This window comes from Botryllus schlosseri, chromosome 15 (assembly GCF_051294905.1).
Source record: "Botryllus schlosseri isolate E-star chromosome 15, Bs_hap1, whole genome shotgun sequence".
Classification (NCBI taxonomy): domain Eukaryota; kingdom Metazoa; phylum Chordata; class Ascidiacea; order Stolidobranchia; family Styelidae; genus Botryllus; species Botryllus schlosseri.
This window is the reverse complement of record NC_137250.1, coordinates 1,280,448-2,433,880: the sequence shown is the minus strand read 5'-3', so window position 1 is coordinate 2,433,880 and position 1,153,433 is coordinate 1,280,448. Positions and strand designations below refer to the sequence as shown.

Genomic DNA, 1,153,433 nt, shown 5'->3' with positions numbered 1-1,153,433 from the left:
AAGCCAGTGGTTCTCAAACTGGGTGCGTGCCCCCTTGGGTGGCATGAAAGCACCTGAACGGGGCGCGACGCTCCAGTGAACTGAAATCTTTTTCGCGCTTGGCCCGCTTCACCTCCGTTTTATGGTTATTGCTCGGTGTATAGTCTGAATTTCGTATTGGAGAATTCTCACATCAAGAGTCATAACCTTCCATACCATTAAACTATATGTAAGGATTGCTAACTTTCTGGTTTCATTGTGTGCTATGACGATAAGGGGGGCACGAATACACATAAAGGGGGGGGGGTGTCTAAAAAAGTTACAGAACCAGTGGGCTAAACTAAATCTTAATATTTCAAAAATGGATGAACAGGAAATTAAATCTTCTGAATCCTGTAGGCTACTGAACCATTTCCTACACCACGGTCAAAGTTTTTTTAATCTCTGACCAGTTCAATCAATCAATCAGGTTTAATAATATTTTCATCGTTTCAAAACATCACAAGACTTCGATACCTTGAAAAGATAGGAAGGTGTCGAAATAACTTGGAGTAGCCTTAAAGATCAGACACCCACCTTAGCCTAGGCGAAGTAAATGAGAGGCACTGAATGAAAAGTAATGCAGAGAATATAAGACGCAAGCGACAAAATGAGGTGGCATGTGGCGGAGGGTGAGGTCGATGTTAGGTCGTGGTCCGGTAATCCTGACGACTGACTAATATTGAGGCTTGTTGCAACAATAGCCAAAAAATTCAGGTTTCAAACCAAGGCTTCATCAAACTTGATCATGCATTTGTAGAGATGTTATCCCAATCTTACCTCCAAATTTACTGGGGCCAGAAACTTTTCGCACCCTAATGTTCATCAAATGCAATCCAACAGTTGCTGAGCAAGTGAAAATGTAAATACGAACCAAAATATTGTAATTATTAGTTATCACAGTGGCGGCTCGTGACAATATCGGGTGGTGGGGCAAGGGCTGCGAGCGACTTTTATCAACATGACGTCACAATGGCGTTTTCCAACGTAAAAAAGTAACTTTAATATGATGGTCACATGAATTTCCCGACAACAGTGATTTTAACGTAGGTGCCGCGAGAGGTTTGCCGGTGAGCCGTGACTTGAAGTGTGGTAACAAATGTTTTATTCATTTTTTTTTAATCAAAGGATTATTTTACATAATGTACGTGAACTAAGAATCGTCCCCTATGCCACGAATCAATTATCAGGTCATCCTTAGTAGCATGCGTTATGATTTCATGGTAGAGTTAGAGATTAGGCAAATCGATAGGCCGTCCGAAAGTGTTTCGTACACGATCCTGGTGTGTTACGACCACTGAGCTGGTGGTTACGAGTTACGACCAGGTGATAGGCAACCAAAGCGGAGGTACCCGGCGTACGATTGGATCAATGGACTGGACAGTTTCTATCATCATCATCATTGGTTTATTAGCAATTTTATCAGTTCAATACACCACAAAAATGCGATACAATGAAAAGACAGGAATATGTCGAAGCGACAAGGAGTAGTCTTCTAGACCTTTAATTTTCGCTCTAAAGGCAACTGCGTAAACTAGCCTACGTACGGAGCAAAGATTCAATACGATTCATGTTCGCACTTGACTTGACCAGACTGATTCCAATGACTAGAACTCGAGAGATTGCGTAAGCCTAACTGCAAAGGTCAACGACTTCGGACACATACGCAATTGTTATCTCATAGATTGGGCCTGTCATATTGAATCCAGAACATCAATTTGAATGGTCTTTGAAGAACTAAGGACAGCAGCCTCGGAACTTCGGTCTCGGAACAACATAGTACATTTTGGCCTTGAAACTGGAGATTGTGACGCAACACATACGGCTTACTGTCTGCTGCCAAATCGCCGTTGGAAAATATATTAATCAATAAATACATGAATGAAAGCCGTAAATTTAGCATACTGTTACATGAAATCATCGAGAAGTAGCATTCGCAATCTCATAACCCATTCCGGCATGGTACACTGTCAAAATCAATACAAACAGACGAACACCGAACTTTGAGTAAAATAGATCGAGGAATAGGCTGATCGAATGATCAGCTGTTAGCCGACATCGAAAATGAAATAGCTATCGCATTTGACAGGGGATTGTAAGCAAATGGTTTGAAGGCCACAATTTCACAGTGAAATGCACATTGGCGAACATAAAATTGTGTGAATATTTGAATGCAAACCGAGAATCTTAGTTAGCTGTTTCATGCGATCATCGAGATATATATCATTGGAAATATCATCACCGATCTCGTTATGGAACGCAGACTAGATTAGCACAGACAGACACCGGCTTTTCCGTGAGATCCGCAATGATGTAGGTAGGCTAAGTATCAGATCAGCGCGCATCTCTACCATACTCGACCTCGAAAACGAAATAACTGCCTCAATCATTGAGCGTCAACTTTAAGACTTGGCACCGCGTTCGATACTAAAATAAGACTTGGCACCGCGTTCGATACTAAAATCAAGACATACCGTGCAAAAGCTCATGACAGATCTAAGTATGGAACATCGTTAAAATCAATAGAGACCAATAACGGCTTTTGCGTAAATCTGTTAGCGATAAATGAAGAGTCAGCTCTTACTCGACTTTGGAAACGAAATTACCACCCACATAGTTCAGTGACAAACTTAAAACTTATTACAGCGGTCGATACTAACATTAAGACTTACTGTGCCAAATATCATGACCGATCTCGGTATGGAACATCGTCAAAATCAATGGAGACCAATACCGGCTTTTGAGTAAAATCTGTTTGCTGTACAATGTACATGATAGATCAGCACACACTGAACTTCGGAAACGAGATTACCACCCTTATCTTTGAGTAGCAAGCCTGAAACTTGGAGCAGTGCTAAATACTACCTTCACGACATATCGTACCAAGTTTCAAGAATTATCATGGTGCGAAACACCGTCAAAATCGACATATACCAGCAAAGGTCGAGTCAACGCATATCACGGTAACCGAGTTCAGATATAGATACGATTGTTAGTTACATCACACCTTAAGGGCGACAGGCATAGTTGCCCCACTTGCTCGGCCATTTTACGAATAGGAGAGAGTAAATTACCGTTTCTTTATTGTGCGCGGCTTTGAGAGAATAGATAGTGAAAGCTTGTTATGAGCGCTACCGGGGCAAGCCCCGGCTAGGCATTCACAAAGCGAAAACACAGAAGAGAATTCGATTTTCGCAGAGACTTCGCTATGTATGGGCATTTGTTAGCGAAAGCACAAGAATAATGCGGGTTTCGCCGTGATCTCGGTATATACTGATTGCTGTGCGTCTATAAATGGTTAAATTGTTATTGAACAGAATTTTAGGTGGGGCAATGCCCCAGTTGCCCTAGAGGACGAGCCGCCACTGAGTTATCAGGAGGTTCTTTCCTTTTGCATTTATTTTAATTTTACGCACCTTATCGGTATCATCCTTATCGCTGACGCCTTACCAATTACATTTCATGATCCTGACTCAGCTCTTGAGTAGCCTAATCGTTTGATTACATTTCATTGACTGTCCTGTAGCCTATTCGCTGTTAGTCACTCAAACCTTTGGTTCTTGACAGTCGCTTGAAACATTTTTCTGTACTTGTAGTTTTCAGTACTCATGATTAGGAATAGTTCGAATACGTTCTAGTTTTATTTTAATTAATGGGTATTCTACATATCAGGAATGAAACATGAATAGCTTCAGATTGTTGCTAATTACGTCGATATAGGCTACTGTTGTCAAAGAACACCTCTCTACACTGTAAAAAATAAAAACCTCGATTTACCGCGAAATGTTTGGAAGCACGGTAGTCAGACATTTCGTGGTAATTTAACATTACCGTTAGTCAATGTAAATTGAACTTACACTCGTCCGGTATTCTCACTTTACACGCCAGACTGTAATGTTACAGTCACCTCCAGCATATCCAATCTACATTTATCCTGTATATTTTCCACTCAGACTGTAATTTTACCACCTACCTACATACATGCTATCTGTGTAAATCAGGATTACATACCAGCTTGTAAATTCAAGTACATCCCATACCTATCGCAAAGCAACCCAATGCTAAAATATCGCAAAAGCATCTTCATAGCCCCAAAACGAGATTGGAACAAACTGTATATTCATTCATGATTCACGATGAGAAGATTATCGATGAAAAAGTATTGCTGCTGGAGGTCTAATTCTTCTTTAGGAGACATGCAGTAACACGAGTGGTCTCCCACCATCGGCCAAACTTCCAATTGTTTCTTTTTCTCGTCCTCATTCCTTTTGTGTAGCTAGTATCTTGCAGTTCCACTAAAAAGAATTCATGCGTGAGTCGCTATATTAAGCAAAGTTCCTAACCTAGACATGACATTATAAAGACTACTAAGACAAATAGGGTAACAAAAATATAACAATTTTTGAAGTACCGGTACTGATACATTGTGTGGTGACGGCTCCGCCTTTTATATGATTTAGCAGAGATTCCTGACTTACTTTATCAAATGCAGAGGGGAAGTTATAATTGATATTGCATCTTCGTGTGGGTCAATTATTATTAGTCATGCACTTTGTTGCATGCTGTTATTTTTTGACCCCCGATCAGGATTGTCAAGCGTACTGGTAGTGGAAATATATTGAAATCGCCCAAATGTACCATAAAAAAAATCTTTTGTGAGGAGCACACGATTCTGATTCCTGGTCATATTTAGAAGGGCGCTACTATATTAGAATCGAAAAATTGAGTTATGTTGTATTGCGTGGAGCGCGAAGAAAATTTCAAGAATAATCAAAATCTCTAAAAAAATTATGAGTGAATTAGTAATTTCAATTTGCATGTCGACGGATGCTAACACATGCTAATTGAATTAGGTGTTGGCGGCCGCACAAATTCCCATCTACGGCAGCAGGTTGCCCATCCCTGATCTAATAGTATACATATGGTATGTCTTATGGCAAGTTTGAATCCGTATTCCAGTCTTTAACATTTTTGACAAATTTTCCCAAAATTGTTTGAAAATAGCAAAAAAACATTGGACAGGACATCAATTTGTTTCAAGGAAGGTTGCACAGAGACTAACCCTAATGCTGGTAGTGACTACAGAGAACAAGGCGTCGTTCTGTACTACCATGCCCAATTTGATCAGTTTTGGAATTGAATTGAATTAAATTGTGTTGATATAGGGTAGCTTAATTGAGGGCAAAATCGAACAACCTATATCGCATCTAAGTCTGCCTTACGCAGTGCAGTTCGCCAGCTATTAACAACAGCTACCCAGCGCAACGAGCTTTAGGCTACTGCCAAAGCTATGAAGTAATGAATGACTTACACGTGGGAATTCCTCTAAATCTTCAAAGAATATCACAAATTTGCTTGAATGAAGTTGAGCGCGACTGCTGGAGTTTGAATTTGGCGAGCTTTCTTGAATACGAAATAAGTTTCATCTTCAACAATCGTCTTCTGAAAATGGTTGTCAAACACATGTTTAGTCAGAATTCATACAGACTTTGTCAGTTTCTCGCGTTGCCCAGGTTGAGAACCACTGATCTTATGTATTGAAGCAAAAGGTTCCTCATTTGAGGTGGCATGTGTGCCAAACAAATCCAGCAGTGGATGGAAACATCTCCATGCTATGGCCCAAAAATGACATAAACATGCCAACAGTTTCAACTACTCCGCGGCAGAGTATGTGGTGTCACAGGTCAGTATATAGGTCGACTAACATCCCAAAATAAAACATAGAATGCGGCGAATGAAATATTTCAATCATGAAATCAAAGTCATCCCGGTGGTGTGCACAGTCGTAGATATTCACGGTAACGAATACTATGTAGTACTGTACCTCTTACGATGCGTATCCCAATCAGCATTGCTAGGAATCTTCAACGATCGTGTCCACTTTCTTCAAGCACAACAAGCTTCGCTCCACCCTTTACTCAAATCTCAATAATGGCCAGGCGACCAGAGATGCCACTGAGATAGTTTGAAAAAACCCAGATTTGGACGTTAAAAAAACCCAGAAAAAGCCAGATGATATAGCTGTAAAACAGTGACTGAGAGTCATCAATGTCAGCTATATGGACATGGAAGAAGTTTTAGCCCTTGATATTGAAATACCAACGGTTCATTTTCATACTATAATATGCATGTTGCTCAGTTAAATGAGCAAATCGATCGAAATATGATGTTTTCCTCTCGACACATTGCTACCAGGCATTCGGTATGGGTGGGGGGGGGGGGGTCAATACGTAGTGTATTATATATTCGTAATGTTAGTAACAATGCTAATCCTCATCTATCGTGAGGATGATTGTAGGGTAGTCCTAGTGGCTGCGAGCTGACCAGATAGATTGAAAACACATTTGTCTCGGATGTTTAGTCGAAAAAGAAACTGCCAAATCATGAAATTAAGAGTACATTTGCATTTAACAAACCACTCTCACTCGGAATAGCTTGCCCGGTTGCCCAAACTGTCTCTCTTTGAGTGTCCCTGTTGAAAATGAATACCGTATACTCTCATGTCAACAAGGTCAATTAGTTAGATCAACAATTGGTCTTTATATGTGCATAAATTGCATACTTTACATCAGTTTCATACTGCTTACTGACACACAACGAATTTGTTGCAGCGCTACCCTGTGAGCATGACTTTCTGCGACCTAGTAGTCAGTATTCGATGAAGCTCTATCGCATAACGCTAAGACCACTCATTTTAATAGTAAATGGGTCTCATTGGACTCTGCCGTTTCAATCACAGTGGAATCCGTCGACATTAGAAGATCTTAGTAATCTAATAATCAATTTTGCGCCGTAAAATTGACCTGACAAACATGATGTTGAAAAAACCCAGATTTTACGCACAAAAACCCAGAAACCCTGGTGATGCTCGAAAAACCCAGATCTGGGTGGAAAACCCCAATAGTGGCATCTCTGCAGGCGACGATACGCCACTCTAACGATTTCAAAATAAGTGGTATTCATCCGCTGACATGCCACCAATAATATTTACTGGCCACTGCGTTATAATGTTTGATTTAGGTCGTTTTTTTACAGAAACATTTATCATTACATCGAGTCGCTTTCTTTCCCATCTAATTGCGCATAAATTGATATTTTTTCCATGTGTTGTCACTACTTGCCGTACTTACTTAACCAGACGCTGCTTGTGATGTCACAGTCGTGCGTAGGTTGTTTACTACGAATCTCAAAAAAAATCAGTAACGCGTAACGGTAACCAAATGTAAGCTATTACAGGTCGCCTTGTTCGCCATTAACAACTGGTCAACTTAACTTAGCATGCGCTGCTGATATTTCTAGTTTCCCGAACAATATTATACATCCTAAACTGATATTCTAACTCATCAGTCCTATCCGTGAAAACGAATGTAACCAGCGAGACCGGCCGTATAGCCACAGCCTTATAATACAATATAGTGGCTATCTACGATTGTCAGTTTTTTTTTACCCTACTATGTACTATACTGAAATTGGTACTAGGGCCAACAATTTCCGTATGACAGACCCCAGTCTCGCGAAAGAGGTTGAATCAGGTCAAATCACCACGAGAATGATATCAGTAACATTCAGTTCCACGTATACATTGGCTGCAGAGATTTTCAAGCCCATCAATTTTGCCAATAGCCTGGTAAACTTCAGTAACGAGTAACTGTCAGTAATTTTGCGAAGGAATTTTGGTAACTTGACTTTAGAGCTACATTGAGGTAATATTACATATCAAAATGTAAAATTACAAGCTACGCACAGTTATTGGCCGCTACCGGTAATTCGTTGCAAAATTTACAGACATTTCCCAGTAAATCTACCAGATTTTTTACAGTGTACCGAATCAATTACATGTTCAACAGTAATTGTAATTGTAATTGTAATTTGATATTTTTAGCATTGAGTAATTGTAATTGTAATGTCATTGAAACATGCAAGGAAGTAATTGTAATTGTCATTCTAATTGAATTAAAATATTGTAATTGATCCAACTCTGGTAGGCAGATACAAAATATTATAGTTACCATGACAAAAATGCAGCTTACAATGAAAAAAAATGATACATTTTAGAATACAGCACATGAAAAGTTGACTATATCGTCAATAGACCGAACCAAGAGCACCCAAATTTCAACATATAATCAAAAAGTACGGAAGTAGATACTGAGGTCAGCGGATTGCATGGATTTAGTGACAGAAAGGTTTATGTATCAGTTATGGCACAGTGCACATGGATTAGGTCGGAGGGATACTCAAGTCTAGAAAGTGGAATGATACTCTGCCAGGAAAGCTGAAGACCTAACAATATTGTGTACAGAGAACAAAACATTTGAGTGGCTGCACTGGTATAGACATAAACAAATTATTAAAATTGACAGCAAGATGACCAACAAGACATTAAGATGAGAATTAGTGCAGTTTGTTAGGCTGTAGTGATACTCAGCCAGGGAAGTAGTTGACCTAGCAGAGAGTAAAACGTGGTAAATAAAGCTAGCGAAACCTCCGACAACTGATACAATAATACAATAAAACAGTACTGCATACTGGCTGAACAAACCATGACGACAAACAAATGGTCTTTCAATCGTCAATACTGATACCAAATGACACCACCCCTATTTCACCGCAACATATGGCAAATACAGCGCTGGAGTCCACCAGTGCGACCTTATATAGGCGCTAACCAAACGCTCCATTAGTTTCCAGCTTTCCACATCTATTACTTAGCGCTTCGCGGATGAAAATGCGCATTAAGGCGAACTGACGCGACTTGTCACACTCTTTCTATTTCTGCTCCTTATTTCTCTTCGTTCCTCTTCTCAGTCGCGTCCGTTTACGGATCGTGAATTCCCGGCGGCTCAAGGCATGCCCTGGAAACGATTTCAAGCGCATTGCATTGACCAGATTTGACAGCCTCCATCGTATATCCAACGATTCCTAGAAGTGGGGAAAGTAACTGCCAAATTTGTGGGGTGGATGGTCGACACGAAGACATGCGAGTATTCTCTTCCAACTAGGTATGGCTAGCAGCATGCCTAACAGTATTTTCTTTCGATTGGGTCTGACTGAGACATCGCAAATCGCCGTGATTGGGAGCAGGAGCGGAAATGGTATGTTTGCTGAGGATCGAACTGATTTTGGTGCGACGAGGTCGTGGTTGTCGGAAAGATGTGGATGAGTCGCTAGCGAGGACTTCACTAAAAGTCCTTTGTATATGAGACGTAGGCAAAAAGGTAGCGATTGAGACCGAGTTCAACATGACCTTCGTTTCGGAATAACTAATTTTTGTACGTTATTTGATAAATTGCAGTTTAGCTTCGGTTTTATATACGCTAACTACAACCGCCATATGCGTCACTGTGAGGTATTTTTGCAGTTGATGCAAAATTTGTCCTTCGTGCACGAGGCACACTCGTGGTCAGAACTACCGCATTTACTGGAAGTTGCACTGTAAAAAATAAAAACCTCGATTTACCGCGAAATGTTTGGAAGCACGGTAGCCAGACATTTCGCGGTAATCTAACATTACCGTTAGTCAATGTAAATCTAACTTACACTCGTCCGGTAATCTCACTTTACACGCCTGACTGTAATGTTACAGTCACCTCCGGTATATCTAATCTACATGTTCTCCTGTAGATTTGCGATCTAGACTGTCATTTTACCGCCTACCTACCTACATGCTGTCCCTGTAAATCAGGATTACATACCAGCTTGTAAATTCACGTACATCCATACCTATCGCAAAGCAACCCGATGCAAAAATATCGCAACATTTTCTTCACATCCCCAAAACGACATTGGAACAAACTGTATATTCATTCATGATATCACGATGAAGTGGTTATCGATGGAAAAATATTGCTGCTGGAGGTCTAATTCTTCTTTATGAGACATGCAGTAACACGAGTGGTCTCAAGAAAACGTGAATTAATTTCACCACCGGCCAAACTTCCAATTGTTTCTTTTTCTCGTTCTCATTCCTTCTGTGTAAGTAGTATCTTGCAGTTCCACTAAAAAGAATTCATGCGTAAGTCGCTATATAAAGCAAAGTTCCTAACCTGGATACCGGACATGACATTATAAAGACTAAGACAAATAGGCTAACAAAAATATAACATGTTCTGAAGTAACGGTACTGGCACATTGTGTGATGACGGATCCGCCTTTTACATGACATAGCAGAGATTCATGACTTTATCTCTGTATTGAAGCAGAAGGTTCCTAATTTAAGGTGGCATGTGTGGCAAACAAATCCAGCAGTGGATGAAAACATATCTATGCTATGGCCCGAAAATCACATTACCAAGCCAACAGTTTCAACTCCTCCGCAGCGGAGTATGTGGTCACTATATAAGTCGACAAATATCCCAAAATAGAACAGAGAATGCGGCGAATGAAATATATCAATCATGAAATCTAAGTCATCGAGGGCTGGTGTGCAGAGTCAGATATTCACGGTAACAAATACTATGTAGTACTGTATTACTTTTTAAGATGCGTATTCCATTCAGCATTCCTAGGAATCTTCAACGATCGTGTCCACTTTCTTCAAGCACAAGCTTCGCTCCACCCTTTGCTCAAATCTCACTAATGGAATGGCCACTGGTCAGACGACACTCGAACGATTTCGAAATAAATGGTATTCATCCGCTGACACATGACACCAATAATATTTACTGGCCACGTTATAATGTTTGATCTGGGTCGTTTTTTCCATACAGAAACATTTATCATTGCATATAGTCCCTTTTTTCATCTAATTTCGTATAAATTGATATATATTCCATGTGTTGTTCACTACTTACTGTACTTTCCTAACCAGACGCTGCTTGTGATGTCACAGTTGTGCGTTGGTTGTTTACTACGAATCTCAGAAAAAGCAGTCACCTAATGTAACCTATTACAGGTCGCCTTGTCCGCCATTAACAAATGGTCAGCTGAGCATGCGGTGCAGATATTTCTAGTTTCCCCGAGCAATATTATACATCCTGAACTAATTTTCTAACTTATCAGCCTTATCCGTGACAACGAATGTAGCCAGCGAGACTGGCCGTACAGCCATTGCATTATAATATAATATGGCTACGGTGTACCACATTAGCTACGATTGTCAGTTATTTCTTGTACCCTACTAAGCTTAAATTAATACTAGGGCCAACAATTTCGGTATGACAGACCCCAGTCTCGCAAACGAGGTTCAATCAGGTCAAATCACCTCTAGAATGATATATCAGTAACCTCTAGAATGATATATCAGTAACATTCAGTTCTACTTATACATTGGCTGCAGCGATTTTGAAGCTAATCAATTTTGCCAATAGCCCGGTAAAGTGCAGTAACGAGTAACTGTCAGTAATTTTGCGAAGAAATTCTGGTAACTTACTTTACAGCTATATTAAGGTAATATTACATATCAAAATGTAAAATGACAAGCTACGCACAGTAATTGGCTGCGACCGGTAATTCGTGGTAAAATTTACAGAGATTTCCCAGTAAATCTACCAGATTTTTTACAGTGTGCTTTTCCTCTACACGATTCTTTGAAGGGCCGAACCTATTGCAGCGATAGCATCTCAAAGGACTCAAAAGGGCAGGATTATAAGGCCTAGGCCTGAACCGGAGGTAAGAGAAATTAACACTCCCGGGCAGACTTGGACAACTAGATAATTCTAGTTGTTTAATTTCATAAAAATTAGAGCGAAATGCCAGTAATCTAATTCTAATCTAGTTTGTGAAATGTTTCCATGCTCTAATTCTAATTCTAATCTAATTTGGAAAAATTTAGTAGCTCTACTTCTAGTTCTAATCTAATTTGTCAAATGTTTCTATGCTCTAATTTTAGTTCTAATCTAATTTATTCTTTTCCTGAAAATGCCTCTTTGACCGCGGCATTTTGCACCGAGTTAACAAGAATATCCCTCTCGCACAGGGAAATTCATTGCCAAGGAGCCATCGCATTACTTACATACACCGCACCATCATAGTATTTATCGTGACGAACAATAGCCATGCAGGCATAGTAGCTTGTATAGGCTCCGAACAACATTCTAGTTTCGATCACAAACAAGTACAGTAGCGAAGAAATAGAGATAGTTTACACAGGCTTATTCACTTTCATGCCCATAACTACATCAAGTAAAAATAGGATGGTGGCTTTAGATCTAACGAAAGAAAATATGTCAGAGAATGAAGTGGAAAGAGATTTCGAAGCAGCGCTGGACTGCGATGTTTTGAGTTACTGGAAAGGAGAAAATCGTTTTCCTCATCAAAGCTGCTGCTTGAGATCTCGAAGGCATGACTACAATATTAGCTTTTTTGCAGCCATGCAATAATGCAATATCGAGACAAATTGGCCCACACACAGTCGAGCAACCATGTTTTTGTGTGTGGCGAGATAGCGCAGTGGTATAGTCCGCGGCTGCAACACCAATGGGTGCGGGTTCGAGGTCGACTTCCGAATTCCGATACCTAAGTGTTGGAGTTTTACCTAGGCTCCTCCTCGCCACCTCATCCGCGTTAGCGGTGTCTTACAAAAGCCTAGAGGTGGGCCGTGCTATAAGTCGGCAGTTACGGAAAAATAAGAAGAATATAGGCCTGGTGTAAATGATCATAGTAGTCGACAAACACCATGATTACCTCAAAAACAGACCATGATGTAGTAGATAGTACAACGCCGTGCTCACTAACATGGGCGATGGCTTGGTTACGACAGAAGAAATAATATTCAATCACGTAGGCCTACATATAAAACATGAAATATCGTGATCATAAACTTAATTTATTTTGGACTACAAGCTGCGCACGATACCTGACCAGGCTTTTCATCGACTAACGAATCGAAATTGGGGATATGCGGACTTGTTACTAGCTGAAAGACTATCTCATCCTAAAGATTGATCTTGTGGGAAAGCCCTAGGCCGTTTTCTGAGCGTCTCGGTCTTGGCATTGTCTGTGCCATTTTAAGTCAAGGCAATATGCTCTTATCAGCTTACTCTCCAAGGATGTTTCCCATGGCCGAAACCATTTCAGCTTGTGAGTAATAGTCGTGTTTGGCACTGGCGAATGAATTATTTTGAAACAACTACAATAATTTTATATTTGAAATCAATTTCAGCATTCCAAAATCACAAATCAGATCGTTGGCCGCATGTGGCCCGCGTGTTGGTAACACCTGGTATAGTGCAAAATGAGACAAGATTGATGTAAAGACGTTAACCATTCTCATGTTTACGAGAATACACTGTGATTTGATGTGAACTGAGCTTGATTTTTGCTGTATTTATTTATAATTCACAATGTCGTTCAATTTTCAATTTTTTGCGAATTCGGAAATTCTAATTCTAATTCTAATCTAATTTGAAACAAAATGCGTAGCTCTAATTCTAATCTAATTTGAAAAAAGATGTGAAGCTCTAATTCTAATTCTAATCTAATTTAGAAAATACTATTTAGCTCTAATTCTAATCTAATTTAGAAAAGCTAAAAAATTTCTAGTTGTCCAAGTCTGCTTCCAGGTAGCTTGTCACAACGGAAGAAAAGGAGAACGGCGGAACAGGAGTCGTATCCTTTCACAACTTTCCTGTTGAGGCGTTTTACGGCTGAGACTCCAACACCGCCCAGGTTGTCGAGGAGCTCCGACTCTTTGATATCTCGGGGCACGCCCGAAGTGACAGCTCTGTTGGCAAAGGAGTTGTCAGCGTACAGAAAGGTTTATATGTTAATTTTAGAGCCGGAAACTTTGACTGTCAGGCAGTCAGACTGGAGGAGAGCTTGTACCTGTTTCTGACTAGAGCATGTGATTAGATCAGGGGCGGGCAACATACGGTCCGCGAGAGGATTTTGACCGGCCCGCGGACAGTTTTCCGTGTCAGTTGATAATGTGGCCCGCTGGCCGGTGTCCAGTCAATACCGAGAAAACCATTACCGAGAATGTACACCACCGAGAATGGACACTACCGAGAATGCAATAAATGCAATCCAGGCATGTTACGCATACATGCAGTAGGAATGGTGTGAACGTGAGGTTCACGTTCGCGGTCTGTGTGTGAACATCAGAAATTTTCACGTTCACAAACGAACCTTGGTGGGTTCTGCACTGTGAACCCTTATCATATATATTACACTTTTACCTTCATTATAACATCTTTGTTTGAAATATATTACATTTCAATTGCGGGTAACTATATGCATGGCGCTGGCAGCATAAAAAATCAACACTAAACGAGTACGCACCTTGACAATTTCAAAAATTTCACTTGCTTTGTTACAAAAGTTTTCTCGAATATTTAGTGACTCTCTGCTGTGAGCTTGACCCGCAATCACACAAAATCAAGAGCGAAATACAATACATGTAGGTAGTCAGCGAATGATGCTTATTCAATCAATCAATGAAGTTGATATCGTTGTCTGGTGTAAAAAAATCTAGCAGAGTACGGGGTCAATCTTGATTTCATATGTTTATTATATCATAAAAACCAAATATACGTGCGATTGGGCTGTTTGCTACTTCTGTGTAACTTGTTAATGGGGTACTATCGGTAACAAGTATAAAAACCCGTTGTGTACTCTGTACAATATCAACGTAACAATACTCAGACGAACACATTGTCGGGTCTGGCCTATACCGTTAAGGTGTTTCTAAGCTTATATTCCAGGGGCGGGCAACTTCTCCAGTCGGCGGGCCGGATATAGGAAAATTAAGTACTTGGCGGGCCGGATTGCTGAATCGATACATTATTCGCCCATTTATCGACATATACAATAACGAATAAATCGTATTTAATGAAAGTATTTTAACGACAGCAATGTCCCTTCAAAGCCATTTCTCACCGATAGTGACGAACACAATGTGTATTTGAGAACAGCATTGTCATACAGGCCCGCCATGTCTGCTTCTATCTGATCACAGTGATTAGTCAACACACGGTGCAATCCTTAACTAAGATTTCAAGGATTCCGATAACCCCGGTACCCCTAATTTACCAAGATATCAACTCATTAGGGTTGAGTAGGTGACAAGATAGCGTCGTTGTTCAACTGTGTGACCTGATTAATCTTGAGATTGAATTAATGCGGTCCGCGTCCTCTAAAAAATTTGAAAAGTTGCCCGCGACCCGTTTTGAGTTGCGGACCCCTGGTATAAGCGGTGTCTTACTAGGGTTACCCTACGTCCTCTTTTAAGAAGATATGTCAACTTTATACATTTTTGAGAGTGTCCTCGGAGGACGCCGAAATGTCCTCTTTTTTGAGATTTTGTCCTCTTTTTTGAGAATTTTGGTTAAATATATGGCAAAATCGACTGAGATACAGTATATTAGCACTGAAGTAACGCCCCAGCGGCTATTTCGGGAGACGAGCCGGAAAGTTGACTTATTTTGTTAGTCAACCAACTGATAATGTGAAAGGAAAAACTGTATTGTTTGCGCTGAGCGAGAAAGTTGGCCATTCTTTTTTTTAGTTAACCCGACCACGAAGTGGGAAAAATTTACCATTTTTTCAGGATTTTCCTCTGGTTTTGCAAGTCTGAACAATTTGAAAAAGTGTCCTCGATCTTTTCAGATTTCCAAAATATAGTAACCCTACGTCTTACAAAAGCCGGAAAGTGTGCCGTACTACAGGTCGGCGGTTACGGAATGAAAAATAAGAAATATCAGCCTCGTGTAAATGACGATTGTTGTCGACAAACACCATGATTAGCCTACCACAAACGACATTAGGGTTGAGTACATCGTAATGCAAGTCATCTCGCTTCGACGAACTTACGCGTAAGCTTCACTCTCGCACGCTGCGCAGTGCGCACTGCGCATACACGTATATTATAACATACAGTCACTAAAATTTGACGCAGTAAGAAAGTAGTGGTAAATCTCGGCAGACTGGGGCCCTGGGCCGCATTATCATGTAAGACGGAAAACTGTCCGCGGGCCGGACAAAATCCATTCGCGGGCCGGATTCGGCCCGTGGGCCGTATGTTGCCCGCCCCTGTTATATTCCCTTGCGAGTCGTCGTTGCAATTGTTGGCAAAGCGATGTATGATATTGATTTTATGTGATTATTGTATCATTTGATTGCCCCAGTTGACACATTTGATGACGTTTAAAACGTCAATATGTACTTCAGCATTGTGGCATTATGTGACCCGAGTCGTCGCTAGGTATCGTGCACATAAGTATAGGCTATCACTTCACAGAAATGTAGGGTTGGAATTACCAATATGACATCACGTGACGTGATGAGGTTCAGGTTCGTGTGAACGCGAACCTTTCAGAGGTTCACACCATCCCTAATATACAGGTTGTGTGCGTGTGCAGGACGGCTTTGCCACATTCGGTGTCGATTCTCAGATATAGATTTCTCGACAACGCCTTCTCAGTAAGTTAGATTCTTGGCATTGGCCGTTCTCGGTAATGTCCTTTCTCGGTATTGGTATGGAACCCTAAATTGAAGTACTAAGCAAGTAGTGGGGTATCTCGGCAGGCTATAGGGCCGCGGGGGTTCTATGCCAATACCGAGAATGGACATTACCGAGAATGCGTGCGAGAGTGGAGCTTACGCGTAAGTTCGTAGAAGCGAGAAGACATTATCAGCATTTACGATGTGCTCAACCCTAATGAATTGATATGTTGGTAAATTTGGGGTACCGGGCTTATCGAACGCCTGGAAATCCTAATTAAGAATTGCACCATGTATTGATTGATCAGAAAGAAGCAGACATGGCGGCGCCTGTATGACAATGGTGTTCTTAAATCCACATTGTCTTCGTCATTATCAGCGAGAAATTGCTCTGAAATGACATTGCTGCCGTTACAATACATACATTAGATGCGATTTATTCCTTGTATATGTGGATAAATGGGCGAATATTCTATCGATTCAGCTATCCGGCCCCCCAAGTTCCTAATTTTTCTACATCCGGCCCGCCAACTGAAGTAGTTGCCCGCCCCTGGATTAGATGGTCTTCCGACCGAAGAGGGCGGGGTCCCTCATATTCGCTGAAAAGAGTTCCATGTGCACTACTATGTAGGATAGAGACGCTTCAACGAAAGGCCGTTACCGGATACACTCCATCCTGAGTTCCTGGGTACTGGACGGTTGCTTCGTAGGCTGACTAGCGAAATCCTTAGCAGAGACTTTCGCTAAAGAAGCACGAGCATCGCAATCACTGTCCCAATCGACCACTTCCGCAGAACCACGCGACAGTTTGCATTTGCCAGAGGAAGAGACTTCCATCTGATACTGGCCTTGTAGATCACTAATTATTATAGAGTGATTGCCTATCTCAGACTACTCAATTAAGAAGCACAGCAGAGGTCCGTGCGTTACGAAGTCTCAAGTCGAATTGATCGAATCGGGTAATGTTGAAAGGACTATGAAACATGTTCAAAGACAATCAACAGGCCGATATATATCGGGATATTAAATACATTTTTTATAAATAACAAGAGATAGATTACACTGGTAAACACATTTTTGTTGACTTTGATCAGACAATTGATTTCGACTAACTTTTTACGCGCTGAATTAAAAAATAACTTCATTTTTCTCTATCACTTCACGTTTCTGGGGTATGCACCCACCAGTTGTCTCATAATCCACATAAAATTAACATTTTTATTATTTTGTGTTGATTGTATGAAACATTTCAAATGCCACAAGCAGTCGAAAGTAAAGCAATAGACTCCAAATTAACATTTGCACTGCTTTATTTTGTTGATTTAAACTGATATTGCTTCTGCAGGACAGATAAAGTGAGAGTTTCAGGGTTCAAATCTACGCAAATAAATCATAATTCTATGTGTTGTCTCGTTTGATACTCGAGCAGTAGTCAGCTAACATGTGCAATCTCAATTCTACTCTGGTATCTTACCCCCATCATATTCAGATATTTGGGGATGCTTTCTCCTTACCCACCGCTGACTATGCCAAGGTTTTCCCGGAAATTATTTAGATATTTCAGCTTTTTAATGTCTGCTGTCCGACGTAGACATACGGCAGTGGGACATGTGTATCAGGGTTACATGAGCAATGAACATGGTTATTGTCTGACCATTAAGAAAACACAAAATTTAAAAGCTGACACATATCATTTGAACCCAATCGTGATTGTTATATTGCAACAATTAAATGTTTTTGTATTATTATCAGTGTTCCGGTATTATTCTCGAATACTAACTGAGTGTGCGATTGATACTGCACCTAAGACGTTGCCATTTTAAAGAATGTCACACTTTAGGATCCTTTTTGAACTACCAATAGACATTTTCCATTCACGTCCTCATCATCATAATTGGTTTATTAGCAATTTTTATCAGTTCAATATGCCACAAAAATGCGATACAATGAGAAGATAGGAAGGTGTCGAAGCGACTTGGGAGTAGTCGTTGGAATCAGACACCCACCTTGTAAAGGGGAGGCTTGCGCACTGAATGAAAAGTAAAAGAAGATTGCATAAAAAAGCAAGCGATAAGATGGAGTGGCATGTCGTGGACGGCGGGATCGGTACGTCAGGTCGTGGTCAGGTAATCTTGAGGATGGATTAGTATTTATTTAGCAGTAATTTCGACTAGAATGTGAACATGCTCGTCGACTGTCTGATGGCCGGTCGTTCCACACGGTCGGTCCCGCATATTTGATAGAGCGATGATCTTTTCGGTCGATCATGTGATATTTCGACGACCTGGACCCGCGTGTGTTGTGTTTGTGCGCTATCGATTCCAAGGCAAAATAGTCAATGAAATATTCGTGGCAATGACCGCAGTGGAACTGATACATAAACATGACGATTTCTAGTTTCATATCTTCTATGTTTAGGACACCTAATCTCTTCAGCAGTGACTTGTTCGATGGACAACCAGGTTCGTTTGGGACCCTAGCTATGATACGGAGTACGTTATGTATGTTAAAAGTGTGGATTTCTATATGGTATGGAAAAGTAATTTGGCTAAATTCGTGAGAATTTGCATATTTTGCGCACATGTGGTAATGCAAAAACGTGACGTGACAGAAGAAAACGACAGGCATTTTCGGAATCAGCATACCACAATTAGCCTAAATCAAGTGCAAAATCGAAGTCAACAAATTTTCGTTGAAAATTGTTGCCCAGTGTTTCGATTATACTGCTGTTCATTTCCTACTTATTTTTGAATAGCGTTAGTAGGGAATAGCTAGATTTACTTGTAGCATTTGTATGTGAGTAAATATTTTCACATATTACTTCTAGTTGAGCAGCAGTGCTGACTGCTTGGACAAACCCCAACATATTTGTATTTTGTACTTTATTGAACATTTAGTTTTTGGCGCTTGTCGCCGATAAGGTCATTTGCGCCCGATCACGAATATTATCATTTGCTGGGTCTTTGCTTGAGGTACGATTATCGCGGCGACGACTTCCAGTCACACTCTCATCCACGTCTTCAACTCTCTCTCCCTTTCTCTCTCTCGTACGCATCCTCGTAAGAGTCAGTTGCAGCTGATTGTCGTAAGCTCGACTTCACTTGCTTCATCTGGGCTTTTCGTGCGACACTGCATGTGCGGTGAGGTCGGCAATGAGGGGCTCAGATACACCACCGGCACATAGAAATAGGTCCGAACCGAGATTCAAACCACTACCATTGTGGTCGTGACACTGGTACATAACCAACTGCGCCATTCGCTTCCCCACCCCCGATAAATAACAAGGAATCGAATACGATTGTAATTCCACATTCATTATCGCTTGTAGAATCAAGCGTGGTGAACGTAGTCAATATTTGAATGTAACATTGAAATTGGGAACTTATAAGATTGATTCTATTATCTTGTTCCGAAGCATTGTCCAGTACTGTATAATCGACGCCTCCTATTTTTCCAACGCTTCTTCGAACAAGTTAATTACATTTTGTGGTAATTCCACAATGACTTCGTTGTGACTCGCAATCTGCGATGAGTTGTCATTCCGTTCAACAATATGTTCCATTTCGACTGGGATTTGATCAACAGCTTGCTGTCGATGAACTAGTGCTGATTGGCTGTCGCTGGTTTGCGGATACGCTGCTTGGTTTCCTATAGGATATGACAGAACAAAGAGTTAGGTCGATACGATTGGCTAGGCAGATTTCATCGGTTGAGATGAACATGGTGTTAAAGACTACCGCCAGAGGTGGTCAAAGTTGTTAAAAAGCTACTCAACTAGAAGTAGAAGTAGCGACGGGAAAATGTACTCAAGTACGAGTAGAAGTAGTTCTTTCTTGAGCCCCCAAAACTACTTGAAGTAAGAGTAGAATTGACTGACTTTAAATCTACTCAAGTAAGTAAGTAGTTTTGAAAACAGTCTTAAATCGTTCGCATGAACTGTCTAAAGCTGCAAATTGAGCTATGCTAAAGGTGCAGAGAGTTTAATTCATATTGATGCATCCCAGGTGTCAACTTTCTACAGAATAAGCATTCGTCCGCATCACGGGATGCAAATTATAATATTGATATGAAAATGCGATACTAACCATTTGTTTACTAGAAATCCTCGTGTTAGAGAATATCATGTCACGGCGCCATACCCCATATGATAAGACCCCGAGTTTAGGCAAAGAGCAATACGGAGAAGTTGTATCGGATGCAGTTTCAACACTTTGCGCGATTAGTACACGTTAATAACAAATATTGTGGATCGTTAAAGTTATATTTAATGTAGTTTTATTTTCGGGAAATAGAGGCATTACTACATTGCTTTTATGCTTCAACATGTATGTTCTGCAGACAAAAGAACTGATAGTAATTAGAACTCAAAGTATGATACTCGGAATTGAGAGTGAAATAAAAATTTCACTTGTAAAAATCGGAAAATTAACTTCATGTCTTTTGTCCATATAGTTTCAAAGGTGATCTGCTCAAACAGGTGTAACATTAAAAAAAAAACGGATTTTCCAGATTAGCCTGACACGTCATGGGCTGCTAGATTATGAAATGATAGGCAATTGTTCGATCGCAAAACCACCAACGTTATGGTGGGCCATATTTACTGTGATGAATTATTTGGTATGGGCGACAATGCGACGTGAGCGGAACAAAGTAGTCCGGTACCTAAATTATATTCACTGATACTTTCATGAAACCATATTTGTCACTCCATAACTACACTGTTAAAAATATTCTATGCCAAATTACTGGTCTGGTCCTGGCAGCAGTTTTACGACTCTGAGACCAGTAAATTTGAAAAATATTTTCCCGTAAATATTATTGACCGTAATTTATTTTTACAAATACTGACTGTTAAAATTTTTACGGAATACTCCCGTTACTTGATGTAACGGAAAACGGCTGTAATACCAAGTTACTAATCTAGTCCAGTGCAGCAGTTTTACGCTGATGAGACCAGTAAATTCGAAGTAACTCTCCCCGTAATATGATTTTACATATGCTGACCGTAGGAAATTTTACGGAACATTTCCGTAACCTAAGGTAACAGAAATCTGCTGTAATATCAATATACTCGTCTGGTCCCTTGCAGCAGTTTTACGTTCCTGAGACCAGTAAATTTGAATCAGGTTTATTTGGTGCGGGAACACGTAAAAAAAAAGTAAGTGTGGATAATGACGGAAATCCAGTCTTTCTTGTGGAGATCATCGGTCAGCAACTGCCTGAATGAAGAGGGCTTCATCAAAACTTCAGCAGCAGTTGAAGGACTGTACTTTGGGCCATGCTCTTTTGTAGGTTCTTCTATAATCTGAACAAAGATTATGCTGTCATCAACACCGTTACAATTTGGAAACTTTGAGACGCTATAGTATGACATATTGCGAATTTTCATATTCTTGTCAATTTCTCAAATAATGATGGCCTAGGATAGTGATTTCGAACATAAGGCCAGCAGGCCGCATGCGGCCTGCGAAGCAATTCTGAGTAGTTTGAAAAACCCCTGTATTACCCAGCACATTTTCTAACAAATGTTGAGATATTATTGTAAGAAATGCTTCCCGCAAGGCCACAAATGTCAAGATCATAGACCGTAATATAATTATCCGACAGTGGTGTTATGGTTTTACTCTAGTCGTCATCAGGAACAAGTTGGTGATACTGACATCCAATTCCAAAAACTCCAAAAAGTGCACACTGAGTTCATATTTTTATGAAGAAATGAGCCCAAAAGTAGTTATTCGTGAAGTGAAAAAAAAAACTGTTATATGCAGGTCGCATGGAGAATATAATAGTTATAAAAAATACAATTCAAATATATTTGGTCGCACTGCTGTATCACTTCTACTCAAAGGCCCCAGACAGACAGAGAAACCCGAATGACGATTAATAATGAGCCAAATTCTAACGTCTGGTTTACAATTAAATCACTTGTGTTCCTCAAAGCGCATACGATGAGTTAACGGCAGTTTATGATTAAAACAAAGGGAGCATACAAATATGTCAGCTTATTCCGTGGTTAGAGTCAGTGTTTAAGCGGTTGAATTCAAACGATCAATCTTTGAATTTTTGCCAAACTTCCGTTGTTTGCGAGTAAAGGTACCTAGAATATATCCATATGATATGATCGTGAATGTTATGTAATATACCAAAATGTATAGAGGATTGATAATAAACTATTCAAGCGAAAAGTAAGGTCGGGCGTTTTGATGTACCGTAACATTTTGGAATGGTTTGACTGATCCGGCCCGCGAGCGGTTTGAAAGTTTGAATCTGGCCAGCGACGCAAGTTGAGTTTGGCCTAGGACTTCGTACCTGAATCATCTTTTCCAGCGTGATTGCAAACTTTTCTGGCAATACTCCTTTGCATCGCACGTCCAATGTATTTCGCACGGCATCGTGCTAGAAGCGAGAGGCGAAATGATCCCTTTCTATCACATAAGCATTCGACGTCATGATTCATAATGCCATAACGCTTCCATTTTCGTGTAGTTCAATGTCAGAAAATGTAATACATTCTTATAAGCCATAGCTTCTGTTCACCATTAAACTGTAACGAAAATACATACGTCTTCAGAAACAGGACTGAGAATAACTTGCCAGATTTGAGCTCGGATACTGCTATACCTACAATATCTGCTATCAACACCTGCAATATTCTAAAGCTAGAGTTAAGCTGTGGCTTCGAAACCCTCAATATCTTACAGCATGGAAAACTGAATTCATTCAGTTTTCCATGCTTACAGCAACGCATCTTGTTATTATCCAATACGAAAACATCGCGTCGATATAATATCTGTCTCGGAACATTCAGCCGCACGTGCTTAGGCTCAGATATGTCTGACGTCTGACGCCACTATGTCTGGAATATGTATGACGTCACAATGTACTGTTCGCTCGAGCAGCTACGAATTCATGATCAAACAATTCACAAGGCCATTAGCAGGAAAAAGGTAAAGGACCTCTACTATACTCTCGTCTCAATGGCAAAGGAGCATGGCGGCTAAACACCAGCTCCAGTGTTTCGATATATAGTTTGCATCATACATGCGTTAAGGAGTCTACAATGGTGGCAGAACTGGTCCAACAGATAATTACACAAAATATCATACCTGCAGTAAAACTACATAACATACCAAATTCGCTTGCCATGCTACTATTGCTAGACCTTGATGTCTCAAAGGATACTATTTATAAAGCGATATAAACGATGGTATCATGCAATGCCCAAATGTTCGGATACCATTCACCGATTAGCAATCAGCACGGCCATCGATGTCGTAATTTGGTTGATGATTGAAACATGATGTAATTACGAAAATCATATATATATATTATATATGTCCATAAGACCGTAAGCGTGTAAAATGATCGAATTGTGAGTTCAATAGCGATGTTGGAAATAATGATTATCCAGTAAATCGCTTTTACGAATGCAAAAGTAAATCCGGAATACTTATTATCCAGTAAATTGCTTTTACAAATCCAAAAGTAAATCTGAAATACTGGTTATCCCGTAAATTGCTTCTACGAATTCAATCTGTAATTTTTTCACCCTCTTAAAACAAGTAAATTTACTTTTGACGTGCCCGTATATTAATTTAACGGGCATTTACCGTTAATATAACTGACGGGACAAATTTACCGGTATAATTTGGGTAAATCTACGAATATTTCTAAGAGTGTACTGTGCGCGAAGCGCAACAAAATTTCTGGGCTTTACTTGACTTTTATGTATATTAAATGTTGGTACTCCGTGAAAACAGCCTCGAAATTCCTCAGGCTCAGGCTATATTGGGGGATTAAGCTACTTCTACTTGACAAACTGAAAATAGCGAAAGTAAGTAGGTAGATCACAAAATATTACGAAGTAGGAGAAGTAGAGAAAATCAGATCTACTTGAGTAAGTACCAGAAGTATAGGAACACTACCTGAGTACTTCCAAAAAGTAGAAGTACTTCGTTACTGACCTCCTCTACCGACATCCCCTTTGGTCTCTTTTAATGTATTGAGTGTCACTGTATTGGATTTAACTAGGTAATTAGATAAAGAATGATGATGTCTTTCGACATGACGATAAATATCGAGCCTTAATTTCTGGATCATAACTGGAAATTCAAAATGGGATCCCATATGATTTTAGTTTATCCTATATTTATGCTTGAAGAGGTTTCAACTTCATCTGGACGTCGATTCTGCTTGTATTTGAGTAGAAATTGATGACATTACTTCTACCTCTAATTGAGTTGCAATGTTGAGTAGTAGTAAGGGCAGATCGCGAAATTTGATAGTAGGACTCCGGTCAGTTTCCTTCAAAATGTAATCTGGCCCCGATTGAACTCAATTCGTATCAGGAAAAAATATTTGTCTGGCTCCAGTCAAAAATGAAATAATCCTGCCAATATCTGCTTCAGATCTGGCTTTATCCAGCACGCTACTTTGAATTACTCTGACTGTATCTGCGAAAAGAACGAATGCGGCACAGATCCGGTTCCTGCAAAAAATAAATATACCAGGCCGACATCCAGTCCACCAGCGAAACTTTTTCGTCGCGTTTCGCGCAATATCCGGTGCAATATATTATCACAGCCCATTCTACTGTATTGAGCAGTATAGCCTATAAGCGAAACATGCTTAAAATGTGTCATGGAAATATGGTTAAATCAATAACATGTGACAACATTTAAATTACAACAGTTGGGTTGATGTCATAGAAGGATTTGATCTCTGGACAGCTCGAATAGGCGGTAGTAAAATCAGGGTAGGGTATATGGAAGAGGGCAGGATCGCAACTGCCCCACCAGAGCCGTGCTTTGGAGGGAAAGTAGGGTCGAATGTGTAAAAATATGTTTCGAAAATCGACACCAACTAGAGCATTTAGCCGCACAACTTGGCATTTTCTTCACGCTTTGCGCGATTACGTGTTGTTAGAGTTAGTAAATTTATTATGGCCACCCGTTTCGATACGGGAGGCTTGGGTGATGAGATGTCAAGACGGCTTTGATTAGGGCTTCGCTCCGTAAAGTTTGAGTAACCCTAGTGCATAGTTTCTTATTTCTCTTTTTCAACAGAGTAGCATACGGAACCGCTTGTCGACATCAAGCGCCAAGGATGGGTGAAAATCCACACGCAGCAGACCATACCTGTACAGACGGAACGGGTGGGCGGCAAATGGCAAGATTATGTGGAATGTCGCTGACGATCCTGCACTAAAGAGGAACTTGCTCGCTTTCTCCAATAGCAATTTGTTGAATATGAGTAAAGCGATAAGCAAAAACGGTATGTCATTTTACAGCTCACGGATATTCACTTACTGTCACCCCGGAATTTTAGATACTGTCTCAAACCTTTGGATTCAATATGGTGTTTTTACTCGTTGCTCCCTTATTTAACCGAAAATGAGTATTCCGTTCAATAAAACTACTTCTAATAATCTCTAATTAATACATTTCAGGATTTTGATTTTCGGGATATATTCGAAAGAGGTGCTGATTTGCAAATTCTTTTTCCTGCACTTTTTTCGGTGACTTCTGTCAACTTCCGGCATGACCGAATCGATAACGAAAATTCACCCTTACTTATCCAAGCATCGTACGATTGTTGCGATTTCGTACACGATTTTCACCGAAAAGTATCCATATAGAACGTGAACCACATGATGTCATACTGCTAATTTCAGCCCTTCATTTCAGTGGAGATATATATATATATGTACAGGACAATTAGTGATGACTCGGGCCACATAATACCACGATGCTGAAGTCGGCATACATACTGACTTTTGAAACGTCGCCACATGTATAAGCTGGAGAAGTAAAATGCTATAATAATCCCATAAAATCAATATCTTCCGTCGCTTTGCCTACAATTTCGACTAGGACTTACAGGGGAATATAATCGGTCTAGCTAGGTCAAGCCGGACAGGACAATGTATACAGTAGGGTTGTCCAAAATTTGAAAAATTTCGAAAATGCTGCGTAGTAATGTCTTATTCTATAGATTATTGATTAAAAACATCAACAAGCCTGAAAGAAGCTCTCAGGAACGTCGTTAAGATTTCTTACAAAGCGTTTGAAAGTAGCTGCCAAAGAGTGGGCGGGCCACCGACGGCGAAATTGCAACTAGGCGGGCAATGACGAAACCACGATTCTTGATTGGGTAATCGGTTATGCTTCAATGATGACGGCGGCTGTCAGCTCTGATTTGGGTGCTTCACCGTGTTTGACAGAAGGAGTAGGTTTTGCTGCTGCTGAGTCTGTTGGTGACGGCTGTAATACTGTAAAAGCGTGTTGTGGTTTGATGAGTCAATAGTAGTAATGTAACAGTGGTTCTTCGAATGTATCAGTTGTAGCAGTAGTTTCTGTTTTGCGTAGGTCGAGTCTGTTAGTAGAGACGGGAATTTGTAAAGCGCATTGTGGGTTGATGCATCAATAGTTGTAATGCAACACTTGTTCCTTGCTCAATGTTTTAGTTGCAGCAGCATTTTCTGTTCTGATGAGGTCGATTTTGTTAGTAGTGGTTGTGGTTATGTACAAGGGCATTGTGGGTTGGTGAGTTAATAGTCGTAATGTAACACTTGTTACTTAAATGTTTTAGGCGTAGCTGTAATTTATGATAGAAGGCAAAAATATTACTGTCATGGCAGAGGCAAAACGGCGGAAGACTGTGCACTTGCCACAGAGAAGAACAAGATCTCGATCTGAGCATTACTTGGTCGGATATGCTTGCGATTACATCTGTGGCTCGAGATTACCAACCTTGCGAGAAGTAATGAGTTACTTTCTGCATCTGAAAGACCATTGCACTCAGTCAACCCCTACTCGTGAGCTATGTAATGTGGTGGTTCATGATGTCATGACAGTGTGGCAAATGGCGAGAATTGCCACAATACTTAAAGGAAATGCGGTGAAATTACTTGAAAAACTGAACAAAAAATATATTTTTCTGAAGGCGACCATGAAACGGGAAAGTGATCCCAAGGGTAAGAGGAAAAAATTCACGGAAGATTTGGACAAGTTGTGGGATATTGGAAGTACAGATGCGATAGCAATAATACAAAATGACATTTATCTATCACATGATAGAAAGCTCGAAGACATTGCATTCTATGAAGATCAACAGCAATCTCGCAAATGCATAATGTTGGGAAGAGACAAGATTCTCGCTAAAGACATCGAAAAGAAAACAGCAACCATGGCGGATAGAACTGTTAAAAACATTCAACATGACTCAAGTGATGACTATGTTGTTTTAGCATCTTCTTCATCTTCAAAAGAGGGTGATAGTTTGAGTTCAAGTTCTGATTATGATGCTGATGTTGGTCTTGGCACCTCGACAGCCATTAAGCTGATGGCACCTAAAATTATTATGAATAATACCCATGTGTCCCAAGCTCTGGATCGATTGCAACTAACAGACAACAAGGCAACAATGCTGATCGGAGCATTTATTACGGCTTGTGGCGGTGACATAGCAATGTTCTCTCTGTCAAGATCTTCGACAAAGAGAGCCAGGGAAACAAATCGTCTTGAAATTTCCAAGGATATTTCAGAAAAATTTGCAGAAAATAAACCTCAACATGTTGCTATTCATTGGGATGGAAAGCTCACAGAGGATAGATTAGGAAATCGGTATGAGGCTCTGTCAATTGTCCTATCTTGTCATCCTCAATACTCAGAAGGAAAACTACTTGGCATTCAAAAGATGCAAAATGCTGCAGGTCAGACGCAAGCAGAAACCACTTTCAACATAATTGAAAGTTGGAATATAAAAGATGCTGTAACAGCTTTGGTTTTTGACACTACAGCAAGCAACAGCGGCTGGAAGAAGGGTGCAGCAAAGATTCTTGAAGACCTTCTAGGAAGGAAGGTGTTCTACCATGCATGTCGGCACCATGTGTATGAGCTGGTAGTGAAAGACGTTTGGAAATCTTTATTTGGAAAGGCCACAACTGGACCAGAGAATGCATGGTTTGCCCACCTTAAAAGGAACTGGAGCAGTCTTGACAGGGAACAGCAATTCAAGACTCTGACTATTCCTCTATGTTTTGCTGAACGAGCTGCAATGATAGTTGATAAGTTCAAGCTACTGTTGAACAGCAAAGATTTTTTCACTCGGGATGACTACAAGCAATGTGTGACTAATGCTCTTGCTCTTCTCGGTGCAGATGAAGATATACGTCATCACAAACCTGGTGCAGCACACCATGCGAGATGGATGGGTACAATTCTGTATGCTCAAAAGATGTTCATGTGGGCCGACCAATAAGATTACAAATCTGAAGAAGTTGAACTGCTGCGCCGCTTCAATTTATTTTTGGTTCTCTTTTATATCCCTGCGTGGGTGGATTCAAGCATTGGTCGTGATGCAGCTGGTAATGACTTGAGATTCGTTCAGCACATGTTGAGTTATAAGCAGGCCGTGTTATTTTTGACATATGCCAAAACTGCCAAAAATAACTTATTTTTGGCATTTTTCGATTTTTATTTTTGGCAGTTTTGGCATCGTCCTCTAAATAGATAGTTTCAGCCTCGAATTAGTCACAAAAACGCTTTATTTGGGCTAGTTTGACAAAAGACACCACAAAATGTGCAGCATCCATGTATAATCAGTGCCAACGAAGAATGATAAGAAGAAAAAACCTAACGATTGTATCCATCGGAATCGGTGCCAATGAGCAAAAAAAAGAAAGAAAAGCCTAACAAACACGCTCAACAGCTGATTGTCACAGCTGTTGAATAGACTTAAATCGTTTGCACTGTAACAGTGCTTCCAAACTCATGTCAGCTAATTAAGTTTCTCCTAAATTCATTTCTCGCCCAGCGAATCTGGGAAATATCGGCTTCAACAGTAGCCGTTGAGGTAAATAATGTTGCCAGTCATCCACAAAAGGTTTTCAGAGCTTCCAAGTCTTTGGAGGGCCGAACGGCTTCCATGCATCATGAAAAGAGATCACTACGCCAGTGCCATCGATTTCATCGCGGAAAGAATTTTCTTCCCGATCCTTTTTCAGGAGTTTCCTGTGTTATCTCTCAACACATTGTATTTAGTAGCCCGACTATCATTTCTCCTTCAGTCTACCGATATATTTTCGGAGGACTTTTGTCACTTCAGGTGGCTTTAATATTACCAACTCGCATGGAAGAGTCCTGGGAAGGTTAGATTGTTTAAGAACATTGACGCAGCAAGACTGTCTGGCAAAACGAGACTATGCAGCTCAGAAATAGCCAGACAGTTTGTTGCGTCACCATGTTCATTCAACTCGATCGCGATGCAAAAATCGTGGTTGATTTTGGGGGTTCCAGTTCCATGAGCAGAGTATAATTTATATTTTAATAATCAGTACTGCGGCAGCTTCTCATTGATACCCGTTTTATCAAATTTAGCGCTCAACAAGCCGGTCAAAAATGCTCGTAAAATTGCTGTTCAATCTCGCTGTACCCACACCATTTAGGACACCATGCTTTCACCCCTAATGGATGGGCTGTACCCAGATTAAGAAACCTGCCTTTCACAAATGATCTTCTCGCTTGTAAAGCGGTCCTGTTAACACAACACCATGAACAAAATGCACTATTTGGCCGGCCGTGTTATTTTTGGCATATGCCAAAAATTGCTTATTTTTGGCATTTTCAAATTTTTATTTTTGGCAGTTTTGGCATCTGGCTCCTGAAATGCCAAAAATAACACGGCCTGGTTATAAGGAATATGATGAGCAAGTTTCCACAGCTGCTTCACGAAAGCTTTTGAAGCACGACTGGTATATTGTTGAGGAAACCGCTGTATACGCCTTGTTTTCACCGACGGAAAGCAAAGAAACCCGGGAAAATATGGCAAAGGCGCTCCTGCAAGTAGAGCGAACTTCCAGTTTCAGAAGGGGCCCACCCTCATTGAATGCAACTATACAGATCAACAAGGACAGTACGTTGTCTGACCTTATTGGGCCCCAGTCGTGGTACATATTTGAAGTTTTTGAATGCTCTGGGGATTGGCTGCGTCAACCGGTTGATGATTGGCACTTTTCAGATTCATTCAATAAAATGAATTGCTACGTTAGTTCTGTCAAAGTCGTTAATGATGCCGCAGAAAGAGATGTCAAGCTAAGCACAGACTATGCTGCAATCTTGACTGACAATGAACAGCAAAGAGACAGTTTGCTTCAAGCTGTGGAACAGCATAGGAAGATTTTTGGAGACAGCAGGAAGTCTACTCTTATCAAAGGCCAGTGATCTGCAACACTGACCCTGCGATATACTTTTTAATGATGCCTTTTGTAAATAGCATTTTTGCCTTTGTTAAATCTTGAATAAAAAGTGTAATATGCGTTCGTTTTAGAGAGAGACGTCGACTTACCATAACAAGCCATAAGGAGAAATTGACTACTGGTTTGCAATTTATGAGTTACAGTCGTTGTCAACTGGTATGTTTTAGAAGGCTCGAAGGTAGCACGATGCATGCATCTAGTTCATTCTTATCTTAATTGGCCAAGCTCCTGTGCAAGAAGTAACAAAACTGTTATACACAGTGTTCAGGTAGAAAATATATTACTGGATCGTTATGCTGTTGTCGATGGCAGCATTAACAACATCAATTTACCATATCGCCAATGCCACGAACAGAAATGGCTGCAAACCAACACAACAGAGTAGAACGAAATCGTGACCAGCAATGATCACAAAATCAGTATTTCAGCCAATCAGTAGCTTATTATTACAGGTTCCAACCAATCAAAATTCTAGGTTCGTGATTGCCCGCCCACTTCATCGATTCCCCGCCCACATGCAGACGGCTACTTTCAAACGCTTTGTAAGAAATCTTAACGACGTTCCTGAGAGCTTCTTTCAGGCTTGTTGATGTTTTTAATCAATAATCTATAGAATAAGACATTACAACGCAGCATTTTCGAAATTTTTCAAATTTTGGACAACCCTAGTATACAGCGTCTGAGTGTTGCTACGTTGATATTGATCAGAGTGTAAAACGGGCTTTACCCCCCTAACAAGTTATACAGCAGTAGCCAACACCCCAATGGCACGGATCTGGTTTATATGACTGAATCGAGATGAACCCCCTGTGCTTGCTAGATTTTTTACATCAGACAATGATATCAATTTCCTTGATTAGTTGAATAAGCATAATTCGTGTACTAGGCTACCTACATGTACCGTATTTCGCTCTTGATGTCGTGTGATTGCGGGTCAAGCTCAGAGCAGAGAGTCAGTAAATATTCGCAAACAGAAAGCTGGATATTTGGAGCAACTTTCGTAACAAAGCTGGTAACATTTTTGAGATTGTCAAGGGGCATCCTCGCTTAGTGTTGATTTTTATGCTGCCACTGCCACACATAGAGTAACTCGTAGTTAGAATGCAATAAATTTCAACTGAAGATGCTATAATAACGTGACAATTGTAACATATGAAAAAAGGTTTACAGTGCAGAACCTACCAAGGTTAGTTTGTGAACGTGAACCTCTAAATTTCTAAAGTCCAGACACAGAACTCGAACGTGAACCTCACGTTCACACCATACCTAATAGGTATGTTTTAAATGATAGACGTCTATTCGCTTTACTGAAACATTCCAGTTTTATAACGTGTTGTAATATGAGGTATATCTAACGAACCCCGACTCGGACAACAGAGTATAACTTCCTCCTGATATGTTCTGTGGCGATTTCAAGTCGTACGGTTTCGAGCGACGTCGCGTGGCTCAATTGATACATTCAAATGTAATTTTAACGCGAAACAATAACTTCACATTGTTAATTTATTCGCTAAAAGCTTTTCGACTGACTCTCATCAGTTGCGAACGTCAGTGATAGGGTGAATCAAATTCGAAATGCAAGAACTAATTTGTCTATATGACGTAATAATAACAAAAACAAACAACTAGTAGACGGGCAAGATACGGTAGTAACGGTACAAAACAAACGTAAACGAGTGGGTTTCACGACCAAACACTTGGCAGACAGAACACACAGCGGAATCAACGACGCCTCTGGCATCACGGCTTGCAACGCGTATGCCGAATCGCTCGACGTAGGCCTTCTGAAATTGATACCTGCGTTTAGGAGGCATGTTGTTATATGCGGTCCCGCAGACGTTGTGTCGTTCTTGCCACGTATAGCCGCAATCACAGTGGCACTTATACTCATATAGATTACATTACTTTGTTCTTTACTGTGTCGTAACACTTACTAACCGCAGAAACCAATCGTTTTTAAAGCGGGTGGAAATAGGACGTAGTATATAATTCGCTGATCGTAGGGTAATATTTCACGGCTTGCAACGCCTATGCCGAATCGCTCAACGTAGGCCTTCTGATCTAGACACTTTCGTTCAGGAGGCATGTTCAACAAGGCAAAATAAGGAATGACAAGTGCCAGCAGCTGCGCACGGCCTAAGAAGCGCCCAACGGCCTGCCGTACGGCAGATTAATAGATCGCCCTTTACGAGGCTTAATACATCTCATTGCGATATATTAAGGCAATTGCGATATATTAAATCGGCCTGCCTATGTCTTCGTTGCTGCATCCGATGTTACTGACGGCTGACTGACTCTAGATTACTACAACTAGTAATCAATATTGACCAGGGATGGCTAACCTTTACCACTAAAGGGGCACATGCAATTGACCAACGAGTGCGCGGTCCACTAGCAGTGCAAAGCACGTAAAATTTTCAAAGTTTATAAATGAACTAGGTCAATAATATTATTACTTGAGAATATTGCGGGACTACTGTATACCGCCAGCTGGGCTCAGTTTGCCAGGACACGACTACTGGGCATCTGGACATATCGATATCGAAGGTTTCCGATAACATACGACAATCATTTTGTGCCTACATTTTATCGTCGACGATCTTTCTGCGAGCGAGAACGCGTAAAGACGAATAAAGTTAGACTCAATCGGGTAGATTATGCGTCTTTTTCATTTTCAGAAGGGGGTTGGCTACCAAGCAAGAAATCGTGTGACAATCAAACACGCGAAGCGTGAAGAAAAATTTCACTGCTATTTTAGTTTATTGTGATGTACGACGATTTACTAAACATGGACTGGACCCTGGATCTGCCAATGCGTCGGAGCTGATATTTTAGTCATCAACATCCCAAGTGTCGCAGCCAGACTTGTAATTTTTGGTTGGCCTTGCAAGTTCACAATCTGAGCAATTCATTTTCGATAATAGAACGGGATTTCGATAATATAACAGGAAATTTCCTCGCGAGCCCCTCAAAACCCTCTCGCGGGCCACGGGTTGGCCACGCCTAATATAGGGCCTAGGGTTGCCATACGTCCGGAATTTCCCGGACATGTCCGGAATTTCACTGTTCAAACTTGTGTCCGAGAGGAATTTCTAAAATATGCCAGATGTCCGGAGTTTTGACTTAGGCTCATAATTTTCTCGTAAATCAGCATAAAAACAACATTTTTTGGGAATATTTATGCTGATGCATGATATTTTTCTTCGCGCTGCGCGCGATCTACTATCGCTTTTAATGATTTTAATATGGAGACTACCACCCTCGCAAAAACTGCCATAAAATATAAATAAAACAAACTTCATTTACTGGAATTAGCCTAATTGCAATCGCAATTATAGGAGAACGGTATATTCCTAGAGATCGTTAAAGGGGCACTGCGCTCTAAAAATGATGTGGTCTCAAATTGAAGGTAAAAACGAACAAGAATTTTTGGCCGCCGCCATTTCCTTCAGAACGCCACCGTAATGGAGCTGCAATTTATTGAAATTTCTACAAGACCAGCTGCCGCGGCTGCTTAACCCGTTACATGGCACGATGTCGTCATCGTCGCACTTGCTCGACGCGATAAGGCAGACACGCAGAGAACGAAACTTGGACACATTTCCTTCATAACATCGGCTAACAACTATCTAAAATTTGTTCTCTGCGTGACTGCCCAATCGCGTCGAGCAAGTGCGACGGTGAAGATATCGTGCCATGTAACGGGTTAAAAGCAGTCGCGGCATCTGGTCTTTCAATAAATTTCAAGAAATTGCAGTTCCATTACGATGGCGTTCTGAAGGAAATAGCCGCGGCCAAAAATTTTTGTTCGTTTTTACCTTCAATTTGAGACCACATCATTTTTAGAGCGCAGTGCCCCTTTAAGGCCGTTTAAATGCCTTATTCAAATATAGTGGTTCGAAACGGGGGGGGGGGGGGTCGTTTGCCTTTATTCTGGGGTTTGCAAATATGTTGAACGTAAGCAGCTTCCAAAATAGCCCGTGAATAAGTCTGGGCAAAGGTGCTGACTTCTTTTAGGAATCAGCTCGTCAAATTTTGGTCTGGGCCACGGAACATTTTCAAATTGGAGATGGAGTCACGACATAAAAGGTTGGAAACCATTGGATATGGGGCGTTTATAAAGGTCCATGGTGTGCACCGGCATAAGGCTGACAAACAATCTTATCGGTGGAACATAAACATGACTTAACGATGTGCAATTACGCTCCCTGTATTTTCGTACTCATCATCCTCCACCAGCTCTACCGCTAACTTGGATCATATGGGCGGAGAGTAGTATCCATATAGTAATATATGGAACGAACAATATTATTAAAAGGATTCATTCAAATAATTTAACGACCAGAGGTATATAGAAACCAGTTTCATATAGCAAGCATCCCCCCCCCAGAAGTTCCATCGATTACCCCATAATGTGGGCTTAATATCATTGTATATTTGGGCGGGAAAGGGCTGAAAACACGTGCTTTCGGTCCCGGTTACACAACACACAGCCGCATACTCCTGAACTGGATCGTGACCACCAGGGGTCTATAAGCAAAGCTTTGCTAGTATGACCTCCTAACTCATTTTGAAATCCACTGGTGGGCGCTAAAGAGTGTCTGGAATTGGGGTTGCTGAAATATGGTAACCCTGATATAGGCAGACCCATTCGATAGCTTTCACAGCCGGAGCTGAAGCCGAAGCAGTGGTAACAACGCGACTCCGGAGCTGGAGCCGGAGCTAATGTATGATAGAAGAACGCTCCGGAGCCGGAGCTGGAGCAGTTAAAATTTACGGCTGCTCCAAAGCACTGATCTCTTATCCCATCCAGAATGTTCTGATCAATACAATGACAGTCAATTTTCTATAGTTGCTCGTGGCCGTTCTCTTTTCATTTGAAGGTCCTGAAATCTACGATCATAAAGCTGCGAAAGCCGATTGTCTGTCGCCAGAAGGAACGCCTTTACACTCTTGGAATATTTCATTAATGTTTTGTGTTGTGTTCTAGGTTATTTATAACCGAAGATGTACTCGTTTACGTTTGTTTTGTACCGTTACTACCGTATCTTGCCCGTCTACTAGTTGTTTGTTTTTGTTATTATTGCGCCATACAGACAAAATAGTTCTTATATTTGGAATTTTATTCACCCTATCACTGACGTTCGCTACTGATGAGAGTCAGTCGAGAAGCTTTTAGCGAATAAATTAACAATATGAAGTTATTGTTTCACGTTATTCTGAAGTTCTGTAGCACAAATGGCTTCTTGAAATGTGACTTTATTGCGTCAAATGGCTATCGTTCGCGTTAGCAGGACATTTTATATTTGTATTTTTTAATACTGGATAGTAAATGTATCGCGCGAGATCGAAACACCTTATGCGTAACGCGACGTTTTTTCTGGGTATGTGTTATTGTCGCTACTATGCGGAGGATTTCATTCGTGTTCGTAGTGGGGTATTTTATTGCCGTGTCTCTATGCGTGAAATGGACAATTTTCCCGGATATCAAGATATATCCTTGTGTCTGATTGTCATCATTACGCCTAAGATGATTGCCGCGAATGCGTGCAGGCTAGGGCTGTTCAAAAATACCCTTTTAGCCGGATTCCAGCCATTCTTTTATTAGATTGTCAGGTTACCCTAAAAACGCTGCACACCAAATTTGGTTCAATTCTAAAAAGTATAGGACTCCGCAGATCAAATTAAAATTTTTATTTTATTGGGAAAAATTGAAAAAAACTTCAAATTTTTCTGCCAACCCCATGAATATGTTGAGCTGTCTTCCAAGACCATGCAAAAACGAATTTGACTCAATTCCGACCAGTAGAAGCGGAGTTATCTCAGTTTTTCGATGATAATCCTCAGATTATCTTTGATCGTTGGATAATACGATCACATCAGATTTTTTCGGCATGAATTTTTCTCATTGTAATGAATGAATAAATCTAATTTCGACTTTTGTTAGTGACATTACGGTTAGCGAACAGCAGCAACAGATCAAGTATTGTCATTAAAATTATCTATCATGAACTGTTTTTATTTTTATTTAATGCAATTTAATGACATCAAGGGCTTCTTTCGCATTGTCAATTATATACAATCAGATGAATGGAGACTGCTTACTGATATTTCAACACGAAACCTGAATTGCGTGTGCGTGCTGGTACTTCACAATACAAATGAATATACATCGGTTCTAGAACAGTCGATCCGTATCGCCATGTGATATACTATTGCCTACACCAAATAAGATGTTTTATATGCTGAGATGAGCATTGGGTAATTTCTAGTGATATTTTTGAATGCTTCCGGGGCTTTGTGTTTCTTTTTCGCATAAATATTCAGTTACCATGTTTCTGGGACTACGCCACGAAGCTCGAAAGATGTATGTATGTATATGGGGGTTATGGTGCTTAGCAACTATGGCCTTTTGCACCAAACCTAAATATTGTTAGTCAATATTCTCAATTAAACTATAGATTAAAGCTGTCTCTCGGTTAAAAACACATATTCAATGATTGGTACAATGGTGTAGGGGCTGCCGAGTAGAGCTACAATATCGATGGGTACGTGGTTCCGTTCTGCCATGTCCAATAAATAATTTCGCTGCACGTTATAGCGAGTGCATTGAAGCAAAAAGTGCTCCACCGTTTCAGATACGCCGCATGTCGCACAAAGACCATCGCCGTGATAACCTAAGCGATGTAAATGGGCGTTCAGTTTACAATGCCCAGTCTGAAGTCGTATCAGTATTGATGATTCTTTTCTTGAGAGTCCTAGCAGCGGAGAAATCCCGTGTGCTGCTTGTATTCTCTTGTAGAGATTTCCCGATCCATTTGTGGCAACTTCGTCAATCCATTTTAGGCGAGTTAATTCTTTGGCAATTGCTTTGGCTTCTTGTCGGGAGAGCGGAATATCCTTGATTATCCGTGGAGTTGAAGACGACGCAGCGTCCTTTGCTAATTCATCGGCTACTTCGTTGAATCCAACTCCACAGTGACCTGGAATCCAAAGAAACGTAATATTTATTCCAGCACTAATCAGCTTTGTGCAAGACTTAAAAATATCATTGACCAGAGAGCGAACATGGCTGGTGTTGCCGGTTTTCAAAATAGTTAGTGCGCTCAAACTATCTGATAGAATTGCGATTCCGGAGGTATATGTAGATCCTTGGCGCGCGGCATCAATTAACCAATTAAGACTTTCGCAGATAGCGACTAACTCTGCCGTTAATATGGATATTCTGCAATCAAGGGCGGTTTTATGCGACACATCGGAAGATTTAATATAAAAAGCGGTCCCACACCCATTTACGGTCTTGGAACCGTCCGTATATACGTGTAATTTACCCCTGTGAGTGGCATATATGTTGTTATGTTCGTGCATTTACGTTCGGTGTCGTACATCTCTTTCTTTCTATAGGATTAGTAATTACCGCCAAACATTATTTCCTCGTGTGTCGTGCTTGTATTTATATCCTGTGTTCTGTTGTCTCGTGGTCTTTCATTTAACTGCACTCTGGATCGTGTCGCCTGTCTTAAAGTTATACTGCTGATAATATACTGATTTCTTATTGCAACCTCGTCGCACTGAGTTATTGTTCAAACAAGATCAAGAACATAACAATTGGTTTCAGAAGTCGGATTCAAAGTTATTTCTGCGACGAATACTGTATATATGATGGAATCGGGTATTTTGAAGCTTCTCGAGAAGCAGCAGGAAATGATGGAGCAACAACGCGCACAGCATGACGAAGCAATGGCGAAAGTCATGGCTGAGTTGGAACAGCAAAAAAACCAACACAAAGAAGAAATGGCACAGTTAACGCAGAGGTTGAGTCCCGGTGCGTCAACATCTGAAGCTACCGCTCCCAAGTTTGATTCTCTCGTAAAATCAAAGGAGAAATGGGACCAATATCTTCAGCGATTCAACCATCACCTAGCAATTTACGGCATTTCCAACATGGAGAAGAAAAGAGCGTGTCTACTCTCATGGGTTGGACCTGAAACGTACTCGCTCCTACGTAATTTGTTTGGTGCTGCTGATGTCAGTGCACAATCCTTCGACGCGTTGACTGAGAAGTTGTCTACACACTTCAAGGACTCAATTCATGTGCAAGCGGCCGTTTGTCCATTCACAGGTTTGTCTGATAATTTCTGGGTGATCTGATTCCTTTATCACTATGGAAAGGTTTAGGTCTACAGTATACCCAGGATTTTCCCACGGGGCTATAGTCGATGGCCCAATGTTTTCGATGCGGGCATCTTCCAGGTTCCGGGTAAGCATATTAAATGTAATGAAATTTGCAGAATCTGGAAAAATCTCTTGTCAGGCTTCTTCAACCAGTGATTCACAGGGGTTGCTATTTTGTGACAGTATTGTTGCGCGGAAATTCAGGCACGCCTGGTAATGCCGTAAATGTATTGGAGCTTCGCCACAGGTGTTCTGCAGCGTGTATACGGGTGTTGTGGTCATCGCTCCGGTGCATATCCTGAGGGCTGTATTTTGTATTCTCTGGATGGTCAGTGTAACGGCCTTTGAGGACATCAAATATGCTTCAAAACCATATTCCATAACTGGACGTATTTAAGCTCGATACAGTGAGAGAAGGCATGTCGTTGTGGCGCTCCAAGTCGTACCGCACAGTAATCGCAAAACGTTAATTCGTTTTGTGCATCGTTCTGTTACCGTGCGCGAATGAGTCCGGTAACTGAGGCGAGAGTCGAAGGTAATACCTAAATATTTGTGTTCCTTTTTTTACTGGGAGACTCGCGTTCTCTATATATAGACTTACTTCCGGCACTTTACGGCGTCTGGTAAAGATGATAGCAGCCGATTTGTTAACATTTACTCTCAGTCCCCATTTCCGGCACCATGCTGATAATTCAGTTAATGAGGATTGTAATTTGTCAAAAACATTAGGAATCTGACGTCCGGACTCCCAAACGCAAGCGTCGTCCGCATATAGATTAATGTTTGACTCAATATTATCGGGGAGGTCATTTACCAATATTGAAAAAAGTAAAGGGCTTAGTACACTGCCTTGTGGTGTCCCGTTGTCCAGGACAAAGGTATCTGAAAGGTTGGATCCGATACGAACCTGGAAAGTGCGGTCTACGAGGAAAGAGCATATCCAATCGAAAACATTTCCAGACAATCCGATTTTACGTACTTTTATCATAAGTGATTCACGCCACACGCGGTCATAAGCCTTTTCGAGATCTAGAAACACTGTGGTTTGTGGTGCGGCAGTTACGATAGGGCCTAAGCTACTGCACAAAATGAATGTATGGAAAACGAATCATTGTGAAAACTGCGCATATTATCGAGTCAGCTCGTACTTGTCGCTCGTATTTCGTCTAATGACACGGCTTGAACTTCAAGTCACATGTTTCCAGACCTAATGTTACCTCACGAAGTTCTCAATTAGTTCAAATTATGATGTTTCATTTAATTCATCGATTGACAAACCTTATACATATTGCATCTTGAAATTAAGGTATAAAATTGTAAAATGCCTGGCGGACCGGCAGGACAGACGTCACGGACCGGCGGTTGAGAACCACTGTTGTAGAGCACACGCCTAGGGGAAGTGTAAAAAGCAGGCCTGAAAACTGACGAAGTAGTTTCAAAACGTAGATTTAGTCAAGGGATTGCATACTTATACCAGTGCGTAACTATATACAGGACAAAGCAAATCCATACGCTTATCAGTATAGCTATAGAGTCAATTGTTGTTGTTTGTAACCTACGTTACAGGGAACACTAAGGATAACCTAATCAAGTTAACGAGGTTCCCGTGAGGTCAAGACACATTACCATCTCATACATATGATTTGTGATGTCACGCCCGATTTGGCCATCATCGGTTGTAGGCAATAAGGCATTGCTTAGTAGTCGAATTGTGACCGTTTTGGTGGTACCTCATGTGCAGTGGTTCAGGCAGGGGGGATGTGGTACGAAATCGAAACTCCATCCTGGCATCCTAATTGTATATCCAATATATACATTATACACACTAATTTCAAGTAGAGCAGTTAGACACAACATTTTAATATATTACATATGCTGCTCAATATTATGAGTAAGAATGCACAATATGGTATCTAGCTCAACGTCTAGAATTCAGCTCTAAACATCACATTGTGCATTGAATACCTCAACATTCGCAAACACGGAAAATACGTAGAAATATGCTGTCTAGCTGCACGCCTTGAATTTGGAGTAAATCCCTGTTGCAATCACGGAATTTGGGATGTCGTATTCGGACACACGTTCCGGCTTCAACAGCATTATAGTAACTAATATTTTTCGAATTCTTTTAGATTATGATAATAAAAATGCAACGTGTAATGCGAATTTATCAAGTTTAATATATATCAAGAACTTGATATCCATGATGTGCACGGCGTCATTGTGCTCAGAGACAAAAGATGGAAGTTTGCCCAAATCATGAAATGCCTGATATAACAACAAGTGTAAAACATGAATGTTTTAGTAAATCGAATTGACGTAAATGATTGAAAACAAGCGGAAATAATCGGATGATGCTCGGATCAGGAAGGGTGAGTTTTCTTCAGGTTCGTTCAAGCCGTAAAGTGATCGAAATCACAGGAATAATACAGGAACAAGCTGTTGCAGGTCAGCATCGTTTTCAAAAATCTCCCGAACATCAGCTGGAATGTAATAATTAAAAAATATTAGAAGTAGTTTTAGTTAACAGGAGACACATTTTCTGCTAAATAAAGAAGGAATCAATGAATACATTTTTTTTAAACCAATGGTTCGATTTACTAGCTAAAATATCGGTGTCACATTAAGTAAATATCCATAAGCTGTAATAAATGACATACCATTTCTACTAATTGCTTGACTCATTTTCAGCAAATTTTTACTTGACAAACTGAGCAAGTTCCTTTTCAGTGCAGGCTCGTCAGCGATATTCCAAAGAATCTTGCCATCTGGCGACAACCCGGAGCGACTGTACATGCACGGTCTTCGGCGTGCAGATTCTTCCCCCTCCTTGGCACTTAATGTCGTCAAGCGGTTCCGTATGCTACTCTGTTGAAGAGATATACACTTGATGATAATTCGATACAAAATATGTTCTGCTACGCTTACAGTCACAACATTTCAAGTAAGCATTCGAGAGCGAATCATATTTGCAACAAATGAATAAAACAAATTAGAGTTCCTGCATATGCATTGGTTAGAATTACACTTGAATATAATAATTTCTTTCTACCATAAATGTTTCTTTGTTCGACCCTTGATAATACGGAAATATATCTTTGATAATTCCGTAAATATCCTTGTTCTGCAAGTCCTGGCATCCGACCTTTTTGAACGCCAGGTAGATCGCCACATCGTAGTTTTTGGGGGGCTTGGGTGCACTGTTGAGAGCATCCTGCCACGCCGTTGTTCCAAGTTCAATGTGCAAAATCCCGTTCTCGCCAATGCTGTATGCGATCTTTGGCGTGTAATTTCGTCTTCTCCGCCTGTTACAGTATTGAATAATTTTATTTTTATGAAGTCATATTGATGTTACTTTTCCTTCGAAATTAGTTCAACAGGAAAATGCAGAACTCAATAATATAAATAACCAACAAGCTTATTCGTTCGATGGGTGGAAATCTATTTCTACTGTACCTGTTGTTCGATTGAGGCTGCATTGCTCGTCGGATGCAATCTCCGTAGGTTCTTTCCGTTGCATCGATTCTTCGAAGTATTTCTTGTAAATAGGCTTCGGACTGGGAGTTCTCCGCATAGCAATGGATCTTCTGCGCCGTTCGCAATACTTCATCCACAATATACCGTATATTGCATGCGAGTGGCACGTGTGGGGGCATAGGACGGCCAGGAAGTAGCGCTTCTGGTTGAGGCTCATATCGCAGTTCTGGTTCTCCAGCTTTTTGATGAGCAGGGAAAAGGGTTCGCGTCACCGCCTCGAATAATCTGAATAATATCGCAGATTTCTTCAGGAGACAATATTGAATTGCAGTCTATAATTGGCGATAAGAGCATGTATGATAACGTAATTATATCTTCGACATCCGTATATTGTCCGTTTTAGATTACAAAATAATATTACTAATATTAATTTGAAGACGACGAACATACGACACACATATTCAGGTTTCATGAAGGTGAATTCGCATATTTTATATATTTGATACAATCTGCATCAGCGGGTGTCGAAGGTAGGCTTATTTATAATCAGCGGCGCTAATGATAAACTCTTCAAGCACCGAAAGGTATGGAGCACATAACTGTTTTTTATCCAAACGTAAAAGCGAAATAGATATGAGTGGATTCGGCTTCATGTACAGTACATGCACCCGCAGTACCAGGCGGGAAATTGGATACAACTCCCCACTCAATTCTTTCCTGGCCAGCGGATATAAAGGTACTGTTGGCTAGATCACAAATACTGACGCAGATATTTTACGAAGGAATATGCTATAAAACATATTTTCGTTCGTGAATGATGTCTAGACTCGTGAGTTGGACCGTGACAGCCTTTTCTATTTATTTATTGTCTTATGTTAGCCATGGAATTATCTTAAATCAGTTGACCTTGTTGTGAAGACCTTCCAGTCATCGGCTTCGCACATTTTGGAGGTACGCACAAACAACCCGGATACTTGAATGGCTCATCGAGCAGAAACGTCTAAGAACCGCTGCACTAGACTGACTAGAGGTATCGACATTGCGATGGCTCCGCATGCAGCATTGAAAGGGTAATGCATCTTATTTATTGCGTCCGTGTGAACCATACCTATATTGCTTGTTCCCAAGTTCAACCGGTCAAACATATATCATTTAGTGAATATCCCCAAGTTTATGGCTTTGCGTGTTATTGACCATTTTCGTTAAGTTCACATGAGTCCTTTCTATCTCTTGGTTTTACCGCAATCTAGTTTTTCAACTTCTCAAGTATTGAATAACGAAAGGCAGCGAACTTCGTTAATGTTTCTAGCCGAGTGTAGAGATCAGCGTGGCGCACTTGGCTCTCTTGGACTAGTCGCGCAGTCGACTGCATATTTTATTAAATGAAACACGTCAAACTTTACACCCAGCGAGGCTCGTCGGAACAATTGAATCTCGCGATTGACCAAGCTCGATTTGAGCAAAATCAAGGATTTGTATACCTAACCTGTAGATTATAAATAAAAAAAAGTGTTCTTACATATCGGTAGGTTCCTCATTGTGTTTTACTTCTGCTAGAACCTGATTAGCAGATTGTTGCCGATCAACAGGTGATGACTGCTCGCCGCTGCATTCCGGACCAGCCCCCTGGTTTCCTGTAATGAAGGAACTAATAGTTAGTCAAATCGAAACGGTCAGGAAGATTTGATCGAGTAATAATAACAGGTCCATGAAATGTGTTCAACAACAATCAACAGATCGATATATATCAAGATAGTGAATACATTTATATAAATACCAAAGGATAGATTATGATTATACTGCAATTCATTTCTTACTTAAATTTAAATAAGATCAGAATGGGAATACCTAAATTTCCTTATAAGTGAGTAGATATTCTCACGATTACTCCTACTTCCACTGGAACAGCAGTGCTGACTACTTTGACAACCTCTGTATATAAGGTGGGATCGAATACGATTGTAATTCCACATTCAATATCACTTGTATCATTAAGTATGGTGAACGTAGTCAATACTGGAATGTAAAATTGAAAATGGGAACTTCTCACATTGGATATCTTACCTTGTCCCGAAGCATTGTCCAGTATTGCATAATCGACGCCTCCTATTTTTTCCATCGGTTCTTCCAACAAGTTACTTCCATTTTGTGGTAATTCCACAATGACTTCGTTGCGACTCTGAATATGTAATAGGTTGTCATTCTGTGCAACAATATGTTCCATTTCGATTGGGATTTGACAATCATCTTGCTGTCGATGAACTGATTCTGATAGGTTGTCGCTGGTTTGCGGATCCGCTGCTTGGTTTCCTATATGATATGACAGAACAAATAGTTAAGCAGATATGAATGGCCAGGGAAATTTGATCGTTCAGTGTGAATAAGGTGTGAACGATTATAATCGATATTCCATTTGGCCTCCTATACTGAATTGAATTTCACTGTAGTGGATTTTACTAGGTAATTAGATGAAGAATGATGATGTCATAAGATATGACGATAAATGTCGAGACTTCATTTCTGGATCATAACTGAAAATTCAAAATCTGATCGTTCACGATTTTAGTTTATTTTATATTTATACTTGAAGAAGTTTTAACTTCTTAAGATCGATACTTCCACATGTATTAGAGTAGAAATTGGTGGCATAACTTCTACTTCTACTTAAGTTGCAATGTTGACTAGTAGTAAGGGGAAGATCGCAAAATTTGCTAGTACGACTTCGATCATGTTCCTTCAAAATGTAATCCGGCTCTGATTGAATTCAAGCCGTATAAGAAAATATAAATAAATGAAAAATTCATGTCAATATCAACCCCAGATCTAGCTTAATCCTGCATGCTACTTTGTATTACTCTGGCTGTATATGTGAAAAGTACGAATGCGGCACGGATCCGGTTTCGGCCAAAAATAAATATACCATAGCCAATAAGCAAAACATGCTTTAAATGCGTCACGGAAATATGGTTTGATCAATGAAACGTGAGAACCCTTGATTTACAAAGTGGGGTCGATTTGATAGTAGGATTTGATCTCTGAAGCGCTCGAATATGCGGTAGTAAAATCAGGGTAGGGTGTAAGAAAGAGGGCTGGGTCGCAACTGCTACACCAGAGCCGTGCTTTGGATGGGAAGTAGGGTCGAAGGGGTCCAAATATGATTTGGAAATCAACACCAACTTGAGCATTCCGTCACACATCTTAGCATTTTCTTCACGCTTCGCGCGATTACTTGTTACTAGAGTTAGTAAATATATTATGGCTACCCGATTCGATACGGGAGGCTTGGGTAATGAGAGGTCAAGACAGCTCTGATTAGGGCTTCGCTCTATAAAGTTAAAGTAGCACTGGTGTATAGTTTCGTTTTTATCTCTTTTTTCACAGAAAAAAATTACAGTCATGTATAGTGTAAAGTTGATCAATTCAACCGAGATATTTCGTTACGGATTGTGCGTTTCCAAATATAGTATCAACATGCTACGTATCACCAAAGATCCAATCCACTTCGATTTACACTGGATAGTCCAAGCAATACTAATGTTTTAAAAAGTGCTGCGCTGAAATGCTTAAAAATTGTCCCGATTTTAGAGGACGAAATTTTGGTAACACCGTACAAGTTATCAAATATGATTGTACTTCAATATTCTTCATCCCTTGTAGCTATTAAGCGATGTGAACGTAGATTGTACCAGGAATGTAAACTTTAAATCTCTTACCTTGTCCCAACGAACTTCTCGGTACAGGAGACTGGATGTCTACAGCATTATCGTACATTTCGTCTATCCCTTGGAGTACATCCTGTCGCCATTCCGCAGTATTCTCATTCATACATGGTACATGCGATGGATTTATTGGATGTGACGAGTTTTCATAGAACCTGTAGAAGTCCTGTTAACGACATGACATAACTTGACGTTTAATTTGGGAAACATTACACCGTAAAGTAAAATACTTTATTGCCCCGAATTTTTGAAATTTCCTGACGCTGACGTCATATGTTCAGATACACTTGTTTATGTACAATGTTCTTCCCAATACTGTACTAGTTGCTGACGATTACCCCTGTCACCCAAAAATATTAGGGTTCATTTCAATAACAACATACTAATCACTTGTATAAACGACTTACTGAAGTAATTTAAAAATCTTCATTTTCCACTCATATTGAAATAGTTTTTACAGTACTTCGAAGTCGCTACTGTACATTGTAATTGCGAAGAACTTCCTTTTTCTATTACTTCTACTTGCGTAAAATTTGAGTAAATTTATTGAGCAAGAGGGATCCTATGTCGAACATGAAGCAACATTTATCGCGGTTTGCTACAGAGTTTGAAACAATACTTTCAAACTGTGCAAGGCATTATGGCATTTTACTGTTCTAAATTCTCCCAACCTATTGTATAACCCACCTCCAGACTTCCTGTCGCAAACCCGTAGGGATGGTTTGAAGATCCTGTAAATTCCATTATGCAGTGTTTCAAGGCTCGAGCTGACTCCCAAATACAAATGCTACTAACGCTGGCCCCGCTGGTATTTATACCCCTCGTATGCGTGAGATTTGAGAATGGGAAAATTGTCTCGACATGATTTTGAGAGACCCAATTTTCTTTTCTCAATTAAATAATTGCATTCATGCGGTCTTCGATTCTACTGATCTTTGCGTTTGTCTATTCACGATCACGCGTCCTTGATAAAAATGTCTGAGTCTCATCAACTGATCTTTGCGTTTGTCTATTCAGCATCTTGCGACTTGCATCTTGACTCAGCAGACCCCCATACCTCCATTTATACATACAATTCACTGCAACATAAACACACACACACACACACACACACACACATCCTTCCCGCAGCGAACTCAGTACGGTATCACATGATTAGGAGATGTGGCCGTGTTAGTTAACAGCGAACACAAAACATATCCCTTTGTGTTTTTAGTTTACCATGCACCTATCACTAATATAAATCACTGATATAACTGCTGTGAAAAATCAGTATGCATAAATTTACTGGTCTCGCGATTTTTTCCCAAGTTTGCGTATGCCTTTGCCCAATAATATTGGTAATTTCATATATAGCAGGGTTAAACAGACTCAAGTCCGACTCGAACCAATCCATATGACTCGAGACTAAGAAGGACATTTCATTGTAATTTCGAAGAACAGTATAGTGACCATCCTATTGAAATTTCGTCTGCTGAAAGTGGAGAAAATTAGTATATTATCAATCCAAACCATTCAATATCAAGAAACAGAGTTATAAAAAGTGGGTTTAACAAGACTTCAACTGAAAACTGAGTAGTCAACACAATGACTTGGACTCGACCCTCTGCTCGGTGACTTGGACTCGGACTTAACTAAATGGTGAATTAAAAATGACTCGAGTCAAAACTATGAAAGTGAGATTGACATGTGACTCGGAGCCTCGTGACTTGGTTACTGCCCTGATATATAACACACACATGCACTGTTGCTCGAGTATAAAACTAGACAATCTACATAATTATGGGTTATTATAGTGAATTTGGACCCTGAAACTCGCACTTTATTTGTCCTGTAGAAGTAATATCAGTTTAAATCAACCAAATAAAGCAGTGCAAATGTTTATTTGACTGGTTGTAGTTTTTGAAACGTTTTATACAATAAATACAAAATATTAAAAGTGGCGCTATTATGTGGGTTTTGAGACAATGTGGGGGGTGCTTAACCCAAAAACTTGACGTGATAGAGAAAAACGGAAGTCATTTTTGAATTCAGCGCCCAAAAGTTAGTCAAAATAAATTGCCAGATCAAAGTCAACAAAAACTGTGTTGACCAGTGTTATCAAATCCCAGTCGAAATGGAACATATTGTTGAACGGAATGACAACCTATTACAGATTCAGAGTCGCAACGAAGTCATTGTGGAATTACAATCGTATTCGATCCTTTGTTATATAAGAGGTTTTCAAAGTAGTCAGCACTGCTGCTCCAGTGGAAGTAAAAGTAATCGTGAAAATATCTACTCACTTAAAAGTAAATTTAGGTATTCCCACGCTGATCTTATTGCAATATAAGTAAGAAATGAATCGCAGTATAATCATAATCTATCCTTTGGTATTTATATAAATGTATTCACCATCCTGATGTATATCGATCCGTTGATTGTCGTTGAACACTTTTCATGAACCTGTCAACATTACCCGATCAAATCTTCCTTGCTTTTTCGATTTGACTAACTATTAGTTCCGTCATTACAGGAAACCAAGGGGCGGGTCCGGAATGCAGCGGCGAGCAGTCACCACCTGTTGATCAGCAGCAATCTGCTAATCAGGATCTAGTCGAAGTTGTTGTTGTTGTTGTTTATTAAAAGGAAAATTTGGCGCTTATCACCTGTTGGTCTTTTGCGCCACGGTCAAGAATTGCGTAATAAATGAAAAGCAGTCAATGATGGCGTACGTATCGGACAGACAAAAAAAATTATCTCAGTGAAACGAAAGAATATCAAAGCGAGAAAAGGGAAATTTCGGAGCGGTGGAAAATATCATATTCATGGCTATTCACAATTTACGGTTGCAGGATAACACAAATTCAATTGTAAAAGGGATGATTTGATCCTCTATTAGGATAATTTCAAGGCGGAAATCAACATTCAATTCAGCACATTTAGCAATGAGGAAAGTACGATGGAAATCATATTTTGAGCAGTGGATCAAAAAATGTTCAGTGGTTTCCGGATAGCGACAAATAGAAAAAAGTGGAGATTCCACTGAACCAATTCTAAACAAATGGCTATTCAGACGACAGTGGCCGGACTGAAGACGAAACAGGATGCGTTCTTCTACGCGGTTTCTACGTGCCGGCGGTTTGTTCGCAATGGATGGATTAAAAATGTTATAATGTTGTCCGTTGTCGGATGCATGAAATTCTTCGTCCCATAGAACCAGGCAATGCCGCCGGATGATCTTCCGCACCTCAAGATTTGATAATATCGCCCAATTGCTGGCCGATATTGGACGAATAGTTAGAGGCCGTTTTCGCCAGCCGGTCGGCTTCCTCGTTCCGCTGATCCCGGCGTGCCCTGGAATCCACAAAAATGCCACATCGATACATCGCTGTCGTAAATCGAGAAGTGATAAGAGAATTTTCTCAACCAGTCTGCAGTGGAGCTGTAAATTAGAGTTGCGAATGCAGAGTACGGCACTGGAGCAGTCAGACATGATCAGGAACTTATCGGTCGTCAGAGAACTTCTGGAGATCCGGTTGACATCCTGTTGGATCGCGATCAGTTCCGTGGAAAAAACAGATTGCCCGCTAGGGCAAGGATTAACTTCTGATACTGCAAATGACGGAATATAAAAAGCAGCTCCTCCTCTAACGGTTGATTTAGACCCGTCGGTATTAATCGGAGTGTATCCGACATACTGGTCAGCCACATGACTCAAACAAATCTGGTTGGAAGATTCCGAGACATCGCGGAAAGAAGACTCGTGCAGAAGAGAGAGGTCAACGTGTGGCTGGGGCAGAAACCAAGGTGGAATAGATGAGAAGTGGTACTTGTCCAATATGATGCCGTCAAATAGCGTCGAGTTCGTGAGCGTATTGAACGTTCGAAAGTTCGGTCTCGTTAGACTGTAGATCTCATTCCAACTATCTTGAATGATGTTGGACGAATTCATTCCCAGGCTCTTGATTCAAAATAGGACATCGATAGTTCATCGAGATTAGAAGGTGTCGGAGATGAACGGGCATCTCGTGACATTCTAGCCGAAGTAAAACACAATGAAGAACCTACCGACATGTAAGAAAAGCCTTTTTCTATTTATAAGCTACACGTTAGGTAAAGAAATCCTAGATTTTGCTAAAATCGAGCTTGGTCAATCGCGAGATTCAATTGTTCGGACGAGTCTCGCTGGGTGTAAAGTTTGGCGTGTTTCATTTAATGAAATATGCAGTCGACTGCGCGACTAGACCATGAAAGTCAAGTGCGCCACGTTGATCTCTATACTCGGTTAGAAACATTATCGAAGTTCTCTGCCTTTCGTTATTCAATATTTGAGAAGTTATATAACTAAATTGCGTTAGAACCAGGAGATAGAAAGGACTTATGTGAACTTGACGAAGTTGGTCAATAACACGGAAAGCCATAAAATTGGGGATAAAAACTGAATAATAAATGTTTGACCGGTTGAACTGGGAAGTAAGTAATATAGGGATGGTTCAAACGGACGCAATTAATAAGATGCATTACCCTTTCAATGCTGCATGCGGAGCAATCGCAATGTCGACACCTCTAGTCAGTCTAGTGCAGCGGTTCTTAAACGTTTCTGCTCGATGAGCCCTTAAAGTTTTCGGGGCGGTTGTGCGTACCTCCAAAATTTCCGAAGCCGAGAACTGGAAGGTCTTCACAATAAGGTAAAATGATTTAAGGTAATTCCATGGCTAACAGAAGACAATAAATGACTAGAAAAGGCTGTTACAGTCCAACTCACGAGTCAAGACATCATTCACGAAGGAAAATATGTTTTTATAGCATGTTCCTTTGTAAAATATTTGCGGCAGTATTTGTGGTCTTGCCACCAGTACCGTTATATCCGCTGGACATAAAAAGTCCCCAAATATTTTCCATTCCTGTTTGCTATACTGAAGAGGTTAGTAATTTTTTTTTTCTTTTGGCTGTCCGCCAACATATTTATTGCTTTAATAATTTCAATACTTATAATTTCAATTTATATTTTATCGCGCGCACTCTCATTCACAAACATGAAATATGCAAACACAATACACACACTCTCACATACACATTCATATTTCGCCGCGTTCTTTTCCGTTTCGTCCATCATCCTTCGTCCGTTGGTATTCATCATCCTTACTTTCGTCTTTCCTTCTTTCGTCATCGTCATTATTGTCGTTTCCTTCCCCATCGATTCTTCTTTCTTCGGATAAGAATGTTTGAATTTTTTCGTCCAGTTTTTTATGCTTACATTTATGAGGCTTTCTTTTTGCAGTTTGATTCTCTCCAAAATTTTCATCAGGATGACTTCCGCCGTGTTCTTCCTCCATGGTTTTTCGTCTGACAGGTATGCGTTCGATATGTCTAGGTGCTGTTTATATCGCAGCACCGTACGCTTGAATATCGATATCAGTGTCAATTTTACACTGTCTTCATTCAGCTTATTGTGAAGTATCACTTCTCTGTTGGTATGCCCCAATTGGAGGGCCTTTTCTATATTCTTCAGTACTCCTCTTGTTACTCTGCAGTCAGCGAAAACGTGCTCCACTGTCTCGTCTTTTATTCTACAAAATTTGCATTTATACACCTCAGTTTTTCTTTTAATCATTCTTAGCATTGTTCTTTTAAATCTTTTTAGGCCGAAGATATATCCATCCTTTGATATCCTATAGTTTATGACCTTCTCTTTATTAGATGGTTGTATTACGAGATTTTTCTTAGACCTGTTCAGTTGGTACTAGTTGATATTCTTTGTCGTAGCGTCCTCCCTTTCATTCAGTTTTATTGTGGTTTTGTAAATTTCTTTGAAGTTGGTTTCTTGGAGTTGTTTTTGTTCCCAGTTTAATTTTTTGTAATCCCGTAAGGTGGTTGCCCAATCTTTGTTTGGAATGTCTCTGTGTGGAACGGTGTTTGTGAATAGTTGGGAATTAATTGGTTTGATCTTAGAGCCTAATTGGTATACCGCGTGTTGTTGCCAGAATTCTACAGGAGTTTCAATGTTTGCCAAGTCTTTCATTTTGATTATATTGCAGGTTGTTGGTTTGCGTTCTGGGGAGGGAATAGCCATTCCACCTCTGCCTTTGTCCTTGATCAGGATCGATCTCGAGATTGTTTCCATCTTTTCAGGATGGTATAAGAAGTCAAAAAACAGCTTATCAAGTTATTTAATATGCTTTCTTTCAGGAGAATAAACTCTCGCCACGTACAACAACTGCGAAGCTGCCAAGCTGTCCAAGACGATTTTCTTCCCTATCCAGGTAAGATCTCTCCCTTTACATAGGTTTAGGATATTTTTAATCTTCGCTATCTTTTGTTTCCACATAACTTGTATGTTGTTCTTCCCCAACAGATGTCCCAGAACCTTTATCTGCTCTTTGTAGAACTGATTTAGCTCTGGGTTTTCATCTGTTTCTTAGCTTCTTTGTTTGTAGCGAGGATTTGGGTCTTTTTCCTATTTAATTTTTGGCCAGTAGCCAATTCAAAGTCTTGCAAATGTTCCAAGATTATTTTGATTGATTTTTCGTCAGTGGCTGTTGCTGTTAAGTCATCGGCATATTGTTGTAATTTCATCTCACTGCTGCTTCCAAACGTTATGCCACTTATCTTTCCGTCTTTTGTTATTCTTCTTGCTATAGGATCTGCTGCAATCGCATACAGCGACATGCTCATTGGGCATCCCTGTCTTATGCCTCTTTTTATGTCTATAGTTTGTGTTATCTTTCCGTTTATTACTACGTTGCTTGTTGCTTTTTCGTATGTCATTTTAATATATTTATATATGTTTTTGCCGAGATTTAGTGTCTTGATTATTTCCAACAGGTATTCATGGTTCACCATGTCGAACGCCTTCTCTTGATCGAGACTGGCGATCAAGAGCGGCGTATTTTTGTGTTTGGCGTACTCAATTGCAGCTTTTATGTTAAGTGAGGCGTCGTAAATTTCCTCTCGTTAATGCTGCACTTTTGAGTATTCAATATTATATCGGGCATAACGTTCGACAACCTTTTGTTGATGATTTTAGACAAGATCTTATAGTCTGTGTTTAGCAACGTTAAGGGACGATAGTTCCTCAAATCTTTGATATCTCCCTTTTTGTAAATAATCTTTACCATGCCATACCATGATTTACACGATCGGTTGAATAGGAATGCGTTGTTGAGCACTTCCTTCAGTTCGCCTTTTATCGTCTTCCAAAATATTTTGTAAAACTCCGCGGAGAGTCCATCACTCCCTGGTGACTTTCCCCCTTGTAGATTTTTGATCACGTCTTCTATCTCGTATTCTTGTATTGGTTCATTTAGCGTCTTTCTTCGCTCTTCCGTTATATGACTTCCATTCATCTCATGTATGAAGTCTTTTTGTTTGCTGTCATCAATCGCTGCTTTTTTGTTCCAAAGATTTTCATAGAAGTTCGTGACTTCTGTAGTTATCTCGTCTTCATCTGTTAGCAAATGTCCGTTTTCGTCCACTAGCTGTTCTATGTTTTGTTTGTCTAATTGGGATCTCAACCTTTTGAAAAACTCTTTACTTGGCTTTTCGTTTTCTTCACGATCTGTTATTCTGGATAATATTTGGCTTTTCCTAAAGTCTCTTTTTTCAATTTCTTTAAGTTCCGATATTAGCATCTTGTACTCATTTGTGCTTCTTTCGGAATTGTTTAACTTATTTGATAGTTCGCGATGTCTATTCCTGTTCTCAGTGTTGAATTCCTTTCCTTTTCTAATTAGTAGATCTTTGATCTTTATTTTCATGGCATCCCACCATTCGGTAATGTGGCTACACATATCTTTTTGGTCCTTGTATAGACCGTATAGCTCTTTTATCTCAGATCTTACTGATTTGTTGTTATAGATTTCTACATTGTTCTTCCATATGCCGTTGCCCCATTTATTTCTTTTCTGCTTTTTGATCGTTAGTGTGCCCATATACACGTGATCAGATGTCATATTTATTCTGTACTGGAAATCTTGCACTTCCAGTTGCATATCTTTCGAACAATATATCCTATCTAATCTTCTTTCTTGCTGAGATCGTTTCAGCGTGTAGATTCTTTTAAAAGGGTGTCTAACCCTGAACACATCTACTAGTCTGTTTTGTATACATGTGTCTACCCACTTTTTGGCCGCTGCTGTTAATCTGAAATTTTCAACAATTTTCGCGTCTCGTTTGTCATATATCAAGTTGAAATCGCCGCAGATTATTTTACGGTCCATTTCTGGCCTAATTTGTTTATTTAGCACGTCGTAGAAGCTTGTTTGTGTTTTCCCTACGTGTGCAGGTGCATAAACATTCCAGATCTCTGTTGTGTTATCTTCATTTTTTAATCTAATTATTTGTGCCCTGTGTTCTACTATAATCTTATGTCTTACCTCGTAGACTCTTTCCAATTCTTTTTTAACTATGATCGCTGTGCCTTTAAAGTACTTTTTATCTTTGAGTGTAAACGCCTGTGTGTCTTTCTTATCTATACAGTTTAAGTAAGTACTGTAGTCATTTTTGTCACACCAATTGTTTATGTAATCTTTGTCAATTTTATGGGTTTCTTGGATACATAGTACGTCAAATTCTCTTTTCTCTAGCATTAGTTTCAAGTTATTACAATTGCTATGTATCCCATTAACGTTGATAGTGACGATCTTGAAAGTTATTGGTTGAAAAGGGGTTTGAATCTATTTTCCGTTATTGTTTGGGAGTTCAGATTTTTATTGTTTACAAAGCGATTCTTTTTGCTTTTATTTCTTCTTTTCTTTGGTGTGGCTTGTTGCCACCTAGTTAGGATTTTGTTCTTCTCTTCTTCTGTGAACATGTTTTCATCTGGGCTTTCCAGGTCGTCCATTTTGTTTTCTATGTTATTCGTTATTTCCTGCATTCCCTTTTCCGTGTCAGATCCGTCTGACGATAAATCGGGTAGGTATGCTTCTTCTTCGTTTGGGTTTTCATTTATTTCCTCTGTTTCAGTTTCTTCATTCGACAGAGTTTCATCGGCCGTCTTTTGGCTATTTTCTTCTACATCAGCCTTCTTCGGGCTATTTTTTTCTTCGTCAGTCGTCTTCTGGCTGTTTTGGTTATCTTTTTCTTCCTTCTTGTTGTTCTTGTTAGAATTCAGACTTGGAAAGTCATCGTTCTTTTTGCCACATTCACTTTGTCTATGGCCGGGTTGCTTGCAATACCAGCAAACCATTTCATTTTTGCATTCTTTTGCAGTGTGATCTTTCCCGAAACACAAGTTACAGTATTTCTCCACAGTGATGGGAAGGAACACTCTGCAATTGGTCCCCTCTACATCCATTATTGCTGGGATGTTTTCCTTTATCGGATCTTCCAGCGCGACTTTTCTGAAGCCGTTGTAGATATCAGTCCCTTTGTGGTAGACTCTTTCGACTCTCACTACACTTCCACAATTTAGGGCCATTACAGCTTCTTCTACCTCGCTGTTCTCAATTTCAGTGGGAACAGCACGTATGTTTATGTAAAACCATTGTTTTCTCGGCTTGTATAGCCTGACAGTGTAGTTTTCCGTGGTTATTTTCCCCTTAGTCTGTTTCATCATTTCTGGTCTTGTTGCCTCAGTTCTGTATGTTATGTTGTAAGCTCTTTTCCCGTTTTGGAAAAGGGCTTCAATTTCCGCGGCCGTGTGTTTTAGCTTATCATGTTTTGTTGCCAGTTTGATTACATCCTCTAGTTCTACCTCTTCATCAAAGATTAGGTCGATAGACCTTACTCTGTCTTTCATATTCTTGTTCTCGCCCGAATGGCGATTTACTGTATCTGTACCGGTGCGGCAGTTGCTTTGTTATTGACCTTTTTAGGCTACCAGAGCTCGGGATGCCTGTTTGGTATGCGGTAATTGTTAGGTTAGTGTTCCGATTGTTATGTCTCTGTCCCGAAACAATCTATAAATCTATTTTATAGTGTTCTGTGTAGTACAAGACAATGCTCTCAATTTTTTCGTCTGCGTGGCACTTTCGGGGCAGATATTCCTTTTAATATACCTAAATTCCCTTCCTTTTCTTGTTTTACCCACTGTTTCTACCTAGGCCGACGGGGAGAAGTGTTTCTACCTCGGCCGATGGGGAGAAGTCGTAAAGTAATTTAAGTTTCGGATTGGCTGTACCGTATCAGTTTGTCCTGCTGAAGGTAGAGTTGCTCTATGCGTACGACACCTACTATTTTCAGCTAATTACTGTGATTTTATCTGGGTACTAATCTTGGTTAGATACAGCTGGCACAGGTTAGCGTTAAGCACAATCTGCCACGACACAGCTCACGACCACTAGATGTTAGGCACGACTTTACGTTATGCTTACGGCAGGTACGAGTTTAGCCTAAGTCAAGACGGATCGTTTGTTAGACTAGGAACGTCGTACAGCCAAAAAATATTAAATCTATAAAAAGTACGTCCTGTCTAAAGTGGTAATTACAATGTTTGCCACCGCGGCAAAACCACAGCCACAGCAAATATTGTCAATCTGTAAAACAGTTATAGGAAGACACCTGTCTCGACTCAGTTCTCTGATTTCAAAATTCGTATCGTACTTATCAGCACACAATATTAGTAATGGGTTAGTAATGGGTTAGTAAAATGGGTAATGGAAGAAATCCACTGAGGGAGAGTGAAAAATCAAGCCGCACTATATACAACTGTTACTCGTCAAGAATTACGGGTGCAGCGTCTGCGACACGAACTTTTGGCAAACCCCTGCTTTATATTGATGTGCTAGTTTTGTTACTTATGAATATTAAAAATCCGCTGAGAATAACGCAAGTCCCACTCCTAGTTGTTGGAACCCTCTGAACAGCATTAGTTGTGCGTGCGCAGCTTTCTCGTAATTCCTTATTTTTATACACATTACCGGAATTGTATTGCCTGCTCTAATATACCTTCTCCGTGACACGGAGTTACATTCCAGAACTGTACATGTATGTGGTTATAATTAATATCATTATTTACTAAATAAGTAGTGTAGTTATCGAAAGGTTTTTAAATTCCAGGAGAGTGTTTTATAGCCATTACGAGGTGCATCGACAAAACATGATTAGAATGTCTTCGTTCGGCAAATTATAAACCTGGCCAATCAGAGTAATGAGCTGTTTCGCATTATAGTTGTTTCCCCGTTTTCCTACAATATTGTTATCACACTCGAAACATAGAATTCCTACCTCCTCATCTCATCTCACGATCTTTGTGGTCCTGTTGAAAGTAATGAATTTTGGGTTAATAAGGCTGTATATCTCCTACCACGAGTCTTCAAGACCTTCTATTGATGGATGTTCATGGACCTGGCATCGTCTGAGGTGGCAGCGGCAGTTAAGGCTAAGCTATTAGTGACGTAGGTGGAGAGGAAGTCCATCACATGATGCTTCCAGCCCACAAATGCGAGATGCTGCGCATTGCTCGGCAGCAGAGCCGGCGAGCTTGTTTTTCTGGTGCGTAACTTATCAAAATAATTTTAGGGGTGAACTAATATGCTGGTAATGCATAGTCTATGAGTGAGCGTATCAGAGCCACAAAGAGATGCAGCAATGATTTTGTACTCGCTCCCCATGCAGGACCTCTCATGATTCTGATGAGCTTCAATATGTTGGAGCATTTTTTAGAAATCGCATCGGTATGTTGCTTATAGTTGAACAGTTTGTCAAACGTGCTACCCAAGTAGGGAAGATGTAGTACCGATGTATCAAAAACCCCAAAGTGATCTCTGGCCCTCAAATCTTCAGCCGACAAATGCAGATCTTTTGCTGGCTGAACACGTTGATCCAAGGTCTACCTATCGCGGACATTTACATGAATATCGGCCTTCTCAAAAATATTCATGAACGTTCAAAATTTGTTGCTCGAACGTATCATATAGGTCCCCACCCGCTGGGTCCACAGGCAGACGACCATGGGACCTATGGGACATACGCTTAAAAACTATATCTTTTCATCTTGTTTTGTTGTGGATTATTAATCTAAGCTACAGCAAGCCAATGAAGAATGTTTCGTCGCCATCTTCAAGAATAACATAGATTATATCAACGGAAAAGTTGGCGTAATCACGATTCGATTCACGCCCAAACTTATAAAATTAATGGCACATACTCATACATATTACCCGTAAATCGAAAAGTTGACTTTCAAATACCTCGTTTAAAGAGAGAACTATAGCGATAAAACACCACGTCACGTTTTGGAAATTACTTTTTCGAGGTACTCAAGGAGATTAAACCTACTTGTTGATATGTTTTCAAACTACTTCCACACCTACCAGAACAGTATTTTGGATGAAATAATTACCTTTGCAGTCTTCATTTGGAAAAGTAAAAAACAGTTCAAGGAAAAATTACACCACTCTCATGAGTTTCATTATCTTTCGAGCTTCGTGGCATAGTCCCTCAAGCATGGTAACTGAATATTCATGCGAAACAGAAACACAAACCCCGGAAGCATTCAAAAACATCACTAGCAATTACCCAACGCTCATTGCTAATCTCTGGCTCTGTTCCAGCATATAAAACATCTTATTTGGTGTAGGCAATAGTATGACCCATGACGAGACGAATCGACTGTCCTAGAACCGATGTATATTTATTTGTATTGTGAAGTACCACGCACACGTAATTCAGGTTTCGTGTTGAGATGTTAGTAAGCAGTCTCCATTCATCTGGTTGTCCATAATAGACAATACGAAAGAAGCCCTTCATATCATGGCATTAAATAAAATGAAAACATTTCAGAAACAGCTTTCCTCGATTCCCACAAGATGTCACAGTATATGGAAACTGAAAAAAAATAGTATGATAGGTACAGGCCAAGATTAATGATGATAAATTCTTTCAAGTTATCATGATAAGCACTTTTTTCTCTGGGAAAGCAGACATCCTGTGTCTTAATGTTTCCGAACGAGCTCAAAGGGCCACATATTTGAGTCATGTGCTTGAGTATCTAATCCTCATCTACATGATATTCAAACAATATAATGTTTGTTTGCAGACTTGGACGTTTTACGAAAGGGCAGTGTACCGTCATAAAATGCATTGATCGATTAAGTCAGCAGGACAAATGTATAAAGATAACGTAGGGAACTAAATTAAGTATGGAGCTACTAATCACAATCTTTACGAAGAGTGCTATATAAAATTGATAACTGCTACCGACTGAAAATGATTGCAATCACATATAATTTTATGGGCCTAAAAGAGGTCCTGATTGATAGAAGAAGAAAAATACTTGACCCACGTTTACCAAAAACTCACTTATTCTGTTCTATAAAAACCAGGTTTCATCATTATAGATGATTTCAATAACAATATTTGATCTAATGCTGTTGTACGCTCACAGTAATGTCACTAACGAAAGCCGAAGTTTGAATAATTTATGAAAATGGGAAAAATACATACCAAGAACATTTGACTTGATAGAGAAATTCTGAGCACATAATCATATTCAGCAACCGAGAATTAGCCTCGATCAATCATCAGAAAAATTTGGCAAAGTTTTTCGAAATTTGTAGACCAGTGTAATATTATGGGCCGAAAACAGATACTGTATGAAAAAAGATCGAAAACCACTCGATTCGAGTTCACTGAAAACTCTTTCATTCTGTACTACAACCACCCAGGTTTCATTATAGATAATTTCAATGACAGTATTTGATCTGTTGCTGATGTACGCTAACCGTAATGTCACTAACAAAAGCCGTAATTTGATTCATTCAGTAAAATGAGAAAAATCTGAAGTGATAGAGAAATTCTGAGCACCGAATCGAATTCAGCGACGTAAAATTGGTCGAAATCAGTGGTTCCCAACGTGGGCGATATCACCCCCCCCCCCAGGGGGCGATTTGGCGGTCTAGGGGGCGAAAATGACGAAGGGAGCGATAGGGGGCGAAAATGGACAATGGGGGCAACAGGGGGCGAAAATAACGAAGGGGGCGATAGCGGGGCGATAGCGGGACGATGACGCGTCAAGACGGCTGACCTTTTTTTTTATTATTTTTAGTCAACCCGCCGGTGATTGCAGTTGGTATGCCCATTTTTCGGTACACAAAATTTGGGGGGCGATGGGTTGAAAAAAGTTGCGAACCACTGGTCCAAATCAATCAATAAAATTTTTGGCGCATTTTTTTTTAATTTGTAGACCAGTGTAATCGGTCGGGCTCTACTATTTGTAGGTGTCGAGAAATTCGAGTTCATGGTCACCAGTACTCCAGATGAGTGGAGGAATTCCCCGTTTTTAGTGAACAGACTTAGTGATGGTGAACACCACCACCAGTCGCTTCTTACATCGAGCAGCCTACTGATTGAATGATGCAGTTGGATGAATATCTTCCATTTGGAATACAGTAGAGCAGTGGTTCCCGACCGGCGGGAAATTCAAGGCTTTCTGGTACGAGACATGCAGACGCACTGAAATACAGTATATAAGAAATTTAGGGAGGGGCAACACTGCATTCACGCTGACCAATTCACTGCCCGGAGCTGCATGCGTCGCCCAATTTTATCGCGTGTTGTTCACAAAAATTTATTTTAATATTTGGGCCACACATTCCTTTAGCACGAGCAGCATGACGTAGGCTACCATACCGCTTTCGTAAGTTTTACGGGTTACCAGTACAGGCTGCAGTAAAAGGCGATTTCTACGTTATAGACGTCGTACGTTCCACCGGACCAAAAAAGGGAGAAGGTTGGAAACCACTACAGTAGAGCAGACACAAGAAGTCACCTGTTCTTCAACATATCTCACGAAATCTCACGAATAACTGATTGGTCGTACAGTACTTGAACACGGCTTTTAACAATAAATTCATATTTATTGACTCGAAGAACTTTTCGCGTGCTTCTTATCAAGAGCATCCTCGACGATAAAGGATACAAACAAAGATGGATTCAAAACCAAATGACGAATTGTGACGCAAGAATAAAAATTTATAAATAACATGAATGGAAATTCAACCATAGCAACAAGCAGCTTGAAAACATAGTGCAAGTGATGCACAAAATACAAATACAACGAGACAATGCAGCAACACAGAAAAAAATTGAACAAAAACACGGACGAACAACAGCTATACGCAAGCAATTGAATATTCGTGACGTCGTGGCTTGAAAAACAAACAAAAACAAAGCACACTTAAAAACATGTTATAAACGAGAACCCTGTTTCAAACATGTTTGTTTTAAATTGATTTTTGATTTAAATGCAACCCTACTGTAAGATATCTACTTGCTGGATTCTGAAAGTTTATTAGCTCGGACGCCGGTGGTCGGGTATGCCTAGGTCCGCCTTTTGAAATATAGATCGAGAAAACGTTTTGAACTGGAATGATTAGGCATAAATAACATATTAAAATTATTGTAACGGAATGTTTGTTTTAATAAATTTAGGAATAGGGAATACAAACTGCATTTATTCAAGGTGATTTTTCTCGTTTCGGTTGCCAGAACAGCAAAATATTTCCTCACAGTATTCACGAATGTGCCGTACATATATCCGTGCCCCGAAATACGGTAAATGTGCGGTGTGGCAGAATGTGCCTAAATACAGTCGTTTCAACAATATGTGCGTGTGTATTATTATTATTTCAATGACACAATGCTTTCGCGTGAACGTAAATAGACACAAAACTAAGTTACGACTCAATGAAACGGACATTCGAAAACATCATCACCAGGAAAAAGACATATTTTTCGATAGCGTATACGTGATTGGCAATAAAATGTACCGGGTCGCCAGGGTCATATACCAGGGGGAATTGCACCACCGTATACCGACAAAAATAGAATATAACAAAAAAAGTGTCCATATACCTGTTGGGATCGATCTCCCGGGCAGCAAGTCAATACAATGAGAAAATGCAAATATTTCGAAACATGCTTGGGCATTTAGGCAGTTACAATTTTCTTTCACATAACCACTAAAACTAATACCAGATAAAATGTACCATGTCAGAGGATTTTTTTCTCCTTACGCATACAGTTAGAACAGTAAAATATCTCGAGATAGAATAATCCGATACCATGACGATTACATCGCATATACTTGCAACAAACAAACATGGGAATAGGCCTGATATGCCTGCACGCATCTGCGGCAATCATCTCTGCTCAGACGTAATGATGACAATCAAATACAATCTTTATAACCCGGGAAATTGTCCATTTCAGGCATAGAGACACGGCGATAAAATACCCCAACAGGAAGACGAATGAAATCCTCCGCATTGTAGCGACAATAACACATACCCAGAAAAAAACGTTGCGATACACATAAGGTGTTTCGATCTCACGCAATATATCTACTATCCAGTATAAACAAATACAAGTATAAAATGTCCTGCTAACACGAGCGATAGCCGTTTGACGGAATAGAGTCACAGTTGAATGTATCAATTGTGTCACGCGACTTCCAACTCGAAACCGTACTTGAAATCGCCACAGAACAAATCAGGAGAAAATTTTCCTGTGTTATCCGAGTCGGGGTTCGTTAGATATACTTCATATTACAGCACGCTATAAAACTGGAATGTCTCAGTAAAGCGAATAGACGTCAATCATTTCAATCATAGCTATATTATTTTGAAAATCATTCCAACTATATGGATACTTTTTGGCGAAAATCGTGTACGGAATCGCAAACAATCGTACGACGCGTGGATCAGTATGGGTGAAATTTCGTTATAGATTCGGTCATGCCGGAAGTCGGTGGAAGTCACCGAAAAAAATGCAAGAATAAGAATTAGCAAATCAGCATCTCTATCGAAAATCTCCCGAACATCAACTGAAATGTAATAATTAGAGAATATTACAAGTAGTTTTTTTGAACGGGAGGCTCATTTTCTGCTAAATAAGGGAGGAACAAATTAAAACATTAAAAACCAAATGTTCGAGTCAGTATTAAAAATACCGGCGTGATAGTAAGTAAATTTCCATGAACTGTAAAATGACATACCGTTTTTGCTTATCGCTTTAATCATTTTCAGCGAATTGTTACTCGAGAAAAGGAGCAAGTACCTCTTTAGAGCAAGTTCGGCGACACTCCACAGAATCTTGCCACTTTTTGCCCACCCGTTCCGTCTGTACAGTTATGGTCTGTTGCGTGTGGATTTTCACCCACCCTTGGCGCTTGATGTCGACAAGCGGTTCCGTATGCTACTCTGTTGAAAAAAAGAGAAATAAGAAACTATACAATAGTGTTACTTAAACTGTATGGGGCGAAGCCCTAATCAAAGCTGTCTTGACCTCTCATCACCCAAGCCTCGTGTATCGAAACGGGTAGCCATATTAAATTTACCAACTCTAGCAACACGTAATCGCGCAAAACGTGAAGAAAATGCCAAGTTGTGTGGCTAAATGCTCTAGTTCAGGGGTGTCAAACTCAACTTGCGTCGCGGGCCGGATTCAAACCTTCAGATCGCTCGCGGGTCGGATTAGTCGAATGATTATAAAATGTTACCTCAAAATCCCTTCCCTTGTTTTCACCTGAATACCTTATTACCAAGCCTATTAACGTGATATTGTATTACATTATATTACTATGAGGGGGCTTCATTCTAGCAACACCTTTATTCGCAAACAATCGAATTGAGAATACTAGGAGGATTGGCCGGTTGAAAACAGTTACACTCCCCTGAACAGTGGCTCTAACCACGATATAAGTTTGCAAATTTCTATGCTTCCTTTGTTATAGTCTTAATTTGGCATTAGCTCTGGGTATGCGTTGTGAGGAATACAAGATATTCAATTGTAAACGCGGACGTTGGAATTTGATTCATCGGGATTAAATCACGATCCAGGTTTCTATGGAGACCAGGGACCTTTTTAGTCAAAACGGATGCAGCGGTGTGATATCAAATATTTGAATTGTGTTTTGTGACTATTTTATACTCCATGTAATCTGCGTATAACGTTTTCGCATTGGTGTTTTCGCTTCTGCGTAGAATTACTTTTTGGTCCTTTTTTTCACAAACCTCTGACCTCGATCAGTGTGCACATTTTGACTTTGTAGAATTGGATGTCAATGAATATACTCGACATTTGCTGTCTTGAGTGAATAATTGATGGAAGTATTTCTTCCTAATAATCTACGCATTTGTTAGATATGTGCTGAATAAATACTTGAATTTTTTTAAATCATTTTCTCAAAATTGCTTTGCGGGCCGGATGCGGCCCGCGGGCCGTATGTTTGACACCCCTGCTCTAGTTGGTGTTGATTTCCGAAACATATTTTGACCCCTTCGACCCTGCTTCCCCTCCAAAGCACGGCACTTGTGTGGCAGTTGCGACCCTGCCCTCTCCCTTATACCCTGTCATGATTTTACTACCGCATATTCGAGCTGTCCAGAGATCGAATCCTATTATGACATCAACCCTAGTTTATAATTCAACGGTTTTCACGTTTTATAGATCAAACCATATTTCCCTGACACATTGTAAGCATGCTTCGCTTATTGGCTATACTGCCCAATGCAGTGGAATGGGATGTGATGGTATATTGCGCGAAACGCGACGAAAAAGTTTCGCTGGTGGACTGGATATCGGCCTGGTATATTTATTTTTGGCCGGATTCGGGTCTGTTCCGCCTTCGTACTTTTTACAGATACAGCCAGAGTAATACGAAGTAGCGTGCAGGATTAAGCCAGATCTGGGCTGGATATTGGCCGGATTATTCATTTTTGACTGGAGTCAGACAAATATTTTTTTCTGACACGGCTGAGTTCAATCGGAGCCGGATTACATTTTGAAGGAAAAGGATCGTAGTCGTACTAGCAAATCTGCCTTACTACGACTAAACATTGCAGCTCAAATGGAAATAGAAGTAATGTCTTCAATTTCTACTCAAATACAAGTGGAAGTATTGATGTCCTTAGGAATTTTGCACTTCTTCAAGTATAAATATAAAATAAACTGAAATCATATAGCCTACGATAACATTTTGAATTTTCAGTTATGATCCAGAAATGAAGGCTCGATATTTATCGTCCATGTCGAAAGACATCATCATTCTTTATCTATTTACCTACTAAAATCCACTACATTGAAATTCAATACCGTAAAATAGGCCAAAAGGGGATATCGATAGTCTTTACCACCATGTTCATCTTAACAGATCAAATCTGCCGGGCCATTCATATCTGCCAAACTCTTTGTTCTGTTATATCCAATAGAAAACCAAGCAGCTGATCCGAAAACCAGTGACAACCAATCAGCACCAGTTCATGGACAGCAAGCTGTTAATCAAATCCCAGTCGAAATGGAACAAAAATTTGAACGAGATGACAACCCATTGCAAATTCCGAGTCGCAACGAAGTCATTGTGGAATTACCACAAAATGTAAGGAACTTGTTCGAAGAAGCGTTGGAAAAAATAGGAGGCGACGATTATACAGTTGGGACAATTTTTAGTAACGAGGTAAGAGAATCAATCTTAGAAGTTCCCAATTTCAATGTTGCATTCCAGTATTGACTACGTTCACCACGATTAATGGTAAAAGTGACATTGAATGTGCAATTACAATGGTATTCGATCCCTTGTTATTTATGGGTGGGCGGAGAGGCGAGTGGCGCAGTTGGTTGTGCACCGGTGTCACGACTCCAATGGTAGTGATTCGAATCCCGGTTCGGACCTACTTATATGGGTCGGAGGTGTATCTGGGCTCCTCACTGCCGACCTCATCACACATGCAGTGTCGCACGAAAAGCCCAGGTGAAGCAAGTAAAATCGAGCATACGAAAATCGGCTGCAACTGACTTTGAAGAAGACGCGTGCGAGCGAGAGTGGGAGACGAGGATGAGAGTGTGACTGGAAGTCGTCCGCAAAAATTGCATCACAAGCAAAGGACAATATTCATGATCGGGCGCAAATGACGTGAAGCGCAGAAAACAAATATTCCGTATAGCAGTGGTTCTCAACAGCCGGTCCGTGACGACTTTCCTGACGGTCCGCGAGATATGTTGCAATTTTATAACTAATTTTGCGCGGTTTAGCGCCACTAAACATCTTGAAACTCTTGATTATTAGGCGTCCTTCCACCCACGAAATACTCATGAATTGTTGAAATGGGCATTTCAGCGTCCGGCCATACCCCATCACGACGCGCCATCACATAATGAAGTTTCGGCTAACATAGAAATCCGGTAAGATTCTATGCGAACGCGAACGTGAACCTGTAACGTTACGTGACCTCATATTGCAAATTCCAACCTTACATATTTCAATGTACAGCGACAACTGAGGCCACATTATGCCACAATGCTGAAGTACATGCAGACTTTTTAGTCACCAAATGTATCACCTGGAGCAATCAAATGATATAATATTCCCATAAAATCAATCTTCAATCACTCTGCCAACAATTTCGACGAGGTCTTGCAAGGGAATACAAGCTTACGCCTTGACGATATGTGTCAAACTGGACAATGTATTCGGCGTCTGACAATTGATATATTGATATTGAGCTGACTGTAAAACGGGTTTGTATAGGCTACTTGTTAGATTTTTTACAGCGGACTGCGATGTATTCTTTATATCAATTTTATTGATTGGTGGAATGAAGCATGATTCGCTATCCACCTATAGCGTATTTCGCTCTTGATGTTGTGCAATTGTGGGTCAAGCTCAAAGTCGAGAGTCACTAATATCCACAAAAGCTGGATGATTCGAGCAAAATATTGTAACAAAGCAGGTAAAATATTTGAATTTGGCAAGATGCATGCTCGATTAGTGTTGATTTTTTTTTATATATTACCAGCGTCATGCATAGTGGCCCCAAGTTGAAAAGCAAATAATTTCAACCAATGACGTTAAAGATGTGACAAATTGTAATATATGAAAAAGGTTCACAGTGCAGAACCTACGAAGGTTCGTTTGTGAACGTGAACCTCTAAATTTTGGAGGTGGACACACAGACCGCGAACGTTAATCTTACGTTCACACCATCCCTAATTCATAGAATATCCAGAGTAACATACGACTGATGGTAGTGGGCCATTAGCAAGGTAGCACAAGGTGCTTGGTTTGACTCCGAAAAGCTTGTTCTCTCGATATTGTCGAAGAGAATATTAATATTCGAGTGAAGGGACGCAAAATGCCGCTCCACCTCCAACTAGAGATTTAGACCCGTTCGTATGTATGAGCACGTGTCCATCGTAATTATCGGTAACATGATTTAAACAAATCTGGTTATAGGCTCCGAAACGTACCGTGAAGACCTCCCTGTGATGAGAGAGAAATCCACACTTGGTTGAGGCAGGCAGGGCATGGTATGGTATGGTATGGTATGGAAGTATGGTATGGCATGGAACGAAATTTCGGTATGGAATAGGGAAGAGTTCAGGTATGGTATGGTATGGTATGGAAATTTCCAAAGTATGGTATGGAATGTGTTTTCCATACTTCCATACTTTTTCCATACTTTGACAGTTTTGCCAGAACAAAGACAATAATCCCACTCTCGATTTGTCAAATTGATTGCACACCGCATAAAATCGCTCACTGTCTATGTTAATATCTCAAATTGTAATTCATGACTAACCCATCCCGGTCGACATCTATTTGAAGACAAATAAGTTTTGCGACGCACATATGAATGAAAATATAATCATTGATAACACTGGTCAACAAAATGAAAAAAAAATCAGGCAGAACATCTGAGAGCCGTTTTAGGGGTTTTTGAGGTTGCTGATTACGAATATCACATTAGTTTTGTCAGATTGGCTCTCTGTCAGAAGATATTTATACCCCTAAAAAAGCCCAAAATTACTGTATTTACCCTTAAATATTTCACTTGGTAGGAAGAAAATTGTAGTTTTTATAATTTTATACTGCGCATAAATGGCTAATTGACTACGAAGAACCCTCATGTCATTCTCAGTCATTCTATCAATATCAACATGACATGATGCGAAATATTTGTTTGTCAAAAAAGCAGTTTGTCAAGCCTAAAAATTGTACTTTTGTTCAACGGAAATTCATATTTTCCTGTATCAATTGGTCATTCTACCAAGATTAAAGAGGAGTATAAAACTATAAAATTTGTCCTTGAAAGGCTTAACTACAATACTCATACGTGTCTCATTTCTTTTGACTGGTAAATGAATAATTTTCCACTGAGTCAACAAAGTGGGTATACCTACACTGTAAAAATTATTCTTGTAAATTTACAGGAAAAAATATGGTATATTCGATTACTAGTTTACAGTATTTTTCTTGTAATTCGTTACAAGCTCTACAAGCTAAATCTAGTAAACTCAGTACAAGCTATATCTTGTAACTCTCTTTTTCTCTCTCTTATTATACCCAAATCTTGCACCTGTACTGGCAAAAAGACCCAATGCATTCGGCGGCCGTGATTGTTCACAAAACTATAGCGAAAAGGCTCATTTATTTAAAGCCGATTAACAGCAGCAGATCAGCAGGAAATATACAGCAGGCTCAAGCACAGTATGAAAATCAACAGCAGCATGTATAAAAAGAAATTGTGCAAAAAATATTTGCATGACTTAGCCTGCAGCAGACCAAGCATGCTCCACAGGAGTGCAGCTTAAATGGCTTGACAAGCACTCATGTAGTTCCTAAAGTATCATTAGGTCCAGTACAAATCTATTTTCTACTTCACAACGTCAGAATTGTCAAGTAATGAAGTATGCTGAAAATATAATCACTCGAGGCCAAATCTACTTCAGCACTCCCAAAAAAGCAAAACTATTTACACTTACCATTGTATATCAATGATCAAATGAATTTAAAAACTGCAAATCAATTTGTTTCACGCATTGAAGCGACCGCAGACGGCATATGCAGCCCTTTGATTTTTGCAATGCAGATGGACAAGAAATGTAGAGTCTTATCCACACCACGTGCGAACTGGATATTGAATACCCAATGTATTGACAGAATGAGAGCTAAAGCATGTGTGAAATCTACTACGTCATTTATCACTAGCCCGTCGAAGTGCACCGTCCACTTGGTTTGTCGAGTGTCAAGATGTATGACTGGATGCGGTGATTCTGGATTATCCTGAAAAAAGAGGGCACACAACTGTATACTGAAAGTACTGAGAGTATGAACTTATATAGCCAATAAAACTATCAGAGTAATAATGGCTGATGTATTAGGTCAAAATTATGACTATGACAGCACTTATACCAGGGATACCTTTTCAGCCAAAGGGACACAAGAGATTTGGGAACCATTGAGTGGGCCACTTGAATATTAATGACCTTTCTTAAGTCGTCCGATAGGAGCCAACCGAATTAGGTAACATTAAAAATAAGACTTACATTTTACATTATGTCATGAGAACTCTGTGGGCATTCATGTCGTGATCGCGCTAGGTGGGAAATATTTTCAAAAACAATGAATGAATTCGATAAATAAATATGTTACTTGCAAATATTGAGGGTTGCCTTTGTATACCACTGGGTTCATTTTGCAAGGACATGATTATTCGTCGTTTAGATATAGCAATATCGAAGGTTTCGGTGAACATCCCTCCGTCCTATTGTGCAAAGTTTCATCGTCGACGATCTCGCTGCGAGCACACAAGCGAAGTCGCATGTTGGACGACACAACGTTATCTCCTAATTGCGAATATATAGTTGGACTCAATTCTGTAAGTGATGCGTATTTATAAATTCAGGAGGGCTCCAATACTAAATGCAAAAAATCGAGTGACAATAAATCATGCGAAGTGTCAAGAAAAATATCAAGTCGAATAAATCTGCTGCGAGATATTCTACTTAATGGTCATATACGAAAATCTGCGATAAATGTGGCTGGCCCCTAAATACGCCAATGCGTCGGAACTGATTTTTTAGTCATCAAATTTCGCGGTCAGACCAATCAAATTTTGGCAGGCCTTGCTATTTTACCCGATGTTTCGAGAATTACCTCGAGGGCCATACACAACCATATCGCAAGCCACGGGTTAGCCGCCACCGACTTATACTGACATATCTAGCTGTGAGCCTATTATCAGCGCAGTAAAGTATATTTTATAGCAATGCAATGTCGACATGTACTTGGTACAAACCTTGTTTATAACCAAGAATTTGTCATAGGATTCGTTGAACATTGAAGGTATACCGAGCATCCAATTGAGTTCTGCAGAATATGAAAACACAAATTCATATTTTGAGTTGTCCAATAATTTGTATATTCAAAGCATTCAAAGTTCCTATCACATCTACAATGTTGGCTGGCAAGCGATCCCACTTGATTCTTCTTGCATGCTTGGAGAATTTATTTTCATTGGTCTTGTCCAGGATTCGTTGAACATTGAAGGTATACCGAGCATCCAATTGAGTTCTGCAGAATATGAAAACACAAATTCATATTTTGAGTTGTCCAATAATTTGTATATTCAAAGCATTCAAAGTACCTATCACATCTACAATGTTGGCTGGCAAGCGATCCCACTTGATTCTTCTTGCATGCTTGGAGAATTTATTTTCATTGGTCTTGTCCAGAATATCTAGACCATTGTTAATCAGCTTCATTTCTTCCAATAGCTGAAACATTATCAGTTACCGTTAAACAGAAATCAAACCAATGATACTCTAATGATTACCCAATATGAATTTCTGAGAAGGGGATACTCCACAAGAATGTCAGCAGTTGGCATGTTCCCGTCTTCTATATCTAACCGACGCCTTTTGAAAGTGGCTTTCATTGCTTTCATAAGCTTTACCTTGGCTGGGTTAGATGAACTTGATTCCGATAATATGATTGACTTATGTTCGGCGAAGCTTTTCTCATTGTTCGAAGATTCTCCGACCTGATATTTTTAATTAATATATGAATCAGCGGTTCCCGACCGACAAGTCACGAAAATAGTAATTTCCTACTTCGTTAGCAGGAAGACCAGAACTTCGGGGTTTCTTGCATCGAGGGCTGCTCGTGTCGGATTCTTCAGTATGGAGCAGTCTCCGTGGACCAGGTCTTCCATACTTTATTCTATTTGCGATGAGAACCGGATCGTCTGGATTTTCTACCTTCCGACGTTCGTTAAAAATTTTGTTATCGAGTTTCTTTTTCCAAGCGTGCCAAAATGTTACGGATTTTAGAGAGTGTAGCACAGGGGTGGGCAAACTTTTGAGCTCGCGGGCCGCATTCAACATCTGAATTCATTCGCGGGCCGCACTATATAAAATTGGGATTATAAACCAAAACGCAATATTGATATTGGATTATATAGTGAGGACATGGAGATAACATATGTGCTTATTTAAAACAAGCCAAACATTGCTTTGACGCTCACGTGTCAGAAACATATTACGGCCAGATTTCATAGGCTGGCGGACCTCAATAACCAATTTGTCAAAACTATAGAGATGGAAGTCGGTCGGCTCGATTCTTAGAACAGGATTGAAATTTAAATCTGTGAGCAGTGATCTGTTCATAGATTTACTAATTCCACTTTTGGTTCCGTTCCAGGACACACAATGCTGACAGCATCATAACCATGTTAGCTTCAAACATGCTTCTACTATGTGTAGAACGTAGATTCTACGCATACACACAACGAATCTACCTAATACACGCCCGAATCGTTTTTTATAAGCACATCACTAAAATAATTAAAAATGGAGTGGCCAATCTGAAATCCCACTGGTGATCCAAATTATGTCAATCTCGTTGCAGCAATCCCGCTGTGATATTAAGTATTTACCTTAGATCAGTGGTTCTCAAACTTTTTAAGACACGCCCCCCTCCTTATGATGGTGAATGATTTCGCGCCCCCTTATCGTCATATCACAAAACGCACCCAGGATGCTAAAAAACCTAACGGGTAGTTTGATGGCATGGAAGGTTACGACTGTGGATGAGAGATTTTAAAATATGTAATTGAGACTAAATACAGAGCAATAACTATGAAAGGGATGGAAATCGCGCGAAGCGCGAAAATTTTTTTCAGTCGAGCTCAGCTTCGCGCCCCCATTCAGATGCTTGCACGCCCCCACGGGCGTGCCCACCAGTTTGAGAACCACTGTCTTAGAATTATTGTGGTGAAATATACTTAGAAAAATTTTATCAAGTCCCTGCATTAATTCGATTTTTTTGTACGCATTTTATCAATAATTTTAAAAAGTTTCTTTAGACTCTCGCGGGCCGCACAGAACGGAGTTGCGGACCGCATGCGGCCCGCGGGCCGTAGTTTGCCCATCCCTGGTGTAGCACTACCATACTTCAAGCTTCAAAACTCACCCATGCAGGAAGATAATGATCTTCATCTGCCAAGCTTGATCTCAGAACTTTATATTCTTGCACTAGAGCTGTACATACCAGTGTTCTTGTATATGGTGGCACGTCAAGTCTGAATGAAAAGTGGACGAAAGTTACATAGTCAAGAAGCTGAATGCACCAAAATTGGTATCGGGTCATCTACAGTATTTTCATTCAGTATATCGTGAGTACAGAGGACTATGGTTGTCACAAAGCGTTAGTCTGTGAATAAGGACGTGATAGAACCGACCTGATGGTGTGCATGGCTCAAAATTATACCCTTTGTGACCCATCCCACACGTTGAAAAACGCTGCACTAGAATATAGATCACTTTAACAGCTAATACATGCCCAAAGTGTTTCGTTAGATCGTGGAACAGATGGTCCACAATTGCTTTTCTTAATCTTGGCCTCAAGTCGCTTTCTGACTCCAGTTTTTCCACCTCGTTGTGCAGATAAGCAGGATGGCACACCTTATACTTGCCGTCAGACCATCTTTGAGGCTTTTTAGTACATTCTTCAGCATCCATCAATGGCGTATCAGTTACAGATGTAGAGGGCTCCAGATCATTCATGAATGATGAAGCATCAACGCCTTGTTCTGAATTTCGCAGACCACTGCACATATCTCCTGCAATCAAAATATCACTTATGAGACAAAATTCTGGTTCCCAAAGGAAGCGCTAGCTACAAACAAGGCGACTGGGGGGATGGGGATAAATGTTAAAATAATTGATATTAATCGAATGTTACTGTCACACTGATTCCGAAAAATCTAAATATTGATTGACTTCTCCATTCTCAAAGTATTCGGCTGTAAGATAACGTTGCGCAACACGACTACATTTAAACGCAGGAACTAGAAAGCTATACTTAGCTGTCAGTGTTCATATTCTTGATTATACTAAGTATAGCTTTCTAGTTCCGGCGTTAAAATGTAGTCGTGACGGTGTATAGCAGTGTTCCCAAATACATTCTTACACAATGTGTAAGTGACATTCACAATTACAAATTCAAATTACAAACAACTCCATAGCTGTCAGTGTTCATATTCTTGACTATATTATGGTGTGGTTTGTAATTTGAATTTGTAATTGTGAATGTCACTTACATTCTAGTCTTCACATCCCAGGTGTCGCAACCAGACTAATAAAATTTTAGGTAGGCCTTGCAAGTTTACAATCTGGGCAATCCATTTTTGATAATATTAATTTCGAAAATAACCTCGCGGGCCACTCAAAACCTTCTCGCGGGCTACATGTGGCCCGCAGGCCACGGGTTGGCCGGTCCTGCAGTAGGTGGCATAAAACTTACTATTCGTCTGCTCTTCAGTCAATGATACATCCACATTACTGGTGCAATTAGAATTACGAACACCAGCACCAAGCAAATCTGTCACTTTCGAAGGCTCTGCAAGACAAAAATATCTAGTAACGAAGCATGCATATTATGGTAATTGTATAACCATGAGACTAAATTACCTGATGTTTTTTTCACTCAATTTCACAATATCGCCACTGCGTAGTTCCACTTCAGAATCAAATTCAGCCCAGCCAAAATCTTTGTCATGGTACTCAATGTTGGCATTGTCAGCGGGAACTTCAGGAAATTTATGTAACACAGCAGTTTTCACTTCTAATACAGAGTTTACTATAAACACTTTTGAACGGTCACCAACGGTCACCTTCAACTTTAACTGTGCTTCAGCGTTAGCCATAGCAATCAAGACTATTTCAATAACCTGAAATACATCAAATCACAAATATTGATCAGTTATATACGCCGCGACGTAACCTCATCAGGTTAATGTCATTGATTACATATATCTGCTGCGGTTCATGATACATCAAGTCCATCATCATCACCTACATTCTCAGCAGCAGGCACTTCAAGTTGACTATTGCTGTCTGTCGTTTTTGTTGAATTTTCTAGTACTTCTTTGTGCATTCGATAAACATTTACCTCATAACTCTTGTACGTACCAAACGTCCGGTTGCAGCAGTCAATTTTGCACAGGAAGTTACTTTCGTCTCGGTGGAACCGCCTCAGGTGAGATAATAAGGACCTTCTATTGGGAAACGACTCTACACCATCGAAACATTCGGTAGGACACAGCCACGGACTCATCCTAAGTTGCAATAAATGAAAGAATCCAAAACGTAAGAAACCTGCACCACCGCAAAACTGGCTGGATCCGCCATTCGCGTTCGCGCCGAGATGGGCGGATGATATAATATTGTAAAATCCAAATCCTGTCACGAATTCGAGATTAAAATCCAAGTCCAAATCAATAAAAGGTAGGCATCTGATCCGAATAACACGTTGAAGTGGAAAGTTATGTGACATTTCAAGTTTATTTCTACATATATTGATCGTAAAATTAATCTAAATTCGATATCCATTGTTCTTGAATCAGATAAAAATTATTAATTGCGATTATTTGAAATCGAAATCCAAATCCTTCCTCGTATTGATCTCGCGCCTTTTTGATAAACCGCTCAACCAAAACCGGTGGATTTATTTTGTGCAAACAGGGTGAATTGGGAGTTTATATTGAAATATAATGACCAAAAGGATGATAATGAAAAATAATAACATTGGAATCGCACCGTATTTTGTGTCTTGTGCATTTTCCTATTGCTGGATATGATGTCTGGGTGTTTTTGAACAACGTTTCAACTCACATGTCTTGAGGGCTTGTCAGGGGTGTATTCGAACTGCGTTAACACTCGGACATCATGTCTGAGGCGTGACTGGAGTAAGTTCGAACTGCGTTGTCTATCGAACATCACGGTAGGGGTGTGTTCGGACTGCGTTATGATACTCGAGCATCATGTCTGGGACACATTTAGGGCATGTCTGGGGTGTGTTCGGCCTGTATTGACACTCGGACATCATGTCTGAGGCTTGTCTGGAGATAGGTTCGGAACCGCGGACCACGTTGTTAATCACCCATCATGTCAGGGGGTATTTGTAGCGCGGTGGACACTCGAACATCATGTCTGGGACATGTCGACGGGGGGGGGGGGCGGTGTTCGAGATTCGTTGACACTCGGACATCATGACTGATGCATGTCTGAAACAGGTTCGGACTGTGTTGTCTATCGAACATCATGTTTGGGATGTGTTTGGACTGCGTTTTTACATTTGAGCATCTTGTCTGGGTCATGTCTAGGGCATGTCTGGGGTATGTTGGGCCTGTATTGACACTCGGACATCATTCCTGAGGCATGTCTGGAGATAGGCTCGGACTGCGTTGTCAATCGAACATCATGTCAGGGTTGTGTTCGAACTGTTGTTGACACTCGAACATCATGTCTGGGACATGTCTGGGGTGTGTACGAAATGCGTTGACAGTAAGACATCGTGTCTGAGGCATGTCTGAAGTAAGTTCGAACTGCGTTTTCGATCGCACATCATGTCTGGGACATGTTTGGGGCATGTCGGGGGGCGTGTGCGAACTGTGTTGACACTCGGACATCGTGTCTGGGCATGTCTGTGGTGTGTTATGGTGTCTGGGGTGTGTTATCGTGTCTGTGACGAATCTTGAGTGAGTACAGACTGCTATTTTTGTTCATTCTTCTTGCAGAAAATATAAACAATTTACAAGCACAATTACAAGCACCGACCTATGACAGCTTGTTATTTGGCATTTACAAGCTCCATCGAGCTTGTATCAAGCATTTATTAGCTCGTTACAAGCTATTTTACAAGAATTATTTTTACAGTGTAGTAACCATATCAAACGTGAAACTTAAATCTGGTATCTGGTATATTCGAATGCCGATGAAAGATTCCAATTTCACATTAGGAGGAGCTCACAGCATGTAATATCTCCTAAGATGTAGTAAATAAAGCTTTTTAGCTGATCACAAAGCACCTAACTACAAACAGCTGGTCCGAAAATTCGTATCTGCATATCGAAAACTTGGAACCAACATGAGCATAAAAGTTCACTTCCTGTTCAGTCATCTTGATATATATCCTGATCATCTTGCCGATTAGCAAGGGGAGAGGTTCTACCAAGATATCAGAACAACAAAAGAAAGATACCAGGCCAGATGAGATGAACCATTGAACATATTATGTTAGACCATTGCCGGAAACTTTCGAGAACCTGCACTAAATAGTTTACAGGCGAAAATCGTACAAAAATCAATTTCGATTTAAAATATATCAATAATATTGTATTCCAACTGATTATTTCAAATGTACAATAGGTGGTTGGAGTAAAACTGATTGAATTAATGCCACGTTATTTGAGTATCTTGGCAAATACTTATGTACATGACTGGAGTAAATTTATGTACATGGTATCCGTGAAAGTCTGTAACTATGATAAATCTATTACCCCAAAATATAGTGCTGTTGCTGTATTTTGATATAAAGTAGTCTTCTGTGTGTAAAAATAAAAAGTAGATTGAATTTCTAAACTTTAAAGTACGACTAAGCCAATTTTATATCTAGTCATTACCCCGAAAATGGGATATTTGGTCAAAATAGCCCCATGGGTTATCTCCGCAACAAGAGCCAATTTGAAAGAAACTAAGGTCATATTCGGAATCAGTGCCCTTCAGAACCCCCAAAACCACTCTTACTTTGTCTGCCTAGAAATATGTGTTGACCTGTGTAATAATTCTGATTTAAATATCATAAAAATTAATGATATTCGACCGCTGTCGCGTCACAGTTGCGCTCATCGTCACTTCCACTATACGTAAATAACCAATGTAGTTTAAAAATCGTAGACTCTGAGAATGTAGAAGTTACATGAATATTTTTATCAATTTGTTGAACTTATAAATAATTTCCTGCGCTTTGGGAGGATGATCATCACGCAATATTTATTTGATAGAACCATCATTGTAATTCAAAAATATGTAGCTTGTCTTGAAGCGACGATACGATATGCAGTCCTACAACACGCATGGTAACTTAATTAAATCTGGGTATTTCTGACATAATGGACAGCGGACACCTTGCAGTTGACTAATGAAGCTAAGAAGTGTGACCCGCAGATTTGCGAAGAAAATTGACATTTGATTAGCTGTCGCAAAATGATTGTAGTGATGTAAAATTATATTCAAAGATACATCCCGATGCAGGTGTTTCCAACCGGTGGGGAATACCCCAATTGTGGGGAATTTATAGGGCATTCTGGTTGGGAATAGACTAACTTGGAAAGCAAATTCTTTACATTATTAACTTCGTTTATGAAACGTCTGTATGAAATGCCGATCGTATATATCTAATATTTCTTCACTTATTTGCAATTCAGCAATTCGTATTTTCAGTGCCTCCAATTAGCGACAATCGATTGGACAGCGGCTCGCGATCTCCCTCATAAAGGTTGTTATACAGTCGCATGTGAGATGGTGTGATTGAAATCACCTGATTCGTTAAAATAAAAGTTCATGTGCATATGAATATGTACTCACCGGAGATCGTGCAATCGCTAATTGATAGCATAGCCGGACTCGTTACTGATTAAATGACATATTCATACTACTCGAGTTATAGTATCGTGCGACAGCGTAGGTTATGGTGGCTTATATCTACCATACGCATAAGTTCGTCAACACCAGAAGGTTTATCTGACCCATGCAAAATTTTTCGGCATATACGCCTACACATGTAAATTGATGCTACCTTGGTACATTTGGAGAAATTTCAAACCCTTTCTATAATTCTATCGGCTTACCTCACATAATCCACATAATCCATTTATCTAATAATGAGGTGCGAAAGAAATCAACGGAATTATTCAAATCTTTGAGACAACAGTAGATTATGTCGTGTAGGCTATGTTGGCCTCACAAAATTACGTGAAGAGGCAAGTTTAATACGGTAAGCCTTTTACAGAAACGCATTTAAAGGTTTTGTGCTGGTTATTATGACGTTGTCAACATTGTCCATTCTGAAGTTGACCAGACGCAGAATCAGCATATATGAGCCGATCTCTGATCCCATATTTAAATTTCGATTCTTTCTTGTAATATCGGCACGACCTACTTTCGTCACTAATTTTGACGAATTGATCGAGGATGGCTAGCTCATAAAATCTTGTTAATATTTTTGACGCATGTGCGTTCACCGAATCCATGTTTAAATTGTCTGTGTATTGTCTCCCTGTCTTCGGTTACTATATAATGAAAAAAACTTGCATCGCGGCCTGCGAAAGGATTCCGATGTTTAATGTGTCCCGTAAGCTGAAGAGTTTGCCCACCCTTGCACTAGGGGGTGCCAAATTGTAATTTGTAATGCGTTATCATCAAACACACAGATGAATTTACAGTCCATATCAGCACGAAGCTATACAATGACCATTTGCTCAGTTGATTGCCACGTCCCGAACAATAGCAGCATGCACGTTCACCGAGGGCCATTGTCTCCTTATCGCAATAATCGCCGTCTAGACTGTTACAACAAACTATCGGGTATTTCATTATAGCATCATTTGTTAAATTTAATTATAGGATTGTCATACGTACGATTCACAATCGGTACTTGTGTGACACCGAAGTAACATAATCTCTCGATTATCAAAAATACGTCTGATTTCTACTGCGTAGGAAAAGACTCAGACATTCTTATCAAGGAAGCGTGAATCTGAATAGACAAACGCAAGGATCAGTTGAAGGGACTCAGACATTTTTATCAAGGACGCAAGATCAGACAAACGCAAAGATCAGTTGATGAGACTCGGACATTTTTATCAAGGACGCGTGATCGTGAATAGACAAACGCAAAGATCAGTAGAATCGAAGATCGCATGGATGCAATTATTTAATGGAGAGAAGAAAATTGGGTCTCTCAAAATCATGTCGATACAATTTTCCCATTCTCAAATCTCACGCATACGAGGGGTATAAATACCAGCGGGGCCAGCGTTAGTGGCATTTGTATTTGTGAGTCAGCTCGAGCCTTGAAACACTGCATAATGGAATTTACAGGATCTTCAAACCATCCCTACGGGTTTGCGACAGGAAGTCTGGAGGTGGGTTATACATTAGGTTGGCAGAATTTAGAACAGTAAAATGCTATAATGCCTTGCACAGTTTGGAAGTATTGTTTCAAACTCTGTAGCAAACCGCGATAAACATTGTATATAAACAATTGTATCTGAACATATGACGTCAGCGACATGAAATTCGAAAATTCGGGGCATTGAAGTGTTTTACTTTACGGTGTAATGTGTCCCCCATTTAACATCAAGTTATGTCATGTCGTTACCAGGACTTCTACAGGTTCTATGAAAGCTCCTCACATCCAATAAATCCATCGCATGTACCAAGTATGAATGAGAATACTGCGGAATGGCGACAGGATGTACTTCAAGGGATAGACGAAATGTACGATAATGCTGTAGACGTCCAGTCCCCTGTACCGAGCAGTTCGTCAGTACAAGGTAAGATATTTATAGTTTACATTCCTGGTACAAGCTACGTTCACATCGCCTAATAGCTACAAGGGATGAAGAATATTGAAGTACAATCAAATTTGATAACTTGTACAGTGTTACCAAAATTTCATCCTCTAATATCGGGACAATTCTTAGGCATTTCAGCGCTTTTTAAAACATTGTCTGTCAATATGACGTCGCATTAGTATTGCTTGGACTATCCAGTGTAAACCGAAGTGGATTGGATCTTTGGTGATACGTAGCATATTGATACTAGATTTGGAAACGCGCAATCCGTAACGAAATCTCTCGGTTGAATTCATCAACTTTAGAATATAAATGACTGAAATTCTTTCTGTGAAAAAAAGGAGATAAATACGAAACTATCCACCAGTGCTACTTTAACTTTATAGAGCGAAGCCCTAACTAGAGTTGTCTTGACCTTTCATCACCCAAGCCTCCCGTATCGAAACGGGTAGCCATAATAAATTTACCATCTCTAGCAACAAGTAATCGCGCGAAGCGTGAAGAAAATGCTAAGTTGTGTGACAAAATGCTCTAGTTGGTGTCGATTTCCGAAACATATTTGGATCCCTTCAACCCTACTTCCCCTCCAAAGTAATGCTCTGATGTGGCAGTGGCGACCCAGCCCTCTTTCTTACACCCTACACTGATTGTAATACCGCATATTCGAGCGCTCCAGAGATCAAATCCTACTATGACATCGACCCAACTTTGAACATCAAGGGTTGTCACGAACCACATTTCCGTGATGCATTTAAATAATATTTCGCTTATTGGCTATATTGCCCAATAAAGTGCAATGGGTTGTGGTAATATAATGCACTGGGTATTGGGCGAAACGCCACGAAAAAGTTTCGCTGGTGGACTAGTGTGTTTATTTTTGGCCGAAACAGGATCTGTGCCGCATTCGTACTTTTAACATATACAGCCAGAATAATACAAAGTAGCACGCATGAATAAGCTAGTTCTGGGGTGGATGTTGACATGAATTTTTCATTAATTTATATTTTCTTATACGGCTTGAATTCAATCAGAGCCGGATTACATTCTGAAGGAACAGGATCAAAGTCGGACTAGCAAATTTTGCGATCTTCCCCTTACTACTAGTCAACATTGCAACTCAAGTAGAAGTAGAAGTAATCTCATCTACTCTAACACATGTGGAAGTATTGATCTTAGGAAGTTATAACTTCTTCAAATATAAATATATAATAAACTATTATCATTTACGATCAGATTTTGAATTTTCAGTTATGATCCAGAAATGAAGTCTCGAAATTTATCGTCATGTCTTATGACATCATCATTCTTTATCTAATTACGTAGTAAAATCCACTACAGTGAAATTCAATAGAGTATAAGAGACCAAATGGGATATCGATAATATTCGTTGACACCATATTCATCCTGAACGATCAAATCTGCCTGACCATTCATATCTGCTTAACTATTTGTTCTGTTCTGTCATATCATATAGGAAACCAAGCAGCGGATCCTCAAATCAGCGACAACCTATCAGAACCAGTTCATCAACAGCAAGCTGATTATCAAATCCCAGTCGAAATGGAACATCTTGTCGAACAGAATGACAACCTATTACAGATTCACGATCGCAACAAAGTCATTGTGGAATTACCACGAAATGGAATTACCTTGTTTGAAGAACCGTTAGAAAAAATAGGAGGCGTCGATTATACAGTACTGGACAATGCTTCGGGACAAGGTAAGATATCTAATGTGAGAAGTTCCCATTTTCAATTTTATATTCCAGTATTGACTACGTTCATCATACCTAATGATACAAGTGATGTTGGATGTGGAATTACAATCATATTCGATCCCACCTTCCAAACAAAGGTTGTCGAAGTAGTCAGCACTGCTGCTCCAGTGGAAGTAGAAGTAATCGTGAAAATATCTACTCACTTAAAAGTAAATTTAGGTATTTAAATGCTGACCTTATTTAAATAATAGTAAGAAATGAATTGCAGTATACTCATAATCTATCCTTTGCTATTTATATAAATGTATTCACTATCCCGATATATATCGATCCGTTGATTGTCGTTGAACACTTTTCATGGACCTGTTAACATTACCCGATCAAATCTTCCTGATCGTTTCGATTTGACTAACTATTCGTTCTGTCATTACAGGAAACCACGGGGCGGGTCCGGAATGCAGCGGCGAGCAGTCATCACCTGCTGATCGTCCACAATCTGCTAATCAGGTTCTTCCCGAAGTAAAACACTATGAAGAACCTACCGACATGTAAGAAAACTTTTTTATTTATAATCTACACGTTAGGTATGGAAATCCTTGATTTTGCTCAAATCGAGCTTGGTCAATCGCGAGATTCAATTGTTCCGACGAGTCTCGCTGGGTGTAAAGTTTGGCGTGTTTCATTTAATGAAATATGCAGTCGACTGCGCGACTAGTCCAAGAAAGCTAAGTGTGTCACGCTGATCTCTATACTCGTTTAAAACATTAACGAAGTTCGCTGCCTTTCGTTATTCAATATTCGAGAAGTTACAAAACCAGATTGCGTCAGAACCTAGAGATAGAAAGGACTCATGTGAACTTAACGAAGTTGGTCAATAACACGCAAAGCCATAAAATTGGGGATATACACTAAATGATATATGTTTGATCGGTTGAACTTGGAAACAAGCAATATACATATGGTTCACACGGACGCAATAAATAAGATGCAGTACCCTTTCAATGCTACATGCGGAACAATCGCAATGTTGACACCTCTAGTGAGTCTAGTGCAGCGGTTCTTAAACATTTCAGCTCGCGGAGCCCTTCATGTTTTCGAAGCGGATGCGCGTACCTCCAAAATTTCCGGAGCCGATGACTGGATGGTCTTCACAACAAGGTCGATTGATTTAATATAATTCCATGGCTAATATAAGACAATAAATGACTAGAAAAGGCTGTCACGGTCCAACTCACGAGTCAAGACATCATTCACGAAGGTAAATATGTTTTTATAGCATATTCGTTTGTAAAATATCTGAGGCAGTATTTGTGGTCTAGCCACCAGTACCGTTATATCCGCTGGTCAGGAAAGAATTGAGTGGAGTTGTATCCAATTTTCCGCCTGGTACTGCGAGAGCATGTGCAATGTGCATGAATCCGAACCCACTAATATCTATTTCGCTTCTACGTTTGGACAAAAAAAAAACAGTTCTGTGCTCCATACTTTTCGGTGCTTGAAGAGTTTATCATTAGCGCCCCTGATTATAAATAAGCCTACCTTTGACACCAGATGATGCAGATTGTATCAGTTATAAAATATGCGAAATCATCTTCATAAAACCTGAATATGTGTGTCATTTGTACGTCGTCTCCAAATTAATAATAGGAATAATATTTTGTAATCTAAAACGGACAATATACGGATGTCGAAGATATAATTACCGCATCATATATGTTCTTATCTCCAATTATATACTGCAATTCATCATTGTATTCTGAAGGAATATGTGTATTGTTATTCAGATTATTCGAGGCGGTGACGCGAACACTTTTTCCTGCTCATCAAAAATCTAAAGAACCAGAAGTGCGACATGAGCATCAACCAGAAGCGCTATTTCCTGCCCGTCCTATGCCCACGCACGTGTCACTCGCAAGCAATATACGGTATAATGTGTATGAAATATTGCGAACGGGGCAGAAGATCCATTGCTATGCGGAGAACTCCCAGTCCGAAGCCTATTTACGAGAAATACTTCGGAGAATCGATGCCAGGGAACGAACGTACGAGGATTGCCTCCGACGAGCAATGCAACCTCAATCGAACAACAGGTACAGTTGAAATAGATTTCCACCCATTGAACGAATAAGCTCGGTAGTCATTTATATTATTGAGTTTTGCATTTTTCTATTTGAACTAATTTCGTAGGAAAAGTAACATCAATATGACTTCATCAAAATAAAATTATTCAATACCGTAACAGGAAGAGAAGACGAAACTACACGCCAAGGATCGCATATAGCCTTGGCGAGAACGGGATGTTGCACATTGAACTTGGAACGACGGCGTGGCAAGAAGCTCTCAACAGTGCACCCAAGCCCCCAAAAAACTACGATGTGGCGATCTACCTTGCGTTCAAAAAGGTCGAATGCCAGGACTTGCAGAACAAGGATATATACGGAATTATCAAAGATATATTTCCGTATTATCACGGGTCGAACAAAGGAACATTTATGGTATATAGAAATTATTATATTCATGTGTAATTGTAACAAATGCATATGCAGGAACTCTAATTTGTTTTATTCAATTATTTGTTGCAAATATTATTAGCTCTCAAATTGCTGACTTGAAAGGTTGTGACTGTAAGCGTAGCAGAACATGTTTTGTATCCAATTATTATCAAGTGTATATCTCTTCAACAGAGTAGCATACGGAACCGCTTGTCGACGCTAAGTGCCAAGGAGGGGGAAGAATCTGCACGCCGCAGACCGTTCCTGTACAGACGCTCCGGGGTGTCGGCAGATGGAAAGATTCTTTGGAATATCGCTGACGAGCCTGCACTGAAAAGGAACTTGCTCAGTTTGTCAAGTAAAAATTTGCTGAAAATGAGTCAAGCAATTAGTAAAAATGGTATGTCATTTTTTACAGCTTACCGATATTTACTTAATGTGAAACCGATATTTTAGCTAATGTCTCGAACCCTTGGTTTTTAAAATAATATAATCATTTATTCCTTCTTTATTTAGCAGAAAATGTGTCTCCTGTTAACTAAAACTAATTCTAATATTTTTTAATTATTACATTCCAGCTGATGTTCGGGAGATTTTTGAAAAGGATGATGACCTGCAACAGCTTGTTCCTGTATTATTCCTGTGATTTCGATCACTTTACGGCTTCAACGAACCTGAAGAAAATTCACCCTTCCTGATCCGAGCATCATCCGGTTATTTCCGCTTGTTTTCAATCATTGACGTCTATTCGATTTACTGAAATATTCATGTTTTACACGTGTTGTTATATCAGTCATTTTATTATTCGGGCAAACTTCCATTTTTTGTCTCTGAGCACAATGACGCCGTGCACATCATGGATATCAAGTTCTTGATATATAATAAACTTGATAAATTCGCATTACACGTTGCATTTTTATTATCATAATGTAAAAGAATTCGAAAAATATCAGTTACAATGATGCTGTTGAAGCCGGTACATGTTTCCAAATACGACATCCCAAATTCCGTGATTGCAACAGGGATTCACTCCAAATTCAAGGCGTGCAGTTAGACAGCATATTTCGACGTATTTTCCGTGTTTGCGAATGTTGAGTTATTCAATGCATAATGTGATGTTTACCGCTGAATTCTAGACGTTAAAGTAGATACCACATTGTGCATTCTTACTCATAATATTCACCAACACATGTACAATTAAATAGTATATTCATATTGAAATGAACCCGAATATTTTCGGCTGACACTCGTCAGGGGTAATCGTCAGCAACTAGTAGAGACTACTAGTGACTACTAGTTGCTGCCGATTACCCCTGACGAGTGTCAGCCGAAAATATTCGTGTTCATTTCAATATGAATATACTATTTAATTGTATATTGAAGTTCTGTACCTCCAAGAAGCTCTTCAACACATGTAATAGATTAAAACAGTGGTTCCCAACCTTTTTGTCTTCATTCCCTACTTCAGGTTAATTCCGAGTCTTCATTCCCCACTACCCAAAACTATCGTCGTATTTCCTTTTAACTTTTGTCGTTTCGGAGCAGCTATTTACTTGTTTGAGTACACAAGACACACAACACACACCAGTACTACGCAAGTCAATCGCCTATAATGGCAACATAAAACGTAATGTGAACCGATTACCGAATACCGCTAACCCCATAAATTTAGCGAAAGCGATATTTCGCGTGGTACTGGTCGTGATGGCAGCGATTGGTTATCTACAGTTAAAAATGAGTTTTTGTGAACAACACGCAATATAATTTTCGTCACATAAATTAGAGAGCAGTTAACTGGTAACGGTAATCGCGCATGACTCTCCGTAAATATGTAGACTATCCTGTATATAAGGTTTAACAAATTCGTCTATTCCCCACCAGAAACCATTGAATTCCCCAGCAGTGGGGAATTCCCCACCATTTGGGAACCACTGTATTAAAATGTTGTGTCTAACTGCTCCCCTAGAAATTAGTGTGTATAATGTATATATTGAGATAGAATTAAGATGCCAGGACGGAGTTTCGATTTCGTACCACATTCCCCCTGCCTGAACCACTGCACATAAGGTACCACCAGAACGGTCACAATACGACTACTAACCAATGCCTAATTGCCTACAACCGATGATGGCCAAATCGGGCGTGACATCACAAATCATATGTATGAGATGGTAATGTGTCTTGACCTCACGGGAACCTCGTTAACTTGATTAGGTTATCCTTAGTGTTCCCTGTAACGTAGGTTACAAACAACAGCAATTGACTCTATAGCTATACTGAGACGCGTATGGATTTGCTTTGTCCTGTGTATAGTTACGCACTGGTATAAGTATGCAATCCCTAGACTAAATCTACGTTTTGAAACTACTTCATCAGTTTTCAGGCCTGCTTTTTACACCTTCACTAGGCGTGTGCTCTACAACAGTGGTTCTCAACCGCCGGTCCGCGACGTCTGTCCTGCCGGTCCGCTTGGCATTTTACAATATTAAACCTTAATTTCAAGATGCAATATGTTGAAGGCTTGTCAATCGATGAATTAAATGAAACATCAAAATTTAAACTAATTGAGAACTTCGTGAGGTAACATTAGGTCTGGAAACATTTGACTTGAAGTTCAAGCCGTGTCATTAGCAGTGTTGGGATCAAGTCACTACCTTCGAGTCGCGAGTCATCTCGAGTCATCGCAGATTTTGACTCGAGTCAAGTCAAGTCAATCGATTTTCAAAGGTGACTCGAGTCAAGTCAAGTCACTCGTTTTTTGGAGGTGACTCGAGTCAAGTCGAGTCAAGTCAAGTCAAGTCACGAGTCAAGTCAAAATTCAAGTCAAATTGAATTTTCGAAGTATGAGTGAAGATTCAAAGTCGTTACATTTTTCTAACTGTGTGAAAGACAAATTAATTGATCATTTATCTTGAATCAAATAACGAATATTTAGGTAAATATAGATACAAAAAGACGTTGTATCCCTCACGCACACGTAGAACTGCTGATAACATACGTGCGTAACTGTGCACGTGTGCACCTACATGCTACAGTAAGTTATCATCAGCAAAAATATAGGTCTTAATACGAAGCTTCGAGAAGTTGAAAGTAATTGATATGGCAAAATGGCCTACACTAAACATCTACGCATTCGTGAGAATATAAACGCACAAACTATATTTGTTCGATTTAGATCATACAGGATGGTTGCTAAAGGTGAGCACTGCGTAGCGTAAGCATTGAGAGCCAGCCATATAAGAAACAGAGACGCATTGCTATTTAGATTATTCTTCTACTAGGCCTACTACTACGACAACGTAAGCTGTGATTGTCTTTTTTGGGGGGTAAATTTATTTGTGATCTAACAATCGAGAATCCGTGTATCGTACAATCAGTGAATGATTGGTTGCTCTCACAAGTGACACCGGCGTATCTCGAACAATCCGAACATACACAAGATACAGTGATTTACTCGTCGCCATTTACTATGACTTGAAATTGACTCGTAAATTTTGCTCCGGGTCACGAGTCAATGCACATTTTTGAAGCTCCGAGTCAAGTCAAGTCGAGTCATTTTCCCAAAGTGACTCGAGTCAAGTCAAGTCATGCGAAAAAGTTGACTCGAGTCTGACTCGAGTCAAGTCATGACTCGAGTCATCCCAACACTGGTCATTAGACGAAATACGAGGGACAAGTACGAGCTGACTCGATAATATGCGCAGTATTCACAATGATTCGTTTTCCATACATTCATTTTGTGCAGTAGCCTAGGCCCTATCGTAACTGCCGCACCACAAACCTCTAACAAACCCCTAACATAGGACTGCGAAAAGTGTGCGAAAATTTTGGCAGCGAGAAAACCTTGGCCGGAAACGTCTGTCCTTTGTAGACCGAAAACCTAAATATAGGATTCATGTGTGAAATTGTCCATGGGCACCTAAATGACTGGAGACGAATTTCGCTGCCCTGGCTATCCGTACCCCACAGGAAAAACACCATTCAACAGAGAAAAGGTATTTTCCAGGGAAGAAATAGCAATTTGGAATCATGTGCGTCCTTTAGCTTAGTACACTTGGGCTATTCCAATGTCTATTCACTATATAACAGACAAGGTCATGAATTATTGACATGCAACGATGTAATTATTGCAAGAGTCCTGCCAGAATATGTATATGTTTAATATGAATATGTTTAATTTTATTACATGCCCTAAATCTTCCAACGCAACACCTCACTCAGCTCTACCTGAGAATCTGTTAATTCGGAGAGGCAAAAAAATTACAGCAATATATACGCAAATACTAATATTATTGACTGATTCGGTCAAAAGCAGATCTTTTGCTGGCTGAACACTTTAATTCAAGGTCTACCTATCGCGGACATTTACATGAATAACCGCCTTCTCATAAAATATTCATGAACGTTCAAAATCGGTTTCACGAACGTATCATCGGTCCGTACCCGCTTGGTCCAAAGGCACACGACCATGGGACCTATTGGACATACGCGCAAATACTGAAAATTTTCATCTTGTTTTGTTGTGAACTAATAATCTAAGCTACAGCAAGCCAATGAAGATTGTGTCGTCACCACCTTCAAGAATAAAACCGATTATATCAACGGAAATGTTGGTGTAAAATCACGATTCGATTTGCGCCCAAACTTATAAAATTAATAGCACATACATATTATCCGTAAATCGAATATTTGACTTTCACATACCTCGTGTAAAGAGGAAACTATAGCGAATAAACACCACGTCAAGTTTTGGAGATACGATGTATGTCGATTTTTACTACTTTTTCGAGGTACACAGGTAGATTAAACCTACTTTCAGTACTTACCGAAGTTGATATGTTTTCAAACTACTTCCACACCTTCCTGAACAGTATTTTGGATAAACTATTTATCTTGGAATCTTGATTTGGAAAAGTAGAAAGTAGTTTGAGGAAAATTACACCACTCTCATGAGTTTCATTATCTTTCGAGCTTCGTGGCATAGTCCCTGAAGCATGGTAACTGAATATTTATGCGAAAAATAAACACAAAGCCCCGGAAGCATTCAAAAATATCACTTGAAATTACCCAATGCTTATCTCAGCATAAAAATCATCTTATTTGGTGTAGGAAATAGTATGTCACATGGCGATACGGATCGACTGTTCTAGAACCAATGTATATTTATTTGTATTGTGAAATACAACGCACACGCAATTCAGGTTTCGTGTTGAGATGTCAGTAAGTAGTCTCCATTCATCTGATTGTATATAATTGACAATGCGAAAGAAGCCCTTGATGTCACGGCATTAAATAAAAAGAAAAACAGTTCATGATAGATAATTTTAATGACAGTATTTGATCTGTTGCTGCTGTTCGCTAACCGTAATGTCACTAACAAAAGTCGAAATTTGATTTATTCATTCATTACAATGAGAAAAATTCATGCCGAGAAAATCTGATGTGATCGTATTATCCAACGATCAAGGATAATCTGAGGATTATCATCGAAAAACTCACATAACTGCGCTTCTACTGGTCGGAATTGAGTCAAATTTGTTTTGCATCGTCTTTGAAGACAACTCAACAAGTTCATGGGGTTGGCAGAAATATCTGATTTTTTTTTTAATTTTCCCTAATAAAATAAAAATTTTAATATGATCTTTGGAGTCCATTACTTTTTAGAATTGAACCAAATTTGGTGTGCAGCGTTTTTAGGGTAACCTGACAATTTAAGAAAAGAATGTCTGGAATCCGGCTATACGGTATTTTTGGACAGCCCTAGCCTGCACGCATTCGCGGCAATCATCTTAGGCGTAATGATTAGGGCTGGGCAAAATCGAGTACCTGAGTGATTCGATTCTGAATCACGTAATATGCTTCGAGTCGAGTCGAGTAATCGAGTATCACTCCTTATGACGTCATAATAGAATGTTATACGTCAAAGATCAGAGATGTACCGTTTATGCCACAACAAAGAATATAATGCAAATCAAGGTTTCAACGCTTCAACAGTGAAAATTCGTATCGAAACTATAATTCTCGTTGATAAATTAACTGTCAGTGGTGAGAAGCGTGTAATTTCAGTACTCGAAAAAATCGTCTTTTACTACTCGACTCGAATCATTAAAATTAATACTCGATTCAGATTCGAGTACTTGAATCATTGTGCCCAGCCCTAGTAATGATGACAATGAAACACAAGGATATAACTTGATATCCGGGAAAATTGTCCATTTCAGGCATAGAGACACGGCAATAAAATACCCCAACACGAACGACATCCTCTTCATAGTAGCGACAATAACACATACCCAGAAAAAACGTCGCGATACGCATAAGGTGTTTCGATCTCACGCAATATATTTACTATCCGGTATTAAAAAATACAAGTATAAAATGTCCTGCTAACCAGGGCTTTGGAGCAGTCGTAAATATAAACTGCTCCAGCTCCGGCTCCGGAGCTTTCTTCTATCATACATTAGCTCCGGCTCCAGCTCCGGAGCCGCATGATTATCACTGCTCCGGCTCTAGCTCCGGCTCCGGCTCTGAAATTATCGAATGGGCGCGTCTATATCAGGGGTGGCCCACCCGCAGGTCAAATGTGACCCGCGAGAGGGTTTTGCATGGTCCGCGAGGTAATTTCCTATTATATTATCGAAAGAGAATTGCTCAGATTATGAACTTGCAATGCCAACCAAAAATTGCAATTCTGGCTGCGACACTTGGGATGCTGATGAATAAAATTTCAATTCCGACGCATTGGCAGATACAGGGTCCAGTCACATTTTCAGTAAATCTTCGTACATTACAATGAACTAAAATAGTAGTGTAATTTTTCTTCACGCCTCGCGTGTTTAATTGTCGCATGATCTCTTTCTTGGTAGCCTACCCCCTACAGAAAATGATTTAAAAAAACTAATTTACCCGATTGAGTCTAACTGTATTCGCAATTACGGAAGAAAGTCTTTTCGCGTTTGCGCTCGCATAAAGATCGTCGACGCTGAGATGTAGGCATAACATGATTGTCGCATATTATTGGAGACTTTCGATATCGATGTGGTCAGATGCCGAATAGTTGTGTTCTTGCAAACTGAGCCTAGCGGGCAGTATACAATAGAACCGCAATATACTCAAGTAATAATATTATTGACATATAGTTTATTTCTAAACTTTGAAAATTTTACCCGCTTGGCGCGGCTAGTGGAGCGCGCACTCGTTCGTCAATTGCATGAGCCCCTTTAACCGAAAAAGTTGGCCATTCCTGGTCTATATAGATTACTAATCTACACAAAGGTTAGTTATCTATAGTAATCTGGAGTATGTCAGCCGTCAGTAACATCCGATGTAGCAACGAAGACATATGTGCCGCCGTGCCGGATTGTGACGTCATAATGAATACTTGTCAATTGTCGATAACATTGATTGCAACATTGATTGATTGTTGCATTCTAGTTGCACTAGAACAGTGGTTCTCAACCTTTTTGTCGTCGCGGACCCCTTTCGGACTGTCACGGACCCCCGCGGACCCCCATGAACTTTTAGTTCAAATTTATCTCAATTATCGTGCAATCGTCATTTGTCTTGTGCAAATGATAACTGTAGGCTTCGTGATAAAACAGTACCAAAATGACATTTCTTGAAAATAAGACCATATACTATGCACGTTGAAATTGGGTTGACTTCTATTATTTCAAAGCGATTTATGCAACCGCATTTCTTGAAATTGGCCTACTTGGTCGTGTCTTGAGAATCCGCGCCTTCGATTTGATATGAAATAGTGCCGAAAATCCATTTCCGCAAATATAGGTGGTGGCGAATGTAATTAACGCGTAACGCTTTTGACGACTCATTTGGGTATGATCGCAACGGCACCAAAATTGACAAACCATTTTTTTAATGAACATGTAACGTCAAGCCTGATCATTTCTATCTAGAAGCTTATCTTGAAGTTATCACGGAAAAAATGGTTATGTATATCACAGGAGAAAATGGATTTTTGTAAACATTTCGAAGTCACCGTGATTGAACTTACTCATCCAACTTTTCCCCCACAATCCCCAACAAAATAGCTCTCAACAGCAAAGTGTTTGTATCAGTAGGCTAATGGAAATTTAGCAATTAAATAAGTCTGCACAGTAGGGTATTCTATCTCAGATGGTCATTCTGTTGATGTGAGCTCTGGAGTTTAACTAGTAATGAAGCGAAACGGTCTTGTGATTTTCTTAATTAATTAAAAAAAATACAATTTAGGTTATGAACAATTTTGAGGCTTCGCGGACCCCCTGGAAATGCTTCGCGGACCCCCGGTTGAGAACCGCTGCACTAGAACGTACTTTACTCTATGCCATTGCTGTACACAGCATTAAAATTCAGGCCTGCTGTTCAATTATGATAAATCAGCAGATGTGTTTGTTGCATATATAATAGCATCTTATGAAATACGTCGGAGCCGGAGCTACTCCTCAAATAACGGGCTCCAGCTCCGGCTCCGGCTCCGGCTGAATTTTATGTAGAGCTCCGGCTCCGGCTCCAGCTCCGGTGGAAATGTACGGCTCCGGGGCTCCAGCTCCGGCTCCAAAGCCCTGCTGCTAACGCGAGCGATAGCCATTTGACGCAATAAAGTCACATTTCAAGAAGCCATTTGTGCTACAGAACTTCAGAATAACGCGAAACAATAACACCTTTTAAAATGAATTTCCGGAATCATGGCGTCAACAATAGCTTTCGATTAAAATCAGTATTGTTGAATTGGAGTTAGCTGCGGACAGTGATAGATATAAGAGGCTGGTGCGGAGCAGTGAGACCACGCTTTATCGTGATGCAATAGCGTTTGATATTTCACGGTGGATATAGTTAAATCACACCCCGATTCGACACCATTGGTGTCCGAAACTTTGCCTGAATATTGGTGTTTCAATTGCGAGCTGTGAGAGGAGCTTCTCAAAGCTCAAACTAACAAATTCGTATTTACGTTCTACTTTGAATGATGATTAGCTATCACCTGTACAGACTTGGGGTGATTGCTTCATGAATGTAATCGATTGCGATTATGATTACTTCCGAATGACGCGATTACGATTACGATTACAGCAAAATCAGAAAGTAGTCGATTACGATTACGATTACATTGGAAAAGTAACCACGATTACTCACGATAACATTTATTTTGCATTTTAGAAGTTATATTGGAAGACAATGTGGATTGCGCTGAAAAGGCCTAATGAGATAACAAACTTCCTTTAAAAAAGATGTGTCATTGCTTGTTACGTCATATTGTATCCATTGCCCATTTTTATACAGGACGATTTATCGCACCAACGATTTAGATTTTTACAAGGTCCATGACTGCCGCACCCCAAATCTCCCAATAGGGTGAGAAGCGAGCTCTAAGGCGACTCAACAGTATTTCCTAAACCAACATAAATTAGAGAGTATTCTCGAGAGATTTAATTAACTTGAAAATTTGAAATGCATACATCTCCCCCTCAACAAAAAAAGCATAAATATTAATTTATAGAAGGCATGTATTTAAAACAAATGATTGTTTAAAATATGTTTTAAACAAAGGCATTTAGTTTTTTTAAGTTGTAAAATTATGCCATAATTGTGTAAATGCGTTCCACAATTACCACCCGATTTGACCGACGCACATCGATATGTGATGGCTGGAACCCCTCAAAATAGTCGGTTTGACAGTTATAGTACAAATATTTCATCAAAGGAGCTATTTACCCTATATTTTCAATTGTCAATGTCAATCCAGATTCGTGACGTCATGGCTTAAAAAACAACAACAACAAAAAACAATAAAAAACATGTTTTAAACAAGGGCCTTGTTGTAAACATGCTCGCTTTAAATTTATTTTCGTTTTAAATGCAACCCTAATTTACAGCAATAAGCACTTAGGTTCCAGTCAATACCGCGCCATGACACACCAAAAGACATATGCAATTTCGACCAACACGTAACTTCACGAAGTGTGCTACTAAAGAAAGACCTTGGCCGAAACTTAGGGTATGTGTTTAGTCAATTGTCAATAGCCGTTCTGGGTGGGCGTGACTAATTGTCCGGTCCTTTCAATCCGAGCCCACATGGCAAATGCCACCCGGACACCCACAGAGCATTAAAGACATGACAATTTCTGTGTGCGTCTCGCGAAAGTTTTTCTTTTAGTATGTTACGTTAGGGATACAACAATATCTTTTGATTATATAACAGACCGGAAGTCACGAATTATTACCATACACTAAAGTAATTATAACAAGATAACAGACGTTAGATTTATGAATTACGTGCCCCCAGCTCTACAGGTAAACCTGACCATCGGGGGCAGAGCAAGAGAGGATTAAAAATTATCAATAATGTAATGCGATTACCAAGATTATTGACGAAATGCAGTCTTCAACTTGAAATTATCACCCTATGGGGCCAAAGACCAATGTTTTGACTGGGGGACGAATAGCCGTTTTGGTCTTGATTCTAGCTACAACCCACGCTAACATGATATATAAGCCCATGGCTATGGTGGCAGGTCCCAATGTTGAGTAAAGAATTATGAAATAACGATTGACGCATGTTTCAAGTAGAGTCATATGAGCAGAACATGAAATTCTGCCTTCAACTTCATACAGATAATGTACTGCAAGCCGCCGCTACGAGAAACGGCAAATATGGCTCAGTCCTGATATATATCAGCAGCTGTTGATTTTTATTGCTTCGTTGTGGAAACCGTGATGTTTTATTTGACGAGTACAAAATTTCAAATCTCTGTCCGGTGTACGTGCGTACTACATTAGCCTACTGCTCGCCAAGCAGCAACGGTCAAACTGCGTTTGCAAAACCAAACATCAATACACAATAAGTTACTATGTAGAATGGTGTTTAATTATCCTGCTGCGGGGTACTGGCGTGTGGAACGAGTTGATAACCTGATATACAGCACGGCGGGTGTTCTTACAATCACACAAATGTACGTGACGTAGGGCTACCTACATCGAATATCTATTTACTGTATGGATACTTCTTACGCAATGACTAGCAAAGCTAATAGGCCACTTCTGATGCAATAATGAGCAATGGCATTTAAAAATCAGACGTTTGAACCTGGTATAATACATCTTCCTTGTTCAGGAATGTTCAGTTTATGTCATAGTCCTTGTACAAATAAAAAGTAATCGTTCTTTCACAAAGAAATCGTTTAGATATTACGATTACGATTACTTCAGAATTTTTTTCGAATGTTATCGAATGCCATTACGATTACTTGAAAATGCTGTAATCGTTGTAATCGATTACGATTACTAATCGCGATTACCCCATGTCTGCACCTGTATCCATTCTTTCTATAGAAAAGAACTACTTTCAAAAACTTGATTTTGAAGATATTATCGCTCATTTCACATCGGCGAAAGCCCGAAAAGTTAAATTTTGATGCGGCCATTCATTTTTTTTAAATTGCCTAATACAGGGGGAAAACCTTTTCGCCCAAATAACCACATAAGATTTGCGAATCATTGCGCGGGCCACGTGGATGTTGAATGTTGATGACCTTTCTTTGGTCGTCCAATAGGAGCGAGCCGGATTATATACGTAACCATGAAAACAAGACATATCCCAGCAAACACAAAACCGTAAAAGGATCATCCGGGATCAACTCGATTAGGTTCTGATTTTCTAAGTGTCGAGGGAATGTCTAAAATACGTAGTAGGATGGTCTTGTGGTTATATTCAATCAGAATAAATTCATACTCGGTGTTGTTCCATCTCATGCATTAGGCTTCGTTATATCTGGTAGTTAACCTAATAATGCAAATTTTCTATCTCTCGCGGGTACGACTAACATACGTAGAAAGGATGACTTTGTCGGTACATTCAATCACGATGAATTCTATCCGGTTTTGTTCGATCTCATGCGGTAGCTTCGTTCTATCCATTAGAAAACAATGTTCTCCCTTCGTTTTATTGCGTGAGGATGTCACCGGTGTTGTATATTCGTGTTGTTGCTCTAAGGTCGAATAGTTTTGTTTTCCTCTGATATATATGATCTTCATTATATATATATTCGCTCTTTCGGTAATCTCGCATGTTCAACGAGTATGGTTAATAGTTTTATTCAGAGAATAACTAAATAAGTGATATGTTGTACGTTTAGGAATATGATTATCGATGCGTGACTTCTAGAATATTTCGGCGATTCAAATTTTACGTCATCGCGCCATACAAAGATTTGAAGCGCAACAGGTCGCAGCCAGGCATAGTTCGCTCTTTCTGTATGGTAAATGCCGTAAATATATAGGAATTGTGACTGACTGAGGTAGCGGGTTAAAGGTATATATGCAGTAGCATATAGCTTATGGGGTATTTCGAATTGCCTGTAGTATATGACGCCTAGAGCTGTTTGACTTTCTGCAAAACAGGTGTAGACAACTATAGAAAAGTTTCAGCTTTTCCAGGTTAGAATTAGAGCTAAACCGTTTCTCCGAATTAGATTACAATTATATTGCTGGCATTTCGCTCTAATTTAGTGAAATTAGACCACTATAATTCGCTTCAAACATCTGAATTACCGGTACCTATACCTACGGTATATCATAATATTTATGCTTGAATTTTCTAGGTATATAAGTCATATAGATACATTCCTGTAGAACACTGATTCATGATTTTATAAAAGTTGGTGCAAGAATGGACATTTTCAACTTGATGTTGATTAATGGAGCAAAATTTGATATTTGAGTGCAATTATACCTCGAATCCAGTGACAAGATTATTAATCGTTGAAACCAAACGCAGCTTGATTATGTTGGCCCAGAGAATTTGGCTAGCCAGACCATATTGATGGAATATGGTCACAGTAAGATAATATTTTGGGCTATTTTACATGAACTTTCCAACATTTGATTTGATATGTCCACTAAAACAGTTGTTATTCTGCTTTCGAATAAGACCTTAATTGCTGGTTTCAATGGTAACTGTGTTTGTCAAAGGCTGCAAAGGTAATTTCTTTTCCTTGTTAGATGTTTATTTGTTTGTTTGTGGTGTTCATGGTGGTGGTTCGACTACACTGGTCATTTTACACCAGGCCGGTTCTTATTATTATTATTCCGTATCTGCCCGATTACCAGTGAACTCGGCACTTAGTGAATTCGGCCGCACAAACTCGGCACTTGGTGAATTCGGCCGTGGTAGATCTCGTAGCGGTACCGGTCACCATGATTGGTTACTGGAATGTTTGCCGGTGAACTTGGCACTTTGAGTGGTTGTCAATGTTGTACGGCGGTCAGGGCATGCGTAGATCACACAGTCACGGCGTGATTAGATCACAGATTGCGTAATTGCGGGAAATAACGCGACGCTCTTCACTTGGTGAACTCGGCCCTTGGAGGAATTGGCACTAGAACACCTTCGCATTAGAAATGCATTTAGTATGAATGAACAGTATCAAAAAGGAAATTTAAACGTGTCGTGACTCGTGGTAGATCTCGTAATCTTGGGATCCTTCAACCGTGTTATCGAGACACCCTAATCCCAGAGTGGAATCGTCTCTCCAAAGGCAAAAAATAATTTATTTTGACGTGATCATGCGAAACATTTGTTGATGAGGAACACTGGCTTGTCGTGATCGATAAACGAAGAAGCGCCGCTTGATGTTCCACAGTTTTGATCTCACATACAACGCCAAGATCCATCTTCTCAAAACTTACACGACACAGGCCCGTGACTCACGCCATCGATTCCAAGCAGACCGCGCGTGGTCGGTATATGAGCGCTGTGTTATTTCCCGTGGCTACGCAATCCGTGATCTAATCACGCCGTGACTGCGCGATCTATGGATGCCCTGACCTCCTTACAAGATTGACGAATCACTTGATAATACTATTATTAGTTTGATAATTCATATAAATACACTTCATTTCAAAATTTCCCGAGGGCCGAATTCACCAAGTGCCGAGTTTGTGCGGCCGAATTCACCAAGTGCCGGGTGCATCGGCAACCATCTGCCCACTTACAGCACGGCCCACTCCTAGGCTTTTTAAGACATGGCTATGCGAATCAGATGGCGAGGAGGAGCCTAGTTAAACGGCCAACAATTCGGTAGGAATTATGGAGTCGACGTGTCACGCTCGAACCCGCAATTCATTGGTGTTTAGCTATAATGGAACGTACCACTACGTTTCCTCGCCATACCTTGTAAAATGAGACCGTAGCATTTGGCATTTCGTGTGGCAATTGACTTTTGTGTGGAAAATTGTGTTCGTTTTAGAACTTATCCGAAACTTTTATTCCGCCATAGATTGTATATGATAAAACAATATCGGAATTGATCCTAGAAGAATTCCAAAGCAACTCACCACAAAGGAGGATTTAAAGAAGTTTGATGGAAAATTGAATGAAAGCAAAAGCCTTTGCAAGAGATGTGGTATGTTGAATCTGTTTTGGTATTTTTAAATAGGCCTACTTTGTTGTGCCGATAGCAGACAGTATATATAAACGTAAGATGTGGAAGCTATCAAGGTGTTTTTAGAAATTCAGTCAGTCAAAGTGGACGATCGTATTGCTTGGATTATATTTAGGCTTATTTTAGCATCTTTGAGATGCAACTCTAAACGTGGACGGTCATGAACAGTAGGGCTCTTCAAAAATGACTTTTTTTCTCAAATCGTACTGGCTACTTGATAAATTTGTTGGTTACCTAATTTAAGCCTACAAACAAAATATGGTTCAAATCCAGCCAGTATCCGCTTTGCTACAAGAGAAGAAAGTTCCTATTTATTATATAAAAATGAATAATAGTAAATTTGAAGATTTTCTGTTCACCCCATGAAAGTGTTAGGCTGTCTATAGAAACGATGCTCACCAAATTTGGTTCAATTACAACCAGTGGAAGCGGAGTTATTGCTGTCGAAAAATTTGGATTTTAATAAAATAGTACTTACGGTGAGCACAACTTTAATAAGTAAACAAAGAATCGGTCACCGTAAATACTATTTTATTCAAATCCAAATTTTTCGACGGCAATATCTCCGCTTCCACTGGTTGGAATTGAACCAAATTTGGTGAGCATCGTTTCTATAGACAGCCTAACACTTTCATGGGGTGAACAGAAAATTTTCAAATTTTTAATACCTATTTATTTTTATATAATAAATTGAAACTTTCTTCTCCTGTAGCAAAGCGGTTACTGGCTGGAATTGAACCAAATTTTGTGTTTAGGCTTAAATTAGGTAACCTAACAATATTATCAAGTAGCCAGAACGATTTGAGAAAAAAAGTCATATTTTAAGAGCCCTAATGTCCATGTGAGAGAAACGTTTTAGTGTAGGCCTACTCATATGTCTCGCAGCGTTCTCTACATAATTGTCAATTGCGATACAAACTGTTTGCTTGTATTGGTAAAGCCATCCAACTTCGAATTGTAAAATGTTGGGAGTCTTGATATCAAATTTTTGAAAGGTGCACTTTGAGAAGATTTCGGAATCTGTCAAATTATACAAAAATTTAGCAAATTCTTTGACATATTTCATCTATTTGAGACTCGATCAACGTAAAAGAATTGGTAATCATTTTATACAATGTATTGTATTTGTAGTTGAAGTATAGTAATAATTCTTATGGTTACCGCACTTGTAACGATTCACGGCCATAACTGGAATAATTAGAATGATGTAACTTTCAAATTGTCATGCATTTTGCAACAACATTGTTCTCAATTTTCAAGGTGCTGACCATTCGAGGAAGAATCACCCACCGGGAATTCACGATCCGTAAACGCGGCCGACTGTTTCTCTCCTCAAGCGGAAGCGACAGAGAAGAGGAACGAAGAGAAAAAAGGAGCAGAAATAGCAAGAGTGTGACAAGTCGCGTCCGTTCGCTTTAATGCGTATTTCCATCCGCGAAGTAGTAGGTGGGAAAACTAATGGGCGTTTGGTTAGGGCTTATATAAGGGTGACTCCAGCGCTGTATTTGCTAAATGTTGCTATGAAATAGGGGTGGTGTCATTTGGTATCAATAGTGACTATTGAAAGACCATTTGTTAGTGGTCATGGATTTGTTCGGCCAGTATGCAGTAATTTCTGATGGTCACTTCCCGGGCTTCTGTTCTCTAACCCCTCATGATTGTTATTCTGCTTCTAGTAAGACTGTCGATTCTAATGTTTTATCGTATCATTTGTCGGAGGTTTCGCTCGCTTTATTTACAACGTTTTGCTCTCTGTTAGGTCAATTACTGGCTGAGTATCACTACAGCCTAAGAAACTGCACTAATTCTCATTTTAATGTCTTGCTGTCAATTCTAATAATTTATTAATGTCTATACCAGTGCCGCCACTCAAATGTTTTGTTCTCTGTACACAATATTGTTGGGTCTTCAGCTTTCCAGGCAGATTATCATTCCACTTTCTAGACTTGAGTATATATCTCTCCAACTAGCTGCCAAATAACTGATTCATTTGGATTGTTGAATTTATCATTTTGGACAGAATGTGAAGAAATTTTAGTCAAGAATTCTTTTTGTGTTAGTGGCTGTTTTCAAAGAGTGCTGAAGTAGTCATCGTTGATCTTGATAATCAAGTAGAAGTGACGATTGAAGTCAGTTCTCTAGTCATATAATATTAAAAAATATAATAATAAAACTTGAAAACTTGAGTGGAAATAGTTCAGAATCGAATCCATTTTAGTAAGTATGGGCGAAAAAAATGTAGGAGTCATTCGTTAGTCGCTACCTCTGCCATTTTCGCAGTACGAATGTCTTAGCTATTAATCATCATTTTCATTTTATTTCTGCAGGGTGTTGAAAAAAAGGGCCGCATGCTGGTTATTTAACTGGCTCATCAGAAGATGAAACCTGATGATAAGGACTGTTTTTACTTTCTTTCTAAAGACATTCGTTCGTTTGTTCGTTTTATTTTTTACAGCGGCATTATTGCCAATTCGTTTGAAATTAAATTATCACAAATGTGATTAATATGTAGTAAATAATGTGGTGTGTGTACGCAGCCGTGATCAGGTTAAGCCCATAGTGGTAGAAAACAGGTTATTATATCAGGATCTTCTTCTTCTAACGTAGGATCTACATTCTACTTACCATGTTTAAAGGCTGTAGCATCTGCATAATATTTACATTATTGAAGGACATGGAAAAGACGTTGAATTGAGTCGACACAAAATCCCCCTTTCTACGACCTGCCGAAATCGAATATCTACTATATCGGCTCGGCTTTTCTACATCTTTGGTCTGTACTGTGTTTGCTGGGATATTACTATACGCATCAAAATCGATAGCAATTATGTCATGAATAAGTCAGCGTGCATAGTGTACTCATGAACTAACCGCGCAAAGGGCTAATATTTCTAAAAGGTAATGAATGAGTTCGGTCAATACTAATGTAACTAGCATATATTGCGGGTCGCCTCTGTATGTCGCTATGGTTATTTGACAAAGACAGGATCATTCGGCGTATAGACATATGAATATCGAAGATTCCAGCGTAGATGCTCAGACTCAATTCGGTAAATTTTCAGGAGGGGCACTAAAAGCAAGAAATTAAGTGATAATAAATTGCGCTAAGTGCTAATAAAAATATCAAATAAATCTACCTCGAAATATTCTACTTTATGGTCATTTACGAAGATCTATGAAAAATGTGGCTGGCCTCTGGCTGCGTCAATGCGTAGGAACTGATGCTCAAGTCACCAACAGCCCAAGTTTCGCGGTCAAGCTAAATACATTTTTGTTTGTCCTTGCAAATTCACAATACATTTCATAGCTACTTTGTTGCGCAGATAGCAGACAATATATATAAACGTAATACATTACATGAAATATTAATTATTGGATATTACAGCTAATCTCGGGAATTATCTCTCGGGTCACTCAAAATCTTCTCGCGTGCAACGGGATGACTGCCTCGGGCCTAATACATCCGTTCACCATTTCTTGTCTGCATTGTTTTTGGCCTTATGAACGCTGAGACGGCGAGGCTTCTTTCTGAGACAATATAGAACTTTTGAGACGCGGCATATTATTTGTAATTATTTTTATAGAAAAGATTGCTTGAACAAAAAACCATGTCGAAATTTGCTGTGATGTGCTTAGGGGGCTAAACGAACTTTTTGAAGCCAAATATGACTGACGGTTTCTTTATGTAGGAAAAGACGGGTGGCCAGGGAGTCAGATTCCCGTTTGCAGCACTAATGGGCTTGGACGATGGAGATGCGAAGAAACATGCTAGGTCAGGGGTTCTCAACCCGCGGCCCGCAGACGTATGTTTTGCGGCCCGTGACATCTTTCATTATGAACGCAATTACTATTGGCCCGATATTGTTACATTTCAATTTAACTACTTAGCTCTCTTATCGCACCGTCTCTGTTTCGTTTGATTACTCATTCTTTCATATGTTGTGGTTTCTTGATATATGCTCGACTCTGGTTCAAGAAAACCCCGCTGCGTAGTACACATTTGAAGAGTTTTTCACTCATTGCGAATAGTTTGAACAGAAACAAGAACAAGGAACGGGAAATTAAACTGCGAAAACTGAGTTTGTTTGTAACTCTGCGCGGGACAATGAATTGGCTTTCTTAGATATATATGGAGAACCGACGTGTCATATATTTGTCGAAGATCAGTTGTCGTAACGAAGCGTAGAAGCTTAAAATAATACCACGATAGTTTCTTCTGGAGGTATACACATCGCCTAGCCTCCGGAAAAACCGTTGCTATCTAGGTGTCAATCCCAGCAATCCATATTTCGAGCCATTGTTAAATTACCGACGACGTGGGATTGATGTGATTTCACTAAGACTTTAAACATACTGATGGAATATTCGCTGTTTCCGGAAACTAGCATCAAGAACAACATCACCTGACAAATTTCGAAGCTACAGTTTTCTGATTCAACCGTGCCCAGAAGAGTAACGGCAACATCAGTAGATCTTGTATCGCATGTTCTGAAACACGTTGCCGCGTAGCTTCTTTTGCCTAGCATTGGACGAAACCACCGACTCCACAGACATTACATAGCTAATTATCTGGGTGCATTTGATCGGAGTGAACATGAACATATTTGCAGAGGGCATGCTGACAGGGAAAACGTGGGGAGAGGATCAGCGAAAAACATTAGCTTGACAAAGCTGACTTCTGTAACTATTGCTGCAGGGCACCAGCTATGGAAGGAATGGAGAAGAGTTGATTGGTATGCTTAGAAGTGACCCGAACGCCAGACTTCATCTCATATCACTGAGAGCTCAAAGTGATCATGGTATATGCAACAAAAACGTTACCGTCATTTTATACTTGCTCGCTCAGGCATTTATACAGAGAGTTTGGCTCTCTGGTGGAAGGGTTCTAATGGGCATATACTGACCTGCCAACGAAAGCAATGCACGATCCATGAAGGGAGTTACTTGCGCCGCTGGATGATAATTATTTCCACAAAAACAGCAACTGCAAACTTACGAACGCTGTCTATTAATGGTTTAGAATGCATAAAAATGTACTAAGTGCCCGTATACGACTCGCAAATAGGTTATTACAGTAGCCTAAATTTAATAGTATTCCACAAATATACAATAGTAATGTTCTGCGGCCCGCGGCGTCTTTTGCCGTTAAAATGCGGCCCGTTATACAAGGGAAGTTGAGAACCCCTGTGCTAGGTTATCGAAGATCTACTCGAGTATAGTTAGATTATATGCAAAGAGTGGATTTTCATACAACTAGATGCGCCAAAAGCACGAACTGGCTATGAACTCGTGGCCGGCCACGATGAATTCGTATGGCCGGCCATGAAATTCACTGTGACTGGCCACGAGACTACGCTTTTTCATGGCCGGCCACGAGATATACGTTGCCGACAACAGCAAAATCTGTGGCCAGTAAGTGGCCACGGGAAAGTTGAGACCCCCACTGTACAACCCTGGTCAAACTCACAGAATTGAGTCATTAAATATTTACAAAAGGAGAGCTGAGTATTTCGATAAAACTTTTGTAACAAAGCAAGTGAAAATTTTGAGATTCTCAGGGTGCATGCTCGTTTAGTGTTGATTTTTTTATGCCACCATTGCCATGCATAGGGCTGTCCAAAGTTGAAATGCAAAGAATCTCAAACAAAGATATTATAATGACGTGACAAATTGTAATATATAAAAAAGATTCACAGTGCAGAACCTACCAAGGTTCGTTTGTGAAAGTGAACCTCTAAATTTCTGAGGCTCACACACAGAACGCGAACGTGAACATCACCCCACCCTAATCCCTAATCCCTAATATGATGTGTACAGGAGGGATTTTATTCTGACTCTACGTCGCAGCCGACACACGGCATGTCGCTCTTATTCTCATTTTATGTACATCGGACATGAGGCATTAGGCATTTGGTAAAGTTAGATTTCTGGCGTTACTTGTTCGCTTCGACATCCGCCTATATGTAGGACTACATGACATCGCGTTTTGTCTTTATACTACACTGTGCATTGTGTGACTCGCTTGGTTTATTTCAATATGAATATTTTATCTACTTGCAATTGAAGTAGTTTCAAGTTAAATTGGATATTTGATTAGGGTTACCATATTTTGGAAATCTGAAAAGAGGACACTTTTTCAGAATTTTCAGACTTGCAAAACCGGAGAAGAATTCTCAAAAATCGGTAAATTTTTCCCACTTTGTGGTCGGTTGACGCGCCCAAAATACTGATTCTACTCCACATTGTCAGGTGGTTGAGAGGACAAATCCTCTTAAAAGAGGACGTATGGTAACCCTATATTTGATGGTTCTGTGGTCCACAGAGTTTGTCCTGAATAGTATATTCATATTGAAATGTCGCATACTCGGAAAGGGTCGCTCACACTTTCATTTGTGTGCCTTGGAGTCGACTTTTATCAAAATACACCAGCCAAGGCTGTGTCAACAAAAAGAGTTCGATTATCATCTAAAAATAGTACATTGAACGCTCTCGTATTCGACATATCGTGCTGGTGACGTCATATTTTGTGTTACGATTGTTGATGTACGCTGTTCTTTTGAATTCTCTACTAGTTGCTGACGATTACCCCTGACAAGTGTCAGCCGAAAATATTCGGGTTCATTTCAATATGAATATACTATTCAATTGTATATTGAAGTTCCGTACCTCTGCGATCCAAATACGGCTCTTTTGATGGTGGCGTATGGCTCTCGGAATCATTGTATAGGCAATTATGAAGTGACGTGACCGAATACTAGTATGATTTTATACCTAGTTGCTTTAAATATCGAACGTCACAAGTATTTCTCGGCTGAATTATGTAAAAATGATGATTTTTGAGTGACTTTCTTCTGTAATAGAGAAGTAAAGAGTGTGAGAAAGAGTCTTCATTTTTTTTAACCAAAATGCAAAACAAACGGACAGCAACAATAACGACGACATAGAAAACATGAAGCACAGTATTTTGTATAGGATAGGGATACAACTTTGGTGGTCAACTTGTCTGACCACGACCACACCCTCATCAAATAAGTACATTGTCTCTATATAATGTGGCTGTGACGAACAGTGGTTAAAAGAAAAGAAAAGTAAACAGAGAGTTAAAGTGATGATAGGAAATCAATGAAGCAATGTCTAGCGAATAGGTTCAGGAATAGGTTGCATAACATGATTCTTATATGACTTTCCACTTTTGAGGTAGAAATACAATAAAATACTACGATTTTGGAATGGATTTCGTCTGGAATATTTGTAATAGCTTGGCTTTCGTGTAGTTTTCCTCTGAGTTACTTTGATATCGTATTTTAGAAAGATTTTTCGTTGGTGATACTCACACGCGAGAGCGAAATAGTCGAATCGAATTTCCACGATGTAGAAGTTGTCGTCCAGCTTTTCAAATGTCCGCGCGTGATCGTTCACTCTACGACAGGGGCGAACAACCAAATATCAGATCCGACGCATTGGCGTAGCCTGAGGCAAGCACCATTTTTCGTAGATCATCGTATATGATCAATTTGATCATGAGGTAGATTATTTCGTGGCAGATTTATTTGACTTGATATTTGTCTTAGCGCTTCGTGCGATTTATTGTCCTTAGATTAACTGCTTTTAGTATTGGTACTCCCTTCTGAAAATTTAAAATAAGCCGAATTTACAGAATTGAGTCTAGCTATATTCGCAATCATGAGAGAACGTGTCGTCCAACATGCGACTTCGCGTGTACGCTCGCATAACGATCGTCGGCGATGAAACCTTGGCGCGAACTGATATACATCGAAATCTTCGATATTGACATGTCCAGGCCCCGAATAAGCCAATCCTTGCAAAATGAGCCCGGCGGAGAGCGGTATACAGAGGCGACCCGCAATATATTCAGGTTCCATTAATATTATTGACCGAATTCATTCATTACCTTTGAAAAATTTTCGCGCTTTGCGCGGCAATACGGCATTAATGTACACTGGGTTTTAATGACAGATATTGTTATCGATTTTGATGCGTTGTAATATAAGTCTTGTTTCAGCCGTTACCTAATCCGGTTCGTTCTTATTGGACGACTACTAAAAAAAGGGGCTGGGCACAATGATTCGAGTACTCGAATCTGAATCGAGTAATTATTCTAATGATTCGAGTCGAGTAGCAAAAGACGATTTTTCGAGTATTGAAATTATACGCTCCTCGGCACTGAAAGTTATTTTATCGACGAGAATTATGGTTTTGATACTATTTTCCACTGTGGAAGCCATGAAACCTTGGTTGGCCGTGTCGCAGCATACGAGACATCGTACAAAGCTGCGAACGTTACTGGAAATAACACATTTCCGAAGTCATGATCCTCCCACAACATTGTCACAAAGTGAAATGAAATCAGTAGGGTCAAAATAATACCAAAGTATCTTTAATGTGATGGATAACAGGCATTGTATTTTTGTGGAGGCATCAATGTACATATTTGAACCTTGGCATCTTATATAGTGATATTGCGTCATAATGAGTGATACTCGAATACTCGACTCGAAGCAAAATACGGGATTCAGAATCGAATCACTCGAGTACTCGATTTTGGCCAGCCCTACTGAAAGATCATCAATATTCAAGTGGCCCGCGCTATGTTTCGTGAATCTCGTGTGGCCCTTTGGCCGAGAAGGTTGGCCACCCCTGCTCTACGATGTCGAAATGCAGAACCAAACTCGACGAAGACCCGCCTCCGTCCGTCACGATCACTTCTAGTTACAAATCCGTTAGATGGCGATGGAGATCTGTCAGAGCGGGGCTTATCTTGATGTCCAAACTTTTGAAATACAATTTATTTCTGACTGCGTGGTGGACAATGGTTCTTATGGCATAGCGGTTCTGGACGTATGGGTGGACTACCCAGGTATATCTAGATCTAGGGATATCTATCTATCTAGATATCCCTGGGATGACCAGATGATAACGATACTTAGATTTGGTTTGCGGTCTCAAAAGTGTGATGTAAACAGCATTTCCGGTATGAAACTACAGGTGCGATACTGGCATTCAAGCAGTTAACCGCTGCTGTTGCACGTTTATTTATCTATCCCTGCTCAGCTACTTAGTACTAACACATAGTTGCAACAAAAATGTGAAAAAGTAGTACTATTCTACCATTATGTGCAACAAATATTGTCATAATTATACATAATATTTACATTTAATGTAGAAAAATGTAGGAAATTTTCATTTTTAGAGCAAAATCTTCAATTTTTCGGTCGGATTGTAATGGCCCGAGTCATCACATTCATGTGATATCAACTTTTTATGACCGCAGCTGCTCAGACTTGGACGTATTACCAATCGAGTTAATTGATTTTAATCTATAATGATCCCCAGTTATTGCCGCACACCTCCCATGCGTGACGCATGCGGAACTGGCAGTGATTTGTCCAAATCTGATACCACAACGCGGCACGATCCGTGAAGCACTTCGAGAGTACTCATACGAATTCTTCTTAGCTGGCTTCTGTCAACTACGAATTGACTCGCTCTCGACTGTGGTCGAGTCTTAACCAAACATAGGATAGGAATTCTCTTGTGATCCGAGCAAGCGACGACGTTGTCTGCGGTTCTTGATATCGAACGCAGGCTTCTGACTTCATCGCTGACGATGGCACGGTGGGTGAAACTGCAAGGTTTTTTTATCTATTCAATTCAGTTTGCTTTATTGATAATTTTATCAGTTTAAAACACCACTAGATTGCGATAGCATGATAGGATAGGCAAGTGGCGAGACGACTTGCATTAGAGTTTCAATCAGCACCAACCTTGGCCTAAAACATTCACGATGGCCGATAGTAAAGAGATAGATTAGGGCAGTGGTTCTTGACCTTTCTGTTAGCACGGAGCCCTAAATTGTTTTAACGGCGCAACCAAGGTTGACCTAAGAAGACCTGATGAGTGATGATGTTCCTCAATATGCTTGGGCATGATTCCGTAGCTGCAAAATTCGGATCTATTGAACTAAAGAATGACTTATTACTGTCGTATCGTTCCCTTGGCTACAGTGACCTGTGGTGAGCGCTGAAAATCAGGGAAATAAGGGCGCAAGCCATTGATAAGGTGGGGAGTTTTATACACGGACGGAGTACTCTAAACGAGCCTCAGGTTAGGTAACCCTAGACCTGCGATCACGTACTTGGAATCGACCAAATTTTCGCGGGCTGCGTTTTCGATCCGTTTTATTCACTTTCACTGATTAGGCGATTCAAATAGCACTTTTTCAAAGTCACTCGGATATCCGGTGTGACGTCACAGAGGCCACACAATCGGAATGATTTCATTTGCTAGCTCTCGTCACGCATAGCTGACCGCAACTTTGTTCAGGTATCGTATTATGAGTGTGACGACACAAGACGTTATCTGAAATTACCGGTCGTTTTCTAAGCTGAATTTGTTATCGATTTCTGGATTGTAGTGATGCGGAACGAGATATCTATTGTCCAGGCCTCTTACGCAAACAATCGTCATCCGCTTGTAAAAGCAATCCAAAATCTCTAGCTGACTGCAGTGTTGTCATTGCAATGGATTTAATGTGCTTTGGCTTGGTCTAGTATTCTAGTTCGTTTTGGCCTGTACTGGCGTTATGGTGTATTATTCTTTTTCAAAATGCTGCAAATCTTGTGTTTTCCTTGAAAGAAGCATTCAAATAAGAATCCTATTTTGCTGCGCTTTACATATCGGGTGATAATTATATTAGCGAGGCTCTGTTTATATTTTCAGCTGAAGTAAAACTTTCTCAAATTTGTTACGGGCTAATAAAAATACTTGAACATAAATATTGTGTGGTGTCAGAAGATTGCATTTTCCGACTCGTATCGTATCGTATCATACCTGTTATCGTTTTGGTCTTGACGACACCTTCCGCTAATCATTTTTGGTTTACTCCATAGTTTTGGTCTAAACCTTAAAACTAGTGTAGGTCCACTATTATTCAGTTGAATAACCTATGGATGTTGAAATCAACCCTAATATTTTCGGCTGACACTCGTCAGGTGTAATCGCCAGCAGCTAACAGAGAATTCGAAAGAACATTGTATATCAACAATTACTTAGTTGATAAACCTAGTGTTTTGTTAGGATCCTCGAGTGGCAACACTGTTGTCTGTGTAGCTTGCAAAGTTGTTGAAGCTCGCCTAGAATTCCGCAACACTTCGATACATTTCAATGGAATCCTTCCATCGTATTTTAACTGGGCTTCGCATCACTTCATATCAATGTAAATAACACCCTTGAGCACGTATTACTGTTTCTCGCACTCAAAGCTAATCAGCACTGTGTCTTTCCGAATCAAATTTTGAAAGCAGACGGATTGGAGATCAGTCAGCCCACTGAGAACAGTGCATATTTACAAGCGGTCTTATCGAGGTATGCCGGTATCAAATAAATGAAGCAAATATAAATATTGACTTGTTCTGTTCCAACTTGTTCTTACACGCCCACCGCATAGCCTCTGGATGCAAACTCGTCACAAGCTACCAATCTAGTTGGTTGAGGGATAACTAACTGCTTGCTTCCTGAGTATAGTTCTAGTTTTTTTTTTGCGTATTTAAAATAATTAGTTGCCGAACAATCCATGTCGTCGTTTTACGTGAATCGTTGCCCCGTTGTCCTGTTGTGTGATGTTCATACATATATTGCTATAGCTTAGAGTAATTACTACGAACGGTGGTGAAGCCAGGGAAGGGTTTAAGGCAGTGATGTACGATGATGTTCGTGGTTGCTAGGGCCATGACGCTTTAGAGACAGATTCACGAATATATAGACCTATTCCCAAAAGCAGACGTGGGCATTGTGTGACCCGTTAAGGTTACTTGGAATTTAGACCATGAATTATACGTATTAATCTGAATGTGTGGAAAAAACCTACCGTATAAACTGATTCGAAAATGCGTTTACTTTGAAGCCCAGTTTATTTATATAGCGTGATTACGTAACCTACGTACATCGTGTGAGTAATCCAGGTTTAGAATAAAGCCAATATGGAAAAATTAAGCCGTAGCAATTACGTAGTACGAATCCTGATGCGTAAAATAAATGCATTCAGTCCGCGTGCTTAGCGGCCTTTCTCACTCACAAACAATGTTATGTCAAGCAATGTACGATGTTTTTGAAGGCCGACATATCAACAAGATTTGAAGCACTAACTATTTGTTTACTGAAGTCATCTTTTAACCGGTATTTCTTGTTTATATTGAGTACCGTGCTGGTCTTCGTGTATAATTTGATTCGACATGATGAGAGATGTCAAGCGTTGAATACATACACTTGGCAAAGATGAAGAAGGCAAGGGGGGCTGTCTAATATCAACGCATCCACTTATCAACATGTGTTAAAAATGTAATTCGGAGCTCTTAATTTAGGAATAAAGCTGCACGGAGATCACGCCGCAGAATATAGTCTAAACTTTTATCTCGGCCGGCCCACGCATTATCTGTTTCACATTTGACGCGCGGGGAAAATAACTATCCACCTCTGCTGAAAGGGGTAGCTGATTCAGTGTATGACTTGTTTTGTATCACATTAGCACTCCTCACACGCAGGCTACGCAACAAGGTACAATACATATCCATAATTGAAGGTACAGGCATTGGTGGAAAATACGTAACAGATATATCATAAACGGAATGTATTTGTTCTGCAATACATGTTGGCCGTCGCAACGACACGATTGATACTACATCGTTGCTTTGCGAAGTCAATAGCGCATTGTGCAACTGCGCTGGGATTGGTGAATTGTTAGTTATCAGAATAGGTGAGGCAAATCCAGATGTGCCTCACCTTGTCATTGTTTCTCTGCGCTGTCATTGTTAGTTACAACGCCGAAAATTCACATTCCCTGGCGATTTTGATGGGGTTCTGCTGTAATGCTGTAATAATTAAAATTTCGGAACCATTGCGACAATAGCAATCGATTAATTCGAATACATTATAACAAATTCTGTGCTATTGATAATGAATTGCGCTATCACAGGTGAGGCTTGGCCAGTCCATGCGCCACCCCTCCTTTCCGGGTATATTTTTGAACACCTAATATGTACTTTCCGTGTTGTTGTGTGTTAAAATGTTTCATAATTAATTATGCATGAACATCGATGGAAAGTACACATAATTAATGGTGTTGAAGTTGTCACAATTTTCTTGAACTCACCGTGACGACAGGTGAGGCACTGCCTCACTTGACCGCACGTCACTTAATCGTGTTTTAGGCAGTTCCGGATTGGTAAAGATCATTAATTCTAGTTCTAGTTGCTAGTTTGGAAAATCCAGTACTTTGTTGAAGTCTGTCTCGGTGATAACCAATCAGTATTCTACAACTCAAAGAATGCAGGGCATTGACCATTGCTACGATCTAATCGTAGACTGATACAGAATCGTAAAATGCGTTATTATTTCGCAGCTGACTCTCATAGTTGCGCAAAACATGGCCACCTGACAATGAGTGTGAGCGATGGGCAAGAATCAGAGCAAAGCAGACCCGAAACAGCGTGGTGAAGAAAGAAAGCCAACCAACAAATCTTCCGATAATCCTCCCAAGAATGAAAAGGAGAAAAGTAGATTGACGGAGAGATCAAAGCCGAAAGAAGATGGCAATCTTAAAAAGCGTGGAAAGTCAGAACCTCCTCTTAAGACAGGCGATTCGAACCGAATCAACGAATTGACGAATCCAAAAGGCCTCCAAAACGAATCCAAGTCAAATTCTAAAAGGTAAACATAAATTATCGCCTGATCTTCAAAGTCATAGTCGAAATTTTGGGTTCTTTTCGAGAAAACGAATGGAAAAGATCGCGAAAATGGAAAATGCGCAGAGGGTCACTAAACGCCAACTCAGGAGGTTAGTGTCCTGGTTTATGTTATGACCTACAATTAAAACGTGTTTGGAAGCAACACTGTGTAGTAGCAGTCAACCCAAATCATGACACTTTACTATGAAATCAAAGGCTTTAAAATTTTTATCCTCTATCACCCAACGTTGATCACAGCTAGCGGTAGAGCTGGTGGAGGATGACTTCGAAAATGCCGGGAACGTATTGTACATCGCTATGTCATGTTCATTGTTCATATCACACTGATAAGAATATAATGTGCCGGAATGCCGATTCGCCCGAGCAGGTTGCACATCCGGTGGTTTCCAAAATTTTATCGTCCCGACTTCATTTCCAATTAGAAAATGTTCCGTGGTTTACTTTAAAATTTCGTGCGTTGATTACTAAAAACTTGTCAGCACCTCTGCCCGGACTTACTCACGGCCTATGTTACAAGCTGATTAAGCTCAACATCTTCGTGATCCCCAGAAAAGGGCAAACAACCCTAGGCTTGAGTTACACTATATTTGACTAAAGCATCCAAACGGCCTTACCGACATTAGGAATATGCAGTTCTCTTAAAATTATAATTACTACAGTAAATGATAGTTATTTTAATTCATTTTTATTGTAGTTTTTGCGACGCACTGCGCGAAGAAAAATTTTAAGTAGCATAAATATTCTCAAAAAGATCATATTGTTTATGTCGATTTACGAAAAAATTTCTGCACGCTTAGCCTTCAAAATCCCGGACATTTAGGCATATTTCAGCATTCCCTCCCGGACGCAGTTTAAACAGTGAAATTCCCGACGTATGGCAACCCTAGCGTAATGCTTTCAAGTTTCAATGACATTTACAAAATTCATTCATTGCCATTGAAAAATTCTCGCGCCTTGCGCGACTATATTTGCAGTATCCAAGAAGTTACTGATATACAGATATCATAATCTGTGTCATAGCAGTGTTTTCATTCAACTTTTTCATTGAGTTTTCCGAATCTTTTTGATTTACCACAGTGATATGCCGGGCTTTACTGACCAGCTATTCAGTCATGTCAGTGCATATTCTCGGGAGCGTCTAATAGTAGACAATCTCCTCTTACTGCAACGTAAAACTTGTTTTGTTCCAGTAACCCGCAATATTCCGCGAAAACTCTATTGCACGTAATGCTACTCGTGTTAGACGCATTTATGACGCCATTCTTGGTTATTCTGAGTTAAAAATAAATTTTTCTTATCAAGACGAGATAAAATTATCGACGTATACAGTCCACAGCTGTGATTTGGTAACCGCAATCGCGAGGTTGCGCTTTAATAAATAAGTATTAAAGTATATATATATTATTTTACACGTGCGTCTGATTATAGATTACTAATTTACGGATAGATACGCAAATCCCGTCGTAACGCTTGGTCAAGCAGTATCTCTTATCTCTGAGCAATTTAAAAGCAGCATAGATGGTAGTGCTATAGGTGGCGACCCCAGCGTTGAGATGGAATAAAATTGAAAGCTAATGTCGCACAGATTCCAAAAATACAAGTTAAAATCTTGTTAGGACAATGAAACCACCTCAAAACAGCTCTCAGAATCTCTAAATCTACATTGTTACGAGCAATCGATTGACGAAATTGGGCTAAGCGATGCTCATTGTGTTGCGGCGCTGCCATTGTTGGAACAATGCTGATTTTCAGACTTTGAGGGCGGTATAGGGGTTCTATTGCCTTGGAAAGATGTAGACCAGTAATGTTCAATTTCAGCACTCGGGTCGCCAGCAATAGCACTACCAATTATGCTGCATTTAGACTGCTCATCAGAAAGAGAGACTGCTTGCCTTTGCGTATCAACCGGTAGTCGCGTATCTATCCGTAGGTTATTACCGAGATGAGCATGGATTAGGCTTAGGATTTGAAAAAAACGGATTTGTGAAATTGGATGTACCGATTTTCTGGGAGATTGATATGTCGTGTGGCGAATGGCGACAAACTTTATTCAGATCAGTAATTAATGTACGTACTACGTATGCTACATTACCACCTTGGTACACTCGGTTCCAATGAACATGAGAGATGCAGCTCTATGCTAACTTATCTTAAATCAAGCGAATTGTTGGTTGTGAAAGAAAAATGTCCAATTCCTCCTTTGCATAAATTAGGATTTTTCTGAATTTTAAGTTAGAATCGGATTAGGATTGGACGCAGATTTGAATATACAAAAGTTATGGATTGAGATTTGGATTAGGATTACAAGCTTCGGATTTGGATTGGATTAGATTAGGACATAGAAATTCCAAATCCACTCATCTCTGGTAGGTTGGTAACTTATAGTCTGATCCCCACTAGAAGCCTACTAGTGGGAATTATCCACCGGTTGGGAACCACTGCTTTGGCCAATGACTCTTGTTATGGTCAAGATACGGAGATGTATTTGCCTTCAGTGAACAGCGATTCATAGCCATTACATAGTCAAAAGTGTTTGATATCCATATATTAAATAATTATTTGAATCCCCCGATCAACGGGCAAGTTATATCCGCAATACCATACATACAACGCAAGCCCTCCCACGCTTTATTAAACCTCATTGAATATCCTGATATCGCAACCGAAAATAGAGTGAAATTATTGTCGTGCGGGCCGGTACTGAATATTCGTATTCTAACAACTGCATTGAATACTCGATATGTATAATAAAACAGGAAGCATATTCAGTCGTAGTAGTCGATGCGCGAAGCTATGGAATGAATCGGTGCTGCTGGATATTGGTACTATTTACTATTGTAAAGACTGCTTCCACTTTCGCTCAACAGTTTTCAGTTTTTTGTCGGCAAAAGCAGTCCTACAGTAGTCGCTATCTAGATACTTTGAATCCGATAGTCGCAATTCTACATGATCATAAGTCAGGGTTGTAACCAAGTCGCATGGCTCCGAGTCACAAGTCAATCTCACTTTTATAGTTTTGACTCGAGTCAAGTCGAGTCATTTTCAATTCACCACCGAGTCAAGTCCGAGTCCAAGTCATGAGCAGAGGTTCGAGTCCGAGTCATGGTATTGTGACTCGAATCCTAGTCCAAGTCATTGTGTTGACTGCTCAGTTTCCAGTTAAAGTCTTGTTAACGCCACTTTTTATAACTCTGTTTGGTGATATCGAATGGTTCGAATTCATAATATGCTAATTTTCCTCACTTTTAGCAGTTTCTGGTCGCATTTTCAACAGGACCAATACTAGAAATCCCGATAGTGTGATTACTTTACTATTCTTCGAAATTACAATGAAATGTCAGTCTTGGCTGTCTGAGTCTCGAGTCATATGACTTGGTTCGAGTCATGCGCGATGACTCGAGTTCAAGTCGAGTCAATACACAGATTGACTCGCGTCTAGTCATTTCCGTATTTTGAGAAAATGACTCGAGTCATGTCGAGTCATCAGAAAATCATGACTCGAGTCTGACTCGAGTCGAGTCATTACAACCCTGTCGTAAGTATACTGCTATGAATGCACATGTAGCTATCACTTCCATTTATATGTAAGTATGTGATTGGCGGTATACTAAACAAGCTGGAATATATTGTTTCAGGACTGATTGATTGATTGATTCATTCATTGCATTATAAATTAATACCTCGAAGACATTTCGTGTACCCCTTCGAATTATTAGAATTATACATTCAGATATTCAAATAAATTATACCGCAATCAATGTAGTCCTGATAGCAACTTCTTAAGTATCAACTGTACGCGGTGGTCAGCAACGAAGTAGGCTACTTCTACTTTTCCAAGGTACTCTAGGTAGGTTTTACCTGATCGCACTGGTTACTCAAGTTATGGTTTTAATTCACTTCTACCTCACAATTTTCGGGATTTCAGACAAAACTTGGCCTAAAATAATCATTTGAAAACCATTTCTTCAACAACTTGTATTCTGGATAAACTCAAGAAAAATTAGGCCCATATTCATTTTTTATTTACTGGTACATCGGTACTTCTATTTATCAGTTTTCAGGCAACACTAGACCTAGAACAGTCACTTTTTAGTTGATTTAACAGCCTTATTTTTACTTGAAACTGATTTGAATTGAGCAGCAATGATGACCACTCTGCCCTTTGAGTATTACTGACAGTTTTGCTTTCTCAGACTGGCCAGCGCTCTACAGCGGACATCTTGGTATCTCGGCCGCAGACTCGGAATGGACGACTCTCAGGCTTCCAGGTTGTTTTACTTTTGATTTGTGTCATCGCTAGGAGGATTATTTTATGACGTAAAAAAGTTTCGACCTAAAAATTGAAAAGGTTGACATTTTTCGTAACTTTGAAACATTTTTCGTGACAAAAGCCATATAAAGCTAATTATTTCCCTTACCAAGTAGATGTGGCATTTTCAAGAGTGCAAGGTTGACCAAAGATGACTGTACAATGTGACATGATAAGTTCGCAGGCCTCTACGACACCAATACAGTGCAGATTCACAAAAGATTGGCTTTGTAAACAATTTAGACATTTTAGACCTATCCTAATGATATAAATTGACAGAATTGTGACAGATTTTTTTACCAGAATAAATATGTCAAAATTATATCATTGGGTGATAAAATGCCAAAATTGCTTACAAAGCTCATTATTTTGCACAAGTCACAAAGTAATCGTCCTATTTGATACCATGTGAATCTAATCTCTATTCTCAGATATCAAACAAGTTTCGCGACAGAGGAGGAACGTAAATTTCAAATCCTTCTATGGTGGCGACGCAACAATGGTTCGAAAGCAACGTCACAAAGACTCGTTATCATATTGCAACACGCGAATTACACGCGACAAGAATACCAAGCCATGATGGTGTCATCCAACGGTGACGTCCACGGGAAAGCCTCGGCACCGGATGAGAACCGCGATAAACAACCTTATCACAGTGACGTCACAAAGTCCTACGACAACGTGTCGTATGGCAATACCGTGGATGCGCGAATTCTGCAGAAGAAAAAAGAGGTGCGTGAGAGCTTTCAAATCCAAACCGAGATTTCAGAGCCACCTACTGCTTCAAAATTAAAATCCATATCTGATCCGCGTTTAACACAGGTTGTGATGGAAGTGAAATTTTGTTTGTTGACAGAAGAGCAAATCTCGAGAAAGCGTTATGCTGCCTCCGTGGTGGGATCAGTCGCTCGAAAACATTCACAAGACCGTCAGAAAGCACAAGACACAGACAAGAGGTGTGGTGAAATGTCAGATTTTACACGCAAGTCCAAATGTAGGATAAATTTGGTCTTGTAGTCAAATGCGGTGATGTCTGAAATTTGATCAAAAGTCGCATAAAAATTGGAAAAAGTCACAAGTTTCCTATTCAAGTCCAATTTCAGCTTTAAATTAATTTGAAATTCGCCCAACTTTTGTTAGATGTTCGTTTGATGTAAATTAGGGTTGCCATATGTCCGGAATTTCCCGGACATGTCCGGAATTTCACTGTTAAAACTGCGTCCGGGAGGAATTTCCAAAATAAAACCAAATGTCCGGAAATTTGAAGGCATGAAGAATGCTCAAAATTTTTCCGTAAATCATCAGAATTTTTCTTCGCGCTGCGCGCGATTTAGAACCACGTACATTGATTTTAATATGGGAACTACCACCCTAGCAAAATCTGCGATCAAAAATAAATAAAAATAACATTCATGTACAGAAATAAGTCTGACTGTAATCGCAATTACAAGATAACGGTATATTCATGGAGGCGGTTTAGGCGGTTTGGGTTTGGATGCTTTATTCAAAGATAGCGGTTCTTAACATGGGGATATACTATAGTTTGCCGTTATTCTGGGACTCGCGAAGATGTTGAGCGTGATCAGCTACCAAAATAAGCCGTGAGTAAGTCCGGGCAAATGTGCCTACATTTAATTAGTAAGTAGTTCATCAAATTTTGAGCTGGACCTCGGAACATTTTCAAATTGGAAATGTAGTCGCGACCATAAGAGGTTGGAAACCACCAGGTGTGCTGTGTTTATACAGCTCAGTGGTGCAGTGCGCACCGTCAGTAGGTTGACAAACAATCTTTTCTGTGTGACATGAACATGACTAACGATAAGCAATTACGTTCCTTGCATTTTCGAAGTAATCATCCTCGACCAGCTAAACTACTAACTCTGATCACGTGGGCGTAGAGAGGATCAATATTATATAGTAACAATATTTTTGACAGAATTTGTTTATATCATTCAACGACCAGATTCATATTGGTAGGGTTCAGAAGTTGCATTGATTACCCTACGGTGGGCCTAACATCCGGTGGGTCCAAGATCAGTGTTTATTTGGGTCGGAGGGGACTGAAAAAATGTGACTTCCGCCCTGGTTACACTTCCTGAACGGGATCGTGACCGCCTCTAGTCGATAGACAAAGCTTTGCTGGCGTGACGTCATAATGATCGACAATGTGCTTATACCTCATTTTGAAATCCGCTTGGTGGTGCTAAAGAGCGTCCGGAATTTGGTACACAAAAATATGGTAACCCTAATGTAAATTGCTGATCAAGTTCAGGTGTAAGTTGCGATTTGCAAGTGAGTGAAAAAGTGAGAATTGTAGGCCTACGTATTCGTAAAACTCCAAACCTACCAATCCGTTCGTTTTTAGGAAGTGCATTCACCCATCGTGATGCAAATTTTTACTCGATCCCACCGATGAAAACCATACCTTGAATTACATCCTCACGGTTTAAATCAGTGGTTCCCAACCTTTTTCGACTCATCGCCCCCTTTTGAAGCTCCACATCGATCATCGCCCCCGAAATATTGGGAACCGAAAAACAGCACTTCGTCACCCCCCAAAAAAATCTAGGTCTTTGGCCCCATAGGGTGATAAACCAAACACCGACAAATTATCGCGACAAATTTATATAATTCATGTTTGAATCGGTGAATATGGTTGGGAATTGCATATATATTGTTATCAATTTTTAATCCTCTTTCTGCTAACGTAATCAGATTTACCAGTAGAGCTAAGTGTGTTGTGTTGGAAAAGGTGTAGTACCCCTCAGTAATAATTAAAAATCTTCGGGCGGAATCGTTGTCATATTGACTTCGTTACCTGATGCTATTTCGTGACCTTCTATATTTGCTATGTCAGAAGATATGGAAATCGTCAAAACGTACTAAACTGAATGACGCACATGATTTCAAATTAGTGTTTCTTACTGGCAAATAATTTTTAACTTGCGGGATGGCATTTGTCCTGTAGGGTAAGGTCGCCAGGACAGGAACATTCGACGCCAGCCATTGCGGCGCCTGTGGACAATTAAACATTGTATAATCGAAGTTTCCGGTCAGTACAAGGGCATTCCTCTTCGGCCAAGGTCTTCTCGCTGCTGATCATTCTGGCACACTTCTCGGAGTCGCATGTTACATGGCCTCTAACTTCATATGTCTTGGTACGTCGTGGCACAGTAATGGCCGACGCCGAAGTCTCCCATTTCCATAAATCATGCGTATTTTTGTTGGGTGACGGGTAATCCGAAATCAAGATAAATGAAAATACTAAATCGCGACCAGCGCGAAATTTTTTTATAAAAGTTTCATGAATTTCTAAAAAATTACTCTATAATTTATGTTAATTCACGAAATAACTTTGGACCCGCTTCGATTTCGGGTCCCCCACCCCCAATTGGGGGTTTGGGGTGCGGTAGTTACTGTCCCCGACTCCAATGTAGCCGTTTTAACGCGCCATCGCCCCCTTCGTTCGTTTTCGCCCCCCTATCGCCCCCTTCGTTATTTTCGCCCCCCTAGACCGCCAAATCGCCCCCTGGGGGGAGATATCGCCCACGTTTGGAACCACTGGTTTAAATCATTTTTTCTCAAGAACTGTAATCAGTGTGCCGATTCTTGGCCGTAGTCTATATTATAGTGTATTATATGTCGATATAATACAAATACTATCATATCATCCACCTGTACTCATTGTGTCAATTCTCGGCTTTAGTCTATATCAGAGGTCTCGAACTCAAATGTGCTCGCGGGCCAATTTCCTAGTTTCTGATGACCGCCGCAGGCCGCAGCATCAATAATAGGGGTATTAAATGTATTATTGCACTATTCACGCTTGGCCCGAAAAAAATCACATTTTCAAATATTTGAATCAAATATTTTTGTGCTGGGCATAATTTGACAAAATAGTGAGTTATAGGCACCATATGCGAGAGGACAAATGCATCATGACATCGTAAAAGCAGTCGCGTTACAACCTTGCGGCTAACGGGCATTCGAGGAACCACAATTATAGGTAGAATGCGTCAGAACTTACCAAAAAATGATCTGATAACAGAGCATTCGAGCTAATCCGGGTTTCTGGTATAGTGGGCTATTATTCGTGTCATTGCCAAAGTCAAATTAAATCAGCGTTAGATTTTCCTTCGAATATTGGAACAGATCAATAACAACTTAAATGCAATATTTATTGTACCATTTTATTGTAACAGCACTGTTTCAAAACCTTTTTAGCGATCGTAGCCCTTGTGCTTCCAATAAGATTTCTCGTACCCCCTGTTCATTTTCAACACAATTTCTGATTGTACCTATATTGAAATCAGCAGGCCTATCCACGTAAAGTCGTGCGTAGCGCGAAAAATACTTTTCAGTTGAATAAATACGCACTGCAGTTTGATCGTTTGTTGCGTCCATGGTCGTACCAATTCATGGCATTCTGAGGTACAAGTCCTTCGCTGATTTTTACGTTTTACAACGCGACTCAACTCGAGTCATTTTTTTTCCTATCACAGTCAGTCCGAACCCGAGTAATTTTACGAACGGTCGCGCCCCCAAGTTCAAATCACACTTTCCAGTCACGAATAATCAACGGATCATCTTGTATCATCACGAACAATAAATGTGACATATTGGCTGATCTTCCACCGCATGTTAGCTTTTGAAAGTCATGCGATAGTGAAGTTTGATGAGTTTTCAGGTTTTTGGAGTAGTTTCAGAGCGAACTTTAAATTCTCAAATCTAAAAGACATATATGGCAGTTGAATATATTGTCGAATACTTGAAATTTCAAAATGCCTTCGCGGGCCGCCTGTTTGAGACCTCTGGACTCTATATAATAGTATGTATTATTATAGATACAATACATATATTATCATTTCATTCAACTGCCCTCAATGCGTCATTCTCGGTAATGTCACGTGATCTTGATTTGCTCCAGAGGGCGGGAAATATTCAAATCGACGGAAAACGAAGTCTCTACAAAATATCACCATTGCAGATGGCAACACCGCACAAACGGACGACTCAGGTCATGTGACATTACAATCAGAAGTACCGGCGCGGAATTTGAAAGCTCAAAATGTTACAACCGACCGATCTGATGTCGCCACGCGTCAAAACGCAGTGATGGGTAAAAATGACAATGCTTTGAAATCACCGATGCGTAAAGATTCGAAAGCACCGAACTCCAACTATGTCGAACTCCGGTACGGCTCACTGCCCAGCAGTTCCAGAAGAAACAAACACAAGAAAGAGAAGAAACCTTCACTCAGTCGGTCCGTGGACAACGTGTGTGACGTCACGGCTTTGCATGATACGGACGTGAGAAAGAGCAGCAGCGTGCAGGCTGCGATCGATAATTACGAAACACTGACTCGGTTGAACGCGGGAAAAAAGCGAGAGTCGATGGCGGAAAGCATCGCAAGATACAACCAATGGTCGATAGACAGAAGAGTGACGTCACGATCGTCTATGTTAACGTCAGAACGCGTCAGTCAACGTCACAGTCGGATCATGGCGAGGTCGCATCATTTTACTTTTGGCGGGAAAGGAACATTTCAGGGCATGTTCAAAGGTGACGTATTATTAATATATGATATAATAGACCTGTCCAAATTATATTGGTTATTCAAAAGCCGCAATCAACATCAGAAGTAAGACTATCCAAAACCAGTTGCAGTTAAATGTTAACTTGGTCACGTCAGCCTACCAGAAACCCGCTTTCGCTGGTCAATATATCTCATAGCTAATTCATCTTGTGTAACCAAAGAAAATTTGACGACAACTCTCGTTCACAGCCCTCACGATTTGCAATAAAACCTAACCTGAATCTGAGATAAACATCGTTCTGAACATTTTTCTGTCATACCGCTCTCTGGAATGCATTGTGAAGTCCAGCACTGACCAAAACTGAATGAGTAGGTTTCCAGTATACAGTTGTTTTTATATCAGTCCATGACATGTAACATTGCAATAGGTCATCACTAGGGCAAGTTTTTGCAACTTTTGCATCTTTTTTGTTACAGCTTCCGTAAGCTTCCTAGATACTCAGAAGTTATGTAGCATGGTGTTTTAAGCTGTTTGGAGGAATCATATAGTGCAACTTTTCTCCATTTTTCAGCATATTTTTTTCAACTTTATCGATATTTCATGCATCGTTTTTCGACTTTTCATGTAAATTATTGCAAGATATTTTCCGATTTTTTCATACATCTAACTTTTTACTGGAAATATTTGGAACTATATGTAAATATATCGCTTGATTATTATTATTGTCACTTTCGTTTAAATTTGAGGTCCTTTCTGATTTGACGTATATTCAGGCTAGACCGCAGAAGATTATATTTTCACTGGGTCAATTTTTTCAGGCAGTTGATTTGGTTGAAGTCGCTAACACTGAGTTTTGCTACAGTGCCTTGGATACGGATCGATTTAAGTATCTCATAACCTGATAATTTCAAGCAACTTGTCCATAAATGAAACTTTGTAGTGTACCTTTTGTGAAAAATAAATGCAACTTTTTACTGCAACTTTTGTGAAAAATAAGTGCAGTTTTCGTCGGATTTGACTGCAACAAAAACTTGCCCTAGTCATCACCTTTTCACGCTTCCATAGTGCCCGAAGTCATTAATCCAGGATTTCCGTAACGGACCTACTTTCTCACATCTTCCTGATTTTGAAAAACGTCTGGTAAAACTATGTCTAAAAAACTTATTTTGGTACTAATCTAGTTTGTCGGTTGTACTTTTGTTGGCTCCAAAATCAGTTACCAAATGAATCCAGGTCTTATTTCTGGCCTGGCTCTTTTGCGAGACGGGAGCCTTGTTGCCTCAGACGGAGACAACAAAAGGATCCAAATTTTCGACAAAAGCGGTGCATTTGTGACGTCATTCCACTCAAACACGGAGCTGAAACCGAAAGGTGTTTGCGTGACAATGGGCGAGAAGATCGCGGTTTGCTGCGGAGATTCGGTCAACGTGTTCGATAAAGGTTCGGTTCGTGAAATCCCAGTCGAATTTTCGCATTTTCCAAAGTTTAATTTTGTTTCAGAAGGGAACCTGCATCTATCTTTCGGACGCGGTGTGTTTCGTAACAATTCCTATTCCGTGTGTTGCGACCGTGAGAACAATTATTACGTCACAGATATAGTGACGCACTCGATATCAATCCACGATGCGCGCGGAAATATAAGAAAGAAATTTGGATTCGAAGGTGATTCGATTGTTTCGAACTGCTCGAATAAATTCGAATACTCGCACTATTCATTCAATTCAGTTTTAGAAAACTATCTGCACTTCTACTTCCTAGCTATTAAGCCAATACCATACTTCATTTTACTCTTTGGATTTTGCAGAGTAGAAAGTAGTTTTGGGACTAATAGCCACTGTTATGATTGTCACTCGGTGGGATTTTCGAAGATATGGGACAAGGTAAAGTCACTACTATGAGCTAAATTGTCTTAAGAATCTGACGAAATATCCTCTGAACTTAGTTGGTTTAGCAATTTGAAAATGGATCGCCCCTGGTAACTTTGCTACTTCCAATTGAGATAGTTTGGACATGTCTTGTAAATCACCACTTGCGTTTGTACTCGAGTATAAATACTTCGTTGAACCCATAACAAACGATATGATAAATTTAGGATCTTGAGCATAAGTAGCTTCTTGGGGGTACAGAACTTCAATATACATTTGAACATTCATATTGAAACGAACGTGAATATTTGCTGCTGACATTCGTCACGGGTAATCGTCAGCAACTGGAAACTAGATAATTGTAGAAATAAAAGGTATTACTTGTAATTCTACTTGAGAAACAACTTTGACAGCATAATCGTAATATTTTGTAATGTCACGTGTTTCAGGCAGCAGTATGATCCATTTCAACCAGCCTGTGTCATTAGCGATTAATAGCCAGAACAAGTTATTCGTGAGCGATTCTCAAAATCATTGCGTCAAGGTCAGTGCTTTGTGGCTTAGTTTAGTTCCGTATGATGCAGTACAGTTTCCTGACAGGTCTACAAACTGTCAGGACGCCCACTGTTCAGGATCGGGGCTCAAGGTTCAGCGGACGGATTGTTCTGGAATCCGCTCGGAATTTGCGTCGATTCAGAAGATAATTTGGTGGTAGCGGATTGCGGCAATAACAGGTTTATAGATTTAAAATTTATGACATCAAGATTAATTTGGATTTGGACTTGGACTCGAAATGCCTTGTAACTCTTCATGTTGTGTAAACTACTAATCTAGCTATAGTTACCGGTGAATTAACAACTGCAAATTTTGCATTTGAAATATCTATTCGCGAGTTTTGTAAAATGAGTATTCTAGTTATAGTTTCAAGTTTCGCATTTGAAAATTCAGAATCTTTAACAAGTCCGATTTTCGTGATATATTTTGATGAGATTTAAAAACGATTACTACTTGAAAATATTCGATACGCTTTCTCAGAATATCTCAGTTCAACAGCGAAGGCCAGTTTCTGCGGCACCTTCTCACAGAAGAAGACGGATTGTTCATGCCGAGTCTCGTTCAAGTCAACGATCGCGGGCAAGTGATCGTTTGCGAATGGGAGAAACAATTCGTTAAAGTTTTCACGGTCGAGACCGCGATATGACTCGACATCCATTATTTTTTCTTGCAACGATATGCAGTTTTGGATTAAAGAATAAATCTTTTTAGTTATGCGCTACAGTTCACTGTAACTGAATTTCAGCAGCAGGAATTGGTGTGGGCTTGTTTCGTCCTCCTTTCGATTATTCTTTGACCTAAAAGATGAAAAATTCTAACTTGGCAGAAAAAATTGACAATTTTGATACTTTTTGACAATTTGTGTACCTTGGAGTCGACTTTTATCAAAATACACCAACCCAAACTCTGTCAACAAAAGGAGTTCGTGTACCATCGGAAAATAGTACATTGAACGCTCTCTCGTTTGAAAATTTCATGCTGGTGACGTCATATTTTGTGATTCGATCGTTAATATACAATGCTCTCTCCAATTCTCTACTAGTTGCTGACGGTTATCCCTGACGAGTGTCAGCCGAAAATATTCGGGTTTATTTCATTATGAATATACTATTCAATTGAATAATACACCTTTTAATTTTGACAAAGTATTCACCTACGAAGAATTCTAGTAGTTAAATTACGCAATATTGCATGAAAAGTTAATATTGCAGTACTTCTCTACATTTTTCAGTTTTTTCTGTCCTTATGAATTAGCGCGTTAATAATGGAGAAAAAGTTTCACGGCAGCAGTTTAACTTAAAATTATGAATTTGAGTTATGTTTTTATTTCACCGAGATGCACTTTTGGGCTTACAGAATAAATATTTTGAATTCTATATTCGCTGTAATTGTCCCTGAATTAGAGCAAAATGGAGTGGCTCAGAGACCGGTTTACTTATTTCGATATACAGTATCATAAAGCCCGGTGCAGACTTGCTCAATTCATGCGCGCTCATATGATTCTAGAGGTAGTCAAAGTGGTCCCCGTATGTAGCCTACTCGAGTACAACTAGTAGTAGCAGTTGAGTGGGAATGGACCTAGTCCAAATTAATAACCACTTGCGAAATAATGCAAGTAGGTAAAAAATCATCGAGTGACAATCCGGAGACTTACCGCGATTTTTTTATCCATTGCCGTACACAACACAATCAAAAAAGGCTGTTAAACGGTAGTCCGAATGCCAGATCAGAGGGCACCCTTACATACTCGATTTGATGACTAAATTACTACCCTGATCATTGAGTCACAGCCTTACAACTTGGTACAGTGTTAGATGACTACATCAAAATATACCGCACTAATTCATGTCACCTATCTCGATGTGGAACACAATCACTTGAGTGTTCGAGTGTCCACAACAACTTTGAGTACATGTTGGTCGAACATTTTTTTCTTTGATGTAGCTCTTTGTGATATACGAGGCCATCTGGTGTATGGTATCGGCAAGCAGGAGGCACTTACCTATAATCTGGTTGATATGATATGAACACTGATGCTAGGTAGTTCATTCCACAAGGCGCTTCATAGTACAGTAACGCGGTGAAAACCACAATCTGGTAGGTACCAAATGAGCCCAAATCTCCTAGTAATATGTCGAAGTCGATCATATTATATTTGATGATCTAACTAAACTGTAAACATACATTTAGCGATTCGTAGACATTTTTTTTCAGAGATGTGGAAATTATATACACTGTATATCAGAGGTCTCAAACTCAAACGTGATCGCGGGCCAATTTTCAGTTTTTGATGACGCCGCGGGCCGCAGCATCAATAATAGGAAAATTCAATGTATCATTTCCAAGTAGACCTTATTTGAAGGAAGCTATCGGACAGGCCTTCCACAAACATCGTGAAAATGTACTTTACCATTGTATACTACACATGGTTGACACGAAAAAAATCACATTTTCAAATATTTAAATAAAATTGTTTTGTGCCGGGCATAATTTGTTAAAATAATGAATTATGGACATCATGTGAGAGGATGCATCATGACATTGTCAAACTGTCGGATTATAATATTGCAGCTAGTGGAACTTTGACGTGCCACAATTTTATGTAGAATATTTTAAAATCTACCGAAGATTGTTCTGATATCAGTGCATTTGAGCGATATAGTCTAATCCTGGTTTTGATGTAGTCGTGATAAGTATGCTATTGTTACTGTCATTGTCAAAGTCAAATTATATCAGAATTAGATTTTGCCTTCGATTATTATTGGAACATGTCAATAAAAACTTGAATATAATCATTATTGAGCCATAATAATAGCATTGTTTCTTAACTTTAGCGATCGCATCCCTCGTGCTTCCAATAAGATTTCTCGTAGACCCTGTTCATTTTCAACACCATTTTTAATGGTAGGGTCTACATACCTACCTATATTAAAATCAGAAAGCACATTCACATAAAGTCGCGCGTAGCGCGAAGACTATATTCCAGTTGAATAAATTGGCCAAGAATAAGATGAATTCATTCGTGTTACAGCTGTGGAGCGTACTACTAACTTACTCGTCACCAATAATAACATGGATAAAGATAACAAATAACATCCAGCAGCATGTTACAAATATACTTCACGAGGGTCTCACAATACCGATGGTTGCCTTACTGGCCTGATTAGACCATACGCAACGAAAGCTACGACCTTTTGATATATCACTATTCCCCATGACAGTTTCATGATAGTGGTGTCCGTAGGATTACCAAGTCAACGTTCCGAGTCGCAAGTCCTTATGTGATTTTAACGTTTTCCCGACTCAACCCGAGTCCGTTTTATTTCTTAATCACCCAGTCAATCCGAAATCGAGTAATTTTACGAAAGGTCGCGCTAAACCAAATCAAAAATTTCAGTCACAAATCATCAATGGGTTAAGTTTTATCATCATGAACTAGAAATGTAATAACTGATCTTCTAACGCTTGGTATATAGCTTTCAAAAGTGATGTGATAGAGTAGTTTGTTGAGATTTCAGTGTTTTTTTTAGTAGTTTCGAAGTGAACTTGAAGTTTTTATATCCAAAAGAAATATGTGGCACTATATATTATATATATATTATACTATATATTGTCGAATAGTTGAAATTTCGTAATGTCGTCGCGGGCCGCACAAAATGTTGTCGAGGGCCGCATGCGGCCCGTGGGCCGCGTGTTTGAGACCTCTGCTGTATATAGTAGTCATACGCACAAAACATTACCAGGGTTGAACATTACAGCGGTGAAAGAGTAATAATTATACATTCCGTAACGTTACTCTCCACATATATACATTATTTCGAAACTGAATTTTCTGTTTCTCTACTGTCATGCTTACAAGAGGTATGAGTCCAGAGGTGGTCAAAGTAGTCATCGTCGCTACTCAAGTAGAAGTAGAAGTAACGCCGATATTTCTACTCAAGTAGAAGTAGGAATTGTGGTTCACAAGTAAGTAAGTAAGTAAGTAGGTATTTTGCGCATATTTTTGCCTATAAAACTGAAAACTGTCAAGTAGAAGTATAAGTAGTCAAAAATCATAACTACTTAAAAAGTAGTGTGAGTAGGCAAGTACTTCAAGTACTTCAAAAAGTAGTAGTACTTTGTTACTGACCACCTCTGACTAGGACTACTACTTAGTAGAGATAGTGTGAACGTGAGGTTCCCGTTCGCGTTCTGTGTGTTATCCTCAGAAATTTGGACGTTCGCGTTCCTAAACGAACCTTATTAGGTTTTGCATTGTGAACCTTTTCTATCTATTACAATTTTCCCGTCATAATAGCATTTTAGTTGAAGTTGTTGCATTTTAACTGCGAACCACTCTCCGCAAGAAGCGAGCAACATGAAAAAATATTCAGCAACAAACGAACTTGCTAATTTCTAAAATCATTTGTTTTGTGAGGTAAGTTTGCTAAAAGTATTCAGCGTTCGACTTGTGCATATTTCTGGTGACTTTCTGCTGTGAGCTTTTCTCGCGATTACACAATAGTAGGAACGAAATATACTCTAGGAAGATTGTTGTTGTCAAAGCGACGAAAGATAATGATTTTACGGGATTTATAGCTCCTGATTGTTGTAGTCCAGGGGCTACCAAACTAGGGGTCTCGATCCCAGTGGGGTCGTTTGGCTATTCTCCGGGGTCGCGGTGAAGATAATTTAAATACTAACGACTCTAACAAGAATGCCAATTCAGCGGAGGCTATCAGCGGATCAATTAGGAATGTTGTGGTTTGGTTCTTAAAATAGAAGAGAACGTTAGGGATGGTTTGAACCTCAGAAAGAACACGAACGTGAACCCCATGACGTCACCTGACGTCATTTTGCTAATTTCAGTGAAGTGATAGCCTATTCCTATAATAATGTACACGATACCTAGCGACGACTCTGCCACAATGCCATAATGCTGAAGTAGGCTACATATTGACGTTTTAAACGTCGCAAAATGTATCAACTGGGGTAATCAAATGATATAATAATCCCACAAATTCAATATCCTCCGTCGTTTTGCCAACAATTTCGACGAGGACTTGCAAGGGAATATAAGCTTACGCCATAACGGTCCAGGTTAAACTGGACAATTCGGCGTAAGAGTATTGCTACGTTGATTTTGAGCAGAGTGTAAAACGGGTTTCTATACTTGCTACCGAGACTACCCCATTGATTTAGCTATACAGCGCAGTATAGTCAACATCCCAATCACACGGATTTGGTCTTCATGATACAATAAACTTATGGAATCAAGATTGACCTCGCACGCCTGCTAGATTTTTTACATCTGACAACGATATCAATTTCATTGATTGGTTGAATAACCAAGCAGAAAGTCACTGAATATTCATAAACGGAAAATTGGATTTTTCGATATTTTTTTTTTGGGGGGGGGGCATAAAGTGATGTGCTAATGTAAAGATTGTGTTACACTCGGGCGACAATACAATTTTCCATGGTTAATGGATGGCTTGGTTCATTATATTGTTACTTGCATATTGCAAATACGTTTTCCTTCCGGCAACCATTTTGATATTCATGCACAGCCGCATTTCGCTTACTTATGTAGCCTACGGTCGCATTCCAGATCATAATAGTCGCTATGAACTAACTGGACACCACATATCCATGTTAAATTGCCCATGTCCATTTCTGGTGAACTCCGGACTAATCTACTTATGCATATCGCCTTACTATAGTGGTCATGTAATGAATAGTTACTGCTAGTGGCTCTGGTCGCGCGAAGATCGAAAAATTCTTGAGGTTCAGGAATGAATTTCGTCATTAATAATAGTATAGTTTCACGTATATTACTATCCAATATTCATCCTTTTTTAGCCCATCTGATCGAATTGACCGGTAGAATTAATGGAGTGAGGGTTTTCAAAAATTTAGAGCAAGTTTTAAACGATGATGGATATTAGGGTGGGCCAATGTTTATTAGTCACTTTGTTGCATGCTGTCATTTCTTGTCCTCCCACCAGGATTGTCGGCCAAGTGATGGTAAGATATTGGAATCTCCGAAACGTATCAGACTAAAATTTCTATCGTGGGGAGCACAGGATCCCAAGTTGACATTTCTATTTAGGATGCATCTTTTTTCGCCGCTGTTCGCATCTGTACTCTGTGGCCCCGATTACAAAGGGTGCTACGATATTAATCGAAAAGTTAGGACGCATTGCATCGCGCGTAGCTCGAAAAAAATTGGAATTTCAATTTAATCTCTCGAAAATTTGGGAATCCATTGGTAAATTCGATTGCCATGTCGACGGCCGCCAGCACATACTTTGAATTACGTGCCCATGACCGTAAAAAGTCCCTGCTACGGTTGCAGGTTGCCTAGGCGGGTATTAGGCGATCGTTCCACGGGCGGGCCGAAATCGATCCCATTACGTGAGGAAGAATCAGTGTCAATTTCGGGCCTAGTCACGAGTAGCGTAAATTTTTTTTTGAGTAAATGAAAGAATTTGATCAATAATATTGTTGCGTGTATATGAGCAAGTGGTGTCCAACTGTCCATTCTTATTAATTACTTTGTTGAAGCACGGTTATTTAGTTACCTCTGGTAAAGATTGACGATACTTTAAAAATTGGAATCGCTTATACATGACAGACCAAATTAAAAAAAAATTCCTTCGATCAGACTTGTGCGATTTCAAATTATCACTTTTTAACGGAGGTGGCAATACTTTCCTGTGCCAGACGCATTTATGTCAGGGTGGTCTGATTGCCTGCCATATAAGCACTCGAAAATCCAAATCTAAGGCTTCGGAATACATGCGTCGCTTTCACGGTTTTTAATCATTTTTGGGGCACACTTTGCGGAGTCGCATGTAGCCTGCTTTATATGTCTTCGTGTGTCCCGGAACGGAAATTGCCGGAACTAACAGTTTCAACCCCCGTACTGAACTAACCCCCCTAGACTCAATCAACCAAACTATCTCGGGTTACGCTATAGTATCTACTGCTGGTACTTTTGTATTCACATAATTGAGAATAAGCTACATTCAATTATAGGTATTTGCGGTCGAATTTTTTGGGGGGATACCGATAATAAAATCAAGACATGTATGAGCATTGAATCGCGCCAAGCGAGAGGAAAAGTTGTAGGTTGCATTCACCTGCCCAGCAATACTGTAATATTTATTGATTTTACGAAAATGTTCCATGGTCATCACAATGAAGATTGAAGTGTCGGGTGCATAACAAAATGCAACGAGACGGTAATTTCTCCTTCCCGGAAACCTGCAAGTGACGACTAACCAGTAGTGCTATGTGCATGGCTGAGGAGTCGGAGTCGGCGTAGTCGGATATAGAATTTGGCTAATTTTCGCTTGATGGAGTCGGAGTCATGAAAACTGTAGTGGCTGGAGTCGGAGTCGGAGTCTGTGAAAATGACCCTTACATCGAATCCGACTCCAACTTCTTTATCATGAAAACAATTGCTTTCAGAGGTATCTTTAATTGACTAATGTTAACTATAATAGGATTTTTATGTGCCATTAATAACTGCTGTTACTAACGATACAGATCAGGGGCGGCCAAATCATGCCCCACATGACAAATGGGGCCCGCGAGAAGGTTTTGTGTGGCCTGCGAGGTAATTCTCGAAATTAGATATAACATCAGATAAAATTGCAAGGCCATCAAAAATTTGATTAGCTTGACCGCGAAACTTGATTATGACTAGAACACCAGTTCCGACGCATTGGCGATACCAGGGACCAGCTACATTAATCGCAGATCTTCGTATATGACCATAAAGTAGAATAGTCCGTAGGAGATTTATTTGATTTGAATTGTTACTTGGCTCTTCGCATGATTAATTGTCACATTACCTGCATTTAGTATTAGAACCCCTCCCGGAAATTATGAATACGCGTAATTTACAGAATTTAGTCCAACTATACTCGCAGTTAGAGGATAATAGGTCGTCCAAAATGCGACTTCCCTTGTGCGCCCGAAGCGAGATCGTCGGCGATGATACATTTGCACAACATGACAGAGGCATGTTCACCGAAACCGTCGATATTGCAATGTTTAAAACGCAAAATAATCCTGTCCTTGCCAAATGAGCCCATAACTATACAGAGGCGACCCCCTATATATGAAAGTAATATATTTATTGATCTAATGCATTCATAACCTTTGAAACCATTTTGTTCTTCGCGCGACCAGGGCATGACTCCACAGTGCACACTGTAGCCTACAGCTGCACACGGAGTTTTCATGACACTATTGTTATCGATTTTGAAGCGTAGTCATAGCAGTCTTGTTTTCAATGTTACCTAACTCAGTTCGTTCCTATCGGATGATTAAAACAAGGTTATCAACATTCAGGTTGCCCTCGCTATGGTTCGTGAATCTCACGTGGCCCTTTGACCGAAAAGGTTGGCCACCCCTGACATATATAGAATTGGGCATTATTTGCAAATTACAATTCAGTTGCATAAAGAAAGAAAGAAGGAATCTTCGCGATGCAAGCACAAATTGATGCGTATTTTGGAATTATATCATGATATTGTGACAAAGCAAATATATCGTCTGGTTATATAATTGATGTAAATATAACCAAACGCCCCTTCCCACTCGACAACATTAAAAATATTTGTAGCGTAGCTTAGCTGCTTGGGTCGAACAAATGATTAGGAAAGACTGCAAGTCCTAGTCCTTGAATACTTGACTAAGTGCATGCAGACCCTACATATGCTATTCGACAACTTCCTAAATTTCGTTGATGACAAATGACTACTAGAGTGAGAGTGTGAGGCCATTTTTGTCATTTTATTCGTGAAGTTTTACCAGTCTGTTATGAAGCGAATCTGTCTCGTGATTGGCCTAATTGAAAAAATACAAATTAGGCTATCAATCATTTTGCAAATTTGGGCCCCGTGGGTCCGTGGATCCCCGGCTGAGAACCACTGGAGTAGACAGTAGTACAAATGCGACACGCAGAGGAGTATGAAATCGCGGGCGTCAGACATGTCTTGTAGAGCTGTGTTCAATAGAATTGTGGTTTGCGCGTTTTGTATGCCGTATATGTCCGTAAAATCGTAGCATACCACTGTAATATTAAAAATGAATTCTTTTTCATGGGTGAGGCTAGGGTCGCGAGATCCACTAAACTCAGATTTTGGAGGTAGTCTGAAAAGCTGCTTCAAGGCTATTAAGCTGTTATGAACTTTCAAGTTATTTTGAGCTAGAGCCGAACATACGGTTTCGTGACTTTATTTGCTCTTCTCGTTTACTTGCACGGCAGATAATGGAAAATCGAAAAGGAAGAACACAAATTGAAGCAACGTATCACAACGTAGCGAATTCTTATGCGCCTACTCTGTTTGATCTATTTTCGCCCAATTTTCCAAGACATCAGTCAATTGAACTAGAGATACGTAGCTTATTCTGCGTAAAATTCTTCAGGATTTAAAAGTTATGGCGATCTGTAATCTTATGCGAGTTCTCTAAGCTACCTCTCTTGAAGGAACTCTATACTTTGTTACAAAACTCAAGTCGCAATTACTCCGAACAAATGATTCGTGGATACGGTTATGTGTGAACTGCAACACCAGCCATACAGCGTTCACACTTTCAACAACTGGTGAAGTGTATACCTGCAGTACATCTATGACCAAGGTCGGATTTCTCCCCTGAGATCGCAACACGATTTCAATTTCATTGTGATGTACGAGTTGGTGAGAATCGCATTTCCTGATCATGATCGATCGACTTCCGTGTGCGGTGGCATATGTGCTGTGCATGCAGCTTGATCAATATAGCGGCCCATGCATGAATTTTACAGTCTTCCTGATATCGTTGCAAAGAATTAGCACATATTGTGAAGTAAGGTGTGACATAAGGATAGTCGAGCTTAACTGGACAATGAGGTATAGAGTCCAGTGGTTCTCAACCATTTTCACCTCGCGGACCGGTAAAATTTCAAAAAATGTCTGGCGGACCGGTAAACTTTGATAATTGAAAAGAAGCTGAAATATTAAGTATTCAACCGCTTTTCTGCAATTATATGGTGCTAGAGAGTGACATTTAGAGGTTTTGATCGTATTTGATTATCTTCATGATGGCATCAATGTGATTTCATGATAGTCAGTCTGCAGAGTCGAGGTAAAATTGCCTTATTCAGATAAACGTGCTACCACCGAGAGTCGTTTACAGTCTTTCGCGCAGAGGGCCGTGGATTTAACCGACCACGCCAACTCGAACCAAGTCGACCCAAACACCTTGTCGTGCTACCTTGCTCATTGCCCACTGCCACCCGACGCATAGGCTACTCTGGCAACTACGAATACAATGCGTGCCGCAAGAAAACACCTTGCAGCAAACTACATCGGCCATCCGCAAATCCGGGCGGCAAAAGCACTTCGTTAGCCCACTCCAAAACCTTGATCTTGGGCCCCACAGGGGCGATAATCCAAACTTCCGAGGCTTCGCCCCCAGACCCTGCAGTTGGGTGGATGTTGTCACCTGTACTTGTGCACATTCATTCTATTCAACTTTAGCCATTACTTGAAGTTCACTAGAACATGGTGGTCAATCTTTTCGGTCAAAGAGCCACGTGAAATTTATGAACCATTTTGCAGACCACTTGAATGTTGATGACCTTTTTAGTCGTCAGATATTATACGGATTATGTAACGGGAAATTCTTGTCTTATTACGCATCAAAATCGAAAACATTCATGTCGTACAAACTGAGGGTGCATCTTTATAAACCATTCGTTTTTTTTCTTGAGAGAGGGGGGCCCATATTAACATCAAGACATCCAACGGGAATTAATCGAAGCGTGAAGAAAATTATAAGAAGGGCCATGAATATCCATAAAATGAATACATATACTTTATATTGATCGATGGCACGAAGGGAAGGGATTTTAAGCGGCCCTCGGATAGTTTCCGGATTTACATGATAATGCGGTCCCAGCCGCCGGAGAAAGGTGGCCATAAAACTATTCGTTTTGTTTGAGTCCTTACTTACATCTGCGATCAAGCATTTTCGACCATGAAAATGAACAGGTAGAGCAGCCCTAGAGCTGCGTTCAATTCAATTCAATTTATTGCTGAATTTTTATCATTTCATAACACAAGACTGCGATAAAATGAATGATAGAAAGGTTTCGAAACGACTTGGAGTAATCTTCGAAATCAGACACCCACCTGGCCTAGACGATGTAAAAAAGGAGCCATGCGCGCTGAATGAAAAGTAAAAGAAGTTAATATAAAAGGACAGGTGTCAAAAAGGAGGCATGTGACGGAAGGTGAGTTCGATATGTCAGGTGGTGGTCCGGTAAACTAGAGAGCTAACTAGTAATTATCCAGTAGAAATTGTTTGTATTTCGACTTGAATGTGGACATGCTCGATGACTGTCGGATAGCCGGCGAGATACTGTTCCACAAATCAGGTCCGGCATATTTGATAGAGCGGTAACCTTTTTTGTCTACCATATCGTAGTGGGACGACGTGGATGCGCGTGTGTCGTTGCCTACTCACGCACGTTTGATACCGAGGGAAAGAAGTTTTTGAAGTTTTCGGAGCAGTGGCCGCAGTGGAACTGATACAGAAACTTGGCAACTTCTAGTTTCCGCATATCTTTTATGTTTAGGACACCGAATCAATTGAGCAGTGATTTGTTGGACACACATTCTGGTCACTTCGGGGTCCTGGCTATGATACGGAGGACCTGATGATGTAGTTTTTGCAGTGGATTTAGTGCGCTAACACTGGCAGCCTCCCAATCCAACTGATGATCCCGTGTATAGTCTGTACTGAGGGTTTCTACTTCCCACATGCCACTAGAGTTCAAAGAACTTGTCGACAACTTTGATGTGGTACCGACGAGACAGTGGGACCGAAGATACTCTGTGAAAATCCCCTGATTACAGTACGTGAATTCGTCTACAATTGCATGCTGGCAGAATCTTCCCTCGTATGCAAAAAACTTGGACCTGCGTGAGTTATGGTGTCTGTGAGAGATGATTTGTGTTTTGGGGTGTAAAATAAATTCCTTCTTTCCGCAATAACAAGCCAGCCATAATTTAAATGTGAAGTGTAAGGCTTGTATCGGGGTATATAATGTCACATATTTTTTAATGCAATACCATCCTCGAGTGGACTATTTTCATTTCAATTGCAATATTAATAGGGTGGGGGCCTATGGTATCATAGCCAAATCAAGCAAATATTTGGACCAACTAATCACTTAACAACAGAAACACGCTTACATATAAAGAGGCCACAAATCATAGTTACCCGTGGTGTTTGATCGCTATAACGAGAGTAAAAATGCCGAATTACGGGAAATATGTATGTGCCATTAATTTTGTAAGTTGAGCGCAAATTGAAACGTGATTTTACGCCAACATTTGAGTTGATGTAATCTATTTTATTCTTGATGGTGATACGAAGCATTTTTCATTGGCTTGATATAGCTTGGATTATAGTACACAACAAAACAAGACGAAAAATTCGAATTTCTGAGCGTATGTCCCATATGTCCCATGGTTGCGTGCCTTTGGACCCACCCGGAGGGAGGGACTGATGAAACGTTCGAGCAACAAATTTTGAACGTTCATATATGTTTTTTGAAAAGGCTTATATTCATGTAAATGTCCACGATAAGTAGAGCTTGGATGAAAGTGTTGAGCCAGCACAAGTTCTGCTATTCTCGGCTAAAGATTTGAGGGCCCGAGATCATTGTGCAATCTTTGATCCATCTGTACCACAGCTCCCCTATACTACCTTAATCAATTCATTAAATACTGTAATTGGCCTGTATGCTTTCAACCTAAAATTCACAGTATATACGATGTATTCCTTGTATAGGTGGATAAATACACGATTACCGTATTGATTTAGAAATCCCGCCCGCTAAGTAGGCTAGGCCTACTTCATTTTCCTATATCGGGCCCGCCGACTGAGAAGTTGCCCGCCCCTGTGCTATACAAATTGACGATGTTATATTTTTATTGCGCAGCAATGCAACTTTCGAACTTCTCTTGGAATAGTCGATGAAAAGTCGCAAGTCAGTGTTCACCGCCCCATATTAATAATTCTTCAATATTTAGACGTTAGCTAAAATGTCCAACTACTTTGAAGGCGGCTTTACCGTCCAAGTTTTAGATTTTGATTTGAATGGTTACTGCATCTTCCACAAGCACGATAGTTACTGTTAATCTTGATAAAAGCTGTTCTCACTTTACCTAGAAAATGGACAAATCTGTTATTAGTTGTTTAAACGTTACTGAGTAAACAGAACTGCTTTAAAACTTTCTTGTATAGTTTGTATCCGGACTCGGCAGAACCATTGCTGTATCTTGAACTCCCTTCAGCACCACTGCATTCAATATATGCAGATACAAAGTCATCATGGGACGGAACGGAACATGCATTAAACCGTCGGCATTTTGGATTTTGAAGTATTCGGCAAACTAACTGCGACATATCTATTTTTAGATTTGAGAACTTGAAATTCGCTCTACATTTACAACTAGGCCTACTCCAAAAACTGAAAGTACTCACCAAACTTCACTATCACATCACTTTCAAAAGTTAGCATGCGGTAGAAGATCAGCTATCACGTCACATTACCTGTTTATGATGGTAAAACATGACCCATTCATGATTCCTGGCTGAAAATTGTGATTTGGACTTTGGCTCAATCTTAGGTGGATTAAATCGAACTAGGACTGAATCACTGATAAAATAAAAATGACTCGAGTTGAGTCGGGTCAAACTTTACAATTGGAGAAGAACTTGGTACAACCACGGAAGCTACAAACTATCAAACTGCTATGAGGAATAATAATATATCAAAAGGTCGTAGTTTGCATTGCGTACCGTATATTTAGCTATCTAAGCAGGTCGGTATGGCAACCATCGGCCTGTTGTTGCAGCCTTAATGTATTTGGCTACATCCGGCGTCATCTTGGCTTCATTGTCCATGCTCTTATCGCCAATTAAAGGTGGCGAGTAAAGTAGTGGTAGACACTCCACAGCTGCAACACCAATGGATTCTTCAGCGATTGGACATTTCTATTACTATGGCAAAATAATCATCATATTCAGGTTGGTATTGGTCTGTTCCAATATCCCAGCAGTTCCCGAAGCCGCAGTTGACAGAAAAAAAAGATTCCCTTCTCCTGGTTGATTTAATTTGACTTTGGTAATGACATGATCAATAGCCTAGTTATCAGGACTATGCCTATGCCGGAAACCAGGATTACGCTGTACTGCTCCAATGCCGTGATATCACATCAATCTTTGTTAAATTCTAAAACTTTCTACATATAATTGTGGCACTTCAAATGTCCGCTATACCTGCAAAATTGTAACGTGACAGCTTTTACGATGTCATGAAGGATTTGTACTCTCGCTTGCTGTCTATAATGGGGTTGCCATATCTTCGTAGCTCGAATTACGGACACATTTCTGCGCTTCCTAGCGGGTTATAAAAAGAGTTGTGAACATATATGACGTCACACCTGCAATACTTTTCCTATCGATTGTATACAGGCGTGGATTTTTTTCAAACATAGGTCATGGATCAACTCATGTAGGCTATATTTGTCCATCTCGAATTTGAGCTCTTGTGATTGCTAGGGTCGGTGTTCTCATTTGGTCAGCAACAGACTACTATACATGCCGGATGAATGGTCTGGCCATCCGGCCGTGTGTTTGACACCCCTGCTATACTGTTTGTTCGGTGCAGATATGTGGTTGTGCGTTGTAGCCAGAACCGAGGATAACACATTTAAGCCAGCTCCCGCCCCAAAAAAGAGTGGTCTGAAATTACAATTCGTTCTATTACAGTAAAATGTTAGTTATTTTGATTTACTTTTTACTGTATTTTTTCCAAGGAATATACATAATTCTAAATCGCGCAGCGCGAAGAACAAAGTCAAGTAGCATAAAGCTTTCCAAAAATAAGATATTGTTTATGGTGATTTACGGAAAGATTTTCAGGTATCTTCAAGCCTTCACGCACACAGGGATATTAGATATCTCTATTTCAAATTTCGGACATTTAGGCATAATTCAGAATTTTCTCCCGGAAGCAGTTTAAACTGTGAAATTCTGGACGTATGGCAACCCTAGTCTATAACTTAATATTTTGACAAACTGTGCCAAGTACAACACCAGTTTTATTCGATTATTTAAAAATGTGATTTGTTTCGTGCCAAACGTGAATTCACAATGGTAAAACACATCCTTACGAAGTGTCTGGAATGCCAGTCTGCAAGGTCCCGTCAAATAAGGCTTACTTGGAAATACATTGAATACTCCCATTATTGGTGCTGCGTCCCGCGGCGCCATCAAAAACTAAGAAATTGGCCCGCGAGCACATTTGAGTTTGAGACCCCTGTATTAAGGCGTTGTTTTGGTACATCACTCCTCGCTCAGTCTAAGTTGGGATATACCATTTTCTATTTGAAGAAAACCCTTGCGCACTGATATGCAGGAATAGCAGTGGTGAATGTGGTCAATGGCTCCTCGTCATATCGTGGGAACAGCAAAAGACATCGACGACGTTCGTTGGTGTGGCCAATTGTGTAAACCAGTTGAGCAAGATGTATCATACATGATGTGAAGGGCAGTACCTACTTTATGCCTTGATCCCGTAATGGAATGCCAAATCACAACTTATTTATACAACATACATACACCTCATCTCAAGCATTATCTACTTCTGGAATTAAATGCCCAATACTGCTTTTTTGCGAAAATGTGTGTTAATCTTCCCTTTTATACCTTCGTTATCCACGACATCAGTCAGACACATATATAATAATTCACAAATTACGTCACAGTTGGATTACAAAACACTTCGCAATCTTACTACTATGAAAATAATAACATTAATGTGAAAATTTATAATGCGAATATCTCAAAAACCAGATGTGCCAGCAATAAAATAAGGGCATATCCGGAATCAGGTGGCAATCACTTAATCGCATATCCATTTAAAATTGGCGGTCGACCAGTGAATTATAGACAGGTTATACAGTTATGTTCGTAGTTTAGCAGTTCTGCGCATTTGTGAGCGATACAACTTATTTTTTCGTGCATAAATGGTCACTCAATCTGTATTTCAAACAGCCAGCAAAATCAAATAACGTAATCATGCCTCGTACTTCGTAAAGGCAACTTGGACTGGAATTGTGACTTCACTATGATTCGAGTCAGCTTGAAAAATCTAGTGACTTGACTCGAGTGACATTCAGAAATCGATTGACTTGACTTGACTTGACTCGAGTGAAAATGTGTAATGACTCGAGATGACTTGTCATTCGAAGGTATAGTGTGACTTGTTCCGATCCAACACTGCGGGCATAAACTCCAATCAAATCACGCATAAATATCCAATAGAAAAAAGTAAGCATTAACTAAATGGATTTTCCAACATTACAATTAACTTGCGTACAATGATCGTGATTAGATATAAGGTTAAATTTGATTTTTGAGGATTCGCCGGTCGGCGACATATTTTTGAAGTTTTTTCAAAACGTCAAAAAGATCGAGAACTACTGGTAAGACAAGCGTTTTAAAGAACTGCTAGTCTTGTATAAAGGCGCAGCCGAACAGAGAAATCCAGCGAGATGGGTATTCACAATGATATCATTGCTTCGCTACTAGACGTCTTCGCTTTGCAGTGTCCATTACTTCACAGTGTTCATTACTTTCAATACAATAAAACGCTGTTAGCATACAGTTGGCATCTGATCGGCATCGCACGGTTCGGGATATCGCTTTTGGGCTACAAGTCGTCGAATCAACTCAGCCGCTGCAGCTTGTGCGGACCCAGATTTGGACGTATGTCCATCTTTGCAATCCTGCTCCGTTCCTGTTTCGCTATCGACACATATTCCGGTCCACTGCAATTTGGGTAATAGAGAATGCATTTCGATGCGACAACTGAATGATTTTCCGCCGTAGTTCACCTGCATATATGCGTCGAGTGAATATTTCGAAAAAAAAACATGTATGCGCGGAAATTGACTTACGACTATTGATCCTGTTGCTTGCATATTATCGAGGGTTCCAGCAATTATCTGCCAGCTGATGGAGTCTTCGCAGTTGTCTCCGACTTTGCAGCGCGGACAGACGCACGACGGAGCTGGGTCGGACCAATTTCCATCTTTTAAACAGGTGATTGTGGGTTTTCCCTGTAGATATGAACGCATTTTGTGGTTTTTATTCATGTCTACCCATTGTAACAATATTAATATTAGCTGGGCGGTGTTTGTGAAATATATAAATAAATAGAAAAATAGTGAAAGAATGGTCTGCCTACGATGCTGTTTCTGCGCGGCTCTAAATCTTGTGATGCCGGTTTCCAGGGGCAGAAGCATATCTAATCTGAGATATTCTGACGTGCATTGTTGCAATTCTAACTGTCAAATACTCCAAGGTTAAATACTGACTATTAACTGTCCAAAACGGTGGGATATGGAGCAAGACTGGTTGGGCTGACCTTTTCATAGTGAGCCTTGTTTACTTTAGTCAGTTCATAACGAATATTACCTGCAATTCTGTATGATTTCTGCTATATGAGTTGGAACTGTGTATTGACTGGCTCATCAAACTTACGATGTGAACCCAGGTCGAGAACCACTGATCTGGCCCTAACGTTTGAAACTATATAGAGTGTAATGTAGTTTAACCGTGGACACATATTTTCGTGAAATTCACCTTAGTATATGACTGATTATTAACCAGCCATCCCCTCTCAAAGTAACAGCACAAGCCACATGAGTAAGAATTTCTGGGTATGCACGCCGCGACTGCGTTGATAAAAGAAATGACAGAAGTCCATATCAAATAAGTGATTTCACAATGATCCGCATGATCACAAACTTTCTCAAGCTTTGTATGATACTCACGAACCGCGACTGCTCGTAATAAGGATATCTTCAGTTTCATGTATACATTTAGTGTACATGCGTAAGGGTATACCTGCGAATATCGTGCTTAAAAGGTGACAATCAGATCACGTGGAGAAAGAATACTTACCTTTATAATGTGATTGTTTCTGCAGACAAAAGAGCAATTCGAGCCTTCAAAAGTCTTGTTTGTGCATGTTGCCATTCCGTCTTTGGGCATCGCAAGCTTATGGCACACTGAATACCACAATATTTAATTTTATAAAGTTGGAGCATGTATGAACTGCTGATTTGCCTTTTTCACAGAGAGGTGTCTTCTGTGTCCACCTTCCATCGATACAGGAAGTCGTGTCGTCGCCAAATACAGCATATCCCGTATCGCAGGAAAATTGACATTTTGCCGTTGTGTTCGCAGTTTGGTATTCGCATACGACTTTCCCGTGACTTGGATTTGTCACTGCGCTACAGGGTCCACCTGGCGATTGCGAAAGTAAGCGACGATTTATAGTATTTTGGAAAGCAATTTAAATTACGAATATACTTGGCATATTTCCGTTATGGATTGATGGTACGACGACAACGATTATGACGACAGCAGACAATATTACGAGAACGGATACGGCCAGTAGGATTTTTGTCGCGGAACATAAGGGCTTCGTCAAATCTGTAATGTCAAGATCACACAGAGTGTGAAAAGCAAGCTGTATTCTGCCATATTCCTGCGACAGTTGTCCCAATGATCATTCTGACCGACGCAAAGATGATTTCTCAGGTTGCGGAATTCATCCTTGCGACGAAGTAATATGTTGGAGCTTAATAAATAGTCTTGTTGGGCCCTTATATATACATATGCAGGCCGTGTTATTTTTGGCATTTCAGGAGCAAGATGCCAAAACTGCCAAAAATAAAAATTTGAAAATGCCAAAAATAAGCAATTTTTGGCATATGCCAAAAAAACACGGCCTGTCAAATAGTGTATTTCGTTCGGGGTATTGTGTTAACAGGACCGCGTTACAAGCGAGAAGAGCGTTTGTGAAAAGCAGGTTTCTTAATTTGGGTCCAGCCCACCCATTAGGGGTGAAAGCATGGTGTCCTAAATGGTGTGGGCACAGCGAGATTGAACGGCTGACTGTATTTGGTTTACGTCATACTTTCCATTTGTCCAAAGGCAATTTTACGATCATTTTTTACCGGCTTGTCGAGCGCTAAATTTGATAAAACGGGTATCAATGAGAAGCTACCGCAGTACTGATTATTAAAATATAAGTTATATTCTGCTCATGGAACTGGAGCCGCAAATTCAACCACGATTTTTGCATTGTGATCGAGTTGAACATTGTGACGCAACAAACTGTCTGACTATTTCTGAGCTGCATATAATAAATATCGAGAATATATCGGTAGACTGAAGGAGAAATGGTAGTCGGGCTACTAAATAGATTGTGTTGAGAGACAACACTGGAAACTCCTGGAAAAGGATCGGGAAGAAGATTCTTTCCGTGATGAGATCGATGGTACTGGCGAAGTGATCTCCTTTCATAATGCATGGAAGCCGGTTCGGCCCTCCAAAGATCTTTAAGCTCTGAATACCTTTTGCGGATGACTGGCAACATTCTTTCCGTCAACGCGGCTACTTTTGAAGCCGATATTTCCCTGATTCGCTGGACGAGAAATGAATTTAGGAGAAACTTAGCTGACCGGAGTTTGGAAGCACTGTTACAGTGCAAACGATTCAAGTCTATTCAACAGCTGTAACAATCAGCTATTGAGCGTGTTTGTTAGGCTTTTCTTTTTTTTTTGCTTATTGGCACCGATTCCGATGGATACTGAACATTTTGTGGTTTCGTTTGATATTATTAACCAATGAAATCGTTAGGTTTTTTCTTCTTCTTTTTGTTTGTTGCCACTGATTATACGTGGATGCTGCGCATTTTGTGGTGTCTTTTGACAAACTAGCCCAAATAAAGCGTTGTTGTGACTAATTCGAGGCTGAAACTATTTATTTAGAGGACGATGCCAGAACTGCCAAAAATAAAAATCGAAAAATGCCAAAAATAAGTTATTTTTGGAAGTTTTGGCATATGCCAAAAATAACACGACCTGTACATATGTTAGGCTTACCATACGTCCTCTTTTAAGAGGATTTGTCCTCTTTTTTTACGTTTTTGAAAGTGTCCTCGGAGGACGCCCTTCTGTCCTCTTTTTTGAGATTTTGTCCTCTTTTTTGAAAATTTAGGTCAGATTTAGAGGAAATTGCGAGTGATATGCCGCAAATTAGCGGAGAAATGACGCTCAGGCGGGTATTTCGGAGGGAAAAGCGGTGATTTTAGGTCTGAGCGAAAAGAAGACCTTTTTTTTTAGTCAACCACCTGGCAATGTGGAGAGAAAAACGTTATTTTGAGCTCTGAGCGCAAGTGATGACCTTTTTTTTTTAGTCAACCGATCATGAAGTGGGAAAAGTTTACCGGTTTTTGAGAATTCTTCTCCAATTTTGCATGTCTGAAATTTCTGAAAAAGCGTCCTCTTTTTACATTTCCGAAATATGGTAAGCCTAACATATGTCAACGATGCAACAGAATAATTGGAAATGAAGAACGAAGCTGCTTGCGTTGTAATCGCCATGCGAGCCATATGAACAACATTATATCTGGATTGTACCGACAACCAAGTTGTTGTGTATAGTCGACTTACCCATTCCACCAGACGAATTGCCAGTGTCTGGAACAAGCGGCGTATCGTCTGACTGTAAAATGAATAGCTCATCATCACTAACTCTTCGAAAACCCCGAGCTACCACTCCTACTGTTACGACTTCTTCAAGTGTATGTTGTCCAAAACCAGCATCAAAAGCTTGCGACAACAAACGCCGCTTAGGGGCGGTTTCTGCTTGCGTGAAGGGTGCGTCGGAGTCAGATGTCGGAATGGAAGTTCTTGAAGGACTCCAATGACCCGAATTATCGGGTACTGGTGACGGGCGTCGCGAATCACGTACGATATCAGGAAGTCGCTCTGCGTGGTGTACCTGTGAGTGTACTTTTTTTTACAGAACAAAGCTTCAGGTCGGTTTGGAATCGAATGGGAAATGCTGCGTTCCATGTCTATTAAACACGAACGGCCCACCAGTTTCACCGATACTGTGTCGTTAGGATTAACCACGCTGTATGCGTATACGCTATAGGGATGGTGTGAACGTGAACGTGAGGTTCACGTTCGCGTTCTGTGTGTGAACCTCAGAACTTTAGAGGTTCACGTTCACAAACGAACCTTGGTAGGTTCTGATTTGTGAACCTTTGTCATATATTACAGTTATCACGTCATTATAACATCTTTGGTTGAAATTTATTGCATTTCAACTGTGGTTCGCTCTATGTATGGTGCTGGCAGCATAAAGAATCAACACTGATCGAGCATGCACCTTGACAATCTCAAAAATTTTACTTTCTTTGTTACAAAAGTTTGCTCGAAATATCCATCTTTCCGTTTATGAATATTTTTTGACTCTCTGCGGTGAGATTTACCCGCGATCATACAACTACAAGTGGTTAGTCAGCGATTTACGCTTATTCAACCAATCAATGAAATTGATATCGTTATCTAATGAGAAAATCTAGCAGGCGTGCGGGGTCCATCTTCTTGATTTCATATGTTCATTGTATCATAAAAACCCAATCCGTACGATTGGGGTTTTGGCTACTGCCGTATAACTTGTTATTGGGGTAATCGGTAGCAAGTATAGAAACCCGCTGTACACTCTGCTCAATATCAACGTAGCAATGCCCAGACGTCGAATACATTGTCCGATCTGGTCTGGACCGTTGAGGCGTGAGCTTATATTCCCTTGCAAGTCCTCGTCGAAATTGTTGGCAAAGCGACGGAAGATATTGATTTTATGGGATTATTATATCATTTGATTGTCCCAGTTGATACATTGTGCGACGTTTAAAAAGTCAATTAGTACTTCAGCGTCGTGGCATTATGTGGCCCGAGTCGTCGCTACGTATCGTTTAATTGTACAATAATATATCACTTCACTGAAATGTAGGGTTGGAATATGACGTCACGTGATGTCAGGAGTTTCACGTTCGCGTTGACACATAACCTTTCAAAAATATTCGCGTTCACACGAACCTGAACCTTTCAGAGGTTCACGCCGTCCCTAGTATACGCTTCTAATTTAGAGACAATATAGACGAGAATAATGACTTTCTTACCTTCTATCATTTAAATTCCGAGTGTTTCAAAATAATTTTGCTGCATAACTTTGCTACATCTAGTTATTTTATAGAGTGTTTCTGCTCATATACCTTGGAAAGCACAGAGTTTGCTGATTTGGACGCTTCTTCATCAAATCCTTTGAAATTTCTCTCCAGGATATCATGCAGCTGGCTACGAAGTTCTAAATGTTCGGATAGAACCTGATCCTCAGATCGACCTCTTAGTTTATCGTGGTTGTAGGCCTACTGTTTACCTTTGAAGGTAGGCCGCTCTGCTGGTAATTGTGACTAGCATTTGACCATAAGCTTCGTAAGATCGGTATGATAACATGTCGGTATGTAGTCCACATTGGGTCGCACATTGTTTTCAGTAACGTGATGTACGAGCAATGCAAGTTTACGCGATATATCCTCTTAACAAATATTTTTAAGATGAGTTACTATGTAGCCTATCTACTCAACACTTTGACAGCGTATTGCGGATTTAAAAGATTTCAAAGGTATATTGGGCGCGTCGCCAATATATGATATTTGACAGTGTTTCTCAACATTTTACAGCTTTGGGACCGGTCAAATTTCAGAACAAATTTGTCTAACCTATGAACATTCACGAATTAAAATGTACTCAAAATGTAAATACGACAATTTAATGTGAAACGAGGTTCAAATAATATTTTTGCAATGGGAAGGTATGTTAAAAACCGCTAACTTATTTTCATGATTCGATTCCTATTGAAAGAACTTTCACTTTGTTGCTTGCCTATCTTGTTTCAAATCATTCTTAAGCAGTTTAGTACAACACTTGCAGTATTGTGACGTGTGCTAGGTTCATAGTAGACCGTGAACTGAACTCAATAACGATGCAAGAATTTACTTATATGTTATGTATAATTATATCAATTATGATATGAAATTGTCCTCAAATTTAATAGCACATTTTCAACCTGAATACGGAGGTAAGTCGGTAACAATAGTGTATTGAAGGATTCCGAATCTGTAACAGATTCAAATTATCAAGATCTACAAGTGATTTGGTACTAAATTCTCATACTAACGAGTAAATGTCACACTTTGTGTTCGGTTTGCTATTCGGATGAAGGAATCTTTCCGGTGCAATAAAGACTGCAGTTCCTGAGGGCGATCCTTCGGAAGAAAGCTCCCAATTTAAATACTGCATTGGATTATGAAAGACAATGATCAACTTACCACCGTGCAGAGTAGTGCTAGAGCGTAACTTTGTCAAGGTAGCCATCATGCTCAAACCAAAGTCGCAAATCTGTATAGCGTTAGAAAAGAAGAAAGGTGTTAGCCCGCGTGGTTTAATATGGAACGAAATTATTTCAGTGTGGATCATGGATATGTGCAGACCATGATATCGAACGGAAAATTTCAAGTAGCCCATGGCAGTGGTTGTCAGTGAGTTTCGGGAATCGAGACGGCATTTTACTCGAAAAGGAACTTTGCTTTAATTATGATGTCAGAGATATATATAAGTTCGTAATGATACAGTTCCGTCATAACATCGGCTGATAACTATCCAGAAATTCTCCACTGCCTTGATCTCGTCCACTAATTTAAAAAAAATACGATGAAGAATGCATGCCAGGAATTTCGTGAAGGGGGAAGAAGCGATGACGCGTGAACTCTATACTCCAAAGGTCAGTAGAGTGCAGTGCAAGGCTTACCATTAGTAGGGCGATTTTTTTGACATGTCAAAAAAAGTCAAAATTACGTCAACATTGTAGCGTTAAGTCAAAATTTGTCAAAATTGTTTACAAAGTCAAACATTTTTTGACCTCTGCATTTCGTTTGTATCGTAGATTTTGCGCTGTCGGTGAACTCATCATTTGATATTTTACAGCTTGTAGCCTAATTTATGGGCCTACCGTTGTAAACGGACAATCGTCTGCTCATTGTGAATCATAAACGGTCAAATGAAACAAATAGTGACATGGTTTTATGGTCAACGTACCGCAATATCCTAGCTGAAGCAAGACTGCTTGGACATTGCATGGTTCTTATATCAAGAAGCGCAAACTAAAAAATTGTGATATAGACAACATTGTCAGAATGAAGCAACACGGTTTGTCACCAGCAGTGTGCACACAACTTCAGTGTTGTCAGCCAACAAATGCTGCTGTTGAACGTTCTTTCTCCGTTCTTGGCAAGCTACGTAGTACGGACAGACACTTTCTACCCGAGAATGTAGGAAAGGATCTTTCGTTGTACTACAACAAATTTTAATTATTTCCATCAGAATACGTGATGTAACTACTGGAATTCTTCATAGGGCCAGATTTCGTTAAAATACTAGTTTTTCATGTAAAAATTTGTCAGTTTTTGAGTCAAAAACGTTTTTTCAGGCCAATCTACTTTGTAAGGACAGACAGTTCCAACCAGGAATGAAGATAAGTAGTACAATTTTAACATTATATGCGAAAACACCTAATTTACATACGTGAGGTCAAAATTTGGTCAAATTTCAATTTTTTTAGGTCAAAAAAAGTCAAAATTTAGATTTTTTAGGTCAAAATCTTCGGTTTTTTAGGTCAAAAAAAAATCGCCTTAACCATTAGTGAAAATCTCTTAGCTGCAATTCGTGTACTGTAGCTTTCTGGTGATATTGGCTATAGGGTAAAAATTTTTTGATACATTCACCTGTAATTTGAGACGACGTCGTAATTAAAGCGCAGTGCTCTTTAGGCACAACCGCATATGCCTACTTCGGTCTCCTGCTGATCTCACTGTATAGGTTTTTCAAAGCGCACATGGCACTAATTCAACCTCACAAAGTCAAGTTGTTGTAATTTGGATTGCTTTTCGAATCAGAAATTTTAAAACTGTTGGAGGCATATTGTAGGCTGCATGGAGTGGATAGGGGGTATTTCCCGAATCATTTCGCCGTTTCTGTTTAGAGGATGCAAAAGCAATATAGCTGATTGGCTGCTTCTTTCCTCATGTCTTTTCACTCAGGGCCGTAACTGCCTCACCCCGACCCACCCACCCCCTCAATTATGGGGGCTCAAGCTCGACGGGGACCCGAAATTATTTCGCAAATCAACATAGATAATAGAGTATTTTGTAGGTGATTTAATACAACTTCAAAATTTAGAGCAGTGGCGATTTTGAAGGGGGCGGAAACGCTCAGGGGGCGCTGCGCTCAGGGGGGCGGTATGGGGGCGCTGAAGAAAAATGGCTTTGTAGTAGATGATGTGGTGGTAGGACATACCCCTAATGAGTATTCAGAGTAAATTAACACCGAAAACTTCGTTATATATAGCCTACAAAAGACATATAGGTTTAATTGTCCATGGGCGTCTAAATGAGTGGCACCGAATGCTCCTGTCTTGGCAATCTGAACCCCAGAAGACGAATTCCATCTGGCAGGGAAAAATTATATGCAAGTGAAGAAATACCACTCTGAAATCTTTTTGGTTTTGCTTTTAAATCTGTTCAAATCCCTTTAGTGTGCCGATAACTCTTGAAAAGAGGCACCCGAAAAGTCTTCGAGTTCAATAAATATACTGCTACAATGGATGTTGTATTGAACACTCTGAAATCGTGTGCGTCTTTTAGTTTAGTACGATTGGGCGACAGGGATATCTAAAACTAGATATTCCTGTTGGGCGATTCTATATTTTTTGATATAGCAGACAGGAGGTCACGAAATAACATCATGCAACGAAGTCATACGAACGGGCTCACCCGCCCGAATAACATTAATTATCAGTAGGGCGATTTTTTTTTTGAAATGTCAAAAAAAGTCAAAATTAGGTCAAAATTGTAGCGTTAGGTCAAAATTTGTCAAAATTGTTTACAAAGTCAAACATTTTTTGACCTCTGCATTTCGTTTGTATCGTAGATTTTGCGCTGTCGGTGAACTTATCATTTGATATTTTACAGCTTGTAGCCTAATTTATAGGCCTACCGTTGTAAACGGACCATCGTCTGCTCATTGTGAATCATAAACGGTCAAATGAAACAAATAGTGACATGGTTTTATGGTCAACGTACCGCAATATCCTAGCTGAAGCAAGACTGCTTGGACATTGCATGGTTCTTATATCAAGAAGCGCAAACTAAAAAATTGTGATATAGACAACATTGTCAGAATGAAGCAACACGGTTTGTCACCAGCAGTGTGCACACAACTTCAGTGTTGTCAGCCAACAAATGCTGCTGTTGAACGTTCTTTCTCCGTTCTTGGCAAGCTACGTAGTAAGGACAGACACTTTCTACCCGAGAATGTAGGAAAGGATCTTTCGTTGTACTACAACAAATTTTAATTATTTCCATCAGAATACGTAATGTAACTACTGGAATTCTTCATAGGGCCAGATTTCGTTAAAATACTAGTTTTTCATGTAAAAATTTGTCAGTTTTTGAGTCAAAAACGTTTTTTCAGGCCAATCTACTTTGTAAGGACAGACAGTTCCAACCAGAAATGAAGATAAGTAGTACAATTTTAACATTATATGCGAAAACACCTAATTTACATACGTGAGGTCAAAATTTGGTCAAATTTAAATTTTTTTAGGTCAAAAAAAGTCAAAATTTAGATTTTTTAGGTAAAAATCTTCCGTTTTCTAGGTCAAAAAAAATTCGCCCTACTCATCACCTATCTCAGTATTGAACACACTCAGCGTTAACACAGATACACCGGCTTTTGCGTGAAATCCGCAATGCGTTAGGTAGATCAGTCAGATTATTCAGATCAGCGCACATCTCTACCATACTCGACCTTGATAACGAAATTGCTGCCCTAATCATTGAGTGCCAACCTTGAGATTTGGCACAGCGTTCGATAATAAAATCAAGACATACCATGCAAAAGCTCATGACAGATCTAGGTAAGGAGCATCGTTAAAATCAATGGAGACCAATACCGGCTTTGCGTAAAATATGTTTGCGATAAATGACGAGTCAGCTCTCACTCGACTTAGGAAACGAAATTACCACTAACACAGTACAATGACAAACTTGAAACTTGGTACAGCGTTCGATACTAACATTAAGACTTAGACAGTGAAAGCTTGTTATGAGCGCTACCGGGCTAGGCATTCGCAAAGCGAAAACACGGAAGAGAATTCGATTTTCGCAGAGACTTCGTTATATATGGGCATTTACAAGCGAAAGGACAAGAAGAATACGATTTTCGCTGTGATTTCGGTATATATAGATTGCGGTGCGTCTATAAATGGTAATGAACTGTTATTGAACAGAATTTTAGGTGGGGCGATGCCCCAGTTGCCCTATAGGACGAGCCGCCACTGTTCCACGCTGAGTTACAGACCCAGTTTTCGACGTTTAATTTCCCTTCCTTGTTCTTCTTTCTGTTAAAACCATTCGCGGTGAGTGAAGCAGTCTTTAAAACTGTACGCAGCGGGATTCCCTTGAACCACAGTCCAGTCGAATACCGATTCAAAACAATAACTACCTAACTCCAGCATATATCACAGTGGTTCTCAAACTTTTTTCGACACGCCCCCCTTTATGACAGTCAAAAATTTCGCGCCCCCCCTATCGTAATATCAAAATATTATAAAGAGAGCAATCAGTATGCTAGAAATCCGAATGGATAGTTTGTTGGCATTGAAGGTCATGGCGGTTGATGAGAGAATTCTGTAAGACGAAATTTGGACAATATACAAAGCAATAACCATGAAATGAGCGTAAATCACGCGAAGCGTGAAAATTGTTCAAGTTAACTGCGGCTTCGCGCCCCCTTAAGAGACTTTCACGCCCCCCAGTTTGAGAACCAATGATATATCAAGAAAGCAGAACACACCAAAAAATGATTAATCCAGTGGTTCTCAACCGGTGTACCGCGGCACACTAGTGTGCCAATTGGACTGCTCAGGTGTGCCGCGAGCAAATGTGGTAAACTATGTCGAAGTATAACAAAAATCCCAATTTTGAGTGTGTCATTGTTGGTTTTGTTTTATTGAATTTACCCGATCAAGACACGCGATGCACAATCCGATGCAGTGAACAGATATAAGGATGCCGAGGCGACCGTAGTTACGGTATCTCAATCTAGTATTTCAATCTGGCATCCCCATTAGGTCATGGATTGGGTCTTTCTCCGGGCTTTTTATTGTAAAGACGCTCTGAGCACAGCAACGCATAGGGGCGGATAATCTAATAAATCTGCAACGCTTTGTAACTTGCTACTGCACTGCCATGAATCAAACTGGGGCCTCCACCGTCAATGGGTGTGATATGCTAGTTTGCCCACATAGTAGCATCAGTAGCATTTAGGACGGTGATAACTAAACTCGGGTAATTGGACCGTGATATTGAGATGAGGCCGAAGTATTCACCATTTACTTGTCTCCCATCAGAACCGTAGACAGAACAGGGACATGACGCAGGTTGATGACCTTTTTATGTTTCTATTTGTAGTCGTATTCTTGCCATGTCTTCGTCATCGATGATCATTTTACACCATGCCGATATTACATATTTTGATTCCTGAGATGCCAACTTATAGCACTATAGCACGACCCACTTTTTGTAAGACACTGCTTTTGCAGATCGGAGGACGAGTAGGAGCCTACTTAAACCTTCAACACCTAGGAAGGCATTCTCTCCATCAAGAAATGAACTCTTATAGCACGACCCACTTTTTGTAAGACACTGCTTTTGCAGATTGGAGGACGAGTAGGAGCCTACTTAAACCTTCAACACCTAGGAAGGCATTCTCTCCATCAAGAAATGAACTCATTTGAAAGTGATGTTCACGTTTAAAAATTAGAATTGCCAACATAGCCATTCACGTTGCGATTGTTAGGTATTGCGTGCCAGCACTGCAGATAAAATGTAGGCTCAGTGCACAATGTTATGTTGCAGGCGACAAATTCGAGGATTGAGAAGTAAAGTTGATCAAATTATATCAGTTACAAATTTCCCCGCCGCTGAGGTTTATTATCCCGATTTGTTGGAACTACGATTGAACTGGGGGTGGCTGCCAGTAAGACTGTTGAGGTATACTATCCTCACAGGTGCTATTACACGATCTGCGTGGAAGTGCGTTTGGCATCCATGTATATTGTATAATACACCTCTGTATTTGTTAGTGGCGATCGTGATGGACTCTTCGATGCGACGGTTAATTACATCGACAATGCGGTAGTGGGCAGACTTTATTATCAAGTCAATCTTATGAAATTAGGCTAAACCTGAAGTTTAAACGAGATCTCAGCAGGCCAGTTATGTGGTAACAGAGGTAATAGCTGATAATTCAAAACCTCACACGGAAACGGAGAAAGCTCTTCTTCCGGCCTGCAATAAAGTTGTAAAAAAATGTTTGGGAATCATTGAAAACGATTCCCATGTCAAATGATACCATTCGTATACGTATTTGTGAGATGTCCGCAGAGATAAAAGAAAATTCAAGCAGAGAAACGGCTACTTGAGTGCTCCGAAAAGGTAGCAGTACTTCGTCAGTGACCGCCTCTGTTAAAATATGGTTGCTGCTATACGCATTCTGGTAGTTTGCCTGATGTGCCACAAGTCAAAAGCGTTCGGAACCACTGTGCTAGTGTGCCGCGAACTATTTTTAATTTTCAAAGTGTGCCGCGAGGTCAAAAAGGTTGAGTACCACTGGATTAATCAATCGAAATAGAGACGGAGCGATAAGAGAGCTGAGTCGCTATATTAATATTTTTACAATACTGTGCCAGTAGTAATTGCGTAAATAATGAAAGATGTAACGGGCCGCAAAATAAACGTCTACGGGCCGCGGGTTACAACAATCATATAGTTAGCTAAATTAGCCTCGATTTTGGTCGGAAACACGGTTGGGTTTCCTATGATCTTGAATAAATCGATACAAAGTCTTTTTATATTATCACATGCCAATAGAATAAAGAAGAGTATAACGTGATTTGGAGGAGTACAACTACATATCTTGTATTGGGTTTTAATGCTATAGTTTGAACGAACAGATCGTCAGCAAAAATCAGCTTTCGACATCCTAAGTGAGAACATTTTGAACTATTTTTCTACGTATTGGCTGATTTTATGAATGAGTAGAAACCTTATTCAAGGGATGTGATCCTGGAGCACCTGAATTTACAGGTATGGCTTCCATATTATCTAACTGCAGGCTATTATCCCATGTTCCAGCTAGGGTTGACTACATTGAGTAAATTTAAAATGCTTGGATTATCCTTCGCATTTCGAAGAAATGTGGATATTTTTATTAACACATACTTTCATAAACAATCACTCAAAACAGCAAATTTCGGACTTGTTCACAGACCACATTGTAACTATCCGATGGCAGAAATGCGGTTTCACTTGAGTCACCATTAAGGAATAAGTCAGCGACATCGACACCAAATTCCGAGAAATGCACATTGAGTTCAAAGTTTTCTTGGAAAATGCATTCAGGTCTAGTTATTCACAGCACTGAACACGTCAATGCGAAGCCATCATATACAGGTTACAAAATATGCCAACTTATATCGTCGCTAAAGCCACTGATTTGGCGATTTATAACTGCATTCAATATGCCAACCATCGTATTTTCTTGGAATTCTGTTGTTCGCAAATACCGGTGTTGCTAGAAAAGAGTCCCTATGACCCGTGATAAAATGTAATATACGAGTATTTATAATTTTATATAGACTTTATAATAAAGTATTAAAGTGAAAGAGTCTGTAATTATCAGCCAAAATACGGGATAGAATACGAAGTCGATCAAAATCGATAAAATATCGATATGATACAATGTACTACCGATTCATGATATACAATTTAAGCCTTCTCCAATTGTTGATAAGTAAGCAAACGTATGAACGATATTCGTTCAATTTAATTCATAAAAGATGGACGCTGCGGGAACCTATATCAAAAAGTAGTCATTTAATCACTCTAAATCAGTGGTTCTTAACCTTTTTTCCTCCAGCGCCCCCTTTCAAAAATGATCGTGCTCCAGCGCCCCACCACACTCATATTGTAAGGAATGTAATAAAGACAATAAGTAAGAGGGAGGTCCGAAACAGCACTTCGTCAACCCCCCTAAATACGATTGCCTTGCACACCCAAAGCGTGATAAACCAAACTTCTGAAGGCTTTGCCCCCGGAATCAGATTTACCAGTAGCGCTGAGTGAGCTGTTGTATGGGAAAATAAAGGGCATGTAATTAATAATTAAACATATATGGGCGTGCCCTTAGGTACAATCAATTCGTTACCAAGGCCGTAACAGCACTTCGTCAGCCCCCCCCCCAAAAAAAAACGTTGGTCTTGGGCCCCCATCGGGTGATAAACCAAACTTCCGGGGGGCTTCGCCCCCAGACCCCCCTTCGGCTATCCGCTATTTGCTGAAACTAGTCATCTACATTGGGTGTCCATTTACTGAGGCAGCTATTCTCGCCTAGACGCGGAAAAATTTTACTAATTAATGATTGAATTGGTCAATATGATCGGGAATTGCATGTATATTGAGATCAATTTTTTCCTCTCTCTGCTCGCGTAAACAGATTCACCGGTAAAGCTGAGTGATGTGTGATTGAAAAAGTAGGACCCCTCAATAATAATTATACATCTTCGGGCGTATACCCGTTGGCAGGAACGAAACAGCACTTCGTCAGGCCCCCGAATAAACTTGGGTCTTGGGATCCCATAGGGTGATAAACCGACCGCCCCCCATCACGTCCTTCGCTTTTGCCAGGAATCAGCTGTACTGTTTAGCGAGTCAGTGCGAAGCGCGAAAACTTTCGATAATTCATAATAAAATCGGTCAGTAAGATCGGGAATTGCATATATATTGCTGTCAATTTCTTGTCCTCTATGCTCACGTTACCAGATTTACCGGTAGAGCTGAGTGAGGTGCAATGTTCCCTCTAAGCTGCGCACGTGCGCAGTGCACGGTCTCTGCGCACAGAAAATCTACGTTGCGCACAACAAATCCGAAGTTATGACCTTTTTTTAGTCGTTACGCACTGCTGTCCATCACACAAAAAAATCTGGTAGATTTACAAAGAAATTTCTGTAAATTTTACAACGAATTACCGGTCGCAGCCAATAGCAGCGTGTAGCTTGTCATTTTACATTTTGATATGTAATATTACATTAATTTAGCTGCTAAGTCAAGTTACCAGAATTTCTTCGCAAGGTTACTGACAGTTACTCGCTACGTCATTTTACCAAGCTATTGGCAAAATTGATTAGCTTCCAAGCCCCAGCAACCAGTGGATACGTGGAAGTGCATGTCACTGTGATATCATTCTCGTTGCGATTTGACCTGATTGAACCTCGTTCGCGAGACAGGATTAGGTCACACGGAACTGGTTGACTCTAGTACCAATTTCGGTATAGTGCATAGTTGGGTGCGAGAAGCAGCTGACAATGTAGTTACACCATAGACATTATATTATAAGGTTATGGCTACACGGTCGGTCTCGGCGGTTAGATTTGTTGTAACAGATAGGGCTAATGAGTTACAAAAATCAGTTTAGGATATATAATCTTATTCCTGAAACTAGAAATATCAGCACAGCAGGCTCAGTTGACCATTTCGTAATGGCGGACACGGCGACCTATAATAGGTTACCTTAGGTTTTTCTGAGATTCGTAGTAAACAACCAACAATCAACTGTGACATCACAAATAGCGTCCGGTTAGGTAAGTAAGTAGGGAACCACACGTGGAGCAATAAATATGAATATATACGAAATTAGATGCAAAAGAAAGGGACTATAGGTGTTGATAGATGTTTCTGTATGAAAAACCAACCTAGATTGAACATTATAACGTGGACAGTAAATATTATTGGTGGCATATGTGAGCGGATGAATATCACTTATTTCAAAGTCGTCTGCGTGTCGAGCCGAGTAGCCGACTGCGACTGGTCGGCCATTAATATTGAGCTTTGGGCATGCAAAGGCTGACGGTGCGAAGCTTGTGACTTGTGATTGAAGAAAGTAGAGACTTTCGTTGAAGATTCTTAGGACTGATGAATGGGATGCGCATCGTAAAAGGTACAGTAGCCTACTGTATAGTATTAGTTACCGTGAATATCTACGACTGTGCACACCACCCGGATGACTTTGGTTTCATGATTTAAATATTTCAGTCGCCCCATTCTCAGTTCTATTTTGGGATAATAGTCGAATTGTATAATGACCTGCGACACCACATACTCTGCCGCGGAGTAATTGAAATTGTTAGCTTGTTATTGACATTTATCGGGTCATAGCTTAGATATGTTTTCATCCACTGCTCGATATGTTTGGCTCACATGCCGCATCAAATGAGGCACCTTTTCTTTCAATACATTGATCATTTAAGTCATGAATCTCTGCTATATCATGTCAAATGAGGAGTCAACTCACAATGTACCAGTACCGGTACTTCAAAACTTGTTATATTTTTGTTAACCTATTTGTCTTAGTCTTTATATGTCATGTCTAGGTTAGCAACTTGGCTTAGTATAGCGACTTACGCATGAATTATTTTTAGTGGAACTGCAAGATACTAGTCAGTAGTCACACAGAAGGAATGAAGACGAGAAAAAGAAACAATTGGAAGTTTATCCGGCGTTGGAATTAATTCACCTTTTCTTGGGACCACTCGTGCTATATTTGCATGCCTCCTAAACAAGAATTATACCTCCAGCAGCAATACTTTTTCATCGTGAATCATGAATACATACAGTTGTCCTAATGTCGTCTTGAGAGCGTGAAGAAACTTTTGCGGTATTTTGGCATCGCGTTGCTTTGGGATAGGTATGGATGTAGGCTGAGACGTGAATTTACAAGCTGGCATGTAATCTGATTTACAAGGACAGCATGTAGGGTTGTAGGTAGGTAGGTAAGGCGGTAAAATTACAGTCTCGGTGGTAAATGTACAGAAGAAAATGTAGATTGAATATAGGCCTACCAGAGGTGACTGTAACATTACAGTCTGGCATGTAAAGTTAGATTACCGGACGGCTGTAAGTTGAATTTACATCGAGTGACGGTAATGTTATATTACTGCCAAGTGGCTGGCCACCCTGCTTCCAGACATTTCGCGGTAAATCGAGGTAAATTTTTTTTTTCAGTGCAAGGGTCAGCGCAGACTACGCAGACTCATCAAAACTTACAGCGAACATTGTGAGGTGTCTTGGAAACTGTAGGGCCCGTAACTGATAATTGAGGCGATTTTTTTTTAATTAAAAAACGGAAGATGACCTAAAAAATCTAAATTTTGATTTTTGTGACCTAAAAAAACTGAAATTTGACCAAATTTTGACCTCACGTATGCAAATTCGGTGTTTTCGCATATAATGTTAAAATTGTACTACTTATCTTCATTCTGGTTGGAACTGTCTGTCCTTACAAAGTAGATTGGCCTGAAAAAACGTTTTTGGCTCAAAAACTGACAAATTTTTACATGAAAAACTAGTATTTTAACGAAATCTGGCCCTATGAAGAATTCCAGTAGTTACATTACGTATTCTGATGGAAATAATTAAAATTTGTTGTAGTACAACGAAAGATCCTTTCCTACATTCTCGGGTAGAAAGTGTCTGTCCTTACTACGTAGCTTGCCAAGAACGGAGAAAGAACGTTCAACAGCAGCATTTGTTGGCTGACAACACTGAAGTTGTGTGCACACTGCTGGTGACAAACCGTGTTGCTTCATTCTGATAATGTTGTCTATATCACAATTTTTTAGTTTGCGCTTCTTGATATAAGAACCATGCAATGTTCAAGCAGTCTTGCTTCAGCTAGGATATTGCGGTACGTTGACCATAAAACCATGTCACTATTTGTTTCATTTGACCGTTTATGATTCACAACGAGCAGACGATGGTCCGTTTACAACGGTAGGCCTATAAATTAGGCTACAAGCTGTAAAATATCAAATGATAGGTTCACCGACAGCGCAAAATCTACGATACAAACGAAATGCAGAGGTCAAAAAATGTTTGACTTTGTAAACAATTTTGACAAATTTTGACCTAACGCTACAATTTTGACCTAATTTTGACTTTTTTTGACATGTCAAAAAAAATCGCCCTATTGATGAGATGATGATATCATAAAACAGTTTACTAACATCCTCGGTTTGAATTCAAATATTTACTTTTATTTTATATTTTCCAATGTCAATTTCACCGTGAAGTTGTGGCCTTCAGGCCATTTGGTTACAATTACAACCCCTGTCAAGCGCGATAGCTGTTTCGTTTTCGATGGCGGCTAACAGCTGATCGCTAGATCAGCCTATTCCTCAGTAAATTTTACGCAAAATTCGGTGTTGGTCTGTTCGTATTAATTTTGACAGTGTACCATACCGAGAACGGTCATGAGGCTATTTCTCGATGATTTCATGTAACAGTGTACCAAGTTTTCGGCTTTCAGCCACGTATTTATTCGGTAATATATTTTCCAAAGGCGATTTTGCAGCAGATATATAGACACTATAGACCGTAAGCCATATGTGTCGTGTGACAGTCTCCAGCCCAGGGCCGTAACAGCACTTAGTCAGCCCCCCCCCCCAAAAAAAAAACTTTGGTCTTGGGCCCCCCATAGGGTTATAGACCGAACTTCTGGGGGGCTTCGCTCCCCAGACCCCCTCCGGCGATACACTCTTTACCGCTATTCATCATATTCACTGGGAGTTTGTAGAGTGGACCAGCTTTTTTCGCCTAAGCGCGCATGGCGCGGAAAATTTCCAGAATTCATGATTTCCTTGGTCAGTATGACCGGAAATTGCATATATTGTTATCAAATTTTATCTTCTCTCTGCTCACGTAATCAGATTTGCCGGTACAGCTGAGTGAGGTGTGTTTGAAAAGGTAGCACCACTCAATAATAATTAAACATCTTCGGGCGTATACCCGTTGGCAGGAACGAAACAGCACCTCGTCAGGCCCCCAAAAACGTGGGTCTTGGGCTCCCATAGGGTGATAAAACGACCCCCCATCACGTTGTTAGCGTTTGTGAGCCAGCGCGAAGCGCGAAAATTTTCGATAATTTATGATAAAATCGGTCAATCAGATCGGCAATTGCATATATATTATGCTATCAAAGGAAAGGAAAGGAAAGGACGTAGTTTATTTTTGTCCTCGATGTTTTTGCGGCATATACACCGACTCATGATACACATACACACGATCTGCGCATATGCATACCATGAGTACATGATATGCATATGCCGCTGGACAAGGAAGTGCAGATATAGCCTTTACGGCTTTCTGAGTCATGCACCACCCCTCCATGCTATCCCAGTAATGCATGAGCGCCAAGCAGGGAAGCCATGGATACCAGTTTTACTAATCAGGTCTTTGGTCTGACCCGGCCGGGAATCGAACCCACGACCTACCGATCAAGAAGCCGGACGCTTAACCATTACGCTATCTTGTCGGTATCTATCAATTTATTGTCCTCTCTGCTCACGTAATTAGATTTACCGGTAGAGCTGAGCGAAGTGTCTTGAAAACGGGGAGGGCCCGTAAATAATGATTAAACATCTTCGGGCGGGCGGACCCGTTGATAGGACTTCGTTACATGATGTTATTTCGTGACTTCCAGTCTGCTATATCAAAAAATATAGAATCGCCCAAACGTAGGCTTCTAAACTAAGAGACGCACACGCGGTTTCAAATTGGTATTTCTTCACTGGCATAAAATTTTTCCCAGCGGGATGGTATTTGTCTCGTGAGGTTCAGATTGCAAAGGCGGGAACATTCGGCGCCAGTCATTTAGGCGTCTATGGACAATTATACCTATGTGTATTTTGTATAGCCTATATAACGAAGTCTTCGGTCTGCATAAGGGCATAGACCTTTTCGGCCAAGCTTTTCTCGCTGCCGATCGTTATGGCACACTTCTTGGAGTCGCATGTTATATGGCCTAAAACTAGATTGTTTGTCTTGGTGGGTCGTGGCACGGTAATGGGCAATACCCAATAATATAGATAAACGGGTACTTGGCTTCGCGCGCAGCGCGAAAAAATTTTGAATAAATTGCATAAATTTTCAAAAAATACTTTATGATTTATGCTAATTCACGAAATAATTTTAGGCCCCCTTCGAGCTCGGCCCCCCCCCCAATTTGGGGGTTTGGGGTGCGGCAGTTACGGTGCTGCTCCAGCCTCAAGACCAAAATGTCCTATGCTGTACCGGGACCGAATTTCCGAGGCTGCTATCCGTAGTTCTTCAGAATGATGTTTTGGATTCAATATGACATGCCCAATCTATGAGATAACAATTGCGTATGTGTCCGAACTCGTTGACCTTTCCAGTTAGGCTTACGCAATCTCTCGAGTTATAGTCATTTCCATTTCTACAGATAATTAGTCAGGTAGAGTGCGAACATGAACCGTGTCGAATCTTTGTTCCGTACGCCGTTTACGCAGTTACCACACTTCAAGTCACAGCTCGCCGGCAGACCTCTCGCGGCACCTACGTTAAAATCACTGTTGTCGGGTTACCGTAGTCCGTACCACCTAGGCTTAGCATACGTCCTCTTTTTTGACTTTTTTGAAAGTGTCCTCGTAGGACGCCCTTTTGTCCTCTTTTTTGAGATTTTGTCCTCTTTTTAGAAAATTTAGGTAAGATTTAGTGCAAATTCCGAGTGATATGCCGCAAATTAGCACAGAAGTGACGCTCCGGCGGGTATTTCGGAGTGAAAAACGTTGATTTTAGCTCTAAACGAAAAAAAAACCTTTTTTTTTCAGTCATCCACCTGGCAATGTGGGGAGAAAAGGTGACCTTTTTTTTTTTAGTCAACCGATCACAAAGTGGGAAAAATTCACCGTTCCTTGAGAATTCTACTCCAGTTTTGCAAGTTGCAAATTTCTGAAAAAGTATCCTCTTTCTAGATTTCCAAAATATGGTAAGCCTAGTACCACCAAGTTACTTGTTTACGTTGGAAAACGCCATTGTGACGTCATCTTGATAAAAAGTCGTTTACAGCCCTTGTCCCACCGATACGTAACGAGCCGCCACTGACGTGGAACGATGAATTTGCTTTATCAAATATAAATGGAAAACCACTGTGTCATATTTGTCGAATAGGATTTATCGTAACGAAGCGTAGAAGCTTAGAATGTTACCACGACAGTTTCTTCTGGAGTTATACATATCGCCTGATTTTTAGAAAAAGCGTTGTTAGCTAGTTGTCAAGCCCAGCAATCCATTTTCGTGACATTGGTAATATTGTCGACGACGTTACATTGTCGCATCGTTCAAAATTGCTTGGAATAACGCTAAACCCAAGAAATATGCTAGACAAGGTGCATTTCAAAAAAACTCTGACATACTGTGAGAATATTCGCTGTTTCGGGAACTTGGCAGCAAGGAAAACATCGCCTGACAAATTTCAAAGCTACAGTTGTCTGATTCAACCAAGACCAGAATGTTCTGAAACACGTTGCCGCGTAGCCTACGCAAGCCTAGTATTGGACGAAGCCATCGAATTCGCATACATTACAAAGCTCAATTCTCTGGTTGAATTTTATCAGAGTGGACATATTTGTAGAGGAAATGCTGACAGAGCAAACGTCGGGAGGGTACAAGCGAAAAACAACAACTTGACAAAACTGACTTCTGTAACTATATTGGTGCAGGGCTCCAGCCATGGAAGGAAGGGAATAGGATTGCTTGGTTTTCTCGGAAATGACCCTGAACACCAGACTTCCCCTCATATCACTGAGAGCTCAACGTGATAATGGCCTCTGTAACGAAATAGTGACCGTAATTTTATACTTGCGCGTTTACGCTTTGAAACAGAGAGTTCGGTTCTCTGGTGGAAGAGTTTAGAGGTGGATATACTGATTTGGCAACGAACGCAATGCACCCTCCATGAAGGGATTGACTTGCACCTTTGGCGGATACATATTCTCAAAAAAATATCAACAGCAAACTCATTAACGCTGTACAATGTACATTAATGCTTTAGAATAGATTTAAAAAAATGCCAGTATACGACTGGTAAATAGGCTAACGTAGCGTAAATTTAATAGTAGCCCAAAAATACATGATAATGTTCTGCGGCCCGTCATGCAAGGGAAGTTGAGAACCCCTGTTGTAAGGAGTCGACGATGCTTTGTGAATGATGAATGTTGAGAACATAGTCACAGTTTGTCACTGTATTCAAGGAATTTGAATACGTTCCTCCTATATATGCAATTCGATTACTTTATTCGAAATAAGAAGCATTCCACATAAACGATATAGTATAAATCCAGTATACTTGTATATACCTTGACATGCAGATGTTGGTCCAGAAGTACGTTCTCGCCTTTTAAGTCGAGATGAAGAATGCTTTGTTTTGTGCTGAATTGTGCAGCTATTCTAGGTCGGTGCAAATATTCCATTGCGTTTATGATCTGTCGAAGAAACTGAATGTTCATGAAATTATGCTAATGGCATTTGGTAGGGTTGCCATATTTTGATATCCTAAAAAGAGAACACTTTTCATAAATTCTGAAAGCTCCAGCATCGGACAAGCAAACTGTTGACTTTAAAAAAAAATCGACGGATAGTGGTGCTGTGTTGACTAAAAAAAGGTCACCACTATACCTCGACTCCCGAATATACCCGCTTTTTTACGATAGAGTGTGGTGTTGACTAGAAACAGGTCGCCACTTTGACTCGACTCCTCATTTGCCTGATTTTTTACGAAACCCTGACGTTAGCTGCGTCATTTTAATCCTTTTCAGAGTAAAAGAGGAGAAATTCCCAAAGAAATATAACATTTAGGCGTCCTCCGAGAAGCTTTGATTCTAACACAATGCTGAGAATATGGTCTGCTCAAATAGGTCGACACCGTATATCATGCAGATTATGACAAGTCATAATGTTGACGAAGATTGAAGCAAAGTTGGATCACGTGCGAAGTTACGATGTGAGACGTAACAGATAAATTCCACGTTATTGATGCTAACAGTTCATAATCAAAGTTATAGCAAACGAAACAAAAAAAATGAATTAACAGCTATCCATGGTCGTCTACAATTATGATTGCGGATTTAACATTTCAATGTAGCAGTGGCTACAGAAGGCCGGAGGACTTCGGATATTAAAATATTCGAAGTCATCGAAGTCATTAGGCTAATTTAAACAAATAAAAACTGAAAGGTCTGTATAGGTGGCTGGTTTTAGTGTGACTTGGGTAGATTTCGAGTAATATTTTTCTCTGGGATCCTCACCACCCCCTGGTATTCATTAGCAGTTTCTTGCAGTAACCTAATAAGAGTAAATCGTGCCATAGACTAGAGGTGTACGGATCATGGTTATTCCAGATCCTGATCTAATCCTGATCCGTAAAATCGAGTCCTGATCCAATAAGGATTCAAGTTTCGTCGAACGCCCAGATCTGTTTTTTTAACCAGGGGTACACGGACTTCTTGAAAGTGCGAAACATTAAACCACATGCGAGATGGGTTGTTGAATTGAATTGCGAACGCAAGAATAGTCTTAACCGTGTGGCATCAACAATTGAACATGTCTTAGGACATTGTTTCTTAAACTTTAAGACCGCGACTCAAATCCGTGTTTTATTGTTATCTCGCGACCAAAGCTTAAGCTTCACAGATAAAAATAATGCATTTTTACTGGCATGTGTAACATAGATAACATTATTATTTTGTTTTACTAGTTCCTTATGTGCCACCTGTGTTCTCCAGGGCTCGGATTACAAGGGCGGGACTATTCAGTGCCGATCATTTCGACGGCCGGACATACCAATATCGAATGTTTTGAAAAGTCACCGACGATCATTTTGAGTCCGATTTTTATTACCACCGCTATTGTTGAACCACAGTTTTCCCAATCATATACGGGTCGATATTTCATGTATTCAAGTGCCCAGGCGCGGAAATGATGGACCCCTAAATACCTGCGTCTAATAGCCCCATCCGAACGATGAACATGCCGTGGCTGAAGCATCCCAACTGTTTATTCAGACAACGTTAAATGACTACTAGGAATATACAGTTCTTTCATAATTGTGGAGATAGTTAGATCATTTCGGTAAATTTCGCGTAATGGGGCACGGAAGTTACGATCATGGTCTTTCCCTCTCTCTGCCCCGTCCTGTGTGTCTCTGTTATTGGCGATACTGTTCACAACAGTGACCTTGACAAACTATCCAAAGATCGCCGTAATATTACATACATACCACCGCGCTAGAGCTTTGATATATTTATAACGCTCTAGCGCGGTGGCGACCTAAATTTACACCTTTCGCGAGCCATACTTTAAGAGCCCCTTTCTTATGATGTACAATGTCATGTTATAAATTTTCAAAGTCACTACATCCGTCATCTCTACCAGTGAATCTGACAATATGTGCTGAGAGACGATATATGCAAGTACCACTATAATTGGATAATTCATTCAATAGCCTTTATCATTTCACGCTTTACGTGGATAAGACGGCAAATGCGTGCTAGGCCAATGGGAATGAATGAATAATCTTGGGCTAGTGAATTGCGTAATCCCTGGCTGTATTTGATAGGAAAGAGCAGAGGCGGTCAGTAACGGAGTACTTTATTGAAGTACTGAAAGTAATTTTCCGCTACTTCTTCAAGTAGATTTAATTTCCTGATACTGCTACTTCTACTTCTACTTCGTAATATTTTGTGATCTTTTTACTTACTTTTCGCTACTTCAGTTTATAGAAGTAGTCTAATTGTACAATCAGAATGATAGCCTAGGAATTTATAGGCTGTTTTCACGGAGTATCAACATTTAATTTTCATAAAAAATGAGTGAAGCGCAGAAGTTTCGTTACGCTTCGCGCACAGTAGACTAATATGTAGGGCAAGTTTTTGCTGCACTAAAATCGCACTAAGCTGCACTTAATTTTAGCAAAAGTTACAGTAAAAAATTGCATTTACAATTTTTGTTCAATTATGAGCGTATGAGATACCTGAAAGGTTCCGTTGCATAACCCAGTTCCTGCAGAGCTGTCAAATTTGTTGCTTTCTTTTTTCACGGAAGTTATGGCGAAACCGCCAAAAATTACATTTTCCACGGTACACAGCAACAAGATGACGCAATGTGGAAATAATGTCCCCCAAAAAAGCCAAACAGCATAGTAATAATCCACCCCTCTCTTCCCCCTAAAACAAGTCAAATTCCACACTCCAAACGCCTTAAAAAAAGCCTAGAAATTGGCCGTGCTATAAGTCGGCAGTTACGGAAAAAAGTAAAGAATATCGACCTGGTGTAAATGACCATAGTAGACAGCAAACATCATGAATACCACAAAGCAAACAAACGCCCTAGGTCTGCAAACTTGACTCAAGGCATTGCAGAAAAACTCACTCTTGGCGACTTTAACAAAATCAATAGCCTGAAAAAGGTGACCCAGTGAAAATGTAATTTTCGGCGTTCTCGCCTAGGCGTTGGTGACATGGAAAACTATCTGAAACTTATACGACAGAATTAATAAAGCGATATATTTACATATTGTTCGGGAACGGTCCTGCTTGACAGGGGTAGTTGGACTACTTTCTTGCAAGCCATTTTTTCGCAGATGACACTGAGATGCAGCTAACCCTTCATATAGCTCTTTTTTATGCAAATCAAAGAGAATTGAACCAAACTAGAAATAGCTTTTAGCATTGTTTTTTAAATCATTCGTTTACATTTTTAGGCAATATCTGATAAACGTTGCTGTAAAAATCGACATGAAAAATAGAGAAATGTTGCAAAAAGTTGCACCATAAAATCCCTATAAACAGCTTAAAACATTATAGTAGGCTACATAGATTCTGAGTATCTATAGGAAGCTGCCGAAAGCTGTATAAAAGTTGCAAAAACTTGCCCTACTAATATGATTTTACGAACATATCTGTTATTATAATTCAGGTAGCGAGTTGCGTGGTTCCGTTTACACGGCATTGTCGCCCATATGAAAGATTTCATCACAGTAATATGACCCATCATAGCGATGAGACTACCATTTCGCAATCTAGAATTCACGTAACATATCCTACTCTAGCAGCCCATGGCCTGACGCAATCTGGAAAAGTTGACTGTGACTATTATTTTTGCTTTGCACAGACCACTATCGGAAAATTCTGGACAAAAGACATGAAATACAATTTCCTCTTTTTAGAAGTAGTATTTATATTTCTCTGTCAATTTCCACTATCATACTTTGAGTTCTAACTAGTTTCAGCCCTTTTGTCAGGAGAACATACATGTTGAAGTATAAAAGCAAGTGTGGTAATGCCTCTATTTTCCGAAAATAAAACTACACTATATGGCTTTTTTACGATCACTCATATTTTTATCAACGTTTACTAATCGAGCAAAGTGCTAATACCGTATCACACACCACTTCTCCGTGTTGCTTTTCGACCAAAATACGGGTCTTATATTATGAGGGAGGGTGCCATACCATGATATTTTCTAAATCGGGGTGTTCGAGTGAACAGAGGATTAGTATCGCATTCAAAATCATTGCTATCATTTTCATCAAATGATGCGGACGAATGCTTATGCTGTCGATGCATCAATAGGAATCAAGCTCTGCACCTTTCGCACAGCTCAGTTTGCAGCTTTCGACAGTCTATGCGAACGATTTACGATCATTTTCACAACTACTTACATACTTGAATAGATTTTAAGTGAGTGAATTCTACTTCTACTTCAAGTGGTGTTAGGCTGCTTTTACAAGGACTACTTCTACTCGTATTTGAGTAGATTTTGCGTCGCTACTTCTACTTCTACTTGAGTAGCTTTCTTGACTACTTTGACCACTTCTTGGAAGAGTTATCATTAATCAAACTGGATTGATGATAATCCTATTTTGTACGGGCAAAGAGTGATCCACAGTTTTCGTGGCGTGGCATAAATCATACAAAAGCCGTATCGCAGCAACCTATATAAATGAATCCACTTTCAAGTTCGTACTTTGAAGGCCACAATCAAATAACATACGATCTTACTTCTTCCAGAATTCGAATCTTAAGGAGAGAAAGCTCTTTGTGTGCTTCGGGCGTCCTGGCGAGTCTCTCCCAATAATTTGCGAAAAAATCCGAGTAGCATCCATTTGGTAGATATTCCATGACCAGTCCGAATCCTGGTTGGATATCTGTGGTACCGAACGTTCGTACGATGTTTTTGTGGTCAACAGTTGTCAGGATGTTTAGTTCATTCTTCAGATAACGCAATGTTCTATAATGAATTGAAATATATAGTTAGATGAATTACACTGCGCTGCGACAACTTTAAGGTTACTAAAGTATTGGCGGTTCTTAGTGTACTTTTTGATGCTGAATCCAAAACTGTCATCCGTTTTCTTCAATCAGATCTAGATTTTTGACAAATTGCATTTGAATTTTCGAAAACGGCAGTTTTCAGCGTTATGCGATTGAGTATCGGGACGTCATAAAAAGAATTTAGCAATCATGCTTCGATGAAAAGTTTAGAAAATGCTTCAATTATGACGAACTCCATTCCCTATAGCAGTGGTTCTTGAAGTGGCGGACGCGAAAGCATCGGAAGGGGGGGGGCGAAGCCACCGTTAACTGAAATTTTTTGGCGCTTCGCGCGATTTATGGTATATCCTTTGTCTATTGTCCGAATTTCATAATTCATAATTCTCTACTCAATATAGCCATAAACTTCAATGCCATCAAAGTATCCGTTGTGTTTGCTAGCAATTTGATTTCTTTTTTTGATATTTCGTAATATCACGAGTAGGGGGCGCGAAATTTTTCACTATCAAAAAGGGGGTGGTGTCTAAAAAAGTTTGAGAGCAACTGCCGTATAGTATACTGTAAATAGGTTTCGGGATTATTATCCCCTTTTGGCATAGGTCACAGATCTGTGAACTGATCAAAGACGAAGGTTTCACTGCACACATGGGTGCAGAGGAAAAATCACCATGGGCAACTTATCGAGTAGTCATTTTAAACTTCCCCGGAAAGCGTAGAAGCCCTGATTATGAAGCACAGGTCAAAGAGCCGCTTGAAAGCTTTCAATCCCTTGGAGCCCTGATGTCTGTGAAGATGCACTTTCTGACTTCTCATTAGGATTAATTTTCCAGTCAACTGTGGTGATTACATCGAATAACAAGGAGAGGGATTCCACCATGACCTTCGCCGGATGGAAGAAAGGTATCAAGGATACAGGGACTTAAACATGTTTGCAGATCACCGTTGCTGCTTAAAGGGAGATCCACATAACTCCACACAGAAGAGAAGCTTTGAAGCGACATTTCTTGTCAGCATAAATCATTTACATCATATACTGTTATTGTATTTATCGCCGGAATATCAGTATCAGTATCAGTTTAATTCATCATCATGTTCCGCACAACGCTTTCTTTGTTACGCTATTTTGAATACTTCATTTTCATTTCACACTTCCCACATTGATGTTGGCAAAGATTTCACATTTAGAACACATTCGTGATGTTAAAAGTGTTCACGTGTCTATAGTGTAACATATCAACTTATACCTTCTTCTGTTAGGTGGAGCGCCATTGAACAAATTATGCTTTCTTGGTTAGTTGTAAGTGCCTGTATTTCAAGTGTGATATTATATTTTAGTAGTATATTAACGGCTGTCATGGCAAAATCGTTGAATTCAAATAAAAATACCATCTTGATAAAATTTACAACATGCATAACCAATCAAGCTTCCTTAGAAATTAGTTTCTTTGCGTAGAATAATGACCAAAAGTGGGCATAATTGAATAAGTCGTGGAGAAAAAACTTGACCTGATTGAGAAAACTGGTTGCATTTTTGAGTTCAGCGCAAAAAATGATTCAAAAACAGTTAAAACATCTTTGACCTTTGAAAAACAATTTTCAAACGCATCACGGTGTTATTGAACAGGCTTGAGTAAACGAATTTTCGGTTCAAGGTATACACACAGCCTGTGGTTTTAGTCCACGCAGCAACATTAAAAAGTAGATTTTCTGTCTTGAACTCCAAGCAACTTGTTGCGGGCCGCATTTGGCATGCACGCCGCACTTTACCCAGGTCTGCCCTGGAAGCTAGTCTGCGGCCCCTCCAAGAATCCCGGAATGCCTGAATATACAGGAATGTCTGTCGGGAAGTAGACTTACGCAGCGGTAATTGGCAATCGGAATCCGATTATGTTTATAATGTGAAATTCAACGCCTATTGACTTACGATTCGTTCCTTGCAGGTAGTCTTGGAAGCAACGTCTTCACCGCAACTAGGTCTGGATACTTGGCTTTGTGATTTCGGTACAATGAAATTGATGACATTCCTCCTGTTCCTATATGATATAGGAGCTTGATTTCTGCAGGTCGGAATATTTCAGTCGTGCTTTGCATCAGCCCTAAGATGTCAAGAAGGAATATAATCAGAGGTGGTCAAAATAGTCAAGAAAGCTACTCAAGTAGAAGTAGAAGTAGCGACGAAAACATCTACTCAAGTACGAGTAGAATACTTCTTCCATAAGCAACCTAAAACTACTTGAAGTAGAAGTAGAATTGACTGACTTTAAATCTACTCAAGTTAGTAAGTAGTTTTGAAAACTATCGTAATTCGTTCGCATGGACTGCCAAAAGCTGCAAATTGAGCTATGAGGAAGGAGTAAAGAGCTTGATTCATATTGATGCATCCCAAGCGGGTCCAATTTTTGACAAAATCGTCGTCAATCGCAGTCGTCCATATCGTGGGATGTAAATGATAGTATTGATATGGAATGCGATACTAATTCTTTGTTTACTTGAACTCCCGTTTTAGAGAATATCATGGCATGGCACCCTCCCCCATATTATAAGGTGCCTAGTTCAGTCGAAGAGCAATACTGACAAGTTGTGTCGGATACGGCTTTAACACTTTGCGCGATTAGTAAACGTTAATCAAAAATATGGCAGATCGTAAAAATGCCGTATAGTGTATAGCTTTATTTTCAGAAAATATGAGGCATTGCTACACTTGCTTTTATACTTTAACATGTATGTTTTTAATATGTTTACACAATAACTGAAACAATGATCAGAACTCAACGTATAATACTCGTAATTTAAAGAAAAATACAAAAAAGCGGAAAATATATTTCATGTATTTTGTCCAGAAAGTTTCAACGGTGGTCTGGTCTGCTAAAACAGATCTAGTCTAACGTTAAAAAATGTCAAATTTCACTTTTCCATATTTGGACACGTCATGGGCTGCTAAGTATACTAAGTTACTGCTAGATTGAGAAACGATAGTATCAAACGTTATGGGGGCATACTTACTGTGATGAAATATTTGGTATAGGTCAGTGGTTCTCAACCTTTTTCACCTCGCGGACCGGTAAAATTTCGAAAAATACTTGACGGATCGGGGGTCTTTCAAAAATTGAAATCAACCGAAAAGTTAAAGTATGCTGCCGTTTTTTGCAAGTATCTGGTGCTAGAGAGTGACATTTTGAGGGGTTTGATCGAAATTAATGATGTTCATGATGGCATCCATGTGATTTTACGGTAGTGAGTCTGCTGAGTCGAAGTGAAATTGCCTTGCGCAGATACACGTGCTACCGCCGAGAGTCTTTTACAGTCTTTCGCACCGTAGCCCATGAATTTAACCGACGACGCCAACTGGAATAATATTCTTCTCTTCGACAATATCGAGAGAAGAAGTGTTTCCGTGTCGAACCAAGCACCTTGTCGTGCTACCTTGCTCAATGCTCATTGCCCACAACACCAGACGTAGGCTACTCTTGCTACTACAGATACAATGCGCCGCACGAAAACACCTGACCACAGCTATACCTGGCCATCCACAAAGCCGGGGCCGCAAAACCACTTCTTCAGCCAACCCCCCCCCACCCCCCCCCCAAAAAAAACGTTGGTCTTATTCCTCCTACAGTTAGATGGATTTTTTCACCAGTACTCGTGAACACATCCATTCTACTCCGTGTATGCAGAGAGTTTATGCAGCCTAATCGCGCGAAGCGCGGTACTTTTATATAATTCATGACCAAATCGGTCAATAATATTATTAATTGCGTATATATTGCTCTAACTTTTTTATCCTCTCAGACTTATCAGATTTTCCGGTAGTGATGAGTAAGGTGTTGTCTTGGAAAATTTTCGACACGTTATCAATATTAAACATATTCGGCGGGCGTGTTGGAATAATTACTTCGTTGTATGTCATTATTTCGTGAAGTAGCCTACTGTCTGTTATATATAGTGAATAGATATTAATAGCGCACAAGCGCACTATTCTCTGTGGGATTGTATTTGTCTTGTGGGGTACATATTGTCAGGACAGCGAAATTCTGCGCCTGCCATTTAGGTGCCTATGGACAATGTGCCACATATATATCGAAGTTTTCGGTCAACAAAGGGCAGTCCTTTTCGGCCAAAGTGTTCTCTCTGCCGAATCTTTGGCACTCTTTTCGAAGTCCCATGTTCGCCTAAACTTCATCATGTGTTGGTGCGTCGCAGCGCGGCAATGGCTGATGCCGGAATGCCTATTCCTATAAAGGCTATCATGCGTATTTTGGGGGGGAAGGGCACCCAATAATCAAGGCATTTAGTGACACTAAATCGGGAGAAGTGCCATTTAAAAAAAAAGTTGAATGGAGTTTCAAATAAATACTCTGTAATTTATGTTCATTCACGAAATCACGTTGGGCCTCCTTCAATAGAGGGTTTGGGTGCGGCAGTTATGGTTCTGCACGAAATGAATAAATCGAAAACGAATGATCGTGCAAACTGCGCGGTTTGGCGAGTCAGCTCGTACTTGTAGCATCTTGAAATCAAGGTATCAAATTGTAAAATACCTGGCGGACCGGCAGGAAGGTCGTCGCGGACCGGTGGTTGAGAACCACTGGTATAGGTGACAATGCAGTGTGAACGGAACCACGCAACCCGCTATCTTAAATTATATTCAGTGATACTTTTGTTAAAACATATTTGTCAGGCCATATCTACTGCGCATGACGCGCTTAACGAAAATTCTGGGTATTACTTGACTTTTATGAAAATTAAATGTTAGTATCACGTGAAAACAGTCCCGAAATTCTTTAGACCAGGGGTCACTAACCCGGTGCCCGCGTGCCCCAAGTAGCCCGCGAGGACCAGATGAGTAGCCCGCGAGCCTGTTCTAAAAATAGATCGATTAGCGACATTTACCAATCTTAGTCAGATTATTACCGGTGAGCTTTTAAATATATAGATTGATTGATTTAGCTATTCCTGTTTCAATCACACTAACATGTAACTTGCAAATGACAATACATACATATAAATACTTAAAATGATGATATCAAATATCCTCAATCACAATTAGTGATATACCAACACGTTATAGAATCACAAAATATTGAAGAAGGCCTCCCACAGGCCTCCCACTGACTGACATAAAAAAGATAACATGATGTCCAGTCTAACGTGTGACATGGTTTAGTTCAAAATTTGAGCTGACTGTTGTCGTATAATTTATTGAACATGGTGCGAAGTAATTCGTGATTTCCTAAAAAGTCTTAGTGGCTAGCTAGTTGAAATGAGATGTTTTGATTTGAAAGACTCTCTTAGAATTCTTACCACAATGGAATTTCTGCCCAGTGTTATGAATATCAAAGCGGAAATTCAGTCTGGTACGGGTTAACGGCGGGAGTGAATGGTAGCTCGCCGCTTCAATCAGTTCCAAAAAGTAGCCCATGGTTGCAAAAAGGTTGGTTACTCCTGCTTTAGATTATCTTTCTTTTTGGGGGACTAAACTACTTCTACTTGACAAAACTGAAAATAGCGAAAAGTAAGTAAGTAGTTCACAGAATATTACAGAGTAGAAGTAGAAGTAGCGAAAAACAAATCTACTTGAGTAAGTAGCAGAAGTAGAGGAAAACTACTTGAGTACTTCGAAAAAGTAGAAGTACTTCGCTACTGACCACCTCTGAATATAATTAGTCGGCACAACAAAGAATTTTTAATCACCGTAGGACTTCACAACTTAATCTCTTTTTACAGCGTTCCATTTTCCTTGGACGTGACGAATTCTACCCGAACTTCGACTAGACCAGTGCTTTTTCCGTAACTATAGGGTTACATTAAAAGAAAAATCAATTTAAAACATGGCCCTTGTTTAAAACATGATTTTATTGTTCTTTTTTGTTGTTGTTGTTGTTGTTGTTGTTGTTGTTGTTGTTTTAGTCATGACGTCACTAATCTTCAATTGTGACGTCACAGGGGATTGGCATTGGCATTTGAATCTTCAACATAAATGGCTTCAGTCAAGAACTATCAAGAACAGACCAAAATATATATTTTACCAGGACTATACATCGTTAAGCTCCATTTTTACGGTCGGCGGTCATCATAATCGCAACACCCATTCCGTAACAATGATTTATATCTACTTGCTATAACTGTCGAGCCCTCCTTCGTACGCCACACTCTAAGTTAAACCACAATTGTCGCAATTGAACTACTGAAGCATGCATGCATGTTCATGCCAAATATTTATGTTCTATTTTCGCCAAGTTTGGATAAATGACCTTTTAGTACAGTATATGCCGAAAATACTCAAAATGGCTTACTTTCGGCATTTTTCATATCATATTTTTGGCAGTTTTGGCTTCGTCAAGAATTCATATTTGTATACCTAAATTGAGACGGACTTTCAGCATTCCCGTGGCCACTTACTGGCCACGGATAATTTCGTGGCCGGCCACAGATATTCCATGGCCGGCCATGAAAAGTGCTATTCTGTGGCCGGCCATGGTGATTTTCATGGCCGGCCATGAAATTTCAGTATGGCCGGCCATGAAATTTCAGTATGGCCGGCCATGAAATTTCCATGGCCGGCCATGTCAAACTCATTCTCATGGCCGGCCATGACTAAATTTCATAGCCGGCCATAGCCAAATTTCATGGCCGGCTGCAATATATCAAGTTAGTATCACTGTATGTGACCCAATCGTGGTCGAATGCATGATCAATTATGTTCTATTATGGGCGTACAGTAAATAGAACTAGGTGAGAGCGACATTTTAGCTCAGTTTATATGCATTTTCACCCGAAATACCAGAAGAATAGCGATACAATGAAAAGATGGGAAGAAGATCAAACGATCTGAGATCGTCTCTATATATCAATTAGAAACACAAAAAATTATGTAAAGAATGCATTAAAAAGGAGGATATCCGCTAAATGAAACAGGAAAAAATGGTATAGAAAGATAGAGGCGATGAAGACATTATCAAAACTGGTAACTGATGGTAAGTGTTAATTTGTATCTTTTTTTTAATAGAAATAGACTAAATATTCGGCTGAAACTCGTCACAGCTAATCGTATGCAACTGCATAGAATTGGAAAAAACAATGTATACCAGATATCCGTCAGAAAATCTCTATAAGTTCCCCAAAAGCTGTGAGATTCACATGACATTCTGTGGCCGGCCACAGAACAGATAAGAGCTCGCTGTGGCCGGTGCTTCCCCCGTTCTGATATTGATTTTCAACCGTAAGATGTGCATTGTGCATTGTGCAGTTGCAGTTGCAATTGCAATCGATTGTATAGTTAGTTTTATTTTGTAAATATGCAAACCTACGATTAACAATATGATGATGATAAGGCCCTTCATTTTTCAACCATGTTTATCGTTTATGATGAGTCTGCGGTGCGAATAAGTAATACATATATATTTGATCATGCAGTTTAAGGATGTTTGTAGGGGCAGTTTAAAATCTTTCGTGGATTGCCCTGATGAATTTATGAATAATACAATACCGTACTGGTAATTTGTCTTAATTCACTGCCGATTTTCGATTTACGCTTAAGTAGACTCGACTATATACCTCCTTGAATGCCTAATCTGTTCCATCGAGATACTGGATCGGTCAATATGCCGTCATTTTACCTGTTTTCTTGTTTTCAATACTAAATACCGTAATGAAAGTACCCGAACGAAACAATTACGGAATCAAAGAACCAAGAATATGTGGAAAATCTGTTTCATGTTCCAGAAAAGCTGTGAAATCCACATTACATTCTGTGGCCGGCCACAGAGCAGCTCGCTGTGGCCGGTGCTTCCCCCGATCTGATATGTCTTAGTTGCAAACAATTCCATAGTTTGTTATCTTTCGTATAGCTCAATAGCTGTGAATTGGATAATGCCAGGCTGATACAATCCTTCCTTTCTGTATCAGGTCTATGATGAGTCCGCGATATACGGTTATATACATATTTGATTATCGTACTGCTATACAATACATACGACGTTCGAGATCCTCAGCATCAATAGAGCTTGCACTCATTTGCACGATGAGAGTTTTGTCGATGAATCTAAGAATATTTCTATGCTGTAGCAGCACGTGAACTTGACACACTGCAGATGTGCTGTAGATGTAGAATAAAGGCAACGATGTAGCCTAACCTTCCGGTCATACTGGTGAAATGTGGGGCTTTGTTCCCAGAAATTTGATTTTGGTCACGTTTCCGATCCTATATAATTTGTATGTATGATGTATATTGTATATCCAACTAGGTGCCGTTCTTCCAGGTCGAAGCAAATAATGTACGAATGAGATGCATGTCGCAGTCACTAAAGATGCCGTGTATGCCAGAGGATACTTGATTACTTGGGTGCAAGGATCGTTTTGTATCACATGTCGTTGTTAGATCAAGCTGCTAACCGATGTGGTGGGCATAAGACGTAAATGTGCCTGCTATATAATTAAATTACTGTTATAATAATAGATAACTTCTGATACTTTGCGTCATCTAAAGCAGCATCATCGATCGATGCGACATCAAATGCAGCGCCATCGATCTATGAAAAAATGCCCATGTCAAGCCTGCGAATTGAGCAATAGGCATGATATATTTGTGGTTGATGCAGGGAACAATGTGCAATTCAGCGAACAATCTTGATGACACAGACAAGTCCCAATCGTTCATTATAATTCGACATTTGAATGCAGTGCAAATACTTATCGCCGTGTAAAGTGTATCAGATCTCTCGTGCCCCTGCTGGTGTTTTCTGTGAAAAGCGTGTACTGGACACATTGCATTCACGCAACTACTTGTATATGAATTGTGAATGATTGTAATCATAGCTTCAATTGCTTCAGATCTTGTGAAATTGGTAACGGAATAAACAAACTTTTTGTAGCAAAATATGACGGTTTCTTTATGTAGAAAACGAAAGAGGGGCAGGGAGTCAGATTATCTACGTTTGCATCACTAATGGGCTTGGGCGATGGAGATGCGAAGAAACTGCTAGGCTATCGAGTCTGCACCACGGTTTTATCTTTCCACGCAATCCCATTGTGTTGATCGCCTGGCATGAAATCTGTGTGAACACCAGTTTTAATGTAAAGACGTTCGTCTGACCGAGCAATAAGATGTAGGCTACGCAGTACGGTCATACATTACTCTATCAAATATTTATCTAGATTCTAGAACGTTCAAGGAACATATGTTTCGGTGTTAGTTTACAACGCACCGTCCCAGAGTACTTTTTCAATAGTCAGTGGGAATTAAATTCATTTCTACAGCGAACAGAGAAGGTAACACGTGTAAAGCCGTGCAAATTTTGAACCCATCCCTAAACTACTCAATAAAGTGGTAATTTAACTTAGGTACGTGCGATAATATAGTGGAAGTCGTCTATACAAACCTTTCCACCAGCAAGTTCGTATTGCAAATGAAGAAGATCTACTTGACTATTCTCAAATTGGATGCAAAGGGCGGATTTTGATCCAACTAGATGTGACAAAATCACGAACTGGCCATGAACTCGTGGCCGGCCACGATGAATTCTTATGGCCGGCCATGAAATTCACTGTGGCCGGCCACGAGACAACGCATTTCCATGGCCGGCCACGAAATATTCGTGGCCGGCCACAAAAATATCTGTGGCCAGTAAGTGGCCACGGGAAAGCTGAGACCCCTACTGCCTAAATTAACGATTAAACCATGTATAACGCCTTAGTTTGGTCTTTCATATCGAACGAAAGCTACAAAAGTTCCCGCCATCCAACAAGTATGATTAGAGACTAATTAACAGGTGTGTTGGAGAGCGTTTTTACCCAATACAGAAGCTACTGCTTCTGCAATATCTAACTTCAATGATCGATTCGTGCAAAATTACCGGTATTAATTTTCATTTTCATGGTTAGGCAATGTTCCTTCTAATTTTTGACGACTCTGCGCACACTCACCAACTCACTGCGCAGACCCTTGGACAACAAGGTCATCAATTCGTATTTTTTGTGCGCAACTTAGATATTCTGTGCGCAGAGACCGTGCCAGCACTGCGCATTTGCGCACATGCACAGCTTGGAGGGAACATTGGTTAGAAGTCATGGGTGGCTTTCAGTATATTATGAAAATTTATCTACCGGCCAAGAAAACTTGAGGAAAGGACTGATGTATCTGCGTATGGTACGCATTGATCAGGGGTTGGTTGTTTTTAGCGACTGAGGCCTTTTGTACAGTGTATGTTCAATTGTTCATTGATGAAATTTCATTCCTATTGTCCAACGTACCACAGGCTATCTTAGGGCAAGTTTTTGCAGCTTTTGCAACTTTTTTTACAGCTTCCGGCAGCTTCCTAAATACTCGTAAGATATGTAAAATACTGTTTTAGGCTGGTTGAAGGAATCTTATAGTGCAACTTTTTGCAACTTTTGTCCATTTTTTATTTTGCAACTATCTCGATTTTTCATGAAAGTATTTACGATTTTGGTGAAATACACGACCAAATTCGACTGAAACACCGTAAATCAGTCAATCTGAGAAGTTGACCTTTTTTTTAGTCAATCTGGGAACTTTACTTTTTTTTTAGTCAACCGAGCAAAATGTGGACAAAATGCAACTTCTGCAACTTTTGTCAAAAATAAATGCAACTTTCCCCGGATTTAACTGCAACAAAAACTTGCCCTAGCAATCATTGATTGAACAAGGCAGTAGCAAGTTAAAAGTGAATGGAATTAAATATAGCCTACGCATTGACTTAAATCAGTGGTTCGCTGAGTAGGCTACGCCAGTTTCCGTTACGTCCTAAAAACAAAAACATTACCACAATACACATCTAACTATACACATCCAACACATATTTATGGATTGCTGAAATGAAAAATGATATTGGCATCAACAGAGCGTTGAAAAAAACAAAACCATGAAAATGCCTGGTCAGTGGTCATTAAGAAAAATCCAAGAATGTCGGTTCTCATTCACGGATTCTCAAATATGCTGATTATTACCGAAAACCCCGCTGTTGCTGTCTAGGATTATTTACGTCCCAATCTTTGAATATCATCTACTCCCCAATCTCGACGTTATGGCCTCGACACTATAGGATTTGCATTTGCCTTTCATGGACCCCTGGAAGGTAATTGGCTATTAACCTAATTGTTCAACGTGTCATTATGTTCAATGTTCAATGTCAAGTCATTATGTTCAATGTTCAGTTTTCAGTTCGGTTCGGTTCGGTTCAACGCACTTTTTATCAACTCTGCTCGAGTGTTATAGAATGGCTCGCACTCATAATACAATAATTTTCATCAGTATTAACAGTTTCTCGCCATATTTTCCAAGTGTCAGAACTGATAAACGAAACCCCAATAATATGGTAACTTTACTATTCTTCGAGGTTACAATAAAATGCCAGTCTTGGTCATCCCAGTCTCGAGTCATATTATTTGGTTCGAGTCATGAACAATGACTTGAGTAGGCTACAAGTCGAGCCAATTTTGTGTCGAGTCGAGTCATTTTGCGCATTTGGAAAAGTCACTCGGGTCACTCGAGTCAAATCACCAAAAAAATGCCGATCGAGTCATTACAACCCCTGTTGTCGTAGAAAGAGTATCGATCCCACTTCAATAATGCGTTTCAGTTTATAGAATTTTATTGTTCGCCCACCCCTAGATACATGTGACAATGATGCAAAAGATTACTTGGATATGGCGGGAAAATACTCGCATTGTAATCGCCAAACAATCTTAATCATCAACAACAACAACAACTTATATAACACCGGTGGCAGAACTATATTACACCAATATAGGCGACTTAGGACTTACCCGTTCCTTCACAATAATTGTCCGTGTTATAACTAAGCGGCGTATCGTCTGACTGTAAAATGAATTACTAGTTATTATTGCTCTTTGAGAAGACCAATCTAATACTCCTACTGCTGAACGATATTCTTCGAACGTGTGCTGTGACTGTCCAAAACCAGCAGGCTTCTTAGGGGCCGTTTGCGTTTCCAGGAAATGCACGTTGCAATCAGAAGATCGAGTGGAAGTGCTTGACAGATTCAAACTCTGATCATCGGGCACCGCTAAGATCGGATCGCTAAGCATTTTATAAGGTTTATCAAATGATGTCCCTCCACCCATTAAATTCGTATCGGGCATCGATGATAGTCCCATTACTCTACTTTCGACTGGTGTAGTTTCTTCGGGGCGAAGTGTTTCTATCGTGTTTTTCATAACCTCTGGAACATCCAAGTTACTGAGTTGTACAAAACTGGAGGATGTACTTTCAAGTAATAAATTCCCATCTGGTATTTCTTCGACCGCAGTCTCCGTTGAATCCTGCCTTCCTGGATCGCTGAGCATCTATAGCATATTACTAACCACCCTATAGATATATACAGCCTGCAAACGGCGGGCGGCAGGCCTAAGAGTTGCCTAGCTGTCTTACGTGTTCTGATCTTGTGAATGCAATGTCCTCGTTATATGACATGATACACCCAGAAAAATCCCCAACATCCTTTGTTTTGATACGTATACTGCTCATTGTGGTTCACTCATTCGCACAAAAGAGGTAATTGTTCCATGAGGCTTCGAAGCTAAAGCTGTATGCGCTACATAATAGGATACTGTTTACATGACAATCGACTCCAGTGCTGATCTTACATCTCTACTAGTTTTTTAGTTGAAGGTGGGCTTTATTCATGATCCTGACAGTATAGGCGCGCCTTCTATATATTGTATGACGCTCAGTAGCCAACACCAGGGTTGTAATGACTCAAGTCATGACTCGAATCGAGTCAGACTCGAGTTACGGTTTTTTGTGACTCGACTTGACTCGAGTCATTTTCTAGAAATGGGAAAATGACTCGACTCGACTCGAGTCAATATTTGGGTTGACTCGACTTGTACTCGAGTCATTACGCATGACTCGACCCAAGTCATTGACTCGGCTTATTTTATATGACTTGAAGATGAAGAAATTTGCGAATCGTAATGGTTAGATCAGGGGTCACCAACCTGGTGCCCGCGGGCACCAGGTAGCCCGCGAGGACCAGATGAGTGGCCCGCGAGCTTGTTCCAAAAATAGATCGAATAGCAGCATTTGCCAATATTCGTCAGATTATCACCAGTCAGCTTTTAAATATCTAAATTGAGTGATTTAGCTATTGTTGTTTAAATCACACTATAACATGTGACTTAGAAATGACAATACATATATATAAACACTTAAAATGATGATATCGAATATCCCCAATTACAATTAGTAATATACCAACATGTAGTAGAATAACAAGATATCGCAGACGTAGAATAGGCCTACGGCGTACTGCCCATACAGGCGGTATGACGGCATGCCATCCGCGGTCTGCTTGAAAGGGTGGGGGTTCCGTTATGGTAGCTCGACGTCCCGGACAATGCCAAAGTAGTAAACAACATTACTATCCGGTAGCAAATGGCGGTGACGTACTAGCAGATGCAGTATGCCCAATGAGTGTTGCATCTTTTGACACAGCTTGTCTCTCTTACACTCAACGCAATTTATAGTACCATGTTTCTAACTTTCTGAAATCGATGCTGCTGTCAGGTATAATGAAAACTGACATGTCTGGATGCTGAACAGTTGGAGATTGAAATTGTACCACTGCAAAATCACCACCACCCCAAAGCCCACAAGGCTGCAGCAAACTATTGGTGCCTTGTTGACACGGAAAAGTACAGTTGTGAATGCGCAGCAGCTATGAAGGTTGCAAGCGTTTTGGTTCAACTTATCGTTGTGAATCAGCCTTTGCGGACACAACATTCATCAAATAACAAACACAGAACACGCCTCGCTAATGCACATCTGGAACACTCACTCAGAGTTGCAGTGTAAGTTACATACCAGAGTACAGCGCACTAGTTGATAGCATGCAATATGCCAAGCCTCCCACGGACTGGTTTAGAAACAGATAACACGATGTCCAGTCTAACGTGTGACGAGATTTATTTAAAAATCTGAGCTTACAGTTGTTATATAATTTATATAAACATGGTGCGAAGTAATTCGTGATTTCTCAAAAAGTCTTAGTGGCTAGCTGGTTGAAATGAGATGTTTTGATTTAAAAGAATCTCATAGAAGTCTTACCGCTATGCGATACCTGCCCAATGCTACGAATATCAAAGCGGAAATTGTGTCTGACACGGGTAAACGGTGGGAGTAAATGGTAGCCCGTCGCTTCAATCAGTACCCAAAAGTAGCCCTTGGTTGCAAAAAGGTTGGTGACCCCTGGGTTAGATCATAGCATCTGACGAATTCTGCCGACATCGCTATTTGTCACTACTGCTTTCGTTGCACTCGTCTGATATCAAGTAGCCTATGCCGTCGTAAAAACAATAGACAATAGTACACAGTAGCAATGCATTGTAAAAAAATCATCCAGTGATGGAGAGGTAATAGATCCTCCGCAATCAAAGTACTCAAGACTTTTCAATTGTTTCAAGCAAACAATCGAAGCAAAGTTCAATCAGAGCCAATGAAATGACTCAGATGGTCAAGTACTTGGAAGAGACTGATCAGCTCATGTGTAGATTTAAAGGCGATGATTCTTTGCATTTTTGGGCGACTAGAAAGAATGAGTATCCAATGCTCTTCAGTGTGGTTCAAAAATGCTGGTCAATTCCTGCATCTAGTGCACCAGTGGAACGTGTATTCAGTAGATGTGAATGTATTCTAAGGCCATACCGCTTTAACATATCTGAGGATCTCCTTTCCACTTTAGTATTTTTGAAGTGTAACTCATTTATTCGATCTGCTGTCTGTGAAAACACACAATACCCTCCGTCCATTTGACGTTTTGTTAGGTATGTGGATTGTGCACGTGAGTAATCATGAATGGCCATAATGTTGTGTGATGTTTGTACATTAGGGGTGTTCAAAAATAACTGCTTTTTTATTCTACTGGGTGACTACTTGATAAAATTGTTATGTTGCTTAAAAAGAACACTGAATCTGACTTAATTTTAAAAAGTACAAACAATGATATGAGAGGAGAAAATTTTGGATTTGAAAATAAATGGAGTATTTTTAGTGAGAAATTCTTTCATATAATATAATTTCATACTAGTAGTAAGCCGACTATTTTTTCATATCCAAAATATTCCACTTTTATAACTTCGCTTCTTCTAGTTGGAATTGAGCCAAATTTGCTATGAATCATATTTTTACACAATCTAACAATATCATGAGGTAGCCGGTAAAATTCGAAAGTCTCCGTACGGTTCGAACTTGTCACCGGTGTTTCTACAACAACACCGATTTTGATCCCAGTAGGCCTTCATATAATTATTTGATCGTTAATTAGTCGATTGGTCATCGGGCGCGATTCAAGGACGTGATATTTATAACACTAGGCGACAATTCTGAACGAAAAATTGGTTGACTTTGATTTTGCACCTGACCTAGGCTAATTTCGTAGTGCTGATTCCAAAAATGCCTATGGTTTTTTTGCATCACGTCAAGTTATTGCTCTACGCCATATGCCCAATCCCAAAAATTCACACATTTACCACATAATAAGTTATATAGCCAAGGGCTCAATTGAATTATCAAGAAAAAAGGTACTGGTATCGACCTAGGTCAGGGTCAGGGATTCTCAACTTCGCATGTATGACGGGCCGCATTTTAACAGCAAATGACGCTGCGGGACGCAGAACATTATTACCATGTATTTGTTGGCTATTATTACATTAAGGATACTGTACACTCGTATACCGGCATTTAGTACATTTTTGTGAATTCTAAAGAAATATTGGACGGCGCTCGTAAGTTTGCCGCAGTTGCTGTTATTTTTTCGTGATTATATGTATCTTCCAGGGGCGCAAGTAAATCATCCCTTCATGGAGCGTGCATTGCATTCATAGCCAAGTTCGTATAACCCCACCTTCCAATCGTTCATCCAGACTACGGAACACTCTGTTCCAATGCGTGAGCGAGTAAGTATAAAATTACGATAACTTTTTCGCTACAGAGGCCATAATGGCCCTTTGAGCTCTCAGTGATATGAGAAGTCTAGCGTTTCGCGGTCGTTTCTGAGACAACCAACCAACCATTCTACTTTCCTTCAATGACTGGAGCCCTACACCAATAGTTACAGAATCCAGCTCTCAAGTTGATGTTTTTCGCTGGTCCCCTTCTCACGTTTGCCTTGCCAGCATTTCCTGTGTGGATATGTCCACACTGATAAAATTCACCCAGATAATTAGCTATGCACTGTATGTAGAGTCGGTGAATTCGTCCAACGCTAGGCTAAAGTATATTCTGCGCGGCAACGTGTTTCAGAACATGTGATCAAAGAGCGACTATTGCTGCTACTTTTCTGGTCACGGTTGAATCAGACAACCGTAGTTTAAAAATTTTTCCTTGTTGTCGTAATTGGTAGGTTCCGGAAACAGTGAATATTCGCACAGTATTATATAAGTTTTATTGAAATCACACCTCCTCTAGCAGATATCTTGGGCTTAGCGATAAACCAATGGCTATGTAACGCCATGGGTAGGGCTGGGCAAAATCGAGTACCTGATTGATTCGATTCTGAATCACGTATTACGCTTCGAGTCGAGTATCACTCATTATGACGTCACAACATAATGTAGTATGGCACGTCACAACATAATGTACTATGGCACGTCACAACATAATGTACTATATCAAAGTTCAAATGTGGGCCTTTTATGCCACCACAACGAACAGAATGCCTGTTATCCGTCACATTTAAGATACTTTGGTATTGTTCGACCCTACCGATTTCTTGCACTTTTTGACAACGTTGTGGGATGATCATGACTTCGGAAATTAGTTATTTCCAGTAGGGCCATTCCCAACCTGGACAACAAAAGTTGGAACCACCACATTCCCAAATCTTCTGAAATTCGGTACATGTATAGATGAGTTAATTTCGAACATAATAGAGTTTATTTGAGGAAAATTGATCCCCGTGGTCAAAAGTTATGTCATTTTGAAAAATTGACGATTTTCTGCTCATTTCAACTCTGCAGCCTTCAGGTTTATCAATGTAAAATTCAAAAAGGTGTAAACAGATGTTGGATTATAGTTGAGATTTGGCACTGGGTTTTCTGAGTAGCTAGTATATTGGTCTATATTCCCATGTGGTATTGAATGCCATGCGGTGTAGTGATAAAGGTTAAATTGAGGCGAAACTTGGTCGGTGGTCTGAAATCGGTCAAGCGTTACACAATTTAGAATGCGAATTGAGCAAAACGTTATAAGTATATTCAAGCGAGTACGGTATCATATGAAAGCTGGTTACAAAGACCATTTTACCTGGCTTTTTCCTTTTGGGTTTTTGACTGTAAGGTGGGGCAATCGCAATCTCAAGAGTACACTGCATTTGTACATGGATATGCTTAAGTTTGGAATATGGTAAACCGATGGTTCCCATACTTTTTTGACTCAACACACCTTGTTAAGCTCAACTTAGGACATAGAAATTCCAAATCCGCTCATCTCTGATAGCTACCCATTGCTCCCGCCGTTTACCCGTCCGTTGCTAAATTTCTCAACTTTGACATTCAGAGTTATATTTTTTTAACAAAGAGCAGAAACTCTACCGATAGTGCTCTGAATGTCAAAGTATGGAAATTCATTGGATTAGTCCGGAGTTCACTGCCAATGGACATTAAACAATTATCGATATGGACAGTTCAACGTAGGTATTTCGCCTTCAGCTACTTCGTTACGACATAACATAACATAACATAATATGGTTGGGTTATATTTTTATCTGAACAAGTCACACACAATGTACAATGCGATAAGACACAATGCGATGTCATGAACAGATAGGAGGATGTAGAACGACACGCATCAGTAGCGATCCTTTACTCTAACATCCACCTCGGCCTAGAGTGCCCGATGTCACAGTTCTTTTTCGATGTTGATCTCTTTGAAGCCGCGGCCCTTTCTACTAGTTCTTTTCCATTCATTGTGAGTGCTTTCTTTCGTCGACTATGCATGTGAATGCGACCATACTACATAAGTAATCGAAATGCAGCCGGGAATAGCAAAAAGTTTGGCCATTCGTGCTTTAGTTGATGAAAAGTTTTGTCAGGTATCGTGCGCAGCTCATAGTTCAAAATAGAATGAAAGTGATGATCATAATTTTTGATGTATTTTTATTTCTTCAATAACAAATTATTTCTCCTGTGGTAACTATGCTCGTCGCCCATGTTAGCACAGCGTTGTACTGACGTAGAGTTATCCAAACGCGATTAATAAACTGCGTTGCCGTTGCCTATTTTTATCTCGATATTGAAGCCCGCGGCCTCTCGGAAATTTGAAAAGTTCCCCGCGACCCGTTTTGAGTTGGCTACCCCCTGGGTCACCCATACTCCCGTCGTTAACCCGCACCTATATTGAATTTCATTACTTTTACATTCAGAGCACTATAGGTAGAGTTTCTGCTGAAATATATAACTCTGAATATCAAAGTTGAGAACTTAGCAACGGACGGATAAACGACGGGAGCAATGGGTAGCTATTCTCATCATCATCATTGGTTTATTAGCAATTTTATCAGTTCAATACACCACAGAAATGCGATACAATGAAAGATTGGAAGGTGTCGAAGCGACTTGGAGTATATAGTCTATGAAATCGGACACCCACCTTGGCAGAGGAGGCATGTACACCATCATCAGCATCGGTTTATTAGCAATTTTATCAGTTCAATGCACCACAGAAATGCTATACAATGAAAGATAGGAAGGTGTCGAAGCGACTTGGAGTAGTCTATGAAATCGGACACCCACCTTGGCCTAGGCCCTAGGCGATGCAAAGAGGAGGCATGCACACGGAATGAAAAGTAAAGAAGATAGTATAAAAAAGCAAGCGACAAAAATGGGGTGGTATGTCATGGAAGACGAGATCTGTAGGTCAGTCGTGGTCCGGTAATCTTGGGAATCTTGGAGCTATGATCTTTTCGGTCAATCATATGATATTTGGACGACGAGGACGCGCGTGTGTTGTACTTGTGCGCTTTTGATTCCAAGGTAATAAAGTCATTGAAATATTCGGGGCAACGACCGCGGTGGAACTGATACATAAACTTGGCGATTTCTAGTTTCCGCATATCTTCTATGTTTAGGACACCAAATCTCTTCAGCAGCGACTTGTTGGATGGACAACCAGGCCCTGTGGGGCTCTAGCTATGATATGGAGTACCTTATGTTGTAGCTTTTGCGGTGGATCGAGTGCAGTTTTATTGGCAGCCACCCCCCTTCCCCCAACAATAGAGGCCATATTGTAACTTCGATTGGATTAAGGATTTAAAGAGTATTAGAAGAACCCAGGCTGGCATGAAGCGTCCAAGGCTGTAGAACAGGCCGCACTTCGGTGATAATTTAGTGTCTAGGGACTGAATATGACTCTTCCAGGACATGTCCGAGTCCAATAAAACCCCGAGATATTTGGCATTATCTGTGTTGGAAACAGGCTGACCAGCGATGTTAACGGTTAGGTTATTGTTTGAATTTCTCATTAATATATACCCAAGGAACAGCTCTTGGTTTTAAATAGGTTGTTTGAAATTGACATATAGTCTTCAGGGGTAGTGATGAATATAAGTTGAGCTTAACAAGGTGTGTTGAGTCAAAAAAGTATGGGAACCATCGGTTTACCATATTCCAAACTTAAGCATATTCATGTACAAATGCAGTGTACTCTTGAAATTGCGATTGCCCCACCTTACAGTCAAAAAATCAAAATGAAAAAGCCAGGTAAAATGGTCTTTGTAACCAGCTTTCATATGATACCCTACTCGCTTGAATATACTTATAAGGTTTTGCTCAATTCGCATTCTAAATTGTGTAACGCTTGACCGATTTCAGACCACCGACCAAGTTCCGCCTCAATTTAACCTTTATCACTACACCGCATGGCATTCAATACCACATGGGAATATAGACCAATATACTAGCTACTCAGAAAACCCAGTGCCAAATCTCAACTGTAATCCAACATCTGTTTACACCTTTTTGAATTTTACATTGATAAACCTGAAGGCTGTAGAGCTGAAATGAGCAGAAAATCGTCAATTTTTCAAAATGACATAACTTTTGACCCCGGGGATCAATTTTCCTCAAATAAACTTTATTTTGTTCGAAATTAACTCCTCTATGCATGTACCAAATTTCAGAAGATTTGAGAATGTTGTGGTTCCAACTTTTGTTGTCCAGGTTGGGAATGGCCCAGTAACGTTCGTAGCTTGGTAGTATGTCTCGTATGCTGCGACACGGCCAATCAAGGTTTCCTCAGTGGAAAATAGTATCGAAACTATAATTCTCGTTAGTAAATTAACTTTCAGCGAGAAACGTATAATTTCAGTACTCGAAAAAATTGTCTTTATTTAGTACTTGACTCGAATCATTAAAATTAATACTCGATTCAGATTCCAGTACTCGAATGATTGTGCCCAGCCCTAGTCGTGGGCAATTCTAAAAATGCATCGAAATATAGATTGCGGGGCTTTGTCACCTAGCTAGCGAGTTTTTTTTTAAGATAAGGCGACATGTATAATTGTATATGTATAACTTCAGAAGAAACTTCATCATCATCATTGGTTAGCAATCTTATCAGTTCAATACACCACAAAAAATGCGATACAATGAAAAGACAGGAAGATGTCGAAGCGACAAGGAGTAGTCTATGGAATCTGACACCCACATATTGGCCTAGGCGATGTAAAGAGAAGGCATGCACACTGAATGAAATTAAAGAATGTAGTATAGAAAAAGAAAGCGACAAGATATACGGCGTGGTCGTGGTATCATTTGGGCTTTTAAGCTTCCAACAATTGTTCTTAGGCAAATATGACACATCGGTTTTCTATCTATATCTGAGAAAGCAAATTTATTGTTCCACGCATAGTTACAAACCAAGTTTTCGTCGTTTAATTTCCCGCTCCTTGTTCTTGTCTATGTTCAAGCCATTCGCAGTGAGTCAAAAACTCTTTAAAAGTGTACTAAGCAGCGGGATTCTCAACATCTGAAGATGATGGGAGTAAGGTACCAGAGTAGATTGGAGCTTACACATGTTAGCTGACTATTGCTCTAGTTTCAAACTACACACCGTTGCATTTTGCTCGGTTGACTAAAAACAAAGGTCAATTTTCCGGCTCAGCTCCCGAAATACCCGTAAAAGCGTTACTTCAGTGCTGGTTTACGGTGTTTCAGTCGAATTTGGCAGTGTATTTCACCAAAATCGAAAATACTTTCATGAAAAATCGAAAAATTTGCATGAAAAAATGGACAAAAGTTGCACTATAAGATTCCTTCAAACAGCTTAAAACAGCTTTCTACATATCTTACGAGTATTTAGGAAGCTGTAAAAAAAGTTGCAAAAACTTGCCCTAGTTATCAGCGTAAATTTAGACCCTGAAACTCGCACTTCTTTGTCCTGTAGAAGCAATATAAGTTTAAATCAACCATATAAAGCAGTGCCGATGTTTATTTGAAGTCTATTGATTTACTCTCGACTGCCTGTGGTTTATGAAACAGTTTCTACAATAAACACAAAATATTAAAAGTAGTGTTATTATGTGGGTTATGAGACAATGTGGTGGGTGCCTAACCCAAAAACTTGACGTGATGGAGAAAAACGGAAGTCATTTTTGAATTCAGCGCACAAAAGTTAGTCTGAATCAATTATCTGATCAAAGTCAACAAAAATTGTGTTCACCAGTGTAATAGATAGTCTGAACCCGAAAGGAACGACCAGACCTTATACATACGGACAACTATACGGCATCATCTTCAGTACAACTCTAAAAATAGGGGGGCGTCAGTCCATGAAAGCGCTGGAGTAAAAAAGTCTAAAACCACTGCTCCAAAGCATGCCAAGTGAACACGAATGCCAGTTTTGGGCTGATACCTACAAATGAATGTTCCCTTTAAAGACACTTATCCCCTCCCGAAACACGGAACAACCGACACAAATGGATTGCATTCTCAACTCTATTTTTTATACATAAGTTAAGTGCACTTAGAAAATAAATACGAAATCGCCGAGAAATAACGAAATTTGCTCAACAACTTGCCACAATTTCAAAATAAAAAATAAAAATGCAAAACGACAAAAGTCAGCACCAGCACCTCTAAATCGGATTATCAGACTAATCAGAAGAATAGCAAACAGCAGCGAATCGCTAATTGAATGGTAATACCAAAGGTTAATTGGTGAAAAGGTAAATAAAAACGGATTGTGCGAAATTAAGGCAAAAAAACGTGTCGATACCCAGCCGTTTACACTAGCGCGACGTAGAGTGTCAAATAAAGTTGGGGGATACGAAATAACTGCAGCGACTTTACAAATTTGGCCTCCGACTACAATGCAGCACAGTAGTAAACTTTATAGAGGCGTCACCATTTCTTTTATGGCGACTACACAATTTAAAATTGCATCTACGCCGGCCAATGTAAATCGACCCTAAAACCTACAGAACAGCACCACAAGAAAAGGCAAGTCAATATTGCAATAGCATCGTACGTACCGATATCGAATTGAAAAAAAATCACAACTTCAAGTCCACGAAAAGGTACCAGACAGTCATGCTTGACACATGTAAATCGTAAATGAGCAAAGTGCAGAAATTACGAAGTTGCGACCACAATGATTCACTCGAATTGATAACAATGAAAGAGTCGTGACAAGGACGGCTGGCGTTGGTTCGAGAGTGCGGACCTATCGCCCTATTTCGGGCGTGACATCGCGCAACCCACAAAGGTGAAGAGATAAATGTTGATATGTAATATCGCTTATAGTAGAGCAAGCGGGTGTAGACGATCATGCGTTGATATATTGTTTTGGTTTCTACACCATCACATCTACTGTGCAAACAGCTGCAACACATTACTATCGGCTAATCACTAATTACTGGTCCAATGCAGAGAGGCTTGCTTAGATGGCATTGTACGTGTTCTGTCGATATATGAGCATGCGAGATATTAGCATTGAATGCTTCAGAATGAGACGATTGAATATGAGGGGTTAATTTAGGGTTGGGTTAGATGTAGGGACATGGTTGGGGTTATAAGTTGATGCTCAACTGTCATTTTTCTTGTCGCATGCTCGAATGTTAGGCAACTAGTGTAGCCTATATGCCAGAGATGAGCGTCAATTTTGATTTGAAAAAACCGGATTCGATCATTTGACCGGGTTTTGATACTATTTCAATCGTCATTTGACTTTTGACGAATTTCAGAATTTGCCAGGTTTGAACAGGAGACGAAATTAATTCATAGTTAACAATATTAAGTATGCTCATCTCTGGTATGTAGCAGACTTAAAATCAATATCGTAGTCAAAACAATGTACCCTCCTTAAAATCATAGTGCAAAGTCTCGTATCGTCATCAAACGCGACTTATTTTTTATAACATGATTCCTTAGTAACTGGATCACATTTGCAGAGAGTTCGATAGCTGTACCAGCTGGATTTCACATCAGCTCCCATGAAAGTGTGTTAAAGTCAGTCGAGGTTTGTTACCCGCCGAGACTTGTTAGTATCGCGCGGAACAACTTTGTTGACCGAACCGCAGTGACGGCTAACCAACGCAAACGCACATTGTTCAAAGCATCTGTTCTGGAAACCGTCAGTAACTGGACCGCATCCACAAGTGCTTCACACTTGCGCAGAAACTGGTTAGCGAGCGTTCCGTGGAGGTGAATACTAAAAGAAACCGTGCAGCGCATGATTATTACGCAATTGATCAACCCCACACAACGATCAGCACACATTCAAGGCGCTGAATCCAGAGTCAATCGAGTGAGAAATATGCAGGAATTACTCGAGTACAGGCGAGTAGTTAGAGCTGGTGCTCAAGTCTGAGTGGCGAGTTCCAAGGCGTGTCAAAACTGGTTCAAATGGAGTAGAAGATCAAGGCTTTGAACAATGCTCAAGTATGTTTACAAAGCAGTTTTCCCTACAAAACTGTTCAGGCAGAAGTAATAACGTAAATTTCTACTCAATTTAGTAGAAGCCGCAATTTCAAAGACACGTCAGAACTAATTCATGGGTCTTAAGTAAGTAGTTTCCCAAAAATAGTATTTGGTGCAGTGGAGGCACCACTAGCTTTTAACACTGAATCGGTGGTGGCTACTTTCAAAATTTCAAGATCGATGTTCATGACCAACACAAACCCACGAACTACTCCACTAATAGCTGCAATATGATTGAATATTGAGTTACCAGCTAATCCGCACGGTTCCCATGACAATTCCAACGGTAAAAGTGATCCACACCACACTCATCCCAAAACCCCTTTCTACTTTTAAAACACAGTATAAAAAGGTAGTTGTGCCTCCATTAAACTGTTCAACTAGGCATGCAAGTACTCGTACTCACTACTTGTATTTGAAATTTACGGCATTGCTTCTACACAAGTAGTACGACTAGTCTGACCACTTCTGATGTAGGCTAACAATTGCGAACATAATTACTTGAATGAAGGACTCTGTTAGCTGACAAAAATTACTTAGAACATCGCCGACGGTGAGCCAGCATCAAGATTCATTTTTTCTTTCACTCTTGCGGCTATACCCAAAGCATTGTACTTCGAAAGTATTTATTGGACCAGTCATCTACTCTACTACAGTATTTTCCCCAGCAAGACCCCAACTACTCACCAAAGTTTGTCAAGCACTAGAACCAATACCGGGTAAAGCCACCAAACCAATACGCTGATACTAACGAGTGACATAATCATGCATCGCACTTAACTTATGAGGCAAGAAAAATGATATGGGATGCTCAAATTGTTCACGTTAACACACATGATGAGTGACTGTTGATGGTTCCAGAAAAAGTAGATGGGTGTGTGAGCGTGAAGAATTACAGGAGAACACATAATCATGAAAACAGTGACATAAAAGGTACTTAATGAATGCAAGCGCAATAAAACTCGTATCGGTCAATTACCCACATCCGAGAAATGCTTGAATCTTCAAGTCCAATCGAATATACTATAACTGCTACGATACAACACACAAACAGCCCGATAATCATGTAGATTCATATCAAATATCATCACATATTAATATAGAGGACATTATTTTTTCCGTACCAAACAAACATCAGATTGACGATACCGACGTTCTAATCTGAGCATTGTAAAATCGCGTGTGAAAAGAAATAGTTGACCAATTTGGAATGACACTCGGGGAGTAAACTCCAGGCACGTCAGATGACTGAGATCACATGGTAACCTCAAAGTCACAGCACTACGTGGTAAGCAGAATCTCAGATTGATCACACATACATCCAGCAGGCGATTGATATCAATTGCTTAGAATCCTCATGAGCAACGCATCGGAACTGCCTAGACTAGATATTGGGTTTGAAATAACATAAAAGTTTACAGTGACAAATGAGAGATATTTTTCACAAGAATACAAAGGATCCTAAAATCGGGGATAGTATAATATCAAGCTTTGGTATGTTCCGTCATGAAACTGAATCAAGACTCATCATTGGGATGACACGTAAAAGTTTTTCTTTGCTGAGAGCTGCGTATTCTTCAAGAGAGTTGAGGGAAGTTTTACGCAAAGTCAGATTAACAGTTGTAGGAGCTCGTGGCTAGAAGACGTAGAGAACTCGAATCTGAATCGAGCATTCATTCTAGTGATTCGAGTCGACGAGTGGGAGATGATTTTTTCAAGTACTGAAATTATTCACTTCATGCCACTAAGAGTTCATTTATCAATAAAAATTATCATTTCCACTATGGAAGCCTTGAAATCTTAATTTGTGGTATCACAGCATACGAAATCACAAATCCACGAAGGTTAGCGGAAATGACATGTCTGCAAAGTCGTGATCAAGGTGGGAACATATGACAGCATTTTCACACGTCCCTCGAAACAGGCATGACCGAGAAAACGCCAAACAATCTTTAATGTGCTCTAGAAATGACATTCTATCCTTCGAGGTCGCATAAAAGGTACATAGTTGGACTCTCGCATAACTCACTCCAAGATTAATGCTCGATTCAAAATCCAATTACTCAGTTAGGCCTACTTGATTTTGCCCAGCCGTAAACGAAGGTAGCTTTAAATTGTGGCAAATCACGACCAAGTCAATATCTGCGAGTGATGCTACCCTGCAAAATCTTACCGTGCTATGGTGCTAGGTTCAAATATTTTGACCGCTACCTATATTCCCGGATGATAAAGCCCCGATAACGCCAAGCCAATATATCTATATATCGATGGCTGACACGCAACCACAAAATATCAGTTAATTATAATTTACCGGCGGCGGCGAGTCTAAGAGGCTGTCGTCTTCATCCGACCCTGGTCGGAAAAAGCTGAGCGTGTTCGTCATCACCCCGAGATTGGTCGTGGACGAAGTCGAAGTGGCGTAGATCGGATTGTTCGTCCGCGTGATGTTACGGTTCGAGTTGCTGTTGTAGTTTGAATTGTGAGGCAAGAATGGGTCGCTGTAGTCGAACGAGCTTGAACGGCTCCTGAAAGAGAGCGAGATATTATGCAGTGTTGGCGCGGATACGAAACAGGCCACTGGAAATAAAATACTTCAACATAACAACAAATAGTGTGTTCTTATTTCGAGATACTTTTGAACGTACAGAACTTCAATACACAATTGAATATGATGTTCATATTGAAATATACTTATGAATGTTTTCGGCTGACACTCGCCAGCGACCAGTAGAGAGTTTAAAACTTTGTACATCAACATCTAGATGTGACATCAATCGGATCGAAAATTTGAATGTTTTATGCCAGTAGCATCACTTTTGATGATATCACTGTTGAGTGTTGATATACAAAGTTGTTTCGAATTCTCTACTACTTTCTGACGATTACCCCTGACGAGTGTCAGCCGAAAATAATCAGGTTATATAGGAATATAGACAACCGTACTATTCAATTCTATAATGTAGTTAAATTTCATGTTTATATTTGGGAAGTTATTCCCACCTAATGAGCTTTTCGATGGACTCTGATCAGTAGAAAACATTCATAGCTGTGTGTAATTCGTAAGAGAGATCGAATTTTGTCGTTGTGAGTAACATAGCAACAACAAATAAATATACCAACTCGAATCAACTCGAGTCCACTCAAGTCGTGTGATGAGAGTTCATTTTTTCGCTTACTAGAAAATAAACGATTTGACAGCTAGAGTAGTATTTTATAAACGAGAAATATAGTTTCAATACCCTATGCCACCATGGTAGCCTCGAAAGATTGGTCATTTACTAATAATATAATAATAACCAGGCGCCAACTCTTGTTACGTTGCAATGGACATGATTGATATGACAATGCAATTTCATATCCATTAGCTGCTATCCATATCCATTGTGGATCAATAATCACTGGGTTTGAGGTAATTTTAGTTATAGACACATCCTAATGTATAAAGTACTGATACAGAGTACCGTATTGATATTATGGATTTTAGGATGGTAATCTTGACACCAAAGCCACAACACAATAATAGAAGGACAGTTAACATTGCAACTAGGATACAGCAATGTGAACAGATATATGTTGCTTATAATTGTCTTTGAACATTGATGCTGAAGGCTTTGCGGAGAATTAGAGCAGTAATTTTGATAAGAAGATCACAGCAAGACCCATGAATCAGACACAATAATGGGAGACATCGGAGCAGTGACTCAACCAGCACCTTTGATCTGAAGTATGACTGCTTGGTATATTGGATGGAGTGCTGTTACTAGCACTTCCACAGGGATAGTCTTCTGTCATCTCTTCAAAGTCATTATGCTGCTTCAAACTACCTGCCCATTATATCATTCGACCTATATTATTTGCATTATTTTTAATTCAAGAGTCAGCAGGCGTGATCAGTAAGAGTTAAGAATTATTATGGGATTTACTAGGTTATAGAAAGCAAATGGTAAGGGTTAAGAATATTTGAGAGCCGTAAAGCTTCATGTGGAACATTCACTATGCGAGTCACACAAGGATCAGGTAACTGGCGGTATAGAATCCTCTCTCAAATCATTTTGAAGGTAATTGCAAAAATACGATCAGTTTAGTATGGCATGCCTGGTGAAATTCATCTAATGAGAAAATCCGTTAATTAAAAAGCACAGGTTTTTGTAAAGTGCCAGGAATACCCGGTTCACCAGCGTTCATTGGTACATGGAATTGTTCAACTATATATATAGGTATCTGTGTCGTGCAAATTCCCTCACGATTTTGACTGTTACAGGTCACTTAACCTGTTGATTCCCTATAAGCTTCCAACACCAAGAGTGTATGTTGGTCTATTTTGTTTACAGTTGTGGTTTCCGACCCTGAGGGTCATTTGTTATATTTCTGGGGTCTAGAATATAATATTATTGTCCTTTTTTTATGGTAGTCTGCTCACCAAATTCAAATGCGGGACAAGGAATCTTTGCAAATCGGAAACTGGGTCGAGACCAAAAAAAGTTTAGGAACCTCTGGCATACAGAGACCAAATTATCATATTTCCATATTAAAATATCAATCGTAGATCTGCATCTGTGGTAAGCAGATTTCGACGGGAAAATTTTAAACAAATTTCCCAATTAGATCAGAATTAGAAATCCTCAATCCTCAAAAACTTGGATTATAATCCGAAATAGAACGAGCTCAGTTCACATCGAATCAGAGCACTAGAATGGCAAATGTCTGTACAACAAACTCGGTTTGTCTTGCACTATACAGTTCTGCTGTAGCATTGTAGCGAAAACTAGAGATTAAATTAGAATTAAAACCAAAGCATAGAAATATTTCACATGTTGCGATAGCATCACATTACCAACATCTCACTTTGATTAGTCTACTTACACAACTAAAAGCATATAGTCAACATCCGAAGGTAAGGTAATTTTGGTTTACATTTTGTCGGAATATCTCCCTCCGGCCGACGCCGCGGCGCAAATCATCACGCTCATGCAGACGGTCATTGCGAAAATGGCCACGGCCAGAGCAAAGAAACCTTCCACCGTGGTCCTGCAGATGGCAGACGAAAATTTTCTCGCTGCGGCGCTGGTTGCCTCGCATCCAAAAGACATCACTGCATCGTTCAACCGCGTTTCAAAGGCCGCGATGCTTTCGTTCAACCGCGTAAGCGAGTCCTGCGAGTACATTATATCATTGGCATTGAATACAGCCAACGTTTGACACCCAGAGAATTTACACATTTTCAAAATTAGATTAAAATTACCTACTAAATTATGTTGGCCTTCGTCGTAATGCTAGGGCTGTAGAATGACATTATTGGAACAACATAATTGAAGAAATCTGCCCGTTATAAATTGTTTTATGAAAAAAGGTGTGTCTCATCATACACCCACCTCCCCTAAGTAGTCTGAAATGGATTTTAATTACCCTGTTCAATCAACCAATATCCGAACCCGTCACAACTATAGAAATGAATGAATTTTCAAAATCCGCAAATAGAACTAGAATACTCTCTCTTTTCAAAATGACTGATTTACGCGCTGAAAATAAACACTGGCAAAGTGCCACATCCCCTAGCATAGGAGATTTAGGCCACGATTGTAGTGTGCAATCTGTAATGCAGGAGTATCAACCAGAAAAGGAATTGAAATCCAAATCAAATCGCTATTTGTCAGTGTCTCATTAACTGGAGCACAATTCTTCTAGAAGCTACCTCGAAGTGTCTTGAATAGCCTAGCATGTGTGCAGACAAAACATAGTCTGGGGCACTCAATTAAAGAACTTCGGCTGACATGAAACAATCCACAAAGTTCTAGTTTGATTCGAAACAGTAGATTCGAATTGTGCTTCATTAAAATGATCTGAATCAGTTACTTGTATCGGATGACAAGGGGAGCAGTTTATTTAGCAGTTTAATTAATCAATTCAAACAAGCAAAAGAAAAAGATTACTTGTTCCGCTTGCGTGATATTGTCCTCGGACATGCGTGTGATGTAGCCCTGATATTCTTGTAATGTGTCGCCGGTCCCTGCCAATTCGTCTCCCAGTAAATTCTTGTCGGGATTGCGACAGAAGAGGAAGTAGTCGGTCTGGTTTACGGTCAAGTAATCCTCGTCCACCGTGTAGTTCTGGAGGCTGCGCAGTGGGTCGATACAAAAATCCGACAGGCCCTACAATGAAAATCGCTGATGATGTCATCTTAGCTATCGACGCCCACCGTGCATATTTCATGAGCAAACTACTGCTTACATCCCCACTCTGGACCAGGGCTTGGCATTGACACGAGTGATTCGTTTCTGAATCGGGCATTTGCCTTCGAGTTGAGTATTCAAGTATCACTCATTAGGATGTCACAACGGTATGAAAGATGTGGAGAGTTCAAATATGTACCTTTTATGCGACCACAAAGACTGTAATGCCAGTCCTGCATCACAATAAGGATGATTTGGATCTTTTCCAACAATACCAATTTCATTGCACTTTGCGACTGTGATGTGGGTTGATTACTTCACAGTCCTGATGTTATTTCCACTAACATGCGTTCCTTCTTACTACATGTTTCATATGAAGATAGTACCTTATCGGAACTATAATTCTCATTGATGTATTAGCTCTTAGTGGCAGGTACTGTCATTGTACGCGGACCTACGGTATTAGGGATGCAAAAACATGACTCTGGTATTGGTAAACATGAGACTGCGACTATTTTAGGCCTATACGTAGACAGGCCTATATAGTAAGATAGATTAATAGCCGGGCTTTCTCATTGTTTGGTGGCGACTTCATTGCCCAGGGTCACTTGGGCATCAAACTAAATTGCACGTGTTCTATTCAGCCCAAGTTATACCCGTCAAAAGATAATACAGAAAACATTTGTCGTCCATTGTAAAAAGACCATGAGAGTCGATATGGCACACGGGCCTCAAATTTGGACCTTGTTGACCAAATTTATGATAGTATGATTGTCATTATTGACACGTATGTCTCATTCATGGGGACTAATAAAACATCATGCAAAAGTCAACCTTGTCCGAAAGAGACGACTGCTATTTCGTATATCTCTGTTGTTATTAAAATGTCAATATACAACATGAGGAAAAAGATTAAGGCAGTATTTGAATAGAACTATGGTAAAAACAAGTTTGGGATCATCGAGAGGATTAGCATACGGTATCACATACATTGAAAAGTTTGGTGTAAATACGCAAAGATAGAAAGACTTGAAATGAAAGATTAGAATTAGAATTAATACTATCATCGTACCCAGTCTTAAGTGTGAGGTAATATATAAATGCAGATTCCAAAAGTTCATCATGCCTTTTATATGCTACTGAATAATGACTCGGTCTTGAAAAAAGCAATCAATAGTCCAAAAAGAGACCGAAATTTCCTCCAGCAGACAATGATTAAAACCCGAAACATAACACCTCCGTCTAATGACTAAGGTAACACAAGTATGGTTTGACTTGAAAGGGTAAGGTAAAGCTATTTACACCCTCATCGACCAATTCACGTTTAGGGAAACTGTTTCATGAGGTGAGCCTTGTAATTGAAAATAGCACCAACTTCCCAAGTGAAATCACACAGGCTGACAAAGAAGGTCAGAAACAAAACCTCCATCATCTCTTATTCACAGAAGCTGGGATATTATGACAAGCTAAAATCATGGTCTAACAAAGGCGTGAGGAGAAACATTTCATAAATTCTTTCTGGATTGCAATTTTTGTTGGTACCAATGCAAGACTTTATAAGGTTTGTAATTGTACACACAGAGAACACACGATCCTAGCATAATTACTAGGGCATGCATCGTTGACCGTATCGTATGGGTTACGATTCAAAACAGATATAATGTTAGCTATATAATTTCAAAATGAAATCTAACGTAGATATAGATTCTATTTGGATAATACCATCGATTAATATCGGAGTTCTAAGTTATAGAATTTGTCCATTTCTTAAGACAGATAAGCGTCCCAACAGCTTGTTATTAGTTTTCGCATACCAGATTACTAAATCATCATGTTGTAATGCACCACTCTCGAAATGACATTACGTTTTTAAAATAGGCAACACTATCATACAAGGTCACGCAACATAACACATAATTCGCGAGTCAACTTGTAAACACGTCGAAATTTTTATGGTTTCGTAAAACCTCCAGATGCGATAGCGCGAAAAAAACGAAAAATACTTACTACGCTGATAGACAAATCAGCCCCGAGGTAAAAGCAGGTTCCGATGACGCAAATTATCCCAAACACAATCATTCTGGAAAATGAACAAATTGCACATTCGCGGACGTCACACGGTTTATTCGCTTCTATTACGGTCACCAAAGTCAGCTTTGATCCGACATGGTTATAGTACCAGTACTTACATGACAACCATCCATTTCGACCTGCAACATATCCCAAGCAGACCGAAAAAACAGAGCAGACACTGAAACCCGAGTAGAGACAGAGTGGCCACTTTTCTAAAACAAACAAAGATTTTGCCGTCACGCTCGAATGATAAGTAATTATTTACCCTAAGCTAATGAAATTTGACGCTCAGCCTAATCGACAAGACTATCTGTTAATACGATATGGGTAAACACATCACAATGATTTACTGGAACGCAACATAAGTAATTCGACACAAAGGACTCGAGCGCGATTACCTTGTATGTCATATCATAATAGATCATGATTGAACACTTCATAATTAGAGAATTACTGGATGATTTAACAAATTACAGGTTTAGCTTCAGAAATTGATCATGTGATACTGTATTAAGCGTTTTAGAAAGACAATCCTGCATATTTCCTCAAATGAATTCATACACTTGGCATGTAAGATGTAACCTACAATTGAAAATGTAGGCCTACTTATAACTGGGTTTTGGACATTGGAAACTACACATACGAATTTGTTACTAGCAACAAGCACAATCGTATTATGCTTAAATACAGATAGAAGATGATAAATCATCAGAAATATCATTTCAATTGTTCCATACTATCCATAAAATAATCAGAATACAAACAATGAAGTCGTATTGAAGGTTCAAGTGATGCTAATGTTAAAACGTACAATATTTGTACAAGTTGTAACACATCTGTGGTCTTGATTTCGTAATTGAATTTATTCTATTCAAACATATTGAGGCATCATTATTAACACAGTCATCCACAGAATTGACCACAAACTCTCCCAGAACACTCCATCATGTAAATATCTATTGGCAACAAAAATTTTGTTGAACCATCTCCATAACCATTAACATAGTTTATGTTGACATATGATGTGAAATAGACCACTCAAGTGATCCCATTTATGGTGGGTTGAGAAGTTTCACTATCCCTCCATAAAATAATACCCTACTATACTAGCATAATGTGCAGTAGCTAAAATGACAGAACATACATGTCAATTTGAAGAACAGCTATGTCAATACCGACCTGTAATTTTCGCCAGTCACGACTACATATACCGAGAGATTCATAATTTCTTCCACATCAGATAACGGCTGCTCCACCTGGTCCAGTTTCTCAGCCAGCCCATTTAAATCAGACTCCACATTGTCCAAGAACTCTTGATCGGGTAACATTATCACGGTGTCATTAAAGGACTGGTGCATGTGATCATATGATGAATGGACTTGTGACATCTGGATTGAAAAACAGTTCTAGTTTGTGGGTAGCTCAGTAGCTATTACCTTCACTGAGGTGACTATACTAAGTGGAAAAATTTGGAAATTACGACTAGTATAACGCATCTGCAAACAACTCTTTACAACCTTGTTTACCTGCAATACAAGGTGATGAATATGACATTTATACCTAGTTATACCAAGTGTCTTACAACACAACAAACACAAACATTACTTTGGAGCACATAGGGATTGGACTTTTGAAAAATTAAGTTTTTAAACGTTTCTATAGGCCTACCTAGTAGAACATATAAATTGTCCCTTGACAACGTCTAACTATGCAGTCAATTATAAAAACAAAAAACATATCAGGATTTGATCAAGTTATACAACTGCAAGAGCAAGGAGTTGAATGAGATGTTGTTGAATAGTTGAAAAGTGGGCTCATACATTGCTTCATATAACCGATTGGTGCTCGTAAAAATTCACTAAAAAACATTGACATATCCAAAAGCTAATTACGGTATCAGATTAATAATGGTGTATAAAGTAATAAAGAAGGTTACAGCATCAAAAATAAAACAACATGTATCAGTTGTAGATATGTAATCAGTATATCCGAAAGCCACTTATCAGACTAATCATGGTGCATAAAGTAATAATGAAGGTAACAGTATCAAAAATATAACGACATAAGTATCAGTTGTAGATATGTAATCAGTTGGAGATAATAGATTGTAGGCAGATAACCGCTGAGGAAAAGGAGAGTTCGAGACATTCCGGAAAACGTTTCGTTTCTTTCAAGATTAAGTGCAATGGGATTAAACTTGAGAAAAGTATATGTAATCCATGTTGCAATGTAAAAATCCTGATAATTCAGACTAAAACAGATGAGGCTGTGGCATAAATTAGTGCAGTAGTCAATCAAGATTTTTCCTCTCGTTACAATCAACGTGAAGACGGCTGGAGTATTACCTGATCCAGCATAACGCCGAAAGTGTGATTCCCCTTTTTCACAGCAACTATCGCGACGTTGAGTCCTTCACTGGCTTGTATGTTGCCATAAACTGCGACTCCAATGAAACCCCTTTTGAAATATGATCCACACATTACTTATTGAGTTACAGAACTTCAGTATACCACATAATAAATGTATTCATATTGAAATATATTGGGATTTATTTCAATGTGAATATTAATCAATTATATAATTATAGGTCTATAATAACTTTTACTGATCAAATAAAAATATTACTTTGCTCTCATACTCCATGAAAAAACATGAAAAATGTGATACTAATTGAAAGTATTAAAATGCACAAAAGTAAACTATACATACTCTGCTGCTGCTGTGGATACATAGGCTAGGCTATGCCAGTGCGAATGCTTTCACTTCATTAAATAAACACTTATGTTATCTTGGACAAATTACATTCAAAATTGCACAGCAATATCGCTCGCACAGTAGCCCATACTGTTTGGTTCTTGAGATACTACTAGTCTGTTGAATTTGGTCGAGTGTTGCCAAGCTTGCAAGTCAACTACAACAAAATCAATTCCAACGATAAAAGGGTATGAACCATAACCATTTCATTTTAGAATGCCACAGATCGCGGTCTTAAAATACAAATACAAATGTTGCGGCATCTGATGAGGTATTCTCCAAAATCCGCGGTAGGAATTATCAGTATTCATTCAGAATCTAGTAACTATCAGATATTGTATGTGCTAAGTTCTGGGTACTAACAGCTGAGATACCTGTCTGATGGCATCATTCCTATCCACTGCCCAAGTCTCATTACATTGAGGTTATACGGTTTCCTGTAATCTCTACTAATTAACTCGAAACCTGGTTCATTTCGTAAAAAAAGTTAAAAGTGAGGTCCATTCGTGCTAGACCACACAAGCAGTAGGCCTATTTATCAGTGTAGAATTGGCCTAGAAATATCAATGACATAACAGATGTGCCAGTGTGGAATCAGGGTACATTTGTCTTTATAAATTGCACACGATATGATAGCCTACATCCTTTTTAGTAGGGCCTATATATCGAAAATTCAGTATACTCACAAGCTAAGCATTATAGCAACCACGAATGTACAAACACTGCAATAGCATCCTTTCGTATTGTACGAAGATTCTGAATTTCTTCTTGATTTCGCGCAGCAGATGTAAATCACGAAGACGATCATTGTCAAAATAAGCCACAGCAACGCCATGAGGGCGACCATAGCAAGTGTCTGAATAATTGAAAACAGTTGAAACTCTGTATCAATATCAGAATATAATATATGAATAGACCTACATAACCTCCGGGAAACTTACCTCAAAATATGTGGGATTCGTGAATGAATATTTCCCTTCTGGAAGTACCGTTAATGAAAATGTAATGTGCGGCCATGAGTGAAAGAAGCGGACTATCGACGACGAGGTATGATTCTCCATAGCTGTTCCGCTAATGTAAAGTCTATCTTGTCTACCGGTACGCTTTATATTGTACAAAACACAATATTCTACTTTTTCGAACAGACCTGTGGCAAAATTAGATAACAGAGTAACCTTTACAAAAAGTTAAACGCAACAACATAACAGAATGTAGTAGGCGTGTAGGCCTAACCCTTACAATTCCAAACCTCCTGACGTTATCCGATATGGTTGAGAATCTGACCTGGCGCTGTAGGATTGAGGATTATGGCAGTATGCTAAACCGGGGCTTCTTGAAAAAAATTTATCAACAACTTCAGGCGTACAAGTTATATGCATTTATGGCGCTCTGCTTATTGATTCCAAAAGTAATGTACGACTGACTCTGTCTCGTCTGTATGGTTTATTTTCAGAGTTGAAAGACAATAACTGTAGGTCCCTATCTGCTATCAAATACTTCAACCGAAAGAATTTCAGATACATAAGTGCTAATGGCCGGGTATTTTTATCTTTTTCTTCGAATTTTCCTGACATAACTGTGGTATCTTATAATTAATAAATAGCTGAATAGTCAGGCAAATAGTCTAGTCCGCTTCCTAGTAATCATCGGCTGAGGCTGGGGTTCTGGTTCTGATAGAAATAATCTACAAAACTAGCAACAAATATTTTTCTCGCCTGGCAGATAAACGTCAAAATCGCAGTCACTGCTCACTGTGGAATGAACAGTGCCAGCAAAAGTGTAGTTAATTTCTCTCGCGTACTGCGGTTTGCGATCCTAATGCTGAACTTATCAACAAGGTGAGCTCACAGTTGGTTTAATATGATCGCATTTACAGTAAAGAGATAGCAAGACGCTATTCTCGTGATCGGAAATAACACAAGCTGCCTGGCTGAGCTGGTGCCAAGAAAGCTTGGAAGAAATGGAAGAACAACCAAACAACACTCAATCAGCCAACCATATCCAAGGATTCCTTCCCGTGCGGATTATTCAGGGATTTTTTTTAGAAATCACTGGGATTAATAGATCCGACCAGCTGTGAAGGCTGTGATCCAGTTTCATAGTATACGTTTCATTATTAATTTCATCAGATCAATACACCATAAGACTGCGATGCAATGAAAAGATTATTAGGTAGGTGTGGGACCTTGGAGTATTCTTTGAAATCAAAAATTCAGCGCGGACTAGCCGATGTTACGGGAGGCATGCACTGCACAGTGCTGAATGAAAAGTGATCAAAGATTACATAAATAGGGTTACCAACTTATCATATGTCCTCCTTTAGAAGGATTCGTCCACCTTTATTGCTTTGAGAGCCAGGCTAACAGACAGGCACAATCAAAAACCGCCTTATGAATGACGTGAAATCTGCGATGCGGTTGTTCGGGTGGGTTTTTCAAGAGTTTAACTGGATTTTTTAGTCAACATAAGCAGATTTCTCTTAAAAGTTCTAGAATAGGCAGTTTTCTAGACCGGTAATCCAACTTTCGTAGTTTGAAAAAGTGTCCGCTCCTTTCCAGGCCGGATCCCAAAATATGGTAACCCTACATAAAAAGGACCAGCGATAGAAATGAAATGGCATGTGTCGGAAGGCGGTGTCGATATATTACATGTCGTGATACGATCGTCTTCAAGCATTTAATCAATAGAATATGCTTGTATTTTGACTATTTGAATGTAGTTGACACCAGAGGTGGTCAACGAAGTACTTCTACTTTTTTGAAGTACTCAAATAGCTTTTCGCTACTTATGGGCAGTGTTGGGATAACTCGAGTCATGACTGACTCGAGTCAGACTCGAGTCACCTTTTTCGTATGACTTGACTTGACTCGAGTCACTTTGCTAAAATGACTTGACTTGACTTGACTCGGCGTATCAGAAATGGGGATTGACTCGTGACTCGGAGCAAATTTGACGAGTCAATTTCAAGTCATCAAGTTATCGGTTTCGATAAAAATCACTGTATCTTGCATATGTTCGGATTGTTCGCAAAACGCTGGTGTAACCCGCGAAAGCGACCAATCATTCAATGATCGTGCGTTTAACTGAGCCTCCATTATTCTCTCACAATTAAATTGACCACAAACGAAGTGATCGAAGCTTGCAGCTTACGCTGTCGTAAACTAGTATAGTAAAGTAATTTAATAGCAACAGGTCTATTTCTGTTCTCTGTCTATACCTCAACCAAACCTCTTGTTCTATTGAAATTGAATTCGAATATAGTTTATATAGTCCTGAACCATTGGCGCAGGCTGGAATTGTATCATATCATTTCGTAAATGGGTAATGTATTGCATCTTATCAATTCGTTTCTCAATTCTCTATTTTGGCTGGTTACTATAAACTGAGGCTATGCAATTGCTTACGTAGTTTAGCAGTTATACGTATATGTGACCGATACTGCGCCTTCTTGCGTGTATATTTAACTCTATATTCGTTCATCGGTTCAAAATCAATGACCACTCAATCTGTATGTCAGAAAGCTAGCAAAATACAATGGCGTAACCATGCCTCACACTTCGAAAAGGCAACTTGACTTGGATTGTGACTTGACTCGACTTGACTCGAGTCACCTCCAAAAAACGGGTGACTTGACTTGACTCGAGTCACCTTCGAAAATCGATTGACTTGACTTGACTCGAGTCAAAATGTGCAATGACTCGAAATGACTCGTGACTCGAAGGTAGTGACTTGATCCCAACACTGCTTATGGGTACTTACTCGAGTAGAACTAATTTTCTTAAATATTGATTAAAGCCAAGAATTTTCGTCACGCTTCGCACACAGTGGATATGGAGTGACCAATAGGATTTCACGAAAGTATCGGTGAATATAATTTAGATAGTGGGTTGCGTGGTTCCGTTCACACCGCATTGTCGCCCATATTCTATGAAATATTTATTCACAGTATATATGGCCTTTCATAACGTTTGAAACCGATGTTTCGCAATCTAGCATTTCCTTGTCATATCGTAATCTAGCAGTCAATGACGTGTCCTAATCTGGAAAGGTGGATTTGGACTTTTTTTAAGCTTTTAGCCCTGTTTTAGCATGCCCCCTATGAAGTTTTCTGGACTAAAGACATGAAATACATTTTCAGCTTTTAGAAGTAGTATTTAGATTTCTCTTTCAATTCCCAGTATCATACTTTCAGTACAGAATGTAAAGATGGAACGGCAACGACCGATTTTGCAGTTTCGTTCCGCTTCGCTGAGGCTGGAGTGGAGAATTGTTTCGCGTAAAGCGACTGTAGGATTTCTGGTAATCCAAAAGTTATCTTCCCGGGCGCAGAAATTACTGAATCTGGTCTTGATCGAAAGCTATTGTCGCATTGATTCCAAAAATATGAATAAAAATATGGTCACGCTCCAGTCTTTGACGAAAAATCACCCTCAACATCTGAAACGTGCATTGTTCAGAACAATCGGATAACCTCGATACAATGGCCATAACAAATGACCCGTTGCGACTCTCGGATTGTTCGAACAATGCCGATATTTCAGACTTGGAGGACGGATTCTACGTGGATCAGTGCTTGATCATATTTTAATTTATAGTTTCGGAATTGGCGCGACAGTGGCTTTCGATTAAGACCATATTCACTAAATTCTGCGCTCGGGAAGATAGCTTTTGGATTGCCAGAAATCCCACAGTCGCTTACGCAAAACAATTCTCCACTCCAGCCTCAGCGAAGCGGAACGAAGCTGCAAAATCGGTCGTTGCTGTTCCATGTTTACATTCTATACTTTCAGTTTTAATTAGTCTCATTTCTTTTTTCTGGAGAACATAGGCCTACATGTTGAAGTATAGAAGCAAGTGTAGTAATGCCTTTAATTTCCGGAAATAAAGCTACACAATATGGCATTTTTACGATCCTCCATACTTTTATCAACATTTACTAATCGTGCAAAGTGTTTACACCGTATCGGACACAACTTCTCCGTATTACTCTTCGACTAAACTACTGACCATGGGGAGGGTGTAATACCATGATATTTTCTAAAACGGACTGTTCGAGTGAACAGAATATCCCATTTCCATATCAATACTATCATTTTCATTCAATGATGGGACGAATGCTTTTGCTATCGAAAATTGGATACCTCCTGGTATACATTAATATGAATCAAGCTGTGCATCTTTCGCATAGCACAATTTGCAGCTTTTGACAGTCCATGCGAACGAATGACGATCGTTTTCACAACTACTTACTTACTTGAGTAGATTTAAAGACAGTCAATTCTACTTCTACTTTTAGTAGTTTTAGGTTGCTTAGTACTTCTACTCGTACTTGAGTAGATTTTTTTCGCGCTACTTCTACTTGAGTAGCTTTCTTGACTACTTTGACCACATCTGGTTGACACCATGTCGGATATCCGTCAAAATATCGTTCCACCGTCGTTGTCCGGCATATTTGATGTGTTTTTCATTCTGTTCATAAGGTAGTTGGACTACGAGGACACCCCTGTGTTGTATTTATGCGCTTTCGATTCCGTGCTGAAGAAATCATTGAATTTTCCGGGGTAGTGACCGCAATGAAACTGCATGATACAATATATGATGCATAAGCTTGGTATAATTTCTCGTTTCATCATAGCTTTTTTGCTTAGGACACTGAATAGTGACTTGTTAGTCGCGAAACGCTGGTGTTTTCTACGAATATTGAGTGCATATGATAATTCGGTTCGGTTTGGTTGAGTAGCAATTTTTATTAGTTCAATAATACACATCACAAAAACTTGCGATAACGACGAAAAGAGGTGTCGAAAGGTGTCGAAACGACTTGGAGTAGTCTTTGGAATCAGACCCACTTTGGCCTAGGCCAGTGGTTCTTAACCTGGGAGTAATTACCCCAAATGGGTAATTTACCAATTTGTGGGGGTAATTCAGGCTTTTCTTTATATACTTTTTACGTTGCACTGAAATATCTTCAGTCGTGAATCAGTCGTGAATATGAATGTAGGCTACCGTAGATTTTTGTAAGTTTGTTTACATTTCGCTTTTAGACAATATACCTTCTGTGACATCAGAGCAGACTAACCATTATTGATTATGAATGACAGGGCCAACTGTAGTATTGTAAGCTGTAGTATTGTACTAATTGTAGTACTGTGCTGTTACTGTATTGCAAGTTGTAGTGGTCCAGTCTAGTCAGTATAATCAAGTCTGACATCATCAAAATGCCTCCGAAGAAGCGAAGTTACAACGAAGCTTTTTTTTTAGGTTTTACGAGTGTTAGTGAAGGTCCCTTTGAAAAACCACAATGCGTGATTAATCTCAAAGTGCTCTCTTAGGAAAGTATGAAACCGAGCAAACTCAAGCAGCACCTTGTATCTCGTCATGGTGAATTGGCAGGAAAAACAGTCCAGTTTTTTAAGCGAAAAGCGGAGCATTTAAAAAATGTTCGCCTTGATTCCGGTGGAGTGTGGGCACAGCAAAACAATGCAGTATTAGAGGCGTCGTATCGCATTGCCTTACGAATTTCAAAAGCAAAGAAACCCCACACAATTGGCGAGGAGCTGATAAAGCCCTGTCTCATAGAATCAACTACGTTGGTGTTAGGTAAGCAGCAGTCAAACAAGTTAAAGGAAATTTCACTTTCAAACGACACAATCAAAAGTCGTATTCTTGAAATGAGTGAAGATATTTTACTGCAAGTAGTGGAAGATTTGAGATCCAGCCCGATATTTTCTTTACAATTGGATGAATCCATAGATGTTTCTTCCTGTGCACAGTTACTGGCTTACGCTCGCTATATCTCCGGAAACAGCATAAAAGAGCAATATTTATTTTCGGAACCTCTTCAAACCACTTGCCAGGGAGAAGATATCTTCAAAATTGTTAAAGTGTTTTTTGAAAATCACAAACTTGATTGGAAACGACTTGTCGGTATCTGTACAGATGGTGCTCCGTCTATGATTGGTTACAAATCTGGTTTCAAGGGATTAATAAACAATATTGCGCCTCATGTATCATTCACACATTGTTTGATTCATCGCTTTGCTTTAGCTATGAAAACTCTGCCGCCAGGGCTTCGAGAAGTGTTGCAAGATGTGGTAAAAATTGTAAATCACATTTGTGCAAATGCAACAACATCGAGAATATTTGCTGCACTTTGTGAAGAATTTGGAGTTGATTATAAAGTTCTGTTGTTACACACTGAGGTAAGGTGGTTATCGTGCGGAAAAGTCCTGAATCGTTTTCTCCAGCTACGAGAAGAAGTGACTGCGTTACTCGGACAGGAACAAGGTACGAAAGGAGAATATTTATACAACCAAATGAAAAACAACAGTTTCTTGTTGAAGGTGGCTTACTTAGCTGATTTTTTTCGGAAGTAAACGCCCTAAATTTGACGCTACAAGGAGGTCGTCAGTGGTTGCACGCAACTCAAGACAACGTAGCTGCTTTCAAAAGCAAGATGCAATTTTATGAAAGAATGATACAAAAAGGCGACATGGGCAGGTTTACAAATTTGACCATGCTTTTGCAGTCTGATCCAAATATGAAATGCGACTTTACTCAGGCTATTGCTAGCCATCTGAACGCAATTGTTGACGCTCTTGAAAAGTACTTTCCTGGAAAGGAAGGACGACACCAGAACTTATGGATTAGTAAGCCATTTTCGATCGAAGAGGCATGCATCTGCGATGACGACTGCCAGCTAAAATAAAGTTTCTTGGACTGCGTGAAGATTCAAATCTCAAAATCAACTTTAAAAGCGAAGATATTGGAGACTTTTGGGTTGGGCTTCAAAATGAATACCCAATCCTTTCCAGAAGAGCATTAGGCTTTTTGATTCAATTTCCTTCCGCTTATAGCTGTGAAGTAGGATTTTCTGCAATGGTGTCTATCAAAACGAAATATCGAAACAAGCTTGTGATTGACAATGACATGAGATGCTGTCTATCCTCCACTTTGCCTAGATTTGACCACTTGATAGCACGGAAACAGTATCAGCCTTCCCATTGAATTGATTGCCTTTGAAAGGCTTCTGAGTGTATATCATGGCGTCATCTTTGTGTTGTTTTAAGAATAAATGATTGTCATCCGTAATTTGTTGTGTTTTAAAAATGGGGGTAATTGAACCCCGTGATTTACTTCTCGAGGGTAACGACACGAAAAAGGTTAAGAACCTTTGGCCTAGGCGATGTAAAGAGGAGGCATGCACAATGAATGAAAAGTAGAATAAGATCGTGTAGAAAAAGCAAGCGACAAAAATGGGGTGGCATGTCACGGAAGGAGAGATCGATAGGTCAGGTCGTGGTCCGGTAATCTTGAGGGCGGACTAGTGTTTATTTAGTATAAGCCTTTCTTTCCTTCATGGCAAGGTCATGGCTGCTGATGAATATGCATCCAATCACTGCGACCGCTAGATGTCACTACGACATCGCTTTTATTACTGGTAACATTATTAACCATATGTTGAATCATCAGATATGCCACTTGGAGTAGCCTTCATGATCAGACATCCACCTTAGCCTACGCGAAGTAAAGAAGAGGCATGCAGGTGGGTGTCTGATCTTAATGGCTATACTCCAAGTTGTTTCGACACCTTCCTATCTTTTCATTGTATCGCAGTCTTGTGATGTTTTGAAACGATGAAAATATTAATAAACCTGATTGATATGCACACTGATTTCTTGGTTTTTGTCCTTGAAATCTGTTTTTTTTTTCAACATCGATTTTTTAGTATATTCTAATTGAAATATTCGGGTTTATTTCAATATGAATATACTATTAAATTGTATATTGAAGTTCTGTACCTCCAAGAAGCTCTTCAAACATCAATTTTACACTACAAAATTAATTATTAGATTTGTAAGATCGTAATTTCGTCATATGCACGAACTTCAGTTCGCTATCGTTGTTTGATTTCACTGTTATTGTAACGGCAGATTCGTCAGTGTCTCTTTTATTACTAAAATGAGATACCTATAGGCGTGGTGTGATGGAGCTTCACTGAATACTGGAACTCAGGAAGTCATGTTCATAGGGCAACTCATTGGAACCGTTATCATACAATTTAAAACGATTTAAGACTTGAATGCTTTCGTCACTCCAACAAATTCGTCGTGCATCAGTAACTAATAACTAACTGTATAGTATACACAATACACATGGATAGACCAGTTGTTGATCCCGACCAATTGCTATCTGAGTGTATTCACTTCACACAGTTACACTCGGAGAGACAGTTTGGGCCCCCGGGCAAGTTGGTCAGCGGAGCGGTTTGTTATCAGGACATTCGGATATATCCTGAGTTTAATGGTGGCAGTTTGTTTTTGGATCAAACATACCTGACACATTACTCCAGATAGAAGTGATAGTCCCAGTATCAATGAATTGAAAGCTATGTTCAGTCTAGTCAGGTCACTGGAAATACCCAAATTCATCCTCAAAGATGAGGATTGGCATTGTTATGAACATTCCCAGCTCTATGATATAAAACACGATTTACGCCGCGCTCGGATTGTTTCATAGCAATGCACTGTGCGAAAAATAACATATTTTGTAGGATTGGCTGTGTTTTAACCGAGTAAAATGTACTTTTGAACTTTCAATATCAAAGGCTAAATCTAATTTCTTCGAAACTATCACTAATTGGGAACTGTCAGTTTCCATCAGTTTCACAGCAATCTCATAGGAATTTGAGTGAAATAAATGGTCTGGGTTTTACTGGTTTTTTTTTAACGCCCACGTCTTTTTCTCGAAATATCCCAGTGGCTTTCCTGTGCATCAGTCATAGTGCATATCATATCGCCGTGTTCGGATAGGCTTTGTGCTCCACGGAAACTAAAAACTTGAGCGAAAGCTATCACTGTGTAGTTGTGGAAGACCTCCTAATATAGTCGATGTAAAGAGATTCACAATAGGTTTTAGACCAGTGGTTCCCAACCTTTTTATCCTAATTCCCCACATCCGATTAATTCCGAGCCTTCATTCCCCACCTACAATTCCTATATGCATATCCACCCTTTAAAGCAGGGGTGGGCAATTATTTTCCTCCGCGGGCCGAATGAGAAAATTAAATACGTTGGCGGGCCGAGTGAAAATTTTTCACTATATTCTCCGGCGTGTTTTAATTTTATTTGCAAATGACATTGTTAATAAATGCGGTTCAGTCAATGTGTTGATACTAGGTATTGAGAAAGTGACGGTTAATTAAAAAAATAGCTATTTGCTGTCATGATTCGAAAAAATATTAAACATGATAAATTTTAGTTCTCTTTGAACACCTATCCATGTTCCTCCATAAAGAAGCTAAAACAGTGGTTCTCAAACTTTTTTAGGCACGCCTCCCTTAACGATAGTGAACAATTTCGCGCCCCCTTATCATGATATCACAAAATATTAAAAAGTGCAACCAACGGATAGTTTGATGGCATGGACGATTATGGCTGTTGATGAGAGAATTGTTAATTGTAAAAGTAGGACAATACACAGAGCAACATCTATAAGGTTGGGGTATATCGCGCCTAGCGCGAATTTTTTTTCAATAAACTTCGGCTTCGCGCCACCGTTCTAATGCTCTCACGTCTCCCAGTTTGAGAACCATTGCACTGAAATGTATATGCAATAGTACAAAGCTTATTATCTTGGCTGTGCTGCCTTCCGAGCAGTGTACAGCACAGCTTGAATACCCTTAATGTTTAGCGAAGATTGCAGTTTTTCTGAACTTCGCTCTCCCTTGACCGAGTGTTCCGTGTTTTTGTCATAAGATCGACTTTAATTAAAATCCTTAATCTCGGCGACATGCACGGCAAAAACTGAAAGGACGGGTTTACCCCTGACTCCAGTATACGAATATTTCGTGCTCTAAATTCTAAACCTAAACCTTCTTTGAATTTCAGTTTTCGGCATGGCATCCTTTATGCGTAATAGATATGATGAGACATAAAATAATCGCGAGCTCTGATTGACTTGTTTTACGAATTGGCATTTGGAAACGTATCACGTAACAAATTGAAACACATACCGTATAATGCGTAACGTGACAATGGCAACAAATAAGGTTTGCACTAAACTATATGGAAAGAGTGATTTTTTTGTGATTTCAATTGCTTCTCATACTTTGCCACATTGCCTTTATCTTAAATCTGGATTACGCATGTCAGGTACGTAGACAGCGCAATCGTGGCATATTAATGAACAGGCTTCAAAGTAAACGAATTTCCTGTTCATTTGATACAGCCTATGGTTTTAGTCATTCAAAAAGCAAGTTTTATGTTTTGAATTTCAAGCAATTATTCGCGGGCCGCACAGAATAGCTTTGCGGGCCACATTTGGCCCGCGGGCCGCACTTTGCCCAGGTCTGCTTTAAAGCTACCTCCAACAAAATTTACAAGAATTTGCTTAGTAAATAGTACGTGCTACTGGTGATTGTTAAGATCCCCGGAATTGATCGGCACACAATAAAATTAGCGCAGCGGTGAACTAGTCACCGTAAACGCACCTACGTAAATATATGTATCTACCCCGGTTCGCAGGCAACAGAAAAATAGGAGTGGTTTGAAAATTTTCCAAATGTTTCGGGGTAGCATCAATTTACATACATAAATGCCGAATAATACATTGGTCGGATAAACTTCCTGATGTTGAGGAACTCATGCGTGCGATATATATATGAGCCGCCGTAAATTACACTTTCGCACAATACTAAAAGAACTTGAAATAACATAAATATGTAATTTCATTTGTAACGAGTCCGGATGTGCTATCAATTACCGAGTCCACGATCTCCCTTGAATACATACATGTTCATTGTTCAGCAATATGAGCTCTTATTACAACGAATCAGAATTTTTCTATCACTAGCCTACGTTTGGTGACCGATGATGGTGTACAAATGAATAAAAACATTTCTGGAGATCGCGTGTTGCTGTCCAGGCGTTTCTCGCTAATTAGAGGCACTAATAATATGAATCGCTGAATTGCAAATGAGCTACCGTATGAAATATTCGGTCGGCATTTCAAAACAACATTTAATAAAGAAGAATATTACTGTAAAGATTTTTTCAAAAGTGAGTCTATTCCTCACCAGAAATCCCGAAATTCCCCACCAGTGGGAAATTCCACACCGTTTGGGAACCACTGTTTTAGACAGCTTTATTTCTGCGTCCTCACGGCAGCCAGTTCAGACAAGAAGGCTGGCATGCATTATCATGGGTCCACCAAGTGTCCATTTCACGTAGTCGGTGCTAGACACTTGGCGGCCCTATAAATAACAGTACCATCACAATAATAACAAACAATTATCACATACACCCCTAACGGGTGGACTGTCACATAGTGACCTTTCGTGGAATTTGAACGAATATGCTTGATAGCTGTCAAAGTTCGGCTACAAACCTACAATCACTTACACGGAAGTAAAAGCTTCACTTCCAAGCGCAGACATAAGTAGGCTAACTCAGGAACGAAGAGAATCGGCAGTCCGAAGTAAACTACTTACAGTAATCAGAGCCGATGCACCTTGTGTGTTTGAACCATCATCACATTCACCCCCATCAAAAATATAGAGACTTGATTTCACGATGTCCCATGCCCGTAACGTTCAGTAACCCTCCTCATTCGCGTGGATATCCGTAAAGTGAATATGCGTCGGATATTTACGTTTAAAGTCTGGGATGCTCAAAAGATACTTCGTAATCTTGATTTCTCTGCAGAGTCTTGAATTTTGAGACAATGCCAAAATTCTTAGTCCATCTTAACGTCTGCTTTAAATTTGCTGATAACTCCGTATGAATTCTTACCACAATAGCGTGAACAAAGAAGATTGAACAATCTCGTGTAAAGGAGATGTTCCTTGTAAATGGAGGTTGCCGGCATTGCTATGAAATGGAACTGGGACGCAGTGACTTTTTAGTTTTCAGACTTGTACAAACCACGATCTCGTTGGTTGCTGGTCACATAACTACTGGTTTTTGGAATATTTCTTGATCTGATTATAGTGGCGGATTTTGACAAGTGAGTAGTTCTAGTTCAAGTTCTACTTGCGCATTTACAAATCATTAGTTGCCAAACAACTAGAAAACAGGTGTCGTTTAGCGTGAATCGTGATGTCGGACCGGTGTTCTGTTTTGTGATATCAGCACTATTAACAGTGATGGCGTAGCCAGGGGTAGGTTTTACGCGTCGAAACCCCTCCCATTTCAAACTTGAAATCTAGTCCCTTTGAAATGCTGATTCCATCTACAAATTTCCTAGCTCATTCGCAATTCTGTATCCTCAGTATCATTTTATGAGGCCGACCAATTATAGTGCCAATCGACAGTGCACAGCTGCCGATCCGATTCCGGTAAATTAAATATTAATGAGTTTCTTCGGTACTGGATCAAGTCAGTTGTGTTTTAGTTCGTTGGTTGCGGATTTTGAAAGATCGTTATGCTTCTAGCTCTAATTGCGAGTTTGAGAAAAGTTCTGTTTCTAAATGCGCATTTTGAAAATCCAGTAGTTTGTATACAAGCATGGTTCTTTTTTACTTCGGTTGAGTCGTATTCTATTTGAAGATATAGCTCACTCACAGCAATAATATATTTTCAACATAAAGTAATGGGGGTCTGATTCCATAGACTACTCCAAGTCGCTTCGACATCTTCCTGTCTTTTCATTGTATCGCATTTTTGTGGTGTATTGAACTGATCAAATTGCTAATAAACCAATGATGATGATGATGATGGTTATATACAGGGTTGCCATCGACATGGACTTAAAAATAAGGACTGTCGAAAAATTAGATTACCATTAAAAGCGATTTTGTATCCACTTTGTATTTATACGAGCGGTGGCATATCACATTACATACTTTTCGCAAGAAACAACCTGGTCTGGCAACTCCTTGTTATTAGAAAGTGTTTCATGGATCTCACGACAGCTCAGGTCTATAGGTTCACCTTTACTCGGGGTCGAAACAGCACTTCGACCACCTCTCCAAAAAAAACACGTTTCTCTGGGTCCCTACCCCAAAACACACTCTAGTGTGGGGTCCCCATAGGGTGATGAACCAAACTCCTTCACATCGTTCTGATGAGAGGCGTCAACCAAGATGGAAAAAGCCTGCACATCAAGTTTAGACAAAATCATTTATGAGTGTATGGAGCAGGAACTCCTGTAACAATGCTTGTAGTCTTGGTCCTGGCCGAACCAAAGCAGACTTCCTTGCGATGTTGGAATCGGGGAATATTGCTTTGAACAATTGCGATGTGCAATCGTTGTACAGGAATGATTGCTGGTGTTTGACAGTATGGAATGCCCAGGTACCCTCAACAGCGGCTGCCTAATAGTCTGTGCTGGTCGTTGGTGTTGATCGACTTGTGAAAAAATTATTCATCGACTGGCTCGACACAATCATTAATACACACATCTTGTGTTTTGGGGTATCAATGTGAGTTGAAATAGCGGTCTTTCCTATGGCCTCCAGGTTAATGTCACAATTGCAGAGATTACAATGTGCGAAACACTCGTCCTTCAAGCTTCCTTTGATATCTTTGAATTCTGGCTCATATTCGTCACGAAAAATGTTTTTACGCCTGCTCATTTTAACTAAACAGATTTAGCCTTATTTGTAGCTGAAACTATATGTGCAATATAATTCAGATAAATCCATGAATGATTGATAGCTTTACTATTTTTTAACCCAAGTGTCGACTGCACTGCGCCCTTTTCCGGTACGCAATAAATGCTGCCTTCCCCACAGATTATTCTGCTGACTAGGCGGCAGAAACCTGGTGCTGCTGTTTACTACTAAAATGTCGTCCGCTGCGATAGCTTGGTTGAGACGAAACTACTATACCACTCACTGTCCTAGCTATCTCACCCCTTAGAAGTCAAATCCTGTGATGTATACGCCACGCGAGTTCCTTTAATTTATGATGTGATAAAATCTCGATGCAAAAGCATAATTTTGGAATATTATGCAACACAGATACCAGAGGAAAACGATCGAAGTTCTGTAGTTGTTGAAAATAAGACAAAATAAGGACGCAAGTAGAAAAGAAGGACATTTCTTAGAAATAAGGACAGTTGAGTTTTCTAAGACGTGGCCTTTAAAAATAAGGACAAATGTTAGACATAAGGACGGTATGGCAACCCCGGTTATATATGAGCCTGCAATGGCACAGTCGATAATCGGCTGTTGAGGTCGTGAAAGCTTTCGAAATCGTTTGTATCCCCCGCCTGGTGGGTGGGTTTCGCAATTCCAGTTTTGAATCCTTGAATGTATCTGACCTTCACATCATAATAGTCTATCTTTTATATTCGCAGGAACATTGTCGTGACGTTTCGCAATAATTGTAAATATGGTATAATATAATAAGCATTACCTATACAACATAAATAGGGCCTATATTTGACATATCTTGCAAATTGGTATGTCTTGAATCTAACTCTGTTCTATGTCCTTTATCGCGCCTGTTTGTCTTGATAAGAGGCACGCAAAAAGTTCTTCGAGTCATCAAACGCTAATATCAATGTACTGTTGAAAGCTGTGATGATGCTCTGTACCACCAATCGGCTATTCAAATTGGTATGTGACATGTCTAGTAAAGTAGAGAAGTGTCAAAACACTACTTAAGTAGCATCATAATTTGTCTTGGAGTTTGTATTCTCAAATACGGTAATCCAAGTGACTCGCAATGAGTGTCATGCGACGTGTCTATTTTTCAATCTCGCCAGATATCCAATCCTGCATACGACAATGCCGCATAGCCAATACCACTCACGTTATATTTACAGTTATAGGATTAAGAAAGCATAAAGTATAAGCCCTACTTTTGTGATTTGCATCAATTTTACGAATGAAATTGTCATGCAGAGCCGCGTGGAACAACCTCTATATCATTCATAGTAACTATATAAGTAACTATACGGTAGCTATAAGTCCGCCACACGATGCCAAACAAGCTCACAACATTATTCGTGGATAGAATATAGCCAAGAAGCATGGTCAGAATTTCATCTGTCTGAATATTATGCAGTCAATACAGCCGAGAAAGCTACTTAGATAAAATTAGAAGTAGCGGACCAAAATTCCACTCGAGTTTGAGTATAGAAGTAGTGCTTCCCGACGAAGTCTAAAACTAGTAGAAGTAGGAATTGACCTGCTTTGAATACTACTCTCTTATACCTAAGTGGGAGATTAGGTCAGTAGGGGATTAACGACATTGGCTACATTGCCAAGAATAGCTAATTGGCTATTCTTTGTGGTGCGGAGCGGATCGACAAATTCTCTGATTCGACTTCTGTCCGAATCCTGGGCCGGATTTTAGAAATGACCGTGGCATTCGCTCCGAAAAATTTTGATATAATATTTATCTACTCACAGGATGGTATTGAATATTGATTGAAACAATGCAAACTGGACATGAAAAATTCAAAGATCAACCCTAATCCCCAACCTTATATGAAGTAGGTCTAATTATGCCAACTTGGACTTAGCATGTGGTTTATTTCCATGAACGTTTAACTTTAACTATTGATTCGAGGGTGGAAGAGGGTAAGGCTGACCTATTCTTATTAGAAAGTACTGATCCTGCTCCGATCCGACTCCGGCTGCATCAGAAAAAGTATTGAACCGGTTCCGTCCAAAAATGAAAAAAATCCGGCCGGATATCCAATCCGGCTCCGGGCCATGCTCCGCTCTACTACATTGCCGACATTGCCAAAATAGATGGAGTCGTCTTGCGATTGATATTAAGCAAAAGGCTGTGTGCGACTGAAACAGCTTCAACATTTTCTGGCAATTTTTCGATTCGTTTAGCGCAGCCGTTCCCAAGTCTACTTTACTATAACAAAAGAAATTACATGCATTTACTACCAGTGTTGGGATCAAGTCACTACCTTCGAGTCACGAGTCATTTCGAGTCATTGCACATTTTGACTCGAGTCAAGTCAAGTCAATTGATTTTCAAAGGTGACTCGAGTCAAGTCAAGTCACTCGATTTTTGGAGGTGACTCGAGTCAAGTCGAGTCAAGTCAAGTCAAGTCACGAGTCAAGTCACAATTCAAGTCAAGTTGCCTTTTCGAAGTATGAGCCATGATTGCGTCATTGCATTTTGCTAGCTGTCTGAAATACAGATTGAGTGGTGATTGATTCAGAAGCAATGAACGAATATAGAGTTCAAGATACACTCAAGTAGGCGCTGTATCGCTCACATAGACGTAGAACTGCTAAACTAAAAGTTATCACATCGCCTCAGTTTATAGGTACCAGTCAAAGTAGAGAATAGAGAAACGAATCGATAAGATGCAATACATTACCAGTTTACAAATTGATATGATACAATTCGAGCCTGCGCCAATGGTTGAGGACTATATAATCTATGTTCGAATTCAATTTCAATAAAACAACAGGTTTGGTTAAGGTAATAACAAAGAACAGAAAGATACATTTTACTATTAAATTACTATACTATAATGGTTCACGATAACGTAAGGTGTAAGCTTCGATTACTTCGTTTGCGGTCAATTTATTTGTGAGAGAACAATGGAGGCTCAGTAAAACGCACGATCAATGAATGATTGGTAACTCTCACGGGTTACACCAGCGTTTCGCGTACAATCCGACTATATGCAAGATGCAGTGACTCTTATCGACACCGATTACTAGATGACTTGAAATTGACTCGTGAAATTTGCTCCGAGTCACGAGCCAATCCACATTTTTTATACGTCGAGTCAAGTCAAGTCAAGTCATTTTAGCAAAGTGACTCGAGTCAAGTCAAGTCATACGAAAAAGGTGACTCGAGTCTGACTCGAGTCAAGTCATGACTCGAGTCATCCCAACACTGTTTACTACCGTAGACTGTTTCTCTGTTTCTCCTCGACATACAGCGCGCTTATGATATGGTCTGGCGGGAAGCAGTTGTCTTCAAACTGAAATGCATGGGTGTCGCCGGTTACATGTTGTCATGGATAGCAAATTTCCTCCAAAACAGGACGTTTCAAGTGCGGGTAGGCGCGAGTCTATCCGAAAGGTATATATTAGAGAATGGCATACCGCAGGGGAGTGTAATTAGTCCAATTTTGTTTTCAATAATGATTAATGACTTACCCTCAACATTGCTTTGTCAATTTGGTTTATATGCAGACGACTGTGTTATCTGGGAGACGTAGCTAAATATACAGGATCTCAAGATCCGAATACAGGATGACCTCAACAAGATTCAAAGATGGTGCGAAAAATGGGGATTTATCATATCTGTCGAAAAAACAGAGGCCGTCTTATTCACAAAGAAAAGAAAATACACAATGCCCGAGATCTATGTGGGGGAAAATTCAGTACGGTTTGTGAACTCTTTCAAATACCTCGGTATCTATTTCGACAGTAAACTGACTTATCAACGTCATATCACCTATGTCGCTGACAAATGTATGAAGAGAATTAACTTTATGCGAATGCTTTGTGGCACATCATGGGGCGCACGTAAAGAAACCCTGTTAGTTATATATAAAACTCTTATTAGATCTGTCTTAGAATATGGTATGGAAGCGTACTTTTTCGCCCCCAAGACGCATTTAACAAAAATCGAGACATTACGTAACCAGGCACTCAGAATATGCACTGGGGCTATGAGAAGCACGCCGATATGCGTCCTAGAGGCCGAATGCAATGACATGCCTTTGAAAAATAGACATGCGTTGAAATGCTCAAAGTATCGCTACCATCTAAAAACGCAACAGGACAATCTGGCCAATGATATACTCGAAAGCTCGTGGGAAGAAACATACAGCCTGCTCAATAGACGGTTCGTCACATTTAATATCCTATCCAGGGTTGCTGATATTGACCAACTACGGATTTGTGGAAGCAAAATCTCGACGACTCCTCCATGGACAATTTTAACAGCAAATGTGGACCTTTCTTTGTGCCACTCAATACGCAAGATATATCCCCCCGATGTCAGAAAATCAGTATCATTAGATCATATATTCTCTGCATATCATGGCTACACTCAGATTTTCACTGATGGATCCAAGACTGAGACAGGGTGTGGATACGCTTATCATATTCCAAATATTACTACGTCTGCAAATTCATTGCCGCCCTATTTTTCAGTATTCTCAGCCGAACTAATCGCTATTTCAGATTCCCTATCTTGGGTGCTGAATAATATCCACAGTAGAGTGGCAATATTCAGTGATTGCTTGAGCGCATTAACGTGTATAGCAAATTTCAATTTCGCAGCTCCTCTCCTCATTACCGAGATAGTCGAGAAGATACACCAATTGAAACAACGCGAGGTCACAGTATCACTTGTGTGGATTCCAGCACACTGTGGTATTCAGCACAATGAAATCGCCGACCAATTCGCAAGAAGCGCTACAGCATCAGAAACACCGCCCCGTCAACAATTGGACTTCGTATCCGTAGGGGATGCATACTCGCTCCTTTGGAACTCGTGCAGAAACAACTGGGATCAACTGTACAGGACAAGCGACGCCGGAAGTCAGTACAAGCTCATCAAAGACACGATTTACAAGAGGTTACCAAGTTTAGCACCGAGAAAAGAGCAAATCATTCTGTTTCGGTTGAGATCAGGCCATTGTCGGCTCAACTACCACCTGCATAAGATTGGATGCAATGATTCTCCTCTATGTGAACAATGTTCGTTGCCCGAAACCGTCGATCATTATCTAATGAACTGTTTGAAGTATGTACGGCAACGTGCGAATCTGAAACGCTATATTAATAATGACAGTCTTTTTAATACAGTTGACCTATTAACTAGTGAATGCATGTTGGATCATGTCATTCAATATGTCACGGAAACAAGGCGTTTTATTTAAATGTTTATATCTCTGAATTCGTAGTGGTTATGTCTCCGAATTGGATGTGTGCCTACAGATCACTCAAATATGCCTGTGTATGCCTCTGTCGACGATTTATTTTTTCATCATTCTAATATTTCTTGGATCAAAAGTTCGTGCATTTCTCATATGCATGCTATGGTGTGACGCAAAAGGCTTTAATGTGAAAAGCGTCACTATCTTTTCATCGTTTTTATCAATAATAATAATAATAATAATAATAATAATAACTACCGAAGACAAATCAGCGCAGTGTCTTGGATATTCAATATGACGTACGACTGGCCCTTTCCATCTCCAAATCAACCAATCGTAGTGATTAATTTATCTGCGATTGGCTAGGTGTTGGTCTGCTGTGAAGAGCTTTGAGGGGCACAGCAGCTGCTTGATGGATGAAGTCATTACGATGGTAAAACGACGTAATAAAATATCCAGTAGTAACCAAGATCCCTTCATCTCAAGCAGGGGTTGGGTGTCAGTGATGGGTAGGCTATTTAATCAGATCCGTAATCTCCTCACCCATCGTTGCACGGCCCATGTCGTTATCGTTCTACATAGCTAGTGTTCTGATCTAAGCATTTGAATTCTTGTTGTTGGTAGAGACAATATATTTTCATATATTCGTCAAAATTTTCAAAGGGGGTCACGGTGTAAAAACGGCCGGGAACCCCTGGTTTAGCGCGAGCTGTGCGATGCCTGGGAAGAAAAATGTCGACATTTCATGACGAAAAATGCTTTATTAGCCCAATTCGTTCAGAGTGAAAAGTATTCACAAAAGAAGACGCTGAAAAGGCAGCAGTATAAACTCTCTGCTAACGCGCGGCTACGCTGGCCGCCATTTCGAACCGAAAGTTGGTAAAATAGTGGAATATAAAACATAATTAAATGTTGCAAACATGAAAATTAAATACTCAATTACTATAGGAACTTCCAGCCGAAGCTTATTTTGTAAAAATATTGCTTTGCAAAGACGTACGTCTACAAGGATACAGCTCCGGGCATCCCTGATTACATAGCAACTTACGCACTTCTAGAGCGGTTACGGCGACAGCCTATACCATATCAAACTGCTGTTGTTCAAAACACAAAGTTAATGCAGCATACAAATAAGACACAATGAAAATGATCGATGTAAAACCGATATTACGCTACCACACAGCATCGAACTCACACACACACACACACACACACTAAATCCGCAACACAACAGCATGCTGCAACGTGACAATTGACCCATAGCTCTATGACAATATAGAAAAATTCGGAAAGTGAAATAGTAAAATGAACAGTGTAAAAACAGCATGAAACGCACACTGTAAACAGAAAAAGTCACCGGATAGGAGAAAAAGGACCATCTTCGGATTATAAACACAACCCACACCATCGATCGACTATACGTTAACGGCGTAGTTCAATCCTAATGTTGAACACAATTCTTCCGCAGCGAAATTGCAAGCATTATCTTTCACACGACATATAACCACTTATTGTAGCGATGATGAGTAACACTCTATTAGTATAAGAAGCCGCTTCTATAAGATGAGATGGAGGCACATGCGGAAGAGAGTATTAATATCCTAGAAATTGCATATAAAAAATTTAAAGTATATATTATTAAAATGCCTCCAACGTGGATCGCATCCGGATAACGTAAAGTCTTCTCCGGGACACACCAGACCCGTATCCTCACTGGTACATTACAGCGATGGGCTGCATCATCGTCGGGTCTATAAAGGACACCGGCATGGATACCGGGCCCGACGGAGATGGAGTAGATACGGGAACATAAGCGGACGCGTGCGCGGCTGCAGTTCCATTCGGGATAGACGGTGGCGTTGACTGAGACGGCCTCAAGTTTGGTATACCGGCCTGTGGCGCGTAGATTCCCTGAAGATAGAAAATGTGTAAAAATTCGTGCTGGGAAAATCGAACTCCTGAGTAATTCGAATCAGAATCGAATATTCGACTTTGAGTATTTGAGTATCACGCATTATGACGTTACCAGACTATTCATGACGCGGAAAATTCAATTATATACCTTTCATGCGATCACAAACAAAACATTGCCAGTCCTATATCACATTAATATAATTTGCTACTTTTAAGCCCATACTCATTTCATTGCACCTCGTGACAATCATTTTCGCGCGCCCAGCTTTGTACTCCATGTTTTGCATGCTGTGATAAGACCAATTGAGATTTCAAGACCTCCACGTTGGGCAAAAAGAAAGATCATTCTCGTCGACAATATAACTCTTAAAGCAGAGGCGGGCAACCTTTTTGCTAATCAAGGCCGCATTTCGATTACTTATCTAGCCTACGGCCGCATTCCAGGGCATATAGCCGTAATGAACTAACTGGACGCAAAATACGTATGCTAAACTGTCCATGTCCAACTCCGGACTATTCTACTTTCCATATCGGCCTATCATATACGCACCGAAATCGCGAGTAAATTAGTAATTTCAATTTGCATGTCGACGACCGCCAACACATACTAATTGAATTACGTGTCGATGGCCGCACAAACTCCCTGCTATACGGCCGCAGGTTGCCCACCCCTGTCTTAGAATAAAGAGGCGTCTAAGTTCAGTGCTCGAAAACATCGTCTCTCACTATTCTCGGCTCCAATCATTGCAATTTATGGTTCACTTATATTCAGAGTACTTTATCATTGTGTCCATCCCTAAGCAACATAATTACAACACGAATCGCTGACATTCCACGATATACCGCATTACAATGTTTAAATGTATATAAAACACGTGAGTCAACATACATCAATAAAGTGCATAAGCAAACGCTTGCATTCAAACTGTTTGCTCAGTTATAGGTACAAAGTTTGCGGTGACAGGCGTAACTTCGCACTAGGTGTATAATCTCGTCGCTGCATAAATAGAGTGATAGCGTGACTGGCACTGTTCGAACAATCATGCAATTTGCGCGAATGGGAGAATGATGACCTCAAAAAGACGGTTTCAGGTTTGTATATATTCATTTTGACAACGGGTGAATCTCTTCCGTAACAGTTACCCCACAATGCCGAAGCAGTTGAGGCGATATTTATGCGGTATACAGGATACTATCTATTTGGTTACTATTCCTCCACAATATTTTATATCTATATAAACGGGGGGTTGCTTGTATACAGACGGGAGTCAATGGCGTGTTCTACCGAAAATCAATTCACGAAATTGGGATGTTAAGGATATCAACTTTCATGGAGGTTTTTCGGGTAGCGTGCGTTTGGAACCATTTATTGGATGAGGAATCGCATCGACCTCTGAACGCACGGATTGAAATTGAAACCGGATAAGTCGGCTTAATTCCCAGAAAAAGGATTTAGACTAGCACAAATCGCAGGGTCGCTATTTTAGAGTATACACTCTCTCTACTTTGAAAAATATGAAACTATAACAGAGTCACACACGCAGGGTTGTACCATAGGAGTAAATTATGATTATCGACAATATATTCATATAGATCTGCACATGTTCAATAATATAATTCTCATAACTCACAATGCCACTCGTTTGATAGCGGCATCACAAATGAATGATGAAATCTCATTCACAACGCCTAAGATATATCAGGATCGCGTTACGAACACTTGCAAATTAACATAACGTGCACCGAATGCGAAACTTGGTTCCGCAAGAATACCTGGTAACCCGCATTATGCGGTAGGACAGTGGCCATGGGAACTATCGACGTTGACGGCTCCGGTTGCACCAGTAGCTGAGACAGCACGAACTCGGCGGCAAAGTTTTTGGCTTCCTCGATAGTGGTACAGAGCTTGTTCGGCTGCAAGAGGAAAGAAATGCATCAGCACTCCAACTACAAAGGTGTACACGGTTTGCAAGGTAAATGTGTGTTGAATTAAAATTATAGGTTTTTCTTGAAAAAAGGGTGGCTCTAATACACGATTTGGTGGCGAAATTCAACTTCACCCCCTGATAGGGTGGAAACTGTTTCCACCTTATCAGGGTAAATCGATCAATAGCACCTCAAACACGAATACACTGGTTGCCCATAGGGGAAAATAGGTGTGTGTATGAGAATTCCACCAGCACTCTATAGCATGAATTGTATATCAGGTAAACGGCGTTTCCTGGTACCGATGGTGCTTTTACAGTCATTCCAATGGGTGAAAATGAGTTAAATACACCAATCCTTATGAAGATATACCACAAGGGTGTAGTGGACCGCCTGTTTGGCATTTCTTGTGGTGGAGCACAAACACAGCACTCAATTCAACTCTGCGCTATATATCTATATGAATTAGTGTATCCATTGGAAGGGTGGAAAAGCATAATTTAGTACCTGCAAGTGCTGTTTATCTCATTTAAACCGTACACTAGAGTAGAAATAGGCTAATACACGATTTTCGTTGACAGTGTAGTGCAGTGGTTCTTAACCTTTTTTCGTCCAGCGCCCCCTTTCAAAAATTATCGTGCTCCAGCGCCCCCCTCAACTTCATATTGTAAGGAATGTAATAAAGACAATGAGTAAGAGGGAGGGCCGTAACAGCACTTCGTCAACTCCCCTAAAAACGATTGCCTTGCGCACCCATAGCGTGATAAACCGAACTTCTGAGGGCTTCGCCCCCACGAACCCCATATCGTGATTTTGATGGTCAGCAAAGTTTGTGTGGCCTGGTCGCCCTAGGTACCAAAATTTGCTATAATGCATGGTAATTGCATATTTTCTATAATGCATGGTAATTACATTTATAAGTCGCTATAAACTTTTTATCCTCTCAGCCCACGTAATCAGATTTACCAGTAGCACTGAGTGAGCTGTTGTATAGGAAAATAAGGGGTACGTAATTAATAATTAAACATATTCGGGCGTTCCCGCAGGTACAATTATTCGTCACCAGGGCCATAACAGCACTTCGTCAGCCCCCCTCCCCAAACACGTTGGTCCTGGGCCCCCATCGGGTGATAAACCAAACTTCCGGGGGACTTCGCTCCCAGACCCCCATTAGGCTGTCCGCTATTTGCTGATAGCCTATTAGCTATCTACATTGGGAGTCCATTTACTGAGGGAGCTATGCTCGCCTAGTCGCGCGAAGTGCGAAAAATTTCACTAATTAATGATTGAATTGGTTAATATCATCGGGATTTGCATGTAAATTGAGATCAATTTTCATCCTCTCTCTGCTCACGTAAACACATTTACCGGTAGAGCTGGGGAAGCGAGTGGTGCAGTTGGTAAAACACTGTAGTCACGACACCAATGGTCGCTGGTTCAAATCACGGTTCTGACCAACGTCTACGTGTCGGAGGTTTCTCTGGGCTACTCATCGCCGACCTCTCTACTACGGTAGTGCATTAAAAAGCCCAGACTGAAGGTGAGCCGTGCTATAAGTCGGCAGCAGAGACCACGATAGGGACGCATGGGAGTGAGAGACAATGAAGATGACAGCGAGAGAGAATGATAAATACGTTCCCAACAAGACAAAGAAAAAAAAAAGCAAAGACCAATGAACTTTATGAAATTCATGTCGTGGGGCACAAGGCCTAGAAAGGCGATAAGCCCCACTGTGTTGTGCCTATCAATACAATACCGGTAGAGCTGAGTTAGGTGCAATGTTCCCTCTAAGCTGCGCACGTGCGCAGTGCTGACACGGTCTCTGCGCACAGAAAATCTACGTTGCGCACAACAAATCCGGAGTTATTACCTTTTTTTAGTCGTTACGCACTGTTGTCCAAGGGTCAGCGCAGTGAGTTGTTGAGTGTGTGCAGACTCATCAAAACTTAAAGCGAACATTGTGAGGTTTCTTGGAAACTGTAGGGCCCGTTACCAATAATTAAACATATTCGGGCGGGCGAACCCGTTGGTATGACCTCGTTGCATGATGTTATTTCGTGACCCCCTGTCTGCAACATCAAAAAATATAGAATCGCTCAACGGGGATATCGCCCAACAGGAATATCCCTGTCGCCCAATCGTACTAAACTAAAAGACGCACACGATTTCAGATTGGTATTTCTTCACTGACATATAATTTTTCCCTGCCAGATGGAATTCGTCTTCTGGGGTTCAGATTGCCAAGACAGGAACATTCGGTGTCAGTCATTTAGGCGCCCATGGACAATTAAACCTATATGTATTTTGAAGGCTATATGTAACGAAGTTTTCGGTGTTAATTTGCTCTGAATACTCATTAAGGATATGTCCTATCACCACATCATCTACTGCGAAGCCATTTTTCTCCAGCGCCCCCCATACCGCCCCCCTGAGCCCAGCGCCCCCCATATCGCCCCCTGAGCGTTTCCGCCCCCCTTCAACATCGCCAGCGCCCCCTGGGGGGCGCTGGGAGCAAGGTTAAGAACCACTGGTGTAGTGTGTGTTGAAACAATTTTATATCGTTTGTTGTATGACCTCAGCTTTGGTGTCTGTATATATAGCTGACAAGAACGCGACTTTACCTGAAAATAAGGCTGATGCGGATACAAATTAGCAAGAGCCGGGATCGACACTTTATAGACATATAGCTGGCGGCCGTCGGGGCCTTGCGTCGTGAGGAGTTGATAAGACGGCGCGCCCCAAAGCTGTTTCTGGCATAAATCTTCGAAAATCACCACGGCAGCACCCGGGGCCGCTACAAGGGTGTGTTGCGGGGGGATACCTCCCAGAGTTTGTTGCAATTGACCGGCGTACGCCGCTGAATAAGCCGCCGCAACTGCAGCTGAGTTCGGAGATTGAGTAGCAGGGATTCCTTGCATTGTTCCAGCTCCTGGTTTATAAAACGTAATCGCGGGCTGGGCGGCGGGCGCCGACGATACTGGCACTTGATTAGACGTGATAAGTTCAATAGTGTTGCCGTTAATATCGACTATCCGTTCGCCCGGGTTGTTCTTTGCATAGTAACGTCCGTATGTTGCTTTCCCAGCGCTGTACCCGAGATAGCTATTTCTCCCCGCGGTACCCCGACCGCGGCCGCCGCGAGTTGCACCGCCCCTCGTTGGGTATATGCCTCTGGTGTTGGTAGTGAAGTTGTACTGGCCTAGAGGGTAACACGAAACGTCTGGCGAGTACATCCCAGGGATTGCGGACGAGGGGTAAACGATCATACCCCCTTGACCGATTACGGGTTGAACCTATTATAAAGAGAAGGTTGCATTTCAGTTTACACCTGTGTTCACTCAACTATTTTTAGCAAAGGACCAGTTGCGAGCGCTTAAACATTGCTTAGGTCCGTCATAAGTTTCACGAAATAATTTACAATACAAGCGTTATTCGGTATAGAGAATTAGCGATACACAACATCTGGTAAAGCGGTATTAGCAAAAGCAATAAGAGAAATGTATTCATTGTTTTGTTTGTCACAGTTAGCGGTAGAATTGGTATTTTGACACTTTGTTTTTGAGAATCAACGATATTTAATTTAATGGAATTGCTTATGCTTAAAATCTAGTGAATAATGACACAAATACGGTCCGGGTTCAACGCTGAAAAGGTCCGCATTCGGACCTCGGTCCACCAGTTGAGTAGCCCAGATTTGCACGGCATGTCATACTGTGTAAATTACAAATACAATCGATATAACACACAAAATATCCTTGCATTGACTTGACTATTTCGCAAATTGAGGACATAGACAGACTAAAATCAAATACCTACCAAAGACGTAGTAGCAGTGGTCTGTCCGTCAGTACTCGTCGACCCATGAGCCAGCACCTTCGCCCCCACTTTCGCTAATCTGTTATAATCGTTCTTATCCACGGGTTTGGCCAGAGTCACCTCGATTTCGGTGCCGTCGATTTGGGTCCCGTTGAGGCTCTCCATAGAGTGTATGCAAGCCTCACGATTCGTGAAATGGACAAATGCGTAATCTCTGATTTTCTTCACTCTCTCCACAGTTCCGGGGTAGAATTGACTGAAGATTTTCTGGAAAATCGGTCGAAATTGCATAGTCAGTGGCCACGATCACATATAATGTAGAAAGTAATACTGAAGAAATTGCCTGATATAGCGACAGAAAAGCGCCGTGCGTCTCAACCTCTTGTCCGCCAAATATATTTCAACTTTATTTTAATTGCGAAATGTTAGAGGTTGAAGGCTTTGTCATTACTTAGAGAAATAAAACATCTAGTTATAAACAGATTCATACATTTAGAACGAAATTTAGAACTATATTGACTTATTCTACGTTAAAATTCAGCAGGTGTTGTACCAAACTGTTTAAAAGTAGACTACAACTCGTTGAAGACCGTGAATTGTAATATGATATTTTAAACAAAATTAGACGAAATTCAGCAGTACAATTCGACATACTTTTCTCGGCATTGGAATATGGGTTCACTTAGATTTTTGACAGTTCCCCGGTACGCAAAATTTGTTTTAAAATTTTGCCGTATGCATGTTAACTTTGAGAACCACCGGTATAGAACATGCATTACCTGTAGCGTGTCTTCAGTAGTGTCTAGCATGAGATTTCGCACATACAGAACTTTCACTTGGTCCATAATGTCTTGGTCAACCTCTTGTTCCGGCTCGGCCCAATCCACCGCTATGGGATGACCCCACAGCTGTATCCGCCCCGGAATTAGCTTTCTCCGGGCCATGGCCGCCGCTCTGTGGCTGTCATATTCCACGAACGCAAAGCCTCTGTTTTTGGACTTGTCCGAAGCGCTAGGATACACTATCACGTCTGTGACACCCTCAGTGACTTTGACCATTTCCGCGAATATTTCGTCCTTCTTTTTCGTTTTCGGAATGCCCCCGACGAAGAGTCGGCAGTTGTCGACGCTGTAGCACACTCCTAACAGGCGTCCCTTGCGAATTTCGTAGTTGTTGAGTCTCCTCACCGCTTCCTTTGCGTCCGACTTGCAGGTGAACATCACAAACGCGTATCCACGGTTTTTCCCGTCGAAGTCCATCATCAGCCGCATTTCGTACAGTTTCCCGACGGTTTCGAACACCGGAACCAGCTCGTCTTCGAATACGTCTCTGGGTATTTTCCCTACGAACACTTCGCTGCCTCTGGGCGGCGGGCGGTTGTTCCAACCGGGCGGCGGACCGCCATATTTCCGCTGCCCGTTCTCTTGCATGATAGCGTAACCTGTCCTTTGCATCAGCTCGCGCAGAGCGGTTTCGTTGGGAGCGCCGGTGACCCCGTCGGTGACACCTGTCTGTATTTCGGATCCGTTAACAATCAGGCCATCGATCATTTTCGGCCCGTTTGCCTCCATTGCTAAATCTTCGGCAGTCATCCTAAGAAAATAACATCAATACCTTTTACTAAGGTTCGTTGAAGGATTAAATAACTTGCAACAAATATAACGAAGCTCGCAGCAACCGGACATTATAAATTACACCGTAATTATAACGATAGCTTGTAAGCTTAATTAACCAAAACGCGAGCTACCTACATGCCGGCATTGCCAGCAGAATGACAATGCCCTGTCCTAGTACGAAATACTGCAATCGTCGACAAGTCTGCGATCAAATATTCCTGTTCAAACTATAACACCTCATAATTCTGGCAGATCCTTTTATGTCGATATTGTTCTCCGTGATAACCAAACAAAAAATTGTGAATACATCAATAGAGAGTGCAATCAGTGTCGGTCCGGACGGCCGCTACCTTGTACGACAGTTAATTGTTAACTATTTTGTAAATAGATTGGCGCATTTAGTTTTTGCAGCGTGTCAGCGTCATCAGTGTCGTGTTTTCGAAAAAGGCGTACAATAAGCTTGATCGCTATTAAAAAACGCTGGCGAACATTTCAAATATCCACTATTGATTCGTTTATCTACGATATATGCATTGTGCAATATGACTTGGGACCTATACAGGGCATGTAATAGGTATTGGTCTCTTCTGCTTTGCACAATTAGGCGGCGCAGCGAATGGTATATTTGTGTCATTACTGTACCATCGACTTAATAGCTCGTGTATCAGGGATTTAATTTCTGCTGATTCATATACGAAAACACTCTATCAACACTTCAAATGCAACATACGAGCGAGGAACATGACAGGATTGTAATTGGACGAGTCTAAAACCGCTGTGTTGACCTGAAAAGACGTTTCTTCGTTGTAAGGAAAATATTACCATAGTCCCAACCGGGGGTCAGGAAACCCCACAAACCTATACAATAATCTCTATTGCTATGGATTAAAGAATAGTTTAAGTCCGTGAAATTTCCTAACTTGACCAATAAGATGAAGTTGACTGTTCCCCGATGAGAGGATTTCACATTAAAATAAATGCATTGGTCGCAGTAAATTTGTTACAGTCGTCTCTTGTAATATTCTGGTTGTATGCGGCGTTATCTTCATAGGTGGAACTGTGATTTATTTGTGCGTATACATTAGGGCTGTTCAAAAATAACCTTTTTTCCTGAATCTTGCGGGTTACTTGATTAAATCGTTAGGTTGCCTTAAAAAATGACGCACACCAAATTTGAATTCATTCCAACCAATATTCGCGGATTTCGTAGAGTTTGAAAATTTTGAATTTGCCTAAAAATGTAAAAAAATTTTTTTTTCAAATTTTGCTGCCAACCCCATGAAATTGTTGCGCTGTCTTCAAAAACGATGCAAAACAAATTTGACTCAATTCGAAGCCGTAGAAGTGGAGTTATTTCAGTTTTTCTTTGATAATTCTGGGATTATCCTTGATTGGTGGATCATCCCAGAAATATCATCAAAAAACTTGAATAACTCGGCTTCTGCAGCTTGGAATTGAGTCAAATTTGTTTTGCACCGATTTTGAAGACAGTGCAACAATTTCATAAGGTTGGAAGGAAAATTGGAAAAAATTTTTTTTTGCATTTTTAGGCAAATTCAAAATTTTCAAACTCTACGAAATCCGCGAATATTGGTTGGAATGAATTCAAATTTGGTGTGCGTCATTTTTCAAGGCAACCTAACGATTTAATCAAGTAACCCGCAAGATTAAGGAAAAAAGGTTATTTTTGAACAGCCCTAGTATACATCCTAATTCTACTGCAGTGCAAGAGGTCAACAGGCGATAAGCGACACTGTTTTCTTTCTACCAACAACAACAGGTAGCCCCTACGCTGATCTAAGCATCACTTTTATATTATAATGTTATCTACATAATATCTTTTTTGTCTTCGTAAACTATGCTGAGCGGTTATAACAAATCCGTTATAAGCGCCACTTTTACTATAAAAATAATCATAAATTACGCTCGATTATCGATTTTGACAATTTTTTTTTATATTACACGAATGTTGAGTAGACAATATTTTATGGATGGTAAACCTTTCATGAGGTTAGCAATTCTACCGGCGTACACATATAGCCACGATGCGGTTATACAACCTCAATTCATGAACCGTAGCATTGGAAAATTTTCATTAACTGACATTGAATCAGTAAATCTAATCTCAGAGTTTTGAAAAATCGTATACTTTTCGCCAGTCTTGACTGCACAGTGCACATCGTACAGTAAATGCTTGTGCATTAGCGCATTATCATCCGACGAACTTTAGCTTCCTGTTACCATATATGACCAGTAAACACTATGCCATCAATTGGGACCCTCGGTCCTCACTGTTGACGCTTAACATCTACGACGACAAGTCTACAGTGACACAAATCTGCCCTGGCCTGCTACTGAGTAACAGCTAGGCTGCGTTGACCCAAGTATCCTTATTTAATCCAGTCAAATTTCATAGAAATCACAGGCACTCAGAAAACAGGCAATATCCTGTGCTCGTGCTTACAGTCACAAAATACCCCACACATCACCGACTAACGATCACGATATGAATAATACTTAATACCTATATGGCCGGGACTTTGCATTTGTCATCGCGTTCCGTGGAGTTATTATAATTTTGAATGTATCCGTGGTCCATGCTTGATTACACTAAACGGAATATTTCCTATCCTTTGACTGTATAAAAATGCTACTGAGCAAAAATATAAACTAATGCTAGAGATTCATAGAGGCAAGCAGTCGGCCAAATTATTATAACTGCCTAATCAAAACACTGATTTCACCTTGATGCCGGCTTATATCAGCACCACAAAATGGTTTGTCTTAGCATTATAGGGTGTCGCGGCCGTCATTCGTAATTTGAGGTAAAGATATTGAAAGTAAGAGTCATTTAGAGCTTCCGGCCATTCAGCACGCATGAATGCATGAGATCATCTCAGCCGACTCTAGGGAAGTAGAGCGATGTCAGCGCCATATAGCCGATCAGAAAATTATCCATCTTTGAATAGCCGTGAGTTGCGAGCCAAAGCGATACATTTAACTCTGTCATATTTACAAATATCTCTGCCTCTGCGATTGGAAATCAACGATCTAGTAATAATTGGCGTTCCGTGTTCACTGTTCATTGCTCATCAATGTTAGGAATCTGCGCTTCCGTTTCTGGTTAGATTTTTGGAACCATGCCGTGATCTCTTATTATTGAGAGATTGCATGTTGGACATATCGGGTCTCTATAATCCAGTGTTTTTCAACATGGGGGTCGCTCGGTTGTTCCTTTTGTTGGTAAGCAGCTAACGAAATTAAGAGGTGGGCCGCGAATCATTTTCAAATCGTAGATTTGGTCACGACCATTGAAAGGGTTTGAAATCACAGCTCATTTAGGGTTGTCCATAATTTGGAAAATCTCAAAATATATGCATATCCATGTCTCATTCTATAGATTATTGATAAAAAAAACGTCAATGAACCTGCAATAAGCTCACGGGAAAGTCGTTAACATTTGTCTAAATGCGTTTGAAAGTAGCTGCCGTAGAGTGGGCGTGTCAGCGGCCATAGAACGGCAAGCAGACTAGTATTCATGAAATCACGGCGTTTGATTAGCTAATCTGTTATGCTTCAATGATCACGACGTTGGCGGCTTGTTGATCAGCTGGTCAAGGAGTCAGCTAACGGCGGTGATTCTGTAAGCGCATTGTGGTTTGGTCCTCAAATAATGATTTAGGATTAATTCAGAACATGTTGAGTTACGAAATACATGATGAACAAAGAACAGCTGCTTCACAATATCTTTAAATACATGACTGGATGGCTTATTGTGGAGGTAACCGTTGTAGCTTGTATGCCTTGATTTCATTGATGGAAAGCACAAAAACAAGCATAAAAATATTGCAAAGGCGCTTATGCAAGTGGCAAACGAATTTCTAGTTTCAGAGGGGATGTACCATCATTGAATACAAATATAAAGCTTGAGATTGACACTACTTTGTCTGGTCTTATTAGGCTGTTGCCGTAGTATATAATTTAAGTCTTGAATGCTGTAAGGGTTGGATGAATCTGTCATTTATGCTTGGCACTTGTCAGATTATTGCAGCATAATGAATCATACCCGTAAGTGCTGTCAAAGTCCTCAATGATGTCGTGCAAAGAGGTCTAAGGATGAGCACAGACTATGCTGGTGGGACCAGCAAAAAGACAGTTTACTTGCATTGCTTAGCATGTCCTTAATTAATCTTAGATCATTACCGGCTGCATCACGACTAATGCTTGAATTAAACCAGACATGGACATAAAATGGATGTATTGAAGCGGTGTGGTAGTTACACTCTTCTTCAGAAATCCAATGTAGCTACTTGGTCGAGCCACATATCTTTTGAGCATACAGGATTGTGTCCAGAATCTATCTCGCATAATATGCTGCACCAGTTTGGCGATGTCTAATATGCTGTACCTGCACCCAGAAGAGCAGGATCACTTGACGTAATATCAAGCATATCAGATAGGTATTTCTGGGATCTATACTTAGTTCTAACAAGTGATTTGTGGTACAGAACTTCAGAATAACGCGAAACAATAACTTCATATTGTTAATTTATTCGCTAAAAGCTTTTCGACTAACTCTCATCAGTAGCGAACGTTAGTGATGGGGTGAATCAAATTCGAAATGTAAGAACTATTTTGTCTGTATGACGTAATAATAACAAAAACAAACAACTAGTAGACGGGCTAGATACGGTAGTAACGGTACAAAACAAACGTTACGAGTACATATTCGGTTATAAATAACCGAAAACACAACACATAACATTAATGAAATATTCCAAGAGTGTAGAGGCGTTCCTTCTGGCGACAGAGAATCGGCTTCCGTAGCTTTATGATCGTAGATTCCAGGACCTTTAAATGAAAAAGAGAACGGCCACGAGCAAGTATAGAAAATTGACTGTCGTTGTAATGATCAGCACATTCTGGATGGGATAAGAGATGCTGTCCAATAGCCGAATTACAAGCAGTAACTTGATCATAATCACGCAGTGTGTCAACAGACTGCGATGAAGGAGTTGGAGAAACATTATTTATTCTAATTTGCCGTGGGACATGCTGGCAAATTCTTTGCTGCAAGCGCTGAGACGTGCGACCTACATACCGACTGTCACATCGGCACGTGTATTCATAAATTATATTGCTTTGATTTGTCGCAGGTAGCACATCCTTTTGCGTTGCAGGCATCGGAGATTTCGTCGTGAAGATTATCTGAGGTTCTACTTGTGAAAAACAATGGCTCACTGACGATTTAATTTGTTTTTCAAACCTGTTGGACACTTTCCCAATCCAAGGAAGATGCAAATAAACAGGACATTTTCTAGGTCCGAACGGTTTAACTTTTCTGAAATCTTTGAGTTTACGATCTATGGTCATTTTAATGATATGATCAGGATAACCATTTGACTGAAAGATTGACCGAATGTTCTCCAATTCAGAATCAAGTTTGACTTTACTACAAATCATCAGAGCCCTGTGTACCAGAGTTCTTATCAAATTTACTTTACGTTTTACTGGACAGAAAGAATCCCACGAAATGTATTGCCCACTGAATGTAGGCTTACGGTAAACTGATGTAACAAAATTAGCACCCGTCTTTTTCACTACAACATCAAGGAATGCTAATGAATTATTAACCTCTTTTTCCATGGTGAATTTCAGTGATGGGTGAAGACCATTCAATTTGCTCAGAAACAAATCACACTGGGATTCATTTTCAAATATGGCGAAGGTGTCATCAACATATCTTTGATACATTAATGGTCGATCAATATCTTCGAATAACCGTTTTTTCGTAATACCCCACAAAAATGTTAGCCAGAATGGGACCAAGCGGCGATCCCATTGCAACACCGTCGATCTGTGTATATATGGTGTTATTGAAACTAAATTCGACATCACAAGTGATCACAAGTTTCTGAAGACGAGGATAGAGAAATCGCGTGCTCGCATCAACTCCAGGATTGAGAGTGCATTTTTACATGATGAGATCGAGAACAGCATAAAAGAGATGAGTACCGTAACGCAACGTTGTGCCAAGCTTAAGCAGCAGGCAGTGCAGTTTTTATCTTATTTTGACCTGATACGGTTTTGTCGTTATATGGCCAAAATTGATGCACGTAAAGAGGATGAGAAGGTACGGCAGAATGAGCGTAACATCAGCTTGCTTCTCAAGACACGATACGGTACCAAGGCAGTTGCTGGTAGTAAGGTTATTACCAACTTATCGGACTATGAGCTGAGTGGCACAGAAGAGTTGGTACTATCTCTTGGTCTTGATTTTTCTGTGCCACCGACAGAAATCAAGCGTGAGGAAGTCTTTGCTGAATTGGAGGTATTACTTGGACAATTGTCACATCATCACCAGAAATTTGATGATGAAAGCAGAGCAAAGGAACACAGTGAGAAAATTGTGGCCCTTAAAGCCAAACTAAGTAGCTTAGCGCATGGTATTTGTGGAACTCCAATCGACAGAAGTGATTTCACGATGACGTCCGATTGCTACAGGAGCATCAGATCCCTGAAATCCAATAAGTCAATTCACATAACCAAACCTGATAAAGGATCTGGTGTAGTCATTTTGAATAAGTGTGACTACATTTCTAAAATGGATTTAATTCTCGGCGACAAGTCTAAATTTGAAATCCTTGGCCCTGCGTGTGACAATGACAACACCTCCAAGATAGAAGCTCGTATTCAGCGTCTATTATTGACCCTCAAGAAGGCGGGAAAAATCTCTTCTGCTGAATACGACGATATCAGACCCACTGGCTCCATTCGACCACGTATGTATGGTCTTCCGAAGACCCATAAATCGAATGTACCCTTACGTCCGATACTATCGATGGTTTGATCAGCGTATCACAAAGTCGCGAAGTGGATTGCGAGATATCTTGAGCCGGTGAGTTTGTTCTATGGTGGTAACTGCATTCGTGACTCGTTCACATTTGCTGATACCATTCGTAATGTTGATCTCGATGAGTCCGAAATCTCTATGTGTTCGTTTGATATATCTAGTTTATTCACGAACGTGCCAGTTCAAGAGACTATAGAGATTTGTACCAATGAACTCTATGGTGGTGTCCTTCCATCTCCTCCATTCTCAAGGTCTTCTTTTGTTAAATTAATGCGATTGATCACTTGTGATGTCGAATTTAGTTTCAATAACACCATATATACACAGATCGACGGTGTTGCAATGGGATCGCCGCTTGGTCCCATTCTGGCTAACATTTTTGTGGGGTATTACGAAAAACGGTTATTCGAAGATATTGATCGACCATTAATGTATCAAAGATATGTTGATGACACCTTCGCCATATTTGAAAATGAATCCCAGTGTGATTTGTTTCTGAGCAAATTGAATGGTCTTCACCCATCACTGAAATTCACCATGGAAAAAGAGGTTAATAATTCATTAGCATTCCTTGATGTTGTAGTGAAAAAGACGGGTGCTAATTTTGTTACATCAGTTTACCGTAAGCCTACATTCAGTGGGCAATACATTTCGTGGGATTCTTTCTGTCCAGTAAAACGTAAAGTAAATTTGATAAGAACTCTGGTACACAGGGCTCTGATGATTTGTAGTAAAGTCAAACTTGATTCTGAATTGGAGAACATTCGGTCAATCTTTCAGTCAAATGGTTATCCTGATCATATCATTAAAATGACCATAGATCGTAAACTCAAAGATTTCAGAAAAGTTAAACCGTTCGGACCTAGAAAATGTCCTGTTTATTTGCATCTTCCTTGGATTGGGAAAGTGTCCAACAGGTTTGAAAAACAAATTAAATCGTCAGTGAGCCATTGTTTTTCACAAGTAGAACCTCAGATAATCTTCACGACGAAATCTCTGATGCCTGCAACGCAAAAGGATGTGCTACCTGCGACAAATCAAAGCAATATAATATATGAATACACGTGCCGATGTGACAGTCGGTATGTAGGTCGCACGTCTCAGCGCTTGCAGCAAAGAATTCGCCAGCATGTCCCACGGCAAATTAGAATAAATAATGTTTCTCCAACTCCTTCATCGCAGTCTGTTGACACACTGCGTGATTATGATCAAGTTACTGCTTGTAATTCGGCTATTGGACAGCATCTCTTATCCCATCCAGAATGTGCTGATCATTACAACGACAGTCAATTTTCTATACTTGCTCGTGGCCGTTCTCTTTTTCATTTAAAGGTCCTGGAATCTACGATCATAAAGCTACGGAAGCCGATTCTCTGTCGCCAGAAGGAACGCCTCTACACTCTTGGAATATTTCATTAATGTTATGTGTTGTGTTTTCGGTTATTTATAACCGAATATGTACTCGTAACGTTTGTTTTGTACCGTTACTACCGTATCTAGCCCGTCTACTAGTTGTTTGTTTTTGTTATTATTACGTCATACAGACAAAATAGTTCTTACATTTCGAATTTGATTCACCCCATCACTAACGTTCGCTACTGATGAGAGTTAGTCGAAAAGCTTTTAGCGAATAAATTAACAATATGAAGTTATTGTTTCGCGTTATACTTAGTTCTATAAGTTCACAATCATTCGCTGTTTCACCTCTGTCATGCCTGCAAGAGGCTATTGTTACTCTAAACCTATCGGTACCTAGTTTTAACACTAAAACATTCAATGACCAGATGTCTCATTTTATCATCAACTCACCAACGTACAATGCGCTTACCGAATCATTGCCGTTAGGGAACTTCTTGAACTAGTAGAAGCACATAATCAGCAATCCGCTGTGGTCGTGATTATCCAAGCATAGCTGATTAACCAATCAAGAGACGTGATTTCATGATTACTAGTCTTCTCGCCGTTCTATGGTCGCTAACACGCCCACTCTACGGTAGCTACTTTCAAACGCATTTAGACAAATGTTAACGACTTTTCTATGAGCTTATTGCAGGTTCATCGACGTTTTTTATCGATAATCTACAGAATGAGACATGGATAGGCATCTTTTTTGAGATTTTCCAAATTATGGACAACCCTTGCTATAATCTTGTCCACCTGTTCCTCTGAAATAGCGCGCTACCCATTTGCGTACCAGTGGGATTGCATGACCTAATATTATCTGGCCAGAAATTAATACCAACAAATGTCACAAGTGGCCAGGAAGGGCACTATATATGACTACACGTAAGGTACACAATATAGCGAGACATTATTTTCGGCCCCAGTTTATTAAGTTAGTGAGACATGCGCTGTAAACCTCTTGCAATATACTTTGCCGCATATGACTAATCTCGATTATCATTAGACATACCCTCGCACAACATAAGTTACGAACACCCTGATTCTTGAGTACGTAGCAAACTACAATCTGCTTCGCCCGGCGCAAGACATGGCGTTCGGCACGCTACATTTGATTCTGAATGTCGGACCAACGGGGGGAATGCGACAATGAAAATACGTTATTTTTTTATTAACGTAGAAGGTAATCCGTCTCTAACAATGCCAGCATACTATGCCGCTGTTGAAAGGCAAGTTGGTTATTCGTCGTGAGCGTACCGACGTCCGGACAGATGATTTGAATTCGCTCATACAATGGATCACGACTAACCGGGGCTTGTGTCAAAGATAGAAAATATTAGTTTAACACATCGAGTGAAGAAATGGTCCGGCAACAAAAGTTATTTCCTCGGATATTGTTTAGCATCACATTTAAGTCACAGGCAGAAGTATGTCAACACAAAATCCGTTAGTTAGGGCGTTGGCAACGTTCTGTATGGAAACATCACTAGTGCTCACTATTGATACAGTTGTTACAACAACAACCAGGAGATTTATGTTGAATTGTAGCGTTCACTGAAAGCGAACACCCACTGTTTAAGTGTAGCTTCATTTTCAAGTCTTGACAAACGACTCTGTAGTCCGCTACAACCTATATACTCTTGTTGACGTCAGGGCGAAGTCAAAGTATAGATACGTAGCGCTTTGAGCATAATGGAAACAATAAGTTTCGCTGGTAATTATTGAGTCATCTCCATCACACTGCATTATTTGTTGTATGATCGACGCCGGTTGCATGAACTGTACGCTTGGTTGTTAGTTTGTGTGCCACAGGTAGGCCTATGAGTTTCTGCCGCTCATAATTAAAGGCAGCTGTATTGATGACTGAGTGTACTGAATACAATGTGATTGGTACCTATCCACATGGACATACAGCTCCAATTATCCTTTCGTCGTGATCTTAATAGCTATAATTTTGGATCAATCGCGCAATCATTCTCGCGACATCTGCATGTGTCTACACGTCTTCTACCATCACAATAAAGAGCGCAGACTTACCAATCCTCTTCGAATTTGATATACTTGTGATGGTTTGCGATTGTGTGTGTGTGTGTGTGTGTGCGTGTGTGTCACCGCTATCTCTGCTATCCATGCAACTTGGTTCTTGGGCCGGTCCTTTCCGCTATATAAGTCAATGATATCTTTGAAACCACCTCATTCGAGTACCACACTGTTCACTGACGACCATCAGTTTCCCATTTACGCATCTAACACTGCAAGGCTGAGCAGTTGAGCACCCCCGAGCGTGATCAAATGCTCAACGTGCACCAGTAAATTGTGAACTCCGCGAGATCCCAATTTCAGCCGTTAGTTCCCGCAAAAAAAATAAACGTTATGATAGCTGGTCAACCTATTTCCAACTCCGAAAATGCTAAACACCGCGGGGTTTTACTCGATTCGGACATATCCTGGAAGAGAAACGTAGTTGCTAAAGCTATCGAGTTTATGTGGTTCGTCCCTCTGCCTTAGTCGTTCCCTGCTGGTGTGGGTTCTGTCGATACTCTACCATTCTTTATTCCAATTAATGTTACAATACGGCATACTTCGTTTGGGTGTTGACAGTTAGAATACATTTTACGTACTGCAAAATAGCTACTGAAAATATTTCTTTTTCTAGACATAGAAGACATGAGAAAGCTAAAAATTGCGAAGTTTATGTATCAGTTCCGTTACAGCTACTATGTTCAGCAAAATGCAACGAAATCTTCGCCTCGGAATTGAAAACGCGTGGGTCCTCGTCGTCCGACTACCATGTGATCAGCATGCATTACATGAAATCATATCGGTCCATCAAGTATACCGGACCGCAATTACGGAACAGTTTATCGACAGCTATCCGACAGTCGTCAAACATGTTCATGTCCACATTCAAGGCAAAATACAAGCAGACTCCATTGAATATATAGGCCTAATAGTTAGCTCTCGAGATTACCGGACCGCGATCTCTCATATCGACCTCACCTACCGAGTACCGCACATCCGTATGCATTTTCACCGCTTTTCCTTTAATATTATCTTCTGTTACTTTTCATTCGGTGTGCGTGTCTCTTATTTACATGATCCAAGCAAGGTTAGGTGTCTGATTGAAAGACTAGTCCTATTCGCCACGACATCCCTTATTTTTCTATTACATATCGCAATCCTGTAGTTTTCAATCGTTAAAAATTCCAATAATCGACTGAATAACTAATGCTGGTATGAATTTCCCGCAAAATCACTTCTGTCGCACATGCAATGCTGTAACATAAACATGCCCCAAAAGTCAAGTACGGCAAAGCGTCTACATATTTTCCAACGTGTGATATGCGCGGAGCGATAGAAACGTACCGAGTAAGCATAAAGATGCATTTTCGTGCTTATACAATACATACACCGTGCGTGTCGTCGTATTGAGTGATCTACGATATATCAAGGTTATCGCGATTGTTTCACGATTGCTCCTCAATGAACATAAACAAAAGTACACACTTCTAACTCCAACATGTGTACATGTACAACTACCAAATATACCGTGCCTGGTTTTCAAGGTGTGAATCAGTATTTTAAAGATTGAATTCCACAATAAATATAATGGGATAAATGTTTCATGTCTATGGCATGATTTATGACCATTCCAGTAAACAACTACTATTGGAACACGCATTAATAGGCATGTTCAAAAGAAAAAGTCCAGGTTTCATCGGGTTACGTCGCAAGAGATGTGGTCAAAACAAGAAATAGATGACTATGTACAGGACTATTGGCGAACTCCAGTGGATCTAATTAAAATACAGTCGAAAATCGCGTAATAAAATTATATCCTGATGAATTGACCTTAGTAATCGATAGAAGCTAAAGTAGCCTATACCCTGACATAGAAAATCTTGAAGAATCGATGACTGCATGCTTTTCAATTCATCGATGCGCTTACATCGAAGTAACTTGACGCCTGGAATGACGGGGTTTCCTACGCAAATTAGATATGAATAGACTAGAGCTTGCTTATTATGAGATATAAGTGTAATCTATACCTACCTTCCAGTCAAAAATGAGCTCGTCGTGCCGCATGCATTGAATTTGCGATTAAGGTAGGTTATCAAAATAAAATCATGGTGGACTTATCTTGTGGTTACAAAGGGAGGCATTCCAAAGTTGTTTCAATATGTCTTACGTGCAATTCCCATACGTCCAGTCTTAGCAGTATTCGGGCATGACCAAAAACCTACGTCTATGATAAGCGGTCAAACGGCGCTACCGCACTGTACTACCTTGAAAACAAACTATTTCCCTCACACCATTTCAAATCAGTAAACCCAACACGGCATTCTCGTTGTTAAGTGATCGTAACGCGAGTAACATATAAACTCAAATCCCGTCGAAGACACAATATAGCTCGGACGATGGTAATATTCGTAAATATGACTTACTGTAGCTCAGTAGGAAAACCATCGCCAAGTCTTGTTACTTTGGCTGGTAGCTGATCTTCGCACCACAAGAACTTGCGTTTAGTGACTGTAGAATTGGGTGAGATCGCCCCATCATCGGCTGTGGTGGCATTGATCATAATAGGCTCGCTAGAATCGATAATGCCGACGATGCTGGATAGAACACTACGTCGGCTAGTCTGTATCGCTACTTCGGCTGATCCGTTATCAGATTATATATTGATATGATATCATTATTCCTAAAAGGTGAAAAAGAAAAGTGCGCCTCGGGTTACAATTCGGTGCACATCACTTTGCAAAGAGTCTTATTTCTCTCACACTGATCATTCACCCTTTACCCTTGTCCGGTGATCACGCTCTTCGATATCTTTGCTATAGAGAATTGCGTGACACTGACATGTCTTCGCTGACATACCACCTGATTCTGTTGTTTTTCGAAAGGCAAGCAAGGACTCATATATGCATTGCATGCAACACGGTACGCCGTATATTTACATAGCGTACGCTTGTGTCCCATGACTTCGTTTCTGGGTGACTCATGTCATGGAGACTGCGTGTATTGCATATTGACATCTTATGCTTTCGAGGACGCTACTTATACAGACTCGCATTTCCCATAGACCGATAGAAAAGATAGATTTGTGCTAAGATTTCTTACGAAGGCATTCAATGAATTCGTGAGTGAAAATGTATGAGATTGCCATAGTCAATAACCATAAGATGCAAAATTAGGTGGCAAAAAGAGCTCCAGATGTCAATACTATATACTATAATATATTAATTTCCATGGTATTTCGTAATAAATGGTATTACAGACCGTAGCGCAGCAGCTAGGACATAAACGCCACGAAGCCTGCACAATGCTACTACTAATATTATTATAATGAATGTGTTCTGATTTAGTAAAATCTTTGGCTAGAATTACACCACTAAACACCTCTCAGCACCAACCAACTCTTTGTATCACTAATACACTCGCTACCTTCTCGATGCTTGATACGCAGGCGTTCTTTCGAGTTTGAAGTCCACCGTTTCGATTCTTATGACGCAACTTCTTGCGACGCTTTCTAATATCATTCCATTATACTCTTCGATCTATAGCCCGGCAGAAGAGCTTCCTGTCGCAGTCAGCTTTATATCGAATCTTTATCAGCTCTAAGCCGCCGACATACGCTAAACTCAGCTATTGTGATTCAAAAGTGCTGGATCGTCGTTTCGTATATGTTTGACGCAGCTAAGCACAGGGAAGTGAATGGGTAGAAAGTAGTTCACGCGCACCCATCGCACGCACTTCAAAGAATAACAACAAACTTGGGCGATCTCAGTTATTATTTCCTGGTCGGTATAGTCTGCAACTAATCTTACCACATGCCTTTCATATATCTTGTCGAAACTGATGCTGAATCGAATCTCTTTTCTATGCCTGCGTATCTTGGGTTATCCCGGCCATTTGGTATTCGAATGAAACACCACTTTTGTACAATACTTCACAGCTTTGCTTTCCCAGCAAAGGAGCGATGACCTTTGGCGTTTACAAGTAGCCTTAACATCATTAATTTGGAGCGCACTGATCGCCATGCATGATTAAATTTGGAAAAAAGCCCCCGCATATCAGGAATAATAAGTTTGTAGTATCACTATCTCTCCGAGTACCGTAACGTCCTGTATGGATAGCAATTTCCGAATGCAAGTGACATAAAACGTGCTGTCAATTACAAATTCCATCTTCACTGGCGCATGCCGCAGAATCTGTCCTTCATGAGCGGCTCGTCGCGTACAAAGCGCGCATCGTGACTCTCATGTTTTCGTTGTACCTCAAAACGATTTCAGCGCCAAGTCAATCGCGGATATGTCGCTTGGTATAACAATGTCTTGCTTTTATCCTTTAGGTCTGGCTACCACCCGTTTATCGTATATATTCTGCCGTTGAGCGAACGAAAACAGTGGAATCGATTGATGGTTATTGTGCCATCTCAGAGACAATGCAATCCTGAAGGCAGATCGTGGACGTTTTGGCTTTCATATTTACGTTTTGCGGGAGTGTCATTATATTTTTTGTTTTCTCAATTTCGCAGAGAACAAGACCCTATTGGCTTGGTTTACGGCGATGTCTAACTTCCCGGATTCGCCGATACGCGGGGTACTTCACCACGACGCTCTGCGCGTCAAGGCAACATATTTCAAGAATTCTACCATTGGCTGTGCGGTGTGCGAGCGTTTCACCTCACGCATTGTTATGAAATCGATCTCTCGAAATAACGATATTGACAGATTACGTTATCTGACATATATGTAATATCTACCCTATTATCATGTGGTCACCCACGGAATAAAAGAACGTAATATCAAAACTTATTTTTATTAACGAACGAACTAGGTGATAGTCAGAGTGTGCCATAGGTATTGACATATATTTCTCAATACTACTACGTTACCGCATTTTGGTATCTGCCTACAGCTCTACACCATACTTGTTATGACTAGAGCCCCTTGTCCATATACCTGTTTGTCTGAATCGTGTTCACGGCTTCGCTCGTAAACCGAGTATAAAAATATACATCGGTCGCAGCATACGTAAATCATAACCATCACCTCACTTTCGTCATGAGATTTACAATGCTAGAGTTTCAGACACGACACTTCCTTATCTAACGACGAAAATCGAATAGATGAACAGTGACCTCAACCCGGTAGTAAGTCACCGGAAAATCTGCACCTGGTGCTGACACAAAGTCAAATCTATAATAAGAGACATTGGGTATCTATGAAGATGTGCTAAAATTCCAGACGGCTACCCTTTCTACAGGACTGGATAAAGGTTAAACCAAGCTGGAATCGCGGCGAATATATTCAGTATCGATTGACGTGACAGGGTCAGTAAATGTAATAGAAAATGAGAATGTATCTCATTTTGAAACGCTTGAGATGGGTGAAAATTTTTCTCGCGAAGGACTTCCAGATCGATATCAATCTTTTAAGGCCTTCCGTGAAATCGTGATTGAAAACTTGATTTGCGCTTTTGTTCAAACATCTTCATCAAGCGCGTGGCAGCGCTTGACGGGTAAATATGAAAGATCGTTGAGTTTGTAGTGTGTGATCAGCAACGCGTTCTGATATTTAGCCCCGTCTCCATGCGAATTATGGTTAAGTTAGGTATATCACATTCCACCGTCAAACACCGGGTTGCGTCCTTATTTTGACCCTGCTTCCTGCTCCATCGAAGTCCCAGGAGCTGGAGATTAGGTCATTCATCAAAATCATGCAGAATGCGTTCGCCCACCAAGGCTGCGTTAAATTTAACCGGGGATAGCGAATTTATCAAGAAGGTAATACGTATATGGACAGATATTTACAAACTACTAGGTTTTTTAAATGAGTAACTAAGATTTCACTCCGAATGAATAGAGTTGACACGAGTGGAAATTCACAATCTTTTCGCCAAGAGCGTAGAACTGGAACAACAACGAGGACCTTAGAAATCCGCAACTAACTTACTAATACACAACTAACGAGATACAATTCTCCAGCAACTCAATAATTCGGCATTTCAAAAGGACGGGGTCTCGACCCTCAAAACCCACCTCTGGCAACGCCGCTAGTTGTGATGACTCCGAGCTAGCAATGGCTGCCAGAACATCACACAACAGAACACAGGCATCACGATTCACGCTGAAGGACGACACGTGTTTTGTAGTTGTTCGGCAACAAATATTTTTGGTGCACAATCAAAACGAGAACTAAAACGACACACTTTTCAAAATACGCAACTAGGACGAGAACTAGAGCGACACAAAAATTCAGTAGTTGGTTGACCATGAACTAACTAGTTGGTAGATTGTACAAGACATTACAAATTGCGCAGTAGTTGGGTTGGCGACGTAGCTTCTATCACGATATTCTATAGATACAGTTGCATTTAAAAGAAAAACCAATTTAAAACAAGCATGTTTAAAAAAAGGCCCTTGTTTGAAAGATGTTTTTTATCGTTTATTGTTTGTTTTAAGCCATGACGTCACCATTATTAAATAGTGACGTCATAGTGAATTGACATTGCCAATTGAAAATATAGGGTAAATGTAGCTCCTTTGACGAAATATATGTACTATAGCTGTTGAACAGACTATTTTGAGGGTTCCAACCATCCCATATCGTTATACGTCGGCTATATCGGGTGATAATTGTCCGTAGGCTCAAACAACATGTTTTTTTGGAGAGTATATACAAAATTATGGCATAATTTTACATCTTGAAAAAAACATTTTTTTTCTAAAAGACCTTTGTTTAAAACACTGTTTTCAACATGTTTTAAACAAAGTGTTTTAAACAACCATTTGTTTTAAATGCAACCCTAGATATAGAAGTGATGAGATCCATAAGGTAAGTTCCCGAGTTGCAGTTACGGTACGTACAAGCGTCGAAGTATAGACATTGCGAAGACGACGCAATAGTTTGTACACTTCTGTAAATGCGCGTGACTGCAATTTGCCGTTTTGTGAAACCCGTTTCACATCATACCTGAAAAACGCAGACTTTAAGTTTTAGCATATGTTGCCAAGAAAGGGTTACCGCACGTACGCAACCTAAAGGTCAAGAATATTTACACTCGTCGCCAGTTTATATTTTACGCCGACTTCACAGCGAATACCATGACACCGGCAAGGATGAAGGGGTCTCGCAAGATCGATTCCGATTGCTAAAGATACAGCAACATTTATGTTTCATTTAGTTACAGCGTTTCAGTTCCGTAATCTCCATTACTACAAAATTTTGGTGTGTAGAACCGCCGATGACAGATTGATGGGTGAGTGTTTTGTGTATACGAGGTCAATTCATGCGTGTAAAAGGCAATATAACTAATTCAAGTTACGGGCAATTACCGTTACCATATCTTACCTGCATCCAAATAGAAATAAAACTTATCGGGTGTTGTAAAAGTGCCGCGCACGACGCGATTGAGCCGTGCGACATCATTACGATTTATAGCATGTGCTAAATGGGGATCAATGAGGAACAACACTGGTGAGTTGGCCTCCCTCAAGTACAAAAATTTGCTTCATATACATAATGCGTTTAAGCACGACTACGATTTACCATAATTTTGTTCGACGATTATGATGGTAAGCCGCGAATGAAGTCTTATATGCTTTTTGTTGAATTTAGGATGCGAGTCGTCAGCATCGTGCGATTACACGCATTTCCTAGTCAACAAATCTCCGGATAAAATTACCACGCATCGGAGCAATGTTGAAAAATGTAAGAGTATTTAGGCATATTTTCCCTTCACGTCCACTTGAACACGGTCGCGGACATACCGCGTCTCCGGAATGCTGCAAAATCATAAAGTAAGGCTAATCCATAGAAGAAGAATCTTCGCTAATCTTGCTAGTTTTATATACACAGGGTGATATCAAACCGTGTGTGCAGCAGCGGACATATACGACAGGATTCACTGAGAATACGCGATAGTGGGCCAGCTTTATTGATTGGGATTCGCCTAAGAGATAGCAAACCTCAATATACCTCGTCAGGGGGACGGCTGTCATCTGACTACAATCGACGTATAAGTTATTCCATAAATGTTTATATTATCCAACGTGGAGACGAGAGACTTTATTAAGCATCAAGTCAGAAACGCACAAGACATTACAGCAATCGTTATGCTAGTTTGCATTCCTAATTCTATGGTAGACCTACTGAATAAGTGATACTCCATACACAACTCCTCCATGATCTAATGTCAGGACTATCCTATCTATAGTCATGTAGGTTGGCCAGGCTATGTAGGTACGCGGTCGTCATTGCCTTTGCATTTCCAAACGAAGCATCACGGGGGGCTATAAGCTATTTCAGTAATTTAGCGTTACTGGCAGCGTTAGCGAATCAAATAAAACTGATTTAGACTTTTATTCATCACAAATCCTTTTCTCTGATGCATGACGTCGAACGTCGGACGTCACGTGTTGGTATTTCAGCAAATGGATAAATCTACAGCTGTATATCTTAAATACATGGATCACTTTACACGTTTGCAGTACAGGAAATATTGCGTTTACAAACTTTCGCAAGATATTCGGAAATTCCGAAGAGAGCGACTATATACGTAGCAAACGGCCTGGTATGGAAAGCAGGCAAAAAGCAAATGCTCTAATGTCGGCTACTATACCAAATCGTATTGGAAGAAGCACGCATTGATCGCATTTAAACCTCACCCGATGTAGAATAAGCTCTGCCATACCGAATCCAATTACTTCGATAGAAGAAATTGAGTTAAGAGGCAATTATCCAATCTATCGATAAAGCCGCCAAGACGCGTAAAGCGCGTAGAATTCAATCCTCCTCGGCGTACAACCATCATCGAAAAACGGCGTATGAAAAAGAGCTGTTAGGGACGGTGTAAACTTCCGGATTGTCCATATACGCGCGTAGTTAATTCTGACATCCCACAGTCTAAAACCCTATCTATAACTTTGGCTAATTCTTCGTTTTCTTCCTGGACTCTCAACTGCACTGACATCAGCGAAGACATGTGTTTTGATGTTGGCACTCATCAACCAAATACTACTTCATAGGGACGAATACTGATGCACGTTGAATAAAGTTGTAATTGGTCACTATATGCGTACGCTCGGTTCGAAGACTGGCCGAATAAATGTATCAGTTGGTAAGTTTTCTAATACTTGATGCCTTTTTCGTGTAAAGCAGTATACGGCTGCCTCTAAGTCAGGGCCGGCCAATCCGTGGCCCGCGAGAATGTTTTGAGTGGCCCGCAAAGTAATTTCCGAAATTAGTAATATTATCAAAAATGGAATTCACAGATTGTGAACTTGCAAGGCCAACCACAAATTTGATTAGTCTGTCCGCAACACTTGAGATGTGATGATGAAAATATCATTTCCAACGCATTGGCAGATCCATGGGCCAGTCACATTTTGGTAGATCTTCGTACACTACTATAAAGCAGAATAATTTGCGATAGATTTATCAAAAGTAAAAATTTTCTACACGCTTCGCGCAACATGTTGGCACTCGATTTCTTGCTTTTAATATTGTTACCCCTTTGTGAAAATGAAAGAATGCCGAATGTATCAGATTGAGTCTAAATATATTCGCGATTAGGCCTACGCGACAAAGTGTCGTTCAACATACGCGACCTGGCGTTTGCGCTCGCAGAAAGACCGTCGACTATGAAACCTAGGCACAAAATGATTGACGCATGTTGGCCGAAGCTTTCGATATCGATATGTCCAGGCGCCGAATAGTCCATTCCTTGCAAACTGAGCCCAGCGATATACAGCAGGCCCGCAATATAGTCAAGTGACAATATAATTGACCCATGAACTTCGAAAAATTTTCGCGCTTCGCGCGGCTAGTGGCCCGCGCAATAGTTCGTTAATCAACTGTGGCCCTTTGGCTCAAAAGGTTGGCCACCCCTGTGTCTAAGTGAAAAGTACGTCCATAATCACTATCGGTTACAAGGCCACTCTTGCCGGACACTTTAACTATGTCTCACACAACCGACTAGTTACCATAACCAATCTGCCTTGGCGGCGAACTTGAGCTGTGTTCTCATTTCGTACGATGGTGGCGCCATATGAAAACACCATAGACACAATTGGGAGTTACCTGGCTCCAAGCAAACCCCGGGTTATCCGACCACCCACAAAATCATGATACCCACATCAAATTTAAGTCATCAGATATATCATAGGATTCGCCACGCAGGCTGCTAAACGATTTAACGCGAAGAAATGCATTATACAATCTTACCTTATGATATTCTTTGTCGCCGCAAATAAGCAAATGGTTCTATATGCTATATTGTAGTATATTAATGTAATAGATCTGTTAAAAAAGACATCAGTGGCATATTATGTTGAGTTATTCACACGTCAACAATTGAAACGAATATCATTCCGAATGAAACTGAAACTCTCAACAGAAAAGCCGGCACCGTGCCTTGCTGAATAAATATATTTGGAGGTGAAAGGTGAAGGAAGCATATTCACCGAGTCAGAGGATATCGCATCTACATATGAATAGGGTGTAATTTATGGGTTTACGCGTAAGTTGTTATAACCAGGAGGCGTGAGCTACAAATAGTAATCTCTACCTCAAGCCATCAATGTCAAGACTATCGGGTTAACACGGTTTGCTCATTCTCAAACTCCATAATTTTTGCAAACAATACTTCCGAAATTTTATTTTCAATTCATAGATCAATTTCTTCTCAACTCTGCGCCAGTCATGAAAGACAGTAGTCCCTTTCTCCTCACACCGGTACCATTATCTCTGTCGGTCTGATCACTTTGCCCCGCTTTCAGAGCGAAACCTTCAGTAAACTGTCCCATTGTATGATCTGTATGAATTCGCCACCTATAGCCACGGTAAATATGCTCAATGAATTAGTTAACAGTTTCATTGGATTGTGCAGCTGGAGCGATGGAATACGTGGCCGCTCGTATTATACCTGTGCTCAAAATGCAAACGATCGATGTCAATACCATTCGTAGTGTTCTATAACACTTGATTTACTGTCGAGACTACATAAGAATGAAGGTTAGGCATAAATGTACTATGTGTAATAATGTATTCGTTGGTGAGATTATTCTAGGTCCGTTGACGGTGCTGAATTGATAATGATGTTCTCTGCGTTCGAGTTGATCCCTAATGTTCTGCCATGGTTTAAAAAAGTTTGTTCGACCGAAATTTTCAACCATTTCCCGGGATATGCCTGTTGATAATGTATACGATAGTTTTTCCATAAATAAACTTGCAAACAACTGATATTATTACTATTCACGCCCATCTTCCTTGAACGAAAACTAACATTCTTGCTTATGTTTACGAATTGGGCTGATCGCAATCATTTCAGTACTCCAATCCAAATCAAGTAATAATCGTAATGATTCGATTCGTGTATTGGAGATGATTATTTGGAATACTAAAATCATACACCATTTTCCCCTTAGAGTTAATTTACTAACGATAATCATAGTTAGATAATTTTACCATCGTGGAAGCCTTGAAACCTTGACCAGTCGTATCAAAACATCGGAAATATGTAGTACAAAGTAATGCACTTTGGTCGAAATAACATTTCTGCGAATTCGTGATCACCCCACAACATTGTCACAAAATGCGATGAAATAAGATGGTCGAAAAAATAACAGATTCTGTTTAATGTAGGTCGTAGTATAATTTTTTTACTTCATGTTTTTGTGGCATATCATATACACCGACTCAGGATATGCACATACACACTATCTGCCCATAAATGCGTACCATCAGTGCATGACGTGCATATGCCGCTGGACAAAGAAGGAGCATATATAGCACCATCTCACCCTGCTAAGGTTGGTGTAGAGCTGCCATTATACAGAGTTGCAATGACTCGAGTCACGATGTTTTGGTGATTCGACTTGACTCGAGTCTTTTTTTCAAATGCGTAAAATGACTCAACTCGACTCGAGTCATTGTGCATGACTCGAACCAAGTCATACGACTCGAGACTAGGACAACCAAGACAGACATTTCATTGTAACTTCGAGGAATAGTAAAGTTACCGCATTAATGGTACTTCGTCTATCATTCCCGATACTTGGAAAATAGGGCCAGAAAAGGTTAAGACTGAGGAAAATTATTATATTATGAATGCGAGTCATTATATCACTCGAGCAGAGTTGAAAAAAGCGGGTTGAACCAGATTGAACTGAAAACTGAACAGTGAACATAATGACTCAGATTCGACCCTCTACTAGCTGACTTGGACTTGGACTTAACTCGGTGGTGAATTGAAAATGACTTTCCATGACTCAAGTCAAAATTATAAAAGTGAGATTGACTTGTGACTCGGAACCCTGTCATTATATTCTTTTTGGTCGCAAAACCGGTATATATTTGAACTTTCCGCATCACCACCCTCACACCATACTCGTATGATGTCATTATAATGAATTGTACTCGTATACTCGACTCGACTCGAAGCCTTATGCTCGATTCAGAATCGAATCACTCAGGCTACTCGATTTAACTCAAACGTACTTACGAACCCATTCCACGCCCTTGAATAGTCATCACCTTTTTTGCGACTGTATAGCCTTCCGTGAGCGTCGCTAGCTTACATGTAATTCCAGCAATTAACCTATATTTCACGCTAAAGCGGCAAATTCGCAAAACTATCTCTCCCAGCCTCGTCTTCCAATCACTCCGCTTTAATCCTAAGATCGAATGTCCTTCGTCTCACCCTGCGCTCTTGCATAACAACGTGATTTCCCTGCATTTTTTGAGAATTGACGTGGGTCGGAGATGGAGCAGTTGATCCTTTGATTTAGCAGCTAATCTGTCCGTAAGATGCAAGTGACGGATTGGTATCTACTGAGCAAATAGACTTTTTGAGCTTCGCTTGGTTTGCCATTGAGATTGATGAGATTCTATTAATTTGCGACGAAGCTTCTAAAATTAGACTGCGAATTTGAATTGAGACGGAGAATCGAACTAACAGATCGCACACAAACAGACATAAGGCAGCTCTCAACTCGCAATACTGACAAACGCTCTTTGATAAAAATAAAACACCCACTTGATATTATCCTCACAAAGTCAGGTCACGGTAACGCGTAGTATATTCGCAAGTTAATTCGCGACTGCGATAATTTGACGATTCAGTAAATTTTACGGAATATGACGAACACAGTAAATTATATATTGCTCAATTGAAGTAAATACCAAAAACCGATTAATGCAATTGACTACAGTTTTTTTTTTTCAAGAAGGCTTACTGGAATATGTACTTATTAACATTTTCGACACATATTATCTTATTTTGTTCGGTTTGCGGCGTTAGAATCACGACAGACCGTGTCTGCGGTCTTTTCGCGTTTCGAAGATACAAGTAAACAACATCGCAAAGTGGTTGTCAAGTATAATGCATCGACTGACCTGCGAATCTCTCAAGAGGTTATGCGCTGTCGAAAATGTCAAGATGCAAATGTTGAAATGATCGCGCTATGCAGCGCATGTTATATTCCGCTAACGCTTGCACCACAAACAAATAACAGATGGAAACATGAAAATGCCTTTCGAAATTTGATACATAGTATCCTAAGTTAGGTTGCGAATGGATGTACACATATTCGGCAAAATATAACACAATAAAGGGGAAAGGTTGCCTCAATTGTACACATTGTACAGTAACCAGGGCTTTCCGAAAGAAGGGAAGTAATTTCAAGGGTTGCAGAGATTACAGCAACCTCACGAAAAACGCTCAACTTGGAGACCTTATACGTACCGCAACCATCATATACCGACTGATACACCAATCAATCATTTTTTCAAGATATTCATACGACGCCCATGCGGCTTAATTCGGAAATCGAATATAAGTAAAGTTAAATCCTTGAAATTACCCGGCTTGTTTACGAATCATCCTCAAAATGTAGACTCGCACAGGCCTTATTTGTAACGTTTATTTTTTTCGGTCTCGAAGGTTAATTACTTTCAGGCCTATTGCACTATATAACATATCCAAATCGAATATACTTTTCGTGTGCACCTTATCGAAAGTTAACGCCATAACAAGCAGATAAGCAGAGATTCAAATGAGAACCAATCTGACAAAATATGTCGTACCAATGTAATTTAAAATATTGGTTTTCATTTGAATCTGTGTTATACTTGTTATTGTGCCAATAACTCTAGATAAACAGCTCACGTACTGTGAAAGTATGAAAGAGAAAAATGATTTATGCAGCCATGAATGTCTTCGGGTAAGCAACATAAAAATTTAGTACCAACAGTCACTTATTAGAGATAAATTATTGTACAAGATAAAACCAAACTTTCGGATTGATGGCGTGCATATACTTTGTATCCGAGAAGCGAAACTTAATATTTAATAAATGACTAATCCCCGGTAAAAACAACTGCTTTTTTGTAAACTACAGCTAAACAAAAAATACTTGTCCTTGATACAATTTGGCCTAGTGGGAAAATATTTAATATATTTGACTGTATTGTAATGACAGCGGCGCTCTGTAAGAAGACACTATTGCTTAGGGGGTGATTGCTGCAACAAATCATTTCTGCCCTCCATGGAATACCGTGAGTTGTCATGTTATTTGTGATACATTTCAGGGATGTTATGCCAACATTTGATCTTCACAAAGAGAAAAGTATCGGGTTACCAGTAAACTTATGACCCTGTCATTTCATTTTTATACATCAAAAAGGTCAAACATATCACACCAAGAGCGTTATCGATATCTGAAATTTGTGTGCCTGGAATATACGTTTTATCTAAATATTAATATCAACTCTCAACACTGTATCGTTGCGAGATTGATTGTAAACTCATGCCTCGCCATTGTAAATATATGCTCTTAATGTGAACACTGCACATCAAAATTGATGCAATATTTGCATTGCTAAAATTAGTGAATTACAGGGTATTGTAAGCATCCCCTGGACGGAAATGCTCTGAGATTAAGAATACATCTCGCATTGACGGTGCATATAACTTAAACGAAAATTGCATCGCTAATTCCACAATCTATGAACGTGAACATAAACAGCACCTATCTATTAAGCCTCTATACCAGAACTTTAAACTGACGCATGACCTAAACTTACATTTGCAGATCAATTCGGCAGAGTACGCCCGGCTTCTGAATTACTACAGATGTAGAATTCAAAAAAAAGCGTTCAATGCCCATACGTTCGCGCTTGAAGTATGTTAAAGACTACATTCTTAGAGCAAGCGTGTCATTATCGTAACTTTTCAATTCGTGACCGACAATTAGAACAGTCTGGAGGCGATCTGCGCCTTCACGATCCTCATACGCCTCGATAAAGATGTTTGAAGACCGCTTCATTTGACACGAAGTCACAGCGAAAGGTTTCCGAAATTAGCGCATTGCTACGAATAGATCGGCAAGTACCGGTACGTTCTCAAGACTTGTTTGACCCATGAAGATGACTTAATAACACGCTGCACTCGAGATTTATAAGGCTGCGAGCTGTTCATGCAACGTGTCACCAAAGAAGTACACGCGACCAGCGAAAGTGGCATTGCTTTCCCGAAACATAGGAATAACAAAAATAAAAAATACTCAAACCAGTAGTATTATATTACTATATCCGTCAATATAGCTGTTAAAAAGTCAAGTGTATGGCATTCGTAAAAAGTTGTACTAGCAACACTTCACGTCTCTACAATTTAAAAATTATAATGTCACGATATTTTACATAAAAATATACTCACTCATTAGTAGGACTTGGCAAAACCGAGTACTTAAGTGATTCGATTCTGAGTCAAGTATTAGGGTTCGAGACGAATGTGTTCGAGTATCACTCAATATGACGTCACAACAGTATGGATGGTGTGGAGATTTTCAAATATGTGCCTTTTATGCGACCACAAAGAATATATTGTCCATTAGGGTTGTTCAAAAAAAGCTTTTTTTTAGGATTCCAGGGATTCACTGATTAAATTGTTAGATTGCCTAAAAAAATGATGCAAATCAAATCTGGCTCAATTCTTACCAGTAGAAGCCGATGCTGAGCCAATGAAATTTATTAATTATAATAATTTATTGCTGTAAACATCATGAAATTGTTGGATTGTCTACGAAAATGACGCAAAACAAATTTGACGCAATTCCAGCCCGTAGAAGCGACGTTATTTGACATTTTCATTAATCATTTTGGACTTTCCCCACCGCCAATGCTATTTTTACTAATTTAAAGCTTTCAACTGCAATAACTTCTACCAGTTTAAAAATTGTTTTGCATCGTTCTTTTAGGCAATTTAACAATTTTATAGGGTTGATAGTAAAATTTGAAATTAAAAGAAAAATTGAATAAATTCAAAATACTCAATTGGCTCTGCGTCTGCTTTTACAGGTTGGAATCGAGCCAAATTTGGTGAGCAGCGTTTTTTAGGCAAGCGAACAATATAATCAGGGAATCGCCGGAATCCGGGAAGAAAGATATTTTTGAAAAACGTAATCTTCATTCTACATATATCATATTAAAGATGATTTGATATTTTTGACCATACCTATTCCATTTACCTTTGCGACAATGCCGTGGTTTGATTATGACTTCACAGATATGTCACTTGAGTAACATCGGTAGATTTGTTCTATATGCTCGTATACTACGATACGCCCGATCGAGATTTACTGCCTTCCGCGATGGAACATAGTATCGAAATTACATCGTTCTGATCGATAAATTATCTCTTAATGGCTAGGGGCATAAAATTTGAGTACTCGAAATACTCAACTTCTACCACTCGACGCAAATCACAGGAAATAATTCTGGATTCAGATCCAAGTACTCGAATCATCGTGCTCAGCCCTACTCATTATTCGGAAGAAGTAATGAAATACGAGGTAGGGATAACCAGAAGAGGTGGCCAGCAACGAAGAGCTTATACATTTTCAGTGCACGCAAGTAGATTGTGGATACTTTCGCTACTTTCACACGTGGTAATGATTCTAGAGCAGTGATTCCCAACGTTGGCAATATCGTCCCCCAGTGGACAATTTTAAGAATCACGACCGGAAAAGCCAGTGGGGCGACCGGGGGCGAATTTATCAGAACATCCAGTGAGATATATTACATTAATACGGACAAAAATGCACATAAAGACGGCTTATTCTGCATATGATGCAGGAATAAGGTCAACTCAAAGGAAAGTGTAGATGCGGAAGCCTACCTACTCGGAAAATGACCTTTTTCAGTCGATTCATCAGCGATCAGAGTTAGGTGAATCAATTTCCCGTTCATATGTCTTCTATTTCGGATCCGTAAATACGGGGGCGAAAATGTGTGCCAAGCTTGATAACGAGGCGATGAGTCGAAAAAGGTTGAGAACCACTGATATAGAGTATAAGCTGCTCATTGCTCATACATATACCAAGGCGTTTTCTGTTTTTAGGCAAAAATATAGGCCAGGAATACTTACCTTTTTACTTCCTTGAAAATCGCTAGTTCTACTTGCCATTGAGTATATATTTACGGCGTTAATTCTACTTGAGCACCGAGCATGACTATACTTTGATCATATCCGATAAATCAGCGTGTTATACGGAGGTTCTATGCGCGTTGATAGTATGATAAATAGAAAAGTATCTTTTCACGTTCATAGAGTGATTTTCTAATACGTTTTTGACACACAAATACGACTACGATAAAAAGAATAGGAAGCATAAAAATCACAGCTAGCCTCGGGAGGCCTACCGACAAATTTTGACCGAGACTAAGATTATCTCGTTATACGACGGTGACTTCTATACCATCGTCAAAATAACGGTCGCAGTTGTCGCAGTGTATTTCGTGAGAACGAACGGAGCTATCAAATTAATAATAAACTGGTCAGTGCCGCGCACTTAAATTAGTATCCAATTTTTTTTAGCCTTCACTGGTTAACTTCATATCACAAGCATAACCCTACTTAGCGTCACCAATTTGATTGATTTTACATACTTGATCACCATTATTCTATCCGTACAATAAGTGACTATATACTATACACGCATACATTTCATAAAAGTGCACATTCGCTTCGAAACAAGAGGTGCAGCTGCGTTTTTAACGGAGAGCGCGGATTTTTGCGGAGGAAATCCTTCGCTCGGTTAATCTAGTTACAGGCAATTAAAATGTATGTTCAACTGATTCAAACTATGATTATGTCACTATCAATCGACCGCACAGAACCGAATACGTTTCTCTAATACGTTTCGCTCGAAAAGTAAGCGATAACTTTCGTGTAGCCTCTGGTTAACTGCGTACCATCGACAGTTTCAGAGTGTGAAAAACAGTGATTCGAATAATATTTTTGAATTCGAGTCATCACAATAACTTGGATCGCGAGTGTACTATAATGCTCGCTAAATAGGCTATTTTATTGCGTAAATTATCATGCTGGTTGTTATCATGCAAGCAAATCGCAAAACTAAGCATCACGGCTATTCAGTGTTCACGCAGTCCTATAGCAACTCGAGCTGATCAACAGCAACAGCTATATAAATTATAGTAATTAGTATCAATGCCGATTAGCATAAATAACAGCACCGGTAATAAACACTTATAGCATTGCTTCAAACGTGAGTGTAATCATGCGGTTTACCTACGCAGAAACATACTATAGGAGTGATTATGCTTTTATAGCGAATTGATATCCCTCGATAAATACTCTTGCTTGAAACTGTGTTAGCGAAATTGTTACGTAAAATAACAGTATGATATATGTTCTACTCCACTTCCCCTGTCGCCGTTACAATCTGGCTATGCTTTACTCTATGTAATCTCCAGATGGATATAATGACTCAAATTATACGATGCTGGCGTACTGGGAAGAGACGCTGTTGAAATAATTAAAACTTTTTTCAAGCGAATACACATACATCTTGGTCAAAGTTACAATATATTTTAGCAGTCATGCCGCGCGGAACTACAACGAAATTAACCTTCTCCGCCTCGCAACGATAGCCGTAAGTGATTTATCAATATTAAAGCTTGTAGAACGTAAGCTCGAGACGTTGCGGCGGCCAATTTCAAGAGTCATTTAAGTGTTTCTGATTGCAACATGGAGCAAGCCGAACTGGGCTGTGGTGTAAATAACAAGAAACGGTGATTTCTAAAGCGGTATCTCGATTTTGGTGAGAGCCGCGTTCAAGTGCGCGAATTCATGCGACGTAAATTGTTTTTCGCGATATAACGATATATAATTCCCGATCATTTATTCCCGGCGGTGATCGATCGTCTCGCTTACATTCGTAGTCAATAAATGAGTCAGTAAAAAGTTCTATAAAACGTTGAATTCTGCTGTATTCGCACATACATGAGATAAAGAGGTCGTATACCTGAGAGTTGGATGTTTATCTAGGCTCCTCCTAGCCACCTCATCCGCGTAAGCGGTGCCTTACAAAAAGCCTAGATGTGGGTCGTGCTGTAATTCGGCAGTTACGCGGGAAAATAAAGAATATCGGCCTGGTGTAAATGACCATAGCATTCGACAAACACGATGAACACCACGAAACAAAACAAAAAGATAAAGAGGTAATAAAACAACGCATAACATGCAGTTGCGTTGGCCAGTATGGCCGTGGCCGTGTATTGTTACGATGGAACACCAAACGTAATTCCGTCGCGTTATCGGCAATTTTTATGCGCTATGGAACTAAAAATGGAACTATATACAGGCTGTATGAAACATGTATCAAAAGACTATACTATGCAACCATATTTGGACAAGTAGAAAATTTTCCACTTTTCGAAATTAGATTAGAGTTTGAATTATAGCTACAGTTGATTTCAAATTATAGTAAAATTAGAATTGCTGAATTCGCCAAAACTTAGAAATAGAATCAAGCACAGCTTATATCAAATCAGAGGTCGTTCCCATAAGCACGAGAATGGTGAATAACTGTGTACCGTACAGTATGCCCGTCTCGTTTTGCACTGGACTGTTCTACTGTGGCATTTTCAGGAAAACCAGAAATTAGATAAGACTTATAATTGAAGCATAGAAACACTTCACAAATTAAATTACAATTAGATTACGGACATTTCGCTCTAATTAGTCTAATTGTGCAACCATGATTACCTATAGTTGCTCAAGTCAGTATATAGTATACGCTCTCAGCGCAAATCAACCGATAAAAGATTCATCGTATCTCAGTTCCTCAGTACCAATCGAACTGACAAGCCTCCGCAAACGGCGAAACCTATATTCAAACAGAGTACCGTTAAATTAATTTGACGCTCTGTAAGTAACAGCTATACCTTACTACCACTTCACCGTAATTACAGGTTGCTAAATCGATACTTCCAGTACGACCATGGGCTTTGCTGTTTTATCATTTGAAAGATCGGATACGCCATTTGACACCAAGAAGCAATTTTCTACATACATTTATAATCCTTGCCTTATCGTTCAATATGGGTATAAATATCCGCCTGGACTCGCCAATAAGCCTGCAGATCCCACAATTCGTAAAACCTAAAATTTGCGTCACGCACTACGACAATGCATGACTATTGAGCCGGGCGAGCATATTTGTTCCCGCTATCATCCCGTGCACTGATCGTTCACCGTAATTGACATCGGGCAAGAAAGATATTGGTGATGGATAAGCGACGTACGGCCAAATTTCCACGAGCAGGCCTACCTACCGCGCGTTATCGCAATCGACGATCCATGAAGTACAGTGTACTTCCGTACGCGAGACGAAATCCATGTCAACGGCTACTCGACAATTGCTACTATCATGTTGCAGATTACGAAACTAGTTAATTGTAGTAGTTTAAATATACTTATCAGATCTATTTTATATGCAGATGCTTCAGGAGAACTGCATAATGCGAAGCGAGTGAAGCCTAGTGTACAGACATTTGCCATTCCCGTGCTTATGAGATTGAATTCTGATTTTATATCAACTGAACGCGATATTTATTGTATTTCTTCATAATTAGGAATTTAATTCAATTTCCAAGTTTTTGGAAAATTCCGGAATTCTAATTCTAATCTAATTCGGAAACGCTGAAAATTTTCTAGCAGTCCAACTCGTGTCCTCATCACAATGCGTTAACTGACTCCGACTGGGCTACAGACATATTCCACGTAATTGGTTTTATCTCTTCATTACAAAAATACTTTTGTGTCATGCGTGACCTTAGATTTTAGAAGAAGGTCTATATCCCAGGTAACGAGTGTAGAGTATAAATCTGCGATTCAAGCGAGATTTAACGTGACAGAAGCGTTATGTAAAGGTTTGTATTCCATAGCATTCGAAAGCGCGACATTCGCAGAATCGTGCAAGACGGAAGGTCAAGGTGATCTAAGAAGGCAGCACGTGCTATCGGTGTGGTACGGGAACTTGAGATGCGTTTTAATGCCTACAAAGACCGAAACGCACGCCGAAAATCGACCAATTTCAATTGATACAAAAACACCGAAACAAGGGTATTGGACCCGGTTCGAAACTGACTCGGTTTGGGTTTAACTCTTCATGAACCCTACGCTCTGTACGCAGCAGTGATATGCTTTTGCGTGACTACACCTGTCGATGCAGAATGGCGTAATTTCTCGTCTGAACACCAGAAAGCATATAATACAGTTAGAAAACTCCAGTGCCTGTCTTGTCTTGTCCGAAATGGTGAATGTCTGGTATTATTTCGAGGCAGTGGGGACAAGTAAGCGAACTCTTGAATGACACATCTCCGCCCACGGTTAACAGTAAAGTGACCTACTCGCCAGCTCAGGATTCATATGTTAGGGTGAATGTTTTTGGCTTGTCGAGAATGGCAAAAATAAGTCAAATTAGCGCGGTAAGTCAAAATTGGTTCAAATTGTTGATGAAGTCAATTTCTTCTCAAATTCTGGTTGCATTTAAAACAAAAATCAAACTAAAACAAACATGCGTAAAACATATACCTTTGCTCAAAACACGTTTCGTTACTGACGGACGAAAAAATAACATCTGAAATTACAATACAGCAGCTCGAGCAAGTGCCCAGCATGGAATTCTCTTCTTGTGTTCAAAAAGTATTGTTTCGTGATAAAATCACGGAGAGGACTAGACGACATACCACGCCAATGTTGTCCATAAATAGCTCATCCTTCGCCATGGAGGGATTGCTGGCAATATTCATAAGACTCAAAAGAGTCGCCATCTATTAGGGATGGTGCGAACCCCTGAAAGGTTCAGGTTCGTGTGAACGTGAACCTTTTGGAAAGGTTCTGTGTGAACGCGAACGTGAACGTGAACCTATGACGTCACGTGATGTCATATTGCTAATTCCAACCCTACATTTCAGTAAAGTGATATATTGATGTACACGATATTCAGCGACGACTCGCAGGTCAAATTATGCCACAACGCTTGCCAGTCCAAGCTGCTATAATAATACCATACAATCAATATCTTCCGTCGCATTGTCAACAATTTCGATAAGGAATGGGAAGGGAATATATGCTTGGGGCTTAACGTTTTGGGCCAGACCGGACAATGACTTTGGTGTCTGACTGTAAGGGATGGTGGGAACGTGTGAACCTTTTTGATATATTACCATTTTCACGTCATTATATCATCTTTGGTTGAAATTTACTGCATTTCAACTGCGGGCCACTCTATGCATGGTACTGACAGCATAAAAATTCAACACTAAACGAACATGAACCTTGATAATCTCAAAAATCTTACTTGCTTTGTTACAAAAGTTAATCCAAATATTAAGCTTTCTGTTTGTGCATATTTAGTGGCTCTCTGCTGTGAGCGTGACCCGCAATCATACAACATAAAGAACGAAAAACACTACATGTAGGTAGTCATCAGAGAAAGATGCTTGTTAAACCAATCAATGACATTATATAAAGTAGTGGTTCTCAACCATTTTCAGTTCGCGACCCCTTTTTTATGCAAATTTCATGCTCGGAGGAGTTAGGCAAACATAGTTCATGAATCAACGTGATTCATCATCGATTGTGGAGTATTTGTTTGGAAATTTATTCATTTTTTTCAAATTTTCTTCGCGCATTACGCGATGTAACATCTTTAGATGTCTTGATTTCAACATGGTTACCTCTCCCTACTTAAAAGTATGCATAATTTATAGAATAGGCATTTCGGTGTCGGCCATGCACCAACGACACGCCAACACACATGAAGTCTCGGCCAACATAACGGTTCGGCAGAAGTGTGCTGCCAAAAAGTTAGACAGCGAGAATACCTTGGCTGAAAAGGACCGAAATATTCGATATCTAGATGTCGAATTGTATATTGACTATAGGCGCCTAATTGGATGTTGCCAAATATTGCTGTCTTGGCAATCTGAACCCCACAGAACAAATGTCACCCACAAAGAAAAATCATTCGCCTCGTGAAGAAACACCAATTTTGAATCTGCGTCGCATGGAAGAAATCCTTCTTTTATTTTAGACTTGGTACTTTGATTGATTCCAATATATTTGGAATATACAGACGCGATGTCACAAAACATAACATGCCAAAAAGTGATAACAAAACAACGGATCAGCCGGAAGATATAATTATTATTAACTATTAATTAATCATGTGCCCGAAATTTTCAAAAATACCGCCTTCCTCAGCTCTCTCTATGTCTATATATGCTGATAAATCTGATCACATGGGGTACATGAGGACAAAACATTTTTTGTAATTAATGCAACTGCAATTGAATAGTACATTCATATTGAAATGAACCCGAATTTTTCGGCTGACACTCGTCAATTCAATTCAATTCAATTGTATATTGAAGTTCTGTAGCCTACCTCCAAGAAGCTCTTTATAAGCTATTGCCCATACTACTGACCGAATTCCGGGAAATGTTCATTGTTTACGCTATGCGCGACCAGATAACTATGATACGCCGACAACATGAAAACTGGCGCCTACAAGCAGTGGTTGAAACGTTAGTCGCGAAATGGAGTCTGGTGGGTCGCGCAATGAAATTTGCATAAAAAATGGGTCGCTAACTGAAAAAGGTTGAGAACCACTACTTTATATAATTATATTGATTGGTTGAATAAGCATTTTTTTCTGATGACTACCTACATGTAGTGTATTTTCGTTCTTTATGCTGTTTGATTGCGGGTCACGCTCACAGCAGAGAGTCACTAAATATTCACAAACGGAAAGCTGAATATTTGGATTAACTTTTGTAACAAAGCAAGTAAGATTTTCGAGATTATCAAGGTACACGTGTAGTATTGATTTTTATATGCCGCCAGCGCCATGCGTAGAGTGGTCCGAAGTTGAAAGAATTTCAACCAAAGATGTTTTAATGACGTAAAAAAATGTAACATAGGAAAAAGGTTTACACTGCAGAGCCTACCTAGGTTCGTTAGTGAACGTCAACCTCGAAATTTCGGAGGTTCGCACACAGAACGCGAACCTGAATCTCGCGCTCATACCATCCTCACCCGCTATCCACCATCGTCCATTTCCTTTGATACATTTGCGGATTCACCGAATAGATCAATTATTTCACTAGATTCTTCGTCCTCAGCAAAAATTCGTTTGAATTCATATCAGGAGACTTCAGAATGTTTGTTCTCCCAATAGCATATAGCGACCATTGTCAAGAGTCTAACTAACAAACACATAAAACATATGGCACACTCATGGCGCGATATTGACTGGAACCTAAATGCCTATTACTATAAATTAGGGTTGCATATAAACAAAAATCAGTTTAAAGCAAACGTGTATCAAACAAGACCCTTGTTTGAAACATGTTATTTTTTCAAGCCATGACTTCACGAATATTCAGTTGGGACGTCATAGTGGATTGACATTGACAATAATTAAAAATATAGGGTAAATATTGCTCCTTTCACGTAATATTTGTATTATAGATAACTGTTGAACCAACAATATTTTGAGGTTTCCAACCGTCCCATATCGATGCATATACGTCGGCTAAATCGGGTGGTAATTGTCCGTGGGCTCAGACAAAATGTTTTTTGGAAAGTATTTACACAATTATGGCATAATTTTACAACTTAAAAAAACATAATTTAATTTTTTTGAAAACTTTTGTTTAAAACATCGTTTAAAACATGTTTCAATAAAGTCTTTGTAAACAACCATTTGCTTTAAATGCTACCCTACTATAAATTATCTATGCTTTTTTTCTTGAGGGGGAGACGTATGCATTTCAAAATCAAGTTATCTAAAGAGAATTTTCAAGGTAATTAAATCTCTCGAAAATACTCTATAATTTATATTGGTTTACGAAATACCTTTGAGTACCGTTCGAGCTCCTTCTCCACCCTATTGGGGAATTCGGGGTGGGGCAGTCATGGACCTGGCGAGAATGCAAATCGTTGGGTGCGATAAATCTTCCTCTATAAAAAATGGGGAATGTGTACATTATGACGTAGCAAGAAAATAACGCATCTTTTTAAGGGAAGTTTGATGCCTCATCAGGCCTTTTCAGCGCATTCCATATATTATCTTCCAATATAACTTCTAATATGAAAAATGAATGTAATCGGGAGTAATCGTGATTACTTTTCCAATGTAATCGTAATCGTAATCGACTACTTCCCGATTTTGCTGTAATCGTAATCGCATCATTCAGAAGTAATCGTAATCGCAATCGATTATATTCATGAAGTAATCACCCCATCTCTGTGGCACGCACGACAGATGGGGCGAAGTAAACTGAATTTCGTGCCTCTATGACGACTTAAATGTTCAATTGTGATGTCACAGGTCAGTATAATTGTTATGCAACTGTTTGGGAATTACAATTGGAAATGTAGGGTCAATGAGGTTTCCGGCTCCTATAGCTTTCAAATTCTAACATTTCTTTCGATGAATTTGCTCTCGGTATCGCCATCAGATCTTACATGCCTGTCAATTCTCGCCACCACGAAAACAAGATATTTCTACATCTGTGTAGTATATAGGTGTGATGAAATGTTTTATATACTAATTATCAAATAATATTGGAATGCAATAGCCGGTCTGTTCGACAAGGTATTGTATTCGTAACCACTAAGAATCACAAAAGCGTTTATTCGAGCTCGAAATGGATATTATACTGAGGCATATAGATATAGCCCACTTCGCGTAGAGCCGATATTCTGTTCTCGCATTCGATACCGAATTGAAAGTGTTAGAAAAGTCAGAATGACGGACGAACGGCTAAGTGAGTAATTGTCGCCATGAATCGCAGTAGATTTGAGTTAGAGTGTGACAGGTTTGACGAACTGTCAAAAAGGAGGACATTTGGGCGCCCTAGGAGGACAAATTTTCAGAAACCCTTTGCTAATTCCAGCCCTACATTTCAGTGAAGTGATATAATAATATCTAGCGACGACTCAGGCCACATTATGCCCTAGTACAGGGGTCACCAACACGCGGCCCGCCAAGTCATATTCTGCGGCCCGCGACCTGATTTGAGATTTAGGAAGAAAGCTAAGAAAACCAATTTGAAATGCTAAAATTAATTACAGTTTCAACATGTTGTTATTGTTTCAAAATAAGCTATTCTCTCGTGCCCAACATCACTATTCGTCATTATAGCTAAAACGGCTGTGGTGATGGCAACAGCATTCCATCGAGGGAGAATTAGTTGATGTGAATGGGCATATCGTTTTGACTTGCAATGGCCCAAACACTTCCAAAACCGAGACGCATAGAAAACGGCTTAGGGCAGTGGTTCCCAAACTGGGGAGCGCGCGCCCCTTGTGGGGGCGCGAAAGCATCTGAAGAGGAGGCGGAGATGCGCTCAAATGCAATTTTTTTGCGCTCCGCGCGATTTACCTCTATTTCATAGTTATTGCTATGTTTATAGTCCCGAATTCATCTTATAGAATTATGTTATCAACAGCCATAACCTTCCATGTCATCAAACTAGCCGTTGGGATTGCTAACATTCTGGTTGCATTTTGTGATATGACGACTTTTCAGTATCATAAAGGGGTGTGTGTCTAAAAAAAGTTTGAGAACCATTGGCTTAGGGTTCCCACAAGATCAAGCTTTACGTGGAGATGGTCTTTCAGCTCGTAACGTACCTCGCTAGTCCCAATATCGATTCCTAGTCGCTGAAAAGCGTTTCCAGGTATCGTGCACAGCTCACAGTTCAAAAAAATATATAATTGGTGATAATGATTTTTTGTTGTATTTGTATTCCTTTAATGAAATATTACTTCTTTTAAACAGCTGGTTCGTGGTACAGAACTTGAATATAGCTTTCAATACAACATCCATTGTAGCAGTATATTTATTAAACTCGAAGACTTTTCGGGTGCCTCTTTTCAAGAGTTATCGGCACACTGAAGGGATTTAAACAGATTTAAAAGCAAAACCAAAAAGGCAAAGTATGACGCAACAATCAAAATCACAGACCATGAAATTCGCATTGTATCAATGGCAACAATCACAAACTACGAAGTATACGGACATACGGTACTATAGTAACAGCACAATTTGTAAATAAACAATTACACGCATGGAACAACACGCACTAATGAGAAATTTGTAGGTTATAGAGGAAGTCTTTCTGTCTGCATAAAATAGGTTTGCTCAACTGAATAATAGTAGACTCCAACACTTTTGAATGAAACACAGACCTACCACGCGCAATGACAGTGAACATATTGTCATCATAGTGCTGTGCACAGTAGGGCTCTTCAAAAATGACTTTTTTTCTCAAATCGTACTGGCTACTTGATAAAATTGTTAGGTTACCTAATTTAAGCCTACACACAAAATTTGGTTTAATTCCAGCCAGTAACCGCTTTGCTACAGGAGAAGAAAGTTTCTATTTATCATATAAAAATAAATAATAAATAATTTGAAAATTTTCTGTTCACCCCATGAAAGTGTTAGGCTGTCTATAAAAACGATCCTCACCAAATTTGGTTCAATTCCAACCAGTGGAAGTGGAGTTATTGCCGTCGAAAAATTTTGATTTGATTAAAATAGTATTTACGGTGAGCACAACTATTTTAAATAAACAAAGAATCGGTCACCGTAAATACTATTTTATTCAAATCAAAATTTTTCGACGGCAATATCTCCGCTTCCACTGGTTGGAATTGAACCAAATTTGGTGAGCATCGTTTCTATAGACAGCCTAACACTTTCATGAGGTGATCAAAAAATTTTCAAATTTTTCATTATTTATTTTTATATAATAAATAGAAACTTTCTTCTCCTGTAGCAAAGCGGTTTTTGGCTGGAATTGAACCAAATTTTGTGTGTAGGCTTAAATTAGGAAACCTAACAATTTTATCAAGTAGCCAGTACGATTTGAGAAAAAAAGTCATTTTTGAAGAGCCCTAGTGCACAGGCAAGGTTTTCGCTCAGATGCTGACCGATTCACGAAGCATATGCTTGGTAATCATCATAGCAGTCTGTTTTTGCAGCCAATTCGCACTGACGTGCGAGCTCCGTTCGATCATTTGCGCATGTTTTTGACCGAATCAATTTTGGGATATGCTGCTTAATACGCTCAAACAATCTTTGAGATGTACGTCCTACATACCTACTATCACAGTGGCACTTGTATTGGTAAACAACATTACTTGCATCAAAGGCAGGAAGTACATCTTTTCGAGAGTTGGGTAACAAGGGTTTCGTCGTGTACACTACATGCGTGTTAACGCTGTAATAGCAACGGTGAACAGCCGATTTAATAAGCTTTTCAAATCGGCTAGACACGTTACCTAGCCAAGGTAGGTGTAAAAATGCCGGGCATTTTTCTGGGCCATATTTTGGAGCTGTATCCGATTTTTTCAATACCCTAGAGATGGAGCATTTTAATATGTGGTCCGGATAGCCATTTTTGGAGAGAATCAAGTGGATATCATCCAATTCGCGTGACAGTTTTTCCAGTGAGCAGAGGCGCAAGGCACGATTAACGAGAGATGAAATGAGGTTTAGTTTACGCCGCTTCGGGCAGAATGAATCCCAACGAATATAATGACCAGTGAAAGTAGGTTTTCTGTACACCGACGTTAAAAACGTTTGTCCTGATCTCTCTACTAAGACGTCTAAAACATGCGCAAATGATCGCACGGAGCTCGCACGTCAGTGCAAATTGGCTGCTAAAACAGACTGCTATGATGATTACCAAGCATATGCTTCGTCAATCGGTCAGCATCTGAGCGAAAACCTTGCCTGTGCACAGCACTATGATGACAATATGTTCACTGTCATTGCGCGTGGTAGGTCTGTGTTTCATTTAAAAGTGTTGGAGTTTACTATTATTCAGTTGAGCAAACCTATTTTATGCAGACAGAAAGATTTCCTCTATAACCTACAAATTTCTCATTAGTGCGTGTTGTTCCGTGCGTGTAATTGTTTATTTACCAATTGTGCTGTTACTATAGTACCGTATGTCCGTATACTTCGTAGTTTGTGATTGTTGCCATTGATACAATGCGAATTTCATGGTCTGTGATTTTGATTGTTGCGTCATACTTTGCCTTTTTGGTTTTGCTTTTAAATCTGTTTAAATCCCTTCAGTGTGCCGATAACTCTTGAAAAGAGGCACCCGAAAAGTCTTCGAGTTTAATAAATATACTGCTACAATGGATGTCGTATTGAAAGCATTATTTCTTTTGTGGTCAAATATGCCCATCGCCTATGTCAGATAGCTCACTGTTGTGCTGACGTAGAGTTTTAGAACGTGGTTGCCTATTTTACATCGATATCGAATTCATGCGGCCCGCGGCCTCCACGAAGTTTGGAAAGTGGCCCGCGACCCGTTTTGAGTTGGCGACCCCTGCCCTAGTACATGCTGACTTTTTAAACGTCACCAAATGTATTAACTGGAGCAGTCAAATGCTATAATAATCCCACGAAATCAATATCTGCCGTCACTTTGTCAAACAATTTCGACTTGCAAGGGAATATTGCTTATACGCCTTAACGGTATAGGTCGGACGGAAAATGCCTACAGCGTCTGACTATCGTTACATTTATAATGAGCTGATTGTAAAGCGGGATCACCGAAATTTCCTACCAACAATTTATTACATCGATTACGGCTCCATAGCGCCAATTTGCGGTGTTCACTAGTAGAATGCCTTCGAACACTGTGATTTTCAAGCAGCCAATATTGAAAACACAGTTGTAGCCACAGAAGACAACGATTACTCGGACGTTGCAACATTAGGGCTAGTTTAGTAACCTCTGCAGAGACTCGGGCCTCTTTAAATTGTAGAGAGGTATAGTTTAGAGTTAACTGATTGAACCTCTGTGATAGAACTGCGTCGCTGTAGAACAGCGTAACCTGATTAGTCGATTATGGCAGGTACGTTTCGATACACGGTCCGTTTTAAATGCAACTGTAAGTAGCCTATCTATAGATCTATATAGATCAGGTCCTAATAATAACCAGTAGATTATTGATCCATGATCAGGGCAGCGCTCTTTAACCTTTTTGGTCGCGGTACGCCCTTTCAACATCAAGGACAAAAATAAACTACGTCCTTTCCTTCCTTCCTTCAACGTTTACTCGTACACCCTTGACACAGATTCCAAGAGTAATCTAGCGGTGTTCAACCTTATTTCGCAATTCCAAGCCATATTTCGATTAGATATATATAGCATCCCCGCATCTCAGCGGAGAGTCGCGATGACCCGTCTGGTAGACAAATACTCATGTTAAATTTGCTACTAAGAACTTCGCGCCTCTGAGATCCCTTGTGACGTTCTGGGCGATCTCTTTTGAGATGAGCTATACCTTGCCGCTGCACTAGACCTTGCGGATATACCTTGCTTATAGAAGTTTAAGCAAAACAACCCCGCATGTTCATGTGCCAAAATTGAGAGTATAAATGTTGGGTAAGGTAATTGGGATTCGTATTCCAGTCGCGCGGAACGCGATATTTTTTCAACCTCGTGATGAATTTTGACACCGAAATCGCACCTCCTTATCTCTGCATCGAATTCGTGACTGAAATAGACGTCACACTTCCGAGGTCTGCAAACGAGTCCACACAGAAAACGAGGCGGTCCCGCAGTGAATCAATGTACTCGCAATGAATTTAGAAGACAAAACGTGATAATCAGGTTTAGCATGAAATGATACTTCTGTCGCACAGAGGCGTTACGACTCCAGTTAAAACAACATCAAAAATACAAACTAAGGTGAAAGACTTCGGGTAAAATTAGACGAGCATTTGGGGAAAATTGTACGAGCATTTGGGATAAATTAGACGAGCATTAATTCAAGGCGACTTTTTGGCGACATCCCCATTTCATCCGACATGATTGGCTGGTCCCGAAGTGATGTCATGGATTTGGGGAGTCGCGGCTCAGGACACGCAAGTGTCTCACACCGTGGTATGTCTCGATCTTTTGCTAGAGACATCGGGCGATACTGCGACCTGCTCGATTCGCAGCTTCATCTTCTCATGAGTTGCACTGAGAATACACCCGTACACGCCCGGCCTTGACAGGTATCTGCTCTGTAAAGCCTCAGATGCGCTAATGCGAGACTCCGGAACTCTGCGGAGAATCGTGCGGAGAAACTCCTTCGCTTGGAAAGTAACACCGGATTCCTGCCATTCCGCAGTATACAAATCTACAGCACCAGCGTTGAGTATCGCTTGACGCAGCCTGCTCGGTTCTGCAGTGACAGGGACCGATCCGATCAAAATCTCGTACATGATCACCCCACAGGACCACACATCCGAGGCCGGGACGTAATTTTTCAACTCGAAAATTTCAGGCGCCGTGTACGGTCCGGGATCGCGTCCCAAGTTGTCGTTTGCGTCGTTTCTATTGCGTCTAATACGTCTCAGTCTGAATCTGGACTTATCGATGGCCGCGCCGAAGTCCACGATCTTGACAGTAGCCTCATTCTTCGTCGAACAACTCATCATGATGTTTTCCGGAACCAGATCGCGATGAAGGATTTTTTTACGGTGCATGTACGACACTCCTGACAGGATCTGACTGATGTAGCAACGGGCGTGGTTCTCTTTGTACATCTTCATCTCGGATATGTGTTTGATGATGTTGCCCCCCGTCAGCAGCTCTAAGATCAGGTAGAAGTGAGGAGGGGAGGAGTAGAACGCGTGGAAACCGACGATGTTCTCGTGTGATAGTTTTCTCAAAATTTTGGCTTCCACTTCCGGCCGACCGGTATCGTAGTCGCTATATCGCGAGCTCAAGCAGACTTTCGCTGCGAACTCCGCGTCCGGAGTCTTCAACGACTTGCACCTCCTCACAAAGCTGGTTTGGCCGCTTCCGATCGAGTCTAGGTTCTCGAACAGATCGTGGAACGTATCGTGACGACGAAACCGAAAGCTATCTCCCATGCGTCTCAACATTTTACTCGACACCTTCTCTGAACGGGAATCGTGATCGAATGAGGCGCTCCTCGAATCGTCGGTGGAAGTTCCCACCGCAAATCAATCATTGCTTTCGTTTTATTAACGAATTGATTAGAATTTTGGACCGCGATTTCGATTACCACCCTCTTCAATGGTGTGGAGTTGGCATTGTGGTTATCCACAGTACCGTCGATTCTCGCCAATAGAACGTCCCGCAGCGTCGGAAGTCTACCTGCACCCCTTCTCACCAGTTTCGCTTGTTGATTGTGGGGTCAAAAAGTCCAGAAAATGACTCGATGAAGGACATACACCAGGGTACAATTGGGTACGTCTGTAGTGTATATCCGATATCCGCCGAGCATGTTCGCATTCAAGTCAAAGTATGACCAGTTCCTACGGAATAAATAGTGGTCAGCGATCGAGATTACCGGACCACGATCTGTATCTGACAAAAATCTCGCCTGCGTACATACATGCCCATTGATTTTCGTCGCTTGTCCATTATGTTTATCTCAGACTGATCCTTTTCAGTCAGTTAGCTATGTCGATATGCCTGTTATAGTTAATTAGTCATACTCTTGGCCAGTAGGGTCGACTAACGGGTAGCGGGTCAGACCAGTCACATAATTCCAAGTTACCTCAAAACCCATGCCCTTATTTTGCACTTGAATATTTTATTATCAAGCCTACATACCTAACAGTATATTTCATTATATTACGGATTGTATAGATAGGGGTTCTATTCAACAACTTATTTAATCGAAAACAATGGTAGTGGCAAAAATACGATGAGTCACTAGCGATAAGCCGCTAAAACAGGGGTTGTAATGATGATTTTAGTTGGCATTTCTACGCTCCCATTGTTTCAGTCTGAAGCTGGTGTTTGCCCTGCGAATGCGTTGTGAGCAATACAGGAGATTTAACAGTAAACGCTGATGTTGGAATTTCGTTTAATATTATTTAATCTCGATTTGGGTTTTTCTGAAAGCTGGAGACTTTCTGAGTCAGAGCTGATACAGCTGTGCGACCACATACCCTAGGCCTATTTTCTTGTGACGATTATATTCTCTATGTAACCTGAATATGACGGTTTCTCGTCTGTGAATAGCTATTTTTGGTCCATTTCGCCATAACACTCGGAACTCAGTATGCACTTGTTTTGACTTCCAGGAATTGGGTGTCAATGTATAACCGACTTTTCCCTAGTAGTGACTACAGTGAAATCACAACACCGCCGTAGTATGTGTGTAACGATGCCTATGAACTGAACATACTCAACATTTGCTGTCTTGAGGGATTATTTAATGGAAGTATTTCTTATTAAAAATCTTGACATCTGTTGTAAATGTGCTCGGTACATTAATCAAACCTTCTTCAATGCGAATTGCTTTGCGGGCTGGATGCTGCCCGTATGTTTGAAGACCCTTCTCTAGACCAAGTCAGGTGTTACTACCTTCATTTTACCGCAATCCTGTGGGTGTGTTCAATTGACGCAATTATTAGGCCGAAAAGAATCACAGGTGATGCAGGGCTAGTCTATCGCGCATTTTTGAATAAGTACGCTCAAAATCAGTCGTCCATGAAGAGACCTATAACTCCAGGGATATCTAAACAGATAGATATCCCTGTATAACTCATCCAGTGTAATCATTCCTTTCTATTTGTTTTTTCAGCGCCTCGCCAAACCGCACGGGCATGGTCATAATCAAATGCCGACGAAAAGCTTCGAATGATGCAGTGCTTTACGAGCACAGGGCCGCAGCGATCATACAAATTCGAGACAAAGCACGCGTACGAAATATACAAATTTTATTTCAAGAACGGGCAGTTCGAAACGCAGAAATACGGCATAAATGCGTACAAAATCGCGACCGCGACTGTTACGCGCACAGGTCAAACCCCGGTGCCGTATAATGGGACTGGAATCGGCGCATCCGTGTTTGTATAATCTTGCACAACGCCCTTGAGTACTTGAAGCCGAGTCGTGAGCGCGGATTATCATGAGTAACGAAAATACAGTATACGATAAGCCTTCGCGCCAAGAGCAATATTCGGCGAACGAACAATATAGTTTCGATGCTCCAAAAATACGTTCTCAAGACCAGGGATATCTAGGCAGTATATTAACTCCAATTTCTATTGGTGCTACTCGGAAATCTGACATTATAGCTTCATAATTCGTCATTTGCTCTTGATGAAGGGGCACGCGAACAGTTCTCACAGTTAAAAATGTTATTGTGAACGTACTTTTGAAAGTTTCAATAATATCTTTCCACCATTGCAGCCTCGAAATTTTGATTTGCCTCATCTCGGCGTCGGAAACATGTCGCACAAGACTAGTAATATTCACTGAAAGATAATTTCTATAGTAGTGATCGACCCTCGCGATGGCCTAAAAGTGCTGAAAAATAGTCACACTCAAGAACTGTCAAATTTTCAGTTTAGAAGCCCTCGTTACTTAGAGTCATCATATTTTGGGATCCAGAAATGAGGACACTTCTTACAAATCACCGGACTAGGAAACTGCTGAATTTCTTACAGGAAATGATCTTGGGTTGACTAAAAAAAAAGGTAATTTTTCCATCCCGACTCCCTAAAATAGGTTTGGCTCGAATATCCACATCACAGTTTGCGTGTAATTTATGGCGATTTTCAGAGTCTGCGGACATATGAGCAAGGAACATGAGACGCTTCCCCATGGTGGTAAAATATGTGGGTAGGGCCAGGTATGGTTTGAATTGAGATTTGGGTCAGGGTTAGGATAGATATAATTGTTGATTTTGGGATTATGGTGCGTGTCAGGGTAAGTTTTGGGGTTGTGGAACCACATGTCAAAGTGTCGCATCCTGATCTGTCGTTTTTCAATATGTCACATGCTCATATCTCGGGCAACCGGATTTTAGCTGTGCCGGTCCAGTGGACTGGCGGTCAAATCTATAGAGCAGGACAAATTGCTAAAAAGAAGGACATTTGAGAGTCCTCGGAGGACATTTTGGATTTCCAGAAAAAGGACGACATATGGTAACCCTAATGTTGCTATCAAGACGTCATAACAGGCTATATTCGACTCGGAATCTAGTCTGCCGAGTCGTGATTTGGCCTGACCCGAACCACAGTACGCTGAAAAGATAGGGCAGTGTCATGAAGCGAAATACAAGAGACGGATGAAACGGCCTGTGCACACTCCAGCATGCGACACACTCGGGTGTAGGTCAAAGTTGGGATTAGAAACAGGGCTGAGCACAATGATTCATTTTGAGTAGCGGGAGAAGATTATTTTCGAGTGCCATAAGTACAAGCCGCTGTCCACTCAAGTTATATTGCAACGAGAATTAGTTTTGAAGCTTTTATCCCAACATAGAATCACGTTAGTGGAAATTCCGTGAAGTCATGATCAGGCCGCAGCATTGTCACAACGCGAAACGAAATAGGCATGGCCGAAAAAGTTAGTCCTAAACTTGGTGACAAACTGGCATCATTTTGTTGGTGATTGCAAAAATCTACTTTCTGTCTACAGCCCGACAGAGGTGATGTCATACTTTGACAAAAAGATCGACAATTCTCGTGACGTTGTAACATACGAGTCAGGAGTCAGAGTACTATAGTATGCGACTGCCGGACTAGGAATATCATCTATTACTGATAGCTTACAAGTGTCCAAATTGAGCCTTTCTAGTTCATATCACGTACAAGCATAATGATGGCTGTAAAAATGTTCAAATGATCAAGTTTTGGAAACGCCTCAAGCTAGACGCAGTATTTTTAAATATTCTCTGAACATATTAGCGTTATCAGTGTAGGTGCTAGCTGTGGTTTGTATCGGTATCCTGTCAATATGATGTCAGACGAGTATGAGTGAAGTTCAAAAACATACCTTTTATGCGACCACAAAGAATACAATGCCCGTTCTTCATCACATTAACGATAATTTGGTATTTTAGCGACCAAAGCTATTTCATTGCACTTTGTGACAACGTTACGGGTTGATCACGACTTCACAGATACGTTATTTCACTTAGGCTTCCGCAGCCGAAAATACTCTTCAAATCAGAAATCGTCGTCGATAAATCAACTCCTAGTGCAGTGGTTCTCAAACTGGGGGGGGCGAGAACGCATCCGAAGGGAGGCGCGATACTGCGGTCAACTAAGAAAATAATCTGCGCTCACAGCAATTCCTCTCCAATTTATCTCCGAATTTCATATTCGAAAATTCTCTTAATTAACAGTCAGAACCTTCGGCGCTTCTTCGATATACGCCCGAGATCGAAACAGTGTTTCACGTAACACCAGCAAGTGCTTCCCATGAGCACGATACAATTTTATAAACGTCAAAATAAATTGTTTGTTTTTTTGCCTTTGGAGAGACATATATTAGGGTTGGAGGTGGGTTGGGGTCAACGTTGGGGTTAGGGTATCCCAAGATTAGGGTTGGGGCAGAGGGTATTAGGAAAGAGGATGGAGGGATATTAGGGTTGGATGTGGGTTAGGGTAAAAGTTGGGGTTAGGGTATCCAAAGATTAGGGTTGGGGAAGGGGGATATTAGGGTTGGAAGAGGGGTATAAGAGTTTGATGTGGGTTAGGGTTAGGGTCAAAGTTGAGGTTGGGATATCCCAGGATTAGGGTTGGGGAATGGGTATATTCAGGTTGGGGGGTCTTGGAGTTGGATGTGGGAGGGTAAGGGTCAAAGTTAAGGTTAGGGTGTCCCAATATTACGGTTGGGGGAGGGGGTTGGATGTGGGTTAGGGATACACCAACCTAAACTTTGACCCCAACCTTAACCCTAACCCACCCAACCCTAATATCCCCCTCTCCCCCAGGCCCCAACCCTAAACTTGGGACACCCTAACCTCAACGTTGACCCTAACCCACATCCAACCCTAATATCCCTCCTTCCTCTTCCCTATTACCCCCTCCCCCAACCGTAATCTTGGGATACCCTAACCCCAACTTTGACCCTAACCCACATTCAACACCAATATCTCCATTCCCCAACCCTGATATCCGTCTATTCAAATGCAAAAAAAAATATTTCGACGTTTATAAAATTTTATCGTGTTCATGGGGAAACATTTACGGGTGTCATGGGGAGCACTGTTTTTATCTCGGGCGTATATCGAAGAAGCGCCGAACCTTCTACGGGATTGCTAGCATTCTGGTTGCATTTTGTGATATGAATATAAGGGGGGCGCGAAATTTGGCACTACCGTAATAGGGCGGGGTGTCTAATCAAGTTTGAGAACCTTTGTCCTAGTGGCAAGGATTGCATAATTTCAGTGCTCAACAAATCAAATCTCACTACTCGACTTGAAGCATTAGAATTGATACTCCATTCAGATGTACTCGAACCATTGTGCTCAGCCCTACACATAACCCGCTAAAATCATCTCGCAAAGGGGTAAGCGTTCCTGCCACCAAAACGACCGATCTCTTTATCGCCCACAGACAACTCCTTAACCAATTCCTTCTCCATCAGTTTTAAATCGTCAAAGTCCTCTTTTAGGAGCGATATGAGCGTGTTGAGTCCCTGCTGCTGCTTTTTCAGGTGCAGCTTAAGCTCGGCCAGGGCCTCTCCGTCGATGGTGCCTTCGCGTTCGCCATTGCCTTGACCAGAGTGCGCAGACGACACGAGCGTGTGGTGGTGGTGCTGCATGCGCATTTGGGAGAGCATCTCGTTGAGACGACCCTGAATGGAAAGGTGATTGCTAGTGGCATTGATAGGAGTTACTCAGGGGCATAGACAGGGGGGCGAGTCAGCGACAACTCTACCCCCTTTTGAAACCCCATTGTGTTCTGGGAGAGAATAATCTGCTTATCCCCTATTATGAATGCATTCGCATATTGTTTCTTCACCTGTGGTTGCCTTACCAACCTAAATATTTATGATTAACCATTCCTAATACTACATTGTGTCCACACATTCAGTCATCAGTGTCATCACCAAATTTGACTCAATTCCAGCCAGTAGAAGCGGAGTTTTTCATTGATATTTCTCGCATTATCCTTGATTGGTGGATACTCCGAGGATTATCAACGAAAAACTGAAATAACTCCGCTTCTACTGGTTGGAATTGAGTCAAATTTATTTTACATCGTCTTTGAAGAAAGCTCAACAATTTGATGGGGTTGGCAGAAAAATTTGAAATTTCGTTTTTGATTTTTTCCAATAAATTAAAAATTTTAATTGGATCTGCGGAGTCCTATACTTGTTAGAATCGAACCAAATTTGGTGTGCATCGTTTTTTCAAGGTAACCTGACAATTTAATCGGTAAATGGCTGGAATCCGGGAAAAAAAAGGTTATTTTGAACAGCCCTACTGTACATTTGTGCAAAATACTAATCTAGGTAGGTGACGGTAAGCTAACTACAGGTTTTTCGAGTAGTTCTAGTTCTAGTAAGACAACCGTTGATTCTAGTCTTAGTTGAGTAATCGTAAAAAATGGATGGGTTTTGGAGGTCATTCATTTCAATCGTTGCATCAAATTAATCCAGAACCATAACCCATTGAGTGGCGCTTTCGTAAATTCAACAGTCCAATTACCCTTGACGGAACAGCATCGCTTACCCGGCACTGCGTGGGCGCGTTCAGCTCGCTGAACAAAGCTTCCAGCTGCACCCGCAATTGCTCTTCGTCTGGTTGAATCGCAAAACCGGCCTTGCGGCAAACCTCCTGCGCTATCACCACCTGCGACACAGGATTGAAAACGATCACAAAACAGCTCGCGTCTCTTGCGACAACAAGCGTGACGACATATTTAAAAATATGTCAAGCGAGCAGGTCTACGCATAATGATTTGAGCACTCAAATTTGAATCGAGTAGCGAGACTGGAGTCTTGAGCACGGGAATTATGCGCTCGTTGCCACCAAGAGTCAATTCATCAAAGAAAATTATACTTTCCAAGCTATCTCCCTCTGTTGAAGCCTGGAACTCCCGCTTGGTCGTGCAGTGCAAAGCTATGCTATTGGAAGTGACATCTGTAAAGTGAGACCGCAACGTGCAACGGGCATGGTTGATTAATACCAAATTATATTTAATGTGATGGCGTTGTATTCTTGGCGGTAGCGTAAAAAGCGCAGATTTAAACTTTCCACAGTTTTCATACAGTTATAACGCCGTGACAAGTGATATTCGATTACCAGACTCGAAGCCTAATACTCGTTCCCGAGGCGGACCTCCCATGTACTTGCTTTTACCGGCCCTACATTTAGAATTAGATTAGAAATTGAAGTGTAGCTACCAGGGCTTTGGAGCCGAAGCCGGAGCCCCGGAGCCGTGCATTTTCACCGGAGCTGGAGCCGGAGCTCTACATAAAATTCAGCCGGAGCCGGAGCCCGTTATTTGAGGAGTAGCTCCGGCTCCGACCTATTTCAAAAGATGCTATTATATATGCAACGACCACATCTGCTGATTTATCATAATTGAACAGCAGGCCTGAATTTTAATGCTGTGCACAGCAATGGCACAGAGTAAAGTGCGTTCTAGTGCAACTATGATGTTGTCGACAATTGGCAAGTGTTCATTATGACGTCACAAGCCGGCACCTATATGTCTTCGTTGCTACATCGGATGTTACTGACGACTGACAGACTCTAGATTACTATAGATAACTAACCTATGGGTAGATTAGTAATCTATATAGACCAGGAATGGCCAACCTATTCGGCTAAAGGGGCACATGCAATTGACAAACGAGTGCGCGGTCCACTGGCAGCCCCAAGTGGGTAAAATTTTCAAAGTTTATGAATAAACTAGGTCAATAATATTATCACTTGAGTATTGCGGGTCTATTGTATACCGCCCGCTAGGCTCAGTTTGCAAGGACACGACTAGTCGGCGTCTCGCCACATCGATATCGAAAGTCTCCGATAATATGCGACAATCACTTTGTGCCTACATTTCACCGTCGACGATCTTTATGCGAGCGCAAACGCGAAAAGACTTTCTCCCGTAATTTAGAATACAGTTTGACTCAATCTGGTAAATTAGGCATTTTTTCATTTTCAGTAGGGGGTAGGCTACCAAGCAAGAAATCGTGTGACAATTAAACAAGCGAAGTGTGAAGAAAAATTTCGCTACTATTTTAGTTTATTGTAATGTACCACGATTCACTGAAAATTTGACTGGACCCAGGATCTGCCAATGCGTCGGAACTGATATCTTAGTCATGAATATCCCAAGTGTCGCAGCCAGAATTGTAATTTTTTGTTGGCATTGCAAGTTCACAATCTGAGCAATTCATTTTCGATAACATAATAGGAAATTACCTCGAGGGCGACGCAAAACCCTCTCGCGGGCCATATTTGGCCCGCGGGTTGGCCACCCCTGATATAGACAGGCCCATTCGATAATTTCAGAGCCGGAGCTGGAGCCGGAGCAGTGGTAATAATGCGTCTCCGGAGCTGGAGCCGGAGCTAGTGTATGATAGAAGAAAGCTCCGGAGCCGGAGCTGGAGCAGTTTAAATTTACGGCTGCTCCAAAGCCCTGGTAGCTACACACGTTTTTCCGAAATTGAATTAAAATTAAAATTATCGCTACACAATTTTTCATGAAAGTAGATTAGAATTAAAATTATAGCTACACAGGCTTCTCCGAATGAGACTAGAACTAGACTCAACTCGAGTCACGTTCAACTCAGTTCTTTGAAACTATTGGTTGGTACCGGAGGCCCCGGATTCATAATACACTCGTTTTTCTCACTTTAAACATGTTTCTTCAAACAGATAAAAGACAGTTTCTGGGATTATTTTTCAATTATAGGTCCTGATATACGAGACTCGAACAAGTCATACAGAATTTGTCGCTTCGTACGCCTTGTTCGAGTCACACGCAATGACTAGGGTTCCAGTCGAGTCAGTACAGAAATTGTCTCAAGTCGAGTCATTTCCATTTTTCAGAAAAGGACTCGAGTCCAGGAAAAATTGCGACTTGAGTCGGGTAATGATTCAATTCACTACAGATGACCCCCTGGTTGAAAATCCCCGTTTCTAGCAGCATCGGCGCAAGACAGTCCAAACCTCACCTTCAACACTCTGTGAGACATTTGCAGATATTGCCTTTTGTACTGTTCGATCTTCGACTGCGTGTTGACCTGCATCTCCTGGAGCTCGTGCAGCTTTTCACTTAATATCTGCACAAATAACGGAGGAAAAAACGGGGTTAATTCCAGGATGGCGGGGATTCGGGAATCCAACACGCAATGGGTAGTGGGCTGGGCAAATAGAGTCACTGCCTTCAAATTTTGTATTTCATGACGATGACTAGGGCAAGTTTTTGCAACTTTTTTTTACAGCTTCCGACTGCTTCCTAGATACGTACAATGTTTCAAGCTGTTTGGAGGGATTTTATAGTGCAACTTTTCACTTTTTTTAATACAAATTTTTACTGCAAGTTTCATCAAATATTGCGTCAAAATGTAAAGGAGTGATTTAAAAACATGCTATAAACTATTTCTAGTATGGTTCTATTCTCTTTGATTTGCATAGCAAAGAGCTACATGAGGGGTTAGCTGCATCTCACTGCGTTATCTATGACACAATGGCTTGCAAGCAATAAGTTCAACTACCCCTGCCAAGCATGACCGTGTCCGAACAATATGTAAATAGATCGCTTTGGTAATTCTGTCGTTTAAATTTGAGATAGTTTCCTATCTCGCGAACAACCAGGCGAGACCGCCGGAAATTACATTTCCACTGGGTCACCTTATTCAGGCTATTGATTTTGTTGAAGTCGCCAAGAATGAGTTTTTCCGCAACACCTTGGCTCAAGCTTGAAGACCTAGGGGGTTTGGGGTGAGTTATTGACTTGTTTTAGGGGGGAGGGGATTATCGCTGTGCTGTTTGTATTTTTTGGGGAAAATTATTCCTGCATTGCCCAATTTTCTTGCTGTATACCGGGAAGAATATAATTGTTAGTGGTCTCGCCAGAATGTCCGTGAAATGGCAAAGTAACACATTTGACATTGCCACAGGAACCACAACAGAACCTTTCGAGTATCTCATACCCTACTAATACAACAACAATTATAACCACAACCTCATATGAACTTTATATAATATGGGTTGCTGTGTTTGAAATGTTTTCATTTTAAAGTTGATAACTGGTTGCAGTGCTAAAGTCAATGTGAGCAAAGGTCTTTACCACATTCTCAGTTGATTTACTAGTCACATGTCGGAGCAATAAAATAAAACCTAACACAATCAACGTATTGCCAGTCGCAAAGGTGAATTCAGGATGTGTACATCGGAATCGAACCGGATGATTATTATAACAATCTTGATTTGATTCAGAATATAGCACATACCATTAATATATCGTTAATTAGCACAGAGGTCCTGGTGCGCGATATATTTTAAATAGTACAGTCCTAACTCGAAAAGAGCGACCGACGTTTGACCTCTTACCCATTGTTTTTTACTACAGACCCTAAAACGGGGGAGGGGGGCATACCTAGGCAATTTTTCGAGGAAAAAAGGTCAAGAACCACTGGTTGAAACGAACATGCGTGGCTTTCTGATGCCCAGTTACAAACAACAGAGCTTTCACCGTGATCGCAGTGGGAAGAAACTATGAAGACAACTTTTTGTTGATAGAAGAACTCTCGATGTGAACGGCATATATTTTCGTTACTCAAAATGTTTTGTGACTTTATTTCTGGTGATAAATTAACTCCCGATGCAAATTCAGTAATTCTAATTCTAGTCTAATTTGCAAAAAAAATGTGTAGCTATAATTCTAATTATGAAGTAGAGAATTTTCTAGCCGTGTCCCACTGCGGCCCTAGCAATGCATCGCCTACGACGTGAGGATCTCAAGTTTTGAAAATAGGGGCATCGCAGATAACTGGTGAAGCAGCAGGTTGTGGGAGCGAGCGATTTTGAGATTGTTGGCAAATCAAGCACGGATTCCCGTTAAAAATCTAACTCACGGCCAATCTGGACTGGTGCTGTTGCGCCATAGACTCCTGATGCAACAACCTGTTCTGGAGTTCGTTAAATCCGATCATCGGCACGGGAATGAGGGAGTCCGTATCCGGATTGTCGATTTTTGCCTGTTCCCAAACCACAGCGTCAATTCCTGGACAAAAGACAAGCATCGATTCAGTTCTAGACCTGCAGAGCAGAGATGAGCACAGGCTTGGATCTAATAGTATCATTGGACTGGATTCGGACTTGGAACTTGAAAACAGGACAGCGTCTCTAACCCTTAATCGAAAGAGCACCCCGAAATGTTTGAGTGGTTGCGCGGAGCCCTAACTACAAAATTTGGGCTGCTGATGACTGAAAAAAAGGTCACAACTCTGGACCGGTCCTAATCCTGGCGCCTCATATTGCCATCAGATCTATTTCTTGTCTGAAAAGCTATTTCATGACTGACCAGAATTATGACCTGTGGTAAATGTTCGAAGTGAATAGGGACAGTAGTGACATAGGTTTGTGATGCATTTATAGTTATAAGTTTTGACAATAGCCTTTCATGTACTCTTTAAAAGGAGTCCGCGTATCCCCACGGTCAAGAAGCAATGAAATAGGATGATTTTGTGTTATTATTTGTGAAATTCGACTACCGATCAAGTCAGGGTTGCAATTAGGGCTGGGCACAATGATTCGAGTACTCGAATCTGAATCGAGTATCAATTTTATTGATTCGAGTCGAGTAGTGAAAGACGGTTTTATCGGGTACTGAAATTATACGCTCCTCGCCAATGAAAGTTAATTTATTAACGAGAATTATAGTTTTGGTACTATTTTCCACTGAGGAAGCCGTGAAACCTCGATTGACCGCGTCGCAGCATACGAGACATAGTACAAAGCTACGAACGTTACTGAAAATGACACATTTCCGAAGTCATGATCATCCCACAACATTGTCAAGAAGTGGAATGAAATCGGTATGGTCGAAGAAATACCAAAGTATCTTTAATTTGATGGATAACAGGCATTATGTACTTTGCGGTGGCATAAAAGGTAGCCTACATATTTGAACTTTGACATAGTACATTCTGTTGTGAGGTCATAATCAGTGATACTCGAATACTCGACTCGAAGCTTAATACGTGATTCAGAATCGAATCACTCACGTACTCGATTTTGCCCAGCCCTAGTTGTAATGACTCTACTAGAGATTTTTTGGTGACTCGACTTGACACTACTCATTTTCTAAAATATGGAAAATGACTGAACTCGAGGCACTTTGTGCATTGACTCGACTTGTACTCGAGTCAATGCTCGAGACTCGGACAGCCAAGACAGTTACAATTTCGTTGTAACTACGAAGAATAGTAATCTACCACATTATTGGTATTTCATCTATCAGTACACTACTAGTACATTAAAAATAGGGTAAAGGTAGCAAAATTGCTATATCACAGGGGTGGGCAACATACAGCCCGCGGGCCGGATCCGGCCCGCGACGGGATTTTGTCCGGCCCGCGGACAGTTTTCCGTCTTAAATGATAATGTGGCCCGCGGGCCAGTCTGCCGAGATTCCCCACTACTTGATTAAACGTCAGATTTTAGTAACTGTATGTAATTATATACGTGTGTGCGCATTGTGCAAGAGCTTACGCGTAAGTTCGTCGAAGCGAGAAAACTTGCATTATCGGCATTTACCATCTACTCAATCCTAATGAATTCATATCTTGGTAAGTTTTGGGTACTGGGCTTATCCAATGCCTTGAAATCTTGAGTGAGGATTGTACCATAGTGTCATATATGGTGTGGACAGGAGAAAATCTCACGGCCCAGTGAAATAGTTCTATGTAACACTTTCCATTTAGCTAAAGTCAATTCGACGGCCACTTTTGATCGGCTTGCCGAGCATTAAATTTGATAAAATGGCTATCAATCGAAAGCTACCTCGGCACTGATTGCGAAAATATCAATTTTATTCTGCTCGTGACCCTGGAACCCCCCAAAATCAGCCGCGAATGTTGCATTGTAACGGAGTTTCATATTGTGACGCAACCATGCCGTCTGGGAGCAAGTGAGAGCAGCGAAAACCGGAGGCGTATTGCCCATTGTTGCGCAACCGTCTGAGCAGCTCAGGAGCAAGTGCTCAGTAAAATGAGAGTGTGTATTCTCAATCGTTTGCTCAACAATGGCCAATACGCTTGCGATTTGCGCTGCTCCCAGACGGCATGGTTGTGTCACAATAACAAAGTCCGTTACATTGCAACATCCGAATCAGATTTTGGGTGGTTTCACGAGCAGAATAAAATTTATACTTTCGCAATCAAGACCGCGGTAGCTTTCGATTGATACCCGTTTTATCAAATTTCGCGATCGGCAAGCTGGTCACAAACTACCGTCAAATTGCCTTTAGCCAAATGGAAAGTGTGACGTAGACGCATTTCACTGAACCGTGAGATTTGCTCGTGTCCACGCCATATTGGACATTATGATTCTCAAATCCACATTGACTTCGTCATTATCGGCGGGAACTGGCTTTGAAGTGACATTGCTGTAGTTAAAATGCATTCAGTAAATACGATTTATTCCGTGTATATGTGGATAAACGGGCTAATAAGGTATCGATTCAGCAATTCGGCCCGCCAAGTACTTAATTTTCCTATATCCGGCCCGCCTACTGGAGAAGTTGCCCGCCCCTGCTATATCATGAATGCGAGGCAACTCAAAGAGAGTTGTAAAAAAGTGAGTTTTACAGGATTGAACTCCAAATTTAACAGTGAACACAAGACTCGGACTAGGACTCGAGTCTTAACACTCTGACTTGAACGTTTGAACCATGACTTGGCCTGACTAGGCAGTGAATTGAAAATGACTCAACTTGACTCGAGTCAAAACTGCAAAAGTAAGATTGACTCGGAGCCTTGTGACTTGATCACAACCCGGTGCGCAGACAGAATTAAAAAGTCTGAAATGTTTCACTCCACGACCTGAAGGGGGACTTTCCAGAATCTGCTTGATCTGCTCGGGCTTGATGGCGGCGCGCGGCATGCAAGACTCTGCCGCCATCTGTTGCTGGAGCTTCTGCTGGATCCTTTGCTGGCAGACGAACGCGTAGAGCTCGGAAGCCGGGACCCGTTTCACGTTACCTGTGGCTGTGGATTGCTCCTCCACGTATATCGTGATCTCTGTTCTGAAACAGAGATGGCATAACAGTAAGGAGTAAAGAGAGAGAGAGAGAGAGAGAGAGAGGGAGCAGCATTAGGTATCTTCCACATGTGGGGTCATCATAGTGGATCAAAGCACAGCGATCCGTGACAGCTAGAAGATACACAGCTCCTCCAAATTATATTAGAATTATGGCTACTCACTAGGGCTGTTCAAAATAAAACTTTTTCCCTGAATCTTGCTGGCTAGGTGATCGAATCGTTAGGTTGCCTTAAAAATCGACGCACACCAAATTTGAATTCATTCCAAACGGTAATCGCGATTTCTTACCGTTTAAAAATTTAGAATTTACTAAAAAAAATGCAAAAATATTTTTTTTCAAATTTTTCTGTCAACGCCATGAAATTGTTGCGCCGTCTTAAAAAATGATGCAAAACAAATTTGACTCAACGATGATAATTTTTATCAAATAAAAACTAGAATAACTGCGCTTCTACGGGTTGGAATTGAGTCAAATTTGTTTTGCATCGTTTTTGAAGACAGCGCAACAATTTCATGGGGTTGACAGAAAACTTTGAAAAAAAATATGTTTGCATTTTTTAGTAAATTCAAAATTTTTAAACAGTAAGAAATCCGCGATTACCGGTTGGAATGAATTCAAATTTGGTGTGCGTCGTTTTCTAGGCAACCTAAAGATTCGATCGCCAAGCCAGCAAGATTAAGGAAAAAAGTTGTTTTTGAACAATGAACAGCCCTACTACACAGTTATTTCCAAATTACTTTAAAATTAGAATTATTGCCGATAGTCTATTCCAAATAACATTAGAATTATAACTACAGTTATTTCGAAATTAGATTAAAATTAGAATTATAGCAACAGTTTTTATTTCAAATTAGATTAGAATGATACCTACGGTTATTTCCAAATTACCTTGAAATTATAACTGTACAGTTATATCTAAATTAGATCACAATTAGAATTATAGCTAGGCCTACACAGTTGTTTCCATATTAGATTAGAATTACGGCTACAGTTATTTTAAAACTAGATTAGAGCTATAAAGTTTTTTTCAAATTAGATCAGAATCATAGCTACACAGATATTTTCATATTAAATTTGAATTAGAATTACCGTTATATGTACAGGTTTTTTTTCAAAATTAGATTAGAATTTAAATTACTGAAGATAGGCCGACGAAACTTTGGACATTGCATTAATTCAAATCATAATTCATTATTATGAGCATGAGAATAGCTAATGTATGTACACGAAGCCTGGAACGCTTATCACCACAGGAAAATCAGAAATTAGAATAGATTTAGAACAGGAGAATGGAAACATTTCACAAATTCGACTAGCATTACATAACCGTCATTTTGCACGAATTAGTTAAACCACTCAACTAGAATTCTCTAGCTGTCCAATTGTCCATGCATGCTACTTTGCCACCACTGCCCCATTTACGTGGGCTTTGGCCCCACATCGCTTCTGATCACTAATGACCGAGGCGTTGAGAGTTTTACAAAGTGAGTAGTTTTAGTTCTAGTTGCGCATTTTGCGCAAGTCTGTAGCTCCGGCTTGTGCCAAAGAATTATTTGAAGGTACCTTGTCAGCGACGAAAGCAGAGAAACTTGTTGAGGTTGGTAGAAATTACGGAATTATAGAGCATGCCCAACGCCGCAGTATCAGATAGCCATAAACGAGAAATTCTCTGGACTTACTTGTCTGACGGTAATGCTCGGATGGAATCGACCTTGACCGATAAATTCGGTTTTGAGTCCAAAATCCCGTGTACGACTTGCGATATCTTGTCGTTTCCGTACTGTTTGATTTCCGATTCCTTCTTGTTCAACACGATCGCCAGCAAGCCTTTTTCGTCCTTCATTTTCGGCAAACAGCTGTAGCCGACGGCCTGAAGAAGGGCGAATAACCATGCAATCCAGCAAAATCACACAAGTCGGGGTTAGGAAAAGGCTCACGGTCCCTTACTGGAGACCAGAGTTGGTCAGTTGAGAACTACTTGTACCATTTTAGAGTACGGTAGGCTACTTCACTTCTTACTCAGTTGCTATGTTTTAAGACTATTTCCACTTCTGCTCTGATTTTTGCAGGCGAACTACTTACTTTTTAAAATTGATCAATGATCAAAAAGAAGAAACTAGTTTTGGAATAAGTGTCTATAACTACCATGAATGAAATTGTCACAAAATTGGCTTGAAATTGCCTCTGCCCCGGTAACTGAATAATTTTCGAAGATTCCGTCTTATTTTTGGTGTCGTCAGTCATTTCGTGTCATTCCGTTCATGCATTTTATCATTTCATCGAACCGCAGCATTGTCACAAAGTGAAAGGAAAAAGAAATAACCACAAAAATATCAAATTATTCGCAAATGTGGTCCAACTCGGTGGTTCTCAACCTCGGACCGCCAACTATTTTGGAAATTAATCTGTCACTTCGATGAAAAAAAAAATTGGACACTTACATTAAATAAAGAAATATAACACCAAATTTGAATATTGATTCAGAAATTTGGAACGTATTTTTCTGTAGGCCTATGGTGTCGTAATTTATAGAGTTGATGGTTTACTTTGAACTTGACGTACGTCACAATGCTGCAAGTGTTGTACGATATTGCTTAATATTAAGTAGCCTGCAAGAAGCACCATTAAGACGACAGGTTAACGTAAAAGCTCGCACACAGGCTCCGCTCACGCGTCACTCACAACTTACTATTATCAATAATTAAAATAATATGTGAATGTTAGGAAGACTATTTGAGCAAAGTTCATTAATTTTTGAAAGTACAATTTTGTGACTTTTCACAGTATAGAAGCTGGTAGCAAACAACAGTCGGACATCTTTCAATGAATCTGATCAATCAAATGAAGTTAGTGGTTTTCAGCACGACTTCGCCTCACAGAAACTTCAATAGAGCCATATGGGATATTATGTGACCGATATCAGAAAGGCAGCATTAAATAGTCTTCAACATTTACTTTTGAGTTGCATGTGGAATAAATTTGTCGTAGTGACCCTTTCGATTGATTTTGAAGCATTTAAGGTTCCCCAATTTTTGCAACATTTGCCCTTCCTACTATACACAGTAGGCCTATGGTGCATAATATATAATATAATATTATATATATAATATATACCGTACTTTGAAACGGCAGAAGTGATTTTCCGGAGTGAACAGCACGTTGGAGCCGTCCTTACGATAGTATCCTTTCCCACTGCCCCAGAAAGCCTGGATCTGGTTCCATTTGGCGAGAATCGCGTCCCTGTCATCACCAAACACCAGAGGCGCGGACAGCGCAGAAGCCATATTCAGCAGTACGGCAGTCATCGAGTCTGGCATGAGAGAGTAAATAGATTTAAGGCATTCACGATAACATTGCCTCTCTCTTACCTTGGCCGGCAGACTGCTGCTGCTGTTGCTGCGTTTGATTTTGCGTGTTCCCGAACAATCCTCCACTGTTGGCTGTGGAGCCAAACCCTGAACATGAACAAAGATGATTAGCGCTCACTAAATCCCCCGCTGATGATTTTGTGTGAATGGCTTATTCACATTGAGCTTGGTCCATAAGTGTTTCGATATGTCATCACTTCGGCGATTTTATTTTTACCTAAAGAACTGAATATTTTGACCTAAAAAATCTAAACTTTGACTTTTTTGACCTAAAAAAACTTAATATTGACCAAATTAGGTGTTTTCGCAGATAATGTTAAAATTGTAGGCTACTACTTATCTTCATTTCTGGTTAGAACTGTCTAACCTTACGAAGTAGTTTGGCCTGAAAAAACGTTGTTGGCTCAAAAACTGACGATGAAAAAACTAGTATGTTAACGAAGTCCGGCCCTATGAAGAATTCCAGTAGTTACATCACGTATTATCGTGCAAATAATTAAAACTTGTTGTAGTACAACGAAAGATCCTTTCCTACATTCTCGGGTCGAAAGTGTCTGTCCTCACAAAGTAGCTTGCCAAGAATGGAGAAAGAACGTTCAACAGCAGCAGTTGTTGGCTGACAACACTGAAGTTGTGCGTGCACTGCTGTCGACACACCGTGTTACTCCATAATGACAATGTTGTCTACATCACAATTTTTCATCATGCGCTTCTTGATATAAGAACCAATGCCCACGCAGTCTTGCTTCAGTCAGGATATTGCGGTACGTTTACCATAAAACCATGTCAACCTATTTGTTTCATTTGACCGTTTATGATTTACAATGAGCAGACGATGGGCCGTCTACAACAGGTAGGCCTATAAAGTAGGGTACAAGCTGTAAAATACCAAATGATAAGTTCACCGACAGTGCAAAATGTACGGTAAAAACGAAATGCAGAGGAAAAAAAATTTGGACTTCGTAAACAATTTGACCTAACGCTACGATTTTGACAAAATTATGACAAATTTTGACATGTCAAAAAATAATCGCCCTAGTCATCACCTAACAAACACACACGGCAAAAATAGAGGAAGATTTGAAAAAAGATGACATTTGGGCATCCTACGAGTATATTTCGGTATTATTAAAAAAGAGGACACATAGTACTCCTAGTTACAACAAGGGTAATGTGAAGTCAAACTTTCTAGTTACGTTCGAGTAGTGTTCATGCATGAATTTCAAAACAGGATATTTTGACAGAATTATGAATACTTTGCCCAGCAGCCTACTTCGAGTTTAGTAACTGTGAGTTCAACCACCAAAATGGTCATCCCCGCAAATGAAGTAAAGTAATCGACGGCTGAATCTCGAGCTGCAATCAATTGGGGCGAAACATCCCTCACAAATTTGTAGATGTTCGAACGATTAGTAGACAAGGCTCAGGAAATTCCAGAAAACTTTCGACTCCTGTAGTTCAAGCAAGGTAGGATATTGATCCTATACGAACCAGCACGGCGATGATTTTTATGCCCTTTAACCATCAACAAGTCTCACACAAACGATAATTTAAGAGACAGAACCCAATAGCTACACCGTTTCCATTCACGTTAATCATGATATCACATAATACGAACGACAACCTGTGAATCCCGTGCTTGCTGTTGTGGTTGTTGGCTTTCCAAACGAAAAAGCTAAAAAAATTCAAAATTCGAAGTTACGTAAGTGCTGAATGCAGAAATCGAAACACCAACCTGAAGTACCACCACCACCAAAGAGACTTCCTCCAGTAGATTTGGCTCCAAATGCTGTAAATAATAACGATACCGGACTGACTAACATATTGGTATGAATATTTCGCGATAGAATATAATGAAATATCATAGATTGCCTTAAACCAGGGGCCATCAACTCAAAAGCGAGCCATTTTTCAAATTTTGACAAAATAGGCCTCACAGTTGAGCATTTGAGCAACCATGTTTTTCAAACTGTGCATCAGTACAACGCTGTGTGTTTTCAAATTTCACATGCTACTTGATAAAATCGTTAGGCTGCTCATAAATAGGCTACCTACACATCAAACTTTTGGCTTTATTCCAAACTGAGGAAATATTAAGAGAAAATTTTGTATTTATTCTACAAAATTAACATAATTTTTAGTTATTTAACTGGTTACCCATGAAATTGTTGACTAAAAATAAAATGTTCAACTAGTCGGACAGAATTTCAACCTGTAGCCTACAAGTTATTGTAAAATGAAAATTTTGGATTTGAACAAAATTGTATTTATGGTAATTAATGAGTTTTAACGATAAATTCAACATCCCAAATTATTCTAAGCAAACTAACAATTTTATCTTAAGTTATTTTTGAACAGCTCGATAGCTAAGTCACAAAAAAGTTAAAGGAATGATAGGGTTACCTGTTGTGGATGTATTCTGTCCAAACAAGTTGGTTGAAGCCGTAGTCTTGGCTCCAAATGTAAATGCCATTTCCGTTGATTTAAAGAGAAATCCCACACAATTATTTCGATCACCGTACCAAGTTATACTCTAAAGATGACAAAAGAGAAATGACGATAAGTTAGCATCCCTAAAAAGCAAGACCTCGACGAAAACATTTTGCATTCACACGCAAATTACAATAAAAATACAATATCACTTTGACGGAGAGGTATTTGTTAGAAAGATACCACCAGAAATACATAATTGTATTTGTACTGTCCCGTTGCACGACTCGATCCAGACAGACGCTGCACACCAAATTTGGCTTAATTCCTACCAGTAGACGCAGAGCCCTATATGGAATCTCGGTCCATTTTTTCAAATAAATCCTGCGTGATGAGAGCTTTTCTGTATAGAATAATTAAGCAATTAAACAGAAAATCCTGCGTGCCGTTGCCACCAATTCCACTCCGGCGCAGAGCCAATTCAAATTTACTACTTATTATAAAAAATAAAAAACAATTTTAAAAATTTTACGGTAAACCTCATGAAATTGTTGAGTTGTCTACGAAAACGATGTAAAGCAAATTTGACGCGATTCCAAACTGTAGAAGCGAAGTTATTTGAGTTTTTCTTTAATAATTCTGGACGTCAATGCTAATTTTGCGAATTTAATACTTTCAACTCCAACAACTCCGCTTCCACCGGTTTGAATTGAGCAAAAATTGTTATGCATCGTTCTTTTAGGCCACTCAACAAATTTATGGGGTTGACAATGACTTTTTTTTTCATAATAAATAATAAATTTTTCATAATCAATTCAAAAATTTCAATTGGTTCTGTATCATTTTTTACTAGTTGGAATGGAAAAATTTGGTGTGCAGCATTTTTTAGGCAAATTCACAATTTGAGCAGTGAATCCTCGGAATCCGGGAAAAAAAGCTAATTTTGAACAACCCTACTATGCACGTTCAAGAAAATAAACATTTGTGAGAAGTTGTGATCGTGGTCAAAAAATACCAAATTATCTGAATTTGGTGTAGAATTGGCATTACTTTCTTAGTGGTTGCATAAGGGGCACATATTCAAACTTTCCTTATCAACTAGACTCGTATGAAGTCACACTAAGTGATATTCGAATACTCGAATCTGAGACCTAATACTCAATTCAGATTAAAATCGCTCATTTCATTTTGCCCAGCCATGCTTATGACAAGCTCCGCAGAGAATATAAATTTTGAGAAACATTTGCTAATTTTAATAAAAACCATGAAAAATCATTTTGCTTTCCCAGTTCAAATTTCTCTCATGACCCAAATCTCACTACGCCTTTCCAAACAATATTTTCATTCGTCAGGCACCGTTAATCCATTGCCATATTTAGGATTTGGATTCCATTTGTTTTTATGGGGATAGGGCTTGACTCGGTTCATATCGAGCTGGTTCAAAAGATTCTCTTGTATGGTGATGCCCTCTTTACTGATATCGTTGGGGTATTTGTGAAGCAGCTTGTTGATTGCCGATGAATGTAAAGTCCCTTGCACTACATTCCCTTCTAGATAATCAGTCCTTCGCTTCTCTTTTAAGTCACGGATGGATTTGTCGCACTTGACCAGGGCGTGAAGCTGTTTCGCGCATTTTGCGTCCAGCAAGTCGTTTTCTTCTAAACATTGGAAAAACGCGTTGGCTTCGTTCGTGCAGGTTTTGCTGATGCTGGCTTCCGTCCGCGATCCTTTTACGGTATCTCGGAGATAGAACGGACGTTTCGCTTTCAATTCAGGCCTGGAAAGCTTGGACGCTTTTCGGGTCATGTAGGCTAATTTTGAGTTGATGTCAGTGAATCGTGACATTGTATTATCTGCGGAAAAGATGTTTCTTGTTATCGCTATACGACTGAGTGCTATACAATTCATTCTTTCTGACTGTAATTGCATTTCATAGCTCGAAAAGATTAGGATCGCAATGCCACAGAAAACAGTGGTACCAACAATATATATAAAGCCTAGTTCCTAAGTAGCATGAATCCCTAGTGAAATGGACATACGAAATGAACTTGAATTTTCAAGGTAACTTGAAAACAAAACTGGTTAATGTCCAAATTATATGGTCAAAGTCCAAATTTACAAAAATGTACATAACACTGTTTGGTTTTCTAGAGACGATATAGCAAATTTTCAAACCCTGAGCTGAGACTCAGGTCTGATCCAGCCTCAGTTCAAAACCCATGACGTCAAGACCAGAGGTGGTCAAAGTAGTCAAGTAGAAGTAGCAACACAAAAAACTACTAAAGTATGAGTAGAAGTAGTCCTTTTGAAAGCAGCCTGAAGTAGAAGTAGAATTGACTGACTTTAAATCTACTTAAGTAAAAAAGTAGTTGAGAAAACGATCATACCATAAACCGGGGTAACTTTGGAAAATTTTCAACAATTCCGCTTTGTATCTTGGAAATGCTAGGGTGTAAAAAATACACTTTCCCTTTCCTATGTCCTCTGATGGATATATTTGTCGTAATTTACGATATCCCATATTCAGCAGGCGCATTTTTAAGAGTATGTGATAAGTTTTTGAAGTAGCATACGCCCAATTACAATCTCTCGGCTTATTGCCTACCAATTTTTTCATATTTTGGTAAACTTTTAATTCATTAACCTTCTCATTCCATTTTCAAAAGCCATCAGGCCGGTCATAACGAATATAGTTGACGATACACTTTGACACAGATGAAGTAGTCAATTTCCAGAGCTCTAAATATCACATTTTCCACTGTCCAAAGTTACCCCCTTCTGATAAAATTTGACGGGGTAACTTTGGACATCAGATTTTCTTATATTGATGTACAGGTGAGCCCACTGAGATTTTTGCCATGGATTAAGACTACTTAGAGGTATATGCATCCAAGTTTTGAATCTATGAATCACATGCTATCTATGTTCGGTTGTAGGAATTGTAATGGCCATGCAGCAATTTTGATGAAATTGATCCCCGCCATTAATTTATCAATGTTGGGTCAAGTTTATCGGGTAGTGAAATAATCCACCTTTTATTGAGTCTACTTGTGGTACTGTTGCCTCATGAAAAAGAATTGGACATCCGCGGCAACCCTTTTCCACTAATACCCATTCAAATATTTTACTGCTCAGTGTCCAAAGTTACCCCGGTTTACGGTAATTCGTTTGTACGGAATGTCAAAAGCTGCAAATTGAGCTATGCAAAAGGTGCAGAGCATGATTCATATTAATGCATCCCAGGAGTTATAAATTTTTGACAGAATAAGCATTCGTCCGCATCATGGAATGAAAATGATAGCATTGAACTGGAACACCACGATTAGCTAATATCATGGTATGGCCCCCTCTCACATATTACAAGGACAGTAGTATGGTCGAAGAGCAACACGGAGAAGTGGTGTCGGATACGGTGTTTCCGCGATTAGATATGGGTGATCGTAAAAATACCATATAGTGTAGCTTTATTTTCGGAAAATGGAGGCATTACTAAAGTTGCTTTTATCCTTCAACATGTATGTTCTCCAGACAAAAGATCTGAAACCAATTAGAAATTAAAGTATGGGATTGAAAGAGCAATATGAATGCTACTTCTAAAAAGCGGAAAATATATTTCATGTCTTTTGTTCAGAAAGTTTCAACAGTGGTCTGCTAAAGCAGGCGTAAAGCTAAGAAAAAGAGGTCTCCCGTGCTTTCGCTACAGTCTCTGTAGCGAAAGCACGGGAGACCGACACGCACCATTAGCGTTGATAAACAATCTTATTAGCGGACATCGACCAGAAAAAGATGTCTGAGGCAGAAGACTACTCGTGAAAAATGTGTAAAATGTTTGCGGCCCCATTTTATGATCTTTTGACGACTTGGCGCAGTTCGCTGTAATAAAATGTCAAAATTTCACAGTTTCGTCATCAACGTCGAAGCCTCTATGAATAAAATTTCGCGATTTTGGTGTTTTTTCATCATCATCATCATCATTGGTTTATTAGCAATTTTATCAGTTCAATACACCACAAAAATGCGATACAATGAAAAGACAGGAAGATGTCGAAGCGACAAGGAGCAGTCTATGGAATCTGACACCCACCTTGGCCTAGGCGATGTAAAGAGGAGGCATGCACACTGAATGAAGGTAAAGAAGATAGTATAGAAGAAAAATGCGACAAGAAATAGGGCGGCATGTCGATTACCAGTGAACCCGTCCCTGGGTGAACCCGTCCCGTGAACCCGTCCCTCGGTGAACCCGTCCCTCGATGAACTCGGCACCTCCGGCAACCCTAATATCCCCCTCCCCCAACCCTTATATCCCACCCCCGGCAACCCTAATATCCCACCTCCGGCAGCCCTAATATCCCACCTCCCCCAACCCTAATATCCCACCTCCACCAACCCTAATATCCCACCTCCGACAACCCTAATATCCCACCTCCGGCAACCCTAATATCCTACCCCAACCCTAATGTCCCGCCTCCAGCAACCCTAATATCCTAACCCTAACCCTAATATCCCACCTCCGGCAACCCTAATATCCTAACCCTAACACTAATATCCCACCTCCGGCAACCCTAATATCCCACCTCCCCAACCCTAATATCCCCCCTCCCCCAACCCTAGTATCCTACCCGAACCTAATGTCCCACTCCCCGAACCCTAATGTCTCCCCCGCCCCTACCCTACTCAACCCTAACACCCCACCTCAACCTACAGTTGCAATAACGAGCAGACCACGCGTGGTTGATATGTGAGCAATAACAATCGTTGGGATATATTTTTCATTTGAACAAGTCACACACAATATACAATGCGATAAGACCCAATGCGATGTCATGAACAGATACGAGGATGTCGAAGGTCGCACGTTCGCCCCTCACCAAGTCAATTCAAGAAGGAGCCGACCACGCAATCGTGATCACGTGATCTGATCACTCCGTGACTGCGTGATCTACGCATGCCCTGACCTCCTTACAAGATCGAAAAATCAGTTGATAATAACATTATTAGTTTGATAATTCATATTAATACTTGTTAATACACTTAATTTCAAAATTTCCCGAGGGCGGAATTCACCGAGGGCCGAGTTCATCGAGGGCCGGGTTCACCGAGGGACGGGTTCACCGAGGGACGGGTTCACGGGACGGGTTCACCGAGGGACGGGTTCACTGGCAACCGGCATGTCATGGGAAGCGAGATCGATAGGTCAGTCGTGGTCCGTGTTTTGACTCATTATCTTCAAAATTGGATCGCAGAAACATACATTTGATGGATAACTGGCAGATTGATACGTTTGTATTTCTTTTTCGATATTATGAACTCGTGTAAGGGTCGCATAGGTCGAATTTCGACACATCCTGTCACTTCCTATCTTGTCTTGTTTACGTTCACCCTATTTCTGAGAAGGGATTTCGATTTGGATTTTAAAAGGGGATTTTATTATTTTGTCGGATTTGGATCAGATTTAATATTGTTTTAAAGCTGGATGCAGATATGAAATCTCTAGTAATGTTTCATTTTCGTTGTACTTTTGAATTTATTCATCCCTACAGCGGATTTTTGTTAATATTTACAATGCTACGAAAGGAATTATGGATGTGAATTTTTAATTTAATTTGGATCTGGATATAAACAAAATGAATCCGTTCATCTCTGATTCACGCTCATCAGTCATCATATAATAACGCGCCATTCGCGACGACCAACCTATATACTTACAGGTTTAATATCATAGTGAAGTGAGGTTTGTGACTTATAGTTATGGATTCTTCCGAAGACAACAGTACAGGAATATTCGTTAATGTATTCACCAATCCTTTGAATATCTTTCTGCTGTCGGTGTGTGCGTATTTACTGTACAAGATCTTCAAGTCTGATGAGTCGGAGGTATGTGTTTTGCCTTGCTTATTTCTATCTGTTGAGAGCTCCGACTTTCCAGGTAAAGTATTGTATTACTTAGAAATTCAACTAGGAAGAATTTCAACTCGACTTATGTGACACTACCGTATGAGAAAACTCTTGTTAACTGTGGATCAAAGTTTACACTATCGTATATAGCTTTATTGTCACAGTGTGCAATGTTGAATTGAATTGTACGTAACGTATACAATACACATAACATACTTATATAATAATTTCAGGGTCTGAGCACTGAATCCGAACCTGCTGGCCTTCCGCCGATGAAGAGAAGAGATTTCACTGTCGCGGAATTGAGAGAATACGATGGGGTAAAAAATGAAAGGATACTTCTTTCTGTGAATGGAAAAGTTTTTGACGTTACCAACCGAGGGAAATCGTTTTATGGTCCAAGTAAGTAGTTGTATTTTAAATCTATTTTTCCAAATCCCCATTTGTTTTTATCGGAATAACTCTGTATGCAATGGAGCACTTGTGCAACATGGTATAAGTAACCCTAGATTATCAGGTTGTTACCGGGTAATTGAAAACATTTCTATACCTACCACTCCCCATTTTCACACACCAAAAATATATGTAGGCTAGTTATATAAATAGATATGTGATTTATTTCACTGGACAACAACCGGAGTGGAATTGGTGGCAATGGCACGCAGGATTTTCTGTTTAATTGCTTAATTATTCTATACAGAAAAGCTCTCATCACGCAGAATTTATTTTAAAAAATGGACCGAGATTCCATATAGGGACAACAATAGAGCTACAGTATCAATTGTGAATGAAAATCGAAATTTCAATACACCGTGTAAATTTAGTCATATAGCTGTTAGCCTGATAGGGAAAGGAAAACTAATTTCATTTTTGGGTAAAGCTAGCAGTTATCCAGGAAATACTTCAAGTATTTAATATTGAAATAATATAGCGTCTAGACTTGAGGTTATGATGCATTGATGTATTGATCAGAAACATGATAGGCTATCACTCTGCATCAATACAAAATAATAGATGTCAAAAAAGTATTGCTGATTATTAGTACCATACTACCAACTTATCATATCTACATGATGATAGGTGGAATATTTTCATCTCGAATAGATTGGCATAGAAGTGAACGATTAATAGATAGGAAGAAAATGTGATGAAATCAAGTGAACAAGTTTTTGAATGAAATTATTATCACTACTTTGGTAACCAAACCAGTGATTGTTTAGCTCTTTAGCCATCTGTTTGGACTAGCATTATGATGGTTTGTGCTAAATTATCAAATTTGTGTGTTTATGTTAATCAACGCCTTTATAACAATTTTGCTATACATATTCTAGTCGAAATACAAACAATTTCTAGGCCTACTGAATGAATACTAGTTGGCCCTCTAGTTTACCGGACCACGACTGACATATCCTATCGATCTCGCCCTCTGACACGTGTCATTTTTTGCCACCTATCATTTTATATTATCTTCTTACTTTTCATTCAGTGTGCATACCTCCTATTTTTCATCGCTTAGGCCAGGTGGGTGTCTGATTTCGAAGACTACTCCAAGTCGTTTCGACACCTTCCTATCTTTCGTTGTATCGCAATCTTTTGGTGTATTGAAATGATAAAATTTTTAGCAATAAATTGAATTGAATCCACAAAATATTTTACAGTAGAAGAAATTTTGAGGTATTTGACAAAGTCGTTCAAAATTGTTTCGAGCTCTAGATAAAAAGCAATTCAACCAATGTTTTCATAAGTCCGGCGGCAATTCATTTCCTCGCACATTCAAAAGTCGATATCATGAATCCATTACAACTATATCCGGTGAAATTTAGTAGAATGAGCCTGTATGTTAGGAAGTAGCATTTCATGCTTTCTTCAAATTTGTATAGTGTTTCTGAATTGCCGAGGTTGTTAGTCACAAAAACGAAACAATGAGAGCCATCGGTGTCTGTGTCGTATTTCTAAATTTGTTCTAAGACTTTGTCATATTATTCATTTTAAAAATTACTGTCCATCATAAAACCTACTTGAATGCTGAATGAATGTGAATCACCCAGCGAATTACCATATTGAGTTATTCTAAATTGTTCCAGAACCATACAATAATGACTGTCCGTTACATCAGTTAGTGTTACACTGGTCAACAAAGTGAAAAAAAAAACTTTATCAGAACATGTAGGAGCAAAATCTGGGGTTTTTAAAGTTGCTGATTACGAATATAACATTACATTTACCAGATTGTGTCTGGTTTAGAAGATACTTACTTCTACCCCTTAATAAGCACAAATTACTGTGTACCCCAGGAATATTTCACTTAGTAGGAAGTAAATCGTAGCTTTTCATACTGTACAATGTACAGTGTACATGAATAGACAATTGATTATAATAATGAAGAACCATCATGTGATTCTTTTTTTGTAATTTTTTTGCACAAAGGAAATATACATTCTCCTATACCAATTGGTAATTCTACCAAGATAAAGAAGAGTAAGCTATGGAGCTATGTAAATTTGTTCTTGGAAAGCTTAGTTACAATGATCGTATGTGGCTCATCAATGTTGACTTTTAAATGGTCTATTCACCTTCTACATTATATCTGTCGAATTCATTGACGATAATAAATCTGATACCCCTGGAAGTTTAAGATGTTGCTGTATCATGTCTTCAGTGTGTACAAATTACAATTCGATAGAATTTATGAACTTAATATTGGCACTGAGCAGCTTAGCTTTTTTTTTTTATCTAGCCCATATATAGCGAGAATGTAAGATTTTAGTCCGTATGACCCCATATGTTATTTCCAAAACAAGAGCCAATCTGAAAAAAAAAAGGCCACTTTTGCAATCAGTGCCCTTCGGAACCCCCAAACAACTCTTACTTTCCCTGTCTAAAAATATGTGTTGACCAGTGTGATCAATTGTAATTTAACCATAAGATTTTCGGAATCGGTGCTAGAATTCTATTATACTTGTTTACAGGATTGCATATCATATTCTTGTGAGATTTATCGCCTCAAGCAATGATGTTGTGTTATTAGGAGATGTTCTGATTCCAAATGTCGAACTATGCTTCTATTGAGCAGACTGTGCTTATGGGATCTTCGCTGGGCGCGACGCCTCGAGGGGCCTTGCCCTGTTCCGCCTCGATAAAGAAGTTATCAAGGATGGGTACGACGATCTGTCTGATTTGGAGCCTTCGGATATGGAGAGTGTTAAGGAGTGGGAGATGCAATTTATGGGTGAGTGGCTATTTGAAATATGGGTTGCGCTATGGTGGTTGCCCACATCTCGGGATTTATACCGACATAAACTGAAACGGGGGCTTTGGTATCTTGATATATAATAGTGTGAAGTGTGATTGGTTACAATTACTGTCAAACATGTAATTGAATAATCGAAATTCTACTTCAGTAGAGAGGTGCTCTTTGACAACCATAGCGACCTAATTAGTAAGAATCGCAAACTATTCATGTTTCATTCATGTTATGTGGTAAAATACCCTTTAATTAAAAAAATAAATATTCCTAAGATTAGTCTATGTTGTAGCACAATTTACCAAGTTTTCTTTTTGCTACTGAAATATGGAAAACGGTTAAACATGGCTGAAGTATCTAGTTAACGAGGCACGCATAGCACCCCTATGTAAATAGGACTAATTATTGTATGTTGTGCTTATCAGGTTTCAATAACAATGTATGTACTGTAATTGAAATTGAAATTCGGCAAAAAGTTTGTCAAATTACAGTAAAATTACATGAAAAATGTATATAATAATTACATTCAGTTTTATTACAAATTATAATTATCCAACTCTGGAGACTGGAGTAGACAATGGACATGCACGACACTAGGCCTATAAAATGGGTTACAAGGTGTAAAACGTCAAATGATAAGTTTACCGACAGCGCAAGCTGTACGACACCAATGAAATGCATATTGCAAAAACATGAACGATTTGGATTATTTTTTGACCTAACGCTACAATTTTGACACTATTTTGACTGTTTTCGACATGTCAAAAATAATCGCCCATGTATTATGTTTTAACGCAGAAAAATACGACTATGTCGGGCGGCTCTTAAAGGATGGCGAGGAGCCCACCGATTATTCTGATGAGGAGGAGACAGGCGACGAACAGAAACAGAAATCAAAGGACGATTGAAGTCCTCTACGGGACCGATTGGTTCTGTGACACCGACGGCTTCTTTGACACCCACGATCAACATCAGCAACGCTGAAAATACAAAAGATCAGCGAAGGAATGATGTTTTAAGTGTACTGTGCTTTTAATTGGCAATTGCGATCTCTTGATTAATATGTATGAGGCTCCGCGCCGATTTCTTAACTATCTTGAGTTCTAAGCTTGCCGCAATGTTGTGTTGCAATCCGAGCTGTGTCGGTCGAATTTCTGCCAATTAGTGCGTATCATGGCACGTCAATTTCCTTCAGTAACCTTGTTACCCGATTCACGTTTTGTGATTTATTCAGATTTTTGTTTTGTTTAACTAGTTGATAATAATACCAATCGCAACCTATTTTTGAGGAAGTGCCTTGGTCTGTAGCTGTTTAACTCCCTGCCAAGTGTTTTCTGTCAGCAATATTTGCTTTAAAATTGTATTGTAGTCTATAGTTGCATTGCTCTTAATTCAATGTGATAATATAAAAGTGTTTTTCGGAGATATCATGTTTTATTTTATAGATAGAGAAAAACAGGAAACGGATTGCTTTGACCAGTGGTTTGGACCTTTTTTCCTGCAGTGCCCCTTTTCAAAAATTGTCCAAGTTTGGCGCCCCGCCACCTGTTTCACGGACGGTAGTAAAAACAGGGGAAAGAGTTTAGAGTCTGGTCGGTTTTTTCGAGTTGGGACTTTGCTATTAGAAATAGCGCGAATCTCGGCCGAGGACCACTCGACTAATTAACGCTATAATAATGGTAGCCTACGTGCTATATTCTGGATCAAATCAAGGTTGTCATAAGGCTTATACCTTCGAATTAGGGATCATATAAATCAGAAGATTGCTAGCTTTTCGTACAGACCAATATGAGGCCTCTAGGACGGACACAAATTAAGATATGATCGTATGAAGTTGTTCAACTTGAGATTTTAAAAGGGTTAACGGAGCAGTGAAACCACGTTTGATCGTAGTGCAATAACAGCGTTTGATGTTTTACAGTGGTTAGTAAATGCAAAGCTACTTGATTCGACACCATATTTATGCTCGTGTCTGAAACTATCTGACCATTGGAGTTTCAATTGCGAGCTGTGTGAGGCAAGCTTCTCAAAGCTCAAACTGATTAAGTCTTATTTACGTTCTACCATGAATGATGATCGGTTATCAGCTCTATCCATTCTGTCTATAAAAAGAGACTACGTTCAAAAACTTGAATTTGAGGATATTATCGCTGATTATGCTTTGAGGCGGCTATTGATTTTCTATTTGCACAATACATATATATATATATCGTCTTTCAATTAAATAAAAGGGCAAAAGAAAACAGGAAACAAACGAACATCAAGATAATGAGTTTTCGGCCCTTATTAAGCGCCTCCATCGTGGGCGGTCGTGGGCGTCTTCGAGCGATAGCCCGCGTTGCGCTAGCTCGGTCTCTATTGTTGAGCGCCATGTGGTTCTATTCCAGCCACCTCTGCGCCATGGCTCCGTCGGAATGTGGTTGATGATGGCGGCGGCTGGTTGATCGTCTTGATGCCGCACCAGATGACCGATTAAGCGTAAGCGTCGTTCAGCAGCCAGCAAATGGCATGGGACTGTTTTTGTTAGTTTGCGCAGAGCATTGGTGGATATGTGCTCCGGGTGGTGGATGCCGAGTGCGTAGCGGAGGAGTGCATCGTAGTTGGCGTTGAGTGTCTTAGCCAGCTTTTCTGTCAGCGTGAGTGCTTCTATTCCGTAGAGAAGAACCTGCTCGACAGTGGCACGGAAGATGCGGGTCTTGAGCTGGGTTGAGGCACTTGAGTGGAAGAGGCTATGTAGCCGTCTTGCCGCGCCCCAGGCCTTTGCTCGCCTCGCCTTGAGCGCTTTTCCAGAGTCAGCGACGTCAATACCGAGATATACAAAACTCGTTACATACTTGAGATCGATATCTCCCAGTTGAATTGGTGTCGCGTTCGCCGGTAGAGCTGGTATGGCCAGAACCTCAGTCTTCTTAGCGTTGATCTGGAGGCCAACAAGAGCGGCGGCGGCCTCTAGCTGGTTAACGAGACGCTGTGCCGATGCGGTGTTCGGGGCAAGCAGGGCTAGGTCGTCTGCGTAGGCAAGAATACCTACGTGGATTGCCTCGCGAATCGTACGCGTGCGCGTTCCTTGCCGTGGCCGCCATTCGAAGAAGTTCGTAGTATCCGGGAAGGCCGTTCGCAGCACGAAGTCAAGGATGACCACAAACAAGAATGGTGCCAGGGTGTCACCTTGAAGCACACCAGCCGAAGTGTTGAAATCTCCGCTTGGGCCGTCATCTGTTCGGACTCGCGCTCGTGTGTCAGTGTAGAGGGCCATAATGGCGTACGTTATCACCTCAGGAATTCCATAGAATCTGAGGATCTCCGCCATGGCTGGGCGCGAGACCGAGTCGAAGGCTTTCGCGAAATCAACGAAAACGGCCACAACATTCTTTTTGTGTGAGCGGCAGGTGTCAATGATTGTGCGCAGTGCCAGGATGTGCTCTGTTGTACCGCGGGATGGTCGAAATCCATTCTGAGCATTCAGGAGCTTGGTAGAGAGTTGCTCACGTATGCGAAGGAGCAGTACTCGGTCGAACAGCTTGGCAGCGGTCTGCATCAGGGAGATGCCTCTGTAGTTCGCTGGGTCACTCGCAGCGCCTTTCTTGTAGATAGGGACGATTTCGCTCTCGAGCCACTCGGGGGGCACCGGGCCGCCTTCGAGGACGCCATTCATGACGTCGAGGAGCACAGGTGCAACGCCCGAGGTGTAAGCAGCCGTTGGGATGCCGTCCGTGCCGGTGGCCTTGAATTGTGGTACTCCACTCATGGCTGTCTTGAGCTCACCTAGCGTGATCAGGGTTGTATTGATCGCTAGAGGATTTGCTGCTAGTGAAGGCGGTGCAACGAGCACATCGATGTCCGGTGCAGGTGTAGATAACAGGGTCTCGAAGTGTGCTGCGAGGTCTTCCGTACAGGCCTTCACGCGGGTCCTCTTGAAGCCAACTAATTCCCCGATAGCTTTCCAGGCTGCTCTTGATCGGCCTGCTTCCAACTCATTTTCCACGGAAAGGGCAATGGCTTCGACTCGTTCCTTGCGAGCTGCGTCGTAAACGTTTGTTAAGTATAGAGCTGCCTCGTTGGCATCACTATGTGCGTCCAGTGTTCCAGAGGTGTACGCAGCACGTCTGAGAGTCTTGAGGTTGCGGCGCGCACTGAGCACTGTCGGGTCGGATTCCCAGGCTAATCTTGGCCGTGGTTTGCTACGGGCCTCACCGAGCGTTTCACGGGCGGCATCCTTGACTGCTGCTACAAGTGGCGCAAAGTCGGTCGGCATAGCATTTTGGATCTCGAGGGCGCGGAGTGTGTGCGTGGTAAAGGCATTCATCCTATTTGCGTCCTTAAGATCGAACCAATTTGGTAGGGGCTCTTTCGGTGTGCGCTTCGAGACGAACACAATACAATCGTTCTCTATTTCCTGTCTTTATTATTTTTGGCCTTATTAACGTTGAGACGGTGAGGCTGAGACGCAGCATATTGTTTGTAATTATTTTTATTGACAAGGTTGCTTGAACATGAATCTGTGTCGAAATTTGCTGCGGTCTACTTAGGGGAGGGGGGCGGCATTTTAGGCGAGAGCCAGGGGCGGCAGCATATGCTGCTACGCCAGTGTCTCTTCCACTACTCTGTTTGTTATATCAAGTTTCCCGTCCATACATTGCTCACCTGTAGAACAAATTCCACCTTATTGCATTTTTATTGTGTTGGTAGGTTATAGATTTGCACGGTTGACAAATAAAGATTATATATCTCTCTCTCTTGCAACATCAGGAAGTGAAGCATCACTAAATCCGGGAAATCCCCGTCGCTATAGCGGCGCGTCACTATTGTAATCGCACCGTTAGTTGTAGGTCGCGGGGGTCGGCAAGTATATTGCGAGCCTCCCATACTGGGATGTAAACGCATGAATCAAGCATTTTACTGCCGCAAAATAAATCAAGAAGCTGAACGCAAGATTATCCATCTTCAAATGCTATGATAGCCGGAGACCATGTCTCTGAAAACTCAAATTAACGGTTACACTGCATGGATCAATTTGCGCCTCGTGCCGTACGGATCACTTTTGAGTAATGTTCTCACCGACCTGTTGAAAGGAAACCATCTGCAGCAACTTCTCCACAGCTTGACGGGGAAGACGTCGAAGAAAATCCAATCATTAGACGGCTTGACTCAGCAACAGAAAGTGACCAGAATAGAATGGTTCGTGGAAGAACTCAAGAAGTCCGAAGTTCTGCCGGATAATGTGAAAATAAACGCTCGATCGGTGGCGTCAAAAATCGCGCCGCACGTTTTTGACTTGCTATGGAGGCTAGTATCGCATGATATTTGGTTTACATGGGAGAGAATGGAGTTTCTGCAAATTGACGACATCAAAACACTTGTGGAAACAAAATTTGACTGGACACCTGAGCCACCTCCAAAGAAGAAAAAAAGAAGGGTGCGTAAAACTGATGATTCATTGTTTGCTGGTTTCGGTGCGTCTTCCATCGATGTAGTTGAAGATTCTCCGTCTCCTGATGATCTGGATGGTTACGATCCATATCCTGGAAGTGATGTAATGAAAAGTTTTAAAGCAAACAGACCTAAAGGCGGTTGGTACAGTTACCCATCTCCAGACGACTGTATTTTGGATATGATCAACTCCCAGCTGAAACGTGTTTCGGAAGGCCGAAAACTAGAGGTACACAGTCTCGATGATTTGGTGGAAATCAGAGTTCTGTGCGGACTTGTAAACTCTTTCGTACCAGACACCTTCACTACCGAGGTGCTACTCAATGACAGATGGACCATAAACTTGGCTTTGGACACGATAGGAAAAATGCTACGCGCCTCCAATCCTCTTGAATCAACAGACATATCAGAAGCTGATCCCAAGGCGTTGAGCTCGTTTTTGTGTTTCTTTTTCATGTGCAGCTACAGATTGAATCAATCAAAAGCCGTAGTCAACCGATTGAAAGAACTGAAACTTTTAATTCGAGAAGAGGAATCGGAGATTAGGAAATTCCCAGAAGAAATAGCTTCGATGCTGGACCTACGTCGGAAGAAACAACTCGAAGCCTCCCTCGAAGATAACCGCCGCGAACAAGAGATTATCGAAGACAGCTACGACATGGAATATATCCACGACTGGCTGGATTATGTAAAACAAATTCAGACCGACACGAGGAATGTTATTTCGGAAAAAATGAAATCACGGTTTGATGTAGTGCACATTCCAAGCCACATGACGATCAATGATTTATGTATGGCTTTCGCCATCAACTTACAACTGACTCAAGGTAACGGATTCTTTAGAGCTTTCGAACATGAAACCTGCACGCCAGACAGACGCATCGTACTGAGAGACAAAAAATCCGGGGAATTTCTGGATGATTTTACTGGCGCGCCCGGGTCTAAAAATGTAAGATCCATCCTAGGGTTGCCGGACAATGAAATGATCATACTCGAACCCGAGAAATACTATGACAAGTACGAAATTTACATCGAGAGTATGTCCAGAAACAAAACGTTGCACGCTGGCTCCACCTTTCTGTATCAAATCTTTCCCGGTAGCACCGCGAGATGGCAGAGAATGTTTTTCAAGGCGATTAAAGAGGGCGACAAGCAGATAGTCGAAAAAATGGTCATCTTCTTCGAAAAGTCTCATCCAGATTTTATCTCGGCGAAAGACTCTCACTACGGCAACACAGTCCTTCACGTCGCGGCTAAATACGGACATTTTGACATCTGCCGTTTTCTGCTTCAAAGAGGCAGCTCTGTGAATATCAGAAACTCTTCCGGATGTACGCCTTTGTTTTTCGCGGCGGAAGCGTTGCATAAATCAGTGTGTAAACTACTGATCGAGTGGGGTTGTAATGTGAACGCGAAAAACGCGCGATGCCAGCGTGCGTTAGAAGTCATGAGGAACGAGGAAATGCAAGCGTCTCTCGAACGAACCGGAAAGAATTGGATTGCCGCCGTGCCTGACATTGTGGACGGAAACTTGGATGTACTGTCTCGGATCGTTAAAGATCACATGTTAGGAATCGACGAAATGGCTGACCTCGAATCGCGATGTGTGTTAGGCAGTACCTTGCTTCACACGGCTGTACATTTTTCGCACGTTGAAACCGTAGAGCGACTACTGAAACTGCGCGCTGATGTTAACCTACGCGATTATCAAGGCGCTGTGCCTCTCCATCGAGCAAGGACTTTGGAAATTGTACGGCTTTTGCTCGAGAGTAACGCTGTCATCGAAGCAGTTGATAATGAAGGTAACACGCCGCTGCATGTGTTCTGTTACGGTGAAGAAGGCACTGCATCTTTTTTGAAAGGAATATCGTATTTAATCGAGGAAGGCGCCGATGTACTTTGCAGAAATACAAGGCAACTGATGCCGATACATTGCGCCGCGATGCAAGGCCGAAAAGACGTGATTCAGCTGCTTCTCGAGACAGACGAAGCACCAATAAGAGGAGAAATTCAGAAAGAAAAGAAAGGGCCGCCCAGTCTGCCATACTTAGCCATCGCGGGTGATCATTTAGAGTGCGCCGAATGGACGATAGACAACGGATTTGCGTTTAAAACCGAAGAAACAGACCGCGTACTGTACAAGATACTAACCCAAGAGCTACTAGTGGACGATCGCGCTGCCTGTACACAGTTCTTACTAGACAATAACGCTTCGATAAGGCTGAAGTACGAAGGAGGTAACAAATGTCTGCATCTCGCAGTGCAGATGACAGGACCTACCGACGTGCTCGAGATACTCTTGGAAGAAGGCGCTGACGTACATGCAGTCAACCAAAACCTAGAGACTGCGTTGTTTTACGCCGCCAGAAATCAAAACTTTTTCGCCGCTAGTCTTTTGTTGGAGAAAGGTGCTAGTTTCAAGACAAAAAATATATCCGGTCTCACTCCTCTCGATTACATATCCGATTTTGACGAATGGATCAGATGCGATTACTTTGGTGAAGAAGTAATCGCTCGGTTGAAGGCGTATCAACTCAAACACGAAAGGGAATTGGTCCGGTTGATAACGAAGAGGATTCACACGGACGCGAAGCCGGCGAAAAGACGCGCCAAGCAGAGAAATGAGGAATTAGGGATCGCGCTCATGAAAAACCCATCCATGATATCCAACCGGGTGTTGGAGCATTTCCGTGCCAGACTGAAACTCAACAGTCCAGACGTCCCCAGCCGACCGGTCACCGCGACCGAATTCATACCGCGTCCGCATTTTCTGGCGAAAAGCCTTATCGAACCGGTGGCGTCGAATGGCATGATATCAACGGCCTCTACATACCAGCAAAGTCCAACCCCGCGATCGCTCGTGCGCGTTAAAATCACAAGAAGTTTATCCCTACCGCCTATTGTGCAGAATAGTAGTAGCGAGCTTTTCAGAGCCCTGCCCGACTCCAGCCAAACCAGATAACAAATACCATGCAGTATTGTCGGCTGTTGTACAATGTTGAATGTGAATTACTAGGTTACATTATCCAGCTGCCAATTGATTGAGTTGTAACAGTGCCCTCACTTCCATATATATATATCTATTTTCTGTAATATCTAAATTTTACTTCCTCTTCGATTCCACCACATCAAACCATGTAAATACACCGTTTTATCATGTAAATTTTGAAAATGTCATCCACAGTGTGATCATAATTCGGTTTCTGACACAATACCTTACTTATTCACTGCAATACTATCATAATACCTTGACCAATGCCAGCCGTGTTTACATTATGCTCCGAAGCTGAAATCTTACTGTCCAACCGCCCCACTGTCCAATCTATTTTACCTATTTCATTTTAGACCAGTTAATTGCAACATCAAGATGTTACCTTTACGATTTATGATATTGCTACCGTGCCAAAGTACCGAGAACTGTACCTCTTTCTCATGTAAATGCAAATAAACAAAGGCGAACTACTGTACAGTATTCTATGTATGTGAAAACTAGAGGTCGACCGATATTGATTTTTACAGGCCGATACCGATATATCAGCCACTCACAAGGCTGATACCGATATCATAGGCCGATATTAATATGGACTAAGCAGAGAACAATTTCACCAAAAATATTATATATTAGGCAAGATGGCACTTGTTCATGCCACAGAAAGCTGAACAACAGACGAGAAAACTGAAATTGAAAAGAATTATTGCTTAATTGTGCACATTCGATGAAATTTGGGATAACCAAAAAAGCAAAATATGATACAGAATTGCAGATCAGTTCAGAAAAGATAGATTGTAATGCAGGAAGCATAGTTTCTCTGCATGCTCACCCAGCTAAACTCGTCCTGCAAGGGTAAATCTGTCATATAATGCCCTTTGCGTCGTCGATTTCTTGAGATTGAAAACACGGAGCATTGAATTTCCGAAATTTTTGAATGTTTTTTAAATATAATATATCGGCCGCGATATCGGCCTTCATTAGCCGATACCGATAATCGGGAAAGCTCTAAATATCGGCCTCGATAATCGGCCATGTCGATAATCGGTCGACCTCTAGTGAAAACACATCGAGTGTAGCAGAACACGAGTCGGAATTGGAATGACACAAAAATCAGAACATTCTCAAAAGCACAGGAAATCTAATGTACCGGCTAACTGTAAATCTTTGGTGCTGTTTTTAATGGATGTTTCTATCACCTCACTGATGATGCTCTATGACGGGAGTTTTTCAACCTGGGTGGGTGCCATCAGCCTTTTTCATTCTTTGGTGCTGTTTGCGATGTATGTTTCTATCACATCAGTGACGTGCTCTTAGTCTCTATGACGAGTTTTTCAACTTGGGTGGGTGACATGAGTTTTTTTCATCTTCAAGTCCAACCCACTATAACTCGAGTCATTTTTTTCAAGTGCGTAAAATGACTCAACTCGAGTCAAATTTTGTATTGATTCGACCTATACCCGAGTCATCGTGCATGACTCGAGACTAGGACGGCGTTAGACAGACATCTCATTGTAACTTTCTAAGAATAGTAAAATAACCACATTATTAGTATTCCATCTTTCAGTCCTGATACTTGGAAATTAGGGCCGGAAAATTAGTGTATTACAAATGCTAGTCATTCTGAAGAAAGTTGGGTTGAACTGAACATAATGACTTGGACTCGGGTCAAAACACTCGGACTCAACCCTCTCCTAGCTCACTTGGACTCGGTGGTGTATTGAAAATGACTTGAGAGTCAAAACTATAAAAGTGAGACTGACTTGGTTGCAACCCTGGTAAAAATGCGAAGTAACCTACATCAACAAGCTAAACTTGATCCTGAGTTCACTTTCTTGATTTTACTTTTAGATCTATTATTTGTACTATTTTGACGACTTCCTGCGTTATTTAATTAAAACATCGTTTCTTCATCTTTTCTACTTGAAAAAGATCGGGGGACCATCGATTTTAAAAATGTTTGATTGGGAACTCCTACTATGAAGACAGGACAAGTCCTACATAATGGTTGCTTGGAGGCTATCCGGCTGTTTTCACTCGAACAGGCCATTATATAATAGTTTCCATTTTATTTGCTCACAAAGCATGTTGGCAGAACGTAGTGAGTAGAAATAGTACAGAGACAAAATGAAACATACGACACAGTGATTGATCAAGCATTATCATTCAGACACTTCAAGATGACACATCAATACTGTTGCATAGAACAGCTATAAATAACTTACAAGTATAGCAGCTGTCGCAAATGAGCTGCCATGACACTGCAAAAAGTTTCAAAAGAAAATCAGTCAACACTAACAAGTGTACTCTGAAAAACATGTAATAAACAAACGCAAATTGCTAACTGCGTTAGTCGTCACAGATGGCTTGTGGGTCAGTGTATCATATTTCATCCGATATAATACGCTGTTCAGACTTATACGGAACAGAAGGTCTCTACCGCACAGATGAGCCAGTACAGTTTCCATAGCAAAATGAGTGCAACATATTTTTTCAATAACTGGCGAAGGCCAGATACCACTTCTGAGAAACTTTCAGAAAGCAACTTTTACACCCCTTTCACCAGGGCATATCCATTCCTCATCTTCTGATTCATTGTCAAGCGCATCACCGAGACCACTGGCCTCCGCGGTCGCAACAATGACCAATTCATGGAAGAATGTGTACACTTCCAGTGATCTTTTCCTAAAAACAACATGAAATGTTTGCGAACCAGTTGTGAGATACATCGACATATGGTAAGAGCAGTGATACTTGACCAGGTGTTCAACGGAATCCTAGGTGCACCAGGAGCAAAGTTTCACGGGTTCCGTGGAAGTCAAGACACTCTCAACTCATACATATGATTGGTTTTGATATGCTAGTCTTGGCCATCATTGGTTTCAGGCAATCAGGCCCGGTTCAGGCGAATTGCGCCTGTTTTGCTGGTATGTCGTGTGAAGTGGGGTTCCAAACCACGACCTGCTTTTATCGGAGATACGTACCAGCAAATAATTTCTCAAGCCGCTATGAGACAGCAAATATCGAATATGTTCATATGTCAAATGTGCAGGCTAACTCCTTCGCCATTATTAACAAGTTGTCATTCACATTGGCAGGTATTTCTGACAGGGGAAAAATGCGGAGCTGGGTTGTGGTATTGACTACGATAATGGACTGAGATATTTTATAAATATGGTAATCCATGTAAGCTTAGTATCGGATCAACGTGCCGCAGTGTTCAAAGAACAGGATGCAAATTTGTTCGGTTGCACTACCATATTTCAGCCTCGGATTGGCAGAGATTTACAAATTTATTTGGCTACTTCTTCCCATAAAACATGCATTTAGATTTTAGAAGTATGTCACCTATGGCAAAAATAATTGCTTCCTACTTTCTTTAGCGTGAGGAGTCTATCGACCGAATAAGTGGCGTGGCCCAATAAGATTACTTTTGTAAATTTCCTTGTCTGCCAATGTGTTGCATGAGTGGAGCCTTTATAGTCTGCAACTGTGCGTTATGTAGTCAAATAGCTTGGCGATAAAGCGTGACACAGAAAAACAAAGATAGCACTTGAATATCAATTTACCGGCAGGGCCGCATGTCATCAACATATCTTGATTCGGCCGCAACCCTAACTCAGTTCGAAGGTGATCGGACTAGTCAATTCTGGACATAGCAGTGTGCCAATTAGCGAACCGTAACTGCAATCCAGGACTGCCAGTTACACCATGCTGCTTTAACCCAATTAGGAAGTGAATTATCGAAATGTCTGAGTGACCATAAATCCAATTGTATTCTCCAGGTGCCTGTGTAGAAAAAGTTCAATGAAGAAGTATTACTACTGCTATTGAGAGTGGCAGCGCTAACGTAGGTGTGCAACACAAGTGGCATTTTCGAATTTTTCCCACTCCAAGTATATGAACCTTTGAATTACGCCCCTTTGAGTGAGAAGTAGTCTACGACATTGCATTGTGTTCTTTGAGCACTTCGTAACTAACATGCATAAGATGGTCTGGCGTTGTTGATTTCGCGTCTGTGAATACCTAACTTTTTTTACATTTTCCACACAATCTCTGAAGTGAGTTTGAACTTTTTCACCTTCTAAGAATTTTGTGTTGATGAAACAGACGTGGTTTTAATGATCGATAATTTGACGGATAAGCAGTGAACATGGAACGTGTTCGACATTTGCTGTGTTGAGAAATAACTTATGTGGAGGTATTTCTTATTAAATATTATTAACATCTTGATACCTTCCACACCTTATTCAACGTCCACTCGCAAGTAATAGTTTTATTCATTACACAAGCTTTCGGAGTGTCACTTCTCTTGATAGAAATGTGCAGTATTGCAAGTATCTTTTATTTCCACAGCATTGAATGACAAAGGATCATGATTTGCAATTTACCAAGCTAAAAACAACACTCGAGCTATCTGCTAACCACAGCTCAAGTCGGAAACCAGCAAACACATTTCTTTTTACCTCTGCACGAGATCCACCAGTTCCTCGTCGGGCAGCGAGTTACAATCGGACGCGTCGAGATACTGTAAATTTGGAAGTCGCTCGTCCAAACGAGTCAACCACTCCTTGCCTATGATTCCATAAAGTCCCACGATAGATATCTTGGTTAATTTCCTGCAAAGCAGTCAACAACGAATCACGCGTCAAGAAATTTACTAACAATTCTGTCCCCAGTCGCAACAAGGGGCTGGACACAATGATTTGTATATTGGAATCTGAATCAAGTATTAATTGTAATGATTCATGTCAGATGTCGCATAATGAGAGATGATTCTTTCAAGTACTAAAATGACACGCTCTATGCCACTAGGAGGTAATTTAACATCGAGAATTATAGTTTCGATAATATTTTCCTGTGTGGAAGGATGTAAACCTCGATTGGTCGTATGGCCACATATGAAGTATGTAGGCCAAAGCTACGTACGTTCCTCAAAATGACATATCTTTGAAGTCTTGATCCACCCACAGAACTGTCATTAAGTGAAATGAAATAGGCAAGGTCGAAAAAATACCAAACTATCTTTCATGTGATTTAGACTGTAGAGTGTAGAATTAGCATAATATTCATCGTGGCAGCATGAAGCTCATTGTGAATGACTGGAACAAGTCATGACTCGAAGCATTCTGTGTGAATTGATTCAGAGCTTATATACTACGAGAATAGGCCCAAAATCTGGCTGTTATCTGATTGAATAATCATGTTAAGAGTGAAAAAAATGAGTAGCCTATATTACGAATGTGAAACCTTCGATATCACCCAAGAGTGACTTGAACCTGACTTGAACTCAATAATGAACAGTGAACGCTATGACTCGGACTCGACCTTTTTTCTTACAGACTTGGACTCGGATTTGACTCGGTGGTGAATAGAAAATGAATCAACTCGATTCGAGTCAAAACTATTAAAGTAAGATTGACTTCTGACTCAGAAACTTGCGACTTGGTTACAATCCTGGTTTTAGAGCTCATCATCTCTTACTACTCGACTCGAATCAATACAATCAATATTTGACTCGGATAGAGTACTGGAATCATTTTGCTCAGCTCAACTGACTGTTGAGAGATTCATAAGGGATAAACAAGGTATAGATATGTACAAAGAATAGACGTCTTTGTGAATACGTACTTGCAACTGTCTATAACCGTATTCAGTCCCTTGTCGGTTACTGTCCAGCACCAGTCCAGCATCAACGATTCCAGGTTAGGACAGCTGAAATCGGAATGTCACTATAACAAGAAATTCACGCAACAATAATTTGCTATTATTACCATTTCGACAGACACGTCAAAACGTCATCGTTGATGCCTTCGCATCCCGTCACAGAGAAACTCCGTAAATTTCTAATCTTGCCCGCATTGAATAAATCGCACGCTGATCGCGACGATATCTTGCAACACTTGCGAAATTTCAATCTCTCAATTCTGAAATACACGATAGGAAATCAGGATTCAGGAAAAACTACTTACTGTAACCATAGTGTCCTATATGGTGTCGACACAAGCAAATCACACGGCTCAGTGAAATTGGTTCACGTCACAATTTCCATTTGGCTACAGGCAATTTGACGGTCATTTTTGACCGGCTTGCCGAGCATTAAATTTGGTGAAACGGGTATCAATCGAAAGCTGACTCTGCACTGATTACGAAAATATAAATTTTATTCTGCTCGCGGCCCTGGAACTCCCACAATAAGCCTCGAATTTTTCATTGTTATGGAGATTGGCATTGGGACGCAACAATGCTGTCTGGCGAAACGAGAGCCGCAACAATGATGTCTGGCTCTTTTTCTCTTGAGTTAGTCTCTCGTTTCGCCAGACAGCATTGTTGCGTCCCAATACCAATCTCCATAACAATGAAAAATTAGAGGCTGATTGTGGGAGTTCCAAGGCTGCGAGCAGAATAAAATTTATATTTTCGTAATCAGCGCAGAGTCAGCTTTCGATTGATACCCGTTTCACCGAATTTAATGCTCGGCAAGCCGGTCAAAAATGACCGTCAAATTGCCTGTAGCCAAATGGAAATTGATACGTGAATCAATTTCACTCAGCCGCGAGATTTGCTTGTGTCGACACCATATAGGACACTATGCTGTTACACTTTGAATTTTAATATTTGAAAGTACTTTTGGAACCAGTTGTACGTGAATTTGTCATGACAACCACGAGAAGTAACCTTTCGCCCTTGTATAACGGGTTCAGGAAACTGAGTATATTTTTAAAGATTATATCCAGGGTTGCAATGACTCAAGTATGTAAAATGACTCAACTAGAGTCAATTGACTTGTACTCGAGTCATTGTGCATGAGTCAACCAAGTCATATGACTTGAGCATAGGACAGCCAAGACAGACATTTCTTTGTAACTTCGAAAAATAGTGAAGTTACCCATTATTGGTACCACATCGTCTAACAGTCCAGATACTTGTAAATTGGGCCAGAAACTGTTGGGACTGAGAAAAATTACGATATAATGAATGCGAGCCATTCTGTATCACTCGAGCAGTTGGTTGAAAAATATGGGATGAACCAGATTGCACTGAAAATGAACAACGAACATGACTTGGACTCGACCCTCTACTAGCTGACTTGGACCCGGACTTGACTTGGTGGCGAATTGAAAATGACTCGACTTGACTCGATTCAAAACTAGAAAAATGAGATTGACTTGTGACTCGGAACCTTGAGACTTGGTGACAACCCTGTGGCCAACACAAGCGTTTCATTCTAAGCCTGAAGAATAGTAAAGTTTCCAGAATATTGGCCAGAAGCTGTTATGCGGTGATCACACGGTGTCGAAATACCTCGTGACTTCGTTTCTTTCTTTGCTCAGCGCTTACGGGTTGGAATGGAGCCGGAATTGGTGTGCAGTGGTTTTTAGGAAACCTGACAATTTTATAAAGTGGCCAGTAAAATGCAGAAAGAATAAGTTATTTTTGAACAGCTCTATTGTGCATATACGATTTTATTCCTGCTTTCAACTTTTACCGTATCATTCGGTCGGCTAAAATATCTTGTACGACAGAATGTTTAAAACAAATCAAATGCGCTAGCCCAACGTTGAAGTTTTGTAATTACCGTACTAGTGCAGTTTATCGCTTGAGAAAGACGTACTCAGCTAACCTATTCCCAACCCATCATGACGTAACATTACCGCGAGTGAATGTTATACGCAGGCGCGTAGCCAGAGGGGGGGTTTCGGGGGTCGGAACCCCCCACTTTTAAAACGCGAAACCCCTTCCATTTACGCGAAACCCCCCTCGATGCATTTCAGTATTTCGTCGGTCGGTAGCACTAGCTAATTTGTAGCACGCTCTTTCGCAATGATATGACCGATACATATGATGGCCTTTTTCTCGCGTCTTCTCTCGTGTGCACAGTAGACGAGAGAGGGCTTTTTTTTCACGTGCGTGCAAGGGAGACAAGGTCGTTATATCGTATAATGTAGTCACAGTCACAGTGTAGCTACAAGTCGTCGCGTCGCTTTTCCGAACGCGCGTAATCAGTGTTAATAATATCGGATGTATTTCAGTATTCACCTCACTGGCGACGCGTAATTCATAATTGACGCGTGGTCCGCGCAGTGTTGCCAATTTAGCGATTTTCGCGCTAGATCTAGCGGTTTTTCATCCGGTTTAGCGCCAAAAAATATGGATCTAGCGCCTAGCGATAAATCTAGCGATTTTTGAAAAAGTATTTAGCGATTATTTAGCGCTTTTTTACCGAAAATAACCATTAAAGATCAGATCTGGCTGACGACTGCATTAGCTATACCGGTCACCAGAGTGCGGAATCCGGTGACATATAATTATAGATTACTACCTACTGATAGATAGTAGTAGATACGCAACTCCTGGCGGTTACCCATGGGCAAACAGTGTCTCTTCTTGCTGAGTAATCTAAAAGTAGCATAGTTGGCAGTGCTACATCTGGCGACCTGAACGCTGAAATTTAATATAATTGGCCAATGGCAATGATCGAAAGATGGTGTCGCAGTGATTTCGAAAATACAAATAAAATCTCGTACGGACAATGGAACCATACACCCCGAAACAGCCCGCAAAGTCTGAAAACCGGCATTATTGCTCCAACAATGGCACCACCGCAACACACTAATGAACATAACAATGACCAATTTCGTCCAGCGATTGTTCTTATCAATGCCGATTTCCAGTCTTTGGGGGCTGTTTTGAGGTCGCTCCAATGTCTGTTCATTCGTTTAAGACCAGATTAATTACATTTCATACACCGGGTTGGTCCTCGGATTATTTTTTTGAGGTCTCTACAGACTCTACTTATAGTGGCAAACAAACCCGTTTCAATGTCGTGTTGTGTCGGGTCAAGTCGCATGTCGTGTACACGTGTGTCAAGTCGCATGTCGTTTTCAAGTAGGCCAACTCCAACACAGTTTAAAGAAGTCAAGCGCATAACCACGGTACATCGCATTACGCATTCACGGACGCATCGAGTATGGCACGCTGATATAGTGAGCGGTTATGTCTGCAAACCTGGTCAGTGTTCACGTATAGCGATCGTTGCGCAAAGCGATCTGCTTTATCGAAATGCACTGCCGTTTTGTCCCGCTTAGATATGACTATTACGTATTATGAACTATAAATATGATAAGTGACTTTGGCCCCAGACGAGTAAAATATAGCTGAGAAGAATATATCGATATAATGGTTCAATTTAACACCTTTAGCACCTTTTGCAGATTTAGCGCTATTTTTTAGCGCTTTTTTCTCAATATTTAGCGCTATCTAGCGATTTTTGACACCAGTTTTAGCGATTTTCTTCCATCCGGAGTTGGCAACACTGGGTCCGCGATCTCATCAAATCTAGAACTCTATTTGGTCCATGCGTCAACAATTGGATGCTTAATCTCACGCATTCACCGATACACCGCAACGCAACTTTGATCTACAATTTGACGGCTTAATATCAACAAAGAACAAAGAAATAGCAACAGGTTATCTGAAGAACACTATTCAAACGGCATTCTTCAATCTACGTTAAAATCCTTTAACACAGCCAGGCCTGGCTTGCGCGCGGCCAATTGGCCGGGCCTATTGCAGATGCGGTTCTTCAAGCCAGTAGAACTAGGCTTGTTAGAGACGTCATAAATCAGGCTAGGAACGATTGCACCCAGCACGGCAAAAACTAACGAGAATCGATCTCGCTGAGATGATTGCGAAATTAAGTCATCGATTGGCGCGCGCTCGGCAATCGTTGCTAGCCTGATTTATCACGTCTCTAACAAGCCTAGTTCTATTGGCTTGAAGAACCGCATCTGCAATAGGCCCGGTGCGAACTATACCATCGCCTGCACAATCGCATCTGCTTTGCCTGTCCCGCACCATATCATCGTTGGCTTACACAACAATCGCATCCGCAATATGCCTGATACGAAAGATATCATCGCTAGCCTAACGATCGCGTCTCAAGCCTAGCATGCTTTGGCTCCTATCTCTCGATGGATTGTATGCGGATTTGCGATTATGATTAAATAATGACATCGCTAAACTGAATGACATAGAATGTCCGCGATCGACCTCAAACATGTACGTGCGACGGTGCGTACATACTTGATTGATTTTCGCTAATACTTGAACATAACCATCAGAAGATGTGTGTCAATGCTTGAGTTATAAAAGATGAGAAAGGTTTGAAATTGAACCACCTGAAATCGGTGCCATTATAGAACAGATTCCATAACAACTCGGACATTTTGACTTGTGCAAATCGTCGCCGAGGTTACGTAATATGCGTTGATATGCGCGTAATACGCGTTGAGAAAGCTCGCGTATTCAATTGTTCGCGAGAGATTAGGTACTCGCTAATTAACAGCACTTCCGGACACGTTGGCAAGCTTATCATACGCGTAAGTTCGTCAACGCGAGGCGATTGTATAATCGTCATTTACGCATTACTTTACCCTAATGAATTGATGCTATAAAAATCGAAACCCCGCCCTCTTCATTTCAAACCCCTCCCATATTTTTCGGCTGGCTACGCGCCTGGTTATACGTGTGGCCTCTGCTTTAGGAATGAGAGAAATTAGTAGGCTATGCTATAAATGCGAGGTATTCAATATCACGAAGTCGAGATTTAAAATAATGGGTTCAACATAGACTTAAACTCGAAAATGAGCAGTGAACACAATGAATCGGAATCAAGTCTCAACACTATGACTCGATGATGAATTGAGAATAACCCGACTTGACTCGACTAAAAACTACAAACGTGAAGGTGACTCATGACTCGGAACCTTGCGACTTGGTTAAAACCAATATTTTAGGCTACCGTACCTATGTTTACCGTCATTAGTTATTCTGCGTTAGTTACAAAGATGGATCTCGCAATTCTGAAAGCAGCCGCCATGAAACCAGCCAATCAAATCTAAAGTTGAATTTTTTTACTCGGGTACATTTCAGACTTACACTTTCTACCAGGGTGGTAACCAAGTCACAAGTCAATCTCACTGTTATGTTTTGAGTTGAGTCATTTTCAATTCACCAACGGGTCAATCTCAACAGTTTCTGGCTCTATTTTTCAGGTATTAGGACTGATAGACGAAATACCAATCATGTGGGGATTTTGCTATTCTTCGGAGTTAAAATGAAATGTCAGTATTGGCCGTCCTAGTCTCAAGTCACTCGACTTGGTTTGAGTCATGCACAATGACACGATTACAAGTCGAGTCACAAAAAAAATCAAGACTCGAGTCATTACAACGTGTCTTGGTAATCACTATCTACTTGTAATTAATTATCAATTCATGCCACTACTCTTACTTCTACTGGCGTAGGAATGCTGATTACTTTGACCATCTCTGATCAAACGTTACTAGTTTCCATCCAATAACTTGATACTTACAAAATGTTTTCTTTGAACGAAGTCATACTATTTCCGGTCAGGCATTCGGAGAAGGACATCTCAAAAACTGTAAGATGTCGTAAATTTGAAGCGGCATAACAAACGACACTGTCGGTGATATCCTCCCCATCCAAAATCAACACCTCTAACTCTGGTTGCATCCTCATGAACTCAATCAACGCTCTGGAAAATTACAGTGATAAGCATTGAGTTGAAAATGTTAGCTGGGAAGTTTAAGGCAATGGTGGTTACGACAGTTGCCCAGCTATTGTACCATATTAAAAATCTGCTACTACTTAACATACCACTGACGGACGTTGAGAACTGAGAATTATAATTATTATATAGGCTAATGTAAAGAATTACTTGAATATTTATAAAATCCTTAATTTTCAACTGGAATTAGGGTGTATCTGCTTTAAATTGCATTTTTTCTACTTCTGAGAATTTCCAATACATAGTAGTTCTAAGGACACTCTTGAAGGTTTCAGTACACAACAGAAAAATAGATTCATATCGAAATAAACCCAGTATTTTCGGCTTACACTCATCTGGGGTAATCGTCAACAACTATTAAAGAATTCAAAATATAAACAAGTACAAAAAGCATACAAAATAGGCAAAGTTCTTTTCAATTCTCTAATAGTAGCTGATGAATACCCCATGGCTAGAGTCAGTCGAAAATATTCGGATTTCAATATGATATATTATTCTGTTTGTAGTTTGCAAACATCACATTTGCTCAAGTCAATCCAACAGGTGGTCCCGCAAAATCAAGTTTTCCGGTGTGGCCTTCATTGGAGCATCGTGTTTGAGTGTTTATTTCATAGCGAATATATAAATATTTTATTATATTATTGTACCAACTTGAATGACCCAAGTCACCAAATCAAAATACCATGAAAAAATCTCACAACTAGGTAAGGCTGAATAGTTGTGCTGAATATGAAATTGCTAGAGCTTTGAATTGCTAGTTATATTGTCCTGGCGTTATGTGTTGCCCAATCAAAGTTTAGGGTCTCAAGACAGGAGTATCAAACTCAGATTTTATGTCTTTCAAATTAGGAAAGTACGCCTTATATGACGGGATCTTCCAGAAGGACAACTCCACACACACCGTGAGAATGTGATTTACTATGTAGCGATTCACGCCTGGTATGAAAAAAATCATATTTTTAAATGTTTTTATAAAATTGTTGTTATACATACATGCTTCATGCTTTCTAATAGGGTCGTGTGCATGAGACCTCTGGCCCAAGACAACGGTTGGAGTAGGCTACTGCAGTAAAATCCGTTTACTTACATGTCTGTGAAATGCATCACACCATCTGACAGAAAGTCTCGTAAATTTGGCAACTCGTGGAGATACGACAGAAACTGATTCGTCAGCAAAGGGCAATGGGACACACATAGCCTTCGCAAATTTCGCAAGAGACAAATATCAGCAAAGTCGTCATCTGTCAGTTTACTGTGAATAAGAATAAATTCACTTCAGTAGTGCCATATTAGCCAGAGATGAGACTTCATAATGGAATTGGAATCCTAATATTCATGAGCCTTTAAACTCAAATACGGTCTCTCAATTCTGAAACCATAGCCAATACCGGACAATCGTTTTGAGTCGAATGCTCGGAAAAGGACCAAAAGTAACAAATGGTTGTGAGAAAGCCCTGTTAATTCGGACAAATCTCCTACCTACAGTTCCTATTATTAGGCTATGACACAATGAATAGTAGGCCTACTTGGTTTGTTTCAAGTTGAAAAACTAAAAAAATATATATAGGCTATTTTTGCAACAGGATCAAAATTTGTAACTGAAATATCTTCACTTTCCACAGCTAATAGCTTATGTAGGCCTACCAATTTTTGTTTTTGAAATTTTTCATTTGTAATGATAGAATTTACATTTTATAAACTGGCTGATATGTTGATCTCTAAGAATGTTCAACTCTTGAGCATTTAATGCGATAACTATAGCCTAGTCTAAACAATTACTGCAGCTGCAATCCATTCATTACTCAATAGTAGGCGAACAATATTTGTGTACTGCATTATCGACCCATAGGCCCACACTACAAAAAAAAATAGACAAATTTGGTCTCAAATTTAAGAAATGAGGATGATTTGGTCTCATTTTCAGCAATTTCAGTCTCACTGATGAATTGGGGTCTCAAAATTGAGACTGATTCAGCTGTTTAAGACCATATATAATTGTCACAATTATTTGGTCTTAAAAATGAGACCAATAAAATGCATCTCATAAGACATATTGTGCTTATTAAGACAGTTTTTGATGTGTCAGTATTTTTGGTCTTGTTTTTAGGGATGGTGTGAACCTCTGAAAGGTTCAGGTTCGTGTGAACACGAACCTTTTTGAAAGGTTCTGTGTGAACACGAACGTGAACCTCGTGACGTCATAGTGCTAATTCCAACCCTATCTTCCAATGAAGTGATAGCCTATATTAATGTACACGATACCTAGCGAAGACTCGGTCCACATAATGCCACAATGCTGAAGTACATATCGGCGTTTTAAACGTCGCTAAATGTATCAACAGCAGTAATCAAAGGATGTAATAATTGCGTAAAATCAATACATTCCGTCGCTTTGCCAACAATTTCGACGAGGACTTACCAAGGAATATAAGCTTACGCCTTAACGGTCTTAGCCAGACCGGACAATGTGTTCGGAATCTGAGTATTGCTACAACGTGTACAACGGGTTTCAATACTCGCTACCGACACCACAAACAACAACAAGTTATGCAGCAGTAGCAAACACCTTAATCGCTCGGATTTGGTTTTAATGATAAAGTAAAGATATGAAGTCAAGATTGACCCCGTACGCCCGCTCTATTTTTTACATCAGAAGACGATATCAATGTCATTGATTGGTTGAATAAGCATCATTCGCTGACTACGTATATCGCTCGTGATGTTGTGTGATTGCGGGTCAAGCTCACAGCAGATAGTCACTAAATATTCACAAACGGAAAGCTGGTTATTCCGAGAAAATTTTTGCAACAAAGCAACTAAAACTTTTAAGGTTGTCGAGGCGCATGGTGCATGCTCGTTAAGCGTTGATTTTTTATGCTGCCAGCACCATGCATGAGTGGCCCGCAGTTGAAATGCAATAAATTTGAGCCAAAGATCTTATAATGGAGTGAAAATTACAATTTACCAAAAGGTTCACAGTGCAGAACCTACCAAGGTTCTGTTGTGAGCACGAACCTCTAAATTTCCGAGGTTCACACACAGAACGCGAACGTGAACCTCACGTTCACACCATCCCTACTTGTTTTTAAGACAAATTTCGCTAATCAAGAAACGACATGATTTGTGGTCTTAAAAATGAGACCGGAAAGTTAACACGTGCCAGTATTTCTAAGACATATTGTGCTTATTAAGACAGTTTTTGATGTGTCAGTATTTTTGGTCTTGTTTTTAAGACAAATTTGGCTTATCAAGAGAAAACATGATTTGTGGTCTTAAAAATGAGACCGGAAAGTTGACATGGGTCAGGAGCTCTAAGACATAATAAGCTTATTGAGACAGTTTTTGATGTGTCAGTATTTTTGGTCTTGTTTCTAAGACAAATTTCACAAATCAAGAAATGACATGATATGTGGTCTTAAAAATGAGACCGGAAAGTCGACATGGGCCAAGAGCATAAGACATAACTGGCTTTTTGAGACAGTTTTTGATGTGTAAGTATTTTTGGTCTTGTTTTTAAGTTGGATTTCGCTAATCAAGAAACAACATGGTTTGTGGTCTTAAAAATGAGACCGGAGATTTGACATGGGCCAAGAGCATACAATTAGACAATTTTGGTCTCAAGTCGATTTTTCAGAAAAATAAGTTTCAAAACCAATTAGTCTTACCAAGTACATTCTGTCTCAAATCGTTTTTTTAGCAAAAAAAGTCTTGAAGACCAATTAGTGTTACCAAGTACTTTCCGTCTCAAAAGTAAGACCCAACTTGATCGATAATAGAAGCACTGCTTTGGAGCCATCCTTTTCAATGTTAGGTTCTGAGTGAAGGGGGAGAGTGAGAGAGGCCATGGGACAATACTTTTCTAAGGACTCTACAGACACAGCTAGCTTATTGAGATAATTTTTGATGCTTCAGCTTTTTTGGTCTCATTTTACCCAATCACCATAAATGCTATTTTCGACTCAGGCAACCATATATATATTGATCTGAATAGTACATATGAGTAGTAAGTGGCATGCACCTTGATAACTATGTGTAGTGAATATCTTGTAAATCCTTAGTACAGTATCGTCCCAACACTGCTAATTCTGGTCTCTCTCATGCTTCCCCTTCACTCAAACCCTAACATTGAAAAGGATGCCCACAAGGCACTGCTACTATTTTTGATCAATTTGTGTCTTACTTTTGAGACATAAAATACTTGGTAAGACTAATTCGTCTTTAAGACTATTTTTTTTGTAAAATATCGATTTGAGACAGAATGTACTTGGTAAGACTAATTGGTCTTTAAGACTTTTTTTTGTAAAAAATCGATTTGAGACCAAATTTTTCTAATTTTTTTTGTAGTGCACCACTGACCATGAAACGAACTATCGTTTTTCTGCTTAATTTGGCCACTTGTAAGCGGAACCAAAATGTCTGAATGAAGCAGAGACGACCATAATATGAATAGATATTAAAATGTTACAATTCATTAGTTGAATCACATATACCTGCATCCTTCCGTGCTCAGATCTTCTAACCTTGTGCATGAGCTAGCAATTTTTGTGATCATGTCTGCTTGATAGCAAAATCCTATATCTAATTCTGTGATGCAAGTGCAGGAGCACAGACTCGACAGTGTTGCATCATCCAATCCACAGTCATTCGCAAAGCGACTCATAATTACGCCAGTCAATGTTTCACTGTAGGCATCCAGCATTTTGCAGAAATTCAAACTTGTGACCACAGAGTTCGGTCGGCACAATGTTGGGTTTTCCTCGCATAGACCTTTCAAATCGAGGTGTAATTTATCGAAATCAATGGACTTCCAAAAGGAGAAGTATTTTGACCAGATATTGAATGCTGTGCATACATCTTGAACGATGAAGAGAAGTTCAGCTTGCGAGAGATAGCCAAATATTTTCAGCCACATTTCAATCGGTAGACTGAGCCAATCGACTGGAGTTTCCACAATTAGAGAGGAGTTCATATTCAATTGCTTCCCCTTCATCTCTTTTTCATGATTATCTTGGCGATACATAACTTCTAACATTGATTCCAATACCAGTTTTTCTGCGAAGAGTTTGCAAATTTGATTACATCGTGACTTTACGATCTAGTCACTATTATGTAGCCTAAATTCCCTATGCAGCTGAGATTAAGTTTGGAAAGTTAGGTTTCAACTTGCGACAAGCTTCCGAAAAAATTAATGGCCGTACCCCATATGGGGGACTGTAACACTTACACTGATGGGGTGATGGCTACTCCTACATCCCAAACCTCTACGCTAATATGCGAGCGTTCATTTGCTGTGGGGTTGGGGCGATTATTTTTTGACCTAAAAAACCCTAAATTCAGACTTATTAAGAATTCAAAAGTTGCATTATATGAAAATTTGAATTTTATTGCAGACCCCTATGGAATCTCGGCACATTTTTTAAAATAAATCCTGTGTGACGAGAGCTTTGAAATATATTTTGCCACCTGTTCTGATAGACATAGTCAGTCCAAGCAGCAAAATGAATGAATACCTAGGTTTTGAGGCGTGTTGATTATCACACCATATCAACCTATTTGACTCAAAAGTATATGATTCACACTTCACACTGTTCAGTGTTCACAGAAAGTTTAGTTTAACGATGCACTGCAGACCATGGACCAAAAATATGGAATGACATTCCTTCAGCCATGAAGGAAATGTCTTTTTCAGCCTTTTGTCGCGAATTTAAATCTCATTTACTCTTGACATATTGAAGTTAGTTAGATTTGCATTGTAATTGCCATATATTGGATTTGATAATCTTACGTTGCCAAATTGTTTTTTTTCTAGAATTTGAATTGACAACTCTGTACATTTGTCCATATTCTATTCATTTTTTACTTTCATTGCGTTTCATTCTTTCGTTTACTTCTTTATTATTGTTGCCTGTTACTCTGTTGTTGTTCCAACTCCTGATTGGAATCGCTGGCCTTTTTGCCTGATATATCAGGGGAGCAGCGACGATTTTCCAAGTTAAAGTAATTCAATAAAAAATAATTAAAAAATGAAATATAGTGTGAACACAGGACACCGATTCCAAACAGGTAACCAACTTACCACTGTTCTACCTGTTTTTAATTTATTCCTGACGCAAGACTATATTAAAATACGATTTTTTACTCCATCGATGCAGCTGACTAGATGGTCCCTAAGGACCGTATCGCTGCTACATGTATTTTATTTTGAACGCAATTTTTTTTTGCTCAATAAAAACTATCTCTCTCTCATCACACCACAGAATAAAGTAGGCTAACCGGTGGAAATGTAAAATGAGCAGTTCACAGACAATGCAACCGCCACGACAATGACACAAAAACAATTCGGCTTGAATTTTTTTTTTACTTTGTGAACAATTTTGACGAGTTCTTGACCTAACGCTATACTATACAATTTTGACTTATCTTTGTCAAATTACATGAATCATCGAGTACCAGATTTGAAATTTGGAATAGTTTTAGATACCTCCATCAATACATACTATATACGAAGACTCGTCTCGGTATAGAACATAGATAAAATCGGCATATACCAATTCACTAATTCAATGAACTAATGCCACTTTCCTTCTCGCAGTCGCAGCAGTGCAGAGATGAGCGGATTTGAAATTTCTATGTCCTAATCCAATCCAAATCCGAACCTTCAAATTCAAATCCAAATCCTAATCCATAACTTTTTCATATTCAAGTCCATGTCCAATCCTAATCCGATTCCAACTGGAAATTCAGAAAAAAAACTAATTTATGCAATGGAGGGATTCGAAAATTTTCTTTCACAACCAACGATTAACTTGATTCAAGATAACTTAGTAACCATCCCATAAGTACATTAATAACTGATCTGAATAAAGTTCGTCGCCATTCGCCACACGACATTTCAATCTCCCAGAAAATAGGTAAATCCAATCCAAATCCTAATCCGTTCTGAAAAAAATGTCTAATCCAAATCCAATCCAAATCCGACAAAATTTCACAAATCCTGTTTTTTCAAAACCTAATCCTAATCCATGCTCAGTATATATTTAGAAGATCTGGGACTGCATGCCATGACCATCTGATTTATGACGAGCTTGAGAAAAGGGCGAAGATGAGAGTGGTTGAAAACTTCACAAAATATATAACTTTCACCAATTGGATAAAAGATTGATCAAATAATCCAACGATGCTCGCAGGGCTTTGGAGCAGCCGTAAATTTGCATTGCTCCGGCTCCGGCACCGGAGCTTTCTTCTCTCATACATTAGCTCCGGCTCCAGCTCCGGAGACGCATTATTACCACTGCTCCGGCTCCAGCTCCGGCTCCGGCTCTGAAAACTATCGAAGGTGTCTGTCTATATCAGGGGTGGGCAACCCGCGGCCTGCGGGCCATATGATGGCCCGCAAGAAGGTTTTGAGTATAGCCCGCGAGCTAATGTCCCATTATATTACCGAAATCCTGTTTTATTATCGAAATTCAATTGCTCAGATTGTGAACTTGCAAGGCCAACCAAAAAGATAATTAGTATGGCCGCGACACTTGGGATGTTGATGACTAAAATGTCAGTTCCGACGCATTGGCAGATCCAGGGTCCAGCAGTCACATTTTTAGTAAATCGTCGTACATTACAATAAACTAAAAAAGTAGAAAAATTTCTCTTCACGCTTCGCAACTTCGCAAAATTGTTGCTGTACTTGGCATAGTTGCGGCATATTTAGTTTTAGACACTAAAACACAGTACAAATGGATCAGGACATCGTAAAAGCTGTCGCGTTAAAATATTGCAGCCAGTGGACCTTTGACGTGCCACAATTATAGGTAGAATATTTTAGCATTTTACTAAGTTTGATCTGATATCAGAGCATTGCAACAGAACAGTACAACCTAATCCGGGTTTCGGGCATGCATACTCCTGATAACTGGGCTTGATCAATTCATTACCAAGGTCTAATTAAATCAGCGTTAGATTTACCTTCTAATATTGGAAAAGATCTATAACAACTTGAATATAATGATAACTGTGCCACAGCAATAGCAGTGTTAAATCGCCGAAGAATCCATTGGTGGCACAGCTGTGAAGGCTATACGACTATTTTATACTCGCCACATTTAATCGGCGACGATAACAAGGATAAATATACCCAAGATGACACAGGATGTAACTAACAATACATCAAGAGGGCAACATAATGCCAATGTTTGCCATATCGAGCTGCTTAGATATCTATATAAGCTACGCAACACAAGCTGAGACCTTTTGATATATTACCATTCCCCATACCATGAGTTTGATAGTTTTTTGCGTCCGTGTTTGTACTAAGTCACGGAGTACCGAGTCACAGTAATTCCTACTCTGATTGCAACGTATGATGCGACTCAAGTCGAGTCATTTCATTTTATCACACATTGAGTCCGAGACCGAGTAATTCTACAAAAATTCGTTCCTAAGTCCAAATCACAATTTTCAGTCACGAATCATCAACGGGTTATGTTTTACCACCATAAACAAGTAGTGTGAAGTAATAGTTTCTCTTCAACTACGTGGTAACTTTTGAAAGTGATGTAATAGTTAAGTTTGATGAGTAGTTTCAGGCTTCTGGAGTAGTTTTAGAGCGAATTTCCAGTTCTCAAATTAAAAAAAAAGATATTTGGCAGTTAGAAATTGTCGAATACGTCGAAATCCAAAATGCTGTCACGGGCCGCGTGTTTGAGACCTCTGATCTCGAGTCTGTCAGCCGTCAGTAACATCGGATGCAACAACGAAGACATAGGTAGGTGCCACCGTGCCGGCTTGTGACGACATAATGAGTACTCAATTGTCGATAACATCATAAGGCCGTATCAGACGAGGCGATGCCGGCGATGTCGGCCGATAATTTCTCTACTATCATGTGAGAGATCGTTGCACTTGATTAGTTTCAGAAGGCGTTGACCCGTTGCATTTAAACCTGCTCGGGGATGATTGACATCTGCGAATCGGTTATTTGTTGTTGAACAGGTCAGGTACACTGTACTGTACAACGTGCATACTACCGTATTATGATCAGTGATGGGCGGATAGTGATTTCTGAGAATCCGAATCCATCCGAAAGCTCAAAGCTCTGATGAGCAATCCTTCCGAATACGAACAATCTCATACAAATACCCATGCAAATCCGAAAAACAGAATAAATATTCCGAAGAATCCCAATTGTGCAGCGGAGCTAGATTCATTTAGGGCCTAGAGTTGGCTGGTTTATATTTGCTTGGACCTTTGACAAAACAACTTTAGAGTGCTACCAGTCCTATAACATGGGGTAGACTGTCCGTTTTTGTTGTCGAGCTGACGATTTTTTTCTTTCGACTTGAAGTCAAAAGTCACGTCTGGTCAAAATTATCCAGAAACAAAGTTACTAGCCGAAAATATTCGAAACTAATTCTGCAATATGGTTATGATGATGTCTGTCCAATGTGCTCATGCTGCAATGTCTTGTCGAATGAACCCTTCTCTGAACCATGGTAGTATGGTATTTGTAAGGGTAGCTCAAAAAAGCTGAAAGTAGCACGAGTTTTGACTGCCATGATAGCTGTAGAAGAATGTGCGCGTGCTGGTGCTACTCGAAGGTGGTGGGTGCATCCGATTTTGCAACGCCGGCTTATACTGGATAAGTGGAGCGGCTCAATAATTTAGTACTACATCGCAGTAATTCGTTTCGCAATGCCTCGCCAGAAGGTCCGTCCGCCAAACGGCTTGAGCAAAAGTGACGCTATTCAAGTCTCGACACTGGCTTATATATGGATACGCATGAGCGCATCTCCCACTTCTCTCATCGCCGGCGATGTCGCCGAGTTAATTGACACTGTCAATTATAATCGGCGGCGATTCGGCCGATGGCAGCGATGATAAAACAAACACTAACGCTCCGCCGACATCGCCTCGTCTGATACAGCCTATAGTTGCACTACAACGCACTTTACTCCGTGCCATTACTGTGTACCAGAGTTGGATCAATTACAATATTTTAATTCAATTACAATTACAATTACAATTACTTCCTTGCATGTTTCAATTACATTGTAATTACAATTACCCAATGCTAAAAATATCGAATTACAATTACAATTACAATTACTGTTCAACATGTATAATTAATTACAATTACAATTACTTTTAAACAGGTAATTGATTCAGTAAAGAGGTGTTCTTTGACATCCGTAGCGACGTAATTAGCAGCAATCTCAAGCTATTCATGTTTCATTCCTGATATGTAGGATACCCTTTATTTAAAAAAACTCGAACGTATTCGAACTATTCCTAATCATGAGTACTGAAAACTACAAGCACAGAAAAATATTTCAAGCGACTGTTAAGAACCAAAGGCTTGAGCGACTAACAGCGAATAGGCTACAGGACAGTCAATGAAATGTAATCAAACGATTAGGCTACTCAGAGCTGACTCAGGATAATGAAATGGACGTGGTAAGGCGTCAGCGATAAGGATGACACCGATAAGGTGCGTAAAATTAAAACAAATGTAAAATAAAGGAACCCCCTGATGAATTACAATATTTTGGTTCGCATTGACATTTTCACTCGCTCGGAAACTGTTAGATTGCATTTGATGAACATTAGGGTGCGAAAATTTTCTGGCCCCAGTAAATTTGGCCAAGATTGGAGGTAAGATTGGGATAACATCTCTACAAATGCGTGATCAAGTTTGATGAAGCCTTAGTTGGAAACTTGAATTTTTTTGCTATTGTTGCAACAAGCCTCGGCACTGGTCAGAGATTTAAAAAACTTTGACCGTGGTGTAGGAAATGGTTCAGCACAGGTTTCAGAAGAGTTTATTTGCTGTTCATCCATTCACTGGTTCTCTAACTTTTTAGACACCCCCCCCCCTTTATGACAGTGAATATTTCGTGCACCCCTTATCGTCATAGCAGACAAAGAAACAAGAAAGTTAGCAATCCTTACATATAGTTTGATGGTATACTGTTGATGAGAGAATTCTCCAATACGAAATTCAGACTACATACACCGAGCAATAACCATAAAACGGAGGTGAATCGGGCCAAGCGCGGAAGAGATTTCAGTTCACTGGAGCTTCGCGCCCCGTTCAGACGCTTTCACGCCGCCCAAGGGGGCACGCCCCCAGTTTGAGAACCACTGGTTTAGCCTATATTGTAATTCACAAAGTTTTCTGTTGCTACTGAAGTATGGTAAATAGTTTAGCGTGACCGAATTATCTAGTTATAACGCAGCACGCACAGAACACCGATGTAAATAGGCTAGTTATTACATGTGGTGACTGGTGACTGGTGACCTTAAGGCCCCTCATCATCCTGGTTCGTACCGGATTTTCACTGGTGCGACGAATAAATGATTGATTAAATGATTATTTTATGTTGTGATTGTCAGGTTTCCATGAAAATGTAATTGAGATTGTAATTGAGCAACATTTTGATCAAATTACAATTACAATTACAATTACACAAAATAGAAATGCTAAAATTACAATTACAATCCAACTCTGCTGTGTACAGCATAAAAATTCTGATGTGGCGTTAACAGCCATACAGCTCAATTCAATCTTTAAATGTGCGATTATTATTCAACTGTAACTGTAGTAAGAGCAATATGGGCGGATAACGACGTGATCAATAGAAATTCGATTTGTACCAAATGGCCAATGGTCTGAAGGTCAATATTGGCGCACTCCGGTGTTGATCAAGATTATTGGAATATAATATTTTCCCGTTGAAACGAATCGAATAATCGAATTAAACACTGTGCCATGCACATTGCGCCATGCCCATGACGAATTAAACTATGCAGTATGCATATTGCACATTTACAAGTTTACGAAACAGATGATTACAAATTGGAAAACGCGTATCAAATCAGTAATTTGTCTCCAACATAAAATACCATGGGTTTTTGGCTACTCTCCTGCCATCCCCGTTTTACGCTCGGAAATCCTTTCTGGAGCGAATGACGATGATGCGCAGTAATGAATTCCAATTAGCATGCATAATTGCATACTCAATAACACTGTCCAATTTCGCAGCCCGATTAAAGAACTATCACGAAAGAACGAGTATTTGCTCATCCGATTCATAGCAACGATGAGATGGAATTTCCCGGCTCGTGCTTGTCATATCGACCTGTGCAACGAAATCACGTTTTTATCGTCTCTCCCATTTTGCGTAATACATAGTGTTCGTTATTTTTGAACCGTATACAATTGGCCAACAAGGTTGTGCTGATGATGAAATCGTGGGTATGCCGAACACCCATAATATTGACAGGCATATTTCGCATACCGAGGTTCGGCACTAATGTATGAAAATTGAACATTGAACGTACGACTGCTAGGCTGTTAAATCCCCAGGAACATGGTTAGTCGGAAAAGGTAGCGCCAAAGAGGAAAAGATTCTTAATTTCGCGAAGGCCTGCTGTTGAATTATGTGAACTCCCCAGATATGGTTGCTGCATATATAATAGCATCTTATGAAATACGTGGGAGCCGGAGCTACCCCTCAAATAACTGGCTCCAGCTCCGGCTCCGGCTCCAGCTCCGGCTCCAAAGCCCTGGATGCTCGACTTATGTCAATCCGTCATGTCTCCTGTTTGGCGAAAGCCAGAGAAGGTTAAGCAACTGCTTTTTATATGACCGTAGTAAGGAAAAGCAAGGCCACTCTATATGCATAAACAAAACAACGGAAGCAAGAAAACCGATTACACTAGCCAACAAAATGAAATTTTTTTTAGGCAGAACATCTGAGAGCCGTTTCTGGGGTTTTTGAGGTTGCTGATTACGAATATCACATTGGTTTTGTCAGATTGGCTCTCTGTCAGAAGATATTTATACCCCTAAAAAGCCCAAAATTACTGTATTTACCCTTAAATATTTCGCTTGGTAGGAAGGAAATCGTAGTTTTTTCTAATTTTATACTGCGCATAAATGGCTAATTGACTATGAAGAACCCTCATGTCATTCTCAGTCATTCTATCAATATTAACATGGCGTGATGCGAAAAATTTGTTTGTCAAAAAAGCAGTTTGTCAAGCCTAAAAAATTGTACTTTTGCAAAACGTAAATTCATCTTCTCATGTATCAATTGGTCATTCTACCAAGATTATAGAGGAGAATAAAACTATAAAAATTTTTCCTTGAAAGGATTAACTATACTATATTCATATGTGTCTCATTTCTTTTGACTGGTAAATGGATAATTTTCCACTGAATCAACAAAGTGGGTATACCTAGTAACCCTATCAAACGAGAAGCTTAAATCTGGTATCTGGTAAATTCGAATGCCGATGAAAGATTCCCATTTCACATTAGGAGGAGTTCACAGCAGAGTTGGATCAATTACAACATTTTAATTCAATTACAATTACAATTACTTCCTTGCATGTTTCAATTACATTACAATTACAATTACTCAATGCTAAAAATATCAAATTACAATTACAATTACAATTACTGTTAAACATGTAATTAATTACAATTTAATTACAATTACAATTACTTTTAAACAGGTAATTGATTCAGTAAGGAGGTGTTCTTTGACAACCGTAGCGACGTAGGCTAATTAGCAACAATCTCAAGTTATTCATGTTTCATTCCTGATGTGTAGAATACCCTTAAGGGGGTAAGGTACTGCTAGACTCACAAAATTTTCAAATTGCGATATTTCATGAACAGTCAGTCCTGGATTCTCAAAAATTGGTATGTGAACTATTTATACTCAACTTCATACACTGTAAAAATTTTAGCATTTTACAAAAATTCCTTGGGCCCGAATTGGGGGGGAGATTGGTGAATCGGACGGTTAGCACGGGGAAACGCCTGTCTCTTCGATGGATGCCTAGAGATCCTAAAAAATGCTTCATAAAGTGTCCTAAGGCCTCTAAGCACCTGCTGAAACGCTTGAAACTTCCGATTTTTCGAAAAATTTCACGAAATATGTGTTTGGTACTGGTACGGTGCCGAATTTTCGATTTTTTCCCATAAAATTCAGATCATAAGTAGCAAAGTAAGTAAACTGAAACTCTTATAGAAGAAACAATAGTTTCAGCAGGTAGAACAGTCCTACTGCTTGTACTGAGCCAAGTTTGATCAGGATTGAAGGTCTTCTGATATCAAAATTCCCTGTCCCCGTGACACCATATTAACGAAAACTAGAAATAGGAGAAAATCAACTTTGAAAATTGAAAAATATTTTATTGAAAAAGTAAAGCAGGTATTTGAAATCTGTTGCTTTTAAATGGTGCAGGCATGATTTAATCAGTACATAGCCAAATTTGAAGACAATTGAATGTTCCTAAATGCAAAATCAGTCATAAAAAGTATGAGTGATTTGATGATTTTTTGCTCAAAACTGCTATACCAGATTCGAAAAATTTACAAACCTTGAATTGGACATCCGTTAGATGTTGTAAAGATGAAACAACATATCAAGAATACTGCGACATTGTCAAAATACTGATTGCAGGTGGTGTGAGTGAAGATACTACACCCATATTTCACGCGTGATCTTTCAAACATAGAATTTTTAGCATCAATTTCATCATGACACTCCAATACTAATTAGAGTTGCATAACCCTTAGCATTCTGCATTTGCAAGGTCATGCACTTTGAAAAAAGCTCAATACTTGCAAGGTCCTTGAAGTCGGATTTGACCATTTGATACATTTTGGATGTCAGCGGATAATTGCGGATTGGATCGGTAGCATCTTCAAGTTTTGCCTTCAAATAAAAGCACCTCCTATCATCACAATTGCCGTGCATCGGTTCTTCTGGAGTTGAGCTGTTGGGCATCAGTATTGCCCACACTTCCTCGATGCTTCCTGTGCATCTGGTGCACCATTTACAATGGTATTATGATAATACTGGCTCCCTTTTGGTGTTGATCTGGTGATGACAATGCTTTTTGCCTTCCTGTTCAACATCATCTCTTTTGATGAGGTAACCGACGAAAAATTTCTTTCTTGCAGCACGACACTCCGATGCTAATCTCTGTGGCAAAGCCTTGCTGGATATCTTGCCAATATCCCCTGCCTGTTGAACCACAGTCAGGGCAAGTCACAATACATTGAATAACTGCACCATGCATGACTTGCTAGGATAAAGGTTTCCTCTGAATTCCATCCACCACCATCAGACTTCAAAGCAGATAAAAGTTCCAAACTTTTCTCAAATGACTTCATCATAATATTTCTCCTTCTCTGGTCAAATGCCTGTGTTGTTGTTATCTTTGTCCCGCATATTGTAAAATCACAACTAACTATCAGTTTTCCCACAATATTATCTTGATACGTAAAATAATTCAAAAATCAGCCACCGACAACAGCATAGCTAATCACAGTGTCTTGTGAGTGCTTTACAACTGCTTTGGCTGCCAGAGAATGTTATGATATTCATGCTTGAGTGATTACAGATATGGCTCATTTTAATAACTGTTTAAATTATAAGGATGTGGTCTTTAGTGACAATTTTGAGCTGGTTAAAAATATGGGGGGCTGTGGGTCTGGAATTTTTACGAAAATGAGAGAATTTAAATGGAATTTTAACCTACTTATAGCTTGAAATCATGCAAGATGATTACATTTTTGGAAAGAGCTAGTCTCATACTTTGTAATTCTGCAATAAAAAAATTATGAAAAATTTTGATGATCTGGGAGTACCTTACCCCCTTAATCAAAAAAACTCGAACGTATTCGAACTATTCCTAATCACAAGTACTGAAAACTACAAGCACAGAAAAATGTTTCAGGCGACTGTTAAGAACCAAAGGTTTGAGCGACTAACAGCGAATAGGCTATAGGACAGTCAATGAAATGTAATTGGTAAGGCGTCAGCGATAAGGATGATACCGATAAGGTGCGTAAAATTAAAATAAATGCAAAAGGAAAGAACCTCCTGATAACTAAGAATTACAATATTTTGGTTCGTACATTTTCACTTGCTCGGAAACTGTTAGATTGCATTTGATGAACATTAGGGTGCGAAAAGTTTCTGGCCCCAGTAAATTTGGCCAAGATTGGAGGTAAGATTGGAATAACATCTCTACAAATGCGTGATCAAGTTTGATGAACCCTTGGTGGGAAACTTGATTTTTTTTGCTATTGTTGCAACAAGCCTCGGTACTGGTGAGAGATTAAAAAAACTGTGACCGTGGTGTAGGAAATGGATCAGCACAAATTTCAGAAGAGTTTATTTGCTGTTCATCCATTTGTGAAACATTAAGATTTAGTTTAGCCCACTGATTCTCTAACTTTTTTAGACACGCCCCCCTTTACGACAGTGAATACTTCGTGCCCCCCTTATCGTCATAGCGCACAATGAAACCAAAAAGTTAGCAATCTTTACATATAGTTTGATGGTATGGAAGGTTATGACTGTTGATGAGAGAATTCTCCAATACGAAATTCAGACTATACACCGAGCAATAACCATAAAACGGAGGTGAATCGGGCCAAGCGCGGAAAAGATCTCAGTTCACCGGACCGTCGTGCCCCGTTCAGATGCTTTCACGCCGTCCAAGGGGGCACGCCTCCAGTTTGAGAACCATTGGTTTAGCCTATATTGTAATTCACAAAGTTTTCTGTTGGTACTGAAGTATGGGAAACAGTTTAGCGTGACTGAATTATCTAGTTATAACGCAGTACGCATAGAACACCGATGTAAATAGGCTAATTATTACATGTGGTGACTGTTTACTAAGGCCCCTCGTCGTCATCCTGGTTCGTACCGGATTTTCACTGGTGCGACGAATAAATGATTGATTAAATGATTATTTTATGTTGTGATTGTCAGGTTTCCATGAAAATGTAATTGAGATTGTAATTGAGCAAAATTTTGATCAAATTACAATAACAATTACAATTACACAAAATAGAAATGCTAAAATTACAATTACAATTACAATTACATGAAAAGATGTAATTAAATACATTCAGCTCAATTACAAATTACAATTGATCCAACTCTGGTTCACAGCATGTAATTTCTCCTAAGATGTAGTAATTAAAACTTTTTAGCTGATCACAAAGCACCGAACTACAAACAGTTGGTCCGAAAATTCGTACCTGCATATCGAAAACTTGGAACAAACATGAGTATAAAAGTTCACTTCCTGTTCAGTCATCTTGGTATATTTCCCGATCATCTTGTTGATTAGCAAGGCTAGAGGTTCTAACAAGACATCAGAACAACAAAAGAAAGATACCTGGGCTGAATTGAACATATTATGTCAGACCATTGCCGGAACCTTTCGAGAAACTGCACTAAACAGCTTACTGGCGAAAATCGTACAAAAACAATTTCGATTTAACATATATCAATAATATTGTATTCCAACTGATTATTTCAAATTTACAATAAGTGGTTGACGTAAAACTGATTTAACTAATGCCACGTTATTCGAGTATCTACGTAAATACTGATATACATGACTGGAGTTTATTTATGTTCATGATATCCCGTGAAAGTATTTAATTATGATAAATCTAATACCCCTAAATATAGTGCTGTTGCTGTATTTTGATATAAAATAGTGTTTTGCGTGTAAAAATAACAAGTAGATTGAATTTCTAAACTTTATAGTACGACTAAGCCGATTTTATATACAGTCATTACCGCGAAAATGGGAGATTTTGGTCAAAATAGCCCCGTGGGTTATCTCCACAACAAGAGCCAATTTGAAAATACTAAGGTCATATTCGGAATCAGTGCCCTTCAGAACCCCCAAAACCACTCTTATTTTGTCTGCATAAAAATATGTGTTGACCAGTGTTATAGGTAAATAGAGATTTTGCTTGGTTGGAATTCTCGGAACAGATTGTGAAATCAGGGGTTGTAATTTAAACGACATAGTCGAGTGGCAAAGTGACGACGTTTAGTCAGGAATATTCATTTGTTTAACACCGGCACCAACTGTTTTTCAGTCGGATTCGTTGTTACGCCGACCATTTTGAGGCGATACCGATATCCTACTAACCATAACGAAACCGTCATGGTCAGTAAGACACAGCTCCTTCAAATATTGGCTACAACTATTTAAAATCCTTTTTTGCATTGATCGCGTATAGAAAATGCAACATTAAAGAAATGTAGGCCAGATGTAACTAGAATATGCTGCCTAATGAAAAACATGGCTGCTGGCTAACTGTTTTATGAAAATATTGAAGATAAGATAAGAAGATATATTGAAATCGCAGATGTTCCGAAATAACTCCAGAATATTCCAAGCTACCCACAGTTTTATAGGTCGGAATCATCTTCAACCCACACTGACTGTGGGCGTTTAATCGTCACTGGTTAAAAATGTCACTGCTATGGTGTAGGTCAGTGGTTCCCAACCTGTGGTACGCGAAGGTCTTCCAGGTGGTACGCCAGTAGATTCTGTTTTTTTTTCGACCGAAGGGAGTTATTCGTTCAGATGGCGCTGATTTTGAATTTTTTGAAGGTTTTTGACTAGTGGTGTAAAACAATTCCATGCATCCCAACAGCCCTGACTGATGATGCCTAGTTTTATAGAATTTGGAATTACTATGGCGATTTTTTTGACATGTCAAATAAGTCAACATTTTGTCAAAATTGAAGCGTTAAGTCAAAAAATTGTCAAAATTGTTTGCAAAGTCAAAAAGTTTTTGATCTGTCCATTTCGTTTGTATCGTAGATTTTGCACTTTCGGTGAACTTATCATTTGGTATTTTACAGCCTGTAGCCTACTTTATGGGCCTACCGTTGTAGACGGCCCATTGCTTGCTCATCATGAATCACGAACGGTCAAACCAAACAAATAGGTTGACAATTGACATGTTATGGTCAACGTACCGCAATATCCTAACTGAAGCAAGACTGCTTGGGCATTACATGGTTCTTATATGAAGAAGCGCATGATTAAAAAAATAAAAAGGTTTTCATTTAAAAATTTGTCAGTTTCAAGTCAAAAACGCTTTGTTAGGTCAAACTACTTCGTAATGACAGACAGTCGCACCCAGAAATGAATATAAGTAGTACAATTTTACCATTATGTACGAAAACACCTAATTTTCACTCCTGAGGTCAGAATTAAGTTTTTTAAGGTCAAAATTTTGATTTCAGGTCAAAATCCTCCGGTGTTTAGGTAAAAAAAATCGCCCTGGTTATTATAGTTAATACACCCCACATAGATCAAACACGTGATTATGACGTCATACATGGTGGGAACATTTTTGACCGCCCACGGCGCGCGTAACTTATGTAGGTGGTACGCGAGCACTGCATAAAAGCTCGAAGTGGTACGCGGATGGAAAAAAGTTGGGAACCACTGGTGTAGGAAGACTGAGAAGTCCAGATGACTTTGCCGTATTGTTAATAAGTCAGTGGATGATGTAGCCTACCTCATTACAGAATACAGCAATGTTGTCTCGTCATCTAAATTCAGCGACGGGCATCGACTGCACGGAAGTAATAATTACACTGGTCAACACAATTTTGGTTAACTTTGATCAGACATTTGAATGTTCCTAAATTTTGGGGGCTGAATTCGAAAATGACTTCCGTTTTTCTCTATCACGTCAAGTAGTTGGGTTAGGCACCCTCCACATTTCTCATAACCCACATAATTGCACTATACTTTTAATATTTTGTGTCTATTGTATGAAACGTTTCGAAAACCACAATCAGTCGAAAGTAAATCAATAGACTTCAAATAAACATTTGCTTCTACAGGACAAATAAAGTGCGAGTTTCAGGGTCCAAATTTACGCTTATAACGCGTGATTCTGTAGGTTGTCTAGTTGGATACTCGGGCAATAGTCAGCTAACATATGTACTCTCCAATATACTCTGGTATCTCACCCCCATCATCTTCAGATGTTGGGGGACATTTTCTCCTTGTCCATCTCTGACAATGTCAAGGTTTTCAGGGATATTATTTATATAATTAAGCTTTTTTGAATGTCTGCTTTCCGACATAAACATATGGCAGTGACACATATGCATCAGGGTCAAATGCGCATCATTATTGTCTGACTACTATGAAAACACAATATATCAAAGCTGACACATATGATCGAATGATGCTCGTGATATTACAACAATTTAATGTTTTTGTATTATTCACGAAGACTAAATGAGTGTGCAATTGTTACTGCACCTGAGACGTTGCCATTTTGGAGAATGCCTTTTCGAGCTACCTATAGGCATTTGGCATTGACTTGAGTTGTAAATCGGGATACCTAACTCCTCCAGTAATCTATGGTAGCAGTATCATGTCAATGTCAGTATCACGGCAACACACAAAGCTACCGGAAAGTATAGGACTACGAAGAAAAGGCTGTTTCTCCTGATCGAAAGTTAGATACCTTCTCTACCTTGCCAAGTAATCACTTCTCACTTCGTAAGGATGTTAAAAGTTCCGAAGATGTCCATTCCAAGTCCCAAAGCTTATGTCAGGTCAATAACTTGTGTTGATGGACCACTCTACGTTCTGAATCATCTTCGATTTCAAGATATTCATCATGCGCCTGCTATCCAACGTTCCCTCTAATTTTTCAGGAGTTCGTGCGAACTCACCAACTCACTGCGCGGTCTCCTTAACAATAGTGCGTAACGACTAAAAAAGTTCATCACTTCCGATTTTTTATGCGCAGCGTAGATGTTATGTGCGCAAAGACCGTGTCAGCACTGCTCAATGGCGGACGAGCGCACGCATAGTTCCGAGTGGCACGAGCAGTAATTTCTGAAATGAGTTTGTATTTACTCACTGCAGTGATTCATGGTGATATTGCATTCGGAAAATAAAAATCGTAAACATTCGGAAATTAACATTAGATGTATAGATTAGTTTTATCTAGGTTTTCAAAAGTTGAATGTTTTACCGCGCAAATTAGTGTCACGACATTTCTTGATTCTAATTTGGGTATTATAATCGATTTGTTTTTATTTTATTTAAAATTTCATTCTGATAATTTCCAGTGAAGGCACGTAACAGACTACAGCCACCTCACAGACTCATGGGATGCATCAGCACATATCGTGTGTGTGTGTGTGTGTGTGTGTGTGTGTGTGTGTGTGTGTGTGTGTGTGTGTCTGTATCATGAGTCCGTATCTATCCTTGCATCATAAAAGCGCGTTATTAATTAGAGGTCAATAAGAGATGCATGTAACAATTCTCTTGGATTGCATTATGAGCCAATGTTGAGCCGCACGGAATTGTTGATAACCGCGGGGAACAGATGGAAATAAATAACATTGTAAGAATGGAATTTAGATATTTACAACTTAGTAACATTTCCGTTTTTGATTGTCGTCAATGTCAATGTTGAAGTGATGTTTGCACTATGACAAAAAGGTACAATACAAAGTACATTAGTCCAAAATCAATTCTTTCTTGACTTATAGGGCCTGACAAAATTCAGTAAGTAAGTGACGTTTTTGATGGTTCAGCATGACTGTGGCAGGCAAAATCGAGAACCTGACTGATTCGATTCTGAATCGAGTATTTGATTTCGAGTTGAGAGAGTATTCAAGTATAGGGCCTATAACTCTTGATGACGCCTTGACAGAATGGACGGTTTGGAAGGTTTCGATAGGCCACAGATACCCCTTACGCGAGCACAAGAAAAATATTGCCAGCTCCCCACCTCATCAAAATAATTTGGTATTTTTTCGACCCAACCCATTTCACTGCACTTATTGACACTGTTGACTTCGTAGTATAATGGTTTCCACACACGTGCGTAGATATCCCATATACAGCACCCAATTTCATATTACGTCCCGTACACTCTGATTTGCCCCTTCGCACCCCAAGGGGGGCATGTACTCCTGGTTAGGAGTCACTGACTATACACATATGGGGTTGACGCTGCCACTCATAGAGTATTATAGTCAACAATCGTCGTTCACATCATAATAGCCGAGACTAGCATAATTACAGCAACAGATTAAGTTAAAGTTAGCAGGTCTCCATGTAGTGAGAAATAGACAGCTCAGCATCGCCTAAGCATAAGTATAACAGAAAGACATGTTCATTTTGGGTTTATCGCTATTTGCATCTTCGTATGGCTTGCCATTGGCTATAGGCTATGTGAAAATGACTTGACTTTAGGCATGTGCAGATAATGGAGAGGTGAGGAATAACGACGGCGCCACAACGCCAAACGTTGGTTTAATTTTGTTGGTCTCTTCAAGTTCTTCCTCGTGGATCTCTTCTGATGAAGCTATGATTGGCAGTCTCACAATAGTTCTCCAGTCACATGCCCCACTGCATCTTTAGAATCTCTGAACGAGCGTCGTGGTCGTGGTGAAGATGCTATTGTAGCATGCACTTGAGAGCCACCGTTCGCAAAATAGAGCGATTATGTATTAAGATATTTTCGATAGTATATGCATGCAATAAAATACACGAACCATCTGGTCATTGATGCAATTAAGGGTATACAAAAGAACACTGAAAATTCATTATTGATTTTGTATTTAGCACGTTCACGTCTACCATATTTTTTTAATTGATTCAAGTTCCTAGATCTGAAATTGTTAAAAATGAACATGCTCTGATATAAAGCTAGTATATATTCGGCGATATATACAGAGGTGATCAGTAACGAAGTACTTCTACTTTTTCGAAGTACTCAAGTAGTTTTCCTCTACTCCCACTACTTATTCAATAAAGTCTAATTCTGCTTCTACTCCGTCCGATTTGGTGAGTTACTTTACGCTATTTACTGTTCCTAAAGTAGAAGTACTATAGGGGAGATGTGGTACCGATGAGGCATTGGGACCGAAAATACTTGAAAATGATCTGTGATAATCCCATGATTACAGTACGCGACTTTGTCTACAATGGCATGCTGGCATAATGTTTCCTCACATGCAAAGAATTTCGACCTGCGTGAGTTATGGGGTCTGTGACAGACGATTTACGTTTTATGGGGTGTAAAGTAAATTTGGATCGACATTTACATTTTACTCTATCACCTTCCAGACTAACAAAACCGTGATAATTTTTGATGTGAAGTATAGAGCTTGTATCAAGGTATATAATGGCCGATATTTTTTGAATCAATATCATCCTTGAGTGTACTATTTTTAATTCAATTACAATATTTATAGGTCGAGGGACCTATGGTACCATAGCCAAATCAAGCAAAATAGTTGGACCAACTAATCACTTAACAACAGAAACACGTCTACATATATAGATGGTGTAAATCAGAGTTACCTGTGATGTTTTATCGCTATTACGGGGTATTTGAAAATCAAAATGATGATTTTGGGGTACTATGTATGAGGCAATAATTTGGCAAGTTTCGGCGGAAATATTTTTTGAAAAGGAGGATATCCATGTAAATGTCCGCGATAGGTAGAGCTTTTATCAAAGTGTTTAGACAGCAAAAAATCTGCTATTTTCGGCTGAAGATTTGAGGGTCAGAGATCATTTTGCAATTTTTGATCCATCGGTACCACATCTCTTCTTCCTTAATGACGGATAGAGAGAGACTAAGACGGGGGAAATGATAGTATGTTTTTGTGGAGATTCCAAGATTTTCGACATATTTCGCGCGAAATATAACTATATTTCAGGGGTGGGCAATTATTTTTCCCCGCGGGCCAAATGAGAAGCAGAAATATGTTGGCGGGCCGAGTAAGAAATTTTAGAATATCCAGCGTTTTGATTTTATTTCTAAATTGGAAGCAGATAATTGCACGAATTGGTGCTCAGTGGATGTGCTGATGACAAAGTGACGGTTAATTACCCAAAAATATTTTGAAACATTGTTAAACATGATACATTTTGAACTCTCTTTGAACCCCTATCCGCGTTTTTCTATCAATAAATTAAAATGTGTTTGGAATGGCCGAAATAACCCGTCGTCATCCCCCCAAACGTTGGTCTTGGGCCCCCACCATAGAGTTCTAAACCAAGCTCCTGGTGGCTTCGCCCCCCAGACCAGCCCCCATCGAGATGCACGATGCACGAGATGTATTGTATACACTAATTGGCAACGTTTATGCCCTAATCGCGCAAAGCGCGGAATTTTTCCATGATTCATGATTCAATCGGTCAATGATATAGGTAATTGCAAATATATTGCTATATTTTTTAACCTCTCTCAGCCCACCTAGTGGCCTACTCAGTTTTACCGCTGGAGCTGAGTGACGTACTGTCTTGGAAATATTTGGGAGGGCCTGTTGGTATAATTACTTCGTTACATGTTGTTATTTCGTGACCTCCCGTCTGCTATTTGAAAAGATATTGAAATAGCCAAAGCGTACCAAACTAAAAAGACGCACCCGATTCCCGATTTGTATTTCTTCACTGGCAAATATTGCCTATGGACAATTGGACTTCGTGGTTTTCGGTCAACATATGGGCAGTCCTTTTCGGCCAAGGTTTTCTCGCTGTCGAGCTATTTTTCCCTTTATTAGTTAATTTGATCGGCAGTTGCAATTGCAGTGCCTTCTCGAAATCCCGTGTTGGCCTAAAGTTCATTTATCTTGGTGCGTCGTGCCGCGGTAATGGCTAACGCCGAAATGCCCAATTCTTAAAAACCATTGATATCTAAATCGCGCTGAAATTTTTTTTAATGAAGTTGCATAAATTTTCAAAAAAATAGCCTATAGTTTATGTTCATTCACGAAAGAATTTTTGGCGCCCGTCGAGCTTGCCACCCAATTGGGGGGTTTGGGGTGCGGGAGTTAAAGTCCTGAGGATAATATATAGCTTATTGTCTTGGTAGCTGGTTTCCGAGAAGTGTGCAGCTTGCCGAAATGGTCTCGTTGTTTAGCCAAGGTTGCAGTTATCAACCATCTTTGAATTTCAACTTTCGGCTTTCTTTTTTTGACATCCATTATGGATGGTAATATATTCATAAAAATCATGGACACTGATTCACTTGTTTCACGAATTATGGATTTTGAAACACATCACGTAACAATTGGAAACGCAGATCGTGTAATGCGTAATGTGACAATGGCAACAAAGAAGGTTTGGTGACTTCTTGTGACTTTAATTCTAACGGCATAATTTGCTACATTGACTTTACTTTGAATCTGGATTAGCACAGTCTTAGAAATATTCGTAGATTTACCCAAAATATACCGGTAAATTTGTCGTGTCAGTGATATTAACGATAAATGCCCGTTAAATTTGTATTCCATATTTACCGGTCTCAGAGTCGTAAAACTGCTGCCAGGACCACACCAGTAATTTGGCATATAATATTTTCAACAGTGCATATGAGGTACGTATAGACTGCGTAATCACGGTATGTTAATAAACAGGATTGATAGTAAACGAATTTCCGGTTCAGTTTATATATCCTATGGTTTTAGTTCACGCAGCAACATTAAAAAGTAGGTTTGATATTTTAAATTTCAAGCAACATTTCGCGGGCCGCACAGAATCGCTCGGCGGGCCGCATTTGGCCCGCGGGCCGCACTTTGCCCAGGCCTGCTATATATGGAGTGACCAATATGTATCCATGAAAGTCTCGATAAATATAATTGATGTAGCGGTTGCGTGGTTGATCTTTCTGATTTCAGCAGGGCATGGTATGGCATGGTATGGATCGATATTTTGGTATGGAATATGGAACAATGCAAGTATGGTATGGAATGAAAGATTTTATTCTATGGTATGGAACGGCATTTCCATATTTCCATACTTTGGTGTTTTATACATTTTATCGTGATCTGTGCAAGCTTCATGAAGCGTACGTTGTTCGTTGTTCACGGAATACGATCGCTTTTCTTATGTGTGAACGTGAACTATTGAACGCTGTGTAGGAACAAATACACGCTTGTGCAACGGTTTTAGGAGCACTTGGAATGACATGATTTTGTGATGTAATAATGACAACAGTAATGTTGATCCGATATTCTCTCGAGTCTAGCTAGACACGACGTTCACGAGCATAGTCTATCACAGGGGTGGGCAAACTACGGCCGCATGCGGCCCGCAACACCGTTCTGTGCGGCCCGCGAGAGTCTAAAGACACTTCTTAAAAATATTGATAAAATGCGTACTAAAAATCGAATTATTGCAGAGACTTGATTAAACTTTTCCTTAGTACATGTCACCATGATAATTCTAAGGCAGAGGCTCTTAAACTGGGGTCGCGCCCCCTTGGGGTCGTGAAAGCATCTGAAGGAGGGCGTGAAGCTGAGCTTAACTGAAAATCTTTTCGCGCTTCGCGCGATTTGCATCCGATCCATAGCTATTGGTCTGTATTTAGTCTGAATTTCATATTTAAAAATCTCTCATCAACACTCCACACTCGTAACCATCCATGCCAACAAACTATCCGTTAGGTTTGATAGAATCCTGGTTGCGTTTTGTGATATGACGATAAGGGGGTGCGAAATCTTTCACCATCATAAGGAAGCGGGCGTGACTTAAAACTTTTGAGAACCACTGTTCTGAGGTAAATACTTCCTATATTACTATCTTTATGTTTTACTTTCTGGCGCGACAGCCCGATCTCAAGGCCCACACAGTTTGAAAGGTTTCAAGTATTAAACATCTCAGAAATCCTAAACGAGCTAATTCGGATCACGAGTATGATTTCAGATTGGCCACTCCAATTTTAATTATTTCAGTGATGTGCTTATAAAAACGATTCGTGCGTGTCTTAGATAGATTCGTTCTCTATATGAGTAAAATTAGGGTATTTATATTTCATCTACACATAGTAGTAGCGTGTTTGAAGCTAACATAGTTATGATGCTGTCAGCATTGTGTGTTCTGGAACTGAACCAAAAGTGGAATTATAGTAAATCTATGAACAGAGCGTTGCTCACAGATTTAAATTTCAATCCTGTTCTAAGAATCGGGACAACCAACAGTCCGACATTCATCTCTATATATTCACAAATTGGTTATGGAGGTCGACCAGTCCATGAAATCTCGCCACAGTTTCTGACGCGTGTACGATATCACCACAGCAATGTCTGGCTTGTTTTAAATAATCATATATATTATCCCCACGTCCTCACTATATTACGAAATTCCGATATTGTGTTTTGGTTTATAATCTCAATTTTATATAGTGCGGCCCGCGAATGGATTCAGATGTTGAATGCCGCCCGCGAGCTCATAAGTTTGCTCACCCCTGGTCTATCATGTGACGCAATAATTGGTAATGTTGGCTACTCCAACTACATCATTTCTTGAGTGACGAGAGCTTAGAAGCAATCATCATGAAACGTACTTAATGCTCAATGTGATTGATAATTACATTTCTTCTGAAACATTATCCGCACATTTATACTATTTACATACCGAGATATTGGTCATATTTCAAACGCTCTCGCATTAGGATTATAGATCTGGGAGTGGGGTAGATTTAGTTTGAAATTCTCGCCACACTAACCCCAACAAAATACTGTACTAATAATCACGCAGATCGCTGCAGTATTGATTGCCTGCAGCTGGATTATTTTATGAATGCGCGTATATTATAAATTATTTGCGAGTATTTACTTCAAACTTGCATGCGCCTCATGCCAATGTACCGGAAATGCGATGATATTCTTATGGAGCAGGAGCGTGCAACTTCTCTCGTCGGCAGGCCGGATATAGGAAAATTAAGTACTTGGCGGGCCGGATTGCTGAATGGATAAATTATTCGGAATAATAAGGAAAAAATCGTATTTATTGAATGTATTTTTATCGACAGCAATGCCACTTCAAAGCCATTTCTCGCCGATAATGAAAATACAATGTGGATTTGAGAACAGCATTGTCATACAGGCGCTGCCATGTCTGCTTTTCTCTGATCAACTAACTCACAGTGCAATCCTTAATTAAGATTTCAAAGCGTTTGATAAGCCCCTTTACCCAGAATTTACCAAGATATCAATTCATTAGGGCTGAGTACATCGTAAATGCCGATAATGCAAGTCTTCCCGCTTCGAGAACTTACCCGTAAACTCCACTCTCGCACGCTGCGCGATGCGCAGACCTATGTAATAACATGCGGTCACTAAAATTTGACGTTTAGGCAAGTAGTGGGGAATCTCGGCAGACTGGGGCCGCGTGCCACATTATCATGTAAGACAGGAAACTCCGCGGGCCGGACAAAATCTCGTTGCGGGCCGAATGTTGCCAGTCTCTTTTATGGACGGTCCTGGATAACAATCTGCTGACTGTCTCAATTTGCTCGCGGAAGCTGTAGAGTAGAGGTACATGGTACCTCACCAATGTGAACTAAACCTCACCGAAACAGACTCTGTGAAACTATTATCAGGAGTTAGATTCGCATCATGGCTATAGTTTAGGCAATAATGACATCCGGAATATCAATAATATAGGTGCTAGAAAAGGTACTATACTTATGATATTGAAGTATTTGAAAGTATGGAATATGTATCAAGTATGGTATGGAGAGAGTAAGGCAAGTATCGAGTATGGAAAATTCTTGTTCCATACCATACCATACCATGCCCTGGATTTCAGGCTGTATATAATCACTCATATGACAGTTTTATCAAATTAAATGGAAAGGAATTGCATGATCCCACATATTTTCAGTTACCTTCCTAATCACTCAAAGCGACTATGTAGTACTCGACCCAACTGATCCTCATCACTCATCGTCTTACTAACTACGGGCCTTGTGTTCCTATTGAGGGCGCCATACCGGCACATTTTGTGAAAGGGATCAATGTGGTAATTACCAAGGTAAATATCAAAGTTATATAGCAAATCTATCTTCTATAGCACACGATGCAGTCGAATCCTAATGCTGTGGAATATATATAAATCTATATCCTGCATAGGATGTATAGCAGTTCTCTGCACAGCCTGCATGTCAATATTCAGCTTGCGACGAACAATGAGAGCGTATTTAATACTGCTTTTAACTTGCTTACGTGAGTAATGCTCATAGACAGCAAATTGTACTTCTACTTGAAGTAGTTTTGGGCTGTTTCAAGAAACATTACTTTTAATCTCACTTGAGTATAAATCTATGTCACTACTTCTACTTCTACTTAAGTAGTCACGTCGATTACTTTGACCACCTCTGGATATGTATTAAATATTGCCCCGTGCATAGGCTTTATTATAGACTATTATTGTTCGAGGAGCGTGTTTTCGCTGGCTTATGGGTTTTACAAACAACCTTAGCTGAGTACAAGCTTAAAGCACTTTCGCGTTTGTTTTTCACAATACGTATGCTTACTGAATGCGAACTGTCTTTCCGGAGTGAAATCGCCTTGCTTCTTCCATCGACGCCATCATCGGCTGCCCGGTCGTGTCGCGAAAGGTCAGGGCTAGGAGTCCACCAACCAGGGCAAAAGATCCAAATACAGCATTTGGAAACCAACGAATGTAATCTTGTATGTCAATGATGAAAGGAGATAGCACGCTACCCGCACGAGCGCACGTGGAACCAAAGCCAACCGCATTGCTCCTGCAGCACGAGTGAATAAGACAATTCGTAGTCTCGCGTGAAATTTGATGAATTACTTCGAAAGCTTTGTGATCAAAACTGAGAACTCACCTTACTACGGTGGGATATAATTCCGCTGTGAAGTTGTAAATAATTGCATATGATCCTGAAACCAGAGCCTTTCCAACGAAAGCAAAGACAACCCCAAGCGTGATTAGACCTTTGATAAAAACGACATTAGCTAGATATTTTATAATAAATCCGTAACAGTGGTCTCACAAAAGTGTTCATGGGTATGCTATGCTCAAGGGTGACTGCCCCGGCATACTTCATTTAATTTGCACCCTTCTGGGCGAATTGGAGTTATTTGAGATCCAGTGACAACTGATAACAATACATTTTTATCGTGATTGGAGAAGAACAGGCGACTGGGACATCTGCGCTCCCTAAGACCCACGGTGATCCGACTCAACTGATGCCAGATACATTTTTATGATTAGCGATCGACAAACGAAATCGAATCACTTTTTGTGACGTATATGACACGAATCATGCCAGATGTCGAATCGAATCATTAAAAATGACCACATTTTCCGCAAGTGGTTTGCATTAAAGCTTCGAATAGCGGCTATAACTAGCAACTCAACAGCAGAAAGCGACCCAGCGTCCAAATATCCTTTTAAACTGAAAGCAATATTACATTGCATATTAAAGTTCAATGGTGTTATCTCTCAATCTTCCTCATTTATGAATCATACTCATCTATGTCATTGCCGTAGCGGATAGGTCATCGACTCCAAATATAAATGCCCAAAGCGAAGGGGCGATGTCACTAATGCTCTGACAGTTTATATCGACTAGCTGATAGAAATTGTCCTCACAGAGATAGTGCGAGAATCTCAGACAATTAGAGACATTATCAAGTATACCTGTGTATTTTTAATACAGCATCGACGTTTATCAACCTCGTGGAATCGAAGGGTTTCGTGTCTTACTAGTCACGTGAATGTATATGGTTCAGCAAAGGCTAACTCAACGCCTTCAAATAGAGGATATTCATACTGCTAGAAGGATTATGACTATCATGTGACTATATATCGTTTAGAATCCATAACTAATTAATTTTATCGTTATGCAATAGGTTGTTGTTTTTCACTGTGCTAATTGGTTTGAATTCGTTTCGATTCAATATTCCCCCCTGTAAATTTCGACCAATAAAATAATATTGAATACTATTGACAGGATCGATATTTTGACCACCATCATACCAACTGTGGGAAACGCACTGAACACGCCAGTTCCCGTAGACGACTGAAGTGGAGGGTGTTATACATACCAGCCAATTGCTGGAGGTTTATCTAGGCTCCTAATCGCCATCTCATCCGCGGAAGCGGTGTCTTACAAAAAGCCTAGAAGTGGGCCGTGCTACAAGTCGGCAGATATGGAATCAAAAATTAAGGAATATCGGCCTGGTGTAAATGACCATAGTAGTCGACAAACACCACGAATACCACAAACAACAACATACTAGCTCTTTCGGAAGGGTATACGGCGAGACTTCTCTTCTGGACAACTTTGTTCTATATGCTCACCTCTATTCTTTTCCGCGAATTCATTGACAATTGTACTTGCGATCAACGCCAGACCAGCTCCAGATAAAGTGATCGCCAGCAGTAAACGCCGACCAACACGATCCATGACAAGGGTGCATACCACGTAAGAGAGTATTTCCACTATTCCAGCTGAATGGGTAAGATGCAGCATAAGACAGGTGGTCAAGATCAGGGTTGGAAAACCCCTACTGGTGCTGGGGCATGTGTCAATTGATGTACACGCAATTATTTCTCATAAAATGTCAATTCATTTGACGAGTAAGTTTCATGTGTTTACTTTCTAAAGAACAACCAATTTTGAAGTAATAAAACAATAATATTCAGAATGAAAAGTCTTACGAATCCAGAGACTGAATACCACACTGCCTATACCGCCCTTATCATACCATCGCTATGTCGATGACACGTTCGTGATATTCGATAATGAATATGACTGTGATAGTTTCCTGGAAAATTTAAACAAACTATACATCCAGCATTGCAATTCACGTCGGAAAAAGAAATTAACAATCGCCTGGCATTCCTTGACGTTCTTGTGGAGAAACGGGATGGCAAATTCCTTACCTCCGTTTATAGGAAGCCCACATTTTCGGGTCATTACCTTCGATGGAGCTCTTTCAGCCCAAAAAGTCGTAAAATCAATTTAATCGGCACCTTGGTTCACCGGGCGTTGATGATTTGTTCCGAGGTCAAATTGAATATTGAACTTGACTACATCCGTAAATTTTTCATTGACAACGGATACCCAGAGTATGTTATTAAGCGGACAATAAGTAAAAAGTTAAGTCATTGGAATGATACCAAACCAGAAGAAACCCCCGAAGTAATTTCTCGTGAAAATAGGGATGTGTACATTCATCTTCCTTGGATTGGCCCGGTTTCTTATCGATTTGAGAAACAGATAACTTCAGCAGTCTACCGCTGTTATCCAGCGGTGAAAACCAATGTTGTTTTTACCACGATACCAATGTTTCCTGCAACCCGAAAGGACGTTCTCCCCGCTATAAAAGAAAGCAACGTAATTTATGAATTTAAGTGCCACTGTGATTGTCGGTACGTAGGGAGAACTTCCAAACGGTTGCAGGACCGTATCAAAGAACATATTCCACCGTCTGTCAAATCTTATATCTCAAATTCGCAGCTTAACAATCAGCTTGTTCTTGAACATAACCAGGCCATGGGTCAAAAATCTTCTATAGGCAAACATTTACTAGAAAATCATACGTGTGCTGCTAACTATCACGAGGACATGTTCTCTCTATTGGCTGAGGGTCGCAATTTATTTCATTGTCTGTGAGTCCACCATCATCACTATGAGCAAACCTAGTCTACGCCAACAGAAAGAATTTGTGTATCATTTGAAAATCGCGCATTAACTTGTTTTGCTTCGCTATCTCCATGCCAACGCTGCAGTTCTCTCGTTTTCCCAACTTTGTATATTTTCCGTGTGACGTCATAATTAGCGATATATATTGTTGCTGAACATAGTTATTCGAATTCTCGCATTATTGCTGACGATATTCCCCTGACGAGGGTCAGCCGAAAAGCTTCGGGAATAAAATGAATATTTTATTCAAATGTGTCATGACTGTCTTGTTAGCAAGACGAATAGGCAAAAGCGCCCCAACCGCGAAATAAGGCTACTTATACATATATTCTCTACAATAGAAGGCACTTGATTGTAGATTAATTGCATCTATTACCACCAGATCGACGCCAGGAATACTTAACAGTACTTCGCAGGATATATTTACCCATATTTAAGGAACGAGTGTGATTTTTACAATGCAAGATACTTCGATACGATTCGGTGATTTTATCTTCTTTTTGTCATTTGGCCGTAGCCATAAATTGCTCAAGAAGTTTTCATAATTTAGAACAGTGGTTCTCCAACTTTTTTGTACACGCCCCCCTTTATGATAGTGAAAAATTCCGCGCTCCCTTATCGTCATATCACAAAATGAAACCAGAATGCTAACTATCTCAACGGATAGTTTGATGGCATGGAATGTTGTGACGATTTCTGAGAGAATATGAAATAGAAAGTTCAGACTATACACAAAACAATAACTATGAATCGGGGGTAAATCGCGCGTAGCACGATAAAAAATGTCAGTTGGTCCCAGCTTCGCGCTTCCCTCAGATGATTTCACGCCTCCTAATTTGAGAACCACTCATTTAGAAGTAAGCCAAAATCCAGCAAGTAGGCCTATGTTCTGGGCCATGGTTGGAATATATACAATTTTGCCTCGCTAATTGGTAATATTTTCCCATCAAACTACATACTAAAAGTTGGCGACGCCGGCTACAGATTATACTTTTGCAACTCACCGTAAACGTTGTTCAAAAATATGTTTCCTGCAAACGATCCGGCGTTGAGAGAAATTCCATAATAAACCATACTGTTTACAAACCTGTAATGCGAAATTTATTACTGAAAACGTGGATCTATTCGCCCTATGCCGCTTTTTTTTGAATATGGAATTGTCTAGAGATGTCCCAATGAAGAAGCCGTCATCCAACGTTAACGTAAATACAGTGAATGAAAACAGTATCTTGTAATGACGAAAAGTTTCATCAACTCTATTTAATGCCGTACTTCATTTTGCTAATGTGGTAGAAACTGACTAGAAGTAATACTAACTTGCCATCTGGGAGCGCATTAATTGGTCGAAGAATTGATGTAGGACTGCCATATTTTCAGCAGTCGGCAAGTGAAAGAAGGTTGAATTATTACTAGCGATTTTAACAATTTCTCGGTAGTTGCAGGCAAACCGAGAACAACCGAACAACCGAGAAAAGCAAAAGTGACAAAAACCGATCAAAGAAAAAATGACAAAAACACACAAAACAACAAACGTAATTTATTTTTCATATTCGGTTAATAAATACTTTGCTGTTTTTTTTTTTAATTTTTGCCAATGAGCAATAAATATTCATTTTAACGAGTTCGTGAAATTGTTTATATGGAATATGATTGAAATTGTATAGCTCTACAACCGCCAAGATGCTCGAAACTGATTCAATTGATAGGTCTGTTAAGTCTTAGTTTGCCTCAGAGAAATTGCGTCGGATCCTCATATTTAAAGGTCCAGATGGGACATGAGAACGTCGAACGAAGTTTGTAAAGAAGGTTGGACTTGTGGGCAGGGCTTTGGAGCAGCCGTAAATTTAAACTGCTCCAGCTCCGGCTCCGGAGCTTTCTTCTATATTACATTAGCTCCGGCTCCAGCTCCGGAGCCGCATTTTTACCACTGCTCCGGCTCCAGCTCCGGCTCCGGCTCTGAAATTATCGAATGGGCCTGTCTATATCAGGGGTTGCCAACCCGCGGGCCAAATGTGGCCCGGGAGAGGGTTTTGCGTGGCCCGCGAGGTAATTTCCTATTATATTATCGAAAATGAATTGTTCAGATTGTGAACTTGCAATGCCAACCAAAAATTACAAGTCTGGCTGCGACACTTGGGATGTTGATGACTAAAATATTAGTTCCGACGCATTGGCAGATCCAGGGTCCAGTCACATTTTCAGTAAATCGTCGTACATTACAATAAACTAAAATAGTAGTGAAATTTTTCTTCACGCTTCGAGTGTTTAATTGTCACACGATTCCTTACTTGGTAGCCTACCCCCTACTGGAAATGAAAAAACGCCTAATTTACCCGATTGAGTCTAACTGTATTCGCAATTACGGGATAAATTCTTTTCGCGTTTGCGCTCGCATAAAGATCGTCGAAGTTGAATTGTAGGCACAAAATGATCGTCGCATATTATCAGAGACCTTCGATATCGATGTGGCCAGATGCCGAATAGTCGTGTCCTTGCAAACTGAGCCATTTCGGGCGGTATACAGTAGACCCGCAATATATTCAATAATAATATCATTGACCTAGTTTATTTATAAACTTTGAAAATTTTACCCGCTTGGCGCGGCTGGTGGACCGCGCACTCGTTCGTCAATTGCATGTGCCCCTTTAGCCGAAAAGGTTGGCCATTCCTGGTCTATATAGATTACTATTCTACCCATAGGTTAGTTATCAGTAATCTAGAGTCTGTCAGCCGTCAGTAACATCCGATGTAGCAACGAAGACACAGGTGCGGGCGTGCCGGCTTGTGACGTAATAATGAATACTTGGCAATTGTCGATAACATCATAGTTGCACTAGAACGCACTTCACTCTATGCCATTGCTGTGTACAGCATTGAAATTCAGGCCTGCTGTTCAATTATGATAAATCGGTAGATGTGGTTGTTGCATATATAATAGCATCTTATGAAATACGTCGCAGCCGGAGCTACTCCTCAAATAACGGGCTCCAGCTCCGGCTCCGGCTGAATTTTATGTAGAGCTCCGGCTCCGGCTCCAGCTCCGGTGAATATACACGGCTCCGGGGCTCCGGGCTCCGGCTCCGGCTCCAAAGCCCTGCTTGTGGGACAATTTATTGAGAAGCCATTTTAAATCAGCAATTACGCATGGTTTTTTGCTGTGGCAATAGTTTGGAAATGAATACAACGTCTCAGCTGAAGGTTTTGTTGAAATTATATGAAACAAATTAGAAATGCAAAAAAGTGAAAAATTGGGAATTCTTGATCTTCCTCGTGAATATAGAACAAACCCTCCTAAAAGAGAAAATATGGTAGGCCTAATTAATAAAGCTCATCGAATTCGCGTAATATATATTACGGTAGCCACCCCAATAATATTTAAACGTGTCAAGTTTCACAATCAACACCTCGATGTTGTGATATCTAAATTGTCCTATTGTTTGTTTGTATAATTCATGGTGTTTGTCGACTACGATGGTCATTTACACCAGGCCGATTGTCTTTATTTTGATTCCATATCCGCGGACTTGCAGTACGACCCAATTCCAGGCTCGTTAAGACACCGTTTCTGCAGATCATAAGGCGAGGAGGAGCCTAAATCTCCAGCACTTGGGTAAGAATTCTGGAGTCGACCTCGATCGGACTGGAAGCCGCAGCCCATTGGTGTTGCAGCGGTGGATCATACCACTACGCTATCTCGTCAAACAGTCGTCCTATTGTGCAGTAGGTAACTCATACGTACCAACTAAATGCGACTTTCAGCGTTAATATTCGAATAACTCCGCCGCGAAACAAGTCGATGGTGGAGTAGCGATTTGATATATAAGAGGGTTTCTGGAAAGATAAGAGTATTATAAATATAATAGTAGGCCTAGTAATATGTCGGAATAAGACTTTTACCTCGATCGATACACACTGCGCTTCTTTCCAAAATTCTTCATCTAGCTTGACTTTATTAAATCTGGCCATTAACTCAGTTACCTGCAATTATTTCATTTTTAAAACATGTTTGGGATACTTACCGTTCATTTGCCGCACGACTAGGGCTGCGAACAAGATTTTGACTAGTCCAATTTGAATCGAGTATTAATTCTAATGATTCGACTTTAGTAGCGAGAGATGATTTTTTCGGGTACTGAAATTATACTCTTCTTAGTTTGTCAACGACTGTTATAGTTTCGATACTATTTTCAACTGTGGAAATCTGTAGTTTCGACTGGTCGTATCGCAGCATAGAAACACGTTGTACAAAGCTACTCACATTAACGGAATTGATATATCTGTTCAGTAGTTATCAACCCACATCATCGTCACAAAGTGCAAAGAGATAGGCATGATCGAAAAGATACCAAATTATCTTTAATGTGATGAAGAACTGGAGTTGTATTCTACAGTAGTAGCATAAAAGGTAACATATTAAACTTCCCACATCATTCATATTGTTACGACGTTATGAGTGATACTCGAATATTCGACTCGACCGGAAGCCTAATACTCGATTCAGAATCGAATCACTCATGCACTCGATTTTGACCAGCCCTACTCGCGACAATACTTTCCGAAAGGATGCAAGTTATGAATTGTTCGTATAGCTTTTCATGATAATGATTTGTATTAATTGGTGTTTTGTAATCACTTTTCCTGTTAAACATCATTACTTCCATATTCGTACCATGTTAAAATTGAACCGCTTACACCAGGGGTGTCAAACATACGGCCCACCAATCGATTTCATCCGGCCCCCGAAGCAATTCTAAGGAAATGAAATTACACTTGTATTATCCAGCGCATTTATATAAATAGCAGTGATTTTTAATAAGAAATACTTCCACATAACTAGTCCAGCATGACGGCAATGTCACAATATAACAACCCGGTGGCAATGGGGGGTTTTCATTCTATAGTCACCATTGGGAACAAGTCGGTGACAATGACACCAAATTTTCGAGAAGGCAAGAAAGTTCGCACGAACCAAGTTTATAGTTTTCTGGAAAAATGCTGGACCAAAATATGGTTATTCAAAAAATCTTAAACGTCAATGCGCAGCCGTTGTATGAACGAAGAAAATAGTTACGCAAAGAACGTAAGGCTAATATCTGTTATTGCACTGATGTACAGTATAGGTTATAACTGCTGGCTCATATATATCGTCACCGGCCTCTGGATAAATCCGAATGGTGATTTCGTAGTAATGAACCCAATTACGGTGTCCGTATCTGAAGTTAAATATATATTTTCTTCCTTACAACGTATGAGCAGGGCCAGCATCGCATCACGATTATAACAAAGGTGGCTATATATTCAGTCGACCAGGGGCCAATCATCGAATGAATGCGTCGCCCTATGATCCGTAATATAATGTATAGCCTATTGCATGTATAAGCTTCATAATAAGTGGTTACCGTGAAAATCAAAGTTATGGATTTTCACATCATTTCGACTGGACCGCCCCACAGACGATCAAAGAGTTCGAATCCGGCCCGCGCATCAAATTGACTTTGACACCCCTGGCTTACATATTTACGAGCGAAATGTGCAGCAAAATTCATTCAGCACGTGTAGGATGTTACCTTCAACGTGATTGCAAGGGTATTACCGCCAAGTAAAATTGTTAGGCCGTTCCTTATGTTTCAATTAAAAATATATTCAGCATTTTGCAGTATGGACAAATATAGGCGGATAGTTCGAGAACAGTGGTTCGTAACCTCTACTAACCTGGGGTAATGCTCATCTGTAAGCCTTCAGATTAAGCCCAGATTATCCCGAGTGACACAAACTAGTTGTACCACATTTCTTACTATGGATCAGGGTTGTCAAACTGAACTCGCGTCGAGGGCCGGATTCAAACTTTCAGATTGGTTTATAATATAGGAAATTATTACCTTTTGCCCTTCTTCGTCTTGGCCGGTTGCAAATAACCATCGCGCCGATTCCGGAACTATAAGTACAACAACCAATAGCGGAAGGGCTAACACCAGCATTCCCCACTTGAAAAAGACAATCTTGTGACAGATGGAAACTTCGAGAGAGTACACGTCTTCATTACTTGCATTTCGTGCCAGTCCCGGAAAATATATGCGATTAGTGACCACGTCATATAACCCATTGCGAAACTGACGTGGTACATCATACCGGAAAACGTCCTCCATTCATGACCGACAATCTCCATTCCTACACGAATACATGGTGTTTTCTTTGATAGCGTGAAACATACTTCCCTCTTTTACCGTGTGTAAATATCGGGATGTTCATTCCAATCACGAGGATTCCTTGAAAGAAACGCGTGGCGATGAAAAACTCCATCGATGGACTCATCGCAACAGCTACCATTACGAGGATCATGCCCACGGTACAGACGATAGATGTTCGTTTACGTCCATATCTGCATGAAGATTAACCACAGTTATGTGGTATTAACAATTGAACATGCGACACAGCATAACTTCGTCCAATAAGAAAGATGTAAAATACCCCAAAACTAGTTTGAAAAAACTTCAGCAGTCAAAATAAACCTACCTCGGCCTATAGAAATGTTCAAGTAAGAGATGACGTAGTCAATGGCCATGAACTATTACGCAGCTAATGCAAGTATAAGACAGGGTTTTAGTAACTCGAGCAGCGATATTTTGCTGACTCGACCTGGACTCAAGTAATTTTCTTATACGGAAAACGACTCGACTCGTATTCGTGTCATCGTGCATGACTCGACCAAATCATCTGACTCGAGACCAGGATGGCCAAGACATTGATATCATGGTAATTTTGAAAAATAGTAAAGTTACCACATTGTTGTTATGTCATCTATCAACTTGAAACAGGATAATAAACTGTTATGAGTGAGAAAAAATGGTACATTGTGAATGCAAGCCATTCGATATCACCCAGGCAGAGTGGTAAAAGAACGATTGAACATGATTTGAACCCTAAACTGAACAGTGAACACTATTACTTCGTTTCCATGCACGGCCGAAGGGCCATATGTCGCATGCGTTGTACATGTCGGCCGTGTTTCCATTACCAGGCGTAAGCCGACCGTGACTTGGCCGAACTAGGCGGGCAAAGCGATCGCGATGACGTTTTTGGCTTAATAATTTCAAAATATTCACAAGATTGCGATAAATGACTTGGTAGGAATGAGCCGAGATGACTTATAGCGGTCATTCAATCAAACAACCCGCTTTGACCTTGAACACGTAGGCCCATATCCAACATGTAAAATGGTCATGATGAACCACTTGCTTAAAACTAACAGAAGATAAAATAAGATGGAAAAAAGATGAAAATTAGGTGGCATATCTTAGTATGTGGGAGATATAGATATGGGATATCGTGGTCCGATAATTTCGTGCGCGGACTAGCAACTTGTTGTCCAGTAGTCTACCGGTACCACTGTTTCGTCGTCGTGATTTAGAGATTGACTTCGAGTGTCGTTGATGATTAGCGTACCAGGGGAATGCGAATAAAGTTCACCTAGTTTGTGGTCAAACGGTAGTTTGTATTGTATCCATGCACCAGAACACAAACCCTCGCAGCGTATGTGAACAGATAGCGAAGAATATTTCGGTAACATACGGGTAATTCGTAGCAGTACCGGTACTACTAACTTCCGTTGCAATCATAATTAAATTCCTGGTTTTTCATTGCTTCCAAGATCCGTCTGGAGTGCAGCCATGGTTAATTTGATACGAAAAGTGTATTGTAAGTAGCAAATTGCAATTAGCTAATCGAAGACACGGCGCAAGCATGGCCGAACGGTCATGCCGAAGTATTCACTCGATGGCCGACGAGTCGGCCGACTTGGGTGTGCTTGCGCAACAAAATTCCCTCGTTCGTCGGCCGAGTCTCTCGGAAATGGGCCCATCGGCCGTGCATGGAAACGCAGTAAATGACTTGGACTCGGACTTGAGTCACAACAATATGACTTTACGCTATAAATGTCATCATATTGACTTGGCTCCCGAAATACCCACTTCTTACAGTAGGCTACTTGATATACTTGATGTACCCCTAATCCTATAAAACATATCATGATTTTTTTAAATAAATATTTTTGTTGGCCTGTGTTTTATAGCCTACTAAGAATCGATGGCAATTTTATGACCAGCAATACTTTTGATATTACAACGCATATCAGTGTAATTGTGGATTGTCTGTCACGCACTCAGCAGAATCTCACCAATGGGAAAATAATACTGTATAACGTACCTGTCTGAAATATTACCGAATAAAATCGAACCGATCGAATATCCAAGAATGTACATTGAGCTGCCCACGCTTCGTAAGACATTTCGTTCGCAGACCAGGTCAAACTATATAGAAGTGTTTCTATGTCATGTCAGTAATGCGATCAATCGGAGCAACCGCGTAAGCTGAGCGATCAACATTACAAATAGAAAATTCTCTCTTATTAGGTGATTTGATTATTCCCAAGGTGGTGAAAAACTTATACAGTGATTGCTAAATCGACGCTCTTATAACCAGGGCTGTGGGGTCGGAAGATTTTACCACCGACTCCAACCCCGACTCCACACATTTTCAATGGATCGACTCCGACTCCCACTACAACCCTGACTCCAACAGTATTACGAATTTACTTCGAAAATTATATGCCACAGTGACGGTTAAATGACTATTATATAACCATTAAATATATGAAAACATATGATTAACGATGGCATGCAAAATTGATTCATTGTTGCACAGCTCGATTTATGCACTATGCAATTAACATCCCTTTCTAAATATATTTCCTTTTTTCATATTTTATAAGTTTTTATAACATTGACTATCTATTAACATAATATGTATGAATCACATATATGCATCAAACACGACATATATCCTATCCCGTATAATTAAAATGTAGATAAAACAATCAAAGTTTTGCTCTTGTGTATGAGTCAGCAACTAATACAGAGATGCAACTTACTAATTTTCTCATTACACAATAAACTGATTACAAGCACACAGAATATCACTACTAATAAACATTGGTCATAAACGAAATTTAGGAAGTAGTCAAATAGCATGCACTTAGTCAAGTATTCATGGACTTGCAGTCTTTCCTAATCACTTGTTCGACCGAAGCAGCTAAGCTGCACAACATATATTTCTAATTTTGTAAAAGTGGGGAGGAGCGTTAGGCTATATTTACATCAATTTTACAACCAGACGATAATCGATATATATTCTCCGACACAATATCATGGTATAATTCCCAAAATTACATCCATTTGTGACTGCATCGAGAAGATGCATATTGCTTATTCCTTCCTTTATGCAACTGAATTGTAATTTGCAAATCATGCCAAATTTTATTCATATCAGGGATGGCCAACCATTTCGATCAAAGGATCACGTGAGATTTACGAACTATTGCGCGGGCAACATTAATGTTGCTAACCTTTTCTTTAATCGTCCGATAGGAACGAACCGAATCAGGTACCAATAAAACAAGAGTTATATTACTACGCTTTAAATTGATAATAATAATAATAATAATAAGTAGTATTTGGTTGTATTTGGTTGTATTAAGGATTAATTAATAATTAATTAATTACTTTAACGTAACCAAACTTCTGCACTGACGCATCACTGCTGTGGATGCCTGCGAAACGATCTGGATATATCGCACCTGGACGTACCCGCCGTGGGACCAAGCGGATGACCCCAGAGGACTCGTCAACTCCGACCACACAGGAACACCAAAGAGAAGATATTTCTCAACATGGCGCCTGTGCAACACCGAACTGTGACTCACAAAACAGCTCTGCTGCAAAAGAAAAAAAGAAGAGACACAGATGGAGTAAAGAAGAGTATAAAGAAATAATGAGATGTTACTTCTTAGCCAAACTTGAAAACTCGGCAGGAGTAACCGAAGGAACTTTTCAAAAATGGAAAGAGAGAACGAACAACTCTCCAACCATGACTGCCAATACCCTGGCAACAATGAAACGTTGTGTAATGAAAAAATTATCAGAACAAGAACTCGCAGAAATTGAGAGCGAAATTTGTAACAAAAACACAGAAAACTCTGAGGCACTAGAACTTCAATTCGGCCAAGATGACCTGTATCCGCAACAACCACTTGACGACCTGAACACCCCAGAGGTAGAATCACAAAACACCATCGGGCACCCGAATGAACCAACATCACCTAACGTTGATGACATGGACACGGAATTAGAATTGGAGATCAAAAACCAAATTATCGACCGAATGAACTCCACATTGGATATAAATGACAGAGTGAATTTACCTGACCTACAGATTACAAAGAAACTGAAAACTGATATTGCAGTAGCGAACCAAATTTTGACAGAAGCCATACTACCTGCAATAAATGACAAAAAAGGAGAAAGACCACAATGTCCCTTAACGACAATCAACAACCTCATTTACAGCACTGCGGCAGTTATCTCAGAAAGGCACTGCAAAATACCAAGACCTGTCAACAAAAAAAGGGGAAGCCATACGCCAGCTTGGCAACGCAGAATTGAAAACAAAATCGCAAAACTAAGGTGTGATGTTGCGATACTCTCAGAACTAAAAAAAGGAAATGTTTCCCGCAAAGTAAAAAATAAAGTAAAAAAAAATAGAACTGGAGCAGCAAACAAAACTGCAGTCAACAGAAAAAGTGACAATGTTGCAAGAGGAATTAAAAATGAGAATATGCGCCAAAGCACAACGATTGAAACGATATAAAAAACGAGAAACACAATATCGCCAAAACTTGTTATTTGCTCGCAAACCTGGCCAATTTTTCCGAATGATGAAACAAAAGTCAAACCACAAAATTACCAGTAGCAAAATTCCAGCCACTGCAGAACTGGAATCATTTTGGAAGGAAATATGGGAAACCGAAAAATTGCACAACTCAAATGCAACTTGGATACAAGACCTCCACACTGACCACCTACAAACACCAGAACAACAATGGTCAGAAATCACAAAACAAGAAATCAAGGAGGCCCTAAAAAGTTCACTGAACTGGAAAGCAGCTGGTCCTGACCAGATCAAAAACTTTTGGCTAAAAAAACTAACTGCAACACATAATTACCTAGCGGCGACCTACAATGAGCTTTTATCCTCAACCAACTCGCACGAGATCCCAGCCTGGTTCACACAAGGAATCACCTATCTTATTCCAAAAAATGAAAACACCAGGGACCCCAAGAACTACAGGCCGATAACATGCCTGACAACCACGTACAAAACACTGACCAAAATCCTGGCAAAACGAAGCTACAAACACCTAGATAACCTTCTTCCGCCCGAGCAGAAAGGATGCAAGGAAGGTGCCCTTGGCTGTAAGGACCACCTGCTCCTTGACAAAACCATTCTTGAAAACTGCAAGAGGAGACACACTAACCTCAGCATGGCATGGATAGACTACAAAAAAGCTTTCGATTCAGTCCCTCACACATGGATACTGAAAACAATGCGTATGTACAAAATGAATCCGATCATCATCAGATTTATTGAAGATTCAATGAAAAATTGGCATACCAAACTGTTGATCAAACATGACCAAGGCGAAACAGAAACCTGTACAATCCAGATACGGAATGGTATCTTTCAAGGCGACTCATTCTCACCACTTCTATTCTGCCTCAGTGTAGCTCCACTCAGTGAATTGCTGAGAAAAAATGAAACAGGATACGTGGTGAAAAAAGCAGCAAACTCTGAAGGTCAAAAGATTCATCACCTTTTGTTCATGGATGATCTGAAACTGTACGCGAAATCTGATGCAGACCTGAATAACCAAATGTGAATTGTTCATGAGTTTTCGGAAGATATAAAAATGAAATTTGGCTTGGATAAATGCTCAAAACTTACCATACGACGTGGAAGAGTCACCAGCACTGGCGACATGAACTTCAAACTGGGTGAAACCATAACAGAATTGAATGCCGAAGATCACTATAAATATCTAGGGATCTGTGAAAGCGACAACATTAAACATGCTGCAATGAAATCAAGTCTAAAAAAGGAATACATTAGCAGGCTCAAGTCAATTCTCAAAACTGAACTCAATTTCAAAAACAAAATCAATGCCATAAACAGTCTTGCAGTGCCTGTCTTGAGATATAGCTTTGGTGTGGTGAACTGGCGCAAAGATGAAATTAAAAAATTGGATACAAAGCAGGGCTGTGGAGTCGGAGTCGGAGTCGGTGGAGTCGGAGTCGGAGTCTGGGTAATTTTCGCTTGATGGAGTCGGAGTCGGAGTCGGAGTCGTGAAAACTATAATAGCTGGAGTCGGAGTCGGAGTCGGAGTCGGAGTCGGTGGGAAAATACTTACTGGAGTCGGAGTCGGAGTTTGTGAGAATGACCGTGACTTCGACTCCGACTCCGACTCCAACTACTCTATCATGAAAACATTTGCTTTCAAAGAATTTTGAATATAATTTTTATGTACCACCAATCACTGTTATTAATGACCTTAACCATACAGATCAGGTGCGGCCAGCCCGGGGCACGCAGGCCAAATTTGGCACACGAGAAGGTTAGGTGTGGCCTGCGAGGTAATTCTCGAAATTATTTATGATTCAGGTACAATTGCAAGGCCAACCAAAATTTGATTAGCACGACCGCGAAATTTGATGATGACTTAAACAATAGTTCTGACGCATTGGCTATCCAGGGACCAGCCACATTTATCCCAGATCTTTGTATACGACCATAAAGTAGAATATTTCATAGCAGATTTATTTGACTTGAAATTTTTCTCGGTTCTTCGCATGATTCATTGTCACTAGATTTCTTGCATTCAGTATTTGAGCCCCCTTCTGAAAATTATAAATACCTATTATTCACAGAATTGCGTCTAACTATATTCGCAATTAGAAGATAACGTGTCGTCCAACATGCGGCTTCGCTTGTGCACTCGCAGCGAGATCGCCGACTAAACATTTGCACAAGATAGAGAGGCATGTTCACTGATACCGTCGATTTTGCTATGTCTAAACGTCGAATAATCCTGTCCTTGCCAAATGAGCCCAGTGGTATACAGATGCGACCCCCAATGTATGTTAGCAACATATTTATTGATATAATTCAGTCATTATCTTGCAAAAAAATTTCGCGCTTCGCGCGACCAGGGCCTGATTGCGCACTGCACAGTTGCATGACATATTGTTATCAATTTTAGAGCGTATTAATATAAGTCTTGTTTGCAATGTTACCTAATTCGGTTCGCTCCTATCGGACGACTGAAAAAGGTTACCAACATTCCAGTTGCCCGCGCAATGTTTCGTAAATTTCATGTGTCCCTTTGGCAAAAACTTGCCCACCCCTGATATAGATAAAATTATAGACATTACTTGCAAATTACAACTCAGTTGCAGAGGGGAGGAAAATGGCAATATGCGTTTTCGCGATGCAGTCAAAATTGATGCAATTTTTGGAATTATACCATGATACTGTGACAGAGCAAATGCATCGGCTGGTTTTGTAAAATTGTAAAAATGATGTAAACATGACCAAACGATGCTTCCCACTTGACAAAATTAAAAATATTTGTAGTGTAGCTTAGCTGTTTGGGTCGAACAAATGATTAAGAAAGACTGCAAAGTCCCAATCCTTGAATACTTGATTAAGTACATGTAGACTAGACATAGGCTATGGTCTTTGACTACTTAACTAAATTCCATTTATGACCAATGTCTATTAGTAGTAAGAGTGCGTGTGCTTGTAATCGGGACAGTGTGCAATGACAAAATTAGTAAGTTCAATCTCTTTATTAGTTGCTGAATCATACACAAGAGCTACACTTGGATTTTTTATCTACATTTCTATTATACAGGATTGGATATATCTGCCATATTTGAATGATTCATACATTTCAGTATATTAGAGAGTCCATGTTATAAAAACTCGAAAAAGGAAGGATATTTTGCAAATCTTTATTCTTTCATCTTAATTGCATAGTGGATAATTCGAGCTGTTCCACAATGAAACAATTTAGCATGCCGCCGTTAATCATATGTTTGCATATGTTTAATGGTTGTATGAAAGTCACTCAACCGACAATGTGGCATATAATTTTCGAAGTAAATTGGTAATAATGCAGGAGTCGGAGTCGGGAGTCGGAGTCGGAGTCGGTACGTTTAAAGACCCAGGAGTCGGAGTCGGAGTCGGAGTCTGTACGTTTAAAGATTCAGGAGTCGGAGTCGGAGTCGGAGTCGGTATATTGAAATGTGTGGAGTCGGAGTCGGAGCCGGAGTCGGTGGTAAAATTTACCGACTCCACAGCCCTGATACAAAGACGAGAAAATTGATGACAATGCACCACATGCATCACCCAAAATCTGATACACAAAGACTGTACATCCCCAGAAAAAAAGGTGGTCGAGGACTACAAGAAATTGAACAAACTTTCAAAACAGAAATCATCGGCTTGTCACAGTACATCAACAACAGCGAAAACATTTACTGCATACTCATTGCACAGGAAGACAAACAGCGCAAAACAAAATCTCTGAGCTATCGTCACGACAAGTACGTCAGAGAAGTCAACATGGAAACAGCTAACCTGTACACTAGGGCTGTTCAAAAATAACTTTTTTTTTCAGATTCCAGCCATTCACTGATTAAATTGCCAGGTTACCCTAAAAAACGTTGCACACCAAATTTGGTACGATTCTAACAAGTATAGGACTCCGTAGATCCAATTAAAAATTTTAATTTATTATGGAAAATTTAAAATAAAAAATTTCCTAATTTTTCTGCCAACCCCATGAAATTGTTGAGCTGTCTTCAAAGACGTTGCAAAACAAATTTGAGTCAATTCCGACCAGTAGAAGCGGAGTTATGTAAGTTTTTCGTTGATAAATCGCAGATTATCACCGATCAAGGATAATCCGAGGATTATCATCGAAAAACTCACATAACTCCGCTTCTACTGGTCGGAATTGACTCAAATTTGTTTTGCAACGTCTTTGAAAACAGCTCAGCAATTTCATATGGTTGGCAGAAAAATTTGGAATTTTTTTTTTTTTCATTTTCCATAATATATTAAAAATTTTAATTGGGTCTGCGGAGGCCTTTACTGGTTGGAATCGAGTGAAATTTGGTGAGCAGCGTTTTCTACTGCAACCTGACGATTTAAGAGGTGAGCGGCTTGAATCGGGAAAAAAAAGTTATTTTTGAACAGCCCTACTGTACACTGCTGAAAACACTGTTGCCAAACCCACAACAATAGCAAAAGCAGCACGAGTTCAGTACAAAAATGCAATGCTCAAAATGAGAGAAACGATATGGGAATCGATGCCTCTTCATGGACAGCACAAGAAGTTAACTTCACAGCCCCATGTAGACGAGCTTTCATGGACCTGGCTATCCAGCTCAGGCCTGAAACCGGCAAGCGAAGGATTCATTTTCGCAGCACAAGACCAATCGCTTCCTACAAAATACTATCGCAGAAGAATTCTGAAGCAAAACACGGACGGCAAATGCAGAATGTGCCACAACCAAAATGAAACTGTAGCACATCTCATGTCCGGCTGTGGTGCACTTGCAGCTACCGAATACACATGGAGACACAATAGGATTGGTCACTACATTCATCTTGAATTATGCAAACATTTTAACATCACCACTTCGACAAAAAATTGGTACGATTACAGCCCAGCACCAGTGACAGAAAACGAACAAGTAAAAATTCTGTGGGATGTACCAGTTATAACTGACCGCGAAATCAGGAGCAACCGCCCGGATATAATCGTCAAACTAAAAAAGAAAAGAGAATGCTTATTCATTGAACTGGCTGTCCCAGCTGATCACAACCTACTGCAAAAAGAATCAGAGAAACACTCCAAATACGCAGACCTCAAAATGGAATGTGAGAAAATGTGGCGATGCAAAATAAACATTGTACCGATAGTCATTGGTGCTACAGGGGTCGTGAGCAAAAAACTCATGAGGCATATCCATCAAATTCCGGGTAACGTTCGATTCGACATGATCCAGAAGATCACATTATTGGGCACTGTGCACATTCTTCGGAAGGCCTTGAATGCACCACTGGACTAAAATTACACTTGTGAATCACAGCATAATTTCTGTAATTTCGATTTTTCATCTTCAATCATCTCTTCCTCTGCTCTGTAACCCTTGCCAATTCTTCATCTGCTGCAATTCTGTAATCTGACTTCTCCGTGTATTGCATAGGAATAACAATTTGAATGTATTACTGAAATTTTAAAAATTTACTCCAATCTCGCCATTTTCCTTTGGGGGCAGGTTGCTCCCCGGATTATGTGTGTATCTACCAGTTTTACTGTGAATAAAGAATATAATAATAATAATGTCATGTAAAATCCGTGTGCAACTGTACAGTATGCAGTTATGCCCTGGTCGCGCGAAGCACGGTATTTTTTCAAAGGTAATGAATGAATTCGATCAATAAATATATTACTTGCATATATTGAGGGTCGCCTCTGTACAGCAATGGGCACATTTGGCTAGGACAGGAATATCTGTCGTTTAGACATAACAATATCGACGGTTTCGGTGAACATGCCTCTGTCATTTTGTGCAAAGGTTTGATCGCCGACGATCTCGCTTCGAGCGCACAATCGAAGTCGCATGTTGGACGACACGTTATCTTCAAATTGCGAGTATAGTTAGACTCAATTCTGTCAATTACGCGTATTCATAATTTCCAAGAGTGGGCTCCAATACTGATTGCAAGAAATATGACAATAAATCATGCGAGGTGCTAAGGAAAAGTTCATTCCGGTCAAATAAATCTGCTACGGAATATTCTAGTTTATGGTCATGGTCATATACGAAGATCTGCGATGCTATGGCTGATCCCCGGTTACGCCAATGCGTCGAAACTGATGTTTTAGTCATCATCAAATTTCGCGGTCAGGCTTATTGAATTTTGGTTGGCATTGCAATTTACCCAATGTTATAACTAATTTCGAGAATAACCTCGCAGGTTACACAAAAACTTCTCGCGGGCCGCGGTATGACCGCCCCTGATCTGTATCGTTACTAATAACAGTGATTGATGGTACATAATAGTCCTATTATAGTTATTATTAATAATTCAAAGATACCTTTGGAAGCAATTGTTTTCATGATAAAGAAGTTGGAGTCGGAGTCGAAGTCAGGGTCATTTTCACACACTCCGACTCCGACTCCAGCCACTACAGTTTTCGCGACTCCGACTCTGACTCCATCAAGCGAAAATCAGCCAAACTCCGACTCCACAGCCCTGCATATAACATTCGAAACGGCGTTTACGCGGTCGACCAGTAGAGCTGCCGCGATCGAAGTCTTTGCCACCCTGCCGTATTGTTGTCATAGCTTGTAACTCTTTGATAATAATCATTGAAGAAATTTACCCATGGCGATGGTTAATTGAATGTGTTGCCGATTAAGTCATGCCATGATCGCGTGTCGATATAATCATATCCAGATTCTTGGATCACATGCTCCAATGTCCTAATCTCAGGTTTCAGATGGTCATCTGTCACCTGCTCAGGTGTTGCCATGCTCATATTCCATTATGACCATAAATCCCCTCCCCTATGCTTACAAGTTATCATGAGAAATCATGACCGTACTCAAATAATGTGTGCCATTTAATCACATGCTAATATGCCCGAAGAATAGTGCCACCGAAACCCTGCTATATTTTGTCTTTAAATTATTCACCTAAGTGACGGTAATGATGGCGACACGCACAGACGTTTACGAATGAAATTATTCGATTAGGAATTTATCATTTAAGCAAAGGTATATCCGATCTTTGGCAACTTGCGGGATCGTGTTAAATAAATCAACGCACGTCATGCCGTTTGCGGCCTGCATGCTTGCAACGAGTACGCTAGAGCAGTGCTTCCCGACGTTTTGTCAGCTCACGGCCCATATTTATTGTAAGTGTTATTCTGCGACATACAATGAGAAAGCAACAAGTACAAACAAACTAATGACAAAGGAAAACATGTATACATATAAAATTTACTATTATTGCAAAAGTTGAACTTATATCATCAGATCATTATATTATCAGCCCGACTGGCATTATTTTCGATTGGAAAATATACAGAAATGTCGATAAGTTACCTAGGTCTACACCTATTTTCGACCAACCTTCACATGTATTCCAGAAGTTTGTTTATATGTAAACCTATACCATCAATATCATATCAATAAGAGCAGTGGTTCTCAACCTTTTTGACTTCGTGAACCCGTTTTGGACCATCACGGACCCCGCGGACCACCACAAGTTTTCGTTCAAAATTTACTCAATAATCGTGCAACCGCTATCTGGCTTGTGCAAATATTAACCGTATAGGCTACTGTGAAACTATCCAAAAATGACTTTTCGTGAAAATAGCATCATACTATATGTTGTGATTTGGGTATAGACTTATATTATTTCGAAGCGATTTTTGCAGCTGTATTTATTTTCTTGAAAATCCGCGTCTTCGATTTGATACGAACGATCATCAGTGCCGAAAATATTTCCACAACAAGAGGTGCTGAGGAATGTATTATTACCGCGTGACGCTTCCAAACACATCTTTTGCTGTGATCGCAACATATATGGCACCATAATTGAGAAACAGAGTTTTAAATGAACATATAACATCCAGCCTAGTCATTTCTATCATGCATCTCATCCCGAAGTTATTCTGGAATAGTGGTTATACAGTAGAAAATGGATTTCATGAGGAGGTTTAAATCCCTTCATTGGGACAGATTGGGAAAAAATTAGCGACTTTCCATTTCAAACGTGCCCGACGAGGCAACGAAACGTCTCTGAACAGCAATATGTTTGTATCAATAGGCTATTGGCAATTGGAGTTTGAACCGTGGGATATTGTATCTCCGACGACCATTATTGATATGAGTCCTGAAGTATTAGCAATTATGAAACGAAAAGTTATCATGCTTACTAAAAGGTTTCGCGGACCCCCTGAAAATGCTTCGTTTCGGACCCCCGGTTGAGAACCACTGAATAAGAGGATTGCTAGAATTCCATCACAATCGATGACGTATTTAATATAAAACTGTCACATTTACCATTGCTTCGCGAATCACTGTTTAGGAAGGACTGTGTTAGTGGTACCTACTTCTGTAACGACAGTTTCGGTGAAGACACTCTCGTCAAATACGCGAACGTCGCATCCAATAACCGGGCTTGACAAATTGACGCATGAAAGGTCGGAGTTCATTTGACATTGTGTTTCGTTGTAATTATACCTTGAAGTTTGAAGGGATTACAACAACATATAAAGCAAACGAATAGAACTTAATGTAGTCGTTGCAGTCATGGGAATGAAATGGGAGCAATTCTGAAGATTCGGATACGAATTATAAGCTTTTAACATACGACTTGCAATACAGAAATTGTAAGCCTTTTCTGACCACATTATGGTTAAGGTTGATAAATACCCCTATGCGTCTGAGATTCACGACATATAGTTGCGATTAAAATTACAGATATGGTTCTTAGACTGATGGTCTGAATACTCAATGATTTCTACAGACAAGTTTTAGAGGTCGACAGGGGTCCAAGATAGGCAACTATAATCTTAGTGTCCTTATTTCAATGTCCATAACACTTTGACAAAATATCGATCGTAGCATAATTCTACCTAAAAGGTATAGATATATAGGCCTACAAACTTCTCATTTTTAGATGTTATATTCCTGATATTATTGCAATATACGCAACTTTCCACCTTCAGAAAGAAAAACATGACAAAGCGTGACGTGATATAATTACTAATTAGCCTACCAACGATAAATCGATTTCCTGACACTCTGGAGCATCCAATATCTTTTTATGGCGTAGTCAAATTTGTGTTACAATTACGATTGTGTATAAGCCCCATACAAAGTATTTCGATGTGCTGGTATCCTCGCTGCTTTATATAACATCGACCTACCTCTCGCAAGGCTCGACTGGTCTGCCGTAGTTGTCGATCGGAGTCGTCATAATGGTAATGTTATCGTAACTGGCGTTTGGAAATGCAGTTGTGTTCTGAAGGTCTATACGACACCTGAAAATAGGTAGTATAATCGGGATAATAGGCGGTACCATTATTTTTATTTGCTCAATACACAAGATGTACAATTGAATAGTATATTCATATTGAAATGAAACCAAATATTTTCGGCTTACACTCACCAGGGGTCATCGTCAGCAACTAGTAGAGAATTCAACAGAACATCGTATATCAACAATCGTATCACAAAATATGACGTTACCAGGATGAAATGTCGAATACGCGAGCGTTAAATGTACTATTTTAGATGATACATGAACTCCTTTTGTTGACACAGCCTTGGTTGGTGTATTTTGATAAAAGTCGACTCCAAGGCACACAAATGAAAGTACTTAACAATTTTGCTTCGAGTCCCGAGTCAATTGAGATTTTTTAGACGCCAAGGAAAGGACGTAGGAAGGAGTGAAGGGAGTCATGCCATTTTTGCAAAGTGACTCGAGTTAAGTCAAGTCATCTGAAAACATCGACTCGAGTCTGACTCGACTAATGTCATGACTCGTTCCGTCCCGATGATGCCAAGTACGGCATCTAAATCCAAATTTGCCGAATGCCCAAAGAAAAAGTGTTGGAATCTGATCTCTTCTATTGTCTATTTAGACCCGTATTTCTTGACCGGTGTTTCCTGGTGGCAAAGACACACACTTAATTCATAGACATGTTATTTTTTGTTACACACCCGTCTTGGTATCATGGGCTGCGGGTAATTAGACTCGATCGGTAGTCGAACTATGACAGTTTTTGTGGTAAGTTGTATGCATTGACGTATACGTAGGGATGTTCGTGTTCCAAATCGAAACCCCGTCCTTTTGAAACGTCAACTCTATCTCCAATCTTTATTGGCTCATTTTGAATTAGGCAATTGGAGTCACGCTGTAGCGTTTCGGCTGGACAATACGACGACACTTTCCAAGGTAAAACCTAACATTTCTGAATGAATATTTGAAAGGGAACGGCAGCTGCGCGTCTCCGCTGCTGTAACCGTGGCGAAATTACTTGCACGATTTCTTCACTGGCACTTGCTGCTCCCATTTTCTGGACGCGACCTCCACATTACAGTTACATCAATAGGACAGTATAGTTTGAGATTACTTTTCCGAGTATTGAGATTTTAAGGTCCTTCGCTTTGAGTTTTTGCCTTGAAAACTCGGTTGGTCGTATTACATGATACGAAAGATATATACATTAAATCAAACGGATAACGAGATATATATGATTGCCTATTAGAATCATTCCTCAGTGGATATTATAATCAACCGTAAATAGTTTTCTGACAGCTTCTAAATCCTGTGATGCCGGTTTCTAGGCACAGGGCCTGTCCTATCGGATATATACTTACGAAAATCGTATTTCAAACATTCCAATGGTCCAATATTTATTAACGAACAAAATGTATAACCGATCCGATACAAATTCATTGATACTTGGTGTTAAGTAACAATTATTGGAACGTCACAGTAAAAATACCAAATAAGAATGGTCAAGGGAAGTTCCATTTAACAGCGAGCGAAACAAGACGATAGAATGGTGAATAGTAATAATTAAATTTCGAAATTAAATCACCCGACTGCATTCCGACAATTAATGATTTGCGTGAACGAAATTAAAATCGTGATCAACATATTGCTATACCTGCGACGTTAAAAAGAAGTACGTTAGTGCCAATTTTTTACTGAATAAAATATTATTTACATTCTCAACTCCAAATGGTTGAGATAAGCAAATCCCATCGATGATGACTATACCGAGCTCACATACGAATCTATTTACACGTGAGTGCATCATCAAAATAAAAACGGCTTCTGTCATGAAAATGTGTATACTGGAATCAAAACAACATCTATGATACGGTATCAGACCACGTAAGTTGACGTTGGCTAGATGAAATGCGAAACCTCAATAATTTTTCATGTATTATCATGAACAGTTATGAATTTATTTCTTCGGGCATTTGTGGGTAGCATAAACTTTTGTCACGCAACGTAGTCTCGATACCTCCAAATCAGATGTTCACAAGTTCATTTTGGCAGGTTTACTACGCTGATATGCTAGAATGAACATCAATAAAAGTATATAGACAGTGTAACACGCGTAACTATATACACTCCAGTTGTATGGAGAACTATATCTAAGAATTGTCAATGCAAACGACTTAACCATATTATGCATGGCAGTTTGTATACATACTAATATTTAACAGAATCGAATTACGTATAATACAAATTAGTATATTGCCATTGTAAGACAATATTACTATAAAATATCAGTAATTTTGTCTTTGAAATGTAGATTCAAGATCAGTATGCCAGATCAATCCATGTCTACGACGTCTCCTCTGTTTACTTCAATCACGTTCAGTTGCAAAGCTTGAACCCTGGCCGGAGGTAGTTCTGGAGAGGAACCTTAAGACCGACATTTCTCTTAAAACCGTATTGATGATGTTATTATTCGACATGCTGACCTCCATTTCTCCATTGACGGAACGATTCTGCCAGCCATGTAAGAATTCTTCTCTTCCCGCTCATCATGCGATCAGGAAGGTCGGAGTAAAGGAATGGATTCAGAGCGCTGTTTATCGGGAGAATAAGAAGGCCGGTAGGGAGATAGGCGTCCGACGGGATATCGATTCCTGGAATTATATGTCAGTAGGTTTCATTACTTTAATCGAGCCAGTTGCTATCAAAGTGTGGTACGCGTACCACTATAGGTGAACTCGAGAGCTACGTGGCGAGTTCGTCGTCTTTTTATTGCGTTTAGTCTATTTTTTCTATTTCTTGTAGTAGCTAAGAAGCACGAAGAAAATAACACGATGAATTAATTCAGATTTACAACAATTTCACGTTGGTAAGATTGGGTCTAATTTGCATCTGCTCCCAGTATAAAACTAAATCTCGAATGATTTCAACACGCAGTTTGACCTTCATATGAGACAAATGAATATCTTGGAGAGTGGCATTTCTACATTATTGCGTTCAACTCATGATAGTTCCATAATGAATATCTTCTGTTAATAACGAGCAGAAACGACACATGATCGATCAACTGCAGTGTTGACATATTTATATCTTAAACTGAAATATGACCGCTTTATATTGTGACAATTGAGTACTGAAATAACTTTGCGTGGACCGGACTCTGCCAATAGCATAAAAACTGCAACATATTTGAAATCACTGTTTGAACTATGCGTGTCATACATATTACATAAATTTCATAATTCAACATCGTCTAATAGAAAAATTGTCTGAGTCACTATATTTATGGATTGTGTTTATTACTAGTTGGACTGTCGGCAACTAATTTGTATTTCCTTGAACAGCTTTATCTTAGTATGAACGATGGAGGTGCTTCCACGATGGTTTTCGAAATAGCACCAACGCTTTCAGACTTCACGCTATCCCGAATTGCTGATCGCCGCGGATACATCCCATTCGTTTGCCCAGGCATTGAACCCATCCCAACCGATCACGACTTTGCTGATACAGCTAGGGATAATCGGCAATTTCGATTTTATCAGTTGAAAGTCTGGTCTTACATAAGTTTTAGTGATATTCGAAACACTGTCACCAGATGAATTAAGAATTCCAGGCTGAGATTGGTGCATAATTGGAGCATATTTAGTGTTCGGATTCCGACATGTGCTTCTAGATCAAAGAATTTAAAAGATTATGATTGAATAGAAAATCGGCTACGTTTTGATACCTGCTAATTGCAGAAAGCCCATGATACAGACTGGAACCCAGCAAAAGAAGTCAGACGCGAGAATCCTGGTAAGTTTGCGTTGCATTGCTGCATTTTTCTCCTCCCGTTTGTTGCGAGCCGTCGATGATTGCACAATCTTTCTGTTGGTGGCTTTTCTGTGGAATACATCAGAGGTGGTCAGTAACGAAGTACTTCTACTATTCAATTAGTTTTCCTGTAATTCTGGTACTTACTCGAGTAGATCTGATTTTCGCCACTTCTATTTCTACTTTGTAATATTTTGTGATCTACTTACTTACTTTTCGCTATTTTCAGTTTGTCAAGTAGAAGTAGCTTAATCATCCAAACAGGAAGATAGCCTGAGGAATTCCGGGACAGTTTTCGCGTAATATCTACATTTAATTTTCATAAAAGTTGATTAAAGCCCTGAATTTTCGTCGCGCTTCGCTCGCAGTGGTTACGAAGTGACCAGTATGATTTCACAAAAGTATCGGTAAATATAAATCAGTTAGCGGGTTGGCGTAGTTCTGTTCATACCGAATTGTCGAATTACGATCGTTTTCACAACTACTTGCTTGAGTAGATTTAAAGTCATTCCATTCTACTTCTACTTATAGTAGTTTTAGGTGGCTTATGCAATAAGTACTTCTACTCGTACTTGCGCAGATTTTTTCGTCGCTACTTCTACTTCTTCTTGGGTCGCTTTCTTGGCTACTTTGACCACCTCTGGAATACATGCAATGAGAGGAATAATATCTCAAAATATAGAATTACACTTGCCAACATAATGAATTTTTTTAGGCAGAATGTCTGAGAGCCATTTCTGGGGTTTTTGCGGTTGCTGATTACGAATATCACATTAGTTTTGTCCGATTGGTTCTCTTTCAGAAGATATTTATACCCCTAAAAATGCCCAAAATTACTGTATTTACCCTTAAATATTTTACTTGGCATAAAGAAAATCGTAGTTTTTTCTAATTTTATACTGCACATAAATGGCTAGTTGACTATGAAGAACCCTCATGTCATTTCGAATCATTCTATCAATATTAACATGACATGTTGCGGACATCAGAACAACAAAAGAAAGATACCAGGGCAGAGGATATATGAACCATTGAACATATTATGTCAGACCATTGCCGGAACCTTTCGAGAAACTGCACTAAATAGCTTACTGGCGAAAATCGTACAAATACAATTTCGATAAAACATATATCAATAATATTGTATTCCAACTGAATATTTCAAATTTACAATAAGTAGTTGACGTAAAACTGATTGAACTAATACCACGTTATTCGAGTATCTAGGTAAATACTCATATACCTGACTGGAGTTTATTCATGTTGATGATATCCGTGAAAGTATTTGATTATGATAAATCTAATACCCCTAAATTTATTGATGTTGCTGTATTTCAATTTAAAATAGTCTTTTATGTGTCAAAATAACAAGTAGATTGAATTTATAAACTTTATAGTACGACTAAGCCGATTTTATATCCAATTATCACCGCGAAAATGGGAGATTTTGGTCAATATAGCCCCATGGGTTATCCCCACAACAAGAGCCAATTTGAAAAAACCAAGGTCATATTCGGAATCAGTGCCCTTCATAACCCCCAAAACCACTCTTATTTGTCTTACTAAAATATGTGTCGACGAGTGTTATCAATGCAGTGCCGTTCTGTAGCGACACTTTAGCCGAGTTGGTCAGTAACGAAGTACTTCTACTGTTGATGAGTACTCGAGTAGTTTTCCCCTACTTCTGGTACGTACTCAAGTAGATATGATTTACTCTACTTCTACTTTGTGATATTTTGTGATCTACTTACTTACTTTTCGCTATTTTCAGTTTGTGAAGTAGAAGTAGTTGAATCCCCCAATATGAAAGATGACCTGGGGAATTTCGAGGCTGTTTTCACGGAGTACCGGCATTTAATATTCATAAAAGTCAAGTAAAGCCCAGAAATTTTGTTGCGCTTCGCACACAGTAGTTATGGAGTGACAAATTTGTTTTGACGAAAGTATCAGTGAATATAATTTAGGTGCCGGATTGCTAATGGTTCCGCTCACGCGGCATTGTGCCCATATCAAATATTTCATCACTGTAAATATGGCCCCACCATAACGTTTGAAACTACCGTTTCGCTGTCTAGCAATTATCTATCCTATCGTTATCTAGCAGCCCATGACGTGTCCTGCTAATCTGGAAAATCCGGCTTTTTGGAACGTTACACCTGTTTTAGCAGATCACCTTCGAAGCTTTATGGACAAAAGACATGAAATATATTTCCGCTTTTTAGAAGTGGTATTTGTATTTCACTTTCAATTCCGAGTATGATACTTTCACTTAACTGATAATTACTTTCAGTTCTTTGTCTGCATAAAAGCAAGTGTTGTAATGCCTCTATTTTCCGAAAAGAAAGATGCACTGAATATATATTTTACGATCCACAATATCTGTTAATAATGCACAAATTTTTGAAATCGTGTCGGATAAAACTTCTCTCTTCACCCGAACTTAGGGCCTTGTAATATGGGGTAGGGCGCCATGCCATGGTATTCTCTAAAACGGAATTGTATAGTAAACAAAGAGCTAGTATCGCATTTTAATATCAATACTATAATTTTCATCCCTTGATGCGCAGGAATGCTTATTCATATTCTGAGAAATTGATACCTCCTGAGATGCATCAATGCGAATCAAGGTCTCTGCACTTTCCGCATAGCTCAATTTGCTGCTTTTGACGGTCCATGCGAACGAGTTAAGACTGTTTTAAAAACTACTTACTTACTTGGGTAGACTTAAAGTCATTCTACTTCTACTTGTGTAGCTTTCTCGACTACTTTGACAACCTTTGCACTTAAGTAGATTCAGATAGGGAAGCCCCACAACAACCAACCTATTACCTGTAGCGCCGATATCGTCACCCCAATTCATAGCCCAATCTTATCCTCCCAATATCCTAACCGTAATTATCTGTAAGCATTTGTCACTCAATCGATCTGTAGATCATATATACCAGAAGTGCTAAACTGGCATCTTTCGTTAGCGTACTTTGCACACTCGACGATACCGTGCTCTGCAGTTTCTTCAACATGGCATGTGGTACAATCAGGGGTATCGGAGCATCCAATTCTGCTAAGATAGGGGTTGAGACGACAGTGTCCGGACCGTAATCTGAAAATGGTGGTTTCGGCACGGTGTGGCGTAGTTAAAGTAGGTAATTTTGTGTATATGTCAGGGCAGAACTGTTTGAAATGTGCTCCAGAGGCGGTTTCGATGAAACGTTGGTTCCATGCAGTCTTGCCTACAGCGACTTAAAATCAATGAGTTGGCCTCGCTAGAAGTAAGATCTACACTTTGGTCAGCTACGTCAAGGGCTGCAGCGTCTTTCGCAAGTCGGTCAGCGACTTCATCCCCTTCAATACCACAGTGTCCGGGACTCCATACAAAAGAAATATCTCTATGGCTTGCATGTAATAGATGGCGAGTTAGTTCTAATATTTGATTGGTAATATAGTTATTTTCACCAAGATGGTTTTTCAACTACAGCAATGCACTCAAAGAGTCACTCAAAATAGTAACTCGTATGGAATGTTCTGAAATCCATATCAGTGCATGGAATATTGCTCTAAGCTCAATTGAGAAGATTGTAGAGAAGATCGAGAAGATTGAGAAGGAGTACCCAGCACCGTTGATGTTGTTAGATCCATCGGTGTAAATTAGCATTCTGTTTGGGTATCGCTCAAAAATATAATCTCTGAATATAGCATCGACAATGTGACGTGGTGGATCGCGTCCGAGGGCTGTTTGCAATGATGTATCAATCATAGCGCATTTCAATAACCAAGGGCATATGGTACTACGTGCTGGGTTTGATTGTTGTGTTCTGATCTTGGAACGGTACTTGCGACAAAGATATTGGTACCTGAGGAAAAGGGGCATGTCGTTACAAGAGGCCTCTAATACTCATATAGGGGTGCTGGACATGGCACCGCAAGAGAGTCTCGGAGCTTGATTGCGGATTGCAATTATTGTCGTGAGGTGTGATTTCGGTGCGAAGAAGTACGCTTCCATGACATGCTCTATGATGGATCTTATCAGGCTCCTATACAGGGTTAATAGCGTTCGAGTGGATGCACCCCAAGATGTGCCGGATACCATTTTGAATAAATTCATGCGCTTTGCGCATTTGGATGCAACGTTAGATGTGTGTATATCTCATAGTTGAGTCTTTTGTCAAAGGTGTCACCTAAATATCTGAAGGATTCCACATTAGGGCTCTTCAAAAATGACTTTTTTTCTCAAATCGTACTGGCTACTTGATAAAATTGTTAGCTGACCTAATTTAAGCCTACACACAAAATTTGGTTCAATTCCAGCCAGTATCCGATTTGCTACAGAAGAAGAAAGTTTCTATTTATTATATAATAATGTAAGTGTTAGGCTGTCTATAGAAACGATGCTCACCAAATTTGGTTCAATTCCAACCAGTGAAAGCGGAGTTATTGCCGTATAAAAATTTGGATTTGAATAAAATAGTATTTACGGTGAGCGCAATTATAATAAATAAACAAGGAATCGGTCACCGTAAATACTATTTTATTCAAATTCTAAATTTTTCGACGGCAATAACGCTGCTTCCACTGGTTGGCATTGAACCAAATTTGGTGAGTATCGTTTGCACACTTTCATGGGGTGAACAGAAAATTTTCAAATTTTTTATTATTTATTTTTATATAATGAGTAGAAACTTTCTTCTCCTGTAGCAAAGCGGTTACTGGCTGGAATTGAACCAAATTTTGTGTGTAGGCTTAAATTATGTAACCTAACAATTTTATCAAGTAGCCAGTACGATTTGAGAAAAAAGGCATTTTTGAAGAGCCCTATTCCACATACCTCAGCTGATGACTTCCTAGTCTGAGTACAGGTTGTACATAATTTCGCTTTTTCGTGAAAGCCATTGCTACGGTTTTCTCGACCGATACCATAAAACCCCACTTTACACACCATCGATAGATCTGATCAAGGGATGATTGAATGTTTTGAGCAAGTTGGTCAACAGCAAGGCCCGTCTCCCAAATGGCACAATCGTCCGCATAGAGTCTCATGTCTGACTCGATGACCGTTGGGAGGTAATTTATCATAATGTTGAATAACAAAGGGCTAAGCACACTCCCCTGTGGTATACCATTTTCTGTGATGAAAATGTCGGATAACGTTGTCCCGATTCGAACTTGAAAAGTACGGTCGTGTATGAAATTGTTGATCCAAGAAAGACAAGGCCCCGAAATACCCATTTCCCGTAATTTATGGATGACAGCAGCCCTCCACACCATGTCATATGCTCTCTCGATGTCTAAAAAGACAGCTAAAACCGATCATCCATTATGGATAGCTTTGTAGGTGGCATCGTGTACATTATGGACGGGATGCCCGCCACGATTCTATTGTTACCATGTCATCGCTATTATAGCCTACTTGTGACATTGTAAGACAGGTGGCTCGAAAAATTGAAAAATTAAAAAAAAAATGTTAATGAACTGATCATCCAGAATATGGGTCATTCATCGCGTTATAGAAAGCCATTGTTCTGAGAAAATTGGATTGGGAGAATTTTGGGTAAGTATATGCTTCTGGAATCGATAACGATGCTGTATTTTGGAAGGAATGTATGCATATCTTTCCAGTATGGCACGCTTACCAAACGATTCATGCTGAGGATGTCGTTTTGATTACAATTTGACGACAAGTTGCTCAAATAATCGAAATAATGTTACCAAATCAAGTTCTTTTAGTGGATCGAATTTTATGATGACAAATATTTTAGTGGATAGAAATAGAAAGTTTTTAGCAATAACTTATGAACAGCAATACAAAACTCATTAACCCTATTTTGGAGTGGTCCATATTGCGATTTATTTGATGTTCTGTATTCTACCCATAACTCAAGTCTGCCCAAATAAGCTCGACGTAGCAAACATATTTCAATTTGCTTAATCGTGATGATTGAAGTGCTTGTAAAAATTTAGCACGCGGCGTAGAGAGGATGAACGGAATTAAGTATTAACCAATCAGTGGTATGCCAAATCACGCAGCTATCAACCAAGTGAGTAAACACCGCTTTCGGGGAAAACAATATAACTTGTAAGATACAGATCCACACCAATGAAGCGAGGCGGGGGAGTATCCATATCATGACGCAAAGGAATGCAACGTCGAGTTTGGTGTGATCCAATTCTACCTCGTGTCACACAAAAACATAAACGTAATATTTGATGAGTGATATCGTGGAAATAATAACGCGGCGAACACTTATTGGGGGTAACCGTCAATGTCAGTGTTTTCGGTGTGAGTATCCGATACTTTTGAATACGTGTGTTATGTTGAGTGGGCGAGACCCTTGTCATCAGCGTCTGCTAAATCAGATCTGTTGCAGCCTGAGCCTACCCTGTAGTAAAATGTTAGGAATTTAATACCAACTCGAAATCATATTACCCAAGAAACGCTGTTTAGTGTTCTAGATTTCATAATGACAATCCAACAAGTCGCTGCTGAAGAGCTTCGGCGTCCTAAACATAGAAGATATGCGGAAACTAGAAATCGCCAAGTTTATGTATCAGTTCCACTGCGGTCGTTGCCCCGAGTATTTCAATGACTTCTTTACCTCGGAATCAAAAGCGCACAAGTACAACACACGCGAGTCCAGGTCGTACAAATATCATATGATCGACCGAAAAGATCATCGCTCTATCAAATATGCCGGACCTGATGTGTGGAACAGTATCCCGCCGGCCATCCGACAGTCGACGAGCATGTCCACATTCAAGTCGAAATACAAGCAATTACTACTAAATAAATACAGTCCATCCTCAAGATTACCGGACCACGACTGACCTATCGATCTCGCTTCCCATGACATGCCGCCCTATTTATTGTCGCTTGCTTTTTCTATACTATCTTTTTACTTTCATTCAGTGTGCATGCCTCCTCTTTACATCGCCTAGGCCAAGGTGGGTGTCAGATTCCATAGACTACTCCATAGATTCCTTGTCGCTTCGACATCTTCCTGTCTTTTCATTGTATCGCATTTTTTGTGGTGTATTGAACTGATAAAATTGCTAATAAACCAATGATGATGAATGAATGAAATCATTTTGGAGAATAGAAACGAAAAATGCATCAATACTACTCACGAACATCAAGACAAAATACAGTGCAGTCTATATCTCCGATTACTTTACCGTTCTGCATTCTACATATAAGGTAAGTCCACCTGATTAAAATGCATGTAATAAACATTTTATCAATCGCTTTTGCGATGATGGAAGTGTTTTTGATAAATATGTAGACCTAGAATGTTTTACATTGGGCACGTTAGATAGTACGAAAGAATTCCAGCATTATTCAACCCGCGACATGCCAAATCGGCCGCACGCTATATGCTCGCGCAACTTTTATTTTATCATACATATGGCGGTTCAGCTAAATTGGCAAGGCATAACTGGATATAACGCATTGCGATCTGTCAGTAATTGGAATTGTTAGCTTGTGTAAGATGTCGATATTTCGGGATGCAATGGCGATAGCATTTTCCGTCACTCAATTTTGACACGGGAAAAACAGATCACTAATTGAGTTGAGTTTCAATTCATTTTGCGAATTTTTTGATCCTTGAGACTGCTGTTTTAACTTTAGCCTTGATTAGTGTAAACGATCTCAGGTTTGTAAAATATTAGCTGATGATCGCGACATGCCATTCTGTAATACAGCATCACGATATCTTGCAATCTAACACTTGGATTCGCTCGAGATAAAACCATCTTGATTTCGGCTTGTCGAATTCTAGAATTACAAGAATGATATATATGTGTGTCTACTGTTTCACAATACACAATGTTTGATGAATATTTTCGTGTCGCTGCTGAATACATGAAAGGGTTTGACAGACTACTGTAATAATCCGATACCATATTACGATAGATTCAGTATACTGTAGCGGCTGTTTCACGGGAAGCAATTCACGATCCAACCACTATAGTGATTGAGCGGACCCAGGAAGCCAGAGTCCTTTGTCGCGCGGAAAATGGGTCACTACACACTCGAACACCTGTTTTCAAAATCCACACACCATACGCAGAGTCATTAGTTCTATGAAATACACAATTCGCGTCCACGAAGCACCACAATGACGCTCTTCTGAAGTTCCGGAGGCCGCTTTTCGACCAACACAGTACCTCCAAATGCAGCTTTTGTGACTCCAAAAATGCGAAATTCGTGACTCCCGGTCGTTTGGTTTATTTATTTTATTTTACACGTCGCGAGCGGGCAATTCCACTACTCTCGAAACACTAACATGACCCTCTGTGGTATTGTCACCGAATTAAGCAGTCATTTGAATGAACTTGAGCCGAACTGTAGCCTACTCGATTCATTTGTCACTTAAATAGTCAATGTCGCCATTGATAGTCAAATGAAATAGTCTCTAGCTCTCTGCCTCAGGGATGGCAAACTCAACTTGGGTTTCGGGCCGGATTCAAGAGTTTAATTGCTCGCGGGCCAAACCAGTCAAATGATTCCAATATGATATAGCCTACATCCATACATTTGTATTTTATCGGAATACTTTATTATGATAATAGATAATTTATTATCGACGCTATGTATAATAGAATAATATATTATATCACGGATCATATGGACTCTATCTGGCAACACCTTCATTCGCATACAATGGAATTGGCAAAAATACGGTGGTGGGCCGATTGAATGCATTTATAAACCACTGAATCAGCGGGCCCTACTCTTGTTTTCGTCGTCGTGATGCGTTGTTGGCCCTGCGTATCAGTGGTGGGAATATAAGAGATTGTAATTAATGTCGCACGTTGTAACTTTATTCAATATTTTTATATCACAAATTTAACATTTTATGCCTGCAAAATAAATTACTTCCAAACTCCGTTGACCTATTTTGCTCACGGAGTATTGTTTTAGACTTGATACTGAAATAGTTTTGTATACATTTATCTCGAAATAGTTCACGAATGAAAGGATTCCTATATATAAAATATATCAACCACACAAAACATGGTAATAAATATAGTACCTAAACTATGATCACGTGACATAGTTCTTCGCCACTCAGCATCAGCAATTGGCAAAGATTTTTGTAATTTATAGCCATGTATATACTTTATGTTCCCATTATGACCAATTAATTGAATTATATTTAGTATTGAACTGGCGTTTCTGTCATTTAATTAAGGGCGGCGTCATCTGAGGCTATAATTTTAAACGAATATTATTTTGTCAAATGCCTTTCCATGGTCCATGACAAACACAGCATATAATCACACCCTAGATCAGAAAAAGCATTCGACCGTGTCAATCATTCCAAACTAGTTGCTAAACTTGAATTCTATGGTATACGTGGACTTGCAAAATGTATTTTGAATGGTACTAAAATAATAGGAAACAATCAGTTCATATTGGAACAACGCGTTCACAATTACTACCCATACAGACTGGTGTACCTCAGGGATCAGTTCTCGGGCCCCTGCTGTTCATAATTTACATCAATAATATTGTTCATTTTTTTGACGATGACATCACGCTGTATGCTGATGACACCACTCTAGTTATACCCGGTAAATATTTATCTGATGCATTTCACAACATTAACACTAAGCTATCGACCGTGGCAAATTGGATGGCATCTAACCAACTTCAGTTCAATGCCTCCAAAACCTAAAGTCTCGTGTTTCATACACAAGTGAACCGAACTGAAATTTTAGTAAATAACGCACATATTGATACACATAAAACTGTTAAATATCTTGGCATCATCATTGATGATAAACTCGGATGGTCTGATCATATCAACAATATAAAAACTAAAATCTCGCGTGGTGTCGGGGCTCTCTGTCGCCTTAAAAATTTAATTCATCATCAAACTCTCAGATCAGTCTATTATGCCTTAATTCACTGCTCTCTCATTAATGGGATCCTAGTTTGGGGACCTGCTGCAAAAAAAACATCTGCAGAAATTGCAAGTCTTGCAAAACCGAGCCATACGAATTCTCTGCCGGGAATCTAGATATGAAAATTGTAATAGCATGTATCGAAGCATTGGAATATTGAAAGTGGAAAACATTTTCAAATTGGAGGTAATGAAATTTATGCATAGCTATCATCAGGGCGAACTCATTCTATATTTTGATAATATGTTCAAGATACCTTCAGATACCCACCAACATCATACCAGATTTTCTTCTAACTTGTCTGTCTGTGCAACACCGCTCTACCAGTCTAGTGCACAATTCGATCAGTTTCATTGGTGTCAATGTTTGGAATAAGCTGCCACCCAGTCTCCGCAATTTAGACTCTTGTGCATTTAAAAAACAATGTATTCATTCTCTTATCCCTAACTACGGCTAAATTGTATTTGCATTATATTTCTAATTGGTCCATGATACTGTGTCTTATTTTTCTTTTCGTTCGTAAGTTAATTTTATTTCTTGTTTATTAGATATCAACAGTGAAAATTGCTCCTGTCCTGGGTGGCTCGGCTCTGAAGACTTTGTCATATCGAGCCTCCCGTCTGTCTTATTTAACTGTTACATTTTTGTAGTGTAATGTTGATATGTAATGTATACGAATAAAGATTCTCTCTCTCTCTCTACCGATGTTTAAAATATAGTTTAGAAAATATTATTTACGACAGTGAACACTTTGTACTTTGACGACAAATGAAAGATATCGTATTTTCATAGATGCATTTCAGTTTGTTATTTTAATCGAGGATTTCATGCCTCTAATAGAATTCCTTACCATCCCCACTTTGAGCGTCTATTAAAGTCGAACAGCCACCTCCCCAAACCACCGGTGACAATATATCATTCTACGATGGATGTCACTCTCCATTGTTGCAAAATACCGTTGTACCTTTATATTTTGCATATATGGGACTTGAGTTTTATATTACATAAGTATGTTAATATGCGTTTTTTTCTTAAAATTCTGGCAATCATGGCAAACTACATGTGGATAGAAACCAATTACCTATACAGTGCGATGTAGCAGACGAACATGAAGAAGAATGCCAGGAAATTGAGCATCAGAATGATGAATGAGTAGGCCCATGATCCGTCCTTGTTTCGGTCCGGGAAAAACGTTGGAAGGCATACCGTGTGACTTGAATAATATCCGAACTCGTTTGTAGGCTTTATGGGACTGTATTTGTTAATATGAGAAATTAGTCTTCTCAATTTTCCCCATTCGGTGCTGTCATAGAAATTGGCCTCGTTGTTAGTGACACATTGATTATAAGTCACAAATGGAGTGGACTACCTGTCGTCATGTTTTTGGATCATGTCTTTGTTTAGCAAGTTCAACCACTTTATTAGATGTTGCTTGTCGTTCTGATTGACTTTTGTTTTGAAGATCGCAGTGTCATTGAACCTAGAAATAGCGATCATTATTGATTCCTTTGATTGAAGTGGCCCATTTTTCGTTCACGTTTACCATCACATAGCAATCGATATATTCGGGTAAAAGAATGCGACCAAGAGAGACCGCATATATTCAACATCTTTCAATTACAAAGAATGTCTGTCGAAGCAGAAAAAATACATGCTATGTGTGCACAGGTCATCACACAATCGAAAATACAATAACTTACGACACATCCGTCAGAAAGTAATCTTCCAGGGAAGGCATCAACGGTAATAATCCTATCAAGAGGGATATGAACCAGGTAACCACAACTGCCATGATCGTACGTTTGAGTGTCGGTATCGAAAGTGGTCTGAAATCATTAAAGCCATATATGAATAACAGAAGCTGTGAAAACCGGACACAAATGAACTCGGCACTCCGATAATTTTCTGCCATTTTCAAACGCTGACGATTGTTGATCACATTAACAGTACTGATGTTAATCATAAGAAGCTATGTTTGCGTTCATATTGCTCCAATGTCGGCTTTCCTTGTGGTGGCCTATTTTTTTAATTCAGGGGTTCTTACTTGGGAACTCGAAGCACCTATGCAGAGGGAACAGTATGCAGAGTGAAATTACATGCTGTTTGAGCAACATGGGTCGTTTTATAGCGTGCTCTGTCGTGGGCGCGCGTTCTTCTTGGTCCGCGGCTCGATAAATCAAAGTAGACAAGATAGCATTGCTCTTTTAATAAAACAACTAAAACATGACGATGCTCGTCCGACGGAAACTAAAAGACGACTGGCTCGGACGGTGACTAAAAGCGACTGCATAAAAGAGTACAGCACAACAAGACGTAGCAGTAACATAATCAGTAATCAGCGAGGGTAATTATAGGTCAATCATGGAGCGGTACGCTACAAGGGCCCCCCTGGTTGGTAAAAGCTTTAGGGTATAATGGACACTACATCAGTCAACGATATAACTACGAATGAAGGACCCTACCAGCATGACATGGTAGTGATTACAGATTGGGTTTCGAATACGAGTTCAATTCGAAATGTTCTAACGACTAATGAAGTGGGATGGGCGTGGTGGCAAAGCTATAACGACAAAATGATTCGTTCGGCGATAAAGATGCACTTTACAATGTGAAAGGCTCAATGAGACATAGTTACCGATGAATAAGCATAGAGAACGGGAAAGTGAACGAGTAACACACTAAATATCCATTTTAAATACTGGCGACAACACAAACTCATTCAAGTGATGTGGAGTACGAATAAGACGGCCACTGGCCGACACAGAGTTTGTTCGCGAAGTGTCAACTTGCGGTGGCGTCAATTCGTCGAGACGCTCGATGGGAAGTCTGCCAGGTATAAGCCTGTCGGTTGAGGCGTCATACGGACCCTTATTCGTTAGAATTGTGAAACATTTATGAGTGCGTTTTAAAACTTGATGCGGACCAGAATAAACCGGATCGAGTGATCTACGATGACCATCTATCCGCAAGAAAACGTGCGTGCAATTATTCAAATCGTTAGGGACATAAGATTTTTGATTCGAATGAAACTTAGTCGGCATCTCACCCAAGGCTGAGAAAGCGTTTCAATTCACCAACGTAGTTGAAATCATTAGCGTTATTACCACTGGAAAAAGGATTGACTAATTGACCGGGTAGTCGAAGGGAAGTGCCATACACAAGCTCTGCTGGTGAATAACCGAGATCTTCCTTGACAGAACATCGCAGCCCTAAAACAATTAGGCCTAAGTGATGATACCAATTATGAGGACTTTCTGATGCGCGGAGGGAGGCTTTCAAAGTTCTGTTATAGCGTTCGACAAGAGAATTTTGCTCCGGCTTATACGCCAAGGTTTTGATGTGGAAAATACCCAAGAATTGCATATACTGAGTCCATTCAAGCGAGGTAAACTGACTTCCTCGGTCGGTTATGACTTTACGGGGCGAGCCGAAATTCGACACCCAGCCAAAACTAAACGCATCAATAACAGTTTGGGCACGAATGTCCAACATTGGAACACATACAGGCCAGCGAGTATAGCGATCAACACACATCAGAATATACGAGTAACCGCAAATATTCGGGAGTGACAAAATGTCCACGTTAACCGTATGAAAGCGTTCGGAAGGGACGGGAAGATTATTAATTGCAGTTCGAGTATGCCTATGAATCTTCGATCGTTGACACTGCTGACAATGACGCACGAAATCGTTCACATGACGTTTCATGCCGGGCCATACATAACGTTCAGCCATTAATTTAGTGGTCGCGCGTATACCGGGGTGCGAAATATCATGCACACTGTGCATTACAGTATCTCGAAACGCCGCAGGAACGTAGGGACGTTCTCTACCAGGTAACGTTTTGTCGAAGATGATAGGCTCGTTCAACTCTTCGAAATGTACTTCCGCGAGATGCAGCGAGTGGTCATCGGCGTTAGCGAGGAATTCTTTGAGCTCATCATCGTCTTTCTGGGCTTCTAGTAATGCCTCCGCTGTGATGGGAACAGTGTTCGGAAAAATCGCGTTCACTTCGAGTCTGGAGAGAGTATCCGCAGCCGTGTTCAGAGTCCCTTTGATGTGTCTAACGTCGTCGGTATATTCCGTGATGAATTCCAACTGTCTTGCTTGACGATCCAGAAGTCTGTCGGTTGGATTCCTTAACGATTTTACAAGGCCGTCATTATCGGTAATCAGTTGAAATTTCCTACCCTTTAGCTGGACATGAAAATGCTTGATTGCTGAATAAGCCGCTAAAAGCTCACGATCAAATGCGGAGTACTTGCGCTGTGTCGGGTTCAAGGTTTTCGAGAAGAATGCTAAGGGGGACCACGAATCATCACTTTTCTGTTGCAAAACAGCTCCAATTCCGATTTGACTAGCGTCAACCACGAGTGACAGTTCGGCATCATGAATCGGGTGGAACAATATGACATTATCGGACAGTTCGGTCTCGATGCGTTCGAAAGCTGTGTTAGCACTATCTGTCCATTTGATACGATCACGCTTATTCGATGCTGCATTGGCCACGTCATAGAGTGGCTTCAAAATCTCGGCACAGTTTTTGACAAAACGGTGGTAATAGCAAACTAGTCCAAGGAATGAACGTAGTTGTTTCACATTTTCGGGACGAGGATAGTTAGAGATTACTTCAACCTTTGATGGCAAGGGACTAATTCCCCTTACATCAACAAGGTGACCTAAAAATTCGATTTCTTCCTTACCAAAACTGCACTTATCGACATTTATGACCAGTCCGAACTTACGAAACATCGAAAACAAATTCGTCATTGTTGCCATGTGCTCTTCTTCAGTTCGAGTCGCAATTAAAATGTCGTCTAAAAACACAAAAATATTGTCCAGTCCTTCGGTTACTTCAGATATAAAACGGCTAAAAGTACTACAAGCGTTGGTCAAGCCGAACATCATCGTCGTTGGTTGGAATAGTCCTTCGGGACAAATAAAAGCAGCCTTCTCTTGATCGTCCAGATGTAGAGGAATTTGATGGTACGCCTTCGCTAAGTCAACTTTGCTAAAAACATTACAGTTCGACAGTTCATTGGTAAAATCACGCAAAAATGGGACAGGCCAGCAATCCTTGACCGTCTGATTGTTTAATTTCCTATAGTGGACACAGATTCTAATATCATCTATGCCCTTTGGTACGACAGTAATAGGAGAGGCGAAAGGCGATTTTGAGCGAATGATTACACCGGACTTCAACAATTCTTGCAATCGATTCTTCACCTTCTGTTTCAAATGGGGTGGCAATGGGCGACAGCGAGATCGAGTGGGACATCCGTTAGTAATAATTCGATGTACAGTACCGTGATTAGCTCGTACTGCTGCATTCCGTGGAATGGTAATGTCGTTGAATCTCGACAAAAGATCTACATATGGCGTATTGTGATCAGGCGCTATAAAGTTCAAACCGCGAACTACTGGATTACACTTCCAGCCAGGAATGAAACCTCCTGAAACAGTATCAATCAGACAATTGCTCCTCAAATCAACGACGAGAGAAAATCGCTTAATAAAATCAGCCCCCAATATGGCAATGTGTGTATCGGCAATATAGAATCGAAATCCATACTTGTGTCTATCGGAGAACTCGACCCGCAAATATCTCGTTCCAAACGTCGCAATTTTCGATCCATTTGTAGCGTACAGATTTGGTCCTGGTTTACTCTTGAAACCGGTACTTCAAGTCGGTAAAACAGAAACGGATGCTCCTGTATCGACGAGGAAAATCTGCCCTGAAATCGAATCTCGCACATGCAATAAAGGGTTTTGACATTCAGAGTTAGCATTCACTGTTGAGAATTGTTGCGATCCCTCACGAGGCCTCCGTCTAAAAAAGGGCATTTGAAGAGTAGGAACAGGGTGGACGGCAGTTTCGAGCTCGATCACCGAATTTATCATGATAAAAGCACAACTGATTCGTACCACGCAGATGAGCAAATTGAGTTACCTCACCACGTGTCTCTGAACGGTTTGACTGCGTCCGAAAAGCTGGTCGATCAACTCTAAAGGGTTCACGGCGAGAAACGGTACTATGATTGAAATTGTGCGAGCTTTGTCCGCCCGATGCAGGTAAATGTCGTGTCGAAGGTATCGCTTTCAATTCCCTGACCTCTCGAGCTATCGATTGAACAGTTCGTTGCAATTCATCTAATTGATTAGTCTGATGATAACTGTAATGATTTGAAACCACACGAGGAGAAGCGCGAGTGTATATACTATCAGCTCGTAGGGCAAGCTGTTCCACGGTATCGTCTACATGTGACGACAATATCCCAGCAATATGATCTGGCAAATGGTGAAGCAACGTTTCCTTTAAATAACAGTCGGAACCTGGTGTGTTTGATAGATCCCTCATTGCATTTCGCAATTTTTTTAGAAGTTCAGAGGGTTTTAAATCTCTACAGCGATCACTATAAAGCTCCTTAACACGGTCTTGCAAGGGAATAGCGTACTCACGCATCAGAAGATCACGCAATACTTCGTAGCAGTCGTCGTCTTCTGGGGAAGGTAACTTCAATCGAATCGATTCGAGCTGGTTGCCGTCTAAACATCTCAGGACATGGAAATACTTCGCCGCAGAGTCGGTAACACCATAACTGGAAAATCCGGCTTCCACCGAAACAAACCACGACTCTGGCGAATGGGACCAGAAATTGACCACCGGTGGCGGCATCCTCGGGGTACCAATGAAATTCGCTGAGCTCGCAATATCGTCTATCGATTGTTGTCGTCGTCGTCGTCGAGAAGACATTTCAAATACAGCGGAGCAAGGGATGCGAGTCGGCTAGTGCACGTTGGGTTTGAAGTCGACTGGCTATGATCACGTCGGGGTCACCAAAATATAGCGTGCTCTGTCGTGGGCGCGCGTTCTTCTTGGTCCGCGGCTCGATAAATCAAAGTAGACAAGATAGCATTGCTCTTTTAATAAAACAACTAAAACATGACGATGCTCGTCCGACGGAAACTAAAAGACGACTGGCTCGGACGATGACTAAAAGCGACTGCATAAAAGAGTACAGCACAACAAGACGTAGCAGTAACATAATCAGTAATCAGCGAGGGTAATTATAGGTCAATCATGGAGCGGTACGCTACAGTTTGTTGTCGTTTCTGAATTTTATGTACGGACTATGAAGACCATTCAACAAAACATTAGTTGAGCCGATTTTTTAATATTTCCTATACAATAATCCTTAGTAAAACATGTTTCTGCCACCAGTGGTGGTCAGTAACGAAGTACTTCTACTTTTTTCGAAGTACTCAAATTTTTCCTCTACTTCTACTACTTACTAAAGTAAATCTCATTTTCGCTTCTTCTACTTCTAGTTCGTAATATCTTGTGATCTACTTACGTACTTTTCGCTATTTTCAGTTTGTCAACTGGAAGTAGTTTAATCCACCAAAAGAATGAAAGCCTGACGAATTTCGGGGCTGTTTTCACGGAGTACCAACATTTAGTTTTCATAAAAGTCAAGTAAAACTCAGAATTTTTGGTTGCGCTTCGCGCACGGTAGTTCTGGACCGTCAAATATATCTTTTCAGGAAAGTATCGGTGAAGATAATTTAGGCACCAGATTGTAGGGATGGTGTTAACGTGAGGTTCACGTTCGCGTTCTGTGTGTGAACCTCGGAAATTTTGAGGTTCGCGTTCACAACAGAACCTTGGTAGGTTCTGCCCTGTGAACCTTTTTCATATATTACAATTTTTACTTCATTATAAAATCTTTGGTACACATTTATTGCAATTCAACTGCAAACCACTCTATGCATGGCGCTGGCAGCATAGACAGTCAACACTAAACGAGCATGCACCTTGACAATCTCAAAATTTTTTCTTGCCTTGTTACAAAAGTTTGCTCGAAATACCCAGCTTTCCGTTTGTGAATACAATACATGTAGTCAGGGAATGATACTTATTCAACCAATCAGTGAGAGTGATATCGTTTTCTGATGTAAAAATCTAGCAGGCGTACGGGTCAATCATGACTTCATATATGTTTACTGTATCATAATAAGTAAATCCGTGCAATTAGGGTGTTGGCTACTGCTGCATATCTTGTTAATGTGGTAATATCGGTAGCAAGTATAGAAAGAAACCCGTTCAACACTCTGCTCAATATCCATGTAAAGCAATACTCAGACGCCGAAGACAGTGTCCGGTCTGGCCTAGACCGTTAAGGCGTAAGCTCATATTCCCTGACAAGTCCCCATCGAAATTGTTGGCAAAGAGACGTAAGATATTGATTTCATGTGATTATTATATCATTTGATTGCCTCAGTTGATACATTTAGCGACGTTTAAAACGTCAATTTGTAGGCTACTTCAGCATTGTGGCAGTATGTGGCACGAGTCATCGCTAGGTAGGCATCGTGTACATTTATATAGGTTATCACTTCACTGAAATATAGGGTTGAAATTAGCAATATGACGTCACATGACGTCACGAGATTCACGTTCGTGTTTACACAGAACCTTTCAAAAAGGTTCGCGTACCTTTCAGAGGTTCACATCATCCCTACCAGATTGCGTGGTTCCGGTCACACCGCATCGTCGCCCATTTCAAATATTTCATCACAGTAAATATGGCCCACCACAACGCTTGAAACTATCGTTTCCCAATCTAGCAATTGCCTATCACAGCGTAATCTAGCACCCCATGACGTGTCCTAATATGAAAAGGTGTACTCCAGCTGCTTTGAACGTTACACCAGTTTTAGCAGACCACCTTTCTGGACAAAAGACGTGAAAGGTATTTTCCGCTTTTTAGTATTTCTCTTTCAATTCCGAGTATCATACTTTAAGTTTTAAATAATTTCTGTTCTGTTGTCTGCAGAACATACATGTTAAAAGTAAGTGAATTAATGCGTCTATTTTCCGCAAATAAGCTCTACTATATACAATTTTACGATCCACCATATTTTTTATCAACGGATACTAATCGCGTAAAGTGTTGAAACCTTATCCGATACAGCTTCTCCGTACTGCTCTTCGCCTAACTTTAGGGGGCCTATAATATGGGGTAGGGCGCCATGTCATGATATTTTGTAAATCGGGGTGTTCGAGTAAACAAAGCTCGCATTTTCATATCCATATTATAATTTGCATCCCATTATGCGGGCGAATGCTCATTCTGTCGAAAATTAATACATATGGGGATGCATCAATACGAATCAAGCTCTCTGCACCTCATGCATAGCTCAATTTGCAGCTTTTGACAGTCGACGTGAACGAATTACCACCGTTTTCAAAACTATTTACTTACTTGAGTAGATTTAAAGTCAGTCAATTCTACTTCTACTTCAAGTATTTTAGGTTGCTTATGAAAGAAGTACTACTACTCGTACTTGAGTAGATTTTTTCGTCGCTACCTCTACTTCTACTTGAGTAGCGTTATTGACTACTTTGACCACCTCTGCCAAAACGTGTCGTTCAGAAATGTAGTTTAAAGCTTTTTAAACCTTCCGCATCTTTTTTCTCAAGCTACTTTGTTACATTGCGTTTTAGCTATGACATCACTATGGTCCAGTATTCAATTCATAATAGTTGGTTGTTAGTAACGATGGTCTTCTCAGTCCAAGCTGGTCAGCATTGACTACGGTAAGCAATATCAAATTACTTTTCGCTTTGTTCTGTAAATGCACATATCCTGTTTGTGGATCTAGTGAGTTTAATCTCATCTTTAATGTCAACATCATAAATGTTATCTACCTGCTGATTGTTTTTGATATTTATATGGTTAACTTGGTAGTTTGAAATAATTGAAATACAAAATAAGGATAGAATTAGCGATTTGTTATAACTTTACTTTGGCATGAAAATTGAAAACTAAAATCAAATCTGGGCATTTCATGTGCTCTGCAAAACACGCCTATGAAATTGGATTGTTGGCTTAGGGAAAACCGGCATGTGATGTCATTTGCAATCAACGAATCTGGAGGGAAACCAGGCACCTTATAGATGTCTGATACATCTGTATGGGTGACATTTCAAGGTTCAGAAGAACAAGAAAGTTACGTGACATAACATATCCTTATATACCAGCGGTCGGGAACCTTTTTGAGCCGAAGAGTCATGTTGACCCAATATCCTCAAACGTAACTCCCAAAGAGCCATATATGTTGATCAGCTATTACGTCACAATCAAAATTTCGTGACGTAGGCTATTGGCAGTACTAATACATGGGAATCGTAGTGCGCGCCATATTTTTTTTTGCTCACAGGCGTAGGTGAAGCCAAACATGGTCACTGCAGTAGTGCATACGTTGAAACTGTAATGTTCATGCTTTTACGTTCATATCGTCTGCCTCTTATTTGTCTAGGATTAGTAATTACCGCCAATCATTATTTCTTCGTGTGTCGTGCTTCGTATTTATACCCTGTGTTCTGTTGTCTACTGGGTCTTTTCATTTAACTGCACTCTGGATCGTGTCGCCTGTCTTAAGTTATTCTGCTGTACAATATACTGATTTCTAATTGCAACCTCGTCGCATTGAGTTATTGTTCAAACAAGATCTAGAACATAACAATTGGTGTCAGAATTCGGATTCAAAGTTATTTCTGCGACGAACATATATCGTGGAAGCAAGTATATTGAAGCTTCTAGAGAAGCAGCAAGAAATGATGGCGAAGCAACAAAGGCAGCATGAAGAAAACACGGCAAATCAAAAGGCACAGCTGGAGCAACAACAGGCACAGCTGGAGCAGCAAAATGCTCAGCACAGAGAAGATTTGAAGCAACAAGCGAAGCATCAAGCAAAGCATGACGAAGCAATGGCAAAAGTCATGACAGAGATGGCGCAGTTAACACAGAGGTCGAGTCCCGGTGCTTCAACATCTGAACCTACCGCTACCAAATTTGATTCGTTTGTAAAATCAAAGGAGAAATGGGACCAATATCTGCAACGATTCAACCACCACCTTGCAATTTACGGCATTTCCAATATGAAGAAGAAACGAGCGTGTCTACTCTTATGAGTTGGACCTGAAACGTACTCGCTCCTTCATAATTTGTTTGGTGCGGCTGATGTTAGTGCGCAATCCTTCGACGCGTTGACTGAGAAGTTGTTTACACACTTCAAAGACTCCATTCATTTGCAAGCAGCCAGGTACGATTTTTGCAACTGGAAAATGCAACCGGGACAATCGTACGCCGATTGGATCGCTACTCTACGCGGAATCTCCAAAGATTGCAACTTCACATGCTCAAGAGATGGCTGTGATCAGAGCTACGTTGATGAGCTAATGCGCGATCTCATCATTTAAGAAACGCCGCACGCGGATGTGAGATGGCATTGTCTAACACAAACCGATCCATCCCTCGACGACGTTCTCAAAGTAGCCGCAACATACGTGAGAACGCTGGAAACCGATAGGGTTATCCAGGGCGAGAGTAGCGGAAAAGACGCTTCCGTCGTCAACAAAATGACGGGAAGTTATCAGAAGGGGAAAATATCTTTGAAATTCAACCAAGGCAACTTCCCAGAAAGACTGAAATCCTGCAGCCGCTGTTTCATCGATCACCAGAGAAAAGACTGTCAATATCGACATTCAGTATGTCAGAAATGTGATCGTAAAGGTCATATCAAACCTGTGTGCATGTCTACCAAACCTAGTATCACGCAACAGATCACATCCGTCAATTTCTGCTCAGTGCCGCTCCGCTCCTTCGACATCGATAAACTATATCGACGCGTAGGAAACCAGCTCTGGATCAACTCCAGCATCAACGGCATTCCGTTGCCGACTGAGTGGGACACTGGTGCACCCTCCGCCATGGTGGGATTGACTGGGTACAAAACTTTGGGCTCTCCGAAACTCTCAGCATACCATTGCTCTTTCGTATAGCGTATGGCGACAAGCCACTGAAAGTGAAAGGTATTTGCACTATAACTGTGCAGGTGGGTTCGGAAGTTCGAGTTGGCTTAAAATTGGTGGTTCTCGACGAACACCGTGGGCAAAACATTTTTGGTCTCGATTGGAGCGATGCTTTCTCCACGACCGCTAAGGGAACTTCTGCTTTGGATGCAATTTCCTCGCAGATGGTCAAATCGCAATCATGTAATACTATTGACATTTGTGATTCGAACGACAAATTGGTATCTTTTCAGTCCTAATTTCCCTGCGTTTTCTCTAATGCATTAGGACGATGCACCAAGACAAAGGTGACAATTCACTTGAAACCCAAGGCCCAGCCCGTATTTAACAAGCCACGTCATTTGCCTTTCGCAAGGCAAATCGCTGTTCAAACCGAATCGGATAGATTAGTCAATCAAGGTATCCTAGAACCTAGAACCTAGAACCTAGAACCTAGAACCTAGAACCTAGAACCTAGAACCAGGGATTGGGCAGCACCAATTGTTGCTGTCACCAAATGTAATGGGTCAGTACGCATTTGTGGTGACTTCAAAGCATTGAATCATCAAATTCAGATAGATCAACATACCCTGACCACCTTGGATGAAATCCTTCACAAGTTACAGGGTGGTTGTATTTTCACGAAAATTGATCTTGCCGATGCTTATTTTCAGCTAGAATTAGATGATGATGCGAAGAATTTGTGTGTCATGAACACGCAATTCGGTCTATTCCGTTATCGACGCATGTGTTTCGGAGTCGCATCTAGTCCTGGAAATTTTCAACGCTGTATTGATGCCATGATCGCCGGCTTACCCGGTGTTGCTAGCTTTATCGATGACATATTCGTTGCTGGCATTGATGAACGCGATCATTTTCGCAACTTATCGCTACTCTTTGAGCGCCTCACCGAATACGGTTTCACCGTTAACTTCGCTAAATGTGAATTTTTCAAAAGTAGTATCGAGTACCTTGGTCATATAATCGACGAGGACGGCAAACGCCCGTCTAACAAATACGTTGAAGCAATCAAACAGTTGCCTAAACCTCAGGATGTTCGCCAGCTACAGGCATTCCTGGGTAAAGTCAATTATTAGCGCGCGTTTATTCCTAATTTTACGAATAAAGCCGCTGCCTTGTACCGTCTTCTTCAAAAAGACGCGAAATTCATTTGGAATGCGGACTGTGATGCCGCTTTTCGCATTCTCAAAAACGACGTAATCGACGCTACGCAGTTAGCTCATTATGATGTAAACAAGCAGCTCATTTTGTCAACTGATGGTTCTCAATTCGGAATCGTCGCAGTCCTCTCAATCGAGCACAATGGCGAAGAGATACCGATCGCGCACGCATCGAAAACACTTTCCGATTCGCAAAAATCCTACTCTAAATCGAGAAGGAAGCTCTGTCAATCATTTACGGAGTCACTAAATTTCGTCAATTCTTGTATGGTAGAAAATTCACGCTCGTAACGGACCACAAACCGCTTTTAGCTATTTTCTCGCCAGACAAAATTCCCGTGATTACAGCGCAACGCTTACAGCGATGGGCGCTAACGCTCATGGCTTACCAATACGATATTCGCTATAAACCGACTAATCAGCACGGAAACGCCGACGGTTTATCTCGCCTACCAAAGGATCCAGACCCTAAGTTTGACGAACTGGAAATTCGTGAAAATGCGGAGATCGTTCACGCTATTAATATGGCATTCGATGGCTTACCGTTAACTCGCAATGAAATTCGCGACGCGACGCTGAAGGACAAAACAGTGAAACTAGTAAAACTATCTGTCACTCATGGTAATTGGAATCCCAAGACCCACATTGATGATTTTTCTTGGTTTTCGACTCGCAAACATTCACTTTCTCTGCACGAAGACATAGTCATGCTCAATATGGTTTTCAGCGCGTACTAATTCCGCAGTCACTTCGCTCGCGAGTCTTATCGTTGTTGCACGAAGGACATTGGGTAGCGCGAAAATGAAGCAGATGGCTCGACGTTACATCGCATGATGGCCTTCCATCAATTCCGACATTGAAAATCTCGTTAAGAGTTGCGACGCTTCCCGTAAGGTAATGAAAGCGCCTGATCGTCAGTATCGCGAATGGCCTAAAACGTCTGAAAGCTTTGAACGAATTCACTTGGATTCCGCAGGTCGAATAAACAATAAAATGTTTCTTGTCATCGTCCATGCGCATTCGAAATATCCTTTCGTTAACAGGGGTCGCCAACTCAAAATGGGTCGCGGGCCACTTTTCAAAATTCCTAGAGGCCGCGGGCCGCATGACATCAATATCGAGATTAAAGTAGACAACACAGTCAGCCACGTCTGATAAGTCTACGTTATTACAATGCTATGCTCTTTAACATGGGCGACGAGCATAGTCACCACAAAAGAGACAATATTTTATTGAACAAATACAACAAAAATATCATGATAATAAATTTCACTATATTTTTAACTATGAGCTGTGCACCATACCTGACAACACTCTGTAGCAGCTAAGACAGGGCTGGTCAACCTATTTGTTATTCACGGCCGCATTGCAATAACTCATGTAGCCTGCGGCCGCATTCCGGTGGATAGTCGGAATGACCTAACTGGTGCCAAATACCCACGTTAAACTGCCCATGCCCATTGCTGGTACACTTCGGACTAATATATTTACGCATATCGGCTACTATGCGCACCGAAATCGTTAGTAGTCGTATTATGAAGAGTTACAGGGATTCGTTCCGCGGTCGCGCCATGCGCGAAAAATTTTTCATGTTCATGAGTAAATTTTGTTATTAAATATTACTATATGAAGAGACTCTTTGGGGTACAGAACTTTAATATACATTTTAATAATATATTCATAGTGAAAATATATTAAAACCCGAAGCTTTTCGAGCTGACACTTTTCAAGGGCAATCGTCAGCAAATGGAGAATTTCAAAAACATGCATCTAGCTACATTGCATACAACCAATTATGACGTCATAGAAACAAACAACATGAAATATGAAATACAGGCAAACCGCGAGCGCAGCTAGTGGCCAATTTTCAGATTCACTAAAAATTCCTGCTGCTGACACAAGCGCGGTCGGTGGATTTTAATATAAGTCGATTCCAGTGCAGACAGATGGAAATTAGTGCGGCCTCTGCCTAATATAGAAAATCTTTCATCGCAATAGTTTTTAGCGCAAGTTGCATTCTCAGCCAAATGCTTGCCGATGGCAGAGCTCATAGCCATGGCCTGATTACGTTCTAGTAATCGCAGATCAGTTACGGCTGCGTCTTCGCGAGAGTCCAGTGTGCGTGATCTAATAACGCTCGGAACATGTTGTTTGACGCTCGCGGTTTGCCTGTATTTCATGTTGTTTGTTTCTATGACGTCATAATTGGTTGTATGCAATGTAGCTAGATGCATGTTTTTGAAATTCTCCATTTGCAGACGATTGCCCTTGAAAAGTGTCAGCTCGAAAAGCTTCGGGTTTTAATATATTTTCACTATGAATATATTATTAAAATGTATAATATTACTATAGTTTCACATATTACTGTAAAATATTTATCCTTTCTCGGCCAATGTGATCAGATTCACCGGCAGAGCTGATGCAGGGCGCGTGTCTTCGAAAAAGCGAAAGGTAAGTTGTTAATGCTATGCTGCATCTTTGGTTGAGCCAATTCTTTTTAGTCCCCTTTCTGTTACCTGCAGTTATTTCTTGACCTCCCATCAGATTTGTCGATCGGTATAATGGAAATATATATTGGATTCGCAAGAAACACGGGACTACCAGAATAAAATTCATTCGTGATGAGGAGAACACGATTAAAATTTTGTATTTCTTTATAGGGCGCGATGCCGGCGCATGCATCTGTACTGTCGGACTCAGATTACAAAGGACACTACTATATTAAAATCGAAAATCAACACGCATTGAACCGCGCGAAGCGCGAAAAAAAAATTCAAGAATAATTCAAACCTCTCATTAATTAAAGAGTCGATTCGTAAATTCAATTGCATATTGACGGCCGCCAACACATCCTAATTGAATTAAGTGTCGACGGCCGCATAATTTTCTTTCTGCTACCGCAGATTCGCCACCCCTGGATCAAAGAATCGATATTGGCGTTATAGCTAGACACGGTAGCCTACTTGCTGGAAAAATATCTCCTCGTAAAGCATTGTCCTTAGGATAAACCGAAGTCGTTTTTCAAGCGTCTCGGTTTTGGTAGTGGTAGGCCATTGCACATCAAGGCAATATGCCCATGCATACTAGCAAATTCTTCCGACACGAATGATATTACCATGCCGAAGCCGTATCAGTTAGTGAGGAATAGCGATATAGAGCACAGTAGAATGGCTTATTTTAAACAACAATATCAATTTCAGATTTTCAACATGCTTTACTAATCGTTCTTCCGAAAATTTTCCAAATCAGGTCGCGGGCCGCAAAATATGACCTCGCGGGCCGCGTGTTGGTGACCCCTGCGTTAAAGTAATGAATGTCGGTTCTACCACAACCTTGTGTGTGGTCAACGCTTTGAGGGAAGTCTTTTCTATCGAAGGCTTGCCCGTAACAATTGTCACGGATGGCGGGCCGCAATTCACATCGAATGAATTCGATACGTTTTGCTCCAATTTGGCAATCAGCCATATCGTATCACCGTCTTTTCACCCTGCCTCGAACGGGGAAGCGGAGCGATTCGTCCAGACTTTGAAAGCTGGATTGATAAAAAATTGCGACGGGGGAAACGATCTCAACTTCGCGCTCCAAACACTTCTCGCTACGTACCGGTGTGCACCGCACCCGGGCATAGACTGGCAAACGCCTGTCGAGATTTTACATGGTCGGCAGCCACGCGATTTGTTAAGTTTGTGCTCGCCCTTCGATAAATCGAAACCCGTTACGCCTATACAATCAGTCACTGATTTCGAGATTGGTTCCTCGGTTTACGCTCGCAGTTACCGAAGCGGACCAAAGTGGGTTGCTGGCGTGGTGACGGAAATACCGGGGCGTGTTGTGTACATTATAAAAACAGATCATGGGTATTGGAGGAGGCACAAAAACCAACTCCAACCACGCTTGATTTCCGCTTGTCATGATACAGCCACACGGGAAGTTGCTCACCCTCAACAGTCCCAAGCTGACCAACCATTGGTCAGGAATAGGGCACAGCGCTCTGCAGCTAGTCCTGCTCGAATGTCGGGCAGACGTTATATTAGAATTAGGACCCAAACTGATTTCTATCGGCCAACGTAAATTGCCTTGTACTCCTAACTTACAGGGGAGGACTGTTATGTTCATGCTTTTTACGTTGGTATCGTTTGCCTCTTATTTGTCTAGGATTAGTAATTACCGCCAATCATTATTTCTTCGTGTGTCGTGCTTCGTATTTATACTCTGTGTTCTGTTGTCTACTGGGTCTTTTTATTTAACTGCACTCTGGATCGTGTCGCCTGTCCGAAGTTATTCTGCTGTACAATATACTGATTTCTTATTGCAACCTCGTTATTGTTCAAACAAGACCTAGAACATAACAGAAACCTTCAATGATTAGTGGTGTTTTCTATTGATGTTCATGACTGACTAAATTTGGGACATTTTACTCCAAAAAACAAGCAATTTCCAAATTTATTGTTCGAAAATAAAGCGCAAAAGGAGAGGTAATGAGGTACAGACGGGCCAAGCCTCCCTAAGATAGCGCAATTCATCGTAAATGGCATAGAATTACTAATCACAAGGGCGTTTTTTTACCTATAAAAAATTGACTCAACGTTTGCAAATTAGCTGTTTTTTCCACATAATATTAAAATTTTATCACTTATCTTCAATTACGGTCGGAACTGACTGTCCTTACGCAGTAGTTTGGCCTGAAAAACGTTTTTGGCTTTGAAACAGGCAACTTTTACGCGAAAAACAATATTTTAACGAAATCTGGCCCTATGAAGAATTCCAGTGGTTACAATATATATTATGATAGAAATATTAAAAAAAAATAGTAGTACAACGGTTGTACGTTCCTACATTCTTGGGTGGAACGTGCATGTCCTTACTGAGAAGCTTGCCAAGGACGTTCAAAAGCAGTAGTGGTTGGCTGACAACACTTAAGTTGTGCCTACACTGCTGGTGACACACCGTGTTGCTTCATTCTGAAAATATTGCCTACATCACAATTTTTCATCATGCGCTTCTTAATATAAGAATGATACAATGCGCAAGAAATCTTTCTTCAGTTAGGATATTGCGGTACGTTGACCATAACACCATGTTTACCTACTTGTTATAGGCGTGAATAATCGCTAGTTATCGTCCGGGGGCAAAAAGCCAAATAGCTAGGCCCCATACCCCCCTAATACCTAACAACCTACTTGTTTTATTTGACCGTCTATGATTCACAATAAGCAGACAATTAGCCGCGTACAACGGCTACAAGCTGTAAAATATCAAATTATTAGCTCACCGACAGTGCAACATCTACGAAACGAACGAAATGCAGACGTCAAACAAATTTTGACTTAATGAAAAATTTTGACAAATTTTGACCTAACACTAAAATTTTGACAAAATTTTGCCAAATTTTGACATGTAAATAAAAGCGCTCTACTAATCACTGATACTAATCGAATGTAATTTCGTACTGATTACGAATATCGAAATATTGACCGACTTCTCCAGTATTCGACTAACAAAACGCAAGACAACAAGAAAACAACGTGTATTTGAAATCTGCATTGTCATACAAGCGTCGCTGTGTCTGCTATTCTATTTGATCAATCCAAAATCTGGAGGCGCGCGATATCTGGTGGATCGAATTCGCGAGTGATGTTAGTCTAGGCTTACCATACGTCCTCTTTTAATAGGATTTGTCCTCTTTTTTGAAAGTGTCCTCGGAGGACGCCCTTTTGTCCTCTTTTTTGAAAATTTAGGTCAAATTTAGAGGAAAATGCGAATATGCCGCAAATTAGCGCAGAAGTGAAGCTCCGGCGGGTATTTCGGAAGGAAAACCGGTGATTTTGGCTCTGAGCGAAAAGAAGACCTTTTTTGTTTTTTAGTCATCCACCTGGCAATGTGGAGAGAAAAACGTTATTTCGGGCTCTGAGCGGAAGTGATGACCTCTTTTTTTTTTTTTTTAGTCAACCGATCACGAAGTGGGAAAAAATTTACCGGATTTTGAGAATTCTTCTCCAGTTTTGCATGTCTGAAATTTCTGAAAAGTGTCCTCTTTTTACATTTCCAAAATATGGTAAGTCCATGTTAGTCGCCACTGTTTGACCTCTCGACGACATGTTTAGGCTGCTTCGAGAATAACTTTTCTGGAGGTAATGAACTCACAAGTTGCTGCAATATTGATAAATTTACTACAAAATCAAAAATTTCTGAAAGAGCCATATCGTATACCCAAAAGAGCTATACATGGCTCGCGAGTCATAGGTTCCCGACCACTGTTCTATGCTATCCTCTTAAGCACCTATTCCACATAACAGTAAGTTGTCATTGGCATTGCCCAAACGATCCCGCAAAAAAGTTTCAGAACACACGACAGCATTTCAAGATACCAAAAATGACCGATATAACGGCTTCAACATCTCTCATATAGATATCAATCCAGAACCACAATTCGCGAAACAACACGAACAAGAACGATATTGTTACAACACCTCACTTTTAAATGTAAGGCTGAAACTAGGGAACTTGCTAGATTCACGTGTCACGTGAAATAGGAATTGCTGATGGCCGAAACCAGTGACATCTATTACTAAAGGTAAAATTGATTCCACCCTCGTAATGGAAACCAGGATCCATCTATACCCGTTGACCATTCTGTCCATAGAGAAGAAAACCAAATGTGATATTTCCCCTTCAAATTATTAACTATACCAAAGATACTACTGGTAAATGTAACTTTGCCAAGATTTAAACATTATTGGCTTTTTGAAGAGATTCCAAACTTCCGAGCTGATACTAAACACTATTCTCTAAATACATATGAAAACGAATGGAAAAGTCACTGGTAAACTAGAGTTGGGGATATCATTGCCTCAACTGTCACATTGACGTTACGTGAAAGAGGAACGTGGTCTTTCAAGAGGATATCTATCATATGGAAGAAGATACTAAGGGAGGAGGAGTTGCATCATGATGGGGGCTTATGTGCGGTCCATACTAAGAGAATATTTCTCAGTTCTTAGAAGCGAATCACGCAAAATAAAACATTTCCGAAGTTTTTTAAAAATATTTTGTATACTATCTCAGTGCTCTTCAACCTTTTTCGACGTGATACACCCTTTTAACGTTTGCTCAAAACTCGTACACCCCCTGTTCATTTGGGGTCTTCAAAAATGACTTTTTTTTTCTCAAATCGTACTGGCTCCTTGATAAAATTGTTAGGTTACCTAACTAAGCCTACACACCAAATTTGGTTCAATTCCAACTAGTAGCCGAATTATAACGGGAGAAGAAATTTTCTATTCATTATATATAAAAAAAATAACGAAAAATTTCAAATTTTTCTGTTCACTCCATGAAAGTATTAAGTTGTCTATAAAAACGATGTTCTTCAAATTTGGTTCAATTCCAACCAGTAGATGCGGAGTTATTGCCGTCGAAAAATTTTGATTTGAATAAAATAGTATCTGGTCACAGAATCTATTCGCAGCTCGTTAGGCCGCCCGCCACGCAAATTGGAATTTATTTCGTGTCGGCCCAAAAACAGCACGACATTACGAACGATAATCAACCTAAATGTAACAGTATTGGGGAGAAAATAGGTAAAGCTACTGCTGCAGAAGCGGTAATTCAGATCAGCGATGATAGCAGGCGCACCAGCCTACTGCGTATCAGGCCTGCCCCACACCACACACAGTCGATAGTAGCACATGGGCTGCAAGAGATGTCAGTAACCTCAGATCGTATGCCGCTATACACAGTCTATTGTCGCTGATTTGCATCACTAATAACAAAATACTAAATTGCAAATGTATGGCGAAATTTTGGACATAAAATCGGCATTTTAAAACGAAAGGGTTTCGATTTTAACATGGAAGCTGTTTCGACCCTGGCTGACTACGTCACTTCATTTATGTGCATTGCGGTATTTATTAGTAGGGTAGGAAGTACCAATTCAAGAAATCTGAGCTATCGCGGCGGTTTCCTCAAAAATCATTAAACGACAAATGGAAGGCTCAACCAATCATGTTTGACATGTATAGCATAAAATAGAAACCACGATTCCGGCCCAATTAAAGCAACCATACTCATTGACTCGGGGACAGAGTCAGAGATTCAGAGATTAGACTCTGAGGTATACCTGTGCGAATTTGTTCATGTTCAAGGATTGATATGTGTAGCAATTTAGCAGCCATCGCTTCCTTCACATTGTCAGGAATCTTTGGTTTAGCCGAGAACATTGTAGATACCACCGTTTCCTCGGTGAAATGCCAATGATGTTTTCGCATTTTCTTATATGTCACATCAGCAACTGTGAAGTCGCATGAGGAAAAGTTTGTAATGTAATGAAGGAATTTGAGATCATTGCACTGTGCGCCACATGGAATACCAGTTTCCAACCAAGCTGGAACATAAAACAAGGTAAGGAATGTATATATTCGTACCAAATATCTGATGAACTCTTCAGAATAGCTCATTTGCTCACTCCACATGAACATTTTTTTACAGTACAGCTCTTGATTCATATATCTAGTAGGGATGGTGTGAACCTCTGAAAGGTTCAGGTTCGTGTGAACGCGAACCTTTTTGAAAGGTTCTGTGTGAACACGAACGTGAACCTCATGACGTCACGTGACGTCATATTGGTAATTCTAACCCTGCATTTCAGTGAAGTGATATATTAATATACAATACGATATGTAGTGATGACTCGGGCCTCATTATGCCACAATGCAGAAGTATCAAATATATCAACTGGAGCAATTAAATGATATAATTATCCCATAAAATCAATTTCTTCCGTCGCTTTGCCAACAATTTCGACGGAGACTTGCAAGGGAATATAAGCTTACGCCTTAAACGGTCTATAGGCCAGACCGGAATATGTATTCGGCGTCTTAGTATTGCTACATTGATATTGAATAGAATGTAAAAAGGGTTTCTATACTTGTTACCTATTTCATCCCCATAACAAATTAAGCAGGAGTGAATAAGCATCGTTCGCTGACTATAGGCCTACCTACATGTAGCCTGTAGCGTATTTCGCTCTTGATATTGTGTGATTGCGGGTCAACCTCACAGTAGAGAGTCACTAAATATTTAAAAACGGAAGACTGGATGTTTCGAGCAAACTTTTGTAAAAAATCAACTAAAATTTTTGAGATTGTAAATGTTGCATGCTCGTTTAGTGTTGATTTTTTATGCTGTCAGTGCCATGCATAGAGTGGCTCTCAGTTGAAATGTAATGAATTTTAACCAAAAATTTAAACCAATAACGTGGAAAATTACAATATATGAAAAAGGTTCACAGTGCAGAACCTACCAAGGTTCGTTTGTGAACGTGAACCTCTAAATTTCTGAGGTTCACACACAGAACGCGAGTAGCGTTGTTAAGCAATTTTGTTGCCAGCACTCAGGCTTTTTAGAATGTAAACTCTCTCATAATATAATTTGCGTCGGACTATGCCCGGTTTATGATGTCATCACAGAGGAATTAGGCGACTGCAGTAGGTTATAGGTTCGATTCCCACTTATTCTATTATGTGTATTTTCCTGGATATTCTCTTATGTATATTTGTATTAGTGATAAACAACATTCGATATACGTTAGTTGATACTTTTCTCAGATATTCTATTATGTGTATTTAGGACTAATGTCACCCGTCCATATTTTTAAACTTGATTTTATGTATAGGCCCACAAGTTACGGTCTCTGCAGGCTCCACATTTCACGACTTATTTTCCTACACATCATCACTATTTAATTAATATAAAACGCGATTTTGAGCGCTGCGACGTGATGATATTATTCCCTACGCTTCTGATGCATGATTTTTTGTGATAAGGACCTTGGTAACATTCAGAGTCTGCTACGATAGTTTGGATATACATTATACCCCACTAAACTATAGGCGGTTATTATTACTCTATTGGTTAAAGATAACTCATCCGTCCATATTTTTTAACTTGATTTTATGTATACAAGTTACGGTCTCTGCAGGCTCCACATTTTACGACTTATTTTCTCCCCACCCCTGAAAGTCGTTACGTAGAAGTTGGGTTAGTCTACGAACATAACCGCTTACTTACTTTGAAATCTCTATTTGTACCTGTATTCGAGCAGGATTGCGACCGATGCATTAATGACTTTAATACTATGTTTTTTAAATTATCAACACCTATGAGTTGAAATGTTGCGCTTCCGCGAGTTCCATTCTTGTATCCAGATATCAATAACCAGCTATTCAATGCGATTTTTAGCGCAGACAGATCGGGGTCTCGATTGTCGAGGTCTCCGCATTTCACGACCTAATATGAACGCGCACTACAACTGAAGAGCGCAAAGGATAATTTAATCAGCACTAAAACGCCAACGGACTAGCCGCAGGCGCACAATTCTCGGCGTTACAATTAAACAAACTTTTCGCTGCAGGTATACGCGATTCCTAACTCGCAGTTACGAAGCAAAAGTCGATATTGCTTTGTGATGATTTTGATGTTGTTCCATACCGATAGGGAAGATAGCACACCTAATTTCGTAACTAACTACATAATCCCTCGTAACGTAATAAGACGCATAACGGAATATACGCAAAATCGGTATTGCTCTGCGAAAATTTTGATCACTATGTTTTGATAATGACTTGCTTCCGAGAAATAAATAACATTCATTATACGTTAGATGATGCTTTTCCTTGATATTCTATCGGGTGTATTTAGGACCAATGCGACATCACTATGTTTACGTCAGGTCTGATTTGAACACACTAATTTTGCGTATCACACAAAAAACTGCGCAAGCCTTCAAAGTTGATAAGTAAACAAGTATTTGCACTCCATCAGAATACTAAAGTAGCTTTTCGCGTATATGTACCTAATACTAAAGTGTTTATAATTTCAGATTGCTTCAACTTCATGACATTTTCAGTATTAAACAGAAATAAAGACCTAGAATACTAACTTTTATTCGTAAATAGCTACTTCTACCTTAATTTAATGGATTTATCCGAGATCATTGCTTTACTTAATCTCTCCAAAATGTGCATTATACAAGTACGTCACCATCGAAACCCTCTGGCTATAACTATCTGGCAGTATAATTGCAGCAAATACTCGGGTACTAATTTTAAAGTAACTTAGGTATCTAAATGAGCTCTGAGTCGCTGTTATCTCGCATCTGCCCATGGATTTAACACCAGTATTACCTTCGCTCACTGATGAAAAAGATGAAAGTTATTAAAGAAAGCAGATTTGTATGAAAACTCGTTAAATAGAAGTAAAAGTAGCCTAGAAACATAACTACTTACTGAAAAATCGTTACGTAGAAGTGGGGTTAGTCTACGAACATAACCACTTACTTACTTTGAAATCTCAACTTGTACTTGTATTCGTACTTTACCTTTACACGGCGTTTTTGTATAATGGATAATCATTTTAATAAAAATTACATTTTATTCCGGAACGCAACAAGAACAATCGTATAAACTTTGTAAAGTAGATAGAAAACTACACTATTCCGATGCACTAAAGACTCTTACACTCTGGATTTTGTGCAGTATATACTAATTTTACATTGCCGAACATTCCATAAACGTTAATCCAGTGATCCTCCTTTTATTTTCAATCACGATCCGCTTATTATTTTGGGTTTCGAACCCCACACCCAGTGCGTTTTATGGGGACTAATATTTTTAGATTAAATATAGCGTATCGAGACTTCGTGAAACTTACTTGGAAATAATTATTTCTACCCTAATTTAATAGATTTCTCAGATATCGTAGTAACGGAACTGGGTTGGCCGAGCGCGTTGGACTCAAGTTTCAATGAACAAGTGTTCACGTGGGTTCGAACATCACACCCAGTACGTTTACGGGGATTCCTATTGTTAGATTCAAATATAGTTTATCGAGAACTACTTATTCATGAGCCAATAATATATCTACTAGTACCTTTTTTCATATTTTATAACACCTTTAGTAGTTCTTAACAGTTTAAGTTTTGAATAAAATTCGAATTAAACTAATCGAATAATTCACGAAGTCCTGATACGCTATATCTGAGTTTAAAAAATTATTCATCCTAATCTGCTGCATCATTATATGCTTGTAACTAGTTCCGGGCTTGCTTGCGTCATCGGCTACGCGGTGCTAGTCTTCTTGGCCGCATGAATTAGGATGTTTTAGCGTCAACCTCAACGCATTAGCACACCGAATTTAAATAAAGGCGATAAATAATATACAGTAGCTCCGATTTTAATAAAAAATAAAAATAAAAAAGCGCGAAAAATTGCATTTATCCTGGAACGCACCAAGAAAAACCGTATGAATTTGAAAAGTAGTTAAAATAACTACACTATTCTGGTACATTAAAGACTTTGACACTCCGTATTTTGTATAGCGTACACTAATTTTACATTGCGGAGTATTCAGTAAAGTTTAATCCAGTGATCCTCCATCTATTTTCAATCACGATCCTAATATTTGTCTAGGCTTCGAACCCCACACCCAGTACGTTTTACGGGGATTAATATTTTCAGAGTCAAGTATAGCTTATCGAGACTTCATGAAACTTACTTGGAAATAGTTACTTCTACCCTAATTTAAAAGGTTTCTCAGATAGCGTTACAATGGAACTGGGTTGAGCGAGCGGTCAATGCGTTGGACTTAAGTTTCAATGAACAGGTGTTCACGTGGGTTCGAACCTCACACCCAGTACGTTGTACGGGGATTCATATTTTTAGATTCAAATATAGCGTATCGAGTACTTTTTTCTCAACTGTAATAAAAACTTTTAGACTCCGGATTTTGTGTAGTATATACTAATTTACAATACCGCATTTGTAATTCGTGCAAGTACAGGAATATCATAGTTCTTGTAACAAAGTTGTCTGCGCACAATATATGTTAATCATAAGTCCTACACTTTCATGATTTCGTCCTAGTTTGAGTTTTAGAAAATATTATACCGACATCGCGACATCTTAAACAAAACCATGATCAATGCTTGAGAGATAATTTCTGCTATTTTACATTGTCATAAGTCATTCTGGAGCGCGAAAACGCATTGTACGATATAGATGAAACTTAAGCAAATCCTAGGATCCTCATTTTCAAAGTAGCTTAGATCTCGAAATAAGCTCTGACTCGCTATTCTCCTCAAACCATGGAATTATCACGAGTATCAGCACCTTCGGTCACTGAAGAAAAGGATGAAATTATATCCGAAGCATATTCCTTGACCACATTGTGCCGTCGAGTTCGTACATGATAAATAGGGCAATTTTTTTTGACATGTCAAAAAAAGACAAAATTAGGTCAAAATTGTAGCGTTAGGTCAAAATTTGTCAAAATTGTTTACAAAGTCAAACATTTTTTGACCTCTGCATTTCGTTTGTATCGTAGATTTTGCGCTGTCGGTGAGCTTATCATTTGATATTTTACAGCTTGTAGCCTACTTTATAGGCCTACCGTTGTAAACGGACCATCGTCTGCTCATTGTGAATCATAAATGGTCAAATGAAACAAATAGTGACATGGTTTTATCATAGCCTTTATAAGATAGTCGTTACACTCCATTGTCAACTATGGCGGGACGGCGACACTTAGCGGTGGATTTGTACCTGACAGCTGTTACATGAAAGATAACTATAGTTACATGCGACGCAGTGTTATTTTCCTATATGGCCGGATATTGATTTACTGTTAACGATGGATATGTCAGATGAAGACCTTGTGCAGTTGTTTGATGACGTGAGTACTGAGTATATCCGTTACCTGACAATAATGTTGATCACCAAAAACTGTAAAATTGTTGTCTTACAGGTACAGATATCGATACTGTATACCGGTATATTCGTATACCTGTAGTATAGCCTACATAACGGCTATGCCAGTACCAATAAAAACGAAATCACTTTACCACTTGCTATGAACTCTTTTGTTGTTGCTATTGCTGGTCATTCTTCTTAGCGCCGTCTAATGCAGACTTGGACAACTAGATAATTCTAGTCTAATTTGACTAAAGACTAAATTATTAGAGCAAAATGCCACTAGTCTAATTTTAACCTACTTGGTGAAATGTTTCTATGCTCTAATTCCAGTCCTATTTGTGAAATGTTACTATGCTCTTATTTTAATTCTAATCTAATTTGTGGTTTTCCTCGAAATGTCTCTTAGTCCGATGCATTTTGCAGCAAGTTAACAAGAAAATGCCTCTTGCGCAGGAAAATCAATTGGAATTTTCTATTTGTCCAATGTCCATACGCAAGTTTGAAGTTATCTGTTTCTATTTACTTCAACTCTCTCATTTCCCTTGTATACCGCGGAATGTATCTACATTCACTGAACATTTTCGATTTTAGGACCAAGAAGAAGATGTTTGCATAGGGGACCCAGGACCAGGAAATGATCAACTTTCGGTTTCTGCTGAAGATACAGCCAATCCATTTTGTGACGTTGTTGAGGTTTTGATGGGCTGTGATAAGACTTACTGTAAAAAAAAAAACGTGGATGAAGTTCTAAAAAATTTGAATATTCAATTAAAACCCGTTCTTCATGATGAAGTTCTAAAAGACGTGTGTCATGTTGCTGAGTGCCATACAAAGCAAAGGATGATGCTTGAGTACTCAAGTAAACTCCAAAAGCAATATTGTCCAAATGACTTGGCTGAAGAAACGGCCGTTAAACGTGTATTGAAGAAATGCTGCCCGATTATTATTCAACAACAACTTTCCTGGAAAAAAAGCCAAGTGCCTTCGAGACATTGGTGTGACCGCCGATGATGAAAAAGTTATGAAATATCTTGCGGGGGCAGCTCTTCGATGGGGTTTAAAGAAATTTCAGGGGGAAGACAACCAATGTGCCGAAATCAATTCTCTAAAAAAGGTCGTCTACCAGATGAGTACGAGTCAAGAAACAGGGGAAGTTTGATAGTCCCAAAGGATGAGTACTTCCACATGTTTAAACAAGTAGAACGCAATTTCCGAAAACAGTTACCTGCCAAATTCATTGATATGCGCACTATTTTGTGTGGAACGGACTGGTATCAATATTATAATGATAGAGACCGGATTGTGGTGGAAGCTATGATTCGAAAACATATCAGAGCCAGAGCGTATATTCACTGTCGTACACGTACGATAACACCGTTCTCATCATCGGCAAGTCTTCGCGAAAGGCTGAAGAAATGTTCTACCTAATAATAAGCAGTGTTGAGATTACTCGAGTCTGACTTGACTGCATTTTGGCTGCTTATTTTCATGTTATCCTATATTAATACCAGTGTGCATGCCTCTTATTTACACGCTTTAGTCCAAAGGTGGGTGTCTAATTAAAATACCACTCCCTGTCTTTCCGTTATATCACAATCTTGTTGTGATTTCATACATAAAATTCTGCTAACTCCTTGGACTACATTATGTTCAAAATAGTATTAGATCAGGTGAGAGAGAGTCTTTATTATCGTTACATAACAGGATATAGCAATAATGGTGGTAAATAAAATATGCATCCAGGAACAGATATCATATGAGTGATCGATACGACCTTGGATGTCAACTGGTCTGATCAAACAGGTACCCATATATCGAACGATTCAACTACATTTACACTTGGTTTACATCATGTAAATATCTGCTATTGTACTGAAAATTGAAGTTTTTACTTTTTTTGATGTTGAAAAATTCAATTTTGACAAAAATTTGCCCTCATGTAAATTAGGCGTTTCCGAACATTCTGTTAGAATGAATCAATTTCTGGTCTTCTGGAACTGTCTGTCCACAAGAAGTAGCTTGGCCTGAAAAAATGGTAAAAATAAATAAAATTTATTGTACTACAATGGAACATACTTACCTAGGCAACCTAGTTGAAGTGAAGCATATTTTCATCTACTCGGTAGCAACGCCAATTCCTGACCACATTTTGACTGTACGTTGAAAAGATATCATCGATGCTTTCATAACGGATAGCTTTTTTTGTCTTCTCCGGGATATGGTGCTTGATAATCACTCGGCGAGTTTCTGGAATGATTGTGGGATGACTTTTTTGTGGCAAACATATCTTTGGTAGAGCTCCCAGCTTCAGCCAGCTTCTTTGGCTTGAGACATGAATGTCTGATTCTTTAAAATGGTTTTCACAAATGAATGCTTTGCCAGAATAGACCTTACTTTTGAAATCAGTGTTGTACCGATATTTGAAAATAACCTGAAATGAGGAAATTAGTATTAAGTATTGTTTTTCAGTCTATTGAAAACAGTTGGAGTGAATTATATTATTATATTATATTATATAAGTAGGCTATGCAGCGATGATTCTTCAAGTTGAAGCAAGTAAGGTGCTCACAGTCGCAGGAAATTGTGTGATCACAAGACAACGACTCCATACATGACCGGCATGTTTCAAACACTTGAGACTACTGATTACAAATATGAAATGAAATGTGTAGGAATAACTTGCTGTGCAACAGATAATACACTGAAACTATAGTGAAACACTGTACTCAAAATAAAGTTATTACCAATCACCACCAGGAGTCGCTACCCCGCCGATAGTTGCCACAGAAGACAATGGAGTGTAACCACTATCTTATAAAGGCTATGGTTTTATGGTCAACGTACCGCAATATCCTAGCTGAAGCAAGACTGCTTGGACATTGCATGGTTCTTATATCAAGAAGCGCAAGCTGAAAAATTATGACATAGACAAGATTGTCAGAATGAAGCAACACGGTTTGTCACCAGCAGTGTGCACACAACTTGAGTGTTTTCAGCCAACAAATGCTGCTGTTGAACGTTCTTTCTCCGTTCTTGGCAAGCTACGTAGTAAGAACAGACACTTTCTACCCGATAATGTAGGAAAGGATCTTTCGTTGTTGTACTACAACAAATTTTAATCATTTCCACCAGAATACGTAATGTAACTACTGGAATTCTTCATAGGGCCAGATTTCGTTAAAATACTAGTTGTTCATGTAAAAAATCTGTCAGTTTTTGAGCCAAAAACGTTTTTTCAGGCCAATCTACTTTGTAAGAACAAACAGTTCCAACCAGAAATGAAGATAAGTAGTACAATTTTAACATTATATGCGAAAAAACCTAATTTGCATCAGACATGGGGTGATTACTTCATGAATGTAATCGATTGCGATTACGATTACTTCCGAATGACGCGATTACGATTACGATTACGATTACAGCAAAATCAGGAAGTAGTCGATTACGATTACGATTACATTGGAAAAGTAATCACGATTACTCACGATTACATTTATTTTGCATTTTAAAAATTTTATTGGAAGACAATATATGGATTGCGCTGAAAAGGCCTAATAAGATAACAAACCCCCTTTAAAAAAGATGCGTCATTTGCTTGTTACGTCATAATGTACCAATTGCCCATTTTTATAGAGGACGATTTATCGCACCCAACCAATTGCCTTCTTACCGGGTCCATGACTGCCGCACCCCAAATTTCCCAATAGGGTGGCGAGCGAGCTCGGGGGGGGGGACTCAATAGTATTTCGTAAACCAACAAAAATTATAGAGTTTTCTCAAAAGATTTAATTTACTTGAAAATTCTCTCTAGATAAGCTTGATTTTGGAATGCATACGTCTCCCCCTCAACAAAAAAGCATATATAATTTATAGTAGGCATGCATTTGAAACATATGGTTGTTTAAAACACATTGTCTAAAACTTGTTTTAAACAGTGTTTTAAACAAAGGCTTAAAAAAACTAAATTGTGTTTTTTTAAGTTGTAAAATTATGCCATAATTGTGTAAAAGCTTTCCACAATTACCTCCCGATTTGGCCGACGTACATCGCTATGAGATGGTTGGAACCCCTCAAAATATTCGGTTAAACAGATATGGTACAGATATTTCGTCGAAGGAGCTATATTTACCCTATATTTTCAATTGTCAATGTCAATCCACATTGGTGACGTCAAGGCTTGAAAAAAAAATTAAAAAACATGAAAAAAAAATAAAAATAATGTTTTAAACAAGAGTATGTTGTAAACACGCTCGCTTTAAATGTATTTTTGTTTTAAATGCAACCCTAATTTATAGCAATAGGCATTTAGGTTCCAGTCAATACCGTGCCACGACACACCAAAGACGTATGCAATTTCGACCAACACGCGACTTCACGAAGTGTGCTACTAAAGAAAGACCTTGGCCGAAACTGAGGGTACGTGTCCATTGTCAATAGCCGCGCTGGGTGGGCGTGACTAATAGTCCAGTCCTTCCAATCCGAGCCCACAATGCAAATGCCACTCGGACACCCACAGAGCATTAAAGACATGACAATTTGTGTGTGCGTCTCGCGAAAGTTTTTCTTTTAGTCTGCTACGTTAGGGATACAACAATATCTTTTGATTATATAACATACCGGAAATCACGAATTAACTACATTCACTAAAGTAATTATAACAAGATAACAGACGCTATAATTATGAATTACGTGCCCCAGCTCTACAGGTAAATCTGACCATCGGGGGCAGAGAGAGAGAGAGAGAGATAGGAATAAAAATTAATAATGATGTAATGCGACTACCAATGTTATTGACGAAATTCAGTCTTCAACTTGAAATTATCACCCTGTGGGGGCCAAAGACCAACGTTTGGACTGGGGGACGAATAGCTGTGTTGGTCCTGATTCTAGCTACAACCCACGCTAACATTATATATAAGCCCATGGCTATGGCGGCAGGTCCCAATGTTGAGTTAAGATTTATGAAATAACGATTAGTGCATGTTTCAAGTAGAGTAATATGAGAATAAGATGAAGAGAATATAAAATTCTGCCTTCAACTTAATACAGATAATGTACGGCAAGCTGCCGCTACGAGAAACGGCAAAAACGGCTCGGTTGTGATATATATCAGCAACCGTTGATTTTTATTGCTTCGTTGTGGAAACCGTAATGTTGTATTTGACGAGTACAAAATTTCAAATCTCTGTCTGGTGACGTACTACATAGGCCTACTGCTCGCCGAGCAGCAACAGTCAAACTGCGTTTGCGTAACCAAACATCAATTAATTATCCTGCTCCGAGATACTGGCGTGTGGAACGGGTTGATAACCTGATATACAGCACGGCGGGTGTTCTTACAATCACGCGAATGTACGTGACGTACATCGAATATCTATTTACTGTGGATACTTCTTACGCAATGACTAGCAAAGCTAATAGGCTACTTCTGACGTAATAATGAGCAATGGCATTTAAAAATCAGACGTTTGTGTTATCATGAACCTGGTATAATACATCTACCTTGTTCACGAATGTTCAGTTTATGTCATAGTCCTTGTACAAATAAAAAGTAATCGTTCTTTCACAAAGAAATCGATTAGATATGGGAAGTAGTCGATTACGATTACGATTACTTCGGAATTTTTTCGAATGTAATCGATTGCGATTACGATTACTTGAAAATGCTGTAATCGTCGTAATCGATTACGATTACTAATCGCGATTACCCCATGTCTGATTTGCATACGTGAGGTCAAAATTTGGTCAAATTTCAGTTTTTTTAGGTCAAAAAAGGTCAAAATTTAGATTTTTTAGGTCAAAATCTTCCGTTTTTAGGTCAAAAAAAATTGCCCTAATGATAAAATTCCTGGTCAAGGAATATGCTTCGGATATCATTTCATCCTTTTCTTCAAAAAACATTCCCGCGCGCTCCTAAACCTAACACTTCCTAACCCACCACCTTATTCTAAGACGCGCGCGGGAATATTTTTTATGCTTATACAACTCAACGAATACACATCGGCCTGCTTACTACATTTTAAAGATTCTCTTCACTATTGTGTATACAAGAATATGCTTCTCTTAATAAGCAATTTCTCGTGAATTCCGAAGCACATGGACGTGTGTTAGCTTATGTATTAGGTGATAATATCATTTTCATGTCTGATAATGTTACTTGTCAAGGTGATACAAACGTAAGCTCAAACTACTTTAAAATTTAAAGTCTTACCAAATTTTATCTAAAACTAAAACTGTCAAGTACCGATAAAGTAGTCTAAAACCTAGTCACTTTTTACGTGGAGGGAGTACATAGCGAAGTACTTGTACATTTTGGAGTACTGAAGTATAGCTCTGGCCTGCTTGCCCTTCAGTTAATGAAGTGATTAACTATTTACACTGCATTTACTTCTATTTCAGAGTTTTTCGGTTTTCGAGAAAACTATACCTTCAATACTTACATTTCAACTCACTCGGAAATCATCACTTCTTGTACTTTAGCAGGAATTTACTGCTACTAAAACGTTGAAATTTACTTTTTTCAGTGGGCCAGTGGTATTGGTGGGTGGTGTCAGTTTCATCTATATCCTACGAAAAGCTACATGAGTACTTTACGGGTTCGTATCATCGCAGATAATATATTCTAAACATGTTTAGATAGCGAGGAGTTGTAATTACAGGTGAAAGGGAATTTTTTTATTATTTAAAACCTAAACTGTCAAGTACCAATAAAGTAGTCTAGAGTATTTTTTATGTTTATTCAGCTCAACGAATATCTTCATACTGGCCTGCTTACTACATTTTAAAGATTTTCTCCGCTAGAAAAATCACTGTAACATGATAAGTATATTATAATTAATCTTATCAGCACGGCATAGTGCATTCGGGTAAATTCATTTAATTAGCTTATATTCATGAAATTACTTGGTTTCCGAATGTTATCTAAACTGTCGAGTATCGGTGAAAGTAGTCTTCAACCGTAGTCACTTTTTACGTGGAGGGAGTTCATAGCGAAGTACTCGTGCATTTTGTAATACTCAAGTATAGGTTTATCTGCTTGCACTGTACTTAATCAAGTGATTAATTATTAACACTGCATCTACTTCTATTTCTGAGTTTTCGGTTTTCAGGTAAACTATACCTTCAATACTTACTTTTTAACTCACTCGGACATCATACGTTCTTGTACTTTACTAGAAATTTACTGCTACTAAATGTTGAAATGTACTGTTTTCAGTGGTCTTGATGAGTGGTGCTAGTTTCATTTACATCCTACGACGCATTTTCGCGCTGAAGAATGACTTATCGCAATAAAAATGACAAAAATACTTCGAGAATCAAATTAGATTAAATTGAGTAAACTTGAGAGGTTGTTAGGGATTCTGCCGGAGTTTATATGAAGGGAAGTCCCGATAAAACCTTGAATATTTCAGAAAAAGAATAGAGGACTTCTTTCGATATTTTTATAGTCTCCGTCGTACTGTCGTATGTCATGAGATTGTATACATGCCATCTAGTACTACGCAAAATTTCAAGGCTGGTACTCAACGGTTCTGTTAGTAATTATATGGAATGTGTGGGAATAGAATTGGAGCGTAAAGTATGCCGCATTTCTATCTATATCGATTTGGAATCCACCAGAAATTGGTTACTGAGCGAAGTATTCTTGCAAAGCAACAGCATAGGCAAATTTACATTTGTTCGGTATAAACAATATTATCGAACATGATATTTCCACCTGGAGAGAAGACGAAATTTGATGTCGTAAGATAGGTTATTTTACACTATCGTAAATCTCTGTCACAATACTGCTCGTATTCGAATCAAATTGGACCTGAAGCGTATTCTGGGTAACCCTAACAATTCCCTTACATAGCTGTAGAAATTTGAAAAATTAAAAGTATAAGGAAGGTTTTTTTATGGGGCAATCTTTCGAGTATTCTCAGAAAAACTGTATACAACCTACCATAAAAAATGGACGCGATTAAACGATGAAGAATTATATTCTTAAAATATTACATGAGACAAAACATGCGAACATCCATTATCTTGATAATGCTATTGCAATAGATGTAAATCCGATTCAGACAAACACGAGTCCCTTCCAAACTTTATTGTAGTCGAAAGCGGTATTATCAAAGAATTCTACAAAACCGTCCTGCCATAAAAATAGAAACCCTATAATGATCATACGGAGGAAAGTTATCGTGTCGTTGAAAATAAATTGGGAACCGAATTAGAAGGTAAAGCTGAATTTCATCATCGAGAGGTGATATGGGCTCTGGAGAGCAGATACACTATATATCTCATGCTAAAGATAATTTGTAAATCCTAAGCAAGGCATGTTAATCACCTACCCATCCTCCATTTCGCACTATCCACTTTCGTCTTTTGCTGGCAATGTGATTCCCAACTGTCTGTATGATATCTTCTATATGCTCCCCGTGATGTTCATCCTCGTTCTTGCGAGCAAGAATGCTACCGAACACAAAAAGGGAGACAATCCTCCCCCAATTTTCTTTGGTATCTTTGAAAATTTCATCAGCTATCATCAGGAACATTCGCTCATCTGGTAAATATTCTTTATATTTTTCATTGACTTCAACATCACTATAGCGGAGACGTTTTGAGACTGCGTTTAGGATTGTTCGATGTCGCTCGAACATTTCATCCCCAACTCGACGTAAGGCTCTCTCTGCTTTCGTATTTACCTTAACGCATGTGCCGTCGAGTTCGTAAATGATAAAATTCCTGGTCAAGGAATATGCTTCGGATATAATTTCATCCTTTTCTTCAGTGACCGAAGGTGCTGATACTCGTGATAATTCCATGGTTTGAGGAGAATAGCGAGTCAGAGCTTATTTCGAGATCTAAGCTACTTTGAAAATGAGGATCCTAGGATTTGCTTAAGTTTCATCTATATCGTACAATGCGTTTTCGCGCTCCAGAATGACTTATGACAATGTAAAATAGCAAAAATTATCTCTCAAGCATTGATCATGGTTTTGTTTTTAAAAGATGTCGCGATGTCGGTATAATATTTTCTAAAACTCAAACTAGGACGAAATCATGAAAGTGTAGGACTTATGATTAACATATATTGTGCGCAGACAACTTTGTTACAAGAACTATGATATTCCTGTACTTGCACGAATTACAAATGCGGTATTGTAAATTAGTATATACTACACAAAATCCGGAGTCTAAAAGTTTTTATTACAGCTGAGAAAAAAGTACTCGATACGCTATGTTTGAATCTAAAAATATTAATCCCTGTACAACGTACTGGGTGTGAGGTTCGAACCCACGTGAACATCTGTTCATTGAAACTTAAGTCCAACGCCTTGACCGCTCGCTCAACCCAGTTCCATTGTAACGCTATCCGAGAAACCTTTTAAATTAGGGTAGAAGTAACTATTTCCAAGTAAGTTTCATGAAGTCTCGATACGCTATACTTGACTCTGAAAATATTAATCCCCATAAAGCAGGGGTGGGCAAACTTTTGAGCTCGCGGGCCACATTCAACATCTGAATCCATTCGCGGGCCGCACTATATAAAATTGGGATTATAAACCAAAACGCAATATTGATATTTGAGTATATAGTGAGGACATGGAGATAATATATGTGCATGTGCATATTTAAAACAAACCAAGCATTGCTTTGATGATATCGTACACGCAAGCATTGCTTTGATGATATCTCGTTGCAGCTATCCCGCTATGATATTAGGTATTTACCTTCTAAGACACGCCCCCTCCCCCTTATGAAGGTGAAAGATTTCGCGTCTCCTTATCGTCATATCACAAAATGCAACTAGGATGCTAGCAAACCTAACGGGTAGTTTGATGGCATGGAATGTTACGACTGTGAATGAGAGATTTTAAAATATGCAATTCGTACTAAATACAGAGCAATAAGTATGAACTGGATGTAAATCGCGCATAGCGCGAAAATTTTTTTCAGTTGAGTTCAGTGTCGCGCCCCCCTTCAGGTGCTTTCACGCCCCTAAGAGGCGCGCGCCCACCAGTTTCAAAACCACTGTTTTAGAATTATTATGGTAAAATATACTAACCAAGTCTCTGCATTAATTCGATTTTTAGTACGCAATTCATCAATATTTGTAAAAAGTTTCTTTAGACTCTCGCGGGCCGCACAAAACGGTGTGGAGGGCCGCATGCGGCCCGCGGGCCGTAGTTTGCCCACCCCTGCCATAAAGCGTACTGGGTGTGGGGTTCGAAGCCTAGACAAATAAGAGGATCGTGATTGAAAATAGATGGAGGATCACTGGATTAAACTTTACTGAATACTCCGCAATGTAAAATTAGTATACACTATACAAAATCCGGAGTGTCAAAGTCTTTAATGTACCAGAATAGTGTAGTTTTTTAACTACTTTACAAATTCATACGGTTTTTCTTGGTGCGTTCCAGGATAAATGCAATTTTTCGCGCTTTTTTATTTTTATTTTTCATTAAAATCAGAGCTACTGTGTATTATTTATCGCCTATATTTAAATTCGGTGTGCTAATGCGTTGAGGTTGAAGCTAAAACATCCTATTTCATGCGGTTAAGAAGACTAGCACCGCGTAGCCGATGACGCAAGCAAGCCCGGAACTAGTTACAAGCATATAATGATGCGGCAGATTGGGATGAATAATTTTTTAAACCGAGATATAGCGTATCAGGACTTCGTGAATTATTCGATTATTTTAATTCCGAATTTTATTCAAAACTTAAACTGTTAAGAACTACAAAAGGTGTTATAAAATACGAAAAAGTGTACAAGTAGAAATATTATTGGCTCATGAATAAGTAGTTCTCGATACGCTATATTTGAATCTAAAAATATGAATCCCCGTAAACGTACTGGGTGTGGGGTTCGAACCCACGTGAACACTTGTTCATTGAAAAAGTCTAACGCGCTCGGCCAACCCATCTGAGAAATCTATTAAATTAGGGTAGAAATAACCATATTTCCAAGTAAGTTTCACGAAGTCTCGATACGCTATATTTAATCTAAAAATATTAGTCCCCATAAAACGCACTGGGTGTGGGGTTCGAAACCCAAAATATTAAGCGGATCGTGATTGAAAATATAAGGAGGATCCCTGGATTAACGTTTAAGGAATGTTCCGCAATGTAAAATTAGTGTATACTGCACAAAATCCAGAGTGCAAGAGTCTTTAGTGCATCGGAATAGTGCAGTTTTCTATCTACTTTACAAACTTTATACGATTTTTCTTGCTGCGTTCCGGGATAAAATGTAATTTTTCGCGCTTTTTGTTAATTTTTAATACAAAAATACATTATACAAAAACGCCGTGTAAAGGTAAAGTACGAATACAAGTACAAGTTGAGATTTCAAAGTAAGTAAGTGGTTATGTTCGTAGACTAACCCCACTTCTACGTAACGATTTTTCAGTAAGTAGTTATGTTTCTAGGCTACTTTTACTTCTATTTAACGAGTTTTCATACAAATCTGCTTTCTTTAATAACTTCCATCTTTTTCATCAGTGAGCGAAGGTAATACCGGTGTTAACTCCATGATCAGATGCGAGATAACAGCGACTCAGAGCTCATTTAGATACCTAAGCTACTTTAAAATTAGTACCCGAGTATTTGCTGCAATTATACTGCCAGATAGTTATAGCCAGAGGGTTTCGATGGTGACGTACTTGTATAATGCACATTTTGGAGAGATTAAGTAAAGCAATGATCTCGGATAAATCCATTAAATTAAGGTAGAAGTAGCTATTTACGAATAAAAGTTAGTATTCTAGGTCTATATTTCTGTTTAATACTGAAAATGTCATGAAGTTGAAGCAATCTGAAATTATAAACACTTTAGTATTAGGTACATATACGCGAAAAGCTACTTTAGTATTCTGATGGAGTGCAAATACTTGTTTACTTATCAACTTTGAAGGCTTGCGCAGTTTTTTGTGTGAAACGCAAAATTAGTGTGTTCAAATCAGACCTGACGTAAACATAGTGATGTCGCATTGGTCCTAAATACACCCGATAGAATATCAAGGAAAAGCATCATCTAACTTATAATGAATGTTATTTATTTCTCGGAAGCAAGTCATTATCAAAACATAGTGATCAAAATTATCGCAGAGCAATACCGGTTTTGCGTATATTCTGTTATGCGTCTTATTACGTTACGAGGGATTATGTAGTTAGTTACGAAATTAGGTGTGCTATCTTCCCTATCGGTATGGAACAACATCAAAATCATCACAAAGCAATATCGACTTTTGCTTCGTAACTGCGAGTTAGGAATCGCGTACCTGCAGCGAAAAATTTGTTTAATTGTAACGCCGAGAATTGTGCGCCTGCGGCTAGTCCGTTGGCGTTTTAGTGCTGATTAAATTATCCTTTGCGCTCTTCAGTTGTAGTGCGCGTTCATATTAGGTCGTGAAATGCGGAGACCTTGACAATCGAGACCGCGATCTGTCTGCGCTCAAAATCGCATTGTATAGCTCAGTGGTTCCCAACCTTTTTCGACTCATCGCCCCCTTTTCAAACTCCACACCGATAATCGCCCCCCAAATATTGGGAACCGAAAAATGGGCATACAGACTGAAATCACCGGCGAGTTGACTAAGAAAAAAGGTCAACTTTTCAGCTCGACCTCGAAATTACAATTTTCCAGCTAGATTTTGGCAAGTTAACTAACAGAAAAGGTGATTTCTCCGACTTGATTCCCAAAGGACCGTAACAGCACTTCGTCAGCCCCCCCAATACGTTGGTCTTGACCCCCCTCCATAGGGCGATAAAGTAAACTTCTGCACCCCTCAGACCCAACTCCCCCGATACCTCTTTACCGCTACTTCTTAGCACAAATTGTTGGACTCTTTAGTAAGTTGGCTCGCGCGAAAAATTTCTATCTTTGATGATTGAATCGGTCAATATGATCGGGAATTGCATATATATTGCTGTCAATTTTTATCCTCTCTCTGCTCATGTATACAGATTTACCGGTAAAGCTGAGTGAGGTGTCTTGGAAGATGTAGGGCCCGTAAATAATAATTGAACATATTCGGGCGGACCCGTGGGCAATGTTTCCAAGACAAATTCTGCATATTATCCTATATCACCATGCGTGATCAGACTCGCCTGATGGAAGTGATGACTTCAAAAATTCGCGGCATGTAATTGTACAGTAAATCTTACACAATATTCATGCCACGCGGAGAAGACTATTCGTTAGTTTCTCGCAGTTAATTTCGAGCTAGCCCATTGTTATTTATAACTTTTTTAAACCATGTTATTTCGCCATTCCCACGAAGGATTGCGCTTGATATGATATCAGTATCGCTCACGCGTACGATACCATATAGTAAAAGAAAAATCTCTTTCGTGAGTCGCACACGATTGCAAATTCTCATTGCTTCGCGGAGCGCAATATTTGCCTTTTCGGGCCGCACTTGTAGGCCTACCTCGGTTTCAGACTTCAGCGATAGCACTATTTACCCCTGGCAATGTTCCCTCTCATTTTTCCCGAGTCTGAGCGCCTGCGCGGTGTCCTGGACTGGAGTGCGCAACGATTAAAAAAAAAGTCATCACTTCGGAATTTTTGTGCGTAGCCTAGATTTTCTGTGCGCAGAGACCGTTTCTGCACTGCGCATTTGCACACGTGCGCAGCTTAGAGGGAACATTGCTCGTGGGTGTAATGACTTCGTTACGTAATGACATTTCGTGGCCTGTCTGTTATGTCAAAAGATATTCGAATCGCCCATACGTACTAAACTAAAAGACGCACACGATTTCAAATTGGCATTTCTGCACTGACAATTAATTTTTCTCTGCGATACGGCATTTTTTGTGGGGTTCTGATTGCCAGGACAGGAACATTTGGCGCCAGCCATTTAGGCGCCTATGGACAATTAAATACATATGTTAGGGTTGTTCAGAATTGACCGACTTTCAAAAAGTCCAGTCCGATTCCCATGCCTTATACCTTAAAAACATATTCTGGCTACTTTTCTTTGTAACTCGTCCCCTGCATCCGTGTGCACATTGAGCTGGAAGAATAGCAGCTGAAAATAGGGGATTCCCCTAGAATATGAGTGTCACGATTTTACCTAGCCTAGTTAACCGTCTCCCGCCGGCGTGGGTATTTTTACCCATTGCCGTTAGAGGGAAGCGTACTGTATTAGAACCCGTTCTAATCGTGCTAGGTCGCTGCTGTTCATGTCTGCGGATAGATATTGTTTGTGCCAGTTCATTGATACCATATTATTTGATATATATTATATCTAAGACGTCGAAATCGGATATCAAATACCGAAGATAAATATGTTGCAAAATACACTGTCTCGGCAACACGCGCGTCATTGACCACTCTCAGATAACGTACTGTATGTTTTGTTCTAGCCGTCTTAGAGCATAGTTGTTTCTCTCTGTGAAAAGCTAGTATCCATACAAGTTCACACATATCTTCGTATCTGATATTAGTTACATATAAGGTGTTAGAAATCTATGTGATAGGCCGCGTGACAAAGATATCCGCCGACCGCATCATTTCGCGGAAACGCGCGTTCCCGATACCCATCATATACCCTGTCGTATATTTGGTTTTATTCGTCATAGCCAGTTGTTGTAGTTTGTTTCTATGAATAGTGCTTGTCAGCTTCTGATTTTCTTGCTAAAGCAACTATACTAGTTATGTCTGCGTCGCTCAAGGTTGCATTTGAAAACCGGGAAGAGAATTCTCGCAGCCTACCGTACTAGCTTCAAGCAGATGGATGAATACTGGTCACAAAACGGGATATGTATCGAGTTCTAATAGTGATATACCTTCATAGATGGTGTCTGTGAATATAGTTGCTGCCTGTACGATTCTAAATAATGGCTAATAGTCAAGTATAATTCGGAATAAATACAATATTACTCAGCGCATATACCTACGCAAAAGTGTTCATCTGGATATACAAAGAGCTGTCGTATAACGATATATATCTTTCGTTGTAGTAATGAAAGGCATTTACGGATTGTCTCTTTCAATAGAACTAGCCAATCTCCACCTTCAATGCCAAAATAAACAACATTAGTTATGCCTATGTCACCCCAAGGCCGCTTCTAAAAATCGTGAAGAGAATTCCTGCAGACTACCACACTAGTGTCAAACGCAGGGACGAATATCCGTAACATAGTGTGTTATATCCTGAATTTTACCAGTGTTTGAGGATGTTGTGTCAAACACAAGAGCTCTAACAGATTTTGTTAAATTCCAAAGTTCCAGCAGTTCAAATGATGCATCAGCCTATGTGCTTTTCCTGTAGCACTTTCCGACTATGCTCCGTTCATAATGGATGACAAAAAACAGCGAGCGAGCCTCCTACAAGCTGTGGAAGATCACCGGAACAGATATGCAGATTCCTCGAAAGCAACCATTTCATCCACCTGATTTATGTAATATTTTGCCAAGTTGATCTCTTTCTTTGCCTCATTTTTTCGTTTCCTGTGATGTTTATAATGTGGCTGTGAGTGGATGTTACATTTACAGTTGTATTCTTGCACAGGGGGATCCAGGAAATTGATGAGCAGTGCCGGTAGGTTTGATGGGTGTAGGATATGTGATCCAACAAAATGACTATCAGTTTTAGGTAGTTTTGAGCAGTTCTAAGGCAGTGGGGACAGGGAAATGATATCCTGAACTAGCAATGCCTTATATAGTGGGGTTTTTTTAGCACTCCAAACCGCAACAGCTGCATAAATCCATGTTATATGTCACTTTAACTAGGCTAGGTAAAATCGTGACACTCAGATTTAAGGGGAATCCCCTATTTTCAGCTGCTATTCTTCCAGCTCAATGTGCACACGGATGCAGGGGACGAGTTACAAAAAAAAGTCTTCACAATATGTTTTTAAGGTATAAGGCATGGGAATCGGACTGAAAACCTGGACTTTTTGAAAGTCGGTCAATTCTGAACAACCCTAATATATGTATATCGTGTATATATCGAAGTCGGTCAGCAGAAAGGCAGTCGTTTTCCGCCAAGGTTTTCTCGTTCTGGCGCACTTCTCGGAGTCGCATGTTAAATGGCCTGAAAATTCATATGTCTTGGTGCGTCATGGTGTGATAATGGCTGACGCCGAGATGCCCATTTCTATAACTCATGCGTATTATTTCTTGGAGAAAGGGTATCCAATAAGCAAGAAATATGTGCAAATATGTGAAATATAAGCACGAAATGACGCGCAGCGCGAAAATTTTTCGAAAAAGTTGCCTAAATTTCCAAAATAGTACTCTATAATTAATGTTATTTCACGAAAAAATTGTGGGCCCCCTTCGAGCTCGAGCCCCCCCATCCCAATTGGGGGTTTGGGTGTGGCAGTTACGGTCATGGACGCCATTTCAACGCTTCATCGCCCCCTATCGCCCCCTTCGTCCGTTTTCGCCCCCATATCGCCCCCTTGGCTATTTTCGCCCCCTGGACCGACAAATTGCCCCCTGGGGGGCGATATCGCCCACGTTGGGAACCACTGGTATAGCTGGTTATTGATATCTGGATACAAGAATGGAACTCGCGGAAGCGCAACATTTCAACTCAAAGGTGTGGATAATTTAAAAAGCATAGTATTAAAGTCATTTATGCATCGGTCGCAATCCTGCTCGAATACAGGTACAAATAGAGATTTCAAAGTAAGTAAGTAAGTGGTTATGTTCGTAGACTAACCCAACTTCTACGTAACGATTTTCAGGGGTGGGGAGAAAATAAGTCGTAAAATGTGGAGCCTGCAGAGACCGTAACTTGTACATAAAATCAAGTTTAAAAATATGGACGGATGAGTTATCTCTAACCAATAGAGTAATAATAACCGCCTATAGTTTAAAGGGGTATAATGTATATCCAAACAATCGTAGCAGACTCTGAATGTTACCAAGGTCCTTATCACAAAAAATCATGCATCAGAAGCGTAGGGATTAATATTATCACGTCGCAGCGCTCAAAATCGCGTTTTATAATAATTAAATAGTGATGATGTGTAGGAAAATAAGTCGTGAAATGTGGAGCCTGCGGAGACCGTAACTTGTGGGGCTATACATAAAATCAAGTTTAAAAATATGGACGGGTGACATTAGTCCTAAATACACATAATAGAATATCTGAGAAAAGTATCAACTAACGTATATCGAATGTTGTTTATCACTAATACAAATATACATAAGAAAATATCCAGGAAAATACACATAATAGAATAAGTGGGAATCGAACCTATAACCTACTGCAGTCGCCTAATTCCTCTGTGATGACATCATAAACCGGGCATAGTCCGACGCAAATTATATTATGACAGAGTTTACATTCTAAATAGCCTGAGGACTGGCAACAAAATTGCTTAACAACACTACTAACGCAAACGTGAACCTCGCGTTCACACCATCCCTAATATCTAGTGCTATTAGTACCGCCAGGCTTGCGAAAACTATGATAAACGTCGTATCGGTCATCTAAAATAGTCAAGGCGCCTGTTGCACATTCTTTATAGTCATCTTTTCATAACTTCTATCTGCTTTCCGTCATAGGGTTTCATCAGTGCTTTGCTATTTCAGCCTTCATCGCCAACCAGCTGCCTTCTTTAAACTTCAGCGTTTTATAGCTTCTTGATTTATCGATATGTTTCCTCTTCTTCTTGAAGGTATTAAAATCCGTGTCTTCGGGGCCTGTGGTTGCCGATCCGAACAAACGCATCCAAACCTCTCGAATGACTAGTTCATAAATATGATGGCGACAGGCATTGTAGAAAACTTTCGTATTTATCGGTTCTTCAAGTAATAGAACTGCACCTTTGTTTTCACCACTGTTGAGGATGTTATGTCAAACACAAGAGCTCTGACAGATTTTGTTAAATTCCAAAGTTTCAGCAGTTTAAATGATGCATCAGCCTGCGCTTTCATTGTAGCACTTTTCAGAGTTTGAATGCCAAGAAGTTTCCATTTCTTAAATGCGCTGGAATACGCAGACGATATAAGCAGTACCAAGGCCTCAAATTGACCTGTTAGACGACTCTTAGTGAGCTTTCCATCCCAGTGCAATGCAATGTGATTTGGTGGATTGTTTGCTATTTTGTCAAAGAAATTTTCAAACGATTTGCAATGCGTCGTCGATAGCTTCCAGATCTTGAAATATGAAAGTCATTAGGGTTGCCATCGCAAGCTTTAGTCAGTGATACAGTTATCATGGTAGCGGCATTATCACTGACTTTCAAGCGATCAAAAACCTGGCATAGGTCTTCGTCGTTGAATAGGTTTACAGGAGCTTTTAGAGTCACAAATTTAGAAGAATGACCAGATGTCGACTGTGCAAGTTCAAAGTCAGTGCTGTGGGAAGTGTCAGCTACCTGTGAAAATATAGATGAGCTCTCTGTAAATTCACCTTCACTACTTGATGCTGGTGCAGACTCTCTTGCGCTCATGGTCCGTCTCTTTTGCTGCATGATTTACGCTTTCAACACTTTATCGTTGCCACCGATCGTTGCTAATCTCAGACCCCTTTGAAGTCTACTTGCTTCAATTGTCGCTATCGCGTTGGGGCTCCTATATCCCACAGCTTACTCAGTTTGGCTTCATAGTCGTTTTTTATACATATATTGCTTGCCTGCAGTTTTCTTTAGTGACAGCCATTGTTTGCACACTATTTCTAATCTTTTATTTGCATTGACTTTATTGATAGTCTTTATGCCAGCAAGTAACCAAAAACCTATCACTTCATCTACTGCGATCTGGATGTGTGACTTTACCAGAGGTGGTCAGTAACGAAGTACCTCTACTTTTTCGAAGTACTCAAGTAGTTTCAACCTACTTCTGGTAGTTACTCAAGTAGATCGTATTTTCACTACTTCTACTTCGTAATGTTTTGTGATCTACTTACTTTTCGCTATTTTCAGTTTGTCAAGTAGAAGTAGTTTAGTCCTCCAATCAGGAAGATAGCCTGAGGAATTTCGGGACTGTTTTCACGGCGTATCAACATATTATTTTCATAGAAGTTGGGTAAAGCCCGAATTTTCGTCGCGCTTCGCGCTCAGTGGATACGGAGTAGCCAGTATGATTTCACGAAAGTATCGGTTAATATAATTTAGATAGCTGGTTGGCGTGTTTCCGTTCCCACCGCATTGTCGCCCTTCAGGCCTCGCCCATATTAGATATTTCATCACAGTATATGTGGCTCATCATAACGCTTGAAACTGATGTTCCCCAATCTGGCATTTAGTTATCATGTCGTAATCTAGCAATCCATGGCTTGTCCTAATCTTGAAAAGTGAACTCTCACTTTTTCATTAGTTTTCGAGCTGGTTTTGCATATATATCGGCTTTCAATTGAATAAAATGGCAAAAGAAAACAGGAAACAAAGGAACATCAAGATAATCAGTTTTGGGCCCTTATTAAGCGCCTCCAGCGTGGCGGTCGTGGGCTTCTTCGAGAGATAGCCCGCGTTGCGCTAGCTCGGTCTCTATTGTTGAGCGCCATGCGGTTCTATTCCAGCCACCCCTGCGCCATGGCTCTGTTGGAATGTGGTAGATGATGACGCCGGCTGGTTGATCGTCTTGATGCCAGACTAGATGACCGATTAGGCGTAAGCGTCGTTCAGCAGCCAGCAAACGGCATGGGACTGTTTTTGTGAGTTTGCGCAGAGCATTGTGGATATGTGCTTCGGGTGGTGGATGCCGAGTGCGTAGCGGAGGAGTGCATCGTAGTTGGCGTTGAGTTTCTTAGCCAGCTTTTCTGTCAGCGTGAGTGCTTCTATTCCGTAAAGAAGAACCAGCTCGACAGTGGCACGGAAAATGCGGGTCTTGAGTTGGGAAGAGGCAATGTAGCCGTCTTGCCGCGCCCAAGGCCTTTGCTCGCCTCGCCTTCAGTGCTTTTCCAGAGTCCGCGACGTCAATAGCGAGGTATATAAAACTCTTGACATTCTTGAGCCTGACTTCTCCCAGTTGTATTGGTGTCGCGTTCTCCGGCAGAGCTGGTATGGCCAGAACCTCAGTCTTCTTGGCATTCGTCTGGAGGCCAATAAGAGCGGCGGCGGCCTCTAGTTTTGCATACCGCCTTTGAAACTTTCTGGACCAATGACATGGAATACATTATCCGTTATTAGAAGTAGTAATTATATTTCACTTTCAATTCCCAGTACCATATACATTGAGTTCTAATTAATATCAGTTCTTTTGTCTGGATAACATATATGTTGAAGTATAAAAGCAAGTGTAGTAATGCCTTTAATTACTGGAGATAAAGCAACACAATATGGCATTTTACGACACACCATGATGTTTCATTAACGTTTACTAATCGAGCAAAGTGTTTACACCGTATCTTATACAACTTCTTCGTATTGCTATCCCACTAAGCTATATGGGGGAGTGCGCCATACCGAAAACGTAACTCAAGTAACCAGAGGATTAGTATAGAACTTCCATATCAAAATTTCATTTTCATCCCATGATGCGGGCGAATGCTTATGCTGTCGAAAGTGGGATACCTCCTTGTATGTATCAATATGAATCAAGCTCGACACCTTTCGCATAGCTCAATTTGCAGCTTTTGACAATCCATGCGAACGAATTACGATCGTTTACACAGCTACTTACTTACTTGAGTAGAATTAAAGTCAGTAAATTCTACTTCTACTGCAAGTAGTATTGCGTTGAGTGTGGAAGAAATACTTGAGTAGATTTTTTCGTCGCTACTTCCACTTCTAGTTGAGTAGTGTGGTGATTGTTAAAAACACTTGGTTGATTACTGATTACTGTAATTAGTTCGCTTTGTTCATTCTGTTTGTACCTCAGTTGCTTGTGTCTGTATGCTTGGAAGTGCATGTCTTTGTTCCATTTAGATTGTAGCCGAATTTCAGTTGATAAAAACCTAAAAAGCTCTATCAAGAAAATTCGTCCACGCTTTCCTCGAAAGGTCACAACAAGTAGCTTTCTTGACTACTTTGACCACCTCCGCGAAAAGGAAAATATTTGACTTTTGATATGTTATTTGGAAATTATTTCGCATTATTTAATGCATCTGATTTTTATTCTTTTACCCATACCTCATAACAGCATTCAAACGGAATTTGGTGATTAAAACCATCGTGAGAACAGATTGTTCAGAACCGATGATCAACAAAGCGCCCAAAATGGAACAAGTGGTGCTGGTCCGCCATGCAATATCAGCGTAGCAATACTTGCCCTCCACCTCAATGGCTTTGATGCATATGGACATGGTGTATATCTGTAATTCGGTGGCAAATGTCATAAAGCCGGTGACACACAAATCTCCAATACCATTTCATACCCCAACAAGTAAGTCAGAAATGGAGAGACTCATGATGAGTAATCTGTTGATGTTGGCATGTGGTGAGACGGAATGACTTCCTGCATATGTAACGGTATCCCGAAGTGCTGAAGCAACTACTGCAGTGCATCCAATAATTGCAATAATACCTATAAAATACCAAATTTACAGTCAAGTTTCTTCCGTTTTTTGACGTCTAAATAAAATCATAGAATGGCGGTAGGTTTTTGTATTTTTATGAATAATTGTACAAATTTGGATCGCCACGCGCTTGGAGTTTGACTCAAATCGACATCATGACTGGTTGATATTGGCGGAGCAATTGGTAACATAGACATTGGAATCCCAGCATCCGTAGATAAAATAGTTTAGCTGCTAACTAGTGTGTATCGAATTTCGAAAAACACTGAAAAAATGTTTTGTTTAAAAAAATAAAGATATTGGTTTAAAACTATTAAACCGTGTAAGCAAGGGGTGTGCAATTACTTTTTTAACTGGGCCAAATGAGAAAAATGAAAACGTTGGCGGGCCGCGTGAAAAATTTTAGCTTCATTCTCCACAGTATTTCAATTTATATTTTCAAATTACATTGTTGATAAATGCTGCACAGTGAATGTTTTGATATCTGGTAATGAGAAAGTGGTGCTTAATTACGGAATATATCTATTTACTGTCATGATTCGAAACAATGTTAAACATGATACATTTTAGTTCTCTTTAAACCCCTATCCAACACGTTATACTATTAAGACTCAAAAACAGTGGTTCTCAAACATTTTTATTCACGCCTCCCTTTATGATAGTGAACAATGTCGTGCCTCCTTATCATGATATCACAAAACATTAAAAACTGCAACCAGAATCCTAGCAATCCCAGCGGATTGTTTCATGGCATGGACGATTATGGCTGTTGATGAGAGAATTGTGAATTATGAAGTCGGAAAATACACTGAGCGAAAGCTAAAAGGTGTGGGTATATCACGCCGAGTACGATTTTTTTTAATAAACTTGGCTTCGCGCCACCCTTCTGATGCTTTCACGTCTTCCAGTTCGAGAACCACTGCACTGAAATGTTTACGCAGTACAAAGCTTATTCTCTTGGTCGCTGCCTTCCGAGCAGTGTGCAGCAGCTTAAATAGCCTTTATGTTTAGAGAAGCTTGCAGTGTTTTTGAACTTCGCCCTCCTTTGACCGAGTGTTTCGAGTTGTTGTCATAAGACCGATTTTAAATAAAATCCCTAATCTCGGCGACATGGTCGGCAAAAACTGAAAGGACGGGTTTAGCCCTGACTCCAGTATGCGAATATTTAGTGCTCATAGAGTCTGAATTCTAAACCTAAATCTTCTTTGAATTTCAGTTTTCGGCATTTTTTTTTGGCATGTACGTATGTCCGTTAATGCTTTAGGGGAGATGGACAGGATGAGTTTTATAGTAATCACGAGCACTGATTGACTTGCTTTACGAATTAGGATGTGGAAACATATCACGTAGCAAATTGAAACATACCTTATAATGCATAATGTAACAATGCCAACAAGGAAGGTTTGAACTAAATCTGGCCACGCATGTCAGGTACGTAGGCCACGTAATCTTCGCATATTAATGAACAGGCTTCAATGTATACGAATTTCCTGTTAATTTGATACAGACTATGGTTTTAGTCATTCAAGGAGCAAGTTTTCTATTTTGAATTCCAAGCAACCTCGCGGGCCGCACAGAATAGCTTCGCGGGCCGCACTTTGTCCAGGCCTGGTGTAAGCGATGACACTGACGCCATATCAGGGCGAAGATTAATATGTAATACTATTCACTAATACTAATATAATTGCTCGCTATGAATAGCTGAAGGAAATTATATGTTTGATGAAAGCAAAAAAAAAATTATTTACCCTGCCTATCTAGGACTGCCACAAAAATGGGTATATATAGATAAATAATCCCTTATGCATTACTAATCTATTCGACTAATGAAGGATTTAACTCCTCTTACGTACTAACAACTTCGTCTAACACTATAAACATAACAAAAACAACTACCGAGATCCATCGTTACGAAACCACGATATGTTAGAGTTGATCTGTTGATTATTTAGTGGAAAGTGGCCTGTAGGCTACTTATCGCACCACAACACGACGAAATCCTTGATCATAGTGAGTTTAGTGGGAGTGTTTTGATCAGAGGTGGTCAAAGTAGTCAAGAAAGCTACTCAAGTAGAAGTAGAAGTAGCGACGAAAAAATCTACTCAAGTACGAGTAGAAGTACTTCTTCCATGAGCAACCTAAAACTACTTGAAGTAGAAGTAGAATTGACTGACTTTAAAAGTACTCAAGTAAGTAAGTAGTTGTGAATATGATCCTAAGCATCATTGCTGACTATGCATTTCGCTAGTGATGTTGTGTGACCGCGGGTCAAGCTCACAGCAGAGAGTCACAAACGGTAATTAAGCTGGATATTTTTAGCAAACTTTTGTAACAAAGCAAGTAAAACTTTTGAGATTGTCAAGGTGCATGCTCGTTTACTGTAGATTTTTATACTGCCAGCGCCATGAATAGAGTAGCCCGGCGCCTACGATATCGTATCGTAGGCCCCGAGTAGCCCGCAGTAGAAATGCAATAAATTTGAACGCAAGATGTCATAATGAAGTGAAAATTGTAGTATATGAAAACGGTTCACTGTGCAGAACCTACCAAGGTTCTGTTGTGAACGTGAACCTCTAAATTTCCGAGGTTCACACACAGAACGCGAACGTGAACCTCACGTTCACACCATCCCTACTGATTACTGCCGTTCGCGACTCTGTGTACTTGTCATTATTATGTCACAACGACAAAATTCTTTCTATATTTCGAACTTGGTTAACCTCATTTACTGGCGTTCACTGCTGAAGACAGCAAGTCGAAAAGCTTCCAATGGAATAAATTTGGCAATATGAACCAGGGTTGCCAGATTGGCCCTTTTGGGGCCAAATTCCACAAATTTGGCTCTTTTTAGAGGCAGTTGGCCCCCAAAAAATCAATTTGGCCCCTTGGCCCTTTATTTTCAATGTTTGGCCCTTTTTGAAAGCAGTTGAGACATATAGGCTACCATCAAACTAGCTATTCAAATAAATGTATATCACAAATTGAGCTGATAATGTTTATGCCAATGTCAAAGATCCAGTAGAAACACTGTAGCAGATGAAGATTTGTATTGCTTTTTGTAGAATGTAGACTGTGTGGGAATTGTAAATACAGATTTGTGAACAGGTGGACGAAAAAGCATTGAACATGGCTGGAAGCTGAGCAGAAAAAGTCTGAAGAAGAGTACCCTTATAGTGCTTAATGACTGATAGAAATTTCAAAGAAAAAAACTTCCACATAACCGGAGAGTTTTTGGTGAAAAACCTAAAACTTAAATATATAAGTTGGATAAGTTTCAAATGTAAAGAGACTATTCTCTCAATTTTTAATTGAAATTCATAAAATTTAATCACTCACATATTATTGCACAAAAAGTTTTATTTTACGATTTTACATCCGTTTGGAAAAAGCTTGAAATAATAGCAGTTATTGTAGTTGGATCCAGTGTAGTTGTAGATAGTTGATTTGGTGTCCTACAACAGTATTAACAATATAAGGCTGGAATTCCAGGTGATTGACAAACGGTCTGTGGGTAAGGCTGCAACGTTATTAACGTTATTGAACAATTTGGCCCCTTTTCCGGCGCTGTTTGACCCTTTTTCTCAAAAGATGTCTGGCAACCCTGATATGAACGTATTGTTTGCTGCAAGCTTTATTTCTGGAAATTGAAGGCATTACTACACTTGCTTTTATACTTCAACATGTACGTTATCCAGACAAAAAAACTGATATTAATTAGAAATCAAAATATATGGTACTGGGAATTGCAAGTGAAATCTAAATCTAAAAACGGAACATGTATTTAATGTCTTTAGTCCAGAAAGTTTCGAAGGTTGGTATGCTGAAACAGCTCTAAAACTAAAGAAAAGTCAGAGTCCACTTTTCCAGATTAGGACACGCCATGAACAGCTAGATTACGATATGATAAGTAAATGCTAGATTGCGAAACATCAGTTTCAAACATTATGATAAGCCACATATACTGTGATGAAATATTTGATATGGCGAAGGGTGACAATGCGGTGTGAAGGGAACCACGCCCACCCGCTACCTAAATTATATTCAACGATATTTTCGTGAAATCATACTGGATACTCCGCATTCACTGCGCGCGAGGCGCGACCAAAATTCTAGGCTTAACTCAACTTTTATGAAAATTAAATGTCCATACTCTGTGAAAACAGCCCCGAAATTACTCAAGCTATCTTCCTGATTGGAGGATTAAACTACTTCTACTTGACAAACTGAAAATAGCGAAAAGTAAGTAAGTAGATCACAAAACATTAGTAGAAGTAGAAGTAGTGAAATTCAGATCTACTTGAGTAAGTACCAGAAGTAGAGGAAAACTACTTGAGTACTTCGAAAAAGTAGAAGTACTTCGTTACTGACCACCTCTGGTTTTGATACCACAACCGTTTTCACACTGGTAATATGTTGTGCATGAAGATGACCATACAACTAATCTAGATTTCCCGACATCATGAGGCCATGAATCATCGATAGTAACGTCACGGCTCCTTGAGTTTTATGGATATTTTGGGAATAGAATAAGTATATAGATAAAATATGACTCACAAAACAAGCAGGTCTCCCTATCCCTGACCAAGAGCATACATAAATGAAGTACAAAGCTGTGAACCCTTTATCCAGATAAATAGGCCTAGTACAGATTGGTATTTCTTTGCTGGATAAAGTTTTCGCCTTTTCACTCCAACATTTCAAAATATCGTTTTTTCCAAACAAAAAGATGAGTAGGATTCTACGTCACGTCACTTACTAAATATCCATACAAGTGCCATGATCTCTTTGCTTGTAATCAACGACTTTTCATCGGAAAATGCACTCACTATGCAGCCTGGCTGACATTCATCTATTCCAGACCTACAATCCTTGAATCCGTCGCACACCTAAAAATGAAAAGATGCTTTCAAACCCGATTTTTTTTTATTACAGTAGGCGTCAAGCAAGTAGGCCTTATGCCAGTGGTTCTCGCCTTCTTGTCTTCGCAGGCACCTTTTGCTCATATTTTTGTTTGAATATAGCACAATTATCCTGCAGCCGTCATTCTCAGTTTACTTCCTAATCGCTAAACACGCCAATGCAGAGTTTTATGTTTATTGTCTTATTGAGTACGTGCCTAATAATGCGGAAGATAGCGCTTTATGATATCATCCCTGGCACTGGAAAGGTGCATGAGGGTAAACAAGTTAACATGTTACATCTGTCCATCTTGTGCTGCTGAAAATTTAATCTCCTGGGATGCAGCACCACGGATCTAGCTGTTTCCTCCGTCCAAAAGTGCAATTGTTGAGGTTTTGATAGCCAATGAGAGAGCATTTATTATTACTTACGTTACCACTAGATATTACTTACTTGAGTAATATTCATAGAGAGCAAATTGTACTTCTACTTTAGGTAGTTTTGGAATGTGTCGGAAAGCACAACTCCTACTCGTACTTGATTGCAATTGTATGTCACTTCTACTTCAATAGCATGCTTGAGGACTTCAACCATCTCTGATCTTATGTTGTCCGGCCTTATCTAATATCACTTAATGTAAGCCAACAAATAACTCTATGGAGTATTAAAAATCGAGGACTACTGCGAGTGGCGATATGTGCTAAGCGACACCGTCACGACACCAATGGTTTTTGGTTCGGGTCTCGACTCTGCCACGTTTCTATGTGTCGAAGGTTTATCTGGGCTCGTCATCGCTAGTCCCGCTGACACAGCAGTATTTCAAAATGCCAGAGTGGCGAGCCGAGCAATAAACTGTCGACACCTAGGAAAAAGTTACGGGCGCACGCAAAACGAAAGAGACACATGTTGGCAACGTGCGAATGTGCAGCATATTTTATAAAAATATTGTGCTTCTCTATTCTGTCCTCATGTTTACTGAAATATTCTTATTCTGTTTTCAGAATCTTAGAACCGTCGTCTAGATTCCAACAATGCTGATGTAGTAACAAAAACAAAAACAAATTGAAATGAACAAGTGCTAAAAAGCTGTTGGTGACGAATTCATGGATTCGAGTACACCAAACGAAGTTTGGAGAACACGCTTCTCCTAATATGCAAAATTTCATGAAAAATCATAGGTGTTGATCAAAAGTTCAAGAAGTGATCACTAGGTAGGATTATGAAAATTTGATCGGAACGCCGCCAAAAGCTGACGTTGCCAAATTTTTACCTTAGTCTTCGGTCAAAAAACCATATTTCTTACCGCTTTTCCGAGAATATACTTTTCGTCACAACTGAAATAGCTGCAATTGCACGGGAGTTCAGAAAGTTGAGCAGTAGCATTGATGCCGATGTCCTGAATGTATTTATATCTCATTTGAAATAATCAAATAAAATAAAAACAACTTGTTCGAATATGTTTGTATTACAGTGACTGATTTCATTAAATGTTAGATCCATGATATTTAAAGTAGGGTCAAGTTGGAATTCAACGCTTGCAATTATCAAAACTGAAAATGTCAATATAACCGATATGATTCGTTGTTTGAAATTGAACCATACACAAGAAGCGTTAAATTTCGTTCTTGATGCTATTATGTATAATCACCGGATTTTTGCATTCTCTCGTTGATTTCTTTTGATGGAGTGCATTCGTGCATTTGTACCTGCGAAAAAGTCTCATTTTCATAAATAAAATGAATTTTACAAGATACCATGGAAAAAAGAAGTGATAAAAGGTTTTGTCTCGTATTTTATTCCACTTACCGATACCACTAAAGCAGGTTTCCAAAGCCTGCTTCCCGTATAAGTCATGAGTAGTTTTGGTCGAAGATGCTAACCATTGTTTTGAGTATTCAGAATTACAAATTGAGAGATGGGGTCGCAAAACATTTTCAAATCGAAGTATGAGGTCGCGACCATTTTGGTTTGGTATCACATGTGTGAGAGCTCGACGATTAGGGGAGTATTTGTTATGAATATTAGTTTACTATTGTGGCGGTACTGTTATTTCTAGGGCCGACAAGTGTCTAGCACCGACTACGACCTACGTGAATTGGACACTTGGTGAACCCGTCACAATGCATGCTGCTTCTGGTCGGAACTTGGAACTGGCTGCTGTGAAGACGCAGAAATAAAGCTGGCAAAAAGCTATTGTGCATCTCTTTACATCAACTATAGGAGGTCGTCCTCGCCGGTACCAAAGTATTGACTCATTCATGTGATATAAAACGACGGTGAATAACCGTGATTACTTGTTCCATGTAATCGTAATCGACTGTTGCAAAGTTTTTCCAGTGATCATACTAATAATAGCTTTTGCTTATACGTTAAAGTAGTAATTCACCAATTGCTACGCTCAAGGATCACGACAAGTAAAGAGTAGGGCTGTTAAAAAATAATTTTTTTCCGGATTCCAGCCATTCACTGATTAAATTGTCAGGTTACCCTAAACACGCTGCACATCAAAGTTGGTTCAATTTTAGCAAGTATAGGACTCCGCAAATCCAATTAAATTTTTTAGGGAGAATTGAAAACAAATTCAATTTTTCTGCCAAACCCGTGAAATTGTTGAGCTGTCTTCAAAGACGATGAAAACAAATTTGACTCAGTTCGAACTAGTAAAAGTGGAGTTATTGCAGTTTTTCGTTGATAATTTTCGGATTATCCTTGATTGGTAATTCACTGTTTTTAATCTAGAAATGAGTACGCCGCAGAATATACTGCAAACTTTACACTTAACCAGCTAATTTGCTTCTTGCTTCTCATTAGCAGAAAAAATAATTGCCCACCTCTGGCGTATTGATTCCGAAGTCATTAAATGTGGAGAACCGTAGTTAACTGAATTTGATTCTCCTGAGCCAAACATTAATTTTTATTCTATCGAAAATATCAGGCACAGAATCGACATTTCAAAGAGCGTGGTTTCGAAATTGAAATTAGAGAGATTTAGACCCCAAAAACCCCCCGCTGGCTACGCCACTGGTAATAGTTATCGCTCTGGCCTATAGCAATGGCTGCACATGATTCAACAGATGACCGGTATATAGATTCAGGCGAGACGACGGGTGATTATTATGGTATTACCGGTAATGACGTAACGTCTATAATGATACCACGGCGCTGGCGTTATATAGTTTGGCACATTCAGAGCAGGGCTGGGATGACTCGGGTCACCTCTTTCATATGAGTTGACTTGACTTGAGTCGAGTCACTTTGCAGAAATGACTAGTCTCGATTTGACCCGGCGTTTCAGAACTGTGGATTGACTCGTGAATCGAAGTCAAATTTAGAACCAATTCCAAGGGTTCAAGTAATCGGTGTCGGCTAAATCGCTGTATCTTGTGTACGTTCGGATTTTTTGCCATACGCTGGTGTGATTCGTGAAATGGACCATTCATATGATTGTACGTTTTACCGATCCTATATTGCTGCATCACAAATGACTTGGGCCACGAACAAAATTATCATAGCTTACAACAAAGCAAACTTAATGACTTTGAGGGACCCCCTCGGGAAATGCCAAGATACGCCAATTCTTAGATGGCCAATTTTATCACTAGGCCTACCCGATAGATTCATGGACGCACACATACCAACTTTCGGTGGCGAACTAAATCCGGTATTAGCGATCGACTTGCGAACGAGCGTAAACCGCTAATATTAATGTTATGAATGGTCAGCGCGAATTTTCAGGATACTTGAATGAATTCTATCAAAAATATTGGTACGGGCATGTACAATTGTACATGATCTAGTGATTTCTTCGGAAATTTAAGGCAAGGGAAATTGAAAAATATGTTTTTCTAAACCACTCGATTACGAACACCTTATTTGGGATGCATGCAACAAGTCCTGATAAGCGTAAGGCAGAACAGGAGCGCCATTAACGAATGAATAAATCTTCACGTCATTAGACACTATCACAGAAACTTTGAGCATTGGTAGCTGATTAATACCTTCTGACGTATAGTTATATGAATCTTCAATCGCTAGGAACTGATCGGTGACATTTACACCAAATTCTAAGAAGGCAAAAGAGTGCATACACTGGGTTCAAAGTTTATTGGAAAAATGAACCAATGAGGCAATTCCAAATGCCAAGGAGAAACCATTATATGCAGGTTACATGAAGAATGTGACAGTTCACTGCTGTATAACTTCTGACTCAAATGATCCCCTGCTTAGATCGAAATCGGAATGGTGATTCAATAAGAATGAAGGAAAGTCCAACCTCTTCATGTACAATTAAATCTTTTGTATTCCTCAAAGTGCATATAGCCGCATACGCAGGTCTAATGCCACGTTACAACTAAAACAAATGCAGCATAGAAATATGCCAATTTATATCAACGCTACAACCAATAGTTTACCAGTTCATTGCTGTGCTCAATCGACAATCATGCAGTTATTTAGTATTTTGCCAATTCAATTGCTTGCAAATAGATGTGTTGCTACAATAGAGATTATATGATCCGTAATATCATGTACTATACGATTATGTATATGGGCTCGATAATCAAGTATTCTAGTGAAAAGCAAGGAGGTGGAGGTGACTATTTGAATTCATTTGACTGTTGTGGCCCGCGAGCTATTGAATGGATTTAATCCGGCTGGCTACCCAAGTTGAGCTTGACACCCCTTGCTTACAGCTTACGTTGTCGTACTAGTGGTATAATCATATGTTCTGTATAGAGTGCTCTGTGATCACATTTCGCAGCACTCGGCTTTACCAACCCTCTTGTATCATTTGAATCTAACGACTACAGGTTATCCGTGTGTAGCCTATTTCTCTTCAGCAGGAGCAGATCTAAATTGTATCTCACGTATGTGTAGATGGGTGCTGTATTCGTTTTATTGCATCATATAGACCAGTGATTCCCAAGTGCGGCCCTGAGGGCCGCATGCGGCCCCCAGATAGCCTTCTTGCGGCCCCCAACATATATTAAGAAATCGATTTATGACAAAAATAAAATTTATATTTGTAAAATACTCTTGCTTGGCTTGACCTATGTGGTTTTTAATTATAGAATTGCAGGAAAGTTGTGAATTGTGAGTATCGACTGCTAACGTTATGTCACTGCTGTTTCAATGCAATGTGCCCTAACTTTCCAGTTGAACGAGCAGTAGCTATAGATATAAATAGGTATTGATAACTTTCAAAACCGGAGGAAAATTTCTCCCTCGTGGTCGCTTGACTAAAAGAGAAAGAGGCTCAACTCCCGGAAAATACAACGTTTCTTTCAAATTAACAGGTGGTTGACTGAAAAAAAAACTTCCAGCTCCAGCTCCGAAATAGCCGCCGTAGCGTTCCTACAGTGCTGACTTAATGTATATCAGTCGAATTTGGCCCTATGTAACAAAAATCCTCAAAGAATAAGACATTTGGGCGTCCTCCGAGGACACTTTAAAAAAATCTAAAAAGAGGAAAAATCATCTTAAAAGAGGCCGTATTGTAACCCTATGATAACTTGATGTGAAACACGTGACTCACGGTTGAATACGCCGAGATGCATACTGCTTAGTCGGCTAAAAGCAGCATAATTGGTAGTCCTATATTCAGGGCCGTAACTGCCGCACCCTAAACCCCCCAATTGAGGGGGCCGAGCTCGAAGGGACCCAAAATTATTTCGTGAATTGGCATAAATTATAGAGTATATATTGAAAATTTATGCAATTTCTTAAAAAAAAATTCGCGCTGGGCGCGATTTCAATTCCCGCATATCTTGATTATTGGGTACTATCTTCCCTAAGAAAAATACGCAAGATTTATAGAAATGGGCATATCAGCGTTGGCCATGACCGCACCACAACGCACCAAGACATTCAAATTTTTAGGCCATGTAACATCTGACTCCAATGAGTGTGAACGATCGGCAGCGAGAAAGCCATGGCCGTAAAGGACTGCTTTTATGCTGACCAAAAACTTCGAAATACTAAAAACTTCATTATATATACAAAATACATATAGGTTTATTTGTCCATATAGGCGCCTCAATGACTGGCACCAAATGTTCTTGTCTTGGCAATCTTAACCTATCAATATGAATACCATCCCGCAGGAAAGAAAATTATATGCCAGCGAAGAAATATCAATTGATCTGAAATCGTGTGCTCTTCCAGTTTAGTAGGTTTGGGCAATTCTACATTTTTTGATATAGCAGACAGGATGTCACGGAATAACATCATGTGAAGAAGGCATACCCAGGGGTCTGCCCGCCCGAAGATGTTTAATTTTATGGGGTCTGCAGTTTCAAAGACACTCAGCTCTACCGGTAAATTGGATTACGTGGGCAAAGACGACAACCACGCAATTCCCGATCTTATTCTCCGAATTTATCATGAATTATCGAAATATTCGGGCGTCGCGCTGTCTCAATAAACAGTACAACTATAATTTCGCGGCAAAAGCGAACAGCGTCATGCGGGGTCAGTTTATCACCCTACAAGAGCCCGGGGTCCTGACGAAGTGCCGTTACGTTCCTGCCAACGGGTACCCCCAGATATGTTTAATTCCTATAGAGGGGGCCCTATACCTTTACAAACACACCTCGCTCAACTCTACCGGTAAATCAGATTACGTGAACAGAGACAAGATGAAAATTGATAGCAATACATGCAATTCCCGATCATATTGACCGATTCAGTCATGAAACTAAATAAATTTTTCGCACTTCGCGCGTTTCCACGAGAAAAGCTGATTCCCTCAACAGACACCCAATGCAGCAGATAAGTAGCGGTAAACGGTGTACAGTTTTGGAACCTCGCCAGGGCAATAAAACTACTCCGAAATAGCCATTATGACTGTTTGGGTCCGTTTCATAGCCGTAGTATTCGTGCGGCCCCGACCGTACTCTGAAATTCTAAATTTGGCCCTCCCACCGAAAAAGTTTGGGAACCACAGACGTTTCAACCTCGAGAGGTTTAGTATTTGATCTTTTATTTTTTCGGATAATTACAGACTGTTATTATCGAATTACTCACGTATTAACGAGTAGTCACGTATGCAGGAGTGATGCAGCTTCTTTTTGTACGTATATTCAACTAGGCATATATGTTTATAACTTGATGTCGAATCAACCCGTCTTTCAAACAGCTAGAAAAATGTAATTCCATTACTCACCTGATGTAACAATCACGGACTGATCGAAACCGTACACTGCAAGTGATCCATGGACGTGAAGAAATGGAATTGATATGCAACAGCCTGTTTGTTGTGAAATTGAATTTGCCAGTTAACGAGGGGTAAGCGAGTGGCGCTGCGTGCTAAGCGACACCATCACGACACTAATAATTTAACTGGAAACTGAGTAGTCAACACAGTGCTTTGGACTCAGAATCGAGTCATAATACCGGAAGGGTACCATACGTCCTCCTTTGGGAGGGTTTGTCCTCCTTTTTCAGGTCCTCCTAGAATGCCTAAATGCCGTTCTTTTTGACAATTCGTCAACCCATACAGCCTTTATTGGACAGATTCGAGCGGAAATGGGCATAAACGACTCTAAATAGTTTAGCTATAGACAGACGTTCTTGTGTTGTTTAGGGGTTCGATCGAAATTGACGACCTCTTTTTAGTCAACTCAACAAATTCAACAGCAAAATAACGAAATCTTCTTTTCAGTCTGGATTTCAGGGTTGTAATGACTCGAGTCATGACTCGACTCCAGTCAGAATCGAGTCACGATTTTCGGATGACTCGACTCGACTCGAGTCATTTTCTCAAAATACGGAAATGACTCGACTCGACTCGAGTCAATCTGTGTATTGACTCGACTTGGACTCGAGTCATTGCGCATGACTCGAAGCAAGTCATTGACTCGAGATTCAGACGGCCAAGACCGACATTTCATTGTAATTTCGAAGCGAACACACTATTGGGATTTCGTTTGTTGGTACTGGTGCCTGAAATGCGACCAGAAAATGCTAAAAGTGAGGAAAATTGATATATTATAAATGCGAACCATTCAATATCACCAAACAGAGTTAAAAAGTGGGGTTAGGAAGACTTTAAATGGAAACTCAACAGTCAACACAATGACTTGGACTCGGACTCGAGTCATAATACCATGACTCGGACTCGATCCTCTGTTCGCTGACTTGGACTCGGACTTGACTCGGTGGGAATTGAAAATGACGCGACTTGACTCGAGTCAAAAATATAAAAATGAGATTGACTTGTGACTCGGAGCCTTGTGACTTAGTTAAAACCCTGGTGGATTTATTAATATTGGTAAAAGTTCCAACGTCCGCATTTGCCGTTAAGTATTCTGTATTTATCACCGCGCATACTTTGGACTAACTCCGCAATAAGACTGAAAGAAAGGAATTACAGAAATCTGATAACTTGTTTGGTCACTAAAACCACTGATTTAGCGGTTTGTAACTGTATTCAATCGGTCAACCTTCGTATTGGCTTCCAATTCTATTACTCGCTAATAAAGGTGTTGTAAGAAAAGAGCCCTTATGACCCGTAATATAATGGAATATACCATTATGTATATAGGCATGATAATAAAGTAATAAAGTCAAAAACAAGGTTGGGGATATGGGGGTACATTTTAGCATGATTTGACTGGTTCGGCCCGCGAGCAAACAAAAGGTTTGTATGCGACCCGCGATTCAAATTGAGTTTGATCTATATTTTGTAATAATACAGTTCACAGAACTATCATGATATCTTATAGCAGGGGTTCTCAACCCGCGGCCCGCAGACTCTTATTCTGCGGCCCACGAGCTCTTTCAATATAATCGCAATTACTACCGGCACAGTAGTGTTGCATATTCATTTAGATGCATAAGCTCTCTTGTCGCACCGTCTTTGTTTCGTTTAATTTATTCTCATTCTTCAATGTGTTCTGGTTTCTTGATATATGGTCGAGTTTAGATTTGTATTATTTTGAATAGGTCTTCTGACAGTTCCATCTGGAGTTGTACATATCACTTGATCTTAGAAAATGGCTTAACTAGCTAGGTCTCAGGCCCATCAATCCATATTTTGGGGCATCGTTGAGATTGACGAGGACGTTAAAGACGCATGGTTCAAAATTGCTTGGTATATCGCTTAACCCATGAAATCTGCTAGAAATAGGGTGTCTCAAACAAAACGTTACTATACTGTGCGAATTTCCGCTGTTTCCGGAATTTAGCCGCAAGGACAACTGCACCTAAAAAATTTCGAAGCTGCAGTTGTCTGATTCAACCGTAACAAGAAGAGTAACAGCAATGTCAGTTGATCTTTTGTCGCATGTTTTGAAACACGTTGCCGCGTAGACTACTCTAACCTGGCATTGGACAAAATCCACGGACAATGCAACGCTAATTGTATTGGAGTATTCTATCAGAGTGGATATATTTGTAGACGTAATGCCGGCCGGGCAAACGTGGGGAGAGGGGACTAGCAAACAACATATTGACAAAGCTGACATCTGTAAATATTGGTGTAGGGCATCAGCCATGGAAGGAAAGCAGAAGGATTGATTAGTTTGCTCAGAAGTTACCCCGAACATGATACTTCATCTCATATCACTGAGAGCTCAAAGTGACAATGGCCTCTGTAACGAAAAAGTTACCGTAATTTTATAACAGCTCGCTCACGCATTGAAACAGAGTTCTGTTCTCTGGTGCAAGGGTTTGGCGGTGCACAACTGCACATACCGACTTGGGAACGAATGCAATGCACGCTTCACGAAGGGATTTACTTGTTCGTTCCGACATAATCTCACTAGAAACAGCATCTGAAAGCTTACGATCACTGTCCATTAATGCTGTAGCATGCATACAAATGTACTAAATGCCCATATACGACTAATAGGCTAGTAATAATAGACTATAGACTATAGGCTATATTAGCCTAAGTATAATAGTAGTCCACAAATATACGGTAATAATGTTGACAGCGGTTTTTGCTGTCAAGATGCGGCCCATTACGTAAGCAAAGTTGAGAACCCCTGTCTTATAGGCTTGATCATATAACATTCCCGTGTAATACAAAACTATGGATTTGGATTTTAGAATCATTTGACTGGCACGGCACGCAGGTTATCAATAAGTTTGAATTCTTCCAACTACCCAAGTTGAGTTTGACACCCCTGTCTAAAGGATATTGTGCCCCCACTAAAAGTCAAAAATAATGTCTGTATGGGCGTAATTCCCTTAACCGAGGAATATAATATGATGACGCAACAGCAACCCACTTCCGTCTGATACCGTGAAATCTACATTGATACGACGGGATATACTTCCAGATATTGACTATCACTCTTAAAATATGTTTACTTGCATTTTAGCTGCTGCTTCTCATTTCTTGATCGCGAATTTCAATATTGTAGTTGCTAATTATATCACCGTTTTACTAACGAGGCTACTTCAATGAAGATGTCTAATTGCAAGCTCATCGGTTTCATAATCTTTTAAAGTAATTAGCAATGTCTTATTACAGTGGTCTCGACGTTTTTATTTTCGTGTACCCCCTTTGGACCGTCAATTACACCAAATTATCAGTTCAACTATAGCTCTATTATCGTGCAATCGTCATCTGCCTTGTGCCAATATTCACTGTATGCAAGTTATAGACCGGATCAAAATGACCTTTCTTGAACATAATATCATACTATTTATGTATAGAAATTATGAAGACTTTTATTATTTCGAAGCGAATGGTTTGGCTGCATTTCCTGAATTACACTGCCGTGTCTCGAATATCCTCTCTGTCGATTTAACATGAACTAGTACCGATAATCTATTAATTTACATAAAGACAAGTGATGGCAATGTCATAATAACGCGTAAAGCTTCCGGCGACAGCTTTGGGCGGCTATTCCCTAACTGTGTGCCACCACAGATTCTCAGGGTGCCACAAGTATTTTTTAAAAAACTTCAAGTTTTTTTTTAGATCGAGGCAGGCGGGCTAACATATTCGACTTGAAAGCGCTCTAACTGATTCATAGCTGATAAAACATTACCAATACAATGGAAGTAATTATATCATTGACAATGAGTTGCGTAATAGTTATGTCTAATTCGCCTTCAGAAGTATTTTGTTCGTTTCACTTTCCTAAGGAATCAACTAATGACAAGAATTTACTCCCCAAAACGTCAATGCTCTGTCTGCACTGCAACTTGCATGCAATAGTACTTATCAGGATTCGTTGGTTACAATTTCAGATGGTTAGTTTGTCCATTTCGAAGCGGTGAATGAAGTAATTTTTCAGCAGACGGACAGCCGGTTTACGAAATGCCAAGTTTTTGAAAACACCGTTTCCACAAATATATATGACCTATCGCAGTCTCCTTCCAATCCTATACCATACTAGATGCAAAAGTATTCTGAATTGTATTGCCATGTTCATCTCCGTGCGTGTAATTGACGATGACTGCGGGCATGTTTGTTAACAATGCAACCTCGCTTCAGTCGTATATATGTTTATATAAATTAACATAGTCATTAGAAATGCAACATCTATTAAGTGTGCCACGATTGTTTTATAATTTCTCTGGTGTGCCACCAGAAAGAAAAGTTTGGGAACCACAGCATTTGGGCTTGATCGCAACATATATGGCACTAAAATAACACCCAGCCTAGTCATTTTTATTTAGTAGTTCATCTTGAAGGTCTTCTGTAATAGCGATTTTGTATATCACAGGAGAAGAGGAGTTTTTGCAAACGAATTTATTTCAAAACCACAAAAATAAACATCTCTAAACAGCAATATAGTCGTATCAGTAGGCTATTGCCAATTTGGCTATTAAAATGAGTTAGCACGGTAAAATATTTCGTCTCAGCCCTGGTTTTGCCGTTATGAAGCGAAACTGCTTCGTATTTTCACTAATTTAAAAAGTACGAATTCGGTTATTCACATATTTTGCAAATTTGGAGGTCTTGCGGACAACCTGAAATTGCTTCGCAGACCCCAGGTTAAGAACTGCCGTAGTACAAACTCTATCACAGGCCGTTTTGAAGATAAGAAGAACCATCGATTTCACTTTAGGCATACCAGGAACACGAATTTCGGTCTCATAATTGAGAAAGTTTTCCACCGTAGGATATGGTATGACTCTGCTTCTTGTTGTTGCTGTTGTTGTTCTTGTTGATTATTATTATTTGCTTGGCGATTATAACGCAAGTGGTTTCGTTCGCCATATCATAAAGTCATTTACCATCTAGGGGTGGGTATCAGGGCTGTGGAGTCGGAGTCGAAGTCTGGGTGATTTTCGCTTGATGGAGTCGTGAAAACTATAATAGCTGGAGTCGGAGTCGGTGGAAAAATACTGACTGGAGTCGGAGTCGGAGTTTGTGAGAATGACCCTGACTTCGACTCCGACTTCAAATTCTCTATCATGAAAATATTTGATTTCAAAGAATTTTCAATAGAATTTGTATGTACCGCCCATCACTGTTAATAATAACCATACAAATCAGGTGCTTCCAGCCCGTGGCACCCAGGACAAATTTAGCCCACGAGAAGGTTAGGTGTGGCCTGCGAGGTAATTCTCGAAATTATTTATGACATCAGGTACAATTGCAAGGGCAACCAAAATTTGATTAGCATGACCCCGAAATTTGATGATGACTAAAACAACAGTTCTGACGCATTGACGTATACAGGGGCCAGCCACATTTATCCCAGATCTTCGTATATGACCATATAGTTATTATAGTAGAATATTTCATAGCATATTATTTGACTCGAAATTTTTCTCGTTGCTTCGCATGATCCAGTGTCACTAGATTTCTTGCATTCAGTGTTTGAGCCCCCTTCTGAAAATTATAAATACACATATTATTCGCAGAATTGAGTCTAACTATATTCGCAATTAGGAGATAATGTGTCGTCCGACATGCGGCTTCGCTTGTGCACTCGCAGCGAGATCGTCGACAAAACATTTGCACAAAATGATAGAGGCTTGTTCATTGTTCACTGATATCGTCGATTTTGCTATGTCTAAACGTCGAATAATCCTGTCCTTGCCAAAGGAGCCCTGTGGTATACAGATGCGACCCCTAATGTATGTTAGCAATATATTTCTTGATATAATTAGTCATTATCAACATTCAAGTTGCCCGCGCAATGGTTCGCAAATCTCATGTGTCCCTTTGGCTGAAAAAGTTGCCCAACCCTGATATAGATAAAATAAGACATTACGTTATTTGCAAATTACAACTGGGTTGCACAGGGGAATAAAATCGCAATATGCGTTTTTGCGATGCAGTCAAAATTGATGCATTTTTTTCGAAATATACCATGATACTGTGACAGAGCAAATGCATCGGCTGGTTTTGTAAAATTGCAAAAATGATGTGAATATAACCAAACGATGCTTCCCACTTGACAAAATTAAAAATATTTGTAGTTTAGCTTAGCTGTTTGGGTCGAACAAATGATTAAAAATGATTAAGAAAGACTGCAAGTCCCAACCCTTGAATAATGGATTATGTAGGCCTACATGTAGACTAGACATAGGATATGGTCTTTGACTACTTAACTAAATTCCATTTATGACCAATGTCTATAAGTAGTAAGAGTGTGTGTGCTTGCAATCAGGATAGTGTGCAATGACAAAATTAGTAAGTTCAATCTCTTTATTAGTTGCTGACTCATACACAACAGCTACACTTGGATTTTTTATCTACATTTTTATTATACAGGATTAGATATTGGCCATATTTAAATGATTCATTCATTTCGGGATATTACAGAGTCCATGTTATAAAAACTTGAAGAGGAAGGATATTTAGCAAATCTTTCATGTTAATTGCATAGTGGATGATTCGAGCTGTTCCACGATGAAACAATTTAGCATGCCACCGGTAATCATATGTATGCATATGTTTAATGGCTGTATGATAGTCATTCAACCGACAATGTGGCATATAATTTTCGAAGTAAATTGGTAATAATGCTGGAGTCGGAGTCGGTACGTTTAAAGACCCAGGAGTCGGAGTCGCAGTCGGTATATTCAAAATGTGTGGAGTCGGAGTCGGTGGTAAAATTTACCGACTCCACAGCCATGGTTGGTATTACATTACAAAATATAAACTCAAATATATGACTTTGTTGCGACAACAAATTCCACAACGTCTGGAAGAATATGCTTCTAATGGTTGAAAGTGAGCCAAATGTGGAGACAAGCATTTTTTAGACATATAGCAATTCAATCAATGAATCCAAGAACGCAATAAGTATTCGTTTCTGACGCGATTGCGATGAGTAAGTCGGTATGTTTCACTGCACTTCTGAAGATGGCATCTCGTAAACAACACTGCAAAATCATTATCATTTATACATCAACATCATAGGGCGATTTTTTTAAATGGCAAAAATAGTCAATATTAGGTCAAAATTGTTTACAAAGTTTAAAAAAATTTGCAACCTGCATTTCTTTGGTATCGTAGATTTTGCACTGTCGGTGAACATATCATTTGACATTTTATAGCTAGTAGCCTACTTTATAGGCCTACCGTTGTAGACGGCACATTGTCTACTGATTGTGAATCATAAACATTCAAATGAAACAAACAGGTTGACATGGTGTTATGCTCAACGTGCCGCAATATCCCAACTGAAGCAAGACTGTGCGGGCATTGCATGGTCCTTATATCAAAAAGTGCATGGCGATAATTTGTGATGTAAACACCATTGCCAGGATGACGCAACACGGTTTGTCACCGGCAGTGTACGCACAGTGGCACATTTTCAGTGTTGTCAGCCAACAACTGCTGCGGTTGAACGTTCTTTCGCCATTCCTGGCAAGCTACTTAGTAAGGACAGACACTTTCTACCCGAGAACGTTGGAGAGTATCTTTCGTGGTGCTACGAAAATTTTAATTATTTCTACCATAATGCATAATGTATAACTATACTGGAATTCTTCATGGGGCCAGATTTCGTTGAAGTTGAGTTTTTTATGTAACAATCTGTCAGTTTTTTGCAGAGATGAGCATGGATTAGGATTAGGTTTTGGAAAAACAGGATTTGTGAAATTTTGTCGGATTTGGATTGGATTTGGATTAGACATTTTTTTCGGAACGGATTAGGATTTGGATTGGATTGACCGATTTTCTGGGAGATTGAAATGTTGTGTGGCGAATGGCGACAAACTTTATTCAGATCAGTTATTAATGTACTTATGGTTACTAAGTTATCTTGAATCTAGTGAATCGTTGGTTGTGAAAGAAAATTTTCGAATCCCTCCATTGCATAAATTAGTATTTTTTCTGAATTTCCAGTTGGAATCGTATTAGGATTGGACATGGACTTGAATATGAAAAAGTAATGGATTAGGATGTGGATTTGGATTTGAAGGTTCGGATTTGGATTGGATTGGGACATAGAAATTTCAAATCCGCTCATCTCTGGTTTTTTGAGGCATAAAAGTTTTTTTTCAGGCAATCTACTTCGTAAGGACAGACAGTTCTAACCAGAAATGCCTTATGTACGAAAACACCCGATTTGCAAACATAGGTCAAATTTGGTCAAAATTAGGATTTTAAAGGTAAAACATGTAAAAAATGTTACTTTTTAGGTCAAAATCTTCCGTTTTAGGTAAAAAAATCGTCCCAATCATAACATTACTTGTATTCAGCCCTACCTAAAACCTGTGACATTAGTAGAAACGAATTGGTTTGATGCATAAGTCGATCCCTCAATTCGAATTTCAATGATAGTAACGAACTGTAAGAACAACATAAAAATGAACATGCGAATTCCGCACTACGAGGAAAGAGATATAGTAATATAAAAAGGCTCACGCTCACAATAGCAAGTGTCAAACAGATCATTTCATAGTTTTGAATCATTCAATTGTATACCTACATTTGTGAGTGCGTAGATTTGGGAACCTTTGAGAAATAGGTTCGGTCAAAAAAGAGAAATTATGTTTGATGGGTCGGTTTACGCGCATATTCGATATGCCAGCGTCGTTAATTCAGATGCTCGCGTTTGCAAACGAACCTTGGTTGGTTATATCTTGTGACAAACTTGGAAAACTAGACAATTTTCAGATTTCTATATCATACTATCATTTGAATCACAGTTAAAGGACTTTTTAAGTTAAGGTCGCATAGCGAAACAGCTATTTCCAGATTAGATTAAAATAAAAATTATAGCTACACGTATTTTGACTTAGATCAGGGGCGGGCAACATACGGTTCGTGGACAGTTTTCCGTCTTACATGATAATGTGGCCCCAGTCTGCCGAAATCCCCACTACTTGCTAACTACGTCAAATTTTAGTGAATGTCTGTTATTATATATACGTGAGTGCGCAGCGTACGAGACTGGAGATTACGCGTGGGATTACGTGTAAGTTCGTCGAAGCGAGAAGACATGCATTGCAGGCATTTACGATGCAAGCTACCCAACCCTAATGTTGTTTGTGGTAGGCTAATCAGGGTGTTTGACGACTGCAATGGTCATTTACACCAGGCCGATATTTCTTATTTTCGATTTCGTAACCGGCGACTTGTACCAAGGCAAACTTCTAGGCTTTTGTAAGACACCGCTTATTCGAATAAGATTGCGAGTAGGAGCCTAGAGAAACCTCCAACTCTTAGGTAGGAATTCAGGAGTCGACCTCGCTCAGACTCGAACCCATAACCCATTGGTGATGTAGCTGTGGAATATAAAACGACGCTATCTCGCCACCTACGCAACCGTAATGAATTGATATCTCGGTAAATTTGGGGTACCGGGCTCATCGAACGCCTCAAAATCTCAATTAAGGATTGCAACACGGTGTACAACTGTATACTGTAACACTGTGTACTGGATGAAGGGGCGAATAATGTATCGATTCGACAATCCGGCCCGCTAAGTACTTAATTTTCCTATATCCGGTCCGCCGACTGGAGAAGTTGCCCGCACCTGAGAGAATAACAAGAGATCGAAGACGTAGAATACGGCGTAGGCTACTGCCCATTAGGGTTGTCCAAAATTTGGAAAATCTCAAAAAGTCTCCGTGATTGTGTCTCATTCTATAGATTATTGATAAAAAACAACAATTAGCCTGAAAGAAGCTTATAGGAAAGCCGTTAAGATTTCGGTCAAAGCGCTTGAAAGTAGCTGCTCACGAATGGGCGTGCCACTGACCATAGAACGGCGAGAAGACTAGTAATCAAATAACCACGGCTCTTGATTGGCTGATCGGCTATGCTTCAATGACCACGGCAGCAGCAGCTTGCTGATCAGGTGTTCAAGAAGTCTGCTACCGGCGGGGATTCTGAGTGCGCATTGTTAGTAGTTCGGCAGGTGATGATTTAAGATTAAATCAGGACATGTTGAGGTACGAAATACATGATGAACAAACAACACCTGCTTCACAGAAGCTTTTACAGCATGATTGCTTCATTGTGAATGAAACGGCTGAAGCCTACATGTCGTGTTTTCATCGAGAGAAAGCAAAGGCGCTTACGCAAGTGTTAAGCGAATTCACCGTTTCAGTACGGATCCACCATCAGTGAATACAAATATATAAAGCTTAACAATGACACTATACTTTGTGTGATCTTTTTGGATCCAAGTTGTAGTATATAGTGAAGTATTGAGGGTTCTAGGGATCGACTGAATCGGCCGGTTTTGCTTGGCAGTTATACTTACAGCAAATTGAATTCACTTTTAAGAGTTGTCAAAGTCCTTAATGATGCTGCAGAAAAGAGGTTTAAGGTAAGCACAGGCTATGCTGAATATGATATCCAAACTATGCTGGATACTATATGCAGCATAGTCTGTGCTTTTCTTTACACCTCTTTTCTGCGGGATCAATAAGGACTTTGCCATACCATATCCAGCACAGCCTGTGCGAGTGTGCGTACATTACCACCTCTTTTCTGCGTTATCATTAAGGACTTTACCAACGCCTACTAGTGCATTCAATTTGTTGTAAGCATCTGATAAGGGCCAGCATAACCGGCTGATTCCGCCGATCCCTAGAGCATTCAAAACGTCACCTATATACTACAGCTTCAGCCCAATAAGATCACACAACGTATAGTGTCATTGTTACGCTTTATATATTTGTATTCACTGATGGCGGATCCGTACTGAAACGGCGAATTCGCTCAACACTTGCGTAAGCGCCTTTGCTTTCTCTCGATGAAAACACGACATGTAGGCTTCAGCCGTTTCATTCACAATAGGCCCATTTACATGGCGGTTTAAGTCAGCTTCGAAGCTGACTCGTCGATCCGACTCTCTCGTATTCGATGAAAAGAAAAAGGCAAACTGCTTCAAGTCGACTCGAGCCTCAAGCTGTCGTGTAAGGTGGTTTACGATCGGCTTGAGCTTTGGGCGATTTTCGTTCGCCGGCTCTGTGTTTTGCCGCGCGGGCTCTTGGCATCGTAATTCATGTTTTTCATCTGTTGTTGAGAAATTGGGCAAACAGGGCAAGAAAAAGTGGGTTTCCTTTGTAAGTGCTCGCATCTTTACGATGGTATATATGTAATACACCAGTACCGGTGTAGCAACCGTGCTAGTTTATGACAGTTTTACTAGCGATTCCCTATGTGTCCTTTGATATTTGACTGCAACGCTTCGATCTGTAGTATCCTAGTTTCTTTCATCAGTTACATAAAATAGCGAACAAGGTAAAAAACGTTATATCTGTATTTCTACTTCTCAGACTACAGTTCAGAAGATATGTGGATTGTACCGGTGTTACAATTCGACTACGACATGCATAGTGAACCGATTGAAGAAGCGCTGGTGCAGTGTGCAAGTGCATGTTCATTGTGCAATGTGCATTGTACAGTACATCGATGCGGGAAGACATAAACGATGGCTGCATTTCGTACATACTGTTTCACTTGCGGAATTGATGCGAGTGCGCGTATGATGGGATGGAGCTGTTGTCTCTCCCGGGAGGATGATATGGAGATTTGTGACTGGTGATGATGCAGGGCAGCAGTGTTGGGGATTATTGCTTTGTTTCTAGTCCTGCTGGGTTAGTGTTCTGCTGATATGATGTGGTCGTGCGGGTGTTCACGATTTTCAGCTTGCCGTTTCGATATTGTTGAACAGATGCAGTTGAACAGATTGTATATTTATGGTAGCCTATGTGTTTGTTGTGAGGGTGCTGAAATTATCACTTATCTCAAAGTTTAATTGGGGGGTAGCAATTTAGTAGTAGTGCTCTATATTGCTGGCAATTATTTAAGAGATTCTTGCTATTGTTTATTACTTCCTTTTTTGTATATCTTGCCGACAAGAAGCTTCAATAAAGTGTCTACAGTAGTCGGTGCATATGGAGTATACCATACAAGAGGAAGTCTGTTACAGAGGAGCGGCTAACCAACTAGAGGTCACATGCGGTTTGCAAGTGGATCACTTGAGTGCTAATGACCTTATTTTAATCGCATCGACAAGTGATGCCTAAAATATCAAAACAGTCGTCATACTCCCGGCCACTCCACGACGCCGAAAAAGCTAGCTGATAACTGCTACTTGTTGTTTTCCTCTACAATCATGATATGAACAAGATTCTTTTCCTCTACAAATATCGATATTATTAGTATGTCATCATCCTCGTTAATTTCGTCGATAAGAAACGTTTAAGAGTAGGCTACGGCCAAACACACATTTGCCGTTGTAGCATAACCCGCCAGACTTACTACGAATCCATATTTGTAAGAGGCAAAGCGAAACCCGATCATCCACGATACAGCTTTGTGAACGATCATGTAAACAGGGCCCTTTTACGAGTCAGCTCGGAGATGACGCGTGACGTCACCGGAGACGACTTGAACGCCAAGTCGAGTCGAGCATGTAACCAGGCCTATAGAAGCAGTCATGCTGTAAAAGCTTCTGTGAAGCAGGTGTTTTTTGTTCATCATGTATTTCGTACCTCAACATGTCCTGAATTAATCTTAAATCATCACCTGCCAAACTACTAACAATGCGCACTCAGAATCCACGCCGGTAGCAGACTTCTTGAACACCTGATCAGCAAGCTGCTGGTGCCGTGTTCATTGAAGCATAGCCGATTAGCCAATCAAGAGCCGTGGTTATTTGATTACTAGTCTTCTCGCCGTTCTATGGTCAGTGGCACGCCCATTCTTGAGCAGCTACTTTCAAACGCTTTGACCGAAATCTTAACGGCTTTCCTGTAAGCTTCTTTCAGGCTAATTGTTGTTTTTTATCAATAATCTATAGAATGAGACACAATCACGGAGACTTTTTGAGATTTTCCAAATTTTGGACAACCCTACTGCCCATACATGCGCTATGACGGCATGCCACCCATGGTCTTCTTGAAATGGTGCGGCGTTCAGTTATGGTAGCCCGACGTCCCGGTAGCAGATAGCGGTAACGTACCAGCAGATGCAGTATGCCCATTACGTATTGCATCTTTTGACACAGGTTGTCTCTCTCACACTCAACACACTATACCATGTTTCTAACTTTCTGTAATCGATGCTGCTGTTACGTATAATAAAATCTGTCATGTCTGGATGCTGAACAGTCCGAGATACAAATTGTACCACTGCAAAATCACCGCCACCGCAAAGCCCACAAGGCTGCTGCAAACTTTTGGTGCCTTGTTGACACGGAAAAGTACAGCGGTGAATGCTTACTTGCGCAGCAGCGATGAAGGTTGCAAGCGTGTTTGGTTCAACTTATCGTTGTGTATCAGCCTTTGCGGACATGACATTGATCAAAAACAAACACAGAACACGCCTCACTAATGCACATTGCACATCTGCAACACTCACTCAGAGTTGCCGTGTAGGTTACATACCAGAGTACAACGCACTAGTTGATAGCGTTCAATGCCAGGCCCCTCACTGACTGGTATAGAAACAGATAACACGATGTCCAGTCGAACGTATGACGTGATTTATTTTAAAATCTGAGCTTACAGTTGTTATATAATAATTTATATAAACGCGGTGCGAAGTAATTCGTGATTTCTTTATAAAAGTCTTTGTGTCTAGCTGGTTGAAATGAGATGTTTTGAATTAAAAGAATCTCTTAAAAGTCTGACCGCTATGATATACCTGCCAATGCTACGAATATCAAAGCGGAAATTCCGTCTGACACGGGTAAACGACGGGAGTAAATGGTAGCCCGTCGCTTCAATCAGTACCCAAAAGTAACCGTTGGTTGCAAAAAGGTTGGTGACCCTTGGTCTAAAGGGTGCCATCACCAACACGACATTCGAGGCACCTCACCAGCGGGCCCATGAGAACCCATTACGAATCGCGAGCGATCATATATATTACTCAGCATATCCTATGGACACATTAAGGGCCTCTTCTATAAAGACGCTGCTTCTCTTTGAGTCACATATTCACCTGACGCCTTACACCAAGGTTTGTTTACCTTCTGCTGACGTCGCATTTTTTTTTTTTATATATAATAGTTCTGAGGTCCCAAACTCAAATATGCTCGCGGGCCAATTTCGTACTTTTTGATGGCGCCGCGGGTCGCAGCACCAGTAATAGGGGAATTCAATGTATTTCCAAGTAGGTCTTACATGACGTGGCTATGGAGACTGACACTCCACATGCATCGTGAAAAAGGGATTTACTATTATGAATTCACGCCTGGCACGAAAAAAAAACAGATTTTAATATATTTGAATAAATCTATTGCTGTTTGGTATAGTTGCTGTTAATTTAGTTGTAGACACGAATAAACAGTACAAATGCATCATGATATCGTAAAATCTGTCCCTTTAAAATTTAGAATTAACGGACATTTGACGTGTCACAATTATAGGTATAAAATTTTAGACTTTTACAAAGATTGATCAATCTTATATCAGAGCAGTGGAGCAGTATAGCTTAATCCGAATTTTGGGGATGCATACTCCTGATAAATCGGTTGTCGGTCATATCATTACCAAAGTCAAATTAAATCAGCGTTAGATTAACCTGCGAATATTGTAACAAATCTATAACAACTTGAATATAATGATTACTGTGCAACAGCAATAGAAATGTCAACAAGAATCCGTTGGTGTTACAGATGTGAAGTGTAGGCTACGACTACTTTATAATACTCGCCACATTTAATTGGCGATGATAACAAGGATAAAGATCGCTACCTCAATCAATCATTTTTCATCAATCAATCAATCATTTATTTGTCCCACCAGTGAAAATCTGATACGGACCAGGATGACGACGAGGGGCCGCAAGGCCTTAGTACACAGTCGCCACCTGTAGGAGTATACACATTTCAATCAATGGCACATAACAAATGACAATAAATATACAAAACTACAAGAAAAGCAGAGAAGAAGGCAACATAATGCCAATTGTTGCCATACCGAGCTGCGCAACACAAGCCAAGACCATATGATATATTCAGAGGTGGTCAAAGTAGTCAAGAAAGCTACTCAGGTAGAAGTAGAAGTAGCGACGAAAAAATCTACTCAAGTACGAGTAGAAGTACTTCTTCCGTAAGCAACCTAAAACTACTTGAAGTAGAATTGGCTGATTTTAAATCTACTCAAGTAAGTAAGTATTTGTGAAAACGATCGTAATTCGTTCACATGGATTGTCAAAAGGTGCAAATTGAGCTATGCGGAAAGTGCCGAGCTTGATTCATAATGATGCATACCAGATGGCATCCAATCTAGACAGCAAAAGCATTCGTACACATCATATGGGATGAAAATGATAGTTTTGATATGGAAATGCGATACTAATTCTCTGTTTACTCGAACGGCACGTATAGTAAATATCATGGTATGGCGCCCGCCCCCATATTATAAGGCCTGTAGTTTAGTGGAAGAGCAATACGGAGAAGTTGTATAGGATGTACGGCAATACGGAGAAGTTGTATAGGATGTACGGTGTAAACACTTTGCGCGATTAGTAAAACCTAATAAAAAATATGGTGGAGCGTAAAAATGCCAAACTGTGAAGCTTTATTTCGGGAAATTTAAATGCATTACCACACTTGCTTTTTTACTTCAACATGTATGTTATCCAGAAAAAAAACTGATAATAATTAGAACTCAAAGTCTATGATACTGGGGATTGAAAGTGAAATATAAATACTCTTTCTAAAAGCGGAACATCTATTTCATGTCTTTAGTCGCATGATAAACAGGTAGGAGAAGTGATATTGGAACCAGCTTCTTCAGGCGATAGAGTGCACCAATGCCACGAGATATTTTGCTTGCTATGAAGTTGATGTGATGGTCCCATACTAGATTATCATCAATAAAAATACCTAGATACTTGACAGATTGACTGGCTTTGATGAAAGAGTCCTTTAGTTTGAATTCTGCGATCGCATTGTTGAGAGATCCTTTAGAGTAAAATACTAGAATTTTGGTTTTGAGAGGATTGATACCCAATTGCTAACGGAGGCTAGTTCAGAGTTAGTATTGTCAATGGCAGATGCATAGTCAAATCCAGATGTGACAATACTAGTATCATCTGCAAAGAGTGTGATATTTCCTGGGGAGGAGTAGACAATATCATTTATATATACGATGAATAATAGTAGCCCTAACAGAGCCTTGTGGAACACCTGCAGTTATTATTATTATTATATTTAAAAGCAATTTTAGTGACGCATATAACAACTATGGTCTTTTGCGTCACGACGTAACGGTTGCTAATCGAATCGATATTGCGATAAGTAAATACAGTCAACTAAACATTTAGTACTGTCTTTTTGTCTTCGCAAGGAATTCCCACAGCAAAGGTAATATATAATCACTAGTTATTATATTTTCCATGGTGAAGGGTACTCTCAGGTCCATTACGGCAGCTCTAAACTGGCATCTTTCGTTAGCGTACTTTGCACAGTCCATAATAACGTGCTCTGCAGTTTCTTCAACATGGCATGTGGTACAATCAGGGGTATCGGAGCATCCAATTTTGCACAGATGGGAGTTGAGACGACAGTGTCCGGTGCGTAATCTGAAAATGGTCGTTTCGGCACGGCGTGGTTAAAGTAGGTAGTTTTGTGTATATGTCGGGGCAGAACTGTTTGAAATGTGCTCCAGAGGCGGTTTCGATGAAACGTTGGTTCCAGTCTTGCCTACAGCGACCTAGAATCAATGAGTTGGCCTCGCTAGAAGTAAGATCTACACTTTGGTCAGCTAAGTCATGGGCCGCAGCCTCTTTCGCAAGTCGGTCAGCGACTTCATTCCCTTCAATACCACAGTGTCCTGGAATCCATACAAAAGAAATATCTCTATGGCTTTCATGTAAGAGATGGTGAGTTAGTTCTAATATTTGATTGGTAATATAGTTATTTTCACCAAGATGGTTTTTCAACGACAGCAATGCACTCAAAGAGTCACTCAGAATAGCAACTCGTTCGATGGAATTTTCTGAAATCCATATCAGTGCATCGAATATCGCTCTCAGCTCAATGGAGAAGATTGATAGGAGTTTCGAACATACTTTTGATGTTCTTATATTGCGATCGGGGATGTAGAAGGAGTACCCAGCACCGTTGATGTTTTTAGATCCATCGGTGTAAACTAGCATTCTGTTTGGGTATTGCTCAAAAATATAATCTCTGAATATAGCATCGACAATGTGACGGGGTGGATCGCGTCCGAGGGCTGTTTGTAATGATGTATCAATCATAGCGCATTTCAATAACCAAGGGCATATGGTTAGAGGGTGGTCACCTCTGACTTGCAAATCATCCAATATTTGAAGTCGGGATAAGAGATTGAAAGTCACAAATCGGTCCGAGAGTAGATTGTAAATTGAACCCTCCAATAAACTACGTGGAGGGTTTGATTGTTGTGTTCTGATCTTGGAACGGTACTTGAGACAAAGTAGTTACTGTAGTTACTGGTAGTTCCAATGACTTGATTGAATTGATTTCAACAAATTGGGATCGATTTCTCAGGTAGGAACTGAAAAGTTTTTTTTTGCAATTCCACGAACACCGTAATACTCAAGTTTTTTTCATTAAGATAGTATGATCAACGGTGTCAAAGGCCTTTTTCAGGTCGAGAAATACTCCACATCCAGTTTGCTTCGCGGACAGTATATCATATAGTTTCGAGGTCATATGAATAACAGCATGAGAGGTAGTATGATTCTGTCGAAATCCGAATTGGCATTGATTTAACAATTTTTGTGGCATAAGAAATCATTTAGTCTTCGAAATATTAGTTTTTCAAAGATAATTGCAAAGGGCGACATGATAGATATTGGCCGGTAGTTCGAGATAATGTCTCTGTCACCATTTTTGAAAATAGGAATGACTCTAGCTATTTTGAGATAGTTTGGGAAGATTCCTAGACTTAATGAGTGGTTATAGAGAGTAACATAACTATCACTAAGTTGAGTACCAATTAATTTAACAATATAATTTGGTAACATATCATAACCTTGAGATTTTTTGTTTTCTAGTGATGCAAGAACAGTTATGACCTCAGCACTAGTGATAGGTTTCATAAAGATGGAAGATTCTGGTGAAAGGCCATAAGTTTGCTGTGATGGAGCAGTTTGGTTGGCTAGTTTGCCACCTATTGATGAAAAGAAATGGTTAAACGCTTCACATATTTCACGTTGATCAGTTTTGGTTTGACCAGTTTCCGAATCTATGATTTTGATTGGTATGCGAGTAATTTTGCCACGATTTATTATTTCATCAATCATTTTCCAGGCGATTTTTGGGTTATTCTGATGTTGTGCAAATTGTTTTTTGTAATAAAGTTCCTTCGCTTTTATTTTGACTTTGCAGAGTAGATTTGCATAGGACTTGTAATGAGAGTGGTTGCAAGCTGATGCAGCTGATTCCTATTACGGATAAATGTCAAAATGCCCTTGGACAGCCATGGCTTTGCAGAGAGTCTGCGTTCACGTTTTGATTGAATTCGCAATGGGGCATGTTTGTCTACAACATCACATATATCGTGCATAAATTTATCAAAAACTAAATCATAGTTTTTTTCATCAATTTCTGTTCGGTACAGATTGGCAGATATTTCCTCGATATCATCCGTAAAACTGTCGTAGTCCATACTACCAAAATCCCTACGCTTGTGTCGGCTATTGATAAATCGAGTAGTGGTTTCCAAGAGACAAAATATAGGGTAATGATCAGTCAGCTCTGAATTAATTATAGAAGGCGTTAAACGAAGATCGACGATGTTAGTATACATATGATCCAATAAAGTAGACGATGTTCTGGTCACTCTAGTAGGTTTAGTTATCAAGGGAATACAGGCGTGGTTAGTAATCATATTTAAGTAATCATGTACAGTAGGGGATGATCGATGAAGGTCTATGTTTATGTCACCCATCAATAAGAATTGTTTCTCGTCTTTTGTTAATTGGTCAAGACTAGTTGAGAGATTATCTAGGAAGTTATTCAAGTTGCCTTTTTGGTGTCGATATATCACACCGCAGACTATGTTTTTTGAATCACTATTTGATCCTTCAAACTCAATCCAGAGTTGTTCAATATTGCATTCTTGAAGAGCATATTCACTCGACAGTTTGTATGAAACATTATTATTGATATAAAATCCCACTCCAGCAGCGTTGGATTCAGTGGGACTGTAAATAAATGTATAGCCATCTATAGTTATATTGTCTATTGGGTCACTTTTTAGTTTGGTCTCAGATATACCAAGAATTGAAATAGGATAGTCAAGGTAACAAAGGAAATTGTGTAATTCGTCAAAATTCTTCTGTATAGATCTAATATTTACATGGCCCAGGAGCATTGCATTTCGGCCAAAACTTCTGAATTTGAAATATGGTGGACCACGTTCTGTATCCTGATGTTTAGAGTCCTGTACACTCAAAAAATCAATCTTATTAGTTTTAAGGTTCTGTGATTTTGTGGTGTCCGAGGTTAGATAGGGTCTGTTATCGCAGGAAAATAAATTACGAAATTCTATATTATCGAGGTGAGAGAAAGGAAACACTTTTTCCAAATTATACTGCTGGTTAAGCATTGATAGAGACAGAAGTTCTGATAGCCATATAACAGGAATTTAACTCATCTTTACTAAATCTTGTTCATTCTCGATGACAAGTATGTTGGCGTCGGAATTTTTCTTGCAAGAATTTTGCCATCTTTTGCATTCTTGTCCAGAGAAAGAAATATCCGGATTTCTTGTTTTGATCTTTTGCCTTGAAAAGCAGATTCAGAGCTTTTGGTGTGAGAATTTCCACAACGAAAACTTTCGATACATCTGGTATGTTTATTAAGTTGTGAGCAGCTTTGAGATTCGAGCGAGAATGCATGATGAGATTCCTAGATTTGCGGGAGATAAATTTAGCAATGATGGGACCAGTTTCTTTATTTCTAGCTTTTCGTCTTCTAAATGAGTAATCAATTTCATTTTCCGAAATATCAATGTTCATGAGAGAAAGTAATTCTTTCATGAGGCTATCGGTGCTTTCATTCTCCTGTTCTGGAATGTTGTGAAATTCCAGAATTTCCATGCGAGATAGTCTGTCAAATTCCTCCAGTTTTTCTTCCAAATGTGTAGAATATTCTTTGTACGAATTGATTAATTCAGTGTTCTCTCGTATGTTTTCAGCATTTGCTTTCGCCATCTTCTGGACCTGAGTAATCTCGTTCATTATATCATCAAATTTTTTGCTTTGAAATTGCTGTCCATGTTTTACTGTCTGGATATCATTGTACAGTAGGGTTGTTCAAAAAAAAACTTTTTTTTCCAAATCTCACTCGCCTGATGACTAAATCGTCACGTTATCCAAGAAAACGATGCACACCAAATTTGACTAAATTCCAACCACTAACGGCCGTGCAATCTTGAATTGAAATTTTTAAATTAATATTAAAAATGAAAAAATAAAAATTTTCAAAATTTTCTGTCAACCCCATGAAATTGTTGAGCTGTCTTCGAAGACGATGCAAAACAAATTTGAGTCAATTCCGACATGTAGAAGCGGAGTTATTAGAGTTTTTCGTTGATAATTCTCGTATTATCCTTGATTCGGGGATTATCAACGTAAAACTCAAATAGTTCCGCTTCTACAAGTTGGAATTGACTCAAATTTGTTTTGCATCGTTTTTGAAGACAGCGCAACTATTTCATGGAGTTGACAGAAAAATTTCAGAATTTTTATTTTTTTGTTTATTTTTAATAATAATTTATTAATTTCAATTCAAGATTGCACGGCCGTTAGTGGTTGGAATTGAGTCAAATTTGGTGTGTGCATCGTTTTCTTGGACAACCTGACGATTTAGTCAATAGGCGAGTGAGATTTGGAAAAAAACTTTTTTTTGAACAACCCTATTGTACAGTTCTTTGATTGATACATTTATCGCATCAAGAGAATGTTGCAATTTGGAGGTATCATCTGATCTTGATTTCAGAAGTTCCTGTAGACATATATTGATGATTGATGGCAGGTCATCTTTTATCCTGGCAAGCAGTTCATCTTCGAATCTGGGAAGCAACTTGCGAATTGCATCCGCTTCACTTTGTTCAGATTTCTGGAGTGGCATGTTGCAGCTATAACTTAAGATGTGTATGCTACCTTTAGATATAAAGCTTGGCCTTAATACAACCATCATTCTTTTCTCAAGATTGGGTTTCCCTTCAAATCACCACGATTACTCTGGCTTCCTTTATTCGATTGTTTTCCTTTTCGAAGTTTACTAACTAGCTTCGTGAAGGAATGACCCAACAATCTGAGAAATGAGCCAATGATATAATCTATAACTACTTTGGAACGGACATCAGAACATATCGCTCTGTTGATGCTGCTTGTGAAGTTGAATACGTACGAACTTTTGATAACTCTGTCCGGCAAAATTGAAAAGTTCATTAACTTGGGGATTTGCTGCATTCCCTTGTAAACTCCCCGTAGACTCTCCTTAGAAAAGAAAGCTGCTCTGAGCTTGGATAAAAAAGTGTCTCGGCCTTCCGCTTCATTAGGGGGATCAACTTGTCATAGGGCATACCACTGGTATTTGTAATATATTCAAGCAAAGATCGGTCGAACTGGTCATTGAATTTTCGAATTGCCTTTCTCAAAGCAAAACCAGCCATGTATTCCAAAATATCACTCTACCTTTCAGAAATACTGGCACACACTAATGACTCAGGCTGCGGTGCCTTTATTCCATTATCAATAATTCTGTCCGTGAGCTCAAGTAAAAATTTGGCAGAGAGAAGCCTGTCCTTTGATTTTGTGAATGATATTGGATCACCACAAACCTTACTGTTACTCATCACAGGATGATCAGGATTTCCGTTGGAGTTCATACTGATAATCCAAACCGTAGCTAGTCCAATACCTTTTTCAGAGAGTAGTGGCGGGTCTTTGAAATCCAATGAGCGCAGTAGCGGTGCAAGATCAACTGGTTGCTGTATCATATTCGGAACATAATATGGTGTCCTTGCTTTCGTCGAAGTCGTTGAAGAGCAGTTCATGGACAATTTCCGGAGAAATATCGTACCATTCCTCAACAACATCACTGACTTTCGAGGCCATAATTGGATAGATATACTGTATAAATGAGTATGCATTGAAATATTATTATATTCTTTATTCACAGTAAAACTGGTAGATACACACATAATCCGGGGAGCAACCTGCCCCCAAAGGAAAATGGCGAGATTGGAGTAAATTTTTAAAATTTTAGTAATACATTCAAATTGTTATTCCTATGCAATACACGGAGAAGTCAGATTACAGAATTGCAGCAGATGAAGAATTGGCAAGGGTTACAGAGCAGAGGTAGAGATGATTGAAGATGAAGAATCGAAATTACAGTATTATGCTGTGACTCACAAGTGTAATTTTAGTCCAGTGGTGCATTCAAGGCCTTCCGAAGAATGTGCATAGTGCCCAATAATGTGATCTTTTGGATCATGTCGAATCGAACGTTACCCGGAATTTGTTGGATATGTCTCATGAGTTTTTTGCTCACGACCCCTGTAGCGCCAATGACTATCGGTACAATGTTTATTTTGCATCGCCACAATTTCTAACATTCCATTTTGAGATCTGCGTACTTGGAGTGTTTTTCTGATTCTTTTTGCAGTAGGTTGTGATCAGCTGGGACAGCTAGTTCAATGAATAAGCATTTTCTTTTCTTTTTTGGTTTGACGATTATATCCGGGCGGTTGCTTCTGATTTCGCGGTCAGTTATAACTGGTACATCCCACAGAATTTTTACTTGTTCGTTTTCTGTCACTGTTGCTGGGCTGTAATCGTACCAATTTTTTGTCGAAGTGGTGATGTTAAAATGTTTGCACCATTCAAGATGAATATTATTATTATTATTAATAAGACAGATCCCGTGATAGTACTGAATTACTATTTTTTCGACTAGTATTACAACCAGGGAGGGCACAACTGTTTGCAGGCATTTCTAATATTCGATAGTTGTAATTAATCACCAATCCATATCTGCATAACATCTACTATAATATCAAATGCCACAAAAGATCAGCAACAGACAACAGAAACTTTCTCAATGCTGAGGTTTTGTGACTGGCGCGAATTAGCTCAGCTCGTGAGCTCACTATCACCCGACCGGAAATGATTGGCAAGCCATGCAGTTATCATAGTGTCCTATATGGTGTCGACACAAGCAAATCTCACGGTTCAATGAAATTGTATCACGTCACAATTTCCATTTGGCTACAGGCAATTTGACGGTTATTTTTGACCGGCTTGCCGAGCAATAAATTTGACGAATCGGGTATCAATCGAAAGTTTACTCTGCACTGACTACGAAAATATAAATTTTATTCCACTCATGGCCCTGGAACCCCCACAATCAGCCCCAAATTATTCATTGTTGAGTAGATTGGCAGTGTGACGCAACAATGCTGTCTGGCGAAACGAGAGAGAAACTCAAGAGCAAGGATGCGGTCGAGCGGCGAGAGTGGGATCAGCTGACGTCGTGGCAATAGCCATGTGCAATCGCGCCGCAGAGAAACGCTGCGCTGTTGATACTTTTTCTATTTGCTTCGGTACAAACGAGCACGCATTATCAGCCTTTCCTTGACTTTTAAGGGTAGAACTGGGTCCACAGAATGTATTAGGGGCCTACCAATTTTCGCGCATTATCCTTCAACTGATAGAGATATTTAGGCTACGTCTAAATCAGAGGTCTCAAACACGCGGCCCGCGGGCAACATGCGGCCCGCGAGCCCATTTTGTGCGGCCCTCGACCGCATTTTGGATTGCGAATTATTCGACAGTATTTAACTACCAATTTCTCTTCTTATTTGAGAATTTAAAATTCGCTCTGAGACTACTCCAGAAGCCGGAAACTACTCATCAAACTTCACTATTACATCACTTTCAAAGGTTACGACGCAATGGAAGACCAACAATTACGTGGCATTACTTGATTCGAGACGGAAAATTGTGATTTGGACTTGGCCGTGAACTTCTGTAGAATTACTCGTACTCGTCGCGTCAAACGTTACAATCAGAGAAGGACTTTTGTGACTCAGAATGCCGTAACTTGGTACAACCACGGACGCAACAAACTATCAAACTGGTATGAGAAACAGTAAACTATCAAAAGTTCGTAGCTTGCGTTGCGTAGCTTATTTAAATATATAAGCAGGTCGGTATGGCAACCGCTATTGGCATTATGTTGCCCGTTTGATGTATAGTTGGTTACATTCTGTATCATCTTGGGATTCTTCGGCGATTGCACACTTCTACTGCTACGGCGTAGTATTCATTATTGTTGTTATTGATCTGTTCCATTTCGAAGTTAGCCTAAATATAAAGCTGATTATATTTGATTTTGGCAATGATGTGATCAATATAGCCTATCAGGAGTAGGCCTATGTTCGAAACCAGGATTAGGCGGCTGTACTGCTCCGATGCGCTGATATCAGGTCAATATTTGTAAAATTCTTAAGTTCTACCTATAATTGTGGCACGTCAAATGTCCAGTAGCTGCAAAATTATAACGCGATAGCTTTTAGGATGTCGTGATGCATTTGTACTCTCGCATGGGATCTACAACTAATTATGGTGACAAACTATGCCAAGTGCAGCAACAGTTTTGTTCAAATATTTGGAAATGTGATTTTTGTCGTGCAAGGCGTGAATTCACAATAGAAAATCACATTTTGACGACGCGTGCGGAATGTGCGTCTTCAAGATCCCTACAAATAAGGCCTACTTGGAAATACATTGAATTCCCGATTATTGGTGCTGCGGCCCGCGGCGCCGTCAAAAAGTAAGAAATTGGCCCGCGAGCACATTTGTGTTGGAGACCTCTGGTATAAATTGTCTACATTGGATATGTCAGATTATTATGATATCGTTTGCCTTAGCCCGCTAGTTGCGTAGGGCTCCAGAGACGCGTGGCGCTGTTGATACTATCTATAGGCGCTTGGCTAAAAGCGAGCACACATTACCAGCCTTTCCTTGATTTCTAAAGGTAGAACTGGGTACACAGAATGTATTTGGGACCTACGAATTTTCCTGCAATATCCTTCAACTTATACAGAGATCCTTCCGTCTAAGTATAGCTAGGTTAGTCATCTATAGTTGCACAATGCACATAGCTATTGCCACGGCGTCAGCTGATCCCACTCTCGCCGCATCCTTGCTCTTGAGTTTCTCTCTCGTTTCGCCAGACAGCATTGCTGCGTCACACTGCCAATCTACTCAACAATGAATAATTTGGGGCTGATTGTGGGGGTTCCAGAGCCATGAGTGGAATAAAATTTATATTTCGTAATCAGTGCAGAGTAAACTTTTGATTGATACCCGATTCGTCAAATTCATTGGTCGGCAAGCCGGTTAAAAATAACCGTCAAATTGCCTGTAGCCAAATGGAAATTGTGACGTGTACAATTTCATTGAACCGTGAGATTTGCTTGTGTCGACACCATATAGGACACTAAGCAGTTATCGTTCTATCCGATTCAGTTTTCCATGGTTGTTCACTACTTACTGTTCTTACTCAACCAGACGCTGTTGTGATGTCACAGTTGTGCGTTGGTTGTTTACATCGAATCTCAGAAAAAGCAGGAACCTAATGTAACCTATTATGGGTCGCTTTGTCCGCCACTAACAAATGGTCAGCTGAGCATGCGGTGCTGATATTTCTAGTTTCCAGAACAATATTATACATCCTAAACTAATTTTATAACTTATCAGTCTTATCCGTGACAACGAATATAACCAGCGAGACCGGCCGTATGCGTATAGCCATAGCCCTATAATATAATATAATGGCTATGATGTAGGCTACCACATAAGCCACGATTGTCAGTTGCTTCTTGTGCAATACTATGTACTATACCAGGGGTCGCCAACTCAAAATGGGTCGCGGGCCACTTTTCAAAATTCTTACAGGCTGCGGGCCGCATGACTTCAATATCGAGATTAACATAGCCAACGCAGCGTATAATAACTCTACGTAAGTATAATGCAGTGCTCTCTTACATGGGCGATGTGCATAGTAACCACAAAATGAAAAATATTTTATTGAACAAACACAAATACAACAAAAAATATCATGCTCATCAATTTCATTATATTTTGAACTATGAGCTGCGCACGATACTTGACAACACTCTGTAGCTAAAACAGGGCTGGCCTTACTATGGGCACCGAGATCGTAAATATAGTAATGTTGTGATGGGCGACAGGGATTCGTACTGCAGTCGCGCGAAGCGCGAAAAAATTTTCATGTTCATGAGTGGATTTCGTCATTTAATATTAGTATAGTTCACATATTACTATGAAATATTCATCCTTTCTCGGCCCATGTGCCCAGATTCACCGGTAGAGTTTATACAGGGCGTAGCGCGAAGAAAATTTCAAGATTAATTCAAATCAAACCTTTCATTAATTAGGGAGTCAATTCGTAAATTCAATTTGCATAATTTGCCGCCAACACATCCTAATTGAATTGAGTGTCGACGGCCGCATGATTTTTATTCCTCCATAGAATGATATTACCACGCCAAACCGAAGAAAAAGTGATATTGGGCATACAGTAGAATGGCTTACTTTGAACAGCAACAACAATATGATTAAACTGAAATCAATTTCGGCATTTCGAAATGGTTTACTGAGCGTTCTTCCAAAATTTCTCCAAATCAGGCTGCGAGCCGCACAATATGACCTCGCGGGCCGCGTGTTGGTGACCCCTGTACTATACCTAAATTGGTACTATAGGGCCAATAATTTCCGTAGCACAGACCCCAGTCTCGCGAACGAGGTTGAATCAGGTCACATCACCTCTAGAATGATATATCAGTAAACAGTAACATTCAGTACCACGTAAACATTGGCTGCAGCGACTCTGAAGCTAATCATTTTTACCAATAGCCTGGTAAACTGCAGTAACGAGTAACTCTGTAACTGTCAGTATTTTGCGAAGAAATTCTGGTAACTTACTTTGCAGCTAAATTAAGGTAATATTACATATCAAAATATAAAATTACAAACTACGCACAGTAATTGTCTGCGACCGGTAATTCATGGCAAAATGTACATAGATTTCCCAGAAAATCTACCAGATTTTTTACAGTGTACGTTCTCGCAAGTTTCACATGCTAAAATAAGACAACCAGCGTAATTAGAACGAGTTATTACGGAAAAAAGTTGGCGCACACGACCCCATGTTGTGAGTTGAAATTGGTGCTACCATGTCATCACGAATTTTCCATGGTGTCGCAACAGTTGATTGACATGTATGGCTCTTTGGGAGTTGAAATGGAAAAAATAAGGCCAATATGGATCTTCTGGCAAAAAATGTTCCCGACCCCTGGCATATAGGAAACCAACGATTTACCGGTCAGTATTAATAAATCCCGTGGAATAACGCACACGTTACAGCAGTTCAATAGTTATTATGTTAGAACTAATAACCCCAACAGCAACTGCGATAAAAACAGATACAAAATCTAGGTTAACGCGCGCCGACGACCGTGCTGCTGAGTCCATTTTCCTCATCGTGTGTCACGGCTGGTTGATCAGCACGCAAGCGCGGCGATTGCAGTGAACAAAATGAACGAACGAAATGAGTCATATCAAGTAAAATTGCTGGGACTCATTATGCCTCAAACAACGGAAATTAAATTTGATTTCGTCATTAGTTCACCGTGCGCAAATTATTTGTTCTGATGTTCGGCTCATGGCGGAAATTGATAAAAGAAAATCCATCTTGATCGATTATGGATATCCAGATTACGCAGTTGAATCTGCCATCACAGGGAAAATGTGGCAATTCAAACAGCCGCTGATTCATGGACCAGACAAATGCCCTGTATACATACATCTCCCTAGGCTTGGGTCAGTGTCAGACCGCTTTTCTAATCAGATCCGGTCATCAGTGCAATCGTACTATTTTATGCTGAATACCCGAGTGGTGTTCATGACTTGGACCGCTCATGCTTCAAACCCGCAAGGATGTGCTTCTTGTTTCTTATATTGTATTTAAATTCCAATGCGACTGTGATAGTCGGTATGTGGGTCGCATATCTTTGCGGTTGACTGAACAAGTGAACCAACATGTGCCTAAATCAATTAGGTCAGCAGACAAACCTATCGATCGTTCGGTACTTGTTCCTCGGTGTGGTGAAGCGGTTCACTCTACTTCCTATAACCAGGTCTCAGCGTTTAACTCTGCAATTGGTCAACATTTTATGAGTTACCCGGTGTGTGCCAGTCATTGTAATGACAGTATGTTCACTGTGATTGCCTTGCGGGCTCGACTCCGACTGAGGTCGACTTCTGATCTCATACACCTAAGTGTTGGAGGTTTATCTAAGCTCTTCCTCGCAATCCCAGCGGTGTCTTACGAAAAGCCTAGAAGTGAGCCGTGCTATAAGTCGGCAGTTACGGAATAAGAATGAAGAATATCGGCCTCGTGAAAATGACCATAGTCGACAAACACTATGGCTACCTCAAAACCAACCAACCAAACAACCAACTGTGACTGCTAAATGCAGATCTTCCTTTCATCTGCAGGGCATGGTATGTTATGGTATGGTATGGATCGATATTTGGGTATGGAATATGGTATGGAATGGAAGATTTTAATCTATGGTATGGAACGACATTTCCATACTTCCATACTGTGGCGTTTTATACATTTTATCGTGATCTGTGCAAGCTTCATAAAGCGTACGTTGTTCGCTGTTCACGGAATACGATCGCTTTTGTTATGTGTGATCGTGGACTATTGAACGCTGTGTAGGATCAAATACACGCTTGTGCAAAGGTTTTAGGAGTACTTGGAATGGCGTGATGTTGTGATTTAATAATGACAACAGTAATGTTGATCCGATATTCTATTGAGTCGCCGAGCATAGTCTATCATGTGACGCAATAATTGGTAATGTTGGCTACTCCAACTACCTCATTTCTTGAGTGACGAGAGCTTACAAGCAATCATGGTGCAACGTACTTAATACTCAGTGTGATTGATAATTACATTTCTACTGAAACATTATCCGCACAGTCATACTATTTACATACCGAGATATCTTATTGGTCATATTTCAAACGCTCTCGCGTTAGGATTATAGATCAGGGGGTGGGGTAGATTTAGTTCTCGCCACACTAACCCCAACCAAATACCGTACTTATAATCAAGCAGATCGCTGCAGTATTGATCGCCTGCAGCTGATATATTTTATGAGTGCGCCTATATTATAAATTATTTTGGGAGTATTTACTTCAAACTTGCATGTGCCTCTTGCCAATGTACCGGAAATGCGATGATATTCTTGTGGAGCAGGGGCGTGCAACTTCTCTAGTCGGCGGGCCGCATATAGGAAAATTAAGTACGTGGCGTGCCGGATTGCTGATTGGATAAATTATCCGCCCATAAGGAATAAATCGTATTCATTGAATGTATTTTATCAACAGCAATGTCACTTCAAAGCCATTTTTCGCCGATAATGAATATACAATGTGGATTTGAGAACAGCATTGTCATACAGTCGCTGCCATGTCTGCTTCTCTCTGATCAACTAACTCACAGTGCAATCCTTAATTAAGATTTCAAGGCGTTTGATAAGCTCCTTGACCCAAAATTTACCGAGATATCAATTCATTAGGGTTGAGTACATCGCTGCCCAGTGCGCAGACCTATGTAATAACATGCGGTCACTAAAATTTGACGTTTAGGCAAGTAGTGGGGAATCTCGGCAGACTGGGGCCGCGGGCCACATTATCATGTAAGAAGGGAAACTGTCAGCGGGCCGGACAAAATCTCGTTGCGGGGCGAATGTTGCCAGTCCTTTTATGGACGGTCCTAGATAACAATCTGCTGACTATCTCAATTTACTCGGGGAAGCTGTAGAGTAGAGGTAGACGGCACCTCACCAAAACAGACTCTGTGAAACTAATACCAGCAGTTAGATTCGCATTATTGCTAGTTTAAGCAATGATGACATCCGAAATATCAATAACATAGGCGCTAGAAAACGTACCATACTTATGATATTGAAGCATTTGAAAGTATGGAATATGTAATAAGTATGGTATGGAACAATGTTGGTATGGTATGGAAAATTGCAAGTATGGTATGGAGAGAGTAAGGCAAGTATGGAGTATGGAAAATTATCGTTCCATACCATACCAGAGATGCCACTCCTGGGTTTTTCCACCCAGATCTGGGTTTTTCGAGCATCACCTGGGTTTCTGGGTTTTTGTGCTTGAAATCTGGGTTTTTTCAACATCATGTTTGTCATGTGAATTTTACGGCGCAAAATTGATTATTAGATTAGTAAGATCTTCTAATGTCGACGGATTCCACTGTGATTGAAATGGCGGAGTCCAAAGAGACCCATTTACTATTAAAATTAGAGGTCTTGGCATGATGCGATAGAGCTTCATTGAATACTGACTACTAGGTCGCAGAAAGTCATGTTCACAGGGCAACTCTGATTTAGGACTTGAATGCTACCGGTAGCGCTGCAACAAATTCGTTGTGTGTCAGTAAATAGTACGTAGCTGCTGTAAAGTATGCAATTTATGCACATAGAAAGACCAATTGTTGATCAAACTAATTTACCATGTTGACATCAGAGTATATTCACTTTCAACAGGGACACTCACAGAGAGACATTTTGGGCAACCGGGCAAGTTATTCAGAGTGAGAGGGGTTTGATAAATGCAAATGTACTCTTAATTTCATGATATGGCAGTTTCTTTTTCGACTAAACATCCCAGATAAGATTGTTTGTCCCAGGTTTAATGAATCGAAAGCTATTTTCAATCGATCTGGTCAGCTCGCAGTCACTAGAACTACCCGACAATCATCCTCACGATAGATGGGGATTAGCATTGCTACTAACATTACGAATATATAATACACTACGTATTGACCCCCCCATACCGAATGCTTGGTAGCAATGTGTCGAGAGGAAAACGTCATATTTCGATGTATTTGCTCATTTAACTGTGCAACATGCATATTATAGTATGGAAATGAACCGTTGGGATTTCAATATCAAGGGCTAAAACTTCTTCTATGTCCGTATAACTGTCATCTATGACTCTCAGTCACTGTTTTACAGCTATATCAAAGAAATTTGAGTGAAATAGAGGATCTGGTTTTTTCTGGGTTTTTTTAACGTCCACATCTGGGTTTTTCCAAAATATATCAGTGGCATCTCTGTACCATACCATGCCCTGTCCATCTGTCGGTCTTGGAGTCAGCTATGATAAAATTGACCAATCCAAATTTATATCGGCAGAAGGAGTTTCTATATAATCTTAAAAGTTTCCATTAATATATACCGTTATTTGTCTGTGTATTGTCTTCCGTGTATTATTGTAAAATTTGATTTTCTCTCGTCTCTTATGACTACCGGTACAGCTGACTTTACCTAGCGTTCGTTTTTTATTATTGTATTATTACGTCTTACTTTGCCAATTTGGTTTTCGTTTGAATCTCTTTCTGTATGCTTGTTATTGTGCCGTTTGCTCTTGATAAGGGGCACACGAAATGTCTTCGAGGTAATAAATTATTTACTGCAATGAACATAGTCGTGAAAGCAATACCCAAGTTTAGTACCGCCAACCATATTTTCATATATTTCATGAGAAACGGCGTTTTCATCGTAGGGCTACTTTCGGTAATTTTGTGTATACCCAGGCCGTGTAATTTTTGGCATTTCAGGAGCCAGATACCAAAACTGTCATAAATAAGCTAAACAACATAGGCTTACCATACGTCCTCTTTTAAGAGGATTTGTCCTCTGTTTTGACTTTTTTGAAAGTGTCCTCGGAGGACGCCGTTTTTTCCTCTTTTTTGAGATTGTGTCCTCTTTTTTGAAAATTTGCCGTAAATTAGTACAGAAGTGACGTTCCGGGGGCATTTCGGAGCGAAAAACGCTATATCGAGCTACGAGCGGAATGATAACTTTTTTATATTAGTCATTCACCTAGCAATGCGGAGAAAAAAAAAACGGTATTTTGAGCTCTGAGCGCGAGGCGATCACCTTTTTTTTTAGTCCACCGGTCACAAAATGGGAAAAATTCTCCGGTTTTTGAGAATTCTACTCCAGTTTTGCAAGTCTAAAATTTCTGAAAAAGTGTCCTCTTTTTAGATTTCCAAAATATGGTGAGCCTAAAATAACACGGCCAGCCAATAGTGTGTTTCGTTCATGGTGTCTTGATAGGACCGTGTTACAAGCGAGAAAAGCGTGTGTGCAGGGCAGGTTTCTTAATCTGGGGTTCAGCCCACCCATTAGGGGTGACAGCTTAGTGTCCTGAATGGTCACAGCGAGATTGAACGGCTCACTGCGTTTGGTTTACGTCATGCTTTACATTTTTCCAAAGGCAAATTTACGACCAATTTTGACCGTCTTGCTGAGCACTAAATTTTATCAAACGGGTGTCAATGGAAAGCTGCTACTGTACTGCTTATTCTGCTCATGGATCTGGACCCCCAAAAATCAGCCACGAATTTTGAAGTAGGATGGACTTTAACATTGTGACGCAACAGCCTGTCTTGCAGCAAGTGACTACAAAGAACGCATGCCAGCTCTAATCTGAACGCCTTGAAGTTCATAGTCTAACGAGCTACCGGTACTCAGATACAAAAATAATGCTATGTATCGTTACTTTATTGGGGAATGAGCGTGAATAATGGCAACAACCAGTTATGTTTTTTTTTATAAAGCGGCAGATTACATTCACACGTGATTTCTATTCAAGCAAGCGGGTGAATAATGTAAGGGGGAAAAGTGTGTGAGAAATATTGTTTGTGCAAAACTGACTAGGGAGATTTATTTGGATTGATAGTTAGTTTTTGAAGAGCTTCTTGGAGGTACAGAACTTCATTATACAATTGAATAGCACATTCATATTGAAATGAGCCCGGATATTTTCGGCTGACACTCGCCAGGGGTAATCGTCAGCAACTAGTAGAGAATACGAAAGAACATTGTATATCAACAATCGTATCACAAAATATGACGTCACCAGCATGAAACTTCGAATGAGAGAGCGTTCAGTGCACGAAGAGACGACAAATTTCGGGTTATTGGGAGGGGCCGTTCACACTTCCACTTGTGTGCCTTGGAGTCGAATTTTATCAAAATAGACCAACCGAAACTATGTCAACAGAAGGAGTTCGTGTACCACCTAGGAATAGTGCACTGAACGCTCTCTCATTCGAGGTTTCATGCTGGTGACGTCATATTTTGTGATACGGTTGTTGATATACAACGTTCTTTTTTATTCTCTACTTGTTGCTGACGATTACCCCTGACAAGTCTCAGCCGTAAACATAGGTGTATGGGAGAAAAAACTTTTGGGGATGCAAATTGTTTTGCCCAAATAGATGGTGAGCGACAAAAGTAGTTATAAAGCACCTAATAGTGTAAATGACGCGCTGGGAAGAACTTTACCCATATTTAGGACAAACTGCAATACAGTCAAAGCAAAGATAACCCATCACTGAAGCGAAATCCAAAATTATTTCAAGGCTCGGATATTTATGAGCAGTCAGTATCGCCAATTCAAAAAAGTATTTGTCTCTGCCACTGCCATGATGCATCCCAAATAGGCCTACATCCATGATGTGCTCAATATTGACGATAGGTAAAATACCGCCATATTGGTAAGCAAGGCTGTGGAGTCGGAGTCGGAGTCGGGGTGATTTTCGCTTGATGGAGTCGGAGTCGGAGTCGAAGTCGTGTAAACTGAAATAGCTGGAGTCGGAGTCGGTGGGAAAATACTGACTGGATCGGAGTCGGAGTTTGTGAGAATGGCTATGATTTCGACTCCGACTCCAACTTCTCTATCATGAAAACATTTTCAAAGAATTTTCAATATAATTTTTATGTACCACCAATCACTGTTATTATTAACCATACAGATCAGCTGCGGCCAGCCCGTGGCACGCAGGCCAAATTTAGCACACGAGAAGGTTAGGTGTGGCCTGCGAGGTATCCTCGAAATTATTTATGACATCAGGTACAATTGCAAGGCCAACCAAAATTTGGTTAGCATGACCGAGAAATTTGATGATGACTAAAACAACAGTTCTGACGTATTGACGTATCCAGGGGTCAGCCACATTTATCCCAGATCTTCGTATATGACCATGAAGTAGAATGTTTCATAGCAGTTTTATTTGACTTGAAATTTTTCTCGATACTTCGCATGATCCATTGTCACTAGATTTCTTGCATTCAGTATTTGAGCCCCCTTTTGAAAATTATAAATACATATTCTTCACAGAATTGAGTCTAACTATATTCGCAATTAGGAGATACGGCTTCGCTTGTGCACTCGCAGCGAGATCGTCGACAAAACATTTGCACAAAATGATAGAGGCATGTTCACTGATACCATCGATTTTGCTATGTCTAAACGTCGAATAATCCTGTCCTTGCCAAATGAGCCCAGTGGTATACAGATGCGACCCCCAATGTATGTTAGCGACATATATATTGATATAGCTATAGCCTAATTCAGTCGTTGTCTTGCAAAAAAATTTCGCGCTTCGCGCGACCAGTGCCTGATTGCGCGCTGCACAGTTGGGTGACATAATGTTATCAATTTTAAAGCGTAGTAATATAAGTCTTGTTTGCAATGTTTCATAATTCGGTTCGCTCCTACCGACGACTAAATAAAGGTTATCAACATTCCCGTAGCCCGCGCAATGGTTCGTAAATCTCAGGTGTCCCTTTCGCCGAAAAAGTTGCCCACCCCTGATATAGATAAAAGACATTACTTGCAAATTACAACTCAGTTGCAAAGGGGACGAAAATCGCAAGATGCGTTTTCGCGATGCAGTCAAAATTGATGCAATTTTTGGAATTATACCATGATACTGTGACAGAGAAAATGCATCGGCTGGTTTTGTAAAATTGTAAAAACATGTAAATATGACCAAACGATGCTTCCCATTTGACAAAATTAAAAATATTTGTAGTGTAGCTTGGCTGTTTGGGTCGAACAAATGATTAAGAAAGACTGCAAGTCCCAATCCTTGAATACTTGATTAAGTACATGTAGACTAGACATATAGGCTATGGTCTTTGACTACTTAACTAAATTCCATTTATGACCAATGTCTATTACTAGTAGTAAGAGTGTTTGTGCTTGTAATCAGGATAGTGTGGAATGACAAAATTAGTGAGTTCAATTTCTTTATTAGTTGCTGAGTCATACACAAGAGCTACACTTGGATTTTTTATCTACATTTTTATTATACAGGATTGGATATCTGCCATATTTGAATGATTCATACATTTCAGGATATTAGAGAGTCCATGTTATAAAAACTTGAATGAGGAAGGATATTTAGCAAATCTTTATTTCATGTTAATTGCATAGTGGATAATTCGAGCTGTGCCACAATGAAACAATTCAGCATGCCGCAGTTAATCATATATTTGCATATGTTTAATGGTTGTATGATAGTCATTCAACCGACAATGTGGCATATGATTTTCGAGGTAAATTGATAATAATGCTGGAGTCGGAGTCGGGAGTCGGAGTCGGTACGTTTAAAGACCCAGGAGTCGGAGTCGGAGTCGGTACGTTTAAAGACTCAGGAGTCGGAGTCGGTATATTGAAAATGTGTGGAGTCGGAATCGAAGCCGGAGTCGGTGGTAAAATTTACCGACTCCACAGCCCTGTTGGTAAGTCGTGCTTGACCCATAGTCTATCTGAGATGTTTTTTAGTCTTTTCAACTTCAAAAGTGCACTTTCAGAACCGCAGTTAGAATTTTTCCATCGCTGTAAGATGAGTCTTGCACTTTGCATGATTAACCAATTTATGAGGCATTCTCCATTGCGAATACTTGCATCCATCATTTGATTTGTTGAATTTCAGGCATGGACAGCGTTTCATAGTCTTGTCATTTTTGTTACAAGTTAACCAGGGATGAGTTTTGAATAAGACTTGAGATTTCGTTTTGAAGAGTTGGATTGAAATCTCCTGTTTCTCATCGCCATAGGCTATTTCTTTGGATTGTAGCATTGTAAAATTTGTCGATGAGGCTTAATGTTGTCGCCAGCAGATGTTTTGAAATCATTGCTCATTGCCGGATCAATATTTGACATTGCAATTGTTTCAAGATTTGCTATCACACTAGTTTCTGGCACTGACTGAAAACAGAGACACTTGCAAAACCATCGCTGCAACAGTAGTTATATCGTGAGCAGGAGTTTCCATGGGCTTGTGCACTGTCAATGGGTATCAGTACTGACGGCTATGAGTGTTCCATTCCAATTGGCCGAGAAATGGGTGTAAATGTTAACTTTCTTTGTTCAAGTTTATCTTCAGCACTAAATTCAATTGAACAATTGGCAGACTTTATATGCTCTTCTTTGTAGGATGCAGCATGCAGATAGGGAATGGCGGCAGTTTTTGCATGTCGGTTGATGTCCGAAAACTTTCTCTTTTGATGCTTATCCATTGGATTACCTGGGTAAAATTCAAAACCTTTACCAACTTTTTAGTAGCTACACTATTATTTACTATTTCTCAAGTTAACGAGCAACTGATCTCCACTTACATGGTGGAGAATACCGTATACCTGACAGGCGAAAAGTACAAGAACTAGTTTGGATACTGCTTATCATCAAAGCTAACATAATTTGATGCAGAATCCCAATTGAAAGAAATATACAGCTCACCTGCTTTCTGTATAAATTTTGGGTCCAACAAATTTCCGACAGCGCGACACTTCTTATTCTCCCTCAACCAACACACCCTCAGCTAACACAAAAGACAATGACATTTCCCATTGCAATTCGGCATAAATAAAGTGGCAGAGCTAGGTATCAGAGATGAGCGGATTTGAAATTTCTATGTCCTAATCCAATCCAAATCCGAACCTTCAAATCCAAATCCAAATCCTAATCCATAACTTTTTTTTATTCAAGTCCATGTCCAATCCTAATCCGATTCCAACTGGGGAAATTCAGAAAAATTTATGCAATGGAGGGATTCGAAAATTTTCTTTCACAACCAACGATTCACTTGATTCAAGATAACTTAGTAACCATAAGTACATTAACAACTGATTTGAATAAAGTTTGTCGCAATTCGCCACACGACATTTCAATCTCCCAGAAAATAGGTAAATCCAATCCAAATCCTAATCCGTTCTGAAAAAAATGTCTAATCCAAATCCAATCCAAATCCGACAAAATTTCACAAATCCTGTTTTTTCAAAACCTAATCCTAATCCATGCTCATCTCTGCTAGGTATGCCATGAGCCAACACACCAAACACTCATTCTGTTGGATTAGTGTGCGATGAAGCATAGCTGCAATAATGCCTGTGATATTAGATTGCCTTTTCCAAGATATGATATCATTTTTACTATATGTAGAAATTGTCGCTTGGTTTATGCGACTATTATCTCTGTCGGTCGTGTTCATCTCATATCCGGAATGGTAGACTGAATATGTTTGTTCACCTATGACCTCAATGTTTTGTTCCAACCCAGTGACCACTACTGACGAGTCTACTACGTTCAGCTTGTCGTGTTATTTTTGGCGATGACCAAAAATCATTGATGAGCAATATGAAATTTAGCATCCTGAAAGCTGCATACTTAGGAAATCCATGAATTTAACTTCCTTTACATTTTTAGACTTATTGCTTTGCAAGAAAATGTAGGTACGGTTATTGTTTTAAAGAAAAATGCAGGTTACGTAACGTACCGTACCGGTAGCATTTTCTATGAGTACGTTGGACTGACTAAATCTAGAAGTTATTCTATTAAAGAATTAGATTGCAGGTCTGGTGTCAATCATTATTATCTCATAACAGTTTGTAGATATTATGCCATGAAAGAAGAAAGCGTAAAATATCGACTTTGCGGCCATAAGAAGATGGGGAATTTGGTCCAGATGGTCCATTGACGGCCATAATATGCTGAAACTAATATCTAAGTAAGTGGAAAAGATGTCTGAAGAGGGGAACGCCATCCATTCGAGTTCCGGGCTAATCCGATGGAGGATTGCCGAATGTCCATCGGTGACATAGTGGACAGTGCTACGCTTATAATATGCTGAAACCAGGATCATAAATATGTAAAAACATTTCTAAGGAGAGGAAAGGCCAACCATGCTTGTTCCAGGCTGATTTGACAGAAGATTGCCCAATGTCCATGGATCACATAGCGGACAGTGATGCGGTCATAATATCCGGTATGCAGAAACCAGGATCATGAATATGTGGAAAACATTTCTAAAGAAACGACAGGCCAACCATGCGCGTTCCAGGCTAATTTGACAGAAGATTGGCCAATCTCCATCGATGACATAGCGGACAGTGATACGGTCATAATATGCAGAAACCAAGATCATAGATATGTGGAAACCATTTCTGAAGATCTAGGAAAGCCAACTATGCGAGTTCCAAGCTAATCTGGGGGAAGATTGCCCAATGTCCATCAATTACATAGCGGATATGCGGATACGGTCATAATATACTGAAACCTCAATCAAAATATGTGGATAATGGAAATTTTGATGTTCGGCTGATACGCTTGTCATGGTGCCGTTGGCGTATTACTCGATAAAGGGCATACGAAGAGTCCTCGAATTAATAACATATACTGCAATGAATGTATTGCCTTGAAAAAATATACCTGTTACTATGAATATATACCCACTCCACTTATATTGTACAATTTTCTGTCAATGCTCATGTAATATGGTAAGGAAACAGATTAGAGTATTCGTTTGAAGTTATAGTGAAACTAAGATGATCAATTTGCAAAAAATTCCAAAAATTTTGGGATGCGGCCGCATCCGTCCCATACCCCTCCCATACTCTTGTGGCCGAAAATATCCGGGTTCATTTCAATACGAATATACTATTCAATTAGATATTTTTTAAATATGGAATTGTGATTTGCCCCCATGCAGTTACTCACCTAAGATTTCAGGTTTTGTGTTCTCAATGCCACGAAATGCGACGGGGGACTCCTTTTCAACCCAAACATGAAATTGAGTTTGGTCTGCTGAGAGTCTGTGAGCGTCGATCAGATTCTAGAGCACTGCAGTCTGTCAAATGTCAGTTCTGTGTATTCAAGGGAAGGAAGTGAAGATCGGAGGCAAGCGGTCCAGGACTCAGCTGCCGAAATACTTCAGACCACCTTTTTCGTCAAGAAATTTTTAGATCTCACTTGACTAGACAACATCCAAAACAATTGGTTAAATATTCCCGGCTTAGTGGGGAGAAGTAAGATTTCTCGACGGTAGTGTTGATATCAACAACACAATGAGTGGGTATTTCGACGCTAAAGCAAAATTAAGAAGTCGATCGTTCAAACGTTAATCGTAGATCTTTTTTTGCGGAGGAAAGACGACGATGAAGCGAAGGGGAGATCTCTTGATAAGTTCAAAGAAATATAAGCAGATAATGAAAATCATTTTGTGTGCGTGAACTAAACAAAGTTGCTTTGGGTTGTAACTGAATTCCTTGCGCACGTCGCTTTGTTTCGCATGACAGCAAATCTGGTGGCATCAACGAGTAATGAAACTGGGTTAGGCTGTAATTCTGGGTGTACCGCTAATAAATGTATTAATATGTCACGTGTAATTTGTGCTGCGAATTTTCAGCGTTTTTTCGAAGTTCTTACCAAGGTTTGTGTTGAATTCTAACAGCAGACACGCCACAACTACCAAGTGTGAGCTGGTTTATTGTCAAGGCAGGAACGCGAGTTCCTCACACAGCAGCAGAATACAAGGAATATGCCAGACTATATAATAGCACGTGCGCAGTAACTAAAGGGGCAACACTGAAGGTTGCTGTCTAGCACAATCAATTAATCATCAATCATTCACAATACAACACTCCCACTTGATTGATATTCCAATGCTAAAGCATTAAGAGAGCCATTATCCCTTTCTAGTTCCAGAAAGTGTCACAGATAGTGGAAACACATTTTGGTATCAAACTAACCATATTTATCAATCAAATTGCAAATGTATCGTTTTTGATGCGAATAGATACACTTCTCAGTGTGGTCTTGCTTAAAGCAAACATCACGGCAGTAATGCAATTCACCGATACCCGCCATGCAAAATTCAGGGCCTAAGTTATACTTCACTTCAGTTAGTTGATCATAAGACAGCGAAGCCAAAATGACATCATCAACAATGAACAGATTCTTATCAGTACATGTAACATGAGTAAGAATAACAGCGTTTGAACCCGATCGACTCAAAGTACTGATCAAGCACAATGTTCCAACAGCTTGGCGGCTGTTTCAATACATACAAGGACCTATGCTGATTACACACAAAATGTTCAGAACCAGATGCAATATGAGCAGGTTTTTCATTCACAAATTCCAATAGCTGCAAATGCAGTGTGTTCAGTATCAAACTCCACATCAGATGACCCATCCGCCACATCAGCGTATTCATCATATCCATATTTAGTAGGAGGTCTCACGGTGCGCCGAGGATGTGATGCATCTTGTATTGCAACAGCTTCAGAATCGACAGTACCCTCAAATGAAGCGTTTTCCTTGCACCATTGAAAACACGATTCATCAAATACGACATCTCGTCGAACTACAACTCTTTTTGTTTCCTCATCGTACAAGCGGTATCCCTTGGAAGATAAGCTGTATCCAATGAAACGATATTTGTGAGACTTCTTGTCCAGCTTCTTTCTATTATCAAACGATAGCGCATAGCAAATGCACCCGAACACACGAAGGTCCTTCAAGTCAGGTTTTGATCCGTACCATCTTTCATGTCGCGTTGCACCACCAGTCACTGCCGATGTTGGTACTCTGTTTCGCACATAAACAGAAGTCAACAACGCTTCAGCCCAGAAGGTCTCTGGCAAGCTGGCGTGATGAAGCAACGTTCTGGCAGCTTCGACAAGCGTCCTGTTTGCTCTCTCCGAAACACCATTTTGTTGTGGTGAGTTTGGAACAGTTACTTGGTGCACAATGCCTTTATCTTTAAAGTACGTTGAAAAGTCTTTAGACATGTATTCCCCACCTCGGTCACTTCTCAAGACTTTAAGAGAGCATCCAGTGATGTTGGTTACCATCTTTTCGTAAATTTTGAATTTATCAAAAGCCACAGATTTACTTTTCATAAAGTAAACACAGCAATATCGAGAGAAATCATCAATGAATGTTATGAAGTATTTTTTACCATTCATACTTTCAGTTTGCATAGATCCACAAACATCGCTGTGCACCAACTGTAGAGGTTTAGCTGATTTTATTTCTCCCACTGGCTTGAAAGGTTTTCTTGAAAGCTTCCCCATAGCACAGCCATCACAGAACAACAGAGTAGACCTTTTCGGCAGCTTAACACCCGTCACAAGATCGTTTTCAACTGCTTGTTTCATTTGTTGACAGTTGAGATGCCCCATTCTCTGATGCCACAGGTCAAGATCCGAAGGCTCATTGACAATGTTTGCTTCCTCACAAACAACAGGGCGACAGTGCAATCTGTACAATCTCCCTGCTACAGAGCCAGTTCCACAGAGTCTTCCATGCTTATTGTAGATCTTGCATTTATCTCCAATAAATTCAACTCTACCACCAAATTTATTTGCTGCTCGCACGGAAAACAGGTTGGTTGTCAGCTTTGGAACGTACAAAACCTTTTTCAGTGTTACATTTAGAACTTCTTCATCGTTAAGCAACATTTCAAGTTTCACTTCTCCAATTCCTAAGGCTGAAACAGAGCGACCATTAGCCAAGAGAATTGGTTTAGGGATATCAAATTCTCTGTAGTTCAATAAATTTTCTTCAACTCTTGACATGTGCTTTGATGCTCCACTGTCAGCATTCCAGCTGAGATCATTATCAACTTCTTGACTACCTGCAGCAAACGTGAATTCTCCATCACTGTCATCCGACTCTATATCATGTTCCACAGCTTCATGTTTTGGCTTCAAAGACTTGCGCGAGGAGTTTGTACCTGGAAATTCCTGATACAGATGACCGAATTTGTTGCAATTGTAGCAGCGTAATTTCTTTTTCGATACCATTGCAGATTCTTCAAGTTCACTGGTATTTTGTTTACCTCTTATATGCTTGCCATACAGTTTTTCTTCTTCATTCAAAATAGCTCTTTGCACAAATTTCAACTTCAGACCTGGTTCGCTACGAGTTTCCAGGGCGGTGACCAAGGTTGCGTAAGTCTTAGGTAAACTTCCGAGCAATGTTACAACTTGCAGTGTTTCTTCAACTGGTGAGCCAAGATCAGCCATTTGATCAGTCAATTTCTTCATATATTTCAAATGACTCTCGACCGAGTCAGAATGCTTCATTTCACATCGAAAATAAGCCTTCATTAGCAATAGTTTATTACCGGCGGAGTCACCCTCAAAGTGTTCCTTCAAGGCATTCCAAGCATCCGCAGGCGTATTGCAGGATGTTACTAAGTACAGTTGCGATGTAGAGATAGCCAAAGTAATGATGGCTAACGCCTTATCTAACTTCTTCTGATGTTCCCTTATCTGCTGCTGATCTGCGCCTCCTGGCAACACTTCCGATCCATCAACATATTGAAATAATTCCTTCGCCTTCAGCACACAAGTTATCTGGTATTTCCACGTTAGCCAGTTATCACTATTCAGTTTGTCCGCCGTGAATTTCTCTACATCACCGGACGCCATAGTAGTCATTAGGCTCCAACGCAAATTTTAGAAACTGTAAGCTCTCCGTACGATCCAATATTCTCAATATCTCTTCTTCGGAATCCCAAACTCATTACTTGCCGCAGCGGGAGCGTGCTGGGCCCATAACCTGTTGAATTCTAACAGCAGACACGAGTAGTAAGGGAAAGCAATTTTGTTGCCGGCCAATCAGAGAGCGCCACGTCATCCTAATTGCCACGCCCATTTTCATGCCCTAAGGCAGTGGTTCTTAACCTTTTTTCCTCCAGCGCCCCCTTTCAAAATTGATCGTGCTCCAGCGCCCCCCCCCAACTTCATAATGTAAGGAATGTAATAGAGACAATGAGTAAGAGGGAGGGCCGTAACAGCACTTCGTCAACCCCCTAAAAACGATTGCCTTGTGCACCCATAGCGTGATAAACCGAACTTCTGAGGGCTTCGCTCCCACGAACCCCCTATCGTGATTTCGATGGTCAGCAAAGTTTGTGTGGCCTGGTCGCCCTAGGTACCAAAATTTTCTATAATGCATGAATGAATAGGTGGTAATTACATATATAAGTCGCGATAAACTGAGTGAGCTGTTGTATAGGAAGATAAAGGGCACGTAATTAATAATTAAACATATTCGGACGTGCCCGCAGGTACAATTATTCGTTACCAGGGTCGTAACAGCACTTCGTCAGCCCCCCTCCCCCAAACAAAAAACGTTGGTCCTGGGCCCCCATGGGGTGATAAACCAAGCTTCCGGGGGACTTCACTCCCAGACCCCCATTAGGCTGTCCTCTATTTGCTGAAAGCCTGTTAGGTATCTACATTGGGTGTCCATTTACTGAGGCAGCTATTCTCGCCTAGTCGCGCGAAGCGCGAAAAATTTCACTAATTAATGATTGAATTGGTCAATATCATCGGGAATTGCATGTAAATTGAGATTAATTTTTATCCTCTCTCTGCTCACGTAAACACATTTACCGGTAGAGCTGAGTGAGGTGCAATGTTCCCTCTAAGCTGCGCACGTGCGCAGTGCTGACACGGTCTCTCCGCACAGAAAATCTACGTTGCGCACAACAAATCCGAAGTTATTACCTTTTTTTAGTCGATACGCACTGTTGTCCAGGGGTCAGCGCAGTGAGTTGTTGAGTGTGCGCAGACTCATCAAAACTTAAAGCGAACATTGTGAGGTTTCTTGGAAACTGTAGGGCCCGTTACTAATAATTAAACATATTCGGGCGGGCGAACCCGTTGGTATGACTTCGTTGCATAATGTTATTTCGTGACCCCCTGTCTGCAATATCAAAAAATATAGAATCGCTCAACGGGGATATCGCCCAACAGGAATATCCCTGTCGCCCAATCGTACTAAACTAAAAGACGCACACGATTTCAGATTGGTATTTCTTCACTGACATATAATTTTTCCCTGCCAGATGGAATTCGTCTTCTGGGGTTCAGATTGCCAAGACAGGAACATTCGGTGTCAGTCATTTAGGCGCCCATGGACAATTAAACCTATATGTATTTTGAAGGCTATATGTAACGAAGTTTTCGGTGTTAATTTGCTCTGAATACTCATTAAGGATATGTCCTATCACCGCATCATCTACTGCGAATTTATTTTTCTCCAGCGCCCCCCCCATACCGCCCCCCTGAGCCCAGCGTCTCCCATATCGCCCCCTGAGCGTTTCCGCCCCCCTTCAAAATCGCCAGCGCCCCCTGGGGGGCGCTGGGGGCAAGGTTAAGAACCACTGCCCTAAGGGAACATTCATCTGCTACGTCATCTGTGCCACATCATCAAGCGTCACGCCTATAGTGGCACATCATCCATCCATTGCTATATCATCGCTGCATTGATTGCCGCATCTTGATACTTTTCTCAGATATTGTATTATGTGTATTTAGGACTAATATCATCCGTCCATATTTTTTAAACTTGATTTTATGTGTACAAGTTACGGTTTCTGCAGTTTCCACATTTTACGACTTATGATTGCTGCGTCAAAACTTACCTTGGCTAGAATCGACAGATTTTCTATTATGTATATTTAGGACTAAATTCCTATTCAGATTATACATAAATGCGAAAACTATGATGTCTATGTAAGGTTATATTCTCCGGATAATATTATGAATATCAAAATTCTACACATCATCACTAATTACTTAATATAAAAGGCGATTTTGAGCGCTGCGACTTGATAATATGAACCCCTACGCTTCTGATGCATGATTTTTTGTGATAAGGACCTAGGTAACATTCAGAGTCTGCAACGATTGTTTGGATATACATTATAGCAATACCCCACTAAACTATAGGCGGTTATATTACTCTATTGGTCAGAGATAACTCATCCGTCTATATTTTTAAACTTGATTTTATGTATACAAGTTACTGTCTCTGCAGCCTCCACATTTTACGACTTATTTTCATGAGACGCAGGCAAGCGATTCTCCAGTTCGGAGCTACGGAAACAAATCACTCGCATGTGCGCGTTCCGAATAGTCTTGTAGAATAACAGCTTAGTAGCATATACGCGAATCCTAAGGTGAAAATAATCGAACGAATTATAGCCGTAGGCGTGCGATTCGCAGGGCTTTATTTATACAAACTCTATCGATGCCTGTACGCGAACCCCACCGTTAAAACGATTAGGTCTAATTAACACGTTCTGAAGCCGAAAATTTAGTCAACATCATTGAGATAGCCATGATTTGAAGATGGTGATCGAGCGTGACAATAGCACTCGCCAAGGTTAGACAAACATAACCTTAAACTACTCTCTACTTCACAAAATATAAAGTTATAAAAGTAAGCAGATTTCTATGAAAACCCGTGAAATAGAAGTAAAAGTAGCCTAGAAACATAACTACTTGTCGTGAATCGTGATTCTTGAAGTGACCACATTTCATACGATTCAGTCCTTTTCATGTCACTAGAATAAGGTGATTAAACTGACAGTGAAACGCCGCCGGCGTCTTATAACGTAATAATGTAAGCTGCGTCGGGTGCTGCTATAATGTTAGGAGCGAATATAGTAGAAAGTCCGCGTCTGGACACCTGTATGCAGATGCGCATACTACCGTAGTAAAACGCATAACAGAATGCACGCAAAATTCGATATTACTTTGTGACGATTTTGATGTTGTTCCATACCGATTGGGAAGATAGGACTCCTAATTTCCTAACTAACTACATAATCCCTAGTAACATAGTCGGACGCATAACGGAATTTACGCAAAATCGGTATTGCTCTGCGATAATTTTGACCACTACGATTCGAAATATTGTTAACTAACTTATGTTTTCGACATAAGATAAGCGTGTAGTGTACAAATTTCGATGTTGCGCAAATACCACAGACATAAGATAAGCGTGTAGTGTACAAATTTCGATGTTGCGCAAATACCGCGATTTTACATCGAATTATTCGAATCGACTACGTACATTGTATAGGTATGAGGTGAAATAAAACGGATTTACGCAAAAGTTCGACACTAAAACGCATACGGTGTCTTATAAAGTAATAATGTAAGCTGCGATGGATGCTGCTATATAATGCTAGTAGCGAATATAGTAGAAAGTCCGCGTCCGGATGAATGTAAGCAGGTGCGCTTAGTAACGTAGTAAATCGCATAACAGAATTTACATAAATTGCTACTTCTACCTTAATTTAATGGATTTATCTGAGATCATTGCTTTACTTAATCTCTCCAAAATGTGCATTATACAAGTACGTCACCATCGAAACCATCTACCTATAACTAGCTGGCAGTATAATTGTAGCAAATACTCGAGTACTAATTTTAAAGTAACTTAGATATCTAAATGAGCTCTGAGTCGTTGTTATCTCGCATCTTGTACTTGTATTCGCACTTTACCTTTACACGTCGTTTTTGTATAATGGATACTAATTTTATTAAAAATACACAAAAAGCGCGAAAAATACATTTTATCCCGGAACGGAGCAAGAAAATGCGTATGAATTTTGTAAAGTAGATATTATATTCTATTATGTGTATTTAGGGCTAATGCGACATCACTATGTTAGCGACAGGCCTGATTTGAACACACTAACTTTGCAAATTAAACTTATCACCCACCACGAACACTCAATGAAGAGCACCCTGGAGCACCCTCATAAATGCTCCACAATTCGTGACGTATAATATACTGAGCATATAATAAGCTGACAAAACTGATACTTGAGTACTCCGAAATGTACAAGTACTTTACCTTTACACGACGTTTTTTTTGTAAAACGAATACTAATGGTACGCGAATGATCATAGACTAAGCTTGCTTTCAGAGTTGGAAACTAAATGCATACGAAAATTTAACTATGTTTTCCCCTCACGCATCAAATGTAGGCATACTCAAGTGTTTATGAGGCGGCGAATAGTTCGAAGGTTGTTGGTATGCAAGGACGTCACATAGAATTGTGGAGTTTTCTGTAAACTATAATCCAGTAATCTATTTTCAATCACTATACTTTTATTAATCGAAACTAAGTACTGTTAGTAGGCAAACCCTAGAAAAGTATCCTCTGATAAAAGCAGGAATAATTCGTTATCTGTGAAATATATAGATGGCGCGCAATATGAGCGGTGTTACGAATATAACAGAATTACCATGCTAATATGTGACTCCTCACCTTGAAACTAGGTACGTAGTTGTAGGACATTGTGATTATGTAGAATACCAAATTTCCTCGTACATTTCATGATGGAACTTTAAAACTAACGCGGCTCTACAACGACTCTTTGCGTACATCTGTTTTGCAGGAGTGTATATAGCACGTACCCATACATACCCAACTTTAATAACGGAATTACCATGCTTAACATTGAATCCAAACTCTAAACTTGATACGAACACACTAATTTCGCAAATTAAACTTATCACCCACCACGAACACTCAATGAAGAGCACCCTGGAGCACCCTCGTAAATGCTCCACAATTCGTGACGTATAATATACTGAGCATATAATAAGCTGACAAAACTGATACTTGAGTACTCCGAAATGTACAAGTACTTTACCTTTACACGACGTTTTTTGTAAAATGAATACTAATGGTACGCGAATGATCATAGACTAAGCTTGCTTTCAGAGTTGGAAACTAAATGCATACGAAAATTTAACTATATGTTTTCCCCTCACGCATCAAATTAGTTGTATCGAGTTATCGAATGATTTTTTTCTTAACATCAAAATAACTAGAGTGTGTAACTACATTAAAAACGTATCTAAATGAGCTCCAGGTCATTGTGATTATGCAGCATACCAAATTTCATCACACATTTCATGATGGAACAACTTTAAAACTAACGCAGTTCTATAGCAACTTTTGCCTAAATCTGTTTTCGGTAGCATGTACATATCCATAGTCAGCTTTAATAACTGAATTACCATGCTAATATGTGACTCCTCACCTTGAAACCTGGTACGTAGTTGTAGGACATTGTGATTATGCAGCATACCAAATTTCTTCACGCATTTCATAATGGAACAACTTTAAAACTAACGCGGCTCTACATCGACTTTTTGCGTACATCTGCTTTGCGGGAGCGTATAGCACGTACCTATACATAGTCAACTTTAATAACGGAATTACCATGCTTAACATTGAATCCCAACTCTAAACTTGATTCGTAGTTGTAGGACATTGTGGCAATGCACCATGCTAAATTTCATCGCACATTTAATGATGGATCACCTTTAAAACTAACGCAGTCGAATACCGACTTTTAAGCATATCTGTTTTGCATGCACATAGCATATACCTATGCATAGTCAATTTTAATAGCAGAATTAGCGTGTTAAACATTGAATTCCCACCTTGAAAGTTGGTACGCGATTATAGGACACTATAACAATGCACCATACCAAATCCCATCACACATTTCATGATGGAACAACTTTAAAACTAACGCGGCTCTACATCGACTTTTTGCGTATATCTGTTTTGCGGGGGGGCGTATAGCACGTACTCATACATAGCTAACTTTAATAACGGAATTACCATTCTTAACATTGAATCCCAACTCTAAACTTGATACGTAGTTGTAGGACATTATGGCAATGAACCATGCTAAACTTGATCACACATCTAATGATGGAACACCTTTGAAACTATCGCAGTCGAATACCGACTTTTACACATATCTGTTTTTCGTGAACATAGCATATACCCATACATAGTCAATTTTAATAACAGAATTAGCATGCTAAACCTTAAATTCTCACCTTGAACGTTGGTACCCAGTTGTAGGACATAATAACAATGCACCATACCAAATTTCGTCAGGCATTTCATGATGTAACACTTTCAAAACCAACGCAGTTCTATACAGGCTTTTGGCTAAATCTGTTTTTCCGTAGCGTAGCACGTACCTATACATAGTCAACTTTAATATCAATACATGTTTATCGTAAGTCCTACACAGTCATGATATCCGACCGAGTTTGACTTTTAGAAAACATTATACCGACATCGCGACATCTTACAAAATTGAAACCGCGGTGACTGCTTGAGAGACCTACCAGTGATATCGCGGTAATCTAGTTACTACCACAAAATAGTATGTATTCAACTTACTTTCCACAAATCTAACGCGCAAAACAATTTACTTTGCTAACGAAAAGTGCTGAGTCATCATATCATTATCCACGCAACAATACACCTAAAACATACTATCGTACAAAATGGTCGCTAACCTCTTTGTGCACCAGCTGTAAATCTCACAAGCAACAAGTTTCAAGATTCCAGTTATTGAAAAAATGTTAAAGTGTTTCTCCTGCGCCAAGTCGTTATGTTGACGAAAGCGTATATTGTAATATCATGATCGATTTGCATTCGTTGGTTACAAACTGTCACTACTCTAAATAATTATTTTTCACTCAAACACAACAGCATACTTGTCGCCATTCGTTTTCATCAAGCACGAGTTCAATAAACTTACTTACTACGACATGAATTGGTATTTTATGTTGTGTAAATAGGTAATAATTAATTTTAGTAACACTATACCAACATCATCGAGTTGTGCGAATAGATTTACATGTGGTGTTATGGTTTTAATCGAAGTACACTGCACGATCTAATGTAGAGTCATCTCTATTGTATAGCAACTCGGTAATCGAAATGCATGCATTTACATTTAAACAGCGATCGTGTTTCGTCACGCGAAAAATATGTTCACTACTGCGATACTCTGCACAGGGCATGCAAATCCTTTTCACACTCGTAATAGTATACCAACGGCTACCGTCGACAACGTTTAACAATACCAACGACACTAAACATACGATACCTACCCAATCTGCAAATTGTTTCGATTTATTCTGTCCGTTTCAATTTAAGATAAGGAAGCCCATTTCACTGAATGTATCGATGCCTACGGTACTCTACAAAATTTTCTGATTAATTATCCCTATGCTTATTTATCACAAGAAAGATGATTTGACACCTAAAGTACGAAATACTTTTTCGCTTGAGCTAAGCCGCAGCGCCTGGAGTGGAATTTTACGGGGTATGTGGACTCATTTCGTAGGGCTCTATACCATAGGAGCATACTTTACGCTCCAATTCGATTCCCACACATTCCATATAATTACTAACAGAACCATTGAGTACCAGCCTTGACATTTTCCGTAGTACTAGATGGCATGTATACAATTTCACGACATCCGACATTACGACGAAGGCTATCAAAATATCGAAAGAAGCCCTCTATTCTTTTCTGAAATAATCAAGGTTTTATCAGGACTTCCCTTCATATAAACTCCAGCAGAATCACTAATAACCTCTCAAGTGTACTCAATTTACTCTAATTTGATACTCGTGTACCAAATCCCTATTTTCCGCAAGTATGATAGAGGCTATCGCTCGATACTCAACGATTCGTAATTTTGCTGGAATACAAGTACAATTAGTTTAAAGTAGTTTGAGGTTACGTTTGTATCACCTTGACAAGTGCTATTATCAAAAAAAATGCTTTTGCTAAACTCTTACACTTTCACTAAACTTCTACACTGAATCTTGTAAAGTAGATAGAAAAGGAAAACTATTAACATAAGGTAACTGAGAAGCACGCAAATTTCGATTGCATACAAATGCCACAAACTGCGCTAACTTCCAGAGTTGTTAAGTATAGAAGTACTCGTACGTCTTGAGAATACCCAAGTAGGTTTTTTGCCTACATGTACCAAATACTCTCAAGTCCTTATGATATTGGAGTACATCAACTTCATGATAGCTACAGTATTAAACAGAAATAGACCTAGAGTACTAACGTTTTTGTGCAGTGAGAGTTCGCAAATTATCGAAGTATTTTTGTTATTTTTATTGCGATAAGTCATTCTGCTGCGCAAAAATGCGTCGTAGGATATAGATGAAACTAGCACCACTCATCAAGACCGCTGATAACAGTACATTTCAACATTTAGTTGCAGTAAATTTCGAGTAAAGTACAAGAAGTGATGATTTCCGAGTGAGTTAAAAAGTAAGTATTGCAGGTATAGTTTACCTGAAAACCGAATACTCTGAAATAGAAGTAGATGCAGTGTAAATAGTTAATCACTTGATTAAGTATAGCGCAAGCAGATAAAACCTATACTTGAGTACTACAAAATACACGAGTACTTCGCTATCGACTCCCTCCACGTAATAAGTGACTACGGTTTAAGACTGCTTTTACCGATACTCGTCAGTTTCCGTTTTAGATAGAATTCGGAAACCAAATAATTTCATAAACATAAGCTAATTAAATGAATTTACTCGAATGTACTATGCCGCGCTGATAAGATTAATTATAATATATTTATCATGTTAGAGCGATTTTTCTAGCGTAGAAAATCTTTAAAATGTAGTAAGCAGGCCAATATGAAGATATTCGTTGAGCTGAATAAACATAAAAAATACTCTAGACTACTTTATCGGTACTTTACAGTTTCAGTTTTAGATAAAATTTGTCCCTTTCACTCCTCGCTATCTAAACATGTTTAGAATATATTATTTGCGATGATACGAACCCGTAAAGTACTCAAGTAGCTTTTCGTTGGATATAGATGAAACTGACACCACTCACCAAGACCACTGCCCCACTGACAAAAAGTACATTTCAACATTTTAGTAACAGTAAAGTCCTAGTAAAGTACAAGAAGTCATGATTTCCGAGTGAGTTAAAAAGTAAGTATTGAAGGTATAGTTTGCTCGAAAACCGAAAAACTCTGAAATAGAAGTAGATGCAGTGTAAATAGTCAATCACTTCATTTAGTATAGCGCAAGCAAGCCAAACCTATACTTGAGTACTCCAAAATATACAAGTACTCCCTCCACGTAAAAAGCGACTAGGGTTTAGACTACTTTATCGGTACTTGACAGTTTCGATAAAATTTGGTGAGACTTTAAATTTTAAAGTAGTTTGAGCTTACGTTTGTATCACCTTGACAAGTATCAATATCAGACATGAAAATGATACTATCACCTAATACAGAAGTTAACACACGTCAATGTGCTTCGGAATTCACGAGAAATTGCTTACTAAGAGAAGTATATTCTTGTATACACAATAGTGGAGAGAATCTTTAAAATGTGGTAAGCAGGCCGATGGGTATTCATTGAGTTGTATAAGCATAAAAAACATTCCCGCGCGCGTCTTAGTATTAGGTAGTAGGGTAGGAAGTGTTAGGTTTAGGAGCGCGCGGGAATGTTTTTTATGCTTATACAACTCAATGAATACCCATCGGCCTGCTTACTACATTTTAAAGATTCTCTCCACTATTGTGTATACAAGAATATACTTCTCTTAGTAAGCAATTTCTCGTGAATTCCGAAGCACATTGACGTGTGTTAACTTCTGTATTAGGTGATAGTATCATTTTCATGTCTGATATTGATACTTGTCAAGGTGATACAAACGTAAGCTCAAACTACTTTAAAATTTAAAGTCTCACCAAATTTTATCGAAACTGTCAAGTACCGATAAAGTAGTCTAAACCCTAGTCGCTTTTTACGTGGAGGGAGTACTTGTATATTTTGGAGTACTCAAGTATAGGTTTGGCTTGCTTGCGCTATACTAAATGAAGTGATTGACTATTTACACTGCATCTACTTCTATTTCAGAGTTTTTCGGTTTTCGAGCAAACTATACCTTCAATACTTACTTTTTAACTCACTCGGAAATCATGACTTCTTGTACTTTACTAGGACTTTACTGTTACTAAAATGTTGAAATGTACTTTTTGTCAGTGGGGCAGTGGTCTTGGTGAGTGGTGTCAGTTTCATCTATATCCAACGAAAAGCTACTTGAGTACTTTACGGGTTCGTATCATCGCAAATAATATATTCTAAACATGTTTAGATAGCGAGGAGTGAAAGGGACAAATTTTATCTAAAACTGAAACTGTAAAGTACCGATAAAGTAGTCTAGAGTATTTTTTATGTTTATTCAGCTCAACGAATATCTTCATATTGGCCTGCTTACTACATTTTAAAGATTTTCTACGCTAGAAAAATCGCTCTAACATGATAAATATATTATAATTAATCTTATCAGCGCGGCATAGTACATTCGAGTAAATTCATTTAATTAGCTTATGTTTATGAAATTATTTGGTTTCCGAATTCTATCTAAAACGGAAACTGACGAGTATCGGTAAAAGCAGTCTTAAACCGTAGTCACTTATTACGTGGAGGGAGTCGATAGCGAAGTACTCGTGTATTTTGTAGTACTCAAGTATAGGTTTTATCTGCTTGCGCTATAGTTAATCAAGTGATTAACTATTTACACTGCATCTACTTCTATTTCAGAGTATTCGGTTTTCAGGTAAACTATACCTGCAATACTTACTTTTTAACTCACTCGGAAATCATCACTTCTTGTACTTTACTCGAAATTTACTGCAACTAAATGTTGAAATGTACTGTTATCAGCGGTCTTGATGAGTGGTGCTAGTTTCATCTATATCCTACGACGCATTTTTGCGCAGCAGAATGACTTATCGCAATAAAAATAACAAAAATACTTCGATAATTTGCGAACTCTCACTGCACAAAAACGTTAGTACTCTAGGTCTATTTCTGTTTAATACTGTAGCTATCATGAAGTTGATGTACTCCAATATCATAAGGACTTGAGAGTATTTGGTACATGTAGGCAAAAAACCTACTTGGGTATTCTCAAGACGTACGAGTACTTCTATACTTAACAACTCTGGAAGTTAGCGCAGTTTGTGGCATTTGTATGCAATCGAAATTTGCGTGCTTCTCAGTTACCTTATGTTAATAGTTTTCCTTTTCTATCTACTTTACAAGATTCAGTGTAGAAGTTTAGTGAAAGTGTAAGAGTTTAGCAAAAGCATTTTTTTGATAATAGCACTTGTCAAGGTGATACAAACGTAACCTCAAACTACTTTAAACTAATTGTACTTGTATTCCAGCAAAATTACGAATCGTTGAGTATCGAGCGATAGCCTCTATCATACTTGCGGAAAATAGGGATTTGGTACACGAGTATCAAATTAGAGTAAATTGAGTACACTTGAGAGGTTATTAGTGATTCTGCTGGAGTTTATATGAAGGGAAGTCCTGATAAAACCTTGATTATTTCAGAAAAGAATAGAGGGCTTCTTTCGATATTTTGATAGCCTTCGTCGTAATGTCGGATGTCGTGAAATTGTATACATGCCATCTAGTACTACGGAAAATGTCAAGGCTGGTACTCAATGGTTCTGTTAGTAATTATATGGAATGTGTGGGAATCGAATTGGAGCGTAAAGTATGCTCCTATGGTATAGAGCCCTACGAAATGAGTCCACATACCCCGTAAAATTCCACTCCAGGCGCTGCGGCTTAGCTCAAGCGAAAAAGTATTTCGTACTTTAGGTGTCAAATCATCTTTCTTGTGATAAATAAGCATAGGGATAATTAATCAGAAAATTTTGTAGAGTACCGTAGGCATCGATACATTGAGTGAAATGGGCTTCCTTATCTTAAATTGAAACGGACAGAATAAATCGAAACAATTTGCAGATTGGGTAGGTATCGTATGTTTAGTGTCGTTGGTATTGTTAAACGTTGTCGACGGTAGCCGTTGGTATACTATTACGAGTGTGAAAAGGATTTGCATGCCCTGTGCAGAGTATCGCAGTAGTGAACATATTTTTCGCGTGACGAAACACGATCGCTGTTTAAATGTAAATGCATGCATTTCGATTACCGAGTTGCTATACAATAGAGATGACTCTACATTAGATCGTGCAGTGTACTTCGATTAAAACCATAACACCACATGTAAATCTATTCGCACAACTCGATGATGTTGGTATAGTGTTACTAAAATTAATTATTACCTATTTACACAACATAAAAATACCAATTCATGTCGTAGTAAGTAAGTTTATTGAACTCGTGCTTGATGAAAACGAATGGCGACAAGTATGCTGTTGTGTTTGAGTGAAAAATAATTATTTAGAGTAGTGACAGTTTGTAACCAACGAATGCAAATCGATCATGATATTACAATATACGCTTTCGTCAACATAACGACTTGGCGCAGGAGAAACACTTTAACATTTTTTCAATAACTGGAATCTTGAAACTTGTTGCTTGTGAGATTTACAGCTGGTGCACAAAGAGGTTAGCGACCATTTTGTACGATAGTATGTTTTAGGTGTATTGTTGCGTGGATAATGATATGATGACTCAGCACTTTTCGTTAGCAAAGTAAATTGTTTTGCGCGTTAGATTTGTGGAAAGTAAGTTGAATACATACTATTTTGTGGTAGTAACTAGATTACCGCGATATCACTGGTAGGTCTCTCAAGCAGTCACCGCGGTTTCAATTTTGTAAGATGTCGCGATGTCGGTATAATGTTTTCTAAAAGTCAAACTCGGTCGGATATCATGACTGTGTAGGACTTACGATAAACATGTATTGATATTAAAGTTGACTATGTATAGGTACGTGCTACGCTACGGAAAAACAGATTTAGCCAAAAGCCTGTATAGAACTGCGTTGGTTTTGAAAGTGTTACATCATGAAATGCCTGACGAAATTTGGTATGGTGCATTGTTATTATGTCCTACAACTGGGTACCAACGTTCAAGGTGAGAATTTAAGGTTTAGCATGCTAATTCTGTTATTAAAATTGACTATGTATGGGTATATGCTATGTTCACGAAAAACAGATATGTGTAAAAGTCGGTATTCGACTGCGATAGTTTCAAAGGTGTTCCATCATTAGATGTGTGATCAAGTTTAGCATGGTTCATTGCCATAATGTCCTACAACTACGTATCAAGTTTAGAGTTGGGATTCAATGTTAAGAATGGTAATTCCGTTATTAAAGTTAGCTATGTATGAGTACGTGCTATACGCCCCCCCGCAAAACAGATATACGCAAAAAGTCGATGTAGAGCCGCGTTAGTTTTAAAGTTGTTCCATCATGAAATGTGTGATGGGATTTGGTATGGTGCATTGTTATAGTGTCCTATAATCGCGTACCAACTTTCAAGGTGGGAATTCAATGTTTAACACGCTAATTCTGCTATTAAAATTGACTATGCATAGGTATATGCTATGTGCATGCAAAACAGATATGCTTAAAAGTCGGTATTCGACTGCGTTAGTTTTAAAGGTGATCCATCATTAAATGTGCGATGAAATTTAGCATGGTGCATTGCCACAATGTCCTACAACTACGAATCAAGTTTAGAGTTGGGATTCAATGTTAAGCATGGTAATTCCGTTATTAAAGTTGACTATGTATAGGTACGTGCTATACGCTCCCGCAAAGCAGATGTACGCAAAAAGTCGATGTAGAGCCGCGTTAGTTTTAAAGTTGTTCCATTATGAAATGCGTGAAGAAATTTGGTATGCTGCATAATCACAATGTCCTACAACTACGTACCAGGTTTCAAGGTGAGGAGTCACATATTAGCATGGTAATTCAGTTATTAAAGCTGACTATGGATATGTACATGCTACCGAAAACAGATTTAGGCAAAAGTTGCTATAGAACTGCGTTAGTTTTAAAGTTGTTCCATCATGAAATGTGTGATGAAATTTGGTATGCTGCATAATCACAATGACCTGGAGCTCATTTAGATACGTTTTTAATGTAGTTACACACTCTAGTTATTTTGATGTTAAGAAAAAAATCATTCGATAACTCGATACAACTAATTTGATGCGTGAGGGGAAAACATATAGTTAAATTTTCGTATGCATTTAGTTTCCAACTCTGAAAGCAAGCTTAGTCTATGATCATTCGCGTACCATTAGTATTCATTTTACAAAAAACGTCGTGTAAAGGTAAAGTACTTGTACATTTCGGAGTACTCAAGTATCAGTTTTGTCAGCTTATTATATGCTCAGTATATTATACGTCACGAATTGTGGAGCATTTACGAGGGTGCTCCAGGGTGCTCTTCATTGAGTGTTCGTGGTGGGTGATAAGTTTAATTTGCGAAATTAGTGTGTTCGTATCAAGTTTAGAGTTTGGATTCAATGTTAAGCATGGTAATTCCGTTATTAAAGTTGGGTATGTATGGGTACGTGCTATATACACTCCTGCAAAACAGATGTACGCAAAGAGTCGTTGTAGAGCCGCGTTAGTTTTAAAGTTCCATCATGAAATGTACGAGGAAATTTGGTATTCTACATAATCACAATGTCCTACAACTACGTACCTAGTTTCAAGGTGAGGAGTCACATTTTAGCATGGTAATTCTGTTATATTCGTAACACCGCTCATATTGCGCGCCATCTATATATTTCACAGATAACGAATTATTCCTGCTTTTATCAGAGGATACTTTTCTAGGGTTTGCCTACTAACAGTACTTAGTTTCGATTAATAAAAGTATAGTGATTGAAAATAGATTACTGGATTATAGTTTACAGAAAACTCCACAATTCTATGTGACGTCCTTGCATACCAACAACCTTCGAACTATTCGCCGCCTCATAAACACTTGAGTATGCCTACATTTGATGCGTGAGGGGAAAACATAGTTAAATTTTCGTATGCATTTAGTTTCCAACTCTGAAAGCAAGCTTAGTCTATGATCATTCGCGTACCATTAGTATTCGTTTTACAAAAAAAACGTCGTGTAAAGGTAAAGTACTTGTACATTTCGGAGTACTCAAGTATCAGTTTTGTCAGCTTATTATATGCTCAGTATATTATACGTCACGAATTGTGGAGCATTTATGAGGGTGCTCCAGGGTGCTCTTCATTGAGTGTTCGTGGTGGGTGATAAGTTTAATTTGCAAAGTTAGTGTGTTCAAATCAGGCCTGTCGCTAACATAGTGATGTCGCATTAGCCCTAAATACACATAATAGAATATAATATCTACTTTACAAAATTCATACGCATTTTCTTGCTCCGTTCCGGGATAAAATGTATTTTTCGCGCTTTTTGTGTATTTTTAATAAAATTAGTATCCATTATACAAAAACGACGTGTAAAGGTAAAGTGCGAATACAAGTACAAGATGCGAGATAACAACGACTCAGAGCTCATTTAGATATCTAAGTTACTTTAAAATTAGTACTCGAGTATTTGCTACAATTATACTGCCAGCTAGTTATAGGTAGATGGTTTCGATGGTGACGTACTTGTATAATGCACATTTTGGAGAGATTAAGTAAAGCAATGATCTCAGATAAATCCATTAAATTAAGGTAGAAGTAGCAATTTATGTAAATTCTGTTATGCGATTTACTACGTTACTAAGCGCACCTGCTTACATTCATCCGGACGCGGACTTTCTACTATATTCGCTACTAGCATTATATAGCAGCATCCATCGCAGCTTACATTATTACTTTATAAGACACCGTATGCGTTTTAGTGTCGAACTTTTGCGTAAATCCGTTTTATTTCACCTCATACCTATACAATGTACGTAGTCGATTCGAATAATTCGATGTAAAATCGCGGTATTTGCGCAACATCGAAATTTGTACACTACACGCTTATCTTATGTCTGTGGTATTTGCGCAACATCGAAATTTGTACACTACACGCTTATCTTATGTCGAAAACATAAGTTAGTTAACAATATTTCGAATCGTAGTGGTCAAAATTATCGCAGAGCAATACCGATTTTGCGTAAATTCCGTTATGCGTCCGACTATGTTACTAGGGATTATGTAGTTAGTTAGGAAATTAGGAGTCCTATCTTCCCAATCGGTATGGAACAACATCAAAATCGTCACAAAGTAATATCGAATTTTGCGTGCATTCTGTTATGCGTTTTACTACGGTAGTATGCGCATCTGCATACAGGTGTCCAGACGCGGACTTTCTACTATATTCGCTCCTAACATTATAGCAGCACCCGACGCAGCTTACATTATTACGTTATAAGACGCTGGCGGCGTTTCACTGTCAGTTTAATCACCTTATTCTAGTGACATGAAAAGGACTGAATCGTATGAAATGTGGTCACTTCAAGAATCACGATTCACGACAAGTAGTTATGTTTCTAGGCTACTTTTACTTCTATTTCACGGGTTTTCATAGAAATCTGCTTACTTTTATAACTTTATATTTTGTGAAGTAGAGAGTAGTTTAAGGTTATGTTTGTCTAACCTTGGCGAGTGCTATTGTCACGCTCGATCACCATCTTCAAATCATGGCTATCTCAATGATGTTGACTAAATTTTCGGCTTCAGAACGTGTTAATTAGACCTAATCGTTTTAACGGTGGGGTTCGCGTACAGGCATCGATAGAGTTTGTATAAATAAAGCCCTGCGAATCGCACGCCTACGGCTATAATTCGTTCGATTATTTTCACCTTAGGATTCGCGTATATGCTACTAAGCTGTTATTCTACAAGACTATTCGGAACGCGCACATGCGAGTGATTTGTTTCCGTAGCTCCGAACTGGAGAATCGCTTGCCTGCGTCTAATGAAAATAAGTCGTAAAATGTGGAGGCTGCAGAGACAGTAACTTGTATACATAAAATCAAGTTTAAAAATATAGACGGATGAGTTATCTCTGACCAATAGAGTAATATAACCGCCTATAGTTTAGTGGGGTATTGCTATAATGTATATCCAAACAATCGTTGCAGACTCTGAATGTTACCTAGGTCCTTATCACAAAAAATCATGCATCAGAAGCGTAGGGGTTCATATTATCAAGTCGCAGCGCTCAAAATCGCCTTTTATATTAAGTAATTAGTGATGATGTGTAGAATTTTGATATTCATAATATTATCCGGAGAATATAACCTTACATAGACATCATAGTTTTCGCATTTATGTATAATCTGAATAGGAATTTAGTCCTAAATATACATAATAGAAAATCTGTCGATTCTAGCCAAGGTAAGTTTTGACGCAGCAATCATAAGTCGTAAAATGTGGAAACTGCAGAAACCGTAACTTGTACACATAAAATCAAGTTTAAAAAATATGGACGGATGATATTAGTCCTAAATACACATAATACAATATCTGAGAAAAGTATCAAGATGCGGCAATCAATGCAGCGATGATATAGCAATGGATGGATGATGTGCCACTATAGGCGTGACGCTTGATGATGTGGCACAGATGACGTAGCAGATGAATGTTCCCTTAGGGCATGAAAATGGGCGTGGCAATTAGGATGACGTGGCGCTCTCTGATTGGCCGGCAACAAAATTGCTTTACCTTACTACTGACACGCCACAACTACCAAGTGTGAGCTGGTTTATTGTCAAGGCAGGAACGCGAGTTCCTCACACAGCAGCATAATACAAAGAATAAGCCAGACTATATAATAGCACGTGCGCAGTAACTAAAGGGGCAACACTAAAGGTTGCTGTCTAGCACAATCAATTAATCATCAATCATTCACATTACAACAGTTTGGGCTTTTCAAGTTTCAATTGAATGCGGAACAAGAGCGGAACAATGTATTTGGATCTTCGTGTGCGATTCTATTGGAAGGGAAGTTTGCGAAATTTCCATGTTGCGGCTGTGCCCGTCTAGGGCAGAAAGAAGCACAGCAACTATTTAACTTATCTGTTCAAGTTCTCGATGTCATTGGTCCAAACTGGAGAAACTCATTGATTGCTTTCTCTAGTGGTGGTGAGCCAACAATGACTGGAAATGTTTCAGGCAGACATGGGGTGATTACTTCATGAATGTAATCGATTGCGATTACGATTACTCCTGAACCACGCGATTACGATTACTATTACATTGGAAAAGTAATCACGATTACTCACGATTACATTTATTTTGCTTAGAACTAATCGTACAAGATATATTGAAGTTAATACAAGGTTTGCGTCGTTAAGGCCTAATGAGATAACGACTTTCTCGATAAATGATGCGCTATTTGCTTGTTACGTCATAGTTTACCATTGCCCAACTTAATAAGGGACGATTTCTCGCATCCAAAGATTTGCATTCTTGCCAGGTCCGTAACTGCCGCACCCCAAACTCCTCAATAGGGTGGTGAGAGCGCTCGAAGGGGACTCAAAAGTATTTGGTAAAACCAACATAAATTATGGAGTATTTTCGTGAGATTTGATTAACTTGAACATTTTTTTCGGGCTTCGCGATTTAAATGTCTCTTGATAGCTTGATTTTGAAATGCATACCTCTCACCCTTATGGAAAAAGTGCGCATAATTTACAGGAATAACCATTTCGGTGCCGGTCATTACCGAGCCACGACATACCAAAAGACAAATGCAGTTTAGGCCAACATGCGACTCCAAGAAGTGTATCACTAAAGAAAGACCTTGGCCAAAACTTTGAGCATGTGTCTATTGTCAATAGCCGCGCTGGGTGTGCGTGACTAATAATCCTATCCTTAGAATCTGAGCCAGCAATACAAATGCCACCCGGACCACCCACAGAGGAATAAAGACAGGGCAATTATTTGTGCGTGCGTCTCACGAAAGTTTTTCTTTTCGTCATCTACGTTTCCGTGACTTCGAATTAACAACATACAATAAAGTAATTACAACATACCAGATGTTATAATTATGAATTGCGTGCCTTCAGCTCCATAGGTAAATCTGACTATCGGGGGCTGAGAGAAGCTTAAAAATGAATAGTAATATAATGTAATTACTAATATTATTGACGATAATTCAGTCTTCAACTTGAAAATTGATCACCTTATTGGGGCCCAATACCACGTTCAGAGTGGTGGACGAATTGCTGTTTTGGTCCTTATTCTAGCTACAACCCACACTATCATGGCACATAAGCGGATGGCTATGGAAGCAGGTAAAGAATTGCAAAATAACGATTGGCGCCCGTTTAAAGTATAGAGTCATATGATAAGATAAAGTGACCATAAAATTCTGCCTTCTGCTTCATACAGACACTGAACGCTGCCGTTACGAGAAATGGCAAATAGCGGCTCGGTTATGATACCCATCAGCAGCTGTTGATTGTTAATGCTTCGTTGTGGAAATTGTAATGTTTTATTTGGCGAGTACAAAATTTCAAATCTTTGCTCGGTGTAGGTACGTAGGCCTACTAGGGATGGTGTGAACCTCTGAAAGGTTCAGGTTCGTGTGAACGTGAACCTTTTTGAAAGGTTATGTGTGAACACGAACGTCAACCTCATGACGTCACGTGACGTCGTATTTCTAATTCCAACCCTTCATTTTAGTGAAGTTATAGTCTATATTAATGTACATGATACCTGTAGCGATGACTCCGGCAACATAATGCCACTATGCTAAGGTGTAAATTGACGTTTTAAACGTCGGCAAATGTTTCAATTGGGGCAATCAAATGGTATAATAACCCCATAATTCCGTCGCATTGTAAATAATTTTGACGAGGACTTGCAAGGGAATGTAAGCTAACGCCTTAACGGCCTAGGCCAGCCCGACAATGTATTCGGCGTCAGAGTATTGTGACGTTAATATTGAGCAGATCGTAAAACGCGATGGAATACTTGATACCGATATTACCCCATTAACAAATTGTACAGCAATTAAATAGTATATTCATATTGAAATGAACCCGGATATTTTCGGCTGACACTCGTCAGGGGTAATCGTCAGCAACTAGTAGAGAATTGGAAAGAACATTGTACATCAACAATCGTATCACAAAATATGACGTCACCAGCATGAAAGAGAAAGCGTTCAATGTACTATTTTTAGGTGGTACACGAACTCCTTTTGTTGACAGAGTTTTGGTTGGTGAATTTTTATAAAAGTTGATTCCAAGGCACACAAATGGAATTGTGAGCGGCCTCGCCCTACGATTCGAAATCGGTCGTGTCGATAATTATTCGCACAAATCGGATTATCCAACAGATGTTTGCCGATGGCAGAATTTAATGGCCTTTGATCGATCAGCATCAATCTTAAGTGGATGAGTTAAGGGTGAGCTTTTCACTGAGCGTGTTCTGATAAATCTGGGGACATGTTGGTTTATGCGGTCCTGCAGACGTCTTGACGTTCTTCCCACGTAGCCACAATCACAGTGACACCTATATTCGTACACTACATTACTTTGTTGAAGTGCAGGAAGCATGTCTTTGCGTGTTGAAGGGAGCAGTTGTGTTGTTGTATAAATCACATTGGTTTTGACCGTGTCGTAGCACTTACTGACAGCAGAAATCAATTGTTTCTCAAAGCGGGTGGAAATGGGGCCAATCCAAGGTAGATGGATATAAACATCTTTTATTGTTCGTGCGGTGGGCTCTGTTCGTTTTTCTGCGTTGAATTGCGTTAATTTCCTCTCCATGCCGCGGCTGATGACGTGTCAGCCGAAAATATTCGGGTTCATTTCAATATGAATATTCTATTTAATTGTATATTGAAGTTCTGTACCTCCAAGAAGCTCTTCAATTATACAGCAGTAGCCAACACCTCAATCCCACGGATTTTGTTTTCATGATACAATAAACATATGAAGTCAAGATTGACCACGTACACCTGCTAGATTTTTTACATTAGACAACGATATCAATTCCTTTGATTGGTCGAATAAGCATAATTCTCTGGCTACATTTAGTGCATCTCGCTCTTGATGTTGTGTCAATGCTGGTCAAGTCCACCAGCGTATGGGAGGGGTATGCGACGGATGCGGCCGCATCCCCAAATGTTTGGAATTTTTTGCAAATTGATTATTTTAGTTTCACTATAACTGCAAAAGAATACTCTAATCTGCTTCCTTACTATTTTACATTAGCATTCACAGAAAATTGTACAATATAAGTGGAGTAGGTATATATTTATAGTAACAGGTATATTTTTTCAAGGCAATACATTCATTGCAGTATATGTTATCAATTCGAGGACACTTCGTATGCCCTATATCGAGTTATACGCCAACGGTACCATGACAAGCGTATGAGCCGAGCATCAAAATTTCCATTATGACCATATCCGCTATGTAATTGATGGACATTGGACAATCTTCCCCCAGATTAGCTTGGAACTCGCATAGTTGGCTTTCCCAGATCTTCAGAAATGGTTTCCACATATTTATGATCTTGGTTTCTGCATATTATGACCGTATCACTGTCCGCTATGTCATCGATCGAGATTGGCCTTTCCTCTCTGTGAAAATGTTTTTCACATATTCATGATCCTGGTTTCTGCATAGCGGATATTATGACCGTATCACTGTCCGCTATGTCATCGATGGACATTGGGCAATCTTCTGTCAAATTAGCCTGGAACATGCATGGTTGACCTTTCCTCTCCTTAGAATTGTTTTCTACATCTTTATGATCCTGGTTTCAGCATATTATAACCGTATCACTGTCCGCTATGTCACCGAACCGATGGACATTCGGCAATCCTCTATCAGATTAGCCCGGAACTAGAATGGATGGCGTTCCCCTCTTCAGACATCTTTTCCACTTAAGATGGCGTTTCCCTCTTCAGACATCTTTTCCACTTAGATCCTACTTTCAGCATATTATGGCCGTATCAAAGTCCGCTATGTCATCGATGGACCATCTGCACCAAATTCTCCATCTTCTTATGGCCGTAGAGTCAATATTTTCCGCTTCTTCTTCTATGGCATAAGATATTCATATTTTCTAATTCATTCAAACTCTTATGAGATAATAATGATTGACACCAGACTTGCAATCTTGAATAGAATCAATTCTAGATTTGGTCAGCCCCACGTAGTAATAGAAAACGTTACCGGTACGGTACGTGTACCTGCATTTTTCTTTGAAACAATTACTGTACCTACATTTTCTTGCAAGCAATAAGTTTAAAAACGTAAACGAAGTTTACTTCATGGATTTCCTAAGTATGCAGATTTTATGTTGCTAAATTTATTATTGCTCATCAAAGATTTTTGGTCATCGCCAAAAATAACACAACCTGAACGTAGTAGACTCGTCAGTTGTGGTCACTGGGTTGGAACAAAACATTTGAGGTCATAGGTGAACCAACATATTCAGTCTATCAATCCGGATATGAGATGAACACGACTGACAGAGATAATGGTCGCATAAACAATGGATCATTTCTGCATATAGTAAAAAGGATATCATATCGGTAAATCACATATTGGAAAAGCAATCTAATATCACAGGCATTATTATTGCAGCTATGGTTCATCGCACACTAATCCAGCAGAATATATGTTTGGTTTGTTATGTTGGCTCCTGCCACTTTAGTCATGCCGAATTGCAATGAAAAATGTCATTGTGTTTTGTGTAAGCTGAGCCTGAGGATGTGTTGAGGGAGAATAAGATGTGTCGCGCTGTCGGGAATTTGTTGGATTCGAAATTTATACAGAAATCAGGTGAGCTGTATATTTCTCCTAATTGGATTTTGTATGAAATTATGTTGGCTTTGATAATAAGCAGTATCCAAACTAGTTCTTGTAGTTTTCGTCTATAAGGTATACAGTTATTGTCTACCATGTAAGTGGAGATCAGTTGCTCGCTAACTTGAGAAATAGCAAAAAATAGTGAACCACTAAAAAGTCTGTAAAGTTTTTGAATTTTACCAAGGTAATCCAATGGATAAGCATCAAAAGAGAAAGTTTTCGGACATCAACCGACATGCAAAAACTGCCGCCAATCCCTCTCAGCATGCTGCATCCTACAAAGAAGAGAATATAAAGTCTGCTAACTGTTCAATTGAATTTAGTGCTGAAGATCAGCTTGAACGAAGAAAGTTAACATTTACACCCATTTCTCGGCCAATTAGAATGGAACATTCATAGCCGTCAGTACTGATGATACCAATTGACAGTGCACAAGCCCATGGAAATTCCTACTCACGATATAACTACTGTTGCAGCGATTGTTGTGCAAGTGTCTCTTTCTTCAGTCAGTGCCAAAAACATGTGTGATAGCAAATCGTAAAACTATTACTATCAAATATTGATCCGGCAATGAGCAATGATTTCAAAACATCTGCTGGCGACAACATCGAGCCTCATCGACAAATTTTACAATGCTACAATCCAAAGAAATAGCCCATGGCAATGAGAAACAAGAGATTTTAATCCAACTCCTCAAAACGAAGTCTCAAGTCTTCAAAACTCATCTCTGGTTAACTTGTAACAAAAATGACAAGACTATGAAGTGCTGTCTATGCCTGAAATTCAACAAATCAAATGATGGATGCAAGTATTCACAATGGAGAATGCCTCATAAACTTGTTAATCATGCAAAGTGCAAGACTCATCTTACAGCGATGGAAAAATTCTGACCGCAGTTCTGAAAGTGCACTTTCGAAGTTGAAAAGACTAAAATACATATCTCATATAGACTATGGGTCAGACACGACTTACCAATATGGCGTTATTTGACCTATCGTCAATATTGAGCACATCATTGATGTAGGCCTATTTGGTATACATCATGGCAGAGACAAAAACTTTTTTTGAATTGGTGATACTGACTGCTCATAAATATCCGAGCCTTGAAATAGTTTCGGATTTCGCTTCAGTGATGGGTTATCTTTGCTTTGACTGTATTGCAGTTTGTCCTAAATATGGGTAAAGTTCTTCCCAGTGCGTCATTTACACTATTAGGTGCTTTATAACTACTTTAGTCGCTCACCGTCTATTTGGGCCAAAAAAATTTCGCATCCCCAAAAGTTTTTCCTCCCATACACCTCTGGTCAAGCTCACAGCTGAAAGTCACTAAATATTCACAAACGCAATGGTGGTTAATTCGAGCAAAATTTTTGAGATTGTCAAGGGGCATGCTCGTTCAGAGTTGATTTTTTTATGCTGCCAGCGCCATGCATTGAGTGGCCAGCAGTTGAAATGCAATAAATTTCAACCAAAGCTGTCATAATGAAGTGAAAACTGTAATATGTGAAAAAAGTTTACAGTTCACAACCTACCAAGGTTCGTTTGTGAAGGTGAACCTCTAAATATCTGAGGTTCAACACACACAGAACGCGAACGTGAACCTGATTTTCACACCATCCCTGGTACGTACTGCATAGGCCTGCTGCTCGCCAAACACCAACAGACAAATTGTGTTTAACTATAAGCATCACCTTTAACCAAACATCAATACATGAGTTACCATTTGCAACTATAGGCAGAATGGTTATTATTATCCTGGCGCGAGTTAGTGGCGTCTGGAGTGTTGCGATAACCTGATATATTACGCGGCAGGTGTTCTTACAATCACACGACAATGTACGTCGAATATCTATTCCAGTGGTTCCCAACCGGTATGTCCCGGCACACTAGTGTGTCATTTACGTCTCTCGAGTGTGCCGCGAGCGATTTCTTCGAAACTTTCAAATTATGAGCAAAATAATTATAGTAGATAGCAAACGATCAATAAATAATCTAAATCGAGCTTGATGTGAAGTTTGTACAATTCTTAAAGCCTCGTGCGGAAGCAGAGGAAGTTATTTTTCCGTCTTGCAATGGAATTGTCAATACAATGTTCGTGACCAAAGTTGAAGCTGAATTGAAAACGATTCCCATGTCAAATGATACCATTCGTAGACGTATTTGTGACATGTTCAGAGATATTAGCATGTTTGGTAGATATCTTGGACCACATAAATAAAACAAATTCCAGTATGCAAGCAAGAATGAAAACTGTTGCAAAATTATTGAGTTGAAATAAATTAAAAAATGTGGTCAGTACAAGCAGAAGCAGGAATTTGTACCATGTTCTCCCATTTCTCCGAAACGAATAACACGGAAATACCTAGGCTCCTCCTCGCCACCTCGACCGCGTCAGCGGTGTCTTACAAAAGCCTAGACGTGGGCCGTGCTATATAAGTCGGCAGTTACGGAAAATAAGAAAAATATCGGCCTGGTCTAAATGACCATAGTAGTCGTCAAACACCATGAATACCCAAAAACAAACCAACAAACAAACAGGGAAATAGTGCAATTATTTGTTCGGCATCTCAATTGTTTGCATGCAAAAATATATGCTTATTTTCCAACAGTCACCGAAAACTATGAATGGGTAAGAAACCCATTTTTTTCCACAAGAAACCAATTTTACTTCAAATCTCAAAGAGGAGGTATAGAGCTGATTGACATCCGTACTGACGGAAGCTTGAAGTTAGGGTACGAAGAGATGACTGTCGACGAATTTTGGATGAAAATCCGGAAGGAATATCATTGCATTGGAGAAAAGGCAATTATGATTGTACTTCAATTTCCCACGCCGTAACTTTGCGAGACTGGATTTCCATTCTGGTTAACATAACAGCCCAAATAAATAGGGAGATTACTTGCTATTGAAGAAGAGATGAGGGTGATAAGCATTCATATGTGCATGTGCATCCTGTGATCGAGACATTGACTGGATATGCGCTAGAAGTCGAGCGCAAATTTCGCATTAACTTTTGTTAGTAATGAAATTAAATAAATTGTTTTGTTTCCGGTAGAACTGCTCAATATTGCTTTCAGAACTACAGTAATTGCAGTAGAGTATATTAACTCGAAGGCTTTTCGTGTACCCCTTATCAAGAGTTAACCGCACAATGAGAAATAAAATATTCATTTTATTCCCGAAGCTTTTCGGCTGACCCTCGTCAGGGGAATATCGTCAGCAATAATGCGAGAATTCGAATAACTATGTTCAGCAACAATATATATCGCTAATTATGACGTCACACAGAAAATATACAAAGTTAGGAAAACGAGAGAACTGAAGCGTTGGCATGGAGATAGCGAAGCAAAACAAGTTAATGCGCGATTTTCAAATGATACACAAATTCTTTCTGTTGGCATAGACTAGGTTTGCTCATAGTGATGATGGTGGACTCAAGAACAGACAAATGAAATAAATTGCGACCCTTAGCCAATATAGAGAACATGTCCTCGTGATAGTTAGCAGCACACGTATGATTTCTAGTAAATGTTTGCCTATAGAAGATTTTTGACCCATGGCCTGGTTATGTTCAAGAACAAGCGGATTGTTAAGCTGCGAATTTGAGATATAAGATTTGACAGATGGTGGAATGTGTTCTTTGATACGGTCCTGCAACCGTTTGGAAGTTCTCCCTACGTACCGACAATCGCAGTGGCACTTGAATTCATAAATTACGTTGCTTTGTTTTATAGCCGGGAGAACGTCCTTTCGGGTTGCAGGAAACATTGGTATCGTGGTAAAAACAACATTGGTTTTCACCGCTGGATAACAGCGGTAGACTGCTGAAGTTATCTGTGTCTCAAATCGATAAGAAACCGGGCCAATCCAAGGAAGATGAATGTACACATCCCTATTTTCACGAGAAATTACTTCGGGGGTTTCTTCTGGTTTGGTATCATTCCAATGACTTAACTTTTTACTTATTGTCCGCTTAATAACATACTCTGGGTATCCGTTGTCAATGAAAATTTTACGGATGTAGTCAAGTTCATTATTCAATTTGACCTCGGAACAAATCATCAACGCCCGGTGAACCAAGGTGCCGATTAAATTGATTTTACGACTTTTTGGGCTGAAAGAGCTCCACCGAAGGTAATGACCCGAAAATGTGGGCTTCCTATAAACGGAGGTAAGGAATTTTCCATCCCGTTTCTCCACAAGAACGTCAAGGAATGCCAGGCGATTGTTAATTTCTTTTTCCGACGTGAATTGCAATGCTGGATGATGAGAAATCTACAGAAAACCAAATTGGCTAAATATGACGTAACAATGCAATAATAAAGGAACTCTAGACAAAGGGTGGAGATCAAAAAGTTTGCTTTAGTTAAACTTCGTTTGTGTGACAAACGAAGTTTGAACAAACGGAGATTTTAGGCACCCATTAAACGCTGATCATTGTCTCGAGATAACGCAACATAAGATTAGCTTTGTAAAATCTAGTTTGGCAGATGTCATAACGTATTTCCACGCGGAAAAATGACGAAACAATGACTTTTCAGCGTCGCGCTAAATACTGAAAACTCGGGAAGGCCGGATCCATTTTATTGCCGATCAGCCACAGTTCGTGATGAGTGCTGGTAATAGCGTATCGTCAGTAGAGGAACAACATACGACCACTAGTGCCTTCATACCAAAAAGGTATTTGGTGGACGTGATGGATCCCTTCTCATTTTACAATGAGCAGAAATTCAAAGATAGGCACTGTTTTAGTAAACAAGGCGTCAAAAACCTTTTCGATATGATTCGTTCGGACGAATCCCTCAACGTCCGGTCTCACTCACTGCACCCGTTACTGCAACTAACCTGCACTCTGCGCTTCTTCGCTGCAGGGCATTTTCAGATAACAGATGGCGATCTGGCTGGTATATCACGTCATACAGCTCGTCGCAGCATCCACAGGATCAGCAGAAGCATCGCAAGAAATCGAAAATTGTTCATCTCAGGCCACCCAGGCAATATCAACACGTTGAAGGAACAATTTTATGCAATCGCTGGGTTTCCTGGAGTCATAGGTTGCATTGACGGGACTCACATCTCCAGGAGGCCCAGATGCTGAGGTATTTCGAAACCGCAAAGGCTACTTCTCGCTGAACGTCCAGATGGTGTGTAACGCACATCACGCGATTACAAATATTGTTATTCGATACCCCGGATCCGCACATGATTCAAGAATATTCGAACATAGCGTACTGAGAGACAACTTCGAGGATGGCAAATATGACGGAATATTGCTGGAAGATAATGGATACCCTTGCAGATGTTATCTCATGACACCACTCCTAAACCCCACAACAGAGCCAGAGAAAAAATATACCTCTGCTCACATCAAAACACGTGCTCGCATTGAGCAGAGTTTTGGGATGCTCAAGCGAAGATTTCATATGCTGCATATACCTATGCGAATGAACTTGGAGAACACCATCCCAGCAATAGTTGCCGCTGTATGTCTTCACAACTATGGAATACAGACTGGAGAGCCTTGCCCTGATCCAGGGGAAAATGATGATGATACTCAAGATGATAGAGATCACAGCGCCATACCACCGAGCTTATCAGGCCAGGCTTGCAGAAATGAAATTATTGCAAACTATTTCACGTAACTTGACAGTAAAATGACCAATTTATTTTTGGCAATGTCAAAATTCACTGATCTCACTTATCTCGAGTTGATAATAAACCTACGACAGTTTGGAAATTTGTAACTGATAATGCTTCATCGCCATGCCGCTCCTCTTTTCTTTTCTCCTCCCTATCTCTCAAAACTTTCTCTTCCTCCGGCATAGCAATCTTTTTTTTCAGCAGTGCAATCTTAAGATCTCCAGTGGACTTGGCTGAAATATTTATACATGCATATTGCATAATTTTAGACAGTTGCAACACAGACCCATTGTACAAGGAACTCTGGCAAATAACTTATTTTTCACTGACTTCAACTGTGTATAGTGGTACTATTAGTTGAGCATGCCAAGCAGCCAGCACATTGATGATACTCAATTTGCGAGTATCACAAACTCACTAAATTCTTGGAACATGCACCAGAGATAGCAAGAGTTCTAGATAACACCCTTGAGACTAATAATAATGCTATACAGCTCATAGATAAGGTCACACATTGCAACATATGCCAGACTAATGTAGGCTCGAGAATAGGCACTGGCTCTCATTACCTGCATTATCAACTTTCTCAGTCTGGATGACTTCTACACACACTGCGGAAGCGCAAAGTATTAGAGAAATGTTGATCAAGCACAATTACTGAACTTCTTACCAATTTCACGTTCTGAATTAGGTGGTTGCTCCGCTACATTCTTCAAAAGCAAGTTGGATGACTGGTTCTCCTCAAAACAACCTATGAAGGAGAGCTCTGAAATTATCAAACTGCCCCTCACTGATCACACACATATTCATCAAAAATTCGCTATGAAATCAGATGTAGTTGAAGCATGACAGTTTTGCAGACTGCTAAACGGGTCACTCCAATAAGTTCCTATGACCTTTGCTAGACTTTACTATACTATACGATGCCTTATGGCTAGTGGTACCTTCCATGGTCTTTACACCTGCACTTTCATCTTCTGTGAGAGCAGAATCTGTGTGTTGAGATAAATAATGAATCATGAAAGCAAGATCAAAATTATTAGATATGTTACCAAGAGCAGTACTAGACAAAAAGTTGCTTCCATCAAAGACGTCTGTGGTGGGTTCTTCAACTACATCATTATCCCAGTCATGAGTTATTTCATGAATCTCTTTTGGGACGAGGCCTGAAGTAAAGGTGTCATTACGATATGCAAGTAAGAGGTATGCAAATTGGAGCAGGATCAATATATGCCAATGAGCTATTAGCGTCAATAAGCTAATGGAGGAGACAGCTTGATAGTGCATTTATAACACAGTCTGGGATTGTTCAGCACAATGACAGTCCTCAACTTACAAGGATGATCTCTCTAATTGTCAATAGCCTATTGGTAGACTGTTCAGAGATGTTTTGGAAAAAATAGGTGCAAAAATCCATTTTCCCAGGCTGTGATATACATCACTGCTATTGCAGAATAGCGTCACCCTCATAATCTCAATTGCTGGCGCCTGCTTCGATTACTATACTTACAAAACACACCACCAAAGATAGGCTACTACTCAAAGCATACGGGTGTGATGCTAAGAACTGTCTTGACACACCAAATATATTACGCTAAACGTACCCGGATTCCAGCTGTGGGATATGCACTAAAATATAGGCTACTCACTCATGACTTTTTTGCTGATATGACTTATATCAGTAATTTCAGGCACACCACCACCAGTCTTTCTTTGCTCTCTTTTTAAAATGGCATACTCGCTGCGAGCTTTTGTTTTCATGTTTTTGAAACAATTTTTAACTTGAAGGCCTGTTCTTTTCACTCCGACTCCTGCACCATTTAACTTCTCTGTTATTATATTCCATTCTTTATCTTTTTCTGCGACTGAGACTTTGTCGGTTTTTTCGATATTGCAGAAGGGTGCAAAATAAGAAGGTCAGCAACCATATCCTTCTCTGCCCCCGTGAAATTCAAACTTCTTGTCTTCTTCTTGGTGTCTTTCTGATTTATTGTCGAATTGCTAGCCATCTGAAACCAGTACCGTATGGTAATTGAAAATATCAAGACGAAAACGATGTTGGAAGACAGATAAAACGGGACGCCAGAAGCTACCATCAGCAACATGTTACTTTAAAAACAACACTTTGCCATAAAATTGCATACGCACGCCGAGCCCGGACAACGTAATGAGTGCATATGCTCCACAGAATTCGGACAAACTTCACAACGACCCCTTAAACCGCCGATGCGCCGCGCTAAACTACCTCGCGAGTCGCGAGGCAGTTTAGATTTATTGCTTAGTGAAGCATATTAAAACTAGATTTATGGCTCTCCGTAAGTTTTGATCTGCGTTTATCGATCGCTAAACCTTACTTTTCATTTTAAACGGCGTATAGTTGGTAAGCGTACTTTTTGATCTTGACCCAAAGTTAGCTGTACCGGTACTCCAGTAGTCGTGACCAGGGCTGTGGAGTCGGTAAATTTTACCACCGACTCCGGCTCCAACTCCGACTCCACACATTTTCAATATACCAACTCCGACTCCTGAGTCTCTAAACGTACCGACTCCGACTCCGACTCCTGGGTCTTTAAACGTACCGACTCCGACTCCCGACTCCGACTCCAGCATTATTACCAATTTACTGCGAAAATTATATGTCACATTGTCGGTTGAATGACTATCATACAACCATTAAACATATGCAAACATATGATTAACGGTGGCATGCTAAATTGTTTCATTGTGGCACAGCTCGAATTATCCACTATGCAATTAACATGAAAGAAAGATTTGCTAAATATCCTTCCTTTTTCAAGTTTTTATAACATGGACTCTCTAATATCCTGAAATGTATGAATCATTCAAATATGGCACATATCCAATCCTGTATATTAAAAATGTAGATAAAAAATCCATGTGTAGCTCTTGTGTATGAGTCAGCAACTAATAAAGAGATTGAACTTACTAATTTTGTCATTGCACACTATCCTGATTACAAGCATACACACTCTTACTACTAATAGATATTGTTCATAAATGGAGTTTAGTTAAGTAGTCAAGGACCATAGCCTATGTCTAGTCTACATGTACTCAATCAAGTATTCAAGGATTGGGAATTGCAGTCTTTCTTAATCATTTGTTAGACCCAAACAGCTAAGCTACACTACAAATATTTTTAATTTTGTCAAGTGGGAAGCATCGGTTGGGAATATTTACATCATTTTTACAAATTTACAAAACCAGCCGATGCATTTGCTCTGTCACAGTATCATGGTATAATTCCCAAAATTGCATCAATTTTGACTGCATCGCGAAAACGCATATTGCGATTTTCTTCCCCTGTGCAACTGAGTTGTAGTTTGCAAGTATTGTCCAATTTTATCTATATCAGGGGTGGGCAATTTTTTCGGCCAAAAGGACACATGAGATTTACGAACCATCGCACGGGCTACTGGAATGTTGCTAACCTTTGTTTAGTCGTCCGATAGGAGCGAACTGAATTAGGTAACATTGCAAACAAGACTTATATTCATATGCTCTAAAATTGATAACAATATGTCATGCAACTGTGCAGTGCGGCGCATTCAGACTCTGGTCGCGCGAAGCGCGAACTTTTTTTGCAAGATAATTACTGAATTATATCAATAAATCGTTTAGACATAGCAAAATCGACGGTATCAGTGAACATGCCTCTATCATTTTGTGCACATGTTATGTCGACGATCTCGCTGCGAGTGCACAAGCGAATCCGCATGTTGGACGACACGTTATCTTCTAACTGTAAATATAGTTAGACTTAATTCTGTGAATAATGTGTATTTATAATTTTCAGAAGGGGGCTCAAATACTGAACGCAAGAAATCTAGTGACAATAAATCATGCGAAGTACCGAGAAAAATTTCAAGTCAAATAAATCTGCTATGAAATATTCTACTTTATGGTCAAATACGAAGATCTGGGATAAATGTGGCTGGCTCCTGGATACGTCAATGCGTCAGAACTGTTGTTTTATTCATCATCAAATTTCGCGGTCATGCTAATCAAATTTTGGTTGGCCTTGCAATTGTACCTGATGTCATAAAAAAAAATCGAGAATTAACTCGCAGTCCACACCTAACCTTCTCGTGTGCCAAATCTGGCCTGCGTGCCACGGGCTGGCCGCACCTGATCTGTATGATTATTACTAACAGTGATTGGTGGTACATAAAAATTCTATTGAAAATTCTTTGAAAGCAAATGTTTTCATGATAGAGAAGTTGGAGTCGGAGTTGGAGTCGAAGTCAGGGTCATTCTCACAAACTCCGACTCCGACTCCAGTCAGTATTTTCCCCACGACTCCGACTCCGACTCCAGCTATCATAGTTTTCACGACTCCGACTCCATCGAGCGAAAATTACCCAGACTCCGACTCCACCGACTCCGAATCCACAGCCCTGGTCGTGACTAGAGATAATCAAATCATAATCACCTTACACAGACAATTAACGGTATTTTAAGATTACATAGAAATTCGTTCTGCTTCTATTTGTGCCGCGAACTCTTGATAACGGGCACACGAAGAGTCTTTGAAATAATAAATTCGGGGCTCGTTCACTTTCGGACCAAAAAATATTTTTCTCCGTAAGGCTGTACTGAGTTTGGTCCGAAAGTGAACGAGCCCCGTGGGTGCGTCAATTAGATGTTCCGGAATCATCATCCGTAAGTGGAAGACTTTTTTCGTAGATTTTTGACTTGCTCAAGCAAAAACAGTCCTCCAAATTAGTATCAATCATCGTTTCTTAAGGTTTTATCAATATAAAATCCCTTAAAATAACAAATTCACTTCGAGACTAGCGTCTTTGCATTGAGAAACAATTGAAAATGCCAGGTTGACAATTTGTCAACGTCTGTGCCGATTAAGTTACCTAAAATCCCTGTGCTGATAAGGGTTAATACATTAAAATTTACGATTGACTGCAGAGGTGCTCACATTAGTCAGCAGCACCCACTTCCTGCTAAGTATTCAGGTGGTTTCAGGTGCCGTAGGCCAAAAAATCTCACAACTACTGTGCTGGTGTGCCGCGAACTATTTTTCATTTCCACAGGGTGCCGCGAGGTCAAAAAGGTTGAGAACCACTGATCTATTCACATACAATGTCTGGATATTTCTTACGCAATCATGAGCGAAGCTAATATTTCTGACGTAATAATGAGCAGTGATGTTTGTAAATCAGACGTTTGTGCTATCATTAACCTGGTATAGTATCTTTTCTTTGTTCGCGAATGTTGAGTTTATGTCTTAGTCCTTGCACAAATAATAAGTAATCGCTTTCCCACAAAGAAATCGATTAGATATGGGAAGTAGTCGATTACGATTACTTAGGAATTTTTTCAAATGTAATCGATTGCGATTACGATTACTTGAAAATGCTGTAATCGTCGTAATCGATTACGATTACTAATCGCAATTACCCCATATCTGGTTTCAGGCGTCGACAAGAGGTTTCAACGAGCAGCGAATCACGAAATTATCACGGTCTGGTGTGGCTTGCATCAAGTAGATCTGGTGATGCAATCGTAATATAAAAAAAATTCTCAACGAAGCATTCATCAACGATATGTGTGCCTTGATTGGATACCACGGACGTCAATAAATTCTTTTCAAGGAAATGAAAACCAAATGCTCCCGCTTTGTTGATAAAAGGTCGGCCTCGATGAAGCGAGTCAGTGTGAGTTGGTTTGAAGAGAACTGTGCGCGGGTGTTTCAATTTTTGGCGAAAAAAAAATCCACTTGTGCATCGAAGGACTGGTGTGTCGTTCTTTTTCCAGCTCAGTGGTTCCCAGCCTGGGGGGGGGCGTAGACGCGGTTAACCGATGCACCTCCAATTCACGCGTGTTTCTCTTTATATACACCGAATGTCGTATTTTTCAATTCTCTCATCAACAGTTACAACCTTCCATGGCATCAAACAGTCTGGTGGGAGAGATGCTAGCATCCCGGTTGAATTTTGTGATATAAGAATAAATGGGCGCGATATTTTTCACCATCATAATGGGGGGCCTGTCTAAAAAAGGTTTGGAACAGCTGTCCAGCTCTTGATCGTGTTGCAGGAATTGTTCAAAACACTGTGACAAAGCTACGTGGAAAATTGATCCTGGATGAACAACAGCACTTTTACATCAAGTATCTCATTGGAACGCTGCAGCAGCAGTGTCCAGTTCTTCCAATCACAGATGACACTCTTCCCACTGAAGAAGAGAGAGTGAATGAGGGGTTTAAGGTCTGTTTTGAAAACATCAGAAGCTTCCTGGAAGATTTAGGCCTTGCTGTCCAGGAATTGGCTGAACAACTTTTGGAAGAGGAGAAATTCGATGCTGAATTAGCCCTGGCGGACTTGCTTATTGATTTGGTTGGCGAATTGGAAAAACACTTCACACTGTTGAGCTGGAAGAAAAATCCAATCTTCTTAAACAAGCAAACCTTCCCAGGACTCTTACACATGAGTTGGTAAAATTAAAGCCATCTGAATTGACAAAAGTCCTAAAATATATCGGTAGACTGAAGGAGATGGAGCGGTCGGGCTACAAAATAGAATGTGTTGGAAGGCAACATAGGTACTTCCTGGAAAAGTATAGGGAAGGAATTTTTTTCCGCGATGAGGTCGACCGGCGACGTGATCTCTTTTCATGATGCTTGGAAGCCGGTTCAGCCCTCCGAAGATTTTGAAGATCTGAAAACCTTATGTGGGGACTGAAGCCAGTAGCATCAACGGCTACCGTTGAAGCTGATTTTTACGAGATTCGTAGGAAGAAAAATGAAATCAGGAGAAACTCAGCTGACCTGAGTTTGGAAGCACTTTAACTTGTGCAAACTATTTTAAGAGGCACTGCACCCTAAAAGTGATGTGCTCATCTATCACTTTATTTGTCGTGCATAAACAATATCAGTTTAAATCAACGCGAAATAAAGCAGTGAAAATGTTCATTAGCAGTCTATTGACTTACGTTCCGACGGCTTGTGGCTTTTGAAACATCAATCACAAAATAATAATTCTTATTTTAATTTTTTTGTATTTCCTTTTAAACTAATATTTGTTACAGTGACGCTGCGTACAGATAAGTTTACCTGTTTGATGCGGGTGTGATCCAACTAGTTGACCTCCATGGTCGTATCAGCCATTTTACCTGATACTGAATACGGTGTAGGCTATGCGTATTTTCTGAACCACCATTATTGCTGTCTTTTTGTTCTATATTTATGTCGGATGAAAAATACTTGTCTTCTCTCTTTATCTTTGCGATAGTAATGATATCACCAAAATACCTGTCATATTTGCTCTTGCCTTTAATAAATGCTAATCGTACTCGTCACAGGACATTGAAAAATATGACTGCACAGAAAGTACGGAACACACTGTCATGACTTTAAGTTATATTCGAGATCAGGAAATCAGAATCATATGCCAGGGTTGTAACCAAGTCACAAGGCTTCGAGTCGCAAGTCAATCTCAAGTTTATAGTTTTGACTCTGGTCAAGTCGATTCATTTTCAATTCACCACCGAGTCAAGTCCGAGTCCAAGTCAGCAAGTTGAGGGTCGATTCCGAATCATGGTATTATGACTCGAGTCCGAGTCATTGTGTTGACAGCTCAGTTTTCAGTTAAAGTCTTTGTAAACCCACTTTTTATAACTGTGTTCGGTGATATCGAATGGTTCGCATTTATAATATACTAATTTCCCCACTTTTAGGCGTAGTGCACATTTGCGTAAATCGTATGCGCGTACAGGGCGCGTAGAGCATTTCTTTAGTTTCTTCCCTTTCTCTGCTGTTCTCTCGCTTGCTCGTCGCATAAAGAGTTTCTTCTCTCTCGTTTTTTTACGCAGCCTTCACGCGGAGAGAGCCATTCGTACGCGCGTATTGTTGACATGCCGAGTTCATTTATGAGAATTCATACACACAAGGTATTGATAATTTGGAGCTCATTTATGAGAAGTTATATTCGCAACGGGTCGCAGGTTTAAAATATTGAATAGCGATCCTGCGCGGGAAAATAGCTATGAAATCCTGCCGAGTTTAATTGTGATAGTTTGTAAGTCAAGTGGTCTTCTGTCGGCTGGCCGTGCGGTTTTACCAAATGCTACATGGTGTTGTAGAATGACTTCTTCCCAGCTAGTTGACCGCGCGTGGAAAAGCTGTTTTTACGGTTGATAAGTACTTGAGTATTATTCTGTGAAATGATCATGTTTTTGCAGACGAGAGTAATATTATGTAGATGTATCAGTATTAGTAGATATCAATGAGAGGCTTATTGAAGAGGTGAGGAGCAGACCATTTCTATACGCGGTGTCGATGAATGATCATCACAGTAAAACAAAGTTGGCTACAGCCGGGAGGGCGATAGCGTTAACATTGGAGGCATCAGGGATGAGACGAGATGAGTTTTCATGTGCAGTTCATTGCTTGTAACGTGAATGCCTGGATTGCAGAGGATAAGTTGAAAAAAGATGGTAGTCGCTTCGAGATCGGTACGTTAAGTGATCGAAAAATCTCCCATCGTGATCAGGAGCATGATGCGTTACCGAGAAAGTGCAGGGCCTCAAGTTCGCTAATGACTTTTTTGATCCGTATATTGAAGTTCGAAGGTTCGTTTCGGTTTATTAGCAATTTTATCAGTTTAATGCACCACAAAAATGAAAATGATATGAGTGTAGAAAAGGTATTGCTGTAGTCGAGATTTATGGAAGATTTGTATATGTGGCCGATTCTAAATTTTCATTTGTAGCAGGGAGTTTATTGTTTCTATAATGGGAATTCTAATATGCTATATTATTTATTATGTTATTTTGAAATGATAAATTAATTGATTATAAACCTGAATCTACAGTACATCCGGCAACATGGCGGACTATTTAGGTCGTATCGTTATTCAAGTAGAAGCAGCATAGCAATTTTAATAGCATGTCAAAACCGCTTCAAGTAAAAAAGAAGTATCGTCTCTGAAAAGTACTCGACTGCTTCTTAGCAGTTTCGGGACGCATTTTCGAGTACCAGTACGTATATACGAAATCCCAATAATGTCGTTACTTTACTATTCTTCGAAGTAACAATCAAATGTTGGTCTTACCGGTCAGAGTCTCGAGTCATAGGACTTGACGCGCAATGACAGTGAAAACCTCGCCTGTGCACATCACTATGATGACAATATGTTCTCTGTCATTGCGCGTGGTAGGTCTTTGTTTCATCTAAAATTGCTGAAGTCTACTATTATTCAATTGAACAAACCTATTTTATGTAGACAAAAAGATTTCCTCTATTACCTACAAATTTCTCATTAGTGGGTGTTTTTTCGTCCGTGTAACTGTTTATTTACGAATTGCGCTGCTACTATAGTACGATTTCCAGTAAATTCGGCCCTCGGTAAATTCGGCCAGCGAATTAGACCCTCGGTCACTTCGGCCCTCGGTAAATTCGGCCCCCGGTTAATTCGGCCAGCGCCAGGGTAACAATAACATTACCTTACCTTAACCCTATCTAACCCTAACATAATCCCAACCCTAACCTAACCCTATAACCCCTAACCTCCTAATCATTTGATTATAATATAATTATGTAATATAATTCACATTAGTAGTTGGTAATACAATTTTACACAAAATTCTGCGAGGGCCGAATTTACCGATTGAATTCGGTTTCGGTAAATTTGGCCGCGTAAATATCCGGGTGATATCCAGTGACCGTGTGATATACGCATACCCTGACCTCCAAATCACTCGATAATAATATAATTATGGAGTTAATTCACATTCATAGTTGGTGATACATTTTTACACAAAATTCTCTGAGGGCAGAATTTACCCCGTGATTACGCGATCTACGCATACCCTAACATCGAAATCACTTAATAATAGTATAATTATGTAATTAATTCATGTTAACGGTTGGTAATACATTTTAATACAATATTGTCGGAGGGTCGAATTTACCGAAGTCATGGCCGAATTTACTGGCAACCCTATGGTACCGTATGTCCGTATACTTCATAGTTTGTTATTGTTGTCATTGGTACAATGTGAATTTCATAGTATGTGATTTTAATTGTTGCGTCATACTTTGCTTTTTTTGTTTTGCTTTTAAATCTGTTTTAATCACTTTAGTGTGCCGTTCAATCGAATGACTATCAACCTCACCACACCAGTGACAATGATAAACAATGCACAGGAAACGCAGGCCTAACTAACGCATACCAAATACTTACTCACGCTTGTCCAAGTAAACCTTGCAATGTAAGTTATCGCCGAGGCATGTAGCAAATGACAATGAATCCGATGTTTGATAGAAACATAACCTCCTACCTGAGAAGTATATGAGCAGAAACAATCATCCCATCAAACATAATCGCATAAAATCGTTTCAGATCATCAGTATTAAGAACTCATTATTTATGTTTTAGTGGAGTGTGTAACACAGGGGTCACCAATACGCGGGCCGCATGTGGCCCGCGAGATCATATTTTTCGGCCCGCGACGTGATTTGAGATTTCGGAAGAAAGCTGAGAAAACCATTTTGCAATGCAGTTTCAAGTATTTGTTGTTGTTTCAAAATAAGCTATTCTCCTGTGCCCAACATCACTATTCGTCAGTAGCTAAAACGGCTTTGGAGATGGCAACAGCGACATCGACGAAGAATAATCTGCTGAAATGAATGGGCTGGGCTAATTGCCTTGACGTGCAATGTCCAAAACACTGCCAAGATCGAGAAGCCTATAAAACGGCATTCCGCAGTGGTTCATTGGGGGGCGCGCCCCCCTTGTGGGGGCGTGAAAGCATCTGAAAAGGGCGCGGAGCTGCGGTCAACTGAAAACTTTTTCGCGCCCCGCGCGATTTACATCAAATTTAAATTGTGTGTATGGTCCGTGTATTTTGTGTATATCAACAGTCATAACCTTCAATGTCATCAAACTATCCGTTGGGATTGCTGGCATTCTGGTTGCATTTTGTGATATGACGATAAGGGGGAGTGAAAGTTTCCAGTATCATCAAGGGGAACGTGTCCAAAAATGTTTGAGAACAACTAGCTTAGGGATTCCCCACAAGGTCAAGCTTTAAGTGGAGATGGTCTTTCAGCTAGTAACTTACCTCGCTAGCCCCAATACGAGTTCTTATTCGATAAAAATCGTTTCCAGTATCGTGCACAGCTCAGACTTCAAAATAAAATGAAATTAATGATCATGATTTTTTGTTTTATTTGTATTTCTTTGATAAAATATTACTTCTTTTGCTGTCACTACGCCCATTGCCTAAATTAGGTAGCACAGCGTTGTACTGACGTAGAGTTTTAAAATAATGGTGGCTTAGTTCATACCGATATAGAATTCATGCGGCACGCGGCCGCTGCGAAATTTGAAAAGTGGCCCGCGACCCTGTTTGAGTTGGCGACCCCTAGTGTAACATGAGTAACGGGGATGCTATACAGCAGTGGATCTCATTTTTTCGCCCACTATAAAGTTTGACATGTGTTTCTCTCCCATAAAATATAGAGGTCATTAATTAGTTTTGATTCGACACATTCTTATGCTGAAATACTACCTTTTGGACAAGTATAGAATTTGGATGTATTTGAGCGACGTGTTTTTACCTAGTTTAGATAAAGGATAATTAAGTGCAATTGGTGTAATGCAATGCCCGTCGAACGCCAACGCAAGTCAAATCAGAAATCTATTAACATATCGCGACTCATGCCTCATGCATCGATATAAATGCAAGTTTCTACACCACGTATGTCATATGAAAGGCGGGGCCGCAACTGCCGCACCCCAAACCCCCCAATCATGGGGGGAACCTATGGGGTCTAAAATTATTTCATGAATTAACATTAATTATAGAGTATTTTTTTGGAAATTTATGCAACTTTTTGACACATCTTTCGCGCCGGGCGCGATTTAATGCTACCTAATATATTGATTATTGGGTACCATTTCCCAAGAAGAAATACGCATGATTTATCGAAATGGACATTTTGGCGTCGGCCATTACCGCGCAAAGACGTACCAAGACAAGTTTTAGGCCATGTAATATGCGAGAAGGTAGGTATGTTGGGGGTAGTGGGGCTTAGCTACTCGGCTTTTTGCCCCAGGACGATATCTGCCGACGAATACTCCCGTACTATCTGTAGGAATTACAATTCTTTATATATCTCTGCCACTTGACATCGTGAATTCGATGACCGGCCATATAGCAGTATTGGGATCAAGTCACTACCTTCGAGTCACGAGTCATTTCGAGTCATTGCACATTTTGACTCGAGTCAAGTCAAGTCAATCGATTTTCGAAGGTGACTCGAGTCAAGTCAAGTCACTCGATTTTTGGAGGTGACTCGAGTCAAGTCGAGTCAAGTCAAGTCAAGTCACGAGTCAAGTCACAATTCAAGTCAAGTTGCCTTTTCCAAGTATGAAGCATGATTACGTCATCGCATTTTGCTAGCAGTCTGAAATACCGTTTGAGTGGTCATTGATTTCGAACCGATGAACGAATATAGAGGTAAATATACACGCAAGAAGGCGCTGTATCGCTCACACATAGGCTACGTAGAACTGCTGAACTACGTAAGTATTGCATACCCTCAGTTTATAGTCACCATTAAAAATAGAGAATAGAGAAACGAATTGATAGGATGCAATACATTACCTATTTACAAATTGATATGATACAATTCGAGCCTGCGCCAATTGGTGGGGACTATATGTAAACTATATTCGAATTCAATTTCAATAAAACAAGAGGTTTGGTTAAGGTAAGAACAGAGAAGTGAAATATACATTTTGCTATCAAATTACTTTACTATACTAGTTTACGACAAAGAAAGCTGTAAGCTTCGACTTCGTTTGCAGTCAATATATTTGTGAGAGTGAGAGAACAATAGAGGCTCAGTAAAACGCACGATCATTGAATGATTGGTCGCTCTCGCGGGTTACAGCAGCGTTTCGTGAACAATTTGAACATACGTGAGATACAGTGATTTTTATCGACACCGATTACTTTATGACTTGAAATTGACTCGTGAATTTTGCTTCGAGTCACGAGTCAATCCACATTTTTGATACGCCGAGTCAAGTCAAGTCAAGTCAAGTCATTTTAGCAAACTGACTCGAGTCAAGTCAAGTCATACGAAAAAGATGACTCGAGTCTGACTCGAGTCAAGTCATGACTCGAGTCATCCCAATACTGCCATATAGTATGTGCGTCTGCGAGTAGGGACTCGCGGGCGTTTGGTGTACTGTTTTGGTCAGCAGTCTGAATTAGGTTGATCCTGGCACGGTCATATTTAGGGCAATGGAAGATGAAATGCTCGACGGTTTCTTTGATCCCGCATGCATCACAAAGGCCATTTTGATGACATAATGTGCGAGAAGTGCGCCAGAACAATCGGCAGCGAGAAAACCTTGGCCGATAAGGACTGCCCATGCTGACCGAAAACTTCGATAGATATAAGCTTCATTCATGTTTATTTGTCCAAATAGGCGCTAAATAGCTGGCGTTTAAGCGAGGATAAGGACGCCTTGATATACACTTTACACTGCTGGTGCCAGGGGCAGTGTTCCTGGTTCGGCCGAAATTAGGTATCGTTTATCAGTAGCATGTGGTCTACTGCAAACGGTGTCTCGATATTACCCGATGGTCGACATTGCTTGACTCGAGTTGATTTGTTTATATTCCAATGCATCTTATTCTAAAGTAGTGACCAGCACTAGTGAACTTCTAAATTTCCTATAGTTGAAAATTTGCTTTCTATCAACTTTGCTGCAGTAGTTATGTATGCTCGATGCGTTAGATGTGATCATGATTCTCAACGCACTTATTATGGGTATTACAGATTTCATTGAACACGTCATTGAACATTTTGCGACTATGAAATCACTTCGCGCGCAATAGATCGACTGATACAAACGTTGAAATATTTAGGTATGAACTACTGTATGCATACTACATATTTTCTTTCGAATAATTTGAAATACGTAAGCATGATTAAACATCCCTAATGTCTATACCCCAAGCAAAATGGGTGTGACCACCACGAAGTCACATTTTCACGTCGGAATACACTATTATGACATCATTTAGCCAAGTGGTTCCCAACCTTTTTCATCTCATGCCTCCCTTAGCCGAAATCTGAGCCATAATTCCCCCCTTAGTAGAAATCTGCCCGATGATTAAAAAAGGTCATTTTGCCGCACAAACACCTGTTGACTGAAGAATAAGACTGACTCTACAGAGTGTTTGTTTCTAGCATGACTGTAACAACACTTTGTAGACCTCCAAAAACAAATGGTCTTGGTCCCAATCAAACAAAGTCTGGAAGGCTTGACTCAACAGACTCCCAAACTTCCCTTCTTGTTTTCGACTTACCATGCACCAATAGCTAATATAACTGCTGTGAAAAATCAGTATGCATAAATTTAGTGGTCTCGCGATTTTTTTTCTCAAGTTTGCGTACGCATTTGGCCAATAATATTGGTACTTTCATTTATAGCAGGATTGACCAGACTCGAGGAGTCGGACTATAGAGTCACCATTTTCCGATCACTCGACTTGACTCGAGTCATTTTCTCAAGATAAGGAAACCACTCGACTCGACTCGAGAATATCTGGGTATTGACTCGACTTGTACTCGAGTCATTGTGCATGACTCGAACCAAGCCATATGACTCAAGACTATAAGACGGCCAAGACCGACATTTCATTGTAATTTCGAAGAACAGTAAAGTGACCATCCTATAGGAATTTCGTCTATTAGTCCTGGTACTTGAAAATGCGACAGGAAACTGTTAAAAGTGAGGAAAATTAGTATATTATAAATCCAAATCATTCAATATCACCAAACAGAGTTATATTAAGTGGGTTTAACAAGACTTCAACTGGAAACTGAACAGTCAAAACAATGACTTGGACTGGAGTCATAATACCATGACTCGTACTCGACCCTCTGCTCGGTGACTTGGACTCGGACTTAACTCGATGGTGAATTTAAAATGACTCGAGTCAAAACTAGGAAAGTGAGATTGACTTGCGACTCGGAGCCTCGTGACTTGAGTACAGCCCTGATATATAACATACACGAGATAAAATTTCCTGTTAGACCTCATTGAAATTCACGACACCCATTCCGTTTTGGCAACATTGCACCAAGGTAAACATGTCTTTTTCCATCAAATTTGATAGGCGTCGTCAGAGCTTCTTTATATAGGCTATACAAAATACATATAGGTTTAATTGTCCATAGGCGCCTATATGACTGTCGCCGAATGTTCCTGTCTTTGCAATCTGAACCTCACATGACAAATACCATCATGCTGGGAAACATTTTATGCCAGTGAAGAAATACCAATTTGAAATCGTGTGCGTCTCTTAGTATAAAAGCCTACGTTTGGGCGATTCTATATTTTTTGATATAGCAGACCGGAAGTCACGAAATAACATCATGTAACGAAGTCATATCAACGGGTCCGCCCGCCCGAAGATATTTAATCATTATTTACGGGCCCTCCCGTTTTCAAGACACTTCACTCAGCTCTACCGGTAAATCTAATTACGTGAGTAGAGAGGACAATAAATTGATAGCATAATATATATGCAATCGTCGATATGATTGACCGATTTTATCAAAAATTTTCGCGCTTTGCGCTGGCTCACAGTACAGTACAGTTGATTTCGTGACAAACGCGAACAATGTGATGGAGGGGTCGTTTCATCACCCTATGGGAGCCCAAGACTCACGTTTTTTGGGGGCCTGACGAGGTGCTGTTTCGTTCCTGCCAACGGTTATACACCCGAAGATGTTTAATTATTATTGAGTTGTCCTACCTTTTCAAACATACCTTACTCAGCTCTACCGGCAAATGTGATTACGTGAGCAGAGAGAAGATAAAAATTGATAACAATATATATGCAATTCTCGATCATACTGCCCGGTTCAGTCATGAATTCTAGAATTTTTCCTCGCTTCGCGCACTTAGGCGACAAAAGCTGATTCACTAAAGAAAAGCCCAACGAGTATGATAATTAGCGGTAAACAGGGTATCGGCGGAGGGGGTCTGGAGGGCGAAGCCTCCCCATAAGTTCGGTCTATTACCCTATCGGATGCATTTTCAATGAGACACTTGATGGCCTAAACCGGTCGCCAACTTGTCAGATTTACATAAACTACTAATTTAGTTAGTTGACTGTCAACTAACTAGTGGTTTCAATTTTTGTAGTTCTAGTTCCAGTTCTAGTTGCGGATTTTGATAATTGAATAGTTCTAGTTGCCGATTTTGGAAATTCAATATTATTTGCCGAGCAACTAGAAAGCATGTGTCGTCATCTAAGCAATGAATTGCGTTGTTAACACACAATTACGAGTGGATGTGTTTAGGCGATCAGGAAGCGAGAGTTAATTTACAAATATATTACTTATCCCATGCACGTAATTATTCAAGTTATGGTGAACAAGAAACATGGTTAACTCTTTTTAATCACATCAACCCTCAGACACGTCATTATTGAGACACAGTTTTTGGGATATTACATCTTGGTCGCTACATCCTGAGCAGTGTGTAGCTTCGTGAAATATCTATGTTGTGTTGGTAGTTTCGCGGGCAGGTGTTACGAAAATCGCCTCGGGGCCAGGGCATGGTATGGTATGCAATGGGAATATTTCATACGCCATACCCGCCCCAATCCTTCCTTACCAGGGGTGGGCAACTTCTCCAGTCGGCGGGCTGGACATATGAAAATTAGGTACATGCCGGGCCGGATTGCTGAATCGATACATTATTCGCACATTTATCCGCATATACAAGGAAAAATTCGTATTTAATATATTTTAACGACAGCGATGTCAATTCTAAGCCATTTCTCGCTGATAATGACGAAGTCAATGTGGATTTGAGAACAGCATTGTCATACACGTGCCGCCATGTCTGCTTCTCTCTGGTCAATTAACACACGGTGCCATCCTTAATTAAGATTTCTAAGATATACCAAGATATCAATTCATTAGGGCCGAGTACATCGTAAATGCCGATAATGCAAGTCTTCTCGCTTCGACGAACTTACACGTAAGCTTAGGGTCACCATATTTTGGAAATCTGAAGAGGACACTTTTTCAAAATTTTCAGACGCGACCCATTTTGAGTTGGCGACATCTGGTATAAGGTGTAATGTTTCTGTTAACGTTTAACTGCTAAACAATATGGACCGAATGAGCAATCATATAGGCTTACTTACCTCTTCCTGGTGCTTTTCGGCAAACTACCCCTGAATACCCTGTACAAAAATTAAATATATAAGGCATAATGCGGAAATCGTCGAAGTTTTAACATTATAAGTGTCTACATGGAGCGGGTATGGTACAACGCAAATGAGCCGTCTTCTGTGTTTGTAACAAGTAGCCTAAAATTTCGAGCATAGTGTCCCTGTGGAATATTTCGGAACATGATGACTAAATAAAAATGGTCATCAACGTACGTGATATCAATCAAAGCAGTTCAGATCCACATTCTGATTGAGGTGGATTTAATAAAGGTCTACTGACAAACCTCCATATAATGGTTTCATCGCCGATGAAGTAATTTTTTATCATCATCTTGTCAAAAGATACTCAGAAGTTGGATATTCTTATTTCTTCTTATTGTCTCATGTATGCCTCTCATTTTCCCTCGTAACCCCGAACAATCCATCCAACCAATGTCCCACACCCGTTAACCGCTGAAGTACTGAGGGCTGTTAAAAAAACTTTTTTCCTTAATCCTGGTGCCTACGTGATTAAATCGTTAGGTTGTCTTAAAAACGACGCATACAAAATTTGAATTCATTCCGAACAATATCGCGGATTTCGTATCTCAAATTTACCTTTTAACCCCATGAATTTGTTGCTCTGTCTTCAAAAACGATGCAAAACAAATCTGACTGAATTCCTATCCAACCCGTACAATCAGAGTTATTTGAGTTTTTCCGCGATGATTCGAAGATTATACTTGATCGGTGGATAATCCCAGAATTATCATCAAATTTGTTTTGTATCGTTTTTGAAGACAGAGCAACAATTTTATGAGGTTGGCAGAAAATTTGAAAAAAATATTTTTTGCATGTTTGGGTAAATTCAAAATAATTTTCAAACTGTACGAAATCCGCGATGATTGGTTGGAATGAATTCATATTTGGTAGGCGTGGTGTTTTAAGGCAACCTAACGATTTAATTCCGTAGTCAGCAAGATTCAGGAAAAAAAGTTTTTTGAAAAGCCTTGCTAACATTTAGGTATTTTTCAATCATTTCGACTTTGACATTTAGGCCAAGACCAGCTGATGAGTATATGACAACCAGTGACTGCGACTGCATGAGTAAAAGTCCAGACTCCAGACATATGCGTATTTTAATTTCTAGAGTTAGCTGACTATAAATTCGTTTCTCACCGACACAATGCTTCTCCTTTTGAATGAAGTTGCAGTCAGAGCTGGTAAAGAATATATATGATATCAGTCCATGAAGCATGCTTTGAATACACATAGGTTAGCGTTAGGACATATAAATCAAACAATTTTTCGGCGGCATTATAGTCAGGATTGTCATAGCGTCCTTATTTTGACTTGTGTCCTTATTTTTGTTCTGATTGTTGGCAAGTTTGTCCATATTTTTGGCAACAAGGACTGGATTATTATGCTTTTGTCCCGAGATCTATTACATATGAAAATGAATTTTTCTCTAAATTACAAACTTGTCATTGGTACGTTTTATTCGTGGTCTGCATAGAGACCATAGTACAGTATAGTTCAAGGTTTGTTCCTGCCATTGTTGCAATGGAAATTCCATAATCGGTGATAAGAACTGTTCGGTTTATCACCATATGGGGGCCTGGTTGGGCACTGTTGTCCATGGGCCTGCGCAGTGAGTTAATAGCGTGTTTGCGCAGACTTGTGAAAAATTAGAGGGAACATTGGTCATGATCCTGATGACTAGAAGATCTTTCATTCCGACTAGTAAATTGACGACATCAGTCAATATCCGCACTTTTCTATAGCGAAGTAGATTGTTTTGCAGGTTTGTAACCAAGATCGTAAGATTAAGTAGAGACCCACAGATAGAGATTAGGGAGTGCAGTTGCAAAATTGTTATTTCATTTAATTTTTCGGGCACACAATATGGCAATATGTTGACTTACAAAACTTACCTCATGTCGCACATGTTCGCCTCAATGAAATTGACTCGTTTTGAATCGGTTGATTCGTTGCATCGAAGATACGGCTCCTGTCCGTCTGATATAAATAAATATATTTAGATTATGATGAGAGATCATTTAAATACGAGATAAACACATTACCCCATTCCATTCTTTCACAAATATCTGGACGTTTAGTCGGTTGGCAAAGGCATTCGTCAGTCATATCAGTACAATCAAACTTTCCATCGCAGACCTTGGTAATAGCGACGCTCAACGCGGAATTTCCGAAGCAGCGAAATGAAACGTTGCCAAGATGATCTTGGGTAATTTCATTTAATTAGCCCGTAGTTATTACTAAGCGACGGTTTACTTCAAGGGTCACCAACACGCGACCTGATTTGAAATTTCGGAAGAAAGCTTAGCAAAGCATTTTGAAACGCTGACATTGAGTTTAAACATATTGTTGTTGTTGTTCAAAGTAAGCTATTCTCCTGTGCCCATTACCACTATTTCTCACTAGCTGATGCGGCTTCGGCGATGGCAATATCATTCCATGGAGGAGGAATTTGCTGATATGAATGACCACTGCCAATACCGATACCATTGGAAAACGAATTCGGGCTCTCCAGGGCTTCGCGCGACCAGGACCACTGCACACTGCACAGTTGCATGACATAATCCTTATCAATTTTAGAGCGCAGTAATATAAGTCTTGGTTACAACCTATCGGACAACTAATAAAAGGTTATCAACATTCCATTCGCCCGCGCAATGGATCATATATCTCATATGTCGCTATTGGCACCCCTTGATATCGATCAAATTAGATGTTATTGGCAAATCGCAATTCACTTGCATAGAGGACGAAAATCGCAATATGCATTCTCGCGATGAAGTCTAAATTAGTTAAACTTTTGGAATTATTCCATGATACTGCAACAGAGAAAATGCATCGGCTGGTTTTGTAAAATTGATGCAAATATATAACCAAACGATGCTTCCCACTTGACAAAATTAAAAATATTTGTAGTGTAGCTTTGGGTCGAACAAATGATTATGAAAGACTGCAATTCCTAGTCCTTGAATACTTGACTAAGTAGGCCTACATGTATACTAGACATTAGGGTCTTCAAATTGACCTTTTTTCTCATATCGTACTGGCTACTTGATAAAATTGTTAGGTTACCTAATTTAAGCCTACACACAAAGTTGGTTCAATTCCAGCAAGTAGCCGCATTGCTACAGGAGAAGAGAGTATATTTACGTTGGTACCGTTTCACTCTATTTTGTATAGGACTAGTAATTAGCGCCAATCATTATTTCTTCGTGTGCCATGCGTTGTATATAAAGCCTGTGTTCTGTCATTTACTGGTATTTCGTTTAAATGCACTCTGGATCGTGTCGCCTGTCTTAAGTTGTTCTGCTGACAATATACCGATTTCATATTGCAACTTCGTCGTGTGAGTTATTGCTCAAGCAATATCAAGAACATAACGATTGGTGTCGGAAGACGGATTCCTAGTTATTCCTGCGAGGCTGCTACGAAGATACAGCATGGATTCAGGTATATTGAAGCTTCTCGAGGAGCAGCAGGCAATGATGGCGATTGTACATGAAACCATGGCGAACCAAAAGGTACATATGGGGCAGCAAAATGCTCGACACATAGAAGATTTGGATCAACAACGCGCACTACACAAAAACGATATGGCACAGCGAAAGCTGCAGCATGACCAAGCCACATCGCAATTAACCCAACATCTGAAGCTAACGGTCCCAAGTTTGATTCGTTTGTAAAATCAAAGAAGAAATGAGACCAGTATCTGCAACGATTCAACCATCATCTAGCAATTCACGGCATTTCCAACATGGAGAAAAAGAGCGTGTCTACTCTCATGGGTTTGACCCAAAACTCTCTCCTAAGTATTTTTTTAGTGCTGCTGATGTCAGTGCGCAAACCTTCGACGCGTTGACTGAGAATTTGTCAACACACTTCAAGGACTCAATTCATGTGCAAGCAGCCAGGTAGGAATTTAACAATTACAAAATGCAACCGGGACAGTCGTGGGCCGACTGGATCGCTACTCTACGCGGAATCTCCAAGGATTGCAACTTCACATGCTCAAGAGAAGGCTGTGATCAGAGCTAAGTTGATGAGCTAATGCGCGAGATCTCATCATTAAAGAAACGCCGCGAGCGGATGTGAGACGGGATTGTCTAGCTAGCACAAACCAATCCACCCACCTCTTGACGACGTTACCAAAGTAGCCGCAATATACGCGAGAGCACTGGAAACTGATAGGGTTATCCAAGGCGAGGGTAGCGGTAAAGACACTGCCATCGTCAACAGATTTACGGGAAGTTATCAGATGGGGGAAAAACATTTGAAATCCATTCACGGCAATTTCCCGGAAAGACTGAAATCCTGCAGCCGCTGTTTCATCGATCACCAGAGAAAAGACTGTCAATATCGACATGCAGTATGTCAGAAATCTTGTCGCAAAGGTCATATCCAACCTGTGTGCATTTCTACCATGCCTAGTATCACACCAACTGGTCACATCCGTCAATTATTGATCAGTGCCGCTCATCTCCTTCAATATCGATCAACTATATCGACGAGTGGAAACCAGCTCTGGATCAACTCCAGCATCAACGGCAATCCCTTGCTAACACAGTGGGACACTGGTGCACCCTCCGTTATGGTGGGATTGACTGGGCACAATACTTCGGGCTTTCCGAAACATTCGGCATACCATTGCTCTTTCGTAGCGTACGGCGACAATTAAGCCACTGAAAGTGAAAAGTATTTGAACTGTAACTGTGCAGATGGGTTCCGAAGTTCTAGTTTGCTTAAAATTGGTAGTCCTCGACGAACACCGTGGGCATATAACATTTTTGGTCTCGATTGGAGCGATGCTTTCTCCATGACCGGTAATGGAACGTATGCTTTGGATGCAATATCCTCGCAGATGGTCAAATCGCAATCATGTAATACTATTGACATCTGCGATTCGAGCGACAAATTGGTATCTTTTCAGTCCAAATTTCCCTACTTTTCTCTAATGCAGTGGTTCCCCCCCAACCTTTTTGTCTCCATTCCCCATTCCAGATTTATTCCGAGCCTTCATTCCCCACCAAGACCGTAAAAGCAACATTGGGTCTGCTGATTGGTGCGTCGCCTTATTTCGACTGCACGCGCCGACCGCGAAAAAATTATATAATTCATGTTTGAATCGGTCGATATAATCGGGAAGTGCATATATTTTGCCATCAATTTTTTATCCCCTCTCTGCTCACGTAGTCAGATTGACCGGTAGAGCTGAGTGAGGTGTGTTGAAAAAGGTAAGACCCCTAAATAAGTATTAAACATCTTCTGGCGGACCCGTTAGTATATTGATTTCGTTACATTATGCTATTTCGTGACCTATATCTGGTATGTCAAAATATATGGAAATCGCCAAAATTAAAGGCACACCCGATTTTAAATTGGTATTGCTTTACAGTCAAATATTTTTTTCCTGCGGGATGGCATTTGTCCTCTGGGGTTCAGATCGCCAGGACAGGAACATTCGGCGCCAGCCATTTAGCCGCCTATGGAGAATTAAACATAGATGTATATTGTATATATATCGAAGTTTTCGGTCAGCACAAGGGCTTTCCTTCTCGGTCAAGCTCTTTCCGCTGCTGATCGTTTCGGCACATTTCTCGGAGTTGCATGTTAAATGGCCTATAACTTAATATGAATCCCAACCGATATAATAGCCAGTGAAGGTAGGTTTTCTGTACACCGACGTTAAAAACGGTTATCCTGATCTCTCTAGGACGTCTAAAAAGGGAAGGGTTCGCATCAGCATACATTCCAGGCATTATATTCTTTGTGGTGGCACAGAAGGTACATATTTGAACTATGACATTTTATATCTTGTTGTGACGTCATAATGAGAGTTACTCGAATACCCGACTCAAGTCGAAGCATACTACGTGATTAAGAATCGAATTTTTGCCCAGCCCTACCCGCGCCCCGTTTTGAGTTGGCGACCCCTGGAAAAGTCGTGTCTTACAAAAGATTACAAGTGTGCCGTGTTACATGTCGGTTGTTACGGAATCAAAAGATAGAAATATCGATCTGGTGTGAATGACCATTGTAGTCTACAAACACCATGATTACCACAAACGATATTAGGGTTGAGTACATCGTAAATGCCGATAATGCAAGTATTCTCGCTTGGACGAACTTACGTGCAAGCTCCACTCGCACGCTGCGCATACATGTACAAAATAACATACAGGATATAAAAAATGACGCCATATAAGCAGGTAGGGGGGAATCTCGGCAGACTGTAGCCACAGACCACATTCCCAGCTAGCACGCCCACTTGGTATCCAGGTGGAATTTAAGTGGTTAGGTGGGATGGATGATCGGAATGGGTTAGTAACATGTAACCCACATCGGAACCAAGCGGGATTTCCATCCATAAAGATGCGTGGTTATACCATACCAATCCCAGGTAGATTGCAATAAGTCTCTTCTAATTGTACCTATCAATTTGAACTCGGGGGAGTTTTACTTGTTGAGTTTTTGATATCAAATCATCTTGAAACATGAGAAATCCACTTATGGAGGAGCTCAGATTTCCCATATATCACCCACACAGGAACCAACCTTATTTTCCATCAATGTTATTTGGTTCATTTCATCGAATAATAAAGGTGGTTCGATATGTAGTAAAGTTTTCTAGCTATTATGCTATCCCTGTTGGTTGCTCGAACCTCGAACATTAAAACCCCTACCATGCTTTACTTCGTCAATGTGATTTGAACTATTTAAAATTTACCGTTTGTCACACAGAAGTGAACTTAAATTTCCGTTGCTAGAGTACTCAATTCCTCACAGCGTGCGGTATAATTTTCTTGCGTAGATCCCATTACCTTTATCCCTTATCTGTATCCATTATTTTTAACTCAGGATTAATTTTACTCGTAAAATTTCTGTGATCAAATAATTGGAACTTGTTATTTTCGTCAATGAAGAATGGTCGACTTTTCATACGGCTCCCACAGCTCCCAGAGTAGTTTTCCGAAATAGATGCTTCTATTATATTTTTCTACAGCAAGGTTTGTTCATCTCTATAGTAAAGTCATATTATAATCGGTTTCCGATTTATTCATTTGCGATGCTGGTCGCTGGGACATTTCCAAATTGAATTCCACCACCATATGAATTGAATTCGGGTACTGGTGACGATAAGCGCCTAAGAATCGGGCGGCCTCGGTTCGACTCCCGTTGGAGGTTTGTCCGGGCTCCTCTTCTTGCGACATGAGACCCGAGAATGACACGACGAAAGAATGCACTCACAAGTTATGGAAATCGCTAGCAAGGGCCGTGGCCTCGAAAATGATCAACATCGAGAGTACCTGTGACGGCGGGCACTCTAAGCCGATTGTCAGTCTAAAAGACGGCAACTGCGCGTCGGTCGGCATCCTCCTATCTGTTCATGACATCGCTTTGTATCTTATCGCATTGTACATTGTGCGTGTCTTGTTCAGTTGAAAATATAACTCAACAATTGCACTTAAACAGTGATGATGGCCTCACTCACCCACCGTAAAGGTTATTATATACTCAGATTACCGTATATATTGTTTGGTTTGAGTGAGTGTTGGTAGCAGGTATGTACTGTACAGTATACAATGAAGTTAACTAACGTGGAGGGTTTACCTAACATCGCCTAAGCACATGTCTACATCGAATTCTCGGCCCACTTACACTGTCACTGCTACTGCCACAAGGACCAGGGTCGTAATATTGTCTTCGCTATCAGCTTGGTGGGTTACCCACATGGTTCCCCAGATAATACCTCTGTAATATGGGGCCTAAAAATGTACGGTTCCCGAATGGTTTCACCAGCTGGTTACCACAATTCATCCCACCTTGATACCTTGTGGTACCCAAGTAGGCGTGCACCTGGGTTATCATATAAGATGGAAAACTGTCAGCTGGCCGGAACGACCCACCCGTCCCAGTCAACAAAATTGTATATATTTAATGCCAAACTGGGCGAAGATAGTGAAGGAGAGAAGAGATCAATGTTCCCTCTAATTTTCCACGACTCTGCGCAAACACGGCAACTTACTGCGCAGGCGTAACCAGGCCCCCAACCGGTAGGCGCCTATGGACAATTAAACATATATGTATAATTGTATATAAATCGAAGTTTTCGGTTAGCACAAGGGCAGTCCTTTTCGGCCAAGGTACTCTCGCTGCTGATCGTTCCGGCGCATATCTCAGAGTCGTATGTTACATAGTCTATAACTTCACATGTCTTGGTGCGACGTGGCGCGGTAATGGGCGACGCCCAAGTTCCCATTCCTATAAATCAGTGGTTCCCAACCTTTTTCCACCCACGTGCCATTTTGAGGTTTTATGCAGTGCTCGCGTACCACCTATATAAGTTACGCGCGTTTCCACCATTTATGACGTCATACTCACGTATTTGACCTATGCGAGGTGTATTGATATAACAAATTCTATTAAACTAGGCCAGGGATGTCAAACATACGGCCCGTGGGCCAGATCCGGCCCGCCAGACGATTTTATCCGGCCCGCATAGCAATTCTGAGTCCATTGAAAAAAGATTATATTATCCATCAGATCCACAGTAATAAACCAAATTACAAAGTCCGCGTTGACATTTAAATATCTTGTATTCATCACAACGCATACGCAGGGATAACGCCAGATTATGACTAAAGCAGGGATGCCAACCTTTTTGCCATTCACATTTCGACTACTCGTGTAGCCTACGGCCGCATTCCTGGGCACAGTCGTAGTGAACGAGCTGGGCGCCAAATACCCAGGTTAAAGTGTCTATGTCTATTTCTGGTAAACTCCGGACTAATCTATTTAATGGTAGGCTTACTATGCGCACCAAAATCGCGAGTGGTCACTGGTAATGCTGAGGAAGGAAGTGCTCATGGTCGCGCGAAGCGCGAAAAAAAATTCAGATTCACCAATTAATTTCATCATTGATATTAGTAGTTTTACATATTACCGTCAAACATTTATCCTTTCTCATCCCGTGTGATCAGATTCACTGGTATGGAGTTGATGTAGGGGTGTTTTCGAAAATTTAACGCAAGTTATAAATTATGATGCATCTTCGGGTGGGCCAATTGGTATTAGCCACTTTATCGCACAAATTCTCTCTTACGGCCGCAGGTTGGTCATCCCTGGACTAAATCAAAAGGAACACTGAAATATGTCTACTTGTATCGCCGGTAATGCCATTGTATTCAACCGGACAAACATCGTATTTCGCCAATTTCATTGCGCGCAAATAATGGTGTCCCGAGTTGCGACTCGCTAGAATGAAACCCCTACGATCCGTGTATTATCTATATATGCTTCATAATAAAGTATTTCAGCGAGAAGCAATGGCACGAGGCAACATTTTGGATTCCGTTGACTGGTCCGACCCGCGAGCGATTTCATGACTTCGATCCGGCCCGCGATGCAATTTTAGTTTTACACCCCTGAACTAGGCATTATCACCCAGGGTTGATGGGATGTATGGAATTGTTTCTTTACCACCAGTCAAAAGAAGAACAACATAATGAAATAAGAACACACATTCAAAAGTCAATTTATTTAATGCGATGGCTGCATTTGTTTATTTTCCACTAGCTTGTCGATGCGTGGTATACGTTTGCTTACAGCGCATCGAAAGTCATGTATGGGCGCAACAAGTCGGTTTCGTTTCTTCGACTTGAAAGTCATCAGGGATGAAAATCCTTGCTCGCATTCTCACGTATAAGGGAAAATTAGCAGCTAATGGGGAATAGCGTGAGATGACGGCTTTAAAAAACTCAAAATCAACCTCACCTAGACTAGTAACTCCCTTCGGTCGAAAAAAAAAACAGAATCTACTCGCGTACCACCTGGAAGACCTTCGCGTACCACTAGTGGTACGCGTACCACAGGTTGGGAACCACTGTTATAAATGATGCGCATTTTTTATTGGGGAAAGGGTACGCAATAATCAAGATATTTGCCAAAAATAAATGGCGCATGGCGCGAAATTTTTTTTGAAAAGTTAAAAAGAAATACACCATGATTTATGTTAATTCACGAAATAATTTTAAGTCCCCTTCGAGCGCGTTCCCTCCAATTGTGGGGTTCCGGTCCCGAGTAAATCTTACGCAAGGTTTATGCCACGCGGAGAAGACTATTCGGTAATTTCTCGCAGAGTTTCAAGCTAGCCCAACTTCGGTAAACAATGTTATTTTGCCATTCCCAGAAAATAATGCGCTATTGAAATGATATCAGTATCGCTCACGCGTACGAGACCATACTAAAAGAAAAAATCTATTTCGTGAGGTGCCCGGGATCAAAAATTCACATTTATTCACGGAGTGCAATATTTACCCTTGCGGGCCGCACTTGTACCTTCGTTTCAGACTTCAGCGATAACACTATTTGCCCCTGGCAATGTTCCCTCTATTTTTTCACGAGTCTGCGCGCCTGCGCGGCCCCTTGGACAACAGTGCGCAACGACTAAAAAAAAACATCACTTCGGATTTTTTTGTGCGCAGTTTAGATTTTCTGTGCGCAGAAACCGTTTCAGCACTGCGCATTTGCGCACGTGCGCAGCTTAGAGGGAACATTGGAAGAGATCCCAGCCGTTTTCTCACTATAGCGAGGCGGCACATTTGATGTACAAAAACTGATCGCTCTCGACTTCAAATGATCGATTGTTCTTTTTTCCACCCTCGACCTAAGAGATTGGTGGTAGCGTTATTTACCAATCAAACCGCGCAAGATTATCACGTGACTTCACAGGCTTTGACAGGTTCATGAGCACTTGAGCGTGGAGTAATTGTGATGTAATCAAGTCTTCGGGTTCGGCGCTGTTTGCCGCTGTACCGTTGTACTGGCGAATTGTATTCCCGAGGTCATAACGATGGAATGGAAAAGGAATTAAGTTGTCGCTGTCGATTTATGCTTGAGAATACCAAGAGATGGGATTGGCTATTGATGAAATTATTCTCACTCTTGGTTAGACGTGTTCTGGTTATGACTGTGACATCATTTGGTACCGGTAGTGTAATCGTTAATGCATGAATTTGTGAAGAGACGTGGGATATGCTCAAATTATCTATTGCTTGTGTCTGTAATGTCTGTGAATTTCCTATCATTGCTGATTGTTACAACGGTTTGCATTTCAGCAGGTCGGCCTAGCACTATATATAGTAATATATTGCGATCTAAATTAATATGTGCCCAAGTATCCCTATAAAGCGGGCGGCGAGTTAAAAAAGAATGAAGCGTTGGAGAAGGCAGCAACTCACAACCCCAACCTCCAGTAGCAATGACGATGACCAGCCAACTGTCACAATTAATGATGATCTGGCTGACAGTATATCTCACCAACATCAGGCCAGTGGAATTAACCAGAATTCGGAAACCACACCAAGCCTAAACTTGGCAGAAATAATACAAAATTGGGCTCTGACAGAAGTTAACGTACTAAAGGATTCAGTGAGTAGGCTGCTGGTTGCAGTGGCGGCTCGTCCTATAGGGCAGCTAGGGCATTGCCCCACCTAAAATGCTGTTCAATACAGTGGCGGCTCGTCCTATAGGGCAACTGGGGCATTGCCCCACCTAAAATTCTGTTCAATAACAATTCTTTACCATTTATAGACGCACCGAAATCACAGCGAAAATCGTATTCTTCTTGTCCTTTCGCTTGTAAATGCCCATATATAGCGAAGTCTCTGCGAAAATCGAATTATCTTCCTTGTTTTTGCTTTGCGAATGCCTAGCCGGGGCATGCCCTGGTAGCGCTCATAACAAGCTTTCACTGTCTATTCTCTCAAAGCCGCGCACAATGAAGAAACGGAGATTTACTCTCTCCTATTCATAAAATTACCGAGCAACCGTACTGCCTACCGAGCAACCATAGCCTAGTTGCCCTTAAGGTGTGATGTAACAATCGTATCTATATCTGAACTCGGTTACCGCCATATGCGTTGAGTCGATCTTTGCTGGTATAGGTCGGTTTTGATGGTGTTTCACTCCATGATAATTCTTGAAACTGGGTATGTCATGTCGTGATGGTGGTATTTAACACTGTCCTAAGTTTCAGGGTTCTACTCAAAGTTTAGGGCAGTAATTCCGTTTCCGAAGTTGAATATGTGCTGATCCGTCATGTATCGCAAACAGATTTTACTCAAAAGCCGGTATTGGTGTCCATTGATTTTGACTATGTTCCATACCGAGATCGGTCATGACATTTGGTACGGTGAGTCTTAATGTTAGTATCGAACGCTGTACCAAGTTTCAAGTTTGTCACTGAACTATGTTAGTGGTAATTTCGTTTCCTAAGTCGAGTGAGAGCTGACTCGTCATTTATCGCAAACATATTTTACGCAAAGCCGGTATTGGTCTCCATTGATTTTAACGATGCTCCTTAGCTAGATCCGTCATGAGCTTTTGCATGGTATGTCTTGATTTTAGTACCGAACGCTGTGCCAAGTCTCAAGGTTGGTACTCCATGATTCGGGCAGCAATTTCGTTATCAAGGTCGAGTATGGTAGAGATGTGCGCTGATCTGACACTTAGCCTACCTAACGCATTGCGGATTTCACGCAAAAGCCGGTGTATCTGTGTTAACGCTAACTGTGTTCCATACTGAGATAGTTGATAAGATGATGATATCATGAAACGGTTTACTAACATCCTCGGTTTGCATTCAAATATTTGGTTTTATTTTATATTCTTCAATGTCAATTTCAACGTGCAATTGTGGCCTTCAGGCCATTTGCTTACAATTACAACCCCTGTCAAGCGCGATAGCTGTATTAATTTTGACAGTGTACCATACCGAAAACGGTCATGAGGCTACTTCTGATGATTTAATGTAACAGTGTACCAAGTTTTCGGCTTTCAATCACGTATTTATTCGGTAATATATTTTCCAACGGCGATTTACAGCAGACATATAGACACCGTAGTGTCGTGTGACAGTCTCCAGCCTCAAGGCCAAAATCTCCTATGCTGTACCGGGACCGAACTTCCGAGGCTGCTATCCGTAGTTCTTCAGAATGATGTTTTGGACTCAATATGACATGTCCAATCTATGAGATAACAATTGCGTATGTGTCCGAACTCGTTGACCTTTCCAGTTAGGCTTACGCAATCTCTCGAGTTATAGTCATTTCCATTTCTGCAGATAATTAGTCAGGTGTAGTGCGAACATGAACCGTGTCGAATCTTTGTTCCGCACGCCGTTCACGCAGTTACCACACTTCAAGTCACAGCTGACCAGAAGACCTCTCGCGGCACATACGTTAAAATCACTGTTGTCGTTCGTGTTACCGTACCACCAAGTTACTTGTTTACGTTGGAAAACGCCATTGTCACGTCATCTTGGTGTCGCTTGCAGCCCTAGCCCCACCACCCGATATTGTCACGAGCCGCCACTGGTTCAATAACAATAATTCACAATTTATAGACGCACAGCGATCAATATATATTAAGAAATAACTGCGAAAATCGCATTCTTCTTGTGCTTTCGCTTGTAAATGCCCATATATAGCGAAGTCTCTGCGAAAATCGAATTCTCTTCTGTGTTTTCGCTTTGCGAATGTCTAGCCGGGGCATGCCCCCGTAGCGCTCATGACAAGCTTTCACCATAGTGTCTTATATGGTGTCGACACAGTCAAATCTCACGTCTCAATGAAATTGTATCACGTCACAATTTCCAATTGGCTACAGGCAATTTGACTGTCATTTTTGACCCACTTGCCGAGCATTAATTTTGGTAAAACGGGTATCAATCGAAAGCTGACTCTGCACTGATTACGAAAATATAAATTGCATTCCGCTCGTGGCCCTGAAACTCCCACAATCAGTCTTTATTTTTGATTGTTATGGAGATTGGCATTGGGACGCAACAATGCTGTCTGGTGAAACGAGAGAGTAGCTCAACACACTATGCTTTCACTGCCCATTCTCTCAAAGTCACGCACAATAAAGAAACGGTGATTGACTTTCTCCTATTCATAAAATTACCGAGCAAGTGGGGCAACATTGCCTTGTTGCCCTTAAGGTGTAATGTAACTATCATATCTATATCTGAACCCCGTTACCGTCATATGCGTTGAGTCGACCTCTGCTGCTATAGGTCGATTTTGACTGTGTTTCACACCATGATAATTCTTGAAAACTGGTATGTTATGTCGTGATGGTAGTATTTAACACTGTCCAAGTTTCAGGGAAGCTACTTAAAGATTAGCGTAGTAATTCCGTTTCGATGTTGAGTGTGTGCTGATCCGTCATGTATCGCAAACCGATTTTGCTTAAAAGCCGGTATTGGTGTCCATTGATTTTGACGATGTTCCGTACCGAGATCGGTCATGACATTTTTCACGGTAAGTCGTAATGTTAGTATCGAACGCTGTACCACGTTTTAAGTTTGTCACTGAACAATGTTAGTGGTAATTTCGTTTCCTAAGTCGAGTGAGAGCTGACTCGTCATTTATCGCTAACAGATTTTACACAAAGCCGGTATTGGTCTATATCAGTGGTTCTTAACATTGCCTCCAGCGCCCCCCAAGGGGCGCTGACGATTTTGAAGGGGGCGGAAACGCTCAGGGGGTGATATGGGAGGCGCTGGGACGAGGGGCGATATGGGGGGCGCTGTAGAAATATGGCTTCGCAGTAGATGATGCAGTAGTATAGGACATATCCTTAATGAGTGTTCAGAGCAAATTAACATTCCACAAAACAGCTCAAATCCCAAAATTTTTGGTCGCGCTGCGCGACGATGTTTGCTACATATGTTTTCATAAATGCAGTTGGTTATTATGATTAATGTAAAATGAATAGCGCGCACTTTTAGATCGCCAAATTCCCGTTAAAACACTGCCGTTACGTTTGCTAGTGTTATTTTCAACAAAAGGTTTCGAACTAGATATTATCGACTTAAATATGAAAAAGGTATGGATTTGGATTTGAAGGTTCGGATTTGGATTGGATTATGACATAGAAATTCCAAATCCGCTCATCTCTGGTAGATAAGTGTCATTGTCTCCGTATTTTCATGTCGTCGCAATCTGCACCTCACGGGAAAAATAACATCCATCAGAGAAAAATTATTTGTCAGTGAAGAAATATCAATTTTGAATCGTGTGCTTACTTTAAATATATAGCGGACAAGAGGTAACAAAGTAACAACATGTAATGAAGTAAATTGTACCAACAGGGCACGCCCGAATATGTTCAAGTATTAATTACCTGGCCTTCATTTACCAAGAAAACAGCTCACTCGCCGCTACTGGTAAATCTGATTACGTGGGCCGCGAGGATAAAAAGTTTATAGCGACATATATATGCAATTACCACCTATTCATTCACGCATTATAGAAATATTTGGCGCCTAGGGCGACCAGGCCACACTAACTTTGCTGACTATCCAAATCACGCGATGGGGTTCTTGAGGGCGAAGCCTCAAGAGGTTTGGTGTATCATGCTATTGGTGCCCAAGACAATCGTTTTTAAGCGGGGCTAGCGAAGTTCTGTAACGACGCTTCCTCTTGCCAATTGTCTTTATTACAGCACTTACAATATGGGGTGGGGGAGCCAAAACACGATAATTTTTGAAAGGGGGCGCTGGACGTAAAAAGGTTAAGAACTACTGCTATAAACGAAGGTATTGGAGTAGAATATTCTTGATTTAAAAAGTTGGTATTTTACGGCGGGAAATTTCCATGTCTTCGGTCACGATAATATTCAAATAAAAGATTGCAATTTGAGTCATAGTCTCAATTCTATTAAAATGATGCCCGCTAATGGTTTCAGATGCTGAATGCGACCCTCCTGCTAATAGGTTCCCCATACACATCTGCAGTAGGCAATAACAGATAGGTACTTATCAAATAAAACTTATATACATACCTTCTTTTCTCTCGCCACAGAAGTATTCATCCATACCTGTAAAACACGGATTTGGTCATATTTATCAGCCAATGTCATATAGGCCTACAGGGATGGCTACACGCCCCCAGTGGGCGTATTACTTCCTTCTCCCTATCTCAATAAATATAAGTAAGAGTAAGAATAATAAAAATAAAGCTCTCTACAGTGCTGGAAGACTCAGCGAATATGAAATCTTTTTTCCGTATCCACCTTGGTGTTAAGTAATCCCGTGCATAAATATAAAATCATCTTGCAAACATTAAAACTAAAATAAATCATCAGTAATTGATTTACCGGATGAAGACATTCACACATTTGCGTTTCAGTCTGATGAAAATCCTTTAACATCACCAGTTGGAATATTAGAGCGACATTTTTCAAATTAATTACCACGGAAAGGACTCATCTCATTACCCATTGTGTCTGAAGTCTCCATGTTGTCCACAGATCCCCCGGTCTGGCTATATCGTATAAGTTTCAAAAACTATAGGTATCGTGTTATTGTCACTTTGTGGAAAAGGCAGAGTTAACTTCAACCATAAGCCGTATTTTCGACGTTATCAAGTGAATCATTTGAAGACATGTGTAATATTACCTCAATGACTGGAGACGGCTGTAGGCCTAATTCATTTGCACACGCGAGACGTCTTAGTTGCTTTAAGTGCGAATGGTCCGATATGTTTAAAATAATACGCATTCAATACATTTCATTACAAACATTTGTTCGAATTTTTAAAAAGAGCGAAGACAATTTCATTTTGTTTGCCGATCTACGTATTACCAAATATTTTTTCCAAATCTATAATCTGGTTATCATGGTTAGGGAGTGGTTTTGGCAACATATCATCTCGTGTTTAAATCCATTATTCATATGTTACTGTAGACGCCGCTCATTAGGGCGTGAATTACTCAGGAGAATCTCCATAGATATGGAAATGGTGGTATCGTTGTTCTGTCTACAGTGCTATCAAACAGCAATTGCTATTGTTTCCAATCTATATAGCAGTGATCTCATACACGCGCCCCGCGAAATCATTTTTGCTCCCTCGTCGGCAGTTAGGATTTTTATACAAGATTTTTACTGTCACACATCTTTTTGGAGATTTGAGAACTTAAAAGTCTCCCTAAAACTACCCAAAAACCTGACACTACCAATGAAACTTCACTGTCACATCACTGATCACTTCCGAAAGTTACCATGCGGTGAAAGATCAGCTGTTACGTCAAATTTCTTGTTGATGATAATAAAACATGACCCATAGGCGATTCGTGACTGAAAATTATAATTCGGACTTGGAACTTCTGTAAAATTACTCGAGCTCCGTCTGAAGATAATTGAAAAAATAAAAAGACTCCAGTTGAGTCAGGTGAAACGTTACAATCAGAGACGGACCTATGACTTGGAACGCCTTGAATTGATGCGACCACGTACGCAAATAAACTACCAAACTCATGTGGGAAATAATCTAAACGTCATAGGTTGCTTTGCGTAGCCTAGTTAGCTATCTAAACTGGCCGGTACGGCGGGTACTGGCTGGAATTGAACCAAATTTTGTGTGTAGGCTTATATTAGGTAACCGAACAATTTTACCAAGTAGCCAGTACGATTTGAGAAAAAGTCATTTTTGAAGAGCCCTACGGAACACATGTTAACTGCATCCTTTCCAACACCAAACGGAACCATTGGTCCATTGTCGACGGCTAACTGACTAGGAGAAATACTTGCTTATGACATCACAATCTAGCGGTGTACAGTATTGCACTTGAGATAAACATCATACCATATTGCTCATTACCTTGTGCTTCAGCATGTACTGACACATAAACCTGCCAGTGTGATAGCTAGTTATCGGCTCATTGTAATTCGGATCTGGTACACCCCTTTACACCTCATCCGAGTGGTACACCCTTTGAAAGTTTTGGTACACCCTAGGGCAGAGGTCTCAAACTCAAATGTGCTCGCGAGCCATTTTTCCAGTTTTGACGACGCCGCGGGCCGCAGAATTTATAGGGGTATTCTATTTCTTTCCAAGTAGGCCTTATTTGATGGGATGAATTGTCCTATTGAAAGTGAGCCGATCCAGCAGACTGGCAGTAAACACTCATCGCCAAAATGTGATTTATTCTTGTATCAATTTAGGCCTGGCACGAAGAATCATAAAATTTATAGGCTACCTATTTGAATAGAATTGTTGTACTTGATATATATTAATTATAAGATATAGACACCATGTGGGTGGACAAATGTATGATGCCATCATAAAAGCTATCGGGTTATAATTTTGCAGCTACTATGAATATTTTGAATTAAACAGATTGATAATAGAGACTGATCTGATATCAAAACATTTTTAGGTTGAGTATTGTAATTCCATTCCAGGATTCGGGTATACTTCTGATATGTAGGCCTAGGCTATTTATTAATCTCATGGCCAAATATCTTCAAATAATATAAATATTGAAATGTCGGAACGCCGAACTGCCCATTGTTGTTACATTTTGTTTGTTTGTTTTGGGGTGTTCGTCGACTACTATGGTCATTTACACCAGGCCGATATTCTTCGTATTTCCGTAACTGCCGACTTATAGCACGGCCCAGTCAAGTCACTCGAATTTAGGAGGTGACTCGAGTCAAGTCGGGTCAAGTCAAGTCACGTCAAGTCACGAATCAAGTCACAGTTCATGTCAAGTTGCCTTTTCGAAGTATGAATAATGATAACGTCATTACATTTTGCTAGCTGTCTGAAATACAGATGGAGTGGTCATTGATACTGAAACGATGAACGATTACAGAGTTGAATATACACGCAAGAAAGCCCTGTATCACTCACATATAAGTAGAACTGCTAAAACCCAGTTTGTAGTTATCAGCCAAGATAGTGAATAGATACGAATTGATAAGATGCAATACATTACGCATTTACAAATCGATATGATATAATTCGAGCCTGCGCCAATGGTTGAGGACTATATAAACTATATTCGAATTCAGTTTCAATAAATCAATAGGTTTGGTCATGATAAAAAAAGAGAACAGAATTTATTTTACTATACTAGTTTATGAAAACCTAAGCTGTCAGCTTCGATAACTTCGTTTGCGGTTAATTTATTTGTGAGAGAACAATGGAGGCTCAGTATAACGCACGATCATTAAATGATTGGTCGCTTTCACGGGTTACACCAGCGTTTGGCGAACAGTCCGAAAATATGAAAGATACAGTGATTTTGATCGACACCGATTACTTGCTGATTTCAAATTGACTCGTGAGTTTTGCTCCGAGTCACGATCAAATCCACATTTCTGAGAGGCCGAGTCAAGTCAAGTCATTTGAGCAAAGTGACTCGAGTCAAGTCACACGAAAAAGGTGACTCGAGTCGTCCCAAAACTGGTGTCTAACTGTCTATAACTTAATATTTTGCCAAATTATGCCAAGCTCAAAAATACTTTGTATTAAAATAATAAAAAATATTACTTTTTCGTGGCAAACGTGAATATTACAATTATGGATCACATTTTCACAATGGGTATGGAACGCCAGTCTTCAAGGTTCGTCGAATAATGCCTATACTATGAAATGCATATTGTGCATCTATTTGATGTTGCGGCCCGCCGCGTCATCAGGAACTACGAAATTGGCCCGCGAGCAAGTTAGAGTTTAAGACCCGTCGTCGAGACGATGATACTCTTGCTGCTCTCATGTTTTGGGTCAATATTGCAAGGTTTAAATGTTATTTGTGTAACTTGTATGTGTATTTTAGTACTTTTCTAATCCCGGGAAATCTCGGGATTGAGAAGCGAGAATCCCGGGAAATCCCGATTCCGGAATTTCAAATTTGACCATGAAGTCCAAACCATACTTGCGGGCCCTCGTCGTCATCCTGGTCCGTACCGGATTATCACTTGTGTGAGGAATAAATGATTGATTGATCATTTTATGTTGTGATTGTCAGGTTTCCATAACAATGTAATTGAAATTGTATTTGAGAAAATTTTTAATCAAATTACAATGACACAAAATAAAAATGCTTAAATTACATTTACATGAAAAAAATGTAATTATTACATTCAGCTCAATTACAAATTACAATAGCTCAAACTCTGGTGCAGCCAGCGAGGTAAAAGGTTTGCTCACCCGTACTGTATATGGTTCAACTTGCGACGTAACAACGACATAAGCTTCACATACAAATATACTTGGCTGAACGTCGTCCGATGACGGTGAACAACGTACGCGTAGTTGCCGTAACTATAACTACCAGGCATCTTAAGAAACAGTTTCCACATAACACCGGCCGACAAATTTAAAATAAAGTCATACTCTACATCAGGGGTTCCCCAAGTCCGCATTTATAACGTCAAAAGCAGCAAACAAAAAACAGCAAAAGACACCGCGGGCCGCATAGCATTATTACCATGTATTTGTGGGCTACTATTAAATTAGCTGTATTTACCACTGGTATGCGAACGTTCACATTAATTTTATGCATTCTAAGGGTGGATTGCACAGATGCCGATTGAAAAGTAATCACCGATTGCCTTAATCGGCGATAATTTAATCAGCGAGCAAGGTCACCTTGTGACTCTGTGGTACAGATACGGATTCGCCTGTGAGTTATCTTATCGCGGATTACTGACGCAAATCGACGCAAATGACGTACGTTAGCAATCAGCTGTTTTCGGTCGGTGGCGATATGAACTGTGTCGTCATAAGGGAGAGATGCGCTCTTCATAGATATGTATGTTTAGTTGATGTCATGTGCGTATAGCAGCTAACTAAACTGTTGCTACTGCACAGTTATGAACGCCAGAACGCGTCAGAACAAACGCTTTGAGGTTATGAAAAGAGGTATTGTAGGAATAGCGCACCAAAATCATCGTCTTATACCGGTATTGCTATGCCAGAAACTCTACTACAAATTTCATATATTGCAGGACATTTACCTCATTACTCGGGGATATCTAGAACTAGATAGATACTTTTCGGATATAATTTTATTTTCCGTTTATTGGTGCATTAGTCATGATAGCCGCTTCACCAATATGAAGATATACAAATTGAGTTCATACACACACATTTGCATACGATTTCGATTTCTCCATACCAATGACAATTGGCTCTGCAAGAGTGTAGAAGTAAATTTCAGCCATTGCAAGGATCTAACTGTTGTGCAATGTGACGATGTTATCATATAATAAGTCATATGCATACATGTGCTCAAGTGCTGTACAAACAGTAATGCATTTACGTTACAATTTTCCAATGCAAAGTTATCTGCTGTTATCCAGTTGAGTAATCTTGTTTGTTGACAGCCAAACCTCACTTCAGTTGATCAAGAATTTGGTCAACCATAAAATTCAATACATCCTGTTTTATAGAGAGCTACATTAATATAGTGCAATATCGACTGAGAATAACAATGGATCCGTACCTCAATGTTCTTGCTACCCTCCAGATGTTACAGAGCCTAGCAGAAGAGAGACAGTGCCAAGAAGATTGGTCAAAGACAGAGCAAATCCATTGGAATATACCCTGGAGGTTAGCGACACCGATAACATGACGGGACAACCGAGCACGACTTCAGCGCAGACAGATTGTTCAAAATCACTTCTCTGGAATGTCTTGAGTATTTCATCTCGTGTTTGAACACCAATAACCACACATTCAATTCCTCGTCAATTATTTTTATTACGAGATCCAGTAGCCTATGCTGTAGTCAGAATTGGACAACTAGAAAATCAGCTTTTCAAAATTAGACTATAATGATAATTATGGTTGCATATTTTTCCAAATTAGAATAGAATTATAGACACAGTAGTTATTTTTCAATTAAATTAGAATAGGGATTACTGAATATGTGAAAATTTGGTAATTGAATCTGCACAGCTCGCTTAGTATTGTAGAGTTCTACTGTAGAATTTTCAGCAAAACCAGAAATTAAGTTGGAATTATATTACTGGCATTTTGCACTTACTATTCTAATTATACAGCCAATTAACTAGTTGTCCCAGTCTGGTTTTTGTGCTATTTCGATTCGTTGCTTTATTTTCTCAATTTTGCAGTTCTTTTTCCATTTCCAGTTTCTGGTACTTGACATGCATCTGTAATTCAAAATATTTCATTCTGATATCATGCTGCTCCATTGCCATTTCCAGGACACTCATTTCTGAACACCACATTTTGATCACCAACATTATAGTTAAAATATGAATTTTTTTCATAAACACACCTGGCTCTCTTTTTCGAGACAATTGGCGTTGAGCTTTTTGTGTTGTCTGTTTCATCTTGCATATCTGAATGTAGTAATGAATAAACTGTGGGTTGCATCACCATCATTGTATGCTAACACTTACCATTCTGGTGTTCCATCCTGAAGTCTGTCGAGGAAATTGAAGGAAGCGTCACATCGCCATCAACAACGAAAAGGGCAGCAATTTCATTTGCTGCAAGAAAACTATGGTAACCAACAGTTGTATTGATTCAATAGAGTTCAAATTCAATAGAGCAATGTTAATATCAATCAAAACAACCCGCAATGTTCCATTTGAAGTATTCGTGTGGCTATGTTAGTACCAACACGATTCATATGGATTTCAAATTAGTACCTCAACTTACCATCGCTGTTGTGACATGAAGAACCAGCCTCTGTGTTCTCATCCTCATCGATGATGAAGGTGCAAACTGAATCTTCGGAATATGCATCTGAATAAACATTTTATTTAAAAATTTTAGTTAGAAATACATTAGAAAAGTTACTTTCAAATTATTTTTTCACGGTTTATCTTAACCTCGCGAAACATAGGAAGGATGGATGACTAAAATCATGACTTGACTCGAGTTGGAATAGGATGAATGGATTTGACTCGAGTCACTGCTTCAATATGACATACAGTATGAGAAATCCTGACTCGAAGTCAAATCTTCAAGTCAAGTTGCAAGCCTAACAATAATATGGCCAACGATACTGCTCAGGCACCTGCATAGTAGCAAAGCCAGACTGTTGCAAGTTAAAATTGGATGCAAGTTCCTCTGTCGTTGGTTGTAACATATTAAAAATGTTTATGTCCTAAATGAACTCACCATTGTTCGTGTGACTATCGAATACGCAATCGTAGTCATACCGATGTTTCAAACATTCAATTTGAGATGGAATAAGGTTTGAAAAGTGATAATAAATATACCAGTGCTATAAAAATCAATTGCAGATTGATCAAGGAGCGGTTCAGATTAGGAATTTGCCGAGCAGTGTTCCCCATGGGTCGTTTTCGTATAGCTGATGACGTGCAGCAGTCTCTGGATATGGTTAGTTTGTTGGGAATTATAAAAAGACAATAACTCCATGTTTCTCATGATCATCAAAATTTGTCTATTCAGTTCAAAACGAGCATTAAAACGCGAGTATGAAACACGCAGAGAGTCACGATAAACACAGATGGAAACAATACATCTCCTACTGCGAATTTTAAAGAATTGTCAGTAAAATTACCTATCGAAAACCTTTTCCAAGGAGCTCGTCAACTGGAGGTGGGCCAGTTTTGGCCCGTTCGACGTGTCGTGATGCATATAACTTTTTTGTTTTTCTTTTCAAATTTTTCAATATATTCGGGATTTGGCCAGTTGTACGGCTGTAGCTGCACGCGCAGGACCAGTATTCATAGCTGCATATTTCTTACTGATTACATCTCAGGCCGCATCTTTTTGTTTTGCCGTCAGTCTTTTTGTCTTCTTCGGTTTCAATATAGTCTCCTATCAATTCAATTATTCTAAACTTTTCCTGTCTGTTGTAATTTTCCGTCCTCGTATTTTATTTCCAAAGTATACTATCGAATTCTGTACAGTGAACAGTACAGTCTGTAAAAAATGACATACCGATAATCATAGCATAAGGTACTATCGGCTGTGGTAGGCCCACGCCCATAATAAGCGCCAACAGTTGTAGTAGTGTCTGAGTACAATGTTTTCAGCTAATACCGCAACTGCACGTCAGAGCATCCAGTTAACACCATCTCAATACCAAATACTAGTGTACCTGTAGCCAGGCCAGACCGCAGTCAACGCGAAGCACACAGCCGATTAACTTTCTAGATACCTCGCTCATCGGATAACATTTGGCTGATTAAAATTCACCGATTAGTGGCAGATCGGCATCTGTGCCACGGAAGCCAGCCGATTACTGACGTTTAATCGGCGATTAGGAATTAATTAACATCCGTGCAATCCACCCTAAAGCATTAATGGACAGCGTTTGGAAGTTCGTAGTTGCTGTTTTTTTTGTGTGATACTATGTCATTCTTCCGGTAGTGGCGCAAACTAAACATGGAACGTGTATTGCATTCGTTAGCAAGTATATGCACCTTCAAACCCTTCCACCAGAGAACAAAACTCTCTGTTTTAGATGTCACCTCTCAGACTCTCATGCGCCCAGATTTATCAAAATCACTTCTTCCTTACCACATTTGTCGGCTACAGCTATATTCCAAGAAATTTAGAACGTGGATTCTGTGACCTCCAAGCCCATTTTAACGATACTCCGAAATATGAATTGCTGGGCTGGCCACCTATCTAGGAACGTTTTTTCTGAGATCAGATGAATATGTATTTTTACCTCCAGATGACAATGTCGTGGTATAATTTTAATCTTCTGCGATTCCTTACGACAATTGTTATTCAGCAAACAAAAAACATCGGTTTTCCATTTATATCTGAGAAAACAAATTCATTGTTCCACGCGGAGTTACAAATATAGTTTTTGTCGTTCAATTTCATTTCCCTCGTTATTGTTTGTTCAAACCAGTGACACACTCTTTAAAAGTGCACTATTCAGCGGGATCTCTTGAGCATGAGTTCAGACGAATACCGATTATTATCAAAACAATAACAATCTAATCTCTAGCATATCAAGAAACCGGAACACATCAAATAATGAGCAATCAATAGGGCAAGTTTTTGTTGCAATCAAATCCGACGAACGTTGCATTTATTTTTCACAAAAGTTGAAGTAAAAAGTTGCATTTATTTTTCGACATTTACACTACAAGTTCCATGAAATGATGAGGGTATGAGATAGTCAAATCGATCCGTATCCAAAATATAATTTTCGGCGGTCTAGCCTGAATTCACGTCAAAACAAAAAGGACCTCAAATTGAAACGACAGTGAAATAATCAAGCGATCTATTTACATATAATGCTAAATATATCCAGTAAAAAGTTAGATGCATGAAAAATATCTTGCAAAAATCTACATGAAAAATCTAAAAAGTTGAGAAAAGTTGTCTGAAAAAATGTAGAAATATTGCACTATAGGATTCCTAGAAGAGCTTCTTGGAGGTACAGAACGTCAATATACAATTGAATAGTATGTTCATATTGAAATGAACCCGAATATTTTCGGCTGACACTCGTCCTCCAAACAGCCTAAAACACCATTCTACATAACTTCTGAGTATTTAGAAAGCTACCGGAAGCTGTAAAAGAAGTTGCAAAAGTTGCAAAATTTTGCCCTAGTATAGTCAATAAACTAAACAGGTAGGCTACAGTGCGATAAGAGAACGAAGTAGCTAAATCAGTGGTTCTCAAACTGAGCGTGAAAGCAGATGGAGAAGGGTGCAAAACTGCATTCAACTGCATATTATTTTTCGTGGTCTCATCATTCATCTCCAATTCTTAGTGATTGCTCTGTTTATAGTTCGAATTTCATAATTGAGAATTCACTCATCAACACTCAACAGTCATAACCTTCCATGTCATGAAACTCTCCGTTGGGATTTCTATCAATTTGGTTGCATTTTGCAGTGGCGGCTCGTGACAATATCGGGTGGTGGGGCAAGGGCTGCAAGCGACTTTTTATCAGCATGACGTCACAATGGCGTTTTCCAACGTAAACAAGTAACTTGATGATGGTACGGTAACATGAATTTACCGACAACAGTGATTTTAACGTATGTGCCACGAGGGGTCTGCCGATGAGCTGTGACTTGAAGTGTGGTGACTGCGTAAACGGCGTACGGAACAAAGATTTGAAGAGACTCTTTGGGGTACAGAACTTTAATATACATTTTAATAATATATTCATAATGAAAATATATTAAAACCCGAAGCTTTTCGAGCTGACACTTTTCAAGGGCAATCGTCAGCAAATGAAGAATTTCAAAAACATGCATCTAGCTACATTGCATACAACCAATTATGACGTCATAGAAACAAACAACATGAAATACAGGCAAACCGCGAGCGCAGCTAGTGGCCAATTTTCAGATTCACTAAAAATTCCTTCTGCTGACACAAGCGCGGTCGGTGGATTTTAATATAAGTCGATTCCAGTGCAGACAGATGGAAATTAGTGCGGCCTCTGCCTAATATAGAAAATCTTTCATCGCAATAGTTTTTAGCGCAAGTTGCATTCTCAGCCAAATGCTTGCCGATGGCAGAGTTCATAGCCATGGCCTGATTACGTTCTAGTAATCGCAGATCAGTTACGGCTGCGTCTTCGCGAGAGTCCAGTGTGCGTGATCTAATAACGCTCGGAACATGTTGTTTGATGCGTTCCTGCAAGCGCTGAGTTGTTCTTCCCACGTACCGACAATCACAGTGGCACTTGAAATCATAGACTATATTGCTTTGTTGAGAAGCAGGAAGAACATCTTTGCGCGTTGCGGGAAGCAATTGTTTGGTGGTAAACACAACATTAGTTTTTACGTTATCGTAACAACGATTTACAGCAGAAATCAATTGCTTTTCAAACCGGGAAGAGATGGGGCCCACCCACGGTAAATGTATATATACATTTTCCTCAGACCGTGTGTTCGTGTTTTGTGATTTGTTGGGATTGAAATTCCTGAGTTTTCTGTCAACAGAACTCTTGATGATGTGTTCGGGGTACCCGTTATCCATTAGAATTTTGCGGATATATTCTAGCTCCGCGTTTAATTTTTCCTCCGAACAAATCATCAAGGCTCTGTGCACCAACGTACCAATCAAATTTAGTTTACGGCGATTCGGGCTAAAAGAATTCCAGCGTATATAATGCCCTGTAAACGTTGGCTTCCGGTAAATCGAAGTGACAAAGCTAATACCCCGTTTTTCCACTAGAACGTCTAAGAATGGTAACGAGTTAGCACGCTCTTTTTCAAATGTGAATTTTAAAGACGAGTGTAGAGAATTCAAGTTATCAAAAAAGTCATCGAACTCCGTCTGATTTTGACAGATAACGAAAGTGTCGTCGACATAGCGACGGTACATGAATGGAGGCTTGGTTTCATCTGCCGCGAAAAGTCTGTTTTCATGGAATCCCACAAATATATTGGCTAAAATCGGGCCAGGAGGGCTACCCATAGCTACACCGTTGGTTTGCATGTAGATGGTATCGTTAAAACTAAACTCAACAGAGCAAGTAGCCGTATTAAGAAGTTCAACGAACACTTTACGCGAGAAGGAAGGTGGTGCTAAATCACCACCACCATATAGCGCGTCCGCACAGATATCAATGGTCTCCTTCAGCGGCACGTTCGTGAAGAGGCTAACGATATCATATGAACCGAGAAACATATTCGAGTTTGGAAGGTCGGTTGTTTTCATCTCGTGCGCGAATGTAAACGAATCAGCGACGCAATGCGAATCATACATGGAACGCACTGGCTCCAAAATACCGATAAGCCACTTCGCGAGCTTGTGCTGCGCCGATCCAATCATAGAAAGAATTGGTCGAACGGGCACGTTGGTTTTACGAGTTTTCGGCAGTCCGTACATACGTGGCCTCTGTGCCCCAACCGGTCTGATTGAGGCGTAGACTTCAGGTGTTATGGAGCCGTTTTTCTTGAGGCTGAATAGTCGGCGTTGTATCCGTCTTTCGATCTTCGCGATGTTATCGAATTCAGCAGCGGGACCAAGTGTCTTGAATTTTGATTCGTCACCCAAGATTGCTTCCATTTTGAGTATGTAATCCCGTTTGTTCAGGATAAACCGTGATGAACCGTGTTGAACAAAGATTCAACACGGTTCATGTTTGCACTAGACCTGACTAATTATCTGCAGAAATGGAATTCAAATGACTATAACTCGAGAGATTGCGTAAGCCTAATTGGAAAGGTCAACGAGTTCGGACACATACGCAATTGTTATCTCATACATTGGGCCTGTCATATTGAATCCAAAACATCATTCTGAAGAACTATAAGAATAGCAGCCTCGGAAATTCGGTCTCGGTACAGCATAGGAGATTTTGGCCTTGAAACTGGAGACTGTAACACGACACATACGGCTTTATTACTGTCTATAGGTCTGCTGCGAAATCGCCTTGGGAAAATATACTACGGAATAAATACGTGGATAAAATCCACAAACTTAGTACACTGTTACATGACATCATCGAGAAGTAGCCTCATGGCCCTTTTCGGTATGGTACACTGTCAAAATTAATGCGAACAGACCGAATTTTGCGTAAAATTTACTGAGGAATAGGCTGATCAAGTGATCAGCTGTTAGCCGTCATCGAAAACGAAATGGCTGTCGCGCTTGACAGGGGGCTGTAAGCAAATGGCTTGAAGGCCACAATTTCACGATGAAATTGACATTGGAGAATATAATATCAAAGTAAATATTTGAATGCAAACTGAGAATGATATCATCATCTCATCACCTATCTCAGTATGGAACACAGTTAACGTTACCACAGATACACCGGCTTTTGCGAGAAATCCGCAATGCGTTGTAGGCTAAAGTGTCAGATCAGAGCACATCTCTACCATACTCGACCTTAGTAACGAAATTACTTATGCCCTAATCATTGAGTGTCAACCTTGAGACTTGGCACAGCGTTCGATACTAAAATCAAGACATACCGTGCAAAAGCTTATGACAGATCTAGGTAAGGAGCATCGTTAAAATCAATAGAGACCAATACCGGCTTTGCGTAAAATCTGTTAGCGATAAATGACGAGTCAGCTCTCACTCGACTTAGGAAACGAAATTACCACTAACATAGTTCAGTGACAAACTTAAAACTTGGTACAGCGTTCGATACTAACATTAAGACTTACCCAGGGATATCTAGAACTAGTTCTAGATATCCCTGGACTTACCGTGCCAAATGTCATAACCGATCTCAGTATTGAACATCGTCAAAATCAATGGATACCAATACCGGCTTTTCAGTAAAATCTGTTTGCGATACTTGACGGATCAGCACACACTCAACTTCGGACACGAAATTACTCCCCCAAACTTTAAGTAGAAACCCCGAAACTTGGGGCAGTGTTAAATACCACCATCACGACATGACATACCAAGTTTCAAGAGATTTCATGGTGTGAAACACCATCAAAATCGACCTATACCAGCAAGGTCGACCAAACGCATATGACGGTAACCGAGTTCAGATATAGATACGATTGTTACATCACACCTTAGGGGCACAGACCTATTGTGCCCCGGTTGCTCGGTAATTTTATGAATAGGAGAGAGTAAATCACCGTTTCTTTATTGTGCGCGGCTTTGAGAGAATAGACAATGAAAGCTTGTTATGAGCGCTACCGGGGCATGCCCCGGCTAGGCATTCGCAAAGCGAAAACACAGGAGAGAATTCGATTTTTCGCAGAGACTTCGCTATATATGGGCATTTACAAGCGAAAAGACAAGAAGAATACGATTTTTCGCTGTGATTTCGGTATATATAGATTGCTGTGCGTGTTATTGAACAGAATTTTAGGTGGGGCAATGCCCCAGTTGCCCTATAGGACGAGCCGCCACTGGCATTTTGTGATATGAAGAAAAGGCGAGCGCAACATTTTTCACTGTCAAAAAGGTATAGGCGTGTCTAAAGAAGTTTGAGAGCCACTGAGCTAATTTAATATGTAACAATACCGAATCATTAGTAATTGCTTTCATAATTAAGATTATGCGGGCCGCAAAATAAGCCTTTGTGGGCCGCGTGTCGAGAACTCCTGCTCTACATCGACCGAACCGAGAGATTGGAATGACAAAGAAAGATGAGGAGACGAATTCCTCTACGGGTGAAAAAGCGATGACGCAGACATCACTGATATCTATGAGCTGACATGGTAATTTTTGTAGTAATATTTTAGTCGCTGTTTGAATGAGGTGAATTTCGAAGAAAAATTAATGATGTCAAAATGTTTTTACAATGCCATCTTTAATTTTAGATAACATCATATATTGTTGTCAGATATCAGTTGGCGTTTCACGGACCCCTTAAAACTATTCCGCTGACTCCAGCGTTAAACCCAGGTGTAGAAACTGCAAGACCCGGACCAAATGTTTTGTCCCTGTCATATTAACATAACCAGATTATCCATCCTCTTCTGATCCCGGTGGCCCAAAATAAAGGATACTGTGTTTTATCTCACGAAATCCAATAATCCATATTTACTCCCAAAGCTTTTCGGCTGACACTCTTCAGGGGATACCCTCAACAATCATGCGAGCATTCAAATAACTATGTTTAACAACAATCAGTATCGCTAAATAGGAAGTCATATCCAAACGTGTCATGAAGTTCAGTACTCCAAAGCGTATCTTTGTTCACTTCCTGAAAATCACAAGTAACATTCATCAACAATAATACCTGCAGCACACATTGGTTGTCCGTCACAAAAGTATTTTTCGCTCAGATGACATGATTCCCCTCCACGCATCCTAATATCGGTTCGAAAACAACTTCGATACCCTGAATTTGCAGCTGGTAAAGATGTGTTTTCGTCGCTTCCATCACTAAAAAGATTTAGTCAGATAAAATCATTATTTCGGGAATAGCGTTTATTTTAACATGAATCCAATGTGCGGCTGTAACGTGAAACATTGATTACTGAAAATTCGAAAAAAGATTGAAAACCAATCGTCTTTAACATCAGAGGACGTAGAGCAACATTACCACACCGGCATTGTCATCGTATATTTTGAACATGCCGTAACTTCGGTACACCTATCTATAGCTGCGGACAACAAGAACATGTCTTACGACGTCCTTATAAATGAGACGAATTGCATAGAAATGTAAAGGCTGCGTGCAAATGCGCCGTTTATAGTTAATACTTCGGAACAAAAAATTAAACTTAGAACCAGCAAAATTTGGTATATTTCAATTGAGAACCAAGCGCAGTCCGAATTGTGGGTATGTAATTGAAATATAGCGATATCTTCAGTGTCTGGCTATACGAGGCAAAACATTTCACCGACAAATTGGTGAAGCCATTCGTCTAACGCCGGCATATGCTCGCAGGGTTGTAACCAAGTCACAGGGCCCCGAGGTAAAAGTCAATCTCACTTTTATAGTTTTGACTCGAGTCATTTTCAATTGACCGCCGAGTTAAGTCCGAATCAAAGTCATTGAGCAGAGGGTCGAGTCCGAGTCATGGTATTATGACTCGAGTCCGAGTCCAAGACATTGTGTTGAATGCCCAGTTTCCTGTTAAAGTCTTGTTAAAAAACCTCTATATAACTCTGTTTAGTGATATCGAATGGTTCGCATTTATAATATACTAATTAATCTTCCTCTCTTTTAGCAGTTTCTGGTAGCATTTTCAAGTACCGGTAGGAATAGATGAATTACCAATAGTGCGGTTACCTTACTATTCTCCGAAGTTACAATCAAATGTCGGTCTTGGCTGTCTGAGACTCGAGTCATATGACATGTTTCGAGTCATGAGCAATGACTCCAGTCCAGTTCGAGTCAATTTACAGATTGACTCGAGTCGAGTCATTTCCTTATTTTGAGAAAATGACTCGAGTCAAGTCGGGTCATCAGAAAATCGTGACTCGAATCGAGTCATGACTCGAGTCATTCCAACCATGGATTCGTTTCTGTATTTTTCAAGATATCACTGAATTTGGACTTTTTTATTTATTATTTTATTCAAACCAGGTTACATTTAATACTAACAGCCTGTATTGAATGTTTTAATACTGTACTGGAACCACGAGAATGTGAGAAATATAAAAGAAAGTTAGATCGGCGGAACGAAACTATGCTGCATAATTTATTCTTTTCCGCATATCGAACACAAAAATTTCCCATTTAATCGTATTTTCATCGGATTCTTCTATTGCATTGTAATTTGTGACAATAAGCTTACCATACCGATAAATATGTTTGAAGTGAATTTGATCTTTAGCTGAGCGTTCAAATGCAATAAATTCTGCCATTGGCAAACATCTGTTGGATAATCCGGCCTCTACGAAAAATTATCGAGACGACTGTTTTCGCGTCATCGGGACGGGTCGCTCACACTTTCATCTGTGTGCCTTGGAGTCGAACCTTATCAAAATACATCAGCCCAAGCTTGGTCCACAAAAAAAGTTCGTGTACCATCTTAAAATAGTCCATTCAACGCTCTCTTATTTGAGATGCTTGTGATGTCATATTTCGAGATACAATTGTTGATATACAATGTTCTTTCCAATTCTTTACTAGTTGCTGACGATTACCCCAACGAGTGTCTGCCGAAAATATTCGGGTTCATTTCAATATGAATATACTATTCAATTGTATGTTGAAGTTCTGTACTTAGAAGAAGCTCTTTAAATAGCGGTAAGCAACCCAACTACCTTGATATCTCTCTTACATTCATTTGATTTATAGGACAAAAATTTCACCTTGTTCCTAACTGATATTCCCCAGGTTTACGGGCCGCGATGATACTGAACTTTTATGCAGATGCTTATCCTTAACCCATGAATGTTCGCGAACATCACTTCCACGTTATCTCTATTGTTATGTTCTTGATCATCCGTATTGTTATGTTTTTTATCTTATTTGAACAATAACTCATACGACGAGGTTGCAATATGAAATCAGTATATTATATAGCAGAATAACTCAGCTGAACGAAAGACCAGTAGACAACAGAACACAGGGTATAAATACAAAGCACGACACACGAGGAAATGATTGGCGGTAATTACTAATCCTAGACAAATAAGAGACAAACGATACCAACGCGAAATGCACGAACATAACAGTTCTCCCCTGTAAGTTAAAGGGTACAAGGTACTTCACGTTGGCCGATAGAGATCAGTTTGCTTCCCTGTTCTAACCGGATCGGATAACGTCTGCCCGACGTTCGAGCAGGACTACTTGCAGGACGTTGTGCCCTATTCTTGACCTATGGTTGCTCAGATTGTGACTGTTGAGGCCGAGCAACTTCCTGTGTGGCTGTATTATTACCAGTGATAAATCAAGCGTGGTTGGAGTTAGTTTTGTGACCGTTGAGGCTGAGCAACTTCCTGTGTGGCTGTATTATTATCAGTGGAAATCAAGCGTGGTTGTAGCTGGTTTTTGTGACCGTAGAGGCTGAGCAACTTCCTGTGTGGCTGTATTATTATCAGTAAAAATCAAACGCGGTTGGAGTTGGTTTTTGTGCCTCCTCCAATACCCATGATCTGTTTTGACAATGTACATCACGCGTCCCATTATTTCCGTCACCACGCCAGCGAGCGTAAACCGAGGAGCCAATCTCGAAATGAGTGACTGATTGTCTAGGCGTAGCAGGTTTCGTTTCATCGAAGGGCGAGCACAAACTTAACAAATTGCGCATGTAAAATCTCAGCAGGTGTATTCCAGTCTATGCCCGGGTGCGGTGCACATCGGTACGTGGCGAGAAGTATTTGGAGCGCGTTGTTGAGATCTATTTCCCCGTCGCAATTTTTTATCAATCCAGCTTTTAAAGTCTGGACGAAACGCTCCGCTTCCCCGTTTGAGGCAGGGTGTAAAGACAGTGATATACGGTATGACTGGTGCCAAATTTGAACAAAACGTATTGAATTCATTCTATATGAATAGCGGCCCGACATCTGTGAAAATTGTTATGGGCAAGCCTTCGATAGAAAAGACTTCCCTCAAAGCGTACACACAAGGTTTTGGTAAAACGGAAATTCATTACTTTAACGAAAGGATATTTCGAATGCGCATCGACGATGACAAGAAACATTTTATTGTTTATTGGACAAGAAACATTTTATTGATTATTGGACCCGTGAAATCCAAGTGAATTCGTTCAAAGCTTCCAGAGGTTTTGGGCCATTCGCGATACTGACGATCAGGCGCTTTCATTACCTGACGGCAAGCGTCGCAACTCTTAAAACGAGATTTTCAATGTCGCGATTAATGGAAGGCCATGCGATATAAAGTCGAGCCATCTGCTTCATTTTCGAGATACCCCAATGTCCTTCGTGCAACCATGAAAAGAATCGCGAGCGAAGTGACTGCGGAATTACTACGGGCTGAAAACCATTAATATTGAGCATGAGTATGTCTTCGTGCAGAGAAAGCGAATGTTTGCGAGTCGAAAACCAAGAAAAATCATCAGTGTGCGTCTTTGGATTGCAGTTACAATAAGTGACAGATAGTTTTACTAGTTTCATATCCTTCAGAGTTGCGTCGCGAATTTCATTGCGAATTAACGGTAAGCCATCGGATGGCTTGAACGATCTCCGCGTTTTCACGAATCTCCAGTTCGTCAAACTCAGGGTCTGGGCCCTTTGCTAGGCGAGTACATCCGTCGGCGTTAGTAGTTATATAGATCGCTCGTGATGTGGCAGGGGCTCTTATGGGCGGGGTCGCATGCTAACGAGAAACCGGGGGTGGCATGCTAACGTTTTCGTCTTATGGCGGGGGTGGCATGCTAACGTTTTCGTCTTATGGCGGGGGTGGTGAGCGGCTCTTATTTCTTATGGCGGGGGTCGTGAGCGGCTATGGGGCTCTTATGGGCGGGGTCGCATGCTAACGCGAAACCGGGGGTGGCATGCTAACCTTTTCGACCCCCCCTCTCGGTCGCATGATAGCGTTACAGAGATAGGGATCGGTCGCATGCTAACGTTTTCGGGTATAGGCTCCGGCGGCATGCTAACGTGAAAACTTGTGGTGGTATGCTAATGTTTTTAGGTATACGTGCGGCGACATGCTAACGTGAAACTCGTGGTGACATGCTAATGTTTTTGGTATACGTGCGGCGACATGCTAACGACGATAAATGTGTCCGTCATGTATTCTTACGGGATCTGTGGTGACTCGCCATGTGTTCTTATGGGTGCGGTCGCATGCGGCTATTGTGTCTTATGGGTGCGGTCGTGAATCGCCCTTTCGGTATAGACATCTCTCGCACGTCGTACTTTCGCATGTCGTGCTTTCGCGTATAGGTTGTGTTGGTGATTCGCCATGTCTTCTTATGGGTGCGGTCGTGATTCGCACTTTCAGCCATCTCTCGCGTGGTGTTGAATATGTACGAGTCACCAACAATAACCGCACAAACGGAAACGTGGCTTGCAAAAGGATTAAGCAGTGCGTGCGACCTATATTTCGAATGACCTGCGCGCTGAATTGTTTCCGTGCAGTCGTGTGCTACTATCGATTATTACACTAGACCAGTCAGTGTGAAATAGTTTGCTAAATCTAGGAATCAGTCGCATGGTGTTACTTTAGTAATTAGTTTACCATAGAGCCGGCGTAGCCGGTGATTCGAAAATCGACAAATTTTCACTTATTTCTGACCCAACCCTAATCCTCTGTGAAGTTGACGCTTATTCAAAAAGGTGTGAAATAATTGTAAAATCCTAATCCGAAACCGATTATTTCGACTTTGGCGTAGTGCGCATTGAAATAGGATTGACAAACATGACTAGCAACTTCCCCACAGTCCCGTTTCGATATTATACACACATTGATTTGAAACAAGTAATGTAACATTACAACTTTAATATACATTTTAATAATATATTCATAATGAAAATATATTAAAACCCGAAGCTTTTCGAGCTGACACTTTTCAAGGGCAATCGTCAGCAAATGAAGAATTTCAAAAACATGCATCTAGCTACATTGCATACAACCAATTATGACGTCATAGAAACAAACAACATGAAATACAGGCAAACCGCGAGCGCAGCTAGTGGCCATTTTCAGATTCACTAAAAATTCCTTCTGCTGACACAAGCGCGGTCGGTGGATTTTAATATAAGTCGATTCCAGTGCAGACAGATGGAAATTAGTGCGGCCTCTGCCTAATATAGAAAATCTTTCATCGCAATAGTTTTTAGCGCAAGTTGCATTCTCAGCCAAATGCTTGCCGATGGCAGAGTTCATAGCCATGGCCTGATAACGTTCTAGTAATCGCAGATCAGTTACGGCTGCGTCTTCGCGAGAGTCCAGTGTGCGTGATCTAATAACGCTTTACAACTCTATTCCCGATCCAGCTTTCCGTTTGTCAAAGAGACATTTTAACATCTTACCATACTCAAAAGAATTATTCACAACATTAACAAGTGTGTTATATCACTACAACTCGCAAACTTGAATTAATTCATCCATGTGATATTCGCATGCCCGATAATTTTTATTCAACTGTAAAAGTCGTTACTAATCTATAACACAAAGTAATCACTACTCGGGAAATCTAGTTTTCACTTACTTGATTATATCACTACAACTCATAAATTTGAATTAATTCATCCTGGTTGTACTCGTATGATCGATCTTTTTTTATTCGATTGTAAAGGTCGTTACTATTCTGAAGACAAAGTATTTACTAAACGGTGCATATACGATTTGACTTGAACATATTATATTTTGAGTATACGAGATTTGAATGTCTGAACAACAACTGAGAAATAATTTATCACAATTAAATCCGTATATTACAGCGTAAAAGATATTTGAATGTCAGCAACTCGGTAAGGTCATAGTTACTACCGCATTACCTAATTTACCCGACCAACTCGTCATGATCATTCCCGAAATCAACACAAACATGACTACTGACTTGAGTTAACCACAAAACAGCATCAAGTTTTAAATCCGCTTGTAGCTTACGGCTTATTTGAATGCGGGTTATGTTTTGTTGTAATTGAGTGTACGGAAATAGTATGACGTCTCGACATCTTACCATCTTACGATATTCAAAGAGTCAACCACGAAAACATTGTCAGGTAAATCCGTTTGTAACCTACCCAACCAACTCAACAGTATCCTTATGAAAAGTAGACAAGACTACGCGAGTAATCACTAAAATCCAAAATCCATAGCAAGTTCGGTTGTATTCATAGTCCGCCAACTCGTATTTTTATTCAACTGTAAAAGTCATTACAATTCTGTAACCTAAAGTAATTACTACTTGGCGCACGACTTGAGATTAACATGTGTTTTGAATATACGACATTTGAATGTCCGACCAACGTAGTTAAGAATTAATTTTCTTACGATCGAACACCGGTGTTACATTGAAAGTTATCCCATTATTCATACATTGAACATCCGATACAAAATGCTTTATTATCCCGATTCGCAACGGGTAATTGAAACGACTAAGTGTAGAGTCGGTATATCACAAAGACACGTCGTTACTATTGAATCCAGGCATTGATACGATTTATTGTCGGGATTTGTGACAGCGCATTGAAACATACACATTACACAACTTATACAGAGTGTGAAAATATCACTTTGGTATCGAGTACCGTTTCAAGCGTGCGATCAATACATAATTCCGTTCGCACTCTCCAAGACATGGCGAAGTCTACAGATTTACACTTCAAGACTTTGATCAACACAGACACAATTTGGAATATCTTTACTGGACCATCTTATTATACTAGACTTGAGTATACGCAAAACTCATAGCATTGACAAAATCGCAATAGACACTACACTGAAATCTACAAAATGTATTTGTATTGCTGCTCAAAGTAGTGATCATAAATTATCATTTGAATAAGTAATTGTACTCATAAAACCAAACTTGCGAAAGTCATTATCATAACAAAAGAATATTGTAGGTTGCTTGCTAAACTTAGGCCGGAAATATTTGTAGAACGCTCACGACCAAAGAAATCGGGAATTTTTTCCGTTGTCATTCGCTAAAGTAAATGCCATCACAATACTTAGTCGCTAAAATACCTTACTTGTATTTGATTGAATCCCTAGCAATTACCTCACTAAACCAGATTCCAAAGAAATTTTACTCACTCAACGGATATGAATAAGCGTCGCGTAATCGGTGTGGGTCGTTTTTCTAAAGGTAAATCATAATATTCATTCAATAGAATACAATTTTCACTAGCTTGGTAATGAAACCGAGGAGTGGGTCTTCATTCAATATTTTGTTTGTGTCAAATACTTTACAATAACCACACTGGATTGGTTGAGCTTTACATCATCAGGCGGTCATCTGTAAATCAATGTTACATCATTCTTGTAACTGTATCGTTTACCTAACCGAGTTGTATGCAGAGTTTGATATTTTTGTCATTTAGTGATTGCTGAACACACCACTTCGAAACACGCCGTTTATCTTAATTCTCTTTGTTGTGATAATCAAAGTACATTTGTTTCGAATTCGTAACAACCGACTATGACATGACGAATTTTTTGAAAAGTTTTACTTAGAAGGTTGGTTGCATATCGCGAAAAATAATATACCACTCATATTGATACCGATTCTCACCGAACTCGATTGTGATCAATGTATGGTATATGTGTTCTGGATTCATTTCGGTATGGTTAAACATTCAACCTCGATAGATACGAATTGAAACTCACTCAACTAATGTCATACCAAGTAGTTATTTACAACAACCAAGACACAGAAATTTGTTTTGTCCGTTTCGATTTTTTTTTACTAGAGTACTCATCACTTCGCTTAATACGATCTAGATTTAAACTTCGTCTATAGTTTTGCTGGATCAGAATTATGTTAGTGTAAACAATTTTCACTCTCTCGGATTATGGACTCAATGTGTTAGCGGGCATTCAAGATTTTGTTGTATCAACTAGTTACTTTGTAGGATACGAATGATCATCCCTACAACTCTTACAAAAGTACGAAGTATATTTAGATCACACAAAGTAATCAACTTTACTCGATATCCTCACACTACGAAACCAAATGTTTGGTTACACTCTACAAACTGCTTTTGATGTCACAAGAACTTTTTTACATGAATGGTCACGCATCTAAATATTCAAATAATCCAACATACAACTATAATACTTACAGAAATATCATAGTTCTTGTAACAAAGTTGTATGTGTACGATGTTTATCGTAGGTCCTACACATTCATGATATCCGGCCGAGTTTGACTTTTAGAAAACATTATACCGACATCTTTCGAAATCAAAACCATGGTCACTGCTTGAGAGACCTACCAACGTCATCGCAGTAATCTTGTTACTTCCACAAAAGAGTATGTATTCGACTCATATTCCACAAATCTAACGCGCAAAACAATTTACTTTGCTAACGAAAAGTGCTGAGTCATCATATGTTTGTCCTCGCACAATACAACTAAAACATACTATCATACAAAATGATCGTTATAGTTTGCACACCAACGATACATCGTACAAGTAACAAGTCTCGAGAATTCAGTTATTGAAAAAACGTGAAAGTGTTTCTACACCAAGTCGTTATGTTGACGAAAGCGTATATTGTGATATCATGATCAATTTGCATTCGTTGATCACAAACTGTCACTACTCTTAAATAATTATTTTTCACTCAAACGCAAAAGCATATTTGTCACCATTCGTTTTCATCAAGCGCGAGTTCAAGAAACCTGCTACGACATGAATTGTTATTTTTATGTTGAGTAAATAGGTAATAATTAATTTTAGTAACACTCTATCAATGTCATCGAGTTGTGCGAATAGATTTACATGTGGTCTTGTGGTTTTAATCGAAGCATACAGCATGGTCTAATGTAGAACCATCTCTATTGTACAGCAACTCTCTAATCGAAATGCATTAAAATTTGAACAACGATCTTGGTTCGTCACGCAAAAAATATATTTACTGTCGCGACACTCTGATACTCTGCACAAGATGTGTAAATCCTTTTCGCACTCGTAATAATACACTAACGGGATACCGACGTCAAGTAACAACGTTTAACAACATCACTAAACATACGATACCTACCCAAGTAAAAATATCATTTTCACCAAGAGGTCAGCCGTTACCTGTGTACAATTACCATTTGACCTTGGGGGTCTAGCGTTACCCGAGTAACAAAACCGTTTTCACTTGGAAATATATGTTTTCCCTCAACAACAAACAATTTTCACCTGGAAATATATTTTTTCCCTGGGTAACAATCCTTTTTCACTTGGAAATATATTTTTTCTCTGGGTAACAAACCTTTTTCACTTGGAAATATACTTTTTCTCTTGGTAATAAACCTTTTTCACTTGGAAATATATTTTTTCTCTGAGTAACAAACCTTTTTCACTTGAGAATATATTTTTTCTCTGGATAACAAACCATTTTCACTTGGCGGGTCGTCGTTTACCTTAGTAAAAATATCATTTTCCTTTGGAGATCCGGCGTTTACCCAGGGTAACAATACATATTCTCTTGGCCATCTAGCTTTTCCCAGAGTAACAAAACCATTTTCATTTTGAAATCTGACAAACACACCTGACAATTTGGTATTTGTTGTATTGACGATAGTTTGAAATAGATTACAACGAACAGTGACGGAAATATACACGGACTACCGGTTTCAGAGTATACCCCCTTCAGTCGTATCACATCAATATCATCGGTTAACCACATACAATATGCTCTTGTACACAGAAATGCATGTTCTGGAAAATTGGACAATAGGCCTCGATAGTTCTGTGATGTCCGGGTTCGTGCTTTGGATTTTCCAGAGTCAAAATGTCTGAATAAAACACCTCCTCGACGATGGTTGGTATGTGGATAACGGTGCTCGGAAAACGGTTGGATTTATGTCACCCATCGCGATAACAATTCCGAGTCGAGTTTTCCCCCGCATGTTTACTATATTGTGTCTTTATTGGTCAATGTATGTCTCGACATTCAGTTTGAAATCGGAAACCCTGATAAAGTATGTAACCGGATCCGGATATCAACTCTGAATCGATAAACCAATGAACAATATTCAAAGTAAACATGTTACATTCCACGAAAAAATACCATCCAGACATACGTCGCGCTTGTTTGCCCACACCAGTATACGCGTAAATGGAGGGGTGTGACATTGCATGCAATGTGTTGGTATACAAACATCGGGGAGTAAGCCTTCGATCCACAGACATTATCATAGCCGGTAATTTTGATGTAGATCGAATGTCATCACACCCGATAACAATGTCATACCAATAAGCCACATTGCAATGACTCTGAGTCAATCTGAAGCATGACATACAGACACACAAACATGGAACCTTGACATGGTTATTCGCACGACTACCATTGGTTGTGAAAGTGAATTGTACAACATATACCAATTGGGCGTTCACAGTCGAATATGCGAACCGTGCACAATCATATACCCAGATTTTTGTTGGATATGTACAAATCCGATAAATCGATACATTTCTTTCCCTTCGACGTCAATAATACAAAGGTCATTCCAATTCGTCGCTCGAATGTGAGGTTCGTCTGGTGTAAAATCCATGTCAAATAACACCAAAGTGTGCCTTCCGTGTTTTATTATTTCCACCGTCGCATCTTGTCTGTGTCGTAACACTATGGTGCAGGGACTTGAAAAACGGTACTTTGTAAAACGGATTGACATGACCAACTGAATCGACGTCAATAGCCTTGTGACGACACCGTTTCAAAATGCTCCGATATGACGAGACCAACCCCGATCTCTTGTGGTGACGACCGTTTCGAAATGTCACCGGACGAGCTAGACCCTTACGAAAGTGTGTTTTATTATTGCGTGTGAAATCACGAGGTAGTGTTCTATTGTGGTGTACAATCGCAGTCTTCATTCCACAGAAACATACCTTATTGGATCACAATATCAGTCCGACATTTGCACGATATTTATCAGGAGTCGTTATGTGGGAGTAGCGACATCCATTGACCGTGAGAGACTGATCGCAATCATTTCGAGCACCGTACTTCGATATTTCACCTAGATCAAACGCTGTAGTCTCAGCAGAAAACTTCGGTGTCGACAACACGATGGATATTGACCGATGTATCCAATTAATCTGGGTGGTCCGTCTACAGATAGGGTCATGACTATCTTGTAATGTTACAGCACGATAACACCATCGAATAAATCAGTGAACGGTGTCGAAATATCGATGTAATAGCGCGGACTCAGAGTCATTGCAATGTGGCTTATTGGTATTGTTATCGGGTGTGATGACATTCGATCTACATCAAAATTACCGGCTATGATAATGTCTGTGGATCGAAGGCTTACTCCCCGATGTTTGTATACCAACACATTGCATGCAATGTCACACCCCTCCATTTACGCGTATACTGGTGTGGGCAAACAAGCGCGACGTATGTCTGGATGGTATTTTTTCGTGGAATGTAACATGTTTACTTTGAATATTGTTCATTGGTTTATCGATTCAGAGTTGATATCCGGATCCGGTTACATACTTTATCAGGGTTTCCGATTTCAAACTGAATGTCGAGACATACATTGACCAATAAAGACACAATATAGTAAACATGCGGGGGAAAACTCGACTCGGAATTGTTATCGCGATGGGTGACATAAATCCAACCGTTTTCCGAGCACCGTTATCCACATACCAACCATCGTCGAGGAGGTGTTTTATTCAGACATTTTGACTCTGGAAAATCCAAAGCACGAACCCGGACATCACAGAACTATCGAGGCCTATTGTCCAATTTTCCAGAACATGCATTTCTGTGTACAAGAGCATATTGTATGTGGTTAACCGATGATATTGATGTGATACGACTGAAGGGGGTATACTCTGAAACCGGTAGTCCGTGTATATTTCCGTCACTGTTCGTTGTAATCTATTTCAAACTATCGTCAATACAACAAATACCAAATTGTCAGGTTTGTTTGTCAGATTTCAAAATGAAAATGGTTTTGTTACTCTGGGAAAAGCTAGATGGCCAAGAGAAAATGTATTGTTACCCTGGGTAAACGCCGGATCTCCAAAGGAAAATGATATTTTTACTAAGGTAAACGACGACCCGCCAAGTGAAAATGGTTTGTTATCTAGAGAAAAAATATATTCCCAAGTGAAAAAGGTTTGTTACTCAGAGAAAAATATATTTCCAAGTGAAAAAGGTTTATTACCAAGAGAAAAAATATATTTCCAAGTGAAAAAGGTTTGTTACCCAGAGAAAAAATATATTTCCAAGTGAAAAAGGATTGTTACCCAGGGAAAAAATATATTTCCAAGTGAAAAACGTTTGTTGTTGAGGGAAAACATATATTTCCGAATGAAAACGGTTTTGTTACTCGGGTAACGCTAGACCCCCAAGGTCAAATGGTAATTGTACACAGGTAACGGCTGACCTCTTGGTGAAAATGATATTTTTACTTGGGTAGGTATCGTATGTTTAGTGATGTTGTTAAACGTTGTTACTTGACGTCGGTATCCCGTTAGTGTATTATTACGAGTGCGAAAAGGATTTACACATCTTGTGCAGAGTATCAGAGTGTCGCGACAGTAAATATATTTTTTGCGTGACGAACCAAGATCGTTGTTCAAATTTTAATGCATTTCGATTAGAGAGTTGCTGTACAATAGAGATGGTTCTACATTAGACCATGCTGTATGCTTCGATTAAAACCACAAGACCACATGTAAATCTATTCGCACAACTCGATGACATTGATAGAGTGTTACTAAAATTAATTATTACCTATTTACTCAACATAAAAATAACAATTCATGTCGTAGCAGGTTTCTTGAACTCGCGCTTGATGAAAACGAATGGTGACAAATAAGTTTTGCGTTTGAGTGAAAAATAATTATTTAGAGTAGTGACAGTTTGTGATCAACGAATGCAAATTGATCATGATATCACAATATACGCTTTCGTCAACATAACGACTTGGTGTAGAAACACTTTCACGTTTTTTCAATAACTGAATTCTCGAGACTTGTTACTTGTACGATGTATCGTTGGTGTGCAAACTATAACGATCATTTTGTATGATAGTATGTTTTAGTTGTATTGTGCGAGGACAAACATATGATGACTCAGCACTTTTCGTTAGCAAAGTAAATTGTTTTGCGCGTTAGATTTGTGGAATATGAGTCGAATACATACTCTTTTGTGGAAGTAACAAGATTACTGCGATGACGTTGGTAGGTCTCTCAAGCAGTGACCATGGTTTTGATTTCGAAAGATGTCGGTATAATGTTTTCTAAAAGTCAAACTCGGCCGGATATCATGAATGTGTAGGACTTACGATAAACATCGTACACATACAACTTTGTTACAAGAACTATGATATTTCTGTAAGTATTATAGTTGTATGTTGGATTATTTGAATATTTAGATGCGTGACCATTCATGTAAAAAAGTTCTTGTGACATCAAAAACAGTTTGTAGAGTGTAACCAAACATTTGGTTTCGTAGTGTGAGGATATCGAGTAAAGTTGATTACTTTGTGTGATCTAAATATACTTCGTACTTTTGTAAGAGTTGTAGGGATGATCATTCGTATCCTACAAAGTAACTAGTTGATACAACAAAATCTTGAATGCCCGCTAACACATTGAGTCCATAATCCGAGAGAGTGAAAATTGTTTACACTAACATTATTCTGATCCAGCAAAACTATAGACGAAGTTTAAATCTAGATCGTATCAAGCGAAGTGATGAGTACCTCTAGTAAAAAAAAATCGAAACGGACAAAACAAATTTCTGTGTCTTGGTTGTTGTAAATAACTACTTGGTATGACATTAGTTGAGTGGGTTTCAATTCGTATCTATCGAGGTTGAATGTTTAACCATACCGAAATGAATCCCAAACACATATACCATACATTGATCACAATCGAGTTCGGTGAGAATCGGTATCAATATGAGTGGTATATTATTTTTCGCGATATGCAACCAACCTTCTAAGTAAAACTTTTCAAAAAATTCGTCATGTCATAGTCGGTTGTTACGAATTCGAAACAAATGTACTTTGATTATCACAACAAAGAGAATTAAGATCAACGGCGTGTTTCGAAGTGGTGTGTTCAGCAATCACTAAATGACAAAAATATCAAACTCTGCATACAACTCGGTTAGGTAAACGATACAGTTACAAGAATGATGTAACCTTGATTTACAGATGACCGCCTGATGATGTAAAGCTCAACCAATCCAGTGTGGTTATTGTAAAGTATTTGACACAAACAAAATATTGAATGAAGACCCACTCCTCGGTTTCATTACCAAGCTAGTGAAAATTGTTTTCTATTGGATGAATATTATGATTTACCTTTAGAAAAACGACCCACACCGATTACGCGACGCTTATTCATATCCGTTGAGTGAGTAAAATTTCTTTGGAATCTGGTTTAGTGAGGTAATTGCTAGGGATTCAATCAAATACAAGTAAGGTATTTTAGCGACTAAGTATTGTGATGGCATTTACTTTAGCGAATGACAACGGAAAAAATTCCTGATTTCTTTGGTCGTGAGCGTTCTACAAATATTTCCGGCATAAATTTAGCAAGCAACCTACAATATTCTTTTGTTATGATAATGACTTTCGCAAGTTTGGTTTTATGAGTACAATTACTTATTCAAATGATAATTTATGATCACTACTTTGGGCAGCAATACAATTACATTTTGTAGATTTCAGTGTAGTGTCTATTGCGATTTTGTCAATGCTATGAGTTTTGCGTATACTCAAGTCTAGTATAATAAGATGGTCCAGTAAAGATATTCCAAATTGTGTCTGTGTTGATCAAAATCTTGAAGTGTAAATCTGTAGACTTCGCCATGTCTTGGAGAGTGCGAACGGAATTATGTATTGATCGCACGCTTGAAACGGTACTCGATACCAAAGTGATATTTTCACACTCTGTATAAGTTGTGTAATGTGTATGTTTCAATGCGCTGTCACAAATCCCGACAATAAATCGTATCAATGCCTGGATTCAATAGTAACGACGTGTCTTTGTGATATACCGACTCTACACTTAGTCGTTTCAATTACCCGTTGCGAATCGGGATAATAAAGCATTTTGTATCGGATGTTCAATGTATGAATAATGGGATAACTTTCAATGTAACACCGGTGTTCGATCGTAAGAAAATGAATTCTTAACTACGTTGGTCGGACATTCAAATGTCGTATATTCAAAACACATGTTAATCTCAAGTCGTGCGCCAAGTAGTAATTACTTTAGGTTACAGAATAGTAATGACTTTTACAGTTGAATAAAAATACGAGTTGGCGGACTATGAATACAACCGAACTTGCTATGGATTTTGGATTTTAGTGATTACTCGCGTAGTCTTGTCTACTTTTCATAAGGATACTGTTGAGTTGGTTGGGTAGGTTACAAACGGATTTACCTGACAATGTTTTCGTGGTTGACTCTTTGAATATCGTAAGATGGTAAGATGTCGAGACGTAATACTATTTCCGTACACTCAATTACAACAAAACATAACCCGCATTCAAATAAGCCGTAAGCTACAAGCGGATTTAAAACTTGATGCTGTTTTGTGGTTAACTCAAGTCAGTAGTCATGTTTGTGTTGATTTCGGGAATGATCATGACGAGTTGGTCGGGTAAATTAGGTAATGCGGTAGTAACTATGACCTTACCGAGTTGCTGACATTCAAATATCTTTTACGCTGTAATATACGGATTTAATTGTGATAAATTATTTCTCAGTTGTTGTTCAGACATTCAAATCTCGTATACTCAAAATATAATATGTTCAAGTCAAATCGTATATGCACCGATTAGTAAATACTTTGTCTTCAGAATAGTAACGACCTTTACAATCGAATAAAAAAAGATCGATCATACGAGTACAACCAGGATGAATTAATTCAAATTTATGAGTTGTAGTGATATAATCAAGTAAGTGAAAACTAGATTTCCCGAGTAGTGATTACTTTGTGTTATAGATTAGTAACGACTTTTACAGTTGAATAAAAATTATCGGGCATACGAATACCACATGGATGAATTAGTTCAAGTTTGCGAGTTGTAGTGATATAACCAAGTAAGTGAAAACTAGATTTTAAACACTTGTTAATGTTGTGAATAATTCTTTTGAGTATGGTAAGATGTTAAAATGTCTCTTTGACAAACGGAAAGCTGGATCGGGAATAGAGTTGTAATGTTACATTACTTGTTTCAAATCAATGTGTGTATAATATCGAAACGGGACTGTGGGGAAGTTGCTAGTCATGTTTGTCAATCCTATTTCAATGCGCACTACGCCAAAGTCGAAATAATCGGTTTCGGATTAGGATTTTACAATTATTTCACACCTTTTTGAATAAGCGTCAACTTCACAGAGGATCAGGGTTGGGTCAGAAATAAGTGAAAATTTGTCGATTTTCGAATCACCGGCTACGCCGGCTCTATGGTAAACTAATTACTAAAGTAACACCATGCGACTGATTCCTAGATTTAGCAAACTATTTCACACTGACTGGTCTAGTGTAATAATCGATAGTAGCACACGACTGCACGGAAACAATTCAGCGCGCAGGTCATTCGAAATATAGGTCGCACCCACTGCTCAATCCTTTTGCAAGCCACGTTTCCGTTTGTGCGGTTATTGTTGGTGACTCGTACATATTCAACACCACGCGAGAGATGGCTGAAAGTGCGAATCACGACCGCACCCAAAAGAACACATGGCGAATCACCAACACAACCTATACGCGAAAGCACGACATGCGAAAGTACGACGTGCGAGAGATGTCTATACCGAAAGGGCGATTCACGACCGCACCCATAAGACACAATAGCCGCATGCGACCGCACCCATAAGAACACATGGCGAGTCACCACAGATCCCGTAAGAATACATGACAGACACATTTATCGTCGTTAGCATGTCGCCGCACGTATACCAAAAACATTAGCATGTCACCACGAGTTTCACGTTAGCATGTCGCCGCACGTATACCTAAAAACATTAGCATACCACCACGAGTTTCACGTTAGCATGTCGCCGCACGTATACCTAAAAACATTAGCATACCACCACGAGTTTTCACGTTAGCATGCCGCCGGAGCCTATACCCGAAAACGTTAGCATGCGACCGATCCCTATCTCTGTAACGCTATCATGCGACCGAGAGGGGGGGGTCAAAAAGGTTAGCATGCCACCCCCGGTTTCGCGTTAGCATGCGACCCCGCCCATAAAGCCCCATAGCCGCTCACGACCCCCGCCATAAGAAATAAGAGCCGCTCACCACCCCCGCCATAAGACGAAAACGTTAGCATGCCACCCCCGCCATAAGACGAAAACGTTAGCATGCCACCCCCGCCATAAGACGAAAACGTTAGCATGCCACCCCCGGTTTCTCGTTAGCATGCGACCCCGCCCATAAGAGCCGCTGCCACATCACGAGCGATCTATATAACTACTGGCGTTTCCGTGCTGATTAGTCGGTTTAGAACGAATATCGTATTGGTAAGCCATGAGCGTTAGTGCCCATCGCTGTAAGCGTTGGCGCTGTAATCACGGGAATTTTCTTGTCTGGCGAGATAATAGCTAAAAGCGGTTTGTGGAAAATTTTCTATCATACGAGAATTGACGAAATTTAGTGGCTCCGTAAATGATTGACATGGCTTTCTTCTCTATTTGAGAGTAGAATTTTTGCGCATCAGAAAGCGTTTTCGATGCGTGCGTGATCGGCTCTCTTCGCCATTGTGCTCGATGGAGAGGACAGCGCCAATTCCGAATTGAGAAGCATCCGTTGACAGAATGAGCTGCTTGTTTACATCATAATGAGCTAACTGCGTGGTGTCGATTACGTCATTTTTGAAATGCAAAAAGCTGCGTCACAGTTCGTATTCCAAATGAATTTCACGTATGTTTGAGGAAGACGGTACAAGGCAGCGACTCTATTCGTGAACTTAGGAATAAACGCGCGATAATAATTGACTTTGCCCAGGAATGCCTGTAGCTGGCGGATATCCCGAGGTTTAGGCAACTGTTTGATTGCTTCAACGGATTTGATACACAGGCGTTTGCCGTCCTTGTCAATTATGTTACCAAGATAATCGATATTACTTTTGAAAAAGTCACACTTCGCGAAGTTGACGGTGAAACCGTATTCGGTGAGGAGCTCAAACAGTAGCGCTAAGTTGCGAAAATGGCCGCGTTCATCAGTGCCAGTAACGATTATGTAATCGATAAAACTAGCAACACCAGGTAAGCCGGCGATCATGTCATCAATACATATTTGCGGGACTAAATGCGACTTGGAAACACATACGTTGATAACGGAATAGACCGAATCGCGTGTTGATGACACATAAAATCTTCGCGTCATCATCAAATTCTAGCTGAGAATGAGCATCGGTAAGATCAATTTTCGTGAATATACAACCCCCCTGTAACTCGTGCAGAATTTCATCCAAGGAGCCGGGATGTTGATCTATGTGAAATTGTTGATTCAATGCTCTGAAATTACCACAAATGCGCACTGATCCATTAGATTTAGTGACGGCAACAATTGGTGCTACCAAATCTGTAATTGATTGGTTCGAGGATGATACCTTGATGGACTAATCCAGGGATGGACATTTGGACAAACTACGGCATGCGGCCCGCGAGAGTCTGAAGAAACTTTTTAAAAAATATTGATAAAATGAGTACCAAAAATCGCGAATTGATGCAGGGACTTAATCAACTATTTCTTAGTATATTTCACCATGATAATTCTAAGAAAGTGGTTCCTAAACTGGTGGGCACGCCCCCCTTGGGGCGTGAAAGCATCTGAAGGGGGTGCGAAGCTGAGGGCAACTGAAAACAATTAGTTGGTTATGCACCATTGTCACGACACCAATGTTAGTGGTTCGAATCCCGGTTCGGACCTATTTCAATGTGTCGGAGATTATCTAGGCCTCATCGCTGACCTCACTGCATATGCAGTGTCGTACGAAAGGCCCAGATGTTGGTGAGCCCTGCCAAAAAGTTGACAGTACAGACGAAGATATACGGGTGCATGAAAAACGAGTGAGAACGATGGTGAAAGAGTGCGAGCGTGGAAAGTCGCCGGAAGATGACGACAAATCAAAGACAATGAAATGTTACAAATGTTACTGCGTACATGCCCTTACTAGGCGAAAAGCGCCACTGTTGTTGTGTCAATAAAACAAACAAACCATGATAATTCTATGACAGTGGTTCTCATACTGGTGGTCACGCCCCCCTTGGGGGCGTGAATGCATCCGAAGGCAGGGTTGTAATGACTCAAGTCACGTTTTTTTGTGACTCGACTTGACTCGAGTCATTTTCTTGAAATGGGAAAATGACTCGACTCGACTCGAGTCAATATTTGGATTGGCTCGACTTGTACTCGAGTCATTACGCATGACTCGACCCAAGTCAATGACTCGGCTTATTTTATATGACTTGAAGATGAATAAATTTGCGAATCGTAATGGCTAGTTCAACACATCTGACGAATTGTGACGACATCGCTATTTGACACCACTGCTTTCGTTGCACTCGTCTGATATCAGATATGCCGCTGCAAAAACAACAGACAATGGTACCATAGTGTCTTATATGGCGTCGACAACCAAATCTCACGCCTCAGAAATTGATTCACGTCACAATTTCGATTTGGCTACAGGCAATTTGAAGGTCATTTTCGACCGGCTTGGCGAGCATTAAATTTGGTAAAACGGGTATCAATCGAAAGCTGACTCTGCACTGATTACGAAAACAAATGTTATTCCGCCCGTGGCCCTGGAGCCCCCACAATCAGCCTCGGATTTTTCATTGTTATGGAGATCGGCATTGGGACGCAATAATGCTGTCTTGCTCTTTTGCTCTTGAGCTACTCTCTCGTTTCGCTAGATAGCATTGTTGCGTCCCAATGCCAATCAGGGTAGTACCAACTACCAACCCTGCTCGCTCTCTCACTCTACAACCATTCAATTAGGCACGCTACCACTGTCAATTACTTGCGCGCATTAGAGGAAGCATTGAAAAATTCTATTTTAAAGCGTTTTGCAGCAGTGTTTGTAAATGTGAACATGATCACAACTGATTGGTCTTTGGATTGGCCTATCGGTAATCCCAAACCGTTTGGTGGAACCATCTTCTTCACATCATGCGTGTTCGATCCGAAATTTGCTTTCCATTAGCTTATGGATCTAAATTACTCGGAACAATCCCGAATTGCACTGCGGCAGAAAATAATCGAGTTGATGACGACTGGGCCTGACACTCATTCATAGAGGATCACCAGCCAAGGTACAAAATCATTTGACGAAGAGGTACTAGATCCTCCGCAATCAAAGTATTTAGGACTTTTCAATTATACAAGCAAACAATCGAAGCAAAGTTCAATTGGAGCCAACGCAATGACTCAGATAGTCAAGTAATTGGAAGAGACCGATAAGCTTGTGTGTAGATTTGAAACGATGATTCTTTGCAATTTTGGGCGACTCGAAAGAATGAGTATCCTATGCTCTTCAGTATGGTTCAAAAATGCTTATTAATTCCTGCATCTAGTGCACCAGTGCAACGTGTATTCAGTAGAGCTGGATTTATTCTAAGGTCATGCCGCTCTAATATATCTGAGGATCTCCTTTCCACTTTGGTATTTTTAAAGTGTAACTCATCATTGATGTGATATGCTGTCTGTGAAAACACACAATACCACCTGTCTATTTGAGGTTTTGTTAGGTATATGCATTGTGCACGTGAGTAATAATGAATGGCTAATGCTGCATGATGTTTGTGGACTAGGACTGTTCAAAAGTAACTTCTTTTTTATTTTACTCGGTGGCTACTTGATTACGTTGCATAATAAGAACATTGAATCTAGCTCAATTTTAAAAAGAAGAATCAATGATATGATAGGAGAAAATTTTGTATTTGAAAATAAATGAAGTATTTTTAGTGAGAAATTCTTTCTTTCATATAATATAATTACATAGTAGTAGTAAGCCGACTAATTTTTCATATCTAAAATATTCTACTCTAATAACTTCATTTCTTCTAGTTGGAATTTGCTATGAATCATATTTTTACACAATGTAACAATATCATGAGATAGCCGGTAAAATTCGAAAATCTCTATTTGTAATTGATCTAAAATTTTCTTTCATAGCATTGCTTTCTACTGGTTGGAATTGAGCCAAATTTGATTTTTTTCGGGCAATCTAACAATTTCAAGGAGTAGCCGGAAAATGCTGTAACTGTGATGTAGTCTGTAATGCAATTGGGAAAACCTTAAGTAATATCAAAAGGTATCTGTTTTTTGTCACTGCACAATGCACATCGCTGCATGCACGCTTTTACAGCATGCTGGCTTGGTGTAAATACCTCTGCTGATTCTCTATCAACTGGTATCTCCGTGAACTCGTTGGTTCTCTATCAGCAATTGTTGAGCTATCGTCGATGTGCTTATCATAAAAACTGAATGCTTGAATTGGTGATGTATCAGACTGACAAGACAGATATTTGATTTTACGTTCTAACTTAGTGAAGTTATCTGTAGCATCGGTAAATGAGGCCAGGACCTGCCCGTTAACTGCCTAAATAAACACGTGCCAAAACTCTGATAGGGAGAAAATGAGCATGTTTGCCAAGCTAGGAATTCGATATCACCCAAGCAGGATTGAAAACATGAGCTAAACATGACTTCAATACTGTGACTTGGACTCGACTCGAGTCATAACACTATGACTCGGACTTGGCCCTTTAAACGGTGACTTGGACTCGGACTCGAGTCATTGATGAATTGAAAATGACTCGACTCGACTCAAAACCACAAAAGTAAGATTGACTCGTGACTCGGAACCATGTGACTTTGTTACAACCCTGTCTGAAGGGGGCGCGAAGCTGAGGGCAACTGAAAAATTTTTTCGAGTTTGGCGCCGCGCCAAAGTTAATGCTCTGTATTTAGTCTGAATTACATATTTAAAAATCTCTCATCCACAGTCGCCTTTCATGCCATCAAATTAACCGTCAGGTGCTAGCATCCTGGTTGCGCTTTGTGATATGACGATAAGGGGGCGCGAAATCTTTCACTATCATAAAGGGGGGGGGGCGTGTCTTAAAAAGTTTGAAAATCACAAATCACTAATCTTAAGTAAATACTTAGTATCACAGCGGGTTAGCTGCAACGAGATTGACATAATTTGGATAACGAGTGGGATTTCAGATTGGCCACTCCATTTTAATTATTTCAGTGTTGTGCTTATAAAAAGCGATTTGGGCGTGTCTTAGGTAGATTCGTTTGTATGCGTAGAATTGGGGTATTTATATTACATCTACACACAGTACAAGCGTGTTTGAAGCTAACACGGTTATGATGCTGTCAGCATTGTGTGTCCTGGAACTGAACCAAGAGTGGAATTAGTAAATTTATGAACGGATCGCTGCTCACAGATTCAAATTTCAATTCTGTTCTAATAAACGGGCCAACCGACTTTCATCTCTATAGTTCTGACAAATTGGTTATCGATGTCCGCCAGCCTATGAAATCTCGCCACTATATGTTTCTGACGCGTGTACGATATCATTAAAGCAATGTTTGGCTTGTTTTATATGAGCACTTACATATATTATCACCATGTCCTCACTATATAATCAAATATCAATATTGCGTTTTGGTTAATAATCCAAATTTTCTATTGTGCGGCCCGCGAATCGATTCAGATGTTGAATGCGGCCCACGAGCTCAAAAGTTTGCCCACACCCCTGGACTAATCTATTCAATCCGGTTTGAACAGCGATTTGCCTTGCGAAAGGCAAAGGACGTGGGTTGGTAAAAACGGGCTTGGCATTAGGTTTCAAGTGAATTGTCACCTTTTGTCTTGGTGCATCGTCCTAATACATTGGAGAAAACGGAGGGCAATTGGGACTGAAAAGATACCAATTTGTCGTTTGAGTGAGAAATGTCAATAGTAACATATGATTGCGATTTGACCATCTGGGAGGAAATTGCATCCAAAGCAAACGTTCCCTTAGCGGCCATGGAGAAAGCATCGCACCAATCGACACCTAAAATGTTTTGCGCACGGTGTTCGTCGAGAACTACGAACCTTAAGCCAATTCGAACTTCGGAACCCACGTGCACGGTTACAGTTCAAATGCCTTTCACTTTCAGTGGATTGTCGCCATATGCTGGAGTTGATCCAGAGCTGGTTTCCTACGCGTCGATATAGTAAATAGTTAATGGATGTCGAAGGAGAGGAGCGGCACAAACCAGAAACTGACGGATGCGACCTGTTGCGTGACACTAGGTTTGGTAGACATGCACACAGGTTTGATATGACCTTTACGACCACATTTCTGTCACACTGCATGTCGATATTGAGTGACGAGGAATTGATTGGCTAGTGTTAGACCATAGTGTCCTATATGGTGTCGACACAAGCAAATCGCACGGTTCAATGAAATTGTATCACGTCACAGTTTCCATTTGGCTACAGGCAATTTGACGGTGGTTTTTGACCGGCTTGCCGAGCATTAAATTTGATGAATCGGGTATCAATCGAAAGCTGACTCTGCACTGATTACGAAAATATAAATTTTATTCCGCTCGCGGCCCTGAAACCCCCACAATCAGCCCCCAATTATTCATTGTCGAGTAGATTGGCAGTGTGACGCAACAATGATGTCTGGCGAAACAAGAGACTCGCTCAAGAGCAAGGATCCGGCCGAGCGGCGAGAGTGGGATCAGCTGACGTCGCGGCAATAGCGATGTGCAAACGCGCGACAGAGAAACTATAGATAACTAAGGTAAACCGGTTTACCTTAGTTATCTATAGAGAAACGCTGCGCTGTTGATACTTTTTCTATGCGTTTCCGTACCGGCGAGCACACACCAGCCTTTCCTTGACTTGTAAGGGTAGAACTGGGTCCACAGAATGTATTAGGGCCCTACCAATTTTCGCGCAATATCCTTCAGCTGATAAAGATATGTAGGCTACGTCCAAGTAGTCTCCATTGGATATGTCAGATTATTATGACATCGATTGCCCTAGCCCGCTTGTTGCGTAGGGCTCCAGAGACACGTCGCGGTGTTGATGGCGGGTGTCGATACTTTCTATAGTCGCTTTTATGGTTAAGTGTGAGCAGGGAGCATTGAGCATGAGCATACATTACAAGCTGTTATTTGATCCGTATGGGTAGGACTTGGTCCGCGAATGCAGCAGGTAAAATGTTGATTGTTGAATAAAGTTTAATAGCAGGAGTGCCGAATTAAACTGGTATCGCTGTCCGGATTCAATCCGTTACTAGAAAGCTTGCGGGCCATACCTGCCAAATGATTCCAAAATGTTACCAACAAATTCATACCTTTGTTTTTCACTGGAATATATCTGATATCACTATAAACGTTGACGTTGGAAGTTGGTTTAGCATTTTTCAATCACCAAATAGTTTTTTTGAATGCCGGGGACCTTTTGCGTCAAAAGTAATACAGTGGTATCACAGATATTTGAATTATATTCATTCTGTAGCCTGTATATATATTCCTAATGTAACTTACGTAATACGGATTTGCAGTATTTTTTTCGCATCTGTGAATAACTGAATGTCCATTGTCCATTCGGCCCAACAGAGTTTGCACTTTTTTGCCTTCTCGGAATTTGACAAGGTCAGCGACGTGGTGCTTATGGGGACTAGGGTGAAAACTCAACACTAGTTGTATTACTACAATATGATATATTTACATTATCTAAATTTGCTGTCTTGAGTGAATCTTATTACTTGAAAGTATATTTTTCTTACTAGAAATATCTCTAACAGCTGAAGGATTGCGCAAAAATTGGTAGGGACCAAATACATTCTGTGGACCCAGTGCTACCATTACAAGTCAAGGAAAGGGTGGTGTGTGCTCGCTTTTAGCGAAGCGCATAGAAAAAGTATCAACAGCGCCACGCATCTCTGGAGCCCTACGCAACAAGCGGGCTAAGGCAATCGATATCATAATAATCTGACATATCCAATGTAGACTACTTAGACGTAGCCTACATATCTCTATCAGCTGAAGGATATTGCGCGAAAATTGGTAGGGCCCTAATACATTCCGTGGACCCAGTTCTACCCTTACAAGTCGAGGAAAGGCTGGTGTGTGCTCGCTTGTACCGAAACGCATAGAAAAAGTATCAACAGCGCACCGTTTGTCTGTGGCGCGTTTGCACATCGCTATTGCCGCGACGTCAGCTGATCCCACTCTCGCCGCTCGGCCGCATCCTTGCTCTTGAGCGAGTCTCTCGTTTCGCCAGACATCATTGTTGCGTCACACTGCCAATCTACTCGACAATGAATAATTGGGGGCTGATTGTGGGGGTTCCAGGGCCGTGAGCGGAATAAAATTTATATTTTCGTAATCAGTGCAGAGTCAGCTTTCGATTGATACCCGATTCATCAAATTTAATGCTCGGCAAGCCGGTCAAAAATCACCGTCAAATTGCCTGTAGCCAAATGGAAACTGTGACGTGATACAATTTCATTGAACCGTGCGATTTGCTTGTGTCGACACCATATAGGACACTGTGGTTAGACAATGCCGTCTCACATCCGCGTGCGGCGTTTCTTTAATGATGAGATCGTGCATTCGCTCATCAACGTAGCTTTGATCACAGCCTTCTCTTGAGCATGTGGAGTTGCAATCCTTGGAGATTCCGGGTAGAGTAGCGATCCGATCGGCGTACGACTGTCCCGGTTGCATTTTGCTACTGCAAAATTCATACCTGGCTGCTTGCACATAACTGAGTCCTCGAAGTGTGTAGAGAACTTCTCGGTCAACGCGTCGAAGGATTCTGCACTGACATCAGCAGCACCAAACAAACGAGTAGGTAAGGCGCGCTATGGTATGCGAGCTGGGTATGGACTACGTCGCGTTCCCTCTAGGGTCCGCAACAGAGAGTCGGCGAAAGTAGTTATGTAGATCGGTCGTGACCTGCCATTGTTTCTTATGGGCCCGCTGGTGACCTGCCGCGAAACTCGTGTTGGTGACCCCACCCTTTTGACCCCCCCTTCCGCTGGTGACCTGCCATGTGTTCTTATGGGATCTCTGGTGACCCCACCCTTTCAGGTATAGGGCTCGCTCATGACCTGCCGTGAAAACTCGTGTTGGTGACTCAACCCTTTTCGAGTCCCTATCGCTGATGACCTGCCGTATCGTCGGTGATACCACTCTTTCAGGTATACGTTGTGTCGATGACCTGTCTGATAACGTTACGGGTATAGGGATCTCTGGTGACAGCACCCTTTCGGGTATACGTCGCGGCGATGACCTGCCATGGATTGTTTGGTAGTGAACTAACGTTGGGGATATAGGCTGTGGCGGTGATTCGCCTGTCATGCATTCTTACGTGTTCTCTGGTGATTCGCTATGTGTTCTTATGGGTGCGGTCATGAATCGCCCTTTCGGGTATATGCATCTCTCGACCGGTGTTGAATATGTATCAAGTAAATAGTAGCGTGATTGACTCTTAGTTAATGTATACGTCACAAATTATTATATATGACCGATTCGAGTTGATCCCAACGTTTACGGTGAGCGCGACTCCGATATATCGTTATTCTTATGGATGCGGCGATGATTCGCACTTTCGTGTATAGACTGCGGGCGGCATGTCGTACTTTTAGCAAAAAAGGGTGTGAAATAGTTTGCTAAATCTAGGAATCACTTACTTGGTAATATTTTGGTAATTAGTTTGCCACAGAGCCGGCGTAGACGGTGATTCAAATATCAACAATAGCCGCGTTCACATACTAACACTTCAAAAGGTGTGAAATATTTGTAAAATCCTACGATCGCCCACAAGATAACACCTCAGACATAGTCATCTTTCACGACTTGGTGTCATAGCCATACCGATCGCTCACGCGGTGAAATTTTAGTAATCAGTTTGTCACAGAACTTGATTTCGCTGGTAAGATTTAATAAGTAACGACTAACAGAACCGCTAGTGTCGGTAACTTGAATAGCAACAAATTGCCACTTATTTCCGTCCTAACCCTAATCCTTTGTGAGGTTACCGCATACTCAAATAGGTGTGAAATAATTGTAAAATCTCACGATCGCTCACAAGGGTAAGGAATAACAGAACCACAACGGCAACGAGTTGAATACCCACAAATTGTCAATTGTTGGTATAACTCGAATCTTTTTAAGAGTATAATCCTTTTGAAACTGAATATTACTTGACTTGACCAACTTTCAACTCCGTTTCCGGATCATTCACACATTCCACACCGCTGTTTTAACACTTATAGAATCAATACCAACTATCTCTAACCCGATAATATTCAATCATTTTGGTAATTGCCCAACTTTAAACCCGTTCGCCAGATGTACCACAGGTAAACTGAGATAATCAAAAATGAAATATTTTGACTTTGGTATAGTCTGAATTGAAATAGATTGACAAACATGACTAACAGCTTTCAACCCAGTCATATTTAGAGATTATACGCACATTGATTCGAAACACGTAATGAAACATTACAACTCTATTCGCGACCTGTCTTTACGTTTGTCAAACAGAGTTTCAGAAATATTATCACTATGACATCTCAACATTTTAACATCTTGCCATCAACAAAAGAGTAAAATACAAAAACCTTGTCAAGTCAATCCGTTTGTAACTCACCGAACCAAAGCAAAAAGTGTCCATACGAAAAGTAGACAAGACTACGCAAGTAATCACTACAACCCACAAACCTATTAAGTTCGGTTTTAGGCATATACCACCAACTCGTCTTTTTTGTTCAACTGTAAAAGTCGTTACTATGCCGCAAGATCAAGAAATTACTATGCGGTATATTTTGTAAGACAAAAATAATGACTTCTCGGTGTCGGCGACTTGAGATTAACATAATAAATTTGAGTATACGACATTTGAAAGTATGACCATCGTAGTTTCTTACAATCGAACGCAGGTGTTATATCGAAAATTATCGTGATGTAAACATAAGGATTGTCACATCGATTTAACATATGAGATTTTGTAATGGTCTATCATGACTTGATTATTAAATTATTCGCGTTAATTAGACCCGGTGTTGTGGTAAAGGTTATTATGACAGCAACAAACTTTTCAGTACCGTTGTTATTAACATATTGAGTTGTAAAACTATGCGTGTCTGAAATGTTCTTGAATGGAAAATTATTCCACCTTGGTACATATCACCCTGGGTATCGCGGATATCAGAAAATATTTTACAAATGTAATTGTCTCCACTAACCAAGACTAAAGATGAAACAACAATTTCCTTTGTTAAACAATAACCGGTACAATACTTTATCATCGTAATCAGCAGTGAGAATTAAAACACTTTCGCACATTATCCGGTGTCAAGATATCACACTAGGTGAATTGACATACCGCCGCTTGATTAATACCTAATCCATTCGCACCATTTCACATACTTTGATCATTACAAAAGTAAATTGGAATATGTTTGCTAGATGCATTCAATTCAGTTAGAAATGTCTGGTACACAACAATCGTAATATCAAGGAAGTATATTTGCTACGCTGTAATTCACTTAACGTGTTTTGTATTGTTGTTCATTTGTAGTATTGATTGTTTTTGAACCCCCAAATAATAATTCCCGACATGAAACCAAACCGCCGAAAGTCGTTACCATCACAACGAAACAATTTGTACGATGTTTGTCAAATGTATCCTATAGTTAGGTGTACTAGAATTATTTGTCTAACACGTACACCGACAATGCAACCGAAAATTTTTCCGTTATCATTCGCTAAAGTAAATGTCATCACAATACTCATCAAGCTGTCATCTGTAAATCAAGATTACATCCAACTTGTAACTGTATCGTTTAACTACCGGGTTGCATCAGTTTGCTATTTTTGTCATTTAGTGACTGCTGAACATATCAAACGATACACATTACGAAATACTGTGTTGGTCGTAATTTCCATCATCGTGATAATCGAAGTACATTTGTTTCGAGTTCATAACAACCGACTACTTCTCTATGACATGACGAATTTTTGAAAAGTTATGCTTAGAAGATTGGTGCATCTCGCGAAAAATAATATACCACTCATATTGATACTGTTACTCCATTGACCGGTATTTTCAAACGAGTCGATTTTCAACCGAGCAAAATTTATTACTTTAGTTGTCCCGCTTACTATATTTAAATGTAAACTCACCCGTCTTTCAACAACAAACAATTATAAAAAGTACACAAGCAAACACAACAAGTTTTACTTTTGTTGGACACTAATTATTATTCCACACATCTCATTTCATACTAAGTGTATATGAAAGATATTCACGGCACACGAAAATATTCGATATTCCATGCTACGAACATACGCAATAATTGGTGACGCTTTCACACTATTTCGATTAAGTGTAACAAAAACAACAACAACAATTTCCACTCTCTTGACTTATGAAAACAACAGACGAACCTTCATTCAATATTTTGTTTTTGTCAACTAGTTACTTTTTCATGAGACCCCCACAACTCTTACAAAAGTACGAAATATATTTACACAAAGTAATCAACTTTACTCGATATTCTCACATTACGAAACTAAAGAATGGTTGGTTTGTCTCTACAAACTGTTTCGTTACCTCAAGACCTTTGTCTGAATGGTTGTTCATGTGTCTTAAGAACCAAATAGTTCAACACAGCACTAGTACCAACAGTAACATCAGAGTTGTTTACACAAAAGTTTGTATGTGCGCAGTATGCGAATACCACGTGTAAGTCCAGCACAATTGCAGTATCCAGCCGAGATTAGTTAACACCAATTTATTACAACGGAGCCACGTAAACTTTCGTGAATGTAAGGCATACTCACTTCTCGAGATTCTGTCAATGTCATAGCAATAAACCAGCTACTCCAACAACAGAGTACATACGTTTTCTAGTAACGACTCTCGAATCTTACACACAGATCAATCTACTTTGCTAACGAAAAGTGCTGAGTCATCACATGATTATCCTCACAGCAACCAGTAGATGGAGCTGTATTAAAATGTTCCTAACCCTCTGCACACCAGTGACAAATTGTTTTGTGAATCGAGTTGTTGTTCCGCGTCAAGTCTCCATGTTGAAGCGTACATTAAACAGCGCAATCCAATTAAAACCATGAATCTATTTTCATTTCCTCACAAACTGTCACATACAGAAAAATAAATTTTATTCCGCCAAAACATACTTGTAACCAATCGCTTTCATTAAACACACAACACCATAAAAGTATTTACTTTCTACAACATAGACATTTCGACGTAGTCAAGAAATATTTTTATTAATCAAAATCATCGACTTCTGTTTACGTCGTTAGTGTGTGCATGTCATACATGTGGGGTCCGTATTAAAATGGACACGACACGACTGAATGTAAGGAGATAGAAGTCTATCGCATAGATTTACATGTGGTCTTCGCTACGGTTTCAAAAAACTAATCATCTCTTTTACATTGATCGAGACCGAGCAAGTTAGTTAATGGCCATGATTGTGTTTGTCATATGCGAATGATAGGGTTACTGTCAAATCTACATACAACAACCTTCTGGCACTCATAATAGCAATTTCATTCTCTCCCTTCGTAATTGTAGACTCACGACAAGTATATTGTACAACTCGACAGCTACGTTTAACAAGACCAACGACACTGAACCCACGACGTTTACCTACGTAAAATTACCACTTTCACTTGGCAGTCCATCGTTTACCTGACTAAACATATCATTTTCCTTTGGAGATCTGACGTCTACCCAGAGTAAGAAACCATTTTCATTGGGAAATCTATTTTTTTTTCCTGGATAACAAACCTTTTTCACTTGGAAATATATTTTTTCCCTGGGTAACAAACCTTTTTCACTTGGAAATATAATTTTTCTCTGGGTAACAAACCTTTTTCACTTGGAAATATATTTTTTCTCTGAGCAACAAACCTTTTTCACTTGGAAATATATTTTTATCCTACAGCAACAAACCATTTTCACTTGGTAGTCCACCGTTTACCTGAGTAAAAATGTCATTTTCCTTTGGAGATCTGGCGTTTACCCATACTAACAAACCATTTTCATTGGAAAAATACTTTTACCTAGAGTAATTAATCATTTTCTTTTGGAAATATATTTTCTCCCTGGGTAACAAGTCCTTTTCGCTTGGAAAACTGTCATTTACCTGAGTACCAATACCGTTTTCACTTGGAAATCTATCTTTTCCCTAGGTAATAATACTATTTTCGTTTTGAAAACTGACACACACACTGGACAATTTGATATTTTTTCTATATATTGTTACAACAGACGGTGACAAAATATACACCAACAACGACTCCATACATTTGTGTAATCAAATATTCAGTTGCTCTGATGCATCCCATCAAAATCATTGGTTACTCACATACAATAACAATGTGCTGTTGTACATCGACATGTATGTTTTCGGAATTGGTGAATAAAGGGGTTTCCGATATGTCCGTGATGTCCGGGTTCGTGCTTTGGATTTTCCAGAGTCAAAATATCTGAATAAAACACCTCCTCGACTTTGGTAACTGGTTGATACACGGATAATGGTGTTCGGAAAACGGATGAATTTATGTTCCCCATCGCGCTGACAACATCGGGTTACTTGTGAGTTTCCTCGGGTCTGTTTACTATATTGTGTCTTTACTGGTCAATACATGTCGCTCCAGTCAGCTGAACCCGGATCACTAATATGAGAAAGTGTGGGGGCCGGATCCGGATATTCACTCATGACCCAACGACCGATATTCAAGTAAACATGTTACAGACCGTGTTTTGTCTCCATGAAAAATACCAATGCATACACCATCACATCAAGTACGTCACGATTGTTCACAAGTATTCGCGTAAACGAGGTGTACATACAATGTGTCGGTGTACAAACATCATGGGACAAAAATTCACGTTCTCAAGTCTCATCATGCGCCGACTCTGTACATTCAATGTGGGCATAGATGACTTGGGGACAGACAAGCAGCCATAATTGGACGTAACACGATCTTAGTATGAACCGCCTCCACCCAACTTGTGAAAAATGAATCTCACACGAGTACAATCCTTTCACGGGTTCACACCTTGATTTTGCAAGATTGTTCGGATTCTCATGTAGACTTGCATCGTGATCCAGAGCTCGACATAATCGGTTTGCGTAACTCGCTCAATCCCCACGTATTGTTGGTCATAACCTGTGAACTTCTTTTTGCTGAGACCGCAGAGTTTCACCTGGTTTAATGTATTTGGCGATCACCATCGTTATCAATCTTTCACGCGATGAGTATGTCGGATGTCGCTATTCCCACATAACGACTCCAGCTAAACATCGTGAGTAGTGACTCCGGATTGAAATCGTAAACGGGGACTCTGTGTGTGTGAATCTCGAGTTCGATTACGATTTGATAATGTAATCCAAGGTGTGTCTCTGCGGGTTGAAGACTGATTTCGTGTTAACCACTCCGCAAGAGGGTGCTGTCTCGTAATTCTACATGTCGTTATAAAACGCGGTTGGAAACTTTTGGTCTAGTTGATCCAGCTACGTATTGAAACGGTGCACCCACGCAGACCACTGAGAAAACGTTGTCGTTACCTGGCCATATCCACGAGTAATTATGGGACTACGCGTAACGTTCCATAGATTCCTCTGGCCCCACACCGTGGTTTTACGACACAGACAAGATGCAGCGGTGGAAATATTGAAAATGAGAAACGATACCTTGGTGACATTTGATTTGGATTTTACACCTGATGAACCATACACTCGATTGGTACATTGGGATGACAACTCTATCGTCGAGGTCAAGGGAAAAGAAATGTACAGATTTGTTGGTGTTGTAGATATTCAGCGAAAATCAGGGTATATGGTTGTGTATGGTTCGCATATTTGACTGAGAATATATCGGTATGCATAATGCACTGTCCATTGTATCATGTCGTGTGTCATCTATGTCCACATTGAATGTACAGAGTCGGCGCATGATGAGACTTGAGAACGTGAATTTTTGTCCCATGATGTTTGTACACCGACACATTGTATGTACACCTCGTTTACGCGAATACTTGTGAACAATCGTGACGTACTTGATGTGATGGTGTATGCATTGGTATTTTTCATGGAGACAAAACACGGTCTGTAACATGTTTACTTGAATATCGGTCGTTGGGTCATGAGTGAATATCCGGATCCGGCCCCCACACTTTCTCATATTAGTGATCCGGGTTCAGCTGACTGGAGCGACATGTATTGACCAGTAAAGACACAATATAGTAAACAGACCCGAGGAAACTCACAAGTAACCCGATGTTGTCAGCGCGATGGGGAACATAAATTCATCCGTTTTCCGAACACCATTATCCGTGTATCAACCAGTTACCAAAGTCGAGGAGGTGTTTTATTCAGATATTTTGACTCTGGAAAATCCAAAGCACGAACCCGGACATCACGGACATATCGGAAACCCCTTTATTCACCAATTCCGAAAACATACATGTCGATGTACAACAGCACATTGTTATTGTATGTGAGTAACCAATGATTTTGATGGGATGCATCAGAGCAACTGAATATTTGATTACACAAATGTATGGAGTCGTTGTTGGTGTATATTTTGTCACCGTCTGTTGTAACAATATATAGAAAAAATATCAAATTGTCCAGTGTGTGTGTCAGTTTTCAAAACGAAAATAGTATTATTACCTAGGGAAAAGATAGATTTCCAAGTGAAAACGGTATTGGTACTCAGGTAAATGACAGTTTTCCAAGCGAAAAAGACTTGTTACCCAGGGAGAAAATATATTTCCAAAAGAAAATGATTAATTACTCTAGGTAAAAGTATTTTTCCAATGAAAATGGTTTGTTAGTATGGGTAAACGCCAGATCTCCAAAGGAAAATGACATTTTTACTCAGGTAAACGGTGGACTACCAAGTGAAAATGGTTTGTTGCTGTAGGATAAAAATATATTTCCAAGTGAAAAAGGTTTGTTGCTCAGAGAAAAAATATATTTCCAAGTGAAAAAGGTTTGTTACCCAGAGAAAAATTATATTTCCAAGTGAAAAAGGTTTGTTACCCAGGGAAAAAATATATTTCCAAGTGAAAAAGGTTTGTTATCCAGGAAAAAAAAATAGATTTCCCAATGAAAATGGTTTCTTACTCTGGGTAGACGTCAGATCTCCAAAGGAAAATGATATGTTTAGTCAGGTAAACGATGGACTGCCAAGTGAAAGTGGTAATTTTACGTAGGTAAACGTCGTGGGTTCAGTGTCGTTGGTCTTGTTAAACGTAGCTGTCGAGTTGTACAATATACTTGTCGTGAGTCTACAATTACGAAGGGAGAGAATGAAATTGCTATTATGAGTGCCAGAAGGTTGTTGTATGTAGATTTGACAGTAACCCTATCATTCGCATATGACAAACACAATCATGGCCATTAACTAACTTGCTCGGTCTCGATCAATGTAAAAGAGATGATTAGTTTTTTGAAACCGTAGCGAAGACCACATGTAAATCTATGCGATAGACTTCTATCTCCTTACATTCAGTCGTGTCGTGTCCATTTTAATACGGACCCCACATGTATGACATGCACACACTAACGACGTAAACAGAAGTCGATGATTTTGATTAATAAAAATATTTCTTGACTACGTCGAAATGTCTATGTTGTAGAAAGTAAATACTTTTATGGTGTTGTGTGTTTAATGAAAGCGATTGGTTACAAGTATGTTTTGGCGGAATAAAATTTATTTTTCTGTATGTGACAGTTTGTGAGGAAATGAAAATAGATTCATGGTTTTAATTGGATTGCGCTGTTTAATGTACGCTTCAACATGGAGACTTGACGCGGAACAACAACTCGATTCACAAAACAATTTGTCACTGGTGTGCAGAGGGTTAGGAACATTTTAATACAGCTCCATCTACTGGTTGCTGTGAGGATAATCATGTGATGACTCAGCACTTTTCGTTAGCAAAGTAGATTGATCTGTGTGTAAGATTCGAGAGTCGTTACTAGAAAACGTATGTACTCTGTTGTTGGAGTAGCTGGTTTATTGCTATGACATTGACAGAATCTCGAGAAGTGAGTATGCCTTACATTCACGAAAGTTTACGTGGCTCCGTTGTAATAAATTGGTGTTAACTAATCTCGGCTGGATACTGCAATTGTGCTGGACTTACACGTGGTATTCGCATACTGCGCACATACAAACTTTTGTGTAAACAACTCTGATGTTACTGTTGGTACTAGTGCTGTGTTGAACTATTTGGTTCTTAAGACACATGAACAACCATTCAGACAGAGGTCTTGAGGTAACGAAACAGTTTGTAGAGACAAACCAACCATTCTTTAGTTTCGTAATGTGAGAATATCGAGTAAAGTTGATTACTTTGTGTAAATATATTTCGTACTTTTGTAAGAGTTGTGGGGGTCTCATGAAAAAGTAACTAGTTGACAAAAACAAAATATTGAATGAAGGTTCGTCTGTTGTTTTCATAAGTCAAGAGAGTGGAAATTGTTGTTGTTGTTTTTGTTACACTTAATCGAAATAGTGTGAAAGCGTCACCAATTATTGCGTATGTTCGTAGCATGGAATATCGAATATTTTCGTGTGCCGTGAATATCTTTCATATACACTTAGTATGAAATGAGATGTGTGGAATAATAATTAGTGTCCAACAAAAGTAAAACTTGTTGTGTTTGCTTGTGTACTTTTTATAATTGTTTGTTGTTGAAAGACGGGTGAGTTTACATTTAAATATAGTAAGCGGGACAACTCAAGTAATAAATTTTGCTCGGTTGAAAATCGACTCGTTTGAAAATACCGGTCAATGGAGTAACAGTATCAATATGAGTGGTATATTATTTTTCGCGAGATGCACCAATCTTCTAAGCATAACTTTTCAAAAATTCGTCATGTCATAGAGAAGTAGTCGGTTGTTATGAACTCGAAACAAATGTACTTCGATTATCACGATGATGGAAATTACGACCAACACAGTATTTCGTAATGTGTATCGTTTGATATGTTCAGCAGTCACTAAATGACAAAAATAGCAAACTGATGCAACCCGGTAGTTAAACGATACAGTTACAAGTTGGATGTAATCTTGATTTACAGATGACAGCTTGATGAGTATTGTGATGACATTTACTTTAGCGAATGATAACGGAAAAATTTTCGGTTGCATTGTCGGTGTACGTGTTAGACAAATAATTCTAGTACACCTAACTATAGGATACATTTGACAAACATCGTACAAATTGTTTCGTTGTGATGGTAACGACTTTCGGCGGTTTGGTTTCATGTCGGGAATTATTATTTGGGGGTTCAAAAACAATCAATACTACAAATGAACAACAATACAAAACACGTTAAGTGAATTACAGCGTAGCAAGTATACTTCCTTGATATTACGATTGTTGTGTACCAGACATTTCTAACTGAATTGAATGCATCTAGCAAACATATTCCAATTTAATTTTGTAATGATCAAAGTATGTGAAATGGTGCGAATGGATTAGGTATTAATCAAGCGGCGGTATGTCAATTCACCTAGTGTGATATCTTGACACCGGATAATGTGCGAAAGTGTTTTAATTCTCACTGCTGATTACGATGATAAAGTATTGTACCGGTAATTGTTTAACAAAGGAAATTGTTGTTTCATCTTTAGTCTTGGTTAGTGGAGACAATTACATTTGTAAAATATTTTCTGATATCCGCGATACCCAGGGTGATATGTACCAAGGTGGAATAATTTTCCATTCAAGAACATTTCAGACACGCATAGTTTTACAACTCAATATGTTAATAACAACGGTACTGAAAAGTTTGTTGCTGTCATAATAACCTTTACCACAACACCGGGTCTAATTAACGCGAATAATTTAATAATCAAGTCATGATAGACCATTACAAAATCTCATATGTTAAATCGATGTGACAATCCTTATGTTTACATCACGATAATTTTCGATATAACACCTGCGTTCGATTGTAAGAAACTACGATGGTCATACTTTCAAATGTCGTATACTCAAATTTATTATGTTAATCTCAAGTCGCCGACACCGAGAAGTCATTATTTTTGTCTTACAAAATATACCGCATAGTAATTTCTTGATCTTGCGGCATAGTAACGACTTTTACAGTTGAACAAAAAAGACGAGTTGGTGGTATATGCCTAAAACCGAACTTGATAGGTTTGTGGGTTGTAGTGATTACTTGCGTAGTCTTGTCTACTTTTCGTATGGACACTTTTTGCTTTGGTTCGGTGAGTTACAAACGGATTGACTTGACAAGGTTTTTGTATTTTACTCTTTTGTTGATGGCAAGATGTTAAAATGTTGAGATGTCATAGTGATAATATTTCTGAAACTCTGTTTGACAAACGTAAAGACAGGTCGCGAATAGAGTTGTAATGTTTCATTACTTGTTCCGAATCAATGTGCGTATAATCTCTAAATATGACTGGGTTGAAAGCTGTTAGTCATGTTTGTCAATCTATTTCAATTCAGACTATACCAAAGTCAAAATATTTCATTTTTGATTATCTCAGTTTAGCTGTGGTACATCTGGCGAACGGATTTAAAGTTGGGCAATTACCAAAATGATTGAATATTATCGGGTTAGAGATAGTTGGTATTGATTCTATAAGTGTTAAAACAGCGGTGTGGAATGTGTGAATGATCCGGAAACGGAGTTGAAAGTTGGTCAAGTCAAGTAATATTCAGTTTCAAAAGGATTATACTCTTAAAAAGATTCGAGTTATACCAACAATTGACAATTTGTGGGTATTCAACTCGTTGCCGTTGTGGTTCTGTTATTCCATACCCTTGTGAGCGATCGTGAGATTTTACAATTATTTCACACCTATTTGAGTATGCGGTAACCTCACAAAGGATTAGGGTTAGGACGGAAATAAGTGGCAATTTGTTGCTATTCAAGTTACCGACACTAGCGGTTCTGTTAGTCGTTACTTATTAAATCTTACCAGCGAAATCAAGTTCTGTGACAAACTGATTACTAAAATTTCACCGCGTGAGCGATCGGTATGGCTATGACACCAAGTCGTGAAAGATGACTATGTCTGAGGTGTTATCTTGTGGGCGATCGTAGGATTTTACAAATATTTCACACCTTTCGAAGTGTTAGTATGTGAACGCGGCTATTGTTGGTATTTGAATCACCGTCTACGCCGGCTCTGTGGCAAACTAATTACCAAAATATTACCAAGTAAGTGATTCCTAGATTTAGCAAACTATTTCACACCCTTTTTTGCTAAAAGTACGACATGCCGCCCGCAGTCTATACACGAAAGTGCGAATCATCGCCGCATCCATAAGAATAACGATGTATCGGAGTCGCGCTCACCGTAAACGTTGGGATCAACTCGAATCGGTCATATATAATAATTTGTGACGTATACATTAACTAAGAGTCAATCACGCTACTATTTACTTGATACATATTCAACACCGGTCGAGAGATGCATATACCCGAAAGGGCGATTCATGACCGCACCCATAAGAACACATAGCGAATCACCAGAGAACACGTAAGAATGCATGACAGGCGAATCACCGCCACAGCCTATATCCACAACGTTAGTTCACTACCAAACAATCCATGGCAGGTCATCGCCGCGGCGTATACCCGAAAGGGTGGTGTCACCAGAGATCCCTATACCCGTAACGTTATCAGACAGGTCATCGACACAACGTATACCTGAAAGAGTGGTATCACCGACGATACGGCAGGTCATCAGCGATAGGGACTCGAAAAGGGTGGAGTCACCAACACGAGTTTTCACGGCAGGTCATGAGCGAGCCCTATACCTGAAAGGGTGGGGTCACCAGAGATCCCATAAGAACACATGGCAGGTCACCAGCGGAAGGGGGGGTCAAAAGGGGGGGTCAAAAGGGTGGGGTCACCAACACGAGTTTCGCGGCAGGTCACCAGCGGGCCCATAAGAAACAATGGCAGGTCACGACCGATCTACATAACTACTGGCGAATACGTTGGCCAGCACTTTATTGTATAACAGAAAAGATCAACGGACTAAAGATAAGATGAACAGCGTTGGTCGTAAAGCGTCGGTCGATCGGCAGATAAAAGGGCGGCAGCACCCGTCAGGTAAAAAGGCCGTAGCAGTCGTCAGGTATAAAAGCGGCGTGCATCTCACGAAGGTCTTCTTTTAAAAGTACAAATCCAGATATGGTCACGCACAATGATCAGCAATGATTGGTAATTGGATGATCCGGCGTCGAGAGGGTATGTGCGGTACGCCAATCCACCATAAGCGTCCCCCACTTGAAAAAGCTTCAGGTGTAGGATGAGAGCGATTCATATCGAGAAAAAAAATCGTTAGAACGGAGTGAAAACAGCATAGCAACCAGGCATATAATAGGCCTACGTACATCGAATAAACAATACCTGTTCAGTACATACCGAAGGGTTAAAAACAGTGAGACACAACAAAGCGAGAAAAAATATCAAATCTGCATTTCAAACACCGGTGCGAGTACAAAATTTTTCAAGTGACTGGGAGTTCTGACAACACGGCCACTATTCGTAACAGTCGTAGGTTGGGATTCAGGAACAGTTGCGTTCTGAGCGGTAGGTTGGGATTCGGGAAGGGTTGCGTTCTGAGCGGTATCATTAGATTATGAGTTTTCAAAACACTGCAAGGGTAACCGACTCGGAATGAAGCGATCAGTAGAGGCCTCATAATGACCTTTACTGGTCTCGATAGTAAAACACTTCGTAGTGCGCTCAACACTTTGTGCGGACCAGTATAGACGGGGTCAAGTGATTGGCGTGAACCGTCGATCCTTAAAATACGTGGGTGCAAGGGGTTAATCCTTAAAAATACGTGGGTGCAAGGGGTTAAATTATGGGGAACTTGTGATTTTGGGTTACAGTGAAAAAATTAGTGGAAGTTTGGCTAATGGCCGAAAAAATCGTCTCATATTGGTTACGAAGGTTGGATTGTCGGTGCTATTCCTACACGGAACGGAATCAACTAATAGGCCAGGCAAGCGTAATGAAGTACCGTAAGTCAATTCGGAAGACGAGAACCATAAATCCTCTTTTATTGCGCAACACAACGCCAAGAGTGCTAAGCCTAGATTATGATACCAATCGGAGGGGCTCTCCGTTGTACGCAGCGCGTCTTTCAACGTGCGGTTAAATCTTCGACCATTGAATTTTGCTCGGGTTTACGGGCTAGGGTTGTAATATGATCGATTCCGAGCAATTGCATAAGTTGTGACCATTCGCTAGACGTAAGTTGACTACCTCGATCTGTTGAGCTTCCTGGGTGCGCCGAATCTAGATACATGGCCGAGGTTAATAGCGTCAATGACTGCCTGGGTGCGCATATCACACATAGGGATACAATCCGGCAACGAGAAAATCTATCAATGCATATCAATAAAAATGAAAAACCGCAACTATTAGGCAAGGAAAGGATATCAAAAGTTACGGTTTGAAAGTGTTCAGAGGGCACTGGAAGGTTAGTTATTGACGTTCGAGTATTCCGGGTTATCTTCGAGCGCTGACACGGGAGACACTGTCGAACAAACTCGGTTATGTGCCGCTTCAGACGAAGCCATACGTAGCGGTCCGTTATCAGCTTCGTAGTCGCTCGAATGGTAGGGCGAGAAATGTCGTGAAGTCCGTTGAGCACTGCGTCGCGCAAAGAATGCGGTATGAATGGGCGATGATTGACAGGCAGGGGCCAAGCAACCCATCAACTGTTACCTCCACAAGATCCAAAGAATGGTCGTTGGAGCTCAACAGTAGATCTCGCAGTTCGTCGTCGTCCTTCTGGGCGTCGAACAGCATGTGTGGAGAAATCGGTACGGTATCTGGGAAAACCACATTGACTAATATAGAAAGAGTGTCGGTGGCAGTGTTCAATGACTCCTTGACGGCGGCGGACGGCGCTCGTAAATTCCGTGACGAATCTTGATTGACGCGCGATGAGTCTTTTAGTAGGGTTCTGCTTCGCTTTATCAAGACCATCATTATCAGTGACTAGTTGAAACTTCCTGCCCTTCAATTGAACGTGAAAATGTTTAATAGCAGAATACACTCCCAAGAGCTCGCGATCGAATGCTGAATACGTTCGTTGGGTACGATTAAGGGTCTTCGAATAAAACCCAAGAGGTTACAATATATCTTTGTGTTGCTGTCGCAAACCTGCATCCACGACTAGAGAGAGGTCCGAGTCATGAATAGGATGGACATTGGACAAGCAAGCCATTACCTAAGAGATCCGATTTGATGCGGTCGTGTGAGCAGAGTTAGACCATACAATACGTCTTCGTTTGTTGGATGATTGATTTGCAATATCGTAGAGCGGCTTTAATATAGTTGCGCACTCTTTCACAGATCGATGATAGTATAACTTACAAAGCCAAGAAAGGATCGTAGTTGCTTTACGTTATCTGGGCGAGGGTAATTTGTAATAACATCGACCTTTGCAGGCAGGGGACGGGTTCCCTCGAAGCCAACTAAATGTCCAAGGAATTCAATCTCCTCTTTACCAAATTCGCACTTGTCAACTTCAATAACCAGACTCGCGAGCTTCGAAAACAGTGTTCTGAGCGTCGCAAATGTTTCTGTTCAGTGCTGGTGGCGATTAAAATGTCATCTAAAAACACTAAAATATGTTCGATTCCGGATGTAACCTCTGAGATAAAACGGCCTTAAGTGCTGCATGCATTCGTCAATCTGACCGGCATGGCAGTTGGTTGAAACAGTCCTTCAGGTTCAATCAACGCGGCCTTCTCTTGGCCCTGGGGATGGAGAGGAATCTGATGGTACGCTTTCTGTAAATCAATCTTGCTGAATATGCTGCAACCGGGCAATTCGTTAATGAAGTCTCGTAAAAAGGGGACTGGCCACCGATCCTTGATTGTTTGATTGTTCAACTTACGGTAATCGACGCAAATCCTAATGTCGTCTCCACCTTCAGGAACAACGGTAATAGGCGACGCATACGGCGATTTTGAAGGGACAATGTCTTCGAACGCTAAAAGCCCGTCCAATCGACCCCTTACCTTCCGTCTCAAATGCGACTGTAAGGGGCGACAACGTGAACGCAAAGGAACGCTAGTAGTCAATATCCGATGTACAATGGCATGCTTGCCACGTAGGGACGCAATCTTCGGTGTGATGAAATCATTGAATTCCTTCAACATATCTGCATATGGTTGCTTATGGTGGGGCGAGACTAAGTTAAGGCCGAAAACAGACGCATGTTTCTTCCGACCTCTCAGGAGAGTGTTCGAATTTGGGTCCAACATTTCGTTATTTCTAATATTGACTTCAAAAGAGAATCCTCCAGTAAATCTGCTCCTAATACCGCAATTTTTGTATCAGCTACGTAAAATACAAAATCATACGTCTGCCCGTTTGAGAGTTGGATCTTGCGAGATTTCTTACCACGAGTCGGAATGGCAGTGCCGTTCGTTGTATACAGGCTGAGACCACGTTCTTTGTTACGACGATCGTGCCATGTCCTGGGCACGAGCGAAACGGATGAACCTGTATCTATTAAGAAATGAGTTCCAGAAATATCATCCTTAAGAAATGAGTTCCAGAAATATCATCCTGTACATGTAATAGAGTGAGAGTTGTGCGAAACAACCAATGGATCCGTACGACGTGGACGAAATCCTACGCCGTACTTCTGTCTTAGAAAGGACGAGCAGATTCGTAGTGTACACAACCACGGCGACAATTCCGCGCACGATCACCAAACCGTTAATGATAATAGAAGAGACCCCATTCCTGGCTTTGCGGAGGGCCGTCAGTACGGCGGTCAGTACAAGAAACAGGATTCCGATGCCTAGAGTCAGTATGTCCGTCTTCAAATCGAGGGTGGTGACGAGTCGTCGCACTAGCGACAGAGGTCGGTCGTGGAGGATGTAGCATTATCACTGAGCTCCTAGCTGTCTGCTTAGACAGATACCTTTACAAGCCGAACAAGAAGTGTATTACCAGCAGACCACATGCCTGTCTGTCATCCAAACAATCCGGAACCATCGCTATGCTCACTCAAGCATATCATAACACCACATCTCCCTTTTTTAGTGGAAGAGACATCGACACTACTTACATTATATACAAGTGACAACACAGCAGCGATAACAATATATACAAGGTGACACTACCCCTGCAAGGTTAGCAAGAGCAAGGCATTCAAACTTAACAGACAGAGTCACCAGGGAGGTAGACTACTCCCAAACTGTACAACAGGTTAGGGGATTATTCTGCCCCTGATCTAGAAACCACCTGTGTATGATCAATATTGCTCTATGAATCGTTGAGGCGGATTTCTAATTCTCGAGGATCGTCTCACGGGATTCTCTCCGGTAGGGTCAGTTGAACCCTTGGCTTCTTGATGGTGTCCTGGATTCTTTGACGCTACACGACAATATTCAACCGGTTTATTCTGACGCGGAACAGATGGTTTTGATTCCTCCGGAGGGTTGTACCTCCCTAAGTGTTTTCGGCTTCGCCTCATTAGTCCATTGTTCGTTTCAACGATTATCGCTCTAGGATTTTCATGCATCTCCTTGATGATACCCATCCTTTCGCCATCAGGAATGTATCCATGGTCTCCAATTCCGAATCTATCATTCTCAAACACACGATGTCTTTTGTTGTAACTCGCAGCCATTTTGTGTCTATACTCCGTCTTCCTTTTTCGAAGATTTTCGGCAACCGTGCTCGTAGCTGGCCAGGATGACAAATCACCTTTGTCTTCAATCTGCCCCCCATGCTCTTCTTCAATCCGCCCCCCATGCTCAATTGGGCGGGCGAGAACCCGCTGTGTAATGGCGTGTTCCTATAGTTCAGTAGCGTCAGATAGAGATCATCTGTTTTCTTGAGCAGGCCCTTGATAGTTTGCACTCCTCTCTCGATGAAGCCATTGCCCTGGCTATATTTCGGAGAAGAGGTGAGGTGCTGAAAATTCAAGGCTCTGGAGAACTGGGAAAATTCAGACGATACGAAGACTAAAGCATTGTCAGTAAGTAAAACATCACAGATACCATGATGAGTGTGGTGATTATTGTTTCTTCGTGATCACACCAATTGTGTTGATTACCCGCATCTTACCCTACCTATATATATTGAGTGTTTTATGTACCGCGTTTAGTTGCTGGAGTCTTCATTTAGTTATCAAAAACCAAACTTGCGTCGAGGTCGTATTTAAACTTGCGTCGAGGTCGTAGTACGTTATCAGTACAATTTTATTAACTAAATGAAACGTTGTCGTCTTTTCCGTAAAAGTCATGGCTGCTTACAACGAGAAGCTAATCCGCGTACCAGTGTTGGAAGTGTTACCACGTGCGGTGGATTCGCAGAAGGTTTTCAACCATTGGAAGCGTATGTTGGAGAGCTATATTGAAGCCGTTGAGCAATCAAGAAATGCCGGCTCCGCATCGTCTGGGAGTGGGTCGGATTCACCCGCACTTTCCGCCATCAATAAGATCGCTATTATGAGTGGATACATGTCTGCTGAGATATTTTCGTATATCGAAGATAAGGAGAACTACCTTGAAGCAATGGAGAAATTGAAGAAGATTTATGTCAAGAAGAACAATACTATTTACGCTCGTCATAACCTCTCGACCAGAAAACAAATGACGAGTGAGAGCGTATCTGAATAGCGTATCTGAATTTGCACAAGAATTGTTAACATTGGGCAAGAAATGCGAGTTCAAGCCGGTTACCGCAGAAGCGCATTTGGAAGAATCTGAAGAATCTGTACGCGATGCGTTCATTTCTGGATTGCGATCAGCAAATATACGTCTTCGTTTTCTGGAACACGAGGAACGATCTTTGGATAAAGCGCTTCAAGTTGCAGACACTATGGAGAAAGCAGAGTGCTTCTCTCGTTCCTATGAGACCACCGCTACTGTGAATAGCATGGCTCACATAGATTGCGCATCCGCAATAATTGCTGCGAATAATGATGCGAGCGAAATCGTTTATGTGAATAGCGTGGCTCGCACGGATTGTACATCTTCGAATATTGACGGAAGTGAAGTCGCAGTAGTCCGTCGTCAATCGTCGAAGTGTATATTTTGTGGTAACAGTCACGTTTTAGACCGTGCCCTATGCCCTGCTCGGTACGTGAGGTGTTTCAAGTGCCAAAAGCAAGGACATTCCAGTAAAATGTGTCGATCCCAAGTAGTGAAAACAGCTGCGTCCGTCACTGAACCTCGAATCTCGTCCATTCTTGCATCTAATAGCTGTTCCTCGCTGTCCAACACTACTGTGCCCACTACTGTAACCGACAAGATAGCGTAATGGTTAAGCGTCCGGCTTCTTGATCGGTAGGTCGTGGATTCGATTCCCGGCCGGGTCAGACCAAAGACCTGATTAGTAACACTGGTATCCATGACTTCCCTGCTTGGCGCTCATGCATTACTGGGATAGCATGGAGGGGTGGTGCATGACTTAGAAAGCCGTAAAGGCAATATCTGCGCTTCCTTGTCCAGCGGCATATGCACATCATGCAGTGGCGGCTCGTCCTATAGGGCAACTGGGGCATTGCCCCACCTAAAATTCTGTTCAATAACAATTTAACCATTTATAGACGCACAGCGCTCAATATATATCGAGATCACAGCGAAACCCGCGTTCTTCTTGTGCTTTCGCTTGCAAATGCCCATACATAGCGAAGTCTCCGCGAAAATCGAATTCTCTTCTGTGTTTTCGCTTTGTGAATGCCTAGCCGGGGCTTGCCCCGGTAGCGCTCATAACAAGCTTTCACTATCTATTCTCTCAAAGCTGCGCACAATTAAGAAACGTTGCTTTACTCTCTCCTATTCGTAAAATGGCCGAGCAACCGGGGCAAATATGCTTGCTCGCCCCTAAGGTGTGATGTAACAATCGTATCTATATCTGAACTCGGATACCGTGATATGCGTTGAGTCGACCGTTGCTGGTACAGGTCGATTTTGATGGTGTTTCACACCATGATAATTCTTGAAACTTGGTATGTCATGTCGTGATGGTGGTATTTAACACTGTCCTAAGTTTCAGGGTTTCTACTCAAAGTTTAGGGTAGTAATTCCGTTTCCAAAGTCGAGTGTGTGCTGATCGGTCATGTATCGCAAACATATTTCACGCAAAGCCGGTATTGGTCTCCATTGATTTTAACGATGCTCCTTAGCTAGATCCGTCATGAACTTTTACATGGTATGTCTTGATTTTATTATCGAACGCTGTGCCAAGTCTCAAGGTTGACACTCAATGATTAGGGCAGCAATTTCGTTATTAAGTTCGAGTATGGTAGAGATGTGCGCTGATCTGACACTTAGCCTACCTAACGCATTGCGGATTTCACGCAAAAGCCGGTGTATCTGTGTTCCATACTGAGATAGGTGATGAGATGATGATATCATGAAACAGTTTACTAACATCCTCGGTTTGCATTCAAATATTTAGTTTTATTTTATATTCTCCAATGTCAATTTCACCGTGGAATGGTGGCCTTCGGGCCATTTGCTCACAATTACAACCCCTGTCAAGCGCGATAGCTGTTTCGTTTTCGATGGCGGCTAACAGCTGATCGCTTGATCAGCCGATTCCTCAGTAAATATTACGCAAAATTCTGCGTTGATCTGTTCGTATTAATTTTGACAGTGTACCATACCGAAAACGGTCATGAGGCTATACTTCTCGATGATTTCATGTAACAGTGTACCAAGTTTTCGGCTTTCATCCACGTATTTATTCGGTGATATATTTTCCGAAGGCGATTTTGCAGCAGACATAAAGACACTATAGACCGTAAGCCGTATGTGTCGTGTGACAGTCTCCAGCCTCAAGGCCAGAATCTCCCAAGCTGTACCGGGACCGAATTTCCGAGGCTGCTATCCGTAGTTCTTCAGAATGATGTTTTGGATTCAATATGACATTTCCTTGTCCAATCTATTAGATAACAATTGCGTATGAGTCCGAACTCGTTGACCTCTCCAGTTAGGCATACGCAATCTCTCGATTTATAGTCATTTCCATTTCTGCAGATAAGTAGTCAGGTCAAGTGCGAACATGAATCGTGTTGAATCTTTGCTCCGTACGCCGTTTAGCCAGCTGCTGCCTTTAGAGCAAAAATTAGAGGTAAAGCGACTAGGTCCGTATCAGCCTAGAAATTGCCCATTGATCCAATCGTACGCCGGAGGAAAGCGCACTCGTGCCTTTTCTTCAGCGCATTTCGATAAAAATGAATGGCTTACTTATGGCGAGGATAAAAACGCCTTGTTTTGCTTTTACTGTCTTTTATTCGACAGTGCCGGTACCGGAAGCAGTGGCTCTTGTTGGAACGCATGCTACTAACGATAACCTGATGATTGATTCGTGGCATGAGAACGATTCTTAGTTCGCGTACATTTTGTAAAATAATCATTTGAATAAAAAACAATGAATAAAACATTTGTTACCGCACTTCAAGTCACGCCACCGGCAAACCTCTCGCGGCACCTACGTTAAAAATCATTGTTTACGGGAAATTCATGTGGCCATCATGAACGTTGAAAAACGCTACTGTGACGTCATATGGATAACAAGTCGCTTGCGGCCCTTGCCCCACCACCCGATATTGTCACGAGCCGCCACTGACATCATGCACTCATGGTATGCATATGCGCAGATCGTGTGTATGTGTATCATGAGTCGGTGTATATGCCGCAAAAACATCAACGACAAAAATAAACTACGTCCTACATTCGTAAAGCAAAGTTGCGTGCCTTACTGGATTCCGGAGCGTGGAAAAATTACATGGATTCTAAAGTAGCCGCTTCGCTTGGGTTGAAAGGCAGAGGACTGCAAACCATGATAAAACTCGCTTCAGGACAATTCGCCGCCGAAGTCAACGGTTTCGTTTGTGTTCGTCAACGGTTTCGTTTGTGTTCCTGTGGATTTGAGTAATCGAATATATAAGTCGGTTCGGTTCGGCGTTCTCGACGATCTTTGTTGCGATTTGAATCTAGGCCATAATTTCTTCGAAAAGCATAACAGAGTTGTTTTTGAATTCAGTGGCGATGGAGATCTAACCATCAACCGCGGCAGAGCAAGTGGCGGTGGCGATGGGTGGTCACAAATGAAAGCGTTGACGGGAGCGCTGATACAGCAGCAGCAACTGATGTCTGTAATGTGATAGCTGCTAAAGTGGATGAGACGCCGTGTATTTTTCGGTTTGTAGATGGAAACGTGCAGCCCTTGGCTACCAAGTCCAGAAACTACAGTAATGATGACAAGGTGTTCAACTGTTTATACGTGACGAAGTCTCAAACCTTTTGGAATCTGGAGTGATTGAACCGTCATCGTCTCCGTGGAGAGCTCAGATTGGTGGTAAAGGACTCCAGACACAAGAAGAGATTGGTCGTTGATTACTCTCAAACAATCAACCGCTATACTCCGCTAGATGCTTATCCGTTTCCGAAGATTGAAAACGTCGTAAATGAAATAGCTCGAGGTAAATGGTACAGTGCGATAGATTTAAAGTCCGCTTACCATCAGGTACGTCTTGGAATTAATGATGAGCCTTTTACTGCATTCGAAACTTGTGGTCGTCTATATCAATTTTGCAGGCTTCCCGCTGGAGTCACTAATGGAGTTGCTGCGTTTCAACGCTTTATTGACAGATTTATAGAAGGCAACGGACTGGAAGGCGCTGTCGCTTATCTAGACGACATTTCCATTTATGGCGATACAAAGCAACAGCATGATGAACGTTTGGAAGCTTTTATAACCGCCGCAAAGGTTTGTGATTTAACTCTGAATGTTAACAAGTGCAAGTTCTGTGTTAAGGAATTGTCTATTTTGGGACACCTCGTCGCTCACGACTCCATAAAGCCTGATCCTGCTCATTTGAAGCCTCTAGTTGACTTACCTGCGCCTTCTGACGGAAAAAGTTTGAAACGTTGTCTGGGAATGTTTTCTTACTTCTCGAAGTGGATATCGAATTTTTCCGGTAAAATTGGTCCGCTATGTAACAACGATTTGACATTTCCTTTAAGCAGTGAAGCCTTGATGGCATTTCGGCAATTGAAGAAGGATCTCCTGCGGTCAAGTCTCGGTTGTATTCTGGAGGATGAAGAATTTACCATCGAGTGTGATGCTTCTGAATTCGCCATTGATGCAATACTCAGCCAAAGAGGGAGGCCACCGGAGGCCGGTAGCGTTTGCGACAGAACGATGAACAAGCATTAGAAGAGGTACGCTGCCGTAGAAAAAGAAGCAGCTGCCATTATTGAGGCAGTACGTAAGTGGGGATATTTACTACATATAAAACCGTTTACCTTGATCACGGATCAAGAGGCACTGTCCTTCATATTCGCGAAATCTCATCGCAGTAAGATAAAGAATACAAAATTGTCCTTGTGGAAACTCGAATTAAGTGCATTCAAATACCGCATCAAACATCGACCAGGTAAAGACAACGTAGCCGCCGATTCGATGTCGAGAGTTTGTGTTTTTACAGGATCGAGCTTACGGAATATTCACGTAATACTGTCGCACCCAGGAGTGCGACGGATGATGCACTTCGTTCGAGCTAAATGTAAACCTTTTTCCATGGAAGAAATAAAGAAATAGTGCCGAGATTGCCAAGAATGTGCTGAAATCAAACCTCGATTTTTCAGACCAGAAGCTTTTACTCTCGTCAAAGCTATTATTAGTGCACGGGATCGCGTGAGTATAGATTTCAAGGGAACAGTCGCTGGAAAGCGACCTTACTTGCTTGTTGTAATCTACGAATTAGTCGTTTTCCTTTCGTCTTCCCATGCGCCGATATGACGTCGCAGACTTTTATTAGCTGTTTATCGTCATTGTTCGCTTTGTTTGGATTACGTGGCTATGTACATAGTGACAGGGGAAAGTCTTTTCTCTCTTAAGATGTCCACGAGTTTTTGATCCGAAAGGATGTTACGACCAGTCGTACCACTCCTTATCACCCTACGGGCAACAGTCAATGTGAGCGGGCTAAGCAGACGATATGCAATTCAATTAAACTTTTACTCGCATCTCACAAATTGCCAGAGAGCGCTTGGGAAGTGGTATTAGCAGACGCCTTGCCCTCTATAAGGTCATTATTATGTACTGCCACCGGAGTCACTCCGCATGAACGTTTCTTTTCATTTTGTCGTCGATCGATGCACGGTCAATCTATTCCAGATTGGATGATATCCAGCAAAGAGGGGCTCCTGAGGAAATTCGTCCGAAATAAAAGCGATCCTCTCTGCGAATATGTCGAACTCGTTGAAGTAAATCCAAAGTATGCTCTTGTAAAGCGCCGAGGCGGTCGTGAAAGTACGGTATCTGTGAAAGACCTTGGTCCGTGTCCCCCTCGTGAACGAACAGAATCCTTGCGTTCAAAGTCCGAAACTGAGGAAGATGTGGAGATTCCGGAGCGTGAGCCTGAACAAGAGGTTGAAGATTCGATTCGGTCAGTTGAGAAAGAACGCACGAACACCGATTCTCACGTAGATCGCTCAGACGACGTCGATGGCAGTCCGATGCCTGCAATATCTCTTCGTCGATCTACTCGCATCCGTCGGACTCCCGATAGATACGGAGATTGGGCCTAAATTGTTTTGTTTGTAGCCTAAAAATTTGTCATTTTGTAACGATTTATTTATAGTGTATAGTCTTATTTTTAAGGACGGGTGATTGTGGTGATTATTGTGTCTTCGTGATCACACCAATTGTGTTGATTACCCGCATCTTACACTACCTATATATATTGAGTGTTTTATGTACCGCGTTTAGTTGCTTGAGTCTTCATTTAGTCAATAAAAACCATAAATAAAAACCAATAAAAACCATAAATAAAAACCAAACTTGCGTTGAGGTCGTAGTACGTTTTCAGTATAATGAGAGAAAACATTCTTGAAGTTTGAAATTGTGTCCCGCGACGAGATCGTTTTCTTCACTGAGAACAGTTTTATGTCTCTGGAGTAGAATTCCATGATCAGAAAGGTAGTACTTGTCCTCAAGTTGAAAAAAATCAGCAGCAATTCTACTCCATGTGCGTCTCAGAAATTCGCTCCCCATCATTGGTTTAGTTCGATCTCGCCGATGCTATTCACAACGGTTGCAGTTGGGTACTGTATGTTCAATTTCTTCTGAATAACCCGGCCACCAGCAAGCTTGAGCGGCAAGTTGTCTGGTCTGGCTTTTTAGCAACAGATTGTCACGTACTGTTAACACATCCTTGAGATTCCAGAAGATAAGTTACGGTCCATTTAAAGTTTCTTTGTTCTTTGGGCATCCTCCGACAACATATGTCATAACAGTCGATAGTGTCTTGTTTTCTTTCAGAGCGTTCTTTATTTCTTCCAGGCGTCGGTCAGCAGCATACAGCCCGCTAACAGAGCACCCACACATGTTTCCGTTCCTTGTGAAGATCAGTGTCTTCGATGCCATCCGTTGTTGGTAACGGGCATCGTGATAGCGCGTCTGCTGTGTACATCGACTTTCCAGGCGTGTGAAAAATTTCAAAGCTATAGGACATCAACCTGATTTTGAATCTTTGAATTCTGACAGGTAGTTTGTCAAGCGATTTCGTTGGCAGCAGAGGCAATAGTGGTTTATGGTCGGTTTCAACTTTCAGGTCTGCAATACCCAGTAGCAGTTGTCTCCCGTGCTCCATTGCCCAAGTGATTGCCAAAGCCTCCTTTTCTGTCTGGGCATACCGTTGTTCAGTATCGCTCATTGATCTACTGGCATATGCGACTGGGCAAAGGTTATTGTCATCTTGTCTTCGCATCAGAACGGCACCAAGGCCGTAACTGCTGGAGTCAGCCGAGAGCCGAGAACACAGTTTCCCTGTCTGGGCAATACATGGCTAATGTAACATCGGTAGACAGATCGCGTTTCACTCTTGCAAACTATTCCTCTTGTGACGGGCCCCAGTACCACTCAACCTTCTTTGCCAACAAGTCTCTTAACGGCTTAGTCAGTTCCGCCCTAAGGCTAAACTTCATCAGCTGGTTTGTCATTCTCAATAACCTGCGAACTTCAGTCTTATCACTAGGAGCAGCGTAATTCACAATAGCCTGCACCTTCTTGGGATCTTTGCTGATACCATATTGGCCAATGACCGGACCGAGATATTCAAGTTCAGTTGCAGCAAAGATGCATTTCTTTTCATTTAGAGTCATGCCAGAGCATTTAACACGTTCCAATACAGCCTCCAGCGTCTTATCGTGCGTAGTTTGAGTACCAACTACTAGGATGTCATCCATATGGCAAATAACGTTTGTAATTCCCTGAAGGATATCACTGATACGTTTTTGAAACGCTTCCGGTGCGCTCCAGATGCCAAATGGTAAGTGACGAAATTGGTATCTCCCAAACGGTGTGATAAACGTTGTCAACTTCCGACTTTCAGGGGCGAGCTGAATTTGATAAAAGCCAGAATTTGCGTCTAGCCTAGTGATGACCGTATCCTTTGACAGTTGCTTCAAAGTACTTTCGACTGTAGGCATAGGGTACAGCTTCCTTTTTACCCCATTATTGATCTTTTTGGTCCACACACAGTCGTACCTTCCCGTCTGGTTTTGCTACGACAACGATTGGAGCACACCAATCCCTAGGTCCCGTAACTTTTTCTATGATATCGAGTTCCTCAAGCTTTTCTATCTCCTCTTTGAGTTTCTGGCGCAATGGGATTGGCACACGACGTGGCGAATTCAAATAGAAGGGCTCAACGCAGTCTTTCATGTGAATAGTAAACGGTTCTCCCAGTTTGCCAATGCCCTTGAATAGCTCTTGGTATGTTTTCTCGACGTCATCTGTGCTCCGCAACCGACTCTCAGGGGTAAGCCTAGACTTGGACGTCTGGGCACTCTTGAAGAATTCCAAGTTCCAGTATAGCAGGAGCGCCAAGGAGTAGCTTATCTGCATCCGACACAAAGTAGACTTTCTGTGTTAACGTCTGAAAGTCGGGGCGGAGTTTCATCCGTCCATTATCACCAGTATTGAGAGGTTGTCGATTAACGCCAATGAGCCGTCTATCAGATTTCTGTATGGGCCCATATTGTCTCTTGTACAATCGCCGCGGCATGACGGACACTTCCGCTCCAGAGTCAATAATCCATTTTAGAGTGTTGTTAACGACTCCCAACATGATAGTCCACTGGATAGTCATAGTAGCCTTTGCTGAGCCTACCGATGCTTCTGCTTCTTGGATTTCGCCCACACTTCCACACATTGCGTCTGGAAGTTCTTCCTACTCATAACACCCAGCGGTTGGTTCTTCCTCAACCGTTTCTCTATCCAGCACGCGTACATTTCTACTTCTGCACCTTTCGATATAATGGCCCGTTTTACCACAGCTGTAGCATTTTACTGAGGCTGCTGCTGGACTGCCTCTTTTGTGCCGTCGACCGCAAAATGTGCAGTTTATTATAGGCACAGTTTCAACTGCAGGATTGTTAGAGGTTTGAGGTCTCGCTTTGTTCGCCACCACCGCTTTTATTGCTGTAGGTACAGACCTCCGATCAGCATAGCCCCGTCTCGCCTCGTCGATAATCTTCTGAGACGTTAGCTTGTCAAAGTCGATTTCAGATAGCTTGTACAACATCTCAGAATCATCTACGCACCCGACTATAAGTTTACTCCGAACGGTTGCGTCATATACTGCTGGAGGAAATTGGCATTTCCGTGCAGCCTTTCTGACTGCATGTACCCACCCGACTATAAGTTTACTCCGAACGGTTGTGTCATATACTGCTGGAGGAAATTGGCATTTCCGTGCAGCCTTTCTGACTGCATGTACCCAATATGCAAATGATTCACCCTCCTTGCGTTGTAAGAAATGGAAGAATTGAAGGTGTGCTTCAAACCTGCCATCCCGAACGTTGAAACGTTCATCAAACTTCTTCAAGACGGTATCAAGGTCAGTTTTGTCTTCTGCTGCAACTGCTTCAGCAAACACGAATTCCTCGAATACATCCGATCCTTCCGTGTCTATATGATTCAGTAATAATCAAACTTTCTGGCGCCCGGATGATTCAGCATGACCTGCTGCATCGATAAAGATCAGGAATTTCCTTTTTCATTCCAGCCAGGCTCCTGCCTCATTCACTGCGCCTATTAATATGAGATCCCCCGGACCTAATACAATGGCCGCCGCCATATTCTGGTTATTACACTAGTTCGAAGTTATCCGCTGTCACCATGTAGTATTATCACTGCTGAGCTTCTAGCTGTCTACTTAGACAGATACCTTTACAAGCCGAACACAGATACCTTTACAAGCCGAACGCGAAGTGTATTACTAGCAGACCACATGCTTGTCTATCATCCAAACAATCCGGAACCCATCGCTCTGCTCAAACAAGCATTATCATAAGACCACAGAGGAACAAGGATAGAAGGTGTATCCCGTACAGGCGGTCGAGATTTGAGCTGTCTAACTTCACGATTCAGGCTTGAAATTTCTCTTCGCATGCAAGTCAGCGTTACCGGGCGCTTGGTGATTAGTATGATGAGACCCACGGGCGAAGATATTGTCAGCTCGTACAGTCAATTCATCCGCGGTATCAATTACGTGTGACGATAAAATAGTGGTCAAGTAATCAGGCAAGTCATGGTACAGGACTGTGGCGAGATATCGCAGTGGTATAATCCGCGGCTGCAACACCAATGGATGCGGGTTCGAGTCCGACCGAGGTCGACTTCTGAATTCCGATATCGAAGAGTTGGAGGTAGCAATCGACACCAGGCCCTCCATGGAACATTCCCGTCGCACTCCTCAGCTTCTTGAGTATCTCTGGCGGTTTCAACCAACAACAGCGTCCACTATATAGCTCTTGAACACGATCTCGTAGCGGAGCAGTATATTCATCAAGCAGGATTTGGCGTAAAATTTAAAGCAATTGGGGTTCTCGATGCCAGGAAGCCTTATTCGTTTAGATCAGTGGTTCTCAACCGCCGGTCCGCGACGACATTCCTGCCGGTCCGCGAGGTATATTACAATTTTATACTTTAATTTCAAGATGCAATGTTGAAGGCTTGTCCTTTGATAAAATAAATAAAACATCTAATTTTAAACTGATTCAAAACTTCGTGAGGTAACATTAGGGCTGGAATCATGTTCGATTTGACTTAAAGTTCAAGACGTTTCATTTGACGACATGCGAGTGACAAATACAGAACAGATACGAGCTCACTCATCGCTAAACAGCGCAGTTTGATCATTGTTTTTCGATTCATTTATTTTATGCAGGACCGAAGCTGGGGCACCCCAAACCGCCCAATTGGAGAGGGGCCGAGCTTGAAAAGGGCCCGAAATTATTTCGCAAATGAACATAAATCATAGCGTTTTATTTGAAACTTTTTCCAACATTTTAAAATTTATTTTCGGGCTTTGCACGATTTAGTGTCCCTAAATGTCTTGCTTATTAGGTGCCATTCTCCGATAAATACGCATAATTTGTAGGCATTTCGGCGTCAGCCATTACCGCACCACGACGTATCCACACATAATGAAGTTTAGGTTAACGAATGGGACTCCGGGGCCAAAAATTCGACCGCGGGAAAACCGCTTCAGTCGTGAATGATCGAAAATTATCGCTATTGTCGCGATAAGCCAGGGGCGGGCAACATACGGCACGTGACGGGATTTTGTCCGGCCCGCTGACAGTTTCCCGTCTTAGTTGATAATGTGGCCCCCCGGCGGGTGTTTGGTCAATACCGAGAAATTCATAACCGAGAAAGCCATTACCGAGAATGGACCCCACTAAGAAGGGACCTTACCGAGAATGCAATGCAGGCATGTTATGCATATATACAGGTCGTGTAATTGTGCATGACGGCTCTGCCGCATTCGGTGTCGATTCTCAGCTATTAGTTTCTCGACAACGCCTTCTCAGTAAGTTAGATTCGTGGCATTGGCCGTTCTCTGTAATGTCTCGGTATTACGATATAGAACCGTAAATGCCGATAATGCAAGTCTTCTCGCTTCTACTTACTTACGCGTAAGATCCACTCTCGTACACACGCAAATAATAACATACTGCCACTAAAATTGGACATAGTAAGCAATTATAGTGGGGTAGAGTTACTATATTTCGGAAATCTGGAAAGAGGACAATTTTTCAGAATTTTCAGACTTGCAAAACCGGAGGAGAATCCTGAAAAATCGGTAAGTTTTTCCCGACTCGTGGTCGGTTGACTAAAAAAAAGGTCAACTTTCTCGCTCGGCCCCCAAAATACACTTTTTCTTCACATTATCAGGTGGTCGACTAAAAAAAAATTACGGCATCTCAGTCGAATTTGGCCGTAAATTCGACCAAAATTCTCAAAAAAGAGGACAAAAGGGCGTCCTCCGAGGACACTTTTAAAAAAGTCAAAAAAGAGGACAAATCCTCTTAAAAGAGGACGTATGGTAACCCTGATCTCGGCAGATTAGGGCCGCGGGGGTTCTATACCAATACCGAGAAAACCATGACCGAGAATGCATGCGAGAAGTGGAGCTTACGCGTAAGTTCGTAGAAGCGAGAAGACTTGCATTATCGGCATTTACGATGTACTCGACACTAATGAATTGATATCTTGGTAAATTTGGGGTACCGGGCATATCGAACGTCTTGAAGTCTTAATTAAGGATTGTGCAATTCGTTGATTGATCAGAGAGAAGACATTGCGGCGCCTGTATGACAATGATGGTGTTTTCAATCCACATTGTCTTCGTCATTATCGACGAGAAATGACTCTGAAATGACATTGATGTCGTTACAATACATTCATCACATACGATTGATTCCTTGTATATGTGGATAAATGGGCGAATAATGTATCGATTCAGCTATCCGGCCCGCCATGTACTAAATTTTCCTACATCCGGCCCGCCGACTGGAGAAGTGGCCCGCCCCTGCGATAAGCTATAGGTAAATTCTCTGCTTACGCTGAGTAGAATGGATGTGATCACAAGTACACGTGAAAACATCCACCCAACTGTAGGGTTTTGGGGCGAAGCCCTGTGGGGCCCCCAAGACCAACGTTTTTTGGGGTGGGCTGACGAAGTGCTTTTTTGGCCCGGATTTGCGGATGGCCGGTATAGCTGCTGTAATGTGTTTTCTTGCGGCACGCATTGTATTCGTAGTTGCCAGAGTAGCCGGCGTCTGGTGGCAGTGGGCAATGACCAAGATAGCACGAAAAGGTGCTTGGTTCGACTCTGATACGCTTCTGCTCTTGATATTGTCAAAGAAAAGAATATTATTGGAGTTGGCGTGAGTAGTGTTATGATCCGTTTTTGGTACCGTCCAATCAGAGAAGGCCACGTCGCCCTAATTGCCACGCCTACATTGCCACATCATCCGCCCATTGCCGCACCTATGGGACGCCTCTTGCCACATCATCCATCCATTGCTATATCATCGCTGCATTGATTGCCGCATCTTGATACTTTTCTCAGATATTGTATTATGTGTATTTAGGACTAATATCATCCGTCCATATTTTTTTTAAACTTGATTTTATGTGTACAAGTTACGGCTTCTGCAGTTTCCACATTTTACGACTTATGATTGCTGCGTCAAAACTTACCTTGGCTAGAATCGACAGATTTTCTATTATGTGTATTTAGGACTATGTATTTAAATTCCTATTCAGATTATACATAAATGCGAAAACTATGATGTCTATGTAAGGTTATATTCTCCGGATAATATTATTAATATCAAAATTCTACACATCATCACTAATTACTTATTATAAAATGCGATTTTGAGCGCTGCGACTTGATAATATGAGCCCCTACGCTTCTGATGCATGATTTTTTGTGATAAGGACCTAGGTAACATTCAGAGTCTGCAACGATTGTTTGGATATACATTATAGCAATACCCCACTAAACTATAGGCGGTTATATTACTCTATTGCTCAGAGATAACTCATCCGTCCATATTTTTAAACTTGATTTTATGTATACAAGTTACTGTCTCTGCAGCCTCCACATTTTACGACTTATTTTCATTAGACGCAGGCAAGCGATTCTCCAGTTCGGAGCTACGGAAACAAATCACTCGCATGTGCGCGTTCCGAATAGTCTTGTAGAATTTTCTAAAGTCGTAACAGCTTAGTAGCATATACGCGAATCCCAAGGTGAAAATAATCGAACGAACTATAGCCGTAGGCGTGCGATTCGCAGGGCTTTATTTATACAAACTCTATCGATGCCTGTACGCGAACCCCAGCGTTAAAACGATCAGGTCTAATTAACACGTTCTGAAGCCGAAAATTCAGTCAACATCATTGAGATAGCCATGATTTGAAGATGGTGATCGAGTGTGACAATAGCACTCGCCAAGGTTAGACAAACATAACCTTAAACTACTCTCTACTTCACAAAATATAAAGTTATAAAAGTAAGCAGATTTTGTCGATATTGCTTTGTGATGATTTTGATGTTGTTCCATACCAATTGGGAAGATAGGACTCCTAATTCCTTAACTAACTACATAATCCCTAGTAACGTAGTCAGACGCATAACGGAATTTACGCAAATCGATATTGCTCTGCGATAATTTTGACCACTATGTTTTGATAATAACTTGCTTCCGTAGTAAGCAGGCCGATGGGTAATCGTTTAGTTGTATAGGCATAAAAAACATTCCCGCGCGCCTTAGTATTAGGTGGTAGGGTTAGGAAGTGTTTTGTTTAAGAGCGCGCGGGAATGTTTTTTATGCCTATACAACTAAACGAATACCCATCGGCCTGCTTACTACATTTTAAAGATTCTCTTCACTATGGTGTATACAAGAATATACTTCTCTTAGTAAGCAATTTCTCGTGAATTCCGAAGCACATTGACGCGTGTTAACTTCTATATTAGGTGATAGTATCATTTTCATGTCTGATAATGCTACTTGTCAAGGTGATACAAACGTAAGCTCAAACTACTTTAAAATTTAAAGTCTTACCAAATTTTATCTAAAACTGAAACTGTCGAGTACCGATAAAGTAGTCTAAAACCTAGTCACTTTTTACGTGGAGGGAGAACATAGCGAAGTACTTGTACATTTTGCAGTACTCAAGTATAGGTTTGGCCTGCTTGCGCTATACTTAATGAAGTGATTACCTATTTACACTGCATCTACTTCGATTTCAGAGTTTTTCGCTTTTTCCAGCAAACTATACCTTCAATACTTACTTTTCAACTAACTGGGAAATCATTACTTCTTGTACTTTAGTAGGACTTTACTGCTACAATGTACTTTTTTCAGTGGACCAGCGGTCTTGGTGAGTGTTGTCAGTTTCATCTATATATCCTACGAAAAGCTACTTGAGTACTTCACGGGTTCGTATCATGGCAAATAATATATTCTAAACATGTTTAGATAGCGAGGAGTTGTAATTATAGGTGAAAGGGACAAATTTTATCTAAAACTGAAACTGTAAAGTACCGATAAAGTGGTCTAGAGTATTTTTTATGTTTATTCAACTCAACGAATATCTTCATTTGGCCTGCTTACTACATTTTAAAGATTTTCTACGCTAGAAAAATCGCTGTAAGATGATACGTATATTATAATTAATCTTATCAGCGCGGCATAGTACATTCGAGTAAATTCATTAAATTAGCTTATGTTTATGAAATTATTTGGTTTCTGAATTCTATCTAAAATTGAAACCGACGAGTATCGGTAAAAGCACTTATTACGTGCAGGGAGGCGATAGCGAAGTAGTCGTGCATTTTGTACTACTCAAGTATAGGTTTTATCTGCTTGCGCTAAACTTAATCAAGTGATTAACTATTTACACTGCATCTACTTCTATTTCAGAGTATTCGGTTTTTCAGGTAAACTATACCTGCAATACTTTTTCACTCACTCGGAAATCATCACGTCTTGTACTTTACTAGAAATTTACTGCTACTAAATGTTGAAACGTACTGTTTTCAGCGGTCTTGATGAGTGGTGCTAGTTTCATCTATATCCTACGACGCATTTTCGCGCTGCAGAATGACTTATCGCAATAAAAATAACAAAAATACTTCGAGAATTTGCGAACTCTCACTGCGCAATATTTGAGTTTTACGAAGTAACCTTCAAAGTGAGCCTACATCTTGGATGTTATCCAAAACCACATACAATTTCGCTTCGAACGAGGTATCCTTTAAAATAAGGTAGAAGTAGTCATTTCCGAGTGAGTAAAACGTTAGTACTCTAGGTATATTACTGTTTAATACTCTAGCTATCATGAAGTTGATGTACTCCAATATCATAAGGACTTGAGACCATAGGCGCCGAACGCTAATTTTCCTTAGGCATGCGAGTTCGATGACGTCACAAAGGAATGACGTCATGATCCGACGGAATTGATAATTAGTGATAATATAGCATCAATTCATGAGAGTTAAGTGTCTGCATAAATGCCGATTATGCAATATCTTCGTGTTAACAAACTTGCGCGTATGATAAGCTTGTCAACGAGTCCGGAAGTGCTGTCAATTAGCGAGTTCTTGATCGCTAGCGAACAATTAAATACGCCGCTTATCAACGCGTATCACGTAACCGCGGCGACGATTTGCGCAAGGCAAAATGTCAGAGTTGTTATGGAATCTGTTCTATAATGGCATGGACTTCAGGTTGTTCAAACCTTTCTCGTCTTTTACAACTCAAGCCTTGACAGTTGACACACATCTTCTGATGGTTATGTTTAGGTATTAGCGGAATTCACTTACGCATGCACGGCGCACTCACAATCGCACCTGTCTGCGGACATTCGATGTTATTCAGGTCAGCGATGTCGCTCTTTAATTACAATCGCTAACCAACAAACACCTAACGGCATTGTCACCAAGCCATCGAGAGATTAGAACTAACGCATGGTAGGCTCGAGAGATGGGAGCCAACGCATGCTCGGCTCTAGACGTGATAGTTGGCCAGCGATGATATCTTTCGTACCAGGCCTGTTGCAGATGCGATTGTGTAGGCAAGCGATAATATCGTGCGCGCCAATGCAGATGCGATAGTGCAGGCAGCGATGGCACCGGGCCTACTGCTGATGTGATTTCATGCTCAAGCAAGTGAAACTAGGCTTGTCGGAGACACGATAAAGCAGGCAAGCGTCCCAAAAGATGATTGCCGAGCGCACGGCAATCAATGACACAATTTCGCGATCATCTCAGCGGGAGATCGCGTCGCGTTACATTGTGCACAGACAAATCTCGTTAATTGGCAACGCGCTTCTAGCTAATTGGCCGCGCGCAACGGGTTACCTCACTCACATAAGCGGTAGCAGGTAATGTCGTAAACGGAAATACATTACGATTCGTTCTAAATAACACAATCGGGGTTTATGCCGATTCATGCCAAACCGAATTCTAGGCATGCCGCATGCCTAAAAAAATGTCTAGGCATGCCTGGCATGCCTTGCATGCCCAGGTTCGGCGCCTATGCTTGAGACTATGTGGTGCATCTAGGCAAAAAACCTACTTGGGTATTCTCAAGAAGTACGAGTGCTCAAGTATAAGTTTTCAAACCATTACCTTGACAAAATTTTCAGAATAGCAACTTTTGCGTAAAGTCTGTCTTGCATTTAGTTGCCGGCTCTGAAAGCAAGCAAAGTTTGTGGTATTTGCGCAACATCGAAATTTGTACACTTCACGCGGGGCCTACGATACTTATGGCCTAATATGGCACATTACACTTGCTGGATATAAGAGGCCGACACTCCCAATCAGACATCACGACTGACTCAATGATTGCTTGCGATCTCACTTCTCGATACCAGACGCCATACAAGTCTAATAAAGTATTATAACAGACAAAATTAGTTCTTTCAGATGAAACAACCCAATTAAGAGCCAAGTGACAGCGTCGCAATGTATTTAATCACCAACACACAAAAAGACAATGTAACGAGAATCCCCAACTTGGGCATGTAAAAGTATTTTACAGTATGGTAAAACGAATTCAAGCACGTGAAAATGAAATTCATTCATTTGGAACTACTCTGAAACACACACGTGGAGCTTGGCCATAGAAGTTCTGCAAGTGAAATGAATTACTGCAGTAAGCAAACTACGTCTTGCTCAACGGCCGCTTTTTAAAGTCCTTCACAGCATCTTTTCTCATATAAACGGACAACCGGTTTCAGAGTATACCCGCGTCGATCGCATCGCATCTATATCAACGGTTAACCACATGAAATAACAATATGCTCTTGTATATCGAAATGTATGCTTTGGAAATCGACGGATATTGTGTGTCCTGGTGTGTGTGTGTGTCTGTGTGTGTCCCGCTTCGTGCTTTAGCCTCCCGCAGAGTCAATATGTTGAAATTAGCAACCTCCATGACTTTGGTAACTGCTTGGTACACGGATAATGGTTGAATTTATGTCCCCGTCGCGCTAACAAATCCGGGTTACTTGTGAGTTTTCTCACACATGTTTACTATATTGTGTCACTCTTTATTGGTCAATACACATCCCACCGTTCAGTTTGAAATCGGAAACCCGAGAAAGTATTAACCGGATCCGGATATCAACTCTGAATCGACAAACCAATGAACAATATTCAAACATGTTACACCCCCGTGTTTCCATGAAAATAACAAGACATTACACATCCAGTATACTTCACGATTGTTCATAGATACCAAGTATTCGCGTAAAGGAGGTGTGTGACATTACATACATCATGGATAACATCATGGCCGGCACTACAAGCATCATGGATTACAAATTCATGTTCTGAAGTCTCATACATGCACCGACTCTGTACATTCAATGTGGGGGTAGCGGACTTGGAGACAGAAAAACACACATATTTGACCGTAACATGGTCTTAGTATGAACCGACATGCATTCGACTTGTGGAAAAATGTGTCGCACACTATTTCACCGAGATTACAACCCTTTCACGGTTCACAACTTGATATATCAACTTCACAGGGTAGTTCGGATTCTCAGGTAGACTTGAATCGTGATCCGGATCTCGGAATATAGTAAAATCGGGGTATGTAGTTTAATTACTCACTCACTACTCTATATGTTGGTGGTGGTCATACCCTGCAAACTTTTTTTGGTGTGAACGTAGTGTTTCACCTTACATCAGTTGGTTCAATGTATGTACCGGGTTGTGAAAACTGTCGCTGTTTTGACTATGTGTCACAATCAATACTAAATACGAGAATTCGTTACTCGTCGAAACGCCGCAGTCAGACATCGTTAACAGCGATTCCGTGTATGGCAATCTTGAGTTCAATTGCGGTTTTGTGATGTTAACCAAGCGGCTGTGTTTCTGCGGTGTGAAGACTGAATTCGTGTTGTTTCCTCGCAAGAGTGCGATGTCTATTTCACACCTAGAGCAATTATAAAACGCATCTTCGAAACTTTTGGTCTAGTTCATCCGCTTGCATTTCGAAACGGACCATCACGACAAGACTCTAACCCACCACATCCGTGGTTTCAGTTGATCATATCGAAGAATATCATGTCAATCCGTGTTACCACCCACAGATTTCGCCATCCTCACACGGTAGTGCTAAGACACAGACAAGATGCGGTGGTGGAAATATTGAAAATGGGAAAGCAGACCTTGGTGTCATTTGATTCGGATTTTACACCCGATGAACCCACCATTCGTACTGCGCATTGGGATGAGGATTCTATCATTGATGTCGAGGGAAAGGAGATGTACAGATTTGTTGGTGTCGTGAATATTCAACGAAAGTCGGGGTATATGGTTGTGCATGGTTCGCGTATTTGACTGTGGAGATATCGCTATACATAACGTGCTGTTCACCGTATCGATAGCACCAACGAATATCCGTGAAAGGGTTGTAATCTCGGTGAAATAGTGTGCGACACATTTTTCCACAAGTCGAATGCATGTCGGTTCATACTAAGACCATGTTACGGTCAAATATGTGTGTTTTTCTGTCTCCAAGTCAGCTACCCCCACATTGAATGTACAGAGTCGGTGCATGTATGATTGGTAATTCCGTTATTAAAGTTGACTATGTATAGGTACGTGCTATACGCTCCCGCAAAACAGATGCACGCAAAAAGTCGATGTGGAGCCGCGTTAGTTTTAAAGTTGTTCCATTATGAAATGCGCGAGGAAATTTGGTATGCTGCATGATCACAATGTCCTACAACTACGTACCAAGTTTCAAGGTGAGGAGTCACATATTAGCATGGTAATTCTGTTATTAAAGCTGACTATGTATATGTACACGCTACCGAAAACAGATTTAGGTAAAAGTTGCTATAGAACTGCGTTAGTTTTAAAGTTGTTCCATCATGAAATGTGCGATGAAATTTGGTATGCTGCATAATCACAATGCCCTGGAGCTCATTTAGATACGTTTTTTAATGTAGTTACACATTCTAGTTGTTTTGATGTAAGGAAAAAATCATTCGATAACTCGATACAGCTAGTTAACACGCGTTGATGTGACTTTCCTCATTTGTATGCATAGCCTACGCGAAATTGGTTACCGAATTTTTCGATTATATTTATATTCCGTATTTTATTTAAAAATGAAACTGTTAAGTACTACTTAAAGTGTTATAAAATGTGAAAAAGTGTACAAGTAGAATTATTATTATGTCATGAATAAGTAGTTTAAGTAAAATGTCATTCGGGGACGCCCAAATGTTTTATTTTTTTTCGCAATACATAAGTCTGTCTTGCATTTAGTTACCAGCTCTGAAAGCAAGCAAAGTTTGCGGTGTTTGCGCAACATCGAAATTTGTACACTTCACGCTTATCTTATGTCGAAAACATAAGTTAGTTAACAATATTTCGAGTCATGGGTATGAATAATTTTTAGAAAACCTAAATATGCCGCATCCAAACTTCGTAAATTTTTTCGATTAGTTTGTTTCGTTTCTATCTACTTTAAAAGACTCAGTGTGGAAGTTTCGAAACTTGCATGAATTGCAAGCTACATAATACAACTAGTTAACACGCGCTGATGTAACTTTCCTCATTTGTATGCATAGCCTACGCGAAATTGGTTACCGAATTTTTTTGATTAGTTTAGATTCCGAATTTTATTTAAAACTGAAACTGTTAAGTACTACTAAAGTGTTATAAAATGTGAAAAAGTGTACAAGTAGTTATTAGTATGTCATGAATAAGTAGTTAAAATTCACACGATTTTTCTTGTTGCGTTCCAGGATAAAATGTAATTTTTGGCTCTTTTCTTTATTTTTTAATTTTTATTAAAATAAGTATTCATTTTACAAAAAACGTCGACTTTTGAAAAATGGAAAATGCGTGAGCTCGACTAACTTTTTACGTAGTTCGAAATCGCTACTTCTATGCATTAATTCAAAGTATTTGTCAGTCATCGTAACACCGCTCATATTGCGCGCTATCTATTTATTTCACAGATAACGAATTACTCCTGCTTTTATCAGTTTCAGTTTTAAATAAAATTCGGAATCTAAACTAATCAAAAAAATTCGGTAACCAATTTCGCGTAGGCTATGCATACAAATGAGGAAAGTTACATCAGCGCGTGTTAACTAGTTGTATTATGTAGCTTGCAATTCATGCAAGTTTCGAAACTTCCACACTGAGTCTTTTAAAGTAGATAGAAACGAAAAAAACTAATCGAAAAAATTTACGAAGTTTGGATGCGGCATATTTAGGTTTTCTAAAAATTATTCATACCCATGACTCGAAATATTGTTAACTAACTTATGTTTTCGAAAAATGGAAAATGCGTGAGCTCGACTAACTTTTTACGTAGTTCGAAATCGCTACTTCTATGCATTAATTCAAAGTATTTGTCAGTCATCGTAACACCGCTCATATTGCGCGCTATCTATTTATTTCACAGATAACGAATTACTCCTGCTTTTATCAGAGGATACTTTTCTAGGATTTACCTACTAACAGTACTTAGTTTGGATTAATAAAAGTATAGTGATTGAAAATAGATCACTGGAATATAGTTTACAGAAAACTCCACAATTCTATGTGACGTCCTTGCATACCAACAACCTTCGAACTATTCGCCGCCTCATAAACACTTGAGTAGGCCTACATCTGATGCGTGAGGGGAAAACATAGTTAAATTTTCATATGCATTTAGTTTCCAACTCTGAAAGCAAGCTTAGTCTATGATCATTCGCGTACCATTAGTATTCATTTTACAAAAACGTCGTGTAAAGGTAAAGTACTTGTACATTTCGGAGTACTCAAGTATCAGTTTTGTCAGCTTATTATATGCTCAGTATATTATACGTCACAAATTGTGGAGCATTTATGTGGGTGCTCCAGGGTGCTCTTCATTGAGTGTTCGTGTTGGGTGATAAGTTTAATTTGCAAAATTAGCGTGTTCAAATCAGGCCTGTCGCCAACATAGTGATGTCGCATTAGCCCTAAATACACATAATAGAATATAAAGGAAAAGTATCATCTAACGTATAATGAATGTTATCTATTTCTCGGAAGCAAGTTATTATCAAAACATAGTGGTCAAAATTATCGCAGAGCAATATCGATTTGCGTAAATTCCGTTATGCGTCTAACTACGTTACTAGGGATTATGTAGTTAGTTAAGGAATTAGGAGTCCTATCTTCCCAATCGGTATGGAACAACATCAAAATCATCACAAAGCAATATCGACAAAATCTGCTTACTTTTATAACTTTATATTTTGTGAAGTAGAGAGTAGTTTAAGGTTATGTTTGTCTAACCTTGGCGAGTGCTATTGTCACACTCGATCACCATCTTCAAATCATGGCTATCTCAATGATGTTGACTAAATTTTCGGCTTCAGAACGTGTTAATTAGACCTAATCGTTTTAACGCTGGGGTTCGCGTACAGGCATCGATAGAGTTTGTATAAATAAAGCCCTGCGAATCGCACGCCTACGGCTATAGTTCGTTCGATTATTTTCACCTTGGGATTCGCGTATATGCTACTAAGCTGTTACGACTTTAGAAAATTCTACAAGACTATTCGGAACGCGCACATGCGAGTGATTTGTTTCCGTAGCTCCGAACTGGAGAATCGCTTGCCTGCGTCTAATGAAAATAAGTCGTAAAATGTGGAGGCTGCAGAGACAGTAACTTGTATACATAAAATCAAGTTTAAAAATATGGACGGATGAGTTATCTCTGAGCAATAGAGTAATATAACCGCCTATAGTTTAGTGGGGTATTGCTATAATGTATATCCAAACAATCGTTGCAGACTCTGAATGTTACCTAGGTCCTTATCACAAAAAATCATGCATCAGAAGCGTAGGGGTTCATATTATCAAGTCGCAGCGCTCAAAATCGCATTTTATATTAAGTAATTAGTGATGATGTGTAGAATTTTGATATTAATAATATTATCCGGAGAATATAACCTTACATAGACATCATAGTTTTCGCATTTATGTATAATCTGAATAGGAATTTAAATACATAGTCCTAAATACACATAATAGAAAATCTGTCGATTCTAGCCAAGGTAAGTTTTGACGCAGCAATCATAAGTCGTAAAATGTGGAAACTGCAGAAACCGTAACTTGTACACATAAAATCAAGTTTAAAAAAAATATGGACGGATGATATTAGTCCTAAATACACATAATACAATATCTGAGAAAAGTATCAAGATGCGGCAATCAATGCAGCGATGATATAGCAATGGATGGATGATGTGGCAAGGGGCGTCCCATAGGTGCGGCAATGGGCGGATGATGTGGCAATGTAGGCGTGGCAATTAGGGCGACGTGGCCTTCTCTGATTGGACGGTACCAAAAACGGATCATAACACTACTGGCGTGGGCGTTTAAACCCACGGCCTTCGGCGCGAAAGACTGTGAACGACTATCGGCGGTAGCACGTTTATCTGGACAAGGCAATTTTACCTCGACTCGGCAGACTCACTACCATAAAATCACATGTTTGCCTTCATGAATATAATTAAATGCGATCAAAACCCTCGAAATGTCACTCTCTAGCATCATATAATTGCAAAAAACGGTTGCATACTTTACATTTTGGCTTCATTTCAATTTTGACAGTTCACCGGTCCGCCAGACATTTTTCGAAATTTTACCGGTCCGAGGGGCGAAAAAGGTTGAGAACCACTGGTTTAGATTCAAGTTGGTTTCCATCAAGACAGCGCAAAACGTAGTTGAACCGAGCAACATCATCGTCGACGCCATGAGACTGGAATCCAGCTTCTGCAGACACGAACCAATACTCCGGTGCATGCGACCAGAATTGCACCAGAGGCATAGCTTCCCGCAGGTGCGCTTTGAAAGGTTAGGCAGCAAGGTCATCTCGTTCATCTTGCACAGCTCGTCGGCGACTTCTTGTAGACATCACATTGAGCTGTAATCGCGTCGTCTTCAAGAATGCGTTTGGATCACGTCAGGCGTTTGGTCACGTCGGGCTTTGATCACGTCGGGGTCACCAAAAGTATAACGCGCTATGGCACGCTAACTGGGTATGGACGACGTCGCGTCCCCTCTAGGGTCCGCAACAGAGAGTCGGCGAATACGTATTTCTTCAATGGCAAATAATTTTTTTTGTTGGATGTTATTTGTCCTGTAGGGTTCAGATTGCCACGATATGATAATTCGGCACGGGCCATTTAAACTGGACAATCAGACATATTTATATTGAAATTTACGGTCAACATGAGGTCGATTATTTGTTCTGGCGCATTTCTGGGGGTCCCATATTGGCTGAAACTTCATATGTCTTCGTGCCTCGTGATGTGGTAATGGCCGAAGCCGAAATGCCTATTACTATTTTCGATAAATAATGCGTATTTTTTCGTGGGGGAAGGGTACCCAATAATTGAAACTTTGACAACGGTAAGTCTCGAGCGCACCGGATATACCCTTCAATCGATCTCATGTATCATGATTTAAAAAAAAATTGTTGCCCTGTGTTATTATTACACGATTATTTGGAATCAATGATTTCAAGGCTTGAAATTTTAGGACAGACGCTATCTGCATAATAATGCGCATGCTAAATGCGCAATTCCTGGCGGCAGTATCGAGTACTTTCGCCGGAAGTTGATATTTGATTACAATTTACAATGATATAGCTATTTTTATGTTGCAATATTATGGCCTGACGCAGTACCGTAAAACTACATCCAATCAACTTTAGTGCTACTTTGCTGCATACTCTTTCGAATGGCAGATGACACATGCCCCTGACGTGGTTATTACAGGATAAGTTTCCAATTTTTATAAATTTGAAATTATTATCGTTACTGTTGGTCGTCGGTTGTCATCGTGATCGTTGGTAGAAAGAAAGACCAGTTCCTGCCCCACTCACTTTTGATCTGTACATTGTGACGCCAGCACACACGTAACTACCTAAGTTTCATTTAGCTGAGTCTACTGGAAACATACGTTCACGTGCCGGTTGAAGGGCAATAGAAATTGCGGTTGCCGAATATGAGCATGGAGACACATGAACATGGGGAAACATCGACATGGGGACACTTGACAATGTTTACATATGAGCATTGTTACACAAGAGCATAGGGCCACATAAGCACGGTGACAGTTTGGCATGTGGCACCTGAGCATCCCGACACTTCCGCATGGGACATTAAGACACTTCAGCTTGTGACAACTTAGCATGCCACAATTGAGCCTTATGACGACGAAGTAGCCTTTATAGGCAGTGACATACGTTGAGGAGGGGCAGACAAGCTTCGCATGCTGAAATGTCACATGCATATTTGCCGCATGATCTCTTGTCAAACCGCTAACGTGTCGCTATCAGGGCTGTGGAGTCGGAGTCGGGGTAATTTTCGCTTGATGGAGTCGGAGTCGTGAAAACTATAATAGATGGAGTCGGAGTCGGTGGGAAAATGCTGACTGGAGTCGGAGTTTGTGAGAATGACTATGACTTCGACTCCAACTTCAACTGTTTTATCATGAAAACATTTGCTTTCAAAGAATTTTCAGTAGATTTTTTATCAGGGATATCTAGACTAGGGATTGATAACTCTTTTTTGCCTGTTACGTGATGAGAGCAAAATTCACATCATCTATGACAGTGGTTCCCAACGTGGGCGATATCGCCCCCCAGGGGGCGATTTGGCGATCTAGGGGGGCGAAAATGACGAAGGGGGCGACAGGGGGGCGAAAATGGACAAAGGGGGCGACGGGGGGCGAAAATAGCGAAGGGGGCGATAGGGGGGCGATGACGCGTCAAAACGGCTGACCTTTTTTTTTTTTTTTTTTTAGTCATCCACCTAGCAATTCGGAGTGAAAAAACGTTATTTGCAGCTCTGAGCGGAGAAAGATGACCTTTTTTTTTTTTTTTTTTAGTCAACCCGCCGGTGATTACAGTCTGTATGCCCAATTATCGGTGCACAAAATTTTGGGGGGCGATGATTGGTGTTGACCTTGAAAAGGGGGCGATGGGACGAAAAAGGTTGGGAACCACTGATCTATGAGGTCTGCAGTCTGCACCTACCGCCGCTACCTAATGTTGCTCACTTTTACTCCTTCAAGTTAGATAGCAAATTGTTGATGACATCATAGTAACCATGACGTCATAGCGACTATGACGTCACAAATACTTTTCTTTATTATAATATTCTCGTGGAATCGCATGCAATCTATTGATTAGAAACACAAGATAAACTGTTACAGGACATGCAATACCACCAATTCTGATCATGTCAATCCTTGACGCAAGCTTCATAGTTTTACGTAGTTTCTTTGCTGGCGGCACAAGAGATGGTTTGCTGTTGAATCGCTCTAGTTCGTTCTTCCCAAAGTAATTGAAAGATGTTTGGACGTTGGAGTTGCAGTTTGCATGACCAGATTGACAACAGTTGTTCATTAGAGGGCGCATTAGGCTGGACAACTAAACCATCTCACGGCAACTCACGGCCTCCGTGAAAACAAATCTTTGGCTTTGACAACAAAACAATTTTTTGCTTCATGTCGATTGAATCACTTATGATGGTAAATATTTGACAGCAAGCGTTACTGCAAAGCATAGCTCGGTAGGCTCAGCAAGTCCACCTTGATCAGCTATTTTTTTATTGTTTGTATTCTTCTGGGAAGCATAAATCCAAATCCGGAACATCACGGTCGGTTGTCAGCATTTTTTGCAATCCATGTACTTTCGTCAGACAGAAAGTGATCGGCCAATGTATCCACTGACAAAATATATAACACCGGTCTCTTCAATTTTGATAAAATTCAACGGTGCGGAGATGGCAAAAGAAAACTCACCAACCATGGTTGGTAACACAGTTGTGGTCAAATACTCTTCAAACCATGCTGCTGAAGTAAGCTCAAGCAGCTGAACTTCTTTTCTGCGAGCAGTAACTGCTTCACGGACATGAAAAAGTTCGCCCCATGCCAAATCTAGCCTCAATGGGATTTGTCTAGACCTTTCCGGTGAGAAAATACTCCCGTCATGTCGCTGTTGAAGGTATTTTGACAGTGAAAGGACTGTGGTTATGGTTTGAACGCAAGCCATAAAGGTCTCGTTAGTGAGCCCAACTCTGTCCGATCTTTGCCACTCCCTGAATATAGTTATGGCTTTGTTTAGCTAGGATGGACACATCCTTCCATTTCTTGTAAAGGCATGTAGAATGGATTTCTCTTCCTGGCAGCTTAATTAGGACTTTTCACGGACATAATGATTTCCAGATAACGCACAGTTTGTAAAAATACAGAGACTTTGCAAAAGGCTCCTTAATGCAGGGACTGCCTATGCCTTAAGCCCAATCACAGTGTTTTCACTGAAAACACCAGGAGAATGTATAGGCGACGTTCGGGCAATACCGCTAGCGCTAGGATTCAAAGATACTTTTGTCAATTTTTGAGCAGCTTTGACGGGAAGGCCTTCCTGAAGTTCATACAATTTTCGTTTATAGACGAACTAGGCATCGCGCGACACTCCTAAATATCCTCATGACCAGCAGTGGGAGGATTCATTCCATTCATTCTCTGATGTCTCCATCCAGTGAAATTGCAGCGAATCATTAGTGCACAGTGCACACAGAACTATATCCGGATGGCAGTGTCTCACTCTTAATTTTCTCCTTCAGAGAAGCTAATTTTCCAATTTTACATGCATAAATATTTGCTTGTTACTCCGACATTTGGGGTTGGATGCACTCAAATACTCCGACAGATTCGAGGAAATATGAGGAATGACACCCAGTTTCAAACTCGATCTTGATAATTTCTTAAATTCAACACGGATTTGGTTTTAATGATGCAGTAAAGATACGAAGTCAAGATTGACCCCGTACGCCTGCTAGATTTTTTTTCATCAGAAAAAGATATCAATTTCCTTGATTGGTTGAACAAGCATCATTCGCTGACTACGTATTTTGCTCGTGATGTCTGTGATTGCGGGTCAAACTCACAATAGAGAGTCACTAAATATTCACAAGCGGAAACCTGGATATTTCGAGCAAACTTTTGTAACAAAGCAAGTAAAACATTTGAGATTGTCAAGGTGCATGCTCGTTTACTGTTGAATTTTAATGCTGCCAGTGCCATGCATTGATTGGCCCGCAGTTGAAATGCAATAAATATGAACCAAAGATGTTGTATTGACGTGAAAATTGTAATATATGAAAAAGGTTCACAGTGTAGAACCTACCAAGGTTCTGTCGTGAACGCGAACCTCTAAATTTCCGAGGTTCGCACACAGAACGCGAACGTGAACCTCACGTTCACACCATCCCTATTAGTAGTAAGAGTGTCTGTGCTTGTAATCAGGGTAGTGTGCAATGACAAAATTAATAAGTTCAATTTCTTTATTAGTTGCTGAGTCATACACAAGAGCTACACTTGGATTTTTTATCTACATTTTTATTATACAGGATTGGATATGTGCCATATTTGAATGATTCATACATTTCAGGATATTAGAGAGTCCATGTTATAAAAACTTGAATAAAGAAGGATATTTAGCAAATCTTTATTTCATGTTAATTGCATGGTGGATAATTCGAGCTATGCCAAAATGAAATAATTTAGCATGCCACAGTTAATCATATGTTTGCATATGTCTAATGATTGTATAATAGTCATTCAACCGACAATGTGGCATATAATTTTCGAAGTAAATTGGTAATAATGCTGGAGTCGGAGTCGGTACGTTTAAAGACCTAGGAGTCGGAGTCGGTACATTTAAAGACTCAGGAGTCGGAGCCGGAGTTGGTGGTTAAATTTACCGACTCCACAGCCCTGGTCGCTATGCTGATGTGTCGCATGCTCACGTGTTAACATGCTCACGTGTAGCCATGCCGATGAGTCCCAATGCTGATGTGTCACCATGCTTATTTGACCCCATGCTCATGAGCAGAGGTGGTCAAAGTAGCCAAGAAAGCTACTCAAGTAGAAGTAGAAGTAGCGACGAAAAAATCTACTCAAGTACAAGTAGAAGTACTTCTTCCATAAGCACCCTAAAACTACTTGAAGTAGAAGTAGAATTGACTGACTTTAAAAGTACTCAAGTAAGTAAGAAGTTGCGAAAGGTGACGAGTTTGATTCATATTTATGCATACCAGCAGCTATCCAATTTTCGATAGCATAAGCATCCGTCCACATCATGGGAAAAAATGATAGGATGGATATGGAAATGCGATACTTATCCTCTGTTTTCTCGAACAGCACGTTTTAGAAAATAGCATGGTATGGCGCCATCCCCCATATTGTAAGGTCCATAGTTTAATCGGAGAGCAATATGGAGAAGTTGTATAGGATACGGTGTAAACACTTTGCGCGATTAGTAAACGATAATAAAAAATATGGTGGACCGTAAAAATGCGATATTGTGTAGCTCTATTTCCGGAAATTAAAGGCATTAGTACACTTGCTTCTATACTTCAGCATGTATGTTATCCAGACAAAATAACTGATTTTAATTATAACTCAAAGTATATGGTACTGGGAATTGAAAATGAAACATGAATACAACTTCTAAAAGCAGAACACGTATTTCATGCCTTTGGTCCAGAAAGTTTCAAAGGTGGTATGCTAAATCAGCTGTAAAACTACCAAAAAATGTTAGAGTCCACTTTGCCAGGTTGGGACGCGCCTTGGACATGCTAGATTACGATATGATAAGTAAATGCGACATTGCGAAACATCAGTTTCAAACGTTTTGATGATCCATATATACCGTGATGAATTATTTCATATGGGCGAAGGGGGACAATGTGGTGTGAACGCAGGGATATCTAGATATCTAATTCTAGATATCCCTGTGTGATCGGAACCACGCCAACCCGCTACCTAAATTATATTCATCGATACTTCCATGAAATCATACTGGTGATTCCGTAGTCACTGCGCGCGAAGCGCGACGAAAATTCTGGGCTTTACTCAATTCTCAATTCTTAAATGTTGATACTCTGCGAAAACAGCCCCGAAATTCCTCAGGATGTCTTCCTGATTGAAAGAATTAACTACTTCTACTTGACAAACTGAAAATAGCGAGAAGTAAGTAAGTAGATCACAAAATATTACGAAGTAGAAGTAGCGAAAATCAGATCTGCTTGAGTAAGTACCAGAAGTAGAGCATAACTACTCGAGTACTTCGAAAAAGTAGAAGTACTTCGTTACTGACCCCCTCTGCTCATGAGTCACCATGCTCATGAGTCCCTATGCTCAGCCGTCGCCATGATTAAAAGTCGCCGTGTGTATGTGTCGCATGCACTCTAAATTCCATGCGTTACATTAAAACACAATATGACTTTTTTCCATCTCTCGAGATGCGTGAGTGTGAAGTAAACACCAGCATAGCGAGAGAGCGGTGTCTGTTTTCGCGTGCGTGACATAAAGGTGAGCTAAATCGAGCTCATTCCTCATTTTCCTCTTCTCGTAATATTACGTCACAAACGATGTGGTATCGCACGCTCGATGGTGTGACAATCGCGGGAAGAGCGAGAACATTCACAGAATTGTCAGTTTCAAGAGTGAAGTTGGCTGCAAGAGCTATTCGTAGTTGGACGCCATGGATTTAAAATTGGCCGATTTTCTGCTAGGATGCGGTATAGAGCAGAGACACATCGACTGATTGAACGGTAAGTGTTAAGTATATCGATCACACAAATCATAGAAAGCTATTAATGTAGGTTCTCTTTGATAAGGTTATGTCAAATAGCGCTGTTTTACATGTAAACAGCTCGACTATTATTTGCTAACTTGCAGCAATGTTTCCTGGTGGATTGTACGATTTAGATACAGATGGTACAGCCCACAACTGTTCTTTAATATTTTGTTGTACCGGTAACGTTGCATCATATGATACTCGCATCAACGTGCATACTTATGTATACATTTTACGAGCAGTGTAACGATAATGCCGAAAATATTCGTGTAATTTCTTGTTCTGCATCCAAGTATATACGGTATCTATCAAGAATTCTCAGCCTGTGATTCAAGGTTCCCACCACCATGTAAATCTTTATAATTGTACTTATTTTGTTATAACATAAAAATGAAGTCGTGTGCTGTTCTGGTGTAATGTACTGTAAAGACTGGTCTAGGTTCTTGTCAAAACAGCTACCCTGAATTCAATTGCGTTACAACGTTTGTGCCAGCATCGGGGACTATATTTTGCATATACCGCCGCTTCAATGTGTTGCATTTCGAGTCCAAATTCAATGCATTTGCCGTAGAAAGTAGTGATGCTGTTGATTTCTGCAAATTTTCTGAGTTCACCTATCCATGGCCACAAATCAGTCACAAAATTTGTGACACACAGTATATTATTAGCAAGAATGTTGATCAGGTGTGGTGCCTTGGAAGGTCGTCCTGCTAAAGCTAGTGATGTGATTATTATTTTATACGTTTGGAACTAAACAGTATGTATTTTCTTTCAGAAAATGAAGTATGTAGCTCGGCTTTTGGATTACTGGTGGATGATGATTTTATTAAAATGAATTTCAAAGTAGGTGTCATGCGTCGTTTGATGAGCCTGAGAGATGTGAGTATATTGTTTTCATATTCGTAGCTACGAATTTTCCATTGTAGAAAGGGAGTGATATTTATCATCTAATCTTGTCTTGCAGAAGTGGTTGACATCTATCGAACACAGCGAGATCAATGTAGTGTCCCATGTTCCTGCTCCAAACAGTGATTTTGAACATCCAATGACTTCTCGATCACAAGCTCTTGATGTGTGTAGAACGTATTAAAGTAATTATTGCATTCACCTTTACATGGAAGTATATTTTACAGAAAAGTGAACTCACTCAGATGGAAAGAGAAGTTAGTGCGGAGGACTCGCCTGTCGTGCGTACATCAAGTACTTGCGTTTCGGTGTGAACATTTGCAGAACTATATTCCATAGAGTTCTCGCATAAATTGAGTACTATCATATTTTAGGCGGAAGAAGTTCTAACAAATCCAGGAAGTAGTGAGCCCGGAATCGCAACTACCAGCAAGAAACCGACATTACCCAAATTCAGTGCCCATGTTGCATCCGCATTGCAACATGGAAGAGTTGCCCATTGTATAAATGCGGTTGTGGAGGAGTGTGCATACCATGTCTTATCACAAGGTGATATGACATCCAAAGGAGAATATTCCGAATTCTCGAGACTTCTTTGTCAAAAGTATACATGCCTGCAATTTATTGGGCGTAATCACTGGGTAAGTGTATATTGCAAGTATCGCGACCTATAGTCATTTAACGAGTTTCTCAATTACAGACACATTTCTCGAAGGAACTCTCTCAAAAGATAAGAAACATTCGTCACAGGAAAAAGAAAACGATCAAGATACCATTATGTACAATCGAAGGTAGCATCTATCATGGTCTCGATCAGTTCCCTTTTTTCATAACCCTTGGGTAATATTTCCTCAAGGCGTTGACCAAATAGAGTTTGGGAACGAAGAAAGTCTGATGAAAGAGTATACAAAACATACTCCGGACTGGGCAAAGATCAGCGTTCTGTTTCGAAAATTGCATCGCTCGCGTCGCGACATATTGGCAGAAATGACAACACAAAGTGTGCGAGAAATACTAAAGAAATTCCCATATCTTTTCAATGTGAAACTAGTGAGTATGTTAACTCTTGGATAGAATGTGCTCATTTACTCTCATTTTCAGTGATTAAGTGATAACTAGGGCAAGTTTTTGTTGCACTAAAATCGCGAGAAAGTTGCATTTAATTTGACAAAAGTGGCAGTAAAAAGTTGCATTTAAAATTTTAGTTGAATTATTAAGGTACGAGATACTCAAAAGGCTCCATTGTATAACCTAGTTCCTGCACAGCTGTCAAATTTGTTATTTCGCCATTTGACGGTCTGACGAAACCGCCCAAAATTACATTTTTTCCCGGCACACAGCAAGAAAATTATGCAATGCGGGGATACCAGAAGAAGGGAACCCAGTGGAAATGTAATTTTCAGCGGTCTCGCCTGGGCGTTCATGAAATGGAAAACTATTTCAAATTTAAACGACAGAATAAATAAAGCGATCTATTTACATATTATTCGGGCGACGTTGTGCTTGACAGGGGGAGTTGAACTTCTCTCCATTGTGTCACAGATAACACTGAGATGCAGCTAACCCATCATATTGCTCTTCGTTATGCAAATCGAGGGGAGTAGAACAATACTAAAAATAGTTTATAGCATGTTTTTAAATCACTCCTGGCTATAAAAATAGAGAAAAGTTGCACTATAAAATCTCTCCAAACAGCTTAAAACACCATAGTACGTAGTTTATGAGTGTCTGCAAAGCTGTCGGAAGCTGAAAAAAAGTTGCGAAAGTTGCAAAAACTTGCCCTGTGATAACTGATGATAACGTAGTAATGCCCTTTTTCAATGTTCAGGTCCGAGAAGAATTCGAGCTTTTGACATCGTGCTCGACAGCAGAAATCATACAGCGCTACCGCACTATGCTTTCCACCGTGGATACAATGATCGGTGCAATGTCTGGAGAAACGGTCAGTACCGTATACTAGATCATTTATCATTCCCCTACCTACTGTTTTTTGCAGAATTATTTGACTATCATTTAGAATTTTAGATCAAAGTGGAACCCCCTAAGGGCCTAAGGATTGATTTTGAAAGAAGGGGGCAGAAAAGCACAACTGGTATACATGTTAAACCAGGGTTGTCACAAGTCGATCACACTTTCATTATTTTGACTCGAGTCATTTTCAATTCACCACCGAGTCAAGTCCAAGTCATCGAGCAGAGGGTCGAGTTGGAGTCAGGTATTATGACTCTAGTCTGAGTCTAAGTCATTGTTTTGACTGCTGAGTTTCCAGTTGAGGTCTTGTTAAACCCAATTTTTATACCTGTTAGTTGATATCGAATGGTTCGCATTTTTAATATACTAATTTTCCCCACTTTTAGCACTTTCTAGTCACATTTTCAAGTACCAGTACTAATAGAAATTACAATGCAGTCTTGGCCGGTTAAGTCTCGAGTCATGTGACCTGGTTCGAGTCATGCGCAATGACTCGAGTCCAAGTCGAGTAATTTCCATATTCGAGTCATCAGAAAATCGTAACTCGAATCGGACTCGAGTCATTACATCCCTGTGTCAAACTAACCTGATTTAAACCCAGCTATATGGATGGAATCGGTATAATTTGCCTATTTTCCACCAATGGAATTACGATTTAGCTCTTCATAATTACACATGAAAAAGTTTGCCAGGTAATATACGCGGAGTAGTATCAAACTTACTGCTATTTATGCTTCGCCATTAGCCGTTATCTCGACGCTAGTAATATGTGCAAGAGCTCGTCGCCGACAAATATCTGAAGAAGTCTATCAGCAGTAGAAGTAAAGTTAATGTGAGCCGCATGCGGCTCTGAGAGTCGCAGTTGGGAATCGCTGGTCTAAAAAGTTTGTGATCCTCTGATTTAGATCAAGTCAAGAACACCGTAGCTAATATTTCAACTTATTACAATTGTATTTACCGAGTTATCCATTAAGATACATGGAGATATGCACGTGACCTAATCATAACATTATCAAAATGATATTTTCCAGGAAGAAGATGAAAGTAAAGAGGTGAAAGGTCTCCTATTCCTCCAAAAAGAATTGACGGATAAGCGCTTAAAATCAACATCGAAGTTGCTCGCTATTGCCATCCAGCAGGTAATTATAGGTTGGAAATTTTGAGCCATGATATCTTGCTGAGTATTGTGGGTGAGAGGGCTGTCCAGAGGTGGTCCAAGTAGTCAGCCATGCTCCAACAGTAGAGTGGAGGAAATGCCGTAAATTTCACCCACATTTTCAATTGCAAGGTGCATCTTTGTGACTAACGCCCAAGGCAGAACCTTCTTGAGCATATGGAAAAAGTGAAAGTATTTCGTTACTGATGTTACTCTTAGCGTGCCATCAATTAGTGTTAACTGTGTGTAAATAAGTCAGATCTCCAAGTTCTATTCTTGCTAGCCAGTCCCTCAGCAATCTAGTTTGGTAATGGTGGTCATGATTTGATATTTTGACAATAGATAATAATACCGGTAACCGCATTATTGAATGACTTATACATTCTTATTGTTTCAGGCACATGATGTTAAAGTTGAATGCCTAAAACTGGACCCGCCGCACCTACTTATCGCCATCCATGAGTCGGGAGTTCATCAGGGATGGGTGTTGGTGGATGATATCACTATACCCTGCACAAAAGATCAAGGTATCCCAGGCATGGTCATTGAACTGATGTCTTGTTACTATGCCTGGGACCTTACATATCCGAAATCATTTATGATCCTCGGATTTATTCAAAAGACACTTATCGGAGACGAAAAAAACGACTTTTTCAAACCTGCAAAGTACGTCGAATTTGAAAAAAAATACCGCGAGGCCTGCTTGTGAGAATTCAGATTATCCAATGGTATATACAGACTTGGACAACTAGATAATTCTAGAAATTAGACTAAACAGAGTGAAATCTTTCTCTGCTCCAATTTCAATTCTAATCCAATTTTGGAAATGTTTCTCAGCTCTAATTATAATTATATTTAAACTAATTTCTGGTTTACCGGAAATTGCTGTAGGAGAACTGTATACTTCGAAACCAGCTTTCTGAGACATACATTTTCCATTTTAGTGCTTATGAGAATAAAATCTGACTTGATGTGTACTGATCTTGACTGAGTTTGAAAGTTTTACAGGAATTAAGTAATTATAATTATAATCTAATTTGAAGAAATAAAACTCTTTATAAATCATGCTAATTCAAATCTAACATCTGTAAAAACAGTAGTAGATATAATTTTAATTCTAGTCCTATTCGGAAATACTAGCTATAATTCCAATTCCTATAAACTAGTTCTTAATTTTAATTGTTGTCTAATATTGAAAAACGCTGTGTATGCATAATTTGTAACTAATCCCAAAAAGTTGAAAATTTTCTAGTTGTCCCACTCTGGCTGTAGGGTTTGTAATAATGGCAATGCTGCTTGACAGTCGAGCATATGATGCATTGTAGAATGACAGCCTAGCAAGCAGCACTTGAGCAGGTGTCTCTATGATTCGAAAATTATCCTAAATCTAACACTTACCAAACACAAGCTTTAACCTACATGCTCAAGTGTTTGACTTTCTCATGCTCAAGTGTCGCATCCTATTATGTCGCCTGCTCATCATATGTCCGCGTACCGTTTGTAATGTCATTGCACGTTGCATCTATGTTTCAAATGAGTTGGTGCTTTTTTGCAATAAAATTGGTTTTCATTTCAAGTTCTGCGTCATTGTTGAACACGTCAGGGTTAGTTGTTTTCATTTCTAGCTTTGTGGCAATATTAAACACGACAGCGTTACCTAAAACGCAAAAAAGCGTGATACGCAATACGAAACGCAATCAGGCGGTTAAAATCGACTCACTTTTGGCGTTTTGTTTTCCGTCTCATAAACGCCAATGAAATTTAGTGTGTGCCAATGTGTGCCTACGCTGATGTGTCCCCGTCCTACTGTGTCTCTATGCTCACGCGTCGCCATGCGTGACTGTCGCATACTCAAGAGTCGCTTGCTTTTATGTCGCATGCGCATTTGTCCACGGACCAGAAATTACAAATGAGCATATCGGGAAAATGGACCCGTCATTTGGCCGAAGACGTCCGACAGCAGATATTGAGAACCATCAACCTATCTTCAGGTTGACTATCAATGTTAATATCAGGGGGCTCTTTGGAATGTCCCGGGTACTACCGGGTATCATTGCTGCCTGTCCTAAATCTTAATTACGAGAACAGGCTTATCCAAACTGATGAATTGAAAGTGTTCTTTGCTCGCTCCACGGGTAAAAGTGTATTAGCAGGAATCGCATTCTTCCAACTGCTGGTGTATGGTGTTTACATCAGCAAAAAACTAGAAAGTCATGAAATCAATGTATCATGTAAAATCATATAAATATCTTTCCAAATTTTAGGAGGTCTCCATTTTTATATATTCCCGTTATAATTACAATTTAACGCTGTTGTCACACATAATAGAGAAACATACAAGGATGGAGTGATTTATCGTTATTGATTAAAATTGATCCAGTAATCAATTTCTGGCAGTTTTCACAAATAAATAATGTACGTTAACATTGAAGACAAAATTCGGGTAGTGTAGGGTAGGGTAGTAAATGAATAATATTTTTATATTGAAATAAACATGGATATTTTCGGCTGCCAGTCGTGATGGTTACTGGTTAGTGGTCGGCAACTAGTAGAGAATTGAAAAAAATATTCATATCAGCAATCGTACCGCCAATTATAACGTCACATGGATGACACAAGGTCTGTAGGGCTGTATAAATGACCATATATTTATTACAACACGCGCATCACGTTTGGAGAAAGGTCGGCTTGCGTCATCCCCTGACGCTCGGATCAGACCAGTCAACTGCCATGTATTCTGCCATTGAGTAACATTTATTAGATCGTCCTCTGTGCGGACCAATACCGAGACGACAAATTTTTTATTCTTCCACTTGTAAACCTTGCATCCAGCAGCAGCAATTTATATAAAACGTTATCGTAAAATTAGCTTTGAGCAATAACCTACAGTTAGCTACTACCAACGAAGTAACAATTCAATGTTTAATAGTACGATCTGTAACTTGACAGAATCGGCAGAGTTACAATTATCGCTGTGATTTTGCTATCATTACCGCACAAATATATCGAATTCAGATAACATATACGAGCGTGTACTTTGTACAGATACCTAGTATATATTTTACCCACAAACATGCAGTATGGAAATGCAATATCTCCTCTCTATCCTTCCTACACGGCATCGATCGCCAAGCGCCGAAATGGCGAAAATCATCCGATATGATAACATTCAATTAGAATAAAGTACGTCTGAAGTTCTCACAATGGTCATTCATTTCAGTATAATTTAGCAAAACGCATTGTATTTCGTAATTGTGAGAATTATATGGAATCTATAAACCTAATGAGATATCCGACCAGAGATTCATGCGCAGTGATGACAAGTCTACGCAGTTCAACAAATATACGGTACCTGCAGTGCTTAGCTCCATTGCAGAAAAATGAAGCAGGAATACATGCCCTCGACTGATCGCGACATTCGAATTCTTCTTGAGAGCAACGAATTTCTATGACAAAAAAATAACTAGTACAAAGTTTTTGTCGTTGTTATTTCTTTGAAGACATATTAGCGATTTATCAAATTTTCGCTCGAGATCTCATTCTCCAATAATGGTTGTCTGTGTTTCATATAAAACTAGTTGACATTTGTTATAAAAATAGTGCTAGACATATTGATTCGAGGAATTAAATCTGAACCGAGTATTTATTCCAATGATTCGAGTCGAGTAGTGAAAGATGATTTTTCGTGTACTGAAATGATTCGCAATATGACACAGTTTATTTATCGACTAATAATTATAATTTGAATAGTATTTCCTCCAGTGCAGTAAACTGTGTGAAGTCATGATCGAGCCGCAGCATTGGTACAAAGTGCAATGAAATAGGCATGGTCGAACTAATATCAAATTATCTGATCTACCTAGAATCCGTCCTTTAAGTCTGAAATATCGACATTGTTCGAGCAATCGGAGAGTCGCAACGGGTCATTGTTACGGCCATTGTGTTGCGGTTACCCGATTGTTCTGAACAATGCCGATATTCCAGACTTGGAGGACAGATTCTTGGTGGATCAGTGCCTGATCCATATTTCAATTTGTAATTTTGGAATTGGTGCAACAGTAGCTTTCGATCAAGACCAGATTCAATAATTTCTGCGCTCGGAAGATAGCTTTTGGATTGTCAGAAATCCTACAGTCGCTTACGCAAAACAATTTTCCACTCCAGCCTCAGCGAAGCGAAACGAAGCTGCAAAATCGGTCGTTGCCGTTCCATGTTTAATTTCTATACTGTTACCTTGTCATTGCAATTTTCGATCGCCAATTCGTTGCTACATCGGATGTTACTGACGGCTGACAGACTCTAGATTACTATAGATCAGTGGTTCCCAACCTTTTTCGACCCATCGCCTCCTTTTCAAGGTCAAACACCGATCATCGCCCCCCAAATTTTGGGGACCGAAAATTGGGCATACAAACTGTAATCACCGGCGTGTTGACTAAAAAAAAAAGGTCAAATTTTCGGCTCGATGGCTAATTTGACACACTTTTGTAACTAAATTTCCGTGCGTGGACTAAAAAAAAAGGTCAGCCGTTTTGACGCGTCATCGCCCCCTTCGCTATTTTCGCCCCCGTCGCCCCCTTTGTCCATTTTCGCCCCCCTGTCGCCCCCTTCGTCATTTTCGCCCCCCTAGACCGCCAAATCGCCCCCTGTAGGGCGATATCGACCACGTTGGGAACCACTGCTATAGATAAAGTTACCTATGGATAGATTCGTAATCTATATAGACCAGGTAAAATTTTCAAAGTCAATAATGTTATTACTTGAGTATATTGCGGGTCTATTGTATATCGCCCGATATAGGCTCAGTTTGCTAGGACAGTACTATTCGGCGTCTGGCATCATCGATATCGAAGGTCTCCGATAATATGCGACAATCATTTTGTGCCTACATTTCACCGTCGACGATCTTTATGCAAGCGCAAACGCGGAAAGACTTTCTCCCGTAATTGAGAATACAGTTAGACTCAATATGGTAAATTAGGCGTTTTTCATTTGCAGTAGGGGGTAGGCTACCAAGCAAGAGATCGTGTGACAAATAAACACGCGAAGCGTGAAGAATAATTTCGCTACTATTTCAGTTTATTGTAATGTACGACGATTTACTGAAAATGTGACTGGACCCTTGATCTGCCAATGCGTCGGAACTGATATTTTAGTCATCAACATCCCAAGTGTCGCAGCCAGAATTGTAATTTTTGGTGGACATTGCAAGTTCACAATCTGAATAATTCATTTTCGATAGTATAATAGGAAATTACCTCGCAACGTTTAGGGGGTTGACAAAGTGCTGTTTTTACTTTCCCAATATTTGGTGGGCGATGATCGGTGTGGAGCTTCAAAAGGGGGCGATGAGTCGAAAAAGGTTGAGAACCACTGGCATAGAGTAAAGTGCATTCTAATGCAACTATGATGTTGTCGACAATTGACAAGTATTCATTATGACGTCACAAGTACAGAAATACCAATTTGAAATCATGTGCGTCTTTTAGTTTGGTACGTTTTGACGATTTTCATATCTTCTGACATTGCAGATATAGGAGATCACGAAATAGCATCATGTACCGAAGTCAATATAACAACGATTCCGCCAGAAGATGTTTCATTATTATTTAGGGGTCCTACCTTTTCCAGCACACCACATTCAGCTCTACCGGCATAACTGATTACGCGGGCAGAAAGAGGATAAAAAATTGATAGCAATATATATGCAATTCCCGACCATATTGACCGATTCAAACATGAATTATATAAATTTGTCGCGCTTTGTGCGTTTAGGCGAAAAACGGTGACTCACCAAACAGTACATGAAATAGGGTATAGCTGATATGTAGCGACATAAGGCCCACTGGGTGAGGGGGGTGTAGGGTTTGGTTTATCACCCTATGGGGTCAAAGACCAACGTTCGGGGGGCTGACAAAGTGCTGTTTTTACTTTCCCAATATTTGGGGGGCGATGATCGGTGTGGAGCTTCAAAAGGGCTCGATGAGTCGAAAAAGGTTGAGAACCACTGGCATAGAGTAAAATGCATTTTAATGCAACTATGATGTTGTCGACAATTGACAAGTATTCATTATGACGTCACAAGCCGGCACGGCGGTACCTATCAGACATGGGGTGATTACTTCATGAATGTAATCGATTGCGATTACGATTACTTCTGAATCACGCGATTACGATTACGATTACAGCAAAATCGGGAAGTAGTCGATTACGATTACGATTACATTGGAAAAGTAATCACGATTACTCACGATTACATTTATTTTACATCGTAGTAGTTATTAGGGATGGTGTGAACGTGAGGTTCACGTTCGCGTTCTGTGTGTGAACCTCCGAAAATTAGGGGTTCGCGTTCACAAAAGAACCTTGGTAGGTTCTGCACTGTGAACCTTTTTCATATATTACAATTTTCACTTCATTATAACATCTCTCTTTGGTTCAAATTTATTGCATTTCAGTTGTGGGCCACTCTATGCATGGCGCTGGCAGCATTATCAATCAACACTGAACGAGCATGCACCTTGACAATCTCAAAAGTTTTACATACTTTGTTACAAAAGTTTGCTCGGAATATCCAGCTTTCCATTTGTAAATATTTAGTGACTCTCTGCTGTGAGTTTGACCCGCAATCACCCAACATCACGAGCGTACGTAGTACGTAGTCAGTGAATGATTCTTGTTAAATGTTCAACCAATCAATGAGATTGATATCGTTTTCTGATGCAAAAAATCTAGCAGGCGTTACGGGGTCAATCTTTACTGCATCATTATAACCTAACCCGTGCGATTGAGGTGTTGGCTACTGCAATATAACTCGTTGATGGGGTCGAAATTGTTGGCAAAGCGACGAAAGATATTGATTTTAAAGGCAGTATTATGTCCTTTGATTGCTCATTTGATACATTTAGCGACGTTTAAGACGCCAATATGTATTTCGGCATCGTGGCATTATGTGGCCCGAGTCGTCGTTAGGTATCGCGTACATTAATATAGGCTATCACTTCATTGAAAGATAGGGTTTGAATTAGCAGTATGACGTAACGTGACGTCATGAGGTTCACGTTCGTGTTCACATAGAACCTTTCAAAAAGGTTCGCGTTCACACGAACCTGAACCTTTCAGAGGTTCACACCATCCCTAGTAGTTATATTGGAAGAAAATACATGGATTGCGCTGGAAAGGCCCAATGATATAACAACTGTCTTTAAAAAATATGGGACATTTCCTTGTTACGTCATAATGTACCCATTGCCCATTTTATAGAGGACGGTTTATCGCACCCAATGATTTGCATTCTTGCCAGGTCCATAACTGCCGCACCCCAATTCCCCAATAGGGTGGTGAGCGTGGTTGGAGGGGACTCAAAAGTATTTTGTAAACCAACATAAATTACAGTATTTTCGAGAGATTTCGTTAACTTGGAATTTCTCCTTGAGCTTTGCGATTTAATTGTCTCTAGATAGCTTGATTTCGAAATGCATACGTCTCCCCCTCAAGAAATAAAGAATGCATAATTCATAGTAATAGGCATTTAGGTGCCAGTCAATACCGCTCCTCGACACATCAAAAGACATATGCAGTTTTGGCCAACATGAGACTTCACGAAGTGTGCTATTAAAGAAAGACATTGGCCAAAACTTAGGGTATGTGTCCATTGGTAATAGCCGCGCTGGGTGGGCGTGACTAACAGTCGATTCCTTCCAATCTGAGCCCACGATGCAAATGCCACCCGGGCACCCACAGAGCATTATACATGACAATTTGTGTGTGCGTCTCACGCAAGTTTTTCTTTTAGTCTGCTGTTTGGGCCACTACAATCAATATCTTTTGGCTATATAACAGACCGGAGGTCACGAATTAACAACATAGGCTACAATAAAGTAATTATTGAAAGATACCAGATGTTATAATTATGAATTACGCCCCTCCCCCCGCTCCTCAGGTAAATCTGACCTTCGGGCGCTGACATAGGATTAAAAATGCAATATAATGCAATTACCAATATTATTGACGAAATTAAATCTTCAACTTCAAAATTGACTACCCTATGGGGGCCCAAGACCAAAGTTTGGTTGGGGGACGCTTTTGCTGTTTTGATCCTGATTCTAGCTACAACCCACGCTAACATGGTATATAAGCCGATGGCTATGGCGGCAAGTCCAAATGTTCGGTAAAGAATTGTGAAATAGCGATTGGCGCCCGTTTTGAGTAGAATAATATGAGAATAACAGAAAGTGAACATAAAATTCTACCTTCAACTTAATGCAGATAATGTAATCCAAGCTGCCATTACGAAAAACGGCAAACACCGGCCCATGTTATGATATATATCAGCAGCTGTTGATTTTAATGCTTCGTTGTGGAAACCGTAATGTTTTATTTCACGAGTAAAAACTTTTAAACTTTTTTCTGCTGTACGTTCGTACCATATAGGTCTACTGCTCGCCAAGCAGCAACGGTGAAACTGCATTTAACTCTAGAATTAGAACTATGACATTCTATAGTTTAACTAAGCATAACCAAACATCAATACAAAAGTTGCTATTTTAACTTAAGCAGAGAGGTGATTATGATTAATTATCCTGATGCGAGGTAGTGGCGTCTGAAATGTAATGCTAAACCGATATGCAGCACGGTGGGTTTTCTTACAATCACACTAATGTACGTCGAATATCTATTTACTATGTGTGGAAACTTCCTACGCAAAGACAAGCAAAGCTATTAGGGTACCTGTCCTGAGGGACGAGTTTCAGCTCCTTGACCGAGCTGGACGAGAGTTTCTGGCTGATAGTATTTATGACTGACTTCCGATATTCTTAACTAACTTGCTAATCCAGAGACAGTATCTTTCCGGTACTTTGTATTGACGAACAGTGAGCACGGATCAACTAACCCAACTTAATAACAAGACGTTAAAAAAGACTTGCAATACTGCAAAATAAAAACACATTACGTCAATGTCCTACCAAACGAGGAGCAAGTCACGACCCTGCTTACTGCATGGCCGTCGAAAGAAAAGAGTGAAACGTGGTCGTGCTTCTTCTGCCGTTCGATGAGGCGAGTCGAGCGTGACCATTGTGACGAAAGAATAGTGTTAAAGAAACCACCATGACATGACTCTTGGCGTCGTATGGAAGTTGCGAGCGATCAAGGCGGCCGCCAACTCGCATTACACCATCTGACACATGCGGCATCAGTTTTGCAAGAGGTTTCGATATGCATTTTTTGTTGACAAGGACGGAATCGGTCGGTTTTTCGGAGATGGCATCGGGAAATGCCTCTGTCTGTACTAGTTTTATAACTTCTTTCGTTGCGATCTCGAGCACGACGACGGTGAGACAACCCGATAGAGGCTTGTGACACAGGTGGTCTGGAGAGCCTTGGCACTTCCAGCGAAGCGTAGAGCGAAGGCGCAGTATCCAAGCAGTCGAGCGGACTAGGCTTGTGAAGGATGAGAAGCTCAGCAGATAGTCGTTCATCGATTTATTTACCAGAGACACCTCCACGGTGAACAATGGTTCAGTCAAGGTCTCGGGACCATGCGCTTCGTCAGTTCCCTGCCATGAAGCAATAGAGTGGTGCAGGAATTCGGGTCCTTCGAACCATATTCGGGCTCTCTGCCATTGCGTCGGCATCAGGCCGCGCGAGCCGATATCTGCAGGGTTGTCGGCAGATTTGACGTGATGCCACTGGTCAGTTCTTGATGGGGCACGAATCTTCAGCAAGCGTTGGTGAACGAAGGTATTGAATCGTGCCGATGTGCTTCGGATGCTCTGGAGTACTGCAGTGCTGTCGGTCCAGTAATGGACAGAGTCGATATCGTAATCAATGTCTTTGATGAGGTCTCTAACAAGTTTTACGCAAGCAACAGCAGCTGTGAGCTCCAGTCTAGGAATGCTGGGCGCATTTTTTGGTACGACTCGTGATATGCCTCTGACGAAGGAGACGTGAGTCCTGCCGGCTGCGTCTTCAAAGCGTAAGTAGCAACAGGCGGAGTATCCACGATTGCTAGCATCGGCGAAGCCATGTAGCTGAGTGCTCGTAGGCGAGAATCCAGGTGGTTTGAAACACCTAGGAAACGAGAGTTTCTCGAGTTCGGGTAGAGACTCTATCCATTTGGTCCATTTTGTTTTGAAGACATTATCGATTGGGGTGTCCCAATCTAGTTCCACACGCGTAATGTCTTGTAGGATTAGTCTTGCAGGTAGCAAGAACGGGCTGAGGTAGCCGAACGGAGTGTAGACCTGTGCGATCTGACTGGCGATACCTCGGCGTGTGAAGGGCTTGGGTTTAATGTTCGTTCGAGCTTTTAAAGTGTCTTCATTTATATTCCAGATGACTCCTAGTGTGCGCTCGCTGTCGGAGTTCTCAAAGTCGAGGTCCACCAGGTTGGAGGCGCGAGCAGATTCAGGAATCTGTGCCACAATCTCGGGATTTCCACTGGCAAATTTTGTTAGATTCAAGCCAAAGTGGGCAAAAAGCATGCGAAGTTCCTTAATGACTTCGGATAGACATCTCGAGGTCGTCTGATGAGTGCAGTATGTCGTCGACGTAGGTGTTCCTTAGGATGCAGTCGAGTGCAGGCTTGCCAGCACTTGTGGCGTTGAGCGCTACGATCTGGCGCAGGCAGAATTGTGCAATACTTGGTGAGGATGTGCTTCCGAATACGTGTGAAGTCATTTGATAATCGATCGTCTTTCCATCGAGACGGCCGTCTTCGAACCAGAGAAAGCGCAAACTATCAGAATCTTCCGGATAAGTTTGGATTCTGGAAAACATTTGTGCGAGGTCAGCAACCCATGGGTATCTACCCATGCGAAAACGACAAAGCACTCCGATGAAGGAAGAGTTCACGTCTGGGCCACTGAGCAATTGACTGTTGAGGCTGGAGCCTGCAAACTTGCGGCTGGCGTCGAAGACGATGCGCATCTTCTGCTGACGAGTATGAAAGTGGATCAGGTAGAAGGTTCTAGCTGTAGGCGGTAGTAGTTCTGACGGAACGACTTGTGCATACCTCCTGGAAAGATATTCATCGATCTTTTCCTTGTATTTTCTGAATAATTCAGGATCTTTTGTGAATTTCGAACGTTGAGTTTCGAGCGATTTTGTTGCCGCTCCTCTGTTGTAAGGTAATTTTCCCTCCTTCGTCCGCCAGGGAAGGCCAACTTGAAATCGACCGTTCACTATGCGCGCGGATTCTTTCATAGCAGTGAGGGCTTGCTCATCTTCGATAGAGTTCTTAGATACGTAGGGATCGGCCCAAACGTCGGAAAAATCGGCATTACAACTAGAACACATTGGCAATACAGGCGAGACACAGTGTTTCGAGAAATTATCGACATGTACGAAATTTGCATCTACAAAATTTACACTATCGCGCGCGGGAGCACTCTTAGAGAGTGACTTGTCACGACCACCCAAGCACCAACCGAAAACTGATAGCTTGGCACCGGGCAGTTCATTTTACGGTGGTATTACTTCGGTGCAGGGGTAATTCATGAGGAAATCGTTACCCACAAGGAGATCGACATCGCTTGTCTCAGCGATAGGAATGCTTATGTGACTGAGGTGATCGCACGCTGCGATGGTATCGACATTTGGCGCGTGAATATTGACATTTGGAAAATACGGGGTTGACAGCACGTCTTCGAGATTGATGACCGCGCTCTGATCGAGGCCTTGCACCGAAAGCGACACGAATTGCGCGGTGCCCGTGGCAATGCCGATTGCGGTTTCCATTTCATGATCGATTTGATCACCATGGATATTCAATTTTTCTAAGAGCCGCTCGGTACAGATGCACGTGCCGCATCCAGGGTCTAGAAAGGCGTTAGTAATCACTAAAACATTCGATTTGGGAGAGGTGATTTTTACCGGCACCACCGATAACCGCACAGGGGTCTTAAGTTTACGTGCCGATGTCGACATGGCGTTCACGCCGGCACTTTCAGTAGGCCTATTACGGTGGCTTGCAACCGGCCTAGCCACATTTTTTAATGCTCCATGAAGAAGGGAGTGATGCGGTGAGCCACAATTTTCGATATGGCATCTGTAACTCGATCCGCAACTGCGGTGATCATGACCGTAGCTCAAACAATTGGTGCAGAGCGATTTTTCTTCAACGAATATGTTGCGATCGCTCGGGTTCTTCTTTCTGAAGGCATCACATCTGTAGAGAGGATGAGCTCCATTGCAGAGTAGGCAAGGAGGCAGCTTTTGACGAGATGTACTGCGTCTTTGCCCGTTGTGATCGGGAAGGTCTACTGATGCGGCGTGCACGTTCACTTTAGTCTTCGGCGTAGCGTATCTTGTTGCCCTTGAATTCGGCATGCTATACACAAATTGTGCGGTTGGAGTTCTTGCGGTATCGGCTGCACGTTGTACGAACAGACTTGTACAAACTACTGAATTTTCATAAAAGCGCAACTAGAACTAGAACTAGAACTACTCAATTTTTAAGACTCGCAACTATAACTAGAACTAGAACTACCCAATTTTTAAATTCCGCAACTAGAACTAGAACTAGAACTACTCAATTTTCAAAACTCGCAACTAGAACTATAACTATAACTAACGAAATTTAAATATCGGCAACTAACTAACTAAAACACAACTAACTAAATTTAATTCTCAATTAACTCATTCATTATTATTTTATTCGAATTCGGCGTTCCAGCCTTCCACATGAACGTCGGTACAACGAAATTACTGAAAAATCAGACAGACAGAACTATTCTGTAATCAGTACAGGATAAACTAAACCGTTTTCTGCAGCGGTTGCTGATTGCAGCGAATCAACATGAGTCGCGAAAATGTTTTTTCGTTGAATTTTGCCCTCTTTGAGAACGCAAAATCCCAGCATGCGAGAAAGCCCTTTCACTGGGCGCAGATGTCGCAGTCATTCCAAGAAAATCTTTCGCCAAGTTCCGTAATTCTGGCAAGTCGGTCACATTCCGCCAACAGTTTAGCACATTCTGACCCAGGGGTAGTCGCTGTACCCTGGCATACTTTTTCACCTCAGACGGGCCGGATTTAACTTCAAGCGGGACACTGACTTGGAGGTAAAAAGTTGAAGAGTGAGAGTCTCGGTTTCTTGCGCGTTGGAGCGCCTGGAGGAGACGACCCAGGCAATTTCTGCAATTTCCTTTGTAAAGATACCTTGGGCGAATCCAGATCGTCTTCTCTTTGTGCCTGGGCAGGCGTGGTCGGTATCATCATCACGAGTCAAATCTCGTAAGTTTAACAGACGCGACAGCTTAGTTCCGAGATAATACTCGCCAGCGCATAGCAGGAGATCTCTAGTTCACATTCCAATTAGTAAACAACCTCAGCGGGAGATCGCGTGCGCTGTGCACTGTCGATTGTTGTAAATTTGCCGAGTTATCAGTGACTCGGTTACTCGGCATAATCAATGTATTAACTATGATCCAACAATGAGCATTTGATCCTTTGTCATGATCGCATTAGTAACCTCACTTGTCACGCGAGGAGAGTTCTCATCGCGCAGGGCAGGACACACGAGTGTTTTCTAGTTGTTCGGCAACTAATGTTTTTTTGAAATGCGCAACTAAAACTAGAACTAGAACTACTGAATTTTCAAAATCTGCAACTACAACTAGAACTAGAACTACAGAATTTTCAAAATCCGCAACTACAACTAGAACTAGAACTACGCAATTTTCAAAATCCGCAACTACAACTAGAACTAGAACTACTCAAAAAACTGTTAGTTAGTTGACCGTCAACTAACTAAATGTTTAGTTTGTACAAGTCTGTGTACGAAGTCGACGAAATCTTCAAATGTTGCATTGTAGTCTTTTATTTTTTCTTCGTGTTGACCCAGGAACCGTTGTAGGAAGTATTTAGGGTAGCGACCCATTATCTCATGAAGAACTCCAAGCGCATTGACTTGAGTCATGGCTTTGCACTGGGTGAGGACGTGTCTGGCAGACCGCAACTGGTCAGAGGCATCTATCAGTGATTGTCTATTATTAGGGTCGACTGGGTCCCCATTTCTTAATTGTTCAATGAATGCGTTGGTAACATAGGAATTGCGCCCATAGTTATCATGCAGGATTTTGCGTGCATGTGTTTACGCCTGCTTGTCATGACGACCAGCGCGGCAGCCTGCGAGAGCTGCCTTGGCAGGGCCAGTACAGTATAGAATGAGCTTATTCAACTTAATTCTATCAGGATGAATTTCACTAGGATCTACACCTTGGCGTTCGAAGGCGCTATCAAACTCGTTGATGAACCGGTGATAGTCTAGAGGGTCTCCGTTGAAAGAGGAGACTGAGATCGTTTGAAGGTCGAAACCACGTTTGATGGAGCCTAATATATTGTTCCACGGGTTATTATGGTTATCACTATGGCGTGTACCCGAACTATAACCAAAAACTGGCATTGAAGGACCTAAATTTTCTGATGTCTGCTGGCTATACTCGACAGGAATGTGGCCACCGCCGTGTACAACAGGCGGGAAATCATTTTGAGTCCGCGAGGCGAGCCCGGCATTAGTTATAATCGGGTTACCAAAATTATATGGTTGTGAGTAGCTAGAATCAACGGGGATACGGCTGGCATTGTGGGCAGCATCCGCAAGACCAGTCTGTACGGGAGGCGAAACTACTCCATCCATGGGCATTGCCGGCCCAGTAGGGATGCGCTGATAGGCAGCTTGAGGATATGGCGTTTGACTACAATCACGAGCCTGGCCACGAGACCGAGCTTCTAGGCAGCTGTCGGTCGCCGGGTCGCTATAATTATATAAGCGGGCCGAACTTGGTTCAAATTTTATATGACTTGCCGGTGCGGCCGACTGTCTAGTAGTCATCACAGGGCAAGTCGCCGCCGGCCCATTAACGGGCCCCTGAGCGACACTGTTAAGTGTCACAGGTGCAGGCGTGTTCAGAGTCACAAAACTTTGCCCAAGGGTAGAAGGCATGTATAAAGGATCCGTACTCACTGCGCTGTTTATTGGGGCGACGGGCTCGACATACTGCGTCACGACAGAACCACTACAGGACGATTTGGCGTTGATGATTTTCAATCTCTCAGTGGCTTCGAGGAGCTGTCGGTCGGTCGCGAGTTTCGATTCTTCACATCTAGCTTCAAGTTCGGCTTGTTTTTCCTCAGCTTCAAGTTCAAGTTTGGCTTGTTTTTCCTCAGCTTCAAGTTCAATTTTGGCTCGTTTGGCCTCAGCTTCGGCACGCTTCGCCTCGGCTTTTAATTTCGATTGTTCTTCTGCTGCCCTGATTCTTAGTCTTTCAATTTCACACTCAGCGCGAATGCGTTCCACTGAGGCGTGAGCTCTTACGGAACTGGCGGTCTTGCCAAATCGACGGCTCGACGTTGCATCCTTTCTGAAATGCTGTCGGATGTCTCCGAGGTCAACACTTGCTGCAGAATTTGTGCTTTCGTCTCTGAATTCCTTGTAAGCATTATTTACTCGGCGTTGGCCGTTTGCAATCCTTAAATTCAGTTCCCTTATCGTGTGGATACTCGAATGACCCGGTTCGTGCCTTTGGAGGGTTCGCTCCAATTCATTCAAATCATCGTAGAGTTGAATGCATAGATCGTCTAGCGCACCTTTAGACTTGATGATGAGTGGGTCCGAAGACGCGCTGTTGATTGCAGTGTAGAAAGCGCGCTCTGCTGTCTCGAAAGCAGCGCTTGATTCCTGCATGACTTTGTCAACATGCTGCTTGTTGAATGCTTCTCGATCGGCTGCTTGCCGTGTTAAAACCATCTTGACGTCAGTCAGTGCTTTATTTTTTAACTATGTCCCTTATTTTTTAACTATGTCCTGAGGGACGAGTTTCAGCTCCTTGACCGAGCTGGACGAGAGTTTCTGGCTGATAGTATTTATGACTGACTTCCGATATTCTTAACTAACTTGCTAATCCAGAGACAGTGTCTTTCCGGTACTTTGTATTGACGAACAGTGAGCACGGATCAACTAACCCAACTTAATAACAAGACGTTAAAAAATACTTGCAATACTGCAAAATAAAAACACATTACGTCAATGTCCTACCAAACGAGGAGCAAGTCACGACCCTGCTTACTACATGGCCGTCGAAAGAAAAGTGTGAAACGTGGTCGTGCTTCTTCTGCCGTTCGATGAGGCGAGTCGAGCGTGACCATTGTGACGAAAGAATAGTGTTAAAGAAACCACCATGACAGTACCTCTGACGTAATAATGAGCAGTGGCATTTGAAAATCAGACGTTTGTGCTCTCAATAACTGGTATAATACCTCTTCCTTGTTCACGAGTGTTCAGTTTATGTCACAGTCCTTGTACAAATAAAAAGTAATCGTTCTTTCACAAAGAAATCGATTAAATATGGGAAGTAGTCGATTACGATTACGATTACTTCGGGATTTTTTCGAATGTAATCGATTGCGATTACGATTACTTGAAAATGCTGTAATCGTCGTAATCGATTACGATTACTAATCGCGATTACCCCATGTCTGGTACCTATACGTATTCGTTGCTACATCGGATGTTACTGACGGCTGACAGACTCTAGATTACTATAGATAAAGTTACCTATGGATAGATTAGTAATCTATATAGACCAGGAATGACCAACCTTTTCGGCTAAAGGGACACATGCAATCGACGAACGAGTGCACGGTCCATTAGCCGCGCCAAGCGGGTAAAATTTTCAAAGTTTAATATAAACTAAATCAATAATATTATTACTTGAGTATATTGCGGGTCTATTGTATATCGCCCGATATAGGCTCAGTTTGCTAGGACAGTACTATTCGGCGTCTGGCAACATCGATATCGAAGGTCTCCGATAATATGCGACAATCATTTTGTGCCTACATTTCACCGTCGACGATCTTCATGCAAGCGCAAACGCGAAAAGACTTTCTCCCGTAATTGAGAATACAGTTAGACTCAATATGGTAAATTAGGCGTTTTTCATTTGCAGTAGGGGGTAGGCTACCAAGCAAGAGATCGTGTGACAAACAAACACGCGAAGCGTGAAGAATAATTTCGCTACTATTTCAGTTTATTTTAATGTACGACGATTTACTGAAAATGTGAATGGACCCTTGATCTGCCAATGCGTCGGAAGTGATATTTTAGTCATCAACATCCCAAGTGTCGCAGCCAGAATTGTAATTTTGGTGGGCATTGCAAGTTCACAATCTGAGTAATTCATTTTCGATAATATAATAGGAAGTTACCTCGCGGGCCACACAAATACTCTCTCGTGGGCCACATTTGCCCTGAGGGCTGGCCACTCTTGATACAGACAGGTCCATTCGATAATTTCAGAGCCGGAGCATTGGAAATAATGCGGCTCCAGAGCTGAAGCTGGAGCTAATGTATGATAGAAGAGAGCGCCGGAGCTGGAGCAGTTTAAATTTACGGCTGCTCCAAAGCCCTGTTACCAAATCAAGGTAAATTCGCATTCATTTCTGATTTAACCATTGTTTATTTCAGGGATGGCCAGACATTTGTGCGGCCGTCGACACGCAACTCAATGAGTATGCGCTGGTAGCCGTCAACATGCAAATTGAATTGAGGAATTGAGATTTTAAATATTCTTGAAATTTTCAATTCGGCTTCATTTTTCAATTACAATATAGTGATTGAATTATGCAATATGATCCCCAGAATAGTACAGATGCGATTAGCAGAGGTAAATAATTCAGAATAGATAAGAATAATGCAGAAATGGATTAGTACGCAATTCACCGGAAATGGACACGGACGGATTAACATGTGTATCATTTTTACTTCCGAAATCACGCAATTTGCATATTTATTGTGCGAAAATAAAACACGATAGGAGAGGTAAGGCATATGTGAGGGTCCAATGGGATACATACATAAGGCCACTTATCAAGCCTCACCTATGATAACGCAATTCACTATAAATTGCTTAAAATCTAAAATAATTTATAATGATCGGATATAATTGTCGCATTGATTCCGAAAATCTAAATATTGCTCCACTTCTCAATTTTAAAACTATTCGGCGGTAACACAATTCTCCAACTATTCGGCGGTAACACAACCTTGCGCATCACGCCGACATTTGTGTTATGTTCGTGCATTTAACGTTGGTATCGTTTGTTTCTTCTTTGTCTAGGATTAGTAATTACCGCAAATCACTATTTCCTCGTGTGTCGTGCTTTGTATTTATACCCTGTGTTCTGTTGTCTACTTCGCCTTTCGTTTAACTGCACTCTGGATCGTGTCGCCTGTCTTGTAGTTATTCTGCTGATAATATACTGATTTCTTATTGCAACCTAGTCGTATTGAGTTATTGTCCCAACAAGATCAAGAACATAACAATTGGTGTCAGAAGTCGGATTCATAGTTATTTCTGCGACGAAGATGAAGCATGGATTCAGGTATATTGAAGCTGCTCAAGAAGTAGCAGGCAATGATGGTGAGCTTACATGGAACAATGACTAATCAAAATGCACAGCGTAAACAAGATATGGAGCAGCAAAATGCTATGGAGCAGCAAAATGCTCGGCACAGAGATGAGATGGCACAGCAAAAGCAGCAGCATGAAAAAGCCATATCGCAATTAGCGCAGAGGTTGAGTCCCGGTGCGTCAACATCCCAAGCTACCGCTCCCCAGTTTGATTCGTTTGTAAAATCAAAGAAGTGGGACCAATATCTGCAACGATTCAACCATCACCTAGCAATTTACATCATTTCAAACATGAAGAAGAAAAGGGCGTGTCTACTCTCAGGGGTCGGACCTGAAACGTACTCGCTCCTACGTAATTTATTTGGGGCTGCTGATGTCAGTGCACAATCCTTCGAAAAGCGTTGACTGAGAAGTTGTCTACGCACTTCAAGGACTCAATACATGTACAAGCTCCAGTTACGAATTTTACGATTGCAAAATCCAGCCGGGACAGTCGTACGCCGATTGGATCGCTACTCTACGCGGAATCTCAAAAGATTGCAACTTCACATGCTCAAGAGAAGGCTGTGATCAGAGCTAAGTTGATGAGCTAATGCGCCATCTGATCATTAAAGAAACGCCGCACGCGGATGTGAGACGGCATTTTCTAACACAAACCCATCCATCCCTTGACGACGTTCTTAGAGTAGCCGCAGAGAGAACGCTGGAGACTGATAGGGTTATCCAGGGCGAGAGTAGCGGTAAAGACACTTCAATCGTCAACAAAATGACTGGAATCGTCAACAAAATGACTGGAAGTTATCAAAAGGGGAGAAAACCTTCCTAATCCATCCAAGGCAACTTCCCGGAAAGACTGAAATCCTGCAGCCGCTGTTTCACCGATCACCAGAGAAAAGACTGTCAATATCGACATGCCGTATGTCGGAAATGTTGTCGTAAAGGTCATATCAAACCTGTGTGCATGTCTCCCAAACCGAGTGTCACACAACAGGTCACATCCGTCAATTTCTGCTCAGTGCCACTCCTCTCCTTCGACATCGATCAACTATATCGACGCGTATGAAACCAGCTCTGGATCAGCTCCAGCATCAACGGCATTCCGTTGCCGATACAGTGGGACACTGGTGCACCCTCCGTCATGGTGGGATTGACTAGGTACAAAACTTTAGGCTCTTCGAAACTCTCAGGATACCATTGCTCTTTCGTAGCATATGGCGACAAGCCACAGAAAGTGAAAGGTATTTGCACTGTAACCGTGCAGGTGAGTTTCAAAGTTCATGTTGGCTTGAAATTGGTAGTTCTCGACGAACACCGTGGAAAAAAATTTTGGTCTCGATTAGAGCGATGCTTTCTCCGTGACTGCTAAAGGAACGTCTGCTTTGGATGCAATTTCCTCGCAGATGGTCAAATCGCAATCCTGTAATGCTATTGTCATTTCTGATTCGATCGACAAATTGGTATCTTTTCAGTCCAAATTTCCCTCCGTTTTCTCTAATGTATTAGGACGATGCACCGGGACGAAGGTAACCAACTGACCATCCACTTGAAGCCTTATGCCAAGCCCGTATTTAACAAGCTGCGTCCTTTGCCGTTTGCAAGGCAAATCGCTGTTCAAACCGAATTGAATAGAATGGTCAATCAAGGTTTTCTCGAACCAATCAATTACAGTGATTGGGCAGCGCCAGCAGCACCAATTGTTGCCGTCACTAAATCCAATGGATCAGTACGCATTCGTGGTGACTTCAAACCATTGAATCAACAAATTCAGATAGATTAACATCCCCTGCCGTCCTTGGATGAAATTCTTCACAATCTACAGGGTGGTTGTATATTCACGAAAATTGATCTTGCCGATGCTTCTATTCAGCTAGAATTAGATGATGATGCGAATAATTTGTGTGTCAACAACACGCAATTCGGTGTAATCCGTTATCGACGCATGTGTTAAGGAGTTGCATCTATTCCCGCAAATTTTCAACGCTGTATTGATGCACTGATCGCCAGCTTACCCCGTGTTGCTAGTTTTATCGATGACATAATCGTTACTGGCATTGATGAACGCGATCATTTTCGCAACTTATCGCTACTCTTTGAGCGCCTCACCGAATACAGTTTCACCGTCAACTTCGCTAAATGTGAATTTTTCAAAAGTAGTTTCGAGTATCTTGGTCACATAATTGACAAAACGGCGAACGCCCGTCTAACAAATCCGTTGTAGCAATCAAACAGTTGCCTAAACCTTAGGATGTTCGCCAGCTACAGGCATTCCTGGGAAAAGTCAATTATTATCGCGCGTTTATTCCTAATTTTACGAATAAAGCCGCTTCCTTGTACCGTCTTCTTCAAAAAGACGCGAGATTAATTCGGAATACGGACTGTGACGCAGGTTTTCGCATTCTAAATAACGACGTAATTGACGCTACGCAGTAAGCTTATTATGATGTAAACAAGCATCTGATTTTGTCAACCGATGATTCTCAATTCGAAATCGGCGCTGTCCTCTCAATCGCGCACAAAGGCGAAGAGAGACCGATCGCGCACGCATCGGAAACGCTTTCCGATTCGCAACAATCATACTCTCAAATAAATCGACAAGGAAGCTCTGTCAATCATTTACGGAGTCACTAAATTTCGTCAATTCTTGTATGGTAGATAATAGGGATGGTGTGAACGCGAGGTTCACGTTCGCGTTCTGTGTGTGAACCTCGGGAATTTAGAGGTTTGCGTTCACAACAGAACCTTGTTAGGTTCTGCACTGTGAACCTTTTTCATATATTAAAATTTTCACTTCATATTGACATCTTGGATCGAATTTATTGCATTTCAACTGCGGGCCACTCTATGAATGACGCCGGCAGCATAAAAAACCAACTCAAAACGAGCATGCACCTTTACAATCTCAAAGATTTTACTTGCTTTGTTACAAAAATTTTGCTCGAAATATCTAACTTTCCGTTTGTGAATATTTAGTGACTCTCTTATGTGAGCCAACCCGCAATCACACAACATCACGGGTGACATACATAACATATAGAGAGGGAATGATGCTTATTCAACCAATCAATAAGAATGATATCGTTTTTTGATGTACAAATCTAGCTAGCGTACGGGGTCTACACTGTTAAAAATATTCTATGCCAAATTACTGGTCTGGTCCTGGCAGCAGTTTTACGACTCTGAGACCGGTAAATTTGAAAAATATTTTCCCGTGAATATATTATTGACTGTAATTTACTTTTACAAAGACTGACTGTTAAAATTTTTACGGAAAATTCCCGTTACCTGATGTAACGGAAAACGGCTGTAATACCAAGTTACTGGTCTAGTCCAGTGCAGCAGTTTTACGCTGATGAGACCAGTAAATTCGAAATAACTCTGCCCGTAATATGATTTTACATATGCTGACCGTAGGAAATTTTACGGAAAATTTCCGTAACTATAGGTAACAGAAATCTGCTGTAATATCCATATACTCGTCTGGTCCCTTGCAGCAGTTTTACGTTCCTGAGACCAGTAAATTTGAATCAGGTTTATTTGGTGCGGGAACACGTAAAAAAAGTAAGTGTGGATAATGACGAAAATCCAGTCTTTCTTGTGAAGATCATCAGTCAGCAACTGCCTGAATGAAGAGGGCTTCATCAAAACTTCAGCAGCAGTTGAAGGACTGTACTTTGGGCCATGCTCTTTTGTAGGTTCTTCTATAATCTGAACAAAGATTATGCTGTCATCAACACAGTTACAATTTGGAAACTTTGAGACGCTATAGTATGACATACTGCGACTTTTCATATTCTTGTCAATTTCTCAAATAATGATGGCCTAGGATAGCGGTGTCGGACATAAGGCCAGCAGGCCGCATGCGGCCTGCGAAGCAATTTTGAGTAGTTTGAAAAACCCCTGTATTACCCAGCACATTTTCTAACAAATGTTGAGATATTATAGTAAGAAATACTTCCCGCAAGGCCACAAATGTCAAGATCATAGACTGTGATATAATTATCCGACAGAGGTGTTATGGTTTTACTCTAGTCATCAGGAACAAGTTGGTGATACTGACATCCAATTCCCAAAACTCCAAAAAGTGCACACTGAGTTCATATTTTTATGAAGAAATGAGCCAAAAAGTAGTTATTCGTGAAGTGAAAAAAACTGTTATATGCAGGTCGCATGGAGAATATAATAATTAAAAAATACAATTCAAATATATTTGGTCGCACTGCTGTATCACTTCTACTCAAAGGCCCCAGACAGACAGAGAAACCCGAATGACAGCCAAATTCTAACGTCTGCGTTTACAATTAAAGCACTTGTGTTCCTCAAAGCGCATACGATGAGTTAATGGCAGATTACGAATGAAACAAAGGGAGCATACAAATATGTCAGCTTATTCAGTCGTTAGAGTCAGTGTTTTAGCGGTTGAATTCAAACGCTCAATCTTTGAATTTTTGCCAAAATTCCGTTGTTTGCGAGTAAAGGTACTGCTAGAATATATCCATTAGGGGTGTTCAGATTTCGGCAATTTTTTGGAAACTTGTTTTGCGTAATTCCAAATGATAGTGTAGTGCACAAAAACACCTCTAAAACCGATTTTGGTCATTTTCATCGCGGTCTTCCCTGCGCGCAAAGCCCCCAAAGACCCACGGGTCAATTCTCCTTACTTCTGACGATCCACCAGAGTGTTTACGTCATATCTTTATCTGTAGTGTTGACCGTGTCCCTGGTTTGGAGCTTTTGTGAAGTTATCAGTTCAAGACGGCTATGTAAGGATGGGAAATATATCTGTATTCATAACTGTACTGAAATGCAGTCCTATATATGCCAGATGAATCTTCGTTATACCATGCAGAACCGGTATATCGTGTTCATGGGAAACATGTATTGGGTAGCACGTTTGTTATGAATCGTACACCGAAGAAGCACCATCGTGTTGTGATTATGAGTCGAGCTCGAGAACAGATGCACACTGCATAGACATTTCCAGCTGGTGTTAAGCTAGTAAATGTTACTGGAAGGCATGTAATATGTTATGTCAGTAATCTTTGCCTCAATTTTAGTGTTACTGTAAAATACTGAGTTATCCAATTTGCTGGTAGGCTAGAATTTGGTTGAAGAAGAATGTCTGAAACAAAGCGGAGAAAGGTTGTGTAGGACCCACCAAGAACAAGATCGAAGTCTGGTCATTATTTGATTGGATATTCATCTGAGTGTATTATTCACTCCAAGTTACCCACTCTACGCCAAGTTCTACAGTATTTGCTGTATCTGAAAGAAGAATGCCCTAAAACGACCAAAACTCAGATTGACCGATAATGAAGCAACTATGTTGATTAGTGCCTTCATACAGGCATGCGGTGGGGACTTAAATGACTTTGTGCTATCCAGGTCAACTATAAAGGGACGTAGAGAAGCTAATCGTCTTGAGATTTCGCATGAAATATATATACGAGTCATTTCAACAAGACCTACCGAATCATGCTGCTATACACAGGGATGGAAAGTTGACAGAAGACAGGTATGGAACAAAGTATGAAGCATTGCTGTTATTTTGTCTTCTCATCCTTTGCATACCAATGGAAAATTACTTGGAATTCAAAAGATTGAAAATGCCACAGGAGAGGTCCAAGCTAAAACTGCATTTGATTTGATAACGACTTGGAGTTTGCAGAATTCCATTGCCACGTTGGTATTTGACACGACATCAAGGAATAGTGGATGGAAAAAAGGAGCTGCAAAGTTACTGGAAGACCGCCTAGGTAAATAAATGTTGTATCATGCTTGTCGCCATCATGTATTGGAGTTGGTGGTAAAGAGTGTCTGGACAATCATTTTTGGACCTGAAACCACAGGTCCTGAAAATACATTATTCAACAATTTCAAAAAAACAACTACCGATAAAGATGTTGCTGAATCTGCTCGCAATAAGTTGAAGAAGCATCCATGGTACATTGTGGAAGAAACTTTGGTTTATGCCTTGTTCTCAGAAAAAGAAAGTTGCGATACCAGAAAAAGTATTGCAAGCCGCCTACTGAAAGTTGAAAAACCGCAATCTTATCGACGCGGGCCACGCATTCTCTCATGAGAAGGGACTATAGAGGATAACACCACTTTTGCTGATTTAGTGGGCCCTCAGTCATGGCATTTGTTCAACGAATTTGAGTGTTCTGGAGTATGGTTGAATCAGCCTGTGGAACAATGGCCCAAGTATGAAACATACAATGAAATGAGCCATTTTGTAAGTAATGTCAAAGTCGTTAATGACGCTGCTGAACGAGGAGTTAAACTCAATACCGACTTTGCTTCGATCATCACAGATGATGAGCGCCAAAAGAAAAGTATGCTGCAAGTTGTTGAGCTACACCGTCAGAAGTATCACAACTTCAATAAATCCACACTGAAATCCTATGAGCCTGCCTGAGACTAGAGCCTGTTGTTATCCACATTTTGTTTTTATGCTTACCTAATTCTCAACATGTTCTTCAATGATAATAACTGTCTTTTCATCTTTCACAATTGTCTCAAGTCACGTAAATGGTCGGCCTACTATGTCCGGATTTGTGTTTTGCCTCATTCTGCTTTTCAAGTTTGATAATGCAAATTTCCTCACAATAAATTCATCAAGTTTCAGAAACATAGTCTGTGCCAGATTTCTTAAGTTAACTCAGTTGTAAGCACATACCATAGTGGGTGACGACAATGACTAATATGTATTGAGATTGTTTCTGTTTCCGTAAGAACACCGGGGACGTTTTCAGACAGAATGCATTGGTAGTTGAGGATCAGGACCCCCATTTAGACTTACCTGTCATGATCATTTGAGAAGAAGCCTAGTGTCGTGAGCTTTTGACATTTGCATTCTGGCCGTATTCGCTACTGTGACAACGTCTTGGACAGGACAGGTCTGAGTTTTTGTGTTCGGAGGTGGTGGGGGAGGGGGGGGTGTCAACTTTCTTTCAGACGTATTAGATACTGCAAATCTGATGCGGATTAGGTGAATTGAAGCTACTATAATGGTGAAATTACATTCATATACAATATGTCTTTGATTAACATGTACAGAGTTGATACCGGCTGGAAATGCCTGTATTCGTTCATTTCATACATAGGCCTACCACCCGGCTACCTATACCAAATACGGGAAGGTGAAACACATTTGGCATGTATAGGAATGTAGGTATGTTCAATTGTCAAAAAGATAATTCAACCTGATATTTCCCAGCTCTACTCGGCCGTTTTTTACCGCAAACTTCACAAAAGCTACAAACCAGCAATGGTGAATCGTCGCTAGTAAGGAGAATTGACCCGTGGGTCTTTGGGGGCTTTGCGCGCAGGGAAGACCGTGATGAAAATGACCAAAATCGGTTTTAGAGGTGTTTTTGTGCACTAAACTATCATTTGGAATTACGCAAAACAAGTTTCCAAAAAATTGCCCAAATCTGAACAACCCTAATATCCATATGATATGATCGTGAATGTTATGTAATATACCAAAATGTATACAGGATTGATAATAAACTATTCAAGCGAAAAGTAAGGTCGGGCGTTTTGATGTACAGTAACATTTTGGAATGATTTGACTGATCAGGCCCGCGACCGGTTTGAAAGTTTGAATCTAGCCAGCGACGCAAGTTGAGTTTGATACGGATACCCATGACCTAGGACTTCGTACCTGAATCATCTTTTCCAGCGTGATTGCAAACTTTTCTGGCAGTATTCCTTTGCATCGCACGTCCAATGTATTTCGCACGGCATCTTGCTAGAAGCGAGAGGCGAAATGATCCCTTTCTATCACATAAGCATTCGTCGTCATGATTCATAATGCCATAACGCTTCCATTTTCGTGTAGTTCAATGTCAGAAAATGTAATACATTCTTATAAGCCATAGCTTCTGTTCACCATTAAACTGTAACGAAAATACATGCGTCTTCAGAAACAGGACTGAGAATAACTTGTCAGATTTGAGCTCGGATACTGCTATACCTACAATATCTGCTATCAACACCTGCAATGTTCTAAAGCTAGAGTTAGGCTGTGGCTTCGAAACCCTCAATATCTTACAGCAACGCATCTTGTTATTATCCAATACGAAAACATCGCGTCGATATAATATCTATCTCGGAACATTCAGCCGCACGTGCTCAGGCTCAGATATGTCTGACGTCTGACACCACCATGTCTGGTATATGTATGACGTCACAATGTACTGTTCGCTCGAGCAGCTACGAATTCATGATCAAACAACTCATAAAGCCATTCGCAGGAAAAAGGTGAAGGACGTCCACTACTCTCGTCGCAATGGCAAAGGAGCATGGCGGCTATACGCCAGCTCCAGTGTTTCGATATATAGTTTGCATCATACATGCGTTAAGAAGTCTACAATGGTGGCAGAACTGGTCCAGCAGATAATTACACAAAAGATCATACCTGCAGTAAAACTACATAACATACCAAATTCGCTTGCCATGCTACTGTTGCTAGACTTTGATGTCTCAAAGGATACTATTTATAAACCGATATAAACGATGGTATCTGCATTCTGCGATGCCCAAATGTTCGGATACCATTCACCGATTAGCAATCAGCACGGCCATCGATGTCGTAATTTGCTTGATGATTGAAACATGATGTAATTACGAAAATCACATATATATATATGTCCATAAGACCGTAAGCGTGTAAAATGATCGAATTGTGAGTGCAATAGCAATGTTGCAAATAATGATTATCCAGTATATCGCTTTTACGAATGCAAAAGTAAATCCGAAATACTTATTATCCAGTAAGTTGCTTTTACAAATCCAAAAGTAAATCTGAAATACTGGTTATCCCGTAAATTGCTTCTACGAATTTAATCTGTAATTTTTTTACCCTCTAAAAACAAGTAAATTTACTTTTGACGTGCCCGTATATCAATTTAACGGGCATTTACCGTTAATATAACTGACGGGACAAATTTACCGGTATGATTTGAGTAAATCTACGAATATTTCTAAGAGTGTATCTTCACATCATATGTTTACTGTATCATTAAAACCAAATCCGTGCGATTGAGGTGTTAGCTACAGCTGTATAACTTTTGTGGTAGCCTAATATCGGTAGCAAGTATAAAAACCTGTTTTACACTCTGCCCAATATCATTGTAGCAATACTCATACACCGAATACATTGTCCGGTCTGGTCAAGACCGTTAAGGCGTAAGCTTATATTCCCTGGCAACTCCTCTTCGAAATTATTGGCAAAGCGAAGGATGATATTGATTTTATGGGAGTATTATATCATTTGATTGCCTCAGTTGATACATTTAGCGACGTTTAAAACGCCAAAATGTACTTCAGCATTGTGGCATTATGTGGCCCGAGTCGTCGCTAGGTATTGTGTACATTAATATAGGCTATCACTTCATTGAAAGATAGGGTTGGAATTAGCTATATGACGTCACGAGGTTCACGTTCGCGTTCACACAGAACCTTTCAAAAAGGTTCGCGTTCACACGAACCTGTACCTTTCAGAGGTTCACACCATCCCTAGTAGATAATTTACGCTCGTAACGGACCAAAATCCGCTTTTAGTTATTTTCTCGCCGGACAAAAAAATACCCGTGATTACAGCGATGGGCACTAACGCTCATGGCTTACCAATATGACATTCGCTATAAACCGACCAATCAGCACGGAAACGCCGACGGCTTATTTCGCTTACCAAAGGGTCCAGACCCTGAGTTTGACGAACTGGAAATTCGTGAAAACGCGGAGATCGTTCACGCTATTAATATGGCATTCTATGGCTTACCGTTAATTCGCAATGAAATTCGCGACGCTGAAGGACAAAACCTTTAAACTAGTTAAATTATCTGTCACTAATGGTAATTGGAATCGAAAGACCAACATCGATGATTTTCTTGGTTTTCGACTTGCCAACATTCGCTTTCTCTGCACGAAGACATAGTTATGCTCAATATTGATGGTTTTCAGCGCGTGGTAAGTCCGCAGACACTTCGCTCGCGAGTCTTATCATTGTTGCACGAAGGATATTGGGGTATCGCGAAAATGAAGCAGATGGCTCGACGTTACATCGCATCGCCTTCCATTATTCGCGACATTGAAAATCTCGTTAGGAGTTGTGACGCTTGCCGTGTAAGGTAATGAAAGCGCCGGATCGTCAGTATCGCGAATGGCCAAAAACTTCTGAAAGCTTTAAACGAATTCACTTGGATTTCTCAGGTCCAATAAACAATAAATGTTTCTTGTCATCGTCGATGCGCATTCGAAATATCCTTTCGTTAAAGTAATGAATGTCGGATCTACCACAACCTTGTGTGTAATCAACGCTTTGATGAAAGTCTTTTCTCTCGAAGGCTTGTCCACAACAATTGTCACGAATGGCGGGCCGCAACAATTCGAATCGAATGAATTCGATACGTTTTGTTCTAATTTGGCAATCAGCCATGTCGTATCACCGTCTTTTCACCCTGCCTCGAACGGGAAAGCGTCGGACATAGGGCACAGCGTCCTGCAGCAAGTCCTGCTCGATCGTCGGGCAAACGTTATCCGCTTAGAATGTGAAAACAAACTGAATTCTATCGGCCAACGTAAACTACCTTGTACTCTTAACCTACAGGGAAGGACTGTAATGTTCGTGCATTTTACGTTGGTATCGTTTGTTTCTTCTTTGTCTAGGATTAGTAGTTACCGCCAATCATTATTTCCTCATGTGTCGTGCTTTGTATTTATACCCTGTCTACCCCGTTTGACTGCACTCTAGATTGTGTCGCCTGTCTTGAAGTTATTCTGCTGATAATATACTGATTTCTTATTGCAACCTCGTCGTATTGAGTTATTGTTCAAACAAGATCAAGAACATAACAATTTGTAAGCCGGTACTAGAAAGCAATAGTTGATAATCAAGAATATGAACTATGCGTTATATGTAAATGGAATTTGTAATAGTTATTGTCACTTCCACGGCAGTTAACTTCTCGTCGTAGACCAGGAAGGCAATGCGTATCTGAAGACTTTATTGTTATACAGGCGGCACGATGTCTGCTATTTTGTTTGATCATTTGATTATTCAACGTATCGTCCAATCCGAGATTTCGAGCCGCGCGATGTCGGGTGCATTGAACTCGCGAGTGATAATGGTCGCCGGCGAGAAAGCAACTAGAATTGGAGGATTTTGAAATGAAAACCCAAGCCCCTAACCCTGAATTACGCCACTGTCTTGACCTCTCAGAGTCATGTTTATGCACAGCCATGAGAATATTTATTCTGATTTGAGTTGGATCAATTGTAATTTGTAATTGAGCTGAATACATTTTTTCATGTAATTGCAACTGTAATTCGATCAAAATTTTGCTGAATTACAATCCCAATGACATTTTCATGGAAACCTGACAATCACAACATAAAATAATCAGTATGTCAATCATTTATTCGTCGCACCAGTAAAAATCTGGTACGAACCAGGATGACGATGAGGGGCCTCAAGGTCTTAGCAAACAGTCACCACATGAATTAATTAGCCTACTAACATCGGTGTTCTATGCGTGCTGCGTTGTTACTAGATCATTCAGTCACGCCAAACTGTTTCCCATACTTCAGTAGTAGCAGTAAACTTTGTGAATTACAATATAGGCTAAACCAGTGGTTCTCAAACTCGAGGCGTACCCCCAAAAGCATCTGAACGGGGAGCGACAGTAGTAGATATAGGCCGATTATAGGCAGCCAATGAGCGATCGCCACGTGTCCAGCCACGCCCACTTTAAAATTTAAATAATCCCGCATATTTTTTTTTCAATTTTTTTTTTCTGTCTCGAATTTCAGTGGATTATGAGAACGGTTACTCTCCGGGAATTGAACCGAGGACCTCCCGACTCAGATATGAAAACATGCCTTCTCCTGGAATCGAACCCAGAACCTCATATCTTATAGACCACAACTGTAACCATTAGACTACCGCGCTCGCTATGAATTTCCGTCCGTACTGAACGTTTAATGCCGAATGAAAACGGCTCCTCTCCCTGACTCGAACCGAGGACCCTACGACTTGTAGAACAGAACCGTAACCATTACACTATCGCGCTCGCTGCCAATCCCTGTCTGTATTGAAGCTTTTAAAAAAAGGTTGTCTAATAAGGCACAAGCATTGAAAACACATTTGTTATTGGTGCGACAATCACCATATATTTTTCGGGATATCCACATGATAATGGTCCCTATTGACCTCAGAAAAGGATTCAGGTCCATTTTCCGGCCTCAAGAATGCTACCATTAAATTAGAGATGACTACCGTACGCTTCCGAGCCCGCGCTCTCAATTGTAAGGCTAGGCGACGAGTGTACCAGTACCATTACAGACGTACAACGAACGATCAATGTAAGTGGCTCTGTAAATCATTAGCAATAATAAGCGACGGGTGTGCCATCAACATTATAGACGTACAAACGAGCATATTCAACTAGCATTGATGCTTTATCGATTTAGCGCAGTATGTGTAGCTGGATGCTAACCAATTCGCATTTAACAATGCGACCCGCGCACAATTATGTAGCCCGATTTTCGTTGAATATTGACGACCCCAATAAATCGAATGAGCTCTTTTCCGCAGACATCTATGACACAGCTGTCAGTCCAGTGGACACGAACTTGAGATTCCGTGGGGTTAAATTCCGCATCAAATAAGATCAGAGCGCCTTTTCTCGCTTTCAGGATTTGGACTGATGCGTCCGGCCTATGTCGCAACACTACAATATGTGGTAACACGAACCTGTGCACACGTACAGTTGTTATTTGTAGTGTCATCGTCGCCCGCCATTGCGATAAACTCCCAACGGCTGACACATTGGTCTTCAATCTAATACCAGCATATTTTTTGTAGGTCGAGAACAAGGGTAATTTAATTGCAACTAAAATGCCTGCGGCTTGTTTTGGCTCAAGGGTCGAATGCAACATATGAATCCATTCGCGTTACGCACTATAGCCTATTTAGGATGATGAGCCAAAACGCGTAGGCGAGGACATGGAGATAATAACTAGCCTATATATTTAGAACAAATCAAGCATTGATTTCACGATAACGTATTCGTTATAACGTCATAAAAATTTAGCGAGTTTTATAAGCTGCTTATCCTAAATAACCAATTTTCGGAAATTAGTGAAGAAGTGGATTGTACAGATTCTTAGAACTGCACGACAATCTGGTTATAGATTTGCTGATGCTACCTGCTGCCAGCATCATAACCAAGCAACCTTTACCTACCCGTCAGCTAATGTCTTACTATGTAAAACATGCATTCTGCACGTTCTTCCGTGTAGACGAACGTAATTTACCGATGTCCTAAATATTCAATTAATTCGGTTACTTTATGTGGCAGCTCATAATTTGAAATCAGCAACGACTTCATTACATTACAAAGTCTTACAGTTTTCGTTACTTCTTGCTCGTTTCTTTACTGCAAAAAGCGTTTATATTCAACTCGTCGCATTTTAGATTGCTTCGAGTCGTGGCGATAGTTATGAATAAGTTAATATTGTGCCTACTGCCCAGTGCACCTATAGATGCGGAATCTACTTAACACGCGCATGGATCGCTTATTTCAAATAAATCGCATAAAGTAATAAACGTGGTGGAGTTGTCAATCTAAAATCACATTCATGACACGAAATGAGTCATCGCCATTTTGAATTTATGATATGTTTATAAACTACATTTGAAAATGCGTGGGCCCCGAAGTCAGGTTATTGCAACAGCTATAAAAAAAAGTAACATAGTGAGTTTAATTAGGTCGATAAAATATTATATATTTTGCGAATACATTTCATCCATATCTACAAATATATCTTGATGCTATCGTGAGCCACTAAAATGTTCTCCGCATGCGATCTGCTAACCGTAGTTTGCTCATCCCTGGTTTTAATCGTAATCTTTCGAGTAAGTTCTGTTGGTAGGCAAGCCCTACCAGAATATATTTTGATAAAGGCAAGAGTAAATCGTTATCGAGCACCTTTCGTTATCAACTTCTTCAGTAACTCAAAATCGGTGACCGATCGCGACCTCTCGGAATAAATGAACAACATGCAATATGAACAGGACATGAAGCTACGATGTCCGATAATTCCTTTCAATTAAAGTAGAAGTATAGCCATTTCCGACCGAGTAAAACGTTACTCGGCATTGCGCTCTCGATAGTAGTGAGAAATGATATTCGTTTACTTTCGATAATATCCAACATACGGACTCATGTCGAGGGCAATTTTTAGAACTCTAATATCGCATAGCCTAACTTTGCAATATTTTTCGATTTATTTAGTCATGTTTTCCTTGCGATAGCCATTCAGCATCGCGAAAATTCATAGTACAATTTAGAATAAACTGCTAACTTTTATCAAGGTCTTTGAAAAGTACTTTTCAACTTTTAACTATCATAACATAGTAAACTTCTACTCAAGTACGAGAAGTAGCGATTGTAAGGTGATTAGAAAATAAGTATTACGGGCCCAGTTTTGCCTAAAACCTAAATCGCAACACGTTATCTGATCCATTCCGAATGACGAGATTAAATATCCCTGAAAAATGAATAATATTCATAATATTCACATTGCTATACATAAAATTTGCTCTGACATTGCCCATAGTGACCATTTAGAATTGGATAGTAAAGGAGTCGAAATTTCTTCGATGCGCCTAGTGCACTAATTCGAGTGCTGAAATCCGAATCGAAAAATTTGTTATAATGATTCGAGTCGAGTAGTAAAATTTAATTAGCGAGCACTGAAATTACAGTAATATAGTTATATCACCGATGCGAAATTTGGTAGCCATTTCCCCGGAATAGTAATCAGTCCGAAACATTATGATAAATGGATAAGGTTGAAGAAATATAAAAATATCATCAATGGCGTATGTATTATGAAACTGGAAATATTGTATTTGCGGTAGCACGCAATTGGTTTCCAATTCGTAATTTCGACCGCATCGGCAGTTTTTTCATAAAAATAACTAAACAAATACTTTGATACTAATTTCAAAATAACGCAAATCTCTTAATGAATGTCCCTTGAATAGTAATTAATCCAAAACATTATCATGCAAGGTCCGAGAAACATAAAAATATCATTAATGTGGTATGCATTGTGAAACAGGCAATATTTTCTTTGCGGTGACCAGGGAATACGTTCTAATTCGTAATTTCAACCCCATCATCATTCTCTCATAATAATGAATTAGCAAATCCTTGGATCCTAATTTCCAAAGTAGCTTAGATATCTTAATGAGCTCTGACTCGCTGTTATCTTCAAACCATGGAATTATTACGAGTATCACCATCGCTCACTGAAGAAAGGGTTGAAATTATATCCGGGGCATATTCCTTGGCCAGGAATTTTATCATGTACGAACTAGACGGGCCGAGCGTTAAAGCAAATACGAAAGCGGAGGCAACCTTACGGCGAGTTAGTGATGAAATCTTCGAGCGACATCGAACTGTCGTAAACGCAATCTCTAAACGTCTCCGATACAGTATTGTTGAAGTCGACGAAAAATATGAAGAATATTCTGCGGAAGAGCGGATGTTCCTGATGATAGCTGACGAAATTTTTAAAGATACCCAAGAGAATTGGGGTCGGATCGTATCTGTGTTCGTGCTCGGTAGCATTCTTGCTCGCAAAAACGAGGATGAGCATCACGGTGATAATATAGAAGGTATCATACAGTCAGTCGGGAATTACATTGGTAGTAGAAGGCGAAAGTGGATAGCGGAAAATGGAGGATGGGTAAGCGATTTTACATGGCCTGATAAGGATTTGGCAATTATCATTTAGCTTGAGGTACTGTGTATCTGCTCTCGAGAGTCCATACCATCTATCGATAATGAAACTTAGCTTGCACTTCACAATTCGGTTTTCAATTTACATTTTGTCATAAGGCACAGTACTTTACATTCCAAGCGCTCCGAACTTTGAATTACCTAGCAAGTACGGTAACTTTCCTCTGCAAGATTAGGAAGGCTTACATTCTTTTGTTTGTTTCAGGACAGTTTTGTAGGATTTTTTGATAACGCAGCTTTCGATGATAGTAAAGTTTGGAAGAGGCTCTTGCTTGTTGGAATTGGACTGACGTCTATTGCAATGGCAATAACAAGATCATAGATAGTCATTTGCCGTACATCATGTAATGTTTTTTAAATAATATATTTCTTCGCCGTTTAATTACATAAATTTTACTGTAGGACGGATGCAGTTTCTTCTGAGATTACATTAAAGATTGCTCCATAAAACCGTCTTTATCTGGAACATTTTCATTTTTCAAATCTATACAGCTACGTAAGGAAATTGCTAGGTTACCTAGAAAACGCCGCAGGTCAAATTTGATCCAATTCCGACCATAGTAGCGACAAGGAGTTATGACAGCTCAAAATGATCCATCTTTCGAAGCCAAATATCGTTGGTTCTCCACGACCAAATATCGTGTTCTATAAATATTGTGTATATGGAACAGATATAAATGTTGCTATTTTATTGTTATTTGCGAAGAATACTTTGCTCAGTAATTAATTTCACGGGGATTCTAAACCTCAATACATACAAGTGAGCAAAGTTACATTAACCTGCGTTAACCTGTAGTGTTATGTAACTACCTACAATTCTATCAAGACGTAGCGGACACGACAAGTAATATGGAGTGAAGGAATAAGGGCGCGAAATTCCAATGTATAGATGCATATTTAGGCGGAATTATCGTCTTACCGGACGAATGCAATTGTTTCCTTAAAGTTTTCCTGTCTACGCCATTCAAGCGCGGTAAGATCAGTTTGAGTTGGCGACATTCAGGATGATATTTCAAGAGGCTCTGAATGATAGTCACATATTCCTCGTCGATTCTTGTTCTATCGCTGTCACTGAGGTCGAATACCTTTAGCTGTTCATTGAATAATTGAATATTAGGCGGTTTAGGTCAATTTCATAAACGAAATCCGAATTAAATTGCTTTATTGAGAACCATGAGAGAGCAGAAAGAACTTACTGTAGTGCATCGCTTGCCCATCTCTTCACTAAGATTCCTGATTTGCATGGAAAGCATCTTGCAATTACTCAGGTTGAATTCTTCAACGCGGGTTTTGTGCAGGATTTCAGTTACTGTTTTGTAGCAGGAGGAAATGTCGGGATTTCTACTCAAATCCAGCGAATGCAGCTAAAACACAGTGTGATGTTCAGATATTTTACGACGCTACAAACCACTCAGTTGCTGTAATAATAATATTTATCGACGACAGAGCAATATTATCAATTTCTCCGCCTCATCGCAAAACTGGTGTAATACAGAAAATAATGAACGTCTATAGGATATCGAAGAAACGGCGGAAACTAGCATTAATATGAATGAGCGATGGAAAATCTTTCACTCATAAGCAAGGACACTTTCATCAGCAGACGTGATCAGGAATGCCTTATTGATGATAAATTCGCTCGCTAAATGCAATGCCATGCCTGACGTTGCTTGGAACTCGCATTAGTTGCAAACTATGCTTGATTATTTCACTAGTAAGAAAACAAAACAGATCTAGCTAAAATGGATCACCTCATGATTACCGAGACCATTGTTCAACGACGTTAATGAATGTTCATCCAATTCGCAAGCTGAAAGTCGAACTGCCTTCGTGTTATGCCTTTTCGCGAAACGTCCGATTTCTTGAAATCCTACCGGTTCCAAATCCGTATTGTAACTTAGATCGAGTTTATCAACCTACAAAATACAGCAAATTATTCTGAAAACGACACACAAAATTGCGGAAACGAGTGGCTACCTCGATTTCACCAAAACATTCAAAAGCATGAATTTCCTCCGGTGTGAGGTCGCATCCTCTCATCACAAGAGTAACCGCTCTGTCTTTACAAAATAAGGGCGGCAGTGCAGCCATACACTCTTCATCCAGACGATTATAACTGATGTCGAGATATTGGGGCTAAACGAATATGGGAAACTGACAACTTACGACCAGAATTAATCGGGGATGAAGACAAACATTACAAACTTATAACAGAGAAATGTTGATTAGCCAGTCACGTCATAATAGTTTGGCGAAATGTTCTGAGATTAAAATAGAATTTCTGTGATTCGTCTCAAATGGACTCTTTGCAAGCAGTCATAAAGAATGTGACTATTGACCACTACTGAACAACAATCGCTCAAGACAAGATCCATATACCTTACTGTTTTTGACCTGCATGGCGACGAAATCCTTTGACTGCAAGTGCGAGTTCACAAGTGACAAATAGGTTAGATCGCTTGAAATAATAGTCCCGAGTTGCGTAAAGTTGATGTTTTCGCCGTAGCTGAGATCGAGTTTTTGCAATTTAACCTATGGGAATGAGGTAATAAAAGTCTCATATCGAAAGGATTTATACTAGATTAGTGTCCGGATATTTTCATCGCCAATACCTGATGCTGTCTGATAAGTTGGCTCAAAACGATCAGAAAATCGTTAGATCCGCTACTTTCTTCCAGGTTAAGTTCCGTCGAGCCACACTTCTTCATCAACTCGCAGATGGCTGGCAGGAGTTTGTCAATGCCATCGTGGGCTGTGACGCTGACTTTTTTTATTTGGACCTGGACGAGTGCAAAACTTTCCCCCATAAAACAGTAATTGAGGTGATGAATAATTAAACCCTCATCAACTCTCACTAGTCTAGTATGACTATTGCGATAAATGGCGACACCGGTGCGCGATTGAGCATTGTTCGGTACGATACCTTCAATTCACGCGTAGTAACAATATTAATATGAAACAATGCGGTCATGATGAAGGTTTTTTTAAAGCCCGCTATGTATATTATACGGATAAACATGCTTAAATTGAACGTGGGTTTATAATGCTCAGTGACTGTGAGCGGTATGTGTAAATGTGTTTACCTCAAATTCAAATTCGCGAATTTGGTCCAATATCATCTTTACAAGGTTTTCATTGAGATGGCATTGGCAGAATTCTAACTCGTACATGCGAGATTTCTCCATGAGACCATTCACGATATTCTTTACATCCAATTCAGTCGTAGTTTTATGATAGATCCCACAAGGAATTTCAACTTCATCATGATCCATAAGTATTGATTGATGGTACATCCTGTTATCACCTTTAGCATATGTGAATCATAAATAATTCATGATCAGGAAATAAAATTAATATTAATTCTAATCAACCTCCAATGTGATTTTTGTGTCGGACTATTTCAATATTTCGATAAGTCGGATAAAATGATGATACGTGACATATATACTCAAGCAAGAAACCGCTCCAGTACCAACACCACCACGTATGCCAATAACATATGACTGAATCATGGTAGTTTGCAGAGTTTAGTCAGCCATTGTACAGTTTATGCGCTATGAGAATATCGAGTTAATCCAATTACACCATCATAAAATTTATTCAAGAGTCAAAATTATATTATTTTTCAGTATTGTATGGCCGAAATTATTAGAAATAAACATCCAAAAAGTTTAAGCTTCGGTTTTTACTTTATGAGAATAATTTTATATACTTTATTATAGTCATGGTAGGGTGCTTGTAATAACGAAGGTGTTTTTAACAACAAGCTATCAATAACTTCACAAATGACACAAGCTAATTGATAAATTTTGAAATTGCCTGTAAGATATTAAGCTAATTATCAGAATCGACGGCGATAAAACTATTTTACTTGAGTAATATTTATCGCTACATAAATATCGTTATGCCATTGATACGATGTAAATAGTTATCTCGTGCGGCGTCCGTTGCGTGTCGTCACCCTTCGTACACCGTCGAGGAATAAGCTACCCGGTGCCGTTGACTTGTGATTATTTGTCGTAGACTTAAGTTGTGATATTGCAAATTTTGAGGTTCTAAGATGGGTCCGTTCGGGTAAAAAGGAGCCCACGAATGCAATAAAGAGACAATTCTGAGGCTGCCGCCCGCCCCGCTCGGGGTTCGGGGCAATAAAAGGGATTAAATAGGGTGTACGAAGGGTGTACGACGGTGTACGAAGGGTGACGACACGCAACGGACGCCGCACGAGATAACTATTTACATCGTATCAATGGCATAACGATATTTATGTAGCGATAAATATTACTCAAGTAAAATAGTTTTATCGCCGTCGATTCTGATAATTAGCTTAATATCTTACAGGCAATTTCAAAATTTATCAATTAGCTTGTGTCATTTGTGAAGTTATTGATAGCTTGTTGTTAAAAACACCTTCGTTATTACAAGCACCCTACCATGACTATAATAAAGTATATAAAATTATTCTCATAAAGTAAAAACCGAAGCTTAAACTTTTTGGATGTTTATTTCTAATAATTTCGGCCATACAATACTGAAAAATAATATAATTTTGACTCTTGAATAAATTTTATGATGGTGTAATTGGATTAACTCGATATTCTCATAGCGCATAAACTGTACAATGGCTGACTAAACTCTGCAAACTACCATGATTCAGTCATATGTTATTGGCATACGTGGTGGTGTTGGTACTGGAGCGGTTTCTTGCTTGAGTATATATGTCACGTATCATCATTTTATCCGACTTATCGAAATATTGAAATAGTCCGACACAAAAATCACATTGGAGGTTGATTAGAATTAATATTAATTTTATTTCCTGATCATGAATTATTTATGATTCACATATGCTAAAGGTGATAACAGGATGTACCATCAATCAATACTTATGGATCATGATGAAGTTGAAATTCCTTGTGGGATCTATCATAAAACTACGACTGAATTGGATGTAAAGAATATCGTGAATGGTCTCATGGAGAAATCTCGCATGTACGAGTTAGAATTCCGCCAATGCCATCTCAATGAAAACCTTGTAAAGATGATATTGGACCAAATTCGCGAATTTGAATTTGAGGTAAACACATTTACACATACCGCTCACAGTCACTGAGCATTATAAACCCACGTTCAATTTAAGCATGTTTATCCGTATAATATACATAGCGGGCTTTAAAAAAACCTTCATCATGACCGCATTGTTTCATATTAATATTGTTACTACGCGTGAATTGAAGGTATCGTACCGAACAATGCTCAATCGCGCACCGGTGTCGCCATTTATCGCAATAGTCATACTAGACTAGTGAGAGTTGATGAGGGTTTAATTATTCATCACCTCAATTACTGTTTTATGGGGGAAAGTTTTGCACTCGTCCAGGTCCAAATAAAAAAAGTCAGCGTCACAGCCCACGATGGCATTGACAAACTCCTGCCAGCCATCTGCGAGTTGATGAAGAAGTGTGGCTCGACGGAACTTAACCTGGAAGAAAGTAGCGGATCTAACGATTTTCTGATCGTTTTGAGCCAACTTATCAGACAGCATCAGGTATTGGCGATGAAAATATCCGGACACTAATCTAGTATAAATCCTTTCGATATGAGACTTTTATTACCTCATTCCCATAGGTTAAATTGCAAAAACTCGATCTCAGCTACGGCGAAAACATCAACTTTACGCAACTCGGGACTATTATTTCAAGCGATCTAACCTATTTGTCACTTGTGAACTCGCACTTGCAGTCAAAGGATTTCGTCGCCATGCAGGTCAAAAACAGTAAGGTATATGGATCTTGTCTTGAGCGATTGTTGTTCAGTAGTGGTCAATAGTCACATTCTTTATGACTGCTTGCAAAGAGTCCATTTGAGACGAATCACAGAAATTCTATTTTAATCTCAGAACATTTCGCCAAACTATTATGACGTGACTGGCTAATCAACATTTCTCTGTTATAAGTTTGTAATGTTTGTCTTCATCCCCGATTAATTCTGGTCGTAAGTTGTCAGTTTCCCATATTCGTTTAGCCCCAATATCTCGACATCAGTTATAATCGTCTGGATGAAGAGTGTATGGCTGCACTGCCGCCCTTATTTTGTAAAGACAGAGCGGTTACTCTTGTGATGAGAGGATGCGACCTCACACCGGAGGAAATTCATGCTTTTGAATGTTTTGGTGAAATCGAGGTAGCCACTCGTTTCCGCAATTTTGTGTGTCGTTTTCAGAATAATTTGCTGTATTTTGTAGGTTGATAAACTCGATCTAAGTTACAATACGGATTTGGAACCGGTAGGATTTCAAGAAATCGGACGTTTCGCGAAAAGGCATAACACGAAGGCAGTTCGACTTTCAGCTTGCGAATTGGATGAACATTCATTAACGTCGTTGAACAATGGTCTCGGTAATCATGAGGTGATCCATTTTAGCTAGATCTGTTTTGTTTTCTTACTAGTGAAATAATCAAGCATAGTTTGCAACTAATGCGAGTTCCAAGCAACGTCAGGCATGGCATTGCATTTAGCGAGCGAATTTATCATCAATAAGGCATTCCTGATCACGTCTGCTGATGAAAGTGTCCTTGCTTATGAGTGAAAGATTTTCCATCGCTCATTCATATTAATGCTAGTTTCCGCCGTTTCTTCGATATCCTATAGACGTTCATTATTTTCTGTATTACACCAGTTTTGCGATGAGGCGGAGAAATTGATAATATTGCTCTGTCGTCGATAAATATTATTATTACAGCTACTGAGTGGTTTGTAGCGTCGTAAAATATCTGAACATCACACTGTGTTTTAGCTGCATTCGCTGGATTTGAGTAGAAATCCCGACATTTCCTCCTGCTACAAAACAGTAACTGAAATCCTGCACAAAACCCGCGTTGAAGAATTCAACCTGAGTAATTGCAAGATGCTTTCCATGCAAATCAGGAATCTTAGTGAAGAGATGGGCAAGCGATGCACTACAGTAAGTTCTTTCTGCTCTCTCATGGTTCTCAATAAAGCAATTTAATTCGGATTTCGTTTATGAAATTGACCTAAACCGCCTAATATTCAATTATTCAATGAACAGCTAAAGGTATTCGACCTCACTGACAGCGATAGAACAAGAATCGACGAGGAATATGTGACTATCATTCAGAGCCTCTTGAAATATCATCCTGAATGTCGCCAACTCAAACTGATCTTACCGCGCTTGATGGCGTAGACAGGAAAACTTTAAGGAAACAATTGCATTCGTCCGGTAAGACGATAATTCCGCCTAAATATGCATCTATACATTGGAATTTCGCGCCCTTATTCCTTCACTCCATATTACTTGTCGTGTCCGCTACGTCTTGATAGAATTGTAGGTAGTTACATAACACTACAGGTTAACGCAGGTTAATGTAACTTTGCTCACTTGTATGTATTGAGGTTTAGAATCCCCGTGAAATTAATTACTGAGCAAAGTATTCTTCGCAAATAACAATAAAATAGCAACATTTATATCTGTTCCATATACACAATATTTATAGAACACGATATTTGGTCGTGGAGAACCAACGATATTTGGCTTCGAAAGATGGATCATTTTGAGCTGTCATAACTCCTTGTCGCTACTATGGTCGGAATTGGATCAAATTTGACCTGCGGCGTTTTCTAGATAACCTAGCAATTTCCTTACGTAGCTGTATAGATTTGAAAAATGAAAATGTTCCAGATAAAGACGGTTTTATGGAGCAATCTTTAATGTAATCTCAGAAGAAACTGCATCCGTCCTACAGTAAAATTTATGTAATTAAACGGCGAAGAAATATATTATTTAAAAAACATTACATGATGTACGGCAAATGACTATCTATGATCTTGTTATTGCCATTGCAATAGACGTCAGTCCAATTCCAACAAGCAAGAGCCTCTTCCAAACTTTACTATCATCGAAAGCTGCGTTATCAAAAAATCCTACAAAACTGTCCTGAAACAAACAAAAGAATGTAAGCCTTCCTAATCTTGCAGAGGAAAGTTACCGTACTTGCTAGGTAATTCAAAGTTCGGAGCGCTTGGAATGTAAAGTACTGTGCCTTATGACAAAATGTAAATTGAAAACCGAATTGTGAAGTGCAAGCTAAGTTTCATTATCGATAGATGGTATGGACTCTCGAGAGCAGATACACAGTACCTCAAGCTAAATGATAATTGCCAAATCCTTATCAGGCCATGTAAAATCGCTTACCCATCCTCCATTTTCCGCTATCCACTTTCGCCTTCTACTACCAATGTAATTCCCGACTGACTGTATGATACCTTCTATATTATCACCGTGATGCTCATCCTCGTTTTTGCGAGCAAGAATGCTACCGAGCACGAACACAGATACGATCCGACCCCAATTCTCTTGGGTATCTTTAAAAATTTCGTCAGCTATCATCAGGAACATCCGCTCTTCCGCAGAATATTCTTCATATTTTTCGTCGACTTCAACAATACTGTATCGGAGACGTTTAGAGATTGCGTTTACGACAGTTCGATGTCGCTCGAAGATTTCATCACTAACTCGCCGTAAGGTTGCCTCCGCTTTCGTATTTGCTTTAACGCTCGGCCCGTCTAGTTCGTACATGATAAAATTCCTGGCCAAGGAATATGCCCCGGATATAATTTCAACCCTTTCTTCAGTGAGCGATGGTGATACTCGTAATAATTCCATGGTTTGAAGATAACAGCGAGTCAGAGCTCATTCAGATATCTAAGCTACTTTGGAAATTAGGATCCAAGGATTTGCTAATTCATTATTATGAGAGAATGATGATGGGGTTGAAATTACGAATTAGAACGTATTCCCTGGTCACCGCAAAGAAAATATTGCCTGTTTCACAATGCATACCACATTAATGATATTTTTATGTTTCTCGGACCTTGCATGATAATGTTTTGGATTAATTACTATTCAAGGGACATTCATTAAGAGATTTGCGTTATTTTGAAGTTAGTATCAAAGTATTTGTTTAGTTATTTTTATGAAAAAACTGCCGATGCGGTCGAAATTACGAATTGGAAACCAATTGCGTGCTACCGCAAATACAATATTTCCAGTTTCATAATACATACGCCATTGATGATATTTTTATATTTCTTCAACCTTATCCATTTATCATAATGTTTCGGACTGATTACTATTCCGGGGAAATGGCTACCAAATTTCGTATCGGTGATATAACTATATTACTGTAATTTCAGTGCTCGCTAATTAAATTTTACTACTCGACTCGAATCATTATAACAAATTTTTCGATTCGGATTTCAGCACTCGAATTAGTGCACTAGGCGCATCGAAGAAATTTCGACTCCTTTACTATCCAATTCTAAATGGTCACTATGGGCAATGTCAGAGCAAATTTTATGTATAGCAATGTGAATATTATGAATATTATTCATTTTTCAGGGATATTTAATCTCGTCATTCGGAATGGATCAGATAACGTGTTGCGATTTAGGTTTTAGGCAAAACTGGGCCCGTAATACTTATTTTCTAATCACCTTACAATCGCTACTTCTCGTACTTGAGTAGAAGTTTACTATGTTATGATAGTTAAAAGTTGAAAAGTACTTTTCAAAGACCTTGATAAAAGTTAGCAGTTTATTCTAAATTGTACTATGAATTTTCGCGATGCTGAATGGCTATCGCAAGGAAAACATGACTAAATAAATCGAAAAATATTGCAAAGTTAGGCTATGCGATATTAGAGTTCTAAAAATTGCCCTCGACATGAGTCCGTATGTTGGATATCATCGAAAGTAAACGAATGTCATTTCTCACTACTATCGAGAGCGCAATGCCGAGTAACGTTTTACTCGGTCGGAAATGGCTATACTTCTACTTTAATTGAAAGGAATTATCGGACATCGTAGCTTCATGTCCTGTTCATATTGCATGTTGTTCATTTATTCCGAGAGGTCGCGATCGGTCACCGATTTTGAGTTACTGAAGAAGTTGATAACGAAAGGTGCTCGATAACGATTTACTCTTGCCTTTATCAAAATATATTCTGGTAGGGCTTGCCTACCAACAGAACTTACTCGAAAGATTACGATTAAAACCAGGGATGAGCAAACTACGGTTAGCAGATCGCATGCGGAGAACATTTTAGTGGCTCACGATAGCATCAAGATATATTTGTAGATATGGATGAAATGTATTCGCAAAATATATAATATTTTATCGACCTAATTAAACTCACTATGTTACTTTTTTTTATAGCTGTTGCAATAACCTGACTTCGGGGCCCACGCATTTTCAAATGTAGTTTATAAACATATCATAAATTCAAAATGGCGATGACTCATTTCGTGTCATTAATGTGATTTTAGATTGACAACTCCACCACGTTTATTACTTTATGCGATTTATTTGAAATAAGCGATCCATGCGCGTGTTAAGTCGATTCCGCATCTATAGGTGCACTGGGCAGTAGGCACAATATTAACTTATTCATAACTATCGCCACGACTCGAAGCAATCTAAAATGCGACGAGTTGAATATAAACGCTTTTTGCAGTAAAGAAACGAGCAAGAAGTAACGAAAACTGTAAGACTTTGTAATGTAATGAAGTCGTTGCTGATTTCAAATTATGAGCTGCCACATAAAGTAACCGAATTAATTGAATATTTAGGACATCGGTAAATTACGTTCGTCTACACGGAAGAACGTGCAGAATGCATGTTTTACATAGTAAGACATTAGCTGACGGGTAGGTAAAGGTTGCTTGGTTATGATGCTGGCAGCAGGTAGCATCAGCAAATCTATAACCAGATTGTCGTGCAGTTCTAAGAATCTGTACAATCCACTTCTTCACTAATTTCCGCAAATTGGTTATTGAGGATAAGCAGCTTATAAAACTCGCTAAATTTTTATGACGTTATAACGAATACGTTATCGTGAAATCAATGCTTGATTTGTTCTAAATATATAGGCTAGTTATTATCTCCATGTCCTCGCCTACGCGTTTTGGCTCATCATCCTAAATAGGCTATAGTGCGTAACGCGAATGGATTCATATGTTGCATTCGACTCTTGAGCCAAAACAAGCCGCAGGCATTTTAGTTGCAATTAAATTACCCTTGTTTTCGACCTACAAAAAATATGCTGGTATTAGATTGAAGACCAATGTGTCAGCCGTTGGGAGTTTATCGCATTGGCGGGCGACGATGACACTACAAATAACAACTGTACGTGTGCACAGGTTCGTGTTACCACATATTGTAGTGTTGCGACATAGGCCGGACGCATCAGTCCAAATCCTGAAAGCGAGAAAAGGCGCTCTGATCTTATTTGATGCGGAATTTAACCCCACGGAATCTCAAGTTCGTGTCCACTGGACTGACAGCTGTGTCATAGATGTCTGCGGAAAAGAGCTCATTCGATTTATTGGGGTCGTCAATATTCAACGATAATCGGGCTACATAATTGTGCGCGGGTCGCATTGTTAAATGCGAATTGGTTAGCATCCAGCTACACATACTGCGCTAAATCGATAAAGCATCAATGCTAGTTGAATATGCTCGTTTGTACGTCTATAATGTTGATGGCACACCCGTCGCTTATTATTGCTAATGATTTACAGAGCCACTTACATTGATCGTTCGTTGTACGTCTGTAATGGTACTGGTACACTCGTCGCCTAGCCTTACAATTGAGAGCGCGGGCTCGGAAGCGTACGGTAGTCATCTCTAATTTAATGGTAGCTTTCTTGAGGCCGGAAAATGGACCTGAATCCTTTTCTGAGGTCAATAGGGACCATTATCATGTGGATATCCCGAAAAATATATGGTGATTGTCGCACCAATAACAAATGTGTTTTCAATGCTTGTGCCTTATTAGACAACCTTTTTTTAAAAGCTTCAATACAGACAGGGATTGGCAGCGAGCGCGATAGTGTAATGGTTAAGGTTCTGTTCTACAAGTCGTAGGGTCCTCGGTTCGAGTCAGGGAGAGGAGCCGTTTTCATTCGGCATTAAAGGTTCAGTACGGACGGAATTTCTCAGCGAGCGCGGTAGTGTAATGGTTACAGTTGTGATTCCAGGAGAAGGCATGTTTTCATATCTGAGTCGGGAGGTCCTCGGTTCAATTCCCGGAGAGTAACCGTTCTCATAATCCACAGAAATTCGAGACAGAAAAAAATATTGAAAAACAAAATACGCGGGATTATTTAAATTTGAAAGTGGGCGTGGCTGGACACGTGGCGATCGCTCATTGGCTGCCTATAATCGGCCTATATCTACTACTCGCGACGCTCCGGTGTACTGAAATCTTTTCCGCGCTTGGCCCGATTAACCTTCGTTTTATGGTTATTTTTCGGTGTATAGTCTGAATTTCGTATGGGAGAATTCTCTCATCAACAGTCATAACCTTCCATACCATCAAACTATATGTAAGAATTGCTAACTTTCTGGTTTCCTTGTGTGCTATGACGATATAAGGGGGCACGAAATATTCCCTGTCATAAAGGGGAGCGTGTTTAGAAAAAGTTAGAGAACCAGTGGCCTAAACTAAATCCTAATATTTCAAAAATGGATGAACAGCAACTAAACTCTTCTGAAACCTGTGCTGATCCATTTCCTACACCACGGTCAAAGTTTTTCTTAATCTCTGACCAGTACCGAGGCTTGTTGCAACAATAGCAGAAAAAAATCAAGTTTCAAACTGAAGCTTCATCAAACTTTATCATGCATTTGTAGTGATGTATCCCAGTCTTGGCCTAATTTACTGGGGCCAAAAAATTTCGCACCCCACTTTTCATCAAATGCAATCGAACAGTTTCCGAGCAAGTGAAAATGTATATGCGAACCAAAATATTGTAATTCTTAGTTATCATGAGATTCTCTACTTTTGCATTTATTTTAATTTTACGCACCTTATCGGTATCATCCTTATCGCTGACGCCTTACCAATTACATTTCATTATCCTGACTCAGCTCTGAGTAGCCTAATCGTTCGACTCAGCTCTACATTTCATTTACTATCCTGTAGCCTATTCCCTGTTAGTCGCTCAAACCTTTGGTTCTTAACAGTCGCTTGAAACACTTTTCTGTGCTTGTAGTTTTCAGTACTCATGATTAGGAATAGTTCGAATACGTTCGAGTTCTTTTAATTGAAGGGTATTCTACATATCAGTAATGAAACATGAATAGCTCGAGATTGTTGCAAATTACGTCGGTACGGTTGTCAAAGAACACCTCTTTACTGAATCAATTACCTGTTTGAAATTAATTGTATTTGTAATTATAATTGTAATTATTACATATTTAGCAGTAATTGTAATTGTAATTTGACATTTATAGCATTGAGTAATTTTAATTGTAATGTAATTTAACATGCAAGGAAGTAATTATAATTGTAATTGAATTGAAATATTGTAATTGATCCAACTCTGATTCTGATCCTGATGTAAATGTACTAACAAGTTGCTGCAATATTGATAAATTAAGTGCAAAGAGCCATATATGCCTCGCGACCAATAGCTTCCCGACCACTGACTCATAAGATACAGTCCCGATGTATAAAACTACTTTATATTCAAATGGAATCATTATCGTTCTACCTACATCGACGACAAAGAGGCAGCTAAACTGATTCATATTTACCGTCCCTGCACAATCGATCCCTGTATTTCTCCAAGTCCAAGGGAAGAACACAAAGTAGTGCCCGGAGCGTACTTTTTCCTCTACACAGCGTTATATTACGATCATCACTTGTGGCATGCGTTGGCTGCGTTGGCTCATCCGTTCCATCACTGTGAAAATATTCATTCATAACTGTATATATCATAACCCCGGGGTCACCGACTCAAAACGGGTATCGGGCCACCCCACTTTTCTAAATTGGTAGAGGCCGCGGGCCGCATGAGTCCATTATCAAGATAAAAATGGGTAACGCAGTTTAACAGCCACTTTTTGATAACTCTACGTCATGAGTAGTCATTTTATGAATAGTCACAAGATTCGGTTTCTAGTCATATTCTTGAGTGAATGTCGTCATTAATGTTAGTATGGTTTAACATAATTCTATCAAATATTTATACTTTCTTAGCCCATGTTATCAAATTCACCAGTAGAGTTGATGCAGTGGGTGACTTCGAGAATTTAGAGTCGTTAATAACGCAGTGCTACATCTTTGGGTGGGTCAATTGCCATTCGTCCCCTTTGTTGGATGCTGTTATTTGTTGACATTCCATTAGGATTGTCGATTTAGTGTGAATATATTGGATTCGCCTAAACTTACGCCTACCAGAGAAAAATTTCCGTCGTGATGAGAATACGATCACTGATCAGTATTTGTTTATTGTTGCATCATTTTCATGCTGTTCGTATCCATAGGCCTACTGTGGGGCGAATATTTCATTAATGTTGTGTGTTGTGTTCTCGGTTATTTATAACCGAATATGTACTCGTTAGCGTTTGTTATGTACTGTTGCTACCGTATCTTGTCCGTATACTAGTTGTTTGTTTTTGTTATTATTACGTCATACAGAAATAATTTCGAATTTGATTCACCCTATCACTGACGATCGCTACTGATGAGAGTCAGTTAAAAAGCGTTTAGCGAATAAATTACCAATATGAAGTTATTGTTTCGAGTTATATTTGAATCAAAAATCAATTTGCATTGAACCGAGCGTAGCGCGAAGAAAATTTCAAGTATAATTAGAACCTCTCATTAATTAGGTAGTGAATTCGTAAATGCAATTTGCATATTAGCGGCTGCCAATACATACCAATCGACATTAGTGTCGACAAGCGGATAATTTTCTTACTGGGAAACTATCTCTTTGTAAAGTCTCATAATATTGGGAAACTGATGTCGTTTTCTGAGCGTCTCGGTCTAGGTGACCCACGAAACCGATTAAGTTTGCTATTACTTCTTCATGAAGGGGAGAGTCGGTTATAAAAGAATCGGTTATGGTATATTAGTAAACCTTGGTTGGAGTTATTGTTTCGAGTTATATTTGAATCAAAAATCAATTCGCATTGAACCGAGCGTAGTGCGAAGAAAATTTCAAGTATAATTAGAACCTCTCATTAATTAGGTAGTGAATTCGTAAATTCAATTTGCATATTAGCGGCCGCCAATACATGCCAATCGACATAAGTGTCGACGGCCGGATAATTTTCTTACTGGGAAACCATCTCTTTGTAAAGCCTCATAATATTGGGAAACTGATGTCGTTTTCTGAGCGTCTCGGTCTAGGTGACCCAAGAAACCGATTAACTTTGCTATTACTTCTTCATGAAGTGGAGAGGCGGTTATAAAAGAATCGGTTATGGTTTATCAGTAAACCTTGGTTGGTTCGTTAATATGGTAAGTCGATAGGCCGGTGGCTTGTGGATGAAAAATAGTGCCGGAATGGTTATTGGACAACACCTATACGGCGACAAATGACGTCATGTCGATAAGCATTGCCTGTGGAAGCGTTCAGTCAATTCGCAGTTATAGTAAACCTGTTGACGCCTCTGTACAGCAGATGGATGGCAGTGACCGTCATGCATTATAGGTACGCAGTTTCAACTCTTTCACATGACTTGACTTCACTCGAGTTACTTCGAAAGAATGACTTTACTTAACTCGTCCTTTCAGAAAAGCTGAATAACTTGTGACCGAAAGAAAAAATTTCTAGTCAATTTGAAGTCATCAAGTGATCTGTGTCGACTAAATATCACTGTACCTATTGAATTTACGTTGTCCGAGTCCGCGATAAGATGGTCATTCAAATGTCTTTGCCAATTTACGTGCAGTGCGATTTATTGAGCCTCCATTGTTATATCACAAATGAATCAACCACAGACGAATGGATCAGAATTTACGTTGTCTTCAAACTGTTAGTTAGTAATCAATCCCTATACCTCTGTTTTATAGACTGCTCAGTGCTCACTTTAATGAACCTCTGGTATGATTTAAACCGAACGAATACAGTTCATACGTTTTCATTACTCATAATTAGGGCGATTTTTTACCTATAAAACGGAAGATTTTGACCTAAAAAATCATACTTCTGATATTTTGACCTTAATGAAGCGAAACTGCCTCGTGATTTTCCGATTTTTAAAAAAAGAATACAGATTAGGTTATCTACTATTTTGAGGCTTTGCGTACCCCCCGAAAAATCTTCGCGGATCCATTGTTGAGTACCACTAGCTTAGAGGAAGAATCAACCTAGTATCATTGCCGCAAAAGCTTTTATCAGCACATTGGCTGTCACGGGCTACCAAGTTTAACGTTCCATTGCCTTGTTTGAGGAGTTTTCTGGCCGTATCACAAAGGATAAGCAGCATCGGCAATTTGCATTTCGAGTTTTTGCGGACCAACGCGAATAAGCTCCCTAACATCATGAAGCTGACCTTACTTCGGAACGGCAATTGCTATTGGTCATCAAGACACCCCTTTCACTGTTCAACTAATGGCCTCGTAAGTAGTGGAATTGCCCGGCGGTGATGTGGGAATATAAAAGATAAACAAAGATTTTGTGATTCGTAAAATATAATAAACAATTGAACACTTACTGAATTGAAAATGCTGCATTTTGGAGTCACAAACACTGCATTTTGACCTGTGTGACACGCTGAAAGCGCCCGATATCGTTTCGCAAAATATAATAAATAAGCAGAGACAGGAAATTCGGAAATACGACCTGTTGTGCAAGAGGATTTGTTTTCGAGCGCGACGTATATATCGTGTGACAAATGACTCTGGCATCCTGCGCGCTCACATCCTGAATTGTTTCTTGTGCAGCTGGATGTTTTGTGCTACATCGATTATGACACTAGTTCAGTCAGTGCTATTACATTCAGCAGTATTTAGTATTCAGCAGCGACACGAAAAGCGTGAGCTACATATTCGGCGTGAAACATAGGAATTACTCGCATGGTAATATTTTGGTAAATAATCCGGCGCAGAGCCGGCGTAGCCGCCGATTTGAAAACCAATCAGAACCCCGCTCACAAGCTAACACTTCAATGTGAAATATATTGCAAACCCCACCATCGCTGATAAGATAATGTCTCGGACATAACCATCTTTAGTGACTTGGTGTTACAGACATACCGATCGCTCACGCGGTGAAATTTTAGTAATCAGTTTGTCACAGAACTTGATTTCGCCCGTAAGATTTAATAAATACCGACTAACAGAACCACCAGTGTGGGTAACTTTAATAGCAATAAATTGTCACTTATTTTCGTCCTAACCCTAATCCTTTGTAAGGTTACCGCATACTCAAATAGGTGTGAAATAATTGTAAAATCATCACTAACAAGCGTGACGAATAACAGAACCACAACAGCAGCGACATGAATACCAACAAATTGTCAATTGTCGGTATAACTCCAATCTTTTTAGGAGTTTATTCTTTTTGAAACTGAATATTACTTGACTTGACCATCGGCTCTGTTTTCGATTTCCACACAGTCGCTATAAGTTTTCACGCTTATTGAATAGGATTGACCTTAGTTGCGTCATTAGAATCATGATAATATTCAATCAATGTGTTAATTTACCAACTCGAAATCTCACTGGCGCTACAAGTGAAGCTGAATTGTATCCGAATATTTTAATTTACCGCCTTGACATCAGGATAATATGGTGATGTCTTATATCAATAATATTAGAAATGTTAATGGCGTGTTTGTCGGATCATTCACACAATGACTTGAAACAGAACGTTGAAACTTACAACTTTATCATTGGTCTATAATTATTTTTGTTGCAACTGAGTTTATGGAAATGAAGCGCTAGAAGCGCTAGTACATCCCAATGTTTCAATATCTTTGTGAATAAGTTCTTTGAGTGTGGTAAGATATTGACAAACAACATTTACAAGTCATGAACCCAATTTTGGCTTACTTGATTATATTACTACAACTTGCAAACTTGAATAATTCATCTTGACTGTACTCATATGACCCATCTTTTTATTCAACTGTAAAACTCGTTACTATTCTGTAAGACAAAGTATTTACTAATCGGTGCATATACGACTTGACGTAAACATATTATACTCTGAGTATACGAGATTTGAATACTTGTCCGATCAGGGACTGAAAATTAAATTACCACAAGTGAATCCGAATATTACACCGCAAAAAATATTTGAATGTCGCCAACTCTTTACCACATAGTTATTACTACATTAACTAATTTATTTATTACCACATTAACTAATTTATCGGGCTAACTCGTCATGATCATTCTTGAAATCGACGCAAACCTGGTCACTGGCGTGAGTTAACCACAAAACAGCCTCAATTTTTGAATTCTGCTGATAGCTGTTTGATTATTCGCATTCATCGATAGAGAATATTATTGAACTCGTAAGTATGGTGTTTCAACGAACTTTCGTTTTATTCCAACCGTGAAAAATAACGTCTAATCGTAACACTTGAATCAAATCAGACATTTGTTAGATGATAACAGACACGCAATAAAAACATTATCGTGGTTTTGTAGACTGGTCATACTAATCAACGCATTTGTCAATATTAAAATACAAGTCGTCAGGCCTTTTGTTTAAAGTGTCATTTCAAATTGCAGAAATAGATTCGCTGTTGTCTATGTCATTCATACAAATTACATTTATGCGACCCCGAAGCAAAGTATTTTTTATTTGAATAAAACAAATCATTTATATTTGACAATTCATCACGAATGCGTTGTAACGAAGTTACAAAAAAGTTGCACAACAAAATTTTTGAAAACATCGTTATTACCATCTCCGTTTGTGAATCTACCTAACACAACCGCGAATCGATTTTTCCAATTACACTGCATCGTATTAAACTCGCTAGAGTTGTCGATGTAAAATTACGTATTTGTTCGAATTTCGTAATGAAATATTCTTGATTGGGTATTAATCCATTACTCACCTCTGTATGTATTACAGAATTTTATAATGTGCTTGCTAAGATTTTACAAATCGGTCAGTTGTAATCGCCAGGGTCAAATGTAAAGCAACAATTAGGTTAATGTTGAATTTACAGACCAACACAAAACATATTTTAATAATTTTCTTTGGCAAGTCCTTATTGATACATTTAACAATCGGTTCAATGTGCAATATTTTATTATTAGAGTGTGTGGCGAGAATTGAAACACTTACGCGCATACCGGGTTTCAAGATATCACACTGTGAATTGACATACCGCCGCTTGATTATTGCCTAATCCGTTCGCACCATTTCAGAAACACGATGATCATCACAAAATCAATTTCGAAAATGTTTTGTTACCGTTATCTTAGTTGGATAGACGTGAGTTATTTGTAGAACACGCACTATCAAAGAAATCAGAAACACAACCTACGTGGAAATATGGTAAATGTGTTTGTTCATTAGTACTATTGATATAACTTTCTCCATTTCCATTCGGTATAGTAATTTTCACCAAAAAACTTATTCACTAAAAGATCTTACTTGGACGTGGTTGAATTCTAGACAACATCAGTCATGACTTAGCAGTACAAGACCCCGAGAGTATCACTGAGCTGTCAACATACCGCACATATTTGAATATTTCACTTAGTAGATTAAAGCTAAAGCATCGATGGTAACAACCGACGTGATTATTACTATTATTTATTACGCAATCATTTCAGCAAAATTACACACACTGTATAATACATTGGTTGTTTTTGCGTGACATGAGAATAATCGGATCACAACGAACTAAAGGTTTATTTTACTCACTCGTCGCATTATGGACATTTCCCAACATGTGTCCCGTCGTATGGATAGTTTTTCTAGATACAAATTTCACATTTCACACGCTTGAAATATGAAACGAATGCGTAAGTCTTCATTCAATATTTTCCTGCGACACATATTTTGAAAATTGCCCCACTCGAATGTTGATCGAGGTTTATCACATCAAGCTTTCGTCGGTGAATTAAGATTACATCAAACCTACGAATCTGTTACTGTGTCGTTCACCTAACCGAGTTCTAATCACAAATCACTATCGTTTTCGTTTAGTGATTGATGAACATGCCATACGACAAACAGTCAATTCCGAAGTATTGCATTGTTCCTAATTTCTATCGTCAATAGAAGTACATTTTCCGAATTTGTAACAACCACATTTTTTTACGATACGAAGAATTTTGAAAAACTTATGTTTAGAAGAATGGTTCATTTCGGGGTGGATAAACATTCAACTGTGGCGGATACGAATTGTCACACTAAACTGATTTTATACCAAGTAGTTATTTAGGTCACAACATCCAAGGTACAGAAAAATGAATGAGTATACTCTATAACAAAATACTGCAAATCCGTCACTTGGTTGGTTGTAGGGCTTTACTCTGTAAACCTTTTCTTCTTTCGCGATTCACAACTATCTCGTTCCCATAAATAATATGTTCACTGTATTGGTAAATCAGATAAACACTCTATGTAAGACACACAAATCCTGCCCGACAATGATATTTCATACTAACGACAAGTATATATCTTGCGCGACCCGATGAGTTGAAAACACCGTATACCAAGACCCGTGATTCTACAAAATTTAGTTATCGTTATGTAAAATTTCCATGAGGAATATTTTAAAGCATGATTTTAGTGTGGCTAAATTAATACCGGCAACCATGATGTGCTCCCCTCATAAACATGTGGTGTTTCAGGCTCAGCGCGACGTGTAAAATTCGCGAAAATATCGTCCTGATATTCCCATTTTGCACTCACATCGGCATTGAAACATTTTTTGACAAAACAAAAATTGTCTACCATGTTATCGTGGCGTCTTTCGTGACACAAAGCCATAGTAACTGGTTGACAGATCTGTCAATGTAATCGCAATCATGTAGTTTCTCCTACATAACAGTAGATATGTATTCGACCCATGCCGCACAAATCTAACACACAGAACAAGCTACGTTAATGAAGGGAAGTGGATGGCTATCGAATGATTGTACTCGCATCAAAAACAACCAGAAGACAGTTGCTTTTGAAAAATATATACTCGGTGTTCTTTACACACTCGCGCTAAATCGTATAGTGAGTATTTTGTATAAATCGAACTGTAGAATAACGTGAAAGTGTTTCTTGAGCGTCAAAGTCTCTTAAAACATACATTAAAGCGTATCAGTCACAACCTAATTGAAACCACGAGTCTATTTTCTGTGTTTTATCACAAGGTATCACGATATTGACTATTAGATTTTCTTCACCAACCTCGAAGCATATGTCCAATATATCATTTTCACCGAACACACAACTCAACAAGAGCTTTTACCAGTTGCAACCAATATTCTGATTTTGTTGTACAGATATAGGTAACAATTATTTTATTATTGATATTATTCTAAAAGAAATATAAAATTAAACCGAATTTACGTATTTTATAAAGAGTTGAAATGTTTCGATCCGATTCACATGTGATATTCAGTGGAGTTCAAAAGAACGAGTCATGCAACGACATTTCCGAAAAAGTGCATCTCTTTTGCGATGCTCAAGCCGAACATGTAATATACAGATTCGCATTTGGATAACGATCTTGTTTCATCATATGTGTGATATGTTCAGTGTTCGCGCCCTCGCGATGATGCAAATCAATACTGTGTATGGGACGTGCAAATATTTTTCACTCCGGATAGTATACTAACGGTAACCATAGTCGGCGTAAAAGCGACAGCGTTGAACAAGTCCCATGATTGTACTAACCTTCTGTAGAGTCACATCTTGCATTTCCATAAGTATATTTCTAGATACGATTTTCGTTTGGCGATCATATTCTTGTAACCATACACAACCAACAATTTGGTATTTTGTCATTGATTTCTGTCAGTTTCAGATTAATTATCCAACGAACAGTCGCAAGAAACATACATCAAATCGATTTCAGTATATTTGTTTAACCGCATAGGTTATTTACTTGTTCCAGGGTGCACCGCGTCAGAATTATCGGTTACCAGCATGCAATAACAATGTGATATTGTACACCGACATGAATGTTTTAGAAATGTGGTGAATAATACAGGGTTCGATTAGTGGATTATGTTCTTGTTCGGATTCGTGCTTTGATTTTATTTTCCAGCGTCAATATGTCTGAAGTAACAATTTTGTTACCTGGCAGATACTTGGGTAACGGTAACGATCTTCGTTCGAGAATGAATTCATGCTCACCATCGTGCTAGCAACTCGGGTTGTATGCTTGTGAGTTTTCTTGGTAGCAATACACAGATTATAGGTACACGGATATGATGTGTTATTCGTTATTATTCAATGCATATCGCTCAAAATCATTCAATATCGGATAACCAATATGAGAAAGTTTGTAAATATATTCACTCTGAATCGATAAACTAATGATCAATATTCAAACTAAACATGTTCATTCATAAACCTTGTTTGCTTCCATGAAAAATACCAATGCATATACCTTCACACATATCAATTTCTTCACGTTTTTTAGTCACACCAAGTATTTGTGTAAATGAGGCGTATGACATTACATGTAGTGTGTCGTTGTACAAATATTGAGAAATATTGCAGGTTTTGATCCAGAGGTAACATTATCAGAGCCGTTAATTTTGATACCAGTGATTTGGCACACCTTATTATATTACAAATTAATTTTGATAATCTCCAATCTTGCAACGAGTGATCAATAAATTCGACTTTGTTCAACAGAAGAGTTGGAGATCCAACGTGCAAACACTCGTGTATTCGTCCTAATACATGGTTATTCGATCAACTATACCGTTGATGCTATCGATACAACAATGAACAGCACAAAAGCGATGTATTCAAAGTTGAATATGGGAACCACGAACGACAATGTTGCCCGGTTTTCGTTGAATATTCACAACACCGATGAATCGATACATCTCTCTACCGCAGGGCTGGCCAACCTTTTCAGCTAACGGGCCACATTCGATAGTAGTGTATGCGATCGCTCGCGAACCAACGTTTTTTGCATGGGGCTCTTATGGGCCCGCTGGTGACCTGCCGCGAAACTCGTGTTGGTGACCCCACCCTTTTGACCCCCCTTCCGCTGGTGACCTGCCATGTGTTCTTATGGGATCTCTGGTGACCCACCCTTTCAGGTATAGGGCTCGCTCATGACCTGCCGTGAAAACTCGTGTTGGTGACTCCACCCTTTTCGAGTCCCTATCGCTGATGACCTGCCGTATCGTCGGTGATACCACTCTTTCAGGTATACGTTGTGTCGATGACCTGTCTGATAACGTTACGGGTATAGGGATCTCTGGTGAGGTGGTGTCGAATATCAAGTATAGTAAACAGTGACGCCATTACTTAGCATGTATATTCAATATTATTATATATGACCGATTTGAGTTATTCCCAACGTTTACGGCGCGCGCGACTTCGATATATCGTTATTCTTATGGGTGCGGCGATGATTCGTACTTTCGTTTATAGACTGCGGACGGCATGTCGTACTTTCAGCAAAAAGGTGTGAAATAGTTTGCTAAATCTAGAAATCACTTCAAGGTAATATTTTGGTAATTAGTTTACCACAGAGCCGGTGTAGACGGCGATTCCAATACCAACAATAGCCGCGTTCACATATTAACACTCCAAATAGGTGTGAAATAGTTTGCAAACCCTGCGATCGCTGACAAGATAATGTCTCGGACATAGCCATCTTTCGCGGCTTCGTGTTACAGGCATATCGATCGCTCACGCGGTGAAATTTTCGTAGGCAGTCTGTCGCAGAACTTGATTTCACTCGTAAAGATTTAATAAGTAACGAATAACAGACCGCCAGTGTCGGTAACTTGAATAGCGACAAATTGTCACTTATTTCTACTCTAACCCTAATCCTTTGTGAAGTGTACGCTTATTCAAAAAGGTGCGAAATAATTCTAAAATCCTACGATCGCTCACAAGATAGCACCTATAAGACATAACCATCTCTCGTGACTTGTGGTTACATACATCGCAATCGCTACGATGTAATATGTTGGTAGTTTGGTGCAGAACTAAATTTCACGAGTCTGATATAATAAGAATATTACCTATTAAGTAATAAGCACCGAATACCAGAACCGTCACGGACGGTGACTTGAATATCCAAGATTTGATACTTTTCGCGATCGCTATATGTTTCACGTTGACTTTGGTTGCGTGATGCGAATCATGAGAATATTCAATCAATGTGTCAATTTGTCAACTTGAAATGAAACTCACTACACAAACCAAGTTGATTCGTATTTGAATGTGTTGATCCGGTACAACTCTAATCCTTTGAGAAATCGATTTACCGCGATCAGTTGATTCGAACGTAACTTGAATATTGCTGACTCAAACTTCAGTCGCATCGAATTATTCACACATTCCACGCTGCTGTTTCACACTTATAAAATCAATACCAACTAACTAAACAAGAATCAAGAATCACAAGTATGCACATACAATAATTGTATTTATTACTGCGAAATCAAACGCTTAACAAAACCACGCAACTTATCATTTGCCAACTCTAGCATTACCAAAAAATCAGGTAGGTCTATTGTTGATTGAAAATCCTTGAGTCCTTATTATCAAAAATGTTATAGTGCGGCGTCGGAATCCATTCGCGGGATGTACCAAAGGTAAATTCAGATAATCCAAAATGAAATATCTCGACTTTGACATAATTTGAATTGAAATAGATTGACAAACATGACTACCAACTTTCAACCCAGTCATATTTAGAGATTATACGCATCTTGATTTGAAACAAGTAATGAAACCTTACAACTCTATTCACGACTGAGTTTTCCGTTTGTCAAATAGCGTTTCAGTAAATAATTTCACTATGCTATCGCGATATTTTAATGTGTTACTACACACAATCAAGTCAATCAATGAAATAGCACCTGTTGTAAATATTTCTCACTTGACAGCCACTTGTGCATACCGCGATCGCGTTGCGACGCGATGAGTTAAATCGGAATATTTCAATCTATTTGTCGAAACCTTGAACAAGCTGTCTGATTATTTTTTTGTTGCAATTGAGTTAACGGAAATAGTATTACGCATCGACATCTTACCATCTTACTATACTCCAAAGAGTCAACAAGGAAAAACCTTGCCAAGCAAACCCGTTTGTAACTCACCCAATCAACTCAAACAGTATCAGTATGAAAACACCCAAGCATACACGAGTCCATACAATCACTAAAACCTAAAGTCCGTAACAAGCTCGGCTGTATTCATATCCCTACGACGGGTCTTTTTTTTTCAACTGTAAAAGTCGTTACTATTTCGCAAGACAAAGTAATTACTACTCGATATATTTTGTAAGATGAAAGTAATTTCTACTCGGTGCAGGTGACTTGAGATTAACACATTACATTTGAGTACACGAGATTTGAATGTCTGACCAACGTAGTTGAGAATTCATTTCTTACAATCGAACGCTGGTGTTATATTCAAAGATATCATGCTGTAAACATAAGGATTGACACATTGATTTGACATATGTTATAGTTGATCATGACTTGAATATTAAATGATTTGCGTTAATTAGACACGGCGTTGTGATAAATGTTATGACAGCAACAAACTTTTCAGTGCCATTGTTCTTAACATATTAAGTTGTAAAACTATACGTGTCTGAAATGTTCTTGATTGGAGAATTACTCGACTCGATAAAAATCACTCTGCGTATCGCGATATCAGGAAATATTTTACAAATGTAATTGTTTCCAGTAACCAAGACTAAAGATGAAACAGCAATATCGGTATTATTACATTCAACAACCAGTACAATTATTAAAATCTATCGTTTGCGATAGACAACGCTAAAGATGCAATAATTCCATGATTCATACATTGAACATCCGATACAAAATGCTTTATTATCCCGATTCGCAACGGGTAATTGAAACGACTAAGTATAGAGTCAGTATATCACAATGACACGTCGTTACTATTGAATCCAGCAATTGATACGATTTATTGCCGGGATTTGTGACAGCGCATTGAAACATACACAACTTACAGAGTGTGAAAATATCACTTTGGGTATCGAGTACCCTTTGAAGCGCGCAATCAATACATAATTCCAGTCGCACTCTCTAAGACATTGTGAAGTCTACGGATTTACACTTCAAGACTTTGATCAACACAGAAGCAATTTGGAATATCTTTACTGGACGCATCCTATTCAACTAGACTTGAGTATACGCAAAACTCATGGCATTAACAAAATCGCAATAGGCGCTACACTGAAATTTACAAAATGTGTTTGTATTCTTGCTCAAAGTAGTGATCATGAATTATCATATGAATCTTCTAAAGTAATTGTAATCGTAAAACCAAACTTGCGAAAGTCATTACCATAACAAAAGAATATTGTAGGTTGCTTGCTAAATGTATTCCGGAAATATTTGTAGAACGCTCACGACCAAAGAAATCGGAAATTGTCATTCATCAAAGTAAATGTCGTCACAATACTCTGCCACTAAAAGACGTTACTCGTATGTGATTGAATCGCCGGTAATTAATTCGCTAAATCAAACCCTAAGAAATTTCACTCACTTATCGGATATTAAACAGCGTCGCTTAATCGGTGTAGTTCGTTTTTTTCTAAATACAAATCATACCTAGCCAACAGAAAACAATTTTCACTCACTCGGTAATGAAACCAAGTGGTGGGTCACCATTCGATATTTTGTTTGTGTCAAATACTTTGCAATGAACACATTTGAGTGGTTGAGCTTTACATCATCAAGCTGTCATTTTTAAATCAAGATTTCGGTCAACTTGTAAATGTATCATTTAACTAACCGACATTTAGTGATTCGTGAACATACCAAACGATACACATCCACCTCCGATCTAAATTTCCATCATCGTGATAATCGAAGTACATTTCTTTCGAATTCGTAACAACCGACTTTTCTGTGACATGATAAATTTTTGACAAGTTATGCTTAGAAGATTGGCTGCATATCTCGAAAAATAATATAACGCTCATATTGATACTGTTACTCGGTATTTTTCCCGTTGTCGATTTTCAAACGAGTAAAATTTATTACTTGAGTTTCTCCGCTTACTATATGTAAATGTAAACTCAGTCGTCTTTTAACATCACAAATACATTGATAAAAAGTAGGCAATCAAACGCTACAAGTTTAACTTTTGTAGGATGTGTATGATTACCCCACGCAACTCATTTCTTACCAAAGGTATATGAAATATATTCATGGTACACGAAAATACACGATATTCCCATACTACGAACCTGTACAACGATTGGCGGTGCTTTCAACTGTTTCGATACCTCAAGAACTTTATTGTCTGAATGGATGTTCATGTATCTTAATAATCAAATAGTTCAACACAGAACTAGTATTAACAGAAACATCAGAGTTGTCTACACAAAAGTTTGTATGTGTACAGTATGCGAATACCATGTGTAAGTCCAGCACAATTGTGGTATACATCCGAGTTTGGTCTCGAGAACCAGTTATTCAAAAAACGTGAAAGTGTTTCTACGCCAAGTCGTTATGTTGACGAAAGCGTATATTGTAATATCATGATCGATTTGCATTCGTTGGTCACAAAATGTCACTACTCTAAATAATTCTTTTTCACCCAAACACAAACGCATACTTGTCACCATTCTTTTTCATCAAGCACGAGTTCAAGAAACCTACTTACTACGACATGAATTGTTATTTTTATGTTGTGTAAATAGGTAATAATTCATTTTAGTAACACTATATCAACATCATCGAGTTGCGCGAATAGATTTACATGTGGTCTTGTGGTTTTAATCGAAGTACACAGCACGGTCTAATGTAGAGTCATCTCTGTTGTACAGCAACTCGGTAATCGAAATGCATGCATTAAAATTTAAACAGCGATCTTGTTTCGTCACTCGAAAAATATGTTCACTATCGCGATACTCTGCACAGGACGTGTAAATCCTTTTCACACTCGTAATAGTATACCAACGGCTACCGGCGACAACGTTTAACAACACCAACGACACTAAACATACGATACCTACCCAAGTAAAATTTCCATTTTCACCTGGAGGTCAGCCGTTACCTGAGTAAAAATACCATTATTCTTTGGAGATTTATCGCCCAATCAGAGTAACAATACATTTTCACTTGAGGGTCTATCGTTTCCAAGAGTAACGAACCCCTTTTCCTTTGGAAATCTATTTTTCCCTGGGTAACAAACCATTTTCACTTGTAAATATATTTTTCCCATGGTAACAAACCTTTTTCACTTGGAAATATATTTTTCCCCGGGTAACAAACCTTTTTCGCTTGGCGTTCCGTCGTTTACCTGAGTAAAAATATCATTTTCCTTTGGAGATCCGGCGTTTACCCATTGTAACAAACCATTTTCACTTGGAAATCTATTTTTTCCCAGAGCAATGAACCATTTTCACTTGGAAATACATTTTTTCCCTGAGCAACAAACCATTTTCACTTGGCGGTCCGTCGTTTACCTGAGTAAAAATATCATTTTCCTTTGGAGATCGGGCGTTGACCCATTGTAACAATACATTTTCACTTGGAAATCTGTCGTTTACCTGAGTACCAATACCGTTTTCACTTGGAAATCCATCTTTTCCCGGGGTAACAATACCATTTTCGTTTTTAAAACTGACCACCACACCGGCCAATTTGATATTTTTGTATATTGTTACAACGAACAGTGACAAAATACACACCAACAACGACTCCGATGCATTTGTGTAATCGCATACTCACTCGCTCTGGTGCATCCCATCATAATCGGCGGTTAGCCACACACACACACACAATAACAATGCGCTATTTCGATATGACTGCGATGTCCGGGTTCGTGGTTAGTGAACGATCGGTAACGACACTTATCATAAACATTATGAATATTAGTAATTCCAGTCGTGTCTATCTTGTGTTGTTACAATCATAACATCCTACAAAAGTTAAACTTGTAGCGTTTGATTGCCTACTTTTTATCAATGTATTTGTGATGTTAAAAGACGACTGAGTTTACATTTACATATAGTAAGCGGAGAAACTCAAGTAATAAATTTTACTCGTTTGAAAATCGACAACGGGAAAAATACCGAGTAACAGTATCAATATGAGCGGTATATTATTTTTCGAGATATGCAGCCAATCTTCTAAGCATAACTTGTCAAAAATTTATCATGTCACAGAAAAGTCGGTTGTTACGAATTCGAAAGAAATGTACTTCGATTATCACGATGATGGAAATTAAGATCGGAGGTGGATGTGTATCGTTTGGTATGTTCACGAATCACTAAATGTCGGTTAGTTAAATGATACATTTACAAGTTGACCGAAATCTTGATTTAAAAATGACAGCTTGATGATGTAAAGCTCAACCACTCAAATGTGTTCATTGCAAAGTATTTGACACAAACAAAATATCGAATGGTGACCCACCACTTGGTTTCATTACCGAGTGAGTGAAAATTGTTTTCTGTTGGCTAGATATGATTTGTATTTAGAAAAAAACGAACTACACCGATTAAGCGACGCTGTTTAATATCCGATAAGTGAGTGAAATTTCTTAGGGTTTGATTTAGCGAATTAATTACCGGCGATTCAATCACATACGAGTAACGTCTTTTAGTGGCAGAGTATTGTGACGACATTTACTTTGATGAATGACAATTTCCGATTTCTTTGGTCGTGAGCGTTCTACAAATATTTCCGGAATACATTTAGCAAGCAACCTACAATATTCGTTTGTTATGGTAATGACTTTCGCAAGTTTGGTTTTACGATTACAATTACTTTAGAAGATTCATATGATAATTCATGATCACTACTTTGAGCAAGAATACAAACACATTTTGTAAATTTCAGTGTAGCGCCTATTGCGATTTTGTTAATGCCATGAGTTTTGCGTATACTCAAGAGTAGTTAGTATGATCGGTCGCACATCGCCATTGGTTCTTATGGGCGGGGTGGCACGGTGCCGAGAAAACCGGGGGTGGCACGGTGACCCTTATCTCTTATGGCGGGGGTGGCACGGTGCCATTGTGTCTTATGGCGGGGGTGGCACGGTTACTTTTTCGGGTATAGGCTGCGGCGGCACGGTGCCGCGAAAACTCGTGGTGGCATGGTTACCTTTTCAGGTATAGGCGCGGTGACATGGTGACCTTTCAGGAGAGATGATTTGACTAACGTTGTGGGCATAGGCGCGGCGGCACGGTGTTGAATATGTATCAAGTAAATAGTCATGTGATTGGTCTTTAGTTAATGTGTATATTCCAAATTACGGTGAGTGCGACAATGATATATCGTTATTCTTATGGACGCGGCGATGATTCGTACTTTCGAGTATAGACATCTCTCGCGTGGTGTTGAATATGTACGAGTCACCATCAATAACCGCGCGGACGGAAACGTGGTTTGTTGTGAGGATTACGCGTGCGACCTATATTTCGACCTGCGCGCTGATTTATTTCTCGTCCAGTCGCTACTATCGATTATTACACTAGACCGGTCAGTGTGAAATAGTTTGATCGTAAATTATGATATACGATGTCGTAGTTTAGTCGTGTCAAATGACCGATCGTGTTCTCTTTCCTCTCTATTGATTGCTACCTGAATAATACTTTCGGCTTATTCGCTGTTTCGCGCCTACATAATAGTCTGCTGTTCACAGGCGCAACAAGAATCACAAGTATATACATTTACACATTCGTTTATTACTCTGAAATCAAACTCTTCACAAAAACACGTACAATCGTATCATTCACTTTTTTATCATCGCCAAAATTATCCAAGTATTCCTCGGTTGAAAACCCTTGAGCTCTTTTTATCAAGAATGCGATAGCATGATCTCCACACACATCTGAAGTTTTACTCTGTAACTGTTTCCCAGTCACTGAAAATTCATCCGGCTCCAGGAATTCGATTATGTGTGAAATAGTTTGTAAAACCCTGCGATCGCTGACAAGATAATGTCTCGAACATAACCATCTTTAGCGACTTGGTGTTACAGACATACCGATCGCTCACAAGGTAATATTTCGGTAATTAGTTTGTCACAGAGCCGGCGCAGACGGTGATTCGTAAACCAACAATTTGACACTTTCTGGCTGTCGCTATATGTTTGACACTTCGGAACGCGGTTGACTTTAGTTGTATGATAAGAACCATGCGATAATACAAGTAACGTGTCAAATTGTCAACTTGAAATGAAACTTACTACACAGCTCAAGTTGATTCGTATCTGAATGTGTTAATTCGGTACAATTCTAATTATTTCGAGAAATATTTTTAACGTGATCTTTTGATTCGACTGTAACCTAAATATTTCTGACGCCGACTTTCAGCCAGATTGAATTATTCGCACATTCCACACCGCTGTTTTCACACCTATAGAATGAATACCAACTATAACTCTACAAGAATCAAGAATCACAAGTATGCGCATTATACAGTTATTGTCTTTATCAACATGAAATCAAACTCTTAACAAAAACACGCGACTAATCATTTGTCAACTCTAACATTATCAAAAAAATTCCAGTATTGTTGATTGAAAATCCTCGAGTCTTTATTTTTAAGAATGTTATAGTACGGTGTCGGAATCCATTCGCGGATGTACTAAAGGTAAATTCAGATAATCCAGAATGAAATATTTTGACTTTGACATAGTGTGAATTGAAATAGGATTGACAAACATGACTAGCAACTTCCCCACAGTCCCGTTTCGATATTATACACACATTGATTTGAAACAAGTAATGTAACATTACAACTCTATTCCCGATCCAGCTTTCCGTTTGTCAAAGAGACATTTTAACATCTTACCATACTCAAAAGAATTATTCACAACATTAACAAGTGTTTAAAATCTAGTTTTCACTTACTTGGCTATATCAGTACAACTCGCAAACTTGAATTAATTCATCTGATTGTATTCATAGGACCGATAATTTTTATCCAACTGTAAAGGTCGTTATACTATTCTGAAAGACAGAGTATTTACTAATCGGTGCATATACGATTTGACTTGGGCATATTATATTTTGAGTATACGAGATTTGAGTGTCAGAACAATAACTGAGAATTAAATTATCACAATTGAATCCATATACGACAGCGTAAAAGATATTGGGATGTCAGCATCTCTTTACGGTTATAGTTACAACCACATTACCTAATTTACCCGACCAACTCGTCATGATCATTCCCGAAATCAACACAAACATGACTACTGACTTGAGTCAACCACAAAACAGCATCAAGTTTTAAATCCGCTTGTAGCTTACGTCTTATTTGAATGCGGGTTATGTTTTGTTGTAATTGAGTGTACGGAAATAGTATTACGTCTCGACATCTCACCATCTTACCATACTCAAAGAGTCAACCACGAAAACATTGTCAACTAAATCCGTTTGTAACTTACCCAACCAACTCAAACAGTATCAGTATGAAAAACAGCCAAACATACACGAATCCATACAATCACTAAAACCTAAAATCCATAACAAGCTTGGTTGCATTCATATCCCTACACATCTTTTTTTATTCAACTTGAAAAGTCGTTACTATTCTGTAAGATAGAGGAATTACTACGCGGTATATTCTGCAAGACAAACTAATTACTACTCGGTATATTTTGTAAGACAAAAGTAATTACTTCTCAGTGTCGGCGACTTGAGATTAACATAATATGTTTGAGTATACGAGATTTGAAAGTCCGACCAACGTAGTTGAGAATTCATTTCTTACAATCGAACGATGGTGTTATATTCAAAGTTATCATGCTGTGAACATAAGGATTGACACATTGATTTGACATATGAGATTTGTAATAGTTGATCATTACTTTATTATTAAATTATTTGCGTTAATTAGACCCGGCGTTGTGGTAAATGTTATGACAGCAACAGACTTTTCAGTACCAATGTTATTAACATATTAAGCTGTAAAACTATGTGTGTCTGAAATGTTCTTGATAGGAAAATGACTCCACCTTGGTAAAAATCACTCTGCGTATCGCGGATATCAGAAAATATTTCCAGTAACCAAGACTAAAGATGAAACGACAATATCGGTATTATTACATTCAACAATCAGTGCAATTATTAAAATCTATCGTTTGCTATAACCGATACAAAATGCTTTATTATCCCGATTCCCAACGGGTAATTGAAACGACTAAGTGTAGAATCAGTATATCACAATATCGTTACTATTGAATCCAACGATTTATTGTCGGAATTTGTGACAGAGAATTGAAACATATGCACTTTACAGAGTGTGAAAATATCACTTTGAGTATCGAGTACCGTTCGAAGCTAGCGATCAATTCTTAATCATTTCAGTAACTCCCCATTGTGCGTGCTAAATGTAAAATATCGCGAAGTTATACACTCTAAGACTTTGATTATTGCAAAAGTAAATTGTGATATGTTTGTTAGATGCATCCAATTCAACTAGAAGTGTCTAGTGCCCAACACTCGTAATATCGAAAAAGTACTTGCCACACTGTTATTTGCTAAACGTGTTTTGCATTGTTGTTCATTTCTAGTATTGATTGAAATCATTCTCGAGCCCTCAAATAATACTTCCCGACATGAAACCAAGCCGCTGAAAGTCGTTACCATCACGAAGAAACAATGTGTACGATGTTTGTCAAATGTGTCCTACCTGACCAACAGAAAACAATTTTCACTCACTCGAAATGAAACCAATGTGATGGCCTCCATTCGATATTTTGTTTGTGTCAAATACTTTGCAATGAACACATTTGCGTGGTTGAGCTTTACATCATCAAGCTGTTATTTGTAAATCAAGATTTCAGTAAACTTGTAAATGTACCGTTTAACTAACCGACATTTAGTGATTGGGGAACATACCAAACGATACACATCCATCTCCGAAATACTGTATTGATCTTAATTTCCATCATCGTGATAATCGATGTACATTTCTTTCGAATTCGTAACAACCGGTGTTTCTACGACACGATAAATTTTTGACAAGTTATGCTTAGAAGATTGGTTGCATATCGCGAAAAAAATAATATACCTCTCATATTGATACTGTTACTCCATTGATCGATATTTTCAAACGAGTAAAATTTATTACTTGAGTTTCTCCGCTTAATGTAAATGAAAACTCAGCCGTCTTTTAACATCACAAAGACATTGATAAAAAGTAGGCAATCAAACACAACACTTTGTACGACACTAATTATTGTTCCACTCATCTCATTTCATACTAAGTGTATACGAAAGATATTCACGACACATGAAAATATTCCCATGCTACAAACCTGTACAATGATTGGTGGTGCTTTCAAACTGTTTCGATATCACAAGAACTTTATTGTCTGAACGGGTGTTCATGTATCTTAATAATCAAATAGTTCAACACAGAACTAGTACTAACAGAAACATCAGAGTTGTTTACACAAAAGTTTGTATGTGTACAGTATGCGAATACCATGTGTAAGTCCAGCACAATTGTGGTATCCATCCGAGTTTAGTTAACACAAATTTATTATAACGGAGCCACGTAAACTTTCGTGAAAGAAAAGCATACTCACTTTCAGAGGGTTATGTCAATGCCATAGCAGTAAATCAAAAATATTCCTAACCCTTTGCACACCGGTGACAAATCATACAACAAACATTTTTTGTGAGTCGAATTGTTGTTCGGTGTCAAGTCTACCTGTTGAAAAGTGCATTAAAACAACACAGTCACAATTCAATTAAAACCACGAATCTATTTTCATTTCGTCACATACAGAAAAATAAATTTTCTTTCCCCAACACATACTTGTAACCAATCGCTTTCATTAAACACACAACTCCATAAAAGTATTTACTTTCTACAACATAGACATTCCGATGTAGTCAAGAAATATTAAAACGGACACGACACGACTGAATGTAAGGGGATAGAAGTCTATCGCATCGATTTAAATGTGGTCTTCGCTACGGTTTCAAAAAACAAATCATCTATTTTGCATTGGTCGAGACCGAGCGAACCAGTTACATGTATTCGCGGTAATGATTTTTCTTGTCATATGCGAATGATAGGTTTGCTACTCCGACAAATCAAATCAACAAACAACAACAATCTTCTGACGATCATAATAGCAATTTCATTTGCCACCCCTTCGTAATTGTACACGCACGAAAAGTATATTGTACAACTCGGCAACTACGTTTAACAAGACCAATCACACTACCAGCGTTGAACACAAGATACCTACCCAAGTCAAAAATATCATACGGGTTTGGACAACTGACGTTTACCTGTGTAAAATTATCATTTTCACTTGGCGATCTATCCTTTCCTAGAGTAACAAACCCTTGTCGTTTACAAATCTATTTTTTTTTCCTACAGCAAAAAACTATTTTCACTTGGAAAAATACTTTTACCTAGAGTAACTAATCATTTTCTTTTGAAAATATATTTTCTCCCTGGGTAACAAACCCTTTTCGTTTGGAAAACTATCATTTACCTGAGTACCAATACCGTTTTCACTTGGCAGTCCGTCGTTTACCTGGCTAAACATATCATTTTCACTTGGAAATCTATTTTTTCCCAAAGTAAGAAACCTTTTTCACTTGGAAATCTATTTTTTCCCTGGGTAACAAACCTTTTTCACTTGGAAATATATTTTTTCCCCAGGTAACAAACGATTTTTCGCTTGGAAATATATTTTTCCCTGGGTTACAAACCTTTTTCACTTGGTGGTCCGTCGTTTACCTGAGTAAAAATATCATTTTCCTTTGGGGGATCTGGCGTTTACCCAGTGTAACAATACATTTTCTCTTGGTCATCTAGCTTTTCCTAGAGTAACAAAACCATTTTCATTTTGAAATCTGACAAACACACCTGACAATTTGATATTTTTGTATATTGTTACATCGGATAGCGACAAAATATACACCAACAACAACTCCAATACATTTGTGTAATCGCATATTCACTTGTGCTGATGCAACCCATCAAAATCATCGGTTACCCACATGCAATGTGCTGTTGTACATCGACGTTTATGTTTTTGGAAAATTGGACAATAGGCTTCGATAGTTCTGTGATGTCCGGGCTCGTGCTTTGGATTTTCCAGAGTCAAAATGTCTGAATAAAACACCTCCTTGACGATGGTTGGTATGTGGATAACGGTGTTCGGAAAACGATTGGATTTATGTCACCCATCGCGATAACAAATTCCAGGTCGAGTTTTCCCCCGCGTGTTTACTATATTGTGTCTTTATTGGTCATGTATGTCTCGACATTCAGTTTGAAATCGGAAACCCTGATAAAGTATGTAACCGGATCCGGATATCAACTCTGAATCGATAAACCAATGAACAATATTCAAAGTAAACATGTTACACCCTGTGTTTCCACGAAAAAATACCATCCAGACATACGTCGCGCTTGTTTGCCCACATCAGTATACGCGTAAATGGAGGTGTGTGACATTGCATGCAATGTGTTGGTATACAAACATCGATCCACAGACATTATCATAGCCGGTAGTTTTGATGTAGATCGAATGTCATCACACCCGATAACAATGTCATACCAATAAGCCACATTGCAATGACTCTGAGTCAATCTGAAGCATGACATACAGACACACAAACATGGAACCGTAACATGGGTTATTCGCACGACGGTGAAAGTGAACTATACTGCATATACCAATAGAGCGTTCACAGTCGAATATGCGAACCACGCACAATCACATACCCTGGTGTTAGTTGGATATGTACGAAACCAGTTGTACAATATACTTTTCGTGCGTGTACTGTACAATTACGAAGGGGTGGCAAATGAAATTGCTATTATGATCGTCAGAAGATTGTTGTTGTTTGTTGATTTGATTTGTCGGAGTAGCAAACCTATCATTCGCATATGACGAGAAAAATCATTACCGCGAATACATGTAACTGGTTCGCTCGGTCTCGACCAATGCAAAATAGATGATTTGTTTTTTGAAACCGTAGCGAAGACCACATTTAAATCGATGCGATAGACTTCTATCCCCTTACATTCAGTCGTGTCGTGTCCGTTTTAATATTTCTTGACTACATCGGAATGTCTATGTTGTAGAAAGTAAATACTTTTATGGAGTTGTGTGTTTAATGAAAGCGATTGGTTACAAGTATGTGTTGGGGAAAGAAAATTTATTTTTCTGTATGTGACGAAATGAAAATAGATTCGTGGTTTTAATTGAATTGTGACTGTGTTGTTTTAATGCACTTTTCAACAGGTAGACTTGACACCGAACAACAATTCGACTCACAAAAAATGTTTGTTGTATGATTTGTCACCGGTGTGCAAAGGGTTAGGAATATTTTTGATTTACTGCTATGGCATTGACATAACCCTCTGAAAGTGAGTATGCTTTTCTTTCACGAAAGTTTACGTGGCTCCGTTATAATAAATTTGTGTTAACTAAACTCGGATGGATACCACAATTGTGCTGGACTTACACATGGTATTCGCATACTGTACACATACAAACTTTTGTGTAAACAACTCTGATGTTTCTGTTAGTACTAGTTCTGTGTTGAACTATTTGATTATTAAGATACATGAACACCCGTTCAGACAATAAAGTTCTTGTGATATCGAAACAGTTTGAAAGCACCACCAATCATCGTACAGGTTTGTAGCATGGGAATATTTTCATGTGTCGTGAATATCTTTCGTATACACTTAGTATGAAATGAGATGTGTGGAACAATAATTAGTGTCGTACAAAGTGTTGTGTTTGATTGCCTACTTTTTATCAATGTCTTTGTGATGTTAAAAGACGGCTGAGTTTTCATTTACATTAAGCAGAGAAACTCAAGTAATAAATTTTACTCGTTTGAAAATATCGATCAATGGAGTAACAGTATCAATATGAGAGGTATATTATTTTTTTCGCGATATGCAACCAATCTTCTAAGCATAACTTGTCAAAAATTTATCGTGTCGTAGAAACACCGGTTGTTACGAATTCGAAAGAAATGTACTTCGATTATCACGATGATGGAAATTAAGATCAATACAGTATTTCGGAGATGGATGTGTATCGTTTGGTATGTTCCCCAATCACTAAATGTCGGTTAGTTAAACGGTACATTTACAAGTTTACTGAAATCTTGATTTACAAATAACAGCTTGATGATGTAAAGCTCAACCACGCAAATGTGTTCATTGCAAAGTATTTGACACAAACAAAATATCGAATGGAGGCCATCACATTGGTTTCATTTCGAGTGAGTGAAAATTGTTTTCTGTTGGTCAGGTAGGACACATTTGACAAACATCGTACACATTGTTTCTTCGTGATGGTAACGACTTTCAACGGCTTGGTTTCATGTCGGGAATTATTATTTGAGGGCTCGAGAATGATTTCAATCAATACTAGAAATGAACAACAATGCAAAACACGTTTAGCAAATAACAGTGTGGCAAGTACTTTTTCGATATTACGAGTGTTGGGCACTAGACACTTCTAGTTGAATTGGATGCATCTAACAAACATATCACAATTTACTTTTGCAATAATCAAAGTCTTAGAGTGTATAACTTCGCGATATTTTACATTTAGCACGCACAATGGGGAGTTACTGAAATGATTAAGAATTGATCGCTAGCTTCGAACGGTACTCGATACTCAAAGTGATATTTTCACACTCTGTAAAGTGCATATGTTTCAATTCTCTGTCACAAATTCCGACAATAAATCGTTGGATTCAATAGTAACGATATTGTGATATACTGATTCTACACTTAGTCGTTTCAATTACCCGTTGGGAATCGGGATAATAAAGCATTTTGTATCGGTTATAGCAAACGATAGATTTTAATAATTGCACTGATTGTTGAATGTAATAATACCGATATTGTCGTTTCATCTTTAGTCTTGGTTACTGGAAATATTTTCTGATATCCGCGATACGCAGAGTGATTTTTACCAAGGTGGAGTCATTTTCCTATCAAGAACATTTCAGACACACATAGTTTTACAGCTTAATATGTTAATAACATTGGTACTGAAAAGTCTGTTGCTGTCATAACATTTACCACAACGCCGGGTCTAATTAACGCAAATAATTTAATAATAAAGTAATGATCAACTATTACAAATCTCATATGTCAAATCAATGTGTCAATCCTTATGTTCACAGCATGATAACTTTGAATATAACACCATCGTTCGATTGTAAGAAATGAATTCTCAACTACGTTGGTCGGACTTTCAAATCTCGTATACTCAAACATATTATGTTAATCTCAAGTCGCCGACACTGAGAAGTAATTACTTTTGTCTTACAAAATATACCGAGTAGTAATTAGTTTGTCTTGCAGAATATACCGCGTAGTAATTCCTCTATCTTACAGAATAGTAACGACTTTTCAAGTTGAATAAAAAAAGATGTGTAGGGATATGAATACAACCAAGCTTGTTATGGATTTTAGGTTTTAGTGATTGTATGGATTCGTGTATGTTTGGCTGTTTTTCATACTGATACTGTTTGAGTTGGTTGGGTAAGTTACAAACGGATTTAGTTGACAATGTTTTCGTGGTTGACTCTTTGAGTATGGTAAGATGGTGAGATGTCGAGACGTAATACTATTTCCGTACACTCAATTACAACAAAACATAACCCGCATTCAAATAAGACGTAAGCTACAAGCGGATTTAAAACTTGATGCTGTTTTGTGGTTGACTCAAGTCAGTAGTCATGTTTGTGTTGATTTCGGGAATGATCATGACGAGTTGGTCGGGTAAATTAGGTAATGTGGTTGTAACTATAACCGTAAAGAGATGCTGACATCCCAATATCTTTTACGCTGTCGTATATGGATTCAATTGTGATAATTTAATTCTCAGTTATTGTTCTGACACTCAAATCTCGTATACTCAAAATATAATATGCCCAAGTCAAATCGTATATGCACCGATTAGTAAATACTCTGTCTTACAGAATAGTATAACGACCTTTACAGTTGGATAAAAATTATCGGTCCTATGAATACAATCAGATGAATTAATTCAAGTTTGCGAGTTGTACTGATATAGCCAAGTAAGTGAAAACTAGATTTTAAACACTTGTTAATGTTGTGCATAATTCTTTTGAGTATGGTAAGATGTTAAAATGTCTCTTTGACAAACGGAAAGCTGGATCGGGAATAGAGTTGTAATGTTACATTACTTGTTTCAAATCAATGTGTGTATAATATCGAAACGGGACTGTGGGGAAGTTGCTAGTCATGTTTGTCAATCCTATTTCAATTCACACTATGTCAAAGTCAAAATATTTCATTCTGGATTATCTGAATTTACCTTTAGTACATCCGCGAATGGATTCCGACACCCTACTATAACATTCTTAAAAATAAAGACTCGAGGATTTTCAATCAACAATACTGGAATTTTTTTGATAATGTTAGAGTTGACAAATGATTAGTCGCGTGTTTTTGTTAAGAGTTTGATTTCATGTTGATAAAGACAATAACTGTATAATGCGCATACTTGTGATTCTTGATTCTTGTAGAGTTATAGTTGGTATTCATTCTATAGGTGTGAAAACAGCGGTGTGGAATGTGCGAATAATTCAATCTGGCTGAAAGTCGGCGTCAGAAATATTTAGGTTACAGTCGAATCAAAAGATCACGTTAAAAATATTTCTCGAAATAATTAGAATTGTACCGAATTAACACATTCAGATACGAATCAACTTGAGCTGTGTAGTAAGTTTCATTTCAAGTTGACAATTTGACACGTTACTTGTATTATCGCATGGTTCTTATCATACAACTAAAGTCAACCGCGTTCCGAAGTGTCAAACATATAGCGACAGCCAGAAAGTGTCAAATTGTTGGTTTACGAATCACCGTCTGCGCCGGCTCTGTGACAAACTAATTACCGAAATATTACCTTGTGAGCGATCGGTATGTCTGTAACACCAAGTCGCTAAAGATGGTTATGTTCGAGACATTATCTTGTCAGCGATCGCAGGGTTTTACAAACTATTTCACACATAATCGAATTCCTGGAGCCGGATGAATTTTCAGTGACTGGGAAACAGTTACAGAGTAAAACTTCAGATGTGTGTGGAGATCATGCTATCGCATTCTTGATAAAAAGAGCTCAAGGGTTTTCAACCGAGGAATACTTGGATAATTTTGGCGATGATAAAAAAGTGAATGATACGATTGTACGTGTTTTTGTGAAGAGTTTGATTTCAGAGTAATAAACGAATGTGTAAATGTATATACTTGTGATTCTTGTTGCGCCTGTGAACAGCAGACTATTATGTAGGCGCGAAACAGCGAATAAGCCGAAAGTATTATTCAGGTAGCAATCAATAGAGAGGAAAGAGAACACGATCGGTCATTTGACACGACTAAACTACGACATCGTATATCATAATTTACGATCAAACTATTTCACACTGACCGGTCTAGTGTAATAATCGATAGTAGCGACTGGACGAGAAATAAATCAGCGCGCAGGTCATTCGAAATATAGGTCGCACGCGTAATCCTCACAACAAACCACGTTTCCGTCCGCGCGGTTATTGTTGGTGACTCGTACATATTCAACACCACGCGAGAGATGTCTATACTCGAAAGTACGAATCATCGCCGCGTCCATAAGAATAACGATATATCATTGTCGCACTCACCGTAATTTGGAATATACACATTAACTAAAGACCAATCACATGACTATTTACTTGATACATATTCAACACCGTGCCGCCGCGCCTATGCCCACAACGTTAGTCAAATCATCTCTCCTGAAAGGTCACCATGTCACCGCGCCTATACCTGAAAAGGTAACCATGCCACCACGAGTTTTCGCGGCACCGTGCCGCCGCAGCCTATACCCGAAAAAGTAACCGTGCCACCCCCGCCATAAGACACAATGGCACCGTGCCACCCCCGCCATAAGAGATAAGGGTCACCGTGCCACCCCCGGTTTTCTCGGCACCGTGCCACCCCGCCCATAAGAACCAATGGCGATGTGCGACCGATCATACTAACTACTCTCAAGTCTAGTTGAATAGGATGCGTCCAGTAAAGATATTCCAAATTGCTTCTGTGTTGATCAAAGTCTTGAAGTGTAAATCCGTAGACTTCACAATGTCTTAGAGAGTGCGACTGGAATTATGTATTGATTGCGCGCTTCAAAGGGTACTCGATACCCAAAGTGATATTTTCACACTCTGTAAGTTATGTATGTTTCAATGCGCTGTCACAAATCCCGGCAATAAATCGTATCAATTGCTGGATTCAATAGTAACGACGTGTCATTGTGATATACTGACTCTATACTTAGTCGTTTCAATTACCCGTTGCGAATCGGGATAATAAAGCATTTTGTATCGGATGTTCAATGTATGAATCATGGAATTATTGCATCTTTAGCGTTGTCTATCGCAAACGATAGATTTTAATAATTGTACTGGTTGTTGAATGTAATAATACCGATATTGCTGTTTCATCTTTAGTCTTGGTTACTGGAAACAATTACATTTGTAAAATATTTCCTGATATCGCGATACGCAGAGTGATTTTTATCGAGTCGAGTAATTCTCCAATCAAGAACATTTCAGACACGTATAGTTTTACAACTTAATATGTTAAGAACAATGGCACTGAAAAGTTTGTTGCTGTCATAACATTTATCACAACGCCGTGTCTAATTAACGCAAATCATTTAATATTCAAGTCATGATCAACTATAACATATGTCAAATCAATGTGTCAATGCTTATGTTTACAGCATGATATCTTTGAATATAACACCAGCGTTCGATTGTAAGAAATGAATTCTCAACTACGTTGGTCAGACATTCAAATCTCGTGTACTCAAATGTAATGTGTTAATCTCAAGTCACCTGCACCGAGTAGAAATTACTTTCATCTTACAAAATATATCGAGTAGTAATTACTTTGTCTTGCGAAATAGTAACGACTTTTACAGTTGAAAAAAAAAAGACCCGTCGTAGGGATATGAATACAGCCGAGCTTGTTACGGACTTTAGGTTTTAGTGATTGTATGGACTCGTGTATGCTTGGGTGTTTTCATACTGATACTGTTTGAGTTGATTGGGTGAGTTACAAACGGGTTTGCTTGGCAAGGTTTTTCCTTGTTGACTCTTTGGAGTATAGTAAGATGGTAAGATGTCGATGCGTAATACTATTTCCGTTAACTCAATTGCAACAAGAAAATAATCAGACAGCTTGTTCAAGGTTTCGACAAATAGATTGAAATATTCCGATTTAACTCATCGCGTCGCAACGCGATCGCGGTATGCACAAGTGGCTGTCAAGTAAGAAATATTTACAACAGGTGCTATTTCATTGATTGACTTGATTGTGTGTAGTAACACATTAAAATATCGCGATAGCATAGTGAAATTATTTACTGAAACGCTATTTGACAAACGGAAAACTCAGTCGTGAATAGAGTTGTAAGGTTTCATTACTTGTTTCAAATCAAGATGCGTATAATCTCTAAATATGACTGGGTTGAAAGTTGGTAGTCATGTTTGTCAATCTATTTCAATTCAAATTATGTCAAAGTCGAGATATTTCATTTTGGATTATCTGAATTTACCTTTAGTACATCCCGCGAATGGATTCCGACGCCGCACTATAACATTTTTGATAATAAGGACTCAAGGATTTTCTATCAACAATAGGCCTACCTGATTTTTTGGTAATGCTAGAGTTGGCAAATGATAAGTTGCGTGGTTTTGTTAAGCGTTTGATTTCTCAGTAATAAATACAATTATTGTATGTGCATACTTGTGATTCTTGATTCTTGTTTAGTTAGTTGGTATTGATTTTATAGGTGTGAAACAGCAGCGTGGAATGTGTGAATAATTCGATGCGACTGAAGTTGGAGTCAGCAATATTCAAGTTACGTTCGAATCAACTGATCGCGGTAAATCGATTTCTCAAAGGATTAGAGTTGTACCGGATCAACACATTCAAATACGAATCAACTTGGTTTGTGTAGTGAGTTTCATTTCAAGTTGACAAATTGACACATTTATTGAATATTCTCATGATTCGCATCACGCAACCAAAGTCAACGTGAAACATATAGCGATCGCGAAAAGTATCAAATCTTGGATATTCAAGTCACCGTCTGCGACGGTTCTGGTATTCGGTGCTTATTACTTAATAGGTAATATTCTTATTATATCAGACTCGTGAAATCCAGTTCTGCACCAAACTTCCAACATATTACTTCGTAGCGATTGCGATGCATGTAACCACAAGTCACGAGAGATGGTTATGTCTTATAGGTGCTATCTTGTGAGCGATCGTAGGATTTTAGAATTATTTCGCACCTTTTTGAATAAGCGTACACTTCACAAAGGATTAGGGTTAGAGTAGAAATAAGTGACAATTTGTCGCTATTCAAGTTACCGACACTGGCGGTCTGTTATTCGTTACTTATTAAATCTTTACGAGTGAAATCAAGTTCTGCGACAGACTGCCTACGAAAATTTCACCGCGTGAGCGATCGATATGCCTGTAACACGAAGCCGCGAAAGATGGCTATGTCCGAGACATTATCTTGTCAGCGATCGCAGGGTTTGCAAACTATTTCACACCTATTTGGAGTGTTAATATGTGAACGCGGCTATTGTTGGTATTGGAATCGCCGTCTACACCGGCTCTGTGGTAAACGAATTACCAAAATATTACCTTGCAAGTGATTTCTAGATTTAGCAAACTATTTCACACCTTTTTGCTGAAAGTACGACATGCCGTCCGCAGTCTATAAACGAAAGTACGAATCATCGCCGCACCCATAAGAATAACGATATATCGAAGTCGCGCTCGCCGTAAACGTTGGGAATAACTCAAATCGGTCATATATAATAATATTGAATATACATGCTAAGTAATGGCGTCACTGTTTACTATACTTGATATTCGACACCACCTCACCAGAGATCCCTATACCCGTAACGTTATCAGACAGGTCATCGACACAATGTATACCTGAAAGAGTGGTATCACCGACGATACGGCAGGTCATCAGCGATAGTGACTCGAAAAGGGTGGAGTCACCTACACGAGTTTTCACGGCAGGTCATGAGCGAGCCCTATACCTGAAAGCGTGGGGTCACCAGAGATCCCATAAGAACACATTGCAGGTCACCAGCGGAAGGGGGGGGTCAAAAGGGTTGGGTCACCAACACGAGTTTCGCGGCAGGTCACCAGCGGGCCCATAAGAGCCCCATGCAAAAAACGTTAGTTCGCGAGCGATCGTATACACTACTTTCGATTGACCGATTATTGTGCGGGCCACTAGCCGCGTACAGCACGAAAATTTTTTGAAGTTCATAGGCCAATAATATTGTCATTTGACTATATCGTGGGCCTGTTGTACATCGCCGGGCTAGTTTTGCGAGGACAGGGCTATTCGGCGCATGGACATATCGATATCGAAAGATGCGACCAACATGCATCAATCATTTCGTGCCTAGGTTTCATAGTCGACGGTCGTACTGCGAGCGCAACCGCAATGTCGCATATGTTGAACGACACTTTGTCTCGTAATCGAAAATATAGTTAGACTCAATCTGATACATTAGGTGTTCTTCCATTTTCACAAAAAGGCCAACAATATTAAAAACAAGAAATCGAGTGACAACATGTTGAGCCAAGCTTGTAGAAAAATTTTACCTTCGATAAATCTACCGCAAATCATTCTGCTTTATTGTAGTGTACGAAGATATACCAATATGTGAATGGCTGATGGATCTGTCAATGCGTCGGAACTGATATTTTAGTCATCACATCTCAAGTGTTGCGGCCACATTAATCAAATAATTGGTTGGTCTTGCAAGTTCACAATCTGTGCAATCCATTTTTGATGATATTAGCAATTTCGGAAATGACCTCGCGGGCCACTCAAAACCTTCTCGCGGGCCGGCAACATGTGGCTTGCGGGCCACGGGTTGGCCGGCCCTGCTCTACCGTTTACTTCGACGATAGAATTGCCATTCCAATGCACAGCTTGAATGGTGTGCTCATCAGGCATGAAATCCAAATCAAATAACACCAAGGTGTGCTTTCTCGATTTCAGGATATGTACAGAGGCATCATGCCTGTGTTTCAGCACTATCGTATGAGGCAAGAGAAATCTATGAACGCAAAAACGTATTGCCATGATCCCTGTAGATATAATCAACTGAAATCAACGTCGCTCAATAGATATGTGGTAATGTTCTGTTTCGGAATGTGGCCTGGTGAGCTAGACCAAGACTTTTGACAAGACATAATTATTTGTGAAATTACGAGACAGCGCTCTCTGGCGGGGGTTAACACGATTTCAGTCAGAAGAACGTGTATTGGGTTCTAAAGAAAGTTAAAATATATCATGTTCACCATTGTTATTTCGAATCATGACGGCAAATAGTTATATTATTTTAATTAACTGCCACTTTATCATTATACCTAATATCAACACATTCACTCAGCAGCATTTATTAACAATGGTATTTAGAAATAAAATTATAAGACGCTGGGGAATTTTTCACCTCGCCCCGTCAACGTATGTTCTATTACTCATTTGGCCCACGGAGGAAAAAAATTGCCCACCCTTGCGATAGATAGTCTGTGGAATGAAGGCTGAAATTGTATTAACCCCGCCAGAGAGCGCTGTCTCGTAATTTCCCACATAATTATGTCTTGTCAAAAGTCTTGATCTAGCTCACCAGGCCACATTCCGAAACAGAACATCACCACATATCTATTAAGCGAAGTTGATTTCAGTTGATTATATGTACAGGGATCATGGCAATACGTTTTTGCATTCATATATGCCTCTGTACAGATCCTGAAATCGAGAAAGCACACCTTGGTGTTATTTGATTCGGATTTCACGCCCGATGAGCCTACCATTCGAGCTGTGCATTGGAATGGCAATTCTATCGTCGAAGTAAACGGTAGAGAGATGTATCGATTCATCGGTGTTGTGAATATTCAACGAAAATCGGGCTACATTGTCGTTCGTGGTTCCCATACTCAACTTTGAATATATCGCTTTTGTGCTGTTCATTGTATCGATAGCATCAGCGGTATAGTTTATCGAATAACCATGTATTAGGACGAATACACGAGTGTTTGCAAATGTTTGCAAGTTGTATCTCCAACTCTTCTGTTGAACAAAGTCGAATTCATTGATCACTCGTTGCAAGATTGGAGATTGTCAAAATTAATTTGTAATATAATAAGATGTGCCAAATCACTGGTATCAAAATTTACGGCTATGATAATGTTACCTATGGATCAAAACCTGCAATATTTCTCAATATTTGTACAACGACACATTGCATGTAATGTCATACGCCTCATTTACACAAATACTTGGTGTAACTAAAAAACGTGAAGAAATTGATATGTGTGAAGGTATATGCATTGGTATTTTTCATGGAAGCAAACACGGCTTATGAATGAACATGTTTATTTTGAATATTGATCATTAGTTCTGGTTTATCGATTCAGAGTGAATATATTTACAAACTTTCCCATATTGGTTATCCGATTTTGAATGATTTCGAGCGATATGCATTGAACAATAACGAATAACACATCCTATCCATGTACCTATAATCTGTATATTGCTACCAAGAAAATTCACAAGCATACAACCCGAGTTGCTAGCACGATGGTGAGCATGAATTCATTCTCGAATGTTACCCAAGTACCTGCCAGGTAACAAAATTGTTATTTCAGACATATTGACACTGGAAAATAAAATCAAAGCACGAATCCGAACAAGAACATAATCCACTAATCGAAACCTGTATCATTCACCACATTTCTAAAACATTCATGCCGGTGTACAATATCACATTGTTATTGCATGCTGGTAACCGATAATTCTGATGCGATGCACCCTAGAACAACTAAATAACCTATGCTGTTACACAAATATACTGAAATCGATTTGGTGTATGTTTTTTGCGACTGTTCGTTGGATAATTAATCTGAAACTGACGGCAATCAATGCCAAAATACCAAATTGTTGGTTGTGTATGATCGCCAAACCAAAATCGTATCTTGAAATATACTTATGGAAATGCAATATGTGACTCTACAGAAGGTTAGTACAATCATGGGACTTGTTCAACGCTGTCGCTTTTACGCCGACTATGGTTACCGTTAGTATACTATCCGGAATGAGAAATATTTGCACGTCTCATACACAGTATTGATTTGCATCATCGCGAGGGCGCGAACACTGAACATATCACACATATGATGAAACAAGATCGTTATCCAAATGCAAATCTGTATATTACATGTTCGGCTCGAGAAACGCAAAAGGGATGGACTTTTTCGGAAATGTTGCAGGAGTCGTTTTTTGGAACTCCACTGAATATCACACGTGAATCGAATCGAAACATTTAAACTCTTTATGCATTATGTCATTTCGGTTTAATTTTATATTTATTTTAGAATAATATCAATAATAAAATAATTGTTACCTATCAGTACAACAAAATCAGAATATTGGTTGCAACTGGTAAACGCTCTTGCTGAGTTGTGTGTTCGATGAAAAGGATAGGTTGCACATATGCTTTGAGGTTGGTGAAGAAAATCTAATAGTCAATATCGTGATGCCTTGTGATGAAACACAGAAAATAGACTCGTGGTTTAAATTAGGTTGTGACTGATACGCTTTAATGTATGTTTTAGGAGACTTTGACGCTCAAGAAACACTTTCACGTTATTCTATAGTTCGATTTATACAACATACGCACTATACGATTTAGCACGAGTGTGTGAAGGACACCGCGTATCTATTTTTCAAAAGCAACTGTCTTCTGGTTGTATTGATGCTGTCTCTACTGTTATGTAGGAGAAACTAGATGATTGCGATTACATTGACAAATCTGTCAACCAGTGACTATGGCTTTGTGTCACGAAAGACGCCACGATAACGTGGTAGAAAATGTTTGTTTTGTCAAAAATGTTTCAATACCGATGTGAGTGCGAAATGGGAATTTCAGGACGATATTTTCGCGAATGCGACACGTCGCGCTGACCTGAAACACCACATTTTCATGAGTGGAGCATATCATGGTTGTCGGTATTAATTTAGCCACACTAAAATCATGCTTTAAAATATTCCTCATGGAAATTTTACATAAAGATAACTAATTTTTTTAGAATCACGGGTCTTGGTATACGGTGTTTTCAACTCATCGGGTCGCGCAAGATATATACTTGTCGTTAGTATGAAAGATTATTGTCGGGGTACGATTTGCGTGTCTTACATAGAGTGTTTATGGGATTTAGCAATACAGTGAACATGTTATTTATGGGAAAGAGATAGTTGTCAATCGCGAACGAAGAAAAGGTTTACAGAGTATAGCCCTATACCCAACCAAGTGACGGTTTTTCAGTATTTTGTTATCCGGAAAACTCATAAATTTTTCTGTACCTTGGATGTTGTGACCTAAATAACTACTTGGTATAAAATCAGTTGAGAGTGACAATTCGTATCCACCACAGTTGAATGTTTAACCACCCCGAAATGAACCATTCTTCTAAACATAAGTTTTTCAAAATTCTTCGTATCGTAAAAAATGCAATACTTCGGAATTGACTGTTTGTCGCATGGTATGTTCATCAATCACTTAACCAAAACGATTGTGAATTGTGATTAGAACTCGGTTAGGTGAACGACACAGTAACAGATTCGTAGGTTTGATGTAATCTTAATTCACCGACGAAAGGTTGATGTGATAAACCTCGACCAACATTGGAGTGGGGCAATTTTCAAAATATGTGTCGCAAAGAAAATATTGAATGAAGACTTACGCATTCGTTTCATATTTCAAGCGTCTGAAAATTATTTTCTGTTACACCAAATTGTTTTTGCGACACTAATATAATTTGTATCTAGAAAAACTATCCATACGACGGGACCGATGTTTGGAAATGTCCATAATGCGACGAATGAGTAAAATACACCTTGACTTCGTTGTGATCCGATTATTCTCCATGTCACGTAAGAAAAAAAACCAACGTGTTATACAGTGTGTGTAAGTAATTTTGTTGAAATGATTACGAAATAAATAATAGTAATAATCACGTCGGTTGTTACCATCGATACTTTAGCTTTAATCTACTAAGTGATATATTCAAATATGTGCGGTATGTTGACAGCTCAGTTATACTCCCGGGGTCTTGTACTGCTAAGTCAGGACTGATGTTGTATAGAATTTAACCACGTCCAATCAAGATATTTTAGTGATTAAGTTTTGTGGTGAAAATTACTTCACCGAACGGAAATAGAGAAAGTTATATCAATAGTACTAATGAACAAACACATTTACCATATTTCCACGTAGGTTGTGTTTCTGATTTCTTTGATAGTGCGTGTTCTACAAATAGCTCACGTCTCTCCAACTGAGATAACGGTAACAAACACTTTCGAAATTGATTTTGTGATGATCGAAGTGTTTCTGAAATGCTGCGAACGGATTAGGCAACAATCAAGCGGCGGTATGTCAATTCACATGTGTGATATCTTGAAACCCGGTATGCAAGTGTTTCAATTCTCGCCACACACTCAAATAATAAAATATTGAACCGATTGTTAAATGTATCAATAACGACTTGCCAACGAAAATTATTAAAATATGTTTTGTGTTGTTCTGTAAATTCAACATTAACCATATTGTTGCTTTACCTTTGATCCTGGCGATTACAACTGACCGATTTGTAAAATCTTGGCTAGCACATTATAACATTTTGTAATACATACAGAGGTGAGTAATGGATTAATTCCCAATCAAGAATATTTCATTACGAATTTCGAACAAATACGTAATTTTACATTGACAACTCCAGTGAGTTTAATACGATGCAGTGTACTTGGAAACATCGATTCGCGATTGTGTTAGGTAGATTCACAAACGGAGATGGTAATAACAATGTTTTCAAAAATTTTGTTGTTCAACTTTTTCGTAACTTTGTTACAACGCATTCGTGATGAATCGTCGAATTGGCGAATATAAATGATTTGTTTTATTCAAATAAAAAATACTTTGCTTCGGTGTCGCAGAAATGTAATTTGTATGATTGACATAGAAAACAGCGAATCTATTTCTGCAATTTGAAATGACACTTTAAACAGAAGGTCTGACGACTTGTATTTTAACATTGACAAATGCGTTGATTAGTATGACCAGTTTACAAAACCACGATAATGTTTTTATTGTGTGTGTGCTATCATCAAACAATTGTGTGATTTGATTCAAGTCTTACGATTAGACGTTATTTTTCGCGGTTAGAATAAAACGAAAGTTCGTTGAAATAGCATACTCTATTCTCTATCGATGAATGTGAATAATCCAACAGCTACAAGCAGAATTTAAAAATTGACGCTGTTTTGTGGTTAACTCATGCCAGTGACCAGGTTTGCGTTGATTTCGAAAAGGGTCATGACGAGTTAGCCCGATAAATTAGTTATTGTGGTAATAACTAAATTAGTTAATGTGGTAATAACTATGTGGTAAAGAGTTGGCGACATTCAAATATTTTTTACGGTGTAATATTCGGATTTACTTGTGGTAATTTAATTCTTAGTCCCTGATCGGACTAGTATTAAAATCTCGTATACTCAAAATATAATATGTTTATGTCAAGTCATATATGCACCGATTAGTAAATAATTTGTCTACAGAGTAGTAACGAGCTTTACAGTTGAATAAAAAGATGGGTCATATGAGTACAGTCAAGATGAATTATTCAAGTTTGCAAGTTGTAGTGATATAATCAAGTAAGCCAAAATCGGGTTTCTGACTTGTAACTGTTGTTTGTGAATAAGTCCTTTGAGTGTGGTAAGATATTGAAACGTCGGGATATACTAGCGCTTCATTCCCATAAACTCAGTTGCCACAAAAATAATTATAGACCAATGATAAAGTTGTTAGATTCAACGATCTGTTTCAAATCATTGTGCGAATAATCCGACAAACACGCCATCAACATTCTTAATATTATTGATATAAGACATTACCATGTTTACAGACTTTGAATAATATTATCCTGATGTAATGGCGGTAAATTAACATATTCGGATACAATTCACCTTCACTTGTAGCGCGAGTGAGATTTCGAGTGGGTGAATTAACACATTGATTGAATATTATCATGATTCTTATGACGCAACTATAAAGTCAATCCTATTCAATAAGCGCGAAAACTTATAGTGACTGTGTGGAGGTCGAAAACAGAGCCGAAAGTTGGTCAAGTCAAGTAATATTCAGTTTTAAAAAGATTAAACTCCTAAAAAGATTAGAGTTGTACCGACAATTGACAATTTGTTGGTATTCATGTCGCCGCCGCTGTTGCTCTGTTATTCGTTACCCTTGTCAGTGATCGCATGATTTTACAATTATTTCACACCTATTTGTGTATGCGATAACCTCACAAAGGATTAGGGTTAGGACGGAAATGAGTGACAATTTGTTGCTATTCAAGTTACCCACATTGGTGGTTCTGTTAATCGGTATCTATTAAATCTTACCAGCGAAATCAAGTTCTGTGACGAACTGATTACTAAAATTTCACCGCGTGAGCGATCGGTATGTCTGTAACACCAAGTCGCTAAAGATGGTTATGTCCGCGACATTATCTTGTCAGCGATGGCGGGATTTGCAATATATTTCACACCTTTTTGAAGTTTTAGCTTGTGAGCGGAGTTCTGGTTGGTTTTCGAATCGCCGCCTACGCCGGCTCTGCGCCGGATTATTTACCAAAATATTACCATGCGAGTAATTCCTATATTTCGCGCCGAATCTGTAGCTTGCGCTTTTCGTGTCGCTGCTGAATACTGAATACTGCTGAATGTAATAGCACTGACTGGACTAGTGTAATAAGCGATATTACGATAGTTCCGTATATTGTAGCACAAAACATTCAGTTGCACGAGAAACAATTCAGGATGTGAGCGCGCAGGATGCCAGAGTCATTTGTCACACGAAATATAGGTCGTGCTCGGAAATAAATCCTCTTGCACAACAGGTCGCGTTTCTGAATTTCTTGTTTTGCGAAACAGGCGCTTCTAGTGTGTCACACATGTCAAAATGCATCTGCGAACATCTGTTTTTCAAAATCAGCCTGCACGAAGCGCGCTTTAGGGAATTTCCTGTTTCTGCTTATTTATTATATTTTGCGAAACGATATCGGGCGCTTTTAGCGTGTCACACAGGTCAAAATGCAGCGATTGTGACTCCAAAATGCAGCATTATCAATTCAGGAAGTGCTTAATTGTTTATTATATTTTACGAATCACAAAATCTTTGTTTATCTTCTCTATTCCCACATCACCGCCGGGCAATTCCACTACTCACGTATCGGAATCCAGGCTTAGACGTTGGTCAGAGAGCAGCTATAGAAGTTACTATATATGCTTTATACTGCAAATGGGCATAATTTCGGATCCATTGAGCCAACTCTAAACATTATTGAATAACAATAAAATTACACACAGAGTGTTTTTTTTTAGCTATAAGGAACATATTGGCACTTGGCAGGGCCAGACCAGTAACCTTCCAAGATTCAATTTTAAGGACCACGCTACTGTCCATGTGATCCTCGTAAGGGACGTAAGTCATATATTACTAAAGCCTTGAACGAAAATGGGCCGTGCTGCAAGTCGGCAGATCGGTAATGATAACAAATAATATCAGCCTGGAGCAAATGGTCATTGATCATGTTAGTTGAAACACCATTAATACTAAAAACAACAACAATAGTTGCGTTCACGTGTTCGTTGAAAGGTAGAAGAAATTATGAATCAGCAGATCGCGAAGATGGACATGTGATTTGGTCGAAGACGTCCGAGAAAGCACATCTTGAAGACCATCAACCTTGCTTCAGGTTTGCTATCAATTTTAATATCAGGGGGGTGTTTCGAATGTTCAGAGTAAAGCCGGTTATCATTGCTGTCTCGTAAATCTAAATTAGGAGCAGAGTCCTTTTCAAACTAAACAGGGAATTTGTTTTTTTTTCTCGCCACGCGGGAAACAACGTGTGCACAGCAAGGGATAGCATACTTCGCGCTGCTGGGGTATGGTGTTGACTGTTGATTGTGTGGCGGTTGCATCAGCGAAAAAATTAGAAAGTTATGAAATCCGGGTATCATGTAATATAATATAAATATCTTGCCAAATTTTAGGACGTCTCTATTCTAATATATTCCGTTCGTAATTACAATGTTGTATACGTGCGCTTTCCCCGTTCAAAGTTAATTGAATTGTCACAAATAATAGGGAAACATACAGAGATAGGTTGATTATAATCGTGATTGATAAAATTGATGCAGTGAACGCGTTGTTTCTGAAGTACAGAATTGACTTGTTCACCGCGATTCAATTTCCAGGTCAATTTCTGGCAGTTATCACAAAAATTAAGTTCGTTATTCACATATAAGACCAAATTCAAGCTGTGGATACCAGAGTTGGATCAATTGTAATTTGTAATTGAGCTGAATGTAATTAAATACATTTTTCAATGTAATTGGAATTGTAATTGAAGCATTTCTATTTTGTGTAATTGTAATTATAATAGTAATTTGATCAAAATTTTGCTCAATTACAATGTCAATTACATTTTCATGGAAACCTGACAATCACAACATAAAATAATCATTTTATCAATCATTTATTCGTCGCACCATTGAAAATCCGGTACGAACCAGGATGACGACGAGGGGCCTTAATGCCCTAGTAAACAGTCACCACATGTAATAGTTAGCCTATTCACATCGGTGTTCTATGCGTGCTGCGTTGTAACTAGATCATTCAGTCACGCTAAACTGTTTCCCATACTTCTGTAGCAACAGAAAGCTTTGTGAATTACAATAAAGGCTAAACCAGTGGTTCTCAAACTGGGGGCGTGCCCCATTGGGCGGCGTGAAAGCATTTGAAATGGCCGCGACGCTCCAGTGAGCTGAAATCTTTTCCGCGCTTCGCCCCATTAACCTCCGTTTTATGGTTATTGCTCGGTGTATAGTCTGAATTTCGTATTGGAAAATTCTCTAATTAACAGTCGCAACCTTCCATACCATCAAACTATATGTAATCATCATCAGATAGATCTGTAGAGCTGCTGATGGAGGGGGTGTCTTCGAAAATTTTAGAATACTACATTAATGATGATGCATATTCCTGTTTTAATAATCAAATTGTTTCATGTTGTTGTTTGTGACTTCCCATCAGGGTTGTAGATATAGTCAAAATATTACTGTAATCGTCAAAATGTACCAAAAAAACTTTCATGCGTGAGACGGACACGATTCCGACTTGGTATTTCTTTATGGGGTAGGCTACATCATTTTCCTCTGCGTTTCGCGTTTGTATAATGAAGCACAGATTACACTAGTTATTATAATTAAAACGAAACATCCAACTCACCCTGAATCGCGGAATGCGTTAATAATATTTTCAAATTTAATTGAAATATCTCAAATGTTTAGGAATCAATTCGTTAATTCAAATTGCACATTACCGGCCACCAACACGTGCTAATTTAATTATGTGTAGAGGGCAGTGTTGGGATCAAGTCACTACCTTCGAGTCACGAGTCATTTCGAGTCATTGCACATTTTGACTCGAGTCAAGTCAAGTCAATCGATTTTCGAAGGTGACTTGAGTCAAGTCAAGTCACTCGATTTTTGGAGGTGTCTCGAGTCAAGTCGAGTCAAGTCAAGTCAAGTCACGAGTCAAGTCACAATTCAAGTCAAGTTGCCTTTTCGAAGTATGAGGCTTGATTACGTCATTGCATTTTGCTAGCTGTCAGAAATACAGATTGAGTGGTCATTAATTTTGAAGCGATGAACGAATACAGACTTGAATATACACGCAAGAAGGCGCTGTATCGTTCAAATATACATAGAACTGCAAACTACGTAAGTATAATTGCATAGCCTCAGTTTATAGCAGAGTTGGATCAATTGTAATTTGTAATTGTAATTGAATGTAATTAATTACATTTTTCAATGTAATTGTAATGTAATTGTAATTGAAGCATTTTTATTTTGTGTAATTGTAATTGTAATTGTAATTTGACAAAAATTTTGCTCAATTACAATTTCAATTACATTAAATTGCTATTATGACCTGACAAGCACAACATAAAACAATTGACTTATAATGCATCCTCTTTAAATGTCGAGAAGGAATTTGGTGGATCCATTCGCGGAAGCCCTTGACTGCGCCCTTGCGGGCGAAGTTTTTTTTAATTTTTACCGCTATGCTGGCCTCGGCTGCCATTGTATACAATTTTTAGATTACTAACCAACGGATGGATTCGCAACACGTGACTCACGATTGAATACGCCGAGAAGCGAACTGCTGAGCCGGCTAAAAGCAGCAGAATTGATATTCCCATAGCTGGCGATCCAAGCGTCGAAATTTGATATGTATGGTCCTAATCGAAAGCTAGTGTCGCACTGATTCCGCAATAAAAGTATATTTCCAGGCAATGGTACCATCCCAATATAGTCGTGAAAGTCTGGGAATCGGCATTGTTCTGAACAATCGCTGGTCGTAATTGGTAATTGTTGTGGTCATGCTGCTGCAGCGCTCTCACTTTTCAGAACAGTCGGCCTTAAACGGCTATTTTGGGGCAGTTACATTGCCCTGACGAGATTTCATTTTGTATTTTCGGAATTAGTACATCAATAGCTTACGATAAATACCAGATGCATCAAATTTGGACGCATGGATCGCCAGCTCTAGGACTACAAAGTTTGCTGCTTTTAGCCGGCTCTGCAGTATGTTTGTAGTTGCATTCATCCGTGACTCACATCTTGCGCATCTATCAGTGGGTTCGCAATCTACCATACGATTTCAGATCACGATGCTGCATCGTTATTTCGTCTGGCTAACTAACCAGACCACTGGATATTATATAACGTCTTATCTGACAAAGCACGGTTTTGTTTTCACTCCTCATCCTAATTCCTACGTCCCTCGATAAAAATAATATTATTACTTTAATTATATACTATAGACGCAAATCCAACACGTGCATATATTATAATACTTTTTCAACGACATACTGCACCCTATCCTTAATCCTAACCCATAGGAGATTAGGTAAATAACATTTTACATTTCCAATTACGTGAGCCATAATTACCGAGCATTCAAAACACGCTTATATTACGCCACAATGACATCTCACATAGCATACTATGTACTTGTACGCACATGAACGCATTTATTACTACACAATCTGAACTAGACTTGAATTGTTGTTAAATACGACGCTACGGTTGTCAAGGAGCACGGTTGAATTTATGATTATTAAATTATATATTCAACAGCAGCAATTGTAATTGTAATTGCAATGTAATTGAAGCATGCAAGGAGTAATTGTAATTGTAATTGTAATGTAATTGAAGCATGCAAGGAGTAATTGTAATTGTAATTGTAATTTGATATTTTTAGCTTGGAGTAATTGTAATTGTAATGTAATTGAAACATTCATGAAAGTAATTGTAATTGTAATGTAATTGAACTGAAAATAATGTAATTGATCCAACTCTGGTTTATAGTTACCAGCCAAAATAGAGAATAGAGAAACGAATTGATAATATGCAATACATTACCCATTTACTAATTGATATGGCACAATTCGAACCTGCGCCTAAGGTTGGGGATCGACTATGTATAAACTATATTCGAATTCAATTTCATTAAAACAAGAGGTTTTGTTGATGTAAGAACATGGAACAGAAATTTTGCTATAATGTTACTTCCTTATGCTAGTTTACGACAGCGTAAGCTGTAAGCTTCGATCACTTCGTTTGCGGTCAATTTGTTGTTTGTGAGAGAACAATGAAGGCGCAGTAAAACGCACGATCATTGAATTATTGGTCGCTCTCACGGGTTACATCAGCGTTTCGCGAACAATTCGATCATATGCAAGATAAAGTGATTTTTATCGACACCGATTACTTGATGACTTGAAATTGACTCGTGAATTTTGCTCCGAGTTCACATTTCTGATGCGCCGAGTCAAGTCAAGTCATTTTAGCAAAGTGACTCGAGTCAAGTCAAGTCATGCGAAAAAGATGACTCGAGTCTGAATCGAGTCAAGTCATGACTCGAGTCATCCCAACACTGGTAGAGGGCCGCATAATTTTTGTAAAACGGCTACATGCGACCGTCCCCCTGAAGGTTGGCCACATTTGGCCTGTTGACATCTGGATGAACAAGGCCGCAACGTATTGGGTTGGTAACGGTAGTAGTATAGTAGATCGGTCGTGACCACACCCCTTTTTGCATGGGCTCTTATGGGCCCCGCTCGACCGGTGCCGCGACACTCGTGTTGAACCGGTGACCCTTTTGACCCCCCCTCTCGGTCGCATGCGGCTATTGCGTCTTATGACCCCTCTCGCACGGTAACCATTTTCGGTATAGGGCCCGCTCAACCGGTGCCTCGAAACTCGTGTCGAACCGGTGACCCTTTTGAACCCACGTATCGCTCAACCGGTGTCTGGGGTAGTATAGCCATCTCTAGCGCGGTAACCCTTTTCGGTATATGGATCGCTCAACCGGTGCCGTGGTGGTGATTCGTACTTTCGGGTATATGCATCTCTCGATCGGTGCCTCGAAAACTCGTGTTGACAGGTCGTACTTTCTGGTATAGGCATCTCTCGACCGGTGTTGAATATGCATCAAGTAAATAGTCACGTGATTGGTCCTTGGTTAATGTGTATATCCCGAATTATTATATATGAATGATTCGAGTTGATCACAACGTTTACGGTGAGTGCGACTTTAATATATCGTTATTCTTATGTCGTACTCTCAGGCATAGGCTGCGTTGACATGTCGTAATTTCAGTAAAAAGGTGTGAAATAGTTGGCTAAATCTAGGAATCAGCCGCATGGTAATGTTTGGTAATTAGTTTGCCACAGAGCCGGCGTAGATGGCGATTCGAATACCAACAATATCCGCGTTCACAAACTAACACTCCAAAAAGGTGTGAAATATTGGTAAAATCCCGCGATCGCTCACAAGATAATACCTAAGACATAACCAGCGCTCGCGACTCGCTGTTACATGCATGCCGATCGTTGACAATGTAATATTTTGGTAATTGGTTTGCCACAGAGCCGGCGTAGACGGTGATTCGAATATCAACAATAGCCGCGTTCACAAACCAACACTTCAAAAACGTTTGAAATAGGTTACAAATCCCAAGATCGCTCACAAGATAACACCAAAGACATTGTCATTTCTCGTGTCTTGTCATTACATACATCCCAATCGCTACAGTGTAATATGTCGATGGTTGGTACTATCAAGTAATAAGTAATGAATAACAGTACCAGCGCACACCGTGATTCCAAAACCAACAATTTGACACTTGCACGCGATCGCTATATGTTTTGACACTTCGGAACAGTCGTTGACTTTGTGTGATACAAATCATGAAAATATTCAATCAGTGTGTCAATTTGTCAACTTGAAATGAAACTTACTACACAGCTCAAGTTGATTCGTATCTGAATGTGTTAATTCGGTACAATTCTAATTATTTTGAGTAATCTTTTTACCGCGATCTTTTGATTCGACCGTAACCTGAATATTACTGACGCCAACATTCAGCCGCATCGGATTATTCACACAATCCGCGCCGTCGTTTTCACACCTATAGAATCAATACCAACTACAACTCTACAAGAATCAAGAATCACAAGTATGTGCATTATACAGTTATTGTCTTTATCAACATGAAATCAAACGCTTAACAAAAACACACAACTCATCATTTGCCAACTCTAGCATCACCAAAAAATTCAGGTATTGTGGATTGAAAATCCTTGAGTCCTTATTATCAAAAATGTTATAGTGCGGTGTCGGAATCCATTCGCAGGATATACTAAAGGTAAATTCAAATAATCCAAAATGAAATATCTCGACTTTGACATTAAACACAATTTCCAACTTTTACCCAGTCACATTTCGAAATTATACGCATATTGATTTGAAACAAGTCATGAAATATTACAACTATATTCGCGATCGGACTTTCCGTTTGGCAAAGATAGTTTCAGAAATACTATCACTATGACATCTCAACATTTTAACATCTTGCCATCAACAAAAGAGTAAAATACAAAAACCTTGGCAAGTCAATCCGTTTGTAACTCACCCAACCAAAACAAAAAGTATCCGTATGAAAAAGTAGAGAAGACTACGCGAGTAATGACTACAATCCAAAATCAATAGCAAGTTCGGTTGTATTCATAGTCCGCCAACTCGTATTTTTTATTAAACTGTAAAAGTCGTTACTATTCTGCAACCTAAAGTAATTACTACTCGGTGCGCGCAACTTGAGATTAACATATGTTTTGAGTATATGATATTTGAATGCCTGACTAAGGTAGTTAAGAATTCATTTCTTACGATCGAACACCGGTGTTACATTGAAAGTTATCATGTTGTAAACATCCTTATTAACACATTGGTTTGACATACGAGATTTTGCAAAAGTCGATCACGACTTGATTATTAAATGATAACGTAATTAGACCGGGGTTGTGTTAAAAGTTATTACGATACCAACAAACTTTTAAGAAACATTGTTATTAACATATTGATTTGTAAAACTAGACTTACTTGTGCGAAATGTTCTTGATGTTCCATGTTGGTACAAATCACTCTGTGTATTACGGATATCAGAAAATATTTTTACAAATGTAATTGTTTCCAGTAACCAAGACTAAAGATGAAACAACAATTTCGTTATTAAAACATTGAACACCCGACGCAAAATGCTTTATTGGTCGAATTCGTGACGGCTAATTGAAACGACTACGTATAGAGTCAGTATATCACAATTTCATGTCGTTACTATTGAATCCAGCAATTGATACAATTTGTTATCTGAGTTGTGACAGGAATTTAAACATATGCACTTTACAGAGTGTTAAAATATCACTTTTGGATATCGAACGTCGTTCGAAGCGCGCCACCAATACTCAATTACATCCACACTCTCAGTCGTAGGCGCTAAATGTAAAAACATTACAAGGTTACACTTCAAGGCTTTGATCACCACAGAAGCGATCTGGAATATCTTCAATGGGTGCACCTTATTCTACTACACTTGGGTAATATACAAAACTCATAGCGGTATTAAAATCGAAATATGTCCTACACTGAAATCTACAAAAATATGTTTGTATTGTCGTTCATAGTAGTGATACCGATTTGAACCGCCTAAAATAATAGTCATCATCTAACCAGACTACTGAAAGTCGTTGTCATCACGAAAACAATTCGCCTGCCGTTTGCTAAATGTGTCTTATAGCTATGCGTACTAGAATTATTTGTAAAACCCACACACACGATCAGAGAAATTAGAAATCTTCCTATTGTCATTCGTCAAAGTAGATGTAATTACAGTCACTAAAAGACCTCACTTGTATGTGATTGAATCCCTAGCAATTACCCCACTAAACCGGATTCCAAAGAAATTTTACTCACTCAACGGATATGAAACAGCATCGCGTAATCGGTGTAGATCGTTTTTCTAAAGGCAAATCATATATGTCCAGCAGAAAACAATTTTCACTCACCCGGAAATGAAATCGAAGTCTTCATTCAATATTTTGTTTGTGTCAAATACTTTGCAATGAACACATTTGAGTGATTGAGCTTTACATCATCAGGCTGTCGTCTGTAAATCACGGTTACATCATTTTTGTAACTGTATCGTTCACCTAACCGAGTTGTATGCACAGTTTGATATTTTTGCCATTTAGTGATTGTTGAACATACCACTTCGAAATACTCCATTGATCTTAATTCCCTTTGTCGTGATAACCGAAGTACATTTTTTTTCGAATTCGTAACAACCGACTATGACATGACGAATTTTTGAAAAGTTTTACTTAGAAGGTTGGTTGCATATCGCGAAAAATATTATACCACTCATATTGATACTGATTCTCACCGAACTCGATTGTGATCAATGTATGCTTTATGCGTTCGGATTCATTTCGGTATGGTTAAACATTCAACCTCGATAGATACGAATTGACACCAACCCAGCTAATGTCATACCAAGTAGTTATTTACAACAACCAAGACACAGAAATTTGTTTTGTCCGTTTCGATTTTTTTACTAGAGGTACTCATCACTTCGGTTAATACGATCTAAATTTAAACTCCGTCTATCGTTTTGCTGGATAAGAATTATGTTAGTGTAAATAATTTTCACTCTCTTGGAATATTGACTCAATGTGTTAGCGCACATTCAATATTTTGTGGTATCAACTAGTTACTTCGTAGGATACGAATGATCATCCCTACAACTCTTACAAAAGTACGAAGTATATTTAGATCACACAAAGTAATCAACTTTACTCGATATCCTCACACTACGAAACTAAATGTTTGGTTACACTCTACAAACTGTTTTTGATGTCACAAGAACTTTTTTTACATGAATGGTCACGCATCTAAATATTCAAATAATCCAACACACCTTACAGAAATATCATAGTTCTTGTAAAAAAGTTGTATAAGTAGGCTATAATGTTTATCGTGAGTCCTACACGTTCATGATACATGTCGAGTTTGACTTTTAGAAAATATTATATCGATATCGCGACATCTTTCAAAAACAAATCCATGGCCACTGCTTGAGAGACCTACCAATGTCATCGCAGTAATCTTGTTACTTCCGCAAAAGAATGTGTATTCGACTCATGTTCCACAAATCTAACGCACAAAACAATCTACTTTGCTACCGAAAAGTGCTGAGTCATCACATGATTGTCCTCACAACAAAAAAAACCAGTAGATGGAGCTGTATTAAAATTTTCCTAACCCTTTGCACACCAGTGACAAATTGTTTAGTGAATCGAGTTGTTGTTCAGCGTCAAGTCTCCATGCTGAAGCGTACATTAAAACAGCGCAATTCAATTAAAAAACCACGAATCTATTTTCATTTCCTCACAAACTGCCACATACAGAAAAATGAATTTTATTATCCCAAAACATACTTGTAACCAATCGCTTTCATTAAACACACAACACCATAAAAGTATTTACTTTCTGCAACATAGACATTCCGATGTAATCAAGAAATATTTTTATTATTGAAAATCATCGACTTCTGTTTACGGCGTTAGTGTGTGCATGTCATACATGTGGGGCCCGTATTGAAATGGACACGACACGACTGAATGTAAGGAGATAGAAGTCTATCGCATGGATCGGGACCGAGCAAGTTGGTTAATGTATTCACGGTCATGATTATTTTTGTCATATACGAATGATAGAGTTACTGTCAAATCTACATACAACAACCTTCTGACACTCATAATAACAATTTCATTCTCCCCCTTCGTAATTGCATACTCACGACAAGTATATTGTACAACTCGACAGCTACGTTTAACAAGACCAACGACACTGAACCCACGACGTTTACCTATGTAAAATTACCACTTTCACTTGGCAGTCCGTCGTTTACCTGAGTAAAAATATAATTTTCCTTTGGAGATCTGACGTTTACCCAGAATGACAATACATTTTTACTTGGAAATATATTTTTCCCCCGAGCAACAAATCATTTTCACTTGGAAATATATTTTTTCCCAGAGTAACAAAACCATTTTGACTTGTAAATATATTTTTTCCCCTGAGAAACAAACCATTTCCATTGGAAATATATTTTTTCGCTGAATAACAAACCATTTTCACTTGTAAATATATTTTTCTCTCAGCAACAAACCTTTTTCACTTGGAAATATATTTTTCCCAGAGTAACAAAACCATTTTCACTTGGCGGTCTGTCGTTTACCTGAGTAAAAATATCATTTTCCTTTGGAGATCTATCGTTTACCCAGTGTAACAAAACCATTTTCATTTGGAAATCTGACAAACACACCTGACAATTTAGTATTTGTTGTATTGACGACAGTTTGAAATAGATTACAACGAACAGCGACAAAATATACACCAACAGCGACTCCGATGCATTTGCGTAATCGCATATTCACTTGTGCTGGTGCATCCCATCAAAATCATCGGTTGTCCACATGCAATGTGCTCTTGTATATCGAAATCCATGTTTGGGAAATTGGACAATAGGTTTCCGATGTGTCCGTGATGTTCGGGTTCGTGCTTTGGATTTTCCAGAGTCAAAATGTCTGAATAAAACACCTCCTCGACGATGGTTGGTATGTGGATAAAGGTGTTCGGAACACGGTTGGAATTATTTCACCCATCGCGATAACAAATTCGGGTCGAGTTTTCTCCCACATGTTTATTATATTGTGTCTTTATTGGTCAATGTATGTCTCGACATTCAGTTTGAAATCGGAAACCCTGATAAAGTACGTAACTGGATCCGGATATCAACTCTGAATCGATAAACCAATGAACAATATTCAAAGTAAACATGTTACACCCTGTGTTTCCACGAAAAAATACCATCCAGACATACGTCGCGCTTGTTTGCCCACACCAGTATACGCGTAAATGGAGGTGTGTGACATTGCATGCAATGTGTTGGTATACAATAGGGTTGCCATACGTCCGAAATTTCCCGGACATGTCCGGAATTTCACTGAAAAATCTGCGTCCGGGAGGAATTTCTAAAATATGCCTAAATGTCCGGAATTTTGAATGCTTGAAGCACGCTCAAAATTCTTTCGTAAATCAACATAAACAATACTATTTTCAAGCAGATTTATGCTATTCAAAATTGTTCTTCCCGTCGCGCGCGAGTTAATGCAACGTTTAATGCTATTCGTATGGGCATCAGGCACCACCCTCACCAAAAATGCAACCCAAATAAATATAAATAACCATCATTTACTGAAATAAGTCGGATTGTAATCGCAATTACAAGCCAACGGTATATTCCTAAAGTTGTTTAAGGCCGATTGGATGCTTCAATCACAGACAGTGGTTCCAAATCTTGGGGTCGTTCGCCTTCATCTGGGGATCGCGATGATGTTGGATGTAATCAGCTTCCTAGGACCTGAGTAAGTTTGGGCAAGCTGATTTTTTTTAGCATCAGCTTATGGAGTTTTGAGCTTTGCCACGGTATATTTTCAAGTGGGAAATGAGATCGCGACCATAAAAGGTTGGAAATCACCGGATGTGCAACCTGCTGGTTCATTTTATAGTAGCCTAATATATGGAAGAATCAATATTATTGACAGAATTCATACATGAAATTTACCAGCCAAATGCATATAGTAAGTGCTGCCCAACAAGCTACATCGACTACCGTATGATGGGCCCAAGATCATTGCTTTTCGGGCGGAATGGGGGGGGTGTTGTTTCGGGCCTGATTAAAACACATAAACAGATAGCCACACCGACCTCACAAGCAGGGCTGTCAAACACAATCCTGACAGGCCAGACACGGCCCGCCAGATGATTTCATCCGGCCTGTTGAGGAATCTATTGCAGACCCTAGTAAGTAGCAATCACCGGAGCTCACTTTACAGATGGCCCAATTCATGACCTATCAGGCCTGTTTATTTTTCGATATTGGGTTTTGGATTTTTTTGGATGATGTTTTTTCAAGTTTTTCAGTGAAATAAACAAGTCAGAGCGATGTTTACGACCAGAAAACTCATAAAAACACACAAAAACAGCATCTATGTGTGGGAGGGGGTCACCGAAACGCTAAAACTACTTCCACTCAATCCACTTCACGTTTCTGCTGACCTTGCCCCTCCGCCTTTATACTCCTATATATATAAGTTTCACAGCGCGACACGTAGACAAGACGGGGAGGCAGCTTGAGTCAGGCAAAGGGGACGGCGAAATCTTATACCCCCACCTCTGTCACAATCACTTCGTCCACACGATGATGGGACTGATCTGCTGATGCTTCAGACGGCAACACAACTTGATCCAGTAGATGGAAAGTGCGCACCCCATGTTTGTTGACGCTCGTTTATTGTCAATGAAGAAGGTGGCGTCTTGGTTGACTGGAAACCGTACCAAACTCCTTGATGTTATGGATGAAAACAGTCCGGCGTGTGCACCTTCGCTGCAGTGGTGGATCCATCTGGTCGTTCTCGATCGCATGGTCACGGTCTCACAGAGCTGATGAGCACCACCGTCACGAAGCTTTATGGTCTTGACGTTCTGATCATGGAGCAGCAGGAGCTCATGCGCCAGGTCGAACGCCTTCGAGCTCTGTGTCCAGGCGAGGACTGGTACAACGAGAACCGCCACAAGGTTTTCTGGTCAGAGGGTGTTGGACTGTCAAGTTCAATGAGGCACGCAACTTCGTGGAGGATCCGAGGTTTCAGGCGCATTGCTGACGAGCTCCATTTTTGGACCTCTAACCTCGATGCTCCCCCACGATTGCGACGTTCGGGACCGTTATCTCGAAAATAAAGTGGGAGAAGGGTCTCGGCGGGGCGTCTCGCACTGATTAATATTCTTTAGAAGGCATTCTCATGGTCAAAGACTAAATTTGTGAAGAATGTATTGGAAAGTTAGATCAAGATCACTGATGATATCTATGTGTTGGAGGACTTTTGGTGGATTTTTTTCAGTAGTCATAGGGCTCAAAACACCTTCATTTCTTATTTTTGGAGATTCTCCAAAAATAAAATGAGAAAACATCCAAAAATAAGCTATTTTTGTTATTTTGGGGGGAATCCAAAAATAAACAGGCCTGCCTATGTTCCACTCCATTCCTGTATGGCAGGGGTCGGCAACCTTTTGCTAGTCGCGGGCCAAATTTCGGGTGTACAACTTTTTGGCGGGCCAGAATATTTCTGTGTACTATATTTTACGCTCACTTCGGTATATTATCCTACATTGCTGCAATCTCAATCATACCAATCAGAAGACTCATGTATTTACACTTCAACAACACAGAATAAATGTGACAATTGACGCAGCTTGCTTTGTGAAAGGTTTTCAACTTCTGGTAACAAGTCAGATGAAACAAGAATCAGACCCTATTCAAAATGGACGTTCGAAATACGTGATCTTAGCTTGCTGTTCGTGAATTTCATTGTTCAAAAACTATTGTTCACATCCGTACGTGCTTCCAAAAATCGATGCAATTTCTATTGCATTGTTGGTCAAGCTAGGATAAAGACCAATTTCAAGAACGTACTCGTTGTCAAAGTCATGCAGCGATATGCTCTTTGTATGAAATTTGTCATTCAATTCAACTGCATCGCATTTCAGAAAGGCCCATTTGAAATTTTCAGGCAATGGTATTGGCATCCACATTAAACAGAGTACTGAATAGTCAGAATTCATTTTGTAGAGAAGGAATGTCGGAAAAGCGGGTGAATATTCAGTAGTTAAATTTCGTATCACAGTTACAAATGTAGTGTTGGTAGGTTATTTTCTCTCCTCCAGTATAGGAAAGTGAGCATAATTTTCTTTGTATTGTTGACATTTCCAGAGTCACAGATTTGTTTTGAATGTGCCTCAACATCTCATGTATTTAGTTGTTTTCCCCCTGAAGTTGCAAATTCAATTTGTTCAGATGTGACGTTAAATGTACCAGGAAAGCAAGATGAGATAGGCCTACCCATTTTCGATTACAAGATTTTGAGTCGGCGATATTTGTGTTTTCGAGGAAAGTTGCTATTTCATTTCTCAGTTCATACACTCGTGTAAGCATATAGCTGCTAGACTTAATGCGCGAACGAACATGACAGATATAGGCCTACATGACATCGCCATATTGATTCTCTGCTTCTAGTAATATCTGGCGTAACTGATTCAGTTAATAAGACAAATATCATATTAACAGTTTTCACCATTGTGGCCAAAATACTATTCAGGTTTTTTGTCTTGGCACACAATGCCTTCTGGAAAATTAAACTACAAATAGGCTAACTAACATACGGAGGCTAGTAATCTATTATTGAACAGATTGAGATTCCGTCATTGCGTCTGATATGTTCCAAGCGTTTTTGAAGCAAAGGAAGAACACCTTTATTGTCACACCCCATTAGAGTGGTAAACCCTTTAAAAAAAGTATGGACCACCTTCGGTTGCGAGATACACCAGATTGATTAATTTTTCTTCTATTTTATTTTTTTTAACTACTGTAACATTTTCTACAGCCAGACTGTTTAGAGTCAAGTGTACCTGTTTGATGCTGGTGTGATCAGACTAGATGACCTTCACGGTCTTATCGATCATTCCTATCTAATACCGAATACTGTGCATGCATATTTTCTGTACCACCACCACTGCCGTGTGTTATGTATTTTGGTTTGATGAAAATAAAGACTCTCTCTCTCTCTGATAAGCACTGATCCAGTCTAGTCTATCTCCATCTCCTGCTTCAACCACCTTCGTTTTATGGCGTAACAATAGACTAATACGATGTTTACTAGTATTATATCGTAGCAATGCCGCATTTTTTTCAAGCAGTGTTGCACTGCAGATTGAAACTCATCATTATGAAACGGCGGGCCGTATTCTTGTGATAACTAATTATTATTTCGCGGGCCGGACGATTTCGCTTGGCGGCGGCCCGCGGGCCGTAGGTTGCCGACCCTTGCTGTATGGTGTATACAGTCGATGGGCTATGCTTTGCTAGTGTGACGTCATATTTACGGTCAATGTGTTACACCTCATTTTAAAATCCGCTAATGGGCGCTTAAGAGTGTCCGGAATTTGCTTCACAAAAATATGGTAACCCTAGTATACAATCATCGGGGAATAAGCCTTCGATCCACAGACATTTTCATAACCGGTAATTTTGATGCAGATCGAATGTCATCAAGCACACCCGATAACAATGTCATACCAATAAGCCACATTGCAATGACTCTGAGTCAATCTGAAGCATGACATACAGACACACAAACATGAACCGTAACATGGGTTATTCGCACGACTACCATTAGTGGTGAAAGTGAACTATACAGCAATAGAGCGTTCACAGTCGAATATGCGAACCGTGCACAATCATATACCCAGATTTTTGTTGGATATGTACGAAACCAATAAATCGATACATTTCTGTTCCTTCGACATCAATAATACTAGCGGCGTTCCAATGCATCGCTCGAAAGTAAGGTTCGTCAGGTGTAAAATCCATGTCAAATAAAACCAAAGTGTCCCTTCCGTGTTTAATTATTTCCACCGACGCCTCTTGTCTGTGTCGTAACACTATGGTGCGGGGAGTTGAAAAACGGTAGATTGTGAAACGGATGGACATGACCAACTGAAACCAACGTCAATAGCCTTGTGGTGATGACAGTTTCAAAATGCTCCGATATGACGAGACCAACCCGATCTCTTGTGTCGATGAACGTTTCGAAATGTCGCCGGACGAACTGGACCCTTACGAAAGTGTGTTTTATCATTGCGTGTGAAATAGCGAGGTAGTATTCTATGGGGGTGTACGATTGCAGTCTTCATTCCACAAAAACATACCTTATTGGATCACAGTATCAGTCCGAGATTTGCAGAATCACTGTTCACGATATTTATCTGGAGTCGTTATGTGGGAGTAGCGACATTCATGCATCGTGATTTAATGGAAGACTGATCGCAATCATTTCGAGCACCAGTGATTCGATAGTTCACCTTGGTCAAACGCTGCAGTCTCAGCAGAAAACTTCGGTGTCGACAACACTATGGATATTGACCGATGTATCCAGTCACTAGCGATCTGGGTGATCTGTCCGGAGATAGGGTCACGACTATCTTGTAATGTTACAACGCGATAAAACCATCGAGTAAATCAGTGAACGGTGTCGAAATATCGATGTAATAGCGCGGACTCAGAGTCATTGCAATGTGGCTTATTGGTATGACATTGTTATCGGGTGTGCTTGATGACATTCGATCTGCATCAAAATTACCGGTTATGATAATGTCTGTGGATCGAAGGTTTATTCCCCGATGATTGTATACCAACACATTGCATGCAATGTCACACACCTCCATTAGGGCTCTTCAAAAATGACTTTTTTTCTCAAATCGTACTGGCTACTTGATAAAATTGTTAGGTTACCTAATTTAAGCCTACACACAAAATTTGGTTCAATTCCAGCCAGTAACCGCTTTGCTACAGGAGAAGAAAGTGTCTATTTATTATATAAAAATAAATAATGAAAAATTTGAAAATTTTCTGTTCACCCCATGAAAGTGTTAGGCTGTCTATAGAAACGATGCTCACCAAATTTGGTTCATTTCCAACCAGTGGAAGCGGAGTTATTGCCATCGAAAAAAATTTGGATTTGAATAAAATAGTATTTACGGTGACTGATTCTTTGTTTATTTACCATAGTTGTGCTCACCGTAAATACTATTTTATTAAAATCCAAATTTTTCGACAGCAATAACTCTGCTTCCAATGGTTGGAATTGAACCAAATGTGATGAGCATCGTTTCTATAGACAGCCTAACACTTTCATGGGGTGAACAGAAAATTTTCAAATTTTTTATCATTTATTTTTATATAATAAATAGAGACTTTCTTCTCCTGTAGCAAAGCGGTTACTGGCTGGAATTGAACCAAATTTTGTGTGTAGGCTTAAATTAGGTAACCTAACAATTTTATCAAATATCCAGTACGATTTGAGAAAAAAAGTCATTTTTGAAGAGCCCTAACCTCCATTTACGCGTATACTGGTGTGGGCAAACAAGCGCGACGTATGTCTGGATGGTATTTTTTCGTGGAAACACAGGGTATAACATGTTTACTTTGAATATTGTTCATTGGTTTATCGATTCAGAGTTGATATCCGGATCCGGTTACGTACTTTATCAGGGTTTCCGATTTCAAACTGAATGTCGAGACATACATTGACCAATAAAGACACAATATAATAAACATGTGGGAGAAAACTCGACCCGAATTTGTTATCGCGGTGGGTGAAATAATTCCAACCGTGTTCCGAACACCTTTATCCACATACCAACCATCGTCGAGGAGGTGTTTTATTCAGACATTTTGACTCTGGAAACTCCAAAGCACGAACCCGAACATCACGGACATATCGGAAACCTATTGTCCAATTTCCCAAACATGCATTTCGATATACAAGAGCACATTGCATGTGGACAACCGATGATTTTGATGGGATGCACCAGCACAAGTGAATATGCGATTACGCAAATGCATCGGAGTCGCTGTTGGTGTATATTTTGTCGCTGTTCGTTGTAATCTATTTCAAACTGTCGTCATTACAACAAATACTAAATTGTCAGGTGTGTTTGTCAGATTTCCAAATGAAAATGGTTTTGTTACACTGGGTAAACGATAGATCTCCAAAGGAAAATGATATTTTTACTCAGGTAAACGACAGACCGCCAAGTGAAAATGGTTTTGTTACTCTGGGAAAAATATATTTCCAAGTGAAAAAGGTTTGTTGCTGAGGGAAAAATATATTTACAAGTGAAAATGGTTTGTTATTCAGCGAAAAAATATATTTCCAATGAAAATGGTTTGTTGCTCAGGGGAAAAAATATATTTACAAGTCAAAATGGTTTTGTTACTCTGGGAAAAAATATATTTCCAAGTGAAAATGATTTGTTGCTCGGGGGAAAAATATATTTCCAAGTAAAAATGTATTTTCATTCTGGGTAAGCGTCAGATCTCCAAAGGAAAATTATATTTTTACTCAGGTAAACGACGGACTGCCAAGTGAAAGTGGTAATTTTACATAGGTAAACGTCGTGGGTTCAGTGTCGTTGGTCTTGTTAAACGTAGCTGTCGAGTTGTACAATATACTTGTCGTGAGTATGCAATTACGAAGGGGGAGAATGAAATTGTTATTATGAGTGTCAGAAGGTTGTTGTATGTAGATTTGACAGTAACCCTATCATTCGTATATGACAAAAACAATCATGGCCGTGAATACATTAACTAACTTGCTCGGTCCCGATCCATGCGATAGACTTCTATCTCCTTACATTCAGTCGTGTCGTGTCCATTTCAATACGGGCCCCACATGTATGACATGCACACACTAACGCCGTAAACAGAAGTCGATGATCTTGAATAGTAAATATATTTCTTGATTACATCGGAATGTCTATGTTGCAGAAAGTAAATACTTTTATGGTATTGTGTGTTTAATGAAAGCGATTGGTTAAAAGTATGTTTTGGGAAAATAAAATTCATTTTTCTGTATGTGGCAGTTTGTGAGGAAATGAAAATAGATTCGTGGTTTTAATTGAATTGTGCTGTTTTAATGTACGCTTCAGCATGGAGACTTGACGCTGAACAACAACTCGATTCACTAAACAATTTGTCACTGGTGTGCGAAGGGTTGGGAAAATTTTAATACAGCTCCATCTACTGGTTGTTTTGTTGTGAGGACAATCATGTGATGACTCAGCACTTTTCGGTAGCAAAGTAGATTGTTTTGTGCGTTAGATTTGTGGAACATGAGTCGAATACACATTCTTTTGCGGAAGTAACAAGATTACTGCGATGACATTGGTAGGTCTCTCAAGCAGTGGCCATGGATTTGTTTTTGAAAGATGTCGCGATATCGATATAATATTTTCTAAAAGTCAAACTCGACATATATCATGAACGTGTAGGACTCACGATAAACATTATACTTATACAACTTTGTTACCTTACCTTACCTTACCTTACCTGTTTTTGATGTCACAAGAACTTTTTTTACATGAATGGTCACGCATCTAAATATTCAAATAATCCAACACACCTTACAGAAATATCATAGTTCTTGTGTGTTGGATTATTTGAATATTTAGATGCGTGACCATTCATGTAAAAAAAGTTCTTGTGACATCAAAAACAGTTTGTAGAGTGTAACCAAACATTTAGTTTCGTAGTGTGAGGATATCGAGTAAATTTGATTACTCTGTGTGATCTAAATATACTTCGTTCTTTTGTAAGAGTTGTAGGGATGATCGTTCGTATCCTACAAAGTAACTAGTTATTACCACAAAATATTGAATGTGCGCTAACACATTGAGTCAATATTCCAAGAAAGTGAAAATTATTTACACTAACATAATTCTTATCCAGCAAAACGATAGACGGAGTTTAAATTTAGATCGTATTAACCGAAGTGATGAGTACCTCTAGTAAAAAAATCGAAACGGACAAAACAAATTTCTGTGTCTTGGTTGTTGTAAATAACTACTTGGTATGACATTAGCTGGGTAGGTCTCAATTCGTCTCTATCGAGGTTGAATGTTTAACCATGCCGAAATGAATCCGAACGCATAAAGCATACATTGATCACAATCGAGTTCGGTGAGAATCAGTATCAATATGAGTGGTATATTATTTTTCGCGATATGCAACCAACCTTCTAAGTAAAACTTTTCAAAAATTCGTCATGTCATAGTCGGTTGTTACGAATTCGAAAAAAAATGTACTTCGGTTATCACGACAAAGGGAATTAAGATCTTGGAGTATTTCGAAGTGGTATGTTCAACAATCACTAAATGGCAAAAATATCAAACTGTGCATACAACTCGGTTAGGTGAACGATACAGTTACAAAAATGATGTAACCGTGATTTACAGATGACAGCCTGATGATGTAAAGCTCAATCACTCAAATGTGTTCATTGCAAAGTATTTGACACAAATAAAATATTGAATGAAGACTTCGGTTTCATTTCCGGGTGAGTGAAAATTGTTTTCTGCTGGACATATATGATTTGCCTTTAGAAAAACGATCTACACCGATTAAGCGACGCTGTTTCATATCCGTTGAGTGAGTAAAATTTCTTTGGAATCCGGTTTAGTGGGGTAATTGCTAGGGATTCAATCACATACAAGTGAGGTCTTTTAGTGACTGTAATTACATCTACTTTGATGAATGACAATAGGAAGATTTCTAATTTCTCTGATCGTGTGTGTGGGTTTTACAAATAATTCTAGTACGCTTAGCTATAGGACACATTTAGCAAACGGCATGCGAATTGTTTTCGTGATGACAACGACTTTCAGTAGTCTGGTTAGATGATGGCAATTATTTTAGGCGGTTCAAATCGGTATCACTACTATGAACGACAATACAAACATATTTTTGTAGATTTCAGTGTAGGACATATTTCGATTTCAATACCGCTATGAGTTTTGTATATTACCCAAGTGTAGTAGAATAAGGTGCACCCATTGAAGATATTCTAGATCGCTTCTGTGGTGATCAAAGCCTTGAAGTGTAACCTTGTAATGTTTTTACATTTAGCGCCTACGACAGAGAGTGTGGATGTAATTGAGTATTGGTCGCGCGCTTCGAACGACGCTCGATATCCAAAAGTGATATTTTAACACTCTGTAAAGTGCATATGTTTCAATTCCTGTCACAACTCAGATAACAAATTGTATCAATTGCTGGATTCAATAGTAACGACATGAAATTGTGATATACTGACTCTATACGTAGTCGTTTCAATTAGCAGTCACGAATTCGACCAATAAAGCATTTTGCCTCGGGTGTTCAATGTTTTAATAACGAAATTGTTGTTTCATCTTTACTCTTGGTTACTGGAAACAATTACATTTGTAAAAATATTTTCTGATATCCGTAATACGCAGAGTGATTTGTACCAACATGGAACATCTTTCAAATCAAGAACATTTTGCACATGTAAGTCCAGTTTCACAAATCAATATGTTAATAACAATGTTTCTTAAAAGTTTGTTGGTATCGTAATAACTTTCAACACAACCCCGGTCTAATTACGTTATCATTTAATAATCAAGTCGTGATCGACTATTGCAAAATCTCGTATGTCAAACCAATGTGTTAATAAGGATGTTTACAACATGATAACTTTCAATATAACACCGGTGTTCGATCGTAAGAAATGAATTCTTAACTACCTTAGTCAGGCATTCAAATATCATATACTCAAAACATATGTTAATCTCAAGTTGCGCGCACCGATTAGTAATTACTTTAGGTTGCAGAATAGTAACGACTTTTACAGTTTAATAAAAAATACGAGTTGGCGGACTATGAATACAACCGAACTTGCTATGGATTTTGGATTGTAGTGATTACTCGCGTAGTCTTGTCTACTTTTCATACGGATACTTTTTGTTTTGGTTGGGTGAGTTACAAACGGATTGACTTGCCAAGGTTTTTTGTATTTTACTCTTTTGTTGATGGCAAGATGTTAAAATGTTGAGATGTCATAGTGATAGTATTTCTGAAACTATCTTTGCCAAACGGAAAGTCCGATCGCGAATATAGTTGTAATATTTCATGACTTGTTTCAAATCAATATGCGTATAATTTCGAAATGTGACTGGGTAAAGTTGGAAGTTATGTTTGTCAATCTATTTCAATTCAGACTATGTCAAAGTCGAGATATTTCATTTTGGATTATCTGAATTTACCTTTAGTATATCCTGCGAATGGATTCCGACACCGCACTATAACATTTTTGATAATAAGGACTCAAGGATTTTCAATCCACAATACCTGAATTTTTTGGTGATGCTAGAGTTGGCAAATGATGAGTTGTGTGTTTTTGTTAAGCGTTTGATTTCATGTTGATAAAGACAATAACTGTATAATGCACATACTTGTGATTCTTGATTCTTGTAGAGTTGTAGTTGGTATTGATTCTATAGGTGTGAAAACGACGGCGCGGAATGTGTGAATAATCCGATGCGGCTGAATGTTGGCGTCAGTAATATTCAGGTTACGGTCGAATCAAAAGATCGCGGTAAAAAGATTACTCAAAATAATTAGAATTGTACCGAATTAACACATTCAGATACGAATCAACTTGAGCTGTGTAGTAAGTTTCATTTCAAGTTGACAAATTGACACACTGATTGAATATTTTCATGATTTGTATCACACAAAGTCAACGACTGTTCCGAAGTGTCAAAACATATAGCGATCGCGTGCAAGTGTCAAATTGTTGGTTTTGGAATCACGGTGTGCGCTGGTACTGTTATTCATTACTTATTAATTGATAGTAACAACCATCGACATATTACACTGTAGCGATTGGGATGTATGTAATGACAAGACGCGAGGAATGGCTATGTCTTTGGTGTTATCTTGTGAGCGATCGTGGGATTTGTAACCTATTTCACACGTTTTGGAAGTGTTGGTTTGTGAACGCGGCTTTTGTTGATATTCGAATCACCGTCTACGCCGGCTCTGTGGCAAACCAATTACCAAAATACTACATTGTCAACGATCGGCATGTATGTAACAGCGAGTCGCGAGCGCTGGTTATGTCTTAGGTATTATCTTGTGAGCGATCGCGGGATTTTACCAATATTTCGCACCTTTTTGGAGTGTTAGTTTGTGAACGCGGATATTGTTGGTATTCGAATCGCCATCTACGCCGGCTCTGTGGCAAACTAATTACCAAACATTACCATGCGGCTGATTCCTAGATTTAGCCAACTATTTCACACCTTTTTACTGAAATTACGACATGTCAACGCAGCCTATACCTGAGAGTACGACATGCCACCGCGGCCAGAAGAATAACGATATATTAAAGTCGCACTCACCGTAAACGTTGGGATCAACTCGAATCGGTCATATATAATAATTTGGGATATACACATTAACTAAGGACCAATCACGTGACTATTTACTTGATACATATTCAACACAGGTCGAGAGATGCCTATACCAGAAAGTACGACCTGTCAACACGAGTTTTCGAGGCACCGATCGAGAGATGCATATACCCGAAAGTACGAATTACCACCACGGCACCGGTTGAGCGATCCATATACCGAAAAGGGTTACCGCGCGAGAGATGGCTATACTACCCCAGACACCGGTTGAGCGATACGTGGTTTCAAAAGGGTCACCGGTTCGACACGAGTTTCGAGGCACCGGTTGAGCGGGCCCTATACCGAAAATGGTTACCGTGCGAGAGGGGCCATAAGACGCAATAGCCGCATGCGACCGAGAGGGGGGGTCAAAAGGGTCACCGGTTCAACACGAGTTTCGCGGCACCGGTCGATCGGGACCCATAAGAGCCCATGCAAAAAGTGGTGTGGTCACGACCGATCTGCTATACTACTAACGGTAAATAATAAGCAGGGCTCGAGGTGATCGGACCATCATCTAAAACTCTCTAACGCGGCCATCCTCACGCGAGACTCCCTGGCTACGCCCCTGCAATTATGTACATTGCGCAGTTCATACGCGTATCTCAGAAAGTATCAATTAAAAATGTCTGAGCTTTTACGGTGGTATCCTCAAGAATCATTTTAGCAGGCGTTCTCAAAGGGGGAATTTTGAGGTGGGCCACAGAGCGGCTTGGAAAATTGATGAATTAGTAATGCTTTAGTTTTATTTGTTATGTTCATATATTCAAAATTATATTCATATTATCGGATTGTACATCGGTTACATCAAGCTGTAGTATAGTGGCACGTATCGAGTCACACTGTATACGTTGAAAAAGGGAGCGAGAACGACGGATTTTGTCCCACGGCTATGACAACCTACGGCCGACAGCAACGGCAATAATTTCGATTATATGATAACTGGAAGTTAATGCTGAAGTAACCAAGTATTCCGACAGTGACATACATCGTATGCCCCTGAATAGTGTGTGCGATAAACTCGGACCGAAGCGCATTTGATGAAGACTTGGGATACTTCGGCATGTCGTATTATTGCACCTTAAAAATAGCCACAGTTGCAAGTTATTATAAATCATCAACTTCCTGTGGAAGTATACGATAACACCGCTATGAATCGAGATGAACAGAGTATTTAGCACATCACATTAAACTTTGAAGTCGGTCTAAAAATTTTGGCCTTGAAGTCATTGTACATAATGCAAGATTTACATGAATTGATTGTTTCATTGGATTCAATGTTCTGACATCGCAACCTCAATAGGTAAAAGACAAACCATGTGCAATTGTAAAGCTGGCATATAAACATGGAATTCTTTCTGCACTTTACTGTAATATCTCATTCACCAAAGTATTGTTTACAGCAGGCCCAGAATAGGTATAATATTACCCACCATAGTGGAACTAAAACGCCAATCACACAGTGGACGCGAGGATGAGATCATTGGGTTTCGCGAAATGACTGGAAAAGCTGAAGTAAACTAGAGTTGCATGATGTAGGCTTTTGTAAGACACCGCTGACGCGGATGAAGCGGCGAGGAGGAGCCTACGTAAACCTCCAACACTAAGGTATTGAAATTCGGAAGTCGACTTCGGTCGGACTCGAACCCGTATTCATTGGCGTTGCAGACGCGAATTATACCACAGCGCTATCTCGCCAGACACGTTGGGGGGAGCTCGAAGGGACTAAAAATTACTTCTTTGGCTGTTTGCTGGAGGAGATTTATTCAACTTGAAAACATTCGTCGTGCTTTGCGCGATTTCGTGTCACTACAGGCCTGCATTTAAATATGAGTAGTAAGAGAAAATGTGCTTATTCTAGAGAAATTGGTATATCGACGGCGGCAGCGGCGACGACTACCATACATTGAACAGGACTATGACTCTAAGATAAGAGGTGGGCCACAGAACATTTTCAAACCCGAAATTCGGCCAACGCCAAAAGAAGGCTGAGAACCCATGGGTTAGACCAGGGGTGGGCAAACTTTTGAGCTCGCGGGCCGCATTCAACATCTGAATTCATTCGCGGGCCGCACTATATAAAATTGGGATTATAAACCACAACGCAATATTGATATATGATTATATATAGTGAGGACATGGAGACAATATATGTGCTTATTTAAAACAAGCCAAATATTGCTTTGATGATATCGTACACGCGTCAGAAACATATCGTGTCGAGATTTCATAGACAGGCGGACCGCAATAACCAATTTGTCAAAACTATAAAAGGCGGTTGGCCCGATTCTTAGAATAGGATTGAAATATAAATCTGTGAGCAGTGATCTGTTCATAGATTTAGTAATTCCACTTTGGGCTCAGTTCCAGGACACACAATGCTGACAGCATCATAACCATGTTAGCTTCAAACACGCTTCTACTATGTGTAGATAAAATATAAATACCCCCATTCCACGCATACAGACAACGAATGTACTTAAGACACGCCCGATCGGTTTTTTATAAGCACATCACTGAAATAATTAAAAATGAAGTGGGCAATCTGAAATCTCACTGGTTACCCAAATTATGTCAATCTCGTTGCAGCTATCCCGCTGCGATATCAAGTATTTAACCTTAGATCAGTGGTTCTCAAACTTTTTAAGACACGCCCGGCCCCCTTATGATGGTCAAAGATTTCACGCCCCCTTATCGTCATATCACAAAACGCAACCACGATGCTAGCCAACCTAACGGGTAGTTTGATGGCGTGGAAGGTTACGACTGTGGATGAGATATTTTTAAATATGTAATTCAGACTAATTACATGACAATAACAATGAATTGGATGAAAATCGCGCGGAGCGCGAAAAATTTATTCATTCGAGCTCAGCTTCGCGCCCCTTTCAGATGCTTTCACGCCCCCAAGGCGGGCGCCCCCAAGGCGGGCGCGCCCACCAGTTTGAAAACCACTGTCTTAGAATTATCATGGTGAAATATAATAAGAAAAAGTTAATCAAGTCCCTGCGTTAATTCGATTTTTAGTACGCATTTTATCAAAATTTTAAAAAAGTTTCTTTAGACTCTCGCGGGCCGCATGCGGCCCGCGGGCCGTAGTTTGCCCACCCCTGGGTTAGACAGATATCGTAAACTGTACGTGAACACTGGGATTGTTCAGAATTGACCAACTTTCAAAAAGTCTAGGTTCTCAGTCCGTTTCCCATGCCTTATACCTTGAACACAAATTCTGGCAACTCTTTTTGTGATTCATCTCCTGCACCCGTGTGCATGTTGCCGTTTTCTCATGCACCTAAAAATTTCTTCGGAATTAGGGGATTCCCCGTTGTCAGTGACTCTAAAGCAGGGGTTCTCAACCTAAGGGGCTCCCCCCCTTGTGGACGCGGGGGGGAGGGTGGGGGGCACGAGAAATTTTTGTCAATTTTGTCAATGTCTGTATAAATTGTGACTAAACATGTGTTTAACAACCATTCTGAACATACGATTACTGAAGATTGAACTTAATTCGTATTCTAGAAAGCTTGACAAACTCAAACTCCAGCAGTCGCGCTCAACGGAGTATAGGCTCACTTCAACTTCATTTGAGCAAATTTTTGATATTCTTTGAACATACAGAGAAATTCCTACGTGCAAGTCATTCATTACTTTGTAGCTTTGGCAGTAGCCTAAATCGCTGTGCGCTAGGTAGCTGTTGTTGATAGCTGGCGAACTGCACTGCCTAAGAAAGACTTGGATGCAATATGGGTTGCCCGATTTCGCCCTCAATTTGGCTATAAATCAACACAAATGACAAAACGACGCCGTGCTCTCTGTCGCCACTATCAGAAATGACGCCGTAGAAAGGAATTTGTGCGGCCGTCGACACCTAATTCAATTAGTATGTGTTGGCAGATGTAAACACAGAAATTGCAATTACGAATTCACTCCCGAATTTTCGAGAGATTTTATTTAATCTTGAAATTTTTTTCGCGCTCAGCGCAATTCAATAAAACTTCATTTTTTGATTTTAATGCAGAAGTGCCCTTCTTACTTGGAGCAGGAATGGGAATCCTTAAGAAATAACAATCCATTCGCGGCTCTGAAAAATGTTCGCGCCCCGCGCGACAATATGCACTCCCAGCCGCTATTCATAACATTTCCACTTGTGATTTCGGTGCGTACAATAGGCCGTTGTGAAAATTAGAATAGTCCGGAGTTCACCGGGAATGGAAATGGACAGTTTACCATAGGTATTTTGCGTCCAGATCGTTCATTGCGGTTATGCCCTGGAATGCGGCCTTAGGCTACATAAGTAATGCAGCGATGATTAGCAGTAAGGTTGCCAAAAAAGCCCACCTCTGTATTGGATGATGTGCTCTTGACATGACGATAAATGTATGGGGGGTCAGGGGGCGCGATTTTTTGACCATAACTAAGGGGGACGCGTGTCAAAAAAGGCTGAGAACCGCTGCTCTACAGGAATGGCGTGTGTTCTCATTGACGTGCCGCGTATGTTCTAGCGTTGATGAAGCGCCGAGCACGGCTGTGAAACGGGGATCATTGATTAGTCAGGTGCCTTGCTGCTTTGTTGTTGATGGACTGTGTTTACGATTGAGGTGCAGGACTTATCAGGCGGCGTTTTGACTCATGCTATTAGCAAGTTTAGCGCGTGATTAGTGAACATAGTATTATAGCAGTATACAACTATTTGATATATTAGACCTGATACTCTTTTCCTTTCTACTGCGACAGAATCAAAGCTTGCGAATGTATATTCCAGTGAGTAGTAAGGGTTGAATCGTTTGTTGCAGGCCAATCAAATTACGCCACGTCGCCTTAATTGCCACGCCTACATTGCCACATCATCCGCCCATTGCCGCACCTATAGGACGCCCATTGCCACCTCATCTGCTACGTCATCAGCCGCGGCCATTGCCACATCACATCCATCCATTGCTATATCATCGCTGCATTGATTGCCACATCTTGATACTTTTCTCAGATATTGTATTATGTGTATTTAGGACTAATATCATCCGTCCATATTTTTTAAACTTGATTTTATGTGTACAAGTTACGGTTTCTGCAGTTTCCACATTTTACGACTCATGATTGCTGCGTCAAAACTTACCTTGGGTAGAATCGACAGATTTTCTATTATGTGTATTTAGGACTATGTATTTAAATTCCTATTCAGATTATACATAAATGCGAAAACTATGATGTCTATGTAAGGTTATATACTCCGGGTAATATTATCAATATCAAAATTCTACACATCATCACTAATTACTTAATATAAAATGCGATTTGAGCGCTGCGACTTGATAATATGAACCCCTACGCTTCTGATGCATGATTTTTTGTGATAAGGACCTAGGTAACATTCAGAGTCTGCAACGATTGTTTGGATATACATTATAGCAATACCCCACTAAACTATAGGTGGTTATATTACTCTATTGGTCAGAGATAACTCATCCGTCCATATTTTTAAACTTGATTTTATGTATACAAGTTACTGTCTCTGCAGCCTCCGCATTTTACGACTTATTTTCATTAGACGCAGGCAAGCGATTCTCCAGTTCGGAGCTACGGAAACAAATCATAAGGATAATTTAATCAGCGCTAAACGCCAACGGACTAGCCGTAGGCGCACAATGCTCGGCGTTACAATTAAACAAACTTTTCGCGGCAGGTACGCGATTCCTAACGGTTTCTACAGTTTCCACATTTCACGACTTATTTTCTTTGGACGCATACAAGCGATTCCCAAGGTCGAGGCTATGGAAACAAATCAAGCATGAGTACGTAAATCTCGAGCTTAGATCTCCGAGATTCTTGTATGCAACTAACATTATAGACAACCATTCGACAATATTCAACCAGCAATAATGCTTTCGATATAGTGCATCATGTACAGCGACACGCTGATCAATTCAAATTCAACAATGGGATCCCCCCGCACAATTATGAAGCCCGATTTTCTCGTTGTTATAATTGCTTCCGAGAAATAGCTGTTTTGTGAATTTCAATACCGATTCTCCATGTGTATTTAGCAATATGTATTGATAATAACTTGCTTCCGAGAAATAAATAACAACACGAGTCCAGATACCGTTAAGTGAATTATTTTTAGCTATTAATCTTTACGAAAAATTGACGTAGTTCCAATAATACACTATATTTTAATTTTTAAAAATTACTAATCCGCGTGAGTCGAGATTTTCTTAAGTAAATTATTTTCTTATTGTCTCCACATTTTTCCATACCAGTTTTTGAGAATATGAATTCTCGTGTAACACACTAAATGTTGATTCCCCATGAGTCGAGATGTCGCTAAGTAATTTATCAACTACGCATGATTTTATGTGAATTTCATCGATGGTGTCCGAGTTCTATGTGACATAAGTACAATTCCAGCATCGGTATTTGCAATAAAGCCGAAAAATTAGGGTCGCACCTTTTCGCAATTTATGCAGCTATTCGCAGACAACCATTCAACAATATTCAACCAGCAATAATGCTTTCGATATAGTGCATCATGTACAGCGACACGCTGATCAATTCAAATTCAACAATGGGATCCCCCGCACAATTATGAAGCCCGATCATCAGCTCGCAGTATAACCGCTACCTGTATAATGTTTGCATGTCGAGTATAAGGGTATTTAACTCAGCACTAAAATGCCAACGCCTAGCCGCAGGGGTCCGGTTCTCCTTGCTATAATTAAACGAACACCTTCGCCGCAGGTACGCGATCACCGACGTTATAATGATAAGGACAAATTAGCCGCATGAAAGCGAGTCTAATGAATATAACGACAGACAACAAGTTAGTTGAAAAGTAAAACTAATCGTGACCGATGCAAGACGGCGTGAAACAGCGCTTTCGCTCGATTCTTGTAGTGATCACATTTCATACGATTCAGTCCTTTTCATGTCACTAGAATAAGGGTGATTAAACCGACAGTGAAACGCCGCCGGCGTCTTATAACGTAATAATGTAAGCTGTGTCGGGTGCTGCTATAATGTTCGGAGCGAATATAGTAGAAAGTCCACGTCTGGACACCTGTATGCAGATGCGCATACTACCGTAGTAAAACGCATAACAGAATGCAGGCAAAATTCGATATTGCTTTGTGATGATTTTGATGTTGTTCCATAGCGATTGGGAAGATAGGACTCCTAATTTCCTAACTAACTACAAAATCCCTAGTAACATAGTCGGACGCATAACGGAATTTACGCAAAATCGGTATTGCTCTGCGATAATTTTGACCACTATGTTTTGATAATAACTTGCTTCCGAGAAATAAATAACATTCATTATACGTTAGATGATACTTTTCCTTGATATTCTATTATGTGTATTTAGGGCTTATGCGACATCACTATGTTGGCGACAGGCCTGATTTGAACACACTAATTTTGCGAATTAAACTTATCGCTCAACACGAACACTCAATGAAGAGCACCCTGGAGACCCACATAAATGCTCCACAATTCTTGACATATAATATACTGAGCATATAATAAGATGACAAAACCTATACTTGAGTACTCCGAAATATACAAGTACTTTACCTTTTCACGACGTTTTTGTAAGATGAATACTAATTTTATTGAAAAATGAAATTTATGTTCTCAAGTAGGTTTTTGTCTACACGCACCAACAACTCAAGTATTTATGACACAGGAGTGATTCATTAAGTATAGCGCAAGCAGACCAAACCTATAATTGAGTGCTCCAAAATGTACAAGTACTTCGCTATGTACTCCCTCCACGTAAAAAGTGACAGATTTAGGCAAAAGTTGCTATAGAACTGCGTTAGTTTTAAAGTTGTTCCATCATGCAATGTGTGATGAAATTTGGTATGCTGCATAATCACAATGCCCTGGAGCTCATTTAGATACGTTTTTTTAATGTAGTTACACATTCTAGTTGTTTTGATGTAAGGAAAAAATCATTCGATAACTCGATAGTTAACGCGCGTTGATGTAACTTTCCTCATTTGTATGCATAGCCTACGTGAAATTATTATGATGTCATGAATAAGTAGTTTACAAATTCATACGATTTTTCTTGTTGCGCTCCGGGATAAAATGTAATTTTTCGCTCTTTTTTATTTTTTCAATAAAATTAGTATTCATTTTACAAAAAACGTCGTGTAAAGATAAAGTACTCGTACATTTCGTAGTGCTCAAGTATAAGTTTTCAAACCATTACCGTGACAAAATTTTCAGAATAGCAACTTTTGCGTAAAGTCTCTGTCTTGCATTTAGTTGCCGGCTCTGAAAGCAAGCAAAGTTTGTGGTATTTGCGCAACATCGAAATTTGTACACTTCACGCGGGGCCTACGATACTTACGGCCTAATACGGCACATTACACTTGCTGGATATAAGAGGCCGACACTCCCAACCAGACATCAAGACTGACTCAATGATTGCTTGCGATCTCACTTCTCGATACCAGACGCCTCGCCATACACGTCTAATAAAGTATTATAACAGACAAAATTAGTTCTTTCAGATGAAACAACCCAATTAAGAGCCAAGTGACATCGTCGCAATGTATTTAATCGTTCAGGTGAACTTGAATCGTGATCCGGATCTCGTAACATAGTAAAATCGAGGTATGTAGTTTAATTACTCACTCACTACTCTATATGTTGGTGGTGGTCATACCCTGCAAACTTTTTTGCTGCGAACGTAGTGTTTCACCTTACATCAGTTGGTTCAATGTATGTACCGGGTTGTGAAAACTGTCGCTGTTTTGACTATGTGTCACAATCAATACTAAATACGAGAATTCGTTACTCGTCGAAACGCCGCAGTCAGACATCGTTAACAGCGATTCCGTTTATGGCAATCTTGAGTTCAATTGCGGTTTTGTGATGTTAACCAAGCGGCTGTGTTTCTGCGGTGTGAAGACTGAATTCGTGTTGTTTCCCCGCAAGAGTGCGATGTCTATTTCACACCTAGAGCAATTATAAAACGCATCTTCGAAACTTTTGGTCTAGTTCATCCGCTTGCATTTCGAAACGGACCATCACGACAAGACTCTAACCCACCACATCCGAGGTTTCAGTTGATCATATCGAAGAATATCATGTCCATCCGTGTTACCACCCACAGATTTCGCCATCCTCACACGGTAGTGCTAAGACACAGACAAGATGCGGTGGTGGAAATATTGAAAATGAGAAAGCAGACCTTGGTGTCATTTGATTTGGATTTTACACCCGATGAACCCACCATTCGTACTGCGCATTGGGATGAGGATTCTATCATTGATGTCGAGGCAAAGGAGATGTACAGATTTGTTGGTGTCGTGAATATTCAACGAAAGTCGGGGTATATGCTTGTGCATGGTTCGCGTATTTGACTGTGAAGATATCGCTATACATAACGTGCTGTTCACCGTATCGATAGCACCAACGAATATCCGTGAAAGGGTTGTAATCTCGGTGAAATAGTGTGCGACACATTTTTCCACAATTGGAATGCATGTCGGTTCATACTAAGACCATGTTACGGTCAAATATGTGTGTTTTTCTGTCTCCAAGTCAGCTACCCCCACATTGAATGTACAGAGTCGGTGCATGTATGAGACTTCAGAACATGAATTTGTAATCCATGATGCTTGTAATGCCGGCCATGATGTTATCCGTGATGTATGTAATGTCACACACCTCGTTTACGCGAATACTTGGTATCTATGAACAATCGTGAAGTATACTGGATGTGTAATGTCTTGTTATTTTCATGGAAACACGGGGGTGTAACATGTTTGAATATTGTTCATTGGTTTGTCGATTCAGAGTTGATATCCGGATCCGGTTATTTGATCACTGGAACGGAGTCGATGTACTGATGATGATGATGATGACCTCCTACCGTAATATGCTACATGACGATCTAGTCCTGTTCAAATATATTTTTGGTCTGTTTAACACGCGTGGTAAACCTTTTTCGTCAAAGGTGCCATATCGACCCTATATTTCCAATTATATTTCTTAAGGAACCATGTACCTAGATTCTCATCTTCATGTCTTAATAGAAGCTCCACCATATTCTGTACAGTTAATCGTCTTTTCACCTGGTGAGTCATTTCTCTGATACGATACGATACATAACGAAAACCATTCGCCGTAATATATTCTGAATATTTTTTTTTTCTAAGCATCCTCGAGGCAATTCACAACTATTTCCAGAACCCTCAATAAATGTATGTCTAATTCTTTGCGAGGACTAAGATTTCACCTAAATAGAGATCAATCATTCTTACGGTACCGAAAAACTAAACAAATCAAAAATAAAACACATAAACATAAAACTCTACCTACATTAAATCAGCATACTCTTACCACCCATCAAGGATAATATAGCTACGCGAAGACAACTCAACCTTTCGTTAACCTTATGTAGCTAATTACAATCCTCCAATGTGCAACCTAGTTGAGAATAGCTAATTCGCGAAAAACACTAAGCATAGCGACGTTCCAAAGCGTCATGTTTATATTGGATTCTCGCTAATACCCAACATCCGATGAAGTTAGATAGAGGTTACTAGCGCTAGTTTTTCCTAAACGAAAACTCGTAGATACTCAAGTAGAAGGTGCACCCATCAATATATACTCGAGTGCAAGTGGAAGTCGTGATTCTCAAGTAAGCAAAATGTAAGTATTCATGAGTTGGTTTAAATGAAGATTGTCAAGTATAAGTAGCATAAACATCATATTTGTAGTAGCATGTCCTCAAGATATTTTCAGTTCGGTCCAATTTCACGCTGCTTACCAATTTACAAGCCGCAGTGCGAATTAGCATTCATAGAAATTGTACATAATTTTTGCATGTCGGGTGTTAAGGTGATTCCTACGCATTCATGATTTCGTCCGAGTTTGTATTTTAGTAATAATTTACGATACCGCGTTTGTAACTTGTGTAAGTAGGCCTTCAGGAATATCATAGTTCTTGAACCGTGCTCAATGCTCAATAGACCATTTTTGCTATTTTTCATCCCCATAAGTCATTCTGAATCGCGTAAACGCATCGTACGATATAGATGAAAGTTATGCAAATCCTAGGATCCTCATTTTCAAAGTAGCCTAGATCTCGAAATAAGCTCTGACTCGGTATTTTCCTCAAAGCATGGAATTACCACGAGTATCACCTTCGATCGCTGAAGAAAAGGACGAGATTATATCCGAAGCACATTCCTTGACCAGGAATTTTATCATGCACGAACTCGATGGCTCATGCGTTAAGGTAAATACGAAAGCAGAGAGAACCTTACGTCGAGTCGGGGATGAAATGTTCGAGCGACATCGAACTGTCCTAAACGCAGTTTCCAAACGTCTCCGCTATAGCGATGTCGAAGTCAATGAAAAATATAAAGAATATTTACCCGATGAGCGAATGTTCCTGATGATAGCTGATGAAATTTGCAAAGATACCAAAGAAAATTGGGGCAGGATTGTCACCCTTTTTGTGTTCGGTAGCATTCTTGCTCGCAAGAACGAGGATGAACATCATGGGGAGCATATAGAACAGTGGTTCCCAACCTTTTTGTCTTCATTCCCCACTTCAGATTTACTCTGAGCCTTCATTCCCCACCACCAATAATTTCTGTGATTACGGAGCAGTTATTTGCTTGTTTTAGTACACAAGACAAACAACCACGCCAATACGCAATACAATCGCCTATAACTGCACCATAAAACGTATGGTGATTGGTGAACCGATACCGCTAACCCTCCAAATTTTGCGAAAGCGATATTTCACGTCAGACTAGTCGTACAGGATGCGTTTGTGACGCCAAAATAGGTTACCCGGACTTAAAAATGAGATTTTGTCAACAACACGCAATAAAATTTTCGATACATACATTCCAGAGCAGTTAACTGGTACGGTAATTGCGCATGTGTCTCCGTAAATATGTAGACCAGGGGCGGGCAACATACGGCCCGCGGGCCGGATCCGGCCCGCGAAGGGATTTTATCCGGCCCGCCGATAGTTTTTACTCTGAAAGTTTTTCATTGACAAATTTTATGCGTCACAGAATGAATACAAGTTTGCGAACCTGAGAAAGATGGACATTAAACTACTTGGTCGGTTCGGGTCTACTTACATTTTCTACCATGAACCAGTGTTGGGATGACCCGAGTCACCTTTTTCGTATGACTTGACTTGACTTGACTTGACTCGAGTCACCTTGGAAAAATGACTTGACTTGACTCGACGCTTCAGAAATGCAGATTGACTCGTGACTCGAAGCAAAAGTTACGAGTCAATTTAAAGTCATCAAGTAATTGATGTTGACTAAATCGATGTATCTCGTGTAAGTTCGCCGAGCCTCCATTGTTATATCACAAATAAATTGATCGCAAACGCAGTGATCGGAGCTTATACAACAGCTTACGTTGTCGTAAACTTGCTCACCTCATCCAACCCTCTTATATATAACTTAAATCAAACGAATATCGCTCATACGTTTATAATTGTATATCGTGGATAAGTAGGCGGGTAGGGTATTGAACTATATCATTTTTAAACTTTCTGAGGTTTCGTATGTTATCCTGTATTTTGGCTTATATTTAAAGATTGCGGCTGCACTGCTATTATTGCGTAGTTGAGCAGTTCTGTGTATGTGTGAGCGATACACCGTGTTTTGCGAGTAAAATCAACTCTTCATTCCATTACTTCTCGCCACTTAATCCACGTAAGCGGTGTCTTACACAAAGCCTAGAAGTGTGCCGTGCTATAAGTCGGCAGTTGAGGAATAAATATGAAGAATATTGGCCTGGTGTAAATGACCGTAGTAGTCGACAAGCACCATGAATGTCTGAAAACAAACAAACAAACTTTTTGTTCGTTCGTCGATTCCAAATAAATGGGTACTTCATCTGTATTTAAAACAGTTAGCAAAATGTAATGACTTTAATCATGACTAGTACTTTGAAAATTCAACTTGACTAGACTAGTGACCTGACTCGTGACTTGACTTGACTAGAGTCACCTTCAAGAATCGAGTGACTTGACTTGACCCGAGTCACCTTTGAAAATCAAGTGACGTGACTTGATTTGACTCGAGTTAAAATGTGCAATGACGCGAGATGACTTGTGACTCGAAGGTAGTGACTTGATCCCAACATTGCCACGCAAATTAACGAGTAAGGCTGCGTTCCAATATAACTGATGTTCGCGTGTAGTGTTTTCTAAGGGTTTCCGCATATGACATGCAACCAGAGTTCAAAAATAGTGGACAATATTGAACGGCAACAGATCCCTGATTGACTTCAATAGCTGTTGTAAATAAATTCAATACATACTGTTTTTAGACTCTATGCTTTAAACTTGAAGTTTACAATAATTACAATGGATTCCTTGTATAGGTGGATAAATACGCGATTGACTTATAACGTTATAACGTATAATGTATATATTCTGTAATCCGGCCCGCCAAGTGCTTCATTTTCCCATATCCGGCCCGCCGACCGGAGAAGTTGCCCGCCCCTGATGTAGACTATCCTGTATATAGTGTTGAACAAATGGGTCTATTCCCCACCAAAAACCATTGTATTCCCCACCAGTGGGGAATTCCCCACCGTTTGGGAACCACTGATATAGAAGCTATCATACAGACAGTCGGAAATTACATTGCTAGCAGAAGACTAAAGTGGATAGTGCGAAATGGAGGATGGGTGGGTGATTTACATGCTTTGCTTAGGATTTATAAATTATCTTTTAGCATGAGATATATAGTGTATCCGCTCCCTCGGAGCCCATATCATCTCTCGATGATGAAACTCAGCTTTACCTTCCAATTCGGTTCCCGATACGATAACTTTCATCCGTATGATCATTAAGGCTTCTATTTTTGTTGTAGGATGGCTTTGTAGAATTCTTTGATAATACCGCTTTCGACTACAATAAAGTTTGGAAGGGACTCGTGTTTGTCGGGATCGGACTTACATCTATTGCAATGGCATTATCAAGATAACGGATGTTCGCGTGTTTTGTCTCATGTAATATTTTAAGAATAAAATTCTTCATCGTTTAATCGTATCCATTTTACTGTAGGACCTATACAGTTTCTTCTGAGAATACTCGAAGGATTGCACCCATATGGAAACCTTCTTTATACTTTTAATTTTTCTAATTTCTACAGCTACGTAAGGAAATTGTTAGGATTACCCAGAATACATTGCAGGTCAAATTTGATTCGATTACGAGCATTATAGCGACAGAGATTTACGATAGTGTAAAATGACCTACCTTACGATATCAAATTTCGTCTTCTCTCCAAGTGGAAATATCATGTTATATAATATTGTCCATACCGAACAAATATAAATTTGCCCGTGCTGTTGCTTTGCAAGAATACTTCGCTCACATAGTAACCAATTTCTGGTGGATCCCGAATCGATATAGACAGAAGTGCGGAAAGTTACATTGACATGTCTTAACTTCTGCCATAGATGTTGCGTTTCTAACTACTTTAAAAGTTGCTAGAGCTCACGCTGTTTTATCGTCGTATTGACGTTCGTTTTGAAAAGTATAGCATGCTCAATGGTTCATGTTCACATTATTCAGTTAATTAGGTTTTGCGCAAAGAAAAATAAAATTCACGCAAAAGTCGCTATTGCTCCGCGATGATTTTGATGTTGTTCCATACCGATTTGGGAGGTAGTACACTTTGTATTAACTTCTGCCATAGAAGTTGCGTTTCTGGCTACTTAAAAGTTGCTAGAGCTCACGCTGTTTTATCGTCGTATTGACGTTCGTTTTGAAAAGTATAGCATGCTCAATGGTTCATGTTCACATTATTCAGTTTAATTAGGTTTTGCGCAAAGAAAAATAAAATTCACGCAAAAGTCGCTATTGCTCCGCGATGATTTTGATGTTGTTCCATACCGATTTGGGAGGTAGTACACTTAATTTCGTAAAGTACGCATATTCGCGGCGTGTTCAATTAACTCATGTGGCTCTAAAATGTAGTAAGCAGGGTGATGGGTATTCGTTGAGTTGAATAACCATAAAAAATATTCCCGCGCCCTAGGTTGTAGGGGTTAGCAATAGTTGGGTTTAGGAGGGCGCGGGAATATTTTTTATGGTTATTCAACTCAACGAATACCCATCACCCTGCTTACTACATTTTAGAGCCACATGAGTTAATTGAACACGCCGCGAATATGCGTACTTTACGAAATTAAGTGTACTACCTCCCAAATCGGTATGGAACAACATCAAAATCATCGCGGAGCAATAGCGACTTTTGCGTGAATTTTATTTTTCTTTGCGCAAAACCTAATTAACTGAATAATGTGAACATGAACCATTGAGCATGCTATACTTTTCAAAACGAACGTCAATACGACGATAAAACAGCGTGAGCTCTAGCAACTTTTAAAGTAGTTAGAAACGCAACATCTATGGCAGAAGTTAAGACATGTCAATGTAACTTTCCGCACTTCTGTCTATATCGATTCGGGATCCACCAGAAATTGGTTACTATGTGAGCGAAGTATTCTTGCAAAGCAACAGCACGGGCAAATTTATATTTGTTCGGTATGGACAATATTATATAACATGATATTTCCACTTGGAGAGAAGACGAAATTTGATATCGTAAGGTAGGTCATTTTACACTATCGTAAATCTCTGTCGCTATAATGCTCGTAATCGAATCAAATTTGACCTGCAATGTATTCTGGGTAATCCTAACAATTTCCTTACGTAGCTGTAGAAATTAGAAAAATTAAAAGTATAAAGAAGGTTTCCATATGGGTGCAATCCTTCGAGTATTCTCAGAAGAAACTGTATAGGTCCTACAGTAAAATGGATGCGATTAAACGATGAAGAATTTTATTCTTAAAATATTACATGAGACAAAACACGCGAACATCCGTTATCTTGATAATGCCATTGCAATAGATGTAAGTCCGATCCCGACAAACACGAGTCCCTTCCAAACTTTATTGTAGTCGAAAGCGGTATTATCAAAGAATTCTACAAAGCCATCCTACAACAAAAATAGAAGCCTTAATGATCATACGGATGAAAGTTATCGTATCGGGAACCGAATTGGAAGGTAAAGCTGAGTTTCATCATCGAGAGATGATATGGGCTCCGAGGGAGCGGATACACTATATATCTCATGCTAAAAGATAATTTATAAATCCTAAGCAAAGCATGTAAATCACCCACCCATCCTCCATTTCGCACTATCCACTTTAGTCTTCTGCTAGCAATGTAATTTCCGACTGTCTGTATGATAGCTTCTATATCAGTGGTTCCCAAACGGTGGGGAATTCCCCACTGGTGGGGAATACAATGGTTTTTGGTGGGGAATAGACCCATTTGTTCAACACTATATACAGGATAGTCTACATCAGGGGCGGGCAACTTCTCCGGTCGGCGGGCCGGATATGGGAAAATGAAGCACTTGGCGGGCCGGATTACAGAATATATACATTATACGTTATAACGTTATAAGTCAATCGCGTATTTATCCACCTATACAAGGAATCCATTGTAATTATTGTAAACTTCAAGTTTAAAGCATAGAGTCTAAAAACAGTATGTATTGAATTTATTTACAACAGCTATTGAAGTCAATCAGGGATCTGTTGCCGTTCAATATTGTCCACTATTTTTTGAACTCTGGTTGCATGTCATATGCGGAAACCCTTAGAAAACACTACACGCGAACATCAGTTATATTGGAACGCAGCCTTACTCGTTAATTTGCGTGGCAATGTTGGGATCAAGTCACTACCTTCGAGTCACAAGTCATCTCGCGTCATTGCACATTTTAACTCGAGTCAAATCAAGTCACGTCACTTGATTTTCAAAGGTGACTCGGGTCAAGTCAAGTCACTCGATTCTTGAAGGTGACTCTAGTCAAGTCAAGTCACGAGTCAGGTCACTAGTCTAGTCAAGTTGAATTTTCAAAGTACTAGTCATGATTAAAGTCATTACATTTTGCTAACTGTTTTAAATACAGATGAAGTACCCATTTATTTGGAATCGACGAACGAACAAAAAGTTTGTTTGTTTGTTTTCAGACATTCATGGTGCTTGTCGACTACTACGGTCATTTACACCAGGCCAATATTCTTCATATTTATTCCTCAACTGCCGACTTATAGCACGGCACACTTCTAGGCTTTGTGTAAGACACCGCTTACGTGGATTAAGTGGCGAGAAGTAATGGAATGAAGAGTTGATTTTACTCGCAAAACACGGTGTATCGCTCACACATACACAGAACTGCTCAACTACGCAATAATAGCAGTGCAGCCGCAATCTTTAAATATAAGCCAAAATACAGGATAACATACGAAACCTCAGAAAGTTTAAAAATGATATAGTTCAATACCCTACCCGCCTACTTATCCACGATATACAATTATAAACGTATGAGCGATATTCGTTTGATTTAAGTTATATATAAGAGGGTTGGATGAGGTGAGCAAGTTTACGACAACGTAAGCTGTTGTATAAGCTCCGATCACTGCGTTTGCGATCAATTTATTTGTGATATAACAATGGAGGCTCGGCGAACTTACACGAGATACATCGATTTAGTCAACATCAATTACTTGATGACTTTAAATTGACTCGTAACTTTTGCTTCGAGTCACGAGTCAATCTGCATTTCTGAAGCGTCGAGTCAAGTCAAGTCATTTTTCCAAGGTGACTCGAGTCAAGTCAAGTCAAGTCAAGTCATACGAAAAAGGTGACTCGGGTCATCCCAACACTGGTTCATGGTAGAAAATGTAAGTAGACCCGAACCGACCAAGTAGTTTAATGTCCATCTTTCTCAGGTTCGCAAACTTGTATTCATTCTGTGACGCATAAAATTTGTCAATGAAAAACTTTCAGAGTAAAAACTATCGGCGGGCCGGATAAAATCCCTTCGCGGGCCGGATCCGGCCCGCGGGCCGTATGTTGCCCGCCCCTGGTCTACATATTTACGGAGACACATGCGCAATTACCGTACCAGTTAACTGCTCTGGAATGTATGTATCGAAAATTTTATTGCGTGTTGTTGACAAAATCTCATTTTTAAGTCCGGGTAACCTATTTTGGCGTCACAAACGCATCCTGTACGACTAGTCTGACGTGAAATATCGCTTTCGCAAAATTTGGAGGGTTAGCGGTATCGGTTCACCAATCACCATACGTTTTATGGTGCAGTTATAGGCGATTGTATTGCGTATTGGCGTGGTTGTTTGTCTTGTGTACTAAAACAAGCAAATAACTGCTCCGTAATCACAGAAATTATTGGTGGTGGGGAATGAAGGCTCAGAGTAAATCTGAAGTGGGGAATGAAGACAAAAAGGTTGGGAACCACTGACTTATGGGGATGAAAAATAGCAAAAATGGTCTATTGAGCATTGAGCACGGTTCAAGAACTATGATATTCCTGAAGGCCTACTTACACAAGTTACAAACGCGGTATCGTAAATTATTACTAAAATACAAACTCGGACGAAATCATGAATGCGTAGGAATCACCTTAACACCCGACATGCAAAAATTATGTACAATTTCTATGAATGCTAATTCGCACTGCGGCTTGTAAATTGGTAAGCAGCGTGAAATTGGACCGAACTGAAAATATCTTGAGGACATGCTACTACAAATATGATGTTTATGCTACTTATACTTGACAATCTTCATTTAAACCAACTCATGAATACTTACATTTTGCTTACTTGAGAATCACGACTTCCACTTGCACTCGAGTATATATTGATGGGTGCACCTTCTACTTGAGTATCTACGAGTTTTCGTTTAGGAAAAACTAGCGCTAGTAACCTCTATCTAACTTCATCGGCTGTTGGGTATTAGCGAGAATCCAATATAAACATGACGCTTTGGAACGTCGCTATGCTTAGTGTTTTTCGCGAATTAGCTATTCTCAACTAGGTTGCACATTGGAGGATTGTAATTAGCTACATAAGGTTAACGAAAGGTTGAGTTGTCTTCGCGTAGCTATATTATCCTTGATGGGTGGTAAGAGTATGCTGATTTAATGTAGGTAGAGTTTTATGTTTATGTGTTTTATTTTTGATTTGTTTAGTTTTTCGGTACCGTAAGAATGATTGATCTCTATTTAGGTGAAATCTTAGTCCTCGCAAAGAATTAGACATACATTTATTGAGGGTTCTGGAAATAGTTGTGAATTGCCTCGAGGATGCTTAGAAAAAAAAAATATTCAGAATATATTACGGCGAATGGTTTTCGTTATGTATCGTATCGTATCAGAGAAATGACTCACCAGGTGAAAAGACGATTAACTGTACAGAATATGGTGGAGCTTCTATTAAGACATGAAGATGAGAATCTAGGTACATGGTTCCTTAAGAAATATAATTGGAAATATAGGGTCGATATGGCACCTTTGACGAAAAAGGTTTACCACGCGTGTTAAACAGACCAAAAATATATTTGAACAGGACTAGATCGTCATGTAGCATATTACGGTAGGCGGTCATCATCATCATCATCAGTACATCGACTCCGTTCCAGTGATCAAATAACCGGATCCGGATATCAACTCTGAATCGACAAACCAATGAACAATATTCAAACATGTTACACCCCCGTGTTTCCATGAAAATAACAAGACATTACACATCCAGTATACTTCACGATTGTTCATAGATACCAAGTATTCGCGTAAACGAGGTGTGTGACATTACATACATCACGGATAACATCATGGCCGGCATTACAAGCATCATGGATTACAAATTCATGTTCTGAAGTCTCATACATGCACCGACTCTGCACATTCAATGTGGGGGTAGCTGACTTGGAGACAGAAAAACACACATATTTGACCGTAACATGGTCTTAGTATGAACCGACATGCATTCCAATTGTGGAAAAATGTGTCGCACACTATTTCACCGAGATTACAACCCTTTCACGGATATTCGTTGGTGCTATCGATACGGTGAACAGCACGTTATGTATAGCGATATCTTCACAGTCAAATACGCGAACCATGCACAAGCATATACCCCGACTTTCGTTGAATATTCACGACACCAACAAATCTGTACATCTCCTTTGCCTCGACATCAATGATAGAATCCTCATCCCAATGCGCAGTACGAATGGTGGGTTCATCGGGTGTAAAATCCAAATCAAATGACACCAAGGTCTGCTTTCTCATTTTCAATATTTCCACCACCGCATCTTGTCTGTGTCTTAGCACTACCGTGTGAGGATGGCGAAATCTGTGGGTGGTAACACGGATGGACATGATATTCTTCGATATGATCAACTGAAACCTCGGATGTGGTGGGTTAGAGTCTTGTCGTGATGGTCCGTTTCGAAATGCAAGCGGATGAACTAGACCAAAAGTTTCGAAGATGCGTTTTATAATTGCTCTAGGTGTGAAATAGACATCGCACTCTTGCGGGGAAACAACACGAATTCAGTCTTCACACCGCAGAAACACAGCCGCTTGGTTAACATCACAAAACCGCAATTGAACTCAAGATTGCCATACACGGAATCGCTGTTAACGATGTCTGACTGCGGCGTTTCGACGAGTAACGAATTCTCGTATTTAGTATTGATTGTGACACATAGTCAAAACAGCGACAGTTTTCACAACCCGGTACATACATTGAACCAACTGATGTAAGGTGAAACACTACGTTCGCAGCAAAAAAGTTTGCAGGGTATGACCACCACCAACATATAGAGTAGTGAGTGAGTAATTAAACTACATACCTCGATTTTACTATGTTACGAGATCCGGATCACGATTCAAGTTCACCTGAACGATTAAATACATTGCGACGATGTCACTTGGCTCTTAATTGGGTTGTTTCATCTGAAAGAACTAATTTTGTCTGTTATAATACTTTATTAGACGTGTATGGCGAGGCGTCTGGTATCGAGAAGTGAGATCGCAAGCAATCATTGAGTCAGTCTTGATGTCTGGTTGGGAGTGTCGGCCTCTTATATCCAGCAAGTGTAATGTGCCGTATTAGGCCGTAAGTATCGTAGGCCCCGCGTGAAGTGTACAAATTTCGATGTTGCGCAAATACCACAAACTTTGCTTGCTTTCAGAGCCGGCAACTAAATGCAAGACAGAGACTTTACGCAAAAGTTGCTATTCTGAAAATTTTGTCACGGTAATGGTTTGAAAACTTATACTTGAGCACTACGAAATGTACGAGTACTTTATCTTTACACGACGTTTTTTGTAAAATGAATACTAATTTTATTGAAAAAATAAAAAAGAGCGAAAAATTACATTTTATCCCGGAGCGCAACAAGAAAAATCGTATGAATTTGTAAACTACTTATTCATGACATCATAATAATTTCACGTAGGCTATGCATACAAATGAGGAAAGTTACATCAACGCGCGTTAACTATCGAGTTATCGAATGATTTTTTCCTTACATCAAAACAACTAGAATGTGTAACTACATTAAAAAAACGTATCTAAATGAGCTCCAGGGCATTGTGATTATGCAGCATACCAAATTTCATCACACATTGCATGATGGAACAACTTTAAAACTAACGCAGTTCTATAGCAACTTTTGCCTAAATCTGTCACTTTTTACGTGGAGGGAGTACATAGCGAAGTACTTGTACATTTTGGAGCACTCAATTATAGGTTTGGTCTGCTTGCGCTATACTTAATGAATCACTCCTGTGTCATAAATACTTGAGTTGTTGGTGCGTGTAGACAAAAACCTACTTGAGAACATAAATTTCATTTTTCAATAAAATTAGTATTCATCTTACAAAAACGTCGTGAAAAGGTAAAGTACTTGTATATTTCGGAGTACTCAAGTATAGGTTTTGTCATCTTATTATATGCTCAGTATATTATATGTCAAGAATTGTGGAGCATTTATGTGGGTCTCCAGGGTGCTCTTCATTGAGTGTTCGTGTTGAGCGATAAGTTTAATTCGCAAAATTAGTGTGTTCAAATCAGGCCTGTCGCCAACATAGTGATGTCGCATAAGCCCTAAATACACATAATAGAATATCAAGGAAAAGTATCATCTAACGTATAATGAATGTTATTTATTTCTCGGAAGCAAGTTATTATCAAAACATAGTGGTCAAAATTATCGCAGAGCAATACCGATTTTGCGTAAATTCCGTTATGCGTCCGACTATGTTACTAGGGATTTTGTAGTTAGTTAGGAAATTAGGAGTCCTATCTTCCCAATCGCTATGGAACAACATCAAAATCATCACAAAGCAATATCGAATTTTGCCTGCATTCTGTTATGCGTTTTACTACGGTAGTATGCGCATCTGCATACAGGTGTCCAGACGTGGACTTTCTACTATATTCGCTCCGAACATTATAGCAGCACCCGACACAGCTTACATTATTACGTTATAAGACGCCGGCGGCGTTTCACTGTCGGTTTAATCACCCTTATTCTAGTGACATGAAAAGGACTGAATCGTATGAAATGTGATCACTACAAGAATCGAGCGAAAGCGCTGTTTCACGCCGTCTTGCATCGGTCACGATTAGTTTTACTTTTCAACTAACTTGTTGTCTGTCGTTATATTCATTAGACTCGCTTTCATGCGGCTAATTTGTCCTTATCATTATAACGTCGGTGATCGCGTACCTGCGGCGAAGGTGTTCGTTTAATTATAGCAAGGAGAACCGGACCCCTGCGGCTAGGCGTTGGCATTTTAGTGCTGAGTTAAATACCCTTATACTCGACATGCAAACATTATACAGGTAGCGGTTATACTGCGAGCTGATGATCGGGCTTCATAATTGTGCGGGGGATCCCATTGTTGAATTTGAATTGATCAGCGTGTCGCTGTACATGATGCACTATATCGAAAGCATTATTGCTGGTTGAATATTGTTGAATGGTTGTCTGCGAATAGCTGCATAAATTGCGAAAAGGTGCGACCCTAATTTTTCGGCTTTATTGCAAATACCGATGCTGGAATTGTACTTATGTCACATAGAACTCGGACACCATCGATGAAATTCACATAAAATCATGCGTAGTTGATAAATTACTTAGCGACATCTCGACTCATGGGGAATCAACATTTAGTGTGTTACACGAGAATTCATATTCTCAAAAACTGGTATGGAAAAATGTGGAGACAATAAGAAAATAATTTACTTAAGAAAATCTCGACTCACGCGGATTAGTAATTTTTAAAAATTAAAATATAGTGTATTATTGGAACTACGTCAATTTTTCGTAAAGATTAATAGCTAAAAATAATTCACTTAACGGTATCTGGACTCGTGTTGTTATTTATTTCTCGGAAGCAAGTTATTATCAATACATATTGCTAAATACACATGGAGAATCGGTATTGAAATTCACAAAACAGCTATTTCTCGGAAGCAATTATAACAACGAGAAAATCGGGCTTCATAATTGTGCGGGGGGATCCCATTGTTGAATTTGAATTGATCAGCGTGTCGCTGTACATGATGCACTATATCGAAAGCATTATTGCTGGTTGAATATTGTCGAATGGTTGTCTATAATGTTAGTTGCATACAAGAATCTCGGAGATCTAAGCTCGAGATTTACGTACTCATGCTTGATTTGTTTCCATAGCCTCGACCTTGGGAATCGCTTGTATGCGTCCAAAGAAAATAAGTCGTGAAATGTGGAAACTGTAGAAACCGTTAGGAATCGCGTACCTGCCGCGAAAAGTTTGTTTAATTGTAACGCCGAGCATTGTGCGCCTACGGCTAGTCCGTTGGCGTTTAGCGCTGATTAAATTATCCTTATGATTTGTTTCCGTAGCTCCGAACTGGAGAATCGCTTGCCTGCGTCTAATGAAAATAAGTCGTAAAATGCGGAGGCTGCAGAGACAGTAACTTGTATACATAAAATCAAGTTTAAAAATATGGACGGATGAGTTATCTCTGACCAATAGAGTAATATAACCACCTATAGTTTAGTGGGGTATTGCTATAATGTATATCCAAACAATCGTTGCAGACTCTGAATGTTACCTAGGTCCTTATCACAAAAAATCATGCATCAGAAGCGTAGGGGTTCATATTATCAAGTCGCAGCGCTCAAATCGCATTTTATATTAAGTAATTAGTGATGATGTGTAGAATTTTGATATTGATAATATTACCCGGAGTATATAACCTTACATAGACATCATAGTTTTCGCATTTATGTATAATCTGAATAGGAATTTAAATACATAGTCCTAAATACACATAATAGAAAATCTGTCGATTCTAGCCAAGGTAAGTTTTGACGCAGCAATCATGAGTCGTAAAATGTGGAAACTGCAGAAACCGTAACTTGTACACATAAAATCAAGTTTAAAAAATATGGACGGATGATATTAGTCCTAAATACACATAATACAATATCTGAGAAAAGTATCAAGATGTGGCAATCAATGCAGCGATGATATAGCAATGGATGGATGTGATGTGGCAATGGCCGCGGCTGATGACGTAGCAGATGAGGTGGCAATGGGCGTCCTATAGGTGCGGCAATGGGCGGATGATGTGGCAATGTAGGCGTGGCAATTAAGGCGACGTGGCGTAATTTGATTGGCCTGCAACAAACGATTCAACCCTTACTACTCCAGTGACTGGGGAAAACCGCCAGTCGGTTGCTCTAAATTTTTTGTTATATCCCAAGATATCAATATACTGGTATGGGTTTTTTCAATATAGGAATAACTATCTTCGATAATCTATAACTGAATATAATCTGGTTACTCCTGTGCAAGTTATGCAGTATGTGTTCGACCTAAAAGAACTGAAATGTTTTCCACTATTCTTTGTTGCATGTCCCAAGTGCGGCCCGAGGGCTGCATGTATCCCCCAAAATATTTCAAGAAATCGATTTTTGACAAAAAATAAAATTTATATTTATAAAATACTCTTGCTTGGCATGACCCCTGTAGTTTTTAATTATAAAATTACAGGAAACTTGTGAGTGTAGACTGCAAACGCTACGTCACTACTGTTCCGATGCAATGTGCCCTAACTTTCTAGTTGAACGAGCAGTACGTATAGATAAAAATAGGTATTGATGACTTTCAAAACCGGAGGAAAATCCTGAAAAAATGGGAAAATTATCCCACTTCGTGGTCGCTTGATTAAAAACGAAAAAGAGGCTCAACTCCCGGAAAATACAGTTTTTCTTTCACATTAACAGGTGGTTGACTGAAAAAAACGTCAACTTTCCGGTCCAGCTCCCGCAATAGCCGCCGTAGCTTTCCTACAGTGCTGACTCAATGTATATCAATCGAATTTGGCCCTATATGTAACCAAAATCTCAAAAAAAAAGAAGACAAAATCTCAAAAAAGAAGACATTTAGGCGTCTTCCGAGGACACTGTAAATGAAATCAAAAAAGAGAACAAATTATCTTAAAAGATGATGTATGGTAACCCTATGATAACTAGATGTGCAACACGTGGCTCACGGTTGAATACGCCGAGATGCATACTGCTTAGCCGGCTACAAGCAGCATAATTGGTAGTTCTATAGTCAGGGCCGTAACTGCCGCACCCCAAAGCCCCCAATTGAGGAGGGCCGAGCTCGAAGGGGGCCTAAATTCATTTCGTGGATTAGCATAAATTATAGAGTATTTTCTGAAATTTTATGCAATTTTTTCAAAAATTTTCGCGTTATGCGCGATTTTAATTCGCCACATATCTTGATTATTGGGTACCCTTCCCCAAGAAAAAATACGCAAGATTTATAGAAATGGGCATATCAGCGTTGGCCATGACCGCACCACAACGCACCGAGACATATAAAGTTTTAGGCCATGAAACATGTGACTCCAAGAAGTGTGTCAGACCGATCGGCAGCGAGAAAGCCTTCGCCGTAAAGGACTGCTTTTATGCTGCCAAAAACCTCGTTATATACATATAAAATACATATAGGTTTAATTGTCCGTATAGGCGCCTAAATGACTGGCGCCGAATGTTTTTGTCTTGGCGATCTGAACCTCACAAGACAAATACCATCCCGCAGGAAAGCAAATTATATGCCAGTGAAGAAATACCAATCTGAAATCGTGTGATCATTCACTTTAGTAGGTTTGGGCAATTCTACATTTTTTGATATAGCAGACAAGAGGTCACGAAATAACATCATGTAAAGAAGTCACACTTAGGAGTCCGCCTGCCCGAAGGTGTTTAGTTTTACGGGGTCTGCAGTTACAAAGACACCTCTCACTCAGCTCTACCGATTGATCTGATTACGTGGGCAAAGAGGACAACCATGCAATTCCCGATCTTATTCACCGGTTTTATCATGAATCATCGAAATATTCGCGGGTCGCGCTGTCTCACTGAACAGTGCAACTTTAATTTCGTGACAAAAGCGAACAACGTGATGCGGGGTCAGTTTATCACCCTATGGGAGCCCGGGGTCCTGACGAAGTGCTGTTACGTTCCTGCCAACGGGTATAACCCCGAAGATGTTTAATTACTATGAGGTGGCCTATACCTTTTCAAACACACTTCACTAAGCTCTACCGGTAAATCAGATTACGTGAACAGAGACAGGATGAAAATTCATAGCAATACATGCAATTCCTGATCATATTGACCGATTCAGTTATGAAACTAAAGGAATTTCTCGCGCTTCGCGCTTTTAGGCGAAAAAAGCTGATTCACTCAACGGACACCCAATGCAGCAGATAAGTAGCGGTAAACAGTGTACCGTTTAGAAATCTCGCCAGGGCAATGAAACTACTCCAAAATAGCCATGATGACTGTTTTGGTCCATTTCATAGCTGTAGTATTCGTGCGGCCCCGACCGTACTCTGAAATTCTAAATTTGGCCGTCAAACCGAAAAAGTTGGGGGATCACTGATTTTTATACAACAGCAGCAATTTATGTAAATCACTATTGCAAAAGGACAATAGCAATATACTAAAGTTAGCTACAATTCAATGTTGGTAAATACTATCTCTAACTTCATGAGATCCATGCGCCGTGATAATAAGTCTACGCTGATCAATAAGTATACGGTACCTGCAGTGCTGATATCCATCGCAGAAATATGAAGCAGGAATACATGTTCTCGACGGATCGCGACATTCGAATTCTTCTTGCGAACAATGCATTTCTATGACAAAAAAAACGAATACAAAATTGATGTCCTTGTAATATTTCTTTAAGGACATATTGGTGATTCATCAAATTTTCGCTCGAGATCTCATCCTCCAATGATGGTGGTCCGCGCTTTCTTTAACAATCCTGGACATTCACTCTAAAAACTGGGCCCACCTTTTAAGGTGTTTCAAAAAAAAACCTTCAAAAGAGGAGGGAAATTTTCTACCTTATTTCACCTGGTGGTTATTTTCCCACCTCATCATAGGGTGGGCAACTTTCCACCTTGTCCTATCCGGATTCCGCTTCATCCTACCCGGATATCCTCGAGGTACAGCATATAACCACACTTTAAGCCTTCACAAAACACTAAATCACCTTCATTCCAATGCCTTTATTTGCAAATTAGTCACGAATGTGATCCAGTTTGGCATAAGCTGTAGTACTGATGTCTTTTACACCTGGCAAACGCGGCAGAAAAACTGACATGACAGTCAGAAACTGCATTTTGAAGATCCAATGAATCTCTAGCATCACTGCAAATGCCTCATGGAAGCTCTCGATATTCTTCACCTTTTCAGCATCAAACCAGACGGTCCACTCTTTCTTCATTGTATCGTAGCAAATTGTAGGACACGCGGATGTGGGTGTCTTAAAGAAATATATTATTATGTGAAAGAAGCATCAGGTCAAACATACACTTAACACACACACACACACAGACACACATTGATGTTATTTCAGTAATCAGCTTATGAAATATACCGGCCGGCAGCAGGGCACTGCGGATCCTATTTTCAGTCAACATAATGATATCAAATAGCAAATAGGCCAATGTATATGCGGACTTGACCAGGTGGAAGTGATGACCATTTTGAGTCATCAGCTAATGCGAACAGTAACCTTTAGTAGAGTGGCTCTCATTTTTTTGTCGGTGCGGACCCCTTTTCTTAACCATCAAGGCAAGGCATCCGTGCAGACACCCCTAAAATTTTAGTTCAAATCATGCTCAATAATAGTGCAACGCCATCCACCTCTTGTCAATAGTCCTTTTTTTGCAAGTTGCAAAGGTACATCTTGGCGAGTTTGAAGTAGCAACCTCGGATAACTGCTGATATCTACTTTTTGAAACTACTTGAGTACTTTGCAGCCCTTCATTTCCTACTTGGATGAAGTAGCTTTGACATGGATTTGAAATCACTACTTCTACACTGTACTAACCCAGAAATATCCGAAGTGATGCTTTACCCGAGCTAAGAAAATCACAAATTATATTATCATTCAGGTTAAAAATTTAGAGGTCTGCAAACACCATAAAGATGTGCTTCACGGACCATAAAGATGTGCTTCACGGACCCAGAGTTAGAACTGCGGGTTGTGGGACCGAGCTGAAAAGGGAGCATGGGCTTGTAACACCGGTTTTAGGTTTGCTCCTCACTGAAAAAGGTTGAATACACCACATTGAGAGAAATGTATTGATACTATAAGTCAATAATTGATATTTTAAAACGTAATTTTCAGTATTTAAAATTGTCTCCGAATCTCCACGACTCGACTACAGTTGAAGCTCGATTTTGTGCCAGTAGTGGAATAGTTTTTCCCATCCCAAATTTCAAGCAAACAGGTACTTATAATATTTATAAAAATCTGTACCTGTTGAACCTGGAAGAAATTGCCACATCCTTCATGAAAACTTGTAGGTATAGAAACAATCCGGTCTAGATTTTGAGATGCTGTAAAACAAAATATATTATAAGTCCAAGTTGATCATACAGGTCAACATACAGGTCAACATCAACTCATTACAATACAGCAGAGTGGAGTGCGTAAACGCGTCGCGTCGTAATGACGGATTAGTATAGATTAAAAACAGTGCGAAAATTGATGCCGTGCAATTACAACATGACTGAAGAACGCTTTACAGGCCTATATCATGAGAGCCAATTAATAGATGGAAATTACCTACTCAATACAATTATTTGAAGAGATCAATGCTTATGTCAAAATGAACAGCTTTATTACAACAAAGGTAATAGATATAATAGCAGAAAGAGAAAAACATACCAATCACAATCCATCATTTTGACTTCGGGACATCGATGTCAGCTTCTGCGCTTCATCCTATCAATCATATTTTCAACCAATTCCGCGTTGAGGGGAAATCATGCTCATCTCGTCTTCAGGGACAGAAGACGAAACCGTTTTCTGCAAAGCAGTCGAAATTTGAAATATGCAGTGAAACAGAATAAAAATTTCATTAGGAGAATAAATTTGTGAAACCGAACCTCAAATCAATTTTTCAACAGGTGAAGCAGCAAAAATGAGCAGATTTGAATTTATAGGCTTTACTTTGCCTTGGTGAGCCAGTCGAACTTTCCATGCTACTAGTAGGGCTGGGCAAAATCGAGTACCTGAGTGATTCAATTCTTAATCACGTAATATGCTTCGAGTCGGGTCAAGTAATCAAGTATCACTCATTATGACGTCATACCAGAATGTAAGATGTCAAAGTTAAAATATGTACAGTTTATGCCACCACCAAGAATTTAATGCCTTTTATCCATCACATATAAAATGCTTTGGTATTTTTCGACTTCACCAATTTAATTCGACTTGGTGACAATGCTGTTGGATGATCATGACTTCGGAAATATGCTACGTCCAGTGACCTTGGTAGCTTTTTTACTATAGGTTTCGTATGCTACGATACCGCCAATGGCTTCAACTGTGAAAATTAGTATCGAAACTATAATTCTCGGGTATAAATTACCTTTCAGTGGAGAGAAGCGTAATATCAGTACCGGTACTCGAAAATATCGTATTTTACTACTCGACTCGAATCATAAGAATTAATACTAAATTCAGGTTTGGGTACTCGAATCATTGTGTCCAGCCCCAGCTACAAGTGATAGTCAGCCTGCCAGTCGCCTAATTGTGCTCCGTACACCAATTCCCTACTGGATCTACTATATAGCATGGTTTCATATTAGAAAATGACCATAAATTGCAGTTACTTCTAAAATTTTCAAACAATTATTTCAACTGAACTGAAACAAAGCTCACTCTGACTTAAGCATGTAAATTTGAAAGGCAAGTTTGAAGCATGAAAATTCATTCATCAGTCCATTATCGTCTCACCTTCCATTTCTTCACGTGGCGTAATGTAATCTCCATTCTCCAATATGGCGGCCGATCGTCAGACAGCCGACAACGACAGTAACAGTTGAGCAACTATATACGGGTTTATGCTAGCGAGAACAGAATGCGTTCATACCGCATTCCTTCACAGGAAGAAGCGGTTCATATTTAAAAAGTACAACTGTGTACAAAGTACAACTGCCTGTGTAGTAAGAATAAGCACAACTCATAAGAATTCGCTTCATAATGAAGTTCAAGAGGAGAAGACATGCGCCGCCAACGCGGTCTCTTCGATCTGTCTGCTTCGAGGTTCGAACGCTGATTAATTAAAGCGTAACCGACATGGCTGATCAGTCAGCATGAGATATTAGAATCTTCGCTTTTTGTGTTCGACTTACTACTTAGTACACTAAATAAATATTATAACTATCAATATTGAGTACAGACTAGAAATTGACTGAATAGGATAGTAGGATGTAAGTCGAACCATAAGCAAATTGGTGTTTATGAAACTCGATGGTTGAACTATAGAGTATGACTGGAGTGACGACTCGATTGTTCTCCCATTGTTAGCCGGCAGAATGGTCACGGTCAGATGGATCCACCCAAAACAGGATAGCTCAGTGCTTGCTTAAATGGCGTTTAAGGCGATTCTTCGTGTATTTCTTGTAGTTGCGTCGGAAATAGTTAGACAGTTCAACATGTAGGAAGCGGTGGCGAGTCGCTATGACCAGTGAATAATACTGTGTAGCCTCTGTTATATTTTTCGCCAGATTTAGATCATATTTCGTCACGGATAGAAAACGGTATCATGACTGATTCAGCTGCATCACTTTGGGATGACTGGGAGGGACTGACTGAAATGGAAATTGAAGAATGTTTCGAAGGATTCGATAACTGGATAGGTGTGATTTGTGAGGAATGCGATGCATCCTTTCCGACTGTGAAAGCTCTGAAAAAACATTACAAAAATCATAAAGTTCCCACCAGTACTTGGGATATATCTGAGGATGCTGTAATTGCTGTTTTGAAGAGGGCTTGTGTAAATACTAAAAAATACTTTGACTGCGCCCCATCATTCGGGGAACTAGACGTGACCAAAGCTGTTCCATTGGTGAAACAACTCCATTCTGAATATTGCAAACTTGGTGCAAACATTATTCTAATATCTGTCACCAAGCGAACAAGTTGCTGGGTTTGCCGCAATTGCCAGCTTCAGCATTACTTTTGAAAATGTTTGATTCTCTCGTGTGCGGTAAAGAACAGGATCCAATCACAGAGATTGGAGGATTCAACAGCAAGGAATCTGGTAAGTAAATAGCCTTTGATACTTTGCCTTTCCACGGAAAAAATTTGACATGTTTTTAGACATACTTGAATATATTGGTGGAGTGCTTTTGGGAGCCATTTCTAAGCAAGGTAACGAATCAATTGCCACATGCCTAACATCTGCAGCGCCATCGGGAAACCTCATTAAAGTGATGCAGAAAAAAGTCGGTGGATTGAAGAGCCCGTCTAAACAGTTTCATGGCATGGTTCTCCGCTTATATGTTATCTACAGTAAAGAAATGGCAAAACCCCTGAAAAAGATTAATTTTTTCAGGGTACTTGACGCAATTCACTGTGATCCATTCTTTAGCAAATTAATTCATACTGTGTCACTTCAATCTGACTCAGACCTAAATGAGGTTGAGGATGTCATGGACAAGGCAATGAGACACTTGAATAACATCTTGTCTCACAATTTTGCAAAGTTTGCATTGCATGAGAAGCAAATAAAGTCCTCCAAATTTTCCAAAAGTTTGCGAGATGGCTTGAAAAAAAATGAACAATATGCTCTTTTAGTATGGTAGTTTTTCTCTCTGTGGCAAATGCTGCCTATCCACATTGAGGTTCCCTACCTAAAAAAGGAAACCAATGCGTTGGTTGAAACCTTGACGTGGTGCATTGGCTTACTACTAATGTCGACCGGCAGACGTCTTCCTGTGTTCTTCGCAATGACAACGAGTTCCCTTCAAGTGCGATTTTGCACACTTTCAAGGAGTAAGCTCTGGCTATTGTAAGTCGAGCTCAAGCAGTACATTACCATTACACAAGGCTCTTGTTCTAGTCACCAGGGGCGTAACAGCACTTCGTCAGCCCCCCCCAAAAACGTTGGTCATGGGCCCCTTATAGGGTGATAAACCGAACTTCTAGGGGACTTCGCCCCCCAGACCCCCCATTGGCTATACGCTGTGTACCACTACTCATCATCTGTGTTCACCGTCCGTTTAGTGGGGCAGCTTTGGACGTCCACACGCGCGAAGCGCAAAAAATTTCAAAATTCATGATTTAATCGGTCAATATGATCGGGAATTGAATATATATTATTATCAATTTTATCCTCTCTCTGCCCACGTAATCAAATTTAACGGTAGACCTGAGTGAGGTGTGTTTGAAATGGTAGGACCCCTCAATAATAATTGAACATCTTCAGGCGTATACCCGTTCGCAGGAACGAAACAGCACTTGGCCAGCCCCCCCCCAATAAAACTTGGGTCTTGGGCTCCCATAGGGTGATAACCCCCCCCCCCCCATCACGTTGTTCGCTTTTGTCACGAAATAAGGGCCACAGTGTAGTGAGCCAGCGCGAAGCGCGAAAATATTCGATAATTCATGATAAAATCGGTCAATAATATTGGGAATTGCAAATATATTGCTATCAATTTCTTGTTCTCTCTGTTCACGTTGTCAGATTTACCGGTAGAGCTGAATGAGGTGGCTTGGAAACTGTAGGGTCCATAAATAATAATTAAACATATTCGGGCGGGCGGCCCCGTTGGTATGACTTCGTTTCATGATGTCATTTCGTGATCTCCTGTCTGTTATATCAAAAAATACAGACTCGCCCAAATGTACTAGACTAAAGACGCACGCGATTTCAAATTGGTATTTCTTTACGGGCATACAATTTTTCCCTGCGGAATGGTATTTGTCTTCTGAGGTTCAGATTGCCAAGACAGAAACATTCGGCGCCAGTCATTTAGGCGCCTATGGAAAATTAAACCTATATGCATTTTGCATATATAACGAAGTTTTCGGTCAGCGTACGCGGGCAGTCCTTTTTGGCCCGGGTTTTCTCGCAGCTGATCGTTCTGGCACACTTCTTGAAGTCGCATGTTACATGTTCTAAAACTTTAAATGTCTCGCCGATATGTCCATTTCGATAAATCCTGCGTATTTTGTCTTGGGAAGAGTAGGCTACCAAATAACTAAGAAAGTTGGCAACTTGAAATCACACGCAACGCGAAAATTTTTTGAAAAAGTTGCATAAGTTTTTGAAAAATGCTCAATAATCTATGCTAATTTGCGAAATAATTTTGGGCCCCCTTCGAGCTCGCCCCCCCCCAATTGGGGGGTTTGGGGTGCGGCAGTTACGGTCCTGCTAGTCATACTCAAGTTTCTGCGGTTATCGGACAGGCAATATATAAGACTACAAGACAGTTGCAATATTATTTGTTATATTCATACTCGAGTTTCTGCAGTTAATATAGGACATATTTTCAATCAACGATATTGTGAATTGCATATCGGTATAGTTCAAGATCTTTCCACTTGTTCACTTTGTAGTATTCTTCAGTCTTTCTTTCCATGAGTTCATCTCACAATAGCCAATGCACACGAATCAGATATTCTATACCTTCTGTCATTATATTCATATACGTAGCAAATTCTACAAAGGATCAAAGCCACAATATCACATCAATCTCGTGAGAAATGTAACATAGGCTACACAATATTATTCACTAGTCATAACGACTCACCACCGCTACCTAAATGTTGAACTGTCTAACTAATTCCGACGCAACTTCAAGAAATACACGAAGAATCGCCTTGAACGCCATTGAAACAAGCACCGAGCTATCCTGTTTTGGGTGGATCCATCTGACCGTGACCATTCTGCCGGCTAACAATGGGAGAACAATCGAGTCGTCACTCCAGTCATACTCTATAGTTGAACAGGGTTTCCCTTGAGAATGTGGTTCCCGCGGAAACTCAGCTGACTTCACGGAATCGCCGCGCAAGTAACTGATGCGTTGCATTAATTTAGTATGTATTATTCGATATTAATTTCGTAGTTAAATGCATTCATTGCTATGGATCAAGCCCAAGCTGGTTCCGGGAATATATGACTACGTTGAAACCACTGATACCAGTCACGTCTTTGAAATGCGTAAGCAACATAGTGAAGTTTCTGTGCAGTGCCAGTGATGTGATGATGAATGCTGAACGAGGACGGCGGCAGGTTCCTGCAAGCGAGCTGCAGAAGTGTTTGTTTTCGAATTCAGTTGTTCGTCAGACATTGATTCTTATACTGCCTGTTCATCAGCCATTAGGTTACATGATATCAGTTGTCAGGATGACAGAAGAGCGAGGTGTCGGTGTTGTTGCAGAGGTACCGTAACTGGTGGTTCTGATTTCTGCTGTCATTTGGAATGATTGTGTGGTGAGGTAATGTATGAATATATGCTGGCATGGTCAATTGGTCATGTTTATGATTTCGGAAACACACTGGAACTAAAGCACTACCGGTACTCTCTGATTGATTGCGCACATCATCATGCTGGTTATATAATAATATTTATATTTCCTATTCATTGCTTTGCTGCTTTATCAAGTGATAATTTTGATTGAATCATCCATTTTGTTTGATACATGGCTGTTCTGTGACTGCTTACTTCTTGTGAAAATTTATTATCATTTTTCAGGAGTATTATGGTAGGAGGCCTAGTGGTCTTGGCCAAGTCACAGTAACACAATATTTAATTTTGTTGTTGGCATCAGCAATGCATCATGGCATGCCTGGGTTACTTATGTTTACCCTCTCCGTAAAGCAACTAATATTGCTTTCTCTGTTCTCGCAGTCTTTTTATCTTATTTTCCCTGCCTAGTTCCTACCACTTGCATTTATATTCAAAATATATACAGTACCTAAGATTATTGATTTGAGATGTAATATATATAAACCCTTGTAAGGCATTTGTTGATACTAATTTTTTGATTATAATGTTCATATCTGTTTTGCAGGCTATATTTATGTGAAATAGCACTAAAGCAATAGCAGGATTTTTTTCGGATCTTAATTTTGTTACTCAGCTGTCGGACTCCGAAATCCTATTTGACTGTTGGATCGGGACGGATACAGATTCCCCAAATCTGGAATCCGCCCATCTCTGAATTCATTTCATCGTGCTTTCACTTCCTCTTTTGCTTTTGGCCTCTTTGGCGGACGGACTTGTAGTAGCCTAAAGTCTCTGCAGCTTTGTTGAATCGTGTGTGATCAAGTATAGACGGAGGTTTTTATAATGGCGAGCACGCTAAAACCGTTACTTCATTAATTTGGCTGCAATTCTCAAGATTCCTGGACAGTAACGGTATGCTGAAAGATTGGCAGAAATTCGATTACGGCATTGGCTATCTGAACCGATTGAAGAAGCAGTTTTGCATCAATATGAGAAGTTTGAAGACTTGACTGGCTGCTTCACTTCATAATAACTGTTTCACTGGCGAAACTGATGTAAGCGCGCGTGGAAGGGATGGAGCTTGTGTCTCTCCCGGTTCGGTAATTCTCCCCGTGATATGGCGCGGCGTTGTTAGGGTTTTAGTTTAGGGAATTTGTTCATTGATGTTAGTTTGGGGCTAGTGTTCTGCTAATGTGGTGCGGTCATGCCCGTGTTTGCGGTTTTGTTGATGATTTTTAACTTTTTTATGGTATTTTGTGAGACTACTGCTATAGGCACTTCTCAAGTTTGATCGGTATAGTGTAGCAGCTGTGTTCTATACTGCTCCTTACGTCAGTTGTAGTATCATCGCATCGTGCTTTCACTTCCGCTTTTGCTACTGACCGCTTCGGGGGACGGACGTGTAATAAAGTCTCTCTCTTCAGCATTGTTGAATCGTGCGTGATCATGATCGACTACAGATGGACGTCTTTTACAATTATGCATTCGCATTCAGATTCATTATCAGGTGATAAAAATGTGGTTGAAAGCGAGATCGATAAGTCAGGCTGTGGTCCTGTAATCTTGGTCTGACTATAGTATTGATTCAGTATAAATTGTGTGTATTTTGATTTGAATGTGGACATGTTCGATACTGTCGGAGCTGTGCAGATTTTCATAAATTATAAAAAATTACTGATTTCGAAAAACCTGGAAATTGAATTTAATTGCACTGAAATTCCGGACATTCACGAACGTATGTAGCAACCCAAACATTAATAAATTTCCGTTGCATGACCAATCAGCTAAGCAGAACTCGTCAACTTACGCGCACGTCATCTGACGCCATGTGTTCGGACTGCCGTTCCAAGTCATAGGGGGCTCGTTCCGCAGCATTCGTAATATATCACGGGTTTACCAAAAACAACGTTACGACAGCTTTTGTATATTTGTTGACGACGACGCAGTATATGATCTCGCGCGAAAATACATCTTCCACCCCCAAAAACCCTCCTTATAAAGTGATGTATCGTATATCACTTTATAGGAGGGTTTTGGGAGGTGGAAGATCTATTGCCGGAGGTGGGAAGACGTACTTCGCCTTCTTCAGAGGTGTATAGCATGTTCCTACCTCTCATGAAAGGAGGAATTATCGTTTCCACCTCAATTTTAGCCAAAAACCCACCTTTATTTTTTACAGTGTTCGTTATAGCAAGGGCTGGACACAGTGATTCAAGTACTCGAATCTGAATCGAGTATTTATTCTAGTGATTCGAGTCGAGTAGTGAAAGATGTTTTTTTCGTGTTCTGAAATGATACGTTCTTCGTCACTGATACTGAATTTGTCGACTAAAATTATAATTTGGATAGCATTTTCCAGTCTAATAAGCTTTGATACCTCTTTGGCCGTATCGCAGCATACGAATCATGTGGGACGAAGCTACAAACGTTGTGGAAATAACATATCTGTGAAGTCATGATCAACATACAGTGAAATACGCATGGTCGAAATAATATCAAATATTCTTTATTCTGATTAGGGCTGGGCAAAATCGAGTACCTGAGTGATTCGATTCTGAATCACGTAAAATGCTTCGAGTCGAGTCGAGTATTCGAGTATCACTCATTATGACGTCACAACAGAATGAACTATGTCAAAGTTCAAAGATGTACCTTTTATGCCACCGCGAAGAACATAATGCCTGTTACCCGTCACATTAATGATACTTCGGTATGTTTTCGACCATACCGACTTCATTGCACTTCTTGACAATGTTGTGGAACGATCATGACTTCGGAAATGTGTTATTTCCAGTAACGTTCGTAGCTTTGTACTATGTCCATCATGCTACGACACGGCCAATCAAGGTTTCAAGGTTTCCTCAGTGGAAAATATTATCTAAACTGCAATTCTCGCTGGTTCATTAACTTTCAGTTGCGAGGATCGTGCAATTTCAGTACTCGAAAAAATCGTCTTTTACTACTCCACTCGAATCATTAAAATTATTACTCGATTCAGATTCGAGTACTCGAATCATTGTGCCCAGCCCTAATTCTGATGTGGAACTGACAGATTCGCGGATAGTTTCATTATAAGCAAAAACGAAATCATTTCTTTTATTTTTATATAGAAGAGTTAGGAAAAAGTAACTATAGCTTCGAGTCATCGGTTATCCCGATTCATTGCACATATTAACTCGAGTCAAATAAAGTCAATCGATCTTCGAAAGTGACTCGACTCAAGTCAAGTCAATCAGTTGAATTGTTGAAATAAAAGGCATGATTCACAGTCATGGCACTTTGTTATCTGTTTCAAATATAGACTTAGTCGCCATTTATCATGATACGAGGAATGAATACAGAGTTGAACTAGTAAACTGCGCACGTAACTGTATAGCCTCAGCTTATAAATATCAGCCATAATGTAGGATAGAATACGAAACCGCAGAAACTTGCAACAAATTGATATGATGCAACACATTCCTCCTACACATTAATGATAAACGGTGTAAGCCTGCGATTCAATGGTTGACGAGTAATGTTAACGAAAAGACCAGTGCTTTTCCACCTGTGGGATGGTACGCACTTGCGCGAATGACAGAATAGCAGTTGATGATGTGAATGAAAATTCAGGTGAATGCGGATGAAAATTTTTTGCCATTAAATAATTCAAATGAATCACATAAGAAATTCAAGGGAAGTGTCTCCCTAACTTTTGTAGTTGTGACACACTTACAAAAACTTGTTAACTTACGACGCACCACTAGTCGTAGATTTGGCAACAAATTTTTTCCCACAAGCGGTACATGTTGCACTATATTTTAGCAGTGGCGTGAAAGTCGGTGTTATGGCGAACCTAGAATGTATCAGTATTATCGAATAGCAATTTTTTACAGAAAACTCGCATAATCGTTATGTTTTCTTATGACTGATCAAATCAGTGCTAGTTGAGCTGTTCTTCTCAATTCAAAATACACACAAAATAGCATCGAGCGTATTTTAATGTTGTTGAGCTCATATTTGCAATATGGAAAAAAGTAAGGATCCAATGGCGGATTGAATAAACGAATTTCCTAGACGAAGTATAACACTTGTGCTGATCAATTCTCTTCTATACATGCTATGTATTATATTCAAACTTTCCTAATCACATAATGCAAACTAACATTATGTGCTTGCAACAGTTACGACAGCGAACGAGTACAACAGACTCTTTGTCAACTCAAACAGCCGTGATAAAAAAGGGACACTTTTCAACTCGTAATCGTAATGAGCGACATGTTGTTATATTGTTGATCATGCTGTATCCGGAATTTCATGACGAATTACACCAGGAGGCCTAAACTATACCGATAATTCATTAGCTGCAAGCTTGTTATAACTTATATTGGAGGAGTGCTTTTCAACCTTTTTGAGCTCCATTCGCACTTTTTTTTTTTGAAAAATAAATTTCATTCGCACAAACTAATCGAAAATTGTTGTACAAAAAAAGATGAAGATAGGCCTACTTAACAACATTTTGTTCAGATGTGCAAAAACTTGGCGAGTATGTAGCTTAAGCTATCAAGTGTCTCATTAAAATGCAACTTTTGTCGCTCGTTTTGCAATCAATTATTTCACTAAAGCCCTTCTCAGCCAAACAATCATGTTGGGAGTTCGTACAAGAACGTCTACTAGGGCTTGGATGACCAAGTCTTAAAATCTGTTAAGCACTCCTATCCGAAATACCGCGTATTTTTCGCAAGTGCAAAATGCTTGCTGGCGGAAATCGTGTTTGAGAACTGACAGAAAGGCCCCGCGATGCTCAAGTTTGTCGAAAGGAGGAAAAATGCACAAGTTTGTGTTGAGGCTTTTGCCTCGTGTCTTTGGAATATAAGATGCAAAACGATTAATGAGAGTAGGCACATTAGAGCTCGCTACCTGATGATACGTTGCTCCAACTTCTGTCTTGCAAGTTTATGAGAATAGCAAATAACTCACGTTACCGTATGCTCTACTCCGTAGCTCAATCTAACTTGAGAAATCATAACAGTTTAATGACGGTAAAGTAGCTTTTAGACTACCACCAAAATCAGAGTTTTTGTGGCATCCGGCGACCCGAGTCTCACCCATGAAAATAAATTTCCTTTTGATGTTACAATTGTATGCAACGATTTTACGGGAATGTATGACGTAGAGCGCACACATCACAATTCTACCCAACACAGCTCTACAGAACATGTCTGACGCACGCGATTTCAAATTACGGCGAACTACATTCATCTGCGTGTCGCAGTTATACTACTGTCTACTCAGATTGCAAGAAATGGGACTCACCGTGTCGACAACGGAGCATACCCAATCCATCTCGAAAGGTTTGGCCATCCATCATCGGTCATTTTTAGACCTTGGTTTAGACGCCGCTAATGTTTTGGCTTCGCATTTTAGCAGAGCCTTAGTAGTATATATGATCGGTCGTGACATGCCTGGGGTTCTTATGGGCCCTCTGGTTATGTGCCTCGAAACTCGTGTTGGTGATGGTACCCTTTACCCCCCCCCCCCCCTATTGCTCGTGATGTGTCATGTGTTTTTATGGCTGCGGTGATGATGGTACTCTTTCAGGTATAGGCTGCGGCGATGATGTGCCGTGAAAACTCGTGGTGGTGATGGTACACTTTAGACCCCCCTATCGCTCGTGATGTGTCATATGTGCTTATGCTTATGGCTGTGGTGATGATGGTACCCTTTCAGGTATAGTCTGCGGCGAAGATGTGCCGTGAAAACTCGTGGTGGTGATTCGTACTTTCAGGTGTAGGCTGCGGCGATGATGTGCCTGTCATGTATTCTTACGGGGTCTCTGGTGATTCGCCATGTCTTCTTATGGGTGCGACCGCGAATCGGCCTTTCAGGTATAGGCATCTCTTGCACGGTGTCGAGTATGTATACATAGTGTCCTATATGGTGTCGAGACAACCAAATCTCACGGCTCAGTGATTACGAAAATATAAATTTTATTCCGCTCGCGGCCCTGGAACCCCCACAATCAGCCTAGAATTTTCCATTGTTATGGAGATTGGCATTGAGACGCAGCGATGCTGTCTGGCGAAACGAGAGAGTAAGTCTCGTTACTTGAAAGGGTACCATCATCACCACACCCATAAGAACACATGCCACATCACGAGCGATATGGGGGTCTAAAGGGTAACATCACCAACACGAGTTTCGAGGCACATCACCAGAGGGCCCATAAGAACCCCAGGCATGTCACGACCGATCATATATACTACTCGCCTTTCTTGCCAAATGTTTACGTCTTCGGGTGCCTCGACGCAGAGGGGGTTGGCCTCAAAATGAATGAGTCTCATAGACCTGAACTCGCTCCTTGCTCACCGCTACGCTAGTTCATCCCAATGGTCTTCGACCATGTTTTCCGGAAAAAACAGTCCGACAAATCTTATCATGAACACTCATGATGAAGCGATATCTACTGCATGTCTCGCTTATCGGCTACAGTACCCAACACAGTGACCTGGGATATGTAAAAACGATCGCAGGATTAAAAACAAAACAATATATATTACATACATATGAACAGATAGCTCTCGCACCGTGTCGACCAAAATTATACCCTTTACGGTCCATACTTTAACAACCCTAGCAGGGGTGAAAATTTTCGTTGCAGTGAACTTGCAAATGTGAGTCTGTAATGATAGTATTTACTGCTGTCCTCGTGCCTTGCGCGAATCGAACAGCTATTACGAAAATCTGATGATTGTTTAGCGAAAGAAAGCAGAAATTCACTTTGACGTGATTTTTTCAAGCTTGTCACAGGCTCAGACGGGCTGATGTACTGTATGTCTGCCACTGTAGAGATTGTAGAGATCTCCATACTGCCACTCGTGACTACACCATCTTCCTAACCAGGCTTTTGGTTACGTAATAATTATAGTTTGTAAGAGCTACGATTAGTGGTGCGTCGTATTAAGTTTTTACAATTGCCTCGCAACTACAAAAGTTACACTGATCCTAAATTTCCTAATAGGTTTATTTGAATTTTTCCACGTCAGAAAAGTGTACATTTAATCACGGTTTCCATTCGCACTTGATCAGGATTTTCATTCGCACTATTCGCATCACCTTCCTCATTCGCACTTCAATTTTTTTCATTCGCACGAGTGCGAACAGTCACACAGGTTGAAAAGCACTGTATTAGAGCATTACTTGCTCTTGCAAACACAATGTATAAACGTTTCAGAGTTTAGTGCATTCTTAATATCGTGCAACATTAACATATTTGAGGCAAGTAAAATTGATTAAAACTAAATACTAGTCATATAACTATTGAAACTGTCCAACATCACCTGCTTGGTCCCATTACTCGTTACAAAAGTCATGGATAGCACTTTAGACAAAATCTCAGAAATTACTATTAATGTTCTTTGGAAAAATGTTCAACACTTTAAAAACAGCATTTGGATCAGACCAGACAAGGAGTTGATTGGAACAGCTGCGGGCCGCGGCTGCATGTAAGACTCCATCATTCGATGTTTTCAAATACAGCAAATATGAACGAATCCATTGAATACGTTGCGGGATACTTCCAGATCAAAGCACGTGATCAATTTCGACAAGACTTGCCATAAATGCAATATCGCAATTTGCATTAATTACCTCGCATTCACATTGACTCATTGTTGTTGTACATTTATAACAAAACGATTATACTATATCTGGTTACTTCAACCTGTGTTTTATAAATTATGTGTATCAAAGGGGAAATGGGAACTGTTTGCAAACGAAAAATTTCATAGAGCGACATAATAACACAGTGGTATGCGAATGAATTCGTTGTTTTCCTCGCAAAAACCGCACGATCTAACATCACATTGGGAGTTATCGCGATTTAAGCAGCTCAACTCTGACCCTCGGGAATATTTCGTTGTATGTATGTATATGCATGCCAGTGTTGGGATCAAGTCACTACCTTCGAGTCACGAGTCATTTCGAGTCATTGCACATTTTGACTCGAGTCAAGTAAAGTCAATCGATTTTCGAAGGTGACTCGAGTCAAATCAAGTCACTCAAATTTTGGAGGTGACTCGAGTCAAGTCGAGTCAAGTCAAGTCACGAGTCAAGACACAATTCAAGTCAAATTGCCTTTTCGAAGTATGAGGCATGATTACGACATTGCATTTTGCTAGCTGTCTGAGATACAGATTGAGTGGTTATTGATTCTGGGCCTATGAACGAATATAGAGTTGTATATAGAGGCAAGGAGGCGCTTTATTGCTCACGTATACGTATAAATGCTCAACTTATACGTAAGTTATTGCATGACCTCGGATTATAGTTAGGCCTACTAGCCAAAATCGAGAATAGAGAAACGAATTGACATAATGCAATACATTACCCATTTACAAATTAATATGATACAATTCCAGCTTGCGCCTGTGGTTGAGGACGTTATTACCAGGGTTGCCATTGATATGGACCCAAAAATAAGGACAGTAGAAAATTATATTAGCATGAAAAAGCGTTTTCGTACATATTTTGTATTTATACGAGGCATGGCATATCACATTCCATACTTTTCGCCATAAATAATCTGCTCCAGCAACTCCGTGTTTATTATAAAGTGCTTTACTGATCTCACGACGGCCCAGGTCTAGGTTTACCTTTACGCAGGGCCAAAACATCACTTCGTCAGCCCCCCCCCCCCAAAAAAAAATTGTACCTGCTCCACTAGGGTGATAAACCAAACTTCTTCACCTCGTTGTGATTAGAGGCGTCGAGAAAAGATGGAAAAAGGCCGTACACCAAGTTTAGACAAAACATTTTTGAGCGTATGGCGCAAGAACAGTGGTGGCTTTTGGGGTAGGCGAGGTAGGCGGTCGCCTAGGGCCCCCCTGGTGAATTTACGCGCTTTCGAGGGGCCTCCCTCCTCAGTTTACGCGCTTTTTTCAACTATTTCTCCGGTTTACGCGCTTTTTTTCAAGTATTACCATTTCCCGAATAACCGCGGAATCCTTGTATCCATAAAGAATCTTGGTATTGTATCGTAAAGAGGGGTCAAACATCAATCCACATTTTTAGTTATCATTTTACGAATAACCACAAAAATCCATGCACCAATGTAGAATATGGTACTGTAAGCAATTGTCGATCATTAAATTCCTGCACTTGGTGCAAGAGCTCACTTCGATTTTATAATCTCTATCCATTTTGCCATTAGTTAAAGAGCCCCCTCCTACATTTACGCGAATGTTATCATTTTGCAGATAACTGCGAAAATACATGTACCCATGTAGAATATAATACCGTAAACAGTAGTCAACCCGCTAAAAGAGCTTACTTTGATTTTATAGGGGGGCCCCCTCCTCCTACATTTATGCAAATTTTAGTTATCATTTTGCAAATAGCCGTGAAAACACATGTAGGCCTACTGCCTACATATGTAAAATATAGTACCGTAAGCAGTAGTCGATCATTAAATTTCTGCACTAGTTGCAAGAGCTCACTTTGATTTTATGATCTCTATCCATTTTGACAGTAGCTAAAGGGGCCCCTACATTTACGCGAATGTTATCATTTTGCAAATAACTGAAAATACATGTACCCCTGTAGAATATAATACCGTAAACAGTAGTCAATTATTAAATTTCTGCACCTGCTAAAATGACTTACTTTGATTTTATGAGGAGGGCCTTCTTCATTTATGCGATTTTTGGTTATCATTTTACGAATAACCGTGAAAATATATGTACCCATGTAGCATCTGGTACTGTAAACAGCAGTCGATCATTACATTTCTGCATCAGATAAATAGCTTGCTTTGATTTTATGAGGCCCCCCCCTACATTTATGCGAATTTTCGTTATCATTTTGCAGTGGCGGCTCGTGACAATATCGGGTGGTGGGGCAAGGGCCGCAAGCGACTTGTTATCAATATGACGTCACAGTAGCGTTTTTCAACGTTCATGATGGCCACATGAATTTCCCGTAAACAATGATTTTTAACGTAGGTGCCGCGAGAGGTTTGCCGGTGGCGTGACTTGAAGTGCGGTAACAAATGTTTTATTCATTGTTTTTTATTCAAATGATTATTTTACAAAATGTACGCGAACTAAGAATCGTTCCCATGCCACGAATCAATCATCAGGTTATCCTTAGTAGCATGCGTTATGATTTCGTGGTAGAGATTACGCAAGCGCCGAGTAAGACTATACCAAAAATACACAGACCAACTACCTACAAAGAGCATTCGCATGACACCTTGTGGTGTTTTAATCGTTCCATGCTCAGCAATTCTGTAAAGTGCTGCAGCGCCTCCGACCCGATTTGTATATGGATTCTCGTCCCGAAAGCGAGTCAAATCGATTTGCCCTCGTCCGAAAGTGTTTGGTACACGATCCTGATGCGTTACGACCGGGGGATAGGCAATCAAAGCGGTGGCACCCATAAACGTAAAACATTATAAAAAGTCAGCTGTTATCCATGGAAGATTAATTGCGAGTCTGCCTGCCATCATTCAAGCAGGAATCAAAGCATTGTGTTAAATTGAAATGCGAGCACATATCGCATTAAACAATTTCATGAATAAATTATTTCATCTTGATGAATTTTTCACTTTTTTTCCATAGCCATAACAAAATATATCGGTAAATTAACTGTCAGTGTGCCTCGAGTAATAAGGATGAAAACCACTCACTTTTCCTTAGCCATAGACATGGTTGAGTTACCTGGGCTCACTTGATTGAAATTATTCGGAAAGAACATGATGTGTACAGTCGTCCGCCCACCAGCATTAATTTATGTCTTGTATAAGTATTGTGCGCGACGTGATTTCTTATTAGCAAAATGTTCAATAACGAGTTTATTGAAATCTGGAATTCCCAGAACCACGTCGTTGTGAATCGAGAGAACAGCCAACGCATTAAGCCTATCTTGGCCCATCCTGTTTCTGAGTAAGGTCTTGATACGTTTCAATGTGCTGAAACTGCGCTCGGATACCGCGGATGAAATCGGGGTGGTCAAAATGATATTCAGAAAGCTAGTTACTGTAGCAAAGTTGATCGAAAGCGAATTTTCAACTAGGAATTTTGAAAGTTCACTAGTGGTTTTAATTTCCGAAAAGGATGTGTTAGAATACAAACAAGTCAACTCGCTCTCCAACCGAGCAATGTCGATCATCGGGTAATAACGAGGCACGCTGCGCAGTAGTCCAGAAGGAAAATGAATTTTGTAGGCAGGGAAATTTCTCGGATTTAACAGGGCGAAAGTAACCAACTGGTCACTATTCAGACGATGTTGGATTTAGGACATCAGTATATCGCAACATTCGTAAGCCGCAACAAGCAGGTTTTGCACACTTATCCCACGACGTAAAAGCGTTGTGTCACCAGCGAAGTGTACATTCGCCCGGATATGCGAAATTGCCTCACAAAAATGTGCAATACACAATTGCGCAGTAGTACCATCGGCCATACGCGACTGAAAAGTGCTGTACAGTGTATCGACGTGCATGAAGATGTCACAAAAAAGCTTCAAAAAGAACAAAAATTCTTCGTCTTCCAGGAGTCGTTTAAGCCCCGCCGCTTCACGTATGGAAGTATCATCCCAGACAGGAGAGCTCTCAATCACTGAGAAGCATTTCAGAAGCTCCACCCTACTCTCTGACACTCGTTGCACAACTCTGGATTGAAATTTCCGCCGTGTTGATACGCATCTAGGTAACCGGTGCTTGCATATGTCGCGCAATAGATCAGATCGCTTTGGCGAAACAGAGAAAAAGGAGGAGAACCCTGAAAGATTTGCAAAGAATATCTTGACAGAAGATATTCCTAAGCACATTTTTTTCACTACAAGATTGAGCTGATGCGCGTAGCAATGCAAAAAATGCGCATGCGGGTAAACTTCTTTCATTAAAACTGGTACGCTATGTCGCGATCCGCTCATGACTGCTGCGCCGTCGTAGGTTTGCGCAATAAGTTTCGACTCAACTGAATAGGGCTGTAATGTTTTTTTTAATACGTAAGAAATTCCGACAGCAGTGTGATCGTCAACAGCCACAAAGCTGTGGAATCGTTCGACTGGCATACCAAATTTCGTGAACCGAAAAATCACGACTAGTTGTGACAAACACGTAATGTCAGTTGTTTCGTCAGACTGAATAGATAGAAATTCAGCGTCAACAATCTCGGTAAACAAATGCTGTAGATAGATGTGATATATCGAATCAAGCACATCATTTTGAATAGTCTTTGAGGTACCCTTAGCTACTGTCGCGGTGTCGAGATGTTCGCGCAAAATGCTATCAATGGAAGCCGTGTATTTAATTAGATCCAAAAATACCCCCCTATTGAGAGAGCATTCCTTCTCATCGTGGCCTCGAAGGGGCAAAACAGGGCGTTTTTATCCTCGCCATAAGTAAGCCATTCATTTTTATCGAAATGCGCTGAAGAAAAGGCACGAGTGCGCTTTCCTCCGGCGTACGATTGGATCAATGGGCAATTTCTAGGCTGATACGGACCTAGTCGCTTTACCTCTAATTTTTGCTCTAAAGGCAGCTGGCTAAACGGCGTACGGAGCAAAGATTCAACACGATTCATGTTCGCACTTGACCTGACTACTTATCTGCAGAAATGGAAATGACTATAAATCGAGTAGGGCTGGGCACAATGATTCGAGTACTCGAATCTGAATCGAGTATTAATTTTAATGATTCGAGTCGAGTAGTAGAAGACGATTTTTTCGAGTACTGATATTATACGCTCCTCGCAACTGAGAGTTAATTTGCTAACGAGAATTATGGTTTCGATGCAATTTTCCACTGTTGAAGCCTGGAAACCTTGATTGGCCGTGTCGCAGCATAAGAGACATTGTACAAAGCTACGAAGTACGAACGTTACTGGAAATATCACATTTCTTAAGTCATGATCATCCCACAACATTGTCAGGAAGTGCGATGAAATCGGTATGTGGACGAAAAAATACCGAAGTATCGCTAATGTGACGGATAACTGGCATTATGTTCTTCGTGGTGGCATAAAAGGGGCCTATTTGAACTTTGACATAGTAAATTCTGTTGTGACGTCATAATGAGTGATACTCGAAAACTCGACTCGACTCGAAGCATTTCACGTGATTCAGAATCGAATCACTCAGGTACTCGATTTTGCCCAGCCCTAAAATCGAGAGATTGCGTATGCCTGGAACTGGAAAGGTCAACGAGTTCGGACACATACGCAATTGTTATCTCATAGATTGGACAAGGAAATGTCATATTGAATCCAAAACATCATTCTGAAGAACTACGGATAGCAGCCTCGGAAATTCGGTCCCGGTACAGCTTGGGCGATTCTGGCCTTGAGGCTGGAGACTGTCACACGACACATACGGCTTACGGTCTATAGTGTCTATATGTCTGCTGCAAAATCGCCTTCGGAAAATATATTACCGAATAAATACGTGGATGATAGCCGAAAACTTGGTACACTGTTACATGAAATCATCGAGAAGTATAGCCTCATGACCGTTTTCGGTATGGTACACTGTCAAAATTAATACGAACAGATCAACGCCGAATTTTGCGTAATATTTACTGAGGAATCGGCTGATCAAGCGATCAGCTGTTAGCCGCCATCGAAAACGAAACAGCTATCGCGCTTGACAGGGGTTGTAATTGTGAGCAAATGGCCCGAAGGCCACCATTCCACGGTGAAATTGACATTGGAGAATATAAAATAAAACTAAATATTTGAATGCAAACCGAGGATGTTAGTAAACTGTTTCATGATATCATCATCTCATCACCTATCTCAGTATGGAACACAGATACACCGGCTTTTGCGTGAAATCCGCCATGCGTTAGGTAGGCTAAGTGTCAGATCAGCGCACATCTCTACCATACTCGAACTTAATAACGAAATTGCTGCCCTAATCATTGAGTGTCAACCTTGAGACTTGGCACAGCGTTCGATACTAAAATCAAGACATACCATGTAAAAGTTCATGACGGATCTAGCTAAGGAGCATCGTTAAAATCAATGGAGACCAATACCGGCTTTGCGTGAAATATGTTTGCGATACATGACCGATCAGCACACACTCGACTTTGGAAACGGAATTACTACCCTAAACTTTGAGTAGAAACCCTGAAACTTAGGACAGTGGTAAATACCACCATCACGACCTGACATACCAAGTTTCAAGAATTATCATGGTGTGAAACACCATCAAAATCGACCTGTGCCAGCAACGGTCGACTCAACGCATATCACGGTATCCGAGTTCAGATATAGATACGATTGTTACATCACACCTTAGGGGCGAGCAAGCATATTTGCCCCGGTTTCTCGGCCATTTTACGAATAGGAGAGAGTAAAGCAACGTTTCTTAATTGTGCGCAGCTTTGAGAGAATAGATAGTGAAAGCTTGTTATGAGCGCTACCGGGGCAAGCCCCGGCTAGGCATTCACAAAGCGAAAACACAGAAGAGAATTCGATTTTCGCGGAGACTTCGCTATGTATGGGCATTTGCAAGCGGAAGCACAAGAAGAACGCGGGTTTCGCTGTGATCTCGATATATATTGAGCGCTGTGCGTCTATAAATGGTTAAATTGTTATTGAACAGAATTTTAGGTGGGGCAATGCCCCAGTTGCCCTATAGGACGAGCCGCCACTGTCATTTTGCGAATAACCGTGAAAATATATTTACCGATGTCGAATATGGTACCGTTAACAGTCTATCATTAAATTTCTGCACCCGCTAAAAGAGCTTACTTTGAATTCATGAGGGCCCCCCTCCCACATTTATGTGAATTTTCGTAATCATTTTGCGAATAACCGTGAAAATACATGCAGGCCCCAACCGATGTAGAATATGGTACTATAAACGGTGTTCGATAATTGAATTTCTGTGCTTGTTAAAAGAGCTTACTTCTATTTTACGTCAATGAGGTCATATTATAACATGTATTGGATTATTATTGAATATATACTTCCTAGTGGCAGCAGTTCTATTTTATGTCAATGAGGTCATATTATAACATGTATTGGATTATTATTTAATATATACTTCCTAGTGGCAGCAGTGTATAATTCAGTGTATCGAAATTTTCCAGTATATGTTTGTGTGAGATTCTACTTGCTAGCTCTTGATGTCAGCTTTCATATGGTATGTTAATTTCTAATGAAGCGAGTCCGCACTGAGCCTGAATATCCAAAATATCAAAGGAAATAGTCATTTGAAAAGCCAATGAAAGCATGTAGGGCTGTAGGCTATTATAGCCTATATATTCTTGTTTACTGAGCCATTCTCATGACTCAACATATTTGTTGTGAATTAAGCCTTTTCTGAATGGAAATCCATTCTCAGGGTTGTCATGATTTGTTCATTTCTTGTCTGGCAGCTTCCTAAATACTCAAAGGTTATGTAGTATGGTGTTTTAAGCTGTTTGCAGGAATCTTAAATTGCAACTTTTCATTTTTCAAGCAATTTTTAGAGCTTTTCGATTTTTCATGCAACTCACTTTTTACTGGAAATATTTGGTAGGCTACTATATGTAAATAGATCGCTTGATTATTTCACTGTGGTTTGAAATTGAGGTCATTTCAGATTTGACGTACATTGAGGCTAGACCGCCGTAAATTATATTACCACTTGCGTCAATTTTTTCAGGCAATTGATTTTGTCGAAGGCGCTAACACTGAGTTTTGCGACAGTGCCTTGGATACGCATCGATTCGAGTATCTCATACCTTAATAATTTCAAGGAACTTATCCATAAATGTACCTTTTTAGTGTAACTTTAGTGAAAAATAAATGCAAGTTTCTACGGATTTGACTGCAACCAAGATTTGCCCTAAGATCAGGTGTTGCATAAGACAATTTTGATCATTACATTCTTCAAATGGGCTACCAGTTGTGGAACGCCCTGCGCCCTCTTACGGTTCATACACCCTGTAATATAAAACGCGCCATTAAATCACTCACATTGTACCACGCTGTATATCACGTGACCACGCCCTTCTTCTTGTATCGCGCCATATATAAACGCGCACATTCAGATATTCCACATGGGACTCATACGCTACTACTGTTCATATTCATTCGACCAATACATCTATCTGAGGCAATTGTCGTCGCATGCATCGTTGAGCTGTCAGATCAAGAACTAACGCAGGGCCAGGCGTTCGCCACTGCTAGTTAAGTATTTACGTAAGTCACAACCTACGTTGGACTCAGGCTTACGGCTCTAGCAGGTTATCCGACAACGCTACGTTCTCTACATGGTGCATCTCGTGAGATGATTTCGGCTTCAACGAAAGACGCATCGCCGCCTCAATATCGGATTTAGTTCGTCAACCACTATGGACACTCCAGAAACCACACTCGGACTCCCAAACCTTACGGTACAGTTTTTTGCATATACGAATTGTCGAACGAAAGCAGTTTTGCATTTACAGTTCCATTTAATTCGTGTGTTATTGCTCGCTACATGTACTATGGTTTATATATCTGCCGCTGCAATACGTAGCAACGATCCGGCCATGTTTCTGGTCTTAGTAAATCAATATAATTTTCCTAACGTTCGAAACCAACATTCGATTCACTACTTCGACGATACCTCGAAATTTCCGCGCTCTAACCGCATATTTGAAGTGCAGAGTTTACTTATGAACGCCGTCCGCCGACATAAGCGCGTTTACGGCTGTGATGTAAAATCCACGTTCGTATGATTCGTTATTCCACCATTTTGTTTCGGATTCATGACTTTGACATAAGTCCGCAATGCCTCGATATTACTGGTTGCCCCCTTGTTATTGACCAGTAATATCTTCTTCATTTTAACTTTCGAGTACTCTATAAGTCTATATACTCGGACTATACATTTATTAACAATCAATCGAATTGCATATTAATCCAAATACGGACTTATGGGATCCCTACTCCATCAATTGCTTTGGAGATTTATTCCCCGCGTGCTTTTGGGATTCGCGCTTAGATTGTCCGCTGCTAATTTCAACAGTCATAATGCTCAACTGTCATTTGCAAACAAACGTGCATTATCTCGTTATGTCGTTCTGATCCATTCTCAATTTATAACAGTAATTTCAACTGTTCTAACGCACCCTCACAATCTGGTTCGTATATGACCTCATTATCGGTTAGGAACCATTTTTAATTTGCTCTGCGTTACCTAAGCGCTAGTTAGTTCTTAATTCCTTGCCGTACGCGTGTGTCTGTTTCGATAAACAATAGATTCACAACGAAACATCTTCAGTCATTTTGTTCCGCAGATTTAAACGCTATTTAAAGCTAATGTCTGTGGTTATTATCGGTGTCTAAACCAAGGTCTAAACTTTGGTTTTTAACTACTCATTTCAATATAGCATTACCATTCTTTCTGTGCAGCGCAGATAAAAAAAATTGAACTCATACATTCTCCTTAACGCGAAATAAACATCAAAGTTAAACGCGTTCTAATCATCCTGCTTACTTGATATATTTCTACCACAATGGTGATATCATTTTAATTACATTACAGCGTTACTTGAACATATCGTTAAGTATCGTTATTCACCTTAACTTACATCAACATTGAGCTTGGATTTATATGAATACGGAAGTTATTTTCCACTTTTGTAATATCCGAGACATTTTATGCCAGTTGATTCGATACCTTCAACATTCGTTGTTGCATATTAACATACAAAACTCGGAATTTTACCAACAGTCTGTTGAATTTCGGTTCGTTCTTATATATTACGCACCGCTCATTAATTTCCATAACGTTCAACAACTTCACACTATTTTCCGCGCAAATGCGATTAGCGCGTACATTATGTCCTTACCAAATTCCCTATTCATGGAATGTGATAAATTCACGGACACAGCTTTATACTAGGTCTTTAACATATTCGCTTACTTCTATTTACCTTTACCTAAATAAGGGCGCTTTAACACGCTGGAATTTTTTTTCCGCAATACTATGTCCTTTTACCCGCGATACCGTCAACCTAGTCACATGCGATACATATATATTTCACCTGCAATGCCATTCGGACGCAGTAATATCATTTAAACACCCCGTGATATTTGATCACGGACATTGCCCCGTTTATATGCTACTCCTACAACTTGGAAAATCGAGAATTGTTTCGGTTTGTGCTTGTGTTCCAAGGTGCTTATTTCGACCCGGGTATATCCGAGCCTGTTCTCGAGCGTTGACCACGGGATTGCATGCACTGGCCATGAACGACCGCCCTGATCAAGCGTTCGGTCATTTCTTAGTGCTGTGATTGAACTCGTGTCTCCAGCGCCCAGACTCGCGATATTTACGAGATATGTACTGATGTTCACACCACGTCTGGATCATTTTTTGTATCTACCGAGAGACCGCATTTACAATGGCGTTACAGTCAATGTATATGATATATATACGTTTTATTTTGACGCACGAGCCTTAATCGCTAGCTCGGGCACACTGTCGCCGACGTGTTTACCGGTCCACGTCCATCTCCGGAGAATTATTTATATATCTGGATAGCATATGGCGCACAAATCCTGCGATATGTGTGGATTTGTGGTATACTATGCATACAGTATACATCGCTTTGGGAACTTTCTCGACTTAACTGCGTGTTAGCTGCACTCAGATTGTTTAATTTGATTGCTTCTGACACACATATTTTTAGCTACAATTGAAGCAATTATCAATATTATGGACATCTATTATCCTTATTTTCACGCTGCGACTTCGTTATAATCACAGCACCAATGTCCCCGCGTTACACGCTTCAATTTCATTCACATTAACATGACAATATTTCAACACTATACGCTTTTGAGCTTGTCAACACACCCGGAATATCCGGCATAACTTCTATCGACTTCTAGATTGGGAACTATATTCAACCCTGTTACAAAGTAGCGACGACGTACCGTTATCACCAAGAGGTCGTATTACTTGTCTCTTAATTGACGCTACTCATAACATTATATATAACGCTTCAACGCCTTCGTATAAGCATATTAAGCACTGCGCGTCCGGGAATAATATTCATTATTACATGACACGACATATTCTACGCGCAATGTCTCTTCTTTGTTCACTCGAATAATTGTTGTCACAAATATCAAAACCTTCGAGTTTGTCAAAATACCCGGAATCTCCGGTATGATTTTCATGTCCCAGCCGCATTATAGTATTTCTTATTACGCAATGCACGTGTTCTTTACGTCACGCTAGCGCGTCACGAGACATTTTCAGATACAATTGGTATTCCCAACCAAAACATATCTGGTCGCGGCTACTTAAGGCTTCCTTATCGTATTGCATTTGCCTGATTTTACACGTTCTGTTATTTCGTGTGTAGGCTTGGTATTAAATGCATATTTTTTTTCGCAAAGACTGCTTTCGTCTCGTTTTAGATTCGTATATTCGAAAAAACGTATCACTCCGCCGGGGATCGCCGAATGCCGACATGCTCATGCTCATACAAGGACTATTCACTCGCCGCTCCGGTAAAATATACGCCGGACACTAGGAACTGGTACACTATTTTTGCTGCGCGACCCATAAAGGCCTCACTACTCGGGGAATACATGTACCATGTACTGTACGACATCAGCTACTCCTATCGCGCTTTGGTACGATTAAACCCGTCGTAATCGTGAAGCACAACGCGAATTTTTCGTTGTTCGCGTACGTACCAAATATACCAGAATTCCGCGGCAGAGTAACTCTGGACAAAGTGGCCTTATAAAATATATCAAGGAGCACTAACTTTACCGCTTAACCGGCATTTTCGCGATCCCAAGGCTAATTTATATAGCTCTCGCTGTCATACACAGCGGACGAACTGATTTTACTTTCGCAGCCACATGGCAAAGCTGTTATAATCATTGTTCGGTCTTTGCATAAGACACATTCGCATTTTACAACGCAGCGAATTTCGTAATACTTGAAATATTATGATTCATGGACCTTTTCTATATATGTCCCTTTGCTGGGGTATTATTATATTATTTTCTCGGCCATTGCACGTGGAAAGCACATTTCTCTTGCACGACCGATTATCGCGGGAACCATCCTATACCCGGAATGGATTTTGATTGACAGCCATTTCTTGGAACATATTCGGTGTTTCTTTTTCCCTACATTTCAATATACTTGCTACTTAATTTTGTATAATTTTCTCCGCTTCCGTATCGTATCATGTGATAATCGCTCCCGCAGCTGTTATCGTCATGGCATTTCTAGCAGCATACAATAAACACACATCTGGTTGTCCTATTTTCGTTCGTAAATAGGGTTACCGGATTCTTCCCACACTGATTATCCCTTCGTCCCAGTGGATAAGTATTGAGAACACAGTGCCGGTTGTTGCCCTATATTAGATCGATTGGCGGAAATTTGAATCCCTTTGTCGGTGCTCGCCATCCGTTTCCCTTTTTCTCTTTCATTTTATTAAAGCAATAATACAATTGCCTTTTTCTTAACCCTAATGCCGTAATGCAATGGTATCTTGAACCACGTTTTCGGCTATCACACTTTAAGAATACGGTATTCCCAAAATACACATTATTATACACTTGTTATATTGCAATTATTGCCGTTACCTATCCAATTGACCATACGATTGCATATCGCCATACTCCATACATGTACCCAAATCTGCCCGGCATTTTAGTTCGGTCTCCAATCGGGATGTTGTTTTTACGATATAACGGACACTGCGTACATAATGCGATGCCGCTTCCTTTCCGCACATTTATTTTTCGTCCGGTATTGTCCTTCTAATAAAATACAAAATTTTGCCTCAGATACGCAATTCACTGTCCTTTTCATTTTGATTAGGTTACATTCAATCCAACCCATAACGTGTTAGTTCATTCACTAACTCATACCGTTTCATTGCTACCACGGTGTATAAATATTGCATCAATACATTATTTCATCTTTCGATTGCTGTTATCGCATTCATTCATGTGAATATCATGATATCCACTTTCCTATATATTGGGATTGTCGCTATAATTAGCTCTTAGAGGACGATGTGGAACGCCCTGCGCCCTCTTACGGTTCATACACCCTGTAATATAAAACACGCCATTAAATCACTCACATTGTACCACGCTGTATATCACGTGACCACGCCCTTCTTCTTGTATCGCGCCATATATAAACGCACACATTCCGATATTCCACATGGGACTCATACGCTACTACTGTTCATATTCATTCGACCAATACATCTATCTGAGGCAATTGTCGTCGCATGCATCGTTGAGCTGTCAGATCAAGAACTAACGCAGGGCCAGGCGTTCGCCACTGCTAGTTAAGTATTTACGTAAGTCACAACCTACGTTGGACTCAGGCTTACGGCTCTAGCAGGTTATCCGACAACGCTACGTTCTCTACATACTCAATATAAATATGACCCGGTAAACAGAATATTAAGTAAGGCGCACTCGTCAGTTGACAACCGTACACTTCATTAGCTACGATGAGTTTGTTCACTCATTTAAAAGTTATGTTGTAATTTGTTGCATCAGTATCTCCTAATTACCGTACTCTAGTCAAGTATCTGCTACAATGCCGCGAGTACATGCTAAATGTAAGTCAGAATCTCAGAAAAGGAAGTGGTTCAGATTCAGAGAGAAATGACAGTGCAAATTTTGAACTGCTACACAAATATTTTAACAATCAATGTCAGCTCAGGAATGTTCTGCAGAAATTGAGGATGATGCTGTTTTCCCAACAACTATAATGCCTTATGACTTGAATGATGTAACAGTGCTTTCAAATAAGTATATGGTATTTGATTGTAGTGGTCTTTTGTCTATGCTATTTGTGTCTTTTTAGGTTTAATCCAACCAGGCAAGTTCTTACAGACAAAAAGATTTTCTCCATATCTTACCAATTTCTCATTAGTGAGTGTTGTTTCGTGTGTGTAACAGTTTATTTACAAATTGCGCTGCTACTACAGTACCGTATGTCCGTATACTTCAAAGTTTGTTGTTGTTGCCATTGTTACAATGTGAATGTCATGGTTTGTGATTTTAATTGTTGCATCATACTTTGCCTTTTTGGTTTTGCTTTTTAATCTGTTTAAATCCCTTTGGTGTGCCGTTAACTCTTGAAAAGTGGCACCCGAAAATTCGAGTGCAAGAAATATTATATTACAATGAATGTTGTATTGAAAGCTACATTCTTACTGATCGTGGAACTAGCTCTTCACAGGTTATACCAGTGCTGATGTGCTCCTGTGGTATTACTGGTGTTGTACCACGTTGCCGCACATTTTGCTCTATGCCTAATCATACAACAAAATCTTCTTGGTAGAAAAAAGATAGGCTCAATCCAGCACCTGGCTGAAACCTTGACGTGGTGTGCTGGCTTATTACTAATGTCAGCCGACAGCTTTCTGGATTTATTTTTATATGGTCTATTTGGCGTGCAGTTGCCTTGGTATACTATTATGTTATGCTACATCCCATAATTCTTCTAAATAGGTGGGTCTCGACACGCACTATAGTTTACTTGAGCCACTTGTTTTCAAAGAGTACTTTGGCATGGCATTATAATTATTTAATATGGTTACAGTTTTATCATGGTATACAGACAATGTACTACCAGAACAGCGCATACGAGGTGTACAACAATAAAAGCTTCGTTCAACATTAGTAAGGGGGGTCTGGGGGGCGCAGCCTCCCAGAAGTTGCGGTAATGTAGATAAGCCCCCCCCCCCGGAAGTTTCGCCTAGGGCCCCCCTAATCGTAAGGTCACCACTGCGCAAGAACACCAGTAACAATGCTTGTAGTCATGGTCCTGGCCGAAAAAACTTATTTGCGATGTTGGAATCCTGGAGTATTGCTTTGAACAATTGCGATGTGAAATCGTTGGTTAGGAATGATTGCTGGTGTTTGACAGTATGGAATGCCCAGGTACCCTCAGCAGCAGCTGCCTTGTAGTCTGTGGTAGTTGGTGCTGATCGACTAGTGGAAAAATTATTCATCGACTGGCTCCGATTAATCATTATGACACACTTCTTGTGTTTAGGGGAATCAATGTGAGTTGAAACAGCGGTCTTTCCTATGACCTCCTGGTTAACGTCACAATTGCAGATATTGCAATGTGCGAAACACTCGCCCTTCAAGCTTCGTTAGATACCTTTGAATTATCTCTCATGATCGTCACGAAAAACGTTTTTATGCCTGCTCATTTTACATAATTTTAGAATATTATTCAACACAGATACCAGCGGAAAACGATCGAAGTTTTGTTGCGGCTGAAAATAAGACAAAATAAGGACGCAAGTCGAAAATAAGGACATAGCTTAGAAATAAGGACAGTTGAGTTTTCTAAGACGTGGCGCTTCAAAATAAGGACAAATCTTAGAAATAAGGACGGTATGGCAACCCTGGTTATAAATAACCTTCGTTTGGATCAATTCATTTGTGAGAGAACAATGGAGGATCAATAAAACGCACGATTATTGAATGATTGGTCGCTCTCATGGGCTACACCACCGTTTCGCGTACAATCGGAACATATGCAAGATACAATGATTTTTAGCGATATCGATTTCTTGATGACTCGAAATTGACTGGTGAATTTTGCTCCGAGTCACGAGTCAATCCACATTTTTGAGACGTTGAGTCAAGTCAAGTCATTTTAGCAAAGTGACTCGAGTCAAGTCAAGTCATGCGAAAAAGGTGACTCGAGTCGGACTCGAGTCATCCCAACACTGATGTATGCATGGACCGTGCTGCAAGTTGGTTTCTCAGAAATCACTAAACAATGTAGGTATGGTGTGAAATGACGATAGATTGTGAATATTTGACAAGATGCTGAATAAAATAAGAAACAAAAGAAGGTCATGAACCTGCGTCACAGAGCTCTTCAGTATGCGATTATGATGGGTGTGACTAGAAAAGGGTGAAAATCATCGGTCACACCTCAACATCACGGTCATTTTCCCTTTCGTTTAGTTATCACCGGCCCGAATGTGTATTTACAAGAAGGAGACTCGATCAAGGGCCAATCGAGGAAGCGAGGAAGATCGGACACTGACATTAGAATGGTGGGGATGTGCGTGTTGAGCGGGTAAAAATAATACAACCACCGCCAGAATCAAAATTTACCTGTACATGAGCTAAATGAAAAAAAAAACAATGACGCGGGCCGCATGTCATCCAGACTTGACGCTTTTTAACGGAAGAGACCACTTTTATCCTCGGGTCGCAGGTGTTCAGCAAGTGTTCAATTGATTACTTTTGAGTTGCCATAAAATTCGTTTTTAAGAGCGGCATTCTACAAAATGTGTACTAAATGAGCAATGGGCAATGGGCATACTTTCATACTTCATCGTTCTGAGCCATTTTGATTTGTTTCCTTCCTCACATTCAAGAGGCATATTATACTATACATGCTATATGACATGGCCTTGTTAGCAAATATTTTGTTTCTCCGCAACGCTGTGTCTTTCTACGCACTCTGAACTGATGCTTGAAAAAAAAAAACATCAAATCATCAGCTAGCAAGTATATCGGAAATATCTTCGGGTCGATGCAATGTCCGGTGTCAGTCTATAGATAACTAACCTACGGATAGATATACACTGTAAATTCACAGCGCTGAATGACACACAACATTGTGCATAGGTATATACAATATTTGGCTGACACATATTATTGGCTGAGATCTGACATCGAGAATCCGCCATGTTGTGTGCACGTCCATACATCATCAAGGAATGTTATAAGATGTGGGCTCATGCTCATATGATGTGTCTATGAGCTCACATGTATATCAGCAGTCATTCCGAACGAATTTTATGCGGTGTCAAACATTCATACCGGATATCAATTGGGAAGGAATGCGAAAAGCCTCGCAAAATGTGATTTTATAGAATGTATACGTGTAATGGCTACGACCGATTTTGCAGCTCCGTTCCGCTTCGCTGAAGCTTTACTCAGACTTATTTTGCGGCAGCTACGGTGGGATTTCTGGCAATCCAAAAGTTGTCTTCCAGAGCTCAGAATTTACTGAATCTGGCCTCGATCGAAAGCTACTGTCGAACTAATTCCAAAATTATCAATCAAAATACGGTCAGGCCCCGTACTTAGATGAAAAATCACCCTCAACATCTAAAATCTGCATTGTTCAGAACAATCGGATGACCGCAAAACGATGACTCATTGCGACTCTTCGATTGTTCGGACAATGCCGATAACTCAGACTTGGAGGGCGAATTCTAAGCGGTTCAGTGCCTCATCATATTTTCATTTACATTTTCGGAGTCAATGTGACAGTAGCTTTCGATCAATATCAGATTCAGTTAATTCTGCGCTCTGGAAGACGACTTTTGGATTGCAATAAATCCTACAGTTGCTGCCGTAAAATAAGTCCGAGTAAAGCTTCAGCGAAGCGGAACGAAGCTGCAAAATCAGTCGTTGCCATTCCACGTTTACATTCTATAGTGATTTGATCGGTATGGTTATTGACCCGAAGCTATAGATTTTTCATCAGGCTGCAGTGTTTTATTAGTAATATTATTACTGATATAACTAACCAAGGTTGTAGCCGACGGTGGTGCCGGGCTTGAAGCAAATAGGTTGATGATCAGATATTATGGTCGTGCTGTACCAATACTTGACTGACGACTCGCTTTCTTGAGGTTTGCTCTGATCTGACTTTACATACCTACGATACTCACGTTACTCCTTGATGTTAGTGTTACTTTCTTGAATGTTCTTACAGTTAATCGCTTGTTTCTCTTTCCAGTTTATTATAAACAAATTATCAGATCAACATACCAAAAGATTGCGATAAATTAAAAAGGTGATCGTATTATTTTCCTGCCGAACTTACTGAAGAAATTTGTAATACCAATATATGCAGGGTTGCCATACCGTCCTTATTTCTAAGATTTGTCCTTATTTTGAAGGGCCACGTCTTAGAAAACTCGACTGTCCTTATTTCTAAGAAATGTCCTTATTTTCGACTTGCGTCCTTATTTTGTCTTATTTTCAACCGCTACAGAACTTCGATCGTTTTCTTCTGGTATATGTGTTGCATAATATTATAAAATTATGCTTTTTCGTCGAGATTTCATGACATCATAAATGAAAGGAACTCTCGTGACGTAGGCTACACACCACAAGATTTCACTTCTAAGTGGTGAGATAGCTGGGGCAGTGAGTGGTGGTATAGCAGTTTCGTCTGTACCAAGCTATCGCAGAGAACGTCATTTTAGTAGTAAACAGCAGTACCAGGTTCCCGCTGTTTGGTTTACATCAGAATAAGCTCAAACTGTTGGGAAGGCAGCATGAGCGCACAAGTAGCCTACAACACACGCGCTTCCACGTCGTCCAAATATCATATGATCGACCGAAAAGATCATCGCTCTATTAAGTATGCCGGACCTGATGTGTGGAACAGTATCCCGCCGGCCATCAGGCGGTCGACGAGCATGTCCACATTCAAGTCGAAATACAAGCAATTACTACTAAATAAATACAGTCCATCCTCAAGATTACCGGACCACGACTAACCTATCGATCTCGCTTCCCATGACATGCCGCCCTATTTCTTATCGCTTCCTTTTCTATACTATCTTCTTTACTTTCATTCAGTGTGCATGCCTCCTCTTTACATCGCCTAGGCCAAGGTGGGTGTCCGATTCCATATAGACAACTCCTAGTCGCTTCGACATCTTCCTTTCTTTTCATTGTATCGCATTTTTTGTGGTGTATTGAACTGATAAAATTGCTAATAAACCAATGATGATGATGATTTATTGCGTAGTGAAAAAGGCGCAGTGCAGTCGACATATTGGTTAAAAGTAGTAAAGCTATAAATCATTGATAAATGTTTCTAAATTATATTGCACTTGTGCATATAGTTTTACCAGGGATGTCTAGATATCCCTGAGTTTTACCTACAAATAAGACTAAATCTGATTAGTTTAAATGAACAGGCGTAAAAACGTTTTTCGTGGCGATTATGAGAGAGAATTCAAAGGTAGCTTGAATGGCGAGTGTTTCGCACATAGCAATATCTGCAATTGTGACATTAATCTGGAGGCTATAGGAAAGACTGCAGTTTCAACTCACATTGATACCCCAAAACACAAGAAGTGTGTCATGATGATTAATTTAAACCAGTCGATGAATAATTTTTCCACAAGTGTCGATCAGCATCAACGACTACAGACTGAAAGGCAGCTGCTGCAGATGGTACCTGGACATTCCATACCGTCAAACACCAGCAATCGTTCCTTACCAACGATTGCACATCGCAATTGTTCAAAGAAATATTCCCCGATTCCAACATTGCAAATAAGTTTTTTCGGCCAGGACCAAGACTACAAGCATTGTTACTGGAGTTTTTGCTCCATACGCTCAAAAATGATTTTGACTAAACCTGGTGTACGGCCTTTTTCCATCTTGGTTGACGCCTCTAACGAGGCGAAGAAGTTAGGTTTATCACCCTAGGGGGAGGGGGGCAAAACCCACGTTTTTTTTGGAGGGGGCTGACGTAGTGCTGTTTCGGCCCCGAGTAAAGGTAAACCTAGACCTGAGCTGTCGTGAGATCCAGGAAGCACTTTCTAATAACAAGGAGTTGCTGGAGCAGATTGTTTTTTGGTGAAAAGTATGGGATGGAATGTGATATGCCACGGCTCGTATAAATACAAAGTATGTACGAAAACGCTTTTTGATGCTAATCTATATTTTCGGCTGTCCTTATTTTTGGGTCCAGGTCGATGGTAACCCTGAATATATGTATGAAACACCGCGACGCTGAACATTTTACTTGTATCCGGCACCGCTGCCATTGCCATCGAACAACAGTATAGCAATCATTCAGTTATTAGTAGTACCCGTTGTATTTTATTATTGATGAAATTAAATAGTATATTCATATTGAAATGAAATGAAAAATGGACTCTGTCTCTCCTTTACGCATGACTTACTGAGTCACGTGACTGTATGACACAATCGGAGCGGTAATCGGAGTCACCTGACTGTATGACGCAATCGATCGATACCATGCAGGATCGGAGTGAGTGAGGTATATCGTGAATCTTTCGGTCTAAGTTATGTGAATCTAAGTAGCATATAGCGAGGAAATGGAGATGTATTTAGTGCAAAACGGAATCAAGAGGGAGCAAATTGATTCACTGCAAGGTAATTCGTTTTTGTAAATTTTCAACATCTGTAAATTAGGTCATGTTCATGTTATCGAGTTTCACACACAGCGCCCAGCGGGATGAGTAGATATAGATTACCTATTTTCGATCTAAAGCAGCTTGATGCACCATAAAAAAGCTAATGCTGTTGAATAATTTCATCTGATGATATATATTTGTAGACCTAGTGATGAAACCTCACTGGCAGATGACGTTATGCTGTACATCTTGCTTTGCAGTTGACCTGTTTCAATTACTTGATATGGTTTGGTAGAATGTCTAATGTAAAGTGTTGGTTGTGCCCTTATATCGGAACTCCCGATTTGCTGTCTACACATTAATTGAGGCGTCGCAGACAACATCCGAGTGTGGTCATGTCATGCAGGATCTGTGGCATAGTGTATTCAAAATATGAAGACGCTGGACTTGTTCTGCTATGAAGCACCGACCTCTCTTGACTATGACCTTCTGTGCAATCATGATCATATGCTTTTCAGTATTATTTCTCGAAAACGCTGTCGCAAAAGTTGAGGAATCTCATGCAAAAGACAAAAGCATCTGGTACATCTTCATAGAGAGCGCCAGCTTTGTGTCTATGCTCATCAGGTGATTGGGATGATGGTTATTCTTTATTTTTTATCATTTATAAGTTTCATGTTATTCAAAAGGTCATCCCGATCTAACTATTGAAGATGCCAGGGTGCAGTTCGAAACAGAATTCAATAGACCGGCGCCAATTGGCCGAATGTCATCGCTCTCATGAAGTACACTCATCACGACAGACGTAATCAGTTGAAGGTGCTATAGAATTCAGTGGCGTTGCTGAAATTTTGAAGAGCTTTCCGATGCTGCAAGATATTAGACTGGTGAGTTCTTTCATTCCTTAAAGATGACTTTGAGTTGCAGTCATAACTTCGAAAATCAGTAAAATGAAATTGTTTGTGTGCCTCGGCAAATTGAAATTGTATTGCCAATGTATTTTCCTATTGCATTAATGTATATACACTGTTTTCCTATTACACGACATGTGTACACTGTACAGCACTGTACCAGGCTTGGACAACTATAGAAAATTTTAAGCTCTTCCAAATTGAATTAGATTAGAATTAAAGCGCATTTTTTTTTCAAATTGGATTTTGCTCAATTTGCAAAAACTTGAAAATTGACAGAAATTATGAATGACAAGGGAATCCTGCAAAATTCAAGTCTACTTCGTAGGAAGGAGCATGATATTGGTTAGCGTCTGTGCACCATAGCTGAAAAGTTGGACGTGATGTTGCACGAGGCGGATATTTTTGTTAGCTCACTACCGAATACCATAGTCAATTAGGCATTTTCAGAAGAACAATGAATATGATGAGAATTAAAAGAGTATAGGAACTTTCAACTAATTAGGTTAGAATTAGATTTATGAGATTTCGTACTACTTGGGTGAAATTAGACAACTAGAATTATTTGTTTGTCAAAGTCTGCACGATATGGTGATACAATACGCTAAAAATAATTAAATTATTGTAATGAATAAATGAAGACAATCTAATTATGTTCGTATCAAGATAAGTTGGTGAATAACTATGTATTTTAAAATGAATGTGGATGAATTTACTTACTCTAGCTAACCTGTTTTAACTGATGTGCATATTCATGACTAACAGCTCTGAGTAACGCGTTTTTATTCTCAATAGATCAGGCATGAGTTTCAACTGCTTGTTGATAAAAGTGTTGAAGAAATGCATGAGAAGTACATGGAAATGCTTCTCACTCTTGTTAAAGTTTTTGGAGAGCAGACTGATCAAGAGGTTGGTATTATGTTTGATAATTAACAGTGCTACAGTCATAGGCGCCGACTTTTATTTTTGCATGGGGTGGCGGCAGGCGCGTAGCCAGGGGGTGTTGAGATCCCCTCTTTGAAACGCAAAACCACTTCCTTTTGAAATGAGCATTTTGACTCTAATATTCATCAAGTCGTATTATCAGTGTTACGCTGGGCCGCGACCAATTAGCGAGATTCGTCTGTGCACGCATATCGCATCACACAATGCTACGCGACGCGATTTCCTTCTAAAATATTTTGAACGCGGCTTGCGGCCCTCATCGATGCGAATAATGCACTTCATCGACGTTTCTAACGATGAGGTCGAATTTGTACATCTAATAAGGATCGTTACTTTGGTGAAATCAGCACGCTGTGCGAAATACATAGTAGTGATCAATTTTATCGGACTGGACATTCAACCGGCAAAGTTATCCTGATAAAGAAATTGCAGATATGCCACAAACCCGCAATAATTACAATGACAGGGTGCGCTTGTCATACGTAAATACCCAGATTCGGCATTGGCAACGAGCATAATTTGTTCAGACACGGGCATAACTTTTAATCAAAAAGATACATAAACACGAAATGTTTGGGGAAAGTGTTTCTGCGGACTGTAGTAAGGCCTGCACGAGGACGCGCTATATCAAACCCCCCACGATAGTGCACATGAGATATTGATAACCCATTTTGCATACAAATGATTCTCGCTAATTTGCAGTGGGCCTACGCAGCATCGATAATACGAATTAGTGAATTGGCATTTCAAAAGGATGGGCTGGAATGGAAGCATTTGAAGTGCAGGAATGTCCCTCACCTGTATATTATGATTCTTATTAGTCCTTCACCTGTTTATCATGATTCTACCTGTTTGCAGGGAAATGAAGACGATGAAATTCATGTCCTGCTCAAACTGCAGAACCTCTCACAGACAAGAAAATAAAGTCGAACCATGGTTTGAGTGCGATATGTCTTTGTCAGGTAAGATTTGATACCTGTCTAGTATGGATCTTCTTCAGTTCAGATATATATAGAAGTTCTATAAAATAGAATCCTGATATATGATAGAAATTCTTAAGCCGTCCCATTTAGGGGTCCTAGGACGACAATTTCAAAAACCTGAAAAAGGAGTACAAATCCTTCTAAAGGTGGTCGTATGGTAACCGTAATTTCATTTCAGCACCATTACGGTGGAGCTCTGAAGACAGCGGTTGCAGTAAATTTTTTCTCGACCCGCGAGTTAATTTGAGACCACATCATTTGTATAGCGCAGTGCCCCTTTCAGATTAACCAACTAACAATTTATGATCGAACAAGATTCGTGGTTCATTGGTACCCCTTAAGATTCTGATGATGTAGAGAAATTTATGCATGTGATCACAGTTGGTGCATCTAATAATGCTTCGATTTAAAATCGAATAATATAATATGAAGGAAATATGTCGTACACGCCCTATGTCCTAAAGAAATAGAATACACTAGGCCCGATTTTGACAGAAATCTCCTGACTGGACATCTTCCGTTGAATGTCGCATCTAAACCACCTTGGCGTGTACGACGTATTTCCTTCATAACATCGGGTGACAACGATATAAAGTTCGATCTCTGCGTGATGTTCTTGTGGAAATTTCAATAAATTGAAACTCTGTTGCGGTGACGTTCTGAAGAAAATGGCTGCGGCCTAAATTTTTCTCGTTCGCCCTTCAATTAGGGACGACATCATTTTTATAGTGCAGTGCCCCTTTAGACTATTCGTTGATTCAACTACATTTATATCTTTAGTATGAGAAGCAGGGTCGTAACCAAGTCACAATAATCCGAGTCACAACTCAATCTCACTTTTATAGGATTGACTCGAGTCAAGTTGAGTTATTTTCAATTCACCACCGAGTCAAGTCCTAGTTCAAGTCAACAAGTGGAGGTCCGAGTCATGGTGTTATGACTCGAGACCGAGTCCAAGTCATTGTGTTGACTGCTCAGTTTCCAGTTAATGTCTTGTTAAATCCACTTTTTATCACTGTTTGGTGATATTGAATGGTTCGCATTTACAATACACTAATTCTCCTTACTTTTAGTAGTTTCTGGTCGCATCAAGTGCCAGTACCAATAGAAGAAATGCCAATAGTGTGGTTATTTTAGTATTCTTCGAAATTACGATGAAATGTCTTTGATGGCCGTCTGAGTCTCGATTCATATGACTTGGTTCGAGTCATGTGCAATGACTCAAGTCCAAGTCGAGTCATTTTTTTGTTTTGAGAAAATGACTCGAGTCAAGTCGAGTCATCAGAAAGTCGTGACTCAAGTCATTACAACCCTGATGAGAAGTCTCATAAAAGCATTTCTAGCTGAAGTTGGTCATGTGCTCTGGATTCGCACGTGAATATTTAGCAATATAATTTGAAGCTAACATATTGTTTTAATTCCAGGCACATACAGTCGATATAGACTTCAAAGTTGACTCCTCATCTTTTGATTGCACGTCATGCGAATGGAGATGAACAATCGTGGATTTCGGCCAATAGCATCACCGTCAAGCGCAGATCCGAAAACGAAAGAAGACCGTTTGAGAGGATAATTGATCTCGTTGCATGCTATTACGCATGGGATCTTAGTTATCCCAAGGTCTTTCAAATAATGCCATTCATTCAACGTGTCCTTGTTGGTGATAAAAATTCGCGATTTCTGTCGAACAAGTTCGTCAATATTTGGTAAAAATATCAAAATGTCCAGCAATCGATTGGAAAAATGTAGGCTAATTAATCTCCCCTGCTCCAAGTACTTGTACTGTGAGTACTACTTTCTAGGGCTGGGCAAAATCGAGTACCTGAGTGATTCGATTCTGAATCACGTAAAATGCTTCGATTCGAGTATCACTCATTATGACGTAATAACAGAATGTAATATGTCAAAGCTTAAATATGTACCTTCCATGCCACCACAAATAATATAATGCCTGTTATTGATCACATCAAAGATTGTTCAGCCATACGGGTTTCATTGCACTTTGTGTCAATGTTGTGAGATGATCACGACTTGGGAAATATATATTTTCAGTAACGTTCGTAGCGTTGTACTGTATGTCGCCCATGCTGCGATACGGCCAGTCAATGTTTCAAGGCTTACGCGGAAAACTTGTATCGAAACTATAATTATCGTTGATAAATCAACGTACAGAGGCGAGGAGCGTATAATTACAGTACTCGAAAAAAATCGAATTTTACTACTCGACTCGAATCATTAGAATTATTACTCGATTCAGATTCGAGTACTCGAATCATTGCACCTAGCCCTACTGCTTTCTGTTGTCATGTAATGTACCTGTAGATATTGGATTTTGTTATTTTTTGCATTTGCACAATAATTCGTTTTTTTTGTGGCTAGACTTTTGCTATGCCTTTAATTTGTAAACTATTCGTTTTTAGTGGCACTGCACATTAAGGCTGTTCCAAAATAACATACTGCTGAGCCAAAATTGGTTTACTATGGTTTTTTTTGGCAATTCAATCATTTGATCATGTAACTAGTCAATTCGTGAGAAACAATATTTATTGGCAACATTACTGTACAGTGTACAATGTACATACACTTTGCTTAAGTTCCAAATCCAGTTCTTTTATACTGTTATTACTGTTACATAGTATATTCATATTGAAATGAACCCGAATATTTTCTGTTGACGCTTGTCAGTGGTAATCGTCAGCAAATCTAGTAGAGATTTGGAAAGGACATTGTATATCAACAATCGTATCACAAAATATGACGTCATCAGCATGAAATTTAAAGAGAGAGAGCGTTAAGTGCACTATTCCCAGCTGGTACACGAAATCCTGTTGACAGAGTTTCGGCTGGTGTATTTTATACATGTCATTTCCGCTGCTATTAGTCCCTTTTCTTCCACTATTGCGATTGGGTTGTTGTATATCTCTTTGTTGGCCTTGAGCGTTTAGCGAATGACTTGGAGTTTTTCTAGTACTTTGATTAGCACACTGTGGTTCACTTATCAAAATACACCAGCCGGAACTCTGTCAACAGAAGGAGTTCGTGTACCAGCTGCATCGGAATAGTCCACTGAACGCTCTCTTTCTCGAAATTTCATGCTCGTGACGTCATATTTTGTGATACGATTTTGTTGATATACAATGTTCTTTCCAATTCTTTACTAGTTACTGACGATTGCCCCTGACGAGTGTCAGCCGAAAATATTCGGGTTCATTTCAATATGAACGAACATATACTATTCAACTGTACATTGAACTTCTGTAGCTCCAAGAAGCTCTGTTATGACTGTATAAAATCCTGTCTTACTGTGTCAAAAAATTGTTGTTTTCAATTTTTATTGTCATATTTATAACGGCAATTTACACTTTTAACGTACATTTTACAACCGATTCTTTTAAAATAAAATATTGTTTCAAGAGCCTGTGGAGGTATATCAGGTACATCATTTAGAGCTCTGCAGTGATAGGTACGGACATGCCACTTCAGACCACACAATATTATGACATACATCGCTACCACACAATGTGGCATCTAAAAAAAATCGAATATTGTGTGTTTTTTAGGTGCATAAATGCACGTGTTTCAGTTTACAGTGTACAACACCGTCGTCACGCTTGCTTGCCCGGAGCAAAATACTGCTCAACAATCTGAACGCAACGTAATTGCCAATCCCATTGCTGACGACCCGAGCGCTCAAATTAAATAAAGTTGGTCTTATTTGAAAGATACTCTCGCACTGATTCTGAATATGTACATTACAGTCTTCTCAGGGCGATGGAACCGCCACGAAATACACCGCAAAGTTTGAAAATCGGCATTGTTCTGAACAATCGCAACCATGCAAGGGACATTGTTATGACCATTGTGGTGCGTCGCTGCGATTTTTTAGAACAATGCCGATTTTCAGATTTTGCGGTGTATTTCGAGGCGGTTCCATCGTCCTGATCTGATTTTAATGTATATTTTCTGAATCAGTGCGACAGTAGCTTTGAAATAAGACCAACTTTATTTAATTTGAGCGCTCGGGTCGTCAGCAATGGGATTGGCAATTACGTTGCGTTCAGATTGTTGAGCAGTATTTTGCTCCGGGCAAGCAAGCGCGACGACGGGAGTTGTATATCTATCCGTAGGTTAGTTATCTATAGTCAGTCACAATGTTGAACCGGTTAACGAATAGTATACGACGTCACTGTGACGACACTGTGACAATACAATTAGGACTGTTGCCGCTGTTGAAGCTTGATAGTTTCAGCACAAACCCATTCCGAGTTCATGAACTTCGCGCACCCCTTCAGATGCTTTCACGCCCCCGAAGGGCTGCGCACCCCCCGTTTGAGAACCACTGCGCTAAAGCGATTCCTTTCGATGTGGTCAACATTCATCTTTCAGCCATATGGTATTTAATCAACAAGACTTACCCCGCTATAGAATCGATACCAAAATACACTTCTCCGAGACTAGTTCTATTCGAGTGTATTATTCCCAGAATATATTCGAAGTTTTGCAACTTTTTTACAGCTTCCTGCAGCTTACTAAATACTCGTAAGACACGCAGAATGCTGTTTCAAGCTGTTTGAAGGAATCTTATAGTACAACTTTTTGCAACTTTTGTCCATTTTTTCATGCAACAAAAAGGTTGGGAACCATCGACTTAGAGCAGTGGTTCTTGGCCTTTTTTTCATCCAGTGCCCTCCTTCAAAAATTATCGTGCTCCAGCGCCCCCACCTCATATTGTAAGGACTGTTATAAAGACAATGGGCAAGAGGCAGGGCCGTAACAGCACTTCGTCAGCCCCCTAAAAAACGATTGTCTTTAACACTCGTAGCGTTATAAATCAAGCGTCTGAGGGCTTCGCCCTCCAGAACCCCGTCGCGTGATTTCGATGGTCAGCAAAGTTTTGATGGCCTGGTCGCCCTAGGCGCCAATATTTTATATAATGCATGGATGAATAGGTGGTAATTGCATATATGTGTAGGACAGGCTACGGAACAGAATAGGCTACAGGACGGTGAATGAAATGTAATTAAACGATTAGGCTACTGAGAGCTGAGTGAGGATAGTGAAATGTAGTTATGGTAAGGCGTCAGCAATAACGATGATACCGATAAGATGTGCAAAATTAAAATAAATGAAAAAGGAAACAACCTCCTGTTACCTACGAATTACTACATTTTTGGTTCGCATTTACATTGTCACTTGCTCGGTGACTGCTAGTTTGCATTTGATGAACATTAGGGTGCGAACATTTCTGACCCAGTAAATCTGCCAAGATTGGAGGTAAGATCAGGATAACACAGGGGTGGGCAAACTACGGCCCGCGGGCCGCATGCGGCCCGCAACACCGTTCTGTGCGGCCCGCGAGAGTCTAAAGAAACTTTTTAAAAATATTGATAAAATGTGCACTAAACATCGAATTAACTTTTACTTAGTATGTTTCACCACGACGTGGTTCACAAACTAGTGGGTGCGGCCCCCTTGGGGGCGTGAAAGCATCTTAAGGGGGGCGCGAAGCTGAGCCCAAGTGTAAACATTTTTGGCGCTCGGCGCGATTTACGTCCAATTCATAGTTCTTGCTCTGTATTTAGTATTAATTACATGCCATCAAAATACTCGTTAGGTTTGCTAGCATCCTGGTTGCGTTTTGTGACATGACGATAAGGGGGAACGAAACCTTTCACCATCATAAGGTGGGGGGCGTGTCTTAAAAAGTCTTAGAACACCTGATCTAAGGTAAATACTTAATATCACAGCGGGATAGCTGCAACGAGATTGACATAATATGGATTACGAGTGGGGTTTCAGATTGGCCCTGTATGTGTCGCATTGGGGTATATTTTATCTACATATAGCTGAAGCGTGTATGAAGCTAACATGCCATACCGGATATCAATTGGGAAGGAATGCGAAAAGCCTCGCAAAATGTGATTTTATAGAATGTATACGTGTAATGGCTACGACCGATTTTGCAGCTCCGTTCCGCTTCGCTGAAGCTTTAATCAGACTTAGTTTGCGGCAGCTACGGTGGGATTTCTGGCAATCCAAAAGTTGTCTTCCAGAGCTAAGAATTTACTGAATCTGGCCTCGATCGAAAGCTACTGTCGCACTGATTCCGAAATTATCAATTAGAATACGGTCAGGCCCCGTACTTAGATGAAAAATCACCCTCAACATCTAAAATCTGCATTGTTCAGAACAATCGGATGACCGCAAAACGATGACTCATTGCGACTCTTCGATTGTTCCGACAATGCCGATAACTCAGACTTGGAGGGCGAATTCTAAGCGGTTCAGTGCCTAATCATATTTTCATTTACATTTTCGGAGTCAATGTGACAGTAGGTTTCGATCAATATCAGATTCAGTTAATTCTGCGCTCTGGAAGACGACTTTTGGATTGCCATAAATCCTACCCCAGCTAGCACGCCCACTTGGTATCCAGGTGGAATTTAAGTGGTTAGGTGGGATGGATTATCGAAATGGGTTAGTAACATGGTAACCCACATCGAAACCAAGCGGGATTTCCATCCATAAAGATGCGTGGTTATACCATATCAATCCCAGGTAGATTGCAATAAGTCTCTTCTAATTGTACCTATCAATTTGAACTCGGGGGAGTTTTACTTGTTGAGTTTTTGATGTCAAATCATCTTGAAACATGAGAAATCCACTTATGGAGGAGCTCAGATTTCCCATACATCACCCACACATGAACCAACCTTATTTTCCATCAATGTTATTTGGTTTATTTCATCGAATAATAAAGGTGATTCCATATGTAGTAAAGTTTTCTAGCTATTATGCTATCCCTGTTGGTTGCTCGAACCTCGAACATTAAAACCCCTACCATGCTTTACTTCGTCAATGTGATTTGAACTATTTAAAATTGACCGTTTGTCACACTGAAGTGAACTTAAATTTCCGTTGCTAGAGTACTTAATTCCTCACAGCGTGCGGTATAATTTTCCTGCGTAGATCCCATTACCTTTATTCCTTATCTGTATCTATTATTTTTAACTCAGGACCGGGGTCGTAATATTGTCTTCGCTATCAGCTTGGTGGGTTACCCACATGGTTCCCCAGAAAATACCTCTGTAATATGGGGCCAAAAATGTACGGTTCCCGATTGGTTTCACCAGCTGGTTACCACAATTCATCTCATTTTGATACCTTGTGGTACCCAAGTAGGCGTGCTACCTGGGACAGTTGCTGCCGTAAAATAAGTCCGAGTAAAGCTTCAGCGAAGCGGAACGAAGCTGCAAAATCGGTCGTTGCCATTCCACGTTTACATTCTCTAGTGATTTGATCGGTATGGTTATTGACCCGAAGCTATAGATTTTTCATCAGGCTGCAGTGTTTAATTAGTAATATTATTACTGATATAACTAACCAAGGTTGTAGCCGATGGTCGTGCCGGGCTTGAAGCAAATAGGTCGGTGATCAGATATTATGGTCGTGCTGTACCAATACTTGACTGACGACTCGCTTTCTTGAGGTTTGCTCTGATCTGACTTTACATACCTACGATACTCACGTTACTCCTTGATGTTAGTGTTACTTTCTTAAATGTTCTTATAGTTAATCGCTTGTTTCTCATTCCAGTTTATTATAAACAAATTATCAGATCAACATACCAAAAGATTGCGATAAAATAAAAAGGTGATCGTATTATTTTCCTGCCGAACTTACTGAAGAAATTTGTAATACCAATATGTATGATACACCGCGACGCTGAACATTTTACTTGTATCCGGCACCGCTGCCATTGCCATCGAACAACAGTATAGCAATCATTCAGTTATTAGTAGTACCCGTTGTATTTTATTATTGATGAAATGAAAAATGGACTCTGTCTCTCCTTTACGCATGACTTACTGAGTCACGTGACTGTATGACACAATCGGAGCGGTAACCGGAGTCACCTGACTGTATGACGCAATCGATCGATACCACGCAGGATCGGAGTGAGTGAGGTATATCGTGAATCTTTCGGTCTTAGTTACGTGAATCTAAGTAGCATATAGCGAGGAAATGGAGATGTATTTAGTGCAAAACGGAATCAAGAGGGAGCACATTGATTTACTGCAAGGTAATTCGTTTTTGTAAATTTTCAACATCTGTAAATTAAGTCATGTTCATGTTATCGAGTTTCACACACAGCACCCAGCGGGATGAGTAGATATAGATTACCTATTTTCGATCTAGCAGCTTGATATGCACCATAAAAATGTGAGCTAATGCTGTTGAATAATTTCATCGGATGATATATATTTGTAGACCTACTGATGAAACCTCACTGGCAGATGAAGTTATGCTGTACATCTTGCTTTGCAGTTGACCTGTTTCAATTACTTGATATGGTTTGGTAGAATGTCTAATGTAAAGTGTTGGTTGTGCCCTTATATCGGAACTACCGATTTGCTGTCTACACATTTATTGAGGCGTCGCAGACAACATCCGAGTGTGGTCATGTCATGCAGGATCTGTGGCATAGTGTGTTCAAAATATGAAGACACTGGACTTGTTCTGCTGTGAAGCACCGACCTCTCTTGACTATGACCCAGTGTTGGGATCAAGTCACTACCTTCGAGTCACGAGTCATCTCGAGTCATTGCACATTTTGACTCGAGTCAAGTCAAGTCAATCGATTTTCGAAGGTGACTCGAGTCAAGTCAAGTCACTCGTTTTTTGGAGGTGACTCGAGTCAAGTCGAGTCAAGTCAAGTCAAGTCACGAGTCAAGTCACAATTCAAGTCAAATTGAATTTTCGAAGTATGAGTGATGATTCAAAGTCATTACATTTTGCTAGCTGTGTGAATGCAAGATTGGTTGGTGATATCTGTTGAATCAAATAACGAGTATCAGGGTTAAATATACGTGCAAAAAGGCGTTGTATCACTCACGAACTCTTAGAGCTGCTAAAATGGAGGATCGAATACGAAGCGCCGAGAAGTTGAAACAAATTGATATGGTACAATACACTACCCATCAACACATCCGTGAGATTATAAACGCATAAACTATATTCGTTCGATCCAAATCATACTAGAGGGTTGGCTAAGCTGGGCACTTCGAGATGTAAGGACTGAGTCGTCTAACAAACAGAGATACGTAGTTATTAGATTATTCTACAGCTACTACATAAACGTAAGCTGTGATCATTTCGTTTTCGGTCAATATATTTGTGATGTATCAATGGAGGATCAGTGAAAAGTACAATCTGTGAATGACTGGTTGCTCTCACGAGTCACACCGGCGTATCGCGAACAATCCCAACAACAAAGAGATACAGCGATTTAATTGACACCGTTTACTAGATGACTTGAAATTGACTCGTAAATTTTGCTCCGAGTCACGAGTCAATCCTCATTTCTGAAGCGCCGAGTCAAGTCAAGTCGAGTCATTTTTGCAAAGTGACTCGAGTCAAGTCAAGTCATGCGAAAAAATTGACTCGAGTCTGACTCGAGTCAAGTCATGACTCGAGTCATCCCAACACTGCTATGACCTGCTGTGCATTCATGATCATATGCTTTTCAGTATAACTTCTCGAAAAAGCTTTCGCAAAAGTTGAGGAATCTCATGCAAAAGACAAAAGCATCTGGTACATCTTCATAGAGAGTGCCAGCTTTGTGTCTATATGCTCATCAGGTGATTGGGATGATGGTTATTCTTTTTTTTTTAATCATTTATAAGTTTCATGTTATTCAAAAGGTCACCCCGATCTAACTATTGAAGATGCCAGGGTGCAGTTCGAAACAGAATTCAATAGACCTGGCGCCAATTGGCCGAATGTCATCGCTCTCATGAAGTACACTCATCACGACAGATGTAATCAGTTAAAGGTGCTAGAATTTAGTGGCGTTGCTGAAATTTTGAAGAGCTTTCCGATGCTGCAAGATATTAGACTGGTGATTTCTTTCATTCCTTAAAGATGACTTTGAGTTGCAGGTCATAACTTCGAAAATCAGTAAAATGAAATTGTTTGTGTGCCTCGGCAAATTGAAAATTGTATTGCCCATGTATTTTCCTATTGCATTAATGTATACACTGTTTTCCTATTACACGACATGTGTACACTGTACAGCACTGTACCAGGCTTGAACAACTATAGGAAATTTTAAGCTCTTCCAAATTGAATTAGATTAGAATTTTTTTTTTCAAATTGGATTTTGCTCAATTTGCAAAAACTTGAATATTGACAAAAATTATGAATGACAAGGAAATTCTGCAAAATTCAAGTCTACTTCATAGGAAGGAGCATGATATTGGTTAGCGTCTGTGCACCATAGCTGAAAAGTTGGACGTGATGTTGCACGAGGCGGATATTTTTGTTAGCTCACTACCGCATACCATAGTCAATTAGGCATTTTCAGAAGAACAATGAATATGATGAGAATTAAAAGAGTATAGAAACTTTCAACTAATTAGGTTAGAATTAGATTTATGGGATTTCGTACTACTTGGGTGAAATTAGACAACTAGAATTATTTATTTGTCAAAGTCTGCACGATATGGTGATACAATATGCTAAAAATAAAAAATTAAAAATAATTGTAATGAATAAATGAAGACAATCTAATCATGTTTGTATCAAGATAAGTTGGTGAATAACTATGTATTTTAAAATGAATGTGGATGAATTTACTTACTCTAGCTAACCTGTTTTAACTGATGTGCATATTCATGACTAACAGCCCTGAGTAACGCGTTGTTATTCTCAATAGATCAGGCATGAGTTTCAACTGCTTGTTGATAAAAGTGTTGAAGAAATGCATGAGAAGTACATGGAAATGCTTCTCACTCTTGATAAAGTTTTTCGAGAGCAGACTGATCAAGAGGTTGGTATTATGTTTGATAATTAACAGTGCTACAGTCATAGGCGCCGACTTTTATTTTTGCATGGGGTGGCGGCAGGCGCGTAGCCAGGGGTTGTCGAGATCCCCTCTTTAAAACGCAAAACCACTTCCTTTTGAAATGAGCATTTTGACTCTAATATTCATCAAGTCGTATTATCAGTGTTACGCTGGGCCGCGACCAATTAGCGAGATTCGACTGTGCACGCATATCGCATCACACAATGCTACGCGACGCGATTTCCTTTTGAAATATTTTAAACGCGGCTTGCGGCCCTCATCGATGTGAATAATGCACTTCAATTTGTAGAAGGTGGACGTATATTTGTTCGTCAAATCGCGATAAGAGATGGTGTTTCTCGAGAGCGCGCGATGAAATCGACGTTTCTAACGATGAGGTCGAATTTGTACATCTAATAAGGATCGTTACTTTGGTTAAATCAGCACGCTGTGCGAAATACATAGTAGTGATCAATTTTATCGGACTGGACAATCAACCGGCAAAGTTATGCTGATAAAGAAATTGCAGATATGCCACAAACCCGCAATGATTACAATTACAGGGTGCGCTTGTCATACGTAAATACCCAGATTCGGCATTGGCAACGAGCATAATTTGTTCAGACACGGGCATAAGTTTTAATCAAAAAGATACATAAACAGTTAAACACGAATTGTTTGGAGAAAGTGTTTCTGCGGACAGTAGTAAGGCCTTCACGAGGACGCGCTATATCGAACCCCCCACGATAGTGCACATGAGATATTGATAACCCATTTTGCATACAAATGATTCTCGCTAATTTGCAGTAGGCCTACGAAGCATCGATAATACGAATTAGTGAATTGGCATTTCAAAAGGATGGGCTGGAATGGAAGCATTTGAAGTGCAGGAATGTCCCTCACCTGTATATTATGATTCTTATTAGTCCTTCACCTGTTTATCATGATTCTACCTGTTTGCAGGGAAATGAAGACGATGAAATTCATGTCCTGCTCAAACTGCAGAACCTCTCACAGACAAGAAAATAAAGTCGAACCATGGTTTGAGTGCGATATGTCTTTGTCAGGTAAGATTTGATACCTGTCTAGTATGGATCTTCTTCAGTTCAGATATATATAGAAGTTCTATAAAATAGAATCCTTATATATGATAGAAATTCTTGAGCCGTCCCATTTAGGCGTCCTAGGACGACAATTTCAAAAACCTGAAAAAGGAGTACAAATCCTTCTAAAGGAGGTCGTATGGTAACCCTAATTTTATTTCAGCACCATTACGGTGGCGCTCTGAAGACAACGGTTGCAGTAAATTTTTTCTCGACCCGCGAGTTAATTTGAGACCACATCATTTGTATAGCGCAGTGCCCCTTTCAGATTAACCAACTAACAATTTATGATCGAACAAGATTCGTGGATCATTGGTACCCCATAAGATTCTGATGATGTAGAGAAATTTATGCATGTGATCAAAGTTGGTGCATCTAATAATGCTTCGATTTATGATCGAATAATATAATATGAAGGAAATATGTCGTACACGGCCTATGTCCTAAAGAAATAGAATACACTAGGCCCGATTTTGACATAAATCTCCTGACTGTACATCTTCCGTTGAATGTCGCATCTAAACCACCTTGGCGTGTACGACGTATTTCCTTCATAACATCGGGTGACAACGATATAAAGATCAATCTCTGTGTGATGTTCTTGTGGAAATTTCAATAAATTGAAACTCTATTGCGGTGACGTTCTGAAGAAAATGGCTGCGGCCTAAATTTTTCTCGTTTGCCTTTCAATTAGGGACGACATCATTTTTAGAGTGCAGTGCCCCTTTAGACTATTCGTTGATTCAACTACATTTATATTTTTAGTATGAGAAGCAGGGTCGTAACCAAGTCACAAGGCTCCGAGTCACAACTCAATCTCACTTTTATAGGATTGACTCGAGTCAAGTTGAGTTATTTTCAATTCACCACCGAGTCAAGTCCTAGTTCAAGTCAACAAGTGGAGGTTCGAGTCCGAGTCATGGTGTTATGACTCGAGTCCGAGTCCAAGTCATTGTGTTGACTGCTCAGTTTCCAGGTAATGTCTTATTAAATCCACTTTTTATCACTGTTTGGTGATATTGAATGGTTCGCATTTACAATACACTAATTTTCCTTACTTTTACTTAGTTTCTGGTCGCATCAAGTGCCAGTACCGATAGAAGAAATGCCAATAGTGTGGTTATTTTAGTATTCTTCGAAATTACGATGAAATGTCTTTGTTGGCTGTCTGAGTCTCGATTCATATGACTTGGTTCGAGTCATGTGCAATAACTCAAGTCCAAGTCGAGTCGAGTCATTTTTTTGTTTTGAGAAAATGACTCGAGTCAAGTCGAGTCATCAGAAAGTCGTGACTCAAGTCATTACAACCCTGATGAGAAGTCTCATAAAAGCATTTCTAGCTGAAGTTGGTCATGTGCTCTGGATTCGCACGTGAATATTTAGCAATAAAATTTAAAGCTAACATATTGTTTTATTTCCAGGCACATACAGTCGATTTAACGACTTCAAAGTTGACTCCTCCTCATCTTTTGATTGCACGTCATGAGAATGGAGATGAACAATCGTGGATTTCGGCCAATACCATCACCGTCAAGCGCAGATCCGAAAACGAAAGAAGACCGTTTGAGAGGATAATTGACCTCGTTGCATGCTATTACGCATGGGATCTTAGTTATCCCAAGGTCTTTCAAATAATGCCATTCATTCAACGTGTCCTTGTTGGTGTTAAAAATTCGCGATTTCTGTCGAACAAGTTCGTCAATTTTTGGAAAAAATATCAAAATGTCCAGCAATCGATTGGAAAAATGTAGGCTAATTAATCTCCCCTGCTCCAAGTACTTGTACTGTAAGTACTACTTTCTAGGGCTGGGCAAATTCGAGTACCTGAGTGATTCGATTCTGAATCACGTAAAATGCTTCGATTCGAGTATTCGAGTATCACTCATTATGACGTAATAACAGAATGTAATATGTCAAAGCTTAAATATGTACCTTTCATGCCACCACAAATAATATAATGCCTGTTATTGATCACATCAAAGATTGTTCGGCCATACGGGTTTCATTGCACTTTGTGACAATGTTGTGAGATGATCACGACTTGGAAAATATATATTTTCAGTAACGTTCGTAGCGTTTTACTGTATGTCGCCCATGCTGCGATACGGCCAGTCAATGTTTCAAGGCTTTCGTGGTAAAATTGTATCGAAACTATAATTATCGTTGATAAATTAACGTGCAGTAGCGAGGAGCGTATAATTACAGTACTCGAAAAAAATCGAATTTTACTACTCGACTCGAATCATTAGAATTATTACTCGATTCAGATTCGAGTACTCGAATCATTGCACCTAGCCCTACTGCTTTCTGTTGTCATGTAATGTACCTGTAGATATTGGATTTTGTTATTTTTCGCATTTGCACAATAATTCGTTTTTTTTTGTGGCTAGACTTTTGCTATGCCTTTAATTGGTAAACGATTCGTTTTTAGTGTCACTGCACATTAAGGCTGTTCCAAAATAACATACTGCTGAGCCAAAATTGGTTTACTATGGTTTTTTGGCAATTCAATCATTTGATCATGTAACTAGTCAATTCGTGAGAAACAATATTTATTGGCAACATTACTGTACAGTGTACTATGTACATACACTTTGCTTTAGTTCCAAATCCAGTTCTTTTATACTGTTATTACTGTTACATAGTATATTCATATTGAAATGAACCCGAATATTTTCATTTGACGCTTGTCAGTGGTAATCGTCAGCAAATCTAGTAGAGATTTGGAAAGGACATTGTATATCAACAATCGTATCACAAAATATGACGTCATCAGCATGAAATTTAGAGAGAGAGAGCGTTCAGTGCACTATTCCCAGCTGGTACACGAAATCCTGTTGACAGAGTTTCGGCTGGTGTATTTTATACATGTCATTTCCGCTGCTATTAGTCCCTTTACTTCCACTATTGCGATTGGGTTGTTGTATATCTCTTTGTTGGCGTTGAGCGTTTTGCGAATGACTTGGAGTTTTTCTAGTACTTTGATTAGCACACTGTGGTTCACTTATCAAAATACACCAGCCGGAACTCTGTCAACAGAAGGAGTTCGTGTACCAGCTGCATCGGAATAGTCCACTGAACGCTCTCTTTCTCGAAATTTCATGCTCGTGACGTCATATTTTGTGATACGATTTTGTTGATATACAATGTTCTTTCCAATTCTTTACTAGTTACTGACGATTGCCCCTGACGAGTGTCAGCCGAAAATATTCGGGTTCATTTCAATATGAACGAACATATACTATCCAACTGTACATTGAACTTCTGTACCTCCAAGAAGCACTGTTATGACTGTATAAAATCCTGTCTTACTGTGTCAAAAAATTGTTGTTTTCGATTTTTATTGTCATATTTATAACGGCAATTTACACTTTTAACGTACATTTTACAACCGATTCTTTTAAAATAAAATATTGTTTCAAGAGCCTGTGGAGGTATACCAGGTACATCATTTAGAGCTCTGCAGTGATAGGTACGGACATGCCACTTCAGACCACACAATATTATGACATACATCGCTACCACACAATGTGGCATCTGAAAAAATCGAATATTGTGTGTTTTTTAGGTGCATAAATGCACGCGTTTCAAATTACAGTGTTGTTATGGTGCTGTCAGCATTGTGTGTCCTGAAACTGAACCAAAAGTGGAATTAGTAAATCTATGAACAGATCGCTGCTCACAGATTTAAATTTCAATCCTGTTCCAAGAATCGGACCAACCGACTTTCATCTCTTTAGTTTTGACAAATTGGTTGTTGAGGTCCGCCAGCCTATGAAATCTCGCCACTATATGTTTCTGACGCGAGTACGATATCATCAGAGCAATGTTTGGCTTGTTTTGAATAAGCATATAAATTATCTCCATGTCCTCACTATATAATAAAATATAAATATTACGTTTTTGGTTTATAATCCCAATTTTATATAGTGCGGCCCGCGCGATTCAGATGTTGAATGCGGCCGGCGAGCTCAAAAGTTTGCCCACCCCTGGGATAACATCTCTACAAATGCATGATCAAGTTTGATGAAGCTTTGGTTTGAAACTTGATTTTTTGCTATTGTTGCAACAAGCCTCGGTACTGGTCAGAGATTGAGAAAAAATTTGACCGTGGTGGAGGAAATGGTTGAGCACAGGTTTCAGAAGAGCTGATTTGCTGTTCATCCATTTTTGAAATATTAAGATCTAGTTTAGCCCACTGGCTCTGTAACTTTTTTAGACACGCCCTCCTTCATGACAATGAAATATTTCGTCCCCCCTTATCGTCATATCACACAATGAAACCAGAATGTTAGCAATCCTTACAGATAATTTGATGGTATGGATGGTTATGACTGTAGATAAGAGAATTCTCCAATATGAAATTAGGACTATACACAGAGCAATAACCAGTGGCGGCTCGTGACAATATCGGGTGGTGGGGCAAGGGCTGCAAGCGACTTTTATCAACATGACGTCACAATGGCGTTTTCCAACGTAAAAAAGTAGCTTTAATATGAAGGTCACATGAATTTGCCGACAACAGTGATTTTAACGTAGGTGCCGCGAGCGGTTTGCCGGTGAGCCGTGACTTGAAGTGTGGTAACAAATGTTTTATTCATTTTTTTTTTAATCAAAGGATTATTTTACATTATGTACGTGAACTAAGAATCGTCCCTATGCCACGAATCAATTGTCAGGTCATCCTTAGTAGCATGCGTTATGATTTCATGGTAGAGTTAGAGATTACGCAAATCGATAGGCCGTCCGAAAGTGTTTCGTACACGATCCTGGTGTGTTACGACCACTGAGCTGGTGGTTACGAGTTACGACCAGGTGATAGGCAACCAAAGCGGAGGTACCCGGCGTACGATTGGATCAATGGACTGGACAACTTCTAGACCTTTAATTTTCGCTCTAAAGGCAACTGCGTAAACTAGCCTACGTACGGAGTAAAGATTCAATACGATTCATGTTCGCACTTGACTTGACCAGACTAATTCCAATGACTAGAACTCGAGAGATTGCGTAAGCCTAACTGCAAAGGTCAACGACTTCGGACACATACGCAATTGTTATCTCATAGATTGGGCCTGTCATATTGAATCCAGAACATCAATTTGAATGGTCTTTGAAGAACTAAGGACGGCAGCCTCGGAACTTCGGTCTCGGAACAACATAGTACATTTTGGCCTTGAAACTGGAGATTGTGACGCAACACATACGGCTTACTGTCTATAAGTCTGCTGCGAAATCGCCGTTGGAAAATATATTAATCAATAAATACATGAATGAAAGCCGTAAACTTAGCATACTGTTACATGAAATCATCGAGAGGTAGCATTCGCAATCTCATAACCCATTCCGGCATGGTACACTGTCAAAATCAATACAAACAGACGAACACCGAACTTTGACTAAAATAGATCGAGGAATAGGCTGATCGAATGATCAGCTGTTAGCCGACATCGAAAATGAAATAGCTATCGCATTTGACAGGGGATTGTAAGCAAATGGTTTGAAGGCCACAATTTCACAGTGAAATGCACATTGGCGAACATAAAATTATGTGAATAATTGAATGCAAACCGAGAATCTTAGTTAGCTGTTTCATGCGATCATCGAGATATACCATTGGAAATATCATCACCGATCTCGCTATGGAACGCAGACTAGATTAGCACAGACAGACACCGGCTTTTGCGTGAGATCCGCAATGATGTAGGTAGGCTAAGTATCAGATCAGCGCGCATCTCTACCATACTCGACCTCGAAAACGAAACAACTGCCTCAATCATTGAGCGTCAACTTTAAGACTTGGCACCGCGTTCGATACTAAAATCAAGACATACCGTGCAAAAGCTCATGACAGATCTAGGTATGGAACATCGTTAAAATCAATAGAGACCAATAACGGCTTTTGCGTAAATCTGTTAGCGATAAATGAAGAGTCAGCTCTCACTCGACTTTGGAAACGAAATTACCACCCACATAGTTCAGTGACAAACTTAAAACTTGTTACAGCGGTCGATACTAACATTAAGACTTACTGTGCCAAATGTCATGACCGATCTCGGTATGGAACATCGTCAAAATCAATGGAGACCAATACCGGCTTTTGAGTAAAATCTGTTTGCTGTACAATGTACATGATAGATCAGCACACACTGAACTTCGGAAACGAAATTACTACCCTTATCTTTAAGTAGCAAGCCTGAAACTTGGAGCAGTGCTAAATACTACCTTCACGACATATCATACCAAGTTTCAAGAATTATCATGGTGCGAAACACCGTCAAAAATCGACATATACCAGCAAAGGTCGACTCAACGCATATCACGGTAACCGAGTTCAGATATAGATACGATTGTTACATCACACCTTAGGGGCGACAGGCATAGTTGCCCCACTTGCTCGGCCATTTTACGAATAGGAGAGAGTAAATCACCGTTTCTTTATTGTGCGCGGCTTTGAGAGAATAGAACAGTGAAAGCTTGTTATGAGCGCTACCGGGGCAAGCCCCGGCTAGGCATTCACAAAGCGAAAACACAGAAGAGAATTCGATTTTCGCAGACTTCGCTATGTATGGGCATTTGTTAGCGAAAGCACAAGAATAATGCGGGTTTCGCTGTGATCTCGGTATATACTGATTGCCGTGCGTCTATAAATGGTTAAATTGTTATTGAACAGAAGTTTAGGTGGGGCAATGCCCCAGTTGCCCTATAGGACGAGCCGCCACTGGCAATAACTATGAAATAGAGGTGAATCGCGCCAAGCGCGGAAAAAAAATTTAGTTTACCGGAGCTTCGCGTCCCCTTCAGAGGCTTTCGCGCCGCCCAAGGCAGGCGCGCCGCCCAATGCAGGCACGCCGCCCAAGTGGGACACGCCCCCAGAATGAGAACCACTGGTTTAGCCTATATTATAATTCACAAAGTTTTCTGTAGCTATACTGATGTATGGGAAACAGTTTAGCATGGCTGAATTATCTAGTTTAGGGTTGCCATAGGTCCGGAATTTCCTGGACATGTCCGGAATTTCAGTGTTCAAACTAGCGTCCGGGAGGAATTTCCCAAATATGCCAAATGACCGGAATTTTGAAGACTTCACGTCTAGGCTCATAATTTTTTCGTAAATCATCACAAAAACAATATTTTTCGGGAATATTTATGCTTATGCTGATTCATGATGCACCGTTCTTCGCGCTGCCCGCGATTTACTATCACATTTATTGATTTCATTCATTTACTGAAATAAGCCTAATTGTAATCGCAAATATAGGAGAACAGTATATTTCCAGAGATCGTCAAGGCCGTTGAAATGTTTATTCAAAGATAGTGTTTCCAAACGGGGGGGGGGGGGGGTCGTTTGCCTTTATTCTGGGGTTTGCGAGTATATTGAACGTAATCAGCTTCCAAAATAGCCCGTGAGTAAGTCTAGGCTAAGGTGCTGACTTCTTTTAGTAATCAGCTCGTCAAATTTTTATCTGGGCCACGGAACATTTTCAAATTGGAGATGGAGCCGCGACCATAAAAGGTTGGAAACCACTGGATGTGGGGTGCTTATAATCGGATCGTGACCACCTCTGGTCTATGAGCCAAGCTTTGCTAGTGTGACGTCATAACTCATTTCAAATTCACTAGTGGGCGCTACAGAGTGTCTGGAATTTGGGTTGCAGAAATATGGTAATCCTAATCTAGTTATAAAGCGGCACGCATAGAACACCAATGTATATAGGCTAATTATGACAGGTGGCGACTGTGTAGTAGGGCTGTTCAAAAATAACTTTTTTTCTGGATTCCAGTCGTTCAGTTATCAAATTATCAGGTTACCCTAAAAAAAAACGCTGCCCACCAAATATGGTTCAATTCTAACAAGTATAGGGCTCCGCAGATCCAATTAATTTTTTTAATTTAAACAGGAAAATTAAAAAAATATATTTCACATTTTTCTGTCAACCCCATGAAATTGTTGAGCTGTCTTCAGAGACGATGCAAAACAAATTTGACTCAATTCCAATTTTTTTTTAAATTTTTCTATTTGAATTGAAAATTTTAATTGGATCCACGGAGCCCTATACTTGTTAGAAATGAACCAAATTTGGTGTGCAGCGTTTTTTAGGGTAACCTGACAATTCAATGACTGTAATCCAGAACAAAAAGTTATTTTTGATTAGCCCTACTGTGTAGTCTTACCATATTTTGGAAATCTAAAAAGAGGCCACTTTTTCAGAAATTTGCAACTTGCAAAACTTGAATTCTCATAAACCGGTTAGTTTTGCCCACTTTGTGATCGGTTGAGTAAAAAAAAGGTCATCTTTCCCGCTCAGAGCTCAAAATACCGTTTTTCTCTCCACATCGCCAGGTGGATGACCAAAAAAAAAGTCATCTCTTCGCTCAGAGCTAAAATCACCGTTTTCCACTCCGAAATACCCGCCGGAGCTTCACTTCTGTGCTAATCTGCGGCATATCACTCACAATTTGCTCTAAATCTGAACTAAATTTTCAAAAAAGAGGACAAAATCTCAAAAAAGAGGACAAAAGGGCGTCCTCCGAGGACACTTTCAAAAAAGTCGAAAAAGAGGACAAATCCTCTTAAAAGAGGACGTATGGTAAGCCTACTACTGTGTAGCCTACTGTAGGACCTTAAGGCAGGCCTGGGCAAAGTGTGGCCCCGGGGCTATTTTTTTCGGCCCGCGAAGGGTTGCTTGAAATTGAAAATATAAAACCTACTTTTTATTGTTGCTGCGTGAACTAAAACCATAGGATGTATAAACTGGACCGGAAATACGTTTACTATCAAGCCTGCGATTACGCAGCCTATACGTATCTCACATGCCTAATCCAGATTCAAACTAAAGTCAATGTAGCAATTATGCCGTTACAATTAACTTCACAATAAGCAACCAAACCTTCTTCGTTGCCATTGTCACAGTGCGCATTACACGGAAGCCTATGTGTTTCAAATTGTTACGTGATGGGTTTCCAAATCCCTAATTCGTAAAACAAGGCAATCGGTGCCCAGGATTTCTATGAGTAAATCACCACCCATAAAGCATGTAAAAAACGAAAGCTGAAAGTTGAAATTCCAAGGCGGTTTGGAGAACTAAATATTTGTTTACTACCTGTCTTTTTAGTAGTTAGTGTCGAGCACGTCGCCGTGTTTAAGGAGTATAATTTAAGTCGGTTCTATGATAAAAACACGAAAACATACCATCGATCAAGTGACGGCGAATTTCTGTTTAACTGCAAGCTTGGCTCAACAACAAGGTCATTTCGGCGAGCTGGACACTTTTAGGAAATCAGCTACCGAGGCAATAAGATTGATAGTATCCCTATGGACCGGAACTGCGGCACCCTAACCCCCTCAATTGGGCAGCGACCTCGAAGGGCGCCCAAAAGGATTTCGTGAATGAACATAAATTATAGAGTATTTGTTTAAGAATTTATGCAACTCATGTCAAATCTTTCTCGCGCTATATACGCGATTGAGAGATCAATAGTTTATAGAATTGTGCATTTCGCCATCAGCCATTATCGTGCCACCACCTATGAAGCTATTTGAAGTTTAGGCCAACACGGGATTTCGATAAGGCACTGGAATTGCAACTGCTGATCAAATTAACTAAGTAAAGGAAAAGGAGCCCGACAGCGAGAAAACCTTGGCCGAAAAGGACTGCCTTTGTGTTGTGTTGATCAAAATCAACGATTTCCAAGTATCCATAGTCAATATTTGACAGCGAACAATATATGCCAATTCGAATCGTGTGCGTTTTTTAGGTTAGTATGCTTTGGCGATTTCAATATCTTTCCAGATGGCATATCTTTTCACACGAAATTGCAACATGTAACGAAGTAATTATACCAACGTGCACTCCCTAATATTTCCAAGGCAGCACCCAGGGTTGTAATGACTCGAGTCATGACTCGACTCGAGTCAGACTCGAGTCACGATTTTTTTATGACTCGACTTGACTCGAGTCATTTTCTTGAAATGGGAATATGACTCGACTCGACTCGAGTCAATATTTGGATTGACTCGACTTGTACTCGAGTCATTACGCATGACTCGACCCAAGTCATTGACTCGGCTTATTTTATATGACTTGAAGATGAAGACATTTGCGAATCATAATGGCTAGATCAACGCATCCGACGAATTCTGCCGACATCGCTATTTGTCACCACTGCTTTCGTTGCACTTGTCTGATATATAAGATATGCCGCCGTAAAAACAACAGAAAATGATACATAGTAGCAATGCATTGTGCAAAATCGTCCAGTGATGAAGAGGTAATAGATCCTCCGCAATTAAAGTACTCAAGACTTTTCAATTATACAAGCAAACAATTGAATCAAAGTTCAATTAGAGCCAATGAAATGACTCAGATGGTGAAGAGACTGATAAGCTCATATGTGTAGATTTGAAGGCGATGATTCTTTGCATTTTTGGGCGACTAGAAAGAATGAGTATTCAATGCTCTTTAGTGTGGTTCAAAAATGCTTGTCAATTCCTGCATCTAGTGCCCTAGTGGAACGTGTATTCAGTAGATGTGGATTCATTCTACGGCCATGCCGCTTTAACATATTTGAGGATCTCCTTTCCACATTAGTATTTTTGAGGTGTAACTCATTGATTTGATCTGCTGTCTGTGAAAACACACAATGCCCTTCGTCCATTTGACGTTTTGTTAGGTATGTGCATTGTGCACGTGAGTAATAATGAATGGCTAATGTTGTGTGATGTTTGTACAATATGGCTGTTCTAAAATAACTTATTTTTTATTTTACTGGGTGGTTGAATGATAAAATTGTTATGTTGCATTAAAGGAACACTGAATCTGGCTTAATTTGAAAAAAGTGGAATCAATGATCTGAGAGGAGAATATTCTGGATTTGAAAATAAATGGAGTATTTTAGTGAGAAATTCTTTCATATAATATAATGACATAGTAGTAAGCCGACTATTTTTTCATATCCAAAACATTCTACTCTAATAACTTCACTTTTTCTAGTTGGAATTGAGTCAAATTAGCTATGAATCATATTTTTACACAATGTAACAATATCATGAGATAGCCGGTAAAATTCGAAAATCTCTATTTGTAATTAGTCTAAAATTTACTTTCATAGCATTGCTTTCTACTGGTTGGAATTGAGCCAAATTTGATTTTTAGGCAATCTAGCAATTTTAAGAAGTAGCCAGAAAATTTGAAAAAATCTTTTTGAACAGCCCCATTGTACAATTATTTCTCCAATGCTGTAACTGCGATGTAGTCGGTAATGCAATTGGGAAAATCTTTAGTATATTCAAAAGGTATCTGTTCTGTTGTCACTGCACAATGCACATAGTTGCATGCACGCTTTTACAGCATGCTGGCCTGTTGTAAATACCTCTACATAAACATGCATCTATTGATTCTCTATCAACTAGTATCTTGACGTGAATTTGTTGGTACTCTATCAGATAGTATGTAGACGTGAATTCGTTGGTTCTCTATCAGCTATTCGTGAGCTATCGTCGATGTGTTCATAATAAAAACTGAATGCTTGTATTGGTGATGTATCAGACTGACAAGAGAGATATTCGATTTTAAGTTCTAAGATTAGTAAAGTTATCTTTAGCATCGGTAAATGAGGCCAGGACCTGTCCGTTAGCTGCCTAAATAAACACGTGCCAAGACTCTGATTGGGACAAAATGAGCATGTTTCGCAAACAGGGAATTCGATATCACCCAAGCAGGATTGAAAACATGAGTTGAACATAACTTCAATACTGTGACTTGGACTCGACTCGAGTCATAACACCATGACTCGGACTTGACCCTTTAAACGGTGACTTGGACTCGGACTCGAGTCTGTGATGAATTGAAAATGACTCGACTCGACTCGAGTCAAAACCACAAAAGTATGATTGACTCGTGACTCGGAACCATGGGACTTGGTTACAACCCTGGCAGCACCTCACTTAGCTCTTGCGGTAAAAGTACGTGGGATGAGAGAGGTTAAAAAATATAACAATATATATGCAATTACCGATTGAATCATGAATCATGGAAAAATACCACTCTTCGCGCGATTAGGGCATGAAACGTTGCCAATTAGTGTATAAAAAGAATCCCACTCGAAAGTAGTGTTAAAAACGTGCACCCCGATGGGTCTGGTCTGGGGGCAAAGTCCCTAATAGTTTTTTTATAACTCTATTGGGGGCCCAAGATCAGCGTTTGGGGGCTGACGACGGGCTGTTTCGGCCATCCCAAATACATTTGAAAGTATTGATAGAAAAACGCGGATAAGGGTAGAGAATTTAAAATGTATCATGGCTAATATTGTTTCGAAATATGACGGCAAATAAACATTTTATTTTGGTAATTAAACGTCACTTTTTGATTCACCAATATCAACGCGTCCACTGAGCCCCATTTAGTGTAACTCACTGCTTTCAATTTATAAATAAATCAATACGCTGGAAAATACAGCTATAAATTCTGACTCAGCGCGCCAACATATTTTCTGCTTCTCATTTGGTCCATGGAGAAAATAATTGCCCACCACTGCCTTAAGGCCTTGCGGCCCCTCGTCGTCATCCTGGTTCTTACCGGATTTTCACTGGTGTGTCGAATAAATGATTGATTGATTGATTATTTTAAGTTACGATTGTCAGGTTTCGATAACAATGTAATTGAAATTGTAATTTAGCAAAAATATTATCAAATTACAATCACCATTACAATTAAACAAAATAGAAATGCTTCAAATACAATTACATGAAAAAATGTAATTAATTATATTCAGCTCATTGCAAATTACAATTGATTCAACTCTGGTTGGCAATACGAAGAAATTAATGGTATTGGATTTTGTCTTAGTGCATTGTGTAACTATAAGTAAGTCAACTGAGAATGCGATGCATATATCGGCTCACATTGAATTAGTACTGTACCCAGTTATTTATTTTACCATGAATGTATTCCAAACAAAGCAACTCATATTATATAAATTTCATGTGAGGTTGTGGACCACAACGCGATATTATCATCGTTTATGTTGCGATAAAGAAATATTCAAACGATTTAATTTTGTAGATCCCAAATACCAGTATATTTAGTAAGTGCACAAAGCCTCAAGACTTATTTTATGTAAAAGGGGCTCTCAGTCTCAATAGTGATATACAGTACATTCTTCTTCGATTTTCACAGGCTATGCGCTACGGGATATAGCCTAATACGTCATTCGATACATATTGTTGAAAATAACCCGAGCAAGCGTTACGGCAGTGTTTTAATGGAAAATTGTCGATCTAAAAGTACGCGCAATTCGTTTTGCAGCAATTATAATAACCCACTACATTTATAATAACGTAGTAAACATCGTCGCATAGCGCGACAAAAAATATCGGGGCTCTGAATACTCATTAAGGATATGTCATACTACCACATCATCTACTGCGAAGCCATTTTTTCAGCGCCCTCATATCGACCCCTTAGTGTTTCCGCTCTCTTCAAAGTCGTCAGCACCCCTTGGTGGGCGCTGGAGGCAAGATTGAGAACCACTGACTTAGAGTATGCTTCGAGCCATTCTGAATTTCCTGTCGTTTAAAAATATGGTACTACTCATCTAATCGCGGATATAATTATTCGTATAGACGACGGGAAAACTAAAAATTTACCGTGTTGATAAAATTCAGCTATGAGCTCCGTCTAGCATCATCTATAGTTGACTTTATGGACAGGTTAACGCCACTTTCAACGGACTCTCAGAGTGATATAAAACAGAAATATATGCAGTTCGGATGGTAACAAATTTTTTATGAGTTTTTGTTTCATAAACCTATGAATTACTTATCAAAAAGACTCCCGATGTATAAAACTACTTTATATTCAAATGGGGGTCATCATCGTTCTACCACCATCGACGACGGAGAGAGCGATACAATTGATTTCAGGAAGTTAAACCTATTCATACTCACCTTCCCTGCACAATCTATCCCTGTATTGTTCCAAGTCTGAGGGGAGAACACAAAGTGGTGCTCGGTATGTACCTTTCCCTCTACACAGCGTTATATTACGATCATCACTCATGGCATTTGTTGGCTCATCTGTTCCATCACTGTGAAAATAACCATTCATAATTGTATACAACATAACCCTGGGGTCGCCAACTCAAAACGGATCAGAGGCCACTTTTCAAAATTGGTAGAACCCGCGAGCCGCATGAATTCAATATCGAGATAAAAATAGGCAACGCGGTTAACAGTCACGATTTGATATCTCTACGTCAGTAAACACTGTGCTCTGTAGCATAGGCGACGGGCATAGTTACCACAAAAGAAATAATATTTCATTGAAGTAATACAAATACAACAAAACATCATAATAATCGCTTTCATTAAATTTTGAACTATTTTGAACGACACCTGACAACACTATTCAGTAACTAAAGCAGATGTGGCCAACCTTCTTGCTATTCATGGCCGCATTTCGACTACTTATGTTGGCAACAACTTACGGCCGTATTCCAGTGCATAGTTATGATGAACTAGCTGGAGGTGCAATCCCCGCGTTAAACTGTCCATGTCCATTGCCGGTGAACTACGGACTACTTAATTAACTGATATCGGCAACTATACGCACCGAGATCGTGAGTAGTCATGTTATGAATAGCCACAATATTCGCTCAAACGTGCCTATCCGAAACAAATTTCCAACGTGATGAAGAGAACACGATTGGGATCGGTAGACTATTTCTTTCTGGGACGTATCATTTTCATCTGCTGTTCGCATCTGTACTGTGGGGCTCGGATTACAGAGGACAATATTATATTAGGATCAACAATTAATTCGAACCGCGCGTAGCGCCAAAAAACTTTTAAGTATAATTCAAACTCTCATTGTTTTGGGAGTCAATTCGTAAATTCAGTTGGCGTATTGACGGCCGCTAATACGTCCTAATCGACGGTCGCATACTTTTCCTTCTACTGCAGCAGATTGACCGCCCATTGACTAAAGAATCGATCTGGGGTTAGGTCAGGGATATATAGAACTCCGGGATGGCTGACTTCTTTTTTTCCTTTACCTAAGTAGGTCCAAAAAGTTACCTGCAATCTGCCTCGAAATATCTACTTTTCTGCAAGCTAGCGATTGAGGTGTTTCTAGAATAATGACCCTCAACCATTTGCAGAATAGTTAGTGAGTAAGCTAGACATTCTTCCCATATCTCAACCTTACTGCTGTATAGCCAACCAAGTAAAGTATGACAACTCTGAACTTCAGTAAATCATGAAATGTGTTTAATTTCTACACATATAATCTGCATCAGGCCATAAATAACAGAGTGAATAACGAATAAAATCAGCGTCATCCACCTATTTACACGCCATTGTCGGAAACCGTGCAGCTGGTAAGGGGGGAGGGGGTAATAGCATTGATTAAATCAACCGTTTCAATTGGCGGCAATCCACAATTACCATGGAGTAGGGTTGCATTTAAAACAAAAATAATTCAAAACAAACATGTTTAAAGCAAGGCCCTTGTATAAAACATGTTTTTATTGTTTTTTCAAGCCATGACGTCACGAATATTCAATTGAGACGCCATATCAGATTGACATTGACAATTAAAAATATAGTGTAAATATAGCTCCTTTGATGAAATATCTGTACTATTGCTGTTGAACTGACTATTTTGAGGGTCCCAGCCATCCCATATCGATATAAGTCGGCTATATCGGGTGGTAATTGTCCGTAGGCTCATACAACATGTTTTTTGGAAAGTATTTACACAATCATGGCATAATCTTTGTTGTCACTGTTCAAAGCATGTTTTAAACAAAGTACTTTAAAACACCGTTTTTTTAAATGCAACCCTACCATGGAGCATTTCCAATAACGAAAAGATAGCACGACCTCTAAGGAATCGAAATTGTGATAGCAGCATTGTCATCTTCTACGTCACTCAATGCAAGTTGATTAAGAAATCAACACACCATTGGTACTTCTCTTCAGGTTCAAATGTAGCCTCGGGGGTAGAAGTTTGGTATATATTATTATAAATTTGAGTTGCATTCGGTAGACCCAGTTACTGAATTCAGCTGATATTTTGTTCACTTAGAAATAGTTTCTTGACCGCAGTGAAGAAATTACCACCATTGGCTTAACGGTACAACACGAATCGGCCTTCTGAAGCATTTCATGCCAATCAGATGAGAAATATTCAGTATTATTGTCTTGCAGATGTTCCGATAGAGCGATACATGATCCCATGTTGAAAAAACATCTCGGTGCGGAGGCACGAGATCCAAATATTCAGATTGTGGCCATCTTTGCCAAGATTTCAATGGGATGTGCCCAGTATAATATATCAGGATATCCACTGTTGACGTGATGCAAATGCTGGAACATCGCGTTCGTTTTTCTGGAATCTGCAACAAAAAAGAATAAACGATGCATTTAGAGACACAAATTAACCTTAAGAATATATATAGATGTATGCAGAGGTGGTCAGTAGAGAGAGAATTCTTTTATTCGTCAACCATGAAATATAGTGTAGGCAATGTCCACAAACATTCATGTCCAAAAGTACACATTCATTTTATATTTTCTTAATTATATTCTACCAGTGTTGGGATGACTCGAGTCATGACTTGACTCGAGTCAGACTCGAGTCACCTTTTTCGTATGACTTGACTTGACTCGAGTCACTTTGCTAAAATGACTTGACTTGACTTGACTCGGCGTATCAAAAATGGGGATTGACTCGTGACTCGGAGCAAAATTCACGAGTCAATTTCAAGTCATCAAGTAATCGGTGTCGATAAAAATCTCTGTATCTTGCATATGTTCGGATTGTACGCGAAACGCTGATGTAACCCGTGAGAGCGACCAATAATTCAATGATCTTGAGATTTACTGAGCCTCCATTGTTCTCTCACAAATAAATTGGCCGCAAACGAAGTGATGGAAGCTTACAGCTTACGTTGTCGTAAACTAATACAGTAAAGTTATTTAATAGCAAAATGTCTATTTCTGCTCTATGTTCTTACCTTAACCAAACCTCTTGTTTTATTGAAATTGAATTCGAATATAGTTTATATAGCCCTCAATCATTGGCGCAGGCTCGAATTGTATCATATAAATTTGTAAACTGGTAATGTATTGCCTCTTATCAATTCGTTTCTCTATTCTCTATTTTGGCTGGTAACTATAAACGGAGGCTATGCAATTACTTAAGTAGTTTAGCAGTTCTACGTATATGTGAGCGATACAGGGCCTTCTTGTGTGCATATTCAACTCTATATTCGTTCATCGCTTGAAAAGTAATGACCATTCAATCTGTGTTTCAGACAGTTAGTAAAATGCAATGACGTAATCATGCCTCATACTTCGTAAAAGCAACTTGACTTGAATTGTGACTTGACTCGTGACTTGACTTGACTTGACTCGAGTCACCTCCAGAAATCGAGTGACTTGACTTGACTCGAGTCACCTTCGAAAATCGATTGACTTGACTTGACTCGAGTCCAAATGTGCAATGACTCGAAATGACTCGTGACTCGAAGGTAGTGACTTGATCCCAACACTGTATTCTACACGGTATAGACTGGGAAACCCGATATGACCGAAGTCTTCTAGGCCAGAGTCACGCAAGCATATTTGGCAGTATTAATAATATGAATCAACTACTGCTCTCAGTCGAGTAGCGCAGCAACGAGTAACGAAATAAACAAAAGTAAATAAAAGACAGCAACACTAGTGAAGGACGGTTATCATTGTTAACAGTGTGATCACAAAATAACAAATTGACCCACGTACACAGTGGTAATATTATTGTAACATATAAAATGAAACAAAAAACAGTCAAAACAACATCACTGTGGTCATGAGATATGTTCGTCTGAGTACTTGGATAAGATAAATTTGCAGAAGCGAGCTCTAAACTTATGATAGAAGAGAACTTCTACTTCATTGCAGTACTCAAGTAGGTGTTGCCTATTTTCGAAGATACATCTTGTAATTTCGAAGTAGCCATCTCCAAACTTAAGTACCTTGCAGACATTTCACTTTCTACTGCTACTTGAGGAAGTTTAAATACCAGTACACCATGGGAATACGACTGTTACTAGAGTAGCAATGCTGACTACTTAAACCACATCAGAATTAATGTAAATCCCTCATTTAATACCGTATCACTAGAATCAGTCAAACTTACCTTAGGCCGACTGAGGAGAGGTCCATGCTTTGATGCGACGATTTGACGAAACGTTGCAAATTGAAAGCAATCTTCAGAGTTTTCTCTTCCTTCATCGTATAGGCCTATAGCCTATAGGCTATAACTGTTTATATGGTAAAGACAGGCCATATCTCAGGGTCGTATCCTGTCCTGACGATTGTGTCGGCTTATCCATTCAAGGGAGTGGTCAACATCAATTGGTGACATGAACACTGAACAGTCTTGTTGGGCATCTTCAAGGCTTCAGTAAGAGCAAATGGTCAATAAATGTTGTGGCCATATTCTGGGAGTCAGCCATTGGCAGTTCACAACAGTGCTCTTCTGTTGAAGTATATTTCCAGTATTGTAGCATTAAGGTGTATTTCATTAACAAACATATGCCTGCCTTGTTTTAACAGACATGTAACTGATGAATAGTATCTGTAACAAGATATTGGATTCAGCAGTTGTTATAACAGTTGTTATGGACACTTACAACTGCCACGACCTTGACGTGTTGTGTTTGTATTAGATTCAAATGTTTGGTTATCCTTAATTGAAATGCCTCTTGAATCTTGCATACCAGTAGTCTACTCAGTGGCTCCAATTCCTACTAGGAATAATCCAGCAATGATCTGGAATAAGCCTGCAATACCAGCACAACCTGCATAATCACATATTAATCTATAGCACAAGATCTTAACAGACGAAGTCCCTCCTAACGGTCGCCTTCATAGTCGACACGACACAGTGTAAATGTACACTTGGACTTGTACAATTTACACTGTACGACATGCATTATATCGCATAACATAAGTGATGAAAAACATACCGCAAGGCGTAGGCCTAATCAAAATCCTACTGCTGGTATCAATGTTAACGTATAAAATTTTTCTACATTATGTTATCTTCTCACGATTATCAACGCAGCAAAACATGTTACATAAGATACTACAGAAGCAGAGCTATCCCGAAGTCGAGCAAATGACCGTACCGGTATACCGTACCGCAAAGTTTCAGACTACCTGAACATCACATAACCTGGTTTACCTCTAGCATCATAAAATAACATAAACATGGATATCATATGCCTCTACCGCTCTCAAAAACTTAACATTACACACAGATGAAGCGGCTGACCAGAACGCGTATCAAAACTGAATGCGCAAATCTGGACCTACTTAGATAATACCGCGATGACGCAATTGACGCAGTCAGCCATCCCGGAGTTCTATATATCTCTGGGTTAGGTAAACACAACTCTTGCTGGTAAGCTATCTCCTCGTAAAGATTGGTCTTTGTGGGAAACTGATGTGGTTTACTGAGCGTGTCGGTCTTGGTGACCCCTGAAACCGATTAACTTCGCTATTGCTTAATTATGAACGGGATTGGCGGTTTTAAATGAATCGGTCGTGGTTTATCAGTCAACCTTGGTTGGTACGATGTTGTGGTAAGCCGATAGGTCAGCGACTTGTGCATGATGTATAGTGCCGGAATGCTTACTGGACATCACCTACGGCGACAAATGTCGTCACGTCGGTGAGCATTACATGTGGAAGTGCTCAGTCACTTCGCAACTATGGTGAACCCGTTGACGCTTCTGTAGGCTACAGCAGATGGATGGCAGTGATCGTCTTACAATATAGGTACGCAGTTTCAACTTTTTCACATGACTTGACTTCACTCGAGTTGACTTTGACAAAATGACTTGACTTGACTCAGCGTTTCAGAAATGGGGGCACTGCACTTGAAAAATGCAAGAAAAATTTTGGCCGCCGCCGTTTTCTCCAGGATGCCACCATAGTGTCCTATATGGTGTCGACACAAGCAAATCGCACGGTTCAATGAAATTGTATCACGTCACAGTTTCCATTTGGCTACAGGCAATTTGACGGTGATTTTTGACCGGCTTGCCGAGCATTAAATTTGATGAATCGGGTATCAATCGAAAGCTGACTCTGCACTGATTACGAAAATATAAATTTTATTCCGCTCGCGGCCCTGGAACCCCCACAATAAGCCCCCAATTATTCATTGTCGAGTAGATTGGCAGTGTGACGCAACAATGCGGTCTGGCGAAACGAGAGACTAGCTCAAGAGCAAGGATGCGGCCGAGCGGCGAGAGTGGGATCAGCTAACGTCGCGGCAATAGCGATGTACAAACGCGCCACAGTGAAACGCTGCGCTGTTGATACTTTTTCTATGCGTTTCGGTACAAGCGAGCACACACCAGCCTTTCCTTGACTTGTAAGAGTAGAACTGGGTCCACAGAATGTATTAGGGCCCTACCAATTTTCGCGCAATATCCTTCAGCTGATAAAGATATGTAGGCTACGTCTAAGTAGTCTACATTGGATATGTCAGATTGCACAATATCTGATTTTGTTGTTGGCATCATGGCATGCCTGGGTTACTATGTTTACCCTCTCCGTAAAGCAACTAATATTGCTTTCTCCGTTCTCACAGTCTTTTTAGCTCATTTCTCCTGCCTAGTTCCTACTACCCGTATTTATATTCAAGATATATACCGTACCTAACATTATTGATTTGAAATGTGATATAAATAAACCCTTGTAAGGCATTACTTGATACTAATTTGTTGATTATAATGTTCATATGTGTTTTGCAGGCTATATTTAATGTGAAATAGCACTAAAGCAATAGCAGGATTTTTTCGGATGCTAATTTTGTTGCTCAACTGTCGGACTCCGAAATCCTATTTGACAGTCGAATCAGGACGGATACGGATTCCCAAAATTTGGAATCCGCCCATCTCTGGTCCGGAACGACTAGTTTGACGTGAAATAACGCTTTCGCAGAATTTTGAACGTTACTGGTATCGGTTAACAATACGTTTTATATGTTGCAGTTATTCGCGATTGTCTTGTGTGTTGGCATGGCTGTGTGTCTTGTGTAGTTAAACCAGCAAATAGCTGCTCTGTGATGACAAAAGTGCTGGGTAGTGGGGAACAGGACCGTAACTGCCGCTCCCCAACCCCCCCCCCCCCCCCCCCCGCGATATGTTATTGCCGAATATCTGATTATTGGGTACATTTCCCCAAGAAAATACGTATAATTTATAGAAATATCAACTTTGCCGTCGGCCATTACTTCACCACGACGCACCAAGGCATATGAAGTTATACGCCATGTCACATGCAACTCCGAGAAGTGTGCCAAAACGATCAGCAGCGAGAAGACCGAGGCCGAGAAGGAATGCCCTCGTGGTGACCCAAAACTTCGATGTATATGCAATATACATATATGTTTTAATTAGCTAAATTGCTGACGCCGAATGTTCCTGTCCTGGCGATCTGAACCCCACACGACAAATGCCATCCCGCAGGGAAAAATTTACCAGTAAAGCGATACCAATTTGAAATCGTGTGTGCCTTTTAATTTTGGCGATTTCCATATCTTTTGACATAGCATATATAGGAGATCACGAAATAGCACAATGCAACGAAGTCAATAATGTACCAAACCAACGGGTCTGCCCGAAGATGTTCAATTGTTATTTAGGGTCCTACCTTTTCCAACACACCTCACTCAACTCTACCGGCAAATCTGATTACGTGAGCAGAGCGGGAATAAAAATTGAGAGCAAAATAAATGCAATTCCCGATCATATTGGCTGATTCAAACACGAATTATATAAATTTTTCGCGCTTCGCGCGTTCAGTCGAAATATGGTGACGCACTAAACAGTAGACCCCATGTAGCTGATAAGTTGCAATAAAAAGCGTACAGGCTCAGCGGGGCTGAGGTGGTTCTGGGGGTCCAAGACCAACGTTTTTTTTTGGTGGGGATGACAAAGTGCTGTTACGGTCCTGGTGGGGAATGAAGGCTCGGAATAAATCTGAAGTGGGGAATGAAGACAAAAAGGTTGGGAACCACTGCTTTAGAATGTTTTATTCTAATGTTGTATTTCGACCATTATAGATTAAACAGTATCTCATCAAAATGTTTTTAAAAGCTCCGATCAAAGAGAGTGCACGTTCTGAATATATTCACAAAAAGTTTCCCTACTTGAGGGCCGTTAAATTTAAAGAAGGACCTCAAATCAGAACACTCCCCAACACGCTCTTATTTATTATTAGGAAGGCGGATTTGGGGAGAATACATGACTCTCTTTCTTTGAAGTTGCATCTGAATTTCTTGGAAATACCAAGGGTCCTGATTATTTGGAGGGTTTACTTCAAGACAGAGGTCTCAAACTCGCGGCCCGTGAGAGCATTTTGTGCGGCCCGCGACGACATTTCAGAATTTCAAGTAGGCCCTATTCAACACTATATTCAATTGTCCTATGTCTTTTTTAGATATAAGAACTTAAATTTCTCGTTCAAACTACTATAAAAATCACTGAAATCTCAACAAACTTCACTATCACATCACTTTTAAAAGCTACCATGCGATAGAAGGTAGGTAATATGTCACATTTTTGTTGTGATGGTAGTAATGATAAAACATGATCGGTTGATGATTCGTGACTGACAATTATGATTCTTTCACCAGACTGGTAAAAGATATTACCAATGAATAATAATTTTTGGACAAAACGAAAACATTATAGTGAATACACATTGCGAATCAGTGTGTCCTGTCATGTTCCCTTGAACAAGGTCTATTCCCGACATCTGACTGCAGATTACTAACCTACGGATGGATGCGCAACTCGGGTATACACAATGATATATACAATGATTGGAAACTGCCACGCCCCCTAACGCTGTAAGGTTAACTCCCGCCGAAATCAGCGTGTGCGCGGATACGGTTGACTGCGTACACTTCATTGAGTAATGTTGACCGTGGTGGAGTACTGCTATCACCTTTTCTGGCATATATTCCACTGTTTTTCGTATGGTGATTGATTGTTAACAGGTTTCGAGAGCATAGTGAGACAGTACTGCATACTGAGGTCTAATCAAACTTCCGCCAATGCGCAATATTCAGGTACTGACTAGCTGCTCAGGTTTTTGCATCTGTGGATGAGCGTGAAAAAGCTTGGAAAATTGAGACAGATTGATATTCGAACATTCGTAAGCATCAATTACGCCATCTGATATCTTGAAAGCGAAACTGATTAAGATGCTTGTGTGAGTAATCTTATTGCTGGTGGGTGGCCAAGCTGAAAATTCGATGAAACCCATTTAACAGAAAGCAATTTTATTGAAGGCTGCTATAATATTTATAACTCTTTTTTCTCACTAATAGATGATTGACGAATAGTTGGTTGCGTCAGAATGGAAAGATAGTGTTGCATACCAGGGTGTGCTAAAACCTCTGCCAATGTGCATTTGTTTGAAGTTCCAGCAAAACGTTTTTGCACTGGCGCCAAATATGAATGGGCGGAAAACCTTGAGAAATTTATAAGGAGCATGCGACAAGATCCGTGGCTGGATCAATTGTACAAAAAAGACAGTTTAAAGATTTGTGAACTTCATTCGCATTAAATCTGATTTGTTGAAAGGTGAGGAATTGATTCTATTCTGTACTCTTCATCATTGCATAAGCACTACAGAGTGGTGGGCTACCTTGACTATATATTTTGATTCCCATGGTAGCTGACAAAACGAGTTTCGTTTTAGTGCATGCATCGTTTTAATGCATTTGCTCTTGCGAACAGGACACAAATCGATAAATTTGAAAATTGGAGGAATTCCAACCTTAAATTTGCCTGTAAATTGACTAGATTGTGTTCTCATGACTTTATAGCTGTGTCGAAAACTTCATCGCGAATATTTCAGCAATGCTGTTCACTGTGATGTTTCATGTGTCTAACTACTTCTGATTTTTTGCATTTTCAGGGGAAGAGAATATTGTATTCAGTACAACGAAAGACTGAATAGTTGGATTCGTTGATCTTGGGGAGTCGAGACCTGTAGATGATGATGAACTAGCTACACACGCTCTTCAAGTTTATGCCAGTGGCCTGGTAACGTCTGTTTCCTAACCCTTGGCATAATACGCAACAGAGTCGGTGGCATCATTTCAACTTTCGATTATACTCTGGAAATGTGTCGGCATCTTGGAGGATTGTGGATTTCGGGTAGCTGAGTATGTTGCTGATGGACTCAGTGCAAATCGCAAGATGTTCCAAGAGCTGAATAACTTGAACTTGGAGTATCCTTACAAATGCAAAAATATATTCAACCCCCAGCACGAGATATTTTTGATTTTCGACCCTCCCCATTTGTTAAAAACAGTATGCAACAACCTCTACGCCAGCCGCACTGGTGGTACGAAACTTCTCAACAAGGATGGTAAATTTATTCGATTGCGGCATTTTACGACTGTTTGAACCGACGGAATTCAGATGCTGCAAATTGTCGGATGCACATTTTCTTATACAAGGCTTGGCAAAGATGCGGGAGATTTTTGCTGCTCAGCTTCTGTCTAATAGTGCTGCGCCTATTATGCGAGCGAGGAGAGGCTAAAGAAGCTTCTGCATGGTTTGCCGGTATTTACAAGTGGTTCGACATTGATACATCAACCAAGTTCAGCTACAACGCCGACTTGAAGCCATATTGCAGTCCAGACGATTCACGCTTGGACTGGCTGGAAAATGATTTCTTGCCTAAAATGCGAAAATGGATAGATTCTTGTGCTGAAGGAACAGCAACTGAGAAAACCAAAAAATTCTTGAGTCTCGGTAACCATTAATGCATTTAATAGCCGTGGATACGGTCAAATAGCCGAATCCTTATTCTGCACTACAGATATTAATGAATTTGGTGACACCTTGATATCATATAAAATTACGGAAAAAGGATGTTCCCCATCCTACCAATGATTCGGGAAGAGCACGCAAAGATGGACAAACATCTAAACAAGGCAGATTTCATCACGAGTAGATACGGCATCATTCGAGTCGTAATTGGCCATTTTTGAGCCAACGAAAGCGAGTGTACTGCTGCGTTATTAGGGACATCATCCAAATACTTTTCCCAAGTTGAAGATGACAAAACTTGATATCTAGCACTGTTATTGCTTAAAAAATCACGCATAACCTGTTTTTGTTGTCCACATGGTTATTTTTGCATCGATCTAGTTCTGTACAGTTGCATATTAATGTTACTTTTTTAAAATGCATGCATCATTATTTCGGTCATATACCCTACACATGAATTAGGGATTTGAGGATTAAATTATGTATTCGTAAATGTTCCATCTGTGAATGTATGTATCTTTCTCATTTCTTTACATAACATGATGGAATCCTGAAAATTCAATTCTGTATTGTAAGGCATCGAGATTTTGTGGAATGATCATGGACAGGTGACTTTTTTCAGAGGTGGGTGATGTATGCAGCGTTGCTACTGAAGTAGTAGAAGTATTGCTACAATGATTTACTCAGGTTAAAATAGAAGTAGCGAAAATATAAATCTGTAGAGTAGCCTACTTTTAAAAAGTTCTAAAAGTAGATTTGGTTGTTCGCTCGGAGTCAGTTGGAAATAGTCACTTTTGAAATTGCAAGGTGACGCTTAGTGACTACTGCAAAATGGCCATTGAATATGTGGGTGCTATTTTCAAAACCCAGGGATATCTATAGATATCCTTGGCAAAAACCAAGTTGTGATGTTTTTGTTTGGTGAGTAGTATGAAAACACATTCACTCGAGGAAGTAGGCAAGCCTACTCGAGTACTCAAAATAACTAGAATTACTTCTCTAAAAGCTACGTCTGCTTGATATTTAATTATATATGATGTTATTGATGTTGCAACATGATGGAAAAGCGACACTTGAAGTTGGAATGAAGGTTGTGTCACTAGCAACAATGGTTGAACGTCCGCGACTGTGTGAACATAAGCCTCGTTGGTCGTCACAAGGCTACATCACGGGGATTGCGTATAATCGCGAGTTGTCAATGTGTGAATAGCATTTGCGATATGCGCATGACGCGCGAAATTCATCTTGTGAACTAGGTGTACGACTGTACGAAGTGCATGTACGTGAATCAGCGTTTATATGGCAGCGGTCCGCTAGCATAATCAGAAAAAAAAATCCCAGACGCTAGAAAAAATGCGCTTTTAAAGCTATTCAACACGTTAACGCTAATTGCCACCGATAAATATACCCAATGAATTATAAATCATCGCTAGTTTTTCAAAGAAGTATTGCTGAGGAAGCCTTTGTTTACAGCACAACTGTGTATGCGATGAAGCGTGACCAGGAACACGCTGAAACGCAGATCTCACGGTAGTTTCCAATCATTGTATATATATTAGGGATGGTGTGAACCTCTGAAAGGTTCAGGTTCGTGTGAACGCGAACCTTTTTGAAAGGTTCTGTGTGAACACGAACGTGAACCTCATGACGTCACGTGACGTGATATTGCTAATTCCAACCCCATTCTTCAATGAAATGATAGCCTATGTTAATGTGCAAGATACGTAGCGACGACTCGGACAACTTAATGTCACAATGCTGAAGTGCATATTGATACGTTAAACGTCCCCAAATGTATCAACTAGGACAATCAAATGATTTAATAATCCAGTACAGCAGTAGCTAACACCGCAATCGCACCGATTTGGTTTTATTGATACAGTAAACATATGAAGTCAAGATTGACCCGCAGATTCTTTACATCAGAAAACGATATAGATCTCATGGATTGGTTGAATAAGCATAATTCGCTGACCACATAGCTTATTTCGCTCGTGATGTTTTGTGATTGCGGGTCAAGCTCGCAGCAGAGAGTCACTAAATATGTACGAACGGAAAGCTGGATATTTCGAGAAAACTTGTGCAACAAAGCAAGTTTTAAGATTGTCAAGGTGCATGCTTGTTTAGTGTTGATTTTTTATGCTGCCACTGTCATGCATAGAGTGGCCTGCAGTTGAAATTGACTAAATTTGAACCAACGAAATTGTAATATATGAAAAAGGTTCACAGTGCAGAACCTACCAAGGTTCTGTTGTGAACACGAACCTCTAAATTTCCGAGGTTCACACACAGAACGCGAACGTGAACCTCACGTTCACACCATCCCTAATATATATCATTAGGTATACACTGCTGAGTTGGTTGAAAATAGCATAATTGGTAATCTTACAGCTGGCGACCCGAGCGTTTAATAAAACTGGTACTAATTGAAAGCTAGTGTTGCACTGATTCTGAAAATATAAATTAAAATATTATTAGGGCAATGGGACTACCCCGAAATAGCCGTCATAGTATAGGGTTGCCATACGTCCGGAATTTCCCGGACATGTCCGGAACTTCACTGAAAAATCTGCGTCCGGGAGGAATTTCTAAAATATGCCTAAATGTCCGAAATTTTGAAGGCTTGAAGCACGCTCAAAAGTTTTTCGTAAATCAATATAAACAATACTATTTTCAAGCAGATTTATGCTATTCGAAATTGTTCTTCGCGCGGCGCGCGAGTTAATGCAACGTTTAATGATATTAGTATGGGCATCAGGCACCACCCTCACCAAATATGCAATTAAAATAAATATAAATAACCATCATTTACTGAAATAAGTCGGATTGTAATCGCAAATATAAGCATATCCTGTTTCATTTTTTCTCAGCAATTCACTGAGTGGAGCTAAGCTGAGGCAGAATAGAAGTGATGAGAATGAGTCGCCTTGAAAGATATCATAACGTATCTGGATTGTACAGCTTTCTGTTTCACCTTAGTCATGTTTGATCAACAGTTTTGTATGTCAATTCTTCACTGAATCTTCAATAAATCTGATGATGATCGGATTCATTTTGTACATACGCATTGTTTTCATTATCCATGTGTGAGGGACTGAATCGAAAGCTTTTTTGTGGACCATCCATGCCATGCTGAGGTTAGTGTGCCTCCTCATGCAGTTTTAAAGAATAAATAGGCTATTTATAGTGATCTTCAGCATTCAATTCTGTTATGGTTTCGTCCATTTTGAAGTCGATGTCGCCAGTGCTGGTGGATCTTCCAGTTCGTATGATAAGTTTTGAGCATTTATCCACGCCAAATTTCATTTCTATATCTTCCGAAAACTCATGAACAATTTTCATTTGGTTATTCAGGTCCAAATCGGATTTTGCATACAGTTTCAGATCATCCATGAACAAAAGATGATGAATCCTTTGAGCTTCAGAGTTTGCTGCTTTTTTCATCACATATCCTGTTTCATTTTTTCTCAGCAATTCACTGAGTGGAGCTAAGCTGAGGCAGAATAGAAGTGATGAGAATGAGTCGCCTTGAAAGATATCATAACGTATCTGGATTGTACAGGTTTCTGTTTCACCTTAGTCATGTTTGATCAACAGTTTTGTATGTCAATTCTTCACTGAATCTTCAATAAATCTGATGATGATCGGATTCATTTTGTACATACGCATTGTTTTCATTATCCATGTGTGAGGGACTGAATCGAAAGCTTTTTTGTGGACCATCCATGCCATGCTGAGGTTAGTGTGCCTCCTCATGCAGTTTTAAAGAATGGTTTTGTCAAGGAGCAGGTGGTCCTTACAGCCAAGGGCGCCTTCCTTGCACCCTTTCTGCTTAGACGGAAGAAGGTTTTCTAGGTGGAGTTACCGATGCGCATTAGCGAGTTCTGTTCTGTGTTTGTTTTTGATAAGTACATGTCCGCAAAGGCTGATTCACAAAGATAAGTTGAACCTAACACACTTGCAACCGTCATAGTTGCTGCGCGTAGACCGCTGTACTTTTCCATGTCAACAAGGCACCAAAAGTTTGCTGCAGCCTTGTGGGCTTTGAGGTGGAGGTCATTTTGCAGTGTTACAATTTCAATTTTAAACTGTTCAACATCCCGGCATGACAGATTTCAATTTTAAACTGTTTAACATCCCGACATGACAGATTTCAATATACCTGACAGCAGTATCGATTACTGAAAGTTAGAAATATGGAACTAAACTGCATAGAGTGTAAGAGAACCAAGCTATGGCAAAAGATGCAATACGAAATGGTCATAAATATATTGAAAATCTGCTAGTACCTCACCGCTATCTGCTACCGAATAGTAATGTTGTTTACTACTTTGGCATTGTCCTGGACGTCGAGCTACCAAAGGGAACCCCCGCCATTTCAAAAAGACCGTGGATGGCATTCCGTCCTGTCGCCTGTATGGGCAGTGCGCCGTATCCTACGTCTTTGATATCTTGTGCTTCTATTACATGTTGGTATATTACTAATTGTGCGTGTAATTGTTTGTTTACAAATTGTGCTGCTACTATAGTACCGTATGTCCGTATGGATGCCAGTAAATTTGGCCCTCCGTAAATTCGGCCAGTGAATTCAGCCCATGACCTCGGTAAATTCGGCCCTTCGAGAGTATTGTATTAAAATGTATTTCCAACCGTTAACATGAATTAATTACATAATTATACTATTATTATGTGATATGGATGTCAGGGTATGCGTAGATCGCATAATCGTGGGAGATAGCGTGGATATTCACGGGGCCGAATTTACTCGGTAAATTCGTCCCACGGAGAATTCTGTATAAAAATGTATTACCAACTATTAATGTGATTGAAATTCAGACATGGGGTGATTACTTCATGAATGTAATCGATTGCGATTACGATTACTTCTGAATCACGCGATTACGATTACGATTACAGCATAATCAGGAAGTAGTCGATTACGATTACGATTACATTGGAAAAGTAATCACGATTACTCACGATTACATTTATTATGCTTCTTAGAACTATAATCTTACAAGATATATTGAAGACAATATAAGGATTGCGTCGAAAAGGCCTAATGAGATAACAACTTCCTCAATAACTGATGCGCTATTTGCTTGTTACGTCATAATGTACCCATTGCCCAACTTGATAAGAGACGATTTATCGCATCCAACAATTTGCATTCTTGCCAGGTCCGTAACTGCCGCACACCAAACTCCCCAATAGGGTGGTCAGAGCGCTCGAAGGGGACTCCAAAGTAATTGGTAAAACCAACATAAAATATAGAGTATTTTGTTAAGATGTGATTAACTTGAACATTTTTTTCGGGCTTCGCGATTTAAATGTCTCTTGACAGCTTGATTTTGAAATGAATACCTCTCACCCTCCTGAAAAAAGTATGCATAATTTACAGGAATAAGCATTTCGGTGCCGGTCACTACCGAGCCACGACATATACCAAAAGACAAATGCAGTTTCGGCCAACATGCGACTCCAAGAAGTGTATTACTAAAGAAAGACCTTGTCCAAAACTTTGAGCATGTGTCCACTGTCAATAGCCGCGCTGGGTGTGCGTGACTAATAATCCTATCCTTAAAATCTGAGCCCGCAATACAAATGCCACCCGGGTCACCCACAGAGGAATAAATACAAGGCAATTATTTGTGCGTGCGTCTCACAAAAGTTTTTCTTTTCGTCATCTACGTTTGGGTGACTGCAATATCTTTTGATGTTATATATAGCAGACCGGAGGTCACGAATTAATAACATACAATAAAGTAATTACAACTACATACCAGATGATATAATTATGAATTACGTGCCCTCAGCTCCACTGCTAATTCTGACAATCGGGGGCTTAGAGAGGCTTAAAATTGATTGGTAATATAATGCAATTACTAATATTATTGACAATAATTCAGTCTTCAACTTGAAAATTGACCACTTTATTGGGGCCCAAGACCAACGTTCGGAGTGCGGGACGAATTGCTGTTTTGGTCCTTATTCTAGTTACAAACCCACGCTATCATGGCATATAAGCGGATGGCTATGGCAGCAGGTAAAGAATTGCGAAATAACGATTGGCGCCCGTTTAAGGTATAGAGTCATATGAGAATAAGATAAAGTGACCATAAAATTCTGCCTTCTACTTAATACAGACACTGCACGCTGCCGTTACGAGAAACGGCAAAGAACGGTTCGGTTATGATATACATCAGCAGCTGTTGATTTTTAATGCTTCGTTGTGGAAATTGAAATGTTTTATTTGACGAGTACAAAATTTCAAATCTTTGCTCGGTGTACGTACGTACTTGGGATGGTGTGAACCTCTGAAAGGTTCAGGTTCGTGTGAACGTGAACCTTTTTGAAAGGTTCTGTGTGAACACGAACGTGAACCTCATGACGTCACGTGACGTCGTATTTCTTATTCCAACCCTACATTTTAAAGAAGCTATAGCCTATACACACGATACCTATAGCGATGACTCTGGCAACATAATGCCACTATGCTACAGTACAAATTGACGTTTTAAACGTCGACAAATGTTTTAACTGGGGCAATCAAATGGTATAATAATCCCATAAAATCAATATCTTCCGTCGCTTTGCCAACAATTTCGACGATGACTTGCAAGGGAATGTAAGCTTACGCCTTAATTAACGGTCCAGGCCAGCCCGACAATGTATTCGGCGTCTGAGTATCGTGACGTTAATATTGAGCAGAGTGTAAAACGGGATTATATACTTGCTACCGATATTACCCCATTAACAAATTATACAGCAGTAGCCAACACCCCAATCCCACGGATTTTGTTTTTATGATACAATAAACATATGAAGTCAAGATTGACCACGCACACCTGCTAGTTTTTTAACATTAGACAACGATATCAATTCCTTTGTTTGGTCGAATAAGCATAATTCTCTGGCTACATGTAGTGCATCTCGCTATTGATTTTGTGTTGTGTCAATGCTGGTCAAGCTCACAGCAGAGAGTCACTAAATACTCATAAACGGAATGCTGGTTATTTCGAGCAAAATTTTTGAGATTCTCAAGGTGCATGCTCGTTTAGTGTTGATTTTTTTATGCTGCCAGCACCATGCATTGAGTGGCCAGCAGTTAAAATGCAGTAAATTTCTACCAAAGCTGTTATAATGAAGTGAAAACTGTAATATGTGAAAAAAGGTTTACAGCTCAGAACCTACAAAGGTTCGTTTGTGAACGCGAACCTCTAAATTTCTGAGGTTCAACACACACAGAACGCGAACGTGAACCTCACGTTCACACCATCCTTGGTACGTACTGCATAGGCCTGCTGCTCGCCAAACACCAACAGACAAATTGCGTTTAACTATAAGCATAACCTTTAACCAAACATCAATATATAAGTTACCATTTGCAACTATTATTATTATCCTGCTGCGAGGTAGTGGCGTCTGGAGTGTTGCGATCACCTGATATATCGCACGGCAGGTGTTCTTACAATCACACTACGATGCAGGTCGAAGATCTATTTACATACAATGTGTGGATACTTCTTACGCAATCATGAGTGAAGCTAATACTTCTGACGGAATAATGAGCAGTGGTGTTTCTAAATCAGACGTTTGTTCTATCATTAACCTGGTATAATGTATTTTCCTTGTTCGCGAATGTTGCGTATATGTCATAGTCCTTGTACAAATAAAAAGTAATCGCTCTTTCACAAAGAAATCGATTAGATATGGGAAGTAGTCGATTACGATTACTTCGTAATTTTTTCGAATGTAATCGATCGCGATTACGATTACTTGAAAATGCTGTAATCGTCGTAATCGATTACGATTACTAATCGCGATTACCCCATGTCTGGATTGAATTACATACTTATTTTATTATCGAGTGATTTGAAGGTCAGGGTATGCGTATATCGTACAGTCACGGGAGATAACGCGGATATTTACGGGGCCGAATTTACTGACCACCGAATTCAATAAGTAAATTCGGCCGTCGGAGAATTTTGTGTAAAATTGTATTACCAACTATTAATGTGAATTATATTACATAATTATATTATTATCAAGTGATTAGGAGCTTAGGGTTAGGATTAGGGTTAGGATTAGGGTTAGGATTAGGGTTAGGGTTATGATTAGGGTTAGGTTAGGGTTAGGATTAGGTTAGGGTTAAGGTTAGGTAATGTTATTGTAACTGTTATTGTTACCCTGGCCCTGGTCGAATTTACCGGGGGCCGAATTTACCGAAGGCCGGATTTCTCGAAGGCCGAAGTGACCGAGGGCCGAATTCACTGACCGAATTTACCGATGGCCGAATTTACTGGCAATCTGTCCGTATACTTCATAGTTTGTTATTGTTGCCAATGGTACAATGCGAATTTCATGGTCTGTGATTTTGATTGTTGCGTCATACTCTGCTTTTTTGGTTTTGCTTTTAAATCTGTTTAAATCCCTTTAGTGTGCCGATAACCCTTGAAAAGAGGCACCCGAAAAGTCTTCGAGTTTAATAAATATACTGCTACAATGGATGTCGTATTGAAAGCTAATTGTAATTGAGGAAATTTGATGTCATCATTTTAAGTGTTAATTATGTATTGACATTTGTAAGCTACATGTCAATGTGATTTAAACAAGAATAGTTAAATCAATAAATCCATATATTTAAAAGCTCTCTGGTAATAATCTGACGAATATTGGTAAATGCTGCTATTCGATCTATTATTAAACCAGTCTCGCGGGCTGCTCATCTGTTCCTCGCGGGTCACCTGGTGCCCCCTGTATTACATGAACTGAATAGCCTAGTTCACAATGATATTAATGAAATAAAACAACTAAATGAAGCTTCTACATTGAGAGAGAGAGAGAGAGAGAGAATTCTTTCATTCGTCAACCATGAAATATAGTAAAGGCAATGTCAACAAACAATTCACGTCCAATAGTATACATTTTTTTAAAATGTTCCTACTATATTCTACACGGTACAGACTGGGAGAACTGATATGACCGAAGTCTTCTAGGCCGGAGTCACCCAAGCATATTGGCAGTATTAATAATAATATGAATCAATTTCTTATCTCTGACGAGTAGCACCGCAAAGAGTAACGCAATAAACAAAAGTAAAATAAAAGACAGCAACACTAGTGTAGGACGGTTATCATAGTTAACAGTGTGATCAGACAATTTGACCCATGTACACAGTGGTAATATTATTGTAACATATAAAATGAAACAAAACAACAAACAACTTCACTGTGGTCATTAGATATGTTCTTCTTAGTACCTGGGTAATATAAATTTGCAATAGCGAGCTTTAAACGTATGATAAGGAAAAGTACGGTAGATAGTTGGTACGTTGTTCCAAAATTTCACACCTATATGAGATAGGGAATTTCTTGACAGTCTTGATGAATTCAATTTAACAAATAGGGACTGATTCTGTGAGAATTTTGTGTTATAATGGTGAATTGAATTGGGGCATTGAAACAAGTTGTCGAAATAGTCAGGTAATGTTCTTTCATTATATTGTTTCATGATTTTTACAATTTCAAATTCATACAAATCCGAGACCTTGAGAATGCCCAATTTTCTAAATTCAGGACTGACACTGCTACGTGCAGGTATATTAGATATAATCCTAATGGCTTTGTTTTGTAATACCTGGAGCTTGTTGGTATGCTTCTTGTAAGAGCAGCCCCACACTGTTATTCCATATGTAAGATGGCGGTGGACGAGCGCATGATAAACAGGTAGGAGAAGTGATATTGGAACCAGCTTCTTCAGGCGATAGAGTGCACCAATGCCACGAGATATTTTGCTTGCTATGAAGTTGATGTGATGGTGCCATACTAGATTATCATCAATAATAATACCTAGATACTTGACAGATTGACTGGTTTTATTCAAAGAGTCCTTTAGTTTGAATTCTGCGATCGCATTGTTGAGAGATCCTTTAAAGTAAAATACTAGAATTTTGGTTTTGAGAGGATTGATATGTAATTTATTCGAAGACACCCAATTGCTAACGGAGGCTAGTTCAGAGTTAGTATTGTCAATGGCAGATGCATAGTCAAATCCAGATGTGACAATACTAGTATCATCTGCAAATAGCGTGATATTTCCTGGGGAGGAGTAGACAATATCATTTATAAATATGATCAATAATAGTGGCCCTAACACAGAGCCTTGTGGAACACCTGTAGTTACTGGTAGTTCCAATGACTTGATTGAATTGATTTCAACAAATTGGGATCGATTTCTCAGGTAGGAACTGAAAAGTTTTTTTGCAATTCCACGAACACCGTAATACTCAAGTTTTTTTATTAAGATAGTATGATCAACGGTGTCAAAAGCCTTTCTCAGGTCGAGAAATACTCCGCATCCAGTGTGCTTCGCACACAGTATATCATATAGTTTCTAGGTCATATGAATAACAGCTTGCGAGGTAGTATGATTCTGTCGAAATCCTAATTGGCATTGATTTAACAATTTTTTGTGGCATAAGAAATCATTTAGTCTTCGAAATAATAGTTTTTCAAAGATAATTGCAAAGGGCGACAGGATAGATATTGGCCGGTAGTTTGAGATAATGTCTCTGTCACCATTTTTGAATATGGGAATGACTCTAGCTATTTTGAGATAGTTTGGGAAATTCCTAGATTTAATGAGTGGTTATAGAGAGTAACCAAACTATCACCAAGTTGAGTGCCAATTAATTTAACAATATAATTTGGTAGCATATCATAACCTTGAGACTTTTTGTTTTCTAGTGATGCAAGAACAGTTATGACCTCAGCACTTGTGATAGGTTTCATGAAGATGGAAGATTCTGGTGAAAGGCCATAAGTTCGCTGTGATGGAGCAGTTTGGTTGGCTAGTTTGCAACCTGTCGATGAAAAGAAATGGTTAAACGCTTCACATATTTCACGTTGATCAGTTTTGGTTTGACCAGTTTCCGAATCTATGATTTTAATTGGTATGCTCGCAAACACTAGAACTACAACCAACTCCGCTTAATTTGGCCAGAAGAGAGCAGAACCAAATTGTACGGAGTCGACTATATGGCTTTATCTGAATTAAGTGGAGAATCAATTGTATCTTCATGGTCATGCATACAGGCTGACCTCGTATCAAAATTTTGTAATGATGCGTTATAAATGAATTGCCGGTAAACTATACTCTAATAAGTTGCACCGATCGCATGAAACGCACACTAATGTTACCTGTATTGTACGGTATTTCCGTACAAAACGATTAAACAAATACTGCATAATCACAGTGAATGAATCAATAAATTTTCTGAAAGCATTATCTACGTCTTGGATACTTATTAATGAGAACGGCTACCAGTTATTGCCGTCGTTTACCTGTTATTGTTTGAATTTTTTACACTATGACATTCGGAGCAATGGGCAGGGTTTTCGCTTTTTACCAGGTCAAGATAACAATTTCCCGGACTCACTCCAGAGTATCTAAGGTTATTTTCGCTCCAGCACCGGGTGATGAAGCGCAAATATCCGCGTCGAGGCTAAGGAACATTACTTGCATCTCCTGTCGCATCCTACGGGCTAAGACGAGAAATGCTTCGGCCCTCAGTCGAAAACTGCGTTAGCATGCTCCTTAGCGTTGACTAACTCATGATTAATTGCTGTTTACCTGGAATCATTTTCCACCTAGACCTCAAATGATATAAGTTGAATATTTGCTACTGCCACCAACGGCGACCGACTCATCTGGTCATTACAGGCGACCGGTCAACAGACAACCGATCAATTGAGCCGACTGCGCTCGCTGTAGCAAATATTTAAATCTGTTTTTCGAAAGTCGGATCAGAGAAGGGTGTCATATGGAAAGCAGTTTAACATTGATTAGTCAACCCTAAGGAACACAAAAACACAGTTTCCGATCGGGGCGTTGCTTGTCTACGCCCGCATGGAGGCTTAACGGGAATCTAGTTACTATTTCCGAGTCTCGACACGGAAATATGCTCCTTAGACAACAGCGGGCAACTAATATCGTAGACGCTGGCGTGAGTCCCCGGAACTGAGAATGATCTGTTCTTGGTGATGGGCGGAAACCCTGCCCAGTGCTCTGAGTGTATAAGTGAAGATTTCAACGTAGCACTGACAAACGGCTCTTGGTTTCGAAAAGATTGGTTACCACTGGCGTATACTCAAGTACTGTGTAGCACATCAATAGGGTGAAAATAGTACACAATCGGTATACTTCAGTACCTATCCGCGCTGCAATAGCTGAACCGGTATTTTCACCTCACAAAGGTACAAACGAAACAGTAGGAATTGAAAGCAAACAGCTGCAGCCTAAATTTACAAAAACGCTTCCGTTGACCCCATACCGCAAGGATCGTCGTTGTTTCACCACATTCACTCATATCGTCTTAAAACGAACGATAAACGAAAATATTTATTTAGATTACATTCTAACTGATTATTTTGAATTAAGATTACATTCCAACTGATTATTTTGAATTTAAAATAGGTGGTTGACATAACAGTGATTCATTTAATGCAACGTTATTTGAGTATTTAGGTAAATACTGACATACATGATTGAGGTTTATTTACTGACATGATATCCGTGAAGTTCTCTAATTATGATAAATCGAATACTCCCAGATATAATTCTGTTGATGTATTTTGATTTGAGATTTGTCCAAATAACAAATAGGCTGAATTTCTGAACTTAATAGTACGAGTGAGCTGATTTTTATGTAGCCCATGCAGTGAAAATAGGAGATTTTAGTCAACAAAATAGCCCAATGGATTATATCCAAAAATAGAGTCAATTTGACAAACCTGTGGGTCATATTCGGAATCAGTGCCCTTCAGAACCCCCAAAACCACTCTTACTCTGTCTGCCTAAAAATATGTGTAAACCAGTGTTAGCGATTTCCCCTCGTGACCTCTAAAAAATTCGGTTATGTTTTACCAGTGGTTCCCAGCCTTTTTGTCTTCATTCCCCACTTCAGATTTATTGCGAACCTTCATTCCCCACCAGGACCGTAACAGCACTTCGTCAGGCCGTCCCATGAAAACGTTGATCTTGAGCCCCCCACAGGGTGATAAACAACCTCAGCCCCTCTAAGCCTGTACGCTTTTCCCCGCTACTAATCAGCTACATTGGGTCTACTGTTTAGTGCGCCGCCTTATTTCGACTAAACGCGCGAAGCGCGAAAAATTTATATAATTCATGTTTAAATCGGTCAATATGATCGGGAATTGCATATATTTTGTTATACCCTCTCTGCTCACGAAATCAGATTTACCGGTAGAGCTGAGTGAGGTGAGTTGGAAAAGGTAGGACGCCTAAATGAGAATTGAACATGTTCGGGCTTACCCGTTGTTATATTGATTTCGTTACATTATGCTATTTCGTGACCTCCCATATCTGCTCTGTCAAAAGATATGGAAGTCACCAAAACGGAAAGGCACACGCGATTTCAAATTGGTATTGCTTTACTGGCAAATAATTTTTCCCTGTGGGATTCAGATCGCGAGGACAGGAACATTTTCGGCGCCAGTCATTTATCCTCCTATCGACAATTAAACATATATGTCTATTGTAGCCTATATATATCGAAGTTTTCGGTCACCACAAGGGCATTCCTTCTCGGCCAAAGTCTTGTCGCTGCTGATCGTTCTGACGCACTTCTGAGAGACACTTGTTACATGGCCTATAACTTCATATGTCTTGATGCATCGTCGCGCAGTAATGGCCGACGACGGAGTCTCCATTTCTATAAATTCTACGTATCTTCGTGGGAAAGGGTACCCAATAATCCAGATATTCGGCAATATAAAATTTCGCCCCCAGCGCAAACAATTTTTGAAATAGTGGCATGAATTTAAAAATGCTCCATAATTTATCTTAATTCACGAAATAATTTTGGGCCCCTTCGAGCTCGCCCCACCCCGAATTGGGTACGGTTCTGTTCCCAACTACCCAACACTTAACTGCAACATAAAACGTATTGTGATTTGTAAATCGATACCAGTAACGCTCAAAATTTCGCGAAAGCGTTATTTCACGTCAAACTAGTCTTGCTGGATGCGTTTGTGACGCCATGATTGGCCCTGCAGCGTTCAAAATGAGGATATGTGAACAACACGCAACATAATTTACGATATATACATTCCAGAGCAGTTAACTGGCAACGGTAATTGCGCATGTGCCTCCGTGAATATGTAGACTGTCCTCAATATAATTTTGAACAAATGCGTCTATTCCCCACCAGAAACCATTGTATTCCCCACCAGTGGGGAATTCCCCACCGTTTGGGAACCACTGTGTTATACTGTCTTCATGTATTTCACTCAAGATGACGAATTGTATTTATCCAAGCAACACCAAATAAAAATAAATATTTTTAAAATCCATGCAGATTTTAGTGATAATTTAACGAAACGTTTTATGACAGTTCAAATAAAAGTAAGATCGATAACACACCTTATCCGTGATTCGTATCAGAAAACGATTAGCCTATGATGTGATATATGATATCAGGTTTCTCAATGTGAAACGAAATGTGAGTACATCTTGCATACCAATAATCCTTATGAAAGAGAACTAATTTTTTCAGTCATTGCAAGTAGTGAAAAGAATCATATATCACATGTAGTCTACATCAAATCACATGGAGAGGTATGGTATATATTATGGTTGGAGGTTGCGTACTTTTCCATTCATAGGAAAGATACAATATAGCTGCACGAACTATGTGGATCAGCGGAAACGTTAAGACTTACGAAACATATTAATGGATAAGATGGTTGTCGAATAATAAGAGATATCGGAGCCACGTGTGCAGAGAACTTTGATAACTTCGTTGTTACATCCGGTAGTGTTTCAGTGACGTAGTCGTATTCGCCCTCATATGCTGAGTTTATGGTAGATGGTTTCTTGTCGCTGTACCAAAAATAGTACCATGATATTTATAACCTGGTCGAATCGTTTGATACGAGCTTGATTTCATAACGTAACCCTCGCTATACAACTCATTATTTTTGAGCCATATCCGTATTTGTCGTGAGAATTAGACTACTCTTATAAACAAATGAATTGTCAAAATAGAACTACTTACAAACTGCAACTCGACTGTTAAACTCTACTTTCAAAAATCCGCAACTAAGTAACCAAAACACGACGAACTATTAGCTGATCATACAAGTTACTGAATTGCAAATGAGCTATATGAGAGGGATAGGCATTTCAAAAGTACGTAGTTACGAGTTGAAATGGGAGGGGTTCCGACACTTAAAACCCACCCATTACTAATACGATGTTCGTAGTTCGAGCTAGTAATGGCTGTTAGAACACCACACAACCGAAAAGCAATAGCATGATTCAATCGAAACGATGGCACTTGTTTCTAGCTTTTTACAGCTCAATTATTGTTAAAATACGCAACTATAAATAGAACTTGAACCACTCAAAATATCAGCAGCTAGTTGACCCTTAACTAACTAGATTGGTAGTTTGCACACGTACAAGTATGACTAGAATGCTCTATTCGTGGATCTTGGGTTACTGAATTGTATTACTTATAGACTAGCAGTGTTTTTGCGCCGATTACTGCAACAGTTCCGAAGTTAGTGTTCGGCAGCCAACTTGCCAACAGACTCAATTCGATCACGGCCGGCGCCAGGATGCTTCCGACACGAGCACATACTGAACCAAAACCGACACCGGACCCCCTGCAACAGTGTCAAGATCGTACAATTATCAGAAGTCAGAATGAATGGGACAAAACTAATTCGGTATAGTATCCCATTGCATATATACGATATATCAGTGGTTTCAAACTTTTTTACAACGATGTTCTCCTTAAATATTTTAAGAAATCAATGGTATCACTGCTTTTTAGCCTTCTGATAAATGAAGAAACTGTGTTTTAATTATACAGCTAGTTTATACAGTAGTCAGCAGTCAGAATGATAAAGTAAAATAAATACCTTACATAACCAACATGATATTACATAAAGTACAAAAATAGGTATTATACAATAAATCAATATACTCGTGGGGGTGCTCTTACTCTGACAATGTGTGCATTGCTTGCTTGTTATTAATTTTCATATTGTTGTACTAGTTTTTCCATAAAATGTCACCATATTTTTTTTATAGTATTCTGAGTTCCTGGGTTAGCCTAACATATTTTGGAATCTGGAAAGGAGACTTTTTACAAATCAAAAAAGTTAGATTACCGGACTAGAAAACTGTTGCTTCTAAGAAATTTTATGGGAATCCTGTTGTGTTAACTGAAAAAAGGGTAATTTTGCTGACTCGTCTTCCGAATGACACGCTTTATTATAATGCTGCTGTTCTGTTGATTAAAAATAAAAAAAAAGTCGTTTTTCAGTCCTACTTCCAAAATACCGGCTCGAACAACCATATTACGGATTTCGCGTCGTTTATGGCGTTATTTTACTTGTTCCTGTCCATTACAATGGCTAAGCAGAAGGACAGTTACGCCTCCTCGGAGTAAATTTTAGATTTTCTGAAAATAGAGGACAAATCCTCCTAGAGGAGAACATATGATAACCCTAGTCTTGACAGGCTGCGTGTTTACTGCAGAATCGGTCTTACCTGACTACAGTTGGATACAGCTCTCCTGTGAAATTGTAGATAACCGCGAATGATCCAGATATAAAAGCCTTCGCGACAAATGAAAGTGCCAGCCCAAGTGTGATCAGTGCTGTGAATGTGAAGTGAATCAATCGTGACACTCGTGCATTGCGATTGATCGCATTATAAGGATGGACAAAATCGAGTATGCTTTCGTCATTCGATTCTTAATTGATTAATGCGATTTCAGTCGAGTCGAGTATTCGACTATCACCAATTGAGACGTTACATCAGGGTTGTAATGACTGGAGTCACGATTTTCGGAAGACTGGTCTTGACTCGATTGATTTTTTTTTTACGCAGTCGTGAGGTGAACGTCGTCGCGGAAGGACGTATCGTCAATCAAGGGAAATTACACGCTATCGGAGTACGTCGAAGAGGTTTGAGATCTACACGTACGACTCAGGTGTGCTTGTTCCATTGTATTATAGTGTAATAGTGAAGTGAGATACAGATAGTTGTAACATAAGACAAGTCGTCGTTATGTCCCATAGGAGCGGGGCGCCTAAGCGTCCCGGCTCAGATTCTCCGCAGGGCCCTTCTTCCAAGGATAAACCCCCCGCTGAAATGAATGAACATAGCTCAAGGGTTTTATCTGTTATTGTTAAAGGTGTCAACAAAGCAATGAGAACCCACAGCCCTTTGGTAGTGAATGAAAACTTGATTAGAGTTTTGGGCGGACAGTATTCCGAAATCAAAGTACTCCCATCTGGAGATCTATGTGTTAGATGTGCTAACTATAATCAAGTTACCAAGCTTCTGGCCTGTGATGACCTAGGGGATAAGGGTAAAAAGATTGAGGTGAAAATAGAACTTTATAAGACTAAGCCAATCGAGGTTCGCGGCGTGATTCCGGACGTACCATTGGATCTAACTAACGATGATATACAGACAGAGCTTGCTAATTATCCCGTCATCTACGTAAAGCGATTCAGTTACCGCGCTAATGGGGACACCGTTCCCAGTCGCTCAGTCCTGCTATGTTTTTCTGCTGCACACTTACCCACGGTGGTCACAATTGGATTTCTTAATTTCCGTGTTCGCATTTATAACCCCCCGCCGGTTCGCTGCTTTAATTGCAATAGGTATGGGCACCGCGCCAAACATTGCCGTAGTTCTCAAAGATGTACTCGATGTGGTCGAAATCACAAAACAGATCAATGTGTAAATTTAGTGGCGTGTGTGAATTGTGGAGGTCCTCACTCGGCGGGTTATGCGGGATGCGATAGATATAGAAAAGAAGCTCGTATCCAATACATTATGGCAAACTCGAATGTTGATTACTGGACTGCTAGACAAATGTCGCAACAACAGGACCAGACCTTGCATGCAAACAACTTGCAAACCGCTACCACACACACAAACACTCCGCATGAGAATATATATCAGAACCCCCTCTCCTACCCGCCGTTACCGCAACACCCTTCCTTGCACCAAACCAACAATAACCCGATCAGCAGGCCGTGTTATTTTTGGCATATGCCAAAACTCGGCATTTTTCGATTTTTATTTTTGGCAGTTTTGGCATCGCCCTCTAAATAGATAGTTTCAGCCTCGAATTAGTCACAAAAACGCTTTATTTGGGCTAGTTTGTCAAAAGACACCACAAAATGTGCAGCATCCACGTATAATCAGCAGTGCCAACAAACAACAATAAGAAGAAGAAAAAACCTAACGATTTCATAGGTTAATAATATCAAACGAAACCACAAAATGTGCAGTATCCATCGGAATCGGTGCCAATAAGCCAAAAAAAAGAAAGAAAAGCCTAACAAACACGCTCAGCAGTTGATTGTTACAGCTGTTGAATAGACTTAAATCGTTTGCACTGTAACAGTGCTTCCAAACTCAGGTCAGCTAAGTTTCTGCTAAATTCATTTCTCGCCCAGCGAATCTAGGAAATATCAGCGTCAACAGTAGCCGTTGAGGGAAAGAATGTTGCTAGTCGTCCACAATAGGTTTTCAGAGCTTCGAAATCTTTGGAGGGCCGAACCGGCTTCCACGCATCATGAAAAGAGATCACTTCGCCACTGCCATCGATCTCATCGCGGAAAGAATTTTCTCCCCGATCCTTTTCCAGGAGTTTCGTGTGTTGTCTCTCAACACATTCTATTTAGTAGCCCGACTATCATTTCTCCTTCAGTCTACCGATATATTTTCGGAGGACTTTTGTCACTTCAGGTGGCTTTAATATTACCAACTCGCATGGAAGAGTCCTGAGAAGGTTAGCTTGTTTAAGAACATTGACGCAACAAGACTGTCTGGCAAAACGAGACTATGCAGCTCAGAAATAGCGAGACAGTTTGTTGCGTCACGATGTTCAACTCGATCACAATGCAAAAATCGTGGTTGATTTTGGGGGTTCCAGTTCCATGAGTAAAATATAATTCATATTTTATTAATCAGTACTGCGGCAGCTTCTCATTGATACCCGTTTTACCAAATTTAGCGCTCGACAAGCCGGTTAAAAATGGTCGTAAATTTGCCTTTTAACAAATGGAAAGTATGACGTAAACCAAATGCAGTCAGCCGTTCAATCTCGCTGTGCCCACAACATTTAGGACACCATGCTTTCACCCCTAATGGGTGGGTTGGACCCAGATTAAGAAACCTGCCTTTCCCAAACGCTCTTCTCGCTTGTAACGCGGTCCTGTTAACACAACACCATGAACGCAATACACTATTTGGCAGGCCGTGTTATTTTTGGCATATGCCAAAAATTGCTTATTTTTGGCATTTCCAAATTTTTATTTTTGGCAGTTTTGGCATCTGGCTCTTGAAATGCCAAAAATAACACGGCCTGCCGATCAGTGAACGGCCTGGAACAGGCCCCAATATCATCTCGGCGTCCAACAAACAGATCACTATTACAACGGAAACATTTTTCACGTTCATAGCTGAAGTGATGAAAAATACTCTACTGGCTTTCTCTGAACAAAAGGAAATAAACATTGAAGAAATAGTCAGAAAGTCGGCTGGAGATAAACTTGGTTTTACGGTTTTTGGTGCTGAATCAAACTCTAGGAATATAGTCAGACATCCAACCCCAATGATAAACCTGCAACGGAAGCGGAAAATGCAGACAGTAGACGTCGATTAAGAATGACCTCGTCAAAAAATCGCACCGGACCGAGCCAAAGTAACACTATCGATACAAATGCATCAACCGCAGAATATAGAAATCCATTGATGAATGCTCCTGAGGCGGGCAATAACCGCGATCGTACGGAAGCATTGACCTCGTAAAGTCCGCAACACTCCAACGATGCTATGGACCTGACTTATGGTACACCTTCAAACCCCTACGTATATGTCAATGGAACTGTCGTGGAGTATACAGGAAAATAAATGAACTGAAGCAATACATAGAGAGCCTAGAAAAACTACCTGACATCATAGCATTTCAAGAAACGCATCTGATTAGTAAATATAACCCACGATTTTCCCAATACACGTTAATAAGAAAAGACAGAGACATTCACGGTGGAGGGGTGTGTATGTTTATTAAGAACAGCATTCCGTTTTGCGAAGTATCATTGCCTGCAGTCCAGCCGATAGAAGCACAAGCAATAAAAATAGCCGACACAATCGTCATGAATGTATATATTCCGCCTAACAGAAGATTATCCCGTTCCCAGTGCATCCGATGTTTCCAAATATGTGATAACAAATCCATAGTGGTTGGGGATCTCAACGCACATCACCCAATGTGGGGAAGTCGAAATATGAATACAACAGGCAGGCATATTTATCATGTTATTCAAAACATGGACCTTGTGGTTACTAACACGACCCAGCCAACCAGACTCGATATCTCTCATACAAACACCGGAAGAATGGCGCTATTAGATCTGGTGCTGGTCTCCAATGACATTGCCCATCGTGCGACAACGAAGGTTACGGACAGGCTTTTGGGAAGTGACCATTTCGTCGTTATCACAGAAATTGACGTACCGCACCAGACCATACAGACACATTTCCCTTCGTGGTCTCTCCGTCGTGCCGATTGGGCAGGTTTTCAAGCGACATGCCAACGTAAATTCAACGAAATCGATGCAGCCGATACGCCAGCCGTTGAACAAATATCAAAGGCAGTCATTGAAGCGGCCTCTGCAACGATACCAGACACCAACCCCTAATCGAAAACGATGGTCCCTTGGTGGAATGAGGAATGCGCAAAAGCTGTTCGACTTGAACGAGCGGCCGTCAAGAAAATGAGAAGAACTTTAAACATGGATGACATCATACTTTTCAAGCAAAGAAGATCAGCCGCAAGAAAATGTATTTTGTCTGCGAAACGATCACATTGGAGGTTTTTCTGCAATTCATTAGATAACAACACTAAGCTTGCGAATGTCTGGAGATGCATTAAGGCAGGGCTTGGCAAACTACGGCCCGCGGGCCGCATGCGGCTCGCAACACCGTTCTGTGCGGCCCGCGAGAGTCTAAAGAAACTTTTTTTAAATATTGATAAAATGCGTACTTAAAATCGACTTAATGCAGGGACTTGATTAACTTTTTCTTGGTATATATTTCACCATGATAATTCTAAGACAGTGGTTCTCAAACTGGTGAGCGCGCCCCCCTTTGGGGCGTGAAAGCATCTGAAGGGGTCGCGAAAGTGAGCTCAACTGAAAAAAAATTCGCGCTCCGCGCGATTTACTTCCAATTTAAAGTATTTAATATTTAGTATGAATTACATATTTTAAAATCTGTCATCCACAGTTGTAACCTTCCGTGCCTTCAAACTACCCGTTAGGTTTGCTAGCATCCTGGTTGCGTTTTGTGATATGCCAATAAGGGGGCGCGAAATCTTTCACCGTCATAGGAGGGGGAGGGGGCGTGTCTTGAAAAGTTTGAGAACCACTGATCTAACGTAAATACTTAATATCACAGCGGGAAAGCTGCTACGAGATTGACATAATTTGGATAACGAGTGGGATTTCAGATTGGCCATTCAATAATTATTTCAGTCTTGCGCTTATAAAAAACGATTCGGGCGTGTCTTAGGTAGACTCGTTGTCTGTATGCGTAGAATTGGGGGATTTATATTTTATCTACACATAGTAGAAGCCTGTTTGAAGCTAACATGACTATGATGCTGTCAGCATTGTGTGTCCTGGAACTGAACCAAAAGTGGAATTAGTAATTCAATGTACAGATCACTGCTCACAGATTTAAATTTCAATCCTGTTCTAAGAATCGAACCAACCGACTTTCATCTCTATAGTTTTTACAAATTGGTTATTGAGATCCGCCAGCCTATGAAATCTCGCCACTATATGTTTCTGACGCGTGTACGATATCATCGAACCAATGTTTGGCTTGTTTTACATAAGCACATATATTATCTCCATGTCCTCACTATATAATCAAATATCAATATTACGTTATGGTTTATAATCCCAATTTTATATAGTGCGGCCCGCGAATGGATTCAGATGTTGAATGCGGCCCGCGAGCTCAAAAGTTTGCCCACCCCTGCATTAAGGCAATGTCTGGAGATACAAAATGGAATCAGATTCGTGTTATTAAAACTGATGACCACATCGAACTGACAGATCAGACAGACAATGCCAACGAACTAGGCAGAACATTTTCTGCAACAAGCAGTAATAGTAATCTGACCGAAGAAGAGAAGGCCTGCAAAATGAATCTCGGGTCAGAATTAGACGGCATATGCCATATAACCGGCCTCTTGAAGAAATGGGCATTAACCGACCGTTCATGTTGAATGAACTCACTACTATTCTAAAGAAAAGACGGAATACATCACCTGGCTGTGACAGAATATGCTACAAGATGATATCGACGCTTCCAGATGACTGTCTAGGCACACTACTCGAAGCCTTGAACAAATTGTGGATGAGGGGTCACTGTCCAGAAGCATGGAAGCATGCCATCGTCATCCCAATACTGAAACCGGGGAAACCACCAGAAAAATCTCAGTCATACAGACCTGTCTCCCTAATGAGCAATCTGTGCAAGATAATGGAGCGCATGATCGCCAACCGATTACAATGGTGGCTAGAAACATATAACATTATACATGTGTCTCAAAGCGGTTTTCGCAGAGGTAGATCGACCAGACATAGTATATTGTCGTTGCACGATGACGTATACAAATCGATTTGAAACAGGAGAACGGTTGCCGCAGTTTTTCTAGATCTCGAGAAGGCTTATACAATCGCGTCTGGCGAGAATCGCTTATAATCAAATTACGTAAGATCGGGTTATCGGAAAATATCTTCCAGTAGATATGCTCTTTCCTATCAGACCGCACCTTCCAAGTGCGTATTGGATCAATCCTTTCAAATACATTTGTCCTCGATAATGGAACGCCACAAGGCAGTGTACTGAGTCCTTTACTTATTTCGATACTGATAAATGACCTTCCCGAGAATATTGCGTCAAACATTAATCTATATGCGGATGACGCTTGCGTATGGGAGTCTGGACTACAGATTCCTAGTATTTTGAACACGCTACAATCCTCGTTAACTGAAATATCGGTTTGGTGCCAAAAATGGGGCCTTAGAGTGAATGTTAACAAATCCGCGGCTATCATTTTTACCAGACGGCGTAAGGTTCCGGAAGTGTGTCTAACAATCGATAACGCGACTCTACCAGTACACAAGGAACACAAATATCTAGGTATTACTTTTGACTCTCGACTCAGCTACAAAACACATTCGCGTTTGGTAACAGAACGTTGCGCAAAACGACTAAACGTCTTGCGAGTATTGTGCGGGACGACGTGGGGTGCCTCAACGTCATGCCTGCTTACACTGTATAGAGCTTTAATACGTCCAATCATAGAGTATGGTTTCGAAGCATATTTGATGTCCTCAATGTCAGTGGCACAGGGTATCCAGAAGATACAAAATGCAGCTCTTAGGATATGCACGGGAGCTATGCCTTCGACACCCGTATACGCGCTTCAGCATTCGTGTGACGAAGCACCAATACATTTAAGACATTACCATGCATGCATGAATTTCCGCGCATCAATACAGTCGCAAAACAACAACCCTTGTGAAGCCCTGGTCGAAGACGCCTGGCAAGAAATCTTCCCAGATTCTGAGAATTTTGTTACCTTTAAAATGCTTACAAGAAACGGGCTCGATAGATCTCCACATTGAGAAAATAAGACCATCGGCTATGGCCCCTTGGGAAAATCCTGGATGTACTATAGACATAGGTCTTTCACGGGAGATCAAGAAATCAGACCACCCGGAAATCATCAAACAAACTAGTGAAGAATATATATACGCAAACTACAGGGATAGACTACACGTCTATACTGACGGTTCAAAGACTGTAAATGGCTGTGGTGCTGGTTTTTATATTAAATCATTCGAGTTTTCGCATAAATCCTCCCTTCATGTCAGAATATCGATCCTAACAGCAGAATTAGTCGCTATAAACGAGAGTCTTAATTGGATAATTGATGTCGTGCGCCGAGGATCTATACAGACCTGCGGCATTGCTGTTTTATCAGATAGTTTGAGCGCCTTAACTATGCTCAAAACTCGTAAAACCAGTAATGCACGCGCTGTAGTCGAGGATATTTTAATTTCGTGCAGATATCTTGATCGTGCTGGGATAAATATTACATTTATTTGGATTCCAGGTCACTGCGGGATTGGATTCAACGGTATAGCCGATAAACTCGCCAAGGAGGCGGCTACGCTTCCAACACAACGATCATCCAGTGACATCCCACTCTGCCTACAAGAGGCCAAAATAATTATCAAAGAAATGACTCGCGAAAGATGGAAAAACGAATTTGAAACGAATGATTCAGAAAATATCTACAAGCGAATTCACGCCGCACATGATATCTCGCAGCCACTGCGACTATCAAGAAAGGAAACAGCAATATTGTTACGGCTTCTGACTGGACATTGTAAACTCAACGGGCACTTACATAGAATTGGATGTCACAACGATGGCCTTTGTGCAACATGTGGCGTAATAGAGACGGTTGAGCATTTCTTGTTACAATGTTCTCGATATAGCTCACAGCGTAACTATTTTAAGGACATTGCACTACGAAACAATGTGCCCATAGACATTGTGTCACTTCTTGGCAACCCTTACACAATTTTGCCTGTGATCGATTATGTTTTCCTGACCGAGAGGCAACTATAATGCAGCAGTAGAATCTAGTACACATGCCTACAACACTTTGGTCTGGTGCACAAGGCCGTAGCTGCTAAGCACCATAACCACAATATACATACATACATTGATTTTTTTAAATGCGGAAAGTAACTCGTCTCGAGTCAATTTGTGTATTGACTCGAACCAAGTGATTTGACTCAAGACTACGATAGCCAAGACAGACATTCCATTGTAATTTCGCAGAATAGCAAAGTCGCCACATTATTGGTATTTCCTCTATCGGTCCTGAATCTTCGAATACAGGGAAAAAACTGGTAGGAATGAGGGAAATTACGATATTATCAATGCGATAAATTCTATATCACCCCCACAGAGTTGAAAGATTGGCGTAAACCGACTTAAACTTAAACCTGAACACTGAGTATAATGACTTGGACTCGGACTCGAGTCACAACACTATGACTAGGAATCGACCTTAGTCGACTCAAAGCTATAAAAGGGAGATTGGCTTGAGACTCGGAACATGGGGACATGGTTACAATCATGAATTTCAGTACTCAATAAAATAATGATTCATTGCTCGAATTTAGATCGAATGATATATTTTTGGGACTAACCTTAATTATAAGGTAGAGCGGACACTTACTTTCATCTTTACCCGCATACGCATCCACGATGGTCGCCGAGAAGAGTGACACTCCCGCTCCAAATAAGGTAACGCATAGTAAAATTCGGCGGCCAACATGATCCATAATAAGAAGGCAAATGATGTAACTCGTGATTTCAAATACTCCCGCTATGCAAAACATACCGCACCATTCGAGCAAGTCAATTTTGAATTTTGTAATAAGAGTCCTTACCGTAAATATTGTTCATAAATATGTCTCCGGCCAGACTACCTGCGTTTGAAGATATCCCATAATACACAAGGCCGTTAACGAACCTTTTCGAATGAAATGCAGCCTTACGAATCGAAAGAACACTTTATAAATATTGCAACAGCCACTTACCAACTAAATGCTACAGCGATGGTGACTCTCCTCATTCCTTTATTACGAAATAAGTCAGCGGTGGAGTATTTTTCATTCTGACTGCTCTGAAGTTGCTTCTGAACACGAAGGGGATGGAAGCGTTTTACCATAGAATATTCTACTAGGTAAAAACTACATTACGTGTATTAGCCGAAAAGGATCAATGGATGAGACGCAATGATCATTTCTCGTCAGCGTAGACTCTATTTTACGATGTGACGACGAGAATGTGCCAATACATGTGTTCTCAATTTATTTATTAATGCACGCAGGTCCAATAGTTTCAACTTATTGAAAAATGAACCTTTGCGATGACGAATGCCGAGACATCGTACTTTAACCGAGCCATAAAGTGATCAGATTGAGGTTACAGGTACCGAGTACCACACGATGTATCAGGTGGTGACGTTTCAGCATGTTATGCTTTGATTGGTGATGTCTTTCATCAGGAATTTTACCTTCACTACAAAGATTTTATTGTGAAACTCTTCCACTTTTTCCTACTAATTGCCAGCGTAATATTTATTTGTACACTTAAAATGTAAAGATATATATATATATAATTTGATTCAAAAGTTGCAGCTCGTAGAGGACTCATGGATTCCGTGAAATGGCAATTTTTTGTTTGGTACAACAGACAGTCATTACATATTACGCTATGTAGGTATTTACACAGCGGCGTAGCCTCTAGGACATGGGTTCTTAAACTTGGATCTGCAGGTCTCAGGGTCCGTGCAATAAGTTCCCAAGCACCAGTGAAAGTTAAATAAGATCCGTAAGGAATAGGCTAAATGAAAGCGGGTAATTAAGGCCAGTATTTACGGGAAATTCGCTGATTAATATTCGATCCAACGATTAGGATGGTCGATCCATCCAACATTCAACTCAACTCAATTCAATCTGTATATTGACTCGACTTATGGGCTCGAGTCACTTCGAATGACTCGAATCAAGTCGTATGACACGAGACTCAAACGTTGAAGACCGACATTTCAATGTAAATTCAAATAGTTAAGTAACCACGTAATTTGGATTTCGTCTATTGGTACTGGTTCTTTAAAATGCAACCAGAACCTGCTAGAAGTGAGGAAATTAGTATATTATAATCCGCGGCTGCAACACCAATGAGCGCGGGTTCGAGTCTGACCGAGGTCGACTTCAGAATTCCGATGCCTAAGTGTTGGAGGTACCTAGGCTCCTGCTCGCCATAGACTAGAGGTGGGCCGTGCCAGGGTTGTAATGACTCGAGTCATGACTCGACTCGAGGTCAGACTCGAGTCACGATTTTTTAATGACTCGACTTGACTCGAGTCATTTTCTTGAAATGGGAAAATGACTCGACTCGACTCGAGTCAATATTTGGATTGACTCGACTTGTACTCGAGTCATTACGCATGACTCGACCCAAGTCATTGACTCGGCTTATTTTATATGACTTGAAGATGAAGAAATTTGCGAATCGTAATGGCTAGATCAACGCATCCGACGAATTCTGCCGACATCGCTATTTGTCAATACTGCTTTCGTTGCACTTGTCTGATATCAGATATGCCACCGTAAAAACAACAGAAAATGATACATAGTAGCAATAATGCATTGTACAAAATCGTCCAGTGATGAAGAGGTAATAGATCCTCCGCAATTAAAGTACTCAAGACTCTTCAATTATACAAGCAAACAATTGAAGCAAAGTTCAATTAGAGCCAATGAAATGACTCAGATGGTCAAGAGACTGATCAGCTCATGTGTAGATTTGAAGGCGATGATTCTTTGCATTTTTGGGCGACTAGAAAGAATGAGTATTCAATGCTCTTCAGTGTGGTTCAAAAATGCTTGTCAATTCCTGCATCTAGTGCACTCGTGGAACGTGTATTCAGTAGATGTGGATTCATTCTACGGCCATGCTGCTTTAACATATCTGAGGATCTCCTTTCCACATTAGTATTTTTGAGGTGTAACTCATTGATTTGATCTGCTGTCTGTGAAAACACACAATGCCCCTCGTCCATTTGACGTTTTGTTAGGTATGTGCATTGTGCACGTGAGTATAATGATGAATGGCTAATGTTGTGTGATGTTTGTACAATATGGCTGTTCTGAAATAACTTCTTTTTTATTTTACTGGGTGGTTACTTGATAAAATTGTTATGTTGCATAAAAGGAACACTGAATCTGGCTTAATTTGAAAAAAGTGGAATCAATGATGTTAGAGGAGAATATTTTGGATTTGAAAATAAATGGAGTATTTTAGTGAGAAATTATTTCATATAATTTAAATACATAGTAGTAAGCCGACTATTTTTTCATATCCAAAACATTCTACTCTAATAACTTCACTTTTTCTAGATGGAATTGAGTCAAATTTGCTATGAATCATATTTTTACACAATGTAACAATATCATGAGATAGCCGGTAAAATTCTAAAAGCTCTATTGGTAATTAGTCTAAAATTTTCTTTCATAGCATTGCTTTCTACTGGTTGGAATTGAGCCAAATTTGATTTTTTAGGCAATCTAGCAATTTTAAGAAGTAGCCGGAAAATTTGAAAAAAATGTTTTTGAACAGCCCCATTGTACAATTATTTATCCAATGCTGTAACTGCGATGTAGTCTGTAATGCAATTGGGAAAACCTTCAGTATAATCAAAAGGTATCTGTTCTGTTGTCACTGCACAATGCACATAGTTGCATGCACGCTTTTACAGCATGCTGGCCTGTTGTAAATACCTCTACATACACATGCATCTATTGATTTTCTATCAACTAGTATCTTGACGTGAATTCGTTGGTTCTCTATCAGCTATTCGTGAGCTATCGTCGATGTGCTCATAATAAAAACTGAATGCTTGTATTGGTGATGTATCAGACTGACAAGAGAGATATTCGATTTTAAGTTCTAAGATTAGTAAAGTTATATTTAGCATCGGTAAATGAGGCCAGGACCTGTCCGTTATCTGCCTAAATAAACACGTGCCAAGACTCTGATAGGGACAAAATGAGCATGTTTCGCAAACAAGGAATTCGATATTACCCAAGCAGGATTGAAAACATGAGTTGAACATGACTTCAATGCAGTGACTTGGACTCGACTCGAGTCATAATACCATGACTCGAACTTGAGCCTTTAAACGGTGACTTGGACTCGGACTCGAGTCTGTGATGAATTGAAAATGACTCGACTCGACTCGAGTCAAAACCACAAAAGTATGATTGACTCGTGACTCGGAACCATGTGACTTGGTTACAACCCTGCGCCGTGCTATAAGTCGTCAGTTACGGAAAATAATGAACAATATCGGCCTGGTGTAAATGACCAGAGTAGTCGACAAACACCATGAATACCACAAAAACATACAAACAATAACTATTCATTATCGCCAAACATGGTTATAAATAGAGGTTTTGACAAGGCTTTAACTGGAAACTGAGCGGTTAACAACATGACTTGGACTCGACCCTCTGCTCGATGACTTGAACTGGGACTTAACTCTGTGGTTAATTGAAATCGACTCGAATTGACTAGAGTCAAAACTATAAAAGTGAGATTGACTTGTGACTCGCAGCCTTGTGACTTGGTTATAACCCTGCTAGGCTCCTCCTCGTCATCTCATCGGTGGAAGCGGTGTACTAAAACAAGTCTTGGAGTGGGCCGTGCAACAAGTCGGCTGCTACTGAATGAGAAGGAAGTAAATTGGCCTGGTGTAAATGACCATAGTCGTCGACAAACACCATGAATACCTAAAACAAACAAATCCCCAGGGAAAGAACCCGATTGTTGTATACAATTTCCTTGTAGACCAAATTTCAGCATACATAATTAGTCGGGCAAATAAAAAAGTCCCCAAATTTCACTGGCTGGTTGAAGAATTGCGATGTTGTACAAAACCCTTTGCTCACAAAACCTATTTCGGTATTTTTGGTCACTTTGCAATCGCCAAATATTGAAGTCATGCCCGAGGGCAAGGCATTTCGTCTTGTGATGGGCCTATGGTTAATGTTCCCTCTAAGCTGCGCACGTGCGCAAATGCGCAGTGCTGGCAAGGTCTCTGCACACAGAAAATCCAAGTAGCGCACAAAAATCCGAAGTGATGACCTTTTTTTAGTCGTTGCGAACTGTTGTCCAAGGCTCTGCGCAGTAAGTTGGTGAGAGAGCGCAGACTGTTCATAAATTAGAGATAACATTGCCTATGGTAGACGTAAACGAATATGAATGCGTAAAAGGAAGAATATATCCCTAATACATCCCTAACTACCTTCGGTTACATACAAATCTCATTTTGTAATGCGCAACACGGAACTCATCCACACAAACCATTTTCTCGTCACCAGATCGCTCTGCTTCTAACCATGTTGCTTCATCTATTGAAACTTTGTTGAACTTTTCCATCAATCCGATAATCTGTGAATTTACTAAAATTATTATATTCGGTGAAAGACACTTATCTTTCCGTATGAAATATATCAAATCCCATTGCAGCATACGAAGGATGTTAAATTCGCCGAATAATTATATACTGTCCGTCACCTTCTTTCCTTTTTCATCCGACCCTTTGCTAAATAGCCATCATGGGGATTCTGGAACCAGCAATGCTATCACTGCAAACGGCGACGATAAGACGAGGGAACCCAACTGAAAGTTTATTTGAGTTATGACGTGATTCAAATTTGAAATGTGCAATATTCGGTATCTGAACAACATACCCCCCCCCCCACTGGACATTCCAAACAGCGATGGGGATACATTTGAAATTTGTTCGAAGTAGTGAGGTAGTTCTGGTGATATGGTTAGCTTAAAATATATCAGGGCTTCTTACACTTTTAAATCGTGTACCCTTTGAGCTATCGAGGACGATCTCGCGAACAAGAAAAATTTTGGAAATCCGTCACTAAAAATTGGTAATCACTTTGTAGCTTAATCTCGATTTAGTTGTAGTATGATGCGTAAAAAGCTACCTTGATAACTAAAAACGGTCATGACAATGAGAAATCTCTATTTCGGCTATCCCTAATGCCTCATGTTAGCAAACAACCGAACTAATTCAGAGTGTTTGTTGACTACAATGGTCATTTACACCAGGCCAATATTCCTTATTTTTGATTCCCTAGCTGCAGAAACACCGCTTGCGCGGAAAATATGGCGAGGTGGAACCGAAGTAATTAGATAAGGTCGTCATTTTAACAATTCCACTCAAAACGTCAAATGATAATCTGGTTTTGTAGTTTTTTTTTTTTTTACTGTGTTGCGACATTGCTCTTAAACCGACCCCCTAAAACTAATCCACAGACCCGAAGAAATCTGGGACATGAGAATAAGAAGGTCTGAGTTAGAGGTTTAGTAAAGTTGCTTTTTGGTCAGGGTTAGCGTTAGCGTTAGGATTACATTTGTCGATTTACAATAGCTCGTTATCATGAAACTCGCTATTTTGAATGTCTCGAATTTATTCCATGCACAGTTTTGAATACGTTGATATTGCGATAATCGCTGTTTTGATATTTGCTATTTTATATGCTGCCCGCCATTTTTTTGCAATTGGTCGGATCTAAAGTTTTTTTCTGCATACCATCATCTGATGCCAATCACGATATTTCCTAGCGACAGGGGTCCAAAGCATGTATCCAAGTGCAAATCCGATTTGATATCCCATTCCAACGAAAGTTCGCCAATTAGTGCCGACAATCTCCATGACTATCATGAAAAACAGTGCAATGCTTCGACATCGATGAGGAAAACTCAATGAATTATACTAACCAAAAGTGAATATTCCGACATTTGCCCCGGATAAAAATATCGCCGACGCGAAACGGAAGAAAAAGAATAGTGCCACAGAATAAGAATATGCAATCCCGAGCATGCACAATAAAAATCCATATGTCGTTATAATGAGGTTCCACTTTCTTCCGATTCTTAAAGAAATATCAAATCAATCAATCAATCAATCAAGTCAATGCTTAGTATTAGTGATGATATCCTTTCAAACCTGTCGGTTATCACCCCAAATATGAGAGCACCAAGTAAGATCCCAATCCAATAGCTCATACTTCCCACTGTATTGAGAGCTCGGTTTTCGCAAACAAGCTCAAACTGTGTAAGATTGTGCGGAGTTTATCGTATTCAGACTTTATAAGTGAAAGTATCATTACCTCGGTTACTGTTGTCTCTGTGAAGAGTCTGTCATCGAAATGATAATTTTTGCAAGCGACTAGGTCTTCCTCATTCATTTCGACGCAGGATAGATCACCGGCTATTTCGCCCTCGGTAACATTGTAGGCATATCTTAAAATATGACCAGATTGTGCAGATTGTTTTGTAACAGCGCACGTTCATTTTTCGTCTTGCTCTACATGCATTCGACTATTTATTACGACATACATATGCATTACTTTTGTGAGTATAGTATCCATGATAACCGAGCTTTATTGCCCTAACATCAGAATATGACTTCACATATTATGACAGTTAGCTTTAATCATGCTGTGCCTGTGGCGAAGATCCAAAGACGAATCTTGACATTTTGAAAGTCTTCACGATGGATTGGCATCGAATAATCGGTTATGTTCCGTTCTCCTTTTCAACTTACTAGCCCGGGGTCCGGGACCCTTTTCGTCAGCGAGCCACGTTGTCAATATATTTTCAATTGTAAATTCCAAAGAGCCATACAACGATGCCGATCAGCTGTTACTTCACAATTAAAAATTCAAAACTTCAAGCTCTATCCAACTTATGGGGAGAGAAGCCACTAGACTCCTTTTCTCGTATACTGGCCATTTCATCACTATCCTTTATACCAGTGATTCTCAAACTGGGGTCCGCGAAACAAAACTTTTTGGACCGCGAGACACGTCCCAAAAAAATTCAATCGACCTGGTAAAAACAAGTCTTCAGAATATAAAACATTTCGGGCAACTCATTTTTAAACCAAACTCGATGATGGTCCGACATGTAGGCCCAGTTAATCAACATAACGTATGAGTATTTTGGTGCAGAGTTTTCCAATTTTTCCCTTAGTTTAGTCTGGTACGCATGAGCGATTCCAATATCTTTCGACGAGCGACAATCATTATTACCTGGGTTCGTGCAATAACAACATGCTTCAGTAAAGTAATTATTACTATTGACAAAATTGATTTCCTAACTCATTAAAACATCGCGCTTCCCGGATTAGGAAAATAACTGCACACTGGTTGGTGCTTACTAAACCGATATAAATAAATTAATAAGTGTTGCGCTTGCTACTTCGGATCATTCGTCAATCGCGTACTATTCCGATATATAGAGGGTAATGATGAAATTACCAGTGAGAAGGGTGAGAAGCTAAGAGGTGTCGGAAGGATTCGCTCCACAGAGATTAGGTTGATCGCTATATGAGGACCAATACCATCGTTTTCGAGGTTTGCATGTGAATTTAGAACCGATTAAATGTGATTCATGATATTGGAGTTGCTTTCTCAAAAACGCAACCAAATGCAGCCGAGCTGTTCGCAAAAAAATCGGCCGTACCGGGCCAATTTACATCACAAAATCAAACGTGTTGTTTTGTGTTGATTTCGTAAGGGACTGTGTGTCCATAACAAAATTCCCAGCGGACTGTTTCGTCGATTTATTTGAAACGTTTGAGAACCACTGTTTTATACATTTGATTCACTAACGCACACCCTGACGGTATGGCGAACTAAATCTGGTAATACGCGATTCACCAGCGTGGCTACAGACGAAACGGCGAACATAGGCGTATCTATATTTATCGGTCCAGTACGCATTTGGTTGATGCGTGTTTTTTTAAGTTAATGAACGATGGTGTCAATATTATATTCGGACTTGGATGAATTAATATTTATTTTTCATCCTCCTTCAACCCATGGATCAAATTTGATGGAATCGGTTTGTCTGATGCAGACCCTAAATAACTTCAAGGCTTTCCTATTATGGACCAAAACGACTACATTCGGCCGATAAATGAACAATCAGCACAATAATATTTGAGATAAAGTTATGGATCTTGAAAAGGAGGAATTCCGAGACCATACTTTGATAGGCTGTTTTGTCCTCACAATGACATGTAACCTATAAGCTACCGCAAGAACAATGATTATGACTGTTCTGGCAAAACAGTTGCAGATGATAATGTGCTAACGAAGTTTTAAATTAACTATTTATCGGAGAGTCATATCGTACCATAAAAAGAGTCATGCATGGCTCGCGAGCCATAGGTCCCGACGCCTGTGAAATAGGTAACTCCATGATAGTATTTATTTATGCCCATGTACAAGAGTTGGCGATTAGAGTGATAGGTGTATCGTAATATGAACTCGAGACTCTACGAATTATCGCAGCACCTCTTGGTAGTGCGATTTCTTATCGACAAGGTCGAAGTCAACGGATAGGCCTACTTACCGTACACAGCCGTCCTTTGGTTCATTATCTTCATTTAACGGGGTGGTCAAATTCATTTTTTCGACATAACTCAGATTATTTGAATAACCCGTGTCGAATGGCATCTCACACCTGTGTGATAAAGTTATGAGTATGATCTCGTGTTGCATATATAGCGCTCAGCGATAACTTAACTTTTTTATCAGCTCTTATCACCGCTTCACTCACAGCTATTGCGTTTTACGTATCAATAGTTGAGTGATGTCATTAAACAAACACAGTACTAAATACAATTTCGTGTGGTATTGATGTTACTCTGTATAAACCTACGCGTGCAGTGCAGGCTATGCGATTATTTTACAACTGATATGCGATTGTCTTATTGTAGATATTTCGATTGCTCTGATTGGCTTCCAAATTAATAACCATTCGTTATCACGCTAATGATTGTTTGGAAAATATCCAAGACAAATAAACGGTGAGCTCTATAGGAGAGGGGAAGATACCTTTTGATATTGATAGTATAATTAGATGTGAGAGAACTAAGTATCGCTACACGCTGGGGTCACATCACCACCTTTGCAGTCACAACTCACAAGTCAATTCGATTCTCGGCAAATTTTGATTCTTCTCAAGTCAAGTAATTTCAAATTCCCACTTTCAAGTCATCAAATATATTTAAAGTGTGGCATTTGTGCATTTCGGCTTTCTGTTGTTTGATTTAATTTACGGATGACAGCGACGGCCTGTGTACAAATGTGCATTCTGGCTATGCCTCGCCAAGCTTTTGTTCGATGTCATGCTATGACGATATGAGTCATGGATTAAATATATAGGTCACTGAAGATAGTGGGAAATTTGCTACTACTAATTTGCTACCTTTGCCACTACCATGAGAGTATATCAATGCAAGCCACGTTGCACAGGCTATCGGCAATGCCGGACTGATGTATATATAGGACAAATAATGCCAGGGCTTGTAAGAAAAATTTGGTACCTGTAGATTTCATTGAAATGGACAAGAAAATACCCAATTTATATCTTATTAGAACATCACTTTTGATCAAAATCCCATTCAACTGACAGTTACATATTTGTGACTTTGTGGTGATATGCAACCCGGTTTCCAAAATCCATGGTGGTTCCCTTCGGTTTGATTTCAAATTCAACAACTGACTCTCGAAACAGCTGTGGAAATGCACATATTTATTCCAAAACTGCCCCATATCATTGGTGCTAGCAAATGCTATGTATTCGCAATCCGTAATATAGCTTTGTCCCCTGTGCCCGAGAGGGATAAAGATATGTGTGTCACACAGATGTTAAACTGCACGGAGTCTCAGCAAGTTCCTCGCAACCGATACTTAGTAAACAAATGTATGCATGCAACCACGTATTGATATTAAAATGTAAGACAAGGTAGTTATGACGACAGTAAATGCCATGTTGAATCTGATTTGCCTTCCGCGTTGCTACTAACGGAATATAGAAGACGAAAATTGAGATGTAGAAATCAGTGGTACCCAACCAGTGGGAAATACCCCACTGGTGTGGAATTCGACGGTTTTTAAGGGAAGGAAAGGACTTAGTATATTTTTGTCCTCGATGTTTTTTACGGCATATACACCGACTCATGATGCACATACACACGATCTGTGCATATGCATACCATGAGTGCTCATGAGTTTCTGGTGGGGAATAGATGCATTTGTTCAACATTAAATACCGGATAGTCTACATATTTACGGAGACACGTGCGCGATTACCGTTACCAGTTAACTGCTCTGGAATGTATGTATGTATGTATCGCAAATTATATTGCGTGTTGTTCACAAAACTTCATTTTTAACTCTGGATAACTAATGTTGGCATCACAAACGCATCCGGTACGACCACTTTCGCTAAAATTTGCGGGTTACCGGTAGGGCTGGGCATAATGATTCGAGTACTCGAATCTGAATCGAGTATTAGTTTGGATGATTCGAGTCGAGTAGTAAAACACAATTTTTTTCGAGTACTGAAATTATACGCTCCTCGCAACTGAAAGTTAATTTACTACCGGGAATTATAGTTTTGACACTATTTTCCACTGAGGAAGCCTGAAACCTTGATTGGCCGTGTCGCAGCATACGAGACATAGCACAAAGCTACGAACGTTACTGGAAATAACGCATTTCCGAAGTCATGATCAACCTGCAACATTGTCCAGAAGTGCAATGAAATCGTTATGGTTGAAAAAATAACAAAGTATCTTTATTGTGATGGATAACATGCGTTATGTTCTTTGTAGTGGCATAATAGGTACATATTTGAACTTTAACATGGTACATGTTTTTGTGACGTCATAATGAGTGATACTCGAATACTCGACTCGACTCGAAGCATAATATGTGATTCAGAATCGAATCACTCAGGTACTCGATTTTGCCCAGCCCTAGTACCGGGATCGCTTCACAATGCGTTTTATGTTGAAGTTAAAGGCGATTGTCTTGCGCATGGGTGTATTTTCAATTTCATGTTTCTTTTCCCATGATATACATGGATGAATGAAATACTTGAAACCCCTTGTGTGCAATGTTCCCTCTAATTTTTCACGAGTCTGCGAAAACACGTGAAATCACTGCGCAGGCCCTTGGACAATAGTGCGCAACCAGCCCCCACATAGGGTGATAAACCGAACTTCTCGGGGGCTTCGCCCCCCAGACCCCCCTATCGGGTTCTGCGCTTTATGCCGATACTTATCATCTGCATCGGGGACAGCTCTGGTGGCTGTGTCTCCTGTACGCGCGAAACGCGAAAATTTTATATGATTCATGATTGATTCGGTCAATATGATCGGGAATTGCATATATCTATTGCTATCAATTTTTATCCTGTCTCTGCTCACATAATCAGATTTACCGATAAACCTGATCGAGTGAGGTGTGTTAGAAAAGGTAGGTCCTCTAAATATTAATTAAAATTTAGTGGGTAATTTAACGATGTGTTGGGGTCTACGGATCGTATTATGAGCAAATTGAAATTATACTAGAAAACGCAATGAATTTCGTTACGGATAGAGAACTCCATTTACTGCCTGTTTGCTGTAAGAGTGTGTGGCCACCTAACGATAAAGAGCGACTAACTCATCCTAGTTCTTACCACTGGGATGTGTTGGATTGGCGTGAAGCATACATGCATGCATATAATATACATGACATCAACTCGGCAACAATGAATACGCACTTCGCATATTATATTCCTTTGCTATAAACCCAGTCTTTGCTTATTAGTACAGTCTTAGGCTATCGGCGCGTATACGTGCAGGGGTACAGCCTGTGCCGTACAGGTATCTCATGTGAAGACGTGGGTGTTTCGAATTAAACATCTTCGGGCGCACCCGTTGGTATAATGACTTCGTTACATGATGCTATTTCGTGACCTCCTATCGGCTATGTCAAAAGACATTGAAATCGCTCAAACGTACTAAACTAAAACACGAACACGATTTAAAATTGGTATTTCTCTACTGGCAAATAATGTTCCCTCGACATGGCATTTGTCTTGTTGTGGGACTCGGATCGCCAGCACATGAACATTCAGCGCCAGCCATTTACGCGCCTATGGACAATTAAACTTATATGTATGAATCGAAGTTTTCGGTCAGGATATAGTTCAGTCCTTTTCGGCCAAGGTTTTCTCGCTGCTGATCGTTTTGGCGCACTTCTCGGAGTCGTATGTCACATAGCCTATAACTTCATATGTGTTGGTGCGTCGTGGCAAGGTAATAGCCGACGCCCAAGTGCCCATTTCTCTTAATCACGCGTATTTTTTTGTTGTGGAAAGGTGCCCAATAATCAAGATATTTGACAAAATTAATTCGCGCGCGGCGCGAAAAATATTTCAAAAAATTCCCCAAAAATACACCATGATTTATGTTAATTCACGAAATAATTTTAGGCTCCCTTCGATTTCGGCCCCCTAATTGAGGGTTTGGGGTGCGGCAGTTACGGTCCTGAGGAAATCTTACGCAATGTTCATGACACGCGGAGAAGACTATGCGCTAGTTTCTCACAGATTAACTTCGAGCTAGCCCATTGTTATTTAACTTTGTTAAACCAAGTTATTTCGCCATTCCCAGAAAATAATGCGCTATTGAAAGCATATCAGTATCGCTCACGCGTACGAGACAATACTAAAAGAAAAGATTTTTCGTCAGGCGCTCGTGATTGCAAAGTCTCATTTCTTCACGGAGCGCAATATTTACCTTTGCGGGCCGCACTTGCACCTCGGTGTAAGACTTCAGCGATAACACTATTTGCCCCTAGCAATGTTCCCTCTAATTTTTGACGAGTTTGCGCACCTGCGTGGTCCCTTGGACAACAGCGCGCAACGACTTGAAAAAAAACATCACTTCGGATTTTTTGTGCGCAACTTAGATTTTCTGTGCGCAGACACCGCTTCAGCACTGCGCATTTGCGCACGTGCGCAGCTTAGAGGGAACATTGCTTGTGTGTCTTGTGTACTCAAACAAGTAAATAGCTGCTCCGTGGTGAAAAAAGTTAAAAGGAAATACGACGATAGTTTTGGGTAGTGGGGGATGAAGAATCGGAATAAATCTGAAGTGGTGAATGAAGACAAAAAGGTTGTGAACCACTGCTCTAAATGAAGTATTGATATTTATGAACAGCATGTTCATTTCCATAGTGAGAGGTCAGAATGCTTTGTGATATGCTGACTTAAAAATTGACTTGATTTTGACTGGGAAATTTCCCCCCGAGTCATTTCACGGTCATCCCACATCGAGTCCGAGTCAGTTCAAGTCATATTAGGATAGTGAAGCAAATCCCGTCAAGTCATAAAAATGTCAATTTAGTTAAGTCAAGACTCAAGCTATCCCAAATATGATGTATCGTAAGAAGAGTGAAGATAATTGGAATAATCTGTGGTTATGATAGAGATGTGGACTTGAAAAAATGGATGTCACATACTTCCATTATCTTTTAGCATGCTCCCCAGCGATGCGATTCTTATTGGTAGGCGCAGAAGACGGTGCGTTCAGGTATACAGTCATGTCCCTTACCTATGTATTCGGGTGTATATGATATGAATACCGACGCAATGGAATTCATACCGGCGGGCACTCTGTAGTACAGTAAGGAGAAGAATATCACTGCTTGATAAGTCCCAAATGAGCACAAAGCCCCTAGGAGCACGTCGAAGTCGATCATATTCGAATTCCAATTAAAGTATTATAGTATACCTGAAGACAAAACCTGTGTATCAACGAGTAATTAGTATTGTGTGTATAATATTTGCAGGTCTCAATTCTGAGATCGCTGCAGTATAAATATATTCCGGAAGGTAAAAAGTGCTGACGAAAAATCTCGCAAGATCCAACCATCTTAAACAAACAAACGGGAAGAGATGCAGAAAGTCTCTTCACTGATGAAGCTTGACAATACGAATCATAGTCACATCTCATTCCGTTTTAAAATAGTCACTCAGAAACTCTCTCCCAAGTGTAAACTCGGAGACACCAGTTTCTGGGCTTACACTTACACTGTAAGTTAAAACTGGGTCGGTTTCTAATCAGGAAGCCAGTTAGTTGTGTTTTCTCAATTGCAATATATAGAATGAGTTTATGCTTCTTCTTCTTGTATATTGTAGGAGGGATCATCGCGTTCTGCGCCGCACGATCACATCACCTAAGAATATGACAATACATCCGTGTCGTGTTTACAGTTCGAAATCACGTTGTGCATGGAATCCGGATGTGAAAATTGTGGAAATGGGGATTTGATTGTTAGGAGTTTGACCATACTGTTGTCGTATCCGAAGGGGGTATTGAAGATATAAATTCAGTTATCTTTATAAGTTATATCAAATTTAAGTCAGGTCGAGAATCGCTCACAGCAGATGGATGGTGTGAAAACATCATATATGTACAATGTACTTTTATGCTATCACAAATAAAATAATTACAGCTATAAATCACGGTAATGGTAGCCTAATTAAGTGTTTCATCCCCACCTATTTGATTGCACTTTGGAACAATGCTGGGGCTTGACTACGACTTCATTTCCTCTAACGTGCGTAGCCATGCACTACAGTGACTACATGGTTCGTATGGTGCGATAAAACCATTCGAGGCTTTCAGCGGTCCGCGGTAGAATATATCATCGAAACTATGATTCTCGTGGATGAATCAACTCTTATTGACAAGGACCGATTTATTACAGTACTCCAAAAATTGTGTCTCACAATACTCGACTCATACACTGCTCAACACAATTTTTGTTGACTTTGACCAGTCAATTGATTTGGACTAACTTTTGGGCTCTGAATTCATAAATGACTTCCGTTTCTCTGTATCACATCAAGTTTTGGGGTTAGGCACCCACCACATTGTCCCATAACCCACATAATAGCACTATTTTTAATATTGTGTGTTTATTATATAAACCACAAGCAGTCGAAAGTAAATGAATAGGCTTCAAACAAACATTTGCACTGCTTTATTTGGTTGTTTTAAACTGATATTGCTTCTACAGAACAACTAATTGTGAGTTTCAAGGTCCAAATTTACGCTAATAACCCATAGTTCTGTAGGTTTTCTAGTTTGATACTCGAGCAATAGTCAGCTAACATATGTAAGCTTCAATCTACTCTGGTATCTTACCCCCATCATATTCACATGTTTGGGGACATTTTCTCCTTGCCCATCTCTGACTATGTCAAGGTTTTCGGGGAAATTATTTAGATATTTTTGCTTTTTTGAATGTCTGATGCCTGACATAAACATATGGCAGTGGCAAATGTGTATCAAGGTTACATATGCATCCTTATTGTCTGACGACCAAGAAAACACAATATTTCAAAGCTGACGCATATCGTCCAAGCGTGCTCGTGATATTGCAACAATTCATTGTCTCCATATTATTTTCAATGTTTCTGTATTATTCACGAAGAGCAACTGAATGTGCAATTGTAACTGCACCTGAGACATTGCCATTTTGGAGAATGTCACACTTTAGGATCGTTTTTGAGCTAGCTATATGCATTTGTCATTCACTTGAGTTGTAAATCGGGATTCTTAACTCCTCAAGTAATCCATGGTAACGGTATCATGCCAATGAAAGTGTCACGGCAATTAACAAAGCTACCGAAAGATGGCCTACGATTCTCCTGATCGACAGTGAGATACCTTCTCTACCTTGCCAACTAATTTTTTCTCACTCCGTAAGGATATTAAAAGTTCCGAAAATTTCTATTCAAAGTCCCAAAGCTTATGTCAGATCAATAATTTGCGTTGATAGATTACTTTACGTTCTGAATCATCTTAGATTTCAAAATCTTCATCATTAGGCCTGCTATCCCTAAGTTCTTCATCTTGATCCAAATTATAAAGCGTATAAGAGTTTCAACTTACACTGGATAAGTCAAGTGAGGCATTCGACCTATAGCTGATAGTAAATGTAATGTTTATTTTTCTTGCCATATCCCGCAGTTTGCGTCAAATATGTGTGTGAAATATCCTTGGATGGTTGCATCCTCTAACCAAAAATGGGTGAAAGCATCGGCCTATATCGATACCAGTACCTTTATTCCTAATAATTCAATTGATTCCTTGGCTATATAACTTGTTATATGGTAAAAGTGTGGATTTTTGTATGGTTTGGAAAAGTAATATGGCTAAATTCGCGAAAATTTGCATATTTGGGCGTATGTCGCAGAACAAAAACTTGACGTGTTACAAGAAAACCAGCGGCATTTTTGGAATAAGCACGACAAAATTAACCTAAATCAAGTGCACAATCAAAGTCAACAAATTTTTCGTTCAAAATTGTTGCCAAGTGATAGTATTAGAATTAATACTTTATTGAGATTCAATGCGATCAGCCTTACCTGTATATCACATCAGAAATCTTTTACACCGCGAAGTAAACTGCTGTGCCCCGCGGTAAAACATCAGTGTGCCATTGCTCGTTGATCGAGTTCAAGGCATATCACTATATCAGTCGAAGACTTCAATATACTGTAAAACGATGCATTTCAAAAGAAATCATATTTGCATTGTCGCTAGCCGCACATTATATAACGTCTGATAAACTGCTGATCTTGTTTATCTGACAGCCTGCAGCAAACTGGTTATGCATAATAAACGAAATTGGCGATGATAATAAACTCTTCTGAGTGGTTGAGTGGGACCCCTCAACTTGATGTTCAGGCAGCTGATAACAGAAACACGTCATTACTTCTACCCATTTCTAAAGATGGCGCCATACTGGCATCTGTTCTGGTAGTTGTGCTTAAGAAGCTAATTCATGACGAAACAAATGCCATCACTTCCCCTCGTGAGCTCCGATAAGCGCTACAAAATATGAAATAAAACATATGTTACAAAGGAAATGTGTTTTCAAAGTTGTAGTTTCTTTCTTGAACCCCTTAAAAGTAGTCCGCGGACCCGCACGGGGTTTATGAACTCCAGGTTAACAATTCATGTTACACATAGCATAACATCGTAAACTAGCACCGCGAATTTATGCAAGCGAGCACTTTATGCGGCATAATTCTTCTTGCATCACGGCATGCGACTGCTCCGCATCGCTTGCAGTGAACTAGGCCAATAGCCGTATCTTATTGACACAATGTTGATTGTCAATAGAAATAGACAACGCCAACTTGATAACATATTTTGTCCGTGGTGCACAAGGCCGGAAACGGCAACACGCGCCACTTAAAACTCATCATTAATAATAATAATATTAAGACAACGCCAACTCCTACACGCGTCAAACTGTATGGACTCGCAAAGTCGCTGTTGAGGCGTAATGTCGATCACGTGATATGCGATCATGCGACAAGTTTTTTGTTATGTAAAGTCCAGATATAGAATAGATAACATAGGGAATATAACAACCAGACGATGTTACTTTATATTCCGTTGCATCAGAATTCTACCTGCTTCATGTAGGCCTGTACAGCAACGTGAATTCGATCATGGTAAAACTTCAAACAGATTTGAATCATTGCTGTGCTGGATTCATGCCAGATATTTCACAGGAACACAACATCTGTTTGGATATCGGGCTGTAGTATTGGTCATTTTACGAGGAAAAATTGTAGCGCAAAATCGAGTATGCGAGAGATTCGATTATTAATCGAGTGGTAGATTTGAATCGACTATATGAGTATCACTCCATGATGTCACAGCAGTATGAATGATGTGAAAGTTCAAATATGTACCACAATGATTATAATGCCACCTCTACATCATATATTAACACTAGAACTACCGGAACTTCGAACTACCTACAACTACCTTGTGGCTTTTTTGACGCATGTTAAATTTTTTTTGATTAAATGCATTCAACGGAGCTAAAAATCAGCACAAATCTCAACAAACGGCATCAGAAATCATGGTTTATTGCGCTCACAGCTACTTGCAATATTTTAGACACACCTTAGTGCAATACTTATATAACAAATCACCGTTTTTGGTGTAACATATAAGTGTTGTTCTGGTGCGCATTTGGTATATTTAAGCACGTTCTTTAAAAATTTGGAGTAGGTTACTGGTCCGCTTTAGCCACATCACCATTCTTGGTTATTGCTGGCATATCACCAAGCTTTTCAGATAAGATTTGCATAATGCAATCTCGCAGCTAATCCTCGATTTGCATATTTTTATAGTATCGGCATTTTGCAAGTAGAGGATAATTCACATTCTAAGAAAACATGCACGGACCATCGTCGACTTGTTGGTATACCCTCATAGAATATTGCCCTGCAACCTGGCCTATGATATCCCGTGGTTTTGATTCGTTAAAACATTTAATCGTCACTGGTTTCTTGTTTGTGTTGTTTCTGAATGAAACAGTTACCTCCGGTTGGAGTGAACTCAATATATATGTGTAAAACTTCGATCGCTATACTGGCATCTCGCCGTTACGCTTATCAACAAGATGAAAGCTTTGAAAAGTGTGGCTACATGAAGCTGCATGTGTTCGTTCTGGTCCTTGGTAGCTTCCAGGAACTTTTGACAATAGTGTGAACTGGGACTTCGTTTGCTTCTCCAAGCGTATACAGCCACATTCACGTAACATTGTTTCAAGATGGATTACATCAGACTCTTCACATTACTATGCTTGGCAAGGTGTCCTGTCCTATCCTTGCCTAAATATGAGACGCCCTTGTACAAATACTTGGTAGCAGCAGCGTCTACCATCTGACATTTCACCCCAATTATTTGCTGGCGTTGCGACCATGTAATAAATGAAAACAATATTATCCTTATCGAGTCTACACCTTTTTTACTCCTTATGTCATTAGAAAGCTCATGGCTTCCATAAACTAGTTCCTCGAGAGGGTTTGACTAAATATAATGCACTCATGCCCTATGTCCTCGCATGCATTCAATATACAAGATCCAGCTCCCTTTACCCCCGAAGATCCATCTCTTAGACCAGAGCAAAGGCCCGTTGCCCTTGTACAACCCTCGTATATTAGTATGGACAATACAGATGTCGGCTTGGTCTAATGGTACATTTCAAATGTCATGTCCTGTAACACGCTGAGCTTTCAGTATATATATAGTATTACAGAGCTTTGATGACTCGGAACGAGGAAGATCCAAAGCTTTCTATTACAAAGGATGTTGTTGCTAACACAGATAGACCAAGTCGATATTAACAAAGTTATGTTGTTATAAACGACTTTTCTGCGTTTAGCAGATACATAACCACTATCAATAATATGAAACTGCGATGCCTTAAGATAGAAAAACCGTAATACGTCAAAAAGGCCACTCGGTAGTTCTAGGTAGTTCTGTGTATAACTTTTTTATATGCACCAGATGAGTGATGAAAATCATAGGTAAGGTGGCCTACATAAAATAAATAAAAGTCAAGAAGCTGCAGCCGAACAGCGTAAGATATGACTGAATGCCAGCTCTTCAAAAATGAAAATGCGTCAAAAAAGCCACTTGATCGTTCTAGTGTTAAAGAATATTTGACAGTTTTTTGACCATACTTATTTCGCAGAACCCAGTGACTATATGCCGTGGGCTGATTCCGAGTAAGCTACACAGTACACATACGTGTCATTACGACTAACGTGCATCAGTGTTGGGATGACTCGAGTCATGACTTGACTCGAGTCAGACTCGAGTCAACTTTTTCGTATGACTTGACTTGACTCGAGTCACTTTGGAAAAATGACTTGACTTGACTTGACTCGGAGCTTCAAAAATGTGCATTGACTCGTGACTCGAAGAAAAATTTACGAGTCAATTTCAAGTCATCAAGTAAACGCTGTCGATTAAATCACTGTATCTTGTGTATGTTCAGATTGTTCGAAATACGCCGGTGTCACTTGTGAGAGCAACCAGTCATTCACTGATTCTCGTTACATGGATCCTCCATCGTTACGTCACAAATAAATTGACCGCAAACTCAACGATCACAGCTTACGTCGTCGAAGCAGTAATAGAACAGTGCTCTTCAACCTTTTTCGTCGTGGTACACCCTTTTAACATTTTCTCACAACTCGTACACCCCTGACCGTATAATACACCGATAACGCCGAAAGCCGCATTTTGATTACATATACAATGCGTCCGGATTCCAAAGGGGATTCGCCATGGCGCATGGACGACAAATGCTCATATGAAATTTGATACTGGGAACTTAACACCACGGAGAGCCCTTGTGGTGTTCTGTGCCTTCACTTATTTCTTGAGATATGCAATGCGCAAATTTTCTTACTGTAGAAGCAAAACATCCCAGCAGGCTCACAATATATAATTTAAATAGCTGATTCGTGGTACAGAACTTGAATATAGCTTTCAATACAACATCCATTGTAGCAGTATATTTATTAAACTCGAAGACTTTTCGGGTGCCTCTTTTCCATCCAGCTCTACAATTTACTGTGGAAAAGGAAACTGATGCTGCCCTTCCCTTTTTAAACGTCTTAGTAGAGAGATCAGGACAAACGTTTTTAACGTCGGTGTACAGAAAACCTACTTTCACTGGTCATTATATTCGTTGGGATTCATTCTGCCCGAAGCGGCGTAAATTAAACCTCATTTCATCTCTCGTTAATCGCGCCTTGCGCCTCTGCTCACCGGAAAAACTGTCACGCGAATTGGATGATATCCACTTGATTCTCTCCAAAAACGGCTATCCGGACCACATATTAAAATGCTCCATCTCTAGGGTATTGAAAATATCGGATACAGCTCCAAAATATGGCCCAGAAAAATGCCCGGCATTTTTACACCTACCTTGGCTAGGTAACGTGTCTAGCCGATTTGAAAAGCTTATTAAATCGGCTGTTCACCGTTGCTACTACAGCGTTAACACGCATGCAGTGGCGTAGCAGCCACTTGGCGGTTCTGGCTCTGCGCCAGGGGCGGCAGGCTCCAAGGGGGCGGCAAAATGAGGCTGCACAGTGAGAGAGAGAGAGAGAGAGAGAGAGAGATCTGGTATTCTTTTTCGCCTGCACCATCGAGATGCTTTGCCGACGGAGATGCGATACGGACTTTATAGTAAGGTCATCTAGTCTGCACCCCCGTTTTTTCTCCTCCGTGCTGATTGCTGAGCGCCTAGCCCTAGCGAGATAACCACGGATACCAGTTTTTGAGTCTTTGGTCTGACCCGGTCTGGGATCGAACCCACGACCTACCGATCAAGAAGCCGAACGCATCGCTATCTTGCGAGAAGGTTTTGAGTGGCCCGCGAGGTAATTTCCGAAATTTCTCCTCCGTGGTTGCTGGGCGCCTATAGCGGGATAACCGCGGATTACGCGGATACCAGTTTTCGAGTATTCGGTCTGACCCGGCCAGGGACCGAACCCAGGCCACGACCGCACTGATTCCGAAAACACGAATTAATATGTTAACATGGAGATGGAACCACTCCGAAATAGCCGTCAAGGCCGATTGTTCGGAGAGTTCGCAGAAAAAGGAGAATGTCTGGTGAACAATCAAAAGATACTGTCCTCAGTGTAGTTGAAGAAGTTAGACGATGCATGTTTCAAGACGATGCATGTTTCAAGTTTTGGAGAGATTTAAACTTAAAGCTGAAACTAGGTTTACCGGCATACACCACTCAAATGATATGCTTGGATTTTTGAATTTCCACGCGCTGCTGCAAAGCCAAAGTCACAATTTATTCACCAGCGCTTTTAGAAGCACTTATGACGACGAGGTGGACTTTTTGGAGTTACCTGCGTTATACCAGTGGTTCTCAACCTTTTTTTAGACACGCCCCCTTTATGATAGTGAAAAAATTTGCGCTCCATTATCGTCATATCACAAATCCAACCGGGATGCTAGCAACCCCAACAGATTGTTTGATGGCACGGAAGGTCATGACTGTTGATGAGAGAATTCAAAATAATGAAATTTGGTCTATATATAGAGAAACACGCGTGAATCGGAGGTAAATCACGCAGATCGAGAAAAAATTCAGTTAACCGCTTCGTCGCGCCCCCTTCAGATTCTCTCACCCCCCCCCCCCAAAGCGGGCGTGCCCCCCAAGTTGAAAACCACTGCCTTATACCTTCGAATTAGGGATCATATAAATCAGAAGATTGCTGGCTTTTCGTAAACGAATATGAGGCCTCCAGGACGAACACAAATTAAGATATGATCATATGAAGTTGTTCAACTTGAGCGGAGCAGCGAAACCACGTTTGATCGTAGTGCAACAGCGTTTGATGTTTTACAGTGGTTAGTTAATGCAAAGCTACTTGATTCGACACCATATTTATGTTCGTGTCTGAAACTTTATCTGACCATTGGTGTTTCAATTGCGAGTTGCGTGAGGAGCTTCTCAAAGCTCAAACTGATTAAGACTTATTTACGTTCTACCATGAATGATGATCGGCTATCAGCTCTATCCATTCTGTCTATAGAAAGAGACTACGTTCAAAAAGTTGAATTTGAGGATATTATCGCTGATTTTGCTTCAAGGCGGCTATTGATTTTCTATTCGCACAATACATTCGTCTTTATTATTTTTGGCCTTGTTAACGTTGAGACGGTGAGGCTGAGACGCGGCATATTATTTGTAATTATTTTTATTGACAATATTGCTTGAACATGAATCTATGTCGAAATTTGCTGCGGTCTACTTAGGGGAGGGGGGCGGCAATTTAAGCGAGAGCCAGGGGCGGCAGCACATGCTGCTACGCCAGTGCACGCATGTATCCAGTCAACAAAATTGTGTATATTTAATGCGGAACTAGGCGAAGATAGTGAAGGGGAGAAGAGATCCCAGCCGTTTTCTCACTATAGCGAGGCGGCACCTTTGATGTACAAAAACATATCGCTCTCGAATTCAAAAGATCGATCGTTCTATTTCCCATCGTCGGCCAAAGAGATTGGTGGTAGCGTTATGAACCAATCAAACCGCGCATGATTATCACGTGACTTTACCGTGCCGTCTGGCTTTGACAGGTTTGTGAGCACTTCAGCGTGGAGTAATTGTGATGTCATGCAGTCTTCGGATGTTGTTTACCGCTACTGGCGAATTGAATTTCCGAGGGTATAACCATAGTGTCCTATATGGTGTCGACACAAGCAAATCTCACGGTTCAATGAAATTGTATCACGTCACAATTTCCATTTGGCTACAGGCAATTTGACGGTTATTTTTGACCGGCTTGCCGAGCAATAAATTTGATGAATCGGGTATCAATCGAAAGCTAACTCTGCACTGATTACGAAAATAAAAATTTTATTCCACTCATGGCCCTGGAACCCCCACAATCAGCCCCAAATTATTCATTGTTAAGTAGATTGGCAGTGTGACGCAACAATGCTGTCTGGCGAAACGAGAGAGAAACTCAAGAGCAAGGATGCGGCCGAGCGGCGAGAGTGGGATCAGCTGACGTCGCGGCAATAGCTATGTGCATTGTGCAATTATAGATAATTGAACAGTATATTCATATTAAAATGAACCCGCATATTTTCGGCTGACACTCGTCAGGGGTAATCGTCAGCAACTAGTATTACCCCTGACGAGTGTCAGCCGAAAATATTCGGGTTCATTTTAATATGAATATACTATTCAATTGTATATTGAAGTTCTGTACCTCAAAGAAGCTGTTCAATTATAGATAACTAACCTAGCTATACTTAGACGGAAGGATCTCCATAAGTTGAAGGATATTGCAGGAAAATTCGTAGGTCCCAAATACATTCTGTGGACCCAGTTCTACCTTTACAAATCAAGGAAAGGCTGGTAATGTGTGCTCGCTTTTAGCGAAGCGCCCATAGAAAGTATCAACAGCGCCACGCATCTCTGGAGCCCTACGCAACAACCGGGCTACGGTAATCGATATCATAATAATCTGACATTTCCAATGTAGACTACTTAGACGTAGCCTACATATCTCTATCAGCTGAAGGATATTGCGCGAAAATTGGTAGGGACCAAATACATTCTGTGGACCCAGTTCTACCCTTAAAAATCAAGGAAAGGCTGGTAATGTGTGCTCGCTTTTAGCGAAGCGCCTATAGAAAGTATCAACAGCGCCACGCGTCTCTGGAGCCCTACGCAACTAGCGGGCTAAGGCAATCGATATCATAATAATGTGACATATCCATGTAGACAATTTGGACGTAGGCTAAATATCTCTATCAGTTGAAGGATAATGCGCGAAAATTGGTAGGGCCCTAATACATTCTGTGGACCCAGTTCTACCCTTTAAAGTCAAGGAAAGGCTGATAAGGCGTGCTCGCTTGTACCGAAGCAAATAGAAAAAGTATCAACAGCGCAGCGTTTCTCTGCGACGCGATTGCACATAGCTATTGCCGCGACGTCAGCTGATCCCACTCTCGCCGCTCGGCCGCATCCTTGCTTTTGAGTTTCTCTCTCGTTTCGCCAGACAGCATTGTTGCGTCACACTGCCAATCTACTCAACAATGAATAATTTGGGGCTGATTGTGGGGGTTCCAGGGCCATGAGTGGAATAAAATTTATATTTTCGTAATCAGTGCAGAGTCAGCTTTCGATTGATACCCGATTCATCAAATTTATTGCTCGGCAAGCCGGTCAAAGATAACCGTCAAATTGCCTGTAGCCAAATGGAAATTGTGACGTGATACAATTTCATTGAACCGTGAGATTTCCTTGTGTCGACACCATATAGGACACTATGGTATAACCATAGCCTTTACAAACTAGCCCGGAAGCGGAAGACTGCGACTTTCAATTTCTGCAGCCATTTGATACTTGGAGATGTGTGTATTCTGCATATCTACCCGATCGATCTGACTGAGGAAGAACTCAAAGAAATGTTTAAAGACGTAAGTAATAGCTATAAAACACCAAGGACAAAAATAAACTACGTCCTTTCTTGTGGTAACTGATGATAGACAAATTATTTCAATAGAGCAGTGAAATCAAACAGAATCAGTAAACCTACTCTCCCCGTTGCTGTTCTGTTGATCCAAGCTTGTTGAAAAGATGGATGACGTGTTGCTCATATTATGTTTCAGAATGAAGAGGACGTAGTTGTAACGTCAAATGAAGAGGGATGTTTTGAGATTCAAACTGGAGATATTGATATCGGATGTTAACTGCCGTCACTTTCATCTTCACAACAAATATCTGTACACTTGTACAGTACTGCTGGTGCTGGGGGTATAGATCCTCTCTACTGGGATCATAACTATTATTGGTGTGACATTGGATATGACTCTGCAACTCAACGGAATACTCAACAATGTGAGTAATAATTATTTACCGCGTTTTTTTCGGACGATTTGTGCTTCTAAACTTGTCCCTGGAAACAGCAGAACCATACTATAAAATGACTGAAAAATTGCAAACTAACAGCATATCATTGCAAAGAACAGTATATTTAAAAAATATCGATCATACTGTAGCTATGTCCTACATAGTCATAACTTAACGTTGGAACTTGTTGGTGCTTCAATTGGTTGCTTCAACACAGCCAAGTTCAACATGTTGGTAGCAAACTGACATATTGTTGGATTATTTGTCCTTGCCCCACGTTCTCTTTGCATACCGAAGTATGCCTCCAAAGTGTCCTGATTTACTTTTCTTGTCATCACAAAGTCTGCTCCACTGCCCAGGGTATTTTTCACAATTTCGACCATTGATTTGGTGGCAATGCGCAAACCATTTCTGGTTGCATCACTCAAAATCATTTTTGATCGGTCAACCTCTCCTACCAATCTCAAATTTTGGGCATTAGTTTCCCAGCTGTCTAAGTATCCCAAAAATTCCGTCGACAGCCAGTTTAACCGTGGGTCGGTTACAGATTTGAATGATTCTCTTGACTCCTTGAACTTTTTGCCTTGATAACCAGTATTCATATAATCAAACCATTTATCAATTGTCATCAAGAATTTTCCCAAAGCCTCATATCCTCTGCTTTGAACTACAGAGCCTATGAAAATGAGAAGGTGCTGGTTAGCAAATATCTGATTCGAGGTGCAAGCTTCATTAATTATAATGCTCACCCATAGTTGCAGACAGAGTTTGAGCGGCGATACGGACATTCATTTTTTGCCAGGCATTTGGTGATGCATGGGCCTCAGTCAGCTGGGGATAGATGCGAAGATCGCCTCTCGATATGTCTTCCTATTTTTCAAATATGGATATTGGATATATATGAAGTGTCAGTAATAAAAAATGGCTAGTCAATTATACCCGTATAATCTCAGTGATTGGCTCTTTGTAAATAGGACCCATGTTCCACAGACTCTTTTTACCATTAAAGAGATTATTTCTGCAGGTTTTCAACAGATGTGGTGGATCGGGTATAAAATATATGTACCTGTGTTAGAAATACGGTAATATTAGTCAATAGAATGTTGCCTGAAGTAGAAGATCATGTGCCTTTTTGTGTCAATGGGGTTTTTCATGCGATATGGAACTTGATCATCATTATAATCTCCAAGCAAAGCCATCACAGTTCGGTTCGCTGAAAGTCCATCAACTAAACAAAACTCATGTAGTCATCTTTATTAAAGAAGTGTACCATATTTCAAGAATTAACTATGATAATATGCTTCTGATACCAAAGAGCAAATGAGGTAAGCCAATTAAGCATTGGCACATGATGTAATAGGACTTACAAACAATTCCTTCAATGATACAACTTGTCTGAAGTTGAACTTCGACCAGAAGATCCAGTAACAGAAAAAAGAGATCCGACGAATCTATCCCAGCTGTCGGGTAACATGCAATGACTCCATCTAGGTCTTTATTGGTTATTCCTGGATTTTAGTTCACGAGGCACCAGTTTTAAACTATGTCCTTTTATTTACAGAATTCACTGACCTCGCATGTATGCAGCAAGGATGTGAGTGGCCATTTTATCGGAAGATTTTGACAATCCTGTGTATACTTCATTTTCGTAGTCAACCAGTCCAATGATAGCATTTGCTGAAGATTGATAAATAAGTTCCTCTGAAAGTTGACGGTAAGCAATGTGTAACAATGATGACATACCCTACTGTCAATAAGCCAAACCTTTTATTGTCATCTCATCCAAAGCAAGAACAACAAATCTGTCACATTCTTTTGAAGCTTTTGCAACAGCATCTCTTGTGATCTCTGCGGCCTTGGTTTGAAAGCCATACCCACATATTCCAAAGTCTTTGTTTCTGGTGGTATTTAATGTCCGGGGTGAAGGCAAAATCAATATTTTCCGAATTAACTTGTATGCTGCTGGTGATTTGGCGTACAACTTTAAGCAATACCTAGAATGAAGAATATTTATATCTTAGGTTCCAAACACAAAGACTGTTTTCAATTTACCTTACTACCGATGGCGGAAATCTTCTTTGAAATTTAGACTTTTCAGCCTGCAAAGCTAACTGCGTCTCCCACCATTCCTTCAGGAAATTGTCAGTGCTAGCAATTTCCTCCACAAAATTAGCCATTCCTTCACCTAATGTTACACCCTTAGCTTCCAGCAGTGACTCAAGATCAGAAATTCTGGATAAAATTTATAGGTGAATTCTCGATTTAGTTCGAGCCAATCTGTTACCACTTACCAATATATTATCCTATATTGTTTATATCGCCACATAACTAACTCTCTTACAATATGTAAAACGCATTCAATGTTTCAACTGACCGTGTCTGACACAAAGACCATGATTGTTCTAGTCTTTCTCGACTGGCCCTTTCTGCTTGCTTTATAGGTACCTCCTGCAATTTGGACAGCCTGCGATATTTACTCCTTTGCTTTTCATCAAATTTAACATGTGACTTCATGCATTCTGCACACACAGATCCATCTTTGGAGATGACAACCTCGCATGTTTTGGTATAATGTCTGCAAAAGTAACATCCTCGAAATTGTTGGTATAATTGCGTCACAGTTTTAAAATAAGGACAATAATATTTATAATATAAGAATATATGATTAAGTATCTGCTTTGCTTGGAAACTTGCAAACTACCTCATTGCAATGTACTTGGTCGTATTTCTGAAGTTTTTTTTATATTCTTTGCCAACTTTTGTAAGTCTATTCAACTTTGTAATTTTAATTTTCTCAGATCCAATACACGAAAAACTTAACTGACCTCGATTTTTCGACCAACTTTCCTCCCTCTTTTGTTGCAGTGCAACGTACTCTCCAGAGGTTATCCTCCACGCTAAAATCTGCATACCCGTCACAGACATCCAACTTTTTCAAATCCCGAAGCAGCTTTTGAAGCGAAAATTCCAAAGTAAGAGTATGTGAGTATGCTGATGCATACACTCCTTGAATGGCTAAAGACAGTTCAAAGGAAGAAGATTGATGCCGAATCAAGAGACTCATGTATGGACACGCGTGAATGTCGGGGTCTTTGTAATATGTCAAGTGCAGCCTGTTTTCATCGATTTTGTGGGCTCTCCAGTTTACAATAGGATGCAAAACAAAATCAGTGTAAACATCATCAATAGAACCATAATCTTTCTTATTCGGGTAAGAAATTGGAAGTGAATATTTGACAATTGTTCTTCTAGCAGAATTTGGAGTGCACTCGTGTGATTTTTTTGGGAGATTTTCCGTAGGCAGAGCTCCCCATTTGATCCGGGATCGTTTGCTGTTGGCCACTATGTCTCCTGAAGCAAAATGCTTCTCGCAAATGTACACTTCCTTCGTCTTCAGACGATTACGAAATTGAGAATCATCCCTGTATTTTAATAAACGCTGAAATGAAAGGATACTTGATGTTCATGGATTGCATTGTGGTTTTTGGGGTCAATGAATAGATGGATTGGTAACAACAGTAGGTACCGGACGAGCAGGTATTCACTAGAGGTGGCAATAGAGTAGGGTTACCATACGTAGGATTTGTCCTCCTTTTTCAGGTTTTTGAAAATGTCCTCTGAGGGCGCCTAAATGTCCTCCTTTTTGGTGATTCGTCCTTTACAGCTAAGATAATGGAAATTCGTGGTTCGATCAAAAGCGACGACCTTTTTTTAGTCAACCCTTCAGCAAAAATAGCGAAATCGGCTGATTTCAGTTTTGACCAACTAACTTATCTGAATTGTAAAAGTGTCCTCCTTTCCCCCTTCTAAAATATGGCAACCCTACAATAAAGTGATCAGAGTTTAGAACGAGTTGTTAACCTGATGAAAATTGGATGCCCATTCTTGATCTGCAGAATGGGAGCTACCATCTTTCTCATTTGGAACTTTATACAGGCGAATCCCACTTCTCTGAGAACTTGTACACCCCGGCAAACAGCAGTATTTACCGGATCCCTTTCCACACCAGGCCTTTTTCATGTCTCTCTGTAGGCAAAACTATCTAATTCTTTCTCAATTAAAGACTAGAACTCGGTCACTACTTCACAATTCCAGCAACTTGACAGCAAATTTTGTCATTGTAATGCAAAAGTAACAAAGTTTAACACTCAATCATTGGGCTATTCATGCATACCAAAACTTTGCATTTTTTTTTCGTTCCAATGTAGTAATTGACAAATAATTGCAAAGAATGAACGAAGTGACGAGCAGCCAGTAATCTCTTGATATTTTTTTTCCAATAAAAAACTCTAAAAACACCACAAGATTGTCATAATGAAAAGTTACGAGGGAGACTTGGAGTAATTGTTTTTTAATTTTCTAATATGACATCCAACTTGGCCTCAGAGAACATTTAAATGCATGCAAAGTGTACACTGAAAGAAAATAATAGAAAGCAATATAAAATGGAAACGGAAATATGCAAAGGAAATGAAGTAGCATGTGTCGGAAATATGAAAAATCAGTTTCGATAATGTTGAGACCATATTCAACTTCGGATACGATCTCGCAGTGCTTTGGAACCTCTAGATTTATATTTTTTTTGTTCATGATAATTTCTCGTCGCAGCCAGGCAGTATGTATGAGTTCTTGTTCTCACATATTTAGAAATGAGGAGTTTCACAAGGGTCTGGTCACAATGTGGATAATGTAATGGAATATTGACATTCCCGAGAATGCTTCTCATGTCAATAAACCGTGAGTTTTTTTGCTTTTGAAAATAAATTTCGACTTCTTTCATTAGGTAAAAAAATCTTTCATTTGGGCATATCAGTCCCCCTCTGTTTTTAGGTTCGAATTCCATTGGTAGAGGGTTCTTAGATACTTGGTTTTTACACCAATCTCTCCATTCACCAGGAAACTTTTTGACAGCCCACTTCAATATAGCACCACATATATATTTAATTACTTTCAGGTCATCATCAGTTATCAATACACTCTTATACTTTGAAACTCCCCAGTCCGTAGCTTTTTTAATTGCTCCAGGAATAATCGTCTTCAGCAATTGCTTGACACGACTTTCACGTATATCTATGCAGCAAATGTAGGTCTTTTGCATGAGGGCAGAGTATGATAGCATCATTTCCTTTTTACTTTCGAATGATACAGTTTTCTTTATATCTTGCAATAGTTCTTTGTATAGGTCTGTTTCCTTTCTTATCGTTATTTCCAATCCTAAAGTACATATCCCGGTGTCCAATAGTTCCTCACAGTTAACATCCGATATCAATATCTCCACAGTTTGACTCTCCGAACATCCCTCCCTATCTGACGTTCCAACTATGTCCTCCTCATTCTGAAACATATGAGCAAAACGTCATTTAACTTCAAGAGGCCCTTTTCAACACAACAGCAAGGGCCAAGGCCCTGGTTCCGTTTGACTTTCACTCCTTTATTAAGAACATGAAATAATTAGTATATCATCAGTTACTATAGCTATTACTTACGTCATTAAATATTTCTTCGAGTTCTTCCTCAGTAAGATCCATCGGCTAGATATATATACAAAATACGCACAGGTCTAAGTAGCAAATGGCCGCAGAAAATGAAAGTCGCAGTCTTACACGCGGTGTCGCTGCACGGAACAACAAAAGCACTGAATCGGTCTGCCGCTTCCAGGCTAGTTTGTAAAGGCTATGGTATAACGATGGAATGGAATAGGAATGAAGTTATCGTTGACGATTTATGTGCTTGAGAATAGTAAAAGACCGGATTGGCTATTGATGAAATTATTTCCACACTTGGTCAGACGTGTCATGGTTATGACTGCGACATCATTTGGTACCGGTAGTGTAATCGTTAATGCATGAATTTGTGAAGAGACGTGCGATATGCTCAATCTATCTACTGTGTGTAATATTGAATATAGAAATTATCGTTAATATTAACGAGCATATTGTTAGCCACGCTCAAACGTAACAATGGGTGTCATGCTTAAGTGATTTTCTGTGCTCAATACTTGTCTGGTTATTTCCTTCGGCCTCATGTTGTTAGCAAGATGTGTGTAGTGCAGTAATTTGTCAGGCTTAAATTGGTTGCATTGAGACCTTTATTTAGTTAGTAAATGATTGAATATTCGTATGTTCCTGCATTATATTATAGTGTAGCGATATTTGGTGTACCACTTGAACTTGGTGCTTTCTATGTGCGGCTTTGGCCATCTACAATAAACGGTTGCCCTGGAGGGATGCATAGTGCCGAGTGATTGATGCGTATACTACCACACTATCGCCAATACTCCACATTGTACACCAAGAAGCAAACCCGCTCTTCATATTGGATTAACTGCTAAAATGGCAACGAATGAACAAGTGTCTACAGGTACGGACCTGCTGGAATTGGAAGCACTACTGCACAATGAAGAGGTGGAGTCCCTTCTACCGCAGGTTATTGAACTCATGAATGAATCTAAGAACTACAAGTTGGTTGTACCGCTGATTGACAAACTGATCATAGGATTCAATGAGTGGATTGGAAACCTTCGGAATTTTAATGCTCAAAGGAATGGTGTCGAGAGTCAATCTTCTAACATTGAAACTTGTAAGTTAAAACTGTACGAAATCATGGATCTTAAGAAGACAACTAGTCAAAGTTATCGTGTTTTCCAAGAGAAATGTCTAGAATCCTCCAATTCAAACTCTGTAAAATCGGATCGTAATTCTGTCAAGACATCCGCATCCCATGCATCGACTGCCATGTCGGCTAAATTGATGGAGTTGGATGCTAAGAAGCGCATGGTTTCTGCAAAGGCGGAATTTCAATTGGCGGAACTTCAAATCCAAGAGGCACAAGTGTTAGCTGCAGGATCAAAGTCGGAATCGGTACATTCGTCTCGTTCAAGTATATTCAATGCTCGTTCAAATAGAGAACTACTCATTCAATCATCTGACCAATTGCCTGTTATGTTTGATCACCATCTTCCAAATTATGAATATTGTCCTACAAGTGCTGGCCAACCGTTGTTTAACACCGCGGAGTTGGTCGATCTGTCAATCCATCCATGTGTACCAATCGCTGGTGCAGCCACTACATCGAAAACAGTTAGCTCAACACCTCTCTGTCCCGTAATTGATAGCTCGAAGGGCTCAACTAAATTTAGTGGGTATGGAAATCCTTCCCGATTCGGTGACTTATCCACTCAGTCGATTCCACAATATATGCAGTCATCGCTGCTTGTTGATGATTCCTCCATCCGACCTAATGTAACCCATCCTTGTTCGTCCACCATACAGTGTGTGACTCGCAGACAGTATTCGCCCTCGTCGGATCTGTCTTTACTGGGTGGCTCTCAGATCAAAAATAACCCTGTTTGTTCGGTTACATATTCAAGTCAGGTAATGGGCTCGGTAGCACTGCGGCGTAACCCGCTACATGTTGGTAATCCTCATCCCATGGTGGATCTTAATGCTTCTCAACAGGTGCCTGCTCCATTCCAGTTTCCCATTTGTTCTACTGTAATCCAGCCTACTGTTGTGTCAAACTTATATGTTGATTCTTCTCCATTTGGAGGAGACGCAAACTGTCCTAGAGTAATCCCCAGGGATTCTACGGGCTCGGTGTCAGTGTCGAATGGCCCGTTGTTTGTTGATTATTCTGCTCAAATAGAACCTCGCATTATTGAACCACATATTTCTGTTGAGGGTTTGGGTCCTCACAGCACAGCTCTGTCAGCTGGTAAATATCCAAATGCTACTTGCAATCCACCTGCGGTAGTCCATTGGCCACCTGCAGTGTCCGAATTTTCTGTGTCTTGTTCAGGCAATTCTGATTTACCTAGACCATCTCTTGCTCCGCATGCCCTGGATGATTCTCAGCTGGGATTGAATAGTCGACCACAGCCGCCCCTAGCTCATAGTGATCATTTGGAGTTGCCGAGAGCGGGCCGAATGCCCAGCAAGTTTAATTCATATGATGACAATATATTGATGCCTCATTCATTAACTTCCAAATTGACCCCTATCACTTTTGACGGCCAAGCGAAGGACTATCATTTGTTTATACAATATTTCAATCAGATTGTGGAGAGGTTTCCTTATGACCCCTCTGAAAAGCTTTCATTTTTAATTCAAAGCTGCACGGGCTCAGCTAAGCAAACCATTGAACATTTTGTGATTATCAAACCCCCAAGCCTTGGTTATGAAAAGGCCAAGCAAACGTTGGAATTTCGTTTCGGAAACAGAAATCTTATAATACAGGCCCATATTAAACAAATTACAGAAGGGCCTCGCTTGAAACCTAATGATCCCGATGCTTTATATGATTTTGCAACAAAGATGCGAAATTGCTGGATCATTTTATCAAATTGGAATTTACATCTTATGCTTGATGCTCACTGCTATTTGGAGGCTATCTTCAAACGTTTGCCATATCATTTGCAGTTGGATTTTGTTCGGGAAGCTTGGATCCATGGTCCGGACCCAAGCTATGAGAAATTGTTGAATTTTGTTGAATTGAGAGCGTATGTTAACAATACGTTTTATGGAAAGATATTGGCACAGGACATGAAAGGTGATTCCATTTCAAACCCATCCTATATGCCTAAGTCTCGAAGCGCTCAAACATTTGCAACTGTAACTAACAATCATCCTATTACGTACTGTACAAATGAATTGGATCAAGTGGCTACAAACCCAAAATGTCCTTGTTGTGATGAGCCACACAGTATTTACAGATGTGAAAGGTACAATACTATGAACCGGAACCAGAAAATGGAACTTGTTCTTCATAAGAACCTATGCTTTAATTGTCTAAGTAATGGTCATGGTAACGCTGAATGCAAATCAGTCAACACGTGTTTGACCTGTAATTGGAAACACCATACCTCATTGCATGGAGCAAGATTCCCTCGCAAGGGAATGTAGTGTGCATGCAGCCCATTACTAGCATAGCGGAAAACTTACCGTAGAGGACCTGGTCCTCTTGTATGATGATATAACTCAGAGATGTATTGGCCCTTTGGAATCATTCAAGATGTGTTTCCTGACAAATTTGGCGAAGTTTGACGGGTTTCTGTGCATATCAACAGAGGGTATTTTTGTGATATGAGAAAATTTGCCTCTTCGAAGCTTGCCTCTAGTATATTGCAGTAGAGTGTTTGTTCGCGTGTTTCGTTTATAAAATAGTCCTCCAGGGACACACTTTCGAACTATTTGGGCTCGGCATGTTAGCCACGCTCAAACGTAACAATGAGTGTCATGCTTAAGTGATTTTCTGTGCTCAATACTTGTCTGTTTATTTCCTTCGGCCTCATGTTGTTAGCAAGATGTGTGTAGTGCAGTAATTTGTCAGGCTTAAATTGGTTGCATTGAGACCTTTATTTAGTTAGTAAATGATTGAATATTCGTATGTTCCTGCATTATATTATAGTGTAGCGATATTTGGTGTACCACTTGAACTTGGTGCTTTCTATGTGCGGCTTTGGCCATCTACAATAAACGGTTGCCCTGGAGGGATGCATAGTGCCGAGTGATTGATGCGTATACTACCACACTATCGCCAATACTCCACACATATATTAAATATGACTCGTACGCTTACTGCCTAGATCACCTTCTCTTTCGTTATACGTTGAAATTGAGTGCAATTATTTCGCCTTAACATTATCACGAATAAAACAAATTCACGCCACCCCACCCCACCTAATGGACCATACCAGTCACCAACCACCCAAACCAACCAACATACCCACCCACTCACCTACCTACCCATCCCCAATAACCACACCCAGTATGAAAACCCCATGAGATGCCTGAGCAGATACAGTCACCACAAATGAGAAGAATTCCAGAAAAAGGTATGAATATACCCAAAAATTGAATAAGAGTAAATATGACTAGAAGATTATAGATAGAAGACCTGGATAAAGTTCCGGCACAAATAGACCCTACTGAGTCACAAAAATATGACTTTATTTTTTATTTTTTTTATTTTATTTTTTGACCCAAAATCTAATGACTTTTTTTTTTGACCCAAAATCTAGAATAAAAAGAAAAGCCCGTCACGCACCAATAGATACAAACCCGATCACCGAAAACCTTAGAAATCCCTCTGGAAACAATAACCACCCATCCAATGCGAGATGACCGCCATCTTAAAAACTATCATTTCCTATGTTGAACACAGTATTATATACTTTTGAATAAAATTACTAAAACTTCAAAACTATGTGTGTCTGTAATTGTCCGTGAAGTATCGATCATTGCTTCAGAACAATCGCAATATTATAACCACAATGCTTCATAGATCCGATATCTGTCTGCTCACTTGTATCAACGTGAATTTTAATTTTCAGGAAAGAATTAAGTATTAGCCACTATTCCTATCATTAGTGATGTTTTACTGTGTGCAGTTTGATGATGGCACCAACGAGGTAGTTCCACAAAATTGGCTGGCATGCAACAGCAGCTTGTGTTTTTGGCCCCCTGAAGGAAATGTGCAAGATCTTTCAAAGATTGCATCTCAATCTACAGACGAATGGAAAGCCCATGGATGTGAAGTCATTTGCTCTGCAGGTTGGTTATACTAATGTTCAGTTGTTGTCTGTAACATTTTCCTATCAATATTTCTCAGTAGCTTACAGTCAGTGCCATGAATCTGCATACGGGCTCCCAGTACCAGGCTATTGGGCAAATTCTTCCCCGACTCATCCGAAAATACTCAGCCGGTCAAGTGACAGCTATTATCAAGCTGATAGATATGCAACATTAAGTCAAAGAACTGTTCAGATGTAAGTTGATGAGATCATTCACAGATAATTTTAAATTCTGAGTTGTGTTGAAAGTCAATGAGCAATTATGGCATATTTTGGCTATTTTATTATTAGGTGGACAACTGCACATTCCTACCTCATGTGTAGAAGTAGTATATTTTAATAGAAGTCATAGCAACGTCGCCACCAGGGAATGCAGGTTTTTTAGCCTTTGCCAGTCAATCCTGAATCATGGTGTTTGTTATTAAGGGCATTGGTTTGGAGGCTAGAGATTGCCCAGTTGTGAATAAGTTGGCTGCGAAAGACTTCTTATATTTAAAACAGGCCCTATGAGTTTCTTACAAAGCTGTCGAATTCGCTTGACGAGATAAAAGATGAAATTAACCAGCTAAGGAAAGAGATGAAACATATGCATGATAAAGTCAATGAAGACGACTCCATGGAAGATTTTGTTGAAGCAGACAGTGCAGAAGAGCTCAATATGCTGTTGAAGAATCAGGTCAGCATAACAATTTATTAGTCGGAACAAACCGCTATGAGCTAAGCATCTTTTTGATATATGTCAGATCCCATCTGCTGTCGCACTGAAAATAGTGAAACCAAATCTTCGGGCTACAGTGCGTGCATTTTTCAAGTATTTTATGACTCAAAGACTTGCCCAGAAGCATTCGTGGACAGGTGCTTCTCGTCAAGGTGGATTTAAGATAGCCGTGCAAGGCTCAAATCTTTGGCGTCATCTTTTATGTGAGGGCCGGGGTGTGACAGTTTCATTCCATTTCGTTGCTTGAACTTCAGTTTGTTCCAGCTGTCCTGCAGCATACCGGATTCAGGCTCGCAACCCATCATGAAATTTCAGCGCACATAAAAACTGTTCTACATGGAGTGCCGGATTGGGATGCCGGTCGCCGAAAATGAAATAGTGTTGCCTCAGGTATCCGATCCAAATTTTGCAAAATAGTATGAATGATTGTATATTGTAATTCGTTATTTCCAAAATTTTGCCTTGAAATACTCATCAATGACCATCAGGTAAGTAACCACAAAACCGCTACTGGTGTTCTCAGATCCAGGATATAGTTGACGTGCCATCAGAAAAGGTGGTCTGTAGACATGTAAGTACTGGACAAAATAGCTCAGTATACTTGGCAATAACCATCTGTCTCATAGTTCAGGTTAGGTTGAGTTATGGTTTAGAGTTGTCATTTATCAGGTAACATACTTGGGTGTGAGATGATCAAATGACGTACAACCAGAAATGATATGATTAAGACAATCAGTGCTAATTCATAGCGAAAATATATTAATAATAATGTTTACATCTTATTTTCCAGATCCCTCAAGAGGTCAGCAACGTTGTTGAATTTACATATGATGGACCGGACGATGCTCCGCAAAGGTTTTATGTCGTGTGGTGTTCAGATTCGCCGTGCGGTAGTTGATCATAGAGGTTAAAGTTGAAACTAGTTTGGGTCCTTGTTACATATTAGCCTATATTGCCAGACAATGTGTATACCATAAACCGGGTAACATTGGATACTAAGAAGTAAAACCTTTGAATATATATTGAGGGAAAAGGGTAGCTGCTTGTCCAATTCTTTTTCATGAGGCAACAGTACCACAAGTAGTCTCAATAAAAGGTGGAATCATTTCACTACCCAATAGCCTTGACCAATGTTCCCTCTAATTTGTAACGAGTCTGCGCGCACTTGTCAACTACCTGCGCAGACCGTTGGACAGCAGTGCGTAACGACTAAAAAAAAGGTCACACTTCGGATTTTTTGTACGCAACTTGAAATTTCGTCATATAAAAACGCTTGTTCCATTCTAGAACTTGAAATTTCTGTGCACAGAGACTTTGTCATCACTGCGCTTAGAGGGAACATTGACCTTGACCCAACATTGATAAATTATTGGTAGGGGGGTTCAATTTCATCAAAATTTATGGTTATTAAATTCTTACAACGAAATAGCAGTTGAGTCCTAGATTTAAAACTTGGCAGCCGTTACCTCTAAGTCAGTGGTTCCCAACCTGGGGGTCGCAGAGCATTTCATAGGGGGTCGCGAAGCTATTGCTCATGCAACAACAAAAGTGAATGTAAGTAGGGCGAGGTACCGGTCTGCTAGTAGTAGGTGCCTTCTTGTGTGTCACTCATCCAGTATGCGTCCACTGTGATGTAATAAATATGACTGTAGGTCCTACAGTAACGTTTATTACATCACAGTGAACGCATACTGTGTAGGACTAAGCGTTCAGTCACTGTGAATTGAAACTCTATTAACAAAGTAGCCTTGTATATTAGACAACAGAGATCGGTCAAGACTCGAGATTGCTAAAAAATAGTTAAAGGGAGCATCGTTCGATGGAGAAAAAACGAAAATACATTGAAGAGTACATTAACCTCGGCTTTACTTCTTTTTTGACCAATGGTGTTGAGAAGCCACAGTGTGTTCTATGCAACGTTGTTCTTAGCGCAGAATCATTGAAACCATCAAAATTGAAACGCCATTTGGAAACCAAGCACCCTCAACATGCTAAAAAGGATGCAGCATTCTTTAAAAGCCATGAAGCTGGTCTCAAGCGGCAACGGTTTGATGCTACTGGAAACTTTTATCAGGTAAATGTAGCTGTACTTCAGGCGTCCTATGAAGTCGCACTGGAAATTGCCAAAGGAAAGAAACCTCACACTATTGGGGAAACACTTGTGAAGCCATGCTTGTTAAAAACAGTAAAGCTGGTTCTCGGGGATGCAAGTGCGGCGAAAGTTAAACAAGTCTCTCTTTCTAACAATACCATCAAGAGACGCATATCGGATATGTCCAAAGATGTAACAGTGCAAGTGATACAGGAGATCAAGGCTTCTCCGATGTTTTCAATTCAGGTAGACGAGACAACAGATGTTAGCTCATGTGCTCAGCTTCTCGTTTTTGTCAAGTATATCAATTCCGGTGACTTCAAAGAGGAATTTCTTTTCTGCAGTGAGCTGGAAACTACTACAAAAGTGCAGATGTTATGAAGAAGATGACAACTTTTTTGAATCTGCCCAACTTGATTGGACAAATGTTTGTGGAGTTTGTACAGATGGCGCCCCTTCTATGTTGGGATCGCAGTCTGGCTTTCAAACACAAGTTAAGGGGCTTGCACCTGAAGCAGAGGGAACGCACTGTTTCATCCATAGATATGCACTTGCCAGCAAAACATTACCAGCTCAACTAAAAGATGTATTGAATTCTGTGGTGAAAATCGTAAATTTTATCAAAGCAGGAGGTCTTAGCTCACGTCAGTTCAAAGAACTTTGCAAGGATCTGAACTCAACACACGAAACGCTGCTTTTCCACACAGCTGTTCGTTGGCTCTCCAAAGGGAACGTTCTTAATCGCGTTTATGAGATGAAGGTTGAGATTCAGGCATTTTTAGAATTTAAAAATAAAAGGGAATTTTTGTCATACTTCAATGATGATAAGTGGATGAACTGCCTGGCTTATTTGGCGGACATATTTGATAAATTGAACTGCCTAAATCTGAAACTTCAAGGGAAAGACACAAATATTATACAACTCAATGATAATGTCAAGGCATTTGTCTCAAAATTGAAAAACTGGCAGCGAACAGTGCATATTGTGAACATTGCTATGTTTGACAGATTGTCCAGTGTTTCTTGCATCGAAGAAACGGGTGAAGAGTTCGAAGATTTAAAAAAATTGATTGTGGCACACCTGCAGACCATGGAGTCCGAGTTCCAACGTTACTTTCCAGAACTCGAAGAGCAAGAAGCTACACTTGTTCAAAATCCGTTTTCCGTTTCTTTGGATGCAAGTGGCATTCCTGATGAAATCCAAGATCAATATTTTGATCTTAAGAATGACTCATCTGCTCGAATTCGCTACTATGAAAAGTCACTCTCTCAATTTTGGTGTGAAATGTATGATTCATACCCACAAATTTCTAAGCTGGCTTTTCAAGTGTTACTGCCCTTCGCTACGACGTATCTATGCGAGAGTGGGTTTTCAGCTCTTCTACATTTGAAAACGAAGGAAAGAAATAGAATGAATGTAGAAGACGACATGAGACTGGCTCTGTCTAGCACCCAACCTCGAATTTCACAGTTAGCTGCAGACCTACAAGGTCAACCATCGCATTGATTCGTCAATAAATGCAAGAAAAACATTTTTAGTGCTGCCTTTCTAATTATGCATTTTTTAAAGGGGGTCACCAAGAAAAACATTTTTTTTAAAGGCAATTATACATTTTTAAATGCAAGAAAAACATTTTTTAAGTGTGGGTCGCGGTATCTAAGAAATTTTTTAAAGGGGGTCACCAAGACAAAAAGATTGGGAACCACTGCTCTAAGTAGTCTTAATCAATGGCAGAAATCTCAACGGGCCCACGCTTAGGTCAATGTAAAAAAATGTGATGTCTAAAGTTACCCCCTCAAATTTTATGAGGACGGGGTAACTTTGGACACGGATAATTTACAAAAATACGGTATTCATTTATGACCATGAAGATTTTGAATTAGTTGATTCTAATCCCTGCTCAATAACCCCAGAAAAATACAAAACTTGCCTTTCCTGCACTCAGTCATTTCTAAGATATAAAGCAAATTTGTGAAAAATTGTTCAAAGTTACCCCGGTTTACGGTACTTTATTTAAGCGACTTTCCATGGGCCCAATGTATTGTATTGTAATCGATCTTAATCTGACAAATGATCATGCTAAACTCTCGCCTTTGATATGTCATATGTCAGTCAACTTGTATTTTCGTTGATTTTAATAAAACTAACACCATAGTGTCCTATATGGTGTCGACACAAGCAAATTGCACGGTTCAATGAAATTGTATCACGTCACAGTTTCCATTTGGCTAGAGGCAATTTGACGGTGATTTTTGACCGACTTGCCGAGCATTAAATTTGACGAATCGGGTATCAATCGAAAGCTGACGCTGTACTGTTTGCGAAAATATAAATTTTATTCCGCTCATGGCCCTGGAACCCCCACAATCTGCCATAAATTATTCATTGTCGAGTAGATTGGCAGTGTGACGCAACAATGATGTCTGGCGAAACGAGAGACTAGCTCAAGAGCAAGGATGCGGCCGAGCGGCGAGAGTGGGATCAGCTGACGTCGCGGCAATAGCAATGTGCAAACGCGCCACAGAGAAACGCTGCGCTGTTGATACTTTTTCTATGCGTTTCGGTACAAGCGAGCACACACAAGCCTTTCCTTGACTTGTAAGGGTAGAACTGGGTCCAGGGTAGAACTGGGTCCACGGAATGTATTAGGGCCCTACCAATTTTCGCGCAATATCCTTCAGCTGATAGAGATATGTAGGCTACGTCTAAGTAGTCTACATTGGATATGTCAGATTATTATGATATCGATTGCCTTAGCCCGCTTGTTGCGTAGGGCTCCAGAGATGCGTGGCGCTGTTGATACTTTTTCTATGGGCTTCGCTAAAAGCGAGCACACACCAGCCTTTCCTTGTCTTGTAATGGTAGAACTGGGTCCACAGAATGTATTTGGTCCCTACCAATTTTCGCGCAATCCTTCAGCTGTTAGAGATATTTCTCGTAAGAAAAATATACTTTCAAGTAATAAGATTCACTCAAGACAGCAAATTTAGATAATGTAAATATATCATATTGTAGTAATACAACTACAGTGTTGAGTTTTCACTCTAGTCCCCATAAGCACCACGTCGGTGACCTTGCCAAATTCCGAGAAGGCGAAAAAGTGCAAACTCTGTTGGGCCAAATGGACAATGGACATTCAGTTATTCACAGATGCGAAAAAAATACTGCAAATCCGTTTTACGTAAGTTACATTAGGAATATATATACAGGCTACAGAATGAATATAATTCAAATATCTGTGATACCACTGTATTACTTTTGACGCAAAACGTCCCCGGCATTCAAAAAAACTATTTGGTGATTGAAAAATGCTAAACCAAATTCCAACGTCAACGTTTATAGTGATATCAGATATATTCCAGTGAAAAACAAAGGTATGAATTTTGTGGTAACATTTTGGAATCATTTGGCAGGTATGGCCCGCAAGCTTTCTAGTAACGGATTGAATCCGGACAGCGATACCAGTTTAATTCGACACTCCTGCTGTTAAACTTTATTCAACAACTCAACATTTTACCTGCTGCATTCGCGGACCAAGTCCTACCCATACGGATCAAATAAAAGCTTGTAATGTATGCTCATGCTCAATGCTCCTTGCTCACACTTAACCATAAAAGTGACTATAGAAAGTATCGACACCCACCATCAACAGCGCGACGTGTCTCTGGAGCCCTACTCAACAAGCGGGCTAAGGCATCGATATCATAATAATCTGACATATCCAATGTAGACTACTCAGATGTAGCCTACATATCTTTATCAGCTGAAGGATATTGCGCGAAAATTGGTAGGGCCCTAATAGATTCCGTGGACCCAGTTCTACCCTTACAAGTCAAGGAAAGGCTGGTGTGTGCTCGCTTGTACCGAAACGCATAGAAAAAGTATCAACAGCGCAGCGTTTCTCTGTGGCGCGTTTGCATGCACATCGCTATTGCCGCGACGTCAGCTGATCCCACTCTCGCCGCTCGGCCGCATCCTTGCTCTTGAGCTAGTCTCTCGTTTCACCAGACAGCATTGTTGCGTCACACTGCCAATCTACTCGACAATCAATAATTGGGGGCTGATTGTGGGGGTTCCAGGGTCGCGAGCGGAATAAAATTTATATTTTCGTAATCAGTGCAGAGTCCGCTTTTGATTGATACCCGATTCATCAAATTTAATGCTCGGCAAGCCGGTCAAAAATCACCGTCAAATTGCCTGTAGCCAAATGGAAACTGTGACGTGATACAATTTCATTGAACCGTGCGATTTGCTTGTGTCGACACCATATAGGACACTATGCTAACACGATAATGAAAATGCTGAGTCAACTTGTGATGACTTGAAACACAGGGTTAGAAATCAACAGCGATTAGGGTGGCGAGACTAGCGGCAGGGTTACTAGCGGTCAAGGAGTCTGCGGCTGAAGTGCGAAAATTGTATCTTTTGAAGCATCATTTTGGCATTGAAAGCGTATTATACGCCTAGCGATCGCTTCCCATTTTGTTGACTGGGTAGTGTACACGACGAAACCCTTGTTACCCAACTCTCGAAAAGATGTACTTCCTGCCTTTGATGCAAGTAATGTTGTTTACCAATACAAGTGCCACTGTGATAGTAGGTATGTAGGACGTACATCTCAAAGATTGTTTGAGCGTATTAAGCAGCATATCCCAAAATTGATTCGGTCAAAAACATGCGCAAATAATCGCACGGAGCTCACACGTCAGTGCAAATTGGCTGCAAAAACAGACTGCTATGATGATTACCAAGCATATGCTTCGTCAATCGGTCAGCATATGAGCGAAAACCTTGCCTGTGCACAGCACTATGATGACAATATGTTCACTGTCATTGCGCGTGGTAGGTCTGTGTTTCATTTAAGAGTGTTGGAGTCTACTATTATTCAGTTGAGCAAACCTTTTTATGCAGACAGAAAGATTTCCTCTATAACCTACAAATTTCTCATTAGTGCGTGTTGTTCCGTGCGTGTAATTGTTTATTTACAAATTGTGCTGCTACTATAGTACCGTATGTCCGTATACTTCGTAGTTTGTTATTGTTGCCATTGATACGATGCGAATTTCATGGTCTGTGATTTTGACTGTTGCGTCATACCTTGCCTTTTTGTTTTTGCTTTTAAATCTGTTTAAATCCCTTTAGTGTGCCGATAACTCTTGAAAAGAGGCACCCGAAAAGTCTTCGAGTTTAATAAATATACTGCTACAATGGATGTTGTATTGAAAAATATATAATTTATGTACCAAAATCGCGAGTATAAATATCAAAAAAAGACACTAGGATTATGTGTGTAGTCGCGCAGAGCGCGAAAATTTTGCCTCTTGAATGGATTTCATCAAAAATGTTGGTAGTTTCACATATTATTGTCAAAAATTTATAAATTCTCAGCTCACGTGATCAGATTAACCAGTAGAGCTGATGGAGGGTGTTTTCGAAAATATTGGGTACAATATTAATGATGATGCATCTTGCGGTTCCTATTAATCACTTAGTTACATGTTGTCATTTCTTGGCCTCCCACCAGGATTGTTTGTATTGTTACTAATAATATTTTATTACACATCAATGACAGTGGTGATAATCGCCTGTTTAGAATTTGTGCGCCACGACAGCGCATTTCCTAAAGTTTAGTATTTTTGCTTTGGGTAATGAGGACGACTTTTGCTTGCACGCGCACTCCCATTCTCTCTCGCTAACGTGCGTCCACTTTCAGGACTTTGCTGCTGACTTTGAAGCTCTGTTAACTCTTCTTCTGGGTTTTTAAATACGCTACGTTAACAGGGGGTCGGCGACGAGAAGCCTAGATAAACCTCCGATACATAGAAACATGGCAGAGCCGAGACTAGAACCAGCAACTATTGGTTACATAATGACGGCCGCAAACACACGCTAATTTAAATATGTGTAGAAGATCGCAAAATTATGGTTATGCGGCTGAATGAGGCCGTACGTCCGCAGGTTAAGCACCACTGACGTAGCCGAAATAAGGATGGGCATTTGAGCAAGGCTGCAACGTATAGTAAATGATAATACGAATAAGGGCTCGAGGTTACTGGACCACCATCTAACGCAGTGGTTCGCAAACTCGACCCCGTGGCTGCGTAAGTAGGCTATGTATTCTGCACTATTCATAAGCTGGCCGCAGGAAGCACAAATTCAAAATGTCCGAGATTTAGCGGTGGTTTCCTCGAGAATCATCAGACAGATATCGCAAGCTGAACACATGCTAACTCCACCCTGCTCTACTCGAAAAGGAAGTAATAAGTCCATTACCAAAGGTTGAATGATTGGAAACATTTGCTTATGACATCACATTGTACGATATTACACATCCAGTCATTCTGTTTTGAAGCATAAACTGGCGTATTTTTGTGATAGCTATAGTCAGGGTTGCCATCGACATGGGCCCAAAAATAAGGACAGTCGAAAAATTATAGACTAGCATGAAAAAGCGTTTTTGTACATACTTTGTATTTATACGAGCCGGGGCATATCACATTCGATACTTTTCGCCAGAAACAATCGTTGACGAGGAATGATTGCTGGTGTTTGACAGTATGGAATGCCCAGGTACCCTCTACAGCAGCTGCCTTGTAGTCTGTGGTTGTTGGTGCTGATCGACTTGTGGGAAAATTATTCATCGACTGGTTCAAATTAATCATTATGACATACTTCTTGTGTTTTGGGGTATGAATGTGAGTTGAAATAGCGGTCTTTCCTGTGGCATCCAGGTTAATGTCACAATTGCAGATATTGCAATCTGCGAAACACTCGCCCTTCAAGCTTCCTTAGATACCTTTGAATTCTCTCTCATAATCGTCACGAAAAACGTTTTTACGCCTGCTCATTTTAACTAATCAGATTTACCCGTATTAGTAGCTAAAACTATATGCGCAAGTGCAATATAATTTAGATAAATTCATCAATGATTTACGGCTTTACTACTTTTTAAATAATGTGTCGACTGCACTGCGCCTTTTTTCACTACTCAAGAAATGCTGCCTTCCCCACAGCTTGAGCTTATTCTGCTGTATACCAAACAGCAGGAACCTGGTACTGCTGTTTACTGCTAAAATGACGTCCGCCGCGGTAGCTTAATTGGTACAGACGAAACTGCTATACCACCACTCACTACCCTAGCTATCTCACCACTTAGAAGTCAAATCTTGTGGTGTGTACGTCACGAGAGTTCCTTTCGTTTATGATGTCATGAAATCTCGACGCAAAAGCATAATTTTACAACTACTAACTAATTTTACAACAATTATGCAACACAGATACCAGAGGAAAACAACCGAAGTTCTGTAGTGGTTGAAAATAAGACAAAATAAGGACGCAAGTCGAAAATAAGGCCTTTTCTTAGAAATAAGGACAGTTAAGTTTTCTAAGCCGTGGCCCTTCAAAATAAGGACAAATCTTAGAAATACGGACGGTATGGCAACCCTGGCTATAGTCATCGTATCATCGGTTCATCATAATGTGGATCTGGTACACCCCTGTACACCCCATCCGAGTGGTACACCCTTTGAAAATTCTGGTACACCCTAGGGTGTACGACAACCCCGGTTGAAGAGCACTGTAATATAGAAGATTTAATCTAAATAGCAATGTGTCTCTGTTTCTTAAACGGCCAAATGCTTATGTTGCGCAATGCTCACATTCACCAACCCTCTTGTATGATTTAAATTGGACGAATATAGTTTGTGCATTTATATTCTCAGGGATGTGTAGACGGGTAGGTAGATGTGTAGGCTATTGTATCATAACAATTTGTTTCAACTTCTCGATGCTTCGCATTAGGTCCTATATTCTGGCTGATGATAACTGACAGTTCTATATGTGCGTTGCGTGAGGAATACGTCTTTACGCATGCATATTTAAATTGATATTCGTTATTTCATTCAAGATAAATGATCAAGTAATCTGTCTTTCACGCAGCTAGCTAAATATACTGACTTTGAACCAGCACTCGTACTTCAAAAATTCAATTTGACTTGAATTGTGACTTGACTCGTGACTTGACTTGACTTGACTCGACTTGACTCGAGTCACCTCTAAAAAACCAGTGACTTGACTTGACTCGAGTCACCTTTGAAAATCGATTGACTTGACTTGACTCGAGTCAAAATCTGCAATGACTCGAGATGACTCGTGACTCGAAGGTAGTGACTTGATCCCAGCACTGACGTGTATAGTATTGGATTCCGTGTTTCCTATTCCGCGATACAATCTTTCAGGGTTTAAAACTTTTCACAATTGGGAATAGTAGCGAAACTATAATTGCCGCTGATTAATAAACTCTTAAGATGAAAGATGACAAGGAACGATTAATATCAGTACTCAAAAAAATCTTCTCGCAGTAATCGATTCGAATCATCAGAATTGATAATAATCAATAGAAATTCCTGTACTAGAATTATTCTGCTCAGCCCTACTCGTAACATTACCCAAAATACGTTTGCAGCCTAAAACGTCTCAACACATTTTACCTCAGAAATGTCTCTGCAAATATGTTGGCGACTTTCCTGGTTTCCTCGGTTTCTCTGCATTTCTGTTCTGATTCTGTGTTTTTAAACATCTCAACATCTGCGATTGCAGCGTATTATTTATTGTAAAGTGGGCTATTTTCTTGAATTTAAAATAAGAGCTGCTGTTTTGAGTCAAATCAGCGAAAAATTTTATTGGTCGCTTCACGTTATTGTAATGAAAAATTGATTTGCTATATTTGGTCGATTTTTTTTCCTTTTCTTCTGGATTTTCCATGATGTTATCCTCTGGTTGAGCTTAGCTATGTGTGGAATTTGTCAGTCGGCTTTTGCTACAGGAGACCAATAATTGGCATTAAAGTTTGTGGAAGTTTAGTATTGCATATTATGGCAAATAGAACTAAATAGGAGTGATTTCCTTTCATGCAGTCTGAACTAGTTATGCCTGAAAGTTTAAATGAGAAAAAATCGCAACACACTGTACAGAACTATAGATTCCTACCAATAATCATCTGCAACAGACAGCACTTTGTGTAACCCTATACTCGTTTCCACAGATTGAAATACGTCGCCATATTTACCCTTGACGTCACAAAGCTATCACTCTGAATTATCACCTCATCTGTACCATTATACATGGCACAATGTTTGTTCGGGTAAATAAACTTTTCTTTATTTAACTTAAGCGTTAAATGTCATGTGCAATCGCAAAACGGTTACCATAGTCAAGTATAATTCGGCTCAAATCTATCAGATTCAAATATCCTTGGATAGAGATGTAAATAAACACCGAAACTCAATTTGTCAACGCACCATACGATGTACACGTACAGAGTGCTTATTGACGGAATGATAATGATGAATTATTACAATATTCATTTGTTTGATTTGGATAACGTTTCGACACGTATATTCAGGTTTCCACTAGACATACGTACGAATTTGTCCGGGAATTTACTGGCAATCATGCTCCGGACATATGCATGAAAGTTACGGATTCTCAAAATATATATCGAACGCCAGTTTTTACTTGCGTTGCCACTAACACTTCTTTTTTATATTCCCAGTCAATAGTAACAGTTTACTTAAGATTCGACTGTAACTCATCTATGATGCTTTATCTATTAATCGCGTAATTGTTTCATTATCATCACAGAGGATCGTATTATCAAATTATGGAATTTTAATCCAACCGGTTCCAGCGGACCACTTGGATTTCAGAGTCTGAAAAACCCCGCTGGCACTTAAATTTCTGCGAATGCCTACTAATTTTAAATATGTCGGCGGGGAAATTCTGCAAAAATCTGACTCTCAAAGTAAATTTAAAATCCGGAAGCATCAATGAAATCGTGACAACATCTATTGTTGTCGTTGCAATGGAACTGTGTGATGAGCCTTCCTCTTCTCACCTGCCTCATTATCACCATCCATTTATCATGTTTGGCTTGCTGTTTCTACCGGCATTTCTTGCTGCATAGCTACACGTTTCAATACACAAGATTCTCTTACTTTTGTTGGTCGAAAAAATTGCAATTGAATCCAGTTTCGGACACGTTTTTTTTTTGTATTCGTAATTTTTCGTCTACTATGGTCCTTTACACCAGGCCGATATTCGTTATTCTGATGCCAGATCTGCCAACTTGTATATTTGGAGGTTTCGAGCCAAAGCAAGGAACCAAATCCGTGCATTTCCACCGGAGCTGGAGCTCGAGCCGGAGCTTTACGTGAAATTTAAATGAAGCCGGGGAAGATCTGGAGTCGGTTGTTCGCCAGAATTAGCACAATTTAACAGCAACTCTTGACATAATTAAACACTGTTGGCTAGTTGAGCCAACTTTTCTAACTAACCTCGTTACTCGGGAATTGGCAGCAGGGAAGTCAAATGTGCGGAGCTGCAACCGAAAATACTGACCACTGACTGACCCATTTGATAGTTTTCACTCAGGTATTTTGGACCACGGCTGGAGCGGGTACAGTGGTGTCAATCATGCAGCTCCGGAACTGGAGCTGATTCATGATAAAAGAGAGCCCTGAACTGGATCCCGAGCAATTAAACATTTACGAGCCCGCCAAAGCCCTTCTTGTACCACGGCCCAATTTCGATCTAAAATTTTGTAAGGAACCTCTTACGCCGATCATATGACAAGGAGGAGCCCAGATAAACCTCAGGCAACCGTTATTACATTCTATGCTTCGGAAGATTAGTATAGTTTGCAACAACACCCAGTACGAATCCAGAACATTCAATCTTCAAAAAGATAATCAATACCAGATGCGGGTATACTTATACACAGAGCAGAGACATGAGTCAGGCGCATCAAGGAACACATGCTACAAAAAGAGAGTGAGACAAACCAGGAAAATATGATTCCGACTAATTACGTGTCATACGCAAAGCAGAGTTGAATACATCAACGAAAAAACACCAACATGACAGAGATCGTTAGTGGTACCAGTAGACTGAGTAGAATATATGCGGTAGGATTTTGTTCTAAATAACAGCATCACGACTTTTATTGCTGCTAAATAGTACTGAACGCTTTACCATTGTCAGATGATCGTGTCAAGGTATAATCTCCCCACATTTTACACGGACATTTGAATAAATACGATCATTGATCGAGTTATTCCATACCGCTATATGAAGTAATGAATATTTAAAAAATTGATCCTGTGCCATGGAGCTACAAACTAGTTATTTCCTCTGTAGGTTGCTAAAATGTTATCAAAGTTGTAAACAACTGATCCAAGAGTCGTATGAGCCATTGGTTGCCCACAGTTGATCGTCCCAGCGCCATCGTGATCAATGATCGTGCTGAATATCAGCTACTAGGTGCCCTCACGATTTGCTTCTAATGTATGTTGTAGTTATTTCTGTGACGTCATTATCAATATTTGGTCCATTATAAGTATTATTAATTCCTCATTCACTGACGATAGCGACTGATGTGCGGCTTTGAGAATGCAGTTTGCCACTGTATGCAGGAATTCAGAAAAGAATGCATGTACTGTATGGTTGTTAAAAAAAAACTTTTTTTCAAAATTTCACTCGCTTAGTGATAAAATTGTCAGGTTGCCTAAAAAAACGCAACACACCAATTTTGGGTCAGTTCTGACCAGTAAATGCCGCGCAATCTTAAATTGAAATTTCGACCATTTTTGATTTTATAGTATTTACGGTGAAAAATCTCGACACTTCGATATGACTAAATATAATGTTTCAGGCATGCCTGGAGGGAAAGGAATGCTTTTTACACGAGTTTCCATCGTGATAAAGGCCTGTGATCGAGTTTGGATGATGAAATTGCTAATACATGAAAAACGAATATTACACTAATAAGATGGAACTACATTGAAAGAGCCCCGTGAAAACGATAGTGATATACATCGCATATGAATACTTTCAGCACTGAAACTGAATTGCCAGGCGAGTAAAATACAGTAAAATATATTTCCCAGACTAGAGGCGGGCGATATCTTTTGTCGCACCAGTGTGAATTTCACGTAATCAGAGCAAATGATCTTGTGGGTAACAGCGCTTTGCACAAAGCGCATTGTAGTAATACTGGTCTAAGTGAAGACAAGTGTATAGAAAGACAATGATCAATAATCTGGAGATTATACTTTCATCCGATCAAGAAACACACAATGCGATAAGACACCGTGCGATGTAATGAACATATAGGAGGATGCCGAACGGCACGTAGTTGCGGTCTCTTAAACTGACATCCACCTCGACCTAGTGCCCAATGCTACAGTTCATTTTAAATGTTGATCTTCGTGCCGTGGCTCGTTCTAGCTCTTCCCATTCCTTGCGAGTGCTTTCTTTCATCGGGTATATTTTCACCACCAAATATCGAGGATGATATGAAGTGGTTCGGAAGAATTATTGATATGAGGAAGATATGTCAGCATTATTATCAATATCAACCAACGGGCATCCCGTTGTTGGTTGGAGGGAGTTCACTAGGCACTTCTTCGATGGCAGTCAGAGATCGAAAAGTGTTCACCATGATAACCAATGAATGCTGTCCATAAACACGGACAAAAATTTATAAACGTCAAAATATATTGTATTTGCGTTTGGAGAGGGTTAGGGTCAAAGTTGGGTTCAGGGTATCTCAATATTAGGGTTGGAGTATTAGGGTGGGGGAGGGGGATATTAGGGTAGGAGGTGGGTTAGGGGGGATATTAGAGTTGCGGGAGGGGAATATTAGGGTTGTGAGAGGGGGGTATTAGCATTGGGGTTAGGGGAGATATTTGGATTGCGGGAGGGGATATTAGGGTTGGGGTTAGGGGGATATTAGGGTGGGTGAAAAGGGAGATTAGAAATGGTTTAGAGTCAAAGTTGGGGTTAGGTATCTCAAGATTAGGGTTGGGAGATGTTAGGGCTGGGGGAGGGGGGATATTAGGGTTAGGGGATGTTAGGGCTGTGGGAGAGGGGAGATTGGAGGTGGGTTAAGCCTCGGTTAGGGGTAATCTAACCCCAACTTTGAACCTAACCCACCTACAACCCCCCTTTCCCCCAACCCCAATATCCCCCTTCCATAACATCCGCACCAACCCTGATCTTGGGATACCCTACCCCACCTCCAATCTCCCTCTCCCCAACCCTAATATCCCCCTAACCCTATTATCCCCCCTTCCCTAACCCTAATATCCCCCCAACCCTAATCTTGGGATACCCTACCCCATCTCCAATCTCACTCTCCCCTAACCCTAATATCCTCTCTCCCACAGCCCTAATATCCCCCTAACCCTAATATCCCCCTAACCCTATTATCCCCCCTTCCGTAACCCTAATATCCCCCCAACCCTAATCTTGGGATACCCTACCCCACCTCCAATCTCCCTCAACCCTAATATCCCCTCTCCCACAGCCCTAATATCCCCCCAAACCTAATATCCCCCTAACCCTATTATCCCCCCTTCCGTAACCCTAATATCCCCCTAACCCCAATCTTGGGATGCCCTACCCCACCTCCAATCTCCCTCTCCCCCAACCCTAATATCCCCTCTCCCACAGCCCTATTTTCCCCTTAACCCTAATCAGACATGGGGTGATTGCTCCATGAATGTAATCGATTGCGATTACGATTACTCCTGAATGACGCGATTACGATTACGATTACGATTACAGCAAAATCAGGAAGTAGTCGATTACGATTACATTGGCAAAGTAATCACGATTACTCACGATTACATTTATTTTGCATCTTAGAAGTTATATCGAAAGACAATATATGGATTACGCTGAAAAGGCCTAATGAGATATCGAACTTCCTTTAAAAAAAGATGCATCATTTGCTTGTTACGTTATAATGCACCGATTGCCCCTTTTTATAGGGGTCGATTTATCGCACTCAATGATTTGTATTCTTGCCAGGTCCATAAACGCCGCCCCCAAATTTCCCAATAGGGTGGGGAGCGATATCGAAGGGGACTCAAAAGTATTTCGTAAACCAACATAAACTATAGAGTCTTTTCGAGAGATTTAATTAACTTGAAAACTCCGCTGGACAGCTTGATTTTGAAATGCATGCGTCTCCCCCTAAAAAACATACATAATTTATAGTAGGGTTGCATTTAAAACAAATGGTTGTTTAAAACACTTTGTTTAAAGCATGTTTTAAACAGCGTTTTAAAAACAAAGACTTAGAAAAACTAAATTGTGTTTTTTAAGTTGTAACATTATGCCATAATTGTGTAAACACTTTCCAAAAAACATGTGATATGAGCCTACGGACAATTACCATCCGATTTGGCCGACGTACATCGATACGGGATGGTTGGAACCCGCAACAGTTAAAGTCCAGATATTTCGTCAAAGGAACTATATTTACCCTATATTTTCAATTGTCAATCTCAATCCACTAGGACAGTGCTTTTCAACCTTTCTGAGCGCCATTCGCACTTTTTTTGTAAAATAAATTTCATTCGCACAAACTAACCGGAAATTGTTATACAAAATGAAGATGAAAATACTTAACATTTTGTCCAGATGTGCAACAAATTGGCCGCTATGTAGCTTGAGCTATCAAGTGTCTCATTAAAAAGGCGACTTTTTTTCGCTTGTTTTTACTTCAACTATTTCACTAAAACCCTTCTCGGCCAAACAAGTTGCTGGGTTTGTACAAAAACGTCTAGTAGTGCTTGGATGGCCAGGTCTTAAAATCTCTTCTGCACTCCTATCCAAAATACAGCGTATTTTTGCGAGTGAAGAATGCTTGCTGGCAGAAATCGTTTTTGAGAGCAGGCATAACGGGACCGGAGGCTCAAGTTTGTCGAAAGGGTAGAAAACTCGCATGTTTGTGTTGAAGCTTTTGCCTTATGTCTTGGAAAATAAGGTCCAAACTGATCAAGGACAGTAGGCACATCAGAGATCGCTACCTTATGATACGTTGCTCCAACTTTTGTAATTTTTTTTCGATTTCCCATTTTCTGTCTCGCAAGTAAATGAGGAGAGCAAATAATCTCACGTTACCATGTTCTGCTCTTTAGCTCAATCTAACTTGAGAATTCGTAGCAGTTTAATAACGGTAAAGCAGGTTTTTAGACTACCACAAAAATCTGAGTTTTTGCGGCATCTCGCGACCCGACCCTCACCCATGAAAAGGAATTCATTTTTATTATTATAGTAGTATGCTACGATTTCACGGACATGTGTGACTACAGAACGCGCAAACCACAATTCTATACCCAACACAGCTCTACAAAACATGTCTGACGCACGCGATTTCAAAATTATGATGAATTAAATACGTGTGCGAGTCGCAGTTATACTACTGTAACTACTGTCTCATCAGATTGCAAGAACGGGAATATTCCGTGCCGACAACGGAGCATATCCATATTGAAAGGTTTTGCCATCCACCATCGGTCAATCTTTGGCCCAGGTTTTTTCGCCTCTTATGTTTTTGGGACCGTATTTTATCAGCAGTTTGTTGGCCAAAACTATACGTCTTGATGTGCCCGACACAGAAGTGGTTGTCCTCAAAATGAATGAGTCTCATAGGCTTGAACTCGCTCATTGCTCACCGCGACACTAGTTCATCCCAACGGTCTTCGACCATGTTTTCCACAAACCCAGTCGGACAAATCTCATCTGGAATTCTTATGATAAAGCCATATTTTCTGCGTGTCTCGCTTATTGGTTACAGTACCCAAAACAGTGACGTTGGATATGTAAAAACTATGGCAGGATTGCGTCTCAACTACAACAGTCGCTCTGCCTTGAATTTCCTATTAGGTTTATTTGAATTATTCCACGTCAGAAAAATTAGCAATTATTCACGATTTTCATTCGCACTCAACTGTATTTTTCATTCGCACCATTCGCACCACCTTCGTCATTCGCACTCAACTGGATTTTTCATTCGCACCATTCGCACCACCTTCGTCATTCGCACTGCAATTTTATTCATTCGCACAAGTGCGAACCGTCACACAGGTTGAAAAGCACTGCACTAGGACATGCGACTGCACGAAGTGTGCTACTAAAGAAAGACCTTGGCCGAGACTTTGGGTATGTTTCCATTGTCAATAGCGACGCTGGGTGGACGTGACTAATAGTCCGTTCCTTCCAATCTGAGCCCATTATGCAAATGCCACCCGGGGCACCCACAGAGTATTAAAGACATGACAATTTGTGTGTGCGTCTCACCAAAGTTTTTGCGCCACTTCAATGTCTTTTGAATACATAACAGACCGGAGGACACGAATTAACAACATAAACTAAAGTTATTACAACAAGATACCGAACGTTATAATTATAAATTACACGCTCCTAGCTCTACAGGTAAATCTGACCATCGGGGTTGATAAAGGGTTAGAAATAAATAGTAATATAATGCAATTACCAATAATATTGAGGAAATTCAGTCCCCAACTTGAAAATACCTCCCTATGGGGCCAAAGATCATCGTTTGGACCGGGGGACGAATTGCTGATTAGGTCCAGATTCTAGCTTTAACCCACGCTAACATGGTATATAAGCCCAGGGCCATGGCGGCAGGTCCCAATGTTGAGTAAAGAATTGTGAAATAACGATTGACGCCTGTTTCAAAGAGTCATGTGAGAATAAGATGAAGCTGGGGCCCGATGAAGCGAACATAAAATTATGTCTTCAACTTCATACAGATAATGCACTGCAAGCTTCCGTTACGAGAAACGGCAAAGACGGCTCGGTTCTGATACATATCACCAGCTGTTGAATTTTACTGCTTCGTTGTGGAAACCGTAATGTTTTATTTGGCGAGTACAAAATTTCAAATCTTTGTCCGATGTACGTACGTACTACATAGGCCTACTGCTCACCAAGTAGCAACGGTCTAACTGCGCTTAACTAAGCATAGCCAAACATCAATACATAAGTTACTATTTTAAAGGTCAACTGCATCTTCATGACAACTTTGCGGAATCATGTTCAGAATTTTTTTTCATAACGAAATTACCGACTTTCCGTGTTTCAACTCAATCGGAAATTGCCGTAATTTTGACTGAAAGTTCCCATATCGGCATGTTTACAGAAAAAGCAGAATGTACATTGTGACGTCAAGTGAGTGACACATATTATCAACACCGGTCACAGCGGCTGTTTGTGTTCTCGCAGTTTTTATTCTAGTCAGTTATGGCCGAGGTTTCCATCGGATCTGATTTGCCAAGTGATATTGAGACTGAGTCCGAGTACTCGGATGTCGAATGTAAGTATCATTTTTGCACGTACTTACAAAATTACCGTTTAAATGCCGTATTGGTTCAGGTGTTGATGCGCTGGATCCCACGTCAGTGGAACCCCTTGCAGCTTCATATGATGGGTCATGATCAGCCTAGCTTGCTCAGCGCAAGCCGCTCGTCGAGACTACATGGAATACAGTTGTATAGTCTGTAGTGTAATAGCTCGTTTCAGTCATGTATCTTGATAAGTTTGTGCTGTAAGGAGGTTCCGAGAGTTACGGACAGAATTGCCAAGATTCAATTCAGTGTGTCTGGACGTTGACGTATTGGAGATGTCCTACTATGGATATCAACAGGAATATGGCCGCAGAATAATAACATCGAGTTCGATGCATGAATGGGATGAATCCAGGGATATCTAGACAGAAGTTAGATAGAAGTTCTAGATATCCCTGGATGAATCTCTGATTCGGTTGCCAAATACTTTTCTCGCACTAATACATTTGTTTTCACTTTTCAGGAAGTTGAAACATACTGCCCACAGAAATTGTGTTCGCTGGGTATGGGGATTCTGTGGCAAAATCCAGCGGAAAATCCTGCCTGCATGCGTTCTTACTGCTGCCCGAACAAAATTTACGTTAAATTCTTACACAGGATTCCAGTTCAGTAACGCCACATTGTGAATGTACAGTTGTATTCCAAATAATAAACGCATATAATTAATCGACCAAAATAACTACTGTGTCAGGCAGAAAAGCATATCAGGTTTTATGTCGGCAATAGCTTCCTCTCTGCTAATTTTGATTATGCTGCTAGTCAGAGGAGGTGGAACGGTCTCAGCACAATCGCTCAACTCAACAGTTTCTGGTCCAGTTCTGATGAGTGCTTAAACTTCTTCGGCAAGCTCATTGCAGTAATCTAGAACAGGCATAACAACATGACGAAATCTTATGATGCAGTCAGATCACCGGCAGTTACCAAATGTTGAATTTTCAAGGATCATGTGAGCCGCACATTCCCCATCTTTGTACTTCGGGTATTTGACCGCGGTGCTCCTTCTTTCGACATTTTCCGAGTTTTCGAGCAATTTTCATTCAAATGCAGGATTGCCAACTGCATCCTACAAAAAATGCATAATTGATGAGGCTAGTAATTATGCCAAAATCTGATATACGTTAGGTTGTTTTGAATAGCCGAGACACTGCAAGGTACCTACCTGGCTTTTTGACTGAAATATGGTTGTAGTGATATAATTTTGGGCAGAAATGATTGAGGAGGGCATTGAATGATTCACTTCAAGCAGTGTTTCCATTCGGCGATAGATGGCGTATGTCATTTTCCATTCGCGTGGAGTAGAGAACATCGCAAATCCTTTTGTATGCCAATGAATCTGAAAATGGACTGTCATAATGGTAAACAACAGAATGAAAGATGCTATTCATTGTAACTTAAACTTAGGCCTATATGTATCATGTATATATGCTGAATGGAGCAGTTTGTTTCTTTTTGCTACAGTCAAGTAGGCTTTTTCATCTTTAAAGGATGTAACGGCATCTACACTACCCGTAAATCAAAATCTGGAGTATGAGCAGTTTGTGCAGTCTTGCTTGATTCTCAGTGTGCTACCTAAACTTGACTCTTGCACGTCCGACTCTGATTGACACATAGGACAATGTTGAAAAATGCTCACCAGCTTATTCCTGTCCACAATCGCAAACTGGGTCTTGCTATTCTCCAGACATTCCTCTGAATCTGAATGCCTGCAAATCAATATCTTGGTGAAGACTTGGTACGAATATGATTACACTGTTCAAGTACTCACTCTGACTCGCCATCTAACTCTGTTGGGTGGAAGCTATCGTCACTTGAAAGGGATTGGATATCACTTTCACAGTCTTCATAATCCTCTCCAGCAATAGGATTTGGACAGCGATGAAAAGACACTTTGGGTACCGAATATCGCGTATTCGAGCAACCATACGCGACACAAGATGTACCTTCGTGCCTCATCTTCTTCATACCTTCCATATTCACAATCAAATCCAGCATCAAAGTCAATCCCAACACGAATAACTACCTGTTTACCACACTGAGCTATACCAGGACTTTTACCGTGTCACTCACATGACGTCATTTCATAGCTGAATGATTTCATATCCGTTTTTCAGCTTTTCGATTTATAATTTAAATTACTTGAAAACTATCATGTAATTTCAACTTTTTTTATTTTATTCATATTCCTAACCACATAACGTACGAACGTACGAAATAAGGCAAATTCATTTTTAAGATGCAGTTGACCTTTAAAGGTCAACTATATCGGCGAAAACAACTTCGGCTAATTCTATAGAGTTTTTCTTGCTGATTCCAACAAGGCATATCTTACATCCCAAAACTAATTAGTTTCTGAGATATGAAGCCGCAAAGGTGGCAAAATCCCACCAGCAGCAAAACGCTGGTAAAATCAGTGAGCCGTATCGATGACGTCAGCACCATGATGATTCCTGGCGCGGTGACTGTACTGCAGAGATGAGCATTGGATTGGACTTGGATTGGACAGGATCAGGATTATGGGTTATTTTCGTCGGGACCGGATTGTGATTTTGAAAAAATAGGTTGGACTTGGATTTTGAGCATTTTTGAAATCCGGACTCGGGCACGTTGGTTTCGTAACCAGAAGTGAGGGGCGGCTGGAGAGAAGAATTATTGCAAGTGTTGCCAATTGACGCATTTAGAAGCCAAATTACGGAACTTTTGCAAATTTTCATGCTGGTTAGCACCGCTGTTTCCGCTGGTCCGTCTTTTAGGGATGCACGTATGGCACATTGGCACTTTCGAATTTCTTCAATCAGAGCAGTGTAAATTTGTCAACAGCACATTAGATCTTATCAAGTGTTGTTTACGTGAGCACCTTAGGAACTACCGGTATTTGATGTTAGAATTGTAGAAATATGGAATTGATGTTCGCATATAGGTGCATATCGAAATCTTAGGTCGAGGTCACTTTATCTGCTGCCAAGGTGGCAAGTGGCGCTAGTGCAACAGCCTGTTTGTATAATGTTAACAATCCTTCGCCATCTGGGCTACTACCTATTATATTTCTCTTTCTTGGACACATTGATTTAGGTCGAGTCAAGATACTACTAGGTTTGCTGATTCATAGGAAAAGTTTGCCTAGTTCGTATGCTATATTCGTGCCACTTTTGCTGTTGTAGACTTCTAGATTTAACTTGAGTTGAATTCAACCCTATAGTAGAAGAGCACGAATTCTACCAAGTCGTGGTGGTACAATCTTCTTTCTGCAGCCTTAAGTACCGTAAGCTTGATGGTAAAGCAATGCTTAATGCCTATTGCAACACATCACCGTACTTTAGATAATTTGGCACTATTTTGTCACAAGATATTTTGGCTCCGAGAGCCTCCTCAAAGTTGGCAACCATGAGTGTTACTCCAGTCACTCTGCATTTAGTAATGCACGGCCCCGAGTGAAAGCCATCCACGTCGGTGAGCTTGAGAGCAGGTTGCAATTTCGCAAACGTCACGAAATCACGACATCATTGGCCATTGTGTCCTTCATTTTCACTCGTGGCATAGTCGCTTTAGTGAAGACAGGCGGAATATGTTAACATGTGTATCAAAGGCATGCCGTTTTAGTTACCGTTAACATATTTAAGAAGGTTTCAATCTTGAGGTTTGGAAATGCTAAAATTTCACTGAATTGTATGTTTTCTTATATTATATTGTTGTACGACAGCGATAGCATTTTCAGATCTGAGCAATATGAGTGCGAGTAACAGTGGCATTTTGAAAATGATGAAGGAGGGAAATTACGTGAAAGTAACTCATGATAGAGCCAAAAGCGCTGTTTGGAGAAATTTCGTGTTTTTAAATTGCGCCGAGAGCCATAAGTACACAGGGTACGTTTTGTGCACTTTGTGTGACGAGCCTTTGAAGCATGACCGAGGGACTAGTGGTACTACCCATTTAAAGAACCATATGCAGCTTTATTGCAAAGCTGCAAAACTGGAGGGTCAGGAGGGCCAAAGGAGAATCACAGGCTTTTTCAATTCGAAAGTAGTACTTGCAGCAGCAACCAAAAAGAAATTGTTGGATGCGTCCATCTCGTATATTGTTAAGGATATTCGCCCCTTCTCAGCAATAGAAGGCGGTGGCATTGAAGAGCTGGCAAATGTTCTCATTGAGATCGGTGCCAAGCATGGTCGGGTGCCAGCAACAGATATTTTGCCATCGAGGTTCACAGTAAAAAGGCATGCTTGCAGTAAAAGTGAGGAAGGCATTATTGAACTGAAGGAGAATTTGAAAACCGCAATCAGGAATTATGGCTGCATTGGTATAACCACTGACGTATGGACTGACTTGAGAAGTCGTAGCTTCCTCTCTCTAACCGTTCACTTCAGCATGAATGACAGGCTGATATCTCTAGTTGCCACAGTGGCAGAGCTAACTGAGAGCAAAACCGGTGACTACCTTAGACACAACATTTTGTCAGCATGTTCGTACTTTGGATTAGATCCTGAAGTAATAGCGCAAAGGTGCTTTTTCATCACCGACAACGGGAGCAATATAAAGCTTGCTTTGGCCATGTTCAACCGATTGCCATGCGCATGTCATATGATTTCGACTACCTTGTCTCATATTCTACAGCTGAACAAGATGAGTACTGTATATCCGACTGCAGAACACAATGCGTCTCTGGTTGAGGGGATCAGATCAACAGTAGAAAGTATTAAATCACTTGCTGCATATTTCAAGCGGTCTGGTCTCAACAACAAGTTGCAGCATTCCATGAAGCAAAGCAATGATACACGATGGAATTCCATCTTAACAATGTTACTGTCGTTTCATGATAACCAACAGGAAATTTGCAGTTTGCTAAACTGTAATGGCCAAGAAAAAAGACTGGAAAACATTGACTGTTTTACAGTGAAAACCCTGATCACTTTCCTGGAGGAGTTCAAAACTCAGACATTGGAATTGGAGGGTGAACTGAATGCTACTATTCACAAGGTATATCTGTCTTATAATGCCCTTAAACTTTCGATGCAACCATCGCCAACGAATACTTTGTTACTGCAATTTTTAAAAGAAAGGGGATTGAATCAAACTCGTAATGCACCAATTTCGTACAAAACTTCATAGGGACGGGCAGCCACTATCTAAAATGTGTATACTTTTTAGTATATTGAAAATTCTCATGTTGTTTTAACTACGCTTCTTACAAGCTGGAATTGAATCGAATTAGATGTTCAGTGTTTATAACCGCCCTATAACATGTCCTTCTGTTTTTTCAGTTGTAGATTTTAGATTTTGAAATTTTTTTGGATCAGGATGGACTTGGACTGGAAATCTGGCAAATATTTTTGGATCAGGATGGACTAGGACTGAATTGAAAATTTTCAGGACCGGACTTGGACAGTAAATTTGGAAAATATTTTTGGATCAGGATGGACTAGGACTGAAATAAAAATTTTCAGGATCGGACTTGGACCGAAAAATATTACAGTCCGCTCATCACTGCTGTACTGTACTGGTATAACGTCAACATCTGAAGTCGTGGATGTGGAGGCTATGGACTGAACTTACAGCGACATACGATCATACCAGAATCCATCTCCACTGCATTAACTAGATTCATAGTTTTTACACCGTAGATCAATTCGCATGCATTCTGACAGCTGTATTTGTCTATCACCTATTGTACACAATAAAATGATCCGATTCACAAGATTTTACTTGATACTAATGCAGATAGAATATTAATGATCATCTCGTATTAGTAAGAAATTTGCGAAAAATCCTGGCAAATAATGCAGATTCTGATGCTCTGAGGATTGGACAGTATCTTCGTTGGTTCTATGCGCCAGAATGATCTCCTCTTCCATGACCGTCTACCTGACTGAAATAACAATTTAATATCAGCAAATTGAATCCCCATGTACAATCAAGAACATTTTGTAACGCAAGTTAGATATCTAAGCAGCCAAACTCAAAATAATAATTACGTATTGCGATCCTGTATCTTCATCTGCTGTACCGGCTTCTCTGCTCCCTGATGGCTTGCTCCCGTGGCAATCTTACTCGTGCAGCAGCAAGTGGAGGGGATCTGGTCTTACCTCCTGATTAGAGATTGAATGTCGGACACGCCTCTAAACCTCCTTCTGCACATTTGTACAGTATCCTTTGTGGTATAGAAAAGTGTTATCATAATGTGCTTTCGAGCAATCAAAGACTGTAGCGGCTTACTGTATGTAGCATCCGTCAGCACTTTTTTTTATCTGACACCCTTCCTTGTATTTGACATACTTCACCGCAAAAAGCTGTTCTCCTGACCTGCTTCTTTTGTGATCCCTGCAGCTATTCTCATTAAAATGCAGAACAGCTAGTCGCATCCTAAAGAGGTGGTGGTTCCATTGGACGGATATTCGATTGAAACAGAACTGCATATGCCTACTTGCCTTGCACGCTGACTTCTGTATCTGTAATGATATAGCTTGGGAGCAAAGTGATTCAGAAGGGCGTTGAAGGTTTCATACGTCTAGAATAAATCACGTCATGCAGCTTCTGGTATTGAATTGATTCTGAAACAATAGATTTGATCATTCACATATTAGCAGCATTCTGCTTTTGGTTGAGCATCATTCCGCTTATATTCGAATAATAAGTGGTGCCGTCATTGAATTATTTTTGCATACCTTCAATGAACCATTGTCGTGGAATAGTCAACTCCCCATGTTCACAAGCAGGAAAATGTGTGTTCTCTGGGTGAACATGTTGGTTGGTGAGGTGGTTACCAACAGCCTTCCAAACTTCGGTGTTAACCTCTCCATTTCCATCCCCTCGTCTTGCACAGAAGTAAAGTTGTGCAGTCAGGGCCTTTTGCCACAGTGCAATAAGCTTACAGTCCTTCCTCTTTGACAAGGCAGATAATTTCTTTTTCAATCCTGAAACAGCGTGCGACTATGTCACTATAGCTGATGTCGTCACATTGAGCACGAAAACAAGGAGAGATAAATGAGTATGATACCCTTTGCAATGTGCCAAGTGTCAAAAGAATGCTTGACTTCTGGACATTCATCACGGAGGTACTTTCGGATCTGTGGATATCTATCAGTCACAAGCTCTTTTACTGTAGCAGATTGCATTACTGAAGCTAAACAACGCCGCAGACCTTCCTTCTCCATGTACGAACTTCCTCCAGTTTCGTTGGACTTAGAAAATACAACTGTGCTTTATAAATTTTAAAAGTGCAATTTATGCTGAACATACATACCTGAACCAACTCACAACATAGAATACTCTTTGTGGTTGTGTCCATCAAAGAGTAAACCATATATTTGGCAGAGTGCCCCGGACTGTCAGCTCTTAAAACAAACCATGATTTGGACAGGTTTTCATGCCTAATAAACAAGGTTAGGTATGATAAAAATCATCTAACCTTCCGTCACCCGAAAGGGTTAATGAGTGTCCTGCCACCCTTGCCATACATGCTGCCTTCTCTTCGTCATAAATATAATCAACTGATGGAATTATGAAAGTTTTTTGATGTTGCATGTATGCAGCATAGGAGATAACATGCATTCCCATGAACTTGAACATCTTCAAAGCCTTTGCAGGGGAAGATCCACTCATGAATATCGCATTGCTTATTGCAATATTTCCTTCACTGGTTCCTCTGCTCAGTTGCTCCTGACTTTTCCAAACTCGTTTAAATTTGCAAGAATTATTGTCACATAGCTGATGAATAGTCAATAAGCTGCCAGAACAGTTCTCCCGGAGCGAAGCTTCTGAGCTACAGACTGGGCACTGTGAAAATAGATTAACCAGCTTCTTCTTTTCTACCATGACAAACGTCAGCTGAACATCTTCATCCTCAGAAAGCCTATAACAGAAAATTATCTTGTGATTCGAAACGCTACTTCAACATTTTAAATGACTTACTCAGAAGTTTCATCACTTTCAGGCAGGTAATCATCGACTTCTGATTCACTATCAGAATTGCTACCGCTGCTGATGTACTGACTGGAAGTCAAGAAACTTTTGCCGAACTGACTGGAGAAATTCGACATAGGTGAGGTTGCTGTAACTCCTAGAAAACTAATACGTGAGGTTCTGCTAAAACTTCAACAAGCAATTATTTATGCCCTTGCTCCTAAAATGAATGGACTGGACAGCATGTGTTTGACAACTTCTATCTAGCATCACAGGAGCTGGACTCGCATAACATTGGGAATGATGTAGAGCAGAGGTGGGCAACCTTTTTGGCGTCCACGGCCGCATTTCGAATACTTCGGCGCCATACGGCCGCCAGCCATATGTGAGTTGACTAAAAAAATCTCAATCTTCCGTTTTGAATCCCGAAATACCCGTTAACGTTATTTGGGTTGATAAAGTCAACCATACCCATTGTCGTCGCGAATGCCGAAATCCACATTTCACGCCACTTTAGTGAAATCCACAAGCATAAAGACGCGGTATAATTGCCTACGAAGACATTTGGCCGCCCTCGGAGGACATTTTAGCTTTGTTCAAAAACTTAATTTCTACTAATCTTATCATATCTAATAAATACCAAACATATTTTGAAACGAATATATTTAAGGAAAGTCTCTAACATTGAAATCAGTGACTTCCTTGATTTTGCATACGAGATGACAAACTTGCAAAATTGGGAACCTCACGCGACACCATAAGTCTTAGTTGCGACTCTAGGTTTTTGTTCGATAAGCGAGTTCGGTACTCGTTTTTCAGGTATTTCATTTGCGAAAAGGCAGACTCGCACACGTAAGTGCTTCCGAAAATAACAAGAGTTTCTCTAGCCAATTCTCGCAAAAGTGGATATTCATGGGCCATTTTCCACGTGTCAATCAAATTCTCCTCGCACTTGAACTTTGTCACAAGCTGCTCATCATTCTTCAATTCCAACAGCTCCATCTGAAGGTGTGGCGGTGCACTTTCCGTTTCCACCAGGTGTGGAAAGGCAACAAGTCGTAATGTATGTGATATTTTTTGGAAATCTTTGAAACGATCTGCGAAATCCTGCAACACAGTATCAAAAATCCCCGAAAATAAAGTGATCGGAATCTTTTCTACCTTTATTTCGCAGCTGTCGATGAGAGACTTAAGTTGTGTAAAATGGAAAAAATCACGCTGCTGAATATGAAGTTTAAGGAGACGACATTTGTCACGAAAATCCGATACTTTTTTGTACATGGTGCATATCGTTGCTTCTTTTCCTTGTAGGCTTCGATTTAAAATGTTCACATGGGACAGAAAATCCACAAGAAACGCCAAATATATGACAAAGCTCTCATTTTGTAAGGGGCAGTCTTTATTTTTTGTGGAATAAAATTACAGTATTTCTTCTCGCAACTGTAGAACACGACGAGATGTGTCTCCTTGGGACAACCAACGTACTGCGGCGTGGTAGAGAATGTCTTCTGCCGACGTTTCGCGCTCTTGCAGAAGTTCTTGAAATTGCCTATGATGAAGACCATTTGCACGAATGTACAAGATGATGCGATTGACGTCTTTCAGAGTGTCATTTAAGGCAACAGATTTGACACTCAGGGCTTCTTGGTGGATAATACAATGAAGGTTTGTGAGCTGGTTATTATCGTACTCTTTCGACACGAATTCTGAAAATCTTGTCACAAAGCCATTTGTGTTACCTATCATTGCAGGTGCTCCATCTGTACAAATACCGCGAAGATTTTTCAAGTCTAATCCATTGCGAATGCAAGCATTCTTAACAGCCCCAAATATGTCTTCACCACGAGTGTGGGTGGAGAGTGTTTCCATTGAGAGCAGATCTTCGCAGAACTCAAAATTTGGAGACAGAGAGCGAATGAAGATCAATAGTTGTGCAGAGTCCTTAATGTCAGTCGATTCGTCGATAGCCAGTGAAAGTAAAGTGGCTTCCTCATTAACCTTTGTCTGTATGGAGATCGTCAACTGTTTGGCGATATCATCTTGCCGACGCTGAATTGTACGACGCGAGAGAGGAATTGGAGAATAATCAGTTTCCTTACCAGGATGAATGCACCTAACAACGTCCACGAGACATCGCTTATGTAGTTCGCCATCTACATAAGGCTTTCCCGCTGCACCAAGATGATATGCGACTATATAAGACGCTTCGCACAACTTATTTTTCGTCTGAATGAAAGCTGATATGCAAGATGTCTGCATTTGCACACTTTTCTTCAAACTTTCGAGACGACTTTTCCTCGACTCACCCACCATTTTTGCGTACTTGTGTGACACATGACGACCAAAATGCTGCCTTGCATTATCTCCTTTAACAGTTTTGACCACTTGATTGCATATCAGACACATCATAGTATGGGCTGCCGTTTCTACCATAAAATAATCCAACTCCCATTTGATATTAAATGCCCTCTTCTCCTCTGTTACTGTTCTTTTTCGTTTTACTGACATATTGCGATGTAGACCAACTTTATAATGTAATTGGGCTATAAGGAAAAAGTTTTGTCTCAATGTATTATTCTCTTTCCGTTTGCTCAATACACCCACACCCACTCAATGTTATCCGCGTACCAAGGCTTTTATAACTACGGTTCAACCTATCGCAGTATCGCCAATAGGCCCCTCACATTTGGACTTCGCGACAAGACTGACTAAGCTTAGTCCTTGGTCCTCATACTTAACCGACATTGGCGAAGTGTGACGTAACAATGCAATAAGAAAACGCTAGGCGAAGTCAGCTTTACCGGCAACCGGTAGTCATGACAAGTGACGACTGGAAATAAAATTATCCAATTCACTGAAGGCGTTACACAGACAATTACGGGTTCATGTTAATGGAAACTTTCAAGATTGTATAGAAACTCCTTCTGTCCACATACATGAGGATTGGTCAATTTCATAATGGTTGACTCCAATACATACAGATAAGAAGCAGATCTATATTTAGCAATCATTATTGTGCCCTCAACTCTCGATAAAGTGCACGATAGTCGCATATTCGTATCGCAGGAAGCCTAATGAGCAAACCTGAAATTGAAGAACCCGGACGAGGACGGGGCTCGTTCACTTTCGGACCAAAAACACATTTTCCCCGTAAGGATGTAGTGAGTTTGGTCCGAAAGTGAACGAGCCCCGCAGCTCCGTCTTTTAGTGGGTAGATTGCAGTATTATATTATGTCGATTGAAGCAGCTGGAAACGCAGTCACAGAGTATGCAGTGAAAGAGTTTACCACAGTGATTTAACAATACCCTCCATCGTCGTAATAAGTTTTATCATACATGTAACATATGATCCATCAACACACGGCCGCCAGCACATGCATTTCACATCACGCGCTCACGGCCGCACAATTATGCCTCCACGGCCGCATGCGGCCGTACGGCCGCAGGTTGCCCACCCCTGATGTAGAGCATCCAGGTGCATCCTCATCTGTTTGTCCAACACTTTCTGGAAACTTGGAGACCTGCATTGAGCGCAATGAGTTTTCTTCCTGTTCAAGGTGCTTAAATAAATAATGAATGTCAGGTCATATCAAAGACGGCTTCTCTAGCTAAATATTGCAGATCATACAATAAACATGTATTACACCAAGTTATTACCTTGTCATCAGCGCCTGTGTCCATGGTCGCTGCTGCACGTTTTCTTGCTCTGTCTAGTTTTTGAACTGCAGATGCTACTTTGGGCTTTTTTGGTTCCCTGTCATGACTTCTGTTATAGAATTTCATTAGAACGGCATCTGGCTTCAATAATCCCACTCGACAGCGAAACCCTAATGATTCTTTCACCTTATTTACGGGAAGGTATTGGTCCTCGTCAAAGTGGTCAGAACATAAAACACAACCGTGATATGCAGGAGAAGATTTCGGCGGCGGCCCTTTCCAATTATCGCGTGTCCTTCTGACCATTCTCACCCACGTCTCATGGCGTTCTTTATCTTTGTTAACATCGGGGAACGTATGGAAAGACACTTTCGGTAGACTGTATTGGCTATTTGAGCAGCCATATGCAACGCACCTCCGTCCACCAAGATTGAATTTCCGTTTTTTCACTATAACTCCCTCTACATTATCCATGGTAAATTAAATTTAGCTAAAGTAACATAAAATGACGAGTGAATAGCCAAGTCGAACCTAACGAAGTAATTAAACGCATAATAAATCATCCGATATGTGTTGAGCAACTTATCTCTGGCTTCCACTTCTGCAAAACATCATGCTGGCTACGTCACTCGTCGTGGTTGATGATTTTACAACCGTTTCTCAGCAGTTGACTGTTTTAACTACGATATCTCAGAAAATACTTAATTTTAGAAGGTAAGATGCACATTATTGGAATCAGCAGAATAAACTCTATAGAATTAGCCAAAGTTGTTTTCGTCGATATAGTTGACCTTTAAACTAGGCAGATTGGAGATTAATTATCCTGCGGCGAGGGAGTGGCCTGTGGAACGTGTTGATAACGTGATATACAGCACGGCGGGTGTTCTTACAATCACACTAATGTAGGCCACGTGCATCGAATATCTATTTACTGTGGAGTGGATACTCCTTACGCAATGACGAGCAAAGCTTAGGCTACTTCTGACGTAATAATTAGCGATAGCATTTGGAAATCAGACGTGTGTGCTATCACAAACCTGGTATAGTATCTCTTCCTCGTTCACGAATGTTAACTTTGTTCAGTTCATATCATGGCCCTTGTACAAATAAAAAGTAATCGTTCTTTCACTAAGAAATCGATTAGAAATGGAAAGTAGTCGATTACGATTACTTCGGAATTTTTTCGAATGTAATCGATTGCGATTACGATTACTTGGAAATGCTGTAATCGTCGTAATCGATTACGATTACTAATCGCGATTACCCCATGTCTGACCCTAATATCCCCCTCCCCCAACCCTAATATCCCCCCTCCCGCAACCCTAATATCCCCCTTTCCTAACATCCCCCAACATTAATCTTGGGATACCTAACCCTAACCCACTTCCGATCTCCCTTTTCACCCACCCTAATACCCACCCACCCCAACCCTAATATCCGTCTCTCCAAAGGCACAAAAAAAAAACAATTTTTTTTGACGTTTATAAATTTTTGTTCGTGTTCATGGAAAACATTCATTGGTGATTGTGGTGAACACTTTTCGATCTCTGACTGCCATCGAAGAAGTGCCGTTCACTACGGTACATAGAAATGGCCTATGATGATGCTTATCCGTTAAAATTGGAAAATAATACCTCAGAATTCGTAATTCGCCTTGTTGATGTATATAAGAAAAGCAAATATCATAACGCATTGCGTGGAAAACAGCCAAAACGTCGTCAAATCTACATCGGCACGTCAAAAGACACTTTCGGATATCGATTTTATCCTGGGAAATATATTTTGTTGTATTTTACCTGTGCGTCCGTTCAGCTTCTCTTCATGGTGCCCGATTTCAGCCATAAAACTATTTTATTTGCTAATATATATCACCACCGTTTTAACGAGGCTACTTCAATTTCGTTGACTCATTCCCAGAATATCAGTGTCAAAATAATTTTTCATTAATTAGCTATATCATGATCTCAACTCTATCACAGCCAAGTATAAAAATGTAAACCCGTCACAAAAGCATCACTTTCCCTTCAGGCATGCCTGGAACACGATATTTGGTCATATCGAATTGTCGAAATTTTTCACCGTAAATACCATAAATTCAAAAATAGTCGAAATTTCAATTTAGGATTGCACGGCCTTTGCGGGTCGAAATTGACCAAAATTTGGTGTGCAGCGTTTTTTTTTGGCAACCTGACAATTTTATCACTAAGCGGGTAGAATTTGGAAAAACAGGTATTTTTGAACAACCCTAATGTACTGTCCTGCCAGGCAATGAAATTATAGCTTTTGGACTAATAATAAGATAGGATTTGCCGTGGGGCCAGGAATGAAAGTCATTGATGACGGGCCTTCGGAGCGTTTTTCATCGCTTTCCATAAGTTATAACATGCTCCATTTATGGCCAATGGCAACTAGCGTGGGAATGCTGAATGTCAGCTATGGATTTCCTGACATTGATGTCTTTCGGTATGAAATCATTCCATAACCAAGTCTCCGTTCTGTTGCTGCATTTGTAAGCTCTGCCCGCACCCTATAACCATGCGATATCGCACTTTATCAATTAATATGCCTTGACAAAAATAATATCAAAATAAATATAGAAGAAAAGCATGCCGAATTTAAAGAGTAAATTAAACTTTTAACTACTGGTGATGGCGCCAATGAAAATGTGATAATATTCCATTTCTCTCTTTCGATATAACCAACGTGTACACAGTGTTTGCATTTTTTGCTTTCATAGTTTCGTTGCTGTGTTCGATGGCACATCATTTGCAAATTCGGATTCGTATTCGTATACTGGATTGATAACTTCCATTTTCTCATCGCTGCAAAATAATAATAATAAATGAAAGACTAAAGCTATGTCGCTTTATATAGGCTACATATCGAATAATGGAAAGCACAAATGGCAAAGTTTCGATTCAAAATGCACACAAAATATTTATAACGGAATGTGTTGAATTATGGCGTAGTGTAGCTTCTAATTGCTATGAACACCTAGTCCGGAACTGATTAATTGGCATTCGGCAGAGTGAAGATATAGCTATAGACCTAGACCTAGTACGTCTGCAAACCATCAATCTTATACCTTTATGTAGATATTATTTGAAATATAAGCTATTTCTTTCCGACCAACTAACCCCATTTTCTTTCTCCCTCGATTGTAAAATAATTCCGCCTCTTCAATTGTTTCCATCATTTCCATTCCGGTTGTATCACGGAGATATAGAGCCGCTCCACCTCCTACTAGAGCGACTGTGCCAAATATGGAGTTTGGCAGCCAATCTGCAAACTGATCCAACTCTATCAACGCTGGTGCTAAGATGCTCCCGATCCTCGCACAGACTGAACCGAATCCTACTCCGGAGCCTCTAAAGCGTAATTGGAGAGGTTTAAGTAGCCTCTACATCTAAAGTTACCATGTATACTGAGCCAGTCTCAGGGGTTCACCGAAGGTCAAGATAAACACTCGACTCATACAGGATACGTCACGCTGATTTACAATACATATTCATTATAAAGATGCTGTCTAATAGGGACATCATGTGCCAACAGTATTGTTCTTTAAACACTGTTGATCACGCGCAGTTCATTCTGTGCATTAAAATTCTATGGTATTGTCTTAGATGTAGAATGTGATAGATATTTGATTTCGTGACTCATCGTAAATTTGGCAATTACCAAAGCCTTGCACGTTACCGTGCTCTTGTAACGGTAATTTTGTTGGTAATTTCAGCCTAATTTAAATAACGCAAGTAGCCTACTAGTTGTTAACACTGAGGATGTTCGTAATATGTGTCTCTGAGTAGCCGGTGTTGATCAATCAGACAAATTATGCCGCTGGTATTCAAATGTTAGAATTTAAATCATGACGACAATTGTCAGCTTATAGGCAAATAGTAAGAGATGATATAGTAGATCTCGGTTCTAATAATATATTGTATTCATTTGCTTTCGCGAAATCGCCGCATATTTAAAACCGACGTATACTTAACTCTTCAGTTTACAGACATACATCAGTCGATGGACCTGAGCGCACTTTCTTTAATGTATTGCACACTGTCAGACCGACGCAAACTACTGCTATATGGCAGAATCGTTGGAATAACGACTCATTGACAAGTAAACAAACGCTAGTCTGCCACAATTCTACGACTTTTTTGCATGAAACACCACAAAAAAGATATAATATGAATTACAATGGATTTTGATTTGTGACGGTGGTCGTACATGATAATTGCCACCTTCTATATTTCTCTGTGAGCCATACGTCACTACCAAACGAGCCATATATGTCATATGGCTCCGAGTGGTCATAGGTTCCAGACCCCCGGTACAGATGATTCCCGATGTGGCTGCTAGCTCACAGTAACAGACGCAGTTTAAGACCACTCTCGGGTGGAAGAAGATGTTGCACCGATAATTATCCTCTGGATTTTTACGCAGTAAAATGGACGCAATTTTACTCTACCTCAGTAATACAAGGATATAAACCAAATTCGAATGATTTCTCAAGTGTTCATGATGGCGATTTCCGATTTCCGTAACAGAAATCGGTAAACCTATCCACAGAGAGTCTAAAATTTCTGTAATTGATCACTGGAAGTAGCAAGTTGCAATTAAGCTAACACTAGCCATGCAAAGTGGAATGTTGGAAATTGCTTGGCCGATTAAAAAAGCCAATGCAATGTCTTCTATTGAACACTTTGATAATGATACAATTCTAGAAACATTGTAGAAAGTCAACACAAGCAAACTTTACGACTAGTTCCAAGCCATGCATATTTCCCCTAATATAAACGTTGCTGATATACTACATGGCCAGGTATCGGTAAGCCTACCAAATGTCTTACCTGACGACTGTTGGATATAATTCCCCGGTGAAATTATAAATCACAGCAAACGATCCCGATATGAACCCTTTCGCAATAAAGGAAAATGAGAGACCAAGTGTAATCAAGGCTGTAAATCAAGGTTGAATGAACGTTTAGTTAGGTAAACTGGACACTGAATAGTGAACATATGGTAGCACATATATCCAAGTAGACTTACTGCGGTCTTGTCCGGCATATTCGTCAACGATCGTCGCTGATAAGAGTGCGATTCCCGCACCAAATAACGTAATGGATAGTAATAGTCGGCGGCCAACGTAATCCATGATGAGTATACATATAATATAGCTGATGATCTCGAACACTCCGGCTGGTATTGAGTTGCATTTAAGACACGCAGAACAATCCGTTGATATACCTACTCCTCACCATATATGTTGTTTAGGAATATGTCTCCAGCTAAGCTTCCCGCATTGAGAGATATTCCGTAGTATACCAGACCGTTTACAAACCTGACGAAAACAATATCATCAAATGAGTAAAGTGCGTATAGTTTTAAAAAATAACGCACCAACTGAATGTTATCGCTGCGGTGACTTTCGTGATGCCTTTGTAACGGAATAAGTCTTTAGTAGAATAGGACTCGTTATGTGTACTGTTAAGTTGTTCCTGCACAAAATGTGAAGCAAGAATACATTTCAGCCAGACGTAGCTCATGCGCTAACATTAGAGCATCACCGGACTATGGCAGAGGTTCGACCAGAAAAACCTTAAAGTACCATATAAAATGTTGAGAAATTTGGGAGAAAATCTCAATTACCACGACGACTTGATTATCATAATTCTTGACATATGATTACATGAACATTAACATCTGCAAAGCTACTCGTAGTTGAGGAAGTACGGGAATGAGCTTACATAACGTACCAGAGGTGGTCAGTAATTAAGTACTTATACTTTTTGAATTACTTCAAGTAGATTACTTACTCAAGCAGTTATGATTTATACTACTTATACTTCAGCTTAACGTGCCAACGTGCGCCACGTCTGTACCATAACACAATACATGTAATGATAACCAGGGGAAAGTATGCGAGTAGTATTTCAGATAGTTATTTCTATCTATTATATTGTGTACTAAAACAAATTACGCCATCAACACAAGATTAATGTCTCCTTCGCTATGCTCAGAGCCAAATATGCATACACACCATCTTTTCTTTGCCCGATCGTTCTGCTTCCAACCAAGTAGCTTCATCTATTTTCACTTTGTTGAATCTTTCCATCAACCTGATAATCTGTGAGAAAAGAAAATTGTGACTCGGGGCGTTCATGCTACTGTTGTCGTTGGTATTATTTTAGTTTGTGTTGTTGTTTTGGTATTCATGTTCTTTCCACTATGGTCGTTTACATCTTATTTTGATTCCGAATCTGTCGACTTGCATCCCGGCTCACATGTGGTGCCTACTGTAACTATTGGTTCTAGTGGATATCAGTGTTGGTATCAAGTCACTACCTTCGAGTAACGAGTCATTTCGAGTCATTCTAGTTTTTGACTCGAGTCAATTCAATTCAATTGACTTTCGAAGGTGATTCGAGTCAAGTCAAGTCACTCAATATTTGGAGGTGACTCCAGTCAATTCGAGTCAAGTCAAGTCAAGTCAAGTCAAGTCACGAGTCAATTCAAAATTCAAGTCAAGTTGCCTTTCCGAAGTGTGAGAAATGATTGCGTCATTGCAATTTGCTAGCTGAATGTAATGAGTGGTCATTGATTCAGAACCGATGAACGAATATAGAGTTAAATATACACGCATAAGGCGCTGTATCGCTCGCATATACGTAGAACTGTTAAACTACGTAAGTAATTGCATAGCCTCAGTTTATAGTTACCAGCCAAAATAGAGAAACGAATTGATAAGATGCAATTCACTATCCATTTACATATTGATATGATACAATTCAAGCCTTCGCCAATGATTGAGGAGTATATAAACTATATACGAATTCAATTTCAATAAAACAAGATGTTTGGCTAAGGCAAGAGCAAAGAACAGAAATGGATATTTTGCTAATAAATTACTTTACTATTAGATTACGACAACGTAAGCTGTGAGCTTCGAACACTGCGTTTGTTGTCAATTTATTTGTGAGAAAACAATGGAGGCTCGGTAAGACACACGATCATTGAAGGATTGGTCGCTCTCACGGGTTACAAGTTCTAACTCGTGAGAGCGACCAATCCTTCAATAATCGTGTGTCTTACCGAGCCTCCATTGTTTTCTCACAAATAAATTGACAACAAACGCAGTGTTCGAAGCTCACAGCTTACGTTGTCGTTCGGATCGTTCGCGAAACGCTGTTGTAACTTACAACAGCGTTTCGCGAACGATCCGAACATATGGCAGATACGGTGATTTTCATCGACATCGATTACTTGATGACTTGAAATTGACTCGTGAATTTTGCTCCGAGTCACGAGTCAATCCACATTTCTGAAACGCCGAGTCAAGTCAACTCAAGTCATTTTAGCAAAGTGACTCGAGCCAAGTCAAGCCATACGAAAAAGGTGACTCGAGCCCGACTCCAGTCAAGTATTGACTCGAGTCATCCCAACACTGGTATATATATTCACAAATGGGGATATTGTATGACCTATTGTTCACAATTGATAGATAAGAAAGGGCTAGTACGCTACTTATTCAATCACCTTTTTACCCTTCTCGTCAGACCCTTTGGTGAAGAGCCAACGCGGAGATTCCGGTATCAGCAAAGCTATCACAGCAAACGGCGATGAGAGCACAAGCGCTCCCAACTAAAATTTTACGAAATATAGGAATGATTATTCTCAAATTTCGTAATCTGTTGACTCGCAATCGGTTTAAAGAATCTCGTACCATCATCTGATGCCAGTCGCGAAATTTTTGAGCGACAGGAGTCCACAGCATGTACCCGATTGCGAACCCAACTTGATATCCGATCCCGACGAATGTTCGCCAGTTACTGCCGACAATTTCCATAACTATGGTAAGGAACACACGTTATTGGCAGAGCATTTATTCTTATTGAGAGTAAGATAAGATAAATGATATTTACGGTATGTGAATATCCCAATGTTTGCCCCTGATAAGAATACAGCCGTTGCAAAGCGGAAGAAGAAGAATAGTGCGACGGAGTTGGAGTACGCAGTTCCTAACATACACAATAAGAATCCGTAGCTTGTTAATATGAGATTCCACCTTCTTCCGATACTAAATCAAATCCCAATGGAGTCGTGGCCGAGAATATCCACGAATTTAATTCTACCTGTCAGCTATGTTTCCAAATATCAACGCCCCCAGCAATATTCCAACCCAATAGGTCATTGTACCCACTGCGTTCAACGTCCTCTTTTCGCAAATAAGTTCGAACTGAAGGCAAAAATATACTATGCTGCTTGCACTGTTAATGTGATGTTACGGTACCTCAGTCACTGTTGTCTCTGTGAAAATACTATCATCGAAATAGTAGTTTTCGCAAGCAATCGTTTCATCTTCGTTCATTTCGACGCATGACCAATCTCCCGCAATTTCACATTCAGTTACGTTGTAGGCATATCTTCAAAATAACAATCTCTTAGAGCAGCGGTTCCCAACCTTTTTTTAGACACGCTTCCCTTTATGATAGTTGAATATTTCGCGCCCCCTTATCGTCATATCACAAAATCCAAAGGGGATGCCAGCAACCCAAACATACTGTTTGATGGCATGGAATGTTATGACTAGTTACGAGAAAATTCAAAAATATGAAAATCGGTCTATATATAGAGAAACAGGCGTGATTGGGAGGTAAATCTCGCAGAGCGCGAAAATTTTTTCAGTTGACCGCTTCTTCGCGCCACCCTTCAGATGCTTTCACGCCCTCCCCCCCCCCCCAAGGGGGGCGTGCCCCCAGGCTGGGAACCACTGTCTTAGAGAGACAGTCTTACTTTCATCCAATCGAAATAGATAGCGAGCAGACCGTAGCGATGATGAGCACAAAACGCATACACATTATTCGGTATAGGCAGGGTTGCCATACCGTCCTTATTTCTAAGATTTGTCCTTATTTTGAAGGTCCACGTCTTAGAAAACTCAACCGTCCTTATTTCTAAGAAATGTCCTTATTTTCGACTTGCGTCCTTATTTTGTCTTATTTTCAACCTCTACAGAACTTCGATCGTTTTCCTCTGGCATTTGTGTTGCATAATATTCATAAATTATGCTTTTGTGTCGAGATTTTATGACATCATAAAGGAAAGGAACTCTCGTGAGGTACACACCATAAGATTAGACTTCTAAGTGGTGAGATATAGCTCGGGCCGTGAGTGGTTTCGTCTGTACCAAGTTACCACGGCGGTCGTCATTTTAGCAGTAAACAGCAGTACCTACCAGGTTCCTGCTGTTTGGTCTACAGCAGAATAAGCTCAAGCTCTGGGTAAGGCAGCATTTCTTGCGCAGTGCAGTCGACACATTGGTTAAAAAGTAGTAAAGCTATTATTCATTGATAAATTTTGCACTTGCGCACATAGTTTTAGCTACCAATAAGGCTAAATCTGATTATTAAAAATCAGCAGGCGTAAAACGTTTTTCGTGACGATTATGAAAGAGAATTCAAAGATATCTAACGAAGTTTGAAGGGCGAGTGTTTCGCACATACCAATATCTGCAATTGTGACATCGACCTTGAGGCCATAGGAAAGACCGCCATTTCAACTCACATTGATACCCAAAAACACAAGAAGTGTGTCCTAATGATTAATTTGAGCCAGTCGATGAATAATTTTTCCACAAGTCGATCAGCACCAACGACCACAGACGACAAGGCAGCTGCTGCAGGGGGTACCTGGGCATTCCATACTGTCAAACTCCAGCAATCATTCCTCACCAACGATTGCATATCGCAATTGTTCAAAACAATATTCCCCGATTCCAACATTGCAAATAAATTTTATTCGGCCAGGACCAAGACTACAAGCATTGTTACTCAAGTTCTTGCTCCATACGCTCAAATATGATTTTGTCTGAACATGGTGTAGGCCTACGGCCTTTTTCCATCTTGGCTGACGCCTCTAATCAAAACGAGGTGGAGAAGTTTGGTTTATCACCCTATGGGGGGGGGGGGGTCAAGACCAACGTTTTTTCAGGGGGTCTGACGAAGGGCTGTGTTTCGGCCCCGAGTAAAGGTGAACCTAGATCTGAGCTCTCGTGAGTTCCATGAACCACTTTCGAATAACAAGGAGTTGCTGGAGCAGATTGTTTCTGGCGAAAAGTATGGAATGTGATATGCCACGGCTCGTATAAATACAAAGTATGTTCAAAAACGTTTTTTCATGCTAATCTATAATTTTTCGACTGTCCTTATTTTTGGGTCCATGTCGATGGCAACCCTGGGTATAGGAGAGTAGTGATCAATAAGACCATTCAGGTCAATTACTTTGATCCCACCCCATCAAACTATTACGGTTTCGCTACCTGATCTGGATGTAAAAACTGTTCATAAAAATAAATTATATTAGAAAAAATATTATCTAACCCAATCAGGGCTGAAGTCGTGAGTGTCACACTTACGGACTTCAGCCCAATTCAGTCGACTTAATTCGACCCTCAAATGAATTCCGAGGAAATGCAATAATGATCTTATTTTAATATACATTTTATTAATATATTCATAGTGAAAATATATCAAAACCCGAAGCTTTTCGAGCTGACACTTTTCAAGGGCAATCGTCAGCAAATGGAGAATTTCAAAAACATGCATCTAGCTACATTGCATACAACCAATTATGACGTCATAGAAACAAACAACATGAAATACAGGCAAACCGCGAGCGCAGCTAGTGGCCAATTTTCAGATTCACTAAAAATTCCTTCTGCTGACACAAGCGCGGTCGGTGGATTTTAATATAAGTCGATTCCAGTGCAGACAGATGGAAATTAGTGCGGCCTCTGCCTAATATAGAAAATCTTTCATCGCAATAGTTTTTAGCGCAAGTTGCATTCTCAGCCAAATGCTTGCCGATGGCAGAGCTCATAGCCATGGCCTGATTACGTTCTAGTAATCGCAGATCAGTTACGGCTGCGTCTTCGCGAGAGTCCAGTGTGCGTGATCTAATAACGCTCGGAACATGTTGTTTGATGCGTTCCTGCAAGCGCTGAGTTGTTCTTCCCACGTACCGACAATCACAGTGGCACTTGAAATCATAGACTATATTGCTTTGGTGAGAAGCAGGTAGAACATCTTTGCGCGTTGCAGGAAGCAATTGTTTGGTGGTAAACACAACATTAGTTTTTACGTTATCGTAACAACGATTTACAGCAGAAATCAATTGCTTTTCAAACCGGGAAGAGATTGGGCCCAGCCACGGTAAATGTATATATACATTTTCCTCAGACCGCGTGTTCGTGTTTTGTGACTTGTTGGGATTGAAATTCCTGAGTTTTCTGTCAACAGAACTTTTGATGATGTGTTCGGGGTACCCGTTATCGATTAGAATTTTGCGGATATATTCTAGCTCCGCGTTTAATTTTTCCTCCGAACAAATCATCAAGGCTCTGTGCACCAACGTGCCAATCAAATTTAGTTTACGGCGATTCGGGCTAAAAGAATTCCAGCGTATATAATGCCCTGTAAACGTTGGCTTCCGGTAAATCGAAGTGACAAAGCTAATACCCCGTTTTTCCACTAGAACGTCTAAGAATGGTAACGAGTTAGCACGCTCTTTTTCAAATGTGAATTTTAAAGACGAGTGTAGAGAATTCAAGTTATCGAAAAAGTCATCGAACTCCGTCTCATTTTGACAGATAACGAAAGTGTCGTCGACATAGCGACGGTACATGAATGGAGGCTTGGTTTCATCTGTAACGAAAAGTCTGTTTTCATGGAATCCCACAAATATATTGGCTAAAATCGGGCCAAGAGGGCTACCCATTTCGGGTTTCAAGTATTTTATTCATCCATGTATCATGGGAAAGGAAACATGAAATTGAAAATAAATACATTCGCGACTTAGGTCACCTCGAATATAAATGAATATAAACGGATCAATACCCGCCATTTACGGTGGCAGGAACAAGATTGAATTAAGCGATAAATATATAGGCGAAAATCACACACATGAAATGCGATATTAATTATAGAACAAGGTCAGGGAAGGACGGGACCAGTTCGCCGGAAGAACATGAAAATTAGGCAAAAGACCCCCACCACAAACAACACGGTATATGGTGATGGGGGCCGACAAATAACAACAAAAAAAACAAGAGGCGAACTGGTGAGGTCCGACTGCAGGCATTACAAAGTAGCCATTATAGTGTTAGTTTTAATATATGAGGGGTAGAGGACTCCTCCCACTAGCATTTGGGAACCGCTATGGTTATCTAAATCAAACAAATCAATAATAAAAATCCCGTTTATGTTAATTTGGGGAGGAGCCCGTGACAAATCTGGTGTCCATGTGCCTGCAGTCGAACCCCGTGATGGCTAGTGGTAATCCAGGCTAAAAACAAAGAGCCACTCAGAGTGAGTGATAAGAAGCTACACCGTCGGTTTGCATGTAGATGGTATCGTTAAAACTAAACTCAACAGAGCAAGTAGCCGTATTAAGAAGTTCAACGAACACTTTACGCGAGAAGGAAGGTTGTGCTAAATCACCACCACCATAGAGCGCATCCGCACAGATATCAATGGTCTCCTTCATAACATATTCGAGTTTGGAAGGTCGGTTGTTTTCATCTCGTGCGCGAATGTAAACGAATCAGCGACGCAATGCGAATCATACATGGAACGCACTGGCTCCAAAATACCGATAAGCCACTTCGCGAGCTTGTGCTGCGTCGATCCAATCATAGAAAGAATTGGTCGAACAGGTACGTTGGTTTTATGAGTTTTCGGCAGTCCGTACATACGTGGCCTCTGTGCCCCGACCGGTCTGATGGAGGCATAGACCTCAGGTGATATGGAGCCGTTTTTCTTGAGGCTGAATAGTCGGCGCTGTATCCGTCTTTCGATCTTGGCGATGTTATCGAATTCAGCAGCGGGACCAAGTGTCTTGAATTTTGATTGGTCTCCCAAGATTGCTTCCATTTTGAGTATGTAATCCCGTTTGTTCAGGATAACGACCCCAGAGCCCTTATCCGGTTTGCTAATGTGAATGTCTGGATTTTGTCGCAATGCTTTTATTGCACGAAAACATTCCTTCGTCATTAAAAAATTTGCCGAATCAATAGGATATCCACAATAGGCATGTGCCAAATCACTCAATCTTGCTTTGAGGGCAGGCAAATTATCAGCGGAGTTTGCTTTGCGATGATATAGTTGAGCCATTAACACTTCAAATTCTGCGAATACCTCTTCACTTTTTATGGTAGTAGGTGGTAAACAAAAGTTGAGACCATGAGACAATACAAACTCTTCAGTGGACGTGAGCTTGTAGTCCGATAAGTTAACAATATTTTTTCCCGTCAGGACTAGCATTATTACCAAAGCGTTGGGTAATAAGACATTTGCTGACGATTGCCCTTGAAAAGTGTCAGCTCGAAAAGCTTCGGGTTTTAATATATTTTCACTATGAATATATTATTAAAATGTATATTAAAGTTCTGTACCCCAAAGAGTCTCTTGATCTTATTTTCGAGAATATTTCTACCAAAACTTGAAATATAAGAATGCCGCCCCCACAAATAATCTCTAAAGACAGCGTGCTCATATGCCACATTTTACCGTCAGGCTGATTTTATGATTTCTCTTTAGTCACTATTAGTTGGAGAGAACGACATCAAATTCTGTGATGGAAAGAAAGTTCACACATAATTTCGGATTTTCAGGATAATCTAACTAAAGTGTATTATTTATACAAGCGAAAACATCATTTCTAAGCCGGTGTATGCAAGCTATATAGCGTTCAAAAATATAACCATTTTTGATGTCGTGACCCCAGAATCGTATCAATGGAAACCAAATATAGATTTTATAGTTGACCTAGAATAGAAGAGATCACGTGTACGTATCACGGCTAGAACAAAGATAGCATGGGACTTTTCGCGGGTGGGTCCAGGTCGGCATTATAAAACACAGCATAGGAACATAGCATGAACACAAAAAAAGCAGTCAAAGAGTCGCTTACCGTACACAAGGATCATTCGGTTCGTTGTTCTCATCCAGCGGGGTGGTAAAGTTCGTTTTTTGCAAATCACTTAAGTCGTGCGGATCATCCACGTCGAAGGGCATCTCACATCTGTTATGAAACACGCGTTTCTATTAGTCGGAAAGTGACCGCTTTATCTGTAATGGAAATTTATGGTGGTAATTACCATAGATTTGAAATACCAAATATCCAAATATGAAAATACTTTCTCAACAAGCGGACTAGCCAGTTTCGAGATGTGCCAAATACATATATAAGAAATATGATATATAATATGAGTATCCCTGCGTCAAATCGAATCTTTCTTAACTATTTTGCGCTCATACCCATTGAGCTATCATGAACTCTTTCTCGTCTCTTATCGAGGATCGGCACGTTCTCAGGCGGCTTCCAAACGCTAGTCTTGGGTCCACCTGGGCTTTTCAAAACAACTTCTAGGGAGACCCGGTCCACATACTGACATACCCTTTACGATACGGGCCATTTCATTACCAAATAATGTTTATACATACAGCCCATCAACACACTCTTTCCGTGTCGTATATAACCCTGGATTACGCAATGTACGAACACAAGTTTTTAGAGTTTATTAATGAATAAGTTGTCAATAATACTACACTGTAAAAAATAAAAACCTCGATTTACCGCGAAATGTTTGGAAGCACGGTAGCCAGACATTTCGTGGTAATCTAACATTACCGTTAGTCAATGCAAATTCAACTTACACTCGTCCGGTAATCTCACTTTACACGCCAGACTGTAATGTTACAGTCCCCTCCGGGTATATCCAATCTACATGTTCTCCTGTACATTTGAGACCGAGACCGCCTACCTAACTACCTACCTACCTACATGCTGTCCCTGCAAATCAGGATACATACCAGCTTGTAAATTCACGTACATCCATACCTATCGCAAAGCAACCCGATGCTAAAATATCGCAAAATTTTCTTCACACTCCCAAAACGACATTGGAAGAAACTGTATATTCATTCTTGATATCACGATGAAGTGGTAATCGATGGAAAAGTATTGCTGCTGGAGGTCTAATTCTTCTTTAGGAGACATGCAGTAACACGAGTGGTCGCAAGAAAAGGTGAATTAATTCCACCACCGGCGAAACTTCCAATTGTTTCTTTTTATCTTCCTCATTCCTTCTGTGTAACTAGTATCTTGCAGTTCCACTAAAAAGAATTCATGAGTAAGTCGCTATATAAAGCAAAGTTCCTGACCTATACATGACATTATAAAGACTACCGTACCAAGACAAATAGGCAAACAAAAATATACGGTAACATGTTTGGAAGTACCGGTACTGGTACATTCTGTGATGAAGGCTCCGCCTTGTACATGATATAGCAGAGATTCATGACTTACTTTATCTAATGTATTGAAGCAAAAGGTTCCTCATCCTCACCAATTCCACTCTGGATATGAGGTGGCATGTGTGCCAAACAAATCCAGCAGTGGATGAAAACATCTCTATGCTATGGCCCGAAAATGACATAAACAAGCCAACAGTTTCAACTCCTCCGCGGCGGAGTATGTGGTGTCACAGGTCAATATATAAGTCGACTAGTATCCCAAAATAGAACAGAGAATGCGGAGAATAAAATGTTTCAATCATGAAATCAAAGTGGTGTGCACATTGCACAGTCGCAGATATTCACGGTAACAAATACTATGTAGTACTGTACCTTTTACGATGCGTATCCCATCCAGCGTTGCTAGGAATCTTCCACGATCGTGTCCACTTTCTTCAAGCACAACAAGCTTCGCTTCACCCTTTGCTCAAATCTCAATAATGGTCAGATAACGATACGACACTCGATCGATTTCGAAATAAGTCGTATTCATCCGCTGACATGCCACCAATAATATTTGCTGGCCACGTTATAATGTTTGACATGGGTTATTTCTCTTTCATACAGAAACATTTATCAGTACATATAGTTCCTTTCTTTTCCGTCTAATTTCGTATAAATTGATATTTATCCAAAGTGTTGTTCACTACTTACTGTACTTACTAAACGAGACGCTACTTGTGATGTCACAGTTGTGCGTTAGCTGTTTACTACAAATCTCAGAAAACTCAGAAAACCAGTAACGCGTAACGGTAACCTATTGTAACCTATTACAGGTCGCCTTGTCCGCCATTAGCAAATGGTCAACTGAGCATGCGGTGCCGATATTTCTAGTTTCCCGAACAATATTATACATCCTAAACTGATTTTCTGAATTATCAGCCGTATCCGTAACAACGAATGTAACCAGCGAGAACGGCCGTATAGCCATATAGCCTTATAATATATTATAATGGCTATGGTGTAACTACATTAGCTACGATTGTCAGTTGTTTCTTGTACCCTACTTACTATGTACTATACTGAAATTGGTACTAGGGCCAACAATTTCCGTACGACAGACCCCAGTTTCGCGAAGGAGGTTGAATCAAGTCAAATCACCACGAGAATGATATATCAGTAACATTCATTTCCACGTATATATTGGCTGCAGCGATTATGAAGCTAATCAATCTTCCCAATAGCCTGGTAAACTGCAGTTACGAGTAACTGTCAGTAATTTTGCGAGGAAATTCTGGCAACTTGACTTCACAGCTAAACTAAGGTAATATCACATATCAAAATGTAAAATTACAAGCTACGCACAGTTATTGGCTGCGACCGGTAATTCGTTGTAAAATTTACAGAGATTTCCCAGTAAATCTACCAGATTTTTTACAGTGTAGTACATGCACATATTACTATTCCTTTTACCCAGTGCCCCCCAACCCGTGTGATCAAATTCATCGGTAGAGCTGCTGTTGTGGTGTATTTGTAGTAAACTAAAACATTCCGACGGGCTCAGACCACCATTCTCTCATAATTGCGAAAAAAGCCTGACTCTTTTTTGCGTGTTATGGTATATTTATTATTAATCTACTACTATTACTTCGTCGGAGGAAATGGCACTAAAATTGAAGGCAACAAATCTCTTGAAACGAAATCGCGCTATCCGCAAAGAAAATTTTCGAATTGAATAAATCCGCCCAAAACTACACCTACTTTAAGTTGGTTTGCGAAATAATTTTAAGCCTTCAATATTGTATAATTTAAAACTGCATCTCGCAGGCCCTACCGCTCAGACTTTGGTGCTTCCTATCCAAAGGTGTCCTTTGACCCATGGACAAGAACTGCTGGTCTAATTGGAAATAAGAACGAGAAAATGATTGCTGCAAACTATTGAATCAAGTCCAACAGAAATGGACTGGAAACGAAACCTACTTTGCTATAGTATTGCAAGAGAAATAAGGGCTACCATTCTGGCTAGGAAAATCGAGTATTGCCATTCGAGTCGACTCGAGTATTCTTAACCATGACTATTTCATCAATATGGCTTAGAAATGTCGTGTTTACAAACGTGCGCCTTCGTGTGTATAAGCTACATGCGTTAAGCGATTACCGATGTCACCACACGCGCGTTCAAGCCTCCGATCAGCGAGACGGCATCATCCACATGATATTTTACATTGATAAAATAACTCTTAGTTCGACGGGTGTATATTTCCATTGCTCGATAGTATAATACTACCTCGATCGTGCAGTAACATAACTTCACTGATTAGGCTTCGACATCGCCGAGAACGTTGCCATGTTCCATCAGAAGTACATTATCCGCGTTCGCAAGTTAATTAATACCTAAATATGTCAAAACCAAATTACTGTTGCAATTGTGAGGCAGAAAGGGGGGTCATGTTTCAGTGCTTCACTCAATCGTGCTCGCGGTGACGGTATGGTATGATGCTTGCTGACATGTAATTCAATCTTTACAGAAGCTTGACCATAGATGTTTATGTAAATATACACAATGACAATCCTAAAAACTAAAATAACTTAATGAGAGTTTCTGCGTGGCGCGCCAACTGATCGTTTCTGGACAATAGGCGTGGGAGCCGGCGTAACCTTAAGTTCGGTATCGGCGATATAAATTAAACACAGCCTTTTACTACAAGAGATTCAATGTAATGGAACAAAGTACACTCTTACCGAAATGACTGTGTATTTACCCCCAAAAGGGGGTAGGCCTACACCAGAAGTCTCAAACTCAAACGTGCTCGCGGGCCAGTTTTCCAATTTTGACGACGCCGCGGGCCGCAACATTTATAGGTGCATTCTATGTATTTCCAAGTAGGCCTTATTTAGCGGGAATGAATTGTCCTATTAAAAGTGAGCCGATCCAGCAGACTGACAGTAAACACACATAATCAAAATGTGATTTACTCTTGTATCAATTTAGGACTGCCACGAAAAGAATCATCACATTTATAACTATTTGAATAGAATTGTTGTTGTACTTGATACATATTAATTATAAGATATAGACACCATATGGGCGGACAAATGCATGATGCCATCATAAAAGTTATCGAGGTTATAATTTTTCAGCTACTATGCATATTTTGAATTTAACAGATTGATAATTGAGACTGATCTGATATCAAAACATTTTTAAGTTGAGCATTGTAATTCCAATCCAGGATTCGAGTATACTTCTGATAAGTAGGGTATTAATCTCAAGACCAAATATCTTCAAATATAGGAGCAGAATTTTTTTTAAATATGATATAAATATATTAATGAATGTGTCCTAGTGATTGAAATGTCGGAACGCCGAACGGCCCATTGCTGTTACATCGTTGGAGACTACTACTACGGTACTCGGTACCTTTGAGTGGCCCTAATAACATGGTTTAGCGACCGAAGATATAACTAACAGATTGTCAATGGTTGCCATAACTATATACTTGCTCAGTCAGCGAAATACCAAGCTGCGACCTTCTGATCTATTTCTATTACCCTGGCACGCGATTAGTTTTTTGCGTCCATGGTTCTAACAAATTCACGGCATTCCGAGTCACTCTAAGTCCACTCGAGTCATTTCCATTTTGCCATCGAGTTAGCCCAAGTCTAAGTAATTCTAAGAATGGTCCAACTCACAAATTTCCAAAGGTCCAAAGAAAGGTCCAACTCACAAATTTCAGTCACGAATCGTCGGAGGGTCAGGTTTTGTCATCATGAATTGGAAATGTGGGGAGGAGTAGTGAATCTTCCACTGCATGGTAGCGTTTGCAATTGATGTGATAGTTAGTTTGTTTGTTTGTTTTGGGGTATTCATGGTGTTTTGTCGACTACTATGGTCATTTACACCAGTCCGATAATCTTCTTATTTTCCGTAACCGCCGACTTACAGCCCGGCCCAACTCTAGGCTTTTGTAAGACACCGCCGACGCAGGGGTGACGAGATAGCGCAGTAGTAAAATCCGCGGCTGCAACACCAATGGGTGCGGGTTCGAGTCCGACCGAGGTCGACTTCCGATACCTAAGTGTTGGAGGTTTACCTAGGCTCCTCCTCGCCCCCTCATCCGCGTCAGCGGTGTCATAAGCCTAGAGGTGGGCTGTGCTGTAAGTCGGCAGTTACGGAAAATAAGAAGAATATCGGCCTGGTGTAAATGACCGTAGCAGTCGACAAAAACCATGAATACCACAAAACAAACAAACAGACAAACACCGCTGACGTGATGTGATAGTGAAGTTTGATGAATAGTTTAAGGCAGGGGCGGGCAACTTCTCGAGTCGACGGGCCGGATATAGGAAATTAAGTACTTGGCGGGCCGGATTGCTGAATCGATACAATATTTGCCCATTTATCCACATTCCACATATACAAGGAATAAATCGCATTTATTGAATACATTTTAACGACAGTAATGTCACTTCAAAGCCATTTCTCGCCGATAATGACGAAGACAATGTGGCTTTGAGAATAGCATTGTCATACAGGCGCCGCCATGTCTGCTCTGCTTCTATCTGATCAATCAACACACGGTGCAATCCTGAATTAAGATTTCAAGGAGTTCGATAACCCCGGTATCCCTAATTTACCAACGCATATATTCGTTAGGGTTGAGTAGGGCTGAGAAATCTCGATAATGAATTCATTCGGTCCGCGACCTCTACGAAATTTGAAAAGTGGCCCGCGACCCGCTTTGAGTTGGCGATCCCTGGTATAAGCAGTGTTTTCGTCATACAAAAGCCTAGAAGTGTGCCGTGCTACAAGTCGGCGGTTACAGAATGAAAAATAAGAAATATCAGCCTGGTGTAATTGACCATTGTAGTCGACAAACACCATGATTACCACAAACGACATTAGGGTTGAGTACATCGCAAATGCCGGGCAGCGAGTGGCGCAGTTGGTTAAACACTGCAGTCACGAAATCGATGGTTGATGTTTCGAGTCTCGGCTCTGCCATGTTTTTATGTGTCAGAGGTTTATCTGGGCTCCTCATCGCCGAACCCGCTGTAACACATTGAAAAAGCTCAGAAAAAAGAGAGAGCCGAACTCTTGAAAGGAGGCAGCAAATGAGCCGAAAAAAGACTCAAGTTCAAGACACGATGTTGCAAGCGCCAATTATATGCGTTAATACAACAACAATCGCAAATGCCGATAATACAAGTCTTCTCGCTTCAACGAACTTACGCGTAAGCTCCACTCTAGTAGCACGCGGCGCATATACGAATATAATAACATGCACGATGCAGTCACTAAAATTTGACGTTGTAAGCAAGTAGTGGGAAATCTAGGTAGACTGGGGCCGCGGGCCACATTATCATGTAAAACGGAAAACTGTCCGCGGGCCGGACAACATCCCTTCGCGGGCCGGATGCGGCCCGCGGGCCGTATGTTGCCCACCCCTGGTTTAAGGCTTTCGGAGCAATTTAAGAGGGAATTTTCACTTTATAACCTGAAAAGATCTATGTGACTCTCATATATTGTCAAATTAGTAAAAATCTAAAATGTCGTCGCGGGCCGCACAAAATGCTCTGGCGGGCCACATGCACACTAAAACAGAAGCTAACTCGGATGATATCTCCGTTATAAATCATACGTGCTTACGTGCAAACCTTTTTATGTCCATACGCGCAAGTATTATTTGGATTAACATGTATAGGTTTTGAATTATAACATGGTGTAGGTTTCGTGTAGCTTCTGGTGTGGTGTACCACAGGTGTATATTTACACCCGTTTATGATGGGTGTGAATACTCACCTTTTCCGCTCAGAGTAAGCGCAAAATAGGATATATAACAATGTTTTACTGCCAATCTTCAACCGTTTTTACCGCAAAATAACCAGGAAGAATCAAGCTGGCAATTGATTTTACGTGGAAGAACCAAAAAGCTGATTATTAAAGATTATTAGATGGAACCATGTGTTGAATTAACTTGAGACACACAAGGAACACACAAATCAAGGAAATGTAGTACAACACAGTCGGTAACAATGAGCACTGATATCCAAACTACTAGTAATTCTCCCGCAGGCATATAATTAATGATTCCCAACCACAACTTTCCCTCGCACCATCCTTTAATTTGAAATACAACACAAATGTGGTCTAATCTACATGTAACTTTGTATCTTCGACATGCATTATACATGTAACCATGTTTGTACTATGGTTAAACAAAATATTCATAATCACGTCTGTACCTGGTAAATTAGTACAATATAACCGCGAAAAGCAGCTGATTAAAATTACACTGAACATTATTATTATAATGCAAGAAGACATTACTATATAACATTATACCTCACCTGCGATATGTGACCAGATACAACACCAATAAATTAGTACTCAATATACCGATGTCAATGTGGTCAATATTGAAGGACTTGAAAGCAGTGGTGTGGGTGCAAGTGCAAGAATAAATGCTCGGTATTGCATTCGTTGCAACCTTCACCAATCGAGATATCTTAGACCAGTGATTCCCAAATGCGGCCCCCAGATAGCCTTCTTGCGGCCCCCAGAATATAGTAAGAAATCGATTTATGACAAAAAATAAAATTTATATTTATAAAATACTCTTGCTTGGCTTGGCCTCTGTAGTTTTTAATTATAGAATTGCAGGAAAGTTGTGAGTGTAGACTGGTAACGTTACGTCACTGCTGTTTCAATGCAATGTGCCCTAACTTTCCAATTGAACGAGCATAGCTATAGATTTATGTAGGTATTGATAACTTTTAAAACCGGGGGAAAATCCTGAAAAATGGTAAATTTTTCCCACTTCGTGGTCGCTTGTCTGAAAAGGAAAAAGAGGCTCAACTCCCGGAAAATACAGTTTTTCATTCACATTAACAGGAGGTTGACTGAAAAAAACGGTCAATTTTCCGGTCCAGCTCGTGAAATAGCCGCCGTAGCGTTCCTACAGTGCTGACTTAATGTATATCAGTCGAATTTAGCCCTGTATGTAACCAAAATCCTCAAAAAAGAAGACAAAATCTCAAAAAATAAGACATTTTGGTGTCCTCCGAGGACACTTAAAAAAATCAAAAAAGAGGACAAATCATCTTAAAAGAGGACGTATGGTAACCCTATGATAACTAGATGTGCAGCACGTGACTCACGGTTGAATACGCCGAGATGCATACTGCTTAGCCGGCTAAAAGCAGCATAACTGGTAGCCCTATAGTCAGGGCCGTAACTGCCGCACCCAAAAACCCCCAATTGAGGGGGGCGAGCTCGAAGGGGCCCCAATATTATTTCGTGAATTAGCATAAATTATAGAGTATTTTTTGAAAATTTACGGGGTCTGCAGTTTCAAAGACACCTCTCACTCAGCTCTACCGGTGAATCTGATTACGTGGGCAAAGAGGACAACCATGCAATTCCCGATCTTATGCACCGATTTTATAATGAATTATCGAAATATTCGCGCGTCGCGCTGTCTCACTAAACAGTACAACTTTAATTTCGTGGCAAAAGCGAACAACGTGATGCGGGGTCAGTTTATCACCCTACGGGAGCCCGGGGTCCTGACGAAGTGCTGTTACGTTCCTGCCAATGGCTATACTCCCGGAGATCTTTAATTACTATTGGGGGGGGGGGGCCTATACCTTTTCAAACACACCTCACTCAGCTCTACCGGTAAATCAAATTACGGGAACAGAGACAGGATGAAAATTGATAGCAATACATGCAATTCCTGATCATATTGACCGATTCAGTCATGAAACTAAAGAAATTTCTCGCGCCTCGCGCGTTTAGGCGAGAAAATCTGATTCACTCAACGGACACCCAATTGCAGCAGATAAGTAGCGGTAAACAGTGTACAGTTTGGAAATCTCGCCAGGGCAATAAAACTGCTCCGAAATAGCCATGATGACTGTTTGGGTCCGTTTCATAGCCGTAGTATTCGTGCGGCCCCGACCATACTCTGAAATTCTAAATTTGGCCCTCACACCGAAAAAGTTTGGGAACCACTATCTTAGACCAAGGGTGGCCAACCTTTTCAGCCAAAGGGCCACATGCAATTGACCAACCATTGTGTGGGCCACTATAGCCGCACAAAGCGCGAAAATGTTTCAAAGTTCATAGGTTGAAAATATTGTTACTTGAGTATGTTGCGCGTCAGCTATATATCGCTGGGCTCAGTTTGCAAATACAGGATTATTCGGCGCCTGCACATATCGACTTCGAAAGCTAGACAGAGTACTAGCTGACCGCCCCTGTCTTAGACTTTTGTGATAAACGAACTCATTTGGTATATAGTGTCTTTAGGCATAAAGCACTTACCTGTATGCTGGTGTATATGAGATAAACACTGATGCTAACGAATTCATTCCAGCAGGTATTTCATAGTACAGTATCGCGATGAAAACCACAATTTGGTAAGTACCAAAAGAGCCCAAAGCTCGTAGTAATACGTCGAAGTCGATCATAACTACGCTGTATATAAAAAGATATCGTAAATATATATTGCATTTCGTAAATACTGTTTTCAGAGGTGTTGAAACTCTATGTACTCTATACTGTAGAACCAAACCAATGCATTATTCGAAAACGTTACTAGTAAATAACTCGAATGATGAAATATGAATATGAATAGGCATGATATAAGTGCGGTTATATAGCATGCATTATGATCGTAATATGCGCCACAATGTAGGTTTGTTTGCGCTGTGTCAACATGGTCAAGCAATAACACGTTGAGTCAATTTGCCATAAAATATTATCAATATACAGGGGTTATCGCAACGCCACAATTCATTCGCTGTCTATAGGCATCTTGACATAATTTTCACTATTTAAATTGTCTGTAAATATACTCTGTATTGTATATGTATATTATTTTTATTTCACCCGGATCCCGGAGATTCACTGACCAGATTGTTAGGTTGCCTAAAAAACGCTGCACCCCATATTTTTGCTCTGTTCCTACCAGCCTACGCTGACAAGGAGCCAATTAAAATTTTTGAATTGATTATTTTAAAAAATTTAAATTTCACTATCAACTCCATGAAATTGTTTATCTGTCCACAAAAATGATTCCAAACAAATTTGACACAATTCCAACCTGTGGAAGCGATGTTATTTGAGTTTTTCATTCATAATTCTGGTATTTTCCACAGTCAAGGTATTTTTGCAAATCCATAACTTTGAACTGGATATCTTCGGTTCTACGCATTCGAAGTGAGCAAAAATTGTTTTAAATCGTTTTTTAGGTCAATGAACAAATATATGGTGTTGGCAATAACATTTAAGATTAGTTTCGAAATACTTTTGAGACTAAATGCAACATTTCCAATTGGCACTGTGTCGACTTCTACTGGTTGGAATTGAGCCAGATTTGGTGACCAGTGTTATTTTAGGCAACCTAACAATTTAACCCGTGAATCCCCATAATCCCGGAAAAAAGTTATTTTTGAACAACCGTGATGTATATATGCAGGTTTTAAATGGAGCCACGTCCTTTTCAAATGCTGTTTCTATCTCCAAAATTCATTGCAATGGTCCTAAAGCAGACTTCCGTGGAGCATTACGGATTCCTTGATCCAGTCTCAGGCGTTATCTGGAGGTCAGGATCAGGGTTACTATTCGTCTTCTTTTAGGAGAATTTGTCCTCTTTTTTGAATTGTTTTGAAAGTGTCCTCGGAGTACGCCCAAATGTCCTCTTTTTGAGAATTGTTCCTCTTTTTCGGAAATTTTGGTTAAATGTATGTAAAAATTGGATTGAGATATCGGAAATCAGCACTTGAGTAGTGATCCGGTGGCAGGTAGACCTTATTATTATTTTTTTAGTCAACTCCACTACATTCAAGTGAAAAGTGGGTAAATTAGGAGTCGAATGAAAATAATGACCTTTTTCCAGTCCACCAACTACGAACTCGGAGTAAATTTACCATTTTTCAGGTATTGTAAGTCTTAAAATTTTGAGAAAGTGTCCTCTTTTCAGATTTCCCTAATTAGGTCAGGATACACTCTAAAATAGTGCGAATGTTTCGTGATGTCACGCCCATCTTGTCCAACATTGGTTGCCAACATGTAGGCCCCGTCGGTAATCGAATTGTGGGTGTTGTGGTGGTACGGCGGGTTCAGTGGCGTATGCAAGGTAGTTGGGGTTCGAAATCGGAACCCAGTCTTTATGGAATGCCCATTTTATCTCCAATATTTAGAAGATTTCAATACAATATCCATTGTATAATAATATTTATTAAACTCGAAGACTTTTCGGGTGCCTCTTTTCAAGAGTTAACGGCACACTAAAGGGATTTAAACAGATTTAAAAGCAAAATCAAAAAGGCCAAGTATGACGCAGCAATCAAAATCACAAACCATGAAATTCGCATTGTACCAATGGCAACAATAACAAAGTAAACTATGAAGTATACGGACATACGGTACTATAGTAGCAACGCAATTCGTAAATAAACAGTTACACGCACGAAACACATGCACTCATGAGAAATTTGTAGGTTATAGACAATGTTCCCTCTAATTTTTCACCAGTCTGCGCAAACAAGCCAACTCACTGCGCAGGCCCTTAGACAACAGTGCGCAAATAGGCTCCCATAGAGTGTTAAACCAGACTTCTGGGAGGCTTCGCCCCCCAGACCCCCCTCTCTCTATGCGGCTATTGCCGCTGCTAATCATCTAACTATACGCTATCAGTTCGGTAGATGTCTCGCATGATCACGACAAGCGCGATTTTTTTTTATATAATTCAAGATTGAGCCGGTATATTGCTATCAATTTTTATGCTTCCTCTGCTCACGTAATCAGATTTACCGGTAGAGCTGATCGAGTCAGGTGTGTTGGAAAAGGTAGGACCCCTAAATAATAGTTGAACGTCTTCGGGCTTACCTAGCTTCGTCTTCCGTTTTCACATGCTCCGACAACCATTCGATGTTAAACGGATCGCACTTCTTTGTTAATTTGACTTGGTGAGGGGGTGAGCATGAGAAACTACCCATTCGTTTTGCCATCATTAAAAGCGATCATTATAAACAGTGACATACACGCACGAGAACGCACTTCAAATCAATACTTTACAGGCGATCGATGTATGCCTACCGCAATAAAACACCGATGTGACGTCTTAATACCGGCAATGCACTCATTACTACCAAGACAAACAGTCATGTGTTGGGATCAAGTCGCTACCTTCGAGTCACGAGTCATATCGAGTCATTGCAGATTTTGACTCGAGTCAAGTCAAACCAGTCGATCTTCGAAGGTGACTCGAGTTAAGTCACGTCACTCGATTTTTAGAGGTGACTCGAGTCAAGTCACGAGTCAAGTCACAATTAAAGTCAAATTGAATTTTCGAAGTAAGAGTGACGATTCAAAGTCATAACATTTTGCAAGCTGTGTGAATAGCAAATTAATTAGCCATTTATCTTGAATCAAATAACGAATATAAAGTTAATTATACATGCAAAATTACATTGTATCGCACACGCAGACGTAGAACTACTAATAAAATACGTGAGTAACTGTATAGTTACATGGTACAGTCTGTTATTAATGTTATTATCAGCCAAAATAGAAATTCGAGTACGAAGCCTCGAGAAGTTCAAAACAAATTTATATGGTACTTAACACTACCCTGCGAGAATATAATGCATGAACTGTATTCATTCTATTTAAATCATACAAAATGGTTGGTAAAGGTGGGCACTGCGAAATGTAAGCACGGAGCCGTCTAAAAACAGAGATACCTTGCTATTAAATTAATCTACTTACTTACTACTACGGCAACGTAAGCCGTGATAATTTCGTTTGCGGCTAATAATATGTTTGTGATGTAACAATGGAGGACCAGTGAAACGTACAGTATGTGATTGACTGGTTGCTCTCACAAGTGTCACCGGCGTATCGCTAATAATCCGAATATACACATAATCCACGGATTGGTCGACACCGTTTACTTATTGATGACGTGAAATTGACTCAAAAATTTTGCTCCGAGTCACGATTCAATCCGCAATTCTGAAGCGCCGAGTCAAGTCAAAGTCAAGTCATTTTTGCAAAGTGACTCGAGTCAAGTCAAGGCATACGAAAAATCTGACTCGAGTCATGCCAACACTGTGATACGAATATTCAAGTCTGACTGAAGCAAGAACAATATTAGCGTATGACCTTATCGACGGAAGCTTCCCGTTCAAACCAATAGAATAATCATCAAAATTTGTGCTGCTGAGAAACTGATGTAATTCGACGCCCTACAGTGTGCAGTTGAAGCATTTCCCGATTTATCGTTTGCAAGGGGATGGATTTTTTCAACAATTTTGGTGCTTCTACTTCGATATTCTGCATATTATCCGATGTCACCATGCGTGATCAGATTTGCCATTTGTAAGTGACGACTTCGAAAATTCACTGCATGCAATTGTTCAGCAAATCTTGTGCAATGTTTATGCCACGCGGAGAATACTATTCGCTAGTTTCTCGATGATTAACTTCGTGCTAGCCCATTGTCATTTATAACGGTGTTAAACCATGTTATTTCGCCATTCCCAGAAAAGATTGCGCTATTCAAATGATATCAGTATCGCTCACGCGTACGAGACCATACTAAAAGAAGAATTTCTTTCGTGAGGCGCATGTCATTGCAAATTATCATTTCTTCAGAGAGCGCAATATTTACCTTCACGAGCCACACTTCTACCTCGGTTTCAGACTTCAGCGATAACACTATTCGACGCTGGCAATGTTCCCTCTGATTTTTCACGAGTCTGCGCGCTTGCGCGGTCCCTTAGAGAACAGTGCACAGCGACTAAAAAAAAGTCATCACTTCAGATTTTTTGTGCGCGACTTAGATTTTCTGTGCGCAGAGACCGTCTCAGCACTACGCATTTGCGCACGTGCGCAGCTTAGAGGGTACATTGGTTATAGAGGAAATTGTTTTGTCTACATAAAATAGGTTTGTTCAACTGAATAATAGTAGACTCCAGCACTTTTAGATGAAACAAAGACCTACCACACGCAATGACAGTGAACATATTGTCATCATAGTGCTGTGCACAGGCGAGGTTTTCACTCAAATGCTGACCAATTGACGAAGCATATGCTTGGTAATCGTCATAGCAGTCTGTTTTGGCAGCCAATTTGCACTGACGTGCAAGCTCCGTGCGAGTATTGGCGCATGTTTTTGACCGAATCAATTTTGGGATATGCTGCTTAATACGCTTAAACAATCTTTGAGATGTACGTCATACATACCTACTATCACAGTGGCACTTGTATTGGTAAACAACATTACTTGCATTAAAGGCAGGAAGTACATCTTTTCGAGAGTTGGGCAACAAGGGTTTCGTTGTGGAGATGTGGTACCGATGGATCAAAAATCGCAAAATGATCTCTGGCCCTCGAATCTACAGCCGAGAATAGCAGATCTTTTGCTGTCTCAACACTTCAATACAAGCTTTACCTCTCGCGGACATTTACATGAATATCCGCCTTTTCAAAAAATATTGATGGACGTTTAAAATTTGTTACTCGAACGTGTCATCGGTCCCCACCCGGTGGGTCCAAAGGCACACGACCATGGGGCTTATGAGACATACGCTCAAAAACTCAAATTTGTTAACTTGATTGATTGTGTACCATAAGCTAAGCTACAGCCAGCCAACGAAGAATGTTACGTCGCGACCTTCAAGAATAAAATAGATTATATCAACTCAAATGTTGGCCTAAAATCATGTTTTGATTTACGCCTAAAGTTACAAAATTATTGCCAGATACATATTACCCGCAAATCGCCATTTTGACTTTCAAATACCTCGTAATAGCGATAAAACACCACAGGTAACTATGATTTACAGTCTATATATACGTAGGCGAGTTTCTGTTGTTAAGTGATTAGTTGGTCCATCTATTTTGCTTGATTTGGCTATGGTACAATTGGTTTCCCACCCCATAAATATTGTAATTGACTTGAAAATAGTCCACGCGAGAATGGTTTTGATTCAAAAAATATGTGCCATTATATACCCTGATACAAGCCCTATACTTCACATCAAAAATTAATGCGGGTTTGTTAGTCTGAAAGGTGATATAGAAAGTGCAAATGTAGATCCAAATTTACTTTACACCCCCTAAAACGTAAATCATTCGTCACAGACCCCACAACTCACGCAGGTCGAATTTTTTTGCATGTGAGAAAAGATTCTGTCACATGTAATTGTAGACAAATTCACGAAGTGTAATCATGGAATTATCATGGAGAATTTTTGAAGTATTTTCGGTCCCAGTGATCCATCGGTACCACATCTCCCCTACACCACATGTACACACACTTCATAGTTTGTTATTGTTGCCATTGGTACAATGCGAATTTCATGGTTTGTGATTTTGATTGTTGCGTCATACTTTATCTTTTTGGTTTTGCTTTTAACTCTGTTTAAATCCCTTTAGTGTGCCGTTAACTCTTGAAAAGAGGCACCCGAAAAGTCTTCGAGTTTAATAAATATTATTATACAATGGATATTGTATTGAAAGCTATATTCAAGTTCTGTACCACGAACCAGCTATTTAGAAGATTATTTGTAATTGAGCAACTAGCATTCCGCTTGCGTGGCGACCAATCAATAAGATGACAAGTCTCGCATTTCTGAACTGTTATCAGAAAAGAAACAGGATGTTCGCAATGAATTTTAATTACAATGTTTTCGCTTTGTGAGGAAATCATATTTTGGTGTATTTGTTCTTTTACCGCTCCCTCTTGATGCAATTTTCCTTCTGCGCACCAACAATCTATAGTAATATATCAATTGTGTAGTTAAATGTGTATTGTGGTATTGTGGTGGATTTTTTATGACTCAGCGACAATGTGGGGTTCTACGAAGGCTTGCAAAACAGCGTGAGTGTTCCGAGGGTTAGTATGATATACCGCAATCAACTTGTAAATTCTAAGGCAAAAGCAACAATCGTATACATCTGTAAAAGCGGCGAGCGATTATACTATATATTATACAACACGCTTATTACATTTTAACGATTTTCTAAGGAATCTGTGCAGCGCCCAATGGTATGGCTGGGAGGCAAGATAGCGTAGTTATGTGATCTACAGCTGCAACGCTAAAAGGTAGCGGGTTTGAGTCCGACCGAAGTGAACTCCAGAATCCCTGACATGGGTCAGTGGGTCATCTTCACTCCTCCTTGCCATCTAATCCACGCAGGCGGTGTCTTAAAAGCCTAGAACTGAGCCGTTCTTCAAGTAGGCAGCTGGAACCATAATAAAAAATAGCGACTTCGTTTAAATGACGATAGTTGATATACACCATGAAGACACCTACAAACAACAACGATGGCCGCCCTACCTCAATGTTTCTACAAGTAGTCCCGGTCGGTTCATTCAGATCCTCCGAACAGGGATAGCAACTTTACGGTCAAGACTATTGTACACTAGGCTCTTCAAAAACAATCAAGGATATTGCGAGAATTATCAACAAAAAACTGAAATAACTCCGCTTCTACTAGTTGGAATTGAGTCAAACTTGCTTTCCAATATCTTTAAAGACAGCTCAACATTCATGGGGTTGACAGAAAAATTTGAATTTTTTAAAAATTTTCCCTAATAAATCAAAATTTTTAATTCGATCTGCAGAGTCTTATACTTGTAAGAATTGAACCAAATTTGGTGTGCAGCGTTTTTTAGGATAACCCGACAATTTAATAATTGAATGGCTAGAATCGGGAAAAAAAGAGTTGTTTTTGAACAGCTCTATTGTACACATGCGTCCCAATGTCTGCTTTCCTCGTCGAATAATCAACGATGTATGAAATTCAGTATTCCCAGGTGTACGATGTTGGGTAACGCAAATTTGCGGAAGATGTTGGTTGCCAGCGCGACATCGACTATATTTTCACACGTAGACAAACTTCCTATCACATTCGAATCGAAATGGATTTTTTTGATGCAGACGCCAAAATAAATTGAAAATATCGTACTTTCACTCTACAGAAAAAAAACTATTTTATTGGTCCAATAAAAGAGCAAATATCAGCAGTTAATGAGTAACATTAATTTTAGGATTTTTGAAAAGAGAGGCCCCAGATAGGCCACTGCTTTGATTTCACATAGAATTGTCTCAGCTACTACAAGAAAAAGGATTTTGGCCATTATGACATTTTACAACAGAATTGCAGCAATACTACTAAATACGAAGTGAATTAGGTGTCAAATTAAAATTTTATCAGAGAACTAGGCCTATATCTTATCATTGGAAGAGCTATATACAGCCATGGCTATAGTTAAAGCTATAGCCGTACCTTACCAACTCCTGATATATAGTAACGCAAATTCTACGTAGCCATATGGTTTTTGTGAGGCTCGTTCTTGAGGATTTTCAGGTTTGCAGCCTCTGACTACTGAATCCCGAATAAACGACGATCCGACAGTATTCCCAGCCACTCAACATTTCATGTCGTAAATAAAATGAAGCAATACTGCGTTTTCTCTCGATCTTCGCAATGTACCTACAGCGCTATAGTATGCTATGCTATAGGTAAGATAGGGGCACATTTGGCTTTCCCTTAAATCAGTGGTTCTGTACCTGGGGGGCGAGCCCCCCTTGGTGGAGGGCGTGAAAGCATCGAAGGGGGCGCAAAGAAGCGGTCAACTGAAAACAATTTTCGCGCTCCGCGCGATTTACCTCCAGTTCACGCGTATTTCTCTATATACAGACCAAATTTCATATTTTTAATTCTCTCATCAATCATAACCTTCCATGCCCTCAAGCAATCTGTTATGGTTGCTAGCATCCCGCTTGGATTTTGTGATATGACGATAAGGGGGGCGCGAAAGTTTTCACTATCAAAAGAAGGGCGTGTCTAAAAAAAGGTTGAGAACCACTGCCTTAAATGATACAAATTTTGTAAATCATACGTACATATGACACAATATGTCTACTGAGCAAATCAAATTCGTTTCTGCGTTTGTATGAGCTATTTATACAGGTGCGTTTATGTGGTGCGAAACCTGAAAATATGAGTCAAATGCTTGTCAACTCCCAACTAATTGAAATCCATTCATTCCCAGCACACCAACATTTCAAATCCCAGCAAGCATGATTTATTCACTGTAATTGATCCATTATTAGCCAGAAATAAATGTTTTTGACTAAATAAACTTTTGTTGTCCATACATCATTATAAAAAAGCGTGCGGTATTCTGTGATCTGCCGTATGCTATAGTGAAGAATATATATATATAAAATCATTGTTGCATAATACCTTGTTTACTTTGCGCTGACGTCTAATGTACATTACCTAGGTATCGTGCGAATCGAGGTCAATTATGTCCTGATATACCACAGCAATATACAGTACACACATGTGCGTTTGATATGATACCTTGCTTGTTAGAGGAATTTTGTTTGCTAACATATTTACTATTCTGACAAAATGAATGGTTACTTGTGTCAACAGGAACAGAATACATAATACGTTTGAATTAGTTAACACTCTGATGCATGAGCGGAAATGAACTTCGGCTTAAAATGCGATTCCTGATTTATTCAAGGATATCATGTGGGGGTGTTCATCCATGACAAATTCTAAGACTGATTTACAGATGAAATCACAGATCATAATTATAATTTAAAAATATAGTCCGAGGTTAGATGAGGCACAGGTGAGCCTGTGATGGTGCAATTAATCATAAACAGCTCGGAATTTGTAATAATTGGTAATAATGAAATGATATTGACGCACTGATTCCGAAAATCTAATGATAATGTCAGAACTCTACTAGCCCCTCATAATTGAATGATTGAATTTTCGCTTATATAAAATGATCATGCAATATTGTATCCAAAAGTCTCGAATTATACCTTCTAATTGTTATGAACGGTAAACACTTTACATCAGAACTGTCGAAATTGCCACTTAGAATAATTATGTGGATATAGCTGGAAGAATGGTGTATCCGCACAACTTTAATCCGATTATACCTTTATCCAAGTATTGTTACAATATAATTGAAGTGGGGTATTATTGTATCAAATATCCCGATATTGTTTTTCCTTCATCGTAAAATAATTCTGACTCATCCATTGTTTCCGTCGTTTCCTTACCGGTGGTGTCGCGCAGTAAGAGACCCACGTCACCTCCTACACTAGACTATAGAGAGGGATTCAAAAATCGAATGTGACGGTCAGGACGCAAACCTATCCAACTCTATCAACGCTGGAGCTAAAATGCTTCCGGTGTTGGAAGATACTGAACAAGTTCAAAGTAGGAACCTCCAAACCAGGGTTGGGGAACCTATTTGGCTTGCGAGCCATATATTGCTCTTCTGGGTATAAGACATGGCCATTTGCCAAAAGTTTACTTTTGTACTGAACTGATCCATATTGCAGCAACTTCTATTACAGTTTTCATCGCGGCCGCAATAATTATTCTCGTAGTGGTAGAAACATGTCTTTGAGACGTAAATACAATGCCGTATTCAGGGTTAGCGTTTCAGACCCCTTTTCCAAAATCCTTAAATTCCAGTTGCTGTCGCGCCGGCGATCAATATCACTCGCGAATTCGATGTACCCGACTTCATATCTTGGATTGCACGACACGTGTCTTGTTCAAAAAGAATAGCCGAGATTGTGAAGAACGCTTGAAAATGCGGATTTCCAGTACATATTGTCTTCTTGATCTAAGGTGAGAAATGAACTGCTGTGGAAGTGACATTCACAATTATAAATTCATTACAAACAACGCCATAGCTATCCACGTTCTTTATTGGTAAGTAGCTTTGTCAGTATCGACAACAAAATGTAGCGTGTAGAGCCACGCTGTATGTTAACGCCGAATTAAGATTCGATCAAAATCAGATTTTTGGAATCAGTGCATTTGTTACATACGATTAATATCATTTATTATGAATGGCGCTATCAATAGCGAGCCTTGGCCCGTCTGGTCTCAGCCTTACCTCTTGTCGCGCGCAATATTTTCGAACAATAAATATGCAAATTGCATGATTTTGAGAGTGAAAATGTTGGAAATCTAGTCATTGATGAACATCGATAGAAAATACCAATAGTAATTTAGGGTTTCACAATATTTGATCACTCAACGTGACGACAAGTGAGGTTCTGCGTCACTTGACACCCCTGACCTCACATGCCTGATGTATCACACTCTACAGTGGGTATTTATTGCTTTAGTAACAAATCTGACCATGTTTGACTGCACCTACGCATGTGATCATGGATTGTCGCATTTAATACGAGCATCACGACGAACATAGGTTCTCGTATAACTGACGAAAGTCTCAAATTTTGTATGAAAGATTAGAACCTCGCCATTATCAACCGAGATTGCGAAGACACCAGTAATGCCATGCAATACCAAAGTACGCATCTGTGCAAGGCGTGTATATATTACATTCCGACTTTTGCCGTTACCTACGTCTGTTGGAAATGTCATTTGTTAAACTACGAAACATATCATGTGGCTCTAATGTAATTGGATTAAAATGATGTAACGTGCAAAAGATCCATTTAACTCATGTTTCGCATGTTCAGATACGGCAACAAGCATGGTTGATACGAGTTTTTACAAGAAAATGGGGCACAAACGACGAATCTCATGTATAGATAGTTCGAATCAATGTTACCATGACGTCACGAATTTTCAATTTTCAAGTTGATTTACTTGTATGGCTCTGTGGGTTTTAAATAAAATAAAAGAAGTCCAATATGGCTCTACGGACGAAAAAGGCTCCCGACCCCTGCTCTAAACCGTAACGGCTTAATTCAAAATAAATTGCAATTGCAATCTTAAATTCTGTATACTAGGGTTGTTCAGGTTTGAAAAATTACCAGGAAACTTCGATGCTTGTGATCCAAAGGATGGTTTAGAACAGTGGATCCCAACCTTTTTATCCTAATTCCCCACTTCCGATTTCTTCCGAGCCTTCATTCCCCACCTAAAATCTCTATATCCATATCTACCCTTCAAAGTGTTACCTCCAATAAAATTTTGCAAGATTTCGCTTAGTAAATAGTACGTGCTATTGGTGATTGTTAAGATCCCAGGAATCGGTCAGCACACAATAAAATTAACGCAGCGGTGAACTGGTAACCGTAAACGCACCTCCGTAAATATATGTATCTACCCTGGCGCGCAGCCAACATAAAAATAGGAGGGGTTTGAAAGTTTTCCAAATGTTGCGGGAAGCATCAATTTACACACGTAAATGCCGAATAATACATGGGTCAGATAAACTTCCTGATGTTGATGAAGTCGTGAGGGCGATATGTATATAAACCACCGTAAACTACACTTTCGCACAATACTAGAAGAACTTGAAATAACATAAATATGTAATTTCACTTGTAACAAGTTAGGATGTGCTATAAATTAGCGAGTCCATGATCTCCCTTGAATACATGTTAGCAATATGAGCTCTTATTACAACGAATCAGAATTTTTCTATCACTACGTTTCGTGACCGATGACGGTGTACAAATGAATAAAAACATTTCTGAAGATCGCGTGTCGCTATCCAGGCGATCCTCGCTAATTGGAGGCACTGATGGTATGAATCGCTGAATTGCAAATGAGCTATGAAATATTCGCTCGGCATTTCAAAACTACATTCAATAAAGGAGAATATTACTGTAAAGATTGTGAGAAAGTGAGTCCATTCCCCACCAGAAATCCCGAAATTCCCCACCAGTGGGGAATTCCCCACCGTTTGGGAACCACTGGTTTAGAACAAGGGTCGGCAACCTACGGCCCGAAGTAGTAGTAGTGAGGCTAAGGAACTTTGTTGCAGGCCAATGAAATTACGCCACGTCATCCTAATGGCCACGCCTACAGGACGCCTAAAGCCACGTCACCCTAATTACCACGCCTATATGACACCCATTGCCACACCCAGATATTCTAATGTTTTGTGAATTTCAATGCCGATTTTCCATGTGTATTTAGCAATATGTATTGAATAACTTGCTTCCGAGAAATAAATAACATTCATTATACGTTAGATGATTAAATTCTGAGACTTTATAATAACTAACTTTCGAAAAATAAATATAATTCAGATTATACATAAGTTTCGAAAACTATGAATTCGAAAACTATGATGTCTATGCAAGACTATATTCGCCAGATATTCTATTATGCGTATTTTCATGGATATTCTATTATGTATATCAGGGATATCTAGAACTTCTAGATATCTAGAAGTTCTAGATATCCCTGATGTATATTTGGATTAGTGAACATTAGATGTTTTCGGCCATATAACTTTACCAAAGACCCATTGCTTTCAGACTATCTATGTTCACGAGAACACTACAGCAATACACTCATAAAATATGAATGCAATACGTCAAAACGTAAACATTCAATTATAATATAGTTTATTGAGTTTTACTCAGTCACGCATTCAATGAAAGCATAGTAGAATTCTGAATCACACGCGATAGAAATCGTCCGGCCCGCGACATAATAATTAGTTATCACAAGAATATGGTCCCGCCGCTTCATGATGAGTTTCAATCTGCAGTGTAGCGCTGCATGAAAAAAATGCGGCATTGCTACGATATAATTATAGAAATTAAACATGGAACGGCAACGACCGATTTTGAAGCTTCGTTCCGCTTCGCTGAGGCTGGAGTGGAGAATTGTTTTGCGTAAGCGACTGTAGGATTTCTGGCAGTCCAAAAGCGGTCTTCCCGAGAGCAGAAATTACTGAATCTGGTCTTGATCGAAAGCTACTGTTGCACCGATTCCGAAAATATAGATTAAAATATTGATCAGGCACTGATCCACCTAGAATCTGTCCTCCAAGTCTGAAATATCGGCATTGTTCAGAACAATCGAGGTAACCGCAACACAATGGCCATAACAATGACCCGTTGCGACTCTCCGATTGTTCGAACAATGCCTATATTACAGACTTTGAGGACGGATTCTAGGTGGATCAGTGCCTGATCATTATATTAATTTATATTTTCGGAATCGGTACAACACTAGCTTTCGATCAAGACCAGATTCAATAATTTATGCGCTCGGGAAGACCGCTTTTGGACTGCCAGAAATCCTACAGTCGCTTACGCAAAACAATTCTCCACTCCAGCCTCAGCGAAGCGGAACGGAGCTGCAAAATCGGTCGTTGCCGTTCCATGTTTAATTTCTATAATATAATAGTAGCCTACATCGTATTACTCTATTGTTACGCCATAAAACGAAGGTGGTTAAAGTAGGAGATGGAGATAGACTAGATTGGATCAGTGCTTATCAATCGGGTGTATCTCGCAACCGAAGGTGTTCCATGCTTTTTTAAAGGGGTAATCACTCTAATGGGGTGTGACAATAAAGGTGTTCATCCTTTGCTTCAAAAGCGCTTGGAGCATTTCAGACCCAATGACGGATCTCAAACTATTCCATTATAGATAACTAGCCTCCGTATGTTAGTTATCCTGTCTATAGTTTTATTTTCCAGAAGGCATTGTGTGCCAAGACAAAAAACCTGAATAGTGTTTTGGCCACAATGGTGAAAACTGTTAATATGATTTTTGTCTCATCAACTGAATCAGTTACGCCAGATATTACTAGAAGCAGAGAATCAATATGGCGATGTCATGTAGGCCTATATCTGTCATGTTCGCTCATTGAGTCGAGCAGCAATGCTTACACGAGTGTATGAACAGAGAAATGCAATAGCAACTTTCCTCGAAAATACAAATATCGCTGACTCATAATCTTGTAATCGAAAATGGCTATATCATCTTGCTTTCCTGGTACATTTAACGTCACATCTGAACAAATTGAACTTGCAACTTCAGGGGGAAAACAACTATATATATGAGATGTTGAGGCGCATTCAAAACAAATCTGTGACTCTGGAAATGTCAACAGTACAAAGAAAATTATGCTCACTTTCCTATACTGGAGGAGAGAAAACCTAGTACAAACACTACACATGTAACTGTGATACGAAATTTATCTACTGAATGACACCCGCTTTTCCGACATTCCTTCTCTACAAAATGAATTCTGACTATACGGCCGTAAACCAAACTTTACGCTGATTGGTCGAGAGACAATGGTCATGGATACGACGCAGCAACGGAGGACGCTGCATTTACTTCAACATATAGTCGGCACTACGATGTATTCCTATAGCCGTGTAGACTGTATAAAAACGGCAAGATTGCAGTTAAATGTTTATTTCTTCATCAATAATGAAATTAGGAAAGGAAATAAAATATTTAATAACATATACTGAAATATAATGCCGAAATACTACTGTGTTTATGAATGTAGTGCCACCAATGGCAATGAACTGGGGAAGAACAGATTTTTCCATTCATTTCCTTCCAACGCCAAGGTCAGGAAGGCTTGGGAATGCAGAGTAAGAAGGCAGGATTTCAAGCCTACTTCCACAAGCTTCATTTATTCCTCATCGCCGACCTCACTGCAGTTGCACTGACTTAAAAAGCCCAGAAATCACAGTGAGGCGAGCTACAAGTCGGCAGCTAAAGAGCCGATGAATCGCGAGCCGATGCATGAGAGAGTGGAAAGAATGTCAGAGACAAGAATAAATGCATTGGTCAGTTCGAATACTGTCATGTCGTGGAGCACAAAGCCTTAAACAGGCTAAAAGCACCACTGCTGTGTACAATAATAATAATAATAATTTGCTCCTACCGATTTTGCAAGGAAGATTTTGCTGCTAGTGCATTATAGATATACCAATACAGTCACGTCTAAAGAGAGGTGCGATTCCCAGTCGCAATCTCCGTGGTGAAGCAGAAGATTATGCGCATTGCAAAGAGGCGTACCCTGAACTCCATGCCGTGTCAACTGTCTTCCTGCAATGTTGTGGATGCTGCACATGCAAATCTTACATTGTCATCTGGTGATCCTGATCTAGAATCGCCATCGTGTAGCCTTGAAATGAAATCTTCAAATCCATCACCGGAATCTTAGGGTGAGAAGCCAACGAAGTCAGTCATATGCAGATTAGCTACCTAAGCCCACAGAACATCAGAACAGAGAGGATGTGCAGAATGGGGTAAATACATAGGGCTCTTCGACTCACAAGTAGCAATTTTGGTAGGGTTTTGGACTGCTTTGAGGGGAACAAGACAGCAATATTGTGGGGGTTATTGCACGAAGAAAGCGCCATTCAAGACTTACTAAGCATCACGCATGTGAATGTAGCAAAGATTGGTCATGGTCATGTTCTTTTTCCATATGGATATCTGGGTGCTTCACATGATAGAGTGATTCTAGCTGAGTAGACCTCATCTGCACTGGTGTGCTTGAAGTATCGTAACAGCACATGCAATGAGTTCATGAAATTTGAACTTGGGCAGAAATCACAGGAAAGGAGTTTTTATTTGACTGCTGCTAGATAATTACAAGTAAATCACTCTTATTGGCATCAAATTCAGGCCCAAATGTATGCCACAAATAGTCCTGCCTTCTTATACTCTGCCTTTCCAAGCCTTTCTGTCCTTTGCGTTGGAAGAAAATGAATGGAAAGATCTGTTCTTCCCCGGTTCATTGCCATTGGTGGCACTGCATTCATAAACATAGTCGTATTTCGGCATTATATTTCAGTATATGTTATTAAATATTTTATTTCCTTTCCTAATTTCATTATTGATGAAGAAATAAACATTTAACTGTAATCTTGTCGTTTTTATACAGTCTACACGGCTATAAGAATACATCGTAGTGCCGACTATATGTTGAAGTAAGTGCAGCGTCCTCCGTTGCTGCGTCGTATCCATGGCCATTTTCTCTCGACCAATCAGCGTAAAGTTTGGTTTACGGCCGTATTCAGTACTCTGTTTAATGTGGACGCCAATACCGTTGCCTGAAAATTTCAAAGGGGCCTTTCTGAAATGCGATGCAGTTGAATTGAATGACAAATTTCATACAAAGAGCATATCGCTGCATGACTTTGACAAAGCGTACGTTCTTGAAATTGGTCTTTATCCCAGCTTGACCAGCAATGCAAAATAAATTGCATCGATTTTTGGAAGCACGTAGGCATGTGAACAATAGTTTTGAACAATGAAATTCACGAAGAGCAAGCTAAGATCACGTATTTCGGACGTCCAATTTGAATATAGGGTCTGATTCTTGTTTCATCTGACTTGTTACCAGAAGTGGAAAACCTTTCACAAAGCAAGCTGCGTCAATTGTCACAATTATTCTGTGTCGTTGAAGTGTGAATACATGTGTCTTCAGATTGGTATGATTGAGATTGCAGCAATGTAGGATAATATACCGAAGTGAGCGTAAAATATAGTACTAAGAAAAATCTGGACGCCAAAAGGCAGTACACCCGAAATCTGGCCCGCGACTAGCAAAAGGTTGCCGACCCCTGGTTTAGAACAAAGGTCGCCAACTCAAAACGGGTCGCGGGCCACTTTTCAAAATTTGTAGAGGCCGCGGGCCGCATGACTTCAATATTGAGATAAAAATAGGCAACGGAGTTTAACAACCACGTTTTGATAACTTTACGTCAGTCTCTGGGCGACGAGCATGGTTTCCACAAAAGAAATAAAAACTTATTGAAGAAATACAAATACAACAAAAATGATGATCATCACTTTCATTCTATTTTGAACTACGAGCTGCGCAAGATACCTGGCAGCTCTCTTCGGAAACTAAAGCAGATATGGCCAACCTTTTTGATATTCACGTCCGCATTTCGATTAGTAGCCTATAAGGCCGCAATCCAGTGCATAGTCCTAATGAACCAGCTGAAGGCCAATCACATACGTTAAATTGTTCATGTCCATTGGCGGTAAACTCCGAAATAATCTATTTACTCATATCGGCTTAGTATGCGAAGCGAAATCGTGAGTGGTCTGTTATGAACAATTCAATAGAACCATTAGGATCTGTTCTATAGTCGCGCGAAGCGCGAAAATATTTTCACGTTTTTGAGTGAATTTAGTCTTTAATATTAGTATAGGTTCGCATATTAATATCAAATATCTATCCTTTCTCGGCTAATGTGATAAGATTCACCGGTAGAGTTGATGAAGGGGATATCTTCGAAAATTTAGGGAAAGTTATTAATGATGGTCTGATTCTTTGGGAGGGCCAATTGTTTTTGAAACCCTTTATTGCATGCTGTTAGTTCCTGACATCCCATCTGGATTGTCGGTATAGTGAAAAGATATTGCATTCCCCTAAACGTAGGCCTGCCAGAAACAAATTTCCTTCGTAATGAGGGGAACACGATTACAAATTGGTATTTCTTTATGTGGCGCATCATTTTCCTCTGCTCAGTGCATCTGCACTGGGAGCTCAGAATACAAAGGACACACTACTATACTAAAATCAAATATCAACTCGCATTGAACCGCGCCTAGCGCGAAGAAAAGTTTAGGAATAATTCAAACCTCTCATTAAATAGGGAGTGAATTCGTAAATCCAATTTGTATATTGACGACCGGCAATACATCCCACTCGACATAAGTGTCGACGGCCGCATACTTATCCTTCTACTGCCTCAGATTGGCCACCTCTGGACTAAAGAATCGATTTTTGGGTTAGCTGAACACAGTACTTCCTGGGAAACTATCTCCACGTAAAGCTTAATGGTCTTTCGGGTTGCCGAAAGTCGTTTTCTAAGCGTCTCGGTCTTAGCAGTGGTGGGCCGTAAAGGCAATATGCCCATTCATATCAGCAAATAATCACACCATGGAATGACATTACCATTGCCCAAGCCTTATCAGCTAGTGGGGAATAGTGATATTGGGCACAGGCGAATAGCTTAATACTTTGAACAACAACAACAATATATTTTAACCGAAATAAATTTCATCATTTTAAAATGATTTACTAAGCGTTCTTCCGAGCTTCCAAATCAGGTCGCGGGCCGCAAAATATGACCTCTCGAGCCGCGTGTTGGTGACCCCTGGTTTAGAACATAAAATACTGTTTTGAACAATTTTGGTCATCTTCATCGTAATCTTCTTTCGCCGAAAAGTCCAAAAGATCCATGGGGCAATTCTCCTTACTACTTGATCTGTATTGTTGAACATGTCACCGGTTTATAGTTGTTGTGACGTTAACAGTTGGAAACGGCCTTGCAGCTAGAGATGAGATATTGCAATAAAATACATGTGTTTTTCAAATTGTTTTTATATGTAGTCATATAAAGGCCACATGCTTCTCCCTTTTGCTTTGCACAACCTGTCTATCATGTTCATGGTACTCATGTATTGGTTGCACGGCTGACATTGGCTTGTTTTGGATCGTACATGGAAGAAGCCTCGCTTCCAAACATGCCCCCATTCTTATGATGCATCTTTTTGACATTCCTCCACACGGCAGCATTTGAATATACTCTCTTCTATTGAGAGAGGAAAGACATACCGGCAGCAGATAGTCAGAGGTGTGTATATCGTAGTACATCAGCTGTACACATCAGGGCTGTGGAGTCGGAGTCGGTGGATTTGGAGTCGGAGTTTGGCTAATCTTCGCTTGATGGAGTCGTAGTCGGAGTCGTGGAAAAAATACTGACTGTAATCGGAATCGGAGTTTGTGAAAATGACCTTGACTCCGACTCCAACTTCTTCATTATGAAAACAATTGCTTTCGAAGGATTTGCAATAGGAATTCTATGTACCACCAATCACTGTTATTATATAGTATATCGATACAGATCAATCAGGGGCAGCCAACCCGTGGCCCGCAGGCCAAATGTGGCCCGCAAGAAGGCTATGTGTGGCCTGCGAGGTAATTCTCGAAATTAGTTATAACATCAGCTAAAATCGCAAGGCCCGCAAAAATTTGATTAGCCTGACCGCGAAATTTGATGATGATTAAAGCATCAGTTCCGACGCATTGGCGTAACCAGAGGCCAGTCACATTTATCGCAGATCTTCGTACATTCCCATAAAGTAGAATATTTCGTAGCAGATATATTTGACTATAAATTTTCCTTGGCACTTCGCATGATTTAGAGTCATTTGATCTCTTGCATTTAGCACCGGCGATATCGCTACGCCTAAACGCCGAATAATTCTGTCCTTGCCGGTACAGAGGTGACCCCCAATATATGTAAGTAATATATTTATTGATAAAATTCATCCATTAACTTTGAAAAAAATTCGCGCGCCGCCCTCTTGAAGGTAGTGTACACGCTTGCCAGGAATATTTCTTCAGTCGTTAATAATAATTAATTGTGAATTGTTTCTACGTGGCTTTGATTGTCTATTCCCAGGCGCAGAAGTCTATCTAATTATCAGATACGCTGACGCAAAACTGTTGCAATTCAACTGTTGTTGTTGTTGTTGTTGTTGTTGTTGCTGCTAGTATTGTACATATGGTGTTCGGCTACTATGGGCTTCTACACCAGGTCTCAAGAGTCTGACAAATCCATTAGCGTCACAACTGTCTGCCGGTGAGGATAACGAATTCAGCCACTGGTAGTAAAATCCGGGGGTCTGATAACAGTTTTGTGGGCTGAAACGGTATGCCTATAGATTCGCCGCTGTCGTCTTCAAGTGATCGCGGTGGGTCGAGTAGCGTTCGCAATCAATTAAGAAGTGTTCGACCGTCTCGTCGATATCGCACGTATCGCATCAACCCTTCTCGTGACATCCGATTCTGAGAAGGTGCCAGTGGAGTCTACAGTGGCCCGTCTGCAATCTCATCAGAATTGATGAGATTGTTCGTGAGGATATGCTGCAGCTTGGCATGATTGTTTGCGAAGCGAATATCTCGCGATATTGCGAATAATCATCTGATTCCTTGAATTCATCATTCCATCTTTCCTCACAGAGTTCGGCGATTTGTGATCTTACTTCCTTGATTGACAGCGAGATTTGTTCGATCTCACGAGCTGGGGTCGGGCCCGCTGCACTTCTGGCTAGCTAATCAGCCTGCTCGTTTCGACCCACTCCTCTGTACCCATGAATCCATATTATATGCGTAGTTATGTTGCATCGTGACAGATTTCTGCAAGACAGAATAATTTGGGTGATTAAAGAATTCTCATACTGACGATTGGCTATGACCCACTGGTACTTAAACTGTCTGAAAAAATAGCTATTTTACTTTGTGAGCGAAGATTGTTGTCAGCCCATAAGAGACCCTTCAATATTCCGACAAGCTCCGCAGTAAATACGGACACTTGTTGTGGGAGTGCGACATTAAAAGAGTACTTATCACTCTCGACAAAGAATCCTGCGCCACATCCGTGGTCGTTTTTAGAGCCGTCCCTGTAGATCCTTGTGTGGTTGCAATGTTTTTCATTAATGTACTGGTTACAAGTTAGTTCAATAGCAATAGGTTGGTGTCGATTGACAATTAGTGAATACAAACTGTCGTCCACACATATATTAATATCATCTCACGGGGGATTAGGCGGGGATTGTATGCGATGAACATGTAGTTCATCCAGCCACTGAAGGCTACTCATCATGTTGAATGTGATGAATCGCTGAGAGTCCGGAAAAATTTCATGCCATGATTGAATTATCAAGTTGCGGCAGGGGCAATTCAACTGTCTGACACTCCAACGTTGAGCGTCCAATAAACGTACTATCAAACGTGGCGAGTACCAAGCCCGATTCACAGTTAAGCGTCATCACAAATATCCCACTTAAATGTTCAAGAGGCGCTTTATATACGCAGACGAGGTGGAATAATGAAAACTGATTACTAATAGTTAAATTACTACAACAGTTGTATTGATTGAGGAAAATATTGAATTGACAATCGTAATTAATCTCTACAACAAGTAGACCAGGGCCGGCCAACCCGTGGCCCGCGGGCCACATGTGGCCCGCGAGAAGGTTTTGAGTGGCCCGCGAGGTAATTTCCGAAATTTCGAATGTTATCAAAAATGGATTGCACAGATTGTGAACTTGTGAGGCCAACCAAAAATTTGATTAGTCTGGCCGCAACACTTGAGATGTGATGACTAAAATATCAGTCCCGACGCATTGGTAAAGTTTTGTCACATATTGGTAAATCTTCGTACACTACAATAAAGCAGAATAATTTGCGATATATTTATCAAAAGTAAAAATTTCTGCACGCTGCGCGCAACATGTTGTCACTCGATTTCTTGATTTTAATATTGTTGCCCCTTTGTGAAAATGAAAGAACGCCTATGTATCAGATTGAATCTACCTATATTCGCGATTACGAGACAGAGTGTCGTTCAACATATGCGACTTTGCTGCATTTGCACTCGCAGAAAGACCGTCGACTATGAAACCTAGGCACAAAATGATTGACGCATGTCGGTCGAAACTTTCGATATCGATATGTCCAGACGCCGATTACCTAGTCCTTGCAAACTGAGCCCAGCGATATACAGCAGGCCCGCAATATAGTCAGGTGACAATATTATTGACCTGTGAACTTCAAAAAATTTTCGCGCTTCGCGCGGCTAGTGGCCCGCGCAACAGTTCGTCAAGCGAATGTGACCCTTTGGCTGAAAAGGTTGGCCAGCCCTGAAGTAGACAATACCCCAATCAGACGGATTTGATCTTTATGATACAATAAGTAACAAATCAAGAATAAAGATAGATTCCGTACGCCTGATTGATTTTTTTACATCAGATATCGATGCATTCCTAACATATATTTCGTTGAAGGAAATAACTGATGGCTGTGCTGACTACTCTTAATTAACTTACTTGCTACATGTAGTGTCTTTCGTTCTTGCTGTTGTGTGAATGCAGGCAAAACTGCCAGCAAAGAATCACCAATGATTTTGAAAATTTAAATTCTTCGCAAGCAAAGTCATTTCAAATTTCCAATTACAAGTCAGTCTCGAGTCACCAAATATATTCATTTTGTGGCGTTTGTACATGTCAGGTTTCTGTCGTTTGAATTAGTTTGCGGATGATGATGACTGATGAGGATAAATATGCATTATGGATAGACCTTGTCAAACAGTTTTTCGATGTCACATTCTGAACTATTATAACGAAATGAGTCATGGAATAAAAATTTAAGTCACTTCATGAGGCTGAATTTATGTATATATAGGACAGATAATGTTGGGCATGCAGAAGAAAATTGTTACCAATGAATGTCGCTGATATAGCTGAGAAAAGACCAAGTTTCTGAAAGAACATTGATAGTGGAATATTTGTGACTTAGAGGTTATATGCTGTCCGGTTTCATTAATGATACTGGCCTTCAGTTTCAATTAAAATCCAACTATATTTTTCTGGAATACCCATGGACAAAACTATAGATAGCTAACCTACGAATAGATACGCAACTGCTGTCGTCACGCTTGCTTGCCCAGGGAAATTCACTGCTGGTGAATTTAAAAGAAATATAATTGCTAATCCTGTAACTAGCGACCCGAACGCTCAAATGAAATTGGTCGTATTCGAAAGGACGCAAGCGTCATTGTTATGGTCACCGTGCTGCGTCAATGCGATTGATCAGAACAATGCCGCTTTTCAAACTTGGACGGCTATTTCGGGGTAGTTCCATTGTCCTGACCCGACTTTAATGTATATTTTCGGAATCGGCGCGACAGTAGCTTTCGAATTAGATCAACTTCAACTATTTGTAGCCCGTGGGTCGCCAGCTATAGGATTAGCAATTATGTTGCATTCAGATTGCTTAGCCTTAAATACCTCTGAGCAAGCAAGCGTGACAAAGCGTGTTGCGTATCTATCCCTAGGTTAGTTATCTATAACAAAACAGTCGTTCATTAGTATGTACTATTCATTTGCAATCCCAGATATGGCAGCCCACGGTACAGTGCTCAAGATGGACTCAGGTATAAGTGTCGCTCATAGATGTTCAACTGCGAAGAGACACAACAAGCTCCTCATAAACGATACTTATTTAACAAGTTTATGCATGTTTGTCAAGATTTTTAAATGTTAGGCAAAGTCATTTTCACGGCCGTTAAGGTCAGGCCAAAAATGGTTTAAGCTGCGTGCCTCTGCTGACGGATTTAACTCTATGTAAGGGGTGTCAAAGTCAAATTGCGTCGCGGGCCGGATTTGAACCTTGAGATCGTTCGTGAGCCGGGCCAGTCCAATGATTCCACCATATTAACCACGACCTTGTTATATTCACTTGATTAGGGTTTTATTCGAGCAATACCTCTATTCGCGAAAATGGAATTGGTGAAAATACGATGATTGGCAGTCAAGAAGCGCTGAAACAGTGACGCTATCCACGATAAAGACTAGGACTATGGTCCCTCTTGTTTCAGTCGTAGTCTGGTATTAGCCCTGCATATGCGACGCAAGGAAAACAAGAGTTATAACAGTAAGCGGACATTGGAATATGGCTATGTGTCGGACGCGACACAACAGTACGATCACTGATACTTGAATATTATTTTGTGTAACTGTTATATACTTCACGTAATCTGCATATGACGGCTCCGGGTCGGTTTCTTTGCCTCTGAGAATTACTCAGAGGTGGTCAATAACGAAGTACTTCTAATTTCTGAAGAACTTGAAGTAGATTTTGCCTACACGCACTACCTATTAAGTAGTTATGATGTCAGACTACGTCTACTGGACAGTTTTCAGTTATTTAGGCAAAGATAGGCATAGAATACCTACCTACTTACTTACTTACTTACTTGTGAACCACCGCTACTACTTCTACTTGAGTAGAAATTCTGGCGGTACCTCTACTTCTACTTGAGTAGCCCGCAAAAAATGAATGTTCTGGAAACGTCAAATATGTACATTTTATGCGACCTTAAATGATATAGTTTCAGCTTTAAATCACGTTAAAGATAATTTGGTATTTCGAGCATGCAGACTTCATTGCACTTAGCGACAATGCTGTGTTTCGATCAAGACTTCATTTACTCTAACGTACGTAGCTTTGCACGACATCAGTTCATTTCAACCTTCGTGATAGTACGCACTTGTGCGGATGAAAAAAAATGCGGTGCTGATGATTAAAGATGAAAATTAGGAAGGGTGCGGATGAAAATCCTAAATAATTGTTACTTTTTTGACGTGAAATCATTCAAATAAACCTACACTGTAAAAAATAAAAACCTCGATTTACCGCGAAATGTTTGGAAGCACGGTAGCCAGACATTTCGTGGTAATTCAACATTACCGTTAGTCAATGTAAATTGAACTTACATTCGTCCGGTAATCTCACTTTACACGCCAGACTGTAATGTTACAGTCACCTCCGGTATATCCAATCTACATTTATCCTGTATATTTGCCACTCAGACTGTAATTTTACCGCCTACCTACATACATGCTGTCTGTGTAAATCAGGATTACATATCAGCTTGTAAATTTACGTACAACCGATACCTATCGCAAAACAACCTGATGCTAAAATATCGCAAAAGCTTCTTCACAGCCCCAAAACGAGATTGGAACAAACTGTATATTCATTCATGATTCACGATGAGAAGATTATCGATGGAAAAGTATTGCTGCTGGAGGTCTAATTCTTCTTTAGGAGACATGCAGTAACACGAGTGGTCTCCCACCATCGGCCAAACTTCCAATTGTTTCTCTTTCTCGTCCTCATCCCTTCTGTGTAGAGTATCTTGCAGCTCCACTAAAAAGAATTCATGCGTAAGTCGCTATAATAAGCAAAGTTCCTAACCTAGACATGACATTATAAAGACTACTAAGACAAAGAGGGTAACAAAAATATAACAATTTTTGAAGTCCCGGTACTGATACATTGTGTGGTGACGGCTCCGCCTTTTACATGATATAGTAGAGATTCATGACCTACTTCACCATGCACTTTATTGCATGCTGTTATTTCTTGACCCCCGATCAGGATTGTCCAGCGTATCGGTAGTGGAAATATATTGAAATCGCCCAAATGTACCATAAAAAATTCTTTCGTGAGGAGCACACGATTCTAATTCCTGGTCAGATTTAGAAGGGCGCTACTATATTAAAATCGAAAAATTAAGTTATGTTGAATTGCGTGGAGCTCGAAGAAAATTTCAAGAATAATTAAAATCTCTAAAAAAATTGGGAGTGAATTAGTAATTTCAATTTGCATGTCGACGGATGCTAACACATACTAATTGAATTAGGTGTTGGCGGCCGCACAAATTCCCATCTACGGCAGCAGGTTGCCCATCCCTGATCTTATGTCTTACGCCATTGAATCCGTATTCCAGTCTTTAACATTTTTGACAAATTTCCCCAAACTTGTTTGAAAATAGCAAAAAAACATTGGACAGGACATCAATTTGTTTCAAGGTAGGTTGCACTGAGACTAACCCTAATGCTGGTAGTGTCTACAGAGAACAAGGCGTCGTTCTGTACTGCCATGCCCAATTTGATCAGTTTTGAAATTGAATTGAATCAAATTGTGTTGATATAGGGTAGCTTAATTGAGGGCGAAACCGAGCAACCTATATTGCATCGAAGTCTATCTTACGCAGTGCAGTTCGCCAGCTATTAACAACAGCTATCCAGCGCAAAGAGCTTTAGGCTACTGCCAAAGCTATGAAGTAATGAATGACTTACACGTGGGAATTCCTCTAAATCTTCAAAGAATATCACAAATTTGCTTAAATGAAGTTGAGCGCGACTGCTGGAGTTTGAATTTGGCGAGCTTTCTTGAATACGAAATAAGTTTCATCTTCAACAATCGTCTTCTGAAAATGGTTGTGAAACACATGTTTAGTCAGAATTCATACAGACTTTGTCAATTTCTCGCGTTCCCCAGGTTGAGAACCACTGATCTTATGTATTGAAGCAAAAGGTTCCTCATTTGAGGTGGCATGCGTACCAAACAAATCTAGCAGTGGATGGAAACATGTCTATGCTATGGCTCAAAATGACATGAACATACCAACAGTTTCAACTACTCCGCGGCAGAGTATGTGGTGTCCCAGGTCAGTATATAGGTCGACTAACATCCCAAAATAGAACAGAGAATGCGGCGAATGAAATATTTCAATCATGAAATCAAAGTCATCCCGGTGGTGTGCACAGTCGTAGATATTCAAGGTAACGAATACTATGTAGCACTGTACCTTTTACGATGCGTATCCCAATCAGCATTCAACGATCGTGTCCACTTTCTTCAAGCACAAGCTTCGCTCCACCCTTTGCTCAAATCTCTATAATGGCCAGACGACCAGGGTTGCCAGACATCTTCTGCGAAAAAGGGCCAAACAGCGCCGGAAAAGGGGCCAAATTGGCCAATAAAAGGGCCAAATTGTTCAATAACGTCAATAACGCTGCAGCATTACCCATAGACACCTGGAATTCCAGTTTTATATTGTTGATACTGTTGTAGGACACCAAATCCACTACCTGCAACTACACTGGATCCAACTACAATAACTTCTTCATTATTTCAAGCCTTTTCCGACTGAATATAAAATCGTAAAATAAAACTTTTTGTGCTATAATATGAGAGTGATTAAATTTTATGACTTTTAATTAAACATCGAGAGAATAGTTTCTTTACATTTGAAACTTATCCAACTTATCTACCGAATTTTTAGGTTTCACACCAAAAAACTCTAAGGTTATGTTGATTTTTTTTCTTTGAAATTTTTATCAATCATTAAGTACTATAAGGGTGCTCGTCTACAGACTTTTTCTGCTACATAGCTTCCAGCCATGTTCGCTGCTTTTTCGTCCACCTGTTCACAAATCTGTATTTACAATTCCAACACAGTCTACATTCTACAAAAACAAATCCAAATCTTCTACAGTGTTTCCACTCGAATCTTTGACATTGGCATAAACATTGTCAGCCCAATTTGCGAGACAGATTTATTTTAATAGTTAGTTTGACGGTATGTCTCAACTGTTTCCAAAAAGGGCCAAAAATTGAAAATAAAGGGCCAAGGGGCCAAATTATTATTTTGGGGCCAACTGTCTCTAAAAAGGGCCAAATTTCACGAATTTGGCCCCGAAAGGGCCAATCTGGCAACCCTGCAGACGACGATACGCCACTCTAACGATTTCAAAATAAGTGGTATTCATCCGCTGACATGCCACCAATAATATTTACTGGCCACTGCGTTATAATGTTTGATTTAAGTCGTTTTTTTACAGAAACATTTATCATTACATCTAGTCCCTTTCTTTCCCATCTAATTGCGTATAAATTGATATTTATTCCATGTGATGTCACTACTTACCGTATTGACGTAACCAGACGCTGCTTGTGATGTCACAGTGATGCATTGGTTGTTTACTACGAATCTCAGAAAAATCAGTAACGCGTAACGGTAACCTAATGTAAGCTATTACCAAGCCCCGAACTACTGCCATCTCCGGCTAAGCAAATTTGCGTTGTCACCATGTTACAGTTGCATTGTGGGGAATAGGCTGGATGACTTAGTACAGGCGCTTATGGAAAAACGTCCAGTTTTAAAATATATTTGATTCGTATTGGGTTTGTAGTATTTTATACGAATGGAGCTTTGAATGAGTAATCATCGTAACATTCAGGATTTGTTTCAGCCCAATATCTCGTGTTTATATCTGTGTTATCTGTGTATTTTGACATGTCGAAGACATCTCGTTTTGGTGGTAGTGTTTGTTGCGCCTATGGGTGCAGAAAAAGATATCCACGGAGTCATATATGAGAAGTAATAGCGATGGTAGTAGCGATGAAGAGTCTTTGGTAAAGCGTCGGCATCCAAGAACATTTCACCGGTGAGTGAATGGCAGAATATGCAGGGCAGCAAGACTATCTTTGAAGAATCAGTTTCTATTTTTAATATCTCCTGACCATCACATTCAATCAATGTCCAGATAAGCCACAGCATTAATGAATAGGCATTTTGACCGGCCCGCAGAGAGTTTCTGCCGTCAAGGTAAAATCCTAATCTAAAAGTATAGACAAATTTTATGCGCCAAAGAATGGATCCAAGTTTGCCAACCTGAGAAAGACTGTCATGAAACCATTTGTTCTGTTCGGGTTTACATATATATTTACGAGCAAACATTTTCGACCATGAACAATTAAACATTAACAAGACAAGGCCGCATACCAATATAACTGGTGATATAAATTTCAGGGTTTGAGCAACGAAACACTCCTTGTTCATCAAAAAACCAGCCTTGTCGATAGGGCATCCGCAATAAGAATGCGCCAAATCTGATAGCCGAGCTTTAGGAGCAGGTAGGCTATATCATTGTCCAATTTATGACGGGTGTCAGCCAAAAATATTCGGGTTCATTTCAATATGAATATACTATTCAATTGTATATTAAAGTTCTGTACCTTCAAGACGCTGTTCAAATAGTGGTTATGTATATCACAGGATAAAATGGATTTCGTGGCGAGGTTTCAATCCCTACATTGGGACAAATTACGAAAATAATCCGGAAATTTTCATTTCAATCAACTGTTCACTAATTTGATGAGACTGACAACTTCAAATCGAGAAGGTTTCGCAGACAGTACGAAGTCACCCTGATTGACGTTACTATCTCCATATTTTTATTTTTTCCACAAACCGCAACAAAACGTCTCTAATCAGCAATATGTTTGTATCAACAGTTCAATGGAAAATTGGCAATGAAAATGAATTTCCACACTACGATAGTTCATGCCAGACGATTATTACGATGATATGAGTCATGAGGTTTTAGCAGTTGTTGTGGAAACTGCCTCATGCTTTCCCAAATAAAATAAAAAAATAAAAAATTGGAATATCAACCATACTAAAAATTTAGAGGTCTCGCGGACCCCCTGAAATTGTTTCGCGGACCCCCGGTTGAGAACCGCTGCACTAGACAGTGACTATATATTTATGAAGTTTTAGTTCCAATTACTATACCTTTATTTTAGCCCTAGTTAACATAAAATTCACAAATTTCAGGCTTCGAACAACCGACGAGTGAGACCTTCTGCAGTTCCAGATAAGAAACGGCATTATGAAGCACAAACCGCTGAACCTGAAGTAGTTCTTCACGACCACAGCTAATGTGCGCACACGTCTCCTCGAAAAGTCGTTCAACAGCAACGCCGTAGGGTGGCAGAAATTAAAAAGAGGTTGGTTGCAGCCAGAATGAGAACATACCGTCTGCAAAAAAAAGTGAAAACTCTGGATGAGGTCATTGCATCTCTTAAAGGTCAACTGCATCTTCAAAATGACTTTGCCTTATTTCGTACATTATGTGGTTAGGAATATGAATAAAATAATGAAAATTGAAAATACCTTATAGTTTTCAAGTAATTTAAATCATAAATCGAAAAGCTGAAAAACGGATATGAAATCATTCAGCTATGAAATGACGTCATGTGAGTTACACAGCAAAAGTCCTGGTAAGGTAAACAGATAGCTATTCCTGTTGGGATTGATTTTGATACTGGATTTGATTGTGAATATGGAAGGTATGAAGAAGATGAGGCACGGAGGTACATCTTGTGTCGCGTATGGTTGCTCGAATACGCGATATTCGGTACCCAAAGTGTCTTTTCATCGCTGTCCAAACCCTATTGCTGAAGAGGATTATGAAGACTGTGTGAGAGTGATATCCAATCCCTGTCAAGAGATGATAGCTTTCACCCAGCAGAGTTAGATGGCGAGTCAGAGTGAGTGCTTGAACAGTGTAATCATATTTATACCAAGTCTTCACCAAGATATTGATTTGCAGGCATTCAGATTCAGAGGAATGTCTAGAGAATAGCAAGACCCAGTTTGTGATTGTGGGCAGAAATAAGCTGATGAGCATTTCTCAACATTGTCCAATGTGTCAATCAGAGTCGGACGTGCAAGAGTCTGGTTTGGTGCATGGCTGTTCTACAAGAAGAACAGCTGAAAGTTGTGGCATCAAAGCATATCAAAGAAACCCATCCAGAAATGAAACATACATTTGACACCTGGCATCTTGCAAAAGGTGAGACTGGCTATCTATTCTAAACAGTCACTATTTTCCATTCACGCATGATACAATCCACCAGGTTTCCGCAAGAAGCTGTTGGCACTATCAAATCGAGCTGACTGCAGAATAATTCGGCACTGGATCAAAGCTATTACGAGTCAAGTTTATTTTTGCGCACGCCGTGGTGATGGAGAGACCCAGATTTGTCATTGGAAATCTGGCGAGCAGTTGCTAATCATATTGTAAATGTTCATCAGCAACCAGCAGTTTACTTCGTGCGAACATACAGAACTGCTGGAACCAAGGTTATGGTTTCATCAAGGTAAGATGATTTACTGGTAGTGTAGATGCCGTTACATCCTATAAAGATGAAATTGACTACTTGACTGTATCAAAAAGAAACAAACTGCTCCATTCAGCATATATACATGATACATATAGGCCTAAATTTAAGTTGAATGAATAGCATCTTTGATTGTGTTGTTTACCATTATGACAATCCATTTTCAGATTCATTGGCATATGAAAGGATTTTCGATGTTCTCTACTCCACGTGAATGGAACATGACATACGCCATCTATCGCCGAATGGAAACACTGCTGGAAGATTCAATGCCCTCCTCAATCATTTCTGCCCAAAGTTATATAACTACAACCATAACAGTCAAAAAGTGAGGTAGGTGCCTTGCAGTGTCTCGGCTATTCAAAACAACCTATATCAGATTTTGGCATAATTACTAGCCTCATCAATTATGCATTTTTTGTAGGATGCAGTTGGCAATTCTGCATTTCAATGAAAATTGCTCGAAAACTCGGAAAATGCCGAAAGAAGGAGCACCGCGGTACTGTGTCAAATACCCGAAGTACAAAAATGGGAATGTACGGTCCACAAGATACTTTTAAATTCAACATTAGGTAACTGCCGTTGATCTGACTGCATCATAAGATTTCGTCATATTGGTCTGGATTACTGCAATGAGCTTGTCGAAGAAGTTCAAGCACTCATCAGAACTGGACCAGAAACTGTTGAGTTGAACGATTGTGCTGAGACCGTTCCACCTCCTCTGACTAGCAGCATAATCAAAATTAGCAGAGAGGAAGCTATTGCCTGACATAAAACCCGATATGCTTTTCTGCCTGACACAGTAGTTATTTTGGTCGATTAGTTGTATGCGTTTATTATTTGTAATACAACTGTACATTCACAATGTGGCGTTACTGAACTGGAATCCTTTGTAAGAATTTGACGTAAGTTTTGTTCGGACAGCAGTAACAACGCATGCAGGCAGGATTTTCCGCTGGTTTTTGTGACAGAATTCCCATACCCAGCGAACACAATTTCTGTAGGCAGTATGTTTCAACTTCCTGAAAAGTGAAAATAAGTGTATTAGTGCGAGATAAGTATTTGGCAACAGAATCAGAGACTCATCCCATTCATGCATCGAACTCGGTGTTATTATTCTGTGGCCATATTCCTGTTGATATCCATAGTAGGACATCTCCAATACGTCAACGTCCAGACACACTGAATTGAATCCTGGCAATTCTGTGATACACTTTTGTTCTGTCAGTAACTCTCGGAACCTCCTTACAGCACAAACTTATCAAGATACATGACTGAAACGAGCTATTACACTACAGACTATATATACAACTGTATTTCATGTAGTCTCGACGAGTGGCTTGCGCTGAGCAAGCTAGGCTGATGACCCATCATATGAAGCTGCAACTGCAAGGGGTTCCACTGACGTGGGATCGAACGCATCAACACCTGAACCAATCCGGCATTTGAACGGTAATTTTGTAAGTACGTGCAAAAATGATACTTACATTCGACATCCGAGTACTCGGGCTCAGTTTCAATATCACTTGGCAAATCCGTTACAATGGAAATCTCGGCTATAACTGACTAGAATAAAAACTGCGAGAACACAAACACCCCCTGCGACCGGTGTTGATAATATGTGTCACTCACTTGACGTCACAATGCACATTCTGCTTTTTCTGTAAACATGCCAATATTGGAACTTTCAGTCAAAATTACGGCAATTTCCGATTGAGTTGAAACACGGAAAGTCTGTAATTTCGTTATGAAAAAAAATTCTGAACATGATTCCGCAAAGTTGTCATGAAGATGCAGTTGACCTTTAAGAAGAACAATTTGATAAGCGATTCGTGTGTCACAAAAATTCAGTAGTCTACCAAGTGAGCTCTTGCAACGTATGAAGCTACAAGCTGGTGGAAGAGGAGTCAAATACTCAACTGCAATCATTTGCAATGACGCTTCAGTATTATTCCACTAAGGCATACAATTTTGTGCCCCGCAGTGGGGTGGCCTTCAATGTGACTGTGCCTCTGCTGCGTAAGAAGAGAAGAAATTCCATTAAATTGGAACTAAGATCAGAATCGGTTCGTTTATTATACCTCGTTCGCAGATATTAAGCCCTAACTTATCCCACATTTGACTTTCAGATCACCGTTAATTACGCCGAAGGCGACGTAAAGTCGATCACAATTAATTAATTTCTGTTTTTATTTTTTTATGTTGTTATTTTAATAGAAAAATTCGTTTCTCATAACCCAAGCTGGTGTTTCTGAAAACGAAAGTTCAGCATTTTGGTACGAGACAGTACAGCGCGGTATTTCGTGTGACGAGGCAGTACAGCGCGTGTGACCACAGAAATGGTTGATCTAAAGCCAGGTTCGAGTGCTTCATCTAGTAGGTAGGCAAGTATCGTGGGCAGAAAAACTGAGTTGAAATGTTCACATCTCCAGTTAGTTTTGAATCTAATCTAATTTCTGGTTTCGTGTAAGTGCAAAACGAGTCAGGCTTCATGTACACACGTATATGGGTAGCTATAGGTGTAATTATGATCAAATACATGTACGCCATTTATATTGTATCTTGTGCCGTATTGATTCGATAAAATTAATATTTATTATGAACTCCCACAGTGCACAGATTGCTGTAACCAACATAGCCTCAATTTCACTGTGAATTGGGCAATTCTAGCTACATCTGAGTAAGGACCCATGCATTTCTTGTTTCTCTCATTCAATGAACTCATTCAGTCACTTCTACAGAAATTACTACCCCATCGCTACACATAGCAGACATATTTTAACTTTCTCTTTTTTGGATTTATTTAAATACGCTGAACCAATAAATACGTAGAATAACCACAATGACATTCAATTGATTTCAGCAGTGCCTTTTGATATGTCCCATGATGCTGAATTTTCTCCATCAGCAATATTCACAGCCACCACGTAGCTGGCAGTTACAGCATTCACATCAGCTCCATTGCAGTATGAAGATTTTGAATCCAGGATAGGTAATTCTGAGGCACGCTCCGATAATAACTTCAAGCTGGCAATCGTAGATGCTTTTACTTCCTATAGATACATATATCTGAAAGATAACTGAACTGGCATTATACATCTTTTGACAGCTTGGTTATTTCTGTACACGTAAAATATGCTGGATACAACGAGTAAAGCAATCTACATCAGGAATATAACCACAAAAAAATACATACGATGACACATAGACAACCTTATTTTACCACGAACAATCGAAACCACTTATATCTTCGACATGTCGAAATACACGGATAACACAGATATAAACACGAGATATTGGGCTGAAACAAATCCTGAATGTTACGATGATTATTCATTCAAAGCTCCATTCGTATAAAATACTACAAACCCAATACGAATCAAATACATTTTAAAACTGGACGTTTTTCCATAAGCTCCTGTACTAAATCGTCCAGCCTATTCCCCACAATGCAACTGTTTCTAGTGACAACGTAAATATCGCGAGTAGCGCACTCCAGTGTTTATATAGCTCAGTGGCTATTACAGGTCGCGGTCGCCTTGTTCGCCATTAACAACTGGTCAACTTAGCATGCGGCGCTGATATTTCTAGTTTCCCGAACAATATTATACATCCTAAACTGATATTCCAACTCATCAGTCCTATCCGTGACAACGAATGTAACCAGCGAGACCGGCCGATAGCCACAGCCTTATAATATAATATAGTGGCTATATCTACGATTGTCAGTTGTTTCCTTTACCCTACTATGTACTATACTGAAATTGGTACTAGGGCCAACAATTTCCGTATGACAGACCCCAGTCTCGCGAACGAGGTTGAATCAGGTCAAATCACCACGAGAATGATATCAGTAACATTCAGTTCCACGTATACATTGGCTGCAGAGATTTTCAAGCTAATCAATTTTGCCAATAGCCTGGTAAACTTCAGAAACGAGTAACTGTCTGTAATTTTGCGAAGAAATTCTGGTAACTTGACTTTAGAGCTAACTTGAGGTAATATTACATATCAAAATGTAAAATTACAAGCTACGCACAGTTATTGGCAGCTACCGGTAATTCGTTGCAAAATTTACGGAGATTTCCCAGTAAATCTACCAGATTTTTTACAGTGTAATAGGAAATTCAAGAGCATCGGCTCTTTATTTTTTAATTGCGAAAAAATTGTAAAAAAATGTTTGACAACATTTTCACCACAAATCTTAACCTTTATAATAGCTTTGTCTCACAATAGCCGAAGTGAATTAATATTTGCGGCAGCCCGTCGGAGCCTGCGACAAATGAGAGAAATGACGCAAAATTGATTTTCTGCTTTCTTTCATCGAATTTTCGTGCGAACGATTCGATTAGCACGTGACACGAAGATTGGGTTTACATGCTCACATTTGCAAGTCACTGTAACGCAAATGTTTCCCTCTTCAATAGTTAACAAAGTAGGATCGACCATTTCTAACCAGAGTTGATCAAAGTAGTCAAGTAAGCTACTCAAGTAGAAGTAGAAGTAGCGACGAAAAAATCTACTCAAGTACTAGTAGAAGTACTTCTTCCATAAGCAAATTAAAACTACTTGAAGTAGAAGTAGAATTGACTGACTTTAAATCTACTCAAGTAAGTAAGTAGTTGTGAAAACGATCGTCATTCGTTCGCATGGATTGTTTAAAGCTGCGAATTGAGCTTTGCGAAAGTTGTAGAGCTTGACTCATACCAGGAGGTATCCAATTTTCGACAGTATAGCCGTTCGTTCGCATCATGGGATGAAAATGATAGTATTAATATGGAAATGCGACACTAATCCTCTGTTTACTCGAACAGCCCATTTTAGAAAATATCATGGTATGGCACCCTCCCCCATATTATAAGGCCCGTAGTTTACTCGAAGAGCAATATGGAGAAGTTGTGTCGGATTCGGTGTGAACATTTGTGCGGTTAGTCAACGTTAATAAAAAAATATGGTTGATCGTAAAAATGCCATATTGTGTGGCTTTATTTCCGAAAATTAAAGGCATTACTACACTTGCTTTTACACTTATATGTTTTTCAGACAAAAGAACTGAAACTAATTAAAACTCTAAATAATGATATTGCGAATTGAACGAGTAATACCAATACTAGTTCAGAAAAGCGGAAAATGTATTTCGTTTATTTTGTCGGGACAATTTTAACGGTGGTCTGCCAAGACAGGTCTTCTTTTCCAGATTATGACACGCCATGGGCTGCTAGAATAGGATATGGTGGGTAAATTCTAGATGGCAAAACGGTAGTTTCAAACGTTATGATGGGGCATATTTATTGTGATGAAATATGTCATATGGGCGACAATGCGGTGCGAAAGGGGCCACACAACCTGCTACCTAAATAATATCCACTTTCGTGAAAATTTATTTGTAACTCCATATCTACTTTGTGTGAAGCGCGACGGAAATTCTTTGTTTGACCTAAATTTTCCTAAAACTGAAAGTTAGAACTCTGTCAAAACAGTCCGAGAATTCCCCAGTTTGTCTTTCTAAATGGAGGGTTACACTACTTCTACTTGACAAACTGAAAATAGCGAAAAGTAAGTAAGTAGATTACAAAATATCACGAAGTAGAGGTAGAAGTGGCGAAAATTCTAACTACTTGAGTAAGTACCAGAAGTAGAGGAAAACTACTTCGAAAAAGTAGAAGTACTTCCTTACTGACCACCTCTGTATCTAACACACTGTACCCGGTGACTATGCTCTGAGTAATGTTATTTCGAGTAACGGGCGTAGAATTGTACTACTTGTTTCGTACATTAGGCATTGTTTCATTTTCAGGAGATGGTACCAATATTAAAAACAAGGAATCGAGTGACAACATATTGCGCGATGCGTGAAAAAAATATACTTTAGATAGATGTACTGCAAAATATTCAACTTCATTGTAATGTACGAAGATCTACTAAAACTGATCTGTCAATGCGTCTGAACTGACATTTTAGATATCAACATTCCAAGTGTTGCTGCAAGATTAATCCAATCTATGGTTGGGCTAGCAAGCTCACAATCTGGGAAATCAAATCTCGATAATTCAACCAATTCCGACAATTACCTCGCGGGCCACGAAAACCTTCTCTCGAGCCACATGAAACCTGTGGGCCACAGGTTGGCCTCCCGTGATAGAAACTAATATAAGCTAAACTAATCTTCTGAAGCGCGAGACAACCTACCCACAAACATACTATGAATCATGGTATATGTAGGAAGTGGCAATATATCTTGATAATAGAGCCAGTTCGGCAAAAGTAATACCGTTTGAATGCAGGTTTGAACTGAATGCAGGAATTCAGAAAGACAATGCATATATTGTCCTACCTGGCAATGAAAATATTTCTTGTACTACAATAGATAGAACAGGATTTCCATGAGGCCGGCATTAATTTCATCGATGTGGGCCATCAGATAGTTTTTCGTCGATTTCCAAAATATTTATCGTGGTCAATTTGTGGCTACTGGCATGGGAATGCTGAAAGCTAGCCACGGATTTCATGGCATTGGTGTCTTTCGGTATGCAATAATTCCATAGGCACGTCCTTGTTCTGTTGCTGCATTTAAAAGATCTGCCCGCACCCTCTAACCATGCGATATCGCAATATATCAATTTACATATCATGGCATACATATCATCAAAATAAATATAGAAGACATGCATGCCGAATTAAACGGTAAGATTAAACTCGCAGATACTGGCAATAACACCTATGAATATGTAAAAAAAATGTAGCATTTCTCTCTTCAGCTACATCCAGCTTGTACGCAGTGTTCGCAGTCGTTTTTTTTTGCATTCACAGCTTCGTTGCTGTGTTCGATGGCACATCATTGGCAAATTCGTATTCGCATTCGTATACTGGATTGATAACTTCTTTTTTCTTATCGCTGTGAAATAATGAAAAAAAGACGAAGAGCTATGTCGCTTCATATACATGTCGATTGATAAAAAACACAAATGACTAAGTGTTGATCCAAAATGGTCATAAAATATTTATGGCGGAATGTTTCGAAGTAAGGCGTAGTACAGCTTTTACTTGCTGTGAACGCTTTAGTCCAAAACTGTTTAATTGGCATTTAGCATTGGGTTACCATATTTTTATGGACCAAAGTCCGGACATTTTTAGCGCCCACTAGCGGATTTTAAAATGAGGTATGACACATTGTCTGTCAATATGACGTCACACTAGCAAAGATTTGCCTATCGACCAGAGGGAGTCACTATCCTGATCAGGAGCCGTGGTATGTGGTTGTGTGCTGTAACCAGGACCGAAACAGCGTCCTCCCGACCAAATACTTTGATCTTTATCCCACCATACGGTAATCCATACAACTTCTGGGAGGGGGGTACCATATGCATCTGGCCTTCAAATTTTGTAAATGAAATATGTCTATAATATTGATTCTTCTCTATATTATTCTCCAATTTTGATCCTAGCTCCGCCCACATGATCATAGTTAGCGGTAGAGCTGATGGAGGTTTATGACTTCGGAAATGCAGGCAACGTAATTGCACATCGTAAAGTCATACCATGTCACAAGGGTAAGACTATTTACGAGCCTAGAGGCCGGTCCGCACCAAAAAGTTACAGACCCGGTGGTTTGCAGCCTTTTATGGTCGCGACTTCATTTCTAATTTGAAAACGTGTGATAAGCTGATTACGAAAAAACGGCCAGCACCCATTTCCAGATATACTGCCTATATTTGAACATCTTCGCGAACCCAAGAATAACGGCAAACGACCCCTGGTTTCGAACCACGACCTTTGACTAAATGGCCTTAATCAACTCTATGAATACACCGTTGTCCTATAATTGCGATCACAATTAGACTTATTTCAGTGAATGATGATTATTCCTATTTATTTTATTGCATTTTTTGCGAGGGCTGTGGTCGACATATTACAATCGACGAATGCGACACTAGATCTCGCGAAGCGCGAAGAAAAATTTCAAGTAGCATGAATCTCCACAAAAATATTATCGTTCATGTTGATTTACGAAAAAATTTTCATCCTATTTCAAGCCTTCAAAATTCCGGACATATCGTCATATTTCAGAATTTCCTCCTGGATGCAGTATGAACAGTGAAATTCCGGACACGTCCAGGAAATGCCGGACGTAGGGCAATCCTAATTTAGCATAGCAAGGATATAGCCATACCCTAGTACATTTGCAAACCATCAATCTTATATCGCTATGTAGATATTATTTTAAATATAGGCTATTTCTTCCCTCCCAACTCACCTCATTTTCTTTTTTCCTCCATTGTAAAATAATTCTGCCTCTTCAATTGTTTCCATCATTTTCATTCCGGTTGTGTCGCGGAGATATAGCGCCGCTCCCCCTCCTACTAGTGCGACAGTGCCAAATATGGAATTCGGCAGCCAATCTGCAAACTGATCCAGCTCTATCAAAGCTGGTGCTAAAATGCTTCCAATCCTCGCACATACTGAACCGAATCCAACGCCAGCACCTCTAAACCGTAGTTGAAGATGATTAAGTAGCCTATCTTGGGGGTTCACCAAACGTTAAAATAAACACCCGAATCATACAGGATAAGTCACGCTGATTTACAATACATCTGCGAGGTAATTCTCGAAATGAGTTATAACATCAGGTAAAATTATAAGGCCAACCAATATGTGATCAGCTTGCCCGCTAAATTTGATGATTACTAAATCATCAGTACCGGCACGTTGTCGTAACCAGGGACCAGCCTCATTTATCGCAGAGCTTCGTCTATAACCATAAAGTAGAATATTTTGGAGCAGATTTATTCGACTTGAAATTTTTCTCAGGACTTCGCATGATTTATTGTCACTCGATTTCCTGCATTTAGTATTGGCGCTATCTTCGGCAAATTGTAAATACGCGTTATTTACAGAATTGAGTCAAACTATATTCGCAATTAGGAGATAACGTGTTGTCCAACATGCAACTTCACTTGTGCACTAGCAGCGAGATCATAAGCGACGAATGTTAGACGCATGTTCTCCAATACCGTCGATATTGCTATGTCGAAGGAAACCCCGAATAATTCCATCCTTGCCAAATTACCCCAGTGGTATACAGAGGCGACCCCCAATATATGTAAGTAACATGTTCATTGATAGAATTCACTCATTACTTTTGAAAAAATTCGCGCTTCACGCGAACAGAGCATGATTGCACACTGCACAGTTGCATGACATAATTGTTATCAATTTTAAAGCGTAGCAATATAAGTCTTGTTTTCAATGTTACCTAATTCGGTTCGCTGCTGTCGGAGGACTAAAAAAAGGTTACCAACATTACAGTTACCCGGGCAATGGTTCGTAAATCTCATGTTGCCCTTTGGCCGAAAAAGGTTGCCACCGCAGATACAGATAAAATCGGACATTACTTGCAAATTACAGTCAGTTGCATAGAGAAAGAAAATCGCAATATGCATCTTCTCGATTCAGTCACAAATTGATGCACTGTTTGGCATTATACCATGCTACTGTGACAGAGTAAATACATCGTCTGGTTTTGTAAATCGTAAAATTGATGTGCAAACGCTGCTTCCCACTTCACAAAATTAAAAATATTTGTAGTGTAGGTTAGTTGCTTGGGTCGAACAAATGATCAAGAAAGACTGCAAGTCCTAGTCCCTGAATACTTGAATAAATGCATATAGACTAGACATATGCCATTTGACTACTTCCTAAATTTCATCAATGACCAATGTCTATGAGTAGTGAGAGTGTGTGTGTCTGTAATCAGTAAAGTGTATGATGACTCATACTGACTTACTCATACTCACACTGTGCTGACTCAATCACAAGAGCTAGGCAATACCTCGATTGTTTTATCTACATTTTAATTATACAGGATTGGATATGTGCCATGTTTGAATTATTCATAAATATTATGATATTAGAGATTTCATGTTATAAAAACTTTTAAAAGATGAGAAAGGAAGGATATTTAGAGCGGCGTTCTTTCATGTTAATTGTATGGTTAATAATTTGAGCTGTGTCGCAATGAAACAATTTGCATGCCAACGGTAGTCATATGTTTGCATATATCCCAGCTAGCACGCCCACTTGGTATCCAGGTGGAATTTAAGTGGTTAGGTGGGATGGATGATCGGAATGGGTTAGTAACATGTAACCCACATCGAAACCAAGCGGGATTTCCATCCATAAAGATGCGTGGTTATACCATACCAATCCCAGGTAGATTGCAATAAGTCTCTTCTAATTGTACCTATCAATTTGAACTCGGGGAAGGTTTATTTGTTGAGTTTTTGATATCAAATCATCTTGAAACATGAGAAACCCACTTATAGAGGAGCTCAGATTTCCCATATATCACCCACACAGGAACCAACCTTATTTTCCATCAATGTTATTTGGTTTATTTCATCGAATAATAAAGGTGGTTCCGTATGTAGTAAAGTTTTCTAGCTATTATGCTATCCCTGTTGGTTGCTCGAACCTCGAACATTAAAACCCCTACCATGCTTTACCTCGTCAATGTGATTTGAACTATTTAAAATTGACCGTTTGTCACACTGAAGTGAACTTAAATTTCCGTTGCTAGAGTACGCAATTCCTCACAGCGTGCGTTATAATTTTCTTGCGTAGATCCCATTACCTTTATCCCTTATCTGTATCTATTATTTTTAACTCAGGATTAATTTTACTCGTAAAATATCCGTGATCAAATAATTGGAACTTGTTATTTTCGTCAATGAAGAATGGTCGACTTTTCATAGGGCTCCCACATGTGACCGAGTAGTTTTCCGAAAGAGATCCTTCTTTTATATTTTCCTACAGCAAGGTTTGTTCATCTATAGAGTGAAGTCATATTATAATCGGTTTCCGATTTATTCATTTGCGATGCTGGTCGCTGGGACATTTCCAAATTGAATTCCACCTCCATATGAATTGAATTCGGGTACTGGTGACGATAAGCGCCTAAGAATCGGGCGGCCTCGGTTCGACTCCCGTCGGAGGTTTGTCCGGGCTCCTCTTCTTGCGACATGAGACCCGAGAATGACTCGACGAAAGAATGCACTCACAGACAAATTATGGAAATCGCTAGCAAGGGCCCTGACCTCGAAAATGATCAACATCGAGAGTAACTGTGACGGCGGACACTCTAAGCCGAGGTAGATGTCAGTCTAAAAGACGGCAACTGCGCGTCGGTCGGCATCCTCCTATCTGTTCATTACATCGCTTTCTATCTTATCGTTTTGTACATTGTGTGTGTCTTGTTCAGTTGAAAATATAACTCAACGATTACACTTAAACAGTGATGACGGCCTCACTCACCCACCGTAAAGGTTATTATATACTCAGATTACCGTATATATTGGTTTGCGTGATCGGAGGTAGCAGGTTCCAGGTATGTACTGTACAGTATACAATGTTAAGTTAACTAACGTGTAGGGTTTACCTAACGTCTCCTAGCACATCTCTACGTCGACTTCTCGGCCCACTTACACTGCTACTGCCACTACTACAAGGACCGGGGTCGTAATATTGTCTTCGCTGCTAGCTAAGTGGGTTACCCACATGGTCCCCCAGAAAATACCTCTGTAATATGGGGCCAAAAATGTACGGTTCCCGCTTGGTTTCCCCAGCTGGTTACCACAATTCATCTCACCTTGATACCTTGTGGTACCCAAGTAGGCGTGCTACCTGGGATGTTTAATGGCTATATGAGAGTCATTTAACCGTCACCGTGGCACATAATTTTCGAAGTAAATTGGTAATATTGTTGAAGTCGGAGTTGGAGTCGGAGTCGGAGCTCTCTTAAGAAAATAGTCGGAGTCAGAGCCAGAGTCGGAATCGGTACGTTTAAAGACTTAGGAGTCGGTGTCGGTATATTGAAAATTTGTGGAGTCGTAGTCGGAGTTGGAGTCGGCGGTAAAATTTAGCGATTTCAGCGTCCTGACCACAACACTGCGTCGAAGGCCACGGTCGCAGCGCAGTGGAAAATTCACAATCGTTTGAAACAGAGAATAAAATCACGCAATACAGTCCGTGTCAAAAAGTCATCACACCTTGTAGCGAGCAATACCTGCTGAAATATGCTTCGTAGTTCTCACAGCACACAACGAACCACGCTGTTCATGGATGATGCCGTCTACTAAATTAGTCCATTGATGAGTAGATACAACATTGTCAAGTAACCTGGACTTTTCCGGTACAGCTGGATAAATAGACGGACGACCATAAATTGCCCTTACTAAATTGATTATGCATCTTTACTGCGAATCTAGCTGTTTCTTTAATCAATCGTTTCAACACTATACGTAGCAGGTGCCTTCTATACCCACACCACCCATATTTGCTCTCGCAGTGCCTCCTACCTCCCATTTCATGACCAGTGCCTCCTTTACGCTCGCGAATGCCCCCACGGAGCGCTGGTTCCCCCTTTGGGAACCACTGTGCTATATTTTGATTTGGTGCCCAAGTGTAAATTTAGAAATCGTCGAAGGCTTGCACAACACTGTGCATTTTAAACGATAATTTTGTTAGTAATTTTATCCTGATTCGAATAACGAAGATCACCTACTAATTGTTAACACTAAGGAGATTCGTAACATGTGTATCTACGTATCAGACCAATCATTACGACACTTGTCAGCATACAGACAAATAGTATAACGTGATATGGTAGATCTCATTTCCAATAAGATAAGTTAATCATTTGCTTTCACGAAATCGCCTCATATTAAATTGTTCCACATGTGGTTCTAGTTCACCATTACCGTAAAAGACACCGTTTAAAACCCCCCAATTATCCTCAAGATTTTTACGAAGTAAAATAGGCTCAATCTTACGCAACCTCGGTAATACAAGGATAGTAATCAAATTCGAGTGATTTTTTAGTTTCCATGATGACGATTTTCAATTGCCATAACCGTAATTGTCAAGCCTTTTCACATATGACGATGGAAAAAGAGAGAAAAGCCGTACTTAAGCGAGTTGATTAGTTAGTACTGGACGAGACTCTTGAATGTGTGAAATTGGCACTCGAAGTAGCAAGCCGTGACTCACTAAAACAAGCCGGGCACAATGAAAGGTTGGAAATTGTAATGCCTATTAAAAAAGCCAATGCAATGCCTTCTATAGCACACTTTGACAATGATGCGATTCTAGAAATTATGTAAAACAGTGGTTCTCAACCGGGGGTCCGCGAAGCCTCTAAAATTACAAAATGATTGATAACCTATTTTTCTTCTATTTTTAAAATAGAGAAATTACGAGTCAGTGCCGCTTCATTACTGCTACAACTTCATGACTCACTTCAACAAAATGAACGTCTGAGACGAAATATCGTACAGTGCAAACTCATTTTAATTGCCAAATTGCCAACGGCCTACTGATACAAACACATTGCTGCTTTGAGATGTTTTGTTCGGATTTAGTGAAAAAATCAAAAAGTCGGTTTGGTAAGGTCAATCAGTGTGACTTCAAAGGTTTGCCAAAATCCATTGTTCCTGTGATACACATAACGACTATTCCAGAACAACTTCGAGATGAGCTGCCGGATAGAAATGACTCGTTTGGACGTTATATGTTCAATTAAAAATCTGCGTCTCAATTTAGGCGGTATACATGTTGATATCACACCCAAAGGGGTCGTCGGAACCGTTGCCCGTTGTCATACCACCACAACCGCCCAACTTACGGAAATATATCTTCGGCACTTGTTCATATCAAATCGAAGACTAGGATCTTCAAGACACGACCACGTATTTCAAGAAATGCAGCTGCAGAGTTCGCTACCTAATTTCTACATAAACAGTGTGATGTTAATTTCGAGAATAGTAATTTTGTTTTTCACTAGCCTATAGTTAATATTCGCCAAACTCAGATGACAGTTTCATGATAATTGAGCGAAATTTGAACCGAAACTCGGGGTTCCGTGGGGGTCCTTGACGGCCCATGGGGGTCCGCGAAGACAAAAAGGTTGATAACCACTGGTCTAGAAAGTCAACGCAAGCTAACCTTACTACTAGTTCGAAGTACTGCATATTCCCTCCAATAAAAACATTGCTGATACGCTACATGGCCATTTACCGGTAAGCCTACCGACTGTCTTACCTGACCACGGTTGGATATAATTCTCCGGTGAAATTGTAAATCACAGCAAACGATCCCGATATAAACCCTTTCGCAATGAAGGAAAATGAGACACCAAGTGTGATCAAGGCTGCAAATCAAAGTCGAATCAACGATTAGTTACGATGAACAGTGATTGTGATAGACTTACTGCGGTCTTGTCCGGCATATTCGTCAACTATCGTAGCTGATAAGAGTGCGATTCCCGCACCAAATAACGTAATAGATAGTAATAGTCGGCGACCAACGTAATCCATGATAAGTATACATATAATATAGCTGACGATCTCGAACACTCCAGCTGTCATTGAGTTGTATTAAAAGAACGTAAAACTATCCGTTAATAGACCTGCTTCTCACCATTAGGGCTGGGCACAATGATTCGAGTACTCGAATCTGATTCGAGTATTAATTTAATGATTCGAGTCGAGTAGTAAATTATTATTTTTTTCGAGTAATGAAATTATACGCTTCTCGCCACTGAAAGTTAATTTATCTACGAGAATTCTCAGTTTCGATATTAATTTTCACTGTTGAAGCCTTGAAACCTTGATAGGCGGTATTGTAGCTTACGAAATATGGTACAAAACCTACGAAGGTTACTGGACGTAACGCATTTACGAAGTCATGATAATCCCACAACATTTTCACCAAGTGAAATGAAATCGGTATGGTCGATAAAATACCAAAGTATCTTTTACGAGATGGATAACCGGCATTATATTCTTTGTGGTAGCAAGAACGGTGCAAATTTGAACTTTGACGTAATACATTCTGTTATGACGTCATAATGAATGATACTCGATTACTCGACTCGACTCGAAGCATATTACGTGATTCAGAATCGAATCACTCAGGTACTCGATTTTGCCCAGCCCTACTCACCATATATGTTGTTTAAGAATATGTCTCCAGCTAAACTGCCCGCATTGAGAGATATTCCGTAGTATACCAGACCGTTAACAAACCTGATGAACACAATATCATCAAATGAGTGAAGTGCGTATAGTTATGAAGAAATAACGCACCAGCTAAATGTTATCGCTGCAGTAACTTTCGTGATGCCTTTGTAACGGAATAAGTCTCTAGTAGAATATGAGTCGTTTTGTGTACTGTTAAATTGTTCCTGTATCAAATGCGAAGCAATAATACATTTTAGCCAGACGAAAGTCATGCGGTAAAAATAGATCATCACCGGAGTATGGCAGGGGTGCGGCCAAGAAAGCCTCAAAGTATCATATAAAATGTACATAAATCTGTGGAAAAATCTCATGGACCTTAACGACTTGAATATGATATTTTTTGACATGATAACATGAATATTGACATCTGCAAACCTACTCCTAGTTGTGTAAGTACGGGTGTGAGCTTACAGAACATACCAGAGGTGACGAAGTAACGAAATAATTCTACTCTTCATAGTATTTCAAGTAGAATAATTATTTAAGTGACTGTGATTTATACTACTTCTACTTCTACTTGACAGTTATCTGTTTTTATAGGCAAGACTTAGCCTAGAACACCTACATTTTTACTTATTAAGTCACTACTTCTATTTTTTCCCGATGAGAAGTTTACAAAGTCACTTTCACTTCTATTTCAGAGGTTTATTGCTTATAAAGACCTATTGCAGTTACTTTCACTTCTACTTCTACTTCTACTTGACTATACCGACGGTAACTACTTTTACCACGTCTGTACCAAAACACAATACATACAGCGTCGCATTTAAAACAAAAATCAATTTGAAACAAACAAGTTCAAAACAAGGCCCTGGTTTAAAACTTGTGTTTTTATTGTTTTTGGTTTTGCTTTATCTATAAGCCATGACGTCACGAATATTGATTTGTGACATCACAGTGGATTGACAGTGACAATTGAGAATGTAGGGGAACTATATCTCCTTGGACGAAATATCCACGTAGAATAGTCGTTGAACCAACTATTTTGAGGGTATCAGCTATCCCAGCTCATAAAAAATGTTTTTTCAAAAGTATTCATACAATTATGGCATAGTTTTACTACTTGATACAAACACATTTTTTTAAAAGCCATTATTCAAAACACTGTTCACAACTTGTTTCAAACAATGTATTTTAAACAACTATTTGTTTTAAATGCAGCCCTGAATACAGATAATTATAACAAATGAGAAAACATACGGGTAGTATTTTATAGTCATTTCTATCAATGATATTGCGTTATAAATTACGCCATCAGCACAAAGTTAATGTCTCCTTGGCTATGCCCACGGCCAAACATGCATGCGCACCATTTTTTCTCCACCCGATCGCTCTGCTTCCAACCATGTAGCTTCATCTATTGTCACTTTGTTGAATCTTTCCATCAACTTAATAATCTGTGAGAAAAGAAAATTGTGAGTCGGTGCGCTCATAATAATATCGTCGTTGTTCATGATCGTGTTGTTGTTGTTGCTGTTTTCGTTGTTGTTGTTGTTGTTGCTGCTGTTTCGGTATTCATGTTATTTCCACTATGGTCGTTTACACATTATTTTGATTCCGGAACTAACGAATTGCATCACGCCTCACTTGTGGTGCCTACTGTAACCATTGGTTTTAGTAAATGTATTCGCAGACGGAGATATTGTGTGATCTAATTCACAATTGAGCGATCAGAAAGAGCTAGTAAGCTACTCATTCAATTACCTTTTTACCCTTCTCGTCCGACCCTTTGGTGAGAAGCCAACGTGGAGATTCCGGTATCAGCAGAGCAATCACAGCAAACGGCGATGAGAGCACCAGCGCTCCCAACTAAAATTTGTCGATATATAGAAATGATTGAGCCTCAAAATTCGTCATGCGTTCACTCGCACGCGGATTTAAGAATCTCGTACCATCATCTGATGCCAGTCGCGATATTTTTGAGCGACCGGAGTCCACAGCATGTACCCGAATGGAAACCCAACGGCATATCCGATCCCGACGAATGTTATTATTTGCAGCGGTGATTCTTATTGATATTATTAAAGTAGCAATATTGATATTTACGGTACGTGAATATCCCAATGTTTGCCCCTGATACGAATACAGCCGTTGCGAAGCGGAAGAAGAAGAATACTGCGACGGAGTTGGAGTACGCAGTTCCTAACATGGACAGCAAGAATCCGTAGCTTGTTAATATGAGGTTCCCCCTTCTCCCTATTCTATATCAAAGCGCAATGGAGTCGTGACCGTGAATATTCACAAAATCAATTCTACCTGTCAGCTATGTTTCCGAATACTAACGCCCCCAGCAATATCCCAATCCAATAGGTCATTGTACCCACTGCGTTCAACGTCCTCTTTTCGCAAATAAGTTCGAACTGAATCCAAAAGATACAAATCTGAGTGCACTAACAAGGTGATGATGTTACGGTACCTCAGTCACTGTTGTCTCTGTGAAGATACTATCATCGAAATAGTAGCTTTCGCAAGCGATCGTTTCATATTCGTTCATTTCGACGCATGACAAATCTCCCGCAATTTCACATTCAGTTACGTTGTAAGCATATCTTTGAAATAACAATCTCTGAGATAGCTGTTTCGTGATACAGAACTTGAACATAGCTTTCAGTACAACATCCATTGTAATAGAATATTTACTGAACTCGAAGACTTTTCGGGTGCCTCTTTTTAAGAGTTACCGATACAATAAAGGGATTTAAACATAATTAAAAACAAAATCAAAATAGCAAGCTATGACGCAACTATCGAGATCACAAACCACGAAATTTGCATTGTAAAAATGACATAAATAACAAATTTCGAAGGATACGGTACTATAGTAGCTGTGCGATTTGGAAATAAACAGGTATAAACACGAAACAAAACAAACTAATGAGAAATTCGTAAGTAATACAGAAATTTCTCATTAGTTTGTTTTGTTTCGTGTTTGTAACTGTTTATTCACAAATTAATGAAAAATTCGTAAGTTTTGGAGAAATTTCACGTTAGTCTGTTTTCTTTCTTTCGTGTTTGTAACTGTTTGTTTACAAATTGCGCTGCTACTATAGTACCGTATACTTCGAAGTTTTCATTGTTGCCATTGTAACAATGTCAATTTCATGCTTTGTGATTTTGATTGTTGCGTCTTACTTTGACTTTTAAGTTTTGCTTTTAAATCTGTTGAAATCCCTTTTGTATGCCGTTAACTCTTAAAAAGAGGCTCGCGAAAAGTCTTCGAGCTCAATAAATATTCTACTACAATGGATGTTATATTAAAATCTCTTCAAGAGAAATTCTCACTCTCATTCAATCGAAATAGATAGCGAGCAGACCGTATCAATGATAAGTAGCTTACATATTGTATTTACACTATTCGGTATCGGATAGTAGGAACAATGAGACTTTTCGGGTCAATTGCTGCGATCCCAGCTGCATCAAACCATTACGCTTTTTCTACCTGATCTGTATGTAAAAACTATTCATTAAAATGAAAAAATATTTAAAAACATATTGCCGAACCGGGACATAGGGAAAGTCGTGGGTGTCACACTCACGGACTTCAGCCGAACACAGCCGACTTCACTCGGCCCTGAAAGGAATTCTGAGTATTTGATAAAAGGCTAATATTTTCGAGAATATTCCTACCAAAAATTTAACTCCAAGAAAGTTCACACACAGTTTGGGATTTTCAGGATTCTAAAGCTTGTTATTCATAGAGGCGAAAACAGCAATTCTAAGCCGGTCTATACAAGTTAAATAGCGATCAAAGAACCTTGCAACTTCTAACCTTCAATCGACTTTTTATGTCGTTACTCAGAATCGTATCAGGAGAAACTCAAATGTAGATTCCACAGTTAACTCAAAAGAGAAAAGATCACGTGTACGTATCACGGCTAAAACAAAGGAAACATGGAACTTTTCGCGAGTCGGTCAGAATCCCGTCGCGCGTCGTAGAATGCTATCGGGTCAGGCATTCTTTATACAGTGCAGCATCGTAACATGGCATCTACGCAAAACAAGCAATCAAAGTGTTGCTTACCGTACGCAAGGATCATTTGGCTCGTTATTTTTATTCAGTGGGGTGGTCAAATTAGTTTTTTCCAAATCGCTCAAATCGTTCGGATAATCCACATCGAAAGGCATCTCACATCTGTGACGAAAGACAAATTTTAATAAGTGCGAAAGTGGCTGCTTTATATGGTGCCAATTATCGTACATTTGAAATACCAAATATACGAACCATACGCATATGCAAGAGACTACATATGCACGTAAAAGCCTAACGGCGGTTCGGAACCTTTGTACCGACTATATTGGCCATCTGTCATCGGTCACCGGCGGAGATGGTACACCCAAATTGAAAACAACGAATCTGATGTGACGTAATCGCACGACGCAAGAAGAAAATTTTCGAATTGAAGATAACCCGTGAAAATATGATACTTCACGTTGGTTTGCGAAATACTTTGAGCCCTAATTCGATGTTTTGGTGCTTCGTGAACTAGTGGTTTGGAACCACCAATCTGATTTGGAGTGAGAAAGAAAAAAAATGCTCTAAACCAGAGGTCTCAAACACGCGGCCCGCGAGATCATTTTGTGCGGCCCGCGACGGCATTTTGAAATTTCAAGTGTTCATCAAAATATTCATGTGTTATATGTCTTTTTAGATACAAGAACCTGAATTTCACCCTAAAACTACCATAACAATCACTGAAATCTCAACAAACTCACTGTCACATCACTTTTAAAAGCTACCATTGCGCTAGAAGATCAGCTATTACGTCACATTTCTAGTTCATGATGATAAAACATTACCCGTTGATGATTCCTGGCTGAAAATTGTGATTTGGTTTGGTGCGACCTTTCGTCAAATTATTCTCTATTTTGGATTGACAGGGTGAATAAACATAAACGACTCGAGTTGAGTCAGGTCAAGCGTTAAACCAAAGAAGGGCTTGCGACTCGCAACGGGGACTTGGTAATCCGATGGACGCAACAATCTATGAAGCTGTCATGGGGAATAGTAATACATCAAAAGGTCGTAGTTTGCGTTGCGTAGGGTATATAGATAGCTATCTAATCAAGCCAGTCTGGCAACCATCGGCATTCTGCGACGCGTATAGTTGGTTACATGCTTGGTGTTTTTGTTCTCTTTATCAATGTTATTATCTGTGGCGAGTAAAGTAATAGTATGCTCTACAGTTGTAACACCGAAGCATTCTTTGGCGATTGGACATTTCTGTTCCAGGGGTTCTTAACCAGGGTCCGTGGACACCATCGGGGTACGAAGAACCACATCAGGGGCTACGAGATGCATTGTCGAATTAGGCCTATATGCTGTGGAATGTTATCTTGGACAATTTATTCTGATATCAGATCAATCTTCAGTAGATTTAAAAATATTCTACATAAAATCGTGGCACGTCAAAGGTCCAATACCTGCAATATAACAACCCGACAGTTTCACGATATCACGATCAATCGCCTCGCATGATGTCTATAACTCATTATATTAACAAATTATGCCCGACACAAAAAAAATTTATCAAATATTTGAAAATGTGATTTTTTCCGTATCAAGCGTGAATATTACAATGGTGAATTACATTTCCACGATGTTTGTGGAATGCCTGTCTGCAAGATCCCGTTAAATAAGGCCTATACTTGGAAACCATACATTGAATAGCCGTATTATTGATGCTGCGGCCCGCGGCGTCATCAAAAGTAGGAAATTGGCCCGCGAGCACATTTGAGTTTGAGACCTCTGCTCTAAACTAATGAATCAAGTCCAAGAGAGACTGAACTGGAAAAGAAAATTGCTTTGCTACAGCATTGCTCGTGAAATAACGATTACTATTCATGCTAGGAAAACTCCATTAGGTCAGTGTTGTCATTGTCATTCAAGTCTAGTTGAGTCTGGTATCCGATTATCACCTATTTACTTTGAAATCATAGCGGAGTGAATGACTTCCTACGCGTAAATATAATCGGATTTTTTTGCTACAACAAAGATTATAGCGACAGTTCTCTCCCAGCAATATGTAATTCGATAGTTATTGATCATGACCATATGATCACCATCAATCTGAAATATTGTCGTTTCTACGAGCCTGTGCAGTCGTGTGTTAAAATAATCTACATCAGACTTGAAGCAATTCTGAGTAGATTGAAAAATGCTTATCACATCTAGCACATTTCTAACAAATATTAGGATGTTTTTGAGGAAATATTTCTATTAAATAATTTCTCAGGAAAGCAAATGTCGCGTACGTTATTAGCCCAAATCATAATCCGCCGTTTGTGGTGTTATGGTTTCACTCTAGTTGCCACTAGGAACAAGTCGGTGACATTGACACCAAATTTCGAGAAAGCAAAAAGTGCACATTGAGTTCAGAGTTTTATTGGAAATTTAACCCAAAGTAGTTATTCACAGAAGCGAAAACGCCAATGCAGAACCGTTAAACGCAGTTTACATGGAGAATATATTAATTACTTACAATGATCATTCCAATATATGTGGTGACACTCCTGTGTCACTTCCAATTCAAAAGGTTGCCGGAATTCAGAGAAGCCCTAATCGCAATTTAATAATAATGAACCAAATTTCAACTTTCGCGTTTGTAGTTGAATCTCTTGTATTCGTCACAATGCACACACATGGCTAACGCCATATTACAGACAGGATAGAACTATGTCGAGTTATATCGTCGTTACCCCTACTGTTTAGCGCTTTATAACTGTATTCAACCGCAACCGGCCAATCATCGTATTTTTATCAATCGTTCGCAAATAAAGGTGTTGCTACTTGATAGAAGAAAACGTCTATGGTCCGTGAGACAATGTAATGCTATTTTGATATGCTTAATATTAAAGTATTCAAGTGAAAAGCAGGGACATATGAGGTAACATTTTTGAACCAGTTTCGGCCCGCGTTGTAGGCTTGAATCCGGCCCGCGACATGATTTGAGTTCGACACCCCTGATCTACATGCTTCCAACGAGGGGTATCAAACATTCGGTCCGCGGGCCGCATCCGTCACGTCAGACGATCTCATCGTGCCCACGAAGCTATTCTGAGAAGATTGAGAAATGCACATTTTAAACAGATGTTGGGATCTCATAGGAATAAATCTTCATCACAAGTCAGCAAATGCCAATATCGTAGGCCACATTAAACCCTTCCGGAAGCGGGGCTGTTGTTTCACTTTAAGTCACCATCAGAAAGAAGTTGCTGGCACTGAAATCCAATTCCGAAAACGAAAAAAATGCACACAGGGTTCAGATTTTTATGAAAAGGAATCAAACAGTATTTATTAACAGAAGCTAAAATAGAAAAGTAAAACCGCTATATGTAGGTGACGGGACTAATATAATATAGTTACAACAAAGTATAATTCAAATACATGTGGTCGTACTGCTGTATCACTTTAGACTCAAAAGGTCTCCATGACCAGAGAAACCCGAATCACGATTATTAATGATGGACCAAATTCTAACGTCCCCGGGTTCAGCTAAATCTCTTATATTCCTCACAACGTATACGCAGAGTTATTAACGGCTTATTACGACTAAAACATAGGGAGCATAGAGATATGGTAACTTATTTCGTCGTTATAGTCAATGTTTCGGGAATAATAATCAGAGGTGGTCAGTAACGAAGTACTTCTACTTTTTTGAAGTACTCATGTAGTTTTCCTCTACTTGTGGTACTTAATCAAGTAGATAGAATTTTCGCTACATCTACTTCAACTTCGTAATATTTTGTGATCTAATTAATTACTTTTCGCTATTTTCAGTTTGTCAAGTAGAAGTAGTGTAACACTATAATTAGAAAGAGAAACTGGGGAATTCTCGTGCTATTTTCACGGATTTCCTACTTTCAATCTCAAGGAAATTTAAGTCAAACCCAGAATTTCCGTCGTGCTTCACATCAAGTAGATATAGAGTTATATGTTTGCACGCAAGTGATTATTATTTAGGTTGCATTGCACCGCATTGTCACCCATATGACATATTTCATCAGAGTAAATATGGCCCATTATAACGTTTGAAACTACCGTTTTGCAATCTAGCATTTACCCATCATATCGTAATCCAGCAGCCCATGGCGTGTTCTAATCTGGAAAAGTGGGCTCTGACTTTTTGAGCGTTAGATCTGTTTTAGCAGACCACCGTTAAAATTGTCTAGACAAAAGACATAAAATATATTTTCCGATTTTCTGGTGTAGTATTGGAATTCTCGTTCAATTTGCAGTATCATTACTTAGCGTTCTAATTAGTTTCGGATTTTTTGTCCGAAGAACATACATGTTTAACTGTAAAGCAAGTGCAGCATCGCCCTCTATTTTCCTAAAATACAATCACACTCTATGGCATTTTTACGTTACTTCATATTTTTTTATAATCGTATACGAATCGCTCAAAGTACATCGTATGCATACAACTTCTTCATATTGCTCTTCGACTGAACTAAAGGCCGTAATATGCTTGAGGGGACATGCCATGACAATTTCTAAAACGGGGTGTTCGAGTAAACAAAAGATGAGTATTTCATTTCCATAGCAAAACTATCAATTGCATCTCATGATGCAGTCGAATGCTCATGCTGTAGGAAATTTATACCTTCTGGGATGCATCAATATGCATTGTACATGAAGCTCTCTGCACCTTCCGCATAGCTTAATATGCAGCTTTTGAAAGTCCATGCGAACGTATTATGACCGTTTTTAAAACTACTTACTTACTTGATTAGATTTAAAGCCGGCAAATTCTACTTCTACTTCAAGTAGTTTTAGGTTGCTTATGGAAGAAGTACTTCTACTCGTACTTGAGTAGATTTTCGCGTCGCTACTTCTACTTCTACTTGAGTATTTTCTTGACTACTTTGACCACCTCTGATAATAATTGTGTTCAACTGACCAATTATAGCATTATTGTCAAAATTGCACTGTTTGCGAATAAAGACGCGGATAGAATATAACCATAATGCGATGTAAGATACGAAAACGTATATATCGGATTGATAATGATGTAGTCACGCGAAAATCAATACGTGGATTTTGAGGTAAAATTGATGAACCATCGGACTGATGGTCCGACATACTTGTATTAAACTATGTGACGTCACGAATTGTGGTGTCAAACCTCCCATCAGCGATAAGGCACTAAGAGCGATATTTCATTTGATTAATTACCACTCTGTCCAAATGACGTTTATTTCCATTGCTCGAAAAGATAATATATTTTAGATCATGTTGTGACATAACCCAACTTATGAGCTTTGGCAACGTTTCCATGTTCAATCAAAAGTATATTATCCTATTTTGCAAACAAATTAATGGCTAATGTTTTGAAACCAATTTACTGATCCAACTGTAAGGTAAAATGAGGCGAATTAATTCCTTTGTTCAGGTTGCGGACATGATGACATGATTGTAAGTGTGGTCAAATTTATATGTAATCTATATGTATTATCTTCATATTGCAATATACATGTTGGTGTAACTATGTGTGTACTTTGAGTATACAAAATATTGATAATCGCTAGCATGCCAGGTTAATTAGTACAATATAACCGCGAAAAGTATCTGTTGAAAACTATACTGAGCATTATTGTTATAATGCAAGATGACATAACCAAATCACATTGCGTTTAGCCCACGGCACGTGGCCGGATACCACACTAATATAATAATACTCAACATACCAATGCTCAATTGCCAAATGGGTAAACAGTGAAAATTAGTAATGACTAGAAGGCAGCAGTGCTCGATATTATATTCGTTGCAATCTCCGCCAATCGAGATATCTTCGACGCAGATCTTTATGAAATGCGAATCCAACCAGCATAGTATCTGTCAGCATAAAGCACTTACCTATAGGCTGGTGTATATGAGATAAAAACTGATGCCAAGGAATTCATTCCAGCTGGTATTTGATAGTACAGTAGCGCGATGAAAACCACAATTTGGTAAGTACCAAATGGGCCCAAAGCTCGTAGTAATACGTCGAAGTCGATCATAATGAAACTGCAATTTAAAAGACATCATTTTTCCGAGGTTTTCAGACTCTAAGTACTTAAAAACCAAACCACTGTATGATCCTAAAACATTACTATCAAATTCCTCGTGTGATAAAATATAAACATCAATATGAATGATATAAGTGTGGTGTTATAGCATGTATCATTCTGATCGTAATATGCACTAAAACGTGTAGGTTTGTTAGCGTTGTGTCAACATGGTCACGCGATAACGCGCCAATGCAATCCGTAATCAAAATAATATCAATATACCGGTCACAGCGCAACAACACAATTTATTCGCTGTCTTATTTTCCTCTTGTCGTAATTTTCACTGTCGAAATTTTTCTTTATATATACTGTATATGTAGATATATGGCAGAGATCCATTTTCTTTAAAATAGCCATATTGGCTCAATAATTTTAATAGTCATTTAATAACAGACATACAACAATGATAATCAAATATTACGTTAAAAGTTACGTTACACGAAACGTACTAGACATAAGGTTGCATTTAAAGCAAACGGTGTTTTGAACAAATGCCTTTTTTCAAAAAAATGTTTTTTTTTCAAGCGTTGTCTAATTATGTCATAATTGCGTACATACGTCGGAAAAACCACGTAGTATGAGCCTACGGACGATTTGCATCCACAACAGTCGAGGTATACGATGTGCGGTGGCTAGAACCCTCGAAATTGTCGTCACTTCAACAGTTTTTGCACGTAGATATAGATCATTGATACGGAATGGGAGTTGTGACGATGATGACCGCCGACCGTAAACATGAAGCATGACGACGAAGTCATGGTTACAGATGTTATTGGTCTGTTTATGACAGTGATCGGAAGCTCTTTCCGTCAAAAGAGACAAATTTACCCTATAGTATCAATGTCAATCCGCTGTGACGTCACAATAAATATTCGTGACGTCATGAGTTGAAAAAAACATGTTTAAACAAAGGCCTTCTTTTAAAAATGTTTGTTTTAAATTGATTTCTGTTTTGAATGCAACCCTATCTATACATGGCATTCATCACGTCAGATGGTAACTGCGCAATAATCAGCCCAGTTTCCCGACACTTGATCATCCGAGAAAATGTACGATTACAGTTGACCATTAAACACTGTTGTTCAGCTACAAAGATAGAGAATCTTTTGCAATTAACATATTTTATTGTATTTACGTTAGAGAAGTGGTTCTTAACCTGTGTTCAGCGGATCATCAGGGGCTCCGCGAGTAAATCTCCAGGGTTCCACAGGAGACGCATACATATTTGACGTATGATGCAACGCCATTGTTGGTCGCAGGCAATTAGGCGTTATGAGTTGTTGAATTGTGAATGTCGTGGTTTCAGGCCATGTCCAGTGTCTTACGCAGGGGCTTTGTGTTTGTCTGAAATACCTATTCTATCTCGAATATTTGGAAGCTCATTTGCAATGAAGCGATCGGTAGTTTGCTTGTGTTTCGGCCGATCAATACAATGATAAGGTGGAGACTTGCATTTCAGAACTGGTATCATGATGTTTTTCGACTACTATGGTCATTTACACCAGGCCGGTTTTCTTCATTTATATTCCGTAGCTTCTAGGCTTTTAAAAGACACCGCTTACAAGGATGAGATGGCGAGGAGGAGCCCTGATAAACCTACAACACATAACTGGGAATTGTGGAGTCGACCTCGGTCTCCGCAACGCATTGCTGCTGCAGCTGTGGATTATACCACGACGCTGTTTCGTTTGCTGTAGAAATCATATTTTAGTGGATCTGTACGTTCAAGACTCTGGTAATGCAAAGATCATTGTGCGCAATCTAAAGTAATATATTAGATGTGTAGTTGGATGTGTATTGTGGTTGATGTTTTCTATGACTCAGCGACAATATGCGGTTCCGCGAAGGCTTGCAAAATATCGTCAGTATAATTCCGCGGATAAGTAAAGGTGAAGAACCACTGTGGGGCCATGTAAAATTTTTTCGAAACTTATCGCAATCAATATGTACATTGTAAGGCTAAAGAAACAAGCGTGGATTCGGTAAAAGTTGGAAGTGAATACACTGTAACGCAGAAGGATGTGCTACCCGCGACAAATTAAAGCAACATAATCTAAGAATACTCGTGCCGATGTGATACTCAGTATGTCGCTTACTCGTCTCAGCGCTTGCAGCAAAGAATTCGGAAGCATGTCCCTACGGCAAATTAGAATAACTTATGTAGGCCTATCTCCAACTCTATTGCTAGCATGTCTGTTGACTTGATACAATGAGTGATTATGATCAAGTTACTGCTGATCGTAATTCGGCTATTGGGCAGCATCTCTTATTCCATCCAGAAAGTGCTGATAATTACAATGACACTTAATTTCTACAGTTTCTCGTGGCCCTTCTCTTTTTCATTTGAAGGTAATGGAATCTACGATCACAAAGCTGCGAAAACCGATTCTATGTCGCCAGAAGGAACGCCTATACACTCTTGGAATATTTCAATAATGTTGTGTGTTGTTGTTCTCGGTTATTTATAACCGAATATCTGTTCGGTAAAGTCTGTTTGGTATTGTTACTACCGTATCTTTCCTGTCTACTTGTTGTTTGTGTTTGGTATTATTTCATCATAGAGATATAGTTCCTTCATTTCGAATTTGATTCACCCTATATTACTGAAGTGAGTCAGACGAAAAACTTTTAGTAAATAAATTAACAATATGAAGTTCTTGTTTCCTGTAATTACGAAGTTCTGTACCCCAAATGGCTTGTTTAGGGAGTCTGTACAGCACAAAATGTTATAGCCGAATGGCGAGCTAGCGTAGTTATGTCATCCACAGCTACAAGTTACAACACCAGAAGGTTGCGAGTTCGAGTCAGAGACGTCAACTCCAGAATCCCGTACACGGATGGGTTGCTCTTTTACACTTCTCGCCATATAATTCACGCAGGTGGTGTCTTAAAAGCATGGAAGTGGACCTTTCTACTATTCGGCAGCTACGGAATCATAATAAAGAATTTTGACCTCGGCTAAATGACCATTGTAGCTGATAAACACAATGAAGACATCAAGCTGACAAAATGTATGATAAGTTTTAGGATTTCGGAAAGAGAGGCTTCTGAGCCCCTAAAACCCACTAAAAACGCCATTTACTCGACATCACATAGAATTGTCTCATCTATTACAAAATTTTGATTATAGCCGTTTTGATATTTTACAGCAAAGTTGCAGCAATAGAGACAAATAGGATGTGAAATACGTGTCAAATTGAAATTTTATCAGAGAGGCATATTTTCTAAAGAGGGATTTATGGCTCGCGAGCCATATGTTTGAAACCCCTGATATAGCAACGAGAATTCAACGTGACCCGATGGTTTTAGTGAGGCTAATTCCTGAGGATTTATAGATTTACAGCCTGTGACTACTAAATCCCGAATAAACGGTGATCCGGCGATATTCCCGATCACATAACATTTTAAGTTGCGAATAAAACGTTGCAATACTGCATATTCTTTCGATCTTCACATTATATACAGTACGCTGTGCTATTAGTAAGATATGAGGCAACCTCGGCTTTGCCTTAAATAATAAAACATCAGTAAGTCATGCGTACGCATGTTAAAATATTTTTACTGAGCAATTAAAATTCGTTTCAGCGTCGGTATGATTTAATTATACCAGTGTGTCGGTATGGTTCAAAACCTGGAAACGTGCGTCAGATGCTTGTCAACTGCCAACTAATCGAAATCTATCTATACACACGCACGGTTTTTTCGCTGCACTTCATCCCTCGTTATCAAGAAAGATATGTTATAAGCTGTATACAATCTTGCTGTTAAAATCAATATAAAGAGGCATGCAGTATTCTATGAACTGCCATATGCTGTAGTGCAGAAAATATATATAAAATCATTCTTACATAATACATTGTTTACTTTGTACTGATGTCTAATGCGCATTACCTAAGTGCTGTGCGAGTCGAGGTCTATTAAATATCCTGTCACCAAAGCAATGTATATACATGTGCGTTTGATATGGTGATTTGCCTGTTTGCTTACATATTAACTTTTCTGACAGAACGAATTTTCAGTTGTTCCCATGGAACAGAATACATGATACGTTTGAATTAGTTAACACTCTGGCGCATGAGTGGAATTGAATTTCGGCTTTACAAGCGCGATTCCTGATTCCTTCGAAATAAGGATATTATGTGGGGAGTTCATCAATGACAAATTTTGTATCATTTTTTAATAAGAAATCACGTTAATTACATATTATTAATTCAAAAATATCGTGCGAAAGTAGAGGTGAGGCACAGGTGAGTCACGGACTGGCCAAGCGTGCAATTTATCATAAACAGCTCAGAATTCGTAATAACTGGTATTAATCGAATGATATTGACACACTGATTCCTAAAATCTAAATATAGTTTCAGAACGCCAGAAGCCCTTCAACATCGCCAAGAAATGTGGAATTAGGCATTTTACGTACAATGACAACAACAACAAAAAGCAATGACCAGGTGGGACACCGGTCGACTAGACTCACCTACTGTTATCCAACAATCCGAGAATCTTATAGCGCAGGGGTGGGAAAACTTTTGAGCTCGCGGGCCGCATTCAACATCTGAATTCATTCGCGGGATGGATTATATAAAATTGGGATTATAAACCAAAACGCGATATTGGTATTTGATTATATAGTGAGGACATGGAGATAATATATTTGCTTATTTAAAACAAACCAAATGTCGCATTGATGATATCGTACACGCGTCAGAAACAGTGGCGAGATTTTATAGGGTGGTCATTTGGTCAACCTCAATAACCAATTTGTCAAAACTATAGAGATGAAAGTCGGTTGTCCCGAATCTTACAACAGGATTAAAATTTAAATCTGTAAGCAGCGATCTGTTCATGTATTTACCAATTCCCCGTTTGGTTCAGTTTCAGGAGACGCAATAATGACAGCATCATAACCATGTATGCTTCAAACACGATTCTACTATGTGAAGATAAAATATAAACACCCTAATCCTGTGGTTCTCAAACTTTTTTAGACACGTCTGGGAATCGTGAAAAATTTCGCGCCCCTTTTTCGTCATATCTCAAAATGCTATCCCATCGGACAGTTTTATGACATGACTGTTGATGAGAGAATTCGAAATATGAAATTCTGACTATACACAGAGAAATAACCATGAATTCGAGGTTAATCGCGTGGAGCGCGAAAGAAATTTCAGTTGACCGCAGCTTCGCGCACTGTTCAGTTACTATCACGCCCCCAAGGGGGCGCCCCCCCCAGTTTGAGAACCACTGCCCTAATTCTACGCATAGAGAGAAAGATTCTACCCAAGACACGCGCGAATAATTTTTATAAGCACATCACTAAAATAATCAAAACTGCAGTGGCCAATCTGAAATCCCACTCGTGATCCGAATTATATCAATCTCGTTTGCGACTTCTGTGATGTTTAGCAGTAGAAACCTTTCAAACGGCGTGGGCCTTGAGATCGGGCTATCGCGCCAGAAATTAAACATAAAAAGTAATATAGGAAATATTTACCTTAGAACAGTAGTTCTCAAACTTTTTGACACGCCTCCCCTCCCCCCTATGATGGTGAAATATTTCGCGTCCCCCTTATCGTCATATCACAATACGCAACCAGGATGCTAGCAAGCCTAACGGATAGTTTGATGGTATGGAAGGTTACGCCTGTGGATGAGAGATATTTAAATATGAAATTCAGACTAAATACACAGCAATAGACATGAATTTGAGATAAATCGCGCGGGACGCAATTAGAATTATCAAGGTGAAATATACTAAGAAAAAGTTTGATCAAGTTCCTGCATTAATTCGATTTTTAGTACGCATCTTATCAATATTTTTAATAGGTTTCTTTAGGCTATCACGGGCCGCACAGAACGGTGTTTGTGATCGTAGTTTGTCCACCCCCGGTATAGCGTAATGGAACAATGCGTTATCGTCTTTGCAAACCGATGATGCAGTTTGAGTCCAGGAATTGCGACGGCTAACATGCAGCGCAGAACAAATACATTTTTGCCGACATATCTATTATGCATCTTCCATTCATACCTATACCATCAATTGCGGACATATAAAGTGCTCTCTGGCGATGTTAACGTGTGAAGAGTGCTTATGTAATAAGGAATTGAATCATCACACCATTAGCTTATTATAATGTATTAGCTTTATATATTTGTAAATCCGACTCTAAATAGTCGATGCCGTATCAACAGGCCTGTTTATTATTGGATATTGGGTTTTATTTTTGGAGATTCTCCAAAAATAAGATTTGAAAACATCCAAAAATAAACTTTTTTTGGTTGATTTTTTTCAAGTATTTTAGTGAAATAAATGAGTCAGAGCAGTGTAAATACTGCTGAAACAACCAGGAAACTCACAAAAACAGACGCAAAACAGCATGTGTGTGAGGCAGGGGGTCTCCGAAACGCCAAAAGTAGGCTACATCCACTCACTGGAAGGACCAGAGGCCTGGCGACACGGATTGAAGAGGCGGCATGGTATGAAATCGTACGAGTGTGGTGCGGGCTGCCCCACTAGACCTTGTGGCGCAGGCCGAATACCGCCACCTCTACAGCAATCACTTCGTCAACGCGATGATGGGACTGAATGCTGGTTACCTCAGACAGCAACAGGACTTGATCCAGGAGATGAAAAGTACTTACCCCAAGTTTGTTGACACCTGTTGGTTGTCAATTAAGAAGATGACCACTCGGTTAACTAGACACCGTACCCAACTCCTCGGAGTTATAAACGAGAGTAGTCCGGCCGGTGCACCTTAGCCGCAGTGGTGGATCCAACTGATCGTCCTCGATCGCATGGCCACGGAACTGAGCACCACCGTCACGAAGCTTCAGGGACTTGCCCATCTGATTGTGAAGCAGCAAGAGAAGCTCCATCGCCTGGTCGAACGCCTTCAAGCTCAGTGCCCAGCTGAGGACTGGGACAATGACACCCACGGCAAGGAAGGTTTTCTGGTTAGACGGTGCTGGGCTATCAAGTTCACTGAGGCACGCAACTTCGTGGAGGATCAGGGGTGAGCACTGTGCAGTCCTCAACGTTCTCGATAATATCGACGAAGAGGAGAAGCAGTCCACGTTCGAGGCAGCAGGGAGAATTTATTGCAGGGCTCATCAAACGGCATAAAGAAATTGAAGTTGCCGACAATGAAAGGGTCCTGCCCCGCGGTGCAACCTTGTAGGCAGGACAGAACAAACACTTCTTGCTCTTTTAGATTCTAATATTATCAACAAGAGTGATACATATATATATGCTACTTTATTTGTTTGTTTGTTTTGGGGGTATTCATGGTGTTTGTCGACTACTATGGTCATTTACACCAGGCCGATATTCTTTGTATTTTCCGTAACTGCCGACTTATAGCACGGCCCACATCTAGGCTTTTTGTAAGACACCGCTGACGCGGATGAGGTGACTTTATTTGCAGCTCAGTGAATTGATCAACAAACACCGGGGTGGGCACCTGAGTAGATACAGAATATCAAAGACCAATTCCAATCCATATCTCTCCGATACAAAATGGACGTCACTTTCAAGCGCTTGTAAGGAGCAAAGGTTTGGAAGATTGAAGAGTTTGAAACCATCCGACAGTTCTTTGGACACATATGGTTTGATGTTTCCCACAACTGCGACGGTCGAAGCCGATTTCTAGAAAATCAACTGGGAGAAGGGTCTCTACCAGGTGTCACTGACTGATTTTTATTTGGAAGCCATTCTTCAGGCCAAAGACTTTGTGAAGAAAGTATTGGAAAGTTAGACCAAGATCACTGATGATGTCGATGTGTTGAAGGACATGAATACATGATAATAACATACTTTCGGTGAAGTTTTCTAGTAGTAATAGGGCTTAAAAACACCTTCAATTCTTATTTTTGGAGATTCTCCAAAGTTAAAATTTGAAAACATCCAAAACTAAGCTATTTTTGTTATTTTTGGAGAAATCCAAAAATAAACAGGCCTGCGTATCAACCATGAACCTCACTGCACGTCACTGGTTTCGCTCGTTATGCATTTATTCTTCCGGAAAGTATTGGCTCTAATACTACATATTAGAAGTATTAGAAGTACTTTACTAATCGAAGTAATGTCGAGAATATCAAAAAAAATTTGTATGTATGAAAAGATTTTCAGATCACACGAAAAATAAACTTACAAATACTGGCAATTACACCGATTATCATGAAATATAGTTAAACTATGTTCAGTTGTGGCTTTTGGGGTAGGCGAGGTAGGCGGTCGCCTAGGGATCCCTGGTTGATTTACGCGCTTTCGAGGGCCCCCCTCCTTGATTTACGCGCTTTCTTCAACTATTTCTCCGGTTGACCCGCTTTTTTCCAAGTATTACAATTTTCTGAATAACCGTGGAAGTTGTTGTATCCGTAAAGAATATAGTATTGTACCGTAAAGAGGGGTCAATCATCAATTCTCATTTTTAGTCATCATTTTACGAATAACCATTAAAATTCATGTACCAATGTAGAATATGGTGCCGTAAGCAGTAGTCGATCATTAAATTTCGGCACCCGTTACAACAGCTCACTTGGATTCTATGATCTCTATCCATTTTGCCATTAGCTAAAGGGCCCCCTCCTACATTTAGCGAATGTTAGTTATCATTTGCGAATAACCGTGAAGATACATGTATACACATGTAGAATATGGTACCGTAAACAGCAGTTGAGCAATAAATCTCTGCACCCGCTAACAGAGCTTACTTTATAATTTTAATTTAGAATGAAGCAAGTCCACACTGAGCCTGAATACCCAAAGTACCAAAGGAAATAGTCATTTGAAAGCAAATCAAAGCATATAAGCTATTACATATATTGTTGTTTACTGAGCCATTCTCATGACTCAACATATTAGTTGTGAATTAGGCCTTTTCTGAATGGAAATCCATTCTCAGGGTTGTCATGATGGTAAATTTGTTCATTCCTTGTCTGCGGATTGGCAGCGTATTTTCAAAGCTTTGGCATGATCAATGTGCACCCGGTACAGTCAGTTAGAAAGTGTTTATAGTGTTGGCAGAACGTGTTTTTATCAGAGGTGGAGGCCATCAAATATGGTGGTGTACTACAAATAGATATACAATAGATCTTGCATGCAGGAAAGGTTCTAGCGGCCTGATATTTTATGCCTCAAAAATCTATGTCGAAATGTTTGAATGGCTATCATTGAGAAAGGTGTACAGAAGGCTACATATATTCAATTTGTTGTGAGGTTGATAATTTAATATGATGTCACAGACTAAGATGTTCCAAAATGTGACCAAACAATCTAGCTATGGAATCAATTTCAGCAGGGCAGAGGTAAGATTTGAATGATCAATGGGCAAGTTTTTGTAATTTTTTTTATCGCTATTTAGAGTTACTTAGCATGGTGTTTTAAGCTGTTTGGGGAAATCTTGCATTGCAATTTTTCTTCATTTTTAAGCAACTTTTAAAAGCTTTTCGATATTTCATGTAACTAACTTTCTACTGGAAATATTTGGTACTATATGTAAATAGATCGCGTGAATTTTTCACTGTCGTTTAAATTTGAGTTCATTTCCGATTTGACGTACATTCAGGCTAGACCGCCAAAAATTATTGAAGTTGCCAGCACTGAGATTTGCTACGGTGCCTTGTATACGCATCGATTGGAGTTTCTTATACCTTAATAATTTCAAGGAACTTTAGTGAAAAATAAATGCAACTTTTTACTACAACTTTTATGAAAACTAAGTGCAACTTTCCGCGGATTTGACTGCAACCAGAACTTGTCCTAAGATCAGGAGTTGCATAAAACAATTTTTACCATTACATTCATGAAATGGGCTACCAGTTCAATATAAGATGACTCGGTAAACAACATATTGAGTGAGGCGCACTCGTCAGTTGACAAACGTACATTTCATTAGCTACTCATTTATATATTATGTTGTAACTGGTAGCATCAGTCTTTCCTAATTACTGTAGTCAAGTATATGCTACAATGCCGTGAGTACATGCTAAATGTAAGTTAGGATCTCAGAAAAGGAAGTTGGTTCAGATTCAGAAAGAAAGTAACAATACAAATTTTGGACTGCTACACAAATATTTCAAGCCATCAATGTCAGGTCAGGAATGTGCTGTACATGTTGAGGATGATGCTGTTTTCCCGCCAATGATATTGGCTTATTGACTTGAATGATGTAACAGTGCTGTCAAATACGAATATGGTATTTGATGGTAGTGGACTTCTGCCTATGCAATTTGTGGCTTTTTGGTTTAATCCAACCAGGTAAGTTGGTACAGATCGTGGAACTAGCTCTTCACAGGTGGTACCAGTACGGATGTGCTCCTGCGGTACTTCTGGTGTTGTACCACATTGCCGCACATTTTGCTTTTATGCCTAATCATTGTAATCATGCAAAAAAATCTTCTTCGTAGAAAAAAGACAGGCTCAAATCAATACCTGGCTGAAACCTTGACGTGATGTGCTGGCGTATTACTAATGTCAGCCGACAGATTTCTGGATTTTCTGTGGTCTATTTGGCTTGCGGTTGTATTGGTATACTATTATGTCATGCTACATCCCATAATTCTTCTAAATAGGTGGGTCCCGACACGCGCTATAGTTCACATTAGTCACTTCTTTTCAAGTATGACAAGTCGTTTATTGTACCTTTGGCATGGCATTATAATTATTTTATATGTTTAAAATAAATCTTTGTGCAAGGAGCACTGAACAGTCATGTCATGAATTTTTGCTTTGGTTGGGTTGACTATATGTGGAGAAGAACTGGTGTGTTATCATTTGTATTTGGCCGAATTTGTAACAATTTGTAAATGCACGTCGTAATTATAGACGTTTTCGTTTACAGTGATTGATATCACGCAGAATGGCTGGCTTTATGCAAAGAAATACGCATTGACAGTAAATTCTAAGTAGATATGCGCAGTCTTCAGTGCAACCACTGCTCTCAGTGGGACGTATACGCGTCACAGCGATTGATACGACGCAAACTACTCCGAGAGTCATGGGGAACACGGCACTTCGCCGAGACGCTCAATGGCGTCATAATCAGTACGAGGCGTTAATCAACCATTCAGCTCAGACTCCCCTATTGTTCGAAACAATGGAAATTTCAAACTTGGAGGTCGATTGGGAGGGGAGTTTCCAGTGCCCGTACCAGATTTTAATTTATATTTTCGGAATCAAGTTTGAAAATATCTTCTGATTCAGACCGATTTAATTAAATTTTGCGCTCTGGCCGCCAGCTATAAGATTACCATGTAATACCGGAACAGTCGATACTAGGTGTACAACAATTCAAGTTTCGTTCACCGTTAGCAGAGGAGGGCCCCATGGAAGTTTCGCCTAGCCCCCACCCCACCCCCACCCCAATCGTAGGGCCACCACTGGTTATTTTTCTCTCTTCATCGAGACATGACTGGAAATTACACGTATACACAATTCCTTTGCTTGCATAATTTCGTTCCTGTGTTCGGTAGCAAATTCCAATTGGTTTTTGGATGATAGTGTCTCATCTCATCGCTGCAGTTAATTAAAAGAAATTTCCAGCTATATGATTTGACAACAGTATGGATAAATGGTGAGTAAAAATTATTGAATTTTCGCTTATATAAAATGAACGTGGAATATTGTATCCAAAAGTGTCGAATCATAACTTTTAATTGCTATGAACACTTTATATCTGAACTGTCAAAGTTTCTACTTAGCATAGCTCCTGCTGGAGCAAGAATGGGCAACATTTTGCCCACGGGCTTGCGTCGTGATTAGCGCGGATCATACACCGGAGCCGGATTGGATATCCAGCCGGATTGAATGACCGACCAGAATGTTAGTATTGCTTTCACAACTACATTCACTGCAGTGAAAGAATTTAGGAACTCGAATACTTTTCGTGTGTCCCTTGTCTAAAGTTAACGCTACAATAACTAGCAAACAGACAGATATTCAAACAAAAACCGAATTGGCAAAGCTTTGGTTTGCATCTCTTTCCGTGTGCTTGGTAATGTGCCGTTAACCCTCGATAATGGACACACGAAACGTCTTCGAGTTCATAAATTCTTCACTGCAAAGAATGTAGTTGTGAAAGAAATACTCAAGGTCATTACCACCTGCCATATTTTCTTTTTTTCGGACACAAATGATAGTGATTGTTGGGTATGTTTTAGTTAATGGTTTTCTTTATGTTCGAAATGCAGCCAGAGTTCAAAGAACGCAACTATGATCGACCACACATGTCTCATTGACTTCAACAGCTATTGAACTACATTGCGGTAATAAATTCATTGAATACTGTTTTGGTCTTTATGTTTCAAACTGAAAGTTTACATTAATACAATTAATTCAGGAAATTCGGGGATGAAGTCAGGAATCGTGCCCGACAACTACTTCATTTTCCCACATCTGGCCCGCCAACTCTAGAAGTTTCCCGATCCTGTACTAGAGCGCGACTGCCAAGAATGAAATTTGGCAGCTATACTTCCAACTTATCCAACTCTATCAACGCTGGAGCAAAAATGCTTCCGGTGTTAGAACATACTGAACCAAGCCCAACGCTGGAACCGCCTAAAAGTATTGGCCTAATTTAAATTAAGTTGCAATTGCAATCTGAAATGTTGTACACTATGTACACTGTACAGTGATTAATGATAGTTAGTGAGGGTAGCGAGCGAGTGGCGCAGTCGGTTAAGTACCAGCGTCACGACAGCAACAACAGTGATTCGGATCCCGGTTCGGATCACCTTCTATGTGTTGGAGGTTTCCCTGGGCTCCTCATCGTTGACCTCACGGCAGTTACGGTTCATTGAACAGCCCAGAATGAAAGTGAGCCGTGCTACACGTCGGCAGCAAAGGCCACGACGCGGGAGCGGTGCGAGAGAGATTGACGTCTGAATGAGCGAAAAATTGAGAAAGTCTTCCCGAAGATTATAAAAATTCGTGTCGTGGTGCACATAGCCTGAAAAAGGCGAAAGCACTACTGTAAAATGTGAAATAATATTAATAGCGATCATTGGTGACAGTTGCAGTACTTTCAAGCTCGGTTTTGGATGTATGATTGATATAATTTCCGACTGGATTCGAGAAGTTCTGTGTTCTTTACTTATGTCACTGTCATACTCAGACTTGCCTACAAGTGGAACAGTATCGGGTAATTTCAAAATAGCACAGAAGTATCGACAGTAAATGACAGCACCTCTATCTCGGTTTTTGGAGCGGATGAATATCTAATCTCAGCAGCGAAGTATGGCGACAAGTGGTATTTTCATTTTAATTCGATGGTCTAATTTGGAACAAACTGTGTAAAAATTCTCCAATTCTATTGAAATTATGAAAGAAACTGAAGGTTTTCTAGCTCTCCAATTCCGCAACCCAGATTCTTATGGGCAATCGCTGACGTCATGGACGGTTTAGTCATGAATGCTCAGAGGTAGGGATGGTGTGAACCTCTGAAAGGTTAAGGTTCGTGTGAACGCGAACCTCTTTGAAAGCTTCGGTGTGAACGCGAGCGTGAACCTCATGACGTCACGAGGCGTCTTATTGCTAATTACAACTCTACGTTCCAGGGAGGTCATAGTCCGACTAGACATATCGCTCAAGTGAACGTAACATTTTCACCATTTATTTTTAGTCGCGCAATGATCGATCTTCTGTGGCAGCTCCAGTCCTTTCCAAGCCATATGTGTTCGGTACCATATTCAATCAGTGGAGACCAATCAATGTTCTTACGATGATATGGTCTAATGATGAAAAATATGCCCACCTTTGTATCAGTGTATCATGCAAGTCGGTTTGATGTCACATGAAGTTAGGGCTGACAGAAGATTCGTGTGTGAAGCTCCTAAGGGCGCGCTAAAGCGGTGAAGGTGGTCGTTACTCCAGATATATTGGAATCGCTTACACGTACCAGACGAAACTGAATGAATATCTCCTTTCGTGAGAAGAGCGCGATTCCAAATTATTCGCATTTCGACACGTGACTGATTATTTTCCTCGACGGGTCTCATTTGTTACATGCAGCTCAAGTTGCAATCGCTTGACTATGTCACGCTGGTCATTTCGGACAGTTAATATATCAATGTCGAACACCGTTATTTTATTTTAAGGTTTTATCGCCGCCAATCATTTTTGGAGCTCACACACCGCACGGAGTCGCATGGTCACATGTTGCCCAAAAAGTCAAGTAGGTCTTGTCTGCTATAGCGTGAAAATGCCCACCACGGAAATTCCGGTTCATATAACATTCGCGCTCCCGCAGGCCGCACATTGCACACGCCCAGACTAAAGCATCGAAACGGTTTCGTACGATATTAAGTTGCCGTTCTTTCTTAATTGCTAATACGGTTGGACACATTTCTGTACATTATGCATATTTTTTGGATTCCCGCAATACAATAGAAAAATCAGGATCCAATAAAATACGCAAAGCGCGTAAAAAATCAGAATGAATATAATATTACCAAAAAGACTATTTACGTTGAATTACGAAGTAAATTTTGGTCACCTACGAGCTTTCTACATTTTAAAATCTTCTGTTTCGCTTTTTGTTAAGACATGGCTATTATAATATGTCTTTTGCGTTTGGCATGCCATGAAAATTCATGTCGCGTGCCAGAAATGGCACGCGTGCCGGGGGTTGCCGACCGTAGGCTATCACTTCGCTGAAATCGAGAGTTGGAATTAGCAATATGACGTCCCATGTCGCGTTCACATTAACCTGAACCTTTCAGAGGCACACACCATCCCCACTTGGTACAAGTGGTATAGTGCGCCATGATTTATCGTCGTAATGTACGCCACGAAGTAGGCTTGTTTGTGTTGTGTTCACATGGTAATGATACATGGCAATAACACGACTAATCATTACGTAATTAAATGATATTAAAAACCAATGTCACTTTACAACGATGCCGCCTACTCGCGGTTGTGATGTAGCTACGCCGGAATGTAGGTTTTATGCGTTGTATCAACATGGTAACGGTACATGGCAATGACACGACCAAACATTTCGTAATATTGATATCACAGACCACAATAACTTTGCAATCCAACCGATATATATTTTGACTCTTGACATAATTGTCATCATCGAAATTGTGTTTAAACATTATATCTATCTCAGTTATCATTTGTCGCAGGCGATTATGTCTGATCAGTTATCGAATTCCGGCTGATGTTGTCGAATTGTGTGAGGTCGGGGCTCGAAACAAAATCTTTCTGATATGCACATTCCATCTCAAATATTGATAAGCCTTTTCGTAATAAAGCAATTGGTATCATGCTGCAGGGTTTCGACCGAGCAATATTATGACACTTTCAAAGGTGATGCCTCTCGTTCCTGAACGGACATTTGAAAGGGAAGAGACACATTCACACTTATTTACAATAAATATTCATCATGCTGTTTTACTTTTGTTTGAAAGTTAGATGCATATTGTGGTAGATATTTATTTTGATGAATCAGCGGGAATTTGGTGTTTCGAAAAGGCTTAGGAATTAACGTATGTGTTGGGCAAGTTATTACGAGTTCAGAAACACTGATATATAGCCTATTATATGGTAGCATATTACTTTTGCTAGCTAAGCGCAAACATCTGATATACATTGCGTAAGTCTTATGTCAATCGACGTCAATTATGTCTGCGACTGTGTCAATGTAAACAGCTGTGTCGTTGATGTGCTGCTGTGCATGTTACAAGAACTTGTTTACTCACCATTATGGCAGAGTGGCATGTGGTTTGTTTTCACTTGAAAATAATGAATAATATACTTTAATCAGCCCGGAAATAATTTCGACTTAGAACCACACTTTCTAATTCATGCCAATCATTCATTACGGAAACGTAAGATACTTGGCGACCTGTAGACGAAATACCAATGACCCGCATGGGTTCAAGGCCGGAGGCGTAAATTCGCCGGAGAACGAGACACATACATGACCAGACTATAAATTGACTTGCACGACATATTCATTATACTGGTTTTGTGTTCTAATCATGTTTAAATGGTTTTGTTCTTGCGACACTGTTGTTGATGTACATTTCATTTTCAACACCATTATTTTATAGTACTATATTAGATGAATATTGCCGTACATTTTTGTTTAATGATTTCATGACGGTTCCGGGTTCGCCGAAGGCTTACAGTTTCGCGTAAGGGTTCGCCACGTTAGCTAAGGTCAAGAACCCCAGTGCTATAGCATTATTGCAGAGTGCTCAGACCAGTGGTTCTTAGCCTTGTCTTCACCGACCCCAGGCGGCGATTCACATTTCGAAAAAGGCGAAACACCTTAAGTTGACGATATAGGCGCACTGTGATGGTGCGGCAGTGATGGAGAAAAATGGCGTAGCAGTAGATCCTGCAGTAATAATCTAGTAGTAGTACCAAATTTCATTTCGACAAAATTTATCATAGCAGAACTTTTCCGTAGTGCTTCACTCGAAATGAACTAAAATGATGATTCTGGAGTAATTTTAAAAAATTGGGTAGCTATAGACAGCTGGTAACTTTTATAATATTTAGCGTATTTCGGGTTTTTTGATGAGGTTCTGTCCGATCGAATAATTAGATAAATAATTAATTATTTATGAATCATAATTGGAATTAGTAAAAAAAGTTGAAGAAATCTTAGTTAGGAATGCTGAGAAGTGCGACCCACTGTACCGACTGTGGGAATGTACTGATCGTGGTCTGTCTGATCCTGATACGATTCCGATCCTGTTTCCATCTTTCGGTTTGTGAATATTTGGTGACTCCCTACACCAGGGGTTCCCAACCGATATGCGGCCCGCAGAAATTTGTTTTGTAGCCCGCGACATCTTTCATTATGAACGCAATTACTACTGGCACAACATTGCTACATGTTAAATTAGTTACTTAGCTCTTTTATCGCACCGTCTCTGTTTCGTTTGAATACTCATTATTTGATGTGCTCTGTTCTCTTGATATGAGCCCGAGTTTAGATTGTTATTGTTCTCAATCTGTATTCGTCACGACTCTGGTTCAAGAGAATCCCGCTTCACTCACCGCGAATGGTTTGAACAGAAACAAGAACAAGGACGGAGCATAAAATGATACCACGTCAGCTTCTTATGGAGTTACATATCACCTGATCTTAGAACAAACGTTGCTGGCTAGGTGTCAAGCCCAGCGAGGCATTGTTAAAATTTCCGACGACGTTACTGTTACAGACGCATTGGAATATCGCTAAACCCGAGAAGTCTGCTAGAAAAGGTGTGATTTCAATAAAACTTTAACATACTGTGCGAATATTCGCTGTTTCCGGAACTCAGCAGCAAGGTCAACATCACCTGAAAAAGTTCGAGGCTACAGTTGTCTAATTCAACCGTGACAAAAAGAGTAGACGCAATGGCAGGTGAACTTTTATCGCATGTTATGAAATACGTTGCCGAGTAGACTACTTAGGCATAGCATTGGAAAAATCCACCGAATCCACAGACATTGAATAGCTAATTTTTTATGTACATTTTATCAAAGTGGACATATTTGCAGAAGAAATGCTGGTAAGGCAAACGTGGGAAGGGGACCAGCGTAAAACATCGACTTTATAAAGCTGACTTCTGTAACTATTGGTTCAGAGCTCCAGTCATGGACGGAAATGAGAAAGGTTAATTGGTTTGCTCAGAAGTGACTCTAACACGCCAGACTTCTCATATCACTGAGAGCTCAACGTGATAATGGCCTCTATAACGGAAAATTTACCATAATTTTCACTTGATCGCTCACGCATTGAAACAGAGAGTTCCATTCTCTGGTGAAAGGGTTTGAAGGTAGGCTACATATACTGACTTGGCAATGGATGTCATCCACGCTCCATGAAGGCATTTACTTGCGCCACTGGAAGATACATATTCTTACGAAAACAGCACTTGCAAACTTACAAATGCTATCCAATAATGCTTCAGAATGCATAAAAACGAACTAACGTATACAGCGGGTAAATATAGGCTATACATGTAGATTAGGCTAAATTTGATAGTAGCCCATAAATACTTGGTGATAATGTTCTGCGGCCAGCGGCGTCTTTTTCTGGTAAAATACGGCCCGTTATACATGGGAAGTTGAGAACCCCTGCCCAACACTGTAAGCGTTGCCTGAAATATTAATCATTATAAATGATTGGCATCAACAAACAATGCATCGTTGTCTGTATTTTTCTTCGTTGTTTGTGGTATTCGTGTCGTTTTGGACTACAATGATCATGTTCACCAGGCCGATATTACTGATTTTTGATTCCATATATGCCGACTTGTAGCACGGCCCGCTTCAAGGCTTTTGTAAAATATCGCTTCAGCGGATGAGAGAGCGAGGAGGAAATTCAATAAACCTCCAACACTTAGGTAGTAATTTTAGAGTCGACCTCGGTTGGACTCCAACCCACAACCCATTGGTGCTGTTGCTGTGGATTATACCACTGCGACAGGGCTCTTCAACCGGGTGTATCGTACACTCCAGAGTGTACCAAAAACGGTGTACCACTCATATGGGATGTACTGGGGTGTACCAGATCTGCAGTAAATGGACCAATGACTATTTACAACAGAAAATCGGCAGGTTCATGCTTCGGAACATGTTGGCCGGATGTGCCATATCGTACAATAGTTATTTATTCTTATCATTATTCATATATTACCTTCCTTTTGTTATGTAATTAGAAGATGTTTCTTTCCATCATTTCACCGTTGATAATGGGCTTATTGGCTCATTTCGGAGTAGAACAGGATGGAGTTGACATGTGTTCACTGTTCAGCTTGCGATGTAGGCTATGTCTATACTGATTATCGATGAAACCGTCGCGAGAGCTCAGATAGTTTGAATTGGTTCTACCTGCGAGATACTTATAAAAATTAATAATATCAATAATTATCGTAAGATCATACTATCATCTGACCAAGACACACACACAATTTACAATACGATATACATGACACACAATACGATTTGTCCTCATTTCTGGATCCATGAATATAGGGGGCGAAAATTTGTGTCGAGCTTGATAGGGGGCGATGAGTCGAAAAAGGTTGGGTACCTCTGATACATAGGGTGTCGGAGGCCGTCCATATGCAATTTGAATTAACGAATGGGTTCCCAACTCTTTATGAGATTTTATACAAACATGAAAATTTATTTCGCGCTTGGCGCGATTCAGGTTGACTTGATTTCTTTAAATATGTTAGTGTAATCTGAGCCCCGTAAAGAAATACCAAGTCGGAATCGTGTGCGTCTCACGAATGCAGGTTTATCTGGTACGTTTGGGCAATTCCAACATGCATTTCGACTATGTCTACAATCCTGATGGGAGGTCAAACATGATAACATGGATCAAAGTGATTAATAAAAACCAAAAAATGTATTTTCATTAATTTTGTGCCTGAAATTTTCGAAGACACCCTCTTCATCAGCTCTGCCGGTTAATATGATCACGTGGGCTGAAAATGGGTAAAAATATTTGACAGTAATATATGAAAGAACCAATATCATCGACGAAATTAATATTCCGCGGGGAAAAATTTTTCGCGCCTTGCGCCACAAGAGAGGGAATCTCGATAACTTTTCCTATAGCATTATTACTCGCGATTGCGGTGCATATATATTAACCCTGCGGGGTTATTCTGCTTCCACAACTAGAAACTTTGATACGCAAGGTATATCTCTAAAAAAATACGTGGTGTCACAGAACACCACAAAGGCTCTCCGCGGCGCGAAGTTCGCAGTAGTATATGACGTCCAGATTGGTCATGATGACTATCTGCTGGAATGTGGTCTTATGCAATATATGTAATCAAAATACGGTCATGAATAGCAAATGGGTTGAGAACCCATGGATTACGATTACTCCAACGGAATCAGTGCGTTATGTGGTCAGGCGTGTACGAGTTTCGAGTTAACGTTGAAAAGGTGTACCACGACGAAAATAGTTGAAGAGCACTGCTGTACTACGCTATCTTGCCATGCCCGTCGTATATGTAAAAGGTACAGCAGGCTTAGGGGGTTTATCTTGATTTAATATCGGTATTGTATCACAAAAACTATAACGCACGATCGGCCTGTTGGCTATAGCCTAAAGCGGTGCTTCTCAACCAGTGGGTCGTGGCCCACTTGTGGCTCGCAAAGCTATTTCAGGTGGGCCCCGAAGACGTTTTAAATGTTACACTCTCGTATTCAATTTTCCAAATATTCCAAACGCTTTATATTCTCAAGATTAGGTGAGTAAATGTACAGTATCCTCCTCCAAATTAAATTGTTTTGCGCCAATAAGCGCCACAAGCCACGTTACCGTGCTCGCAGTAATTCGTGAGCCTGATCTTCGCCTCAGTCATATTGATTGCAACGTGAAATCCAACAGTTTGTTATTGTGTATGCGTGAGATTGAAATCCATTCTTTCCTCCAAATTCTTTCCGAACGTTGATCGGGAAATGCACTAATCCCTACCAATTTGTTGTTATCAGCAAACCAATGCCGCATCGCAAGCTCCTCATAACCCCTTTGTGTTCGACGTAATAGACGAATCGCTGGCGGATACGCGCTTTCTCGTCTTTTGTTGTTTGTGGTATTCATGGTGTTTTATACTACAATGGTCATTTACACCAGACTGATATTCCTCATTATGATTCCGCATCTTCCGACTCGGAACACGGTCCACTTTCAGACTTATTTAAAACACCGCTTAAGCAGATCGAATGGCGAGGAGCCTCTGAGATAATCCTTCAACGTCTGTAATGATATGTTACATTCGGGACCTTAGCTGCCCCACCCCAACCCCCCAATTGATGCATCGATCTCGAGAGGGGCCAAAATATTATCTCATGAAACGACATAAATTACGGAGTATTTGTTTGAAGAATTATTGAAATTTCTACAAATTTTCTTCGCACCGCGCGCGATTTCACATCGTTCGATGTCTTGGTTTTAATAGGGGTACCCATATTCCTAATAAAATAATACGCATAATTTATAGAATAGGCTTTTCGGTGTAGGCCATTACCGCGCCACGACATTTCTTGACATATGAAGTTTCGACCAACATGCGACTCTTCGTAATGTGCTGCCAAAAATTCGACAGTGAGAAAACCTCTGCAGAGAAGGGTCGAAACCTTCGGCCAAATTTTCCATTGACTAAAGAGGCGCCTAAAGGAATTTCTCCAAATATTGCTGTCGTCTAAAATTCACAGTGATATATGCAATTGTCAATATCGTTGAACGAATGCCATCATGAATTAGGGAAAACATTCACGCTAGGCGCGACCAGTTAACTGTAACGCACTGAAAACACAAAAACTGACGCCTACGAACAGCGGTTTAGACGTCAGTCGCGGTTTAAACGTCAGTCTGGTGGGTCGCGCAATGAAATTTGGATGAAACACTTTATCGCGAACTGAAAAAGGTTGAGAAGCACTGGCCTAAAGTACAACTTAATTTGGAGGTTATATCCGCAGGAAGCATAGAAACGGGTATTTTACACCGATCAATATCCCAGTAGCAATAGTATTATGCCGCTCCAGCCAACACGGTTGAGACGTAAGCTTACATTTCATTGAAAGTCCTCGTCGAAATTGTTGGCAAAGTGACGGAAAATATTGAATTTATAAAATTATAGCCTTTGATTGTTTCAGCTGATACAGTTGGTGATGCTTAAAAGGTCAGCATTGGTGCTTAATGCGGCCGGGTTTGTCGCTAGGTATTGTGGACATTATTATATTTAGTTTCGGAAATTTAGAGTGGGAATTAGTAACATGACGTCACGTGACGTCATAGGCTCACTTCGCGCTCACACAGAGTCTTTCAAAAGGGTTCGCGTTCACAGGATCCGGAACTTCTCTGAGTATTGCAGTATCTGTGATACTTCTCTAGTACACTTCGAATTTTATTTTGAAGTAATCTTTGCCAATTTCTAGTGCACACTGGAGTGCTTCAGTTAATGGTCTTAATGTACTTCTACTCAACAGTTTTCAGCCTAGCATATTTACATCTCTACATGGAAAATGCCATTTCTTCCTCTACTCAAGTATAAATTTACCACTTTGCTTCTACTTTTATTCGGGTATCAACGACGACAACTTTGGCCACCTCTGATTGTGTAAATTTTGCTTAGCTCGTCTCGGCGACGCATTGAAGAGTTTTTAAACCAGCAATTCAATATTTCATGTCTGCAGTAATTCTTTGGAAATAAATACGATGTCTTGCCTAAACGTCTTATTTAAAGTATAAGCAACTAACTTTACATGCGAACAAATAAGATATTTGGGCATTTTGAGGCGGAGCACAATTCACTTTTTTCAAAAACTATAGAAACCCGTCCTGATCCAGTTATGGCAACCGGGCTGAAAATGCGAACTCGGACCCAATTCTGCTTCCGAAAAACGTGCCGTATTCCTGTCTGGTTGGAATCCAAAATCCTAACAGTGCACATTTCTGACCAACTGTTACCAACGGTCGCATGTGTCAATATCGTTGTGTTGTTATTTCGGTATTTTATAGCTGAATTATTTTCTGTTATACCACAACCGTTCGTTGTGATCTGTCGTTCGCGTGCATTACCCCCTTTTGTCATTATTACGTGACAACGACGAAAGTGTATCAACATTTCTAATTTGGTACATCTCATTTGCCTATGGTCAGTCACTGTAAAATCTTCGATGGAAAATAAATGTCAATATTACCAGATATATTTTTGCGAAAATATGTTCCCGACTTGAATACGAGAGAAGACTTTTATCATTTTAATTAAATTGTTGCATCGACTTTTCGTTATCATTGCGCATTTCGTTATCATGCCTCCGCGATAAAAATGTCTGCGGCAGACTCGCACAGACACCGATGGTGATTTAGACGTATCAATACCGGCGAATAATGTTATCAGCTATAGCAAATATGTTGTCGCAGCTGGCTAGCCGGCGATTATTGTCGAAAGGTAAAGTATGTTCTCGGCGATATTGTATTTTGTTACTGTTCTAGACGTGTGAATCAGCTGAGAAAGTTATGATTGTTTTGGTTTCATAGGAGTGTAAATCATTTTGCGGATTTTTTGATTTGTGATTGAATAAGGAACTGAAAGATTTTTCAAGCATAGACTAAATTTAAAATCTTTCCAATCAACCGAAAAGCTTTCCAGTGGCTCATGAGCGGTGTTGCATGAAACATCAGCCGTTTCTTGAGCGAGTATTGGGGGTTCCTTCAATGTCGAAGACACACATTCAACTCATACATATCATTTCAGATTTGGTAAATAAATTCTCGTCCTTGATTAGAATGAAATTTCATACGCCGACTGCGATGTTGAATGAGAATAAACTTCATTCTGTGCCCCTCAAATGGAATATTTTGACTACACGATATTCGAACGAACTGCTCAAGGAGCACCACCATCTGGCCGGTGCCAACTGCAGCAGTCATATTTTACTACATTGATTTCGATCGCGAAATCGAAATAATCTTGACGAACATATCGGATCATAAATAATCTCTGATGACACGAGTGAAATGGACCGCAGAGTTCAGTGCACTCGCTATGTTATCAAAATACCTATTCGTTAGGTTAGGCGGTATGAGGCCAGAGGAAGGTCGGGTTGCCTGACATATGAGCATGCGACACAATGGAAAACGACAGTTCAGCATGGAACATATCAGCATGCGTCACTTCAGCGTGTGACTGTATAACCCAAAAACTTACCCTTACCCGAAACATAGCCTAACCTAACCTAGCCTAACCTAACCTAAAGCCTAACCCTAACCCAACCATAAATCTAACCCTAACCTACCCCTAACCCGTAATTTAACCCACATGCTCATGTGTCATATGCCAAATTGTCGCATGCCGAAGTCTCGCATGCTGTAATGTCGCATGCTCATATGTCCACGGACCGGTAAGCCGACCACAAATTTCGCATAGCATTGTTATACTTTTTGTAAGCTTCCGCGAGCCCCACCATTACTAGTAAGTTCAAAATTAATAACGTTGTACATTTGGAATTCGTTCAACCAAATGAATTTAGAGATAGCAAAACTAATTCTTCAATGCGGTTGGTTTTATCACTTGCGTGGATTCCTGCAATATTACCGAAACAACTTTCGTCCAGTCCTTACTTTATAAGTTTTCCAAATGTTGGAAAAATTACTGTATGCCCAGCTTTCCTTCATGTATAGCGATCAGCGTCTCAGTACCAGTCCTTGTCGGGGTATCGAACCTACCGTAACTATCCAGTAACTTCCAGACTGTAATTTCTTATTCTACACTTCCAGCTATAATCAGGGAATCAATCACATTCAGGGCAGATCAGCTACGATGAGTCTATAGCGAGATCGATTAATTATATTGATAAGCTATCTGATTGAATACGGTTTACCCAGATCAGATCCAGGCGAAAGTAATTGCGAGTACACTTTATAGCACGGTGAGATAATTTGGAGGTTACATTGAGGTTGCATTGCCGATTTTCCGTCGCATGAAGCTTATACCGTAACATTTCTGGCATGAACTAAATCTGATTTACGTAACAATCATGATTATATATATAGTGAAAGGGTTTAAGAAGTAAATGTTTCCAATGAAATCGTATTATTGTATTTGCTGATACGGCACGGATGCGCACTTGCGCAGCTACTCCCAGACATTTTGTTGAGTTGGTAAGCACGGATATAGTAATCGCCAGACACATATCCTATTGTTCACAATTGATAAGCATAATTATAATTGGATCGTGCGGTGTGTCGTCTACACACCAACGATCAACTTCGACTTATCCCAATGTAATCACAAATCAATTTAGTTAACAGTTATCGAATGTTGCAGACATCGTAGCCGGTATATATACTGGTAATAATTTTCGCCATTGGCATTTGCGTACTCGATTTTATAGAGAGACATTATAGCTGCTGTCATATCGTGACTGCTGCGTGTTGTCCAAGGTTTAGTTTGGGAATCTGAGCTATAATCACAATATGGGTAAAGATAGAGTTACAGGGTTGCGAAGAGTGTACACCGTGGATGAGTTCGTCGATGCGTTTGGCAAAGAGCCGATATATTCATCAGAAGGTTAGGTTGTAGCTTTCCTTTCTCAGCAGCATCGAAAATTATTGTTGTTATTTTCTTCAAAAGGGAGGCATGATAGTATGATGACTACAGCGAAAGAACTTTCGAACGTGAGTATGTGGTAGTAAGTGGACTCGAATCGCCCGAATCCTCAGGAAAAACTATTCATTTTCGATCAATGCATTAACTATTTGGCACTTTGGAGTTTGCTGTACAAGAAGCGTAGTAGGAAATTAAAACTTTGACTTATAATTTATCGGACGCCCACATTACTCTTTTATATCACATATACTATTCGCGCAAACTCTATTTATATGTATTTAGTAAATTAGGATCATTTGGCAATAAAACACTTTTCTAGGAAAAATGATTTCCTACACCTCAATGTAATCATGGAATTTGCATAATTTGACTTTCGCGATATTTTGCAGATACATGAGATCGACGAGACTGGAATGCGGCCATTTGTTAAGAATGGAATGAGACGTGACGCTCAAAAAAGAAGTAAGTATTTTCATCTGCGCAGCCTGTATATATAAATTGAATTAAAATGTATATCGTTACAGTCAGATGTAGAGATGCTTTTTGCGTCATCAGTTGCGAATTGGGCATACATACGATGTTATGTTGTGCAATGTGAATTAGGAACGGGTTTGCAAAACTCGAGTATGGTCCTCCACTCCTTTGATGTCGCAAGTCTATTCACGAACGTTGACAGGGTCTATTTGTGCTAAGATGGTGCTTTGCGATCCCCGCCTTACTTACGCTCTTACTTTAATAACATTTTGTGTACGCAAATCGATGGCTTAGTCATGGTATCTCCGCAATTTTGGCAAAGATTTGTAGGATTTCACGAAAAAGCCAAAACAACATGATGTAACGTTCATATGCTGACGACACGTTCACGATCTTCCAAAATGAGTTTGGCAGCTTTCATATTGCCTTAAATTCACCACTCGTCTTTAAAATTCGCGTTTGAAAAAATGTGACCACTTGGTACCCTTTTGGACGTTCTAGTTCGGTGGCTCCTAACCTTTCTCCCCTCACGTACCATTTCGAGTTTTATGCAATGCTCGCGTACCACCTACATAAGTTACGCGCGGCGAAGGCGGTCAAAAATGTTTCCTCCGTGTTGAGTTGCCGACGGCAGCGAAGCAGAAATTAAACTGGCAATTTAAAAGTGCAGTATGATTGCTGTAGTGGATCCGTTTGAAATTTTTGTCGCAAATATATTAAAACGGAATTTGGTTCGGTAAGAATTCCAATGCTTTACAACTAGATCTCCTCCCCGTAGGCCGTCATTGATGGGATTGCCCCTACCCACTACGACGATGGCTTCAAAAAATCAAAAATCAACCCCATCTAAACTAATAACTCCCTTCGGTCGAAACAAACAGAATCGACCCCATCTAAACTAATAACTCCCTTCGGTCGAAAAAAAATAGAATCTAATACTTGCTTACCAACTGAAAGACCTTCGAGTACCACTAGTGTTACGTGTACCACAGGTTGAAAACCACTGTTTTAGTTGAATCATCAATCGATACCTCCTGGATTTAACGGACAATATTTGCGTTAGAATTGGTCAGAGTTCAAAAAGGAACAATGATCCGTTATTACTTTTATGTATTTAGTACGCATCAATTCCCCAGATTTCGCTGTTACCAGCGACTGCAATAATGGCGATTCCTCGATGACACCGCAGCGACCACGCTATTTGTCATATAGAGCTGCATCAAATGTTCACATGGGATTCTTTTATGCGTCATGAAGTTGATTTATGCTATTTACAATACAAAAATGGAGCACACACGAGTTGACCTAAATAGTACCATGTCAGGTATAGCGAAAATATGTTACAAAACTTTTTTTGGCTAATTAGAACTAATTCCGTCATGTACTAATAGAGAGTGAAAATGAATTTGATTTACTGCAGTTTATTTTGTATAACATCACGGCACTGTTCGTACATGAAGAAATCCCTCTAAACATCTATCTTGTTACTACGTCATGCAATAATAAGCAAAGCTGCCGGTTTACAGTGTCCGACCAATATCGGTTTTTTAGTCGATTACGATAAAACCTACTTGTTCCTTCACCGAAAAGCCGGATATATTCAACCGATATGCAAAAGATCCGGTATCTACTTCGAAGCACATTTATAAAACTTTGGACGTTTATTTTAACAGCTTTATCGCCAGTGCTATGATCTGACATGAAATCTACTATAAAGGCTGCATCTGGTCAACTGTAAAATATAAAGTAATGTATCACAATTCCAAGTCTGGTAGTCGCAGAATATAGATCTCTGACTACCATGCTGTGACGTCACGAAAACTGCCGACATTGTTCTTCCTCTAATGGACGATACCTCTATTTCCTTCAAAGTGTAATATCGGTTCGATATTATCGGCGAGACGATAGGCGGGGGAACTCGAAGCATTATATTATTGAATTTATCAAATCGAATCAATTTTCAGAGACTGCTACGACGGGATGCTTCCAGAGTTTGCGGAGATTCATGAGGCCCAAAGCAGAAAAAGTCAGATGCCTGCCTTACACGAGAGAGATGGACCAAGCGACAGTTCCTGAAGACGAAATTTTCTACCAGAATTCCCTTGATGACTCGTCCTACCAATCATATCGAACTGGATTCATTGGTTAGTAGGACAATCTATAGATTTTCAATTTATTTTCTCTATTTACCACCTTATTTATATTTCAGACCAAACGCCGTGGCTGTTTGAATCATACTCTGAAACCTATTCCGAAAAAGGTTTAGAAAGAACCATATCTGTGCTCCTCGATATGACTACATTTCTCTCTAGTCTCGGTTCAGACGATCGTTCCTTGACGATTTCCATTGACGAATCGGAAAGTTCTATTGCGTAAGTCTCGCGAATCATTATGTTTTTGATGTTTGATTTGCTACTGCGATGACCTTACCGCCGGAAAAACGGTGTCAAGCCATTCTGGGTTGTAATGACTCGGGTATAGGGTTACGATATTCTGGAATTCGGAAAGGAGGACACTCTTGACAATTGAAAAATGTCAGATTACAGGACTAGAAAGTGCGGATTCTAACATTTATACTGGAAATATTGCTGTGTTGACTAAAACAGAAGGTTATCTATTCGACTCGACTCCCGAACTACCCACTTCCTAATGATGCTGCCGTGGCATTAACTATAAAAAGTCATTTTTCCAGTCTCGAATGTCCGCATCACCGTATTCGCCTCATTTAGGGCGTTTTTTTTTAAATAAAGCCTGTCCATTAACCTCGTTGTCAAAGTCATCAAGGAAGACGGATTTCCATACGTAGGACGTTTAGGCTTCCTCTGAGGATATTTTCGATTCTCTAAAAAAGAGGACAAATCCTCCTAGAGGAGGACATATGATAACCTACTAGTGTGGCAATTTTCACGTGACTCGACTTGATCCGAGGATAAGGTAATTCGTTGTCATAGAAATACACTATCCATACACATTAAACAACCATGCAACAACCGAACAGGAGTTCCCAACCTTATTTTCACAATACAAACTTGGGTTTATTCCACACCTTCATTCCCACAGCCTAAAGCCCTTATTCACCACTCAAAGATGCTTCGCTTTCAATAAAAGTAGGTAATTCCCTATTTTGTAAGGCATTGCTGTTGGTGTTGAGACCACACCCCGAATTGACAGTGACGCTTCATTTGAAAATAAAAATGATTGGTGGTAGCGGACATTGCTCATAATGGCTGTCGGCAGTTGCTCATAATTGTTTTCTACAAGTAAAACTTAACTCGACATAATTATGGTCGAATTTTCATGCACATTTTATGCTACAATACTTTAAAGTACCACAGTGATATGCCTGATGTCACGGACCAGCTACTTGGTTACGTGAGTGCTCCCAAAATATCTGGAATGTCTGATAATAGACAATCGTCTTTTATCCTCACTGCAACGAGGCTCCGTGTATCGTCAGAAATCGAATTCCATCGGAAACGTTATTACTTGGGATGGTGTGAGAACCTCACAACGTAACAGGTTCACGTGCACAAACGAACCTTTGTAGGTTCTGCACTGTGAAACCTTCAGCCTATATTGCAATTTTCCACGACGCTATAGCATATTTGGTTGAAATTCTTCTCATTTCAACCTCGGACCGGTCTATGCATGGCGCTGACAGCATAACAAAATCAGCACAAAACCAGCATGCACCTTGCCAATCTCAAAAATTTTACTTGCTTTATTACAAAAGTTTGCTCGAAATATTCAGCTTTCCGTGTTTGAATATTTTTTGACTCTCGGATGCGAGCTTGACCCGCAAGTGCACAACATGAAGAACGAAATAACTAGACGTAGGTAGGCAGAGAATGATGTTTATTAGGGTTGTCCAAAATTTGAAAAATTTCGAAAATGCTGCGTTGTAATGTCTTATTCTATAGATTATTGATTAAAAACATCAACAAGCCTGAAAGAAGCTCTCAGGAACGTCGTTAAGATTTCTTACAAAGCGTTTGAAAGTAGCTGCCAAAGAGTGGGCGGGCCACCGACGGCGAAATTGCAACTAGGCGGGCAATGACGAAACCACGATTCTTGATTGGGTAATCGGTTATGCTTCAATGATGACGGCGGCTGTCAGCTCTGATTTGGGTGCTTCACCGTGTTTGACAGAAGGAGTAGGTTTTGCTGCTGCTGAGTCTGTTGGTGACGGCTGTAATACTGTAAAAGCGTGTTGTGGTTTGATGAGTCAATAGTAGTAATGTAACAGTGGTTCTTCGAATGTATCAGTTGTAGCAGTAGTTTCTGTTTTGCGGAGGTCGAGTCTGTTAGTAGAGACGGGAATTTGTAAAGCGCATTGTGGGTTGATGCATCAATAGTTGTAATGCAACACTTGTTCCTTGCTCAATGTTTTAGTTGCAGCAGCATTTTCTGTTCTGATGAGGTCGATTTTGTTAGTAGTGGTTGTGGTTATGTACAAGGGCATTGTGGGTTGGTGAGTTAATAGTCGTAATGTAACACTTGTTACTTAAATGTTTTAGGCGTAGCTGTAATTTATGATAGAAGGCAAAAATATTACTGTCATGGCAGAGGCAAAACGGCGGAAGACTGTGCACTTGCCACAGAGAAGAACAAGATCTCGATCTGAGCATTACTTGGTCGGATATGCTTGCGATTACATCTGTGGCTCGAGATTACCAACCTTGCGAGAAGTAATGAGTTACTTTCTGCATCTGAAAGACCATTGCCCTCAGTCAACCCCTACTCGTGAGCTATGTAATGTGGTGGTTCATGATGTCATGACAGTGTGGCAAATGGCGAGAATTGCCACACTACTTAAAGGAAATGCGGTGAAATTACTTGAAAAACTGAACAAAAAATATATTTTTCTGAAGGCGACCATGAAACGGGAAAGTGATCCCAAGGGTAAGAGGAAAAAATTCACGGAAGATTTGGACAAGTTGTGGGATATTGGAAGTACAGATCAGACATGGGGTAATCGCGATTAGTAATCGTAATCGATTACGACGATTACAGCATTTTCAAGTAATCGTAATCGCAATCGATTACATTCGAAAAAATCCCGAAGTAATCGTAATCGTAATCGACTACTTCCCATATTTAATCGATTTCTTTGTGAAAGAACGATTACTTTTTATTTGTACAAGGACTGTGACATAAACTGAACACTCGTGAACAAGGAAGAGATATTATTATACCAGTTATTGAGAGCACAAACGTCTGATTTTCAAATGCCACTGCTCATTATTACGCCAGAGGTAGCCTATTAGCTTTGCTCGTCTTTGAGTAGGAAGTGTCCACACATAGATATTCGATGTACATTAGTGTGATTGTAAGAAAACCCACCGTGCTGTATATCGGTTCATCAATACATTTCAGACGCCACTACCTCGCATTAGGATAATTAATCATAATCACCTCTCTGCCTAAATTAAAATAGCAACTTTTGTATTGATGTTTGGTTATGCTTAGTTAAACTATAGAATGTAATAGTTCTAATTCTATAGTTAAATGCAGTTTCACCGTTGCTGCTTGGCGAGCAGTAGGCCTATATGGTACGAACGTACAGCAGACAAAGGTTTAAAATTTTGTACTCGTCAAATAAAACATTACGGTTTCCACAACGAAGCATTAAAATCAACAGCTGCTGATATATATCATAACTGGGCCGTTGTTTTGCCGTTTCTCGTAATGGCAGCTTGCATTACATATCTGCATTAAGTTGAAGGCAGAATTTTATGTTCACTTTCTGTTATTCTCATATTATTCTACTCAAAACGGGCGCCAATCGCTATTTCACAATTCTTTACTGAACATTTGGACCTGTCGCCATAGCCATCGGCTTATATACCATGTTAGCGTGGGTTGTAGCTAGAATCAGGATCAAAACAGCAAAAGCGTCCCCCAACCAAACCTTGGTCTTGGGCCACCATAGGGTAGTCAATTTTGAAGTTGAAGATTTAATTTCGTCAATAATATTGGTAATTGCATTATATTGCATTTTTAATCCTATCTCAGCGCCCGATGGTCAGATTTACCTGAAGAGCGGGGGGGGGGGCTGCAATAATTACTTTATTGTATGTTGTTAATTCGTGATCTCCGGTCTGTTATATTGCCAAAAGATATAGATTGTAGTGGCCCAAACAGCAGACTAAAAGAAAACTTGCTTGAGATGCACACACAAATTGTCATGTCTAATGCTCTTTGGGTGCCCGGGTGGCATTTGCATCTTGGGCTCAGATTGGAAGGAATGGACTGTTAGTCACGCCCACCCAGCGCGGCTATTACCAATGAACACATACACTGAGTTTTGGCCAATGTCTTTCTTCAATAGCACACTTCGTGGAGTCTAATGTTGGCCGAAACTGCAGATGTCTTTTGATGTGTCGGGGAGCGGTATTGACTGGCACCTAAATGCCTATTACTATGAATTATGCATGCTTTATTTCTTGAGGGGGAGCCGTATGCATTTCGAAATCAAGCTATCAAGAGACATTTAAATCGCAAAGCTCAAAGAGAAATTCCAAGTTGATGAAATCTCTCGAAAATACTCTATAATTTATGTTGGTTTACAAAATACTTTTGAGTCCCCTCCAACCACGCTCCCCACCGTATTGGGGAATTGGGAGTGCGGCAGTTATGGATCTGGCAAGAATGCAAATACTTGGGTGCGATAAACCGTCATCTATAAAATGGGCAATGGGTACATTATGACGTAACAAAGAAATGTCGCATCTTTTTTAAAGACAGTTGTTATATCATTCGGCCTTTCCAGCGCAATCCATGTATTGTCTTCCAATATAACTACTACGATGCAAAATAAATGTAATCGTGAGTAATCGTGATTACTTTTCCAATGTAATCGTAATCGTAATCGACTACTTCCCGATTTTGCTGTAATCGTAATCGTAATCGTAATCGCGTGATTCAGAAGTAATCGTAATCGCAATCGATTACATTCATGAAGTAATCACCCCATGTCTGGTACAGATGCGATAGCAATAATACAAAATGACATTTATCTATCACATGATAGAAAGCTCGAAGACATTGCATTCTATGAAGATCAACAGCAATCTCGCAAATGCATAATGTTGGGAAGAGACAAGATTCTCGCTAAAGACATCGAAAAGAAAACAGCAACCATGGCGGATAGAACTGTTAAAAACATTCAACATGACTCAAGTGATGACTATGTTGTTTTAGCATCTTTTTCATCTTCAAAAGAGGGTGATAGTTTGAGTTCAAGTTCTGATTATGATGCTGATGTTGGTCTTGGCACCTCGACAGCCATTAAGCTGATGGCACCTAAAAATATTATGAATAATACCCATGTGTCCCAAGCTCTGGATCGATTGCAAATAACAGACAACAAGGCAACAATGCTGATCGGAGCATTTATTACGGCTTGTGGCGGTGACATAGCAATGTTCTCTCTGTCAAGATCTTCGACAAAGAGAGCCTGGGAAACAAATCGTCTTGAAATTTCCAAGGATATTTCAGAAAAATTTGCAGAAAATAAACCTCAACATGTTGCTATTCATTGGGATGGAAAGCTCACAGAGGATAGATTAGGAAATCGGTATGAGGCTCTGTCAATTGTCCTATCTTGTCATCCTCAATACTCAGAAGGAAAACTACTTGGCATTCAAAAGATGCAAAATGCTGCAGGTCAGACGCAAGCAGAAACCACTTTCAACATAATTGAAAGTTGGAATATAAAAGATGCTGTAACAGCTTTGGTTTTTGACACTACAGCAAGCAACAGCGGCTGGAAGAAGGGTGCGGCAAATATTCTTGAAGACCTTCTAGGAAGGAAGGTGTTCTACCATGCATGTCGGCACCATGTGTATGAGCTGGTAGTGAAAGACGTTTGGAAATCTTTATTTGGAAAGGCCACAACTGGACCAGAGAATGCATGGTTTGCCCACCTTAAAAGGAACTGGAGCAGTCTTGACAGGGAACAGCAATTCAAGACTCTGACTATTCCTCTATGTTTTGCTGAACGAGCTGCAATGATAGTTGATAAGTTCAAGCTACTGTTGAACAGAAAAGATTTTTTCACACGGGATGACTACAAGCAATGTGTGACTAATGCTCTTGCTCTTCTCGGTGCAGATGAAGATATACGTCATCACAAACCTGGTGCAGCACACCATGCGAGATGGATGGGTACAATTCTGTATGCTCAAAAGATGTTCATGTGGGCCGACCAATTAGATTACAAATCTGAAGAAGTTGAACTGCTGCGCCGCTTCAATTTATTTTTGGTTCTCTTTTATATCCCTGCGTGGGTGGATTCAAGCATTGGTCGTGATGCAGCTGGTAATGACTTGAGATTCGTTCAGCACATGTTGAGTTATAAGGAATATGATGAGCAAGTTTCCACAGCTGCTTCACGAAAGCTTTTGAAGCACGACTGGTATATTGTTGAGGAAACCGCTGTATACGCCTTGTTTTCACCGACGGAAAGCAAGGAAACCCGGGAAAATATGGCAAAGGCGCTCCTGCAAGTAGAGCGAACTTCCAGTTTCAGAAGGGGCCCACCCTCATTGAATGCAACTATACAGATCAACAAGGACAGTACGTTGTCTGACCTTATTGGGCCCCAGTCGTGGTACATATTTGAAGTTTTTGAATGCTCTGGGGATTGGCTGCGTCAACCGGTTGATGATTGGCACTTTTCAGATTCATTCAATAAAATGAATTGCTTCGTTAGTTCTGTCAAAGTCGTTAATGATGCCGCAGAAAGAGGTGTCAAGCTAAGCACAGACTATGCTGCAATCTTGACTGACAATGAACAGCAAAGAGACAGTTTGCTTCAAGCTGTGGAACAGCATAGGAAGATTTTTGGAGACAGCAGGAAGTCTACTCTTATCAAAGGCCAGTGATCTGCAACACTGACCCTGCGATATACTTTTTAATGATGCCTTTTGTAAATAGCATTTTTGCCTTTGTTAAATCTTGAATAAAAAGTGTAATATGCGTTCGTTTTAGAGAGAGACGTCGACTTACCATAACAAGCCATAAGGAGAAATTGACTACTGGTTTGCAATTTATGAGTTACAGTCGTTGTCAACTGGTATGTTTTAGAAGGCTCGAAGGTAGCACGATGCATGCATCTAGTTCATTCTTATCTTAATTGGCCAAGCTCCTGTGCAAGAAGTAACAAAACTGTTATACACAGTGTTCAGGTAGAAAATATATTACTGGATCGTTATGCTGTTGTCGATGGCAGCATTAACAACGTCAATTTACCATATCGCCAATGCCACGAACAGAAATGGCTGCAAACCAACACAACAGAGTAGAAAGAAATCGTGACCAGCAATGATCACAAAATCAGTATTTCAGCCAATCAGTAGCTTATTATTACAGGTTCCAACCAATCAAAATTCTAGGTTCGTGATTGCCCGCCCACTTCATCGATTCCCCGCCCACATGCAGACGGCTACTTTCAAACGCTTTGTAAGAAATCTTAACGACGTTCCTGAGAGCTTCTTTCAGGCTTGTTGATGTTTTTAATCAATAATCTATAGAATAAGACATTACAACGCAGCATTTTCGAAATTTTTCAAATTTTGGACAACCCTTTGTTTATTCAACCAATCTAATGTGAAAAAATTAGTAGACGCATCATGATTCGATAAGTGTATTGCATCATAAAAAAACAAATCCTCGCGATTGATCTGATGGCCACTGTATAAATATTTATGGGGTAATATCGGCAGCGAGTATGGATTTTACGGAATTACTTCTCAGCATTTGATCGCTACATTTCATATATTTAGTGACCGCGAAAAAGTCAACAGGTACTTCGGCATAATGTGGCCTGAGTCGTCGCAAGTTATCTCGTAATGTATCACTTCACTGAAATATAGGGTTGGAATTAACAATATGATGTCACGTGACGCCATATGTTCCAGTTCGCATTCACACATAACCTTGTAAAAAGGTTCGCGTCCACACGATCGTGAACCTTTCAGGGGTTGACACCATTTTTAGTTATTACGCTTTATGATATACTTGTGGTATACGCGTTTATGATGCCATTATCGATATCCGGAGTTGAAATGGAGATTTAGCCGGAAAGCTGGCGATCAAACTATCGACCATAAAGTACAGGAAACTGGTAACCTAAATCGCGGTTTCGCACCCTAGCAAATATGCATATACTGTATATGTAATTATTTAAAAAGTTTGTCTGTTCCCCACCAGAAACCTGTATTACTTACAAATGAAGAATTCATCAACGGTTGGGAACCACTGCCCTATGATGATGTCAGTTGCGTTTAGGTACACCTTCTTTTGAAGCCGCAACATGCATGACTTGTATTTCCATAGTGCATAAAAGCATTATCGCATGTCGCAGTGCTTCTTAACCTTATTGGCTTCGCGGACCCCTTTCTGACCGTGACGGACCTTCGCGGACCCCCTAAAGTTTCAGTTCAAATTTAGCTCAATTATGGTTCAGCCGCCATCTCTTGTGCATATATAAATTGCAGGGTTGTGATAAACAGCATCAAAATGACTTTTATTCTTGAATATAACATTATAACATACTATTTATGTAGAAATTTGATAGACTTTTATTATTTCAAAGCTAATTTTGCGTATGTACTTCCTGAAGTATTTGATGGTCGTGTCTTGAATATCCTAGTCTTCAATTTGATATGAACGAGTGCCGAAAATCCATTTCCACAAAAGTAGATGTAATATTGACGCGTAACGCTTCCGGCGACACTTTTGGTGTTATCGCAACATTTAGGGCACCAAAACGAAGAAACAAATTTGTATGAACATATCACGCCCAGCCTAGTCATTTTTATCTAGCATATCGCATCTTGAAGTTATTCTGGAATAGTGCATATGTATATCACAGAATAAAATGGGTTTCGTGGTGAGGTCTCAATCCCTTCGCTGGGAAAAATGAGTAGGATATTGGCAATTTGGCAATCAAAATGAATTTGCACGGTAGGATATTTCATGTCAGACGATTATTCTGATGATGCGAGTCATGAGGTTTTAGCAGCTGTGGAGCGAAACTGCGTCGTGCTATCCGTATTTCAAAAAATGCAAATTAGGTTATCAAGCATTTTGCAAATTTAAAGGTCTCGCGGACCCCCGGTTGAGAACCACTGGCATATCGTATTCTATTGCATATAGATTAACATGGAATACGATGTCCGTGTTTATCATTGCCTCATTTTTGTTACTTTCCAGATCTCAAGATATTGACCGTGTGGATCATCCGTGGAGCCAAGTAGAATCCCTATCAGAAAGCTGCTATCCAGAGAACAGCTTGCAATCTTATAACCGATGGAAACTCACGCTGAAAGAATATGTGAAGGAAAGGGATAATTCCGACTCGTCGGTACGCTATCTTTCGTCCCCGATTTCAAAACGTAGACGAGTCGCGGCGAAGAGAATACCGCAGAGTTCTGATGTATCTTATGAAGAGCGATTATGCTGAGCGTAAACACGATGCGAAAATGGAAACTACCAATCTTAAACCGATATAATATGTTGAAACTCGGTTCCACTAACAGAGAAATTACCTCATTCGATTTCGGCGATTAGTTTACTGAAGCCAATGTTATCGCAGACTAGATATGCCATTTATACAGATAAGCCGATGAAATATTGTAACATACAATTTATATATACCGTAGTGATGAAGTACTTTAGACATTCGATGGGATCAGAACTATTTATGGAGTGGTAGAAAGTGTCTTTATTACATTAATTATATTTATTGCAGATCCTTTAATTTAGATTTCGTGTAAAACCTAAACTTTATGCCCTGTCCATCCTCTCTTATATTTTTCATGCATTTCATTAATAATTTTTCGTTAGGAAACTCTGCATGTCTAGTTTGTTACAACGAGAATTCCGTACAGCCATTACTTTTCTCAGTCATGATGACAAAATAGACAGATTTTCAGGTAATGCAAGATGATGGTATTGCTTGCGGCTGAGTAGGCATTTCCAGCATTGCCGCTTGTACACGACGCGTATTCATTCAGATATATTCCCAGTAGTCGACCTTAATCCCAAGTCCTTGAATTCATCGCTTGAGGTAAATACATGGAAATGAGAATACGGAATGGCAAATTCTGGAGATTTCCTCGGCGTGTAAGATAGGAAATGAGCCACAAATAAATAATTTCGTTAACAGCACAAACTTCTAGCTGTAAGACACCTGACAATGCACTCACACCAAAATTTTGTATATACTACTCAACTAAATTATTGCTCTTACATGTTGCACTGAGTTACCAAATGTAAAAGGGCAGGATTAATATACACGGTCAGCCTTTGAGTAAGAACATGTATCCAGGTAAGCCAAAAGTGAGCAAACTACAGCCCGCGGCCCACGAGGTGTGGCACACGAAAGTATGAAGAAACATTATGAAAATATCGAAAAATTTCGTTTTAATATCGATTTACTGTAGCAATTTTATCAACCACTTACTTAATATATCTAACCCTGCTATTTAAAATTTACAGTCTTACTATATTATTTTTTACTTTATTACTGGCGTAATAGCTCGACCACAGAGCAAACGAATCTCTCGAAAGTAATGTAAAGTATATATATTTAGTTGAAATTACAAAAGAGGATATATTATAGGCATGTATATTTCAGAAGAACATCATTATGTATGGTACACAATACACGTATATATTTTCTCTAATATTATTAGGATGCGTCCGGTGTTGTCAAAGTGCCGTGACGTCACTATGAAGATCTTTTTGTGATATTTCATCATCTTTCTCGTACGCTTCATTTACACCACCCATCTCAACAGTCCTGGAAAAGAACGGCGGAAAATATCATGATATGGTGTTTTGTATAGAGGAGACCAAGACTTTATAATATTGTCTTATATATACAATCGTCCCCGCCTAATTCGGACAGTTTGGTTTCATTAACTTTTGGCCGAATTACTCAGAAAAGCGGCTTAATCCCATTTTAGCGGAAAATCAATTGTTCTTGAAGTCGTCATGCGTGAAGACAGAGAGCGCATTGGAAATAATGTCATTTTGTGCTATACTGTAGTAATTGGCACTGATCGCAAGAAACGCGCAAGAGGTATTGTACAGTAGTTTATTTCGATACTAAAATATTCAAGAATTATAGCAGGGGTCACCACCTTTTTGCAACCGAGGACTACTTTTTCGTAATGATTGAAGCGGCGGGCTACTATTTACTCCCGCCGTTTACCCGCACCACACTGAATTTCCGCTTTGATATTCATAGCACTTGGCGGGACTGGACATCATGTTATCTGTTTCTATAGCAGTCAGTGGGAAGCCTGGCATTGTATGATATCAACTAGTGCGCTGTACCCTGGTATTTAACTTGACACTGCAATTCTGAGTGAGTGTTCCAGAAGTGCAATAATTAAGCGTGTTTTGTGTTTGTTTTTGATGAAGTTCATGTCCGAAAAGGCTGATTCACAACGATAAGTTGAACCATAGACGCTTGAAACCTTCATAGTTGATGCGCATACACCACTGTACTTTTCCGTATCAACAATGCACCAAACATTTGCTGCACAGTGAGGTGGGGGTCATTTTGCAATGTTACAATTTCAATCTCCTACTGTTCAGCATCAAGAAATGACAAGATTTCATGATACCGGACAGCAGCAACGATTACAGAAAGTTAGAAACATGTATTAAACTGCATTGAGTGTAACAGAAACAAGCCGTGCCAAAAGATGCAATACGTAATGGGTATACAGATATAACTGAAAATCTGCTAGTACTTCAAGGCTGTCTGAGTCCGAATAGTAATATTGTTTACTACTTTGGCATTGTCCTGGTCGTCGAGCCATCGTAACGGAACCCCCCACCATTTCAAGAAGACCGTGGACGGCATTCCGTCATGTCACCTGTATAGGCAATGCGCCGTATCTTGAATTTCTGGTGATTCTAGCACAAGGGCGGGCAACATACGGCGCGCGGGCCGGATCCGGCCCGCAAAGGGATTTTGTCCGGCCCGCGGACAGTTATCCGTCTTACATGATAATGTGGCCCGCGGCCCCAGTCTTCCGAGATTCCCCACTACCGGCTTACATACGTCACATTTTAGTGACTGTATGTCATTATGCACATGTATGCGCAGCGAACGAGGGCGACGCTTATACGCGTAAGTTCGTCGAAGCGAGAAGACTTATTGCATTATCGGCATTTACGATGTAGGGGAGATGTGGTACCGATGGATCAAAAATTGGAAAATGATCGCTGGCCCCAAAATGTTCAGCCGAAAACAGCAGATCTTTCGCTGGCTCAGCACTTTGATACAAGCTCTACCTTTCGCGCACATATACATGAATATCCGTCTTTTCAAAAAATATTTATGGACGTTTAAAATTTGTTGCTCGAACGTGTCATCGGTCCCCACCCGGTGGGTCCAATGGCACACGACCCGGGGTCCTATGACACATATACCCTAAAAAACTCAGATGTGTCAACCTTTCTTGCTCAGTATTATAATCTAAGCTACAGCAAGCCAAGGAGGAATTTTCGGTCGCAACCGTCAAAACATAGATTAAATATTGTCTCAAATGTTGTCATAAAATCACGTTTCGATTTTGGCTCGGACTTATAAATTTGAGGGTACATACATATTACCTGAAAATTGACAGTGTGACTTCCAAAGACCTCGTTATAGCGATAGAACATGATATGCAATTATTACATAAAGATTTTCTATACGTAGTCATGTTTCATTTGTTTCATGATTAGTATGCTTGATTATTTTGCTTGATTTGGCTATTGTATCATCGGTCCCCACCCTACTAATTTTGTACATGAATCGAAAGAAATTCCACTCAAGGAAAGTACTGAAAAAAATAATAGGTTCCATTATATAGCCTGATACAAGCCCTAGACTTCACAATAAAAATTATTGCTGGTTTGTTCGTGTTGAAGGTTACAAAGAAAAATATATATGTCGATCTAAATTTAGTTTACACCCCCCAAAACAAAAAACATCTGTGAGAGACCCCATAGTTCGCGCCCGTCGAATTTTTTTGTATGTGTGGAGAGATGTTGCCAGCATGCAATTGTAGACAAGTTCACGGAGTGTAATCATGGAATTATCATAGAGAATTTTCAAAGTATTTTCGGTCCCAGTGATCCATCGGTACCACATCTCCCCTACTATACCCTAATGTCGTTTGTGGTAATCATGGTGTCTGTTGACTACAATGGTCACGTGTACGTCTACACGTGTAGGCTTCTGTAAGACACCGCTTATGCCAGGGGTCGCCAACTCAACACGGGTCAGGCGCCACTTTCAAATTTCGTAGAGGCCACGGGCCGCATGAATTCAATATCGAGATAAAATAGGCCACACAGTTGAACAACCACGCTGTCTCGTAACTTACTAAGCCCCAATGAATTGATATCTTAGAACATTTGGGGTACCGGGCTTATTGAACGCCTTGAAATCTTAATTAAGGATTGCACCGTGTGTTGATTGATCAGAGAGAAGCAGACATGGTGGTGCCTGTATGACAATGCTATTCTCAAATCCACATTGTCTTCGTCATTATTACCGAGAAATGGCTTTAAAATTACATTGCTGTCGTTAAAATACCGTCAATAAATACGATTTATTCATTGTATATGTGGATAAATGGGCGAATAATGTATCGATTCAGCAATCCGGCCCGCCAAGTTCCTAATTTTCCTATATCCGACCGCCGACTGGAGAAGTTGCCCGCCCCTGTTCTAGCACATACTTCTATATATTATTAATTGTAATCGAAGATATTTTCAAGTGTTTATATATGTAAGTTACATGTTAGTGTGTTTTAAACAAGAATAGCTGAACCAATCAATCTACATATTTAAAAGCTCACTGGTAATAATCTGACGAATATTGGTAAATGCTGCAATTCCACCTATTTTGGAATGGGCTCGCGGGCTACTCATCTAGTCCTCGCGGGCTACCTGGTGCCCGCGGGCACCGGGTTGGTGACCCCTGAATTAGAGTATACTATCTACGATGGTACTGTGCAAAGCACAGTATAGGGGTAAATAGTACAGTAATTCTTAATGGGCTGAAAGACCATTATCCTCCAAATAAAGTAGGCCTACTCCACGAAATAGTAGCAGATTAAAAGCAAGAAGAATTTAGCTAAGCACAAAACTCTTCTGTACCAATTCTCTGGACCGGAGTAAGAGCGACAATATTCAGTGGCACGGTTTTTTGTGAGTTCATTGTCGTTGTTAACGGACTGATAGATATACGTTGTTCCACCATAATCGCTCATCATATGTTGAAACGAACGTAGTGCTGTTTTTTGTGTCATAACCTAACGATAACAATTGCTAACCTGTGTCAGAATATAACGGAAATTTAATGTGTCATTTTTTTCGCGAAAATTTTGACCGAATAAAGAGGTTGTCTGGGTTATTCGGGGTCCGAATGATATATACAGGCAGCAAAGAATATGATGACAAAGAATGACCATCATTGGTTGGCGTGAACCCGTGAAAGGGTCTAGAGCGGTGATTCCCAACCGCGGCCCCCACAAAAATATTGAGAAATCGATTCATGAAAAATTATATTTATAAAATACTCTTGCTTGGCTTGGAGTCTGGAGTTTTCAATTAGGATTGCAGGAAAGTTGTGAGTAGACTGCTAAGATTACGTCACTGCTTTCCAGTTGAACGGGCAGTACATATAGATATAGGTATTGACAGGACCGTAACTGCCCATCCCAAGCCCCCCAGTTGGTGGGACCGAGCTCGAAGGGGGCCCAAAATTATTTAGTGAATTAACATAAATTATAGAGTATTTTATGGAATTTTATGCAACTTTTTCTAAGATTTTTCGCGCCGCGCGCGATTTCAAGTTTCCAAGTACTCTAATTAATTGGTACTCTTCCACAGAGATAAAATACACAAAGATTTATAGAAGTAGGCATATCGGCGTTGGCCATTACCGCGCCACGACGCATATAAAGTTTTAGGCCATGTAACATGCGACTCCGATCGGCAGCGAGAAAACCTTGGCCGAAAAGGACTGCCCTTACGCTGACCGAAAACTTCGTAATGTATATTCGAAATACATATAGGTATAATTGACCATCGACGCCTAAATGACTGGCGCCGAATGTTCCTGTCTTGGCAATCTGAACGTCACGAGACAAATAGGCTACCATCCCGCAGGAAAAATTATATGCCAGTGAAGAACTACCAATTTGAAATCGTGTGCATCTTTTAGTTTAGTATGTTTGGGCGATTCTACATTTCTTGATATAGCAGACTGGAGGTCACGAAATAACCAATAACACCATGTAACGAAGTCGTACCAACGGGTTCGCCCGTCCGAATATGTTTAATTATTATTTACGGGCCCTACAGTTTCCAAGACACCTCACTCAGCTCTACCGGTAAAACTGATTACGTGAGCAGAGAGGACAAGTAATTGATAGCAATCTATATGCAATTGCCGATCTTATTGACATATTTTATTTTGAATTATCGAAACTTGTCGCGCTCCACGCTGGCTCACTAAACGGGGATCTTGATTTCGTGGCAGAAGCGAACAACGGCACGGGGGATCGGTTTATCACCCTATGGGAGCTCAAGACCCAAGTGTTTTGGGGGGCCTGACGAAGTGCTGTTTCGTTCCTGCCAACAGGTATACGCCCGAAGATGATTAATTATTATTGAGTGGTCCTACCTTTTCAAACACAACTCCCTCCGTTCAACCGGTCAATCTGATTACGTGAGCAGAGAGAGGATAAAAATTGATACCAACATATATGCAATTCCCGATTATATTGACCGATTCAATCATGAATTTTATAAATGTTTTGCGCTTAGCGCGATTAGTCGGGAGAAGTTGCCTAAAACGGACACCCGATTTAGATGATAAATAGCGGTAAACAGCCATCTAGCCTGAGAAGGTCTGGGGGCTTCGAAGTTCTCTTTATCACCCTATGGGGGGCCAAAGAAAAACGTTTTTTTTTGGGGGGGGGGGGGCTGACGAAGTGCTGTTACGGCCCTTGGTATTGATAACTAATTTACGGATAGATGTGGAACAAGTGACTCACGATTGAATACGCCGAGATGCGTACTGCTTAGCCGGCAAAAAGCATCATAATTTGTAGTCCTACAGCTCGCCACCCAAGCGTCCGAATAATTTGATAAGTCGGTGTTTACCGAAAACAAGTGTCACACCGATTCCAAAAATACGAATTGAAATCTTGCCAGGGCAATAAAACTACTCCGAAATAGCCAGCAAAGGTTGATTGTTCTGAACAACGGGAGCGCGGCAACACAATGGCCAATGGCGTCAAGCGAATGATCGGAACAATGCCAATTTTCATAATTTGGTGACTATATTGGGTTCCTTTCATTGCCTTGGTATTCGTGCGGCCCCGGCCGTACTCTGAAATTCTAAATTTGGCCCTGCCACCGAAAAAGGTTGGGAACCACTGGCCTAGAGCAGTGGTTCTCAAATTTTTTTAGACACGACCGCTGTATGATAGTGAGAAATTTCGCGCCCCCCCCCTTATCGTCATTTCACGATATGCAACCAGAATGCTAGCAATCCCAACGGATAGTTTGACGACATGAAAGGGTATGAATGTGGATGTGGCTGCGTGGGAAGAACGTCAAAGTGCTTGCAGGAACACAAAAATCAGCATGTCCCTAGATTCATTAGAACACGCTCGGTGAAAGCTCACCCTTAACTCATCCGCTCAAGATTGATGCGGAACAATCAAAGGCCATAAATTCTGCAATTGGCAAACACTTGTTGGATAATCCAGCCTGTGCGAAAAATTATCGAGACGACAGATTTCTCATACTCGGAAAGGGTCGCTTATACTTTTGTAACGGCCCGGTCTTCGGATTGGAAATGCTTTATTACGGAGCTTCGCATGCAAACTGCAACGTATCGACACCACAACATAATACGACCTTAAGCCGGCGGTCACACGACCGACCAGCACGACGGCCAGACCAGAAAGAGGGAGTATCATGATCACAAGAAACCACGTGCACAGTTCATGACCACAGATACCATAATAACAAGGTTAACAGCAGCACTGGGGCTGCTACACTTTCATTTGTGCGCCTTGGAGTCGACTTTTATCAAAATACACCAGCCAAGGCTGTGTCAACAAAAGGAGTTCATGTATCATAATAAAAATAGTACATTGAACGCTCTCGTATTGGACATTTCGTGCTGGTGACGTCATATTTTGTGCTACAATAGTTGATATATGATGTTCTTTTGAATTCTCTAATAGTTGCTAACGATTACCCCTGACGAGTGTCAGCCGAAAATATTCGGGTTCATTTCAATATGAATATACTATTTGATTATTCCGAATTCCATGTAACTTCTGGCGAAAAATAGCGTCCGGCCGCACCGTGCCCAGGTTTGCACTGGAGTAAGTACAGTTCAAATAGGTAAAAAAAAACCTTGGAGTGCTTCGAAAATTAGATGCACTCCATTACTGATCACCTCAGTAGTTAGTATGATCGGTCGTGATGCGCCATAGGGTTCTTATGGGTGCGCTGGTGATGTGCCTGGAAACTCGTGTTGGTGATGGTACCCTTTTGACCCCCCCTTCCGCTCGTGATGTGCCATGTGTTCTTATGGGATCTCTGGTGATGGTACCCTTTCGGGTATAGGCTGCGTCGGTGATGTGCCATGAAAACTCGTGTTGGTGATGGTACCCTTTCAGACCCCCTATCGCTCGTGATGTGCCAATGGTTCTTATGGGATCTCTGGTGATGTGTCATTGGTTCTTATGGGATCTCTGGTGATGTGCCATTGGTTCTTATGGGATCTCTGGTGATGTGTCGTTGTTTCTTATGGTATCTCTGGTGCTGTGTCATGTATTCTTACGGGATCTGTCGTGATTCGCCATGTGTTCTTATGGGTGCGGTCGTGATTCGTACTTTCAGGCGTCTCTCGCGTGGTGTTGAATAGTCACCAACAATAACCGCACAAACGGAAACGTGGCTTGCAAGAGGATTAAGCAGTGCAACCTATATTTCGAATGACCTGCGCGCTGAATTGTTTCACAGCCAACCGCGGTGGTCGTGACTCGCCTTTTTTACTATAGGTGGTGACGGTGATTCGCCTGTCGTGTATTCTTACGGGATCTGTGGTGACTCGCCATGTGTTCTTATGGGCGCGGTCGCATGCGGCTATTGCGTCTTATGGCGGGGGTGGTGAGCGGCTATTGATGCTAACACGAAACCCGGGGTGGCGAGCGGCACTTATTTCTTATGGCGGCGGGTCTTATTTCTTATGGGTGCGGTCGTGATTCGTACTTTCGGTATAGACTGCGGGCGGCATGTCGTACTTTCAACAAAAAAGGTGTGAAATAGTTTGCCAAGTCTAGGAATCACTTGCAAGGTAATATTTTGGTATTTAGTTTACCACAGAGCCGGCGTAGACGGCGATCCGAATATCAACAATAACAACGCTCACGAATTAACACTTCAAATAGCTGTGAAATAGTTTGCAAAACCCCGCGATCGCTGACAAGATAATGTCTCGGTCATAACCATCTTTCACGACTTGGTGTCATAACCATACCGATCGCTCACGCGGTGAAATTTTAGTAATCAGTTTGTCACAGTACTTGATATCGCTGGTAAGATTTAACAAGTAACGAATAACAGACCGCGGTAACTTGAATAGCGACAAATTGTCACTTATTTCCGCTCTAACTCTAATCCTTTGTGAAGTGAACGCTTATTCAAAAGGGTGTGATATAATTTTAAAATCCAACGACCACTCACCGGATAATACTTCAGACATAGCAATTCCGCATACCCGCCTACAAGGTAATATTTCGGTAATTAGTTTGTCACAGAACCGTCGCAGGCGGTGATTGGAAAACCGACAATTTGTCACTCGCCCGCGATCGCTATATGTTTCACGCCTCCAGAATAGTGGCTGACTTTAGTTGCGTGATAAGATCCATGAAAATATTCAATCAATGTGTTAGTTTATCAACTTGAAATGAAACTCACTACACAAATCAAGTCGATTCGTATCTGAATTTTTAAGTCGGTACAACTCTAATCCTTTGACAAATCCCTTACCGCGTTTTTGTTGAATCGAACGTAACCCGAATATTACTGACGCCGACTTTCAGCCGCATCGAATTATTCGCACATTCCGCGCCACTGTTTTCACACTTATAGAATCAATACCAACTATAACTCTACAAGAATCAAGAATCACAAGTATGTGCATTACACAGTTATTGTCTTTATTAACTTGAAATCAAACACTTAACAAAAACACACAACTAATCATTTGGCAACTCTAGCATTACCAAAAAATTCCAGTATTGTTGATTGAAAATCCTTGAGTCATTATTATCAAAAATGTTATAGTACCGCATCGGAATCCATTCGCGGGATGTACTAAAGTTAAATCCAGATAATCCAAAATGAAATATTTGGACTTTGACATAGTCTGAATTGAAATATATTGACAAACATGACTACCAACTTTGATCCAGTCACATTTCAAGATCATACTTTGAAACAATCCTTGAAACTTACAACTCTATTCACGACTGAGTTTTCCGTTTATCAAATAGAGTTTCAGTAAATACTATCGCGATATTTTAATGTGTTACTACACACAATAGAATCAATCAATGAAATAGCACCTGTTGTAAATATTTCTAACTTGACAACCACTTGTGCGTACCGCGATCGACTTGCGACGCGATGAGTTAAATCGGAATATTTCAATCTATTTGTCGAAACCTTGAACAAACTATCGGGTTATTTTTTGTTGTAATCGAGTGAACGGAAATAGTATTACGTCTCAACATTTTAGCATCTTCCCATAAACAAAAGAGTAAAATACAAAAAACCTTGTCAATTCAATCCGTTTGTAACTTACCCAACCAACTCAACAGTATCCTTACGAAAAGTAGACAAGACTACGCGAGTAATCACTACAATCCAAAATCCATAGCAAGTTCGGTTGTATTCATATCCCTACGACGCGTCTTTTGTTTTTCAACTGTAAAAGTCGTTACTGTTTTGCAAGACAACGTAATTACTACTTGATATATTTTATAAACCAAAGTAAATACTACTCGGTGTGTGGTTTGAAATTAACATATTACATTTGAGTATACCGGATTTGAATGCCTGACCAACGTAGTTGAGAATTCATTTCTTACAATCAAACGCCGGTTTTACATTGAAAGGTATCATACTGTAAACATAAGGATTGACACATTGATTTGATATATGAGATTTTGTAATGCTCGACCACGACTTGATTATTAAATTATTCACGATAATTAGACCCGATGTTGTGGTAAAGGTTATTAGAAAATATCACTTTTGGCATCGAGTACCAGTCGAAGTGGGTGAACAATAACACCGAAATGATAAATGCGTTTCGTGCTACTATTGATACAAGTTCATTTCTATCAGGTGAAATAAACGCCATCACAAAACTCAGAGCATGCAAAGGTCTTGATTGATATGAATTTCGATTTGTGTCTTATGATTTTAGAAATATTATGATTCGTTAAAGTCGTATGTCCGATTACTATTTGATTGGAAACTTGATCACGTACCTCGATCATTACAGAAGATTATAACCCCATTGTCCGACAATCTTTTACAAAAGGATCGAAACCAAGTAACCCAAAGTCGTTGCCGTCGCATAAACAATTTGTACGACGTTTGATAATTGTACCCTATAACGTTGGTGTACTAGAGATATTTGTAAAACACACTCTGGTAAAGAAATCGAAAAGATATCCTACACCTAAATCTGATAAAACCATTTTGCACTTTTTGTTCGTCAGTAGTATCCATTTTAATTTTCCCATTTCCTCTCGTCAAAGTAGATGTAATCATAGTCACTAAAGAACTTACTTGGATGTGTTTGAATTCTAGACATAGTTATGATTTACTCAACGCAAGACCCAAGAACAACCGTAGTTAACAACCGTGCACACATATCCAAAATATCGCACACTCCGCTATTCCTAAAGTACAAACACCCGATACAAAATATCACTTGTTGCGGCATCATCTTCCCAATATCACCATTTTGTTTGCGTCAATTAGTTACTTTGTATGTTATCCCACAACTCTTACAAAAGTACGAAGGATATTAACATCGCACTAAGTAATTAACTTTACTCGATATTCTCACATTACGAAACTAAAGAATGGTTGGTTAGACTCTACAAACTGTTTCGATATCACAAGACCTTTATTGTCTGAATGGGTGTTCATGTATCTTAATAATCAAATAGTTCAACACAGAACTAGTACTAACAGAAACATCAGAGTTGTTTACACAAAAGTTTGTATGTGTACAGTATGCGAATACCATGTGTAAGTCCAGCGCAATTGCAGTATCCATTCGAGTTTAGTCAACACAAATTTATTACAACGGAGCCACGTAAACTTTCGTGAAAGAAAAGCATACTCACTTCCAGAGGGTTATGTCAACACCATAGCAGTTCCCCAACAACAAAGTACATATGTTTCTAGCCACGGTCCTTACATCTTTCACATAGATCAATCTACTTTGCTAACGAAAAGTGCTGAGTCATCACATGATCGCTCTCACAACAAAACAGCTAGTAGATATTATCATTCAAAATATTCCTAACCCTTTACACACCAGTGACAAATCATACAACGAATATGCTTTGCGGGTCGAATTGTTGTTCAGTGTCAATTCTACCTGTTGAAACGTACATTAAACAGCGCAATCCAATTAAAACCACGAATCTATTTTCATTTCGTCACATACAGAAAAATAAATTTTCTTTCTCCAACACATACTTGTAACCAATCGCTTTCATTAAACACACAACACCATAAAAGTATTTACTTTCTACAACATAGACATTCCGATGTAGTCAAGAAATATTTTTATTAATCAAAATCATCGATTTCTGTTCAAGGCGTTAGTGTGTGCATGTCATACCTGTGGGCCCCGTATTAAAATGGACACGACACGACTGACTGTAAGGAGATAGAAGTCTATCACATCGATTTACATGTGGTCTTCGCTACGGTTTCAAAAAACGAATCATCTCTTTTGCATTGATCTAGACCGAGCAAGTTAGTTAATGGCCATGATTGTGTTTGTCATATGCGAATGATAGGGTTACTGTCAAATCTACATACAACAATCTTCTGACGATCATAATAGCAATTTCATTTTCCGCCCCTTCATAATTGTACAACTCGAACTACGTTTAACAAGACCAATCACACTACCGGCGTTGAACACAAGATACCTACCCAAGTAAAAATATCATTCTGGTTTGGACAACTGACGTTTACCTGTGTAAAATTATCATTTTCACTTGGAGGTCCACCGTTACCTAACTAAAATACCATTGTCCTTTGGAGATTTATCGTTTACCCAGTGTAACAATCCCCTTTTCACTTGGAAATCTATTTTTGGCCTGAATAACAAACCCCTTTTCACTTGGAAATCTATTTTTGCCCTGGATAACAAACCTTTTTCATTTGGAAATATATTTTTTCTCTTGGTAACAAACCTTTTTCACTTGGAAATATATTTTTTCTCTTGGTAATAAGCCTTTTTCACTTGGAAATATATTTTTTCTCTGAGTAACAAACCTTTTTCACTTGGAAATATATTTTTTCTCTTGGTAATAAACCTTTTTCACTTGGAAATATATTTTTTCTCTGAGTAACAAACCTTTTTCACTTGGAAATATATTTTTTCTCTGGGTAACAAACCTTTTTCACTTGGAAATATATTTTTTCCCCGGGTAACAAACCTTTTTCCCTGAGCAACAAACCTTTTTCACTTGCAAATATATTTTTTCCTGGGTAACAAACCTTTTTCACTTGGAAATATATTTTTTCCCCTGGGTAACAAACCTTTTTCGCTTGGAAATATCTTTTTCCCTGGGTTACAAACCTTTTTCACTTGGTGATCCGTCGTTTACCTGAGTAAAAATATCATTTTCCTTTGGGGATCTGGCGTTTACCCAGTGTAACAATACATTTTCTCTTGGTCATCTAGCTTTTCCTAGAGTAACAAAACCATTTTCATTTTGAAATCTGACAACCACACCGACAATTTGATATTTTTGTATTTTCTTACAGCGAACAGCGACAAAATATACACCAACAACAACTCCGATACATTTGTCTAATCAAATATTCACTTGTGTTGGTGCATCCCATCAAAATCGTCGGTTACCCACATGCAATGCGCTCTTGTACACAGAAATGCATGTTTTGGAAAATTGGACAATAGGCTTCGATAGTTCTGTGATGTCCGGGTTCGTGCTTTGGATTTTCCAGAGTCAAAATGTCTGAATAAAACACCTCCTTGACGATGGTTGGTATGTGGATAACGGTGTTCGGAAAACGGTTGGATTTATGTCACCCATCGCGATAACAATTCCAGGTCGAGTTTTCCCCCGCGCGTTTACTATATTGTGTCTTTATTGGTCAATGTATGTCTCGACATTCAGTTTGAAATCGGAAACCCTGATAAGTATGTAACCGGATCCGGATATCAACTCTGAATCGATAAACCAATGAACAATATTCAAAGTAAACATGTTACACCCTGTGTTCCCACGAAAAAATACCATCCAGACATACGTCGCGCTTGTTTGCCCACATCAGTATACGCGTAAATGGAGGTGTGTGACATTGCATGCAATGTGTTGGTATACAAACATCGATCCACAGACATTATCATAGCCGGAAGTTTTGATGTAGATCGAATGTCATCAACCCGATACATTTCTGTTCCTTCTACGTCAATAATACAAGCGTCATTCCAATGCATCGCTCGAATGTGAGGTTCGTCTGGCGTAAAATCCATGTCAAATAACACCAAAGTGTGCTTTCCGTGTTTTATCATTTCCACCGACGCTTCTTGTCTGTGTCGTAACACTATGGTGCGGGGAGTTGAAAAACGGCGGATTGTGAAACGGATTGACATGACCAACAGAATCGACGTCAATAGCCTTGTGACGATGTCTTTTCAAAATGATACCGATCTCTTGTGGCGATGACCGTTTCGAAATGTCACCGGACGAACTGAATCCTTACGATGATGTGTTTTATGATTGCGTGTGAAATCGCGAGGTAGTGTTCTATTGTGGTGTACGATTGCAGTCTTCACAGAAACACACCTTATTGGATCACAGTATCAGTCCGAGATTTGCATAATCACTGTTCACGATATTTGTCTGGAGTCGTTATGTGGGAGTAGCGACATCCATGCATCGTGACTGAAAGACTGATCGCAATCATTTCGAGCACCACTTCGATAGTTCACCATGGTCAAACGCTGCAGCAGAAAACTTCGGTGTGGACAACACATTGATCGATGTATCCAATTGGTCTGGGTGGTCTGTCCGGAGATAGGGCCATGACTATCTTGTAATGTTACAACACGATAACACCATCGAGTAAATCAGTGAACGTTGTCGAAATATCGATGTAATAGCGCGGACTCAGAGCCATTGCAATGTGGCTTATTGGTATGACATTGTTATCGGGTGTGATGACATTCGATCTACATCAAAACTACCGGCTATGATAATGTCTGTGGATCGATGTTTGTATACCAACACATTGCATGCAATGTCACACACCTCCATTTACGCGTATACTGATGTGGGCAAACAAGCGCGACGTATGTCTGGATGGTATTTTTTCGTGGGAACACAGGGTGTAACATGTTTACTTTGAATATTGTTCATTGGTTTATCGATTCAGAGTTGATATCCGGATCCGGTTACATACTTATCAGGGTTTCCGATTTCAAACTGAATGTCGAGACATACATTGACCAATAAAGACACAATATAGTAAACGCGCGGGGGAAAACTCGACCTGGAATTGTTATCGCGATGGGTGACATAAATCCAACCGTTTTCCGAACACCGTTATCCACATACCAACCATCGTCAAGGAGGTGTTTTATTCAGACATTTTGACTCTGGAAAATCCAAAGCACGAACCCGGACATCACAGAACTATCGAAGCCTATTGTCCAATTTTCCAAAACATGCATTTCTGTGTACAAGAGCGCATTGCATGTGGGTAACCGACGATTTTGATGGGATGCACCAACACAAGTGAATATTTGATTAGACAAATGTATCGGAGTCGTTGTTGGTGTATATTTTGTCGCTGTTCGCTGTAAGAAAATACAAAAATATCAAATTGTCGGTGTGGTTGTCAGATTTCAAAATGAAAATGGTTTTGTTACTCTAGGAAAAGCTAGATGACCAAGAGAAAATGTATTGTTACACTGGGTAAACGCCAGATCCCCAAAGGAAAATGATATTTTTACTCAGGTAAACGACGGATCACCAAGTGAAAAAGGTTTGTAACCCAGGGAAAAAGATATTTCCAAGCGAAAAAGGTTTGTTACCCAGGGGAAAAAATATATTTCCAAGTGAAAAAGGTTTGTTACCCAGGAAAAAATATATTTGCAAGTGAAAAAGGTTTGTTGCTCAGGGAAAAAGGTTTGTTACCCGGGGAAAAAATATATTTCCAAGTGAAAAAGGTTTGTTACCCAGAGAAAAAATATATTTCCAAGTGAAAAAGGTTTGTTACTCAGAGAAAAAATATATTTCCAAGTGAAAAAGGTTTATTACCAAGAGAAAAAATATATTTCCAAGTGAAAAAGGTTTGTTACTCAGAGAAAAAATATATTTCCAAGTGAAAAAGGCTTATTACCAAGAGAAAAAATATATTTCCAAGTGAAAAAGGTTTGTTACCAAGAGAAAAAATATATTTCCAAATGAAAAAGGTTTGTTATCCAGGGCAAAAATAGATTTCCAAGTGAAAAGGGGTTTGTTATTCAGGCCAAAAATAGATTTCCAAGTGAAAAGGGGATTGTTACACTGGGTAAACGATAAATCTCCAAAGGACAATGGTATTTTAGTTAGGTAACGGTGGACCTCCAAGTGAAAATGATAATTTTACACAGGTAAACGTCAGTTGTCCAAACCAGAATGATATTTTTACTTGGGTAGGTATCTTGTGTTCAACGCCGGTAGTGTGATTGGTCTTGTTAAACGTAGTTCGAGTTGTACAATTATGAAGGGGCGGAAAATGAAATTGCTATTATGATCGTCAGAAGATTGTTGTATGTAGATTTGACAGTAACCCTATCATTCGCATATGACAAACACAATCATGGCCATTAACTAACTTGCTCGGTCTAGATCAATGCAAAAGAGATGATTCGTTTTTTGAAACCGTAGCGAAGACCACATGTAAATCGATGTGATAGACTTCTATCTCCTTACAGTCAGTCGTGTCGTGTCCATTTTAATACGGGGCCCACAGGTATGACATGCACACACTAACGCCTTGAACAGAAATCGATGATTTTGATTAATAAAAATATTTCTTGACTACATCGGAATGTCTATGTTGTAGAAAGTAAATACTTTTATGGTGTTGTGTGTTTAATGAAAGCGATTGGTTACAAGTATGTGTTGGAGAAAGAAAATTTATTTTTCTGTATGTGACGAAATGAAAATAGATTCGTGGTTTTAATTGGATTGCGCTGTTTAATGTACGTTTCAACAGGTAGAATTGACACTGAACAACAATTCGACCCGCAAAGCATATTCGTTGTATGATTTGTCACTGGTGTGTAAAGGGTTAGGAATATTTTGAATGATAATATCTACTAGCTGTTTTGTTGTGAGAGCGATCATGTGATGACTCAGCACTTTTCGTTAGCAAAGTAGATTGATCTATGTGAAAGATGTAAGGACCGTGGCTAGAAACATATGTACTTTGTTGTTGGGGAACTGCTATGGTGTTGACATAACCCTCTGGAAGTGAGTATGCTTTTCTTTCACGAAAGTTTACGTGGCTCCGTTGTAATAAATTTGTGTTGACTAAACTCGAATGGATACTGCAATTGCGCTGGACTTACACATGGTATTCGCATACTGTACACATACAAACTTTTGTGTAAACAACTCTGATGTTTCTGTTAGTACTAGTTCTGTGTTGAACTATTTGATTATTAAGATACATGAACACCCATTCAGACAATAAAGGTCTTGTGATATCGAAACAGTTTGTAGAGTCTAACCAACCATTCTTTAGTTTCGTAATGTGAGAATATCGAGTAAAGTTAATTACTTAGTGCGATGTTAATATCCTTCGTACTTTTGTAAGAGTTGTAGGATAACATACAAAGTAACTAATTGACGCAAACAAAATGGTGATATTGGGAAGATGATGCCGCAACAAGTGATATTTTGTATCGGGTGTTTGTACTTTAGGAATAGCGGAGTGTGCGATATTTTGGATATGTGTGCACGGTTGTTAACTACGGTTGTTCTTGGGTCTTGCGTTGAGTAAATCATAACTATGTCTAGAATTCAAACACATCCAAGTAAGTTCTTTAGTGACTATGATTACATCTACTTTGACGAGAGGAAATGGGAAAATTAAAATGGATACTACTGACGAACAAAAAGTGCAAAATGGTTTTATCAGATTTAGGTGTAGGATATCTTTTCGATTTCTTTACCAGAGTGTGTTTTACAAATATCTCTAGTACACCAACGTTATAGGGTACAATTATCAAACGTCGTACAAATTGTTTATGCGACGGCAACGACTTTGGGTTACTTGGTTTCGATCCTTTTGTAAAAGATTGTCGGACAATGGGGTTATAATCTTCTGTAATGATCGAGGTACGTGATCAAGTTTCCAATCAAATAGTAATCGGACATACGACTTTGGTTTAACGAATCATAATATTTCTAAAATCATAAGACACAAATCGAAATTCATATCAATCAAGACCTTTGCATGCTCTGAGTTTTGTGATGGCGTTTATTTCACCTGATAGAAATGAACTTGTATCAATAGTAGCACGAAACGCATTTATCATTTCGGTGTTATTGTTCACCCACTTCGACTGGTACTCGATGCCAAAAGTGATATTTTCTAATAACCTTTACCACAACATCGGGTCTAATTATCGTGAATAATTTAATAATCAAGTCGTGGTCGAGCATTACAAAATCTCATATATCAAATCAATGTGTCAATCCTTATGTTTACAGTATGATACCTTTCAATGTAAAACCGGCGTTTGATTGTAAGAAATGAATTCTCAACTACGTTGGTCAGGCATTCAAATCCGGTATACTCAAATGTAATATGTTAATTTCAAACCACACACCGAGTAGTATTTACTTTGGTTTATAAAATATATCAAGTAGTAATTACGTTGTCTTGCAAAACAGTAACGACTTTTACAGTTGAAAAACAAAAGACGCGTCGTAGGGATATGAATACAACCGAACTTGCTATGGATTTTGGATTGTAGTGATTACTCGCGTAGTCTTGTCTACTTTTCGTAAGGATACTGTTGAGTTGGTTGGGTAAGTTACAAACGGATTGAATTGACAAGGTTTTTTGTATTTTACTCTTTTGTTTATGGGAAGATGCTAAAATGTTGAGACGTAATACTATTTCCGTTCACTCGATTACAACAAAAAATAACCCGATAGTTTGTTCAAGGTTTCGACAAATAGATTGAAATATTCCGATTTAACTCATCGCGTCGCAAGTCGATCGCGGTACGCACAAGTGGTTGTCAAGTTAGAAATATTTACAACAGGTGCTATTTCATTGATTGATTCTATTGTGTGTAGTAACACATTAAAATATCGCGATAGTATTTACTGAAACTCTATTTGATAAACGGAAAACTCAGTCGTGAATAGAGTTGTAAGTTTCAAGGATTGTTTCAAAGTATGATCTTGAAATGTGACTGGATCAAAGTTGGTAGTCATGTTTGTCAATATATTTCAATTCAGACTATGTCAAAGTCCAAATATTTCATTTTGGATTATCTGGATTTAACTTTAGTACATCCCGCGAATGGATTCCGATGCGGTACTATAACATTTTTGATAATAATGACTCAAGGATTTTCAATCAACAATACTGGAATTTTTTGGTAATGCTAGAGTTGCCAAATGATTAGTTGTGTGTTTTTGTTATGTGTTTGATTTCAAGTTAATAAAGACAATAACTGTGTAATGCACATACTTGTGATTCTTGATTCTTGTAGAGTTATAGTTGGTATTGATTCTATAAGTGTGAAAACAGTGGCGCGGAATGTGCGAATAATTCGATGCGGCTGAAAGTCGGCGTCAGTAATATTCGGGTTACGTTCGATTCAACAAAAACGCGGTAAGGGATTTGTCAAAGGATTAGAGTTGTACCGATTTAAAAATTCAGATACGAATCGACTTGATTTGTGTAGTGAGTTTCATTTCAAGTTGATAAACTAACACATTGATTGAATATTTTCATGGATCTTATCACGCAACAAAAGTCAGCCACTATTCTGGAGGCGTGAAACATATAGCGATCGCGGGCGAGTGACAAATTGTCGGTTTTCCAATCACTGCCTGCGACGGTTCTGTGACAAACTAATTACCGAAATATTACCTTGTAGGCGGGTATGCGGAATTGCTATGTCTGAAGTATTATCCGGTGAGTGGTCGTTGGATTTTAAAATTATATCACACCCTTTTGAATAAGCGTTCACTTCACAAAGGATTAGAGTTAGAGCGGAAATAAGTGACAATTTGTCGCTATTCAAGTTACCGCGGTCTGTTATTCGTTACTTGTTAAATCTTACCAGCGATATCAAGTACTGTGACAAACTGATTACTAAAATTTCACCGCGTGAGCGATCGGTATGGTTATGACACCAAGTCGTGAAAGATGGTTATGACCGAGACATTATCTTGTCAGCGATCGCGGGGTTTTGCAAACTATTTCACAGCTATTTGAAGTGTTAATTCGTGAGCGTTGTTATTGTTGATATTCGGATCGCCGTCTACGCCGGCTCTGTGGTAAACTAAATACCAAAATATTACCTTGCAAGTGATTCCTAGACTTGGCAAACTATTTCACACCTTTTTTGTTGAAAGTACGACATGCCGCCCGCAGTCTATACCGAAAGTACGAATCACGACCGCACCCATAAGAAATAAGACCCGCCGCCATAAGAAATAAGTGCCGCTCGCCACCCCGGGTTTCGTGTTAGCATCAATAGCCGCTCACCACCCCCGCCATAAGACGCAATAGCCGCATGCGACCGCGCCCATAAGAACACATGGCGAGTCACCACAGATCCCGTAAGAATACACGACAGGCGAATCACCGTCATCACCTATAGTAAAAAAGGCGAGTCACGACCACCGCGGTTGGCTGTGAAACAATTCAGCGCGCAGGTCATTCGAAATATAGGTCGCACTGCTTAATCCTCTTGCAAGCCACGTTTCCGTTTGTGCGGTTATTGTTGGTGACTATTCAACACCACGCGAGAGACGCCTGAAAGTACGAATCACGACCGCACCCATAAGAACACATGGCGAATCACGACGGATCCCGTAAGAATACATGACACAGCACCAGAGATACCATAAGAAACAACGACACATCACCAGAGATCCCATAAGAACCAATGGCACATCACCAGAGATCCCATAAGAACCAATGACACATCACCAGAGATCCCATAAGAACCATTGGCACATCACGAGCGATAGGGGGTCTGAAAGGGTACCATCACCAACACGAGTTTTCATGGCACATCACCGACGCAGCCTATACCCGAAAGGGTACCATCACCAGAGATCCCATAAGAACACATGGCACATCACGAGCGGAAGGGGGGGTCAACAGGGTACCATCACCAACACGAGTTTCCAGGCACATCACCAGCGCACCCATAAGAACCCTATGGCGCATCACGACCGATCATACTAACTACTCACCTCTCGTATCCACCAACCATATTGTTCAGTATACTGCGGTAAGTGACGGACTTACGTTTTGAGGGGATCCTTCCCGTTGTAGAACATCTCTGCTTCTTCAATGGTCTCCATCATTTCTCTCCCAGTAGTGTCACGGAACCAGAGCGATACCATGCCGCCTACGATCGCAAGAACTCCAAAGATGGTGTTAGGCAGCCAATCTCCAAAGGTCTGTAATTCTATTATGGCTGGCGAGATTATGCTTCCAAACCTCGCACTCATCGATCCGAACCCAATTCCGTTACCTCTGAATATAATGGATGCATTCGCGTTCACGGCGACTGAATATGAATATGATTCTATGTCATATCATTTGACTATGAATTTAATAAACTTTAAATTAGTGCTCCTTTCTTTTGGATATATACCGTTTGTGTTCCTTTTTTAGTCTCGGCTGTAGTTGATCTGCACGTACAGTCAGTGATCGCATTATATTAGGTATCCCGATGAATATCAAGGTATGTAAGTAGGAATATCCTTGAATGTTTATTGTTCTACACAAACAGGGAATTATTACCTTTGTTATGAACCAAATAAGCACTTTTATAATCCCCCGACCCCATATGAACACCAAGAAACGTCATCATAAGGATCTCCAGGAAGCCTCCCCCTCCTCAACTTTCTTTTACTGGTTGTTTCATTAAAACCGTATCTTTATACAGGAGATTCACAAAATCACACCATGTCCTTAGCGCGCTAAATCCGGTGTAATGCTATTCGCGGACGAGCCGTTGTAGATAACGGCGGACGCAAGGCCAATGCATTTATTTCTATTGGCTCTCTCCGCATTTCTATTCTTGTCGAGCAAGAAATTGTTTAGTCGACTACTAGTCTACTACTCTTGATGTTTTATGGTCTGTATATAATATTCTTCAATGCCAACAAATCGTATATTATTTCTCAAATAAGCGGGGATCACCTACAGCAGTGGTTCTTAACCTTTTCTCTTGCAGCGCCCCCTTTCAAAACTTATCGTGCTCCAGCGCCCCCCCCCCACCTTATATTGTAAGAACTGTAATAAAGACACTGGGCCAGAGGGAGGGCCGTAACAGCACTTCGTCATCCCTTCTGAACAAATGATTATCTTGGTCACCCACGGCGTGATAAACCAAACTCGTGTGGGCCTCGCCCCCAAGAATCCCGTCGCGTGATTTCAATGGTCAGCAAAGTTTATGTGGCCTGGTCGTCCTAGTAGCCAAAATTTTCTATAATGCATGAATGAAATAGGTTGTGATTGCATAATGCATATATATGTCACTATAAACTTTTTATCCTCTCAGCCCACGTAATCAGAGCTGTTGTATTGGAAAATGTAGGCCACGTAATTAATAATTGAACATAATCGGGCGTGCCCGTTGGTACAATTAAATCGTCACATGTTATTTTGTTACCTCTTGTCCGCTATATAGTCAAAAGATATTGAAACTCATAAACGTATTAAACTAAAGTTAGCACAAGATTCAAAACTGTTATTTCATCACTGGCAAATAAATTTTTTGATGAATGTTATTTGTCCAGTAGGGGGCAGGTTGCGACGACATGATATAACTCGGCACGAGCGATTTAATCACATATGGACAATTAGACTTATATGTATCGAAGTTTACGCTCACCATAAGGGCAATCCTCTTCGGCTAAGGTTTTCTCGCTGACGATCTTTTTGACGAACTTCTCAGGGTCCCATACTCACCGGAACTTTATATGTCTTCGTGCATCGTGTCGTGGTAATGGCCGACGCCGAAATGCCTATTTCTATTTTCTCTAATTATGCTTATTCTTCCGTGAGGAAGTCTTCATAACATGTTTAATTTATGTTCATTCACCGAAAAAAAATTTATGGCTAACGGGTCGGGGGTTTGGGTTGCAGCAGTTTCGGTCTTGGTAAGAGGTCAAAGTTCAGTCGAGGGATTTTGGTATTGGAAACATTTCGCGCTTTAATCGCGCTCGAGGACCATTCGACTATATTAAACCATATAATAATATGCAATAATTGGTATATATTCAGGGTTTAAACAAGGTTGTTAAACCAACAAACGGGTACGGTTTCATATACCCTGTGGTTCGGATTTTGTCTTGGTGCTTTGTGTAACTATAAGTAAATCAACTGAGAATGGGATGCATATATCTGCTCACATTGATTCAGTACTGTACCCACTACCCAGTTATTAATTTTTGACATGAATGTATTCCAAAAAAAGCTAATTTTTGACATGAAAGTATTCCAAAAAAAGCTAATTTTTGACATGAATGTATTCCAAACAAAGCAACTCATATTATATAACGTTCATGTGAGGTTGTGAACCACAACACGAGATGATATTATCCTTTATGACACGATGAAAAAACATTCAAACGATTTAATTTTGTAGCTCTCAAATACAAGTATATTCAGTTATTGATTTCGTGCACAAAGCTTCAAAACTTATGTTATGTACAAGGGTTATCTCACTCTCAATCAAAAGTTATATATAGTGCCTCCTTCTTCGATTCTTACATATAATATCTAATTCGAAACATTTTGTTGAAAATAACCCTAGCAAGCTTGACGGCAGTGTTTTAAATAACGGGAAATTGGCGATCTAAAAGTACGCGCAATTTGTTTCATATGAATTATAATAACCCAGTGCATTTATGAAAACATATATGTAGCAAACATCGTCGCGTAGCGCGACTAAAAACGTCGGGATTTGACATGTTTTCTGTGATGTTTATTTGTTCCGGATACTCCTAACGATATGTCCTACTACCACATCATCTACTGCGAAGCCAATTTTCTCCAGCGCCCCCTTATCGCCCCCATGAGCCCAACGCCCCCATATCGCCCCCTGGGCATTTTCGCCCCCTTTAAAATCGCCAGCGCCCCTTGGGGGGCGCTGGTGGCAAGGTTAAGAACCACTGACTTACAGTATATGAGGAATGGGGAGCACCACCCTCGAATGCTATTAGTATTTCTCAATACGTCCGGCAATGCTAATAATTATGGACTACTCATATCACAATCCAAATTATATAAAAGTCACGATAATCATAGGGCCATGATATGCTCTTTATGCCTTTTTTCCATTGCTCGCGAGTCGAGCGTCAGAGTTGAGAGCTTTATATTTTCACATTCAAGTACCGTTTTAAATGCTTGAAAAAATATCGTTACTCTATGTTTATCGTTTTCCTATACATCCCAGCACGTAATATTGTAACATGTATTGAGATGGATATTAAATAAAACATTTTCCATCTGAGATATGCCTCCAGATGATATTTGATTTTTACCGTAACATTAATATAATTCATACATATTTCAGAAGACCTATAAATACAACTAATGTCTCATCAGAAAATAATGCTCATGAACGTAGTAAACTATACCCATGCTCAGTGCTGCCAACACTTCCATGTTATATACCTGACTACAGTTGGAAAAAGCTCTCCGGTGAAGTTATAGATAATGGCGAACGATCCCGATACAAACGCTTTTCCCAAGAAGGCAAAAGTCAATTCCAAAGTCTCCAATGCTGCGTTAAATCACAAATCCATTTACATAGGAATCGACATAATATCATAGAAACAGACGTACTCGGATTTCCACCCGCATACGAGTTCACAATAGTAGCCGACAACAGCATAACCCCCGAACCGGTCAAGGTGATCGAGAGGAGTAATCGTCGACCAACGCGATCCATGATGAGAATGCAAATGGCGTAACTGATCAGTTCGAAAATTCCCGCTGAAAGTATAAATCGTATACTTGTGGAAGGTTCACAGAGATTTGGCCGTAGGAAAGAGGTAGATCGGAAATCTTTGCGTCCATATACGGATGTTATATATTTCTAAATATTTCAGTAAGGTTTTGTCTTATTTCAACACAAAAATCTGCTGCGTGTGCTGGCTGTTTACGACCAGGTAAAACTTGTGGTATGATTGAGCTTGTCTACTGCTTTACACTTGAACGGTCTTTCATCAAGTCTCGTGCGTGCGCATGCTGCTCATATTATAAGATTCAACTCACCGTATATGTTATTCATGAATATGTCTCCTGGCAAGCTGCCGGCATTCAACGACACGCCGTAATAAACCATGCTGTTGATGAACCTACAATCGATAGTGTTTAAGAACAAAGAAATATCGAAATACCTCATTACAGTTACGATATTTACTATCCGATTGTCTTACCAGTTGAAACCGACGGCTAATGTAACTTTTGTAATCCCACTGTAACGAAATAAATCTCTCGTAGAATATTTCTTCTCGTTTTTGGATTGTTCCTACAAATGCAGAAATGAAATACAGTTGGTATTGTTGTTTGTGGTATTCGTGGAGTTTGTCGACCATTTACATCGGGCCGATAGTCCTCATTTTTGATTCCGTACTTGCCGACTTAGCACGGCTCAGTTCAGAGATGACGAGGGGGAGCCTAGATAAACCTCTAACACCTAGGTAGGAGTTCTGGACTCCTAATTGTCATACAAATATGCAAAATATATATGCATTTTTGCCTGACAATAAGATTTATGTTTGACTTACTATCCTCCTTCAAACAATACAAAAGTATGGAAAGAGTGCCCATGCATCCATTCACCCCTATACTCAGTCTTGAAAATGCATCTCAACTTGGGCACTGCGAATTATTTAATGTGAACTCCGTCATATTTGAGACGTCGTTTTTAAAGAATTCTATCAATTTTCTATCCGATGGTGCCTTTGTGTTTTACACCCCGGGGATAATTCAAATACTTCTTTTCTTGAAATATTTTCATTGAAATTTGGTATTTCTCGCGTATTCCACTACGAATATTTATTTACACCAAAACTTAATTATATAATAGATGTCCAGAAAGTTCGATCCGTCTTCTAAGTACATTTATTAGTCATTCAGCAGAATGATAAGGACTTACAAATGTTGTGTCCATACTGTTCAATTATAATAGCGCGATTGGCCTGTCAAAACGAAATTGCCTACTTCAGGGTAAATACGCTGCGCATTGGCCTAAATAGAACAGTGATCTTGGATTGCCAAGCATAAAGCGCCTGCACCACAGTCGCGAATATATATAGCCTATATTCTTATCCCTGAGTGGGGCTGGGTAAAATAGAGTACCTGAGTGATTTGATTCTGAGTCGAGTGTTTGTTTCCAAATAGAGTGTTTGAGTACCGCTCATACTGGCGCCATAACAGTATAAATAATTTGGAAAGATCAATCCCAGCAAACATTTGATGGTCCACATATAGCCCATGGACGTACCATCATAAGTCCCAGACCTATCCCCCAGACTGTTCACTGGGACTGGAGGTGTTGAATCCAGACATGGGGTGATTACTTCACGAATGTAATCGATTGCGATTACGATTACTTGTGAATCCCGCGATTACGATTACGATTACAGCAAAATCAGGAAGTAGTCGATTACGATTACGATTACATTTCAAAAGTAATCACGATTACTCACGATTACATTTGTTTTGCTTCTTAGAACTAATATATTGGAGATATTGGAAGACAATATAAGACTTGCGATGAAAATAAGGTCTAATGAGATAACAACTTTCTTTATAAATCATACGTCATTTGCTTGTTACGTCATAATGCACCCATTGCCCAACTCCATGCAGGACTATTCGTCGCACCCAACGATTTGCATTCTTGCCAGGTCCGTAACTGCCACTCCCCAATAGGACCAGGAGCGAGCTCTAAGGGGACTCCAAAGTATTTCGTAAATCAACATAAATTATAATAGAGTATTTTCAAGAGAGTTAACTTGAAGATATTCTTCGAGCTTCGGGATTTAATGTCTCTAAATAGCTTGATTTTGAAATGCATATCTCTCCCCGTCAAGAAAAAAAGCATGCATAATTTATAGGAATATGCATTTCGGTGGCCGTCACTACCCCGCCACAACACACCAAAAGACGTCTGCAATTTAGGCCAACATGCAACTCCACAAAGTGTGCTACCAAAGAATGACCTTGGCCAAAACTTTGGGTATGTGTCCATTGTCAGTAGCCGCGCTCTGTGGGCGTGACGAATAATCCAGTCCTTTCAATCTGAGCCCCAACAATGCAAATGCTAGCAGGGGCACTCACAGAAGAATGAAGACATGACAATTTGTGTGTGCGTCTCACGAAAATTTTCTTTTAGTCTGCTACGTTTGGGCGACTACAGTATCTTTTGATAGTAAAGTAAATAGTAAAGTTACCACATTATTTGTATTTCTTCTATGATCATGCAGTCCTGGTACATGGAAATAGGGCTGTAAACTGTGAAAACTGATAAAAATTACTATATTATGAATACGATCCATTCTATATCACTCGAGCAGAGTTGAAAAAGTTGGTTGAACCGGATTGATCGGAAAACTGATCTGTGAACATAACGACTTGGACTCGTAGTTGAGTCAAACAGTATGACTCGGACTCGACCCCATACTAGCTGACTTGGACTCGAAGGTGAATTGAAAATGACTCGACCTGACTCGAGTCAAAACCATAAAAGTGATATTGACTTGTGACTCGTAACATTGTGACTTGGTTACAACCCTACCAATACCAACGTTTGGAGTGGGGGACGAATTTCTGTTTTGGTCCTGATTGTACCTACAACCCACGCTAACATGGTGTATAAGCGAATGGCTATGGCGACAGGTATAAATGTCGAGTGAAGAATCGTGAAATACCGATAGGCGCCCGTTTCAAGTAGAGTCATGTGTGAATAAGGTAAAGTGAACTTAAAATTCTACCTTCCACTTAATACAGGTGCCGTTACGAGAAACGGCAAAGAACGGCTCGTTTATGATATATATCAACAGCTGTTGATTTTAGCCATCGTAATGTTTTATTTGACGAGTACAAAATTTCAAATCTTTGTCCGGTGTAGCCTATACGTACAATACATACGTATACTACATAGATAGGCCTACTGCTCGCCTAGCAGCAACGGTCAAACTGCGTTTAACTAAGCATAACCAAGCATTAATACATAAGTTGCTATTAGAAACTAGGCAGAGGTAGTGGCGTCTGGAGCGTATTGATAACCTGATATACGTCATGGCTTACACTTTTCTAACAATCACACAACAATGTACATCGAATATATATTTACTACGTATGGATACTTCTTACGCAAAGACGAGCAAAGCTAATACTTCTGACGTAATAAAGAGCAGTGGCGCTTGAAAATCAACCGTTTGCGCTATCAATAACCTGGTAGAATATCTCTTCCTTGTTCACGAATGTTCGGTTATGTCATATGCATTGTACAAATAAAAAGTAATCGTTCTTTCACAAATAAATCGATTAGATATGTGAAGTAGTCGATTACGATTACGATTACTTTGGATTTTTTTCGAATGTAATCGATTGCGATTACGATTACTTGAAAATGCTGTAATCGTCGTAATCGATTACGATTACTAATCGCGATTACCCCATGTCTGGTTGAATCCCCTTGACGTTCACTCACCGGTCAGTGACCGTCCGGTAAATCATTCCCGGGCCAGTGGAGGGAGAAAGGTGGAACGAATTAATCTGGCACTGGCAAGACATACCTGGGCAGTGCGCTCCTGCCTCAGCTACCCCTACCATCACCAGGATCTAGCTACACGCACCAACTTACACGATTGGTTTTTCGTTTCCGAAACTTATATTAGCATAAAAATATCAACATAAAAAAAAAACAGAAAACAGCAGAAAGCTAACTGTAACACCACACAGTCATTGACAATATCATTAATCAATCAAAATAAAGAAAGTTGGTCGATGAGAGTGAAAACGAGGCAAGACCCGCTGCACACTACACATATGCACACTTGCAGACAACAATTCCTCTCGCTGGTAACATCTTCAACTTCATACAGGTAGACGAGTCGGATTGATGATGAACGCCTTTACCAAGTATCTTTGCCATCTCGAGTGCAACGTTGAGACAAGATATTCAGTTTCTTTGCATTTTCTTTCTGAAATATTTACCGAGAAATTAATTCCAGCAAACATGAAATAATCCTTCAAAATGCTAGCATATTCGGAATACCTTGATGCAAACATTACAGATTACTTGATAAGACATGATGTGCATATGGCAAAGACCATGAATATAACAGAATTTGTGACTTTGTTAGAACTGTGGATAGAAATCACTCAATACAAAGCATTCAAGACACGAAAAGTGTCACAACTAGAAGCGAATGAGTTGTAATAAACTACTTGCCGGTCTTTCTACTGCAGCGGGAGAACCCTAGGGAAGGGTCTCATTGCAAATACTCGAACAGCAAACGGCTGTATGCCAGGGAATAGCTGCCAACTACTTTACTTGGCTAGCATTAAAATAACAACGACAATTATAGTCACACCATATTGTCCAAATCTGATTCGCAAACGGAATTGGATTAGAATTAAAATAAGGGCACAGAAACATTTCCAAAGTTAGATTAGAATTAGATCAGCCGCATTTCGCTCCAATTAATCTGTAATTGGACAACTGGAATCATCTAGTTCTAGTCGGTCAAGTCTGCCTCAAGAGACTATTCCATTATGCTACTTGACTAGCAGGTGCGTATCCCGGCGGTTCGAAGGTTCAGCCCCCCTCCCACCATTATTTCAAGTGTTGTCAATGGTGGCAATCGACTGTGCACAACGGCAGGTGCAGCAAGCAGGCAGAGACTCGACACTTTGATTGTGGCCTTATTGCTGATGGGATGTTCAAGCCTGTGGTGACGTCGTGTGCAAATTTATCAATGACCAGATTTCACATTCAAATGAATAACAGTATCAGTGGGAGATCTCGTGCCGCTGCGCAGTCGATTCTCACGAATTGGCAGCACGCAACACTTGAAATGGGGGGGGGGGTTCGTTTCTACCCCCCTAATAAGGACAAAATTTGAGCAAAATGGCGGTACCGGTAATCTAGTCCTCACCTAATTAAGGGGAAGTGTTTATGCTCTTATTATAATTCTAATCCAATTTCCTCTGAGAATAAAAGTTGGGAAAATTGTGTAGTTATAATTCTAATGCTAATCAACTGGAGTAGTATTCCGCATTGGCCGCATTGACAAAATAGATACACCAAGAACCAGTGCAACATAGCAGGGTTCCACACTACCCATAATCTCAGCCCACCAATGAATATTACAGCAAGCCCCTAAATTAGAGATTGTGTTGAACAATTTAGAGACGGCTTGACATATTCACATGTTCAACTTACGATGATTTGGTATAGACTCAGTTTACACAGAGCTCTTTTCTTTTCCTTTCTGGCTTTCGGAGAGTATTCGCTCCAAACTCAATCAGTTGCAACTCTTCGGTACAATTTTCCTTGTGAATGCGACAACAACGGGAGTCATTGGTTTTGCCTGGAAAGATATGATAAGTTTTCACATTACGACAATGTCATAAAACCCATGTGGAAAGGCTTAGGGCCTACTGTATCAGAAAAAACCAAGCGTATTGTAGTGCAGCAAGCACTTGCAAAATTATTACTGAGACAAACAGAGAGATGATGAACACTGAACGATCACAAGATACCCTATTCCATGTGTAGTATTACATAAGACAATTCTTTATTATATACCATTCATTTACTCAGGCGCGTAGCCTGGGGGGTCAGGGGTCGAACGCAAAACCAATGTGTGCACAATGTAACGCGACGTCATAACACCCCGTAATTCGCCGCCTCTGGCTGTACTGTACAGTACAACATACATCATTCAATAGAACACCGGCATCTCAATTCGCATGAAACGACGACACATGTTTTCTAGATGTTCGGCCACAATAATTTTTTCAAATGTGCGAATAGAATTAGAACTACCAAATTTTAAAAAATCAGCAACTATAGAACTACTCAAGAAACCGTTAGTTGGTTGACTTCAACTAACTTAATGGGTAGTTTGTACAGACTGAATTATGGTGATATACTTTATGAATAAACTACTTTTCACACTAAAATTAACGACCACGAAAACGAAATAAACCAACACACAGGTAAAACACGGGTAAATATATGAGTATGGTTACGCAATATAACCATTATCCTCTATGCGTATGTATCAGACAATCAATATTGCATCTACCTTGGTCTGTCGATTTTCGTTTTTACATGTGCATGGCGCAACACAGATGCAATGTCGTAGCCCTTTTCCGGAACAGTTGTATGAATATTGCAACAAGCACCTAAATAGAAAGATAGTATTAAACAATACATAGAGACAACAAACTAGTTCAACCTACAATATATGATCATGTATAAACTCAGTGCACAGCTCTCTTCCCAGTTCAGCCCTTCAATGAGAATTCGCACCAAACTTTATCGGTTGAAACTCTATAGGCTAGAGCATTCTTCTTACATAGTCATTCATGGTGGACTCCCTGAGGGGATTCATTGCTGATACCTGAAAAATAATTAAAAGTTGACACATCTTCATGAATGTGCCATAAAACTCTATAGGCTATAACGACGTTTACCTACATCAGAATACCAAGGATATTTTTTTATGAAAAGCAAGTTATAAGAAATTATTACTAGGACGATCAAGGAAACGATAAATAGCAAACGCCCACAAGATATTTATTCTACTTATATCACACAAGACAGAAGTCTGAATTATATCCTAATCATTTTCCATACCTCTCGAACGAAGCTTTCCAGTTCTACAACACCCTCAAATGGTTGCGGAATGATACCGTATCTTCAATAAGCATTACTCCAGTTCTGGTCCGTGGTTTTCATTGGATATTTGGGGCTGGTTGGCAGACTGTATAGTTTCTGCATCAGCAACTTTTCGTTCCTCTTACAATCGTTTTTCATGTCTTTTATTGCGATATACAGCGAGTGGTGATGGATCCGATATTCAACCAGGAACAGCAATCTTGGCCGAAATGCTCCCGCCATTATCCACTCTTGCTTTAGCTAGAGATCATTTTCTCTTCACCCAATCTACTTGATATATTTTACGTGAATTTCTCTTGTAGATATAACTGTAATAGGGCTGGGTAGAATTGAATATCAGTACTTTAATAATACAATTCCGAATCCAAGCATTAATATCTGCAATATTAGCGAGCACGATTATGAGTGGGTATGTTCAACTCGATCAAATCCTGTCAAAATGCTACCATCATATTCATATCCATTGCCAGTTCTAAACCACAGAACAGTAGCTCTTACCTCATATTGATCGAGAAATCAATTTTGATAGCAATAATAGGACGTACTATATATAACAGTATGAAATGAACTCTAAACATCACCGAACATGCGTCATTGCTATAATATAAGGATTCAATAACCAACCAAGCGCATTCTCGCTGTGGGCATAAGCCACTTCTGACTAGATAGATAGATAATTATATTTGTGTGTAGCGCTTTACGCTATATACACAGTACGACTATAACACTAACCGTATCATTGACTCACTACGCTAACTAGAGCCAGTAGTTATAAGCAACCAACGAGGTAAGTGGCGCAAAGCAGATTCCCTAATGCTTCTCTCGCCGCTGACAGCAAGTTCGAACTTGCCAGACGAAAATTTGAGTCACGTGACTGTGTGCACTGAGCCAATGCGCATGTAGGGAAAAACGCTAATAATCTCATCCACGAAGGCCACAACGAGACGATCGTTAACAATGTTCAGTGATGTTCAACGCAGGAACTTCGGTAAAACACCTTATATGACGGTACAGTACGGTATAGTTTATTACATGCTCGAAATAAAAGTTCGAAAGAAAATATACCATCAACTCCTCAATACCAGCATATAATTCCGATCAAGCCTAATATATAATCCCGATCAAGTCATAAACGAAATACAGATTCATTGTGCGCAGACGCCATTTCTGCCGACCGATTGAGCCCATTTTAGCGAAAAACGCTATAAACGTATCTGACGACGTGAAGCACGCGAAAAGTTCGTCACATATCTTTCGGAATTGCGAATGTTCACCGCAGGAACAAACAGTAACGCGACAGCTGAAAAGGCATAGAAATCGTAACGCCTAAAAGCTTGAAATGAAGGCCCGACAGGGAATATATTGACCATTCAATGCCAACATGCATAATGCGGTTATACGCCACGTCGCTGAAGAATCAAGTCAAGTGACGATTTTCTTTCAAACTATATTCTTGAAATATTTTGAAAGGATGAAATATGTGCACTTATCAGCACAGGAACTTGAGATGTTGGCTTTTTAGCTGAAACAACGTGGAAATATCCGCACACTGTCAGAATGTAATATCCATCGGACATTTGACTTGGAATTTCAGTGGACTCTCCTAAATGTTGGTCCGGAGGTATGTTCTTGGATATCCGAGAAGGACAGTTCCAAATCTGGATAGCCTAGTATATGCCCCCGCATGTCCAAGCGGACACTCAGACACTCGGACACGGCTCGGACCCGACTCGGATAGCCCACGACAATTGGGTGTTTGCTGGGATTACGTAGCTTTTATGAGACCACAAAGAAGGATAAAGGTATTTTCTCAGCAGTGCCTATTTGCACTTTGTGAAAATGCTGTAGGCGACATCGACTTCAAAGATACGTCATTTTCACCAATGCCTCTAGCCTTTTACTACATGTTTCGTATGTTGAAATACCACCAACACTATTAACTGATATCGTGTGTTCGCCGATTTTCACCTATCTTAGGCAACAAATGGTTGGAGTGGATTTTACAAAACGTACAAAATCTTAAAATACAGCTTCACGAAACTAGAAACCCACTACGCCCCTAACGTACCATAAGTATTGGGACACTTGACTTACTATTCATCCGTTGAAAAGCTGTCACAGCACAAATTGGTATTTGAATGTGACGCTCATCTCAATTACATCCCACTCTATGGTGGAAATCTGACAAAGACACTCAGTGGTGGCTTTTGGGGTGCGCGAGGTGGGCGGTCGCCCGGGGCTCCCCTGGTCGAAGGGCCCCCTATTTGGATTATGCGCTTTTTCAGGGATAATAACGAATAAACATGGAAACCCGTGTACCAAGCAAGAATATGATTCCGTACAGATGTCTCAATCATCATCAAATCTCTGCATTTGTTCGAAAAGTCCCGTATCCCGATAATCATCACGTCTCTGCACGCGGTAGAATTACTCAGTTTTGATGTAGTCTATCCTTGCACACATGCAATAATAGACATGGCCGAATTCAGCACATGGGCAAACCTTGCCGTGGTGAAAGATAGATAATAATAACAGATGTGAAAGGGGGTCTTGGGGGGGAGCCCCCCAGAAGTTACTGTTAGATACTTATAGGGCCCCCCGGTAAGTCTCGCCCAGCCCCCCCCCCCGTTCGTAGGGCCACCACTGAAGACACTCATCTGCCTTCCACCCATTGATATACATTGTATGGGGGTTTCTGGTGAACGCACTTTTGGCCAAAACAGTGCTTTTTCACACCCTAAATGTGGTACATGACAATTTAACTTACTTTGAAATTCGGGCATCCCTTTCGGAGGGTGTCGATCCAATATTTTACCGGACTTATTACGGAATGAACAGGATTTCTTCATTTGTGTGTTGTAATTCTAGCCAATCATAATTATCAATCAGTGTTGTTCTTACTCTGTATATAATCAATTGCTAGTTTAGTACTTTTGCTTACTGCACGGATGAGACGGTTGTAATGGGTGCATGATTTTTGGAAAGCATTGTTACAAATCCTACATTCATATATGCATGCTATCCGACGTACCTAAGTGCTGACGTCCCATCTGCACTTATTCTAGTTTCTCAAGTATAATTTGGATCACCATTTTGTGCTTGATTTACACCGCGGTATAATTCTGAGGTAGGTTCCGCATTCGTGAAAGTTTATTTTCTAACAGTGCACACAGTGAAAATAGTATCGAAACTGCCAGTTGAGTTGATAAATTACCCATTACAGAGGGGAAAACGTACAATAATTTATCTTTCATTATACTTGACTTGAATTATGACATTAAACAGTCGACTTATTTACGAGTATACTGGACACATTGTTCTCATTCCCAATAATGAAGTCAATATGTGATCATGTCAGGGTTCTATGTCAAGAATGTCAGTAGTATGGATACTCACCAAATTTACTCTACCCGCTTCTTCAGCCTCATGCCACGTTTCTTCGTCGATTGTGACTTTGTTAAACTTCTCCATCGTGTGGACGATCTATAAGATTGTTATTCACGCGCTAAACGCCCAATTTCAGGGATCACCAGCTTACACCCCACCACTGTGTTTATAATGTATACGTAGATACTGAGAATAAATTCAGTTTTGCACCGGTGAACAATATCGCAGATCAATGTCATCAATGTCCTGTTCACGAAAAAGCCAAATTACCTCTTTCCCTTTTTCATCTTTATCGCTGACGAATAGCCATCTCGGTGATTCTGGGACCAGCAACACGATAATTGCGAACGGGGATGACAAAATGAACGATCCAATCTGTAAAATAACTATTGATTAGCGGTTCGATCTGAGGATTACAATTGCCAACAAGAAAAAAACTTCCAGTTTAGGAATACGAGAAGCTCGGCCAACAGCCGTTACTCTCTCGGGTGTCAGAATGCTTCCTACATTTGAGAAATATGCCCATTGCCCACTTTACTTCTACCACAGCCCATGTTAGAAAGAACTACTGGTAACAGTATCTATGCTCCTAAGCATCCGGGTGTAGCATGAGTTTACAACTTGTTATATTGAAAAAGGATCACAGCAGTTTTCCCGTTCCATTTCCTTGAATCTTTTTCCTGGCCGATAAATATTTCATTTTTTTTCGAATGAGTAGATGAAATATAAACATAAGTACTGATTAAATATGCTACTAGCGTTACTAAACTTGAAAACTGCTTTCATGACTAGATTCATTGTAGTATAGTTTAGTAACCCGGGGACTGCGTGTCGCCCTAATCAAGAGTTAACGGCACAATAAGAAACATATAAAAAGCGTTTCAAATGAGAACGAATTGGGCAAAGTATGACGTAACAATATAATAATGCAGAAGGAAAGTTAGGTGACGTCAATTGCAACGATTAGTGTGCGATTGTCATAACTAAGTTCACCAGCAGCACCGCGATTCTTTGACGATGGAGATGCGATACGAAAATGAAAATCAAATAATCATAAGATTATAGTGGAACAGGCTGGCCGTCCCTGCTCTAAGTGATTATACCGTATGCTTCCCGTTAGAAGTAGGATAGGATAGTGATTGTGATTGAACGCATTCTTTGAACGTGTTCAAAATAAAGTAGGCATATCAGCATCCAAATCCCAACAGAATGAAGACAAAATGTAGCTGCCGCTGTATATAAGTTTACGTGTCACATTCATATATATATATATCGGCTGTTCAGTGTTCACAAACCTGCATTTGATGCCAGTTGCGATAATTCCTTGCAATCGGTGTCCACAGCATGTACCCAATAGCAAACCCTGATTGATAGCCGATACCAACGAAAGTCCTCCAATTGTTCCCGACGATTTCCATAACTTCTCAAAACAAACAACGTGATATAGGGGTTTTTAAAGAATACATTGCCTTTCGTACCGTGAGAAAAGATTCCAATATTACAGCCAATGGCAAAGACGGCAGTCACGAAACGGAAAAAGATGAACAGGCCAGCAGAGTTTGAAAACGCTGTTCCCAGCATTCCCAAAAGCATCCCAATGCCTGTAATGGCAATGGTAATCTTTCTCCCGATTCTAAAACAGAGGCTTGTCAGGGCTACACCTTCAGCGGCTAACACACAACTATACCTGTCCGTTATATTTCCGAATGCCAACGATCCGACAAGAAATCCCAACATGTACATAGAGCTGGCAACGGTATTCAAGATTCGTCGATCACAAACTAGTTCAAACTGAAAAAATGCACAAATCAAATGAGAGTGATCGGTCAACAGTACATAGTTATGCAAATTATTTCATATTGCAATATGTATTATAGGAATCAAAAACAAAGTCAGTGATGATTTCCAACCCCCCTATCCTCTGATTAAATTTGTTCTGCTCTCAGGTCGCGATATATAATATATGGTGATTTAAAATACTCTTGTAGATCATGTTAGAAAGACCTTTAGAAATCAAGAACGAATAATAAACTCATACAGCAACAAAAATATTGAGCGAAGTCAGGCAGGCTATACATTCGGTTCGGGTAGGTCATACTTGCCATCTTGCCAACAAATGTAACCGAATTATGTTATGTAGGCCTAAATGCCGAATCCCCCACCTTACATGTTAACTAGCTCATCGTTTGACTGTGGCACGTCCCTACGAACATTATGTCTGCATCAGGTCATCTGCTGAAGGCATGTTGTGCTACAAATATTTGCATGTTATAAATACCTCCGTCACCGTAGTCTCCAAGAAGAGCGAATCATCAAAATAAAAACTTTCGCAAGGAACTTTTTCTGCTTCCTTGTCGACGCACGAGTAATCTCTGGCTAGCTCGCACTCAGTAACGTTATATCCGTACCTAAAATATGTAAACACAATATGTACGCTATTTGAATAATGCGTAAAAGCAAAAAATCTGCTTCGCGGAAAGTAGCAGTGGGAGGGATCGAAATAACACATTCTGGAAATGAATGCTATACCCATTTGGAGATTACGTAGACTTCATATCATACAAGGTTGTTCTATTGTTGACTTCGCATTGATTAATTGCGAATTATCTTGTGTTGTCAAGTCAAATTAAAGACTTTAATCTTTATAATCGGCATTATGTAATTTACTTTTAACAGTTGATTGCAATATCCTATGACCATATCGTAGCTAGAAACATCACATTCGATGAAGTGGTCATAGCAGTGGCACTCTAAAGTCAGTTAGTCATCGGTTACGTAACCCTGACATATATAACACTATACAACTGTAAAGATAGGAGGGTGTCAAAACGACTTGTCGCAGTCTTCTAATCAGACACCCAACTGGGCCTAGATTGTGGATTTTAACGTTAGGGCATTCGTAACCTTTTGAATGAGGGGACAGATTTATGTAGAAAAAAATATATAAAGTTGCTAAAAATATTTATAATCTGGTTCCTCCAAAGATTGCAGAAAATATATCCATGTTCCTAATTTACAAAAATGATGGGAGCCACTGTGTTGGAGCACCGTCAGAAAAATCACGAGTAATCCGTGCTAAATTTACTACGAGAGAGAGAGGGCACGATTTCTAATCTAAAAGGAGTCAGATATAGTTTGACGTCTCGATGTAAAATTCTGGACCTATTTTGGTGGCTTCCAGGACGGTTAGGCGAATAAAATATATATCTTAGTAATCAACACTTCCGTGGCATTCGAATCATAACGGTCTCTTCAATGTTCGCGCTCGGCATGGTAGTCCGAATATGATTAGAATGGCGTGACCTAAGCGCAGTGTGCCGTTCAATTTGGCTGTGTATATTCTACAGCCTACACCATTGTTGGACACCAAGACTGTTGTCGTTTATGCTGAAATTGTTACACGTAACGCAACAGACATCTGCTTTGAGTATACTTTTTTATCGGTGCAGATTTGGGTTTGTTTGTTGTAACGAGTTGTCTACAAACAGTTTAAGAACCCCGGAAATAAAATAAGCCAAACTTTATTACTTACAAGATACAAAGCAATTTCTGACCCATCATAAGCGGGCAGCATACAGGTGTGATTAAATTGATATAGATTTGACGATCTGAGAATGTTAGCGGGGAAGATGGTAGCTGGCACTCTCGAAAAACTAGGAATCAAATTAATTATTTTATAAATGCCATTTAACCCGAAAGCTGTTTGAACACTAACATTTTGAGAATGTGCGGCACAACCCCGCCCTGACCATACCATTGCATTATGTAGCAGCGACTGAAGGTCACTCACGGTAAACATGGCTGGTCGCTGGGAATTTGGAGTACTGTTATAATAAGCCACCATTGTATCAAAAATATTTCGAAATTGTCTTGAATATGATATAACAAATATCCCGACACCAACACAAGAACAATGGAATATTCCATGGGTCATGTGTCATGTCATTTAATTACCAATATAATACGCCATGAATACTAATATTCATTCCCGTAGTTTGATAAGGACTATGATGAGGTAGGCTTCGGGATATATATAAAAACATATAAAGGCCACAACTATAAAACAAAATGACTAAGAGCATGTAAATAACAGACATGCACCAATAAATGAAAACCAGTATAAGATCAGACAAGAGGACAAGCGAATGTGGCGTATCTCGGAAGGCGAAGTCTATATGCCAAGTCGTAGCTATGTAATATCGAGCACTGAGTAGAGTGTTTATTCAGTAGAAACAACTTTTATTTCGACTTGAACATGGAAAAATTGGACATGCCCGACACCTCTTGCATAGCCGTTGCAACTGTTTCGCACTTGAGGCCCGGCCTTCCTGACAGAGTGACTCGTATTCTTGTAAGTATAAACAATAACAATCTGTTTCGTCACCTCTCGCATCCATCTATCGCCTCGTTGTCCTCATTTAGAGGAGTCGTCAGATTCATTTTCTCGACATGGCTCAAGTTAGTCGAATATTCATCACGATCAAAGGGCATTTCGCATCTGAAGACAATTCGAAATGAGCGATTAAGTAATATCATATTGTTATATCCATTCCATATATCACAGCTCATAATGTCGAAATCGGCAAACTATCATCACATAATTCGGAGACTTTCATTTTATTACTGATCAAGACTTATCGCCGCACTCCATCTAAAGCAGTAGTCCCCAAACTTTTTTGAGCTGCCGCCCCCTAGACAACGAATGAATTACCAGCCCCCACCCCGCCCCCCACGATCCCCCGCCACATCTAAATGCTGACGCGAAAGTTTTCTGCGTATATTACAATTACAATAAACATATGAAGCTGATATGATGTATATGTCATCAACCTCATCGTTATACTGGGTTTGATATTTGACAGCAGTGGTTCTTAACTCTGTCTCCAGCGCCCCTCGGGGGGCGATTTGGATTTGTGGGGTGCGGAAACGCTCAGGGGCGAAATGGGTGGCAATTGGCTCAGGTGGGCGTTTTGGGAGCGCTGAAGAAAATGGCCTCAGAGAGATGGTGTAGTAAGGACATATCATTATATAGTAGAAAAATAGTTCTGTACATACCAGGGGTGGGCAAACCTTTTAGCTCGAGGGCCGCATTCAAGATCCTAATCTATTCGCGGGCAGCACTACATAAAATTGGGATACTAAGCCAAAATTCGTTGTTATTTTACTATATAGTGACTGACGACATGAAGATAATATTTATGTATTTGTATATTTAAAACAACCCAAAAATTGATTTGATGATAACGTACACGCCCTCGTTGTTAAAATTAGGGACGAAAGTCGGTCGTTTCTATTCTTGCAGCTGTATGTAAATTTGAGTGGGTCTGAGGGCATCGATCTTTTCATAGATTTGCTGATTGTCTTTCGGTTTAACTCCAGAATGCACGATGCTGACAGCATCATAACCATGTTCTTTAAATACGATTCTACAATATATTAATATTATAAATATATATACTTCTACCAGGGATATATAGAGTTCTATATATCCCTGCTTCTACACTTACGAAGAACGAATCTATCTTAAACACTCTCGAATCGGTTTTTTCTAGAATAGTACTAAAAGTAATAAACTTGCTCGTGTTGCCAATCTAAAATAACACTCGTGGTCTGAATTAGGTCATTTCGCTTCACTTTTTGTGATGTTTAGCAACTGAAACCTTTCAAAATGCATAGGCCTTGGGGTCGGGCTATCGCGCCGTCAATGAAATAAAAAAAATAGTATGACGAGAAAAATAACTTATTATGTTGAAATATATATGAAGAAAAGGTTCAATCAAGTGCCCGCAATAATTTGATATTTAGTACGCATTTTATCAATATTTTTACATTTCTTGAGGCTTCCTCGAGCCGCACAAAACTCTGTTGCGGGCCGCATGCGGCCCGCGGGCCGTAGTTTGCCCACCCTTGGTATATATCCTAGTTCTCATTGTAAAATAAAATTCGACAAAATCTGTCAAATCAAAAGGTTTTTCGTTGCGCTGATCTCGAAATATCCACCAACGATATTTCCATGAATGCAGTGGTTTCTTTAAAAAATATAAAATGAATTTGGCGTACCTTTGGATTGCCAATTCCTTATTAAAACACTCACGTCACGCTAGCTATTCCTAGTCGATTCGACGCCTTCCAGTCTTTTCATTGTAATGCAGTTTTGTGGTGTTGTGAAAAGATGAAATATTAATAAGCTGATACTTATACGGCTAGCTGAGGTTATTTTCCAGAAATTATTTTGAACTCGGTGTTGTATCCTGCAGCGCACTGCATGTCGATATCGAAAAGGCACTGCACTGTAAAACTTTTAAGAGTGATACCCTTTGTGCATTAAAGACGTTTTGAAGCTTTTTGCCCAAAATATTCAACTAAATTTACTTGTAATTGAGAGCTACAAAATTAAATCCTTCTTACTTCTTACTTCTTTCTTCTTAATCGTATCATAATGGATGATACTGCTTAGTGTTGTTACCCCCAGTCATGTTAAATTTAGGAGCTTGGTGCAGTAGGCCTGCTAAATTTAATGTGAGCAAATCTCTACCACATTTTCAGTTGATTTAGTAGTCTCAAAAAGCAATAAAACAAAACCCAATGCAATTAATGTCCCCGTATTGCCAATCGCAGAGGAGAATTATGGTTCTGTACAGCGATCTCTAACCAAATACTTTGAGCCCGTAGGCCGTACCCGATAGTTGAACAACCTGGATTTGATCCCGAAATTAGCACATACTATTATACCATTTATAAGTCGAGTAGTCTAATAGTGATGTCCGAACCCGATACCTGAACTGACCTGACTATCCAGTAACGAACTTCTGATTGGAATATATCCTGAAATCGAATTACCACATATCCATGTGCAGTTTTTCGAGATGATTGCTGTATGTTTCTACGTCAAAATCAAGCCCAGCAAGCTAGAGAATTGGAAAAGTTCTCGTTTTAGTAATTCTCTATGATCTATCACGGGCTTATTACTGAATCCAGACTGTCCCATTTTCACCTTGATCAGATTTCGTCATTATACAAAATTGATATATTCGACTCATAAAACTTGATCAATAGCCTATGTCCATCAATTATAAGACATATTGTGAGACAGGGTCGCATCAGTGTGAAAATTTCACGACCGTTTGAAACAGAGAATATTATTGCGGAAGGCAGTTTTCCTTAAAGCCATCGCCAACTAACTGTGCAGAAATATCAGTGATCATATACATCGTAGTTCTCAGTCATCACAGAATATACCACGATTTCTGGTGATTCTGCCGACTGCCGAATCAGTCTATTAATGGGCAGGATATATATTGTTAAGTAACGATGGAATTTTTCGGTACAGCCGCTTGAATAGACCGACGCCTGGATCGACCATAAATTACCTTGACATAACCGATTTTGCAGTTTCTACGGCATAATTTGCTGTTTTATTCATCAATCGTTTAAACACTACGCACCAGTTGCCATCTAAACCTTCACCGCCACCATTTGCTCTCAGCGCCCTCGCTACCGCGCCCCCCAATCGCCCATCATCGAATTATTGCGGAGCAGTGAACCCAAAATTTTCAGAATATAGCTAACGCATGTGACGTTTTTTGTTTCATTTTGGTATTGGGATTAGTGCAGGCTCAAGTCATTTTTTGCATAGTAGACCAGTGGTTCTGAACCGTCGGTCCATGGCAGGTATTCAGTCGTTTAGAAGCAGAGGTGGTCAAAGTAGTCTAGAAAGCTACTCAAGTAGAAGTATAAGTGGCGACGAAAAAATATACTCAAGTACGAGCAACCTAAAACTACTTGAAGTAGAAGTAGAATTGACTGACTTTAAATCTACTCAAGTAAGTAAGTAGTTGTGGAAACGATCGTAATTCGTTCGCATGGACTGTCAATAGCTGCAAATTGAGATATGAGGAAGGTGTAGAGAGCTTGATTCATATTAATGTATCCCAGTAGGTGTCAATTTATGACAGAATAGGCAGTGGTCCACATCATGCGATGTAAATGATAGTATTGATATGGAAATGCGATACTAATTCTTTGTTTACTCGAACACCCGTTTTAGAGAATATGATAGTATGGCGCCCTCCCCAATATTATAAGGCCCCTAGTTCATACGAAGAGCAATACGCAGAAGTGGTGTCGGATACGGCTTTAACACTTTGCACGATTAGTATACATTAACTAAAAATATGGCAAATCGTACAAATGCCATATAGTGCATTGCCATATTTCCGGAAAATATAATGCGTTACTACGCTTGCTTTTATATTAAATCATGTATGTTTTCCAGACAAAAAAAAATGAAACTATAATTACAACTCAACGTATAATACTCGAAATGGAAAGAAAAATACAAATACTACTTGTAAAAAGCGGAAAATATAGGCTATTTCATGTCTTTTGTCCAGAAAGTTTCAACGGTGGTCTGCTACAACAGGTCCAACTTTGAAAAAAAGTCAAAGTCCACTTTTCCAGATTAGGACACGTAAAGGGCCGCTAGGTATAATAGGTTATTGCTAGATTGCAAAACGATAGTTTCCAACATTATGGCAGGCCATACTTACTGTGATGACATATTTGGTACATGCGACAATACGGTGTGAACGGAACCACGCAACCCGGCATCTAAATTATATTCAGCGATACTTTTGTTAAAAACATATCTGTCACTATATATATACTGTGCGCCAAGCGCAACGAAAATTCTGGGTATTACATGACTTTTTGGAAAATTAAAAGTTGGTAATACGTGAAAACAGCCCCGAAATTCCTTAGACTATCTTTCTTATTGGGGGATTAAACTACTTCTACTTGACTAACTGAAAATAGCGAAAAGTAAGTAAGTACTTCAGAAAATATTACGAAGTAGAAGTAGCGAAAAAAAGATCTACTTGAGTAAGCACCCGCAGTAGAGGAAACTACTTGACTACTTCGAAAAAGTAGAAGTACTTCGTTACTGACCACCTCTGGTTAGAAGTTTATATCCCAATTCCACAATACAAAAAGTTTAACGATTGTCCATTAATTATATAAATGAAATATCAAATTTTAAGGTGATTTAGAACGCAATTTTCAACATGGTGTCGTAATGGAGAGTTCATAGTCTGCTATGGCCTTACGTCGTGATGTCGCAAATTTTGAGCAAAATGTTTAAAAGTAGCTTACAAATCGTTTCGGACAGCATTACTGTAATTTTTGTTTCCTGGCTGTATAACAGAAGTCATCCGAAACAGCAGAGTTGCATCAAATTCAGGGTATTTACAACAACTTCACTAACTTACCGTTGCAAACACTTCAATATAACCACGTACGAATATCTAACATTGAAAGGCAACATTAAGGAGTGTCCAATACATTACATCAGGTTTGCATATATTTGTCGTGATTTAATTTAGGGTTAATTCTGATTTTTCGTAGTTCATCGTTCCGCGAGATATATTTCGATGTTTTACCGGTGCGAAAGGCTGAAAAAATTGAGAACCACTGACGTAGATGACATTATAGCGATAATTATAAATGAAACTGATATTCAATTATTGTAAATATGTCTCTGTGATTTGCCTAAATATCGTCTCATTTATACTTACCTGTATTCTGGACTGTAAGAGATGAAGACTGGTGCTATTGAATTCATTCCGGACGGAACTTGAAAATAGATCAATGAACAGAAAACGACTATTTGGTATGTCCCGAAGTAGCCCAACTTTGCCAACAGTACATCGAAGTCAATCATTTTGCAAGCCTTTAAACGAGGTAGAGGGCTCCAAAGTAATCTGCTTTTCACCTCACGTCGACTGCATTAACATTAGACATGGATCATAGGATTAAAAATATTAGTATATTTTACTCGGGGAAAAACTAGATATTCGTGTAATTCGTGTATAGCAGGGGCGGGCAACTTCTCCAGTCGGCGGGCCGGATATATGAAAATTAAGTACTTGGCGGGCCGGATTGCTGAATCGATACATTATTCGCCCATTTGTCTACATATACATGGAATAAATCGTATTTAATGAATTTATTTTAACGACAGCAATGTCACTGCAAAGCCATTTCTCGCCGATAATGACGAGGATATAATGTGGATTTGAGAACAGTATTGTCATACCGCCATGTCTGCTTCTCTCTGATCATGGTGTCCTATATGGTATGAACACAAGCAAATTTCGCTGCTTAGTGAAATTGGTCTACGTCACACTTTCCATTTGATCAAAGGCAATTTGACGGTAGTTCTTGACCAACTTTCTGAGCAATAAATTTGATAAAACTTATATCAATCATAAGCTACCGCGGTGCTGGTTGCCAAAATATGAATTGTATTCTGCTCGTGGTCCTGGAACCACCCCTAAATCAGCCTCGAATGTTGCATTTTAACGGAGTTTGGTATTGTGACGCAGCCATGCCATGCCGTCTGAGCAGCTCAGGAGCAAGCGCGCACGAGAGTAAGAGCGTGAATGCTCAATGCTCAATCAGGGGCAAATACACTTGCGATTTACTCTGCTCCTCACTTGCTCCCAGACGGCATTGTTGCGTCACAATACCAAACTCCGTTACAATGCAACATCCGAAGCTAATTTAGGGGAGTTCCAGGACCACGATTAGAATAGAATTTATATTTTCTCAATCAGTACAGCGGTAGCTTTCGATTGATAGGCCTACCCGTTTTATCAAATTGAATGCTCGGCAAGCCGGTCAAAAATTACCGTCAAATTGCCTTTGACCAAAGGGAAAGTGTGATGTAGACCAATTTCACCAAACCGTGAGATTTGCTTGTGTACACACCATATAGGACACTATGCGTCGTTGTTTATCTGTGTGGCCTATTTTATCTCGATATTGAATTTATGCGGACCGCGGCATCTACGAAATTTGAAAAGTGGCCCGCAACTCGTTTTGAGTTGGCGACCCCTGGCATAAGCGGTGTCTTACAAAAGCCTAGGAGTGTGCCGTGGTATAATTGTAGTCTACAAACACAATGATTACTGCAAACGATATTAGGGTTGAGTACATCGTAAATGCCGATAATGCAAGTCTTCTCGCTTCGGCGAACTTACGCGCAAGCTCCACTCGCACACTGCGCAAGTGTGCATAAATGTAGAAAATAACATAGTCACTAAAATCTGACGTAGTAAGCAAGTAGCGGGGAATCTCGGCAGACTGTAGCCGCGGGCCACATTATCATATATGACTGAAAACTGTCCGTGAGCCGGACAAAATCCCTTTGCGGGCCGGATCCGGCCCGCGGGCCGTATGTTGCCCGCCCCTGGTGTATAGTGATATTCGTGTACGACTGTATTACATTCATTCAACTGCCTTAAAATATATCGTTAATTCTGATTAGAAAGATGACGCACTGGCGATCGTTTTCTTTACGTTTTTACTGTCCGAGAATGGTATTTGGTATTCTAAATATATGGCAGGCATAGCCCACAAAATGGCTACATGGCATTACACGAATGTCCTGGTTACTTATCATGAAATTACCGGGTTAATGCAAAGCAAACGTAATATCATACTGATCCGTGGATAGCACAGTCGGTAGAGTCAATAGCAGTGATCCAAACGTCACTCGCCCGAACACATATTGAAGGACTCCTTTCCACCGGAACCATATCTTGGTTTCTTAATCGACTTGTGTCAAAAGGGAATAATCTGGACAGTGGCCACCACAATTGCGCAGATTTTTATGCCAGATAGCAATGAAGCCTTGTATCGAGTATTATTGACATGCCTTTTCTGCAAAATGTTGGGACAGATATATGGTGTCAATGTCCAGAATCCAGACTTTGTCAGGAAATGCGAACTCAAAAGTTCGAATTCGTAGTAGCTATGTTAAAACGGACTAACAACTGCAATATTCGAGCAAGCGTTTATCTTGATTATTTTCATTATTGTGAATAAATATGTTGCAAAACATCACTTGTGATATTTAGGTATAATGTGCAGGCTGAAAATGCAGTGTCGCGCGTAAACAGGGCAAAGGACTCAGTTGACATGCTTGTCCAACAGCCAAAGTGGGTCGCAGATAGGGATGAAAGCTATGACTCGAATCAAAAACCGAGTAATGATTCGGATGATTCGAGTTGAGTATAGTCAAATACACTTTTTTCGGGTCCCGTAATTAAACGAACATTTCGCAAAGAATTACATTATCGATGAGAAATATTGTTTCTATCATATTTTCAACTGCTGTAGAAGACCTCAAAACACTGTGGCGAGATAGCGCAGTGGTATAATCCGCGGCTGCAACACCAATGGGTGCGGGTTCGAGTCCGACCGAGGTCGACTTCAGAATTCCGATACCTAAGTGTTGGAGGTTTACCTAGGCTCCTCCTCGCCACCTCATCCGCGTAAGCGGTGTCTTACAAAAAGCCTAGAGGTGGGCCGTGCTATAAGTCGGCAGTTACGGGAAATAATGAACAATATCGGCCTGGTGTAAATGACCATAGTAGTCGATAAACACCATGAATACCACAAAACAAACAAACAAATCTCAAAACACGGAGAATGAAGCTACGCACGTCAGTGGTAATGATATTTCTGTGAAATGGCGAGCAATACCCAGAATTGTCACAAACCGCAATGAAATAGGTATGGTCGAAAACAACCAAAATTATATTTAATGTGGTGGCATAAAAGATATATAGTTTGACATTCAACATTATTCATACTCGTATGATGTAATGCAGATTGCCCCTTGAATAATTATTATCATCTTTACATAGCGTAGTGATATAATTCACAGCTGCAACACCAATGGGTTGTGGGTTCGAGTCCGACCGAGGTCGACTCCAGAATTCCCTCTTAAGAGTTGGAGGTTTATCTAGGCTCCTCCTCGCCACCTCATTCGTGTAAGCGGTGTATTATAAAAGCCTAGAAGTGGGTCGTGCTTCAAGTGGGCAGCTACGGAATAAAATTGAAGAAAATTGACCAGGTGTAAATGACCATATAGTAGTTGACTCCAATTCGATGGCCGCACGCTATTTATAGTTGACTTAAACAGCTTCTTTGAGGTACAGAACTTCAATATACAATTGAATAGTATATTCATATTAAAATGAACCCGAATATTTTCGGCTGACACTCGTCAGGGGTAATCGTCAGCAACTAGTAGAGAATTCGAAAGAACAGCGTATATCAACAATCGTAACACAAAATATGACGTCACCAGCACGAAATGTCGAATACGAGAGCGTTCAATGTACTATTTTTAGATGATACACGAACTCTTTTTGTTGACACAGCCTTGGCTGGTGTATTTTGATAAAAGTCGACTCCAAGGCGCACAAATGAAAGTGTGAGCGACCCTTTCCGAGTATGCGAAATCTGTCGTCTCGATAATTTTTCGCACAGGCGGGATTATCCAACAAGTGTTTGCCGATTGCAGAATTTATGGCCTTTGATTGGTCCGCATCAATCTTGAGCGGGTGAGTTAAGGGTGAGCTTTTCATCGAGCGTGTTCTAATGAATCTAGGGACATGCTGATTTATGCGTTCCTGCAAGCGCTTTGACGTTCTTCCCACGTAGCCACAATCACAGTGGCACTTAAATTCGTAAACTACATTGCTTTGCTGAAGTGCGGGTAGCACGTCTTTACGTGTTGCGGGGAGCAGTTGCGTTGTCGTGAAAATCACGTTGGTCTTCACTGTGTCGTAACACTTATTGACCGCTGAAATCAATTGCTTTTCAAAACGGGTGGAAATAGGCCCTATCCAAGGTAGATGGATGTAAACATCTTTGGTTGTTCGTTCGGTAGGCTCTGTTGACTTTTCTGCATTGAAATGCGTTACTTTCCTCTCTATGCCACGGTTGATGACATGTTCAGGGTAACCGTTATCAAGTAAGATTTTCCGGATATTGTCAAGTTCTGAGTTCAGTTTATTACCCGAACATATCATCAACGCTCTATGCACGAGGGTGCCTATGAGGTTGATTTTTCTGCGGCTAGGACTAAATGAGTTCCAACGAAGGTATTGGCCAGTGAATGTCGGTTTCCGGAAGATTGATGTTTCAAATTTATTGGTATCATGTTTTTCGACTAAAACGTTGACTTATTCACACATGATTCCAACACGGGTGTATGCTTATCTTTAGCAGACAAGATAGAGTCATTAATTTATAGTGGTAACAAATTCAACTATTAAATGTCATCACGGATCTACCAGTGACAGGCGAAAAAATATGATCTCACGATGATGATTAGCAAAATTTGGGAAAAATGCTGCATTCCAATAAGGTAACCTAAATATATCATTTGACTATAAATCTTGTGTTTTGATTTACGGCGACCGTTTTGCTTATTGCGTGGAACCAAATTTTACAATCATTGCAAAAATCAGAGTTAACACCGTTAAGTGTAATACATATTGACGGTGGAACCTGCTAAGAATCAATGGAAATTAACTCGAGGTTCGTTTACAAGCCCTTGTCGTATAGGGATAGTTAGTCACATTGCTAGTATAGTTATCGCCAAATCATTACTTCGATGCATTTTTCACTATATCAACAGAAAAAAAACATTGCTAATTGACGTATTGATCAGTATCCCGCTATAGTGCACTATTATCGAGATAATTTCGACGTTAGCTATTGGTGATGAAAATAATGTGGAGTTTGAAAATGAAGTCAACCCGACAGACTTACATGACATTCAGTTGCAAAATTTGGAGAACTTTTTTGATCAAATCTACTTAATGCGCTCGTTTAGTTCATGTAAATAGAGACGGACGTCAGTAGCGTCAGTATCCTCACCCTACACAAACACTAGGCTCTGTAGTCGAAATATAACGTTGAGATGTTATAAATGCTTAGTCACATCAACAGGTAGTAAACAAACGGAATGTAATATCACGGCACTTTTATTTAAATAAGCGCAATATGCCACTATGATGTATAATCAATAAGTAGAAATTCGAACGATATATAATTAATGAATGATTCTTATCGCGATAACTGTTAGCGCAAATCTAACACGGACCACATGCTTTCAGTCCATGTCTTACGGACAATAGGCCCATACTGGATCATGAAATATGCCAGAGATGTCCAATCTTTTTAGGAATGCGTACAATTTCCATTTACACGGATGTATGGCGTACACCCTCAAATATGTCAACCGAAAGTGAATTTGCGACTGTGTGTAAAGTGTATTTTTGGCTTTGTAATCCATAACATAATAAGGTCTAACTGCAATTAGCCAGAAGTTCCGAGAATGCTCTCTTCGTATTGAAGTTTTATAAAAACAACCTTCGCTAATAACCCACCTATAATGGATATGTTAATGGCCTGGCTAAAGTGACCCTGGTTTGGCTCAATGCAGAATCACTTTGTCAGAAAACCCGCTTCACGCTGATCAGCACCATAAACTATACTCTGATTATAATTATATAATATACAAGGTACAGTGTACGCAAGCAAGGCAATGAAGAATAATTTAGCGATCATCAAGTAGCCTTCATCATACGCCAATGACACAGGTTCTGCAGTACTGATCCGAGATTCACTACAGCTACTGTAGTTTAAGCTGGTAACGTTGCACAGTATTGTAAATGCTATTTTACTACGCTACACATCAATGTATAGTGTAAGCGTGATGGTTTAAGCCTAAACGATGCATTTCGTAAAGTCGAACCTTTTTCACGCTTGGCGTTGACACACAAACTTTAAAATCGTTATTGCAGCAAATTCTCACAGTGAATTTGTTCCTCTACGTCTGGGCTTAGGCGTACCCCAGTTTAATAATCCATGTAATAGGCCTAGGCATGCATCTCACTTCAAGCATGAAACCATGAATTTGGCGGCAGAAGTCTCACCAAACTATTCCCTGCATTCAATACCACTATATATACTCCAATATTACAAATGATGATTACACAAAGGTCATCGCATCTATCGAGCGTCGTAGACACTCCGTTTACTCAACTAATTCACTGAATTGCAGGGTTGTTTGTTTTCTGCAAACATACCATTCTATGAACCTTGGTTTTACTCATCAGCATTGGGTATTATTATAGGCTTGAAGAAAACTCATCTCCGTAAAAAGGTTATACAACCACTGAGTTTCTACTCAGCAAATAAGCCTAATGCGTCTGTTCGAGGAGGGACATTGCATGCACGAAGAAGGGGTGGTCCTGGCCAGACATTCAGCATCCAATAAACAATTCGGTACTTTTAATATTTCAACAAGGTGCATCATACGCATGAGAACTGATGTACAGATCTATGGCGCAATAAGATTACCGAGCAGAAATCTTCCTTAAGTTCTCGACAGCACTTGAGGAACTGCTCCCCGCTGCTTTGGCGTCATATGATCATGATTTCAAACACCTTCCAGTCCAGGTGGAGACGAACCGTATGACGACACAATAATATACCTCATGTGACAGCCAACAGTTCATTGTGACGGAAAATAATTGGCACTTTTTGATGTTTGTGCTGTGGCTCTTTTAAAACTAAGATTTTTAATGTGCTGCTCGCGCATGGTATATGGCATATGGTAAATATCCGAGGTAGTCAGTAACGATGAGATTCTATCTTGACGAAGTACTCAAGTTTTTTTTCCTACGTGTGCGACTTACGTACTTACGTATTTAGAAAACTTCTACTTCTACTAACGATTTCTGTAAATGAAAATACGTAGTATTTCCACGCTGGCTTTCTGAAGTATGAAAGTAGATCAAGTATATGTTTGCATAACTTTTATCAGTGCAATATAAAAGCAACTGTGCGAAGTAGTCACCATATCAAGATGACCGAATGTATTTGCTAAAGCGGTAATGACGAAGTTCCATCATGTCTTTTCTGGAGTAGTCACTTTCGATACAATGCCAAACGGTATGTGATCCCTTGGCCAAATCGAATGGTAATCCATTCTTTAATAGAGTACTTCCTCTGCCACCTCTGGCTGATGATCATATAATAGTAATAAAATTTTGTAATTATTCCATTGCTCACTTGGTTATAAAAGTCTTTCCCAACGTTAAAGTGTTAGTGAATACGTTGTCAAATAAATAATACATTTTCCATCGTTGGTTGGTCGTTATGATATTCATAGTCTTTCGACTGCAGCCTTCGTTATTATTATGCCTGACACATCGTGGCAAGGCAAAAGCTTGTAAGATCAACCAGACATGCGTGCCACGATGAACCACACGTTCCGTAAACTTTTCGGGGCTTGCCTTCAATATTATGCGGTGCAATTGCCGTCTTACTTCATTATAAAACCATGCAGCGATACAATTTATCTTCCAAGATCGAATACACCATACCATACAGCCATGAAATTCGTCACAATGGACACTGTGTTACCAACCATGGATCTTACTTCTGTCCTATTTAAACCGGATCATATTAATCTGTAGTATTATTCTAGGATAGTGAATGGGCAATTTAATACGATTATTTAGAATACGGGTGATCAACCCACCCGTGTCTCATGAAAAGATTTTTAGCAGCCCGTGGGGTAATTTTTGACATTCGTTTTATTATAAAAAACTGATTGGCTGACGTAAGTTAAAGTGAAGTTACAAGGTCAATCAAACTTTGACTAGCGTGACCGCGAAAGTTGGGATGTTGATGACTTATAGAGCAACAGTTTCTACTCAATAGCCTATAGCAGACCTATGGGCAAAGTGCGACCCGCGGGCCAAATGCGGACCGCGAAGCTATTCTGTGCTGCCCGCGAAAGGTTGCTTGGAATTCAAAACAGAAAACTTGCTTCATGAATGACTAAAACCATAGGCTCTATCAACTGAACAGGAAATTCGTTTACTTTAAAGCCTGTTCATTGATATGCCGCGATTACGCTGCCTACGAACCTGGCATGCGTAATCCAGATTCAAAATAAAGGCAATGTGGCAAAGTGTGAGTAGCAATTAAAGTCACGAGAGTAGTGTCATGATCCGTTTTTGTTGCCCGCCATAGCGACACCTTGTGATTCAGTGGTGCGAAAACTATGATGTCTATGCAAGGCTATATTCTCCGGATAATATTATTATGCGTATTTAGGACTTTATATTTTCGCGGATAATATGAGCTCTCAGATAACACGTTTTTGTGAATGTGAATTTGAATTCAATTGATTTATGTGCGTATTTATACCTGCAATAACACTTTGCTTACGGAAACCAGTTATTGTCATGATAACCAAAAACTGTGATGTCTATGCAAGGCTATATTCGCCAGATATTGTTATTATGTATATTTAGGACTTTGTATTTTCACGGATATTATGAACAACGCTGAACTAGGTGTGGTTTTATGATGATATATCAAAATTCTACACATCATCACTAATTAATTATTATAAAATGCGATTTTGAGCGCTGCGACTTGATAATACTAATCCCTGCGCTTCTGATGCATGATTTTTTGTGATAATGACCTTGGTAACATTCAGAGTCTGTAACGATTGTTTGGATATACATTATAGCAATGCCCCACTAAACCATAGGCGGTTATATTACTCTATTGCTCAGAGATAACTCATCCGTCCATATTTTTAAACTTGATTTTATGTAAGTTACGGTCTCTGCAGGCTCCACATTTTACAACTTATTTTCATTAGACGCAGGCAAGCGATTCTCAAGTTCGGAGCTACGGAAACAAATCACTCGCATGTGCGCGTTCCGAAGTCGTAATTACGATTCACTCCTTTTCATTTCACTAGAAAAGGGTAATTAAACCGACAGTGAAACGCCGCCGGCGTCTTATAACGCAATAATGTAAGCTGCGTCGGGTGCTGCTATGTTAGGAGCGAATATAGTAGAAAGTCCGCCTCTGGACACCTGCGCATACTACCGTAGAAAAACGCATAACAGATTTCACGCAAAAGTCGATATTGCTTTGTGATGATTTTGATGTTGTTAGAGTATGTATGTTCACGAAGACTGCGATATCGCACGGATAAATGCATCATCACTAATTAATTACTTAAATGCGACTTGATAATAATAATCCCTAGAATAATATAAAATGCGATTTTGAGTGCAGACAGATCGCGGTTTCGATTTCCGAGGTCTCCACATTTTAAGCCTTATTATCAGCTCGCAGTACAACCACTACCTGTATAATGTTTGCATGTTGAGTATAGTTACTGTCTCTGCAGCCTCCACATTTTACGACTTATTTTCATTAGACGCAGGCAAGCGATTCTCCAGTTCGGAGCTACGGAAACAAATCACTCGCATGTGCGCGTTCCGAATAGTCTTGTAGAATTTTCTAAAGTCGTAACAGCTTAGTAGCATATACGCGAATCCCAAGGTGAAAATAATCGAACGAACTATAGCCGTAGGCGTGCGATTCGCAGGGCTTTATTTATACAAACTCTATCGATGCCTGTACGCGAACCCCAGCGTTAAAACGATTAGGTCTAATTAACACGTTCTGAAGCCGAAAATTTAGTCAACATCATTGAGATAGCCATGATTTGAAGATGGTGATCGAGTGTGACAATAGCACTCGCCAAGGTTAGACAAACATAACCTTAAACTACTCTCTACTTCACAAAATATAAAGTTATAAAAGTAAGCAGATTTTGTCGATATTGCTTTGTGATGATTTTGATGTTGTTCCATACCGATTGGGAAGATAGGACTCCTAATTCCTTAACTAACTATATAATCCCTAGTAACGTAGTCAGACGCATAACGGAATTTACGCAAATCGGTATTGCTCTGCGATAATTTTGACCACTATGTTTTGATAATAACTTGCTTCCGAGAAATAGATAACATTCATTATACGTTAGATGATACTTTTCCTTTATATTCTATTATGTGTATTTAGGGCTAATGCGACATCACTATGTTGGCGACAGGCCTGATTTGAACACGCTAATTTTGCAAATTAAACTTATCACCCAACACGAACACTCAATGAAGAGCACCCTGGAGCACCCACATAAATGCTCCACAATTTGTGACGTATAATATACTGAGCATATAATAAGCTGACAAAACTGATACTTGAGTACTCCGAAATGTACAAGTACTTTACCTTTACACGACGTTTTTGTAAAATGAATACTAATGGTACGCGAATGATCATAGACTAAGCTTGCTTTCAGAGTTGGAAACTAAATGCATATGCAAATTTAACTATGTTTTCCCCTCACGCATCAGATGTAGGCCTACTCAAGTGTTTATGAGGCGGCGAATAGTTCGAAGGTTGTTGGTATGCAAGGACGTCACATAGAATTGTGGAGTTTTCTGTAAACTATAATCCAGTGATCTATTTTCAATCACTATACTTTTATTAATCTAAACTAAGTACTGTTAGTAGGCAAATCCTAGAAAAGTATCCTCTGATAAAAGCAGGAGTAATTCGTTATCTGTGAAATAAATAGATAGCGCGCAATATGAGCGGTGTTACGATGACTGACAAATACTTTGAATTAATGCATAGAAGTAGCGATTTCGAACTACGTAAAAAGTTAGTCGAGCTCACGCATTTTCCATTTTCAAAAGTCGACGTTTTTTGTAAAATGAATACTTATTTTAATAAAAATCAAAAAATAAAGAAAAGAGCGAAAAATTACATTTTATCCTGGAACGCAACAAGAAAAATCGTATGAATTTTAACTACTTATTCATGACATACTAATAACTACTTGTACACTTTTTCACATTTTATAACACTTTAGTAGTACTTAACAGTTTCAGTTTTAAATAAAATTCGGAATCTAAACTAATCAAAAAAATTCGGTAACCAATTTCGCGTAGGCTATGCATACAAATGAGGAAAGTTACATCAGCGCGTGTTAACTAGTTGTATTATGTAGCTTGCAATTCATGCAAGTTTCGAAACTTCCACACTGAGTCTTTTAAAGTAGATAGAAACGAAAAAAACTAATCGAAAAAATTTACGAAGTTTGGATGCGGCATATTTAGGTTTTCTAAAAATTATTCATACCCATGACTCGAAATATTGTTAACTAACTTATGTTTTCGACATAAGATAAGCGTGAAGTGTACAAATTTCGATGTTGCGCAAACACCACAAACTTTGCTTGCTTTCAGAGCTGGTAACTAAATGCAAGACAGACTTATGTATTGCGAAAAAAATAAAACATTTGGGCGTCCCCGAATGACATTTTACTTAAACTACTTATTCATGACATAATAATAATTCTACTTGTACACTTTTTCACATTTTATAACACTTTAAGTAGTACTTAACAGTTTCATTTTTAAATAAAATACGGAATATAAATATAATCGAAAAATTCGGTAACCAATTTCGCGTAGGCTATGCATACAAATGAGGAAAGTCACATCAACGCGTGTTAACTAGCTGTATCGAGTTATCGAATGATTTTTTCCTTACATCAAAACAACTAGAATGTGTAACTACATTAAAAAACGTACCTAAATGAGCTCCAGGGCATTGTGATTATGCAGCATACCAAATTTCATCGCACATTTCATGATGGAACAACTTTAAAACTAACGCAGTTCTATAGCAACTTTTACCTAAATCTGTTTTCGGTAGCGTGTACATATACATAGTCAGCTTTAATAACAGAATTACCATGCTAATATGTGACTCCTCACCCTGAAACTTGGTACGTAGTTGTAGGACATTGTGATCATGCAGCATACCAAATTTCCTCGCGCATTTCATAATGGAACAACTTTAAAACTAACGCGGCTCCACATCGACTTTTTGCGTGCATCTGTTTTGCGGGAGCGTATAGCACGTACCTATACATAGTCAACTTTAATAACGGAATTACCAATCATACATGCACCGACTCTGTACATTCAATGTGGGGGTAGCTGACTTGGAGACAGAAAAACACACATATTTGACCGTAACATGGTCTTAGTATGAACCGACATGCATTCGACTTGTGGAAAAATGTGTCGCACACTATTTCACCGAGATTACAACCCTTTCACGGATATTCGTTGGTGCTATCGATACGGTGAACAGCACGTTATGTATAGCGATATCTCCACAGTCAAATACGCGAACCATGCACAACCATATACCCCGACTTTCGTTGAATATTCACGACACCAACAAATCTGTACATCTCCTTTCCCTCGACATCAATGATAGAATCCTCATCCCAATGCGCAGTACGAATGGTGGGTTCATCGGGTGTAAAATCCAAATCAAATGACACCAAGGTCTGCTTTCTCATTTTCAATATTTCCACCACCGCATCTTGTCTGTGTCTTAGCACTACCGTGTGAGGATGGCGAAATCTGTGGGTGGTAACACGAATGGACATGATATTCTTCGATATGATCAACTGAAACCACGGATGTGGTGGGTTAGAGTCTTGTCGTGATGGTCCGTTTCGAAATGCAAGCGGATGAACTAGACCAAAAGTTTCGAAGATGCGTTTTATAATTGCTCTAGGTGTGAAATAGACATCGCACTCTTGCGGGGAAACAACACGAATTCAGTCTTCACACCGCAGAAACACAGCCGCTTGGTTAACATCACAAAACCGCAATTGAACTCAAGATTGCCATACACGGAATCGCTGTTAACGATGTCTGACTGCGGCGTTTCGACGAGTAACGAATTCTCGTATTTAGTATTGATTGTGACACATAGTCAAAACAGCGACAGTTTTCACAACCCGGTACATACATTGAACCAACTGATGTAAGGTGAAACACTACGTTCACACCAAAAAAAAGTTTGCAGGGTATGACCACCACCAACATATAGAGTAGTGAGTGAGTAATTAAACTACATACCCCGATTTTACTATATTCCGAGATCCGGATCACGATTCAAGTCTACCTGAGAATCCGAACTACCCTGTGAAGTTGGTATATCAAGTTGTGAACCGTGAAAGGGTTGTAATCTCGGTGAAATAGTGTGCGACACATTTTTCCACAAGTCGAATGCATGTCGGTTCATACTAAGACCATGTTACGGTCAAATATGTGTGTTTTTCTGTCTCCAAGTCAGCTACCCCCACATTGAATGTACAGAGTCGGTGCATGTATGAGACTTCAGAACATGAATTTGTAATCCATGATGCTTGTAGTGCCGGCCATGATGTTATCCATGATGTATGTAATGTCACACACCTCCTTTACGCGAATACTTGGTATCTATGAACAATCGTGAAGTATACTGGATGTGTAATGTCTTGTTATTTTCATGGAAACACGGGGGTGTAACATGTTCGAATATTGTTCATTGGTTTGTCGATTCAGAGTTGATATCCGGATCCGGTTAATACTTTCTCGGGTTTCCGATTTCAAACTGAACGGTGGGATATGTATTGACCAATAAAGAGTGACACAATATAGTAAACATGTGTGAGAAAACTCACAAGTAACCCGGATTTGTTAGCGCGACGGTGACATAAATTCAACCATTATCCGTGTACCAAGCAGTTACCAAAGTCATGGAGGTTGCTAATTTCAACATATTGACTCTGCGGGAGGCTAAAGCACGAAGCGGGACACACACAGACACACACACACACCAGGACACACAATATCCGTCGATTTCCAAAGCATACATTTCGATATACAAGAGCATATTGTTATTTCATGTGGTTAACCGTTGATATAGATGCGATGCGATCGACGCGGGTATACTCTGAAACCGGTTGTCCGTTTATATGAGAAAAGATGCTGTGAAGGACTTTAAAAAGCGGCCGTTGAGCAAGACGTAGTTTGCTTACTGCAGTAATTCATTTCACTTGCAGAACTTCTATGGCCAAGCTCCACGTGTGTGTTTCAGAGTAGTTCCAAATGAATGAATTTCATTTTCACGTGCTTGAATTCGTTTTACCATACTGTAAAATACTTTTACATGCCCAAGTTGGGGATTCTCGTTACATTGTCTTTTTGTGTGTTGGTGATTAAATACATTGCGACGCTGTCACTTGGCTCTTAATTGGGTTGTTTCATCTGAAAGAACTAATTTTGTCTGTTATAATACTTTATTAGACTTGTATGGCGTCTGGTATCGAGAAGTGAGATCGCAAGCAATCATTGAGTCAGTCGTGATGTCTGATTGGGAGTGTCGGCCTCTTATATCCAGCAAGTGTAATGTGCCATATTAGGCCATAAGTATCGTAGGCCCCGCGTGAAGTGTACAAATTTCGATGTTGCGCAAATACCACAAACTTTGCTTGCTTTCAGAGCCGGCAACTAAATGCAAGACAGACTTTACGCAAAAGTTGCTATTCTGAAAATTTTGTCAAGGTAATGGTTTGAAAACTTATACTTGAGCACTCGTACTTCTTGAGAATACCCAAGTAGGTTTTTTGCCTAGATGCACCACATAGTCTCAAGTCCTTATGATATTGGAGTACATCAACTTCATGATAGCTAGAGTATTAAACAGTAATATACCTAGAGTACTAACGTTTTACTTACTCGGAAATGACTACTTCTACCTTATTTTAAAGGATACCTCGTTCGAAGCGAAATTGTATGTGGTTTTGGATAACATCCGAGATGTAGGCTCACTTTGAAGGTTACTTCGTAAAACTCAATTATTGCGCAGTGAGAGTTCGCAAATTCTCGAAGTATTTTTGTTATTTTTATTGCGATAAGTCATTCTGCAGCGCGAAAATGCGTCGTAGGATATAGATGAAACTAGCACCACTCATCAAGACCGCTGAAAACAGTACGTTTCAACATTTAGTAGCAGTAAATTTCTAGTAAAGTACAAGACGTGATGATTTCCGAGTGAGTTAAAAAATATTGCAGGTATAGTTTACCTGAAAACCGAATACTCTGAAATAGAAGTAGATACAGTGTAAATAGTTAATCACTTGATTAAGTTTAGCGCAAGCAGATAAAACCTATACTTGAGTAGTACAAAATGCACGAGTACTTCGCTATCGCCTCCCTGCACGTAATAAGTGCTTTTACCGATACTCGTCGGTTTCAGTTTTAGATAGAATTCAGAAACCAAATAATTTCATAAACATAAGCTAATTTAATGAATTTACTCGAATGTACTATGCCGCGCTGATAAGATTAATTATAATATACTTATCATGTTACAGCGATTTTTCTAGCGTAGATAATCTTTAAAATGTAGTAAGCAGGCCAAATGAAGATATTCGTTGAGTTGAATAAACATAAAAAATACTGTAGACCACTTTATCGGTACTTTACAGTTTCAGTTTTAGATAAAATTTGTCCCTTTCACCTATAATTACAACTCCTCGCTATATAAACATGTTTAGAATATATTATTTCCGATGATACGAACCCGTGAAGTACTCAAGTAGCTTTTCGTAGGATATAGATGAAACTGACAACACTCACCAAGACCGCTGGTCCACTGAAAAAAGTACATTGTAGCAGTAAAGTCCTACTAAAGTACAAGAAGTAATGATTTCCCAGTTAGTTGAAAAGTAAGTATTGAAGGTATAGTTTGCTGGAAAAAGCGAAAAACTCTGAAATCGAAGTAGATGCAGTGTAAATAGGTAATCACTTCATTAAGTATAGCGCAAGCAGGCCAAACCTATACTTGAGTACTGCAAAATGTACAAGTACTTCGCTATGTTCTCCCTCCACGTAAAAAGTGACTAGGTTTTAGAGTACTTTATCGGTACTCGACAGTTTCAGTTTTAGATAAAATTTGGTAAGACTTTAAATTTTAAAGTAGTTTGAGCTTACGTTTGTATCACCTTGACAAGTAACATTATCAGACATGAAAATGATACTATCACCTAATATAGAAGTTAACACGCGTCAATGTGCTTCGGAATTCACGAGAAATTGCTTACTAAGAGAAGTATATTTTTGTATACACAATAGTGAAGAGAATCTTTAAAATGTAGTAAGCAGGCCGATGGGTATTCGTTTAGTTGTATAGGCATAAAAAACATTCCCGCGCGTCTTAGTATTAGGTGGTAGGGTTAGGAAGTGTTTTGTTTAAGAGCGCGCGGGAATGTTTTTTATGCCTATACAACTAAACGAATACCCATCGGCCTGCGTACTACATTTTAAAGATTCTCTTCACTATTGTGTATACAAGAATATACTTCTCTTAGTAAGCAATTTCTCGTGAATTCCGAAGCACATTGACGCGTGTTAACTTCTATATTAGGTGATAGTATCATTTTCATGTCTGATAATGTTACTTGTCAAGGTGATACAAACGTAAGCTCAAACTACTTTAAAATTTAAAGTCTTACCAAATTTTATCTAAAACTGAAACTGTCGAGTACCGATAAAGTACTCTAAAACCTAGTCACTTTTTACGTGGAGGGAGAACATAGCGAAGTACTTGTACATTTTGCAGTACTCAAGTATAGGTTTGGCCTGCTTGCGCTATACTTAATGAAGTGATTACCTATTTACACTGCATCTACTTCGATTTCAGAGTTTTTCGCTTTTTCCAGCAAACTATACCTTCAATACTTACTTTTCAACTAACTGGGAAATCATTACTTCTTGTACTTTAGTAGGACTTTACTGCTACAATGTACTTTTTTCAGTGGACCAGCGGTCTTGGTGAGTGTTGTCAGTTTCATCTATATCCTACGAAAAGCTACTTGAGTACTTCACGGGTTCGTATCATCGCAAATAATATATTCTAAACATGTTTATATAGCGAGGAGTTGTAATTATAGGTGAAAGGGACAAATTTTATCTAAAACTGAAACTGTAAAGTACCGATAAAGTGGTCTACAGTATTTTTTATGTATATTCAACTCAACGAATATCTTCATTTGGCCTGCTTACTACATTTTAAAGATTTTCTACGCTAGAAAAATCGCTGTAACATGATAAGTATATTATAATTAATCTTATCAGCGCGGCATAGTACATTCGAGTAAATTCATTAAATTAGCTTATGTTTATGAAATTATTTGGTTTCTGAATTCTATCTAAAACTGAAACCGACGAGTATCGGTAAAAGCACTTATTACGTGCAGGGAGGCGATAGCGAAGTACTCGTGCATTTTGTACTACTCAAGTATAGGTTTTATCTGCTTGCGCTAAACTTAATCAAGTGATTAACTATTTACACTGCATCTACTTCTATTTCAGAGTATTCGGTTTTAAGGCAAACTATACCTGCAATACTTTTTAACTCACTCGGAAATCATCACGTCTTGTACTTTACTAGAAATTTACTGCTACTAAATGTTGAAACGTACTGTTTTCAGCGGTCTTGATGAGTGGTGCTAGTTTCATCTATATCCTACGACGCATTTTCGCGCTGCAGAATGACTTATCGCAATAAAAATAACAAAAATACTTCGAGAATAAGCGAACTCTCACTGCGCAATATTTGAGTTTTACGAAGTAACCTTCAAAGTGAGCCTACATCTCGGATGTTATCCAAAACCACATACAATTTCGCTTCGAACGAGGTATCCTTTAAAATAAGGTAGAAGTAGTCATTTCCGAGTAAGTAAAACGTTAGTACTCTAGGTATATTACTGTTTAATACTCTAGCTATCATGAAGTTGATGTACTTCAATATCATAAGGACTTGAGACTATGTGGTGCATCTAGGCAAAAAACCTACTTGGGTATTCTCAAGAAGTACGAGTGCTCAAGTATAAGTTTTCAAACCATTACCTTGACAAAATTTTCAGAATAGCAACTTTTGCGTAAAGTCTGTCTTGCATTTAGTTGCCGGCTCTGAAAGCAAGCAAAGTTTGTGGTATTTGCGCAACATCGAAATTTGTACACTTCACACGGGGCCTACGATACTTATGGCCTAATATGGCACATTACACTTGCTGGATATAAGAGGCCGACACTCCCAATCAGACATCACGACTGACTCAATGATTGCTTGCGATCTCACTTCTCGATACCAGACGCCATACAAGTCTAATAAAGTATTATAACAGACAAAATTAGTTCTTTCAGATGAAACAACCCAATTAAGAGCCAAGTGACAGCGTCGCAATGTATTTAATCACCAACACACAAAAAGACAATGTAACGAGAATCCCCAACTTGGGCATGTAAAAGTATTTTACAGTATGGTAAAACGAATTCAAGCACGTGAAAATGAAATTCATTCATTTGGAACTACTCTGAAACACACACGTGGAGCTTGGCCATAGAAGTTCTGCAAGTGAAATGAATTACTGCAGTAAGCAAACTACGTCTTGCTCAACGGCCGCTTTTTAAAGTCCTTCACAGCATCTTTTCTCATATAAACGGACAACCGGTTTCAGAGTATACCCGCGTCGATCGCATCGCATCTATATCAACGGTTAACCACATGAAATAACAATATGCTCTTGTATATCGAAATGTATGCTTTGGAAATCGACGGATATTGTGTGTCCTGGTGTGTGTGTGTGTCTGTGTGTGTCCCGCTTCGTGCTTTAGCCTCCCGCAGAGTCAATATGTTGAAATTAGCAACCTCCATGACTTTGGTAACTGCTTGGTACACGGATAATGGTTGAATTTATGTCCCCGTCGCGCTAACAAATCCGGGTTACTTGTGAGTTTTCTCACACATGTTTACTATATTGTGTCACTCTTTATTGGTCAATACATATCCCACCGTTCAGTTTGAAATCGGAAACCCGAGAAAGTATTAACCGGATCCGGATATCAACTCTGAATCGACAAACCAATGAACAATATTCAAACATGTTACACCCCCGTGTTTCCATGAAAATAACAAGACATTACACATCCAGTATACTTCACGATTGTTCATAGATACCAAGTATTCGCGTAAAGGAGGTGTGTGACATTACATACATCATGGATAACATCATGGCCGGCACTACAAGCATCATGGATTACAAATTCATGTTCTGAAGTCTCATACATGCACCGACTCTGTACATTCAATGTGGGGGTAGCTGGCTTGGAGACAGAAAAACACACATATTTGACCGTAACATGGTCTTAGTATGAACCGACATGCATTCGACTTGTGGAAAAATGTGTCGCACACTATTTCACCGAGATTACAACCCTTTCACGGTTCACAACTTGATATACCAACTTCACAGGGTAGTTCGGATTCTCAGGTAGACTTGAATCGTGATCCGGATCTCGGAATATAGTAAAATCGGGGTATGTAGTTTAATTACTCACTCACTACTCTATATGTTGGTGGTGGTCATACCCTGCAAACTTTTTTTTGGTGTGAACGTAGTGTTTCACCTTACATCAGTTGGTTCAATGTATGTACCGGGTTGTGAAAACTGTCGCTGTTTTGACTATGTGTCACAATCAATACTAAATACGAGAATTCGTTACTCGTCGAAACGCCGCAGTCAGACATCGTTAACAGCGATTCCGTGTATGGCAATCTTGAGTTCAATTGCGGTTTTGTGATGTTAACCAAGCGGCTGTGTTTCTGCGGTGTGAAGACTGAATTCGTGTTGTTTCCCCGCAAGAGTGCGATGTCTATTTCACACCTAGAGCAATTATAAAACGCATCTTCGAAACTTTTGGTCTAGTTCATCCGCTTGCATTTCGAAACGGACCATCACGACAAGACTCTAACCCACCACATCCGTGGTTTCAGTTGATCATATCGAAGAATATCATGTCCATTCGTGTTACCACCCACAGATTTCGCCATCCTCACACGGTAGTGCTAAGACACAGACAAGATGCGGTGGTGGAAATATTGAAAATGAGAAAGCAGACCTTGGTGTCATTTGATTTGGATTTTACACCCGATGAACCCACCATTCGTACTGCGCATTGGGATGAGGATTCTATCATTGATGTCGAGGGAAAGGAGATGTACAGATTTGTTGGTGTCGTGAATATTCAACGAAAGTCTGGGTATATGGTTGTGCATGGTTCGCGTATTTGACTGTGGAGATATCGCTATACATAACGTGCTGTTCACCGTATCGATAGCACCAACGAATATCCGTGAAAGGGTTGTAATCTCGGTGAAATAGTGTGCGACACATTTTTCCACAAGTCGAATGCATGTCGGTTCATACTAAGACCATGTTACGGTCAAATATGTGTGTTTTTCTGTCTCCAAGTCAGCTACCCCCACATTGAATGTACAGAGTCGGTGCATGTATGATTGGTAATTCCGTTATTAAAGTTGACTATGTATAGGTACGTGCTATACGCTCCCGCAAAACAGATGCACGCAAAAAGTCGATGTGGAGCCGCGTTAGTTTTAAAGTTGTTCCATTATGAAATGCGCGAGGAAATTTGGTATGCTGCATGATCACAATGTCCTACAACTACGTACCAAGTTTCAGGGTGAGGAGTCACATATTAGCATGGTAATTCTGTTATTAAAGCTGACTATGTATATGTACACGCTACCGAAAACAGATTTAGGTAAAAGTTGCTATAGAACTGCGTTAGTTTTAAAGTTGTTCCATCATGAAATGTGCGATGAAATTTGGTATGCTGCATAATCACAATGCCCTGGAGCTCATTTAGATACGTTTTTTAATGTAGTTACACATTCTAGTTGTTTTGATGTAAGGAAAAAAGCATTCGATAACTCGATACAGCTAGTTAACACGCGTTGATGTGACTTTCCTCATTTGTATGCATAGCCTACGCGAAATTGGTTACCGAATTTTTCGATTATATTTATATTCCGTATTTTATTTAAAAATGAAACTGTTAAGTACTACTTAAAGTGTTATAAAATGTGAAAAAGTGTACAAGTAGAATTATTATTATGTCATGAATAAGTAGTTTAAGTAAAATGTCATTCGGGGACGCCCAAATGTTTTATTTTTTTCGCAATACATAAGTCTGTCTTGCATTTAGTTACCAGCTCTGAAAGCAAGCAAAGTTTGTGGTGTTTGCGCAACATCGAAATTTGTACACTTCACGCTTATCTTATGTCGAAAACATAAGTTAGTTAACAATATTTCGAGTCATGGGTATGAATAATTTTTAGAAAACCTAAATATGCCGCATCCAAACTTCGTAAATTTTTTCGATTAGTTTTTTTCGTTTCTATCTACTTTAAAAGACTCAGTGTGGAAGTTTCGAAACTTGCATGAATTGCAAGCTACATAATACAACTAGTTAACACGCGCTGATGTAACTTTCCTCATTTGTATGCATAGCCTACGCGAAATTGGTTACCGAATTTTTTTGATTAGTTTAGATTCCGAATTTTATTTAAAACTGAAACTGTTAAGTACTACTAAAGTGTTATAAAATGTGAAAAAGTGTACAAGTAGTTATTAGTATGTCATGAATAAGTAGTTAAAATTCATACGATTTTTCTTGTTGCGTTACAGGATAAAATGTAATTTTTCGCTCTTTTCTTTATTTTTTGATTTTTATTAAAATAAGTATTCATTTTACAAAAAACGTCGACTTTTGAAAATGGAAAATGCGTGAGCTCGACTAACTTTTTACGTAGTTCGAAATCGCTACTTCTATGCATTAATTCAAGTATTTGTCAGTCATCGTAACACCGCTCATATTGCGCGCTATCTATTTATTTCACAGATAACGAATTACTCCTGCTTTTATCAGAGGATACTTTTCTAGGATTTGCCTACTAACAGTACTTAGTTTAGATTAATAAAAGTATAGTGATTGAAAATAGATCACTGGATTATAGTTTACAGAAAACTCCACAATTCTATGTGACGTCCTTGCATACCAACAACCTTCGAACTATTCGCCGCCTCATAAACACTTGAGTAGGCCTACATCTGATGCGCGAGGGGAAAACATAGTTAAATTTGCATATGCATTTAGTTTCCAACTCTGAAAGCAAGCTTAGTCTATGATCATTCGCGTACCATTAGTATTCATTTTACAAAAACGTCGTGTAAAGGTAAAGTACTTGTACATTTCGGAGTACTCAAGTATCAGTTTTGTCAGCTTATTATATGCTCAGTATATTATACGTCACAAATTGTGGAGCATTTATGTGGGTGCTCCAGGGTGCTCTTCATTGAGTGTTCGTGTTGGGTGATAAGTTTAATTTGCAAAATTAGCGTGTTCAAATCAGGCCTGTCGCCAACATAGTGATGTCGCATTAGCCCTAAATACACATAATAGAATATAAAGGAAAAGTATCATCTAACGTATAATGAATGTTATCTATTTCTCGGAAGCAAGTTATTATCAAAACATAGTGGTCAAAATTATCGCAGAGCAATACCGATTTGCGTAAATTCCGTTATGCGTCTGACTACGTTACTAGGGATTATATAGTTAGTTAAGGAATTAGGAGTCCTATCTTCCCAATCGGTATGGAACAACATCAAAATCATCACAAAGCAATATCGACAAAATCTGCTTACTTTTATAACTTTATATTTTGTGAAGTAGAGAGTAGTTTAAGGTTATGTTTGTCTAACCTTGGCGAGTGCTATTGTCACACTCGATCACCATCTTCAAATCATGGCTATCTCAATGATGTTGACTAAATTTTCGGCTTCAGAACGTGTTAATTAGACCTAATCGTTTTAACGCTGGGGTTCGCGTACAGGCATCGATAGAGTTTGTATAAATAAAGCCCTGCGAATCGCACGCCTACGGCTATAGTTCGTTCGATTATTTTCACCTTGGGATTCGCGTATATGCTACTAAGCTGTTACGACTTTAGAAAATTCTACAAGACTATTCGGAACGCGCACATGCGAGTGATTTGTTTCCGTAGCTCCGAACTGGAGAATCGCTTGCCTGCGTCTAATGAAAATAAGTCGTAAAATGTGGAGGCTGCAGAGACAGTAACTATACTCAACATGCAAACATTATACAGGTAGTGGTTGTACTGCGAGCTGATAATAAGGCTTAAAATGTGGAGACCTCGGAAATCGAAACCGCGATCTGTCTGCACTCAAAATCGCATTTTATATTATTCTAGGGATTATTATTATCAAGTCGCATTTAAGTAATTAATTAGTGATGATGCATTTATCCGTGCGATATCGCAGTCTTCGTGAACATACATACTCTAACAACATCAAAATCATCACAAAGCAATATCGACTTTTGCGTGAAATCTGTTATGCGTTTTTCTACGGTAGTATGCGCAGGTGTCCAGAGGCGGACTTTCTACTATATTCGCTCCTAACATAGCAGCACCCGACGCAGCTTACATTATTGCGTTATAAGACGCCGGCGGCGTTTCACTGTCGGTTTAATTACCCTTTTCTAGTGAAATGAAAAGGAGTGAATCGTAATTACGACTTCGGAACGCGCACATGCGAGTGATTTGTTTCCGTAGCTCCGAACTTGAGAATCGCTTGCCTGCGTCTAATGAAAATAAGTTGTAAAATGTGGAGCCTGCAGAGACCGTAACTTACATAAAATCAAGTTTAAAAATATGGACGGATGAGTTATCTCTGAGCAATAGAGTAATATAACCGCCTATGGTTTAGTGGGGCATTGCTATAATGTATATCCAAACAATCGTTACAGACTCTGAATGTTACCAAGGTCATTATCACAAAAAATCATGCATCAGAAGCGCAGGGATTAGTATTATCAAGTCGCAGCGCTCAAAATCGCATTTTATAATAATTAATTAGTGATGATGTGTAGAATTTTGATATATCATCATAAAACCACACCTAGTTCAGCGTTGTTCATAATATCCGTGAAAATACAAAGTCCTAAATATACATAATAACAATATCTGGCGAATATAGCCTTGCATAGACATCACAGTTTTTGGTTATCATGACAATAACTGGTTTCCGTAAGCAAAGTGTTATTGCAGGTATAAATACGCACATAAATCAATTGAATTCAAATTCACATTCACAAAAACGTGTTATCTGAGAGCTCATATTATCCGCGAAAATATAAAGTCCTAAATACGCATAATAATATTATCCGGAGAATATAGCCTTGCATAGACATCATAGTTTTCGCACCACTGAATCACAAGGTGTCGCTATGGCGGGCAACAAAAACGGATCATAACACTACCTACGAGAAACACTCTTTCCATTTAGTTTATTTCAAACCTTTTTTGTTGCCATTGTCACATTACGCATTATAACGTATGTGTTTTAAATTGTTACGTGATACGCTATTGCGATCCCAGGCAAATTACTTTATGCGAGGTCTCACAGGGTTTCTTTCCGGTAGTGTTCAACCCGTACTGAATGAAAGAAAAAGTACAACCTTCTTTGCGTCTCTTGAATCTTTAATAAGCTGACACAATGTCTTACGAATAGAAATACGGTAAACTGAAATCAAAATACTACAATAAATACACAATCTAACCTAACCCTAACTTAAAAAGATACCAACTTTCCCGGCTCTACTCTAACTACAAATTCGCGCCAACTACTATACGAAATGTATCCAGCCGGACATGACGTCAAAGGGTTATAACTAAATGTGAATGATGCACAACTGCACAATCTAAACATAGATACTACGTCTCTAACATACGCTTCCAAATCCCTAAATCGTAAAACAAGTCAATCAGTGCCAGCGATTACTACATGACTCATCATATCTATCAACCATAATGGATGAAAAGGCATGTCTGAAAAAGAAAGCCGAAAACTGAAATTTAAAGGTTTAGAGCACTAATTATTTGTATACTGGAGTCAGGGGTAAACCCGTCGTTCTTATGACCAAAACATGAAACACTCAGTCGAGGGAGGGCGAATTTCAGAAAAACTACAAGCTTCGCTCAACATCAAGACTTAAGCTGCAGACTCTTCGGAATACAGCGGCCAAAGCTTTGTATTATCGCATATACCAGGGGTCGCCAACCTTTTTTTAGTCACGGTCCAAATTTCGAGTGTACAAGTTTTTGGCGGGCCGGAATTTTTCCTAATACTATATTTTACGCTCACGTTCACGCTCACGCTACATTGCTGCAATCTCAATCATATCAATCACAAAACGCATGTATTTACACTTCAACAACGCAGAATAAATGTAACAATTGACGCAGCTTGCTTAGTGAAAGGTTTGATGAAGCAAGTCAGATGAAGCAAGAATCAGGCGATATTCTAAATGGGCGTCCGAAATACGTGATCTTAGCTTTGCTCTTCGTGAATTTCAATGTTAAAAACTATTGTTCCCGTGCGTACGTGCTACCGAAAATCGATGCAATTTCTTTTGCATTGTTCATGCTGCGATAAACACCAATTTCAAGAACGTACTCCTTGTCAAAGTTATGCAGCGATATGCTCTTTGTACGAAATTTGTCATTCAATTCGACTGCATCGCATTTCAAAAATGCCAATTTGAAATTTTCAGCCAATGGTACTGGCGTCCACATTAAACGGAGTAGGTCTACTGAATAGTCAGAATTTATTTTGTAGAAAAGGAATGTCGGAAAAGCGGGTGAATATTCAGTAATTAAATTTCATGTCACAATTACAAATGTAGTGTTGGTACTCGGTTTTCTCTCTTCCAGTACAGGAAAGTGGGCACTTCTTCGATGGCAGTCAGAGATCGGAAAGTGTTCACCATGATCGCCAATGAATGTTTTCCATGAACACAAACAAAAATTTATAAACGTCAAAATATATTGTTTTTGTGTGCCTTTGGAGAGACGGATATTAAGGTGGGGGTGGGGGTATTAGGGTGGGGAAAGGGAGATTGGAGGTGGATTAGGGTCAAAGTTGGGGTTAGGTATCCCAAGATCAGGGTTGGGGGATGTTAGGAAAGGGGGATATTAGGGTTGGGGGAAAGGGGGATTGGGGGTGGGCTAGGGTCAAATTTGGGGTTTGGGTATCCCAAGATTAGGATTGGGGAAGGGGGATATTAGGGTTGGGGGAAATGGGAGAGGGGAGGTATGTTGGGAACAAAGTTGGGGTTAGGGTATCCCAAGATTAGGGTGGGGTTGGGGGATATTAGGGTTGCGGGAATATTAGGGTTGTGGGAGGGGGGATATTAGGGTTGGGGTTATGGGGATATTAGGGTTGCGGGAGGGGGGTATTAGGATTGGGGAAGGGGGATATTAGGGTTGGGGGAAGGGAGATGGGTTAAACCCCGGTTAGGGGTAATCCAACCCCAACTTTGAACCTAATCCATCTCCAACCCCCCTTTCCCCCAACCCTAATATCCCCCTTTCCCGTAACCCTAATATCCCCCCTCCCTAACCCTAATATCCCCCTTCCCTAACCCTAATATCCCCTACCCTAATATGCCCCCTCCCGCAATCCTAATATCCCTTTCCCGCAACCCTAATACCCCCCTCCCACAACCCCAATATCCCCCCTACCCGAACCCTAATATCCCCCCAACCCCAACCCTAATATCCCCCTCCCACAACCCTAATATCCCCCCTCCCTAACCCTAATATCCCCCTTGCCTAACCCTAATATCCCCCCTCCCGCAATCCTAATATCCTTTTCCCGCAACCCTAATACCCCCCCCCTCCCACAACCCTAATATCCCCCCTACCCGAACCCTAATATCCCCCTAACCCCAACCCTAATATCCCCCTCCCACAACCCTAATATCCCTCCTCCCGCAACCCTAATATCCCCCCTCCCACAACCCTAATAACCCCCTCCCGTAACCCTAATATCCCCCCTATCCCTCTCCAAACGCAAAAACCATAATTTTGACGTTTATAAATGTTTATTCGTGTTCATGGAAAACATTCATTGGTGATCATGGTGAACACTTTTCGATCTCTGACTGCCATCGAAGAAGTGCCGGAAAGTGAGCATAAATTTCTTTGTACTGTTGACATACCCAGAGTCGTAGATTTGTTTCGAATGCGCACCAACATCTCATGTATTCAGTTGCCCCCCGAAGTTGCAAATTCGGTTTTTCAGATATGACGTTAACTGTACCAGGAAAACACGATTAGCTACCCATTTTCGATTGCGAGATTATGAGTCGTCGATATTTGTATTTTCGAGGAAAGTTGCTATTTCATTTCAGTTCATACAGTCGTGCAAGCATAGCTGCTCGACTTAATGCGCGAACATGGCAGATTTACAGGACATCGCAGTAGTAAGGGTTGATCAAATATACCCCCGCCAATCCCAGAAGGCCACGTCGCCTTAATTGCCACGCCTACATTGCCACATCATCCGCCCATTGCCGCACCTATGGGACGCCCCTTGCCACATCATCCACCCATTGCCGCACCTATAGCACGCCCATTGCCACATCATCACCCGCGCTCATTGTCACATCATCATGATTATGCGTACTGAGCTGTTTTTGAGAATATGAATTCTCGCGTAATACACTAAACGTTGAACTAGATTTCATAACGTCATCACAGAGGAATCAGCCAACTATCTTGATCTAGGTTGTAGGTTCGAACCCTGTAGTCATCGCATTTCATACGATTCAGCGCTTTTCATGTCTCCTAACACTTTACTCAGTCTCATTGAAATAGCATTGTATAGTGTACGAGTTTATTTTATTTCGAAAAAAGAGCATATCAATGATATCGTTGATCGTTATTGCGTCGATTCGCGTGCTGAAATCCTCCAGATCGGTTGATGTTCCGAGATGTGCAAATTGTAGCTTCCGTTCATTCCCGTCATAGCAGAGGTAGAGTTCATGCATGGGTAGGGTATGGTGTCGTCACTTGTAACTGTTGCGGTTGGTGATGATGTGAACCAAGAGAATGTCGGTACAGTTGCAAGGGATTGCCTGGCGGAGACATCGATCCTATCACGCCCTGTTCATTTTTACAGGCGGTCTCACACACTTTGGTGCGTCTGAAGTAAAATTTCAGCGTCGTTGTTTGCTATAAGCCGGGAAATTAGAGTCGCTGCTTCGCACCATTTTACAGGCAGTCTCACACACTTTGCTGCATCTGAGCTTCATACTAATACATGCATAATTTTTGCATGACGAGAATACGGGTGATACGCTCAATAAACGCCGGAGGCGAGTCATTTAAACCTTGTTGCTAGATAATACCGCATTCGGCTACGACAAAGTTGCCCTGCAACAAAAAATAGAAGCCCTAATGATCATGCAGAGGAAAGTTCAATTATACATCGAATTATTCGAATAGACCAGTGCTTTTCAACCTGTGTGACGGTTCGCACTCGTGCGAATGAAAATAAATGCAGTGCGAATGACGAAGATGGTGCGAACGGTGCGAATGAAAATCCCGGATGAGTGCGAATGACGAAGGTGGTGCGAATGGTGCGAATGAAAATCCCGGATGAGTGCGAATGAAAATCGTGAATAATAATTGTTAATTTTTATGACCTGGAATACTTCAAATAAACCTAATTAGAAATTCAAGGGTAGTGTAACTTTTGTTGTTGCGACGCAATTGTAAAAACTTGTTTAACTTACGACCCACCATACTAATCGTAGCTCTCCCAAGCCGTCGTGAATTGATATTTTCGGACTCTAATTATTACGTAACCAAAGGCCTGGTTTGGAAGCTTGTGTAGTGGCAGACATATACAGTATATCAGCCAGTCTGAGCCTGCGACAGGCTGGAAAAATGACGTCAAATTGACTTTATGCTTTCTTTCGCTAAACAATCATCATACTTTTGTAATAACTGTTCGATTTGTGCGAGGCACGTGGATAGTAGTAAATACCATCATTACAGACTCACAATTGCAAGTTAGTGTATTGCAAATTTTACCCCTTCAAGGGTTATAAAAGTATGGACGGCAAAAGGTATAATTTTTGGTCGACATGGTGCCTTAGCTATCTGTCAATAGGTATGTAATATTTGTTGAAATAGTTGCTATTGATCATAGACCAAGCTTGCTTTCAGAGCTGGAAACTAAACGCATATGAAAATTTACCTAGGTGTTCCCCACACGCATCAAATGTAGGCCTACTCAAGTGTTTATGAGGTGGCGAATAGTTCGACGGTTGTTGGCATGCAAGGACGTCACATAGAATTGTGGAGTATTCTGTAAACTATAATCCAGTGATCTATTTTCAATCACTATATTTTTCATTAATCTAAACTAAGTACTGTTAGTAGGCAAACCCTAGGAAAGTATATCCTCTGATAAAAGCAGGAGTAACTTGTTATCCGTGAAATAAATAGATGGTGCGACTCTAATGGACATAAAGAAATGAAAATTTTGTAAAGTAGATATTTTTCGGTATGCTAAATTCGGCTACGCGGTGCTAGACTTCTTGGCCGCATGAAATAGGATGTTTTAGCTTCAACCTCAACGCATTAGCACACCGAATTTAAATATAGGCGATAAATAATATACAGTAGCTCCAATTTTAATGAAAAAATAAAAATAAAAAAGCGTGAAAAATTGCATTTATCCTGGAACGCACCAAGAAAAACCGTATGAATTTGTAAAGTAGTTAGAAAACTACACTATTCCGCTACACTAAAGACTTAAACAATCCGGATTTTGTATGGTGTATACTAATTTTACATTGCGGAGTATTCAGTAAAGTTCAATCCAGTGATTCTCCATCTATTTTCAATCACGATCCTCTTATTTGTCTAGGCTTCGAACCCCCTGTACCCAGTACGTTTTATGGGGATTAATATTTTCAGAGTCAAGTATATGGTATCGAGACTTCATGAAACTTACCTGCAAATAGTTACTTCTACCCTAATTTAAAAGGTTTCTCAGATATCGATACAATGGAACTGGGTTGAGCGAGCGGTTAAGGCGTTGGACTTAAGTTTCAATGAACAGGTGTTCACGTGGGCTCGAACCCCACACCCAGTACGTTTTACGGGGATTAACATTTTTAGATTCAAATCTAGCGTATCGAGTACTTTTTTCTCAACTGTGATAAAAACTTTTAGACTCTGGATTTTGTGTAGTAGGCTATATACTAATTTACAATACCGCATTTGTAATTCGTGCAAGTACAGGAATATCATAGTTCTTGTAACAAAGTTGTCTGCGCACAATATATGTTAATCATAAGTCCTACACATTCATGGTTTCGTCCAAGTTTGAGTTTTAGAAAATATTATACCGACATCGCGGCATCTTTTAAAAACAAAACCATGATCAATGCTTGAGAGACCATTTTTGCTATTTTTCATTGACATAAGTCATTCTGGAACGCGAAAACGCATTGTACGATATAGATGAAAATTAAGCAAATCCTAGGATCCTCATTTTCAAAGTAGCTTAGATCTCGAAATAAGCTTTGACTCGCTATTCTCCTCAAACCATGGAATTATCACGAGTATCAGCACCTTCGATCACTGAAGAAAAGGATGAAATTATATCCGAAGCATATTCCTTGACCAGGAATTTTATCATGTACGAACTCGACGGCTCATGCTAATATGTGACTCCTCACCTTGAAACTTGGTACGTAGTTGTAGGAATTGTGATTATGCAGCATACCAAATTTCCTCACGCATTTCATAATGGAACAACTTTAAAACTAACGCGGTTCTACATCGACTTTTTGCGTACATCTGTTTTGCGTGGGGGGCGTATAGCACGTACCTATACATAGTCAACTTTAACAACGGAATTACCATGCTTAACATTGAATCCCAACTCGAAACTTGATACGTAGTTGTAGAACATTATGGCAATGCACCATGCTAAATTTCATCACACATCTAATGATGGAACACCTTTAAAACTAACGCAGTCGAATACCGACTTTTACGCAGATCTGTTTTGCGTGAACATAGCATATACCTATACATAGTCAATTTTAATAGCAGAATTACCGTGTTAAACATTGAATTCCCACCTTGAAAGTTGGTACGCGGTTATAGGAGATTATAACAATGCACCATACCAAATCCCATCACACATTTCATGATGGAACAACTTTAAAACTAACGCGGCTCTACATCGACTTTTTGCGTACATCTGTTTTGTGGGAGCGTATAGCACGTAGCCTACCCATACATAGCCAACTTTAATAACGGAATTACCATGCTTAACATTGAATCCCAACTCGAAACTTGATACGTAGTTATAGGACATTATGGCAATTCACCATGCTAAATTTCATCACACATCTAATGATGGAACACCTTTGAAACTATCGCAGTCGAATACCAACTTTTACGCATATCTGTTTTTCGTGAACATAGCATATACCCATACATAGTCAATTTTAATAACAGAATTAGCATGCTAAACATTGAATTCTCACCTTGAACGTTGATACGCGGTTATAGGACATAATAACAATGCACCATACCAAATTTCGTCAGACATTTCATGATGTAACACCTTTAAAACCAACGCAGTTCTATACAGACTTTTGGCTAAATCTGTTTTTCCGTAGCGTAGCACGTACCTATACATAGTCAACTTTAATAACGGATTTAGCATGTTAATAATCGACTTAGTTTAAATAAAATACGGAATATAAACTAATCGAAAAATTCGGTAACCAATTTCGCGTAGGCTATGCATGCATACAAATGAGGAAAGTTACATCAACGCGTGTTAAAGTAGCTGTATCGAGTTATCGAATGATTTTTCCTTACATCAAAACAACTAGAATGTATAACTAAATTAAAAAACGTATCTAAATGAGCTCCAGGGCATTGTGATTATGCTGCATACCAAATTTCATCACACATTTCATGATGGAACAACTTTAAAACTAACGCAGTTCTATAGCAACTTTTGCCTAAATCTGTTTTCGGTAGCGTGTACATATACATAGTCAGATTTAATAACAGAATTATCATGCTAATATGTGACTCCTCACCTTGAAACTTGGTACGTAGTTGTAGGACATTGTGATTATGCAGCATACCAAATTTCTTCACGCATTTCATAATGGAACAACTTTAAAACTAACGCGGTTCTACATCGACTTTTTGCGTACATCTGTTTTGCGTGGGGGGCGTATAGCACGTACCTATACATAGTCAACTTTAACAACGGAATTACCATGCTTAACATTGAATCCCAACTCGAAACTTGATACGTAAGTTGTAGGACATTATGGCAATGCACCATGCTAAATTTCATCACACATCTAATAATGGAACACCTTTAAAACTAACGCAGTCGAATACCGACTTTTACGCAGATCTGTTTTGCGTGAACATAGCATATACCTATACATAGTCAATTTTAATAGCAGAATTACCGTGTTAAACATTGAATTCCCACCTTGAAAGTTGGTACGCGGTTATAGGAGATTATAACAATGCACCATACCAAATCCCATCACACATTTCATGATGGAACAACTTTAAAACTAACGCGGCTCTACATCGACTTTTTGCGTACATCTGTTTTGCGGGAGCGTATAGCACGTAGCCTACCCATACATAACCAAATTTAATAACGGAATTACCATGCTTAACATTGAATCCCAACTCGAAACTTGATACGTAGTTATAGGACATTATGGCAATTCACCATGCTAAATTTCATCACACATCTAATGATGGAACACCTTTGAAACTATCGCAGTCGAATACCAACTTTTACGCATATCTGTTTTTCGTGAACATAGCATATACCCATACATAGTCAATTTTATTAACAGAATTAGCATGCTAAACATTGAATTCTCACCTTGAACGTTGATACGCGGTTATAGGACATAATAACAATGCACCATACCAAATTTCGTCAGACATTTCATGATGTAACACCTTTAAAACCAACGCAGTTCTATACAGACTTTTGGCTAAATCTGTTTTCCGTAACGTAGCACGTACCTATACATAGTCAACTTTAATAACGGATTTAGCATGTTAATAATCGACTCCCCACCTTGAAACTCGGTACGCAGTTGTAAGACATTATGACAATGCACCATGTCAAATTTTGTTACGCATTTCTTGATTGAACAACTTTAAAACTAACGCAGTTCCATACCGACTTTTGCGAGTGCGTAGCACGTACCTATATGCATACTCAACTTTCATAACGGAATTACCGAGCTAAACAGTGAATGCGCAACTTGAAGATTGGTTCACAGGTGTAGGGCAGTATGACAATGGAACACATCAAATTTCATCACACATTTCATGATGGAACACCTTTAAAACTAACGCAGTTCTATACCAACCTCGCGTGAATCTGTTTGCGTGAGCGTAGCACGTACCTATGCGTGATCAACTTTAGTGATGGAATTACATATGTAATTAAGTTTCAACACTCTTACATTGATTCGTCTTGCTTCCTATAACATCCCACTCGAGAAAATGCGTCGTAGGATATAGATGAAACTAGCACCACTCATCAAGACCGCTGAAAACAGTACATTTCAACATTTAGTAGCAGTAAATTTCTAGTAAAGTACAAGACGTGATGATTTCCGAGTGAGCTAAAAAGTAAGTATTGCAGGTATAGTTTACCTGAAAACCGAATACTCTGAAATAGAAGTAGATGCAGTGTAAATAGTTGATCACTTGATTAAGTTTAGTGCAAGCAGATAAAACCTATACTTGAGTAGTACAAAATGCACGAGTACTTCGCTATCGCCTCCCTCCACGTAATAAGTGTCTACGGTTGAAGACTGCTTTTACCGATACTCGTCCGTTTCAGTTTTAGATAGAATTCGGAAACCAAATAATTTCATAAACATAAGCTAATTTAATGAATTTACTCGAATGTACTATGCTGCGCTGATAAGATTAATTATAATATACTTATCATGTTACAGCGATTTTTCTAGCGTAGAAAATCTTTAAAATGTAGTAAGCAGGCCAAATGAAGATATTCGTTGAGCTGAATAAACATAAAAATACTCTAGACTACTTTATCGGTACTTTACAGTTACAGTTTTAGATAAAATTTGTCCCTTTCACCTATAATTACAACTCCTCGCTATCTAAACATGTTTAGAATATATTATTTGCGATGATACGAACCCGTGAAGTACTCAAGTTGCTTTTCGTAGGATATAGATGAAACTGACAACACTCACCAAGACCAGTGATCCACTGAAAAAAGTACATTGTAGCAGTAAAGTCCTACTAAAGTACTAGAAGTAATGATTTCCCAGTTAGTTAAAAAGTAAGTATTGAGGTACAGTTTGGTCGAAAAAGCGAAAAACTCTGAAATAGAAGTAGATGCAGTGTAAATAGGTAATCACTTCATTAAGTATAGCGCAAGCAGGCCAAACCTATACTTAAGTACTGCAAATGTACAAGTACTTCGCTATGTTCTCCCTCCACGTAAAAAGTGACTAGGTTTTAGAGTACTTTATCGGTACTCGACAGTTTCAGTGTTAGATAAAATTTGGTAAGACTTTAAATTTTAAAGTAGTTTGAGCTTACGTTTGTATCACCTTGACAAGTAACATTATCAGACATGAAAATGATACTATCACCGAATATAGAAGTTAACACGCGTCAATGTGCTTCGGAATGCACGAGAAATTGCTTACTAAGAGAAGTATATTGTTGTATACACAATAGTGGAGAGAATATTTAAAATGTAGTAAGCAGGCCGATGGGTATTCGTTTAGTTGTATAGGCATAAAAAAACATTCCCGCGCGCGTCTTAGTATTAGGTGGTAGGGTTAGGAAGTGTTTTGTTTAAGAGCGCGCGGGAATGTTTTTTATGCCTATACAACTAAACGAATACCCATCGGCCTGCTTACTACATTTTAAATATTCTCTCCACTATTGTGTATACAACAATATACTTCTCTTAGTAAGCAATTTCTCGTGCATTCCGAAGCACATTGACGCGTGTTAACTTCTATATTCGGTGATAGTATCATTTTCATGTCTGATAATGTTACTTGTCAAGGTGATACAAACGTAAGCTCAAACTACTTTAAAATTTAAAGTCTTACCAAATTTTATCTAACACTGAAACTGTCGAGTACCGATAAAGTACTCTAAAACCTAGTCACTTTTTACGTGGAGGGAGAACATAGCGAAGTACTTGTACATTTGCAGTACTTAAGTATAGGTTTGGCCTGCTTGCGCTATACTTAATGAAGTGATTACCTATTTACACTGCATCTACTTCTATTTCAGAGTTTTTCGCTTTTTCGACCAAACTATACCTCAATACTTACTTTTTAACTAACTGGGAAATCATTACTTCTAGTACTTTAGTAGGACTTTACTGCTACAATGTATTTTTTTCAGTGGATCACTGGTCTTGGTGAGTGTTGTCAGTTTCATCTATATCCTACGAAAAGCAACTTGAGTACTTCACGGGTTCGTATCATCGCAAATAATATATTCTAAACATGTTTAGATAGCGAGGAGTTGTAATTATAGGTGAAAGGGACAAATTTTATCTAAAACTGTAACTGTAAAGTACCGATAAAGTAGTCTAGAGTATTTTTATGTTTATTCAGCTCAACGAATATCTTCATTTGGCCTGCTTACTACATTTTAAAGATTTTCTACGCTAGAAAAATCGCTGTAACATGATAAGTATATTATAATTAATCTTATCAGCGCAGCATAGTACATTCGAGTAAATTCATTAAATTAGCTTATGTTTATGAAATTATTTGGTTTCCGAATTCTATCTAAAACTGAAACGGACGAGTATCGGTAAAAGCAGTCTTAAACCGTAGACACTTATTACGTGGAGGGAGGCGATAGCGAAGTACTCGTGCATTTTGTACTACTCAAGTATAGGTTTTATCTGCTTGCACTAAACTTAATCAAGTGATCAACTATTTACACTGCATCTACTTCTATTTCAGAGTATTCGGTTTTCAGGTAAACTATACCTGCAATACTTACTTTTTAGCTCACTCGGAAATCATCACGTCTTGTACTTTACTAGAAATTTACTGCTACTAAATGTTGAAATGTACTGTTTTCAGCGGTCTTGATGAGTGGTGCTAGTTTCATCTATATCCTACGACGCATTTTCTCGAGTGGGATGTTATAGGAAGCAAGACGAATCATTGTAAAAGTGTTGAAACTTAATTACATATGTAATTCCATCACTAAAGTTGATCACGCATAGGTACGTGCTACGCTCACGCAAACAGATTCACGCGAGGTTGGTATAGAACTGCGTTAGTTTTAAAGGTGTTCCATCATGAAATGTGTGATGAAATTTGATGTGTTCCATTGTCATACTGCCCTACACCTGTGAACCAATCTTCAAGTTGCGCATTCAATGTTTAGCTCGGTAATTCCGTTATGAAAGTTGAGTATGCATATAGGTACGTGCTACGCACTCGCAAAAGTCGGTATGGAACTGCGTTAGTTTTAAAGTTGTTCAATCAAGAAATGCGTAACAAAATTTGACATGGTGCATTGTCATAATGTCTTACAACTGCGTACCGAGTTTCAAGGTGGGGAGTCGATTATTAACATGCTAAATCCGTTATTAAAGTTGACTA

The 1,153,433-nt window shown here is 39.9% G+C and overlaps 32 protein-coding genes, 23 long non-coding RNA genes and 1 pseudogene across 77 annotated transcripts; 20 read left to right on the top strand and 36 right to left on the bottom strand.

Annotated features, from left to right (window-relative positions):
- Positions 1 to 4,116: 4,116 nt before the first annotated feature.
- Positions 4,117 to 5,947, bottom strand: LOC145457901 (uncharacterized). 2 transcript variants are annotated; one of them, XR_013921001.1, is made up of 3 exons: positions 5,843 to 5,947; positions 5,330 to 5,460; positions 4,117 to 4,313 (listed from the first exon to the last, which is right to left on the bottom strand). It is a non-coding gene; the product is annotated as an uncharacterized LOC145457901 (long non-coding RNA). The 2 variants fall into 2 exon arrangements; XR_013921000.1 differs by lacking the exon at positions 5,843 to 5,947 and having other exon boundaries at positions 5,330 to 5,836.
- Positions 5,948 to 9,768: 3,821 nt separating this feature from the next.
- On the bottom strand, positions 9,769 to 11,526 carry LOC145457643 (uncharacterized). Its single transcript, XR_013920944.1, has 2 exons — positions 10,493 to 11,526; positions 9,769 to 10,016 (listed from the first exon to the last, which is right to left on the bottom strand). It is a non-coding gene; the product is annotated as an uncharacterized LOC145457643 (long non-coding RNA).
- A 9,984-nt stretch (positions 11,527 to 21,510) lies between these two features.
- Positions 21,511 to 23,604, bottom strand: LOC145457642 (uncharacterized). Its single transcript, XR_013920943.1, has 2 exons — positions 22,708 to 23,604; positions 21,511 to 21,703 (listed from the first exon to the last, which is right to left on the bottom strand). It is a non-coding gene; the product is annotated as an uncharacterized LOC145457642 (long non-coding RNA).
- Positions 23,605 to 43,121: 19,517 nt separating this feature from the next.
- Positions 43,122 to 44,676, bottom strand: LOC145457283 (uncharacterized). Its single transcript, XR_013920830.1, has 2 exons — positions 44,372 to 44,676; positions 43,122 to 43,941 (listed from the first exon to the last, which is right to left on the bottom strand). It is a non-coding gene; the product is annotated as an uncharacterized LOC145457283 (long non-coding RNA).
- A 23,682-nt stretch (positions 44,677 to 68,358) lies between these two features.
- On the bottom strand, positions 68,359 to 74,349 carry LOC145457765 (uncharacterized). Of its 2 annotated transcripts, none has more exons than XM_080336041.1 (7): positions 73,683 to 74,349; positions 73,532 to 73,609; positions 70,840 to 72,848; positions 70,563 to 70,769; positions 70,374 to 70,503; positions 70,026 to 70,096; positions 68,359 to 69,010 (listed from the first exon to the last, which is right to left on the bottom strand). In XM_080336041.1, exons 3-7 carry the CDS (start codon positions 71,110 to 71,112, stop codon positions 68,750 to 68,752), a joined length of 942 nt encoding a protein of 313 aa, XP_080192167.1. In that variant the 5' UTR covers positions 71,113 to 72,848; positions 73,532 to 73,609; positions 73,683 to 74,349; the 3' UTR covers positions 68,359 to 68,749. The 2 variants fall into 2 exon arrangements, with proteins under 2 accessions (XP_080192167.1, XP_080192169.1); XM_080336043.1 differs by having other exon boundaries at positions 73,532 to 73,627; positions 73,699 to 74,349.
- A 4,754-nt stretch (positions 74,350 to 79,103) lies between these two features.
- Positions 79,104 to 81,915, top strand: LOC145457555 (uncharacterized). The gene is made up of 4 exons (XM_080335777.1): positions 79,104 to 79,214; positions 79,454 to 79,625; positions 81,121 to 81,366; positions 81,797 to 81,915. The coding sequence occupies exons 1-4, from the start codon at positions 79,158 to 79,160 to the stop codon at positions 81,913 to 81,915; spliced, it is 594 nt and encodes a 197-aa protein (XP_080191903.1). The 5' UTR covers positions 79,104 to 79,157.
- A 1,235-nt stretch (positions 81,916 to 83,150) lies between these two features.
- On the top strand, positions 83,151 to 84,964 carry LOC145457046 (uncharacterized). The gene is made up of 4 exons (XM_080335203.1): positions 83,151 to 83,453; positions 83,606 to 83,858; positions 84,048 to 84,255; positions 84,434 to 84,964. The coding sequence occupies exons 1-4, from the start codon at positions 83,254 to 83,256 to the stop codon at positions 84,499 to 84,501; spliced, it is 729 nt and encodes a 242-aa protein (XP_080191329.1). The 5' UTR covers positions 83,151 to 83,253; the 3' UTR covers positions 84,502 to 84,964.
- Positions 84,965 to 95,452: 10,488 nt separating this feature from the next.
- LOC145457778 (uncharacterized) lies at positions 95,453 to 100,815 on the top strand. Of its 2 annotated transcripts, XR_013920970.1 has the most exons (3): positions 97,946 to 98,257; positions 99,557 to 99,742; positions 100,624 to 100,815. It is a non-coding gene; the product is annotated as an uncharacterized LOC145457778 (long non-coding RNA). The 2 variants fall into 2 exon arrangements; XR_013920969.1 differs by having other exon boundaries at positions 95,453 to 98,257; positions 99,557 to 100,815.
- Positions 100,816 to 107,773: 6,958 nt separating this feature from the next.
- Positions 107,774 to 125,702, top strand: LOC145457638 (uncharacterized). 3 transcript variants are annotated; one of them, XM_080335860.1, is made up of 13 exons: positions 107,774 to 107,932; positions 110,677 to 110,812; positions 111,714 to 112,021; positions 112,083 to 112,148; positions 116,253 to 116,327; positions 116,800 to 117,100; positions 117,225 to 117,324; positions 121,296 to 121,931; positions 123,140 to 123,346; positions 123,410 to 123,568; positions 124,221 to 124,315; positions 124,372 to 124,505; positions 124,807 to 125,702. In XM_080335860.1, exons 3-13 carry the CDS (start codon positions 111,765 to 111,767, stop codon positions 124,970 to 124,972), a joined length of 2,196 nt encoding a protein of 731 aa, XP_080191986.1. In that variant the 5' UTR covers positions 107,774 to 107,932; positions 110,677 to 110,812; positions 111,714 to 111,764; the 3' UTR covers positions 124,973 to 125,702. The 3 variants fall into 3 exon arrangements, with proteins under 3 accessions (XP_080191986.1, XP_080191984.1, XP_080191985.1); XM_080335858.1 differs by having other exon boundaries at positions 107,776 to 107,932; positions 123,407 to 123,568; XM_080335859.1 differs by lacking the exon at positions 110,677 to 110,812 and having other exon boundaries at positions 107,776 to 107,932; positions 123,407 to 123,568.
- A 14,345-nt stretch (positions 125,703 to 140,047) lies between these two features.
- LOC145457023 (uncharacterized) lies at positions 140,048 to 145,176 on the bottom strand. 2 transcript variants are annotated; one of them, XM_080335184.1, is made up of 5 exons: positions 145,024 to 145,176; positions 144,912 to 144,963; positions 142,351 to 142,884; positions 141,342 to 141,503; positions 140,048 to 141,278 (listed from the first exon to the last, which is right to left on the bottom strand). In XM_080335184.1, exons 3-5 carry the CDS (start codon positions 142,438 to 142,440, stop codon positions 141,039 to 141,041), a joined length of 492 nt encoding a protein of 163 aa, XP_080191310.1. In that variant the 5' UTR covers positions 142,441 to 142,884; positions 144,912 to 144,963; positions 145,024 to 145,176; the 3' UTR covers positions 140,048 to 141,038. The 2 variants fall into 2 exon arrangements, with proteins under 2 accessions (XP_080191310.1, XP_080191309.1); XM_080335183.1 differs by having other exon boundaries at positions 144,912 to 145,176.
- Positions 145,177 to 145,193: 17 nt separating this feature from the next.
- Positions 145,194 to 181,211, bottom strand: LOC145457010 (uncharacterized). Of its 2 annotated transcripts, XM_080335166.1 has the most exons (11): positions 180,508 to 181,211; positions 180,397 to 180,448; positions 170,537 to 170,708; positions 168,340 to 168,568; positions 163,639 to 163,764; positions 147,641 to 147,710; positions 147,490 to 147,577; positions 147,379 to 147,428; positions 146,689 to 146,847; positions 146,525 to 146,616; positions 145,194 to 145,242 (listed from the first exon to the last, which is right to left on the bottom strand). In XM_080335166.1, the coding sequence occupies exons 1-9, from the start codon at positions 180,934 to 180,936 to the stop codon at positions 146,723 to 146,725; spliced, it is 1,341 nt and encodes a 446-aa protein (XP_080191292.1). In that variant the 5' UTR covers positions 180,937 to 181,211; the 3' UTR covers positions 145,194 to 145,242; positions 146,525 to 146,616; positions 146,689 to 146,722. The 2 variants fall into 2 exon arrangements, with proteins under 2 accessions (XP_080191292.1, XP_080191293.1); XM_080335167.1 differs by lacking the exon at positions 180,397 to 180,448 and having other exon boundaries at positions 180,552 to 181,211.
- Positions 157,008 to 158,091, top strand: LOC145457029 (uncharacterized). Its single transcript, XR_013920765.1, has 2 exons — positions 157,008 to 157,424; positions 157,906 to 158,091. It is a non-coding gene; the product is annotated as an uncharacterized LOC145457029 (long non-coding RNA).
- A 9,352-nt stretch (positions 181,212 to 190,563) lies between the features above and the next one.
- Positions 190,564 to 204,729, bottom strand: LOC145457049 (protein tweety homolog 1-like). Its single transcript, XM_080335206.1, has 10 exons — positions 204,503 to 204,729; positions 204,248 to 204,417; positions 203,153 to 203,264; positions 201,987 to 202,195; positions 200,924 to 201,019; positions 200,742 to 200,814; positions 198,495 to 198,713; positions 197,479 to 197,717; positions 194,876 to 195,089; positions 190,564 to 192,295 (listed from the first exon to the last, which is right to left on the bottom strand). The coding sequence occupies exons 1-10, from the start codon at positions 204,620 to 204,622 to the stop codon at positions 192,269 to 192,271; spliced, it is 1,479 nt and encodes a 492-aa protein (XP_080191332.1). The 5' UTR covers positions 204,623 to 204,729; the 3' UTR covers positions 190,564 to 192,268.
- A 5,028-nt stretch (positions 204,730 to 209,757) lies between these two features.
- LOC145456700 (protein FAM200C-like) lies at positions 209,758 to 211,314 on the top strand. Its single transcript, XM_080334802.1, has one exon. It carries the CDS (start codon positions 209,900 to 209,902, stop codon positions 210,935 to 210,937), a length of 1,038 nt encoding a protein of 345 aa, XP_080190928.1. The 5' UTR covers positions 209,758 to 209,899; the 3' UTR covers positions 210,938 to 211,314.
- Positions 211,315 to 224,123: 12,809 nt separating this feature from the next.
- Positions 224,124 to 253,241, bottom strand: LOC145457945 (putative RNA-binding protein 46). Of its 3 annotated transcripts, none has more exons than XM_080336237.1 (6): positions 253,139 to 253,241; positions 231,818 to 232,631; positions 231,039 to 231,305; positions 229,844 to 230,515; positions 227,070 to 227,210; positions 224,124 to 225,293 (listed from the first exon to the last, which is right to left on the bottom strand). In XM_080336237.1, exons 2-6 carry the CDS (start codon positions 232,628 to 232,630, stop codon positions 225,093 to 225,095), a joined length of 2,094 nt encoding a protein of 697 aa, XP_080192363.1. In that variant the 5' UTR covers position 232,631; positions 253,139 to 253,241; the 3' UTR covers positions 224,124 to 225,092. The 3 variants fall into 3 exon arrangements, with proteins under 3 accessions (XP_080192363.1, XP_080192361.1, XP_080192362.1); XM_080336235.1 differs by lacking the exon at positions 253,139 to 253,241 and adding an exon at positions 245,354 to 247,641; XM_080336236.1 differs by lacking the exon at positions 253,139 to 253,241 and adding an exon at positions 235,179 to 235,882.
- Positions 253,242 to 273,879: 20,638 nt separating this feature from the next.
- On the bottom strand, positions 273,880 to 275,252 carry LOC145457508 (calcium/calmodulin-dependent protein kinase type II-like). Its single transcript, XM_080335730.1, has one exon. It carries the CDS (start codon positions 275,196 to 275,198, stop codon positions 274,197 to 274,199), a length of 1,002 nt encoding a protein of 333 aa, XP_080191856.1. The 5' UTR covers positions 275,199 to 275,252; the 3' UTR covers positions 273,880 to 274,196.
- A 1,741-nt stretch (positions 275,253 to 276,993) lies between these two features.
- LOC145457007 (nuclear pore complex protein Nup54-like) lies at positions 276,994 to 295,217 on the bottom strand. The gene is made up of 12 exons (XM_080335162.1): positions 295,088 to 295,217; positions 294,420 to 294,473; positions 294,309 to 294,359; positions 292,685 to 292,771; positions 292,436 to 292,626; positions 290,996 to 291,186; positions 289,096 to 289,298; positions 286,126 to 286,274; positions 284,221 to 284,328; positions 281,765 to 281,884; positions 280,332 to 280,884; positions 276,994 to 279,434 (listed from the first exon to the last, which is right to left on the bottom strand). The coding sequence occupies exons 1-11, from the start codon at positions 295,155 to 295,157 to the stop codon at positions 280,582 to 280,584; spliced, it is 1,527 nt and encodes a 508-aa protein (XP_080191288.1). The 5' UTR covers positions 295,158 to 295,217; the 3' UTR covers positions 276,994 to 279,434; positions 280,332 to 280,581.
- Positions 295,217 to 297,349, bottom strand: LOC145457019 (uncharacterized). The gene has a single exon (XM_080335178.1). The coding sequence runs from the start codon at positions 297,041 to 297,043 to the stop codon at positions 296,456 to 296,458; it is 588 nt and encodes a 195-aa protein (XP_080191304.1). The 5' UTR covers positions 297,044 to 297,349; the 3' UTR covers positions 295,217 to 296,455.
- Positions 297,350 to 300,777: 3,428 nt separating this feature from the next.
- Positions 300,778 to 305,678, top strand: LOC145457020 (membrane-associated progesterone receptor component 1-like). The gene is made up of 4 exons (XM_080335179.1): positions 300,778 to 300,988; positions 301,243 to 301,411; positions 304,083 to 304,238; positions 305,052 to 305,678. Exons 1-4 carry the CDS (start codon positions 300,863 to 300,865, stop codon positions 305,159 to 305,161), a joined length of 561 nt encoding a protein of 186 aa, XP_080191305.1. The 5' UTR covers positions 300,778 to 300,862; the 3' UTR covers positions 305,162 to 305,678.
- On the top strand, positions 301,418 to 302,775 carry LOC145457031 (uncharacterized). Its single transcript, XR_013920767.1, has 2 exons — positions 301,418 to 301,648; positions 301,779 to 302,775. It is a non-coding gene; the product is annotated as an uncharacterized LOC145457031 (long non-coding RNA).
- A 3,376-nt stretch (positions 305,679 to 309,054) lies between the features above and the next one.
- On the top strand, positions 309,055 to 313,150 carry LOC145457000 (uncharacterized). Its single transcript, XM_080335149.1, has one exon. The coding sequence runs from the start codon at positions 309,223 to 309,225 to the stop codon at positions 312,643 to 312,645; it is 3,423 nt and encodes a 1,140-aa protein (XP_080191275.1). The 5' UTR covers positions 309,055 to 309,222; the 3' UTR covers positions 312,646 to 313,150.
- A 1,571-nt stretch (positions 313,151 to 314,721) lies between these two features.
- Positions 314,722 to 330,796, bottom strand: LOC145457009 (uncharacterized). Its single transcript, XM_080335164.1, has 7 exons — positions 328,756 to 330,796; positions 325,353 to 325,517; positions 324,050 to 324,232; positions 318,447 to 318,599; positions 318,304 to 318,387; positions 317,139 to 317,291; positions 314,722 to 315,357 (listed from the first exon to the last, which is right to left on the bottom strand). Exons 1-7 carry the CDS (start codon positions 329,295 to 329,297, stop codon positions 315,207 to 315,209), a joined length of 1,431 nt encoding a protein of 476 aa, XP_080191290.1. The 5' UTR covers positions 329,298 to 330,796; the 3' UTR covers positions 314,722 to 315,206.
- An 11,639-nt stretch (positions 330,797 to 342,435) lies between these two features.
- On the bottom strand, positions 342,436 to 377,790 carry LOC145457006 (solute carrier family 22 member 16-like). Of its 3 annotated transcripts, XM_080335160.1 has the most exons (14): positions 376,480 to 377,707; positions 368,409 to 375,790; positions 368,278 to 368,325; positions 364,776 to 368,208; positions 362,798 to 362,952; positions 362,617 to 362,741; positions 362,453 to 362,557; positions 360,471 to 360,551; positions 360,313 to 360,404; positions 357,578 to 357,660; positions 355,226 to 355,375; positions 353,745 to 353,853; positions 353,424 to 353,654; positions 342,436 to 346,518 (listed from the first exon to the last, which is right to left on the bottom strand). In XM_080335160.1, the coding sequence occupies exons 4-14, from the start codon at positions 364,829 to 364,831 to the stop codon at positions 346,473 to 346,475; spliced, it is 1,233 nt and encodes a 410-aa protein (XP_080191286.1). In that variant the 5' UTR covers positions 364,832 to 368,208; positions 368,278 to 368,325; positions 368,409 to 375,790; positions 376,480 to 377,707; the 3' UTR covers positions 342,436 to 346,472. The 3 variants fall into 3 exon arrangements, with proteins under 3 accessions (XP_080191286.1, XP_080191285.1, XP_080191287.1); XM_080335159.1 differs by lacking the exon at positions 368,278 to 368,325 and having other exon boundaries at positions 364,776 to 364,879; positions 375,661 to 375,790; positions 376,480 to 377,790; XM_080335161.1 differs by lacking the exon at positions 368,278 to 368,325 and having other exon boundaries at positions 362,798 to 362,839; positions 364,776 to 364,879; positions 375,661 to 375,790; positions 376,480 to 377,788.
- A 1,095-nt stretch (positions 377,791 to 378,885) lies between these two features.
- On the bottom strand, positions 378,886 to 438,487 carry LOC145457012 (G-protein coupled receptor GRL101-like). Its single transcript, XM_080335170.1, has 8 exons — positions 438,349 to 438,487; positions 438,104 to 438,285; positions 391,988 to 392,113; positions 391,657 to 391,767; positions 391,369 to 391,590; positions 380,299 to 380,453; positions 379,058 to 379,225; positions 378,886 to 378,998 (listed from the first exon to the last, which is right to left on the bottom strand). Exons 1-8 carry the CDS (start codon positions 438,379 to 438,381, stop codon positions 378,907 to 378,909), a joined length of 1,089 nt encoding a protein of 362 aa, XP_080191296.1. The 5' UTR covers positions 438,382 to 438,487; the 3' UTR covers positions 378,886 to 378,906.
- LOC145457470 (uncharacterized) lies at positions 416,597 to 418,706 on the top strand. The gene is made up of 2 exons (XM_080335688.1): positions 416,597 to 417,053; positions 417,665 to 418,706. The coding sequence occupies exons 1-2, from the start codon at positions 417,012 to 417,014 to the stop codon at positions 418,082 to 418,084; spliced, it is 462 nt and encodes a 153-aa protein (XP_080191814.1). The 5' UTR covers positions 416,597 to 417,011; the 3' UTR covers positions 418,085 to 418,706.
- On the bottom strand, positions 418,740 to 419,744 carry LOC145457471 (uncharacterized). Its single transcript, XR_013920887.1, has 2 exons — positions 419,154 to 419,744; positions 418,740 to 419,097 (listed from the first exon to the last, which is right to left on the bottom strand). It is a non-coding gene; the product is annotated as an uncharacterized LOC145457471 (long non-coding RNA).
- A 47,353-nt stretch (positions 438,488 to 485,840) lies between the features above and the next one.
- On the top strand, positions 485,841 to 924,646 carry LOC145457021 (uncharacterized). Its single transcript, XM_080335180.1, has 4 exons — positions 485,841 to 486,457; positions 920,710 to 923,708; positions 923,767 to 923,923; positions 924,230 to 924,646. The coding sequence occupies exons 2-4, from the start codon at positions 923,528 to 923,530 to the stop codon at positions 924,423 to 924,425; spliced, it is 534 nt and encodes a 177-aa protein (XP_080191306.1). The 5' UTR covers positions 485,841 to 486,457; positions 920,710 to 923,527; the 3' UTR covers positions 924,426 to 924,646.
- On the bottom strand, positions 540,041 to 541,709 carry LOC145456829 (uncharacterized). Its single transcript, XM_080334951.1, has 3 exons — positions 541,165 to 541,709; positions 541,015 to 541,099; positions 540,041 to 540,300 (listed from the first exon to the last, which is right to left on the bottom strand). Exons 1-3 carry the CDS (start codon positions 541,226 to 541,228, stop codon positions 540,054 to 540,056), a joined length of 396 nt encoding a protein of 131 aa, XP_080191077.1. The 5' UTR covers positions 541,229 to 541,709; the 3' UTR covers positions 540,041 to 540,053.
- On the bottom strand, positions 560,654 to 568,601 carry LOC145457286 (uncharacterized). Its single transcript, XM_080335474.1, has 5 exons — positions 562,066 to 568,601; positions 561,601 to 561,687; positions 561,339 to 561,428; positions 561,215 to 561,278; positions 560,654 to 561,086 (listed from the first exon to the last, which is right to left on the bottom strand). The coding sequence occupies exon 1, from the start codon at positions 566,909 to 566,911 to the stop codon at positions 565,223 to 565,225; it is 1,689 nt and encodes a 562-aa protein (XP_080191600.1). The 5' UTR covers positions 566,912 to 568,601; the 3' UTR covers positions 560,654 to 561,086; positions 561,215 to 561,278; positions 561,339 to 561,428; positions 561,601 to 561,687; positions 562,066 to 565,222.
- LOC145457161 (uncharacterized) lies at positions 614,204 to 620,252 on the top strand. The gene is made up of 2 exons (XM_080335332.1): positions 614,204 to 619,628; positions 620,112 to 620,252. Exon 1 carries the CDS (start codon positions 614,219 to 614,221, stop codon positions 614,594 to 614,596), a length of 378 nt encoding a protein of 125 aa, XP_080191458.1. The 5' UTR covers positions 614,204 to 614,218; the 3' UTR covers positions 614,597 to 619,628; positions 620,112 to 620,252.
- On the top strand, positions 644,816 to 650,586 carry LOC145457925 (uncharacterized). Of its 2 annotated transcripts, XM_080336220.1 has the most exons (10): positions 644,816 to 644,951; positions 645,753 to 645,856; positions 645,942 to 646,049; positions 646,111 to 646,191; positions 646,258 to 646,524; positions 646,584 to 646,674; positions 646,740 to 646,933; positions 647,712 to 647,825; positions 648,886 to 648,993; positions 649,408 to 650,586. In XM_080336220.1, the coding sequence occupies exons 2-10, from the start codon at positions 645,809 to 645,811 to the stop codon at positions 649,717 to 649,719; spliced, it is 1,323 nt and encodes a 440-aa protein (XP_080192346.1). In that variant the 5' UTR covers positions 644,816 to 644,951; positions 645,753 to 645,808; the 3' UTR covers positions 649,720 to 650,586. The 2 variants fall into 2 exon arrangements, with proteins under 2 accessions (XP_080192346.1, XP_080192345.1); XM_080336219.1 differs by lacking the exon at positions 644,816 to 644,951 and having other exon boundaries at positions 645,509 to 645,856.
- Positions 654,934 to 665,329, top strand: LOC145457182 (uncharacterized). The gene is made up of 3 exons (XR_013920802.1): positions 654,934 to 656,065; positions 656,135 to 657,742; positions 665,196 to 665,329. It is a non-coding gene; the product is annotated as an uncharacterized LOC145457182 (long non-coding RNA).
- Positions 670,938 to 675,441, bottom strand: LOC145457030 (uncharacterized). The gene is made up of 2 exons (XR_013920766.1): positions 675,090 to 675,441; positions 670,938 to 671,128 (listed from the first exon to the last, which is right to left on the bottom strand). It is a non-coding gene; the product is annotated as an uncharacterized LOC145457030 (long non-coding RNA).
- On the top strand, positions 675,457 to 1,010,635 carry LOC145457025 (uncharacterized). 2 transcript variants are annotated; one of them, XR_013920761.1, is made up of 7 exons: positions 675,457 to 675,580; positions 1,005,716 to 1,007,249; positions 1,008,422 to 1,009,137; positions 1,009,200 to 1,009,442; positions 1,009,507 to 1,009,749; positions 1,009,938 to 1,010,103; positions 1,010,195 to 1,010,635. It is a non-coding gene; the product is annotated as an uncharacterized LOC145457025 (long non-coding RNA). The 2 variants fall into 2 exon arrangements; XR_013920760.1 differs by having other exon boundaries at positions 1,008,422 to 1,009,442.
- On the bottom strand, positions 683,474 to 685,648 carry LOC145457906 (uncharacterized). Of its 2 annotated transcripts, none has more exons than XR_013921002.1 (3): positions 684,993 to 685,648; positions 683,759 to 684,605; positions 683,474 to 683,701 (listed from the first exon to the last, which is right to left on the bottom strand). It is a non-coding gene; the product is annotated as an uncharacterized LOC145457906 (long non-coding RNA). The 2 variants fall into 2 exon arrangements; XR_013921003.1 differs by having other exon boundaries at positions 683,474 to 684,332; positions 684,438 to 684,605.
- Positions 713,242 to 715,440, top strand: LOC145457655 (uncharacterized). Its single transcript, XR_013920951.1, has 2 exons — positions 713,242 to 715,312; positions 715,354 to 715,440. It is a non-coding gene; the product is annotated as an uncharacterized LOC145457655 (long non-coding RNA).
- LOC145457084 (uncharacterized) lies at positions 768,353 to 783,914 on the bottom strand. The gene is made up of 2 exons (XR_013920777.1): positions 779,668 to 783,914; positions 768,353 to 769,162 (listed from the first exon to the last, which is right to left on the bottom strand). It is a non-coding gene; the product is annotated as an uncharacterized LOC145457084 (long non-coding RNA).
- Positions 787,230 to 790,518, bottom strand: LOC145457341 (uncharacterized). Its single transcript, XR_013920849.1, has 4 exons — positions 789,994 to 790,518; positions 788,920 to 789,060; positions 788,509 to 788,588; positions 787,230 to 787,506 (listed from the first exon to the last, which is right to left on the bottom strand). It is a non-coding gene; the product is annotated as an uncharacterized LOC145457341 (long non-coding RNA).
- LOC145457024 (uncharacterized) lies at positions 811,887 to 1,005,731 on the bottom strand. Of its 2 annotated transcripts, XR_013920759.1 has the most exons (4): positions 1,005,608 to 1,005,731; positions 1,005,096 to 1,005,226; positions 1,003,613 to 1,004,160; positions 811,887 to 812,262 (listed from the first exon to the last, which is right to left on the bottom strand). It is a non-coding gene; the product is annotated as an uncharacterized LOC145457024 (long non-coding RNA). The 2 variants fall into 2 exon arrangements; XR_013920758.1 differs by lacking the exons at positions 811,887 to 812,262; positions 1,005,096 to 1,005,226 and having other exon boundaries at positions 1,003,970 to 1,004,160; positions 1,005,608 to 1,005,691.
- LOC145457272 (uncharacterized) lies at positions 822,671 to 840,953 on the top strand. 3 transcript variants are annotated; one of them, XR_013920824.1, is made up of 6 exons: positions 832,472 to 833,555; positions 835,003 to 835,094; positions 835,159 to 835,373; positions 836,190 to 836,303; positions 837,282 to 837,385; positions 838,843 to 840,953. It is a non-coding gene; the product is annotated as an uncharacterized LOC145457272 (long non-coding RNA). The 3 variants fall into 3 exon arrangements; XR_013920825.1 differs by lacking the exons at positions 832,472 to 833,555; positions 835,003 to 835,094; positions 835,159 to 835,373; ... (1 more) ...; positions 837,282 to 837,385; positions 838,843 to 840,953 and adding exons at positions 822,671 to 823,260; positions 823,323 to 823,520; positions 824,340 to 824,453; positions 825,348 to 825,451; positions 826,897 to 828,887; XR_013920823.1 differs by lacking the exons at positions 832,472 to 833,555; positions 835,003 to 835,094 and adding an exon at positions 822,707 to 823,260 and having other exon boundaries at positions 835,177 to 835,373.
- Positions 853,040 to 856,833, bottom strand: LOC145457916 (uncharacterized). The gene is made up of 2 exons (XR_013921005.1): positions 855,604 to 856,833; positions 853,040 to 853,816 (listed from the first exon to the last, which is right to left on the bottom strand). It is a non-coding gene; the product is annotated as an uncharacterized LOC145457916 (long non-coding RNA).
- LOC145457649 (uncharacterized) lies at positions 871,554 to 873,124 on the top strand. Its single transcript, XR_013920950.1, has 2 exons — positions 871,554 to 872,001; positions 873,022 to 873,124. It is a non-coding gene; the product is annotated as an uncharacterized LOC145457649 (long non-coding RNA).
- Positions 876,758 to 901,776, bottom strand: LOC145457085 (organic cation transporter protein-like; annotated as a pseudogene). The gene is made up of 14 exons (XR_013920778.1): positions 901,449 to 901,776; positions 897,967 to 897,970; positions 896,447 to 896,557; positions 894,196 to 894,328; positions 894,033 to 894,136; positions 893,616 to 893,763; positions 892,580 to 892,684; positions 892,308 to 892,453; positions 888,034 to 888,186; positions 887,884 to 887,966; positions 887,641 to 887,819; positions 879,649 to 879,670; positions 878,858 to 879,062; positions 876,758 to 877,965 (listed from the first exon to the last, which is right to left on the bottom strand). The product of XR_013920778.1 is annotated as an organic cation transporter protein-like (transcript).
- Positions 912,596 to 916,912, top strand: LOC145457388 (uncharacterized). 2 transcript variants are annotated; one of them, XR_013920867.1, is made up of 4 exons: positions 912,596 to 912,725; positions 912,918 to 913,146; positions 914,720 to 914,872; positions 916,024 to 916,912. It is a non-coding gene; the product is annotated as an uncharacterized LOC145457388 (long non-coding RNA). The 2 variants fall into 2 exon arrangements; XR_013920868.1 differs by lacking the exon at positions 914,720 to 914,872.
- On the bottom strand, positions 914,871 to 915,466 carry LOC145457387 (uncharacterized). Its single transcript, XM_080335588.1, has 2 exons — positions 915,211 to 915,466; positions 914,871 to 915,152 (listed from the first exon to the last, which is right to left on the bottom strand). The coding sequence occupies exons 1-2, from the start codon at positions 915,333 to 915,335 to the stop codon at positions 914,909 to 914,911; spliced, it is 369 nt and encodes a 122-aa protein (XP_080191714.1). The 5' UTR covers positions 915,336 to 915,466; the 3' UTR covers positions 914,871 to 914,908.
- LOC145457022 (uncharacterized) lies at positions 943,436 to 945,939 on the bottom strand. The gene is made up of 5 exons (XM_080335182.1): positions 945,524 to 945,939; positions 945,392 to 945,461; positions 944,918 to 945,091; positions 944,680 to 944,821; positions 943,436 to 944,619 (listed from the first exon to the last, which is right to left on the bottom strand). The coding sequence occupies exons 1-4, from the start codon at positions 945,748 to 945,750 to the stop codon at positions 944,792 to 944,794; spliced, it is 501 nt and encodes a 166-aa protein (XP_080191308.1). The 5' UTR covers positions 945,751 to 945,939; the 3' UTR covers positions 943,436 to 944,619; positions 944,680 to 944,791.
- On the bottom strand, positions 949,433 to 951,855 carry LOC145457014 (uncharacterized). The gene is made up of 6 exons (XM_080335172.1): positions 951,661 to 951,855; positions 951,158 to 951,601; positions 950,993 to 951,083; positions 950,178 to 950,930; positions 949,725 to 950,112; positions 949,433 to 949,618 (listed from the first exon to the last, which is right to left on the bottom strand). Exons 1-4 carry the CDS (start codon positions 951,786 to 951,788, stop codon positions 950,703 to 950,705), a joined length of 891 nt encoding a protein of 296 aa, XP_080191298.1. The 5' UTR covers positions 951,789 to 951,855; the 3' UTR covers positions 949,433 to 949,618; positions 949,725 to 950,112; positions 950,178 to 950,702.
- Positions 953,406 to 955,782, bottom strand: LOC145457017 (uncharacterized). The gene is made up of 2 exons (XM_080335176.1): positions 955,309 to 955,782; positions 953,406 to 955,172 (listed from the first exon to the last, which is right to left on the bottom strand). The coding sequence occupies exons 1-2, from the start codon at positions 955,780 to 955,782 to the stop codon at positions 955,038 to 955,040; spliced, it is 609 nt and encodes a 202-aa protein (XP_080191302.1). The 3' UTR covers positions 953,406 to 955,037.
- LOC145457004 (organic cation transporter protein-like) lies at positions 956,773 to 979,112 on the bottom strand. Of its 4 annotated transcripts, none has more exons than XM_080335154.1 (15): positions 970,995 to 978,627; positions 970,207 to 970,481; positions 969,277 to 969,387; positions 963,599 to 963,731; positions 963,441 to 963,544; positions 963,231 to 963,385; positions 963,032 to 963,156; positions 962,845 to 962,949; positions 961,349 to 961,435; positions 960,709 to 960,806; positions 960,567 to 960,649; positions 960,358 to 960,507; positions 960,159 to 960,267; positions 958,446 to 958,676; positions 956,773 to 958,130 (listed from the first exon to the last, which is right to left on the bottom strand). In XM_080335154.1, exons 3-15 carry the CDS (start codon positions 969,378 to 969,380, stop codon positions 958,040 to 958,042), a joined length of 1,575 nt encoding a protein of 524 aa, XP_080191280.1. In that variant the 5' UTR covers positions 969,381 to 969,387; positions 970,207 to 970,481; positions 970,995 to 978,627; the 3' UTR covers positions 956,773 to 958,039. The 4 variants fall into 4 exon arrangements, with proteins under 4 accessions (XP_080191280.1, XP_080191282.1, XP_080191279.1 ...); XM_080335156.1 differs by lacking the exon at positions 970,995 to 978,627 and adding an exon at positions 970,675 to 970,985; XM_080335153.1 differs by lacking the exons at positions 970,207 to 970,481; positions 970,995 to 978,627 and adding an exon at positions 978,931 to 979,112.
- On the bottom strand, positions 1,010,577 to 1,011,575 carry LOC145457027 (uncharacterized). Its single transcript, XR_013920763.1, has 2 exons — positions 1,011,258 to 1,011,575; positions 1,010,577 to 1,011,198 (listed from the first exon to the last, which is right to left on the bottom strand). It is a non-coding gene; the product is annotated as an uncharacterized LOC145457027 (long non-coding RNA).
- Positions 1,011,576 to 1,016,396: 4,821 nt separating this feature from the next.
- On the bottom strand, positions 1,016,397 to 1,026,827 carry LOC145457297 (organic anion transporter 3-like). Its single transcript, XM_080335486.1, has 9 exons — positions 1,026,737 to 1,026,827; positions 1,026,549 to 1,026,653; positions 1,026,155 to 1,026,241; positions 1,024,911 to 1,025,008; positions 1,024,768 to 1,024,850; positions 1,024,034 to 1,024,183; positions 1,023,865 to 1,023,973; positions 1,018,025 to 1,018,255; positions 1,016,397 to 1,016,665 (listed from the first exon to the last, which is right to left on the bottom strand). Exons 1-9 carry the CDS (start codon positions 1,026,785 to 1,026,787, stop codon positions 1,016,575 to 1,016,577), a joined length of 1,005 nt encoding a protein of 334 aa, XP_080191612.1. The 5' UTR covers positions 1,026,788 to 1,026,827; the 3' UTR covers positions 1,016,397 to 1,016,574.
- Positions 1,026,828 to 1,026,834: 7 nt separating this feature from the next.
- Positions 1,026,835 to 1,034,902, bottom strand: LOC145457573 (solute carrier family 22 member 7-like). The gene is made up of 5 exons (XM_080335795.1): positions 1,034,701 to 1,034,902; positions 1,028,866 to 1,028,976; positions 1,027,261 to 1,027,393; positions 1,027,101 to 1,027,204; positions 1,026,835 to 1,027,045 (listed from the first exon to the last, which is right to left on the bottom strand). The coding sequence occupies exons 1-5, from the start codon at positions 1,034,844 to 1,034,846 to the stop codon at positions 1,026,835 to 1,026,837; spliced, it is 705 nt and encodes a 234-aa protein (XP_080191921.1). The 5' UTR covers positions 1,034,847 to 1,034,902.
- Positions 1,034,903 to 1,059,525: 24,623 nt separating this feature from the next.
- LOC145457016 (uncharacterized) lies at positions 1,059,526 to 1,072,479 on the top strand. The gene is made up of 4 exons (XM_080335175.1): positions 1,059,526 to 1,060,439; positions 1,062,416 to 1,062,595; positions 1,062,661 to 1,062,823; positions 1,071,672 to 1,072,479. The coding sequence occupies exons 1-4, from the start codon at positions 1,060,391 to 1,060,393 to the stop codon at positions 1,071,919 to 1,071,921; spliced, it is 642 nt and encodes a 213-aa protein (XP_080191301.1). The 5' UTR covers positions 1,059,526 to 1,060,390; the 3' UTR covers positions 1,071,922 to 1,072,479.
- Positions 1,072,480 to 1,072,964: 485 nt separating this feature from the next.
- On the bottom strand, positions 1,072,965 to 1,117,416 carry LOC145457005 (organic cation transporter protein-like). The gene is made up of 14 exons (XM_080335158.1): positions 1,116,945 to 1,117,416; positions 1,111,757 to 1,111,870; positions 1,109,651 to 1,109,780; positions 1,109,060 to 1,109,163; positions 1,108,851 to 1,109,005; positions 1,108,668 to 1,108,792; positions 1,107,643 to 1,107,747; positions 1,107,382 to 1,107,468; positions 1,097,501 to 1,097,592; positions 1,097,337 to 1,097,419; positions 1,096,905 to 1,097,054; positions 1,096,734 to 1,096,842; positions 1,093,350 to 1,093,580; positions 1,072,965 to 1,073,262 (listed from the first exon to the last, which is right to left on the bottom strand). The coding sequence occupies exons 1-14, from the start codon at positions 1,117,088 to 1,117,090 to the stop codon at positions 1,073,172 to 1,073,174; spliced, it is 1,722 nt and encodes a 573-aa protein (XP_080191284.1). The 5' UTR covers positions 1,117,091 to 1,117,416; the 3' UTR covers positions 1,072,965 to 1,073,171.
- Positions 1,100,946 to 1,104,443, bottom strand: LOC145457026 (uncharacterized). The gene is made up of 5 exons (XR_013920762.1): positions 1,103,944 to 1,104,443; positions 1,103,547 to 1,103,707; positions 1,103,390 to 1,103,489; positions 1,102,522 to 1,102,669; positions 1,100,946 to 1,101,277 (listed from the first exon to the last, which is right to left on the bottom strand). It is a non-coding gene; the product is annotated as an uncharacterized LOC145457026 (long non-coding RNA).
- A 23,970-nt stretch (positions 1,117,417 to 1,141,386) lies between the features above and the next one.
- LOC145456741 (uncharacterized) lies at positions 1,141,387 to 1,141,873 on the bottom strand. The gene is made up of 2 exons (XR_013920692.1): positions 1,141,511 to 1,141,873; positions 1,141,387 to 1,141,450 (listed from the first exon to the last, which is right to left on the bottom strand). It is a non-coding gene; the product is annotated as an uncharacterized LOC145456741 (long non-coding RNA).
- Between the last annotated feature and the right edge of the window lie 11,560 nt (positions 1,141,874 to 1,153,433).

Coding starts and splice junctions, on each gene's coding strand:
- LOC145457765 (XM_080336041.1), bottom strand. CDS start 71,112: ATGTTGAATGCGGCCCGCGAGCTCAAAAGTTTGCCCACCCCTGTGCTA. Junction 70,770..70,839: donor CTGGTCTTCCTGCTAACGAA/GTAGGAAATTAC, acceptor TAAAAATATCAG/GTCGGAGAATCTTCGAACAA. Junction 69,011..70,025: donor AATTCTTGGTTATAAACAAG/GTTTGTACCAAG, acceptor CTCTTTTTTCAG/GATAATCCAGAATCACCGCA.
- LOC145457555 (XM_080335777.1), top strand. CDS start 79,158: ATGGAATTTACAGGATCTTCAAACCATCCCTACGGGTTTGCGACAGGA. Junction 79,626..81,120: donor GAGCAGTTCGTCAGTACAAG/GTAAGATATTTA, acceptor CATATCATATAG/GAAACCAAGCAGCGGATCCT. Junction 81,367..81,796: donor GGACAATGCTTCGGGACAAG/GTAAGATATCTA, acceptor CTGTCATTACAG/GAAACCACGGGGCGGGTCCG.
- LOC145457046 (XM_080335203.1), top strand. CDS start 83,254: ATGCCCACGCACGTGTCACTCGCAAGCAATATACGGTATAATGTGTAT. Junction 83,859..84,047: donor CGAACAAAGGAACATTTATG/GTATATAGAAAT, acceptor TCTCTTCAACAG/AGTAGCATACGGAACCGCTT. Junction 84,256..84,433: donor TCAAGCAATTAGTAAAAATG/GTATGTCATTTT, acceptor ATTACATTCCAG/CTGATGTTCGGGAGATTTTT.
- LOC145457638 (XM_080335859.1), top strand. CDS start 111,765: ATGGGCAAGAATCAGAGCAAAGCAGACCCGAAACAGCGTGGTGAAGAA. Junction 117,325..121,295: donor GCACAAGACACAGACAAGAG/GTGTGGTGAAAT, acceptor GATTTGCTCCAG/AGGGCGGGAAATATTCAAAT. Junction 123,569..124,220: donor AAAGAAATTTGGATTCGAAG/GTGATTCGATTG, acceptor CACGTGTTTCAG/GCAGCAGTATGATCCATTTC.
- LOC145457023 (XM_080335183.1), bottom strand. CDS start 142,440: ATGCCCAAAGACGGAATGGCAACATGCACAAACAAGACTTTTGAAGGC. Junction 141,504..142,350: donor GAAACAATCACATTATAAAG/GTAAGTATTCTT, acceptor TCATATCTACAG/GGAAAACCCACAATCACCTG. Junction 141,279..141,341: donor AAGCAACAGGATCAATAGTC/GTAAGTCAATTT, acceptor GCATATATGCAG/GTGAACTACGGCGGAAAATC.
- LOC145457010 (XM_080335166.1), bottom strand. CDS start 180,936: ATGCTCAGCGATCCAGGAAGGCAGGATTCAACGGAGACTGCGGTCGAA. Junction 163,765..168,339: donor AGATTCGAATTCTGGAAGAA/GTAAGATCGTAT, acceptor TTTCTTCGACAG/ATCATAAACGCAATGGAATA. Junction 146,848..147,378: donor CGACTTACCTCCGTATTCAG/GTTGAAAATGTG, acceptor ATATTTGTTAAG/AGGATATATCGCGTAAACTT.
- LOC145457049 (XM_080335206.1), bottom strand. CDS start 204,622: ATGGAGAATCATACCTCGTCGTCGATAGTCCGCTTCTTTCACTCATGG. Junction 201,020..201,986: donor GTGACTGGCGAAAATTACAG/GTCGGTATTGAC, acceptor TGTTTGTTTTAG/AAAAGTGGCCACTCTGTCTC. Junction 192,296..194,875: donor TCTTAGACTCGCCGCCGCCG/GTAAATTATAAT, acceptor GGTTTCTTTTAG/TATTCACCTCCACGGAACGC.
- LOC145456700 (XM_080334802.1), top strand. CDS start 209,900: ATGAAACCGAGCAAACTCAAGCAGCACCTTGTATCTCGTCATGGTGAA.
- LOC145457945 (XM_080336235.1), bottom strand. CDS start 245,490: ATGATCAATGCCACCACAGCCGATGATGGGGCGATCTCACCCAATTCT. Junction 232,632..245,353: donor GGTTTTCCTACTGAGCTACA/GTAAGTCATATT, acceptor TTATTTTCTTAG/GATGACTGCCGAAGATTTAG. Junction 225,294..227,069: donor CGCATAATGCGGGTTACCAG/GTATTCTTGCGG, acceptor TTCTATCTTCAG/GGAATCTACGCGCCACAGGC.
- LOC145457508 (XM_080335730.1), bottom strand. CDS start 275,198: ATGTTGAGACGCATGGGAGATAGCTTTCGGTTTCGTCGTCACGATACG.
- LOC145457007 (XM_080335162.1), bottom strand. CDS start 295,157: ATGGCATTTACATTTGGAGCCAAGACTACGGCTTCAACCAACTTGTTT. Junction 292,627..292,684: donor GCAGCAGTCTGCCGGCCAAG/GTAAGAGAGAGG, acceptor CTCTCATGCCAG/ACTCGATGACTGCCGTACTG. Junction 289,299..290,995: donor CGAGCATTACCGTCAGACAA/GTAAGTCCAGAG, acceptor TCTCTGTTTCAG/AACAGAGATCACGATATACG.
- LOC145457019 (XM_080335178.1), bottom strand. CDS start 297,043: ATGCAATTACAGTCAGAAAGAATGAATTGTATAGCACTCAGTCGTATA.
- LOC145457020 (XM_080335179.1), top strand. CDS start 300,863: ATGGATTCTTCCGAAGACAACAGTACAGGAATATTCGTTAATGTATTC. Junction 300,989..301,242: donor TCAAGTCTGATGAGTCGGAG/GTATGTGTTTTG, acceptor TAATAATTTCAG/GGTCTGAGCACTGAATCCGA. Junction 301,412..304,082: donor GAAATCGTTTTATGGTCCAA/GTAAGTAGTTGT, acceptor TCTATTGAGCAG/ACTGTGCTTATGGGATCTTC.
- LOC145457000 (XM_080335149.1), top strand. CDS start 309,223: ATGTCTCTGAAAACTCAAATTAACGGTTACACTGCATGGATCAATTTG.
- LOC145457009 (XM_080335164.1), bottom strand. CDS start 329,297: ATGTTAGAAGTTATGTATCGCCAAGATAATCATGAAAAAGAGATGAAG. Junction 318,600..324,049: donor TCGTTCAAAGAAAACATTTT/GTAAGTATCAAG, acceptor CGTGTATTTCAG/AATTGAGAGATTGAAATTTC. Junction 315,358..317,138: donor CTGGTGGATCTCGTGCAGAG/GTAAAAAGAAAT, acceptor TGTTGTTTTTAG/GAAAAGATCACTGGAAGTGT.
- LOC145457006 (XM_080335159.1), bottom strand. CDS start 376,634: ATGGTACCGCCTATTATCCCGATTATACTACCTATTTTCAGGTGTCGT. Junction 357,661..360,312: donor CTGAAAGTCGCATTTAGTTG/GTACGTATGAGT, acceptor TTCGCATTACAG/GTTTGTAAACAGTATGGTTT. Junction 355,376..357,577: donor ATTTTTGAACAACGTTTACG/GTGAGTTGCAAA, acceptor TTACCCATTCAG/CTGGAATAGTGGAAATACTC.
- LOC145457470 (XM_080335688.1), top strand. CDS start 417,012: ATGGATATGTCAGATGAAGACCTTGTGCAGTTGTTTGATGAC. Junction 417,054..417,664: donor TTGTGCAGTTGTTTGATGAC/GTGAGTACTGAG, acceptor TTTCGATTTTAG/GACCAAGAAGAAGATGTTTG.
- LOC145457012 (XM_080335170.1), bottom strand. CDS start 438,381: ATGAGTCTCTCCATTTCTGACTTACTTGTTGGG. Junction 391,591..391,656: donor ATCCAAAAACATGACGACAG/GTAGTCCACTCC, acceptor TTTCTATGACAG/CACCGAATGGGGAAAATTGA. Junction 380,454..391,368: donor TGCTACATCGCACTGTATAG/GTAATTGGTTTC, acceptor TGTATTCCACAG/AAAAGCCACCAACAGAAAGA.
- LOC145456829 (XM_080334951.1), bottom strand. CDS start 541,228: ATGACTGACGAATGCCTTTGCCAACCGACTAAACGTCCAGATATTTGT. Junction 541,100..541,164: donor TTGTGAAAGAATGGAATGGG/GTAATGTGTTTA, acceptor TATTTATATCAG/ACGGACAGGAGCCGTATCTT. Junction 540,301..541,014: donor GCGAACATGTGCGACATGAG/GTAAGTTTTGTA, acceptor ATTCTTTACCAG/CTCTGACTGCAACTTCATTC.
- LOC145457286 (XM_080335474.1), bottom strand. CDS start 566,911: ATGGAAGCAATCTTGGGTGACGAATCAAAATTCAAGACACTTGGTCCC.
- LOC145457161 (XM_080335332.1), top strand. CDS start 614,219: ATGGCTGCTTACAACGAGAAGCTAATCCGCGTACCAGTGTTGGAAGTG.
- LOC145457925 (XM_080336219.1), top strand. CDS start 645,737: ATGTATTTTCTTTCAGAAAATGAAGTATGTAGCTCGGCTTTTGGATTA. Junction 646,934..647,711: donor ATCTTTTCAATGTGAAACTA/GTGAGTATGTTA, acceptor TTCAATGTTCAG/GTCCGAGAAGAATTCGAGCT. Junction 647,826..648,885: donor GTGCAATGTCTGGAGAAACG/GTCAGTACCGTA, acceptor GATATTTTCCAG/GAAGAAGATGAAAGTAAAGA.
- LOC145457387 (XM_080335588.1), bottom strand. CDS start 915,335: ATGGCTAATTTTGTGGAGGAAATTGCTAGCACTGACAATTTCCTGAAG. Junction 915,153..915,210: donor TTTCCGCCATCGGTAGTAAG/GTAAATTGAAAA, acceptor TCTTCATTCTAG/GTATTGCTTAAAGTTGTACG.
- LOC145457021 (XM_080335180.1), top strand. CDS start 923,528: ATGTTTTACTGTGTGCAGTTTGATGATGGCACCAACGAGGTAGTTCCA. Junction 923,709..923,766: donor TGAAGTCATTTGCTCTGCAG/GTTGGTTATACT, acceptor AATATTTCTCAG/TAGCTTACAGTCAGTGCCAT. Junction 923,924..924,229: donor AGTCAAAGAACTGTTCAGAT/GTAAGTTGATGA, acceptor TATTTAAAACAG/GCCCTATGAGTTTCTTACAA.
- LOC145457022 (XM_080335182.1), bottom strand. CDS start 945,750: ATGCTGGATTTGATTGTGAATATGGAAGGTATGAAGAAGATGAGGCAC. Junction 945,462..945,523: donor GAGTTAGATGGCGAGTCAGA/GTGAGTACTTGA, acceptor ATTGATTTGCAG/GCATTCAGATTCAGAGGAAT. Junction 944,822..944,917: donor TATTTCAGTCAAAAAGCCAG/GTAGGTACCTTG, acceptor CATTTTTTGTAG/GATGCAGTTGGCAATCCTGC.
- LOC145457014 (XM_080335172.1), bottom strand. CDS start 951,788: ATGTCGAATTTCTCCAGTCAGTTCGGCAAAAGTTTCTTGACTTCCAGT. Junction 951,602..951,660: donor GAAAGTGATGAAACTTCTGA/GTAAGTCATTTA, acceptor TTTCTGTTATAG/GCTTTCTGAGGATGAAGATG. Junction 950,931..950,992: donor TATGTTGTGAGTTGGTTCAG/GTATGTATGTTC, acceptor GTATTTTCTAAG/TCCAACGAAACTGGAGGAAG.
- LOC145457017 (XM_080335176.1), bottom strand. CDS start 955,782: ATGGATAATGTAGAGGGAGTTATAGTGAAAAAACGGAAATTCAATCTT. Junction 955,173..955,308: donor ACACAGGCGCTGATGACAAG/GTAATAACTTGG, acceptor CGCTCAATGCAG/GTCTCCAAGTTTCCAGAAAG.
- LOC145457004 (XM_080335153.1), bottom strand. CDS start 979,076: ATGATCGACTTCGACGTATTACTACGAGCTTTGGGCTCTTTTGGTACT. Junction 969,388..978,930: donor TCATATACACCAGCATACAG/GTAAGTGCTTTA, acceptor GTTTCATAACAG/ATGTGAGATGCCCTTCGACG. Junction 958,131..958,445: donor CGAGGGAGAAAGAAAATGGG/GTTAGTTGGTCG, acceptor ATTATTTTGCAG/CGATGAGAAAATGGAAGTTA.
- LOC145457297 (XM_080335486.1), bottom strand. CDS start 1,026,787: ATGCTGTGGACTCCGGTCGCTCAAAAATATCGCGACTGGCATCAGATG. Junction 1,026,654..1,026,736: donor GCGACTGGCATCAGATGATG/GTACGAGATTCT, acceptor GACAAATTTTAG/TTGGGAGCGCTGGTGCTCTC. Junction 1,023,974..1,024,033: donor ATATGCCGGACAAGACCGCA/GTAAGTCTATCA, acceptor TTTGATTTGCAG/CCTTGATCACACTTGGTGTC.
- LOC145457573 (XM_080335795.1), bottom strand. CDS start 1,034,846: ATGATCGACTTCGACGTATTACTACGAGCTTTGGGCCCATTTGGTACT. Junction 1,027,394..1,028,865: donor CCAAATGATCCTTGCGTACG/GTAAGCAACACT, acceptor GTTATTTCAAAG/ATATGCTTACAACGTAACTG. Junction 1,027,046..1,027,100: donor TTCGGAAACATAGCTGACAG/GTAGAATTGATT, acceptor GCTTTGATATAG/AATAGGGAGAAGGGGGAACC.
- LOC145457016 (XM_080335175.1), top strand. CDS start 1,060,391: ATGCGGCCATTTGTTAAGAATGGAATGAGACGTGACGCTCAAAAAAGA. Junction 1,060,440..1,062,415: donor ACGTGACGCTCAAAAAAGAA/GTAAGTATTTTC, acceptor ATCAATTTTCAG/AGACTGCTACGACGGGATGC. Junction 1,062,824..1,071,671: donor GAATCGGAAAGTTCTATTGC/GTAAGTCTCGCG, acceptor GTTACTTTCCAG/ATCTCAAGATATTGACCGTG.
- LOC145457005 (XM_080335158.1), bottom strand. CDS start 1,117,090: ATGATTGACTTCGATGTACTGTTGGCAAAGTTGGGCTACTTCGGGACA. Junction 1,107,469..1,107,642: donor AAGATGAAAAAGGGAAAGAG/GTAATTTGGCTT, acceptor ACAATCTTATAG/ATCGTCCACACGATGGAGAA. Junction 1,093,581..1,096,733: donor CTTTTTCCAACTGTAGTCAG/GTATATAACATG, acceptor CATTATATTCAG/AGGTAACGGAATTGGGTTCG.